Here is a 1,153,433-nt window from a genome sequence, read left to right as displayed (position 1 = left end):
TGCGCGAATCCTGCCCGCGTGTAAATCCACACGCGTACGTTGTCTTCACACGCGGCTGGCCAAGGCTGCGTGAATCCTGCCCGCGTGTAGAATCCACACGCGCTCTTCGTCTTCAAGTGCGGCTGGCCAAGGCTGCGCGAATCCTGCCCGCGTGTAGAATCCACACGCGCTCTTCGTCTTCAAGTGCGGCTGGCCAAGGCTGCGCGAATCCTGCCCACGTGTAAATCCATACGCGCACGTTGTCTTCACACGCGGCTGGCCCAGGCTGCGCGAATCCTGCCCGCGTGTAAATCCACACGCTCACGTTGTCTTCAAACGCTATTTTCTTCTAACTCCTGCATCTGTGGAATTAACAGAAGGATTGATCCCTAAAGTGGGGAGGAAGCCTTTCAAGGATCATTGGAAGTGACTTTGAACTGAACTTTGGACGCTATCCTGTGGTGAATTCAACCCGTATCTAGCGTGAGCCTCGTTCCGTTCGGGATAAGTCTCCCTTACTAATTTCCCTTCCCTGTCGTTTTGTTCTTCATTTCAAATCCATCAAGAGACTTCTGGATTGTTCTACCCAGAGATACAGGTCAGTGTGATTTTTCCTGTCATTATCTAATTCATCATACTCAGATTGGAGCAGTTATTCATGATACTTTAATTTGTCCTAGGCTGGATTACTATACCTTACCCACGCCCTTTCCAGTGATCCATCGCTCTGCCTGTTTTATCAGCCAGAGGGTTGTATCATTTGGAAGGTCTTTGTTGACTTCACGACTATCAAGTCGGGTGAACAGGGATCCGGAAGACCCTACCTCCTGTATCCTTTTGAGTATTGTATCCTTTTCAGTTGATACTTTGGTACATTTCTGACACAGAGCCAGACTAAGGGATACCCGCTGTTGGGGGGCGGTCCTGAGCCCCCCTGCTGCGTTCCGGTAAGCCCCAGCCCCGAAAGGAGACACTGACACAGCTTTTCAGTTCGGGCTTCCCGGTCGCTCTGCTCGCGGCCAGGAACGCCCCTTTATTTATACATTAGGCGGCGGCATGCTACGTCATGCCGCCGCGTAAGCCCGTCACTGCGGGCAACTCCACACTCCTCCTTTTTCGGGAGGAACCACAAAACAATCCTTTTAATGATCATTATGTTTCGACACACAACTATGCTATAAAACTCCACTGCACACCCAACGCCCCTTTATTGTCAACCACCCGGATCCCTGCTTCACAATTTACACGCTAAGTGTCCAAGAACATACTCGTTGAGGTAAGCAGGTTTCCCTCGCCCAGCCCTCTGGGGGTACCTCCTGCCTACCTCCGGGCCGAGGTGTCCCTCAGCTGCGGCTCCCCGGATTGCGGAGTCCGGGACCACGTCCCAGTAGTCTCCGACACCGGGGTCCTCTGGTGGGTCAGGTTCCGGCGGAGTGTCAGTCCGGGGATCACCCAGTTTCTTGAAAAAACTCACATTCCGGGTGACGGCAGACCGCCCATCCGAGGCCGTCACCATGGACCCCTTGACAGCCACCACATCCAAAGGCTCGGGTTCATAGGGGAGCGAGAGCTTCCCGTGGGGGTGTTGATTGCGGACCAGAACTTCGTCTCCCGGCTCCAGCCGTTGAGGCCGGAGACCCCGTCGTAGGTTTTCCTGGTCAATCCTCATTCTCCTCTCCGTCGCAATCCGCTGATCATCAATCACTCCCGGTTCCTTCTCCCCAACCTCAGGGAGCAGACCTCGGGGACATCTTTTGAACAGCGCTTCCGCGGGAGCCACTCCAGTTGACGCATGCGGGGTGGTTCGATACACCCGCAGGAATTGGTACAGGGCCCGTTGGAGGGGTTGACCCTGTCCCTGGGCGATCCGGAATGTCTTATTAAGAGTCCGCATGAGTCTCTCTGCGTCGCCATTGGCTAGGGCCACAGCGGGGACACCTTCCTGTGCTGCACCCCGCAGCTCTCCATTAGCTCGGAGAACCGCTCACTTTGAAAAGGAGCCCCATTGTCTGAGCACAGGGTGTGGGGAAACCCGTGGGCTGCAAAGATCTTCTTCACCGCCACCACCACATGCTCAAACGCCACAGATTCGACGAACTCCACCTCTGGATATCTAGAGTATTCGTCGACAATGGCCAGGAAGTGGGTGCCCACCGACGTCGATCCAAAATCCGCGTGGACGACCTCCCAGGGCCGGGTACCTCGAGGCATCACTTCTATTTCAGGCTCCCGTTGCAGAGGAGAGGCTGCCTGGCACCACACGCATGCCGCTACAAAGTCATCAACCTTCCTTTCTAGTTTGGGAAACCAGACCTTCAGCCGGAGTCGCGCCTTGGTCTTGGCCGCGCCTTGGTGTCCATGATGTGCCAGCGTGATTACCTCCCTCACTTTTGACAGGGGGACGACAATCCGGTCACCGCGGAGCAGAAGGCCCGACTCCGAAAACGACAACTCATCCTTGACCTTCCACAGCTGCTCAAGCGTTGTTTTGGCCTCATGTGTCCGCCCGGCCACTGCCTCAAGGACGGACTTCCAGGAGCCGTGTTGCATCGAGTGCCTTAATACTTGAAAGCACTCATCCTGGGCCGCCGCGGCCTCCATCTCCTCCAGCGGCATCGCGTTTGGTGTGGCCGCCTCCACCACCATCTGCACATGGCTATCAGCCTCCTCCTCACAGGCATCGTGCCCCTTTCCCCCGCGTACCCGCGGGTGGCGGGACAGGTAGTCTGCCGCATTATTGGCCCCAGGCCGGTACACCAGGGTGACAGAATATTCAAGGAGGGCAAGCATCCATCTCTCAATCCTTGCCGGCGGCTTTGACGAAGACCCCACCAGAATCGGGAGCAGCGGCTTGTGATCGGTTACCACCGTCACCGGACAACCCAGGACATAGAGTCGAAAATGTCTGCAGCCCCACAGCACTGCCAGGGCCTCCCGCTCGATCTGGGAGTACCTCTGCTCAGTCTCTGACAGTGCCTTTATAGCATATGCCACTGGTCGAACTCCCCCGTTGCTGTCCACCCGAGTCAGCACGGCCCCAGGCCAAAAGGACTGGCGTCAACAACGATCTCCGACTCCAGGGCTTGGTCGAAGAAAGCCATGGTGTCTTCCATTGTGAGGGCTGCTTTAATGTCCTCGAAAGCGGCCTGCTCAAGTGGGCCCCAGTGCCACGCTGACTCCTTCTTTGTCAGTGCCCGGAGTGGTTCCGACCTGGAGGCGAGGTTTTGGATGAAACGTCCACAGTAGGTCACCATCCCCAGAAAACTCCTCACATCTGACACTGACTCTGGGGTATGTGCCGACTTGATGTCCTGGACCTTTCTTGGATCAGGCGATACCCCTCCTTCCTTAAACACGAACCCAAAGAATTCGATGGAAGTACGCATGAACTCGCATTTTTCTTTATGCAGGGTAAGGCCCAGAGATTGGAGTCGTTCCAGTGTCTTACCCAGCCTCCTCATGTGAGCAACTTCCGTTTTAGCAAACACGAGGATGTCATCCCTGATGTTGAGGACGCCCTCGAGATCTGCCAGGGCTGCCCTGATGATATTCTGGAACACCTCCGCTGCAGATGGCACTCCAAAACTCAACCTTTTGTACCGGTACAACCCCCGGTGGGTGGTAAACGCCGTTATGTACCTGGACTCCGGGTGAAGAACGACCTGGTGGTAACCAGCTCGGAGGTCCAGTTTCGAGAAGAACCTCGCCCCCTGCACTTCCGCAATTATGTCGTCGATCGTGGGGGTGAGATGCCGCTCCCTCTTTATTGCCTTGTTGGGGAGCCTCATGTCGACACAGATGCGGACCGAATCAGGCTGCTTCGGCTTTCTGGCCACCACGATCGGAGACACCCAGGGGGTTGGGCCCTCCACCTTTTCGATAATGTCTAGGTTTATCAAACTGTCCAACTCCTTGTCCACTTGCTCTCTCAGATGAAACGGTACCCTGCGATGTTTCAGGGCGATCGGTTGGACCGACTCATCAATGTGAAGCCTAACCGGTTCGCCGGTCATCTTCCCGATCCCACTGAAGAGTGCTGCATACTTGTCCAGGAGATCATTGATGTCTTCCAAGTATACTGAATAGGTGAAGCTGACGATCCCCAAGGCCTCGGCGGCCGCACAGCTGAGCAGGGTGTTGTCACTCACCGGGGTAACATAGAAGCGAGCCTTAATCTGTGCGCCGTCATGCTCCACACGGGCTACAAAGGCACCATCCAGTGGTATCGGTTCCAGCCCTCCAAACGCAAAGATGCGAGCTTTCAGTGCGTCCAGACCCGGGAGGGGATCAAGCTTGTCATAATGTCCTCTGGCCATTACATTCACGGAGGCCCCCGTATCCACGAGCACCGGGACTGGGGAGTGGTTGACCTCCACCACACATCTGGGCTGTCTCCGGCTCTTCCTTTTCAGAACCTCCACACTAGAGATGAAGAAGATGTTCTCCTCATCCTCCTCCTCGGCACCCTCCACCTGGGGATCCACCTCTCCCTGGTCCACCTGGGCCACATTTGGCGGCGGGTTCTGGCGTGGAGTCCACGTCCTTGGCTGGCCTCTCGGCACCATCACGGGCAGGGCTGCACGGCATACCCTCGGAAAGTGGTCGGCCAATCCACATCTGCCACAGGTTTTTCCAACCGCCGGACACTCTGTCGGGTGAGGGAGGTCGTATCCACACTTCTGGCACAACTCCGCGGCTCTGCCTGCCCTGTCACGGGGTCCTTCGCCAGGACGTCTCATGCCTCTGCCGCCTCGCCACACAGCACACACCTCCTCCGACCGCACTGACTGGGACCCTGCCTCCATCTTGTTGGCCCGAGCCTCTGCCACCTCATGGCACCGGCCGAGCTCCAGTATGCGGGGCAGAGTGATGCCTGGCTCTCTGAGGACCTGCCTTCTGAGTTTGCCGGATGAGCATGCCTGGATAAGCATCGTGCGCATCATGTCTTCTGCGTCCGTCCATGCACATCCAAGGGAGAGGCGGCGCAAACGGCCATAAAAGGTGTCCAGTGTCTCATCGTCCTTCTGTTTGGCCGACAGCATGACAAATCTCTCATAGTCCACATTAGCAAGGGGGAGGAAATGTGCAAGGAGCGCCGCCTTAGCCGCATCATAGGAGGCATTAGCAGGTGTGAGGGATTCAAATATCTCCTGGACCACAGGTCCTGCGGAATACAGCATGGTGGCCACTCTGCTGTCATCATACGTCACCTGAGAGGCTCTGAAATACATGTCCAGGCGACTCACCCACCTTCTCCACCGGGGGCCCATGCTCGACGGTGGTCCTGATGCATCAAACTCGGGAATGGGCTGCAGAGCAGCGTGGGCCGTAGGAGCTCTCGCCTGAGCCATGATGGGGATTCCAGGTTGGGCCGCTGGCAGCACTGCGGGAGGTCCTGGCAGGGGCAACTGTGGAGCCGGTGGCAGCTGTTGCAATGTACTCACTGGAGGCTGCCCAAGCAGTTGAGGAGTTGGCGCAGCCCCTGCCCCGTCATCCAAGTCTCCAGAGTCACTCATAGGTCTGAGCGCACAGGCACCCCCACCAGTTACCCTGGCGGCTGCAACTCAGCCTCGCTTCACCACCCACAGTATGAATGCCTTCAACAGTATCATCCGATGTCAAGTACACACCTGGGACGGGCACCAGCTCCCAAGACCACTACCACAGCATACAGGTGTGAATGGCTCCCAATCCTAGCCTTCCCCGATGATGAAGAGGACGAAGAAGAAGCCACAGCGACTTGATGATGAAAGGGACGAAGAAGATTGCAGTCTCCATCCACTGGCATCCACCAATAACTTGGTAGTTCCAAAAATTAAGCCATAAGCATGGAGTAGGCTAAGCAGGTCCAGCGATATTAACCCTTCTCCTGGCTTTCACACGACGTAGTTACACCAAAACTACATAAAAATCCACAATCCAACCATGGGTGTGCAGATCAATCTGCCTGCAAGCAGAATTGCCAAAAATTAGGCCCGGATTCACTTCCCCTTTTCAACCGGAGCTCGGAGAACATCCGCGGCCTGTCACACAAAATGGCCGTCGGCCGCGTGTACGAGCCGCAGCCACAGCGTAACACGGAGCATCCAGGCGCTCCGTGTATGCAGAAAAAAAATTCGGAAGCCTGCACAGCCGGGCCCGGGCATCCGCACTAGCTCGTCGCCACTGTTGGGGGGCGGTCCTGAGCCCCCCGCTGCGTTCCCATAAGCCCCAGCCCCGAAAGGAGACACTGACACAGCCTTTCGGTTCGGGCTTCCCGGTCGCTCTGCTCGCGGCCAGGAACACCCCTTTATTTATACATTAGGCGGCGGCGTGCTACGTCACGCCGCCGCGTAAGCCCGTCACTGCGGGCAACGCCACACCCGACTAAGAACCAGTGAGACCCCCAGACAACTGTATTATCGAATACACGTTCTCTGTGACAAATGGTTAAAACCAGCCTCCGGATCAGTACAGGAAATAATGGAGAAAGTTAAACTCAAACAATTCATAGAGGCTTTACCCTGCGCGATGCAAAGATGGGTACGTCAACATCATAGGCCCACTCTAGCGGAGGCCATTGATATCGCAACAGCATTTCAGAAAGCAGGTACTACCCGAACACCGTCAGTAGACCCCATCAAATTGGTACCCAAAAGAACAGCCCTACCCGAGGTAAAGAGCAGTCAACCAGGCCAAGGAAATGGTTGGAACACGACGACCAGACAACCACAATGTTTTGACTGTGGTGAATGGGGCATATTGCCCGGTATTGCCCACGAAAACCAAAGCCAGAGCCAATGGAAATCGGATATGCCCAAAAACAAGAATACCGAAGAAGGAAGGATCCGTATCTGATGGAAGTACAACTAGATGGAAACCGAGACAAGCCCTGCTGGATTCAGGAAGTGAGCAGACCGCCATAATACCAGAAGTAAGTGGCTTGGCGGGGAAGGGTAGAGGAACTATTCCTATTACGTGTGTGCATGGGGACACCAAGGCATATCCCTCCCAGGAAGTAGATCTTGAGGTAAAGGGGGTTAGCACGAGGATGAAGATCGCCATAATGCCCCATTTACCGGCACAAGTGCTAGTAGGTAAAGACCTCCCTTTATTTGAGGAATGTCTACGTGATCAAGAGTGGCTACATACCGCGCCCTATGCTCAAATTGAAATCGAAGATGAGTCACAACCCAGACCTAAGAAGACAAAAATAGAAGTCAGAGAAAAACAAAAATTGTGGCATGAAAGTCGTAGATATGTACGAATAATAGATTGGCTACCAGAGTCAGGGACCATGTCCTTCCGGAGTCAACTGTTGTTAGACCCAACTTTAAAACATGCTCGAGATCAAGCAACATCAGATAACAAGGAAGGAATCTATCCGTGGTTCAAGTCAAAGAACGATCTGGTTTATCGAGTAACTTTGAATCAAAAGAAGGAAGAATTGGAACAGTTACTAGTACCGTTGGTATTTAGAGAGACAGTTCTACGAATAGCACTTGATGATGCTGTAGGAGGACACTTGGGGAAGGAGAAAACACAGGAGAAATTGCTAAAAAGGTTCTTTTGGCCCGGAATATACCGAGAAGTGGCCAAATATTGCGAAGAGTGTCCTATATGTCAAAAAACCAACCCACAAAAAACAAAAAAAGCTCCCTTACAACCCATGCCACTTATAAAGGAGCCTTTTTCTAGAATTGGGATAGATATGGTTGGACCATTAGAACCCGGTAGTCATGGATATTCCTACATCATGGTGATAGTAGACTACGCCACAAGATACCCGGAGGCATTTCCTATGAAGTGCATTAGCGCTACACAGGTATGCAACCAATTAGTTCCATTTGTTTCAAGAGTTGGCTTGCCCACAGAAATAGTAACGGACCAGGGATGCAACTTTATCTCAGGAGTGATGAAGAAGGTTTGCCAACAGCTAAATATCTGACAGATACGTACATCAATATACCACCCTCAAACCGATGGGTTGGTGGAGTGATATAATAAAACCCTCAAAATGATGCTCAGAGTCACGGCACCAACAGGAAAAAATTGGGACAGAGTCTTACCATGGGTATTAATGATACTGAGGGACACACCTCAATCGTCTACGGGATTTTCTCCCTTTGAGTTGTTATTTGGTCATAAACCCAAAACAGTCCTGGATATAGCCAAGAAAGAATGGGAAGAACAAGAGAAGGAAACTCACCTTACTGACAATGTTCTCGATATGAGAGAACATCTAAACAAACTAAGGGAGATGGCCAGAGAAAATCTGGGGAGAGCCCAAACATCCCAAGCACATTACTACAACAATAGTGCTAGAGCTAGGAAGTTCCAAGAGGGTGATATGGTGTTGGTTTTGTTGCCCACGTCATCCAATAAGATGTTGGCACAGTGGAGGGGACCTTACAAAATCATACGAGTTCTGGGTCCCATGAATTATTTGGTGGAGCAGCCAGACAGAAGAGAGAAACAGCAAAACTATCATGTAAACCTCTTGAAAGAATGGAAGGGGGCCGAGACCGCCAACATAAACATCCTAAAAATAACTAGAACAGACTCAGCCATGCAGGCAGTTTAATGGGGACCCCAAATAAGTCCAGACCAGAAGAAAGAACTAGAGGTCCAGCTACAACCATTAGAAAATGTTTTCTCGTTCTTTCCAGGAAAAACACATCTAGTAGAACATGTCATCAACATGGATCCCTCTCAAACTGTGAGAGTCAGACCTTATAGACTACCTGAAGCAAAGTTCAAAAGGAGGTAGAAGAGATGTTACAATTGGGAGTAATCGAACCCTCAGACAGTCACTGGTCATCACCCATCGTCTTGGTGCCTAAGCCGGATGGAAGTATCCGATTCTGCATGGATTATAGGAAATTGAATGCAATTTCAACCTATCAAGCTTATCCCATGCCCAGAATCGACAAACTAATAGACCGACTAAGCACAGCCCACTACATCAGTACCATTGACTTAACAAAAGGGTACTGGCAGATCCCACTACGAGAAGAGGACAAAATTAAAACCGCATTTTCTACACCTTCAGGACTGTACCAATTTACCGTATTACCTTTTGGGTTACACAGGGCCCCGGCTACCTTCCAAGCCTTGATGAACCAGGTCTTAGCTCCCCACAAAGAAATCAGTTCAGCATACCAGGATGATGTCATTGTATTTAGCAAAACATGGGAAGAACATCTTAGTCACCTAACAGCAGTGATCACCGCATTGGGAAAAGCAGGATTACATATCAATCCAAAGAAAACCATTTTGGCGGCCAAGGAAACTAAATACTTGGGGTACCTTGTTGGACAAGGGTTCATCAAACCACAAATCGAAAAAGTGAAGGCCATCATGAGACTACCCATGCCCTGTAACCGAAAGCAGATAAGGGCCTTCTTGGGTTTCGTGGGTTATTATCGAAGGTTTATCCCAGTGTTCTCCAGCATCTCCAGTCCTTTGACAGAGGCCCTGAAGTCTTCCTATAAAGAAGATGTATCACAGAATCCGTCCGCAAAAATGGCTTTCTGGAACTTAAAAAAACACATAGCCTCACTTCCGGTCTTGAGATGTCCTGATTTTGAAAGAGATTTTACATACAAACAGATGCATCAGGAACAGGTTTGGGGGCCGTTCTCTCACAAGGGACCGAAGATGATTTAATTCCGGTAGCATTTATTAATCGTAAACTGTTACCACACAAAATGGCCTATTCAACACTGGAAAAAGAATGTCTAGCTATAAAATGGGCAGTTGAAAGTTTACGCTATTATCCACTGGGAAGACACTTTACAGTGTTCACAGACCATGCCCCCTTGCAATGGCTAGCCGTACATAAGGACTCAAATCAAAGGGTTCTCTGATGGTTTCTGACACTCCAAGCTTACTGTATCAAAACGGTACACAAACCGGCTGCGTTCCAGGTTGTCCCTGATTATTTGTCACGGACTCTAGAGCAGCCCGATCGGCTTTATACCAGAGGGGGTGTATGTGACAACCTGACAGAAGCGCCAGACACTGAAAACCCAAAGGAGGGTTGGTGGGGACAAGAGACAGAAAATAAAACAGTGCTGGGTCATGAAAACGAAACACACACAGGCCCTGATATTCACGGCTGCGGCCGTACAAGTAGAGACTTCATAAAAGCACCGGCTCAGGCAGCCGCGGGAAAGGACATGACCCATGTTAATAGTTTACACATCAAAGGCAACACGTTCCCTCTGAAGTCAAAGCCGGCTCAGGCAGCCGAGGGAAAAACTTGTTTCCAGTTTAAGGTTGGCAAGTTCCTTTCAAAGTCAAACCGCAGTTATAATGACCGGAACAGAAAACCATACGAGCGTGTGGATAAACAAAAGAGCGCGCCACAGAAAACTGTAGAAAACAGCATTACTGTATCACAGAACTTACCGTGTACTTTTACAATGAAAACCAGCGTTCTTCACGAGGCACCAGTGCGGGCTCCATTATGGCGACCAGGATCCCCCAGGGAAGGGGGCGGGGCTTGGAGGGGCTTTTCAAACTTTCGGGCGGGGAAGCATCCTGATTGGGTGGAATAGTCCAAGCCCCTATATAAGGGAGGAGAAAAGGAAAAACTGAGGGATTTGTTTCCTTTCTGTTGCAGAGGCCAGCAGAGAGTGAGGAAGCCGAGAGGTTCCAGTGGGCATGCGAAGACTGAACTAAGGTTTTCCCCTTATGCTCTTACCAAGCCTGCTGATAACAAACTTTGGACTCTAAACAGGGGTTCTTAACCAACTTAATTTCTTTTGTTACGATTTTGAAGTCAATAAAGACAAATTTTAGTTAATTTAACTCCTGCTCATAGTGATTCATTACAGTGTGCAACACGAAAATAAAGAATGTACCTGCCAAAATTACAAGCCTATACTGCTGTACGTCAGTGGTGAAGCTGGGTCAGGAAAAACATTCTTAATCAAAATCATCAGCAAGTTCCTTCAACAATTGACAAATAACAAACTGTCAGATGTTGTAGCTGCCCCCACAGGTTTAGCTGCCTACAACATAGGCAGTGTCACTTTACACCGATTACTACTCCTTCCAGTAGAGCACCAAAACAAATTAGACTATTACAAACTTTCTGCAGAAGCTGCATTGGAACTACGCAGAGTATTAAAACAAATGAAAATGCTACTAATAGATGAAGTGAGCATGGTCTCCAGCCTAATGTTGGCCTTGATTCACCTCAGATTGCAAGCAGTACTTAAAACAAACTACGAAGAACTCTTTGCAGGAAAACACATCATCGTTTTTGGAGATCTTCTACAATTGACACCAGTGAAAGGTGAACCTATTTTTAAAACCTTAGGACACAAACTCTGCTGTAAAACTGTTGGCAGCATAGGAAATGTCAACCTTTGGCAACATTTCTAATACAGAGAATTAACAGAAAACATGCAGCAAACTGCAGATCTCACTTATGCCAACATCTTAAAAAGTATTAGAGTTGGTGTACTATCGCAAGAAGCACAGGCAATATTGAAAAACCGGCACAGTCATGCACTTTATGGCGACAATGCATGTGCTACTGATGTTATGAAACAATTAGCGCACACAAATGTCAATTGTATGGCCTTAATGCCAACTCTTGCAAGCTGTTTCAAATTCAACGAAACAATGTTAAATAAAGAAATGCAACCAATAATAGAAATTAGCGCCACAGACAAACTAGACGTACATGGTATGACACTACCTATGTGTGAGCAAGCCACAACAAGACTAAATAGCTTAGAAAATTCAATCTCCAACACATCTGGGTTGGAAAAAATAATAAAATTATCCTTAAATTGTACAGTAATGCTTACAATTAACCTTGACATGGAGCAAGGGCTAGTTAATGGGGCACTGGGTACAGTTGTTGGCTTTCAATCATACACACGTGACAACAACATTCAGTTTGTCAATATTCGCTTCGACAAACTTTCAGAAGTGAAAAGGATAGGGCGCTCAACTGCTCGATTCCTTCTCTTCAAAGACATGTATGTACGTAGAGAACAATTTTCTCTATCTCTTGCATATGCAGTCACCATTGATAAATCCCAAAGTGTTAGCCCACACAAAGCATTGATAGATATAGGAAACACAGTCTTTACAGAAGGCATGAGCTATGTAGCACTATCACGCTTACGTACACTTGACGGTCTATTTCTAATGAACTTTGATGCAAGTAAAGTGAATGCTGATATTCCTTGCATTTTAGAATACAATAGACTGCGTTCACTGTACACCCCACATCTGAAACAAAATCCTGTTCCAGAAAAAGTAAAACGTGGTAAAAGAAAACTAAATCAAACAGAAATGCAACAGAATCTGACAGCAAATCCTTCAAAGAAAACAAAAGAAGCTAAAGCTTCATCAATTACCACAAGCAAAGAAGAACCTATTAGGGAAAGTAAACAAGGTACTTCTTCAAAGAAGGAACAGAAAGGCCAAAAAATGCACTCAGATACAGATCTAGCTGGTCCATTCAAATTTTCAAATGAAACTGGTGTAAATTGCTATGCAAATATAGCAATGAATATTCTAGTTCAATTGCCATCAATTGTTAACAATATTTACTTACACAGTACAGACCAATTGTGTTTGCAAATGTTAGTCCTGCATAGAAATGCAACAAACAACCCTGACAACACGTACAGTGTTCACGAAATAAGACAAGAATTAGACTACTGTGCTGGAATGGTGAGATTCACTATAAACACACAAGAAGATCCACAAGAATTTCTAATGTACTTACTACAAGTACTGGAAAACGAAAGCATACCTATAAATGAAATCTTCTAGATTTCATACATGTGGAAACATACATGCACTCTCTCTAGCAATGTGATACAGGAACAAATCCCAATGAGTGATTTGTGTACGTATCCATACCCAATTGTGAATCCATTCCATTTCAGCAACTTGTACAGAATGCAAACCATGGCAGATTATGTACTATGTGCAATTCAGACAATCGCTCCACCTTACTGATACAAACACATAGTAACTACATAATACTTATGCTTCTACGTTATAATGCAGATGGTACCAAAAACAACTGCAAGCTGACTGGATTCACACACGGTAAGTGTCACTTGTAAAGAAAACCTTTACAACAATACGTATAATCTACCATGCAGGAGCTACAACCAATACAGTTCACTACAGTGCATACATTAAAAAGAAATGTGGATGGTTGGAATGTAATGATAGCACCATTACTCTAAAGCAGAGATTTCCAGCTAATCTTACAAATGTGTATTTAATCTTCTTAAAGCCAAAATGTAATAACTAATGTGTACTTCAAAATTACCAAAAAAATTAAGAGAAAGACTACAAACAGTTAGAATACGCCAACAGGTATCTAACTGCCCAAGAGTGTATAACAACGACACAGTTAAATGAATATCACAGATCTGTAACCACAAATGCACAGTTAGAATACGCCAACAGGTATCTAACTGTTGTTAAAAATCAGCAGCAAGGCAACAAACATAACATTAATCAGAAAGAAGAGGGAAACACTCAAAGAAAACAAAGAAATAGTGCGTAGCATAGCAAATAAAGTTTTTTTAATACCACAAGGATTTTTTCCCCCAGACCCAAGGATTTCAAAAACGAACACAGAAATTGAGCAAAATGCACAGTGCACTGGTTTGTAAACTAAATATGAGAGTAAAAAAAGCTAAACTGTCTATAATACAATGTAATAAGTCTTCATAAAATGCAAACACTAACATGCTTTTTTCTTTTATCACAGGAATTAAAAATGGATAGTTCCGCCAAGTACTAAAGTCATGTAAGACATATATGGATTCTGAACAAAGTAAACAGTAAGTATATTACAGTCATCTCATACATATGCAAATCTACATGTGTAATCTATGGCACTAATATGCTGCAGCGGCTGTAGCCTGGCCCTAGCATCTTCGTTTTATAACCTACCACCTACACCCTACGGCCAAGCAACCAAGACTATAGGTCCTACTCGCAACCATCGCTGCATATCAACACCATGGTGCTTGTAATTTGACTACTTATAAGTTTACTCTTGGGTGCATGGTCTGCAGCCATGCACGCAAGACGCTAGGACGTGCACACAACTACCGCACCACATCACACCCATGTTCACTTATAACCTCACTGCTTATAACTTCAGTCTTGGGCGCATGGACTTTGGCCATGCACCCAAGACTGTAAACACTCCCCACAAAGACCTAATCGATAATCAATACTACAGGTGTATCCATGGGTGTGACATGCTGCGGTGGTTGTGGCCATGGCCTAGCGTCTTGGAAGTATGGCTGTCGGCCTATGGCCATGCATCCAAGACACTAAGCCCTGGCCACAACCAGCCCAGCATATTACACCCATGGTCGCTTATACATCATTGACACACCCATACAATGAAACATTGTAACTGGACCATGTACTCAATTCGTACTCAGGACTCCAGCGCCTGGCCACACCTACCAGATACATAATCAAATTTATGGCTGTGATGTATGAATGTGATGTCCTGCAGTGCTTGTAGGCAGGGTCTAGACTCTTTGGTGTGTGGCCTACAGCCTTCAGACATGCACCCAAAAGGCTACGTCCTGCCCACAACTAATGTACTATGTAAAATCCATGTTAGCTTATGAATTTAGAGCTTATAAGTTAGTTCTTGGGTTCATGGCCTCCGGCCATGCACCGAAGACTGCAGGTCCTCCACACAACCACCTCAGTGATGAGCCATAGTACGGGTGTATCTTTAGGTGTGGTATGCTTCAGTGCTTCTGGTCAGAGGCTGGACTCCTAGCTGTATGTCCATAGATATTAGAAGTTATGGGTGTGCAGTCGCTTAGACCTCCAGTGCTTATAACTTTGTTCTTGGGTGCATGGCCCGCAGCCATGCACCCAAAACTGTACACACTCCCCACAAATAGCTAATTGATAATCAAAACTACAGGTGTATCCATGGGTGTGACATGCTGCGGTGGTTGTGGCTAGGGCCTACAGTCTTGGAAGTATGACGTCGGCCTATGGCCGACGGCCATGCATTCAAGACTCTAGGCCTTGGCCACAACCACTCCAGCATGTCGCACCCATGGCGGCGTAGGAATGAATGGCATACCCATAGGAAAAAGTAATGTAAATACGGCATGTACTCAATTTCAATGTTCGCTAACAGCATGCATGTCCTTAGAACAGTTTCAAGTTCCCTGTGCATAGCACGGACTGAAATAATACCCGTATTAGAAACCTCATTTTCTGTACGTATAAACATCACGAACAAGACGGCCATAGAAAATACATCATGAACACCTTCCGCCACAAAAAATGCAGTTTTTCATCCATGTCTTACTGTTTGAACCTCCCCAAGCACTTTGACACAGCAAACTAGTTTGTGAAATTGCTTGATGCCGCTGGTACCCACTCCGCTGTCGGTGGATCCAAGATGTCGGGCGCATCCAAACAATCTGACGCGGAACACGTCTCGCTGCAGTCAATCAACAGAGATGTTGCGTATCCGCGGTCGACTCTAGCCAATCGGTGTCTTGTCCGTGGAGCGAACAGGGAAGTGTGACCGCGGAGCGGACATAGATATCACTAATTTTTTTAGACCAACTTTTTGGTCATTTTAAAGAAAAGTACTACACGGAAGGTCACCAAATTTACAAAGCATGCTTTCGGGACCAAGCCACTGCCCCTACCCTGCCCCTACCTCAATTTCGTGAAAATCCGTACAGCGGTTTGGCCTCTAGCCGTGTGCAAACTTTTTCCCCCATTCAGTCTATGGGAAAAACAGAAGTTTTGGGGCCCCCTATAACTGTGTCATCCGACTCAGATGCTGAAGATTCTATATTTTCATCTTTCGCACTCTCATCTGTGGGTGTCGGGGTGTTTCTGGCAGAGGTTAGTCTTAATTGCTCAAATCTGCGAGCAAATGTATAAACACTCCCTCTCTCATAATCTTCCTTATCACGCAGGAATTTACGTTGTTTGCGTTGTTTTATTTCATGCTCATAACTCACAAGGTTTTTCTCCATATTGATTCTCAGTTTCTTCCCCTCCTCACTTTCAGGCATCTCCGTCAGCCTTTTCTCAACCTCTTCAATCCTCTCCAGAATTTTCTTTCTATCGGCTCCCGCATACTTTACTAAAAGCTGCAAAAACGTATTCGAAAATGTGTTTGTGGCTTCACACCATTCATTGAGCATTTCAGGGTCTTGTTCCTCGAAAGACGGGATACTTAATATTCTAAGACCTCGTGAATTCTTCCCACTTCTATGTAATTTCTTAGGGAGTGCTGCTCCCACCATTTGCTCACTTCTTTTTTGTGAAGTTTTTCAATTTCTTTTAGGAGCCCAATCTCACTGTTACTTTCTGCTGTTTTGCTGGTGCTTGGAGCCGTTTTATTCTGTTTGAGAGTTTCATTGAAAAGAGATGCAGCTGTGCCATTCTCGTTGCTTCTTTGTTGGCCCGGGAGCTCGCCATGGTTGTGCAATATTAAGGATTATTAGTTCCTGGTTTGCTCGCCCTGTGTTGGGGTGTTCACTCTCCAATAAAATTTAATTAGTGGTAAAATTTCAGTGAGCGGGGATGTTATAGCGCATTCAAAAATATGTTATGCACGTCGCGGGTGACAAAAGATTGCATGCTTCATTATTTCAGCAGTACTGCAAAAGCTGTGAAAGACGGAAAGCGGCCACGGCCGACACACTCACCCGGCTTCGGCTCCTCAGTTGTAATAAGGCACCTGTTTCCACTCCGCCGTGCCACGTGTCACCGCGGCTCTGCTTCCCGGCAGCTCCCCGGCAATTAGCAAAAAAGTACAAAGCAATCTGAGCCGCAGCGGAACTATTCGTTTCTCCAACATGGAATACTACGTGCTATGCTATCCCAGCTTCCACCGGTGCACTCTCTACGTTGTCATGCCACAACGTTCGAATATGTATGTTGAGACTGTTTTTCTTACAGTCTAGGTGAGAGGCACTCCCCCACTCTTTGAAGAATCACCAGGAAACCAGTATTCTGTGAAGAAATGGTCCCAAAACTTCTGAAAGTGAAAATGATGAGCCAACTGTACGCCTGAATTTTTTAGACGAGATGAGACTTTTGCGCCAACATGGCAAAAAACTAAAACAGCCAAGAGGAGGAAACAAAAGTCGGGGAAAGAGCAGAGGCGGCCGGGCAAAACGAGGAGGGGGCAGAGAGGCAACCAATGCCACGAACAATACCAAATACAGATTGCTGCACTCTGGAAAGTAGACGATACTATGAAAAATGGGGGCCAGAAAATTATCAATCGATCAGACCATACCCTAACCACCCATCAAGAAAGAGTTTTAAATCTTGGTTTGAATTTCTGCCCGGCTGCATCTTTCAATTACGTCCAAACCCGCATTGACCTCAATCACTTTGTGTGCAAACTGCATCTGAAGAAATTCTTTGCAATTAATCAATTTGCCACTAAAAAGACACATAAAGAAGGAGGCAAAACAGATCTAACCATCAATGACCTAGAAGCATTAACAGCTCTGGCAAACCTAGAAAAAGAGATTGAGCCCGACAACGAGTGTGAAGACAATATGATAGACCTTGAAGATCTTGATATAAGGACAGACTGGACCACCAAGAGTAAGCTCAAATTGAAATTGAAATGTAACCCTATAGCAAACCTAGGGAACAACATTGAAGCATTCCAAACTCTTGTGATTGAAGATCTGAAACAATATCGTAGGGTCAAGAAACTGGGATTTAAAGACAATTTGGCAATGAAAGAAAGGACGGCCTTGAAGGAACTACAAACCCTCACCAATTGTGTCATCAAGCCCTCGGATAAAGGATGTAATATTGTCCTAATGAACAAAGAGGACTATATCAAGGGGGCATATAAACAGCTCAATGACAAAAAATGTTATGAAAGAATTGGTAGTAATCCTACCAAAGAGCTGGAAGACAAGGTGAACGATTTTCTTATAGAGTGGGAAAGTAAAGGCATCCTTAGTGAAGACAATCGAAAGTTTCTGTCAACAACCACTCTGTCATATCCACAATTTACTTTCTCCCTAAAGTACATAAAGACACAAGGAAACCACCGGGGAGACCGATAGTTTAATCAATGGGTTAGTCTTGGAAAATATGGCCAAGTATATCGACGAGGTACTTTTTCCCTTTGTCTCTTCCCTTCCCTCGTATCTCAAAGACACCATCGATTTTTTTTAAACATATTGACAATGTGCCATTGGAACAAGACTATATCATGGCCACAATGGATGTGGTGTCATTGTACACCTCCATTGGGCATGAGTATGGCAAGCAAGCGTGTGAGAGGTTTTTAAAGACAAGATCACTCAACTTTTTAGAACATACACAAATGGTTTTAGAGATGATTGACTTGTGTTTAACAAATAATGTGTTTATTTTTAACAATTAATTTTTCAGACAAGTGCAAGGCACTGTGATGGGCACAATGTTTGCCCCATCGTACGCAAATCTTACAATGGGAGCATCGGAGGCTTCCGATGTCTGGTCTGACCAAAATCATATGCAAACCGAGAATGTTGTACTTTGGCTAAGATATATTGATGATCTTTTTATAATCTGGAAGGGATCCGATAAGGCATGGGTCAACTTTGTAAAGCTGCTTAATGACAATGAACACAATCTCAGATTCACAGAGACACATAGTTGTACTTTTGTGACTTTTTTAGATGTGAACGTTAGAATTGTTGATCATATGTTAACAACAGAATTGCACAGAAAACCAACTGGAACAAATACACCTCTGCATGCAACAAGTGGCCATTCAAAAACTCTGATTTGGAGCATACCTTATGGTGAATTCATAAGGATTAGACGTAACAGCTCAACTTTGAGGGCTTATGATCTAGAAAGTAAAATTGCAAGGGGTTTTCTGACCAATGTTACCCTAAAAAGGTAATTGAAAAAGCTTATATAAAAGCCAGAAAGCAGGAGAGATCGAACCTTCTCACAGGATCTAAAACAATAGCCAGGTCAGAGAAAAAGAAAGATACAACAAAACTGATTCTGACGTTTGATAATGAGACACCGGAAATCAAACGCATGCTTCAAAGACATTGGAAGATTCTTTTGGCAGACAAAAACCTTGCAAGAAATCTGAAACTGTACCCAGAAATAAGCCTCAGACGCAACTGCTCTCTGAAAGACACCTTGGTCCAAAGTTTTATGCAAAACGATGCAACTCCGACAAAGGGAATGTGGTTTACAACACAGAGATTGAGTTTTTATAAATGCACTAAATGCAATATTTTCAGATATGCTAAAAACTGTGCAACCTATGAACATCCAATTTTGGGTAATACAATCAAGATAATGGAAGCAATCACGTGTGAGACAGAGTATGCGGTGTACGCACTGGGATGCGCCTGCCAGAAATGGTATATAGGCAGCACCAAATGCAAGCTGAAGATACAGATTCAGGAACACGTAAGGGCTATCCGACATCAAGACCCAAACTACCCAATGGCCAAGCATTTCAAGGACCACAATGAAAATAATATGCAGAGTTTCTATTTCTTTGGCATTCATAAGATTGACAAAGAACCAAGAGGAGGTGACCGTGAAAAAAGACTCAGTCAGAAAGGGACATGTTGCATATTAGACTTTGAAATAAAACATCCAATTGGGCATAACATGGATGAGGAAATGTATACTTTTCTGGGACAGTGATGATCTTGTAACCAAGTCAATTTTTGAATATTTTCTTTTTGTTGATTATTATATTCTCCTGATCTTCCAAACTCTCATTTTACTTTTTGCTGCGAGGGAAATTGTTTCTGTCCAAATAATTGACACCATCTCTATTTTTCCTTTTCCTTTTCCTTTTCTCCCCTTGGATTATGGTTCAAGGGATGAGGTAGCTGCCTGATATCAGGGCCCATTGCGGCCTTTTTTCCTTCTCGGTTTTATGCACATAGGGTGATTCTTGTATTTTTTAATGGTGAGTCATGTGACAGGACTTTGGAAGATAAGGAAGGGTGATGCCAGCAATGCATTCTAGTTACAGGAGCTGGTACATTCTAACATTGGAAGTGGTATATAATTTCTTTATTCATAAATATATACCGCTTATGAGGCATTAACATTTTAAATTTCAGCACAAATTGATAATCTAAAATCAGTACGGATTTTTGGTATATTCTTAAAAATGAATTTTATTTGTATTGACAATAATTTAATCAAAGTTTATAATGCTGAATTTTAATTAAGTAGTGTTAACAACAGACACCATGTCTTTTCTACTCACAAAGAAGTGAGAATGATACCATATGATGCTCCTGCTATACTTGTTGGTAACTTTAAGAGATCTGAGTATGGCAAAATGTAGAGAGACTGGCATCGGCATAGACTGTGATATGGGGTCCTAAAACTGGCGATTTTATGTTATTGGTCACACTTAGATCTCTTATGATGGGGTTAAATTAGAAATATCTCCCGGAACCCACTATAATTATTCCAGAAATTGAATAACGTATAAAAAAAGCACTGATGCACTAGGCACTTTATGGAAACAACAGCACGATGCACTTTAAAAATATCATTTTGCACTTTACCATTGCAGGATTTGCACATGGAATGATCCCACTCTACCATATGTAGATGGGGGAACTCCAGAAGCACTAGGCACTTTCAATGAATTGCTTGCACGATGCACTTTATATTGTTTTTACGTTAATTAATTTTAAATGGCATAATTTATGCTTAGCAATCGAAGTGGGTTTTTAAATGTGTGACACACATAACCATTGAGTTATCTGTATATATATATATATATGGGTATAGAATCAGGATGTTCCACAATGCATTTTTTGCAAACTTGGACCCCATGAATAGAAGGGCTGAAAGTGAGAGAGTAGAATAAAACAGCTGACGGCGAAGGAAGATTCGAGAAGGCTTGTCTGGCCCAGTGTCAAGGGTTGAGGCAGCCAAAAAAATGGTTATCTATCATGGAAAGATACAATGATTGAGAAGCAAGATGGACTCCTGTTCAGGTGCAGTGGAAAAACAATAGAAGCACCAGGTTTATTCATTTAATGGTATTAAATACAACAAATGAGCTCAAAACGTGGTCTCCAGTCACATGGTCAGATGAAAATAGACTTTGGGCAAGTTACGCAGAGACCAGAAGATAACGCCATGCTCACACTCCTTTTTATTCTCAGGTATAGTGATCCATTGCAAGGCAGAGTTCAAAGGATTAATTGCTTGCCAGGCAGTAGGAGTGATGATGGATGCTGGGCTAATTGGGTGGAGAGGCATGACCAAGCCAACCCTCCAGCACCTGGGGTACCAGCTTGCGGGCTGCTAAGCGAGTGGAATATTCCAGTAGGGTACAAGCGTGCCAACCAATTGTAGAGGGCCACATATCAAAGAGCCCTATAGTTTCAGACCCAATGAAACGTCGTGTAATTTATGACACTGACAATGACTTGCACTAGGAGTGGGCAGAGTTGTGCACCTGACAGTAGAGACCCAATCACAATCCCATATCCCATAGAAAGTATACTGAGATGTTTCCTGTTGCCATATCACAACCCCAACTAGGTTTTCTTAGTTTGCCACGTAGCATGATGTCAGAGATGATGAGTTTTCACTATAAAATCCTGTTTTTTATGTAAATCATAGAGAGCGATACTGGTAGACATCCGTTGATATCCATTGTACTCCCTGTTTTAGATAATTGTTAATAAAACAGCAAAGTATTTGCCAACTTCCTGAGTCAGTTTTATTATTGATGTTTGAGTAACTTCTGCATCCCCATCCATCATATAGAGTGTTACCTCGCCTTAAAGAACCTCTGGGTTCACGTGGTAGCAGAGGATGGTTCAGGCCCATCGATAAGTAGGTCTTTGAGACTTTCTGAAAATCAGACAGCCTCTGCCATCCAGCCAGAGGAACGCAAAGTTTCATGTGGAGAGAGGGCAATATAGAACTCTTGCAAGAAAATCGAGACAGGTGGGACGGGTCCCTCTTTGACGAAATCCCTCCTGGTTTCCACAGGCGCTGAATGGACCAAAGGTGACAGTGGTTGATTGGAGGAGGAGGCGGCGATCCCAAGGGTCTGGAGATGAAAGCTGAATGGTGAGTAGATTGAGGGAACTGGCAAAATAAAGGATACAGGATTGTGGTAATAGAGAAAAAGTAATGTGGGTTTGTTTAATATATGACAAGGAGCATCAGAAATATATGACGAGGAGCATATACCCCCCTCTGATTGGTTCTCTCGCGGTCCCTCCGGGACTACGTGACAACCGCTCTCCACGCTCGCTTCTTTGCTGAGCTGAGCGGGATTGAGCGGTCGCCCGTAGCCCTGTATGGCCAGCAGCTGAGGCTGCCCTTTTCCAGGCCCTGTTGGGCTTCAGTGAGTGTGCATATTTTCATTTTGTAATTCAGGCACTGTTGTTTTTGTGCGCTCAGTGCGCCTTGTGCTGCCCCCTGACCCCTCCCTCCACCGCACTTCCTGGTCCTCCTGTCCCTGCTCCCTTCCCACCTCCCTGGATGATTGGTTCTCTCGCGGTCCCTCCGGGACTACGCGACGACCGCTCTCCACGCTCGCTTCTTTGTTGAGCTGAGCAGGATTGAGCGGTCGCCCGTAGCCCTGTGTGGCCAGCAGCTGAGGCTGCCCTTTTCCAGGCCCTGTTGGGCTTTAGTGAGTGTGCATATTTTCATTTTGTAATTCAGGCACTATTGTTTTTGTGCGCTCCATGTGCCTTGTGCTGCCCCCTGCCCCCTCCCTCCACCGCACTTCCTGGTCCTCCTCTCCCTGCTCCCTTCCTGCCTCCCTGCCTGCCCACACCCCCTTCCCTTCCTCTCCTCCTGCCTTAAATCTTCCCCCCTGGGCAGCCCCCCTGCCCGGCAGCCCCCTCGGCTAAGGGCCCCTTAGGCAAAGGGCGGCTCCTATGGTTGCGGCTCCCTGTGTGTCTGCAGGTGTCCGCAGGGGACGCCAGGCGCCAGTCCGCTGCTCCATCTTGTGAGCTTCACTTGCTCCCCCGGCCCACCCCACACTTACCTGTTCACTTCCTCGGAGGGTGTCTATACTTCATGTGCTCTGTAATTGTAGTAAACTAGGGCTTTTTTCTCCCCTCGCAGGATTTTAAAACTTAGGTGGCCTCTCCACTGTGTACCTTATAAGCATTGCTGTGTTCACTGTGCTCTTTAATTGTGGTAAACTAGGGTTTTTTTTCTCCCCTCGCAGGATTTTCAAACTTAGGTGACCTCTCCATTGTGTACCTTATACGCATTACTGTGTTCACTGTGCTCTGTAATTGTGGGAAACTAGGGCTTGCCGCTCTCTTCCTGTCCGCTGCGCTTGTCCTGTATCCCCCCCACTCCTTCCTATTCTATGGTGTTCTCTATATCACCTATCTTCTCCAACTGCTTCTCCATTGACTATCCTGCTCTCTTCACTAAATCTGGTAGAATAAAGTTTAAAAAGGACATCCTGGTCTCCAACCCAGGCCTCCCTATCGCTGACACCTACACTAGTGCCTCCTCCAAGGAAACTCTCACTGACATCCTCTTTTTCGTGCCTTCTCCTGACCTATGGACCCTTCATATGGTCTCTGTGCTCTCTCCTTTCTCCTCTTCTCCCATTAATGGTGGCACCCCTTGGGATGTCCTCTTGGCCTCCTTCCACTCCTCCAAGGCCATCATTAATGTCTACGTGAATGGGACCGTCTTGGTCCAAGGCCCTCAGGCCAACCTTCACCTCTTTGATAAACGCTTCCCGCGCCTCATCAACTTCCTTTCCTCTCCTGCTGTCCCCGCTCCTCTGTCCTCGACTACCTTGCCTCTTCCCTCCCTCCCTGCCCCCTCTCGTGCTCCTTCTTCACCTGCGCATGGCGTACCTCTGATCTGTACCCCTCCCCGGAAGTCCTTCAAAGATTGTAACTTTCTCCACATTGCCACTCTTAACTCTCCCTCTGCCGTCAAACATTCCTCTGCGATTTGCCGCCTTCTTGAGGAACTGAACCTTGACGTACCCGGTATCACTGAGACATGGTTCACGGCCAGCTCTGTCACCAGCTTTGACACACTCCTCCCTGATGGTTACAAGATCCTCTCCATGCCCAGGCCCAACCGTGCTGGGGGGGGTGGCCCTTATCTTCCCTGAGTGGATTCCTGCCACTGTCACTCCCACGCAGACCTACTCCTCTTTTGAATGTCTTGTCTGCCGACCCTCTCTCTCTCCTAGCCATTCCCTTACCGTGGCTACTATCTATCGGCCACCTGGTCAAACTTCTTACTTCCTCTCCGAGTGGGTAGACCTCTCCTCCTCACTCCTGTCCTCAACCATTCAACTCCTCTTTCTTGGAGAGTTCAGCATCCACCTGGATGCCTCCTGTCCCCCCTCTGGACTCTTTTGCGACCTCTGCGACTCTCTCACTCTCTATTCTCCCGTCTGGGCCGACTCATTCTGCAGGGCATACTCTTGATGCCCTGATCTCTTCTGACCTTCCCCTCTCTGTCCCTCTATCCACTCCCCTCTCCTGGAGTGATCACTTTCTCCTCTCCTCCCACCTCACCCTCCCTACCCCAGAGGCAAAGCCACCCTCATCAGTGCCACCTTCCTACTCGGTCATCCGACCCATGAAGCGCATGTCAGTCGAGGCTTTCGCTTCCACCTTCTCCCTCATCGGCTGACTCCCACCCTGACACAGCACTCTCCACTCTCCACTCTGCTATATCTGATACTCTTGATATCCTTGCCCCTGTCATGAGAATCCACCTGAAGCCCAAAGCCCAAAGCCAAATGTAACTCCTGGTATGACTCGGATCTCGTCACCCTTAAACGCAAGTGCGTGGTGGCAGAGAGGAAATGGCGTGCTTCATGTTCATCCTCTGACAAACTGGCCTGCCGCCTGCTCCAAAGGCAATACTGGCTTTCCGTTCTCACCAAGAAGAGAGCCCTTATCCAAGCCCGCATCTCTGCGGCATCTAACAACTCGGCCAAACTCTTTAAAATCTGCAAGGAGCTGGCCAACCCTTCTGTAGTCTCTACCTCTCCTATCCCCTCCCAGGCCCTCTGCACGGCACTTGCCTCTCACTTCATTTCAAAAACTCAGGACATCTTGTCCTCACTCTCCTCCTATCACCTCTCCCCCTCTTCTCCCTGCCCTTCCTCTGGCCCTTCTGCAGCCACCCCTCCTCTCTCCTTCTCTGCCTTTCCCCTTTTCTCTGCTGACGAGGTTTTGAGACTAATCCGATCTATGAAAGTCTCGTCAAAACAGGTCCACCCCTGTTCCTCCAAAACTATCAAGGACCACATCGACTCCTTGGCTCCTGCCCTTGCTGACTTCTGCAATCACTCCTTCACCTCTGGATTCTTCCCATCCCCTCTCAAGCACTCCGTTGTGCACCCCCTTCTTAAGAAACTCTCCTCTGACCCTTCTTGCCCAGCTAACTATCGCCCAATCTCTATCACTCCCTTCCTGGGCAAGCTCCTGGAGAAACTGGCCATCTCCCAGCTTAATCTCCATGCTGAATCTGTTGGTAGTCTTCATGACCATCAGTCTGGCTTCAGAGCTGCCAGAAGCACTGAAACTGCTCTCCTGAACATCCGTGAGGACCTGCTCTCAAACCTTGACTCTAACATTCCATGTATTCTCACTTTGCTTGATCTCTCTTCTGCCTTTGATACTGTCAACCATACCATCCTGCTCAACCGTCTCTGTGATAACCTGGGCATCACTGGTCAGGCTCTGGCGTGGTTGACCTCTTTCCTCTCCAATAGACCCTCCCAGGTCCAACTGGGGTATTTCCTCTCTGACATCTTCTTCCTGTGGTGTCCCCCAGGGATCTAACCTCTCTCCCTGGCTGTTCAACCAGTATCTGGCACTTCTCGCCCACCGCATCGCCGCTCTCTGCCCCAACTTTCAGTGCTATGCGGATGATACCCAGCTCATCCTCAGGCTTCCCTCGGCCTCCTCTTCTCCTTCCCTCATCTCTGACTGTCTTTCTGCTATCCAGGAATGGTGTGCCGCCAACGACCTCTGCATTAATGCCAGTAAGACTGAGATTCTACTCATCGGCACACCCACTCCCTCCTTCCCTGCAGCTCTCTGGCCGGTCTCTCTTGGCTCTCTTCCTGCTCCTACCTGCAAGGCAAAAAACCTTGGGGTCATCTTCGACTCCACACTCTCCTTCTCTCCTCACATCCTTCCTTTCCTCTCCATCCCCCAGAAGCTCACTGTCTCCAGAGCCCTGGTTCTCTCGAACTACTGTAACAGCCTCTATCTAAATCTGCCCGCCTCTACTCTCCGCCCTTTGCAACTCATCCAGAACAGGACTGCGAGACTTGTCCTTGGCCTCAAGCCCAGGGACCATATCTCTCCAGGACTGAAAACACTGCACTGGCTCCCAGTGACTGCGACAATCAAGTTCAAAACCCTCTGCATTGTCCACAAGGCCGTCTGGGGCCTTGGGCCAAAATACCTTCAACTCTCTCTTCCTAAATATCTTCCTTCTCGAGCTCTTCGCTCATCCGCCTCCATCTCCCTCTGGGTCAGCCGCTTCTCCAAACAACGAGTTGGGGGCAGATCTCTCTCCGCTGCAGGGGCGCAGGGGCCTCCCTCTGGAACAGCCTTCCTGCCTCCTTGAAACTTGAGGAGAACCATCTCTGGTTCCGGAAGCACCTCAAAACCTTCCTCTTTGCCTCCGCTTTCTCTCCCCCTCTCCCCTGCTAAAAAAAAAAAAAAAAAAAAGAATTACTGAATCTGCAACTGGGCCACTTACTGTTCTCCGCCCTTGTCCCAGCCACTCTCCCCTGCACTGCCTCCTGGGCAACCCCTGCACTGCGGGACTGTGTCTGTATCCCCACAGCCCCCTTCCCAGCACTTGTCTGCACTTACCTCGCACTTGCCACCAGCTGGCCCTTGTTGTTTATCCCCTATGCTAATAACCCTGTACTGCACTTTCCCCTCTCCCGCTTGCACTTTTCCCTTCCCCTCTACCATTGCACTTGCGCGATCTGAATGACACCTGGCCTAGTAGGATCATTGTCTGTCTCCCCTTGTTCCCCCCCGCCTCGTCACGCCTTGAAACACTTGTGTATAGGCGCGTTACAAATGCCATATCATATCATCATATCATAGCATCAGAGATATATGACGAGGAGTGTCACACAGCCCAGTTTCCTAACTCAAGGAGTTTTAGAAGGAGTCATTTCAAAACCCAAGTGGGTAAAATTAGGCTGCGCACAGACAGGTCTGTGAGAGGAAATGATTCAAACTCCAATCAGAGTATTTTTTTTTTTTTTACATATTTGTATTGAATTTTACATATTCAAACAACCAACACAACATAACCCAACCGTGTGTCCCCCCCTCCCCTTTGCCCCCGGAGGAAGAATTGGGGCCCATTCATAATTTTCTTGATGTCCTTCAAACCCCATATATGTCTGTTATTTTGATATTGTGTGGGCACCACTGCTCCATGTAGTCCATTCTGGTCTTGGAGGTGGTGGGTGATCTTCTCCATGGTCATTTGTGACCACACAATCTGCAGCCACGTGAAGATCATTGGAGGGTCTGTTTTTTTCCATTGCTGGGCAATCGTTGCCCAAGCTGGAATGACCAGACCGATGAAGCTCCTCCAATGTGCTTTATGGAGCCCCTCGGCCTGTTGGTCCTTCAGTCTGCATAACCAGACCCTTTCCGCCATTAGGTCCGCATCCGGAAACATCTTTTTCATTTTCGCTCGCACTTCGTTACAGAATCCCCAGACACCCTGACAGTCCCACCATATGTGCCTCCACCGTGCCTGTTTCCAGACACCCTCTCCAGCAGCGATCTGAGGCTTCTGGATACATTCTGTGAAGTTTCTCTGGTGCATAGTGCAATTGGGTAAGTATTTTGAGCCACATTTCTCTTGTTTGCACTGCCCGGGTAAGTTTTGAGATGCCCATCAACAGTTCTATCCAGTGCTGTTTTGGAATCTCCTCTTCCAACGTGCCTTCCCAACTCTTCATGTATGCCCATTTGATCTCTTCCTCTTGTGTGTTAATAAACCGGTAAAGTGTTGACACTAGTTTCTTATCACCCGGATCGTTTATTAGAAATTTTTCGAATGGCGTCAGGTTCCTCGTGGCACCCCGTGTGATGTCTGGAGTCGCCAGCCAGTGTCTCAATTGTTCGTATCTAAACCTGTCCGCCTCTGTTATGTTCCAAATCTTTTTACATTTGCTAAATGGTTTTATTTCCTTATCTTGGAACATTTCCCCAATCTTCCTATATCCTGCTGTTTCCCACTTTTCAAAGGCCCCAGGTTCCATTTCTGGTGGGAATTGAGGGTTCCTGCAAATAGGGGTGAATGGAGCCAGCGGAGTGGTCATGACCTCCCTCTTAGTTTGTTTATCCAATGCCTCTAGAGTGGTTCTCATGACCTCACTAATGCATAGGTTCGGATGTCTGTGTTGTTTGTACTTCCACAGTAAGTCTTCGAGGGGGGTTCTGGTGACCGCCCTGTCTTGGGCCACCCAAATCGTTCGCTGTTCGTCGCCCAGCCATTCCCTGAGAACCCACAATTGCGCCGCTTGGAAGTATCTCCTAAAATGGGGAAGTGACATGCCCCCCGACTCTACTGGTGCCGTAAGAACGGCTCTAGCGACCCTTGGTGACTTCCCATTCCACACATAGATTGAAATAGCCTTGGACAGTGCTTTAAAAAAGGAGTGTGGGACTGTCATTGGGAGGGCATGAAAGTAGTACAACACCCGGGGGAGTATGGTCATTTTTACCAACTGTATTCTTCCCCACCATGAGACCCTTAAGGGGCACCAACGTTCTAGGTCTTTCTTTATTCGCGTCAGAAGTCGTGGATAATTCCCACTGTATATCTGGCCCACCTTGCGTGTGAGAGTTACCCCAAGATATTTGATCCCATCCCCCGCCATTTCAAGCCTAACGAGGATGCCTCTCCTTCTATTGTTCCCTTATCCCCCGACAGAAGCTAAATCTCTGATTTGTTCCTATTTATTCTCAGGCCTGAGATCGCCCCAAAACCCTCCAGTTCATTTATGGTCTGTGACATGGAATTCACCGGGTCTTCCCGGGTCAGGAGCATATCATCTGCGTATGCAATGATCTTGTGTTGTCTGTCTGCCATTTCTATCCCCCTTATCCCTGCCGATTCCCTGATTTTGATTAGTAGCGGTTCAAGAAAGATAGCATAAAGGAGGGGGGAAAGAGGGCATCCCTGTTTAGTACCCCTTGAGATCTCCACCCTATCCATGACCTCCCTATTTATGGCTATTCGAATAGACGGGGAATTATAGTTAGTTTTGACCATGTTCATGAATTGGTCCCCAAATCCCATAGCCTTCAGTGTTTTAAATAGCATTGACCAATCTACCGGGTCAAAAGCTTTTTCTGCGTCCAGGGATAGGAGCAATCCTGGGGTGCGGGTAATACCTATTTTTTCTATCAAATTAATTATTCTTCTCAAGTTGTCGTGCGTTTGCCTGCCGGGAATGAACCCCAATCGATCCGTGCTTATTAGGGTAGGGAGAAGAGGTGACAATCTAGCTGCCAGAACCCTGGTGTAATTCTTTGCATCTATATTAATCAAGGCGATTCGGCGGTATGAGCCGGGGAGGGTGGGATCTTTACCTGATTTATGGAACACTAGGACCTTTGCTTCATTCATGGAAGGAGTTACGTTTCCACTGTCCATAAAGGAGTTTAATAGTCTGGTCAATATTGGAACTAATATGTCCGCATATTTCTTGTTGAAGGGGGCCACAAAGCCATCCGGACCCGGTGCTTTGGCGTTTGGGAGGCCTGCAATTGCTTTCTGCAACTCTTCCTCCGTGATCTGTGATTCCAGCGCCAGTCGGTCTTCCTCAGATATTGTTGGTATAGGGAGAGATTGGAAGAACCTGTCTTGGTTCTCCTCATCCGGAAGCTCTGTTGCGTACAGTTTTTTTGATATAAATCCTTAAAAACCTCTCCTTTGTCTTTGGTGCATGTTTGGGTCTCCCCTCGTACATTTCTGACATTCCTAATCGTCATTGATTTTTGTCGTTCTCGAAGTTGTCTTGCTAAATATCTGTCCGCCTTGTTAGCCTTGAGATAGTATTTCTGCTTAAGAAAGAGAAGGGATTTCTCTGCCTTTTTGTTGCGGAGCATATCGAGTTGTCCTTGCATATGTTTTAACGCCTTCTTTAGACTCTTGGAGTGGTGAGTTGCCAATTCCGCATGAATGTCTGGTATCTTCTTTTCCAATGCCCTCTCCCATTCGTACCTCTGCCTGACCCTTGTTACCTTTAGTGCCACCATATGTCCCCGAATCACTGCCTTGAAAGCGTCCCAAACTGTCCCCAGTGAGACTTCCCCAGTATCATTTTCACCAAAATATTCTCTAATTTTTTCCCTGATTTCCTCACCTATCACTTTCTCCGACAGTAGGTCTACAGGCATTCTCCACTTCCAGATGCCCCCCCTTTCCCGGGATCTGAATGTCCAGCCAGAGCGGTGCATGATCCGATAAGGCTTTAGGGCCTGTTTCTATGTCTTGGATTTTACCTAAAAGCTCCACTTAAAACCAGATATAATCTATCCTCGACAGCGTACTATGCACATGCGAGAAATACGTGAAGCCCCTAGCCTTGCCTTTTAATTCTCTCCACGCATCGCACAGCGCCATCTGCTCCATCAATTGTTTAAGACGTTTTGATGGGGACCCCTGACCTAGAGATCCTCTTGCACTCCTATCCAGCCCCGGTTGCCATGCCATATTCAAATCTCCTCCCATCACTATATCTCCCTTCGCAAACACCTCTAACTTCCCCACCGTGTCCAGGAGGAAGCCATCCTGGCCTGAATTCGGTGCGTATATTAGGGTAGGGAGAAGAGGTGACAATCTAGCTGCCAGAACCCTGGTGTAATTCTTTGCATCTATATTAATCAAGGCGATTCGGCGGTATGAGCCGGGGAGGGTGGGATCTTTACCTGATTTATGGAACACTAGGACCTTTGCTTCATTCATGGAAGGAGTTACGTTTCCACTGTCCTTAAAGGAGTTTAATAGTCTGGTCAATATTGGAACTAATATGTCCGCATATTTCTTGTAGAAGGGGGCCACGAAGCCATCCGGACCCAGTGCTTTGGCGTTTGGGAGGCCTGCAATTGCTTTCTGCAACTCTTCCTCCGTGATCTGTGATTCCAGCGCCAGTCGGTCTTCCTCAGATATTGTTGGTATTGGGAGAGATTGGAAGAACCTGTCTTGGTTCTCCTCATCCGGAAGCTCTGTTGCGTACAGTTTTTTTGATAGAAATCCTTAAAAACCTCCCCTTTGTCTTTGGTGCATGTTTGGGTCTCCCCTCGTACATTTCTGACATTCCTAATTGTCATTGATTTTTGTCGTTCTCGAAGTTGTCTTGCTAATTATCTGTCCGCCTTGTTAGCCTTGAGATAGTATTTCTGCTTAAGAAAGAGAAGGGATTTCTCTGCCTTTTTGTTGCGGAGCATATCGAGTTGTCCTTGCATATGTTTTAACGCCTTCTTTAGACTCTTGGAGTGGTGAGTTGCCAATTCCCCATGAATGTCTGGTATCTTCTTTTCCAATGCCCTCTCCCATTCGTACCTCTGCCTGATCCTTGTTACCTTTAGTGCCACCATATGTCCCCGAATCACTGCCTTGAAAGCGTCCCAAACTGTCCCCAGTGAGACTTCCCCAGTATCATTTTCACCAAAATATTCTCTAATTTTTTCCCTGATTTCCTCACCTATCACTTTCTCCGACAGTAGGTCTACAGGCATTCTCCACTTCCAGATGCCCCCCCTTTCCCGGGATCTGAATGTCCAGCCAGAGCGGTGCATGATCCGATAAGGCTTTAGGGCCTGTTTCTATGTCTTGGATTTTACCTAAAAGCTCCACTTAAAACCAGAAATAATCTATCCTCGACAGCGTACTGTGCACCTGCGAGAAATACGTGAAGCCCCTAGCCTTGCCTTTTAATTCTCTCCACGCATCGCACAGCGCCATCTGCTCCATCAATTGTTTAAGACGTTTTGATGGGGACCCCTGACCTAGAGATCCTCTTGCACTCCTATCCAGCCCCGGTTGCCATGCCATATTCAAATCTCCTCCCATCACTATATCTCCCTTCGCAAACACCTCTAACTTCCCCACTGTGTCCCGGAGGAAGCCATTCTGGCCTGAATTCGGTGCGTATATTAGGGTAGGGAGAAGAGGTGACAATCTAGCTGCCAGAACCCTGGTGTAATTCTTTGCATCTATATTAATCAAGGCGATTCGGCGGTATGAGCCGGGGAGGGTGGGATCTTTACCTGATTTATGGAACACTAGGACCTTTGCTTCATTCATGGAAGGAGTTACGTTTCCACTGTCCTTAAAGGAGTTTAATAGTCTGGTCAATATTGGAACTAATATGTCCGCATATTTCTTGTAGAAGGGGGCCACAAAGCCATCCGGACCCGGTGCTTTGGCGCTTGGGAGGCCTGCAATTGCTTTCTGCAACTCTTCCTCCGTGATCTGTGATTCCAGCGCCAGTCGGTCTTCCTCAGATATTGTTGGTATAGGGAGAGATTGGAAGAACCTGTCTTGGTTCTCCTCATCCGGAAGCTCTGTTGCGTACAGTTTTTTTGATAGAAATCCTTAAAAACCTCCCCTTTGTCTTTGGTGCATGTTTGGGTCTCCCCTCGTACATTTCTGACATTCCTAATTGTCATTGATTTTTGTCGTTCTCGAAGTTGTCTTGCTAAATATCTGTCCGCCTTGTTAGCCTTGAGATAGTATTTCTGCTTAAGAAAGAGAAGGGATTTCTCTGCCTTTTTGTTGCGGAGCATATCGAGTTGTCCTTGCACATGTTTTAACGCCTACTTTAGACTCTTGGAGTGGTGAGTTGCCAATACCCCATGAATGTCTGGTATCTTCTTTTCCAATGCCCTCTCCCATTCGTACCTCTGCCTGACCCTTGTTACCTTTAGTGCCACCATATGTCCCCGAATCACTGCCTTGAAAGCGTCCCAAACTGTCCCCAGTGAGACTTCCCCAGTATCATTTTCACCAAAATATTCTCTAATTTTTTCCCTGATTTCCTCACCTATCACTTTATCCGACAGTAGGTCTACAGGCATTCTCCACTTCCAGATGCCCCCCCTTTCCCGGGATCTGAATGTCCAGCCATAGCGGTGCATGATCCGATAAGGCTTTTGGGGCCTGTTTCTATGTCTTGGATTTTACCTAAAAGCTCCACTTAAACCCAGAAATAATCTATCCTCGACAGCGTACTGTGCACATGCGAGAAATACGTGAAGCGCCTAGCCTTGCCTTTTAATTCTCTCCACGCATCGCACAGCGCCATCTGCTCCATCAATTGTTTAAGACGTTTTGATGGGGACCCCTGACCTAGAGATCCTCTTGCACTCCTATCCAGCATCGGTTGCCATGCCATATTCAAATCTCCTCCCATCACTATATCTCCCTTCGCAAACACCTCTAACTTCCCCACCGTGTCCCGGAGGAAGCCATCCTGGCCTGAATTCGGTGCGTATATTGCTGCTAAGGTGAGCCGGAGGCCCCCTATTATGATGTTCGCAAATGCATACCTCCCATCCCTATCCACTTGCATCTCTATAAGGGTAGTCTCCAGCCCTCTCTTTACCGCTAACATCACCCCCGCACTCTTTTCCCCAGCATTCGCCTGCGCCCATACTGTATACCCTCTTAGGCCTACCTTACGCTTATCCTGGACTTTTATATGGGTTTCTTGGAGCAACAAAATGTCTGCCCCTCCCTCCCAAGAAGTGCCTCCACTTCCTTCCTCTTCACTGGAGAGTTGAGACCCCTCACCTTGCAGGAAATGATTCTAATCTTACCCATCACGTCTTGTCTAGGGTAACCATCAGTAATTCTGGGTGATGTGGTCCCCTCCTTCCTCCAGCGTTCCCCAACTCCCCCCAACCATTATCATTAACTCAACTCTTGTCCCGAGGAGGGCTCAGGTACCTAGGGTAGCTAGAGCGTTGCGCCTATTGCTCCATTCCCTCAACTGCCTCGGGAAGAACTCTGCAGGGGGTCCTAAACCCTGCATCCTCCTCAACGAACTGGGTCCCGGTTTCCAGCCGGGCCGCTAGAAATCAAATTCTCCGAGCATCTACTGTGATATCCGTTCAGCCATCTGGGCTCTGCGACTGAGCCTTTGGCTATATCTGACATCCTCCCCACTTCACTGAGGGTGCCCCATGTTTCCTTTTCCATGTTTCTTCTTCTGCCGCAGCACTTCCCAGCCTCTCTGTCTCTTGTGGAAGTCCCCTCTGTTTCCGGTGCTCCTCGTGGGTGCCTCTTCTGGCTGCAGATCCATTATCTGTAGGCCTTCCTCACAGATGGTTACTCTCATTTGTTTGCCTTCCTACTCAAATATTAACCCAAATGGGAACGTCCATTTGTATTTTATCTCTTTCGCTACCAACTCCCTTACCAGTGGGGCCATCTCTCTCCTCTATAGTAAGGTTATCGAAGCCAGGTCCTGGAATAACTGGATCTCTACTCCGTTCATCCTTATATGGTCCAGTTGCCTTGCTCTCCTCAATATTTGTTCCTTCTGTGGGTAGGATGAGAGGGCCACTAAGACATCCCTTGGTCTCTCCCCTGGAGCTCCTGATCTTTTTGGGCCTACCCTATGTACTCGATCTATCCCAATAGCATCTGTTTCTTGTTCTTCATTGATGTCTCTAAATACTTCTTGAACCGCGGACTTGAGATCCTTGTCCAGTACAGTTTCAGGAATATTTTTGATGCAGATGTTTGACCTGCGAGAGCGGTTTTCCAAATCCTCGCACTGAATTTCTAGATTATGTGTAAGGCGCACCAAGTGTTCTTGCGTTTCTGCGCTTTGAGTAATCTCCTCTTCTATGTTTTGGATGATCTTCTCTAAGGTATCCGGCCTTTCTTCCAGTTTGGCCACGTCGATTTTCAATTCCTGGACTACTTGTTTCAGTTAATTTCTCATTGAGGCGAATTGATCCTAAACTGTGGCCATGAACTTATCCTGCAATTCCCCAAACCATGTTTGCAAGTCATCCTTTGTGAGTGGTCTGTTGCCCTGAATGGATGGAGCGTTGTCCACTGAAGATTCCTCCTCTGGTCTGTCCCTAGGGTTTGCTGTGGCATCTGCAGACCACATATGTAGCAGATTGGAGTCCTGCCTGGCTGACTGTGAAACAGACTGGCCTGCGGCCCCCTTTCCCCTTAGCCCTTCACATTGTCCCCAGTTTATGTCGGGCTGTAAGGGGCTTCGAGTTTGTCGTTGTGGGGGGAATAAGAGGATGGTTTGGTCTCCCCTGCAACGGCGGTCCTCCTCCCTCCAAATGCTCCTGATTGGGCTCTGGGATAAGTTTTTCTTTCTTTATGGGATACGCATTCTGTTAACGTGGCTACTCAGTTTAGTGGTAAGTAAAGACTATGAGAATAACTAATGAGTTTTTGTTCAGGCCACCGATACCTATGGACAAAGAGGGGGGAAAGACTATTCCCTTAGGGTTAGTTGCAGCTAAAGTACGAGGGGAATTAGCCATGCTTGAAGGAAACGATGACGAGGGCAGGCCATGGAGAACAGTGATTGCCCTTAGGGAAGGGTATAGATTGACTGATGTCACAGATGAGGATGATCCAGCAGATGATGAAGTAGTATTTGAGATGAACATTACATATTGGATCAAAATAGAGAAAACAGAGGTCCCACAGTGAATGATGATAGTGCGGCAGCGTCTAGCACATTTTGACGAGGACTTGGAAAAAGTGCCAACCTCTTTATGGACTATGGGCCCCTATGACATAGGCCTATTTGAAGGGGGTATGGGAGGTTAAGATTAAACTGAAGCCAGGAGCAATTTTGCCTTGAGCGAGACAGTACCCATGTCTCGAGCGGAAGAGGGCATTTTTAAGACTATTTCAGCATTAATGGAACAGGGTATCCTAGTGAAGTCACCATGCAATACCGCTGGGTACCCTGTGAAAAAATTGAAAGGGTGGTGATGGAGATTAATTTGGGACATGAGACCAATTAACCAGATGGTAGAGGCTGAGTTTCGTTTAGTTCCGAATCCTGCAACAATACTATGTAGTATCCCTGTAGAGGCACGATATTTCACAGTGATTGGACCTCATTACAACCCAGGCGTTAAGGGGTTAACGGCGCTGTAAAAGGTGTCGGCGCCGTTAAACCCTTAACGCCTGATTACGAGGTCCCCTTGCGGGTTGCACTTTAACGCCTGCTTTTAGCAGGCATTAAAAAACCAACCCGCAAAGGGACCTAGGAGCTAATTACGGCACCGTAAATTACGGTGCCGTAATTAGCGCCTTCCCCATTCCCATTGAGCCCTATGGGGGCAAAAATGGGAGTGGGGAAGGGCCAATGGTGAATGGGGAATTACCGCCCCGCCAACCTTGGAATGGGGGGGTAATTCCGCCATTCACCATGGCGGAGTTGGTAATTTACCGGCGTCAACCATGGCGCTAATAGCGCCATGGTTAATGCCAGGGTCGTAATGAGGCCCATTGACTTGAAAAATGTGTTTTTCTCAATCCCGTTGCATAAGGACTCCCAAGACTTGATGTCCTTTACGTTTCGTCAAACGAAGCCGAAGAGTTCTCGTTTGCCCCAAGGGTATTGTGAATCTCCGTCGATCATAAATAGGGTCCTGAAGATGGACCTTGGTAATATTAATTTGAAAAGTGTTGTACTGCAATACGTAGATGATACTTTGGTTTGTAGAACAACAGTCGATGAGTGCAGACAAGACTTGATTCAGTTAATGATTATCCTAGCAGACAAGGGATATAAAGTGGGCAAGGAGAAGTTACAATATTGTCAAGAAGAAGTGTTGTACATAGGCCAGTTGATCTCACATGAGGGAAAATAGAATGGACTGGGGAAATGGAGGGAGGATTTGAAGAATTAAAGAAAACAATTTGTACAGCTCCAGTTTTAGGAATTCCCAACTATTATTTTTGTTTTCGCACACAAATGGGAAAGTTATGACAGCAGTGCTTACACAGAGGACTACACTTGGGTACAAAACTCTGGCATATTACAGTGGGATTTTAGATCCAATTATGAGAGGACACTTTTCTTGTGATCAATCTCTAGCAGCAACCACAACCGCCATTGAGAAGTCTACCATCAATGTGATGGGGTGTTCTATGACGTTGTTTGTTGAGCATGCTTTATTTGCTATTTTGGAAAAACCTAAGGGTGCATTGACATCTCAGAGAGCATCTGCATATGAAGTAGTTATATTGAATCCTGCGATTAAGATGCAGAATAGTCAATCCTGCCACATTTGTAGCTGACCCTGTGGCAGAGGGTTAGCATGTGCATGACTGCTCTAGTTATGAGGAGTCTTATGATGACTTACCGCGTGTGAAGGAAAACCCGTTGTCAGGAGGGGAGATTCTCTTTATTGATGGGTCGTCAAAAATCGATCAAAATAATGGGGAAAGGCGGACTGGTACAGCTGTAGTGAGACAAAGGAAAAATTGGGAATTTGAAATTGTGGCAAGCATAAGGCTGCTATCTCATTTTTCGGCACAAGCAGCAGAATTGGTGGTGCTTATTATCACGCTTGAGAAATACGAAGGGGAAGAAGTGACGGTGTACAGTGACTCCACCTATGTGATGTCAACTGTGCACGCAGGGCTCGCACATTGGAAAAGGAGGGGCTACCTCTGAGCGGACGGCTCACCAGTGCAGCACGGAGCATTATTGGACAGGCTTATTAAGGCACTACAGCTCCCAGCAGCCATTGCAATAGTTAAATGCGCAGCACATACTGTCAGGAACCGTCCCTGAAAAGTTTGGCATTACTGGAAGGTAACTTCACATAGAACCTCTAGGTAGCAGGCTAGCCCTCACCCAACATGGTCGCCACCTTTACTTAAGCTAGCCCCGCCCACTTCCCAGCACGTTGTATCTGTGTATTTTTCTTCGATACTTGCGCTGCGGCTGAACCTCCGTTTAGCTACTCCTTCGCCTTCTACAGTTCCTCCTTGGCTTTCCAACTCCTGTTAGTCACCCCTCATTGCCTGTTCCTCTCTCACTTCCATTTCTCTCAGCACTCGACCGCCTCTGTTTCTTTACCTTTTTCTTCTGTTCTCAGCGCTTTGCCGCCCCGACTTGCGGTTCCTTATCCGCTTCACTGGCGACTCTCCGTGCTCATCCCTAGACGGTTCGTGGATCTTCCTTTTTCTGGTAAGTCGGGTCTGCGTCTTTCACCTCTCCTTATCTTCATTTCCTCTCTTCTGTGTTCCCACCGTCTGCTGTATGGATCCAATCTGTATTCCAGCTGTACAGCCCACCTCAGATTGGGGGTTTCCGGTCCTCGGCTGTATCAGCTCCTCGCCTCTGCCTACGACGACAACCAAACTTACCTGGATTGTTTTCTTACTTGAAACTTCACTCCAATCCTGATTCACCTGCCTATTCCGGACATTCAAGGAACTTTATTTCACAACTCACGTCCTGGACTATTCTGCAGGGCTTTTTGCTGTCATCAGCTTTTTCCCTGTCGACCGGGGCTTGGCTTCTCGGGGCTCCCCAAGACAGGTTCCACTTCCTGTCGAGGTGGCCTCTGAGGGAGCCAGACCTTATTTGTATGACAGGAGGTCCAGAGATAAACACACCAAGGATCTTCACAAGACTCCACGGAAGCAGTCTTCGCTTACTCAGAAGAGACAAGAGGAAGCCTCAGGTGAGGAGGAGCAGGGGGCGGGAAGCAATCAGCCTGACAGAATACAACGCCTGAACAGACTAATGGCTTCCTTAGAACAATACCAGGAGCTCGTAGCCACTTTACAGGGTTTAACCTTAGAGGTACAGTCTCTCAAGACAGAAAATGCAGCATTGCGCCAACAAGTAGTCCTACACAGAGACGACCAAGGGGATTTGCCACCTATGCCCTTATCCTTTGGAAAATATGATGGCTACCCTGGGGGTCTAAAGGAATTCCTGGATGCCTGTCAAGTATACTTCGCCTTTCGACCGCATGCCTTTGATACAGCCCGAGCCAAGGTAGGATTCCTTATCGCCAATCTAACCGGGAACACCTTGGCGTGGGCCACCCCTTTGGTGACAAGAAATGATCCAATGTTGACGGATTATGACCAGTTTGTGGCTCTTTTCAAGGGAAGGTTTGATCATCCAGAAGTTTTCTACACTTCATTGCAAGTGATACTTGATGTAAAACAAGGAAATACAGACATGCATACCTATATATCCTGCTTCCTAAGATTAGCTGGGAAAACAGAATGGCCGGATTCTGCGAAACAAACTATTTTCCGGAGAGACTTCATGACCAATTGAAGGATGAGTTGGCCCGAGTAGCTCGGCCCCCATCTTTCCAAGATCTCATGACACTCACTCTACAGATAGAATATCAACTAACTGAACTCCGCCAGGAAAGAAGAAGACCTTGCCTTACTCTTCCAGCCCCTAGCCCTACTCCTCACCCTACAAGAGAAGCGTCACTCTCGGAGGAACCTATTCAGATAGGAGCAGCCCGAGGTCCGCTAACGCCAGCAGAACGTAAAAGGCGGAGGGATTCTTGCCTCTGTATGTATTGCGGCTCCTCAAAGCATCTACTCAGGGATTGTCCCGAAGTGCCTCCACATAGGAAGGAAAACTGTCACCCCCGGTCCTTTGCAAGGGAGGTCTCAGGGGAAACAGACACAGTCCTTGCTATCTTACCAGACCATCAGAATTAAGGGATGACAACAGTCTGATGATATTTTGCGTTCGACTATGGACGACAGGTTCCACTCACATCGAAGTATATGCCATGCTGGACTGCGGAGCAGCAGGAAACTTTATGGATGCTGAGTGGGCAAAGGAACAACAAATTCCTACAAGACAGAAGGAAAGACCCATCGCAGTGGAAGGGGTGAACGGTAAACCCTTGTCCTCAGGTCCCATCCAATCTGAGACAATACCCTTACACTTGGCCTTGGGAGAACACCATGAACTAATGATATTCGATCTCATTGAGCAGCTCATTTTCCCTTGGTGATAGGAATACCATGGCTAAGAAGACACAACCCCCAGATCAACTGGACTTCTAATTGTGTCAAGTTCGACTCTACCTACTGTAAAAGAAATTGTATGTCGACTCCTCAGAGCCAGGAAGAGACTACGGAGAACGGACCACCCGACCTCAAAGTGGTTTCGTCTATACCTCGACAGTACCAGGATTATGCTGAAGTGTTTGAAGACACTATACCCTAACTCCTACCTCCTCATCGGCCAGAAGACTGTGCCATAGAGCTCCATCCCAAGTTTGTCGTTCCATTTGGCAGTATGTATCCCCTGTCTCTCTCCAAAAAACAGGCTCTACGAAGTTACCTGGACGGCAATCTTCAAAATGGACTAATTCAGGAATCTAGGTCGTCAGGGGGGCTTTGTTATTTTTCATACCCAAGAAAGATACCACCGAACTACGGCCCTGTATTGACTACAGAGGGTTGAATCGGATCACCATTCGAGATCGCTATCCCATGGCACTGATCAGAGACATCCTAGAAGCGGTCAGAGGGGCTTCATATTTCACCAAGCTGGACCTCAGAGGAGCGTACCATCTTCTCAGAGTGAAGAGGGGTGACGAATGGAAAACCCCGTTTCGAACCCCAATCGGTTTATACGAATATAGGTTGATGCCTTTTGGCCTAGTGAATGCTCCCGCAGTATTTCAAAGGTTCATAGACAAGATCTTTTCGGACATGTTTTTTGTGTCTGTTGTTATTTACCTGGATGACATTCTTATATGCACTTGAGAGCTTCAAGAACATCGTGAACAGGTCAGGAAGGTATTACACAGACTCCGAGCAAACCACCTCCTAGTAAATCCAGAGAAGTGTCAGTTCGAAGTGACTCCGGTCTCGTATCTGGGTTATCTCCTCTCGAAGGAAGGGATCAAGATGGAACCGGGCAAGATAAAGGCCATAATCGAATGGAAGGAACTGAGAAGTGTCAAGGAGATTCAGACATTCTTGGGTCTAGCAAATATTTATCGTCAATTGATCCCGAACTTTTCCAATCTGATGTTACGCATTACCGGCCTACTCAAAAAAGGAGTTAACTTCCTATTTGGTCCAGAGCAAAAGGAAGCTTTCTTACGTCTTAAGGAATTGTTCACCTCGGCTCCCATACTGGTACAACCAAATCAAGCAAGGCCCTTCATTGTGGAGGCGGACGCCTCAGGAGGTGCTGTGGGAGCGGTTCTCCTGCCAGAGGCGGAGGACGGTCTAACCCATCCAGTAGCGTATTACTCAAGGACGTTGACTAAGAGTGAACGCAATTACTCGGTTCTAGAAAGAGAACTACTGGCGATTAAGTTGCCGTGTCAAGAATGGAGACACCTTCTTCAGGGAGCGGCTCACCCCTTTTTGGTTCGAACAGATCATCGCAACCTCCGATTGTTACAACAGATGGAGTGCTCCAATGCCCGACATGCCTGATGGGCTTATTTTTTTTCTCAGTTTGATTTCAACATCTCTTACATATCTGGGCCAGAAAATAGAATGGCAGATGCTCTCTCTAGATGTCAAGGAGAGGAAGCGAATCTCTATCAAGATCATGACCTCTTATTCCTTAACCTGAAGGTCATGGCAAGTGTCACGCCATTTCTTCAAGAACTTGTAACCCAATACTGTCAACTGCCTACCGTACCTACCTCAGTCACTCAGGCCAATGACGGTCTGTAGTACCACGGTACTGAATTGTTTTTACCTTCCAAGAAACTTCAAGAACAGATCCTCTCATGGTGCCATGATTACCCACTCGCTGGAAACCCTGGTATCAAGAAGACCCAGGATCTCATAGGCCGTAGATTCTGGTGGACAGAACTACACAAAGATGTAGTAAGATATGTATCTTCATGTCCAGTTTGCGCTACAAAAAAGTACCAAACGGGGAAAGCATGGGGTAAGTTACAACAACCTATCCTACCTACCTGACCTTGGGAAAACATATCCATGGATTTTATCATCGACCTGCCAGATTCGGAAGGAAAGACTGCAATCATGGTAACAGTAGACACTGGCAGTAAAATGGCCCATTTTTCTGCACTAGAAGGTCTCCCATCTGCACCAGAGACGGCCTCAGTCTTTCTCCGTGACGTGATACGTCTTCATGGACTACCCCGGACCATCATATCAGTCAGGGGTACGCAATTTACCTCCAAATTCTGGACATTGTTATGTCAACAATTAGGGATTCACCGAGCACTTTCATCCGGATTTCACCCACAAAGCAATGGTCAGACTGAGAGACTCAATGCTGGATTGGAACAATACCTGAGATGTTTTTGTAGTAACAAACAAGAGAAGTGGTCATCTTTCCTCTCATAGGCAGATTTCGCCTATAATAACAACTATCACACATCCATCCGAATGAGTCCTTTCTATTGCACATACGGGTATCATCCACAACAGATACCATGGACAGGAATGCTGTCTACCAGATCTCCCGCTTTAGACAATAGATTGTCAGAACTAAAGGAGGTACATAAAATGGCTAAAGAGGCCCTGGAAAACAGCCAACAGACAAAGAAGATGTGGGCAGATAGAGGTTGACGCACCAATCCGGAATGGGAATCCGGACAAAGAGTGTGGTTATCCACAAAGTATCTACCCCGATGGATACATACCGGCAAGTTCGCTCCTCGATATCTAGGTCCTTATCCTATCATGAGACGGATCAATCCAGTAGCCTATGAACTACGGCTACCGAAGGCTCTTCAGAGAGTACACCCAGTTTTTCAAACTTCATTACTCAAGGAATATAAGGAAGATCCGTTTCAACGCAAGACTCAGAAGACCAAAACATCAACAGTCAAGGAACCTCAACAGTATGAGGTACAATACTTGGAGGATTCACGTTATTGCCGGGGAAGACTTCAATAACTAGTCCATTGGAAGGACTACTCTACAGAAGAAAGAACTTGGGAACCCAGGCACAATATTCATGCCCCTAAATTGTTGAGAAGGTTTCATCTGAGATACCCGGGGAAACCAGGGGGGTTCAGATGGGACAGAGGTTATACTGTCAGGAACCGTCCCTGGAAAGTTTGGCATTACTGGAAGGTAATGTCACATAGAACCTCTAGGTAGCAGGCTAGCCCTCACCCAACATGGCTGCCACCTTTACTTAAGCTAGCTCTGCCCACTTCCCAGCGCGTTGTATCTGTGTATTTTTCTTTGATACTGTCAGGAACCAGGATTGGAAACATTGGAATCGCTGGAAGTTCCGACTTCGGTGATCTGTCTAGTCCTCACTCAACATGGCGCCGGAGCCTTTATATTCTGGCTCCACCCACTTCTCGGCGCATTGTATCTGTTTCGTTTTGCTCAACGCTCTGACTCTTGTGTACTCGTCTCTCATTCCTGTGAATTTTGCTCCTTCTAATTTCCTCCAGAAGTATTCCTGTATTTCCAGTGTGTTCCCTTTCTTTTTGTCTCTCCCCTTTCATTACGGTATCTTTATTTCTGTCTTCCGTATTCAGTCTGCCTCATATCTACGTCTTTTCTGAGTTCGTCGCCGCCTGTGCTATCGGCGCCGTCTCCTCTTTCACACTTCCTTACGCACTCTTGACTTACCTTCCTGTCCCTTAGGCATCATACCTCCGCTGCCTGGTCTGCCTCCTTACTGACGGCCGTGGTGGCGCTTTTCAGCACTGCTTTCCACATACCTTTCAAGGAGCTTCCATACTCCTCACTTACCTTCTTGTCTGCTCGGCATCTTGCCTTCCCCGTTTGGTTTGCCCTCTTGCTAACGGCCGCGGTGGCGCTGCTCTACGCCGCTTCTGCGTGCCTTTCTCTGAGCTTACCTTGCTCAACCTCCTTCCTGCTCAGCTATTTACATCTTCTGTTATCTCGGTTTTCATAGTATCACGCTAGCCTTCGCTGAACTTTTGTGGTAGCACCTTTCTTGCTAGCTCCTCTCGGGAGTTGATTTAAGTAGACGTACCTCCTCTTTGGTATTTCTGCTCAATACTCACTGCTTCTTTTATTTATCATTATTCTTTTCCTTACTTTCCACGTCTTTCTTTTTTCAATCCTTCTTTCTCTCCTTTTGTGATTTTTCCAACCGCATCTTTTCCTTTTGACTTATTACTCCTTGAAATCCTCCACTCCAGTTTTGCTTCAGTGGGTTCTTCATGTTACCTGGTATCCTGGACACTGTAAACAAAGATCTGTGCCATCTCGTGGACCCTTCTTCTGAACCCATCTATGGACTAGGGTTTTTTCTGCCTTCGGGCGTTTTCCCTAGAGCAGATGCTGGCCGCCTGGGGTTCCCCTAGGACAGGTCCATTTCTCTGTCAAGGTGGCCTCCGGAGGGGCCAGGCCTTACCTACACGAAAAGAAGGTCAGAACACCTAAATGCAAAGGTTCAAGGAATAAGGAGAAGCCCCGCAAGACAGAGACTGACCTTCAAGGATTTTCCTCAGAGGAGTCAGGTGAGGAGAAAGGGGAGGTGGACTCGGACCTTGACAGCATACAACGCCCAAACCCTACCATGGCCTCCTTGGAACAATACCAAGAACTAGTGACAGCAATGCAGAACCTTACCATCGAAGTCCAGGCGCTGAGAACAGAGAATATAGCGCTCCGACAACAGGTAGTCTTACACAGAGATGACCGCGGCGATCTACCAGCTATGCCCCTTTCTTTCAGCAAATATGATGGTCATCCGGGAGGAATGAAGGAATTCCTTGACGCCTGCAGTGTTTATTTTGCCTTTCGTACCCATGCCTATGAGTCTGCGAAGTCTAGAGTTGGGTTCATCATTGCCAATCTCACAGGAAACGCTCTAGCCTGAGCCACTCCTTTGGTCACCAGAAACAACCCTTCCTTGAATGACTATGATCGTTTTGTAGAGGGCTTCAAGGAAAGATTTGACAGACCCGAGGTGTTCTACTCTTCTCTAGAAGCTATTCTGGATGTCAAACAAGGGAACACGGACGTCCAAACGTACATATCCCGCTTCCAGAGATTAGCGGCTAAGGCAGACTGGCCGGACTCTGCCCAACAAACAATATTCCGAAGAAGACTTCACGATGAAATTAAAGATGAGTTAGCTCGTGTAGCACGACCAGTATCCTGCCAAGAATTGATGACCTTGTCTCTACAGATAGAATTCCGTTTGACAGAACGGCGACAAGAAAGAAGGCGATTCAGAGTTACTCCTCAAGCTATCAGTCTACCTACCCCTTCTCCTGCAACCAGGACAAATATCACCCCTGAAGAACCCTTGCAAATCGGGGCTACCCGAGGGCCTCTTACTCCGGAGGAACGCAAACTAAGAAGAGAAGCCGGATTGTGTATGTATTGCGGTTCCTCTAAACATTTGTTGAGAAATTGTCCGGAAGTACCTCCCAGGAGGAAGGAAAACTTCAGCCCCCGATCTACAGCAAGGGAAGTTTCGGGGGAAGTGCCAAGTACCCTTGCAACCACTCAAGAACCATGAACAACCCTGAGGAAAACAGCCTGATGGTGTTCCAAGTCAGATTATGGCTATCTCCCTCAGGTCCCATCGAGGTAATTGCCATGCTAGACTGTGGAGCAGCTGGTAACTTTATGGATTCCGACTGGGCAAGGGAACATCAAGTATCTACTAAACCTAGGGCAACTCCTATTCCGGTGGAAGGTGTGGTTGGCAGACCTTTGTCATCCGGACCTATTACCAGAGAAACGATACCCTTAAAGATGGAGTTGAGTCATCACTCGGAATATTTGGTGTTCGATCAAATTAGAGCTGCGCACTTTCCTTTGGTCATAGGAATTCCTTGGTTAAGGAAACACAATCCTCACATCGACTGGAAGGCCAATAGAGTGAGTTTCAATTCGCTCTTCTGTAAGTCGACTTGTATGAACCAGTCTGTATCCGCCACACGTCAAGAAGAGAGATCGGTTCCTACTCTGGGTCCGGCGATCATCGCTTCGATTCCATCACAATATCTTGAGTTTTCAGAGGTGTTCGTAGACCTTCAACCACGTGAATTGCCTCCTCACAGGGCAGAAGACTGTGGCATAGACATAGTCCCTGATGCTGTGGTGTCATTCGGGCGGATGTACCCTTTATCTCTCCCTGAAAGGACGGTCTTGCGGAACTATCTGGACTCCAATCTACAAAATGGGCTCATCCAAGAGTCAAGACCCGCCTGAGGAGCCTCTCTATTCTTCATTCCGAAGAAAGATAGTGCGGAATTGCGCCCGTGCATCGACTATAGAGGGCTGAATAAAGTGACGATCAGAGACCGGTATCCCATGCCATTGATTCGAGACATCCTGGAGGCGGTACAGGGGGCCATATACTTCACCAAGCTGGACTTAAGGGGTGCGTACCATCTCTTGAGAATAAGACAAGGTGACGAGTGGAAGACCGCATTCCGCACCCCTTTTGGACTATTCGAATACAGGGTGTTGCCGTTTGGCCTTGTCAATGCCCCGGCCATCTTTCAGTGGTATATGGACAAGATGTTCACGGATATGTTGTTCGTATCAGTTGTGGTGTATCTGGATGATATCATGGTATTCTCCCAGACATTAACCGAGCATAGGTTACTGGTGAAGAGGGTACTACAGCGACTTCAGGAGCACAAACTATTGGTGAAACCCGAGAAATGCCAATTCGAAACCACTTTGGTATCTTACCTAGGATTCATTCTGTCCGGCAAGGGCAAAGAGATGGATCCCATAAAGGTTAAGGCCATCAGGGAATGGAAATAATCCAGCACTGTCAAGGAGCTACAAAGCTTCTTAGGATTAGCCAACTTTTATAGAAGGTTTATACCCAGCTTTTCCAACTTAGTGCTTCCTCTCACTTCCCTGTTAAAAAAGGGTGTCAAGTTCGCCTTCGGAGAGGAACAGCAGAGAGCTATTCAGACCCTTAAGGAGTGTTTCTCCTCTGCTCCCATTTTGGTACAGCCAGATCAGACCAAACCATACATCCTAGAGACGGATGCCTCGATCGGAGCAATAGGTGCCATCCTATCACAGAAGGCGGCTGATAACTACGAACATCCAGTGGCATATTTCTCTAAAACTCTTACCAGTAGTGAACGCAATTACTCAGTCCTGGAGAGAGAACTTTTGGCCATCAAATTAGCCTGCCAAGAATGGCGGCATCTCTTACAGGGCGCAATCCATCCCTTTGTGATCAGAACAGACCACCGTAACCTCCGAGTTCTACAACAAATGGAGTGTACCAATGCCTGTCATGCTCGGTGGGCATATTTCTTTCGGCAGTTCGATTTTGTAATAACCTACATTCCTGGTACAGAAAACAAGAAGGCGGATGCCTTGTCACAAAGCATTGGAGACAGCTCAGCGAACTACGAAGGACATGACCGCTTTTTCCCCAAACTCAAGGTTTTAGCATCCACTGTCTCATTCCTCCAAGATCTGATACCTCAATACCGAACCTGCACGGAACTCCCTTCTACGGTCAGCCAAGGCAGAGATGGACTGTATTACCATGGAAACGCCCTTTTCATCCCCACCAAGTGTCTCCAGAAACTCATTCTTTCCTGGTGTCATGATTCTCCCTTAACGGGACACCCGGGTATTAGAAAGACCTACAAACTACTGCAAAGAGTTTTCTGGTGGCCTAAATTGAGAACAGAAGTATACCAGTATGTTACCTCTTGCTCAATCTGCGCCTCTAACAAATACCGAACGGGTAAACCGCTCGGTCTCTTGCAGCAACATTCCTTACCATCACGACCATGGGAACATATATCTACAGACTTCATCGTCGACCTCCCTCCATCTGATGGCATGATGGTGGTCATGGTCACAATAGACTCTTTCAGTAAACTGGCCCACTCTTCATCCTTCAAACAAATACCTTCCGCGTCGGAGAACGCAGAAGCCTTTCTCCGAGACATAGTCCGTCTACATGGGTTGCCCCCGACCATTGTATCCGATCGGGGACCTCAGTTCACGTCTAAATTCTGGGCTTCACTTTGTCAGACTTTGGGTATTCACAGAGCCCTTTCCTCGGGTTACCACCCTCGAAGTAATGGACAGACGGAAAGGTTAAATGCCAGCCTAGAGCAGTACTTGAGGTGTTTCTGCAGTCCACAACAAGAGAGATGGTATCATTTCCTTTCACAAGCAGAGTTTGCGTACAATAATACTTTGCATACCACAACCCAAATGAGTCCTTTTTTGTGCACCTATGGGTTTCATCCCCAACATTTACCTGGGTTCAGCTCTCCAGCCACTATGATCCCTGCTTTGGATGGTGTTTTACAGGAAATACAGGAAGTACATGAACTCGCCAAGAAGGCTCATCAAGTCAGTCAACAAACTCAGAAGAGATGGGCAGATACGTGCAGGGGATCTTAACCTACCTGGGGATTAGGACAACTAGTTTGGTTATCGACCAGATTTCTTCTTAGATGGGTTCACGCTGGAAAGTTCTCCCCTCAGTTTCTTGGACCATTTCCCATTCTCCAACACATACACCCCGTTGCTTATAGACTCAAACTTCCTGACTACCTCAAGAGAGTTCACCCGGTTTTTCACATCTCCTTGCTTAAGGAATACAAGGAAGACCCGTTCCTTAGACCCATCCACAAGAGTCGAGCCCAGGTAAGGCCTGTTCCAGAAGAATATGAAGTAGCATACCTGGTGGATTCCAATTACCACAGGGGTCGACTCCACTACCTGGTTCACTGGAAAGGCTATCCAGTGGAAGAAAGGTCTTGGGAACCGGTAAGCCACATTCATGCCCCCAGACTTCTAAGGAGATTTCATCATCTTTACCCGGGCAAGCCGGGGGGTACCCCGAGAGGAAGGGGGTATACTGTCAGGAGCCAGGATTGGAAACATTGGAATCGCTGGAAGTTCCGACTTCGGTGATCTGTCTAGTCCTCACTCAACATGGCGCCGGAGCCTTTATATTCTGGCTACACCCACTTCTCGGCGCATTGTATTTGTTTCGTTTTGCTCAACGCTCCGACTCTTGTGTACTCGTCTCTCATTCCTGTGAATTTTGCTCCTTCTAATTTCCTCCAGAAGTATTCCTGTATTTCCAGTGTGTTCCCTTTCTTTTTGTCTCTCCCCTTTCGATACGGGATCTTTACTTCTGTCTGCCGTATTCAGTCTGCCTCATATCTACGTCTTTTCTAAGTTCGTCGCCGCCTGTGCTATCGGCATCATCTCCTCTTTCACAGTTCCTTCCGCACTCTTGACTTACCTTCCTGTCCCTTCGGCATCATACCTCCACTGCCTGGTCTACCTCCTTACTGACAGCCGCGGTGGCGCTTCTCAGCACTGCTTTCCACGTACCTTTCAAGGAGCGTCCATACTCCTCACTTACCTTCCTGTCTGCTCGGCATCTTGCCTTCCCCGTTTGGTTTGCCCTCTTGCTAACGGCCGCGGTGGCGCTGCTCTACGTCGCTTCTGCGTGCCTTTCTCTGAGCTTACCTTGCTCAACCTCCTTCCTGCTCAGCTATGTACATCTTCTGTTATCTTGGTTTTCATAGTATCACGGTAGCCTTCGCGGAACTTTTGTGGTAGCACCTTTCTTGCTAGCTCCTCTCTAGAGTTGATTTAAGTAGACGTACCTCCTCTTTGGTATTTCTGCTCACTGCTCACTGCTTCTTTTATTTATCATTATTCTTTTCCTTACTTTCCACGTCTTTCTTTGTTCAATCCTTCTTTCTCTCCTTTTGTGATTTTTCCAACCGCATCTTTTCCTTTTGACTTATTACTCCTTGAAATCCTCCACTCCAATTTTGCTTCAGTGGGTGCTTCATGTTACCTGGTATCCTGGACTCTGTAACCAAAGATCTGTGCCATCTTGTGGACCCTTCTTTTGAACCCATCTATGGACTAGGGTTTTTTCTGCCTTCGGGTTTTTTTCCTAGAGCAGAGGCTGGCCCCCTGGGGTTCCCCTAGGACAGGTCCATTTCTCTGTCAAGTTGGACTCCGGAGGGGCCAGGCCTTAGCTACACGAAAAGAAGGTCAGAACACCTAAATGCAAAGGTTCAAGGAATAAGGAGAAGCCCTGCAAGACCGAGACTGACCTGCAAGGATTTTCCTCAGAGGAGTCAGGTGAGGAGAAAGGGGAGGTGGACTCGGACCTTGACAGATACTTGCGTTCCGGCTGAACCTCCGTCTAGCTACTCCTTCGCCTTCTACAGTTCCTCCTTGGACTTCCAACTCCTGTTAGTCACCCCTCATTGCCTGTTCCTCTCTCACTTCCATTTCTCTCGGCACTCGACCGCCTCTGTTTCTTTACCTTTTTCTTCTGTTCTCAGCGCCTTGCCGCTCTGACTTCCGGTTCCTTATCCGCTTCACTGGCGACTCTCCGCGCTCATCCCTAGACGGTTTGTGGATCTTCCTTTTTCTGGTAAGTCGGGTCTGCATCTTTCGCCTCTCCTTATCTTCATTTCCTCTCTTCTGTGTTCCCACCGTACGCTGTACGGCTCCGATCTGTATTCCAGCCGTACAGCCCACCTCAGCTTGGGGGTTTCCGGTCCTCGGCTGTATCAGCTCCTCGTCTCTGCCTACGACGACGACCAAACTTACCTGGATTGTTTTCTTACTTGAAACTTCACTCCAATCCTGATTCACCTGCCTATTCCGGACATTCATGGAACTTTATTTCACAACTCACGTCCTGGACTATTCTGCAGGGTTTTTTGCTGTCATCAGCTTTTTCCCTGTCCACCGGGGCTTGGCTCCTCAGGGCCCCCCAAGACAGGTTCCACTTCCTGTCGAGGTGGCCTCCGAGGGAGCCAGACCTTCTTTGCATAACAGTAGGTCCAGAGATAAACACACCAAGGATCTTCACAAGACTCCACGGAAGCAGTCTTCGCTTACTCGGAAGAGATAAAAGGAAGCCTCAGGTGAGGAGGAGCAGGGGGCGGGAAGCAATCAGCCTGACACATACTAAGAGAACTGATTTTATTTCACGCAGAATCGAAGCCACGGATGTAGAGGCCAAAAGGGTTGCATTTTCTTCAGGTATCTCGAGTTTTGATACTCCCACTGTAAGAAAGGGGGTGACTATGGCTAGGCTAATGCAAGAAGGGTTTAATCATTTGCTGAAAACACAGTTGATGGAAAATCAAGGCAGTGCACCGCAGGAAGAGACAGAATTATATAAATGAAGGGGGTGCTCTTTATACCCCTCCAAAGCATTATGGCGGCAAGACAGCACTGGAAAGCCAGTGATGCCAGTAGCATTATTGAAGGTAGCGCTTGAATAGCTGCACTAGACGTTGCATATAACTAGAGAAAGCCTAGCAGCAACTATTGCGGAGAACTCGTGCGTACCAAACCGGTTAGAACACGTTGCATTTTATGTAGTAAATTGCATTGTATGTTAAGGTTTACTGCTAGGAAGACACCGCGAACAATCAGAGGAGTTATTCCTCGGCCGAATGGTCCTTTGCAGCATTTACATATTGACTGTGTTGATAAAAAGTATGCAGTGGATATAGGTATATGATAGTGTGGTGTGTCCCTTTTCAAGATGGATTGAAGCAGGTCCATGTACACACCCTTGCTCAGTGAAGTTTTTAGTACGAAAAGTCTTTCCAAGATGGGGAGTATGTGAGGTGCTGAGATCCAACAATGGCCCCATTTTGTTGATGAATTATTTGAGCAGATTAGTCTATTACTGAGCATAAAGCACAAATTTTCTTCTGCTTATCACCCACAGTGAACAGGGATTATGAGAGGCTCAACGGTCTTATCAAAGAGAGAATTGCTAAACTTAAATTGTCACTGAAGAAGGGATGGCTCTATTGCCTACCCTTAGCATTTTATGCATTATGGAATCAGCCTGGGTCGGACCACCACCTCAGACTCCATGAGTTAGTAACAGGGAGAACTCCTCTGACTCCTCCATCGAGGAATAGAAGTGATGCTCAGAAGATAGCAGAAATGTTTGGAAATGAGTTACTTGCGTATTTGACATGTATGACCGCTAGTACCTCTGTCATTTCAGATCAACTGAAGCGTAAGGGGTGTCGGTCTCAGGACACAGATGAAGACCATTCAGCAACCAGATGTGAAGAAACTAGTATCAGTACCTAAAATATTTGTTGCAGAGCCAGTCCTAGTGTGCATCGTCATAAGGAAGTGGCACGAGCCCTGTTTCAGTTGACCTTTCATTGTTGAGAATGTTACGCCCTCAGCAGTAAAAGTCCAAGAAAGACATGCCTAGATACATCTGGATGACGTGAAGCATTATACTTGTGAGACCGATGCGCCCCACTCGTTGATTCAGAAGCAAGACAAGAAGAAGCAGTTCAGCACGTGCAGACTCAATCGATGATGAGAAAGAAGAACGCAGAGACTGCTGATTGAATAAATGCAAGTGTGCATTTGGATTGTAGCTCACATTGGACTAGCTTTATAGATATTTTAGCAGGAGTGCAAAAGCAATGTTCTTGAGCTGCAGGAATCTTTGAATTGGACTTTAGAAAGTGTTGAAGTACTGCAAAATATCGCAAACTTGGACTTTCTGTTCAACTACTGGAAGAGGGAGCAGTTTCCTGATTCATTCCTCACTGAGCTTCTATTTGGTCACACCAATGGTCCTGTCTGATACAGATGCCCATAGACTCCATCTCATTGTTTTCATTTTTATTCTAAAAACTTATCCTGCTCTTGTTTGGCACAGTACTAATATTCCTGTGTTTCTGCAAAATCCTAAAAATCACCCTGTAATTAGACGGTTACTTATGGAGATAATTGAGCAGATCCGGCAGCAACCTGATCATCTAATGAATTTGCCTGATTAAAAAGGTTTTTTCCTTCCTCATAAGTAGTTCACCGGCACAATGTGAAATCCTGATAATGACACAGTGATGGGAAATATACGGGCTCAACGACGCATGGGGAATGGAAGGTGGTGGGGACTGATTTATTGGTGTATAATATATGCATGCACAGCATTAATCATTATTTTCCTGATTCTGTTCATTTTATTGGTCCAAGGGAGTCAGCAGTCCCCTTGATTCTCCCCACTCCAGTGATCCTTACAGAATTAACTGTTGCAAAGAGACCAAGACCATATGTGATTATCCCCACACCAATGACACATGTGAAGTCACCCACTTCTCTGACAAGTGTTCCTAAGGCTTCCCCTGTAGGAAGGGTGTTTATTGATGTATTTCTTGAGTATCTTGCAGGCACTCACTTCATGAAAGGGAGACACAAGAGAAGTGCAAGGGAAGATGATTATGAGTTAAATAATTATCTAGACAGTACAGCATATTTGGTGAATAACATGTGGTATCAGCACATGAAAGAACTGGGAAAAAGAACCCCTGAGGAGAGTTGCTATGTTTGTGCTCTTCTACCCTATGTATTGGGGAGTTCTATGATATTTACAGCTATATAAATAGAAGTCCAGACAGCTCCTTGCCTGACTTACCTTGCACTCTGCCATACAAGAGGTCAGCTGCAGGGTTAAACAGCATCCTTGGCATGGGTGACTGAACGGTCAGCTCCAGACGAAGGTGATTATGTTCAAGATTTAAAGTCCAAAGCAAGACCACACACCAGAGGTCATGTGATAAGATATGAAGAGCCTGGAATGAAGGGAGCAGGAATCAGATGGGAGATAAACAAAAAGCTCAATTGCCAAGGAAAGAATGATGAAGAAATAAGAAATGCAAGGAGAGAGATCAGATGCAAATCTGGGGAACAGTACTTTCCCCAGATGGATGGGAGGAAGGCATAGTTGTATGCAGAGCGGTGGCAGTTAAAACACATCACAAATCAGATATAGATTGTATGGAAAAGGGATGCAAACCTCTCTGTCCAAAGCTTGCAAAATTACTGACATGGGTTGAAGATAAAGGAGGCCCATTGCAGATAGTGCCTCTGGATAGTGTAGAGCAATGCTTCAGAAGCAATGGCACAAGAAAAGTTGGAGAGAATCAGCAGTGTGGTCGAATCTTCGATGTACCAGGAATAAAGGATGGGACAGTAGTGATAATGGACCACTACTGGGCGTGCAGATCCAGAGCTTATATGAAGCTGCCCAAGGCCTGTGATTGTTCATGTTCCAGCAATGTTGATTCCGGAGAGTGACCTAAACATTGGAGAGTTTCCAAAGGCAGATGACCACATGAGAAAAAGGAGATCAGTTGGTTTCCCCAATCTAACAAAGGGGGAGAACTGTTTTTCAGCTAAATCAATAGAAGCTTTCAATGACATTCCGTATGAATATAGGTTGTTCAGCCAGACTTCAGCGATATTCACGACAATCTTCATGCCAGAGATCCAGACAATGGCATATGCCAGAGGATTGCAGATGACCAGATGGGAGGTCCTGCAGACAAACAACACTACCATAAAGGGATTCAATGCATTCAAAGAAGAGATGAGAGCCATAACACTGATGCCTCTCCAGAATAGATGCGTCCTGGACAGGATTACAGCTATGGATGGAGGTGTTTGTGCCAAAATCGGAATATCATGTTGCACATTCATACCTTCTCACGATGAAGCAAATGGGACCTTGACAGAGGACATAACGATGTTGACGAACTTGCACGTCAAGATGAAAGATGAAGTAGAAGATATTGCAGATGACAGCTGGTTTGCATCCATCTTCTCATGGGTACCACAACGGATGGCGAATATCTTCAAGTTCCTTGGAGCATTATTGGTGATGATCATGTTTGGATTCTGTCTGATCAGGATAATAATCACACAGTGCAAGAAGACAGCAAAGAAAGCACTAGGAATGAAGATCATGATCGATGTTGAGTCTGAATTTGGACTCAAAGAGCTGAGTAATGAATAAATCAGAGACTGTATAAAAGCAAGTATTCATGCACCTGAGGGAAAGAACTTCCTGTATCCAAGAGACAGACCACAAGAAGTATGTGGGAAGATGGATCTACTGCAGCCCGAGTGGACAGTGCAGCCACATGACCTTGAGTGTTGATGATCATGTAAAATAAGCAGGATCTTTGAAAGGTGTGATGAAGATATGGACTCTGAAGAAGCACTTCTTCAAGAAAGGATGTCGAAATGTGAAGATTGATGAGGGAGTGGTTGATGAATCAACTAGAGGGGAGAGTGTAGAGGAGGAGCCAAAGGCCTCTACCGGAAGTCCCGCCCCTATCTTGCCTATATGTTGGCAACCGGTAATAGTGTCAAGCACGACACCTGCAATTATGCCCATAACATGAGCAGCCCTTGAAGCAAGGTATCCATTGAGAAAACCATTTTTTATGTACCCACAAAAAGCTGGTAGTCTCTTGGAAAACATCCCTAAAGAGCATGTGAAGACGGATGGAAGAGAAGACTGGTAACATCACATCAAGCAAGGTGACATGCCAAGAAGAGATGACAAAAGAGAAGGTGAATAGACCATACAGAATCTGATGGCGAAGTGAAGAATCGAGTGACCCTTTACGTGCGGAATGAAGATTGCATGTGTAAAAAGCACAGAAGAAAATGCAAAACCAATTTAAAATTGTACAGATGCAGTAACGCAAGTAGACTAAGAATTCATGAAGGCTGGCTATACGTATTGAATAGACTGTAGGCGGTGCCGACAATATGAAATGTTGTCTAATTTATGACACTGACAATGACTTGCACTCAGGGTGGGCTTAGTTGTCCACCTGACAGTAGAGACCCAATCACAATCCCATACCCCGTAGAAAGTATCCCTAGATATTTCCCGTTGCCCTATCACAACCCCACCCAGGTTTTCTTATTTTACCACGTAGCATGATGTCAGAGATGACGAGTTTTCACTATAAAATCTTGTTTTTTATGTAAATAATTGAGAGCGATACTGGTAGACATCCATTGATGTCCGTTGGACTTCCTGTTTTACATAATTGTTAATAAAACAGCTAAGTATTTGCCAACTTCCAGAGTCGGTTTTATTATTGATGTTTGAGTAACATCTGCATGCACATCCGTCCTATAGAGTGTTACCTCGTCTTAAAGGACCTCTGGGTTCATCCCTATTCCCAGTAATACCCCAACACACTCTCCCTCAGCCGTCATGGGGTATTTTCAATCTCACCCCTATATTCAACAAATACTGAGACAATGCATGGGCAACTAAAAGCAGTGAAGATTACCCATACAAACAACATGGGGAAAGTAAGGGAAACCTACCATAGAAAGAACTCAGGTTGTCCCACTAATAGAGTCAGGCAGGGTCAGGAATTTAATATTGAACATTCACACCTGCCTTTACTTGACTGTTTTTTCAACTTTAAAAAGTGTGCTTTTTCACAAGGAGTTGAGCGAGATGGGATTGCTGTCTCGACCGGACTGGAGAAGCCAAGGAGCAGAGAGCAGCAGGAAAGAGTGGAGCCTCGAGCATAACAGCATGCCGAGACGCTGGCCCAGTGTTTTTGAGGGGCTGCAGCGTGGCAAGGGAGCCGTGCCTTCAAGGAGCTGGATTTTGGCAGCCTGTATCCTGCTGGTGCTGTTTGGGGCAATGCTCATTCAATTGCAACGTGTACCGGTCCCATGAGTGTCTGAGCGGCAGGTGGTGAGACCCTGACCTCAATCCTGGGCATTCAGAGGGACAGCTTGTCAATGCGATCCTGCCCAGTGAGTTAGACAGTGAGAAACGTAGGAGTGTGCATTTGACTGAAGTGGAGTGGGAGAAAGACACAATTTAAAGCGGCACAGAGTGGAAAGAGGGATAAAGTAAGGACAGAAAGAGTCAGAAATTATGTAAGGAAGAGAAGTAAAGTGAAATAAAGGAAGGTGAAGTTGCACTAGCGGAATGGAAGAGAAGTAAAATGACAGAGACATTTACAGAATGCAAAGCGTGCACAGTGACAAGCACGAGAAAGAAACAAACAGGTGCAAGGGTGCACGTTAAGGGAAAGAAAGTATGCAAGGAAGTGTTATGCTAATTGGTCAGTCTCTGAGGATTCCATGGTGCCCAGGTGGAGTTTTGTGTAGAGGCTTCGCGTTCTGTTACGCTCACCTGGTTTCCACAGGGGCGCCGAACGAAGCTGGACTGCGGCGGTCTCCACCTGCGTGACTCGCAGCGAAGTGATGAGTGACTGCACCTCCCCCTTTAGTTTCGTCTGTCTGGCACGAAGGAAGATTTGCCTAAAATGGTGAAAGTGATAAATTAACTAGCAGTAAGGAGAAGGGCCAACTTCCACTTCTGTGCCCTCTCAATGTCCCTTCACTGTGTCTCACCTTAATGTTATGAAGGATGGGCTCTCCATCCTGCGACTGTATGCAGGGGTGCGTCGAGATTCAGGAATCCAGATAACTTCACTGATCCTGTAGCCTTATGGCAGATTTCCATACAACAATAACTCTGAGGTAAGTCTTTATGCCAATCCTAAATAGTGTGAAATGCTTTAGAGTTCTGGTTGTCTTAAAGTTCACTCCTGTACTTTTCTTTACAGATTCCCCTTTGAGGTACACCCGAAGAAAGGCAATTCCTTCCGGATAAAATGAGGTAATGCAAAGGTAAGTTTCAATACTTGCACGATTCAAAAATGTCTAACAAGTGATATTGTTCTTTCATACTATTAATTTGCTGTCCCCTTTTATTTCCGCAGGTGCGGCGCCGCCGGTGCGAAGGTCGTGTAATGGTGACTCACGGAATCACAAGGGAATACTGCTTCTGGTGAGTATTATACTGCGCGAGATTTGAATCTCCTTTAGCGAAGCGCAGCTCACCTGTTGTGATCTTTCCTTGTTCTGCAGATGCGGTTGCACTGGGATGGCGACCGTGCGAGAATGCCTCGTTGGATCGCATGGACATACAGCGCTTAGGTGAGTATCACGCTGCGCTATGCTAATTGTCTTTAAGCTGGTTCTTACGTAGTGCGGTTAACTGATGTTCCTTTTTCTGCAGATGCAGAGACTCCCTAGTGATGGCGATGGAGTATCAGGGTAAGCTCTTGTTCTAATCTGTGATCTCTCCTTCCTTTGCAGGGGTGGATCGCGATGACCAGGACGGGCGTGGCTGAAGACAGGACTGGAGCTGCAGGCACGGTGAGCGTTACGCTGCAGGAGTGCAGAATAACGCCAAGCGTGTTCTGTTCTTCGGTCGTGGTTTAAATAACTTCCCAGAAGTAGTCCCTGCACCACACCTTATCAAATAGTCCCCAGATAAAGTAGTCCCTTAAACCAACCTCAGACTGGGAAGTACATGGTTCTGTTACTTGATAACCTGTCTTGCCTGAAAAGACAGTACGAGCGCCAGGACTGAGTCCAGGAAGCCCTTAGGCAATCCTTTGGGGCCTTAAAGGTCCCCATGGGTGCCAGTACTCTGGGCCGACTGGTCTGCTCCTGATGTCAGGGGGCAGGCACCGTGACAGCACTCCCCCCCAAGGCCCATTCCAAGGTGGTTCGTCTTGCTGGTCCAGGCTTGGTTGGGTAGTTCTGATGGAACCGGTTTATCAGTCGTGGTGCATGAACATAGTCACTTGGCTCCCACGATCTTTCTTGTGTACCGTAGCCTTTCCAGTCAACAAGATAGAAAAGTCTTGATTTGACCAATTTTGAGTCATAAATGTCTTTTACCTCGAATTCTGGTTCACCATCTACTAGGATGGGTCTTGGTGGATTTGTTATCCTAGTTCCTGGTTGTACTGGTTTCAAAAGTGAAACATGAAAGATGGGGTGGATTTGCATGTTCGTAGGTAACTCCAATTTTACTGCCACTGGATTGATGATGGCCTTAAGAGTGTAAGGTCCCAAATATCTAGGATTACATGTGTGGGTTCCTTTTAGCGGTATGTGTCTTGAGGCTAGCCAAACCTTGTTTCTGATCTGGTACTTTGGGGCTTTACTCCTGTGTTGATCGGCGGTTTTCTTGTATCTTTCTTTTGCTTGTTTTAAATGTTCTGTCGCCTTTTTGAATGCCTGTGTTATGGTAGTGTGTAAATTGCTTACGGCAGGCATCTCCAAGTGTTGAGGTGGGTCAAGTTCAGAGGTCCGTGGATGCATTCCATATATTGTGTAGAATGGACTTTGTCCAGTACTGGAGTGCAAAGAGTTGTTGTAGGCATACTCGGTTATCCACAAAATATCTTTCCAGTTGCCTTCTGTTGGATGTAACATGCACCCTAGATATTGCTCTAACGTTTGTTTGGTTTTCTCGGTTTGACCATCGGTTTGAGGATGGTGGCTGGTCGAAAGTCTTACGTCAATTTGGGCCAACTGGCAACATTTTCTCCAAAACTGCGAGATAAACTGACTGCCCCGATCAGAAATCAAAACTAAAGGAAATCCATGTATTCAGACTTTTTGTTCTAGGAACTCTTTGGCCAGAATTGAAGCTGACGGTAAGTCTTTTAATGGAATGAAATGGGCTATTTTGGAAAATAAGTCCACCAAAATAGTATTGAATCCATTACAGGGGGGAAGATCTGTGATAAAATCAAGGGACAATGTATGCCAGGGTGTAGGTGGAATGTCCAGGGGTTATAGTAGACCTGCTGGTTTCTTCTTCTGGGCCTTGTTCTGTGCACAAATGCCACAAGATAGCACAAATTGCTTAATGTCCTTACACCATGTGGGCACCAAAAATGTCTCTTGATCTTAGCTTCGGTCTTTGCAATTCCAGGATGGCCTTCTACCAAGGATTCATCGTAATCGGACATAACCAATTTCTGTAACTCCTTACTAGGTAAATAAAGGCGTCCTTGGAAGTAAGGTAAATGATCAGTGACTGAATGATTTTTGCTTTTATACGACCAATCTTGTAAAGCTGTGGAGTCGAGAAGCTGCAGAATTTTGTCATGGATGTCATCCAGGTTTAGGGAGGTAGTTATTCCCAGGATTCTTCCTCCAGGGATTATGGGCACTGGTTCCGGATTTGAGTATGCTTCTTACATTCCTATGCGGGATAAAGCATCTGCCTTGCCGTTTCGACAACCGGGTCGGTAAGTAATTACGAAATCATATTCTGCAAAAAATAATGCCCATCTGAGTTGACAAGATGATTGGGCCTTGCCCGTCTTTAGGAATTGTAAGTTTGTATGATCCGTAATCACTGTGATGGTGTATCTGGCCACAAGGAGGTAGTGTCGCCAAGCCTTGAACGCTGACTTAATGGCTAGAAGCTCTTTGTCGGTGACGGCATAATTAAGTTCAGGTGCCGAAAACTTTAATGACCAAAAGGCCACTGGATGGAGTTGACCGGTCTCAGGGTCTTTTTGAGAAAGAACTGCCCCCATTGCCAAACTGGATGCATCAGTTTCTACCACGTATGGGAGATCTGGACGTGATGCCTTAAAACTGGGGCGGAGGTGAATTTTCGTTTTAGGTCTTGGAAGGCCTTTTCTGCTTCATCCGACAACTGAAAGCATTTGCTCTTCCGCAATAATGATGTGATAGGATGCACCACATGTGAAAAGTCTGGAATGAATCTGCGGTAGAAGGTTGCAAATCCAAGCATGCTCTCTACCCCTTTTGATTGAGGTTGGTAAGGGCCACTTGAGGATGGCATCTACTTTCCGCGAATCCATCCGAACACCATTTGGGGTCAGGACAAACCCAAGAAACTCGACCTCGATAGTGTGAAAGAAACATTTTTCCAATTTTGCATACAATTTATGTTGCCGCAGTTTTTCTAGTACAGCACAAACGTGCTCCACATGGTTTTGTTCAGAAGATGAGTACACCAAGATATCGTCGATGTACACGATGACACAGACATCAATTAGTTCACGAAGGACATCGTTCATAAAATATTGAAACGCTGCCGGGGCGTTATTAAGCCCAAAGGGCATCACCTGATATTCGAATAGCCCGTGCTTGGTACAGAAGGCGGTCTTCCATTCGTCTCCTTTTTTAACGCGTACAAGATGGTACGCTCCTGTGAGATCCAACTTAGTGTAAATACGAGCATCTTTTACTTGGTCCAGTAGTTCTGGGATTAGAGGCAAGGGGTACCGTTTTTTTTACAGTTACTTGGTTTAACGTACGTTAGTCGATACAAGTTCTTAGGTCTCCTTCCTTTTTAGGGACGAAGAACAAAAGCGAGGCCGCCGGGGACTTGGACGGGTGAATGAAGCCTTTAGCCAGGTACTGATCTAAGTATTGCTTTAAATGAAGATTCTTGGGTTCCGTAAGGGCGTAAATCCTACTGCAAGAAATTTGAGCGCCATGTCTGAGTTCGATCTAGCAATCATATGGTCTATGAGGTGGTAAAGTGTTGGCTTGATCTTTCTGAAAAACATCCTGAAAATCCTGGTAATCCTGAGGTAGCCGATTTGTTGGACTCATGACTGTTGCAATCTTTTTTATCAGGGATTCTTCTGGATAACAAGTATGAGCACATTCTGAGAAGGTCACTCTCTTTTCACGCCAGTCTATGCAAGGATTGTGCGTCTAACCACGGCATTCCCAGAATTATTTGGAATTGTGGCGCCTTGATTAAGTCAAATACAATATTTTCTCGATGCCCATCTTGGCCCAACAGTGTAATTTCCGTTGTTGAATGAGTTACTGGACCAGAAGCGATCTCTGTCCCATCGACGGTGGTGACTAAATCAGTTGTGGTCTTTTCGCAAAGAGAAAGATTCATCCTTGTGGCCAACTCTTGATCCATATAGTTACCTATGGCTCCGCTGCCGATGTAAGCTCTGACCGCATGCATACGAGACGATTGCTGGTGACTAATGAGGATCATTGGTATGGCTACATGCGAGGTCTAGGAAACCTTCTTCTCGCTCGACAAGCGGACCTCTACGCTTGTCGGGCAGGGTAGTTTTCTGGCTCTGGTTCAGCGCTGATCTTGTCGGTGACCCCTTCTGCCTTCTTAGGTGGTTTCACTGGACAGTCTCGTAAAAAATGTCCTGCTGTTCCGCAATATAAACACAATTGCTGCTGCCTCCTCTTGTCTCTTTCTGTTTTGGATAATGGCTCCCTAACTCCTCCAATTTGCATGGATTCGGATGTATCTGTACTTTTGGAGATGTTGTCTCTTGGTTTCACCAGAACCCGATTCTCAAATCTAGCTCGATCCGCCTTCCGGTTCTGGAGTCTGTGGTCCAGCTGAACTACCAGGTCTATGTACTCAGCACAGTCTTGAGGTGGGTTCACCACCTGCACCAAAACGTCTTTTAGTTCGCCTCTCAACCCACAATGGAATAACATATTTATTTTGTCTTGGGCCAGCTGGGTTCCACCACCAATCTATTTAAGGTTGAAATGTAAGTTAACAGATCCTGGTTCCCTTGACGTAGAGACAGAAGTTTGTTATCTAAGGCTTGGCCTTGAGAATGTCAGGCGAACAATTTCTCCATGTTTTGCTGAAATCCCTGGAAATATCAGAGAAGAGGATCATCTTGATTAACTAGTGGCATGGACCAATCAGCTGCACTGCCGCTGAGGTACGACAGTACAAAGGCCACTTTAGATTGATCATTCGAAAAGCTCCAGGTCTACATAAGAAGTGTAGGTGGCACTGATTCATAAAAACTGCGAACCTTTTAGGGTCTCCGGCAAAGCGTTCTGGTGGAGCTAAAGGTATAGCCCCCGGTAGTACGACTTGTACTGGGCTGCTTGGCTGAGTTGGGACTGAAGCTCCCCCCAATCCAGGTAACGGCGTGCGGCCAGCTTGAGATTGGAGTAGTTGTCTGGCGAGGTCGTCCATATGCTCTTTTGCCACAACCAGTTCTCTTCTTAGAGCATTAGTTTCTTGTCGAGCTGAATGCACCTCAGCTCTAAGGTCCCCCAGAAGCTGGGCTAATTGGTCAGTCTCTGAGGTTTCCATGGCGCCCGGGTGGAGTTTTGTGTAGAGGCTTCGTGTTCTGTTACGCTCACCTGGTTTCCACAGGGGCACCGAACAAAGCTGGACTGCAGCGGTCCCCACCAGCGTGACTCGTAGCGAACTGATGAGTGACTGTACCTCCCCTTTTAGTTTTGTCTGTCTGGCACGAAGGAAGAGCTGCCTAAAATGGTGAAAGTGATAAATTAACTAGCCGTAAGGAGAAGGGCCAACTTCCACTTCTGTGCCCACCTAATGTCCGTTCACTGTGTCTCACCTTAATGTTATGAAGGATGGGCTATCTATCCTGCGACTGTATGCAGGGGCGCATCGAGATTCAGGAATCCAGTTAACTTCACTGATCCTGTAGCCTTATGGCAGAGTTCCAGACAACTATAACTCTGAGGTAAGTCTTTATGCCAATCCTAAATAGTGTGAAATGCTTTAGAGTTCTGGTTGTCTTAAAGTTCACTCCTGTACCTTTCTTTGCAGATTCCCCTTTGAGGTACACCCGAAGGGAGGCGACTCCCTTCTGGATAAGATGAGGTAATGCCAAGTTAAGTTTCAATACTTGCACGATTCAAAAATGTCTAACAAGTGATATTGTTCTTTCGTTCTATTAATTTGCTGTCCCTTTTATTTCTGCAGGTGCAGCGCCGCTGGAGCAAAGGTCATGTAATGGTGACTCTCGGAATCGCAAGGGAATACTGCTTCTGTTGAGTATTATACTGCGTGAGATTGGAATGACCTTTAGCGAAGTACAGCTCACCTGTTGTGTTCTTTCCTTGTTCTGCAGATGCGGCTGCACCGGAACGACGACCGCGCGAGAATGCCTCATTGAATCGCATGGACATACAGCGCTTAGGTGAGTATCACGCTGCGCTATGCTGATTGTCTTTAAGATGGTTCTTACATAGCGCGGTTAACTGATGTTCCTTTTTCTGCAGATACAGAGACTCCCTATTGATGGCGATGGAGTATCAGGGTAAGCTCTTGTTCTAATCTGTGATCTCTCCTTCCTTTGCAGGCGCGGATCGCGAGGACCAGGACAGGCATGGCCGAAGACAGGACTGGAGCTGCAGGCACAGTGAGCGTTATGCTGCAGGTGTTCAGAATAACGAGAAGCATGTTCTGTTCTTTGGGCGTGGTTTAAATAGCTTCCCAGAAGTAGTTGCCAGGTAGAGTAGTCCCTGCACCACCCCTTATCAAATAGTCCCCAGATAAAGTAGTCCCTTCAACCAACCTCAGACTGGGCTGTATGTGGTTCTGTTACTTGATAACTTGTCTTGCCTGAAAAGGCAGTATGAGCCTGGTGCCAACGGCGCCAGGACTGAATCCAGGAAGCCCTTAGGCAATCCTTTGGGGCCTTAAAGGTCCCCATGGGTGCCAGTACTCTGGGCTGACTGGTCTGCTCCTGATGTCTGGGGGCAGGCACCGTGACAGGAATGTGCAAGAGAGCATGGTGAAAAAAAGTTACAGTTAAAGGAAGGTGCAAGTGTGCACAAGAAAGGACCAGCAAAATGAAGGTGCAGGTGTGCACAGGAAAGAAGCCAATGAGAACAGTAGGGGGGTACACGAAGCACCTGAAGGTGAAAGGTTTAAAAGAAAGAGCAAGGAATAAAGAGATCGGAGTGGTCACGTCTCGGAGGAGCAAAGAACCAGGTGGTTTCGAAAGTCTCTAATTGTACTCTACAAGTGAAGTGTGTGTGAAAGAACTGCAAATTAAAAAAGGAAAGGTACATCCTTATAAGCTGAACCTGTGTGTGAAACCAAGAGGGAACTAAGCTTATGGAAGGGAACCCTGAGAGGCCTAACAAAGTGAAATACCTGTTATGTTTTGTGACATTGAAAGAAAAGAAAAGCCCATCTTGACAGAAGTGAATTTGTGTTGGAAACTAAAAAGAGGCCTGAGTCTGGGGAAGAGATCCCTGAGAGGCCTAATCAAGTTCGAGACTTATTGTTTTACATTGATGAAGGGATTGCAGCTTGGGGAAGGGAATCCTGAGAAGCTTCAAGAGGAACTGTTATATTTATTTTGTGGTGTTTGGAATTTGAACAAGTTGATGCTTGGAGAAGAGAGCCCCAAGGAATCAAAGACACTGAAAGTATTTGAGAATATTGCAAGGGCTCTATGGACAGGCTTTTTTGATTGAACTCATTTTTGTGACATTGACCCAGCTACACCTGGTGAGAAGACCACCAGAAACCCAACTTGGCTTCCTATTTTAGTTGAACCACTTTTTTTGTAGAGAGTGATGGCAAGCATAGGTTTAGACACAGACAGACTATCAGCCATCAACGGCCTTTAGAAACATCAGTTAAGGGAACCGCTCCTTTAGAGCTAGGGCCAGTTAGGCCTTACAAAAACCAAGGGCTTAGTAAGTACAGGTTTTGAAATTAACTTCTTTGAGTCTGTGTTTCTCTTGTTACCATGCCTGTCTCACATATGGTGTGAGCTGTGGGATACAACTCAACTGAAACAAGTTGGGGTACCCTGAGACATGAGAAGTTAAGCGATAGAGCCTCCAACCCCACAGTGGTCACAAAAGGGTCTGTTCGGTCTGTGAGACAGGCATGGTTTCAGAATGTAGACACAGATACAAAGATACAAGCTTCAACACCGTTATTTAAGCTTTTGAATGGGGGTTGGAGACTTCCTAGCTGGCTCTAACTTTATTATGAGAGTAGTCTTGACCATCAAATTAATCTAAAGGATGTCAAAGTCCATCTGTCAATATAATAAAGGTGTCTGTGTCAAACCTAAACTTGCCCTCGCTTAGTTCCACAATTATAATGTGGGGGTTAGGTCAAACAAGAGAGTGTATTAAACGAAAGTCAGGATGCAATGGAGTTGGATAACACTCACTTCCCCAAGCTTCAATAATAACAGTTTGTTAGGAGCTTGGGTAGCTAGTTCACACAGTTCAATGAAGCACAGTTCATCCAGGTTTCCCTTGCCTGGCTCGGAATTCACACAGTTCAACAGCGTACAGTTCACTCAGGCTTCCCTTGCCTGGTTTTGTATCAATTTTTCAAAACACAGATTTCTCAGGCTTCCCTTGCCTGGTTCGGCATCAACTCACAAAGGTTTCCTAATGGGTGATCCCTTCCCCAACAGGTCAATACTTATTTCACACTGTGGTTCCCTTCACCAACAGTTCAACAATCCTTCAATGGTTTACGTGACAGAGACCTTTGCAAATGTACAGTATTCGCTAGCCCTGTGCAGGACCACTCTGTCAGTGAGGCTTTCACACAATCGTGCACCTGGCATTTCTTTATTTTATAGCACAGCAACAGAGACTTTCGTGAATGTACAGTATCTTGATTGGCCCTGTGCGGGACCCCTCTGTTACTAAGGCTGTCTACACAGTTTGTGCTTCTCGTATTATACTTCATTTGGCCATGCCCCCTGGCATTGTCTTTCACAATCTTCACTTGGTCGTGCCCCAGGCACCGTCTTCTTTCATAATTCTCACTTGTGGGTCCCAGACCCTCTTCTCAATTCTCACTACGGGTCCCAGACCCTCTTTGATGATTCCATAAACATAAGTTCTTATTTCACTTGCCTTTGTGCTTTGAGCCCTCTGTAACTCACAATCTCAAAAAGTCTCTCTTTGTCAGCGTAAACCTACACGCGGCCTCGCCATCACTTTGGCCCTCATTACGACCCTTGCGGAAATCAACTGACATGACCGCCATAGCGTAAATAGCGTTTCCGCCACTGCACGATGGAGGAAAGTGCGGCTAATTCTGACCCATCGGGCACGAGCATTACGCCATGGCGGAAGTGCAAAGTCCGCGATGGCGCAAATGACACCAAAACGCCCCTTACCGCCGTCGTACGTCGCCCTAGGTGCAATTCCGCCACCCATATTAGCGGTCACCGTAATGAGCGGTCAGCGCAAAATACGGTGACCGTAAATATACGGAAACGGAAGTAAAAACATGGGGCCGGAACGGGAAACAGCACGCCGTACACCTATAAAAGCAGAATCCCAACACAACCATTAAAAATCCGACCCTGAGACACATCCCAACCCGTTATCCACCCCAGTTAAAAAAATAAATATGGGAAAAGTTGCTAAAAAAGCGTGCGACCGCAAGCGGCAGGTCCACTTCTCCCACGAGGAACTCACCGTGCTCACAGAGAGCCTCCAGGAGAACGCTGCCGTCGTCTTCTCAACGCAAATGACCAGGACGGCACTTGCGAACAAGAAGGCCATATGGGCGCTGGTGGCACAGCGGGTAAGTGCGGTGGGGACCGCACCCCGCAACCCACAGCAATGCAGAAAGCGATGGGACGACCTACGGATACGCGTCCGGAGCATACTCTCTGCCAACCGGAACATTGCCACAGCTACCGGGGGAGGATCAGAATCACCCATCAAGTTGACCCCCTGGGAAGAAATCTGTGCCTCCACCATTGGAATGGAGAGCATAGAGGGAGTCGGAGGGATGGAGAAAGGAGTGCAGACATCAGAAGAATCAGGTAGGTGGCCCAAATGAAACTATGCCAAATCCACAATTACCAACCATGTGCAGTACCATGTGTCCCCATAGTGCACTAGAAACACATGTCCAGGAGAACGTCCACATACATTGCCATGACAGCGCCCCTTAAAAGTCAGATTAAATAAATAAATATTTACAAATCCAAAAAACACACTCTACATGTGCAGCATGCACACCCTAACTGCAGACTGCCAAATAACTGCATCCCCAATGCACAAAAAAATGAGACCACCTCCAAGGCCCTGACCCAATTCACCCCCAGGTACCACCCCAATGCATGTGATACAATTGCCATTACAATTACCACAGACCCATGAATAACGCTCGCCCTCCTTTACTCCACCACAGGGTCAGATTCCAACGACGAGCTTCAGGACACCCCTACCAGCACACCTGCAAAGAGGGCCAAGACCAACGGCCAAAGACCCTCCACCTCAGCTGCACGGATCAAGACACGTCAGCAGCACGAATCGAGTGGCAGCACACTGGAGGGGACATCAACAGGCACCCCAGCAGCCAGCATGTCCACAACAGCAGCACCACAGGTCCCCCCAATGGATGCCACAGAAGGCACTGCTTCTGGTGGCAGTAGCACCATAGGTGAAACTGCTTTCATGCCAGCATGCTCCGACACAGAAAACGGTGCTGTAGATGTAGGATCCATCCATGACCTGTCCCAATTCCCCTGTATGTTTCATCCCGTACACCATGAGGACACCACGCAGGGGCACCCACAAGACGACGACTGGCCAACCCCAACAAGGCCTGTTGCAAGGCAACATGAGGCGTCCAGCCCCTCTGTGACACCACCGCAAATGGGCATGGCCCAGCAGAGGCAACAGTCCCTCGAGCAGATGATAGTGCAACAGCAGCAAATGGCCACGCTCCTCAAGGAGCATGCTGATGAATGTGGGGGTTCTAAGGCAGCCATTGAAACATCTACGGAGACACTTAGGGCAGAAATGGAGCGTAGTACAGAGACACTAAGGGCACAAATGGAGAGAAGTACCGAGAGCCTGAGGGGACAAATGGAGAGAAGCACCGAGAGCCTGAGGGGGGAACTGCATGCGACGTCCAAAGACGTATGTGGTGAACTTGCCGCTGTGCGCCGTGTGCTCACTGAGCTCTCACAAACCCTTAGGGACATGCATGGACGTGAGCAGGCAGAGACATCATCCGTTGCAAGTTCCGTCCAGGGCAGCCCCCAACGCAGATCTGGGAGGAACCTGCGCTCCACAGGCAGGGGTGCCCCTGATACCCGGAGAGGGGGCTTGCAATAGCGTCTGACCAATGACAATGAGCATCACTGGACACTGGTGTTCGTGGGGGGGGTAGGAGGGTGGAGGGGGTGTGTTGTGCTACTTTGGGTGGTGGGTCGATTGGGTGTGTAATGTCATTTCACATCTGCAATACAATTCTTCATATTCATCCAATGAGATGTGTGGACATTGATCCCTGTGTACGAGGCCTATCCTGGTGTACAGGCCACATTGTGCATGTTCCCGACACACACAGTGCCACAAGTCCCGTGTCCATGTAACAGCCACCAGGCGTGAGTGCTAGAAGCATGCATCAATGAGATTCTGACGTAATTCACGGGCCTCCTGTGCCTCGCGGACCCCTTGAGGTGCTGCCACATCCCCACCCTCATCATGACCATCTTCAGGTGCTAGCAGTTCTGCGTCGGGGGGCATGGCCACATTCCTACGTACGCACATGTTGTGTAGCATGACACATGCCATGACCATCTTTGCCACCTTCTCATGGCGGTACAGGAGTGCCCCGCCAGACCTTCTGAGGCAGCGGAAACGAGCCTTCAGTAGGCCGAATGCCTGTTCTATGACCACACGGGTACGTGAGTGGGCATGGTTGTAGTCCTCCTCATGCTGGTCCTGTGGGTTCCGGATTGGTGTGAGGAGCCATCTCTTCAGTGGATACCCGCAATCACCTGTATGTGGACAAGAAAGGATGTTTGTGGAATGTCATTGCTACGTACGCACCCCCCCCTCTTCCTGCCAGGTCATTCACGCATCACCTACCCCACATACTCATGCATTAAATGAGACTCACCGAGTAGCCAGGATCGGCGCCCTGCGTGTCGCTCCATGTAGCGTGGTATTCTAGAGTTCCGCAAGACCATAGAATCATGTGTTGATCCTGGAAATCGAGCAGAACAATGTGTAAAGATCCTGTTGGAGTCACACACCATTTGTACATTGATAGAATGATATTGTTTCCGGTTGCGGTACTGGGCCTCCATGGCATGTGGGACAACCAATTCCACATGGGTGCAGTCGATGGCACCAATGCAACCCGGTATGCCGCCAAGTGCATGGAATCCCACTTTTGTGTTTGTAAGCTCCTGCTCTGAGCGTGGTAAAGAGATGTAGTCGTCTGAGTGCTTCAGGAGGGCATCAAGCACTTGGAATAGTGTCCGTGAGAATAGTGGCTGTGAAATGCCATGCAACTGTCCGACTGTGTGCTGGTAGGTGCCTGTGGCCAGGAAGTGGAGTACAGACACCACCTTCAGTAGGGGTGGGATGGCGGTTGGGCTATCTATCATGCTGACAAGGTCAGCGTGTGTCATGTCGACAATGGCGGTTATGGTGTCCCGGTCCAAACGGTAGAGGGTGTGAATCTGCTCAGCTGTGAGGTTGAACGGATTAGCTCGGAGGCGTGGGATTGCGGGCTGCCTGCGTGGTGGTAGTGGCTGTGCTGGTGGGGCTTGCTGGCCATGCCTTGCCCTCCTCCTCCTCCTGCGTCTCCACTGTGCGGCCGGTTGTTGCAGTCGTTGGCGTTCGTCTTCTTCTTGAAGTTGGAGTACTTGCAGTGCAATCAGGTCCCCCAGGCCCAACATCGCTAGTCCTGCCGGTAGCATTCTGGAGTGGGTGTGGTTGTGGGAGGGGTTTGGGTATGCAATTTATGTGTTTTCAGGCTGTATAGCCTTCACCTGTGGTGATTCATTCCACCTGTGTCAGCTGCAATGCCTTTCGTGCGAGCACGTTCCGCACACGACGCTGCAATTCGACGCATGGCATCTTGCATTTGCATTCATGTTCTTAATCCCGTAGGCTGTGGAATATTGGTTTATATGTTAATTCTGCTATGGTCCCATTGTTGCACATACGATATTTGCATTCGTGAGCAGACTTGTGAAGGGTCAGTGGAATGTAGTGCTCGATCAACGGTGGACCCTCATGCAGCACTGTACCGAGGTTCACCGACGGCGGGGAGTCCCATCAGTGATTGAGGGCAGTTACCATTTTCACACACAGCCGCACTGCATAGATGTATTTGTGAATACAAGCGTTCACAGATGCCTTTTCAACGTGATGTTGCAAATTAGGAATTCGAAGGACAGCGCTTTCGGTTTTCGACTAGCGGCGTGGGGACGCCCACAGGTCTGACTGGAAATGTAACGTTCTATTGTTGAATGTCCTTGGGACAGGGCCCATGACGGGAATGCAATGATTGATATGATTTGAATGGGATGCGCTATAGCGTAGTGGACGATAAGGCAGGACGTTCCCAAATACATGTGACTTCACTACACAAGGAATCCGGGCAGGAGCACAGTGGATTTTGAAGGCTGCATTACGCACAGACTCAATGGACATTTCGAATGTCATGTGAGTGAATATTCAGGCGTTTTCATAACGGGATGAGGGAATGATGAATGGATGCATGGGAAGATGATTTAATTGGGAGTCGGCCATGTACATGGCTATTTGGAATGTATCCCATTCCCCTGCGCTATGTGATGCAAGGCTGCCATAGTGGGACCATCGTCTGTCTGCCCTTGTTGAACCCTCCCTGTCTCGACGCGCCTTCAATCACTTGTGTCTATGCACGTTGATGATCCCATCTGATGGATCCTGTTCTGACAGGCGCATGCACACAGACACTCGTTTGAAATAGTGTATTCACCTCGATTTGTGTCGTAATGATTCGCAAGTGATTTTTGGGTGCAATTGATCCTTATGAGTGGGCTAGCATGCATATGGTTGTAGGTTTGGTGTATTGAATGTAGTGAGTAATACATATGAAGTTCGGATGCCCATACTATATTTTTTTTCATTTGGGTGACAGGTATCTCCTCCCTTTCTGCCGCTGCCATCTGTACGCCACTCCTGCAGATGGCTTCTACAGTCGACACCTGCAGCTTCGAGTTAATCAGTGGAGCACCATTACGATCTTATGGGACGATCGCCAATGGCCCACATGCCCTTACGCAGTACTAGTGGCTAGGTGCAGCATACCTAGCTTCCAGCTGGACTAGTGCCTACTTCATGGGACGGGCCTGCGGTCCTAGGCGCTTCCATGTTGCCTTTTTGGACGTGGATGTAGCCCCTGTGTGCCATGGAGGTACAGGGCGTCACACATGGGGTAGCTGGTCATTTATTGCGGATGCAGCCCACAGTAATGCTGATCATTTGTGAGTTTATGCTCAAATGGCTGTATGGGCTTGGTGATTTTGATGTGCATTAAATTTATATTCAGATATTAACCGTGTAGCGTTATTCTTTGCTAGTAATGTGGCATATTCCGATTTGTGGCGCCATGTATTGTGAGGTGTTCTGCATTGGGTTCCGGCTTCTGGGTACAGTTGTGTGGTACGTGCTTATGCTGATGGTTGGTTTGACTACTGCCATGTGTACAGGGCTGGTGCAGTCTCCCTCAGGTTACTGCTTTGACTGTTGGTTTACACTGGTGGCAAGCGATGGGGGACTGTTGTTGTTTTGTGTCATGGAATTTTCAGTTCATTTTGATGTACTTGCACCTTCAGATGCCTGTGCTGCATCAGTACGGCAATGGTGTGTTGCCAATTGGGGATGGCCACTCACAGGGCACTTGGGGCCCCTGCATGCATTTGTTCGTTGGCATGCATGGGTGACTTGTACATTTCACTGGTTGCATGGTGTGACTGCATTGCGCCTACGAGAAGTTGTGCAATGTGGCCAGGGAGTGGAGTACAGGCACTCAGTAGGGCCATTACGGTTGGTTCGCGATGCCGTAGTTCTCGCCATGGCGGAATGGTACTTTCCGCCATGCTTGATGGCGTTAGGTGAATGTCCGCTGGGGTCAGCATTCGCGTACCGTTGCGCCATGGCGGATCTTGCGGTTTTGCACGGCGCGCGTGCGCGTACTTGGTGCAGTTAGCGTTGGCGTTCATTACGGTGTCGCTAATCGCATCGTACTTTATGGTGACGGGTCATAATCGCAACGGGCGGTATTCGATGGCGGTATTACATTTCCGCCATCGTTTTTCGTATTCCGCCAGGGTCGTAATGAGGGCCTTTGTTTCTTATCACACTCTTTCAATAATGGAGTGTGTCCTCATTTTGCAACATTGTATTTCACATTGTATTTCACTCGCGCCTCAGACCTTTCACAAAACAGACTCCATGCTGCTGTTACGCAGCTGTTGGTCGTGCAGAGTATGGGCTATCCCTCTGTTCCCAAGTATCAGACTGACAATCACGGTAATACCGCCAGAGTGATGCTTAGGGCCAAAGAAGGTAGTCCGTAGAGCCAGGACTCGGGAACAACCGGAAGAACCCCTGGAGCGCTGCAAAGGAAGGTATAAGGTTATGTAACTGTACAGAATGTAGTAATCTTAGTGAAAACATCCAGGGCACTAAATACCTGTGAGTACTGGAGCGTTGTCTCAGAGAATCGAAAGTAGGCGTTAGCCAGTTGTTCAGAAAGGGGCAGCGGGTCTGGGCAGACGTGGCAGCAGAGACGGGCAGGTAACCACCTAAGACAGGACCGGAGTCCTGTTGTAACACATGAAACGTAGAGAGTACCAGAGCAGTCCGAGGGGCTAAACACAAGGCAGTCCGTAGGGCAGAGCGTAGGTCGGCATCAGTGGATCCAAATTCCAAGGTAGTAAAGGGGCAAGACACAAGCAATCCGTTGGGCAAAATAGTTCATCAACAAATAGTCCAAAGTTCCAAAGCAGACAAGAGTTAGGCACTGAGCAGTCCGTAGAACAAAGCCGAGGTCAGATGAAGTAAGGAGTCTTGAAACGAAGCGTAAGCAACACGTGATCCAGAGAGAACAGCTGTGAAGCAACGCTTTCCGTAACCGGACTCCTTTTATCCATGGAAAAGAAACACGTGACCACTATCACGTGACACGTGTACCCAAGTGTTGAGAATTGCTAGGCAACGAGTCACGTGCTCCGAGCCGCGCTGGGTCGCGCAGTCCTCCGTGCGTTTCTGTGATGAAGCCTCCAGTTCGCTTGCCACAAACATGAAGGGCGATAAACTCCAGCCCTGCCGAGCATGCCACGCCGTGCCCCATAGCGTGACACCTGATAAGGTAATAAGGTACCCCTGTCGGGACGTGTGTTTTTGGGTGCTGGTTGAGAAGAGGCTGTGGACGTGGAGGGGCGTGTCTTTGTAGGAAGAGTCGTAGCTTGTGCGGGGAGCGGTGTGACAGAATCCCCCCGCAATGGCCCACGACCCCGTGGGCTAGCCGGGTTATCCCTATGGAACTATGACACCAGAAGAGGGGCCTGGACGTCATGGGAGGGAACCCAGGATCGGTCCTCGGGACCATAACCCAGCCAGTCCACTAGGTACTGTAGGCGGCCCCTATGGAAGCGGGACCTGAGGATGGCACTGACCTCAAAAACGTCCTGGGAAGACACAGAGACTGGGGCGGGAGGAACAAGGATGCGAGTGGAAGCAAGGAATGGCTTAAGGAGGGAGACATGGAAAACCGGGTGGATCCGCCAAGCACGCGGAACAGACAGACGCAGGGCCACGGGATTTAGTATTCTGACGATCCGATATGGGCCCACAAAGCGGGGCAACAGCTTGCGACAACCAGGGATTCGCAAGTGTCTGGTCGACAACCACACTCGATCGCCCACATGATACACCGGCGCCTCGGCCCACTTACGGTCTGCTTTGACCTTCATCACCGACTGAGCCTCGCGGAGGTGGACCAGAGTTTGTGCATGGACACCTGCTAGATCACGCACGCAGGCGTTAGCAGCAGGAGTGACAGAGGAGAAATCAGGGAGCGGTAGGGCGCGAGGATGTTGTCCATACAGAGAATAGAAAGGGGAGAACCCAGTGGCCGAATGACGAGAATTATTGTATGCGAACTCAGCCAGATAGAGCAGCTTGAACCAGGAGTCCTGGTACTGAAGGGACAGACAGCGCAGGTACTGTTCTAGGGCTTGGTTAACCCTCTCCGTCTGCCCATCGCTTTCACGGTGGTACGCCGAAGAGAAGCGAGCATCGATCCCCAGGAGTACGGTAAGAGCACGCCAGAAGCAGGACGTGAACTGGGATCCCCGGTCCGATATAATGACATGTGGTAAACCGAAAAGACAGAAAACCGTCTTGAAGAACAGGCGAGCCAGTGTTGGGGCCGATGGTATGCCTGTGCAGGGAATAAAACGGGCCATTTTGGTATATGAGTCGACGATAACCCATATGGTATCGTAACCCTGTCTGCGAGGTAGATCAGTGATGAGGTCCATAGAGATGGTGTGCCACGGCCTGGGAGGTATGGGTAATGGCAGGAGTAACCCCAATGGCCGTCCTCTACATGTTTTACATTGTGCGCATATAGAACATGTGTTTACATAGTTTTCTATGTCCTTTCTCATGGATGGCCACCAGCACCAGCGTTGTAACAATTCAAGGGTGCGTTGTTGCCCGGGATGGCCATTTATGGCCGCATCATGTGACCATGCCAGCGCCTGGTTGCGTGCATCGCATGTAGGAAGGAATAGTTTGCCCTGAATGAAAGGTAGCCCGTCCTGGAGAGTAATGTCCCATTCCGTGAGTGTATGAGGATGTTGAGAAACCCATTCTCTAATGGCAGTGAGCATGGGTGGCGAGGGCGTACACAAGCAAACAACATGGCTTTTCCCTAATAATGTGTCTGAAAATGAAACCAAGGATTCACCACCGGGAGATCGGGACAAAGCGTCAGCCTTGCCATTGATGAGGCCTGGTCTGTGTTTTACAACAAAATCGAAGGCAGCAAAAAACAAGTGCCAGCGTACCTACCGGCTGTTTACGCACTTCAGGGAGGCCAGGTCTTGCAGGTTTTTGTGGTCTGTATAAACCACCGTTTGGTGCTTTGCCCCCATGAGATGATGTCGCCATGTCTGGAGGGTGTCCTTGATGGCCAGCAGCTCTTTCTCGGTTACAGTGTAGTGAGTTTCGGCTGTTGAGAACTTCTGAGAATGATAGGCCACCGGATGTAACCGACCCGTGGCTGGACATGGCTGGGACAACACCGCACCTAGTGCAAACGAAGAGGCGTCTGCTTCCAGGACGTAGGGGAGGTCGGGATCGGGGTGTTGTAGGACCGGGGCAGAAGTAAACCTGGACTTGAGTGCCTCGAATTCCCTTTGCTGCGTAGGGGTCCAAGAGTACGGGACAAGAGGACTGGTCAAAGCGGTCAGGGGAGAAACGATGGAAGAGAAGCCGGCGATGAACCGTCGGTAGAAATTAGCGAAACCAAGAAAGGACTGAAGTTGTTTAATGTTAGTCGGAGTCGGCCATTCCATGACAGCACGAACCTTGGACTGGTTCATGGACAGGCCTCCGGGGGAGATGTGGAAACCTAGGAACTCCACTTCCTTTGAATGGAAAGTGCATTTCTCCGGCTTGGCGAACAGGGCGTTCGCCTTAAGGCGAGAGAGGACCTCTCTGACATGACCAATGTGTTCCTCCAATGAGGGTGAAAAAACCAATATATCGTCCAGGTATACCACCACGTACGTATCCAAGATGTCAGAGAATACGTCATTGATAAACCGCTGGAAAGTTGCGGGAGCGTTACAAAGCCCAAAGGGCATTACGGTGTACTCAAATAACCCCTGCCAAGAACAGAAGGCCGTCTTCCACTCATCCCCAAGTCGCATACGGATCAGGTTGTATGCCCCTCTTAGGTCCAACTTGGTGAAAACAGTAGCCCTTGTTAATCTGTCCAGCAGTGTGGAGATGAGGGGGAGAGGGTACCTGTTTTTTATGGTAACGGCATTCAACTTCCTGTAGTCCACACATGGACGCAAATCGCCTTCCTTTTTTGGCACGAAAAATATCGGGCTGGCAGCAGGGGAACACGATGGACGGATGTGACCCAATTGCAACGCCTGATGGATGTATTCATTGAGGGCCTGCTCCTCTGATTGGGACAATGAGTAGATCCTCCCCCTGGGTATAGGTGCATCCGGAACCAAATCAATCGGGCAGTCGTATGGTCTATGTGGGGGTAGACCCTCCGCCGTGGCTTTATCAAATACCATGTGGAATTCATGATATTCGATGGGGATATTAGCCAGGATGGCCCCCACAGTATGTGAAGGCCCAGACTCTGAGGTTACGTCAGCAATGCGAGTAGAGGCCATGGCGCCCAGGATAGTGGCAGGAGAGGAGAGCGTATCGCCAGCCACAAGACAAAACTGCTGACACACCTCTGACTCGAACGTGACCTGTCCTGTCCCCCAGTTAATCAACGGGTTGTGTTGCCGTAACCAGGGTATTCCCAAAATGACACCGAATTGTGGTGTAGTGATAAGGTCAAATGACATGATTTCCCTGTGGGTGCTCTGAATCAATACTTCCAAGGGCGCGGTCTGAAACTGAATGGGGCCGGACGACAAGGACTTGCCGTCAACAGCATGTACGGGTTCCGGGTGTTCTTTTCTGACCAGGGGTAGGTTGAGACGATGGGCCAAGGCTATATCGATAAAACAACCTGTGGCCCCAGAGTCAATTACAATTTGGACCACATGTGCGACCTCCCTAGTGGGTTTCATAAGGGCCTGGACTATCACTGGTCTGACAGGGCCGAAGGCGGGTTCAGAGGTGTTTGAAGACAGGCTCGCCGGTGCCCCCTGTATCATGGGCGAGCCCTCTGAAAACCCGGGGTTTTGTTCTTAGGGCGTCGGGGGCATTCCCTTACATAGTGCCCGTTTAACCCGCAATAAAAGCAGGCGTTATCCGCCCTCCGGCGTTCATGCTCGGACGGTGTTATCGGGCTTCGGATACCACCTATTTGCATGGGTTCGGAAGGGGTGGTAGAAGAGGCCTGACCGGACTGGCTAGTGAACATTGTTTCTGTCCTTCTCTCGGATCTCCTTGCATCTATCTGTAAAGCGAGATCCACCAGATCCGAAAACACTGAGGGAAGGGCAGGAACTACTGAAAGCACATCCTTCATGGTGTTACATAAACCACGGTAGAACACAATCGCCTTTTTCTCCTCCGGCCAGGAAGTCTCGGCGGCGAGCTGGTTATACCGAGCAATGTATTCTATCAACGATAGTTTACCCTGTGTTAGGTCCAGGAGTTCCAGATCCCTCGATTGAGCTTTATGGTGTGTATTAAAGACCTTGGCCATTTCCGTTGTGAGAAGGTCAAAATCATACAGAGCGGGATGATCGTTTTCCAACATTGGATTTGCCCAGGTGGCCGCCACCCCAGATAAATGTGACAGAAGAAATGCGGCCTTTGTGACTGAATCGGGGAAAGCCAAGGGCCTGCACAAGAAGTGGAGTTTACATTGATTAATGAAGGTACGGTATGTCCGAGGGTCCCCCTGGTAGCGTTCTGGGGCAGCAAGAGGAACGGGTGTCGGAAGCAACATAGGAGTGGGTGCAGAGGCCGGGATAGGTGCTGGCTGATCCGAGGGGCCGGAGTCCCCGAATTCGGTGTCTGGGGGTAATGGGTAACGTGTGCTCTGTAAGGCGTCAAGACGGTCATGTATGGCTGTTGTGGCGGTGGCCATGTCGGTCCTGAGGGCCGCTACTGCTTGCATCAAAGCGGTCACTGGGTCCCCGGTGGCGGGATTCATACTCTGGATGACCAAAAAGGCTTCACAGTCTGTTACGCAGCTGTTGGTCGTGCAGAGTATGGGCTATCCCTCTGTTCCCAAGTATCAGACTGACAATCACGGTAATACCGCCAGAGTGATGCTTAGGGCCAAAGAAGGTAGTCCGTAGAGCCAGGACTCGGGAACAACCGGAAGAACCCATGGAGCGCTGCAAAGGAAGGTATAAGGTTATGTAACAGTACAGAATGTAGTAATCTTAGTGAAAACATCCAGGGCACTAAATACCTGTGAGTACTGGAGCGTTGTCTCAGAGAATCGAAAGTAGGCGTTAGCCAGTTGTTCAGAAAGGGGCAGCGGGTCCGGGCAGACATGGCAGCAGAGACGGGCAGGTAACCACCTAAGACAGGACCGGAGTCCTGTTGTAACACATGAAACGTAGAGAGTACCAGAGCAGTCCGAGGGGCTAAACACAAGGCAGTCCGTAGGGCAGAGCGTAGGTCGGCATCAGTGGATCCAAATTCCAAGGTAGTAAAGGGGCAAGACACAAGCAATCCGTTGGGCAAAATAGTTCGTCAACAAATAGTCCAAAGTTCCAAAGCAGACCAGAGTTAGGCACTGAGCGGTCCGTAGAACAAAGCCGAGGTCAGATGAAGTAAGGAGTCTTAAAACGAAGCGTAAGCAACACGTGATCCAGAGAGAACAGCTGTGAAGCAACGCTTTCCGTAACCGGACTCCTTTTATCCATGGAAAAGAAACACGTGACCACTATCACGTGACACGTGTACCCAAGTGTTGAGAATTGCTAGGCAACGAGTCACGTGCTCCGAGCCGCGCTGGGTCGTGCAGTCCTCCGTGCGTTTCTGTGATGAAGCCTCCAGTTCGCTTGCCACAAACATGAAGGGCGATAAACTCCAGCCCTGCCGAGCATGCCACGCCGTGCCCCATAGCGTGACACCTGATAAGGTAATAAGGTACCCCTGTCGGGACGTGTGTTTTTGGGTGCTGGTTGAGAAGAGGCTGTGGACGTGGAGGGGCGTGTCTTTGTAGGAAGAGTCGTAGCTTGTGCGGGGAGCGGTGTGACAGCTGCTTTGAACTAAGCAGCTATGTTTCTCTTTATTGCTTGCCGCTTGTCAAGGTCAGGGTCTCCTCCACTGCCCCTCCGACACACCCAGGCGAACAAGCCTCTATGCCAAGATCTATCTTTGGAATTTGTTTCTTCAAGCAACCCCCTTCGGACTCCTTGGACACGGCTCCCTCGCCATGCTTTCTGTAGCCTTTCCACCTCTCAGGCCCTCATCCTCTCAGTGCTTCGTTCTCCGCTGACAGTTTTTGGGATACCTTGGCCACCCAGTTTGCCTGCCTGGTTTACCTCCAACTCATGTTCCTTCTCGGACTCCAGCTCGCTCACTGTATGATTTTACTGTGAGAAACCAGAAGGTATCTCACAGACTAGTCCCCGGGGATCTGTCATCCAGGACATGGCCATCGATTTTGGATACAGTTCCTGGTGGTGGACCAATGCGGCAGGATCACCTGGTGAGAGGTCTTTGGGGTATGGGAGTGGGACACCGGATGGTGAGACGCAGTATCCCCTTCCCTGTAACACCTTTACCCCATCCTACCAGGTAGGATATGTAGGGACTCTACCCCCGGCCCCTTTTCCTACACAAACACTTTCACACAGACAGCCCGTACTAGGAGAAAACAAACTAACACCCGAGCAGTATACCTGATGCATCCCAATACAATGGTCAGGCGAGGTCAGGCAATTACTGACCATCATACACACCTGACTTCCATTAAACTTCCCCACCCGGATAAAAGGCGGGGCACAAAAGCACACTCTGAGTGAGGCAAAACACACAAGAAAGTAGCACCTTCAAGACGGCAGCTGAATGAGGGACAAAAGACAGTGAGGTATGAGGCGTTTGCAAGGAGGGAAATTCCCTTGACCTTTCCGGCAAGAAACCGTTACTTTCATAAGACCTGGAGATTGGACAGCTTGAGGCCACAAAACCAGTCTGAAGATTCCTGCATTGTGTATCGGATTTACCCGTGCTCCTCCTACATGACTAATCGAGTCGGGGAGAAGCAGCAGCCGCCGTAGTACCGTCCTTGGCTCCAAGAACAAAGTACTGACAAAGAAATCAACACAGCCGATGAGTTGGAGAGACCGATACCAGACCGGTCTGTGTTGAAGTGAAAGTTGCAAGCAGCAACATTGTTTAACGTGCGCTGGACTGAACATTGTCAAAACACATGTGTTGAAAAACACAAGTAAAGTTCAACTGCTGATGAATGCTTGAACTTTGAAATGAAAGATACAATACCATTGAAAGAGTGGTCCAGCCTCGAATGCGTGCTCATTCGAAGGTCTCTGTAAGGTATCCAGATGAAAAGTGGCAAAACTGAAAGTTAAAGAGTTGTAAGGAGAAAGAGTTTGTTAATCGAAGTGGTTCTGCGATGGGTCAAGCAAAACCATCGAAAGTCCCATGCCTCCCTTATATGTGGTTTCAGGAGTGGGATGCAACTCCATTAAGACAAATTGGGGAACACTAAAATTCCAGAAACTTGGTCATAGAGCCTCCGATCCCTCTATCACCATGAAGTAACCCGTAGGCTTTGATATCTTTAGCAGTAGATAAGCTATTATCCCTCCAGGGAAAAGAGGATGTCCCACAGACTTAGTCCTAATACTCCCTGCAGAGTGTTATATAAGATCCTCTCCAAAATCTGGCCTGGCCTGGAAGTTCGGTCTGGATGCCCCAGCTGGCGTCATTGATCCCAACTTCAGAGCCGACATAACGGTTCTCTTACAGAACCATGGCAAAACTCCATTTGAAGTATATTGTGGGAATATAATTGCACAGGTAATTCTTGAAAAGGTGCTATTTCCCTGCCTTACAGAAAGTGAACCAGAAGAAACAGAGAGGTAACTTAGGATTTGGAGAAGCCGATGAACCATCCACCACTGAGGCAAAGAGGGAAGAAGAACCTACCATCTTTCCCGATCTAGCCTTCGGCCAGTGAAATTATCCAGCACTCACTGAGGCTTTTTTACAGGAGACTCCTGAAGGGGAAGTATTAGAAAAGGGAAGCTCTTTTTTCTTCATAAAGCAAGGGTTACTGTATAGAAAGGAAACCTCCAGAGAAGGCGTAAGTAAAACTCAGCTAGTAATCCCCAAAACCCATCAGGCTCGAGATTACACATTCTCATTTTACAGGGGGACATTTAGGACATTCTAAGACCCAAACCCACATCAGTGGGAAGTTTACTGGCCAGGTACATGCTGACATAAAGAACTTCATTCAGACATGTGAAATATGCCAGAATACGAGTGTCCATATTCCCTTACCTGCTGCTCTAAACCCCTTACCAATAATAGAAGTCCCTTTCCACCGAATTGTGATGGATATCATAGGACCATTGGAAACCTCTAGTCTGGGTCATAAATATGTCCTCGTAATCATTGATTATGCTACCCAATACCTAGAGGCGTTCCCCATGTGAAACAACACAACCAAATGCATTTATTTTATTTTTATAATTTGTTTTTATTGGCATTTTTCAATTTTAATACAGCAACATTAACAGTCCCCTCCCTCATTAAACTCCCCTTCCCCATTCTTGCACCCTCCCATCCCCCCGGATCGCTGAGCTGCATGTCTTCTGAGGCAAACTGTCTGGGTATGTAAAGTCATTGTTCAAAGTATATCCAATATTCTTAGTCCCTGGGGGCACCATTGTTCATGGTATTCCTTCTGCAGGAACGTCAGGACCAAGTGTCACTCGTTCTTGAATTTAGCATAATCTCCCTGGATGGTGTATGTTACCCATTCTGTCATGAACCATGGACATAGCCCCTTCTGGTCTTCCTGGTCCTGGTCCAGACGGAGAGTGTGCTCCTTGATACTTCCAACATGGCCGTGCCCAGTGCCGTGCTCCGTACTAGCCTGTACGTCGGACACGGCACGTTCTATAAATGGGCCACGCCCCCGCGCCTCCGCGCGTCTCAACGCTATCTCTAGGTAGTGTCTCGACTTGTGTGTGCTGCTCGGCGTTACCCTTCCAGGTTCCTGGCCGACTCCCTTATTATTTCTTCCCTTTCCCCCTGTTTCCAGTATCTCTTACCTTTCTTCGATCCTCTTCCTGGACGTCTTGGAACACGCGACTTCCTGGAACCTTGAACGCTCGCGCTGGAGTCAGACTCGACTCGCGCGCACTTATACAAGTCCCGTTCCGGCCGGGAGAAGGAGTCCTCTGCGGAACGCCACAAGAAAAGAACTCAGGTGAGCCAGGGGGAAACCTTTGACGGATTGAGACGCCAAACGATCAACACTGATACCGCTATGGAGAAAGCGGTCCAGGACCTCATGCGCGGCATGCAGGAGCTAACAACCGAGGTACAGAACTTAAAGGCAGAGAACGCAGCCTTGAAACAATTAGTGCTGTCACGTGACTCTGCCAATAAGGAAAGCGTGATACTGGGTGGAGTGGTAGACAAATACGATGGCTCGCCAAAATCCTTACGTGGATTTCTGGATTCCTACTTGGTGCATTTTACATTCAAGCCCTATTATTTTTCAACTTCCAGGGCCAAGGTGGGCTTCATAATCTCCCATCTTACAGGGAATGCGTTATCTTGGGCCACTCCCCTAGTGAACTCTGGAGACGTCCTCCTGGACGATTATGATGCATTTATCCAGGCGCTCATGTCTATGTTTGACCGCCCCGAACAAGTGTTCAGCGCCCAGGAATGCCTACTTGATTTTCGGCAAGGATCCCAGGATATGCTAACGTTCGTTACCAGATTCAAACAGCTGGTAAAGGAGGCTGATTGGGGCCCTGAAGCGAGTTTCACCTTATTTCGCAGGGGTCTAAATGACGATATCAAGGATGAATTAGCCATAGTGGCTCGCCCCAGTTCGTTTCAGGCTTTGGTAGATCTAGCCTTACAAATAGACTTTCGTATCCAGGAAAGAAGGGCTGAAAGGAAAAAGGCTAAGACTGCCTTTCAACGAACCCCTCGGAGTCGACTGTGAAATCCGATCCTGTCTCAACCCCTGATAACTACTCCGAACCAATGCAAATAGGTGCCTTTCCTGGGCCAATTACTCCACAAGAAAGGATGAGAAGAATTCACACCGGCCTGTGTATGTATTGTGCCTCAGACAAGCATCTCGTTAGAGAATGTCCTTTAGCCCCTCCACAGCGTACGGGAAACGCCAGCTCCCGGCTCTAGATGGAGCGAGGTTTCGGGAGAAAGATATCTGCTCCACATCAATCACATCCTTGAACTCTCCTGGACAGAATAACCTGGTGGTGCTACAGGCTTTTCTATCGCCCTCCAAGCACAAGAACTATCCCATACTGGCCCTGGTGGACTGTGGAGCTATGGGAATTTTCATTGATCAAGAGTGGGTTATCAGACATAAAATACCATATGAGTCACGGAACATTAAACAGCCGGTAGAAGCAATTGATGGGAGACCGCTCTCTTCAGGACCCATAACCCTACAGACAAAAGAGGTCCGTCTCTCCATAAACCACCACCAAGAGCAGATTACATTCGACATCATCAAATCAGCCCATTACCCAATGGTTCTGGGTATGCCATGGCTTCAAAGACATAATCCATACATTAATTGGACAGCAGGGTCATTGTTTCTGGGCTCTGAGTTTTGTATGTCCCACTGTTTATCCCTGGATCTCTCCTTAACACCAGCTATTGAACATTCAGGAGAGCAAAAAACCTCACTCATGGTTTCCAACATTGTACAAGTCCCAGAGGTCTACCAAGGATATACTGATGTCTTTTCGACTGCCCTAGTCCAGGCTTTACCCCCTCACAGACCCGAAGATTGTGCCATTGAGACAGATCCCTCGGCAGTAATTCCCTTTGGCAGAATGTTTATCCTTTCAGAACCTGAGAAAAAGGCCCTCCGAGAATACCTGGACATCAATTTGGAAAATGGCACCATAAAACCCTCAAAATCTCCAGTGGGTGCCTCATTGTTCTTCGTTCCTAGGAAGGATTCCAAGGAACTCAGACCCTGCCTCGACTACCGTGGTCTAAATCAATGCACCCTCAAAGATCGGTACCCTCTGCCTCTGATTTCAGATATCCTGGAAGCTGTCAGAGGCGCCGTAATATTCACGAAGTTGGACCTCCGGGGTGCCTATCATTTAATCCGTATCCGGGAAGGGGACGAATGGAAGACCGCCTTTAGAACGCCCTTTGGTCACTTTGAATATCTAGTCATGCCCTTTGGATTAGCTAATGCCCCTGCAATTTTTCAACGTTTCATGTATAGGGTGTTTTCTGACATGCTTTTTCTCTTTGTCATTGTCTATCTAGACGACATTTTGATTTATTCCAAGGATCCCTTGAAACATGAAGAACATGTCATGGCGGTACTACAACGGCTCCTCTTGGTGAAACCTGAGAAATGTCTTTTTCATGTGACTTCAGTTCATTACCTTGGATTCATCCTCAGCCCAGAAGGAGTTGGAATGGACCCTTCAAAGGTAAAGGCCATACTGGCCTAGCCTGCTCCTACATCGGTGAAACAGGTTCAGTCTTTCTTGGGACTTGCTAACTTTTATCGAAAGTTCATTCCTACCTTTTCTGAGCTCGTCCAACCGATCGTTGCTCTGCTGAAGAAGAATGTTCCCTTCATCTGGTCTTCCTCGCAAGAGAAGGCTTTTCAACGCTTGAAGACAAGATTCACGCAAGCCCCCGTCCTGGCTCAGCCTGACTTAGATCGCCCTTTCATAGTGGAAACGGATGCCTCCAACCATGCCATAGGAGCAGTCTTGAAACAGGTGCTTGAGGACAAGATGGACCACCCAGTGGCTTACCTCTCTAGAACCCTAACAACCAGTGAAACCCATTACTCCGTCCTGGAAAAGGAGCTGTTGGCAATCCGCCAAGCCTTCACAGAATGGCGACATTTACTCCTGGGTGCTAGATATCCAGTCCAGGTCCGTACGGACCATCGAAATCTACAAATTCTCCAATCTATGGAGTGCAGGAACAGTCGTCAGGCGCGTTGGGCCTACTTCTTCGCCCAGTACCAATTCCAAATCACCCATGTTCCTGGATCACAAAACGTGATTGCGGACGCCTTGTCCTGACATCCTGACTATTTAACCACTGAAGATAGGACCTATCCTACAATGTTTCCCAACACAATCTTTATAGCTCAAGCGATCAACCTCTTGGAAGAGATTCGAGCCAAAACCCAGTCCTCCGACCTCTGGAAGGACGTCTCTAGGAAGAATCCCTGGAACTTAAGAATCAAGGAAGGATACTTATTCAAGGACAATGCCTTGGTCATTCCCACACCGAAACTTCAACATAAAATAATAACTCTCTGCCATGATACTTTTCATTCTGGACATCGTGGTGTAACCAACACGCTCCGTCTTATACAAAGACAGTTTTGGTGGCCGGAAATGAAATGCAAGGTACAAGAGTACATCAAGACCTGTACTGTCTGCAGTCAGAATAAGCACGACAATAAGAGACCGGCGGGCCTTCTATTGCAACCTACACTGCCAACAAGACCATGGGAATGTATAGCTACAGACTTCATCGTGGAATTACCACCTTCCCGGGGTTACACGACCATCATGGTAACCATAGACTTGTTTACTCATATGGCACATTTCACGCCTCTCTATAAACTTCCTTCCTCTTCAGAGCTCGCAGGAATTTTCCTAGAACACATTTTCCGTCTTCATGGACTCCCTTCCAAGATCATATCGGACGAGGACCGCAATATATTTCACAATTCTGGAAACATCTCTGTCGTGTTCTAGGGATTCAACGCGCTCTTTCATCTGGATATCACCCACAGACCAACGGGGCCACAGAATGTGTTAATCAAACCCTGGAGCAATATCTTTGTTGTTTCGCAACCAAGGTACAGGATGATTGGTCCCTCCTTATACCCTTGGCCGAATTTGCCTATAACAATTCAGATCACTCAGCGATCAACGTTAGCCCCTTCTATTGCAGTCAACGTTTTCATCCCTCCGTGTTACCTTGAGTTCTACCACATCCAACTCCAGTACCTTCACTTGATTCCTGGATTGAAACTCTCCTCAACATCCACAAGGGAGCCAAGGAACAAATGGGAAAGGCCCAGATTCGCACTAAGCGATATGCTGATTCCAAAAGAAGACCAGCACCCTCCTATTCTATTGGTGACCAGGTCTGGTTGTCCTCGAAACTATTACCACAACATCTACGCCCTAACAAGTTAGCCCCCCAATATTATGGTCCATTTTCCGTAAAAGAAATCATCAATCCTGTTTCTTATCGGCTCAAGCTACCAGACTCCTGGAAGAGAATACATCCAGTTTTTCACACTTCTCTACTCAAACCCTACATCCACTCCACCCGGAAAACCGGCAGACCCAGTCCTGTGATTGTGGACAATCAGCTGGAATATGAAGTATCCAGAATATGTGACTCCAGACAAACGGGGTCGGCTTCAATACCTGGTCGAGTGGAAAGGCTATCCTCCTAGCGAGAGAACATGGGAACCACTATCCAACCTAAACACCCCTCGATTGCTGAGAAGATTCTATCTCATACACCCTGGCAAGCCTGGTGGGACGGGGTTTCGGAGGAGGCATGCTGTCATGAACCATGGACATAGCCCCTTCTGGTCTTCCTGGTCCTGGTCCAGACGGAGAGTGTGCTCCTTGATACTTCCAACATGGCCGTGCCCAGTGCCGTGTTCCATACTAGCCTGTACTTCGGACACGGCACGTTCTATAAATGGGCCACGCCCCCGCGCCTCCGCGCTTCTCAACGCTATCTCTAGGTAGTGTCTCGACGTGTGTGTGCTGCTCGGCGTTTCCCTTCCAAGTTCCTGGCCAACACCCTTATTCTATCTTCCCTTTTCCCCTGTTTCCAGTATCTCTTACCTTTCTTCAATCCTCTTCCTGGATGTCCTGGAACACGCGACTTCCTGGAACTTTGAACGCTCGCGCTGGAGTCAGACTCGACTCGTGCGCACTTATACAAGTCCCAGTCCGGCCGGGAGAAGGAGTCCTCCGCGGAACGCCACAAGAAGAGAACTCAGGTGAGCCGGGGGGAAACCTTTGACACATTCAAGTGAGTTGTAGTGCCATATTTTTGCAATCCATTCCTGTTCGCTGGGTATTGTGGTCTGATTCCCGCAGATTTAATCATAATACCCCCTGCAGAGTGTTATATAAGATCGTCTCCAAAATCTGGCCTGGCCTGGAAGTTGGGTCTGGATGCCCTAGGTGGCGTCATAGATCCCAACTTCAGAGGCGACATAACAGTTCTCTTACGGAACCATGGCGAAACTCCATTTGAAGTACATCATGGGGACAAAGTTGCACAGGGAATTCTTGGAAGGGCTCTATTTCCCTGCTTTACAGAAAGTGAACCAGAAGAAACTGAGAGAGGTAACTTAGGCTTTGGAGAAGCCGATGAACCATCCACCACTGAGGCAAAGAGGGAAGAAGAACCTACCATCCTTCCCGATCTAGCCTTCTGCCAGCGAAATTATCCAGCACTCACTGAGGCTTTCTTACAGGTGACTACTGATGGGGAAGGCTAGAGAAGCGAATCCCTTTTTTCTCCATAAAGCAATGGTTAGTGTATAGAAAGGAAACCTGCAGAGAAGGCCTAAGTAAAACTCAGTTAGTAATCCCCAAAACCCATCGGAAGATCGTGCTAGAGATTACACATTCTCATTTGACAGGGAGACATTTAGGACAATCTAAGTCCCAAGCTCACATCAGTGGGACGTTTTACTGGTCAGGTATCCATGCTGACATAAAGAACTTCATTCAGACATGTGAAATATGCCAGAATATCAGTGCACATATTCCCTTACCTGCTCCTCAAAACCCCTTACCAATTATAGAAGTCCCTTTCCACCGAATTGTGATGGATATAAGTGGACCATTGGAAACCTCTAGACTGGGTAATAAATATTTCCTCGTAATCATTGATTACGCTACCTGATACCTAGAGGCATTCCACATGTGGAGCAACACAACCCAATACATTTATTTTATTTTTATAATTTGTTTTTATTGGCATTTTTCAATTTTAATACAGCAACATTAACAGACCCCTCCCTCATTAAACTCCCCATCCTTGCCCCCCGTCCCCTGGATCGCTGAGCTGCATGTCCTCTGAGGCAAACGGTCTGGGTATGTAAAGTCATTGTTCAAAGTATATCCAATATTCTTAGTCTCTGGGGGCAGCATTGTTCACGGTATTCCTAGTGCAGAAACATCAGGACCAAGTGCCACTCGTTCTTGAATTTGGCATAATCTCCCTGGATAGTGTACGTAACCCATTCAAGTGAGTTGTAGTGCCACATTTCTATTTGCTGGGTATTGTGGTCTGCTTCCACTTTTGTGTGATTAGAGAGAGGGCTGGCACACTGAGAATCATGTTTGCCTTCCTCTGTGGTTTGGTCGGAAGCACTTACAGCACGTCACCAAGGCCCAGCATGTTAATCTGTATTCTCTTCGTATTTTGGGGCCAAAAATGACTTTAATTTCTCTGTTTACCGCTTCCTTGAATGGTTTTAGTATAGGGCAGGACCACTAGATGTGAAGCCATGTTCCCACCTCCTGACAACCCTGCCCGCACATCCGAGAGGTTGTGGGGTATATTTTGTGAAGCTTTTCCGGTCCACATTTCCCTTATTTGTATCCCTCTCATTAGTTTGGGGATTTGCTGCCACACTTCCCACCACTGTCCTTTAGAGATCGGGAGGGGCATTATATCCACCCACTGATTCATATAGGGTCACTGGACCTGAATCTCTGGGGCGGTGAAGAGTTTGAACAACTTGCTGAACATTTTTCTGCCTCCAGAGTTAGATAACAAGTATTTTTCTCTCCATTTTCTGGTGGTGGACTTTTTCATGTCTTGTGAGGAGAGCCAGTGCCGAAGTTGGGCATATCGAAACCGACCATTGTTTGTTTACAGGTCTTTAATGTTTTAACCTCCTGCCACTCCATCATGTCTCTTGCGCGGTTACAGCCTGCCTCTTCCCACCTAGCACATGCTCCTTTTTTCTGCCCCAGGGTAAATGAGGGTTCCGGAATAGGGGAGTGAACAGTGAAGGATAGGACGTGACCTTCGCTTTGTTGACCATGGCATCCCAGGTGTCCCCCACCAGGGCTGTGATTTGGCTTCTCTACATGTTACGGTGCCTGTCAGCTCTGGGGCACCACAAGACCTCGTCTAGGGGTCTGCCCACCACTGCCCTATCCATCCTTCGCCATATGCTATCCGGGTTCCCATTAAACCAATCACGTATTACCCTCAGTTGGGCTGCCCAATAGTACATCTGGAAGTTCAGGACTCCCAAGCCTCCCGCGGGGGTAATCATGACCTTCCAAGCCACCCTTTGGTCTTTTCCCCTACCAGACGTGGTCCCGCACCTTTTTGTTCAAAGTTTTAAAGAATTTTTGAGGGATCGCTGCAGGAAGAGTCTGGAAGTAATACAGCGCTCTGGGGAGGATTACCATTTTAATTACATTGATGCGACCCAACCATGAGATCTCGAGAAGCCTCCTCTCTCCCAACCATGTCTTGATTGTTTTCAACAGATGTGGATAATTTACTTGATACATATCTTCCAGGTTATTGGTCATAGTCACCACCAGGTACCGTACGGATCCCTCTGCTCTCGCAACTGCCCCATGTCCGGGGTTTCAGTGGGCGCGCTTCCTTGAACTATCATTAGTTCAGACTTTTGGCTGTTGATCTTAAGGCCTGCCACTCTGCCGAATTCCTCTAGGAGTACCGTTAATTTAGGGAGGGAAGAGCGCAAATCTGTCAGCGCTACCAGGAGGTTGTCAGCAAATGCCATTACCTTATGTTCTTCCCCTCCAAACGTAATCCCTTTTATCCCATCCTCCTGTCTAATTCTGGCTAGGAAGGGTTCACGAAAGATCGTGTACAGGACTGGAAACATGGGACATCCCTGCTTAGTGCCCATAGTTACCATTATTGCCTGGGAGAGATGCCCGTTAATAGCCAACCTAATAAGCGGTGTTCTGTAATTGGCTTTGACCAGGCAGAGAAAGATCGGGCCGAACCCAATAGCTTCCATGATGGAAAACAATACTGACCTTTCGACCCGGTTGAATGCCTTCTCGGTGTCTAAAGCTAGCACCACCGCCCCAATGCCCGTCCGATTTGATTTCTCTATTAGGTGGGAAATTCGCCTTACGTTGTCAAAGGTTTGCCTCCCCATGACAAAGCCTGCATGATCCGGATGGACCTGGTCTGAACTCACCTTGTCCATTCTAGAAGTTAGGATTTTTATGAAAATGTTGGCGTCAAGGTTAATTAGGGTGATGGGGCAGTATGAGCTACACAGGGTTTCGTTCTTATTTGGTTTGGGGAAGAGGACCACCTTGGTCTCTTCCATGGAGTGGGATATACGGCCCGTGGGTGAGAAGGAGTTGAACAGGGATGTCTTTATCGGGACTAATGAGGTCTGGAATGCCTTCTAAAACATGGCGGGGTAGCCATCTGGACCTGGGGCTTTATTTGGTGGCAGCGATCGGATCGCAGCCCGGACTTCGTCTTCTGTGATCGGGACTTCCATGGCATCTCGCTGGGGATGATCTAGTCTTTTAAGCAGGCATGATCCTAAGTAGACCTTTTGGAGGTCACCGTCTGGCATCTCTGTGGAGTATAGAGTCTTATAAAACTCAGTGAATGCCTGTAGAATCTGCTTTGTTAGTGTTGTTTCCTGCCCCCCGCCCCACCTTCTGAATATGGCTTATCATGCCAGCCTCTTCCTTTCTCTTAACCTGCCTGGACAAAAGCGACAAGTTTTGTTTACCTGGAGGTAGTACTTCTGCCTCAAGAATAAGAGGGATTTTTCTGCCCTCTTAGTTAGAAGGATGTTGATTTGCCCTTTGAGATACTCCCTCCCTATCTTTGTCCCCCTGTCGGTTTCCATTCTCTGCATTATCTCCATTAAGCGCCACTCTAGATCTACCTGGAGAGCTCTCTCCTGTTTAACTCGCATTGCTTGCTTAGTAATGAGCACCCCGCAACATAGTCGCCTTAAAGGTGTCCCACACCACTTGCTCCTTGTCACGCACACATCTCCCAGCAGCCATAGTATTCCCCGAGCCCGTCCTTGTCCCTTGATTCCACCCCGTCTCCCTGCCCGGTTCCGGGACTCACGTGTGCACCCCTCGAATTCCTGTGTGCCAGCACGAGTGTCTCATCATGCCACACACTCGCGATTATGCCCCTTCCTCTGGCATATTCCTTGGCGCCTGAGGGACCGGCGCTGCGCTTCGCTTCCGCGTCACGTGACTATCGCTTCCCGCTCACGTGACTCTGTAGGCCGTTCACGTGATGCGGTTGCGCATCACGTGACAAGGAAATAGTCTCGTACCACCAGTATTTAAGCAGATTCATCCGAACACTCGATGCTTCACAGCTGTTTATTTCAACACTGTTCGGCGTCTCGGATACTATTGCTTTTGGTTCTTCCTGGATTTAACCTCGGCTTGGAATAAGGACTGCCCTTGGATTTCCCTTTTGCTACTGACTTCTTGATTGAACTCTTATTGCTGATCACAGACTGTTTCTTGGACTACTATTGGATTTTCCCTTGGCACTTCGTTTTTGGTCTCCTTGTCAACAATTTCCTGTTTACCCGCATCTGGATCCTTGGATCAGGTGGGCTCGGCTACCACACCACTAACTGGCCTCTTGGGGTCGTTACTTCGTATTGGGGAGCATTGCCCCAGTGAGCCCTGGAACCCCATTCCTAAAGGGTCAGCAACGTCACCTCTGCCCTTTCCTGGTAAGCCCATTCCACGTATACTTATACTGTTTGGCTTATGTGACTGCTGTTTTGGCTTGATACTTAACCGGTGCTTTCTTTGCAGTGGCTTGGGGTCTCCAGAGGTCCGTGGTTCTGGAAGCTCATCTCCCACCTGTGGCCTCAAGGGTTGCACAGGGAGTGATTTGGCTCTCTCTGTGCGGCACTTGTGGACAGAGGATTCTTCTGCCTACACGACAGTCAAGTCACAACAGACTGTGAAGCCATCCTGTCATGTAGTCAATGGAGGGAGCCGCGGACGTCCCCATGGCTGCTATGGTTCGGCCATAACCGTGTTACGTGCTGACATGGCTGCAGCTAACACTGCCATTCACCAACGTCTAGATAACATCCAAAGCACTAGACACCCCTTGCCACCTGATGCTGAATTCGGGGATGCACCACCAGTCCTACAGCCTACTCCACCTCCTGTTCCACCTCCCCGAAGTCCCGTACCCGTGGTGCTCCCCTCCCCTTTCCCTTTAGCAGCCCCTGAAAGGTATCATGGGGATCCCCTTAAATTCAGGACCTTTCTCAATCAATGCAAATTGCACTTCTTGTGCAGACCCCAGGCCTTCCCTGATTCAACCACTAAGGCTGCGTTTACACTCTCACATCTAGCCGGTACGGCCGCCGCCTGGGCTAACCCTCTCTTGGAGAACGATAACCCAGCTCTCTATGATTTCGATCTACTCCTCACTGAAATGTCTCGGGTGTTCGACACCCGACGCAAGCTTCAGTCCTGAGACTTAGAACTCCTCGACTTGGGTCAGGGTAGAGGGTCCCTTATCGAGTACATAGCACGGTTCAACCAACTCGCAGCAGAGACGTCCTGGCCCGAAAGCAAGAAGGCAGTGTTGTTCTATAGAGGCCTGATGAACTCCATGAAGGATGCCCTTGCCGTCATTCCCTCATTACCAATACCTTTTCGGGACCTGGTCGATTTAGCCCTACAAGTGGACGACCGCCGCTCTGAACGCAGAGCCGAGGTCCGTTTCACTCACCCTACAGCCCAGCCATCCACTTCTGCTTCCTCTGACAGCTGTCACGAACCCATGCAAATTGGGGGTATAAGAAGCCCGATCCCACCCACTGAGAGAGAGCGCAGGAGGGTAGACAATGCATGCTTTTATTGCGGCCTGACCGGCCACTTCATTAAGGAATGTCCTCGTCGCCCAAAACCCAAAACATCGGGTTTTTGGACTGCTCGACCCTAGAATCGGCGGTTGGATCGAGCTCCTCATGTTACACCCCAAATCCAATCCCTGCGTTTGCCCGTATCCAGCCCATCCATGTGCAGGCCATTCTCCAACCCACACCCGGTATCACACATCCAGTCACGATCATCATCGATTCTGGGGCCACAGGCAACTATATCGATATCGCTCTAGCTCATGCCCTGAACTTGCTCCTTCTGACCAAAACCAGACCAGAACCAGTGCAGGCAGTTGTTGGTACATCCTTGATTTCCGGCCCCATTAAACAGCAGACGGCCCCACTGCTTTTGACAATCCAATCGGTTCACAAAGAAACTCTAAACTTTGATGTTATTTCTATGCCACAGTTTGGCTTAATATTGGGGATACCTTGGCTCCAAGAAGATAACCCACTAATCGATTGGAAAGCAGGATCAGTACATTTCGAGTTAGATGTCTGCCAAAACCTTTGCCTTCCCGCAATCACAGGAGACCACACGCCCGCCCAGGCCTTGGGAGCTATTGCTCACTTAACTATAGCCGATACCACGGAGCCACCAACAGGACATCACATGGTAGGACTGGTCTCCAAGACTGTTCCTGTCATAGGTTTCCCCCCTTCTCACCTGTCTATGTTGCCTGATGTCCTCCTTTGGTGGGGTCTTCTTTCGTATGGTTCGGGACTTAAAAAAGCCCGCTCGGCCATCCTCTGCTTCCAGATTACGTTCAGCTTCGATGTCCAGGATCACGAGAAACTCCAGGAGTATTCAAGAAGGTGTTGGGGCGTGCAGAAGCGGCACAGAGATTCCGGGAAGTAGAAAAGAGGGAAGAAGTCGAAAGAAGGGAATCCAGGGGCCAGGGGATAGCAAGTAGCACTAGAGAAGGTTCGGAACACACGTCCGATCACAGCTAGTAGCAGCGTTGAGACGCGCGGCGCTGCAGGGTTGTGGCTTCTTTATAGAGGACGCTGCGTAGAACGTGAAGACTGGCGAGCAGGGTGCTGAGTTTGCCGCCATGTTGGTAGTATTATGGAGTGTAAGGCCCGACGTGACAGGGACCAGGGAGCCCAGAAGGGGCGAGTTCGATGGTTCGTGACAGTATGCCTCCTCCGGAAACTCGTTCCACCGGGTTTGCCCGGGTGTATGAGATGGAACCTTCTGAGTAGCCTGGGGTTATTTAGATTTGAGATAGGTTCCCAAGTGCGTTATCTAGGGGGATATCCTTTCCACTCCACTAGGTACTGGAGTTTGCCACGTCTACATCTAGAATCGCAAATCCTGGAGACCTCATACTCCAGTTGTTCATTGATGTTTACTGGTTTGGGCCGAAGGTTAGTTCGAGTGGTCTGAACATATGGCTTAATTAAGGACGTGTGAAAGACTGGGTGGATTTTCTTCTAGGAGTCTGGAAGCTTGAGTCGGTAGGCCACTGGGTTGATGATTTCCTTTATAAGGAATGGCCCATAATATAGAGGAGACAATTTATTTGGTTGCAAATGCCGTGGTAGTAGTTTCGAGGACAGCCAAACCTTATCCCCTATTGTGTAGGAGGGGCTTGGTCTTCGTTTGGAATCCGCATACAGTTTGGTCTGGGTCCTGGCCTTTTCTAATTGTTCTTTGGCTTCTCTTTGAACATTAATGAGCATTTCAATCCAGGAATCGACTGTTGGAACTGGTGTAGGATGAGGAAGGATGGAGGGTAGAACCGAAGGGTGGAATCCTTGGCTACAGAAAAAAGGACTGGTCTTAATAGCAGAGTGGTCCGAATTATTATAGGCGAATTCTGCCACTGGTATTAAGAGGGACCAATCATCCTGCACCTTGGTAGCGAAGCAACAGAGGTATTGTTCCAAGGTTTGGTTTACGCGCTCTGTGGCTCCGTTGGTTTGGGGATGATATCCTGAGGAAAGAGCACGTTGGATTCCTAGTATTTGGCAAAGATGTTTCCAGAACTGAGAAATGTATTGGGGCCCTCTGTCTGATATGATCTTGGAAGGGAGTCCATGCAGTCGGAATACGTGTTCCAGGAAAATTTCAGCAAGTTCTGACGAAGATGGTAGTTTAAACAGAGGTGTAAAATGGGCCACACGGGTGAACAAATCAATGGTGACCATGATGGTTGTGTATCCCCTGGAAGGTGGTAATTCCACAATGAAGTCCGTTGCTATGAATTCCCAAGGCCTTGTTGGAAGTGGAGGTTGCTGCAATAAACCCGCTGGTCTCTTGTTGTCATGTTTGTTTTGATTACAGACAGAGCATGCCTGGATATACCTTTGTACATCAGTTTTCACTCCAGGCCACCAAAATTGCCTTTGTATTAATCGGAGGGTATTGGTAATACCACAGTGCCCGGAGAAAAGAGTATTGTGACAGAGATTTATTATCCTTTGCTGTAGTTTTTGTGTTGGGATGACCAAGGTATTGTCTTTGAACAAGTATCCATCTTTGGTCTTCAGTTTCCACTGGTTCCTGTCCGAGATACCTTTCCAGAGTTCCGAGGATTGAGTCTGACTGCGGACTTCATCTAGGAGGCTGGTCGCCTGGGCTACAATTATTGTGTGGGGAAACATCTAGGGAAATGCTCGGTCATCAGGAGGTTCATAGTCAGGGCGCTGAGACAAGGCGTCAGCAATTACGTTTTGTGTTCCCGGAACATGGTGAATTTGGAACTGATATTGAGCAAAGAAGAACGCCCAACGGGCCTGATGGCTGTTCCTGCATTCCATGGCCTGTAACACTTGGGGATTTTGATGCTCCGTCCGAACCTGGACAGGATGTTTAGCTTCTAGAAGTAAATGACCCCACTCGGTGAAGGCTTGGCGGATGGCTAGATGTTCCTTTTCTAAGACTGAGTAATGAGTTTCACTGGAGGTCAATGTCCGTGAAAGATAGACAATAGGATGTTCCAACCCGTCATCTAGTTCCTGTTTCAGAACCGCTCCGATGGCATAGTTGGAGGCATCTGTTTCCACTAAGAATGGTCGATTTATATCAGGTTGAACCAGGATGGGGGCTTGTGTAAATTCTGTTTTTAGGCGTTGGAAAGCCTTCTCCTGGGCTGGGGTCCATCGATAGGGAGCATCTTTTTTCAACAAGGAGCTGATCGGTTGACCAATCTTGGAGAAGGATGGTATAAACTTCCGATAGAAATTGGCCAAGCCCAGGAAAGAATGGATCTGTTTTACGGAGGTCGAAGTTGGCCAGGATAGTATGGCTTTAACCTTGGATTGACCCATGCCTATGCCATCTGGGCTAAGGACAAATCCTAGATAGTGAACAGTGGAAACATGAAAAAGGCATTTCTCGGGTTTTGCTAGAAGCTTGTGTTCGCGTAGCCGTTGTAACACTGATTTAACATGTTCTTCATGCTTGAGAGGATCCTTAGAGAATATCAAAATATCGTCCAAGCAGACGATGACGAAAAGAAATAGCATATCCGAAAACACCCGGTCCATGAAGCGCTGGAAGATTGCCGGAGCATTAGAGAGTCCAAATGGCATGACCAAGTATTTGTAATGACCGAAGGGTGTTCTGAAGGCTGTCTTCCATTCGTCACCTTCTCTAATACGAATCAAGTGATAAGCACCCCTAAAATCCAATTTGGTGAATATTACGGCTCCTCTTACGGCTTCCAGGATATCCGAGATCAAGGGTAATGGATAACGATCCTTAAGGGTGCACTGATTAAGACCTCGATAATCAAGACAAGGTCTGAGTTCCTTGGTGTCTTTTTTAGGAACAAAGAATAATGAAGCTCCAGCCGGAGACTTGGATGGGCGTATGGTGCCATTTTTTAGGTTAGTATCTAGGTATTCACGAAGGGCCTTTTTCTCTGATTCAGACAGGATGAACATACTTCCAAAGGGAATCACGGCTGAAGGTTCAGTCTCAATAGCACAGTCCTCAGGCCTATGGGGTGGCAGAGCTTGGACAATTGTTTGTTTGTTTGTTTATTTTATTTCTATAGCGCTCCGGACCCAGGAGTATAGGGGCGCTTGCAGAAGAGAACACATTGGCGTATTCCTGGTAGGTTTTCGGAACCTGGATGATGTTGGAGACCATAAGAGGATCTTGCTGAGTTGTTGAATGTTCTTCTGATGTTGTCGGTGAAGGATCCTGGAGCAGACAATGGGACATACAAAATTCAGAACCTAAGAACAGGGAACCAGCTGTCCAATTGATGTATGGGTTGTGTTTTTGTAGCCAGGGCATTCCCAAAACCATTGGGTAATAGGCAGATTTTATGATGTCAAACCTTATCCTTTCTCTGTGATGTTTTATAGCAAGCTCAATTTCCTTAGTCTGAAGAGTTATGTGTCCAGAAGAAAGAGGACTTCCATCAATTGCTTCTACAGGTTGCTGGATGTTCCGGGATTCGTAAGGAATATGGTGTTTAAGGACCCATTCCTGATCTATGAATATTCCCATGGCCCCACAGTCCACTAGTGCCAGAATGGGGTAGGATTCCTTCTCAGATGACGATAGAAAAGCCTGTAAGAGTACCAGGGAGTTTTGTCCAGGAGAGTTAAAGGATGGTATAGATGTGGAGCCTGAATCTCTCTCCTGAAACTGAGCTCCATCTAGGATCGGGAGCTGGCGTTTCCCGAACGCCATGGAGGGGCTAACGGACATTCTCTGACTAAATGCTTGTCCGAGGCACAGTACATGCATAAGCCAGTATGGATCCTTCTCAGCCTTTCTTGGGTGGATATGGGTCCACGGAAGGCCACTAGCTGCATGGGTTCGGGTTCATTTGTAGGAGCAAGAGAATCTTCGGATTTTGAAGGGCTTGCAAGAGGATTTTTTTGGCTGTTTGACTTGGTCTTCCTTTTCTCTGCCTTTCTTTCCTGGATTCGTAAATCAATTTGTAGAGCAAGATCCATAAGTGCCTGGTAAGAACTAGGACGTGCTACCCTGGCTAATTCATCCTTAACATCTTCATTTAGCCCTCTTCGAAAGAGGGTGAAGCAAGCTTCAGAAGGCCAACCCGCTTCTTTAGCCAATTGCTTGAATTGAGTTACATAGGTGAGCATGTCCTGAGAGCCTTGCTGGAAATCGAGTAAACGTTCTTGAGCACTAAAGACCTGTTCTGGACGGTCAAACATAGTTTTTAGTGCTTGAATGAATCCATCATAATCATCCAAAAGAGAATCTCCGGTGTTAACTAATGGTGTGGCCCAGGCTAAGGCATTCCCAGAGAGGTGAGAAATAATAAAGCCCACTTTAGCCCTCGGGGTGGAAAAATAATAAGGTTTAAAGGTAAAGTGGACCAAACAAGAATCCAGGAATCCTCGGAGGGTTTTTGCACAGCCGTCATATTTGTCAACAATGCCGCCCAATAGCACGCTGTCCTTTGAGGCAGAGTCGCGTGAGAGTACCAATAGTTTCAGCGCGGCGTTCTCCGCTTTCAAGTTCTGTACTTCGGTCGATAGTTCTTGCATGCCACGCATAATATCCTAGATGGCTGCCTCCATGTCTGTATCGACTTCGGTCAGGTGGCATCTCAATCTGTCACAGGTTTCCCCCTTCTCACCTGTCTATGTTGCCTGATGTCCTCCTTTGGTGGAGTCTTCTTTTGTATGGTTTGGGACTTAATTAACCCCGCTCGGCCGTCCTTGGCTTCCAGATTACGTTCAGCTTCGATGTCCAGGATCACGGGAAGCTCCAGGAGTATTCAAGAAGGTGTTGGGGCGCGCGGAAGCGGCACAGAGATTCCAGGAAGTAGAAAAGAGGGAAGAAGTCGAAGGAAGGGAATCCAGGGGCCAGGGGATAGCAAGTAGCACTAGAGAAGGTTCGGAACACACGTCCGATCACAGCTAGTAGCAGCATTGAGACGCGCGGGGCCGCAGGGGTGTGGCTTCTTTATAGAGGACGCTGCGTAGAACGTGAAGTCTGGCGAGCAGCGTGCTGAGCTTGCCGCCATGTTGGTAGTATTATGGAGTATAAGGCCCGACGTGACAGGGACCAGGAAGCCCAGAAGGGGTGAGTTCGATGGTTCATGACAGTTCCCACACAATACCATGAATTTGCAGGGGTGTTCGACCGTGGGTCTGCTGAAGCCCTCAAAAAAGAGGGCGATTTACGTCCATGTGTGGGCTATCGCCGGCTTAACGCAGTCACAAAGAAAAAACGTTATCCCATTCCCCTCATTACACGTTTGCTCGATCGCCTGGCACATGCGTCTGTTTTCACTAAGTTTGACCTACGTGGTGCCTACAATCTGGTCCGTGTCCGCACCAGAGATGAATGGAAGACCACCTTTTGTACACGCTATGGGCTATATGAATACGCGGTCATGCCGTTTGGCCTGTGCAATGCTCCAGCCACATTCCAGAGATTTATGAATGCCATCTTCTCTGATATCCTGGACGTGTTTGTAGTGGTCTATCTGGATGACATCCTGATCTTCTCCCGGAATCTGGATGAAAATGTACAGCATGTACGGGAAGTACTCTCTCGCCTGCAGAAACACTCCCTGTTCGCCAAGCCGGAGAAATGCCAGTTCCATGCAGACAGTGTGGAGTTCCTGGGCTTTCACATCACGCCTGGGGGTCTGGCCATGAACTCTTCCAAAGTGCGGGCTGTGTTGGACTGGCCAGTCCCTACTACCCTAAAGGCGCTTCAATCCTTCCTTGGTTTCGCCAATTTTTCCAGGTGCTTTATCTCCGGATTCTCCTCTGTAGTGGCTCCCCTCACTTCCTTGACCAGTCCTCGCATACCCTTTAAGTGGACTGAAATCCACCAGCAGGCCTGCAAGGCATTAAAAACAGCCTCTACCACTGCCCGTTCTCCAACACCCAGACCTGGAACTCCCATTCATTGTTGAAGCAGATGCCTCCTCCTTTGCCTTAGGTGCAGCATTTTCACAAATCTGCCCCTCCACTGGTCAGCTTCATCCAGTGGCCTTCCATTCCCGCAAATTCACTGCTACCGAAGCACACTACACAGTTACCGAAAAGGAACTGCTGGCAGTCATGGATGCATTCCGTGTTTGGCGTCATCACCTCTTGGGTGCTAAGCACTGGGTCACGGTTTACTCGGATCACCAGAACCTACAGGATTTAGCTTCCCTAAAATGTGTCAATAGTAGGCAAGTAATATGGCACCTGTTTTTTGCGGCTTTCGACTTCCACATCAAGCACCGGTCGGGCTCTGCCCACGGGAAGGCCGATGCCTTGTCACGTTCCCCTGGGGATGTTGCCTTACCGATATATCCCGACACTCTCTTGGACTGCGGTAAAGTGGTGTTTTATGCACTCCGTCCTTGCCCCTGTTGGAGGCTGTTCGGAGCTGGGTGTCCCTTCATCCCTATCAAGTGTCCGAGTGGGACCCTGTCTTCCATGACGGATTGCCCTTTGTCTTAGATCGTCTGTTCCTGGCCACCACAGATACCCACAATAAGGCCTTAGAATGGTCCCAGGATGTCCCTGTCCACGGACACCCCGGATAGCGTCGCACTTTGGCACTGCTGAAACATTGGTGCTGGTGGCCGTCCATGAAGAAGGACATGTAGTGCTATGTTAACACCTGTGCGGTCTGTGCACAAAGCAAACACCGGAGGGGTCGTCCTGTGGGTCTCCTACTTCCTTTGCCCGTTCCTCCCAGATCCTGGCACACGTTAACCATGGATTTCATCACAGACCTACCCCGGGTCCAGGGATTCGATACCTTATGGGTGGTCATAGATTCCTTTTCCAAAAAGGCCCACATCATTTCCTGAAAGGGTATCCCCTCTGCTCCTGCACTGGCCAAACTGTTTTTTGAGGGCATATTTTGTCTGTTCGGATTGCCTTCTGTTCTCATCTCAGACAGGGGGTCTCAGTTTACTTCCCGCTTCTGGCGGGCGCTGACCAAGTTGCTTGGTATCGACGTCCGGTTCTCCTCAGCCTATCACCCGGAGACGGATGGTCAGACCGAGAGGCTCAATCAGACCATGGAGCAGTATCTACGTTGCCTGACCCTGCAGCAACAGTCATCATGGTTACGGGTAGTGCACCTCGCGGAGTTCACCTATAACAACGCCGTGCACTCCTCTACTGGTTTCTCCCCTTTCTACGTCTTGTATGGCCAGCACCCCCATGTCCTGCCCATCCCGACCTACCGTCCTTGGTCAATCCAGCCGCTACTGCTTGTGTTAGGGACCTGACCTCCATCCACGCTCAGACCTCAGCCCATCTTCTTGAGGCCCAAGCGTCCATGAAGGCACAGACGGATAGGAAACGGGTGATGACCCCTGTGTATTATGTGGGATCTTGTGTCTGGCTATCCACTCATAATCTGTGGTTGGTGGATTGTCGCAAGCTCTTGCCCCGCTTTGTGGGGCCTTATGTGGTTGCCCAGGTGATCAACCCGGTGGACTATCGCTTTGTGCTCCCGGGGTCTTGGCGGGTTCACCCTGTTTTTCATGTCTCTTTACTCAAGCCTTGCCCTGGTCCCACCCGTCTCCGTGCCCCTGTTGCCCCAGTGTCCCTGTCTTCTCCGGATGTGTTTGAGGTCTCTGGTATCTTGGGTTCCTGTGTGTGTAGGGGGCGTCTGCAGTATCTTGTTGACTGGTCTGGGTACGGGTCGGAGGAGAGGTCCTGGGTCCCTGCTGTCGATGGCCAGGCTCCCCGCCTGGTGGCCTGCTTTCATCGGGACAATCCTTTGTGCCCAGGGGGTCATGGGCCTTTGGGGGGGAGGCTCTGTCACGCACACACCTCCTAGCAGCCCTAGTATGCCCCGAGCCCGTCCTTGTCCCTCGATTCCACCCCTCCCCCCTGCCCGGTTCCGGGACTCACGTGTGCACCCCTCGAATTCCCATGTGCCAGCACGAGTGTCCCATCATGCCACACACTCGTGATTACGCCCCTCCCTCTCGCGTATTCCTTGGCGCCTGAGAGACTGGTGCTGCGCTTCGCTTCCGCGTCACGTGACTAGCGCTTCCCGCTCACGTGACTCTGCAGGCCGTTCACGGGATCCGGTTGCGCGTCACGTGACAAGGAAATAGTCGTAGCACCAGTATTTAAGCAGCTCCATCCGAACACTCGATGCTTCACAGCTGTTTATTTCAACACGGTTCGGCGTCTCGGATACCGTTGCTTTTGGTTCTTCCTGGATTTGACCTCGGCTTGGAATAAGGACTGCCCTTGGATTTCCCTTTTGCTACTGGCTTCTTGATTGAACTCTTATTGCTGATCACGGACTGTTTCTTGGACTACAATTGGATTTTCCCTTGGCACTTCGTTTTGGTCTCCCTGTCAACAATTTCCTGTTTACCCGCATCTGGATCCTTGGATCAGGTGGGCTCGGCTACCACACCACTAACTGGCCTCTTGGGCTTGTTACATCATATTGGGGAGCGTCGCCCCAATGAGTCCCGGAACCCCATTCCTAAAGGGTCAGCAACGCCATCTCTGCCCTTTCCTGGTAAGCCCGTTCCACGTATACTTACACTGTTTGGCTTATGTGACTGCTGTTTTGGGTTGATACTTAACCGGTGCTTTCCTTGCAGTGGCTTGGGGTCTCCAGAGGTCCGTGGTTCTGGAAGTTCATCTCCCACCTGTGGCCTCAAGGGTTGCATAGGGAGTGATTTGGCTCCCTCTGAGCGGCACTTGTGGACAGAGGATTCTTCTGCCTACACGACAGTCAAGTCACAATACTCCTGTACCTCCCGGGTCTTATTATTCCCGATGAAGTCTCGGATGGACTTGCGTAACTCGTCGCATTACTATATCTCTGAGCAGGTGATGTGGGAATTGTCACCTCCACAGCCCTGACCCCCCTCTTTTCCCACTGTATGTCTGTCTGCAAAGGGGCGTGGTCGGACTGAGCTATGAGCCCCGTTTCGACGTTCCGCACCTGGCCCAGCAATGTCACAGAGATCCATATGTAATCAATTCTTGAGAAAGAACAGTGGATGAGGGAATAGTTTGTATACCCTTTGGAGTCTCCTTTTAACTCACGCCATGTGTCTGTTAGGACCAATCTGTCAATGCTAGCCTGCAAGTTTCTGGATGGGCCTCTAGAGGCGGGTGATCTGACCGCACTTCTGTCTATGACTGGGTGCCACGCCAGGTTAAAATCCTATGGGCCTCATTACGACCCTGGCGTTAAGGGTTTAACGGCGCCGTAAAAGGGGTCGGCGCCGTGAAACCCTTAACGCCTGATTACGAGGTCCCTTTGCGGGACCCGACCTTAACGGCTGGTTTTTCCAGACGTTAAAGTAGGGACCCGCAAAGGCACTTTGGTGCTAATAACGGTACTGCATATTTGCGGTACCGTTATTAGCGCCTTCCCCATTCCCATTGAGCCCTATGGGGCAAAAATGGTTATGGGGAAGGGCCATGGCAGCATGGGGAATTACCGCCCCACAAACCTCGGAATGGGATGGTAATTCCCCATTCCGCCATGGCGGACACCGAAAGGACCATGGTGGCAATAGCACCATGGTCCTCCGCCTGGATTGTAATGAGGCCCTATGTCAGTATAATCTTACAAGTTGCGACCTGCTCCAACTTCTCCAAGACTCCCCACACATACCCGTCCTGTCCTGCGTTGGTGGCGTATACAGTAGCTATAGTGAGAGACTTTCCTCCCCATTGAAGCTGGGTGAACAGGAACCTACTCTCCTTATCGGTCTTTGTGTCTGTTACTTGGACTTCGGGCAAGTGTCTGAAAGCTATGAAGACTCCTCTAACTTTATTCTCGTCTGTGGCCTCCAGGATATGGGTCTCCTGGAGTGTCACAATTTCTAGCCTAGCGTCCCTGAGGAGGTTCTCTAATTTCTGCCTCTTTGCCTGTGTATTTAGCCCACTAACATTGGGTGTCAGAATTTGGATCCCTTTTTTACTCCCTATACCCCGTTTCTCCCCGGTTATTGCTTGCGTTTGTCTTGCCTGTGGATATGGGTCTCCTGGAGTGTCACAATTTCGGGTCTAACGTCCCTGAGGAGGTTCTCTAATTTCTGCCTCTTTGTCGGTGTATTTAGCCTTCTAAAATTGAGTGTCAGAATTTGGATCCCTTTTTTACTTCCTATACCCCGTTTCTCCCCGGTTATTGCTTTGTTGCAGCAATCCCCCTCCCAACCTGTCCCTCCTCCCACCCCCGCCCTTGCCCCTCTCCCTCTCCAGCTCGACTCAGCTCAACTTCCCCAGGGTGCAACATCGTCCTGGGTTGCCGGTTCTTGTTCCAATCCCAGAGATAATCTGTGTGGGGAGTTCTGTCCTCCAGCCTCCCCCATTTCCAAGGTCCGTCTCCATCCTCCCGGCCTCCCCAGTTAGACCCTCAAGTTGGATTTCTCCCAAGACCCCATTGAACATTGACCTCTTGTCAGGTATGCCCTGCATTGGCTGTTCTTAGGACTGATTTGTTGAGCCTGGGTACTTAGGTCTCTGCCCCCTAGGGCCCCGCAGGTCTCTGTGTCTGGCCTTTGTCTCTTTCACTCTCGTCCACTCCAATGGCCTCTCTGGGTGAGCCTCATGGTCCGGCCTCCTACTATGCCCATCTCTCGCATCCCCCTCTTCTTCGATATTCAAAATCTTGAGCCCCTCCTCCAGCGTGGAGGTGCAGTGTTGGTGCCCTTCCCATTTAAAGACCAGTCCACCTGTATGTTGTCTGGGCTTAGCTAAGTGCTTTGGTCACCTGACCCATTTGTCTCCTCTTAGCTAATGTAGACTTGATCAGGTCCTGGAGGAGCTCTATGATTGTGCCGTTCACCTTTATCGGGGATGCGGTTCTCGCCGCTTGGAGTATCAACTCTTTTGATCATATTGCTGTAGGGCCATTACTACTTTTCTTAGCCTGGCCCCGGGCTCTTCTCGCAACAGACCCACTTGGTGTATTCTATCTATGTGAATCTCTGTGCCCGTCTCGATGTCCAATATGTCTTTAAACATGTGCTGCATTATTACCCTGAGGCGGGCGTCCACCACGTTTTCGGGCAGTCCCTTCACCCGAATGTTCAACCTCCTTGAGCGATTCTCCAAATCCAATGCTTGGAGTTCCAGATTGTGTGACGCTGCCGCCAACTGCTCAGCCAATGTATCGATTTTACGGGTGTCTTCTGTGAGCTCCTGGATGGCATTTACATTTGTGTCGACTCTGTCGCCCAGATCCACAATGTCACCTTTGATTTCCTGCAGGGATTGAGCGAGCAAGTTCTGTGTGTGTAAGGCTTAGTTGTGTCTCCAGGGTGGTCATCATCTGTTTGCTAAATGCCTTAAAGCATTGCTGGAGCACTTCAATTGAAACATCTTGACCCTGCGGCAGTGTTGAGGGTTCTCTGCCGCCTGTCTCTATGTCTCAATTGGGTCCTGTTCCTCTTGGGTTTCCCCCTGTCTTCACCATAGTTTTTGTAGGGGCCCATCCTGTTTTTGGAGGGCTTGGCCCCCTAGGGGCCCTCTTTGGGTTTGTTCCGTGACATTGCTGGGTGTCAACGCGGGCCTGCCGAGGCCTAGACAAAGGTGGTGGTCTTCCTGGAACCCGGGCCGGCACTGGTTGTGGCGTGAGGAAGGAGGGTTCTTCTCACCCTCCTATATTCTGAAGAGGGTTGGGTCCTCTGCTGGGCTCGGGTTGACTGCCCTCAGTTGGCCGAAGATGCCAGATGCTACTTAGGTTTTATCCCCGGATTGCTCCTTGCGCCCCTGCTTCTCTTAAGCCGCTGATATGGCCCCTGCCCCCCCCCTCATGGTGTTTCTCCTTCGCTTGCCTGCATGGTCAGTTAAACTCTTTCTGGCGTGGGCCGGGGTAGCTCCCTGCTGCAGTGTCCAATGTGGGGTCTGTAGTGAAGATGACGCTGGGTGAGTGCCGGTGCGGTTAAGAGGCCATGGCTGATGATTGCCTCAAAGGTCGTAGTGGGCCGAGGGTTTCTTTTGTTGTATGGCCCCTTCTGTGTGCTGGCAGTGGTGTCCCTTGGCTGTGCTTCTAAGGCTTTTGCGCTCACTATATATGTTGTCTGAGCTTTGCTTGGCTAGCTTATACGACCCTGGTGCGGCGCTCTGGCTCTTGCAATGCAGCCACCCCCCGACCTCGAGGGTGCTCGGAGAACCAGAGGGGCGGGAGGCGGCGCTGCTTGATCTGGGACTGTGCTGCTTGTGGGGGGCACTGATGGCTTAAGGTGGCTTGCCCTCTACCCCTCCTTGCTTGGTTGACTGACACCCTGCTGGTCTGGCTCCGCTGTGACACTTGTACCTGCAGGTGCCGGGAGGCCCTCTGGTGCGGGTGCTATGTCTACCTTGGGTCGAGTCATGGGGAGGCCGTCTGCTCACTTTTTCCAAAATCGCACCAGTGATTCCACTGCTGGATGGCCTCCCTCTATGTTTCCTAGGGCGCTTACATGGGATCCTCTTGCCCACCTCTCCGACCGCCTCCGGCTGTTTGTCGGGCAGGGTTCTACTCGCCAGCTCATTTAATGGCAGTCACTAGTACGCTCCTCTCTCTCCACTTTCTGATGTTTTCACGCTCCGATTTCACCTTTCATGCCTCTTGCCCCACTCTCTGGCTGTTCCCATCCCATTTACTGCTATTACACACCGCTGTATAGAGCGGTCTCCTGTTAGCAGGTTTGTCAAGAATTCCATACGTCGGTATTCGTTTCCCATCCAGCGCTTGGCCTCGCCCCTCTGGCAGCATTGGCGCTTACCATGGCAACTTTCCTCAACGATCCGTCTTGTGGCGCAGAGAGTTATCATGTTACTCATCAGCTGATCGCCCCTGTGATGTTTCGTGAGCGCCCAGCTGCTCGCGTGCTGTTCCTGCCTCCGGCAGTGCGCGGGGGCGGGCCTGTGCTAGGCCGGCGCGGCTGACACTCGCAGCGCAATAAAACTCCGACTCACTGCTCGAGTGCATAAACCCGGACTGACGTGTCTCCGTCAGTTCCGGTGATTCCTTTATTCATTCCGTGTCACGTGCCTGCGTGCGCAGGGTCACGTGACACGACATTCCTCCCCAACTTGGAGATATTTATGCATTGTATTTAGCAACATGACAATTAACACAGGACCTTATAAGTTGTCTCTACTTCCGAAGTGACGCACAACGTAGTACCTCCTTATATTAGTGTCCTTCTTGGTGTTTATCTTTGCGTGGGCTGTCGCCTGTAAATTCCGTTTACTACGTACCCCTGGAGACGGCATGATGGCTTGGGTTTTTCTCTCAGACGGTAGTGGGTGTTTCTTTCCCTGGGCATGTCTTTTTTCGTGATCTCTGCCTCGGTTCTCTCATTGGGCGAATGCGCCCTGTCTCTTTCTCCTGGTGTGTCTTGAATGTCGGTCAGTGTCGATCTTCGAGGAGTCTGCGGTGTCTCTCCTTCGTCTTCTCTTAGGGGTGTCGATGGTTCTTCCCACATCTCCGGAGGCACCTTCCTGAAGTGTGACACATTGCGGGTTACGGTTTCTCCTCCTCGGGTGGCGGTGATCATGCTGTGGTTGGTCGCGCTGACTGTCCATGGTCGTACTTCGAAGTTTAAGGACATTTTCTTGGGCGGTGCACGGTTCTTGACAATGACCGTGTCTCCTGGGGTCAGTTCTCGGTGGCATGCTCGCCTGGCGGTACTCTCTTGTTCGTTCCTCCTTAGTCGTCTGGCGTCTATCGCTGGGATGTCCGGCTCTGGGGCTGTCCAGTGGGGGTGTACGGGGAGTTCCGCCTGTATGGGTACCCCGAACATGAGGGCGGCAGGGCTGATCCCGGTGGCGGAGTGTGGGGTCTGTCTGTGTGTCCTCAGAAACCGGTAGACGGCCTTCAGCCATGGATGCCTTTGTTCTTTGGCGATTCTGATGATTTTGTTAAGAGACCCCATGAACCTCTCCGCGTCTCCGTTTGCTTGAGGCCATCTCGGAGTGATCCGCTGGTGCTTGACGTTCACTTCGTTGAAATAGTCGCGTAGTTCTTGACTGGTAAAGGAGGGCCCGTTGTCGCTTTTTACTTTCCTCGGGATTCCGTGGGTGGCGAACATCTTCTCCAGCGCGAGGATGGTGGTTTCAGCGTTGGTTGAGGTTACATGTTCGACTTCCGGGTATCTGCTAAACTCGTCGATCACCACGAACAGGTATCCTTCTCCCGCAATGGTGCAGAGGTCCATGCTGACTGCGTCCCATCGTGTGCAGCTCCTTGGGACGCTGCTGATTGGTTCAGGGTGTTCGGGCCTCCTGGACGCTTGGCAGGCGGCGCAGGATTCGACTAACTCCACAACTCTTTGCTGCATGTTTGGCATCCACATCCTGGACTTGAGGTAGGCTGTTGACTTTATGATTCCTTGGTGTCCGCTGTGGGCTAACCTGAGGGCTCTCTCCTCCAGGGACTCTGGCAATATGATGCGGTGTCCTTTCAGCAGTACTCCTTCTGGGGCTATCGAGAGTTCGTGTCTGATCCCGAACAGCGCTCTGAGTTTGGTCTGCGCCGGTGTCGTGCGTTGGGCAATTGACGTGAGATAGTTTTTCCAATTGCCGGACTGGATGGCAGCTGCTGTGTGTTGTAGGATGGTATCTTCTCTTGTTTCACCCACGACTTCCTGCAGAGTTAGGGCTCTCGGTCTTGCGCAGGCGACTACTTGACAGACGTGTTCATCGGTCTCTTTCGAGTGGTGTTGTTCACTGTCGTTAGCCGGTCTTGGGTGGCGGGACAGGTAGTCCGCTGGGTTATCTGAACCTGGGCGGTACTCCACCTCAATGTTGTACTGTTGTAGCTGCAGCATCCATTTTTCTATGCGTGCAGGTGGGTGGAGGGCAGAGCCTCGGAAGATCGGGATCAATGGTTTGTGATCTGTGAATACCTTCGCTTGCTTGCCCAGCAGGTACACTTTGAAGTGCCGGCATCCCCACAGGATGGCTAGAGCTTCCTTTTCTATGTGTGCATAGTTTTGTTCGGGCTTTGTGAGGGCTCGGCTGGCAAATGCAACTGGAAACACTTTGCCTTCACTGCCTGTTTGGGTCAAGACTGCCCCTAGGCCACAAGGGCTGGCATCCACGAGAAGTTCGGTCTGTTTTCCTATGTCGAAGAATGCCATGGTGGTGGATGTAGATAAAGTGTCTTTGATTTGTTGAAATGCCTGTTGGTGAGCTGCGGTCCACTCCCACTTCTGGTCTTTTTTTGTTAGCTCTCTAAGCGGACTTGCGACGCTTGCAAGGTCGGGGATGAAACGTGCGCAGTAGGTGGCCATCCCCATAAAGCTCCTCACTTCGGAGGCTGATTGTGGTGCTTTGGAGTCTTTAATGTCTCGCACTTTTGACGGGTCGGGGGACACTCCTTCCGCGCTGAATATGTAGCCAAAAAAACACAGTTTACTCTTGTTGAATTCGCACTTCTCTGCGTTGAGTGTGAGGCCTGCATCTTCTAGCCTCTTCAGGACCGCTGCCAGGCGTCGGTGGTGCTCCTCCTTATTTGGAGCGTATACGAGGACATCGTCGCTGATGTTGGTGGTCCCTTCCAAACCTGTGATGACTTTGCGAATTTCATGTTGGAATACCTCTGCAGCAGAAGATATTCCAAAATTGAGCCGTTTGTATCTCATCAGGCCGAGGTGAGATGAGAACGTGGTGATGTACCTCGATTCTTTGGATAGGCGTAGCTGGTGATAGCCTGATCTGAGGTCAAGTTTACTGAAGACGGTTGCTCCGGTGAGGTCCACAATGAGTTCGTCGATCGTGGGGGTTACATGGCGTTCTCTTCCGATCGCGATGTTGGGGAGCCTCATATCTATGCATATTCTTACTGCGTTCGGCTGTTTGGGTTTTTGTGCTACGACCATGGGTGAGACCCAAGGGGTCGGTCCTGACGTTTTTTCAATGATCCCTTCTTCTTCCAGCTTGGCTAGTTCTTTTTCTACTGCGTCTCTAAGGTGGAATGGGATCCGTCTGTGTCGAACTGCTTTCGGTTCAATGGTGGGGTCTATGTGGAGTTTGATGGTTCTCCCCTTGAGGCACCCAATGCCCTGGAATAGTTTCTTGTGTTGTTTCAGTAAGCTGTTGAGTTCGTCTTGTTGGAGGCTGAACGCGAAGTGTATTAGCTTCAGCTTCTCAGCTGTCCTGCAGCTCAGTAGCGTCTCGCAGCCGGCGTCTACTACATATATGCGCGCACGGCAGTTGGTGTCTTCGTGGGCAAAATTTGATTTGAACGACCCTCGTACGGGGAGGGGTTTCTTGCACCCGTAGGCGTATAGCCTGACCTTTTTTTGTTGGAGGTCGGGCTTCGGGTGAAGTCTGTTGAATGCTGCCACTGGCATGACGTTCACTGTTGCGCCAGTGTCGATGATCACCTTCAGTGGTTCCCCATCGGAGAGGACAGTGCACGACGGTCTTTTCCTCCGCCGTGACTGATGTGGTTCAACCGCGGATATGAGATGTACGCGGTGTATCCGTCTGCTTCCCTTTTTCCGTCTGTTTTTACTATCCCTTTCGGGGGACGTGCTGCTGTCACTGTCCTCGCTGTCGCTCGAGTCTGGGGACCTTTGGAATTCGTCGACGGCACTGGCTTTGCCTCTGCGGGCTTGATGGTGTGATGATTCTCTGGGCGCAAACTTTTTCCGGCGTTCTTGTGTCTGCCGTGGGGCAGGATCTTTGTTTGGCGGGTTCAAGCAGACTGCAGCAAAGTGGTTGAGGCGATTGCATTTTCTGCACGTGGACCCCCATGCGGGGCAGGAGTCGCCTTTGTGCCACGGGCCTCCGCACCATTTGCAGCTTTTGTCCCGCCCTTGTGGTAGGTGAGGCTTCCAGTCTTGCTTCGTGCGAGTGTTCTGGCGTGTGGAGATGGCTTCTACGTCCTCCGTAGGTCCAGGGCTGTCTAGCGGTAATTTCTGGATCGCAGCTTCCATGACTGCTACTTGGTCTTCCGTTTGCTCTCGGAGGCGCGCCATTTCAAGGATGCGTGAGAGGCGTATGTTACGTTCCGATAGTATAGCCCTTCTCAGCTTTTCGGAGGATATTCCGTTGATGATTTGGAGATGGATGGCGAATTCTTCGTCTGGGAATTCACAGCCTACCGCCATTTCGCGGAGGCGAGCGTGAAATTTGTCAACCGTCTCCCTCTCCCGCTGCCTCGCCATGCAAAAGTGGAAGCGTTCGTAGTCTGGGTTGAGGTCAGGCTTGAACATGTTTGTAAGTGCAGATCTCGCTGCGACATAATTGTCTGCGTTGCCGCAGTTGGGTGTTGCGTTGAAAAGGCGTAGGGCTGCTGCTCCAATGTTGAGCAGAAGAAAAGTGCGCATCTCGAATTGTTGGAGCCAGATTTCCCACCTGATGGCGGCGCCCGTGGTGAAGGGGTCGAACGGCGGCATGAATGACGTCTGTGTTGGGTCGGGGTGTTCACTGGAGAGACTCCTTCTGGGTGATTGATTTATGCTGGCCCTCCCGGGGCTGGAGCCTGGGCTCGACATGCTAGTGTTTTGCGCGCGTTCGCTCTAGCGTTGGAGCGTGGGCCTATGGTAGCGGTGTGGAGTATGGCCTCCAGACGTGATGCGGGTTGTCACGGTCAGCCTGAGTGCTGCTCTATGGTATGTTTGAAGTCGCTGGATGTTGCCAGGAACGTCGTTGCTGCTGAGTGGGAGCCCCTGATTTGATCAAGAGGGTGGGGCTTCAACCACTTTGTGAGCAGCGTTGAGTCCAGCTGCTGGATGTTCGTAGTTGGAGTGGGCGCTGGTGCGTGGCTCCGTGAGAAGGCCCGTATGATGAGGAGGTGCGGGTCCGCGTCGGGTCCGTGGACGCCTTCGTCGCCAGTGTGATGTTTCGTGAGCGCCCAGCTGCTCGCGTGCTGTTCCTGACTCCGGCAGTGCGCGGGGGCGGGCCTGTGCTAGGCCGGCGCGGCTGACACTCGCAGCGCAATAAAACTCCGACTCACTGCTCGAGTGCATAAACCCGGACTGTCGTGTCTGCGTCAGTTCCGGTGATTCCTTTATTCATTCCGTGTCACGTGCCTGCGTGCGCAGGGTCACGTGACACCACAGCCCCGTTTGAGAGTTGGCCTCCTTTTCTGGCTTTATAGTTGACGATCTCAGGAAGGACGCTGCTTCTGTTTAAGCGTTGCTCACTTTATCTACTTTTGTGTACCGTTTCTGATATTTTGGCCTGTTTCACGGACTCCGACTGTCTTTTGTACTTACTCTTATGTAACTTGGTATCCGACCCGGATCGTTATTTGGAATGCACATTCTACGTCCTTGAAACTGCTGTCCTCACATTGTCGGACTCGGCTTGTCCACGGACTCCCGTGCTGTATTCCTTAAGCCGTCTTCTCTCTCCTTTGCGCGGAACCGCTCATTGGGCTGATTATTACTTCCCTTCTGGTAATGCTTCTTCTTTCCACGGTTCCACTGTACATTCAGACTCTGTATTTGCTGGTAAGCATTTCTTTTGTTCATCTTATTCCATCCATATTGGGAATACAGTCAAAGATCCTCGAGCTGCAAGTTGACTACAATTAATACGATTCGTACCTGCCATACTTCAGTTAAATCACCAATTGCTACTGCATACTCCAGCTGCAAGTTGACTACAATTAATACGATTCGTACCTGCCATACTTGACTTAAATCACCAATTGCTACTACATACTCCGGCCTCCAACTACTCATTGGGAATTGACTTTTGGTACCTGTATTAAGTGCACCCTGGGACGCTCTGCAGTCTGTACACCACCCTGGAACGAGCGCGACCTTCATGCCGCTCAGGAGTACTTACCGATACTAACTACCGTTTTTTTATTTTATCCTGTTATTGTTCTTTCTATTTTGCCATTTACTTGGGACTACAACTCCTGTTGGGGTAAGACTCTGCATACTATATTCTTTGTAATGAGCCATTAATCCATGTAGCATCACTTAAGTTTATCCAAATTTCTTTCTGTCCATTGATTGTAGGGCCATCCATCTGACTCGTAGCATCTGTTCTTCAGGTATCTCTAACTAGAATTTGAGTCTAAACATCATCTTGTCCTTTAAACACTAACCAGTTGTATTTTCTCTCGCAGCTTGGTGGTTTGGCAGCGCGCATGTTTCCCTGCTCTTTAGTTTGACCAGTTCCTCTGACTGTTCATACCCAGTAGAGGGACATGTCATGATAATGAGTTCCCTCTAGTTGAGGAGGCAAGGTTGAGGACGGAACTAATCTTTAGGAGAGACGGAAGGACGTTTACTACTCTGTTCACTCCGGGCTCTGCATTCAACGCCCCGGCCTGTGTGGTGAGTAACAGAAACAGAAGTCTACAACAAACCCGATGGAGTCTGAGGACAAAGTGGCGACTAGCATTCAGATGGTTTCTGACCTACGTGCCGATTTCATCTCTTTGCACCATCGTCTTGATTTCCTCCAGGGTATGATGTCTCCACCCCTTTCTCAAGGGGCTGGGGCTTCAGGGGGTTCCCATTCAGGTTCAGGGTTTCCCCCCAACCAAGCTCCTACCCCTATGCTAATGACCAACCAGTTTCCATTGGCACCGCCAGAACGGTTCTTGGTGATCCTAAGACATACAGGACTTTCATGAATCAGTGCAGATTGCACTTCCTATGCCGCCCTGCCTCTTTCCCCACGTCAACCACCAAAGCAGCATTTAGCTTGTCATACTTAGTGGGCAAAGCTGCTGCTTGGGTAAAAACTTTGTTAGAATCTAACAGCCATGTGCTGTATGATTGTGACGGTAATGACTTCAATCCAGCACTCCAACTAAATCAATGCTTAGTATGGGATGCCCAATGGAAGCCCTTATTTATATATTTTAATGTCAAAGTTCTTTAAATCTGGATGATGAACCCTTATATAACTCCCCTCTCTTGAATCTCCCCGACCTCACTGAGCCAAGAAGTAGGTTTGTTTTGTAAATGTAAAGGTTTATTTGTAGAATTGAACAATATATATTACACTTTTATGAATAAAATAATAACCGAATAGCACACTTATGAATATGTACAGTGAGCAGCAATGGGTAATATTACCAGATCAACAATCTCTTTAATCAGTTAGGAGTAGGAATAGGAAGGATAAGGTAGCAGAGAATACTTTATATGATTCAAGGAAATGCAAGATGAGAAAGAATGCAACACAGAAATAAACTTGATATGATTTCAATCAAAAGATAATATGATCACTTTTTCCTCTGTGACTACTCATTACCCCCCCTCTATGCAATCTGAAGAGATAGAAATGAGGGCACACAGGTTTCAAGAATACAATCAATAATGCAATTCAATCCCAGTTCCCCCAGCAAGTTTAGAGAGAACAGGTCTGATTTTAAAACAGGCAAAAAAATAATTTTGAATGTGATTGCAATGAAGGTGAAAATAGGCTAAAATGATTTTAATTCACTAAAGGAGATTCAGGATAAGTAAGAATCACTTTGGATTTGTTCAGGTCAACACTAGTAATGATTCATGAATGAGTATCAGATTGAAAACGAAATTCAGCAGTTGCAAACAAGAAACAGTTATTTTGGCATGTGTTGAAATGTTGAAATGGAGCTAAATGGCAATTTGCAGCACTTTTTCCGCATGCGTGAAATGCAATTACGGAAAAACGACAATGGAATGTTTTAGGTTTGTTGGAAAGCTTACGATCTTAGCTTCAAAATGACAGTTACATTTTGGTTCTAGAACATGCGGTTCCAAAGTTACAGATGTTTTTGTGAAGGTAGATTTTTCAGAAATAAAGTCAAGAGTTCAAATTGAAAGATCGCGCTTTAAAGAGTAGGAATCAATATGGACTTATGCACTAAGGAGCTATGAAGAAGCAAGACACTCAACGGGCAGCCACCAGAACCGCGGCACCACCACTCTGATCTCTGTCCGTCAAAACACTTGTCCCTCTTCAGAAAATATCAGCGCAAAGATGATTATTGCTACAATTATCAAGAATTATGTGGAGGAGAGAAGAATTTAGGATAGACAAAAGAGGTTTTATAATGCAGTTCTGGACAGGCTGAGATGGTTGGAATAAGATTACTTTAAACTAAGAGATGACTATGGACAGTTCTAGACTAAATACTCACTCCTAGGCTTTGGACTGGAATGGGCCTCGTCAAAGATCTGGTCAAGGGTTTGGCTGGAATTCTCTCGCCACTGGACAGGTCTCAGGCACTCTGGGTTCTGCTCTCAGCACTGCATGGTGGTCTGGGTGGCCTCTTGGACTGGATCTGATGGGTTCTGGATAAAGCTCTGCTTTCTGGGTCTGGACCTTGTTTCTAGCACAGGGTTCTTAGATAGAAGCAAACAGCACAGCCCGGCTGTTAAAGGTGAGAGCCCCTGGGGAGTTTAGGGGTTAGAATAAAGTTTCTAGATTCTGCAGGCCTGCTGAGAAGGGTTCAGCTCGTGAATTAGGCCTCTCTGCTTCAAAGTTCTAGAGTTTGGTTCTAGAGTCTTGTCTCTGGATCTATCTGGAGTCTTCCGGCAGGGTGCTTCCCCAAGAATAGTTGAGTAGTGGAAAAGAGTGTGTGGTCTATCTTTCCTAAACAGTCTCTATTTATGTATTTTCAAAGTGGGTGGGGAGGCTGATTCTACATGCCCAACCCTCTAAGGATTTGATAGGTTAGAGGATTCCCTGTCCCCTTATTGAAGAAAGGATCAGCGTGTCATCCTGTGTCATCTTTATGGCTTAGGGAAAAAACCTCCCCTTTGTGTGTGTACAGGATATCCTATTTTCCATAAAACACATACTTACAATATATACCACGTGTTAATATTACATAAATTACTTGCCAGATTAATTAAGATCCATTTCTGTTTAACTCTCCTCTTCCTCAGAGCTTGGGTTCAGAAATGACCACTTTATACGCTTTTGGTGGGTTTCCCAATATTCTTTCTGCACCAAATTTTAGACATGCCTGCACACCGAACCTGGGCACATTTCTGTAATTTCTTATGTTCATAGCAACAACAAAGCAGCTATAATATGAATACATTCTGGGGTTTGGTCTCAGAACATCACACAGCGTCCAGCTTAGTCTTAAATCGTGAGGGAATTTTTCATTTTAAGAACCTCAAAGGTTCCCATTTTTGTCAGCTTGGTACAATTTGTTATAAGCATTTTTATAAAACATACATTTGCTTTCAATTCAATTCACATCTCAGTCTGGTCCGCCTCCTAGAGCTGGGCTGACTCAGAGGGTCACATGTCTTGTTTCCTGCCAACACTTTGTGGCCAGTTACACCCAAATTAGCATTCCCATTCAGTCCAAGGCCCCCATTGTTTCCTTCTCCAGGCTGCAGAGAAAATCACCTCCCTTTTTGATTACCATGCCAATGCGACATCCTCTTTCTGGTGGGAATGACAAGGTGTGAAGGGTTCTCAGGGGAAGCAAGCTTTTTGGAGTTTTAACTGCATCAGGTTACTTTCTGATCAATTGTAACATAGTTCCTTGTGAAAAAAAGAACATTTATAAACTTAAAATAAGCAACATATCTTTAACTCACGACTTTTTCAACATGAAATCACTGTGTGGCACCCTATATGGCATTTTGATGGAATTCTCTTCTTTGGCATATTTAACTTCTGAAACCCCAGTTCTCCTGTTAGAATTATAAATCGCCAGCACCTGACAGAGGCGAGTAACAGTACTACACCTATTTTTGACAGCTGTCTTTCCATCAAGTATCTTTAAAATAGGATTTCTTTCTGAGAACATATGATTCTTGCTGACATTGTATTGATGTGGATTCTTGCAATAGAATATTGAGGAACACCCAACAAAGAGGTTGGATCTTTTAGGTGATTTGTGAGCCATGATTTTAGCAATTTTTGACAATCAAGAAAACGGATTTTCAAACAACTCTGTGTTTCTTTTTCAATCAGCATTGCCATTTCCAAGTGGTTGCAGGCTACTTTGTGGGTAGCCCAATGGTGGTTTTTGGCAGTGATCTCCTGTGCTCACTAAGATAGGCAGAAGTGGATGGTGGCCTATTTTTCAGGTTTTCACTGCGCAATTTCTGGTGATTTCTAGCAAGCAGCATGCTTTCCAGTGGCCATTATGATGTTTCTGCTGCCAGCAATGCACAGTGATGTTGCAGGGCTTGGATGAGTGGGTCGATACATCCCACAAGACCCCCTCTTGCGATAGCCATTGATCTTCCATCAATGGAACTTCGCAAGACTGGGATGTAAGCCTCATCTCTCCGGATTCCACAAATGGCAAAGTTCATCGTCTTTTCTTCCATCAGGGGTGGATCCATCGGTTCTCCTCGCCAGTCCTGATGGGAGTATTGAGCGATACCCTGGGCCCCTCGGATCTTTGCTCCTGGTCCCCGAGTCATCCTCCTTGGTCAGTCTCTATGGTTTATCTCTTTCTCTTTCTCCTAGGATGACAAAGCAAAAACATATTTGTAGACATTTCCTCACCACTATTAATGTAGTGGGGCGGACATATACATTTTATAAATCAGGAGACAATTTTATTATTGTATTTTCTAAACTATATGTGGAATATTTTAGAGATGGACTTTTATGGATCTGGAGTGGCCCCCTCTGGGTTTCAAGAAGACTCCTCCAGTTGCTGCAGAGTGTGCCTAGGATGGCAACACTTCAGCTGATTAATATGGACCCACTTATCTTCCCCTTCTGCCAAACTGCCTTTGGTGATGCAGATCTTGTAGGCGACTGGTGAGATCTTGTCTACAATTTCAAAAGGTCCCTTCCAGGTAGGCAGAAATTTTCGCTGTTTGGCCTGGTTCCTTTGGAAATTGTGTAGATAAAACCGGTCTCCTACATTGTATTCTTTTCTAGTAGTCTTCAAGTCATAGTGGGTCTTCATGCTGTCGGCTGATCGTTATACATTTCGCTGAGCATAGGCAAAAGCATGTTGAAGGTGTTTTCTTAAATTTTCAACATACTCATGTGTTGTGTCTTGGGTCCTGTAGAGCAAATGCTGGGGAAGCACCATCCTGCGTCCAGTCATCAGCTCAAACAGTGACATTTTAATTGCAAATGAAGGGGTAGATCTGATGGCCATTAGGACAAGAGGTAATCGGATAGCCCAACTTGGCCCAGAATCTGCCACAAACTTTTTTAATATGCTCACAATGGTTTTGTTGTAACGTTCTACTGCACCACTAGAGGCTTGCGGTAATCAATGTGTAGCTTCCTTTTAACCCCAAGTATCTCCCACATCTTTGTCATTACTTCGCTGGTGAAATGGCTACCTCTGTCTGACTCAATCCTTTGGGGTAGTCCAAAACGCGAAAAGATGTGGTTGATCATCAGGGCAGCTGCTGATTCTGCCTTGTAGTTTGGGGCCGGGAGACATTCCACCCATTTAGTAAACAAGCATGTCACAATCAACACTCTGAGGTCCTCTTTCCCTATGTAATCGGTATCCGTCAGGGGAAAGTTCTCAGGGTCCTCAATGTGTTGATAAAACTTACCAATTATTGGATCCCATTTTTGAGCCGTAATCAAATCAGCATCTGGGGTCTCCTTACTCCATTGTGCAGTTGAGAGATCATTGTGAGCATTTGTCTGGGACCTAGTGATAGCAGTGACCTGGATTTCCCCCAACAGTGACTCGATATCTATTAGATCCCCTTGGATGACCCCGGTTTTGGCCAACTGGTTAGCTAAGTCATTTCCAGTTTTGTCTGGTCCCTCTACTTTGGAATGACCCTTGATCTTTTTCCAGTAGATGGTCATCCCATTCGAGGTGACCAGATCATCAATATTTTGGATTAACTGCCCATATTTCAAGGGTTTGTTATTAGCACATAGCATCCCTCTGGTTTTCCAGTTAACCAGGTGCTCCACGAACCCGTTCCGTACATAATCTGAATCTGTGATTACGACCAGTTCGTGGAGTTGATGTTGGACAGCATTGAGGATGGCTTGATGCAGAGCCATCAACTCTGCCACTTGACTACTTCGGGGACCAATCTTGTACCCAGAGGAGGGTTCTGGGATCTCATTCACCCATGCATTCCCTACGCCGGCCACAAGTTCTTTTTCCCCGTTGTTGTCAACATGGTAAGAGCATCCATCCACATAGACAGTGGGTATTCCCTCACACTTGTCTTCTTCAAAGACTTTGTGTGGGGAATTGAGGTATGCCTCCATGTTGTCCTTGATTTTTAGACTTTCGTCCTCGAGACAGTTTTCTCTGGCACAATCATGCAAGTCAGCCAGACCTTGCGCGAGGGGACTCTTCTTGTTTTGGCCATATCTGACCTCCACAGGAAAGCCTTGCATTGACAGAATCCAGGAAGTATTTCGGGAATTACTCACATTTCCGGCCCGGATTCTGTCACTTTGGAGATATTGCAAAGGCTGGTGTGGAGTCTCCACTATGATGTGTTCCCCCTGGATAAACGGGTGGTAATTCTTCAATGCCCGCACCATTGCCAGGAGTGCCTTCTCACAGTCGTTGAATTTTTCCTCCACAGAGGATAAAGTTTTACTCTCATAGGAGATTACTTTATTGACCTTGTCATGCTTTTGGTATAATACTGCAGTCAAGCATGTATTAGAGAACCCTGTCTCCAAGAAGAACTCCTTGTTTCTGACAGGGTAAGATAGGCAAGGCGCTTGTGAGAGGCTTCTTTTGAGTTGTCTTACTGCCTCGGATTGTTCTGGACCCAATTTCCACTTGACCCTCCCCCCCTTCAACAGATGAATCAGGGGTCTGGTGATCTCTGCTTAGCCCTCAATGAAGTCCAAGGAGGCTCCTTAGTTCCCGCAGAGTTGTGGGGTCTTTCCGTTTCTGGAGTGCTTCCACTTTCTTTTCCTGGGGACAGAGACCCTGAGGAGTAATCGCATGCCCCAAGAAATTAACACGGGTTCTACACCACTGTACTTTCTGAAAGGAAAGTTTTGCTCCGGCTGCCCTCAACTGTGTCAGAACATAACGGATCTCCGCTATGTGTTCCTCCACAGTTGAGCTTTTGATGAGGATATCATCTACATAAGCGAGGTTACTCCTTTCAACCAGGTCGGGCATGGCCTTATGCAGAAAAATGTTGAACTCATTGCCGGAGTTGAGGTATCCGAAAGGGAGTCCGGGTCCATGTGTACTGCTGGCCCCCAAAGGTAAAAGCCAGCCTGTATTGGTCCTCCCTATTGACAGGTACTGTTAGGCTCACCTGGCTCCCACAGAGGCGTTGATCGGAACTGGACAGCTGCGGTCTCCACCAATGTGACGCGTAGGGCCGAGATGACGGACTGGACTGGCCCACCTAGCTTCGTTTGCTTGGCCCGTAGGAATATTCTTCTGCAAATGGAGAAAGGGAATTAACCACCCGTGGAGTTGAGCGTAAATCCCCCTCCACCCCCTCTGTTCTCCCCACAGATCACCTTTGATGTCCCCTCTTATAGTCTCACCTGATGGTTTGAAAAGATGAGCTCTCCATCCTGCATTGAGCGCAGGGGCGAGTTGATAACCAGTTGCTTCACTGGCTCGAAGGAATTATGGAGTTCCAGAACAATATTGACTCAGAGATTCCCGGCAAGACGCCTTAAGTATAAAGTTCGTAAGAGTTCAAATGCCTGACTTTCACTCTTGTCCGATTCCTTGCAGGTTGCAGCTTGACCCTAATGAAGAGTTCCTCGTGGCAACCGGTAGTATTCTAGTAAGGATTTGTATTTTCCAACACAGTTCGATAAAATAATGTCAATATGTAAACTGCTGCTTTCTCCCTTATTCAGGCGCTGAGAGAAAGTATGAAGTCTCTGGGAATAATACCTCCGGCAGTAAAATCAGGTAAGTCTATTGTGGTGAGGAGGGTTCCCCTTGTTAGTCCCTTTGTTTCACTTTGCTGTCCTTCTGTTTCCCCTTAGGGGCCGGGGTTCGGCGAAGATGCAGTGGAAGCTGCGCCGACCCGTGAAGAGGAATAGTACCCCCGGTGGTAAAATCAGGTAAGCCTATGGGGGGTGACTAATAGTCCTCTGTGTATTCCCTTGGCACACCTTGCTGTTCTTGTCTTTTCCTTAGGTGCCGGAGTGCGGCGGGAACATGCAGGAGGATGTGGTGGAATGTGAAGATGCTGCGAAGGCCGGTGAGTTCAGCGCGGCGCTGCAGCAGGTGAGGCGACGCGCATAAAATAACTTCTTTCTTCCAGCTCGAATGCGCGATGGATCGGGAATTCAGTTAAGGATCAAAGGTATTGCTCTTGTTCTAACCTTTTCTCCTTTTTTCTCCCTTTTTCTAGGAGCTCCAAACTCGAGGCGGGCATGGCAGAAGGCTGGATGCAGACTTGCAGGCACGGTGAGCATTACGCTGCTGGATGCAGAATAACACGAAGTGTGTGCTGCTCTTCGGGCGTGGTTTAAATAGCCTCCAAAGTAATCCCAAGTAAGTATTCCTCCCCAGCCCCGCCCGAGTAAAAAAAATAGTCCCTAAGTAAAGAAGTCCCTTCCAAGCCTCTTTTGGCTTGGAGCTCTTGCAGCATGGTCTGCATCAGGTAAGTTTGCAGCATGGCTGCATCAGGTAAGTTTTAATCTATGAGCCTGGTGCCTATGGCGCCAGGACTGACTCTCCATATAAGCCTGGCGCCATAGGCGCCAGGACTGGACCCAAATAGCCCCTAGCAGGGGTTGTTGGGCTTGCTTAGGATAACTTGATGCCTGCTTCCGGGGTTGCTGGACTTGGTCTGGGTCCCGAGGGGGTAGGCATCATGACAGGCATAGTCCAGTATATATTGGTCAGGTCTATTGCTGTGAATACCTGTGACCCCTGGATCTGGGCCAGCCCTTCACAATGTAGGGAAGGAGCCATCGAGAAGTATGGACCCGTTTGTTGAGCTCCCTAAAGGTCGGCGTAGAGTCTCCACTGGCCGTTTGGCTTCAATATCCCCAGCACCAGATTATTGAAGGTGCTGTGGACTGGACGGATTATCCCACGGGACTCCAGGTTCTTAATGATTTCAGTCAGGGACTCCATTGATGCGATCGGCAAGCGATATTGCTTCACAAACACTGGAGTCATGCCAGGGTCCGTGGGAATTGTTGTTGTGTGGATTTCGGTGCGACCACAGTCATATGAGTCCACCGCAAAGAGAACTTGAAAATCCTAGAAAATTTGTTTCAACTTTTGCTTCTGCTCCAGAGTCACACAGGCATCAGCTAGGTTGACTCTCTCTTCAACCATCTGCCTGAAGCCTGGAAAGACTTCTGGTTTCGCTATCTCAGCGGCCTCCTCCAGCTGGGTGGAGAAGTCCCTGGTCAGAGTGCTGATTTGGACTGGTGGCTTCAGGTGGGAAAGGCAGTCCTCATGGACCTGGAAAATCACCTCATCCCTCCTGAAGTCACAAGTCACATCTTCCTTACCATAAGGGCAGGAAGTGTACACCAGGAAGTTCCCCCCATGCCGGGTAAAGATCCTGTCTGGTGTTGTGTTGTCATCACTGTCACTGTCAAAACAGTCCTTGGGGATTGGTCCTAACAGTTACTTTCCTAAATCAATGGAAAAATGTCGGTCATCAACCGCCATTCCAATAATAGTGCCTGCGGCTAGAGTGATACTCTTTAAGTCGCTGTTATCTACCACTATTGGAATGGTGTCATGTTCTATATTGACTAATGGTGTTGGGTTTACCCCCAACCCTTGCTGTTGGAGAAAAGCATTTAGATGAATATAGGCATCAGGAGTTTCCAATTTCTGTCCTCTTTTAACTTTCACTTCCAGGGAGAATTGTCGGGTCCTTTCTGGGATGATGACTTCCTCTCCAATCTGAATTTCTACTGCATAAGGTAGCAATTGAGCTGACCTAAATTCTTTCTCTGGATCATCAAAGCCCATGGGATTATCCGCTAATCAGGACCAAGCTTTGAAGTTTATAAGGTCCAAACTAATGGCAAAGCGATTGAGAATGTCACTTGCCTAAGTAAAAGGCGGCACAGACGTCTCGCACAAAACCAACAATTATGGACTATGCCCTTGTTGCCTATGGAGATTCTGAGCATACTCCTGCTTGGCAGGAGATGTTTGGAATTGGGTGCTTCCAGATCCATTTCCCATTTGTCTATGAGTCTGAATGTGGGAATAACTGGATCTTTTGGGAGTTGGCGGAACATGGCTTCACTGATGAAGCACTTACCGTTGTTCACACACACTCGGGCGAGAACAGAGTCCTTCCCATCATTTAACTGAACAGGGATGAACAATCGCTCTCCAATTTGCTGAATATCAGACAGGCTCTGTGCTGATTTCACATCTTTCTGGACAATTGGAGTGGGAATGTCTGATTGTGGATTGGTAAAGAATTTCAGAGTGTTTCCTTCCAGCGTGCAATACCACCTTAAACCGGAAGGAAGGTTGATTTTCAGAAATAGAGAGGACTCCCCAACACCAGTCCGTTATCCTGCTGCCATTACTGTCACGTCTGGAATTTGGTTGTTCTGGAAGTGAAATTCTACTTGGTCAGATTTTTGTTCAACCATGTGGCATGTGCCGTTTAAACTAACAAGGTTGACACTCTGTTTCAATTTTATGGGTCGGCTAGTCTGGGTCCAGAGGACCTTGTTTACACAGTACATTAGGGGTGACAACCTTCTCAGGAGGTCATTCCCTAGTAAACAAGGGGTGTCCTCTGGAGTCACTACTATGACCGGGTGTTTCACCTTGTGTCGCCCAATTTTAATGTCCAAATCCGTAGTCCCCTCGACGGGAATTTCCTTCCCGTCAAAGTTCTGAAGTTGTCCAGGAAGAGAGGTGAGAGGAATTTGGTATTTCTCCCCCCTTCCTGAATTTAGTTCATCAAAGGCCCTTTTAGACAGAAGGGTAGCTTGGGATCCAGTGTCCACCAGTGCCAACATTGTACCTTGCCCCTGTACCTGAACCGGGGCATAGTATCTTCCCTCCTTCTGCGCAACGGGGCACAGATAATGCATATTTTTGGACAACTGGTGGGCTAGTTTTTTAGTTTTGGACATGGAGAAAGAAGAGATTTGGGCAGAATTCTGTGGAGAGTCTTGGGAATCTGCAAGAAAAAGTTGGCAACTGGAGATAGGAGAAGTTTTGAGTTCCCCTGGTTCCGGCTCTGGGCGCCCCTCCCCCCCTTTTTGGAGGCAGTCCCAGAATGGGTTTGAACCAGGGGATTTTGATATTGTTGGTTCTGGGATGGGATGACGGGCGGCGCTAGCTCAGTCCCCACATCTACCGAGTCTGGATGTGAATCCCTTGGGACCCATTTTTCTTTTGGAGGAGTTCCCCCATCTCTCAAGTAGAAGATCCTTTTCCCAGGATCCTCTGAGAATCCATCTCCTTCAAATTGGAAGATCTGTAACTCCTCCACAAAATGGGTCTGTTTGGATCCTTTGTTTCTCCTACCCCCCCTCTGCTCCTTGGGTGGCAGACTTTCAGGGATAGGGGATTTTGTTTCCGGTTCCTGGGTTTCCAGGGGCTGTTTACAAGTGGGGAAAGAAGCTTCCTCCAAGGCTTTACACCCCTCTTCCCCTTGTGCCTCCTCCCTGGGAACCGGTGGGTTATTGGGGTGCTGACCCTGTCATTGTTCTGGAGCACCAGGTCCAGAGTTTGGGGTATTCTGTGCCGGCATGCTCATCTGAGGGTTCTGCTGAACCCTCAGCATGCAACCCAGATCGTGTGCCATATTTTGGACCTGGCGCTCAAGCTGTGAAACCCGCTCAGGCTGATATGGGGTTCTGTTTTCTCCCCTGGGCTGATCCCGGGAAGGGTAGCTATCCCTTCTCTGGTAGTACCCTGGGTTGGGAAGATTTGGGTACCCCTCCACACTTGGCCTCCCCTCTCCCGGATTAGGTTGTCTGGGATCAGGGAAGTGGGGAAAGAAGGATGGATGATTTTTGGGTTGGAAATGTTGTGGATACTTGGGGAAAAAGTTCTGCCCAGGATTTGGTGAATTTCTGTCCTCCTGGGGGGAGTTAGGGGGAGGTCCCCTGGGTTAGGTGCTTGGTTGGATCCCCCCCCTTGGGCAGGAGGAGTCCACACATAGCCCAGGATGGGTCGGTTTCCCTTGTAGCAGGGACTTACATAGTCAGGGGAGTGAGGGATCCCATTTGTGGGACTACCTCTTTGACTGCCTGTCTATGACTGGCCCGAGGGCCTTCTGGGCTTGCAATTATTCTGTGCAGGCAGGTTTTTAGGCCCCCCCATCTCCAAATCTAAAATGGGGGCAACCTTTACCTCAGCCACCTTAGCAGCGGCAGGGGTGCTGGTCGGTTTGGGGCTTTTCTGAGCATCATTTTTATTTTCTATGGGCTTCTGCACCTCATAGATTCGGGTGGCCTGTTCAATGACCCAGTCTAGTGACCTTTTCTCATGAAAATCTCTCACTAGCTGGGTCATGATGTATTTTGGCAGCGCATGGAAAAATGTATTAACAAATTCTTTACTGTCTGTGCGCACCCTTTTGGTAGTCTGCGCAAAGGCATGCTTCAACTCCTGCACAAATTCTTGTGGAGCCTGATCCTCCCCACATTGTAAATTGTAGGCTGCCTTGCGAGCCTCTTGGGGATTTCTATGAACAGAAAAGTGCTTTAAGATGGCCGCCCTGTATGTGGACCATCTTGAATGATTTTGGTCCTCCAGCCCTGCAAAGAAACTGGAGTATTCTGGGGAGAATGTCCATTTACGTACTGAATGGTGCAGCTACTGCTGTCTTTCAAATGGAAAGTCTCCATCATTTGCTCAAAAGAGCTCTAAGTGTTCCCACACAGAATACTTGGCATTCTTGTGATAAGGCGTGATGACACTCCTTATTGCCTTAATCTGTTTTAAAGGGTCCTTAAGCAAGGCCCTTTTTAACTTATTGGCCTTCTTTGTTCGGGTAACCCTGGTCCATTCATCCTCTGACTCAGAGGCACGGCTCCCGTCTGATCTTCCAGGTTTTCCCAGATTCTGCAAGCCTGGGAATGGCTGCCAGAATGTGGGGACCTAGTCCCCTGTGTCCTGGGACGCTCAGAGGAGTCTTCTGATTCCTCCTTGCTCCCAGGATTTTATGGGTACCCTCCCCCACTGACCTAACTGGGCAGAGGTTTTCAGGATTCCCTTAGTCGGCCTACTCTCCTGGGGTTCCCCACTACATCGAACTGTACTTGGGTGCCCATACTCGGATGCCCGCCCATCCATTCATGGGAGGTACTGGCCTATGAGCCCCATACCTCTGACTGGATAGTAATCTGCCATCCCCGTGGCCCTGGGCTCATGTGCGCCAGGGGACATTGGGGTGGCAGAGTCCAGGGACTGGGAGAGATGGAGGCCTCCGGTACTAGGGCTTCTGAGGTTATGCTCAGGTGTTTCCCTTTCCCAGTGAACCTCATCTCTATCAGCCCCTGCTCCCTGTTGCCATGCAAGAGCCTGAGCTTTCAGTTCCTCAATCAAGGCCTTACTAGACTCTATCAGTCTCTCTTGCGGCTACCTGTCGCTGGAGCCTATCATTGTGCTGACAGAGAGCCTCATTTTCCCTCTGTGCTTCCTGGTTGGTCCTGGAGTACTGGGCCAGTCTTTGCTGCAGGAGGGTTACCTCCTGAGTCCCGTCCCTACTGGCCTACTCCTTTCTTGCCAGAGCATCTTCCACCCTCCTGGTGTGCTCTAACAAGTTCTGATGTCTTTTTGGAGGTCACCCAGTCCCTGGAGGGCCAGGTGATTTTCTTCCAGCTTCCCTTTTAAGTTACAGACTTCCTGGCCTAAGGTATCCCTTTCCTGAGCAAGAGCCTGCCTCTGTGCCGCCAGGTCGTCCCTCTGCCTTTGAAGGGCACCAGCTTTCTGGCGCTCTTCCTCAAATTCTGCCTCGGTGTCCAGGTCTTTCCGAAATAATTTCTTGCACTCTGCCTTCTCTCTATCCAGGTGGCTTTGCAGGGTGACTACCTGCTCTGTGCATATCCTATTGAAATCCAGTTGTTGCTCCAGCTTTTTCTGGCTCTGCAGTAGGGAGGCCAAACCTTCTTGGTACTCCTTCTGCAAGGCCAGAATTCTGGTATCCTGGTCTGCCCTTTCCTATTGCAGGATACTCATGTCCTCTTTTATTTTAATTAGATACTGTCTACTTTCGTTTTCTGAATCCTGGCTCCTCTGCAGCCTGTGCTCAGAAGAGTCCAGATCAGATTGGGCCAGATCTTGGCCTTCAGCACATTTGTCCTGTATGGCTCCCATAGATAAATATAAATATGCCGCTACCCTGGCAATCTTGCTGTGCTCATCCTTGGCCTTAGGGGCCATATATAGTTCACTTAGGGCCACATGTAAGGGTCCATGATCTCTCCAGATATCTAACCCAGTTGCAGTGACCTGTTGTGTGATCGCCTGCAACCACGCATTCCGGTCCTGCTCAGTCCATTCACCTCTCACAAATAGCTTATGTAAAAGTTGCTCTCTAGCTATCTTGATGTCTACCAATGTCGCCATTCTGGAAATTGAATTCCTTCCTGACTTACAGAAGTTTTTTATTTTATTTTGCAGAACAGACCGTTTCCTTAGAGCGTTCCTTTTTGAGGGGTGCTTTTACAGTGTAACACAGCACGGTAGCCCAACAGGATTTATGTATCCTATTAGTTAGCACACTGTATTAAGCTGCATAAGTGGTAGTTCTAATCCAGAAGTCCCGCAACAAGCCCCCAATCTGTAAGTGACTTCAATCCAGCACTCCAACTAAATCAATGCTTAGTATGGGATGCCCAATGCAATCCCTTATTTATATATTTTTATGTCAAAGTTCTTTAAATCTGGATGATGAACCCTTATATAACGCCCCTCTCTTGAATCTCCCGACCTCACTGAGCCAAGAAGTAGGTTTGTTTTGCAAATTAAAAGGTTTATTTGAAGAATTGAACAATATATATCACACTTTTATGAATAAAATAATATCCGAATAGCACACTTATGAATATGTACAGTGAGCAGCAATGGGTAATATTACCAGATCAACAATCTCTTTAATCAGTTAGGAGTAGGAATAGGAAGGATAAGGTAGCAGAGAATACTTTATATGATTCAAGGAAATGCAAGATGGGAAAGAATGCAACACAGAAATAAACTTGATATGATTTCAATCAAAAGATAATATGATCACTTTTTCCCCTGTGACTACTCACTCCCCCCCCCATTCATGCAATCTGAAGAGATAGAAATGAGGGCACACAGGTTTCAAGAATACAATCAATAATGCAATTCAATCCCAGTCCCCCCAGCAAGCTTATAGAGAACAAATTGAAAGATCGCGCTTTAAAGTGTAGGAATCAATATGGACTTATACTAAGGAGCTATGAAGAAGCAAGACACTCAATCGGCAGCGACCAGAACCGCGGCGCCACCGCTCTGATTTCTGTCCATCAAAACACTTGTCCCTGTTCAGAAAATATCAGCGCAAAGATGATTATTGCTACAATTATCAAGAATTATCTTTAGGAGAGAAGAATTTAGGGTAGACAAAAGAGGTTTTATAATGCAGTTCTGGACAGGCTGAGATGGATGGAATAAGATTACTTTAAATTAAGAGATGACTATGGACAGTTCTAGACTAAATACTCACTCCTAGGCTTTGGACTGGAATGGGCCTCCTCGAAGATCTGGTCAAGGGTTTGGCTGGAATTCTCTCGCCACCGGACAGGTCTCAGGCACTCTGGGTTCAGCTGTCAGCACTGCACGGCGGTCTTGATGGCCTCTTGGACTGGATCTGATGGGTTCTGGATACAGCTCTGCTTTCTGGGTCTGGACTATGGTTCTAGCACAGGGTTCTTAGCTAGAAGCAAACAGCACAGCCCGGCTATTGAAGGTGAGAGCCCCTGGGGAGTTTAGGGGTTAGAATCAAGTTGCTAGATTCTGCAGGCCTGCTGAAAAGGGTTCAGCTTGTGAATTAGGCCTCTCTGCTTCAAAGTTATAGAGTTTGGTTCTAGAGTCTGGTCTCTGGATCTATCTGGAGTCTAGAGTCTTCTGGCACGGTGCTTCGCTAAGAATAGTTGAGTAGTGGAAAAGAGTGTGTGTGCTATCTGTCCTAAGCAGTCTCTATTTATGCATTTTCAAAGTGGGTGGGGAGCCTGATTCTACATGCCCAACCCTCTAAGGATTTGATAGGTTAGAGGATTTCCTGTCCCCTTATTGGAGAAAGGATCAGCGTGTCTGTGTCATCTTTATGGCTTATGGAAAAAACCTCCCCTTTGTGTCTGTACAGGATATCCTATTTTCCATAAAACACATATTTACAATATATACCACTTGTTGATATTACATAAATTACATGCCAGATTAATTAAGATCCATTTCTGTTTAAGTCTCCTCTTCCTCAGAGCTTGGGTTCAGAAATTACCACTTTGTGCGCTTTTGGTGGGTTTCCCAGTATTCTTTCTGCACCAAATTTTAGATATGCCTGCACACCCCACCTGGACACATTTCTGTAATTTCTTATGTTCATAGCAACAACACAGCAGCTATAATATGAATACATTCTGGGGTTTGGTCTCAGATTATCACACCACGTCCAGCTTAGTCTTAAATCGTGAGGGAATTTTTCATTTTAAGAACCTCAAAGTTTCCCATTTTTGTCAGCTTGGTACAATTTGTTATAAGCATTTTTATAAAACATACATTTGCTTTCAATTCACATCTCAGTCTGGTCCGCCTCCTAGAGCTGGGCTGACTCAGAGGGTCACATGTCTTGTTTCCTGCCAAAACTTTGTGGCCAGTTACAACCAAATTAGCATTCCCATTCAGTCCAAAGCCCCCATTGTTTCTTTCTCCGGGCTGCAGAGAAAATCTCCTCCCTTTTTGATTAGCATGCCAATGCGACATCCTCCTTCTGGTGGGAATGACAAGGTGTAAGGGTTCTCAGGGGAAGCAAACCTTTTGGAGTTTTAATGGCATCAGGTTACTTTCTGATCAATTGTAACACAGTTCCTTGTGAAAAAAAGAACATTTATAAACTTAAAATAAGCAACATTTCTTTAACTCAAGTCTTTTTCAACATCACTGTGTGGCACCCTATATGGCATTTTGATGGAATTCTCTTCTTTGGCATATTTAACTTCTGAAACACCAGTTCTCCTGTTAGAATTATAAATCGCCAGCACCTGATAGAGGCGAGTAACGGTACGACACCCATTTTTGACAGCTGTCTTTCCATCAAGTATCTTTCAAATAGGATTTTGTTCTGAGAATATATGATTCTTGCTGACATTGTATTGATGTGGATTCTTGCAGTAGAATAATGAGGAACACCCAAGAAAGAGGCTGGATCTTTTAAGTGATGTGTGAGCCATGATGTTAGCAATTATTGTCAATCAAGAAAACAGATTTTCAAACAGCTCTGTGTTTCTTTTTCAATCAGCATTGCTATTTCCAAGTGGTTTCCGGCTACTTTGTGGGTAGCCCAATGGTGGTTTTTGGCAGTGATCTCCTGTACTCACTAAGATAGGCAAAAGTGGATGGTGGCCTATTTTTCAGGTTTTCACTGTGCAATTTCTGGTGATTTCTAGCAAGCAGCATGCTTTCCAGTGGCCATTATGATGTTTCTGCTGCCAGCAATGCACAGTGATGTTGCAGGGCTTGGATGAGTGGGTGGGTCGATACATCCCACATGACGCCCTCATACATACCATGAACCGGGTCTTTGATATATCACCCAAACAACAGACAAAAAATTCTTAAAGCTAAGACAGGGTAATTCAACCCTCCTGGCTTATCTAGCAACATTTAATCAGGTGGCTGCAGAGACCGACTGGCCTGAAGAAAAGAAGTCAGTTGTGTTTTACCAAGGGTTGTCGGTGGAGCTTAAAGACACACTGGGCCTCATTACGAGTCACCCGGTATGGAAATAACGGTGGCGGTAAACCCGCTGCCACTGTTGTTTCCTTACCGGGTAATCTCGAGTCCTGCGGCAGAGTTCTCATTCCTGCCAGGTCTGACCTGGTGGGTTTAACACCACCCGCCTGCAGGCGGACGTGGAAACACCGGCACCATCACAAGATGGTGCCGGTGTTTCCACTTCCCCATTCCCATTGAGTCCTATTGGACTCAATGGGAATGGGGATTTACCGAATTACGGCTCTGGAATTCATGGGTCACTGGGGTCGTAATGCCCCGGTAATTCTGGGAATCACGGAGGCGGAATGGTAATATGAGTCCGGAAGAATTCGGTAAATCCCCATTCCCATTGAGTCCATAGGCCTCAATGGGAATGGGGAAGTGGAAACATTGGCACCATTTCAGCATAGTGCCAGTGTTTCCACATCCGCCTGCAGGTGGGTGGTGTTAAACCCGCAGGTCAGACCTGGCGGGAATGACACCTCCACCTGCAGGACTCGAGATCACCCGGTATGGAAACAACGGTGGCAGCTGGTTTACCGCCACTGTTTTTTCCATACCGGGTGACTCGTAATGAGGCCCACTATCTACTGTCCCTGTGGTACCCAAGGAGTACTCAGAGCTTCTTGATTTGGTGTTGCAGATTGACGCACGTGGAGCAGAGAGGAAGGGGGAATAGAGGACTGTCCCGTCCCTGTACCTGGTGAATCTACGGTAATGCCACTTCTTGCTCCAGAATCCATGCAGCTGCGGGCCATACGAGGCCCCCTTAACTTTGGCACAAAGGGAATACCGCCGGTCCCACAACCTCTGTATGTATTGTGGTTCAGCGGAGCATCTCCTACAAGAGTGTCCTAAGAAACCTAATAAAAAGGCAGAAAATGCCAGATCCTGACAGTAGCCAGAGTCCCTACTTCGGGAGAGTCATGTTTGGACTGACACACAGCGGGGAAAACGGTCTTGTTTCATCTACCTGTCACTTTTGCTATTGCTGCAGGAGAACCCTTTTCTGCCTCAGCAATAATTGATTCCTGGGCTACGGGCAATTATATGGATCAACAAAATGCTCAATCAGCTGGTATTCTGAGGGTATCCAAGGATTTTCCTGAGGCTGTCAATGCCGTAGACAGATCCGCCCTTTTATCAGGCCCTGTTACTCAAAGAACACTCTCTCTGTCTATGAGTACCCAGGATGGTCATACCGAGAGGATAACATTTGACACCATTAGGGCTCCGCAATATAAAGTAATCCTAGGCCTTCCATGGCTTCATGTTCTGACTTGAGTGTTGTGTAGACCGTTGAAACCTCCATCCTCAAGTGACGCACAGGGGAACTAAAAGAAACCCGCTGTGCGACCTTTGGGGCCACAGGTGGGAGATGTTACTTCCTGGATCCACGGAACCTCTGGAACACCAATGCTGCTGTCAAAAAGAACGAGGTTAAGTACCAGGCAATTACAGTAAATAATCACAATAACCAAAGAATCTGAATAGCCTTACCTATCAGGTGTTTGGAAGACTCAGGAAACCTAGGAGGGAGGTTTGAGACTCAGATGAGACGTTCCCTAGAACATGAGGACCGCAGACACGTGTGGATGCAGGATAAACCACCTGTAGGACTGAAGGCGTGACTTGAATCCCAAAAAGGGAAATGGCGTAGAAGTTCAACAAGGTACCAAGGGATGATCCGAAGGCAAGTCAGGTTCGTGTCTGAAATTCAGCAACAGGTAAACAGTTCCAAGCAAAGGTACAAAGGGGTAATCCGAAGGAGTCCAAGAGAAAGTTCCACGATCAAGGTAAACCAGGAAAGCAAACCAAAACGTAACGCCAAACAGGGTCTGAAGACAGCTGAGAAGCAATGAGTGTTCTGAGTCTCAAGCCTTATATACTGTGCGTTTCGGGGTCATGTGACGTCCACCAAGGTCACGTGAGGAACGCCACTCTGGGTCACGTGATCGGCGTGGAGATGTAACGCCGCCCCTTCTGCTGTATGTTCTCCATGGCAACTGCCAGTGCAGGAAGGGTTGCAGTCGAGCCCGTAAACCATACCTGGTACGGAGCTTTCGGTCCTTTGGGTAAACCGAATCACATGAGCCTCGAACCCTAGAGGGAGGTGTTGGGGAAATGTGAGCAGTATTCTGGTGTGCAGTGGTTCGATGTGCAGAGGATCGCCTAACATAGCCCCCCCCAAGGGCCCACGACCCCATGGGCAGGACGGGTGATCCCTATGGAAGCGAGCCACCAACCGAGGAGCGTCAAGATCCAAAGCGGAAACCCAAGAACGCTCCTCCGGTCCATAACCCTTCCAATCCACCAAATACTGGAGCCTACCCTTAAACCAGCGGGAACCCAAAATGGCTGAGACTTCAAAAACATCAGGAGAGGCCAGGGAAACCGGAGCTACAGGAGCCCGGAGGCGGGAAGAATCAGGACAAGGCTTGAGGAGAGAGACATGAAAAACAGGATGGATACGCCAAGAACTCTTTAGAACCAGACGAAAAGCCACTGGATTCACAACCTGAGAGATCACATACGGGCCAACGAAACGAGGCAGAAGTTTCCGGCAACCCACCAGGCGAAGGTGACGTGAAGACAACCATACTCTAGAACCCACCACCAGGGGAGGAGCAGCCAGACGCTTGCCGTCAACACGAGCCTTCAAAGAAGCCTTTGCTTCAGTAAGATGGACCACAGTACTAGCATGAACAACAGACAGATCCCTAAGACAAGCTGTGGCTGCAGGATTCAAAGAGACAGAAGCATCTGGGACAGGCAAGACCTTGGGGTGTTGGCCATAGAGGGCGTAGAAAGGAGAAAAACCTGTGGCAGAATGAGCCGCATTATTATAAGTGAACTCAGCAAGCCGTAAAGCGCTCAACCAGGAGGCCTGTTGCTGCAATATAAGACACCGAAGATACTGCTCCATATATTGATTTGTTCCTTCGGTCTGCCCATCAGTCTCAGGATGATAAGCTGAAGAATACCTGGTATCGATGCCAAGTAATTTAGTCAATGATCTCCAAAAACGAGAGGTGAACTGAGACCCTCGATCGGATACAATGACCGAAGGGAATCCAAATAACACGAACACATGTTCAAAAAACAGGTCTGCCAAGACTGGGGCCGAAGGAATACCCTTACAAGGAACAAAACGAGCCATTTTAGTGAACGTATCCACCACCACCCAGATGGTGTCAAAACCTCGTATATTGGGGAGAACGGTCACAAAATCCATTGTCAGTGTATGCCAAGGTCTTGGAGGTACCGGAAGTGGAAGCAGCCCAACTGGTCGTCCTCTTCGATGTTTAGCCTGAGCACAAACAGCGCATGAATTGACATAGCATTCCACATCGCGCTTCATAGAAGGCCACCAGCACCATCGCTTTAGGAGATCCAAAGTGCGCTCTTGACCGGGATGGGCATTAAAGGGAGCATCATGAGACCACTCAAGGGCCAAGTTACGAGTGTCAGGCGTGGGAGGAAACAGACGTTCATGCACGAAAGGCAACCCATTAAAATAAATGGTGTCCCAATCCCGCAGTTGGTCGGAATGATTGCTCGTCCAAGCTCGTACAGAATCTAACAATGACAAAGAGGGAGTGCAGAGACAAATCACATGACCCTTTCCAAGAACAGTGTCAGGGAAGGTTGACAATTCAACCCCACCCGGAGAACGTGACAAGGCGTCCGCTTTTCCATGTGAGTTTCCAGGACGATGCATAATGTGGAAATCAAAAGCGGAAAAGAAAAGATGCCACCGGTCCTGTCTACTATTGATGCACTTTAAGGAGGCCAGATCCTGTAGATTTCGATGATCTGAGTATACAGTGATTGGATGCTTAACCCCTAGAAGATGATGGCGCCAGACACGAAAGGCGTCCATGACAGCCAGGAGTTCCTTCTCCGTTACAGTATAATGGATCTCAGTATTGGAAAACTTACGGGAGTGGTATGCCACCGGGTGCAACTTGCCTGTTGTGGGACATGTCTGAGACAATACCGCACCAAGAGCAAAAGAAGAGGCATCCGCCTCAACTATGAACGGAAGATCGGGATTGGGGTTTTGGAGCACCGGTGCGGTAGTGAAAGCGGTTTTCAAAGCCTCAAAAGATTCTTGATGTTCCTTCTGCCATTGATAGGGTACCTGAGGGCTGGTCAGGGCCGTGAGTGGGGCTACAATTGTGGAAAAGGAGGAAATAAAGCATCTATAAAAGTTGGCGAAGCCCAAAAAGGCCTGTAAGGACTTGAGTGTTTGAGGAACTGGCCAATCTAGGACTGCTTTAACCTTGGATTCGTTCATGGATAATGCCCCAGGGGTAATGTGGAAGCCCAGAAACTCAACAGACGTTTTATGAAACTGACATTTCTCGGGTTTGGCAAATAGGGAATGTTCCCTCAGACGGGATAATACCTCCCGGACATGCTTTACATGGTCATCAAGATTCTGTGAAAAGATCAAGATGTCGTCCTAATAAACAACCATGTAAACATCCAGAATGTCCCTGAATATGTCATTCATGAAACGCTGGAATGTTGCCGGGGCGTTGCATAGACCGAAGGGCATGACTAGATATTCATATAAACCGTAACGGGTGCAAAAGGCAGTTTTCCACTCATCGCCTTCGCGATCGCGCACTAGGTTGTATGCGCTGCGAAGATCCAGCTTGGTGGAAACAGAAGCATGGGATAAGTGGTCCAGAAGAGGTGTGATTAACGGAATTGGATACCTATCCTTTTTCGTGATAGCATTAAGACGCCGATAATCCACACAAGGACGGAAATCCCCCTCTTTCTTAGGTACAAAAAATATGGGACTTGCAGCTGGTGAAGTAGAGGGGCGGATAAGTCCTAGTCGTAAGGCGTTCTGTACATACTGTTTCAATGCTTGTTCTTCCGAGGGAGACAAAGAATAAATCCTGCCCGAAGGAATGGTGGAATTAGGGATTAATTCAATTGGGCAGTCATATGGTCTGTGTGGAGGAAGTACCTCGGAAGAACCGCGATCGAAAACTGATTCGAATGCTTTATACTCAGATGGAATCCCTGACACCACTCCCCCAACGGTATGGGTATTCACAACTTCTGATCCATCATCATTCAGCGTGAGTTGAGCTAGAGCTCCCAAGGCCCGAGAAGGAGTATCGGTTGCTTGATGGGTTGGGAGACAATAGTTCTGACAAATCTCAGACTCGAAGAGCACCGTGCCTGATTGCCAATTAATCAGAGGATTGTGTTCAGGTAACCATGGTATTCCTAATATGATACCGAACTGAGGTGTGGTGATCAAGTCAAAAGTTAACGTCTCTGTGTGAATGTCTTGTATGGTCAACAATAGAGGTGCAGTTTGGTGTCTAACAGGACCAGAAACTAGTGCCGTGCCATCTACGGCCTGAACAGGTTCAGGTCGGGTTTTTACCACTAAAGGTAGATTGAGGGAATGGGCTAACGCAATGTCTATGTAGTTCCCAGTGGTACCTGAGTCAATGATGATCGCGACTGCATGAGAAATACCTGTAGATGGACAAAGAGTGGCCTGTACAAAGATGGGCTGGACACGAGCAAAGGCAATAGGGGTACCCGGAGATGAAGACTGAACACTCGACCTGGTCTCCGGATCTAAGGTCGAGCTGTCCGAAAAACCTGACTCTTCTTGGGACGCCGAGGACATTCCTTCACATAATGTCCCGTGGTGCCACAATAAAAACATGCATTATCCACCCTTCTACGTTCTCTCTCAGATGTTGTGATAGAGCTACGTAAACCTCCTACTTGCATGGGTTCTTCAGTACTGGAAGCAGGGGTACTGCCAACTGTAGGGTGGGAAGAAACCTCCAACTCAGCTCTGCGCTCTGATCGTCGTGCATCCACCTGCAGGGCAAGATCCACTAGTTCCTGAAACTGAGTGGGCATGGAAGGAATCACTGCTAAAGCATCTTTCATTGCGTTACTCAACCCCCTATAAAATATAAATGCCCGCTTGCTTTCTGGCCATGATGTTTCAGCAACCAATTGATTGAACCAGGTGATGTAATCTATCAAAGTCCCTCTGCCCTGGGTTAGTTCTAACAACTCCAAATCCCTAGACTGTGCCTTGTGTCTGGTATCAAAGACTCGAGACATCTCTTGAACTAACAAATCAAAATCATAGAGAACTGGGCTATTGTTCTCCAACAAAGGGTTAGCCCAAGCGGCAGCTGTCCCGGCCAGATGAGAAAGGGCAAAAGCGGCTTTGGCGGTGGTATTAGGGAATGCCAGAGGTCTGCACAAGAAATGTAACTTCCACTGATTGATGAAAGTCCTGAACTTCTTGGGATCACCTTGATAACGTTCAGGAGCAGCCAAAGGGGAAGGGGTTGGGAGGACCACCGGAGCTGGAGTTGGGGTACTTGCCAACAGAGGCGGTGTGGTTGAAGTGCTAGCATCTCCGAATTCAGGGTCTGCAGGGAGAGAATGCTGAACACTTTGTATGGAATCTAACCTCTGGTGAATCACTGTATTAGCGGCGGCCATATCTGCCCTTAATACTGTAATCGCCTTAACTAAAGCAGCAATGGGTACTTCCGTGGATCCCTGCATTGCCTAACACGACTATATGGCTTCTCAGTCTGTTCTGACTTGAGTGTCGTGTAGACCGTTGAAACCTCCGTCCTCAAGTGACGCACAGGGGAACTAAAAGAAACCCGCTGTGCGACCTTTGGGGCCACAGGTGGGAGATGTTACTTCCCGGATCCACGGAACCTCTGGAACACCAATGCTGCTGTCAAAAAGAACGAGGTTAAGTACCAGGCAATTACAGTAAATAATCACAATAACCAAAGAATCTGAATAGCCTTACCTATCAGGTGTTTGGAAGACTCAGGAAACCTAGGAGGGAGGTTCGAGACTCAGATGAGACGTTCCCTAGAACATGAGGACCGCAGACACGTGTGGATGCAGGATAAACCACCTGTAGGACTGAAGGCGTGACTTGAATCCCAAAAAGGGAAATGGCGTAGAAGTTTAACAAGGTACCAAGGGATGATCCGAAGGCAAGTCAGGTTTGTGTCCGAAATTCAGCAACAGGTAAACAGTTCCAAGCAAAGGTACAAAGGGGTAATCCGAAGGAGTCCAAGAGAAAGTTCCAAGATCAAGGTAAACCAGGAAAGCAAACCAAAACGTAACGCCAAACAGGGTCTGAAGACAGCTGAGAAGCAATGAGTGTTCCGAATCTCAAGCCTTATATACTGTGCGTTTCGGGGTCATGTGACATCCACCAAGGTCACGTGAGGAACGCCACTCTGGGTCACGTGATCGGCGTGGAGATGTAACGCCGCCCCTTCTGCTGTATGTTCTCCATGGCAACTGCCAGTGCAGGAAGGGTTGCAGTCGAGCCCGTAAACCATACCTGGTACGGAGCTTTCGGTCCTTTGGGTAAACCGAATCACATGAGCCTCGAACCCTAGAGGGAGGTGTTGGGGAAATGTGAGCAGTATTCTGGTGTGCAGTGGTTCGGTGTGCAGAGGATCGCCTAACACTTCAGTACCACAATCCATTTATAGACTGGGCTTCGCGTATGGTCCAGTTCCCTTCCATCACCTGTAACAGCCAGTGTATGCTGGTGAACGGAATCACTGCAGGCACTCCCTGCCAAGCTCTGTTGGCCAACACTGCTTTGATTGGGTCTGTTTCTCCTGCAACTGCCACCTACATACCTCATAAGTATGCCAATTTCCGTGACATTTTTGATAAGGGCATGGCAGAACCGCTACCGCCTCATTGGTATATGATTGCCCACTCGGCCTCACACCTGGGGAAACATTCCATCTCGAAGGGTGTATTCCTTAACGCTGAAAGAGGACCAAGTCCTCAAAGAATAGATCGACAAAGCACTGACGATGGGATTCATTCGACCCCCAAAGTCACCTGCTGCCTCTCCCCTCTTTTTCGTTCCCAAAAAAGGAAGGGGATTTGAGGCCCTGTATCGACTAAAGGGCATTGAATGTGGTAACTGTAAAAAATCAATATCCGCTTCCTCTCATATCTGTCCTTCTTGAGAGGTTGGGTTCCTCACAGATATTTACCAAACTGGACTCAGAGGAGCGTACAATACGGTCCGCATCAGGAAAAACGATGAGTGGAAAACAGCTTTTAAAACCAGGTTTAGTTTGTATGAATACCTGGTTATGCCCTTCGGACTCTGTAATGCACCTGCCACATTCCAGGCGTTCATGAATGATGTGTTTCATTGACAGCATGGATCAATACTTAGTGGTGTACTTAGATGATATTCTCATCTATTGACCTTCCTCTTTGGAACACGTACAACATGTATGCACCGTTTTACAATGACTCTGTGAAAACCATCTGTTTGTTAAGGCAGAGAAATGTTTGATTCATGCTTCTGAAGTGGAGTTCCTGGGATATAACTTAACCAACTTCGGTATCCGGATGAGTAAGTCTAGAGTAAAAGCAGTCCTGGAATGGCCTGGACCAAAATACGTGAAATCGTTGCAGTCATTCCTGGCTTTCGTGAACTTGTATCACCGATTCATACACTCCTTCTCATCCATCGCAGCTCCTCTCACGGCTCTCACTAGTGCCAAAGTCCCTACTTCCTGGTCTCCGTAAGCCCAGGTCGCTTTCGTTGCATTGGAAGCCGCCTTCTCCTCCGCTCCTGTACTTCAACACCCTAATCCTGAATTGACTTTCCTCGTTGAAGCGGATGCTTCAGGGTGTGCGGTCTGAGCTATCCTTCCACAGGCTTGTCCGGAACCTGGGGAAGTTCATCCAGTAGCCTGCTATTGGAGGAAGCTGTCAGTCTACGAAAAAATCTACAACATCATGGAACGTGAAATCTTAGACATCAGAGACGTGTTTTCCGAATGGAGACACCATCTTTTGGGTGCTAAACATTCTGTTACTGTATACTTCGATCATTGGAGCTTTCTGGCCTTCCAGTCAATGACATGTCTTGCGGCCAGACAAGCACGTTGGCACCTTTTTTTCTCTCAGTTCCAATTCACAATCACTTACCATCCTGCTAACTGCTAAACAGCAGGCTACGGCAGATGCACTCTCCTGCCTGCATTCGACGGTTCCTCCCTTGCACACTGAGCCACCCTTACGGATGCTAAACCGAGTCATATGCGGATGTACGGTGGTACCTTCCCTGCGGTCCTTAATCACTGACTGGGTTGTCTCTCATCCTACTGAGGTTGGAGAACTCAACTTGGATGTCTTACAGGGCTTGCCTTACATTCAAGGTCGCATCTTCATACCTTCCTGACACAGGAAGGTATGAAGATGCACATACTCATGCTCTGAAATGGGCCCATACTCATGCTCTGAAATGGGCCCATGATTCCATTCTTGCAGCTCATCCTGGTCAACTTAAGACCTTGGAGTCCCTGCGGAGATGGGCCTGGTGGCCGAATATATTCAGGGATGCTAGCGACTATTTGGCAGATTGTGCTGTCTGCGCTCAATGCAAATCCACTATATTAAAACCCATGGGTCTCTTACAACCCCTACCTGTGTCATACAAACCATGGCAGATGTTATCAATGGACTTTGTGGTCGAACTACCAGAGATCAATGGTTATAACGCCATTTGGGCGGTGGCAGACTACTTTTCTAAAATGGCTGTTTTTGTCCCATGCAGAAGACTACCCACTGCCCCTGTTCTGGCCAAGCTTTTTCTTGAAAATGTGTTTCGTCATTATGGTCTGCCATTCACGATGGTTACGGACAGGGGATCCCAGTTTACATCTCGGTTTTGGAGGGCTCTCACTGCATCTCTAAAGATTGATAACAGGTATTCATTCTCTTTTCATACCCAAACAGACGGGTAGATGAGAGAACCAATTGCACTATGGAACAGTACATCTGGTGCTAATAACTCTTTACATTCGGCTACTGGTTCTTCTCCATTTTTTACACTTCATGGCCTGCATTCATGGTCCATGCCCCTGGACCCATCGTTGCCTGTTGATAACCCTGCTGCTCTCTCCTGTGTCAGGGATATGGACCAGGTCCATAGGGACGTGCAGTCTCATTTCCTGCAGACTCAGATATGTGTAAAGAAGAATGCAGACATGCACTGTATTCCTGCTCCAGACTATCAAGCGGGAATGACGGTATGGTTGTCTACCCGTCACTTGCATATACCAGGGAATAAGTCATTGCTTCCACGCTTCGTGGGACCCTATAAAATCGTGTCTGTCATTAATCCAGTAGCAGTCAAGCTCTCCCTACCAGTTTCTTGGCGCATACATCCAGTCTTCCATATTTCCCCCATTAAGCCTTGCCCTTTTACCACCCATTTGCCTGTGCATCCAGACCCTGTTTTGGTGAAGGGCGAGGAAGAGTATGAGGTGGCCTGTGTCTTGGATTTTAAATTATGGAGGGGCCGGCCTTTTTACCTTGTGGATTGGAAGGGCTTTCGTCCACAGGACAGGTCATGGGAGCTGTTAGTCCACATCCATGCCCCGGATTTGTTACGGGCCTTCCATGCCTCCAGGGTGTTGCCTCCGTCTTTGAGGGTGGATGCTATGACACGCCACCGCATACAGCGGTCTCTTGTTAGCAGGTTTGTCTGGAATACTATATGTTGGTATTCGTTTCCCATCCGGCGCTTCGTCTTGGCCCTCTGGCAGCATTGGAGCTTACCATGGCAACGTTCCTCAACGATCCGTCACCTGGCACGGAGAGTATCACGTGAGTCATCAGCTGATTGACCCGTGTGAGAGTCCACCTCCTTTTCTGGCTTTCTAGTTGGCGATCTCACAAAGGCTGCTGCTTCTGTTTAAGCGTTGCTCACTTTACCTACTTCTGTGTACCGTTCCTGAGATTTTGATCTTGGCCTGTTTCACGTACTCTGACAGTCTTTCATACTTACTGTTCTATAACTTAGTATCCGACCCAGACCTTTATTTAGAATGCACACTCTACGTCCTTGCAACTGCTGCTGTCCGCACATAGCCGAACTCTGCTTGTCCACAGACTCCCGCCCTGTACTCCTTAAGGCATCTTCTCTCTCCTGTGCACAGAACCGCTCATTGGGCTGATTGCTAATTCCCGTCTGGCAACACTTCCTCTTTCCACGGTTCCACTGCACATCCAGACTCTGTATTTGCTGGTAAGCATTTCTTTTGTTCCTCTTATTCCATCCATATTGGGAATACAGTCACAGATCCTCCAGTTGCAAGTTGACTACAATTCACAGAGCCCACTCATACCAAAGATAGAACCCTGGACTGGCTAGCTGTGCACAATTGCCCAGTCTTGATCTCTTCTATACTCCCACAGCCCTGGACAGACCACTACTTGATCTTGTTCACCCTAGAGGCGACACCAGCGCAAATTGACAGCATAGCTCCAGCTGTTCAGACTAGAAATAAAAAGAACATCACCACTGAAAATTTGATCCCATTAATCGCACCGACCTTGAATGCCATTCCGGACCTTACAGATCCCTCAATGATGGTAGACATATATAATAGAGTCATGCTCTCTTCTCTAGATGCCATAGCCCCATTGAAGTTAAAAAAAAGCAAACCCAGAAAACACATCAACGCCTGGTTTTCGCCTCTCAATACAAAAAAGAAATCATCCTGGCCAAACAAACGTCCTACAGTACTCGAATCTCACAAGCCAAATCCAACACTAGAGAGCTCTTTACAATACTAAAAGAGGTTGAATCTCCCATCCAAGCTCCTGACTTGTGCCTCAAGGACAAAAATTGGTGCACGGGTATACAAAATGCCTTAGCTAACAAAATCTCCTCTCTCAAGACTAAGATAAACATTAAAAAAGACTCCCTTCTCTCTTCTACCAAACCCAGCATCCCCACCCCTAAAAAGAGACAACCTACTCAGACACACCCCCCTGTTCACATTCCCCACTTTAACTTCCACAGAGTATCTACTAAAGAGGTAGAAAAGGTCATCCTCACCCTCAAACCTTTGAATTGCCATGGGGACCTATGCCCCGCACAATTGATAAAGGATGCGGCTCGTGATCTCGCACCATTTATTACCAAACTAATAAATGCGTCATTCACATCAGGCAGCGTACCTAACAATCTCAAACAATCATGGGTCCTCCCCCTGCTTAAAAAAACGAATCTAGATCCCTCTACTCCCACTAATTACCGTCCCATCACTACAGTACCATTCCTTCTTAAAATCCTCGACAAAATAGCATACCAACAAATCCAACATTACCTTCCATCTCTTAGGAGTCAGACAATCGGGCTTCAGGCCTCAACACAGCACCAAAACCGCACTCATAGATCTCAAGGCACAGATAGATGAGCTGAGAGATCAGGTTAAAGTGGCAATACTGCTTCTTCTTGATCTCTCGGCTGCATTCGACCTGGTCGACCATGAGATCCTATGCGACCACCTTTAAAAAGCCGCCCACTTTTCTCAAGAGGCAACTGACTGGATCCAATCCTTTCTAAATAACCGCACGATGAGAGTCTTTTCCCCACTAGCAGCAGCCGACCCAACACCCATCACCTGTGGCGTACCCCAGGGATCTTGCGTCTCCCCGACCCTGTACAACATCTTCACAAAGCCCCCTTTTCGATGATCTAGATGGTCTGGGTATCACCTACACTAATTATGCCGATGATACACAGATCCTCATCCTGTTGATGGGGGATTATGACAAGGATTTGGCCTTCGTCAACAAAGTGTACCTCATCATCCAGGCTTGGATGGCCTCACACGGTCTATGCCTGAATGATGACAAAACAGAACTCCTCATTCTAGGGTCCTCACATAACCTGAACAAACTAGACCAAAACTACTCCTCCTTTGTAATTGACAACAATAAGATCACGGTAGCCAAGGAGGTCAAAACCATTGGCGTCTACCTAGACTCCACTCTCACCTTTAAAAAACAAGTTAATGCTATGGCATCCGCCACATCTTTCACATGCAAACTCATCAGAGCAGCCAAACCTTTTCTCTCCCCTTCTAACTGTCTCACCCTAGCCAGGGCTCTGATCTTGTCCAAGCTGGACTATTGCAACGCACTTTATGTAGGATGCAACAAATATATCACAAACAACATTCAGATCCTTCAAAATAATGCCCTAAGAGCGGCCCTCAGTATCCCAAAGAAATCCCACATCTCTGATACTAGAAGGTCTGTCAACTGGCTTTCTACCAAAGACAAAATATTCCTCAAATCGGTTTCCCTGACCCACAAATGCCTCCACCAAGCAGCCCCTCAATACCTTATCTCTACATTCACCAGACCCACCTCCGCTCGCCCCTCTAGAATGACCAATTCCAATCTCCTCCTGGTGCCCAGGTTTAAGCGTTCTATGTCGGGTGGGAACAGCTTTCCGGTTAAAGCAGCACAATATTGGAACTCCCTTCCACCTCCTTGCAGGGAGGACCTCCCCTACCACCTATTCAGAACTAAGACCATCCACTGGCTCAAGATTCATGACACTTAACAACCTCATGCTCTCTCGCTGCCCTGACACTCCACCACTATGATTGTAAATATGTATATTTAGGTTGCCAACTGATCAGTGCAGTTACCTTGTCACTAGACAACCGATGTATTGTATATAGTATCGCCTATGTTGTATATTTCTGTAACCCATGCCTCTTCAGCGCGCGTTGTTTCTTTTTGGCGTGTCCAGCATTGTAACCACGGCTGGACTTCATTACCCTGTATGTATCCAAGCTCTGCAATCCTCTTGTTGCCTCTGCGCCTTGCTACCCCTTTGGGGTTAGGTGCGCAATATAAATAAATAAATACAAATACAATTAATACGATCCGTACCTGCCATACTTGACTTAAATCACCAATTGCTACTGCATACTCCGGCCTCCAACTACTCATTGTGAATTGACTTTTGGTACCCGTATTAAGTGCACCCTGGGAAGCTCTGCAGTCTGTGCACCACCCTGGAACTAGCGCGACCCTCGTGCCGCCTGGGAGTACTTACCTGTACTACCTTTTTTTTATTTTATCCTGTCGTTGTTCTTCTTTTTCTGTCATTTACTTGGGGCTACAACTCCTGTTAGACTCTGCATATTCTCTTCTTTTGTACTAAGCCATTAATCCCTGTAGCATCACTTAAGTTGATCCAAATTTTTTTCTGTCAATTGATTGTAGGGCCATCCATCTGACTCGTAGCATCTGTTCTTCAGGTATCTCTAACTAGAATTTGAGTCTAAACATCATCTTGTTGTCCTTTAAATACTAACCAGTTGTATTTTCTCACAGCTTGGTGGTTTGGCGGTGCCCGTGTTTCCCTGCTCTTTAGTTTGACCGGTTCCTCTGACACTTCATACCCAGCAGAGGGACATGTCATGATAAAGAGTTCCCTGTAGTTGATGAGGCTGAGGTTCAGGACGGAGCTAAGGTTTACGAGTGACTGAAGGACTTCTACTACTCCGTTCACTACGGGTTCTGCATTCAGCTCCCCGGCATGTGTGGTGAGTAACAACTGCCTTGGGATCTTGGAGAAACACTGCTTTTAGCACCTTCTTGGTGTCTCCAGGGAGGAGCTCGTCCCTCACAGTGGAGTGAAATCGGCGGCCATCTTGGAATCCAACCCAATACATTTTAAAACACCTAATACCATTCTTTTCTAGGGTTGGTTTCCCCAAGGAAATTCCAATGGATTAGGGATCCAATTTTATGAGCAAACTCATAGGTGAAGTCAAAGAATTGCTCTGTATTTCCACCTTAAAAACCTCCGTTTACCACCCACAAACAGACGGATTTGTAGAGTGATTTAGCTAAACTCATAAAATGATCTTGAGATAGTTGGTAGACAAGGATGGGAAAGACAGGAATCGCATAGTTCCCTAGGCACTATTTGCATTAAGAAAGACCCATCAGGCGTCTACCGGATTCTCTCCTTTTGAACTTCTTTATGGTAGAGAACCAAGAGATGTCCGAGACATGTACCGGGAGACCTGGGAAGAGAGAGAAAAGGCACATATTCCCCTCTCACAGACAGCTACCCCATTGCAAGAGTATATGAAACTGTAAGGAAGAGAGGTCTGTATTTGCGGGCTAAGACGGCCTGAGGACTACATTACCTATGAACATGGGGTTTCGTGTGCCAGCGCATGCGCATGTTCGCACACGCTATTTAAGCCCCTCCTCAGCCCGGTGAGCTCCCCCCAGGCCTCAGTTAAGTGAAGGCTGGGTGTGTGAAAGTGCTTTGGTGGGGGGAGGTCATTGACTAGTGAGGCAAGCATAGTGTGTTTGTCTCCCATATGCGCTACTTACCAGCACGCAGCAGAGATCTAAGGCACCACGTGGTGAAATGCCTTCACATGTGTTTGCTGCAGCATATATCAGGAACTCAAGTAGGGCAAGCCACGGAAAGCGGAATCTTGGTTTTGACTATTGAACGTTCCCTTAATATGCTAGCATAAGAGCAAGGGACCCTATATGTTGTTCGTGGCTGCTTGCTGTTGTTAAAGCCTAAGGAAAAGGAATGTGTTTTCTGCATGTTGCTAGCTCTCATGGCATCCCATGAAGTAACCTCCACCAAGGGGTACAGCAGGAGGTTTTGAAGACCTAGTGGGGAACCATTGCCATTTGCAAGACGTAGGAAGGAGTTGTGTGATACTCCAGGGGTTTGACAGAAATTTGTTTGAAATCTAGTCCATATTCACATGGAATAAGCCCAAGCCCAACAAAGTCCACCTACGACAAGAAGGTAAACTTAAAATCCTTTTCAGTAGGACAAAGGGTATTAGTCTTCTTAACTACCTCTGAAAATAAATGTGTCTCAAAGTGGCACTGGCTATATAAGGTACTAGAGCAAACAGGAACCTGTACTTATAAAATAGCTCAACCTGATAGTAAGCACAAGGCCCAGCTTTATCACGTAAATCTCTTAAAGGAGTGGAAAGAAAATCCTTCCGCAGCCACTGCCTCAATACTGTCTTGTTTGGTACCAGAGGAAATAAATCATTTTGAGTTGATTCCCAAAGAACTATTTATTTTCAATATTTTTATTGATTTTAATAACAAAAACAACCAAAATAAACCAAACAACAAACAAGTCATTGGTATAACAATAGCATGACATGTTCACTGTTTCCCGCTACCCCTCCTCCCTCCGAGCTTAATCCACTTCATCATTTTCTATCGTATCCTCTATGGGTGTAATCCCTTCTGCACCCGTCGAGGAGTCATCTCCACCAGAGCCGGTCTACACTGACTCAAATAGTGCAGCCACTAAATGCCTGCAGGCCAACAATGTCTCACCTAGGTCCTCCCCTTCTCAGTTAAATGCTTCGCCCCACACCGCTGTTTCAGAATCCACCCATTTATGAAGATCGCCCCACCACACTTCCACCCTCGGTCTATTGTTAGCTTTCTAGCCCATGGCAATTCTGCGCTAGTACGTAGGCCAAGTCCTTTAGTTTACTTACATGTTTCATCTTGCGTGGCCTGGGAAACCCTCCTACCATGCATGCTCACAAAGATTCCACTTCCAGTTTGATCCCTTTCTCATTCAGGCGGTGGGCCACCTCCCTCCAGAATCTCAGTATTTTCAGGGCATGCCCAGAACATGTGTATCATTCCCTCATTCACCTCTCGACATTTAGGGCATTTTTGTATCCCTGCATTCTTGAATCTCGCAATCCTGAGGGGTCATGTACGCCCTATGAGTAATATACAACTGAATTTTTTGCAGTCTTGCATTTCTAGACACCTTTTTGTGATGCATTTTGGGCTCTCACCCATAACCCGTCACCCATTGGTTCCCAGGCTTCCTCTTCCCAGTCCCGTCTTAACTGGAGTATTTCTTTACCCACCCTGGACTTGAGTAGTTCATAAATCCGGGAGACCTTGTGGCCTCCGTCTTACACGTCATAGATTGTTTTTATGGCCATGTCGGGCTGACCCTTCAGCACTATATCTGCCCATGTTTCTTTCACCATCCCCACCAATCTTGTGTAAGTGATGTCCCCGGTATAGACCAGTGTTTTCTACTAGTGTGTCAAATTCCACGCCATCCTATCCTGCCATATATCCCCTAATGCTGCAATGCCTTTTGGTTCCCAATGTTTCCGGATTATCTTCCTCAGTTGCTCATCCACCCCAGACACTGCCACTAACGGCATTAGTGGCAAACACGGGTCAGGGTTCTCCATAGCCTGGCAAGCTCTCTGCCAAACCCTCCCGCCCAATTCAAGCATTCACGTGCACCCCCTTTGTTGTGACTTTGGCAACCAAATCCATTCTTTCAGAAAGAACGGGGTACAGTCCGCCTTCAGTAATATAGACTCAGGTGTTGAGTCGTCCGATAATCACCTGGCCACATACTGTAATTGATTGGCTAGGAAATAATCTCAAAGTTTGGCAACTTAATGCCCCCGCATCATATGTGTTTTGCAATTTCCGCAGTGCTATCCTATTTCTAGTATTGTGCCATATAAATACCCTGCCCAGGCTTTGGAGCTTGACAAAGAATCGCTTGGGTATCATGTACGGTATGTTCCTGAAGAAGTGCAACCACCTTCTGTCTGTCCATAATTCCTTACTTTAATGTGCAATAGGAGACAGAGACAAATTTACACACAAAGAATGTGAACTTTATTCACTCTGATTTAACAGAAAACATTACTTAACGACGGACGATCGCGGACATTACTTTTGAGAACAGGCACGTATGCCATATTAAAGAAACACCAATATAGGTAAGATAACATTTAAAATAATAAGTGACATCTTGAAATACTCACTTTAGACATGCATTTATTTTTCAACTCCTGGCAGATATGACTATCGAGAATCTTCATATAATTGAACGCATATGTATCCAAGGCCTATAACCTCTACAAGATTAATCCTTTAGCCTTGAGAACGACGAATAGTCGAACACGTGTCGGCTGATTTGTTGTGGACCATATTTCATAAATAAAATTTCTGATGTTTCAGTTATGAAGAATAACTACTACCTTATATGATCATAATTTTGGGAAGAGCGCACAACTTGTGTGTCATAACCTACATAATATTCAACTTTGCAGGCATAGAGTGGGGACCTGGCTTTGACATACACAACACAGCTCAACTTTACCAAATAATTACCAAATAACTAGAGTGTGCATAGCGCAGTCACAAGCCATTACCCACCAATTATCAATAGTATATCACCTAGGTAACACCACCATTTTTAATAATGCCACTCTCCCCATCATGGTCAAGGGGAGCTTGTCCCAGAACTTCATACTGCGTTCAATATTTGTCACCGACTTCTCTGTGTTATGCTTATATTCAACCTTGGTCGCATGGTATACATCAATCCCCAGGTATCTAAATGTCACAGTCTTCCAATGTATTTGGAGTACCGGCAGCTCCTCACGCGGTATCCCTTTATACCTACCCAGGGGAAATATACATGACTTCTTAGGGTTCACTGTTATTCCAGAAAATGCAGCTTATCTATCCATCACTTCTAATATGTATTGTAGATTCTCCTCAGAGTATCTCAGATACAACAGCATATCATCAGCATACATTTATATGAGATGTAGCCCTCCCTTAGTACAAATTCCCATTTCTCCAAAATGTTGTCTCAAGTATATTGCCTGGGGCTCTTGAGCCAGAATAAATAACATCATGGACCACGGGCATCCTTGCCTGGTCCCCTACACAGTTGCCACCGGTCAGAAATGTTCGCCCCCGTCTTAACTCGAGCCAGCGGCGCGCTGTATAGCAAATGTACCCACCTCAAATATACCAGCCCCATCCCATATCCTTTTAAGGCTGCCATCAACCAAAGCCACTTGACAGAGTCGAAGGCCTTCACCGCATCTAATGGAATTATTGCAACCTCTTGTGAGTCCTGTTCCGATTGTTCAATTATGTGGTGGAGCCTCCTGATGTTATCAGATATGTTTCTGTGTGGGACATACCCCGTCTGATCAGGATGTATGAGTCTATTAATTACCGGTCTCAACCTGTTCGCCAACACTGCAGTGAGTATCTTGCTGTCTTGATTAAGCATGGATAGCGGTCCGTACAACCCGCAATCCATGCTTGGCTTATCAGGCTTAAGGAGCGGGATAATAATCGCCTCCCTCAGGGATTCCAGCAATACCCCTTTTTCCAACGCTTCATTTAGCATCGCCAGCATCGGGGGAGCAGTTCCGCCGTGTATGTTTATTAAAACTCGCTAGGGAGTCCGTCTGCCCCCAGGGCCTTACTGGTAGGTAAAAGCTTGATCACCGCTTCCAGTTCCTCCCAGCTAATTAAGACCTCTAGGTTCTCCCTTTTCCACTGACTCCAATTTGGGAAGGCCAATGTCTTCCAATGTGTCCATTATATCCATCTCTGTCTCCCCACCAGTATCTGCATACAGTTGCTAATAAAACACCTCCCATTGAGTATCAACTGTCTGCCCATTTTTGTCCCCTATGGCTCTAATCATTTGTCTGGGTGTTTCACATTTGTATAACGAGGCCAGCAGCCAGCCCGGCTTATCCCCTCCTGCATGTTGTATTTCTACATATTTTTTGTAGTTCAAGTTACACAATCTCCCCCAGTATTCCTCGCAATCTTGTTGCAACCGTCTAATAGTCCCAACCTCTTCCGGGGAGTGCCCTTCCTTGTGCATAATTTCCTCTAATTTCTTCTCTGCTCCTTGTAATTCTCTGGTGATCTCGCCCTGTAGCACTTTAGATTTAGATATTGCTGCTCCCCTCACTACTACCTTAAATGCCTCCCATAGTGTGCCAGCTGACTCCACACTCCTGGTATTGTGTTCAAAGTATTCAACTATCTCTTCCTTCAGGCCCTCTCTAAATATTGCGTCTTTCAAGGCCTCTGCTCTACGTCTCCATGTCGGGATCCGTGCTCGGGGTGGAGAATACTGCCACTCCACAATCAATGGAGAGTAGTACGATAGGACTCTTGCCTTAAATTCCGAGCACCCTAGTTCTCCCGTCAGCTCCAATGTGGCAAACATGTAGTCCAGCCATGTATACAGGTCCTGTGGTGCTGCATAGTGGGAATATTGCCTGTCCTGTGGGTGGTGCATCCTCCATATGTCTACTAGATGAAAATATCCTAGTAGGGTTCGCAGGGCCTTGGCTGCTGGGGTGGGCTTCGTTACATTTTATCTGATATATCCACCTTGGGATCCAACGTGCAATTGAAGTCTCCCCCCATATGACTGCTCTTCCCATATACGGGCTGATCTGGCTATATAAGGTCTTGATATAGCCTACTGTGTCCTTGGTCGGGGCATACATGTTGATGATACTCAGCTCTCTATCTTCCACCAGACCCCTTATCAGTACCATCCTCCCATCCGGCTCTATGGTGGACTGTAACAGCTTGAAGGGGACATGCGTTGCTATTCATGTGATAACTCCCCTGGCGTACACTGAGTATGTCGCTCTTATAGTGGTGCCTCTCCATATCCTCCCCACTGTTTCCTGTTTCTCCTTCGTTAGGGGAGTTTCCTGTAACAGGGCGATGTCAATCTTCTGTCGTTTCAAAAACACCATTACCTTATTTCTCTTCAAATAACTATTGATCCCCCTGACATTCCAGGTAGCTATCTTCAGGTCTCCCATCTTATCCATAACCCGCCTATCCTTTTCCTCCCTTGTCATCCATCCCATGCGCAATAGTATGTGGGTGGAAGCTCGTTCCCTGACTGTTGTTAACTTCCCAAGCACCCAACTCCCTTCCCGCCCCGCCCAACCCAGCCCAAACTTCCCAACTCTCGCTCCTCCCTCCACCCTCCCCGACCCCAACTGATGCCCAGCTCCATCCTCAGGTTGTGATTGCCGACTCTTCCTATCACTCCCATATAACTCCCACTCCCGACCCCCAACTAAAACTAACCCAACTCCCCTCCCCCCAACCAACCCCAACTGGCGGCCAGCTCCATCCCTGGATCTCAGGCTATCCCGCATCTGGCCCTGTCCTGGTAACACCACTCAAGAGCCCAACAGGGGATACCGCACTAGCAGTATCCGATCTAACCTCACTATGGGGGGGTAATAGTATGTCTCCTTATGCTGCTAACCTGATATGGCACTCAGTGTGTCTCATTTACCTTTTCTTCACATGTAACCATCATATCTCGTCTGTTCTCTCCAGCACTGCTATTTGCCGTACTATATTCAAGTCCCAAGGCCAAATGTCTTTATAGCAACCTATTCCGGAATCTGCTGGGTCACTCGTCTGCCTTGCTCTCTGCCTGATCATTTGCAGTTGCTGGGCAGTTCTGGGCGTCCAACCACTCCATCGCACCCTCCAGAGTTTTGAATAATAGGGCCTTGTATTTATGGTATACCTTCAGCTTCGCGGGGTACATCAACATGTATCTTTATCCCGCGTAGCCTTCTTTTAATTGCTCTGTAGTGCAGATGTCTCCTTTGTACCATAAAAGTGTAGTCAGGGTATGCTGTGACGGCTGCCGACACTCTTCGTATCGTTCCACCTTTCTGGAAATGTTCCAAGATCTTTTCTCTGCCTCTATATTTTAAGAGCTTTGCAATAATCGGTCTCGGAGGAGCTCCTGATGGCAGTCTGCGAACTTGTGCTCTGTGTGCCCTCTCGACTGCGAACCCTGGGTGAGCACCCCACTTGTAATCTCCTGCAGCAACATGGTTTCAATATAGTTGGTCGGGTCCTCGCCCTCCTCGGCCTCAGGCAGTCCAATAATCCGCACATTGTTTCTGCGCGCCCGCCCTTCTGCTTCTTCAGCTCTGTCTTCTAAGTTCCACACCTGTTGTTTCAGTTTTCGAACCTCTGTGGCGTTCGTCGTGCAGGTGCCCATATTTGCTTTCACCTCCGTCTCTAGCACAGTCGTGCGCTCAGCCAAGGCCCTTACATCTTGACGCAATAAATTGACATCTATCTGAACCACGTCCATCTTAGATTCTAGCGTAGCCTTGAGCTCTGCCACTGCCGCATCAAGCTTATTCTCTCCCAGCGCTTTCAGATCAGCGATGGCGTCCAGGATTTGTTGCTCCATGTGCAGCGGTGTACCTTTGTGTTTATCCTCTTCCGCCACCTGAGGAGATTTAGCGTATTCGTCCATCATTTGCTGCTTCCCTTTGCTTTTCAGCATTTTGTTGGCCATTTTCCAAGGTGTAGGTTCCTTTCTTCCCGTGCTGGGGTGGTGCAGTTGCCGCAGCTGCTGTATGTTGATGTCTCTTCGAGTGGGATGGGTTATATTTCCTTCCGCTCTTGTTCAGCTCTCCCGTGCCAGTATGCTATTTAGGCCCACAACTGGAGCCCCTCAAGTTCGCCAAGGCAGGCCCCGGGGCACTCAATAATTCCTTTCAGTATCCCAGGTCACTTTTTAGGGGGGCCCTTTACATTCACCGGTCGAGTTCTAGGTCTGTGTGCTGTGTGCCAGGTGGCCACTACAGCCTTCCAGTTCAACACCTCCGTTATCTCTATGTGGCCTGTACCGGCTGTCCAACCAGAACCTCTACAAGGTTTGCATACCTGGGCGCTGTCATGATTCCTGCCCCTCATGTCCCCAGCCCTCCAAGATGTCAGGCTGGAGCCAGGCCACGATCACCTACATGGCCCTCAAGGGCCTCTCCATCCCTCCAAAGACCCACTTGGAGTCAGACTTGGCGCTTGTGGCACCAGACTCACTCACTCCCATAGGATAACATTGGGGATTGGACTTGTAGTGCATTGATGGGGACAAGATGGATGCCCCCACATATTTCGGTTCCCAGAACTGCATGTGCAGTCTAGTCTTTTGGGTGTGGTTCAGCCCAGAGACACCTGGGATACCCAGAGACTATTTAAGCCACGCCCAGGCTGAGAAACATGCTTTGTGTTTTCTGCACCTGAAGCGTGACACTCACCGTGTTCGGATCGGTCTCCAGTAGGCTTGCATCTTTCTTCTGCGCTCAGCTCCTGCAAGAACAAGAACACGTTAGGAACAGCCTTACCTTGCGGCGCTTCTGCCCATCATTCATCGCTACTTCTGTTCTGCGGGCATCTTCGGCGGTGTCATTCCCATCCCGGCACGCCGCTTCCTAAGGAAAAGGGAAACAAACAGAAAAAAGGCATTAGTAAGCATTCAGCAAATCTTCGCTTATTTTTAAAGACTTTACGAGCTTCAAACGCTTACCTGAATCCCAGCTGCTCTGGGGGAACTCTGTCTCCGGAACTTCTCATCCATCTGCAAGAGGGAAAAGACACTTCAGGTTAGCGGGGAAACACCTAGAGGCGCCGCATACTGCACTTACTCACCGCATTTCCTCTTCATAACCGACATCCACGCTGAAAACGTCGCGGCACCTGAAAGACACAGAAAAAGAACTCAGTACAATACAAATACGAAAGGGTCGCATCACGTATCGTGCTCTCACTCACCTTCAGCGCTACTCATCTCAGCAGCACGTCGCCATCCACGGACGCCGGCCATCATCTAAGGAAGGAAAGGAACGAAGTTAGAGAACTGTTCAAAAGACTCATTATACTTACCTGTCGGACTCTTGCCAGTGAAGTACCTAGGCAGCAACAAGCCCGCATCAATCAACGCGCCCCTGCGCTGAAAGCAGGACAGAGAGCACACTTTCCAAGAAAACAAGGTGAGCTGTGGATCAAAGGGAAGGGTTGGACCCCAGGGGATGAAGGGGTTCAAGCACACAGAGACAATAGGGAGTTAAACTCTACCAATCCTGTGTTTCAGGCCCAGTCTCCAGTTGAGTAGATTCCAGGGAAGGGCTCGAGGTCGTACGAGGTCAGAACAGGCTGAGTGACGTCCCCGTAGATAACAGGTGAGCGTTACAGGCGCTGACCATACAGTCCGTGGGGTCCATTCGTATGTGGCGCGGTGGAGAAAGCCATCTTTATGTCGCTCAGTCCTCGACTTTAAGGGGTAAATCCACGATCCCCGTCTCCACCTCTGTTCACATTGAGTATTCTGTGTGTGTCCCAGTATCCCAGCTCACAGGGCTCATCCCATCTTCAAGTGCCTGGGGGCCTCAAAATGCTCTAGTTATGGCCCCCTCTTGCAGGGTCATGGTGTCTGGCTAGTTCCTTTTACACCTGTAGTAACCCGTATATTATTATTGCGTAGAGTTAGTGTGTGCAGTCCTACAGGCACATCTGCTGATTGGCGTTGTGCCTCATGGGTGCATTATTTGTCTCAGTGAAGCGTGTCTACTGTACTCCTCTGCTCATACACCCTGGATCATTGCTTCCACTGTGGGGTACTCTTGGGCCAGTGCACTGGACGGCCGTTTCATTCACCAGCGGTCAGGTTCCATAAGCCAGGAGCGTCTTTGTCTAGTGAATATAGCAGTGGGGTACTTCATTGGCTTAGTAGTCCCTCGACTGTAACTTCATTTAAATGCGTGCTGGGCTTGTAAACTGCATAGGCTTGTGTATATTGCCAGTTCTCCCCAGCTAGCGTAGGCCTGCAGTCTCCCTACACACTTTGTTCGGTAGCAGGGCCTCCTTCAGCGCCCGGCTACACTCTTGCAGTGTGTACTGTTCAAAGAGAGCGCCCGCGGCTCTCCGTCTACCCAGGCCACAAGATCTGTGTGTCCTGTGCGCCCCTTCAGGAGCGTCTATAGTTGTCTGCGCCAGCTGGTGTGGACAGATCCCCACCTAACGAACTCCCTGTGCGGGCGCTTGCATTTCCTTTGTGGCTGCCGTCTCACGTAGCCGGCTGTCATCCTCTTCCTTGCCCCTCTAGATTTGCAAGGCAAGCGCTCACAGGCTGCTTCGTCTTCGGTGCCCAGGCGCCCGCCTTCAACACCCCGTTCACCGCCGATCAGCTGTTCTCCGTTCCAGAGCGTGTCAACCGTCGCAGCAGCCTTTGTTCGCTGCGCCGGCCATTTTGTATCTCGTAACGTATAACAGATACAAACTTGCAAACGCCGGTGCAGCCTGTAAACGCCCTGTAGTCTTCCGTACCTCGTCACAGCAGGCACCAGGGTTTCTTGTTCATGACGGTGTTTTACAAGCTGTAAACACCCACTGCAGGCATATTGAATTTACAGGATCATTCAGGATCGATCGGAGCAGCTCCGGAGCACACGTCCTATTACATGGCCCTTAAGCCACGCCCCATCGATTCTCGTCGAACTATCTAGACAAAAGCAAGAAGACTTAAACAATCTGGTCACTCACAGCATTCCCCGATGTACTCTGGGAGAAGCCAGAGAGAGTTCAGAGCACCTATCATTATATCAGAACTCCAAAGGGAAAAATAGTCCATGTGAAACCATATAGATTCCCGGAAGCCTGAAGACAGATATTGGCTGAGGAAGTGAAAAAATTGCTGAGGGCAAATATTATCGAACCCTCTTGAAACCCATGGTCCTCCCCTAGTGTGCTGGTCACAAAACCTGATAATTCCTGGATATTTTGCATAGATTTCCAGCAGGTCAATGCCATCTCTGACTTCGATGCCTATCCTATGCTGCACTGCATCGATGAGTTGATTGATAAACTCGAAAATGCCACCTTCCTATCAACCCTAGACTTAAACAAGGGGTATTGGCAGATCCCAGTACATGGGCCTGACAAGGAAAAGACAGCTTTCTCGATGTCCCTTGGACCAGTCTAGTCCAGAATCCTCCCTTTTGGCCTGCCTGGGGCCCCGCCACTTTCCAATGGCTTATGGACAGGATATTACAGCGCGACTCCGATTTCTGTGGGGCTTATAGTGATGACATAGTAATTTATAGTAAGACTTGGGAAGACCATCTTTTCCATTTCTTTACTATTATGAGACCTCTCAGAGAAGCCAGCTTAACTGCCAATCCATCCAAATGTAAGCTGGCTCAATCAGATGTGAAATACCTCAGCTCTTCTTTGTAGGGAATGGCACTGACCAGCCTCAATGAGAAAAGTGAAAGCTGTCCTAGATACCCCCATGCCTAAGACCAAGAGAGACCTTAGAGCGTTTCTAGGACTAATTGGTTACTACTGTAGGTGTATCCCAAATTTCTCAGACAGAACAGCTAACTTGACAGACAAATTAAGGAACGCTGCACCCCAGAAAATTCATTGGACTGACGAGGACGATGTATGTTACAACAACTTAAAACAAACCTTGTGCCAGAACACGATCCTAAAGGTATTAGACTTTTCGAAAGAGTTTTTTTTACAAACTGATGCCTCTCTCATAGGGTTAGGAGCAGATTTGTCACTAATTTGTGATGGATTAGAACACCCTATCCTATTCACTAGTGGAAAACTCTTCCCACGTGAAAAAAATACTCTGTGTTGGAATTAGAGCCCCTTGCCATCAAAAGGGCATCACCAATCTAAGATACTATCTCCTAGGAAGGAAGTTCCTACTTGTCACAGATCGTTCTGTGATCATTCATACGAGCCTATGAGGGTGTCGATGGGTTGGCTAGCAACCCATCAACGCCCTCAAAGGCTCATAAGGCCGCCGGAAGATGGATGCCGGCCCCCATGCCTAAGGCCCCCAGCACAAGGCCACCCTTGTCTGTACCTGTCCGCGCCGCTGGAATCGAGGTGTCGGTCACACTGCCTCTGCCTACTTTGCCCTACCCAGAGCCACTGCTAACGTTACCTTCGGTAAGCCTTTGTCAGCCTAATTTCAGTGACGCTTCTTATGTATTGTCATATACAACTCTGCCTACACTCCTATCCACTGAACTGAATTGGACTAATTGAATCTTAAAACCCACTACGCATGTCATATCTACGCCCAACTTATTCACTGAATACACTGAACATAGGCCCACCTCCTACTATCACATCCTATGACCTGCTATGATCGGTAGACTCAATATCCGATCTGTGTTTATTATCTACGTTACATGCTGCCTACTCTGAATGGTGAATCGCTCATCTGGCATCTCGATCAGCCATACAGAGAAACCTCACAGCTACTATCACTACTCTTCCCTACCCATACTGGGCCTTGGTTATCTGCTTGCCTTGTGTTCATGCTCCTCCACTAGCCACTGTCTATATGCTACCTACCTGATCGATGTATACTAATCACTTTAACTACAATTTAACTGATCTCCAAGGCCTTCCGTAACTCCCACGTCATAATTTTTCTACCTTGGTTGCAACCTTGGTCAAGGATTAAGATCATGCTACAATGTTTTACATTACCTGCAACACTGCATCTTGCATAACGGACTAGGTACCACTTCCTCCTAGACTCCAACATCTTAGTAATACTTCTATGCCATCGGCAGCATATTAGCTGTTGTCCTTTACCTGATTGTTGTATTGCAAACAAATAACTATGCTTTGTTACACATTTGTCAATGTTCCTTATGACTGTATGAAGTATATTAGCTATTGCCCTCACCTGATTGCTGTATTGTAGACTGCTAACCTTGTTTTGAAACATGCTAGACAATACTCCTTGTTAGTTGACCGTACAACTACCTATTTGAAACTTATGTTTATGCAGCTACCCTCACTATTTGCCTACCAAATATTGGTCTAGTGTATAACATGCTAGGTATCACTCACTCCTAGACTGCCTCATCACAACTATACATCTGTGCTTGTTATAGCTCATCTATTACTGCCCCCTACCTGCTTGTTGAATTCTAGACTTAGAACTATGCCTTCTGTAACATGCTTGTCAATGCTCCTCGATAGTACTGCCTTATCACTACCATATGACTGCCTTATTTTTTGACACACACTTATGCAACCACCTCTGTATCAGCCTACTAATATTTGTCTAGCACCCAAATCTAAACTAGATCACAACTTGCTAATCATATCTATGCAACATTCAAAGCCTACGTTTAACTGGCTGGCTTGAACAACTACCATTTCGGCCACATAGACCATAATGCACCTGCTCGCCACAGCCACCACTGATAGTAATGTGAATCTTGCAAACTTGAAATCTCCCTACAATCATGCCACAATACCTAGTAAGAGTAGTGCCTCCATCTCGATGTCTACTTCTCTACCCCACTGAAACTCCATAGCACCCACCAATTTCTTGCCTTCCTGGCCATCACAGCCTCCTAAATGCTACACCACCACCACAACATCAGTAAACACCACCAACTCTCTCACACCAATACAATGGATCCAACACTATGCCTCCCAACTAGTTCCTACCCAACCATGTGTCACAATAATTCAGAACTATAGACTAGGTTCAAGACTTAAACAGACCGACCTACCAGCGTCCATCCGTAAAACCTCAAACAACACCAAGACCATGACCATTAGGAAGAAGACCTTGATGTCTTACAGTAACATTGACAAATATGATACTTTCCACTCAACCAACAGCCCAATGCCTCCTAGAAAATCTAGCAACAATAGCCTGCCCATCAAAGGAGCATATATCAATGCTAGATCATTGATAGCACATGCCCTAGACGTTGCTGACCTTATTACCTCCAACCAGCTACACTTCCCAGACATAACAGAGACCTGGCTACATACTGCAGCAGGCCCAACACTATCTCTAGCCATTCCAGATAATTACACTATCACAAGACTTGATAGAGAATCCTCTAAAGGTGGACGAGTAGAAGTCATTTCCAAGGCCCACCTTGTGTAGTACAGACCACCGGGACCAATTTCATCCTTACAGGATGATATTCAACAACTCCTCTCTACCAATACTAAATCGGGCTCACAAATTCTGCTACTCTTTGTTTTTAACCTAGGCACCCTTGGCCTTAACAATGACTCAGCTACCACTACATCCAACTCAATTACAGAATTGGGATTTGCCCATTGTATCAGTAACACACACGCATAGTAAAGGAGGAATCCTCAACTGGATTGCTGACCTTAATTGCGAAATAAACATTCTCTCTAACGTACCTTGCGCATGGACAGACCACCACTTTGTCTCAGTCTCCTTACAGTCTAGTACTCAATCAAACCCTCAATGTGCCCTAGCACCTCTAGCTTTAACTAGAAATAACAAGAACATTACAACTGAAAACCTATTGCCTCTCCTACAACCAATACTTTAATACCCTTCTACTAATAATGACCCTTCTACATTTGTAGATTTCTACAACCTAACCCTCCGCCAAGCTATTAACACAATAGGTACCTTGAAACTGCGTAAAGCTAAACCTCAAGCTCACCTCAACTCGTGGTGCACCCCTAGCCTCAAGACTTTACGTAACAACAAAAGAAGTGGCAAAACTGCTTGGAAAAACCACCCGTCAGCCTCCAACAAAGACATACGGCCTCATTACGACCCCGGCGCTAAACCATGGTGCTATTAGCACCATAGTCCATGCCGGGGTCCGCCATGGTGAATGTCGGAATTACCACCCCATTCCAAGGTTGGCGGGGCGGTAATTCCCCATTCACCTTGGGCCCTTCCCCATTCCCATTTTTACCCCATAGGGCTGAATGGGAATGGGGAAGGCGCTAAGTATGGTGCTGCAAATTGCGGCACCGTACTTAGCACCAAGGTCCCTTTGCGGCACCTTAATTTAATGGCTGGTAAAACCAGCCGTTAAGGTCGGGTCACGCAAAGGGACCTCGTAGTCAGGCGTTAAGGGTTTAACGGCGCCGACACCTTTTACGGCGCCGTTAAACCCTTAACGCCAGGGTCGTAATGAGGCCAATATTCTTAAAATATGCCAGCTGCTGTAAATCCGCCATCCTCTAAACAAAAAGTGAAACGTACAATAACAGAATCACTAATGCTAGATCTGGCTCCAGAGAGCTATTCATTATCCTTAGAGAGCTTGTATTGTGTCACCCCCGCCTGAAACTTGCTCCAAATACAAGACCTGGTGTACTACGATACAAGCAGCTCTAATAGATAAAATATCGATGTTCCAAACTAAAATTGAAAAGAAAAAACTCAGCATTGCCCCCAAACCAGTCTTACATAGGTCCTAGTCTCCTATTGTGAAACCATGTAGCCCATTCAATTCAATCCTCTTTCCATCATTGAAGTTGAAAACATAATATCCAGCCTCAAACCATCCAGATGTCATGGTGACATATGCCCCGCTAACATCATCAAAGAGGCAGCAAGAGAATTTTCACCATCTATCACCACATTCATAAATACTTCATTTGAAACTCGCTCGGTCCCAACTAATCTGAAGAAGGCCTCGGTCCTTCCTCTGTTAAAAAACCCAAACCTCGACCTAGACATTCCCACGAAATACAGACCCATCACCACAGTGCCATTTTAGCTGAAAATTCTTGACAGGGCTGCCTATCCTCAAATACAGGCACACCTAGAAACTAACAATCTTCTGGGCCTCTGACAATCCAGGTTCAAACCTGGACGCAACACTGAAACTGCCTTAATAGACTTGAAAACTCAAATAGATGACCAAAAAGACAAAGGCAACATAACCCTCCTGCTGCTGCTAGATTTATCAGTAGCCTTCGACCTTGTCAATCATGAAGTCTTGTGTAATCACATCACTTCATCAGCTCATCTTTCTGATGAAGCGACGGCATGCATACAATCCTTCCTCGACAATAGAACAAAGAGAATCTTCAAACCCACCGCGTCGGCTGACCCAGCACTGGTGACGTGTGGAATACCATAAGGGTCCAGTGTCTAACTGAGGCTGTACAATATTTTTGCCAAGCCTCTATTTGATGATCTTGACCTCCTGGGTGTCACCTAGACAAACTATGCAGATGATACCCAGGTCCTCTTTCCCATTTCTGGTAACTAAGACCTTGATACAATACTATTGAACTAAATGTACCTCATCATTTAGGCATGGATGGCCAGACACAGCCTCTGCCTCAATGATAAGAAGACTGAATTACTTCTCACTGGCTCCAAACCAAATTTAACAAACTTGACACTAGATATGTCTTTTAACATAGACAGCATCAACATCCTGCTATCCAAGGTAGTTAAGGCACTGGGATTCTAGCTCGACTCATCCTTAACCCTGACCAAACAAGTGAATGCCACAGCTTATACTTGCAAGCTAATAAACGCCTGCAGACCTTTCCTTTTAACAGCAAGTTGCTCCACGTTAGCTAGGGCACTCATTTTATATAAACTGGATTATTGCAACGCGCTCTACTTAGGTACCAGCAAGAGAAACCTAAACAAACTTCAACTTCTGCAAAATAATGCACTTAGATCTGCCCTCCACATACCAAGATCCCACCACATATCTGAAACTAGACGTAATCTCTGCTGGCTTTCAGTAAAGAATAGAATTGCGTTCAAAATTCTGGCTCTCACTCACAAGTGCCTGTCCAATTCAACACCTAAATACCTAACATGTAAATTCTCCACAAATCAATCAGACTGACCTACCAGATCCACACAACTACACTGTTTCAGCGTCCCTAGATTTAATCTACAGAAATCAGGAGGCAATAGCTTCCCTGTCCTAGCTTCAAAACTGTGGAACTCCCTACCGTTAGCTCCAAGAGCGGAACTGTAATTTTCCTGATTCAGGCTAAATGCAAAAAATTGTCTGGCCACGCAGGTGACTCGATAATTGCCTGCTACCTAATTTTTTTCTTACCTGTTAATCTCTTACTTATTTGACTGTACCTACAATATATATATGTATTTACTCCAACTATCTGCATGCCTGTATATAACCCTATACTCTCTTACCTATTTGAATGACCCTAAAATGTACACATGTACTTACTCCAACAATCCCCATGCCTTTATATAACCCCACATTACCATCTCAGTATAATTGCTACTGTAACCTTGTACTAATGTAAGCTAAGCAATGCACCCAGATACCTGAGGGTTAGACGCGCTAAATAAGTAACCAATTCAATTCAAGTCTCCATTAGTATGGATAAGCCAACGAAAGGACTCAAACCCTCGAGTCATGTGATGGTTCTTAGAACTCCAACCCTACTGCTTCACTGTGGACTCTGGAGCACCGAAAAGGCAAAGACCAGGGGAACCTTGATTTCCTTTCTCGGTTTCCCCGTGAAACAGATGCGGCTAAATCGCATAGGGTAAGGGTATGTGAGAATCCAGAAGGTGTCTCACCCATTAGTCCCTGGGGACCTATCATCCAGTTGGCCAGGACACGGCCATTGCTTTTGGATCCAGTTGCTGCGGGTGGACCAGTGTGGGAGGAACACGTGGGTGGTCTTCCAGGACTGGGAGTTGGACACTGGATGGTGAGACGCAGTACCCCCTTCCCTGTAACACCTTTACCCAATCCTAGCAGGTAGGATTCGTAGGGACTCTTCCCTCCTCACCCCACTTTTCCTACACAAACACTTTCACACGGACAGCCCACTCTGGGAGAAAACAAACTAACACCCGAGCAATATACCTGACTTGTCCCAATACAACAGTCAGGCGAGGTCAGGCAATTGTGACCATCATATGCACCTGACTTCCATTAAGCTTCCCGCAAGGATAAAAGGTGGGGCACAAAAGCACACTGTGAGCGAGGCAAAACACGAGGAAATAGCAGCTTCTAGACTGCAGCTGAACAAGGGATGAAAAACAGTGAATTAAGAGGGGTTTGCAAGGAGGGAAATCCCCTTGACCTTTCCAGCAAGAAATCGTTACTTTCATGAGACCTCAAAATTGGACAACTTAAGGCCATGAAATCAGTCCGAAGAATCCTGCATTGTGTGTTGGGGATACCCGCGCTTCTCCTACATGACTAATCGAGTTTGGGAGAAGCAGCAGCTGCCGTGGTAAAGTCATTGGCTCCAAGAACAAAGTAGCGAGAAAGAAATCAACACAGCCGGTGGGTTGCAGAGACTGATACCAGACCGGTCTGTGTTGAAGCCAAGGTTGCAAGCAGAGTCCGCAAATTCACGGAGGCAGTGTCTGCACTTGCAGAACAGCAACACGAGGCCAATAACCTCATGCGCCAGCACATGATGGGCAGCGCTTCCATACCCTCAACTTCCACCACACCCACAGAGGGTTCACTAGACCCATCTCCAAGGCGCCGGTTCCTGCGCCACCTGAGGGCACGCACACCAGAGGGTTCTGGGAGAGGGAAGCGCCCGCGCCCATCCTAGTGGTGCATGGCATCATTGTTGTTGGGCTGATGAGGCAACTTTACAGTTTGGGGTTGTACACTGGGGGGAGGGGGGATTGTTGGGTGTTCACTGGGGGGAGGAGGGATTGTTGGGTGTTCACTTGGGGGAGGGAGGATTGTTGGGTGTTCACTGGGGGGAGGGGGGATTGTTGGACGGAAAATAAATCACGTTAAAAAAAATCACAATGCATGGACAGTAGTGATTGTTACAAATGCAATTTAATGTTGAAGTGACATATGTACAATTTACCTATTACCCATTTGTAAAAGAATCCATCAATCAATCCCTGTCTGGCCAACCTCCCTTCCCTCAGCCCAACCCTTTGTGCATGTGCAACACCTTCTGGCACTTCATCGCTCTCACCACCATCCTCAGGTGGCTGCACATGAGCATCTGGGGGCAGTGGCACATTCTGCGACAACAGATGTTGTGCAGCATGACACATGTCAGTACAATTTTTCCAACTTTTTCCGGTGCATACATCATTGCACCACCCGTGCGGTCGAGGCAACGGAAGCGTGCCTTCAGCAGGCCAAATGCCCTCTAGACGCAGATCCGTGTACGGGCATGGGCAAGGTTGTATGCCCGCTCCGCCGCCGTGTGTGGGTGACGCACAGGGGTCATGAGCCATGTGTACTGGGGATATCCCGAATCACCTGCAGGGGAGAGAAATCCGGTATGGGGACAAGGTAAGTCGAGTGGGTGTACAGAGCCCTGTCATCAGTGTGATTTTGCCATATTTGTCATTTGGCCTATAACATTGTGGAGTGTGCTGTCCTACGGGCACGATTGAATCAATGGGTACTCTCCACTTGGTACACCTATGTTTCTGTATGTAACAGTACTCATTCACTTGTCGCAGGAAGAGGGGGCCCTTCCATCTACTTCTGCTTGACAGAAGTGGCTGCCTCATGTGTCATTGCAAATCCATTTGGCTACAGTTGCATTTGCTGCTCTTCAATATTCTGTACTGTTATCCATGCATTTGCATGGCCATTTTGGGGACAGTGTTTGTGGGATGTGCATTGTCATTACTCAGCCTACTTATGTGTGGAGCATTCGTGGATGTGCCAGCTCATGGATTGGATTTTCATTACTGTCGGATGGCCAGGGTGGGATATCTGTACTGTGTCAGTGTTGGGAGCCATGGTGCTACTCACACAGGAGGCCTTGTTGTGGTGGGACTTCCATATGTCACTGTGCCGCCACATGTCTGACATCCTGCATGGGTGTGTTCTGCTGTGTTGGATATGTCCAAGGTTCATCGTGCAAGGTGCTTGAATGTGTATGCTGCTGTGATGCTGCTGACTATTGGGAATGATGGATTCTGTGACAGGCTCCACCAGTTGTGGATTGACATGCTTTGTGGTATACATTTGTACTCACCCAGTAGCCATGTGTTTTGGCCTCGGTGCCTTTCCATGTACGTTGGCAGGGTACTGTTGCGCAGGACCATGGAGTCGTGGGTGGATCCTGTGTAGCGGCCACAGCAGTGGCTGAAGGTGAGGTCAGGGCCACATGTCATCTGCACGTTGAGGGAATGGTACTGTTTACGGTTCCTGTAGGCAGCCTCATGTGCCTGGAGTGGTACAAGTGCAACATGTGTGCAGTCCAGGGCTGCTATTACATTCGGGACTTGGGCAATGGCATAGAATTGACCCTTAAGATGGTGCACCTGTGCCTGTGTGGCTGGCAATGCAATGTGTTCGTTCACATGATTCAACAGTGCATCAAGCACCTGTCCCAGAATGGCACTGAATGTGGACTGGGCCATTCCATGCATCATGGCAACGGTATGTTGATAGCTGCCAGTCCCAAGAAATTGAAGCACAGACACGAGCTTCACTAGCGGAGGTACTGCCGTGCTGGTGGCTATGCGGCTGCATATGTCACCCTGGATTGTGTCCAGCAACTGGGTGATGGTTGCCCTGTCCAGCTGATATTCTGCCACCAACTGACCATCAGTTAGGGCCCAGGGTGTTGGCCTGACCCTGGGGATGGCTGGCCGCCTTGCTGGTGCTGCTCTCCTCCTCCTTCTCCTCATCCCCACTGCCCCCTGCACTCCCAGGGCCCTGGCCTGGTTGACTGGACTCTGTAGCTCCAGGCGCAGCAAGTAGAAGTCGACATCAAGGCTCCCGGCTCCAAATGGCAGCATGGTGTTGGGGAGGGTGTGTTGTGCATGGGTGGGTCCTTTGTAGGCCTCTGATTTGCATTGCCTCCACCTGGGCCCTCATTGCTGTCTCCTCCCTGCTCCTGCTGGTGTAATGGGGTTTGGGAGGGTGTGTTGTGCATGGGTGGGTCCTTTATAGGCCTCTGATTTGCATTGCCTCCACCTGGGCCCTCACTGCTGTCTCCTCCCTGCTCCTGCTGGTGTAATGGGGTTGGGGAGGGTGTGTTGTGCATGGGTGGGTCCTTTGTAGGCCTCTGATTTGCATTGCCTCCACCTGGGCCCTCATTGCTGTCTCCTCCCTGCTCCTGCTGGTGCAATGGGGTTGGGGAGGGTGTGTTGTGCATGGGTGGGTCCTTTGTAGGCCTCTGATTTGCATTGCCTCCAACTGGGCCCTCATTGCTGTCTCCTCCCTGCTCCTGCTGATGTAATGGGGTTGGGGAGGGTGTGTTGTGCATGGGTGGGTCCTTTGTAGGCCTGTGATTTGCATTGATTCCACCTGGGCCCTTATTGCTGTGGCCTGTGTTCTGTTACCTCCAGCTTTTTGCTGGAGGTATTTTCGGCAGATTATCCGCTGCTTTTCTGGCGCTAATAGCGCTTACGCCGGACTCGTGATTGATGATGTTTTAGCGCTAAGGGTTCATGGCGCTATTATGGCTGGCGCTTGTACAGCCGGCTGGCCTTGCGCCGGCTGTTATTGCGCCGGCGGTGTTTGGAGTCGTGATCCGACAGACCTTTTAAATCGGCGCTAAAAGCGTTACCGCCGATTTTAAGGGTTACCGGGTGATGAGGCCCTATGAATGGCAAAGGGTGATGAGGCCCTATGAATGGCAAAGAGACTTTGGCACAGAAGGTCCTGATACTGTGATTTTGAACTGCACCTTCGTACTAGAGAAGCCAGAGTGTGTGCTAAGCTCGAGTGTGCTGCCTTGTCCTATGCTGAAAACGTGGGGAAGGAAGCCAACGGCTCAACTATCCTGACATATAATTTCTTGAACACTTTTCTTTTGCATAACTTCGTTTACCACACCATTTGTATTTAGAAGTAAGGATTGGCAATAGGTTTATTAATATTGGCCTTTTATTTTGGCAAGACTCTACTAGGACTGCGTTATTATTATTTGATGGTCGAAGCTTGCTCCCATCTTTATTTAGGATTAGACAGATGTTTTTCCAAGCCATTTTGAAAGTTCAATAAACACCCTTGAACTGGGATCACTTGTGTCTGTCTGCACTGTTTGATACCATGCCTTCCTTAAACTACGCTCCACCTCTTATTCTCTGGGTAGCCATCAATGTATTTTAGGCGTGTCTGGTTATGACCCTGCCAGACCTCATTACCGGGACAGGACCATTGCATATCACTAGTTATAATCATCCTTATCTCAGTCTGCGTCTTCTTCGTCTCAGTAGTTTGCCTGACACAGAAATGAGGGGAATTGTGGGAGTTGTAGTATCCCATAAAGGTAGAGGGAATATGGGGCAAACAGTTGTCGGAAAATGGGGGATATCAATTCCTGCCTTTTGGTATTTCTTCCACACTCTCCAAAGACCCCCTACCCAGGTGATCAATCCTCACTCGTCCACCCCAGGATCCGGATCCAATAGCGATGGCCCTTCCCTGGCCACCTGAATAAGGGATCCACAGGAATTGAGTAGTGAAACACCTTCAGGTTTTTCACAGGTTTCATCTTTGTAGTAGCCAGTCAGAAGTCACCCCGACAAAGGAAAGACGTCTCATCCCTACTGATCTTGTTCTTATTGCACCTCCCGGAACATACAAAGGGCTGGCACCCAAGTCAGTACCGGTGTGGAAGTTTGGCATCAATGTCCTGACCGGGGTGATTGTCCCTGATTTTAGAGGGGATGTGAAGGTACTACTCCATAAGCATGGGGAAGAGGACTTTCAGATCCAGGCAGGGGATCGAATAGCCCAGAGGATACTTGAAAGAGTGCTGTTGCCTATCCTTAAAGAAGATGCTGGAAAAGATGTCACTGAAAGAGGTGCTTTAGGCTTTGGGGAAGCTGACGCTTAACCGAGTTCTATCCAAACCCCAACCATCCATGACGAAAGTCCTGAAATATTTCTTGACTTGGCCTTTGCTCAGCGGAACAATCCCTTACTCGCTGAAGCCTTCCTAGAGGCTACACCTGAGTCTGAGGGTTGGAATGGAGAAGGGCCCTTTTTCTTTTCAAATACATGACTGCTGTATAGATGGGATGTTACTTCAGAAGGGATATCAAGAATACAGCTAGTAGTTCCCTGGAGTCACAGGCAGGTAGTGCTCAGGATTGCACACTCACATTTTACAGGAGGACATTTAGGTCAAGCCAAAAGTCAGGCTCACCTGGCCAACAAGTTCTTCTGGCCAGGAATACATATCGATATGAAAAATGTCATTCAGACCTGTGATATTTGTAAGTCTACAAGTACTTACCACCACCAGCCCCCTTAAATCAATTACCCATCATCGAAGTACCATTTTTGAGGATTGGGATGGAGATCATTGGGTCCCTCGAAAAAACTAAGTTAGGGAACAAATACATGCTAGTGATACTTGACTATGCCACTCGATACTCAGAGGAATTTCCCCTGTGCAATAATACCACCCAGCAGATACTCAAGCATTTACTTCCCTTCTTCTCTCGAGTGGGTTTCCCTAAGGACATTTTTACAGACCAGGGTTCCACTTTTTTGAGTAAGTTCATGGGGGGGTAAAAGAGCTACTTCATACTTCCATCTTGAGGACGTCCGTCTGCCAGCCCCAAACGGACAGATTAGTTGAACGTTTTAACAAGACCCTTAGACCATTCTTGAGAAGCAAGTTGACAAGGACGGATCCAACTGGGATCAGATGGTCCTGTGGCTTTGTTTGCCATAAGAAAAACACCTCAAGCTTCCACTGATTATTGTATGGGCGAGAAGCCAGAGATGTTTTCTGAGAAACATGGGAGGAAAGGGAAGAAGCTCCAATACCCCTGTCCCAGACAGCCTCTTGATTGAAAGAATATATGATAGCTGTTTGATCCCTGATACAAGCTCACCTTGGCCCAAAGACAACAGAAAGCATATTTTGCTAAGAAGGTATTGCAAAGCTCCTTTTCCATTGGGCAAAAAGTCCTTGTACTTCTCCCTACCTCTGATAACAAGCTTATTTCCAAATGTCATGGGCCATATGAGGTATTGGACAAGGCAGGACCGTGTAATTATAAGATCGCCCAACCAGACCGGGCCAGAAGACGCAAATCTATCATATAAACTTATTATTAAAAAAGTGCAACAAGCAGACTTCTGAATCAAATACCATGGTGTTGTCTTGGATGATTCTGAAAGAGGTGAATAACAAAACTCTAATTCCTGCTGATATCACTGACACCCAACAACAAGATCTCCTTGAATTGCTAGAACAGTTCCCCAATGTGTTCTGTGAAGAGCCTGGCAGGGTGAAAGAAACATACCATCACATCTGCACCCCAGTAGGAAAGGTAATACATCTTAAACCATATCAACTACCTGAGGCCCGTAAAAATATTGCCCGTAAAAATATTATCATCAAAGAAATAGAGCAAATGCTTGAGGCTAACATAATAGAACCATCTACCAGTCTCTGGTCCTCTCCTATTGTGCTAGGGGAAAAGCTAGACAAAGGTTGGAGGTTCTTTGTAGACTTCCGAAAGGTGAATAACATCTCAGCCTTCAACGCCTACCCAATGCCTCGTATTGACGATCTTATTGACAAATTGGGTAGTGCCATCTATCTGTCCACCCTTGACTTGACCAAAGGGTATTGGCAAGTCCCACTACATGGACCAGATAAAGAGAAAACCGCCATTGCCACCTGATAGGTCTAGTCCAGTTTAAAGTCTTACCCTTCGGGTTACATAGTGCCCCAGAATCTTTCCAAAGGATGATGTATAAGATTCTGGATCAGATTCTCCAACCTTATTCTGAATTTTGCGGGGCATACATCAACGACATTGTAACCCACAGTCCAACCTGGATAGACCATTTGTACTATCTATACACTGTAATAAGAGCATTACAAAAAGCAGGGTTAACAGCCAACACCAGAAAGTGCAAGTCATCCTGGCATGTCGGAAATTGTAGTGTTCGTACTCAAGAGGAACAATTTAGAGCTGTCTTTGAATCACCTATGCCAAAAAAAGGATTTAAGATCTTTCCTAGGATTAATTGGGTACTATCAGAGATTCATACCTAATTTATCCAATAAAACAGCCAGACTGACTGACATACTACAAAAGGCAGAACCCCAGAACCTCAAAATGTATAAAAAAAATATATATATGCTATTGGGCCCTTAAACAAACATTATGTCAAAGCTCTATTCTTTAAGGTAGCAGACTTTTCTAAAGGACTTCATATTACAAACTGAGGCTTCTTTGACTGGTTTGACTGGACTCCATGACGGGCTAGAACATCCCATTCTATATACCAGTTGAAAACTGTTTCCTAGGGAAAATAACTATTCAGTCATCCAACTAGAAGCCTTAGCAATCAAGTGGGCCATCATACATCTCAAGTATTACTTGTTGATCTGAACATTGAGATTGATCACCGAACACCCCCCTCGCCACTCCTAATATGGATCAGTCAAAGGAAAGGGTCAAACTCAAGGGTTATGCAGTGGTTCTTGGACTTACAACCATATTGCTTCTCAGTGGAACATTGAAAGGGCAAAGACCAAGTAAATGTAGATTTCTTTTTGAGGTTCCGCAGTGAAGCAATTCAGTCCAAACTGCATAGGAGAAGGGTTTGTGAGAAACCTGACAGTATTCTCCCACCTACTCCCTCAGGATCTTATATTCAGGTGGCCAGGGAAGAGCCATCGCTTTTGGATTCCGATCCAGGGGGTGGAAAAGCTAGGGAAGATCACCTGAGTGGAGGGTCACAAGGGATTGGGAGGAGTATATCTAAGGGCCAGACATGGTGTTCCCTATTCCCAATAATATCCCAACCCTCTCTCCCTCAGTCATCGTGGGGTATTGTCAATATAGAAAGAACTCAAGTTGTCCCACTAATAGAGTCAGGCAGGGTCAGGCATTTAATAATGACCAGTGTGAGGAACTCATGGTGACAAGTAAGAGAGACACAAGTGATCATAGTTTAAGGGTGTTTATTGAACAATGAAATGCTGTATGCAGGTTGGAAAAATGCCTAATCTAAACCTAAATCTAAGATGGGAGCAAGCGTCAACCATCAAATGAAAAACAAGGCAGTCCTAGTGGTGTCTTGTCAAATCAAAAGGGCATATACTAAGAAAACTATTGCCAACCCTCACAACTAATACAGAAAAAGGGTTGGATAGTTCTCAAGAAAAGAAAGACGTGTTCTCAAATAATATGTCAGGATGCTATAGCTTGGGTCTCCCTTCCTCACGTTTTGTGCATGGAGTCAGGTTGGAGGTTGGAGCACAGCAAGCCTCTGGCTTCACCAGCATGAGACAGCAGTTCTAATGGCAGCTCTCAGCACCAGCGATGGCAATGTCTTTTGCTTAAATGGGGAATGACCAGAGTCTCTTGAATTTGCACCTGCGTGGTGCCGGTTTTCCCTCTGCAGCTGGTCTCCCCTTAACACGTTTTATTGTTCTTTACACAGTTAATCAAACTTGGTTCAAAATTGCCACTTAGAGCTTCTCAATAAACACAGCCTGGTTCTTATCGATTCTCCCCCAACTCACCGGCTTTGATGAACCGCTTGGCACTTGACCAACCTGGAGTCAAGGCCGCTACCATGTGTGCGGGAGCTTCTCTCGCTCCTGCTTATCGGCATAGGCTTGCCCCGTGCACCGTTGACATCTACTGCAAGACACTTGTGCTATTTTTCACGGTCTTAGGCTCTCTTCCACAAAGGTTCTGGAAGCCTGGGATGAAAAAGGCAAGGTTGCTTCACTCCTCGCCACTCTTTCGATTCTTGCTGCCTTTCTCCTTCTCTTGAACTGCTGCGTGGTAGACGTCTCGTTGTGCTGTCTGCCGTGCTCGCCTTGCTTTTACTGTGCTCTCTGGATCCACCTTTTATCCCTGTGGGGAAGGGAAAGGGCTGTCAGGTGCGTGTGATTGTGATCAATTTCCTGACTTTGCCTGCCCCTTGTATTGGGACATGTCAGGTCAACGGCTCTAGTGTTAGTCCGTTGTCCTTTGTGTTGTGCAAAAGTGTTTGTGTTGGAAAAGGGGGGGGGGCAGTGGTCTGGAATGTCCTATGTGAGAAGATGAGCAAAACGTGTTAAAGGAAGGGGATACCTCGTATCACCTGTCGGTGCCCCACTCCCCCCCCCAGTACCCCTTGCCCAGGTGATCCTCCCTCACTGGTCAACCTCCAGGAACTGGATCTAATAGCGATCGCCGTGTCCTGGCCACCTGGATGGCCGATCCCGAGGGACTAGATAGGGAGACACTTTCAGGTTTCTCACATACCCTTCCTCCATGCGATATATATAGTCTCATTTGTGTCACAGGGGAACCAGGAAAGAAAATCCACATTTCCCTGGTCTTTTCCTTTCCGGTGCTCCACTGTGAAACAATAGGGTTATAGGTCTAGAAACCAGCGCATGACCCGAGAGTTGGACTCTTTGCGTTGGCTAATTCCGACTAAAGGTGAGTGGTTGGTAATCAAAGTAAACTTTCTTCCTAATAGGTAGTACCTGAGATGGATAATGGCCCACTTGATGGCTAGGACCTCTAATTCCACCACAGAGTGATTTTTCTCACGTGGGAATAACTTGCGACTGGTATATAGTATGGGGTATTCTAGACCTATGCAAATTTGGACAGAACGGCTCCTAATCCTGTAATGGAGGTGTTCGTCTGTAAAACAAACTCCTTTGAGAAGTCGACAACCTTTAGGATTGTGTTTTGGCATAGTGTTTGCTTTAAGATGTTATAGCATACCTCGTCGGCCTTGCTCCACTGAAGTTTCTGGGGTTCAGCATTTTTAAGCTTATCTGTCAACCGTGCCGTTTTATCTGAATAGTTGGGGATAAACCTACAGTAATATTCTAAAGCTCTCAGGTCTCTTTTGATCTTGGGAGTTGGAGTATCCAAGTCGGCTTTCACTTTTTCATTTTGGGGCTGTACTGTTCAGTTCCCTACGAAGAAGCCAAGATAGTTCACGGCGGATTGGGTTAATCTGCATTTAGCTGGATTTGCAGTTAGAACAGCATTCCTAAGGACATTCATGATGGCATAAAGATGGAAAAGATGGTCCTCCCTGGTCTTACTATAAATTACAATATCGTCAATGTAAGCCCCACAAAGGTCTGAGGAAATCGATGCGTGGCATGGGATAGGCATCAAAGTCCGATATGGCCTTGACTTGACAGAAGTCAATACAGAATCTCCAGGACCGGTCGGGTTTAGTGACTAACACGATAGGAGAGGACCATGGACTTGAGGAAGGTTCGATGATATTAGCCTTCAACATTTTGTTGACTTTCTCAATCCCTAACTGTTTACGCGCCTCTGATAGACGATAAGGTTTAAGGATAACTACTTTGCCTTTAGGTGTTGAAATATAATATGTACCTTTTACTCTTCCCGTTTTTTCTGAGAATCCATCAGGGAATTAAACTATTACGTCTTTTAGATCTTCTCGTTGTTGGTTAGATAACTCGGATGGAATTAAGTCAAAGGTATCTATGTCATTGGGAACAAGCAGACTAGGGGCCTCATCACGACCTCGGCGGTAACCCTTAAATCCGGCGGTAGTGCTATTACCGCCGGATTTAAGAGTCCGCCGGATCAGGGCTTCGGCGGATTTCAAACCAGCTCTGAGCTGGTGTGAAATCTGCCGAGAATTCGCGCTAATACCGCCGGCGGGAAATCCGCCGGCGGTATGAGCACGAAATTTCCCCATTGAGCCCAATGGGGAATGGGGCATTCCCGAATGGGCTCAATGGGGAATGGGGACTTTCAAGTCCGCCCAACTCCTGATCCCGCGCTATTAGCGCCGGGGGCTATGGCGGTCGTGCTAATAGCCCCCGCGCTAATAGCGCTACCGCTACCGCCGAGGTCGTGATGAGGCCCTAGAACTTTAGCATTGATGGCTGACTGGTTTTCTTTCTACTCCTTTAGAAGGTTAATGTGATATAAGTGAACTTTCTGTTTTCGGTCTGGCTGAGCTATCTTATACGTGCACGTTCGGTTCTTTCTATTATCTCATAAGGTCTGTACCACTTGGAGACAAGTTTGTTTTCTGAGGTGGGTAAGAGGACTAGTACTTTCTATCCAATAGAAATATGTTAAATGTACCTTTTGTCGTAACTGGCCTTTTGCTGGCTTTGGGCCTTTCCCATGTGAGTACAAACTAAGTCCCAGACTAATTTCATGTGTTCTCGCATTCTAGTGGAGGTTTGGGATATTGGAATGGGGGCCTACTCGCGTTCTTCCCAGGTTTACTGGAGCATTTCTAGGATGTCTCTCGGTTGTCTTACTCAAAGGGAGAGAAACCTGTGGAAGCTTGGCGGGGGTTTCTCGCTGCAAATAGTGCCCATGGGATCATTCGGTCCCAGTCCTTCCCGTCCTTGTCTACCAATTTTTGTAGAATTTGTTTCAAGGTTTTATTGAATCTTTCTACTAGTCCATCAGTTTGGGGATGGTTCACAGAAGTTCGCAGGGTGGTAATATGGAGTAGCTCTTTCACTTCAGCCATAAGCTTACTTATAAAATTTGAACCATGACCCGTTAGTATTTCTTTGCGAAAGCCAAGCCTAGAGAAATATGGTAGAAGATGTTTCAGGATTTGCTGAGTGGTATTATTTCGCATTGGGAATGCCTCGGGGTATCGGATCGCATAATCTATGATCACCAGGAAATACTTGTTACCTAATTTAGATGTTTCCAGAGGTCCTATTATGTCCATTCCAATTCGTGAGAAGGGGACTTCTATAATTGGCAACAGGTTCAGAGGGGCAGGTAATGGGATGTGTGGGTTGGTCTTTTGACATATCTCGCATGTTTGTATGAAAGTTTTGATGTCAGCCTGGATACCCGGCCAGTAAAACATTCCACTCATATGCTCCTGGGTTTTAGCTTGGCCCAAATGTCCACCCGTGAGATGGGAATGTGCGATCTCTAGCTCGACCTTTCGGTGACTTTTAGGTATTACTAGTTCAGTTTTTATTAACCCTTCAGGGGAGCTTTCTTTTCTGTACGGTAACACTAGTTTTAAGAAGAAGAAGGTACTACCCTTCTCTAGGCTTTCTTATTCAAGAATTGCTTGTAAAAAAGCTTCAGCGAGGGCTGGATCATTTTGCTGTGTAAAGTCTAGATCAGGATAGATAGGGGGTTCCTTTACTTCCTTTCTTCAATGGTAGGGGTTTTTCAGCTTTTCCAAAGCCTAGGTAGCCTCTGTCGGTTTCATCTGGTTCACTTTCTTGGAATTGAGGGAATAGAGCGCTCTCCAAAATTCCCTGTGCAATTTGGTCTCCCTGACATACCTCAAAAGGGACTTCACCATGATTCTGTAAGAGAACCTTCACATCTCCTCAAAAGTCTGGGGCAATAATCCGCTAAAACGTCTATCTGGAACCTCCATGCTAAGCTAGATTTTGGGGCTAATCGTATGTAACACCCGGAGGTGGAATCAAAACTAAATCCGTAGGCATCACTCTTCTTTTCCCGGGGGAAATAATAGCTTTCCTACTGCTACAGCTATAAAACCTTATTGATTCCTTGGTGGCAATTGAAGGGTTGAAAGCTCCCTGACTAAGCATTTGAAATTGTAGGGTTCCCCAATTTGGTTCAATTGAGCCACATCCCACCTCCGACACCATATATGAGGAACACATGTTGACAACAAGTAAGTTAGACACACATGACCACAGTTCAAGGATGTTTATTGAACAATGAAATGCTGAATGCAGATTGGAAAAACACCTAAATCTAGGATGGAGCAAGCTCCAACCATCAAATGAAAAACAAGGCAGTCCTAGTGGTGTCGTGTAAAATCAAAAGGTCCTATACTAAGAAACCTTTTGCCAAACCTCACAACTAATACAAAAAAGGGATGTGGAGTAGTTCTCAAGAAAAGAAAGAAGTGTTCTCAAATGATATGTCTGGATGCTATAGCTTGGATCTCCCTTCCCCACATTTTGAGCACAGGGTAAGGTTGTAGCTTGGAGCACAGCAAGCCTCTGGCTTCACCAGCATGAGATTACAGTTTTCATGGCAGCTCTCAGGACCATCAATGGCCAAGTCTTGTTTCCTTTGAAAGTCTCTTGCTATCGAGGGCCTGACGTGTTCATTTACCAAAACGAAAGTTCTGTTAACAAATAAGAAGTTTGTTTCCAATGTTCGCTGGGTGATGGGTTCAGCCCTGGGTTCCACCCTTCTCAATTGTTTATCGCAGTTTCAAACAAACTGTTTATTGGGATTTTAGGATTTGCCCCTCTTGGGATTGGTTTCCCTTGTTTCTACTCACTAATGGATTCACTTCTCTTTCTTTACTTTAACAGAGTGTTGATCAAAGTCTTTCGATTGTAGAGGGGTTTGCTCGACCTCACGTATGACCACTTTGACCTCCTACGGCCTTCTGGTACCCATAGTTTTGCTCAGATGGGGATTGACCAGAGTCACTTGAATTAGTGGTGCCGGTTGTGTTACTGTTGACTGTTGTAGAGATTGTCACTAACCTGATCGAGCCTTGACGTGACGGAAACAGCAGCTGCAGAAAGGAAAGATCACCCTGAAGTCCCTGCTCGCCCCTCTCACTGGGAAATATGGACCATTGAAGGGGAGCACGAACCCCAGGGAAACCCTCTGGGGTAAAAAACCCTGTATGCCGGGGAACGGTCTTCTTGGATGGGTGACGCGGGAGACCCTGGACGATCCCTCTTGGAAGATGGATTCTTCTCAAGCCGAAGCGGGAGGAAGGAATTCTGCAGGGCGAGAGAGTAAGAGGTAAGTGGGAAAGGATAAGAGGTTTGAAAGTAAAGCTTGAAGGGAAAGAGAATGCTCACTAGTAACAGCGGTTCTGAGAATGGTACCCTTCGCCTTGAACCATCCAGGTGGCTGTGAGCGTTGGACTCCCCAGGAGGACGAATGCACTTAACAAGGAAAGAAGGGTGAGTAATTGCACAAGAAAGAATGAACGGGAATTGAATTAAAGCCTTGGAACTCATTTCCGCACAGCGGACTCTGGTCTTGAATCGGGTCGGGTGTGTGGAACAACTTCCGACCCGTAGTAAAGGGAGAATCAATGGGAGAACCTGAGGGTACCAAGGCGGGAAACAAAGGACGGGGTTCGGTACTACGAGGGAAGAAAATAGGTTTAGACAAAAGAGTGAACAAGCATATCAAAGAAGTAGAATGTCCTAAATAAACCCTTCCGTACTTACGGAGCATCACATAGAACAGAAGCGACGCCTCGACGCGGTGTTCTGCTTCCCTTAAGAGATGTCATGTGGTCAATCACGTGTTTCTGCCGGCAACGTGAAACCACTAGACCGTTGCAATGGTTACCTACAACCCTATTTGGAGGACCCAGGAGCAGACTTCCACACAGTGACCAATGATGTCGGACTTGCCAATGCTGAAAAGGTGTAACAGTATGCCCCCTCCTGATAGGTGGCGAACCCGGTTTACCCGGGTGCAGGCGGAAAAATCGTCGAACCAACCGGGGGGCAGGAACCCCCGAAGCCGGTTCCCAAGTTCGATCAGCAGGTGAGTAACATTTCCAATCAACGAGGAACTGGAGACGTCCTCGATGATATCTTGAATCACATATACCCGCAACCTCGGATTCGGCTCCTGAAGTAGTCATAACTGGAGGTGGCCGTGGCCTGACTGATCGAGGGAATCGAACTTGAACCATAGGTCTAATTTGGGACACATGGAACACTGGATGGATACGAGACCAGGAAGGAGGTAATGATAAACGGACTGCTGCTGATCCTACTCGTTCTAAAACAGTAAAAGGACCAAAATATCTTGGAGAGAGTTTTGAGGGAACCAGGTGCTTAGGAAGGAAACGAGAGGCCAGCCAAACTTTGTCTCCTTGGTTGAGGTCCGGGGTATCTTGGCGATGTTTATCAGCATTCCTTTTGGCCCTATCTTGGGCTGATTGTAGTGCAAGACGTGCAGTTCTGTGACCCTCTAGAACGTTTGCAAGTAGACAGTCCACTCCGGGTATCTTGGAAGAAGTAGAAAGACCATTTGGTACAAAAGAAGGATGATAACCATACGAGCAGAAGAAGGGGCTTGTCTTCAGTGCAGAGTGTTTGGCATTGTTATACGCAAATTCTGGAAAAGGCAAGAGATCCGTCCAGTTGTCTTGGGCGGCTGAAACAAAGCATCTCAGGTAGCTTTCTAAGGTCTGGTTGAGACGTTCCGTGTGCCCGTTGGTCTCGGGATGATACCCTGAGCTTAGGGCTCTTTTGATGCCTAATACTTGGCACACTCCCTTCCAGAACTTAGAGGTATATTGTGCACCTCTGTCGGATATTATCTTGTCTGGTAGACCATGCCTCGCAAAAATCTCGGTAAGGAATATCGTTGACATCTGAGCAGTTCCCGGAATCTTGGGTAATGGAGTGAAGTGGGCCAGTTTGGTGAAGTAATCAATGGTTACCATGATAGTGGTGTTATTTGAAGAAAGAGGGAGTTCCACAATAAAATCGGTAGATATGATTTGCCAAGGGCGTTCAGGTATGGGCATTCGGGTTAGTAATCCAAAGGGAAGAAAACGTGGTGTCTTTGATTGAATGCAGATACTGCATGCTTTTACATAATCAGAAACGTCTGATTGAAGAGTGGGCCACCAGAAATGACGTCTGATCAAATCTAGAGTTGTTTGAACGCCCCGATGTCCGGCTGCTCGGGAATCATGGCACATCTGAAGGACCTCAATTTGCAAAGGTTGAGATGGTACAAGTACTTTATCTTCATAATAATATAACCCTTGATCTCTTGTAAGGTGATAAGATGCCGCTAGTTCTTCGCACCATTGTTGTTGCTTTGAAGTCTCCGATTTTAAGACTTGAAGAAAATCGGAGATGACTGAAACAAAACGTGCTTGAGAGAACATTTTTTCTGGACAAAAACGGGTGGATTGAGGGTCCTTGCGAGATAGCGCATCTGCGCGTAGGTTTTGTTTCCCCGGTAGGAAGGTGAATTCTATTCGATATGGAAGAAAAAAGTGTGCCCATCGTGCCTGTCGGCTATTGGTGGTTTGTGCTTCTTGGAGAACCTTCAGGTTTTGGTGGTCTGTTCGCACTTTGATCGGGTAGCGGGAGCCCAGTAAGAGATGTCTCCATTCTTCAAAGGCTTTCTTTATTGCTAGCAGTTCCTTTTCAAGCACTGAATAGTGTTTTTTGGAAGGAGAGAAGGTTTTAGAGAGATAAGCTACCGGTCTTTCATCCACTAGTCTAGACTGTTGAAGTAGAACTGCTCCTAAAGCATGGTGGGAAGCGTCAGTCTCTACAATGAAAGGACGGTTTTGATCCGGAGTGACAAGAATGGATGCCGAAGTAAACAGATTCTTCAAAGTGTCGAAGGTGTGTTGGGCATTGTCGTTCCATGTGAAATGGACTCCTTTCTTCAGTAGAGAAGTGATAGGTAGGATAATTTCAGAATAACAGGGGATGAACTTCCGATAGAAGTTCGCAAATCCCAAAAACCGTTGAATCTCCTTCACTGACGTGGGGGATGGCCAATCAAGAATGGCAGATACTTTTCTCCGGTCCATGGATATGCCCTGTGCTGATAAAACAAACCCCAGGTAAGTGATTTGTGTTTGTTGGAACTCACACTTTTCTACTTTGCAGTACAATTGATTCTTCTAGAGACGTTCCAGTACGATATTTACATGGCGGATATGGTCATTTTGATTTGCCGAGTATACCAGAATATCATCTAGGTATATAATAACAAAATGAAGGAGGATGTCTGCAAACAGATGGTCCATGAACCTTTGAAACACCGCTGGTGCATTCACCAGTCCGAATGGCATCACCTGGTACTGGAAGTGGCCGAAAGGGGTACGGAAGGCTGTCTTCCACTCATCACCGGGGGCGATTCGGACCAGATGGTACGCCCCTCGAAGGTCCAGTTTAGTGTAAATAGCTGCTCCTTGAACCGCTTCCAGGATATCCTTAATCAGGGGCATCGAGTACATGTCTGGGACCGTAATCTTATTGAGTCCCCGATAAACAATAGAAGGACGCAATTCCTCTGTGTCTTTTTTGGGAATAAAAAAGGGAGACGCTCCGGCAGGGGATATAGATTCGGTTATCAAGCTGTTCTGCAGGTTGCAATGAAGATACTCCTTGAGAGCCTCTTTTTCCTTGATCGATAGCACACACATGTGTCCAAATGGAATGGGTTGGTCGGGAAGCAATGTGAGGTGACAATCATCTCGACGATGTGGTGCTAAGGTGGGAAAAAGAGGTTTAGAGAACACCTTATAGTACTGCTGGTGACAGAAGGGCACAGTTTTTAACTGACTGATAGATGACGACCCAGGAAGGTTAACTTCTCCAGACAGAATCTGAATCCCGACTGCTTCTTGTGCTACACAATGGGTCAAACAGTACTCTGAACCCAAAAAGAGAGTCCCTGCTGTCCAGTTTATGAATGGGTTGTGAGTGCGAAGCCAAGGGAGACCTAATATCACAGGAAAGTGAGCAGCCCTTATCAGGTCGAACACTAGGCTCTCCTTATGTGAAGCGAGCAGGCAGGTGATCGGTTTAGTTTGCTCTCGAATCGGCCCGGAGGATAACGGACTGCCATCTACTCCTTGAATGGGTGTGGAGCAGGATTTAGGAATTCTTGCAATCCCGTGGGCGGCAGCCCACAGATCGTCTAGGAAATTCCCTGCTGCCCCGCAATCGAGTAAAGCAGGAATGCCTTGGAGAATTCTATCTGGTAGGCAAAAGGACAGCGAAAGTACTACCATAGATGAATTAAGAATGTGTTGGTCAAGAGATAATCCTAAATTAGGTGGGGAACCTAGTTTCGCTTTCCCTACCGTGGTTCCCTCTATGGTAGGGACTTGGCGTTTCCTGGCATCGGAGCTTGTGTTCTGCGCGGGGGTACTACTGGACAGTCCCGTAGTATGTGAGAGGAGGATCCGCAATACATGCATAGACCCAAGGTTTTTCTCCTTTCTCTTTCGGCGGACGTTAAGGGACCCTTAACTGATCCTATTTGCATAGGTTCCTCAACAATAGAAGACTTAGGCACATGTTGGGGAGGATCAAAATGACAGCGGTTCCCCTTCGGTCTCCTTTTCTCATGGGCCCTTTCCTGAAACCGGTAGTCGATTTGCATTGTAAGAGTTATCAATTCCGCCAGGTTGGCCGGTCGAGGGACCTTGGAGAGCTCATCCTTCAGGTCCTCTGAAAGTCCTCGACGGAACAAGGTCAATAGACCGTCATTTGGCCACCCTATGTCTGCAGACAATTGTTTGAATTGGGTAATGTAAGATAAGAGATCCTTACTCCCCTGGCGTAAGTCCAATTGCTTCTCTTGGGTAGAGACAGTAATTTCTTGTTGACTAAACATAGACCTTAAACTATTGACAAACGCTGGGTATGAGTCTAAAACTACATTTCCTGAGGTAATTAAAGGGGTAGCCCAGGCTAATGCAGGGCCTGCCAAGTGTGATATTAAGAATCCCACCTTATCCTTATCTGTTGGGAAAAAACGGGACTTAAACGTGAACTGCACAGTGCAACTGTCCAAAAACTCCTTGAGCTTGTGTGGATCCCCATCAAATCTGCCTGTGCTTAGAGTAATGGGAGGAGTCTCAGAGAATACTCTGGTAACTTGTTGCTTTAATTGAGCGTTGTCCTGTTTGATTGCCTGCATCTCTAGGGACATAGCCTGCATAGCAGCCATCAGCTGCTGCATTTGCTGTTCCATCCTGCCACAGCTCGATCCTGTCAGTCTTTTAGTGACGTCGCTTACTGTTACTGTTGACAGTTGTAGAGATTGTCACTAACCTGATCGAGCCTTGACGTGACGGAAACAGCAGCTGCAGAAAGGAAAGATCACCTTGAAGTCCCTGCTCGCCCCTCTCACCGGGAAATATGGACCAGTGAAGGGGAGCACGAACCCCAGGGAAACCCTCTGGGGTAAAAAACCCTGTATGCCGGGGAACGGTCTTCTTGGATGGGTGACGCGGGAGACCCTGGACGATCCCTCTTGGAAGATGGATTCTTCTCAAGCCGAAGCGGGAGGAAGGAATTCTGCAGGGTGAGAGAGTAAGAGGTAAGTGGGAAAGGATAAGAGGTTTGAAAGTAAAGCTTGAAGGGAAAGAGAATGCTCACTAGTAACAGCGGTTCTGAGAATGGTACCCTTCGCCTTGAACCATCCGGGTGGCTGTGAGCGTTGGACTCCCCAGGAGGACGAATGCACTTAACAAGGAAAGAAGGGTGAGTAATTGCACAAGAAAGAATGAAAGGGAATTGAATTAAAGGCTTGGAACTCACTTCCGCACAGCGGACTCTGGTCTTGAATCGGGTCGGGTGTGTGGAACAACTTCCGACCCGTAGTAACGGGAGAATCAATGGGAGAACCTGAGGGCACCAAGGCGGGAAACAAAGGACGGGGTTCGGTACTACGAGGGAAGAAAAGAGGTTTAGACAAAAGAGTGAACAAGCATATCAAAGAAGTAGAATGTCCTAAATAAACCCTTCCGAACTTACGGAGGATCACATAGAACAGAAGCGACGCCTCGACGCGGTGTTCTGCTTCCCTTAAGAGATGTCATGTGGTCAATCACGTGTTTCTGCCGGCAACGTGAAACCACTAGACGGTTGCAATGGTTACCTACAACCCTTTTGGGAGGACCCAGGAGCAGACTTCCACACAGTGACCAACAATGTCGGACTTGCCAATGCCGAAAAGGTGTAACAGGTTGTCTCTCTGCAGCTGGCTTCAACTTAACACTTTTTACAGTTCTTTACACAGTACATCAAAATTGGCTCAAACTTTCCACTTAGCGCGTCTCAATCAACACAGCCCGGTTCTAATCGATTCTCCCCTCGACTCACCGGTAGTAACAAACCACTTTGCTCTTGGCCTTCCTGGAGTCAAGGCCGGTACCACAGGTGCAGGAGCTTCCCTCGCTCCTGCTTATCGGCATAGGCGTGCCCCGTGTACCGTTGCCATTTGCTGCAAGATACTTATGCTATTGTTCGCAGTCTTAAACTCTCTAATGAAGGTTCTGCTTACCTGGGATGAAAAGGGCATGGTTGCTTCTCTGCTCGCCACCTCTCGATTCCTGCCGCCTTTCTCCTTCTCTTGAACTGCTGCGTGGTAGCCCTCTTGCCGTGCTGTCTGCTGTGCCCGCCTTGCTCGTACGGTGCTCTCTGGCTCCACCTTTTATCCCTGTGGGGAAGGGAAAGAGATGTCAGGTGTGTGTGATTCTGATCAATTGCCTGACTTTGCCTGACCCTTGTATTGGGACATGTCAGGTAAACCGCTCTTGTGTTAGTCCGTTGTCCTTTGTCTTTGTGTTGGTCAAAGGTGTTCGTGTTGGAAAAGGGGGGGCAGTGGTTTGGAATGTCCTACGTAAGAGGATGAGGGAAACGTGCTAAAGGAAGGGGGATGCCGTTTCTCACCCGTCGGTGTCCCACTCCCTGAGGATCCCCCCACCCAGGTAATCCTCCCTCACTGGTTCACCCCCATGAACTGGTTCCAACAGCGATGGCTGTGACCTGGTCCCCGGGGACTAGCTAGGGAGACACCTTCAGTTTTCTCACACCATTCACACCTGACTGCACTTGACTATTTATTCAAATATAAAAGGCATGGTTTTTCACACAGAGTAGAGTTAGCTGGGAATGCTGTCTGGACCAGAGAAGCCAAGGATCAGAGAGCAGCAGGAAGGAGTGAAGCCTGGAGGAGAACAGCATGCAGAGACACTGGCCCTGTGTTTGTGAGGGGTTGTAGCATGGTGAGGGAGCCGTAACCCCCAAGGAGCCGGAGTTTGCCAGCCTGTATCTTGCTGGTGGCATTCGGGACAATGCTCATTTCCCTTGGGACATGTGCCAGTCCCAGGGTTGTCTGAGGGGCAGGTGGTGAGACCCTGACCTCAATCCAGAAGGACCGTTTGTCAACACGACGCTGCCCGGTGAGTTAGAGAGAGAGAGAAACTCGGGAGCATGCGTTTGACTGAAGCAGAGTGGAGAAAGACATACTTTAAAGCGGCACGGAGTGGAAAGTGGGAAAAAGTGTATGAAAGACAGAAAGAGTTAGAAATTATGTAAGCAAGAGAAGTAAAGTGAAAGAAAGGCATGTGACGTTGCGGTAGCAGCGTGGAAAAGAAGAAATATGACACAGAGACATTTGCAGAGTACCACGCCTGCACAGTGACAAGTGTGCAGGAAGCACGAGCAAGAAACAGACAGGTGCAACGGTGCACATTTAGGAAAAGAAAGTATGCAAGGAAGGTACAAGAGCGCACAGTGAAAAAAAGGAACAGTAAAAGGAAGGTGCAAGTGTGCACAAGAAAGCACCAGCAAAAGGAAGGTGCAGGTGTTTACAGGAAAAAGCAAATGAGAACAAGAGGTGGTTTAGGAAGCACCTAAAGGTGAAAGGTTTAAAAGGAAGAGCAAGGAATAAAGAGAATGGGTTACAGATCGGAGTGGTCATGCCTACGAGGAGCAAAGAACCAGGCGGTTTTGAAAGTCTCGGATTGCACCTGTGAGAAACCAGAAGGTGTCTCAACCGCTAGTCCCCGGGGGTCTCTCAGGTGGTCAGGGCACGACCATCACCTTTGGATCCAGACCCTGAAGGTGGACCAGTGGGGAGTGGGACACCTGATGGCGGGACACAGTGCCTCATTACGAGTTGGGCGGAAAGGGATTACCGGCACCGGTAAGGACACCGGTGCCGGTAATCCCTTTGCGCCCTATTCTGCGTTCCCTTAGCGGGTTCCTTCCTTAACACTTGGTCTGACCAGTTGTTAAGGATGGGAACCGTTAAGGGACTTTAGAGCTGACCGTTATTAGCTACTTCCCCATTCCCATTGAGCCCTATGGGGGCTGAAATGGGAATGGAGAATGTTTTTTTCAATGGGGACTTACCGGTCCCTCCAAGGTCAGAATGGACCGGTAAGTCCCCATTGAACAAGGTCGGACTCGGTACCGGTATGGGAGGTAGTCATGGCGCAAATAGCGCCATGACTACCTCCACACTCGGAATGAGGCCCATAGTATCTCTCTCCCTGCAACAGCTTTACTCCATCCTTATTGGTAGGATATATGTGAACTCTTCCCCCTCTCCCCCTTTCCCTACATTAACACTTTCACATGGACAGCCCGCTCTGGGAGAAAACAAACTCACACCCGAGTAGTGTACCCGACAAGTCCCACTACTATAGTCAGGCAAGGTCAGGCAATTAATGGTCACCACTCCCACTTGACTTCCATTAAGCTTCCCCACACGGATAAAAGGCAGAGCACGAGAGCACACTCTGAGCAAGGCAAAACACACAAAGGAACAGCAGTTTTGAGACAGCAGCTGAATGAGGGAAGACAGGCGGCAAACCAAGAAGGGTTCGCAATAAGGGAGATACCCTTGACCTTTTCGGCGGAAAGCCTTTACTTTCTAGAAACCTTCAGATTAAAAAGCGTGAGGTTAGTAAATCAGTCTGAAGAATCCTGCATTGTGTGTCAGAGATAGACAGTGCCTTCCTGCACAGCTGAACGAGTCTGGGAGAAGCAGCAGCCGCTGTGGTACCGTCCTTGGCTCCAAGATCAAAGAAAGAACAACAAAGTGGGTGAGTTGGAGAGACCGATTCAAAACTGGTCTGTGTTGTAGTCAAGGTTGCAAGCGGCAACATTGTATAAAGACCGAAAAGATAGAGATTGGTAAAGAGTGTGATGAAAGACGCGAGGAAAGCCTAATGGCTTTTGGATGTTTGAACTGTCGCAAAGAAGATAAAATAATTTGTAACAGAGTGCTCCGGCACTGCAAGTGTGCTCAATCGAAGGTCTCTGTAAGGTATTCAACCAAGAAGTGGCAGAAGTGAAAGTAAAACACAAAGAATCAGAAATGGAATGAAGTAAAGTGGTCCTGCAATGGTATAAGCAAAACCCATTGCATTGAAGCCTTCTGTTTTTGCTCCAAAGGGGTCTGAGCCCGAACAAGGGAGATCTGTGGTCCGAGCCCGAATGAGGGAGACCAATTGTGAACATTGTGCTAAAAGGGGTCTGAGCCTGAATGAGGAAATCTGTGGTCCGAGCCCAAACAAGGGAGACCAATTGGGAAAATTGTGCTAAAAGGGGTCTGAGCCCGAACAAGGGAGATCGGTGGTCCGAGTCCGAACGAAGGAAACCAATTGTGAACCTGTGAATGTGAGAATCCTGAAAAGAAAGGAACTTTGGCATTTGTTACGTCAGGCCCTCTACAATAAGAGACTGTCATTGGGAGAGAGACTTTGGCAGAAGGCGCAGATACTTGTGCTTTGAACTGTTTCCTCATGGCCAAGAAGCAAGAGTGTGTGTGAAGCTCAAACATGCCGCCTTTCCCATGCCGAAATTGTGGGGAAGGGAAGCCAACTGCTCAACTATCCTAACATATTATTTCTTGAACACTTTCCCTTTGCCTACATTGTGCCTAAGTGCCCTTAAGCCTTCACGCTCACTAAATGGCAAGCCAATCCTCAAAATGCCACATTAGAGGCATACAAAACACTAGCCTCCCAATATAAAAAGGCCATCATGCTAGCTAAATCCACAGCATTTAACGTTAGAATCTCAAATGCTAAATCAGAATCTAAAGAATTGTTTGCTGTATTCAAAGAACTCGCCACCCCAGCTACTAGCATGCAAGAACTTGTGAAAGGTGAAACTTGGTGCTTGAGCATACAAACTGCCATGCTAAATAAAAATAGAGCTCCTGCAGGGAAAAATTAGCTCCAACTATAAGGCCCTGCCTTAGTCCTCTTTGCCCACCTCACCTTTAATACATCTGGACCCCAATGTTAAAACGTGCTTCTCCTTCAGAGATATAACTGAGACTGAAGTACTAGCCCTCATGAAACATATTAAAACTTCTAACTGCAAAGGTGATGTCTGCCCTACCAATCTTGTCAAAGATTGCACAGGCACACTAGTTCAGTTTCTGATAGCCTTCATTAACGCCTCTTTCACTTCCGGAATGGTCCCCTCTTTTCTAAAAGAAGCATGGGTGTGTCCACTGCTAAAAAAAAAATCCCTGGACCCAGAATTACCAAATAACTACAGACCCATCACCACTGTTCCTTTCTTGTTAAAAATCCTGGATAAAGCTGACTATATACAAGTACAAAATGTCCTTGAAGTAAACAACATCCTAGGTAAAAGACAATCAGGTTTTCGCCCCGGTCACGGAACCGAATCTGCACTACTGGATCTGAAGAACCAATAAAGGAAATATTAGATGAAGGCAAGGCTGTGCTTCTCTTGCTCCTGGACTTGTCAGCAGCATTTGATCTCGTCGATCACAAGACTCTCTGCAAACAACTTAGGAAGGCTGCCCAATTCGCCCACGAAGCGACATCCTGGATCACTTCCTTCCTGCAAGGTAGAGTCATGAAAGTGTTCTCAGATCAGAATAGTGCTGCCCCTGTCACCATCCACTGTGGAGTCCCACAGGGCTCTTGCACCTCGCCCACATTGTACAATATATTCACACTTCCATTCTTCAATGACTTGGACGACAGCGGCATAGCATACACAAACTATACCGATGATACACAAGTCCTCCTCCCTCTCACTGGATACTATGAAAAAGACTCTGAGACACTGCCCAAAACATACGCCACCATCCAAGCTTGGATGGCAGTTAATGGACTTTGCCTCAATGGAGACAAAAACAGAAATTCTCCTGATAGGCCCCAAAGAAACCCTAAACAGGTTAGACCTGCAATACATGTCCTTCATCATTGAGAACATCCACATCACAGTCTCACCAGCAGTCAAAACCCTGGGGGTTGACATTGACTCTACCCTCTCCATGACACGCCAAGTCAGCGCCATCGCTTCCTCTGCGGCCCTCACCACCAAAATCGTCAATGCAGTCAACCCCTACCTAACTGCAAAAAACTGCCTATCAATAGCCAGAGCTACCATTGGGGCTAGACTGGACTATTGCAATGTCCTGTTCTTGGGCACGTAAGCCAAAAACCTCAAGAGGCTTCTAATAATTCTGAATAATGCCCTTAGAGCGGCACTAAGCATTCCTAAAAGGGAACACATCTCCCACGCAAGAAAGGATGCCCACTGGCTCCAAGTTAGAGAGGGCATACTCTTTAAGACCCTAGCCATCACCCACAAGTGCCTCTCATGCACAGCTCCTCCATACCTTTCTGAAAAAATAGTTCCAGCCACCTCTGCCAGGCCGAAGAGATCCCACTACTCTAACCAGCTCATCATCCCCTCCTTCAAAAGAGCTAAAGCTGGAGCTTCCTATTTTTAGCGCCAAAAAACTGGAATGCCCAACCCACTACATTAAGGAATGAAACCTCTCACACAGCCTTCCGCAAATCACTTAAAACAAAGCTCTTCAACTAAGAACACACCCACTCCAGCTCACCGGCCACTGCAGCGCAGGATAACTCTCGATTCAACTGGCTCCCCTGTAACCTCAGAACCAGTATAATCACTCTCAATGTAATGCTGACTATAACCCTGTCATTTTCAAAGTAACCTTGTACCTTTTGTCTTGTTTTTACTGGTCGAAATTTCACCATCAACTTGTCCTCTTTGTATATGTTGTAACTAAAGAAGCCAAAAGAAACAGCGCCACGATACGCCACGATACTCCACGGCTTCATGTGTGCTTTATAAATACAAAAAAGTTAAAAATAAAAGCAATTTTTGGCCCACATCATTTGTATTTAGAAGTAAGGATTGGCAATAGGTTTATTAGTATAGGCCCTTTTATTTTGACATTGACTCCACTAGGACTGCGTATTGTTATTTGATGGTCGTAGCTTACTCCCATCTTTAAATTTAGTATTAGATAGGCGTTTAACCAACCGATTTGAAGTTCAATAAAAACCCATGAACTGTGATCACTTATGTTTGTCTTCACAGTTTGATACCATGCCTTCCTTACATTTGGTTTCAGGTGTGGGATGCGACTCAATTGAGACAAATTGGGGGACCCTAAAATTCCAGAAACGTAGTCACAGATCCTCAAATCCCTCTATCACCACAAAAGAATCCATATGCTTTGATATTTGTAGCAGCAGGGAAGCTACTATCCCTCCAGGAAAAAGAGCGAGGATTCCCACGGACTTGGTATTAATATCCCTGGAGAGTTGTTTTATAAGATTGGCCCCAAAATCTGGCCTTGCCTGGAAGTTTGGTCTGGATGTCCTAGCAGGTGTCATAGATCCCGACATCCGGAGAGACGTAAAGGTTCTCCTACAGAACCATGGCGAAACTCCATTTGAAATACATTGTGGGGAAAAAATTGCATACAGAATTCCTGAGAGGGCTCTATTCCCCAGTTTTAAGGAAGAAACTGAATCTGAAGAAACTGAGAGAGGTAGCTTAGGCTTTGGAGATGCTGATGAACCACCCATTACTGAGGCAAAGAGGGAAGAAGAACCTACCATCCTTCCCGATCTAGCCTTCGCCCAACAAAATGATCCAGCACTTGCAGAGGCTTTCTTGCAAGTGATTCCTGAGGGAGATGGACTAGAAAAGGGGAGCCCCTTTTTCTTCCTGAAACAAGCATTGCTATATAGAAAGGAAACCACCAGAGAAAGCCTATGTAAAACTCAATTACTAATCCCCAAACTCTGTTGTAAGATTGTGCTAGAGATTACACATTCTCATTTGACAGTGGGTCATTTAGGACAGTCTAAAACCTAAGATCACATCAGTGGAAAATTCTACTGGCCAGGTATCCATGCTGACATAAAGAACTTCATCCAGACATGTGAAGTATGCCAGAAAACCAGTTCACATATTCCCTTACCTTCCCCTCTTTAATCTCCTTACCAATCATAGAAATCCCTTTCTCCCAAATAGAAATGTATATCATTGGACCGTTGGAAACCTCTAGACTGGGTAATAAATATATCCTTGTAATCATTGATTACACTACCCGATTGTCATGAACTACAGAACACACCCCTTTTGGACTTCCTGGTCCTTGTCTCAACGGGGCTTACACTTCCTTGTACTCCCAACATGGCCGTCCACTGTGAAACACCTTCCTCGCTCTACACCTTGGACGTAGGGTGTTCTATTAATAGACCACGCCTCCCGCGGCTCTGCGCGTCTCAATGCTATTGCGAAGTAGCGACCAGACGTGTGCTCCGTAGCACGCAGTATTGTTTTCCTTGCTTCTTTCCAGCCAACCCCATTCCTAGTCCCTTTCCTTCCTTTCTTGATTCCTGGACTCGTGTGCTAGTAGCGCACTCTGTAAATTTCCCGGATTCCTGGATCTTTGCATCCCGGAACCTGAACGCACGCTGGAGTCGGAAGAGACTCTTGCAGCCTTATTCAAGACTCGATCCGTCTGCAAGAAGGCATTGATCAAGAAATCCAGCAAAGATCGAACTCAGGTGAGAAGGGGGAAACTCCTTGACAGTTTGAGATGCCACCCAACCGAACTCGATATGGACATGGAGCGGCCGTCCAGGACCTGATGCGTGGCATGCAAGAGCTATCAACCGAGGTGCAGAATCTAAAGGCGGAAAACACCACTCTCAAACAATTAGTTCTATCCCGTGATTCTGCCACAAAAGAAAGTGTGTTGCTGGGCGGCATAGTGGACAAATATGATGGGTCGGCAAAAACCCTTTGTGGATTACTGGTTGACTTTACTTTTAAGCCCTACTACTTTTCAACTCCCAGGGCTAAAGTGGGGTTCATAATTTCCCACCTTTCAGGAAACGCCTTAACCTGGGCTAAGCCCCTTGTTAATTCCAGCAATGCTCTCCTAGATGACTATGATGGCTTCATACAAGCCCTTAAGACCATGTTTGACCGTCCAGAGCAGGTCTATAGTACCCAGGAATGCCTGTTAGACTTTCAGCAAGGATCCCATGATATGCTCACCTTTGTTACCCGACTCAAGCAATTAGTCAAGGAAGCTGATTGGTCCCTTGAGGCGAGTTTTACCCTTTTCAGGAGAGGACTGAATGAGGAGATTAAGGATGAGTCGCCAGAGTGGCTCGCCCAAACTCATTCCAGGCACTAATGGACCTTGCCATGCAAATAGATTTCCCTATCCAGGAAAGGAAGGCAGAGAAGAAGAAATCCAGAGGTAATCCTCCGAAGCTGTCCTTTGAGAGTACCACCAAGAGGGACACAAACCCAGGCTCAGTCTCTGAACCAGAACCCATGCAGATGGGTGGTCTTGCGTGGACCTATATCCCCGCAATAAAGGATGAGAAGGATTCATACGGGTTGTGCATGTATTGTGCCTCAGACAAACACTTTGTTAGGGAGTGTCCTCTAGCCCCTCCTCGGCGTTCGGGAAACGCCAACTCCCGATCCTAGATGGAGCAGAGCTTCGTGAGAGAGATGTTTGCTCCACATCAATTCCATCCTTGACTTCTCCTGGACAAAACAATTTGGTGATACTACAGGCCTTCCTGTCGCCCTTCAAGAATAAGACCTATCCCATTCTGGCCTTGGTAGACTGCGGAGCTATGGGAATTTTCATTGATCAAGACTGGGTTGTTAGTCATCATATTCTGTATGTGACATGAAGCACCATGCAGCCGGTGGAAGCAATCGACCGAAGACCCCTCACTTCAGGACCCATAAGCCTGCAGAAAAAAAAGAGATCCAGCTTTCCATAAACCATCACCAAGAGCGGATTACTTTCGACATCATTAAGTCAGCTCATTACCCCGTGCTATTGGGTATGCCCTGGTTACCGAAGCACAATCCGTATATCAATTGGACAGCAGGATCCCTATTTCTAGGCTCAGAGTTTTGTATGTCCCACTGTCTATTCCTGGATCCTCCTCGACACCCCCTAAAGAACCACTAAGAGACCAGCAAACATCACTCATGGTTTCCAATATCATACAAGTCCCAGAGGCCTATCAGGGATATGCTGATGTATTTTCAACTGCCATAGTCCAGGCAGAATTTTCATCCTTTCCGAACCAGAGAAAAAGGCACTCCGATAATACCTGGATACCAACCTTGAAAACGGCACCATAAGACCCTCAAAATCTCCAGTGGGTTCTTCGTTGTTCTTTGTTCCCAAGAAGGACACCAAGGAACTCAGACCTTGCCTCGACTATCGTGGCTTAAATCAATGCATCCTCAAAGATCGGAACCCACTACCCCTGATCTCCGATATCCTGGAAGCTGTGAGAGGCGCCATAATATTCATGAAATTGGATCTCCGGGGTGCCTATCATTTGATCCGTGTCCGGGAAGGAGACAAATGGAAAACAGCCTTTAGAACACCCTTTCGTCACTATGAATATCTAGTCATGCCCTTTGGACTAGCTAATGCCCCCACAGTTTTTCAACGTTTTATGGATAGGGTGTTTTCTGACATGTTAGTCCTCTTTGTCATTGTCTATCTGGATGACATATTGATCTTTTCCAAGGATCCTCTAAAGCTTGAAGAACATGTAAAGGCAGTATTACAACGACTTTGTGAACACAAACTTTTAGGCAAACCTGAAAAATGCTTGTTTCACGTTACTTCTGTTCACTACCTAGGATTCATCCTTAGCCCAGAAGGAATTGGTATGGACCCTTCAAAGGTAAAGGCCATACTGGCATGGCCCGCTCCCTCATCCGTGAAACAAGTTCAATCCTTCCTGGGGCTTGCCAACTTCTATCAGAAGTTCATTTCTACCTTTTCTGCGATCGTTCAGCCGATCGTTGCCCTCTTGAAGAAAGACACCCTGTTTATCTGGTCTACACCGCAAGATAAGGCATTTCAACATTTAAAGACAGAGTTCACGCAAGCCCCCATCTTGGCCCAACCTGACATAAATCGGTCATTCCTAGTGGAAACGGATGCCTCTAACTATGCCATAGGAGCGGTCTTGAAGCAGGAACTTGAGGATAAACTGGAACACCCCATTGCTTACCTCTCACAAACCCTGACTCCCAGTGAGACACATTACTCCGTCCTGGAAAAGGAACTGTTAGCCATCCGCCATGCCTTCACTGAATGGCGACATCTACTTCTGGGTGCTAGATATCCAGTTCAGGTCCGGACGGACCATTGGAATCTTCAAATTCTACAGTCGTTGGAGTGCAGGAACAGTCGTCGGGCGCATTGGGCTTACTTTGTTGCCCAGTACCAAATTCCAAATCACTCATGTTCCCGGATCACAAAACCTGATTGCTGACGCCTTATTTTGGCGTCCTGACTATGTAACTATTGAAGACAGGGCCTATCCTAAGATGTTTCCCCACATGATCTTTGTAGCTCAAGCAGTCAACCTCCTGGAAGAAATTTGAGTGCAAACCCAATCCTCTGACCTCTGGAAGGATATTTCAAGGAAGAATCCATGGAACCTAAGAGTTAAGGAAGGATATTTATTCAAGGACAATGCACTGGTCATTCCTACACAGAAATTACAACAAAGAATAATAACCCTCTGTCATGATACCCTTCACTCCGGACATCGTGGCATAACCAACACCCTCCGTCTCATACAAAGACAGTTTTGGTGGCCTGGAATGAAGACCAACATGCAGCAGTACACCAAAGCTTGTACTATCTGCAGTCAAAATAAACATGATAACAAGAGACCGGCGGGTCTTCTACTGCAACCTACACTGCCAACAAGGCCATGGGAATTCATTGCTACAGACTTCATTGTGGAATTACCACCTTCGTGAGGATACATGACCATCATGGTTACCATAGACTTGTTCACTCATATGGCTCATTTTACACCCCTGTGTAAGCTACCATCCTCGTCCGAGCTTGTTGGAATCTTCCTGGAACACATATTCCGTTTACATGGACTTCTTTCCAAGATCATATCTGATCGAGGACCTCAATACTTCTCTCAATTCTGGAAACATCTCTGTCGCATTTTGGGAATCCAACGCGCCCTCTCATCTGGTCATCATCCCCAAACCAATGGGGCCACAGAACGTGCTAATCAGACCCTGGAGCAGTATCTTCAATGTTTTGCCACCAAGTTTCAGGATGACTGGTCGCTCGTGATACCCAGGTCTGAATTCGCCTACAACAATTCCGATCATTCAGCACTTAAGACCAGTCCCTTTTATTGTAGCCAAGGTTTCAATCCATCGGTTCTACCCTCTGTTCTCCCTCATCCTACACCAGTACCTACTGTCGACTCCTGGATAGAAACCCTCATCAACGTACACCAGGAGGCCAAAGAAAACTTAGAGAGGGCCAGAACACAGACTAAGAGGTATGCGGATTCCAAAAGAAGACCAGGTCCTTCTTATGCAATTGGTGATCAAGTCTGGTTGTCCTCGAAATTACTACCTGACATCTACGGCCAAACAAGTTGGCCCCTCAGTACTATGGTCCATTTCTCATCAAGGAAATGATCAATCCAATTTCATACCGGATGAGACTACCAGACTCCTGGAAGAAAATTCACCCAGTATTTCACACATCCTTATTAAAACGCTACACCTAATCCTCCTGGAAATCCTGCCGACCTTCTCCTCTGCTGGTCGACAACCAATTGGAATATGAAGTATCCCTAATATGTGACTCCAGGTATAAAAGGGGTTAGCTTCGATACCTGGTTGAATGGAAAGGATATCCTCCTAGTGAAAGAACTTGGGTACCACTTTCTAATCTCAAGGCCCCTCGACTGCTCAGAAGATTTCACCTTATACACCCGGGCAAACCCGGAGGAACGGGTCTTCGGAGAAGGCATGCTGTCATGAACTACAGAACACGCCCCTTTTGGACTTCCTGGTCCTTGTCTCAACAGGGCTTACACTCCCTTGTACTCCCAACATGGCCATCCACTGTGAAACACCTTCCTCGCTCTACACCTTGGATGCAGCGTGTTCTATTAATAGACCACACCTCCTGCGGCTCCATGCGTCTCAATGCTATTGTAAAGTAGCGACCAGATGTGTGCTCTGTAGCTCGCGGTATTGTTTTCCTTGCTTCTTTCCAGCCAACCCCATTCCTAGTCCCTTTCCTTCCTTTCTTGATTCCTAGACTCGTGTGCTAGTAGCACACTCTGTAAATTTCCCGGATTCCTGGATCTTTGCATCCCGGAACTTGAACGCACGCTGGAGTCGGAAGAGACTCGTGCAGCCTTATTCAAGACTCAATCTGTCCGCAAGAAGGCATCGATCAAGAAATCCAGCAAAGTTCGAACTCAGGTGAGAAGGGGGGGAACTCCTTGACATCGATACCCGGAGGCATTCCCCATCTGGAACAATACAACCCAGAAAACCTTAAAACACTTACCACCATTCTATTCTCGGGTTGGTTTACCCAAGGAAATTCAAACAGATTAAGAATTCAATTTTATGAGCAAACTCATAGTTGAAGTCAACCTTATCGCTCTTGTAACTGTATCATCATGTATGTAACATCTTCTTGAAACTGTGCACCCGAATGCCCCAGGGCAAGGTGCACAATACAAATAAACAAACAAAACAAACAAACAAAGGATTTACTACATATTTCCGCCTTAAGAACCTCCGTTTAGCACCCCCAAACGGACGGATTGGTAAAGAGATTTAGCAAAACCCTTAAGATGATTTTACGAAAACTGGTGGCTGGGGATGGAAAGGATTGGGATAGCATCATCCTCTGGGCCCTATTTGCAGTGAGACAGACCCTTGAGGTATACACTTGTGTCTCTCCTTTTGAGCTACTTTACAGAAGAGATCCAAGAGATGTCTTAAACATGCCCGGGAAGACTTGGGAAGAGGCACCTATTCCCCTCTCAAAAACAGCTACCCAACTGCGAGATCATATGAAACTCGTTTGGAATGTAGTCTACACTCACATGGAAAAGTCTCAAGCCCAACTGAAGTCCACCTATGACAAAAAGGTAAATTTAAGATATTCTTCTGTAGGACAAAAGGTACTAGCCCTCTTACCTACCTCTGAAAATAAACTTGTCTCAAAGTGGCATGGGCCATATGCGGTACTAGAGCGAACAGGGACCTGTACCTATAAAATAGCTGAACCTGACAGGAAGCAAAATACCCACCTTTACCACATACATTTCTTAAAATGAGTGGATAGAAAATCCTTCTGCTGCCTCTGCCTCAATATCGTCTTGTTTGGTACTGGAGGAGATAGAACATCCTGAGCTTATTCCCCAAGAACTATCTAGACAGAAGCAAGAAGATTTAAACAACCTGGTTATGGCATTCCCCAATGTATACTGCCAGAAATCAGGGAGAGTACATGGTACTTATCATTATATCAGAACTCCAAAGGGAAAAGTGGTCCATTTAAACCCTTATAGACTCCCACAAGCCTGAAAACAAAGTGGATGAGGAAGTCAAATAAACTGCTGAAGGCAAACATTATCGAGCCCTCTTCAGGCCCATGGCCCTCCCCTATTGTGTTGGTAACAGAAGCTGATCATTCTCGGTGGTTTTGCATTAACTTCAGACAGGTCAACGCTATCTCCGCCTTCTATGCCTACCTATGCCATGCATCGGTGGGTTGATTTGTTTTTTTAAACCTTTTTATTGCATTTCCTCAACATAAAGAACAACGGAAAATCACTACAAAAAACACAATGAAACAGACAGGTGTGTGCCACGATAGCTGAGGTAGAGAAAGCAAATGATCACATCTTATACGCTGTGTATTCTTAAGGCTCTAACATTTTCATATTACTATCTGTGTCTCACCCATTGTGTATCTATGAGTCTCTAGTCCGTGCATTTAGCATTCTCTTAGCAGTCTGCTCATGCTTGTTCCCTGGAACTCAGCTCAACCAGGCTCGATAGCCCAACTTATGAACAAAAGTAACAAAGATAAGCATGCTATACCCATCCCGCTCTCCCGCCTCCCCCCTCAGCCTGTTATCCCCTCCATACTACTGCAGCTCAGCTGCCTCCCTGCTCTATGCCCACTGCCCTCCCAACACAGGCTTCACGGTAGTTTATTGTCAGAGGGTGCAAACATCGCTTGAACCAGTGCATTCCACGCGGTGACATTATCACTAACTTCCCTTTGTCCCCTGTACATCGCCCTGTGCCACACCACTGTTTCTGCCTCCACCCATCTCTGGAGGTCTCAAGACCATGCTTCTATGTGGGGGCCACCTATACACTTCCAAGCCATTGCTATCCTGAGATTAGCCAAAAGGCAGATAAGATCTTTCATCTTCATAATATAGGGTTCCTACACCATCTCGGGAACAACCCCAGCAGACATGCCTCTGGCGTCCACCCATGTATATCTATCCCACCCTTCAAGGCTCTATTTGCAATTCCCTGCCAAAATTCCCAGATTACTGGGAATGACCAAAACATTTGCAGCATATCTGCTGACTCATTTGAACACCTTGGGCAGCCTTGTTCTCCCATTCCCGGGAACTGTGAAATGGCATGCAAGGTCATGTAGGCTCTATGTGTGTTTAACAGCTGTAGCTGTTTGAGTCTGGCGTTCCTAGAGACCTTACGTGCATTCACCATCACCCTGGTCCACTCTCCCTCTTCAAAGACCCAGCCTACTTCCTTCTCCCACTTGGTCCGCACTTTGTTCTGGTTTGCCCAGCGGATCCAGGATCAGATCATAGAGCCTCGACACCACATGGCCCCCCTCTGCTACGTCATAGAGGATGTCCAACGTGGCGTTCCCTGCAAATCTCTCCTTTATTTCTGGCCATCTATTTGTGACAATTCTGATCACCCTATGGTATGTAAGGAACTGTCCACCTGATATATTGTGGTACTCCATCAGTTCAGGGAAGCTCAACCGCGTCCCCTCCTGGTATCGGCCCCCCCAGAGTGATGACCACTTCTGGTTCCCAGTGGAGTCTAATGCAACACGCCACCTCCCGGCTCCCCCCACAGATTTCCAACAGTGATATACTGGTAGAGTATGGGTCTTCTTTGCCCAACATCCTCCAGTCTATTCCACAGTCTTTGTCCCAAGTCCACCAGGACAGACGTCCCAGGTAGGTCAGTTCCCTCCACCCAGAGCACTTCCTTCAAGTAGAATGGGGTGACTTCGTCCCACACCAATTCTATATCTAGGGAGACTTCGTCAGCCAACCAGCCCACAGGAAATTGCAATTGGCCAGCAATGTAGTATGCCTCAAAATGCAGCAGCCTAATTCCTCTGTCCCTGTAGTCTCTTCGCAGTGTGTCCAGCGAGATTCAACAACTCCCCCTCCAGATGAATCCCCTCACCACTGAGTTAAGTTTATGAAAAAAGGTTCATAGGGTATATTCACAAAGTGGTACAACAGGTGCAGCAGCAACAACATTTTAAGTAGTGCAGTGGGGCCCATCATAGATATCGGGAGCCTCTGTCAGAATTCCATTGATCCCTCTACTCCCCAGACCGCCCACAGTGTGTTTGCCTCATGCTCCGTCCTAGGCTTGTGGTAAATGTCCACCCCCAAATACCAGAAGGTAGCCACCTTCCACTGTATGCCCAGATTTGGTAGGCACTGCTGCCCCAATGCCTGCTTATGGTTAAGCCAGACAGCTTTGCAAAGCCGTCCATTCCTTCTAGCATGTATGGTAGTTTGATTCCGGGTTCCGCATGTAGAGCAGCATGTCGTCTGCATACAATAAGACCACATGCCTGTTCACCCCAATTGTTAAACTGGCTTCCTTGAAGTCAGCTCTAAAGAAAGCCGCCAGCGGCTCTAGTGCCATGATAAACAACATAGGGGAAAGTGGACACCATTGCCTAGTTCCCTTACCCAGTTCCCAATCCTCTGAAATATGTCTCTCGGTTTTGACCTGAGCCTTCGGTTTCTGATACAATAAATGTATCCATCTCGCAAAATGCGGCCCCACTCCAAAACGTTGCAAAAAGCATGCAGCCAGTCCCACCTCACAGAGTCAAAGGTCGTTATTGCATCAAGTGAGGCCACTGCATATTCTGCCTCTTTCCCTTTTGTTTTGTCTATTAAGTGGTGTAACCTGCGCAGGTTCTGGATGTATTTCTACCTTGGATGTAGCCCATTTGATCAGACTGTATCAAGGTTCCAATAAAACACTTCCGTCTGTTCGCCAGCATTGCTGCGAGGATTTAGCAATCTTGATTTATCATTGAGAGCGGTCTGTATGATCGCCCCTCAAGTGATGGCTTGCCCGGTTTTAGTATCAGCACTATGATAGATTCTCAAAGGCTTGCTGGGAGTAGGCCCACCTCGTACCGCTCTTCCAGCATCTGCAGAAGGGGCGGCGCAAGTTCGCTCGCATACACTCTGTAGAATTCCGCCGGGAACCCGTCCATACCCGGTGTCTTGCCCTAGGACAGCGTGTGCATGCAACCCCTCCACCGTAAATGGGGCATTGAGCATCTCCAGCCTGCTCCTGCTCTAGGCGGGAAAGGTCGATCTCTATCCAGATGTCCTCCAGATCTCTGGCGTTACCTTCCTCCCCTGTATCATATAAGTGCCGATAGAACCGACTAAAGACTGCATTGGTCTCGCTCTAGGCCCTGCATTCCTCCCCATATTAGTCCCTGATAGCATTTATCATGCGTCTTCTCTCCACGTGGCACAGCCATGCAGGCAATCTCCCGGGCTTATCACCTGTTTCATGGAGTCTCTCAGTGTATTTACTGTAATCATACCTAGCCAGGTTCTCCCAGGCTATGATGCAGGCCTGCTTGAGCTCCACCAACCACTTCTCACTCCCCACGGTGTGGTTCTGTTCCCCTGTCAGTGCTTTCATTTGTGCTTCTATGCTAGAGATGCCCTGTAGCAAGTCCTTCCGTATGCCTCCCCACATCAAGCAATGCCTCAGCTCGTAGCTTTAATGTTGGTATTAGGGTGTATCCGCCAGCTTCTGACATGTCACCACCAGAGGCGCGTGGTGTGAAAGTACTGTCGCTTTGTAGTCGGCTGCGATCAATTCACCCAGGGGATCGGTGCCCGTGAACATGTAATCTATATGTGTGTGCACCGCGTGCGGGCTTGAGTAATATGAGTAGTGACTCCTGTCCCCGTATAGCTGCCTCCAGATGCCGACCATTCCCAACTCCTGCAGTAAAGTCCCCAGCACTTTTGCTGGTGGTGCCCGCTTCCACCATTTGTCGATGACCATTCTAGCGCTGGGTCTAGAGTTCAATTGAAATCCCCTCCCCGGAGCCCATCTGTAGGGTGCCGAGGGACTAGAGATTTGAAAAAAGAAGTGGCATCATGATTAGGAGCATACTTGTTGATTATGGAAATATCCCTCTGCTCCAGAAACCCATATACAATAGTCAGCCTGCCCTCATTGTCACATTTACATTCCAACAGCTTGAACGGCACAGAGGGAGTTATCCACACCAATGTGCCCAGGGCGCACGCGGAGTACGTGATCCCTGCAACAGCCCTCCTCACTTTTTCCCAATAGTGCCTTACTTGGCCGCCAGAAGGTGCGTCTCCTGCAGTAAGGCCAAGTGTACCCCTTAGCTGATCAAGTAAGTGTGCACCATGTTGCGTTTGATGTAGCTATTAAGCCCACACACCTTCTAAGAGATGATCCTAATGCTACTCATTCCACCCATTCAAACCCCTTCCTCTCTCCAGGCGTCCCACTCGCCTTGTACCGATCAGTTCCCTCCGCCACCACCTCCATACCTCCCCCTCAGTATCCACCCTGTCCCTCAGGGGCGCACCCAGCACCCATACCGGTAGGCAGGTCGCAAGACTGGTTAGCATGCAATTGAGTTAAACATATAACATTTTTAAACCCCAACTTTACCCAACAAGTGCCCAACAGCTCCCAGCAGTACAGGCTCAGCTGCTTCTCACACTGGGCGGTAGACTTCCCTCTTCGCCTGGGACGTCTCTGCCCATGCAGTTGCATGTTGCCTCCTCAACGGGCACCTCTGGCACTTCCTCCCGTTGGGGACCCTAATAGCACTTACACCACCCCACCACACTATTTTTTTCTTTCTTTTCTTTTTACTGTACTTGCACGCTCTGAATGACACAAGGCCTAGTAGGACCACTTTTTGCTTCTATTTATTGTCACTTTATTATTTTCTTTGTTCCCTTCCCCAGGACCTTGTGGCACTTCCAAACCTCATTCCGAGTTTGGAGGTAGCCATGGCGCTATTTGCGCCATGACTGCCTCCAAACCCGGGTCCGTGTCCGGTCTGGGTGAATGGGGACTTACTGGGACATTCCGACCTGTGCTGACCCGGTAAGTCCCCATTCAACCAACCATTCCCCATTCCCATTTGAGTCCCCATAGGGCTCAATGGGAATGAGGACAGTGCTAATAACGGGCCCGCTAATAGTGGGTATTAGCTCCCTGGTCCCATAGCGGCTCCCGCTCAGGGACCTCTTAATGCGGCAGTAAGGGCTTAACGGCAACGGCACCCTTACAGTTGCCGTTAACCCCTTACCGCCGACCTCGTAATGAGGCCCATGGACTTTAACTCCCATAACGACTCAGGTACTGAGATGAGGAAGAGGACAAGGGAGTTTGGACAGAGTCACAGGAGCTCCAAGTGTAACATGCAGACTAGTTGTTTTTCTAATCCTGTAATGAACGGGACATTTAAAAATGGCAACAGCGCTATGGAGAGTGTTGTGGCAGAGGTAGGTGCGAACTGTGCAGGAGACGTTGCCATTCAAGCCAGGGCTCCTGAACGTGAAACACACAGAGGGAACCAGCAAAGCAGAGAAGGCCGCTGAGGAAGGAAGAGGTGTGCTGCGTCTGAGCAAGAAGGACCGTGGAGACACCCGCAGCCGTGCATAAGTTCTTGTGAGGGTCGGTTGCTCACGGAGGCAGCAAACTTCACCCTGGGCTGAGGAGAGCTGGCTTGTGATCAAAGAGCCGCGCCAGGTGCTGTGAAGGCGTCTGCGCACTCCAACCTGGAAGGCAGAGGAAGAAGCCATAAAGGACATGCGCGAGGAACGTCAGGAACGCCGGAGAACACCGGTGAGTCTGCCTAGAGCAGCTGCGGACCCCAGGGCATTCCGACAACCACACAAAGCAGTGATTGATTGGTACAAAGTTGCTAATGCAGGAAATATACAAAGGCAAGGTTTATTTGAATGCAGTCAAGGCAAAGTACAGATTCAACACTCACTAAGAAGAATGTTTGATGCAGGAAATATAAAAAGGCAACATTTGTTTGACTGTGGTCAAGACAAAGGGCCTCATTCCGAGATTGGAGGTAGTCATGGCGCTATTTGCGCCATGACTGCCTCCAATAACAGTACCGGCACCGGTCTTGTTCAATGGGGACTTACCGGTGTAGTCCGACCTTTGCGGGACCGGTAAGTCCCCATTGAAAAAACCATTCCCCATTCCCACTTGAGCCCCAATAGGGCTCAATGGGAATGGGGAAGTAGCTAATAACGTTACTGCAATTTGCAGTACCGTTATTGGCTCTGATTTCCCTTAACGGGTCCCGTCCATAACGCCTGGTCAGACCAGGCGTTAAAGGAGGGACCCGCTAAGGGAACTCATAGTAGGGCGGTAAGGGATTACCGGCACCGGTCTCCTTACCGATGCCCGGTATCACTTAACGCCCTACTCGTAATGAGGCACAAAGGCAAAGTTTGTTTGAGTGCAGCCAAGCCAAAGTGCAAAGAAAGGCGCAGTAGTGTCTGAATGCCGCTAAGGAAAAAGTGTAAAGGTGAACTTCAATGAGAAGAATATTTGAATGCAGACAAGACAACGTTTAAAGACAAACACAAATGAAATTTAGAAGCATGAGATGCCAAAATGGGGGAGAAGTTTGAACAAGTACATTTGAACAAAATATTACCACAACCAGATATACCAAGCATCACATGGTATATGCTACTGTGGTATATCAAAGAACTATTAAGTGCATAAAAACCCTTGCACGTGAATACCCCAGATAGCTGAAGTTGAAGCTAAGGATTGTGAAACACATAGCAAGTCCTGGCATGCGAGTATATCAGGCAGTTGAGATTGTACAAAGATTCCTGGTAGGAGAGTACACCGGTTGATCTGAGAATCCTAAAGAGAAGTCCTGGCCGGAGAGTGCACCAGCAGTTCAAAAATGTGTGAAGATTCCTAGCAGGGGATTATACCAGGTAATAAACAAAGATACTTGAACTCTTATAGAAACATTGATACAGAACCTTTTGATTGAACAGAACTTAGTGTTTGGACAAGAACTCTGTGAGTCAATTGGAGGCACCAACGAACTGTTAACTTAATAAACATTTTGCCATCCTGTTTAAGAATCCAGGGGAAGGAGATCTTCCTCTGGATCCAAGGGTCTTTACCTTTCGGTACCTTTTTGTTGGGTCATTCTTGCACTTTTTGGTTTTGAACACTTTTTATAACATCAAGTCAAAGACATTTCCTTGCACCTTTTGTTGTGGTTTATAAGTATGAGGGTCAGGATAGGTTGTTTTGGACATAAGGGCGATTTTTCAGTTACTGACATCCTCACACATTCAAATCCTTACTTTAAGTTTCTAGGCAGGGAGGTTCCTCTTTAGAATAGGGCTAGAGAGGACGACTTTCCAACCCATTTTTATTTAATTAAAATATCTTTGTGTAAAAATACAACTACCTTGTGTCCATCTCTCATTTCTGACCCCTCACAGTACCCAGTGCTTCGGTCAGGACACAAGAGCCTCTATGCTTTCGACACAGGACACCTTGAAACAGAACTACATGCGGAGCTCAACCAATCTTGCCTTTCCCTCTCTCTGCTAACCTAAGTACATAATGTTTCTTCATCTCTGCCAGAGTGCCTGGAGACCATGCAAATGGCAGAGGTGCACAGTATAAATCCAAATAACATAACATGACATATTACCATTCTGATTCCTTCTGGAAAACCTCAACTAGGCCCTTTTGCAACTCTGCTTGTAAGCAACTGTACAAAGTCCTCACCAGACAAACCTACAAGCAGAGATACAGATCTCTTGGCACAGCCTCACCAAGATCACGTCTTTACAGCGCTATAGAGACAGCCCTATGCACAACCACCACCCAGACCCCAAACTTCAGAATTCCAGTCCACATGCCAATATGCCTGCCTATCCAATTGGAATCTTGATGTGGGTTCTCACAGCAGTCCATACGTCGGTGCTTTCAGACTTAAAGGAGAGAGTTAACTGCTTGTAACATTGGAGCTGCACTAGAATAGTCTCATTAGAATGCATAAAGAAGTTAGATGCCCCACACAAATATGTTTGCTGCCTCTCCCCCACCGCCCAGGAAGTTAGCACCTCTCCCAACATTTGAAGGGCTAGCACCCCACCCCCGAAATGTAGGTTTCATTGCGCCCCGGAACAGACGCACACATACCATTCACCATACAGACATGCACACCCAGCCCCCCATACATTTAAGTGTGTACCGTTTCACCATGCAGCAACACTGAGGCAGCCACCCATTATTTTAAGTGTACACCCTTTCACCATAAAGGCACACACTCCCAGGCAGCCACCCATACATTTAAGTGTGCAGCCTTTCACCATACACTCACGCAGGCAGCCACCTATACATTATCTGTCCACCCTTTGACCATACACTCACACAGGCAGCTGCCTATGCATTTAAGTGTGCACCCTTTCATCATTCAGGCACACCCATGTACCCACCCATACATTTAAGTGTGCACCCTTTCACCATACACTCGGCACGCACAGCCAGCCACCCATTGTGCACCGTTTCACCATACGCTCACACAAGCAGCCAACTATACGTTTAGTGTGCACCCTTTCACCATACACTCACACAGCCACCTATACATTTAGGTGGGCACCCTTTCACCATACACTCACACAGGCAGCTGCCTATGCATTTAAGTGTGTGCCCTTTCACCATACAGGCACACCCAGGCAGCCATCCACACATCTAAATGTGCACCCTTTGCCCATACACTCACACAGGAAGCCACCTACACATTTAAGTGTACTCCCTTTCACCATACACTCACACACAAACCTGCGTCATGGGGTTGAGGGGAGCCCTATTACTTCAAAAAGAAATGGTTTCTCTTTGAAGTCCCTCCGACTTTATACATTATTTCCGTTAAGGACGAACCATAATGGAACTAATGTCTTTATGAAGGCAGAGTTACTTAAAAAAATAAACTATTTATTTTTGAAGTCATTGAGCTCCCTACCCCATGACATGGAGGCCTCCAGCCAAGAGGCTTCCATGGCATGGGGTGGGTGGACCCCTCAGACTTCAAAAAGAAATAGTTTCTTTTTGTAGTCACTCTGCCTTCATAAAGAAATAATTTAACAGAAATAATTTCGTTATCAAGGCAGAGGGCCTCATTACAACTCTGGCAATAGCCATGCTGTTAAAAACCGCACGGCTGCCGCCGGAGTTGCATTTTTTCTGGCACCCGCAAATGGGCATGAACCGGGTCATGCTGAGCTCGGCGGACCCTGTAATTGCCCATTTGCGGGTGCCGGTAACATGGGACTCCCCATCCCCATTCGGCCCCATAGGGCTGAATGGGCATGGGGACGTCGGATGCACCGGCACATGCAGAGTTGTGCCGGTGCATCTGATGTGCTGTGCTCGCGGGTGCCGGTCAGCCCGCCAGGAAAAACTTGGCGGGCTGTCAGGCACCCGCGAGCACAGCCCGTAGTATGGCAGTCTGGGAACTACGGTACCGGCATGCTTACCAGTACCGTAGTTCCCGGACCGCCATGCTCGTAATGAGGCCCACAGTGACTTAAAAAAATGTTTTCGGATTTTCTTTTTTAGTCCAAGGGGGCCCCCCTCAGAGGACATGTGGTGCCAGGGCCCCCCACCGCAGAGGGTGTAGCTGTCATGAATCGCAGGGTGCGCCCCTTTTGGGCCTCATGGTCCCTGTCACAACGGGCTTATACACATTAATACTTCCAATATGGTCGTCCAATGCACTCCCTTCTCACTCCATGCGTTGGACGTAACCTTTCTCTATTGCTAGACCACGCCTTCCGCGGCTCCGCACATCTAAATGCTATTGCGAAGTAGCGACCAGACGTGTGCTCCGTAGCTCACGGTTCTTCTCCTTTCCACTCCGCTTTCCCTTCCTTGAACCCCCCCCCCTTCTTCTTACCTCCTGGATTCGAGTTCTAGCGAACTTACTTTGCCTCCTGGATTCCTGGATTCGGCCTCCTGGAAAACTGAACGCATTCTGGATTCGGAAGAGACACGGGCCGCATTCTTCAAAACCCGTTCCATCTGAAAGAAGGCAGCATCCAAGGACGCCGGTAAAGAATGGATTCAGGTGAGAAGGAGGGAACTCCTTGACAGTTTGAGACGCCACCCAATCGGAAGCGATATCAGGAACTATCAACCGAGGTACAGAATCTCAAAGCGGAGAACGGCGCTCTCAAACAATTGGTTCTATCGCGGGATTCTGCTACCAAAGAGAGTGTTATACTAGGCAGAGTCGTGGATAAATACGACGGCTCAGCAAAGACCCTTTGTGCATTCCTGGATTTGTGCCTGGTTCACTTTACCTTCAAGCCTTACTATTTTGCGAACCCCAGGGCCAAGGTGGGTTTTATAATCTCTCACCTTTCCGGGAATGCCTTGACTTGGGCCACTCCCCTCGTTAACTCTAGTGATGCCCTCTTGGACGATTATGATGGGTTTATACAGGCCCTAAAAGACATGTTTGACCGCCCTGAGCAGGTCTACAGCACACAAGAATGCTTGTTAGACTTTCAGCAAGGTGCCCAGGATATGCTCACGTATGTGACCCGATTTAAACAACTGGCTGACTGGTCCACTGAGGCAAGTTTTACCCTGTTCAGGAGAGGATTGAACGAAGAAATAAAGGATGAGCTGGCCAGAGTGGCACGACCAAGCTCATTCCAGGCATTAATGGATCTTGCCATGCAGATTGACTTCCGAATCCAGAAAAGGAAGTCAGAAAAGAAAAAATCCAAGGGAACTCCTTCCAAGGTATCATTTGAGGGTACCCCCAGACCAGAAATCAACCCAAGCCCAGTCTCTGAATCCGAGCCCGTGCAGATTGGGGTCTTTCGTGGACCCATATCCCCACAAGAGAGAATGAGGAGAATTCATACAGGCCTGTGCATGTACTGCGCCTCAGATAAGCATTTGGTTAGGGAATGTCCTTTAGCACCCCCTCAGCATTTGGGAAACGCCAGCTCACGATCCTAGATGGAGCAGAGCTTCGGCAGAGAGATGGTTGCTCCACATCCATTCCATCCTTGAACACTCCTGGACAAAACAATTTGGTGGTGTTACAGGCCTTTTTATCACCATCCAAGAATACAAACTATTCCATTTTGGCCCTGGTAGACCGCGGAGCTATGGGAATATTCATCGATCATGAGTGGGTTGCTAAACATCAGATTCCCTACGAAACACGAAGCACCATGCAACCTGTGGAGGCTATCGACGGAAAAGCCCTCACATCAAGACCCATAAGCCTTCAAACCAAGGAGATCCAGCTTTCAATAAATCACCATCAAGAGCTGATCAGGTTTGACATTATTACATTATTAAGTCAGCTCATTATCCCTTGGTATTGGCCTGCCCTGGCTACAGAAACACAACCCATATATCAACTTGTCTGCAGGTTCTCTATTCCTAGGCTCTGAGTTTTGCATGTCTCATTGTCTATCCCTAGAACCTCCATTACACACCCAAAGGAACCCAATAAGGAACAACAGACACCACTAATGGTATCCAATGTCATGCAAGTTCCTGAAGCCTACCAAGCTTATGCCGATGTGTTGTCGACTGCCATTGTCCAGGCCTTACCCCACACAGACCTGAAGACTGCGCAATAGATACGGAACCCTCTGCAGTGATTCCCTTCGGCAGGATGTTCATTCTTTCCGAACCCGAGAAGAAGGCCCTAAGAGAATACCTGGATACCAACCTTGAAAATGGCACCATAAAACCTTTGAAATCTCCTGCTGGTGCTTCTCTATTCTTTGTTCCCAAGAAGGATACCAAGGAACTCAGACCCTGCCTTGATTATTGCGGGCTAAATCAATGCCCCCTCAAGGATCGGTACCCGTTACCCCTGATTTCGGATATCCTGGAAGCCGTGAGAGGCGCAGTGATTTTCACCAAGTTGGATCTCAGGGGCGCCTATCATTTGATCCGTGTCAGGGAAGGGGACGAATGGAAAACCGCCTTCAGAACACCCTTTGGCCATTTTGAGTATCTAGTCATGCCCTTCGGATTGGCCAACGCCCTGGCAATTTTCCAACGCTTTATGGATAGGGTGTTTTCTGACATGCTGTTTCTCTTTGTTATTGTATATCTGGATGACATACTGATCTTCTCCAAGGATCCTATGCAACATGAAGAGCACGTGAAGGCAGTTTTGCAGAGACTCCGAGATCATAAACTCCTGGCCAAACCTGAAAAATGCTTGTTTCATGTGACCTCCGTTCATTACCTGGGGTTTATTCTTACCCCAGAAGGAATTTGTATGGACCCTTCCAAGGTAAAAGCAATATTGACCTGGCCTGCTCCTACTTCCGTGAAACAAATTCAATCTTTCCTGGGACTTGCCAATTTCTACCGGAAATTCATATCTCATTTCTCCGAGATAGTACAACCGATTGTTGCTCTCCTGAAGAAAGACACTCCTTTCCTCTGGTCAACACCACAAGATATGGCGTTCCAGTGTTTAAAGGCAGAGTTTATGCAAGCTCCTATCTTGGCTCAACCCGATACTAGCCGTCCTTTCCTGGTAGAAACGGACGCTTCAAATTATGCCTTTGGCGCAGTCCTGAAACAAGAATTAGGAGATAAACTGGAACACCCAATTGCTTACCTCTAACAAACTCTGACTCCTAGTGAAACACATTATTCAGTCCTGGAAAAAGAATTGTTAGCCATTCGCCAAGCCTTCACTGAATGGTGACATCTACTTCTGGGAGCTAAACATCCAGTTGAGGCCCGTCTGGACCACCGGAACCTCCAGATTCTACAGTCTTTGGAGTGTAGGAACAGTCATCAGGCGCGTTGGGCATATTTCTTCGCCCAGTACCAGTTCCATATCACTCATGTAACTGGATCACAAAACCTGATTGTCGACGCATTATCTCGACGACCTGACTACGAGCCCACTGAAGACAAGGCATATCTTCAGATGTTTTCCCCCACGATCTTTGTGGCCCAGGCAATCAACCTCCTCGAAGAAATCCAAGCCCAAACCCAATCCTCTGATCTGTGGAAGGACAAATCCAAAAGAAATCATTGGAATGTAAAGGTCCGGGAAGGTTATTTGTTCAAAGACAATGTGTTGGTCATCCCTACAAAAAGACTACAACAGAGAATAATGAATCTCTGTCACGATACCCTACACTCCGGACATCATGGTGTCACCAATACCCTCCGTCTGATACAAAGGCAATTCTGGTGGCCTAGGATGAGAACCAACGTACGGCAGTACATTCAATCCTGTGTTGTCTGCAGCCAAAATAAACACAATAACAAGAAGCCAGCGGGCCTTCTACTACAACCTACATTGCCAACTAGGCCTTGGGAGATTATCGCTACGGACTTCATTGTGGAACTGCCACCTTCCCGTGGGTATACCACCATCATGGTTACCATAGACTTGTTCACTCATATGGCTCATTTTACGCCCTGGCGTAAATTACCATCTTCTTCTGAACTAGGAGGAATCTTCCTGGAGCACATATTCCGTTTGCATGGACTCCTTTCCAAGATCATTTCGGACCGCGGACCTCAATACATCTCACAATTCTGGAAACATCTCTGTCAATGTTTAGGTATCCAACGTGCCCTTTCGTCAGGTTACCACCCTCAAACCAACATAATCACAGAACGTGTCAATCAAACCCTGGAACAGTATCTTCAATGCTTCGCCACCAAGGTCCAGGATGACTGGTCACTCCTGATACCCGTGGCTGAATTCGCTTACAATAATTCTGACCATTCGGCACTTATGATCAGCCCCTTTTATTGCAGTCAAGGATTTAATCCGTCGGTCCTGCCTTCTGTTCTTCCTCAACCTACACCAGTACCTACAGTTGACTCCTGGATCGAAACCCTTGCCAACATACATAAAGAAGCCAAGGAATTTTTGCAGAAGGCCAGGAAACAGGCCAAGAAATATGCAGATTCCAGAAGAAGACCTGGCCCTTCTTATGCAGTCAGTGATCAGATCTGGTTGTCCTCAAAATTACTAACCCAACATCTACGGCCTAGTAAACTGGCCCCTCGGTACTATGGTCCATTTTCCATTAAATAAATTATAAATCCTGTTTCTTATCGGATCAAATTGCCTGAATCCTGGAAGAAGATACACCCAGTCTTTCACACATCTCTACTGAAACCCTACTATCCATCCTCCCAAAAACCCTACAGACCTCCTCCTATACTGGTTGATGACTAATTGGAATATGAGGTATCTCGGATTTGTGATTCCAGGTTTAGGAGGGGCCAGCTTCAAAACCTGGTTGAATGGAAAGGATATCCTCCTAGAGAAAGAACCTGGGAACCTCTCTTAAACATCAAGGCCCCACGGCTGCTCAGAAGGTTCCACCTCATCCACCCGGGCAAACCAGGAGGGAAGGGTCTTCGGAGGGGGCATGATGTCATGAATCGCAGGGTGCGCCCGTTTTGGGCCTCATGGTCCCTGTCACAACGGGCTTATACACATTAACACTTCCAATATGGCCGTCCAACGCATTCCCTTCTCGCTCCATGTGTTGGATGTAACCTTTCTCTATCTCTAGACCACGCCTTCCGCGGCTCCGCGCGTTTCAATGCTATTGCCAAGTAGTGACCAGACGTGTGCTCCATAGCTCACGGTTCTTCTCCTTTCCACTCTGCTTTCCCTTCCCTTCTTCTTACCTCCTGGATTCAAGTTCTAGCGAACTTACTTTGCCTCCTGGATTCCTGGATTCGGCCTCCTGGAAAACTGAACGCATTCTGGATTCGCCAGAGACACGGGCAGCCTTCTTCAAAACCTGTTCCATCCGAAAGAAGGCAGCATCCTAGGACGCCGGTAAAGAACGGATTCAGGTGAGAAGGAGGGAAGTCCTTGATGACAATAGGGGGCACCGTTACGCCAGTGGGACAAATCGCTCTTCTACATAAGTCCACTAGCTGACATGCCTACATATTGCAGCACCTGGGAGGGCGTTTCTGCTACAGAAAGATTGCATTGGGAGCAAATTATTTTGGGTGGGAGAAAGTAAAAAACAGTAACATTTTTTATTAAAAAATCAGAAATGTGCGACCTAAATCAGGAGGGTTGGCATATCTGCACTAGACTAGTATTCCATCCTCCACAAGCCCTAAAATCTACACTGAGAACGTCTGCATGGCTGTCTTGATTCGCCCTAGTGTCCAATCTCAGGAATGCCTGTGTTCTGAACTTCTCAGCCACGATAATAACAATAATAATAATTTGCATTTATATAGCGCTACGAATGTGTGGTGCTCATTTATCAACCTCGGAAGGATGAAAGGCTGAGTTTGGCCCTGCCCGGATTCGAACCTGCATCGGCAGGCTCTGAAGAGATGTCAAGATGCTCTACTCGCTGTGGTATCTGACTGGCTATCTGACGATGCTCGCTCTCCAGACTTCCCGCTCGAGCAAAATTGCGCAGGTGCAGAATTAGAAGGCTTGGGCCCCGCGGATGAGCATAGACTACAGACGTAATTGGTCTGAACTTAACGTGCGCATCACGTGATGATGAGGAGGCGAGACATGGCATGGACTGGGTCCGTTCCTCAGATAGGAATTTCACACTACTTTTCAGTACAGGCAGAGTCGTAAATTCGTATGAAAAGCTTACTGATAAATTTCTTTATAAAAAGCATAGGGATCTGTTACTTAAATTGCTTCAGCTTAAGTGATCCACAAGTACAAGTCCCACAATGCATTATTCAGTAAGATCAGTGCTGAATATGTTTGGGCAAAGTGACATGGGTTCCTTTGCAACTTACATCAAGCCGGAAGATTATTCAGCAATGCCGTTGTCCTTGCAGAATCGTGCATAGATGTGATACGCCATCAGTTGTATTAACCTTGTTTTAACTTCAAGTTGCTTTGGAATTTTATATATTCAATACTCAAACCATTTATCAGCACCAATGAATTTTGAATACAAATGTAAGTTTGATCTATGTTGGGGTGTACAAAGATTCGATGTGTAACCATTATATATGCACAACCACCACAACAGTTAGGAATGTTTACCATACTTAATGTTATGTTCCTGGAAAAAGAGATGTATGACCCTACTGTAATTGCACATGTCAAGTCGGTATATGCCTAAGTTCAGTTATCCTATGAAGTCGTCTTGTTGCATTTGTGTCACAATGGTCTGTTATATCCTCTTCTTCAAAAGAAGATTCTGTCTCTCCTCCCTCCCCTTCCTCCTCACCTTTACTTCTCCACATGGTTTCTGGCTTCTTCTTCCCTTTATGTCCAGGCTTCTCCTTTTTTTAATGTCGATAAGGGCGCCCACGGAAGGATGCCACAGTGTCACCGTATAGGTGAGCTGTGGGCAATCCTCCATGGTGGCCAAAAGGGGAAAAAGCCTGAGGCACAAAAAAACCCAAAGAAGATCACACGAATGGGAGAAAGTAAGTCCTTGATTCACGAGCAAGTACCGAAGCACACTACCAGTGAGGATCCTGAAGACTGAAGGCAGGTAAGGGTTAGTACGCAGGTAGGCTGAGAAGGACCGGAAGGTATGAAGAAGCAATCCGAGGGCAGGCGAAGGTTTCCGGTACACAGGTAAGCAGAACAATGTTAGTGGGCGAAGCAGAAAAAATCCAAAGGCAGGCGAAGGTTTCCGGTACACAGGTAAGCAGAACAATGTTAAAGGGTGAAGCAGAAGCAATCCGAAGGCAGGCCAGGAATCCGGTACACAGGTAAGCAAACAGGGATGAAAAGACAGAAAGGGCAGCAAGAACGAGAATGGAGAAGGTAAGAGAAGAATGAGTAGGAAAAGAGGAGCGGGAGGAAAGTCGAGCGGGAGGGAAAAGAATATCAAGCAGCGGAAGGCAAGACAGGAGGGAGACGACAAGGCAGAGGGACAAAAGGCAGGTGGGTGAGACCGCAAGGCGAACACGGGAGCGCAGGCAACAACAGGAGGAAAAACCTAGGTACGTTGCAACGCATCCGAAAACCGCAAGTGCCTGTATTTACAACCGCCGCCGGACGCGAAGCAAAAAAGAACTAGACCTACCCACGACGTTGCGGAGAACGCGATGGAACAATCAATGGCGGACCTCTCTTCCAGCGGTTCCATACACGGCATCTCCCCCAGGTCGTGACAATTTGTAAATCGAAACCTGCATGATGCTAAGTTTAAACCGCATTCATCTTCCTCTCTGTGAGCAGGTGAGTTATTGTATATAGTTGTTTTGGTGGGTGAAAACGTACATGTCCCATACCAGTCTGGAGATGCCATCCATTCTTGGTTTTAACTTTGCATTCTGGGGCAGGAAGGGACAGTGGGGGGAAAATGGTTGGGTTGGGGAAGCAGCCGTCAGGTTGCTTGGAATGCATGCTTGGATCATGGGATTCATCCCGCAATCCTAGCAACCTGATTAGTTGCTTCCCACGCCCGGGGTTCTAATGCAGATTTCAAACCAGGCCGGGACTAGAAACACCTGAATGGAATACGGCATGTTGCCATGTATGCTAATATGGTTTTAAAGGCCTGTAGCATACATTAGGACACCCAAGTCAAAAAGGAAGATTTTCCAGGAATCATTCTGGGGTCATCCGGTGACTCCATCCTAGAGTCATCCATGGCTAGTTCAGGGAGATCACCTGAAACCATCTTGAAGTATGTGTATAGGCCGAAATAATTAAATCAGATGACTTTAGAGTTATCACAGAAACTACTCCAGGATGACCCCATGACACCTTCAGGATGGGTGGGGGATTATTCCAGGATGACCCCGCAACAACTTTCGGATGGAGTTATTTCATGTTGCTTCCAAACGATTTAGGAAAAGGGTTTTGTTTCCTTGTCTGTAAGATGGGTGGTATTACTATAGGGTGAGTCTAGTTAGATTTATGGATAGTGTACTGGAAAACCTCAAGGGAATTTGCAGCCGCCACTTTCCATCTTTGCTTTCTTTGCTAGAGCACTTAAATGTCATTAACTAAGTTTGCAGATTTAGTATACAAAACTATAAATCCACCCCCACAATGTCACGAACCAACCTGTAAACATCCTCATTTCAGTTCTCACCTCTATTTAACATGGCAGCACAGCCAATAAACTCCCACAAGTACAAATCACTGCACTAAAATACACACTATCAGTGACCTAAACAGAATCCGTTAAAGGTCTACCTGCATGACTGCCGATCACTTCACCCAATATCACTATGAGCAGCTAGCAATTAGTTCGACCATTCACCACACCCAAGAAAACACTAGCTGACCCCCCCACAGAAATAAATAGCACAAAAAAATGTACCATTTACAAGTTGGCAACAACCTACAAATTCACCAGATCAACTATAAAGTTCTACACACAAGAGCAATTGCATCTTCAGTTTCACAAAGCAGCGTGTGACCTACAATTACTTTGTCGATTAGTAGCAGGGGCTCACATAGCAACCAAACTCGGTTGTGGGGATGTTCCAATTACATTGTTTTTAAAGACCATAATCAGGCATGACAGTCATACTGTAACAAGGACACACTGTCGAGAAGACATGGTAATAAGAGTTGATCTTGTCAAATTAGATCTGTCTGACCAAACATTTGTACCAGACAATTGACTGTTACTTTGTAGTCCCATATTTTGTAGTTGTTGCGCAGCTGCATCTTTGGGGGCTGCAACATTACACAGAGACATCTGCCCATTTACTGCTTTGTCTTTCAATTGTCCAGGTGAAGTAACAGAGGCGGGTTCTGAGGAAGGAATGAAGGAGAAATTAAGAACACTAGCCCACCCTGCCAAAAGACGTATGTTTTCCAGCTTCTGTGAACAGCCATTAATAAGTTTGGGAATAGTCAGTTTCCATCCATCAGCTCTTACAATATAATTCTCTTGATTTTTTCACTGCATCTTCTTCTTGTAGTTCGCAGAACACTCTTACATTTTCCAGCGCTTCCCAGATTCCACCAGTAGCTGCTTTTTCTATTTAAGACCTCAATTAGTCCCTCTGCATCACAGTAGGTTTTCATTATTTTGTCAAATGTTTTCTGTTTCTTAATACACTGTTTCTTGGCTGTGGGTATGAAAAAGGCAAGTTGAAACTTCATAATGTGACTATCAGTAAAACGAACATTTTGCTTGAGCTGTACACTGGGGTAATTGACTCCCTTTTAAGGGCGATCCTATCCGTCCCTGTGGACTTTTGATTATACTTGCGCTCCTCTGCGCTTTCCTTCCTCTCCATGCAGCTCCACACAACTCAATTTAGCTGCACACATACTCTGTACTTGACTACGGTCCCAAGAGCATTCAACCCATAGCGCTTTGCCAATAACATGAGAGAAATCATGTAGACCATCTAAAATAAGAGAGTTTCTGTGTGAAAAAAGGGAATGCCTCCGCGATCGACATCAGATGTACCCTGTTCCCCAAACATCAAACAGATGAACACAAAAAATACATTGCTTACCTGCTGACTAGAAAAGCACTGCTGCCTTGAAATCCTTTTCTTCACGTATTTCTCTTCTACTTTCATCAAGACCCTCTAGCAGCCATTTGCAGTTAACTTCACCAGGAATTGCCAAAGACTCCAATTCGCAGGCAAAGAAAAGCACATTAAACAGTGCCATGAGTTGAGAATAAAAAAAGTCAATTTGGTATGCTCCATGTATTTGTGAACCGTGTCTGTACCCAAAACCATTAATTTATAGTGGGCTTGCTATGGATGTTCCTGCCTGATGTGTCCCGATTTGTGAGTGAAGCACCTCTTGGTGCTTGGAAAAATTCCTCTAAGAATTTCACCCATTGTGGCTTATGTTAGTTGCATCGGCTTGCTAATAAAATTAGAGGTGGGTGTTCTGGAGAGGCAATACGTTATTAACTGCAGAGCTCTTGTACCTAAAATGCTGCAGAATCATTTTGTGTGTGTCCTTTAAAAGACAAGCACCTATTTCATTTTCTTAAATGTAAATATCAACCACAGAGAGTCCCAGCTTGCAGACAGCAACATGTACAGGAAATGATAGGGATCGGAAATATGATGGTATGCAGGGACAGAACCCATGACTAAAGTGATCTTTACTGGGCGGGGGGGGAGGGTGGGAGAGTAAATATTACACCTAACAGGCATGCCTTTGCTAATATGATCATAATTTGAGGTCAGCCTGTGTTTTACAAATCTCGATTTATGTGACTTATAGATGACATTCATAGCGCTGTTATTAAGGGATACATATCAGAAAATAAGATAGGTCTTGTTTAGCAGTCCCGTTTTTTTTTGCTATTCTTTTCGACCAATTATTACATTGTAGAATGAAAGCATAAAGTAATTCACTAAACCCACTTTTGTTTCAATTTATGTTTCATTGCTATGTATTTTATTATGAAGTATGTTTTGTTTTTATGTACAAGTGAAAACACAAAATATATTTATAGTGTAAAACAAGATTTTTGTTCTGTGGAAAATATATTAACCGTTATTGATTAAAGGTTAATTCAAGTGTCACCTATCTAAAATATCTGGTCAAAGAGACGGGTAATCAACTTTTCTTATATTCTTTCGAATTTGAAACTCTTCCCATTTGAAAGCCAATCCCTGTAACTAAAAAAGTAGGGAAGTACCCAATTTGAGAGGATCTTTGCTAATATGAGCCAGGAACTATACTCCAGAAAGGACAGACGTCCCCCACCCCACCCCATATGCATTGCTACTGTGCCATAAATTATGCACTACAGCTGAACTAGTGCATCGCTCATGAGCAGTGGAAAAATCATGCAAAAAGTAAAAGACATGGGTACATTTTGTAGAGGCATGGTTCACACACATGCACCATGGCCTTGTAAGTGTAGATAGCTCATTACTTAGAGGGTTAGGTGCACCTATCTGAGGAAGGCACGGACCTATTCATGTGGACCATTGTGGGGGCATTGGAGCAGCAACAGCATTAAAGCCAGAGGGGCAGCCAGTAGGAGCATTTATTCCCTACTTGGAGGCAGTTTGAAAGCGATCAGACATATCAGTAGAACAGTCATTCTTTTTTTTTGGATTCACAAAGTTTACAGATATTCACATTAACATACTTTACAATGGATATTGTGACAATGAGACTGTCAGGCGGTTGTAAATTGAAATAAAAATCTGGTCTTTATTCAGACTTAATAAGGTTGATAGGATTGTAAACAACACAGTCTTTTCTTCAAGAAGTCTTCCCTTTCTTCCTTCTTGTGGAGTAATGTTTTCTTCTGCTTCCTTGTAGGGCACGATATATGGACCTCTGGCAAGTATTTTCCTCCTAGTCTTCATACACCCAGGTGCTCCCTGTAGCTCCTGTCTCCTCGTCTGGTCTGTTCTGCAATGAGAGCAAGAGTGAACACACCTTCTCAACCCTACTGGTTGTTTATATAGGCAGCTTTCAACTGGCCAATCAGCTTTTACTTCCTTCCCCAGTCTATAAGAACCCTCCCAGGCCCCGCCCCCTTTCTCTGAAAACATGGCGTCAGGTGTTCTTCCAACGGTCCTCCTGCCTCTGTTCCCCTGGATTCATCCCAAATGCCCAGGTAAGCGTAGTGTGGTAAGAGGGGTGGGTTAGGTCTCTGTGGTTCGTGTGGGAAATTGTGCAGGTTATGATATCGTTGCTTGTTACAGTTTGTTGACACGTGAGCCGTGTCTCCGCGTAGCGGTTCACTTTCCGCCTTCCCGCGGCCGAGTTGTAAACACCCGTAGTACGGCCGCGGAATCGTGGCTTCGTAGCAGCACAGAGGTTCATCCCTCCTTCTTCCCTCTTGTTGTTCTGGGTCTGCCCTGTGGGCCCCTGTTGGCCGCATGCTGCCCACCGCTATGTCATTAGGGCCGGGGTCTGCGTATCCGCATGTTGGACCGAACAGCCACGGAACTGCTATCTGATAGCGAGGCGGCTCTTCGGGTTCAGTATAGTTGTCCTGTGGCTCTTCCGCTTCACTGAGTGCAGAGGTAACCAGCTTCTCCACAGGCTGTACCCACCACTCTCTCATTAAGGGGTCGGGTGGCTCTTTTTCTCTGGGTACAGGGGGAACTGGGTTCTTGTCGGGCTGGCCCCACCATTCTCCCTTTGTGGGCGCTTTGGTTAGTTCCCCTCCCCTGTTTTCCGCTGGCACTGGGGTCTCCTTTTCCCATTCCCTGGATCTTTGTTGATCGTGTACACTCTCCGAGCTGTCACAGATATACATTCCAGTCTGCTTCAGAGTCACCCTACTCCTCCCATTTAACAACCTATGCCACCTATATTCTTTCCAGTACCATTCTCTGAGCATACCGTACATAATATACATATTTATCTTTTCACGTCTATCGGAGTCAACCGGGTTTCTGCTTTCACCTGGGTTGAGGTATATACCGAGGCGTGCAGATCTTGTAGTAATAGCCTCCAAGAGTCTAAGGGCCTCATTATAAGTCAGGCGGTAAGGGGTTAACGGCGCCGGTAAAGGTCCCGGCGCCCTCAATCCCGTACCGCCTGATTACGAGGTCCCCTCGCGGGACCCGCTCTGCACGTCTGGTTTTACCAGACGTGCAGAGCGGGTCCCGCGAGTGGAAGAGGGAGCAAACAACGGGCCCTATGGAGGCTGAAATGAGAATGGGGGAAGATCCGGACTCGGGTTCCTGAAGGGAGGAATTACCGGGCCCTCCGAACTCAGAATGGCCCGGTAATTCCCCATTCTGGGAACCCGGACCCGATTTTGGCGGCAGCCATGCCGCCAATAGCGGAATGGCTACCGCCAAAGTCGTAATGACGGCCTAAATCTGCGTTTTGCTCTCCTTGGACCCATCTGGCTGCTTCTTGCCAAGCTGCAGTCTCAGCGAATGACCATTTCAGGAGGTCTTTCCACCACAACCCTGCGTCCGGATCTTTGTGTGCTTTCCACCACATTGCTATCCTGCATTTTGCCAGGATATATGGTATGGGCCTCCTTATGAGTTTGGAGGTAGCCATGCCCTTAATTAGGGCATGGCTACCTCCAAACTCGGGTCCGGGTTCCCTGAATGGGGAAAATACCGGGCCATTCCGACCTTGGAGGGCCCAGTATTTCCCCATTCAGGGAACCCAGACCCGGTCCATCCCATTCCCATTTGAGATCCCATAGGGCTCAATGGGAATGGGAAGCATGCTAACAAAGGGCCTATTAATGACGGGCCCGTTGTTAGTATGCTGGACCGGTCGCAGGACCCGCTAAGGACGTCTGGTAAAACCAGGCGTCCTGAGCGGGTCCCGCGAGAGGACCTCGTAATAGGGCGGTAAGGGATTAAGGGCTGCAGCACCTTTACCGGCACGTTAACCCCTTACAGCCCTCCTCATAATGAAGCCCTATGTCTTTTAGTTTGTTAACATGTATAATTTTTTTTGAACGCACAAAAGTTCCTAACAGACAGACCGCGGGGGACCGCGTGTCTAATACTATTCCTGCTTTTGCTAACTTGTGCGCTGCCTCTCCCCAGTACTGTTGTATCTTACAGCAGGTCCAGAACATATGCACTGTGTCCGCATTGCTCCGTTTGTATTTCGGGCAAATTTGCTCTATGGCGATGCTGAAGTTCGCCATTCTCCTGGGTGTCAGGTACGCTCTGTGGGTTACGTATAGTTGTTTAAGCTGTAATTTTGCGTTTTGGACAATTGCTTCTGATATGTTATTGCTCTTTCCGATTGCTTATCTGTTAATGGTTCCTAGAGATCCTCTTCACAGCTGCGGCGGGTCTGCGCTAGCCCATCTCCACCCTGAGACATCATCAGTTCATATATATATTTGATACCTCGTGTCCTCCTGTTGAAATGTCGTACAATGTTTCTATCGCTGCCGCTTGTTTAAATTTGTTTGCTGCTGTAGGCCATAACTGCTTTAGCTTTGCAAAGAAAGAGGCATGTAGTATGTGTGTTGTCCTTTGTGCAATCCTGTTTCTGTTGCGAGTGTGCTAAAGTTTATTGGTTTCCCTTCCTGTAGTAGGTCGCCTATCGTCACCACTCCCAAGGGCTCCCAGTATTTCCTCACACCTAATCTGGCTTGCGAGTCTTCCACCTTAAGTGCTACCAGTGGGATTTGAGGAGAGTAGGGCATCCTACCTCCTATTAGCCGACAAGCCCTGTGTCATATCGCCTTGACTAGCGACTGTAAGAGCAGGTGTAATAGGGTTTTTTTTTGCGTCTGTTCATCTGCCAGCCACTTTGTGACAAACTGTAATTGGCTTGCTAAGAAATACGCCTCAAAGTTGGGCACCTTTATGCCACCTTGGTCATATGGTTTCTGTAGCTTGGTGAGCGCCAGCCTGCATCTAGTGTTGCGCCATAGGAACCTCTGGCATAAAGTGACTAATTTCTTTAAGAAGCTTCTAGGAATATTGTACGCGCTGTTATTGAAGTAATGAAGGAGTCTCGAGAGCACCACCATCTTAAGTAATGCCGCTCTACCCATCGATGATAGGGGTAGTTTAGCCCAGAATCCATTGATTTTGCCACCTTATCTATTGCTTCCTGCGTGTTTTGTGCGTGTTCTATCTTTGGATCATGGTAAATGCCTACTCCTAGGTATTTGATCGTTTCTAATTCCCACCTCACCGGCAGCGTGTTCAGTGGCTTCCCTGAATAGCCCGCCAATGGAAACAGGCACAATTTCTTCCTGCTGACATTTCAAAAAAGGTAGCAGGTGCTCCTCTCCAGAAAGAACATGGCATGATAACCTGTTCTTTGATGAGAGTTCGCAGCACACGCTTTTTGCTTACTGTACCTTTCACAGATGGGAAATAACCATTTGCATATCAATCTTTGTCCCGCCCACATGGGCAGTCCAGCACCGAAATGCTATGGCAATTCCTCTCTGAACAAGAGTACCAACAGAAACCCCATACACGTGTTTCAGCCTTGTTGGGCCTCATCAATGAGGTGAAGCTGTGCCTCTCTGAGCACAGTCAGCAGAGAGTCCACGTCTGGTTGCCTCCAGGTAACTTAGAGTGACCAACCCCATCCTTGAAAATATTTCAAAAAAGGTAGCAGGCTCTCCTGCTGACAGCGATGCCTGAAAGGTCTGCGTAGATCTCCAGCACATCTAATATATACTGTAAGTTGGTCTCTGGGTGTTGTAAGTAAATGAGCATGTCATCGACATACAAGGAAATCAAATTCCCGCTGCCATGTGAGCCTATGCGCGCCATTTGGTATTCCTTCCGGAGATATACCGCTAGGGGTTCTAGGGCTAGTATAAACAGCATGGGTGACCACAGGCATTCCTGCCTCGTTCCTTTTTCCAAACACTCATTGTTCCGAAATCTGATTGCCCGTCTTGACTCTCACGACCGGCCTGCTATATAAGAAATCAGCCCATTTTATGTATGTAGAGAAGGAGCCAAGTATCCCCACCTCAAGCATCTCGCCCATATTGCCTATATGTTAGGAGCCAGAGTGTGAGACACGTGCATTACCAGTGAAAATACTGATACCAAGGAGAATCTTGGAGGCAAGGTTCTCATTGAGAAAGCCATACCTGCATACGAGACAGTATGATGGCCATTTGAATGAAATCCCAGAAGAAGCAGGACCAATGAATGAAAAAGCAGATTGGTGACATCACACGAAGCCAGACTGATGTACATGGAAGAGATGAAGAGACAAGAGAAGTGAATATAGTCTATAAGGCATCAATACAGTATCAAGATAAGTGACATCTCGGGCTCGAGATTTGGTAACGTATGCTACAGAAACAATGAAGATATCAAGTCATGTTACATGTGTACAGATGCAAAGAAACGCAAGCAGACTAACTATTTGTGAGGATAACTATTTAGTGAATAGATTACGGCATGCGTCAACGTATACATATGTAGGAATGAACTAAAGAATGGATGTTTCCACGACGTGTTATAGCAGAGCTGAACTAAAGAAGGAAGGCCTTTTTTCCAGTGTGTCGCAGTTGAAAAACAACAAAATTTCAGACGTGAATCTCAGAAAGGCAAGGCTGGATGAGCCCCAAGAAGCCAAGGTCTGATGAGACATTAGTTACAATCGTGTGAAAGAATGAAACTTCTGTTCAGAAGGCATGGACGAAAACAAGTTAGACATCAGAGATCTATTCAAAAAATAGTAATTTAAATGCACTAGAGCTCAAATTTGTGGTCCTCAGTCACGTGAATGGATGGAACTGGACAAACATGACGAACCACAGCTACGCAGAGAGGCAGAGCGTGCCTCTACTCCCCTGTATTCTCCAGGGCAAGGAACATTTCCAAGGCCGGGTGCAAAGCCTTAATTGGTGTGCAGACCACTGAGGTGATGATAGATGATATGCTAATTGGTGGGAAGCTATGGTTATGACCAGCGCACCAGCAACTGGAAGTCCAGTCTGCGTGCTGCTAACATGGGTGTAAAAGTACTGACGGATGTAAGAGTGCCAACCAATTGTAGGGGGCTGCATGATTAAGAGCCCTATAGTTTGTGTAACCAATAGGACGTCATGTATTTAGTGACGTTCATAATGACCTATTTGAGGGGAGGGCTTAGTTGCCCCACCTGATTTTAAGGAGCCTATCACTTTCTTAGACTAGTATGGAACATATACTTAGATGTTCCCTCTAAGCCTATCACATTAGCCACTAGGTTTTTGTAGTTTGCCACGGTGGATGACGTTAGTAAGTGCATAGGTTAACGTCATCAATAACGAGTTTTTACTATAAGTATGACGTTTTTTCTGGAGCAAATTGAGAAACCATGCTATGAGACGTCTGTTGTACTCAGTTTTAGATCATTGATATTAAAACACTTAACTTTTGCCAACTTTCTGGGTCGTTTTGATTATTGATGTTTGAATAATTCCTACACCCCCATTCATCTCAAAGTATTGCTACCTCAACTTAAAGGGCTGGGTTGGCTATCCTGGTTCATGTGGAAGCAGAGAGGATGGTTCAAGAGCCATCGACCTAAGTAAGCTTTGAGTTCCCGGCAATATCGCATGTCCTTTGCTATTCGGCTGAAAGGACAAGAAGCTCCCTATAGATAGCGGAAATAGTTTTAAAATTAAGCCCTGCAAGCGTAGGTGAGACAGGTCCCTCGGTTTGTACGAAATCCCCTCCCGACTTCTACATGAAGCTGAACGGACGGAAGGTTGAAGCGGCTGATAAGGAGGAGTCGATCCCGAAAGTCAGAAGTCTAAAAAGCGAATATTGAGTAAAACTGAGAGAGGTGGCACAATTGTGAATGGGCAGTGAGTGGAGAAAGTAATAAGGGAAACAAGTAACAGGGGGAGGTTGGGGTAAAGACAACTCGAGACGATGAGTATCGAGTTATTAAGTAATTGACTTGAGAAGAGGAGCCAAGCAATTAAGAAACTGTGAGACGAGGATCGTCACAGTAGAGTAAGCCCAGTGTCCTGCGTGATAGCACGTAACAGAAGAAGTCATATCTAGAGTACCATTAGCGGATGACGTAGACTATGGAATTGTTTAAAGACAATCTCACATCCCAATCGGGGTATTTGTTAGGGGCAAGGTTGTCTTGAGGATCGCAGACTGAGATATATTTGGCCGGTCGAGTATGCCAGTTTGTTTGTTTTATGTGTCGTATAGATATATATGTGATGAAGAAGTATTAGACGAATTAAGAGATGTAAAAAGGAAAACAAAAGATTTAAGGGTTAATTATTTATTTGTTGAAATTAACTTGATGGTGTTTAGTAAATAAGCAGATTGGAGTAAAACGTGATATAAAGGGTTTGGAGCTGTGACGATTGGTGCATGCTCAAATTGTATTCTTTTTCTGCAAAATGTATTTTTGAAAACGTGCAAAGTGTAAAGGTGAGTATTGACAGTCAAGTGTTGTCATGCATGCTGGACAGGACATATTACCTCTGGACCCGGAAAACCACCTTCACGCAGAACAGGTTATGCTCATAGAACTGCTAGACTGTGCTTTTCTAAATGGAGGTTGTTTGATGTACTGCCGGGAAAACGACGTTTGCATTATTCACGTCATTGAATTCATGTGATTCAGGGTAGTCTCGTGTGTTACTGCAGTACGTTCATAAGCCGCGTGGAGACGTTGCTCACTGCTTCTGATTGAACCAACATGGCGATTTGTAGCTTAACCCTTGATCTGCGTCCTCGCATCTCGTCAGTTACTTCCTTGGCTTTCATCTGCGTGTTTCTTCCGCACGCAAACTCCTGAAGCTGCTTTCTAGAAGTTACAACAGTTTTGATTCACGGGAAATTTCTACATGCTATCTTCGGCAGTCGTCCATTAGAAGACCATCAGAAGGCTTTCCTTCACACGCGAGTTGTGGCAGCACTGTCTGCGTGCACTTCAGTCGCGTGTATCCTCACACGCAGGTTCCTGATATCTTCGCATGGTGCTTTCCTGACTGCGTGTAAGTTTGTTGCGTGTAATTTCCCACGCGGACGCTGGAACTCTCCAAGCGCGGCTGTCCTGGCTGCGTGTACTTTGTTCGCGGGTAAAACCCAACGCGGACGCTGGATCTCTCCAAGCACGGCTGTCCTGGCTGCATGTACTTTGTTCGCTGGTAAAACCCGACGCGGACGCTGGAACTCACTAAGCGCGGCTGTCAGGGCTGCGTGTACTTTGTTCGCAGGTAAAACCCCACGCGGACTCTGGAACTCTTCAGGTACGGCTGTCTGGCTGCGTGCACTTCTGTTTGCGTGTAAAATGACACGCGGTCCACTCTACTGTTTACACGCTGCGGTCCTGGTTGCGTGCACTTTTTTTGCGTGTAAATTAGCATGCTTTCTACTGTATTTGCAAGCGCGGCTGTTCAGGCTGCGTGAACTTTTGTCGCGTGTAAATCTGCACGCGGTTTTTTGAACTCTTTGAAAACGTGTAACTCCACACGCATCCCTGGCTCCTGTGATGAGATAACAGGTGGACTCATTTAATTTCTGTTCTACGTGGTAAAGGAAGCATTATCAACAAACTGTTTATTTGAAGGTGATTGTGCACAGTACTTTGGACGCTATGCTGTGGTGCACCAACCCGGTATCTAGCGTGAGCCTCGTGCCGTTCGGGATAAGTCTCCCTTACTAACCTCCCCTCCTTTGTCGTTGTTTCAATTCCTGGATTTCTTCTGAGACTTGTTGGTGGAGATTCCAGTTCTAGCCTACAGGTTAGTGGTGTAATTAGTGCTATTGATGAGCTATCAGTGAGAGTTTAGTTGGGACAACTTCTCATGATGCTTTATTTATCCTAGGCTGACTTCCTATAATGCTCCCACGCCCTTTCCAGTGATGCCTGTCTCTGCCTGTTTTACTAGTCAGAGAGTTGTATCATTTGGAAGGTCTAATTTGACTTCATTACTATCAAGCCGTGTGAATTCAAGGATCCGGAAGAGCCCTACCAATTGTATCCATTTTGGTTACCGTATCCTTTTCATAAGATACCTTGGTGATTTATGACACGTGTGATGAGTCAAAATGGAGGATATTACTCCACTTATACATATATGCAAGTAGCTGCCAAAACAAGCAACTAAGCTTAAACAGCACAGTGCAGAATGGGTTAGAGGCACGGCAGACAAGATATTCATGCCATGGCCACAAGGGGGATCACTTTCAAAGGCAGCTTTGCAACACACGCCGACATATTTGCATGCAGCATACACGGGAAAAAGTTAGATAAAAGGCTAGCGAGCATAGAGCTCTGGAACATGTACCAAGAGGAAAGAGAAGAGCCGCCTCCTGAAGACTGGATACTTAACATATGCAAAGAGGGGAGTGAGGAGCCTACTGCTAAAGATGATGGAGTCTACCCATTAAGGGATCTTAAGGCAGCGGCAGGGTACAGCAATCCTGCATGAGTCGCCCGTGCATAGCAGCAACGAGCGTACCGAGAAGATTCCTGAGAGGTGATTTCTAAAGTCTCAAGGGACAAAGAGAGAAAGGACAAGGAGAGACGTGACCGACAAAGTACATCTTTAGATATAGGAAGAGAAATAAAGAGATGGAAGGGAGAAAAGGATAAGGCTGATGAGGTAGCACTCATACAGAACAAATGGATGGGTGGTCAGATTTTGCTCAAACTTGATGGTAAGAGCATTGAGGAAGTAAGGCAAAGAGAAGATCGAGTTGAGCAAGAAAGAAAAGATAGGGAGAGAGAGGAACGAATGAAAGAAGATGGGGCAAAAATGAAGGATAGACAAAGACAAGAACAGTTGTATGAGGATGAACAACTAAAAAAAGCAAGAAAGGGCTGAAGAACAGAGGAAGTATGACAACAGACAGAGGGCAATCGAAGAACGGGAAAGGATAGAAAGAGAGGAACAGGAAGAACAAAAATGAAGGGGTAAAAGGTTACAAAGATGTAGAGATGAAAAAATATGAAGGGAAAATGAGAGAAGAGATATGAAAAGAAAGGAGGAAGAAAGTGAGAGAAGAAGCAAGAAAGCAAAGCGAGCTTGATGATGAAATAGAACGAAAGAGAAGGCAGAGAGCATGCGATATTGAGCATGCAGAAAAATAATTAATGGATCCTAATCCAGTAGTAGCATGGGAGGACATAGAAGAATTCTTCCCAGCACATGAGCCCATGCCGGGTCCAACTAGAGCAAATCTAGAAGATGGGTTTGACTCAAGAAGCATCGGGAACGCAATCGATAAAGTCTATCATGACTAAGAAGGAACTGAACGAAAAGGGTAAAAACGATTGAGTCGAAAGTACGCAGTTGCACAACAGGGAGGCTCATGTAGTTTTGAGCCTAAAGTCTTCAGACAGACTAACTCTGAATAGAGACGACGAGGAGGGAATCCATACAAGTTTGGGACAGGATATGTCAGACGAAGACAGAGAAACCTTCCTTGGGGAACAGGGAGGTAATGCATGTGGTCCCGAGGGATGTTCTCCGATGGCCAAGGAAGTCAGATGGTCAGATCTAGATCTACCCAAATCGAGGGCGTCAGAATCTCTGGCGCGACTAGATCAACCTAGAGGGAGATCCCAAAGTGAGAGGGGGGACTGCCACCTTACGTGAGCAGGTTAAGATCGCTGCCAGGAAGGAAGCGGTGTGGAACCATTGTCCCTGCTATGGACAGACAGACGATGGGGGATGAGTGTGAATTTGGGATATCGCAGTTTCCTTTGTTAGAGAAAGGCGGAGCCAGACCACAATATAAACCATGGCCACAGATGGATAAGGACAATTTAACCCTTTAACTGCCATGGGTATTTCTCCTCAGTGCCAGGGCCTTTTTTGGTGATTTCGGTATGTGGCCATTCAATGGCTTGTAACTTTTATCTTACATGAGATATCTCAACCAAATTTGGCTCCTTTTTTCCTCACATGTAGGCGGTCGTAACGCCACCCAGGAATCCTAGGTTGCTGTACGGGGGTGAGAGAAAATAATCAAAAAGGGGAACATTTTGGGTTTTTTCAAAAAATGCCAATAAACTGATGTACAAAGTAGCCTGTGGTTTTTTCCTTGTAAGAGCTAGGAACGAATAGCTTGCTGTGCTGAATTCCCCAATTTCCTGACTTTCAAGAACAGGTTGAGTGGAAACAAATAAAAATATTTTGATGTGGTTATCAACCGTTTTGTGAGAGGTAGGCGATTTTGGCCATTTTTGCCAATTGAACATGCATGGACGGAATGGAAGAAAAGGGTAGGAAAGCCGATTTGGAGGACGAAAAGGCATATATATCTGAAAAGTAGACAAAATTCCAAGTTTAGCAAGGGATGATTTGCGTAGGTCAGGCAACAACTAGGTAGGGGAAAGCGCCATAGATTGCGGGAAAAGCGGGAAAATAATCGAAAAAAAAGGTATGTGTTGGACATGGTTGGCTTGGTACGGCAATGGCTTCTATGAATTTTGAGAAAAGCAATGCTCCGCTACATTCCCCTGACTCTTGCAGTTAGGAGAGCACACATTTTTTGTAGTGTTTTACAAAACAAGCAATACCACAAGCCAAACACTGAGCCATGGTACACAGGAGTTTTACGCCCACGGCCTGAACAGACGCACTTAGCATGTGTAAATCGGGAAAACCAATGTGGTGAGGAACTGCAAACATACATTTTTTGAAAGAGCACAGACAGACCTTTTCAAAGGTAGGTGACTTGCAGGTTACAAAAGAGTATGGTGCCTAAAGCAGCGACTAAATGTAGGTCACATTTGGGAAATGAAAGGGTTGTGTGACAAAGGGCACCAGCAAATGGGTCAAAACGTTATGAAAACCAAACAAACACAACACATGGCCTACCGTCCTGAGTTCCCACAGGTCTCCCGATGTAAACGGTACCTCACATGTGTGGGTGCACCTACCTGGCCGCCAAGGGGAAAGCCTAAAACACAAGTAACCCCAAGTCTGTTTTCAGACCGGAATTTCAGACGCTCTGCCGACCAGCACAACATACAGATATGGACCTCGGGTGTCCAAGCCACCAAGGAAAACAGGGAACCCCATGCATTTCCGAAAAGAGGACACCCGTGGGAATACGCAGAGGTATGATTTGGGCAAATCGCCCCAGAATTTATTACCCAGACACCCCCGCAAAGTCCGAAATGTGGGAAAAAAACGCATTTTCCGCACATTTCGCTCGGCTCACCCATCGAAAAACACGCCCCCAACAACACATGGCCTACCGTCCCGCGTTCCCACAGGTGTCCCGATGAAAATGATACCTCACATGTGTGGGTTCACCTACCTGGCCGCCAGGGGGAAAGCCTAAAACACAAGTAACCCCAAGTCTGTTTTCAGACGGGAATTTCAGACGCTCTGCCGACCGACACAACATACAGATATGGGCCTCGGGTGTCCAAGCCACCAAGGAAAACAGGGAACCCCATGCATTTCCGAAAAGAGGACACCCGTGGGAATCGGCAGAGGTATTATTTGCGCACATCGCCCCAGAATTTATTACCCAGACACCCCCACAAAGTCCGAAATGTGGGGAAACAAACGCATTTTCCGCATATTTCGCTCGGCTCACCCATCGAAACACGCCTCCAACAACACTTTAAAGTTTTTATTATTTTAGAAACAAATAAACAATACAATCCAAACTACCAGCATTATTTGCGACAGACACATGAACATCAATTAATGAGCACTACTGCTCCCCAATCCCTCCCCCCTCAAGAGCTTGTTTGCGTTTCTCATTCTGTATCTGCTGCATGCGGCCGGGTATCACTTTCTCCCGAAGCTGCGGAATCCATTACTGTGCCAAACAGTCCTGTTACTAACACTCTCCATGCCATCAGGTTACCCACTTCTTCCTCCCCGCTCTTGCTACATGCCTCCTGCCATACTACCGTTTCAGCCTCCGCCCATTTTTGCAAATCCCGCCACCATACCTCAACCCGTGGCTTGTGGCACTGCTTCCAGCCCATGGCAATCCTTTTTGCAAGCACATATGCCAGGTCCCTCAGTTTCCCAACATGTTTAGTATTCCGTGGTCTGGGAAACCCTCCCAACAGGAAGGCCCAGGCCGTATCTATGTTGAGTGTGACCCCTTTATCCGCTAGTTGTTGTGCCACTTCCCCCCAAAAACCTTCAATCACTGGGCAGGACCAGAACATGTGTCATATCAGCGTCTTCTTTATCGCATTTTGGGCATGCTTGTCTTCCTGCATTTACAAACTTGGATATTCTCTTCGGGGTCATATAGGCTCTATGCGTTATGTATAACTGTATTTGTTGCAATCTGGCGTTTCTGGACACTTTCTTGTGGTATCCCATAGCACGCTCCCACATCCCATCGGTCATCTGTGCCCCCACCTCCGCTTCCCAGTCCAGCCTCAAATGCGTCAAATCCTTCCCCTCCCGGGTCATCACCATCTCATATAATCTAGAGATCTCGTGACCTCCTTCTGATGTGTCATATATTGTCCCCATAATGGCGTCTGGCTCCTCCGCCAGTACAGTCTCTGGCCAGGTTTTACGAATAATCTGGACTAGCCTAAGATACGTGACATATTGGCCTCTGTGCAGGCCTGCCTCTTCCCCCAGTTCTTCGAAATCCTTAATGGTCCCCTCTTGCCATACATCTCCCAATGTGACCAGCCCGACCGATTCCCAATAGGTCCTGATAATCATTCTTAGTTGGTTGTCTTCCCCTGCTAAGGCCACTAGCGGCACTTGTGGGGAACACGGGTACGGGTTCTCCATCAGTCGGCATACTCTATGCCACATCTTCCACCAAAGCAACATCATACCCGGGCGTTCTTTCATTTCAGGTCTAGGCAACCAAATAATCTCCTTCAGGTAAAACGGAGTGCAGTCCTGTCCAAACAGCCTAAGTTCAGGAGTTACCTCATCAGAAAGCCATTTGGTTACATATTGCAACTGACTAGCCACATAATAGGCCTCAAAGTTTGGCAGCTTAATGCCCCCTCTATCATAGAAGTTCTGCAGCTTCCATAGCGCCACTCTATTTCGAGTGCCATGCCATAGGAAGTCTCTGCACATGCTATTCAGTTTGACAAAAAACTTTTTGGGTATCAAGTACAGTATATTACTGAAGAAATGTAACAGCCTGGGCAGGACCACAATTTTGAGAATCGCCCCCGTCCCATCATCGCCAGCGGCAACTTCTCCCAAAACTTCATACTTGTTTGGACTTTTCCCACAGCCACCTCGGTATTATGCAAGTGTTCCTTCTCTATCGTGTGATACACCTCTATTCCGAGGTAGCGGAAGGAATCAACCGCCCATGGTACAGACAACATTGGCAACCGCTCCAGAGGGGTTCCTCTGTAGCTCCCCAATGGGAACATGCTCGATTTTTGGGGGTTCACCACTATGCCGGACAGTTCTGCATACCTTTCCATAACCTCTAGAATATATTGAAAATTTTCTTCCGGATATTTCAGATATAGTAGCAAATCATCAGCATACAAGGATATTAGATGTTTCTCTCCCCCTACCTCAATACCTATCATGTCATATTGTTGTCTGAGGTACACTGCCAGGGGCTCCAGGGCTAGAATGTATAACATCGCGGACCAGGGGCAACCTTGTCTGGTGCCCCTGCTAAGTTGCCATCTCTCAGATATCACCGATCCTGTGCGCACCCTGGCCAGTGGTTCACTATATAGCAATTTTGCCCACCTAACATAGCCCGGCCCCATCCCGTATTCCCTCAGGGCCTCCAACAACCATGGCCACCTCACTGAGTCAAAAGCTTTGACTGCGTCTAGGGACACAACAACCATTTCCCCCTCGCTCTTGTTCCCCTCTTCAATCACCCGGTGGAGTCGCCTATGGTTGTGGGCTGGGGACATAACCTGTCTGGTCCGGGTGTATCAGTTTGCTAATAACTCTACGCAGTCTATTGGCCAGGACCGCCGTCAATATCTTGCTATCCTGGTTCAACATTGACGAAGGCCTATAGGAGCCGCAGCTATGCCCTGGCTTGTTGGGCTTAGGAAGCGGCACAATTAACGCTTCTCTAAGCGATTCCGGCAGCCGGCCCATCTCAAAAGACTCATTGAGCATCTTTAGCATAGGGGGGAGTACTTCCTCTCTATATGTTTTATAAAACTTGCTAGGGAATCCGTCCGCGCCCGGGGTCTTACAGGTGGGCAGCTGCTTCACCACCTCATCCAATTCCTCTAAGGTAATTGGTGCGTCCATCTCCTCCCTTTCTTCAGCACTAATCTTAGGTAATTCCATGTCTTTTAGAGTTTCTCTTATCTCCTCTCGGTTTTCCTCTTTTCTGTCCTCATATAATGTCCTATAATAATCTAAGAATGCCTCGTTGACTCCTTCTTGGGTGTCAACTACCTCCCCGTCTTCTCTAGTTATCGTCCTAATCGGGGGCCTCAGGGTTTCGCTCTTATATAACCACGCCAGCAAGCGGCCAGTTTTATCCCCACCTGCATGTTGCCTCTCAACATACTTCTTATAATTAAGGTTGCAGAGCCTTTCCCAAAGCTCTGCACACCGCTGCTGTAGTTCGAGTACAAGTTCCGCATCCCCTCCTGCCCTGTTGCTTTCCTGTTCCAATTTCACTTCCGCTTTCTCCAATTCCGTTAGGACCCCACCCTGTAGGCCTTTTGATTTAGCAATAGCAGCACCCCGCAACACCACCTTAAAGGCTTCCCAGAGCGTGCACGCTGAGTCCTCACTACCTGTGTTTTCCTCAAAGTACTGTATGATCGCATCCCTGATATCTTCCCTGAAGACCGGGTCCCGGAGCGCCTCTGCCCGGTGGTGCCACGTCGGTATCCGCACCCTTGGGCGGCAGTGCTGCCATCTCAGAACCAGAGGCGAGTGGTCCGACAGGACCCTCGCTCTGTAGTCTATTTGGGTGGTCTCTATCACCACATCCGGCGTGGCAAAAAAATAATCAAGTCTCGTATGCAGTTGTTGCGGGGCTGAGTAATGCGAGTACTGTGTTTCATTAGGGTGTTTCAGCCTCCAAACATCTGCCAGCCCGAAGTCGTCAAGTAATGTCTGCAATACCCTGGCTGCTGGGGTGGGCCTATGAATCTTATCATCGGATCTATCTGCCTTGGGGTTGAGCACACAGTTGAAATCCCCTCCCCAAATATCCGCTCCTCCCATACACGCGCCCAGATGAGTACACAGGGTTCTAAAATATGCCGCAGTATTTTGGTTGGGGGCATACGTATTTACAATGCACACCTCTCTATTCTCCACCAAAGCCTTTAACATGACCAACCTCCCCTCTGTGTCCACCACCTCTTGTGTAAGTTGGAGCGGAATGTGCGGTGCTACCCAGACCAGCACTCCCCTAGCGTAGGCAGAATACGGAGAGCCTACTAAAGTACCTCTCCACTTCTTCCCCACCAGTTCCAGTTTTTGCCGGGTCAGATGTGTTTCCTGCAACAACGCAATATCAATCTTCTGTCTTTTCAAGTACATCATGACTTTGTTTCTCTTTAAGTAACTGTTGAGTCCCCTGACATTCCATGTTACGATCTTAAGGTCCCCCATAGCTCATGAGTGTCCTCTTCCCTTCCGTGTAGCGAATCCCCTTCGCCCACGTGATACAGATACAGCTCTCCACCTTTACTTGTAGCCTCTTGTACAAGCTCAAACTACCCTTAACTATGTACACAACAAATTCCCAACTTTCCTCCCATCCCTCCCCGCCTCCCTTCCCCCACTCCACACACCCCAACTGTTGCCCAGCTCCGTTCGCGGAACTCAGGCACCCCCACATCTAGTCCTGAAAGCACCAAACAATGCCCAGAGCCCAGTAGGGTGAAGTCGCCCTAATGGCCACTTAACTAAGAATCCTGTGGGGTAGAGAGATCCGCTCTGCAAGGCTCCCATTAATTCAATAATAATTATAGTGCTTATAGCATTTAGTGTAACAGTCTGACCTCCTCTGCTGAAGGTTGCAGAAATGACTATATTCAAGTCCCATGGGTCCATGCCGCGCCATCTTGTGGCATCCTCCTCGTGCATTACTTATCTCTTTCATGCTCTTTCTCCGTCCGAACTCCAGACTCCTGGGGACATCCCTGCGCATCGAGCCATCCCATGGCATCCTCCGGGGTCTCAAAAAACAAAGTTTTGTGTTTATGTATAACTTTCAATTTTGCCGGATACAGCAACATGTATATGTGGCCCGCCTCTCTCAGTCTCCACTTTACCGTCCCAAAGTTCATGCGGCTACGCTGCACCGACAGGGTATAGTCGGGGTAAGCCGTGATGTTTGCCGCTCCTCGTATAATCGTTCCTCCCTTGCAGAAGTGTTCCAATATCCTCTCACGGTCCCGGTAATTAAGAATTTTGGCTATTACCGGCCTATGCGGTTTCCTGGCGGCGGCCTCCTTGTTAGAGCCCTATGTGCCCGCTCTACCGCAAATCCTTGAGATAGGGCACCTCCGGATATCTCTTGCAGTAGCATGGACTCAATGAACTCTGTGGGATCGTGGCCCTCCAATCCCTCCGGCAGGCCCACGATGCGGCTGTTGTTTCGTCGGGCGCGTCCTTCCGCCTCCTCCGCTCTGCTCTCCAAGTTGCCCACTCTCTGTATCAGGGCATGCAATTCGGCCTTATGAGAGGCACAATCCACGGTATTAGGGCTCACTTCCTTCTCAAGGGTCTCCGTACGCTCCGCCAAGGCCCTGACGTCCTGCCGGAGTAGATTAACTTCCTCCTGCACCTCTCCGACCTTAAGGTCCAGTGCCGTTTTCAGATCAGTGACGGCTAGTTCGAGTTTGGCTTCCCAGGCCGCCTTTAAGTCTGCAATCGCAGCTAGGACTTCTTGGTTGGTGCCCGTTGCAGTCATGCTGCCTGCAGGCGACTTATCCTTACTCTTGGTATTTTCTTGACCAAGGGACGAGTTAGCAAAGTCGTCCAGGGTGGGCTGCTTCGCCTTCGGCCTCACCGTTCTATTATACATGACCCAGAGGACCTGTATTCTGCACAAGTGACAAATGCGCACCCAGTATGCCTCTTTCATTATATCACCCTGCGGCCTGCTCCTTCCTTTGTTCCGGACATTGGTCGGCCATTTTGTGTCGTCTTTTGTCTCCGCTGCTCCTGGTCTTTTCCGCACAGAACTCTGCCGCCGTTCCTCCTACACCTTCCAAAAGTTCACGAAGCATGGTCCACTCATTCACACACCGACATGTATATTTTCAGTAGTCATCGGCCCATCGTTGCGCACTTTTACGCCCAGATCAATTCAGGATCTCGGGAGCTCCTCCAGCAAGTCCTCCTACATGGCCCTCGTAGCCACGCCCCCCTCCTCCAACAACACATGGCCTACCGTCCCGTGTTCCCACAGGTGTCCCGATGAAAACGGTACCTCACATGTGTGGGTGCACCAACCTGGCCGCCAAGGGGAAAGCCTAAAACACAAGTAACCCCAAGACTGATTTCAGGCCGGAATTTCAGAGTCTCTGCCGACCAGCACAACATACAGATATGGGCCTCGGGTGTCCAAGCCACCAAGGAAAACAGGGAACCCCATGCATTTCCGAAAAGAGGACACCCGTGGGAATCCGCAGAGGTATGATTTGCGCAAATCGCCCCAGAATTTATTACCCAGACACCCCCGCAAAGTCCAAAATGTGGGGGAAATAAACGCATTTTCCGCACATTTCGCTCGGCTCACCCATCGAAACACGCCCGCAACAACAAATGGCCTACCGTCCCACGTTCCCACAGGTGTCCCGATGAAAATGGTACCTCACATGTGTGGGTGCACCTACCGTGGGCGCAAAATGAAAAGGGTAACCCACTGGTAACCCCAAGCCTTTCGCCACTGCCCATTTTGTTCATGTGGGCAACCTACAGATTTGGGCCTAGGGTGTCGAAGCCAGCAAGGGAAACAGGGAACCCCACGCATTTTCCAAAAGAGGACACCAGTGGGAACCCACACATGGCCAAATTGGAGGGGCGGCCCATCTCATGTAGCCCTCTCCAGGGGCAGATAATGGGTGGGGACTGTCCTGTACTCCTCCCTGGGCTGAGGCGTCTGTTCCTAGGAGCCACAACCACCCCCTAAAAAGCGTTCCACCATTTTCCATTTTTTTCTTTGTTTACGAAACTTGCCTTGGTGCATAGGGGCACATTGGTGTGCCAATCTGGCCCCGGGTGCCCAAACCTTACTGCCCCGCCCACTGGGGGGCCTGTCCCACCATTTTTGGGGGCCCTCTCCCACTCACCCCAAACGGGTGGCAGGGGCAACTCATGCAGGCCTCCCTGGGCCTCCTACAAACGGCTGCGTAAGGTACACCCCCCTCCATTTGGGGTGGGGGGGGGAGGGCCCCCAAGAATGGTGGGACAGGCCCCCCAATGCATGAGGCAGTAGGGTTTGGGCACCCTGGGGGCAGATTAGTGTGCCAATGTGCCCATCTGCCCCAAGCGAAGTTGGGTAAACAAAGAAAATAATACAAAATCGTAGCCTGCTTTTTAGGGGGGCTGAGGGCCACCCTAAATTGGCAGCGAATGTTATACTGCAACGGGGGGTGGCACTCACCCCCCCACCCAAAATGGAGGACCCCACATCATGCAACCCTCCCTGGCATCAGATAGGAGAGGCCCCACCTCATGCATCCCTCCCAGGGGTCAGATGCCCCTGATGCCCCTTCCTAGGAGCAGATATCTGCCCCCAGGGAGGGTTTCATGAGGTGGGGCCCTCCATTTGGGATGGGGGGGTGAGGGCCACCCTCCGTTGCAGTACATCAGTCGCTGCCAATTTAGGGTGCCCCTCGGCCCCCCTAAAATGCAGCCTACGATTGTGTATTATTTTTTTTTGTTTACCCAAGTTCGCTTGGCGCAGATGGCCACATTAGTGTGCCAATCTGCCCCCAGGGTGCCCAAACCCTACTGCCCCATCTATTGGGGGGCCTGTCCCACCATTTGTGGTGGCCCTCTCCTCACTCACACCTAACGGAGGGGGGGGCACATCATGCAGCCCTTCCTAGGAGGCTCAGGGAGGGCTGCATGAGGTGTCCCCCCTCTGTTCGGTGTGGGTGTGGCCCCCCAATAGATGAGGCAGTAGGGTTTGGGCACCCTGGAGACAGATTGGCACACTAATGTGGCTATCAGCGCCAAGCGAAGTTGGGTAAACAAAAATAAAATACAAAATCGTAGGCTGCTTTTTAGGGGGGGCTGAGGGGCACCCTACATTGCCAGCAAATTGTCTACTGGAACGGGGGGTGGCCCTCCCCCCCACTCCAAATGGAGGGCCCCACCTCATGCATCCCTCCCTGGCGTCAGAAAGGGGGGGCCCCACCTCATGCATCTCTCCCTGGGCTCAGATGCCCCTTCCTAGGAGCAGATATCTGCCCCCAGGGAGGGTTACAAGGGGTGCCCCCCTTTCTACTTCGGTTGGGGGGGTTGGGCCACCCCCCTTTCATTCAGTAAAAAATCCATGGTGGCTAGTGGCCCACCACCCCCACCCCTACCCCACCCCCTTTTCCCATCATTTCTTTTTTTCTTTTACATTCCCTGGGGGCACATGGTCAGCCATCTGTCCTAGGGTTCACATCACATGCATGTGCCCCCATGCTTTGGGGGCCGGGAGGGGGAGAGGGCTGCTTACTTGAAGCAGCCCCCCCCCAACTTACAAACGGATCCATGGTGGTCCAAGTGGTTTGCTGGTCACGGATCAGTGCTCTGCACTGATCCGTGACCAGCAATGCCTCATTTAGATGGTGTCCTTGGAAAGGGGAGAACCTCCCCTTTCCATGGACACCACTTTTTTGCCATATCCCTGGTGGTCTAGAGGGCCCCAAATCCCCTCCCACCTCGACCCTTCCCTCGAAGTTTTCATTTTTTTTAAAATAATTCCATGGGGGCAGATGGTCAGCCATCTGCCCTAGGGTTCACATGCATGTGCCCCCATGCTTTGGGGGCCGGGGGGGAGAGGGCTGCTTACTTGAAGCAGCTCCCCTCCCCCAACTCACAAACAGATCCATGGTGGTCCAAGTGGGTTGCTGGTCACGGATCAGCGCTCTGCGCTGATCCGTGACCAGCAATGCCTCATGTAGATGGTGTCCTTGGAAAGGGGAGAACCTCCCCTTTCCAGGGACACCACTTTTTGCCTTATACCTGGTGGTCTAGTGGGCCCCAGGGCCCCAAACCCCCGCCCACCTCCTCCCTTCCCTCGAATTTGTTTTTTCTTTTCACCCCTGGGGGCAGTGATCATCTGCCCCCAAGTGTCTCTGGTGCTGTGGCCCCATTCTTTGGGGCCACGGGGGAAGGGGGCCACTTACCTGTATTGATCCGTTAGCATTGCGGCCCCTGCGCCCTGCGCCCGATCCGTGGACAGCAATGCCACACAATGGGTATCGTTGTAAAGGGGAGAATCTCCCCTTTCCAACGATACCCGCCTCGATCTCCAGCTTGAAATACAGCCGGAGATCGAGGTGAGCAAGAAGGTCTCTTACCTTCTCTCTTCACCGCATGAAGCTGAACTGAAGGTAATCCAGCCCCCTGGCAGTGACTTTCCACTGACGAGCTGCTCGTCGGTGGCGCTTAAAGGGTTAAGGTGTAAACTCCTGAGTTTAACTTCTGGCGCTGGGAAATGGATACATTAATTAGAAAAAATGACAGGAGGAAATACGTTAGCTATAGGAGACATTAAAGGTCTTCTAGCCGCTATTCTTGGGGAGAGAGCAGAGGATGTTTGGTCAAGAGCAGGATACTCGAGTGTCACTATGCAGAACATGGCTCACGATGGAGCACCATTTAATAACTGTAGATCAGCAGTCTAGAAAGCGCTCAGAGTGCTGTGTCCGGACACGTGAGATATGGGAGCTATAATGAGGAAAAAGATGCAGGAAGGGGATGGCCCTCTTGTTTACATTTAAAATTTCCAAGAACAATGGTCTTTGGAGACTTGCGAGCTTTGGGGAAAATCTATACCTGTATTTTAACATATACTATGCCAAGGGCTGCCAAAGCCATTACAAAAGTAGCTCAAGAAGTTAGTGGGCATGGAAGTGAAGCCATGGTCAGAAATTCAGCTGACCATTGTGCATTACTGCAGACTGTTGCAGGAGAAGAATTGAAAGAAAGATGACGCTAGGAAAGGCAAAGAAGCTAAATTAGTGCAGAAAAAATTGTCAAAATACGCCATAGAAGGGGCGATGTTGACTAGCGGAGAAGGGTCGAGTTCACAGCAAACAGCAGGTATGCCACAGGTGAATAACCAAAGGCAGTACGATCAAAGTAATAATGGATTTGTACCACAAGGTAGGGGAGGCTTCCAAGGCAGAGGCTTCCAGAATAATCAAGGAGGCTTTCAGAATAATCAGGGACATTTCCAGAATAACCAGGGTGGGTTGCAAAACATGCAGAATGATAGTCAAGGCATGCAGGAAGGACAAATTAGGAGACCTCCTATATGTTGGACACGTGGTATGTCAGGAAACCTTTCACACATGTGTAGAAGTGAAGGGTTCGTTCAAAACGGACAATTCTCAAGAGGGGGGACCACATACCCACTTGCATATATACTCAACAGAATGGAGAGGGGTTTGCCCAAAATCAGACAGTACAGCAAACACAAGCGCCGAGAATGCAAAAAGGTTTGCAAACACAGCAGACAATAATGAATCCGCCGCAAGGGCAGTCACAGCATTCACCCATGCAGATACAACAGGGCACAAATACAGGACAGTTATTGACTCGTAGGATAAGGGGTGTCTCTGTCAAAGGAGGAAATCCTTTCACAGGTACAGGAATAAGCATATACCCACGATAGGACAGCTCAATGGGAGACTTGATGTGTTCAATACTATCAGTGATGCCCAATCCTCAAGAGGAACAGAGGGTTGACGTCAATATAGGAGGCAAATATTTATCTTTTTTAGTAGATACACGCTCATGTATACGAGAGGGGAAATTTACATTATCTGGCAATGCCATGAATGCTTAAAGTTTCACAGGAGCTACAAGTAGAGTTCCTTTTACTGAAATATTGCCAGTCTCTATTGGGGAATGTGACATGTCTGTACCATTATTATATTCGAAACAGACGCCTGTTAATATATTAGGTCGAGATCTAATGACAAAATTGAACGTGATGATTTCATTTACTGATGAAGGCATAGTATGTTCAACACCAGGAATGCATTATTTAAACGTGAGTGAATTTATTATTATTATTTTTTTTTTAATTGTGTTTGGTTAAAAAAAATATATATTATTATGGCATTCACGGGACAAATGGCCACACGAGGAGCACCATTAGAGCCAGAGGTTTTTCATTATGGGGTATGCAATTTGTTAACATGGTTACCAGGTTTAGTGGGTAAAACTGTGAGAATACCTGTTGAGTTTTTATTCAGGCCAAGGATACCTATGGCTGAAGAGGGAGGACAAGTCTTTCCCTTAGAATTACAAGCAGCCATAGTGCAGGGAGAAATGGCTTTGCTTGATGGAACTGATTACGAAGGAAGACAATGGTGCACAGTAATTGCCATTGGGGACGGTTGTAGATTGACTGACGTCACTGACGAGGATATGTTTAGAGACCATCTATCAGATGACGAAGTAGTACTTGAAATGAGTATTACTTATTGGGTGAGAGCAATCAAATGTGAGGTTCCTTAGAAAATTATGTTAGCATTAAAATGTCCTGAGTTCTTCGATGAAGATATGGCAAAGGTGCTAGCTTGATTGTGGACAACAGGCCCCTATGACATAGACCTACTGAAGGGGGCTGGAGAATTTAAGATTAAATTGAAACCAGGAGCAATTTTACCTCGAGCACAACAGTATCCTATGTCTCGAGAGGCAGACAAAGGTATTTTCAATATCTGCCATGATGCCATGATGGAACAAGGTATTTTAGTGACTTCAGAGTTACTATGTAATACAAAAGTGTATCCTATGAAAAAAAAAGTAAAGGGCGGGTTGTGGCGTCTAGTGCAAGACCTTCGCCCGATTAACCAGATTGTAGAGGCAGAGTTTCCTCTAGTTCCTAATCCTGTGACAATCTTATGCAGTATCCCTGCCGAGGCACGATATTTCACGGTAGTTGACTTGAAAAATGCATTTTTCTCAATCCTATTACATAAGGATTCTCAAGATCTGACGTCATTTACGTTTCGTCATACTAAGATAAAAAGCACTAGATTGCCTCAGGGGTATTGTGAATCTCCATCGATTTTCAATATAGTCCTGCAGATGGACTTAAGCAATATTGCTTTGCAAAGTGTTCTGTTGCAATATGCAGATGACATATTGGTCTGTAGCATCTCAGAGGAAGAGTTCAGACGTGATTCAGTTCAGCCGATGATTATTCTTGCAGAGCAAGGATATAAAGTGGATAAGGAGAAATTGCAGTATTGCCAAGAGGAAGTGCTATACATAGGTCAGTTAATTTTGCATGAAGGAAAGAAAGTGACTCCTGAGAGAGCTGAGGCTATTTTGAAAACAGCAAAGCCAGGCACGATTAAGCAGATGCAAAGAGTTTAGGGACTATGCAATTATGTGCCTGGGTCTTTGATTACAGTTCATATATAAGCCCTTGTTGCAGGTTCTGAAAAAAGCACAGGCAACCCAGGAATACATTGTCTGGACTGAGGAAATGGAGGAAGGGTTTGATGAGGTGGAAAAGGCAATTTGCACAGCTCCAGTTTTAGGGATTCTCAATTATGCTGAGGAATTATTTTTATTTTCGCATACGAATGGCACAGTTATGACAGCAGTACTCACACAGAGAACCACGTTGGGGTATAAGCCTCTAGAATATTATAGTGGAATTCTGGACCCAGTAATGAGGAGTCACTTTCCCGTTGAACAATCTTTGGCAGCCGCTGCGTTCGCCATTGAGAAGTATTGCTAGTATAGTAATGGGATGTTCCATGACGTTATTTGTTGAACATGCTTTGTTTGCCTTTTTGGCAAAACCGAATGGGACGTTGACTTCTCAAAGGGCTTCTGCCTACGAGGTAGCCATATCGAATCCAGCGATTAAAATAGTCAGATATAGAATAGTGAACACTGCCATGTTTATAGCAGAACCATTGGCAGAAGACGAGCATGCCCATGAATGTTTAAACTATGAGGAATTTTATGATGAGATCCTGAGGGTAAAGGAGAAGGCTTTGGGAGCTAGAGAGATTCTCTTTATTGACGGTTCTTCTCAAATCGATCAAGATATTGGACAGAGATATAAAGGTGCCGCTGTGGTAAAGCACAAGGCAAATGGGGAGTTTGAAGTACTGATAAGTGAACGACTACGTCTCACTTTTCGGCACAGGCTGCAGAATTATTGGAGCTGATTGTCGTTCTCGAGAACCATACAGACCAGGAAGTAACCGTGTACAGTGACTTCGCCTATGTTACTTCCACGGTACACGCAGGGTTAGCACGTTTGAAAAGGAGGGGCTACCTCCGAGCGGACGGCACTCCAGTGCAGCATGCTGCTTTATTGGACAGACTCATTAAAGCACTACAACTCCCAGTAGCCATTTCAGTTGTTAAATTTGCAGCTCACACTACAGACTTTAACTCATGTGGAAATCAAGCTGCAGACGAGGAAGCAAAGCATATTGCATGTTCAGACAGCATCATGAAGTTTGATACACCTGATGTGAATGAAAGTATGGTGGTGATGATGAGTGTGCCTGATTGTTATAACACCTTGGGCCTCATTATGACCCAGGCGCTAAGTGTTTAACGGCGCCGTAAAAGGCTGCGGCACCGCTAAACACCTAGCGCCTAATTACGAGGTCCCTTTGCGGGACCCTACCTTAACGGCTGGAATACCATTACCGCCGAACTCGTGATCCGGCGCTATTAGCGCCAGGGCGTTCGGCGGTAGGGCAGATAGCGCCGCCGCTAATAGCGCCGGCGTTACCGCCCAAGTCATGATGAGGCCCAGTTGATGGAAATTCAAGGGGAAGCGCCACAGGATGAGAAAGACCTGTGGACGCGGAGGGGTTGTTCTTTCACTCCTTCCGAATCATTGTGGCGACAGGAGAGCACTGGTAAACTGGTATGGGTGACGGAACAGCTACACTACCCTGCACATGTCACTAGAGAGAGCCTCGCTGCAACAACTGCAGAGGAATGGTTTGTTCAGAGTTAATTAGAACACGTTGCATTTTATGTAGTGAACTGCATTTAATGTCAAAAGTTTACTGCTGGGCACACACTGCGTACAGTTAGAGGAGTTATCCCGAAACCTAATGTTCCCTTTCAGCATTTACATATTGACTATTTCGACATGTTGCAAGTCTGTAATGGATACAGATATGTGACTGTAGTAGTATGTCCCTTTTCAAGGTGGATTGAAGCTGGTCCATGTACACATCCAGATTCCACCTGCGCTGCAAACATTTTTGTACGAGAAGTTTTTCCTAGATGGGGAATATGTGAAGTATTAAGATCAGATAATGGCCCTCCTTTTGTCAATGAAGTCTTTGAACAGATAAGCTTGTTGCTCAGTATAAAGCACAGGCTTTCATTGGCTTATCACCCGCAAGCGAACAGGGTCTGTGATGGACTCAACAGCTTGCTTAAAGAAAGAATAGCCCAATTGAAGCTAACCTTGAAGAAAGGATGGTTGCATTGCCAACCGTAGGCATTCTATGCTTTGGGAAATCAACCAGGTTCTGACTACCATTTTACGTCCCATGAAATAGTGACAGGGAGGCGGATGAGGACACCCCTCACACCTCTGTCTAGAACTAGAAGTGATGCCCAGACGACAGCAGAATTGTTAGGAAAGGAGTTACGTGATTACTTAATATGTATGTCTACAAGAATCTCTGTCCTTTGAGATCAGCTCAAACAGAAGGGGTGTGGGGCTCAGAACACAGATTGAGACAATCCAACAACCAGATGTGAAGAACTACGTCTTCCCAAACTTTTCCCCGGTGATCAGGTCTTGATCCAAACTTTACTCGTCAGTGGCACGAGCCACACTTTAAGGCCCCATTCATTGTAGAAGACGTAACGCCGTCAGCAGTAAAAGTGCAAGGCAGACGTGCGTGGAAATTTCTTGGAGACGTAAACATCTACGCTGGAGAACCTCCTTCACTCCCACCCATATCAGAAGCAAACATCGGGGAAGAACCTCAGCACATGCAGACAAGAGCCATTACAAGGAAGAAGGATGCAGAAACTGTCAATTAAACATATTCAGAATACTTTGGACTGTGGCTTGTTTCTGGACACTCTTTTAGGCTGCTAAAAAGGAGTTGAAGAAGGCTAATTGTTCATGAGCCACATGAGCTTGCTAAACATTAGACTCAGACATGCTTAAGTCTTGATCTGGAAGGAAAGAATGCCAGATTTGGATTTCCTTTTTGACGACTGGCAGAGGGAACAGTTCCCTGATTCCTCTCTCACTGAGTTTCTCTTTGGAGGCGCCCATGGTGGTGCCCAATGACAACATTCATTGGGTCATCCTTGCTATTTTTCGCTACATTCTTTGTTCTTGCCCTGCGTTGGTGGGGAGAACTTTTGACGTTCGTAATTTCCTGCAAGATCCTAAGAATGGCCCAATCGTGAGGAGATTGCTCACAGCCATAATAGAGCAAGTTCTCCAGCTTCCTGAGTACAGTGGAGAAAACACCAATGTCCCTATCTGATGAAAATGCTCATTGACTAGTAGGGTTGATTTTTCAATATCTAACTGAAGAATGCCTGCATCTTGTTGGAAGACAAACTGACGTTCGCACTTTCTTGAGAGAACACGAGGAATACAGTGGCACTTAATGAATTATTACCAGATATTATTGAACAGATTAACCTATATTCTGAGCGAACATTAAGAACAATTTTGAGAGAAGAGATAAAAGGTCTACTGTCTGAAGTCTTTTGCTCGAGGAGCATCCACGTTTCGTGTGGCGAAAGGACGATTCCTTTATTTCCATTGGGAACTTTGTTAGATGTCCTGCAATCAGTCATCTGATCTAGGAACTTGTGGAGCAGATTCACCATCCTCCAAAATATTGCATGATGTTGCCTGAATAAAAGTTGATTTTTCCTTACTTAAAAAAGATCAAGAATGGGCAGCATCAATAGTAATAATGTTATGGCCAACAACAAGATACCTCCACGATGTGCAAGAAGCTACTTCTGCATGAAGTGGGCCTACCTATATGTCATTTATACATGCAGTTTGTTGATAGTAATCCTTATCTCGCTTACAGTAGCATTTATATAGCGCTATGAACCCTCAGGCATCTGAGCGCTGCTTATTATTACCCAAGGTGTGTGGTGCTCATTTATCGACCTCGGAAGGATGAAAGGCTGAGTTTGGCCCTGCCGGGATTTGCACCTGTGTCATCAGGCTCTGCACAGATTTCATAGCGAGCGCTCTACTCGCTGTGCTATCGGACCGGGGATAAATCTAGGCTTCCTTTTGGGGGAAGGTCACGTATGGAGATTATACAAGACACCTTTTTCCTCCATATATGTTAATAGGATGAGGCTTCTGGAACTTTCTCCTACACAAGTAGTACATGAAAAAACACCAAGTCCACTGACAAAAGTTTCTGTAATTGGTGCAGTAAGAATGGATTATGCTGACATACTTTATGAGATGATTATAGAAACTCATAAGAAAAGAATGAGACCTAGGAGAAGTGCTAGGGAGGAGGATCATGAGTTAAATTATTCCCTGGATAGTACAGCACACCTGGGGAATAACATATGCAATCAGCATATGAAAGAAGTGGGAAAGAGGACCTCGAAGGAGGAATGCTTTGTATGTGCACTCCTACCTCATAGCATGGAGTAAGATATTCATAGCTATTGAAATAGATGTCCAGACAGCACATTGTCTATCACTCATAGCACTCTGCCGTACAAGGGGTCAGTTCATGGGCCGAAAGAAATCGATCTTAAATGGGCAACTGAATGGACAGATACAGAAGATGATTATGTCCAAGATACAAAGACAAGGTTAAGAGCTCACACCAGGAATCACGTGATCAGATATAAAAAGCCTGGAGTAAAAGGAGCTGTTATCAGATGGGAAGGAAACAGAAGACTGGAGAGTCCAGGAAAATCTGCAGAAGAAACTCATAGATTGAAGAACAAAGGACAGATGCAGATATAGGGATCAGTGCTTTCACCAGATGGTTGGGAAAAAGGAGTGGTCATCTGCAGAGCCTGGGTGGTCATTGGTTTCTATCAGCCAACCATTGACATAGTGCAGAATGGATGTAAACCTCTATGGCTGAGACTTGCCAAATTGCTGACATGGGTTGAAGATAAAGGAGGGCCTTTGGAAAGTGCAAAACTGTGCTTCCGAAATGGCACACGAAAAGTCAGAGAGAATCAGAATTGTGGTTGAATCTTTGATGTACCAAGAATGAGCATTGGAACAGCAGTGATAATGGATCACCACTGGGCGTGTGTATCCAGAGATTATATGAAGCTGCCCAAGGACTGGGGAGAACGATGTTCCATAGTAAATCATGTTCCAGCGTTCGTGATTCCTAAAAGTGACCTGATCATTGATAACTTTCCAAAAGCAGATGCTCACCTGAGGAAAAAAAGATCTGTGGAGCTGATAAGTAGAATGAAGAGAGAGATCCATTTCTCAGCCAAGTCAATAGAAGCCTTTGATACCATTCCATATGAACACAGACTGTTCAGCCAGACTTCAGTGATATTCACGTTGATCTTTATACTGAGCATCCAGGTTGGAGCAAATACTAAATGGTTGCAAATTACCAGATGGGAACTGTTGCAGAGAATCAACACTACCATAAAGGGATTAAATGCTATGAGGGAAGAGCTGAGAGCCATATGACTGATGACTCTTGATAATAGATACGTCTTGGATATGATCACCGCTATGCATGAGGTGTTTCTGCCAAAATCGGAGAGTCATGTCGCACATTTATACCTTCTCATGATGACGAGAATGCCACCCTGACAGAGGCCATAGAGATGCTGACGAAGCTGCATGTCCAAATGGTGGACAAAGTGGAAGATATTGCTGATGATAGCTGGTTTGGAGCACTCTTTTCTTGGGTTCCACGATGGTTGGCAGATATTTTCAAGTTTCTTAGAGCCCTGATAGTAATGGTATTGATTGGATTCTGTGTTGATTAGGATAGTAATCTCACAATGCAAGAAGACAGAAAAGGAAGCCATAGGGATGAAGATCATGATTGATGTTGGATCAGGATGGATGACCAAAGAGTTATCAGATGAAGAAATCAGAGATTTCGTGAAGGCCAGTATCCATGCACCTGAGGGAATGAAATTCCTGTATCCAAAGAATCATAAGAAGTATGTGGGAAGATGGATCTATTGCAGTCCAAGTGGCCAGTGAATGCTCATGACCTGGAACAAGGATGAGCATGTGAAATCATCAGGATGCCTGAAAGGAGTAATCAAGATATGGGTCACAAAGAAGCATTTCTTCAGACGAGGATGTCTAGATGTGAAGAATGATGGGAGAACGGTTGATGAATCGCCCAGAAGGGGGAGTGTAGAGAAGGAACAAGTACCCCCACCTCAAGCATCCCGCCCATATTGCCTATATGTTGGGAGTCAGAGTGTGAGACATGTGGAGTACCAGTGAAAATACTGATACCAAGGAGAATCCTGGAGGCAAGGTTCCCATTGAGAAAGCCATACCTGCATACGAGTCGGTATGATGGCCATTTGAATGAAATCCCAGAAGAAGCACGACCAATGAAAGAGCAGATTGGTGTCATCACATGAAGCCAGACTGATGTACATGGAAGAGATGCAGAGACAAGAGCAGTGATTTTAGTCTATAAGGCATCAAGACAGTATCAAGATAACTGACATCTCGGGCTCGAGATGAGGAAACGTATACTGCAGAAACAATGAAGATATCAAGTCATTTTACACATGTACAGATGCAAAGAAACGCAAGCAGACAAAGTATTCGTGAGGTTAGCTACGTAGCTAATAGATTGCAGCATGCGCCAACGTATACATATGTAGGAATGAAGTAAAGAATGGAAGAAACTCTGCAAAAATCGGCCAGAAAAACACCATATTGATACAAGTCTCAGAAGACTCCCTGTTCAGATTGTGAAGTTCTAGCTCAAATTTCTTTTTGAAGTGTGGTCCTGGACTCGGCCACAGATTGGCAGCAAAACCACACCTGAGTGCACATTGCACAGGGCCGATATAAAACTTCAGCACTTCTACTCAAACAATGGTACATAGGCAAAATAAATACTTAGCTGCCTGTGTGACTGGGTGAAGTGCTTCCCTGGATTTTTCTTGCTGGGACACAGGGGGTTAGGTTGACACACAGACGCTTGAAGCAATGCTGCTGCAATGAAAACAGTTAGTCAAGGATACATGGGTCTACCTGAGACTTCAAAATTAAGATTAGATGAGCAGGGGTTAAAACCAACTCTTGGGTGCTAGGCTTCAGCTAGTTAGCAGGGCCTAATCCTGGGAAACGAGGATAGAGTACACAGTGCACTGTAAATGCAACTCCCACATGAGATGTGAACTTGAGATGAGACGTGAACGTTCAGTACCGTCCCAAACTGGACATGAGAAAGGAACTGCCTGAAAAATAGGTTTGAAATCCCTGATAATCACTCCAAATTATACCTTTAAAATGGCCCCACCATTACCCTGTGGGGTGCATTTAAAGGTCCCAAAGAGAAGTCCCTGTCACATGAATAGCAGCTATTTAAATACTGCAACAAAAACAGCCTGGATTTTTCTTTTGTTGTTCATGTCAAATTAAAGGCCCATGGGGAAAGGGGCCTACCTAGCATTATCAATGGACAGCAGCAGTTTAAATCACAAAAGAAGGAGGAATCAAATAATCCTGTTGCATGGACAACAGGATTTTTAAACACTGGAAGCAAAAAAGGCCTGCATATGTGTTTGCAAATAAAAAACGGTTTTAAAAAGCCACAATGGAAAAAGATATCAATGCTCACAGGAAAATATCAGGAAAGCAGAACAGGATGTGAGGGCTGACCAAAGCAATGTCTATTATGGTTCCCCCACAGAACTCCAGTGACAGTTGGAGAGACACATCAGGAAAAACCTGTTCTGGCTGGGTGCAGAAACGTCACAATGAAAAGCCCCACTCCAGCTGGATGTCACACCTCCCATCTAATAACCCTGCTATAAAATGTGATGCTGCGGAAGGCGTCAAAATTCCCTATTCTGCAGACTGGCTGGCAGGAAAGTAGGAATCTCAAAATAAGGCAATCATTGGATGAAAGCATGACTTAAATGTTTGAATCCTTGTTGCACTAACTTCAAAGACACTCCTAAAAATCTCTGGTCACAAGCTGACCGAGGGGAACAGATGGCTGTGGGGGATGAAGCAGCCATCCCATTTTGCTGACAGAAACACTATTTCCTTTTTAGGTATTTTGCACAGAAATCAAACTGAGGATTAATTTTGTTTTTATGCAATTTTTCATGTAATTTCCAGGCGGTTTTAGGGGTATAAAAGGCATTTACCTGTGACTCTGGGAACTTTAAAGGCCAGTTAGACTAGGTTTTTGGCTAATCTGAACATGTGACAAATCTGAGAGTTGAACAAAAGGTAGAAAATGAAATGAGGAATATGCTTGATAACTTACATATTCATAACTGTTGTACATTTTATGAAAAATTACAAAAATGTGACACATGGCCATGCTACACTGCACAGATTCGGCGGTTGGCTTATCTAATTCCCCACAATCAGCCTAAACAGAATATATGTTTCATATGACAGTTGCTAGTACAATTATGAAGTTATGATACATAACTAGTTTTTGCCAAAAAGGTGAAAGGAGAACAAATGATGGTGATAAATGGGAAAAGACAGATGTTGCTCCAAAACCTCTAAACCAATCCTGACTAGGTGGGCGAGAGCTAGAGAGAGAGAGAGAGAGAGAGAGGGGGGGGAGAGAGAGAGAGAGGAAGAGAGAGAGAGAGAGAGAGAGAGAGAGAGAGAGAGAGAGAGAGAGTGAAGGAGAGGGAGAGGGAGAGTGTAACTGTCCAATCCTAGCAGCAGGGATTATGGCAGGGTGCTTCCCCTAGATTGTAAAATTAGTGATGTCATTTCTGCTATATAAGGTGGACTGTACTAAGACAGAGACACAACAACCGGGGAAGACAGAAAAAGGAGAACGGAAAGAAGGCTGCTGATGGTAAGCATCTCTGAGAATGGAGTGACCAGACCCCTTGCCCTTTCTTTCCAGAGTGTCCTGAGATGCAGCTGGCTTTCCTGAAACTTAAACAAAGGCTTGCTATTTAAGTAGCAATAACCACAGCCCTAAATTGAATAAGCCCTTCATTTTGGTAGCAGTGCATCCAATATTTCCCCATTGAAACCCTAATTGCCAGTGTAGTTCAGTCATCTCCCTATAAAAGAATCTCTTGTTTGCATGTGTTTGTTAGCATATCCCCATTGAGAACCCGCTCATTTGTCTGTGTAAATCCTTAGTGTAAGTAAATCAATTAATTCCCCCATTGAATTTCACAGGATCAGGATTGTGGGTGTTCAAAACCAACAATCTTTTCCCCAGTGTTTTTGTTAATTGTTGTAGTCATTAAAGTTGCCCAAAAGAAAGAATCCCCCTGTGAGCTGAATTTGTCCCTGTGATTAAATGATACCCTGGTAAACAAATGTATTTGTCAGTGTCATTCCTCTTTGCGTCTGTCAGCCTGAACCAAAACCGATTTTATTTTTGTGAGCCAAAGCCTTTCGCCAGAGCCTTCCTGTTATTATAAGCCTCAGTGTAAAGAATTTCCATTTGCCACTGTATGATCCCTTTGCATTTGCGTTCTCCCAAAAACGATTTTCCTACTTTATTTCTATTTTTCTTGATGTGCTGATTAGTATTCTCTAAAACTTCGCCTGTCTCCTACGTGTAAGCAGTACAATCTTCTTCTATTCTGTCACCTAGCAATTGTGAGAAATAATAAAATCCCCATTATTCCCTTTTGCTCCAAAAAACAGATTTTTCCTTTCTTTGCTGGCTTCCCATATAGTGGTGGTGGGCTTCACCCCAAAACCGATTTCCTCCCTATATTCCTACACCTTGCCACTCCTTGCCACTGACTTCCATTCAAAGTGGTAGTGCTTAACCCACCGAGCTAAATTTCAGAAACATTGAGCAATAGCCATTTAGCTTTTACTGCAGTTCGGTGACAGCGCTGAAGTAGCAGCAGACTCTGCCGCAGCTGCCGTGCCAGACACGAGGGCCCCTGGCTCCTCTGCAACATATGGTGCCCCATGCAGGCGAAGGCCTGGCACCCACAGCAGGAAGATATACATGAATTCCACTTTTAATCACTTCTTTGGCAGTGGTGCACACAAAGTATTGTTGGTAATGCAGTGATTTTAGTAAAATACGGGATGCATAGGCTTGCTCTATAGTAGATGGCTACCAAGATAGCTCAGCAAGTTGACAGACCATTGCTGAGACGTTATATATGCAAAATATAATTATGTGTATTCATATATTGTTGTTTCTTTTAATGTGTTTAAGGTTGAAGTCAACCAAAACAATAAAAACAAAAACGATATGCAAAACGTGTACATGAAATGACTTTTTGCAATTACATATAGAAAAGGAAGTGCTATAAAATGTGGCCAAGGGATGGGTTGGGCTGGGAAATGGGTTGGGGTATTTCTGCCTCTGTAGTGAAAACCAAAATTTGGCACACATGAACCCAGTTTAATTTCCTAACAACTGCTGTCAGCACAATGGAAGCAGTTATTTGTGATTAACTAGTTTGATAAACATAACATCTTTATAAATATAACCTGTGATAAAACACAAAGCAAGGGGCACACAAATTACGGAGTATTGGTGTGGTGCTCTGACAAAAAAAATAAAAAATCTAAAAGAAAACTAACAAACACAAGTTTCAGCAGCGCTTTTGAGTTTGGAAATGACTTTTTTCCTATGAACGTGTAAAATGAACAACAATAATGTGTCCAGCATGTAGAATGCCTGCTTTCCAACAGGGACCCTTCCCCCACTCCCCGCCACAGTGATGTTCATGGCCCATTGATTCCCGTGGTGTCCCTTCCAGGCCAGAAGAAAAGAAACGGGATGAGCAAATAGAGCCAGGAAATGCGCGAGTGATGGCTGGGGTAAGGAGCACTGTAAAGATTAGGTCACCGAACCCCCAGCTTCCCCCAGCGAAGCTGGAGACTTGGTAAGCCTGGTCATGGTTGAGGCAGGCCGGGTCCCGAGATCCGGCAAGACATCTGATGCTGGATCTCAGACCCGGCCAGAGCCGTCTCACGGACCAGAGGGATGACAAGGCACAAGGGCAGCCAAAGCAGGGGGGCCGGTGTTGTATGATATCCGGCTCCTCCACGACAGATTGTCTGCTGCGGGTGAGCCGGATATCATACAACACTGGCAATGTGTGCTTCTGTCCTTGCTCGCCTCCTCTCCCCCGTGGTCCTCAAGGTGGGGGCACAGAGAGAGAGGGGTGCAGGGGAAACAGAATTGCATTGATCCAGCCCCCCTGCTCGCATCCTCTTACCATGCGTTTGTCTTCATGGGTGAACCGGGGGAGAGGGAAGCAGAGGGACTGTGAAAGGCCTGAAACGCTTGCTTCCCGGCACCCCCCCAACTGTCCTGTGGGGGGCTGAGCCAAGAAGCAACATCCCCTTACCAGGCAAATAGACAGTAGCAGCACCAGCAGGAAGCAAGGCAGCCTGGACGCGCGATCCAAATGCACGAAAGCTCACGTCCAGGCTGCGTTTATTTCCTGTTTCGTGGCCACGCCCCATAATGTCGCACTGACTGAGTATGTGGTGTGGGGGGTTGGACTGAATATCGAAAAAGACATCTTGTGGTACAAACAGACTCTGGCTGGTACAGCTCAATGCACTGCCCGGCAGCACATCTCCCTGAAATGCGCAAATCAGAACCCCTCACCTCGTACAGGCATTTAAGTTACAGAAATCATGCCAAAGGAACTTCATGCTGTAGTAGCAGTGCAGAAAAACAAGCATGCATAGCTCTCAACTCACCCGCTTTTGGCGGGTGTCACCCGCCTTGCAAAGGGCTGACTCACCCGCCAAGCCTCCTGCACGCTCATTCATTCCAATGGGCGTCTCACCCACCAAAAACAAAATCGGGTGATTTCACCCGCCTTTGCGAGACAAATAGTTGAGAGCTATGAGCATGGGCTGTGGTTACAAATGGGGTCCACATGGGGCTTAATTTCCATCTTGGTGAGCTCATTGCTGTGACGTGCGAGTCACGTTGCGCGCATGCGCGAGCCTCGTTCGGGCTACGCGCATGCGCAGTTAAATAAAGTGCGCCCGTGCCGGCAGTTACGGCCGGGACGCGAAACGGCCAACACCGTGTCCTGTGTGTTCCTGCATGAATGGGCCCAGGAGTGCATGCAGGCAGGCCCGAGGCACGGGCGGCCACACAACGTCGTGGCGACGAGGCGGGACACCAGCGGGGCGTAGAGTGAATGCTTTCATTTTCACAACGCCGCACCGCGGTATGTTACGAACCCGGCGCGAACACAACGGAGGTGTTTTCACGCTTCGTAGACAGCAGTAGCGGCCTGAAAAGGTGCTTGTGCGCTGCTTTTTACCTGAAAAGCCTCTCATAACCTAATTTTTGGAAACTCTGCAATCTTCACCAAACAGGAGGACTACACCTCAACTAGCCGCCACCACCCAAGGGGCAGCTGGTGCAACATTCAGGCAACTTGAAGGTTCAAGGACCGCGCAGTGTACCAAGATACGTCCACTAGTCATCCAAGGCAGGTTTGCGGCCTCGAACCCACCACGAGGTGCCTGTGCGACCTGTGAACATGGCAGAGAGCGACGGCGAACAAGAGGCAGCGAGAGTGGTGGTAAGGAGGCAACAAGGGGCGTTACTACCCATGCAAGAATTCGACATGACGGGCCCCCCTTCCAAACTAGGCCCGAGGTGGCTGCTGTGGATCAAGAAATTAGACATGTACTTTACTGCGACAGGGGAAACCGATGACGACGCAAAGAGAGCCACCCTGTTGTACTCGGCGGGCATGGACGTATTACGCATCTATGAGTCCCTGAATCTACAGGTAACAACCTATGACGCCGTCAAAGCTGCTCTTGAGAACTACTTTATCCCGTTGTACGATGTGGACTACGAGAGATTCCTGTTCTGCGGCAAAAAAGCAGCGGGAAGAGGAGTCGCTCGACCAGTTTTGCGCTCGCCTGCGTCAAATGGCTACAACTTGTCGGTGGGACAATGAGGAATCCATGGTTCGAAATCAGGTCCTCCAAGGCTGTGGCTCAGGCAAGTTACGCAGGCAAGTTTTGAGGGAGCCGGGTTGGACTCTACAACAAATTTTGGACAGCGGCAGGACTTATGAGCTGGCGGAGTCAAGGGCTGCCAAAATGGATGCCGCAGTGCGCCCGGGAAAAGTGGAGGAGGCTTTTGCCATTGGCAAACAGGGGGCGTCGAAAGCTAAGTGGGTCCAAAGGCGCCAGGACACGGGGTCGGTGCAAGGGGCGTCATCTGTGTGCCAATACTGTGGATATGACCTTCCACACTCTGAAGAGTGTCCGGCCAAGTCGAGAACATGCGGCAGATGCAACAGTCCTGGTCATTATGCACGGATGTGTCGTGCTCCTGCCCCGGTGAACGTACAGAGGGGCCCCGCCAGGGCGTTTGGTGGAAGTTCGAGGAGGCAGAGGAGCGTTGCCGTACGAGAGCAGGAGATGCAGAGGCTCAACTTGGCAGAGGAAGAGGAAGATGAGGAGGAGGAGGTGTTCTTCATTTCAAGTTTGGCCACGGGGGCGAGGAAGAAGAGGCAACCAAAGTGTGTTGTGGACATTCAAGGGGTGCCGACACAAGTACTGGTAGACACGGGAGCCTCGGTGTGTGTACTGGCATCCGACCACTACCAGTCCATACCGGGCCCACCGGCGCTGGACGTTTCAACAGCAAAAATATTCACGTTCGGAGGAGATACACCGCTCCCCATCAAGGGCGTTTTCGTGGCACCGGTGTCCAGAGGAGGCAAGACTATCAAAGCTCGTTTCTTTGTCACAGATGTGAGCCCTCACTCTCTACTCAGTTGTGCAGCTTCTGAGGCCCTCGACCTGTGCATTTCGCATGGGAAGTTTACCAAGTCGACATCGAGCAGTTACTGGGCAAGTTCCCAGGCATTTTCGAAGGCGTGGGGAAATTGAAGGCTCCTCCGGTACGTCTGCACATAGATGACACCGTCAGGCCTACGGCGCTCAAGCATTGTAGAATCCCGTTCCACCTCAGGGAAAAGGTTGAAGAGGAGCTTCGTTCGCTGGTGCAGATGGACATCATCGAGAGGGTGGAAGGCCCTACGCCCTGGGTCTCGCCCATTGTGGTAGCCCCCAAGCCGAAGCAGCCTGGAGCGGTGCGCATATGCGTAGATATGCGTCTCCCCAATGCCGCTATCAAGAGGGAGAGACACATCACACCCACTCTGGATGACATTATAGGCAAACTGCAAGGCGCAAGAGTGTTCTCAAAGTTATATTTGCGAGCAGGCTACCATCAGCTTGAACTCCACCCAGACTCCAGATTTATTACGACGTTCACGACGCATGAAGGCCTGTACCAGTTTAAGCGCCTGAGCTTCGGCATTTCATCAGCTGCCGAAGTCTTCCAGAACACCATCAGGGGGGCGCTGGCGGGCCTAAAAGGTGTTTTGAACATGAGTGATGACATTCTAGTATTCGCAGAATCTGAGTCTGAGCACATGAAGAGGCTGGAGTGCACACTAAAGAGGTTGGATGATTTGGAACTCACCTTACATCGCGAAAAGTGGAATTTTTCAAGGACAGATCGGGTTCTTCGGATTCATCTTCCATGCCAGCGGTGTGTCTCTGGATCCGGCGAAGATTAAAGACATTCGTGAGGCCGACGCGCCCCAAACCCCTACCGAGGTGAGGAGTTTCTTGGGGATGGTCAATTACTGCAGGCGCTTTATCAGAGGGTTGGCCTCCCTGTCGGAACCCCTGAGGGCGTTGACCAGGAACGATGCCGTGTGGACATGGGAGAGGGAGGAGCAAGAGGCCTTTCAGCGCCTCAAGAATGCCCTGTCGGATGATGACACCATGGCGTATTTCAACCCATCAGTTGAATCAGAAATTGTTGTAGATGCGAGTCCCGTGGGTGTTGGTGCAGTGCTACTACAGCCAGACAAAAGAGGGGAAATGAGACCCATCGCTTATGCGAGCAAGGCACTCTCTGACACTGAAAGGCGCTACTCGCAAATTGAAAGAGAGGCTCTAGCTATCCTGTGGGGCTGTCGCCACTTTCGGCTATACATTCTGGGCAAGCCTGTGGTGGTCGTGACTGACCATAAGCCGTTACTGCCCATCCTGGTGGGAGTGTCGTCCAAGCCGCCTCCCAGAATCGAGCGGTGGATGCTGGCCCTGATGGAGTATGGGGTGAGGCTCATGTACAGGCCAGGCACCAACAACCCGGCGGACTATCTGTCGCGCCACCCCAACAAGGGGAGTGGAGACCTGAACGAGGAAGTGTCGGAATGCCAAGGACTGCTCTGCCACGTCGTGGAAGGAGCATTGCCAGTGGCGCTATCCAGACTCACCATCGCAACGGAGTCATCCAAGGATGAGGTGTTCCACATCATCAAGGCGGCGGTGAGGAGTGGTGACTGGAAAGCTGTGCTAAAGGACAACTCCAGGCGGCAGCTAGAAGCCCAAAAGGACCTTGAGGCGCTCTGGAAGGTGAGGGATGAGTTGTCCATTTCGGATGATGGGCTGCTACTGAGAGGGAGACAAATTGTGATTCCGCAAGCCTTGAGGAATCACGTCCTGGAGTTAGCACACATCGGGCACCAAGGGGTCGTCAAGACCAAGGCGAGGCTCCGTCCGAAGGTGTGGTTCCCCGACCTTGAGGGGATGGTAGAGTGCTTTGTGGGCAGGTGTCTGCCGTGTCAAGCAGCGGCTCCCGGGGACAAGGCCCCACCGATTAGGTCCATGAAACGGAGCGAGAAGCCCTGGGGAACTGTCCACATGGATTTTGGATCGACTGGTCGGGGCATGTACTTTTTAGTGGCCGTGGACCAATGGTCGCGATACCCGGAGGTGGAGGTGTTGGAACACACTGCGACTGAATACACCACTAGGGTCCTGGACAAAATGTTCGCGACACATGGGTTCCTGGAAATGGCCCCCCGTTCACAGGCATTATTTTCGCCCAGTACCTCAAAGACAGAGGCATCCACCACCGGAGAGTATCCCCTCTGTGGCCTCACGCCAATGGGGAGGCCGAAAGGTTAATGCGCACTTTGAACAAAGTGCTAAGAATTTCCGCTCACGGAGAGGAGGACCTTCCCAAGAAGCTAGTGGAATTCTTAAGAGAGTACAGAACCACCACACACCAGTCCACAGGGGTAGCCCCCGCTGAAGCACTGTTCGGACGCTGCCCCAGAGGCATGATACCGGAGATGGAGGGCCGCGGGCCAGGCGTCATTGACAACGAGAAGGTCAGAGAGGATTGCATGGCACGAAACCAGCGAGAAAGTGAAAGGAGGGGTCTACAAGACAAAGAAGTACGTGTGGGGGACGCGGTGCTAGTCCGTAACCGCCACCCCGAGGGCAAGTTGTCATTGCCCTACGAACCCCACCCATGGAGAGTCACACATGTAAAAGGGACCATGGTGACGGCAGCCTGTGCCCGCGGCACAGTCACTCGCAACAGGTCCTTCTTTATGAGAGTCGATACTTCAGCAGATACGAGTGAGCCGAGCGAGAGCAGGGCTTCCGAGGGAACCCCGGAGGGTCGAATGGAGGACATCCAGAGGGATCCTGGCTGAACTGAGGATGGCCTCCGTGGAGCTGCGCCAGAGATGTCCAGGTACCCGATGAGGAGGGGTCGCCGACTGCCCTCATACCTCAAGGACTACGTCCTGGACTCGGGAGACTGAGCAAGGGTGTGTGAAGTCGTTTCTCTGGGAGTAAGAAAATGTTGGGGGGGTGTTCCAAGTTTGAACTGTTATTTCCACATATGTTGGGTGTGTGTTTTCGTTAAAGAAAAAAAGGGATGTGACGTGCGAGTCACGTTGCGCGCATGCGCGATCCTCGTTCGGGCTACGCGCATGCGCAGTTAAATAAAGTGCGCCTGTGCCGGCAGTTACGGCCGGGACGCGAAACGGCCAACACCGTGTGTTCCTGCATGAATGGGCCCAGGAGTGCACGCAGGCAGGCCCGAGGCACGGGCGGCCACACAACAATTGCTGTTATAACAGTGAAAGCCTTATTGCTCAGATAAGGGTGAAGAAATATGTTGTATAATTCCACTTTCTGCTGGCATCCGAATATGCCCTGAAATTTTCTGGTATGCACGGCACGGCCATAAAACACTTCTGTTTGGGGGGTCGTGGCGGGAGGGATAATACCAGCCAAGAAGACACACAAACATCTGCTGTTGCTGCAACCAAAATCAAAATAGGAAAAACAAACTCACGGCACCTAGCTTCGAAAAACGGATGTATTAGCCCATATAAATACACAATAAAAATAAATACCAGCCCTACACGGCATAGAATGCTCCTCCCCCCATGATGCTCTTCCTATGCACGTGGACGTCCTACGTGTAAACGTCAGGACGACTTAACAGAAATACGTGAACTGTGTCATGACGCACTAAAGGCATTTCAGAAAGTGTCGGCAAACTTATAAACATACACACAATGCTATCGGGTCTCATAGAGACTTTACATGTGTGATTGATAATGAAAGCAAAATAAAGCCCGGGTTTCCGAAATGTTCACCTCTTGATTCCAGGCAGCATTAGGTGAGTGCCTGCGATGCAGCTCTACTGGTGCATGTTATATGCATTTCTTTTAGCATCCGTTAACTTAGACATTCTCACCCCCTTGTTGTTACATTGGTAAGAGGAGCCATTTTTCAGCCTCTGGAAATGCAAGTTGAAGCTTTCATTGGGTGTATTATACTTATCACATGTTGAAATTAAACTTTGGAAGTAGGTCATTTTCTAAACATCCGGTTTTGAAATTACACAGGGCAGCCTGCATGTTGTCGTTAGCATAGACGCAGTAGCTGCTCCTAAGCTAATGCTCGCAGACGTAGTAACTGCTGTGGAGCCACTACACAGACCCTGTTCTGGTGTAAGGGACTACACATATAATAATACCTGCGAAGGCTAATGCTCGCAGACACGGTAACTGCTGTGCAGACAGATACTACACAGACCCTGCTCTGGTGTAAGGGACTGTGCAGCTGCTACACAGACCCTGCTCTGGTGTAAGGACTACATATATATTAATACTTGCACAGGCTAATGCTGGCAGACTTAGTAACTGCTGTGCAGATAGATACTACACAGACCCTGCTCTGGTGTAAGGGACTGCATATATAATAATACCTGTGCAGGCTTATGCTCGCAGACGCAGTAACTGCTGTGCAGCTGCTACACCCTGCTCTGGTGTAAGGGACTGCATATATAATAATACCTGCGCAGGCTAATGCTCACAGACGCAGTAACTGCTGTGCAGATAGATACTACACAGACCCTGCTCTGGTGTAAGGGACTGCATATATAATACCTGCACAGGCTAATGCTGGCAGACGTGGTAACTGCTGTGCAGATAGATACTACACAGACCCTGCTCTGGTGTAAGGGACTGCATATATAATAATACCTGGGCAGGCTAATGCTAGCAGACGCAGCAACTGCTGTGCAGCTGCTACACAGACCCTGCTCTGGTGTAAGAGACTGCATATATAATACCTGCGCAGGCTAATGCTCACAGACGCAGTAACTGCTGTGCAGATAGATACTACACAGACCCTGCTCTGGTGTAAGGGACTGCATATATAATACCTGCGCAGGCTAATGCTCGCAGGCGCAGTAACTGCTGTGCAGATAGCTACTACACTGACCCTGCTCTGGTGTAAGGGACTGCATATATAATAATACCTGCGCAGGCTAATGCTCGCAGACACGGGAACTGCTGTTCAGCTGCTACACAGACCCTGCTCTGGTGTAAGGTACTACATATATAATAATACCAGCGCAGGGTAATGCTCGCAGACGTATTAACTGCTGTGGAGCCACTACACAGACCCTGTTCTGGTGTAAGGGACTACACATATAATACCTGTGCAGGCTAATGCTCGCAGACACGGTAACTGCTGTGCAGCTGCTACACAGACCCTGCTCTGGTGTAAGGGATTTCATATATAATAATACCTGCGCAGGCTAATGCTCGCAGACACGGGAACTGCTGTTCAGCTGCTACACAGACCCTGCTCTGGTGTAAGGGACTTCATATATAATAATACCAGCGCAGGGTAATGCTCGCAGACGTATTAACTGCTTTGGAGCCACTACACAGACCCTGTTCTGGTGTAAGGGACTACACATATAATACCTGTGCAGGCTAATGCTCGCAGACACGGTAACTGCTGTGCAGCTGCTACACAGACCCTGCTCTGGTGTAAGGGATTTCATATATAATAATACCTGTGCAGGCTAATGCTCACAGACGCAGTAACTGCTGTGCAGATAGATACTACACAGACGCTGCTCTGGTGTAAGGGACTGTGCAGCTGCTACACAGACCCTGCTCTGGTGTAAGGGACTACATATATATATTAATAACTGCACAGGCTAATGCTGGCAGACATAGTAACTGCTGTGCAGATAGATACTACACAGACCCTGCTCTGGTGTAACGGACTGCATATACAATGATGCCTGCGCAGGCTATTGCTCGCAGATGTAGTAACTGCTATGGAGCCACTACACAGACCCTGTTTTGGTGTAAGGGACTACATATATAATACCACCTGCGCAGGCTAATGATGGCAGATGTGTACTGTTTCCAGTTCCAGTGACTAATCTGAAAGTGATGATTCCCCAGGGCTAATGGCTGCAGATCCGGTACTTTCCCTTGGTCTAATGACTCTTATGAGGATAATGACTGCAGGCATAGTGTCTGTTCTAGGTGTAATAGCTTCACACCTAGAAACAACACCCCAATGAATATCGGCAAGACACTACCTTCTTTAGCGCTAATGCTAAAGGCCCATCACATCATCTGGCTGGAGTGAATGAGTGCACACACAAATCCTGATCTGGAGCTAATGACTTCCAATACAGTACGTCGTACCTGCTCATCAGCTACATCAATACCTGCCCTGGGGCAAATAATTAGACACAGTACCAGATCTGGTATACCGATGCCATACACAGTACTTGCCCTTGGCCTTATAACTACAGACACAATACCTGCTCTGAACAGTACGTACTCTGGGGCTAAGGATTCCAGTCACAGTATCTACTCAGGAGCTCATGGTATTTAACATAAGATCCGCTCATGAGCAAATCTACGGTTAATGACTGCAGAAACAGTAAAAACTCCATGGATCCTTTCCTTCTCGTGTGTCCGTTACCATTCCTAATTTACCTCTGACACCTCTAACCACACTCTCTGAAAAGAAACGTACAGTATAAAGAAGTGATCAGTAGGGATAAACTATCGTGTCACAATTTTCACAACTTGTTTGGTGCAACTGATGGGATGCACATTCACTTCACTTGTGCCAAAAAGGACATTTAAATGTGTGCATCATAATTGTGTACATTGAGGTGCTCTTTTTCCCAACAAATGCACAACTGCGCAAGCAAGAGGGTGCAAAGGGGTTTTCAAAAGAGGTGCACTTTTCAAAGCACGTGGGGGAACATTTCCCTGTGCCTATTTGGAACAGGTGCCAGGGGATATAAAATGTATGGGTAGGTCACTTATGATCCTCTCATACAATGAGTGAGTGAATGCTGTGTGTGAATAAGCAAGTGAATGTTGAGTCAAATAATGTGGGTCTGTTTGTGCTGGGCCAGGCAGCTGATTTTGGCTGGTGAGGGCAGCACAGTAACAAAGCACTTTTTGAAAAGAAAATATATTTTATTGGTATTTTCAACAGTAAGAACACATGTAACCCCCCTCCCCATCGCTTCTCACCCCCCCTGATCCCAACACATGTAACCAACAATGCACCTAGTCCTGTCCACACCCCACAGTCCATAAACTATGTAGCTTGCTCCCGGTCCCAAGTTTCTGTGAGTGGCCAGCTCTATCGCCAGCCGTTGTATGGGCCCTTGCATCTTTTGAGAACCCCCCTCTCCCATAGTTCTCCCTCCCCATGAAACTTCAGTCATATCTTCTCCGAGCTTCCTGTGAAAGTGCCCTCCCCAGCAATCTCATTTTCCTCGGGCACCATGCTGCCCGCGAGTCCTGCTGCAGGTGATGCAGGACAATGTCCCAGTCTCAGAGAAACATTTGGTGATCCCCTTGATTCGAATAGATCACCCACTCCATTGCCACAAATTTCCAGATTTTACTAACCCGTTTGTGTTCTGTGGGGGAAGCTTTTTATTTTCTTCCAATTGTGTTCCACCACAAGCGTTGCCGCCACTACTGTCTTTCTTTGAGCTTTCGAGAGTAGATTTTCTAGAACCCCTCCCATTCCCAGAATGGCCATCCCTATGTTGTCTGGCATCTGACTTCCAAAAATACTTTTCATTGCTGCACAGGTCATGTCCCAATAAGGCTGTATGACAGGGCATTCCCACCAGATATGCTTCCACAATTACAGATCCCCACATCCCCTCCAGCAGAGCACTGATGCAGTTGGTTATAACATATGTAGTTTTTTCTGGGGTGAGATGCCATTGGACCATTATCTTAACCCACATCTCCTGAATCTGGATGACCTGCGTGAGCTTGGGGATAACTGTCCATAACTGAGCCCAAAGTTCCCCTTCAGCGGCTGCCCCATTGCAGTTTCCCACTGCTCCATATAGTGCCATGCCTGGCTCCTTGCCCCTTCTGCTATATTGCCATATAACGCTCCTACCAAATGCCTGTCCCTGTGTCTGTCGTTACAAACCATTCAAAGGGCGTGAGATCCCTGGTGGCCGCTGACCTGACCATTGGGTTCGTAAGCCAGGGCCTCAGTTGAGAGTTTTGATACCGCTCCCCCTCATCTAGCCCAAAGTCCTGCTTGCACTGTGCAAGGATTTAATGTCCTGACCCGAGAACATGCCATGTAGTTTGCAGCACCCTGCTGCCGCCACCTATGGAAGCACCCCTTTCCATACCTGGTGTGAATCGGGATTCCTAAACATTGACGTCTACGGGTAGGGGAAGGTGGTCAAGTTCACCCTCTGCACCATCTCATACCATGAGTCCCCCACTAGGGCCCTGATACTGCTATGGTACATGTTTGCATGTCTATCCCCCATGGGTCGTCACAACACGTCGACCAGCGGCGAGCCCACCACTGCTTTGCCCATTCGACAACAGACCGTCAGCAGTCGCCCCTGAGCCAATCCTGGCTCACTTTGATTTGGGCGCGTAAGGAAATGGAGGCGGAAGTTTAGCGCTCACAGCCCTCCGTTGCCTCTGGAAGCATGAGCATCTGCATAGCTGCCCTCGTTCTTGCGGTTCCAAATAAATGACCCCACATGTTTTTGAATGGTCCTGAAAAAACCTTGGGATCCCTCACTGGCAGGGCCGTGAAATAGTACAGACATTTTGGTAAAATCACCATTTTAAGGGCATTTATCCTCCCCATCCAGGACATTGACAAGGGCATCCATTCTGCTAGCAGCTGGTGCAGCTTTTACGCTAAAGTGGGTAGTTGGCACGGTAAGAGCACCCGGTGAACCAGTAATCTGGACCCCCAAATATCATCAGTGTGCACATGTAGATGTTGAAAAGTAGAGGGGAGAGGTTGGTACCCTGTGGAACGCTGCAGGATACATTTTTGGTGTTTGAGGTGAACGGTGGTAGGTAGGTTCTTTTGGTTCGGTTTGTTTGGAATAAGGTAAGCCACTTTAGGGTGGATTCCTGCCACATTCCATCAATCTTTTTATTTGTGTTGCGTGTCTGATTGTGTCAAAAGCCGCTGAAATGTCCAATAGAAGGAGGGCCAATTGGGTGTTGTATGTGTTTTTCAGGTTGTCCTTTCTGATTATGTTCCTCTTATCAGTCTGAAGCCAACTTGTGATTGGTTGAGTGTTCCATTTCTTTCGACTTGTTTGGATTTTGAAGACCTGGTTCTCCTGGATCTTCGCTGGGTGTAGGGCAGGTTGGATATTGGTCTGTAGTTGCTTGGGTCTTCTGCGCTTTCGGACCTTTTCTTATTCGTGGTTTGATGTATGCTGATTTTGAAGGAGGATGGTACTATTCCTCTTTTGAGTGATAGATTTGTTAGGTTCCGGAAGCATGTCACTGGGGTTCTTTGATTGAGGATTCATTTGAAGACTTCCGGCGGGCATGGGTCCCTTGGAGATCTTGGTCTAAAAGCCTGTAACTCCTAACATTTCAGGACCGAGAGTGTGCACCTTTTATCCTTTTCTGTTCCCTTGCGGATCCTGCAAAGTTGGTGTCCTTGATCAGTGTGGTGAAGGTTTCCTCTGTGATTGGTTCTAGGCAGATGAGTTTTGCTCTAGTTCCTTCTGGTGTCTGTAGTCCAGTGGTTGTATTTACCCTGGCTAGGTTGATGGTCTCCTGTGTTGTCTATTTTTGCTCTCAGGTGGTTGGTGATTTTGCCATAGTGTTTGTGTAGGGGTGATGGAATTTTTGCAGGAAGAGTTGTTTTTAATTTTTTATCTCTGAGTCTGATGAGTTCTTTCGGTGGTTTATTTGCCGATTCTATTCTGGTGGCGTAGTCATTTTTTGCTTTTTGCTATGGGGACTGTTGCTTTGTACAGTTTGTGTTGTCTTTGGTATTTTATTTTGTCTTGTGCATACTCCTATTTTGTTTCAATTTTGCAAGTTGTGTTTTTTCAGTTCCTTTGAGAACCATTTTGCTGCCAGTTTTTTTTGGTGTTGCTTTGAATGTTTTAGCTGGTGCTAATTGGCTAAGGGCCTTGGAGATCCAATTCTTGAGTGTGTCTTCTATTGTTCCACAATTGGATCTGTTTGTATCTGTGAGATCTCCTTTGATTGGGACTGTTGCGTCTAGGTTTGTTAGGTCCCCTAAGTCCAAGTTCCTACCGTTACTTTTCTTGCTGGTGTGGAGTATTTCCTTCCCGGCCAGTAGGTGTTTTTGGGGTGTGATGTAGAATGGTTTCCAGTTATGGTCACTCCACACGATTGGTGTAGGTGGCACCGATGCGCTTAGTTCTTCCCTGCACAGAATTGCAGCCAGGTTGTGTTCTGACGTGGTGGGTGGATCCATTTACTATTTGCCTGAACTAAAGCTTTCCAGGTGCGTGAAGAGTGAGTTTTCTGTGTACACATTTTCCTTTTTCGACCATATGTTGAAATTTCCCAGTATGACTAGGTTGTCGTGGTGGGTTGATAGCATGGGGCCTTACCTGCTAGTTTTGTGGCTAAGGTGGTCTGTAGATCAGGAGGAATATTATGTTGGTTTGATTGTTGAGTTCTATCTTGATTAGGAGGGATTCATAGCCTTCTGCGTTAAATGTGATGATTCGAGATGCTGAGGCTTGTTTTTTTTGTATAATTGTGATTTCGCCTCTTCCATTTTCTCTGTTGGCTTGTCTTAATTCATAATTGTTGGGTATTGCTTTGTTCGCATTGGCTTTATAGTTGTTTGATAGCCAGGTTTCTGTAAGGAAGAGCACGTCTGTGCCTCCTTCGCTTAGGTCATTGATTTCTGTTGAGTGTTTTCCAATGGATCTAACGCTGAGGAGGCTGCAGTGTAGTTTGCTTGATTTCCCTTTCGTGTTGTTGTTAGTATTGTTTGTTCTGACCGGTGTGTTGGTTTGGTTTCTGTTCCAGGTGGGTTTATCCCAGTTGAGTCTTTTGGGGGGTGGTGTTCTTTGTTGGTCCCTTTGTCGAGTAGACAGATAAGGTTTTTGGCGGGGTTCGGTTCATTCCAGGTGGTAAATAGGGTAGCTATGCCTGTGTTGTTCATTCCTTGGTGATATAGGGGGTGTAGAGTGTGATGGATTCCAATTTGTCCCTTGCTCTGGTTGGGATGGTTTATTAGTTGTCATGTTACATTTGGTGTCCTGGTTGGGTCTGTATTTGTGACGCTGGTTGGCTGTCGGTTAGTTGTTGCTGTGCCATTTTTGTTTACCAAGTTGTCTTATGTGGACGGGTAGCGAGCAATGTAGTCTGCCTTTGCTCTGTTATTTGTATGTCTCCTTGTGCCATCTCAGATGTTTGTCGAGTTTTTTGGGGTTGTGGGATCCAGCTGGTCGGTGCCTTCCAGAGTGGTTTGAGTTTTCTTACTATTTCTGTTGTCTGTTTTGGCTTCTTTGTCTCTCTTGTGGCAAGGCATGATGTGTGGGTTGTGTTCCTTTTGCTTTGGTGTCCTCTTTCGATTGGTGTTTTTTTCCTGGTCTTTTGAGTTAAGTCTTTGCTGTTTGTGGTTTGTTACTTGTATTTGGTATGTTGTGGGTAGTTGAGACCTCGCTTGATGGGACTTTGTGGTTCCGTTGTTTATTGCTTCTTTGTTTTTTGGATCCCAAGTGCTTTTCCTTATTTTTTATTTTTTTATTTTTATCCTGGAGGTCCTTTTGGTTATGGTTGTTGATTATTGGGTTATGCGTAAATCAAACATGAATACTGTGTGAAGGAGTACATGTGAATACTGGCATATATTGGTGTAGTCTGCATGGAAATGTATTGCTTGTCCGGGTGCTGGGTTCCTGCTTTTGACTGGGATTGCAAAGGATTCTCTACCAGGGAGTGCATGCTGTGTTTAGGCCTATGGATTCAACTTTGGCCCAAAATAGTCCCAAGCTTTACCCGTGCTACAGTGTGTGGGGGTGGGGGGGTGGTCATTCAGCATACGTGCAACTAAGCAAAAGCGGAGTGACAAACTGTATTGATCCGCATATCATCCTACAAGCTCTGTTCTGAAGTAATCAGTAAGTCATCCCCCAAATCATCAAGAACAAACCTGTTTCATGACAATGCTCTTGAAGTAATCAGCAGGTCATCCCCAAATCATTAGGGACAAATGTGCAATCTCTTGAAGTGAATAACAAGTCATTCTAAAAGCATCAGGAACTAAGTTTTCTAAAATGGGGATGGTGTTAGCATATTCATTAAGTAATCCTAAGCTCATCCCCAAATCATCACCCACCATTCTGAGACATTTGCTGATTACTTTAACAGCTTGATGACGTCTGATGTGGGAATGTCGTCTAGTGTAGTTTGATGATCATCAGATGACCCCAGGATGGTCTCTATAGTCATCCTTTAGACCAGAGCATACATAGCCTGATGGGACTGAGTCCAATGGTCGCTTGTCAGAATTTCCATAGCTGGTGTTAAAAGAAAGATGAAAAGACCTGCTGGCCTGCAGGACATTTATATGCTGGATATCTATGCCTTCTCGTATAGGCTTCCAAGTGGTGAGTTTCTCCTCAAAGATTTGGCTTTAGTCTTCCATAGCTCAGGTTGTGCTGGATGTACTTCGCGGACCCATGAAATTCTACATGGTGATTTTTCAAAAATCATATTCTGCAGGAATAGATACTGTGAGTTGTCCAGGGCTTAAAGATTTGATGAGCAGGAGCTAATACCATCTCCATGTGTGAGACATCTCCTAGTAGGTAGAAGCTACTTCTAGGTAACCAGTAGCAAGTATACAGTGCTCAATGAATCAAACTTTTATGTGAGGTGCACACTAACTCTTTTTGCCTATTATGTCTGATCCATCATATTTAAATGTGTACCAGATATGCCCTAATTCTTCTTTATGTATATTCTCAAATGCTCAGTTAATCTGTTTGTATGTATGTATGTATTTTATTTTTGTATAGCGCCGGTAGCCCGAGGGCATCAGGGCGCTTAAACTTACAACACAGCAGCTGCAAGACAGACAATCTAACATTGGTAAGGCACCAGTTGGCATGTGGAGCCAAATGTAGCTGCTGATGTTAATTTATTTTTTCTAAAGCGCATACTCGCCGACTCATCTTGGCGCTAGCAAGAACCGGAGGGAAAAAAGAGATCAGCAGAAAGAAAGGATAGATTTAGAATAGATAGGTTTTTTTTAACAGTCAGCGGAACGCCAGACGATAATCGGTGGATCTTAATGGAGCGGACCAAGAGTTTCACAACTTAGGAGCGGCCCCCGCTTAAACTGATGGCGAGGAACAATGAGGAGACGGGAACCCCTTGGACCGTAGTTTGCGAGAGGGCACATAAGGACAGAATATTTCCTGCAGATACTCCGCACCTGACCCATAAAAGGCAGATGTACTATCACCAGAGATTTAAATGGCACACGCTGAAGAACTGGCAGCCAGTGCAATGATCTAAGGACGGGGGAGATGTGAGCCCCGTAGGGAGTGCCCGTACAGATAAGTGCCACATAGTTTTGAGGAAGTTGTCGCCGGTGCAGCAGGTACAAAGGTTGTGATAAATGTTGGTTTTAAGCTAACTAGGCCCCTGTAGGGTAGAAGCAGCAGATAAGTAGCTCTCAGCAATTGTGAATCCTGTATTAACGTGGCAACCTATATGATATCTAGCACTGATTATTTTTTTCACTGGAAGGTGAGATTTAGGCTTTGGGAAATCAAACTGTGTGAATGAACCTATCTTGCCCTTAAACTTGCAGGCTATATATTTCTTTTTTCAATAAATAACTTTATTTAAGGTCAACAGTGAACTTACAGGGCCATACAGTAGCACATACATGTGAAATTGGGTATAAACATGTTATAGTTGTTGAGGCAAGTAGAATCATCCTATAGGAGTTCAGCTAAGTGGATTCATTAACTTTGACCAAATAACCATGACTAAACAAGAGGGGATGGGGGGCCGACCACGTACGAGTAAGCAAGGGGGGGCGGGCCATGATAACTAATCAAGGTCCATTCCATCTTATCTCTAGTCATCTGCAGATGTTAGGATGGCATGCCAGGGGGCCCAGATGTCTTTGGGTCTACATCTCGACAGGACTGAAGCTATGTGCAATTCCTCCCTCTCAGATGTATATTCAAGGTCACGCAACCTCTCTGCATGTGTTGGGCTGCGCTTCGATTTCCAATACCTCAGTACACCTTTTGTGACAACAACACATGCTACATTAAACAGTTGCCTTACTCCAACCGTTACCTTACCTATATCCCAGAGATATACTTGCCCAGAATCTTGTGTAATGTATTAGAAATCTTTCCCCAGTAATCATGCACAACAGGGCACCCCCAGAACATGTGCACTGTGTCCGCCGTGGTACGATTAAATTTCATGCATGTATGCATGCTATATATTTCTACTGGATCCATTTATTTCCTATGTTTTTGTTCCCAAGTTTTCTTTACATTTTTGGGGAATGTTGGGTCACACGGATGTCTTTTTATATATTAGTAATGCACAGAAGTCATAAGTTTGAGGGTGATTGTTTAGGATTGTGACTTTATCTGCAGTCTAACTTAGTGTTTAAGCTTAGTATAAGGGCTGTAATCCTGATGTGAGTATCTTTCTTTTTGTGGCCATTACCTCATTTGGATAATCGGCAAATGTGAACATGTCTATATAGTATTGACGTGTCTTTAACGTACGGTTATTATGGTGATTACACATTATTCCAGCTCCAGGTTGCAACTCTATTTTAGAGATGCGTTTTTAAGGCAAAGGTATTTGGTGTGGAATAACCAAAAGTGAGTATAGCCAATAGCAACCTGTAATTTATTCATCTTACAAAGAGATGGGCACTTGAATCTGAGCCTATTCCTTGGGTGCTTGGCAGTGCTTCAGATAGGATTTTGGAATTAGTATTTTACTACCAACTTTTAGAATTGGAGAGTAAATTTGATTTAAAGAGTAAAAATGAGTTTCCTTGACTATCCAATTTCTGTGCATACAATTAAAACCTTGTTTCAAAAACATTAGTGACAAAAAGCTGTATTTCAAAGTGGCTTTAAATAATTTATAGCACCTGTGAACCATTTTCCACACACAAACCTTGTAGATGCATACTACCCAGCCTCATCTTCATGAAACTTTGGCACAAACTATGTTACTAGCTACTACAGAGGCCAGCTAGTTATATTGGGTGATTCATAAATCAAGCCCCTCACTCTACCAGCATCACTCTGTTTTGCCTCTCAGGTCTACTGTTGCTGCCTGGCACTCCCTGCTTGACATGAAGAAAAGAGTTGTCTGGTGAATCACCAGACCTAGTGCGCCCAAGGTGGTAGAATATACTACAATCTGGAGTTCTCAAAATTGATATACATTTTGACTGCGAAACAATGAATTTCCAGAAAGCAAATGATTAAGATAAAAATCTTCTTTTTGCTCTGAGTACAGAGGCCAACGTCGCCGATGCATTTCGGACCACTGTCCATCATCAGGGTGATTTCTACAAAATAAATCTACATCTGTTTTACCACATCTACATTTGTAATGTTTTAATGCTAACATATAGTACTATTCCTGACAAAAAATAAACAACAAAGCTGTATTGGTACCTGTTGGCTGATGGAAGATTCAGAGAGAGAGAGAGAGAGAGAGAGACAGACAGACAGACAGACAGACAGACAGACGATTTAAAGCGAGAGGTATGATGAGAAATCTTACCACGAAGTCACAATGGTGGGAAGGCTCAAGCTGAGTGTTCGACTGCTTAATCAAAATATCACATCTGATATTGCTCACCAGCTCTGCAAAATATGTAGGTGTAAATCAGTAAAGGGATCGCTGTTTTGTTAAGACACATGAATAATTGTTTGTGTCATAGGAAAAGAAATGAAGCTCTGTGAAATGGGCAAGAGACTCGTACCTGTCGGGTGAAAAACGAGGCTCATAACGTTGCTGTGCCAGTAATTGCTGTTAAAACCCAGTGGGCGAGCCCACTCAGGAGAGATAAGATGATGATTAACAGATCAAAGGTTTGGGTCTGCTATGTGCAGAGTGTAATCTCTAAGGCGAAAAGCCTGGAAATTGAGCCGGCAGCACTGCATGCTGGTCAATTAACCTGAAGTTGTTCAGTGTTGCCATGGACACCGCTCCCGTCGTGAGAGGGTGTGTTTCTCTACGACACTCGTTAATGCCTTGCTGATGTGCTCCGTTTCTGTTACAACTCTTGATGGTATGTCTGTTATAGTAACAGTGAAACGGCGAGCACCACAACGTGTATTGTGGCGTGTGTCTGAATACTGTGAATTGCAAGGTTCGTAAACCTAAGTGGACGATGTGAAATTGAAATTAAGTGGCAAGCATGCATGTAGTAACTAATCTAATTTCAAAAACTGGGTTCTAAAGAAAGGTACCTAGTTTAGCAGTTGCAGGTGAAGGTAAGTGGTTCATGTTCATATAATGAGAGCATAGTGGCAAAATGGTTAGAACACTTGATTCTGAACATAAGTAACACGCTGTAAATAAAGCGTTACAACATTGCATTGGCATAAAGCTATTAATCTTGATTGCGTCGGACAAGGTTATGAACACAATTAAGGTTGTGATGAATCAAAACATTAGGTTTCAGTGAATAACAGAATGCTATACAGTGATCAGTGGAATAAGTAACATTACATGTTCAGCATGTGTGGTGGGCCTGTTAGGAATACTGCATCTCGGTAACGTCTGACAAGATTATACACACAATTGTGGTGGTGAAGAATCAAACATAAGATTTCAGAGATAAAAACCAATGTTGTAAAAGAGATCTGTTAAATAGACAATGTTGCAAGTTCTGAATGTGCTTAGCGCCTTATTAGAAATGCTGTAACAACAATGCGCACTGTATAATGCAAATCGTCTCTCAGGGATTTACATACGTTTAATGTACAATAAAAATATCCACTTTGTTTTTAAGGGTACATTCTTGAATCATTGTCATACAAAGTTAATCCATAAGATACATTTAGATACCTTACTGATTAGTTACAGTGCTGCTCTATCATGAGGAAACACCAGACCTCAACAGACTTAGAAGCAAGTGAACAAATCTTGTCTGACTATATCATAGACATATCTTTATTTGGTTAATTTAAGGAAATGGTGGAGGGTCAACTCCTATTACATAAACCTCTGTTTATGTGGTTGATTACAGAAAAAAATGGAGGTCCAACTCATTCAGACCACCTGGGGAAACCGCGTCGAGTTTATCAATCCAGAATGCTTCTCTTTGGTGTAATTTCTTGGTAACATAAATGTTAGTCTTTCATGTTGACAGCTTCCAAAATTTGAAATTTAATTTGGGATTACTGGTGTCGTTCTTGTTGAACGGGCCATCGGGGTTACTTGATTATTGGTCCTAATGTTTGATTTGTGCTCATTCCTCCCTATACACACCTTTTTTGCTGGTTTGGCCTATATATAGCAGACCACAAGGAAATGTAATTGTGTAAATGACACATTCAGTGTTGCATAATCGTGTAGCTTAATTTTGGCCCCTGTTCTTGGGTGCGTGGTAGAGTCTTCTTTGATTGTTGCAGTTGCTGCAGGTAATACATGGGAATGTGCCTTTTTTAACTTGTGAGTTGGATTTTTCTGTTCTTGGGGCAAGTTTTTACTAACGGATCCCTGATATGATTGCTTCTCTGGAAGGCAAAAATGGGCTTTACTTTAAATAGGTCATGCAGCTCATCATCACTTTTGTAATATACTCCAATGTTAAGAATGGGATTTTTTTGATTCTTGGGGTCTGTGTACTGTATTTAGTCACAAAAACCGTCTGTTTGTCATCTGCATTAGGTTTAATTTTGGGAGTAAGTAGCGAGCTGTGTTTCTTGGTGGCCGCTTTGTTAGATGTCATTAGGAGTTCCTCTTCGGTGTATCCTCTTTCCTTAAATTTCTTTAGCATCCCTTCTTGTTCGCGTTGCTGATCTGTCTCTAAACTGACTATGCATTTGATGCGTAGTAGTTGGCTTTATGGGAGGCTCTTGATTGTAGATGAAGGATGAAAGCTTAGGCTGTGAAGGAGGTTCTTGCGGTCAGGTTTGTGATACAGTGTAGTGTCAAATCCCAGAATCTTCGTTGTAATTTGAACATCCAAAAAGTGGATGCCTGAATTGTGTTCTTGGGTGTATGAGATTGATGCATCGCAAAAAAAGCTTCCAATGTTCCTAAGGAGTCATTCCAAACCAAGAAATGTCTATGTAGCGACCCCAGTGGGTGATGTATATTTGCCATACAGGATGCTTGATATGCTCATCCTCAAATTTAAGCATAAATGCATTTGCATAAGCTGGGCCGTCGTGGCCCCCATAGCTGTACCCCTAGTTTGTATGTCATAGGTGCCATTGTATTTGAAATATGCATTCTGAGAGATAGTCTAGCATGATCATTATCCATTCTTTAGAAGCCCCAACATCTTCATGTAGAAGCAGCCTTTCGGCAGCTTGTTGCCCAAAGCCATGCAGATTTGATGGTGACTAGAATGCTTGTTTCTTGGATGACCATGTTCTTGAGTCTATTAAGAAAATCGGTTGTGTCCTTAATATGTTGGATATTTCTGTATTTTTTGGCTGTGTAATGGTATCTATGCAGATACCTAGAGGTTGCATTTTACTGTTGGTTACAGCCACAAGGGGCGACCTGGTGGTTTTGTCAATGACTTGTGCATCTTTGGGAGTAAATAGAAATGTGGAGTATTTGGACATTCTTGTAGGAGAAATCTTTGTTTTTTTCCGTTGATCCAGGTATTCAAAGCCATGCTCAGAATATTATTTAAATGATCAGTTATCTCTCGTGTGGGGTTAATGGGTAGGCATTGATATATGCTAGCATCTCCTAGTTTTACACATTGTTCCTCATCATAATCTTCCACGTTCAGAATGATGAGAGCACCACCCGTGTCCGCTTGATGGATAACTGTCATCTTCATAAAGATTTCTGATGATACCTACTTGCCTTGTACTTAGATTCTCATATTTCAGAGGTTTGTACGGTATTTTCTTGAGAAGTGCGGCTGTGTAATACATCAGTGGTCCCATGCAGTATCGGAGAAAGGAACTTACTTTTTGGCTTGAGTTCAAGATATTCTGTTAGAGATGCATATGCAGCCAAGGTATTTTGTGAGAAAAAGGCTTATAGTTAAATTTTGCGGATAAGCTTAAATACTTCAATCTTGGTGTTAAAGAAGCTAGTGTTGTAAGTAGGCCGAAAGCTGAGACCTTTCTGTAAGATCTCGGTTTCGGATGCTTTGAGGATGCGTTTAGATGGATTAAATACAAAGTTCTCTTGCTTTGGTATCTTCCTTCTGGTTTCTGTGTTCCTCCTTTTCCTGTTGCCCCTCCTGGTTCTTTTCTTCTCCCGTCGATTCCTGAAAAAGTTTGTCGTGGAGGTGTTGCTAAGCGTCCTCTGACAAAATCAGTGTTGCTGGTTTGCAGTTGTTCTTCTCCTGTGTTGGTGATTGGTGCCCAGATGTAGTAGGTTTAGTTTCGGCATCAATCTGAGATAGACTGATCACTGGAGTTCCTGCATTGGAATTGGATCCCTTGGTTTCTATTCCTGTCCATCCATGTATAGACTTAGTCGTTGAGATAGTCGCATGTATCTCGTTAACATTTTTGTATTTCTTTTGTTTGTTTTCCAACTCCGAATTTTATATGACTCTAATTTAGCATTGATATCTTCTAACGTCTTGGTTATTTCTTCTTCACTCAGAGAAGTTAGTAGTCCCGTTGTAATCCACTCTTCTACCTCCTTATCAGTCAAGGTAAGTTTGTTAGATAATTCTCGGATAGTGAGAAGGACAAGGTCCAAAGAACACTTATTTAGGATATTTTCCCATTTCTTGACAAATTCTTTATTTTCCTTGCATAAGTTGGGACATAGTGGCATACAGAGTCCACGTGGAATTCTCTGAGCTGTGTAGTATTTGGTTAGTGTTGTTGCATGCAATTTGCAGTTTGTCTTTTCTAATCAGTTGTTTAATCTTCTTGACGATCTGTGGTGCTGCTACCTGAACCTGTGTCTTTTATTTAGTTGAGAATGGCCTCTGCCTCATTGGGACAAAACTAGAGTGTGTGTGCATGTTGTGATATTTATTATTTCTTCAAAAGCCATTGCTGAAAGTGTGTCTACGCCCTAGGAGTAGAAGAGATCGGGTGGAAGGCAAAATGTCGGGTGTGCACCACGTAAAATTTGATGGTTATAAGTTTGCTATATATTTTGATTCGTCAAAATCTTTAAGATGTCTAACAGTTTCTCTATGTACACATCATCTATACAAAAATACCAGAAGAAAAGAGTTGTCTAAAACAATCACCAGACCTGGTGATGCCAAAGGGGGTAGAATATACTACGATCTGGAGTTTATATTATCTCACAATTGATATACATTTTGAATGAAACAATGAATTTCCAGAAAACAAATGTTTAAGATAAAAAATCTTCCTTTAATCTTCTTTTGCTCTAATAAAAGTACAGAAGCCAATGTCGCTGATGCATTTCGGATCACTGTCCATCATCAAGGCGATTGCTACCAAATAAATATAATGCATCTGTTTAACCACATATACATTTGTAATGTTCTAATTCTAACATATAGTACTATTCCTGACAAGAAATAAACAATGCTGTATTGGTACCTGTTGGCTGATGGAAGATTCTAAGAAGACCTATGATCCTAAGCTGCAATATCTATGAAGAACGTGGTGTGCAACCTGCAAGGGAGACGTGCGTGTGCTGCATGCTCTGCCTCTCAATCTTAAGCGTTGCGATGCCTCGTTTCGCGGTCTGTTTCTCTGTCTCTCTGCCTTTCCCATCTCTGTATTCTGTTGTTGCTGTTTCCCTCCTATATCTCGCTGTATCGGTTGATATAACTCCTCTTCCTCTCTCATGTCATTACTCTGGCTATATCTATTTTTTCATGTTCTTGTTGTGGTTGCTACTTCTTTTTGATTATCTTTCTTTCACTGTCTCTTATGTTATTGCCCCGCCCTTCTCTGGAACCGCTTTTCTATTTCCATCTCTCCCCACCTGCTGTTGATCTGTTATATTTTACTACCTCTAAATGTCTCTTTTGCTTTGCTTCTATCCCTCACTCCTATTGTGTGTTTGTCCTGTTAACTCTGTTTCCCTTCTCACTTTTTGTTACCCCTGTCATGTAGCTCATTGCTCTCTTCCTGTTGCTCAAATTCCTGTTTTGGACTGTATACTATGTTCATTATTCCTTCGCCCCTCCCCTGCCACAACTTTGTTCTCTTGTATTGCTTAGGCTCAGAGTTGCTATTCCTCTCCCGTTTTCTGTTTGTCTTTTAACACAGCACAATAAATATCCAAAAAACTGAACATGCCTTTTCTATTTAACATTCTAGTGCAGCTTTACCATTAGGTGCAAACCTTCTTTTGGCCATTAGGCTGGGAATTATAGAGTTGGAGGTTTTTCTGACTAGATGCAGCACTTCTTTGAATGCAGATGACCAACACTGCCATTACAAGTATAAGACCCATATGAGCTGTGTTCTGAGCCATTACAATTATAGCAGCCAAAATGAGATAAGACTGTTCTGGGCCATTGCCAGTAAAGTCATCCTCATGGGATATGTGTGTTCTACTTCTGAGTCATTCTAGGTATAGCGGCCCTGATGTGTGTATTCTGAGCCATTACAAGTATAGCAGCCCTGAAGAGTTGTGTGTTCTGATCAATCACAGGTATGTCAGCCCTGATGGGGCGTGTGTACTGAGCCATTACAAGTAGTGGTCCTCATGGGATGTGTGTGTTATACTTCTGAGCCATCACAGGTATAGCGGCCCTGAGGAGATGTGTTCTGAGCCGTTACAAGCATAGCGGCCCTGAAGAGTTGTGTTCTGAGCAATCGCAGTATAGCAGCCCTGATAATTTGTGTGTTCTGAGCATTACAAGTATAGCAGCCCTGAAGAGCTGTGCGTTCTGAGCCATCACATGTATAGCAGCCCTGATGGGGTGTCTGTTCTGAGCCATTACAAGTATAGCATCTTCATGGGATGTGCTTCTTCTGAGCCATTAACAGCATAGCAGCCCTGAAGCTGTGTGTTCCGAGCCATCGCAGGCATAGCAGCCCTGATGAGGTGTGTGTTCTGAGCCATTACAAGTAGAGCATCTGGATGAAATGTGTGTTCTGAATCAAGGAACATTTAGTAGTCCTTTTGATAAGTTGAAAGTCCTCTCTGTTGCAATTGAATGTTACCTACATCTTAAATGCAAACCGCTGATGCAGACTCAACTCACCGATCAACCGGATTTGAACTAGCAGGTTACACAATAATCTCTGCAGCAGGGTTATTGACCCACTGAGCTGTTTCCCAACAGACTGACACTGAAAGGCACATAGAGTTGATGCACTGGCAGTTTCATGTGAGGCTTGCCTGACATAAATGGCTTGTCAAAATCTCTTAGCCCGTTTGGACTATCCTACATTAGTCAGGAGATTCATAATAAGGCTTTGAAATGCCCTAGATTTTTGGCAGTGGGACTCGGTAAAAAGTGAAAGTCCAAGTAGAAGTGATTGAAGTATATGACAGCAATGCCATCTTTTCACGCTGTCAGAGGTTTGTGGGAAGAGCTCAGACACTTCTTGCTCGGTACTTTGGCTTGTTGCAGAAAATGCTAACACGTGTTTGTGCTTTCTTAACAGCAGCTCTGATAAGAAATGTAGGTACTGTCCCAAAACATAGCAGTCCTGCTAAGAAATGTGGTTATAATGCAATCACCCCTGCTGTGAATATTTGGCATTGTGCCGTGACATGCGCATAGCAGCTCTGTTGATAAATTGGGCTACTTTGCCTGAATATATAGCAGTCCTGTTGATTGGTACCGGTACAATCGGTGCCACTGAAAATATATACACCACTGCTTTAACCTGTACCCATTAGACCTGCTTGTGGTGGGTGGTCAGAAAGGGAGTTAAAGTTCAGACCAGATGCCCAGCTATTTGTTGCTCTCTAAGAAAACAAACTATGTATAGTGCCCTTTCATGCACGCAAAGACATGCAATCTTAAGACAAAAAAAAGCATCTTCATATAGAACACCAAAAAAGCTTTTCCTTCTCACAAAAGCCAAACTGCATGCTGGGAGGCACTCCTTAAAAAAATCAAGAGCTCAGGAACCCCAAGCCATTGAATGCAATTGATGTGCTTCTGTGATGAAAAGAAAACTATGAAATGCCCATGCTGCTGTAACTGTGCTGCCTCTATTAAAGCAGATTAAGACCCAGGAAAATGAAGCAGAAATGCAGCCCTTGTTTAAGACCGTTTTCATTTTACACAATACTACCTGTGTCCTAATATTAAGTGAAACACATGATTCAAGATGCTTTAATAAAACGGTAACCTACAAAATGCAAGCAGTTGAACAAAGTGAACAAAACACAAATTCCCTCTGCATTACTCAAAGTATTATCTTGATAGAATCATTAACATAGGAGAGGGTTAAAAAATTAAATGGACCAGGACTCCTCCCAGTTGCTTCTTTCAAAGAACTGTGTGGATTGCTAATGTAAAGAGTGGATTTGCAACCTGCTGCTGGAGAGGCTGTCACCAGTGGGCTTCATGATTTATGGGGTTGCCGCCATAAATAGCCTGTGTAAGTGGTACGCAAGGAAGAAATGAAAAGGCCGTATTGACAAGATTTCTGTGCATAAATAGGCCTGATAACGCACATTATCTGGAGGGCTCGTGCTTCGCATTTATTTTGTTGTTGGCTATGGTACTTGAGCAGATGTGACTTCTTAGATGTGAGTACAAGTGATTTGCACACCCCTGGAGCAGGCTGTCTGTTTTGGCGCAAAGCCTGTGCTGTCGTACTTCTATGGTTCCTCGTGTAGCAGACACGCGGTATGTGATGTCAATCTTTTTCCCAAGATTGGCAGATATGGGCATTTGAGAGGTGGCTGTCCCTCGGATTGACCAACCTAGATGCATTGAGGATGACTGTTCCCACCTGGATGGTGCAGGTGCAGCACTGTTTAAGGAGTTTTCTGTCGGTTGGTGCCTGGCTTGAGGTTGTCGGCCATCATCAAAGAATAGGTGTTTGGTTTCAGGGCACCCTTTTTTAAATGTGTGTCAACTTCTTGATTCACCATGAGAACATTTGGCTCGGTCGCATGATGAGAACGAGTGGCTTCAAGAATCCTTTGGTTTTTCTGATTTATTGTCTGGAATGCACTATTCATGTGGGTCTCTGTCTTTGAATGTTGTGCGTCACATGAATGGGGCCTGACCCTGCATTGTCCTAGGCATAGAGCCAACATCTTCCCCCGCCTGTTTGTTGTCCTGTGAGTGTGATATCATGTTTTCCCAAATGTGTGTGTGTGGTGTTTGGTATTTTGAGTTTTGTGTGAGTGAGGAAGTGTTGTGCCTGTTTGATTGCCCTGCCGTCAATGTGTGGTGAATTCATAGAATTGGTGCGTCACACCACTACTGAATCCAGTGCATGTTTGATTGTATTGTTTATATAGCGCCTGTACACAGGCAAGTGTTTCAAAGCGCTCAAGGAGGGTGGGAACACAAGGGGAAAAACAGTCACTCTGAGCCCTTGAAGCTCTGAGACCATAATAGTCTGCACAGGCAGAGTATGTGCATGAAATACATTTAAGTGTGGGATATAGCAAATGGGCCTGACGGCGATTCTGCAATTTTTAACAGTTCAATTTGGGTGAAGACTGGGGAGAAACAGGACGATCTATAGGCGTGGTGTGTAAGGATCGATAAGTACAGAGGGTCACAGGGGGAGGGTCAAGTGCATCTAGTTGGTTGAGATTGTGGTAAGTGCAGAGGGAGCCACTCTCTTGGGTACATTTCTCAGTGCTTTTTGAGCGAGTGTGGGCTGTAGGGCCCTGAGGCAAGTGCGAGAGGACTGGCGGGGGTGCCGGGGATCAGTGAGACTCTGAGGTGCACCAGGCGGCCAGTCAGCGTGCTGTAAGGAATAGGAGTGAGAGAGGGAAAGGAGAGTGAGCTAGGGTAGAGGGGGAGGGAAGGAAGACAAGAGGAAGGTCTTGAGGAGTTTCTGGAATTTCAGGAGATCCGGCTCAAGACGTAGGGCGGCAGGGAAGTTATTCCAGAGGGAGGCACCCGCTTAGGATAAGGATCTCCCACCAAATCTCTGCTTGGACAACCCGCTCACTCGCAGAAGGTTGGAGGTAGATGAGCAGAGGGCTTGTGAGGGACAGTATTTGGGTAGGAAGCGTTGCAGGTCCCAGGCCCCAGAAAGCCTTGTGGCCAATGCAAAGGGACTTGAATTTTATCCTTGCAGCCATGAGGAGCCTGTGGAGGGATTTCAGCGCTGAAGAGATGCGTTTCCTGGGATTGATGCCAAGAATAAGTCTTGCGATTCTGTTCTGGATGAGTTGCAGAAGGGAGGTTGAGGAACAGGCTATTGAAAAACTACAGCATGGAGAGAACCAGGGCTCTGGAGACGGTGAGCCTCTGGGGAATGTGAGAAAGGGTAGAATGCCTCTGGGGAGGTGTAGTTGGTTGATTGTTTAAAAAAAAAAAAATGTTTAATAGAGATGTCCAAAATGTGAGAAGAGAAGGAGAGAGTGGAATCGAAGATGACCCTGAGGTTTCTTGCTTCGCAGGTGGGTGCAAGGCCAAGGGAGGCCGGCCAGAATGAAGTGGGAAAGCAGGAGCAGGGGTCTCAGTGCGCACAATCTGTCTTAATGGCGTTGCGGCAGAGATCGTTTGCAGCACACGTTGAAGAACCGGGGATAGGTTGGATCCCTGGGGAATGCCACAGGTTCAGAGTGATAGTCAAGTGAAAGGCTCAGAGTTCCACCTGGGATGGGCGGTTGGCGAGGAAGGAGGTTAACCACGCCAGAGGCTGACCTGTGATTTCCAGGGTATCACAGAGACGTTAATGTTACGAATTATTAACTTTGCTGAACAGGCGAGAAACGGAGGCCTGTGAAGGACTACATAGTCTGAAATCCATCGTCCATAACTCACATCTGCAATTAAATTCAGATCTATAAAATAAAATACAAAATTTCAATATATTGAGCGAAGAATCATTTATTTTCGAAGGACAACAAGAGATTGTATCACCTCAATATTCATAAGAAGTAAACCCAGAGTGGAGGTGTGCGGCCCACACCGAAGGCTAACTAGCCTAGGTCTCCTTTCCTTTCAGACTTCATTGTGCCGGACATGGTGACACTCGCTAGTGGGCAGCACCCACACAATGCAACATTTTAAATGATGTTCTAAGTGAACATACTATAGTGGAGAAATAAGAGCGGTGCCACTCACCAATCTATCGACTAATTCACAGAACTCCCCATTCTTACATATTGTGATAGCAGGAGGATAGTGATGGAGGTTTGACCAGCTGCTATCTGATGATCCTTTCTGAAAGTGGCCAAGGTGGGTTCATACATGCCCATTATTTCCAACAAGATGCAGTATGTTCTCAGCACACCATGGGGACCTAAGCTGCCATGGGCACAATGTAAGTTCCTGGATGCCTCAGGGGACCTCTCGTGGAATCCATAGACACCAAGCTGAGTCTGACTTGGCTACAAGACCCCCGCAGTGAGGTGTACATGGTTACTAGCAGAACTGCAAACTAGTGTTTCCGAACTTGCAGCAAGGTATATGTGTGAAGAAGGATCAAATCGGAAAATCACGGCACCCGCAGAAAACTCACTATAGGTAGCAAGGAACTAGCAAGCTGGGAACCTGAGCAGGGACGAGTGCGACTGGAACACCTCCAAGGACCCCCAGCTTTGATGAGAAGGGTAGTTGGGTGATGGAACTGAAATGTGCAGGCTCACCAGAGTTTCATTGCGTCAACATTTTTCCCGGCACTTCACTGCGGTCTAATGGAAATGAGTTGAAGCCAACAAATGGTAGGCATTTGCCAAATTAATCCCATGAACAGGCAAAGATGGGGAGTAACTTGGGAACGAGGAAGCCCTGGATACAAATTTGGATGAGAAATAACTTCTGGCAAAGCAAGGGCGAGGTACGTAAGCCCTCGGGAGAGCCATAAAAGGATTGCCCTCTCCAGGAATGTGATGCGTCCCCTCAAGCAGCCTTGAGTGGGGGAGGTGAAGCAAGCCAGCTGAAGGGAGCCTGTGAAGCCTTGGCAGCTGCTAGAGAAGGCTTTGTTCTTTCAATCTATGCCTCTTTCTGAAGGGCCTCTGTGCTCCCTGACAGTTCCAAGATTGAAGGCCTAGCAACCTCACTTTCTGGGAACTGTAGGGAAACAGCCCATACCCTTCACCAGCGACCTCAAGTTGGAGGAGGAGAAACCAGACTGTGGCAGGAGGCCACACGAGAAATAGCATTGCCTGCTTAGCAAGAACTCAGAGAAGAGGGGGATTAATACCCATCTAAACCTGCTGGTGGTAGACTAGGTACCAGCTGGTCAGGGAACCTACCCACCAATTAGGAAATACCTTGATTTTATCTGTGCACCTAGGGATTCTATGTCTATTCTTCCTCCTCTCCCTATAGTATGGTCTGACCATTCACTTGTCTCTTTTTGTATCCATCAGGCCATGTACATCACACCTTCCTCCAAACCTGCCATCCCAGATGCAGCTAGAAGGTTACAAACCACCAATTAGTGACTTCATTGATATCATACTGAGTCGGACTCTCCCTGTTCTCTCACTTTGATGGAAGCATCATTTGCCACTGCTGCTGACCTGCTTGCTCCTCTTAAAATTGTAAAACAGAAGAACCATCCCTCCGAACCTTGGTTCTCGGAAGCGCTGAAGGCAGGATAATTAAGATGCAGACAAGCGGAGAGGAAATGGCGCATTGACTACTCCCCTGAAGCTAAGCTTGCATTTTGCCATTTTTTATCAGCTTATCACAAAGCAGTTATTGAAGCCAAAAAGGTTTTTCTTCCTCAAGGTGGAATTGGTGTTGAATTGGTATTGAATCAGTCCAAGGTCCTGTTCGAGTTGGTGCAGTCCCTTTCTGCTCCTACTAAAACGGGCCCTCGGGCGCCACCTTCACAGGATTTGTGCTGTTCGCTCTTCTCTTTTTTTCACACAAAGTTCAAGGCCATTCGGAAGAACATTGAGGAGGGGGCCAGCCTGCCAGCTGCAGTCCCCACATCTATGGATCCCTCTCCCCCAAGTGGTATTTGGTCAGACTTTCCTGTGTTCTAGGAGCACGATGTGCTAGCAGCAATTGGCCGCCTTAAATCGACCTCTCCGCTGATGCCACCCCCTGACCCTTCTTAAGGAAATCTCTACTGATTTGATCTCCCTACTTACCACTGATGTGAATACCTCCTTTTTGTGAAGGTTTTATTCCCACGATCCCTCTTTTGAAAAAACCCTCTCTTGATCCCTCTATACTTGCTAATTTCCGGCCTATCTCACTCATCCCGTTCCTCATGAAGCTGCTGGAGGCTCTGGTATCACAGTTGCTCTCTACTTTTTTCGAGACTTCTGGGTTCTTTGATTTTTTCCAGTGTGGTTATGGTCCGGTTAGGGAGACAGAATAAGTCCTAAACTCAGTTATGGATGACTGGGCCCTTCTGGTGGATCAAGGGGGAGTTGGAGCAGTGTTGCTGTTAGATCTGTCTGCCGCATTTGACACAGTTGACTACCCCACCCTGATCTCTCGCCTATCCTCTGCCGGCTTGTCCTGTCAGGTTCTCAAATGGTTCACTGCATTTCTTACTAATCGATCTCAATCTGTCTCTCCGCCCCCTTTTTGTTTCAAAAACCTAGCTGTTTGGATGTGGTGTCCCTCAGGGGTCCGCTCTTTCCCGATACTGTTCAACATCTTTATTTGGCCTCTTCTCCTTATCCACTCTCACTGTTGCGCCTTGATCTTACCTGCCCTGATACTGCCGCCCGGCTTAGTAGCAGTCTGGAAGACCTAGACGCCTGGATGAAAGCTAACTGGCTAAAGCTTAATGGAAATAAAACCGAGGTCCTGGCTGTACAAGTACTCCATTATTATTTTGGACAAGTTATGTTTGTCCGACGTCCCTGGGCCCTTTCCCGCTGCCGTCCCACTCAGTTCAAAATCTGGGGTACAAATTACCTTATCCCTCTCGATGCATGAACTGGTGGCGGCTGTGTGAAAAGCTGTTGATTACTCCAACTCATTGTATCTGGCTCAGCCATGCTTTCTTATAAAGTGCCTCCAACTTTTGCAAAATGCTCCAGCCAGGGCCATTCTTCGTCCCCACCCTATGGGGTGCATATGTCCCCTTTTCTCATAGTGCTTCACTGGCTTCCGGTCGAAAAGCAGATTCTTTTCAAGTCCCTATGTATCGTTCACTGTGCGTTTTTTGGCCTGGGGGCGGAATATCTTCAACTAAAATTCTTACGGTACGCGCCATCCAGCTGTCTTCATTCAGCCAGCCTCTGTAGTGGCAGTTCCTCCTGTTAGACTCTCCCGCATTGGCGGCCGGGCCTTTTCGGTGGTTGCTGCCAAGGCCTGGAATGTTCTTCTTTCTGCCCTGCAGACTACTGTGGACCATATTGTTTTTCACCGCCTGCTGAAGACACATCTGTTCTAACCCTCATGACATGCTTTTGCTGCCAGCGCCATGATGCCTTCTGGTGCACGTGCGCTTAATAAAGACAGATAAAATAACAAACGTAACATAACACAGGACCTGCCAAATTTGTAGGAGAAGATTCCAAGTAGAAAACCCAGAAACAATAAGGTCTGTGAAGATTACCTGTATGGGGGGGGTGGGAGGGAGGGTCTGATACAAGACCGGGTGACGACCATAATCCTCAGGTCTCATTCTAGTACCCAAAAGAAGCCGAGACAAGAATCCTGTAAGTTGAGAAGTCCAGGTTCAAGGGAGAACTTAAAGTTAAAACCGATCACTCGAGAGAAAGGAGTGTCAACATTTGGTGCAGGCTTCAATCTTTCGTAATACCGGATAAGTCAGGAATAAGCTAAGACCTGGAAGTGGGCTAGCCTGTGATGAAGAGCCTTTCACAAGTTTTTTACTGACTAGAAGGACTAATTAAGAGGAGATACAACTGACAGTGCTCTTATAGGCGTAGCTCTTTGACTCTGACATTTAATTTAATTATAATTTACCATAACATTTTTACTCCCCCCCCCCCCCCCCTTGAGTTCGTAATTTGAAGAAATTGTGTGGCCTCACTTACCTGTTTGAATACTAAAACAGCAATTTTGTATTGGAGTATGCCTCAGAGCAATTGAGCAAATGAGTACCTTCAATTCTAGAGTAACAAGGTCAAACATATTTGCTTGTGCGATTGGCATGGGCGTTTCACTCCCTACCAGGCCTCTAGTGTCACTATGTTGTTGTCAATCTTTTTAGCATTCAACCTTTTTTTCTGAGGTGATGGCATGTGAGTGATGTCTGCACTGGTCTATGGCAGATTAAGATAGTGCAAGTCCACAGTGTGATGCTATTCTATTTTAATTCAAAGTTATAACAAAGGGTGTTATTGATCGGAGAGTCCCTGGGTGGCAGTGCATTCTTGGATGTATGCCCCACGTTATCACTGCCTTCTCTGCTGCACGCGGTTAGAGGGTCCATTGCTGACCTATTTAGCTACACAGTTCTTTCAGTCTTGTATCGTTGTCGATAAGTGATGTGCAGTCTTTTGAAGCAGGTAAAAAGCCATAAAAAATGTATATGTTGAGTCTGTATCTTGACGGCTTGATGGTGCATTGACAGTCTGTGTAACCTTTCAAGCACCTAATTGAACTGGCTTCTTTTTGCCAGTCGGGTGGTTTCAACCAACAATGTTTTGCATTCTGCATTTTCTGGCTTAGCTTTTCTCACCCGAAGAAGAAAAGTATGAGCAAAGCTCCACATCAAAAGTAGTGGTGGCTCCATGCTAGGACTATCTGAAGATGTTGTGTATGACCTGGATCACATATAGGCAATAAATGCTTCAAGAGCTGGCTAAGCTCACAGAGGGTACTTAAATAAATCCTCATGCTCAATTGGCTAGAACAAGCTCACCTTCAACAATGGTTTTGTTTATTTTTCTATATTTGAATTGCAAGAAGTCTACAGAAAGGAACTAACAATTGCTTTGACCTAATGTTGCTAGATCTTTGTGTGTTGGGGGCGGGGTATAGGTTGCTTGTTCTTGAGTTGACCGTGAAGTTCATATGTTTCCATTGCAGAATCATGCAGAGGACCTCCAGGATGAAGAGGGAACTGATGCTGCTTACCACAGAACCACCACCAGGCATCACATGCTGGCAGAACGGCGGTCAGCTGGATGATCTGCGCGCACGTACGTACAATTCTGCAGTTAGGGATTTGGCTGGAATTATTGAAAAGCAGGACTTCAGTTGTTAACGGCAGCATGACTATGTTTGGAGTAAACACTACATGTATAGAGAACACGTATAGCAAATCATCAACAAACTTATTTCAGAAGGTGAAGGGCTCTGGAACCTGCATAACAGTTCTAGCCAGTCATTCAGAAACATGACGGCTGTAAATGTGTTATATTTTTCCGTCATTTACACATGCAAGGAAAAAAAAAGCAGCATAGTTCCTGCTTAAAGGTTATGCTACTGAGATTTGAACCACACACTGTTGCCATTTTATTGGTCTCCTTGCCGTGTTCTGTTTCTGAAAGAGATGGGGGAGGGCAGTTTTTCTAAAGTCCACCTAAGTAAGACTTTATAGGGCTATCCCTTGGATAATACAGAAATCCAAATCTTTGTACAGGCCTGTACGACTGAAGTAGTCGTAGCTATGGCAGTGCAGTTAGGCTTACCTCCGGAGGGATAGAGGGCTGTAGCAAGGTACACAACTTGTAGCATACATATGGTCTAAAGAAACACTTCTACATGGATAAATGTAAAAATAATGGTTTAAAATAAACCATTATTTTTTTTATCTACACGAGCAAAGAGAATTCTTTAGAAAGGTAAGTACTATCATAAGTAATAAACACAGTATACAAAACAACACATTACTCCTGGTAAGTAAACCACAGTATAAAAGACTTTTAGAATAGCAGTATGCAATTCAAGGAAAGTAAATCCGTTTTTGTTGTAAACTATGTCACTTATTCTATTTCAGGAATAGAACAGTCCTACTACCAACATTGCAAGTAAGTACCTTAACATAATATGTAACTTATTCTGTTTCAGGAATAATACAGTTACAATCCCAACAATAGCAAGTAATTAATAAGATTTACACCCTAGCCCCACAGGAGCAACATGACTACTTTAGGTACGTTTTTTTTTTCTTGCAGTACCCCAGCAATGAAGATGATGTAGGCAGATACCCTCTTGATGCATCAGCTGCAGGACCTGATCACTAGATTCTTGGTCTTGAGATACAAGAAAGGACACTAGTTGGGATTTCTCTGCAGCATTCAAGTGGGAAGGCTCCCAGCAAAGGATTCTTCTTAGCTTCTCGTGGGTCTGTGGTCAAGACACCAGATGATGAAAAATAGTGCTCTGAGCAATTTGACTCGCTATCTCGGTCCAGCACTCTGTTGCACAGACTTCAAGGAGTAGAATCTTGTCTCTGGAGGTCAGGAAGGAGTTCGCCAAAGTTTCAAATTTGTTCTACAGAAGACTATGCACAACACTTGGTCTTGAGGTCCCTGGGTATTGGCGGTTTGCAGCCAAGGAAGGAAGGTAGGAGCTCGTCATGGGATGGCTCAAAATGCAGATCTTCTTAAGACTGATTGGTCCCGCCAATCCAAGGGAAGCACTCAGCGTCTTCGGGTCTCCTCTGTCGCATGGAAGAAAGGGTCAGCACAAGCAGCGGTTACTCGGCAGGCATCTCCAGTTGATGGAAGTAGCTACATGCATCTTCTCTTCTTCCTCATCGGATTCAGCTGCAGTGGCTAACTTGTCTTCAGCCTCAGAATCCAAGACATTTATCCAGGAACCCAGCCAATCAGTACTCATGCTACATTTACAGTTTGGGGGGTGGCTGTAATTCTAGGTCAGCCAGCCTCCCATTTGAAACTGTGTCCAGGCAGGCATGCCTGAAGACAAAGTACTGAAGTTCCTGACTTCTCTCGTTTCCTGTCTTCAGATACTCTGGAGCCTCAGCAGACTTCACCAAGGATTCCTGCCAAAGACTAAAGTCCAACCAGGACCTTCCCCACCAAGCACGGCAGAGGAAGCACCACAAACACAAGAAATGGGGTAAAAGGAAAACGGCCACCATTTTGGGTCCATGATGACCCTTCTGTGTATTACAGCGGATGTGAACACAGCCTGCAAGTACAAATAACACAAGGTCAGTAAAAGGCACCCACTTCTACCAGCCATTCAGGTGTGCTTGTCACTGTAACAAAAATGTTACAGTAGCAGTGAGAAATGGGATACAGTGTAACCCCTCAGTACTGCGCAAGGTGGGGGTGTGCTGATCTCACAATATGAAATGTAGAGCGGATACAATCATCCCTCTACCCTTGAGATTGTGTGTTCTGACAAGGTATGTATAGGACTGTAACATAAATGTTACAGGAGCAGTGAGAAATGGGATGCATTGTAACCCCTCAGCACTCCACATAAGGTGTGCTGGTCTTCCAATGGGAATTGTAGAAAGGATAAAAAGTATCCCTCTACCCTTGGAAACATTAATTCGCACAAAGAAAATAAGATCAAATAAAAGGGAAGCCAAGGGGGCTCCTCCGCAACACTGCACCAAAAGAGCGGTGTGCTGCAACAGTAAAATGTAGATGCCAAAAGAGCTAAAGGAAAGTATGACTTTAAAATAAAGTATGGAGGGACACAAAAATGACTCCCATGAATGGCATAAAAGAAAGGGTGACGGGGGGGGGGGGGGGGAGGAAGGTTCCCACTCACTCAGGTACATAACAAAAGAATCCACAAGTCAGCAAAAAGTGCTGGTGAGTCTCAGAGGTAAAGTTGATTGGACATAAATATGAAAATCTAACCTAAAACAGGGGTTGGTAAGGGAGAACGCAAGATTGTTTTACATGCTGATGCGTCTAGTAACGAAGTACCTGGGTACTATGTGCAGGGTGTTTTCTACATGGTCTCGGCCAGAATCCTAGTGGCCATTGTGTCCAGAAGGGAGCCTCTTATGCCTATCGTGGTAGAATGTATTGGCTGGGGTAGAGATAATGAAGTTGTTCTAGAGGTGTAGCATTTTGTTAGAAATGTTTATCTGGCATAGTTGGTGTGAAAGGTTGAAGACAGCAATGATTATGATGTTAATGAGCGTAGGTTGGATGTGATTAGCATTGTCCCTCTGTTCAGTCCGGGGGTATAACCTCTGTGTACATATTTCTTTCAAAGAATGAGTAAAAAGATACCAGGGTTCAGTAAGTCAGAGGCAGATGACGAGGAACTAGCAATTGCGCTGTAAAGACATGTTTCTCCCCTTCTATAAGATTTCCTAATCTTACCACATCCCTTTCGTTCCAATCTAGAAACTAAAAGATACCTAAAGGTCGCCAAAAGAAATACCAAAACGAAAGCCTTTAACCTTCTGCTAACCCAAATGTTCCAAGGAGTGTCCTAAATAATAGTTCAAGCCTACTCTTACAGAATCTGCCCCTGGACTATTGTAATGAATAGATATTCTGGAAAGTCTCCCTTGGCTGGTACTCATTCTGGTATTCTTTCCAGTCTTCTTTGCCTTTTCCCAGGACAGGGATCTTTGTGGACCGTGTGGCAATTCTGTCATTCTCAGCTGTTCGCGCAGCAAAATACCAAAATTAAATCTCGGTGTGACTTTACACCTGCACTCCTCTGGTCGTTTGGATACCCCATGTGACAAAGGCACAGTGCCTAGATCACATTCAGCCCACTGCCTGGTAGTAGGAATGACAGGACAAGCCCTGAACTATTCCCAACTCCTCTTAGAGAGCAAATAGTTGGGAACTACCAGTGTTGTATACATACGTCATGTTCTTTTATGTATTGGGATGGGCCAGCAACCATAGGTGGGAGTGGGCAAGTACATAGTTATGTGGATAGTTCAGCTATGATGTTGTATTGTTGACCATGTTAGGAATGGCGATGCATCAGCTTTCCGGGATGGAGGGAGAACCACGCTGGGTCACACTGTTACTGGAGAGAATTTTACGTTTCAAATAAGAACTGTGCCCCAATGCATAGGTTGGAGCTGCTGTAACAATGTTAATTATACGAGCAGAGACAGAACTAGCTGATGCGTGATCTGTGAAACTTAATAACCAGCCCCCAAAAAACAGGGTGTTTAGGACTGCATCTCCCAAGATGCATCAGGTTTGCAAATCCAAAACGGAGGATTCTGAAACTTCTTCATTAAGCAAACAATATGCTATAGGGGAAACCCGAATACATCCAGTGGGACCCCCATAGAACCCTCAAAGAAATCCTAATTTAACCCCTACCCCCGCAGCAGCACTTGTGAACGAAAACTAATTTTGCCCTCCCCTGCAGCTGCAGCATTTAAGGAGACCAATGATTCCGACCAGAACTTACTAGAGGTTTTTCTGTTCCCTTGGGATGCCCTTTCAACACCAGAAACCCACAAAAATAACTTGTGCACAGACAACAGGCTAGGCAGGAGCAGAGCAGCAGGCAGTCATTAACTACTGCACGAGAAAAAAAAGTAATCCGTAATGGCTAGAAACCTTGTAAAGACTTCCGCCCCCTGGCTTTAAATAAGAAGCCAATTAACCATTTGATTCACCCCCGCCAATGGGAGTATGATGAGGGCTTTAACACTAAGGCTAAGATCCATAGACAGTGTCTGTAGGCTGGAAGCTGTGGAGAGAAGTTTGTTGAGAAATATGGAGAGCATCCTTGAGCCCAGAAGAGGGGTGTTCTCTAGTGGGGGGGGAGAAGAGGCCATTGAGCCCCAATAGAGGGGTATTCTTCTGTGAGGGGCAGGGGGATAACCCCAGAAAAGGGATGCACTTCTGTGAGGTGGAGGAGAGCACCCGGATTTCAGAAGCTATGATGGGGCGGGAGGGTGCTCTAGAGAGGGGGGAGGAGAGACCCTTGAGACCAGAAATATACACCGAACACAAGAGAATGGTGGGGCGAAAATTATCAAGATGAGTGACTTTGATTTGATGTGTAACTGAAGAAGAGAGGCCCTTAAACTGTCGAGGAGGAGTTCTTCACTGAGTGCTGTGAGCCCAGAAGAGGGGTATGCGACAGTGAGGAGACTAAGATGTGTAGCTGGCGGGCAAGGGGTGCTTCTTGGCCTGGAGGAGGAGAGGAGGAGAGTAGGAGAGTACGTAACAGACTCTTGTGACATTTTGCATAGGGAGGAATCCCTAAAATCCTGAGGCGGAGAGGCCTTGTGGTCCCCAGAAGAAAAGATTAGAACTGAGCTCTAGAAATCACTGAGACCATCCTGTCTGGTGGACGCCTTTTCATTTGCCGTCGTTTGTATATAATCCTGCTTTGAAGGTTGACGTTTCCCAAGATCCTTTGTTACAGCAATCCTGACCCAATTTCCATGCAATAAATAGTTTTATGTTTTACTTTTGCTTACTCAAACGCAGTGACCCTTTTTTCTTTGTTCCAGTAATTCCCTTGGACTCAGAAAAGATGTATCTTAATCACATTTCTAAATGCGCTTTGCAATTTGAGTCGCCCTATGCACTTAACGGGCATAATCTTGAGCAGATACCATTTAGTTTTTACTTTACAAAATAAAGAGTTTTTTAGGTCTGTGCAATAGGTGGCATTTTTACTGTTATACATAGCTAATAAAGAAAGACTTACTGTGAACCAGTACTCTACCGACCTTTGCTATGTAGAGATTTATCTTCCATGCTGCATAACTAGCAACCAGTTTCTATTCCACCAGATGAGTTAAACGAGAATAAACCCAGTTATGTTGAGAACAGCAGACATCTAAAACCCCCTGTGACCCAAACGTGAGCCCATCACTCTGGGCAGTGTTACTGCTGCTACTTGTGTGTGTAGTGCCCTGAGTTGAATTGGTTTTAGGGTGGCGGGGTGGGGGGGGGGGCTTCACACATGAGAATTTTAACCTATTGTCTTAGATACATGACCTGCTGGTAAGAAGGGACCCTGCTTCTGGTCTACCATGTAGAGTGGTTGGTGCTGTAGGGCATATGGTTTTACAGGTGGAAAGATCTTGAAAATGCACTCAACAGACATTCAGATGCTTCTAAAAAAGAAGAAAAAACTCACTCGACCCAGATAACCTAGCAAACTAACCACCCCAAAAACCCATCTTGGATTTTTGGTGTGTTCCCATGAGTGAGTGGGAACCTTTATCCACACTCACTCATTCTTTTACCCTATCTTTGGGCTCATTTTTGTATTCCTTTTTTATACCTTTTTTTTTTTTTTTTTTTTGGAGTCCTGCTTTCCTCCGTGTTTTGTGGCATCTGTTTTTGACTTGTGCAGCACACCGCACTCTCTGCAGTATTCCTTTTTAATTTTTTTCTTATTTTCCCTATGGGAACGCATGTTCCCAAGCAAGGGCAGGGGGATATTTAGTGTTTGTTTGTTTATTCATTTATATGGCGCACCGGACCAAAAGGTATGAGGGCGCAGGCGTTACAAGGATATTCTCTGCTTAGTTACAGTGCTGTACATTAGTTTACAGTGTGTACATGGGTTAATACAGTTGCGAAGGAAGGAAGCAGTGAAGTACAATTACAATTTATACATATTTACAACAGAGATATCAGTTATTGGTCTTTGTTCTTTAACCACTGGATGTAATTACGTCTAAAGTGGTGGTACGTTTGCGGTGCTCTTACGGAAGGTGGTAAGGAATTCCAATGTTGGGCTGCTTTCACCTGGAAGTTGTTGCCACCCTTTTTCGTTCATTTGAATCTAGGAACGGAGAGCAGGTTTGCATTGCTATTTCTAGTGTGTCTATTGGCCGTGTATCTAGTTATTCTGTCGGCTAGGTAACGGGGGGGCTGCATTGTTGAGGCATTTGTGAGTAAGGGAGGCTACCTTGAGCAGCATTTTGTCAGTGGTAGTGAGTCAATTGTGTGTTCTCCTAATATTAGAGATGTGTTCTCTCTTAGGGAAGCTGAGCGCTGTTCTGAGAGCATTATTTTGTAGGATCTGGATTTTATTGATAACCTGTTTATTAGCACCTACATAGAGGGAGTTGCAATAATCTAGTTTAGATAGTACAAGAGCTCTGGCTAGAGTAATGCAGCTCTGGTTGGATAGGAAGGGTTTGGCTGATCTTATAAGCTTGCATGTATAAGCTGTGGTGGAGGCCATAGAGCTGACCTGTTTATGGAAGGAGAGGGTAGAGTCGAGGTAAATACCAAGGGTTTTCACTTCCTTGGCTACCTTGATAGAGTTGCCATCTATGGTGAAACTGGTGTAGTTATGGTCCAATTTATTTAGGTTCGTGGTGGATCCCAGGATGATGAGTTCAGTCTTGTCATCATTCAGGCATAGACTATGGGAAGCCATCCATGCCTGGATGATGAGGTACACCTCGTTCACCAAGGCCAAATCCGTGTTGTAATCTCCCGTCAGCGGGATGAGGATCTGGGTATCATCGGCATAGTTAGTGTAGGTGATACCCAGACCGTCGATCGTCAAACAGGGGCTTAGTGAACACGTTGTACAGTGTGGGGGAGACGCATGACCCTTGAGGGACCCCACATGTGATGGGGATGGGATCAGAAGAAGCTGAAGTGGAAAAGACATGCATGGATCTGTTACTCAGGGATGACTTAATCCAGCCAATGGCTTCTTGGGAGAAGTGGGCAGCCGAATCTAACTGGTTGCATAGGATTTTGTGATCAACAAGATCGAATGCTGCCGAAAGGTCTATAAAAAGCAGTAAGGCAGTTTTCCCATTATCTCTGAGTGCCAATTTGGGCCTTGAGATCAATGAGAGCAGTTTCTGTCCCGTGTTGGGGTCTAAAGCCTTATTACCGGATACCTAGGAGATGATTTTGTTCGAGGTATTTTTGTATTTTTTTTTTTTTAAATATATTTTTATTTTTAGTAAACCAAACAACAATACAACAGAACATAAATAAATCACACCAAACAACAACAAAAATGCAATCCCCAACCCTCCCCCCTATGAGCCTGTGTGGTGTCCGCCATCGGTGTCCGCTCCGTGCGGTGGGGCCTCATCGCCCTCAGATCCAGCCGAGGCCGACCCTGTCCCAAACAGCTCGGCTATCAATGACTTCCATGCCGTGAGGGAGCCCGTTTCTTCCTCCTCCCCTGCCATACTGGCATCCCGCCACGCCGCTGTCTCAGCATCTGCCCATTTTTGGAGATCTCGCCACCAGACTTCAACTAGTGGCTTATGACATTCCTTCCACCCCATGGCAATCCTACGTTTGGCAAGCACATAAACCAGATCTTTAAGTTTCTCAACGTGTCGGAGCTTACACGCTCTGGGATACCCCCCCAGCAGACAGGCCCAGGCTGAATCCACTTCGAGTGTAATACCCCTTCCCGCCAGCCTCTGCGCCACTTCACCCCAATAACTTGCGATCCCTGGGCACGCCCAGAACATGTGTATCATGTCCGCATTCTCTTCGTTACACTTGGGGCACGCCTGGCGCCCAGCATCCCGAAATCTGGATATTCTCAGGGGGGTCATATATGCCCTGTGCGTAATATAGAGCTGTATCTGCTTAAACCTGGCGTTCCTCGATACCATTTTGTGTTCCCAGGCCTATCTGACTTTTGCTGCTCCCACCAAAAGGGATATGACACTTCCCTGATTGAATTACCTGGGCTCTGCAGGAAATTGAACAAAGCCCTGTCCTGACTCAGGCAAATGTTTTATTATGGGGGCCGTAAAAAGTGGCTTCCTCCTGGAAGTAAAGGGGAGGAGCACTGCCTGTGAGAGCAAGCTGGCTTGGCAGAAGTGGAAAAACCAGAAATTCAACCTTGTGCTGGGGGGAAACCACACCCCTGTAGCCAGAATATGGTTTTAGAAAAAGATGAATAACTCATAGAGCGGACTTGTGAAAATTATTTAAATGATACCATAATTCTTGTGATTTTTCTGCCCACATTTTAAGAGGTTTTTAGAACCGGTGGCATGATCTGGGGGCAAACTAGCAGTTAAGAGGGTATTACTTAAAATGTATGCATGTTAAAAATCTGACACTTCATCAAGTAATGTCCATACTCCTTGCGCACATGTGTATAAATTTGGGGTAATGTCTGATATTGGTAACCTGATTAAAAAGTGAAATATGTTGCCATTTCTGAATGCAAGCTCCCAGGAAGAGCAGATTTGGACAGGGTATACCTCCTGTGATATGTGATGGGTGCATGTAATTTTAAACAAATGTGTACCTGTGCAAATATGTCTTTTGGATCAAATATAGATTGTGTGTAAAGTTGACAGGGGTGGGTTCTCTGTACCATAAACGGACCTCATCATGATGACACTTCATTTCATTCCCCCAATCAAGGGGAAGAGGAGGAAGTGGCCAATGACAAGTGGAGAGGGGTAGAGCCTAGTGATGCTGCACACACACCCATTTTCAAAACACATAAAAGCAGACGGACAGGACAGATAGGACTTTAAAATCCATTTGCTGCGGGACGCTCTGCCGGGAAGATCCATACTTTACCACCATCAATCTCTAGAGAAAGCTGTGCAGAAAGATCCAGACTTCAAATCCATCAATCTCCAGAATCCAGAGAGAGAGAGAGCTGACCTAGATCACTGTGAAGTGCAGAGACCAGACCAGAGTCCAGTCTAAAACCTGACCAGATCCGTGGTGAGGCCCATTCTAATTCAAGAATATAGTGTGAGTACCTAGCAAGACTGTGCAGAACCAATCTCTTAGTTAAAATAATATAATTCAATCTATTTTAATCTAAGTAGAACTGCCTCCTAACTGTCACCTGTCATTTGCAAAACTGTCACCTGTCATTTTCTAGTTGCTAGCTGTCACTTGTCTTTTTGAACTTTAAAATTTCAAATCTGAAAAACGACCTTTACCATATCGCTCATATCTCCGTGACCGTTTGTCCTAGAGACTTGCAGTAACTTTCATCGGGAAGCTGAGATCCTAGGCTGTCCTAGGACCCCAAAACGATAGTGCTATTCCTTGTAGTTCCTCTGTAATCGCGGAAAACGCACTCGCGAATTTTACCGCGATTTGAAAATTCCTCCACGTGTGAAAACAGCAGCTTCTTGCTAGAACTGTTAGAAGGTTGTTTGCAACCTGCCAATCATTCCTAGATCCTTGCTAAAGTGAGCCTGAACCCATCCCAAGTATATTCCAATCACCCTGAACCTCTAGAGGGAATTAAAAGCATTGTAGCATATTTTTCACTTCATTGCCAGCACATGTAAAAGCATTTTGGGCCTGTGTTCCAACTTCTGTGGTCTAAGCTTGCTGGGGTGAACTGAATTACATTTGATTGCATTTCTGAGAACTGTGTGCTTTTCTTCCATTTCCTTGCATTGCATAAAAGGGGGCAGGGGATTGCCAGAGAAAAGTGATTACATTGTTTTGTTGAAATCATATTGAGTATTTTCTGTATTGCATTTTTCATTCAACATTACATCCATCTGAATTTATATAAAGTATTCTCTACCACCTTATTCTTCTGTTCCTATTCCTAAGTGTGCCAGTGCCAGACTATCCATTATTGATTACTGCTCAGATTGAGTGTGATATTCAATTATTAATTTATTATAAAGCGTGATATATATATATATTGTTTAAATTATCAAATAAACCTTTAAACGTGCAAAACAGAACTACTTCTTGGCTCAGTGGGGTCAGGAGGATTCCAAGAGAGGGGTGTTATATAGGGGTAGTCATCCAGAACGCATGAACTGGACATAAAGATATATTAATAAGGGTTTCCATTCAGTATCCCAGACTAGGCATTGACTTAGCTGTAGTGTTGAATTGAATCCCCTTACAAATTGGGGGCTCGTCCGGGACGTTTTGGGTTAGATCTACCATTTGTGCAGATTAATACAGCGTGCTAGCTGACCAGATACACACATCCGGTCAGATCACCACGCTGTGTTAAGCTGTAAAGCACTCCTCAAAGGAACGCTCTAAGGAAAAGGTCTGTGTTGCAAAAATAAAATACAAACTTCTGTAAGTCAGGAAGGAACTCAAATTCCAGAATGACGACCTTAGTAGACATGAAAATAGCCAGAGAGCACTTCTTACGTAAGTTATTTGTGAGAGGTGAGTGGACTCATCAGGACCAGACGGTCTGGTTGCAGGCCATCACGCAACAGGTCACAGAAACAGGGTCAGATATATGGAGAGATCAGGGTCCCTTACATGTGGCCCTGAGTGAACTATACATGGCTCCTAAAGCTAAGGATGAACAAGACAAGATGGTTAGGATAGCGGCATACCTGTACCTATATATGGGAGACATGCAGGATAAATGTACTGAAAGCCAAGATCTGGCGAATAAGCGACAGATGGCGTTAGAGAAGGTCCAATCTGACCTGGTCTCTTCTGAGCAGAGGCTGCAGTGGAGCCAGGAGTCAGAAAATGAGAGTAGACAGCACACCATTAAAATAAAGAGGGATATGGACATCCTGCAACAGGAAAAGGCTGACCACGATACCAGATTTCTGGCCTTGCAGAAGGAGTACCAAGAAGGTTTGGACTCCCTACTGCAGAGCCAGAAAAAGCTGGAGCAACAGTTAGACTTCAATAGGGCATGTGCTGAGCAGGTAGTCACCCTGCAAAGCCACCTAGATAGGGAGAAGGCAGAGAGCAATAAACTGATTTTGAAAGATCTGGATACCCAGGCAGAATTTGACCAGGAGCGCCAGAAAGCTGGTGCCTTCCGAAGGCAAAGGGACGACCTGGCGGCACAGATGCAGGCTCTTAGTCAGGAAAGGGATACCTTAGGCCAGGAAGTCTGCCACTTAAAAAGGAAAATGGAAGAAAATCACCTGGCCCTCCAGGGACTGGGTGACCTCCAAAAAGAACACCATAACTTGTTAGAGCACACCAGGAAGGTGGAGGATGCTCTGGCAAGAAAGGAGCAGGCCAATAGGGACACAGCTCAGGAGGTAACCCTCCTGCAGCAAAGACTGGCCCAGTGCTCCAGGACCAATCAGGAAACGCAGAGAGAGAATGAGGCTCTCTGCCAGCACAATGATAGGCTCCAACAACAGGTAGCGATGCAGGAGAGACTGAGAGTCTAGTAAGGCCTTAACTGAGGAACTGAAGGCGCAGGCTCTTGCATTGCAACAGGGAGCAGGGGCGGATAGAGATGAGGTTCGCTGGGAAAGAGAAACTCCTGAGCATAACCCCAGGAGCCCTAGTACCAGAGGCCTTTATTTCTCTCAGTCCCTGGACTCTGCCACCCCCATGTCCCCTGGCGCACATGAGCACAGGGCCTTAGGGATGGCAGATTACTATCCAGCCAGAAGCATGGGGCTCATAGGCCAGTACCACCCAGGAATGGAGGGGCGGGCATCCGGGTATGGGCACCCAAGCACAGTGCAATTTAGTGGGGAACCCCAGGAGAGTAGGCCCATTAAGGGCATCCTGAAAACCTCTGCCCAGTTAGGTCAGTGGGGGGGGTACCCATCAAATCCTGGCAGCAAAGAGGAATCTGAAGACTCCTCTGAACGGTACAGGACACAGGAGACCAGGTCCCCACATTCTGCCAGCCACTCCCAGGCTCGCAGAATCCGGGAAAACCTGGAAGAGCAGACAGGAACCTCTAGGAGCAGTGCCTCTGAGTCAGAGGATGAATGGACCAGGGTTACCCGAACCAAAAAGGCCAATAAGGCAAAAAGGGCCTTGATTAAGGACCCATTGAAACAGATTAAGGCAATCGGGAGTGTCATCACGCCTTATCATAAGAACGCCAAGTACTCTGTTTGGGAACACTTGGAGCTCTATGAGCAAATGATGGAGACTTTTCATTTGAAGGACAGACAAAGCTGTATCCAATATGTAAAGTGGACATTCTCCCCAGAGTACTCCAGTTTCTTTGCAGGGCTGGAGGACCAAAATCATTCCAGGTGGTCCACCTATAGGGCGGCCATATTAAAACATTTTTCTGTTCACAGAAATCCCCAAGAGGCTCGCAAGGCAGCCTACAATTTGCAGTGTGGGGAGGATCAGGCCCCACAAGAGTTTGTGCAAGAACTGAAACGTGCTTTTGCACAGACCACAAGAAGGGTGCGCACGGATAGCAGAGAATTTATTAATACGTTTTTCCATGCCTTGCCCAAATATATAATGACCCAGCTCGTGAGAGATTTTCATGAGAAAAGATCTTTAGACTGGGTCATTGAACAGGCTACCCGGATCTATGAGGTGCAGAAGCCCATAGAAAATAAAAGCAATACCCAGAAAAATCCCAAAACCAACAGCACCCCTGCTGCTGCCAAGGTGGCAGAGGTAAAGGTCACCCCCATTTTGGATTTGGAGATGGGGGGGCCTAAAAACCTACCTGCACCTAATAATGCTAGGCCCAGAAGATCCTCGGGCCAGTCACAGACAGGGAGCCAAGGAGGCAGCCCCACAAATGGGGTCCCTCGCTCTTCTGATTATGTAAGTCCCCGTTACAAGGGAAACAGACCCATCCTGGGTTATGTGTGGACTCCCCCAGCCCAAGGGGGGGGATCCAGCCAAGCACCTAACCCAGAGAACTTCCCTCCCAACTTCTCACAGGCGGGCAGAAACTCACCAAACCCTGGGCAGAACTTCTTCCCCAGGTATCCACCCAACTTCCAACCCCAAAATCATCCATCCTTCTTTCCCCAATTCCCTGAGCCCAGACAACCTAATCCGGGAGAGGGGAGGCCAAGGGTGGAGGGGTATCCAAATCTTCCCAACCAGGGGTACTACCAAAGAAGGGATAGCTACCCTTCCCGGGATCAGCCCAGGGGAGAAAACAGGGCCCCGTATCAGCCTGAGCGGGTTTCCCAGTTAGAGCGCCAGGTTCAAAACATGGCGCTGGATCTGGGTCACATACTGAGGGCTCAGCAGAACCCTCAGATCGGCATGCCGGCGCAGAACGCACCCAACTCTGGACCTGGTGCTCCAGAACAATGACGGGGGCAGCACCCTGATAGCTCACCGGTTCCCAGGGAGGAGGCACAAAGGGAAGGGGGGTGTAAAGCCTTGGAGGAAGCTTCCTTCCTCACTTGTAAACCGCCCCTGGAAACCCAGGAACCGGAAACAAAATCTCTTGCCCCTGAAAGTCTGCCTCCTAAGGAGCAGAGGGGGGGTAGGAGAAACAAAAGACCCAAACAGACTCAGTTTGAGGAGGAGGTACAGATCTTCCAATTTGAGGGAGAGGGATCCTCGGAGGATCCTGGGAAAAGGATCTTCTCCTTCAGAGAGGGGGGAACTCCTCCCAAAGAAAAATGGGTCCCTAGGGATGCAAATCCAGACTGGGGAGATGTGGAGACTGAGCTACCGCCGCCCACCATCTCATCCCAGAACCAACCGCAAGAAAATCCCCTGGTTCAAACCCATCCTGATGACTGCCTCCAAAAAGAGTGGGGCGGCCCAGAACCGGAGCCAGGGGAACCCACAATGGCTCTGATCTCCAGTTGCCAACTTTTTCTTTCAGATTCCCAAGGCTCTCCACAGAATTCTGCCCAAATCTCTTCGCGAGCGATGTCCAAAACCAGAAAGTTAGCCCACCAGTTGTCCAAAAATGTGCATTATCTGTGCCCCCTTGAGGAGAAGGAGGGAAGATATTATGCCCCGGTACAAGTACAAGGGCAGGGTACAATTTTAGCGCTGGTGGACATGGGATCTCAAGCTACCCTTCTGTCCAGAAGGGCCTTTGATGAACTGAATGCAGGAAGGGGAGGGAATTACCAAATTCCTCTCACCTCACTTCCTGGACAACTGCAGAACTTTGACGGGAAGGAAATTCCCGTTGAGGGGACGGCAGACTTGGACATTAAAATTGGGCAACACAAGTTGAAACACCCAGTCATAGTTGTGACTCCAGAGGGCACCCCTTGTTTACTAGGGAATGACCTCCTGAGAAGGTTGTCACCCCTAATAGATTGCGTAAACAAGGTCCTCTGGACCCAGACTAGCCGACCAATAAAATTAAAACAGAGTGTCAACCATGTTAGTTTAAACGGCACCTGCCACATGGTTGAACAAAAATCTGACCAAGTAGAATTTCACTTCCAGAATAGCCAAATTCCAGACGTGACAGTAATAGCAGTAGGACAACAGACTGGTGATGGAGGGTCCTCTCTATTTCTGAAAATCAACCTTCCTTCCAGTCTAAAGTGGTACTCCACGCTGGAAGGAAACACTCTGAGATTCTATACTAATCCACAATCAGAAACTCCCACTCCTATAGTCCAGAAAGATGTGAAATCAGCTCAGAGCCTGGCTGATAATCAGCAAATTGGAGAGCAGTTGTTCATCCCTATCCAATTAAATGATGGGAAGGACTCTGTTCTCGATCGAGTGTGTGTGAACAACGGTAAGAGCTTCATCAGCGAAGCCATGTTCCGCCAACTCCCAAAAGATCCAGCCATTCCCACATTGAAACTGATAGACAAATGGGGAATGGACCTGGAAGCACCCAATTCCAAACATCTCCTGCCAAGCAGGTGTATGCTCAAAATCTCTATTGGCAACAAGAGCATAGTCCATAATTGTTGGGTCGTGCGAGACGCCCCTGCCGCCTTTTACTTAGGCATTGACATTCTCAATCGCTTTGCCATTAGTTTGGACCTAATAAACTTCAAAGCTTGGTCCCGATTAGCGGATAATCCCATGGGCTTTGATGATCCAGAAAAAGCACTTAGGTCAGCTCAATTGCTACCTTATGCAGTTGAAATTCAGATCAAAGAGGAAGTCACCATCCCAGAAAGGACCCGACAATTCTCCCTGGAAGTGAAAGTTAAAAGAGGACAATATTTGCAAAACCCTGATGCTTACATACATCTAAACGCTTCTCTCCAACAGCAAGGGTTGGGGGTAAACCCAACACCATTAGTCAACATAGAACATGACACCATTCTAATAGAGGTGGATAACAGCGACTTAAAGTGTATTACTCTAGCCGCAGGCACCATTATTGGAATGGCGGTTGATGACCAACATTTTTCCATAGATTTAGGTAATGAACTGTTAGGGCCAATCCCCAAGGACTGCTTTGACAGTGACAGTGATGACAATACAACACCAGACAGGATTTTTACCCGGCATGGGGGGGAACTTCCTGGTGTACACTTCTTGCCCTTATGGTAAGGAAGATGTGACTTGTGACTTCAGGAGGGATGAGGTGATTTTCCAGGTCCATGAGGGCTGCCTTTCCCACCTGAAGCCTCCAGTCCAAATCAGCACTCTGACTAGGGACTTCTCCACCCAGCTGGAGGAGGCCGCAGGGATAGCCAAACCAGAAGTCTTTCCAGGCTTCAGGCAGATGGTGGAAGAGAGAGTCAACCTAGCTGATGCCTGTGTGACTCTGGAACAAAAGCAAAAGTTGAAACAAGTTTTCTTGGATTTCCAAGATCTCTTTGCGGTAGACTCATATGACTGTGGTCGCACTGACATCCACACAACAACAATCCCCACGGACCCTGGCATGACTCCTGTGTTTGTGAAGCAATATCGTTTGCCTCTCGCATCCATGGAGTCCCTTACTGAAATAATTAAGAACCTTGAGTCCCGGGGAATAATCCGTCCAGTTCACAGCACCTTCAATAATCCGGTGCTGGGAATATTGAAGCCAAACGGCCAGTGGAGACTCTGCGCCGACCTCAGGGAGCTCAACAAACGGATCCATACTTCCCGATGGCCTCTGCCCTACATTGACCAAGGGCTGGCCCAGATCCAGGGGTCACAGGTATTCACTGCAATAGACCTGACCAATGGATACTGGACCGTGCCTGTCAGCAGGGAGGACCAATACAAACTGGCTTTTACCTTTGGGGGCTAGCAGTACACATGGACCCGGACTCCCTTCGGATACCTTAACTCTGGTAATGAGTTCAACATTTTCCTACATAAGGCCATGCCCGACCTGGGTGCGAGGGGTAACCTGGCTTATGTAGATGATGTCCTCATCAAAAGTTCAACTGTTGAGGAACACATAGCGGAGATCCGTTATGTTCTGACCCAGTTGAGGGCCGCCGGAGCAAAACTTTCCTTTCAGAAAGCACAGTGGTGTAGAACCCGTGTTAATTTCTTGGGGCATGAGATTACTCCTCAGGGTCTCTGTCCCCAGGAAAAGAAAGTGGAAGCACTTCAGAAACTGAAAGACCCCACAACTCTGCGGGAACTAAGGAGCCTCCTTGGACTGACTAATTACAGCAGAAAGTTCATTGAGGGCTACGCAGAGATCACCAGACCCCTGATTCATCTCCTGAAGGGGGGGGTCAAGTGGGAATGGGGTCCAGAACAAGCCGAGGCAGTAAAACAACTCAAAAGAAGCCTCTCACAAGCGCCTTGCCTAGCTTACCCTGTCAGAAACAAGGAGTTCTTCCTGGAGACGGGGTTCTCTAATACGTGCTTGACGGCAGTATTATACCAAAAGCATGACAAGGTCAATAAAGTAATCTCCTATGCGAGCAAAACTTTATCCTCTGTGGAGGAAAAATTCAACGATTGTGAGAAGGCACTCCTGGCAACGGTGTGGGCATTGAAGAATTACCGCCTGTTTATCCAGGGGGAACACATCATAGTGGAGACTCCACACCAGCCTCTGCAATATCTCCAAAGTGACAGAATCCGGGCCGGAAATGTGAGTAATTCCCGAATTACTTCCTGGATTCTGTCAATGCAAGGCTTTCCTGTGGAGGTCAGATATGGCCAACACAAGAAGAGTCCCCTCGCGCAAGGTCTGGCTGACTTGCATGATTGTGCCAGAGAAAACTGTCTCGAGGACGAAAGTCTAAAAATCAAGGACAACATGGAGGCATACCTTAATTCCCCCCACAAAGTCTTTGAAGAAGACAAGTGTGAGGGAATGCCCACTGTCTATGTGGATGGATGCTCTTACCATGTTGACAACAATGGGGAGAAAGAACTGGTGGCTGGCGTAGGGAATGCATGGGTGAATGAGTCCCCAGAACCCTCCGCTGGATACAAAATTGGTCCCCGAAGTAGTCAGGTGGCAGAATTGATGGCTGTGCATCAGGCCATCCTCACTGCTGTCCAGCATCAACTCCACGAACTGGTCATAATCACAGATTCGGATTATGTACGGAACGGGTTCGTGGAGCACCTGGTTAATTGGAAAACCAGAGGCATGTTATGTGCTAACAACAAACCCTTGAAACATGGGAAGTTGATCCAAAACATTGATGATCTGGTCACCTCGAAAGGAATGACCATCTATTGGAAGAAGATCAAGGGTCATTCCAAAGTAGAGGGACCAGACAAAACTGGAAATTACTTAGCTGATCAGCTGGCCAAAACCGGGGCCATCCAAGGGGATCTAATTGAGATTGAGTCCCTGTTGGGGGAAATCCAGGTCACTGCTATCACTAAGTCCCAGACAAATGCTCACAACGACCTTTCAATTGCACAATGGAGTAAGGAGACCCCTGATGCTGATTTGATCACCGCTCAGAAGGGGGATCCAATAATTGGTAAATTTTACCAGCACCTTGAGGACCCTGTGAACTTTCCCCTGACGGATACCGATTACACTGGGAAAGAGGACCTAAGAGTGTTGATGAAATGTCCAAAAATGTTCCGGATCCAAGACGGTTTGCTGGTAAGGAAATCCAAAGCTGGCCACGATCAGTGGGTGGTTCCTACCTCATTCCGAAGCCTGATGTTAAGTCACGCCCATGATGCGGCCACCGCCGGTCATAGGGGGTTTCACACAACATTGGAAATCTTAAGAGAGGTTGCATACTGGCCACACATGGGGCAGGACCTTGACCAATACTTGAAGGGGTGTCTTGTGTGTGCACAATTTCAACCATCATCCCTCACGCACCGTGCGCCTCTCCAAAAGAGGGGGATGACACTGCCATGGTCAGATTTACAAATCGACTTCGTAGGCCCCGTGATTCGCTCTGCTAGAGGGAATAAGTACATGTTGACTGTGACATGCTTGTTTACCAAGTGGGTGGAATGTCTCCCAGCCCCAAATTGCAAGGCAGAAACAGCAGCTGCCCTGATGATTAACCACATCTTTTCCCGTTTTGGTCTACCTCAAAGGATTGAGTCAGACAGAGGTAGCCACTTCACCAGTGAAGTAATGACAAAGATGTGGGAAATACTGGGGTTCAAGCGAAAGCTACACATTGCTTACAGGCCAGCTTCGTCTGGGGCAGTAGAGAGATATAACCGAACCATTGTGAGCATATTAAAGAAGTTTGTGGCAGATTCTGGGCCAAGTTGGGATATCCGATTACCTCTGGTCCTAATGGCCATCAGATCTACCCCTTCATCTGCAACCAAAATGTCACCATTTGAGTTGATGACTGGGCGCAAGATGGTGCTTCCTCAGCATTTGCTCTACAGGACCCAAGAGCAGATCCTAATAAATGCCTCCACAACTCATGAGTATGTGGAGAATTTAAGGAAACACCTTCAACATGCTTTTGCTTATGCTCAGCGGAATCTAGAAAGATCAGCTGATAGCATGAAGACCCACTATGACCTGAAGACTTCCATGAAGGAATATCAGGTGGGGGACCGGGTCTAGCTATACAATTTCCAAAGGAACCAGGCCAAACAGCGAAAATTTTTGCCTACATGGAAGGGACCCTTTGAGATTATAGACAAAATCTCCCCTGTGGCCTACAAGATCCGCATCCCCAAAGGCGGTTTGGCAGAGGGGGAAGACAAGTGGGTCCACATTAACCAGTTGAAGTGTTGCCATCCCAGGCACACTCTGCAACAACTGGAGGAATCCTCTGGAATCCTAGAGGGTACTGTCTCAGATTAATTCAGTTCTAACTTAAAATATCCTACATATCGCCTATCAAATTTTGTGTTTCTCAAGTTTATGTGTTCCTGTCTCTTAATTTAAAAAAATGTGCATGTTCATATCTGTTGAGTTCTAAAATATATATGCCACCCCACTATATCAGTGGTGGGGAGAAATGTCCATGAATAGGTATTGCCGCTCTTCCTTTGTCGTCCTAGGAGAAAGAAAACCTGGAGACGGGCCAAGGAGGACGATCCGGAGACCGGGAGCAGAGACGCGAGGGGCCCGGGGTACCGCCCAATATTCCCATCAGGACCGGCGAGGAGAACCGATCGATCAGTACCGGATGGAGGAAAAGATGCTGAACTGTGCCATCTATTGGAAGAAGATGAGGAAACATCCCAGGTCTTGCGAGTCCCATCAGTGAAACAGAATGGCCATCGCAAGAGGGGGGCTTGTGGGATGTTTTTATCCACGCATCCAAGCCCTACCTCAAAACTGTGCAGTACTGACATGGAAAACATCATGATGGCCAGAGCTTCCCAGAAAATGCCCAGGGAAGTGCATGAAGAATAGGCTGCCACCCATTTTGCCGATGTTATGGGCACAGAAGGGCACTGCCTAAAACCACCATTGGACTACCCACACAGTAGCCTGAAACCATTGGGAATGGCAATGCTGATTGCCAAAAGCAACCTAGAATTGTGGGGAACTCATTTTCTTAAATCCCAAAAATGGGTGCCATACCAGTACTCGCCACTATCAGAAAGCCGGCGTTTTAAAACCACCAGATTTTTTTTTTATATGTGTAAAACTGAATAGATGAACCCAAAGCATGCCAAAGAAAGACTTACTGAGAGGTGGATCCAGTGTAAAGTTATATTCTGAAGTGACTTGAAGGTTTATAACAAGACTGGCTGAGCTGTGGATTTCAGCAGTTTAAGTAAATTTGGACTGAAAGACACTAAAAACCTAAATGTTTAAAAGAAATGAGTGACCTACTTTTGAGTGTCACATAGGTTGCAATTGTTTAAATGTCATAGTTTTAAACTTAGAATCAGCATCCTAGCTGCATATGTAAAAAATTGTCTTGACTTAAACTGGGGAACAAAAGTGACATTAGCTGGGGCCTGGGTTAAGGAACTGAATTCTGCCCACCAGCTACCCCCGACAGGAGTTGAGACTTGCACAACAGCTGTGTTCCCAGGCCTATCTGCCTTTTGCTGCTCCCACCAAAAGGGATATGACACTTCCCTGATTAAATTACCTGGGCTCTGCAGGAAATTGAACAAAGCCCTGTCCTGACTCAGGCAAATGTTTTATTATGGGGGCCATAAAAAGTGGCTTCCTCCTGGAAGTAAAGGGAAGGAGCACTGCCTGTGAGAGCAAGCTGGCTTGGCAGAAGTGGAAAAATCAGAAATTCAACCTTGTGCTGGGGGGAAACCACACCCCTGTAGCCAGAATATGGATTTAGAAAAAGATGCATAACTCATAGAGCGGACTTGTGAAAATTATTTAAATACCATAATTCTTGTGATTTTTCTGCCCACATTTTAAGAGGTTTTTAGAACTGGTGGCATGATCTGGGGGCAAACTAGCAGTTAAGAGGGTATTACTTAAAATGTATGCATGTTAAAAATCTGACACTTCATCAAGTAATGTCCATACTCCTTGCGCACATGTGTATAAATTTGGGGTAATGTCTGATATTGGTAACCTGATTAAAAAGTGAAATATGTTGCCATTTCTGAATGCAAGCTCCCAGGAAGAGCAGATTTGGACAGGGTATACCTCCTGTGATATGTGATGGGTGCATGTAATTTTAAACAAATGTGTACCTGTGCAAATATGTCTTTTGGATCAAATATAGATTGTGTGTAAAGTTGACAGGGGTGGGTTCTCTGTACCATAAACAGACCTCATCATGATGACACTTCATTTCATTCCCCCAATCAAGGGGAAGAGGAGGAAGTGGCCAATGACAAGTGGAGAGGGGTAGAGCCTAGTGATGCTGCACACACACCCATTTTCAAAACACATAAAAGCAGACAGACAGGACAGATAGGACTTTAAAATCCATTTGCTGCGGGACGCTCTGCCGGGAAAATCCAAACTTTACCTCCATCAATCTCTAGAGAAAGCTGTGCAGAAAGATCCAGACTTCAAATCCATCAATCTCCAGAATCCAGAGAGAGAGAGAGAGCTGACCCAGATCACTGTGAAGTGCAGAGACCAGACCAGAGTCCAGTCTAAAACCTGACCAGATCCGTGGCGAGGCCCATTCTAATTCAAGAATATAGTGTGAGTACCTAGCAAGACTGTGCAGAACCAATCTTAGTTAAAATAATATAATTCAATCTATTTTAATCTAAGTAGAACTGCCTCCTAACTGTCACCTGTCATTTGCAAAACTGTCACCTGTCATTTTCTAGTTGCTAGCTGTCACTTGTCTTTTTGAACTTTAAAATTTCAAATCTGAAAAACGACCTTTACCATATCGCTCATATTTCCGTGACCGTTTGTCCTAGAGACTTGCAGTAACTTTCATCGGGAAGCTGAGATCCTAGGCTGTCCTAGGACCCCAAAACGATAGTGCTATTCCTTGTAGTTCCTCTGTAATCGCGAGAAACGCACTCGCGAATTTTACCGCGATTTGAAAATTCCTCCACGTGTGAAAACAGCAGCTTCTTGCTAGAACTGTTAGAAAGTCGTTTGCAACCTGCCAATCATTCCTAGATCCTTGCTAAAGTGAGCCTGAACCCATCCCAAGTATATTCCACTCACCCTGAAACTCTAGAGGGAATTAAAAGCATTGTAGCATATTTTTCACTTCATTGCCAGCACATGTAAAAGCATTTTGGGCCTGTGTTCCAACTTCTGTGGTCTAAGCTTGCTAGGGTGAACTGAATTACATTTGATTGCATTTCTGAGAACTGTGTGCTTTTCTTCCATTTCCTTGCATTGCATAAAAGGGGGGAGGGGATTGCCAGAGAAAAGTGATTACATTGTTTTGTTGAAATCATATTGAGTATTTTCTGTATTGCATTTTTCATTCAACATTACATCCATCTGAATTTATATAAAGTATTCTCTACCACCTTATTCTTCTGTTCCTATTCACAAGTGTGCCAGTGCCAGACTATCCATTATTGATTACTGCTCAGATTGAGTGTGATATTCAATTATTAATTTATTATAAAGCGTGATATATATATATATTGTTTAAATTATCAAATAAACCTTTAAACGTGCAAAACAGAACTACTTCTTGGCTCAGTGGGGTCAGGAGGATTCCAAGAGAGGGGTGTTATATAGGGGTAGTCATCCAGAACGCATGAACTGGACATAAAGATATATTGATAAGGGTTTCCATTCAGTATCCCAGACTAGGCATTGACTTAGCTGTAGTGTTGAATTGAATCCCCTTACAACCCAGATCACCTCCCGCAAATAAAAGGGGCAACAGTCCCTCCCCAGCAGCCTGTGTTCAGGGGTCTCGTCATCCGAGAGCCACCTGGCCACATATTGCAATTGCGCAGCCACATAATAGGCCTCGAAGTTCGGCAGTTTCACGGCACCCTTCTCGTAAAAGTTCTGCAGTTTCCACAATGCAACTCTATTGCGTGTTCCGTGCCATAGGAAATCCCTACATACACTATGTAACCTCACAAAAAACTTCTTAGGTATCATATAAGGGATGTTATTAAAGTAGTGCAAAAGCCTGTGCAGCACCACCATCTTGAGCATAGCTCCCCGGCCCATCATCGCTAAAGGCAATCTTTCCCAGAACCTCATGCACCTCTCAATCTTCCCCACAGCTAATTCGGTATTATGCTTATGTTCCTCCTCGGTCGTGTGATACACGTCAATACCCAGGTACCGGAAGGAGGGCGTTGCCCACGGGATCTGCAGCACCGGCAACCTCTCCACGGGTGTCCCCACATAACTGCCCAGCGGAAATAGTATGGATTTCTGGGGGTTTACTGCTATGCCAGACAGCCAGGCGTACCTCTCCATTACCTCCAAGACATACTGCAAATTCTCTTCCGGGTATTTCAGGTATAGCAGCATATCGTCTGCATACAGGGATATAAGGTGACACTCCCCTCCCACCTCAATACCCACCGGGTCATACTGCTGCCGAAGGTAAATTGCTAAGGGTTCGAGGGCCAATATATACAACATTGGGGACCTAGGACACCCCTGCCTAGTGCCTCTGCCCAACTGCCATCTGTCTGACACCACTGCGCCCGTGCGGACCCTGGCCAGAGGTGCACTATATAACATCTCGGCCCACCTAATGTAGCCTGGTCCCAGTTCAAACCGTCCCAAAGCCGCCAGCAACCACGGCCATCGAACAGAGTCGAACGCTTTAACCGCGTCCAACGCCACTATCGCCATTTCGCTCTCGTCACTACATCCCCCCTCAACCACCCTGTGAAGGCGTCTATGATTGTGAGTGATATTCCTGTTCGGGACATAGCCCGTTTGGTCAGGGTGGATCAACTTGCCGATCACCCTCCGCATTCTGGCCGCCAGGACAGCTGTTAGGATCTTGCTGTCTTGGTTCAGCATCGACAAGGGCCGATAGGAGCCGCAACCGTGTCCCGGCTTATTGGGTTTGGGGAGCGGTATTATAATCGCCTCCCTGAGCGATTCAGGCAGCCGCCCCACCTCGAACGCTTCATTAAGCATCTCCAGCATGGGCGGGAGCACCTCCTCTCCATACGCTTTATAAAATTCACTGGGGAACCCATCCGCCCCTGGGGCCTTGCAAGTGGGTAACTGCCTCACAATCTCTTTCAACTCTTCCAGAGTGATCGGAGCATCCAACTCCTCTCGCTCTTCATCACTTATCCTGGGCAGACCTATGTCTTCGAGTACTTCATCTATCTCCTCCCGGCTCCCCCCCTCACGATCCTCGTATAATGCCTGATAATATTCCGCGAATGCCCCATTTACACCTTCTTGGGTATCCACCTCTTCACCCTTTTCAGTGATCACCGATCGGATCGGGGACCTCGGGGTCTCGCTCTTATAAAGCCAAGCTAGAAGCCTGCCCGTTTTGTCCCCCCCCCGCATGTAGTCTCTCAATATACTTTCTGTAGTTTAGATTACAGAGCCTGTCCCAATGTTCCGCACACCTCTGCTGCAGGGTAGAGACCGCCTCCGTATCGATTCCACCCTCCTCCAACTCTCTTTCCAACTCAATCTCGGCCATATGCAGATCGGCCAGGACTCCCCCATCAACCCCTTGGACTTCGCAATGGCGACCCCCCGCATTACAACCTTAAAGGCCTCCCATAAAGTACCAGCCGACTTAACACTCCCTGTATTCACCTCAAAGTAAGCAGTTATCTCCTCCCTCATATCCTCTCGGAAGACTGGATCTTTGAGCACTTCCGCCCTAAGGCGCCATGTTGGAATGCGTGCTCGTGGGGGGTAAAGCTGCCATCGCAAGACCAGGGGCGAGTGGTCCGAGAGGACTCTCGCCCTGTAGTCTATCTGGTCGCACTCCGCGACAACGTCCAGAGTGACGAAGAAGTAATCCAGCCTCGTGTGCAGTTGATGCGGGGCCGAATAATGCGAGTATTGCCTCACGCCAGGGTGACTCGCTCTCCAAACATCTACCAGGCCAAAGTCTGCCAGCAACGTCTGCAATACTCTAGCCGCCGGGGTGGGCTTGGCTATCTTGTCGTCCGACCTATCCTCCCTGGGGTTCAGAACACAATTGAAGTCCCCGCCCCAAATCACCGTACCCCCAATCCCATCGCTAAGTCTCGTGCACAGCGTCCTAAAGTATGTCGCCGTGTCCTGGTTGGGAGCATAAGTGTTTATAATACACACTACTTTGTTCTCCACAAGCCCCCTTACCATGACCAGCCTCCCATCAGACTCCACAACCTCCCCAAGCAGCTTAAAGGGGACATGTGGTGCCACCCAAACCAGCACACCTCTAGCATAGGCAGAATATGTAGATCCCACTACTGTCCCCTTCCACTTCCTTCCCACTAGTTCCAATTTTTCCCGTGTCAGATGCGTCTCCTGTAACAAGGCCACATCTATCTTTTGCCTCTTCAGGTACAACATGACCTTGTTTCGCTTTAGATAGCTGTTAAAACCCTCTAACGTTCCACGTTAGCATCCTAAGGTCCCCCATGGTCTATCAGTAGCTCCCACCTCCCTTCCAGGGATTCCCGCCTCCCCCCCCACCTCGCAGACACCCATTCCCAGTTCCACCCCCAGGCTCATATAAAAATTAACACACCCCACACCCCTAACCCAACCAACTGCCCAGCTCCATCCCTGGATCTCAGGCATCCCCGTGTTCGGTTCTCTCTGGGAACCCAAGAAGAGAACCCGACGGGGTGTCACCCCACTAGCAGTGACTAACCTAAACTCAAACTGGGGTACAAAGAACGGCCCCTGGAGGCTCCTCTCCCTCGCATTCGTATCCGTGCACGCGGACCATGTTTCCAACACCTAACGCGTACACGTTCTCACACAAAGTCACAGACTATATTCCAGTCCCAATGTTCATAGCCCAACCGGGCCCGCAGCGTCACTTATCTCGTCCCGTTCCAACAGCCGTCCGAACATCTGGCTCCTGAGGGCAGTTTTGCGCGTCCAGCCACTCCATGGCATCCTCCGGAGTGACAAAAAACAGCATCTTGCCCTTAAAGAGAACCTTCAGTTTGGCCGGGTAGAGTAACATGTATTTATACCCAGCCTCCCGCAATCGCCTCTTAACCGCTCCAAAGTTCATGCGACTGCGCTGTACCTGCAGGGTATAATCGGGGTAAGCAGTTATGGTCGCCTCTCCTCGTCGTATAGTGCCCCCCTTGCGAAAGTATTCAAGGATCCTTTCCCGGTCCCGGTAATTGAGGATCTTGGCGATCACAGGCCTGGGCGGATTTCCCGGCGGTGGCCTCCTAGTCAAGGCCCTGTGCGCTCTCTCCACCGCAAACCCCTGCGACAGGGCGCCCCCCCGTGATCTCCTGCAGCAACAAGTTTTCAATAAACTCCGTGGGACTTTGGCCCTCAGCCCCCTCCGGCAGGCCCACAATGCGGACGTTGTTTCTCCGGGCGCGTCCTTCCGCCTCCTCAGCCCTACTCTCCAAGTTACCCACACGTTGCACCAAGGCATGGAGATCACGCTTGTGCGCGGCGCAGTCCGCCGCGGTAGGGCCCATCTCCTTCTCCAAGGTCTCCGTGCGCTCTGCCAGGGCTCGCACGTCGTGCCTTAGGAGGTTCACGTCCTCTTGCACCGCCCCAACCTGTAGTTCCATCGCGGTTTTCAGTTCGGCCACTGCGAGCTGGAGCTTGGTCTCCCACGTCGCTTTCAGGTTCGCGATCGCAGCAAGGACCTCTTGGTTCGCACCCCCGACGGCCATCTCCTTGGCCTGAGCCTTCTCCTTGCTCCTTGCTCCTGGCTCCGTCTGGGCCGGGCGGCGTCTTGGCGTATTCGTCGAGCGTGGGCTGTTTGTTCTTTGCTCTCAGGAGCTTGTTCGACATGTCTCCCGTCAGAAGGGCCACGCTCAGGTCCAAGGCAGGGAGGCACTGTGCCCACTCAACCCCAATTCCATCTTGGGGATCCTTTGTTCTCTGGCTCACCCGACCATCTTCGCGACTGTTGTGGTCCACCGCTGTCCCAAGGTGGGCCGGGTTGCGCTGCACCCTTCGTAACGCCCCAAGGGCGCACGTGCGTTGTGGAAACCGCCACTGGGGTCCCGATCCCCCACTCCTTTGTCCCCTCATCAAGCGGCGGCGGCCATTTTCTCATCCGTCGAGGTCTCGCCTCCAATTCTTCACCCGGCCTCTAATCACACTTCCGCAGTGCGGACCCGGATAAAAATGTATCCACACGTGCAGCCGAACTTCATGTACGCAGTCAGCACCTTCTCAACCGAATCGCATCGGTCCTTGCACGGTTTTCAGTCGGATAATGTACGGATCTGCGGGAGCCCCCGTACAGACGCCTCTTTTCACATGGCTTCCAAGCCACGCCCCCCAGGTATTTTTGTATTTGTTGATAGGCTGTCTTGTCTAGGATTTTAAGCAGGAAGGGGACGGTGGTGATGGGTCTGTAGTTCGTGGGTATGGATGGGTCTAGGGAAGGTTTTTTTTTTAGTAAGGAGAGGACCCAAGATTCTTTGAGGTTGTTGGGGATAGTACCTGATGAAAAAGAGGCGTTGATGAGTTTGGTAATGAATGGTGAGAGGTCTTTTGCTGCATCTTTGATTTGTGATGGGCAGAGGTCCCCTTGGCAATTTGATGGTTTAAGGCGAAGTATGATTTTTTCCACTTCTAGCGTGGAGACTTTGGAAAACTGAAGTGGGGGAGTGGGTTGGGGGTAGGGTGCTGAAGAGAGGGGCGCAGGGGGGGTGTTAGAGTTAGAAGAGTTGGTTAATGCCTCCTTTCTTGTTGTTAATTTTGATTTGAAGGCCTGCAACTTTATTGGAGAGGGCATTTTGGACACTGGTGCACCATTGTTTATCTTTCATGCAGGTGTCTGCAGCTTGGATAGGTGATTCTGGCTCTTTTAAGATGGTAAACAGTTCTTTAATACTGGATTTGGCTTGTAGTATTCTCTGATTGTCCGATTCTTGTTTGGCAAGGATAGTTTCTTTTTTATAAGTGGAAACTATTCTGTTAAGGATCATCTTGTTGAGGTCTGTGGGGGATTGTCTCCAGTTTCCGTCCTATCTTTAATATTGTGAGATCAGCCCACCCCATCTTATGTGGAGTGCTGAGCTGAGTTACACTGTACTAGCTTCCTCACTGCTCCTGTAACGTTTTGGTTACTATGACAAGCTAATTTGAATGGCTGGTTGCAGTAGTGCACAGAAGGGTCACCATTGACCCAAAATGGTGACTGTTCTTTTTTTGGCAATTCAAGATCACTTATCATATTTTGGTCCTTCCTCTGCCGTGCAGGGTGGAGAGGTCCTGGTTTGATTCTTCTTTGGCGGCATCCCTTTGGAAAGCGCGCCAATGGCGCCAGTGTATCTGTGGTCAGGAAACTGGGGAGGAGTGCAAAACTCTGCTGTTCTTGGTCTTCTGCTGTGCCTGCCTGCAACCAGTTCCAACTGGGAAGCTGGCTGTCCGAAAAGGTCTGCCACCACCCACAGTTTGAGTGGTGCATGGGTGCTGATGGGCTCGGTTCCTACATTAAAGGCATGGATCCTGAGGCTGAAGACAAGCTAACTACGGGAAATTGGAATCATCGAGGGGGAAGAGGAGAGACACCCGAATGCCACTTCCAGATGACTGAAGATGCCTTCTGAATAATCACTGCTGTCCATCCCCCTCCCCATTCTCTCTTCTTTTCCAAGTGTCGGGATGCCATGAAAAGGATCACTCTCTCCCTTAGACTGGTGGTTCTAATCAGTCAAAAGACGACCTGCATTTCAAGGCATCCCACGACGAGCTGTGACCTTCACTGACTGCAAATACCCTGGAACCTGTAGCCATTTTGCAATGCATCGCTTTCCGAAGATCAAATTCTCCCAAAACTTTGGACTCCTTCCAGACCTCCAGGGCTGAGAAAGCAAGATGAATCAACCAGGCAGTAATCACTCTTCACTGGTGCTTTGAAAAGGGTGCTAAAAATCACAGAACCATGAAGAATCCTATGCTTGGAGCCTCTTCACACGACTGTTAGGCAGATGTATCATGTTTATGCTTCATCTCTTCTCCTAGTGAGACCCCCAACACTTTTTGCTGTATTTTTCAACCTTTTTCTTTATATCCTGAATGAGTGGATCCTTTTTCCATTCATTCATTCTTATGGGCTCTGTCTTTTGGAACTCTTCTTTCCTCCATATCTCTATTAAAACATCTATGTTTTACTTTTGCAGCAGATGGGTCCTTATGGGCAGTGTTGCTGGGAACCCTTTGGGTTCTCCTTTGAGATTCTTTATTTATCCTTCCTTTCTACTGTTCTTAAGGATAAAGGTATTCTTGGTATCCCTCCTAAAACTTTATATAATGAGATTGGCACACACCACCTTATGTGGAGTGCCAGGGGGATACTTGGTATCCCCCTTTTCTCTGCTCCTGTGACTTTTTAGTCACATTGACAACCCTCTCGTTATGGCTGCTGGCAGTGGATGTGTTCTACAAACTATTTTGCTATTTTTTAACCGCAGACTGTATTCACATTGCCGGCTGTGCACTATAGGGTCACCCAAGTACTAACTTGGTGCTCCTTTCTTTTTTTGCCATTTCTACTGTGGTTGTTCGTTGTTAGCCCTTCTACCATTCTGGGGTGGGGCAGGGGGGTTCTGTATGTGTGTGTTTTGCCTTTGGCAGGAACCCTTGGGTGTCCCACCTAGGCTCCAGTGTGTCTTGGCAGGCAGGAAGTGGGGGGAGAAGTTTTTATCTCCCCTAAACTTTCTGCCTGAATGGAGCCGGCTCCCACTGGGGGTCTGGCTGTCTGATTGGAGAGCCACCGTCCCCTTTCTGTAAACTGCTGCGAGATTGCAGAGGAGTGTGTGCTGAAACTGAATAAAAGGTGATGATTCTGAGGTGTAAGGCAAGTCAACCACTGGAACTTGAAGCAACCGAAGATGACCAGAGACGCTGGCAGACCCTTGGAAGTGACCACTGGTGTCCTCACCCCGTTTTCTGTGCAAAAGGAACTCCGAAGAAGACTTCGAGGGGATTGGGTCCTCCGACGTATTCCATATCTATGACAGTAATCACCACAGCTGTGCTGCTTCGGAAAATCTTCGGCGTCTGCGTCCGGCTTCGATGTCGATACGCCGCCCTCGAGGACCTCCTCTGACGGCCGACGTCGCCGGATGTTATAAGTAGGACGCACGACACCCGTAGCCTCAGTTCCGTTTTTTCCGCGAACGTGTTCGCTTCGTGAATCTCGGTACGCCTCGACTCTTTGTAGTTTCTGTTGTTCATCTCGGTTCTTCGAACCTGTTCGTTTTGTGAAGTTATTCTTCATGACGATGTCTATACCTCGTCTTCAACCCTGCGTCCTGGCTTTAAGAAATGCGCGTACTGTGGGTCCAAGATGTCGGTGACGGACTTGCACGACGCCTGCCTCTGGTGCCTCGGGGAGGCCCATGATACGGATGACTGTGTCGACTGTCAGTCGCTCATGTCCAAAGCCTTGCGGGAGCGCAAGAAGTTGTCGGTAGGTAAGGTGTCCAAGCCCCGGAAGTCGAGGTTTGCGGGGCTTTCGACAGATGATTTGAGTGGCGACTCTCCGCGTCATCGTCGGAAGTCCAGTGGGTCTCGTTTCAGGAGTCGGTCTCGCCACTCCTCTGCCTCTTCGAGGCATTCCCGGAAGCGCCGGCATCGGTCGCCTTCCCCGTCCTCTTCTGAGGACTCCGCCCGTCGGTGGGTCGCTTATCCCACCAAGCATGCGACACCGGAGGAATGGGCTTCCTTCGGGAAGAAAATGTTAGCGATTCTCGAATCGCAGGGCACCGGTACGTCCGCGCCTCCGATTGGGGTCGGTCGTGATCGGTCGAGAGACACCGCCCGCACGCCTTCGGGCTCGGGTGGTTAGCACGATTCATGGGAGAGGTCCCGCTCGGAAAAGGGGAATCGTTTTCGTCATGCCCGTTCCAGGTCCCGGTCCTCGACGCGCTCGAGACCGCGTGATCCTGTGAAGTCTTCGAGGAAGACATTGACGCCTGTGGCACCGAGGTCGTCGATGGACTCTCTCGCGGCTCCGCCTCCGAGGAAGTCGTCGACGCTGTCTGCGCCCAGGTTGTTGAAGGACGCGCTCGGGGCTCCGGCTTCGAGGCCTGTGTCGATGCTGGCGGCGCTGCGTCTGACGTCGACGCCGATTCCCTCGGCGCCTTTCGAGGTTGTGGTGTCGGAGGTACCCCGTGGCACCGGGGAACTCCCTAGAAAGGCTCTGGCTAAGGTCAAGCATGGCTTGGTTTCACCAAGTGCCTTCTTATCGCCATCTGGAGTACATTTCAGAGGTGGATGAGGGCTCTGATGATGGCATGGTTCCTAATACGGTGCCAGATGAGATTCTCTTGGGCCATAGCCAATTTGAGGACCCAAGGCATGCCAGTGGACTGGACACCTCTCCGGAGGTGGAGTTTTGTAGGCCTGAGCCTGTCACTCATGCCGATTCTTCGTACCGGCGCCTTATGTCTAGGGTCACCGAGTACTTGGGATGGTCTGCACCCCCAGGGGAGTTTGTTCAGGATGATCTTACGGACATCCTCGATCTTGGTCCCCCAACTGACCCGGTACTGCAGTTTCATATGGCTCTACAGAGAAGGGTGGCGGCGGCTTGGACTGCTCTGGAGAGTCTCCCGGCAGTGGGCAAGTCTTTGCCGCAAAAATACCGTCCAGCCAGTAGCGACCCCTGCTACTTGACCAGGCACCCCACTCCGGAGAGTTTGGTGGTGCAGGGGTCTACGGCCCCGGCAAAGCAGGCGTCGTATCCTACCATCCCTCCTGAGGGGACGACAAATGTTTTGATGGCTGGGCGAAGAGTGTTTTCTTCAGGGGGTATGGCGCTTCAGGCGACCAACTCAATTTGTTCCTTGTCTCGTTTCACGCACACTCTGTGGAACTGTTTCCTTGGCGGCTGATCATCTTCTTGAAGGGGATGAACGGGATGGTTTCCTTGCCTTGGTTCAGGATGGCAAGGATGCCATATGTGAGGCCTTTCTGTCAGGGTTGGACATGGCAGACTGTGTCAGCGGCTCCATGGCGGCGAGCCCCGTAATACGCAGGTTTGCGTGGTTGAGGAAGTCCGGGTTTGCTCCTGATGTGCAAGCCAGGCTCCTCAACATGCCCTTTGATGGTGAACATCTTTTTGGCAGCAAGGCTGACGAGAGCCTTGAGAGGTTGCAGACCTCCAAAGCTGCAGCGAAGTCGTTGGGCGCTGCAGTCTGCCAACCTCCGCCTTTTCGTCCTAGGGGACCGCAATAGAGGGGAGGTTCCTTTCGTTATTACTCATCCTTTAGTAAAGCGAGAGGAGCTGCTAGTCAAAGGGGAAACCGTAAGAGTGCCAGAGGTGGAAAACAAGGTACTCGAGGTGCCAAGGCCGCTCGGGCAGTTGCCTCTTTGCCCTCAGGCAACGCCGCAGCCGCTACCACTCAGTCATGAGGCCATGTCCCATGGTTCGCCGGTTGGGGGAAGGCTGGCGCAGCATCTTGTAGAGTGGCGTGCCATTACTTCAGATGTGTGGGTTCTGGAGATCATAACCCACGGCTACTGTCTTCCTTTTCGGCAGAGGCCTTGCGATCCACCAGGGAACCTCTCTTTGAAGAGTCCGGATCCGCTCCTTGCGCAGGAAATTCAAGCCCTGCTGGAGAAAGGCGCCATAGAACTGGTGCCTGTAGCGGAGAGGAACAAGGGATGGTATTCCCCTTATTTTTTGATTTTGAAGAAAGACGGGGGATTGAGACACATCATGGACTTATGCGGTTTGAACAAACTCGTCAGGAAGGGCAAGTTCAAGAGGGTTACTCTCTCAGGTCCTCTTGGCTCTCCAGGCCCTTCAACTTCAGGACTGGTTGGTGTCTCTCGACCTCAAGGACGCTTACTTCCATGTGCCGATCCATCCCAAGCACAAGAAGTACCTGAGGTTCGCGGTTGACGACTCGCACTTTCAGTTTCGGGTCCTGCTGATCGGATTGACCTCTGCCCGAGAGTTTTCACGAAGCTCATGGTGGTGGTGGCAGCGCATCTCAGGAAAGGGGGGATTCACGTCTACCCCTACCTGGACGATTGGTTGATCAGGGCGGGCTCTCCTGAGCAAGTCCTGGATCATCTGTCGGTCACCTGCCGCTCCCTCCACAAGCTGGGCTTCTCCCTCAACTTAAAGAAGTCCCATTTGACACCAACTCGGAGGCTCCAGTACATCGGAGCAGTGCTTGACACGTCCCTGGGGCAGTGTTTTCTTCCCCAGGTGAGGGCTCTTAACATTCAGCAGATGGTGCACAAGTTTCAACATGCCCAGACGCCCCCAGCGTTAGAGTTCTTTAGACTGCTCGGCCTCATGGCATCCTGCATTCTTCTGGTGCCAGTGGCCAGGTTGCAGATGAGATCTTTGCAATGGGCACTCAAGCTCCAGTGGTCTCAGTCCTCCGGCAGGATGTCGGACCCTGTTCAGGTGCTGTCTTCGGTCGCCCAGGACCTTCTGTGGTGGGCCGACGAAGGCAATCTGATGAGGGGGCTCCATTTTGGCTGCCCTGGCCGGAGGTGACAATCGTGACGGACGCATCCCTCACGGGATGGGGAGCTCATGCCAACGAGTTGACAGAGTCCAGACTTCGTATCAATCTGTTGGAGCTGAGGGCTGTCAGGCTAGCCCTGAAGGCTTTTCTGCCGACTGTGCGAGGAAAGAATGTCCTGATCCTGACAGACAACACGGTGGCCACGCACTACCTCAACAAAAAAAGGGGGGGGCAGGGTCACTTCCTCTGTGCACGGAGGCGATGCAGCTCTGGTTGTGGGCAATCCAGCAGGAAGTTTCGATCTCGGCAGTTCATCTGGCAGGAGACGAAAACGAGACGGCGGACGCTCTGAGCAGGCAGAGCGCGATCTCTCACGAGTGGAAGTTGGCTCCGGAGATTCTCCTGGAGATCTTCGCCCTTTGGGGGACCCCTCAAGTGGATCCCTTCGCCTCCAGTGTCAACCGGAAGTGCAAGAGGTTCTGCTTGCGGGAATTTCCTCCAAACGGAGCCTTAGGAGACGCGTTCGTGGTGGAGTGGTCATTCCCACTACTGTACGCGTTTCCTCTAGTCCCCGTCATCCCACTAGTACTGCGGAGGTTACGGAGGTTCGGTTCCCAGGTGATCCTCATTGCTCCGCGCGTGGGCCCTTAGGACGTGGTACCCGTACCTTCTCGACTTGTCCATCTGCCCTTCACGTCTCCCTACTGAGACGATCTGCTCTCACGGGAGGGGTGTCAGGTTCTTCATCCAGAGGTCAGATCCCTCAACCTTCACTCTTGGTTTCTGAAAGGTTGAGGTATAAGGATTGGGACCTCCCTGAAGACGTGATGGAGGTGTTGCTCTCGGCCAGACGGCCCGCAACTAAGTCCCTGTACCGTTGCCGTTGGCGTAAGTTCTGTGACTGGTGCAGGGTTCAGAATGTGGATCCTTTGGCATGTGACATTCCCATGGTTCTGTCTTTTTTGCTTTCTTTGGCCCACAGAGGCCTTCAAGTGGGTACCATTAAAGGTTACCTGGCGGCGCTGTCCATATTTAAGCGCTCGTCTGAAGAGTGTTCCTATTTTAAAATTCCTTTTAATTTCTCAGTTTCTGAAAGGGCTCACTAATGTGTTCCCTCCGTCACCTTTCCAGGTGCCCGGTTGGGATTTGAACCTTGTTCTCAAGTTTCTGATGGGTGCTCCGTTTGAGCCTTTGCATTCATGCCCTTTGAGACTGTTAACTCTTAAAACTGTGTTTTTAGTTGCGGTCACTTCCGCTCGCAGAGTGAGTGAGTTACAGGCACTTTCAGTTAAACCACCCTTCACTGTGTTTTATAACGACAGGGTTGTCCTTAGAGTTCGTCCGTCCTTTCTTCCGAAGGTGGTGTCGGAATTTCATTTAAGCCAGAAGGTTGTTCTTCCGGCATTTTATCCTCCTTCACATCCTGGTAAGGAAGAGGAGAGGCTCCATAGGCTTGATCCTAGGAGAGCGTTAAGCTTTTATATTTCACGCATGTCCCGGGTCAGAGTGGACAATCAACTCTCCATTGGTTATGCTGGAAAGCGTTTGGGACAAGCTGTGATGAAACACTTTGTCTCACTGGATTATTTTGGCTATCTTTGAGTGTTACCGCTTGGCAGGTAAGGACCCACCGGTCGGCTTGCGGGCCCATTCTACCATGGGTATGGCTGCCTCTACTGCCCTTCAGAGAGGGGGGGGGGTTCCTATTCGTAACATCTGTGATGCAGCCACCTGGGCTTCGGTACATACTTTTGTACGTCACTACTCCCTCGATTCCATCCGTGGGCAGGATCTGGCCTTTGGCAAGGCGGTCCTTTACTCCGCAATTTGATTGGCCATTCAAAATTTCTGTTTTCTAAATTCTTTTCCCACCTCCTGGCATTGGTACTGCTTTGGGAGTCTGTCATAGATATGGAATATGTCGGAGGACCCAATCCCCTCGAAGAACAAGTTACTCTCTTACCTGGTAACGTTCTTTCGATGGGATGGTCCGACAACGTATTCCATATCGCTCCCTCCCAACCTTCCCCGCTACAGAATTTCTTATGCGATTGCTGCTTACGTTTCCGCAAGGCTTTGTGTGTCAGACTGGCACAAGACTGGAGGCACACGTTCTGGGGAAAAAACTACAACTGAGGCTACGGGTGTCGTGCGTCCTACTTATAACATCCGGTGACGTCGGCTGTCGGAGGAGGTCCTCGAGGACGGCTCATCGACGCAGGACGCAGCCGCCGAAGATTTTCCGAAGCAGCACAGCTGTGGTGATTACTGTCATAGATATGGAATACGTCGTCCCACCATCCCATCGAAAGAACGTTACCAGGTAAGAGAGTAACTTGTTTGTCTCCTTCACTTTGGCTTGGGGGACCAGCTTGCCCTGAGACCAACTACAATCTGAGCATCTCCCGAGGTCCTGTGACTTTCCAGAGCTGCAGACCGCTAATACCAGAAGACCTTAGACCTAATTGTAGTGCATCGTCTTGCCAAGGCCGAATCAGTCCCAAGTCTTTGCAGATTAACCTCCAGAGACGCAATACAACTAATCCAAGTCCCCTCACCAGAGTGAAAGACTCCAGGAATCGAACAAGAAATTTCTTCTAACCTAAGGTAATGTGGAGGAAAAAAGGTATTGCTTACATTGATCCAAGGAAAGAAGCCACTCCACAGTGTTGGAGTGCACGTAGATGTGTCCACTGCCCCCACTCTTACCTCTGACCTAAGCTGTCTGCTTGAGTCCCTTTTGCGAGTCCTTTAACAGGGTCTCTAACGTTTTGTCAATTATTCTAGTATCTTGAATTAGTGACTGAAATTAACCACCTGAACATTTGCTGTTCTGCTGCTTCATGAGACTTTGAGCCCTCGCCAAACAAATGTTCCCACATAGTTCGGGATCAGAGTTTAAAAATGTTAACTTGTGCTAAAACTGCCTCTAGAAACTTAAGCTCTGCTACTGTTTGACTAACCAACTGTGTCCTTTCAAACATACTCTACCTTTATCTGGTTTTGCTAACTAAATACAATTACTGTATATCTTTTTCTGTGCACGGTAATACTGATTATACGGTACAACTGTCATTAGTGTCAAACTCTGTAACAATTGTAAAACTAAGCAGTGGCCTTTGAAAAGTATCTAAAAGTATTCCTATGTATATTGGTTTAATGAATGAAGTATTTGAAGTATTTTAAGAGATTCTTTGTGTAATTTATAATCTGTATTATAATATACATTTATTAGTGTAAGTGTTTCTTTGATCTGCTTTACTAACTGGGCTCAGTGTACTTACCTAAAGCTCACATCTTGCTGTTATGATGAGCCTGACTGCTCTGCCACTCTACAGGGTCCATGAGTAGTACAGACTGAATACTGGGACCTGTATACCATTGGGATAGGGTTTAAGAAGTCTTACCTCAAGTGGACTTTAGGAAAGCCCCCCTAACATTGGTGTTACAGCTCGTGGGATTTGTGTTGCTTGGATTACATTGACTCCTGTTGTATTGTATTAAAAGAATCCATCCTCAAGGCTAGTTAATATACTGTCAAGTATAACTGGGGGCGGGGGAATGTCCACTGTGGAAAACTATAAGGCAGAAGCTCTTATTAATCGTTCTGTTGACATGCATAAAGAAAAATGCCATGGTAATAAAGGAAAGATAGCAGAGTTAATGTAAAATTTGTTGGATTACCAAATTGTGAGTAGGCCTGTAACACCTACTCCCAGAACTGATCTGGAAAATGGTGGTCAAAGTTTAACTCTTAGTCCTCATCTTCTGGAAAGTGTGGTGGATGAAAATGTTATTGTTAATATACCTCCCACTCTTCTGACCTCACCCCTACCTATGTCTAACATGCCAGGCAAGATTGGATGCAGTTACCCTGTGGGAGATCACACGAGCCTTGTCTTCTTAGTAATAGGTAACCCACCTATTGGTATAGGTCTGTACTACACATGTTGGTATAGTGACTGAGCAGCCAGACTTCTCAAGGGGGGGTACATGTGTGCTGTAGAGGGTTAACACCAGGATTCACAATTGCAAGTATACAAATAACATTTACACTCAAGGTTTTCTAGTAAAATAACTATTTATTTAAATGTAAGTTTTAAGTAAACCTTCTTTACAAAGGGCAATATGCACTATTAAAAATACACCATACAACACTTCCTCAGATTTGATTTAAGATAAGCAAGTAGATACCATTTTGGGATGCCTCACACACACACTTCCTACACCCTGAGGTGACTTCAATTGCTAGGACAATGCTTGACATTAATATATCACTTTTTACACTTAATGCAATTCTGAGATTGTGGAAAAGTTTGGGGAATGAAAAGGTGAACAGATTCTCTAACATGTGAATACTTTTCAATCTCCCAATGAAGTCTAGATTAGATCTTTCCCAGCAATACAAGTTAAACTTATGTACCACCTACGAGGGACAGTTGGATCCAAAGTCAATGGTCAGAAGAGTCTGCAGGAATCCAGGACAGCCAAAGTCAATTTGAACAATGTCTATGGAGCTGAGGCACTTAGTTTTGCACACAATCTTTACAGAGTTTGCAGTAAAAGAATCACTGTTGGGCCACAAGCTGTAAGGCTTGTGAAGGGCAGAGCTGGAATCGACTCTCCAAATGCAGCTACTGCCAATCTCCAGTGAAAACAAGCAAGCTACAGACACAAGAGGTAAGTACCCCTTTTGTCATGACAATACCTTAGGTTGGAAGAAGAGGATCCAGCTTGCTTCTGTTCCTGTTGCAGTCCTGCAGATCCTGGGTTCTTGGGCCTCAGTCGTGGGGACAAGAGGGAGGACCTCGGGAGGGACTCCTGCACTGTGATTTGAAGGTCGGCGGCAGCTACGGGCTCTTTCCAATTCAGCGACATTTTGCGGTTAAAGCTACCGGTCAGTGGCACCACCGCAGTTCTTGGACACTTGATGGGCTTCCCACGCTTGGAGTCCAGCATTCTGGTGAGGTGAATCTGACTTGAGTAGTCCTGCTTCTGGAGGGTCCTCTGGACCTTCCAGGAGCTCTGGTCCCGCTTACAGACAATGCACTCGATTCTGGTTTTTCTGATACCTGGCACTCGGTTGCTGCTGCAGCAGCAGCAGCAGCACAGCCAGCAGGGAGAGGTTTTCCAGCAAACTTCGTCTTGTGGTTAGTTGGTACCACCAACCCAAGGGAAGAAGTTGTCTGTTCTGGGCTTCTATAGTCTATACGAAATTGGAGCTGCAGCAGGGCTTTACCGGGCAGTTCAATGGTCCAGGAGGTTACAGCAAACTTCTCTTCCAGTTTCTTTCGTCGTATGTTTCTTCCAGTGGTCGATCCTGCCCTCTGTTCAAGAGACCTCCCCATTTATGCAAGTTTCTTCCATTAATACACAGCCTAGCTGTTACTAACACAGCAGGTGGCTGTCCTGCAAGGACAGCCAGCCAGCCCATCAGCATTGGGTGCATTCAGGGGTTTATAGTCATAATGTCGAAAAAAAAATGTCGATTTTTTTTTTTCGAAAACAATAATGTCGACATCCTATACTTATAATGTAAAAAGTCATTTTTTCGAAAAAAAAATGTCGAAAAAAAAATGTCACTTAAAACTATCAACACCTCACCCAACACCCCCCTGCCACCCCCCCCACCACCACCCTCCCACCCCTCATACTCAACACATTCTAATTATATATTTATTTATTTATTTTTTCAATAAATAAATAACCAAAAAGAGTATCATTTACTATTGGGGGGGGGTCCCCCCCAACCCCCCCTCACCCAAAACCCCCCTGCCACCCCCCCACACCCCCCAACCACCCTCCCACCCCTCATACTCAACACATTCTAATTATATATTTATTTATTTATTTTTTCAATAAATAACCAAAAAGAGTATCATTTACTATTGGGGGGGGGTCCCCCTCCAACCCCCCCTCACCCAACACCCCCTGCCACCCCCCACACCCCCCACCCCTCATACTCAACACATCTTAGTTATATATATATTTATTTATTTATTCTTACAATAAATACAAAATTTCGAAAAAATGTCGACATTATTGTTTGTCGACATTTATTTTTCGAAATTTTGACAGTCGACATTTTGACTGTCGACATTAGGACTGCCCACCGCATTCAGGTAACCAAGGAGACGAAGGACAGGGAGTTTAGGGCACCTCCCTCACTTCCTGCCTGCCAGACACACTGGAGCCAGAGGCGGGTTTCAGCACTGAAGCCAGCCAAAGGCAAAACGAACAAAAGGGTTAAATCCAGTTTGGTGCGCAGAGTAAAACCCAAGAAAGACCTTGCAAGCAAGAAATGGCGAAAAAAGAAGACCACATGGGTGCAACATTGCAGCTGAGGATTCAGCCTGCGGTAAAAACACATAATGGTAGGAAAATGTCAACCATTACCACCAGCCATTAAAGGTCATGAGGGTAACATCAAAATTGTTACATGAGTAAGTAGACAAAGGGACAACTAAGTAACCCCCCAGCACTCCACATAGGTTGGTGTGTGCTGGGTCTACAGAGAAAATATTCAATTTCACTTACTACTCTTGGAAACGGTAGTTTATCCAAGAAAACGTATTTAAACCTTAGGAGAAATCGAAGGGACTTTACTGTGGCACTGCAGGTGCTGTGTCGCAAAACTAAAGCAGATGCCTATTGAGTTCATCGGACTCCAAAAAGAAAGAAAAAGGTCTCATTCACTCACTCCAGGATAACAATTAAAAGTCCAGCAAAAGAGCTGGGGTCTCTACTGTTGAAGGGAATTAGCACAGACATTAGAATTCTCCCTAACAGCCAGCAGAGATGGTTCTAGAAATGGAGAACATTTAAAATACAGCTTGAATTTAGAAAACTGGAGATTGTCTGAAATGATGAAGGAACTGCAGCTCAGCGAAAAAGAGATGCAGCATGAGCTTGACATGAAGAAGGTTGCCCCTTGATTTCACTTCAGTTTGAGTCCTCTCTGCCCGACACCTCCAGGTTCAGGAAGTCCAGTCTCCCCAACGATTTTGTGAGTCTATGATGCTAAAACATATTCTGGATTGGGTGGGTACATTGGAGTTTATATATATAAAGCACAAGGTATGTGTGAAAGTGATTGTTTCATGGGTAATATCTAGGCTCCCCAGAATGGTTGTGTGCTGTGATGGAGTTGAATGATGCTGATAGACAAGCTTACAAGATGGTAAAACTGCTCGCATAGCCAGTTTACCTAAAATGGTTTAGGGACGCACAAGAAGAGAGATGGTAACTTGTGGGCCACTTGGGTGTGTGACAGCTTGAAAAACTTAGATGGGTGGATTAAAGGCTACAAGGTGAACATCTATCATGGTTTGAGATGCCTCTTCATGCTAGTTTAGGAAGGGCTTATGTACATGAGCCTTTTTACACCTCATTTTGAGGTCTTTGTTTCCATCTGCACTTGTATACAGTTAATTCTGTCTGGAGCGCGGTATAAATGTTCAAATCAAATCAGAAAGTATTTTTGATGCCTTTTCCCAGAGCTTAGACATCACCTTGCTGAGTCGCAGGAACTGGACCCCAAGAGGATAGCAATAGATGCTGACTTGTGGTTGGCCAACTGTCATGATCAAGGGAAGGGACCAGGTGTGCAGGCTAGCAAGGGTTCCTTGTGCAGATATGCGGGCACCAGATGGTTACTAGCATGGCGTGCCAGTTATTCTTCACGCTCCTCAGCATCTGATGCATAGTGGGCCCCATAGAGATCTAATGGTTAAATAGTTCCATTAAGATGGCCGCCTTGCGGGTCACAGACTGAATAGCACTAGGGAACTAGTAGTTGAGCGTGGAGGACTATATAAGCCTGCCTGCGCTGTAGCACATGCTTCACGTTAGTTCCGCTGACAGCGGTGCAATGATTACCGGCACTCTGCTCACAGACCTGAAAAAGCAAGAGAAAAGTCACATTATGAACTTATCGAGATACCAGTAAATCCACAGACCACAGATTCGACGTACCTGACAAGAAACCTTCCTCCGAGTTCCGCGTGACAATCCGCAGCTGTCTTCAGCCACTGCTTCACCGCGTGTGCTCCGACCTCTGCTTAACCTACAAGACAAGGCATAGTTAAAGAAAGACATTTAACATTAGTTTGCTTGTGAAAGTAAAACTATGCTCTTACTTACTGCAAACTCCTATGAACCTTTCCGAGCATTCCAATCGCTCAGCCACGCTGCAAGAATCTGCAGCTTGGTCACGAAGCCACGTATCACAGCGCAGCTTCCATTTTACGCGTGCAGTATTACCTCAGTAGCAAGACTTTGTGGGGTTCTTCGACGCCCGTACTTCCTCACGTGTGATTCTTTCCTCGTCTAACCTGCAAGAGAAAGAGATTTAGACTTTCACAAAGAGAAGCAACTCTCCAGTTAATATTTTCCTTTGAGGCTCCAACATAGAACAGACTACAGCAAAAGTTCTGAACATCGAGACACACTTACCACAGCGAGGCTCTTCTAGACTCTCCAGTCTGGAGTATTCTTGTGCCTCATTACCAGTGCCCCCCTGCAGGACAGCAGGACTGGGAGCTCCATAACAATAACATCACAAGGGGAACTCCTTTCCATCCAGCATTTGCAGCCCACTGGGTATTCGGGCAGCTTGCGCTTCTGTGGAGATAAGCTAAGCATTACACTAACAGGGCCATTCACAAGGACTCTGGGGCTCCTCACAAGAAAGAAGATGGGAAGAAGCATAAGCAGGGTGAGAAGGATCATTCCAAAAATCCCCAACCAAAAGAGGGCCACAAACATAACAAGGGTAAAAATCCCTCTAAACAACCTTATACGACTAGTGAAACTTCTGGGCCCAAACCAGAGGGAGGTTACCAGAAACCCCCATTCCATCAGACATTTGGGAAATGTGTGGTTAGTGGGTCTGGTAACCATGTGAAAGGAGATCCCAGATGTAAGGGTAAACGTTCAGGGATCTCATCTGTCAGCTTAGCATTCACACATGATGTAGATATGCCAACAACAGAGGCTAGCTTTCACACTCCAGCTGAAGTACCCATTGGTGTTCAAGCTAGAGTTTCTTTAGTATCTTTGGGACTGTGGGAACAATAGAACATTGAAGTCCAGATTTCCATTCCTGATAATACTAAAGAGCATGATAAAGACAGTGTACTTGTAAATGGTCAGGACACCTCTGCCATTCGAGAAACGTGGGCCAGTATAACTGTGGCAGATTGTTTCTTTCTACCTGAGGAAGTTTCTAAGCATCCCAAAAGGCTTACCAAGTTAGCAGGAGGTTCAGTCCAAATGTTTACCGTTCTGCCAGTTATTAAATGTAATGGCATGACTATTAAAATCATTTTGTCCCATCTGAAGTGCCAGGTAAGGTAAGGGCAATGACTTGAAGGCCCTGGGTGCAGTTTCTAGCACCACAAAGCCTCCTTTAAAGAAGAGAAGGGAGCTGACAGGAAAGCAAGGGAGGCAACCTTGAGTCTTTCCAACTGCGGCCAAGGGGAAACCCAGAGTCTCCAAAGGAAAGAAGGGTCACAAGCCCACAACTTCCTCAAGGAAAAAAGTTCCCATAGAAGTGAAACTAGAGGTCACACCTGTGACCCCACCACCAGCTGAGGCTGAATTGGTACAAGAAGAATCCCCAGAAGAACCATCTTCTGATGACTTGGAGGTGGAGGAGATTCAACCCTGTCTGGAGGATTTGGATCCTAGAGACCATCCTGAGGTCCATACTTTGCAGAAGGTGGACCCTCGAGGACAGACCTCAGTAGGGCACAGCGAGGAGATCCCTCTCTAGAAGGTCTGTGTCAGAAGGTAGCTTTCCAGAGTCGATGGCAAGTCCCTATGAAACATAGGCTGTAGTGAGTGGATGGACTTGTCTACAGTGAGCCTATGGAATCCATTTCAGGGGACCTCAGGAGACTGGTGGTACCCCACCCCAAGAATTGAGATGCAAATTCCTACAATTGGAACATGAAGTCCCCCCTGGCTGGTCATTTGAGTTCAAAAAGGACCAAGGGGTGGATATTGTTGTACTTCTACTGGCCCAAGATGGTAGCAGAGGTTGAGAAACATTGTAGGAGTTGCCACACTTGCCAGTTGTCTTTTAAAAGTGGACCCAATAATGTGGCACCTTTTTTTATTGCCTCTCCCAGTGTGGGGGTTCCTTTTGAGAGGGAGGGATTGACCTGTTGTTCCCCTAGACCCACCAACCTCTTCTGGCAACCGATTTATATTGGTTGTAGTGGACCATACCACTAGATACCATGAAGCTATTCCATTGAGGACTGTTACTGCTTAGGCAACGGCTATGGCTCTACTTGATATTTATACCAGAGGTTGTATTTGACAGGAGGCCACATTGAAATTTCCATTACATGCAGGCCATGTAGAAAACCTGTGGGGTCACCTACAAGTTCTCAGCGTCCTATAACCCTCAGACAAATGGGTTGGTAGAGCGGTTTAACAGGACAATGAAGAGCTTAGAAGAAAGTGGGACCTTCGTCTGCCCTGTATTTCTTTGCCTGTAGAGAAGTACCTCAATCTGGAGTGGGCTTTAGCCCCTTTGAGCTACTTCATGGTCATGCTGTCTGAGGCCCTTTGGCCCCCGATTAAGGAGGGTCTGAAGAGTGTTTCCTCCCTCAAGCCAGTAAGGATTACTGACTATGTCCCAGGCCTTGGGCAGAGGATGGCACAGATGACGACTGAGGCTTCTGAGAACTTGAAAGCTGGTGAAGCTCTGGTCAAGCAATGGCATGACCAGACGGCTTACATGGTGGAGTTTACTCCAGACCAACAAGTTCTTATAATGGTTCCAGTAGGACAGAGGACTCTGTCCTACTGGAACCATTATAAGACAGACAAATTAAAGGACATATGGACAGGACCCTTCAGGGTTGTAGGCAAACTTGAGAGGTGAATTATTTGGTAGACTTGGACAACCCTAAGGAGGCCTCTAAGGGTCTTCCATACCAACTTCCTGAAGGTTTATGTTTCTACAACCAAAAAAGTGATGGGTGGATGGTTTTGAATAAATCTGAACCACTGGCAATGCTCTGGGCAATCTTGCACACCACTGTCTTTTAGCCTGTTTGCGCCATTGCAAAACGTGTACAGTCCTATATCAATCTAGTGCTGCCACCAATGATGGCAGTCCGCCCCAAACTGGTAGGCCAGGTCCCCTCTGCACAGAAATGCAAGCAACCCCAGACATGTTTCAGCCTTGTTGGGCCTCCTCAGTGAGGTGCAGCTTGGTTCCCTATGGTGCAACGAGCAAGGGACCCCCATCTGGGCATACCCTCTCTAAGCCTTCCAAACACCTTGTTTTTCCTTTCTCACCCTGAGTGGGACACGTATGCTCAAATGTGGGTTCCTGTGCCTGCTGGGCCTAGAGATCCAAACTACTTCTCACTGACTAGGCCCAACAAGGCTGAAACATGTCAGGGATGCGTGTGGTCTCGTGCAGAAGGGATTCAATCCAGCAGTTTGGGATGGACTGACTATTTTGGGGTGGGACCAAGCCTGATTTGCATATGGTATTTCCCCTTCTGTAATGCCATGCCATGACAGGTGAAGAACGATGGTCTGAGGTTTGCCCAGAGCAATGCCGGAGGTTAAGATTTATTCTAAAGCTTTCGAGCCATCGCTCCTATGTTGCCAGACCAGACATAGGAGCTTTGCTCTTAGCTTCTGATCAAGAAGAGGAGAGAGTGCCTTTCTCAGATCCTCTCAGGGGACACCCTTCAGATGGGTCTATAGAAGGAGTTGAGCTCTCTTCTAATTGGATGCTGCAGCAACAAGATGAGTGCAAAGCTCTGTTAAATCAGTTTGCCCCTCTGTTCTCACTTACCCCAGGCTTCACCCCTTGGGGCCAACATGACGTTGGCACTGGTGATGGTGTACTACCTGTTAAAAGTAGGGGCTACATGATGTCAGATAATGTAAGAAACCACATGAACGAGGAGGTCAACAAGAAGCATGACCTTGGAGTGATTGAACATTCTAAAGTTCTGTGGGCTAGCCCAGTAATGTTAGTGCCAAAGGGAGGAACTTGGATTATGTGGGTTGTATAGGGCCTTGAATTCAGTGACAAACTTATGCACATCCCTTGCCAAGGACTGATGAACTGGTGGATAAACTGGGCTCAGCAAAACCTCTCAGTACTTTTGATCTGACAAGTGGTTATTGGCAGATTGCCATGACTGACCATGGCAAGGAGGAAACCGCATTCTCAACGCCAGAAGGCTTGTGCCAGTTTAAGGCCATGACCTTTGGCTTAAAGAATGCACCTGCCACTTTTCAGAGAAAGTTTAAGCATGTTCTGAATGGGTTAGAGAACCTCTGCATGGCATACTTGGCTGACCTTGCAGTGTTCAGACCTACCTTGGAAGATCACATCCACCTGGAACAATCTGACCATCAAAGCAAGCAAGTCAGGTGGTCTACCTTGATCATGAGGTAGGATGAGGGAAATTAGGCCCTTTCAGCAAAGTACAGACTGCACAAGACTGGGCCACTACAACTACTCAAATGAGAGCTTTCTTAGGACTTACTGGTTACCGCAGGATCTTCATTGAGAACTATGGGACCATAGCTTCTCCTCTAAATACTTTACCCTCTCCCAAGTACCCTAAAAAGGTCAAGTGGAATGAGGACTGTGGAAAAGCTTTCCAGGGGCTGAAAGATACCATCTGTAAAGCTCCTTGTGCTGACAGCTCCAGATTATACTCTGGCCTTCTTAGTCCAGACAGATGCTTCCAACACAGGGATAGTAGCAGTCTTGAGTCAATTTGTTAGCAAAGGCAGGGAGAACCCATCTGCTTTATTAGTCTAAAACTAAAAAACAGGGTAACCAGGTGGGTCCACAATTGAACGTGGAGGTTTTTCTATTGTATGGGCATTGACGTTCAGGCAATACCTCTATGCAACTACTTTCGAGATTCAAACTGACCACCAACGCTTAAGGTGCTTTATGCAGATGAAATGAGAAGAACACAAAATTGCTCAGTTGGTCCATAAGCCTACAAAGCTTTACTTGACCTTTGAGCACAGGTCATATACCCAAGATAAGAATGCTGATGTTCTCTCCAGAAAGTATGACAGACTGGATCAAGAGATTCATCCAGGAGTGGATTATATACTTCTGTCCCTTAGTCTGGGGGTGTAGTGGAGGCATGGTATCAGATGTGTAACACTGACACACAAGATATATTTTGTAGAACCTTTATTTGCTTTCTGGGGTTTGGAAAACTCCTACTTGCCCTATTACTAGGATGGGTTTCGTTTCGACCTTCAAATAAAGAAAATAGTCTTGATCGGGTCTGTCAAATCAAAAATGCCCTATGCTAATAAAACCTAATGCCTTCCCTATCATTTGTACAAAAAAGTGTGTAAAGGAGGTATGTATATAAAAGGAAAATAGGTGTTCGACAAAGAAAACAATGTGGCTGAATCGGCTCTCCCCACGTTTAGACAGCATGGAATAAGGTATGCTCTATAGGCAGGATGACACACTCTGGCTTGGGCTTTAACACTGAAACGGTTCGGAACGTGGATCGAGTCCCGCCTGGCCTTCCACTTTAAAGGCTCTTGTTCTAGTCTTCCCCAAATAACGAAACAAAACCGGTCCCCCTCTGTCGGGCTCAGATCTTGCACAGTTCAATGTTGGCCCTCTTCCCTCAGTCGGGCTCAGACTGCTTTTCGGCTATCGAAGCCTTTCGAATGTGCGCGCTTCCTTTACAGACCACCGCAGGACCATTTCCACTCTGAATGCAATGGGTCAGCTTTCAGAATTCAATGTTCAGCTTTTCCTCTCCCTTTCTTTCGGGTTAACCTTGTTCACTTTCGCTTTTACAATTCATTTTTATAACCTCAAACAATGCACCTTTCACAGACTTTCAAATTGGGATTCTCTGTTTTCGCCAGACCAGTCCATTACTCAGTATCGCTGATTCCACAGCTTTCCTTCTAGTTCACTCGCAGGTCTGCCTTTCCTCGCATCTCATTCACCCGTGTGCAGCCTTCACTTGCGATATATTGTTGCAAACCTCAATGTTTCTAAGCACACACCAGTCTCTCGGGTTGCTTGCCAACTCACCTGCGGTGTGTGGTGTTTTCTTGCTTTTTCGATTTCCATTTCACAGGTCCAGGTTAGTACCACTGGTTTGGCCTCGCCTCCCCAACTCTACCATTTAACATGATCACCAATAAGGTGTTCACACAGTAAGTCTTACAACATCCTTTTATTTCAGATACAACTTTACCAGCCCCAAACCCTTGTCCATCCCCACATGTCCCCTTTTGAAAAACAGACCTTGTTCCCCAGAACCCTCTGTAGTCGCCAGCCCATGGTCTAGATTTTCCAGACAATGCTTACAGCAACAGGCTGTGTCATCATGGGGCATTGTGGTTGTGATTGACATACTTGATAAACCCAACTACTATGATGCACCTGTAACTATATACAACTATAACACACCTCCTCTCTATTTGCATTGACATAAATGCTTTGTTTGTTATCATCCTCTACCTTTCATTACTCAATAAAATCATGTTGCCCAAATCTCTGAACCCTTATAATCTGGCAACGAAAATGGCCCTTTTCCTTTACCTACTCATCTTCCTTTTCTAATCTTGACCAACGTCCCCTCTTCCCACCAGTTCTTTTACACAATTCTCTTTGTCATCTCACCTTGGATCATCTTTGGGCATCCATCATCCTCTCCTGTAACATTTCTGTCTTCACCTCATCCCGCACACCAACAAATTTCTTCAGCCATCCAGGATGCAATCTAGAGATCGGCACCCTTTTCCACAGCGCTCCAAACTGCGACACACATGTTACTTTGTGGTGTGCGACTCTATATTGAACTACCCTCACAATAACTGTATGCTCCCAAGTCACCACCAGATGCAATGGCAATTCTAATTAGCTCCATCAATGTTCTATTAAATCTTTCAACAGTGGTATTACCCTTAGAGTTATAGAGGCCCGTGATGGAATGTTCAATGCCATGTCATCCGAAAATTCTTATCTCGCTACCCACAAACCAATTCTTCTGGGGACTCCTTCCCTCCAGAAAACCAATCTAAGAATTGTATTATTCTGCGCGAGCTAATGTCCCTCACAATGCACAACTCAGGCCATTCTGATAACCAATCCATCATGACAATCAAATACGCACCTCGAGCACCCCTCACTGACACAGGACCCAAAATATCCACTGCTACAACATCCCAAACCAAACTTGGCGGTTACACAATCCTCACGCTGAAGCACAGAGCTTTATCCCTATCCACACACGCCTCACAGCTCTTCAAAAACAATCCAATATCGTTGTCCATCCTCGGCCACCAAAAATACTGTTGTATCAGCCCTTTTGTCCGACTGACCCCAAAATGTCCCTCATGAGCAATCTCCAACACCACTCTCCTCATGCCCTCCGGTGCCACTAATCGCTCTTCTCTTGCTACCACTCCCTTCTCCACTCTTCCTTCACTCTCCTGTAACCCCTGAATTGTTCATCCACCTCTCCAATGGACCAACCTTCTTGGACATATTTCATAGCCATTTTGTACATTGCATCCTTATCTCCCTCTTCTGTTTTCCTTGGCACTTGGCAACCTTACAGTTCACAAAAACCTCTCCCTCTCCTTCCACCACCATATCCTCCTTCTCTCCTATGGGATTGTGTGACCACGCATCAGCAATAACATGCAACTCTCCCTTCACATGCCTTCCCTCCTTGTCCAATCCCTGGAGAGAAGAAATACACCTAACCGTTCTTCTTGAAATTCCATCCAACCCTTTTCTTTCAAAAATGCCCACCAGCGGCTTGTGATCCGTTACCACCGCAAATCTTCTCCCCCTCACGAACTGCCGTAATCTTTCAATTCCCCACACAGGCCAACACTTCCTTCTCTACAACCGAATATCTCCTCTCTGCATCTTTAAGTACACGTGTGATGCAAAAGCAATTGTGTATAGCTCCTCCCCTTTTCTTTGCATCAGGACACATCCAAGACCACTCACTTGCATCAGTATACAACTTCACCTCCCAATCATCCTTAAATCCTTTTAATATGAGCGCACTCACTTTTGTTCCTTATGTCTTCATATTCATCATTGCATAGTTCACACCAAATGAATCTCACACCTTTCTTCACCAAAGTTTGCATGTTTTTCGTCCTCTCAGCCAAAACTTTCACACATTTTTCCATAGAATTCAACCAACCCCAGGTATGAAGACAACTCATTTTTATCTCTTGGAGCCTTCCTCTCCCTTATTGCCTCAGGTTGCATGTTTTGGTTTCACCTACTCCGCAGATAATTCATGACCCAAGTATTGAACCTTCACCACTTGAATACACGTTTCTTTGGGAGGTGGTTAAACCTGCATCTGCTATTCCCGTCAACACCTCCTTTAAATGCACGTCATGCTTCTCCTTGTTAAGGAGAATCCTCAGAAATGTGCTAATTCTTCCACCTTGGAGACCCTCAGCAACTTTTCTGGATTTTGCGGACTTGATTTATTTTTTAACCTGGAGCGAGTGAGACCCTTTTTCCCCACTCCCTCGTGTATTTTTATTTTATCTTTTATTTATTTATTTCTTTTTAAATTTTATTTTTTTAACTCTGGGTTTGTTTTGGTTATGGAGCCTGACAAACTCCAAAGGCATAATCTTTTACTTTGTGTCACACAGCACCTTCAGTGCAGTGGCACAAGGAAGTCTGCCAGATTTCACAAAGGTTTAAATGCCTTCTCTGGGATAAACTACTGTTTCCCAGAGCAGTAAAGTGAAATTGATTTTACTTACATTTGTAGCTTTCTAGACCCAGCACACACTATCCTAAAAGTATCCTCTTCGTCTAGCTTCTCATGTAACATTTTTATGTTATCCTTTCCTCGATGAATCGCTGGTGGCAGTGGTTTACTTTTAACTACTGTGGTGTGCATTTACCTCGGGCTGCGTTCGCAGCTGCAGTAAAGCACCCAAGGGTTCCTTTTTTGTCAAAATGGCCCGTCTTCTTTTTTTCTCCATTTCATTGTGGAAAGGTCCTTCTTGAGATGTATACTCTGCGCGCCAAACCAGGTTTCGTCCCTTTGTTCGCTTTGCCTTTGGCAGGATTCACAAGTGAAGCCCGCCTCTGGCTCCAGAGTGTCTGGGGTGGGTAGGAAGTGAGGGACGTGCCTGAAATTCCCTGTGCTTAGCCTCCCAGGAGACCCAAATGCACTCTGTAGTGATTGGCCGGCTGACTGTCCGGCAAGGATAGCCACCCTGCAGGGTGACTGACAGCTAGGCTGGAAGGAATGGGAGAGAACTGAATAAAAGGTGAGGCTTTTGGCTTGGAAAGCAGAGTCGACCACTGAACGAAGGAACCGAAGAAGAACTTGAAGAGGACGCCTGCTGCAACTCCTGGACCGTTGGTTTGCCTAGTGAAACCCTGCTGCTGTGCTGAAACACCAAAATCGTATCGACAGAGAAGCCCGTGCAAGGATGACTTCTCCCCTTGAGTTGGTGGGACCAATCGGCTCCAAAGTAAGCCACCTGGACACTCTCTCAGAGCTGGTTGACTTTCTACAGAGTTGCCCTTCTGGAAACCAAAACGCCAGGGAGAGGAACACTAGATTGTGTGTGTTGCTTTTAAGCTGGGCAAGAGCTCCAGAAAGATCCTCCGGACTCCAAGGAAGCAGGACTGACCGAGCCTGAGCCCCCTCAACAGAGTGCAGGACCCCAGAAGCAAGGAAAGCCCATCTCGACAGCCAGGAACCGCAGTGTTGCTATTCGCAGTAGATGCAAGGAGCTGAAACATTGAACAGCCACTTGTTTGAAGATTGGCGGTTGCGAGCGGTGACAATCCTATTGCAGTGCAGCAGTCCCCAGAAGTCCTTCCTCTTGTCCCCACGACTGAGGCCCAGGAACAGTGAGATCTGCAGAGCTGCTCAGGAACAGAAGTCATCTGCTTCATTTTTTCTTCAATACAAAGGTACTGTAAAAGTCTGATAGAACTTATCTCTTGCTGTAGAGTTGCTTGCATCTTCTTCTACTCACAAGTCTAAACCGCTTGTGACCCTACATTGATTCTTCTTTTTCTTCAAAGACTTCTGAAACATTGTGCAAAGACTTTTCTTATTTACCTGCAAAGAAGTGCTTCAGCTCATATAGGCTTTTGCCCATTGACTTTTGCTTAGCCTGTTCCACTGAATGTCTCTTATTGGGGATCTGAAATCTTTGCCTGCTTAAGAATATTTGTGGTTTCTTGTATGTTCCAATAACCTTTTCCTTTGACATCCCTGGAATATTCTAAATGCAACAGTGATGTATTAATGTCCCCAACACCCTAGCTATTGAAGTCACCTGAGGGTAGAGGTTGTGTCTGTGGGCCATCCCAAAAGGGTATTCACGGATTTAGAGATATTAAGAGTGTGTAGTTTGTGAAGTGTATTTGAGTGTTATTGCTCTCTTCTGAAGAAGGCTTACTCTAACTGACTGATAAATAATTGTTTATTCAAGAAACCTTGTGTGTAAGAGTTTATTTGAATATTTGTCACTGTGAATCTCTGTGCAACTGCCCTACAGCTCACATTGACCCTTCTTGAAATGAGCCTGGCTGCTCAACACGCTACCAACCTGTGTAGTACAGACTTATACCAAAGGTTGGGTTCCTATTGCCAGGATGTTAGGGTTGTTGTAGTGCACCCAAAGGGTACTGCATACAATCTTGCCTAACACTCCTCTTTCTTTCCCCATACCAATAGATCATCCTGGTAGCAGCGCGTTCCTGTCAATATCTTTAACAACTGGCTCTTGACTCTCTGAAATACAATAGACTCATTACGTTACAGGTCATTTTACTCACAAAGGAGACACAGGTAGGCCACAGGTATTCTTCAAGTTACTTTAATCCGGTAACCTACATCAAGTCAAGTCATGTCACATCAGGTACATTAAGAAGATAAGGAAGTACATTTAGGGAGGCCACTGGCTCCCACCACCAAGGCTACATCTTACAACAGCCCTTGGATTCACATCCACACTCCACATTCCAATCATACTCCTAGCATTCCATTCATGACATCATAACTTGCATTCAGGGAGAAGGGACCAGGCAGGAAAGTCAATCCTAACACACCTTCTTCCGTTATACCACAGACAAGCACACTACGCAATCAGACAGCAGTGCACACAAGGTCATAACTGACACCTTCCACCAGTGGCAGGTCACCAGCCTGCCACACTGGAGCAATGCCTGCCTCTCATCGGGCCAACAAACGTACAATCCAAACCACCAGGAGGAAACGCTGACGCCTCGGGTCTGACACTGGCGAATCTTAGGGCTGCCACCCCCAAGTACAAACTGCCCCTATATGGGCTGGCACGTATTCCGTTACACCACTACAAGAAAACAGGACTAACCATCATCCTAACGGGCCATTCCAACCAGATGTCTCAAGGGTCGTATGCATACTTTGCCACAACACCCATGACAACATATTTTCTCTCTTTCACTCTCACTCTCACTCTTTCTCTCTCACTCTAACACACTCTCTCTCTCACACACTCTCTCTCACACACTCTCACTCTCTCTCTCACTCTCTCTCACACACACACCCCCTACCTGACCTGCACGGCGAAGGTCCGCTCGTTCAACAAAGTCCCAAATGAACCACGCCCCAGAGTGTTGGCCAGACACCCTGAGCCTTCAACGCCAAACTCCAACCGAGAAGGCTTCACACAACTGGACCAGCTGAACATCGGCACAAAAGATGTTGGAAGTTGCTCAGCCCTCCAGAATCATCTGAAAGTGATTCCAGAATGATTTCCGGTAGACCAAAACGTAAATAGAATAATACAATACAACTCCTAGGTGGGGCACTGGAACACAACCATGAATGCCTAACATCACATCCGCACAAACCCCACCTAAGGAAGCTCAACTACTGTGAAGGCTTCCATCCAATGAACTCCACCACTGGATGCCGGCACAGCAACCCGAGCCATTCTCGACCAGCCCGGCACTGGTCCCTTAACCATTCATCAAACATCCGTAGCTGCATGCATCACCACAAACTCTGCACCACAAAATCACACTATTCAAGCAAGCACTGCAGTCTCTAATTACACTGAATACTTAAACAACTCAACTCGGTGTGATACCATAACCCATTGTCATCCAGAAACTACAGGGTGTGGGCAGGGCCCTGGATGGCAATGGATGGATGGCGTTCAGTTATAGCACATGTTTAGACAGGGTGTGGGCAGGGCACAACACAGTACTTGAAAAGTGCTCCAGTTTCGACAAAGTTATCAAGCAAATAGTCACCAATCGGAACGCAGCCTCGCCAGCAATTGCCATCCATGTTGACGGTGGGCAGTAAGATGGAGTACCCCTGAACAGTGCTCATGGACTGCCTCCGTGCCTTCAAACTGCCTGAGTTGGAAGACTGCATACTCAGTCCCCCTATAGCCTCTGCGATTTCTGCAAACAATCCAGAATGGAGACCGGCTTCCTAGTCACGCCGGGACACATTACTGGGTGCTTTTCTCTAAAGTTCATAGTTGTTCGCTGCATTGCAATGGTCATCTCGGGCATCACTGGCAGCAGAGCACGAACGGCGCCGGCATTCTAAACGATCTAGCTCCCCCAGCGGTCCTGCTGATGTCACCACTCCCACAGAGGATGCAGAGCTAACTAGAGCTCTGCAATACCAACTGTCACTGAAGCTTGTTAGGCAATATTTGGAGTAGTAACCCTGTGGGAGACTATACCACCCTTGTCCTCTTGGTATTCACAAACCCACCTATTGGTATAGGTCTGTACTACACAAGTTGGTAGTGTGACTGAGCAACCAGACTTGTCTCAAGAGGGGTAAATGCGAGCTATAGCATCGAAATCCACAAATACAAGTATCCAAATAACACTTAGACTCAAGGTTTTCTAGTAAAATAAATATTCATTGAATGGTCAGTTTTTAATAAGCATTCTTTAAAAAGGGCAATGTGCAACAATAAAGATATACCTCAAAATACTTTCTCACAATCGAGGCAAAGCAAGTAGATGTTCTTTAGAGATGCTTCATACACACTTCCTACACCCTGATGTGACTTCACTAACTAGGACAGTAATGGCATGTATATATCTTGTAAAATTCTGAGGTTGGTCAAAAGTAAAGGTTAGGAAAGGAAAAAGGTTAACAGGTTCTTAGAGCACGTGAGCACTTTTAAATCTCCCAATGAAGTCTACATAAAAACCTTTCCCAGCAATACTAGTTAAAAACCAATGTATCACCTATGAGGGACAGTTGGAATCGAGGTCAATGGACTAGAAGAGTCTGCATGGAGCCAGGACAGCCAAAGTCAATTGGAGTGAAGTCTATGGAGCTGAGACACTTCTTAGATAGCCAAAAAGTCTTGCACAAAGTTAGTTTGTTGTAGAAAATCACTGTTTGGTCACAAGCTGTTACACTCATGAAAGTTAGAGCTGAGATGAACTCTAGAAAAACAGCTACTGCTAATCTAGACTACAGACAGAGGTAAGTACCCCTTAGACAGCACAGTACCTTAGTTTAGAAGAGGATCCAGCTGGCTACTGTCTTGGTTGCAGTTTTGCAGACCTGGGTTCTTGGGCCTCAGTCGTGGGGACAAGGAGGACGTCTGGAGGACTCCAGCACAGCAGTTCAGAGGTCGGCGGCAGCTAATGGCTCTTTTCAATTCAGCAACATTTCACGGTTTCAACACGTGGTAAACAGCAGCACTGCGTATCTTGGACACCAGTTGGGCTTTCTCCACTCCTTGAGTCCAGCACTCTGGTGAGGTGGCTCGAGCTTGGGTTGTCCTCCTTCGGAAGGGTCCTCAGAAGACTTCTAGAGCTTTAGCCAGCTTACAGACGTTTCACTTGACTACGAATTTCTCGACCCCTGGCACTCAGCTCCAGCAGCAGCAAAGAATTACAACCAGTTGGGGAAGGTCTTCCAGCAGTGTTCGTCTCGAGGTTAGTTGGTCCCAAAAACCCAAGGGAAGAAGTCCTTTCCGGTGCTTGTCTTGACAATTAGGAAAAGTTTCAATAGAGCAGCAAGGCTTCACCGGGCAGTCCAATGGTCCAGGAGGATGCAGCAAGCTTCTCTACACTATTCCATCAGATGTTTCGTCCAGTGGTCGACTCTGCCTTCAGTCCAAGAAGCCTCACCTTGTTTGCAGGTTTCTCCCTTCATGCACAGCCTAGCCGTCGCTCGCACAGCAGGGTGGCTGTCCTGCAAGGACAGGGCTGGGTGCATTCATGGCCCTGATCATGGTTTGCCATTTCTTGTTTGTGAGGTCTTTCTTGAGTTTTACTCTCTGCGCAAAGCAAGGTTTGAGTCCTTCGTTTGTTTTGCCTTTGGCGGGCTTCAGTACTGAAACCGGCATCTGGCTCCAGTGTCTGGAAGGGCAGCAAGTGAGGGAGGTTCCCAAACTCCCCTGTCCTTTGTCTTTAGGAATGCCACAATGCATGCTGGCTGGCTGGCTGGCCTTTCATTGCCTTGTGGAAGCAACAATCTCCTTTAGTGCACTCTTGGGGTTTTCAATACGCTGCTCACGTCCCTTGGTCCGTTGCTTTGCTCCAGTAGGTTCGCCTTCGTCCTGGACGTTCTGCTCTTACTCGTTTTCCACCTTGCTCAGAGTATGTCTCTAGGTTCCGCCTTTTATCTGTGTGAGGAGAGCTAATCGGGTGTATGCACTTGAAGTCAAGTGCCTGACCCGATATGCGGAAAATGTCCAGTACGGTGTATAAGAGTTAGTCTCTCAGTCGCCCTCTTATTCGGCCTGGTGTTTTGCTGAAAATGGGGTGTGGGGTTGGGAAGTCGGGGGAGTTGGGTCGTCAGATCCTAAAAAATAGGAAGGGTTGGATGTACAAAAAGGGGGGGGAATACAGTATCTCACCATCGGCTGCCTCACCCCCACTCCCTGAAGATCCCTCACCCTGGTGATCCTCATGCACTGGTCCACCCACAGGCACTGGATCCAAAAGCAATGGTGTGTTCTGGCCACCTGTATGACAAGTCCCCGAGGATAAGCGGGCGAGACACCTTTTGGTTTCTCACAAGGGGGGGACAAGTGTTCGGGAGATTTATGTTTTTGCTTCATCTCCTCTCCTAGTCAGACCCACAGCACATTTTGCTGGACTTTTTTTTTCTTTATATCCTGAATGAGTAAGCCTTTTTCCAGTCATTCATTCTTATGGGCTCTGTCTTTTGGAACTCTGTTCTGTGTTTTACCTTTTACTATGGAGTCTACTTTTCTCCATATCTTTTTTGTAATCTGTGTTTTACTTTTGCAGCACACATCTCCTTATGGGCAGTGTTGCTGGGAATCTTTTGGGTTCCCCTTTCAGATACGTTCTTTATCCTTACTTTCTACTGTACTTAAGGATAGAGGGATACTTACTATCCCTACTAAAACTTTATATTATGAGAGATAGACACACACCACCTTGTGGAGTGCCATGGGGATACTTAGTATTACCATTCTCTCTGCTCCTATGATTTTTCTGTCACAATGACAACACTAAAGTTATGGCTTGTAGCGGTGGACGTGTTCTATCAACTATTGTGCTATTTTCTACCGCAGACTGTATTTGCAGTCCCAGTTGTGCACAATAGTCACTTGTTGGCTCCTTTCTTTTTTTGTCATTTGTAGCGTGGCTGTTTTGTGTGTGTGTGTCGTGTCTTTCGTGTCTTCGGTGGGGAACCCTTTGGTGTCCCTGCCTAGGCCGCAGTTTGTTTGGGTAGGCAGAAAGTGGGAGAGGAGTTTTTCACTCCCCTGCCCTTTGTCTGCCAGAGTGTCTGAATGAAACCAGCTCCCACTGGGGACCTGGCTGTCCTGATTGCACAGCCACCCGCCCCTTTCTGTAAACTGCTGAGGGAGATTGCAGAGGAGCATGTGCTGAAACTGAATAAAAGGTGAGGTTCCTGAGGTGTAAGGCAAGTCCACCACTGGAACTTCAAGTTACCGAAGAAGACGACGACCAGAGACGCCAGCTGTCAGCAGCCCGGAGCACACATGCACATACAAACATGGATCAACGACCCCCATACTGTAGTTGGATCATTGCATAAGAAGCATACTCGTGGTGCCACCCCAACCAACACTTGTGAAATGCAGGGAAAGGCCACTTGGACCCTGTCCTGGTGCCTTTGGCACCAGGCTCTTAGTGTGAGTGAAGAATATTGAAGGAACTAGTGACATCCTGTTCCTCCAACATGGCGGGGTATTGAGCCAGAGTCCCTGTCTACACGTGGCCCAATGTATGGGTGTGGCCTGCTTATTTGGTTGTGGCTTCCTATATAATCCACACTCCTGCCTTGCACCGTGCTTCGCGTTATTCTCCCGATAGCAGCATAACGCTCATCGTGACCGGTGACCTGCAAAAGAAGAAGCATTAGAATCCTTGATCGGCTCCAGCAGCTCAAACACAGCAGAACTACACTCACCTGGATATTCTGACCATCCTGGCCCGCAGCAAAAGCTCTTTTGAGGCATCCAGAGCTCCTGGCTCGTTCAAGGCACCGTGGCAGTCTCATCCTACGGAGCGGATTGCTGCATCTGAATCAACCGGCAACTGCAAGAGAAAAGAAACGAAAAGTAAGCATATGAAAGCAGAGTTGGGAAACGCAGCGCATCCGCGAATACAACATAATTACAATCTTAGTGTACGCATACCACATCAGTACAGGTGTGAAGGACCTGCACAGGACTCTTCCCTCCATCTGTTAACCACGCCGAAAAAATACTAACAATGCAAACTGGCTGAAATCAAGCCACACATTAACAAGGAAAGAACTGTTGATCAAAAAAACAAGGAATAGTCAAGGACAAACCAGCAAGTATAGAGTCCCTACCAAGTCATTGCCGCAGCTGGACTGGGCTTAGACTTAACAGACTTGCTAACCAGTGAAGCAACTTGGTTGCACTTAAACGCAGAAATACAGACTTGCGCCCCTGCTGAGAGCAAGCAGGACTGAGAACTTGCCTACAATATTCACAAGGTGAGGAGAATTCCGGGGTGGGAAACCAAGGGACCAGAGACACAGGAATAGTGGGAACTAAAAGAACACTGGCAGATTTCATTGATCGTTATTTCCTCGTTGTAGGAGGTGATGCCAGAGTAAACCAGGCAGTCATCACACGTTCAGCAACACCGAGCCCCCCCCGCAGAGACAAGGTGAGCGTAACACCGGCAGACCCTTTGTAATACCGTAAAGCGACCACTGCTGTCCTGACCCCGTTTTCTATGCGAGAGAGGAACTCCGAAGAGGAGGGCTCCTTCCCTTTTGGCTGGTGTGACCAACCAGCCCTGAGACGAACTACAATTGATCCATCTCCCGAGGTGCTGTGAATTTGCAGAGCTGCAGACCGTGAATACCAGGAGACTTCTGACCCAATCGTAGTGCATCGTCTTGCTAAGGCTGGATCCGTACAAGTCTCTGCTGAGCTCCAGGTGAACCGCTAGAGATACAATACGACTCGTCCAAGTCCCCTCACCAGCGTGCAGGAATGGAAGTGTATTGGCCGGGCGAATAATGTCCTTTGTTGGTGCTGCAGAAAAGGTGCCAAAACCACAAACTGATCAGATCAGCTGAAGAAATCGGTGCCAGAAGTCCTTCCTCGAGACTTCTGCTGAGAGATCCCCGTTCATTGTCCTGCCTTTTTGTCATCCGGCAAGGAATCTTGAGACTGGTTCCAGCAATGCCACATCGAGTAGAATCCAGCCATGAACATTTCTTATAATCGAGAAAAGGTATTGCTTTACTTGATGCAATAATTCAAATAAGAGTGTTGGAGTGCGTGTAGAGGTGTCCAGGGTGCCCACTCTTAGCCAAACTATTGGCTTGTGCCCCTTTTGTGAGTCCTTTAACATGGTCACAACGTTTTGTCAATTCTTCTAGCATCTTGAATTCGAGACTGAAAGTATCCACAGGAACCTTTGCTGTGCTGCTGCTTCATGAGACTTTAAGCCCTCTACAAACTGATTTTTGCACATAGTTGGGGATCAAACTTTAAAAGTGTCAACTTGTGCTAAAACTGCCTCCTAGAAATTTAAGCTCTGCTACTGTTTGACTAACCCACTGTTTTCCTTCCAAAAAGACTCTATCTTATGTGGTTTTGCTAGCTAAATACAATTACTGTATATCTTTGTCGGTGCTCAAGTGCACGGTAATAATGATAATACAGTAGAACTGTTATTAGTGTCAACCTCTGGAACAATTGTAACCGTGAGCAACTACAAACTAACTGTCCTTTGAAAAGTATCTAAACGTATTCCTATGTATATTGGTTTAATGAATTAAGTATTTTAAGACATTCTTTGTGTAATTTAATCTGTATTTTAATATACATGTGGAAGTGTTTCTTTGATCTGCTTTACTATCTGGTTTCAATGTAATTACCTACAGCTCACATCTTCCTCTTATGATGAGCCTGACTGCTCTGCCACTCTACCAAGTTTCCATGAGTAGCAGAGACTGATACTAAGAGTTGGGAACCTGTATACCATTGGGATAGTTTTAGGATGTGTTTCCTCAATTAGAGTTTGGGAAAACTTAAATTAACAGACGGCTGCTGCGAGATCTCTTGCAGTGTCCTTTCTTTAGTCTGCCTGACCAAAGATCCTGTGACCTGGGTCTGCTGCTGCTGCATCATGGGGGCATCATGCTGCATCCTGTTCACATTCGAGGTTATGTTATCGAAGCTCTGCATACTGCGGCTATTACCCAAAGGAGTCTTGGGAATGTTACTGAACCCCACATGGGTAATCGTAGAGAGTAGCGGAGAATGAGAAAAGGAACCATACTGATCAGTGGGGGGATATAGAAAGGCTTTTAGAGCATTGCGTACATTTTAAATAATAGTCAGTGAGCGGTAGAGCCAGGGTTAGGGTGTTCCAGAGTTGAGGCCCCGCCACAGAGAATGCCTGACTCCCAACAGGGCTTTTAATTTATTTATTTTAAACCGGGTACGCAAACGTTGGTAACCAGCGGAGAGTATGCCCTACAGGGGCATAAAGAATGTTATTTTTTTCTCACAAATACAAGGCCCCCTAGTCGTGCAATGCGCAATGAATAAGGCACAAGGCCTTAAACTTCACTCAGCCTTCCACAAGGAGCCAGAAGAATTTATTCGGAATAGGGGAGGTATGGGAACATTTTGGAAGGCCCGCCACCATCGGGGCTGCTGTGTTTTGACGACCTGAAGCCTCTGGAGTATTTGGGCTGGTCCAGCAGTGTGGCGTTTTAACCATACCTGCGCAGACAACTACTGGGCCCTTCATGTTAGCAGGGATTATTGGCACCAGTCTTTTTTTTAAAGTTCTCAATTTAAACAAAACAGAGCTACTTCTGCCACTAATCTGTAATTCAGGGGAGAGGGACGTAGAGATCTTCACACCAAGATTTTTACTAATTCTACAGGGGAAGGAGGTTTCCCTAAGAAGGGGGTCAAAATGTGTCAGTTAAAGATGGGGGACCACCCACCAATACCTTGGTTTTATTCCCATTCAAGCTTAAGCCAGTTTTGGCTCATCCAGGCACCAATGTCCGCCGAACATACTTGCAGGCAGGTTGCTGCTTCCTTGGAGTTAGGATCAACTTGAAGAATGAGTTTGGTGTCATTGGCATATGGTTAAAATTGGCAACCATGATTGTGTATCAGATTAGCCAGAGGACGAACATAAAGATTGTACAGCAAGGCGAAATTGCCAATCCTTGCGGGATCCCGCATGACGGAGCCACAGGTGTTGACCTAAATGGGGGGCAGGGAACAATGTTTGGGAGTGGTCCGATAAAAGATTTTAACCACTCCAAGGCTGCACCGGTAATTCCCACCTCCACGAAGAACTGACACAAGATGGTATGATCAAAAGTGTCAAACGTGATGGAGAGGTCCACAATGATAAGGAAGCCCACCCTGCCCTGATCTGATTCTAGCCTAATCATCCGTTACCGAAGCCAACACAGCCTCCGTCCCCCGAAGGGGCAGAATCCTGATTAATGGGGATATAGAATTGCAGCTTCCTCAAAAAGTATGACGCTGAAATTAACTGGAAGCGAAGAATCAAGAGTTGATTTCTTTAGCAGTGGTGTTATTAGGGCATGTTTCAAAATTGAGGTCATTTTCCCAAACCCAAAAAAAACTGACTGCTAGCGTTATCAAGGGTGAAATCTCACCAATAATGTTCTTAAGCACTTTCAGAGGAATAGGGTCTAAAGGTGAACAGGATTTCAATGGAAGGATGGTTTTGTGAACTTATTATTAGTGACGTAGGCGAATGTCGAGAGTTGTCTGGTTGGCCAGAAGACGAACAGATGGAGATGGACGGTGCAGGTGTCGCCACTGTCTGCCTCAAAATGTCTCTCCTAATATTCATAAGAAGTGTGAAAGAATATTGCATAGAGATTGAGAGGGAAGCACTTTAGAGTAGATCATACTGGGGGAGAAAAGCTTGCTCGCTACTGAAAACAGCCATTTAGTCTTTTTCAGAGCTTTTAAAATCATAGTACAAAAATATGCAGTTTTTGCTGCTTTAATATCTGTGTGGTATCTTGGGCGGCACTCTATCATCGTAGTTCTTTCTTTCTGCACGGTATTTGGAGCGACAGACTCTCTCAGCTCGCCGGTATAAAAGTCTGGAAGAGTGTAAGGAATCCGTGAACTAAGGAAGGTTTCTTTTTTCTTTTTTTTTTCTCTTCTAGAATTACTTATTTTGAAGGGGGCCAAATCGACTGCAGCAACAAAAGCTGCTTTTAATATAGTTAATCAGTCTGAGCTGCACAGCCCCACCAAAATGGGACTGAATTAGTGAGGGAAGAACAGTAGGATCCACTTTCCGCCAGGAGCGTCTCAGGCGTTTGGCAAACTATCCAATGGAAGAGATGAGGATAAAAGCATTGTGAAAGGCACTAAAAAGTGGTCGGACCACACCACAGGAAGGCAGGTGTGCACAGTAACTGCATTCTCTGTGGCAAAGATGAGATCAAGTGAGTGGCCCTTTTAGAGAGTTGCGCGGTAACAAATAGAAGCAGCTGTAGGTCTGCCAACAACTATGGCCATAACGATCAGAAGGATCGTTGGGCCAATGTTCAAACCCCCCAAACAAAGAAGAAAGGGTATTTCGGCTGTAGATCCACAATCCAGTCAGCGAAGGTCTCTACAAACTGGGGATCAGACCGTGGTGCATGATATATGGTTAAAACATATAGGGCCTCATTATGAGAATCCCGCTAAAAACGGGGTCATTACCGGCATGGAGGAAGTTGCGGGTCCGTGCTCCTTTGACGCCGCTAATAGCGTCTGATTTCGAGTGCGCGAGCACGTGTGAACCCCCATGCCGGTAATGGCCATACTGCCATGCCGCTAAAGGGCCTCCAACCCCCCGATAGCACCATCACGGGACCCGCCAATACTGCCTCCGCCAAGGAGCAACCCCTTAACAAGGACCCGGTAATAACATGCTAATACCGCGCTCGTAATACCGGACCCGGAAGTAACGTCATTGCGTCGGAACTGGAAATGCACCGGCGGCTATCTTCAAAAACACAATCAATTGCAATCCTCCCAAACCACCACTGCTACAGAGGAGAGATGAGGGCCATTTTGTAAATCATGTCCAAGGCAACCCCTAAAACCACCAGCCGCCTGCGCAAGAAGCACTTCTCAGATGAGGAATTAAATATGTTGGCAGATACCCTTGCTGCCCATGCCGATGAGGTATCCATGAATAACCTCAAAAGGGAGGTGCAGCTGAGGAAGAAGGAAATTTGGGAGAGGTAGCATGCAAGGTGTCTGTGGTAGGCACTCCTCCCCGGACAGTCAAAGACTAGAAAAAAAGATGGGACGACCTCCGTCTCAGGGTCCGGAACATCCTGGCCAGCAATCGGAGGGAGGCCATGCACACTCACTGGTGAAACTCATGCGCTGGGAGGAAACCTGCAGCACAACCATCCAGATGGAGTCGATGGAGGGCTTCGGGGAAATGGAAACGGGTGCTGCGACATCTGGAGAAGGAGGTACGTGACCCTGCAAACACCAGTAGGCCAAACCATGACGTAGCGCAACTGATGTGAAAGTGAGCCGAGCCAAGGCAATGCATGGCCCATCGTACACACATTTACAGATCCATGACCAGATGGAGGCCCAAACCCTGCCACACTGAATGCATGCTGTGTGCCAATCCCATAACCAACAGACAACCACCCCACAGGGACCATTTGCATGTAACACATCACACAAAGCCCAATACAATGGCATACCACCTGGTACGCATCAGTGCCGAATGGAGATGCCACGGCTAATGCCAATATGCCCCCCCTTGAAACTACCCTGTGTGATACACCTGTAAGATTGCAATGCATGAGAAATGAAATACTGGACAGCACCATCTCATGCTTCTTGCATGTAACCCCATCACTGATGCCCTGCATCTCTTCCTCCCCCACAGGCACTGACGGAGAAGGTGGGAGTCAGGACCCTGCCACAGGCCATCTACGTCCAGGGCCAGACTGCCTGGCGCTGGCAATCCACCTCTGGGGCAGCACCGGAGCCCACAGTCCAATCCGGGCAAGTGCACAGGCCATGCAGGCACACGAGGACACCACAGCAGCGGACGTGACTGCTACCACAGAGCTGCCAAAGGGGAGGCTGATGGCATCCAATCCGCTGCCACAAGCTCCGTGAGTGCGGCAGCAGCCACAGCCCCACTCAGTGACATTGATGTAGGAGCGGAGGAGTATGTGGACCTAGATGGGACAATCCATGTGGAATGTCCACACACCCCAAGCCCCCTGTCCACCCCCCAACACGCCACTCGGGGCACACTCTCCAGCCCCATGCTGGATTCTGCAGTTCTACTGCACTGTTCCGAACTCGGTACCACCCCAGAGGCCAGCTCTGCAATGGCACTCCCTGCCGCAGCACCCTCAACCTCTGCTGCTCCCAATGACTTGGAGGCACGGCTGTCAAGGGTGGAGGCAAGGCAGGACTCCATGATTGACCTTGTGCGCCAATATGTGGCTGACGGCGAGGAGACACAGCGAGAGATCCGTCAGGCCATTGCTGGGAACACTGCTGCCATCAATGCCTGTGCAGTCATGATCCGTGATGGTTTGGGGGCCGTCCCGCAGGTCCTGACCAGCATACTACAACACATGCAGCACCAACAACCTGCGCCGGCCGTGCCAATCCCAACTGCATCCACCCCTTCCTCCACACCTGCATCCTCCGCACCCTCCAGCCCTGTGCGGATGACAAGGCCGAGTGCAAGGCAGACCGAAATGCTGCCCCCGGACACAAAAAAGCCTGCAAATAGTGTGGGGTGACAATGGGTGAGGGGGGAGGTGGTGTTGGCGGTGTATAGGGGATTAAGGGGGGGTTCATTGGGGGGTATTGGATGTTCATTGGCCAGTATGGGGTGGTCATTGGAGGGTATGGGGTGCTTGGGTGTTTTGGGGATAGAGGGGAGGGCGTGTGAATCGTGGGGTGAGGAAGCACTTTTCTGTAATTTTTATTAATACACCCATTGTGTGCAAAATCATTTAATCCCTGGACATTGTTCATTTTGTGTGTCCATTCAATTCAGGACAGCGCACAGTGCCCAACTCCCCACACACCCTGTGTTCATGTCGACACGGTCCCAGTGCTCAGTGTAGCACTGACACATAACCATCAACGTCCCTGTGGTTCAGAAGTAATCGTCAATCAGTGATTGGCGTACAACACGGCCATCTTGTGCATCACGTACTGGCAGGGGTGCTGCTTCTCCGCCATCATCATCCTCATCATCCTTACCCGATGCATGCATGTCAACGTCAGGTGCCAGTGGTACATTTCTCTGAATGGACATGTTGTGCAGCATGACACAGACTATGGTGATATTTGCCACCTTCTCAGAGCCATAAAGGAGTGCTCCACCAGACCTGCTTAGGCAGCGGAACCGTGCCTTCAACAGGCCAAAGGTCTGCTCAATCACGACACTGGTACGGGTATGAACCTCATTGTACTGCTCTTCGTGCCTGTTACGCGGGTTCCGCACAGGGGTAAGTAGCCACAGCTTCATGGGATATCCTCCATCACCTGCATGGGGGCACAAGGAGGTTTCTGTGAGTCAATCTGAGCTGACACCCTTAGGAATCACGGCTATGGCCGCAGCTATGTGGTGTTGACATGCACATGTCCCTGTATGTATGCACACAGATTGGTTTGATACATTGTATAATGCAATATGGCCTGCTTGTGCGTCTTTCATGTTTTCAGTGATGTACGGCATTGCTCTTTTGTATGGCATTGATGTGTCATGTTTGGGTTGGGATGTTCAGGTCAACAGTGTTTAGTTCTGAGTGCATGGTCCACTCACCCCCCTATCCCATCCAGGTGGAGTATGCATCCCCTCCGAATCCCACCCAGGTGGAGTATGCATCCCCTCCCCCAATCCCACCCAGGTGGAGTATGCATCCCCCCACCTCACCACCCCGATGCACTGCCATGGCCCAGGCAGGAAACTTACCGAGCAACCAGGCACGTCGTCCAGCATGTTGCTCCATGTGACGGGGTAGCGTGGAGTTACGCAGCACCATGGCATCATGTGTAGATCCGGGATATTGGGCGCAACAATGTGTGATGATCTTGCTGGAGTCGCATACCATCTGCACATTGATGGAGTGGTATTGCTTGCGATTGCGGTACACCGCCTCTATTGCATGAGGGACAATCAATTCGATATGGGTGCAGTCGAGGGCACCGATGCAATTGGGCATGCCTGCCAGTGCATGGAAGCCTACTTTAGTGTCGGCAAGCTCCTGGGCAGTCTGTGGTCGCGATATGTGGGTGCTAGCATGCTTCAGGAGGGAATCCAGCACTTGGGTCAGCATGCATGAAAAGAGTGGTTGTGATATACCATGCAGCTAGCCCACTGTGTGCTGGTAGGTGCCTGTGGCAGTAAGTGGAGCACAGACACCACCTTTAGTAGTGGGGGGGTGGCATTGCGTATTTCTATGAGGCTGACGATGTCGTGTATCATGTCCACTATGGTGGTGATGGTGTCCCGGTCCAACCAGTACAGGGTGTGGATCTGCTCAGGGGTTAGATTGAATGGACTGGGTCTGATGCAAGGGATTGGTGGCTGCCTACTTGGTACCACTGGCTGCACTGGTGGAAATTGCTGGGCCTTTCTCACCCTCCTTCTCCTCTTGCGTCTCCTCTGTGCTGCCTGTTGTTGTAGCTGTAGCTGTTTTGTTGTTGCTGTAGTTGTAGCAGTACAGGCATGTCCTCCAGCCCCATGATTGCAACAGCTGGTGGTATCATTTTGGTGTGGAAAGGGGTGTGGTGTGTGGGTGTACTCCTTTCGTACTGGGAAAGGCTCCATTGACTGCACCTGTGGTGATTGTGTGCACCTGTGGCAGTTGCCTACACTGCAGGTTGCTATTTACGGGTAGTACGCGATGCCTGAATTGCCGCCGTCGTGCAGGCCCTAATTACCGCCATCGGGATGCCGGTAAGTGCATGCCTGTGTAACTTGTTATGTCCTCCTATTACTGGCATCCCGGAATTTGCTTCGCGAAGGGGCACGTGAATGTGCACATACCGGTATGAAGGGACACGGTACAGGCGGTGGCAGTATTGGTGGGTTGTCGGGTCATAATGGCCCGGAGCTGTTAACGGTAATACCATTCCGCCTTCCTATTTTCATTACCTCCATGCTCGTAATGAGGCCCATAGTGTCTGGGTGGGAGAAGGAAACTCTAGGGAACAAACCTTCTATCCCCTTCAAGGAGGGATGTTTATACAGGTACATGGTAGGTATCGTTGGTGTAAAAAAAACAAAAAAACACCACCAGGGTGGGTTGCCTTTGTGTCAACATGGATAAATGCGTAGCCTGGAGGCAAAGCTTTAAAAAGGTCGGGAGCAGAGCTATCAGAAATCCATGTTTCTGTAATGCAAACTATATCGGGGTCATGTGTAAGTAGCAAATCACATTTCCAGTCGATGACTGATTAAAGATCCAGTAATTAAAAACCCATATACCACAGGTGAGGGTCGGTTTAGAATGAAAAATCATCAGTCCAATGTCTGGGCCACACAGTGTTTGGGGGAGCCAGGGTCCAGAGCATAGTATGTGAGTAGTGATAAGGATCCAGCTTACATACAAGCTTCAAGTCCTAAACGAGTTGAGAATCAAGGTTTTGTGCCCAGGGCCTAGACGGGCACAGACTGGCTTGCCTTTTGCATGCCAACAGCACGCATTAGGCAAGTCCGCTGTACCTCCAAGTCTGCCTGGATCTATAAGTCAGAGCAGGAGAGTCATCTGACACACAACATGTAGGCAGCAATCAAAAGTGAAGCTACACTGCAAAGTCGGCAAATATTAAGTTAAGTAAAAGAAAGCAGTACAAAATCTGGGAATAGATGCACAAATGTTAAAAGCACACAATAAGAGGGGATATTTATGGGAAGGGAGCACACCCTAAATACTGACTAATATTTAAAACCACACGGAACAAACTCAAAGCCCTTTACTATCATTACAAGCTACAGTGAGACTCCTGGTAGAACTTACCTAGAGTTGCTTTACTGCTCCTGTGTTGCCGGAGTGCTTATTCATGCTTTCGCAATCCAGATACGCCCAGGCCTAATGCTTGGTTGCCTTCAGGGAGCCTTCCCTGATATCCCTGAACCCTTTCTCCAACAAAAAGTGTTACTTACTTGCTACCTAAGACTTCTTGTGGAACTTTTGAACTTTCTACAGTTTGTGCCTTGCTTGTTTGACCCTCCAATCTGACCCTGAGACACTCATAAGTAGATGGGGATGGACTCCTAAAGCCCAAGGCTCCAGTGAAATTATTGGAACATATTCACCTGCCTTATGTTGGTGGTTGATGTTGCTGTTGGTACTCTTGTTCAGAAGGGAATTGCCATAGCATTTTGGTGCTAGACTGCCCATGTGGGCGGGACAAAAACTGATATGCAAATGGATATTTCCCATCTGTGAAAGGCAAAATAAGAGGTGATGGCTGGAAGGTTTAGAATACATCTTAACCTCTGGCATTGCTCTGGGCAATCCTCCACACCATTGTTCTTTGCCTGCCAAGCTTTTCAAAAGGGGAAAGACCATATTCAATATAATATCCGGCTTGGTCCCACCCCCAAAGGGGGAGCCCAGACATGGGTCCTGTGCCTGCTGTGCCTAGAGACCCAAGCTACTCCTCATTGAGGCGCTACAAGGCCGAAACATGTTTGGGGATCCTTGTGGTCTCTTGCAGAAGCGATGTGACCTAACAGTTCGGGCTGGACTGCCCCTTTTGTGGTGGGGCCAAGCCTGATTTGCATATGGTCTTTCCCCTTCTGTAATGACTGTAATCACCAACTCTCACGAAATTACACTAGCTACCCCTCCAACTCTTAGTCCCCTTTAGACAGCCTGCCTACAAATTAGGGTCCAAGATGTCATCCTACCTAGCTGACAAAATCACCATCTCAAGAGGAAACTGCAACACCATTTACCAAGGTATCGCTACACTGGAATCCAAGACATGTAGAAAGAACAGAAAACAATCATTCTTCTGCTGTGCTCCTACAGTGTGGAGCTCCCTCCCTCTTTCAATTCAGTAAAGAACTGAAAACTCTGCTCTTCAAAGAACACTTCACTCACAAAGGAGGACCATAGACTGACGACACATTCCTCCCACCACTTTGTACCTCTCCTTCTTTTGTACAGTGCTGTGCTACTTTCTATCTACACAAAAAACAAATGAAGACCTACAAATGTGAAAAGATACATATTTTTGGATACCTCAAAAAGCTGACCTTTTGTATTTTTGGAAACCATAACATTTCCCAGGTAACGGTATGTTAACCTAAGCAGACATTTCCAAACTATAAGCAGGTGAGAAAAAGCTCCCAGGTATTTCGATTTCTTCAACAAGGTGGACATAGGCTTTTTACAATCTATGTCCTAAAATAACTTCATGTGAGTGAAGGACATGCCAATGCTACATCCCAGTGGAATGTGGGGTCTTACCGAGATTGACCCTCCCCAGCAGTTGCTTGGATAAAAGGCTTCCAAGACCCTGCTAGCTTAAGCTCTAGAATGGCTGCAAGAGCCACTTGCTGCAAGCTGGAGCTACCTCTGGAGAATAAGGCGCTCGAACATAAGATGCAGCAAACCTAATGTCCACATGAGATGCAAATTAAATTCGTCAATTTTTTTATATTCATCCTGATATGCTTAAAATGTATTTCAGATGTGTCCTAAAACTGCTTTGTACACCTTCCTCCCCCAAACAATGTGCTAATGCCACATAATCTGTTTGTATACAAGTTGCCTGGGATGACTAAAGGCTTCATGCAGAAGTTAAATGGCTCCCAGCATTTTCCATCCATGTGGTATCCACAGTGCAATTCACACCTCCAAAGTAAAGTATCTTGTTTGAAGACTGACTAAGAAAAATGTTCATGAGCTGTACTTTGTGTTTATCATTCCGCTAATCCTCCCTATATGCTGTATCTGAAACCTTTTTGTGGATGGAAAATAGAATTTGATTCATTAGAGAGACCATGGGCACTAAATAGTGGTCAATATCCAATAGTTTCACTTTCCATAGAATGAAAATTTGTCATCTTTTTCTCGGTTTGGACAGTTGCAATCATTGCAGACTAAGACATGCTCTTAATGCGAAGATGTTTGGCTAGCAGATAGCAAGTATCCAAATTAAAGTGTCATTCTTGTAATTTGAGAGAAGGATTCTTACTTAAGCGAGTTTAACTAAAAAGACAATCGCCAGCCTAATCTTTTCTTTTTTTTTTGAGCTTGCAGAAAGCAGATGTTTCCAAGAAATTATTTTCCCAACAAAAGCAGGACTATGTGCTGATGCTATTTTTCACCATTAAAGTAATGATATCAATACCTCTCAGCTCATGAATTTGTTTATCGTCCATATTTTGTAATTCTATGCAACAGACGTCTTAATAAACAAATTGTAACCAAGAGCAATACAGTGCACATTTATCTGCTTTTATTATGTTTTGCAGAAATAGTAGGTGGTGCAGATACCCCATATGAAAAAGGAATTTTCAACCTGGAATTGATCATTCCTGAAAGGTAGGTTTAAACTATAAGTGTGTTTGTTAGTTCCAAACCTCCATGTCAGGACTCTTGTTTTAAATGTATTAAGCTCCACCCCTTCCCTCTGGAGTCTGTTTTCCCACTATCATCTGGTGTATTTTTAAGATCGCATCATAAGTGTGTGTGTGTGTGTGTGTGTGTGTGTGTAAACCTGTGCTGCATAAGCTATGCTGATCACCCCTCATCTGCCTACTAAGGAATACCACTGAAGCTGCTTCCGTCTCTTGTCCCCCCCCACAGCCCCATGTTCCAAGTAACTGCCAGATTTTTTTTGACACATTGTTTCTCTCTCTATATGCCATTAGTTTTCCCCATCCAGCTTGTGCATTTACCGAGTAAATGTATTCTGGAACACCTCTGGGAGGACCCCACATTGAGCCAGTGCAATTTCAAAATTATTTTAGGTAACGATGGATAACATTGAATAATCTACCTTGAGATGTGTTCTTAGAAGGCTCCAACGTCTCCCAGTGTACGTGCTGATGTGATGTCCGCTAGGAAAATGGTTTTCAGTGCAAGATTCTTCAGTGGTTTGAATGAAGGATATTGTAGAGACTTTATCACTAAAGAAAGATCCCATGGCAGAGTGTTCGAATAATCCCCAGGTCTTGTCGTTGGAAAGCTTCTAGATGGGCGACGCACCAGAGCTTTGCTGTTCCAATTGCCCCTCTGTGCTTCCTGGAATTCTTTCTCGGCTGAGCTGGGCCCTGAGATTAGAAATGGTAGTGCATTGGTTGAACCCATTGCAAAAACAAAGTCATATTTCACAAATAACTGCTTGCGTATTTCACACAGCAAGCTATGATGTTATTCCAGTTTGTATACTATTTCTGAAGAGTCGCCAGTCTTTTAGACTGCTGGATTGTAGTCAATCCCTCGTTCTGCAATCCCCTCTCCTTTCAGTCTCCTAACAACATCATATGAGGCTGATACCTTGACCCTAATCATCCTGCCTGAGTGGAGATGAACATTTTGGCCTGATCCATACTGGGGAATGTTGGGGAGATGTATTATGTTTATGCTTCATCCCCTCTCCCAGTCAGACCCCCAGCACTTTTTGCTGGACTTGTGGACCTTTTTCCTTAATCCTGAATGAGTGGAGCCTTTTACCACTCATTCATTTTTACGGCTGTCTTTTGAAAGTCTGTTCTTTGTGTTTTACTGTCCTATGGAGTCTACTTTCTTCCATATATCTTTTTAGGCATCTGTATTTTACTTTTTCAACACACAGCTCCTTATGGGCAGTATTGCTGGGAACTCTTTAGGGGGCACCTTTATTCTTTTCTATATCCTAGAGTAACTACAGTTTTCTACCACAGCCTATGTCCATAGACGCAGTAGTGCACAATAGGGTCACCCAAGTACTAACTTGGTGGCGCCTTTTTTCGCCATTGCTAGTGTGGTTTTACTTTGCCAACCCTTCTACTGTCCTGGGAGGGGGAGCCCTGTGTGGGTGTTTTTGCCTTTGGCAGAAACCCTTGGGTGTCCCTGTGTCATGATTCCTGGCCCTCATGTCACCAGCCCTCCAAGATGTCAGGCTGGAGCCATGCCACGATCACTACATGGCCCTCAAGGGCCTCTCCATCCCTCCAAAGACCCACTTGGAGTCAGAATTGGCACTTGTGATACCAGACTCACTCACTCCCGTACGATAACATTGGGGAATGGACTTGTAGTGCATTGATGGGGACAAGATGGATGCCCCCACATATTTCAGTTCCCAGAACTGCATGTGCAGTCTAGTCTTTTGGGTGTGGATCCGCCCAGAGACACCTGGGATACCCAGAGACTATTTAAGCCACGCCCATGCTGAGAAACATGCTTTGTGTTTTCTGCACCTGCAGCATGACACAACGTGTTCGGATCGGTCTCCAGTAGGCCTGCATCTTTCTTCTGCGCTCAGCTCCTGCAAGAACACCGTTAGGAACAGCCTTACCTTGCAGCGCTTTCATTCATCGCTCCTTCTGTTCTGCGGGCATCTTCGGCGGTGTCATTCCCATCCCGGCACGCCGCTTCCTAAGGAAAAGGGAAAAGAGCAGAAAAAAAAGGCATTAGTAAGCATTCAGCAAATCTTCGCTTATTTTTAAAGACTGTACGAGCTTCAAACGCTTACCTGAATCCCAGCCGCTCTGGGGGAACTCTGTCCCTGGAACTTCTCATCCATCTGCAAGAGGGAAAAGACCCTCCAGGTTAGCGTAGAAACATCTAGAGGCGCCGCATACCGCGCTTACTCACTGCATTTCTTCTTCATAACCGGCATCCACACTGAAAACGTCACGGCACATAAAAGGCACAGAAAAATACAAATACGAAAGGGTCGCATCGCGCTCCCACTCGCCTTCAGCGCTACGCATCTCTGCAGCACGTCGCCATCCCCGGACGCCGGCCATCATCTAAGGAAGGAAAGGAACGGAGTTAAAGAACTGTTCAAAAGACTCATTATACTTACCTGTCGGACTCTTGCAAGTGAAGTAAGTAGGCAGCAACGAGCCTGCATCAATCAACGCGCCCCTGCTCTGAAAGCAGGGTGGAGAGCACACTTTCAAAGAAAAAAAAGTGAGCTGTGGATCAAAGGGAAGGTGTTGGACCCCGGGGAAGAAGGGGTTCAAGCACACAGAGACAATAGGGAGTTAAACTCTACCAATCCTGTGTTTCAGGCCCAGCCTCCAGTCGAGTAGACTCTAGGGAAGGGTTCGAGGTCGTGAGAGGTCAGAACAGGCTGAGTGACGTCCCCGTGGATACCACGTGAGCGTTACACCCTGCCTAGGCTCCAGTGTGTCTGGGCAGGCAGGAAGTGGGGGAGGAGTGTTTCACTCCTATGCCCTTCTACCTGAGTGCCTGAATGGAACCAGCTCCCTCTGGGGGTCGGGCTGTCCTGATTGGACAGCCAACCACCACTTTCTGTAAATTGCTGAGAGAGAGATTGAAGAGTTTGTGTGTTGAAACTGTATAAAAGGAGAGGTTCCTGAGGTGAAAGTTAAATGTACCACTGGAAACTGAAGTAACCAAAAAAGAGGAAGACTACTTCCCTTTGACTGGTCAGAACAACCAGTCTCAAGACTATCTATATTCCGAACCATCTCCAGAGCTGCAGCTCTGACTCAATTGAAGTGCATCATCTTGGAAAGGCCGAATCCGTCCAAGTCTTTGAGCTCCAGGTGAACTTCCAGAGACACAATCTGACCCGTCAAGTCCCCCTCAACAGAGTGCAGGACTTCAGGAACCGAATAAGATTGAATGGGCGAATCGCATCATTTGTTGGTGCTGCAAAAAAGGCGCCAAAAACGCAGAGTGACAAGAGAAGTTGGTGAAAACTGTGTCAGAGGTCCTCCCTCAAGACTACTGCTGAGTTCCCATCCATTGTGCTGCCTTTCGTCATCCGACCAAGGAATCCGGAGGTCGGGTCCAGCGCTGCCACATTGAGGAGAATCCAGCCACAATCTTTTCTTCAAACCTAAGGTACTGTGGGTAAGGTATTGCTTACCTTGATCCAAAAATTCGCTCCAGAGCGTTGGGGTGCACGTAGAGGTGTCCCTTCAGCGAGTCCTTTAACAGAGTCTCTAACATTGGTTGTATCTTCATGCATCTTAGAAAAGGTATCCACAGGAATTTTTCGTATTCTGCTGTTTGTCAAGACTTTGAGCCCTTTCCAAACTGCCTTTAGCTAGGGTTGCGTTTTGGACTTAAAGACTTGCTGTGTGAAGAAACTGCCTCTAGAACCTCAAGCGCTGCTGGTATAACACTAACTAACTATTTCCCTTCCCAAAAGTCAATATCTTATGTGTTTGCAGAGTAAATGTCTTTACTGTATTTCTTCGAAGATTCACGAGTGCGGTTATTACTGATAGAACTGTCATTACTGCCAAAAACTGCAATAAATGTAACCACAATCAACTAAGCAGTGGCCATTGAAACATATCCTAAAGTAATCCTATGTGTTTTGGTTCAATGGGCTAAATATTTAAGTGATACTTGTGTAAATATATATTTTAATATACATTTATCGACAAAACATTTTTTTGATGTACATTATTAACTAGGTTCAGTGTACTTACCTACAGCTCACATCTTCCTCTTATGATACGCCTGACTGCTCTGCCACTCTACCAAAGATTCCATGAGTAGTACAGAATGATGCTAAGAGTTGGGGGATCTACAAACCATTGGGATAGTTTTGTGAAGACCTGCCTTCCATAGGACTTTGGAAAAACTCCCCTATCGGGGGCAATAACTAGTTCCAATATCAGAAGGAACCATTGTTAGAGATTTTCTTAAGTCCACCAAGGGGCTTTATAAAACTAATATACCCTTCGGCAATACAGTAATCTCCAATTCTTAGTATAGACCTGTATTACATAATTTGGTAGCATGGACAGAGCAGTTAGGCTTGTAGGCGAAGAGAGGACTGTTGGAAGGTGCAAATAACTGTAGCATATATATGGCAGCCAGCCCGCCCATCATGACTGGGTGCATTCAGGTTACCAATGAGACAAAGGACAGGGAGTGTCGGGCACCTCCCTTGCTTCCTGCCCTGCCAGACAGTGGAGCCAGAGGCGGGTTTCAGTACTGTATCCCGCCAAAGTCAAAGCAAACAAATTGTTTAAAAACTTGTTTTGCGCGCAGAGTAAAACCCAAGAAAGATCTCACAAACAAGAAATGGCAAAAAAAGAAGACTGGTGACAGCAAGAGAGACGATTCTAGGTTGAATAGGACACAAGCGACAGCCATGAGGGCAGAAATCAGCATCCCTAGCCAACTCCAGCCAACAACCTCACCCACTCCATAATTGCTACCAGGTATCATATTTGTGTAGAGTTATGTGAATGTTAGCACTTGCCACACTTGAACTAAGTTCTAGACATTGGCATGGGCATTGACCGGATGGAGTTGTGAATGAAGGCAGGTGCCTCTCCTGGACGTAATTGCAAGTGTTGGCATGTGCCACGTTTCAAAGAGACTGGGAGCGGTAGCCTGCATGGGCAACTGAATGATATGGACGGAGTAGTCTTGGCTGACCGATGCCGCACACCGACTGGATTGGAAATGCTCTCTGGGCCAGATTTGAAGGGACGCACAAACGCCTGCCTGCCCCGCATACAGACGGGTATCACGTAGGTGGCCGGGGCCTAACTTGGGCAAGATTAAGAATGTGAGTAGATGCCATGTGTGAGAAGGACTGCGAGTGTCGGACGTTCCCAGATCTGGACGGAGACGCAGAGATGCTCGCATACCCCACCTGGAGAGAATACAGAGGTTTAGCGCCTGTTACACTTCGGTAGGGAAAGGCTTCCCTGCGGAGTATGTCTCATTCACAAGCTCCTTTGTGGAGCAGATACAGGTTTCCATGGCGCCTGTACAAGCTATGGCGGAACCCGTATCAGCTGACAAATCTCGTACGTGGAGGACGTACAGCAAGACACGCCCCCATACGTGTTTAAACTGCCGTCTTCCAGAGGGCTTGTTGCTGCTAATTAGTGTTTCTTACTATTTGCGGTTACGTCCGTTTTCCTTCGTGAAACCCTTGTCACGATATCCTGACTTCATCTCCCGACCCAAGCCTGACCTTTGGATTGTTACGCCGTCTACCTACTGGCACTTCTTACAGACCGCTACGGTATCGACCAGGACTGCACCTGGACTGCCTTCTCTCCTTCCTTATCATTGTCGTGTTCTCCTGGTATTCGACGCGGAACGTTATTTGGATTGTTCTCCTCTGCTCCTGCTGCCCTTGCAGCTCATATGCCAGCGGCTACTCGGAACACCTCAGTTGCTCCAATCCTCGTCTAGAAAGTGTGTGTTTCAGGTAACCTGCTGTGTTTGTTTATTGGTAATTCTACCAGCGCTATCTTTGACTATTGTACCTCAATTACCTACTGCTCTGTTGGTATTTCTCTCTACTGGATTTTGGGACATTTATTGGATTACAATACTCATTGAACTTATTTTCAAAGTGCATATTGACGCTTTCGTGATCTTGCACCAACCCGGCTGTAGCCCGACCCTCGTGCCGCCCGGGTTTACTTCCCTGACTAACTTATCTGTTTATTATTTTATCCTGTCGTTTTCTCCAATCCTGGACATCGTTAATCCTTGAGAGTCCCACAATTGAGGTTTGTTGTTTTTTGGCTAAAAACTCTATAGGAAGAGTCCATTAGAATATTTCCACTCATTGGGTTTAATTCTTTACTTGTAGGTCCATCCCGGGGTAGCTCAACTCCACTCCTTGCCTAGGTATTTTCTGTCCACTATTGTTGCTTGATTGCTTATTGTTCCTCTCACCACTGTTTAATATCTTTGTATTCCTTTGCAGCACTGGTATTGGCAGTGCGTGTTCTCCCCGCTCTTTTATTCAACTGACACCACTGCCTGTTCCAATCGAAACAGCAGCGAGGTACGTTGTAAAGAAGAGCCCCTCTTTGAGGAAGCCTGAGTCTTGTACTCAGTGGAGCTGGAATTGGAGGCTGAATATCGATTCCTGTACACATATCGTCTCCAAGGTCATCTATCCATCTTCCTGACCTGCTTACGGAGCGGTGAGTAACAGAATTAGCAGCCTTAACAATGTCCACGGAGGCCAGTGATGCTTTGAATGGTCACGGATCTGCGAACCGACTTGACCAATGCACAAGAGGCATTGCGTCAATGTATGGATGCCATCCAGGCCTTGGTAACTACCCCAGCCTCACAGGCATCAGGCACTGGTGCTACAGCTTCGGGGTCAGGGTTTCCAGCTCCCATGCAGGAATCAAACCCTATCATGCTTACCACCCAGTTTCCTCTGGCTCCTCCTGAACGCTTCCTGGGTGATCCTAAACAATACAGGACCTTCATTAATCAATGCAAGCTGCACTTCTTGTGCCGTCCTGCTTCTTTCCCTACTTCCACGACTAAGGCGGCTTTTGTTTTCACATTTGGGTGGCACCGCTGCCGCCTGGGCAAATCCATTGTTAGAATCAAACAGTCATGTTCTCTACAATTGTGATGCCCTTTTAGCTATGATGAGTAAAGTATTTGATACATGTTATACTACTCAAGCTACTGACTTGGAACTGTTGAAGCATCGACAAGGGAACAATTCTCTATTGGTTTATTTGGCTCGCTTTAATCAGCTGGCAGCGGAAACAGATTGGCCCGAAGAAAAGAAGACTGCGGTCTTCTACCAAGGTCTCTCGGATGAACTAAAGGACATTCTCTCCACTGTGCCTGTGGTTCCCACAGCAATTGGGGAACTGCTTGATTTAGTCCTTCAGATTGATGCCCGAAAAGCTGAAGGGCGCAGAGAGAAGAAACCTGCCCTATTCGCCTCAGCCCCTGCGGATGCATCGTCCTTGACACTTCCTGTGCCAGAACCTATGCAGATCGGTGTGGTTAGGGGTCCACTCAGGCCTGCCCAATGAAAAGACTGCAGATCGCACAATCTTTGCATGTATTGTGGGGACTCTGACCATTTGCTGCCCGAATGTCCCAAAAAACCTAAAAGAAAGGCGGGAAACGCCAAATCCCGACAGTAGATGGAGTCCCTACGTCAGGAGGACCACCTTTGGGCTCTCCAATACAGAATCCGGTTCAGCTGGTCCGCCTTCCTGTTACATTTTCTTTGAACCATGGTGGTTCGTTTCAGGCAATGGCAGTGATAGATTCGGGAGCAACAGGTAACTATGTTGACCAATGCTTTGCCTCTATGTCAGGGATACCGCTAATTCGCAAAACCGTACCTGAAACTGATAATGTGGTGGACGGTTCGATTCTTGTGTCCGGAATGGTAACCCATCAGACAGTTCCATTGCATATGAGCACTGATGAAGGCCATACAGAAGTGATATCATTCGTTATTATCAAAGCTCCGGCCTACAAAGTCATCCTGGGTATCCCATGGCTGCAGTTCCACTACCCTGTCATAGATTGGTCGACATATCAGATCCAGTTCCCTTCCAACGTTTGCAATACCCAATGCACTTCTTTGCTTGGAATCAGCCAGGGTAGCCCTGCCAGGGAACTGGTATCCTCTACCAGGCATATTGGAGCCATATCAAACAACACTGCGTCCACGGTTCCTTCTCAATATGCAGAATATTTGGACGTATTCGACAAAGAGATGGCAGAAACCCTACCTCCACATCGGGCCTATGATTGTCCAATAGACCTGATACCAGGGATAAAGATACCTGCTGGAAGGGTGTATTGACTCCCTCTCAAGGAAGATGCAGTACTCAAAGAGTACATAGATAAGGCTCTTGCCATGGGATTTATTCGTCCTTCAAAATCTCCAGTTGCGTCCCCGCTCTTTTTTTGTTCCAAAGAAAGAAGGGGATTTGCATCCCTGTATTGACTATCACGCCTTGAATGCAGCTACCATAAAAAAACAGTAACTCCTTCCCCTGATCTCTGTTCTCCTTGATCAGTTGGGATCCTCAAAAATATTTACTAAACTCAATCTCAGAGGGGCCTACAATTTTAATCCGTATGAGAAGAGGGGACAAGTGGAAAACTGCGTTTAAGACACGTTACGGCCTACGAGTACTTGGTGATGCCCTTTGGGCTCTGTAACGCCCCAGCCACCTTCCAGGCACTTATGAACGACATATTCCATGACATCCTTGATCAGTACGTGGTAATCTACCTGGATGATATTCTGATCTATTCGCAAAATCAGACGGACCATTTACTACATGTCAAAACGGTGCTCCAACGTCTGAGGGATCACAATTTGTTCGTAAAAGCCGAAAAATGCATTTTTCACGCCTCGGAGGTGGAATTCTTAGGTTACGATCTCGCTAGCAACGGGGTTCGTATGAGCCAATCCAAAATTAGTGCAATTTTGGAATGGCCAGTGCCCAAAATTGTCAAATCTCTACAATCATTTCTGGGTTTTGCACATTTTTATAGGCGTTTTATCAACAGCTTTTCGGAGATCTCTGCGCCTCTTACCTCCCTGACCAGTGCCAAGGTGCCATATGTATGGTCGTCTGAAACCCAAAAGGCTTTTGACCAGCTAAAAGCCACCTTCACTTCCGCCCCTGTCCTCAAACATCCCGATCCTGATCTCCCGTTCTTTGTGGAGGCCGATGCCTTGGGTTATGCAGTTGGTGCTGTGTTGTCTCAACATTGTCCTCATTCAGGCGACATACATCCCCTTGCCTACTTCTCTCGCAAATTGACACCTTACAAGAAGCATTATCCCATTACGGAACGTGAACTCCTAGCCATCAGAGATGCTTTTCTGGAATGGAGACATTACCTCCTGGGGGCAAAACATCCTGTAACAGTATACTCGGATCACAGAAGCCTGTTAGCCTTCAAATCAATGAAATGCCTTACTGCCAGGCAGGCGCGGTGGCACCTATTTTTTTCGCAGTATCAGTTTATCACCTACCGTCCTGCTAAGGCCCAAGTGTCAGCCGACACTCTCTCCCGCCTCCATGCGGGGAACCATTTCCAGCGCCTACCTCTCCTACCGAACAAAGTAGTTTGTGGATGTTCTGTTCAACCGTCTTTACGTCAATCATCATTGATTGGGTCTCAACCCATCCAATGGAAATTGCTGAGTTCAACCTGGAACTAGTTCAAGGTTTGCCATTCATCCAAGGGCGCGTCTTTGTTCCACCGGGCCGGATCCCGGACCTTGGCTCTCCAGTGGTCCCATGAGTCTCTGGTTGCAGCACATCCAGGAAGTCAGAAAACCCTTGAGGCATTGCGGCTTTGGGCTTGGGGACCTTCCATGGCACGCGACGTAAAGGATTACATCATAACCTGTGCCATTTCCACCCAATGTGAGACCTCCAGAGCCAAACCTGTGGGTTTGTTACAGCCTTTGCCAATCCCATACAAACTTGGCAGATGGTGTCGATGGATTTCATTGTTGACTTACCAGACATTCAGGGACACGACACCATTTGGGTGATTATGGACTATTTCACAAAATATGCTTTGTTCATTCCTTATTCCGGTTTGCCGTCAGCTCCTGGACTGGCTAGACTGTTCATGACAAACGTGTTTTGTTTCTTTGGGTTGCCATCTGTCATCGTTTCCGATCCTGGGTCGCAATTTACCTCACAGTTTTGGATGGCTCTTACGGCTTCCTCAGGCATTGAGGATAGATGTTCCTCGGCATACCATTCTCAGACGGATGGGCAGACTGAAACAACCAATGCTACTATCAAACAGTTCCTACGTTGCTTATGTCTTCAGTTTCAACAGTCCTGGTTTACTTCTTTGCCTTACGCCGAGTTTGCATACAATAACTCTATGCATACGTCCACAGGGGTTTCTTCCCTTCTTTGCCCTATATGGTTGCCACCCTAGGGCACTCCCACTTGATCCGACCTTGCCGGATTCCAACCCGGTTGCAAGAGATTGCGTAAGAGACCTGGACCAGATTCATCGGGATGTACGCTGTCATTTGCTTCGGGCTCAAAACCGTGCAAAGAAATACGCGGATGTGCATCGTTCGCCTGCACCGGTCTATCGGATTGGCATGAAGGTGTGGTTGTCGTCCCGTAACTTACGGATTGCTGGTAAACACTCTCTTCTGCCTAAATTCATGGGGTCTATAACATTTCTGATGTTATTAACTCTGCGGCGGTCAAGTTGACACTGCCACGTTCGTGGCGCATTCACCCGGTCTTTCATGTCTCCCTAATCAAACCTTTTGTCCGGCGAACTCGTCTACCAACACGTTCTTCACCGATTTTGGTGGACGGCAAAGAGGAGTACGAGGTTTCACGCATTCTGGACTGCAAAGTCTCTAGGGGTACGGTGTTCTATCTGGTGGATTGGAAGGGTTTTGGGCCTGAGGATCGCACCTGGGAGCCTTTGTCCAACTTGCATTGCCTTGATCTTTTGAGAGGTTTTCATTCCGCCAGGGGGTAGCCAGTGTCTTTGGGGGAGGATGCTGTTACACTTCGGCAGAGAAAGGCTTCCCTGCGGAGTAGGTCTCATTCACAAGCTCCTTTGTGGAGCAGATACAGGTTGCCATGGCGCCTGTACAAGCTACGCCGGAACCCGTATCAGCTAACGAATCTCGTACGTGGAGGACATACAGCAAGCCACGCCCCCATACGGGTTTAAACTGCCATCTTCCAGAGGGCTTGTTGCTGCTAATTGGTGTTTCTTACTATTTGCGGTTACGTCCGTTTTCCTTCGTGAAACCCTTGTGACAATATCCTGACTTGATCTCCCGACCCACACCTGTCCTTTGGATTGTTACGCGTCTACCTATTGGCACTTCTTACAGACCGCTACGGTATCGACCCGGACTGCACCTGGACTGCCTTCTCTCCTTCTTTATGATTGTCGTGATCTCCTGTTATTCGACGCGGAACGTTATTTGGATTGTTCTTCTCCGCTCCTGCTGCCCTTGCAGCTCATCTGCCAGTGGCTACTCGGAACACCTCAGTTGCTCCAATCCTCATCTGGAAAGTGTGTGTTTCAAGTAACTTGCTGTGTTTGTTTATTGGTAATTCTGCCAGCGCCATCTTTGACTATTGTACCTCAATTACCTAGTGCTCTGTTGGTATTTCTCTCTACTGGATTTTGGGACATTTATTGGATTACAATACTTGGTGAACTTATTTTCAAAGTGCATATTGACGCTTTCCTGATCTTGCATCATCCCGGCTCTAGCGCGACGCTCCTGCCGCCCGGGTTTACTTCCCTGTACTAACTTACCTGTTTATTATTTTATCCTGTCGTTTTCTCCAATCCTGGACATTGTTAATCCTTGAGAGTCCCACAATTTAGGTCTGTTGTTTTTTGGCTAAAAACTCTATAGGAAGAGTCCATTAGACTATTTTCACTCATTGGGTTTAATTCTTAACTTGTAGGTCCATCCCGAGGATAGCTCCACTCCACTCCCTGCCTAGGGATTTTCTGTCCACTACTGTTGCTTGATTGCTTATTGTTCCACTCAGCACTGTTTAATATCTTTGTGTTCCTTTGCAGCATTGGAGGTGCGTGTTCTCCCCTGCTCTTTTATTCAACTGACACCTCTGCCTGTTCCAATCGAAACAGCAGAGAGGTACGTTGTAAAGAAGAGCCCCTCTTTGAGGAAGCCTGAGTCTTGTACTCAGGGGAGCTGGAATTGGAGGCTGAATATCGATTCCTGTACACATTTCGTCTCCAAGGTCATCTATCCATCTTCCTGACCTGCTTACGGAGCGGTGAGTAACAGCACCTCGCTTCCAGACAGCAATGCCAATTAACCAATCCACTAACAATTTCACCCCTCTGCATAGACCTCTCAAACTCTAACCAAACACATCCACAAGCCTAGATCACAACAATCCGCACAAACTTCACTAAACTGCAACAACAAAACAAACCACACATATACTCGCACAACAGCACAGAACTACTACCGACCGTAAAACACCCCAAGCCCAGCCAAGTGAGTTACCGGGCTGAGGCCGCCAACAGCACATCTCTGCTCTCTTGCGCTTTTCCAGCTTATTCCCACTAACTCTCCCCCTCCGCCCCTTTCTCTTTTTCAGAGCCGCCAGGGGACCACTCCGGTGGTGATGGTGCGCGGTACAAATATCCTTACATCCGGAGCAGAAGGTGAGAGAAGACGCCAGCAGGACCTCCTGGACCGCGAAGTGCCCAGTGAAGCCCTGCAACTGTGCTGAGCCCGTTTTCAAATAGACAGGGAAGACCCATAATGGACGACTTCCTCCCTTAGGCTGGTGGGATGACATAGCCGCAAGACAAACTTTATTTTGGCGCTACCCCCTGACATGCTGCAACTTTTCAAGGCTGCAGAAGCCCATTACCTGGGGTAGCGCGACCACCTGTGAGTGCATTGTCTTCCCAGGCCAGATCTTCGTGGGCATCCAGAGGACCCTGCAGAAGCAAGAAATCGATGTCCAGTGTCCCCTCACCGAGTCCAGGAACAAGGGATCAAGGAAATCCTAACCAAGGATTTCCTGCTTGGTTGGCTCTGAGAAGAAGGTGCCAAAACCACAAAGAGCTCCTGAATCGATGGAAATGCATTGCTCCATAGTTTCTCCTTTCTTTCTTTCTTTCTTTCTTTCTTTCTTTCTTTCTTTCTTTCTTTCTTTCTTTCTTTCTTTCTTTCTTTCTTTCTTTCTTTCTTTCTTTCTTTCTTTCTCTCTTTCTTTCTCTCTTCTTCTCTCTTTCTCTCTTTCTCTCTTTCTCTCTTTCTCTCTTTCTCTCTTTCTCTCTTTCTCTCTTTCTCTCTTTCTCTCTTTCTTTCTCTCTCTTTCTCTCTCTCTCTCTCTCTCTCTCTCTCTCTTCTTTCTCTCTTTCTCTCTTTCTCTCTCTCTCTCTTTCTCTCTCTCTCTCTCTTTCTCTCTCTTCTCTCTTTCTCTCTTTCTCTCTTTCTCTCTTTCTCTCTTTCTCTCTTTCTCTCTTTCTCTCTTTCTCTCTTTCTCTCTCTTTCTCTCTCTTTCTTTCTCTTTCTCTCTCTTTCTCTCTCTTTTTCTTGAATAGGACCAAGGGTCGACTGCATTGCATCGTGAAGTCAACCAGCTAGAACACTTTCTTATTTCAAAGATACTGTGGGGCTTGGGGTATTTTATCCTTTTGCCATTTAGGGGTGCTTCCTATCTTTGGGAGTGCGATTTAACCCTACACTACGTTGACCTCAATTTACCTGCATTGGCCTTACAGCTTGTAAAGGTTAATCCTCTTGAGTTGCTGTGACTTCTCTTTTGAACACTGTTTGTATTTATTTTGTTTATATAGCACTTTACTCCAAAACGCTGAATGAGAACATTCTTCTAAGAAGAGCATCAGCACTTTGCCTTTGTCCATTGAGTTTGGCTATCCTGGCTCTTAAAGGCCTCCTTCTGAACCTATTGGCTTTGGCAGTTCTTGTTCCATTACATGTTGTAAATGTTGAACACTTTAATGCTGGGATAATAGACTGCCTGCATCCCTCTGGTAGAATCTAACTGTTCTAATAACCTACTAAAATAGATTCTGCTTGTGCTGTGTTACAAAATACTGGGGAGGAGACAGAATCCAGTTTCCCATATAACTCCATTTGTATTGACTAATAACCTATCAGTCTGTTCTGTCCTAACCCTAACCTGTCCTTCCTTAAGCACAATATTGCAAAGGTGATGCTATATAAATGTTATACCGACCTCAAATTACGTCACATCCGGCTGCTGCAATGTTTAACACATGAATTAACCACCTGCTTTAATGTTCACTTTTTGAATTAAATGCTACCTTGGGATTCATGTTACAGCTAATTAATGCTTTTTAAAGAATGCTTTAAATATCTTTTTGTATAAATACATAATTTATGATATCACTTTTATTTGTGTAATTGGATACTTGTATTTACTGGTTTCATTGCACAGCTCTACAGCTCACAGCTCTTAGAAAAGACTGACTGCTCAGTCACACGACCACTTGTGTAGTACAGGCCTATATTAAAAGGTGGCTTACCTAATACCAAGAGATGTCTTTTGTAGTCCCACACCAGTTGGACTGCACTAATTTTTACCGAACGGTGATCTCGGAGGCAGAAGGGGGACAGTAGTGGTCCAATTACCAACAGTAGGCAGGTCCGGATAAGGCTCAGATGCACGAAAGTCAGAATTCCAGAGGATTTCTCCTCCAACAAGTAAGTACAGACTTTAGAGTTGGTAGAAATTATGGAGGGACCTAGTTGAAGGCTTCCTAGATGTGTTCCAGCATTGGGCCTGGGTGAACGGTATGGGCGAACTCCCAAACACACGGATCACCCACTCAGCCACACAGTAGCGACACAACACTTTAGGTAAGTATTTCCCTCAGTTGCACAGTACCTCAGCAGTGAAGAGCTTTCCCGACGGATGACTTCACGATCCAGCAACACAGGACCCGGTCTCTGGATTCTTGGTCGTGGTGACAAAAGAAAGGACACTGGATCGGAAATTTGCAGCCAACAACATAATGGGCTCTCAACAAAAGATTCTTCGGTGCTTCTCGTGGCTCTGTGGATTTGGTTCCCTTTTCAAGGTACCAAATGAAGGACGCAGCTGATCAGATTTGCCTTGCTATCTCGGTCCAGCACTCTGAGGGGACCACAATGAGTGTAATCTTGCTTCTAGGGGTCCAGCAGGAGTTCACCAAATTTTCAGCGGGATTCATACTTTGAAAGACATTGTACAGCACTCTGGGTCGAGGTCCCAGCGCATTGACAGTTTGCTGCCCAGGAACAACGCTTTGTGGGGTGGTCCGAAATGCAGGTCTTCTTGAGACTTGTCGGTCTCATCAGTTTAGGGGTTGGAGTCTTCTTCAGGACTATGTCGCACGAAAGAAGGGGTCAGCACAGGCAGCGGTTGCATAGCAGGCATCTCTGGTAGCTCGAAGTAGCTAGAGCAGTGTTCTGTTAATTCTTCGGAAAAAAAATAACAATTATAATTAATTATAATTCACCTCCAGTGGTCGACTTGTCTTCAGCTTCCAGATTCAGGCCAGATATACATGAACCCACACACAACTTCTGCAAACTATCCCTGCAGTTTCCCGAAAGGGGCGGGTGGCTGCCCAATCAGTACACCCAGCCCCCCCAACCCCTCAGTGGGAACTGGTTTCTCAAAGGCACACCAGAGGACAGGTGAGTGGAGTTATGGACTTCTCCCTTCCTTGCTTCAGACACTCTAGAGCCTTGGTGGGCTACAAAAAAGGTTCCTGCCGAAGACACAACTTCAACCAGGATCTCCCCCACCCAGGACAAGCACACTAAAAATGGCGCATAAAGAAAAGACCCCATTCTTGCAGAATGGTGACCCTTCTGTGAATTATTGCACCTGGTTTGACAGCCTGCGAGTAATAATTACACAAAAGCCAGTAAAGGATGTCCACTGCCACAATAATCCTGTCACTGTAACAGAAATGTGACAGGAGCACTGAGAAAAGGGATACCATGCATTTTTCCAGCTCTCCACATAAGGTGGGGTGTACTGGTCTCACAATATAAAATGTAGAGGGGATGAAAATCCCCCTCTAACCATGAGAACATGTGTTCCGCAAGGTAAGTCAATAGAAAATACATAAGGAAGCACAAGGGGGCAACCCAGTAACACTGCACTGAGTGCTTTGTACTGAAATAATAAAACATAGATGCCCAAAAAGCTAAAGGAAAGTATAGATTAAAAAGTTAATTATGAGTCAGAAAAATGACACCCATAAAAAGAGTAAAAGAAAGGGTGAGTGGGGGGAAAATGGTCCCCACTCACTTAGGAATATTGACAAATCAACAAATCCAGTAAAAAGTGCTGTGTCTCACAGTGGAGGGAGATTCAGCATATAATTGGACAGCTAACTGAACAACCAGCCAGAAGGGCATCATCGTTAACTTGTGTGAACTGGTTTTGTATTTGTTCCTGGAAGAACCGGATTAGTGGCGAAGGCCATTGGCTTGTATCACAGTGTTTCGTTCGTTTGTTTATTCACTTATTACGCGCTCCAGATCCGGAGGTAATAGGGCGCAACAATATGAAGATGCAAGGCTTACATAGTTATACAGTATACAGAGATATACAAATATAATGGGAATTACAGTAGATGCAGAGCACAGTTCAAATTGCAAATATGGAAGCTATATAGTTACAAAAATATATATTATATACAAATATACAAATTACGGATAATTCACTCTGTGGAGCCCTCAGACTCACAGGTAGAATAGAAACATATACATTTCAGTAGTAAGCAATGTTCAAATATACAAATTACAGTATGTTACACTATCATGTAGCAGTTAGACTCACAGGTGGAGCAAGTTCCACATGTTATTCAATGGTAACATGCCGTGACATAGGGATAGTGAGTGAAAGGCCTGAAGGGGTAGGAGACTAAGGGTCGGCCGAGACATTTTTCCTAAAGGATGGGAAAGTTTGGTCCCTATGCAGGTCTTGAGGAATTGTGTTCCATAGTTTCGCTGCTTTTACCGGGAAGCTATTGCCACCGATAGTGGTGAGCCTGTATCTAGGTATAGTAAGACAGTTGGTATTACTAGCTCTAGTTGGTCTAGGAGAAATTCATCTTTGGAATTTATCTGAAAGGTAACTAGGAGCAGCATTGTTAAGGGCTTTGTGAGTCAGAGACAGCGTCTTAAGCTGGATTTTGTTACCTGTAGATAGCCATTTATGTTGACGTCTGAGGGATGAAATATGAGTTTTTATCAGTACCTAGGGCTGCTCTTAAGGCATTATTTTGTAATATCTGGAGCTTCGGGATGGCAGTTTTATTGGCCCCACTGTATTACAATAGTCAATTCTGGAGAGTATTAAGGCTCTGGCCAGAATCGAACAACTCTCATCCGAGAGGGAAGGTTTGCCTACTCTTAGCAACTTACAGGTGTAAGCCGTGGATGAGTTTAGGGTTTTTATCTGTTTGTCAAAAGACAGTGTAGAGTCCAAATAGAAACCAAGGGTTTTTATCTCCTTGGAGACTTTGATAGTATTCCCGTCGATATTAAATGAGGCAAACTCCTGTCCTAGTTTTTTTATGTTGGCCAATCACTGAGAGCACTACAATGAACGTCTCCCACCAGTTGACCTGGATGGAGTGTGTGTGCCCAGGAGATCATCCCATACTGCTCCTCGCCCATTATCTACTTTGTCGGGAAGCACCTGGCCCAGGGCCACGCTCCTAAGCATCCGCAGAGCGAGGCTGGGGAATTGGTCACAATCTGTAGCTAATCCTCTTTAAAGTCCAATGTTACTTCAGGTTTAGTCTCAGACTTACAGATGTGCCGAGCCTTCAACATGTAAACCACATTTTGTGTGCAACCATGTTATATCTGTTCGGGATAGTTGAGTTGGGTTGAAGTTAAATGCAATATATATCGTTTTTTTTTTGTTAAACTATGGAATAACTCTTGTCAGAAAACTAATTGACAAACGTTGCAACAAAAAAGACATAGCAGAAATTACGTTATTGACGTACAGTGCTTGTTTTTGGGTTGATATCGGACACTCTCAGCTGCCGTATTCAGATTAGCCACAAGATTGCAGCAGTACTTCAGTTTGCTGTCAGAGTTCATCATTTTCTTTGCTTGATTTGCTTTCAGATATCCTTTTGAACCCCCAAAGATTCGATTTCTGACCCCCATCTACCATCCAAATATTGACACTGCTGGGAGGATTTGCCTGGACATTCTCAAACTGCCACCAAAGGTAGGATTGATGAACAATGGACAAACTGTCTTGCAAGATTGAGGCACTTTCCGAGAAAGAGCTCTGCAAGTTGTACGAATGTAGTTCTGGATTCGTGTTGGATACTATGCACCTCCTTTTAGAATTGACTTGATGTGGTTGTGAGCAGGCCAGATCGGTGGCAAATCCCGTGCCCAAAAACAGAAGAGTCAATGTAAATGACAAAGGCCTTTTTAGCAACAATCTATAAAACGGGGACAGCGATGAACATAAGAAAAATTCCGCATTCTCATCAGTCTTGAGCTTGACAACGGGTTATAAATATAAAACATGTCACAACTGATGTCACATTTACACTTTGGTTTACAAAAACCTATGGTAGGGTGGGATTGGTTAGGGGAATCTGCTGTGTATGCAATGTGTAAGGGTTGGTCGTCTCATTGGTCATGTTATCTGATGTCTCCACCTGAGACCATTGAGACAGGTATGGTATCAAGAGAGACGACAGAAATCGGAATTCAAGTTTCAAAGAACTCTATTAAAATGTCAGAATGGTGTAAGGCCTAACTTGCCCTTATAACTAAGGTAGGGATTTTGCCTGCCTAAAGAAATCTGATGGAAGTCTGTATCTAAGTCCAAATCAAAAAGTCTCTGGGCCTCATTACGACTTCGGCGGTAGCCATGCCGTTATTGGCGGCAAGGCTGCCACTGAAATCGGGTCTGGGTCCAGGTTCCCAGAATGGGGAATTACCGGGCCATTCTGAGTTTGGAGAGCCCGGCAATTCCTCCCTCCAGGAACCCGGGCCCGGACCTTCCCCATTCCCATCTGAGTCCCCATAGGGCTCAATGGGAATGGGAGAGGGAGCAAACAACGGGCCGATATCGAGCGGCCAGTTGTTTGCTCCCTCTTCCCCTCGCTGGACCCGGTAAGGACGCCTGTTTTGACCAGGTGTTGCTTACCGAGTCCCGCGAGGGGAGCTTGTAATGAGGCGGAACGGGTTTAACGGGTCCGCCTCCTTTAGCGGAGCCCGTTAACACGTTCCGCTTCACTCGTAATGAGGCTCTCTGTGTCAAAACCTATGCTTGCCCTCACATCTAGAAAAAAAACGTGTGGGGTTTCTTCTCAACAAAACAGGGTTCAAAAGTAAAGTCTAATCTGCTCACAGCTTAAGTTCTTCTTGGGCTTCCTCTCAGGCTCTACAGTTCCAATGGATGTTTAGGTCATCCATCTTCAAACCAGGTTTTGAGGTTCCCTTCCCCATGTTCAATAATGCACAGTTCACACAAAAAAAGGACCTTGTGGTTCCCTTCCTCAAGACGACATGTATTGGATCCTTTGATTCCCAGGGTCCCCCCCCCCCCCAAGATTTCAATATTGTTTCAGTGGTTTACTCAGTGTCCTTTGCTGATCATCATTTAGGGATCCCCAGTCTTGGCGCAGTTATCAGACCAAATGGTCCTCCCATCACAGGCCATGCAACCAGAAACCCCATTCATCTGCTTTAGAATGTCTTTGATCTTCATAGCAGAGAGCTCTTTGGTCTAGGTGCAGTTGTCAGACCAAACGTTCCACCCATTACAAGTTCCACCACCATAAGTCTCCCCCTCCGATTTGGTTAGCCCTTCACAGGCCCTTTCGCTGTGGGCTTTGGCTTTTCCACACTTGGCTTTCCTTTTTGGCTAGTGCAACCCTTTTCTGCATCAGTCTTTTGCTTTGCGACACGCTCATCAATCTTCCTCAGTGTTTGGCAAGATTGTATGCAGTACCCTGTGGGAGACTGCACCAGCCTTGTCCTCTTGGCAATAGTTAACCCAGCCTTTGGTATAAGCATGTACTCCGCAAGTTGGTAGAGTGACTGAGCAACCAGGCTTATCTCAAGAGGGGTCAATGTGCGCTGTAAGGTTGTGATAGAGTTTCACAATGACAACACTTAAACTCTAGGTTTCTTGATTGAACAATTATGTATTAGTTTCACAGTCAGTTGAATAAGCATTCTTTAGAAGGGAGCAATCGTATAACACAAAATATACTTCAATAAATAAACACTGTTTCACAAAATCAGTTGATACCCATCGGGGATGGCACACATACACTTCCTACTCCCTCATGTGACTTAAATAACTAGGACACTGTGGAGATTGATTTATCACTGGCACATTTAGAGCAATACTGAGTGGGAGATCAAAGGAAAAGTTTTAGAGGGAGAAAACAATAGTTAACAAATATTAAGCAGCTAATTACTTTTTGAACCCTCCAATGCAAAGTAATGTAACCCTTTCCTGGGGGAAAGGCAAAGCACAAAGTCAGAGGTAAGAAGAGTGTTTCAGGGAGCCCGGACAGCCAATGTTAGTTTAGCAAAAGTCTAGGTGAGCTGAAGCACTTCTTGCAGATAGGTAAAAAGTATTGCACAATTTCTTTAGAAATGTTTGTAGAAAATGAAATCACTGTAGGGCCACAAGCTGGGAGGCTTGTGAGGGACGGAGCTGCAAGCAACTCTGCAAGGGAAACCCAGGCAAGTCTCAACGGAGAGCTAGCATGGCTACACAACAAGAGACAAGTCCCCTTAGTTTTACAATACCTTTGGTTTGAAGAAAACTGGATACCGCTGATTTCTTCCTGCGTAGGTCTGCAGGTCCTGTGTTCCTGGGCCTCAGTTGTGGGGACAAGAGGGAGGAAGTCTGGGGACTCCTACACTACGAATGGAAGGTTGGCAGCAGCAATGGGCAAACCTCAGCTCAGCGGCACTTTGCGTTTTCAGCTCCTTGTGGCTCTCGCAAACAGCACCACTGTGGTTCTCCGATTCCTTAATGGACTTTCCTCGCATCTGGGGTCCAGCACTCTGTTGAGGTGGCTCAGGCTTGGTCACTACTGCTTCAAGGGCGTCCGGAGGATCTTCCTGGAGCTCGGGTTCGACTTAAAAGCGATGCACTCGATCTAGTGTTCCTCTCCCCGGCAAAGCAATGGAAGTACAGTCAGCTCCGAGAGGATGTCCGGACAAGTTCACTTTGGGGTTGATTGGTCCCACCAACCAAGGGGAGAAGTCTGAGCTTCAGCAATGCAGCAGAGCTTCACCGGGCAAACTAACAGTCCAGGAGTTGCAAAAAAGCATCTCTTCCAAGCTCTTCAGATTCCTTCGTCCAGTGGTTGACTCTGCCTTCCAAGCAAAAAGCCTCGCCTTTTATGCAGGTTTCTTCCATTCATTCGCAGCCTAGCTGTCACTCACACAGCAGAGTGGCTGTCCTTCAAGGACAGCCAGCCGGCTGGCTTATCACCTTAGGGTGCGTTCCTGTAACCAAGGGGATTAAGCAGAGGGAGTTTCGGGCACCTCCCTCGCTTCCTGCCCTGCCAGACATGCTGGAGAAAGAAGCAGCCTTTTTACCAGTGAATCCCGCCAAAAACAAAACAAAGGGACCAAACCTGGTTTGCCACGCAGAGTCAATCTCAAGGGTGTCGGGTAATAATGTCCCCGTGAAAAAAGTCATCAGGCAGGCGACTTTGAAAAGAAAAAAAAAGCTTTAATGATGCACCCTACAGGCTATCAAACACTTGCCCCAAATATTCTAGGACTGGAGGTAATAATACATAATTATACTGCTCTTAGAGTATTTGGGGAAAGAATTTTGATAGCCAGGAAAATGTCGCCAGAACCCGACAACTTTTTCACAGGGACATTATTATATGGAACCATCTCAAGGATCATTCCAACACGAAATGGCAAAAAAAGACCGGGGCCGTTTTAACAAAAAGGGCCCCCATGGGTCTTAGTGCACCTGCAATTGCAGCCCGCGGTAAAAACACACAATGATAGGTAAAAGTAAACCACTGCCAGCAGCCATTAATTGTAGAAAGGGTAACATAAAAATGTTACATAAGAAACTAGGCCATGGGGATACTAATGTTCGCATGAAAAAGGTTTGAACTACCAAAAGTTTTCACCTTTCTCATGCGAACACACTTACATATTACGGGGGCTGCAGGGGTGTCCCCCGCAACCCACGCTCACTATGCCACACAGTATAGTGACCGGGGTGTTGCGGGGACACCCCAGCAGCCCCCGCAGTCCTTGTGTTTTGCTTTTTTTTTTTTTACCTGCAATGCTGCCACCAAACGTTCGAACTTTTGGTGTTCGAACCTTTGGTGGTAGCACCTATCAGTCATTTTATACAGTCAGACCTTTTTTTTTTTTTTTGGTCCGATCGTACAAAACCTACTAAGTAACCCCTCCAGCACCCTATGGTAAGATAGTGTGTGCTGGGTCTAGAAAGTTACAAAATGATAGTAAAGTCAATTTCACTTCACTGTTCTTGGAAACAGTAGTTTCACCAAGAGAAGGTATTTATAAGAGGTTTCCCTGTGTCACTGCACTGAAGGTGCTGTGTGTCACAATGTAAAGATGATGCCTATGGAGTTTGTCAGACTCCAAAGTCAAAAGAAACTAATACCAAATCACAGAAAAATACATGAGTGGTAAAAGGGTCTCTCTCTCTCCAGGTTAGAAATTAAGTCCTAAAGTCCAGCAAAAAGAGCTGGGGGTCACTACGGCAGAAGGGAATTAGCACATTTCTGGGAATTCTCCTTAACACTCACATTTGTGGTTCAAATACTGAAGTGTTTCTTCTTGCCCTATGCTTTCGTTCTGTTCACAAAGTTGCTGGCACGCAGTGTGACATTCACTATGTCAGTTTAACTTTCAAATGTTCATTTGGTATTCAATATTTCTTGTTGGTATCAAAATAGCAGTTTCCAGCAGTTTTCGCGCCTTGAAACACTGGTGTATAGGCGCGTTACAAATGCCATATCATATCATTCCATTCAGTTCAGTATTCAATAGGATGTGCTTTCATTCATATAGCACTTTTCATCCAAATCGGTAATCAATATGATGTAGCATTTACTTATGCTCACGTACCATTACTTATTTGTGGTCCCTTTTGGAACGCTCCGGTCTCTCCAGTGTCCTGACACTTACCGGTGCATCGCAGCTCCTCCCAGCGGCTTCCACTGTTCCCCTTGTCCTCTCCCCAAATGGGAAACAGTCTGCCAGTTCGGCGGGCAGGTCTCTGCACACATACTGGCTTCTCTGCTTCACACACGGCCCGCATCCTCTCTGGTCCCGGTGGCTTCCGCTGCTCCAGCAGCACCCGGGCTTGGAAACCTACAGCTTTTCTTGTTCCTCTCCTGTTGGCAGCACATGCTGTCCGCCTTTCAGTAGGAAGGCTTTCCGTCCTGCAAAGTCCCCCTTGCAGTTCTCCCGGGATTGTTGCTGGCGTCTCGACTTCCTGGTCGTGTCCCAACACGGCGGATTCTCTCCATATTTGCACGTGGTTGCTTCTTTTATAAACCAGAGCCCTATTAAGGGGTTTGAAGTGTGCGCTGTTGACTTTATTTGCCTGGCTATAATGAGCCCGATTAGTGGGACATGCCAGTACTGCATGATCTTGCACCTCTCTTCTTTGTCGCAGTACTAGAGTGGTGTTTGTGATGGGAAGTGTGCATGGCTTCTAGTTGCCTCTTGCTCTTCTCAGTACTTGGTTGGCCTTTACGGCTTTGAAAGATGGGGCATGAGTGGACATAGCTGATAAAGGCAGAGGGAAGGAGGGCTGTGTCTATATCTGGAAAGAGGGGATTCCATATCTCGTCATTGTTTTTGTTAGGGAGAATTCTCTGAAAAAGCTAATTTCCCAAACCTAGTGAGTCCCCCAGCAGCTTTGCTGGATTTTTGGGGTTTATTTTTTTTCTCCTGCTAAGAGTGAGACTCTTTTTCTCCCACTCTTAGACATGATTTGAGGTGTTCCTTTGTCTTTCCATGTGTTTTATGGGCTATGGGGTCTTTTACTCCATAGGGTCTCATGTTTTTTTGATGTGGGTTACACAGCACCCTCCGTGCCGTAACCCAGTGGTGTTGTTGCGACCCCCAAACATAGACTCCATACCCTGGGACTGACTACTGTCTCGCAGGGCATGTAAAGTCACCATTGGCTTTACTAGTCCCAAATTATGAACAGAAACCAGTACAAACCATCATATTGTGGACGTACTGGTCGGGGCAATTCGATTGCCTCGGGGTCTGTTGTTCGAGGGGGCACGTCTCTGTCCCCTCTGATCGAGTTTTGGCTGGTGGCAGTGGATACTACTTTTTATATTCGACCGCAAATATATCTCTATGGGATTTTCCCATTGTTCGAGGCAACCAACTTTAATTATTTAATTCCTATAGCCTCGAACATACCGCCGGTTTATTTATTTAATTTTAATTCACCGGTTGGTATTTTTTTGCCAGAACTCGATTCTAAAATGGCGTTTGTGTTCTCTTCTGTGACTCCAACCCAAGTCGAGCCCTTTGTTCCACTTTTTGGCTGGCTTCTCCACAGAAACCTCCAAAAGTGGTGCCACTCTGTCTGGGTACCACAGGGGGTGTGGGAGGGGGTTTAGGCACCCTGGACTGAGTCGCCTTGGCAACTCAAGTCGCACTCTTGTGTGATTGGCCCAAGTGGTGAGCCGGCCGGCTTACCACTTAGCATGTTTGATTGACAGCTAGGCTGAATGAATGGGGGTTTGCTGCATAAAAGCAAGGCTTTGGGGACTGGAACCTCAGAAGTCGCCACAGGACCTAAGAATCCGAGGATGGAGAAGCTGAGCCGACCTGCAACGACGACACCACCGGTGGAGCCCTGCTGAACCATCTCACCACTTTTCCCGACGACAGAGGAGATCTCCAGTCCGGAGAGTCTTCTTCCTTTGACTGGTGGGGATAACCAGTTGTGCCTTGTTTTCACCTTCCTGGAGCATCTCGTGGCCGCCTTGCCCGTGCCAAGCACCCCGGCAACCGGAATACCACGGCTTACCACTACCGCGAAGAGAAGGGTAGTACCTTTTAAACGAAGAACTCCGCGGCTGGTTTCTTCCCTGGCAGTGCAACGACCTTCATCTTTCCTCCACGGCGAGACCTCCTCTTCCTCTGGACGGAACACCGACTTTCACCCGCTGCCAGGAACAACTGCCCCCGCTGGAGCTTCCTTCACACTTAAGGTACTGCGTCCCGCCTGGCTTCCCTTGCGACAGATCGTTCGGGGTGACAGTAAAGCCTCGACTTTCTAACCTCGGCTGGCCTGGGACAACCTAGCTAACTGTTGGTGGGGTCCTCCATTTGGGGTGGGGGGTGAGGGCCACCCCCCGTTGCAGTACATCATTCGCTGCCAATTTAGGGTGCCCCTCAGCCCCCCCTAAAATGCAGCCTACGCGTTTGTATTTGTTTTGGTTACCCAAGTTCACTTGGCGCAGATGGCCACATTCGTGTGGCAATCTGCCCCCAGGGTGCCCAAACCCTACTGCCCCATCTATTGGGGGGCCTGTCCCACCATTTGTGGTGGCCCTCTACTCACCCACACCGAACGGAGGGGGGAGGGGGCACATCATGCAGCCCTTCCTAGGAGGCTCAGGGAGGGCTGCATGAGGTGTCCCCCCGCCCCCAGCCATTTGAGGTGGGGGGGAGAGGGCCACCACAAAAGGTGGGGCAGGACCCCCAATAGATGGGGCAGTAGGGTTTGGACACCCTGGGGGCAGATTGGCACACTAATGTGGCCATCTGCACCAAGCGAAGTTGGGTAAACAAACAAAATCGTAGGCTGCTTTTTAGGGGGGGGGCTGAGGGGAAGCCTACATTGCCGGCAAATGTTCTACTGGAACGGGGGTGGCCCTCTCCCCCCCCACCCCAAATAGAGGGCCTCACCTCATGCATCCCTCCCTGGCGTCAGAGGGTGGGCACCCCATGCATCCCTCCCTGGGGTCAGATGCTCCCCTTTTTACTCCGCCCCCCCCCCCTTTCATTCAGTAAAAAATCCATGGTGGCTAGTGGCCTTCCAACCCCCACCCCCTTTTCCCATCATTTCTTTTTTCTTTTACATTCCCTGGGGGCAGATGGTCAACCATCTGCCCCAGGGTTCACATGCATGTGCCCCCATGCTTTGGGGGCCGGGAGGGGGGAAAGGGCTGCTTACTTGAAGCAGCCCCCCTCTCCCCCAACCCACAAACGGATCCATTGTGGTCCAAGTGGGTTGCTGGTCACGGATCAGCCCTCTGCGCTGATCCGTGACCAGCAATGCCTCATGTAGATGGTGTCCTTGGAAAGGAGAGAACCTCCCCTTTCCAAGGACACCACTTTTTGCCATATACCTGGTGGTCTAGTGGGCCCCAGGGCCCCAAACCCCCACCCACCTCCCCCCTTCCCTCGAATTTTTTTTTCTTTTTCTTTTCACCCCTGGGGGCAGTGATCATCTGCCCCCAGGGGTCTCTGGCGCTGTGGCCCATGCTTTGGGGCCATGGGGGAGAAGGAGCTTACATAGTAAGCACCCTCCCTCCCCCCGCGTCACAAACTGATCTGTATTGATCCGGTGGCATTGCTGCCTGCGGATTGCGCCCTGCGCCCGATCCGCGGGCAGCAATGCCACACAATGGGTATCGTTGTAAAGGGGCAAATCTCCCCTTTCCAACGATACCCGCCTCGATCTCCTGCTTGAAATACAGCCGGAGATCGAGGCGGAGCAAGAAGGTCTCTTATCTTCTCTCTTCACCGCAGCAGCCGAAAATGGCTGCTGTAGTGATTTTACATTCAGTTTCACGCCGACGTGAAACTGAAGGTAATCCAGCCCCTTGACAGTGAGGGGGGACCTCCCTTTCACATAGCCCAGGGGTTGGATTACAGCTTTGCTCGATCCCTGCGTTGCAGGGATCGAGCAAAGCAGAGTGCCAAAACCGACGAGCCGGCTCGTCGGTGGCAACCTGGAGCGCTTTTCACTGACGAGCCGGCTCGTCGGTGGCAACCTGGAGCGCTTTCCACTGACGAGCCGGCTCGTCGGTGGCACTTAAAGGGTTAAGGCATCTGTATTTTACTTTAGCGGCACACTGCTCCTTATGAGCAGTGTTGCTGGGAACCCTTTGGGTTCTCCTTTGAGATTCTTTCTTTATCCTTACTACTGTTCTTAAGGATAGATGGTTTTTTTGTATCCCTCCTAAAACGTTGTACTATGAGAGATTAGCACACACCATGTGGTGTGCTCAGGGGTTCCACAGTATCACCTTTCTCTCTTCTGATGAGACTTTCCAGTCCCATAGACAACCCTCTGGTTATGGCTGGTGGTGGTGGAAGTGTTCTACCAACTAATGTGCTATTTTCTTTTACCGCAGGCTGTGGTCAGACTCGGTTGTGCACAATATGGTCACCTAGTGTGGTTGTCCTTTGTTAGCCCTTCTACCGTTCTAGGAGGGAGAGGGCTGTGTGTGTTTTGCCTTTCACAGGAGCACTTGGGTGTCCCTGCCTAGGCTCCAATGTGTCTGGGGGAGGAGTCTGTCTGAGTGGAACTAGTGCCTACTGGGGGGCTGGCTGTCCTGATTGTACATCCACCTGCCCCTATCTGTAATCTGCTGAGAGAGATAAATTGCAGAGGAGTGTGTGCTGAAACTGAAAAAAGGTGAGGTGCCTGAAGTGAAAGGCAAATCGACAACTGGAACTTGAAGTAACTGAAAAAGAAGACGAGCAGAGACGCCTGCAGACCCTTTGAACATCGTGAAGTGACCACTGCTGACTCCTGACCCCATTATCTATGCGACAGAGGAGCTCCGAAGAGGACAACTCATTCCCTTTGGCTGGTTGAAACAACCAACCCTGAGACAAACTACCATCTGAGCCCTCTCCCGAGGTGCTGTGGCTTTCCAGAGCTGCAGACTGTCCATAACAGGAGTCCTCCGACCCATTTGTAGTGCAACCTCTTGCTGCGGCCGAATAGTCCATCCTTGAGCTCCAGGTGAGCCTCCCGAGACCCGATCAGACTCATTCAAGTCCCCTCACCAGAGTGCAGGACTCCAGGAATCAAAAAAGATTGACCAGGGCGAATCGCATCCTTTGTTGGTGCTGAGAAAAAGGCACCAAAACCACAGACTGACCATAGAAGACTAAGAAATCAATGGCAGAGGTCCCATCCCGCGACTGCTGCTGAGACATCCCATTCAGAGTCCTTCCTCTCGCCACCAGACCGGGGAATCAGGAGACTGGGTCCGTTGCTGCTGCACAGAGGAGAATCCAGCCATGAACATATTTTCGAGCCTACTGTGGGGTGAAAAGGTATTGCTTACTTTTTTAACCAAGAAGTCACTCGAGTGGGTGCGTGAAGAGGTGTCCAGGGTGTCCACTCATACTTCAGACCCAAGCTGTCGGACTGTCACTTTAGTGAGTCCACTAACAGTGTTGGGGAGAATTCTCAAAAATGTGCTAATTCCCTTCACCTTACAGACCCCCAGCAACTTTGCTGGATTTTGTGGACTTGATATTTTTAACTGGAGAGAGTGAGACCCTTTTTCTTCTCTCATGTGTTTTGAAATGTGTTTTACTCTTGTGTTCTATGATTATGGGGTTTTAGACAACTCCATAGGCATCATCATTTCATATGCGTCATACAGCACCCTCCGTGCAGTGGCACAGGGAAACCTTTTAAGGCTTTCCCAAGGTTTAAATGCCTTCTCTGGGATAACCTACTGTTTCCCAGATTGAGTAAAGAGAAATTGACTTTACTAGTCTATTTTAAATTCCTAGACCCAGCACACCCTATCTTACAATAGAGTCCTGGAGGGGTTACCTAGTATCCCCTGTGTCTAGATACTCATGTAGCAGTCGAATGCTACCCTTCCCTCTCGAAATGGCTGGTGGCAGTGGTTTTACAACGAACTATCATGATTTTTCCCGTCCGCTAACATCAGTAGCGTTAAATTGCGGGAGCCATGTGTTTCAAGATGGTGTCTGAGCCCCCTTTGTTTAAACAGGTCCCGGTCTTCTTTTTTTGACATTTCTTTATGGAAAGGTCCTTCTAGAGTTTGCTCTGCGCATCAAACCAGGTTTGGTCCCTTTGTTTCATCACCTTTGGCAGGCTTCAGGACTGAAGACCACCTCTGGCGTCCGAGTGTCTGTGATGGGCAGGAAGTGAGAGAGGTGCCCGAAACTGTGCTTAGTCTCCTAGGAGAGCCAAATGCACTGTGGCGTGATTGGCTGGCTGGCTGACTGTCCGGCAAGGACAGCCACCCTGCTGGGTGAGTTGGAGGAATGGGAGGAAACTGGATAAAAGGTGAGTCTATTGGGTTGGAAGGCAGAGTCGACCAGTGGAACGAAAGAACCGAACACGAGCTTGAAGAGGATGACTGCTGCAACTCCTGGACCGTTGGTTTGCCTGGTGAAGCCCTGCTGCAGGTCTGAATCGCTAAGTTCATCTCGACAGCGAAGCCCTGCATGGACGACTTCTCCCTTTAGTTGGTGGGACCAATCAACTCGACCCATAAGCCACCTGGATACCATTCTCGGAGCTGGTTGTATTTTCGTTAGTGTGCTGCAGGAAATCGAATAACCAGGGAGAGGGGCACAAGTTTGTGTGCTTTACTTTAGCTACCGGAATTGAAGATTTGCAAAGTATCCGCTTTTTCGACCAGTCCCCGTGCAGTGCAGGAGTCCCCCAACGTCCTCCCTCTTGTCTCCACGACAGAAGCTCAGGAACAGCGAGATCTGCAGGAACTGCCAGGAACAGAAGTCTTCAGCTGCATCTTTTTCTTCATTTGAAAGGTACTGTGAATCGAGACTGAGAGTACTTGCCTCTCGCGGTGAAAGTGCTTGAAACTTTCGCAACTAGAAGGCCTAATCAGATTGTGACCCAACGTATAATTCTTCTGCTTACAAACTACTTCTGAGAACTTCTACAGAGACTTTACCGTTTACTTGCCAGAACGGTTTTTACCTTTCCAAGACTTTAGCCCTTTGACTTTGACCTAGCCTATTGAATTGAATTGATTCTTCTGGTGAACTCAAAGTATCTGCACTGTCTAGGAAATTGTAATTCTTTTATGTTCTGAACCTATTCCTTCTTGCTCCTCCTTCAAAGTAGTTTGAATGCCTCAGAAACTTAACGAGTATAGTATTGAAGTGTATTGATGTATATTTAACTGCCTCCTTCTAGTGAATGTTTTTATAACTGACTGTTGAATAAATTAATAAGTGCTTAACTAAAAAACCTTGTGTGAGTTTATTTGAATACCTGTGATTGTAGACCTCTGTGTAACATCCTTACAGCTCACATTCCCTCTTGAGATAAGCCTGGCTTCTCAGCTCTGCTACCAAAAACTGTGTAGTACAGATTTATACCAAAGGTTGGTTTTGCTTACACCTGTATTCCTAGTTGTGTGTAGTGGTGCCAAAGGGTACTGCATACAAACTCTTGCCTAACAAACAGGTTCTCCATCGTTGTGTTAACTCTTCTAGCATCCTTATGTAGAGACTGAAAGTATCCACAGGAACCTTTGCTGTTCTACTGCTTCGTAAGACTTTGCGTCTCTCAGAACATTCTTTTACATAGTTGGGAACAGAATTTTAAATCTTTAGTTTGTTCAGAAACTGCCTCTAGAGCCTTAAGCTCTTCTACTGTATGGTTACCAACCTTTTTCCTTCCTAAAATAATATTGGTTCTGTCGTGACCTTAAAGAAGAAAACTGGGTGGAAACCACACAGTTAACCAGGCGCTCGCATACGGGAATCCTGTTGGGATAATGCCAATGCGAATTGCATTACTGCAACTCGGTCCGGAGCTATTTGCGCCGGATCGCGAGTTGCTGAGGGGGGGCTGGGAGTCGGTAAGGCCCCATTCCCATTGTGGTCCTTTGGACCCAATGGGATATTCTGGATGGTATTACTGTGACGCTCTTGGCGCTGCGGTAATAGCACTGCAAATGGGCGGGAAGTGCCAAGATCTCCCTCCAGCAAAAGCCACAGGTTAATCTCCCACTTTCCGCCAAAACTTGTTTTTCGGCAGAGCGGTAATGCATCAGTAATAGCGTTACTGGGGTGCATTTTCTGCCGCTCCACCCAACCCATGATGTCTCCCTTATCTTATGTGGTTTTGCTAATGAAATAAATTACTGTATATCTTTGTCTTAACGCGAGTGTGAGGTCATACCGATACTGTCATTGGTGTCAAACTCTGTAACAATTGTACCACAAGCAACTACCAACTAAGCAGTGCCCTTTGAAAAGAATCTGTGTGCTGGTTAAGTGATCTAAGTATTTTAAGACATTCCTTGTGTAAACATAGTTTCTCCAGCATTAGGTCTGGCATGGATTCACATGCTCATGAATATTCCTAATCGTCAGGCTGGGAATCCTCGGTAAAAAAAAAATCAGTTTCTTTTCCATTTCTGGACTGTCTTTCTCCTAACAACCAATCACTGAGCTCTGGGTCATACTGCCCCAAACCAATGACTGCCCTCTACCTCAGCCCCTCCTGTGGCAGCCATCTTCAGATGTTTACCACACGTTCTAGTGTTTGGGTCCTCGTGCTTTGCTCTTTGAGCTTTTGCTGCATTTTTCGCTTTTTGAGAGTTAAACTCAATTTTTCGGTAAATTGAGCCTGTGTGCTCCATCAATCATCCTTCTGCTTAACGGGGACCAATTTTTCTGATTTTTCAATGCCCCTCAAGGGCTGTTTTTGTCGAGTGTTCTTTTTGGAGGCTTCCAGAAGACTCTTTAGGCCTGCACCGCGTGGATCATGTCGGACGAAAAGGACAACCCTTCCCTCTTCAAGCTGTGCTCTGACTGCGGTTAGCGGAATGTATGCATGGACAAAAAGCATTCCCAGTGTCTGTATTGCCTGCACCTGACGCATAAGGAGGAAGATTGTGCATTTTGCCGTGGCTTCTCGCAGCGCGTGTTGAGGGACCGACATCACCAGTTGGAAGCGTGGCTGCAGGCCAAGGCCTGTGGTACCCAGGGGCATGCCAGATACGGGAAAGCTGAGCGGGCTTCTAAGTCCTTTGAGGGCGCCCCACCCATGGGTGCATAACACAAGCCCAAGCGCCATGAGTCCGCTTCCGTCGGGGTTGCTGCTGCTGCGGGTCCTGCAACGGTCGGGGCTCGGCCATCATCTCCATCTACGTCAATCTCCAGTCAACGCTTTTTTTCCTCATCCAAGAGAAAGTCGGATAACCCGGGTAAGCTACGGTAGAATCCAGAGAAGGCCAGACCGGAGAAGGCCAAAGAGAGTACGGTGTCCAGCCTACCCGTGGCAGAGACGGCCAAAAAAAACAAAGGGTGCGATCCGGCCATTAAGGAATAGACGAAACTGGATAAGACCTCCGATTCGGCTGTGAAGGGCAAGCCAGACAAGCGGTCCGGCCTCACTGTGAAGGTCCATGTGCACCAGGCGAAATCCTCACCCTCCCTTGAGGTGGTGGTGGTGTCGCTTTCAAAGGCCATAAGGGCAGACCGTAGGGGCAGACCCTTCCTCCCATGAGTGAGGCTTCAAATGTGCCCGCTGATAGGATGCCGGACCTCAGCCTGAGATAGACCCCCCCGGACCTGGAGAGAAGGGGGCGAGGGACGTTGAAGGCCTTCACCAAACATAGGTTTCTTTGGGTGAAGAGGACAAGGTTGTTTCTGTCCAAGAGGGCGATGACAACGGAGGGCCCAGGGACTCGCCCCACGACGAGGGCGACGACGGGGAATAGTTGATGGAGGCGATGATGGACCCCAGGACTACGGGGGCCCAGGCCCTTTTCCTGCTCCCCAGAGTCCTCCTAGAGACTTTGCTCTGGATATGATCTCGGCCCTCAACTCGCTGGTGTCCGAGTTACAGAGGATGATACCGGCGATCCCGCACCTCCCACGGCGCCAGTGCCAGACCGCCCCATTGACATCGGGGGAACCACCGACCAAGAAGAGGAGACACCTGATGCCTCCATGTCACCCTTCTCCACTGCCCCTCCCTCTCCAAGGGAGATGGAATCTGACACGGCGACGACAGCCACAGATGATGATGATGACGACGGAGGGATGGGAGACCTCCTGTCGCCTCTGCCCAGAGCCTCTCTTCCAGACGAGATAGGATTGTTCCACACAATGATCTCCGAGCTGCAGAGCTTTTCCAGCTAACGCTGGAGGAAAAGAAGGAAGGCTTCTTGTATCAGCGCCGAGAGGCGAAGAGGAAGACCATCCACTTGGTCCCTTTACTGGACAATGTTTGAGAAGAAGGGCTGGCTCTGATGAATCCTTCTACAGCCCCAGCAAAGAGACCGGCTGGACAAGAAGTACAGGGTGCCGGACTCTGCACCCAAGTGCCTACGGTCTCAACCATTGCCAGACTGTCTCAGCGTCCACCAGGAAGAAATCGATGGGCTCGAATTCTTCTGCTTCATCCACCTCTACGGACAGCAAGGGGAGAAGAAATTGGACTTGATGGGTAGGAAGGTTATCTACTCTGCGGCGACCACGATCAAGGCTGCCAACGCCCCCTCGCCATCGTAGCCAGATACGACCGTGAGCTGTGGTTTAAGCTAGCTCCTACGCTTCCTCCCTGACGACAAGCGGGTTGAGGCCTTGTGTCAGGTTTCTTGGTCTTGCGTGGAGGTAGCACGTACATCTGCCTCTCCGTTAGGTTTTGGTGCCCGGAGTGTACACAATCACAGGCCTCTGCAACCCGCCGGGGAAAGAGGGTTAGGATCCGCTGGATTGGATAGGTAAGGGGTGATGAGGAAACCGGATTGAGGGTCAGGGAGAGGTAAGGAGTTTATAGGGAAAGGATTGCCTTGTTGCCCCTCCTGGGGGTTCCTGAGGTTGCTGATGCACCACCCACACTCCTGCGCACTTACACATGCACACTATGCCTCCAAAGCCTTGTTTTGCCTGGCCATTTTAGCCCTTATAGTTCTGCTTTGACACCTGGCACGATGTGCATTAAGATTTTCTAATGCGTTCCCTTAAACGCTCTTACCTAGCGTGTAGGTGCTTGAACCCACAACCAGTTTACCCACTGGTTCTGTCCTTCGAGTATTACAAACACATACCCTTCAGTTTACATATCTAGCATATATCCTTCTGCTTCTGTTCACATACTATGCAGTGGCTGTTGAACTGCATAACCACACACTAGCTTTAAGAAACAAGAATATGAGCTAACGTTGTGAAAACGCTTAACCGTACTTTTACAGATCAGCAAACCTCACCACAGGCGGCCTACAGCATGCGAATGTAGCCAATTAATGGTGCCAGTGCCCTGACTCTAATTCTGCTGGTGCATCGGAAATAGCTCTCGTCTATGAGCACCACTGTGCTCCAGTCCCAGTTTCTTGGCCTGAACGCGGCTTGCGTTTGTTTAGTTTCCAGCCTGCACGTAATGCTCCCTCCCCAGAGAACCCTAACGCTGCTGGCGTTCCTCCGTTATAGTTAAAATTGCTAGCAAGTGCACTTATCTGTTATCACAGGTGGGGCCTGCAGTATTCACAGACTGGGTACGGCCCCGCAGTTGGAAGCTTGCAGGAGCCATCGGACACACGTCTTCTCTCTCTGGCAGTCAGTAGCACAAGCAAGGATCTTCGTGCGCATGCGCGTTTGGCTGGGCTTTGTCCTGGAAGGTCCGGGAGGCTCGTGGGTGCGTGAGCCTTCTGGGTAATTTAGTTCTTTGTCCCTTTTCTCGTTGCAGAGCGTCTTGAGTCCCTGTAGACCACTCCAAGCCATCTGCCTGCACATAATACAAAGTAATGTCCTGAAATAAAGGTGCCTTGGCCCTGCATTATGTCCAAACTGTTGTGACTTCCTCCCATCCACCTGCAATGTTACCCTACCGCCAGTGAGCCCCTGAAACCTTGGAACTCCTTCAAGAAGACCAGGTGGCATCGGATCATGCCATCACGGTGGTCATGGACATTGTGGACGTGGGGTTGCGCCAGATGGGAAACGGCATCTGAGTTCGAAGTCGTGGCTGGCTCAGGTCCACCAACTTTAGGCAGGCGGTCCAGGCAAAGGTTTTGGACATGCCCTTTGATGGGCACAACCTGTTTGGAAAAGCTGTGGATGAATCCCTCCAGGTCATCAAGGCGGACACAGACGGCACGCACCTCCAAACCGGATTGAACCGGCCTGGACATCGGACCCCGACCTGTGCACCCTGGTAGGTGGCCGGCTGTCAAACTTCATCAGTGTGCGGAAGACCATCTACACCTACCGTTGGGTGCTGGATGCTCTCGCCCACGGACACGCACTATAGTTCCAACGGAAATGTCCCTGAATACCCCCGGTGGCCCGGCAGGAAAACTACGTCCCTCAGCTGCTGCTGGAGGGAAAGGGGCGATAGAGCTTGTTTCAAGGTACTTTTCGTACGAAAGAAGTATGGGGGCTGGAGTCCCACCCTCAACCTACGACGACTGAACAAATACATAAAGTTCCAAAAGTTCAGAATGGTCACTCTTCAACACATGCTCTGACAACTAGAAGAGGGAAACTTTCTGTCGTCGTTGGACCTGGAGAATGCGTACTTCCACATGTCCATCCACAAAGGTCACCGAAAGTTTCTACGCTTCGTCATTCAAGGGAAGCATTACCAATTCAAGGCCCTTCCCTTCGGACTGAAGTCGACACCCAGAGTTTTCACCAAGTGCCTGGCTCTGGTGGCGGCCCATCTACCACTGCAAGGGATCCACGTCTACCCTTACTTGAACGACTGGCTCATCCGGGCCAGATCAAGAGACATCGCCATCAACCACACGTGAAGGAATGTCGGAGGAATTGTGTTCTGCCCCCTAATCTGATTAAACAACTTGACCATTGGATTCACCAGGACTGTCTGAAACTGCTTAAATAAGTCGGCCGTGAAGCCGCCCCATTCCCCGGACACTTCCCTGTCTTCAGCCTTTTAATAGCGTCCCTTACCTCTTCCTCTGATATTTCCTCCTCCAGGGCCTCCCTTTCTGTGACTGTAAGCTTGGGGAGGGTTTGCCCAGCCAGATAGTTCCGGATGTCTTCTACCGACTCCCACTCCTGCTTAGCGTAGAGCTCTTTATAAAAATCTTCAAAAGATTCTGCCACCTCCCCCACAACCCCTCTACACACCTTCCCACCCCCGTCTTGGATACCTCCGACTCTCCTTTTCATCCTACAGCCCCTCGTCCTATGTGCCAATAGGGTACCCACTCTGTCTCCTTGTTTGTAGTACCTATGCTGCGTATACCTCATTTTCTTGACCACTTCCCCAATTAGAACTGCATGCAGTACTTGTCTTTTGTCCCTGATTTCCACCAGGAGAGCCGCTCTATCCATGTCCTTTCGGGTGAGTTGTGCCCGCATAATTCTCAATTCCTCACGAAGCCTGCCCTCGACCAATGCCCTTTTGTGCTTCCTACGGGATCCTTCCGAAATAAGGAGGCCCCGGAAGGTGGCCTTCGCCGCTTCCCACACCGTCATACCAATCTCCCCATCATCATTGATCTCAAAGTAGGCTTCTATTTCCTTGCTGAGGAATTCCCTGAATACCTGGTCTCTCAATAGGGTATAATTGCATCGCCACCGATAGTGACTTATGGCCTGCGGCAGTCATTCTACCACTAGCAACTTGTGGTCCGACCACATGACAGCTTCCACGCTCGGCACTCTGACCTCACCCCCACCATCCTCCGAAACCAATAGAAGGTCGATTCTCGTGTATGATTGATGCGGCGGGGGGAGGAAAGAAAGTGTATCCTCCCGGGCCCAGCCACGATTTACAACACACGTCTACCCAGTAATATTCTTGCAATAGTTCCCTCATGGCTAGGTTGTCCTTTGTAACCCCCTCCGTCTCTGCCCCCTTTGCCGACGACCAGTCTAGCTGAGGGTCGGCTATCAGATTGAAGTCCTCGCCCAGGATCATGGCTTCCTCCACCGAGTCATCCATTACCTTGAACGCTGGGCATAGAAACTTAATCTGTCCTACATTGGGTGTGCAAAGGGTGGCCAACGTGATCTGCATACCCTCACATGTGCTCTTGATTCCCAGGAAAACACCTCTTGGTCTCTATATCTATAAGGTGGAATAACTTGCCCAATAGAATGCCCACCCCTTCCTTTTTGGAAGATTTATGGGAAGCCCAAAAGTTTCTGCCAATTTCCTTCCCCTTTATCACTGATTCTGCCCCCTGCCGGTAGTGTTTCTTGTAAGACCAGGACCACTCATTTCTGTTTGTGGCACATGTTGCTAGTGAGAGACAGTTTGTTCTGTGAATTCAAACACTTGACGTTCAGCGTATCTACCCGTCCCTCAACCATCACCTTTCCTTGCCCTGTCTTCTAAGTGTTCCATGCTTCTTGTTTGGCTCGAGGCCTTCCATAAACTGCAGATCCATGGCTTTGCCTGCTTAACTTCCCCTGTTCCTTCTTCCCTCCCACCCCCCCAACCCCTCCCTCCGAACTGAGGCATCCGTCTTTACCTCCCAGTCGAACTGCGCCTGGTCGACGAACCATCAGGGACTCCACCCTCCCTCCCCCCGGCCCCAGGATATATTATTAAAGGGATTATCACTCGCACGCAGGTCGGTCCGGGCTTTTCAATGCATTCCCCATAGCCTCGGAATGCATCCCCAACCCCCCCCCCCACACCCACCACAGAGCCCCCATGTCCCCCTTGTCCATTTAACTCGAACCATCTTCAGGACATCGCATAAACTGACACTAGCATAACCCTGCGGACTCAACAAGGGGAGTGTTGATATGCAACTCAGTCGTACACTAATGGCAACACATTTCAAGTGTCTCCAAAGGCACCAGAGGGGCATTTAACTTTCTTGGATTTCCGGACCCCTCTCGCTATAAGTTTCCCTCTGGCCGAGTCTGGGCCCCTGGGATCAAGGGTGGGATCCTGCTCTCCATCGCACTGTTCCTTGTAAGGGTCCCCATGTCCACCCAGCAAGTCGTCCGTGACTCTCTGGATGTCTTCCTCAGTCACCAAATGGTGCCTCTCCCCCTCCCATTCAAAAGCTAAGTAGAAGGGATGACCCCAGCAGTACCTGACCCACTTTCCTTGTAATCATTTGGTGAGGGTCCCGCATTTTTTCCTCATTAGCAACGTAAGGGCTGAAAGATCCTGGAAAAGGGCCATTTTGGACTCTCCGTATTGTATCTCTTGGCGACCCTTCTCTTTCGCCATGATTCTGGCTTTATCTCTATAGTAATGCAGACGTGCCAAAACCGAACGGAGGACTCTCATTCCTATCCCCGCCCCTCCACCCCTGCTCGGTGGTCTCTGTCTATCACAACCTCATCGCCAGCGTCGGCTCCAAGGGATGTCTTTATTATGTCCTGTATCTTGCCCTCAAGACTAAACAGGGTCTCCCCTTCGGCTTCAACCAGACCGAAACAGCGTAGATTATTTCTTCTCTCCCGATCCTCCAAGTTGTCCACTGTGAAGCAGAGCACCTCCTCCCTGCGTGGCATTTCCGTGAATCTCACCTCCATCTGTGTCTCCAGGAGCTCTCTAGATGTCTGGTTGTCCTCAACCCCATCCATTCTGTCCTCCAGCGTAGTCACTTTGGCCGTGAGATCAGCCAGTTTGGCCCCAATGTCCATCCTCACCCCTCTTATCTCCCCTATTTTTATAGTGCCCAATTCCGTCGAGTATGAAGGAGCGCCTCGGGATTCCATCCTTGCGTCCCCCAGCCTAGAATGGAAACTTAGCCAGGGCCCCCTTCCAAATCATGAACTGTCCACCTCCCACAGGGCTCACGTCCTCTGGATAACTGTGGTGTAGTTTAAATAGATTCAGGGCCCCTAGGCCGGGGGGGGGGAGGAGTGTCCTCCTGCTGGCTGTCCAGCTGGTCCTGGGTCAAAGTATGTATCTCGTCACCCCAGGCGGTGACCCTCCCCTTATACGTAGCTCTGGCTCTCCTCAGTCCTCAGATTTGGTCTTCTACAAATTGAAACTGGTGGCGCTAGGAGGCCAGGTCTGTTGCTCAGAGGGGCAAGGGGGGGGGGACCCGCTGTGGGCAAACAAGTTTCTCTATGCAGGCGGGCTGTTGCCTGCAGTACTTCTTCTGCCAGGGTGTACCTCCACTGATTGCACACCTGCAGGTGGGGTGCACACTCCGGTCCTGGCGGCCAGCGGTAGAGTATGTCAGTCACTGCACCAGATGTGTCTCTGGGAGTATTGTCTTTGGTAGCTCCCCCACAACCCTTGGATGAGTTTGTTTAGGTGGTACCCCTCCCCACTACTGGAGGGTGCAGCCCTATGAGAATAGCCTCCTGACGCGGGAAAGTGCAGAATTGCCCCAAGCCTTATCACCAGACAACCTGGACTGCGCAGCCAAGGCCCACGCTGCTCCTAAAGCGCCCCCCCCCTGAGGATCTCAGGTCAGCCGTTCCTTCCACACCTCTGTTAAACACCTCAAGCTTCCATTCAGTGATCAGTGACACCCCTCTCAGGGGGCTCTATCACTACCTCCACGTGTCACTGGACACTGCCAGGCTCCGCAGGTTGCTCAATAAATCCCAGGCTGCCAAGTCTGCTACCCTCCCTCCCCTCTGCTTGATGCTTCCCACTAGAGTCCAATTGGGAGCCCCAGGGCCAGGCAATTCCTCAATGACCCACTCCAGCTCAGTCGTTTATGGCTGGGCTTCCCACTGAGTTTTCCGGGGTGTGCACTACTTCCCCAGATCTCGGCAACAATTCGACCCCCAAGGGTGTTATGGGGGCGACTGGTCTCCAAACTAGCCCCGTGGGGGGAGGAGGGTGGCTCCTCACCTTAAGGTCTCACCAGATTCCACTTGTTCTGCCTGTGAGTGCTAGCAGGGGCACGCTCCCGTGTTGTCCCACTTCCGGAGGGGGCAGAGTGACCGCTCTAGGGGGCCTTCGGCCTCCTGGGGCTCCCCCGACCTCACGAAGCCCAGGCGTCTCGCCTTCACAGCGCCTTCACAGCTACGGTTGAGCCCCTCGCCATTGCTTCCCTTCGCGATAGAGGCCCGCAACCTCTTCTATGTCTCCCGACCACATAACATGCTGTCCGGGGGGGGGGGAATGAGTGCCCACGGAGTGCAGGCAACCCCGCCAGGCCCAAAGTGCCTCCTCAGCTCGCTGCGCCATGTCTGCTCGGGGGCATTGGCTTTCAACACCACGTTTATGCTGGTGGCTCGGCTCCTCCTCAGTCCTTCCCCTCTGCGCCAGGCACTGGGCACTTTCACTTTCCTACTCCGCCGCCGGCCACAGGGGCAGGGGTGCCCTCAAAGTTCCAACGGCAGTCCCAAGGACAGGGGGCACCTCTGGGTTTCACCGATGGCAGAATATCGACTTCTGGAGCGTGATAGATCCCTCACTCCGCTATAATTCTGCTGGTTTCCCGGGGCTGGGAGTAGAGCTTAGGACTCAGGCAGTCATCTTGCCTGCACCCCCCCTGGTGGCCTCCACTTGGACTTCTCTTAATGTATAACTACATTTTCTTGGGTGAACTACTGTTGCCAAGAATAGTAAGATGAACCCTGTCTTACTTACCTTTTACAGGTCCAGTACACACCACCCTATGTGAAGTGCTGGGGGTTGGGTGGAGGGGTTACATGGTAATTCCTTTAACCCCCATTCCTCATGTAACATTTTGTTACACTAGCTCACTTGAATGGCTGGTGGCAGTGGCTTCTTTTTTACTACCTGATGACATGTATCTGCAGGCTGATACCGCAGCTGCTGTGCTGCACCCAAGGGTGACCGCTTCCTCAAAATGGCCCCTGTCTTCTTTTTTCACCCTTGCTTGTTAGTTTCTTCTAGGCTTTTACTCCGTTGTTTGCATCAGGTTTGAGTCCTTTGTGTAGTTTGCTTTTGGTGGTCTTCAGCCCTGAAGCCCGCCCGGGCTCCAGTGTGTGGAAAGGCAGGAAGTGAGGGAGAGTCCATAAACTTCCCTGTTCTTTGTTTCTATGTGTGCCGGAGTGAAACCAGTTCCTATTGGCCGGCTCGAGGGCAGCCACTCTGCTGCGTGAATGGGAACTTGCATAAAAAGTGATGTTTTTGGAACTAGAAGCAGTCGACTACTGGAGGACAACATCCAAAGCAGAAGACTAGAGAAGACGCCCGCATCACCCTCATTGACCGCAAAGTGCCGGTGAAGCCCTGCAGCTATGCTGATCCAGTTTTCGAATAAGACCGGGAAGACCCGTAGAGGACAACTTCCTCCCTTAGGCTGGTGAGACCAACTAGCCTCGAGACAAACTCTCTATTTTGGCGCAACCCCTGAATTTCTGCGACTTTCCAAGGCTGCAGAAGCCTAATACCCGGGGTACCTCGGTACCTCAACAACCTGGGAGTGCATTGTCTTCTGAAGTCTGAATCTGGCCAGATCTTTGTGGGCATCTAGAGGACCCCACAGAAGCAGGAAATCCACATCCAGAGTCCCCTCACCAGAGTCAAGGACCTAGGGATCAAAGAAATCCTAACCAGAGCTTTTGGTTCTTCGTTGGCGCTGAGAAAAAAGCACCAAAACCACAAAAAGCCACTGAATCGATAGAAATCCATTGCTGCAGAGTCCCTCACTTTCGAGTGCTGCCGCTGGAGCCTGCCAGACGTCCTACCTTTGGTCACCACGGCCAAGGACCAGGAACAAAGGTCTGCTGCACTGCATTTCATCGTGAAGGCAACCAGCTGGAACACTTTCTTCATTTTCAAGGTACGGTGGTGCTTTGGGTATTTTATCCTTGTGCCATTTTGGGTTACTTCCTATCTTACGAGAGTGTGCTTTAACCCTACAGTAAGTTGAGCTCAACTTACCTGCATTGGCTTTACAGCTTGTGCTTTCTAAAGGTGACTCCTCTTGAGTTGCTGTGATTTTCTCTTTTGAACACAGTCTATTTGAGAACATTTTTCTATGACGAGCATCAGAACTTTGACTTTGTCCATTGACTTTGGCAGTAATGGCTCCCTAAAGGCCTCCTTCTGAACATATTGCCAGTGGCAGTGCTTGTTCCCTTATAGGTTGTAAATGTTGAACACTTAAAATAGACTGCCTGCATCCCTCTGGGAGAATCTAACTGTTCTCATCTCTTATATCTAACCATACCCTTACCTTCCTTGACAAACTCAATATTGCAAAGGTGATGCTATATAAAGGCTCTACTGATCTCAAATGACATTGCCTCTGGGTGCTGGAACATGTGTAACATGAATGAATTACTCAGCTGCTTTTTTTTTTGTTCACTTTTTTAATTGAATACTAACTGAATTAATGTTACAGATAATTACTGCTTTTTAAATGTTTTATCTTTGTGTATAAATATATATTTATTACATAACTTTAAGTATTGTATTTGATATTTGTAATTACTGCTTTCATTGCACAGCTCTACAGCTCACAATACCACTCATAAGATGAGCCTGGCTGCTCAGTCACACTACCAACTTGTGTAGTTCAGACCTATGTTAAAAGGTGGATTACCTAATACCAAGAGATGTTTTGCGTACCCACCAGTCGGACTGCACCAATTCTTACCTAGCAAGTCATATTTGCATTTAATGCGTACTATGCATCATGGCTTTCCATTGAGCTGTTGGATGGTCTGCTGAACATCAAATGTATCATTTTTTGAATGTTGCTGTGATTCTGTTTTCTCGATTGCAAAGGGAGCCTGGAGACCTTCATTGAACATTTCCACCGTCCTTACTTCCATACAGCTGCTGATGTCTGAGCCCAACCCAGATGACCCTCTCATGGCCGATATTGTAAGTGTTCTGTTTAAAATGTTCTGTTCTTTTTTTTTTTTTTGTCTGTGTTTTTGTTTGTGAAATGCATTTTATACTGAATTGTAGAGAGATTGTGTCATTGCCTGAATAAAGACTTGGTCAATATAAATTGGCTTGGAGCCAAGGAGAGCTGCATCCTGTCCATGAATCCTCATCGAACGTCACCCACCCACTATAGGTCTACTGTCTAATTTACAATATTTTCTCATCTCCCATATACATACCTCAATAAAACTACACTTCTTTATTTGTGACTATTAGTGCACTTAGATCCTCCCTTTAAAAAACTGTGCAAGTGGTTTGAATTGCTCCCATGTGAGATAACTCTGTGCCTTTGTGTCTTGAATGTTGAGGATGATTCATGTTTGAACTAATATAGTAGCTTTAAGCAGTGTCTACTCTTGTTGGCTTTTTAGCATATAAATAAGCACGATTGGCCAATGCTGTGGCCAAACATCTTGTGTTAATCGACATACCTGAATTGTGAGCCCGGGACACAGGTATAGAAGTAAGACACTTTTAATGATGTTAAAAAACACATCAGAAGGAGCATGGCACAGAATCTCTCGTATCTACATTGGAATTTGAGGCGGTCTCACCCATAACTAGTTTCTCATAGCCATTGTCCATCTATGTGTTTTTTTCTTCATCCAAATTGCGCTGTCGGTCTACTCCTTGCCGTGCACTGCTCTCTCCTTGTACTAAGCTCCGTCAATTCCAGGTTCCTTTGAGTCCTTTTCATGGGGCCATTTATGACAGTTCTTTTTGCACACTTTATAGACCTTTTGCAGATCTCATGCGAGTACTTGGGCCTATTTGGCATTTCTGTCTTAGTGTTAGTCCTTAGTACCTGGGTGAGTACCAGGTCTACAGAAAAGAAGCGTGCTATTTGCTCGATTCCACAAACACGGGCCGATCAGGCCCAAAAAGGGGAAGCAAAAATACCTGCAACAAATAATAGTAAACTGACCTTTCTGCATACTGGATCTACTTAGTCTGCCAACACAGCTCCTCTGCTATGTTTGGTTCAATGGTAATAGCAGATTAGTGCCCCGGAAACTGTACTATTACAGCCTGATCTCAAGAGTAACTTTAAGGTAAAAAACAAATCCTGTAATTTACATGAATCACTAGTTGAAAAGAAAGGATTATAAACACTTTGTGACTACAAATGTATTTTTAGTCACAAATAAATACCTACAGCCTTAAAGACATTTTTCTCCCAAGTTCAAAAAAGGAGAGAGTAAAATGCTTCCAAGTCATCTCAATTTGATCCCGCTTGGAAAGTCAATTATTAGTAACTCTGACGCCTTCACCTGAGGTCCATTGATATTCTCTGCTTCTTGGAGTTCCATTTGCTAGATGTCTCATTTTGAAAGTATTCTGGTGTAAAAAGCAGGAGATTTGTGAGACTGAAAGAGAGTAGTGCTCAACAGAAGGAAGCAGGTGAGATTTTTAAATTCCTTTCTCAAAATGTTCTTATTGTAATCTGGACTCCTTGGGTGAGAACTTAAATGCATGGTTTGGTGGTAGTGAGTTAAATGTAATATTCTTAGCATTCTTGAACTTTATGAATATGATCATTTAAGAACAGATGCATTTGTGATTATTCCTAGTTGCATACATGTTGGCAGGGGGGCACACTGCTGATGGCAAGTTGTATCCAAGGGAGACGTTGAGTTATTGGGATATGGTAGTCCTTTCTATTAAAAGCCAACAGGATTGCCTATTTGCGTGCACCTACACAAATCTTTTTTTTAAAAAAAATGTTTGTGTTGGCTTCAAAAGAAGCTTTTTACCAATTGCAGTTCAAATTCAGCGTGAAAGAAAAAGAAACAAAATAAGTAAAAGAAAATTCCATAACACTAAAAAACATATGATACAATAATTTCAATCAATAGCTATAAAAAGGTAAAAATAGAAAAAGAAAAAGAGGAGAGAAGTAAAGAGGAAGGAGAAGATGCAAGTAAAAAAGAGGAGGGAATGACCATATTCAACCAGAATTAGCAGCTCTTTCAGTCTTATTATGGAGAAATAAACTTTCTTTCTCACTTCTCTCAATCGAGTTTTTTAAAGATGATTGATACCATCTCTAACAGGGCAAAAGTTAGATAGCCTTGAGTCCTGTAGCAATTGTAACAAAACATCTTTCTTTGTTGAAGTTCGATTATTTACAAAAAATCTCCCCAGTAGATTACGTCGAATGTCCTTGATGCCCTGGCAACTCATACTGAGATGGCGAAGTGTTTCCATTGGATGACCACAGAGCCGACATTTATAGACTCTCGTGCTTTTCTGTTTTCTCGCTTCAAGAATTTCTTTGGCCGGAAAAATATTGAAGCAAAGTTTTAGAAATTGCTGTTGCAACATCCGCCGAGGGACACTTACTCAAATACAGCGCAGTTAAGCCACGCTTCTTCAGAGCAACGCAGTATTTGCCATAAAGTTTGGATGACTGCGCCAGCTCTGAGGACTCAATCCAATCATACTCATACAGCCGTTTCTTCACAAGATCTGGAATTTCAATTAGTAGTTAGCAGTAGAGTATATTGAGTCCAACAAACCCAAGCATTTGGTACTCCATTCAAGAGTAAAGGCTCTTCTTCTGATTTCAGTGCTTGACCGAAAAACCCAAAACCGCTATCTGGTGGAGGCAGTAAGCATTTACGATAGAAAGATAGTTTTCCAGCTGACATAAGTAATGAGAGAAATCAGTCGAAACTCTTTTCTTATCACAGCCACAGGTATACAGTTAGGGAGGTCAAGTACAGCTCTCCAAAATAGGCCTTCTAGGATTTGCCATACCTTCCAGATCAACTGAAGAGAGCACTCAGCCCCATAGGTCACAATAGGGACTACCTTCATGGTGTAGAAACAGAGCAAGGGTGTTGGTGTGAATTTGCAATATCTGCATTTAATCAGTCCAGCCTGGGCTGTCCGCATTTTCAATCTGCGCCTCAGTGCTATTTCTCTTGGGGCTTCACTGTACATTACGTTGATCGGAATACCCAAATAGAGCAGTTCTGATGTCTCTCGGATCTGGTCACCATTTATATGCCAACCATTGAACTTCATGGAGTTGCGTCTTGTCTTCCCCAAAATAAACACCATTGATTTGTTGGCATTTACTCTTAAGTCATTAAAGTGCTAGAGCATTCAATTGGCGCTGGAGCCCGGTTGGGGTTTCATCCAGGAGAATGACATCATCTGCATACAACAGTCTATTCATTGGGGAGCCCGCAATACATGAGGGCGGGGGGGAAAGCATCTGATGTCCGTAAAGACGTCACCCAAGTTGGAGATGTATAATTTGAAGATAACTGGGGCTAGTCGACACCCTTGCTTGAGGCCCACTCCTGTTTTGATGGGGTTTGACAAGTCAACCTTTTGGTGCAGCTTGATTTGAATACTTGTATTGTTATGAAGGGCCTCCATGGCCTTGCGTGGGTCAGTAGGGCACCCCCAGTCCTTTAGCTTCTGCCAAAGTTTCAAACCCTGCTTGCCAGCCATCACAATGTTTGGAATCCCAGCTCCAGGCCGTAAGGTGATTCAGTATCAAGGCCGCAAAAAGTTTACCAATAACATCCAAGAGGGCGATAGGTCTATAATTTGCGGCCACAGACCTGTCACCCTTCTTGAAGATCGGTACAATAATAGATTTAGTCCAGGTTGCCGGAATGCTACGTTTTGTTTTCACCAGTAAAAATAGTTGGTGTAAAAAAGTTGCCCATTCCTCCGGATATTGTTTTAATGTCAAATTTGTGAGGCAATCAGGACCTGCAGCTCTGGAATTGCTTGACTAATTGATTAGGGCGAGGATATCTTCCCTTTCAGTTTCAAACTCCCGATTTGAGCATGAGTTTTCTACAGCCTTCGTGGCTTGCAAAGTGGGCTTTGAGAAGAGTTTGGAGAAGTGGTCCATCCAGTCCTTCGCCGGAATAGTTCACAAAAGGTAGCAGGCGCTCCTCTCCAGAGAGAACATGGCATGATAACCTGTTCTGAGGTGAGAGTTTGCAGCACACGCTTTTTGCTCACTGTACCTTTCACAGATGGGAAATATTCATTTGCATATCAGTCTTTGTCCCGCCCACATGGGCAGTCCAGCACCGAAATGCTATGGCAATTCCTCTCTGAACAAGAGTACCGACAGCAACCCCATACACGTGTTTCAGCCTTGTTGGGCCTCATCAGTGAGGTGAAGCTGTGCCTCTGTGAGCACAGTGAGCAGGGAGACCACGTCTAGTTGCCCCCACGTATCTTAGGGTGACCAACCCCAAGTTCCTTACACATATTTCACAAAAGGTAGCAGAGGAATTGCCATAGCATTTCGGTGCTGGCCTGCCCATGTGGGCGGGACAGAGACTGATATGCAAATAGATATTTCCCATCTGTGAAAGGTACAGTGAGCAAAAAGCGTGTGCTGCACACTCTCATCTCAGAACAGGTTATCATGCCATGTTCTTTCTGGAGAGCAGCGCCTGCTACCTTTTTTTTAAATCTTCGCCGGAATAGGGTTGGAGATGAGACTCTGTTGAGGTCCGTCTAGCATGTTAAAGATTTGCCACATTTCAGTCGAATTTTTAGATGCAACCAATTCCAGCATATGTTCAGCATTCAATTGCAATAGAGATTGCCTATGCTGTTTTAACCAGTTGTTGTATGTGGTCCTCGTTTTCTTAATGGCCACTAGCAATGCCGGATAAGGAATTTTCTTCAGCGCTCTTTGCATCTTTTTTAGATTCCTTTTTCTTGTAGCAATCTTATGGTCGAAAGTATATTTATGGTGGAAGCCCTTAGATCTTCCTGGGCCAGATTGTTCGCTAAAGATGGCCAAGGACCGCATATAATCTATGTCTTCCGGCCTACCATTATCTCTTAGGTTTTTGGATAATGTTGATACATTTTTCCTCAATAATCTTACTCTGTTCCTTCCAGGCTGTACTTCCCGGGCATCCCCATCTGACGAAGACTTTGTGGTCCTGCCCAATTCAAGTGTTAGTTTCTACATATTGTGGTCACTCTGTGTTCCATGATCGTCAAGGCCACTACTCTACAGTGAAAGCTGTTGGAAGCAAGGAAATAGTCTAGAATTTGAGAATCAGGCCCTCTCTTCCAGGTTGGATTTGGTGGAATGTCCCCCGGTGTAATGCAATTTAGTAATGAGATATTTCTCAGAAGGAACTCCTTCCTAAACAACAGGCCTCGCTTTTCAACTTGTAAGTTACTCAGATAGTGATTTATGAGAGCGCCACAATTATTGAAACAGTGAATATTTAATGCCCACATAAAATCACATTCAGATTGGAGTAGTCGATCATAGCAGCATCGACCTCCTCCAGTAACTGGTCCATGAAGTTCTTGGCTGCAGGGTTGTTGCAGTTCCAGTACAGGTTACACAGAAGGATCCGCCTCATAGCGTCCTCTTCACCGATTTGATATGCCAGTAGGTTGATCTAAATAAATGGTGAAATGTTTTTTGACCAGACTACTCGCAGGCTTTCGTTAATGGCGGTCAATAGGCCTGCCATTGGTCTGCCCTTCGGGCCTTTTATTGCTTGGTTGATGAGGAAGCGAAATCTTTGATAGCTTGAACACACAGCCACGTCTCCTGACGACAAATGAGCTCAAGGTCTCCCAATCGAATACTACCTTCTCCCAGTAGATGTTTACAGCCACGCGTGTTCCAGCAGCCCAAGTGGATGAAGGGAGGGGGGGGGGTTATTACCTGGGCTCTGGCGTTATGATCTTCTAGCCAGTGAGCTGGCCAGCCAGTCCCAGTTGTCCCCAGCCCTATCACCCAAGGTCCCTCGTGGCACACCAGAAGTGTTCTTTGACGCAATATTGTTGTTGATCGTGATTCTGAATTTGCCCTTATTTTTATTACTCGGTCCTTCATCACATCTAATTTGGTTTGTGTTCAAGGAACGGGCGCTGTCCATATTGCCTGTCTTCCAGCTCCCCGAATCAGAATTGTAGCTGTTAGGATGATGAGATTTACATAAATGAGAAACCGCATATGAAACAACATAGTGAAACATAGCAAATTTCACAAAGCCGGGGGGGAGGGTAGATGACTATAAAAACACATCTCGGACCTACACCGCAGCGGGAAAAAATCAACACATTTTCACAATGATTAATAGTAAGTGAATAGCCCTTTACTTCCTTGTGATCTAAAACAAGAGGGATAGTTTAGACCCTGCAGGAGAGCTTGTGATGATCCTTCTCTATTTCTGTCCTTGCTCGCAGCCCCCAGGGCCTTTTCCTGTCCCAACAGTTTCCAACCTACTTAGTTTTCTGACGCAAAGCTCCCAAAAAAATCTGCAATTACTTGGGTCCTATTACTATCCTGGTCCCACAGAAGAAAAAAAAATCATAGCATCACCTGGATTTCCCTGGAGGCCTTTACTTCTTGAGAGGCAAAATACTTTGGGCCCTGAGAATCGTAAGCCGGGCATACCATAAGAAAATGGAACAAGTCCTCTCTTTCCACTGCACGCATTGGACATCTTGGATGTGATTCTTCCTTCCATTTGTTAGTGACAACTGAAAGGGGTTTAAATGTTCGCTCGTGCAAGAAAGCGGTGTCTCATCTGCAGGTTAGTGAGTGTCGATCGATATGTTTGATGGCCTTCCCCACTTACAAATATGTCACTCCAGGAGCTGGTTATCTCCTCCTCACCCAGCCTTTTTACTATGCTTTTGGGCTTCTTTTAAATTAAGCTGTAGAAATCTGTTACCTATTGAATGAAATTCCTGATTGAGAATGTGGCCAAGACCCATTTCAGTAAAGTCCTTCGACAGATTCTTCCAATATGGGGAACCAAACATTTACGAAAAGTGTTTGTGCCATGCCAGATCCACCAGTTCTTTAAACTCTGAGGTTATTCTCTTGATCGCATATCTGTCCGGACAGTCCAAAACTCTCAGTTTTGTTTCTGGAAGTTAACATCTGCATGAAGAACAGCTGATGGGGAAACATCTGTGTAGGTACAGCAGGTTCTTTCAGAAGAGCCGCTCAAGAATGCCTATTTTCGCAAATTGGATTGTCGAACCCACATAGCTCTGTGCCACCCAGCTTGGCGCAGAAGACTTTTACAATTACTGCTGCATAGTTGTCCCTGTGTTTAAAGGTCACTTGATGATCTCTCCACCAGGCTTTTCTACAAGCAAGCGCAATGTGCGCCATACAACAGAAGTTGGATGTGAATGTCACTCATAAATGGGCAAAACTATCCACTACTTCACCTTTGACCGAAACCTGTTTGCGTTGCTTAAGGTCATCACTTTTGACTTGCTTTTATTCAAGATTAAGTGATTGCAAGTACTATAGGAAGAAACTGGCTGTAGCTGGGCGTTGAGGGCATTAGGAGTCCTCACAAGGAGGGCAGATTCGTCAGCATGAATAAGCATATGCACTGGCCTTTGATTTTATATTTGGGACATCCATTGCAGCTTCCTTGTTAGGTGAGTTTACCCAAAGTCCCACTTGGAGGTAAGACTTTAGTAAGCTATCCCGGTGGTTAGTAGTTATCTAGCATGTGGTTTTGCATGGATTCACATGCTCATGATATTCCCCGTCAGGCTGGGAATCCGTGGTAAAGGAAAAAACAGTTTCACTTTAGTTTATAAACTGTCTTTATCCTTGTTAGGAAACGTTTTAATGCTGTACCCTCTGAGTACACTACAAACAACTATTACTACAAGTATAGGTAACCCAACCTTTGGTATAAGCTTGTACTATAAAGTATTGGTTCCGTGTTGAGCAGCCAGGCTTATTTCAAGAGGGGAAATGTGAGCTGTATTGGAGTTGAACAAAGATTCACAGTTACATGTATTCAAATAAACACTTAAACTCAAGGTTTCTTGCATAAACAATGTATCAGTCAGTTATAAAGCCTTCTTCAGAAGGTAGCAATAGAATAGTAACACACAAATATACTTCAATACTGTACACTCAGTTTCTGGATCAGACAAGGCCCCTTTGGGATGGCCCGCAGACACAACCTACACCCACAGGTGACTTCAGTAACAAGGGTGCTGGGGACATTAATACCTTACTGTTGGCAAACAAAATACTCTTTAAAAAGTAAGTAAAAGGCAAAAGTTATTCGAACACCAGAAATACAAAGGGTCATATGCAGGGAAAATACTTTCAGATAGCAAGAGAAGAGTCATTCAATTCAATAGGCTAAGCCAAAGTCAATAGGCCAAAGTCTTTGATTGGGATGCAGCACTTAAGGTAAGTAAATGGAAAAGTCTTTGCACAAGTTCTTAGGAGTCTTTGGTAAAAAGAAGAATCAAATGTAGGGCCACAAGCTGATTAGACTTGTGAGTTGCAGACGTTACAAGCACTAGGTCAGTTCTCTTAGGCTAGTTTTACAGTACCTTAGTAAAGAAGAAAAAGATGCAGCTGAAGACTTCTGTTTCTGTACAGCTCTGCAGATCTCACTGTTTCTGGGCCTCAATCGTGGAGACAAGTGGGAGGACATCGGGGGACTCCTGCACTGTACTGGCACCGTCCAAGCTGGCAACCAGCAAACTTTACTTTCAGTGGCTGTTTCGCGTTTTAGCTCCCTGCGGTTCAGAAAATACCAATAAGCGCGGTTCCTGGCTGTCAAGGTGGACTTTCCTCACGTCTGGGGTCCCGCACTCTGCTGAGGGGGCTCAAGCTCGGTCAGTCCTGCTTCGTGGGAGTCTGGAGGATCTTCCAAAAGCTTTAGGCCAGCTTACAAGCAACACACACAATCTGGTGTCCTTCTCCCTGGCTCTACGGTTTTTTGCAGCACTCTGAGGAATGCAACCAGCTCCAAGATGGGTGTCCAGGTGGCTTACTTGGGAGTTGATTGGTCCTACCAACTCAAAGGGAGAAGTCGTCCTTTGCAGGGCTTCTCTGTTGATGCGAACTTGGCGATTCGGACCTGCAGCAGGTTTTCAACGGGCAAACCAACGGTCCAGGAGTTGCAGCAGCCGTCCTCTTCAAGCTCTTCTTCGGTTCCTTCGCCCAGTGGTCGACTCTGCCTTCCAAGCCAAGAGACTGGCCTTTTAGTCAGTTCTCTCCATTCATTCCAGCCTGGCTGCCACTCACCCAGCAGGGTGCCTGTCCTTGCTGGACAGTCAGCCAGCCAGTCGTCAGTGCATTTGGGTCTCCTAGCGTTTCGGGCACCTCATTCTCTTCCTGCCTACCCCAGACACTCTAGAGCCAAAAGCGGTTTTTACTCCTGAAGCCTGCCAAAGGCGAATGAACAAAGAGACAAAAACTGGTTTGGCACACAAGAAAAACTTGAAGGACCTTTCCACAAAGAAATGGCAAAAAAAGATGACCAGGATCTGTTTTAACAAAGGAGGATCAGACGCCATCTTGAAAAACATGGCTCCCGCGATTTAACGTTACCGGAGCTGCGAACAGTTTGCGGTCGGGGTAAATCATGGTAGTACATTGCAAAACCATGCCACCTGCCATTCGGAGAGGAAAGGGTAATATTTGACTGTTACATGAGTAACTAGACATATGGGATACTAAGTAACCCCTCCAGCACTCTATTGTAAGATAGGGTGTGCTGGGTCTAGAAATTTACAGGGCTAAGTGAACTCAATTTCATTCCGCTGTTCTGGGAAATAGTAGTTAATCCCAGAGAAGGTATTTAAACCTTGGGAAATCGAAAGACTTCCCTGTCTCACTGCACTGAAGATGCTTTGTGACACAATTGTAAAAGATGATGACTATGGAGTTGGTTAGACTCCATAACCAAAAAGAAATTCAGTGTATAACATCACATTAAATACATGAGAAAGTGGGGAAAAAGGGTCGCACTCTCTCCAGGTTAAAAAAAATCAAGTCCTCAAAATCCAGCAAAGTTGCTGGGGGTCTGTAAGGTAGAGGGAATTAGCACATTTCTCCCTAACAATCCTCTAAACCAATAACTGAACTCTGGGTCATACTGCCCCCAGCCAATGACTGCCCTCTCCCTAAGCCCCTGCTCGGGCAGCCATCTTCAAATCTTTACTGCACGTTCAAGAGTTGGCAGTCCTTGTGTCTCACTCTTTGAGCTTTCTGCATTTTTCACACTTTTTTTGTATGAAAACTGTTTTCAGTTCAATCAAGCCTGTGTGCTCAATCGTTTATCCATCCGATTAACGGCAACCCTTTTTTCGGCATCTTTCATCGCCCCTCCTGGGCAGAAATAGTAGAGTGTTTCTTCTTGGAAGTTTCCAGAACTCCATCAGGCCTACTCGGCACCGGATAATGCTGCAGGACTTCAAGCTGTGCACCTTTTGTGGTTTGCAGAATGTCTTCATGGACAAGCATTCCCAGTGCCTGTATTGTCTACACCCGATGCACAAGGAAGAGGATTGTGAGATCTGCGGTGGCTTCTCCAAGCGCACAATGAAGGATTGACGGGTCCAGTGGTGACGTGGGTCAAGGCCAGGGCTTGTGCCCAGGCTGGTTCACAGGGGCATGCCTCATCGGGATCCAGCAAGCCATTGTAGGCTTCAAAGTCCTTTTGAGGGTGCTCCATTCGTGGGGGCCCAAGACAAGGCCAAGCACCGTAAGTCCGCTTCTGTTGGGGTTTCCGCGCAAGCGGGTCCCATGACGGTCAGGGCGCGTTCCTAGTCTCCGTCTGCCTCAATCTCCAGCCACCGCTCCAGCTCTTTGCCCAAGAGAAAGTCGGCTACCCCAGGGAAGCTGTGGGAGAAACAGGAGAAGGCAAAGTAGGATAAGGTGTCCGACCTGCCCACGAAGGCTCAGGTGATCCAGGCCAAATCGTTCTCCTCGATCGAGTTGGTGGTGGCCTCCCTTTCAAAGGCAAAAGGGACTGACCCAGTCCAGGGTGCCCCGGTGGTGGCCAGAGTGGGTCTTCCTCCCAGGTGGCGGCTTTGTCCAAGCCAGTAGTGAAGACTCCGGAGAAGAGGATACCGGACCTTAGCCCGAGACCGACCCTTCAGGGCAGGATGAGGGGGAGGGGCTCAGAGAAGAACTCCAAGGCACAGACATTCCTTCGGCCGACGAGGAGTCGATGGTTTCTGTCAACACCATCCCGGAGGAGGGTGGTGACGACGAGAACGTCGGAGATGCGTGCCGGAAGCGGCGGCAATGACCATGTCGATGGGGATGATGAAGTGGGCGCTGGGGCCAGGGACCTGGTTCCCCAGCTACCTCCTAGAGACCTGTATATTCTCTCGACCCTGCACACGGTGGTGTCGGAGATTAAGAGGATGCCAGCGGCACCACCGGCGGTGACCCCGTTAACACCAGGACAGCCGGAAGAGACACCCTATGCATCCATTCCAACCTTCACTGCCCCCCTAGCTCCCTGGGGGGGACTGACACGGACACTGCATCGACCGGGGCATGACCCCGCCACCAATGACTTCTCCGCCGGACGAAGTGGGATATTTCAACTCCTTGATTGCCCATGCGTCGGAACTCTTCCAGCTCACTCCGGAAGAGGAGGGCTTCCTGTAACAGCGCCGAGAGAAGAAAAGGAAGACCATTCTGTCTGTACCGCTCCTAGACAACGTCTAGCATAAGGAGCTGGCTCTGCTGAGGAAACGCGCCTCAGCCCCTGTGAAGAGACGCTGACTTGAAAAGAAATACCGGGTGCCGGAGTCTGCGCCCAAGTGTCTGCGGTCTCAACCATCGCCAGACTTGGCGGCCGCCAGGAAGAAGTCTAACTCCTCGTCTTCTCCATCTGCACCCCTGGACAACGAGGTGAAGAAATTGGATTCCATAGGTAGAAAGGTCATCTACTCTGCGGCGCCGACGGTCAAGGCTGCCAACGCCTTAACGATCGTGGACAGATATGACCGGGAATCCAATAGAGATCGCTCCAAGCCTTTGGAGGTGGCCACTGTTGTCATCATGGCTCCCAGGGCGGCACGCTGCCCTCCAAGCAGAACTCAACTGGCCGAGATGTTGGGCCTGCACCCTAGTGGGAGGCCCGCTGGCAAACTTCGTCAGCGTGTGGGAGACCATCTCCACCGTTCGATGGGTGCTGGATGCTCTCGCCCACGGACACACTTTGGAACACACTTTGGAACAGGAACAACACATCCCTCAGCTGCTGCTGGAAGTTTGCCCATGTTTAAAAACATGTTTTTAAAAGAGGGCGATAGAGCTGGTTCCATAGTGACTCCAGAGTTTACACAAGATATTTTCTCGTAACAAAAAAGAGCGGGGGCTGGAGGCACATTCTTGATCTGGGATGACTTAACAAGTACCAACAGGTCCAGAAGTTCAGGATGGTCACGTTGCAGCACGTGCCCGACCAGCTGGAGGAGGGAGACTTTGTCGTCTTTGGATCTTGAGAACATGTACTTCCACGTCCCCATACTTGAAATGCATCGTAAGTTCCTGTGCTTCGTCGTACAAGGGAAGCATTACTAGTTCAAGGAGGTTCCCTTCGGACTGAAGTCAGCGCCCAGTGTCTTCAAGTGCCTGGCTCCGGTGGTGAGCCATCTACGGCTAGATGGGATTCATGTGTATCCTTAGCTCGACCATTGGCTCATCCGGGCCAAATTGAGAGACCTCACCGTCAAGCACACAGCGAGGGCCGTCGGGCTGCTGACGGACCTGAGTTCTGTGTGAATTATGCCAAGTCCTGCTTGACTCCATTGCAGGACGTGCTGTTTCTGGGATTCAGGCCCAACAGTGTCCTGCCTGGCGGCACCATCGGAGGAGAGGATAGCGGCCATCTTGGGCAAGGTGTTAGAACCGAGGGTTGCCACGGTGAGGACCATCAAGTCGCTGCTCGGCATGATGTCGTCATTTGTATATACCTGAGCATCCCCTGCAGATTGAGGATGTGCCCGCTACAGGAATTCCTGGACGCCCATTGGACCTAGGTGTCTGGAGGCTTCAGGACAAAATCGCACTTTGAGGAGTTTCGTCAGGCAATAAGGTGGTGGGCCGTGCGCTCCAAAATCGCCGGAGGCGCGGACTTCCAGAGTCTCCCGTACCAGGAGACTGTCACGACTGACGCTTCTCTGGAAGGATGGGGAGCCCACACCGGACGTCTTCATGCCAGAGTCCTGTGGCTGTCGGTGGAGAAGACGCTACACATCAACATACTGGAACTACGGGCAGTGTTTTGGGCTCTCAAGTCGTTTCTGCCATCCCTCAAGGGCAAAGTGGTGAGGGTCTTCACAGACAATACCACCACAATGTTTTACATCTGGAAATGCGGGGGCACCAGATCCCCAGCGCTCTCCAAAGAAGTGCAGGTCTTGTGGCACTGGGCCGTCGCCCAGAGGAGGTTCCTCATTCCGTTTCACCTGACAGGAGTAAAGAATACTGTTGCTGACTCTCTCTGCAGGGAGCTGCGCTCTTGCCACGAGTGAGAGCTTTGGCAGGATCAAGCAGACAAATGTTTCCACCAGTGGGGCAGTGCTCAGATATATCCGTTTGTGACGGCGACGAACACCAAGTGCCGGAGGTTCACCAGCAGGTTCCCCAGGGGGGGGGGGGGGGGCATGGGAGATGTATTCTCCATCCCTTGGGAAGGGCTGTTTCTATACGTGTTCCCTCCATTGCCAACACTGCTACAAGTCCTCAGTCAACTCAGACGGTACCAGTGCAGGATGATCCTCGTCGCAAGGCAGATCTGGTACCCGGACCTTCTCAGCATGTCGGCGTCCGTTCCAATCAAGCTGCCAGTGGTCTCAGATCTTCTCACCAGGGAGGGAAGCGCATTCTGCCCCACGATCCAGGGTCACTGAACCTGAAGGCCTGGCTCTTGCAGTGCTAGAGTTTGATGGTTGAGCTGCCGGAGTATTGCGGGTAGGTCCTCGCAAGGGCCAGAGCGTTGTCGACTTTGAAGTGCTACGAACACAAATGGAAGTGCTTTGCGACTTGGTGACGGTCGCAGAAGATTAATCCTCTGAGCGTCACGGTCCCCCAAGTTCTTCTGCAATTGTTGTCATTGGCTAAATCGGGGCAGGCGCATGCCTCCATTAAAGGTGCATCTGGCGGCTACCTCCCGCTACTCCCGATCTCTAGGATGGTCTTCCCCTTTAGTCGCACCGTGTAGTCGAAGAGTTCATCAAGCAACTGTTCCGTTAGTTCCCGCTGTGAAGACTCTGGCCCCGGCGGAACTCAATGTGGTATTGACTAGGCTCATGGGGCCTCAATTCGAGTCTATGCATCAAACATGGCTTAAGTTGCTGTCTTGGAAGACAGCTTTCCTCGTGGCCGTTACCTCCGCCAGAAGAGTAGGTGAGATCCAGGCCCTGTTTTGCAAGCTGCCTTATTTGACTTTCCACGAAATTAGGGTGGTGACGCACCCTCCTTCATGCCCAAGGTTCCGTCGGAATTTCATCTCAACAAACGCTTGGTGTTGCCTGTGTTTTTTCTGACGCCTTTGCCAGCTGAAAGGAGTTTGCACTCACTAGATGTGGCTCGAGCGCTGAAGTTTTATGTGGCCCACATGAAGAGTTTCCGGAAGACTTCTCAGCTTTTTGTGAACTTTGGCCCTGTGAACCATGGGAAGGCTTTGTGCAAGGCTTCAATTTCCAGGTGGCTCTCCAGCTGCATCACTCATTGCACTAGTTGGCAAACTGACTGCTGCTTAGCCGTCCGAGAGCCCATTCTACCAGAGCGATCGCTGCAACAATGGTGTTCCTGTCTGGTGTGCTCCTGCTGGACGTTTGCAGGGATGCTACGTGGAGGTCGACGCACACCTTCCCGAAATTCTACTGCGTTGCCAGGGATTTGCGGGAGGAGTCTAGTGTCAGCCAAATAGTGCTGCGCAACCTGTTCGCTTAAAGGTGAGCCTGGTGAGGAAGTAAGAGTAATTGCTTCTGTTGAGCCTTGCCACCTCCCGTGGATGTGTATGTATGTACTGCTATGTAGTCTTTATTCATGAGCATGTGAATCCATACCAGACCCCATGCTGGAGAAGGAACAAGTTACTTAACTGTAACTGTTGTTCTCCAGCATGGGTCTCGCATGGATTCACATGCGAACCCTCCCGCCTGCCCCTCTGCGGCTATTCTTTTGGTCCTACTGCCACTTTACGTTCTACCAAATCTGAAGATGGCTGCCTGAAGAATAGGGGCTCAGGGAGAGGGCAGTCATTGGATGGGGGTAGTATTACCCAGAGCTTAGTGATTGGTTTAGAGGAGAAAGACAGTTTATAAACTAAAGTGAAACTGGTTTTTCTTTTACCGAGGATTCCCAGCCTGACAGGGGAACATTCATGAGCATGTGAATCCATGCCAGACCCCTGCTGGAGAACAACAGTTACAGGTAAGTAACTTGTCCAATCCCCAACTCTTAGTATCAGTCTGTACTACTCAGAGACCTTGGTAGAGCAGTCTGGCTTATTTTAAGATGTGAGCTGTACTAGCCAGTAATGCACATCCAAGAAACACTTATTCATGCATTTATATTAAAATATATATTTACTATATTTACACGAGTCACTGTTAAATAGCACAATATACCAACACACATAGGTAGACTTTATATTACTTTCAAAAGGCTACTTCTTAGTTGGTAGTTGCTGAACGCGTACAATTGTTGCAGGAGTTTGACAGGTCTGCGGTACTATCAGTACTAACGCGCACCCACAAAGTAAGAAAGTAATTGCATTGAATCAGAATACACATATAAGATGGTGATTTTTGGGAAGGGAAAGCACGTTATCCTAATAGAGCTTCAGGTTCTAGAGGCAATTTCCCTGCAGCAAGTCTTTTAAAGTCCAAAACGCCACTGTATTTAAAAGGCAGTTCGGAGTAGCTTAAAGTCTTGAAAAGCGGCAAAAGTCAAAAGTTCCTGTGGATACTTTCTAGTCTCTAGGAAGGAAGATTAAAAAAAGGTTTAAAGGCGAAGTCCAATCAAAAATGTTGTAGTACCCAAAGATGGGCCATAATCAAATATACATAAAACCTATTTTTAAACAAAGTTTCTATGTAAAATTTTTAGCAAATGAGGCTCAAAGTTTTGACATGGGGCATCCATTTTGTGATATGACGCAGCCTCCTCTGTTCATGTTAAAGGATAGTTCCGGGACTTTTTTTTTATTGTCCCTACGGGTCGGCCATGTGTTTGTAAGCATAAATCGGTAGATCGTAGGAAACTTTCCTATGGACCTTACCCGACTTTTCGCCCATTATCGCACTCGAAATCAGCCTCCATTTTGTGATAATCCTATCATTTCGGCCCATCGACCTGGCTCACCTGCCTTTGCGGCACTAAATCAAATCCCCCGCCCCTGAAACAGACTTCATCAAAACATTCATATTCCCCGCCTCTATCCGTGACGTGACTGTGCTGCGTAGGCAAACGCGCCCAGGCGTCTTCTACGCGACTCCACACAGACCCCGGAAATCAACACAGATCAGCTCACAATACAGCGCACCACAATTCGGAATATGAAACTGTACTTTGAAATCAAACCGCAAGATTGTAAATGTGGTAAAGTACATTTATTTGACATCAAATGTTTAGAGAATATTCAGCGATTTGCATTTTTATTTGCTCATGTTCCAAAAAGTTCGTATTGAGGAACGCGATGGTCCTTTGCTGTACACAGGGTCTTAGAGCATCTCACAATACAGCGCCACAATTCGGAATGTGAAACCGTGGTTTAAAAGCAAACGGCAAGATTGTACATTTGGCAAAGTACATTTATTGGACATCAAATGTTTAGAGAATATTCAGCGATTTGCATTTTTCTTTGCTCTCGATCCAAATTAGTTCGTCTTGAGGGAAGCGATGTTCGTGTGCAGTACACAGGGTGTTGGTTTACGATAAAAATAAGCTCTTCGGTCGCACTGATAATCGCATGGCTGTTCCAACAACGAGGCACTAGGCCACCACAACGGTAGGTATGTTGCATCTAACCGTTAGTACCGCGTAAGGGCATACTTGTACTTGGCGATCGTCCCATAAAATGGTCAGGGTGGTAACGTTGTTCACGCGGAGAAGCAACTGGCGGCTGTAGAAGCCGTCCGCCGGTGTCTGGTACTCGTGACACAGACAGTAGTGAATGATGTACCTAAAAACATAAAAAATGAAATTAGTCTCACCATCAGATCCTTATTAAAATTATTCATTTCATAGCGAGGACAGCGCTACTGGGTGTACACAAGTGTTTAAAGGCGTGGCGTGGCGAGGCAGGGAGGGGGGGGAGTGGAGTACAAGGTAAGTAGCATAAAATAATAAATAAATAGGGCCAGCTGGTGGCAAGTGCAAGGTAAGTGCAGAACAAGTGCTGGGAAGGGGGGGCTGTAGGATACTGAGACAGTCCCCCAGTGCAGGGGTTGACAGGGAGGCAGTGCAGGTGGAGAGTGGAAGGGCCCAGGACCGAGGTCGCAGACAGAGGACCAGTTGTAGCAGGGGAGAGGGAGAGAGAAAGCAGAAGCAAAGAGGAAGGTTTTGAGGTGCTTCAGTAAAAGCAGATGTTTCTCCTCAAGATAGTGCGCGGTAGAAAACAATATGCCACATAGAACGAACAAGTACAACTGAACCCGTCTTTAAAGCCACTGTATAGTAATGAAATTGCGGTATAAACTCATCAAAAGTTACTTACATTATATTTGCATTTTCCATTGTGTCTCTGTGTAGGGCAGACCCGAAACACCACTCCTTCTTTGCCGACGTTACTTCTTCTAATGAACGTGGGTCATCGTTTCGTTTCTGAAATTTTATTCATTATCTTTTCTTAGTCTTTCGGGATGGTCCCGGCCTGTCAAGGTCAAATCACAATAGAACCTTATACTGGGTCGTGGGCCGTTCCGCCACCCGAGCAAAACATCAAAGCAGCTGACCTTCACTTTGAGCGAGCACACATTTCTAGTTTGGGCCTGCAACATGAGGAGACTCGAGAGAACAGACAATCGAATTACAATCATTTAAACCGTGATGTGTATTTCTCAATGAGCTCTGCTTTAGGTGGACATGGAACAGAGGCAATGTTGGGTGGCAATGCAGTTGTCCCCTGCATAGGTTCGTTCACCACTCCATGTATGTGCCTATCGAGGACATCTACGATAAGTCTCTCAATAAACTCATATTGCATATCCTCAAACACTGGTTTGATCACCCATTGTTTACTTCTTTTAGTGAAGGCCTTATTGTAGCGAAGCGTCCCTAAAGTTCCGGTCGTCCTACTTTGTTGACGGCCAACATTATGGTTATGTGCCAAGACCGCTAGAAGAGTCCGATTTATCATGCCTTCCATGCCAAAATGCAATCTTTTGGGCCTGTACTTTAGGCACATATTGTGGAACACCTCCAAATCTCCTGTGTGGCAGAATTCCGTGAGTCCCCTCAAATCTCTTGTTATAGTTTTATCAAATACAATCTTTTCAATGGCCTTGTGAGTGGGTGATGAAGGAATCAACCACTTCTTCTTCCGTGCCTCCTCTGTGGACAAATGGCCATGTTCACATTTGTGGAAATGTTCATTTGTCGACCATTGATGTACGTTGCTACAGTGCAACATTACTGACCGCCATTTTTCCAACGACCCTTCACATGTTTTTGAGCTCCACCAAAGATGGTTGCTGATTGACTTGGACCACTGTGAAATACCTTGCATATCTTTTTTTTTTCCTGCAGCCGACAATTTTTTATTGATTGTTTTTGCAAGATGCCATACGTCAAATTGGTGATTTATATTTTTGTACTCTTCTCTCATTGTCTTGGCAATTGAAACGTGTCTGTCCGTGGCTATCAGGTCGATCACCATTCCCCGCGATTGTAGTTCTTGCAATGATGCTACAAAGCCAACTTTCTCCATGGCCACTGAGGATGTACTTTGTGACACCTGCACGACCACCGAACTCACAATTTTCTTACTTTCCATGTCCTGAAAGTGGTAGGTGCAGTACTTGGCTGAAAATCCTGGGCTGTCGCACTGTCCATCACCGGCTAGCCTGAAGCGTTTGCCCGCGAATGTACTTTCCATTGACATTTTTTCCATTCTCCAAGCTTCGCTGATGGCTGGAAATAGATAATCGGTTTGGTATTTGTAGAACTGAGTTTTCGCAATGAAATGGATTCCCACAAACTGAAAGAAATACTGTAACTTTTTAAAACTTGAACCACTAAAAAGTGCGGCCGCTGCACAAAGTAGATTGCCTGCTGGCAGTTGCCCCAGCATGGGTTGTGCAGACCATGCGAACGGATGATATTGTGTACAGGTGGCATGTATTTTAAGGTTAGTGCCTCGAATTGCACGAGTCACATTAATCAATGGCTCCCCACATACTTCCCCACCAACCCAATGCCCACATTTCATCATCATAATAATATCCATCAAACAGCTATCGAATACAATGAATTTGGCCTCTTTCCTTATACTGTCACTCTGCATCCCAGCTGGTTCGGCCTGTAACGTTGAGGACATGTCACTCGCATGAAAGATACAATCTCTGATATCGTCTTCCGCTATGCTGAGTGATATTGATGGTGTTTCATTGTCGTCCATGTCATTCTCTTCCACTGCAACAACTGTTCCTTGTCCGGAGATGGGAGAAAAAAACAATGTCTTCAACTTTCGCGCGCTCTTATTTTTTGCGGGTGTGGATTCTGTGAATTGATCTCCGACTGCATCCAAACTACCAGGAGGACATTCACTATCAATGGCTGGTGGTGGTATAGCTCCGTTGTCAATCACTTCATATTCTTCCCATTGGCACGATGCATCTCCAGTCTCAAGTCCCTGCCAAAAGGTTTGACAAGCAACATCTCTCGTTCGCTTCACTGTCTGTGTAGATCTAGTTCTTACACCCACTCGCAACTAGAGGACAGATTAGAAAAGGGATGTTCAGTTTAAACACAACTTACAGTATTGAACTATTGACAGTGAAAGACAACATAATATAGTGAACAGGACACTAACCTTCTTTTGCTTTCTTTTCTTTGAAACTTTCTTGCCTCGAACTTCAACATCTGGACGCTGTTGCTCCGACTCGTGTGTGCATGTCTCCACTTCCTCTCGCGCTGCAACGACTATATTTTCATGATAAGCACATCCATCACTCACTGAGGCTCCATCGACTCCCTGAAACATAGAACTTTCATTAGTATGTATAATAATATTGAAAACACAAAATGTACTTGGGGACCAATACCCATACGTACATCTCAATAGCAAAACACGAATGAACGCCTTGTGTAGAACATTCAAACGACAATAGTTCACGCATTGTTGATCTAGTTAGATTGAACTGTCAAGATCCATACCTCGGGCTCCGCATAGACTTCCATTGATGATATTATTGAAGATGACGCTTCAGCAACTCCCTGAAACACAGTAATTGCATTAGTATGGTTTTCTATTTTGTTTAAAAGAACATAAACTTTCTGCAGGCGTCAACGGCTCATCTAAATAGACCTGCACAAATGATCAGTTGTCTAAAATAAATAATGGATATCTAAATATGATTCGATTTGCTCCATCGTTGGAAGTGTCACCACCCAGAGATCTGCATCAACTACTAGGGGTGATGTTCTTGTTGAAGAAGCTCCGTCAGCTCCCTGAAACATAGTACTTGCGTTAATAAAGAAGGAAGTATAGCGGATGTAATCACGTCATTTGATCTCGCATGATTGATCTGTCAGTATCCATACCTCGAAATGCATAAGAACATCAAGGGACGCTGTAACTGCGGTGCACACTTCTGCAAGCTGTTGCGCCGACCCGTAACTGCATGCTCCCCCTTCTTCTTGGACTAATGCTCCATCGACTCCCTGAAACATAGGACTTTCATTAGTAATGAACACAATATTGAAAAAAGAAGACACATAGGAGGGCGACGACAGAAGGACATACCAATGGCTAAAAACGAAAGAAACATTGTGTGTAACAATCACGCTACAAGAATGCAAGATCTGATGATCTCCATCGATGGAACTGTCCGGAAACGTACCTCGAGCATCTGAGTGACATCTACGGTTGTCGTCAATGCGTTGGACTCCTCAGCATCTCCCTGAAAGACAGTACTTGCATTATTTTGGATAACAATAATTATAACTGAAAACAAAGACTAGAGGACGAGTACTGTGGTGTACCATTAGGTAAAATAATTACACGATCAATTAAAACTATTGATTTACATGCCTAAAACAAGTCAGTGTCAGAATAGCTAAGTAAGATTACCCGATAGGCGCTTGAAGTGGCTGATGACTGCAATAACGACACGGATGGAGAATCTTCCGCCTTCATATTGAGTGGATACATAAATGGGGAAATTATTGTTAGCTAATGCTACACACTACCGCAAGGCCGAGAGCTAAATCCGTAAACTTGACTCACCAGTGGAGGGATGTGGACGAATAGAGTGGGAATAGCGTTTGAGAGCAATTTTCGCCTCGCTCGCGGTGTTTTCTTCTTTATTAGCAATGATGTGGAGTACATGTCTGGGCTAAAGTGCCTGCTGCAGATGCGGTATCGATCACCCCTCTTGTCCGCAAAGACTTCTAGGACTCTACTTTCTAGCTCAGAGGCTGGATATCCGCAATATCGGACCCATTCTCTTATCTGATCTATTGTCTTAGGGAAAACATGCATTATAGTACCTTCAGATTTGTTATGGGTCTTCGAAGGGCAACCGCCAATGGAACAGGCAGGCATTATGGAAAGTTCTGAAAAGTAAAGATCAACAATTCTCTATGAATACCAATGTGTTAAAACATTAAATGACACATAAAAGGTTCAATGCAAGGTCCGTTTTGGTTCTTGGAACTATACACGTTATTCACATGCGGATAAGTATTTCAATAACTTTCAAAAAATAGAAAAAGTAATTTGACTAAACTCAGAATATGTGACTAGTTCCTTGCATGTACTGTCGTGAACGAAAAGAAAACATGGATGCAATTTGATGACTACTAGCAAATAGATATAAATTAAAAAATTGGACGCAAAATGATTATGGTACATGGACTTACCTTGACGAACAAACAGTTAGATGCAGGGATCAGAGTAGTTTCTTGTCGTAGAACAGGGAGCAGTTCACAGGTTGCAAACTGACGAGTTTGCTCAAAGTGGTCACGGAAGTTCACAGAGACGAAGAGCAGATAACCAGCACGTTCACGGGTTGACTAGCAAAGCGCAAAGAAGTTCTCATTAGAAATATGAAGTGGGTTATAAAGAATTCGAAACAGGGGTGTGTTTGTGAATGAATGACGTGTATATGTCGTGGCATTATGCGGATTGCAGGAGGGCGTCCAGCGTGAGGGGGGATGCTTGGCAGGAGACACGGGGTCTGGAGGTAGACATGGGAACAACAACCCATGCTCTATAGACCACTTTGAAGTGTACATGGTCTTTGGCACCTCTTGGCCTTTATCGCTCCCTGACAGCTCCACTTGCCAGCAGCGCAAGTACCCTGGTGCGAACTGCCTTTGATAGGGCGGGGGGTGGATCGGGGCGGTGGTCGTGCAGACAAGACACAGGAAGACTCGTGAATGGAGACACACTTATGTGGATTGCAGGGGGGCGTCAAGCGTGAGGGGGGATGCTTGGCAGGAGACACAGGGTCTGGAGGTAGACATGGGAACAACAACCCATGCTCTATAGACCACTTTGAAGTGTACATGGTCTTTGGCACCTCTTGGCCTTTATCGCTCCCTGACAGCTCCACTTGCCAGCACAAGTACCCTGGTGCGAACTGCCTTTGATAGGGCGGGGGGGTGGATTGGGGCGGTGGTCGTGCAGACAAGACCCGTTTGCCGCAGGGCCTCACCAAGGAGAGACCATCTAACTGAATGTAAGAGGATGGCTGCAGGATCTACTACATGGAAGGCAGGGGGGTGAGTTTATAAATACCTCACCCTCCCAGGAGAATATATGGGGGTCATCTCTGTACCCGGTGCCCAAAAAGAGGATTTATTATGATCAACCATATTTATTATTTACCTATAACCATGTTTTGTATCAATAAAATCCAACGGCTTTTTATTGCCAACGCTTGATGCCAACCCACAAAATAATATATGTATGACTGCTGCATATATGGGTTCAACGGTTATGTGGATTGAAGGTGTGCGGCCAGCGTGAGGGAGGATGCTGGCCGGAGACATGTGGTGTGACAAGACAAGGCACTGGAAGGCTATTCAACGGAGACACACTAGATTCATTTAAAAAATCAAAACAACCATTGTTAAAATATATGTTGGGCTTTATTTTAGATTTTAATTAAACATAAATAATAAACATTACACATTGTAAAGTTGAGGTTGCAGCACATCGAGGGAAAATCTGCGGTATTGTCCACTGTCACAGGGGAAATGTTGTCTAATGGCAAGTACCGCACAGGCAGGTATTACTCTCCGAACGCGGTGTCCGAGCCTCCCGTGAAGCCACCAAGTGAAGCAACGATAGGCCACCAGCCTGTACCACCTGTGAAAAAAAAAGATGCAAACTGTATTAAACTGACAAAACTTTCTTATGAATGTCGATTCAGGTAACACATGTCATTTTTCTTAGAAAAAAATTATATCTAGAAAATGCACTATATGGAACCAATTTACATGCGTTCGAATGATATGTAAATGTAATTTTATATGTGGGAGACGACCATGAAATAGTAGTGGCATCACTGACATCACAAACAGAGTATACTTACTCGTTACTCGGATTACGCGGACGAACAGTGCCACGAAGTTCGTGCATAAGCACCATCATCATCCTCAACACGGTCCGTGAGAGGCAGGCTTCCCTGAACTCTGGCAGCTCGGTGATGCATTGCGGACTTTGCTCGCCTTCCTGCAGACTTTGCTCGCTTTCCGAAATGTAGGCCAAGCACCCGGAATTTTCACGGCAGCAGCAGTTCTCCTCCTCAGTTGGCATTAGCTCGCACCGATTGCACGTGCACCAGGTGGAGACGCCGTCCATGCGACATGGTCCAGGCTCTTCATCCGTTGACTGGTCCTCCCAACTGCCGTCCGAATCCCCATCGTTTTCGCGTGCTTGCCTTTCCAGTAGTTCCTCCTCGGTGTACTCTGGCTCGTACATATACGGCATTATTGTGGCCATTGTGCGGTAAAGATAGTAAAATAATTTACAGAGATGGTACAGGTGTTCACACGGGCTACAAGCGGCGAAGGTAGCTGACCAGAGCACTGAAACGAGTCACAGAATACTCAAAGTAACAAAGAGAGAGGAATGGAATCGAAAATCTGCTGCTGTGTGTTGTGAAACGGTCTGTTTATACTTATTGGGGAAAGAGGCGTCCTGCCATTTCCATGGCAACACGTCAATAGCTGAGGCGCAGCGATTGTTGACACGAGACGTGCTTGAAATGGGCAGTACGCGTCTGCTGATGTCAGGCTCAGGGGCGGGGGATTTGATTTAGTGCCGCAAAGGCAGGTGAGCCAGGTCGATGGGGCGAAATGATAGGATTATCACAAAATGGAGGCTGATTTCGAGTGCGATAATGGGCGAAAAGTCGGGTTAGGTCCATAGGAAAGTTTCCTACGATCTACCGATTTATGCTTACAAACACATGGCCGACCCGCAGGGACAATAAAAAAAAAGTCCCGGAACTATCCTTTAAGCTCTGCTCTGGCGGCAATAATCGAGCAAAAGCCCCCTACTGGGAGCTTTTGCTTACTGCTGCCAGAGAGCAGGGCTTAACACAAAGAGATGAGGCTGCCTCAGTAATTGCCTTCACTTTCATTGTGCATGTTCTGTGCTCCCAAAGCCCAGGGAAGTACAGAAAATGTAAAATGAAAGGCAGAGCAATAAATACTTTGCTAGCTGCCGACTGAGTTTTCATAATTGCTGCAACTTTCTTTTCTAGTTTCCTGAGCAGGGGAAACTGAAAACTAAAGTCGCAGCAATTCTGAATACTCTGCCGGATGCCGGCGAAGTATTCATAATTGCCTGAACTTTGTTAAAACAAAAGGCACAGCAAATGTAAATTGCTGTGGTTTTCTTTTTAAGTCTCCCGGGCTGCCTAGACTTTCACTTTGTTTCCCGGCCTCCCCCTGCTCAGGGGAGCCCGGGAAAGCATTAAAAAAGCACTTGACAGCAGCACAGAGCAGGAAGCATCCTGACTGCAGTCTCTGCTCTCCTGCTGTAATAAGCAAAAGCTCCCAGTAGGGGGCTTTTGCTTCATTGCCGCAAGAGCAGAGCTAAACACAAGCACAGGAGGCTCCTTCATTTCACAAAATGGATGCCTCCTAGTGCTTGACATTTTTGACTTTGAGCCTCATATGCTCAACATAGGATATTTCTTTAAATATTTTTGATAAATATTTTTGATATGGCCCTTCTTTTGACAAAATAACATTTTTGAGTGAACTTCCCCTTTAACTTTGGGGACTGTTTTGAAGGACACTCTAAAGGGACACAAGCAGCGGCTTGAGTCGAGTTGAGAGAGGGCTCCCTTGGACACCTCCGTGTACTCACAAGCTCTCGAGCGACTTTGTGGAATAAGGTAAGCAATACTTTTTTGCCACAGTACCTTAGGTTTGAAGAAAACCTTTGTGCTGGAAGCTCTGTGATGTTGCAGCTCTGGACCTGACCTCGGGATTCCTTGGTCTGATGATCACCCAGCAGTAGTCTAGAGAGGACCTCTGGAAAGGCTTCCATCAACTTCTCTGGTCACTCTGCGGTTTTAGCGCCTTTTCTGCAGCACCAACAAAGGACATGATTCGCCTTGTCAATTTTCTTCGTTCCTGCAGTCCCACACTCTGCTAAGGGGGGGATCTGGATGAGTTTGATTGTGTCTCCGGATTGTCTTTGTGGGCGCATCAAAGACTTGGACGAATTCAGCCTTTCCATGACGATTCACTCAATGGGCAGCAGGTGTCCTAGTATTGGTGTTCCGCTACTCTGGAAACTCACCGGACCTATGGAGATGGCTCAAATCAGTACGTCTTTGGACAGGTTGTACCCACCAGTCAAAATGAAGGAGTCATCCTCTTAGGAGTTCCTGTTACGGCCAGGACAGCGGTGTTCACTAGTGTTGCAAAGGGTCTGCAGGCGTCTCTGGTAGTCTTCATCGTTTACGTTAGCTTCCAGTGGTCGACTTGCTTTTCACTGCAGGAACCTCACCTTTTATCCAGCTTCAGCACCCACTCCTCTGCATTCTTCCTCAGCAGTTTACAGAAAGAAGTCTGGCAGTTACAGAAAGGAGTGTCTGGCTGTCTAATTGGGACAGCCAGACTCCCAGTGTGAGCTGGTCCCATTGGACAGGGGGGGTGGAAAACCTTTCCCACACTTTCTGCCAATACATTCTGGAGCATAGGTGGGGACACCCAAGGGTTCCCGCCAAAGGCAAAAATAACACACTCACACTCACACCCTCTCACCCTCTCACCCTCCCAGAATGGTAGAAGAAGGGCTCACAAAGGACAACCACGCTAGTAATGGCGAAAAAAAAAGGCTATGGACCTAGCCTGCGGTAGAAAAATCGCACAATAGTAGGTAGGACACACCATTGCCACCAGCTATAACTCAGTTTGTCTATGTGACCAAAAAGTCACAGGAGCAGATGGAAGGGGCATACTAGGTTTCCATCTGGCACTCCACATAAGGTGGTGTGTGCCAATCCCTCAGGCTAGTTTTATGAGAGATGCCAAGTATCTCCCTAGCCTTGGTAACTGTAATTACTCCGGGATAAAGGAAATGATCTCAAAGGAGGACCCTAATAGTCCCTAGCAACACTGCCCATTAGGAGCTGTGTGGTACAATAGTAAAATCCAGATGCCTTTTTAAAAAAAAAAGCCTGCTCCCTTCAGACTCTTCTAGTCCATTTGACTTCGATACTTACTGTCCCTCATAGTTGATGACTTGGTATCTGATGCTTGTTAATCTGCTTGGAATCACATTCTGTTCGTATAGTCCGACATCTAGTGGTAGTCGCAGAGTATTGCATCTTTCTTTCGAGGATCGAAAGGGAACGTCGACATGGGCGTGCCTGTAACACTATCCCTAACGTGACGTGTAGTGTACCCAAAATCCCTCTCGTATCGAGGTCCATCAGATTTTTTTTCCGCCCAACTAGTTGGTTGCCTTATGCGGAGCTCGAAAGAGAGAGATTGCAAATTAATAAGTTCTTTGTCACATGACCGATGGTTGTCTAATCTTCGAATTTCATCTTCCACGGCTACTTCGTGGACCCCTATGCAGAGGCGACTGGTGCATTGGTCAACACTGGCGACCGTGTAGCCTCGGCCTTCCAGCCAGGCCTAAACGGTAGGAAGAGTTGGGCCCTGGGGCTTGATTCTCTGAGAATGCATTTCCTTTTCCCCTTTCCCTTTCGGGTCTGGCTGCCGCCCTTTACCTCTGCTATGGAGAGAACTCCTTTTTAATTTTTGTCCGTCTTGTAACTGAAAATACCCTTGGTAGGATACCCATCGCAAGTGCAATTGGTGCATATCTCGCGATCACGATGAGAGATCCTGCAAGTCTTGCAAACTTTTTCGTCCAAAGACACTAAATGATATAGACGAAACAGTGGGCGGCGTATGTGATGCAGGTCAAGAGTGGTTCGCCTGTAGGCGCCCTTGCTGACATCAACGAAGACTCTAGTGGCAGCTGTTAGGAAGAATTCTCATTAATGTGCTAATTCTTCCCACCTTGGAGCCCTCCAGCCCTTTTTCTAAACTTTGGGACTTTTAAGTTTTTATTTCTATTTGTTTTCTGTGTTTGTTTCTTTGATTATGGAGTTTTGGACAGCTCCATAGGCATCATCTTTTCATGCGTGTCACACAGCACCCTCTTTGCAGTGACACAGGGGAGCCTTTCAGGCTGTCCCAAGGTTTAAATACCTTCTCTGGGATAAACTACTGTTTCCCAGAGAAAGTAAAGTGAAATTGACTTTAATAGTCTTTTCAAATTCCTGGACCCAGCACACCCTAGCTTACAATAGAGTGCTGGAGGGGTTACTTAGTATCCCCTATGTCTAGAAACCCATGTAGCAGTCAAATGCTACCCTTTCCTCTCAAAAAGGCTGGTGCCAGTGGTTTTACAATGAACTACCATGATTTTTCCCAACCGCGAACACCGGTAGCATTAAATCGCAGGAGCAATGTTTTTCAAGATGGTGTCTGAGCCCCCTTTGTTTCAACAGGTCCCGGTCATCTTTTTTTCACCATTTCTTCTTGGAATGGTCCTTCTAGAGTTTGTCTCTGCGTGCCAAACCAGGTTTGGTCCCTTTGTTCCTACGCCTTTGGCGGGCTTCAGGAATGAAGACCGTCTCTGGCACCTGAGTGTCTGGGGTGGGCAGGAAGTGAGGGAGGTGCCCGAAACTCCCTGTGCTTAGTCTCCTAGGACACCCAAATGCACTCTGGCTGTCTGACTCTGGCAAGGACAGCCACCCTGCTGGGTGAGTGGCAGCTAGGCTGGAATGAATGGGAGAGAACTGAATAAAAGGCGAGACTTTTGGCTTGGAAGGCAGAGTCGACCACTGGAATGAAAGAACCGAAGACGTCCTGGAAGAGGACGGCTGCTGCAACTCCTGGACCGTTGGTTCTCCTGGTGAAGCCCTGCTGCAGGTCGGATTCGCCAAGTTCATCTCGACAGAGAAGCCCTGCAAGGACGACTTCTCCCTTTGAGTTGGTAGGAACAATCAACTTGTAAGCCACCTGCATACCATTCTCAGAGCTGGTTGTATTTTCCTTAGCATGCTGCAGGAAACCGAATAGCCAGGGAGAAGGACACCAGTTTGTGTGCTTGAATACAGCTACCGGAATTGAAGATTTGCCTTTGCCAGCTTTTTGACCAGTCCCCGTGCAGTGCAGGAGTCCCCCGACGTCCTCCCTCTTGTCCCCATGACTGAGGCTCAGGAACAGTGAGATCTGCAGGAACTGCCAGGAACAGACGTCTTCAGCTGCATCTTTTTCTTTATTGTAAGGTACTGTGAAAACCAGACTGAGAGAACGTGCCCCTCACTGCGAAAGTGCTTGAAACTTTGGCAACTTGCAGGCCTAGTCAGCTTGTGACCCAACATATGAATCTTTCTTTTACAAACTACTTCTGAGATCTTTGGCAAATACTTTTCCGTTTACTTCCAGAATTGCTTTATCCTATACAAGACTTTAGTCCATTGCCTAACCTATTGCATTGAATCATCTCCTGTGTGGAACTCAAACTATTTGGCGTGTTTTAGAGTAACTGTAATATTTGTTTTATCAACTTATGCCTTTTTGCTCCTACTTCAAATACTCTGAATGCCATTTTGCTCCTCCTTTAAAGTGGTTTAAATGCAGCATAACCTGATACTCTGAAGTACTGAAGTATATTTTTGTGTGATATAGATTGCCTTCTTCTAGTGAACATTTTCTAACTGACTGTGAAATAAATTAAGTGTTTTACCAAGAAACCATGATTATAAGAGTCTATTTGAATACTTGTAATTATAGACCTCTGTGTAACACCCTTACAGCTCACATTGCCTCTTGGGATAAGACTAGCTACTCAGCAACGCTACCACAAAACTGTGTAGTACAGACTTATACCAAAGGTTGGTTTTGCTTAAACCTGTAGTCCTAGTTGTATGTAGTGGTCCCAAAGGGTACTGCATACACACTTTGCCTAACAGCAACCATGGCTCCGATGTGGAGACCGTAGTCCTTTATGCGGAATCGTCTGCTTCCCAGTTGCCCCGACAGGCAGGCCACTGCTATGGGGAGATACCACCCCGGCGACAGGGGCACATCCGCACCATCGAAGGCTAAACATACAACCCCATGAGCTCCCTTGATGGATACGTCGAAGAATCGGATGCCAACAGGCCTGCTAAAGTTTCGACTGCACCTTCCGATCCTCACAATCGGCTGCCCTCACTGCATCTTTCGTCTTGGCATGCTTCCGGGCACTCCTCCCATAAGGGTGTCTCTTCTTAAAAACATACGAGCGCTGATGCGCCGTCTAAAAGCGCATCGGGTCCAAACGTTTTCATGGAGCCGAAAACCAAGACGCCTGCAGGCGCGTCAATCTCTCCCTCATCCACCGGAGCTACGCTAGAGTCTTGTTTTGGCAGCAAATGGACCAAGAAGTACATCCTCTTGTCGAGAGGAGTATTCTGAAGGGTTCCAGCCCCTTTCAAAGGCTTTGTCTAAGAATTCCCCTCCTCCTAAAGATCATTCTTCTCCTGGAGGGCCTACCCCAACCCCCCACCACACCTCCAGACTCCTCCCGGTTCATCCCTGTGTACCAGAGAGGCTTGAGAACTACATGAACAAAATGTCAGTTTGTAGACTTTTCAGAAAAGTGTATAGTCTCTAAGAGACCTAGGGAGGAAGATTCCTGCCCTAGTTTACCAAAGATGCAGAAGCTTTCAAGCCAAACTCATCAAGAAGTGTTTGAGTTCTCTGAACCAGAAGAAGTCTACGAGGATCCCTATGGTCATGAAGACAATCCTTTTGTGCAGGACATTCCTGACCGGTGCCCGGATTGGGGTTAAGATCAGCATATAGAGGAAGCATCACTCCAACTCCTGACCCAGACGCCATTTGTCTGGGTCCTCCCTACTCACCTCCACAGAGGCAGGCATCGCCTATTGATCAGATGGCTTTTAACGCAATCCTGAAAATTACCATTTACAAATTGCCACGCAGGAAGCTGTACAAGACACTGACTTTGAGGACATTCTGAAGGAAAACCCCCTCACAAGTCACAGTCCCCCCTGCTAAATTCTATCAATCGCCTGGCACCTTCTTTGCTGTCACCTTCACTCGGGTTGAGAAACTGTTTTTCCCCTCTGCTTCTGACCTGTTCATCCGAGGAAATGCAACTCCAGACTCCCTGGTTGTCACTACCACCAGGAAGAGGGCAGGGGTGCCACTGTCTACTGCAGAAGCAACTCCTGATAAAGACTGCAAAAAATGGTACGCCCTTGACAAACCAATCACCACCTGTAACGCTCACCTGGTTCCCACGGGGGCGCTGGTCTAGTCTGGATTGCTGTGGCCCCTCTAGCGTGATTCGCAGGACCCGGAACACCGATTGGACAGGACCTCCAAATCGTGCTTGTCTGGCCTGTAGGAATATCCTTCTGCAGATGAGAAAGGGGATTAACAGTCTGCAGAATAGTGTGCTAGCTCCCCCCTTTCCCCCTTCGTTCCTCTCTAACTTCCTCCAAACCCCGGTTTAAGCTCACCTTATGGTTTGGAAGGATGAACTCTCCATCCTGCTTCTGGTGCAGGGGCGCGCGTTCGTCCAGTTACTTCACTGGTTTCCAGAATGGCGCTGGCAAAATCCACTTGACTTTCCTGAGCGATGCGCCGTAAGTATGAAAGTTCAAAGTTCAAGTGAGGCCCCCTTTATGTTGTCTTTCTAACCTGTGATCTGTCCTTTATTTCAGGTGCAGAATGAAGGCGATGCGTCGAGGGGTTAAACTGCCGAGGTGAGTAGTGATGAGGGCGATCCCTCTAATTGTCCATCATTCCCCAGAAATGTCTCTTGTCCTTTCCCCATAGGGGCCGGGGTACGGTACCTGCCAACGGGGCGGCGCCGACCCGAAATGTGGAAGAAAAGCTGGTAAGTATTATGGCTGTTAATCAGGCTTTCCTTCTGTGTTCCCTCTGCTCACCTTTTGTTTCTTCCTCTCTCCCCTAGGTGCAGAGATGTGGCGTCCGATGCTGACAGCCGCAATGGAGCCGGGAGATGTCTCGAGGACAGGTGAGTGAAGCGTGGCGCTGCAGCGAGCAACGCAATGCTTTTAAATGGAAGTCTTTCTTCAGGGATGCTGGCGAGAAGATTCCGGATGCAGGTAAGAAGTTTGAAATAGTCCTTGGTTTTCACCTTTCTCTTCTCTTCCTTCCTTGCAGGTCTTCCAGGTTCGAGGCGGGCGTGGCTGGAGTCCAGGAGCAGGAGCAGACACGGTGAGCGTTAAGCTGCAGGAAGCAGAACAACGCGAAGCATGAGCTGCTGTCTGGGCGTGGCTTAAATCGCCTCCAAAGAAGTCCCAGGTATGTATCCTTCCCCAACTAGGTATGTATCCTTCCCTGGCCACGCCCGAGTGAAAAAATAGTCCCTATGAAAAAATAGTCCCTTTCAGGTCTTAGGGAGGCCTGAAGCGTGCAGCATGGTCTGCATCAGGTAAGTGCACAAAACACCTCCCTTTATGAGCCTGGCGCCTATGGCGCCAGGACTGATGTCCAACATGAGCCTGGCGCCAAAGGCGCCAGGACTGAGTCCAAAGAGCCCCTATAAGGGGCCGCTGGGCTTTTACCCGAGGGCATGATGCCTGCTTCCGGGGGTGCTGGGCCTGGCCTGGTGCTCCGGGGGTAGGCATCATGACACCACCTCAGCTGCATATTCGACAAGAATTGCTAATAATACTACCCTTCTTGCGAGTTATAGTGATGTGCAGTGTAACCTGCTTCAGGAAGTCCTCCAAGAAGTCCCTGAACCAGTGCGATCATGCCTACGGACGATGTGTCTCGGAAGGGTAAAAGGCTACCCACAACACCCTAAAGAATACGTTGGATGCAGCAGAGACGGCGGCACACACTCTGGCCAATAGGACTCTTCTCAAAAGGCACGCTTTGTCACAGGTTTCCTTTTTTCTCACCTGTTTTTGCTGCCTTGCGGGATCCTTTGCCGGGGTTTTCTTCCGTGCTGTTCGGGTCTTGTATAAGCCCGCTCGGCCGTCGTCCGATTCCAGGATTCGTTCAGCTTCTTCGTCCGGGACCACGGAACTCCAGGAAGACCAGGAAGGAAGGCCGCACACGAGAGCGGTCTGCGCGGAACGCGGATGGAATACAGGTACAAGGGGGAGGAAGGAGAAGGAGAAGGAATGGGTCCGGGAATTCGAGTAGCCACTCAGTTCCAGGAGCACGAACTGCGACGCACGTCTAGCCTCAGCTAATGATAGCGTTGAGATGCGCGGAGCCGCAGGGGCGTGGTTCCTTTATGGAACGTGCTGCATGGACGTAAAAGTCGATAGACCGCGTTCTGTGAATTCTGCCATGTTGGGTGTACTACAGCGAGTAACCCCCGACGTGCCAGGGACCAGGAGGACCAAAAGGGGCGTGATCGATGGATCATGACAGCATGCCCCCTCCTAAAACTCGTTCCACCGGGTTTGCCTGGATGTATTAGATGGAACCATCTGAGTAATCTGGGGGAGTTCACGTTTGAGATGGGTTCCCAGGTACGTTCACTGGGTGGATAGCCCTTCCATTCCACCAGGTATTGAAGTTGTCCTTGCCTATATCTGGAGTCACATATTTGAGAAACTTCATATTCTAACTGGTCATTGACAATCACAGGACTGGGTTTAAGGTTAGTCCGGGTGGTTTGGATGTAAGGCTTCAATAGAGATTTGTGAAAAACTGGATGGATTTTCCTCCAGGAGTCTGGTAGTTTAAGTCGAAAGGCCACAGTGTTAATGACTTCTTTTATAGGAAAAGGTCCATAATATCGAGGAGCCAACTTATTCGGTCTGAGATGTCGGGGCAGTAGCTTCTAGGATAACCATACTTTATCCCCAATGGTGTAAGAAGGCCCTGGTCTTCTCCTCGAATCTGCATAGTGCTTAGTTTGGATCTGTGCCCTTTCTAGATGCTCCTTGGCTTCTCTCTGTATATTGATGAGTGTTTCAATCCAGGAGTCGACTGTTGGAACTGGAGTAGGATGCGGAAGGACTGAAGGTAAAACCGCAGTGTGGAATCCATGGCTGCAAAAAAAAGAGCTGGTTTTAACAGCTGAATGGTCTGAATTGTTGTAGGCAAATTCTGCCACTGGTATTAGAAGCGACCAATCCTCCTGGACCTTAGTGGAGAAACAACGAAGTTATTGTTCAAGGGTTTGATTTACTCGTTCTGTGACTCCATTGGTTTGGGGATGATATCCTGAGGAGAGGGCTTGTTGTGTGGAAACAGAAAAATTGATATGAGGCCGGGAAGCCCAAAAGGAAACACACCAACACAGGTTACAAAGGACATACAAAGCGCTTTATTCAAAGATACAACAATTACCAAAAGTCAATTGACATACGGATAGCTATTCGGCCCTCAGAGTAACAGAACAAACCATCAACGGTAGTTCGCCGTGTTAGTGTGAGAGACCGAACATTGGGATACTCGGGTTTTTATACTTTTTATCCAGCTCTGGCCAACCCCCTCGCAAGTTAACAATTCTCAGAACAAGACCTAGGGTTCGTTGCCAGGTCAATCCCATAATGTATGCATTTTTGATCAGTACCGCTGATATAGTTGTTCATTTACACATAGGTCAGGGATAGGACAAGGTCTCAGTTCGCGACCCTAACAAGTGGCCTGCGGGCATATTACTTATTCATGTGTGCGGAGGTCACAACGGCCAGAATCCCACTTGAAATGTCATACGGCCTCCATTTTGTTGTTCAGGGTGACTTCCATACTACAAGAGAACCTAAAATGGCGGCTAAATCCAAGATAGCGATTTACACAATACATTAAGGTCAAGACCTTGCCGCGGAATCTATGTACACAATGTTTTTTAGACAACTTGGCGTAGGCCAACATACATTCAAACAATGCGATAGGAGGTACAATATTATTTCGATTTCCACAGTTGGATTCCTAGTATACTCTAGAGGTGCTTCCAAAATTGAGAGATATACTGTGGTCCTCTATCCGATATGAACTTGGAAGGAAGTCCATGCAGTCGGAAGATGTGTTCCATGAAGATTCCAGCACGTTCTGACGAGGATGGTAACTTATAAAGAGGTGTAAAATGAGCCATATGAGTGAACAAGTCAATAGTGACCATGATGGTGGTGTACCCTCTAGATGGCGGTAATTGTACAATAAAGTCTGTAGCGATGACTTCCCAAGGTCTTGTTGGTGGAGTAGGCTGTAATAAGAGTCCTGCTGGTTTCTGGTTGTCAAGTTTGTTTTGATTACAGACGGAACAAGATTGAACGTACAGTTGAACGTCAGCCTTCATTCTGGGCCACCAGAATTGTCTTTGTATTAGACGGAGGGTGTTGGAAATGCCACGATGACCGGAGTGAAGGGTATCATGGCAGAGGTTTATAATCTTTTGTTGTAGTTTCTGTGTGGGAATGACCAGGTTGTTATTCTTAAACAAGTATCTGTCTTTGGTTCTCAGATCCCATTGATTCCTTTTTGAAAGACCCTTCCAGAGTTCTGAAGTCTTGAGTTTGTATGCGAATGTCTTCCAGGAGATTGTTTGCTTAAGCTATAAATATTGTGTGAGGAAACATCTTGGGATATGCCCGCTCTCCCGGAGGTTCGTAGTCTGGACATCGAGAGAGGGCGTCAGCTATTAGATTTTGTGTTCCGGGAACGTGGTGAATCTGGAACTGATATTGGGCAAAGAAGAAGGCCCACCGAGCTTGACGGCTATTCCTACATTTCCAAGGCCTGCAGTACTTGTAGGTTTCGATGGTCCGTGCGGACCTGGACAGGATGTTTTGCTCCGAGGGATAGATGACGCCACTCGGTGAAGGCTTGACGGATGGCTAGCAGTTCCTTTTCCAAGACTGAGTAATGGGTTTCACTGGGAGTTAATGTTCGTGAAAGGTAAGCGATGGGTTCTCCATCCTGTCCCCGAAAAGCTGTTTGAGAACGGCTCCAATAGTGTAGCTGGAGGCATCCGTCTCCACTATGAATGGTTGGTTGACATCAGGTTGAGCCAGGATGGGGGCTTGTGTAAACTCAGTCTTCAACCGTTGGAAGGCTTCCTCTTGAGCTGTGGTCCAAAGGAAGTGAATGTCTTTCTTTAACAGGGCAATGATTGGTTGGACTATCTCGGAAAAGAAAGGTATGAATTTCCTGTAGAAATTAGCCAAGCCCAGGAAAGACTGGATTTGTTTCACAGAGGTGGGACTTGGCCAGGATAATATAGCCTTAACCTTGGATTGATCCATTCCGATGCCTTCTGGATTAAGGACAAATCCTAGGTAGTGTATAGTAGAAGCATGGAAGATGCATTTCTCGGGCTTTGGCAGGGATTTGTTTTCGCGTAGTCGTCGTAACACTGCCTTTACATGTTCTTCGTGCTTGGAAATGTCCTTCGAAAATATTAGGATGTCGTCCAAATAGACAATCACAAAAAGAAACCGCATGTCTGAGAACACCCTATCCATGAAGCATTGGAATACCGCCGGGGCACTAGCAAGTCCAAAGGGCATGACCAAGTATTCATAATGACCGAAGGGTGTTCTAAAGGTTGTTTTCCACTCGTCTCCTGCCCTAATACGAATCAGATGGTAGGCACCCCTGAGATCCAACTTGGTGAAAACAACTGCGCCCCTTACTGCCTCCAGAATGTCCGAGAACAAGGATAGCGATCCTTAAGGGTGCATTGATTTATACCTCGATAATCCAGACACGGTCTGAGTTCCTTGGTATCTTTCTTGGGAACAAATAACAGTGAGGCCCCTGCTGGGGATTTAGAGGGTCGTATGGTGCCATTTGCAAGATTAGTATCCAGGTATTCTCGAAGGGCTTTCTTTTCAGGTTCGGACAAGATGAACATCCTTCCAAAGGGAATCGCAGCAAAAGGGTCCGTTTCTATAGCACAGTCTTCTGGTCTGTGGGGAGGTAACGCCTGGACAATGGCAGAAGAGAAAACATCAGAATATTCCTGGTATATCTCCGGGACCCGGATAATGTTTGAGACTGAGATTGTACCTTGGTGATTCGTAGGAGGTCCTTCTGATGGTGTCGGAGCGAGGTCTGACATTATGCAGTGGGACATACAAAATTCTGAGCCCAGGAACAAGGAACCTGCTGTCCAATTGATGTACGGATTGTGTTTTTGAAGCCAGGGCATTCCCAATACCATTGGGTGATGGGCCGACTTGATGATGTCAAATTGTATCCTTTCTCGATGGTGGTTTATGGCAAGTTTGACGTCCTTGGTCGGAAGGGTTATGGGTCCTGAAGAAAGGGGCCTTCCATCAATTGCTTCTACAGGTTGCATATAATAGTCTGGGATTCGTAAGGAATATGGTGTTTAAGAACCCATTCTTGGTCTATGAAAATCCCCATAGCTCCACAGTCCACCAGTGCCAGGATGGGATACGTTTCCTTCTTGGATGGCGATAAAAAGGCCTGTAAGATCACCAAAGAATTTAGTCCAGGTGAGTTAAAGGATGGAATTGATGTGGAGCAGGCATCTCTCTCCCGAACCTGTGCTCCATCTAGGATCGGGAGCTGGCGTTTCCCAAGCGCCGTGGGGGGGGCTATTGGGCACTCTCTTACTAAATGTTTGATGCACAATACATACACAACCCGGTATGGATCCTACGCATTCTTTCTTGGGAGGATATGGGTCCACGGAATGCCCCTAGCTGCATAGGTTCAGGCTCGTTACTCGAAGTGTAAATACCTTCAGGGCTCGAGGTTATTCCAATGGGGTTCTTCTGGAGTGGTAGCTTGCTTTTCTTTTTCTCTGCCTTTCTCTCCTGAATGTGAAAGTCAATCTGCAGAGCAAGATCCATCAGGGCCTGATAAGAACTTGGGCGCGCCACTCTGGCTAGTTCATCCTTGATGTATTTGTTTAGCCCCCTTCGAAATAGGATAAAACAAGCTCCAGAGGACCAATCCGCTTCTCTAGCCAACTGTTTGAAGCGTGTGACATACATGAGCATATCCTGGGAACCTTGTTGAAAGTCGAGTAGACGTTCCTGGGCACTGTAGACCTGCTCTGGGCGGTCAAACATGGTCTTAAGGGCCTGTATGAAGCCATCGTAATCATCCAGGAGAGAATCCCCAGAGTTAACCAGTGGGGTGGCCCAGGTCAAGGCATTGCCGGAAAGATGCAAAATAATAAAGCCCACCTTAGCCCTGGGCGTAGAAAAATAATGAGGCTTGAAAGTAAAGTGGACCAAACATGAGTCAAGGAATGCACAAAGGCTCTTGCGGAACCATCATATTTATCAACAACGCCGCCCAGGATTACACTCTCTTTCGGAGCAGATTCACAGGACAATACCAATTGCTTTAAGGCGGCGTTCTCTGCCTTTAAATTTTGCACTTCGGCCATCCGCTCTTGCATGCCATGCATAAGGTCCTGTATTGCCGCTTCCATGTCTGTGTCGAATTCAATCGGGTGACGTCTCAATCTGTCACAGGTTTCCTTTTTTCTCTCCTGTTTTTGCTGCCTTGCGGGATCCTTCGCCAGGGTTTTCTTCCATGCTGTTCGGGTCTTGTATAAACCCGCTCGGCCGTCGTCGGATTCCAGGATTCGTTCAGCTTCTTCGTCCGGGACCACGGAACTCCAGGAAGGAAGGTCGCACACGAGAGCGGTCTGCGTGGAACGTGGATAGAATACAGGTACAAGGGGGAGGAAGGAGAAGGAGCAGGAGAAGGAATGGGTCCGGGAATTCGAGTAGCAACTCAGTTCCCAGAGCACAAACTGCGACGCACGTCTAGCCTCCGCTAATGATAGCGTTGAGACGCGTGGAGCCGCAGGGGCGTGGTTCCTTTATGGAACGTGCTGCATGGACGTAAAGGTCGATATACCACGTTCTGTGAATTCGGCCATGTTGGATGTACTACAGCGAGTAACCCCTGACGTGCCAAGGACCAGGAGGACCAAAAGGGGCATGATCGATGGATAATGATACGCCTGGCTAAAGAACTTTGGCGTTTAAACCAGAGATTCGGGGCTCCTTAATAATTTCTTTGGCAAGGCTGTGGATGATGCCTTGGAGACGGCGAAAAAAGAGCACGAGACTCACTGCTAGACCTTAACGGGGACGGGCTAACTCTTGCCTTTCCTTTCGCGGCCAGTCTTTTTCCCAAACTCCCCACAACCAGTATGGCACAGAAGGTACCCCATGGTCCTCCGGACACGGTGCAGCTGGCAACAACCAATACCAGCTGAGGGGACAACGAAGAGGCAAGGGTAGGGGCAGAAACTCTATCCCAAGAGGCTCCCTGTCCTCCGCTTTGAAATGTCTCAACAGTCTGGGTCCCCTCCCATGCCTACCCGGTCAGGGGATGTTAAACATCTTTCCTTTACTCACGGGAGGGGATCAATTCAGACCAGATGGTGCTCAAATCCGCCACACACACGGGTATTGTATAGAGTTCCTCCAGCCACCTCGATACCGTACACCAAGAAGTAGACGCCTTTCACCAGCACACTTGCAGATTCTGCTGGAAGAGGTGCAGATCCTTCAGGAAAAGGGCGCCATGGAAATCGTCCCCATGCATTATGTAAACAAGGGTATTTATTCAGTGTACTTCTGTGTAGCCAAAAAGGATTTCACCATGCGCTCGGTGTTAGACTTGCGTCCAGTGAACATATTTGTCAAACCACAAAAATTCAGAATGACAACATTGCAGAAAGTAATCACACTGTTGACGCAGGGGGGATTACATGGCAACACTGGATATGAAAGATGCATACTTTATATTTAAATGTTGCCTGCGCACAAAAAGTACCTAAGGTTCTCCCCCTTTGGCATTGCCTCAGCCCCAAGGGTGTTTACAAAGGTATTGGCGGTAGTAGCAGCTCACCTGCGCAGGCAGTCCATTCCAATCTATCCATACCTTGACGACTGGCTAAATTGGGGGATTTATATGGAACATGCCTATCAAATATCCAGAAGACAGTAGATCTCCTCTTCAGTCTGGGATTCTCGATCAACAAGAAAAAGTCCACTTTAGACCCCAGCCAAGTCTAGCAATTTCTGGGGGCTCTAATTCGGACCAAAGACGGGCTTGTCTTCCCCTCCGAGAGGGTTCAAAACATGCTCACAATGTAGCCAATTGCCAGGTGACTGTACGCAAAGCCATGCAACTGTTAGGGATGATGGCCTCCTGCATTAATCGAGTCCCACATGCACGTTTGCTCATGCGCCTATGCAAGAGTGTCTCTTGAGCCAGTGGTGTCAGACCAGCGGACAAAGGGACAATCTAGTGGTTGTCTCTGCAGCCTTCATTCTCCCTCTGCAATGGTGGTCAAGGGAAAACCTCTTGCAGGGGACGACCTTCACTACCTCCGCAGTAGAAGCTACTCTCGCCACGGACGCATCCGACTGGGTGGGGGGGTCTCAACTCCTGATCAGACTGCGCACAGCGTTTGGTCCCCAGCAGTGGCATCCAACCACATAAACCTGTTGGAACTGCTAGCAGTGTTCAAGGCCCTGAAGACCTTTCAAACACACCTACAGGGAAAGACAGTCATAGTCCTCACTGACAGTACCACGGCCATGTATTAACTGAACAAGCAAGGGGGCACTCACTTTCCAGCCAGGGGTATCCAAACTGTCACAGAACATATGCAGGGGTCAAGTCCTAAAAATTAAAGTGGCAGGATTCATCAACAAATACAATGGGATGTGACGTCGCCAGAAATTAGTATATCAAGCTGATATACACACATTTCATTTCATTGGCTTTGCATAACCTCCCAAATTCCACATGATGAATGGCATTTGCCTTTCATAAAATCAAAAGACACACAAAACCAAGAGGATATTTTCTTATAATAGTGTTTTTGAAAATGTTAAAAGATGTGCATGTTTTAAACACCAAGAACCAATACAAATGTTTTCTGTGGAACTTGTAGTACCAAAATGGGACATTTCACCTTTAGTTGTAATTTTTCATCAGGTTTTATAGTGCAGTGGTGAAGTGTCTGGCCTGCAAACCTGACTGTGGTTCGATGCCTGGGGTTGGATTTAATTCAAAGAGGCATTCAATGTTTCTCATTTTAGCTGGGGGGACTGAGTCCACCCTCTGATAAGTGGGTGGACTCCATACACCTCCATGTACCCTCGACTTGAGCCCTGAACATATGGCAATGGGCTCTCAAACACGAGGAGTTCCTCCTGTCACAACACGTTCCAGGGCAACTCGATCTTCTGGTGTATGTGCGCAGCAGAGACTTTCCACTACCCGCAGTGTATGAATGGCGATTACACGAAGACCTTGTTCTCAACGTCGTCGTTCGCAGACTGGGTCTTCCCAGAGATTGACTTGTTCGCAACTCTGGAGAACGCACAATGCCCAGATTACGCCTCCAGGTACCCGAAGAACCGCTCCAAGGGGAACGTGCTCTGGATAACCTGGTCAGGGAAATTTGTCTACGCCTCCTCCTCCCCCCCCCGACTCCCCTACTAAACAAGATAGTGCACAAGATGTACCAGGAACCAGTCACAATGATTCTGGTGGCCCTGATGTGCGCCCGCCAACCCTGGTTCACTCATCTGATTGCAACGACAGTCTCCCCTGCGTGTAAGCTACCATGCCCCTACAACATGCTGTCACAAGAAGCGGGGTAGGGGGAACACTTCATTTCCGCCTGCAACCTCTCCATGCACCTCCAACTCGCTCAAAGATGCATGGACATAATTAAAGAAGCAGGAAAACCTAACATTTGCTACTCCAGCAAATGGAAATACTTTGTCATCTAGTGCAATGCAAGAGCATCAATCCTATTGAATGCTCACCAACACATATTGCCCTGTACCTAATTCACCTACTAATTCAGGCCTTGTTTTCAATTCCTTAAAAGCCCACTTAGCTGCACTTTAGCTTACACCACGTCCCAAAATAAGGTTTTGTGGTGGAACATTCCAGTAATCAAGACTTTTATGGAGGGAGTTAAAATTCTTTATCCCCCTATCTCCAACCCAGCTCCCGGATTGGACCTGAACGTTGTACACACTAGACTAATGGAAACTCCATTTGAACCTATGCATAATGCTAGCCTTAAAGCACTCAATTTACAAGAACACCTTCCTGGTGGCAGTCGCATCAATAAGGAGAGTTGGTGAACTGCAGGCCCTTTCAGTTCAAGACCCATTTGTCACGATTCACAAAGATAAGGTGGTCCTGCGCACTCAAGTTCCATGTGAACCAATCAATGGAACTACCCAACTTTTTCCAGCACCCCACTAACATGGCAGAAAGAAGCCTGCACACTCTTGATGTGAGGAGAGTGCTGATGTATTATCTGGAAAAGACAAGAACACTAAAAAAATAAACCAATTTTTCATTTCAGTGACAGCTGGTAGAGAAGAGGACCTTGTCTCTAAATCAGCTATTTCAAAGTGGATTGTAAACTGCATCACAATCTGTTACACTCTTGCCAAGAGAGATCTGCCCTTCAAGCCTAGAGCACACTCTACTCTGGGTACGGGGGCTTCCATAGCATTCATTGCAAATGTTCCCCTTGAGTCCATTTGTAAAGCAGCAACCTGGAGTTCTGTACACACCTTTACAAGACACTACTACCTGGATACACACTCTAGGTCTGATTCTCAGGCGGACAAGCGGTGCTAAAACATCTCTTTGCTACTGTTCCTTCATACATCCCACCACCATCTCTGGGTACTGCTCGCGAGTCTATGCACATCATGTGATTCTAAGCAGATTAACAAGCATCAAAAGACTGGCATTACTTACCATAATAGCATTTCTTATGATTGTATCTGCTTAGATTCACATGCGTCCACCCTTCCTCCCCTCTTGGAGTAGAAGGAACATAGGCATCTTGCACCTTTCTCTACGTAATCACTCAGAATGGTCATAAGGCTCCCTCGCGGCAGAAAAACACAATCTGGGGGACCTCGACGCGTGAGGGATTTTGGGTACACTAGATGTCACGTTGGGGATAGTGTTAAAGGCACGCCCATGTCGATGTGCCTTTCGATCCTTGAAGGAAAGATGCAGTACTCTGCGATTACCAGTAGATGTCGGACTATATGCACAAAAAGGTACACTGCCACCAGCGTGTCAGTTGAACTTGTAACAGTAACTAAAAGTTAATGGAACAGTGAGAAAAGGGAGACAATGTTTCCCCTCAGCACTCCACTTAAGGTGGGCTGTTCTGATCTCACAAAATAAAGCACAGGCAAGACAAAGGGATGTCCCCCATGCCCTGGTAACATTAGTTTACCCATGTAAAAGAAAAAAGAAAGCTCAAGTAGCTTCCAGCAACAATGCGCAGAAAGTACTGTGTGCTGCATTATCAAAATGAAGATGGCAGAAATGATGGAGGAAAGCATAACTCCATTTAAGAGTACCAAAAACAGAGAAAAAGGATTCCCAAGTACAGAGTAAAATAATGTTTGTGTGTGGAAAAAGAGTCCCACTCACTCAAATTGGATATTAAAATAAAAACCAAGAGTCTAGCATAACGTGCTTTGGGACTCATGGTTGGAGTGAATTTCACTCAAAAGGATATCTAATTTAGTCATTTTATATTGACAAATATATTTTTTTTTTTACGCCTTTCATGGTATGAACGTTTTGCGTCAGTTGCACCTCCACTCCGAACCTTATTTGGATGGTAGCCTTAGTATAAAGGGCCCTGATGATGGTCAAGCAAGCTTTTTTTTCCTATCCCCATGGTACAGGTTTCACCCACAGCCTCTCTCAAACCACTAGATCGAAGGCAGAGGAGAAATCTAAAAAGCAACGTAAAGGGATGTTTTCTTAACCAAGGCATACTTATGAGAAAGATGCCAAAGAACAAGGGTCTGATTTATGGTGGAAAGCCCTGAGCTAAAGCCACCCTGAGACTTTGTTTTCGTTAATTCAGCTGTTTCATTCCTTAAGCATTATGTGAAAGAACGTTTTACAGTCCATCAATCAGCCCAATGGGCTGATTGACTTCATCTTATTAGTGGCTGCTTTTTTGTACAGAGGAACTGAATTCTGCCACGATGAAGGGTATACCCTACTACTGACAAAGTAGGGAAAAACAATACTAAAGAATTTAGTCCACCAATTCCATAGGGCTTTAAAAATCTCAGCAGGAATCATGTTGGGGCCTGGTGCTTTGCCAGACTTTAATATGGTTGATTTTCAAATCACTACTACAGTAAAAAGTGATAGTTCCGGTAGACCAATTTGATCAATTGCAGGCTGTCCTGCCTTGATTCCTGGAACTCTCCTTAGAACCTCTGTTTGCTCTGAGGAAGCTTGGCCAATTCATTTGAGTGGGGGCATGATGTCCTTGCTTCCAATCCCCAAAGATTTGTGAAAGATGTTCGACCCAGTCTGACTCTGGCAGCTCTGAAAAAGGGAAGGGGGGGGGGGAGTGAGTTAGTGGGAATAAGCTGGAAAAGTGCAAGAGAGCAGTGATGTGCTGTTGGCAGCCTCAGCCCGGTGTGTCAGTTGACTGGGCTTTGAGTGTTTTACGGTCGGTAGTCATCATGTACTGTTGTGAGTCTGTGTGGTTTGTTTTGTTGTTGCAGTGTAGTGAACTTTGTGCGGATTGCTGTGTTGTAGGCTTGTGGTTGTGTTTTGGTTAGAGTTTGAGAGGTGTATGCAGAGGGGTCAAATTGTTAGTGGATCGGTTAATTAGCATTGCTGTCCTTGCAGTTATGTCTAGGTGTGATGCTTGCTATCATTCACTATTCCATCTGAGTGTGGCACTTGCTAATCTTCAATATCCTATCTAGATGTGAGGCAGGCTAGTGATCACGATTCCCTCTAAGTGTGGCACTTGGTAACATTCACAATCCTATTTAGATGTGACGCAGGCTAAAGATAAGCATTCCATATAAGTGTGGCACATGCGAACATTCACAATCCTATCTAAATGTGATGCAGGCTAAAGATAAGCATTCCATATAAGTGTGGCTCATACTAACATTCATAATCCTATCTAGATGCGATGCAGGGCAATCTTCACAGTTCTCACTTGGTTGGCACTAGTTAACGTTGGCAAGCAAGTTAGTGTGTAATGCAATGCAATGCAACATTTGAAGTCCAGCCATTAATAGATTTATGCTGGTGGTCACAAATCTCTCTAAGTATGCATGGTGTAAATCTGTCAGTCTACATTATGGAACGGTAAGGTAGAGTGGCAGGGGCTTTCTGGAGTAGAGTAATTGCTCTACACCCCACACATGCCACACTCAGTTTTTGTTGGTGTCTGTTGACTGATGGCCACACTGGCTTCCCCTTACAGATACGTCTTAGAGCTGCCAATGTAGGAGCCGCCCTTTGCCTTGGGTCCTTAGCCGCGGGGGCTGCCGGGCAGAGGGCTGCCGGGCAGAGGGCTGCCGGGCAGAGGGCTGCCGGGCAGAGGGCTGCCCTGGTAAGGTCAGTTATGACCAGGTGGACATACCAATCAGGGGAGGCAGGCGGGTTGGAGGGAGAGGGTGGGACTGGGAATAGGCCAGACACAAACAAAGACTACACCCCACAGACTGCACCCTTTGGATGCAGCCCAGCACAGAAAACAGGCTCAGAAGCCAAAGGAAACACTAGACAGACACCAGATTAGCACACAGTGCTCACCAACTCACCAAAAAATATAAATACATAAATTATTAAATAAATAATAATAAAAAAAATAGACAATGTATGTTTACTGAGACCCTGTGCCACCTCCCTCCAAATCAATTTTGTGCCTTTCTCGTTAGCTGCATTTAGCAATTTCTGCTAACCACTGTCCTGACAGTCTTTCTTTTTGCTTGCAATCAGTGTTTTGTATGGTTTCCGTGGGCCCTCTACCCGCACCTTCCTGTGAGGCGAAGAACCTCTGGGTGATCATCGACTTCACCCTCTCATTCTCTCCTCACATCTCTCACTTCTCTAAGAAGTCTCACTAACAGCTACACCTCCTCAGAGGTATTCTTCCCTTTCAAATGGTTGGGTCCTCCCACGTATTCCTCATCTTAGATATATTCGGCAGCTTGCTGCTTCTTTCGGAAAAAAAATTGTCAGAGGGAACTGTGCTCGAGGCCACGTAGCTTGGTCCCTCGAAGGTCGCCGTCGAGCATCAACATCATCTGTCGTATAAAGGGCTTGAGCTGCACCCGTTGGTACAGTTCCATTTTTCCGAGCTTCTGCTTCGTGTATCGAAACGGTGCGTCTGTTTTCTCTTTGAGAAATGTCTTCTTCCTCAACCCCGACAACACCCAAGACGGGTTTTAAAGTGTCTCAAATGCGGAAGAAAGATGTCCATTACGGATCCTCACCGCAACTGTCTTTCGTGCCTTTGTCCTGATGATCGAGTCGACGAGTGCGGGTCGTGTCAGGCGATGTCAAACAAGGCTGTTAAGGAATGCCAAGGTAAGCTAGCGGTGGGGGAGCGGGGGGGGGGGAGTCTTTCAAGTCTGCAAAAAGACTAAAAGACTCAAGAGAATCGAGAAAAAATCTTGTCATGAGTCGAGGCGATCGTTGTCGAAAAGACGCTCGAGGAAGTCCTCTTCATCGAAAAAATCAAAAAAGCAACGTCATAGATCTTCGTCCTCTTCTTCTTCCTCACCCGACAGAAGGTAGTTTCTTGTCCTTCTAAACATGATTCCCCCAAAAAATGGAAGGCCTTTAGGGCTTCAATGCTAAAAATGTTTGAGAAGGCAGCCCTGACCCCCTCTAAGAAGTTGTGTGAAGATCATGCTCCTTTCCACTCTAAAAGTGACAGAGGGAAATCTAAAACGTCTCACGCGAAAGTCCGACATAAAGTCGAGGGCGTCCTCGGACGATGATTCTCCAGCGCCTCATGAGACTATACAGAAACCTTTGGTGCATAAATCGAGGTTGCCTGAGGACAAAATGGCGTCCTCGGCTATCGACTTGACGCGTCCTTCGACGACGTTGTCGAAGCCAAAAATGGCGTTGATACCTTCGGCCTTGACATCAAAGCCCTCCTTGATGACCTCGGGGATTCCTTCAAACATAGCGAAGCCATTTGTTGATCCCTTTGACGCCTTTGTCGGGGAAATCTTTTATACCGTTTCCCATAACAACAACTATGGCTAAAGCTAGGTCTATTCCACCTTTACCAGAAGAAATGTTCAACCCTCAGCCCAGGCAGGAATTTTTAAAATCTATGTCTGCTATTTTTGAGGAACAAACCTCTGATGAGGAAATTACATCAGCTGGTGTTCGATTTGGGACAAGAGAAGTCCCTCAGGAACTAGTAGATCCTAATTCAAAAATGACAGACCTTTATGACTGTCTACAATCGGCCAGTGGCCTAAATACCTCACCTGAGGTAGAATTTGAAAGACCTGACCCCACTGACCATGCTGAACCGGGGTATAGGAACCTCATGGGAAGAGTGATACATTTTATGGGTGGAAGTCAATGTCTCCAAGATATGACCGGGACGACTTAACTGATATTATTGATGAAGGACCTCAGAAAGACCCAGTCCTTCCTTTCCTCAAAGCTCTAAAAAAGAGTTATGACAAATTGGGAGACCCCTGAGTCTTTACCAGCTGTAAACAAGAAATGTGTAGGAAAGTATAGACCTGCTCCCTCTGATCCAGAGTATTTGTCAAAGCACCTTCACCTGAAAGCTTAGTGATTCAGGCTGTGACTGCAAATAGACAATCGGCTTATCCCTCAATGCCCCCTGACAGGGACGACAAAAAGATTGACGCCTGGACGAGGAAAGCTTTTACTTCCGGTAGTATGGCCCTTAAATCTACTAATGTGACTTGTACATTAGCTAGGTTTACTTACACCCTGTGGAGCTGTTTAGATGCAGCGGCTGATCACATCCCAGAGGGTGAGGAGCGGGATGGTTTCCTGGTGATAGTAAAGGATGGGAAGGAGGCTATGGAGGAGTGCCTCAAGTCAGGACTGTATACTGCAGAGAGTATAAGCAGATCCATGGCATCTAGCACAGTCTTGCGTAGATTCGTATGGCTAAGGAAATCTGGCTTTGCATCTGATGTACAGTCCAGATTACTTAATGTGCCCTTTAACGGCTTGAGGTTGTTTGGCAGCCAGGCAGACGAGAGCTTGGAGAAGCTGCAGACCTTGAAAGCGGCAGCAAAATCACTCGGCGCCGCTATAAGGCAACCTCAGAAACACTCTTACGCAGGCTCATCTTCCTGGAATAGTCGCCCTTTTCGCTTCTATTCCTCTTTTGGAAAAGGGAGAGAGCAGGCCAGTCAGAGAGGACAACAAAGAAAACCCTTTCGTAGTGGAAAAGTGAGAGGCGCTAGATCAGCCACAGCAGTGGCTACTACCTTCTCAGCCACTGCTGCAGCCGCTGCAAAGCCACTTTGAAACCTTAACCCACAAGACCACGGTGGGAGGCAGAATCACTCAGTATCTGCACGAATGGCAGGGCATTACGTCAGATGCCTGGGCACTAGAGATGGTGACCTATGGTTACTGTCTTCCTTTTCATCAAAGGCTTCGGGATCATCCACCGGGAGCCAACTCTGTCAAAATTCCAGACCCGCTCCTTGTGCAGGAGATTTTAACCCTGCTAGAAAAAGGTGCAATAGAACATGTACCTGTAGCGCAGAGGAACAAGGGTTGGTACTCCCCTTATTTTCTCATTCCCAAAAAGGACAGAGGATTGAGACCCATCTTGGACTTGAGAAATTTGAACAGATTCCTCAGGAAGGACAAGTTCAAGATGGTGACCCTTTCTCGGATCCTTCAGACTGTTCAGCTTCAGGACTGGCTGGTTTCATTGGACCTTCAGGATGCTTACTTTCTTGTGCCAATCAATCTCAAACACAGAAAGTACCTGAGGTTTGCAATTGGCGGATCTCACTATCAGTTTCAGGTTCTGCCATTTGGGCTGAGCTCCACCCTGAGGTTCTTCACCAAACTAATGGCGGTGGTGGCAGCGACTCTCAGGAGGGAGGGGATTCACATCCACCCTTATCTGGACGATTGGCTAATCAGGGCAAGTTCACCCGAACGGGCTCAGAAACATCTAGCCATGACCTGTCACTTCCTACACAAACTGTGCTTCTCCCTCAATTACAAGAAGTCACAAACGATTCAGATCCAAAGATTCCAATTCATCGGAGTGGTCCTGGACACCACCTCAGGGAAAGCCTTGCCTCCCGAGGAAAGAGCTTGCCACATTCTGTAGATGGTAACAAAATTTCAGAATGCCCAGCGTCTACCTGCGTTCGACTTCCTAAGGTTGCTAGGCCTCCTGGCATCCTGCATTTTTCTGGTGCCAGAGGCTCGACTGAGGATGAGAACCCTGCAATGGGTCCCTCAGGATTCAATGGTCCCAGTTTTCAGGGGAGATGTCAGATCTTCTGCAAGTCCCGTCCAAGGTGGCTCAAGATCTCCTACGGTGGGCTCACAAAGAAAATATCCTCTGAGGGGAACCTTTTTGGCAACCATGGCCGGAGAGAACTGTTGTGACGGACGCTTCACTCACAGGGTGGGGAGCCCTGACCAACGATCTGACAATCAGCAGTTTTTGGTCTCCATCGGAGTTCAAACTACACATCACCCTTTTGGAGCTGAGGGCAATCGGACTAGCGCTGAAGGCCTTTCTGCCCTCTGTACAGGGAAAGAATGTCCTGCTAATGATGGACAACACAGTGGCCATGTACTACCTAAACAAAAGAGGAGGCGTAGGATCACTCCCACTGTGCATAGAGGCAATGCAGCTATGTTTCTGGGCAATGCAAGAAGGAATCTCTCTATCGGCAGTTCACCTAGCTGGAGAGCTGAACGCAGCGGCGGATGCTCTGAGCAGGCAGAGCACAGTCTCCCACGAGTGGGAGCTAGCTCAGGAAGTCCTTCAAGAGATCTTCACCCTTTGGGGAACCCCTCAAGTGGATCTGTTCGCGACCGGTGCCAACCGGAAGTGCGAACTGTATTGCTCAAGGGAATTTCCCCCGAGAGGCGCTCTAGGGGACACGTTCGTAGTGGACTGGGTGTTTCCACTCCTTTACGCGTTTCTTCCAGTCCCGTGATTCCTCAAGTAATCAGGAGGTTGAGAAAGTTCAGGAGAACCATGAGCCTAATTGCCCAAGATTGGGCCAGGAGGACGTGGTACCCGGACCTTCTGGACATGTCCATCTTCCCTCAAATACGTCTTCCACAAACCGTGGATCTTCTCTCACAAGAGGAAGGTCGGGATCTCATCCAGAGGTCAAGAGAGGTTGAGATATAAGGATTGGGACCTCCCGGCTGACGTTCTGGAGATTTTGCTTTCTGCCAGAAGACCAGCAACAAAATCCTTATACCGGTGTTGATGGAAGAAATTCAGTAACTGATGCAGGGTAACTGATGCAGGGTAACTGATGCAGGGTAACTGATGCAGGGATAAGAATGTAGATCCTTTTCAATGTACCACTCCCATGGTGCTTTCCTTTCTATTCTATTTAGCCAACGGGGCTCCAAGTTGGAACTATTAAAGGATATTTGGCAGCGCTATCTATCTTCAAGCGCTCCTTAGAAGAATTTTCTTTTTTCAAAATGCCTTTAGTTATCCAATTTCTTAAAGGATTAACAAATGTGTTCCCTCCTACACCCTTCCAAGTTCCCATTTCGGATTTAAATTTAGTTTTAAAGATTCCTATGTGTGCCCCTTTTGAGCCTTTACATTCTTGTCCTTTAAGGCTCCTAACTTTAAAAACTGTTTAACTAGTGGCTCTAACTTCAGCCCGCAGGGTCAGTGAGTTGCAGGTGCTCTCTTGTAAGCTTCCTCATACGATTTGCCATAAGTATAAAGTTGTTTTAAAGGTCAAGCCTTTTTTCCTAACTAAAATAGTTTCAGATTTCCATCTGTCACAGAAGATCACTTTACCATCCTTTTATCCTCCTCCGCACGCTAGTAAAGAGGAGGAAAGATTCCACAGACTAGACCCAAAAAGGGCTCTCAGTTTCTACATATCTAGACTGGAAAGATTTAGACAAACAGATCAGTTGTTTGCCGGTTACACTGGACACAAATTGGGCCTTGGTGTGTCCATACCAACATTGTCCAGATGGATTATCCTAGCAATATCTGAATGTTACAAATTGGCTGGGAAGGAGCCTGCAGATGTTTTAAGGGCTCATTCAACCAGGGGCATAGCAACTTGCACGGCTCTTCAGAGGGGTGTCCCAGTGCAGGACATTTGTGCTCCGGCCACTTGGTCATCAATGCACACTTTTGCAAAACCTTATTGTTTAGACACAACTTCTTACCAAGGAGGCCATTTTGCAAAAGTTCTCCTTCATTCAGTGCATATTTAAAAAACTATGGTACTCCCTCCTCCAAATTACAACTGCTGTGGGAGTCTATCTAAGATGAGGAATACGTGGGAAGACACAATCCATTCGAAGAACAAGTTACTTACCACCCGTAACGTTCTTTCGACTGGATGTTCCTCCCACATATTTCTCATCGACCCTCCCAACCTACCCCTCCGTACAGTTCTTACGCTTTTTGCACTTGTACTTCCTTAAGAGCCTGACATCTGCCGGCACAAAATACAACTGATGTGACCATTAACATCGAAAAAACAGAACTGAACCAACTGGCTCGGTTCAAGCCCTTTATACGATGGAAGACGTTGACGCTCGACGGCGACCTTTGAGGGTCCAAGCTACGGGGCATCGAGCACAGCGCCCTCTGGCAAATTTTTTTTTGAAAGAAGCAGCAAGCTGCCGAATATATCTAAGATGAGGCATACGTGGGAGGAACATCCAGTCGAAAGAATGTTACAGTTGGTATGTAACTTGTTCTTCTCACTTTCCACCAGAAGCTGAGGGTGCAGGTTCTTTAGGCTGGAGTACTGCAACAGCCTCTTTCTAAATCTGCTTGCCTCTACTCTTCGCCCTTTGCAACTAATCCAGAACAGGACTGCCAGACTTGTCATTGGTCTCAAGCCTGGCTCCCAGTGGCTGCAAGGATCAAGTTCAAGACCCTCTGCATCATCCACAAGGCTTTGGGGGCCAGGGACCACACCACATCAACTCTCTCTCTTCCTAAGCATCTTGCTTCTTGTAACCTCTGCTCATCCACCTCGAACTCTGAGGGGCAGACGTTTCTCCAGGCAGAGAGTGGCAGATAGATCTCTTTCCTCGGCTGGGGCCTCACTCTGGGACAGCCTACCTGCTTCTCTCCTACTTGAGCAGAACCACCTAAGATTTCAGAAGCAACTCAATACCTTCCCCTTCGCTTCCGCTTTCTCTCTCCATGCTGATGCTCCTGTCTTTTTCGCTAACGGGTTACCTGGCCACCCACTGAACCTCATGGGGCACCAAACTCCTGCATGACCAGTAGCCCTGTGCACTCTCTCCGGGGCCTCCCACCCACTTATGGACTGTAGCTGCAACCCTACAGTCTCCCTTCACTTACTTGAGCCATTCCCTGGAAGCACTTACTGCGTTTTCCACCACTGCACTCTTCCCCACTACCCACAGCCCTCCCACCCCCCACACCCAGGCCTGGTAAGATCGTTTGTTTTGTCCTCCCTATGTCTACCCTTACTTGTCTTGTTACGCCTAGAAAAACTTGTGTATAGGCGCCTCATAAATGACTTACCATATCATTTCCTCACCTGGCAAACCTCTTCTCTATCCCCATTTTGTGTGACTGTGGATGGTAGTAGACTCTTCATTTCTGTACATTCTTTGTCAAACCAGCCCCAGTGTTCTGTACCACGGGGAGCCTTGTTATTTTTCCTAATTCTTTGGTGACTTAAGGGAGCAGGTAGCTTGTTAGTTAATTGGGATGTACGTTAAAAGAACGTAGACGAAAAGCTTGAATTGCAAAATACCAAGGCCCACTCTGCCTCATTTTGCAATACAAGCAGTGTTTCTTTTATTTTGTCCCCTGCATGGTTTCTTGCCCCTGAATCCGACGGTACTGAAGTAGGAGTGAAGGGGAGACACCACCGCTCACCTACTTCAGTATTTTATACCTATGCTGAATGCGGCAAAAACGTGTCTACGACCCTCTAGATGCAATCTTTTGGGTTGATGCCAGTTGATTGCATAGTTTAGAAATATTTGTCTCTAATGGTCCAGATTTGTGCCCTACCTCAATGGGAAGTAGCAGTTCAAACTGGCCCCCAATTTCTGATGTGTCCTCTAGCTATTCTGGGAGGGTTTCTTCTAATCTAGGGCCTCACTTGACTCTAACCTTATTTATCACATCCAAGTCTGTCGCTACCTCCATGTAATCTTCTGTAACACCATATGCCATGAGATATCTGGACAGGTAGAGGGCGTTGTGGTCACTTCCAATTCTTGGCCAGATTTCAAAATTGCATTAAGAAGTCGACGAGTTGGACTGTAGGAGTTTGTAATCGATTACTGGGCTTGATCCTCTTGCTTTGTTAGTAGGCTTTAAGGTGGAAGCTGAGCCCATCGAGTTTTGTGCTGAAACTAAGTCCAGATCCATGCAGAAACTTCCCAACAATATTCCCATGTCAGTTTTGGGGTGACGGTTGCTCAAAATAGGGATTCCTTGAGCTGCCAATTTTTCATGTCCCCAGGGACCCATTTTTGGTTTCATGTCCCCACAGATGATAGCCTCATGTTGGGTGCTGCAGGGATGGTGGCTTCCGCCTTCATTGTAGATGGAAACAATATAAATTCTGCAGTGTTCATGCAGCTGGCATAAACTGATCCAAGAGGGTCATGTTGCCAATTTGCGTTCCAGGACCTGGCTGCATATTCCAATCCTGCAGGGTATCTGTAGGGCTCCCATGTGCATTGATGCCTTTCCTCTTTTTGCACTTTTGAAAAATGTGAGTTACCGTTCAATGGCCATGCTTCAAAGGACCAGGTTTCCTAGATAATATCAAAACTGATGTAGGCTTTAAAGTCTGGATCCCTCAATTGCTGTGGTAGGCCTACTACGTTCCAACTTACTAGGTTAATAGTAAGTCTTAAGGCAAAATCATGTTTGTTTGCAAAATCATTAGGTGTAGAATAAAGGTGCAAAATCATTAGGTGTAGAATAAATTCTCTGCGTCACTTTGAGGCTGATTTTACAGCAGGACGTTCCATAGATACGCCATGCCTGTTGCTGTTTTTTGAAGGGCTTCCTAGGCCCGATTTCAGCCTTGCCATGGTGCTGTTTTGTACTGGGCCTTTAAGCAGAATTTGTGTCTTGACATGATGTTTTGTAATTTCAGTGATTATGCCTCCTTCCTTAGAAGCAGCTTCTTGTGTAGATCCTCCATAGGAGTCGCTATGATTCCTAGTGTGCCCACAAGGAAATCCAATTTGGCTTACTCTTAGCACGTTTGTTTTCCCTTACATCAAAGCATGTGGTAAAACACTCTTCTGTATACTCTGAGCGGTCTTAGTGGTCGTGGTGTCGTTTTAGGCAAAATCAGCCAGGATTTGGAGAAGGGATTTACCAGAGGGTCCTTTTCTTTTAAAGGCAATTTGATTGTAGTTACCACAACCAAGATTGCATTTGATACTGGCTCATTTGAGAGGGCATTTATTCAAAGCCTCACAAGGATTTTCAAATCGGATCTCATGATGGTGCCCTCTCTGAGTCAGTCACTCAGCCAGCTATAAACTTTATTTTGTAGGCCAGACCAACTTTCTAGTTCGGTAGAAGGTGAGACATCAGTTATTATCCTGTTTATTTTGTCAGCTCTAAACTTGTACAAAGTGTGGTCATTATGCAAATGGATCAGGTCTTCCAAGTGTTAGTATAATTATGATTCCTTGAATGTTTTCAAGACCGATGCAGGTTGCCATTCCGGGGAGCCATCCAAGTCCATAAGAGGTATACATTTTACTATTTAATTTGTGTCCCTGGAGGTAATTTATATTTTTATGCATGCCTGTGTTACTCCTTACAAACTGGGATGCATGGAGAGGGGTCTGGGTTCCAAGAGAGCGGCCTCAAAGAACCGCTTTCTCCTGACTGTTAGGCTGTGGGGCTGTTAAAGCGATTTCAGCAGCCTGGCCCATCCTCATAACACTTGCAGTGTCCCTCAAGGCTGTGGGGCTGTTAAAGCGATTTCAGCAGCCTGGCCCATCCTCATAACACTTGCAGTGTCCCTCAAAACACTGCAGAGTTCACTTGCCAATTTCAGTTCAATATCTATATTCTTTGTTTGCTGGATCTCAAGATGTAATTTAATCAACAAATCAATAGACGTGTATAGCGCTAGTGTAGATTTGTTTAGGATGTCAGTTTGAGTCTAACATGATTGCGCCTCATTAACTGTGAGCACGTTCTGAGATGACCATGAATTTACAGAGTAGTCTAGTTTCCTTGCTTTTTTGTTGTTGGAGTGAGGCAATCATTAGATGTGTTGCACAGAAATCCCTGCTGGGCTTTATTTCAAATGAGGAATCCGACTCATCAGCACATTCTTTCATGAATACTGTTGCAAAATTTCTCTTATTTATTAAATAGACCGGAGTGTTTATCCGATTAGATGGTACTGGCTCTTTGGGACCTTTAATCTCTAATGCCTCTACTTCATGTACAGTAGTCTTTTTTCCATTGACGGTTACAACACCTACCGGGTTAGCCAAGTTAACTTCCTTTGTCGCAAGGTTTCTAGAGGGCTACATGTGACTGCCAAATCAACTGCCATATCGGCTGCCAAATTATGCGGTGCGGGTATGTGCAAGGGTCCCCAATTTTCACTTTATAATTGTGTGAAGGTTGCTCAGCCAGACATCGCTTTTGGCTATTGCTTCATCAAACTGGTCAATGTGTAGCAGAGTTGCCACAGGGGTCCTGAGATCTTGATTCCGAACAGACTCTAGTTCTTGTTCCACACAAACTACAACATCTATGCTTTTTGGGGAATATGGTGCTGGACATGAGGGAAAAATGACTAAAATCTAGTCTTCTTACTGGACTAAGAATATGGATCAAATTAAGAGGATACAGCAGCTCATGTTATGTTATGTTACTTTGCATTTACGTAGCACCTTATGTACCATTGGTATGGTCTCAAGGCGCTTCTAGGTTGAACGCCCTCGGGACCCGAAGTTCAAGTCAGTAGAGAGAATAGCGAGAGTCATAAGGTGCGTGTGAGCACCGGATATGTGTGGCATTCGTGTGATAGCTGCTTCTTAACGGTAGGTGTAGTGGTTGAGAGATCATGAGTATGTGTTCGTTCTGGCAGGTTGTTATCCAGACCGATTCTGGCTGCATTAGGCCTAAGGAGAACACCTAGGCTGGAGGGTGTGTACCAGCAGTGTTTAGTTAGGGTGATGGGGAGTATGAGGCAAATGATGGTATGAGAACAGCTATACCGAATAGTGTCATAGTATCGCTGTGTTCTAGTTGAGTGGTGGTGTAAGAAGAGAGTAAGCGTGGAGATGTGATATGGTGGTTTACCTTAGTTGCTTGAGATCGACCCCACTACAATGGTTCCATGTACTCCATCCTTTCCATGTACTCCGAATAGTTTCATGTACTACGGCCGTTTCAAGAACTCGGAGCCGTTCCTTTCAATGCTCTTTCAAACCTTCCATCCACTCCATTCTGTTCCATGCACTCCAATCCGTTCTATGCACTCCAGACCATCTTATGCACTGCTCATTTCAAAATGGCCATTCGTTCTACCCACGTTACCTTTTTCCGTGTATCATCCTTCCACATACGTCATCTTCACACGTTCCATCCACTTCTTTGGTTCCAGCCATTTTAACACGTTCCATCCACTTCGCCCGTTCCACCACATCACCGGTTCCACCCATTTCACTGGTTCAAGACACATCACCCGTTCATCCACCTACTTCATCCATCGTACCATTTCACCCGTTCCACCCACTTCATCCATTCTGCACCACTTCATTCGTTCCATCCACATACTTCACCCTTTCCATCTACATACTTCACTCGTTCCAACCCCATACTTCTTCTGTTCCAACTCCATTTTTCACTTGATCCATCCGCTTCACCCGTTCCGTCGACATACTTCACCCGTTCTATTTAATATATTTGACCCATTTTGTCCACATACTTCACCCGTTCCTTCCTTTTACTTTACCCGACTCATCCTTAAACGGCACCCTTTTTTCTAGATCCATTCTCCTTTCCTGCTACCCACTTCATCCGTTTCTTCCTCCTACTTACTACACCTGTTCATTCCAACCAGTTCACCCGTTCCTTCCAATCACTTCACCCGTCCCGTCCATATAGATCATCATTTTACTCTACACTCTACACCTGCTCCACACTCTACAGCCGGCTCTCATTCTACACCTGCTCCGCACCCTACACCTGCTCCTCGGTCCGCGTTCTACACCCGCTTCACACTCTACCCCCGCTTCGCACTCCATTCTCCCTCTGCACTCTTCACCCGCTCCGCACCATACCCTACATCCGCTCAACACCCTACATCAGCTCAACACTCACCGCACCCTACCTCTGCTCAACACCCTAAATCTGCTCAACACCTTAAATCCGTTCAACTCTATTTACTGACACTCTACAACCACTCCACAACCTGCATCTGCACCCCGCTCCTCTATGCTCCACGCTCTCATCCGCTTCTCTTCTCATCCGCTCTCATCAGCTCCTCTACTCGCACCCTACATCCGCACCATAGCCTACATCCGCACCACGCTCTTATCTGCTCCACGCTCTCATCGGCTCCATGCCCTCATTCCTTCTGCGCACTCATCTGCTCTGCGCGCTTCATCCACTCATTTCGTTTGTTCCTCCTGCATTATCGGTTCTGCCCATGTCACTTGTCGCCTGCACTCATCTGTCTCCTGTATTCATCTTTCTATCCTATTCACTTTATTCCTTTTGTCCATTGTGTTCCTTTCGTCCTTTTCAATCATTTCATTAATTTCGACCGCTTTACTGCTTTCGTAAAATGTATTCTTTTATCCATTTCAATGCTTTGGTCTACTTTACTCATTCTATTCAGTTTGTCCTTTTTAGTTTGCATTGGAGGTTATTGGTTTTCGATTTCTCGCATTGAACTTGTGGTTGTATCGTTATTTGTTTTATTGTAATTTATTATCTAGTAGTTTGGGTTAGTTGAATTGTTGTTGTCCACTTCAATCCTTACGTCCACATATGGTTCCTATTGTCGATTGCATTTATTTCGTCCATTTCATTCATTTCGGCTACTTCACTGCTCTCGTACAGCTTATTATTTTTATCTACTTCACAGGTTTGATCCTTTTTATTCATTCTATTTTGTTTGTTCTTTTTAGCTACAAAATAGAGGTTATTAGTTTTCGATTTCTCGCTCGGATCGTGATGCAGCATTGCTATTTATGATCTAGTATTTGGGCAAAAGACATTGAGGTGCTGTTATCCAGTGTGAGTTAGTTTGAGTTCGGGGTCTGTTTTACGAGAGGATACAAGTTTTCAGTAATTTGCGGAAAGACATGAGGTCTTCAGTGAGTCGGATGTGGGGTGGGAGTGCGTTCCACAGCGTGGGGGCCAAGCCTGAGAAAGATGATCCGCCTAATCTGACTGAGTTTGTTTTTGGTATGACTAGGAGGCCGGCTGAGCTTGATCTTAGAGTACGTGAAGGGTGATGGGTTTTAGTTTGTCGTGAAGATATTGAGGTCTGGTTTTATGCAGTGCTCGGTGAGAAATGCATAGTGTTTTGAAGGTCACCCTTTGGGCAATCGGAAGCCAGTGCAGAGTCTTAAGGGCTGGGGAGATGTGGTCTCTAGGGCCAAGTGCTAGTAGCAGTTTGGCTGCAGCGTTTTGTGCTTTTTGTAGTTTAGTCATTTGGTAAGCGTGGACTCCGAGGTAGAGGGGGGTTAGCATAGTCCAGTCTTGATATTACAATTGATTGGATCGCAGAGAGTCTGTTGGGAAAGGAGAGGTATGGAAAAATGCGCCTAAGAGTTTTAAGGTGGTAGTGGCAGGACTTTGAGACGTTGTTGACTTGGCGCGAGAGTGTTAGGTCCGAGTCTAGGGTGCATCCAAGGTTTTTTACTGAGTTAGAGGGAGTCGTTGGGTTGCCCATGGCAGATGGCCAGGGTAGTGGGTGTGGGAGAAGTTTGGCGTTGCCACATACCATGATTTCGGTTTTGGAAGGGTTTAGCAAGAGGTGGTTTGTGGTCATCCAGAGCTCTATGTCGAGGAGGCAGGCAGGGAGGTCGGGTCCGCAGTTGGATTTTGAGTTCAGGAGTTTTAGAATGAGTGGAGTCTCATCAGCGTAGTTGTAGCACAGGATGTTATGTGAACACATTATTCGTGGGAGGGTGGCCATGTATAGATGGAACAGGAGGGCTGATAGGCATGCTCCTTGTGGAACTCCCGTGTCGACTGGTCGGGCTTGGGAGGAATAGGTAGAGAGTAGGGTTATTTGGTTCCTATTTTTGAGGAAGTCATGAGGATGTCGGAGGCGAGGAGGTCAAAGATGCTGTCTGTTATTTGCTACGGATTGGGCATTAAATAGGATGCAGTTCACTCCGGGAGATGAGGTTGATGTCGGAGCTGCAGAGATGTGGGGTCGGAGGGGAGAGGGTTGAAACTGGGGAGCGAGAGGGGTGGGGTGGTCAATGGGCGATGGGAAGAATGGGCGAGCCGGAAAGTTGGTGGGTTTCGGGTGGGAGTGGATGGATGCGTGTGTTGGGATGGTTGGGTTTGCACGGGGGATTTGAAGGTGGGGTGTGTGGGAATAGGCGTTTCGGATGTGGTCGGTGAGAAATCGAAGGAGAGGGGTTTCAGGCAGGGTGAGGCGTGGGGGGAGGGTGGTGATTGGGGGGATGAGGTGGTGGGTCGAGAGAGGGGTGGCGATGAGTGCTGAGTGATTGAGGGGGAACAGGTACGTTGCCTCTTTAGTGTCTTTGTTGCGATTGGTGTGTGCGAGAGGGTAGGGGGGGTCAGAGGGCGAGAGGGATGAGGCTTCTGTTCTTGCTAGAGCTAGGCGTGCAGTTTTTAGGGAGGGGAAAGTGTGGTCGAGGGTGTATGATGGTGGTGGTTGATGGGGGGGAGGACTGGGGTTGCATGATTGCTGGGTAGGGCATGCCTGGGAGGCTAGTGAGGGGACCGGGTATGATCATAGTAGGCAGATCGGTGGAGGGGTTCGGAGGAGCAGTGGTTTTAGGATGGTTTGCTCACCATCGTGCCCCTCTGGCTTGGTGTTTGGAAAGCGGATAGGTAGGCGATGTGGTGGAGGATGGGCTGAAATGGGGAGGGGGAGATGGGAGGTAGGGCTGGCAGGTGGGGGGGCGGTGCAGGGGGGTCGTTTCCGGCAGTCCTTGGTGAGTTGGGCGCACTCATGGTTAGTAACTGTGATATAGATGGGTTGGAAGATTTCGTTCACACCATCCCACTTTAGTTATAACACCGGATGTTAAATGTTCACTCTTTCTATGATTAACAGTACCACGGCAGTACCTGCTGTTAAGTACAGTTTAAGATGTAAATTACACTTTATATTTGGGCTTTGAAAGTTCGGCTATACCACTAGGTGAGATTATTCACGGTTTCTAGGTTCAACTAAACTGGGTGATATTATTCACGTATTCGAAGTTGTAATGTTCAAATTGCAAACAAGGCAGCCGATAAACATGGTGATATTAAACACGTACTCCACGTCTTAATGTTCAAATTGCAAAATAGGCTGCAGATATGCCTTTAGGCACGCTAGTCTAAATTCAACCAAGGCACGCTATTAGGCACGCTTCTAAATTGAACTATGCTACAGGCAGCATTTTCTAAAAGTACTTTCTCTTTGCAATTATTGCCACAGATATGCTATAGGTCAGACTTTCTAAATGCATTTTTGACACAGATAAGCTATAGGGTAGATTAGAACACAGGATATTAGGGACACTTCTAAATTCAACTTTGGCACTTCTAAATTCAACCAAGGCACACTATTAGGCACACTTTGAAATTCAACCAAGGCACGCTATTAGGCACATTTCTAAATTCAACCAGGCATGCTATTGGGCACACTTCTAAATTCAACTATGTTACAGGGAACATTTCGAATCCACTTTCTAAATGCAATTATGACAAAGATAAGCTATAGGGTAGGCTTTCTGGACTTTGGCAAGGTGACTTTATTAGAGGCACTGTCTAAATTCCGTTATGCCAAAGTGATCTTGTTATATGCACTTCTAAATTTGGCTTTGCACCGAGAGGATATTAGGCACACTTCTAAATTCAACTTTGCACATAGAGGATATTAGGCACACTTCCAAATTCAACTTTGCACAGAGCGGATTTTAGGCACACTTCTAAATTCAACCAAGGCAGGCTATTAGGCTTTAAAAACACTATCTAGATACAATTATATCACAGATATGCTATTAGGTGGACTTTCTAGATGCAGATATACCACAGATACGCTATTGGGAGGACTTTCCGATGCAGTTATACCACAGATATGCTATTAGGTGGACTTTTTAGATACAATTATACCACAGATATGCTATTGGGAGGACTTTCTAGATGCAATTATATCACAGATATGTTAATAGGAGGACTTTCTAGATGCAATTATACCACAGATATGCTATTGGGAGGACTTTATAGATGCATGTATACCACAGATATGCTATTGGGAGGACTTTCTAGATGCAATTATACCACATAAATGCTATTGGGAGGACTTTCTAGATGCAATTTTACCACAGATATGCTAATAGGAGGACTTTCCAGATGCAATTACACCACAGATATGCTATTGGGCGGACTTTCTTGATGCAATTATACCACAGATATGCTATTGGGAGGACTTTCTAATGCATGTATACCACAGATCTGCTAATAGGAGGACTTTCTAGATGCAATTACACCACAGATATGCTATTGGGAGGATCTTCTAGATGCAATTATACCACAGATACGCTATTGGGAGGACTTTCTAGATGCAGTTATACCACAGATATGCTATTGGGAGGACTTTCTAATGCATGTATACCCCAGATATGCTATTGGGAGGACTTCCTAGATGCAATTATACCACATAAATGCTATTGGGAGGACTTTCTAGATGCAATTTTACCATAGATATGCTATTGGGAGGACTTTCTAATGCATGTATACCACAGATATGCTATTGGAAGGACTTTCTAGATGCATTTATACCACAGATACGCTATTGGGAGGACTTTCTAGATGCAGTTATACCACAGATATGCTATTGGGAGGACTTTCTAATGCATGTATACCCCAGATATGCTATTGGGAGGACTTCCTAGATGCAATTATACCACATAAATGCTATTGGGAGGACTTTCTAGATGCAATTTTACCATAGATATGCTATTGGGAGGACTTTCTAATGCATGTATACCACAGATATGCTATTGGGAGGACTTTCTAGATGCAATTATACCACAGATATGCAAACAGGAGGACTTTCTAGACGCAATTACACCACGGATATGCTATTGGGAGGACTTTCTAGATGCAATTATACCACAGATATACGCAGACTTTAGACGGAACTAGACCATAGATATTCTATTAGGAGGATCTTCTAGATGCAATTATACCACAGATATGCTATTGGGAGGACTTTCTATATGCAATTATACCACAGATATTCTAATAGGCAGACTTTCTAGATGCGACTATCCCACAGATGGAAAAGTTTTACAACATTTTCGCCTATAGGGTGGAGTGGTAGGGTAGTATGGCTTGAGGTAATTGCTTCAGTCTCCGCCCTTGCCACACTTACTTATTGTTGTCTTCTTGCTTCTCCTGGGGATACCTGCAGATACGATCAGGAGTCGTCCTTTGCCTCGGGGTCCTTAGCCAAACGGGGCTGCATGGGCAGGGGCTGCCCTGGGAAGGTCCGTAATGGCCAGTGTAATCTGGCCAAAGAGCCAATCAGGGGGCCGTGGGCGGGCTGGGAGGCGGCATGATGGAAACCAGGAAGCGGGTGGGGAGAGGGGCTCAAAGGGCACGAACGGGGTGGAAGGGGTGCAGAGGGACCGCAGTTAGGGCTAGTAGCAGGCAAGGAATTAGGCAGCAGATGGAGGCACAATCACCGCAGCACAGTGATCATTTGTGTGGGCAATTGGGACCTCAAAGCTGAAGCAAAACCTGGGGAGTGGTTCGGGGAGTTCTGAAGGTCTAGACCCAATTCATTCTTGATCCTTAGGCTATTGGCATTAGCTCCTTTTGCCATACTTTCTCCATCATGAACTACGGCTGATACTACAGCTATCTTTGCTGCAGGGATGTTACTAAATCACAGGATTGTTGTTGTTTGCATAGATTAATCTTTCTTGGACACTTCCGCTCCGTTCCCACTAAATAAGGGAGGCACTAGTGATGCTTGGACAGAGTGTCTATCCAACAGAATCACAAGAGGCAGACTATCATATTTCTATTTCAGATGGGTATTCACCATTGTTTCTAGTTTCACATAGGAGACAGAAATAGAACTAAGAGCAGGAGTAGGAGTGTGTGACATAGCCTCTGGGGCATCTTCAAACTTCTGATCTAACCTTTGATCAGGTGTATTGTGTGCCTGATTGGGTTTGTGGATGAAGCTCATAATGGAAGTTTGTTTCATTATTGTATTGCCGTGCAGTGCTTGGTCTCAGTATAGAAAGCATGTGGCAGCAGTTATCAGAGTGCACTTTATCAGATATGCATGGCAAAATGAGCATTGGGCAAAAACAAAAACTAATAGTGTGTAATGAAGAATGGGGTTTCTTTAAAACACCCTCTTAGCACTTTAACACATTCTAGAGCACTTTAGCACATTTAGCTGCCTCGCCATGACTGTCTTCCTTTCGTGGCTCAAGGCACAGCACCTGATAACTTAATGACTGCGTGTCATCTCAGAGGCTGCCTTGACTGCTGTGACAGGACAATGGCGTGTGCAGCGACAGAGGCGTGAGTGGTGGACGCACTAGCACATCACAGAAAAAAGGATTACCGTTGTTAGGGAGAATTCACATTTCTGTGCTAATTTCCTTCAACCTTAGAGACCCCCAGCTCTTTTGCTGGACTTTAGGACTTTTAATTTTAACTCTGGAGAGAGTGAGCCCTTTTTCTCACCCTCTCGTGTATTTTGATCTGATTTGGATTATGTGTTTCCTTTGTTTTTGTAGTCCGACAACTCTATAGACATCTACTTTTTGTATGGTGACGCACAGCACCGTCCGTGCAGTGTCAGAGAAATCCTTCAGGTTTCACTGAAGGTTTAAATACCTTTTCATGGGTGAAGTACTGTTCCCAAGAATAGCAAAGTCAATTTTGACTTTACTTGCCTTTCCTCTTTGTAGGTACAGCACAGGGGGGAGGGTTTACTTGGTAGGCCCTTTTCTTACTTACTCATGTAAAAACATTTTATGTTATTCTCACAACTTTAAATGGCTGGTGGCAGTAGTTTAATTTCCCTAGCATTGTGTTTTTCTACCGTAGGCTGAATCCTCAGCTGCGGTACAGCACTCATGGGTGACCATTGTGTCAAAATGGCCCTGGTCGTCTTTTTTTCGCCATTTCTTGTTTGTGAGGTCTTTCTTGGGTTTTACTCTGCGTGCCAAACCAGGTTTGAGCCCTTTGTTCGGTTTGCCTTTGGCAGGCTTCAGTATGGACATCCGCCTGTGATTCCAGTGTGTCGGGAAGTGAGTGAGGTGCCCGAAACTCCCCTGTCCTTTTGTCTCCTTGGTTACCTGAATGCACCCAGTCCTGATTGGCTGGCTGTTCTTGTAGAACAGCCACCATGCTGTGTGAGTGACAGCTAGCCTGTGCATGAATGGGAGAAACCTAATTAAAAGGCGAGGCTTCGAGGGGATTGGGTCCTCCGACGTATTCCATATCTATTACAGGTAATGTCCACAGCTGTGCTGCTTTGGAAAATTTTCGGCGTCTGCGTCCTGCTCGATGACGTCGATGCGCCGTCCCCTAGGACCTCCTCCGACGGCCGACGTCACCCGATGTGATAAGTCGGACACACGACGCCCGTAGCCTCAGTTCCGTTTTTTCTGTGAACGTGTTCGCTTCGTGAATCTCGGTACACCTCGACTCTTTGGAGTTTGTTGTATTCTTCTCGTTTCTTTGAACCTGTTTGGTTTTTGTGAAAACCTGTTCGTGACGATGTCTACATAGTCTTCAACCACGCGTCCGGGCTTCAAGAAATGCGGGGACTGTGGGTCCAAGATGTTGGTCACAGACTCGCACGACGCCTGCCTCTGGTGCCTCGGGGAGGCCCACGATACGGATGACTGTGTCGACTGCCAGTCGCTCACGGCCAAGGCCTTGCGGGAGCGCAAGAAGAAGTTGTTGGTAGGTCGGGTGTCTTTTTTATTTTTTTATTTATATAGTTGGAATACAACTTTTCAATATTTCTAATTTATAAAATACAAAAAATTATCAAAATTTCATACAATAACATTAAAATAGAACAATTCATATATCACACATAGGCATGATATATACAAATAAAAATACACATCACATAAGATTTAGTAGAACATCACCATCATCACTATTTGAATAGTTAAAGAAAAAATAAAAATAAATACAACAAAGGAAAAACAAGAACATTTGAAATGCTGAACCATACTCAATTTTCACAAGGCCAGTAGAATGACCACGTGGCCAACATGTTTTTACCAAACGATTTGTCGATTTTGTTGACATTGTTTCACACATTCTTTAAATCTTCTGTACCATATATCTCTAAATCAAGTGCTATTAAGTAATTTACAATCGCAATTCTATTTTTGTTAAGAGACGTGTTATACAAGATACGCCATAATTGTTCAGCAGTTGTAATAAACAAACCCTCAAGGTGATGTTTAAAGTGTTTTATGCGATGATTTAACAGCATAGGACAACTCGTTACTAAATGAGGTAATGTCTCTGATTCACTTGGATTTTTACAGAAGCGACAGATGTTTTGCAATGGTGAAATTAATTTCCATTTTGCCAGAGTTGCCCTTGTATGCCAAACATCCAATCTAAATCTGATGAAAAGATCTCGAAATCTCGCATTTGGAAATTGCAACAAGTACGATTCTGGTGTTCTAACTTTTTTAATTAAGGTGCAAAAACCTTTTGAGTGCTTAGTTGCAAGACATTGAGCTCTTGTTTGAATCCAATCTGAAAGCATTATTTTTTCCTTAGCTTTTTCAGGATTATTAATCAGCAACTGCTCAGCGACATTTGATTCAAGTAGATACTTTTTAGTTTCTAATTGCCATTCTTTCATGTTTTTATGAGTGGTTTCTTCCTTGTACTTAGACAAAATGCTGAGTAATGTGCCTTCTTTTGAGCCTATAATGCATTTCCGATAGAGACTGCAGATCTTCCACATATACATAGCATACAGGGACGTTAGTCCTAATTCATATCGTATCAAACACATTGGTACAGATTTGGGTAAACTCAGTAGCTTTTTCCAGAATGAGCCTTCTATGATTGTCCAAAATGAAGAATTACGCCATGCTCTCGTGTCAGAGCCATATAGCACCGTCGGTATGGTTTTCTGGCAATAAAAGATCAAAGCTGGCTTCATGGAAAATTTGCCATATTTGTGATTTAGTATTCTTGCCTGTGATGTGGCTGTGTTCATTCTGGTCCTAATTTCATTGTAGTACGGTGCATCAGAAATAACGTTGTTTACATTTAGACCCAAATACTTATACTCCAATACAATCTCCAAAGGTTTCTTCCGCATGTACCACAATTGCCGAATTCTTTGCTTTGCGTTGTTAGTAGCCACGATCATAATTTTAAATTTCTCCAAATTTATAGTCAGCTTATTGTTGGTAACATAGTCGTGTAATTGATCCAATAACATTTGAAGTCCTCTTGCTGTCTTTGCTAAAAGTACGAGGTCATCAGCATAGAATAGATAAGGAATCGTATAATTTAACAATCGAGGGGAATCAAATGTTATGTTCGTGAAATTATTTATTATGTCAGATATGTAAAAATTAAACAGAGAGGAAGCCAACAGACAGCCTTGCTTCAATCCTCTATATGTGTATATGCACTTGGAGAGTTTTCCATCCATAGAGAGTCTTATCTGGATTGAGGTGGTAGTGTGAAATTCTCATATCCAATGCTGAAGATGAACAGGGCAATATCTTTTCTGCAGTTTGTCAAAGAGAAGGTTTCTGGAAATTGTGTCAAATGCCGTTTCTAAGTCAATAAAGGCCATGAATATTGGTTGTTTTAATTGCCACTCTGTGTTTGATGGCATGCAGAATATGTACATTAACAGATGTTCCTAGGCAAGCAATAAATCCTGTTTGGTATGGATCGTTGATGTTGGTTTTATTTGACCACTCAACAAATTCGGCCAGGATTAAACGGGCAAAAAGTTTTCCAGGCACATCAAGTAGCGCTATCGGCCTATAGCTTCTGGGATCTTGTCTATTATGTTTTTTATAAATAGGGAGAATAATGGATTTACGCCACGACTGAGGTATTCGTTGAGATATAATTATTTGATTGAAAATGACTCCTAATATGTTAGTCCAGGCTTCTGGCTGGGACTTTAGCATGACATTAGATAGACCGTCCGGCCTTGGAGCTTTGGACGTACTGAGTTTTTTTATATTCCTTAATATATCGCTAGGATCTATTTTCAACTGAGTCAAGTTGTGTGGAGGCATATATGTGGGTTGGTTGGTCCATGGAAAGTCTGCATAAAACGAACTATAGTATGCGACCCACACTTCCTCAGATACTGCATTAAGTTGTACAATGGATTGTTGAGGGTTATAGATGGTCTTGATTAAGCCCCAAATCATGGCTGAGCTTTTTGAAGCTATAGTTCGCAGCATTAACTGTGCATCTTTTAATTGCATGCTAGCTTTATGTCGTTTCAGCCAGTTGGCATATCTGTTTTTGATTTTTCTTTTTTGCAAAATTCTTTGGTCCAATGATCGATATTTTAAGTCTCGAATTTGCTTTCTCATTATGGCTTTCTCTTGTCTGACTAGATCATCCCAAGTATGCTTAGGATTTTTCTTTGTATTAGCAGAATTCATAATTGTGCTTGTTCTTTGCTCGAAAGTCCGTAGGGCTGCAACATAAGTTCCATCTCTGATGATGATGTCGGGACGTAGAATGTCTGGAGGAAAGGAGATGATTTGGAGTAATTCATTCAGATTTGTGGAGGTCCATTTATATTTAAAACCTGCTGTTACAACTGCAATCTGGGTGTTATACTTTTCAGGTAGGATTACTAAAGGAGATATTGACCAATTCCAGGTCATTTCCAAGATGTCATGATCACTAATGTGTTGTTCAATCACATTAAAGGATGTTAGGGAGGAATGAAGACTGGCATCAACAAAGATGTAATCTATCAAGGATGCTTGCTTGCCTCTCTTCCAAGTGTTCTTCGGAGGAGCATCATGGTCTATAGAATCATTTACCATGTAAAGGCCTCTCTCCTCCATAAGGTGACTCCATCTTTTTATTGAGTTTTGATACTTGTTGCCTGATTTCTTTATGCAGTTCATATTAAGATCTCCTGCTAAGATGATGTGATCTATATCGGGGTCTGCGGCAATGATGTCCAAGCATTTTTCTACATACTCAAAAAATTGTTTATCTCGAACGGCTACATGATTCCAGTAAAGGTTCAGGCAGGCTATCTGTCTCTTATGAATGGTGAGTCGAGTTAACTGTATGTGATTGTTTGGGGCTGCCCAGAATGTAACAGTGTGATCTTTATTACTTTTTACAGCTGTTATAAGTCCTGCCATGGGTCTTCCTCTGAGCACATTTGATCATAATCCTGGGTCTCATTTATCCGTTTAGGTGAGGTTAGTGGTGATTGACGAGCCTGATCTTTTGTTGATGTTACAATGGGTGTTTCTGTTGAGTCCTTTAAAACAGAATTTATGACTTGTTCATCTGGGGTTATCAGGACTGAATGACCATCAAATTTTTTCGGCATGAAACTGGACTAGCGTTGTGGCTTTGTTTGTAGAAGGCAAAGCAAAATCTCCCAGTAGATTGGTTTCTGAGAACGCAGCCAGTAGCGAGTCTGAGGGTGTACATAAATCAATTTGCGGAATAGAAAGCGTTTCCGTGAATGGAATGATAGAACTTGCTTGAGGTAAAGGAGTGTTGTTTATGATCTCAGACATGACTTTCTCTTTTATAGTTATTTTGTCAGGGTAGAATTTACGTATGTCTGCCAGACAGGACGTTGATTTTGGACGCCCTGCTAATTTATTTGTCTTCGTTCGAGTTGGCCGTTTAGGTGTTTCATTATTTGAAAAAAGTGCAATTGCCACCTGGTCAGGCGGTGGCATATCAGACATAAGGGTGTATAGTTTTACCATATGGTTGACCAGATGTAAATGGTTGGCAAACAGCAAGCACAAGAAAGAAATACCAACAATACAATCCTAAATAGCACAGAATAAGTAAAATAAAAATTAAAAGGTTCAATAAATATTTCCAATTATTTCAGTGCTTAAATTGTGCTAATGAGTGGAATAAAAGTGCAATAACCAAATTCACTCAAAAACAAGTGGAAAGTACAAACAGACCTCCGCCTCCACGCCCTCCAGCCACAACAGCAATAACAGCCCTTAGTGAAGCCCTTGCTTGAATGCGCGCGCTAGATGATATAGGGCTTCTGGGAGGGGGAGGTGGAGACTTCGTGTATCACGTGTTTTCAGTTCCAATTTGGACAAAACGATGTGAACAGCAGCCAGAAGGAGCAGGAAAAAAGCACGTCCAGCAACTGCAATAAAAGCCCTTAGTGGAGCCCTTGCTTGAATGCTTGCGCGCGAATGCGCGTGCGCTCAGATGATATAGGGCTTCTGGGAGGGGGAGGTGGAGACTTCGTGTATCACGTGTTTTCAGTTCCAATTTGGACAAAACGATGTGAACAGCAGCCAGAAGGAGCAGGAAAAAAGCACGTCCAGCAACAGCAATAACAGCCCTTAATGAAGCCCTTGCTTGAAGGTCGGGTGTCTAAGCCCCGGAAGTCGAGGTCTACGGGGCTTTCGACGGATGACTCGAGAGGCGACTCTCCGCGTCAACGTCGGAAGTCCAGTTGGTCTCGCCACTCCTCTGCCGCTTCGAGGCATTCCCGGAAGCGCCGGCATCAGTCGCCTTCCCCGTCCTCTTCTGAGGACTCTGTCCGTTGGCGGGTCGCTTATCCCACCATGCAAGCGACACCGGAGGAATGGGCTTCCTTCGGGAAGCAGATGTTAGCGATTCTTGAATGGCAGGGCACCGGTCCGTCCGCGCCTCCGAGTGGGGTTGGTCGGCATCGGTCGAGAGACACCGCTCATACGCCTTCGGGCTCGGGTGGTCGGCACGGCTCGCGGAAAGGTCCCGCTCGGACAAGTGTAGCCGTTCTCGCCATGCCCGTTCCAGGTCCCGGTCCTCGACGCGCTCGAGACTGCGTGATCCTGTGCCGTCTTCAAGGAAGACTTCGACTCCTGTGGCGCCGAGGTCGTCGACGATCTCTCTCGAGGCTCTGCCTCCGAGAGGGTCGTTGACGCTGTCGGCGCCTAGGTCGTCGAGAGACACGCTCGGAGCTCTGGCTTCGAGGCCTGTGTCGACGCCGTCGATGCTGGCGGCACTGCAGCTGACGTCGACGCCAATTCGCTCGACGTCGATTCTCTCGACGCCGACTCGTTCGGCGCCCTCGACACCTTTCGAGGCGGTGGTGTCGGAGGGGCCCCGTGGCACGGGGTGAGCCCCTAGAAAGGCTCTGGCTAAGGTCAGGCATAGTTTGGTCCCCAGGTGTCTTCCTCTCACCGCCTGGAGTACGTTTCAGAGGGTGATGAAGGCTCTGATGAAGGCTTGGTTCCGGTTACGGTGCCAGATGAGCTTCTCTCGGGCCATAGCCAATTTGATGACCTGAGGCAGTCACTGCATGATGCCATTGGACTGGACACTTCTCCGGAGGTGGAGTTTTGTAGGCCGGAGCCTGGCAGTCATGCTGATTCTTCGTACCGGCGCCTTATGTCTCGGGTCACCGAGTACTTGGGATGGTCGGCTCCCCCAGGGGAGTTCGTTCAGGATGATCTCACGGACATCCTTGATCTTGGTCCCCCCACTGACCTGGTACTGCTGTTCCATATGGCTCTGCAAAGAAGGGTGGCGGCGGCTTGGACTGCTCCAGAGAGTCTCCCGGCAGTGGGCAAGTCTTTGTCGTGAAAATACCGTCCAGCCAGTAGCGACCCCTGCTACTTGTCCAGGCACCCCACTCCGGAGAGTTTGGTGGTGCAGGCCCGGCAAAGCAGGCGTCGTATCCTACCATCCCTCCGGATAGGGACGACAAACGTTTTGACGGCTGGGCGAAGAAAGTGTTTTCTTCAGGGGGTATGGCGCTTCAGGCAGCCAACTCCGTATGTGCCTTGTCTCGTTTCACACACTCTATGGAACTGTGTTGCATTAGTGGCTGAACATATTCCCGAAGGGGACGGACGGGATGGTTTCCTTGCTATGGTTCAGGATGGCAAGGATGCCATGTGTGAGGCCGTTCAGTCGGGTTTGGACATGGCAGATTGTGTCAGCCGGTCCATGGCGGCGAGCACCGTAATACGCAGGTTTGCGTGGTTGCGGAAGTCTGGGTTCGCTCCTGATGTGCAGTCCCAGCTCCTCAACATGCCCTTTGACGGTGAACATCTTTTTGGCAGCAAGGCTGACGAGAGCCTTGAGAGGTTGCAGACCTCCGAAGCTGCAGCGAAGTCATTGGGCGCTGCAGTTCGATAACCTCCGCTTTTTCGTCCTAGGAAACAACAATGGAGGGGAGGTTCCTTTCGCTATTACTCGTCCTTCAGTAAAGCAAGAGGAGCTGTCAGTCAAAGAGGCCACCGTAAGAGTGCCAGAGGTGGAAAACAGGGTACTCGAGGTGTCAAGGCCGCTCGGGCAGTTGCCTCTTTGCCCTCGGGCAACGCCGCAGCCGCTACCACTCAGTCATGAGGCCAGGTCCCATGGTTCGCCGGTTGGGGGAAGGCTGGCGCAGCATCTTGTAGAGTGGCGTGCCATTACTTCAGATGTGTGGGTTCTGGAGATCATAACCCATGGCTACTGTCTTCCTTTTCGGGAGAGGCCTTACGACAATCCACCTGGGAATCTCTCTTTGAAGAGTCCGGATCCGCTCCTTGCGCAGGAAATTCAAGCCCTGCTGGAGAAAGGCACCATAGAACTGGTGCCTGTAGCGGAGAGGAACAAGGGATGGTATTCCCCTTATTTTTTGATTTCGATGAGACGGGGGGATTGAGACCCATCATGGACTTGCGCGGTTTGAACAAACTCCTCAGGAAGGACAAGTTCAAGATGGTTACTCTCTCTCAAGTCCTCCAGGCCCTTCAACTTCAGGACTGGGTTGGTGTCTCTCAACCTCAAGGACACTTACTTCCATGTGCCGATGCATCCCAAGCACAAGAAGTACCTGAGGTTCGCGGTTGGCGACTCGCACTTTCAGTATCGGGTCCTGCCTTTCGGATTGACCTCCGCCCGAGGGTTTTCACCAAGCTCATGGTGGTGGTGGCAGTGCATCTCAGGAAAGGGAGATTCACGTCTACCCCTACCTGGACGATTGGTTGATCAGGGGGAGCTCTCCTGAGCAAGTCCTGGATCATCTGTCCGTCACCTGCCACTCCCTTCACAAGCTGGGCTTCTCCCACAATTTAAAGAAGTCCCATTTGACACCAACACAGCGGCTCCAGTACATCGGAGCAGTGCTCGACACATCCCCGGGGCTGTGTTTTCCTCCCCAGGTGAGGGCTCTTCACATTCAGCAGATGGTGCACAAGTTTCAACTTGCCCAGACTCTCCCAGCGTCCGAGTTCTTGAGACTGCTCGGCCTCATGGCATCCTGCATTCTTCTGGTGCCAGAGGCCAGGTTGCGGATGAGATCTTTGCAATGGGCACTCAAGCTCCAGTGGTCTCAGTCCTCCGGCAGGATGTCGGACCCTGTTCAGGTGCCGCCCTCTGTCGCCCAGGACCTTTTGTGGTGGGCCGTCGAAGGCAATCTGATGAAGGGGGCCCCATTTTGGCTGCCCTGGCCGGAGGTGACGATCGTATCCCTCACGGGATGGGGAGCGCATGCCAACAAGTTGACAGTCGGCGGTCGTTGGTCTCCGTCGGAGTCCAGACTCCATATCAATCTGTTGCAGCTGAAGGCCGTCAGGCTAGCCCTGAAGGCTTTTCTGCCGACTGTGTGAGGAAAGATTGTCCTGATTCTAACAGACAACACGGTGGCCATGCACTACCTAAACAAAAAGTGGGGGGGCAGGGTCACTTCCTCTGTGCAGGGAGGCGGTGCAGCTCGAGTTCTGGGCCATCCAGCAGGAAGTTTCGATCTCGGCTGTTCATCTGGCCGGAGACGATAAAGAGACGGCGGACGCTCTGAGTAGGCAGATCACGATCTCTGAAGAATGGGAGCTGGCTCAGGAGATTCTCCTGGAGATCTTCGCCCTTTGGGGGACCCCTCAAGTGGATCTCTTCGCCTCCAGTGTCAACCGGAAGTGCGAAAGGTTCTGCTCACAGGAATTTCCTCCAAAAGGAGCCTTAAGAGAGGCGTTCATGGTGGAGTGGTCATTCCCACTGCTGTACGCGTTTCCTCCAGTCCCCGTCATCCCGCAAGTACTGCAGAGGTTACGAAGGTTCGGTTCCCGGATGATCCTCATTGCTCCGGCGTGGGCCCAGAGGACGTGGTACCCGGACCTTCTCGACTTGTCCATCTGCCCTCACGTCGTCTTCCCTACCGAGATGATCGGCTCTCACGGGAGGGGGGGGTCAGGTTCTCCATCCAGAGGTCAGATCCCTCAACCTTCACGCTTGGCTTCTGAAAGGTTGAGGTATAAGGATTGGGACCTCCCGGGAAAGACGTGATGGAGGTGTTGCTCTCGGCCAAGCGGCCGGCAACAAAGTCTCTGTACCATTGCCGTTGGCGGAAGTTCTGCGACTGGTGCAGAGTTAAGAATGTGGATCCTTTTGAGTGTGACATTCCCATGGTTCTGTCTTTTTTGCTTTCCTTGGCCCACAGGGGCTTGCAAGTGGGGACCATTGAAGGTTACCTGGTGGCGCTGTCCATATTTAAGCGCTCGTCTGAAGAATGTTCCTATTTTAAGATTCCTTTAATTTCTCAGTTTTTGAAAGGGCTCACTAATGTGTTCCCTAATGTGTTCCCTCTGTCACCTTTTCTGGTGCCCGGTTGGGATTTGAGCCTTGTTCTTAAATTTCTTATGGGTGCTCCGTTTGAGCCTTTGCATTCTTGCCCTTTGAGACTGTTAACTCTGAAAACTGTGTTTTTGGTTGCGGTTACTTCCGCTCGCAGAGTGAGTGAGTTACAGGCACTTTCAGTTAAGCCACCCTTCCCTGTGTTTCATAAGGACAGGGTTGTCCTTAGAGTTCGTTCGTCCTTTCTTTCGAAGGTGGTTTTCGGAATTTCATTTGAGCCAGAAGGTTGTTCTTCCGGCGTTCTATCCTCCTCCACATCCTGGTAAGGAAGAGGAGAGGCTCCATAGGCTTGATCCTAGGAGAGCGTTGAGCTTTTATATTTCAACTCATGTCCCGGGTCAGAGTGGACGATCAACTTTTCATTGGTTACGCTGGAAAGCGTTTGGGACAAGCTGTGATGAAACTGACTTTGTCTCGTTGGATTATTTTAGCTATCTCCGAGTGTTACCGCTTGGCGGGTAAGGACCCTCTGGCTGGCTTGCGGGCCCATTCTACCAGGGGAGTGGCTGCGTCTACTGCCCTGCTGAGGGGTGTTCCTATTCGTCACATCTGTGAGGCAGCCACCTGGGCTTCGGTACATATTTTTGTACGTCACTACTCCCTCGATTCCATCCGAGGGCAGGATCTGGCCTTTGGCAAGGCAGTCCTTTATTCCGCAATTTGATTGGGCATGCTAATTTTGTGTTCTAAATTCTTTTCCTACCTCCTTGCTTGGTACTGCTTTGGGAGTCTGTCATAGATCTGGAATACGTCGGAGGACCCAATCCCCTCGAAGAACAAGTTAATCTCTTACCTGGTAACGTTCTTTCGATGGGATGGTCCGACGACGTATTCCATATCGCTCCCTCACTACCTTCCCCGCTGCAGAATTTCTTATGCGATTGCAGCTTGCGTTCTGCAAGGCCTGGTGTGTCTGACTGGCAGAAAACTGGTGTCACACGTTCTGGGGGAAAAAAAACTACAACTGAGGCTACGGGCGTTGTGCGTCCTCTTTATCACATCGGGTGACGTCGCCCGTCAGAGGAGGTCCTCGGGGACGGCGCATCAACGTCATCGACGCATGACGCAGACGCCGAAAATTTGCCGAAGCAGCAGCTGTGGACATTACCTGTCATAGATATGGAAAACGTCGTCGGACCATCCCATCGAAAGAACGTTACCAGGTTAGAGAGTAACTTGTTCTTCTTGGACTGAAGACCGAGTCGACCACTGTGAAGAACAACCCAACGAAGAAACCGTGAAAGAAGCTGGCTGCATCCTCCAGGACCGTTTAACTGCCCAGTGAAGCCCTTCTGCTGTGCTGAAACTCCTTTTTCTGATCGACAAGAGAAGCTCCGGAAAGGATGTCTCTTTCCCTTGGGTTAGTGGGGCTAACTAACCTCGAGATGAACTTCACTGGAAGACCTTCCCCAACTGGCTGTACTTTGCTGTTGCTGGAACTGAGTGCCCGGGGTCGAGAAATCCGTAGTCGAGTGGAATGTCTGTAAGCCAGGCAAAAGCTCCAGAGGTCTCTTGCGGACCCTCCCGAAGCAGGACGACCCAAGCTCGAGTCACCGCACCAGAGTGCTGGACTCAAAGAGTGAAGGAAGCCCGGCCAGTGTCCAAGATCCGCAGTGGTGCTATTTACCGAGCGCTGAAACAGCAAAGTGCTGCTGATCCGAAGAATGCCCGTAGCTGCCGCTGACCTTGGAATTGCTGTGCAGGAGTCCTCCAGACGTCCTCCCTCTTCCCCCCCGATTGAGGCCCAGGAACCCAGGATCTGCATCACTGCTACCAGAGAGAATCCAGCTGGATCCTCTTCTACTAACCAAAGGTACTGTTCCAACTTTAAGGTACTTAACTAATCGTCTGTAGCTTGTTTTTCTCAGTTGAGACTTGCAGTAGCTTTATTCTGGAGTTGATTGTAGATCTAACTTTCACCAGTTTAACAGCTTGTGACCTTACAGTGATTGTTCTTCAAACTCTAACTTTGTGCAAGACTTTTCCTATCTAAGAAGTGTCTCAGCTCCATAGACTTTGCTGCAGTTGACTTTGGCTGTCCTGGGTCCCTGCAGACTCTTCTATTGCATTGACTTTGATTCTTACATTGTTTTTTTTAACTAATATTGTAGGGAAAGGTTTTCAGCTAGACTTCATTGGAGGATTTAAAGTGCTTGCATGCTTTGAGAACCAGTTTAACAATGTTTTTCCTTCCTTTAACCTTTCCTTTCTGCCAACCTCAGAATTTATAAAGTGCAAAAGTGAAATATAAATGCCATTAGTGTCCTAGTTACTGAAGTCACCTCAGGGTATATGAAGTGTGTATGAAGCATCTGTAAAGAGTATCTACTTGCTTTGCCTTGATTCTGAGAGTATTTTGAAGTGTATTTTTATTGTTGCACATTGCCCTTTTTAAAGAATGCTTATTTAAAAAGGACGGCTAAATAACTATTTTACTAGAAAACCTTGAGTGTAAGTGTTATTTGGATACTTTACTTGTATTGGTGAATTTCGATGCTACAGCTCACATTTACCAGTCGTCAGAGAAGTCTGGCTGCTCAGTCACTGTACCAACGTGTGTAGTACAGACCTATACCAATAAGTGGTTTACCTAATAACAAGAGGACAGTTGTTGTGTATTCTACCACAGGGTAACTACATCAATTCTTGCCTAACAACCGCTGTCGCCATCCTTGCATTATCGTCTCCCCTTCGGAGTTGGATTCCACCCAGTGTCAACTATAGGAAGGGATCTTCCACATCCTCTGCTCCATGAGTGTCTTCTCTGCCAGCCTTCAATTATGAAAAAACAGTCCGTTTTGACCACGGGGATTCCAAGAGTGTGATGCAGTAGAATTGGTTCAGGATCAACTATAGCGCCCAAAGTGCAGATAACAGTTTGTGCTCTGGGTTCTAAATTAAGATGATATTTTCTTTACCAGGAGCTAAAACAAGCCTTCGTATCACCCTGTTGGCAGGAGCTACCTCTGGGGAGTGTGGCGGGTCAGAACAAGGACAGACTTGTGTCTTCTATTTTAAACTGTACTTCTCAAATGAAAAGGTGCAAACTCCTACATTTACCTAACCTATGGGTTTTCCCAACCTAACACAAACTAACTAGGGTGCTCATCAGTGAGTCCAAAAGGAAAACCTGTCCTCTGTCAAAAGCTAGCCTATTCTGTCCCTACCAATATCAAAACTAAGGCACCAGAGAATGACTCCCTTCTCCTGTGGTCTGCTTTTCAGCAGTCACTTCAGTAACTTATTTGTAGGTAGTTTTTGGCAACTACTTTAATTAGTTCATACCATCCGGATTGGGCTTTTCAATTACTCTATCGTGTCCTTGACACCTTGGCTCCCCTTTCAAGGTTATTCTTCTCGCTCTCCTTGTTTATCGCACCTGTCCCTTTTTTCCTCTATACCATGTCCGGTCTTTTCCCTGACTGGGCCAGATTGAAATATTCCCAAAATGATTTTCACTTTCCTCTAACACTTGATAGTTACTGGCACGAGTATGAGGGATTCAATAACATTTCTCACTTGGATCCACCTCTTTAGGCTTACTGGGACAAACCAGTATGAATGTTTCATTAATAATGTTCAATTCTCTTCATCTTTTTGTTCTCACTGGTGCGAGTATGTCTGTACCAGTAATGATTCACTTGCTCCTAGTTTCTCATGTAAAAATTGTTTGTGTTATTCTTTCTACAATTAATGGCCGGTGGCAGTGGTTTACTTTTTCCTACCATTGGGTGTTTTTACCACGGGCTGCAATTGCAGCTGCACTAAGACACCCATGGGTGCTCATTTCGTCAAAATGGCCCCGGCCTTCTTTTTTTGCAATTTCTTGTTGGAAAGGTGCTTCTTAAGATTTACTCTGGGCGCCAAACCAGGTTTGGTCCCTTTGTTCATTTTGCCTTTGGCGGGATTCACTGGTGAAGCCCGCCTCTGGCTCCAGTGTATCTGGCAGGGGCAGAAAGTGAGGGAGGTGCCGACACTCCCTGTGGTTAATCCTCATGGTTCCAGAAATGCACTAAAAGGTGGTGTGTGCGCCAATCTCTCAGACTAAAGAGTTTTGAGAGAGATACTAAGAGTCTTAAAGTAGGACACTAAGGGTTTCCAGCAACCCTGCCCATAAGGAGCTGTGTGCTGTAGTAGTAAAAACGCAGATGCCGCAAAGAGCTATGGAGCTTCTTGAAATTTACTCTGCGTGCCAAACCAGGTTTGGTCCCTTTGTTCATTTTATCTTTGGTGGGATTCCCCCGTGAAGCCCGCCACTGGCTCCAGCATATCCGTCAGGGGTAGGAAGTGCAGGAGGTGCCCGACTCCCTGTGCTTAATCCCCTTGGTTACATAAATGCACTCAAAGGTGATTGGCCAACTGGCTGTCCATGGACGATAGCCACCTTGCTGTGTGAGTGACAGCTAGGCTGCGAATGAATGGGAGAAACCTGCATAAAAGGCGAGGCTTTTTGCTTGGAAGGCAGTCGACCACTGAGTGAAGGAATCTGAAGAAGAACTTGGAAGAGAAACTTGCTGCAACTCCTCGACCGTTGTTTTGCCCATTGAAGCTCTGCTGAATTGCTGAAGCTCCGAATTTGCCTCGCCTAGAGAAGCACTGCAATTGACTACTTTTTCTTCCCTTGGGTTGGTGGGACCAATCCACCCCAAAGTGAACTTGTCTGGACATCCTCTCGGAGCTGGCTGTACTTCCATTGCTGCTGTAGAAACCGAAGTGCCAGGGAGAGGAACACCAGACTGAGTGCCTAGCTTTTAAGTCGGACCTGAGCTCCAGGAAGATCCTTGGGACTCCCTTGAAGCAGGACTGACCAAGCCTGTGCCACCTCAACAGAGTGCTGGACCCCAGATGCGAGGAAACTCCATAGTAGTATCCAAGAACCGCTGTGGTGCTGTTTGCGAGAGACGTGAGAAGCTGAAACCGCGAAGTGCTGCTGATCGGAAGTTTACCCATTGCTGCCACCGACCTTCCATTCGTAGTGCAGGAGTCCCCAGGCCTCCTCCCTCTTGTCCCCACGACTGAGGCCCAGGAACACAGGAGCTACAGACCTACACAGGAACAGAAGCCAACTGGAAGCAGTTTTTCTTCTAACCAAAGGTACTGTAATACTAAGAGGACTTACCTCTTGTTATGTAGCCTTGCCAGCTTTCAGTTGAGACATGTTTTAGTTGCCCTTGCAAAGTTGCTTGCAGCTTTGCCCCTCAAAAGCCTCCCAGCTTGTGGCCCTTCAGTGATTTCATTTCTACAAATTTTTCTAAAAACATTGTACACAAATTTTACTTGCCTGCAAGAAGATCTCCAGCTCCCCTAGACGTTGCTCAACTAATATTGGCTGTCCTGGCTCCCTGAGACTCTTCTTACCTCTGACTTTGTGTTTGTGCCTTTTTCCCCAGGAAAGGGTTAACATACTTTGCATTGGAGGCTTCAAAGAGTACTTACCAGTTAATTAATTATTTGTTAACCTTTGTCTTATTCCCCAATCTAGTCTTTACACCAAACTCAGTATTGCTCTAAATGTACCAGTGATAAATCAATGCCCAGTGCCCTAACTAATTAAGGCACCTCGGGGTGTAGGAAGTGTCTGTGTGCCATCCACAATGGGTATCATCTGATTAGAGAAACTAAGAGTGTGTTTCGAAGTATATTTTAAGTGTTACATGTTTTGCTCCCTTCTAAAGAAGGATTATTCAACCGACTGTTAGATAAATTTATATTTTTTTATCAAGAAACCTTGTGTATGAGTTTGTATTTTAATAAATGTCATTGTGAAACTCTGTTACAACCTTACAGCTGACGTTGACCCCTCTTGAGATAAGCCCGGCTGCTCAGCCACACTACCAACCAGTCTACTACAGACTAATGCCAAAGGTTGGGTTACATATTGCCAGGAGTACAAGGTTGGGTTAGTCTCCAAAGGGTACTGGATACAATCTTGCCTAATAATAATTATTTAACAGTCGGCTTTAAGCGTTCTTTAAAAAGGGCAATGTGCAACAATAAAAATACACTTCATAACACGTTCTCAGAATTAATATAGGCAAGTAGATACTCGCTGGAAATGCTTCATACATACTTCCTACACTGTGGGGTGAATTCAATTGCTAGGACGGTAATGGCATTTATATATCACTTTTGCACTTCGTAAAATTCTGAGGTTGTGGAAAGGTAATGTTAAAGGAAGGAAAAAAGGTTAACAGGTTCTCGGAGCATGTGAGCACATTTAAATCTCCCAATTAAGTCTAGATAAAAAAACATTTCCCAGCAATATTAGTTAAAAACCAATTCATCACCTATGCGGGACAGTTAGAATCAAAGTCAATGGGTTAGCAGAGTCTGCAGGGAAGCCAGGACAGCCAAAGTCAATTTGGAACAAAGTGTATGGAGCTGAGGCACTTCTTAGAAGGCAAAAAGTCTTGCACAAACTCAAAGGGTTTGTTGTAGCAAATCACTGTTGGGCCACAAGCTGTTTCACTTGTGAAAAGTTAGAACTGGATTCAACTCTAGCAGAGCAGCTACTGAGAGACTCCACTGAAAAAAGCAAGCTACAAACAAATAGGTAAGTACCCCTTAGTCAAAACAGTACCTTAGGTTAAAAGAAGAGGATCCAACTGGCTTCTGTACTGGTTGCAGAGTTGCAGATCTTCGGTTCCTGGGCCTCAGTTTTCGTGACAAGAGGGAGGACGCCTGGAAGACTCCTGCACTGCAGTTCAAAGGTCGGCGGCAGCTATGGGCTCTTTTCAGTTCAGCGACACTTCACGGTTTCACCTACCGGCAAATAGCACCACTGTGGATCTTGGACACTGGATGGGCTTCCTTCACTCCTTGAGTCCAGCACTCTGGTGAAGTGACTCGAGCTTGGGTCGTCCCGCTTCAGGGGGGGTCCTCAGGATCTTCCTGGAGCTTTGGTACGTCTTAAAGACGTTGAACTAGACTATGGATTTCTCGACCCCTGGCAATCAGTTCCAGCAGCAGCAAAGAAGTACAACCAGTTGGGGGAAGGTCTTCCAGCAAAGTTTGTCTTGGCTAGTTGGTCCCACTAACCCAAGGGAAGAAGTTGTCCTCTGGAGCTTCTCTAGTCGATTCGGAGGAGTTTCAGCACAGCAGGGCTTCACCGGGCAGTGCAATGGTCCAGGAGAATGCAGCAATCTTCTCTTCACGATTTCTTTGATGATTCTTCCAGTGGTCGAATCTGTCGCCTGTTCAAGAAGCCGCTCCTTTTATGCAGGTTTCTCCCATTCATTCACAGCCTAGCTGTCACTCACACAGCAGGGTGGCTGTCCTGCAAGGACAGCCAGCAAGCCAATCATGACTGGGTGCATCAGGTTACCAAGGAGACTAAGGACCGGGAGTTTCGTGCACCTCCCTCACTTCCTGCCCTGCCAGAACACAGGAGCCAGAGGTGGGTTTCAGTCCTGACGCCCGGCTAAGCAAACAAAAGGGTTAAACCTGGTTTGGCGCGCAGAGTAAAACCCAAGAAAGGCATCACAAACAAGAAATGGTGAATAAAAAAGACAGGGCCTTTTTGACACAATGGTCACCCATGGGTGCTACACTGCAGCTGAGGAATCAGCCTACAGTAGAAATACACAATGGTAGCAAATTAAACCAATGCCACCAGCCATTTAAAGTAGTGAGGGTAACCTAAAAATGTTTACATGGGTAAGTAGTAAAGGGGCTACTAAGTAACCCCCCGCACCTCCCAGCACTACACATAAAATGAGTTGTGCAGGACCTACATAGGAAAAAGGTAAGTAAAGTCTTTTATTGATATAACTGAATTGAATCAGTTTTGCAATATTTTTTCATACGATGTAATACATCGAACAAAAACATCGAACAAAGAAAAACAAAACAAAAGGTTTTTTCTGCCCATCAGTTAAACTCCTATACAATAAAAAGTAAACAGTGCAAATTCATACGAATTCATTACAATTCCTAGGTGAATCCATAAGACATTATGTTTCAACTATACATTTATATATCAAAATATATCGCCCTCGTTTAGTCCACTTCAATTAAGAAAATAAATGCATAAATCATATTAAAAGAAGAAAATGAACTAAAGAGAACATTTTTCTTTAAAATAACACCATAGTATTCACCATATGAACTGTTTTAACAATTCACCAAAAGTAGCAATTTTCAACACTTTGTATCATCTAATTCATATTTCTGCCGCTGTTTGGTCATTTTGTAAGTTCAGATCGTTTAAAAAGGCAATTGTCGCAATTCTTAAGGAAGTAGTTAGACCATAATATATCATCCACCACATAGTATCTGATGTGAGTAATCTATACTCGTGTCTGTCTAAGAAATAAACATTCAGTGAGTAGATGCCGTGTGGTACCTGGTTGGTCCAAAATCTCACAAAATCGACATATATTGCCTTTCACTGGTATCAGTTTACGTTTCGCTTTCAGATCCCTCGTCTCCCATAGATTGGATCGCATTCGCAAAAATTGTACTCTGTGTTCATATGATGGAGACTTAAACAAGTATGGTTCCACAGCGCTACATTTTATGTGTAAGAACAGGTTTTTAGGAAAGTCGCAATACAGCAAGCATTTCTCCCTTGTGCAGGACCAATCATGCTGGAATATCTTAATTTTGGCTTTGTTCGGATTTGTGAGTAAATCATCCAAAGAAACATCTGCATCAGCTAGTGTTTCAATGACAACACAACGCCAATCAACCATGAAGTTATCATTAGTTGAGAAAACATACTCCGCTAATGGATTCATTTGTTTGTTCCTGAGGTCAAAATACATTTCCTAAATAAGGTTGTCACCTGCCATATATAGCGTGCGTGTTGTGATGTTAGGCCTACTTCAGTTCTAATCCAAGCTATTGGTAATGATTTAGGCAGTCCTAAGATACTTTTCCAGTATCTGCTTTCAAAGCGCAACCATATATTTTCAGGTATGTAAGGTTTAGTTTCGGATCCATAGAGTAATCCAGGGATCACTTTCTGCTTAAAATAGGATAAAGCAGGAGTAATGGAGAATTTGCCATATTTGGCCTGAATGATAGACGCCTGAGAAATCATCATGTCTAATTTGTTATTAAGACTTTGTAAATGTGTTATTATTTGGCTCAGCTATAGCAACTCCTAGGGATGTATACTGAGATGCAACTTTGTCCTTGTATGTGCCATTTTGGCATTTGCTTATTTCTTTTAAGGGTGCCTCTTCCATTCGTATAGCATACCATTACCTTCGTTTTGCTAAGATTGACTGTTAGCATGTTCTCAGTTACATAATCTGCAAGCGCACAAAGCAGGTTTTGGAGACCACGGGGAGTCTTTGAAATCAGTGCAAGGTGATCTGCGTATAGTAGCGCCGCAAGTGCCTTGCCTGCTAGTTTGGGTGCATCTGCTACAACATCTTTAAAGGCTCTACAAATATCCGAGATGAAAAAGTTAAACAAGCTAGACGCAAGTGTGCACGCTTGTCTTAATCCTCTAAAGGTCATGATGTTAGCAGTTAAAAGACCTTGTAGATTTAGTATAACTCTCAGGCTGGTATCAGAGTGCAGCATCTCTATCAAATTGATTAGCTATGTAGGGCATTTCTCACGAGCAAGTTTGAACTAGTGAATTAAACGCAGCTCTAAAGTAAACTAAAACAAAATAGAACGTTGCTTTAGATAGACGTGATGTTGGATTACTGCTGTTAGTGTTAACAGATTTATCGACATACCCATGCCCGGTATAAACCCTGTTTGATGCGGGTCTTGCTTGTTATGCGTTGTAAACCAGTTATTAAAGTCCCTTAGGATAAACCTGCAAAAGATTTTCCCAGGGATATCAAAGAGAGCGATCTGTCTGTAATTAGTGGGACAAGACCGATCGCCTCTTTTAAAAATTGGGACAACATATGATTTCCACGATAATGGAATAAGTTTCATTTCTATCTGATGTTAGAAGATGTTATATAGGATCAGGGCCCACTGTTCCGGGTGTTGCTTCATCATAAAATTAGTGAGCCCATCTGGATCTGGAGCTCTTGAATTTGAGGATTTGCAAATATACTCGAATATTTTGTCTTCAGATATTTGCAGATCACCAATATTCACATTTATTAATTTGGGTTTGCTCTGGTGTGTATTAGGGTTAGCACACAATTTTGTGTGGTAGCATACCCACGTTGCTTCAATTACACCATTTATTTGTATTGTGGCTTGTTTTAGGTGATTAGCAGTATTAAGAAGACCGCAGATGCGGGCTGTGTTTTTCGACACTATCGCTTTAAGCATCATTTCTCCATCTGCTTGATAGAGGATACATCTATGAGTTTGCACCCAGGCTGTATAGCCACGCTGCAGAGCACACACTGTCATTCCTAATATCAGCGGGTAACAGTTGTGCTATTCTTTTTTTTTCACCTCAGCATCGTTTTTCACTTGTGTACTTGATCATTAAAGCTGTGTCTGGGTGCGAAGTATGTATGGGTTCTTGTGGAAGCGTCTAGCCTAAACATTTGGAGGGTAGCATTATAAGGTTCTTCAACCCATTGCATTTTTGCCTGCTTCCCCAACAGCTCTATATTTAAATCACTGACTCTTGTCTCAGTCCACCTAAATCGAGTTCTTGAATTGTTGATCGTAAGGTGAGCATCATATCTATGCTGTTCACCCTTTTTGCTGCTGTTACTAAAGTTCCAGTGCATAGTCAACATTTGATGGTCACTGGCGTTCTGGGGTATGAGCTTAAACGAAGAGACATTTTGGAACGTAGTTCTATCAGTATATATGTAGTCGATGGTTGAACTACTATTCCCTCTACGCCAAGTTTCATTCGGTGGAATGTCAACCAGAATTGCACCATTGAGCATCATCATGTTGCGGTTGGACATGACACTAATCCATCGCTCATAGATTGGGTTCTTTTTCACTTTGGGACACTTCAAACATTGCAAGTATAACATTAGTTATCTCATGGGTAATCAAGATCATATTAAAGAAACTCTCTAGTTCCCGAAGAAATACCTTGTCTGATATTGCAAGTGGATTGCAGTATATATTAATTATTGCCAAACCACCACCAGAAAATGAGACTTTGACAAGTTGCATGAATATGTTCGGAGCAGCCCATGAACAGATTGTAAGACTTTTGACTGCTTTTATGGCAATCATTAGACCAGAGGATGGGCGGCCTTTAGGATTCGCTTTAGCTGCTTGAAAGATAATTTTGTGGCCGTTCCACACATGACATTCAACTAACCATGTTTCCTGTAATGCAACTATGTCAAAGGCATCCAGGTTGTTTTCGCCCCCAGCAGAGAGATGTGCGTGTCCACAAGTGTTCCAACTCGCTAAGCTCAGGGTGCCATACTGCAAGTTCGATTCTTATGATGTTATGCCAAGTCTTCTATGATCTTCAGTAATTGGATCCCTCCTCATCTTATGTTCTGCTTTTGGTATGTTCTCATAGATCTTAGTACAGGGCCATAATTTGTATTCGGCACCTGCTCAGTGTTCATAGTTATGGGCACGACCGTGGGATCAATGGCCAGCAGAAAGCCAATGGAAAATAATTCCACCCTAGCTTGCCATATGGTATTCCTGACAAGGTTGGAAGAGATCCATAAACTGACAATATCCAGATTTTCGTCATTAAGAAATTCGACCTGCTGAAAGTCTATTGAGGTATCCCTCAGTTCCACAATATTTCAAAAATCCCCATCTCGCTTGTCCTGTTTAGGTCATAGGCTGTGTAGGGCGAACGTCTACATTTAAGGATAAATCTATGATAACAGTTTGGATCTAATGAATGTCTTAATTTCTTCAATGAACCAAAGTGTGGTCGTTCTTCTCCCAACCGTTGAGTCTGCTCAGATTTCGACTCGTACTTTGGTAAATGCCTATCCTGGTTTAACACAGTGTTGCAATTAAATGTCACCACTTTCTTCTCTGCAGATGTTTTTGTCAAGGAATCATGTCCCGGTTTCCATTTCATAAATTAATCTACTCGTCTTTGTATTGTCGCCCTTATATCTTTCATGATGTCTACAGGAGCATCATTGGGTACAACACTGCTTAGTTTGACAGCAGCTGGCACCATATTGTTCGCTTTAAGGATAGGAAAAGTTATACTTGGTACTGGGTTAGACCGCATCTCTGAGGTAGGGGTATTGGTTATTACATTTTGTGATTGTTCACCTACCACTGTTTTATGAAGCAGGGAAATCAGATCATTTAACGGGGAGTGGTCCACAGGCTGGACAACATTCACTGTTTCACTTGTCACCGGCTGTCTGTCGCCTCAGATTGTTATATTTGGCACGTAGACCGCCACCAAGTGTTGGTCCAGTTTTCAAGGTAGTTTGCATCCGCTTTACAAATTGTTTAACAAGTGATTGTGTTACGCAAGGGGCCCGTTTTTTGGTTCTTCGTTTTTTTTCTGAGTGGTTATCTGTACAGAGTTCTCTTTTGTGTGAGTACATATATCAAACATATTATATTCCATGGTCCCAGTATTCTGCTTGTTAGAGGCTGATATATTAACTTTGTTCTTAATGTGCGGTTCTATGTTTGAAGAGACAGTCTCTGTATTACTAGCTTTAGTAAGAGCAGGTTCGACTGTTGGTGGAAATGTAGCTGAGCATATAATAGCAGCAAAGGCCGGCAATACCGTTATCATATCTTTAACCTCAGCTTTCCCTTCTAAGTCTGCTTCGGGCTGATGTAGATCTCTACATTTATCAATCGGCATAGATTCAGTTCCTGCATTACCACCCATCGTCTGATTGCTTATACATCTAGTAATTTCCCCCAACTTTTGTGTAATTATCTTTAGCTGCATAGCTTGAGCCGTAATTTTGGCATCCAATGACTCGAACAGTTTAAAGAGAGACATAATCGATGTATTTATAGCATTGAGTGTTATTCCTACTAATGGTGTGTGCATGTTATGACCGTTATCATTATCAGCAAGATTTTTCATATTCACAGATACTTTTTTATGCCCCACATATATATCGACCAGGGTTCTAAAATAGATCCAGTGGCTGCCACAATAGGTCGGCCCGGTGGATTATTCGGATCTTTGTGTATCTTAGGTAGACAATAAAAAGCTGGTGTCACCGGATGTTGTTGTGTGAGAAACGCTTTTTCATCAGTATCTATCCACCCCTCACTTTCCGCATGGGTCATGAGACTCATCTCCTCTATTCTGGCTGTGGGATTGCAAGGTGTAAGGGCTTGTAAAGAGTAACTCTCTCAAGTTGTTTTTTGATCTCAGCATGATATTGGTCGGTGCCCCACAATACCACCACTCATCCTTATCTGCTGGTTTGATAACAAAAGTTGTATTGTCTGCCAACTCTTTTATGGCTTTTCTTTCTTCTCCAGACAGATTATCTCTGTGTGTTTTTAGTCTTAACCAAAATCTTAATTTCCCTTATGATCTTATTTTCAGGCTAATGATCTCAGATGAGACCATGGACGATAAGGGAGTAAAGGTGGAAGGCGGTTCAAGGCCTGACACACTCTTGTCCCGTGGCTGTTGGTCATCATAGTGATTAAAAAAAATACTTCAACGGGATAGTGCAAAAGAAGTTCTGCATTTCCAATTCTGTCGTGAAAAGGTCTGCTTTATTGACAGGCACAAAAGTAAGGCCCCTACTTAGGACCTGAATTTCTGAGGCTGTAAGAGTATGAGTGCTCAAATTAAAGATGGGCATCACCATGTTTGTGGCGATGGTTGCCACTGGCGTGTCCGCATGCCATGGTTGCCCGGTTGGCTCATGGACAGGCATAGTTTCTCTCACTTCTCTGCAAAGGTCCTCATTGCAAGCTTAATGCCCATAGGACTAGTTACAAGCAGCACAGCATCATCCGTGAAAAATACAAGCAACAACTCCGATGCAAAGTATTCCTTTCGAAAAAAAGTTCAGACGCTTGCACACCAGGTTTTTTGCTCATTCGAAACTCACTGGTCGCGTTTGCAGCTCTCCCAGCAGCACGGAAAAACACAGCCTTCTGCCTTTCAAGTCAAGGGTCCAACTCCTGCCCCTCAGACACTCCTGTGTTGACCTCGGGACACAGGAGGAAGAAGGATCTTGAACACAAGGGAAAGGGACAGCCTCTCCACACGGCTCTCTTCGCACCTTTCAGTCTGCTCCACGGAGCCTCTGCTCCTATGATTCCCTGCTGAATTTCCTGCTGATTTCGTCCAATTTGGTCTCCCAGTCGCTCTCGTGGCTCACCCATTGGTTCTCTTTGACGCTGGGCTCATTTCCTTTTATAAACCTGCAGCCCCTTGACAGGCTGCAGGTGTGGAAGTCCAATTAGCCCTGCCTGACAAAAATCAACGGGACATGCCTGACCCTCGCAGCTCTTAGCAGGCATCTTTCTCGTCCCAGTACCAGAGTGGTAAGAGTGTAGTCTTCATTGCTCTTTTTTGCCTCTTCTTCATCCCAGTATTGTCAAATGTCATATGTGGAGAAATGAGGGGAACTGGCTTATAACAGACCATGAATGTTGGGAAAGGGTTGGTTGTCAATAGGGAAAGGGGGAATATCATGCCTCGCCCAAGGGTATTCCACTCCCATTTCCCAGGGCCCCTCCACCCACGTGATGCTCCCTCGCTTCTCTGCCCCCAGGGCAGGATCCAATAGCGATAGCCTTTCCCTGGCCATCTCTGCAGAGGATCTAAGGGGTTTTCTCTCAGTATGTAATAAAGTGACTCACGATGAAGACCTTTCATTAAAGGCGCATTATTAACAGCTATCTTGGATCTGTTCCGATCTGTGTTTGGTCATTTTGAAAAAGGAAGCTTTTTACATCGCTTCTTGAAATGTCACCCTAAAATGGGTCCCAAGGTATTTTTACAAAAATTCTAGTTTGTTTTGCTCCTAATAAATCTGTGACATAAAAAGAACACAGCAAGGGACCAGTGAGCTAAATACTTGGGAATACTTTGGGTCGATATAAGGAAGGCTGTATGATGTGCAGGATTTGATTTACATACATTATTTTCATTGGGGATGTCTTTATTTCACATTTCAAACAACTCAAGGATTTTCAGGCTTTTGGAAGCACTGTGGCAGAACATTTTTTTCATTTTCAGACACTTTGGAAGATACAACAGCAGCTTCAATTTTATTCCGAACATTGTGCCCACCGCACCGAAACCTGCTAAACACTTTTAATACCACTATTGGGCATGCTATGACCCACCAGCCCACACTGGACAAATCTGAACATATGCATTCTGTTGTAGGCGCACCAATGAAAATGTCAGAGCTCACCTATTATGAAATTGTCAGTGGGCGAACCAATGCATAGATTGTTCAGCTTGTTGTACAACTTACCCTGCTGTGTAGACTTGCTGCATGTGTAACTATGGTAAACGCCTCAAGCGAGCGTATGCGTGAAAACCGATGAGTCCAACTTCTGGCATCAAGCTTGGAAAGTGCTGCCTGTAGAAGTGCCTGCCGTCTCTGTATTCTGACGATACCTTTCATGTTGGGTTACTGTGATGGATTGTGATATTGTATAGACCCATTGTAAACCTGTCACCTGTTGTCTGCATTATTACTGCCCAGTCGTTCACCCACTGCATCTGGTACCTAGCAATGGGTGTGTTCTGAGCTGTATGAAATCCTGTGCGAAATCAGTGGAGTTCTAGTAGTGCAAAGAACATTTCTGTATGCATGAACTGGACCCAGATAACATGAGAAGATGACTCTGTACAAATCACTGAGAAACTAGCCTAGTAAACTTTATTTCTTTATTGAATTCTAGTCATCAGAATATAAATACAACAAGCAGATGTTTCTAAAAAATGCTGCCCTCTGGACCGAGAAGCACGCTCTCCAGAGCAAGGAGGTAAGAAGGCGATTTGCTTGGGCGCTAACTTGATGTATGAAAAAATGTTGTTTGTGCGATCCAACGATTGTTTCACCTGGGGATTGCTGTTCTATCCCTAAATGTCCTTATCTCGATTGTATGAAGAACTAGCAGGAGTACCCATTCTCCGACAGACATAACCTGCATCTATTGTTGAGAAATGAATGATCCTGTTGGTCACTATTCCACCTCACCCTGGCAGTGCAATATATCGGAAACTGTGCATTCTAAGCCCTTGAAACTTGGTTTTGAGACAGTGTTTGCAAAATTCTGGAATGCTACCTGCCTTCACCCTGGCCTCTCGGGTCAATTCGCCTGCCATATATTTTTTGATTCCTTTCCAGGTGAATCTGGTTTACGACTTCGTCGGCCGACCACAAACACACAAACAAATTTTAACTTTTGCCGAAATCCAGGGATCGGGGTCGGGGTGTCCAAATACATGTAGCCAGTATTGTCCGCAGGGTCCTAAGAGGTAACTATGCAAAATGTGGTGCAGATAAGTGAAATGGTGTGGAATTGTATAAGGAACACCTCACAAAGTTACAAACCCAGACAGACACATTTTGACATTTAATATATTGATAGATGCCCATTGGATGGAGGTTTGAAGTCCAGAGCTTGCAAGCTCGTCTTTTGGCACTGGCCATGCATGAATTAATGATTTGAAGACGTCTGTTGCGTCTTAAGCTCAAGCGAATTTGTATAGTGATGTCTGCGTACTAGACCACTACTGTGTAAAAGCAGTGTTCTTGGATTGCCTTCAGGATTTTGCTTTGTTGGGCAATTTCCTTTACGCACATTTTGGGAAAGTGGTATCAAAGGTCTGCCCACTTCACAACATTGAAACATTTACAGAAATGCAAAAAAACATTTTGTAAATTAGAGTTGTGTAGTGGAGGGGAAATGCAAATGGGTTTAGTAATTTTAAAAAATAAAAATTAACATACTTGCTAAAGATCTACTAACCAAACCAAGTGAAATCTCTCCATGTGTGCTCATCCTACTTTGTGAGAAATATCGACAAATTATATTTTTGCTTGATTATCATGAATTGAGAAATATGTTGGGTATTAAAAGTGTGTATTTTGCCCAACCATATCTGCACAGGACTTTTTCCACTTTTGGAGCATCAAGTTCATACTGTTGGAAGCTTGGAGGTACTTGTGAAGGGTAAATATACTACAACAGCGCTTGTGCATTCGACGCTATAAAAATTCAAATAAAATACAAAATGCAGGGCTTGCCGTAGAAGGGCAGGATCCTCTGCCCTTCTTAGAACTTCTAAGTAGGGGACTCGATACATTTTACCATAATATGCAGCTTGTGCTCTTGGTGAGCAATCTGACCTGTATGTCATTGTTTTATAGCAGTTGCATAATTTTGTAAAATGTATTTATATTGTTTAAAGCACAGACCTAGCTCTAGAATAGCGGAGCTCTGAACAGAGTGTGTCTAGCCAGCATTAGTACTGGGCTGCCATCTTTTAACAGTAGCACAGTACTTTGAGGTCTGTGCCCCGGTTTGTGTGTCCATTGGAATTGTCCATGGTCAGGTGTTGAAAGAGCCATGTTTTGAGAGATTTGCAAAATTGGAGAATTGTGGTGGCATGTCGAACCGACACCGGGATTGAGTTGCAGAGGATGGGTGCATAGTAAGAGAAGGATTGTTGGTGGGTCCTCTCTTTGCGGACAAATTGTGATTCAAGCCGGTTGGTCGATTTGCTGCGTGTGCCAGCACACATATGAAAGTTAGATGCATTTGTATGTATAACTTGGAAAAAGTTTCCTCTTTATTATTTTATTTTTATTTATTTGCATTTTTAGAGCGCACAGCTGCCCTCTGGCATCGTGGCGCTGTTACAAGAAAGTTTACTTGGCATGAATGAACAAGATGCAGAACAATGGGAACATTGTTGTTACAGACATATCTACAGTTCCGAGGTTACATGGGAACAGTGAAGCATAGGTACAGTTGCATAGCCATTATTCACGTTGCCGAGGTGTTTTAAGTAGGATTCACTTGAATAAGGTGGTTTTCAGTGCCTTTCAGATAACCAAGAAGAGTTTGGAGCTTGTTAGAGACAGCATGGTAGACCTCTGGCCGAAAAGAGCAGGGATTTTGTTGCCTGCCACGGCCAATGTCTGAAATGCCTTGCCCTGCCTTCAATGCCAAATGTCCCAGCAGGCTATTGACATAGCACAAGCGCATGTCCGAGTGCGGTTTTGAGGCATCCCTCAGACTGCTAACCAACTTTCTTAGGAAGGAGGAACTGGTGAGTGCGGTCCTCAAATTTCAAGATGCCCTTCCACTGAACCTTACTTCTTGCCTCCCATACGGCTTGGCAGGTTATAGTAAAAGCTTTCGGTTAGGGAAAATTCTTAGAAATGTCCAAATTCCTCTCTACCCTAGAGACCCCCAGCACTTTTGCTGGACTCTAGGACTTTTTAATTTTCAACCTGGAGAAAGTGGGACCTTTTTCCCACTCTGTTGTGTATTTTACTGTGATTTAAACACCGTTTCTTTTGGTTATGGAGTCTGACAAACTCCATAGGCATCATCTTTTTACATTGTGACACACAGCACCTTCAGTGCAGTGGCACAGGGAAGTCTTACAGATTTCCCCAAGGTTTAAATACCCTCTCTTGGATAAACTACTGTTTCCAAGAGCAGTAAAGTGAAATTGACTACTTAAGTTTGTAACTTTCTAGACTGCGCACACACTATCTTACAATAGGGTGCTGGAGTGGTTACTTAGTATTCCCTTTGTCTAGTTTCTCATGTAACATTTTTGTTACCCTTTCTACAATTAATGGCTGGTGGTATTGGTTTATTTTTAACTACCATTGGGAGCTTTTACTGCAGGCTACATTCGCAGCGGCAGTAAAGCACTGTTACGCTCACCTGGCTCCCACAGAGGCGTCGATCTGAACTGGACAGCTGCGGTCTCCACCAATGTGACGCGTAGGGCCGAGATGACGGACTGGATGTCCCACCTAGCTTCGTTTGCTTGGCCCGTAGGAATATTCTTCTGCAAATGGAGAAAGGGGATTAACCACCCCTGGAGTTGAGCGTAAATCCCCCCCACCCCCTCTGTTCTCCCCACAGATCACCTTTGATGTCACCTCTTATAGTCTCACCTGACGGTTTGAAAAGAGGAGCTCTCCATCCTGCATTGAGCGCAGGGGCGCGTTGATAACCAGTTGCTTCACTGGCTCGAAGGAATTGGTGAGTTCCAGAATAATATTGACTCCGAAAAGTATGTAGTTCGTAAGAGTTCACAAGTCTGACTTTCACTCTTGTCCGATTCCTTGCAGTTTGCAGCTTGACCCCAGCGAAGAGGTCCTCGTGGTAGCTGACGAAGTTCAGATAAGGATTTGGCTTATCCTACACAGTTCAATAAAATAAGGCCAGAATGTAACCTGTTGCTTGCTCCTTTATTCAGATGTGGAGAGAAAATATGAAGTTCGGGGAATAATGCCTCCGGCGGTAAAATTAGGTAAGTCTATTGTGGTGAGAGAGTTCCCCTTGTTTGTCCCTTTGTCTCACCTTGTTGCCCTTTTGTTCCCCTAGGGGGGCCGGGGTACGGCATGGATGCAATGGAGACTGCGCTGACCCGTGAAGAGGAATAGTACCCCCGGCAGTAATCGGGTAAGTCTATGGGGATAGTCACTATTGCCTCTGTTTATTCCCTTGGCTCACCTTTGCTGTTCTTGTGTTCCCCTTAGGTGCCAGAGCGCGGCGGGAACGTGCAGAAGGATGCAGTGGATCGTGAGGATGCTGCGAAGGCCGGTGAGTTCAGCGCGGCGCTGCAGCAGGCGAGGCGGCGTGTGTAAAATGCTTCTTTCTTCCAGCTCGAAGGCACGGTGGATCCGGAATTCAGGTAAGGATCGAAGGTTTTGCTCTTATTCTAATCTCTTCACCTTCTGTTCCTCTCTTTTTCTAGGAGCTACAGACTCGAGGCGGGCGTGGCAGAAGACTGGATGCAGGCTTTCAGACACGGTGAGCGTTACGCTGCTGGATGCAGCATAACGCGAAGCATGTGCTGCTCTTCGGGCGTGGTTTAAATAGCCTCCAAAGTAGTCCCAGGTAAGTATTCCTCCCCAGCCGAGTAAAAAATAGTCCCTAGGTAAAATAGTCCCTTCCAAGCCTCATTTGGCTTGGAGCTCTGCAGCATGGTCTGCATCAGGTAAGCTTGCAGCATGGTCTGCATCAGGTAAGTTCTACTCTATGAGCCTGGCGCCTATGGCGCCAGGACTGACTCTCCATATGAGCCTGGCGCCATAGGCGCCAGGACCGCACCCAAACAGCTCCTAGCAGGGGTTTTTGGGCTTGCTGAAAATAACTTGATGCCTGCTTCCGGGGTTGCTGGACCTGGTCTGGTTCCCCGGGGGTAGGCATCATGACAAGCACCCTTGGGTGCTCATTTTGACAAAATGGCCCCGGTCTTCTTTTTTCGCCATTTCTTGTTGGAAAGATCCTTCTTGAGATTTACTATGCTCGCCAAACCAGGTTTGGTCCCTTTGTTCGTTTTGTCTTTGGTGGGATTCACAAGTGAAGCCCGCCTCTGGCTCTAGTATATCTGGCAGGGGCAGGAATTGTGGGAGGTGCCTGAAACTCCCTGTACTTAATCCCCTTGGTTACAGGAATGCACCCAAAGGTGATTGGCCGGATGGCTGTCCGGCAAGGACAGCCTCCCAGCTGCATGATTGACAGCTAGGCTGGAATGAATGAGAGAAACCTGCATAAAAGGCAAGGCTTTTTGGCTTGGAAGGCAGAAACGACCACTGGACGAAGGAATCCGAACTTGGAAGAGACACCTGCTGCAACTCCTGGACCGTTGGTTTGCCCGGTGAAGTCCTGCTGCTGTGCTGAAGCTCTGAATTAGCCTCGACTAGAGGAACCCTGCATGGGTGACCTCTCCCCTTGAGTTGGTGGGACCAATCCACTCCAAAGTGAACTCGTTTGGACATCCTCTCGAACTCGAAGCTGGCTGTATTTCTGCTGCTGCTGGAACCGAAGTGCCAGGGAGAGGAACACCAGATCGAGTTGATCGCTTTTAAGTCAGACCCCAGTGCCAGGAAGATCCTCTGGACTTCCCTGAAGCAGTACTAATCAAGCCTGTGCCACCTCAACAGAGTGCTGGACCCCAGAGGCAGGGAAAGTCTGAAGTGGCATCAGCGAACCACAGTGTTGCTATTTGCTGTCAGACGCGAGGAGCTGAGACGCCGAAGTGCCAGTGAATTGAAGTTTGCCCTTTGCTGTTGCCGATCGTCCCGTTGTGTTGAAGAAGTACCCCCTCTTGTCCCCACGACTGAGGCACAGGAACAAAAGGATCTCCAGAGCCACACAGGAATAGAAGCCAGCTGGAACCATTTCTTATAACCAAAGGTACTGTACAGTCTAAGATAACTTGCCTCTTGTCTTGTAGCCTTAGATCAGTTTTGAGACTTGTCTTGGTTGCTCCTTTAGAGTTGCTTGCATCTTCTACCCCTCCCAAGCCTCACAGCTTGTGGCCCTACAGTGATTCTACTTTTTCTACAAAGGCTTCTAAAACATTGTGCAAGACTTTTACTTACCTGCAAGAAGTGCTTCATCTCAGCTATACTTTTGCCCTATTGACATTGGCTGGCCTGTCTCCCTGAATTACTCTTCTCTCCTCGGATTATGTGTTGGTACCTTCCTTCCAGGAAAGTGTTAACTAACTTTTCATTGGGGAGTTTAAAAGTACTTACCTGCTTAAGAATATTTGTGTATGTATTTATTTATTTATTTATTTATTGTGCAATAGCCAAAATTTGACTTTTAACACATTTCAATAAATAACTCAAGATAAAAAAACACTATAAAACGATATAAAATCCAGCACAAATTCTACATAGTCTGAATAAAAAAACAGCAAACATCATAAGAAAAAAAACAGAAATTCAAATCACTGATAACGATTCAATCTATTACTAGCTTCAGTTCCCTTAAACATCTTCCCACCTCGATTGATAAAGCCATCTCATTACCAGAAGATAATCTTGCCCAAAAATCCTCGGTATTGAGATAGGACTCGTCATAAGCAAATCTACTAAAATATCTGGCCCTAGTACTCCAGGTCCCAGAACAACTAGATAATAAATGCTTAATGGTCTGGACTTCATTACTAGGGCACCTATCACAAATAGAATATTTGTGTGGTCTCTTGACTTATTCTAAAACCGCTTTACTTTGACACACATCTCCGTATTTATCTAAATGCACCAGTGATATAGTAATGTCCACAGTGTCCTAGTTATTTAAGTCACCTGAGGGTGTAGGAAGTGTCTGTGTGCCATCCCAAATGGGCATTTGCTGATTTAGAGAAACTAAAAGTGTGTATTTTGGAGTGTATTTGTGTTCCTACTACATTGCCCCTTCTGAAGAAGGCTTATTCAAACTGACTGACAAATTAATTGTTTAATCAAGAAACCTTGTGTGTTATAGTTTATTTGGATACTTGTCACTGTGAATCTGTGTAACCACCCTACTGCTCACATTGACCCCCTCTTCAGAGAAGCCTGGCTGCTCAGCCGCACTACCAACCTGTGTAGTACAGACTTATACCAAAGGTTGCGTTCCTATTGCCAGGAGGTAAACTGTTGTTGTAGTGCACCCAAAGGGTACTGCACTAAATCTTGCCTAACACTTTCCCTCAACTGCCAGATGTGTGTGTTGTTCCTCTAAGGTACAAAGATAGAGGTGGCATTGGAGTTTGAGAAATGTGACATGTCTGCAAATGGCATGGGGTAGGAGTGCAGGGTTGCAGGTTGTTTTACTTTGTAAGGCTTACTCCTGCCTTCCCCCGACTGACTCCTATTGTCCCACTTTTTTTCCACCCCTTTTTTTTCTTCTTAGAGCTAAGCGCAGTGAGGACATCAATCGTGACTGGTGCTATACAAGACCACTTAAATTGTATTTATTATTAAAAAGTGTAATGCCGCCTTGTTCTAATGCGACAGACTGTGTTTCTCCCTAGTATCCACAGCACTGCGGAAATGTGGATGGTGTAGGGAAGGCATGGTGTCACAAGTATGACACTGACAAAACAGATACAATTTGTGACAACTTTATTGAAAATGTTGGGGTTGGAGAAATTCCCATTCTCCAGCATGGGGTCTGGCATGGATATTCCGCATCGTCAGGCAGGGAATCCTCAGTAAAAGAAAAACATTTTTTTTTGTTTAGTTTCTGAAAGATCTTTCTTCTTATAACCAATGACTGGTCTCTGGGTCATACTGCCCCCAGCCAATGACTACCCTCTACATAAGCCCCTCCTCTGGTAGCCATCTTCAGATTCTTACCGCACGTTCAAGTGTTGGGAGTCCTCGTGCTTAGCTCTCGAGCTTTTACTGCGTATTGCATTTTTTCAAAGAGATTACTCTTATTTTTTCGATCAAATCGAGCCTTAAGCTCCGTTGATTCATCTTACGATTAACGGGGACCTGTTTTGGAAATCTATACGCCCCTCAAGGGCGAATTTACGTCGAATTTCACTTCTTGGAGGATTCTGGAAGATCTTTGAGGTCTACCCTGCGTGGACATGGCCGAACACAAAGGAGACTCGATGCCCGTTGGATCCAAGCTGTTTAGGATATGCCCAGGAAGTGGACTACAGAACGTCTTCAAGGAGGATGAGCACTCCCGGTGCCTCTACTGCCTGCACTCCAACAAGTCGCATGTAAAGGACTGTGTGTTCTGCAAGGACATGTCCATCCGTACCATGAAGGACCGTCGCAAACGGCTCGCTGACTGGCTGGAGGCGAAGAGCCTGGCGGCAGGTGAGCCCAAGAAGTCTGAGCGGTCTTCTAAGACCTTTGAGGGTGCTCTGGCGTCGAGGCCCAACATAAGGCAAAGCATTGTGAGTCCGCGGGCACCGGGAGCACCATTGGTACGGGCTCCGCGGCTACCATGCAGGGCAGGGCGCAGCATCGCAGACGCCGTCAACCACGAGCCAACGCTCCAGCTCGACGAAGAGGAAGTCGGAAAACCCGGGTAAGCTTCGGGAGAAGCCCCGGTCGACCCTGACGGAGAAAACCAAGGGGGAGTGAGGCGGTGACCCTCCCCGCCACGCTGAAGGCCTCGGATGCGCCAAAGGACGTGAAGGCCCAGATTCACCTGGCTAAGGCTTCGATTGAGGAAGTGGCAGCGTCCCTGGCGAAACCAGATGCAGCCCCAGCGGAGACAACCTCAAAGCCAAGAGTTTCCCTGCCTTCCCAGAGGAAATCGTCTTTCCTGCCCATTGAAAAGACCCCGTGAAACCCTTGGCCGAGAAGGAGGGGGTGCAATAGTCCTACCGGACTTGGATATCTCCTCCGAGGATGAGCTGTCGGGCTTCATGTCAGTCTTGGACAAGAGATTCGTCGAGGTCAGGTCCTACGGGAAGGACACCGACGAGGCGGACGTGGAGAGCGACAGGGGAGCCGATGAGGAACGGCAGAACGACAAGGAACCGGAGGACACCACGCCACTCCCGAAGCTCCTGCCACAACCGCAACCACCGACGGACAGGTCCGAGGACATCTTGCTAGCCCTGCACACCCTGTGTTCAGAAATGGGAACAAGGATGCCTTTGCCTCCCGTGGACGATCTAGCGGCACCTGGACTGTTGTGAAGCCCTTCACCCAAGCAGAGGCGAGTCCATCCGCCCCCACCATTCCATCCTTCACGTCCATCCCCTCCTCCGAGGGACAAGACGGAGATGGCGACGGACGACGGTGGCACAGATCTCCCGTCGCCCCAACCCAGGCGTCTCCTCCAGACGAAATTGGCTAGTTTCATGCCATGACCTCTAGGGCCTCAGAGCTTTTTCAACTATGTCCCGAGGAACGGAAGGAGGGATTCCTTTATCAGCGACGAGAGGCCAAGAGGAAGACCGTGCTCTTGGTCCCCCTGTTGGACATCTGGGACGAGGGGCTGGCCCTCCTTAAGAAACCGTCCTCGGCGAAGAGAGACCGGTACGATAAGAAGTACCGGATCCCAGACTTTGCACCAATGTGCCTCAGAGCGCAGCAGTCTCCGTGACTGTGTCTACTTCCACTTCCCCGCCAGACGGTGAGAAGAAGATGCAGGATACCATGGGACGTCAAGTCATTTCGTCAGCTGTGATGACAATTAAGGCGGCCAACACACTCGCTGTCGTGGCCTGCTATGATAGGGAGCTTTGGTTTAAAATCGCCCCCCTCCTGGACTTCCTCCCAGATGACAAGAGGGCAGAGGCCCTTGAAATCTTACAAGAAGGCGAGGTGGCCACAGACATCGCCGACACAGGCTTCCGCCAGATGGGCAACAGCGTTTGCTTTCGCCGGCGTGGCTGGCTCAATGCCACCGACTTCCGTCGGGAAGTTCAGACGAGGGTACTGGACATGCCCTTCGACAGGAACAACTTGTTCGGCAAGGCAGTAGACGAGTCACTGCAGGCCATCAAAGAAGACACTGAGACGGCCCATGCTTTGGGCACGCTCCATCAACAACGGCGTCCTTTGGCCCTTCGCAGGCAAGTCACAAGGTGCCTACAAAGGATTCAGCGGCAGCTCTTCCTCTGTTACGCTCACCTGATATCCCCGGGGGCGTCTGGAAGGCTCTGAGATCTGGAACCCTGGATGCCCAATTGCCCAGTGCTGAATAATTAATCTTGGGGTGAGCTATCTGTCCTGCGTTTCTTGTGCAGGGGCGCTGGACGAGCTGCCAGAGTTGCTTCACTGGTGCAGTACGCCTTCCTTGGGTCCAGGCCTGCTGTGACCCCGAATCTGCTGGTAGGCAGGTAGATTTGTTAATTGTGAGTCTTTGTTCTGTTTATGGTGGGAATTTGTTAATGTTTTTATCTCCTTTTCGGGTGCGAAGGTCTTGGAGAGGCACGTTTGTAGGTAAGAGAAAGCGCGAAGCGCAGCGCCTTTGTCTTTTGAAGCCAACCTGTGCTTTCTTGTTCTCATCACAGGCCGCTGTGGTGCTGCGAGCGGATGAGAACGTGATGAAAAACAGGCCCACGGAATCCGTTAAGGTAGTACATCGCTGTGCGGTTGTTTAATATTGAAAACGAACCTGAATGTCTTTTTTTCCTTTGCAGATGTTGCTGTGGTGCTCCGGTTGGAAGCGTGGCGTAGCACGATGGAATTCAGGTAAGACTGATGGAATTCAATGTTTTGGAAGCGCGCGTTCTAATATTGTTTTTCCCTTTCTCGTTATTGCAGGTCGCAATGTTCGAACAGCAGCTGTGATAGCGGTTCGCTGGAGGCCTTAAGCTAGTACTCACATGTGAGTGATGTTTCTTCTTCTCTCGGTTTCCACAGATTGCAGGCCAATTGAGATGCTGAGTGCTGGATGGTGTTTTCTCAGGTAAGACAGAATAATCTTGTTCTTGCAGGATTACAGGAAGATGCTGAAGACCAATAGCTGGACACGGTGAGCGTCACGCTGCTGGTTGCAGAATAACACAAAGCATGTTCTGTAGGCAGGGTGCGGTTTATATAGCCCGGGTAAAGTAGTACCAGGGAAAGTAGTTCCAGGCCTGCCACACCCAAAACACTAGAACGCATGGCTTGGTTCTTAGAACTAGACTGTGTGGGTGCTTCCATGTTGGATTTAGAGGCCCATGTACATAAATGGGACCTAGTTTGAACAGCCCTTCCTTCCTACATCTGAGCCTGGTGCCAAAGGTGCCAGGACTGCCTCCAGGAGCCCTTTTGCAGTGGTTTGAAGGCCCTCAGGGTTCTGGTGGGAGCCTGCTTGTGGCACAACTTGTGCCCCCTCACAGTGGTCATGACATCCTCATACTGTCTGGCGGCCCATTCCTCGTCGCTGGAAGCCTACAGAGACTGCAACAAGGCCGGCGGACATCGTCGTTGCCAAGGGGCCCAAGGCGGTAAGGCCTTGGCGAAGCAGGACTGAACCGGCCGTGATGTCGGGGCCCCACCCGAGCACCCTGGTGGGAGGCCGGCTGGCAAACTTCGGCGCATGGAAATAATCTTCACTGACCGTTGGGTGCTGGGTGCCCGGCCCACAGGCACACACTGGAGTTCCAAAGGAAGGTGTCCCTCAACTACTTCTGGAGGTACGAGCAATGCTAAAAAAAGGGCACAATGGAACTCGTCCCGAAGAGGCTCCGGGGCTCCAGAGTATACTCTCGGTACTTCCTCGTTTGCAGGAAGACCGGCGGCTGGCAGCCCATCCTAGATCTCCACAGCCTCAACAAATTCATAAAATTCCAGAAATTCTGGATGGTCACCCTTCAGCATGTGCTGGGACAGCTGGAAGAAGGGGACTTCCTGTCGTTGCTGGACCTGGAGGATGCCTACTTCCACATCCCCATTCACAAAAGGCACCAGAAGTTTCTGCGCTAACGTGGTCCAAGGACGGCACTACCAGTTCAAAGCCCTCCCCTTTGGTCTGAAGTCGGCTCCAAGGGTCTTCACCAAGTGCCTGGCACCGGTGGTGGCGAGGCTGCGCCTGCAGGGGATCCACGTCTACCTCTCTCTGGACGATTGGCTCATCCGAGTGAAGTCAAAGGAACTCGCTGTCGAACACACAGTGAGGACCGTCTGCCTGCTCGCGGAACTGGGGTTCTCGATAAACTATGCAAAGTCCTGCTTGGAGCCATCTCGGGACGCCCAGTTCCTGGGAGCCAGACTCAACACATTGGCGTGCCTAGCCGTACCGTCGGAGGACAGGATATAGGCCAGCCTGGGCAAGGTACAACGGCTGTTGTCCATGAAGGTTGCCAGGGTGAGGTCCATCAAGTCCCTGCTCGGCATGATGTCATGCATCTACCTTGTTCGGCTGTGCAGACTGGATGCGGCCGCTGCAGGAGTTACTCGATGCCTGTTGGATGCAGGCGAGGGGAAGCTTTGAGGACCGGATCGCCCTCAACGAGACATTGCGTCGGGCGATTCTATGGTCGGGGGTCCGCGTGCATCTAGCGGCAGGCACAAACTTCTAGACCCCGGCACATCAGGAGATGATGACAACGAACGCCTCCCTGGAGGGATGGGGCGCACACACCGGAAATCTCCACGCAAGAGGCCTTTGGCTCCCGGAGGAGAAGTCGTTGCACATCATCCTGGAGCTCCGGGCTGTGTTTTGGGCCCTCAAGTCATTCCTTCCGTCCCTCAAGGGCAAGGTGCTGCGGGTCTTCACTGACAACACCACGACGATGTTCTACTTTTGGAAGTAGGAGGGCACCAGATCCCAAGCTCTCTCCAAGGAAGCGCAGGACCTATGGCACTGGGATGTTCCTGGTACCCTTTCATCTGGCAGGAGTGAAGAACACCGGCGCCGACTCACTCAGCAGGGAGTTGCGCTCCTGCCAGGAGTGGGAACTTCGGCAGGATCGATCTGTTTGCGACGGCGACGAACACCAAGTGCCAGAGGTTCGCCAGCAGGTTTCCCAAGCCGGGGAGCATGGGGGCAACGTTCTCGTTCCCCTGGGACAGCATGTTTCTCTATGCGTTCCCAACCTTGCCGTTGCTCTTAGGACTCATCAGTCAACTCAGATGGTCCCAGTGCAGGATGATCCTCATCGCACCGGCCTGGCCGAGGCAGATATGGTACCCAGACCTTCTGGACTTGTCAGCGTCCCGCCCAGTCAAGCTTCCGGCAGATGCAGATCTTCTCGCCAAGGAAGGAGACGCGATCCTGTACCACGACCTGTCGTTGCTGAACTTGCAGGCCTGGCTCTTAGCGCTAGAGTTTGAAGGATACGAGATCCCGGTGGACTGCAAATAGGTGGTTGCCAAAGCCAGGGCTTCTTCGACTCTTAAGTGCTACGGACATAAATGGAAGAGATTCTTCGTCTGGGGCTGTGCACAGAAGATAAACCCTCTACGGATTACGGCCCCTCAAGTGCTGCCGTACTTTCTGTCACTGGCCAAGGTGGGGCTGGCGCAGGCCTCTATCAAGATCCATCTGGCGGCTATCTCCCGCTACACCAGAACCCCGGGGCGATCTTCGCTGTGGTCGCATCGCCTGGTTAAGGAGTTCATGAAGGGACTTTTCAGCTTGTTCCCGCCGGTGACGGCTCCGGCCCCGGCGTGGGAGCTCAATATGGTGCTGACTAGGCTCATGGGTCCCTCGTTCGAGCCTCTGCATTCGGCACCTCTGAAATTCTTGTCGTGGAAGACTGTGTTCCTGGTGGCCATCCCCTCCGCACGACGAGTGGGAGAGATTCAGGCCCTCTCCTGTAAGCCTCCGTATTTGACTTTCCATGCAACGAGGGTCGTGCTGAGGAGGCAACCCTCCTTCATGCCCATGGTGCTGCCGGACTTCCATCTTAACGAGCCCTTGGTGTTACCCGTTTTCTTCCCGTCGCCTTCGTCCCCGGCTGAGAGAACTTTGCACTCGCTGGATGTGGCTAGAACGCTGAAGTTCTCCGTGGACCGCACAGAGAGTTTTCGGAAGACGTCACAGCTGTTTGTGAACTTTGGCCCTGTGAACCAGGGCAAGGGCCTCTCCAAGGCCTCCATTTCCAGGTGGCTTTCTGGCTGCATCACACACCATCACCGGTTGGCAAACCGATCGTTGGTTGACCGTTCAAGAGCCCATTCGACCAGAGAGATCGCTGCAACTACGGTGTTCCTGTCTGGTGTGCCCCTGCTGGACATCTGCAGGGCTGCTACGTGGAGGTCGACACACACCTTCACGAGATTCTACTGCGTTGACTGGGATTCCAGGGAGGAGTCCAGAGTCAGCCAAGCAGTGCTGCGCAACCTGTTTGCTTGAAGGTGAGCCTGGTGAGGAGGTAAGAGATGCTTAATGTTGAGTTGTTGTAATGCTTAATGTTGAGCCTTGCCACCTCCCGTGGTGTGTGTACTGGTGTTTTCTTTTATTCATGAGCATGTGAATCCAAGCCAGACCCCATGCTGGAGAAGGAATAAGTTACTTACCTGTCACTGTTTTTCTCCAGCATGGGTCTGGCATGGATTCACATGCAAACCCTCCCGCCTACCCCTCTGCGGCTCTTCTCTTGGTCCTACTGCCACTTTACGTTCTACCAAATCTGAAGATGGCTGTCGGAGGAGGGGCTTAGGTAGAGGGCAGTCATAGGCTGGGGGCAGTATGACCCAGAGACCAGTAATTGGTTATTAGGAGAAAGACAGTCAAGAAACGAAACTGAAACTGATTTTTTTCTTTTACTGAGGATTCCCAGCGTGACAGGGAATATTTATGAGCATGTGAATCCATGCCAGACCCATGCTGGAGAACAACCGTTACAGGTAAGTAACGTGTTCCTTTTGCCCTAAAACTAAGATGAGAGTAGTCTCGACCATCAAATGATAAACAAAACTGTACTAGTGGAGTCTGTCAAATCAAAATGGCCTATGCTAACAAAAACCTAATGTCTGCGCTATGTCTCGTACAAAAAAGTGTAAAAAGGCGAAATGTATGCAGAGGAAATATCAGTGTTCAAAAGAATAAAGGAAGTTGAACCAGCTCTCCTCCTCACGTTAAACCTTGTGGAGGAAGGCTGTCCTTGTAGGCAGGATTTTTCACTCTAAGTAGTTCCAAACAATGGATTGAGGCCCGTCTGGGATTGAGGCCCGTCTGGCCTTCCACGTTAGTCTCTTGGCGTTCAAAATGGTATTCCATCGTAAAGTTCTCAAAGGCCCCCCTCTGTTGGGCTCAGACCGTTCAACCACACAGTTCACAAAGGTCCCCCTCTGCCAAGCTCAGACCTCTTGCATCTCAGTTCAACACAAGCTTGTAAGGGAACTCCCTTCACAAAGCTTATTATTATTCGGGTCTCCCTCCCCTGTTGGATGTCAGACTTTCGAATGTGCGTGGCTCTCTTTACAGACCACTGCAGGACCACTTTGAGTCAAAGTTCATGTTTACTCTAGCTTAATTCACTTATGCTGTTTGTTCACTTTTTAGCTTCAATGTACCTTTTTGTGGAGACTTTCGAATGGGCTACTTCCTTCCACCGGACCACTACGTTACTTGGTATTGCTAATCTCACAGCTACCTTTAACTTCAAAGTTCATTCACATATCTGCCTTTCTTCGCGTCTCATCCACACACGTGCAGCCTTCACTTGTGATATAATGTTGCTACTTCAATTGCTTTAACACACGCCGTTCTCTCAGGTCGCTGGCCAACTCCCCGGTTATGTGCGCTTCTTTCTTGTTTTGCTATTTCCAATTCACAAGTCAAGGTTAGTACCACATGCTTGGTCTCGCCTCCCCAACTCTGCCGTTTACCCAGGAGGGTCGCTGCCTTCCTTTAAACACAGTGCATGCTTCACTTGTGGGATCTGGCCTTCTCCACGTGTCTTTCGTGGTCTGTCGGAGGCAACAACCTCAGGTAGGGTACCCTGGGGGTTTTTGGCCCACTGCTCTCATCCATTGGTCTGTTGCTCTGCTCCAGTAGGTGTGCCTTTGTCCCGGAAGTTCTGCTTGTACTCTTGTTCCCCCTTGCTCAGTGTCTCATTGGCTGTTGCCTTTTATTCGGGTGAGGAGAGCTAACGGGTATCGGGTGTATGCACTTAATGTAAAGTGCCTGACTACCTGACCCAATTAACGAGACCTGCCCAGTACGATGTGAGAGAGTTAGTCTGGTTACTCCGTCACCCTCTTCCTCTGCCCAATGTTTGTGTAAAAAGGGGGGAAAGTTGGGACTTTGGAAAATCCTACAAAAAAGGATGGGGGTAGATGAACAGGAAAGGGGGGAACCGCGTCTCACCCCCACTCCCTGAAGACCCCTCACCCAGGTGATCCTCCCGCACTAGTCCACCCCCAGAGTCTGGATCCAAAAGTGATGGTCGTGCCCTGGTCAACTGAGAGAAAGATCCCTGGGGACTAGCGAGTGAGACACCCTTTGATTCCTCACAATCGGAAGCACCTTTCAAAAAATCATCTGCAATGTGATCTACCCCTTGTTTTACATGTTTATTAACTTTCCTGCTGATTTTTTTTCAGAGAATTTATTACAGAACAGGACTTTGTTTTCTTCAAAAATGTGCTTGTAGCGTAGACCGAGAAGTCCTGCCTGCTTGGTCTTTCCTTCCTCCACTGTGGTAATTCAAGTCTGCACATTTCCTTTCTTCTGGTGGTTTGCAGGCCTCCGGAGATGCTGAGTATCTCTGTGAGGTAGCTTGGTGACTTCAGGATGACTGCTTTTGAAGATGATGCAACAGGATTTGAAGATGATATACCCTTGCAGTGGGAGCCAGTGTAGTTCGATGAGGGTTGGGATAATGTCGTCTAATTTGCGCAGTCCTTTAATGTGTCTTGCTGCAACATTCAGGACACATTTCAGGGGTGCTAAGGTAGTTGACGGAAGGCCTTCCAAAAGGGCCTTTGTCACCATCCAGATTGGGGAGGACCAAGGTTTGGACAGCAGATCTGAAGTTGTTTTCTGGGAATAAGGGCTCGATTTTCAGCAGAAGAGAAATGTGATCAGTGTGAGGCAGGCTTTGAGCCTGTGGATGTTTTTAATAGAGGATATCTTGAGGTAGATCCGCGCATCATCTGCATATTGATGATGCAGTATTGGGTTGTGAACTTAAAAAGAGTAGGTAGCATAGAATATGTTCACCATGGAATGCACATAGTGTAAGTGAAGTGAAGTGAAGTGGATAAGGAAGGCATCCCCAAGGTATGCATTTTTCTACCATTTAAATAAACTAGGATATGAGCACTAGAGGGCGCACAAAGCCCTTATGTAAATACTTCACTGCTGGTAGCTAGATATTGCATGAATACTAATCTTCAGTGTTTCTAGTGAAATGTTATTGGGTCTTCCTACAGTGAAGGGTTTGCTGTCAGCATGTTCCCTTGGCGGTTCCTGGGCCCACAACCTAAAGTCTTTCCACTTCTGATCAAGAAAATTACTATTTCGGTATTCTTTGCCAAGCACACTTGCTCACACAGTCATGACCACCATTCCGCCTTCTATATCTCCTAGATTCCTTATTGTGTTATCCCTGAACCTCCAAGATATTCGGCAGGGTAACCGGGTTGAGCATGCTTGCTTCTGGAAGTCCCTCTCAAATCACATCTTCTGGAAAGGAAAATTGCCAAGATTCTGCAAAGGTCTAAAGCCGGGGATCTGCAACTGCGGCTCTTAGATGTGTTGGACTAGGACTCCCATTATCTCTCATTGTTGACTGTTCAGGCTACGGGTGGTGCAGTCCATGCAATCTTGCAAGCTAATTTTTGCAGACCACTGGCCTAGAGACTAATTTACTTTGAACCTTGGCACTGTAAAGCTCTTAAGCACTTCATTTTCCTGACTATTTGGAACCCAGCGCTGCATGCCTCTAATCCGATTGCTCAGTAAACTTTGCCCAAAGAGTCTACTTGTGAAAAACAGTATTTTTAGAGGCTTGTCCAGTGCTCTACAACCTACAGCATTGCATTCTTCCACCTTGGTCAAATTTGTTGGTATATTGTAGGGTTTTATATAGCTCTCTAATCGCCTAAAAGGCATTATTACACTACTAAATATGAAATGACAGTGAGGTCACAGAACCTACAGACACCGCCCCAACAAGCCACGATTTAAGCAACCGGTTATTTTTAAATGTGTTCCTGAAACATGGTAAATTCGTTTCCTGCTTCAAAATGAAAGGATAAGGCATTCCTGTTCTTTTCAGCTACAAACAAGAATAATGTTCCACATGTTCTGGCTTTATAGATTGTTGGCATCCCTATCCCAATACAGGATCTAGAGCTTATTTGCTGATTCAGTTGATATTGCAGGCAGAGATGTAAGGTGATGTTTGGGGTGCTCCATAAATTGCCTTCTACACCATACACATGCATTGAAGACTACTCTTTTCCTAACTGGCAACCAGTGCAAGGATATGGGGCCGTGGGAAATGTTTGCATTTTCCAAGTCTAAGCAATAACCGGACACCCGCATTTTGAACCAGTTTCATTCTTTAGAGGGGGGGGTCTGTTACCCAAGATTAACGCTATTACTGGAATCCAAATGTAAAACAATGGTATATAAAATGAGCTAAATATTGAGTGAAGGAGAGTAAAGGATGCACATATTCAAATTTTCTTATTTGGAAAAACAGATTTGACCAGCTGAGCTATTTGTAGATCCATAGAGAAATGCTTATCCATTGGAATACTTATATTGTACACTACTGGCGAGGAAGGCCATGGATGCATAGAAGCATTAACTACCAACACCAGTTTATTTTTATCTGGGTTTATTTGCAGGAAATTGGTATCCATCCAGGTCCCACTGAAAGGCATTTCTTACATTTCATTGAGTCTGTTTCCTTAGAGGGCAACCATGATTTCATGTAATCGGCACAAGTCTCATATGGGAAAGTCTTGTCAAGTTTAAGTGGGCTAAACTTGGTATGTAAATATTAAATAGCTGATGGGCTAACGGTGACCCTTCTAAGTACTCCACATTTTAGTAACATATGTTTTGACAATATCTGATGGTAACAAACTGTAATCTCCAGTCTTTTCAGCCAAATAAAGAATAATTCTTTCAAACGAATGTGTCATTTGTTTGCTATGAAGTGCCACAGACTGATCCAGCTGGATGGCGTCAACACCATAATCCACTTCCTCTCTGTGCTGCTCAAGTTTAGATGTAGTAACCAATCCTGTACTACCTCCTGGTCTAATGCCAAGTCAAGCCATATCTAGGCGGTCATTCTCCTCAATACAGGTTGTTGGGGGAATTTCTAGGAAGGCAAGGTCGTGCTAAGGGTCGGCGTGCTCCCAGCTCACTGAAGGCCCTAACTCCTTCCCTTGTCCTAAAGAAGTTGAGGTCCACGCAAGAAGTGAAGAGTTTATTGTGGTTTTATTGTACAAAACACACATGGTTCATATGCACGGAGGGAAGTCCAGGCACATCTCCGCATTCTGGCTCGCAGGCCAGTTTTATAGACCTGTGACGCCATAGCCTTCGTTACTCAGCAGGCTCCCTCCCCCAACCTAACAGTACTCGGTAATGGTCACTGAGTGGTAGTTCAGTATAGGAACCTATAGAGAAACAATATTGGTGGATGCTGCTGTGTCAAGTGGTGTACTTGGATCATCCCCGAAAACTGCTACTCCAATTACATTAGGTAAGCCCTGTGATTGGTCGATGGCCCCCGCTATCCGCCCTCACACCCCACTGTCCTGATTGCTCAGGATGTGGGCCCCCAAGCCTGGGACAAACTCTGCTCCCAGCCTGCGAGACACCTGTTTTTGTTACATGTATATTATGTGTCAGCGTGGTGCAACTATTTGTCTGCGTTATACAATAGTGTGTAGAAGACTAATGCCATGAGGGTGTTCCATTCCCATCGTGCAAGGTAACTGGAGAGTAGCAAGTATGTTGGGAACCGACGTCTAGTCGTGGGACGGCTGTTCTTTCCCAGCCTCCGAGTCTTGGCCCAATATCAGCTTTGCCAAGTCGCGTGGTTGGAGACCACTCATGCAGGCTCAGTGGTTTCGAATTAGCTTGTATTTTGCAGGGAATATTCTTTACTGCAGCCGGTGTCACCGTGGCTCTGTGTGGGGAATGCTGTTTGCAATCATCGTGGGCTTGGCTGCCTTAGCCCTAGCTATAGCTGTTCTGCTTGCACTGCATCTTGTGGCTATTTCTACGAGACAATCATGGCCTATTGTACTTTTCCTAAGGCCTGATCAGGCTTCTATTACATGTTCTCCAGAGTGTCCATAGAGAAGTGAGTATCCTGGTTGATCAGGTCCCTCCAGTGCTCCTGTTCTTCAATAGGGTTAGTTGCATGTAAGCATTTGCAAGCATGTACACTAGCTCTTCTGGCTTCTTGCGTTTCTGCGTTTCTGTAGCAAACCTAATGGCAAAATAAAAACGTGCCGACAGAATGTATATGTCACTCTCCTCTAACTCATAGGGCTGTGAGCGTGTGTTTTTCGTGTAGATTGTGTGTGTGAGTGTCCCGAATGTGCGGGCTGCACATGTACTTCCTGTCTAACGTGGCTATGTCATTTTGATGTCTCCAACAAGTTGAGGCATGGCTTGTTGGTGTTTTTTGTCTATTCTGTCCATGTAGCTGTTTCCAGGTCTGTCTTGTTTCTTCGTCCACTCTAGGCAGAGTTCGTATAACTGCTGGAGTGTATGGTCGGCTGGTTGGGTAACTTTTGTGACAGCTGTCCAAGGTGAGCGCAGTGGGGATGGGTAGGAGTGCATAGGATCGGTGGCCATATTCTCGCTGGTGCTTCTTCCGGTTAGGGGGTTTTCTGGGACTGAAGGCATATTCCGATTTTCGCTCTTCAGTCCCTCCTCTGGTAGACTTGTCGACCACACCAACATTATGATTTCTTCTGTTGTCCACCAAGCGCCATACCTTGGTAATTCCTGCCAAGTGTCCGAAGAAGTTGACATGGTCTCAAGTGACCAGTACACGTAGACTCAACACCCTCCGGGCTTGCAGTAGACCCACTTCCCTACGTATTTATTCAGATTGCGTGGGTTCTCTAGTTATCGTAGGTGGATACATATCTGATGCCGTTATCTGCTGTCGTAGTCTTGCTGTTTCTTTTATTATGTTGTCCATGGGCCCATCGCTGTCCGTGTCCATGAAAAGCTTCATCTCCACCACCTCTTCTGCTGTCGTCTTGCATTTCGCCATGCATACCTTTATTCCACACAGCATACCTTTATTCCACACAGCAATGCTGTCACCAGGGGCAGTCCTCCTGCTAATGCCGAATGAATGTGCTGCAGGAAGTTCCTATTTTGGCGCAAACACCTCCTTCTGTAGTCGTGAGGAGATCTAACACATCTGTTCTGTAGTGCCACCAGTCGTATTCCTCTAAGCTCTTCTTTAATTGTGTTGAACCCATTTACTGTTGAGTTTATAGTCATCATCAGTTCCCAGCGCGTTATCTGAAGCCACTTGGGGTTGGCATAAGTTTGAAATCCGGGATGTATCAGTGTTGAGAAAAACATATCTGTCCTGCTGAATAGCCTGTGATATGGTGGCACCTCATCGAGTGCCGTCTCCGACCGTCCCCAAACGTAATTTCCTTCTCTTTTTACTCTTCTCATTGTCTCCTTCTGGGTTTTGGCATTACTCTGAGGACGCTATGTTGATAGGAGTGATCTCTTCTTCCTACTCTTGCCTTCATCTATTTTGGGAAAGACGTCTATTTTGACATGTTTCTTAGGGACTACCAACAAGTGTATGTTGACATGTGCCAGGGAGCATATTGCTCCCCACTATGGTGGGAGTTTGTTATATGCTTTCGACCCACAGGCCCAGTATCACAGGGCATTTACCCTTTGGAATCTTCCTTGTGTTTGGAACATTACAAAGTAGAAGAGGCGTTGTGCTGTTGCTACTTACTTTCGTCGCTATGAATGTCTCTGAGGCGCTCATGGCATATGGGACCAGTGAGCAGACGTAACGGCTCTCCTGAGTTGTATCTTTGCCAATTTTTGACATGTGCTTATACCACATGTTTGTTGTGTGCAGTGCCAGGAATGTGTCAATTCTGTTATTGTCTGTACCAACACTATGCTTAGCTCTCCTTACCCTATCAGCAATGTCTTCTGTGCTACCTGACACAGTAGTCCTTGCAGCTTGGGTTGGGAGAATGTTAGTATTGGATTCCGCAGAGCCATGCAAAGCAAGATACAATTGCCAGAGAGAAATTGCTTCAAGGCCAGTTGACAATAGTAACCACACAGCTGTCATAATAACTTTTATTAACAGAACCATTGTTTCCCCTTACTTACACCGCTGTTGCGGTCGATGAGTTGATAAAGTTGCCCGCCTGAAAGTCGAGATAAAAGGCATTATTGTTTTAGTATTTGTGAATACTTTCAAGATCCGTTTACTAGATATCATTCACTGCCCATGCAAACCATTCTTCCCATATTTTCCGTATGGATCTATGTCTAAGTGTAGGCAGGACAGGGTACACACTCTGCTCAAGTTGTGGGTGTGTTTGTGCTAGATACTGAAGGAATGTGCAGTAGTAAATTCATGGTGGCCGTGGTCTGAAATGTGCAGGCCTTCTTATAGCGTGGATTAATTGATGAGACAGTGCTTCAGGGTGGTCAATAGGACATCTAAATTAGATCTGAATACCTATGCCTATCAACATTAATACATGTACAGTCAACAGTCGCAGAACCCTGCATGTGCGAATAAGAAGAATATTAAGACGGTGTTAACACAGTGTAGTGACCCGTGATATTGTCTGTGCGGAATGATCAGATTCACTTTAGAGTACAGCAATTTGTTACAATATTTCATTCGAGGCAATAACAGAGATATTGTACAAGACATATAATTATATTGCTTTCGGATGCCGTTTGTTCCAGGTATGAGGACAACGTTCTTTTTATTGGTCGATTTGTACTAAGGTTGCAGTTGGGATATCATGGACTTGGGAGCGTTTGACCATTGGATGGTCAATGCACTCTTTTTCACTTACAGTTCGGGAATCCTCAAGTTCTGGAGTGTTTGAGATTGGGGCACTTATACTGTCTGAAACGTTGCTTGTTGCTGTAGCGTTGGCTCTGTGAATTTCCGTCGAGGCACGGTGGGGCGAGGCCAATGCTTTGAATGGCTTGATGTCTTGGTCTTGTGTGTGATGCCAGACGGACCGTCCTTCAAGTTTAACGGCCCTTTGTGTCACTGCCTCGAGAGTGTGTGGGCCTGTGAACCGAGGCTCATTCCAAAGCCTTGTAAGATTGTTTAGGAGAACTTTGTCTCCTAGTTTAATGGGCAGTTCCTTTTGTTCTTCTGAGATGTTGTTGGCTTATTGCTTGTTGTCCTCCATCCTCCCCTTTACCTGTTGTATCTGACAAGAAATAAGAGGCACTAGAAAAAAGTGAATTCACATATTAAAACATTTAGTTATTGAAAATCTGAGGCCCCCTCACAATCCCTTAGAGCCCTTGTGTGTGGAGCTAGTGGGAGGTTCATACGGCGTCCTGTCACCACTTCGTGAGGTGTCAAGTGGTGGTCGGATCTGAGTTTGTTTTGTAATTTGAACAGGGCCAAGGGCAAACAGTGTAACAAATTTCTTTGGTGCTTTGCTGGGTCTTAGCTATGCTTTCTTTCAATACTCCATTGAGACTTTAACATATGCCATTAGCTTGAAGGTGATATGCACATGCAAACTGATGTTTTATCCCTAATAGGGCAGTTATGTGCTGGAATATTTCTTTGGTGAAGTGAGGGCTGCTGTCAGACCGCAAGACCTCACAGACGCCCCATTTTGGGAATATTTCTCAGACAAGGAATTTTGCTGCTCTATGGGCGTCGGCATGGGAGCATGGCCCAGCCTCTAACCACCTTGAAAAGGGGCAGACCACCACGATCATGTATCGGTTGCCTTGACATACGTTGATCATGTCCATGCAGTCAATATGGAGATGTAGAAATGGGCCTTCAGGACGAAGAATTGCTCCTCTTATCACGCTTAGTGTGTGTCCAGCAGTGAATTGTTGACACATATGGAAATTGCTGATGAAGTTAGCAACATGGGCATTTAAATCGGGACAACCATGATTCTCCAATGCATGCTGCAATTACTTCTTTCCTTGTATGTGTGGGATGATGTAGTTGTGTTAGTACTGTTTTCAGTATAGCCACGGGCATCACTACCTTACCTGTATTATTTTGGCACCACAAGGCGTCAGTATGAGACATTGAACACCCTCTTTTTACCCAGAGTTCCTTTTCATTCATGGGTGCGGCTGTCTTTGGTTCCGTGATTTGAGTTTCTGGTAAGTGGTTGTACCCCTCTTTCATTAGCATTTGTCTCACCCCTCTCCTCTCTTTTTGTTTTTCTTTCAAATCCTACATTTCTCCAAATTATGATGCACCCTTTGCTTGGTAGTCTGTTGCTTCGTTCCCCTATGAGATTGGGTCTTCTCCATTAGTATGAGCTTGCCATTTTACTAATGCTAGTTCCACTGGATGTGTAACAACCTCTATTAATTCTCCCAATAGTAATGCGTGTTGCACAGGTGTCCCATCTGCTCTCCTGAACCCTCTTATCAGCCATCGTGCTAACCCAGAGGGTACTGTTAATGTTGACATAGGCACTGTCGGAGTAAATGGTAACCCTCTTCCCTTCACATTCCCTGATGGCTAGTATCAGTGCCACTGATAGTACTGCTTGTGCTGAATACTGTGGAGGTAATCGAACACTCTTCACGACTTCGCCTGTCCAGTCCATCTGACCACCGCTACCCCTGTCTCCAAGATGCCATCACTTTGATCAATTGTGGAAGACCCATCAATGTACATCGTCTCCCCCAAAGCCCCCCCCTGAAGCGCGTCTTCCTCTTCTTTCTGTGTTTCTGTGTAAAACTCAATAATTTTATGTGCAATCATGAGTGTATTCTTCTGTCAGTAATTGTGCTAAGTTTACATTTTTGCACCTTACTATCTTTAATTCAGGCTGGGATAATGGCTTGTACCCTGTTGCTAGTTGTGTTCTCAGTGTGCTTGCTGGTTTATGCAGAATCACAAGAGGGCATGCTCCACATATAGTGTGGTGTAGCATTCCATAGTTATTGATGATTCTTTTTCTACTGTGAAAGCTGCAGCAGCCAAGTGTTGTTTGCAAGGGAAGTGTCCTTTCATCACCAGATCTAATTGCCTGCTTGTCTTCTGCGTCAGTACTGCTTTCATAACTAAACCATCGGAATGTGAGAACAGGAAGAATTCTTTTTTGTAGTCTGAGGACCCTAGTACTGGAGCCATAGATATTGCTTCTTTTAGTTCGTTAAATGCCTCAGTCATCTCCCTAGTCCAACCCAGCTGCTTCCTTTACCTCTGGACTTGAGTGCTTTGAGAAGAGGACCTGTGTAGGTGCTGTGATCAAAGACCCATGCGCTGCAATAATTACATAACCCGAGGAATTGTTGCAACTCCTGTATCATTTTTGGTTGGGGTGTGTAAAGTATTGCTTGGGCTCTTTTTGGTACTATGTTCCTGCCATTTTGAGAAATTAGTTGGCCAATATACAGTACCTCCTTTTGACAGAACTGGAGTTTTGTCTTATCTCCCTTGTATCCCTTTTCTGCCAGTATAGTAATCATGTGTACCGAGTCCTTCCTGCATTCTTTTTCAGTGGTGCTGCAGATGTGTTTGTCATTTATGTATTGCAAAACTGTGCTTTCTGTTTGGACGTTTGCCAAATCCATCTGTATGGATGAAGATTCGCAGTACCCTTGTGGTAATCTAGTGTACTTCCATTTCTTGTTGCGGTACATGAACCTTGTCAAATCTTGTGAATCTGGGTGCAATGGGATTGAGGAAAATGCATTTTTGAGATCAATAATGGTGAAACATGTTGCTTTGGCTGGAATGCCACATAGGGTTGTGGCAGGGTTAGCTTGCACTGGGTTCTCTGCTTTTACAATGTGGTTTAAGGGGGCATGAATCCTGGATAAAAACCATAACCCCCACCTCGCCTTGCGAACGGGGTACACTGCAGTGTTGCATGGAGATTCTGATGGTACAAGGATGCCTCTATCGGTGAGGGCACTGATTGTCTCATAAATGCCCTCATCTGCTTCCTTTGTCAGGGTATTTCCTAACCCTTGGCAGGATAGCTTCTTGTTTCAACTTCATGTGTACTCCCCCTATGCTTTTTCTGCACAAGTCTGCATCATACGGACTTGTTGTCCATAGTGTGCCGGGTACCTTTGCTAGATCCTCTTCATAGAAGGGAGGTGGTGGCTCTAATGCCATTGCCATTTTCTGTGCCATTTCTCTGTGTTATGCGCAACCAGAAGTACACGCTCATTCCCAAGATCTCCCTTTCCCCTTTCTTTTGTGAGAAGAGTTCCTCATCAGACACTTGTGTTAACACACTCCATGCCTTTCCCTTGTCATCTAGGGCTTGTACAGCAACCCAATCCTCTCTTGCCACAATCCCCTCAATGTTCATTGATACAAATTCTCCCTCTTTCTCATCTGCTGGTGTCTCTGGCCTAAAGAGGTACTCCACTGGTCTTCTCCAAACCTTTCCAGCGATTCCAGGCAGCCATGTGAGTGCCATGTCTTTCCCGTATTGGAACATTTCTGGGTCAACTGGCTTCCCCCTCTGCACACTCTTCCCACAAAATGCTTGTAGAATTTGCCTGCAATGAGCATTTGAATTCCTGGTGTGGAGCATACTATCCTTCACCGTTTACAACACAATGGCCTATGGGTAACATCAGCAAGCTGAAGTTCTCATGAAAGAAAAACTTTGTGCGTGCACAGAACAACAACGCGTTATGTCAACCCCACACCGAAAACCCCCAATTCCCACAGCTGTCTTCCCACCTCCCAGGAGTGGCGTTTGCTCATCAACTCTGGGATTAACCTGGTCCCATCGCGTCGCATGACGTGTGATATGCCTCTCACCGGGGAGACTTAACCAGTTAATTCACCTTCTGCAATCTAAGATGGCTCGAGCAGATTCATACGGAAATACGTCATCTATTCACCGAACTAAAATGTCCGACGTATAGGAATCAAACGCATCAACACATACATTCACGATCCAAGGCTATTGAGCGACCGATCCTACTTAACACGGGAACCTGTGGCCTTGCAACTTGAATCCTCACTAGACATGGAAAAGGGACGTCTACTTCTGCTCCGGTTCCCTACCACCATGCACGTGTTACCCCACACTTCAATGCCAAATATTATCACAATTGCATTCCCCTTGCTCTATTTACTCATCCCCCACCCACCCAAGATTGTGTTACTAATTGTGTGGACCACACTTACTTTTGTTCCATGTCTGCCGGCGCCGCTTGGCTGCTGACTCTCCACTCTGCTTGTCTCGTCCCCTCTGGACTGCGTTTACATCTCGCCGACCGTGGGCGGGATAATTTTGAAGTCGGCTGCTGACGTCCAATCTCCGGTTGCGTTGTCCGGTTGTCTCTCAATTCCTGCGAGGGTCCCGCAGTCCTCGCAGCACCTGGCCGGGCTTATGTCACAAACTATCTTGCTGGGGCCTCCAACTTGTTAGGGGAATTTCTACACAGGCAAGGCCGTGCTAAGGGTCAGCGGGCTCCCAGCTCACGGAAGGCCCTAACTCCTGCCCTTGTCCCAAAGAAATCGAGGTCCACGCAAGAAGCAAAGAGTTTACTGTGGTTTAATTGTACAAAACACACAGGGGGTCATATGCATGGAGGGAAGGCCAGGCACATCTTGCTGTGTTCTGGATCACAGGCCAGTTTTGTAGACCTGTGTCGTCATAGTCTTCGTCACTCAGCAGTACTCTGGATTGGTCACTGAGTGGTAGTTCCAGTATAGGAACCTATAGAGAATCAATATAAGTGGATGCTGCTGTGTTAGGTGGTGTACTTGGATCATCCCCAAAAATTGCTACTCCAAAAGTGTTACATTAGGTAAGCCCTGTGATTGGTCGCTAGCCTCTGCCATTCGCCCCCAGACCTCAGTGTCCTGATTAGTAACATTCCGATCGTGCAAGGTATCTGGAGAGTAGCAAGTAGGTTGCGAACCAATGTCTAGTCGTGGAACAGCTGTTCTTTCCCAGCCTCCGAGTCTTGGCCCAATATCAGTTTGGCCGAGTCACATGGTTGGAGACCACTCTTGCAGGCTCAGTGGTTTCGAATTAGCTTGTATTTTGCAGGGAATATTCTATATATATATATATATTCTATGTTCTATTATATTGCTGGAGCCGGTGTCACTTTTGCGCTGTGTGGGGAATGCTGTTTCCAATCATCGTGGCCTTGGCTGCCTTAGCCCTGGTCATAGCTGTTCTGCTTGCACAGCATCTTGTGACTTGCAATTTCTTCAAGACAATCATGGCCTATTGTACTTTTAAGGCCTGCTCGGGCTTCTATTATATGTTCTCCAGAGTGTTCATAGGTTAGCATGTTTCATGGTTGATCAGGTCCCTCGAGTGATGCTGTTCTTCTATAGGGTTAGTTGCTTGTAAGCATTTGCAAGCACGTACACTAGCTCTTCTGGGGTCTTATGTTTCTGCGTTGCTCTAGTGAACCTAGTGGCAAAATAATAAACGTGCCCACAGTATGTATATGTCACTGTCTTCTAATTCATAGGGCTGTACGCGTGTGTACTTCGTGTAGATTGGCTGCCTGTGTGAGTGTCCCGAATGTGTGGACTGTATGTGTACTTCCTGTCTAACATAGCTATGTCGTTGTGATGTCTCTAACGAATTGAGGCATGGCTTGTTGGTGTTTAGTCTATTCTGTCCATGTGGTTGTTTCCAGCTCTGTCTTGTCTCTTCTTCCACTCTAGGCAGAGTTCGTATTACTACTGCATTGTATTGTTGGCGGGTAGGGTACCTTTCATGATAATTGTCCAAGGTGTGCGCAGTGGGGATGGGGATGCATTCATAGGATCAGCTGCCATATTGTCGCTGGCGCGTTTTCCGGGACTGAAGGCATATTCAGATTTTCCCTCTTCAAAGTGCTTAGCTATTTTGTGACTATTGGTTCAAGTTGCTTTGCCATAAACGTAACTTGCAAAACTGGCTTAAATTACTCGGCTCGTTAAGATCCAACACAGCATCTGTGTTTTCTAACGGCTAGACACATTATCATCAATTAGAAATGATGTCAATTTTTGGAGTTAAAATTGTAAACGTTGTTTTGGCTATGTGCAGTGGGAGATCATCTGATCGATCGCTGGAACATATTGGTTTATTGAAGGATCTACTCCATCATATAATTCTCGAACAAGATGGAAAGTGAATCAATGCAGGGATTAACAGCCAGGTGCAGATGGACGAAATTTACTCGAGTTGTATGTGCACAAATGTTCTCAATTTGTTGCACAAAGAATCCTGCTCAAACTATCCCCAAATAACGGAGGAGCTATTATTGGAGGCAAGAGCAGTGACATTGCTCATTTTATTGATGCACGAGAACAATTCTTTTGTTGGAATTGTTAAGAGCGCCAGGGGACCACTACGGTGGAGATAGTGCGTGGTATACATTTCCTTTGAAGTGTGCCGTATAAATATCCTTTAACAGCTTTGTGAATAGACTTTTTATGAAACTTAATTGTATCTGAAATTGAATTTCTCAACATAGGTCATATGTCTTGTGCCAGTGTCTCTCCAAATTCAGACCTTTCGCTGAATCTTATGGATCTTCTGCAAAAACTAACCTTCCTTTTCAGAACCCGTACTTTCGAGAGGGAGAGGGGTGGGGGCAGATTGTTTAAGATATTCAATGATTCTGGAAGATAAATTAACCTATTCTCAATGGAATTAGAATAACAAAAATGCACCTGAACTCTCGTACCGAGCGTACAAGGGCCATTTCTTTTTAGATTAAAGAGTCAGTAGTTGTCTCTTGGTAGGTGGGAGCATACACAATATCAAACCTGATCAGCACATGATATCACCATGTTATTGGCAAAGGTTCTGTCTCACCTTCACAGATTCAGTAAAAATCTACTCCAGGTGTGTCCAGTCTTACGAGTAAAGCGGTTTATGAAGCCAGATCGTACAATGCACTCATCAGAGTGGCAATGTTGGGGAGAAGTTTCATTTCTGTGCCACTTTTTAGTTTTAACGCCTGAGTGAGTGGGACTTTTTTTCTCAATATCATGTGTTTTTTGTCTGACTAGGACTTTTGTGTTTCTCACTGTTTTATGGAGTCTGGTAAACTCCTTAGGCATCTGCTTTTTAAATTGTGTTTAACTACATTTTCTTGGCTGAAGTACTGTTCCCAAGAATAGTAGGATGAGCCCTATCTTACCTACCTTTTCTTTTGTGGGGCCAGCTTCCTATGTGGAGTGCTGGGGGGATTACATAGTAACTCCTTTAACCGGTTCATCATGTAACATTCTGTTACACTAACTCACTTGAATGGCTGGTGGCAGTGGTTTCTTTTTTGCTATCTTGTGCCATGTATCTGCAAGCTGATGCCTCCGCTGCAGTACAGCCCCAAAGGTGACAATTCTCTCAATATGGCCATTGTCTTCTTTCTCTATTTCTTGTTAGTTTCTTCTGGGCTTTTACTCTGGTGTTTGAGTCCTTTGTGTGTTTTGCCTTTGGCGGGCTTCAGCCCTCAGGCCCGCCAAGGCTCCCGTGTGTCTGGAAAGGCAGGAAGTGAGGGAGGGTCCCGAAAATGCCCCCGTTTTCTGTCTCTAGGTATGCCTGAGTGAAACCAGTTCGGATTGCCCGTCTGGCTGTCCTGCAGGACAGCCACCCTGCTGGGTGATTGACAGCCTAGGGCTGTGAATGAATGGGGACTTACTTAAAAGGCAAGGTTTTATGGGACTAGAGCCAGAGTCAACCACTGGAGTACAGCAGTTGATGACGACGTGAAGAGATTCCAGCACCACCAACCTGAAGAGCGAAGTGCCTGGCGGAGCCCTGCATCATGTTCTGATCGACTGGGAAGACCCGTATAGGATGACTTTCTCCCTTAGGCTGGTGGGACCAACTATCCTCAAGACAAACTATATTTTGGCACAACCCCCAACTTGCTGTGACTTTACAAGGCTGCAGAATCTCAATTCCCAGGGTCCATTGACCATCTGCGAGTGCATTGTCTTCCGAGGTAGGAATCTGGCCAGAACTTTGTGAGCATCCAGAGGACCCTAGAGAAGCAGGAAATCTGCGTCCAGGGTCCAGGACTGAGGGATCACAGAACTTCTAACCAGACCTGCATGTTCTTCTTTGATGCTGCGCAAAAGGCACCAAAACCACAAAGAGCTGCTGACTCGAGGACAATCTATTGCTGCCGAGTCACTCTGTCGAGTGCTGCTGCAGGAGTTCACCAGATGTCCTCCCTTTCGTCAGCACGACCGAAGACCAGGAACAAGGGTCTTCTGCACTGCAACCAGAAGGCATCCATGTGGAACACATTCTTCAGTTCACAGGTACTTTGGGGCTAGGGGTACATCATCCTTTTGCCATTTGGGGTGTTTCCTATCTAGGGGAGTGCCATTTTACCCTACTCTGAGTTGACCTCAACTCACTTGCACTGGCCTTTTAGCTTGTGCTTCTTCAAAGGGACTCTTGAGTTTCTGTAATTTTCTATTTGTACTACTGACTATTTAAAGACCTTTTCTAAGGAGAGAGCATCAGAACTTTGATCTAACCCATTGCCTTTGTCTGTCCTGGCTCCCTAAAGTCCCTTTCTGAACCTATTTGCTTTGGCAATGCTTGTTCCATTACAGGTTTTAATTGTTGAACACTAGTATTGCTAGGATAAAAGACTGCCTGCATCCCATTGGGAGAATCTGTTTTTATAGAATACCAGTATGTTCTAATCTCAACCTAACCTTTCCCTCCTTTTTATAACTCAATACAGGTAATGTAATGTTAAAGTATATTTATACCGTGAACTAGCACCACCGTAGTGGTCCCATGGCGCTCATGCAGATCTGAAATGGAAAGAGGGTGGGATGGGTTAGTAAGGTTGAGTGGGAAAAAGAGCAAGAGAGCTGTGATTTCCTTTTGGCTGCCTCAGTTCGGGTTAACACTGTTAGCTGAGCTTAGATGTGCTTTTCGGTTGGTAGCCATCATGGGTTGTTGTGCAAGGCTATGTGTTATGTTTTGTTGTTGCGATGTAGTGAATTGCATGCGGTTTGTAGTACTTTGGAGGTGTAGTTGTGTTTGTGTAGAGTGTGAGAGGTGTATGCAGAAAGGTGAGATTGTTTAGTGGGGTTGGTTAGTGGCATTGCTATCTAGAAGCAACGTATGCTAACCTTCACAATCCTGTCTAGATGTGGCGCAGTGCTAATCCTCACAATTCTATCCAGATGTGATGCAAGCTGACATTCACAATTCTGTCTAGGTGTAACGTGAGCTAATCTTTAGAACTGTATCTGGATGGGACGCAAGCTAGTATTAAAATTCTGTCTAGATGTGACACAATGTTAGTCTTCACAATTCTGTTTTAGATGTGATGCAAGCTATTATTACTATTTTGATATGATGGGTAATTTATAACTTACTTAGTACCCAGAGGTTTCTAAGCGCAGATCCGGGGAGCGAACCTGTGTTGCTCCGCGTTGCCTTGCTTCCCAGGCTAGCATGTTGCCCCTGAGCTATCCTCCCTAGACAATTCTCTCTAGATGTGACTGAGGATAATCTTCACAATTCTGTCTGGATATGATGCAGGCTAGTATTACTGTTCTGTCTAGATATGACACAATGCTAATCTTCACAATTCTGTCTGGGTGTGGTGCAAGCTGACATTCACAGTTTTGTCTAGATGTGACGCCAGCTGACATTCACAATTCTGTCTAGGTATGACGTAATGCTAATCTCGAATTATGACACTGGCTCATACGTGCAATTTTATTTGGACTAGCTAGCACAGGGTATAGTCTACCTAGTTGTGAGATATTGCTCACTAATAGTTCTCTTTATGTGAGAGATCTGGCACAATCAGGCTAAATGCGAAATGCTGCTATCTTGCACAATCAGGCTGTCTGGCACAATCAGGCGAAATGCTGCTTTCTGGCATAGTCAGAATATCTGCCACAATCGCGTTGTCTGGCATAATCAGGCTAAATGTCATATTAATAACCTGCATGATCACCGCCAGAGAGGTCCCCTGGTGCTCTTGTGGATCTGACGTTAAGGGGGTAGGATCGGTTAGTAGGGTGTAGCGGAATTAAGGTAGAGCAAGATTTGACGTGTTCTGTTGGCAGCTTCAGTTCGGTTATCGCCATTAGCCGAGCATGGGTGCAGTTTCCGGATCTGTGGGCTCCCATGTGGTGGTGTGAAATACTCTGTGGTTTGTTTTGTTGTTGCAGTGAACTGTTTGCGGTGCAGGAGAGTTTGTGTTTAGCGCTTGAGAGGCGTGTGCCAAGAGTTGAGGTTTTAGTGGTTGGGTTAGTGGGGTTGTCTCGTTCTTTCGGGCATCTGTCTTTGTTTCTTTGTATGGCCATGCTGTCTGTTAAGAGCATTCCCCTGCAGTTCATTTGCTCGGTTCTGCACGAGGCGGCGGCCTATATCGGAGGTTGTCTAGTGCTCCATGGGATGTACAGGAGGTTAGGGCCTCCCCATTCAGGATCGAGATTGCTAAGGTTATCATTTGTTGTTTGGTCGTAGAGTGCTTTGTCTAGCATAGTCTCCCTTAGTTCCTAAGGGGTGATCTCCTCCCTTTGGGGTCTAATGGTCCCTCTCCTGTTTGGTGTTACTTAATGTTTAATGCTCCTACGTCTCTAGCAACGGTCCCTGTCCCTTGGGTTTTGTGTAGTGAGCGTGTTCGACTTCGCAGGTACTGTATTCATTTTGAGTAGTTTCCTGAATTAGACGTGGTCCTTTGTATTTCAGATGTCTTTCGGGAGAGTGTTCCAAGTTTTTGCTGCCAGGTGAGGCCTTAGCTTTTTCCTTGTGTAAGGTTTTGGTTCAAGGCGGATGTCGTTTCATGGTGTAAGTGTTCTGGTCGGTTGGTAAATCGAAATCATTATTTTCTATTGTAGGAATTCTGATCCTTGGCTGTGGATAGCTCAGCAGCAATGTGCTCGCCCTGGAAACAATCCAACACAAAGCAACGCTGGTTCGATCCCCAGGTCCGTGCTTAGAAACCTCTGGGTATTAAGCGTTTTATAAATATGCAACCAAGACATATTCCGGTAACAGCGCCTCAATGCCCCTGGGCTGTGTGAGTGCTTTAAAAAATGCAAATTAAAAAAAACAAAAATGCATATTGTTGTGAACGTGATTCATTGTTTGACTGAAAGCTAGTGTAATGTTTTTAGTCCTGGGGTGATGTGGTCTCTTCGTGATAGTTTGAGGAGGCTGGCCGCTGAGTTTTGGATTTGTCGCAGTTTCTTCAATAGGTGTTCTGGTATTCTAGGGTAGAGGCTGTTGGGGTACTCCATTCTTGACATGAGGGCGAAGATTGTCAGTGTCTTATGGGTGAAGGACAGGAATGGTAGGATTCTTTTTACTGAGTGTAGGAGGAAAAAACATTTCTTGATTATTGCATTTACGTGTGGTTCTAATGTTAGTCTGTTGTCCATTAGGATTCCTAGGATTTTGTTATTTTCTGGGTTTTTGGATATACTCATGATTTCTGTCTTGCTCGAGTTGTTTTAGGCTGTTTGTGTTCATCCAGTCATAGTTCTTTGAGACATTCTCCCAGCGTTGTGTTCTCTTCTTGTGTATCTTTGATGTTATAGATGATTTGTGTGTCGTCTGTGGAGTTGTAGCACGTGAGGTTGTGTTTTTTGATGATCTTGATTAGTGGAGCCAGGTAGATGTTGCAGAACAGTGGGTATAGGGATGATCCTTGTGGGACTCCAGTCGGTGTCCCGTGGAGCGGATTTGGAGGGTTTTACCCAGACAGTTTTCATTCTATTTGCTAGGAATTTTTATCCAGAGTAGGGCTGAGTCTGTTCCTTTTTCTTCTATTCTCTTGATGAGGATGTCATTGTTGACTTTGTCGTAAGCTGTAGAGAGGTCGAGTAGAATTAGGGCAGAGTTTGTGCCGGAGTCTGCGTTTGTCTTTAGGTCATCCCAGATAGATAGGAGTGCCGTTTCTGTTCCCCTTGTGGGTCTAAAGCCAACTTGCACCTGGTCCAGCAGCTGGTGTTTTTCTATGTGTTCTTGTTGGTTTGCAGAGTTAGGTTTCTGGTAGTTTTGCTGGGTAGATAATGTTTGGAATTGGTCTGTAGTTTGAGAGGTCTTCCACGTCTCCTCCTGCAGTGTTCGTTTGATGAGTGCCGATTTGAATGATTGCGGCACTTTTCCTGTTGCGATTGATACGTGAAAAAGATTTCTGTAGTGTTCCAGTGGTGCGCCCTGTGTGTGGATGGATTTGTAAATGTCTGGGGGGGGCAGGGGTCCATGGGGATCCTGCTTTATTGCTATGCCTTACCAGCTTGACAAATGTCTCTACAGGTATTTGTGGGAAGCTTTGGAGTTCATACTGTGGTTCCGTGTTTGGCGGGATTGGTTGTGTTTGGGTTTACCAATCTGCTTTGTATAATTTGATGGATGTCCCTGATTTATTTATTTAGTCGTTTGCTAGGTCGTTGCATAGTTTCTGGGAAGGTACCAGGGGGTTGGTGCATCCCGGTGGGTTCCTCATTTCATTTATGATGTTGAACAGTTTTTTTTGGGTGTTGGCGGTGAGTCTGCTGTCAGTGTTTTATTTCTGGCTTTTTGAATTTCTTTTCTGTAAGATTGGATCTGTCTTTGGAATTGTGCTCGCTTTGTCTGATCGTTTTCTCTCCTCCATTGCAATTTGAGTTTCTTGTTCTTTTACAAGATGGTGAGCATGGAGTAAACCATTTTGCCATTGCTCTATTTCATGACTGGGTGAAAAGGTTTTTCAGGGGAGATGCCGTAGATTGTTTCAGCGATGAATTTGTTAAGTAGCTCTGTTTTTCCGTCCGTCAGCATCATCCAGGTTAGTGGTAGTTGGTTTTGTGAGTTCAAGTTCTATTAAGTTGGTCGCTTTGTCGGCTTTCCAGTTTCTGTTTGTGATAGTTGGGAGTTTATTGGGCTGCTTGGCTGCTTTAGTTGGTAGCATGATCGCAAACTGGATGATGAGGTGGTCTCTCTCCAGAGTATCTCTATTGGCGGCGCAATGGTGATAAGATTTTTGTTTGGCGAAGATTACGTTGTGTGTCCTGCTGAGTGTTGCTCCTTCGAACAACTAAAAGCCATGAAACTACGACAATTGTTCAATTAGCGATTTTTGTGAGTTAGCGTTTTCTTCTTCAACCAGATGTTGAAGTCTCCAAGGATTATCAGATGTTAATGTTGGATGGTTATGTTGGTAATGGCTTCTATGAAGTTGTAGACGAAAGTTGTCGTAACTCGGGTCTGTAAATCAGTATGTTTGTTTTGGGATTAACTTCCAAGTATAGGACCATGGATTCAGTTTTTGATTTTTATTGGTTCGTCTTTTTTTTTTTTCTTTATTTTCAGGTGTTCCTTGAAAGCTATTGCAAGACAGCCTTTTTTTTCCTTTTCTGTTTAACTGTGTGCACTTGATGTTGTCGGGTAGGCAGCTGTGGAGTGAGATTTTGTAGTTATCCAACCATGTTTCTGTGATGAATAGGAGGTCAAGGCCATCGTCGCAGAGCAGGTTGTCTCTGCGGTGTGTTTTGACATTGCCCTGGTGTTGATTAGGGTGCAGTAGATTTTATTGGCTTAGTTTTGTTTGATATAAAATAAGTGCTATTACTGACCTAAAATGACGTCACCCTTGTGGCTGGAAAATGTATAACCTGTGAAAGAATTACTCACCTGCTTTATTGTTCACTTTTTTTAATTGAATCCTAGGTTGTATACGAATTGTTTGAGTCACAATTGCTCGAATGACAATTGACCTTATCACAATTAACGGAATTGTGAACGTCCATTGTTACGTATGTGCAATTCCCTACCCAACGCAAAACCCCCCACCAAAACCCCTTTTATATATTTATTCAGTCAATTGTTAAAAGGTCAATTCGGACCCTTGAAATTAGGTCAATTGTTCATTCAAACAATTGTGTTCGAACAATTTGGGTAATACCGAATCCTAACTTGGGATTAATGTTACTACTAGTTACTGCTTTTTAAAGAATGCTTTAAATATGTTTGTGTATAAATAAATATTATATAACGAAGTGTGTAAGTATTGACTTGGATACCTTTATTAACTGATTTCATTGTACAGCGCACATTACCCCTCTTAAAATGAGCCTGGTTGCTCAGTCACACTACCAACTTGTGTAGTTCAGACCTATATCAAAAGGTAGGTTACCTAATACTAAAAGATAAGTCTTGTGTAGTCCCACATCAGTTGGATTACACCAATTCTTACCTAACTGGCAGCTGCTGCATTTGTTACAACACAAAAACAAAAGGTTTAGATCTTTCAACAACGGGTCATTTTGAGTTACATTTATAGAGGTCAGTATTATTTTGTTGTAATGACAATCTGAGTTTCTCCGTCCCTATAAGTAATGGCACTATCCTCTTTGGAGCTAAAAGGAATTGTTTATAAATGCTTCCCTCACCACCACCACTGCACCTGGGTAGGAGCGGGGTTGGGAGGGGTTGGAGGACAGTGTGTGAGCGTGTGCCAGTGCCATGTTTCATATGAGTTTGATCTGAAAACCTTGTCCCGGAATTTCATTCTCTTCCCTAACCTCCCTTCAGCAGTCTGAAACTACTAAAAGGGTAATTCATGGGAATTCGCACAAGTGTCGCACGCGGTTGGCGCACAGCGTGCCCGTGCGAATGTCTGCGCCAGCCGCGTGCGATAAAATCAATTTCCGCGCACAGCATATTCATGGATTCTCGCCTCCAAAAGCAGACGTGGCGCAGAGTGGCGCAGCGACCCTGCAGCAGCGCCAGTTACGCCCCCAAGAACGCCCTTGCGCAAAGCCATCAAGATCGCAAAACCATCGCAAAGGGCTGCGCCAACCCTGTACCAGTTTACCGGACTGGCAAACAGCAAACGCAAAGCGGGGAACGTGTATTACGGGTTTCGGGAACACGCGTGCGCGAGAAGTTTCACACGCGATCTGGCCTGGAGGAGCGTGTGCGTGTATTTCAGGGGTGCGCGAGAAGTCTCGCACGCGATCGGGCCTGGGGGAGCGTGTGCGTGTATTTCAGGGGTGCACGAGAAGTTGTACACGCGAATGGCCTGGGTGCGTGTATTTCGGGGGTGCGCGTGAAGTTCCACACGCGATCGTGCAGGGCGCGTGTATTTCGGGGTGCGCGTGAAGTTCCACACGCGATCTGGCCTGGGGGAGCGTGTGCGTGTATTTCAGGGGTGCGCGAGAAGTCTCGCACGCGATCGGGCCTGGGGGAGCGTGTGCGTGTATTTCAGGGGTGCACGAGAAGTTCTACACGCGATTGTGCTGGGCGCGTGTATTTCGGGGGTGCGCGTGAAGTTCCACACGCGATCGTGCAGGGCGCGTGTATTTCGGGGTGCGCGTGAAGTTCCACACGCGATCTGGCCTGGGGGAGCGTGTGCGTGTATTTCAGGGGTGCGCGAGAAGTCTCACACGCGATCGTGCCTGGGTGAGCGTGTGCGTGTATTTCAGGGGTGCGCGAGAAGTTCCACACGCGATTGGCCTGGGCGCGTGTATTTCGGGGGTGCGCATGAAGGTCCACACGCGATCTGGCCTGGGGGAGCGTGTGTGTATTTCAGAGGTGCGCGAGAAGTTTCACATGCGAACTGGCTGGGTGCGTGTATTTCAGGGGTGTGCGAGAAGTTCCACACGCGATTGGGCTTGGTACGTGCATATTAGGGGTGCGCGGGAAGTTTTACACACGAATAGCCTGGGTGCGTGTATTTCAGGGGTGCGCGAGAAGTTCCACAAACGATTGGCCTGGTCGCGTGTATTTCGGGGGTGCGCGTGAAGTTCCACACGCGATTGGGCTGGGTGCGGGTATTTCAGTGTTGCGCGGGAAGTTTCATACGTGAATGGGCTGCGTGCGGGTATTTCAGGGGTGCGCGAGAAGTTTCTCTCGCGATTGGGCTGGGTACGTGTATTTCGGGTGCGTGGGAAGTTTCACACGCGCTATCAGCAGGGTACGTGTATTCCGGGGGTGCGCTGGAATTTCCACACGCGAATGTCCTGGCTACATGTATCTTGGGGTGCGCGGGAAGTTTCACACGCGACATCAGCAGGGTACGTGTATTTCAGGGGTTCTGTGGAGTACTACACGTGAATTGGCGGTGTGGGTCCTCCCAGGTGTTCGCTCCACAACCTCCACGGCCCCTGCAGGCAGCCCACACCACGGGGGACTAGCCTGCACCCCCACTCGTCCCCCTGCACCCCCACCCCCCAGCACTGTGGGGCACCCTTCACCAGGCCCCAACTCATGTTCCCCTGCACCCCCACCCCCCAGCACTGTGGTGCACCCTCCACCAGGCCCAAACTCATGTTCCCCTGCACCCCCACCCCCCAGCACTGTGGGGCACCTGCCAGCAGGACCCAACTCATGTTCCCCAGCCAACATGTCATCACAATCTAGATCCCTGGTCCCTATGGTCAGCCTCCAAATGCAGAACACCCACCTCAGTATTGCATCCACCCACTTAGAAATGGCAATAACATGATAGAACACCAGTTGCAAGTTTGGAAACGAACACATGTCCCTCACATACACCCAATGGGTGTCAGTGAATCTCAAAACCCATATCATGATATGCATGAAACCAATGAGATGATACTACACATTGAAGTTTGATCAAGAAATATGTATTAAAGGAAACATAAATTGAATCAAAAATAAACAAACAGAAATGGGAATGTAAAAAAATAAAAAGAAGCATCTCCGTGAAAAAATGCAAAACCAAAAATCATAATCCAAAGGAATGGTGTCCAAAGTCACAGTCCACAAAAGAAAATCCTATGGAAAATAATAATCGAAAGCCATTGCTCCATAGGTAAATTGTAAAATAAAAAGAAAATCCAACAGTGAACTATATACAGATGAACAAGCCAGGGTCCATGATCCCAACAAAAGAAATGAAACCTATCTAACAACACTACCTAATAAAAAAAAAAACTATATACAAAAATGTGGCCCATTGTCTAAAAGGTCCAAAATAAATAAAAAAGCAAAGGAAACCTAACACTAACTACATAACTATTTACAAGGGCAGCGGGCTAGTCCGACGGCTCACTGGTTGTTGTCATGGGCCAGGGCATCATCGAACTCCTGTTCAATGGCTTGGAGGCGGGCATGTTCCCTGGCCCCGAGGTCCCACAGGGATAATGCAGTGTCCAGCTCCAACTCCCTGCGAAGACCCTCGAGGCACTCAGCCCGCCTCAGCGCCCTCCGCATGGAGTTCTCCGCCCTGACCATTGTGAGCCGTTCCTCCTCTGCCCGCTGCCGCTCCGCACCTATCTGCTGGCCCAACCGCTCCCACACGGAAGCCACTCCCATTCCAGGGTTCTCCTGCCCTCCGGCCGATGCCTGCACCCCTGATGTTGATGGCCCCGAGCCATGATGCCTCCCACGTCGAGCCTGCCGCTGCCTCCGACGCAACTGCCTGTGCCAGCACGACGGCATCCAGGCTGATGGAATCTACTGACGCCGTCGTGCCCGTTCCCTGCCCGATGATGCCGTCACATCCTCCATCTGCTGGGGTCCAGTTGCTGGTGGGTCCACCCCTGCTGGACCTCCGACTCCCGACTGTGGCAGGGATGGGATCCCCACCGAGGTGGCTGCATTGGTCTGGGCAGGTCCACAGGGGGCCCTGGTGGCATCTGGGCCGGAAGACGGCATGGAGTACGACTGGTACATAGCCTCCACAGAGGAGGAGAGGGTCGCCAGAGTGCCCGACACATGTACAAGACCCCCGACCATGACCGCGCCCAACTGGGCCACGTTGCCATGGTGTTCTTCGTGATGACATGCGTGCTCCCTCTGGGAAGCACGCACCTCATCACGAATGACAGCCGTGCGCAACGCGACACCAATCAGGACCTTCTCCATATGGCCAGTGGTCCCCTCGTCCGCAGGTGGAGGGGAGTCAGATGACATGGACATCCCCCCTACCTGGGGACGGGCCTGGGATGGGGCATCCCTGCTGGTGCATGGTGGTGCATTCACAGTGTCAGGGACAGTGCCATGCACAGACACCTCCACGGCGACCTGTGCTGCCTCCTGACCCTGGACTGCACCACTTGCACCAGCAGGGATGCCCCCACCAGGCCCCATGTGCGGCTCAGTAGCGGCCTCCTCCGCCTCTGTGGAAACCACCAACCTGGATGGCTCCAAACCGTCTTCCGCCGTTGCAAGCCCCTGTGGGGGCTCACCCACCCCTTCCGCTGCAGCCGTGGGGGCATAGCTTAGCTCCACAGCGCCGTCTCCGCCCTCTTCTTCACTTTGCGATGTGTAGAGGGAGACATAGAACACAAGCATCAGGGTACTGTACAATGGTCCCCCTAGACAGGAAGCAACAGCAGATGAGTGGCACTGTCAAAGATCACTTCCATCATGTCCCTCCACAACACATGGGTCAGTGCAGGCAAAACACATGCAGTAACAGGCATGGCGCATGCTATGGACATAAGCAAACATGTCCAAGGGACTCTTGAAGCATACAATGTTGTTTTTGGACTCGCATGCATCATGGGTCATGCCTATCACATGCACACACTTCAACGTACTTTCATCCATCTGGACTCGTACACCCCAGACACAGTGGATGCAAGGATAACTAGGCTGGATCAGTGATTCTGAACATTGTCACAGACATGTGTCATGCATCCATGGCATTCACAAGTCACAGACGCGCAGGTCAGAAACACAGACATGGACACATACATGTACATGGCATCAGCACCCATCCCTCACCCCCACCCATGTCCAGGAACAGAGACTGGCATGCTCTCATGTGTCCATTCCGCATAGGGCTCCCCATGTTGCATTTAAACACATACACCAACCGTGTGCTTCACACATTACTGGTCTCACATGCATGACCATGATGTCCCTGCACAAACACACGTGTGCATGGCCTATGTCACACATACAGGCAAGTATCAGACAACCAGCACACTGCAACATGCCCTGTCTCACACAGCAATGCTTGGCCACTTACCGCTCGACTCCATACGGGTCTGCCTCTCAAGGATCTGGGCATGGAGCGCTGGGCGTACGTGTTCCAGGACCCTCAGCTGGATGGTACTCATGCTGCCCCGGCCCCCCTCCACGAGGCGCCGGGCCTTTATGAGGGTCTTGGACCTGAAGTCCTCCCAGCGCTTCTTGACTTGCTTGATGTTGCGGGTTGCCACCCCCTCCACGTTGATGGCAACCACAAAGTCGTCCCAGATCCTGTCCCATCCTTCCTTGTCGGCGCGTGGTGATCCGAAGAGGGCATCATAAGCTCCACCAGGACACCAACTTCCTTCTGACTGAAGCTGGTGGCCCTCTGCCCCTCTGGCTGGGGGTCGCCAGTGGTCTCGGATGGTGTTTGCCCCGACATGGCGACCCCAGAGGCAGGCGTGGGTGGGCAACTGGGTCCTGGGGCTGGGCTGTGGAGCGATGGTATCCCAGTCGGGAGTGTTCTGTTCCAGCAGGGGTGGACACAGCAACTGGACCCCTGCAGATGGCTGATGTGCAGGCACCAAATGGCAGGGCACGGTGGCAGCAGGCAGGCAGGCAGCAGCAGATGGCTCGTGGGAGGCTGCTCGGGGCTCTGGGGGGCAGTAATTCGGCCTTTTGGGCAGGAGCGTGGTCTTCCGTGTGCTTACTCGTGGCCAGCTTGATAGGGAGTGATTTGGCACGTGAAAATTCTGCACGTCGGCATGTAAATCGAGGAAAGGCCCTTAGCGCGTAAGCGCATCAGCACGCATATGCGATTCCATTGGACCAAAGGCCCTTAGCACGTATGCGCGTCTGTGACGTATCGTGCACGGCGTTGCTTTTCGTGGGATGCGGTGCGTGTGTTTTGCAGGCGTTGGGCTTCACACGCTATTACTTCACAGCGGGAGGGTGTTGGCTATGCGTACTTCTACACGCAAGGCAGACGGTGAGTGGTACCCTGCTCCCCCACGCCCGATCGCGTGTAAAACCACCCGCAAGCCCCTGAAATACACATACCCCGCTCCCCCAGGCCCGATCGCGTGTAAAAACACCCACGAGCCCCTGAAATACACGCGCCCAGGCCAATCGCGTGTGAACTTCTCGCGCACCTCTGAAATACACGCGTCCAGGCCAATCGCGTGTGGAACTTCTCGCGCACCCCTGAAATACACGTGCCCAGGGCAATCGTGTGTGGAACTTCTCGCGCACCTCTGAAATACACGCGCCCAGGCCAATCGCGTGTGGATCTTCTCGCGCACCCCTGAAATACACGCGCCCAGGCCAATCGCGTGTGGAACTTCTCGCGCACCTCTGAAATACACGCGCCCAGGCCAATTGCATGTGGAACTTGTCGCGCACCTCTGAAATACACACGCACAAGCCAATCGCGTGTGAAACTTCTCATGCACCTCTGAAATACACTCGCCCAGGCCAATCGCGTGTGGAACTTCTCGCACACCTCTGGAATACATGCACACGCTCCCCCAGGCCCGATCGCGTGGGGAACTTCTTGCGCACCCCTGAAATACACGCGCCCAGGCCAATCGCATGTGGAACTTCTCGCGCACCCCTGAAATACACGCGCACAGGCCAATCGCGTGTCGAACTTCTCGCGCACCTCTGAAATACACGCACACGCTCCCCCAGGCCCGATAGCGTGTGGAACTTCTCGCGCGTGTAGAAATTTGGCGCACATTTTTTGCCTGCGCAGGGACGCTACCGCCTGCTTTCGTGTTGCGGACATGTATGTGCCTGTGCGCGTCTTTGGCCGTGCGCTGTTTTTCCCTATTCCATTCCATGAATACGTGTTGTAGGCGAGCGTGTGGGCGTTCCGCGCACTTGCCTCCTGTACTTCCCCCGTGACGCCCACATTTTCACGAGTTGTTCCCCATTCTGCGTGTAACGCCCCGTGTTACGCCTACTTTTGTTATGTGCGCCGCGCTATGTGCGAATTCGCTGTGGCCTTATCGCACAGCGTTCGATGACCTGTGTGCCAGAGTGCGCCAGCGTGTGCCGCTCACTTTTTCAGCGCACATCCCACATTTTGCGCGTGCACGGACTTCCATGAATAGATGTGCGCTGTTTTCTGTGCGATAATCGCACTTGCACTGCGATTTTCGCTCTTTCACTGCGAATCTCACGTTTTCGCACGCTGGCGCCGAAATTTCCGCGCACATTAATTCCATGAATCGGCCTGTTGGTCTGTAAAATAAATATTACCAAAAATAAAAAAATGATCCCTTACGTGGCAACCTTTTTTCCCCATTTGTGTGCAAACAATCGTGTAGACTGGAACAGAGAAGCTTGGCCATTACCCCAGCTAGATGTTTTGTGCCAGTGGGTGAGGGGTTTAGTGGGATGGCAGGGTAGGTTCATTGCTTTATAGATCAAGACTACTGTCTGTACCGGGAGTCAAGTACTGGTCTTGGACATGGGGTCCAGCTTGCAGTTATCCAAGCTGAAACCCTCAGGCCCACCTCAGCCTTTTTTCAATCAGTTTGATGATAGTATACCATTAAACTGTGTTTTGCAGTGCTTGGAGGGGGAATGAATCTGACCTGAATTGCCACATCAAGACATGATATATAATATCCTTATTATTTATTGCCATTATTGCACGCTATTTAAATCCAGTCCTATACACTTAAAACAATTAAGGGACGGCAGCAAGTGTGGATCAGTCAGTCTCTCTCACACCCACACTAATATATATCACTCTAATACAATGTTTGTCTTAAAATGCTCTCAACATTATTAAATGAGGAGTAATGCAAGGTGCCAGTGGAGCCACCTGCAGAGGTAGAGCAAGGGGGCCGCATTTTCCAGGAGTATTGATAATTTCACACCTAGAAACACTTGTGTACAGAGGCGTTCTAAATCCCATATCATTTACTGCTCATTTCTTTAAATCGAATGAAATAATATTTTCTGCTGTCTTCCCCTTCCATCATCAATGAGCACCTGCCTGTGTATGATCCGGTGAGGATGTGGGTTCTTTATGACAATGCTGCTCTCTATGGGTCCTAGAATTGATGGGGTATACTTCCAGTGAATACTACTAGAATGCCAACAAAATTAGACCGGTTTCAAGTGGCGAATGATGGCCTCTATTTTGGTTATTGCGTGTTTAACCCGAAATGGTCTGCTTATGTTCAGGTCGTTGATAACCTGTATTATGAAGGCATGCTGTTTTTTTTTTTATTTTTTTATTTTTTTTTAAGAACATCCAGTGCTTCCTAATGTCTGATTTATGTTTTTGTTCATTAGAATTTGGCAGCGCCTACCCAAGGAGCGAGTCCCCCTAGTGTGTGCACGTCGGTGAGCTCTCAGAAGCGACAAGGAGCCTCTGTGCCGGGAGCATCAAAAAAAGCCTGCCTGGGGCCATGAAGATGAGCAAAGCAGCTATTGGGTAGTGCGAATGCCCGTGTTTTTGGGACCCTCTGTGGGCAGCCATTCTGCCTCAAAATGTCAATAGGCTTTGACGATTTCATTCCGGTCTTGCACAAACTTGGGCACAGACAAGAACAACAAAATAATGTAGTATTCCTTTTGGATTATATTTCTCCAGGACTGTCCCTGCCACTTTTTTTCTCGTTTTTTATTTTTAGAAGCTGTCAGTTTGGCAAGCTTTTCTCTTATAAAAATGACTGTTTGGTGACCAGGCACTGGTTGCCCCATGTGTTGCCTTCCCACTACAGTGCCTTGATCCTTTCCTTGCTCTCGGCATGCCAGAACATGCACAGAAAAGCCAGATGAATGTTGCCTTGCTGTGTTACCATACTAACATGTGTGGGAGGCCTGCAATACGTGTAGTCACTACATTGGCGAGGAGGCGAGAATGTTCCATGTTTGTCTTTATATATGTTAAGCTTGGACATTAAAGTATTTTCAAAGCACAATCATGCAATCTATGTGGAAGCGTTTTTTCTTTTTGTGTCCTAACCTGAGCACAGACTCTATTGCTTTGTGGAATTCCTTTAGTAGGAGCACTGTCCTTCTATATCACACATTCATTACTAGGGACTGTACAGCAGAATAGACCCAGTAGCAGTCAACCATTGTCCTCCAGTACGTATATCTTTTTGCAGGGCAAATTGATGTAATAACCATTGGCAGGGGGAACATGGTTTAGCACTCTTAGCAAAGTGACTTATTATTTATTTTAAATAAACTTGGTTTAATACAGGCACCAATTTCATTTGAGCTTTCGCATAGAGATGTCTATAAATGTGCTCACTGGGCACCACTTAAGTGTGAAGCAAAACGGAATACCGCGGGTCTTCCTTTCAAAGAAAAGGAGAGCTGGCTATATGCATAACTGTGAACCTTGTCTTTGATCACGGCAAGTAGAATGGTATTCAGCATTTTATCTTCTGCAGGCCCGCATGCATTGCATAACTGTAGGTTGGGGGTCTGCAACCTGTGGCTCTATAGATATTTTAGACTGAAACACCTGTGATCCTTTGCTGTTGACTATGCTGGCTTGGGTTGAAGAGTTGTGGTCCAAAACAACTAGCGAGCAACAGGTTGCTGATCCCCCTCGTAGGTTAAAGAGCACAGGGGCTCGCTCACGCTTTCAGTTGAACTGATGGACCGCCTTGAATGCTTGGCATGGAATCTAAATGGAATTCTTTGCTTTGGGTAGAAACAGTAGCCTTTGCAAAAATAACATTATTGCAATGAGTTATTACAGAACATCCTGATACCCACCATCTTCTGGGCTCTTAACAAGTTGGCCTCTGGCCATTACAAACATATTCTTATGTCTGTTTTATTATGTCTCGGAGTGAGACAGTGGCATTCTCTGTGCTGCTCTTAGTCTGTAAACTGCATTTTAAGCAAGACGCCATGGCGGATTACTTAAAATGATCTGTCACCTTCATGAGATCGGCTTAATCAGATCTGGCCCTATGCTGAATTGCATCTCATCTGATCGTTCTCCAACTGTACTGCACCAGTATTTTCTCTGTTTACTTTTACTCTTTATGTGATGGTTCTCTTTGTTCTTCTTTCCCCAATTTTATTTTCAAAAATGTTCCATCTTTCATTTGCTGCTCCGATTCAGTGTATTGCGGTCCACATTTCTAATTATGCTGATGGGCCCTCATTCTTCTTCTTCTATTGGCCCTGCCTAGTTTGTGTAATATGTCATACTTTGCCTTTAAGAAATGCATGTCTAAAAGATAAGTACGTACAAAAATGAAGGCTGAAATGTACAATGGTGTAAACAAATATAGTATGTATATACAATGGAAACTGTATCAAAATAGCCTTAATAGTTTGAAATATTTTATGGGGTTATCGCCAATGACCACAATACAACCCAACCCATACCACGTCCGAAAGATGCACCATGAAATAAAAACCTTGTGTCCGGTCTTTTCAGGAATTGCCTAACCTTTCAACCACCCACCTCCTTTACCCTGGCATTTGATAGCTACTAGGGAACCCCTCCCCGCTCCCTTTAGTCTGAAGCACCTGGCCCGTCTTAATTTCCTCTCATCCACCCCGCACATCCAAATTGCACTACTCCCCATCTGATTCTAAATCTATGCTGCTGAAAGCACATGGTGTTGAATTGAGTTCTTTAAAGTTAAAAGAAGTGTCTTTTTTAAAACTATTTTAAATCCTGCATGATCCATGCTAGACATTCTAATTCCCTTTTAAACGCAAAGACAACATTCTCTATAATGTGATCTTCTTTATTATAAACACTGAGTAACTCAGCCACAAAACACCTTTTCATAAAAATGCCTTTTTAATTTACAAAACCAGTCAAATAAAATGCCAAGCATGGCCTGCTTTTCGTTGTTTAAAATCATTCCTCCATATGTGCACTGCTTCTATACTGAAACTATGACCCTCAGCCAAAAGAACTGAACAATGAAACTGCCAACTAGACCTGGAGAGAAAAGTCAGTACGTAAGCACCATGTTGTAAAGTTACACACCAAGACTTTTATAAGTGTATAACTAAGTTTATTCGTCAAGCCCCCGGAGAGCTGCCTCCAAGGTGAAACCAGCAAACACAATGGTTCTGGAATGGCTACATTCCAGAACCATTACAGCTTGGATTCCACACGCTACGCAGTAGCACCGCATAACGTGTGGAACCCATACATAACATCGCCCTTCCTTATATTAATGTTTAATTAATAATGAGATGCGTTGCACATAACCATACAATGACCAAAAATTCAGTAACTATAATAAAGGATATGCAAATTCAGGAACGTAGTAGAACACTAGTAATATATGTAGTCACCTTTAAAATTTTGAATAATTCTGCGATTTCTTTTAGATAAAAAAACTGCAGGTGGGTACACTGCTACATCCAGTCTCTTCGACGTGCCTCCCTTGATTTATGTCCTGCACTCCATCGTCCATGGCATCCCTTACCACATATTTAGTAGAGTTACTGGTGCTGGGACATTCAGCATCATTCTGTACCCAAACAATGTCATCAATAGACCACCTCTTGCCATCCTCCAACACAACTGATTTTCCTGAACAGCTCTGCACCCGCTGTGGTGATCTGAATCTGGATTCACCCTTCATTGTTTTTTTAGGTTCCTTGACACAGACAAAATCACCTTTCTTGAATGTTTTCACAATAACAACTTTCTTGCGATCATAGTATTCTTTGTACTTTTCTTGTTTCTCACCCACTCTCTTTATGATTTGTTCTATATACAAATGTACATCTCCAGCTTTAGAAAACATCCAAGCAGGTCTCAAACGATTGAACGCTTGCCTACCCCTCATAATAGTAAAGGGTTCAATTTCCGTAGCTGTATGTGGCGTGGTCCTACACGTGCAAAGGGCTTCCTTGAGGGCTTCCTTCGAGGGAAGCGAGTTTGAAACAGCTAATTGGATCACTCCTTTCACAAACTTGTTCATCCTCTCGACAAGTCCGTTCGCAATAGGATGGTACAATGCTGTTTTTATGTGGTTGCTTGCTCTTTCCTTGAGAAATTGTTGGAATTCCTAAGAAGTGAACTGGGGCCCATTATCTGACACTATTTCCTTTGGGTCCCCTTCTCTGTTAAAAATGTCACTTAGAAAATTCAGGATTTTTCCGGTAGAGACATTCTCGTCAACAATTCCCCACTCCACCCACTTAGAAGTGTAATCCACTGAAACCACAATGTAGATTTTGACCACCTCCAAATTTTCATATGGTCCCATGATATCTATAGCTAATTTGGACCAGACTTTGTCAGGAATTTCCACAGGCTGTAGCGGTGTCTTTCTCACCATCTTAATTTTGTCACTCGTGGCCCATGCAGCATAATTCCTTACATTTTCTTCCACTTGTCTCCACAGACCCGGCCACCAGTATGAACTTCTTACCCTTCTCTTAGTCAAATTTCTGCCCAAATGTCCTTCATGGGCTAAGGCAATTATCTTACTTATCAGTCCCACTGGAGGAATTACTCGGTCTCCTCTATATATGTATTCTGGGTCTATCCAAATCTCATCTTTGATTTGGGCATAATCTCCAATACTTTGGTCATATTCTTGCCAGTCATTCTTGATTGCCTCTCTGATGTACTCCTGTTCCTGATCAACATCAGCTATGTTTCTCCAATCCTCTTTGGTCACACCCGGATTTATGGTGGCAATGATGTCCTCGTCTCCTAACTGTAAGTCTATCTCAGCATTCTCCATTTCCTCACCGGTCTTGATACATTTCTCAGGTAATCTGGATAGACAATCAGTCACAGAATTCAATTTACCCGGTGTGTAGCAAATGCAGATGTTGTAGTGCATTATGTCTAGAATCCACCGTCTGATTCTAGGGGAGATTAAATGTGGCGTTTGGATTGCAACACATGTACAAGAGGCTTGTGGTCAGTCTTGAGAATGATAGGTAGTCCATACTAGGTTTCTAAAATGTTCCAATATCCATTTCACTCCTAGAGCTTCTCTCTCAATCGGTGAATAGTTCAATTCAGCATCTCTTAAAACTCTTGATGCAAATGCTATTGTCACCAATCTCTTGTCTTGTAATTGTTCTAATACACCTCCCAAACCGATTTTGCTGGCATCAACTGAAATAATGGTTTTGGCTTTACAATCAAACATGCCTAGTAATGGGGCTTTCATCAGATTTGCATTCCTCTGACCATATGTATTTTGCAGATTTCTTTAAAAGAACACACCAGTGTCTGAAAATTCATTGTAGTGGCAGTTGAGCCACTCTTTGTTTTTATGCTCAATGGAGCAAGGATGTTCTGAAACTTCATGTTTTTGAGAGAAGGAACAACTCAGAATCTTTACTCTGTCTTTTTTCCTAAGAATAGAGTATTTTCCTATAGTGCAGTCTGGTGTACCTGAGCCTTTTCTGAGCACATACTTGCTAACTGTGCTAAAATCCATCAACGATAATCCTGTTTTCTATGTTTGCCGAGGCATGAATATGGGGAAGGATACAGCAGACAGGTGAGTTTCTTCTTCTTTATTTAAGAGCCTATCTACGCCCCAATGGCTTCCTTTAAGCCAGCTCTCTTTCTGTCACTCTGTGCTTCTAAAGATGCACATTCTAATTGAAGATGCATCTTCTTACCATTCCACATGAAGTGCTCTACATTCTAATGTTCCAGTCACAGATGTCACATAGTGCGGAATGTTACACATCTCCCTTCTTTACAGATTATTCTGACAACAGAATACTCTTCTTTCACATGACATGGAAATAGACAGTTAACTATATACTGACACATCCTATTTGCAAATCGAGTTGTTTACAATTGGAATGAAGTTTAAAGCGAACAGGGGGAATGTAACCATAGAGTACAAGTGGTAATCATCAAACCTTGTTGTCTGCAAATCCCCTCAGTCCCTTCAGTGGTGGTGGTGACAGAAATCAATCAATACATTCCCTCAAGTAAGATGGCTTGCGACATTCTCTTCTTGGACGACCTATATCTTTACTAATAGATGTAGTGTTAAACACCATTTCATTATTCCTTTTCCGATGGCCGACCCTACTGTAACACCCTATTTTTGTTCTAAACTTTACCATCAGAAGTTCTGACAGAACCATGCAGCACCTTTATCAATTTGATCGGTTCTGACCAACTCGCCACACGTTCTTTCCTCCCTTGAGGCAGTTTAACACGCACTTCATCACCCACTACTAACTTCTTCTCTTTCACAGCTTTCCGGACATCAAAGCAATTCTTATTCTGCAGTTGTTTCTTACTAATTTTATTTCTAATGTGCTGTACAGCCACGCTTCTCACCCTTGTTCTGCTAAACCACGCAAGACAAAATCTTGTATTGGGCTTCCTACCCCAGAGCATCTCAAAGGGTGAAATGCCCGTACTGGAATGAGGAGTCAACCTATACACTACCACCACTTCATCTGCAGCTTTCCTCCAATCGCTCCCATCAGCAAAGGCCCCTCTAATGTTATCCTTGAGGACACGATTAAACCTTTCTACTATCCCATTGTTTTCGGGATGATAGATAGAACTTGTCTCATGCTGAATTCCACTGCTTTGAAAAAATGTTTCCATCTCCTCTGAAACCAATTGCCATTATCTGACACCATTATCTGTAATGATACTTGACGGATATCCTTCCCTCTAGAATACCTGATCTAGGAATTTAACAATGTCTCTTGTACACAGTTTGTTCCCATGATGTCTCCACCCAATGAGAAAAGATGTCAATTAATACTATACAGTACTTTAAACCTGTTGCACCGGTCCCACAATGTCCAGACCCGCTCCCACAGAATTTCAGGAAAGGTCATTAAGGTAAATGGCTCCACCCTTGTGACCGAAGATTTGCCAGATTCTTCATAGATGACATTCTCTCACCAACCCCTTTCCTTGTACATCCATGCCTGGCCACCTATGCGCCTTGATGCCTGCGGGCTATGGTGCGGTACAAATAAATAATCTTGTCTTAACAGCTGCTTAGTCTTTGTCATACCATGATGGCCATCATGTGCTCTAGCCAGTATTTTGTTTCTCATACCTTGAGGCACTAGCTTGCCTCCCCTCATCAACATATCTTCCTTCCAGCTCATCAAATACTAGTCTCATGGCATCAGGTATAGAACGACTTCTCCTTATTTCATTGCTTTTCATTCCACATTCAATACGTTCTATGGCGTTCCTCAATATCTCGTCTTTTGGCATAGCTTCTTCCTCCGATACCACATCCTGATACATTTCAATTACCAACATGTGATCATCTATGTCTTCATCATTTGCACCTTGTTCCTCACCCACATTGGTCAATTGACGCAAACCATCTGCAGCTTTGTTTTTTACTCCTGGTACATACTCCAACTCCCATACATAATCCTGCAGGCTGGCCATCCGCTTCCTAATCCTGGAGGATACCTTGTCTAGACCCTTTGTGGTGAACATTTTTTTTTTAAAGGCTTATGGTCTGAGCATATTGTAAATTTAATGTTCGACAAAAATGTCCGAAACGTATCTATGGCCCATTTGACTGCCAACAACTCTTTCTCAATTGAGTAATTTTTCTTATTTAGCACTCACAAAGCAAAAGACACAGTAGATTCCTTACACACTTGTATTAGCACAGCTCCTAAACCTTGATTAAAGGCATCTGTCATTACTATAGTTCTCCAGCATTGGATCTTTCATGGATTCACATGCTGTGAATATTTCCCATGCTGTGAATATTTCCCCGTCATCTGGCTGGGAAACCTTGGGAGCTTTAACTTAGCGTTTTCCTATGGAAAACATTGACACTTTAGTGTCCTATCGATGTAATTTCTGGGTGCTTTAGGCCCCACCAATAGGACGGCTGGTATAAATAGCCCCACCCCGTGGCTTCCCTTCAGATTTCAACCGTCTCCAAACAGTTGGGATCATCTCGTGTTTCTTCATGTTTTTTCACGTGCGTTTGGTTCGTGGGCTAGGATGTCATCGGTAGCCCAGAAGTCTTTTTAGGCCTTGTGCTACCTGCGGCATGAAGGTGTACGAAGGGGATGGTCATATGGACTGTCTTTACTGTCTCTACCCCCATCACTTGGCAGATGCCTGCGAGATATGTCAGGGATTTTCGCAGAAGACCTTGAAAGACTGAAATCGACGGCTCATATGTTGGCTTAATGAGGGCACGACCCTGCTTCTGAGATGGGTTTGGCCCAGGGCAGCCAGTCTTCAGGAAGAGCGGAGAAGTCCGCGGAGCATTGCCGAGCAGCATCGGTGGAATCCCCAGCTAAGAAGCAACGGGCAGCGTTGCCTGCGTCGGAGGTTGGGAAAGGCAGCAAGTCAGTGTCTAGGCCGCATTATCCGAAGAGGGCGAGTAGCTCTTCGTTGTCCAATCATGGTTGGCCGGACAAGTCCAAGGGGTCTGGTGATAAGCCTGAGAAGTCTATGGTGTCGGAGAAAGACCTGGCAAAGCCAAAGGAGTCTTTGTCGAAGCAGTAGTCATCCAGGGACCATCACAAGTCTTCGTCCAGCTATGAGTCTTCGAATCACTGTTCTGGTTCTTCCAAAAAATCTGTGTCTCTGGTGAAATCGAAGCCAGGGGACGTGGTTCCGACGATGAGCTTGTCGACGGTTGTTCCGTCGTCGACTGTAGTGCTGCAATCTACGGTCCCATCGTCAACGGTGGCGTTGTCGGTGCCGTCCATGACTCTGATGTTGGTCCGCTGCTGTTGTCGTCACAGATAGAATCGGAAGGGTTGTTGACGACGGGTGGGGTGTGGCAGTCAGCCGCCTTTGAGTCCATCCTTCCTGAGAACATTTTGCAGCAGGAACCAGCTACGTTTTCTGTTTCTTCGGGAATGGAGGAGAAACAGGAGCTGGTGTTTGACCCGTCGGATCTGGGTCTGCAGAGTGTGAGGCCTTCGACATAGAGTAGGGTGGGGACTGGGCCGCCCCTTTCTCTAATGTCGTTGCAAGCGCTGTCTACGCTTCAGTCTTTGTTGGGGCAACTGGATGCGAAGTTGCTGCCTCTTCCCAAGTCCGGCGGGCCGTTGGTTGAAGAGTTGCCTGGTGAGGCACCTAGGAAGTCTCCTTCGGCACGGTTGCCATTGCTGTTTCCGGTGGGGTTGGGCCGTCCATGGTCTCGTCCTGAAGAAGGCAAGCTACCTGAATCGGATCCTGAGAGTGTTGTCGCCGACGAGGGATGACAAGTGGGACACGGACCCAGAGGTGAAGCAGCCCTGTTGTCCGGCACAACCATCGTCTCCGGATGATATTGGGGTGTTCCACGCCATGATGTTGAAAGCGTGTCTGGAGTTTGGGCTGGTGCCTGAAGAGGAACGTAAGGACTGCTTCCTCTTCGACCATATGGGCAAGCGGAGGAAGGCGGTCTTCTCAGTGCCAATTCTTGACCATGTGTGGCAGGAGGGCCTGCGCACGATGCGCCACCAGTTTTCAGAGCGTGCAGTGAAAGGTCTCCTTGAAAAGAAATACGAGGCTCCTGAGTCTAACCTTAGGTGTCTGGTGTCGCAGCCCACACCTGAGTCCGTGGTGTTGGCAGGTGCCATTCGTAAAGCCAGGAGCCAACATAAATGCGTTACACCTTCGGACAGTGAGGCCAGAACTCCTTTGGAAAAAAGGTCTTGACGGTAGGGGCTACGACTGTGAAGGCTGTGAATTCCTTGGCGATTATGGCCAGATATGATTGTGAAATGTGGCATTGGCTGGCCCCGATTCTTGAACATCTGCCGGAGCAACACCGAAAGGAAGGTCAAACTTCCTATTGCACCTCCTCAGAGGTACTCTTCCTTTCCTCTCCTTCCCCCAGAAGCTCATGGTCTCCCAAGATGTGGTTCTCTCTCTAGGTTGGACTACTGTACAGCCTCTTGCTAAATCTACCTGCCTCTACTCTCCGCCCTCTCCAACTAATCCAGAAAAGGACTTGGAGACTTGTCCTTGGCCTCAAGCCCTGGGATCGTATGTCTCCAGCTCTGAAATCTCTCCATTGACTCCCAGTGGATGCAAGGATGAGGAGAACCATCTCTGGTTCCCGAAGCACCTCAAGACCTTCCTCTTTGCTGCTCCCTTCGCTCCCTTGCTTCCCTGCTGGTCTGTTCTTTTTTGTTCTTGGCACGGTGCACCTGGCCACCCTCTGTCCTTTGGGCCCAGGTACCTGCTCACCCTGCCACACTCCTGCACTGCCTCCAGGCCGCCCCTTGCACTGGGGTCTGTATCTGTACCCATACAGCCTTCCCTCCTTTTTCTTCCTGCACTTATCAGACCTACCCTGTCTGCTGCTTCAAACCCAGCACTAGCCAATTGCTGGCTGCACTACCACTGTTTGTTGCCTTATTTATTTATTATTCATATATTTCTCCTTTGCTCCGCACTTTCCACTTCTCCTCCCTTCCATGCACTGTTCCCCTCCCTCCTCCCCCTCCCCCATACACTTGCGTGTTCTCAATGTCACTGGGCCTAGTAAGATTGTTGTTTTTGTTCTACCCTGTTCCCCTCCCTTGCCTTGTCGCGCTCTGAAACACTTGTGTACGAGCGCAATAGAAATAAAATATCAATATCAAGCAATGCTGTTGGTTCGAGAGGGAGAGGGGGTCTCCAACCACAGCATCAATATTGCTGTGGACCTGGTGGAGTCAGGTTTTAAACAAATTAATAATGGGGTGGTGCTCCGATGGCAGGCCTGGTTGAAGTGCACAGACTTTCGCCCGGAGGTCCAATATAAGGTCATCGACATGCCCTGTTAGGCCAAACACTTGTTAGGCGCGAAAATTGATGAGATCCTGAAAGGGATGAAAGAGGATACAGAAATCGCTAAATCCTTGGGTTCCTTGCAAAGTGGTCGCTAGTTTTGCTCCTTTCAAGCTTTTCGTGGAGCAGCTTGGAATTCTTAAGCTTTTCTTCCGCCAGAGATCGAGGATACGGGTGCTCCAGCTACTCGTCTGAAGTTTATCAGTAATCAGTCCAGTCGGCTCAGAAGGGCCGGGACATCCAAGCTCAGCGAAAGAAAGGTTTGCAGTCCTCTGCGGCTAAGGGACGGCAAACAAAAGCTCATAATGATTGCCATATTGACAATCTGCTGGGGGGCAGGGTCGCCATCCATGTCGACGAGTGGTAACATCGGATCGCTGGGTGCTCGACACGGTGCGTCTTGGCCACTCGTTGGAGTTTCAGCGTCCTCCGGTCTGTATTCTGCCCGTGCATGTTCTGCAGCCGCATCTTCCAATCCTGCAGCAGGAGGTGGTTCTCATGCTAGAAAAAAGGGGCGGTAGGACCAGTTCCGGTTGCGGAACGGGGCCAAGTGGTTTACCCCGGTAATTCAGCGTGAAAAAGCCCAACGGCAAGTGGAGGCCTATTCTAGACCTTCGGGTGTTGAACAGCAGTCTGCAACGCCTGAGGTTCAAGATGCTCTCCCTTCAAGATGTCATCTGTTCGGTGCAGCCGGGCGAGTTCCTGGCATTGTTGGATCTGCATGATGCCTATTTTCACATCCCTATGAGGCGGAAGCACCAAGTTCCTGCATTTTGTAGTCAGAGAGGAACACTATCAGTTTCGGGTCCTCCGGTTTGCCCTGAAGTCGTCTCCCAGGACGTTCACAAAGTGTCTGGCCCGTTGGCGGCCTTCCTCCGGAGGAAGGGTCATCATGTGTACCCTTACCTCGACGATTGGTTGGTGAGGGGTTTGTCGCAGGAAAGGGCACGAGAGTCTCTCATGGCGACCATGCGGCTTTTGCAATGGCTGGGATTGGCCATCAACTTTGACAAATCATATTTAACGCCATCCAGAGAGTTGGTGTTTCTCGGGGTGCAGTTTCTTATCTGGAAAAATCTGATAAAGCCTTCCAGCAAGTGTGTGTAAAAGTTGCGGGCCAAGACAAGTGAGTGGAAAGGGGGCTCTGTGGTCTCGGTCCGAGGTTACATGTTGCTATTGGGGGCCATGGCATCGTGTATCCCTCTTCTTCCCAATTACCGCCTGTTCAAGAGGTCGGGGCAGGAGTTCCTCGCAGACCGATGGTCGCAAAGTCGAGGTTTGTGGTCGGACAAGTTCGTGGTCGATGAAGGCTTGGTGAACACCCTTCGCTGGTGGACATGCACGACCAATCTTGTAAGGGGCATGCCCTTGCTGGAGCCGGAGTTCCAGTTTACGATCGTAGCAGACGCTTCCCAGGTAGGGTGGGGGGCACACCTTGACAAGTCACAAGTGCAGGGCCTGTGGTCTTGGGTGGAGATTATGTTACATATCAATGTGTTCTAGTTGAGGGCGGTGCACTGGGCCCTGAGGTCGTTTTTTCCGCGGATCAGTGGTGAGGGTGTTAACGGACAATACCACCGCAATGTTCTATTTAAGGAAACAGGGGCACACATTCCAGAGTCCTGTCGAAGGAGGCGCAGGATGTTTGCCATATGTCTCTAGCTCAAGGGATCAGCATTGTCGCTTTCCATCTGCCCGGAGTTCTGAATGTTCAAGCGGATGTGCTCAGCAGGGATGCCAGACAGCTGCATGAGTGGAGGCTGAAGGAGCAGCAGGTGACATGAATCTTCCGGCAATGGGGGCATCCTCTGTTGGATCTGTTTGCTATGAGGGAAAACAAGCAGTGTCTGGAGTTTGCCAGCAGAGTGGCTCATCCCGAGTCATTGGGGGATGCGTTTTCGTTCCCGTGGACGGGCCTCTTCGTGTATGCGTTTCCCCCTTCCCATTCATTCGGAGGACCATCCAGTGGATTCGGAACTACCGGTGATGGGTGATTCTGGTGGCCTAGTTCTGGCCCAGGCAGACATGATTTTTTGATCACCTGCATCTGGTGGTGGAAGAGCTGATTCGGTTGGGAGCGGATCTGGATCTCTTGTCTCAGGACGGCAGAGTGTGGCATCACGATCCGGCATCTCTCAGCCTAGCGGCGTGGCTCCTGACCACTCAGAGTTCGGTCATCTAGGAATATCCAGAGTGTCGACGGGTCTTGGAGGCAGTGAGGGCGCCTTCCACGAATGTCTCGTATGGTCATAAATGGACGAGATTCTGTGAATGGTGTAAGGGTCATCCTGAGGTTGAGCCTTTGGACGTTTCCCCGGCTCAGGTTCTCCCATACTTGTTACACCTGGCGGAAGGAGGCCTGGCGTTGTCATCCATTAAGGTGCATTTGGTGACGATTTCTAGGTTCACGAGTAAGCGCCATGCTGCTCCTCTGTTTATTGATCGCTTGGTGAAACATTTTCTGAAGGGGTTGTTTTGGACATTTGCACCGGTGTGGAGCCTTAATGTGGTCCTTTCGGCTTTGATGAAACCTCCTTTTGAACCCATGTCGACGGCTCCCTTGACGTTCCTCTCATAGAAGGTGGCTTTTCTAGTGTCGATTACCTCGGCCAGGCGGGTGTCAGAATTGCATGCAATGGTCATTGACCCGCCTTACCTAAGGTTTATGAAGGACAAGGTTCTCCTGGGCACTAACCCGCACTTTATCCCGAAAGTGCCGTCGGCATTTCACAAACTTGCCTCTATTGCTTTACCCTTGTTCTTTGCTAATTCATCCACGCCAGCTGAAAGGGCTTTGCATTCTCTGATGTTAAGAGGGCCCTAAAGTTTCATCTGAATCGCACACAGGACTTCAGGAAGTCATGGTAGCTGTTTGTGGCGTATGGGCCTTCCAACAAGGGGCAGGCCATCTCCAAGCAAGGACTTTCCCTCTGGGTTTCCACTACATTTACATTTTGTCACACAAAAGCTGGCAAACCTTTGAGGGGTGCTCCGAAGGCTCATTCTATGCAGTCCATGGCGGCGTCAGCGGCGTTGTGGTCTGGGATACAGCTAGTGGACATTTGCCAGGCAGCCTCCTGGGTGGTGCTGCATACTTTCACCAGGCATTACTGTCTGGGGAATCAACATGTGGAAGATGTGCATGTTGGGTGTGCGGTCATCGAACGACGGTTTCAATAAGGTAGGCCCTGCAGCTTGGTGTTTTTTTCTATGTGCTATGACACTTGCTGGGTTTGTTGTCTCATGTATGTGTTAAGTACTGTTCGTTGGTTTGCCTGTGAAACACTGCCACATATTGATTGTACTGCCATGTAATCTATTCACAGCATGTGCATCTATGAAAGATCCAATACTGGAGAAGGGAGTTGTTTCTTACCTGTAACTCCATGTCTCCAGCGTTGGTATCTTTCATGGATTCACATGCGCCCGTCGGCCGCCACTGCAGGCAAACCTGGATTTGGGTTCCCTCTACTTTGGAGGTTAAAATCTGAAGGGAAGCCGGAGGGCTATTTATACCAGACGTCCTATTGGTGCGGCCTAAAGCACACAAAAAGGACGTTGATATGACACTAAAGTGTTGAAGTTTTCCATAGGAAAACGCTAAGTTAAAGTTACCGAGGTTTCCTAGCCTGACGATGGGGAAATATTCACAGCATGTGAATCCATGAAAGATACCAACGCTGGAGAACTGGAGTTACAGGGAAGAAACTACTCCCATCTCTTACTAGAATCATGGCTTTATTCAAAGCACCCTTGATCGCCTTAAATTCAGTTTCACAAGTATGATCCCATTGGAATTGTGCACCTTTCTTCACTAATTTCCTCATATTCACAGATTTTGTGGCTAACCCAGGGATACATTTTGAGTAATACTCTGCCATTCCCAAAAAGGAAATTACTTGAGCCGTATCCGTGGGACTGGGAAAACCCAAAATATTATTCACAAGTTCCAATTTGGGACTTATACCATTTTTAGAAATGGCATGTCCTAAATACTGAATTGTGGTTTTATGATACTTGCACTTCTTTGCTAAGGGTTAAACCATGTAACGGGAAAATATCAAGAACTTTCTCTAGTCTCTTATGCTCTTCCCTGGATTGGGCATAATTTAACACATCACCTTTAAAACATAGAATTTTACCCCTCCACCCCCCTCTGGATATCACTGAAGCTTTGATACATCACACTCTGCAAGACCGCAGCAGCATACACTAAGCCAAAGGGCATGTGTTTACATTGGATTAGACCCTGGGGTGTAGTGAATGCTTTCACATTCCTAGAATCCGGATGAAGAACTATTTGATGGTAGCAGATCTCAAATCTAGAGAGCTCATGATTTTGGCGCCTTTTATTGTGCTAACATTTCCGTAATGTATGCCTATCGGGTACAACTGAGCGATTCACTGAACTCAAATCGATACAAAGTCTTACTTTTCCATTGGGTTTGTGTACAACCACCATGGGCGAAAACCATTCAGAGGTTTCGGCCCTCTCAATGACAACATTCTTCTCCGTTTCTTCAAGTTCATCTTTGACTTTCTGTTTAAGACTTATGGGAATAGGTCTAGCCTTTTGTATTAATGGAAGAGAGTCCAGTTTCATGCTAATTTTGTCCATGTAATTTTTGATCCATCTCTAAAAACCTCATGAAATTCAACGTTCCTCAAATCGCCAACTGAGGATAACACCCCCAGGCATTCCATCAACTGCATACACCATCTCTTCAGCCTTAGGGTCTAACTTTATTCTTAGTCTCTTTTGAAGAGACCAACTCAACAATGGAAGTGTACCTTTATCCGATACGTATACCTTTTTCTTTGCCTCCATGAGAAACCAGGACAGGCTCGCTTCAAGGAAAGGGTTTTTTCCTGCACAATGTGACCAATGGCTTGCAAAACAATAAGGAACTAAAGAGCGCGTAAGCCCTCAAGTGAGGCATTGTTCCGCCCTGGTCCGGTCCCATAAAGCAAGGTGTGAGGGCTAACCTCTCAGCATGTGCAGCCAGAAGCAGTGGGGCCATGGTGGCTCCAAAAGGGTTAGAGCAGGAACCTAAAGGAACAGAAGAACACTAAGAGGGGTGTCGCAGTGCCTTCCTGAAATCTAGGCCCTGGTTATCGGAGAATGTGTGGGGTTGGACGAAGGTCAAGTGTAAAGTCTTTCTCAATTCAAGTGTACAGCACATGCTGCGAGTGGCTGCAGGGTTTTGGCAATGAACCTTTCTACCCGGTCATTGGACACTAAATCCCCAGCATTCTTAAGGCGGGCAACTCGTGCAGAAGTGCCCAAACCTAGCTTAACCATACAAAAGTAAAAGAAAAATCAAGATGTGAATCCTTAAAAAAAAACAAATAATAATAAAAAAAAACACTCCTTGACTGCAATTCTAGCAATAGAGGCGACCACCAATAGAAGAGAACGCTGAAGAAGCCAGGTGCTATTTAAGGTTCAGCAAGGCAGCTTGTGCCGCTTAGATTGGCACTTATGAGCAGAATGTTCTAAACTGCCTGTCTTTTAGTTTTCCAACCAGCCCCAGTTCTCGGCCTTTGTGCTGTTGTATAGAAGTTCAAATCTCAACAATCTTTGCTGGCCCCAACGTATTCTGAAGACCGTCATGGTTGGACTTGATCCGGAGAAAGTATTGGTGGGAAGCTTCACTAATAAGCACAGGTCTCTGATACATTTAATGCAGCAATGCACAATGCTAGATGTAAAAGCTTGGATTACAAGGATGTACAACCAATTAACTGCCACCTGGAGAGACGGGAACGCATCCATGTGTGTTAGTGGATTTCCTTAAACCGATTCTAATCCCTTTAATCGAAAATAAAAAAGGTGGTCAGTAGATGGATGGAAGGAGAAAATCGGGAAGAAGAAAAAACGACCTCACCCAAATAAAAGCAGCATCTTAACTTTGCTTGAACCCAGGCATGCCATTTTTCTGAATATTGGATGGAATTGTGCATTGTATACTACCGCAGGCTTTACCAAATTTAGTGGATTCTTATTTTTTTGGCCTTGATTGATTTTCTTAGCTTGTAGGAAGGACAATGCAGTGATGCTTTATGTCTTAAATGGTTTAATTTTCCATAAAATTGAAAAAATGTGATTGTTTGTATTGGTTTTTATCATGTATGTATCTGGGTGTATTCTGGTTGGACTTTTTTTTTCAAATTTGTCACTGATCTATTTTTTGCTTGTTCTGCGTATCACCATTGTGTCTCTGTGGATAGAAAATAATGGATTAATAATCACTGGAACAAATTAATTTAGTGGATTCATTTTTGTTATACTAATATTTTCCATTTATGGTTTCATCATGGATTTTATTTTCCACAAGATACCTCAACAACCTACACAGCAGTATAAAATAATGTAATTGACACCACTGTTCTTTGCACAATATCGGGTAATGCAGAAATGCAGAACAAGCGATGGGTATATGCTGCGGTCCCTTCATTCGTCCTCTCCATACATTAGGCCAGGTCTGTCGATCACAGCACAGAATGTGTTTTAGGACCTGCCATGAACCCCTCCACCCCCAGATAAATACACAGTATGAGCGTGAGAATACATTTTTTCTTAATTTTTAATGCACCTGATTGTTGTGTACTATACTGGAATTCGTGCGCATGGTCTGACGTAACAAAACTGCTGCAGTTGAAGCTGCTTGGAGGCATTGTTCTGAATTTTTGACCCACCAGAAAAATATAGCACGCTGGTCCCAGTGAAGCTTAAGTAAAATGCCATCAACATCCTCTAGGTTGGAGTTTGAGGTACACTATGCCTTTATAGTTCGTATTCTGTAAAATGTTGGTGACTGAGTGTGAGTTATGTAAACCTTCCTTTCATCGCCGAATAGAAGTAGATCATTGGATCCTGCAGGCTCATGTGGTATTTGAAAGAACATATTGTCCTCCTTTGTACAGTAACAAGAGAATCCAGGCATAGTCTTTAGCTTTAAATTCCACATAGAGGTTAGATGTTAACAAATTATTAAGACAACTCTTTAGATTAATAGTGTGGCAATGGTCATCTAATGAGAGAATAATTATATGAATACATGTCATATTACATAATATATTAAAAAGGCAAAGGAATTGATTTAGGTGCTTCATCTGAAAAGGGAGTTTTAAAAGGTGTATAATCCTGTACCCCCAACCACCGTAAGGTTGCAGACCAACATGCTCTGAACATAGACCTTGATCCTCATGATGCTTTAGTTCTTAAAATTCAATTCATTAAATTCTCAAATGTATTTAATGATTACCAGTGTTTGAACTACACCGAATCTTAAATGCAAGGAACATGGCCTGGCAAAAGGATCACATCTATACTGGCTTCAGAAAGCCCAAAAGGTACATGTTTGGCAATAAACATGACAAAGTCTGTTTTATTCAAGGGAGCAATTGAGCTGGGGAAGATTTCAGGTTGCAATTGATACACCATACATAGTCACTTATTCCTTGCATGAAGGCTTAGTCACTACATACGGTGATGAATCTGGCAATGTCGTCACTGTTACCATGGGGGAACATTCCTTAATGTGGCCAGGGTGAGGCAGACGCTCTCTGATCTGAACCCTGTGGCAGCTATATGAAGGAGGATCACATGGGGGAGGCGATCCTTAGGGGGGATAACATGGCATCATCAGATGAAAACACATATCCCCCTTTCCCTTATGTGGATATCCCCTCCATGTCTCATGCCTTTATGGCTTACTGTGATAATTCCCATTAACCCTCCACCAAACTTACTGAGAACATCTTTGTGTGAGATGTGAAGAACTGCCTATCGTTCCCACGTATATGCGAATACTGGGACAAGGAAGATGACTGGAGCGATACAGATCACTGATGCAGAGAATCTGGAGACACACTTGGGTGGTTGTAGGTGTCTAACAAGCTCCGGGACATGTCAATGGACTGCACTTGGAAAATGGACAGAGAGAGTGACCACTCCTGACTCGGGTCGCGGTGCCTGGAGGAAGCAGACGGTCATGTAGAAGGAAGCGGCTCAATGAGATGGAACTTGTGGAAACCCTGCTGGGAGAGATCCCCAAGTAAGCAAGGGAAGAGAAGCCCCTCCGATGCCACGGGAACAGGAGAAACGCCAGCTTCCTACCACGACCCGAAAGAGGAAGCATCAAAGACTGCGAGCAGCTCAGGAGCAGCCAAACCTAGCCGGTGAGCCCTGTGAGAAAGCAAAGGGTGTCTTGCCTGCTAGTCCTCGGGGACTTGTCATCCAGGTGGCCAGGACACAGCCATTGTGTCCTGGCCTCGGGGACTTGTCTGATCCAGGATCCAGTTCCTGCTGATGGACCAGTGCCGGAGGATTACCTGGGGGAGGTGTTTTTAAGAAATGGGGGTGAGGCCGCCGATGGTGAGACGCGGTATTCCCCCCTATTTTGTTCATCTAATCCATCTTATTTTTTAGGATACTCTGAGGTCCCAACTCCCACACCCCCCCTTTCTTACACAAACATTGGTCCGAGGAAGATGGACAACTGCCACAAAAGATACTCTCTCTTTAGGCCCTACAGCCCTGCAGCAGTACGAATTCTACCCAGAGTAAACGAAGATACAAAAAAAGGAGTTGGAAACAGCTACATGGACAGAATCTACTAAAGCACCGAGAAGCCATGCCTCAGGTCGTTGGAGACATCACAATGACATAGCTACGTCAGACATGAAGCACACGTGCCATCTGCACATTCTGGACACTCACACACCCAACTATACGAAGAACACGTGTTAAAGCTCTGTGAGTTAGAGGACAGTGACATATACACACTGTCTGCACGTTTATTATTTTGCCATTAGGCTTGCTGCATGAACGCAAGAAGCAAGAAGGGCTTGTGTAAATGCTTGCAGATGCTTGCATGCAAATAACCCCATGATATGGCAGGTACACTCGAGGAACCTAACGGCCATGACGCACTAACCTATGGCCACTATGGAAGATGCATATAGTAGAAGCCAGACGATGGCGTAGGAAAATCTAGTAGGCCACGATTGTCTTAGAAGAAAACTTAAGCCTCACAGAATGATGTGCAAGTAGAACCACTGTGGCGGGAACAAAGCCACTACTAAGTTCGCAATGTTGCAAAGGACATTACTCACCCTGAACCAAAGTAACGCCGGCTGCAGGAGAGGTGTGTTCTCTGACAAATACAGAATAATTTTGAGCACCTGGGCTCACAAACCTGGTCTCCAAGCACGTGATTCGGCCAAGCTGATGAGGAGCCAATAAGTGGTGGCTGGGAAGAGCAAGAATCTCAAGCATCAGACAATGATCGCAACAAAGTTGTTACGCTACAGTTCTGCATTGCGAAACGGAGCGCTCTCATGGCAGTTAGGTTTACACACAATTATGCCGCAGACACATTGTTGTACATCAGCAACATATAGTTGCACATGCACCATGAACAGGTGTCTAGCGGGCTGGGAACTAAGGTTGTCCCAGGCTTGGGGGCCTGCAGCTTGACCAATCAGAAATCATGGCCCATGGGGTGGGTATCTGGGGTCACTGACCAATCACAAGGTCTGCACACTGTAACAAATAGTATCAGTTCTCTGGGATGGTCCAAGCCTAACACCGGACGCAACCTTGTCCAATAATAAAATGGCAACCTATCTGGAGTGGAGTTAGGTTTTGGAGAAAGGCCTAGAGTGTGGTGGCAATTATGACATCACACGTCATAAAAACTGGCCTGCGAGCCTCATTGCGGCGAGATGTGCCTGTACATCCCTCTGTGCATGTAATCCCTGTGGTTTGTTGGCTGTAATAAACCTCAGTTGCACCTTGCTACTTGTGTGGACCTTGCGTTCTTTTGGGCAGAGGAAGGAGTTAGGCCTTCCGCGAGTTCGGCATCTGTGGACCCCTAGCATGGCTCGGCCTGCCTGGGAGTCTACCCTAACGGAAGCGAAAAAGCAAATGAACAGTAAAAGTGAAGCAAGCAAGATTACCTCATAGAGAAGGAGCGAGTGAAAGTTAAGCCATGAACTTTAAGAAAAAGTGGTCTGTAAAGAAAGCCAGGCACATTCGAAAATCTTAGACATCTGAAAGTGGTCCAAGCCCAACAGAGGAAGACACAAAGTATAATAAACTTGGGGAAGGGAGCCCCCTTGCAAATTTGTGTTGAACTTAGTCATGAGAGGTCTGAGCCCGACACAGGGTGACCTACATGAATTGTGTGGTGAAAGGTCTGAGCCGAGAGAAGGGGCACCTTTGTGAACTTGGTGTTGAAACATTACTTTGGAAGTCAGGATAAGAGACTTTAATGTAGAAGGCCAAACGGGCCTCGATCCACGTTTTGGAACTGTTTATTGTGTTGGAAACTAAGCCAGAGTGTGCTATCCTACCTACATGGACAGCCTTGCTCCTTGCAGTCTAAAGCATTTATTCTTTTGAACACTATTTTTCCTCTGCATACATTTCCCCTTTTTTACACTTTTTGTACAAGAGATAGGGCAGGCATTAGGTTTTGTTAGCATAGGCCATTTTTGATTTGACTGACTCCACTAGGACCGTTTTGTTTATTGTTTGATGGTCGAGACTACTCTCGTTTTAGTTATAGGGACCCAACAACTTCAATAAAGGTTTTACAAATTGTGTCCATTGTGTCAATGGCATACTTATCCATGCCTCCCCTACAGCCCGGAGTAGGAGCTGGGACACTGGAGGTGCTTTGCTCAGAGAATCGCGTAGGAAAGCAAATCCCTAAGCAAGTGGAAGCTAACCCACATCAGGGATTTGAGATGCTTTGGCAAAGGTGTTGTAGAACTGATGATTGTGAGAACGGGTCAGTGACCCAGTATCTGGGGAAAGGAGAAACCAATTAGAAGAGTGAAGTAATGAGAAAACGGTTACAAACCTGAAATCCACAACCAATTGGGAGAGCTGTATTACATGAGAAAGCCCTGGCAAGTGAGTATACCAGGAAAAGTCATGTCTGAAAGTGTGTGAAGTGAAAGGCCTGGCAGGAGAGTATACCAGGCAATGCCAAGTATAGAAAGAGAATCCTAAGGAAGACCTATGCCCTTAGAACTTTGAAGTATATTGAAGGCAAAAGAACCCTAGCAAGAGAGTATATAGGTGTTCTGCAAGTCTAGGACCTGCACCCAAGTTGTAACACTATGAAAAGAGAATTACGAGGAAGACACAAGCCCTTGAGATTCTGACTTATTTTGAACATTTTCTGTTTGGAAAGAAACCTGGGGAAGGAAGTCATCCCCTGGAGCTGTGAACATTATCCATTTGGAACCTTTTTGTTGGAGTTAACCTTTTTGTTTGAACTTGAACATGTGTGTACTTTCAAGGCCAGAGACAACACCCTTAGCACCTTAGTTTTAGAGTGTGAGGGCTGCGATAGGATTTCAGACCAACACATTTTGCTTTGGACATCTTGAAGCACAACAGACCCTTAGTTATATTCATTTTTTCAAGAATATAGCGCACTAAATCCAAGAGCATCAAGGTGCTCTTAGAAAACCAGTTACACATAAGTAATGTTAAATTAGAAGAAAAGTGTTTGAGTATTCAAATGCATAGATTAGGTGAACAGCCAAGTTTTCAGGGCCGTTCTGAACACCCAGTAAGGTTGTTCGGCTCTTAATGAGTTCGGGAGTGAGTTCCACTGATTTGCTGCAAAGGTGGGTAAGCTTCCTCCTCCTGCTTTGGAGCGTTTGAATTTCAACAAAATGAGTCTATGTGAGTAGGTCGATCTCAGGGGCCTGGTCGAATGGGCTCTGGTGATGTTTTGTGACAAGTACTGTTGGGCAGTGTTAGAAAGACATCTATGCACTGGCATTCTCGGTGAACACTGCAATGGTTCTACCTTCCACAAAGGAGGCAACCCAATTGGTGGCTTCTGTCTACAAGTTGGCAGCAGTGGTCAGATGATGGCATAGGATTTGGTGGTCAAGCAGGTCAAACTAAGCTGAGAGATCGAGGAGGAGGAGAAGTGCAGGTTTATCTGAATCTCTGATCTCATCAAGCTGGTTCTTCAGGTCGAGCAAGGCGGATTCTGTTCTGTGACCTGGCCGGAAGCCAGATTGGGGAGTACCCAAGATATTGTTGGTCTTCAGAAAGGACTGAATTTGGATGTATGCTGCTCTATCCAATATTTTCAAGAGAAAAGGGACAGTAGTGATTGGTCGGTAATTGTTAGAGGCAGCAGGATCAAGTGAGGTTTTTTTCCCCAGGAGTGGGAGTACCCAGGCTTGAGGTAGGGAAATACCTCTTAGGGTAGGGATAGTGAGGCATTTTCCAATCCTTTTATTATTTCAATAAAAGGTTGTAGCAATCACTATGAGTCCTCTGTGTCTGCGTCTCATTTCTGGTCCCTCACAATAACCACAACAAAAAGAAACATTTAAATTCACCAAGAAAAAAGGACACTGCAGGTTTTCAAAGCTTGATTTGGAAATACCAGGTGTTAGGAAAGATTTCATATTTGAATGTAATTTTCCTTCTATGTGGCAACCCCCAAACTTTTTGCTGCTGTTTTACATCCTGATCTAACCTTTGCCAGAGAAGCGCAGCCCTCTGCCACGCTCCTCTGGGCTTTTGCTCAATTCTTATGGGGAAACTGACATGCCCTTAAGACAGTCAGTACTGGGAGACTTTGTTTCCCTTAGTCCTTTCCTCATGTTGCAGCTTTTGTGCAACATGTAACAAGAGTGCAATGTAACTTACTTTACCGCACTCTTGGGTCGCTAGTCATTCCAAAGGCCCTAGAAACTCTCGCTGGACTTATTATGAACTGTGCAGGTGTGTCACGGACAGGACTGGTGCCAGCTATCATTTATCTTCTGTTTTGAACCCTTGCCATGTTATCCGCGCTTACCGCGTTTGGCACGAATAGTTGGCCTGGCTCCCGAATGGCCATGCCACGAGGTTCTGTGTCCTGTCCTTTGGCCATCTTGCCCCTTCACCTTCCCCAGGTCGAGTCGACCCGGGTCAGTCCTTATTTGGTCATGCACTTTCCCGCGAAACCCAAAGCTTTTGCGGGCTTCTGCATGCCTTGTGTGTGTGCCTCCAGGATGTGGGCTGGGATGTCTGCTTCCAATACACATCCTGGGTGCCAGAGAGTCTGGAGTGTCCTGAATGCCTGGGACCACCGTGGTCCGTGATTGGTCCACGTATGGAGTGAGTGTTTGTGAGCAGATCTCCCATTGGGTCCTCTCCGTTTTGGCGCAAAGGGAACTTTGGATAAGAGGAGGCTGAAAACACCACTACCAGGTCGATCTCCTGAGTTCACACCGCACAAGGGATAAGGAGCCAAGTATCCTGCAACAAGAAGCCGAGTCGAGGAACCGCTGGTGACCCGCTGGAAGGTTTGGCACCCTGAGCCCGCTGTCGTCCTGCGAGACCCCTCTGCATCTGATCGTCCTAGAAGGTCTGTGAAGGCGCTTCGACCCATTGGAATAGTGGGACCAACTATTCTCGGCACCTTCATCAAACCCTGCAAGTAAGCCTCTTCGGAAGTGTCCCTGGGCCAACCATGGGCTGACCAGCTTACACGGGACGTTTGCTGTCACCGCCGCCGTTTCGGGGAAGCCCTCAAAACTTGGCCTACCGCTAGCTCTGTGTCCACGGCACCCTCACACCCAATTTCGTACACTTGGCATTCCCAGGTCTGAAGTGAGACGAGTGCGCCCCGACCAGAGTTAACGCGGTTGCCGTGTTGCCCTGCTGGGGTAACGACATGTGCACGTTTGCTGCATTTGGGAACCCCTCGATCCTGAATCCTGCTGCTGCAGAATCTACATGGTGTCGAGATGTTCTGATTGTCGCATCCGAACCTGCTAGCAACGTGAACTGAACTGGCGAAGTCTGGGTCTGCCTGCGTCGCGGACCAGTGAGTAGTCCATACCCCAACCGGTGGCCCCTAGCGCAGGAACCCATTTCTTTTCTACCGCTGTTGCGAAATAGCAGATCCATCCCACACTCTCACCCTGCCTCTGCCCGCAAGTGGAGGTCTTGCTTGAGTAGTGGGGACTTGTTCTTCATTGCTTCATCCACCTTCCTGAACTGTCAGAGACCCTTGAAGAGACCCGATTTTGTCCATTGGCACAAGCGTGTGCATGTACTATTGAGAACAAGGCTCCTCTCTTTGTAGGGCTTGGACTGCCTCCTAGTTAGATGTATTTCTGATGTCGAACTGGGTCTAATGATTACTTGCACTGCCTGTTTTCCTCCCCATCTAGGTGGTCTACATATGTCGTGCTCCTAACTCCTGTGAGGATGTGAGGGTGGATGGTGGGGGAAAGCGGGACGCATGGCCAAAAGAGGCCGCTGTGCCGCGGGCGTGTGCGGCTCCGAACGCGGGCGCCGGGAAGGCGTCCCTGTTAAAGGGAGAGCCTTGTCGGCGTCCCGCGACGGTGCCGGCGTTGCGGCCGCGGCGCCGCGGGTGCTCACAGCCGCAGCGCTGCGTGTGCCCACGAGGACCGGGTTCACTGGCGCTGCGGCTGGGAGACCCGCGAGCGCAGCATACCTCGGCGACCTCCGGCGGCGAGGCTCGGGAACTGGAGAGCCCGACTCGTGCCGACCGCTCGGCGTCGGAGGTGCGCCAGACAGCTGGGCAAGGACCCATCAGGGGCAACCCACCAGAACCCCCTCCTTACCTCATGTGGGGCAGACCCAGAACGGTGGCTTGGGGCCTCAAGCAGGACGGGCCTCCGGGAGACATGTCTCGAGGGAGACACATTGTTGGGGGGGCGGGGCCAATGGAGGGGGTGTGGCTGACAGCAGGGAGGGGAAGCTAGAACCAGGCAGCCAGTATAAAGGAGGAGGTGGGGAGGAGGCAGCACTATTCATAGAGGGTGGGTGCCTAGGGTCCCCACCAATCAGACAGGGGGGAGGGAAGTTGTCCCCGATTGGCCCTTTTTCCCTCCAAACCCCAGGTATAAAAGGGACTGGCCTAATGGCGTTTTTGTTGCTTTTTGCAGGGAGAAGGAGAGGAGAGTGAGAGCAACTGGTGGGCCTATCCGGGTCCGTGAGAGTAGGAGACACTCAAAGAGAAGAGGAACTCCTGGTGCCTTTTACTCACAGTGAAGTAACTGTGGGGTCAAACCTGGAGTTCAACTACCTTGGTTAAGACACTGTGTAATAAAGGTCTACAAAACTCCACTTCGCCTACTGTCCTGATTTCTACACTCCTTAAACCCCTCGGTCTTGTATATATATTGTATTGTTTGTGATGTGTTGGTTTACTTTAGTATTATTGTGATTCTTTGCTATTGTCGATGTTACAAAGGCCTTGTAATAAATGTGTCTATCTTTAATATAACACCTGCCTGGAGTAATTTGTAAGTGTCCTTACTTTGTGTGCTCAGGTTTTTCAGTCACCCTCACCCCTCTTGAGACTTGGTCTTGACCGCCGCCATCGCTACCCTGATTGGTCTGGCTTGTCCAGAAGTTACCCTGTTCCAAGAAAGTAGGCAGGCCTTCTGAACCTCTGCCCCTCCAGGTCAGAGTTCAGAAATCCATTTTAACACCAGGTTAATTAATATTATATATTATATAAAATAAAACCTTCTAATGGCTCTCACCAAGATTGTATCCAGGATGCATTCTGATTGACCTTCATGAAGATTCGGTTGTTGCAATTGAAGGGTCAAATCTGAGTTTAGGCGTAGAGCCATGATTAAAAAGAAAGTCATCTACGACAGTTAAACAAATCAGGTGGGTTCACATACATTTTCCCAGCTATGGATCTGGTGCAGGCACATCACAGTTTACCATGCAAAACATGCGCTATTGCAATGAATGCAAATAATGCTGTTTAAGGATTTGCCACATAAACTGTCAATTCAGTTTGTGAGGTCACCAAGAATGGGCATGTATGCTGCTGTTTGGACTGAGCCAAGATGGTCTTCAGTTATCTGTGATATCCTTAATCGAGTAACTGGGGTTGTTCATAATGGTATTGAGAGACACTGAAAGCACAAGGCCAGAGATTGTGCATGAGCAGTGAGTGCACAAAAATAATCGTCTCATTTGTTAAATTGTGCATATTGATTGAAGGCATTTCCATATAAGAGGAATGTTTGAGTTTGCAAATCTAGGGTCAATTTATCAAAACTTTGCTCTTGTGTAGAATAAGTGGAGAAAATGTATTTTGCACCAATTTTGCTGTTAGATAATACAGAATGTAGTAAACACGTTTAGCTCCAATCGGTAATCTCAAAAAGAAAATGTTACCAGGGCAAAATTGGAGCAGAGTGTTTTATTAATTACGTTTGCTGCATACCACAAAGAGAAATGTAGCGAACACTGTTTTTTTGTGTTATGCAACACACCTTGTACAAAAAACAGTCTGATTTATTTTTGGCATCATGAAAATGTTTGTTAGATAATATGGATTGTGACAAAACAGGTTTGCTCCGTTTTGTATTATCAAAGCATTTTCTCACAATTTTTTCACTGATCCAAATGTTAAATAATCTGGCCCCTGGTTTCTACCATTATCGGCAGTCCCAAGAGTGAAAATGACAGCTTTGTTTGGGAATGACTCACAACGTTGAGTTGTTCTGGATCCTGACCTCTGATAGTTGATATGTGAGCAGCTGTGATATTATCTTATGTATATTTATAGAGCGCTAATGCCCTTGGGCATCGGGGTACTTACACAAACTCAAGACAACACCACAGCAGCAAGACGCCAAAACACTAGATGACTACACTACTCGAACAGAAAGGTTTCACATGTTTCCTGAAAGGACGATGGCATTTATCCCCTCATAGTTCAATTGGTATTTCATTCCATGCCTGTGCAGCCAGTACTGGGAATGATCTACCATTCCCTCTCGCACATTTAAAACACGGGATGATGGGCTGCACTGTGTCACAAGACCGCAAAGGGTTGGCAGGGCTTGTAAATAGCCAGTTTTTCTTTTAAATGGGTAGTGGAGTCACCAAATAGACAGTCATGCCCCACCATAATTATTTTGAATCAGACTTTTGCCGCCACACGGAGCCAGTGGAGCTTTTTTTACAGGCTTCGATACTGGTTCCCTCATGGAGATGCGGTCTACAATGTTTACATAGTCATTGTGGATTCTCTGTAATCCCCCCAACATTCTTTGCTTGCTCCCCTAATAGGGAATAACAATAATCCAGTCTGGGTAATAGATGGCTCGAACTAGCGTTTCAGTTTTTTTGAGAAACGAATGGTCTGATCTGCCGCAAGACTTTCAGGTAATAATAAGAATTTTTTTACCACGTGGTTCATGTGCGCATCCACATTCAGGGAAGCTTCCATGTAGACACCCAACGTTTTTACCTTGTCAACTACTGAGATTTGACCACCTTCGATTTCAAAACCATAGTAGGCCTGGCTCAAATTTGACCTAGCTTGTTTAGACCTGTACACCATCAGCTTAGTTTTAGCTGTCAAGCAGAGCGAGTTTGTTGGCATCCAATCTTTGATAGCCTTGTATGCTTGATTCATTTTTTTCCTGATTTAAATCATGATCACCACTAAGTTCTATAAACTTATGTCGTCAGCATAATTGGTGAACTTTAACCCAAGTTCTTCTATTCTGACACACAGTGGTTTAATGTAAAGATTAAACAGAGACAGGCAGGCACTCTGTGCTACCCGATGGAGGATTGCAGATGAGTCTGATGAAGCATCGCCCGAACAGACCCTAGATTCGCTATCCCTGAGGAATGAGTCCATCCACTTGATCACCTTCTGTGAACAATTGCCAGTATCTGCCAGTGTATCAAGCAGCCTCTTGCGATCAGGCAGGTTAAAGGCTGTTGATAGATCGAGGGGTATCAGCAGCCCCATACTACTCCTTTCGAGGGCGGTCAGTATTTGTGTACGAAGGGAAGCAGAGCACTCTACATTCCATGGTTCTGTTGGAACCCCCATTTCTTCATATGTAGAAGATCATACTGAGGACTTAAAGAGAATTTCTATGGAAGGTGTGTAAGTGATTTCAATCCAGCACTCCAACTAAGTCAACTCCTAGTATGGGATGCCCAATGGAAATCCTTATTTATATATTTTTATGTCAAAAGTTTATTTAATTCTGGATGATGTACCATTATATAACGCCCCTCTCTTTTAATTCCCCCGGTCTCACTGAACCAAGAAATAGGTTTGTTTTGCAAATTAACAGATTTATTTGAAGAAGTGAACAATATATATGTTACACTTGAATATGAATAATATCTGAATATCACACTTATGAATATGAACAATGATTAGCAATGGGTAATATTACAATAGCAACAATCTCTTTAATCAATTAGGAGTAGGAATAGGAGGATTAATGTAGCAGAGAATACTTTGTATGGTTCAAGAAAATGCAGTGATATGAAAGAATCCAACACAGAAATAAACTTTATGAATTCAGTCAAAGACAAGGTGATCCCTCTTTCCCCCTGTTATTACTCACTCCCCCCCAATACTCAATATGAAGAGATTGAATGAGGGCCCACAGGTATCAAGAATAACAATCACAATGCAGTTCAATCCCAATTCCCCCCAGCAAGTTTAGAGAGAACAGGAATGCTTTTAAAAACAGGTCAAAATGCTTTTGAATGTGATTTGCAATGAATGGGAAAATGCTAAAATTGATTTTAATTTGCTAAATGGGATTCAGAACTAGTGAGAGTGGCTTTGGATTGGTTCAGGTCAACACCAGCAGTGATTATAGAATGATTAGCAGATTGAAAACGAAATTCAGAAGTTGAAGCAAGAAATAGCAGTTTTTTACATGGGGTGAAATGAAACCAAATGAGAAATCGCTGCAACTCTTGAGTTTGTTTGAAAGCTGAGGATGTTAGCTTCAAAATGACACTTAAATTACGTTTCTAGGACGTACGGTTCAAAAGTTAGAGGTTTTAATAAAGGTTGATTTTTCTCAAAAAGTCAAGATTTCAAAATGAAGGATGCGCTGTTCAAGATTTGGAACAAAGATTTCTTAACACTAAAGAGTCTATGGAGCCGCAAACTACACGACAGCCCAGCCACCTATCCAGAGGTGCTTCTGGATGGTTTCTGTCTGCACGAGACGATTGCCTGTAACGCTCACCTGGTATCCACAGGGATGCCACCTGATCTGGTTGGACTGCCTTTGACCCAGATCCTTCTTCCCTGGGTTCCCACTCTGCCAAGGATCTGATCTGGAATACAGGAGTTTGGATTAGCCCAAAGCCTCCTCCTCACTGGGCCCACCTCCCTCGTGAACCCTCAGACTCCCAGTAGAGCCTTCCTCACCTTGGATTCGGATATGGTGCGCTCTCCGTCCTGCAATTCTGTGCAGGGGTGCGTTGTGGTTGGGGCGTTTTGCCGCCGAGTTGCTTCACTGGCGCAGGCCCACGAGTCTAGTCCTGCTGCGACTCAGTTCTTCAGGTAAGTCTTTGGCTTTGTATATTTGTCCTTAATTGTTACTGCCCCTGTTAATGTCTTTTATCTCCCTAGATGCGGGAGGAATGGCGGAGGCGCCGAGCAGGCTGGAGCTGTGCCTGAGATGGTAGGTGACTGCGCAGAGCGCGGCGCTATGTGCGCTTTTATGATGTGCTTTTATGATGTGCTAACCTGTTCTTCTTCTTCACAGGTCGCAGTGATGTTCTGGATGAAGGCTGGCGAAAGGATGCGGAGCGGTGGGAGGAAGATGTCAGGATTCCGTCGAGCAAGTCTGCAGCAGATTGATGGAAGGCCACGATGAGAATAAGCCAACCGCGACTTCCACTCAGGTAAGCGTTTTTGTGAATGATGGTTTAGATGCAGATGCGAACGCTTACTAATGTCGTCTTTCGTTTCCTTTCCTTCCTTCAGGTTGATTCCAGAGGGAGTGTCTGCTGTGATGCCAGAGGTGCAGGACACTGGAGTGAACAACAGACGCGGGATTCTCACAGGTAAGGATGAATAATGCTGTTCTGCTTATTCTTTCCACAGATGCAGGGCCGGAAATGCAGAGATCAGAACTCAGTGAACGTCACGCTGCGAGTGCAGATCAACGCAAAGCGTGCGTGTTCTGCAGCTCAGGGGTGTATTTTATAGTCTGTAAGTATCCCAGGTGTCTTCAGGCCTGACCACACCTAAAGAGCTAGATTGCATGGTTCAGTTCTAGAACTGAACCATGTGGAGGCATCCATGTTGTGCTATTGCCATTGGAGATTATGATCTCTCATTCAATAACATGAGCCTGGCACCAAAGGCGCCAGGCCTGACTCCAAGAGAGTCTTTGGGAGCATGATTGGGCCCTTGAGGCCCCGCAGGAATACTGCAATGTGGTCCTGAGGGCCCGAATGCCAGGGGCTGTGGTTGTGAAAGCACTACCCCCCCAAACACCCCCCCCCCCCCAAGGCCCCTCTCGGGGTGGTCCTTCTGTCTGGTCCTGGCTTGGTGGGATAAGCATGATGAAAATGCCGTATTAAACGTGGTGCATGGATGTGCTCGCTAGGTTCCCATGTTCTGTCCTGCGGGCCATATCCTTTCCAGTCGACTAGATAATATAATGTTGCTCTGACGTATTTTGAGTCCAGAATGTCCTTGACTTCAAATTCCTGTTCTGCATTGACCATTACAGGTTCTGGTGGTGAGGTCACCCGTGTCCCAGGCTGAACTGGTTTTAAGAGGGATACATGGAACACAGGATGAATATGCATGTTGGGTGGCAGGGCCAGTTTAACTGCAGCTGGATTTATGATGGATTAAATGGTGAAGGGTCTGAGATATCGTGGTCGGAATGTTCGGGTCCCTTTTAGAGGTACCGGCTTTGATGCTAGCCACACTCTGTCTCCTATTTGGTAGTTGGGGGGCCTTTTCACGACGTAGGTCTGGGTATGTCTTCTGGTGAACCTTGGCTTGACGTTACTGCTCTAGGGCACTTGTGAAGGCTTGAGAGATTATGTAGTGTAAGGTTTTGACGGCCGGCATTCCCAGAGTCGTAGGGGCATCCAGTTCGGATGTGCGTGGATGTCTGCTGTACATAGTGTAAAATGGAGTCTGTCTGGTACTGCTGTGTTGGGAATTGTTATAGGCATATTCAGCAACCCACAATAAGTCTTTCCAATTCCCTTCCACTTGGTGGAGCATACAGCGAAGGTACTGCTCGAGCGTTTGGTTTGTTCTTTCTGTTTGGCCATCCGTTTGGGGATGGTGGCTAGTGGAGAGCCTAATGTCGATTTGGGCCATTGAACAATATTTTCTCCAAAAGTTGGATACAAATTGGATACCTCGATCTGAAATCAGCACTGATGGGAACCCATGGAGTCGCACAATGTGCTTCAGGAATGTTTTTGCAAGGCTGGATGCATTTGAAAGGCCTTTAAATGGCAAGAAGTGGGCCATTTTAGAGAACAAGTCTACGACCACTAGGCTGGTATTGTATCCTCGACTAGAAGGTAGCTCGCTAATAAAGTCCAGAGATAGGGTATGCCATGTAGCCGGCGGAATGTCCAATGGTCTAAGGTGCCCAGCTGGTTTATTTTTTGATGACTTATTCTGTGCATAGATACCGCAAGAGAGGATGAACTGAATGATGTCCTTGCGCCACTTTGGCCACCAGTAGCTCCGTTTTACCTTGGCCAGGGTTTTGGTGATTCCAGGGTGGCCTTCCATGAGGGAATCATCATATGCCAAGATGAGTTGTTCCTGAAGCTCTTTCTTGGGCAGAAATAGACGGTTCCTGAAGTATGGTAATTGGTCTTTGACACTGTGGTGTGCCCCCTGTGACTCCCACTCCCGCAGTGATTCGGGAGTCATTGCACGTCGAACTTCTAGTAACAATTCGTCTTGAGTCATGGCGGTTGTAATGCCTAAGAGTTTGTTGCCAGGGATGATGGCCACAGGTTCAGGGGTTGTATACTTGATCACCTATACCCATGCTGAAAGGGCATCGGCTTTGCCATTCTTGACCCCAGGTCGAAACGTGATTACATAGTCATACTCCGCAAAGAAGAGGGCCCACCGTAGTTGTCGTGAGGATTGGGCTTTTGCACTCTTCAGGTATTGTAGATTTCGATGGTCTGTTATCACGGTGATTGTGTGCCTAGTCCTTAGTAGATGATGTTGCCAGGCTATGAAGGCTGATTTAATGGCCAGAAGCTCTTTGTGTGTGATGGCATAATTGAGCTCAGGTGGTGAAAACTTGCGCGACCAGAAGGCTACCGCGTGTAACTGGCCGGTGTGTGGGTCCCTTTGCGACAGAACTGCCCATAGCCATACTAGACGCATCCGTCTCTACCACATACGGAAGATCGGGACGGGGGTGTCGCAGAATTGGAGCAGAAGTGAATCTTGCCTTGAGTTCCTGAAAAGCCTTTTCAGCTTCTTCTGTCCACTGGAATTTCTTGTTGCACTTTCTCAATAACTATGTGACTGGGTGTACTATTTGGGAGATCCGGGGATAAATCGGCGGTAAAGGTTTGCAAAGCCCAACATGCTCTGGATTCCTTTAAATGAATTTGGAGCTGGCGAATTTAGAATAGCGTCTACCTTGTGCACGTCCTTTCGAATTCCCTTTGGAGTGAGGATAAACACAAGGAACACTACCTCTGTAACGTGGAATGAAAATTTTTCGAGTTTGGCATAAAGGTGATGTTGGTGAAGCTTGGTAAGAACGGAACGCACGTTTGACATGGTCCTGTTCGGAGGCCGAATATACTAGGATACCGTCTATATAGACGAGGGCACAGACCACAATCGGTTATCTTAAGACATCGTTCATGAAATACTGAAATGCGGCAGGGGCATTGCAAAGGCCAAAGGGCATCACTTGGTATTCATATAAACCGTATTTGGTACGAAACGTGGTCTTCCACTCGTCCCCCTTTTTAATTCGGACAAGATGGTATGCTCCTCTAAGGTCCAGTTTCGTGTAGATTTGGGCTTCTTTGACTTGGTCTAACAATTTCGGGATAAGGGGTTAGGGGTAGCGGTTTTTAACAGTGACTTGATTCAGTGCATTATTAGTCAATACAGGTCCTCAAATCACCTTCCTTCTTGGGTATGAAGAACAGGGGAGACGCTGCAGGTGACTTCGAGGGGCGGATGAAACCATTGGCCAGATATTGTTCGAGGTAGGACTTCAGATGTTGATTCTCCGGTTCTGTAAGCGCATAGATTCGACCACAAGGGATTTGTGCACAGGGTATCAGGTCGATCTGGCAATTGTAGGGTCTGTGGGGAGGCAAGGTATTAGCCTGTTCCTTTTGAATAACGTCTTGAAAGTCCTGATATTGGCTTGGTAGGGTACCAACCACACCTAAGGTACTTGCTGGCCATTCCTGGACAGCCATGCCCGTGTTCGTTGTTTTCCTTCCGTTGTAATAGAGGGTGCGTGTACAATCTTCGGGAAAGGTCAATCCCCTGCTGCACCAGTTGATTTGTGGATTGTGTGCGACCAGCCATGGTATTCCTAAGATCAACCGGAACTGGGGTGCTTTGATGAGATCAAAAGCGATTGATTCCCAGTGACCGTCGTGACACAAGAGGATTAAATCAGTGGTACATTCAGCTACTGGGCCTCGAGGCAATTTTGGTACCGTCTACGGTGGTTAGTGTCTCTGTGTTTGACTTCGGGCAGAGTGGAAGCCCCATCTTTGCTGCAAGATCCTGGTCCATGTAATTTCCCACGGCTCTGCTGTCAATGTATGCCTCAACTGAATGCATTCTTGACGGCTGTTGGTGGTCGATCAGGATCACCGGCAATGCAAAATGGGAGGTCTGGAGTTGAGTTTATTTGCTCGACAAATGGACCCCTACATTTGCCAGGCCTGGTAGTTTTCCGACTCCACACTTATTTTCTCCTTATCTATGGCTCCTACAGACCTTCTTGGTGGTTTTACTGGACATTCTTTGAGAAAATGACCTGCTTTTCCGCAGTATAAGCATAACTGCTGTTCTCTCGGGGGTCGGGCCCCCCTAGTTGCATCAGTTCCGTGGAGCTATACGTTCCTCGCTGAACATGGTCCTTGGAGCACATGAACATGGGACGCACATCTGGTCTGCTTCAATCTACTCTTTGATCTTGTAACCTATGATCAAGTTGCACTGCCAGGTTGATAAACTCAGCACCGTCTTTGGGTGGATCCACTACCTGGGCAAGAACGTCTTTTAGTTCTCCCCTTAAGCCTCGATGGAATAACGTGGTCCTTTTGTCCTCTGACCACTCTGCTTCGACCACTAACCTATTGAAGGTTATAAGTCAATAGGTCTTGGTTTCCCTGACGGAGGGACAAGAGTTCATTGTCTAAAGCTTGCCCATGCGAACGGCGGGCAAAGAGTTTTTCCATCTCCTGCTGGAAACCCCCAAAATCGCGTAGCAGGGGGTCATCCCGACTAACCAAAGGCACAGACCAATCTGCAGCACTACCAGTCAGATAAGACCGTACAAAGGCCACTCGTGACTGGTCATTAGGAAATGCGCCAGGTTTGCAAAGGAAATGTAGGCGACACTGATTCATAAAAGTTGCGTACTTCCTAGGGTCCCCTGAGAAACGCTCCGAAGGGGCTAAAGGAACTGCTCCAGGAAGGGTGATCTGTACCTGATTAACTGGTGGTGTTGGTATAGATGGAATGGCCCCAGGCAATGGAGCTTGTCCGGCCTGCGACTGAAGGAATTTTCTACTTAGATCATCCGTGCGTTCCTGGCCATTATTAGTTCTCTCTGCAAGATCATCCGTGCGTTCCTGGCCATTATTAGTTCTCTGCAATGCATTGGTGTCTTGTCTGGCTGAATGCACTTCGGCACGTAACTGTCCCAACAACTGGGCTAACTGGTCAGTGTCCAAGGTTTCCATACTGGACGTCCGGGTGGATTATGATTAGAAGGCTTTGTGTTCTGTAACGCTCACCTGGTATCCACAGGGACGCCACCCGATCTGGTTGGACTGCCTTTGACCCGGATCCTTCTTCCCTGGGTTCCCACTCTGCCATGGATCTGATCTGGAATACAGGAGTTTGGATTAGGCCACAGACTCCTCCTCACTGGGCCCACCTCCCTCGTGAACCCTCAGACTCCCCGTAGAGCCTTCCTCACCTTGGATTCGGATATGGTGCGCTCTCCGTCCTGCAATTCTGTGCAGGGGTGCATTGTGGTTGGGGCGCTTCGCCGCCGAGTTGTTTCACTGGCACGGGCCCGCATGTCCAGTCCTGCTGCGACTCAGTTCTTCAGGTAAGTCTTTGGCTTTGTTTATTTGTCCTTAATTGTTACTGCCCCTGTTAATGTCTTTTATCGCCCTAGATGCGGGAGGAATGGCGGAGGCGCCAAGCAGGCTGAAGCTGTGCCAGAGATGGTAGGTGACTGTGCAGAGCGCGGCGCTATGTGCGCTTTTATGATGTGCTAACCTGTTCTTCTTCTTCACAGGTCTCAGTGATGTTCCGGATGAAGGCTGGCGAAAGGATGCGGAGCGGTGAGAGGAAGAAGGTGCCAGGCCTGACTCCAAGAGAGTCTTTGGGAGCATGATTGGGCCCTTGGGGCTGTGGTAGTGACAGCGCCTTTCTCCAGAAAATATTTATATTAGCGCCAAGATGATTATCGCTACAATTATCAAGGATTATGTGGAGGAGAAGAATTTAGGATGGGCACAAGATTCTAAAATGCAGTTCTGGATCGGTTAAAATGGATTGTATAGGATTACTTTAAACTAAGAGATGACTATGGACAGTTCTATACTAAGTACTCCTATGGCTTTGGAATGGAATGGACCCGTCAAAGATCTGGTCAAGGGTTTGGCTGGGATTCTCTCACCACCGGACAGGTCTCAGGCACTGGGTTCTGCTCTCAGCAAGGCACTCTGGTCTGCGCAGCCTCTTGGACTGGGTCTGATGGTTTCTGGGTTACAGCTCTGCTCTATGGGTCTGTATCTTAGTTCTAGCACGGGGTTCTTAGCTAGAACAGCAAAACAGCTCAGCCAGGCTGTTGGATTTTGTGGTGCCCTTTGGAAGTTTAGGGGTTAAAATCGGGTTGCTTAAAATTCTGAAGGCCAGCTGTGAAGAGTTCAGCTTTTGGGTTGGGCCTTTCTGCTTCAAAGTTCTAGAGTGTGGTTTCTGGATCTATGTCTGGAGCCTGGATCTTCCTGCAGGGTGCTCCGCCAAGAAATCAGTTGATGTGTGGAAAGTGTGTCTGTCTGTGGGTCCTCAACAGTCCCTATTTATCCATTTCCAAAGTGGGTGGGGAGGCTAATTATCTATGCCCAACCCTCTAAGGATCTGATAGGTCAGGGAATTCCCTGTTTCCTGATTTGAGAAAGGAACAGTGTGTATCATGTGTCAGAGTGATGCCATTCACAACCTAGGGAAGAACCTTCCCTTTGCTTTTACTTAGGAAATCTATTTTCCCAAAAAAAAAATATTTCCAAGATGCACAACTTGTTAATAATACATACTTGCATGACAGATTGCTTAAGGTACATTGCTGTCCAACTCTTATCTTTCTGCAAGCTTTAGTTCATAAATGGAAACTTTTCACACTTGTGGTGGGTTTCTCAATGTATGTTCTGCACCAATTTTTATACATGCGTACATATCCCATCTGGGCATAGTCCTGTAATTTTTCATGCACCTAACATAAACACAATGGCTGGAATATGAATAATTTCCGGGGTTCAGTCTCAGAACATCGCACAGATTCCAGATTAGTCTTAAACTGTGAGCGAATTTTTCATTTTAACAATCTCTAAGTTTCATATTTTTGTCAGTTCAGTACAATTTGCTCTAAGCATTTTTCTAAAACATACATTTACTTCACTTCAATCCACATTTCCAGTCTGACCCGCCTCCAAAGCTGGGCTGAGTCAGAGGGTCACATGGCTTGCCTTCCTGCCAGAGCTGCTGTCGTCAGTCACACCCGAATTAGCATTTTCTATTCAGTTCAAGGAGCGCATTGTTTCTTGCTCAGGGCAGCAGATGAAATCTCCTCCCCTTCTGATTAACATGCCAATGCGAAATCCCCTCCTTTTGGTGGGAATGAACAAGGTGGGAGATTCTCAGGGAAAGAAAGCCTCTTGGGAGTTTTAGCTAAATCAGGAACCTTATGGTCAATTGTGACACAGTTCCTTGTGTAACATTACATTTATAAATTTAAAATAATCAAACATATCTTTTAATTCCAGTCTTTTTCAACATGAAAATCAAATGTGGGGCACTCTGTATGGCATTTGATAAAATCCCTCCTTTGACACATTTAACTTTGAAAACACAAGTTTCTCCTGTCAGATTTAGAGATCGTCAGTGCCTGTCAGAGGCGAGTAACGGTACTGCACCCATTTTGACAGATTTCGTCCCATCAAGTATCTTTAAAAGCAGATTTTGATCTGATAACATATGATTCTTGCTGACATTGTAATTGTGTGGATTCTTGCAGTGGAATACTGTGGAACACCCAACAAGGAGGTTGGATATTTTGGGTGGTTTGTGAGCCAAGATCTTTGCAAATTTTACAATCAAGAAAACGGATTTCCAAACAGCTCTGTTTCTTTTGGCAATCAGCATTGCTTTTTCAAGTAGTTTCAGGCTACTTTGTGGATAGCCCAATAGTGGGTTTTGGCAGTGGTCTCCTGTGTTCACTAAGATAGGCAAAAGTGGATGGCGGCCTATTTTTCAGATTTTTACTGCGCAACTTTGATTTTAGCGAGCAGCATTCTTTCCAGTGCCATTTCTGAGGTTTCTGCTGTCGGCAATGCACAGTAATGTTGCAGGGCCTGGACCAGTGGGTTGAAACATCCCACAGGTGGGCCACAAACCCTGACGTACTTGGTTCAAGTCTCTAGTGATCTACTAAATAAATGTGGCTCTGATCTCTTAGAATTGTACAATAACCTATGAAAGGTGAAGTAAAGTCTGCAATACACGGATTGGATAGAGCCATTGGAGGCACTTCATAACTACACAGCATTCTCACACACAGGAGGGGAACAAAAGAGAAGAGGTGTAGTGGCCCCTTTCCTAATGATCTATCCTCATAAAGAGGTGTGCAACTCCTTTTTGAGGTTCAGGTGGAGTCATATCCACACACACAGAAATTGTCAAAAGGTATGGTTTGGCAGCGAACCTTGAATGTATATTCTGTCATAGTCACAAATCAGAGGAAACATTGAAACATCTCTTAATGTATTGTCCCAATTTACAGGGCTTGTGACTTGACATATTTGGGAAAAGTTGGTTTGATCCAGGTGGTTATATCTTAGACACTATATGCCATAGATGCACATCAGGATCTGTGACGTTTGTGGTCTGTAAAGTTGTAATGTTCATTAAGGCTTTCAAAATTGAAACTGAAAATTGAAAGATTCACAGTCAACGTTGTTTTACATGTCAATGATGAATGCAATTTTATATGAAGCTTGGATGAAATGTAAATATGTTGTATGAAATGTAAAAGGCTAATTTTATAACCAATAAACATTAAAAAAAAGGTGGTCATAGGCTTCCACATGATGTTGTAATTGTGCTGTGGCTACTTTGTCCATTATCGTAAGCAGAAAGGGGGTATTTGTGATTGGCCTAAGATTGACAGTCTCTCTGGGATCTAATCCTGTTTTTTTTTTTACTTGCGTGGGCGGGGTTATCGCAACTTCCTTAATCATGGGTGGAATTGATTAGTGCAAAAATGAAACTATCACAAATCTCCTCAAATAGACCAAACATTTTCCCATTTTCCAGTATAATTTTGGAGGGTAAAATCTCTCCAGTGGTAGGATGCAAGTCTTTCAGAAACGTTTCCATTTTCATAACCGAGATAGGGCAGACCTCAAACACCACACAATGGGCTGTAGGGTCCCCCGTCTTCCCTACATCCATCTGTGCTAAATCATTCTTTTTGTTTAAGTCTTGACTGATTTTATTACACGCTGTTGCAATTTTATCTGCAAAGGCCTTCTGAATTCTAGCACAATCTGCCTTATCTGGCACAAAGGGTCTTTCCAAAGTGCTGGCCTTTTTCCCATTGCTTATAAAATTCAAAGAGTTTCCTTCTTTTATTGTCTGCCTTATTTATTTGACCATTATGATCATTTTTCTTTGTCTCTGATTGCCTTTCAATATTCTCTCGCAATCAATTTCCAAGCCTCTGTGTTTTGCTGCGTTTTTTCCTTTATCCATCTACGCTCTGCCTGCTTTTTTGCTTGCCTGAGCGACATATAGAGTGAAGTAAACCACTTCTGATGATTCTGGTGGTCCTTTTATGTTTTTAACTTTTAAAGGCACAGTTCTATCGAAGAAGGCTAGCACATGGGCTTTACTTTTTTCTACTAGAAAATCCAGAGAGTCCTGATCGGTAGTCAGATTCACAAGTTCCTGCTACCGACTTGTTTAGGAGTTGTATGATTTTGCTGCTAGGTTGCAGGTGGTTACATCTCGCATATAATAAAAGAATGAACTGACCAGATACATGAGACATGGTTCAGGGCTAGCTCTATCACTAGCTTTGACACGCTCCTACCTGATGGCTACAAGATCCTCTCCGCACCCAGGTCCAACCGCTCTGGTCGGGGAGTAGCCCTGATCTTCCCCGAGTGGATTCCTGCCTCTGTCATTCCTACGCAGGACTACTCTTTTGAATGCCTCATCTGCAGGCTCTCTCTCTCTCTCCCCTAACCATTCCCTTACTGGGGCTACTATCTATCAGCCACCTGGTCAGATCTCCTCCTTCCTCTCTGAGTGGGCAGACCTCTGCTACTCACTCCTGGCCTCAACCACTCAACTCCTCCTTTTTGGGGACTTCAACATCCACCTGGATGCCTCCTGTTCTACCTCTGTACTCTTTCACGACCTCTGCGACTCTCTCACTCACTATTCTCCCCTCTGGTCCGACTCACTCTGCAGGGCACACTCTGGATGCTCTGATCTCCTCAGACCTTCCCCTCTCCGTTCCCCTCTCGACTCCTCTCTCCTGGAGTGATCACTGTCTCCTCTCCTCCCACCTCTCCCTCCCTACGCCTCACCTCAGGCCAAGCCACTTCATCAATGCCACCCACCTTCTTCGTCATCCGACCCATGAAGCGTGTGTCAGCTGAGGCTTTCACCGCCACCTTCTCACCACCTCCTCCCCTTTTGGCTGACTCCCACCCTGACACAGCCCTCTCCATGCTCCACTCTGCTATAAATGATACTCTTGATATTCTTCGCCCCTGTCATGAGAATCTACCTGAAGCCCAAAGCCAAGTGCAACTCCTGGTACGACTCAGACCTTGTCACCCTTAAAAGCAAGTGCAGGGTGGCTGAGAGGAAATGGCGTGCTTCATGTACATCCTCTGACAAACTGGCCTGCCCCCTGCTCCAGAGGCAATACCGGCTCTCTGCCTAACCAAGAAGAGAGCTCGTATCCAAGTCCACGTCTCTGCGGCATCTAATAACTCAGCTGAACTCTTTAAAATCTGCAAGGAACTGGCCAATCCCGCCGCAGTCTCTACCTCTCCTGTCCCTTCCCAGGCCCTCTGCAAGGCGCTGGCCTCCCACTTCATCTCTAAAACTCAGGACATCTTGTCCTCACTCTCCTCCTATCCCCTTCGTCCCCCTACTCGCTGCTCTTCCTCTGGCCTTTCTGCAGTCTCCTCTCCTCCCTCCTTCTCTGCCTTTCCCCTGTTCTCCACTGACAAGGTTTCTAGACCAGTCCGAACTATGAAAGTCTCATCAAAACAGGTTCACCCCTGTTCCTCCAAAACCATACAGGACCACATTGACTCCCTGGCTGATTTCTGCAATCACTCCTTTGCCACTAGAGTCTTCCCATCTGCCCTGAAGCACTCCCTTGTGCACCCCCCTTCTTAAGAAACCCTCTGCCGACCCTTCCTGCCGGGCAAACTATCGCCCCATCTCCATCACTCCCTGGGCAAGCTCCTAGAGAAACCGGCCATCTCCCAGCTTAATCTCCACACTGAATCTGTTGGCTGTCTTCGTGACAATCCGTCTGGCTTCAGAGCTGCCAGAAGCACGGAAACTGCTCTCCTAAACATCCGTGAAGACCTGCTCTCCAACCTTGACTCTAACACCCCTTATGTCCTAATCCTGCTTGATCTCTCCTCTACCTTTGATATTGTCAACCATGCCATCCTGCTAAACTGTCTCTGTGATAACCTAGGTATCACTGGTCTGGCTCTGGTGTGGCTGACTTCTTTCCTCTTCAACCGACCCTCCCAGGTTCAGCTTGGGTCCTTCCTTTCTGCTATCGTTTTCTCTACATGTGGTGTCCCCCAGGGGGCTAACCTCTCTCCCTGGCTGTTCAACCAATACCTGGTCCACCGCATAGCTGCTCTCTGCCCCAACTTTCAGTGCTATGCGGATGACACTCAGCTCATCTTCAGGCTACCCTCGGCCTCCTCCTCCTCTACTTCCCTCATCTCTGACTGTCTGCTATCCAGGAGTGGTGTGCCGCCAATGACCTCTGCCTTACTGCCAGTAAGACTGAGATTCTCCTCATCGGCACACCAGCTCCCTCCTTTGCTGTATCTCTCTGGCCGGCCTCTCTTGGCCCCCTTCCTGCGCCAACCTACAAGGCTAAAAATCTAGGGGTCATCTTTGACTCTACACTCTCCTTCTCTCCTCACATCTCTGACATCTCTAAGAAGTCACACTCCCAGCTGCACCTCCTCAGAGGTATTCTTCCTTTCCGCTCCTTCCCCAGAAGATCACCGTCTCCAGAGCATTGGTTCTCTCCATGCTGGACTATTGCAACTGCCTCTTTCTAAATCTGCCTGCTTGTACTCTCCGCCCTCTGCAATTTATCCAGAACAGAACTGGAAGACTTGTCCTTGGCCTCAAGCCCAGGGATCGTATCTTTCCAGGACTGAAATCTCTGCACTGGCTCCCAGTGGCTTTGAGGATTTAGTTACAAACTCTCTGCATCGTCCACAAGGCCTTCTGGTGACTAGGGCCTCAATACCTTCAACTCTCTCTTCCTAAATACCTTCCTTCTCGAGCTCTTTGCTCATCTGCCTCCAATTCCCTCAGTCAGTCGCTTCTCCAAGCAACGAGTTGGTGGTAGATCTCTCTCTTCGGCTGGGGCCTCCCTCTGGAACAGCCTCCCTGCCTCCCTGAAACTTGAGGAGAACCATAGTCGGTTCCGCAAGCACCTCAAAACCGTTCTCGTCTCGTCCGCTTTTTCTCCTCCTCTCCCTTGCTGATTTCTTGGTGACACGGAAACTGTACTGGCTACCGGGCCACCCTCTGATCTCGGGCCCAGGTCCTGTTCTCCCACCAGTCGCAGTCCTGCACTGCCTTCCTGGCAACCCCCGCACTTGGTGACATGTTTTTTGTATCCCTTACAGTCCCACTTCCTGCACTTACCACCGGACGTCTGCACTTACCCTTTCACTTGCCACCTGCTGCCCATACTTCTATTAATTGTTTATTTATTGTGCTTATCCCATGTACTGCACTGTCCTCATCCCCCTCCCCTCTGCACTTCTCCCCTTCCCCATGCACTTGTGCGATCTGAATTACACTGGGCCTAGTAGGATCGTTGTCCGTCTTCCCCTTGTTCCCCCTCCCTTGCCTCGTTGCGCCTTGAAACACTTGTTTATAGGCGCGTTATAAATGCAATATCATATCCTATCATGTTACTGTTTCAACAGTTACCATGTTCATGTTCCTAACAGCGCCCAATCAAGAGCTCCAATGGCAATACCGGCTCTCTGACCACACCAAGAAGAGAGCCCTCATCCAAGCACGTGTCTTTGTGGCATCCAACAACTTGACCAAACTCTTTAAAATCTGCAAGGAGCTGGCCAATCCTGCTGCAGTCTCTACCTCTCCTGTCCCCTCCCATGCCCTCTGCACGGCCCTGGCTTCTCATTTCATCTCTAAAGCTCAAGACATCCTGTCCTCTCTTGCTTCCTCTCCCTCCCCTGCTCTTCCTCCGGTCCTTCTTCTGCCACCTCTCCTGCCTCCTTCTCTGCCTTTCCCCTGTTCTCCCCAGGCGGGGTTTCTAGACAAGTCCGATGCAGGAAAGTCTCGTCAAAACAGGTTCACCCCTGTTCCTCCAAAACCATCAAGGACCCCATTGACACCCTGGCTCCTTCTCTGGCTAACTTCTGGAACCACTCCTTCGCCACTGGCGTCTAACCCCCCCCCCCCCGCCCCCCCCCCCCCCGGAAGCACTCCTTGTGCAGCCTCTTCTTAAACCCTTGGCCAACCTTTCCTGCCCGGCTAACTACTGCCCAATCTCCATCACTCCTTTCCTGGGCAAACTCCTAGAAAAGCTAGGCATCTCCCAGCTTAATCTTCACACTGAATCTGTTGGTTGTCTCCATGAACATTAGTCTGGCTTCAGAGCTGCAAGAAGCACGGAAAGTGCTCTCCTGAACATCCATGAAGACTTGCTCTCCAACCTTGATTCCAACAGCCTGTGTCCTCATCTTGCTAGATCTCTCCTCTGCCTTTGACACAGTCAACCATGCCATCCTGCTCAACCGTCTCCGTGATAACCTTGTTATCACCGATCAGGCCCTGGCTTTCCTGACTTCTTTCCTCTCCGATTGACCCTCGCAGGTCCAACTTGGGTCCTTCCTCTTCTCTATCTCTACCTGTGGTGTTCCCTAGTGGTCTAACCTCTCTCCCTGGCTGTTCAACCAATACCTGGCACTTCCTGCCCATCGCATTGACGATCTCTGCCCCAACTTTCAGTGTTATGCGGATGATACTCAAACTCATTTTCAGGCTCCCTCCGCCACCTTCTCCTGCTCACATCTCTGACTTAAAGTCTGCTATCCAGGAGTGGTGTGCCGCCAATGATCTCTGCATTAACTCCAGTAAGGACCAAGGTTCTCCTCATCCGTACACCTGCTCCCTCCTTTCCTGTCACTCTCTGGCCGGCCTCCCCTGGCCCTCTTCTTGCTCCTACCTGTGAGGCTAAAAACCTCAGGGTCCTCTTCAACTCCACACTCTCCTTCTCTCGTCACATCTCTGAAGCCTCTAAGAATTTACACTATCAGCTGCACCTCTTCAGAGTTATTCTTCCTTTCCTCTCCTTCCCACAGAAGCTCACTGTCTCCAGAGCTCTGGGTCTCTCTCTAGGCTTGACTACTGCAAAATCCTCTTTCTAAATCTGCCTGCTTCTACTCGCCTCCCTCTGCAACTCATCCAGAACAGTACTGCGAGTCTTGTCCTTGGCCTTAAGCCCAGGGATCATCTCTCTCCAGGACTGAAATCTCTGCACGGGCTCCCAGTTGCGGCGGGGATTAAGTTCAAAACCCTCTACATTGTCCACAAGGCCGTCTGAGGCCTGGGGCCTCAATACCTTCACATTCCTCTTCCTAAATATCTTCCTGCTCAAGCTATTCGCTTATCCGCCTCCAACTACCTCAGGGTCAGTCGCTTCTCCAAGCAACAAGTTGGTGGTAGATCTCTTTCTTCTGCTGGGGCCTCCTTCTGGAACAGTCTCCCTGAAACGTGAGGAGAACCATCTCCGGTTCTGCAAGCACCTTAAGACTTGCCTCTTTGCTTCTTCTTTCTCTCCTCCTTTCTCCTGCTGATCTCCTGTTTGAAACTGTAACTGCACTGGTCACCTGGCTACCATCTGATCTCGGGTTCAGGTCCCCTCCCCACCAGTTGCACACCTGCACTGCCCCCCCCCCCCGGCAACCCTTGCACTTGGGGTCTGTTGCTGCATCCCTACAGCCCCCTACCAGCACTTGAAACCTGATGTCTTCCCTTACCCTGCCCTTGCCACCAGCTGGCTGCACTTTTATTCATTGTTTCTATTTATCTTTATTTTATTTTACTGTTATCCTATGCACTGCACTGCCCCCTCCCCCTTTCCCTTCACACGTTTCCCCTTCAACCCCCCCTGCACTTGCGCGATCTCAATGGTCACCTGGCCTAGTAAGATCGCTGTCTCTGTCTCCCCTCGTCGCACCTTGAAACACTTGTGTATAGGCACGTTATAAATATAATATCATATGTCCCTTAATATACGAAGGATCTGAATTAAGGACATGTATGTCCATATTTCTTAACATATGTTCTAGGTCTTTAGCTTATTTGTCCTTTGGATCGCCTTTCCATTTATTAAAATCTCCAATGAGAATGGTATCACTGTTAGGCTTATTGAAAGGTAGGAGTAGTTGACTTAGTTTGTCATTAAAAGTAAGCAATTCTATCGGAGGTCTGTAAATGACCACACATTTCACACTGTGGTTATGGTCTGGTGTGATTTTTGGTGCAGATAATTTCACAACCTTCACATTAAATCTTTGATTCATACGTTCCTAGTTCCTTCTGACAAATTATGGCCACTCGACCTCCTTTGCCCAAACATTCCTAGCCAGGGGGGCTAGCTTATTCAATTTTTGGCCCACTGAATGTCGCAGCCTTGGTTCAGTAAGACACATAACATCTATCTTGTTTTCTTTGATATAATAATGAATATCGAGAGAATGTTTTGGCAGCGACCTAGTGTTAAGTAATTATGTTTTTACTATCCCAGTTTCAATGGTTTTGCTAATGATCAGTACATTTGCAGACTCATTCATAATATGCAAATTACCTGGGGTATCTAATACCCTATACTGCAAGTCACAATTTTTCTGATTGGAAAGCGTACCATTTTCCTTTTCACTCCCTGGCAGCAATTGCCCTTGCACATGGTCCTTAAGTACAAGTTGTGGACAGCAATTATCTTCTCCTGCAGTGTTGGGTATACTATGTGAAGGTATCTCAGCACATCCAGACTCCCCCACAACTGAATTTCGAGCAGAATTCAGTACCTTTGCCGTGTCCATGCATGTGAAACGCTCATCCATATAGCGCTGCAGTACTGCTTCCCGGTGCAAGCGTTACGCGGTTAGCATATCAGCTAAAGTCTGATGTAGCCCCATTCCAAAATCTGGCAATCCCCACCCTGAACACGACAAAACATCCCTGCCACTGAGAATATTCAGACAGGATACCTGATCTTTCCAGCCCCTCTGGGAGTAGCTAATTCAAGCCCTATATAAAGGGCAGTGAATGAAGGTTTTGGAGTGTGGAATTGATGACTTGTAAGGTCAAACACCTACAACTGTGTAGAGGAGGAGCCAAGTACCCTCAACTGTCCCGCGCATATTACCTATAGATTGGACGCCAGAGTATGTGATGTACATGGAGCAGTTGAAACGACAAAGGGCAGAGTATGAAAACCTTGCAATACCTTTGAGCATACCAATACATAAGAGAATCCTAGAGGCAAGATTGCCATTAAGGAAACCATACCTGCACACGAGGAAATTTGATGGTCGTGTAAATGAGATTCCTGAAGAAGCAGAGCAAATGAACGGTACAGGAGAATGGTGACGTCATGCAGAGCTGAATTGATGTACATAGAAGATGCGGAGCCCAGAGAATGCAGATATTCTATAAGGCATCAAGAAATTATCAAGGATAATTGACATCTTGGGATCAAGGTGAAGAAGCTTATGCCACAGAATTGATGAAGACATCAAGTTAGTTTACACCTGTACAGATGCAAAATAAACACAAGCAAGCGAAGTAATCAAGAAGCTAGCCTCAAGCTTTATAGTGAATAGATTGCGGCAAGCGTGTGTATATATATATATCTATCTATATATATATCTATATATATAATTATGGATAAGTGAAGGATGGAAGTTTCTACTACGCATTATTGCAGTGCTGGACTTTAACAAAAAGGCAGAAAGAAAGGCTCATTTTCAGTGTGTCGCAGTTGAAAAAGCAAATTGAATTACAAACTGAATCTCAGGCAACAAGGCTGCACAAGCCAAAAAGCCAAGGTCTTCTAAAGTTATCAAAATGGAATAGGCTGGTATTGGATACAAAACGTGTGGAAGAACAAAACTCCTGTTCAGAAGGCATGACGTCAGAGGTCTAGTAAAAAATAGTACTTTAATATACTAGAAGCTCAATTCCAGGGTCTCCATGGTCTCCAGTCACATGGAAGGATGAAGTTGGACGAACGAGATGATCACACCTGCGCATGAAGGCAGAGTATGCCTTCACTCCCTGAATTTCCCAGAGTTAAGAACACTCTCAAGGACGAGCTTTAAAGCCTAATTGCCAATAGACCACTGAGGTGATGATGGATTGATATGCTAGGTAGGTGGAAAAGTATTGACAGAGGTTAGAGTGTCAACCAATTGTAGATGACCACGTAATTAGGGGTCCTATAGTTGGGTAACCAATGGCAGATTGTGTATTTAGTGACGTTCGTAGTGGTCTTAGTTGCCGCACCTGATAAGTAACCATTCACATTTCTTTAGACTAGTATGGATCGTGGACTTAGATGTTCACTCTGGAGCCAATCATCCACTCGCAAAGGTTTTTGTAGGATGACTTTGGTAATATGTAGGTTAAACGTCGGTGATGATGAATTTTATGCACAAAGTCTTCGTTTTTACTAAAATTAATTGAGCAAGAGGATTGAGTATGTTCGTTGATGTTAGTTATGCTCCCTGTTTTAGATAATTGATATTAAAACAGTCTTCCTTTTGCTAACTACCCGAGTTGTTTTGATTATTGATGTATGAATAAAATCTGCATCCCCGTCCATCTCCAGGGTACTTGCAATGCATTTTAAAGTGTTGGACCGTCCAGTACACTTGAATAAGGAGAAGGCAAAGCAGAGTGGAGTAAGTGATCACGAGGAGAGAGACGTGAAGACATCAGACTATATAGTCTAAATTGCTGGAGAAGGTGGGCCGAAAGAGCAAACCCACAGAGTTGAGAGAAAGGTGGAATGCAGAGAGGGGCGGCGGGTAGACAGGATACAACCAAGACCGTGGAAAGCCACTACTGCATAAAGCTTCAATGTTCAAGGATTACTAGACAATAATTCCCTTCCTCATTCTGCCAGCAGGTTCGCACAAATTGTCTCTAACATGCATGAAACAAACTGGAATGTCAAGAAACAGAATGGTTAATGTGCATATAACATGTCAGGACAAGTGAAATAAACCAGACTAGTTTATGAAACTAATATGTTTTACTTTATTGATACTTTAGTTACACTTTTACAATCATAAAAATATGTACATCCAAAAATATTTTCTATAGCTAAAACATCTCTTACTCTTAAAATAGTATTGGCGTTAGGGGATAGGTGTAGGGTGTAGTATTGGTTACTTTCTCTATATGGAAGCTGCAATACCTGCAATATATAGACCAGCCTACAAATGCAAAGGTGTTCCTCCTCTCTTGCATGTCCCCATCCAAGATACACCCTTTCTCCTTTCTATAACTATGGTATAGTATTATATTTCTGTATCAGTTTCTTGTAATGTTCCATTTATTGCATCATTTCACACATTTTAGGGGTCTGTGACTTTTGGCTCTCCAGATGTTTCAGACTACAATTCCCATGATATCTTGCTATTGAATATATTGCTTAGGGATAATAGGATTTTTAGATTAAAACATCTGGAGGGCCAAAGGTTGCAGGCCCCTGACATATCTCATAGCTCGCTCCTTTCACCAAGGATGTATTGTGTTGAAAAAATGTATCTCCGTTCCCGATAGTGTTAGTCTTAAATTGTGGCCACGGTTAGAAAGAAGTAGGGCACAAAGATGTATTAACGGGCGGTCTGAGCTTCTCAATGATTTCAGGCTAGTTCACCCTTGCATTAATTCAACAGAACACAGATGGTGTTGGAGATGGTGTGTGGATTTTTGAAGGGGTTGAGATTGAGTGTGAGGTAGGGTCAGGTTCCACCGCTGCATTGGCAATAGAAAATATAACCTACGGAATTGATCACAGCAGAGTTTGAAAAATACAGGGGGTAGCTCGCACTCTATTAAATACAAAATGTCCCCATTAAAAAAAATATCACTTTCCTGTGGTATGTAAAATTCCTTGTAGAGCAAGGCTGGAAAGCCTTTGCAGTGGAATGCTAGGAGATGGTAGCCGGTCCTGTCTGAGTCCCAGCATCTAACCCCTAACGTCGCTTTCTGGCAAAAGAACCTGTTGGTTATTGATCTGTGGCTCCAGATATTGTGATATGATATTCCAAAGTTGAGGAATTTGTTTTTATTTTTTATTATGCTTTGGTACTTTGGCATCAAGCATGCATTCAGAGGCAACTGGAGAAAGTCACTCAGCTGTCCCTTGTAGGGAGAGTATGGTACTGCGTTGAGACTGTTAACTTGTGAGTCTTTCTGAGTGTGGAGGCCTGGCTGTTGTGGTGGTACAGTCTTCAAATCCCCTCTCCTTCATTGGTCATAATCTATTATACATGTTTGACTTGGACATAGTCCCACAAAAGAGCAAATTGGTATGAAACCGAACCTCAGTTTCCTCCTAAGAATAGTCTGTATTTGACATCATCCAGGAAATACTTTTCCTACGAGGACCTTATTGCAGTATTAATGAGTGCATTGACTTAGTTCAATGATCCAGCTAAGCAATGGAGGCTCACTTTCAGTACTCCTATTGTCTATTTCGGGCTGTTCAGAGATTAGCTCGTCTTGGAAACACAGGTTTGATGCACAGTCCTGCGCTTTGAGACCGAGTCCGGCATGAAGCACGATATATGTTTTACATTTTCTTTTTTTTTTTTATAGGGGTCCTGCTCTAATCAAGCCTGCCATTTAGGCTGCTTGCACCTGTGGACCGGATGATGTCCATGGTTCTGTTTTATTCATACTAACCCTCTCCTAAACTTGACATGTCGAATGGTGCATCTCTACCAGACAGAAAGTACTGATACCCCATCACAAACCTGACCCGTGTAATGGAGTTACAGAATCAGAGCCAAGAAAATCCAATCCAAAGAATGAATAATTATTTTCAAGGGAGGTTCATAACCTGCTACGAAAAAAACCACCACTAAGGGAAAACAGGCAGGTGTGCAGGACAAGTCCAAACGATTTTTCCAATCTGTGACAAGGGCCAAATGGATTTTAGGGCCACCAGACTAATTTATGAGGTCTAATTTGCCAACTGAGGTAAAGGGGTTTCTTTGGATAGCAAACTTTTCAAACACTCAGTTCTTGGCCCGTTGTGCAAGTAGAAATACATGTTCCAATACGGTGCATGTGGTTGACCTCATTTCCAGCTTAGATAAAATGAGGTCAACCACATGCACCGTATTGGAACATGCATTTCTACTTGCGCAACGGGCCAAGAACTGTGTGTCTCAGAAATGAAACTTTAACTTACTCCGGTCAACAGTGGGATACGTTTCTACCAGTGCATCCCCTACAGCTCACCTCTGAACAGGAAATATGGGAACTCTTTAGGTTTTATATACGCTTTTGAATGGAGCATTTTTGGACCGTGGCAGCAGCGTGTTGGCTGAACTAGCACAGAAGCGTGGTGCAATGAGCGGTGAAAGAAAGGCTGGGGGAGTGAAAGGTGGTGACGAAAAGGAGACCGTTTACACAGACAAGGCACTTTAAATTTGAACACGGAGGTAGTTTAAAGATCATACTTGTATAAAGACAAAATAATTAAACAAATCTGTAATTGTATGATTCATAAGGAAATGCTGAAGTGTAGGCAAATGTAAGAGTCTTTTTTCGTACATCAGTTGATATTTTCGTACATTGGTTGTCTTTTTTTCGTACATTAGTTTATAGTCTTTTTTCGTACATTAGTTGATAGCTTGAGGCGAGGCAATGCAGAACGTCGTGAGCAGCCTGGGGTGCCACCCTGGTGTGGGGTTCCTCAAAATACTGGTCCTGCTGCTCACAAGTGACTTCAAATGCACATCAATGGCGACACAAAAGCTCCTAAACCATTGCTGAAGCACTCGATGAACAGGGACCAAAAGTGGAAAGCAAATTAATTTAACTGGCTGGTCTTTATTTTGAAATAAGATAACTGTTGTTGACATTAATATAATGAATTTGACAATTGGCCATATATCCTCTAGCAATTTGCACAAGCGAGAGAAGCAGGAACCAACAAGTCTAGTTCTACTTGCCATCCTCTGTGAAAGAGGATGCCATGAAAAGATGGTAGGGCAGCCATCCAGTTGGGTGCAAATAGTTCTGGCCATCAACAAAATGGCATTTTCTATAGTTCACCAGAATGTCATACCTGCTTGGACACTGTATGTTTAACTGAATAAATCAGTCAGAAGAGCAGATCATTTGAAATTAATTCTCTTGGAGAAAAAAAAGTCTTGTTAAGGGTTCTATTCAAAGATGGCTTCCAAGGGACATTGTGGGTTCAAAATATTTGTTGTATGCAACATTCAAGTGATTGGTACTTGATCTGTGCACTGTGGCCCTCCAAACCGTAGTCTAGAATCTGCAAGTAAAAGTATAAGGACCAAAATGGGACTTCCTGCTGACGGTTGAACCGAACCAACTTGTGTTTTTAGTGTAACCATAGGCCATTCTCACCAAATCAACCAGTAAGATAGTCTGCTCTGCGTCACTATTGCAGGGTGCATAAGCCGCACTTGGACTTGTCAATTATGAAGACTCGGAGGCAAAGTTAAATGCTTCCCTTGCCTTTCGTATTGTGGTTGCTTTTTAGCTTGATGTGCAGGCTACATAGTTTTCTGGCATGCGCTTGAATCTTACACTTAAGTCGTTGAGCGGATCACCTATGCAACTTAATGTTTAATGGTACCTCCTTGCATGTGAAATCCATACGGCAACAACGTTCTGGATGCAGCAACCCTTTCTTACTATCCAATTCTCCTCCAATGAGCCTTTTCCCTAATTTAGATGCAGAATATCTTAAGATCCCTCTGTTGATCGTGTTGCCTCTTGTGGTTTGACGTTGCTAGTCCCGTTTTTAACTGTGCTGTCAGAGGCTTTCAGAAACACTTGCCCCATCGAGACTTATCGCGTGTCTGAGAATTGAGTGTCCTTTTTCCATAGAAAATATGGCATATAGAGAACGCTGTCCTGATTTGGTTTCAATGCAGAGTGGCAAACATACTTTAGGAGGACAGTGTCTCTTTTGTTAGGCAGATGTAATTGATTTTCATACTGAACCCCCTCATGCCAGTTTTGAAGTCTGACGCTTCGCTCTGTTCGTACTGTGCCTACCTCTCTGTGAAGTTGGCTGGTTTGAATCGGAGATAGTCTTGGCAGTGTTGGAATGTATTCAGGCGCATCCATGGACCAGTCTGTATAGCACATGGCATTCCGAGTATTGGCTAGCCCCGCCTGCGCTTGCATTACTGTTTGTATATGTTCAGTCGAGAAATCAAGCACAACAGTGCTCTTGCCCAAACAGTCTTTCAAAAGTGAGACGTGAATGAATGTAGCGCTGGTGTCTGGAAGTAGCTGATACGGAAGTCTGTTCCTGGTGTCTCCAGGCTTTCTGATGCAATGAAGAATTCATCGTCTGCGAGGCAGGAGTGGTGAGTTGCACACTCAGTCTCCTGCCCATCAGTTCGTGATCTTTTCTGGCATGGAACAAGGGTGATTGGAGGGTAACCGCAGGTGGGGATAATAGGCGGATGCCTACTGTGGACACCAAGAGTGTTAGGGGCTTCAAAGGCCAGGTCAACATCTGAGAAGGCCACCAGTGCCTGAGTAGAGTCGTAGGAAGTTTTCTCTACATCTTCCGATACGTATGATGGTGGGCTCGAGATCATGGTGCCTTTCCTCTGTCTCAAGAGGCGAAAGTCATCCTTGAAGTGGGGATTGAAGAGGAGATAAAGCAAAGGGTTCAGGCAGGCCGGTAAGGGGAGAACCACTAATAACACCGACTTTATAACTTCTGGGGTGATGAGAAAGAGGTTGAGCATGGAGGAGAAGGTAAGGAAGGCCACTGGACAGTAGAGTATGCAGTTCGTGAAGATGAGCCAAGCTACATGTTTGATCATTGCGCAATCCCAGATGGTGTCAAACTCTCCCTTAAGGAGGTTGCAGTAGAGCCGGATGTATGTGCTGGTGATGGTCAGGAAGCATAGAGTGTTCATCAGGACCAAGGCCACCATGAAACCAAGGGTGGAGGACTTGCCATCAGGCAACGGGTATGGGAGGCAGAGTGGAGAAGCCCCATACTCGCCAATCGAGAAGAGCGGCAAGGTGGCAGCTGCAGATGAGAGAACGACGGAGCAAAGAGCTGCTATTTTCACACTGCTAAATGAAGGTGACTTCCCATATATCCTCACGCAGGATACGGAGACGCTGCACTGGACCGCAGCAAGGGTCAACAGCAATATAGAGGCTTCAGAGGCAAAGACTGACACAAATCCAGTGATCCTGCAGCCCATTCCGGTCTCCCATTTTGCCCCAAACTTGGCGAACTGGCCGAAGGTGAGTGCATCTACAAATGCTAGGATTCCACAGTAGATGCCAGTCAGGAAATTGGACCCTGCGATGGAACCGATGACAAACTTGACTGGGGATAGGTAGCCAGGAGAGGCAAAAATGGAAACGATGACAAGCCCGTTGCATCCAATGGAGACCAACACAATTGCCCAAACTCCCAAGCGAATGATCCAGCTCTCAAATAGATATTCACATGGTTTGAATGGTCCTGGGGAAAAAAAAGAAAGATTGTTTTTAGAAGAATTTCAGAAGTAGGAGCTGAACTCTTGATAAGCAGAAACATCATGTGCAAGTAATATAGACTGCAAATGGTATCAAGGGAGAATGGAATGACAGAAGCTCGTGACCATGAACCTGTGAGAAGTGGCTAGTGCGGACGAGGAGTGTCTGATGGGATGCGAGTTGAATATGGCCCACATCTGATAGGTGAGCCTATATTTAAAAGTTGCTATAAGGGACGTTGCTCGTGGTTATTTCATGGTCTACTGTATCACTTCCAAATTTCGACTAGGGGAACCTATTTAGAACGTTATTCCTCTCCATTGTACAACTCTTCCAGGGGTGGATGTGAGTGCAAGGTGACCATAATAACCCTTCACCTTTACGCAATGATGTGTAAATTAAGTTACACCAATTACATATTATGGGGCGGGGGTTGTCATGAATGGTTCCATGTCATTTCATCGCAGGATGTTTTTTCATGGTTTTTTTAACCGCGATTTTGTTTTACAAAAAAAACCCCATTGAAATGTTTGTATTCTTTTTGGGAGGGTTCTCCCTCCAACCCCCCCATTTCCTTTCATTTGTATTTATTCCCAAACACCCACACCCCATATATATAATTTACTAACCCAACCTAAAAAAATGTGATGGGTTGTTTCGAAATAAAATTAGCAGTAAAATAAACGGTGAAACAACATCCTGCGACGAAAGGACGTCGTACCGTCATGAATAAAGTGGTCTACAAAAAAAGTGAATGAGTCGAGTGATGTGGCCATGAGTGAGACTCCATTGAATTGTGCAAGAACAGCAGTTTGAGAAATAACCCACAGATGGTGTTCACAGACATCAATGAGAGAATTGAGGAAGACACCAAGGAAGGAGGATTCAATCCAGTGATGCGAGGAGTGAGTGAGAGAACACATAAGTGGTTCATTGTATGAGGTCATGACCAGTTGGATCTGCACTACAGATGTGTGAAGAGCCCCCATCCACTTGCCTGGACTTGGGGCACACTGGATGCTGGAATGTGATTTGGAGTCGTCCATCTCCAGCTGGAACTCCTCCAGGTCAAGTTCATCTACGGAGGAAAGGAAAGAGGACTTAAGACACCTTCCATGTGAAGAGCGCATGCGATCAGGGTTGCTTAAATATAATGCATTCCAGTCATTAGTTATTTGTAGCTACTTGTATTAAGAAATGTAACTCATCTATAACAAAACTCCTACAGCGTTGGCATCAATTCAGATTGACAAGCTTTGACGTTTCTCCACTGTCTTTATCCAGATATAATCAACATTTTCTTTTTTATTCTGAAATTGTACTCCCGAATCTGGAAGGATAACTAATCTGTAAACCTAGTTCTATCGGGACTGACGATAGTTAGTGATTCACATGCTATGCGTTTTTCTATGATTGTTTTGGCAATGACCAATAGACCCCCTAAATCTCAAACGTGCTTGATGACACAACACCTTACATTTCCATCTTAAAACTGGAGAACCCTGGAGATAGTGGCGGCTACTGACTTTTTTAGTTTAAGGGGTGGATATACTACCCATGAATGCGTGTGAGAGACCGAACATTGTGAGGAAGTGCAAACCCGGCAAGAGGTGTTCAGGGAGTATCCCCCTGATACCTTTTTTTAAAAAATGTGTTAAAATGATACATTTTACAGCACACTTTCAGTGAGCAACTGTGTAAAAAGTCACAGAGTTCACAAAAATCCATGAGATGCCAGATCACCAATGGTGCACATGAGCATTTTCCAACACATTTTCATGATGCCTTTGCCCACTATATGCGACTAAATACATGGTCATGCTGACTGCACCATTATATATATAAGTATTGCCACATAAGAACATATACTTTTTTTACTTTGCTTATAATGCCATGTCCGCACTGGCTCTGCCAATATATGCCATAAGTGGTAGGGATAGAATAGGAGTTTGGACTAGGACTGTGAACTTTTGATTTGGACTGCAAAGACTTCTTGACTGCCAACAATTTAGTTTGTTTGAAGTAGGGGAAACCACCTCTAGTTAGGGATAGATAGGTTTGTTTATTCTATAAATAAGTCTATAGGCACCACTATGCCAACGTTTGGTCAGACTCCTCTTTTCATGCAACCACACCTTGTGCTGCTTGGTTTCTATCACAAGTAATCAGATTATCACCTTTCTCCACTTGAACAAGCTATGCTTATATCTACCACCATTTGGTCAGACTCCTCTTTTCATGCAACCACACCTTGTGCTGCTTGGTTTCTATCAGAAGGAATCAGATTATCACCTTTCTCCACTTGAACGAGCTATGCTTATATCTACCACCATTTGGTCAGACTCCTCATTCCATGCAACCACAGCTTGTGCTGCTTGGTTTCTATCAGAAGGAATCAGATTATCACCTTTCTCCGCATGAACGAGGTCAGACTCCTCATTCCATGCAACCACAGCTTGTGCTGCTTGGTTTCTATCAGAAGGAATCAGATTATCACCTTTATCCACTTGAACGAGCTATGCTTATATCTACCACCATTTGGTCAGACTCCTCATTCCATGCAACCACAGCTTGTGCTGCTTGGTTTCTATCAGAAGGAATCAGATTATCACCTTTATCCACTTGAACAAGCTATGCTTATATCTACCACCATTTGGTCAGACTCCTCTTTTCATGCAACCACACCTTGTGCTGCTTGGTTTCTATCAGAAGGAATCAGATTATCACCTTTCTCCACTTGAACGAGCTATGCTTATATCTACCACCATTTGGTCAGACTCCTCATTCCATGCAACCACAGCTTGTGCTGCTTGGTTTCTATCAGAAGGAATCAGATTATCACCTTTATCCACTTGAACGAGCTATGCTTATATCTACCACCATTTGGTCAGACTCCTCATTCCATGCAACCACAGCTTGTGCTGCTTGGTTTCTATCAGAAGGAATCAGATTATCACCTTTCTCCACTTGAACGAGCTATGCTTATATCTACCACCATTTGGTCAGACTCCTCATTCCATGCAACCACAGCTTGTGCTGCTTGGTTTCTATCAGAAGGAATCAGATTATCACCTTTCTCCACTTGAACGAGCTATGCTTATATCTACCACCATTTGGTCAGACTCCTCTTTTCATGCAACCACAGCTTGTGCTGCTTGGTTTCTATCAGAAGGAATCAGATTATCACCTTTCTCCACATGAACGAGGTTTGCTTATATCTGCCACCATTTGGTCAGACTCCTCATTCCATGCCGCCACTTTTCTCATTATTGACCTCATTTATTATTGGACTTTTCTCTTTGTTCATGCAAGATAGATCGAGAAATATCATATCTATGATAAATGTAAAGCACAAAAGTAGCTGGGAAGCAATGCAGCGCTGCACATAGAAGATGCACCGGGAGGTTACAAGTAGGGAGTAGGGGCAGTAAGGGAGCTTTGTGGGGTTTGGGAGAGTGGATTTTGAGACTAGGAAGGGGAGAAGTAGCGATGAGTTTGAGTGGTCATCGTTTGGTAAGATGTTCTTTGAAGAGTAGGCTCTTCAGGTGATGTGGACCATGGAGGCGTGGGGGGGAAGACTTACCTGCACTGGTAACTTGTTACAGAGAAATGTTGTGTAGCACCAAAAGGCCTGTTTCCTGGTTTTCGGTCTTGCAGCTCTGTTGTTTCCAGTCTGACAATACTGTGGTCTCTGCTGGTCTATTGCCTCCAGGGATGGTGAGTTTCTGGGTCTGGTAGAATGTTGTTTCAGTTGTGACTGCATTGTAGTTCAGCATGATGCCTGCCTGACGCGATCACCAGTGCAGCTCTTTGAGGATGGGTGGTGAAGTCCATCCTCTAGTGTGCTGGATGGATTTCAAAATGGCCAGGTGGCATCTGCGACTCCGGCAAATAAGGTGCTCCCAGGTGGGAGATGACCAGAGCTTGGCAATTGTTTTGAAACTTGGGGTAGGTTGAAACGCTTAACTTTGCAGAGGAGGGAAAGCTGGTACTATGCTATTTGGATCTTCCTAAAACGAAGAGACACTAAATACAGTCATGCATTCGCTTTATTGCTGAAAAGGGAATTATTACTCTTGCATAAAAAGTCCAAGAAAAGCCTATAAAGTTGTATAGGCTTCTATACCGTCCACATGAATCAAAAGGTACTGTTCACAAAAGAATACTGTCACAAGCTCAACCTCCTGCTAATGGATCCTTTTTAAATTAATCCCTGTGTAATTCCCTACGGGTTTAAAGGCAGAGAAAAGAAAAAACTCCCTGGTGTGAGAAACCTCACAAGGATCCTTTTATTAAAAAGGAATACAATTCGAGTAAAGAACTCCCACCAGTGGCCTCTCAGGGAATCCTTTACTCTATTAATTTTTTTTTTTAAAGTTCATTGATCACAGCGCGAACTGAGCGCTGTTAACGGTTTATCTCGACACTCACTAGAGGGGGTGAGTCTGACACACAGCTCCACACTGTCACCTCCGCGGGCTTGGGCATAAACTGTGGCCCTCACTTGACTAATCACTGGTGCTTCGTGTCACCGCAAGGTACCTGGGCTGCATATTTATAGGTGGTCCCCCACACCTCCCTTGGGGAGCGTCCAACATCACTGCTGTCTCCCGTGCCCCATTAAGTAAAGAAGGGCACTCACATTGCCAGGCCTACATGCACTCCTCTACCCTCTACTGGCAAACATAACTCTGGTTGAGTGAGAATCTTTGGGCCCCCCCCATGCTACAATCAATGCCGGCCTGCACCTAGCATACGCAGCCCGACTAAAATAATTAAAGGGACTCCCCCCACGCTGCAGGTCATTGTTTTGCTGCTCCTGACAAGCCCAGCCAGATGTCTGCCAAGCACCAACTTGAAGAAAGAACATAAAGCGCTGCAGTAGCACAGGAACCTGAGACAGCCCTGGCCAGGCTGTCTCCCAAGTAATGCATTTAGAAGGTTTTACAGTACACAGCACAGGGACGTGTAGCGGAGCAGATCACGTCATCGCTAGTGCCCGCCTCCTCACCTCATTCATACTGGAAGGAAAGCAGGAAGACTGTGCACAGCACCAGGCATCGTCCTTACACCACACTAAAGATATGAGATACGTTATGCACTCTGGCAACCGTATTGAATGTACCCTCGCACTGATGTGGTGGAAGGATGTCAGCATACACCATTGGACATAGAAGAGCTGTAAATGAAGTCAGACCAGAGTAAATTGACATCATGAAGAGAAGAAACTAAGACGTACTGAAACGAAAAGCTGATGATTAAAGAATGACAATGTAACGCAGATCCAGAACCGAAGGCAGGTTAGGCCTGCCGGACTACGAGAAACAATTTGTAGCAGGACAGCTGGAGTGGGGACAGCCAGGGGGTGCGGGGGAAACCTTTAGGGATTGGTAGGGATCCTGCCACCATATCGAAAGGGGGTTGAGTTTCTGTGGCCAGTGGAGAATAAGGTGTCTTCAGTTGTGTTTGAGGCTGTTAGGGCTACATGGAAGAAGTATGTCCGAAAGAAAGGACTGGGAGGGCTCTATGGTGGGTATTTACCAATGGGGGGGGGGTGGTCGACCAATAATTAGAGAGAGCAGGGGGCACAGAGGCTTCAAGAAAATGGGTGTGAGAAGGTGGGAGACGTGTATGAAGGGGAAAACTACTGACTTTTGCAGAATGGTCCACGAAGTTTGATCTCCCGAAGGAATTGTTCTTGGCGTATGGTGCAATAGTCTGTAGATTAGCAGAATTATGGGACGGGATCCTGTAGGAACCGGAAACGAGTCCGGTGTTGCGGGTACTGTTGGAACAGCGAGGATCTCACAAATTTATAAAGCCCTACGAGAGTGGGAACCTAAGACAGTATTGAAGGTGAAAGAGAATTGGGAGGTGAACATGGAGGGTCAAAGAATTGGAAGCAATATGGGAATTAGTCCAGAAGGTATCGTGGAATGCTCGATTTCAGTTTATCCAGTTTAATATTCTGCACAGGGCATATGTGACCCCGACCAGACTGAGGGCGATGAATAATGGGCTACCGGATGAATGCCCCAGATGTGGAAGGGGCCCAGCAGGTTTCTGGCACATGATATGGGGCTGTGGGCTGATCACAGTTTATTGGAACAAGATAATTGAGGGGGTTAATAGGGACAAAGCTGGAGTGCAACCTGAAAATATGCATTTGGGTGTCCCTCCCTGGGGGGAAAAAGCACAAACCACGAAACAAGATGATACAGTTTCTACTGTTGCTGGCAAAAACGACCAGTGGCTATTGCGTGGAAACACCCACAGGGTCCGGCAATATCCATGTGGCTAACGGACGCTCGCAGATGGGGGATTGCCGTACTGGCAATACTGCAGGGGATGTGGCCAGATACAGAGGGGTCAGATGTAACGGTACATTGGGGCCAACTACTGAATGACCTGTCAAAATCCAACGATCTGAAACCACCATGAAACACTTGCTGCAGGCAGCGTGGAGACTGGCGGTTAGGGCGAGCGAAAGTGGGAACGTCACATCATTGGCGAACCTCTCTGAGGAGATGGGAGGCCAGGAAGTGCCGGTCATTGTGTAATGTCGATGGAATGGGAAGAGGCCAGACTGGACTATGCTAACAATATGAACAGGGGTGGAGGTGGGAAAAGTTGAGTTCGTTATGTGATATTTGTTACTATGAAAATGCAAATAAAGTGTTTTAAAAAGGTCTATTCATTAGGTCTCAGACGAAGATAGTGGTGTAACCTGAATCCCTTAAAAATCCCAGAGAAGAAAACAGCCAGCAAGGCCAACTACAAAGAAGAAGCCTTGACTCATGGTCTAGCTGACGAGAGATGGCAGGCTAATTGACCAAAGTGGCAGTGGTCTGATGTTGTTCTCGGCACCTGGGTTTCATTCTGTTCACGTGCTGCTGGCGAGCCGACTGTCCAAGGTTGGGAGAGTATGCCAACTTATCATGACTGGCTATGCAGCGACATGCTATACAATGTTGCAGGAGACAATCTGCTATTATTTTTATTATCAGTATTGTACGTATTTCAAGGCGTGCCTACTAGATAACAGGCAGCCAATGATGTTATTAACACGTATACACACTATAGGTATATATGTTCCCCTAACCAATCTCTCCCCCTCAATAGGTTTTACTTTTTGCCACGTAGGATGAGGTCATTGCTGATGTGCATCGAAGTATAAAGTCTTTGTGTAAGAGAAAAGTAACCAAGAGTGAGCTTCATTTTGTATGGTCGCCACATTTTCCTACTTTATTTGAGCTGACAATAAAGTAGTACTTTGCCATATTCTTTGAGTCTGTCCGGTTATTTGGGTCTGAGGTCATTTAATATGGTAATTTCATCCTGCACATAAGATACGCTCCAAGGTGCTGCTGTACAGACTTTCTGTGTATAGTTTCAAGGGATTTGGTTTATTCTTAAAGAATTTGGAATATATTTTTTAAATAACTCTTTAAATTTATGGAATTTTGTTTTAGGACTGCAGCTACTTAGGAAGGGTAAGATTGTAGATTTCCCCCTTTCAATATAAAAGTGTTGGGCATGGAGATAAGTAATCAAAAGATGAACTAAAGAGATGCTACTCTTGTATTTTGTTTCCCGCCTTTCCATTTGTGTCTGCTAATTGTTATTATTATCCAGAGTTTTCTTCCTTAGGGGTGTTGGGGAATTCCGTCTTAACCATTGCTCTTCATTCCAAATCCACCCCTCAGAGAAGCACCAAGGTGATCTTGAGCTCAGGTAAGTGGGTGTTGGAGACAGGTAAGTGGCAGGTCAAGTGTTAAAGTAAGTGAAATAAAAATATATTGAGCCTGCATACACCTGTCCCCCAATAAGTGCATAGCAACCATCCCTCTCGCTACACCTGTCAAGCGGAGAGAGTAGGACAATGAACACATTTTACTGCTGGAAAATGCAGTCCATAATGTGATTATCACATCACGGTTTCTCTGCCTTTGAAAATACTGCTAATGATAAACCACAGAAAAATTAGCGGTGTGCCAAGTGTGTGAGGCGTTCACTGAAACTATGAATAGGTCACTGTCAATGTGAGTGGCTGCTCGCTTTAGGGTCTCTTTAGTGTCAGTGTCGTGTTTGTGCACAAGAGGCGTGAGGCGCCGGAGTCGGAGAGGCTGCTGATGAAGGTGGGCCAACGGATCCATTCGGCAGCTTCGAGGAGCCTGGCGTTTTCCTGGAGGACATCTTGGGCTCTGTGCTTATGCCTTTTGGTGACTTGTGCATTTGAGAGGAGATGGATCACCCCATTGTCTTCTTTGCATGCACGTCATTGGAATGGTTGCCAGTTACCATGTAGTAGCTGATTGGCAACTACATTCTATCATGTGCTAATTGCAATCAAAAAATTAACACAGATGGCAAAATGATCATTCTAATCCTGCTGGTCTATTTCTCTGTGTAGATTTAACAAGGGGGGTCCTGGGAGTCCCTCTGCCAGACATTAGTCCTGGTTACGAGAGACTTACCCAGAGTCTTTAGCTCACTATCTTTCACAGAGAAGAAATATCCCAAACATATCAGTCTTTGTCCTGCCCTGGGGCAGTCCAGCACCGAAATGCAAGGCAATTCTCCTCTGAACAAGAGTACCAACAGAAACCCCAGACACGTGTTTCGGTCTGGTTGGACCTCATCAGTAGGGTGGATCTGTGCCTCTCTAAGAATAGTGAGCAAGGGGTCCACGTCTGGATTCCCCTAGTAACTTAGGGTGAGACCCAAAGTTACTTAAATATGCAGATTTAACAAGGGGGCCTAGAGACCCAAGCTACTCCTCACTGAGGAGCCCCAACAAGGGCGAAACATGTTTGGGGATGCTTGTGGTCTCGTGCCGGAGGGATGTGGCCTAGCAGTTTGGGCTGGACTGCCCCTTTTGGGGTGGGCCAAGCCTGATTTGCATATGGTCTTTCCCCTTCTGTAATGGCTTGGCAGGCGAAGAACGGTGGTCTGGAGGGTTGCCCAGAGCAATGCCAGTGGTTAAGATTCATTCTAAACCTTCCAGCCATCATCTCCTTGTTTTGGCTTTGTCACCCCGAGTGGGACGGGTATGCCCAGACGTGGGTCCCGTGCCTGCTAGGCCTAGAGACCCAAGCTACTCCTCACTGAGGAGCCCCAACAAGGGCGAAACATGTTTGGGGATGCTTGTGGTCTCGTGCCGAAGGGATGTGGCCTAGCAGTTTGGGCTGGACTGCCCCTTTTGGGGTGGGCCAAGCCTGATTTGCATATGGTCTTTCCCCTTCTGTAATGGCTTGGCAGGCGAAGAACGGTGGTCTGGAGGGTTGCCCAGAGCAATGCCAGTGGTTAAGATTCATTCTAAAACTTCCAGCCATCATCTCCTTGTTTTGGCTATTTCTCTGTGTGCCATGAATTCCAGGCACCGGGCATGCTTGGTTATGCCATTGATTTTGCTGGGCTCACTAATGGCTTATGTCGATGTGTTTTAGCTGTATCATGTATGTCCTTGGGTGTCCATGAGGAAGTTACTCCTGTACCAGATGCCTTTAGCAAGAATCTGTCTACAGACAGTGACTAAATGGCATGGCGCCGATGAGCAACTCGCTCAAGGTGCCTTGGCCGCCTGCAACTTAGTCATGCACATGGCACCCATTAGAGACTTGATAGCTGGCATGGTGCCCATAACTGTTTTGCACATTAGCATGGTAGTAACGGCTTGATACCCAAGAGCAACGTGCATATTGACATGGTACCAAATGCGCAATTACATGTTGGCATGGGACCAATTAGCATACTGGCACAGTGCCACGTGCAAAACTTGCATGTTGGCAATGTACCATTTGGCATGGTACCAATGGGCAACTAGCATAAAAGTCTGGTACCCAAGAGCAACTTGCATATTGCCCTCCTCTGCCGCCAACCCTCCCCCGCCCCCACACACACACTTGCCTGGTTGGGCCTGTACCCTTGTAGCCCTTCCAGCCCCTTACCTCGCACTTAGCTCGTGGACCTTCCTTCCCCTGCACTCTGTGCTTTCCCCCGGCTCTGTTCACCTGGCCTCCCCTGGCGCTCATTTCCCTCACAGGCCTTTCTACCCTGGCCACCACCCTCCACCCCCACACTTCTCCTACAGTACTTCCACATTCCGAATGTCACAGGGCGTAGTAGGATCATTTTTTGTTTAGTCCTCCCTGTCCCCTCTTGCCTTGTTGCGCCTCGAAACACATTGTGTATAGGCGCATTATAAGTACCCAATAAAAAATAAAAAAACAATAACAATGGTACCAATCAGAAACATGCACATTTCTGATGCACATTACATACTGGCATGGTACCAACCATCAACTTGATCCATGCATACCTCTCAACTCGCGCCATGAAGTCTATAGACCCACCCGCCAAGCCACCTATTCCATCCATAGACTTGAACGGGCTCTCACACTCTTAAAACAAAATCATCTCTTTCAACCTGCCCTGCAATTCACAAAGGTCGGCCTGTCAATGGACAGACACCTATTGGCAACTTGCTCAATGGTCCACCACCAACTAGCACCAAACATATTCTTACCGGCGTGTCTGCAATAACTGCCTGGAACAAATCTACGCCTGCGACATTTTGCTAATTCCCATTTTCTGTGAGAATCTGGCATTTTGCCAGGGTATGACTGGGGCCCAAAATCAGTTCAGGGACCAATGGAAAAGTGGCCCATAGTCACGCATTTCAACTCATTACTGTCTACTATCTTTGGTAAAATATGATGCAAAAAATACTTTGAAAACACATTAACTCAGTAACATTGGTTAGAACTCTTGTAGTAAATTAAGAAACGGGACTACTCTAGCCAAATAAGAGGACCTTTCTAGCCAAAAAACCTCGGGCACACTAAATTCGCAGGCTGGCAGTTTGAGCGCCTTCATACTCGATGCATACTTGTTATATGTAGTTTGAACCCACCACTGAGCTCCTCGTGTCAATATTCAAATATATGCTGTCCTGGCTGTGCACGCTCACATTAGTTTTTCCCTCAGGCGCGGACAAGCACATCACATCACCGCCAATCGACTCCCTCTCTTTCTCCGGCAGGTCGGTACCACGTCCGCTAGCACGGCCCAGAAAGAGGTAGAAACGCCGCAGGAGAGAGATAGCGATGCCTGGGGGAAGTGTTAAAATGGAGTTCAAAGAGGAGATTGGGCCCGAGACTGGGGTCGTAAGTTTCATTCGAAGCATTTTTTTATCTGTTCCCAAATATAACCACTAGATGGCAAGCGCGTTCAAACAATCTGTATCTAGTAATCAATACAGACTGCAAAATGTATCACCGTTCTGCTGGCGTGCCCAGGATGTAACTTCCAAGAGAGCACTTTTTGCAAACATTTTAGGCCCTGGTTATGTCATTTTAAGGGTCTCCCAGCATGTTGGCCAAACATCTGAAATGATTAGGAATGTATAAGGCATTCCTCTGGGACAATGATCAACTTCCGGCTCCTCCTTCACCCTCCGATAATTAATGATAAGTGCAGACATTTTAATAAAAGTAATTGCTGCAGTATTTCATTTTGTTTATTTGCCAGATGACAGGAACACAAATGACCGAGTGAGCACCGTATGCGAATCAGAACATTCCAAGAGCCCTATTCCAGTCCCATTGTTCACTTCCAAGAGGCCAATCCCATGCGACCGCTTGCCTACCTAGGTCATCTGTCACACTCTCTCACAATGCCATGCTACTGATGTGTTGTTTGTATAGCACTTACGCCTAAGCGCTGTACATAAAATATATTTACATACATTAACCAACCGACCCGAAGTTGGTACTCATTTATCAACCTCGGAAGGATGGAAGGCTGCGTTGGCCTTGCTGTGATTTGAACATGCGACCTGCAGATTACACATAGATGGCAGCAGCGAGACCTCAACCCGCTGAGCTATTTTACCAGCTAGGTGATATCCTTTTCAGGGAAATTCTTCAAAAAACATACTGTCTAATAACTGAGGAAAAATCACTTACTGAAAGCAGAAGCAGCATATGTTATTTATAAGGCACCTGTACACAAGTAGCGCCACAAGACAAGGGAGGGGAGACGGAGGGCAGATAAGACATACAATGCCACTAGGCCTTGTGACATTGGGATCGGGCAAGTGCAACAACGCGAAGTGCAGGGGAAGGTAGGGGGAAGTGCGATCAGGGCATCATGGCTCTGAGCAAGTGCAGCGGGGCTCAGGGTAAGTGCAAGGAGGCAGGGGGGCTGTAGGGGTTACAGTTACAGCACGTAGGTGTGTAGTAGGCCAGGAGGCAGTGCAAGGAAGGCTGGTCATGGAGGAGCCTGTACCCAGTGAAACCCTGCGGGTACCAAACAACCAGTCGGCGCCGCAGACAGATAAGCTAGCAAGGAAACGAAAGAGATGGCAGAGGAGAAAAGGAAGGTGTAGAGACGCTTCTGGAATTTCAGGTGGTCCGGCTCAAGTTGGAGGGTGGCAGGGAAGCCGTTCCAGATACAGGCACTGCAGAGGAGAGAGATCTACCCCCGCCCCCTCCCCCCCCCCCCCCGCTCTCTGCTTGGAGAAACGTCTGACCCGTAGAGAGTTCGAGGTAGCCGAGCGAAGGGCTCTAGAAGGAAGGTATTTTGGCAAAGAGAGTTGGATATAGTGAGGTCCCCAGCCCCAGAAGACCTTGTGGACGATGCAGAGGGTCTTTAACTTGACCCTTGCTGCCAATGGGAGTCAGTGGAGAAATTTCAGGGCAGGAGAGATGCAGTCCCTGGGCTTGAGGCCAAGGATACGTCTCACAGTCCTGTTCTGGATTAGTTGCAGGGGGCGAAGAGTAGAGTTAGGAAGATTGAGAAAGAGGCTGTTGCAGTAGTCCAGCCTGGAGAGAACCAGGGCTCTGGAGACAGTAAGTTCTGGGGGAAGGTGAGAAAAGGTAGAATACCTCTGAGGAGGTGCAGCTCGAAGTGGGCTCAAGGAGGGCAGCCAGATTGAGAGAGGGAAAGCAGGAGCAGGGGTCCCAATGAAAAGGATCTCAGTCTTTCTGGCATTAAGGCAGAGATCGTTGGAGGCCCACCAATCCTGAATCACAGATAGACAATCAGGAATGAGCGGGGACGGAGAGGAGGCTGAAGAAAGCTTGAAAGAGAGCTGAATGTAATCCGCATAACACTGAAAGTTAGAAGAGAAGGTGGTGATCGGGAGGGGCCAGATAGACACTGAAGAGCCAGGGTGAGACGATAGATCCCTGGGGAACACCACTTGTGGAGAGAGAGGTGGTGGAGAGAAAGGACCCAAGTTGGACCTGGGAGGGTCGGCCCAGGAGAAAGGAGGTCAGCCATTCCAGGGCCTGATCCGTGATGCCCAGGTTCTCATGGAGCCGATTGATCAGGATGGCGTGACTGACCATATCAAAAGCAGAGGAAAGGTCAAGGAGGATGAGTACATAGGGAGAGCTGGATTAGAGAGCAGATCTTCATGGGTGTTCAGAAAACAGTTTCCGTGCCTCTCTCTGCTCTGAAGTCAGACTGATGGTCATGAAGACTACCAACAGATTCAGTGTGTAGAATAAACTGGGAGATGGTAAGCTTTTCCAGGAAAAATCGAATTTGGGCGATAGTTTGCTGGACAGGTAGGATCAGCAGAAGGCTTCTTTAGGAGGGGAACCCAAGCGAGTGCTTGATCAGGGAGGGGAAAGATCCAGTGGCGAAGAAAATGATCAAGGCTGGTGCGAGGGTGAAGACGTGGTCCTTAATAGTTCTGGAGGAGTAGAGGAGCACCTATTTGGACGACACTTTCATTGATCGGACTAGTCTGGAAACATTGTCAGGTATTGTCAGAGAGAAGGAGGAGAAAGGAAGAGGAGAGGGAGACATAGCCAAATGGGGCCTGGGAGAGGTAGAGGGCGAGAGCGAGGAGGAAAGCGAGGACAGGATGTCACTGATTTTTAGTGGTGAAATAAGATGCCAAGGCATGCAGAGGGCTTGGGAGGGAACAGGAAAGGTGGCGACTGCAGTAGGATTGGCCAGCTCCTTCCAGATTTTAAAGTTTTCAGCCATGTTGTTAGAGGCTGCAGAGATGCAGGCTTGAATATGGACCATCTTCTTGGAGACAACAAAGAGTCTGTATTGCCTTTGGAGCAGGCGGCAGGACAGTTTATCCGAGGATGCGCCAGAAGCCCTCCACTTCCTCAAAGCCACCCTGCACTTACGTTTCAGGGCGGCGAGATCTGTATATTCGTGTGGAGGGTTATCGGCCAGGATGCTCCTCTTCTCACGCCCCCGCAAACTCTTTATTTAGCTCGCTCATTGACCCCAAGACTGAATGTGTTGCAGATTCAACCAATGACATATGAGGCCTTTCCCATTTAACCAGAAATTCACAACCCCAGAGCATTCCCTCCCCTTATGTTTACTTTTCATGACACCCATTTCAATCTATTGCTTACTCCCAAGGGTGCCTATTTCATTTCGCTGCTGGCCCTTCTGAAGTCCATAACACATCGCTCTTCAAAGAGACCCATTCCATCCCTTTACTTACTTCCCTAGAGGACCCTCACATCCCATAACTTTCCCTAAGATACCCATTCCTCTGCATCATGCATGGCTACTCCAACTTGCATGTACCGCTTCGCCCTACCCACTATGCACGTGTAGGGGAAGAAGCGATGTACATGATGCAAAGATTCAGGGTTGGAATCTAGGCGGTAGAACTCTAGGGACTCTCTGATTCGAGTGGTGCAGATTAGGGTTGGAGGTCACCCTCGTACTGGAGTGATGCAGGTCCGAGTTAGAGCAGATGGTTGGACCTATGGGAGCCCTGGCAATGGAGTTCTGCAGATCAGGGTTGGCGGATAGCGTAACAACTGTGGGTGCCCTGGAAATGGGATGCAGGGTTAGAGCAAATTAGCACACAGAGATCATTATTGACCTCCTCTCAGCCAATCAGAATGTTCACAGTGCAGTCAAATAACTACTGCTATTGAGTGCATTCTGAACATTCCAAATTCAAAGGCAGACAGGGAAACAATAATGCAATTTCCAGGAAAGACGTCTTTTAACAAGACACTTCCTCTCTAGGGGGACCTGTTTCTTCACTGCACAATGCTATTTAAAATACCAAAGAGAAAGCTAACACATGGGAAACTGTTTTCACTTTTTGATAGAGAAAGTGTATTTTTATATGACTCCTAATGCATGCTCATGTTAAACTCTTAACATATGATCACCTCGTTTTTTAAACACTACAAAATAAAACCATATTTAGTTTACTGAGTTTTTCCATTTACTTTCTCATGATTAAACTAACGTCTTTCACTTCATTACAAAAACATGATTTGCTAGTACCACTATGTGCTAATATTTTTATATACCTCGGGGGCTCATAATCGCATGGGCTAAACCCCTGGTACTGGGGTGCTGCAGATCAGGGTTACAGCAGATTGCGAGGACTGGAGAGAACCCTGGCACCAGAGTCATGCACATGGGGGTTAGAGTGGATTCGTAGACCTGTGGAGAGCGGGCACTGATGTGATGTGGAGAGCGGGCACTGATGTGATGTGGAGAGCGGGCACTGATGCGATGCAGGATAGGGTTAGACCTGTGGAGAGCGGGCACTGATGTGATGTGGAGAGCGGGCACTGATGTGATGTGGAGAGCGGGCACTGATGCGATGCAGGATAGGGTTAGACCTGTGGAGAGCGGGCACTGATGTGATGTGGAGAGCGGGCACTGATGCGATGCAGGATAGGGTTAGACCTGTGGAGAGCGGGCACTGATGTGATGTGGAGAGCGGGCACTGATGTGATGTGGAGAGCGGGCACTGATGCGATGCAGGATAGGGTTAGACCTGTGGAGAGCGGGCACTGCAGTGATGCAGGATAGAGTTAGACCACACTGTTAAAACTATGGGGCCCTTGCACTGGAATGCTGAAAACCTGGATTATAGTACAGTACATTGTGGGAACTATGGGTGCCCTTGCCCTGGAATGCTGCACACCTGGATTATAGTACAGTACATTGTGGGAACTATAGGTGCCCTTGCACTGGAATTCTACACACCTGTATTATGGTACAGTACATTATGGGAACCATGGGTGCCCTTGCACTGCAATGCTGCACATCTGGATTATAGTACAGTACCTTGTGGGAACTATGGGTGCCCTTGCACTGCAATGCTGCACACCTGGAGTATGGTACAGTACATTGTGGGAACTATGGGTGGCCTGGCACTGGGTGCTCTCTGGGCATCTCACTCGCTTACCTGCATTACCCGGATACAAGCCGACTGCTCTCTTGTAGGCGTCTTCACCCTCCGTACCAAAGTCTTCCGCTTCCCACTGCCCCAGTGGCTTGGAGAAGCCGCTGCAAGCGCCATACGCGCAGCATTGGTAGGCATAGGGAACCTCAAGAATTCTGGGAAAAGAAAAAAGCCAGAAACAATTGAACTCGGAAGGAATTTAAACACAAATCTTACAATCCGAGCAAAAGTGTATGGGGAGAGGACTGTATTGGTAGAGCTTTGGAGATCCTTGCACTCAAGTGCAGCAGCGCTTCACATCAAGGTTGGGTGACTTAGTAGAATTGTGGGGGCTTCTGACGATGACCTAGGGGAACTGCCGGGAGGATAGCTCAGGGGCAACGGGCTCCTCTTGGAAACAAGACTGCACTGAGAAGCAGGGGATTTGATACCCAGCCCCGGTCCCGCGCTTAGAGGATGGATTCCGGCCTGAAGTGCAATAAAAGAACCCAATTCATTTTTCAAAATTATATGTTCTCCGCCATCCAAATATGACATCATTTGCAGCAGCATGAATTTTCATGCCGGTGCAAATGCTGTGGATTTCTATGGAGTCTGCGGCTTTGTATACCAGCAAAAAGCATGCAGACTCCATCAGAATCCAGGGTATGCTGGGTGTGCAAAACGGGCGGGGGTATAAGCGTGGAGGCCACCTTTTCCACTCCTCTTTTGCACTCTGCCATGCAAATGACGAAAATTCAGCAGCAGGGACGTGTCACTGCTAAATTGCAAACATAACCGGTCACCTCCACCGAATTATGGGGAGCTCGAGTATGAGCCATCCCCGTTTTGTGCGCGTGCGCTCTTTCAAAACGTTTTCAGAATGGGCCTCAACTCACCTAACCATGGGTGGGGTTTTTTCCAAGGAGAAGGTTCTGATAGTGCCCCAGTTAATATCATCTTGGATTGTCTTCTTTGGGAAGGGTCAGAGAGAACCCCCCCCCACTCAATTGAAATTGGATGAACCCTCTTCGGAGAAGGTTCAGAAAGTGACCCAACTCACCTCATCTTGGGAAAGCTCTCCTTGGAGAATGTTTCGGACAGCGCCATGTTCCCCTTCAGCTTGAGGTGCAGCAGTCCACCGAGGCCGGCAACCGGGAGGACACTGAGCTGGTTTTCCGTGAGGTCTCTGCTGGGACAAAGACAGTCTGCTTAAGAAAGGGGGTCTCTGCCGCGTGGAGACGAGAAGAGATGTCAGCATTGCACAGAACACTTGCCAGGATGGAGACTCATTAAGTAACTTGTGGAGTGAAATTGAAGGAATACTAGTACATTGAAATATATGAAGCCAGTTATGGACGCTGGAATACTGCTTTGATGTGTGCTAATCCATTGATATGTCATTTAGAACGCGCCTGTACACACGTGTTTCTAAGCACGACCATTGATAGAAGTAGTGTATGATGGCATTGAAAGGAGTGGAATGATTGTCCTTTGAGATCAATAAAGGACTACTATCAATCCACAGAATTTTGGAGACCAGTTATTAAGGCGTCCCTAGTTCTTCCATGCGCACGAGGCCCTTGATGGAAGGACCATGAGTCCAGTGAAGCACATGAGTCCATTGATGTACTAGTGTGTGTCTAATGTAGTGCATGAGATCCGTGATGGATGAAGTGCAACACCCTTGAAGCGTTTAAGGCTGTGATGGATGAAGTGCCAGACACTGGTAATGTGAGGCACCAGACTCAATTGAAGTGTTTGATGAGTATGGTAGATTAAATGAAGGTTCCATGTGTTAATATCCCGCACAAATATCGCCATATTTTTGCAGCAATATTAAGGCAATGAACCTGCAGGGGACACCCCCGCAACCCTTGCATTATTTTTAAAGTAGCGGGGGACACCCTTGATCCCCAAAACCACAAAAATGACCCCCACCCTAAAATATTGCCTATGGCCGTTCCAGACGACCATATATACAGCGATATTTTTGGTGGGGATAATATGCAGTGATACCAAAATTAAACGCCATTTAATTGTAGGAGGGTAGTGATGGGAGGTTTGTATCATGACATTAATTGATGGACTGAGGATACCTTCCATTAAAGGGGTTGTCCGGGTCTATCCCTGGCTGATTGTTGCTTGCAAGGTGATTAAGGGGAGATGTTTGACGGCATATTGTACCCTGGACACACTTACAGTTTAATGAGGGAACGCAGAGTTGCAAATGCCTCGGGGTGAACGGTCCTGATGGAGTTGCTGCTCAGGTCTCTGGAAAGAAACATGAAACGTGCATGTCATTCACAGAACACTAGATCAGACTGAATTCAGTCACTGACGTAAGCATGCACAATCAGTGCGATGGAAGACATAAGCTTTACTGCCTTTAGTTGGGAGCAGCCCTTGCCAGCCAGGACACCTGGAGCACATGACACACATTCCACAATGACCAAATCAAACACACCACTCTTTGAACTTCGAAAGCCTGCACCATGTCCTAAAGCCATGGGGTGATCCGGCCCATTTCTTACCCCTTCCTATGCTTTCTGAAAATAATGAGCGCAGAATCAGGTACCCGGTCCTACTACATGGCACCATTCGCCCTGGCGTGTGGTCATTGACTAACCACAGTTATCCGTGGTTTCTCCGGAGTCGGCCCCGCTGGATCATGGTTTGCCAGTGAGGCTGGCCATGGTTTTCCTCTGGCAGGTGCCAATGCTGCTGGCAAGCTGCACCATGGCATATTCATCACTCTCGCGGAAGTGGCTGCGGTACATTTACTAACCTTGCAAGTTACATCACTGTCACAAAACTGGGCCCCAATCTAATAATGTCAAGTCAGGGCTGCAAGGGCAGAATGCCAAAAGAAAATATTGACTAGTTTTGTCTATGGACGGTTTGTTCTCTCTCGCTCCCTCTCTCTCTCTTCCCCCTTTCCCTCTCTCTTTTACTCACTCCATATCTCTCTTTCTCGCCCCATTTCTCTCTCTTTCCCTAACCCTATCGCTCTCTCTCCCATCTGTCCGTCTCCATCTCTCTCTCTCCACCTCCCTCTCTTCTCTTTCTCTGTCCTTTTTCTCTCTCTCCATCCCCATCTCTCTCTCGTTCTTTCTTTCCCCTTTCACTCTTTTAGTGCCTCAATATCTCTCTCCCCATTTCTCTTTCCCTCACCCCATCTCTCTCTCTCCCATCTGTCTCTCTCTCCATCTCTCTTCTCTTTCTCTCTGTCCCCTTTCTCTCTTTCTCCCTCCACCACATCACTCTCTCTCCCATCTGTCTCCCTCCATCTCTCTCCCTCTCTTCCCTTTCCCTGTGTCCTCTTTCCCCCTCCATATCTCTTTCTCCCTCCCCACATTTTATTATCTCCCCTATCTGTCTCTCTCCGCCTACCTCTGTCCCCTTTCCCTCTCTCTTCCATTCCCATCTCTCTCCCTCTCACTTTCTTCCCCTTCCCCTCTCTTTTACTCATTCCATATCTTTCTTTCTCTCCCCCATCGCTCTCTCTCTCTCCCATCTCTCTCCATGTCTCTCTCTCTCCCCATCTCTTCCCTGTCCCTCTGTCCCCTTTCCCTCTCTCTCCCTCCATTCCCATCTCTCTCCCTCTCTCTTCCCCTTCCCCTCTATTTTACTCCATCCATATCTCTTTCTCTCTCCCCCCATTTCTCCCTCTCTCCCTCAGCCCATCGCTCTCTCTCATCTGTCTCCCTCCATCACCCTCTCTTCCCTTTCCCTCTTTCTCTCTTTCTTCCTCCATATCTTTCTCTCTCCCCACATGTTTCTCCCCCCCCCCCTTCCTGGCTCCCTCCATCTACCTCAGTCCCCTTTCCCTCTCTCTCTCTTTCTCTCCCTCCACCCCATCTCTCTCTCTCTCTCTCTCTCTCTACCTCCCCCACCATTCCCATTTCTCCACATCTATCTCGCTCTTTCACTGTTCTACTTGTGTCTTCTCTGATGACACTTGCTCTATTCCCTAACTTAGAGCATTGGAATATCAGGGAACCGGCTGGGTGGAAAGGGGAAGGTTGGGTCTGCGACCCGCCTCTTTTGAGTTGTTTTTGACTACAGCTCCAATCATTGACTCTACTGGCTAGGGCTGATGGGAGCTGCAGTCCGTACAATCTGGTGAGCCAATGATTGCAGACCCCTGATGAAGCTGAACATGAAATAATGAAGAGTTGAAATAAAATGGGTCAACATTTGGAGTGACGCGATAGGAACAACTCGGAGCATTGCACTCAATGGCTTTAGAAGGATAGTAGAGACCTTTGAGGAAGAGAAGCCATCTCAAGGCAGGAGGAATCGTGGCACAGGACTAAGGCGGGTAACAGGATGGGAGCGAGTCGCCAGTATGAGCAATAGCGAGGAACTATGGCTGCTATATTGCTAAGGTCATGAGGGTTATCTTTATCCATCCCAGGCTGCATACCCACCCACCATACTTGTCTGCTAGTGCTAGGACATATTTGCATATAGATATCATTGGTGGGGGGGGAGAGTTACAAGTACCACCACCCATTGGAAGAACTGGAAGAAAGCAGGCCCACCCATGACAGGGGCAAGAAGTCAGCTATGAGCACGAGCTTTGCAAGGAATATCGCAGGACTGCAGGGCAGCCTCCACCTCCCTTGCAGCACCCCCAGCCCTGCAATGTAGAGCGGCGCAAGAGTTACTTACATGGACCTCAAGGCCCCCAGATGCAGGAATGTGTCCGCCCCCACGGCCTTGATCCTGTTGTGCTGGAGACCTCTGGAGAGACAAAGCGAGAGCAATGTGAGAGCGTCTCGAGGTAGCAGGTTTCACATGCAGCGCGTGCTGTCCCTCCGTGTGGCAGCAGGAGACAGCACGCCATGCCCCGGAGACACAGTGGGTGGAATATCAGAAAAGCCTGATGCAGCCAGGGGGACGGTGGGTGATTCTTCTGACAGGCTGGTGCCTCTGCAGGCTAATCCAGCTGCTACAACGGCACTTGCGTGGGCCTCATTGCCAGTGTGCTGGTGCAGTAAAAAGAACATGTGGATTGTATTGCAGCATTTTTACTGCACCCCCAAATAACTGTCAAATGCATGCACTCAGAGTGGAGGATGTACCTTTTGCAACGTCCTGCAGGTAAGTCCTCCACTTCAACAGCAAAGACTGCAAGAATGAATGTAGGAAGAATGGATGCCCGCCACAGTCATTCCTCCAAAGTCCCCATGGAGTAGATGTGCAATCTAGCAGTAAATCGCACAGGTTGCGCGGCGTAGCGGTAACCCGAGGCGTTGCTGGGAGGGGCGGGTGGGGGATCTGAGGATGTTATAGCACCAGGTTTTTTGGTTGTAGTCCCGGATAGAAGCTGAGGGGTTACAACCAAAAAAGCTGGCTAGCCCCCAGTCCTGACAGTCCAAAAATTAGCGTAGCCCCGGATGGCGGTAACCGCGAAGAACATATACAAATGCCACCATGAAATGCTGGGAAATCTTTGGGCTGCTGGCCGCGCAAGATTACGACATATAAATACAATTGGTGTCTAACTGGGAAAAAAACATTAATAGAGTGACCATCTTCGAAATACAAATATTGAAATGATCCCTTTCAATTTCCTATAGAGGATCCATTTTAGTTCATTGTGACATATCCTTTGTGGATCGGCTTTGCAACACACAGCCAGCCCCTACCATGAATTGGACAGAATTCTGTTTCTTCTGATGTGACATGCTCCATCGACCATGATGTATGGCCTCGGTTTCCTTTTGGGACTTGTAAGAGCGTGCCCCCGATTACCCTGCATCCCGCTCTTCACCCAGGCTGCCTTATAAGCCTGGGGCTTCCCTTCACCGTTCCCACCTGGAGGGTAAAGTGGACTTCTGCCTCTTCGTCGGCCGGGCTTCGGAGTACAGGTATCCCGGGAGGTGAAGAGGAAGAAGTTCACTTTTGGTGGGTCGGCACAGCGATACGGCTGGGTTGCCCAGTTTGGCCTACCCTGTACACGCAGCCCATACTGGGCAGCTCTTTATCTTAGGCCCAGGCATCCCCAAGCACGCTGCCCGGGCCATTTGATATTACGGAGCCCATCTGGTATGACCATGGCGGCTCGACACCTCAACTACCCCATGTGTGGGTAGGCTGCTCCTGGCATGCAGCATAGCTCTGAGGGTCTCTTGCGGGCCACTCCTCATACACGTCCCTCCGCCACAATGTCTGTGGGCCCTGAGTGCCGCTCGAGGCAGCAATCCATTCCTCCACCCTCCCCCTCGCAGGGAGTTATTTTGTTTATTCTTCTCGCCGTTCTGTTTTATTCTTTCCTACCCATACCCAGAGGTTTCTAAGCGTGGACCCGGGGATCGAACCTGCGTTGCTCCATGTTGTCTTGTTTCCAAGGTGAGCACGTTGCCTCTGAGCTATCCCCCCGAGACTATCTGTCCTTTCTGTTCAAATCTTCTTTAGATTCTTACCTCCCTGCCCAACCCATTCTTGAGCATAGGAGTTCGGTCCCTTTGTTTTCTTATCAAAATTCCATTAATCCCAACGGTAGGCTGGATGGATTAGTCCACTGCAAAACACACACACATAAAGAAAACACACACTACTTTAAATAAAGTATTATATTAAACCTGGTGTCTGTGTCTTTCTTTCAAGGTTTCTCCCTTAGTGGCAAGCATGCAGCCCTTTCTGGCTGGGCCTTCTGGGCCACGGGCTACAAGTATTCTTAAGGTTTTTCCACTTAATGGGGAAACAATATTAAGGGTCCAAACTATTTCTTATTGTGGAATTTGTTTTTATGAAAATGGAAGAGGGGTAAGCGCATTAATAAGCAGATGTTACCATTTAGGTAAAAATCCAATGGGGCAATTTTTCGGGTATTAAAGGGCTACATTGCAGGGATTTGGGACTTTTGGAATGCCGCTGCTTTGCCGCAATCTGAAGATGTGTTCCCTAAAGAGATGCGGCATGTTCTCAAGTCTGCCTCCCATGTTGTGCTTTGCACAATGAGTTGCACTAACCTCACAGAGGATGATATTAGATTAAAACCTATCTTGATCTGTAGGCAAAAAGCTGTGGGGAACCTTTTCAATGGACACTCTTAACAGAGGACCTCAGCGCCCTTGGTATAGATGGTGATTGTCGCATGGATTGTGCAACAACGGAGAAAAATGTGGTTCCTTTACTCAAAAATGAAGAAGGTAGTTGCACTTATTCCTTCATGCACCAGTTTTAGTTAAATGAAAAAAAGAAGAAACTCCACTCAATTGGAATGTAGTAATTGTGAATTTGTATTATTTAGAACGAGTGCCCTTTGTGATAACACGTGTTTCAACGGTCTGCGCCGTCTTTCTCAAATCAGGTTTCTTCTTTTTTTCATTTAACTAAAACTGGCGCATGAAGGAATAAGTGCAACTACCTTCTTCATTACTATCTTGATCTGGTTCGCACTTTGGTCTACCCTGAGTGCAGCCCTTGCAAGGAGAATACTATTGGACATCAATGGTAGGTCTTTCTCCTGTAAAGTCCCATGGCTGTGTTTAACGAAACAAACCTTTGCACAAATGAATTGGCCACCGTGGTTTTCTGATCCTTGATCAATTACCAAAGCCTATACACACATCGTTACGGAGTAAGATCTAGGGAGACAGAGACATCAGAGAAGCTTTTCAATTATCTAAAGAGTTCAATAGTGTCTATTCAATTTAAAAAACATGGGTGTAATTGAAAAGTATCCAATTTCAATACCAGATGTCAGTGCTACAAATTTCTGACAATCATTTGCCAATTGGTCGCGATTTAGCTCATTGGAAAAGGTACCTGGAAGAGCCAACATTATAGGGCTCATTTCGAGTATGGCGATGCAGGAAAAAAGTGGCAGTAATGAAATTACCACCACTTTTCCGGCTGCACCACACTGAGTTTGGCCCTGGAGTAGGGGATGTACATCCAGCATCATGCTGGGCATCAATCCTCCCACTTTCTGCTGTAAAACTGGCATAATCGGCAGAATTACTGTGGCGGTAATTCCACTGGCAGTAATTATTTTCCAAAATACCCCATTCAGTCTTATGGACTCCAAATTAATGGGGACTAACAGCGCCACCACCACTTGAATATGGCAGTAAATCTGCCAGACCAAGTGGCAGTAATGTTAATTCCTTTGGATGGTATTCTGGTGGATTCACCACCAGAATACCACCAAACTCGCATGTCTTTTTTCGTTTCACCTCAGAGGATCAGAGGGATCCACTCAGTGCAGGCCAGCTGTGGTGCATCTGCAAAGAATCCCAGGTTACGTCTGGTTGGTAGCCCAGTGTCTGGGTGGTGGGAATGCATCTGACGTTATGTTGTACTAGCAGAAGTACATCTTCTCCGAAACGGGTTCTGTAGACAGACATGAAAACACTGATCCTGTAGGTCACTGTTCTGATTCGCTTATCGTTTGATGTGCTTTGCACCGTGAAGTGAGCTGCACTGAGAGTTGGCGCGTGTGGCTAGCTGACATACCCCGGAGCAGACGTTGGGGGGGCAGGAGTTGGTGTGCTGCTGCATACTGGGATCTTCTGTGCTCTCTCCCCATCTGTTGCCTCACCCTTGGCGTGGAGTAGTTCATTTGGTGCATTGTGGTGCAAATGTCTTGGAAACCATGCATCCTAATGCCTGGACCTCGAGTTTGTTCCTCGTGTCAGGATCGGTCCTTCTACAACCACATTGATGTTTTGCCGATTTCAGGCAACCATCTCATGTGTGAAGGTGCTGAAATCGGGGGATAGAGGTGGGCTGTGCAAATGTCATGCAGTTAGTAATGTCCGGAGGGTCCTAACAGGTAACTATGCAAAATTTGAAGCAGGTTGGTGAAACGGTGTGGAATTGTATAAGGAACAAGGCTTTGCCACAAACCCGCACATTTTTACTTTTTCTGAAATCTGGGAAAGGGGGTGGGGCCTCCAAATGCCATGTAGCCAGTAATGTGCAGAGGGTCCTAACAGGCAACTATGCAAAATGTGGTGCAGATTGGTGAAATGGGGTGGAGTTGTATAAGGAACCGCACATTGCCACAAATCCCTCCTTTATATGTATAGATAGATGGCATGGGTCATTTAACTATAGGTGTAGCAGGCAAACCTGGGTGTGGTGATGTGTCCGTCCATACGTTGTCTGACTTGGGTCCGTCAAACAATAAGTACAGAAGGAGATTTGGAGCCTTTCTAAGGCTGCGTGTTGGCAATGTGCTTGTGTTTATTTATTTATTGTGCATTTGGTAAGCACTTATACAACAAGTAAATTGTGTTTCAGAGCTCCCTGTGTTACAATAGATCAAGGGTGGAGAATAGCGAGGGAAGGAGGGGTGTATGTCACCCTACCTGAGTAATGGCATATAGAATGGGTGTGCAATTGTTGCGTAAAATGTTACTAAATCTATGCATGGAAGATAATGGGAAATAAAAAGGAAAGGAGTACAATGAAAGACAGGACAACACAGAGGAGGAAGGAAAAAGTAAAGTGAGTAGAGGGTCAAAAAAACGAAAGAAAGAATGAAAAATGTGCATAAAAGAAATAAATTGATTAATAAAAGGAGAAGGATGTAGATGATAATAACAGAACACAAAGGAGGAGACAAGGTGAAAAAAAGGGAGGGGTCAGAAATGGAGAGGAAGAGGGAATAATGAAGAAGTGTTTAAGAAGAAAAACATAGGTATAATGATAGGGGTTCCGAAAGAAAGAAGGAGGATAGAAATAAGGAGAGTAGTATGGAACGGTGAAGAAGGAAGAGGGGCAGTAGTGGAACCAAATGTTGTGCGAGAACATCCACCGCGCATACAAGTATGAAATACAGATGCAACCTTTTAAGGTGATCTTTACTGACACATGAAACACACAAGCATACAATGCTTGATCAAGGACACATCAAGGTCGGACTTCGCCAGCGGGGTCAGTCTCCACAAACCTTTTTCTTCCAACAACATAATTGACATCCTACAATCATCACATACCAGCACCCAAAAACAGAGAGAAAGCCTAATTCCATCAGATGGTACAACACTAAGCGACCTCTAATGTCACCCCAAGAGCAGAATAAGAATCCTACTCGGTCGAGGGAGCCTTACCTTCTCAACCCCTTTGCCTCACCCAATGAATCATTTCACCCTTCAAACCTACCAGCACCAAAGACAGACACACAGACACAGACACACACCCGCCCCCCCAGCTTTACATCTGATATCACCACAACACCAAATCCCTCCTAGAACCCAATATCTATTCTGCATCTTTACACAAACCACCAAGCACACATCATCAGTCTAGAGACCCTCCCAGTGTTTTCAGTCCTGCCGTCTAATAGATCTGGGGTCTTTTTCCCTCCAGATACAGTATAACACCCAATGCCACTGCCACAAACCTCGTGGAACCTTTTCAGGACTCAGATTGGTGGGTACTTCTATTCTGCTCTCAGGAACACCACAGGACTAGCACCTCTCTAGCCCTATATCCAGGTAGCTACCTCTTCACCACCACGTGTGAGGAACTAGCATCCACCAGGCGCGCTATGCTGGCCACTTTACATCAACACTGCATTACATATCATCCACACATTTTAGAGCTGAGGTTTTCTTGTGCCCCCCAGCCAAGCAATGGCCCCAAGACCCACTCCTACATGGCTACAAGTTCAATGACCCTCGGGCCTTGACCTGTTACCATTGTAGAGAGCCACAAGGGCCATCATGCATTTACATATGCCTATAATAAACACTTGACCATTATGAAAAATACATACAAATATAACATAATAGAGTGATAAAGGGTCTTGTTTTGTCAAATCTCTGAAATTGCCTCAGTTTTGGAGTCTTGCGCACATGGTGGTGCTTGAGTGTCAAGGCACTGCCAGAGAGAAGAGGACGAGGAAGACAATGGGTGTTGAGAAGCAGCTTGTAATGTTGTTATCATGCATTAACTCGATCATTATTTTTGTTGTCTCTTTTCGCTCGTCATTCATCCCAATTCTTCGTCCCCGTCCTATATGTCACTCCTGCCCCACTGACAGTCTTTTTCCTTAGTCACAGTCCTTTGTCACAGTTATCCTCCTTCGTCCCAGTGTTGTCAGTCTTTCTCTTCCATGCCTGCCTTTCATCATAGTCATTCTCCTTTATCATGTTCTATCATCACTGTGCTTGTTTATCAGTACTTCTCATTGATCCTCCTTGATCCTAGCACTTCGCCATTGGCCTACCCAATCTCATTCTTCCTAGTTGTCCACCTTCATTATACTCCTGCACCTTTCTCATTGGCTCTCTCTTCCTTTGTCATAGTCCTTTGTGACAGTTCTTGTTGTTCATCGGTCATTCATCATAGTCCTTCTCATTTGTCACAGTCCTCCTTTGCCACTATCCTTCTTCATCCTAGTCCATCTCCTTTGTCCTAGTGCTTACCTTTTTCCTAGTCCCTCACCTTCATCATAGTCCTTCTTTTGTTAGCCGCTCTCCTTCATGACAGTCCTACACCACCACCCTCCTACATTGTTACAGTGCTTAGAGAGAGTTTATCCTCCACAGTTCTTCATCACTATCCTTCTTTGTAGCATTCCTCTCCCTTCATCACACTCCTCCATCATGGCTGCTCTCTCATCATTCTATCTCTTTCTCCTTCGTCCAAGGCCTCCTGTTTCATAACAGTTTTTACACTGTGTTGTAGTCCTTCTCATTTGCCATAGTCCTATTATTTATATCACAGTCTACTGTCACTTTCCTTGCCTTTCCTAACAGTTGTCTTCCTTCATCGCTGTCTTCAACCACAGTCCTGCTCCGTCTTCACAGTCCTTCCCCTTCAACACAGTCATTATGCCTGGTCATTCCATCCTCACGGTACTTCTCCTTAACCACAGTCCTTCTGCCTAGTCATTCCATCATCATAGTCCTACTCCTTAGTCACAGTCCTTCCACTTCATTACAGTTCTCCATATTCATCACAGTCGTGTGACACAGTTCTCCTCCTTCATCAACTTCCTTATCGCCTGTGATAGTCATTCATTCTAATAACACTGTTTCAGGCTCTGTGCTCAGCGTCAATCTCCCTCTCCATGGCCACTTCTGAATCACTACCTCTATCTTTCCTACTTTTGACCTGAGTATGATCCGTGTTATCACGCGGTCTCTTGCTTGCTATCTTTTTCTATCGCTTTCCCCTTCTCTCACAGGGTAGAGTGGTGCCGATCAAGGATGGAAATGGTACAGAAAGAAGGATAAGCAAGGACTAAAGCCTGCATGGAGATTCCCAGTGGTAGAGGAAAAGAAATACATGCTGCTAGAAATGTTGAAAAGACAGGAATAGGCATACAGCGTTGAGGCTGTCAGATAAGTCAGGTATAACGAGCATGAATATTGATGGCCTCTTTGTATGGGCATGGCTGGTAAACTCGGGCTGGGTCTTGGTACAGCGCAATATTCTCATCTTGTTCCAAATGATAGTTATTACGCAGTCCTTGCCTTCAATGGCATTGTCTCACGTATTATAGATGGGCTCTATGTGATTTCGTCCGAAAGATGTTATCAAATTCACTTTCGTCAAATTTCTTTTTTTTTTTTTGGTAGATTTTGCAGCAAATAAATGCGGTGGGGCGACTCCCCGCAGCCTACCCATAAGCCCACTACATTATTTATTCACCTGAACCCACCCCCACACATATTTGTTGCAAAATTCATTAAAATAAATTCTAATTCGACGAAATCTGCAGCAGCAAAACCTCCCTATGCCTCTTGCCTGCATTCTATTTCACAGTGGTACCCTCCTACTTTGTGGCCCTGTTGTAAATTGATTGTTAGAGGTTGCACTAGTCTGTTAGACACTGAACAGCCCTGGGTTATTGGGAGTTGAAGGCGTGTTTTAACTTTATTGATGACGCCGGAAGGTAGAAAGAACAAAAGGATTCCATGGGGTCTTGTAGAAGGCCCTGTAAGCTGCAGGCCTCAGCTGATAAGTTAATATGTTAGAACTACTTAATCAGCCAACTTAGAATAACAGCTCCCCTGCTAATAGTCACGCGACGAATGGCTATACAGCTTGCATGTTAATGAGATGTGCATGTTCTTTATGGGGCCATCAAAAATGTATACTTGCAACGCATATTGTGGGTGCGCGTGCGCGTGTGTGCGCGTGCATAATAAGAAACTCACATTTCCTCCAGCTTTTGACACGGGTGCAGACTAGGCAGTTCCTCAATCTGATTGCGCGAGAGATCCCTATGGAGAGAGAAAATAGAGGCAAAACGTGTAAACAAACTTGAAATGAAAGTGGTACTGAACTTAACCAGGAAATTCGACAGTTGCCAATCTATGAGGAAGAAACAAGCACTTATTGTAGAGGCCGAGGTGACCGCTGGACTGTGCATGCTTAAAGAAGTGGGCCAAGAGCGTAGGAGAGGTGAGCCCAGGCACTGGCCACATGCAGGTGCTACACTCTTAGGACGATTTGAAGGCCTGTGCCAACGTGAGACAGCGGAAATGTGTGGGTGGGGGAGGGGAGAAATGCTGTCAATCTCTACACAGTTGGGTGGTAGGAAAATATAGCAAAGAAAGCAGACCTGTATTGGCTGCACCCATTAGGAGACAGAAAAATCATGTTGAAGAAGGTCGCCTCGAAGGTCTGAATTGAAAGGGTAGACGGCAGGGGACAGCCCCTTCCCTTATTTGACAAGGTCTACACTAATGGTTTAGAAATGAGAGGGAAAAGAGTAGAGTAGCTTAGCAGGGCGGCCTCCAAATACTGAATTTGTTATTAAAACATCTGCTCGTTAAAAATGTGCTTGTTGTGACACAATTTATATGGAATTTACTGACAACAGGAATCACAGATCATCTGGGAGGACGCGATAAGGAAAGGGATCTTCTGAAATGGAATCTAAATTCGAAATGAGTCTACTGAAGTGTGATGAAGGCACAGTCATGACTTAATGTCACAGAACAAAATTTCATGACCTGGAAGAGGAAGGAATAGAATTCTATGGGCGAATTGGCGGGAATGAAAAAGGGTAGAATAGCATGACATGACGTGACATTTATCAAGGGTGGTGCTGCATGGAATGCTATGATACAGAACTGCAAAAAACTGACAATGACAGAATGCCATTAAATACAATGAACTGCCATCCAAAGAAATGCATCATTGATGAATGGAAAAGGGCTGCCCCCTCTGTATCTTTCTAAGTGTACCCAACTGAGAATATTCCATCCCGGGGCAGGCAAGACACTGCTGCACTGAGTGGCAGCTTGCTTTGCTCCTCGTCAAACCCCAGCACAACACCTACATGTTGTCAGGACTAGGTGTGAACAGGGGAAGGGACTGTATTACAACATTGGCAGAACCACATCTTGAAAGAACTTGGAAAGCAAAGAAAGAGTCAACTGTGGGGGTGAGGCCGACAGGATTTACTCACAGGACACGCAGGTTGGGCAGCTCCTGGCACATCTCCATTGGCAGAAAACAGATGCCAGTCTGTGTCAGGGTCCTGCGGTGGAAGAACATGACAAGAAAACAAGAGAGATTTAGTAGGATTAAAGCATAGAGAGATTACTGGCGGAGCAGTACTGTTCATTCATGACACCAAGGTGACAGTTGCTGAGTTTGAAAGGAGTAATTACTATGAAACCCAGAGTAAATGTGGGGTCTTATTCCATGAACCCATAAATAATATGTGCTCCTATTTCCAGTTCATGGATGGCAGAGGTTAAAGGGACTGTAATTAATCCATTCCATTTGCAGATCCTAAACTCATAGGGCAGCGGGTCTATAACCTGCCACAGATGTTTTGGACTACAACTACCATTATTTCTCACCATTGTCCATGCAGGGTAGGGTTGATAGGATTTGTAGACCCAAACATCTGGATAGCCAAAGGTTGTCTCACGGCAGGAGTCTGCAACCATGTTTTGCAGTACAACTCCCATTAGCCCTAGCCAGCACAGTCAATTGTGAGGGATCATGGGAGTTGCAGTCCAAAACATCTGGAGAGCCAAAGGTTGCAGAGACCTCTCTTAGGGTGACACCCTGGACATGTGATGGATCAGGATGTGTCGTGCACAAGCATCATCGTGGTTATAACATTGATTCACACACATAATAGTAACTAAGAACAAGAGACGAGTGTAATAATGGGATAAGTAGAGCGTGCATTGCAGAAACAAATAGAGACTGAGATTTAGGGAAATAGGATGGCATTAGAATGGAGGGCCAGGCAGAGACAAGAGAATAAGAACCGGAAACGAGAGCGAAAAGAGACAGCCCGCAGAGAAGAGGAATCTGATACGTACAATATTTCGAGGCTCGTTGTGCCTTTGAGGTCTGGGAACTCCTTGATGTCTGTAGCTCCATTAAGGGACCTGTAATCGGGGCATTAACAAGGAATTCAAAGTGAAAATTGTATTCTGAAAAGAATTTTAAAAAAATGACATTCCAAATACAAAGACACGTACCTTCATGCTTATGATACTAACAGTGTGCTTCCAAGCACTATAATAACTTCCACGACCTTGCCTACTGGAAAGTATTCAACGTCCGATTGTATAACCAGGTCAATGTTTCCGTTCAGCGAGTTCTCATGTAGCCCCCCCCCCCCCCCCCTAGCTTTAGACATCCGGGCAATCCACACTACTCTAAACATGTACCAACAAACAAGCAAACGGGACTTACAGAGTATGAAGTTTTGGTAAGTACTGGAAAGCAGACTGCCCAACAAACTGGATGGGATTGTCGTAGAAATGGCTGCAGAAAAGAGGACAACAAAAAAAAGGACATGTCATTTCGTTGATATGATATGACAGGACGATACTAAAGTAGGGGACATAACTTGCCTTATACAAGGGCCATGCAATGGTAGGCCAAAGCATGGCCATGTCAAGGTATACAAAGGGATGAGGCATCAGCAAAGGCACAATAGAAAGGGGATTGTCTTAGTTACCATATACACAGGGCAGGGTGAACCCAGGCAATCAGTGGAAGTGCAGTAGAGTTACCATATACACAGGGCAGGGTGAACCCAGGCAATCAGTGGAAGTGCAGTAGAGTTACCATATACACAGGGCAGGGTGAACCCAGGCAATCAGTGGAAGTGCATTAGAGTTACCATATACACAGGGCAGGGTGAACCCAGGCAATCAGTGGAAGTGCAGTAGAGTTACCATATACACAGGGCAGGGTGAACCCAGGCAATCAGTGGAAGTGCAGTAGAGTTACCATATACACAGGGCAGGGTGAACCCAGGCAATCAGTGGAAGTGCAGTAGAGTTACCATATACACAGGGCAGGGTGAACCCAGGCAATCGGTGGAAGTGCAGTAGAGTTACCATATACACAGGGCAGGGTGAACCCAGGCAATCGGTGGAAGTGCAGTAGAGTTACCATATACACAGGGCAGAGTGAACCCAGGCAATCGGTGGAAGTGCATTAGAGTTACCATATACACAGGGCAGGGTGAACCCAGGCAATCGGTGGAAGTGCAGTAGAGTTACCATATACACAGGGCAGGGTGAACCCAGGCAATCGGTGGAAGTGCAGTAGAGTTACCATATACACAGGGCAGGGTGAACCCAGGCAATCGGTGGAAGTGCAGTAGAGTTACCATATACACAGGGCAGGGTGAACCCAGGCAATCGGTGGAAGTGCATTAGAGTTACCATATACACTTGGCAGGGTGAACCCAGGCAATCGGTGGAAGTGCAGTAGAGTTACCATATACACAGGGCAGGGTGAACCCAGGCAATCGGTGGAAGTGCAGTAGAGTTACCATATACACAGGGCAGGGTGAACCCAGGCAATCAGTGGAAGTGCAGTAGAGTTACCATATACACAGGGCAGGGTGAACCCAGGCAATCAGTGGAAGTGCAGTAGAGTTACCATATACACAGGGCAGGGTGAACCCAGGCAATCAGTGGAAGTGCAGTAGAGTTACCATATACACAGGGCAGGGTGAACCCAGGCAATCAGTGGAAGTGCAGTAGAGTTACCATATACACAGGGCAGGGTGAACCCAGACAATCAGTGGAAGTGCAGTGGAGTTACCATATACACAGGGCAGGGTGAACCCAGGCAATCCGTGGAAGTGCAGTAGAGTTACCATATACACAGGGCAGGGTGAACCCAGGCAATCAGTGGAAGTGCATTAGAGTTACCATATACACAGGGCAGGGTGAACCCAGGCAATCAGTGGAAGTGCAGTAGAGTTACCATATACACAGGGCAGGGTGAACCCAGGCAATCAGTGGAAGTGCAGTAGAGTTACCATATACACAGGGCAGGGTGAACCCAGGCAATCAGTGGAAGTGCAGTAGAGTTACCATATACACAGGGCAGGGTGAACCCAGGCAATCAGTGGAAGTGCAGTAGATGGTGGAGTCTCAGGTAAGCTGGCTATATGGCCAGCGTGCCCAGAATTTCATACATTCCTACATCTGAGCCTCACCATGTACACCCGCCTAAGAGCATGCCTCCCTTGGACCATGATGGCTCTTGTAGAATTGTAATGTTTGTTCTATGTGTAACCTACACACGAAATGTAACAGCTTCATGTGATATAAATGCGTACCTTTCTTTCTTTTTGTCCCAGAAGCTTATCAACCAACTCTCCCGTTTTTGGGGGATGCACCGGATTTGTTATCACCCAAATGGGTGATATTTTAATATCTGTTAACACTTGCTTCCTATTATTTACTTTTTTCCAGTGCACATCAGTGGTGGGCAGGGGGAGGGAGAAAGCTGGCCCATCCTGGTGCAAAATCCCCCTCCAAGTGTTCTCAAATGTTGGACTCTATGCCCAAAAGCCCTTTGTGCATTGGGGCATTCATGGGTGGCAGGGGCAGTGCCTCTGGCTCTCCCACAATCCAAATAATATTGTTGTGCATCAGATGACAAATGTATGTATTCCAGGGAGAGCCAGGGAACATGGTGGGGCATTCTTCCCACACAGTGGGGAAAAAGGAAGGGAACTGTTTGACTGGGACCTCTGCAGTAGCCCGCCTCAATGTGTTCCTTCTAACTCGGGGTTGGCCTTCTCCAGGCCTAGAGGGCTGGGAGCCTGGTGGGTTTTCAGGATATCCCTTATTAATATTCATGATGAAAAATGTGCATACACTTAGAATTGCTGCATGCAGATTTATCTCATCAATATTAGTGAGGGGTATCCTGAAAACCCGACATGGATCTGGCCCTCGAGGAACACACTGTTAGACTAGATTCTTTTCACTGTCACCGCACCTGTAACACGTCTTCAAGCTGGATTCCCCCACCCATCCCCCCCCCCAAGCTAATCCACCGGCTGCTCCCTTTCTCCTCTTCTAAATGGCACTCATACAGTCTGGAGGCAATATCGTGCATCAGGTGCTTTACAAGACCCCCCATGTGCCCACATAAGTCATTTTGAGCTACAGATGCATACTATCCTGATCAGCCTATTGTATTACACTAAGTCCTACTGTGCCTTGTCACTCTCCTTGCCATATGAAGTGGGGATGTAGTAGAAATGCCCTGATTACTTACTGGGAACCTTAATTGCACTGAGTCCTACTTTTCCACAACACTACTTATCATATGCAGTGGGGTAGTGAGGGGGGGGTGACTTGGAAATGCCCCAATGAGTTATTGGCACCCTTCATTACCCTAGTGACTAAGCCCATCTTTTCTTATCACACTCCTTATCATATGAAGCTGGGCAGCGACAAGGAAGGAGACGACAATGGTCATACTCCAATTGCTGATTAGTGACCCGCATTACTCAGCGTCCTACTTTTCCTCGTCACACGCCTTATCCTAGGAGGTGGGGAAGTGACGATAACCAACTGGCGCCCTACGTTGCATAAGGGCCTACTTTTCCCAAGTCACACTCCTTGTCATCTGAAGAGCCATCATGGCCTATGCGCCTACTGGAAAACGTCATTACACTGGGTCCTATGTTCTTTGTCAGAGTCACAATTCATATGACAAGGAGTGGGACAGGCAAGAGGGATGGTAAACACGTCTCAGTACTAATATGAGCACTTTCAAAGCGTGTCCCCTTAATTCTTACTTTTTATGTGTACCGTTGGAATCGAAAAACTGCATACGTGGCAGGGGTGGACTGACCTATAGGGAACTCTGGAGATTTCCCGGTAGGCCTCTGCACCCTGAGCCTCTTTTCTGTGGTGACTTAATTCATTTCCAAATGTTCTCAAGGAAAGGGCTGGGCTTGCTGAAAATGTGTAATATGGGGCCACTTTGAGCATTATTTCCAGGGCCACTTTTGGTTCCCAGTCCAGCCCTGATAAGTGGACCTTGTAACTGGGCACTTCAGCACGAATTGCAATATTCCCCTGTTCCGTTTAGCGCCACCAGAGCAGAATACCACAGATATGCAATGTGTCACAGCAGTCTTCATTTGCATTAACCAGCACCACCTATCTAGCCAAACAGCTCCAGAGACAACGCTGCGCAGCGGTGACCCCAAAGCCACGAACACAAATTCCCTCCAAGGTTACATCTCCTCAGGATTTGCCGAACGGCAAAGCACCGCTGAAACAGATAGTGCTGGGGGCAGAGCTAATAGTTGACTTGAAATGAGGAAACAGATATAAAGAAACTGACGAGCACCGGAAGCTGGCAGAAATCCCATAGCAGCCTCTAAAGTGTCCCCCCCGCCCCCCGAACCTGGATGTGTCTCCAGCCTAGCCTCTTACATGGTCTGCAGCAAAGGACTTCCCAGAAACGCCTTCTCCGGGATAGCTTTGATGTTGTTGTTGTGAAACCCTCTGAAAGAAAGACAGACAGTTCTAGGTTTAGCGATGAACATTCTTCACTGTTAAATACCACTCAGATTTGATTTGGTGTAAGTGTTCTTGATGTGCTTCTAGATCACCTTTACAGAGATTTTCGGAAGGTCTGGGCAGCCATTTAAAAAACCTGTCCATTCCGAGAGCTTGTAGACTTGACCAAAATTTACCTAAGCGCCGGGTTCCAATGAAATGTGAAAGAAAGCTCCTATGATAGACACACGCTCCCCCTGCTTCCGAGGCCTCGTTCTCAGGTCTCTATAATCCCTGCAGGTCATGTTCTCATGCCCTTCTGCTTTCCCAGAGCTCGAGATCCATGATGCTCTACTTTCCTTTGGCCATTGTATTCTATCATATCATCTGCTTCAGTTTAGCGCAGAGGTCCCTCTACTTTCCCCCCAGGGCGCATTTTGTCATACCTCTTCTTTCACATATGCCTCAGGTTCTCACGTATTTCTACTCCCCCCCCCCTCCAAGGTCTCCTGGTTTCAGATAGCTCTGCTTTCCCATATGTGTCATTTTCTCAGGTCTCTCTGTGCTCCTCCAGAGCTCATGTTCTCAGATCGTTCTTTACATTCGCCAGTGTTCAGGCCCTGTTTGCTTTTTCCAAGGAAATATGTTGATTAATCTATGTATATCCCCTCCCCCCACTGCACTTTCCCCTTCCGCTTTCCCTTTCACTTGCGCGATCTGAATGACACCTGGCCTAGTAGGATCATTGTCCGTCTTCCCTCTGTTCCCCCTCCCGTGCCTGGGCAATTTGCATACCAACAATGCCTTGCTCTTGTGGCTCAGAACTGGAGGAGAAATTCCAGCAATGGCAACTAGGGGTGTTGTGGAATGTATGACTTTGCTTGAATGTACTATCCTACTTTCACATTTCTGATTAAAGTTTTTCTAAAACCCTTTTAAACCCACAAAAATGTTTTTGGTGTTTTGAAAACAGGGCCCAATGCTGCAACCACAAGGCTGTCAGGACTATACTGCACTGATGATCCCTGATAAGTATGAAACTAGGTATGTAGTTGTCCTGACAGCCTTGCAAAATGTCTGTCTTGGGTTGATTAAGCTATATAAAGTAGCACTGCCCTTTAAGACAAAGACAACTTCCCGGAAAAAGGTTTGCATTTGGGCTAATTTGCATACCCATAATGCCCCAACTCTTGTTGCTCAGAAATGGAGGTGAACTTCCAGCAATGGTGTTGTGGAATGTGTGACTTGGCTCAAATGGACTTTCCTACTTTCATGTTTCAGTTGAAAGGTTGTTTTTCAAACCTTTTGAAACCCATCGTAATTTTCTTGTGTTTTCAATATATACATATATTATATATATGTTTTACACTTTTTTATTGTTTACTTAAAACTTTAACACAATACATAAATAAATAAATTCACAAGTACAATCAATTCTTAACTTTGAATATAAAATATTGACTCCACTAAAATGATTTATCATATTCTTAAAGAAAATATATCACCTTCTAACAATGCAATCTGGATATTAAATAATTATCTTTAAGATAATATAATTTCCATTTTGGATATATTCTTAGATCTCATTTTCCCAGGGCTCATTTTCATGAATGTTGCTCTACTTTCCTCAGGACCCATATTCACTAATCTCTGCTATTTTCCTTAGGCCTACACTCAGTGATCTTTCTACTTTCCTCCAAGGCGTGGTCCTCAGACCTCACTGGTTTCAATATTTGCCTAATGATCATGTCTCTCTCTCCCCTCCTTAAGGGCTCATGACCTTTAATCTCTGCTTTCCATTATGCCTGTGCTCAGCGGTCACTTTACTTACCCCAGGGCATATGTTCTTGGACATCTCTGCTTTCTCCATGCACGTTATGTTCTCGGGTCTCTGTCTGCTTCTCGGGAACTCATTCTCAGATCTGTTTCTACTATTGCCAGGGATCATGTTCCCTAATTGCTGCTTTCCCCAAGACCTTCGTTCAGAGGTCTCTTTACTTCCATGCTCATATTCTCAGATATCTCTGTTTTCCCCATATGTTTCATATCCTCAGGTCTCACTGTTCTCCCATGCCTCACCATCCAGCACCCTAAGGCTCCATTGTTGCCGAGGCCTTTGATTTCTCTGGCCATCCCAGGCCCTTCCCTTTCCTCCCCCTGACCACTTCCCATCCATCGGATTGCCCGTGATTGGGTCACATGGCAGGAAGATGTTTCCTTCAGAAGAGGCCTTCCGAGGGCAGCCAGATAAGGGCCAGAGACAAAGGGCAGCTCCCCAGGGCAGCTCCCATTCTCTGTTCACCCAGGGCCAGCAGACTCTTTTACCTACGTATTGGCATTCTTAGTTCTTTTCATCAGCTACGTCCTCACTGATACCTCCCGAATTGCTTCTTGTTCAAAGGCCAACGTCTTGTAGATCATTTTCTCTTACCCTTAATAGGTCACATTGCCAGTCTTTTCCATTCTTTAACTCTAGCTGTCGTTTCCTTCCGTATGGCTCCTGTGCAATGTCCTCTTTCCCCTCTGCTTATCGTCTGTTCTCAGATGCATTCATTAACACTACCACTCTATGGGCTCTACAGCCCCTCCTCTGTCCCCCCTTCTAAAGGATTCTTTAATCTAGCTGATTTCCCCTGATGGTTCTTGTTTCCATGCCTCTTTCCCCATATCCATGGTTGCACTGAGTTTACTACCACCCGCTGTCCTCTCCCCGATCCTACTGAATTGCACCCGTTGCTTGATAGGACCTTCTTACTCCCTTCCCATGGTTATGATTTCTTTATAGCTGCCTAGCCCCCCCTCCCCCAAAAATGATGTCTTCTCAGAGGTGGTCCATAGTGGTAATGAATGTAATACTCAATACTAAATGAAGACTAAAACACTAGAAACTATATTTGTTTAGTATGCCGTTAGTAATTGACTAGTATTCAATATTATGGAATACTAAAAAAGACTAGCTATAGTCTTTGAATGCTATACAAAGACAAGGTAAATACTTAATGTAGTATACGACTTTGGTAAGGGTATGCTTCAAGATACCGGATTATTAGGTCCCTCCCACCCCTCTGCCATTAAGTGGCACTTGTTCTGAGTTGTCTCTTGGTATTTCTATCACATGTTTATTTCTGCTCCTGTACATCCTTTATGCTTGTCCCATGGCACCACATCCATTGCTCCGAAGGGGTGGGTGGTTGGGGCAGTGCAGTTGGAGCGGGGTATGGGCTGAGCATTACAAGAAAAACGACAAACTATCAAAATTAGGTTGACCAAAATTACCACTCAAAAACTTGAACCAACCACAACCACAAAGGAACCTCTATTAGATGTTGATTTGCTTGTTTCTCTCAGAGGCGCCACCAAGGGGTGGCCAAGAAAGGCCACAGCCACCCTTATAAAACGCTGCCCCCCCCTTCCCCCCACATCCTCGCCAACTGCCTGACGGCCTCTTAGAGTCAAATTGGTGTGCCACCCCAGTGACCTCATCAGGCCACCCCTATGAAACATTTCGCCACTGGCGTCTCTTCCCATTCTGCCGTTTCTCCCCACCAATCAAGTTGTTTGCTTTATTTCCTGCTCCGCGCATGTGTCGCATGCTCTAAAGTGGCACTCCCCGGCCCCAATTTCAAGACCGGAGATGCCTCTGACCCCCCTGAATGCAATTAAAGGCCCCGCTCGTGCCATTAGGGGACTGTTCCTGCTTTATATAAAAACTGAAAGGTGTCGGCCTACGTTTGCTGGAGCAAGATGAAAACCAAGCGGGAGCCTCTGATCATTCCCCGACAATGGCATCACAAACATGGAAGCGGTGCTCTTCCGCTAATGATGTCTGTGAGCATTCCTGCGCTTCCGCTGGGGAATACAGACCGCTTTTACGGGGGCGCAGGGAACTATAAAACCCCAGTTGTGAGAATGCAGATCACACAGTGGGAAGGTGTTTTTGGGCCCCCACCCTTCCCAACGATCAAACTGGGCACATTTTATGGAAGGCGCCCTTGAATGATTTCGAAATCCATAAAAATAATCATAAAATGCTTACAGCTCTTGGAGACGCGCAAGCCTCCTAATGGCCACTGGAAATTCCATCAGCTGGTTGTAGTTCAGATCCCTGCGGAGGAAAAGAAAATGGAGAGATCGTTAAAATACTTGGCCGACAGTGTCTTCAAGGAATTGGGAACTCTTTGAGACAGCAGAAGCGATGCCAGACCATTTTAAGATGGCTGCCGGATAAACAGTGCAGAAGACCACATGTCATCATCAGTCTTTCATTTCTAATGAACGATTGCCACTATGGTGCTTGGAAAATGTGTCTACCTGGACATTATATTGATGGATAGCTCATTCTCATGGGTCTAACTATTAACGAAGGAGACTTTGGCACGTCAAGGTCCTTACAATCTCACCAAACACAATTCTTACGCTGACAAACGTTTAGATGGTATGGCAATGCTTATTTGTAAATCGCCTATACACAAGGCAAGTGTTTCAAAGCAGTCAAGGAGGGAGGGAACAAACAAACAACAGTCATTCAGAGCCCTTGAATTTCGGAACGATGAAAGTCTGCACAGGCAGAGTAAGTGCATATTATTCAATTAACTGCTAGGTCTGAGGACGATTCTGCAGTTTTTCCAAGTGCATTGAGGCAACACCATACAAGGAGGAGAGACAGGGGAGATGGATAGACGAGCTTCAAGGCATGGTACGTTCAGATCGTGCAAGTGCACAGTTGTTTGATGAAGTGTTAGATGCTTCATTGTCGTCACTTCAGCATGCTGTAGACCTGTTAATGATGACCAGCCGGCAGTGCCACGCAGCCCATTAGTATCCGTAGCATTGGGGGGAATCCAAGCAATTCTTTAGAATTTAGTCTGTCTTTAAGTTCACTAGCCCCTGAAGGCCACGCAGCGTTTGGCGAGTTATGCCCATACGGTCAGCAATAGGGCCCCCTCCTTTCGTAGAATGCCGGGATGCCCTTTATATTATTTATTTATATGCAGGAGGGTACAATGCTCATTTGATCACAAAAGCATGCACAATAGATAAGAAATCAGATTCGATGGGAAGCAGTGAGCTTCTGACAATGGGGTACGTTTGAGTGACATTCTGAGCAGGTTGTGGAGGGGAGTAAGTGGAACAGTGACCGGGGACAATACATGGGTTGGCTTACATAGATTATGGACAATCAACATTAGACATTTTTAAGTGCAGTTAGGAGGTACGGCTGTGTGTGTTAGGGATGCGACAGTGATGGCTAAAGAGCTAGAGTGGAGACAGAGTAGGCTGAGGTACAGAACATTTTAGAGGCAAGGGAAAACGTTAGTTTAAAGTTGAGATGTAGGTGAAGAGAGTAACTTCCGTGCGAGGAGGAAGGCTTTTAGTTTTAGTTAGTCCTGTTACAGTATTTACTTTGTACAAGACAGCGATTACGTTTTTCTGACCCACTCTGTTCACTTTGTGGGGCCTGAGCTTTCTCTGCTTAGGCACCCAACTACACCTCATTGATGATCGCCAATGAGGCTGATCATGTCTGGGTTTGTTTGTGATCTCATTCAGAAGGAATGTGAATTAGCAGCTCAGGCTTGATACGATTGATACGGTAGGATTGGTACAAGCTTGTTTTGAAAATTGTATTTGTCCCTTCTGGATTAACTTGGCTGGCTGACAAACAATGGCCTGGAAGGTTGCCCAGAGCCACTGCCAGTGGTTAAGATTCACTCATAACCTTCCAGCCATGGGAATGTTGCTGCAACGACTGATTTACCCACAGGGGGTAATTACGAATTGGGTGGTATTCCGGTGGTAAATATGATGGCATACCACCAAATGGAATTACTGTTGCTGCCACTTGGTCTGGCTGTATTACTGCCGGATTACAAATGGCTGTGGCAGTGTAAGTTCTGGATTTTTTTTTAGTGCCAGCGTTTTCTGTGGAATACCTGCAGCGGTAATTCCACCATGGTAATTCCACCAAAAATGGGCAGAAAATTGGCAGATTTCTCTCCGGCTCATAGTTGGAGGTGAATCCACCAACTTTCCACCAGACTCATACTTGGGCAGTGTGGTAATGCAGCAGTAAAAGTATTACTGCAGAAATTGTGATGTAGGTGATTTATTTGAATATATTTCTCCTACTGGAGATTTCACTGAATCCATTTCACCAAAAAAACAGATTGTTTATTTATTTTGTTTTTTTAATGCGGGGGGAGAGCCCCCACATCCCCCTTCCCCTCCCTACCCTAACTTATACCCTTAACCCACACCCACCTATTATGCATTACACATATACCATTTCCCCCACCTTTTTCGGTGACATATATTAAGTGAAATCACATTAGGGCATACAGTATTTTTGAAATTGCAATAAGGTAAGCATCCTTTAGTCTTAGGCTGTGGGGTGCAGATATGTTTTGAGGGACGTGTAGTTCTTGGACCTCCTGTCCATAACTCCCCAAACAAAGGGACCACCTTGGTACAGCCCAGCAGACATATGTGCTAATTTATTATTTTATATTTAGATAGGGCACAAGCAGCTGAAGGGCATTGTGGAGCTGTTACAAGAAGGCTTACTTGATTGCAAGAGAAAACAACAATGGGGAGGCAAGACACTGGAGACAAAGAAAAACAGCCTGTTTGTGCTTACAGTGAACCTGCTAGCAGTGAGATATCTTAAAGTAAGAGACAAGGATATGAGAGGAAGAGTGGGTGAAACTGTTGCAAAGGACTGGATGGAGAGGGTCAGTGAAAGAAGAGATAAGGCCGCTGATTGATGTTGAATGGAATGGATTAGTTAAAGAGAATAGCTTTCAGTGTTTTCCAAAAGGACCGGTGTCTGCAAGAAAGCAGTGGTGCCAATTGGCTTAGTAGGTTTAAGCACTAACTATCCTCTTACAACCTCTAACGTGCCACAAAAAAATAATTGCAGCACTTTGTGTGTGGTTGTATTTTCAGCACTCGGCACACAGAATATTTTGGACAGTTTTAGAGCCCCAAGTAATGCTTACATTATTCAATCACAAGTGTAAACTCATTATAAATGCTTTTAACTATGAGCGATTGGAGAGCAGCTGTAATGAGAAACTCTACACGAGCACAAATGACTCGTTGGGTGATCTCCTAGATGGATGCCTTACATTGGCGTATGACATGCAATTATAGATACAATAACTAGGTTAGCATTAAGACAATAAAAAAGAAGAACCTCTGCAAGAATCAACAGAGGAAGCCACTACCTGATTGGGCGTTGCATACAATAAATCACCACCGAATCTGGAGGTACAAATAATGCCCTACTTCAGTGGACACTGGCCGCAGGCATGGCTGCCCACACACATCAGAATACAGCAAGGACTATGACAAATTATGTCGTGCTGGTCACATAATTCTCTGCCTACTTACAACAGACTACGTATGAACACCTCTGACGTCAGTATGCAGCGTAGACCTATGACAAATTCAGGCACGCTGGACACATAGCGAGTCTCTAGCACTCATGCCATCTCCTGACTCCTCTCAGCACCCATCCACACACCTGATCGCATGGGTTGCTCTTTATTGGGGCCTGGACAGCCCTGCTAAGCCTTATTTGGCCAAACGCACACACGCATTCTAATTTTACTACGTGACCTACAAATCTCTGAACTTCGGTCCCCGAGGGCGTTCCCACCACCAGCGCATTGAGACTGTAACAATGGTAAAGGGCACTATATAAATGACAAGTACAATACAATAAAATAAGAGCGATGGAATTGACAAATGTTTATAAAAGAGACATTGTCCATGTTTAACAATGTATACATGTCACAAGATTATCATCTGTAGTATATTCAGTGAGGTGTAGGCGACCTAAAAATCTCCCAAGCACCTCATTAACTGCGAGCAATGACCAACAATCAGATAGGTTCCATGAAGTCTGTATCCAATGAAAATATATGACACTTATGACAGTGGTCATGTGTGTTAGGTAAAGGAACAGTGCATGGCACCACTGAAGAATGCTGGCACCCATAGTGCACTGCATTTTCTTACCGAGATGACCCCACTTCATCTGGATCCAATGTTCCAGGTTCTGGATTCCGATTTAGCAAACACAACTTATTGGACATGCTAGTACACCTGGTTACATTGAGGAAAGCATAGAAATCACCAACAATGTTACCCGATTTTGAAAAATGAAACAGAGTTGAAAAATGCTGCATGGGAGTTATCTGGTCAATATACCTGCAAGGGAGAGTCCTTGGCCTGATATTGAATATCTCTCCCGCCCCTTGTGGGACTCCATCCATGGGAATGGGAAATAACCATTCTGCCACCGCCTATGGTATCCAGGTAGCACAGGGTTGGCGGCAACCCACCTGCTACCGACGGGTTGTACCACCAACCTCGTAATGAGGCCCATTGTGTTCCCATGTCCATCTGACAGACTGATGGTATCTATGACCATATGTACGCTATCCAGCTCTGGTCCTTTCCTGTCCCATTTGCATCTTCTTCCATTTTGGCATGCATATGGTATAGCTGAAATATCGCTTTGGACAGGGTACTGTTGTCTTTGCCATTGGCAGGTATGAACGTGCAACAGAAACTTCCAATTTTTGTGCAAACTCCCCCTTCCATTGCTGTGAGCAGATCCAGGACATATCTATTCTGGAGCGCCATCAACCTCACTGTTCTGAGATCTTCTTTTATTGCATTGAACCCATTCACTGTGGAGTTGATTGTCACCATCAGCTCCCAATGGGTAGCTGGTAAGTAAACAGAGACAGAGTCAGTCAGGTACTTAAGAGCAATGCTGTGGATAGCTTTGTACACCAGGAAAAGGAACTTGAAAAGGTGGAGGTTGTGTATCAAGAGGCATCCAGCATGATGACGGTAGACAAAAGTGTGTGTGGGGGCAGTAAGGAGTGTACTGTAGAGTGTGTGAGTAGCAAAGGTGAGGACATTTTAAGAGGAAGGAAAGAGTACAGAGGAAGACCAAGGAACAGGTTCTTGAATTTTAGCTACACTAATCTTCACAAATTAGAAAAGAAAACAAGAATAAACATCCAAAAATCATCAGAAGAGGATAAGGCTCCAAGAAGTCCAGTATCATATTCAAAAGAAGACATGTGATGCTGCTATGGGAGCTTCTGTTCAAGCGGCACCTTAACTATGTGTTAAGACAGATGCAAACAATGCAGGGATGGTGACATAAAGAGTACTAAACCCAAATCCTACGCGGAGAGATACAAGAATGTACAGTTTTCTATTATTTTTTTACAAATTATCCTTGATGAAAAAATGAACTGATGCTACGCGGGTATTCATATTCATTTAGTGATTCAATATTATCAAAAGGGTCCTAAATGCTTAAGTGAAAACTGCTCCAAGAATTATAGAGTTTGGTATGACACACTGGAGGGAAGTGGTTTATCAGACGCATTGAAAATAGTTTCACAGTGAAGAAGAATTTACTGCTTGCAACAACCTCCAAGCAGATGAGCTTAGTCCAAAAACCCCAATAGTCTTTTAAAATATGGGGCAGACAAGGGTTGGAGCAGAGAAAGCAAAACAATGGCAATGCCCTTACTTTCTCATACACAGTTGAATTAATCTGCCTGCTTAGCATACTACCAAGCGCCATCTATTTACCACCCCCTCACCAAAGCTATCCTTCACTCGGCTCTGCCTGTTTGATCACAAATCATCGTAGGACCACACCTATTCTACTCGCCATTGACTCCCACCACCAGCCAGCATCCAATTTGCTGTACTACGAAACAGAGGCATTGCTGAAGGGGTCTGAGGAGGGGGCTATGGTCCCGGGTATTTTGGTTGTACCCCCAGATATAAGCTCAGGGGCGACAACCAAAAGGCTAGCTAACCCCGAGTCCCGACAGTCCCAACATTAGCATAGCCCCAGATCTTTTATATACAAAGTCATCAATGATAAAAACAAATTTGTGATCCCTGCAGCGTTCCACCTTTGGGATAGTAGCGAGATCAAAGAAGCAGTCACTCCCCTTATGTGCTCCAAAATTATGGAACATCTCAGAGACTCTTCCCTCCATTCAAATCTTCATGGTGGAGAACAAAACCCACCTCTTCCCTCCACATCTGCAATCTGCATGCTTGCATTACTCATGACGGCATGAAACATCCTGCATACTATCAGTACCACTTGTGGACAAGCTACCTCCTGCACACCAACAATACCGTTAACATTCTGCCTACAGACATTTCCATGAACACACATGCAAAATCCTGTACAAATCAATGTAATTAACCCTGAGAAACCTACTCCTCCCGCTTACTCACGCTCCATATCTCTCTGCCCCACTATCTCTTACCTCCACTATCCCTCTACCACCATCTCTCTTTGTCTAGCTTGTTTCCTCTACACCCCACGATGCAAGGCGATTCACAACAGGCCAAAGTGTGCAGCCCTGGGCCGGAGCACAGGCCTGAGTGAGGATGAGCCTTGAGAGTGGAGAGACCTCTATCACAAGATCATTTGTACTTGTTCTATTAACCCCTTAAGTGCCAAGGACGAGTATGCTCGTCCTTTTTGCGTAGACTTGCATAATAGCCCGGCAGTGATTGAGGCACCTTATTAGGGCTTCTTTATGAACACTCATTGCATTAAACATGGGTGAATTGGGACATTATAGAGTATCGGCCTTCCAAGAAGAGGGGTCAGGTAAAAAAGAAATTGTGCTCTGTAAATAAGGAATTTGAAAGAATTTCATTTGTGGAGGATTATGGTAGTATTGTTACTTAAATAGGAGATCGGAAACACAGTACACAGCTACTATGGACTTTTATAGACCAATTCACCCTTTCAAAAGCACCTCATCTACTACTTTTGACGTGCATGTTTTTGATTATATTTAAGGCTTCCAGTTTTCAGCTTTTACTGATTTTAACACATAAATATAGACGGAAATCTGCTTTCTGTCTGTATTTATAAAACATGGGAAAAAACTGAAAAACAGTCTTTCTATCTGGTTCTCTGTGATGTCACTCATACATCGCAAGCCAATCGCATTGCAGATTGCAAGCACAGAGAGTGTAAAAGTTGTATAAAAATAGCATTAAAGTTCTTCAAATTGCTTACAACATATATCTTAAGGCACTGTTTGATGTTATGGAAAAAATGGTGCAAACATTTCTCTCCTATATGGCTGCATGTGTGCTTTAATAAATGCATTTTTATATTAGAATAAATGCAGAAAAATACTGGTTGTGAATTATCTTTTGATATGACAAAAAATAAATGCAGATAAGTGCAGAAAAAAGGCCCAAAAATAAATATGGATAAATACAGAGAAAAATGACAAAAAAATAAATACCATAAAACTGGAAGCCTTAATCATAACACAAATAATGATTTACAAGTGTTTTAGGTGTATCATCTGTTATGGCCAGTGCCAGAGCCAGTGTAATGATTTTTGGTACCATAGGCACAGTGGTATGTAGGCAGCCTTTGCTTGCATTGTTGGGGCCAGATTTTCTGCTTATGGGCACATCCTGGTACCCTCTACAGCTCGTAGCGCCTTAGACGGCTGCCTAAAACTGCCTTGCCATAGACCCTGCCCAGCCGGTACAGCGGCAAACTGCCCCACTCCCTCTTTGTTGATCTGTACGGGCAATCATGCCCGGCTGCTTACCTCCTCTACAGAGTCAAACACACTCAGACAGGAAGGGAAATACAACGGAAGCCAAGAGGATGATCCGTTGAGTACATGCGGAGTAAGTGCGTCAGCAGCGGTGCATGATGGGGTGTGAGCCCATCTATAAACACACCAGTCTGTGGAAACATCCAGAAGGTGCCAGCTGTCAGCCTTCGCACCGCTCCTGCCAAAAGCTCTGTTGCTGGAATTTATGTGGTAAGCATCGTCGTTTCCAAGACACAGCCAATATTTTTACTTCGTATTGGCCCGCTCATGCTCCAAAAAGCACACACATTTTCCCAACAAATATCTTTGGATTTTGTCTACGTATTTTCATGGACTTGTACACGTTTCTGTTTTGAGAGTGAATAGAGTCTTCATTATTTGATCTTCCCTCTACGAGGTGATGGAGCATAAAGCGATAAGCTGACAATGATCAAATAAGCTTCTGCAGTCAAAGCTAGACTAGCAATGAGCTGCTTGTGCGCCTCTTGACTCTATGCAACGTTGCAAGGTGGTACCTTCCAGTTGGTTGTGTCAAGAAATATATTAAAACCTGGCTTTTTAACAAAGACTAATTCTGCAACTTGGTCCCTATGTTTTTCAGTTCGGATCATCTGGTAACTCTTTCATGATCCCGGCATTGTACCATTCCATTTGTTCGTAACCCATTGTATCTAGATCAGTACTCTAATGCTTCCACTGTCTGCACCGTGTACTAACCGTAATTGCTCACTATTGTGATTTGTAACCAGATAGGTTAAACACTGCTGTAACCTACGCCGTGATACCTCCGGGTTTGGGCGTATAACAAATGTTATAAATAAATAAAGGCTCTCTCCTTTGAAATGCCTTGGGGGATACACCATAATGCTGGCTGCGGTCATGCAAAGGGAGCTGCTCGGTTAGGAGAACCGGTTGAAGAAAACAGAACCATCCATTTGGAAAGATTAAAATGTATTAAAAATGCAAAAATTAAAAATTATAATGCCAAATAGTGGCTCCGGCCCCCAACTAAATCCTGAAAACGGCATAAAAACAAGTGAGAAATGAAACTCTAAAAAAAAAAATATATAAAGTACTTTAAAGTGGTGGTTAATTGTCATTTATTAAAATTTAAAGGAGCCAAATTGAACTTTTACCAAAAGCACTCTTAAAGAATGTTCACAACTTCTATTGGTGAGCAAGTTCTCTTCCAAGCAAGCACTGGCTGCTTGTAGCGCTGCAGTGGAGCTGGCGGGCTGCCAAGCCAAACGCTGGAAACCCTGGACTTCGATGAGAGACGCAACACTAGAGGATGCGGAGGAGAAACCTTGGGTGATGAGGAAGGGGTAGGATGTGCAGTAGACAAGTGGACGAGGAAGGAAGGTGGTGGCGTGGTGTGCGGGGAGGTTATTGAGGTAGGACAAGAGATAAACATTAAAACCTGGGTTTCGTCCAATTAAAGAAAGAAATATCACCAGGAGGACTGAAGACAACTGTTCCTCCAAATCCTGCTTGGAGGGTCCAGGTAGAGATATGCATTTAAATTCCGAATTCGCAACTCAGGCTGGTGTCCTTTTTTGAGCAATATTGTTGTCAATTACGTCCATATGGGCACCACATGTTAGAATCACAATTTAGAGTCTTCGGAATTTTCATGCAGACTCCCCGTGTTCGACTTTTCTGCCCTTTAACCCCCATCTGTTAGATGGAGAGCGTAGAGATCTGAAAGTCTTCACAGATTTACTCGGAACCTGATATAAAATTGACCACTATTTAATTGGAGTAAAATGAAGACAATATCGAGCTTTCTGCATGATTTCCTAAAAGCCATTGGTACATTTTGGACCACTTGAAAGATTGCTAGAGGCTTTTGGTATTGTGATATATCATGCGAGGGGGAGAGAGAGCCACAGCTCCAAACAGAGATATTTGTTCCTCCAAAGAGGGAGATCACAGGAGAATGGTTTTTAACAAGCGGTGTGGTCTTCGATACCCGAGGGGCCTCGAATGGCTTTTGTATTTTATAGGTTTAGGTTTCGATTTCCAGTGGCTGGATACAGGATGAGGTTGCAGTCTACATAGACTGTCACACCTGCTGAAGCACACTATATCAGCGCATATGCACAAAGATTGGTCTGAGAGTTACATCTAATGGTTGGGGTAGTGGTCAGGGTACAACGTCCTTCATCGTGGGATGTTTTTCTGCAGGATTTTTTTCACCGGATCTTTTAATGAAAAAAAATTTTGGGGTTAGAAAAATATATATTTGGGGTGTGGGTGTTCGGGAACATATAAAAAAAATAAAAAGGGATGGGGGTTTGGGAGGGGACCCCCCAAAAATAAGCAATGCAAATTTGATGAGGTTTTTCATTGACAAATCTATGGTAAAAAACCCAGCGAAAAAACATCCCGCGATGAAATGACATAGAGCCAGTGGTCAGTGCATGTCAGAATAAGTGAGATTTGTGGAAGTCGGAGAAGGGCACAAGACCTTTCAAAACTCTTAATGATGGCGGAAATGGCAACCTTCCATGTTTACTGTTACAAGGTGTAGCGATAAATTTACTGCAGAGAAGCTGACGTTTATGGAGCGCTGTCAATAATCAGACAAAATATGAACCAATTGTTTTTTAAGGGATTTTGCAACAAAGATCTGGGAGCCACATTACCGAGAACGAACAAGGCAAAATAATTTGTTTTTTGGGTAGGTTCTTACTCGGGAGGGTCTACAACCACGTTTTTGTCACTTTACCTTTCACAGAGGAGAACTAGCATCTACATATCAGTCTGGTCCCACCCACCTGGGCAGTCCAGCACCGAAATGCTAGGCGATTCTCCTCCGAACAAGAGTGCATTCAGCAACCCCAGACACGTGTCTGAAAGCAGCAGAGTGCTTTAAAACAAGAGGCAAGTATTGGCCTATGCACTTTATACAGCAGTGCAGTTCTGTTAGTGGAATGAAGGCGAGAGGGAATGATTTGTATTCATCCAACAGGCGACAAGCACCTCACTCAGCTCAGGACTTGAACATATTTTGTCTTCCCCTAGTCAAAAACCCTTTAGGCCTGTGGCTTCCATTCATATAAAATATTGGTCCATGAAAGGGGTATTTCTCATCGCCAAAACATTGGCTTGAAAGATCCCCGCGCTTCAAGCCCACTGCTGTGTAGCTCCATAAAGACAGGGCTGACCTTGGATCCCGCACTGATTTTTTACCAAAAGTAGTTACTGAATTACACTTTAATCAAGAAATTAACCTACCTGTTTTTCCCCAACCCTGACATAGAGGCCAAAAGGACATCAGAGTTTCAATAAAATGGAAAGGCCATAATATGAGGGAGGTCATCTTACTGCTTATTTATGACCTATAGAGGAACTTACCTTGTGAATGAGGCAGCTAAAGTGGCCAACTAGGTAAAAGCAGCATCCTTGAATGCCAACCACTTAGAACCGTTACTCCTCCCCCATGTGCACCTAGCTAGGGCCAGAGCCGCTTTGGTGGCTTTTCATTGGCATGGTCGCTTTGAAGATGTTTTCAACGCAGCTTCTTGGACTGCCCTGCATTTGTTTTGCAAACAGTATTCGCTAGATCAGGAGTCTGCAACCTGTGGCTCGGCAGGTGTTTTGGACTACAACCCCCATGATCCCTTGCTATTTACTATGCTGTATAGGCCTGATGGGAGTTGCAGTCCAAAACAGGGTAGCATACCCTTGCACTAGATGTAATTCAGTCCATCCTCCTAGATTATGAGGGCAATGGACTAGGAGCACAGAAGTCACTATGGTGAGTAACTTGCTTTTTTTGTGCCATTGCATTGAGCCCCTCGATTTTTAACCCCACTGAAAGCACCGGGCACATAACACTGCCATCTTTTCACAACAGCTCATCTCCAACAGGGGCAGTCAAAAGGAACACACAACCCGCGCAGTTCCACTCCTTACTGTAAAGTGAATGGGGGATCCGAGATTTCCAAACGAATTGCCGTAACCTTCATGTTACTTGTTAAAATAAATGTTTGTTTCTGGAGAGGAAAGTCAGCAAGGCTGATTTAAAGCAATGACTTTTTGCTGGGCAGCGCTTCATTGCAGCCAAGGTAAGCACCTAATCCCATTAAATGAGCGACCGCACAGGAGGGACTGGAGCCTACCACATGGGAGCACTGGACACTGCTAATATTGCATGGGGTATTGATGGAGCAGGCATTGCTAAAGTAAACCCTTCACTGTCTGGAGTTGCAGGAAAACTAATATTTAAGCAACAGTAAGTGTATTCACCATTAGTACACATGTTGCGAGCCGTGCAGATAACTATGAACCTGAACAACACTTTCCCAGCCTCACAATGGTGGCGGCATGCCAAGCATAGAAGGTTTACCAAGCCCTGGCAAAGCCAATACTTATGGCTTTTGCATTGGTGGCAGCACCTGACTGATTTGCATATGGCTGGACCCCGTTTGCAATGGCGCAGATGGGATAAAAAAAACGGTGATGTGGAAGGATGCCCAGAGCAATGCCAGTGGGGCAGATTCATTCAAAATCTTCCACCCATCACTTTTTTGGTTTCAGTTTGTCTTCTTATGTGAGAGAGGGTATGCCCAGACGTGGGTCCCTTGCTCGCTGCTCCATAGGAAAGCGAGCTGCACCTCACTGAGGAGGCCCAACTAGTCCGAAACATGTCTGCTGTTGCTTGTGTTTCCGTGCAGAGGGGACCTGGGCTAGCAGTTCTGGCAGGGCTGCTCCCATTGGTGGCAATCCCGGCGTGATTTTGCATATTGCTCGACCCGTTTGCATTGGCGCAGATGAGCTAAAAAAACAGTGGTGTGGCAGGTTGCCCAGAGCAATGCCAGTGGTTCAGATTAATTCCAAAACTTCCACGCATCATTTTTTTGGTTTCAGTTTGTCTCCCTGTGTGAAGAAAGGTTTGCCCAGACGTGGGTCCCTTGCTCGCTGCACCATTGGGAATCCAGCTGCATCTCCATGGGAAGGCCTAGCAAGGCTGAAACATGTCTGGGGTTGCTTGTGTTTCCGTGCAGATGAGACCTGGCCTAGCAGTTCGGGCTGGGCTGCTCCCATTGGTGGCAGTACCTGACTGATTTGCATATGGCTGGACTCCTTTTGCAATGGTGCAGATGGGCTAAAAAAAACATTGGTATGGAAGTTTGCCCAGAGCAATGCCAGTGGTTCAGATTAATTCAAAATCTTCCACCCATAGCTTTTTTGTTTTCAGTTTGCCTCCCTTGAGGAACACCACCAGGAAGGGATGTAGGGCAAGTGGAGTCTCATGAGAATATAGAAAGAAGAATAGTGAGCGGAAAGACAACAAATATAAGGCACCACCACATGTGCCAAAAACAGCAAGATAGGATGCACACAGCAAGCTTTGGGGCATCCTCAACAGGATGCAAAAGAGAGCCAAACTATTAATGTATCTTTACACCAATATAAGCAAGAAACTATGGCACAATTGACTTTGCAACGTTCGGCCAAAACAAAAATAATTGGTTGTGTGTAAATATTCTTGACCTTAAAAAGGCAGTGTTTATGGATCTTAACCCTAAATCCCACTGCAACTACCTCAAAGTCTTAGAGGGGTTCCTCTTCCCGCTCCCTTTAACGACCCTCCCACTGTGCCCAATTTCTCCTAATGCCCCCCTGACCGTTACTGCTTTTTTAGTTCAGCCCCTTCACTCGCTGGTTTATTTGCAACCATAACATTCAGAGCACAAAGCCATGGAAAAACATAAAGCCTCCATTTTAACAATTATATACATAGGAAATAGATTTGACTTTTGTATAGGCATGCTAGCATTCTAGCTATGGTTATGTGGAGCCCCATATGGAGTCATGCATCTGTGAATACAATCTTTGACTTTTTAAAACAATGTTTTCACAGTCAATCGGATTCCACCGCACTGTCTGTGTCTCTCCTGCTTTCAGCAGGTGATGTCCATGGCCACCATGCTCTTCACTCTACCACAGGTAGGGGGTAGTTCTAAATGGAAAACACACTCACAGCATTACCTACTGTGTTCATGCTTTCCCCCTGCACTACTGTGAGGAATTCGACCATCCACAGGGTTGGTGTGTGCTCGCCTGAGCTTTTTTGAAATTTTAAATGAAAACAAATGATGATAGGTCAACCTCCAGAAAATGTGTGGGGCTAATCCACACACATTTTCCTATGCTCACTGCATCTCATACACATAGATCTGTGTACCCTGGGTGGACACAGCCTACAGGCACAGTCCCCCTGTCATATTTAGTTGGGATATGATAGGAGCAGCACATGATTCATCTCTACAAGGGGGGTGACGGCCAGCCTGATTAAACAACAAAGGCTCCATGGATCCACCCTGTCCTTGTGTTGGGCCATGCAGCTGGTGACAGCAATTCACATACCATTCATAGGGTAATTGAAACAGGCCCACGTGGGGCATAGATGCAGAGGCTAACAAAGGAGCCCAGAAACCCCAACAACCTTTCATATGCAACTGTGTCAACTTGAAGGCAGCTCCCACTCTCACTATCGATTGACAGTGAACCTGTCATGTCTGGGACTTCGTGTTTACAATAGTCCTTCCTGCAAGGGGGACCCCATTCATAAGGCACACAAATGTGGGTTGCAGGAGCCAAAGAGTCTGTTCTCGCCTCAGCTTCAAGAGAGACTGCTGCTTTAATAAGGAACCACAGAGAGCTTAATTAACCAGAGAGACCATTTGATCCACAACAGACTAGAAGATGGGTGGGACTTCGTATTACATGTTTCATCCCTTTACCTTTTCTGTTGCAAAGCACTCTGGTTATGACCTCACACCTACAGGAGATTGTTGGTGGGGATCCAGAATTGGTTAATTAAGGTAGGCATAGCCTACACCAATCCCTGTGGTCCATTTGGCTTTAAAAGAGGACTGAGACCCTTTTTTGGCAGATCATCTGAAGGCTTCACCTGAAGCCGAAGGAAGAACTCATCAGCGGACCCTGGCTGAAGGAACAGTGTGCCTTACATCTTCTGCCAGTGAAGGAAGGCCAGGACCTCCAAGAGGGAAGCATGATCCCTCCCCTAAACATCTCCCAGGGAACAGAGGGAGATCCAGAACTCAGAGGACCTTCCAGCAGCTCCAGAAGCAGTACCCAGCCAGCATACCGTGTGCCCTGCTAGGCTCTGCATTTTAAGACCCATTGCTCCCCTTGTGCTGAAGCCAATTATCCTTACACTTTTTCAGTTATTTTCTATACCGACCACCCTCCTGTCAGTATCCAGAGTGCATCCCTTTCCTTCTTTGAAATTGTCTGTCCTCTGCATTCCTTTACAGGGTGGGTTGTGTTTCGTAGTGTGCTAGGACTGCCTGTTATGATAATAATAAAGTATATATTTGTATACAACCTTGACTGGACAGTCCCTTTTATCAATGGATAATAATTGTGTTTTCACTGTGTTGCAACTAACCAATGATCCATGACCTTTCGGAGATAAGCCTGCCGTTCCGTCTACTTTACCAAAATTTTACAAGGAGGTTTATAATTTGCTTCTGTTTCCAATCTTTTCAGATACCTTCTTCTGTATTAGAGTTGTGGGGCTGTTTGATGGTTTATAAACTGATATTCATCCCTTGACCACTGGTGCCCTGACGCTGATTCGTCACAACTGCTTTTCTTGAAGGATACACAGCATAGGAACTTAGGAAATGCCATATTGTACTTTTGCAAGTTGGCCTCCTCAGCTCTCCGACAGGTGCATGATGGCAAGAGGTGGCTCAACCAAATCTAAAGGGTGCAATAAACGTCTACTGGTAGAGCTATAGCACCAAATTATATATATTATGGGAATTAACTTGGAACAAAAATGGCCCATTGACATCGTTTCCTCTCTGATTATATAGGTACAGTGTTCAATGCTTCAGAGAGTTTCCATGTGTAGGAACTGCAAAAATTGGGCCTCATTTCAAGTTTGGCGTGGAATTGCCACAAAACTAGATTCCCTTTGCCACCGCTCAGTCTGGTGGTAGATCGACTAAATTTACGAGTGGTGGCAAGGGAGTGTTCGTCCCCATTCAGGCAGTCCCATAGACACCATTGGGGACTTGTCAGAATTACCCCAGGATGGTAATTCCGACTGTGGCAATTCCTCCAGTTTTTATCTCGGAACTCATAGTATGGCGGTTTGGTAAAAATTGTGTTAACTCTGTTACGCCATCACCGTAAACAACCCCATTGAAAGCATCGTGCCATCTAGGTCAATTTTACTCCAAAAAATGGAGCAAGGAGGCTTGGGCAGTCTAAATGGCATGGACATGCGCAGAGGAAATGGAGCGATGCCCTGGAAGCCCAGAATCGTACAAGAGCCAGCAGGGGTCTGGCAGAGCCAATCACATACAGGCGGAGCTAAAATGTCACTGGCTGTCGTCACTGACTTAACGGGCGCGCTGCCTAGTGACCTAATAATTCGGCCTTCTGTTCCCTAGCAACGCATCCCAAGTAGCTTTGCCAATATCAACCGATCTTCATTCTGAGCTTCCCGTGGCATGGTTCTCACCGCTGACCTGAAAGTAATGGAACGGGCACGCCTCAATGGATATCTCTTGTACTCGGGAGCAAACTGGTTCCCCTGACAACAGGTGAAAATGTCACACATTGTCTGGCGGCAAAGCTCAGCGGAAGGCCTGGGTATGTTGGTTATCCCCACCCTGGCGCCATCTTGGATCCTAAAGCCCACCCTGCCACCCGCAAAGTAGTGAATTGCTATTGATTGGTGCCCCAGTCTCTGCCGCCTCTGCCAGCAAAACCTGGCCCTTCCATTGATGTTGTGATCCAGGGAGGGGCTTGTGGCAAAAGTGTCCAAAAACGTTCACTTCGCTCCACTTGAGAGCATCCTTACAAAAATGCGCCCTTTCAGCAGCCCGCGAAATTCTCACCCACATAATTGCAAAATGCACAAAGCTCACTTTGTGCCCTGGGAGCCTGGAGGAATTGGGCTTCTTGGGAGAGACAGGGAGAGGCAGATAACCCTGTGGCAGGCGGTGTAGATGTCGAACAGGCTGGAGAAGTGGCAAATGTATTCCCCAATTCTGGAAAGAAGCCGAAACAGAGAACATTTGTTCGCTGTAAAAGACTTATCTCTTGGGTACACTCTGATTCTCCGGGGAGGACAATGAGTGACAATGAGGACTCTGGGTTATTGGCAGCACCCAAAGCCATTGAAGAAAGTTCACAGTCATGAGGTCATCACCGAAGGGCAGATGAATCACCTTCAATGGTGGCTCCCTACAAGGCTCCTTTGTTCAATGGCGACCCAGGGCTGGATCAAGGTCAACGCAGGCCCAGGGCCAGGTGTAAGCTTGTGCCCCTCCATCGCAACAGTGCGGTAATGTCGGTCTTCCATTCACAGGGATGCTGGCACGAAGAAATGGTGCACACACTCAACAAAAGCAACAATGCGCCCAGTGTGACAAAGTGCAGCTCCCGCTCTAGGGGCTAGGCGCTAGGCGCTAGCTCAAAGGAGCTAAGGCAAAGCAGGAGGGTGAAGGCACTACACGTCAATTGCCTGGTTTCCTCTTAAAATGTCTGCAGCCTGGCAGAGTGCTCATCTACCGCATTATGGCAGGGAAAACACCAGCACCATGCTTCTTTCCCCGTGGTCCGCTGTGGCAAGGACGGCATTGCCATTTTTAGTAATTTTCTTATTTGTATTAATTGTTGAAATTAAAAAATAATTTCCTAAAATGCACTGTACAAGGCTGCAGCAGTACCATCTCTGGGTGCTTTTTTTTTTTAACAAACCTTTATAAAGTAATGATAAACTAATTAGTACCCGGTGAGGGACAATGAGATTGTAACAGGCAACCTCATTGGCTCTTGATGGGTCGTTACCAGCTCGACAAAGCCTTACCTGTGTCCTTTGATGTTCTTTCCTTTTCCACGTCTCACCGCCAGTGAAATAGAGAAGGGGCTACATGTAGTCCCTTCTCCCCGTTCCATGGCGGTCATTTTCTGTGTTTACTTTTTTAAATCACTTTTTAATGTCTGCCATGGAAAAGGAGAAGGGACCATCTGTAGTCCCTTCTCCCCGTTCCACGGCAGACATCTTTTTTCTTCAGTTGCGAAACGTCAAAGGCGTCCCGAAAGTTAAAAAAGACTAATAGTACCCCGGTTTTATGGGCTGGAGTACTAATATCAATGGCATTACCGCTTCAGGTAGTGCCGCGGGGTCAGGGCCGGTCTTTGCGTAAGGCGGCCCAGGCAGCTGCCTGACGTCAGTCAGGCTCTAGGGGGCGCTGCACCAGCAGTCCACAGTGCCAGTGCTAGAATACATGTGTAACACGTTCGTTTCCTAACATTATAAAAATGAATGTGCCTGTTCATTTTTATAATGTTAGGAAACAAACGTGTTACACGTTAATTCTTCCACTGCACTGCTGAAGGCTGTGGCCTCGGCCAGGGCAGTTTCTAGTCAATTTGGTGCCCAGGATGAAACATTAGGAATGCGGCCCCCCCGCACCCCATCCCATGCGCCACTTCCACCACACCCCGCGCTCCACTCCCGCCGCACCCCACGCACCACTGCCACTGCACCCTGCGTGCCATTCCCAAACTACACCGTAAAGGAACTCCTACCCAAAGTCAAACAGTCCGTCACACACGGAATGAATTGGTATTTACAATGGTGGCCCACTTTTTCACTGGTGCCGAAGACAATTTTATGCCCCAGTACCACATAGGCTGCAGATAATGAGGACTGGGCACACCAAGAGACCATGAATATGGCATAGGATGCAGAATATACAACCAACAAAGAACACAAGATGCTGAAGGGGGTTTGGAGGCAACCTAAGCCAAAAGGGCAATGACAAGGAGACACCTGCACCCAATAAACAATCACTTTAAGATTCTTTGAATGGGAATCAAATGTATGCTTTTATACAGTAAAGTCTTGACTCTTGTAAGGATACATGGACCAGGATTATTTATTTATTCATACAATGTTTGTCAGGTACCTGCATATTTATTTATTTATGCAATGTGTGTCGGATACAGGTATCCGACAAACATTGCATACATAAATAAATTATCCGTCTCCATGTACCAGACAAACATTGCATAAATAAATAAATAAATAAACCAGTTCGTGGCTTAAAGAATATTTACTGAGCAACACTGGTCAAAAGTATTATCCGCATAGTGAAGTAACTCATCACCATTGCCATGGAAGTGGTTTAAAGTGTAATTGATATATAGTTTGGAAAAGAAGCGGCATGAAAGAAATAGCGCTGAATTAAACTATTATTTCGGCCATTTTCTGGGCTTGCAGGGACGCACCATGGGCCCAAACGGGTCTCCGTTTGTACCGTGTCGGGGCCTACGGTGCATCCCTGCAAGGCACGCCCACTCCCCACAGCCCACTGCACCTCCCCTCCCATCTCAATGCCAGCACAAAACCATTTAGTGACTAATGGGCCACCATTAGCAGTTCCCTGCCGGCATTGTGAAGAAAGGGGCTGGTCTTAACTGCAGGGGGACCTAAAGTGTTTTTATTGGTGTGCTTATTCCCGCCACCCTAAGTGGCGCGAAAGTGGTCAGAGGGAGCCTCTGACTTCTGTAATGTCACGTAGTACCTTTGTACTACGTGACATTACAGTCGGACGGAGCAGCGCCAGCAACTGACCTGCAGAACTTTCCCCACATCAATGCGCTGCCCCACAAACTGGGGAATTCCATCCCCTCCAGAGGCTCCAGTTGCCCGCCTCGCTGGGGCCAAGAAACAGGCCTGGCCTCGGCCCTCAGGCAGGGCAGGGCAATTGGCAAATAAATTAGCAACATTTGTTGCTTTATTACCTTCCCCAGGCCCCGGGTGGCGCTGCCGCCAGCCAGGCCCATGGGCGCACGTGCGGTGTGCCCTCCTCCAGGCTATGGGCGCACACTGACACTGAAGTGTGGATCGATTGGTGCTGGCTGGTGTTGTCGGCCCCGGCCATTACAGAAAAGAGGAGCGATTGGGTCACTAAATCCTGAAGTTGTTCACATCACAAGCACACACTGCCAAGCAGCAGCAGAATCAGCAAACACAAACAGTTGCTGCATCCTGCCCTCGCTGATTGGCGTTGTTTCAGGACACCCGGCAGTAACTACAGCCTGCAGAGGCAAGCACACTTCTTTCCTCCTGCTCCCGTCCTCACAGGTGAGGCCTATTGCTGCATAGGTGTTTTATTTATTTTAAAATGGTATTGCGGAGATGACTGGGCCATCCAAGAACAGCCTCTGGAGGCCACAAAGCAAGACACTTTTTTCAAGGCTCAAGTAGTCATTAAAAAGGAAGCGAGCACTGGTGGTGGACTCTCCTCAGGAGATCAAAAGGCCGGTTCTCGGAAGACCTGGGCAGAGTGTCACCGTCAGCAGATCTTAGACAGTTGCAAGTTCCAGCGGGGTTGGATTGGTCCGTCCGTCGGCCATTCGGCCCGTGGCCGGGCCAAAATCACTTTCAGGGCGAGGCCCTGGGAGCCAGTACCACGCGTGAGCCGGTTTGGAGGTTACTACGCCCCCATAGGTTCCGCTCCCGAGCATATTGTTCGTCGTTTCCTCTTTCCTGGGCATGCACTGCTGACTTTATTTTAGTGCAAGAGTTTCATACATTTCACTGTTCGCTCAGACTTGCCTTATACTCTTTTTTGTCGCTGTGCTTCTTTTGTTTGGAATAGCAATCACGCTCGTCTAACGAGATAACCAAACACCTACACAAACGCGCCTTGTGAATGATGGTGTGAAGGATGGATGCAGGCGCTGGACCAAAAGCTGAGCGAAGTCTGCACAGCAGCTGGCTTGGGAAAGGGACTCAGCAACTACAGTAGAAACCGTCTCCGTGGACGGTTGGCCAGTCTTCCGTATAATGCAAATACCCAGACTTGCAGGATGCATGCTTCACTTTCTTTGTTCCATTTGGGGTGACATGCTGTAGCATCAATTCATGGCCTTTAAAATACCCCGCACGGTGCAGCTTCCTATCTCCTTTAACACAAACGCTGGGAAATGGCCATGACTAGCTAACGCCACATTAATCAAAGCCAGGTCTCTAAAAAATGGTTCAAGTGTTGGGGAATCACCTGCTCACACTTTCTGTCGTGTGACCAACCAGTGCGCAAAAGGTGTTTCAGAGCATGGGGCTCTTGATGTCACCCATTTCTGCATTTGATACACCAGCAGCTAAACACACCCTGGGGAGGCCACTCCTTCTGCATAGTCCATTTCTCTCCCAAGCTCGGGACAATGTTCTTTACCATAATGGAGAATGGTAAAAACCGCAGGGCTGCAAGGCTGGGGGGTGAGGGTGGAGTGCAAAGCGCACTATGCTTGGGGTACACTAGAGATGCTTCCCCTGACACCCGCAGTACTCCAAGTCCCTTAAAATGAAATTTGTCTATACACTGCACAATGTGCAAGGGCCGCTGTTATTCAAGCAGCACGCGACTAGTAATTTGCAAAAAGTAAACTTAACGAGTCCCAAGAAAAGGTTGCCTTCCACCCTTTTAAAATTTGATTGTTTTTGTTTTTGTGTTGGGATGGTAGATATTGTTTTTCTTTGCGATCTTACAGTTTCATGTCATTTACAGTTTCATGGTGCTGTCGGGAGCTAAAATGAGTGATCACAAAGGAAATATTTAAGAATTTTGAGAGTTCAAAAGCATGAGCGAAACAAACCCCAATACTCAAACTGCCATTTCTCTGCAGCGGTAATGCACTGCAGTGTGTTTCAATGTAAAGTCCATATTGTAATGTCATAATTTTAGAACGCCACCTCTCTAATATTAACATTGGGAGCTATGTTGAATTGTACATGCATGTCAACTCTCTGCATATGTTTAAAGTAGACTTTACCGCTCACATGGAGTAGTGATATTGTTTACGTGTGTCCCTCCTAAATATATTTAACTTCCCATGAAATATTTGATGCAATACATATTGCATAAATGCATGTATTTTAATGCTGAGATAGACGGGCTTGTATAGCTATTGGTGGGTATGTAGCTGGTTCTTGTTCTTGGAGGTTCGAGTAACACTGTTCAAGACCAGTTCATCACCTTTTAAGAGTGGCTAAATGTTTGAGTGTAGATCTGAAATTGTCGATTCTCTGACCTGAGTCACAGCAGCAAACTGGTCATTGTTACTAAAAATGAAGATCAAAAGCAGACTAACATAACCAGCCCATGACACATGCATGAGATCACAGGTCGGGGGAGGGGGGCGCCAATGATGCTTCCCGCCTGGGGTACAATCTGTTGTAAGACCGGCCCTGCCCGGGGTCCGCATTAAGGCCCTTGCTTTGCTTGGCCTGTATCTATGGGCCCCAGGGTATTACCTGAAGCAGTAATGCCCCTCCAGATTGGGGCTTATTACTTAATTAATACATCATGGAAATGGAAAGGAGGACCCCAGGTGGACCCCCTCTTCCATTTAACAAAGATGTCATTGCGGACCACTCTTTAGTGAAACTGCGAGGGGGCACTGAGGAGGTAATCAGGAGCCCGGGGTTGGCGGAATAGATGGGTGAGTGCGAAGAGAACCAGGGCTGCTAGATTTGACTTGGGTTTTGAGCAACCTGATGGCAGTCGCACCCATCCAAGGTGGTAACACAAGAAGCACCAGAGACTTTACTGTGTCAGCAAGTTGCAACACTAGTGAACAGACCAAGGGTGCAGAAAAAAAGTAGGCGATGGTGGGTAAAGGGGTCAAGAAGAAGAAGAGACCGAAACGGCCCTACTGCCAGTTGGCCGAGACTTGAAATGGAACCAGGGCAAGGCAATAAAATGGGAGAGACTGTCACACTGACCCGCTACTGTGAAGTTATGTAAAGAGTCATTTGCATTTTTTAGGTGCGTCATCTCGGCCTTTGAAACCCATGAGTTGGGCAGACGCACAGACACACGCGCGATCTCTTTTTCTCTTTCTCTCTTTCTATATTTTCCCTGCTGCACACAACAGAAGCTGTGCCACCTGCTGCTCTGCATCCCCTGTACTAAAGCGGGTGCCGTGTGGCGGCAAGACCTTGGCATGGCCCTTTCCCGTCTGTTGACTTTCCATAGGATAACCCAAATTGCATTTCTCATCCCGGTTCTGGACGGTACTAATTTGCCACTGCTTTTTGGAAATTCAGTTCATTTAGGAGGAATAGCACTCATGCTGTGATTTAGTGAATGTTTGTTTTTTGTTTGGATTTTGTAACTTCTGTCCACACTCCAGTGGGAGAAAATTAGCAATAAGAATTACGCAAAGTGATGTTGACTATGGTGGTGATGATTATGATAGTGATGATGATGGTGGTGTTGATGATTATGATAGGAATGGTGATGGAGATGAAGGTGGTGATGATGATTATGATGAGAATGGTGGTGATGGTGATAGTGATGATGATGGTGGTGGTGATGATGATTATGATGGGAATGGTGGTGATGGTGATAGTGATGATGATGGTGGTGATGATGATTATGATGGTGATGGTGATAGTGATGATGATGGTGGTGATGATGATTATGATGGGAATGGTGGTGATGGGGATAGTGATGATGATGATGGTGGTGATGATGATTATGATGGGGATGCTGACGAGTGATGAAGGTGATGGTGGTGGTGATGATGATGAGTAGACATGTTGATAGTCGTTGTTAGGGACAAGTGGGGAGGATATTTATTGGACTGCTTACCTTTACTTAAAAGTTACTGAAATGCACAACACCTCTGAGCACCTCGAAAGACGGTTGTGCTCAACCAGCACACAAAAGGTAAACATCTGGCATGCAGCGTAAAAAGAAAAGGACCTAGCAACTTAAATGGAAGAAACAACCTACAGGAATGATACAGCCTCTGGTCTGGAGAGAGGACACTGCCTTGAAAGATGACCTTGTAATGGTGAGAGCCCTCGGATGCGGCTGCCTTCCATGGCGAGTATGATGGTGAGGTTAGTGTTATCTTATGCTAGGTTACTGGGATCAACACCATGCCCCACTGCCTTTCTCAAGATCTCCAGGTGTCCTGGCGGATCTGCAAGAGAGTGCGGTTGGGTTAGGTTAGTGGCGAGAGAGGGAAAAGGCGAGATAGTTTTGATGTTGTTTTGGTGCGTGCAGTACGGAAATACTCTGAGCTCTGCATGCGGGTCTCTTTCTAAGTGGTCTTTGTCAAAGGTCTAGAGAATTGTGCCCAGATGGGAACCTCGTGTGCCGAGTCCCTAGGATGTATTGGTATACAAGTTGTCGTAGGGATGTAGAGTTCTGTTGTTTGATGTCTGTAGAGAGAGTTTTTAAAATGGTTTTGTGTGAGTGGCATACGTTGGTCTTCATATTGAGTGTTTGAGCATGGAAGATGAGTGGGTTAGTGCTGGGGGTTAGGGGGCAATTCAGAACATCCTCCCAAAGTGTCAGGAGCAAGATCACAGTAAGACACACATTATAAGAGGACAATAAAATCAATTCATAAAATGTATTTGCAAACATTCTATACATTGTCTTTTTCCATGTCCTATGTTGATTCATTTGCTTGGCCGAAAGAGGCACGGATTGTAAGATTCTGCCTCACCCTTCCTCTACGCCACGCAAAAACTCCAGCATTTGCCCCTGTATGTATCTTTATGATATCGCAAATACTCTAGATTCATATGGAGTCCGCCTGCATTTTACACCAGAAAAAAACAGACGTACTCCATAGGAATGGATTGCAAACGCTGCCTGCCACAGTAACATAGCAGAGAGTGTTTATTCATTTTGCATGGCACAGTACAAAAGGGTGGCATACAAGCATGTAGGGCACATTTTTATACTCCACTTTTGTACTCTGCCGTGAAAAAGTGAAAAATTGCAGAGAGGGGAGGACCTGCCTGCGGCAAAGTATAAACGTAGCGTGTCGCCTCCGCGTGATTTATACAGAACTAAAAATGAGCTCGACAGGATCAACATCAACATAGGCAACAAGTGACTGTTTTGGCAACAAGGACAAAGTAAAGCTTGCAACAATGAATCACGTTGGTGACAATTAATCTACCGGCAGATACAATAGGGTGACCGTGAATGTGGTTGCAACAATGAATCGAGGGTGGAAAATACATACACTGGGAAACCACGAAGATAAGATGCTAGTCAGCAAAACAAGTTGGGCATCTGTTTACCTACAGCATACAATTAATCTACAATGCCTGGGGGCAAAATACAGTCGGGCAACAACTCTTCTTGGTCTAACAATTAATCAAGTATGCCAATTAGCCAAATGCAGTTGGCCAACAATTAAAATAGGGCAAACACATCATATAGTGTGCTGCAATTAGTCTACGGCAAACATGACTCAAACCGATTCTTAAGTGTGCAATGTGTCATAATGGGCAGAAATACACATACACACTCATGGAAGCGGCTTGGGGGTTACTGGAAATAAATGCCACAACTAGAGTAAAACAACTGCATGGTCAATTACGTGGATCTGTGTGGCTTCCTCGCTTTCTCCTCACGGAATGCAACATTGGCACATTTTCTGACCAGATTTTTCCACTTTTTTCATCTACAAAAAAGCATGGCAGACCCTGTGCACTCCTTTATCTCCACCTACCTTCTATATACGAAACCCAAACTTACCATCTGTAAATAAAAGTGGTAAAAAAGAAAAGCAGCCAAAACAAATTTGACAAAGTTGCACTTTGGAAAAGTGAGGAATATCAATTACGTGTCTATTAATAGCATAATAACATTCTGAATTAATAACGTTGAAGAGTTGAGGGCTTCAGCCGCTTGATTGAGAGATATACAAGGAATAGACTGTACGCTGTGCAAAAGAGAAATGCCTTCCCGAATAAATCCTACCAAGCTGGGAGGGGATCAGTACATGTTTCAGGCGACCAAGCACGAAAAGAGTGTATAGGGCGGGAGAGGAGCCAGTCTTGTGTCTGCTCTGCAAGTGGCTGTGCTCCTCACCTTTGAGCTTTACAAATACACTGTCCAATTCCGGGGAGCTCCAAATTTCCCTGTAGACAACTCCACCCCAGGAAGAGGGAGGTAAGAGCTCTTTCATAGGAATATTATTTAGTTACGTGAGGTGTGAATGCCTGGAGGATCTACTCGTTTTCCGAATTCAGAATTGCTCGGATTAGTTTCATTGACGATGTGGAGAATGTGGTTTGTGAGTGAACTGGACAGAGTTTACGTGTGCAGAGCTTGTATAGGCTTCTTCGGACAATCACCTCATGGTCTGAAACCAATGGCATGGCTTAAAGGGCTAAGAAAAAGGAATGGACCTAAATAGCACACCCTATTATTCGGGATTAGGGAGATCTTGCTAGTTTGAAAAAGAAGTCAGTAAAAGGGTTGCTAAAATTTGAGGTGCAGAGGAGAAGGAGACAGCCTTGACACCTAGGCTGTAGTGATAAACAAATGAAACAACTAAGTTCCCTATTAGGGAACTCACGTCCCCTGCACACTTTCTAATATCTGGATAAACCAGATCAGTAATTCAGTAAATAATATAAACAATATGTCTTGTATTTTTAGAAAACCTCCAAAGTTTTAAGGTTAACTGAATTTAGGACTCAACATTATTTAAACAAATAAACTTTCAATCAGATGCAGTTGCAAGAACCAATCTTCAATTTATTCATCGTTTAGAAGTTGTGGAAGGCCCTTAAACCTTTGGAGGTTTTGTAAAAATACAAGACATATTGTTTATAGTATTTACTGAATTACTGATCTGGTTTATCCAGATATTAGAAAGTGTGCAGGGGACGCGAGTTCCCTAATAGGGATCTTAGTTGTTTCAATGGCTTAAAGGGCTCCCAGTTTCACCCATTTGATCATTAGTTACCAAACTTCTCGTAGTCCAAAATACATGCGGCTCCGCTCTGCATCTTAGGGGCGATCCATCTTTTGATAAAGAGATTTTTTTTTAGTGTTGAGCATTCAATTTTGGCTCCTCAACTTGACACACTGTGTGCTCTTTGCCTGTCCCCTGGGTGGCATTAGGCGCTGCGTGATTGCATTCATTCAGTTCTCAGTGCCACCCATCTAACCCCGGCGGTGTAGGGTTTCCAACGTGTGACCAATCCTTTCTCTTTCATGTTTACTGCCTTCTCCTGCTGTTCCTTGGGTTCTGTGTTTTCGCGCCCTCGGGGCGGATTGGCAGGGAGCCCTCTTCATCTGCAGAGGTTTTTAGAGAAGACTTTGCAACATCTGCCAAACCACATCAGGGTCTCCCCCCCACCCCCCCTTTTTCCCTTCACAACGTCGACTTTCCTCTATTGTGCTTCCAAAGAGGAGAGCGCAACCGTGGTGGTGGCAGAGCCAGGAACTGCCAGAGGTGAGGCCTGCCCTGTGATTACAAGCGCCCATGAAAGGGCTCGGGCGCGCAGGGCGCCTCCAAGAGCCGGCATGCCCTTTGAGTCAACTGTTACATTTGAATAATATATGCTAGGATGCACAGTCTGCCACAAAAAACAGAACACATCACTTAAAGAGCCAAGACTCTTCTGCTTATAATGCCTTTTCCCTCCAGTTCAAAACAAAAACTATTTAACTTCTTTTGCAATGGTGTTTTGACTCTATATTTTCTCTTTAATGGTTCAAATAGCAAGAATTTGCTTGTAAATCTTTAATGTTAAACAATGCAGTCTTATCCTGTCCATTTACAAGGTCTCTGTTTTCTACCCTCCTCCAATCCTTATCCACAGGTGCTCTTTTAAGACCCCTTTTCCACCGCCATGTTGAACATGAAACATACCGCTTCCCAGTTCGGCGGACAGCTATACAAGCGCTAATCTGTGACCGGGAAGGTAGCTCAGGGTCAATGTGCATGGAAGCAAGACAACGCTGAGCAGCACAGGTTCGAAACCCGATCGCGCGCTTAGAGCCTGGACTCTGGAATGATATATATTAAGAACCCAATTTAATTTAACCTGTGGAACCCGAGGTATTTGAAAATATGCCAGACGCAGAAAACAGGTTACAGGTTACAGTCAGAATGCAAAATATACATTGTAATGCCTCTACAGTACAGTCACTATTACATCTGATGATTACCGCATGCGGTAATGCTTTGGAGTGACAGCAATTACCTCCACATTAAAGCATGCGTAATTTATGTGTTACCGATTTGAAGCTGGGAAGTTGGCAGAGCTGAATACTGCATGTTCACCACTCTTGCCAAACTTTGGATGCGCCTTGTAATGTTTTGGTATCGCAATAGGTTTACATGGCTCCAAACCAGCACAGCTACTATGCTGCTTAGTTTAATCTTGCCGGGGAGCCAGGACGCTTTAGGTTTAAGGGCTAGACAAGCATCAGGAAACCTCTGAGATATAGAGCTCCACCCAGCACTCAGGGGCGTCATTTCACCAAAATGCTAGGGGTAGCAGAAGTAATATGACATGGCCCTTGACCTCTGATGACATCACAGGAAGTTATGTCATTTTACCCCACCCTGAAGCGCCATCACGGGAAGTGATGAAACTCGACCTTTCACCCCTTTACAAAAGAGGAAGTGGCATCACATAGCAAACTACACAACATATGGTTACGGTATTCCTAATGTGTTATGTATTTCATACAAGATTGGACTATCATATGTATCATTAATATCCGTGTGTATAGACCTATATTACCAAATTACTGTGTATGCAGACATCCAAGGTCAAACGATATTGATGTGTTATCATATAGCACTTACACGCTTTATATAGAACAAATATACATACAATATCACCCAATCTGTGTTGGTACTCATTTATCGAGCTCAGAAGGATGAAAGGCTGAGTTGGCTTTGCCGGGATTCGGACCTGCAGAGAGATAGACAGACAGACAGACAGACAGACAGACAGACAGACAGACAGACAGACAGACAGACACACACACACACACACACACACACACACACACACACACACACCCCCTCCCCCCCCCCCCGCCCGCATGTCAAGCCTGCGTGGATCTACATTTCAGGGTTCAGAGGTTGGCCAACTAGGGAAAGCAGCACACTCACACCACATCCCATTCTGTGGCCAACTAGGGAAAGCAGCACACTCACACGACATCCCATACTCTGGGCACGCGTTACTTCATACATGCAAACAAACATCCTGAACAGCATGCCAGGGAGATGGGAAAGATAGACACATTACAGCAAAGGCAGAATTGTGGCACAATGAAACCAATGGCCACTTGATGTACTATGGTCAAATATTTCTACACTGTACACAAGCTTTTAGGCACAAGGAGTTTGTCAAGTGACCAAGGACAACGAGGTGTAATGTCTTGTGATGATCGTAACAGAGGCAATGGCAGAAAAAACCTGCTATAACTGCAACTTGTGAAAAACAAAATACATTAGTCCGAAATGGATGCTTATTGTACTATAAATGCTTTTTTGGAAGTTTTTGTCTGCATTGTGAATTTGAGGTGTTTAAGAACAGACTAAATCAGTGACTCACCACTCTGAAGTGTGCTTGAAATAAACCTTCAATGAGTCTAGCAATTATTTTATAGCATTCCAGAAAGACACATTGGGCCTAATTATGACCTTTGCGCTCCCGGAATGAAGGGGGCCGGTACAGGACTGGCCCCCTTCATTCCGGGAGCGCGTATTACGAGGTTCCCTTTGCGGGACCCGGATAAGATGTCTGGTAAAACCAGACGTCTTTTCCGGGTCCCGCGAGGGGAGGAGAGAGGTAACAACGGGACACTTATAATGTGCCCGTTGTTACCTCCATCCCCATTCCCATTGAGCCATATGGGGGCTCAAATGGGAATGGGGAATGGTTCTTGCAAGGAGGCATTACCGGGTCCTCCTATGTCGGAATGACCCGGTAAGTCCCCATTGCAGGAACCCAGTAAAGGAGCCCGGTTTGGAGGCAGCCATGGAGCTAATAGCTCCATGGCTGCCTCCAAACTCGTAATGGGGCCCATTATTTGTTATTCCTATTCTTTCTTATTTTGGGTCACTGCTCAAAGTGTTACACTTGTGTTTCTTTTTAAGAGGCCAGAACAAGAAAGCCAACCATTCCAGAAACAAAGAGTCAATTGGCACTGGCCAAAGCCTAGGAACTTCCATTACAAAGAATATATATATTTTATTTTTTAGGGGTAGCAAGAGAGACCACATGGGTAGCAAGGGAGACCTCAGGGGTCGCAGTTGCGACCCCTGGTGACGCCCAAATTATGTCCCTGCCAGCACTGCTGTAAACGCAATACAAATGCTGAACACATGGAGTGCGGCAGGGCCGCCCTTGCACTGGCAAACTCGATACCAGGCGTTCCACAGCAAGACGCCGGCAGGATCTGGGAAAATACTCTGCCTGGTTCTACAGGAATAGCGCCTTGACGCCCTTAACGTCACCCTCTCCCAAAAATTACATTCTCGTCCAACAACGGGACCCTCTTCAGGTCACTCCCGGGAATTCACTCTAACTCATTCCCCATTAGTCACATTACATGTAGCACACCTGTGAGGCACGCACCTATGACGAAATGGCTATGATAATCATTCTGAAACCATCCTCCCATGGGTCTCACAGGGATAAGCCCTCAAACCTGATCCAACATCTGAATGCCTGAGTGGCACACCCGAGGGGCAGATTTCAATACCTCAGGGTCCTGATCCCCAGGACTTCAATAACAAGCTCCAGACTAGCGCTTGACATCATTAAACCTTAAGATAGACTATACCTGCAAGACCCAGCATCAGCATAGAAATGGAGACACTTTATTTTAAGAGAGGATTCACTGGAAAAGAGGTCTGCAACCAGTGGCTCTGCAGATGTTTTGGACTACAACTCCCATCATCCCTAAAGGAGCTGAAGCTCCTAGAATAAAGAAGAAAGGAAAAGTTCATGTCATGATGTAGTCCCTAGTATAGAGGTCTGCAACCTGTGGCTCTCCATATGTTCTGGATTACAATTCCCATGATCCCTCATCACTGACAGTGCTGGCTATGGCTGGTGGGAGTTGTAGTCCAAAACACCTGGAAAGCCACTGGTTGCAGAACCCTGCCTAGTAAAAAGACACACTATACATACAACCACTGATGATGTTTTTTGTTTAAATGTCATGCTAGATGTGTTTTACAGTTTCATTTATTCAGTTTCAACAGACAGCATATGGTAATGTTCGACAATTGTCTTGCCAACATTCAGTAGTACACCATCGTAATGCCAAATATCTTTATGGTCAGACTGTCCTCAACAAACATTGATGTTTTAAAGGGGGTTTCACTCCCTTTCTTTTTATTTGTTTATTTTTAAAAGGCCCCCCAATTAGAGATATTGAGGACCTGGCATTGGTGATGTTCTTGACTTCAGTGTTGGTGTTGTGTTTGTGGAACTCGGGTCTCGGGATAAAGTACTCACTGCTGTATGTTAAAAGGGCGTCGCTGATCACTGAGGAGTTTTGTGACCAAATAGAGGAATGAAATTGGGTATAGAAATAGAGGGGCGTAGGCTGAATTCCTTTATTACGTCAGGGAACGGTAAGGGGACTTTCGAGCTCCACTTTATGTGTGGCCGTGGGTATTTTATTCCTTGTAGTAAATGGACGCACCGCCATCCCCTCGAATAACAGGTGCCCTGCTCAATGCAAGAGTGGTTGACTAAAATAATCAAAAACACAGTAATACGCAGACTCTACATTGTGCCAAGACATACTGCAGTAGTTCTAACAAATGTTGTAGTTTAAAATAAGTAAAGACATGCAGCGAGATTCTTGATCTCGTGTTAAATGTCAGCAATGCACAGAACAAAATACTACCACATAGAGTTCATTATTAATAGCTATAAAGCAACGTCCGGCTCTCCAGATGTTTTGGACTATGATTCACAAGATCCCTCAGCATTGACGATGCTTGCAAGGGTTGATAGGGAGATGTAGTCCAAAACATCTAGAGAGCCAAGGTTGCAAACCCCTGCTATGAGGCATCACAAAAGGTATTTTAGAAGAAAGGAAATTAAGCTCTACAGGAGCAGCAGGAATGTGTCTGTGCGCTAGCTCAAGCAGCAGGCATTGTGATGTCATAACTAAATGACATCCCAGCTATAACCTCAGATCACTTATTACCATTCATTAGCTCCCTCAGCAGAGGAGCCAGCCAATCAGGAGGCATGGAATGCGTGCGGGCACTGCTAGTGGTAGCCAGTGTTCCAAGCCGCCTGTTGGGTGGTTCCCCCTCCCGCCATCTTCCCCCACTGACCCTGCTTTTTTTCATCCTCCCCCAATCCCACTTAACTGATTGCTGCGGCGGCGCTGCAGTTCCTGCAGCTCCTGTCCCCTCTCTGTTTTCTCCACACAGAGCCCCGCTTTCCAATTCCATGGCGGCCATGTTGGCATAGTATTTTCTCTCTGTGACTGGGACGCCACGAGGCATCCAATTCACGGACGGACAACACTTTCCATTTAAACAAAAAAACATTAGCACCCATGTAGCGAACTACACAGTTGCTAATGGCGATATGCCGTTAAAGGGCTGTGCTCGGGCCCTTGCCTTGGGCAGCGGGACGTTACCTACAAGATTGTCTCACCACCTCTGGGCATATTGACTCAGAATACCTGCTGTTTGAATCAGCAGAATTGCAAGTGTCACTGTAGCACTTAATTGTATCTGTGACAAACTTGGCAAATTCTTTTCCTCTAAAATATCTTTCTGTGTCACTTTACTTTACAGGCATTAGTTGATAAGGAACCGTTTATGACAGCTGTTCATTTTGTGCACATCTTGAATTTAACACCAAAGAGCAGGAAACTGCTTGTTAAAATGTATTTTAAAATCATAAAACGATGTTTATGTGCAGTTTATCAAATTACATTCTTTTTCTACATATTATATTAGAAGCTTCACATTAGTATGTGTTTTAATCCAACCCAGATTTACTTTGATTATGTGCATCAACAAATGGAAAATCTGTTATGTTGAGAAATGTGTATGGCGCTGAAACCTCTCTGGTGTGACTAGGGGCCCTCATCAGGGGTTGGGCGGGGCAGCAAAAATGCGGTGGGAACGTTATTACTGCTGCATTACTGCTCCGCCCAATCCCGAGTTTGGGCAGAAAACTGGAGATTTACCTCCAGCTCGCAGCTGGAGGTAAATCTTCAGCTCTCCATCTGCTTTTGGGGCTATTACCGCTGTTGATTTTACCGACGGTAATGCTGCAAAAATCCCCATCGAGTCCTTTGGACTCTCAAAGAAATGGGGAATTACTGCCTTACCACTACTCGGGATCCGGCGCTAATAGAGCCGTACTGAATAGCGTTAACGTTAATAGCGTTGGCAGTATCCTGGCACAATGACCGCCGGGATACCTCCATGGCTATGATGTGGTCCCAAGTGCTTGGTTTGAGGGAGCTCCTGGTGGTCCATGGCTAGTTATTGGGGCCTTGTCTAAATGGCGGACCTTTGAGATGTTATCTGTAGACTAGTATGGAGGTTTTTTTCTGTACTTCATCTGGGACATTTTCCAGGCGGCAGACGCTGGGTGCCATTAAGAGGCACCACATGTATTTGATTTGAAGAAACTAGGGATTTGCGTGAAGTTTTAGGAGCTGGACGCATTGGTCAATTTTGTAACTGGGGTGGTTCCATTTCATTTCATCGCAGAATGTTTTTTCGCAGGTTTTTTTACCGCGATTTTATTTTGGGAAAAAAAACATCTAATTTTTTTTGGGGGTGTTCTCCCCCAACCCCCCCATTTTCTAAAAAATGTGATGGTTTTTTAAAACCTGTGAAAAAAACATCCCGTGACGAAAGGACGTCGTACCTCTGGGGTTTGTCGCAAACTGACCGGGCTCGGGCGCATCTGGGCTAGTGATGAAGAAGTCACCATGGGTTTCAAAGTTGGCCTGTGAGACTGAGGACTCTAAAGGGCTTCAAGGTTGGCCTGTGAGGCCGAGGACTCAAAAAGAGATCGTAAAGGAATACCATGCATGGTTTGGACATTTAGCTGCTGTAACACCTGAAAAAGGACTGTTAATTGAAAGACATAATGAATTTCCAGTATCTTCCCGATGTCTCGGGAGGATAGCTCAGCAGCAACACAGGTTCGATCCCTGCGCTTAGAAACCTACGAGTATTAAGCGCGTTATAAATAACCTATCATATCATAGCATCACTGAATTGGTAAAAGAGGGAAATATTATTCTGAGAGTGAAGCCTTGATTTCCATGGGACTTTTTTGGGTTCTATGTTCATTCATCGCCAGTATTTTTTCACAGCTTTTTTGCCGAAAACATTTCGCTGAAAGAAAATCACCACATTTTCCATTTTCCATTTTATTTGGGGGGTCCCCCATCCCTCCCTCCCCTATTATTTAATCCTTACACACCACATCACCCTACCCCTTATATGCCGCCCGCCCCCCCAAATTTTTCAAAGTTTTTTTTCAGCAAAACATTTTTGCCAAAAATTGATGTGGAAAAAAACAGGCGATGAGTGGACGTCGTACCCTTTTTTTGCTGGGTGTGCCAAAGTTTTGCGCAGAAGGGTGTGCGTGACTTCGGCAGAAGCTGAGGTATGCCGCAGGCAGTCGCAGTAAGATCGCCATCTGCTGGCAGAGGTGCATGACCACTTCCCCTACTACCCCGCCTAAAAAACTCACTTAAATATTAAGACAACATTGCAGGACCATTTCTCACAATTGGCAAATGATGCACTTTGGAACAAAAATATCTGAAGACACTTGTGAGAACGATCCATGGGGGAACCCACATTCCGATGACCGCAACTCGTATTCACCTCTTTCCTTGCCACTCCCCCACGACAACCCCGCAACCTACATTTTCCACTGGTACGATCCATCCAGAACAGCACGAGCTTTATTGAGCAACAGCAAAAATCACAAACAGGATGTCGGAAAAGGTCAGGCACATTTTGGCGGAAGCTGACCCATGCCAAGGAGAACCCGACACTACGCATCTCTAACTGCTACCATGCGTTTGATCTCCTCTCACCTGCGACTTTGAATCTGACAGGATGACACACTGTGGCTGTTCACAGCCACACAGGCAACGTAATTGTGAAGGGGGAGGGACTGGCGTCATCCCAACGTAATCCACCCACCCTCTGTCCCCTTCTCGTCAACACTCATTTTTTTTTTTGCCTTTGAAGTACAAGTCATTTAAAAAGATTATGTAATGTAACACACCAGTCCGGAACATGTTTTTTCCTCCCAATCGAGTTCTAATTACGTACTCCACGTTGGAGGCTCAAGTGATTGGCGATATGTTGTTTTCTTTACCTTATTAATTTCTCCTTCACATTATTAATCCTTCGTCATCTTCTCCTGCCTCCCACTTCAAAGTTGCCCGTCCTGCTGACACCAGGTTTATTCTCAAAGCAGAGGCGATGACCTCATCTGTCAGGGCGCAGGATCACCAACCAATCACTGGAGACTCCACAATGGAACGTTCATTAGGGATGTGGGAGAGGACCCAACGCACACACGTACACAAACGCGCCCACACGCAGTTGGTTGTTTCATGGACGTGTTCCTTTCTGCATTGTTCCCGCTATTTCTTAGTGCCATCAATGCCCTTCTTCTTGGTGCCCAGTCAGGTTTTTAGCTAGGATGAGGCTGAGCGCAGTGTTGCCGACTCCTCAGTAAGGAATGTAGCTATTGGCTGTCCTTAAAGTCACCACATCACGTCATCGCCTACTTTGCATAATTGGCCATGTGCATGTTGTGTGACGGATGCTGTAGGAGTCCTGCTGTGCACCCCGGTCGCCCTCCCTTAGAAACGGCCCTGGGCAGCACTACACGTACCAACATGCAGTGGGAAAAGCTAGGACCGGGTGGATTCTCACTCTTTTACATGAGATATTTTGAGAGCTTTTATTTCACTGGGTCCCGGCAGGACCACCCATTGTAACTCGAAGCCGCGCTCTTCCTTTTATCTCAGCTGCTCGTCGGCATCCCTCAGGACTCAGGAAGGAGTCTAAGCTAGAAGGCATGAGGACTCAGCGCAACGAGGCACTGGTTATAGAGGGCCCCCACTCCAGGGCCAGTACCTGAGCTAGAAAACCTGACTTACCAAGGAGCTGCAAACTAGTAACCAAAGTCACAGAAGGGCCCACAGCTAAGGGGCAGGAGTCACAGGGTGGCTAGGCATGTCACTGCACACACAGGGCTGCAAATATACGTAAGTCCCCCAGCCCCATTCTCACATCACGGCACACACGCATACAGACCCCCCCGCAGAATGTACTTACCAGAGCGGACAGCAGATGAGCTGCAAGGTAGGCAGGCTAGCTGGAGTCCTGGTGGCTAGGTGGCTGGAAAGCTTGCATGCTGTCGAGGTGGTGAGCAGAACTCTTCTACTGATGCTGGCGTGGCAAGGCTGAAATGTCTTCCGGCATCAAGCTTTATTGGCCACGCCAGCCGCAGTGCTGGCCCTCCACTGGTGCAGCACATGCACACTACGTGACTCGTAAAATCTATGTAGTGCGTGTGCACTGGGACAAGGAGGGTCAGTGTTTTCCCCGGGTAGGAATGCAAACAAAGAGCACCCGCTGCTAAATGAGAGTTTCACGTCAGAGTCTCCAAAGGTCTCATATAACCCCAGAAAAAGTCCCTTGATTTGTCGCTAGTTGTTTTTTGGAAAAAGTTGCTAGAGGGGTCTGAATACTCACGAAATATAAGTTGCTAAATTGGCTTCGATGGTTGAGCGTGTTTCAAATGTAAACCCCACCATCTGCCATCTTGGGAATCTTATGACTTCCACTTGTATCAAGGGTGCAATGATTTGGAGCGACATCATTATTCGGACTGGCTTTTGCTCACTGCCTGTGGAAACCGTCTGCAAAACGGGGAAGCATTATACCGGGAGTTACAAGAGATCAGATCAACAGCTATTTTGTTACAAAAACCTCAATGTCGCTGTGATTAACAAACCTATGTCATTAATATCTTTTAGGTTCTATGTGCAAACTCTTGCAGCAGAGTCTTCAACATGGAAAACAGACTTCTACTTTACAGCGCTATGTTTCTTCCTTTTTTTGATTCAAGGTGCTAAAGGGGATATAGCCCCCGGCGGTGATCTGGCCATGCTGGAAGCAGTACGGCCTCCCTCTTTAAGGAGTCCTAGCTTTACTTTTACCTTTCACTTGGATGGCAAGTCCTTACCGGCAATATCATAATAAAATATAGAAATGTTCTTGAGTCCCAGAATAATTCAAAGTCCTTTAATTTTGTTACAATCATAAAATCTTTGATTTAGCCTGACAAAACATATTATTTCTTTCCTCAGGCTCCTTGTATTTTTATTTTTAGTGGCTATTTATACAGTGCCGACATGCACAGTTTCTCACTTCGAGATCTCAAGGATGGGTAAGGCGAATGTCCGAGATTTCACTGAACCCACTTCACCTAAAGGAGAAATCTTCGAATTTTATTTTTTCAAATTCTTTTTTATTATGCGGGGGGGAGACCGCCTGTCCCACCCTCACATCCCCCTGCCTTATTCTATTCCCTTACCTCACCCCCCGCTATGTTTTAAAATGTTCCTACTTACCTAACCAATTCGAAGACAAAAGAATGTGAAGATTTCTGAGTAGGTGAAATTGGATTCAGTGAAATCATTGGCACCCGGGTAAGGTGGGGCTGAGGAGGTGGAAAGGGAGAGTTTATGTGGAAGGTAAGTGGAGAAGGAAGGGGATTAAGGAGTATAGGGGTCTCACTTATGCGTGAATGTGATTTGACATTCCTAAACAATCCAAGTGTGAGGTGTAAATGCATAAAGTCATATGAACTGCATGTTAGGCACCCCAAACTTTGGCTAAGATTTGAATGCGCTATTTTCTTTTATTATGAAAAGATATTCCCCTTCTTGTAGGTGGGTAGCAAACCTTTCATCTTATAATGTAAGTGACTGCCTGGCGGTGGCAGTTTTACTTTTATTTGTTGTTTGGGATGCAGTGATTGGCCAGCCTCCACAAAAATGGGATATCATTAGTATTAGACTTGTGGCCTTTTTGTCAGAGCAGCATAGTGTGTGCAGAATAAAGTCAATTTTCCACTGCCGCATTATGGAAAAAGTTGAATAAACTGTTCCAGAAGAGTTTGGGGAGAAGGGTAGTTTTATAATTTTTATCCGACTGCCGCCCTCTTGTATGTAAAATAGGTCCCCTTTGGCTCAAAATGGAAATTGTTTATTTTATCTGATTTGATTTTAATGTCTTTTAGTTCTCAAAAACTTTTCAGATCTTTTAATACCTGAGAATGTCCGGTCACGTAGAACCAGGTAGTCAGCATATGAAATGCAAAGTTCCCTTTCACTAAGATCTTAGGAGGGCAGTTAAGCACTTTCCCCGGTACAGTCAGGAGACCGGCAATGTACATGTTGACCAGCAGGGGCGCCAGAACGCAGCCCTGCTACACACAGCTAGAGGTGTTAATGGGCTGTGTGATGGTACACCTGCTGTCCAACGTAACCTGTACAGTAGTTTTCTCATAAAGACCATGAACAGCTCTTATTATAACGTCCCGACAGCCATAGCTTTCCATTTTTGCCCATAATCAATCTCTTTCGACTGTATTGAATGCTGCTCGGAAGTCGATCATGGCAACATTCCCCTTTAACTTTTGTTTGAGTTGTTAATTTATCCATAATACTAAAATAATGGGTTGTACTAGACCATGATCTAAATCCCAATTGTATATATCCAGCGGGTTTATTGAGGTAGCCCATTTAGTTAGTTTGTCCGTGATTAAAATGCAAAACTTTTACATTGTAATATCTGATATCGCAAATAGCCTAAAGTTTGCCAGCTCAGTGCGTTTCCCCTTTTTATAGATTGGCACTAACAGAGACTTCTTCCACGTATTCGGTATATAACCTTTGGTGCACACTTTTGAATAAAATACTAGTAGCAGCTTTGGCCAATATTCCGGGGGCCTACTTTAATAGAACATCTGAGAGTCCATTTGGACCGGGAGCTCGTGAATCTTTTAACTTATTTAGGTTTCAGTGGATTGCCTCTACATCTAGCTGTATCTCAAAACTGCTACTGATGTTGTCTTGCTCTTTTTGTACTTTGGCCATACAATAAAATGGAATACTAATATAGACGCCCACCCGTGTGCACCAATGGTAGTAGTAACTTGTTTTGCCTCATTTGTTTTATCCCTCCTAGGAGTTGCCACATCTTTTCTGTATCTTTAGTTTGAGCAATTGCTACCAGGATCTGGCATTGAGCCTTTTTACCCGAGAAACTCCAGCCTTTCACCCATCTCTTATGGTTATTCTTCATTACTCATGGGGCTCATAGTTATTTTGGTTAGTGGACGAGTCATTTTTAATGTTTTCGTATTTCATTTCTAATCTCTTTTTTTGCATTTATAATCTTTACATTTTAGAGGTATTTATTATTTTTCCTGGTAGCATATATATATTTTTCATTTTGGATGCAGAACCCGACATTGTGTTGTTTATCAATGCTTCGATCTCCACTGTCAAACCCCATTAAGAAGCTTGGCTTAGTTTCGGTGTTTGTAGCTATATAACTGCTGGCCATTTCTGTACTCTTTAGTGTCCAGGTTACCCTATTACCACCAGAGTTCACATTCAGATCTCCGATTCCTGCGAGTTCAATGCTCATTTCCCAATCCTGTAAGGAAAGGGCTAGAACCACATGATCACTAACATCATTTTCTGTCACGGTTAATTTGCCATTTGTAAATAGGCAGTCTTGTGTTGCGTTTTTGGCACTACTCCTCCAAGATTTTTGCCCCGGGTAGATCACCAGTTAATCTACCATTCAACAGATCGCTACCCCATACGGCAGGAAAATCACACCATAATGTGCCCTTCTGGTTTTCTGACGTTTGCTCCATTTTACACAAACTGAACACGTTTGCAGTTTCCGTTATTTCACTTTGAAATTTACAATGTACATTCAAATCACCACCTATAATCACTGCTTCTCTTTCCTCCGTTACATTAAAATGGCCAATTATCTCTGTTACGGTTTTCATAATTCTCTCTGTCTGTGAAATCCCCCGGGGGAGGGGGGGGGGGAGTCATAGACATTAATTATCATAACACTTGTTTCAGTATTAGGGAAACTGACTTCTACCGCTGGGACAAATGGATCATCACTGTTAATATGTATTTTTCAGCTTTTATGTTGCTTCTTACCAATTACCAATCCCCCAAATGGACGTTCCCTCTTCCCCTGTTGGGCCAGCATTTGGTATATTTGATATCCGCCCAGATGTACTTCCAGGTGCACATGGCCCAGGTTCAGTTTTGTATTACTCCCTCTTCGGTGGCAGATTCAATAAACCACGTAAGTGCGCACAGAAGGTTCTCCTGTAATGAATCTATGTGATCACTGCGCTGCCCGTAACTGCACCGACAAAAATGTCGATGCCAATTACGGCAGGGCGCATTGATCAAATAGATCACTTCATATGCGTCGCCCAGGTCGGCATTCCCTTATCCGACCCCCCACCCCCTTATGTTTCGGAGCATACTTCTGTGTGCGCCGCCGACTCCCCGCTATCCCTGTGGCGTCGGTTCCTCCCACTAACGTGGGTCAGAGCTGACACCGCAGGGTTCTTTTTTAAATTATATTTTTATTTTTTTTACTATCTTGTCCCTTGCTTACCATAATGGTAAGCGGGGGACACCCCCGCATCCCCCGACTCACGTTACTGCGCCCAAGGAAAGCGGGGGACACCCCTGCAACCCCACGTTCTGCTTGGGTGCAGTAATGGGAGTCAGTATTTTGTGCGCCCCCAAAGTCGCAGTGACTGTGTGGGCGTACAAATGGGGGCGACATTTTAGTACAGTTCGCCTGTAATGCTGGGATCTCCATTATTTCCTGTCTTGCCTCCAAGCTGCTTTAAACAACCCAGGAGACTTCCCTCTTCATTTACATTAGTATTTACGGGTCCAAAGAGTTCTATAGTGTCCGGCTCATATGCCAGCTCCATGAATCTGTTGCTACATGCTCGAACCATGTCTGCTTCCAGTTTCCATTGTGTTACAATGCACGCATCTAAACTGATGATTTACGTATTTCAGTGGTTCAATAAATCCGAAATCCTTAGTGTCCAGTATACGTCATGTCAAAATCAATCTCAAGATCCCAAAAAGATCTGCTCTATTTATGTGTGTATTTCCTTTAGGTAATTCTTGCGAGTTCTCCACTATTATTCACTGTAGATTTATCTGACTTTTTTACTTTTAGAGTTATTATCCATTTCCTCTCTTTCTCTTGCAACTACAGCTCACGTATTTTGTCTGTTGCTCCCATTTTGGTCCAATTCAGATTGTTCCAACGTGTTTGTTAACGATTTGTCTGGTGCTTCTTCTAATACTTCTTCTGCTTGTTTCCCATTGATTAACCAGCTTGCTTAGGTTCCCTTTGATCTAACACCCCTCTTCTTTTTCCTATTGGCCTTTTCTTTCCCCATTGTAGGCATTATAAGCACCTCAGATGTATGTTGTGTCATTCTCAGTTTCACTCATGTAATCTCTGGTTTCATTCACCAAGTGGTCATTCTTCCGTCGCCTCTGTTGACTTCTCGGTCTTCTAGAGAGGATCAGTGTGGAGGCGTCTTTAGACACCCATACTGGGTCATCCATTTCGGGTTCCACCTCAAGAGCAAACATTTTGGTGGTTGTGTTAGGGATTATCACAGGCACAACCCGAGCGGCCTGCAATTCAGTTTCAGTCATTCATTCATCCAGTTCCTTATCTTCGTTGTGTGCTATAACTTTATAAGCGGCTGTACCGGGTGACTTCCTCCAGGACTTTCCCGCACAACCGAAGCAGTGCATGCACTTCATGTCGAACTTAATTTATTTCTGTGGTGTCTCTCTTGAACCTCTGTTATCAACACACAAGTTTGGTGACGCAGAGAGTCGCAGGGTGTTAACAATATTCGCACCGGGGCTTATCATTTGGCCTGTTTTACCAGCATTCACATTAGCATCCAGAATAATTGTTTCTATAACAGCAGAACTTCCTGTTTGCCTTTCATCTCCAATTCTTTTTTTCCAGTGTATAACATAACTCTAAAAGTGAGTTATTGTTGTCAAGAGCGACCAGCGATGGATCCAGATTAACTTCTGAAATGTTACTCCCTAAACATGTCTTTGGCTGTTCATTGTGAACATCAACTCTTGTAGTTTCTTTTACCAGAGTTGCAGGCTCGACAGGAGAGAAAGCAGGAATTCTCCCGGTGCCATTTCTATTAGAGTTTTTACTGCATGGGGAACTTGTCATGGGTTGTTTTAATCTCTGTCCTGTAGCTGCACTCACTGTTTTGCTTTTCTTATATGGGGCCATGGACGTAATTTTAGAAGGGGGCAGGGGTGTTTGTTCCGCCCAACTTTCATGGTACACCATTTTGTCCCCATTCATTTGACTGGGGCACCTTTTCTTCAGATGTCATGTCCCCCCAACATTTTTAGCAAAGTTACTCCACTGTATGGGGCCCTGTGCCGCAGGTTACAATTATTCTGCCTGGTTCTTAGTTTACATGGCATGATTATCCTTCTCTTTTGGAAAACGCGCCCTTTTTTTTGTTAATGTTGGTGTGAGCTCAACACGAGCTACCAAAAACGCAAATTTAACAGATCTGTTATGCGTCTTGTCAGTCCATACGGCAAGTCAGGAGTATTTTACTCAATGTTAGCAGTGTTTTTATGTACTCCTAATACTGCGCAGTGCTCGGCAGTTTGGTCGAGGACAATGTTTTATTATGAACGCTAATCCAATACAGTTTATGCAGATGTTATATAAAGTTACAATCTGTGCAGTTTACCGTGACGTGCAGGCAGTGTATCCTGTTGACACCAAGTTGGAATGACTCCTGTAGCAGACCGCTGGTGTTAAAGAAACCATGCGGCATTAGTGCGTCCCGGTATCAGGCTCCACAGGCACGGGCTGCGTGGGTCTTACGACAGCTTGCAGGTCCTCAACAGCACTCTCTCCAGGTTAGCTGAAACACCCTCACCCTGCCCACCACCCAGCACCGATAAACACTTTGCCAGCACTCCGCAAATAAAAACTGGAGAGGAGAAGGAAGTACATGCCAACACCGCTACTCACACTGGCACATGCAATGTCCACGCCTCCTCACTGACAGTCTGGGAAACCGCCGCTCCTCACCCCAAAGCACCAGACACAAAACACACTGCAGAACACTGCTGCGCTCCGTGAATTTCAGGGCTTTGATGTGAAAAACACCTCCTTCAGGAAAATAGAAACTGGAAACAGACTCAATGCTGTCAGTGGTCAGACAAAGCACACGGCAGCGCACCGCTGCGCTCCATGAATTTTGGGGCTTTTATGTGAATAACACCTTCTTCAGGAAAATAGAAACTGGAGACAGACTCAATGCTCTCAGTTGTCCCACAAAATACAATGCAGCACAGAAAGTATTATAGCTCAGCCCTATTTGGCATCACATGACCAGCTGAGTACAACGAGCAGCGATTAAAAAAACAATCACCAGCAGAGTACATGGAGCAGTAAAGATAACATGACAAAATAAGTGCAGTGCAGTGCATAGCATTGAAGATTATTACATGAGCAGTGCAGTGAGGAGTGAGGATGAATATGGCATGACCAGTGCAGTGGTTAGCATTCAAGTAGTGCACTAAATGACACGTGCATTGAGCAGCAAAGATGAACATTAAAAGAAACAGTGCAGTGTACTGCACTCAAGAAGAATATTACTGGACCAGTGTGTGCAGTGAGCAGTCAAGACAGGGCAGCACATCATCTGTGCAGTACGGTGAGCTGTAAAGCGTCATATGACCAGCAGAGGGACCAGTAGGCAATAAAGAAGATGACAAGACCAGTGCAGTGCAGTTAACTGGAAAGAGGAGCATCGCATTGAATCAAGGAATGAAGAAGGGCATCACATGACCTACCCTGTGCGGTGCACTATGAACAGGAAGAGATAGTGGGCAACAAAAACCACAGAGAGTCCCAGCGCTTGCACGCATAAGTAAGTTATGAGTACACGGCAGCAGGTAATTGTTAAAGTGTGGGTGCCTTGCCCTGCGACCCACAGTTACGGAATTACTGAGAAAGTTATGAACAATTACACTGCGCCAGACCATATAGTCCAAAGTGTACGGCAATTCTGAAATGTGTAATTGCGATTTAAAATATTAAGTCAATCCATAGGCTTCTTGAGGGTAATGTACGATTTGGTTCTGGATGCTGCATCTGTAGGTGGATGCTTAACAGACATCCTCACCTAAGATGGCGGTACAAGAATCACAAAGTCATACCTTGCGGCCAACGCGGCAGCAATACCATGTAACGAGATTAGACGCCCAAGCGCGCCCTCCCGATGACAAAGCCAGATGCCGAAAGGCAGGTAAAGAAGACGCTAGTGCATTTATTCATGGTCCCTTAGCGCTACTAATTGTTCTTATTGGCAGTAATTGGGACCCTAATACTAATTTGTGGCCATTATTTCTTTCTTTTTCATATAATTACGCGTGGATGCGAATTTATAATCTGCAATCAATCACGTAATTCCGTAACATAACGGCAGCTTTCTGGACATGCTGCAGTTCATTAAATCAATGTGAAATTACTAATTCAGCACCTAAGGTACATTTTTTAATCCTTAGTGCATTGTTTAACAATTCTTCTTCTTTTTGCCAAATAATTAGTTACACTTGCAGCAATTTCTGCAACCTTTCGCTTTCTCTCTCCTTGCATTATAGAATTAAGTTTTCAAGTTTATAATATTGATCAAGAAATCAAACTGGTAAGTGAATACCTAATTAGTTATATAGTTACTCTTGCCATGCAGCAATTATTTAATTATTTGAAAAGGTGCAATAACAAATTTCAATGATTTACTCTTTAGTGTCTTTAACAGAACGGACATGAATATTTGGTAAATATACGATATACTTTCCTTAAATCAAAGTGCTAATGTGGTCGCGCCATACATTATGACCGTGGTTACTTGTGTGCCTCCAATCGCTAACAGACGGCTATTTTTACTTTTGATTTTTCGGTTCTGGACTTGCTTCATGCCGCTACTTCAATGGGTAACATGCATGATTCATTTCCTTTATTTTCAAACAATATACTGACCTAATGCATGACTTGTCCTGGACTTTTTATAATGGTTTATTTATTATCAATAAAACACGATTGTACGGAATTGGAACATGTTTTGCAACCCCTAATGCTACCATGGTTTGGTCTATCCTAAATTGTATTGGGAATGTATATAACTGCCTATATCTACTTTGATCAACTGTATAACTAAAATGCTTTACATGTATCAGCCTCAGAGGAAGAGCCAAGCTCGAAACACGTGTCAGGCTGAATTGAAGAATAATTAAATATTGTACAACCGTACACTTTGAACTATATGGTGTGGCGCAGTGTAATTGTTCATAACTTTCTCACTATGAACAGGAGCAGTGCAGGACCAGCACAGGGAAGTGAGTAGTCATGTGAGCTGCACAGTCCAGTGTGAAGTGGAGTCCAGCCTGTCATGTTGGCATATCCACAATTCAGTTCTGTCCACATCGTTATGTGGAAGATAGCGCAAGGGTGGGGGCGGGACCCAGGGGACGGATGTGACATGGTATGGGAGAGGATAAGGGGAAGTTATTCCGTTCATTAAAGATCGGTGTTGAGACTGGTGGAGATCGTGTGGGCCTTCTTATTAGTAATGAATGTATGCGGTCACGGCACACCCGCCGCATGAAAGTGAGAACGCTGCTCCCACTTAACGCAGCCGAGCAGCGACAGGGGGCATCAGCAGCTGCCTGTGCAATGTGCAGTAAAGACATACATCAGAGGAGCAGCACAGTGTTGTAAAGAGTAGAGGGTAGTTCAGCACAGTGCAGGGAGCTATAAAATAAAACAAGGCCACCACGTGACCATAATGGTGGGAACTTAAAAGAATGATCACATGGCCATCACAGTTCAGTATAGGCCCGGCGAGCGAGCGGTTCTACCTAAAGATCAGGCATGCTGCTGATATAGCCAGAACAGAGCAATGCCTCAAGTTGCAAGTGGCAGGGGATGGTCTACAGGGATTGTAAAATAAGCAAACTATGGGGGAGCTGAGCAACAAGGCAGAAGATCTCTTGGGTTCACCACATATCTGCTGCGGGAATGTAGTGCAGACCCGCGATTACACCCAGCAACACTAGACTGTGGACCTATACATCCACTGGAACTCAGCGATCTTGAGTAATCCGTATAAAATCATCTCTGCCAACAATTTACTAATGTGGAATTATCCAGAATCCACAGGCATTAATTTAGGCATAGAGCTGGGCGAGCCTGGTGAGGCTCGAGAGGCCGGGTCAAAACAGGGGTAAATGCCCCTGCCCAAAGTAGGGGTGAACCCTAAACTCCTCTTGCTGCCTGCATCATGCATGCATAGTCTTGCTTTCCAAGCCAAAGTTAGCATCAGCTTGGCTCAGATGATAAGAAGGCAGTGCCGTCAGTCCGCATATTTCTCCAAATGTGCGCTTATCGTTGGGCCTTTTCACTTTCAAGTAACGCGCATTAGCCGCGCAAAGCCACACTCGCATGCAAGCAGCGTCCGGGGCTGCGCGCCCAGCACCTTAAAGACTTTGCATTTACCTTTCAGACCCTTATCAGCAGCACCTTTCCTATGCATGGGTGTGTATGCCATTGGCACCGTGATGGGACACTGCCAACTGAAAGACTCCACATAGCTCCGGTTACCTAGCATATCTTTGCCCGCTTCCAAGACAGTGAAAATGAAGAACCCAATAAAGCCTGCTTCTAAAGATTAGTTTATATCTGTGATAACAACAAGCTTGACTTGGGGGGGGGGGAAAGGTTTGCACGTATGTCGATAATCACATGTTCTTACCATCACGGATTTCACAACAAGCATTAATGCAAACATTATCCTTTCCTTTCGGGAGAAGCTAGTCCAGTCCTGGTTTTACATTTCCAGACTCGGGCTCCAGACTACAACGCCCAGAATACAAAGTTAAAAGGAGGACTGGACTACATGCGGCGAATTTAATGACCATGTTGGCATGTATGAAAGAGCTGGAAGATTTTAGACAAAGAATCGCTATACCCAAATGACCTTAATACATAACTTCATTTAGTACGAGTCTTTTCAATGTGATAACAACTCGAGCCACTTCTAAGGACTCCCACGTTTGATGTGATTAAAAGATCTTCCCAGGATCACATTTTGGCTAGGTGGGGTACCCAGGAATTGTGCCAGGCCTGAACTTTTTTTTTTCACACACCTTCCCAGAACCAGCTACCGTTTGGACAAATATGTGTGAGATATGCTAAATATTCCATCCCATGTCTCACACTGCCACTCTCATGGCTATCCCCTGGCAGCCTGGTAGACCCCGTGGTTCGGCCCTACCCTTGAACCCACTAGTTCCTCAAACTCTATTTAGGCGTTTGGTCCAGCATTCAGCGAAAACTGCGCCATACCGCAGAAACATTAACTGGACAGCCTCCCATAATGCCACTGCAGGCCTCTGCAGTCAGCCCCGCCCCTCGCTTTGATATCCCGCCCGAATAGGAAAACATCTGCTGTGCTCACTTCCGCTCTCCCAGGCTTCCCAGGGGTATAGATGTCCTGGGCCCAGACATGTGTATTTCAATGCGCCGTATCCTCCTCAGGGAGAGACACACAAACCCAAGAAAAGCAGCTGGCGGCTGCCCGCAACTTACAGAGTTTCCAAGCTGTGCAGGCCGTCGAAGCAGCGCGTCCCCAGGCTCCGGATCTTGTTGTTGTGGAGGTGCCTGCGGAGACAGGAAATGCCGATGAGCGCGACACAACTCAGAGCAGGAATTAGTGTAACTGATCTTGATGCCCCCCCCAGTATATTGCTCCAGTGCTTGTTACGCGGGAGCACCCTCAGGTGTTCTAGCTGCTGCAGGTGCGATACGCTCGATCATATATCACTGTTAAATCAGTTGGAGAATGAAAGGGGGTGGGGGGAGGGGTGTAAATCAAACTGTTTTGAACAATCTATAAGCCAGTGGTATTCAAACGTTTTTATACCGAGTCCCGCTTTAAGTAAAACATATTGTTTCCACCCCACCCTTCAAGCTTTAATTGCTATTAAAAAACAGTCACCACAATCTCTTTTTAAAGAGCCGCCCCCCTACACTGCCCCTCCTTCAATCTTCGGGTCCCCCTCGGGGAGCAAGCCCTACAGTTTGAACCCAGCTGCTCTGAGGGTTATGAGAAATCCCCCCTCTTAATGCCATAACAATGTCATAACGGATTTGGAAACTCTGGGCCTGAAAGAAAAATACCAATCGAACATGGGGAGTGTGCCCTCTGTCAGCCGCCACCCATGTGCACTTCTGTGGACCTGGGTGGGAGGGGGTAGAGAGGGAGCGGCAAGGGGATATGGGGGGGGCAAAAAGATTATGCCGTTCACGCAGTTTCTTTACCAGGACAATCTTTGTCTGGGATAGGGACGTTTTGCCCGGGAAAGGGTGATGTTTTCTGCAACTTATGTTCTAGTGCCATTTGCATAAGCATTGATGAAAAGTATCTGTAATTCCCTGGGATTTAAAGATGCGAGTACAGCGTCATCGCGAATTTCCAGACTCTATCCATGAGTCCCTTGGGAAAGCACGCTCCCGAGCCCCACGCGCGGAGCAGCAGGGTGACCCCTTTATTTCCCATGTATTGCCCTTTAGCTGCACTGTTTTCTTTCTTTCTGTACACTGTTCCTCAATGTTACACTAAGCCGTACATCTCATTATTTTTGGGGTCCACTTTTAGCCCTTAATCAGTGTTTGCCATGTGGACCGTAGGGTTGGTTGGCCGGCCATTAGCCGTCTTACTCAGACTCATAAATGAATGTTACCAAGTGAACCTGTTCCTGTTCATGAGCCAAGGCACCTGACTCTGCCCTTGCAACGCGCATCTGATTTTGGCTATACGTTTGGGATCTGCGTGATTACTGAGTCGAAAAGTCCGACCACCAAAAGCCTGCCCCCCAATTTTTTGCATATATATATATATGTGGGGGGAGACCACCCAAAGCCCCCACCTTACACCTATACATTTTTATTAACTTTACCCCCCACCTCACATATAGATATGCGAATAAACGGGGGTCAGACTTTTCCACCTCAGTAATTTCGTGGGGGTGTCTCATGCTCATGCATTTTAGCCGAGTGCCACTGTTGCCCCCAGTGTAAGAGTATGTACTTTTTAGAGCGAAATTCGGAGGCCTACATGGCTTCTCATTCGGACACTGTAGTGCCTTCAATGCAGATTGTTTACTGACTGGGTGCTCTAGATATGCAAACCCAAGATATCCAACAGCTGTCCATGTGGCCGTTCAGCTCTGTCGGGGGGAGCTACACAAGTGTTTTGGATTTTTGACCTATTGGCAGGGATGCAAAAATGTTACCGGTAATTGTAATAGGTTATTTATAACGCGCTTAATACCCAGAGGTTTCTAAGCACAGACCCGGGGATCGAACCTATTTTGTTCTGCGTCGTCTTGTTTCCTAGGCGAGCGCATTGCCCCTGAGCAATCCTCCCGGCCCCAGTGCTCAAAGAAACCAGCCATTATTTCCAAGCATCAAATGATGTCAATGTATCACATGTTCCCTAAGGCTGAGGGCTAGGCGTTGATGTTGAGGGCATGGATGCCCATACATTGACACTGGAGTCTTGCGAGGGGCCTTCCGAGGGGCTTTGAGTGGGTGCATAGATAAATTGACTGTCCATTGATCAATTGGCCTGTATTGAACGAGGGCCAGGGCCAGGGAGCTGTAGGCACTCACGCAGAATTTGTCTTACAAATATATTTTGGCACGGGATCGTGTCCCAGTACAGATCATTTTATGGCCATGAGCACAAAAACCCAAAATGATGTCATAAAAGTTTCATGTTGCGCTGAGTGGAAAAAAAACATATCGCATTTTTCTATAAATGACAAGACTATTGTTTATTTGTATTGCACGATGCTCCTAATGAGCCATTGTGTTTCTGTGCATAAGTACTTTATAGGATGATGCACACAGAGGAGTCACGTGTCTAATAAAGCCCCAGGCAACAAGAAAGCACTTCCTGGCCAACAGATCTGGACCATTCGCTGCGGCTGATGTGCATCATGAGTGTCCCTGATGTAAGCAACAAGAAAGCACTTCCTGGCCAACAGATCTGGACCATTCACTGGGGCTGATGCCCATCATGAGTGTCGCTGATGTAAGTAACAAGAAAGCACTTACTGGCCAACAGATCTGGACCATTCACTGGGGCTGATGCCCATCATGAGTGTCCATGATGTAAGCAACAAGAAAGCACTTCCTGGCCAACAGATCTTGACCATTCGCTGCGGCTGATGTGCATCATGAGTGTCCCTGATGTAAGTAACAAGAAAGCACTTACTGGCCAACAGATCTGGACCATTCACTGGGGCTGATGCCCATCATGAGTGTCCCTGATGTAAGCAACAAGAAAGCACTTCCTGGCCAACAGATCTTGACCATTCGCTGCGGCTGATGTGCATCATGAGTGTCGCTGATGTAAGTAACAAGAAAGCACTTACTGGCCAACAGATCTGGACCATTCACTGGGGCTGATGCCCATCATGAGTGTCCCTGATGTAAGCAACAAGAAAGCACTTACTCTGCCAACAGATCTTGACCATTCGCTGCGGCTGATGTGCATCATGAGTGTCCCTGATGTAAGTAACAAGAAAGCACTTACTGGCCAACAGATCTGGACCATTCACTGGGGCTGATGCCCATCATGAGTGTCCCTGATGTAAGCAACAAGAAAGCACTTACTCTGCCAACAGATCTTGACCATTCGCTGCGGCTGATGCGCATCATGAGTGTCCCTCATGTAAGCAACAAGAAAGCACTTACTCTGCCAACAAATCTTGACCATTCGCTGCGGCTGATGCGCATCATGAGTGTCCCTGATGTAAGCAACAAGAAAGCACTTCCTGGCCAACAGATCTTGACCATTTGCTGCGGCTGATGCGCATCATGAGTGTCCGTGATGTAAGCAACAAGAAAGCACTTCCTGGCCAACAGATCTTGACCATTTGCTGCGGCTGATGCGCATCATGAGTGTCCCTCATGTAAGCAACAAGAAAGCCCTTCCTGGCCAACAGATCTTGACCATTTGCTGCGGCTGATGTGCATCATGAGTGTCCCTGATGTAAGTAACAAGAAAGCACTTACTGGCCAACAGATCTGGACCATTCACTGGGGCTGATGCCCATCATGAGTGTCCCTGATGTAAGCAACAAGAAAGCACTTCCTGGCCAACAGATCTTGACCATTCGCTGCGGCTGATGTGCATCATGAGTGTCCCTGATGTAAGCAACAAGAAAGCACTTACTCTGCCAACAGATCTTGACCATTCGCTGCGGCTGATGCGCATCATGAGTGTCCCTCATGTAAGCAACAAGAAAGCACTTACTCTGCCAACAAATCTTGACCATTCGCTGCGGCTGATGCGCATCATGAGTGTCCCTGATGTAAGCAACAAGAAAGCACTTCCTGGCCAACAGATCTTGACCATTTGCTGCGGCTGATGTGCATCATGAGTGTCCCTGATGTAAGTAACAAGAAAGCACTTACTGGCCAACAGATCTGGACCATTCACTGGGGCTGATGCCCATCATGAGTGTCCCTGATGTAAGCAACAAGAAAGCACTTCCTGGCCAACAGATCTTGACCATTCGCTGCGGCTGATGCGCATCATGAGTGTCCCTCATGTAAGCAACAAGAAAGCACTTACTCTGCCAACAAATCTTGACCATTCGCTGCGGCTGATGTGCATCATGAGTGTCCCTGATGTAAGCAACAAGAAAGCACTTCCTGGCCAACAGATCTTGACCATTCACTTCGGCTGATGCGCATCATGAGTGTCCCTGATGTAAGCAACAAGAAAGCACTTCCTGGCCAACAGATCTGGACCATTCACTGGGGCTGATGCCCATCATGAGTGTCCCTGATGTAAGCAACAAGAAAGCACTTCCTGGCCAACAGATCTTGACCATTCGCTGCGGCTGATGCGCATCATGAGTGTCCCTCATGTAAGCAACAAGAAAGCACTTACTCTGCCAACAAATCTTGACCATTCGCTGCAGCTGATGTGCATCATGAGTGTCCCTGATGTAAGCAACAAGAAAGCACTTCCTGGCCAACAGATCTTGACCATTCGCTGCGGCTGATGCGCATCATGAGTGTCCCTGATGTAAGCAACAAGAAAGCACTTCCTGGCCAACAGATCTTGACCATTCACTTCGGCTGATGCGCATCATGAGTATCCCTGATGTAAGCAACAAGAAAGCACTTACTGCCCAACAGATCTGGACCATTCACTGGGGCTGATGCCCATCATGAGTGTCCCTGATGTAAGCAACAAGAAAGCACTTCCTGGCCAACAGATCTTGACCATTCGCTGCGGCTGATGCGCATCATGAGTGTCCCTCATGTAAGCAACAAGAAAGCACTTACTCTGCCAACAAATCTTGACCATTCGCTGCAGCTGATGTGCATCATGAGTGTCCCGATGTAAGCAACAAGAAAGCACTTCCTGGCCAACAGATCTTGACCATTCACTGGGGCTGATGCCCATCATGAGTGTCCCTGATGTAAGCAACAAGAAAGCACTTCCTGGCCAACAGATCTTGACCATTCACTTCGGCTGATGCGCATCATGAGTATCCCTGATGTAAGCAACAAGAAAGCACTTACTGGCCAACAGATCTGGACCATTCGCTGGGGCTGATGCCCATCATGAGTGTCCCTGATGTAAGTCAGTTCAGTCTTATCGTTGTCCGATAATGTAGGAAGCTACAGAATACCAGCCCTCTTTGGTCACCCATGGTCATTCATTGAATATTACCTATTACCCTGTTGTTTACTGTTCTGTGAGTGTGATTTTCTGCTCTTTAGAAGGTTGATACTTCACACTGCTTGCCACAGAACGTATTTTGTGGGAAGCACCAAAAGTGTTAGCATTGCTGCTTTTATCCAGAAGCATCAAATGTAGTTACTTTCATAAATGCTACATTGCCTACTTTGTTTGGGGGTTGCATATTAGTACGCACTGCAGGGTTTAGAAGCATTTCAGCTCCTGTGTGTGTGCTCATTTAGTATAAATAATCACGCTTCGATCCAGTGATTACCGATCCACTTATAAAAAAGAACTAAGCTATGTTTGTTCAGGATCCATTGATGATAATAGTGCGTTGTTCCAATCGTGAGATGTGTTCAATTACATCTGAAATCAACATTACTATTCGTTTTTACAGCTGTCACCTCTTAAAAGTATGTGAAAGAAAATAATTTACATTTTGGTAAGTGTGCTATCCGAATGTTGATTGGGTAACATCAAACATTAATCAGTATTGCAAAGTTATTTATCATGCACAGACTAAGATCAATCTTTCACAGATTTTTCTCGGTGTGTTTTTTTTCCCTTGTCTTAGAATTAAAAGGCAGCAAATGAAACCCAGAAGATTCCATGGGGGTCAGCTGGTGTATGGAGTGCAGGAGTTAACATATACTAATCTCACCATTAATCAGCACTCACACATTTAGCGCATTGATAAGAGCCACCAGACATAAAATGGGTACTGCGCGAATAGGAAGGGAATGCCCTTGTTTGGGCTGTTCTGGCCCTGAAGAAGGCGGTGCAATCGTATGTACCGCTGAAACCGGTTGACCTTGTTGGTAAATCTCGAAGCAAAGGGAGATACTGATACATTGTTTTAGGATTGTACACCAAATAGGATACCTATTGGTTCTGTTTCTACGTATGTGTTTTGACTTAACATTCCCTTCGGAGTCGTCGCGTAAGGAGGAATAAAATAGTTGCCTTACCGCACCTGTATAGGATATTTTTTAAATTGTTATCTTTGAAGTTGCAGAGAGGGTGAGTATCTCTTCTGTCCTGTCCCCCCCTTTTAGACAGGCAGCGTGTCAGCAAGACCTAAGGATAGACACCTACATTCAGGTACAGTTGAGTTCTTCGGAGAGGGATGTGTAGTCAGGGAGACAAATATTTTTCGAGTGATAACCTCAATCTTGTGTTGTGGTTAATTTCATGGGAACATAAGAATGACCACAGATTTTTATATTTGACAAATAGGTCTGTGATAGTGATTCAGGCGTGCAAACAGTGAGCTTGGTGCTCATTTCATTGGTCACAACACTCACACTAGGAGTAACATTTCTGCAGACCAAGTTATCTATACTCAGTTGGCCGCTGCAGTTCTCAGTTGTGAGGCTTGAGCTGTCTTGCTTGAGCAGATCACGACGTCTTGTTTTCTTAAATGCATTCACCTCACACCTGCCTTCTCAACATGCTTTCTGACTTTTGATGCCCGCATACAAGAAATTGGTCTGGTGCAAATTAGTGGGGAATTGGAGCGCCCTGGCTTGGGAGCAGATTTTGGAAAATGAGAGTTCCACCCCAATTATCCCTGGCATATTAAAGCCATAGCTTTAGGGGCAAGTACTAATTTCACAAGGTCGACAAGGTGCATTTTTTTCTTTTAATTCTTAACAAAAGTCATGATCATCAACCAAGTTCACTTTAAATAATAATGACTTTGTTGATGCACGTTCTGCTCCTGTCTGGTGACAGCGTTCCATACAGCGCTGCGATCATTGTTTTCAACAAGATGTGTCTGAGATCTGTAAGGATAATTATAGAGAAATAACAGCCTGACTGAAGAAAGGGCCGTTACGGAGAGGGTGCCTACCGGTATAGGAGCTGATTATTGTCATTAGCAAACTGGCAAAACTAAAGAGGTTTGCTCAAGGAACGCAAAAGTGCTTCCCAACCAAAAGAACTACAAAAAAGATGGACACCATGAAAAGAGCAAAGAACACGCTACAGAGAACACCTTTTCTCTTTCTATTGTGGACATCGTTCCACGTAGGAGGCCGTGGATGGGAGGGATGGGAGAAATAGTGGACTTTATTGATAATACCCTGTGTGCAAATTAAGCACGGTGTAGCAAAGGAATTCTCTTTTTCAGGTCCTGTCCACTTTAAACATCGTTTTATGCTCTCTAAGACACAGACACGACTACAACTCTGAGGTTCAGCTGGAAGCTTCAAAACAGGTTGTTTCCAGAATAATTTTCTCTGCTCAGCGGCCCTGCGGTGACGTATCACACGAATAATATGCACTTTATAAATTGGTTTAATATTTTCAAATCTGCACGTTATTTCTATAATCTGGGGAGATTGCTCATTAGAAGTCTGCATTTTCTGCAGGAAAAATCTGCCCTGCATATATGGACCGTCTCTACTGATTAGTAAAATTGTGTCGGCCTCCAGTTTGTGCACAATGAATATACATGAAAAAGTTACTGTACACACATATCAGGAGAGAGACTGTTTTCTTTTTATAATTCAGGTTTTGTATGGGCAGAACAAATATATTTTGTTTCATTTCAAGTGTGGGTCGGTTTACCATGCCACATTATAGTTTGGTAAGTTTTTGTGCTTCAAAACCTCCGCTGTGGCAGGGAATTGCCTTGATGCCACTTAGGGTGCCATGATGTGTATGAATAATGTAAGGTGGGCATCTTCTTTTTTACTCCAGTTGTTTCCTGGGTGACATTCTGAAATGGCATTAGACACTCCCCTCTGTTTTAGTTAAAGCACGTGGAATTCACAGAACGGCATTCCCAATAACATTTTTAGCTAAATGAGACAACTATGGCATTTAAACTATGACTGTGAGACCAAAATAAGGGAATAATTGAGACCCAAATGAGAAATGGGGATGGAGTCTTAATGAATTATGTTTTTTACACTCAAATGATGTGTGTTATAGGTCCCATGGTTGGCAATTTCCAGTTTACTTGATGGGTAGTTAGGGTGTAAGAGGGCTACAACTTTAGTCTTGATCAATTATCACGTTTTTAAATCAAACTGGTGTGACTTTTGAGGTTTAATGATGCAACATGTTGGGGCAGAAATGCAGATGACCGAGTTTCATCGTAAAATATTCTAAATAAAGCCAGCAAAGAGGAACATTTATTAGGTAGCTTTTGCACAGTTCTAAATCTCTGTATGGGGCTGTACAAAGTCCTTCTTTGCCCAATCCTTAGATGATGCCACTTGAGCTCATACATTCCATAAAAAGCAGAAATGTTGTAATTTTTCAATTTCCCTGATGCCAAAATGCATACCAGTTCATAATATCATTCACAAGATCTTCTACATGGTTCTTTTGGGATTGCTATAATCATTTAAAATTTGAGTTCTGATAGTTGATGATGTGCTTGCAAGAAATGTCCGACTGCAGGCGATTTTCTGTTTGTATTGTAAACGTCTTGCTTATATTCTCCAAATAACCCCTTTATAGGTTATATCAGTTTTCCAAAAAAATCTTTCCCACAGGGACATTTAATGATGTAAACTGTGTAGTTTGTGACATACACTTGTGGGAGATCGAGAAAAGAGTATATGATGCAGTAAAGCATTTTGGATTTGCAGTCCACAAAGTGTGTACCCCAGTGGCATAAATGAGGATTGGAATTTGTGCTCATCTGTCATGAATTTAGATGATAAATCATGGTTATTTTGAAAGAATCAAATAAATGTTTGTAACAATGTTTATGTAGATAACCAATTAATATGATTGGATAAATATCATAAATGGTCATACCGTGAATCAGGAGGCATAATCATGCAAATGTAATGTTAATAATCATGTTATTTCAGATTTGCAAAATGTAAATAGTAGAAAGAGTATCATGAACTTGGAAATTATGTTGTAGTGGAATTCTGGGGGAGTCTATGTTTCTTAAGATTTGTTTCAAATTCAAGGTAATCAGACCTCCAATGAAACATTTCATTGATAATCAAGGATAGATTTTTAGTATTTTCTTTAATGTCGGTAAAATAATATTATTTCATTTAAAATCCTGTTTTTTTAATAATAGCCACAGTCGATGATAACTAAAAGGATTTGCTTTCTTGTGTTCAATGATGGACAACTGGATTAGCCACCAAATAGATTATAAACACACAGACTTGCAAGTCTGTTTTTAGCATTTACTGAATGCAGAACATATAATAAAAACGAATGTCAACCACTGTATGGGCAACATATCAATGCCAGATTGCCATACCCAGAACAAGAAGCACAACCACATAGAATGCTTTGAATTTTTCTTAATAGGCATGGTATGTTATGAGCTGCTTTTTTTGTTTGGTTTGTACACAAATGCAGTGAGGAGTCCCAGATGTCTGGTATAATTGGTACGAAACAGTGTTTTTCAGTTCACAAAAATGTCCTTTTAAACGGTACACAATGGTTAACAATCTGATCTTAACTCCTAACTTTTAGCCTCAACAGTTCAGGAGTGTATCTGTTTGTCTGTCCCTCACTTGTGCATGTTTGTCAGAGACAGCCTTTTGCAGACAGGCTCAATGTCGGTTGATCATCGTCAAGAATTTGCACTGACAACTTGACGGGGTTGGCTCATGCCGAGTTATTTCTTCTTTATTGCTAACATGTGCAGCAACAACGTTTTGAAAACGTTTTGTGGTTAGTTGACAAGTATTTTTTTTATAAAACAAGCCAAAGCTCCTTCACTGGTTGCCAACACCTCATAGCTCTGTTGACCTCAACATAGCCCTTGATACCGTCATCTCAGCGCCACCGGCGTTGCTTGGCTAATATAATGTACTGCTCACCACCACTCTTGGGGAGGATTAGGTCACATGTAATAAGAAGCAAATGTCTTTTTGTCCACTTACAGAGGTGATTAGTCCAGTTTGGGTGTTTTGTTTCACAGATGTAGTGAAATTTCTGGTGGATGTGACCGTGATGCTCTGAGAAGAACTGCACTGTGCCAAGTTGAGCGTGAAAACCCATTGTACACTGGGCAGGGCATCATTAGTATCATTTATCTCCAAATGGGATGGGGGTCTCTGATCCGGTACCTGCTAAAAGCCCAAGAAGACGGCAAACGAGATTAAATTGATACCCTCCTTCTCCCAACACATGTTGCACAGCACTGCGCAGGACTGCCATTGTAACACTGTTCTTTGGATAGGCCCGTATGATGCCATGCATTGCACCAACCTGACTATGTTATTACACTAGGGCAAGAGTTTGCTATCTGCGACTATCCAGATGTTTTGGACTGCGACTCCCATGATCCCTCACCATTGACAAAGCTGGATAGAGCAGATAGCAGTTGTAGTCCAAAAACATCTGGAAAGCCAAAGGTTACCCTTGCACTAAGGCAATAAGGTCAGATATTCAGACGTGTGGTGGAGTATTCTCCAATTCTGAAGGAAGAGTGGCCAGCTTCAGGCTCTTGGGTGGATATCAGCATTTTGGGCCGAAAAGGATGAGCCTCCTCTAAATATTGGGAGAGTTGGTCAGTATGGCACTGATAGCAGTACTGGCACCTTGCTGGGAAGATGAGGATGGGCTTAGGGTTTTTTTAGGCAGTGAATTCTGAAAATGTGGATTTGTTAATCCTCTTGATTTTTGTATCAAAATACAGTTCGTGGTTGTAAACGAAGCACTTTTGCCATCTCTTGAAGGCTACTTAATGCTTCTAATGCCGATAAAAGGCTTTTTTTTCGTTAAGCCCTCAGTGACATGCTTTTCGACCTTTGAGGTGTCCAAGAAGGATCCTGAACCGCTCACTCTCAGACGAGAGTGGCCTGAGCAGGGAACTGCAGCTTTTTTCCTTATTGCCAGATTGCTGCAGGAACTTGTAGTCACTTCTTTTTTTTGTTTTTGTTTTTTTTTTACCTTTTATTTTAACTTGCACAAACATAACCTCACGACATACATAACAGTATTATCTTCACCGTTACTCCGGATCATGTATATTGGGTACACTTTACCTACATTGTTGCAGTGCATCTAAGCTTTCTTTTGCTATACATTTATCGGACAGATATTGCTTGTATCTGCTCCATATGTCTCTGGGGCGATTGTGTATGGGTTCCTCACAGTCATTCGCCCAAGTCATATCCTTTTCCCAGTCGTCTTTCGTTGGTGGTACTGTACATTTCCATTGCATCAATATTGTCTGCTTCGCTAGTCACGTCTTCTTAGTAGATGGTACATTAAGAAACAACAGACTCATTATTGGTCAATTTGAGCATTCCGGCAGGGAATTGTCCTCATCATTGGTGAATTTGTATTTTTGTCTTTTTGTGCGCTGTGTACATGCTTGTCACCTTTATTTCCACTTTAGCTTTCTGAATACTGATTCGGTAGTGATCAAGACATTCTGTTGTGGCAAGAGCTGCTTGAGGAAGAACGAAGATGGAAAGACATTCATATCAACCTATATTTCCAGTTAATGGATCATTGATAATAAGTGATTTGAGAGAGTCACTTTCCAATCTCTTTATGATGCACAGGGATTTATTTTGTTGCCATCTTATTTATAGACAATGGGTCTCATTAGAAGTATGGCGGAAACCAATTGTGGTAAAGAATGAGTCACTCCATTTCATTTTGAGGTTGGAGGCAAGTTTGAAGACATTTCTCAGTAGATGGTTTGGGGTATTTTGTCTGTGGCAGAATTAACACTGATGGGAATTCTCCCGATTCCCATAGGCGTCCTGTAGACTCTATAATCGGGGTGCAGCAAATATATGCAATTTCGGGGATTTACTTCCAGCTACACTGGCAGAACAGCAATCAAGTATGATAGCATGAACACAAGTACATTTGCCAAAATCGTAATGAGACCCAATTTGTAAAGTCCATGATAGAAAAATAAAGTGCATTTTTGTATTTTTGTTTTGTGTGTGCCGTACAAAAAAACATGCGGAAATGTGTTGAGGTGCCGTCACCAAATTCTTTTGTGAATACTACCATGTGTTACGTTGTCAGCAGCTTGCATGCAAATACTCCCGCAATATACGGAAATTAACCTTCTTCTGATGTCCAAACGAATGAGTATGCGGGAGTCGCAACCTCCAATCTACTGTTAGCAGAGAAGTGTGTATATTTCATAGAATGCCCCTGGGTGCCACGCTGGACGTTTCAATCGCAGGTCAATGTTGATAAAATGAATGCAATGTTAATGACAGAGCCCTCGTGGGTCACAATCTACTGAGTAGTCGTTGTCAGGCTACATTTTGGGCATGTGTTATGTTCTCATAGAGTAAAGCGAAACGTTAATACAAATAGTCTTTGGATTATTCCATTATGCATTTTTTTTAAAAAAAAATTGAGAAATCAACATCAACCCGAGGAGTTGCTAAAATGCCAGGGACTGCTTGGATGTTTTCTAGAGTCTCATAGAGCAACATACTGTGTTAATGTAAAAGTTCTGGACGAGCAAAATTGCATGAGAAGTCGCTGTTAAGTTACTGCTTCGACAGTTGTTACATGTACATGGTCTCGGAAGGATAGCTCAGGGGCAACGTGCTCGCCTTGGAAGCAAGACGACGTGACAATTACATAATCAAAGAGTAATATGCAATGTTCATGAAAATGTCTTGTTATCAAAATCAAATTCTGTAGTCTACGCAAACAATTGCTATATGCTCATAGAGCAGTGGTCTTCAAACCTTTTTGGCCGGGCCCCCCTGAGCAAAATTTGGGCAGATCGGGATCTCCCAGAAAGGCCAAATGGACAGTATGTATTGCGCGCCGTCACCTGCTCCCATCACAGTCACTGGGCTCCCTCATCCCACTCCTACCCGGTCTCTCCCCACCCCATACCACAATCACATGCTTAGGGCTCTCCCCACTCTGCTCCCACCACTATCCCATGGTTCCCGCCCATTGTGCTCCCACCATAGTCCCTGCGTTTCCTCCATCCCATTCCCAACACAGTCTGAGGGCCAGTGGCGGCTGGTGATTTTTTTTAAGTCGAGGGGCATAACTATTTCCCCCAAAAATGCCATAGCGACTGCGCACAGTGAGGGAGCCCGAACCAATAAAGTGGGTTCGGGGAGGTTTCCCCCTGTGAATTTTTTTAAAATAATGGGTAAAAATGTTGCATTGTAGAACATACTTTTAACAAAAAAAAAAGGGTAAATAGCCAAACAGTTTGCATTTGGTGCTGGGGGGCCCAGGGGGCAGGCATGCCATTTATTACTGGGCATCTATGATAGATGTCCAGTAAAAGGATACCATCCCTTTCCCCTGGGCCCCACTGGACCTAACACAATCAACATGATTATGTGTGTATGCAAGGCGCTGCACATTCATACAGCAATCACTCTATCATTCACACGAGCATCCATCACCATACACCCACTCATAACATAAGCATACACGCATCCATACACATGTTTAAATAAAAACAATGAGCATAAACGTACCTTCTGCATTGGCCTGCGTGTGGGTGCTGGAACGCCCTGCTCCAGGCTGCTCTGTCCATATGTGCGAGGAGGCGCAGGAGCTCCCCCTCGGACATACAGACATGCAGTGCCCCAGCCAGCATTTCCAATGAGCTATGCAATGCTGGCGAAGCAAAATGCCCCAGCACTTGCATGGCTCAGTGAGCATGTGCGGCTGGGGAACAACACTGAATTGTCAAAGGGAAACACTGTTTCCCTTTGACAGTTCAGCCAGCCCAGGAGCACTCCATCAGCTGGAAAAAGCAGCTGAGGGAGTGCTCACTGTTTCACTGGGCTGGCTCCTTAGCTCCTCCATAATGGGGGAGGGTCCACTGGGTGGGCGCACCCTCGCCATTATGGATGAGCCGCCAGGCTCGGGCTGGCCTATAGGGCAATGCCTGTACCAAAAATGTAAAATGCTAGTGTGGGCCAGTCAAAATGGGTCACCATTTTGGCCAATGTGGACCAGTTTGAAGAGTTACTTAACTATGCAGTTAGTAATTTTGACCATTGTTGCTGAATATATAACATTTTACTTACATTTTAACCCAAAGCACCCCCTTGGGTACTATTGAAACAGTAGGCCTCATTACAACCGTGGCGGTAGCTGGGCTGGTAAAACCAGCACGGCTGCTGCCGGAGTTGCATCCGGGTCCGGCACCCGCGAATGGGCAATTACCGGGTCATGCCGAGTTAGGCAGACCTGATAATTGCCCTTTTGCGGGTGCCGGTACCGGTAGATACCCATTCCCGTTGAGCCCCACAGGGCTCAACGGGAATGGGGAGCCCGGATGCACCGGCACTGTGAATAACGGTGCCGGTGCATCTGACGTGCTGTGCTTGCGGGTGCTGCTCGGCCTGCCAGGTCAGACCTGGCGGGCTGTCATGCACCCGCAAGCACAACTGTGGCGGTACGGCAGCAACGGTGCCGGTAGCTTACCGGCACCGTTGTTAACGTACCGCCATAGTTGTAATGAGGCCCAGTCTGTGTCTAAAGGAATGAATATCCATTTACAACTGTGGGCCACTTTTTCATTGTTGCCTGAGACAGTTTCATGCTACAGCCCAACCATCAGAGCCACCCCTGCCCATTTCTTCCAATCTAAAAAAAATAAAAAAATATATATTTTTTCATATTTCATGCTGAGCTCTCAGGGCCCCCCAGGGATGCACCTGCGGACCCCTGGGGGGGTCGCGCCCCACAGTTTGAATACCGCTGCCATAGAGTAACGTGCAGTGAAAATTTACAGGGGATACAAATTGACCTAAGTAGCCATCTTTAGCGTACCGCTGGACGTTGTTACGTTTCCCTTGAGTATTATGTGATGTTAACAGAATTGCTATGGGAATCAAAAACCTCCTGAGTAGTCGGTGTTAGGGTTTACATTTGCACTGAGTGATATGCAATGATAAGGAATATGCTCTGCCTAGCAATATAAACCCGAACTGGAGTAACAGGAAATATTAATGAAATTGTTCTGGTGATCAAAATCAATATGAAGTCATCCCTGTTATGTCACTGCCTGGGCAGTTGTTATGTTTTCATAGAGTAACATGCTCCGTTAATTAAATTTCTCAGGGGATTAAAGTCAATAAAGATGTGTGCTACGAGGTTGACAAGAGAAAGTGTGAGGGAAGTCAATTCATTATGTGTCCAGCTAGGCCACATTTTTCTCATGGGGGATAGCTGCATTCTAATGGAAGAGATGCTGTGCAATATGTTGTTGTGAATGCAGTATGGTTGCAGATGTGTGTGGGTGAGTGGCCTTGCCTTCCACTTTCTTCCATGAGTATGGAGTGTGATACTTACTGGTCTGCTTTTGCTGACTTCCTAGTTTCGTAATTGCAGCACAGACTTTAAAACTTAATAAGCAGTGGCTAACTTGAAAGTCTCGCTAACTTTTTTTCTGTAGTGACTAATTCAGATATCCTTCTAGATATTAACAAGCAGTGGCTAACTTGAAAGTCAAGCTCACTTAGGGCATAGTGGCTAATTCAGACATCCAGCTAGAAATTAACAAGCAGTGGCTTACTTGAAAGTCAAGCTCACTTAGGGCATAGTGGCTAATTCAGACATCCAGCTAGAAATTAACAAGCAGTGGCTAACTTGAAAGTCTCGCTATCTTTGGGTGCAGTGGCTAATTCAATATCCATCTGAAAGTTAGCAGGTAGTGGCTAACTTAAAGGTCTTGCTAACTTTAGGCAATGTGGCTAACTCAGATGTGCAGCTAAAACTTCACAAGCAGTGGCTAGTTTGAATGTCTCGCTAACTTTCCGATATCCAGTTAAAATTCACAGGCAGTGGCTAACTTGAAAGTCTTGCTAAGTTTGGTTGCAGTGGCTAACTCGGGTATCCAGCTAAAAATGAACAAGCAGTGGCTAATTTGAACGTCTTGCTAGAACTTAAGAACAGTGACTAGCTCAGATATCAAGTCAAAGTTGTGACAGTGGATACCTCATCTATATAGCTGAATTAAAACATTGGCAGTAATTAGATGGAGGGGATGAACCAAGAAACAGTACTTTAAATGTCACACATGTAATGAATTTGTATCACCACAAATGTCAGTGGAGTCAGGATTATAGCAGCCCCGGGAAAGCATTACAGCGGAATACTAAGGTGCGACTCAGATCAACACTGGTATCATGGCGACCAGGAATAAAGAGTTGGACGCTCATGTTAGTGCTTGAATCCCACCCATCTTTTCCCATGTCCTACACTCGATCCATTCTTGGTTTACTATGTATAAGAGAAACCTTAAAAGTCAAAAAAGGTGACAAGGGAAGCCATCTTACAGAACCACGAGGCTTGTGAGGTTTTGGAAGGCGTAGTCCGTTATGTGCTCAATCTGGTTGAGAGCCAGAGTCATGGCTTGCAGGGCGGGAAGGTTGTTCAGAGCCCGGACAGGAATCGCGTCCAGCCCATTATCGTCCAGCCAGAGGTGGCGTAGGGAGCGCAGCCCTTCGAAGCTCCTCTCCGGCACCACAGAGATCAGGTTGGCATCTAGGCGTCTGGAAAGAGAAGAGAGTGGGAGAGAACATTAGGCAGATTAGGGCAACATTGGTGGTACACAGCTTCCATGCTGGAATTAATACTAGGATAAATCTGACTCGAATGGTCACCTTGACAAGGGTATGAGTTACAGTGGGCAATGACTTATATTGGATTGAGATTACCAAATGCAAACACTGCCATGCTCTCTTAGTAATTTCTACAATGAGTGCAATACTCACTAATAACAGACAGTCTATAAAACATACACTTTGCCAGTGCTGCCATCAGTAAAGGATGTACCCACCTTTAACAGAGATAGAAATAATCAGACTGAGTGCTCATGGTGACAGCACTGAAGAGAGCACTCACTGATTCCACCTACAATCAAGATTTCATAACCACTAATAACAGTCTCAGCCATTATCAGTATAGTCAGACTTGCACTCCTATTCTCAGGTAGTATGCAAAATCGCATACTACCATCTCGAACAGCATACGTCACTGATGTGTCACCAGTGCTCAGCAGTATGATCTGTACGGTTGCATGATGTATGGTCCGAGGGCGGGTTTGCAGAATCTGGCTTTCCGGGTCCATCTTTTAATGATGTGTCCATGAATCATGATGCCTCCTGGCAGGACAGTCAGTGCTGGGGATTTCTCCCTGACCCCCATGGAGACCCCCCCTGTAAGTGCTGGGGACCTCCACACCCTACTATAGAGGCCTCCTATATGTGTAGGAGACACCATGAAAACTCTGGTTTTCTGTGCCCCAGCCCATCCCTTGAGAACCATGTCTTCCCTCGAGTGTGGTTAACGCCCACTCCACTGTGCCCTGCTCCCATCAACTCACACCTACCTACACCTTACCTGCACTATCTCACTACAATAACCTCCTCCAAAGGCCGACATGCATGCATGATCCGCCCACCACATTGCCTTATCTTCCCACAGTGCTTCCCAACCGTATTTTGCTACTGTTATCCACTGCCATGCCGTATTTTGCTATGTTCTCCACTGCCATACTTACTTGCTTGTCTTCCCTTAGGGTCCAGGGTGTGGGATTCCCAACTGTATTTTGCTACTATTCTCCACTGCCATTCTTGCTTTTCTTCCCTTAGTGTCTGGGGTGTGGGTTTCCCAACTGTATTTTAGTACTGTTTTCCACTGCCATTTTTGCTTTTCTTCCCTAAGTGTCAGGGGCGTAGGTTTCCCAACTGTATTTTGCTACTGTTTTCCACTGCCATACTTGCTTTTCTTCCCTTAGGGTCGAGGGCGTGGTTTTCCCAACTGTATTTTGGTAATGTTTTCCACTGCCATACTTGCTTTTCTTCCCTTAGGATCCAGGGCATGTGTTTCCCAACTGTATGTTGCCACTGTTCTCCACTGCCCTACTTGAATACTAGGAAAAATAACCGTATCCCGCACCGGCGCGCCCCACTCACCTGCATAGCTCTCAATAAACACTTCTCGTTCACATAATCTGGACCATCCCACTATCCCACTATCCTACTCCCCTGACGATTTGTCAGGGCACCAATTCTCTCCCCTGATAACTACAGGCTGTGGCTAGGGTCCTAGCCAGTACCTACCCATCTTTGTGCTGGCTAAAAATGCACACACGCATTTCAGAAATCCTTCTTCACCTCTTACATCTCTGAATACGGTTTTCCAAATGGCGCTCTACCCCACAGCGCTTTGAGGCCATACCGATGGTGGTAGGAGCTATACCAGTGACATCTCCCATAACATGAGCTAAAAGAGACTGTGCGCCATTCTAAAGGCGGCTGTCTGGCAATGGGCTTCAGTAAAGAGAGGCTAAACCACCATGGTTGCTATTTTATACATAGGCAAACACTGCTATGCCAGGAAAGTTTACTTAGAAAACACAGCGACCTGCTCCATCTCTGGAGTGTGTTAGGGAGGTACACGCCACTTATGTGTATGATTTTACCCATAAAACACTGCTGAAATGGGCGAATTGAGCTATACGTCACTTCCGCCCTCACTCTTGTGATCTGTATGTGATCTGCAGGTCTAAAGGCCCGATCTCAAAGGGCCGACTCAGCCTTTCCCCTCACATCAGAGGAGTAGCCAGTATTGTCTAACCAGTGGGACCTCACGGTAATGTAGCTGGGTCCACATCTGTGACATTTTACCACCTGTAAATGCCCACACAGCGCTGCAGAGCGGGCATGTACAGATTCAGGGTGGGCCTTGCCCGTGCAGGCCCTACCCTGTCTACGCCTCTGCCCCACATTGATGAAATGAGTGCCCATTTAGGCTGGGTAGTAATGAAGATACATTTCAATGTTCTTTGTAAAGTTGCTTAGATCAGAGTGAAGCACTACGTGACGAACGCGAGTCCTAAGGTGCTAGGAGTCTTAAATGGTCCAAACATGTAAAAAATACACCAACAATGGTGATTATTAACCCCCTTAAGGGATTAGCCATGTACATATGGCAAACGGTTGCAGTGATTGCGACCGGTGCATGTAAGGAATAGATCCTATAGGGCCAATCAGAATCATCTGTGAATATAATGTACCCCATAGAGATCTTTCTTTTAAGATGAGGTTAGGGCCCGAGACACATTTCGACCTTCCACCAAAATCTCATACACCTTGAAGTCCCCCGTGAGCTGTATTCACTGGCCCCCGCACGAGGGCATGTCACGTAGATGCCAACATTAAATCTGTTTCTTACACACCATTTACTGCGCCATAGGAAATTTGGTGACAAAAGAGACGTTTAGGTTCTATGAATTTGAAGACACACATCTGTTGGAGTGATTCAGCATACATTTAATAGTGACCCTTTCTGATTACTCTGTCTTTTTCAAATCAGGGCATATCGTTGTTTATTCCCAAACTATAGCAACCGACGTGAGACGCGCACAAACACAACATTTTCAGCCACTACGCAATGCGAATCAGTTTAGGAATAAACAACGATATGCCCTGATTTGAAAAAGACACAGAGTTGTGTCGAAACACGTGTAATCAGAAAGTGCCACTATTAAACTTATGCTGAATCACTCCCAAAGATGTGTGTCTTCAAATTCCTAGAACCTAAACGTCTCTTTTGTCACCAAATTTCCTATGGCGCAGTAAATGGCGTGTAAGAAACACTTTTAAACTTGGTTCATTCAACGAAGTGGAGGAAATCTATGTTTTCGTTGGTTCCCACAACAATGCGACATTTTCTTTCTAAACTCATCAAAAGTCTGGTCAGGGTAGTCCTTCAGCTGATATCCTCAAAAAAGTTCCTCATAAAAAGACTTAAATGCCAACATTGCCACCCATGGAATGAGGGTTGTTCGTTCCTATTCACAGGCTCCCCCTGCCGAAGACCAAGGAAGCAATAGTGTAAACCGAGAAGGGCTGCCTCTGGAATGAGATGCACAAGGGCTGCCTCTGGAATGAGATGCACAAGGGATGACTCTGGAATAAGATGCACAAGAGCTGCCTCTGGAATGAGATGCACAAGGGCTGCCTCTGGAATGAGATGCACAAGGGCTGCCTCTGGAATGAGATGCACAAGAGCTGCCTCTGGAATGAGATGCACAAGGGCTGCCTCTGGAATGAGATGCACAAGGGCTGCCTCTGGAATGAGATGCACAAGGGCTGCCTCTGGAATGAGATGCACAAGGGCTGCCTCTGGAATGAGATGCACAAGAGCTGCCTCTGGAATGAGATGCACAAGGGCTGCCTCTGGAATGAGATGCACAAGGGCTGCCTCTGGAATGAGATGCACAAGGGCTGCCTCTGGAATGAGATGCACAAGGGATGACTCTGGAATAAGATGCACAAGAGCTGCCTCTGGAATGAGATGCACAAGGGCTGCCTCTGGAATGAGATGCACAAGGGCTGCCTCTGGAATGAGATGCACAAGAGCTGCCTCTGGAATGAGATGCACAAGGGCTGCCTCTGGAATGAGATGCACAAGGGATGACTCTGGAATAAGATGCACAAGGGCTGCCTCTGGAATGAGATGCACAAGGGATGCCTCAGGAATGAGATGCACAAGAGCTGCCTCTGGAATGAGATGCACAAGGGCTGCCTCTGGAATGAGATGCACAAGGGCTGCCTCTGGAATGAGATGCACAAGGGATGACTCTGGAATGAGATGCACAAGGAATGCCTATGGAATGAGATGCACAAGGGCTGGCTCTGGAATGAGATGCACAAGGGCTGCCTCTGGAATAAGATGCACAAGGGCTACCCCTGGAATAAGATGCACAAAGGATGCCTCTGGAATGAGATGCACAAGGGCTGCCTCTGGAATGAGATGCACAAGGGCTGCCTCTGGAATGAGATGCACAAGGGCTGCCTCTGGAATGAGATGCACAAGGGCTGCCTCTGGAATGAGATGCACAAGGGCTGCCTCTGGAATAAGATGCCCAAGGGCTGCCTCTGGAATAAGATGCACAATGGCTGCCTCTGGAATAGGATGCACAAGGGCTAACCCTGGAATGAGATGCACAAAGGCTGCCTCTGGAATGAGATGCACAAGGGCTGCCTCTGGAATATGATGCACAAGGGCTGCCTCTGGAATATGATGCACAAGGGCTGCCTCTGGAATATGATGCAAAAGGGCTGCCTCTGGAATAAGGTGCACAAGGGCTGCCTCTGGAATAAGGTGCACAAGGGCTGCCCCTGGAATAGCGTGCACAAGGGCTGCCCCTGGAATGAGATGCACAACGGCTGCCTCTGGAATGAGATGCACAAGGGCTGCCTCTGGAATGAGATGCACAAGGGCTGCCTCTGGAATGAGATGCACAAGGGCTGCTTCTGAAATACGATGCACAAGGGCTGCCTCTGGAATGAGATGCACAACGGCTGGCTCTGGAATGAGATGCACAACGGCTGGCTCTGGAATGAGATGCACAACGGCTGCCTCTGGAATGAGATGCACAAGGGCTGCCTCTGGAATGAGATGCACAAGGGCTGCCTCTGGAATAAGATGCACAAGGGATGCCTCTGGAATAAGATGCACAAGGGATGCCTCTGGAATAAGATGCACAAGGGATGCCTCTGGAATAAGATGCACAAGGGATGCCTCTGGAATAAGATGCACAAGGGCTGCCTCTGGAATAAGATGCACAAGGCATGCCTCTGGAATAAGATGCACAAGGGCTGCCTCTGGAATAAGATGCACAAGGGCTGCCTCTGGAATAAGATGCACAAGGGATGCGTCTGGAACGAGATGCACAAGGGATGCCTCTGGAACGAGATGCACAAGGGTTGCCTCTGGAACGAGATGCACAAGGGTTGCCTCTGGAACGAGATGCACAAGGGCTGCCTCTGGAACGAGATGCACAACGGCTGCCTCTGGAACGAGATGCACAACGTCTGCCTCTGGAACGAGATGCACAACGTCTGCCTCTGGAACTAGATGCACAACGGCTGGCTCTGGAACGAGATGCACAAGGGCTGCCTCTGGAACGAGATGCACAAGGGCTGCCTCTGGAATGAGATGCACAAGGGCTGCCTCTGGAATGAGATGCACAAGGGCTGCCTCTGGAATGAGATGCACAAGGGCTGCCTCTGGAATGAGATGCACAAGAGCTGCCTCTGGAATGAGATGCACAACGGCTGCCTCTGGAACGAGATGCACAACGTCTGCCTCTGGAACGAGATGCACAACGTCTGCCTCTGGAACGAGATGCACAAGGGCTGCTTCTGGAATAAGATGCACAAGGGATGACTCTGGAATAAGATGCACAAGGGATGACTCTGGAATAAGATGCACAAGGGATGCCTCTGGAATAAGATGCACAAGGGATGCCTCTGGAATAAGATGCACAAGGGATGCCTCTGGAATAAGATGCGCAAGAGCTGCCTCTGGAAAAAGATGCGCAATCACTGCCTCTGGAATATGATGCGCATGGGATGACTTTGGAATAAAATGCGCAAGGGCTGCCTCTGGAATAAGATGCGCAAGGGATGCGTCTGGAACAAGATGCGCAACGGTTGCCTCTGGAACGAGATGCGCAAGGGCTGCCTCTGGAACGAGATGCGCAAGGGCTGCCTCTGGAACGAGATGCGCAAGGGCTGCCTCTGGAACGAGATGCGCAAGGGCTGCCTCTTGAAACGAGATGCACAAGGGCTGCCTCTGGAACGAGATGCACAAGGGCTGCCTCTGGAACGAGATGCACAAGGGCTGCCTCTGGAACGAGATGCACAAGGGCTGACTCTGGAACGAGATGCACAAGGGCTGACTCTGGAATATGATGCACAAGTGCTGCCTCTGGAATGAGATGCACAAGGGCTGCCTCTGGAATAAGATGCACAAGGGCTGCCTCTGGAATGAGATGCACAAGGGCTGCCTCTGGAATAAGATGCACAAGTGCTGACTCTGGAATAAGATGCACAAGGGCTGCCTCTGGAATGAGATGCACAAGGGCTGCCTCTGGAATGAGATGCACAAGGGCTGCCTCTGGAATGAGATGCACAAGGGCTGCCTCTGGAATATGATGCACAAGGGCTGACTCTGGAATATGATGCACAAGGGATGACTCTGGAATAAGATGCACAAGGGATGACTCTGGAATAAGATGCACAAGGGATGACTCTGGAATAAGATGCACAAGGGATGACTCTGGAATACGATGCACAAGGGATGACTCTGGAATAAGATGCACAAGGGATGACTCTGGAATAAGATGCACAAGGGCTGCCTCTGGAATAGGATGCACAAGGGATGCCTCTGGAATAAGATGCACAAGGGCTGCCTCTGGAATAGGATGCACAAGGGATGACTCTGGTGGAATAAGGTGCACAAGGGCTGCCTGTGGAATAAGATCCACAAGAGATGCCCCTGGAATTAGATGGCCAATGGTTGCATCTGGAATTAGATGCGCAAGGGTTGCATCTGGAATAAGATGCGCAAGTATTGCATCTGGAATAAGATGCGCAAGGTCTGCCTCTGGAATAAGATGCAAAAGGGCTGCCTCTGGAATAAGATGTACAAGGGCTGCCTCTGGAATAAGATGCACGAGTGCTGCCTCTGGAATAAGATGCACGAGGGCTGCCTCTGGAATAAGATGCACAAGGGCTGCCTCTGGAATAAGATGCACGAGGGCTGCCTCTGGAATAAGATGCACAAGGGCTGCCTCTGGAATAAGATGCACCAGGGCTGTCTTTGGAATAAGGTGCACAAGGGCTGCCTCTAGAATCGGATGCATAGGGCTGCCTCTGGAATAAGATGTACAAGCGCTGCCTCTGGAATTAGATGCACAAGAGCTGCCTCTGGAATGAGATGCACAAGGGGTGCCTCTGGAATGAGATGCACAAGGGGTGCCTCTGGAATGAGATGCACAAGGGGTGCCTCTGGAATGAGATGCATAAGGGGTGCCTCTGGAATAAGATGCACAAGGGATGCCTCTGGAATGAGATGCACAAGGCCTGCCTCTGGAATGAGATGCACTGAAACACTTGTGTATAGGCACGTTATAAATGCCATATCATATCATAAGGGCTGCCTCTGGAATGCGATACACAAAGGCTGCCTCTGGAATAAGATGCACAAGGGCTGCCTCTGGAATGAGATGCACAAGGGCTGCCTCTAGAATAAGATGCACAAGAGCTGCCTCTAGAATAAGATGCACAGGGGCTGCCTCTAGAATAAGATGCACAGGGGGCTACCTCTGGAATGAGATGCACAAGGGCTGCCTCTGGAATGAGATGCACAAGGAGTGTCTCTGGAATAAGATGCACAAGGGATGCCTCTTGATAAAATGCACAAGCGATGCCCCTGGAATAAAATGCACAAGGGATGCCCCAGGAATGAGATGCACAAGGGCTGCCTCTGTAATGAGATGCACAAGGGCTGCCTCTGGAATGAGATGCACAAGGGCTGCCTCTGGAGTGAGATGCACAAAGGCTGCCTCTGGAATGAGATGCACAAAGGCTGCCTCTGGAACGAGATGCACAACGTCTTCCTCTGGAACGAGATGCACAACGTCTGCCTCTGGAACTAGATGCACAACGGCTGGCTCTGGAATGAGATGCACAAGGGCTGCTTCTGGAATAAGATGCACAAGGGATGACTCTGGAATAAGATGCACAAGGGATGCCTCTGGAATAAGATGCACAAGGGATGCCTCTGGAATAAGATGCACAAGGGATGCCTCTGGAATAAGATGCGCAAGAGCTGCCTCTGGAAAAAGATGCGCAAGAGCTGCCTCTGGAATAGGATGCGCAAGGGATGACTCTGGAATAAAATGCGCAAGGGCTGCCTCTGGAATAAGATGCGCAAGGGATGCGTCTGGAACAAGATGCGCAATGGTTGCCTCTGGAACGAGATGCGCAAGGGCTGCCTCTGGAACGAGATGCGCAAGGGCTGCCTCTGGAACGAGATGCGCAAGGGCTGCCTCTGGAACGAGATGCGCAAGGGCTGCCTCTTGAAACGAGATGCACAAGGGCTGCCTCTGGAACGAGATGCACAAGGGCTGCCTCTGGAACGAGATGCACAAGGGCTGCCTCTGGAACGAGATGCACAAGGGCTGACTCTGGAACGAGATGCACAAGGGCTGACTCTGGAATATGATGCACAAGGGCTGACTCTGGAATATGATGCACAAGGGATGACTCTGGAATAAGATGCACAAGGGATGACTCTGGAATAAGATGCACAAGGGATGACTCTGGAATAAGATGCACAAGGGATGACTCTGGAATACGATGCACAAGGGATGACTCTGGAATAAGATGCACAAGGGATGACTCTGGAATAAGATGCACAAGGGCTGCCTCTGGAATAGGATGCACAAGGGATGCCTCTGGAATAAGATGCACAAGGGCTGCCTCTGGAATAGGATGCACAAGGGATGACTCTGGTGGAATAAGGTGCACAAGGGCTGCCTGTGGAATAAGATCCACAAGAGATGCCCCTGGAATTAGATGGCCAATGGTTGCATCTGGAATTAGATGCGCAAGGGTTGCATCTGGAATAAGATGCGCAAGTATTGCATCTGGAATAAGATGCGCAAGGTCTGCCTCTGGAATAAGATGCAAAAGGGCTGCCTCTGGAATAAGATGCACAAGGGCTGCCTCTGGAATAAGATGCACGAGTGCTGCCTCTGGAATAAGATGCACGAGGGCTGCCTCTGGAATAAGATGCACAAGGGCTGCCTCTGGAATAAGATGCACAAGGGCTGCCTCTGGAATAAGATGCACAAGGGCTGCCTCTGGAATAAGATGCACCAGGGCTGTCTTTGGAATAAGGTGCACAAGGGCTGCCTCTAGAATCGGATGCATAGGGCTGCCTCTGGAATAAGATGTACAAGCGCTGCCTCTGGAATTAGATGCACAAGAGCTGCCTCTGGAACGAGATGCACAAGGGGTGCCTCTGGAATGAGATGCACAAGGGGTGTCTCTGGAATGAGATGCACAAGGGGTGCCTCTGGAATGAGATGCATAAGGGGTGCCTCTGGAATAAGATGCACAAGGGATGCCTCTGGAATGAGATGCACAAGGCCTGCCTCTGGAATGAGATGCACTGAAACACTTGTGTATAGGCACGTTATAAATGCCATATCATATCATAAGGGCTGCCTCTGGAATGCGATACACAAAGGCTGCCTCTGGAATAAGATGCACAAGGGCTGCCTCTGGAATGAGATGCACAAGGGCTGCCTCTAGAATAAGATGCACAAGAGCTGCCTCTAGAATAAGATGCACAGGGGCTGCCTCTAGAATAAGATGCACAGGGGGCTACCTCTGGAATGAGATGCACAAGGGCTGCCTCTGGAATGAGATGCACAAGGAGTGTCTCTGGAATAAGATGCACAAGGGATGCCTCTTGATAAAATGCACAAGCGATGCCCCTGGAATAAAATGCACAAGGGATGCCCCAGGAATGAGATGCACAAGGGCTGCCTCTGTAATGAGATGCACAAGGGCTGCCTCTGGAATGAGATGCACAAGGGCTGCCTCTGGAGTGAGATGCACAAAGGCTGCCTCTGGAATGAGATGCACAAAGGCTGCCTCTGGAATGAGATGCACAAAGGCTGCCTCTGGAATGTGATGCACAAAGGCTGCCTCTGGAATGTGATGCACAAAGGCTGCCTCTGGAATGAGATGCACAAGGGATGCCTCTGGAATGAGATGCACAAGGGATGCCTCTGGAATGAGATGCACAAAGGCTGCCTCTGGAATGAGATGCACAAAGGCTGCCTCTGGAATGAGATGCACAAGGGATGCCTCTGGAATGAGATGCACAAGGGCTGCTTCTAGAATATGATGCACAAGGGCTGCTTCTGGAATGAGATGCGCAAAGGATACCTCTGGAATGAGATGCACAAGGGCTGCTTCTAGAATATGATGCACAAGGGATACCTCTGGAATGAGATGCGCAAAGGATACCTCTGGAATGAGATGCACAAGGATACCTCTGGAATGAGATGCACAAGGGCTGCTTCTAGAATATGATGCACAAGGGATACCTCTGGAATGAGATGCGCAAAGGATACCTCTGGAATGAGATGCACAAGGACTGCTTCTGGAATGAGATGCACAAGGGCTGCTTCTGGAATGAGATGCACAAGGGCTGCCCTGTGCTTGTTTTGAACTAATTAAGCACACCATATACTATCTGACTTCTAGTGAATAAGCAGCCGCATTCTTTTGCCATTTCCTACGCATACATTCTTCTTATACTTTACCACGGAATTGGCCTTCATTTTCAGTTATTTAACGTTATTGTGTGTAACTTTTGCTTTCTTTTTCTATCATTATGTATTTTTGTCATCAACGCAGATTATACAACTTTATTAATTAATTTCATCGGAAATAAAGTTACGTTTACGTACAATCAGTATTATCATTTTTAAAATGATTTTATTATTTAAAGCGCAGACCTAGCTCGAGGGCAGTGGAGCGCTGAACGCCGTGAATAGAAGTAATTATTCTTTACACTTCACACTCATCTGAGTGTGAGTGGCCCGATCCCTACTAGGCCTAAAGTGACTTTGCACTGCGAACAAACACCCTGATTCACCCTGAAATGTATTTTTGAAGTGCAAAGTGTCTTTGCAACAGTGCAAAATCAATGCAAAGTCACTTTGCACTGCAAAAATATACTTTGCACCGCTTTGTGAATCAGGGTGTCTGTTCGCAGTGCAAAGTCCCTTTGCACCGTGCTAAATAATTCCATGCATCAGGGCCAAAGGCACAAACACTTCCTGAGCAATTACACTGGGGATATTAACAATGATAAACCCCCCAATGTCTCAAGCAGGTGACCAATAAGATCCATAGCTCTATAAGGTCGCATTGAGCAATTACGATGTAATTGGAAAGCTGGTGACTCTGCACGCTGTCAAAAGCTGCGTTTTCAATGTCTTACTTTTTCTATTTGCACACGAGGCAGAGGACATAGCTCAGCGAGTTAAGCACTGGCATCAGGAATCAGCGAGCAAGCGGTAGCCACAGGCTAGCATCAGCCTTTTATCCCTCTGAAATTGGTAAATTGATTGCCATTGTATTAGGTGAAATCACATCTCTGTGGAGTCCAGAAAAAAAGCACTCAACAAAAACCTGATATTTTTAGGAAAACAAATCCAGCTCTTCCAGGACAGCAGGTTAGTGGGTTTGCGCTCCTCATCCAGATATCTGCACTTTTGCCCACCCCCACCCCCCAGTGATTTGGCGCTTAGTGCTTTTCAATCTGAAAAGGGAGCCGCTGGGAGATTTAGGGGCGGAGTCATGGATTTTTTTGCTCGGTTCAAAGTGACTTTGCACTGCTGGAAAGTGACTTTGGTCTATAGATACGAACCCTGAATCATGGAACTGTGCAAAGTGTATTTCTGCAGTGCAAAGTCTGTTCAAAGTCATATTGTACTGGTATACAGTTCAGCGGAAGCATCACTTTCCATAAGTGGCTCGTCGTTAGTATACGACAGGGCACGGATTGCCACCCATTGTGGATGAGCAAAAGCTTGCCTGAGCAGGCATCTGAGAGAGTGCTCCTGGGTTAGCTGTGTTCTGGAGAATAAAAGGGGTTCCCCTGTGATGGAATACTCTAGTTGCACATGCCCAATGAGCAATGCAATGCCTGTTGCATATTGCTTCCCAGCATTGATTGGCTGGGGCGCGCGAGGCCGACATATGCACTGGTAGCGCATCATCTTGTTATGGTGGATTAGGAAGCCCTGGGATGGTGAGCCGCCCGCGCTTTATTGTGTACACTAGGAACAAGGCTCAGGGAGAGGGGTTTGACTGGCACAACCCCTTACTTCTTGGTTCATGCCAGAAGGGTGCACTGTGTGTGCCTTCGCGAGCAGCATCACATGTGCAGGCAGAAGTCCAGAGCGGAAGAAGCTGTATACCTCTGTAAAGCTCTCCGTTGCTTCTCGGAGCTAGGTCCGCGCTCAATAAATACCCTAATAATAGCAGATGAGGTTATCCTACAAAACTAACTGCAAATGTATAGATACATCCGGGTTTGGTGTGCTATAGAAATAAACAAATAAATAAATAAATAGCTTTGTACCCACATTTCACAAAATATTTTAACCTAACATTTTCACGAAAGGAGAGCGCTCCCACCACCGATCTCCCATTGGTTGGTACAAGCTCCTGACTCTACGCTTGGCCTCTCCAGCACATTTGTGGGAAACAGTTAAGGCCCCCCACAATTCCCCCCCAACAACAAACGATCATCAGTCATCACTGCTTCAAAGGAATGTTACTGCCTTGAGTTTATTTTTCTTGTCCTGAAAGGTCACACACAATGGATGTGCAGAAGCGCATCATAAAGTTCTTAGAATGAGTTTGATTGTTCTAGCTGTGTCCTCTGTTTGTTTGTTTGTTTGTTTTATTCATTTATAATGCGCACCAGACCCTAAGGTAGCCGGGCGCAGCAGTACAGAAAATGCGAAGCTTAGGTTACAGGGTACACAGTAAAAAATACAGATACAAAATACAATAATTCAGCTGTATCACTGCCTCGAATCTACCAGCGTTCTGGAACCTCTGCTCTGGAATCTTTCTCTTTGGCGAGGCCGTTGGCATAGTAACATTACTTTGATCTGCTAGCCTGATGTCAATTACCAATCCAGGTTCCTGACGTTTCATCCACTCTTATCTCCGCTATACAGTATTGCTATAAACGAATCTATGGTCTTTGCATCAAGTTGAACCATAAAATAGTAAAATGTGCCTTTAAAAACGGCCATCAAGAAGATACAGAAAAAATAACAGTATATTGTAAACAGATTATTTGTCCACTTCAAATCTATAAATCATCACATGCTTTTGCTTCCATATTTTTGGGGGATTTCATAATATCTTCACAAAGTTCAGAGATTTCTTTCAAGCAACAGTTTAATTCAATACTGCTCACCAACACCACATGTTAGGAACCAAAGATTTCAAGTTTAGTGGTAACACTTTTTTCGGTGTTATAGAATTTAATGGAATTGTAAAAACGTGTTGCAATTTGTCACGCAGAAAATGTAACATGCTTCAGGTTGAAGGTAAAGTAGAATGCATTTTTTCAGTAGACACTGAGTTACGGATGAGATTCCAGTGAAAAATAATGGCATTTTGTTTGGATTTTAGCACAGAATTCAAAATCATATTGGAAGTTCTTGCAGGAAAACGAAAAAAAAATGGCACGGGCGGATAGCTCAGGTGCAACGTGCTCGTCTTGGAAGCAAGAGGACAAGTAGTAACAGAGGTTATATCCCCAGACATATGTGCATTTTTTTTTATCCAGTGTTGCAACACTGAATTCGCTCATACACTTCTAGCGCGTGCCGCCAGCATAAACCATGTTCAAAGCCATATCCTGGAATTCTTGGGACAGCTCAGAGCCGAGGATGAAGTCTGTCAATAGGATTACGTTTCTACAGCTAAATAGTAGGCCGATATGGGTTTCGCACCATTGGGGCAGATTGTACTGAAAGTATGTGCTTCTTCAGGGCCTAATTAAAAAGAAAAAAAAAGATGAAAAGCAAAAAAAAAAGTTTTTATAAAGATGGGAATAGGACCTAGAAGTATATTTCTGATAAAATATTACAACAAGAAAGCAGAATGATGTGCCCGTGTTTCTTTCGTTTTTCCTCTAATAGGTCACCAATCTATAGGGGTGATTTGTCTGGCAGTAAACTCTGTATGCAGCTGAAATCAAATCACAATACGACCCCATTAAAAAAAACTGTATGAAAGATGGATTCATAACACTTCGATTCCAACCACTACCAGCAACAATGGGGGCAATCCCCTAGTATGTCAATTTCAGCCTGCTCTTGCAGAAGATCACGTGATTTTGCCACAGCACATTTCCAATCTATAAAGTGTGTTCTTCTAGATTTGGAAAGCACCCCACACTGCCCCAGTACCCAATCGATCCTTTGGAATAAAATGGCGGTGCTCTATGCAATAGAAAACAAGGCTTCCAGTCTATGGCGTACAGGTGCGCAGGCGCGCAGACGTTCATACCTCGACCATGTCGTTAATCCATTAGCTGCACTGGTTTAGGTGTGGTCTTTCATCCCTGGCAGTGACAGGAGGAGGCGTCAGACAAGGGTAATTAAAAATAAGTGGCATGGGGCGAGTCAGGGGCTCTCACGACTTGATCCCAAATTACACAGCTCACAAAATAGCTCGAACACTTTGAAGTGTTATTGGAAATCCAAATGTTGCTGCAACAAAAAAAATCCCTTCTCTCTGGACAGAAACTGTCTGCAATCGATGGGAACTGGGAGAATTCTTACAGCTTATAGCTGGACTCCATGGCAGTAGTGTTGGCGTAAAGATTGCACTTAGGTGCCACCTATTAACCAAACATAAAATGCTCAGGGTCCTTTTTGAGTCCACTAACCTGAGAAGAATTCTCCCGCTTTCCATCGATTCCAGACTATTTCTGTCCTCAGAGAAGGTGACATGTGAGGAGATAGACACACATCGTGTGGGGCTGTTTGGTTATTTACAACATCACCTCCCCACCCCCATTGACCAATGGTGGCCATGCTAATCCCTATGGCCATTCTCACCCACAATCTGCTCCTCCCCACCCATCCCATCCTACTGGGATCTCTTTGAGCTAGCCCTATGAAGCAGTAACAACAAACTTTGGCCTTCAGTGTTATTTCTTAGCAGTCTTCATAGAGGTAATGGCGTATTTGAAGTTTTAAATGTACTACTGGTATTATGCAAATGCTTTACCCAAATGTGTCTTCAGCATCCTGATTTATACATGTTCAATGCACTGAAAACATGTTAAATAGAAGCATTGATTTATGCATTGTGGCTGTTGGATTTTCTTTAGGCACTGCTACCATATGTCCAGGTAATCACACCGTTTCCCAGCTGTGGCCCACTAGTACCATTATGGCAGGGCCTGACAAATGCTTATCCCATCCCTACAAAAAGCCAACACTGTTTGCTTTTCCGATGCTTGTTCACAAAGTGGCCACTGATTGCACTGATTCAGAGGATGCAGCTGACGAGCCCAACCCCTCAGTGAGGGTTTTGGGGAACATTTTGAATAAATGGGTCCAAAGGGTGAATTTCTGAAGTACTATTTAAATAAATAAATATATATATATATATATATATATATATATATATATATATATATATATATATATATTTATTTGTTTATACCGCACAGCTCTCCAGTGATAGGAGCAAGAAGAGCAGTGGCAGTCCAGATAACAGGAAGGCATTTGTCAAGTAAGAAAGCATGAATTGGACCCTAAGGATATGTTTAATATTAATGGAAATCTGTGGAAACTATGTATATGTATAAAGTGGATGCACTGATGTTAAATACTTCACCAGCCCTCAGGCTGTGTTTGGAGGACCACCGATAATTGATGGCATCCTTGCTTGGTGCAGGCCTGCAAGCATTGACTCAACAGATGTTTTGGACTAAAGCTGTCATCAGAGCGCAACAGCATAATCAATGAGGAGGGCCATGGGGAGTTGTAGCCTAAAACATCTGGAATGCCACAGGTTGCAGAGTGCTGGCAAAGTCAATAACTAAGTGAATCAAAGCAAGAGCAGGCCATTTAAAGGCCCTCCCGCTCAGCTGTGGTCCTTGAATCAGAGCTCATTAGGGGCCTACTGACACTGCTGATCCCAATTCCTATTCACACAATATGAACGTGCCTGTAGGAATGTCATTTGGGGGTCATCAGGGTTTTTTTTAATTGAAGCTCCTGGTCTGTGGCCAGTGCCATGTGGCTCTTTGTTTCTGTAGTGGTTGGCTTTCTTGGTCAGGCCTCCTAAAGAAAACAGGGGTTTCCACAAGTGTAACACTTTGAGCAGAGAACCTAAATAAGAAATAATCGGAATAACACATAATTCGTCTTTCTGGAATTCTGTACAATAATTGCTAACCTGATCAAAAGTTTATTTCAAGCACACTTCAGAGGGCGAGTCACTGATTTAGCCTGTTCTTAAACACCTCAAATTCAAAATGCAGACAGCAACTTCCAAAAAGCATTTAGAGTACAGTAAGCATCCATTTTGGACAGGTATGTTGCTTTTGGCAAGTTGCAGTTATAGCATTTTTTTTCTGACGTTGTCTCTGTTATGATCATCACAAGACATTCCATCTCGGTGTCCGTGGTCACTTGACAAAATCCTTGTGCCTGAAAGCTTGTGTACAGTGTGCAAATGTTTGACCACAGCACATAAAGAAGCCCTTGATTTCATTGTGCCACAATTAATGCTTTTTTTGTAATGTCTTTCCTATCTCCCTGGCATGCTGTTCAGGATGTTTGTTTGCATGTATGAGTTAACGAGTGCCCAGAGTATGGGATGCCGCGTGAGTTCGCTGCTTTCCCCGCGCTACTCTAAATTCTTAAATACACAGTTATGAACCCTCCCAATGGTATGTATTTTGCCATCCTCTGAAGCCTGAAAAGTAGATCCATGCAGACTTGACATGTGGCCAACTTTGCACCAGACCTGCAGATGAACTGGCCTGCTGTTAAATCTCAGTTACCAGTTTGATGGTATCCACTACAGAGTGTAATTTGCTTTCTGATTTTGAGAACATTCCGACATGTAACTGCTCATTTTACTTTAGCAGGTAAGATAGATATAGCCGATAAGATAGTTCAGTGAGTTGAGCGCTCGCTGCTGTGTGTGTGTGTGACCTCCAGGTTGCAGGTTCGAATCCTGGCAAGGGCAACTCAGCCTGTCATCCTTCTGAGGTTGGTAAATGAGTGCCAATACAGGCTGGGTGATATTGTATGTATACTTGCTTAGGCGTAAGTGCTATATAATAACACATCATTATCATTTGCCTTGGACATCTGCTTGCATTCACAGTAATTTGGTAATATGTGCCTATGCACACACTATTATTAACAGTACATATGGTGATCCATTCTTGTATGCAATGTATATCACTTTACAGTGATATCGTAACCCTATTTTCATAGTGTACTTAGGAACAGTTGCTATGTGATGCCACTTCCTGTTTTGTCAAGAGGTGAAAGGACGTGTTCCATTGCTTCCCATGATGTCAGTTTGGGGCAGGGTCAAATCATATTACTTCCTGTGATGTCATCAGAGGTCAAGGGTCATGTGATGTCACTTCTGCTATCCCTGGCTTTTTGGTGAAATGACGTCCCTGCGTATTGGGCATTCACAATATTGGCGATGGAAATTTGTAGCAAAACATATGAAAACAGAATTAATCATCAAGTAGGAAATAGGGACGGGACTCTTTCATCAATGATAGAGTAGAGCTGGCAAGATAGCTGAGCGACTTAAGTGCTCGCCAAAAACATCTGTGATCAGCCAGCAGGCCATGGGTTCAAATCCTGGCATAGCCGACTCAGCTTTTTGTCCTTCAAAAGTTGATAAAATGTGAACCCTTAAATTAGGTAATAATCTCTATTATAGCGGAGAGAATCAGGAAGAATCTGGCATGAAGGACTATAAAAACATGAAATTAAAATATCTTAAGCACTGTGCAGCAAATTGCATGCAGGGCCCATAATTTGCAAATGCATTGATATGATAAGAAGTGTCATTGAAGTGAACTGTATAAGAAGCTGCCAAGAGACCAATAATTCTGTGGTGTGCTATACTTGAACAGTCACTTTATGATTATATATGGAGCACTAAAAGAAGGCATGATTATGGCTTTTATCAGTAGTGCAGCCTGCAAACTGAATCACTTCTATTGACTCCCAATTTCGGCAAATAACATGCAGTGAAAATGATTATGTGCCTAGGATCACAGACTTTGGTTCAGTAGTGCTACTTGCATATGCCATTTCTGTTAAGAATTGTGCTTCAAGCCTTAAATGATTAATCTGTTTTAGAGCGATGCATTGAACAAATCACAAAATAAATAAACCTGACAGAATAAAATTGCCATAGAAATATGCTAGGCAAAAAAAGTATAATTATAGCTTTAAATCTCCCCATCCTAACTGGAAGTCTACAAACAGCAGAAATAAAAACAAACATATACTCTTGTGTTTACAACTGCACTTTTAAAGATAAATAGCGGTGATAAATAGCATGATTATACTACCTGATTATGGCCAGTATTTCATGTTGCATGCAAGGCAAAGGAAGACAATATATTCCCATTGAATCAAAAGGGAGAAGTTGAAAAGAGTTCCACATGCAAATAAAAAACACTCCCTAGTCAACAAAATATCGAAGGGAAGAAGTCAAAAAAGTACTTTCAAATATTTATTACGAAGCGTGAAATGACCAATTACATCATATTAAATCAATAACACCCACATATTGACAATTAGAGCGCTTAATTGCATGAATCCAATAAATCACTACTCTTCATTGGTCATCACCAATTGGTCATCACCTTATTGAATGAGGTCATCCCGAGCTTAAAATATGTGTTTGCCCTGAAGCGGCCGGTTCGACTACACCTCCGGATGTCAGACTGCGTTTGCGCCGAAACTCCAGAGCCTTGAGTCGACATTCACCCACAGCCTGTACATTGCATTGAAACTCTTTTGAGCATGATTTCGCTTTCACCCTGGGCTACGTTGGCATTCCATAGTTTAGGATGTCGGTATATACATTCTAACCTACACGCCTACTTTGTTCATATATCGTTTTTTCGCAACATTTGAACTGTGAAGATCTATTAGAAACATATTTGTAATTTTTGTAAAAACATTTTTTTCTTTAGATTGTCTGTCTTGTTAGGGTGAGTAGGTGACACTTCACTTCTTGTTCATGTGTCTAGGTTTTAAGTATTCATGCACTCATTTTCAAAATGTGGGTGTTATTGATTTAATCTGATGTCATTTCTTTGGTCTTTCCCTGCTCTGGTGTGATTTGTTGAGACTAATCTACCAGACCATGTTTTAGCGTCATTTCACGCTTTGTAATAAATATTTAGTAGTACTTTTTTTTATTCTACCCTTCGACATTTTGTTGCATAGGGAGTGTTTTTCATGTTTCATGCACCTTGTCATTTAATCGCCCAAAATGCCAACGTCTTACAGGACATGCGACTGGCAATGGTCCCTCCCAAGGGCCCCTTCCATCTTTCCACACTTACTGCTGCCTGCAGCTAGTTACCACTAATAGATTCCGGTTTAAATGCTCTGCTGATAGCAAGGAGAGCGAGACCTGTTGTCCGGGTCGCTGACGGAGCCCAGTGAGAGCCTTCTGCCGCCATGTTTCCCTCTATGTGCTTCACATGCAAAATGCAAAAATTTCAAACAGGAGGAGCAGAGCTCTTCTAGCCTGAACTCAGAATGTATTTCCCTGAGGAATGATGGGCAGCCTGGCAATTGGTGATCCTTTGCCCGCTTCGTCCATGCCCAGAAACCGACCTTGGACGAGCGGAGTGAACATGTTAACGGTGACACCGGCGGCACATTAACATGCCACTGCCAGTGAAAAGACATGGGAGCTCATTTTGCGCCAAATCATAATTTGGCGTCGGGGAGCCGTTACGTGTCGCCATATGCGTAGGCGGCTCACTGTCAGCAAACTTTGATCATTTGCACGGCGTAGTGCAAATTTGCAGGGCAAACGCCGGAGTACATGCGTGACATCCGTTGCGCCGCCAGAGACAAAGTGACATGTAATTTTTGCTGGAGTGCTATATTTTGCACCCCACCTATTGGCATCCTGGCAGGTGGCACTTTTGGGGCACCCCGCCGAGTATGGCCATTGCTGCATTGCGCTATAATCCTTCTGACTTTAGATCTTCCCAAAGTTAGCCACCCTTCAGCTTATGCTGGCTTTACCAGCCAGTGCCTGGGTTAACATTCTGCAGTCTGACATTCCCAACAAAGAGTGTTTACCAAAAATGTACACCCTCCCACTATTAGAGTCACTTCCTGCAGGTCAAAGGACGTGTGATGTCACTTCCAACAGCACAATGAGCTCGATGAAATGACACCGCTCTTCCAGGAGACCTATTGTTCCGTGGCGTTCTGCTGGATAACCCATACAGCAACGCGTCTCCCTGGAAAGCCGCTAATTATGTCAAGCATAAGTACAGTAAGTCCAGAAAAGAGACAGCCCCCTCCTCCCCTCCCCAATTCTTCAAGGTGCGACTTATCTTAAGTGTTTCCTATTATCCCCGAAACGCCTAGTAATTAAGTGGCTTAGCTGGGGAGATAAGTGGTTTGCGATTTCAAGCTAGTGCCAGCAGGCATAGGGTGGTGGGAGTCTTAGCTCACTCTGTAGCTTGTCTCATGGTTCAAGGGATGAGGTCAGAGAGGGTCCCTGATTTGTCGCCATTTGTAAAGAGGTTGGGTGTGGAGTGTTCTTAAAGATGTTTCTAAACTAATTCAAATACATGTGTGCATATAATGTCATTGATCAGGCTCCAACAGCACAACCAGGCAATACTCGAAGGGCTCTTCCAACTGGATAGTGTGGGTAGGGGGTGTGGGCCAGTGAGCTGACTTGGTGCACTGGGCAGCTAGTAGGTTTCATCGATGATAGTGGACCAATATGTTTTTTTAAATGCACAAATTTGACACATACTGTGACAGAAATTAATCCCTACATTAATACTACACAGAACATAGACATTGTTTTACTTTAAAAAACTACAAACATCAGTATGCCACATGCATTGAAATAAACTGGCCATTTTGTGCTGTGGCTTGTCATTTCTCCTAGGGAGTGAGGGAGGTAAACAGCTTGCAATGGTCGGCCTGGTCATTCATTTTGAGTTTTTGACTCTAAATTGGCACTTTGGCGCCACCTATGAGCTGAAACTCTTGCATTGGAATACAGATAGGAGTGAGAAGAGATATGAGGAGGGACTTGCGCAAGTGTACGTCCCAGGCATGGAGTCCCAGTTATTTGCTCTTGATAATTTGTATTGGTTTCCGATAGAGGGGAAAAAAAAGAAGTTAATTCAATTAAAAAGGCACATATAGTTGTAGAAATGTTTAATTAACTTGACTAAGGTAGATCAGATCTCAGTCTGCAACCAAAAGCACGACCCTGGATGAGTCTACGTGCATACCCTCTGTGTTATGAGTGAGTTTCGGCTGTCCGTTTGACTGGCTCCTTATCTTGTTTTAAAAGTAGGGTTGCTTGATTTAATTCAACTTATTGGTCATCATGTCTACTTAGTTATTCCTTGAAGTGTCCCCACAAAGTGTTCCCATACCATTGCACATTTTCCGTCTCTCTTAGTCATATGGGCGGAGGTTGCCAATCCAGACAGGATTTCAGGATATCCTTCCTTAATATTCATTAGAACACATTTGCATATATTTAGAATCATTGTATGCAAATCTATGCCATGAATATTAATGAGGGGTGTCCCGAAAATCATAAACGTTTCCGGCCCTCGAGTCCTGGAGCTGAACAACCCTAACTATCCCATCTTAATTGGTTTTTCTCAACAGTAGCTGTAATTTGGCGCTGGCCCAGAATCAATACCTGCTAAGCATTAATCGATACACTCTGGTTATACTTGGTCATCCAAGGGGAGATATTAGGAAGTGGACACCCACACTGTTTACATCATGAACAAATGGGCGCCTATTTCAAACAACACAGCAACCCAAGGGAAAATTATTATTACATATTTACTCCAACTCTCGTTACTAATTCAGCAAAATTGCTAAGTATTAATAGCCCTGTGTACTGGGACCAGGATCTGTGCATCACAGAAAATACATTACCATACATTATCATAACATTTCAAAAATTCTCTCCACATTCGCGTTTCCTGCAGTGTGTGGCCTTGCAAGCATGCTCTCTGCCGCTCTGACGGACAGCCCCCACACCCGCCTGATTTCTCTTCCGCTGGGCCAACCTCATGCGCCTTCACACGGTCCACTCACTTTTGACAGCTGGACAATCGTAAATATATCTCTAGGGTCTGTAAAGTTATGGTAACATCTATCGGAACAAGAAGTCTCCACTTGAAGTGTACGCTTCAGCACACCTCATTTCAAGCCCTTCAGACAACCACACACTGACTCATTTCAGCACTTCCTGGTAAGTAACAGAAAGTGCCCACCCACAGGAACATTACGCATTTGCCCTTTTCTGATCAGAGTTAGGCTGTGATGGCTCTACACAGGCTCTGTGGGCAGGCACACTATCACAAACGGGATCCCTAGTACTTCCATCTTAACTGTACACATCATTCATAAGCATTCACCCCATTCTCACTTCCTCTGCTCACTTTCCTCTTCTCTATGGTGGACTAATGTCTTGATAACCTGGCAGGAGGGCAATATAAAACTCTTCAGAAAAGCTAAAACCCTTTTAGGCCACTAGACTGGTGACTAGCGCAGTATAAAAAACTCGTAACATACCATAGCCCTTGCACACTGGGGATAGCTCATGAGTTAAGTGCTTACCTCTCAGATGGGGCCTGCCTGCACCACACATGTTTGAACCCCATGACACGGCCAACCCATTCTTTCTGCCTTCCAAAGTTGACAAATTGTGTGCCAGTTCATTGGTAATAATAAAATCCAGAAATTGCAGTGCTTAGAAGTGAGAGGAATCCAGCATGATGCACTATTAAAGAATGCAAAATATTACACCCTTGTAGACTGGGGCCTCTAATAAATACATCCCTTTTATCATCATCCATCTGTAAAATATTGAAAGGGAATACATAGAGCATAGAGCGTAACCGGCAGAACCCTCTCCCCCCACCCCCCAAAAGAAAATGGAAGAAAATCACCACCAAAGAATGAACAATGTGAGCTATAGACGTAGTTGCATTACCTGCACCTATGGCCCACCCCTCACAACCTCAAACACATTTTGATGTATTATTCTCTACCCACTTTCGGAGATTGGAGCTGGCAGTGGCCTTCATCCCACACCACCCAGACTCAGACAAATTCAGCCAACATTGCCATGTTGGGGGAAGGGGACTTTGACCTTGACCTTGGCTCCCGACAGAAAGGATTACGTTAGGAGGACTGTTGTACGAGGTAATATGGACATGCTATGGGAGGAGGTTCTAGTGGAAGGAATCAGAAATTAAAATGAACTCCTGGCTTGCTCATCCTTTTGACCATGTGTGTTCTATTTCACCAAGTCCCTTGGAGTCGGTGCTTCTTGCCGAGATTGTGTTTCATGGCTCCCTATTGTGATTTGAAGTGGCATGCATCCTGCTGCTAAAGCCAATAGCCTGGGTATTTTACTCAGCCGTTTAATTTGAAGCTTTCAATACATGTTTGAGGGTGTACATTTATACGGAGATACTGCAGACATCACACACATCCACCCCTGCAATTGATGCAATGATCTTGATACGTAGAAGACACTTTGGTGGTGTTCAGAAGTTTAATCGTCAAAATCCCTGGATCTTAAACCTAATCTTTCACTTCCCCATAATTTGCTGATTACTTATTTTTTGCATCCCTTATTTGATGATGTTGTAATTACGCAGAGGCAGCCATATAGTTGTATAAAATAGGGGAAAACAGACTATAGGATGTATATTTTCACAATGTATTGCACATGAATTCAGTATATATAGTGCATGTTTAGCCAATATCAAAAACATGTTTATCTTCTATTGGATGGCATTCGTGGGATTAGCAAAGAAAGCCGGGGCCTGCAACCTACCACAGTCCAGAGCCTTTGGACTATGATTCCCAGGATAGCTCAACATGTATGAATCAGAGATGTCACTGCATGATGGATTACCGGTCATACTTTATTGGTATCACTCTTATGCCCCACAGCTTACAGCTTGCCTTTTCCTGCATTCTACATGACACTATGACATGTCATACTGGAATGCTATACACCCCCTTTCCTCATAATGAAATATACTGCACTTACAGTGACCCTTAAGATTCACTTATCAAAGAAAATGAATAAAACTGACAAGAATTAAAACTGACAACAAGAAGTATGCATAACTGCATGTACCATTGATAACTACATACAACAATAAACACCAGCAGAGTGCCATACCATGGACGTACATCAATCAGCACACCCACCCTTCATTTTACCACTCAATTGGCATGCTCATTTAAATACTTCGATTTGTAGCATTGTCAATTGGGTCTGTCCTTTTATTTCTCACCGACTTTACATTGCTTTTGCCGCCCTCTCTCATGCTTTGTGCAATCTCTTTCCATACCAGAATTTTTTCTCACTTTATTCAAGTCCTGTCAGACTTCTTGACTGCACCATGCAAACACGTTGTTACTGTAACCAGTCTACACCACTATCATGCCTCCTTTTCTTGCAAAGGAAGCTTAACACGCACCCACTCACCCTCTTCAATTCTGCTCTCCTCAGTTGCCTTGCGCAAATCAAATCGTAGTTTGTTTCCTACTTGCTTCTCTCCGATTCTCCCTTGCACCACATTCATATATACCTTGCTTCACCAAGCACTGCCTACCTACGAAGGACATACCCTAGTATTAGGTTTCCTCCCTATGCACATTTCGAAAGGTGACACAACAGTGCTGGTGTGGGGAGTGAACCTGTGCACTACCACATTCTCATCAACAGCTCTCTTCCAATCCCTGCCTTCTGATATTGATACACGGATACTGTTATTGATCACATGATTGACCTTTCCACTATACCATTTGCTTCTGGATGATATATGGAACTAGTGCAGTGCTCGATACCATTCCTTTTAACCAATTGCTCAATTTTTTCAGACACTAATTGTACTCCATTGCCTATTATCCTTCTCTCTGAAAAAATAGTCTCTAAGGGCCTCATTACACGGATGGCGGTAATGGTTAACGGTCACCGTTAATGGTAACGGTGACCGTTAACCATTACCGCCTTACTACGAGCTCCCTTAGCGGGTTGGTGCTTTAACGCCTGCTTTTTGCAGGCGTTAAAAACCAACCCTCTAAGGGACCTTGGTGCTAATTACGGCACCGCAAAATTGCGGTGCCGTAATTAGCACCTTCCCCATTCCCATTATGCCCTATGGGGCAAAAATGGGAATGGGGAAGGGCAGTGGTGGAAGGGGAATTACCACCCCGCCAACCTTGGAATGGGGCGGTAATTCCCCTTTCCACCAAGGCGGTGCCGGTATTTTACTGGCATGGACCAAGGTGCTAATAGCACCTTGGTCCACGTGCTAATACCGCCATCCGTGTAATGAGGCCCTAAGAATTTAACAATGTCCCTAACACATATTTTTAACCCATTCTATCTCTACCCACTGGAAAAGCATATCTACCAACACAATACAAAATTTCGACACCCCTTGACATCTCACAGCACTTACTATATCTAACCTTACCCATTGCCAGGGTATCGTGTCATTGGCTAGTTCTAATGACACATGCCTTTCCTGAGTCCTAACAAACATTGCACTCTCTAATCATCCTCTGCATATGTACATCCATGCCGGGCCACCAATAATCTTGTCTCAGTATCTGCTTTGTCTTTGACATTCCTTGAAGTTCTTCATGTGCTACTTCCAGAAATGTACTCCTCACTCCTTCTGGAGGAATAATCTTGTCTGCTCAACACCAGTCCATTATCTACATACAGCTCTGCACAAACCATCCTAAATACTTCACATATTTTCTCTCTCCCAAGTACCTCACTACTCAGTACGCTTTTCAATCTTTCCCCCATGCCCATCAAGGTGACATTAGACTTCATTGCAACATCCCTTTCCTCCTTGGACACTATTCCTTGACTGACACTAAATACTTGTTCATCAGTCTCACCCTCCTCCTCTACCAAATTCCTCATACGAGAGAGGCAGTCTGCTGCTTTGTTCCCGACTCCAGGCCCATACTCTAGCTCATTTGTGTACTCTTGAAAACCTGTGAGCCCCTTTCCGTATTCTGAAGGATACCTTATCTAATTCTTTAGTTGTAAGTATCTCTTTCAGTAGCTTATGATTTGAGCAGAGTATGAAGTGTGCCCCCACACAAATTGTCTAAAATTCTCAATGCCCATCTCACTGCCAGTAATTCTCTCTATGGCAGAAATAATTAACCCCTGCCACCCTAAGCACCATAGAAGCAAATGCTGTGGTGCATTCCTTCCCATTGCTGTTGTGACCATCACATGAGTATACTGCTTTGTCAGCATTGGGATCCAGTTTTATGTTTTCGTCTCTTTTTGAGGGACCAACTAAGAAGTGGATAAGTTCCTTTTGTTGAAACGTACACCATCTTTTTGCGCTACAGTCTTTGAACTGCATCCTATCAGTTCTATCAAAATGACTGCACGAATCAACACACTATGGATTCTTTTTTCTAACTTCTTTGCTGTTGTCCTATTCTTCCTTGTTCACGCACGAGCACGTTTAGAGGTTCATTCCTCTAATCCCATGCCTCCATCTTCAACGGCAAGGTGCACGCCTGTGTTCTCCAGGACTCAACTGTTGTACTAGCTTAGAGTGCAGCTCGAGCCTCCCAAATCCTTCGGCCTTCCTTCCTTTTGTCTCATTTTGAGCTGGTTGACACAGATAGCCATTGCCAACTCTGGAGACACAATGGACGCCAGAGGTCCTCATTTCAGGTCCTGCACATGGTCCGGGCGACAGCTCAGCTGCAGCAAAATCAACACACGTGGATAGCCACAGCCAGCTACTCGGTGGGGTCGCTGGCCGTGCAGCTTGTCGCCAGTGAAGGGACGTCACTCCATGATGGATTACAGGTAAAACTTTATTGGTATCGCTCTTATGCCTCACAGCTTGCGCATTCCGTTACCTGCCCTTCACATTTCACATATGATCCTACAATTTACTATGCGTGCAAGGGCTCATGGGAGTTGTAGTACAAAACATCTGGAGAGCCAAAGATGCTTACCCCTGAAGTAGAAAAACGTTTAACAGTAGTGATGCTGTCCCTCCTGTAGACAAAGTCCACATTGGCCTGATCATTTTGAACACGCTGCACGAATATTTTTCTAAAGTTCCCAGCCTCTTCCAGTATTTGGTGAAGTATCCCTACCGATTCCATCATATTTAAATGCCAAATGAACTATGATAAAAGCCATGCATGCCACATACATAAGATGTGACAAAGATTTGCAAGCCATGGGGTCAGCATCTATCATATCATAGCTAGAATAGGAGACACAGCCTAAAATTAAATTTACAACCAAGGCAGGTCGGTCTCTGGCATATCCTGGCGTGCACAACTAGAACTAATTTCCCCCAGATATCAGGCCGACCTCCTCAAACATTGGTTTCAGGAAAAAAAAAGTTAACCTTTTCTCTTTCTAAAGATCAGGAGTCTGCAACTTTTGGGTCTCAAGATGTTTTGGACCACAACTCTTCTCAGCCCTAGCCAGCATGGTTAATGGCTGTGGCTCATGGGATTTGTAGTCACAAACCTGTACAGAACTACAGGTTGCAGACCTATGCCAGTCCCGTTTCTAGCACAAGCATACCCGATGTAAAACCCAAATAACAAGAACAACGTCCCTGCCTAGTCCCCATCTTTAAACGTTTAATCAATATCCCCCGTTTCTGCAGAACCTTCAAGGAAACTGCGTAGAGGCAATGTGTCCATTTTATTATGTCTGGTCGAAATATTCCTCCTCTATAGGAACGCCGGGATCATAAAGAAATTCTTTTTTTCATAGAATAAAACAGTTCTCTGGCCTCTTTCCCCCAGGTTGGGTTACTGCTTCACTGTTCTCTTTGATAATTTGAAACAGCCTTCCCAAGTTTACTACCTCTTTCCGGACAGGTACGAAGCCAGACCAGCATCGTGGGTCAATTAATTGAACGTCTCAAGCTGTGCAGTTCTTGCAGCGTGCAAAATGTTGTCCTACCCTGTATGGACAAAGTTTACTTCCCTTTGCATATCTCTCAGTGATTAGATATATCAAAAATCCCGCGGCTCAAGCAGGTGTGATGAAACGGAAGCCCCGTTGCAATTTCCGCTCTCCCCTCCCCAGCCCCTTTGAATAAACCATAAGAACTTTAGCAAAATACTTCATCTGCCTCTACCTCGGTTTTCCCAAATATTTTGTTACATGACTTGTTCTTCCAATGCCTCGTTCCTCCAAAACCACACATAAACAGACTCCTTCTCTACGCCAGACCTGACCCGGAAGTTAAAATGTTGTTCTGCTGGATATCGTACACTTGTGGGTGTGTCGCGAGCAGTATGATAAAGGGATGCATTTCTACATAGAATTCCAGCACTCCCTCGACTTCCCGGGCCAGACAAACAATCCCCCCTCCTGTAAAAAGGATATTTCAAGGTCCCAATCAGACGTCGGATCACAGTCTACCCATCTTCAAAGGCAATGCTGGGCTCTGACAGGCTTTTAACAAGGAGCGCTTCCGCTCAGAGGGGCCGGTCGCAATAGGCTGCACGGGCAGGGCCCATCCATCACGCAGGCCGCAGTAGGCCCCGGTGCCTCCATCCCTCTGACAGACAGACCGACCGACGCCTCCCTGGCACCGACCCTGAGATGGGAAGATGAACAGAGCAGCGCCGGCTCCTGTCAGCGGGCTTTGATCTGAGGGCAGGCTCCTACAGACTGAGGGGAAAGCCCCACCCCATAAACTGTCCCTGTAATGAGTACCAGGTGCTGACAGGTGAGACGACGGACTAGGCCACATCCGAAGGGGGCGCAGGGCATTATATTTGTACACTTCACAGAATCAGTTCAGGTTTAATGTCATTATTTACTTGAGCTGCGCTCAGGGTTTGACCAGATCAGTAACAACACCAGGACCCAGTGTTACAGCCCTCGCTTTGCTTGGGCCCTGGGCCATTACCGGCTGGTGTAGCCCACCGAATGCGTGATTAATGCTTAATTACAAGGGAATTCCAGGTTTTCTGGCCGAAACCTCGACAACTCTGTAATCGTAGTAATGAAAATGGGCCTCATTACAAGTGTGCTGGTCCGGAAACAAGGGTGCTGTTAAGCTCACCGGCACCCCTGTTTCCTGACCAGCAAACTAGAAGTCTGCCTGCCTAACAGGTCTGACCCTGCTGGGTACAGCGGCCCCTCTAGGCAGACTGGTCACTGAAGCGCCAGCACCGTTAAGAACGGGGCCGGCGCTTCCGAGTCCAACACTCCCATAGAGTCCTAGGGGACTCTATGGGAATGGGGAATTACATTTTGCCGGCGCCTGACTTCCCGGGCCGCCGGACTTGTAATCTCCCGGTGGCAACAGAAAGTTAGGTGCTGGTAAACTTTTACGAGTCCGGCGGTAACCCGCCGGTAGTACCGGCAGTGTTATCGCCGGACTCGTAATGAGGCCCAATCTATTTATTCTCTGGTAAGTTGAGGAAATGTTGAGAGCTAAATATGTGTCATGTGCACCTTTTTATTTTAGCGCAGACATATTCTGAGGTGTGGCTAAAACTAGATAGATTTGTTAGGCACGTTTGTTTAACCCTTTGAGTGCAAGTGCATACAACTGAAAAAGTGGTATTGTTTTCCATCAAGGTGTTTATAATTTTCCAAAGTCAGGACTGGAGTGGGATGTGCAGTAAGCCATATGTCTACAGAAAGTCGAGGGGCAAACATGGGTATTACGCACTATTGCCGAGTTACACTTTTGCTGAACGATTTTTGCCGCATTATTTACCAATTTATTTTTTACTGCAAAAAGCAGATGGTAAATTGGGGTAAGGAAACTAGAGGGGGGGAGTAAGTGGGTGGTGCTAGGGTCTCCCCTGCATTTTGCAGTAAACAAAAGTGGTCAAGTCTGTAAATAAAATAGGCAAAAGTGTTATTTGGCGGGGGAAGAAAAAAAATCGGGAAACTATTTTAGATAAAAACTTTGCTTTTTTTCCTAGAACTCTGATCCCCTGCCATGAAAGGATAAGTGACTCTGACCTCAACAGGCAGTTAATGAAGTACCTTGTTCTAATAGAGAGCTGGGCACATTTTCTGAGACTCATAGGACGTCCAACTCCCATGAGTGCAGCTTTCCGTAGCCTAATGAAAGAAGTTTAGACTAGCACCTACATATAATCCAGGAGTCGCAACCTTTGGACTACAGATCCCATCAGCCACAGCCAGCATAATCTATATTAGGTGCCATGGGAGCTGTGGCCAAAACATCTGGGGTGCCACAGGTTGCAGAACCCTGATATGAACTGTTATCGCAGTAAAATCTAGAATGAACAGCTTCTCCAAAATAAGAGTGCACTGTTCTTTAGTGTGAGTCTGGCTGAGTGCGTTTCAATAGTCAGAGTGATTTATTTATCATAATTTGAGAAATTGTAGAGGTCAATGTTCAATATTCTAAGTGGTCTGGAGAGATGATCCAGATGGGCAGAGTACATTTAGCTGGAAGAGCCATGTGTTTAGGGTTTAACTGAAGGACAGGTGATCAGTAATGTTCTTGATCTGTAGTAGAAGGTGGTTCCAGATTTTTTAGGCGAGCCCAAAGAATGTGCGACCACCTGCACAGGGTTTGTTGAAAGCGAGGTGTTGAGTACGGTTCTGGATGAGGATCAAAGGTTTGTGGCAGGGGTGTAGGGATTGCTTTTCGTACTATGCTGATGGGATGGGATGAGAACAGGCATCCAGTGAGGGGAGGTGTGGTGGGTCAGAAGGACACAGACACTCAGGGGACATTTTGACTGTATGCTTATTAGCGACAAAAGAAGACCCCATCTTTCCCTATCACTGTGGTGTTCCCTGGGGGTGTCCCCTACCTAGATTACTAACTACGGTGCTTGTCAGTTGTGAATCAATGTCAAAAGAATCAGTTCACTGTCCAAAACTAACCTTACAGACCCTACCTCTATTATAATCGACTAAGGTCAGGAGAATTACTCTCTTCTCCTGGTGGCTTTGCGTTTGCAAAGTGGTTCTTTTATGTTAACGTTCTGGTCAATACACAATCTGTAAATAGTTTCTTGTTATCCTCTAATTAACTTGCATAACTCCCTAACAGAATCAGAAATCTTGTTCTCCTCTTGTATAGGACTTTTCTTGCTCTTGTAGGTGTCCTTGCTTTCTTAGAAGGCTATAAATGTTCTTGCAAATGATTTATCCTAGACACCCCTCAGGGTTTTACTACAGAAGTGTCTCCCTCTGTCATGTTTCACTCTTTGTTTCTTGGCTGTTGAGTGATTCTCCCTATATCCCATTCTACGAGTCTTTCTCTGATTTCTGTGCTTCTTTTTATCACATTAACACAGTTTGAAGCTATTAGCTTGCTTGCCCCTCTTTTGTTATAGATACTGCAATGAGATTCTCTGAGGCTGTAACAATTCCCTTTTGGCTTCCCAGTATTCCCAGTATTCCCATTCTCCCTATTACTTTCTGTGTTGTAGGGGAACACCCCCAGTGCCTGCAGGTGCTGGGAATCTGCTTCTTCCTTCCCTTTGCTTCTCGGTTCGCTTTCCGCAATGTCTGCTTCATACACGTTCCCAGCTCCTTCTCAGCTTTTCAATATTGCTGCGGGTAATCGATCCAGGAGTTGCTTCCACCCTCTGGTGTTGTCGGCATCGCTAAGAGGGCAGCCTGCCCACCATGATTCCTCTGTGGTCATGCCACCACTGAGCTCTCCACTCCCGCCTTCCTGTGACTCGTACCCGCTGGGCTTCCAGCATTTTCTGCCTGGAGCCAATCCTGAGCTTCGCGTGCTGCGTGATCTACGTTGGATCAGCCTCCTTCAGGTATTCTACATACAGGGGGCTTCCTGTGTCTGTCTCTGCCTTCTGCTCTCTCTCTCCTGTCTGGCATGTCATCCCTTTCCAAAAACTCAGCAAAGTCCATTGGAGACCCTGATTTAAAGGGGCAGTCTCATCTTCTTGTTGCCAATGGTATACGTTCACTTTTTCTTCATTCCAGTCATGGAACGTTTACAGATTTGGTGTATTACATATTTCCATGTCGGCCATCACACGGAGGGCATCATGGAGTTCCTCATGGGAACCAGAGTCCTTGTCCCCAAGGGGGGAGTCTCTGGGGAGAAGGGACACGTTCCCTTGATTCGCCACAGTGGATAAAGCTATAGTGATGCGTTATGACTCTAGAGGTGAAAATGTTGAGCACTGGCATTCAAGAGTCTTTGAACTTTGCAGATTGGTCAAGAGGGAAGGCCAAGGTATGCACATTTTGTAACAAATTGACTTCTGCCCTCCAGGAGGTCAAGGATGAGTAGAGGCTGTAATGTCCACTCAGCCCTCACACTTCTACAAACCAAGAGCCAACACAATCATAAAGTAAAACAGGCACAGTCAAAAGACATACCTCCTTCGCCTTTTGTGGTAACGTGGGCCGAGGGAAGGCTATACTCTTAGAGGGGTGTTAATGTGGTTCAGTAGCAATTCAAACACTGAAGTATTATCACCCAAAATAAAGGAATGTCCAATCAAGGTTCTATACAACTATATACACTTGAATTAAACACACTATGTACAATATTAACTAACTAGAAAAACACGACACAAACTCACCCCTGAGGAAAGCACACAGAATAAGCAAAGATAGTAGATCTAGCACTCTGGGTAATGATTCAGGGGTGAAAGGCAAGCAAAAGCAACAATGTACTTGATAAAGGATATGCACTTGTGAGCAAAAATGATTTACAGTTACCAAACCAGTCTCCAGAGCCCAAAAATGGACCAGGTTTGGTGTTTCGCAGGGCCGAATCAGACTTTTTGGCACTGTGCGAAGTCTGGTAGAGAGTAAAAGAATCAACAGAGGGACCTGCTGGTATCAATGTGTTGAACAGTTCTTGAAACTTGCTCCAAGTAGTTCAATGGTGAGAAACACTAGGCTCCCGGTTGTCTGGCTCTCAGGGTGCTGTGAGTCCTAATCGAGGGGCTCCGGGACAGTACGAGTCATTGTCCCATGTTCCCAAACATGGGGGAGGCTGGAACACAACTGCAGGGGTCCTTAAACATGATGAGTTCCTGGGTACCGCTGTAGCTGGCAGAGAGGCAGGTCCTGTTCCAGGAGCAGATCCCCCCAATGGTCCCTGGGGATGGTTAGGTGACAGAGCGGGCCTCTGCCTTGGAACACCTGCCTCCACATCAGAACTGGAGCACTTTGGAGAGGACTGCTCTTCCAGCAGGGTCAAACAAAATCCCCTCAAGTGATGATCCAAAGATGCTTCAAGAGGATTCTGAGAAGTGGTGTCAGGCCCCCTCTTTTAAAGGCGAAAGCCCACCAGCGATTTGGCTAAACTATCCTGCTTTAGGAGTGCAATCCTGGCTCGTGAAATAAGTGGACTTTGCCCTTCTGACATCACACCCAAAGTGCTTTGTGCTACAGGGAGTGGAAGGGACAGGAAAGAGAAAGAGACATTGAGAAACAATATGGCAGGCTTCACCCCAAACTGCACAGATCTCTCCCTGGCTACACTAACCCTACCCCTTTCCTTCTCAATAGAAACAAAGGCCTTTAGAAATGTAGACCCCTTGTGTGAGGTCTACCTATTTGTGAATGCATGTGCCCTTTGATTCCTGTTCCCAGGCCACCATCCTGTGGAGTGGCTATCCCTTGGAGAAGGGTGTTTTCTGCCCTTAATGGAGGCAATCCCACCAAGCTACATTCCTGGCGGTAAGGCAGGGTCAAGCCTGTCTTATGAATACACATAACCCTTCTACAGCTGAACTGGGCCCACAGGGCTGGTACATGTGCAATATCAATGTAATATGACTGGGATAACTATACGAGATGCTGCCACATACCATAACTCATGTATGCCTTATTATTACAGTTTAACATGCCACCAGGACATTATCTTCAGAGTTATACAGTTTTTGTACCAGGGGCGCATATTTTAAATGCAGCCCCGGAGCTGCAGAAGCTTGGATGTCAAAGCAGCTGTCAAGAGGGCACCGTGGCCTCTGAACCTGCTTTGTGCCACTGGTAGAGCAGGTGCTGCCAATCAGGATACTGATGTAGCAAGCGCAAGTACACACTTTTGGCAATGAGCTTATTAAAGGGGAAGCTGATTTCCCTTTCGGAGATGGAATTACCAGTCTTGTTGTATTATTTAACAAAAACAAATCATAAAAAACAGGGATTTTACACCCTTGCCAGATGGCAAATCATCACATGCCCCCAGCAAAAAAGTTTGAGGTCCACCCTCCTAAGGGTCAGGCTCATCCTCAAGGTGCGAAAATAACTGAATGCCATCTGCACTAGCCTGTTGAGGTCTGACTATCATATTCTAGCCTATATACCTACTCCAAATGAGTCAACTACCTCATAAACATACAGAAAAAGGTCAGTGCGCCCCTCTGCAAGAAAGAACATGGCATGATAACCTGTTCTGTACCCACTCAGAGTCTGCGGCCACATTTTTCAGCTTACTGTGCCTTTCAAAAAGGAGGAATATCCATTTGCATATCAGTCTTTGTCCTGCCCACTTGAGCAGTCCAGCACCGAAAAAGCTATGGTAATCCTCCTTTGAACAAGAGTACCAAGAGCAACCCCAGACACGTGTTTTGGCTAAGTCGAGCTTCATCTGTGAGGTGGAGCTTTGCCTCTCTGAGCACAGTGAGCAAGGGGTCCACATCTGGATAACCCTAGGTAACCTCGGGTGACCAATCTCAAAGACATCCCAGCTCCTTAAAAGCAATTGCATGCTCGTCAATTATCACTGAGCAGCCTTATGAAATGAACTGCCTTCTCCATGTCTCCTTTCTTTCCCAATGCAATATGAACAATTGGTTCAATTGACTCTCATACTTGCTACAGTCCTCTCTGATAGTAGGGAGCTGAGAGTGGAAAGCTGAATGCCTGCAGTGGCTTCCTAAATTCCACAATCCAGAAAAGTCCCAAACCATCTATCAAAAATGGTCATGGTGTCTTCATGGAATTAACAATGATGCAAGCATAAGACAAATCTGAATGAAAATAGTTCCATGGGTTTTGAGCTGATTGCAATTGGTAGGAGTGCTTCCCTATACAACTCAATCGAAAGGAGTAGTTCTCTCAGAAGGCAAAATGAAAAGGCTTTCTGAGCCTCTGGAGCCCAAAAATGCAATTTCAATGCTTCAGAGTCAAGCAGAGAAAAGGAGCATAATCAGCCCTTCCTTTCCCATAGGCCATAATCGGGAGAGTATTTCCAGCCGGCTTCAGGTCCTCCACACCTGCCTCCAGCCTGACAGCGTTTCTCCAAGATTTTGGAACAGCTCTGAGATGCTGCTCCCAGAAACGGGCTTTTTGTATTTTCTAGCTCATTTGTTTACAGAATCTCTGGGAATATGTTACACAAAGGTTTTTTCTACATGCACCAAGGGTATATGACCTGGCATGCAGTGAGGGATTCTGTCCCCAGATGTGTTGTGGGCACATTAATGTCAAGGCTCATCAGTCAGCAATATTTCTTGCCTCCGGCCCCAATCTTCCCTGGTAGTCCATTGTAGTCTTTTGGGGACTTAGTTATTGTTTGCTATATTATAGGGTCGTATTTACATAAACAAAACAGACATTGGAATGCAGCCCAGACCGTTAGATTATAGCCCAGAAGCTATACTACCTACAATGTCCCACTGTGTTCCGAAACAATTGATTATCTTGGCTCGAAGCCCAGACTTGAACAGTAGATGGTAAAAACTATTCATAATTGTTGATATGTGCTCAATGCATGAGTATTGCATTGAGCATTATTTCAAATGCCATTTAACACTGACATACTGCCATGCAAAAGGACTACACGGCTTGAGCTAATGTTCAATCCCCCAGACTTATTACTCCCTGTTTGACTACAATACACAACATATGAGATCGTAGTGCAGGCCGTTGTGGTCTCGCACATCAATGCAGGAATTGCCATCCTGACGGGGCTCCCAGGTGCTCACCTGTCCCCTCTAAAAGCAGCCCACCCCGCTGCAGCACATCTTAATACATGTGCACAGAAATGTGACCGACTTACAAACTACATTGGCTTCCTCTCCAGGTCAGGATACGGTTCAAGACTGCATGTATCATCTATAATGCAGTCACAAGTTACACACCAGCGTACCCAGTGGCCAAGCTCCCCATATCTGGTGTGCACCCTCCTCGTAAGGCAAACCGATCACCTGGCTCGAATCACAACTTGTCTTTAAAGGGATCTGTAAATAATCATTCTCTTGTCATGCACCCACCCACTGGAATTTGTTCCGGTATCGCTTCCGAATGCCCACCCATAATTCTGCAATTTTGAAAATCTATCAAAACGTTTCTTTTTCAATAACACCTGACCAGGGACTTATCACAGTAGATGCACATACTGACACAAAGACAGTACTGCGCTATGGCTAAACAATGTCAGCCCATATGCCGACTACCAACTCCCTGCACAGCGCTATGCTGTTCTCGAGCTAGGTCCACACTTTAAAGAATAACATAAAATAGATTGAAGTTGTAGTTCAAAACATCTGGAGAGACAAAGGTTGCACACTCCTGTACTATGGCATGGATGGAGACTCCCACCCATCTTGATAAGGAGCAGTCTACTGTTGTCATATTAATGGAAAGGAAGCTCTAGGAATGCATAATGATATCACGTAGATATTAAAATGTTGGCGCCTAAAGTGGAACCAAGTACTGCCATGCAATCCATTATTGACCCAGAACTCATGTTAGGATTTAATGGTGCTTACTATAATCGTACCCTCAAAAAGGTAAGGAGTAGCTTTCAAGCCTTGGAAGACGTCCCTACTTAAATGGATAGGCAAAGTGGCAATGTAAGGTGGCCAATAGTGTCACATTCACACTCGGATCCAGGAGTGTAATAACATACGTCTCTATCTTACATATCATATCCGGTTACATGTCTCCATAACTACACATTTTATGTAGAATGCACATATACCGAAAATGTTACAACGAAAAAACATTATTTTTTGGGGGTTTTTTTTGGGAGGGGGTCCCTCCAGACCCCTGTTTCCCACCCCTAAAAACCCACCCCAAATGTTTTGCACCCAAGATTTAACCCTTTACCCCACCCCACATACATTTTCGTCATATTTATCGGTATAAAAGTTTAGTTAAATGTGCATGTCTTCATAAATGTTTCATTATAAAGACTGTATACCATCAAATCCGTGTTCGAAAATAAAGCAATCTATGGCTGACGGTCAGTTGCTAAGGAAAAAACGGCTGAAATTGACTTAAAGTTTTACTTGGATTTGGTCAGTTGACTAATTTTTCTTTCCCTGCGGCCGACTAGCTATTGGAATATAGTCGGATGGTTGACTCAGTTCAGGAGTTGACTGCACAGTATTGTTGGTATGTCAGCAGTTTCTAGTAATCTAACTAGGTTTCCATCCCCATTCTGCCTAGTGATTGTCTAGAATTACTTTTGAGGCATGCTTGGGGATGTGTTGTAGGTTGAAAGTATCTTTTGCATTTTATGATCGCGGTTGTGAGCTAATTGGTGAAAAGAAATACAGTGTGGTTTGATTGGAATGTGGGTAAGAGGGACACATCTGACTCATGGTAAGTGTTTAGAAGTCAGGGATAAGTGTAGTATATGTTTGAAATCTCCCATAATGTAGTCAGATATTCACAGGCAAAGGTGCAGGTAGTTAATTTAATTTATTTAATGTAATAAAGTTTTAATTTAAAACTTTTCACGTGTAAAATAAATAATACACAGTACTAAAAACCAGAATTGTACATACGCTCATTGACTTTAGACATTAAGATCACTATATCAGACAATCAGCAATTAATCAGGGTCAATATCAGTTTCAAAGTCGCTACAATACAAGGTACTGACATGTAGGAATGACCATCTAAGTGATGTGAGTGTGAACTACGGGCTACTGTGTACAAAAGCTCCTGGGGTTTACCACCACAAATATCTCTAACTTTCCCAGTTCACCATGAAATAACCTTCAATGGAATGCTGAGTAGAAGGCTTCGTGAATGGTTTAATCCCCAGGTTTCGACTTTTTCTCTATTGTGTCACAGGTTTGCAGTCTTTGATTTTAGAAGTACAAGGTCCGTAGCGAACCAAAGGGCAACATATGTTATGTTATGTTAACGGTACTTATATAGTGCACCGTCACCAATGGAATTGGTCCCCAGGCGCTCTGGAGGATCTGTAAATGAGAAGGTGGGATGGGTTAGTAAGGTGGAGAGGGAGTAGGATAGTGAGAGGAGTGGTGTACTGTTGGCAGCTTCAACTCGGTAGACACCGGATGCTGAGCTTTGGTGCGAATATTGGATCAGTGTCAGTCCGCGTGTGCTGTTGGTGCATATGTTTGGATCTTAGGTTTTACAACAGATACAAATGACATCATGGAAGAGTGACAGATCTGACTCATTTCATTACATCAGACGTATAATTACTGTATCTTGACAGGGCCCTTATCTTTACCCTTGCTCCAGCAAAGTGTAGCAAGGTTCTTCTTTTTTTCAGCAGTGACAAGTATTTTTCTTTTAATATTTTAAAAGGAATTCTCGTCAATGATGTGGTAATATAGTTCAAATCCCCAGAGGACATCATTAAACACAGGATCATACTGGTTTATACATCTGGGCTGATTAATGATGATGCAGGTTTGAGAAAAGAACGCTGGGCAATATTGTTGCTAGGGGTTAGAATGCTATTCAAGCAATAGGGGAGATAGGGTTGGGGAGAGGGGAGAAGGAGTTGGAGCCCAGTCAAATAAGAGGATGGGTGTTAATAGGGTAGGTTAAAAGCCACGTTTTCAAGAGATTACTCAATCTCAAAAATCCATCTTCTTCATGACGTGAATGTGAATTCTGTTCCAGAGAACCAGGGCTGCAAATGAAAATCTCCCACGCCTTCATCGGAAAACCTGGAATTAAAGACTCTTGGGAATAGTTGATTTGCAGACCATTTTATTTGGTAGGTTGGTATAGTTGGGTCCTGTCCACGAGTTAGTGTCGAGCAATACTGTGAAGTGTACACCACACACAGCAGTAAACATTACATTCATTTATTCTCAGAGTGTCAAAGAAGATGTTTGATGAAGTTGGAGATGAAGACCCTTTTCCGGATGCCGATAATGAGCCACCAAGAAGCATTTTGGTCAGCATGGAGTCAATTTGTTTGATACACCCAGATGTTGGCCTACACGACATTGGCTTAGTCGAGTCTTGATAACTGTGGCATGGTTTATCCAAGGGATGGATGGGAGAATATTCGTAGGAGCAGAAGGATGGTTTGACTGCCGCTCCGATTTGAGTTTTAATACTTAAAGTGCAATCCAGTACATCACCATGCATTTTTGCTTTGGTAGATATGGTGATAGGGGAAAGCCAAAGCATGTAGGGGGAGGGAGTAGGCCAACATGTTTATTGAGTAGGTCTTTGAGGCCAAGAAGACGTATCTCTGTTTCGGTCACCATTAGGCTTCCTGCTGTTTGTATGCACCAGTCTCTGATCGAGCGAGGCCACTTTGAAAGTCATTACGGATGTTAGTAACACTGCCTCTTTGTATCTAGGTTTGTGTATCATCTGCCTAGGAGTTCAATTTGAAGGTTAGATTGTGGACTAAGACCATTAGTGGATTCATGTAGATATTGAACAGTGGTGATATAAGTGATCCTGGGGAACCCCAAGCAGATGCTTCGGAGGTTGGAGATAGGCAATTCTCAAGTCTGTGTAAATGTACAGCTACTTGATCTAGTCTTTCAAGGAGGAGTGAGTGAGCGATGGTGTCTAAAGCAGCCAACAGGTGAAGCAGGATAAGCATAGTGGGATCGTCGCTGTCAGCTGAAGAGAGGATGTCATATCAGACGTAGACCAATGCAGGCCCCAATGATAAGCAGTGCCCCAGCCACCTTTACTACATAACAACAAGCAAATATGGCAAACATAAAAGAATAGGGGGCACAAATCTTCCCAACAAACAAAATGAGATCAATGCAGAGGGTGCTGCCTCCTTCTGCCACCCGTGCTGGCCCACCGATATATTCAGAACAGCGCTACCAGCAGAGCAGTCACACTGGGAGAGCACATGATATGACTTCCTGGTCTGAAGAGAAACTTCAAAGTAAAAATGCCTCGTTAAAGCTGCATGAATTACTAGTTAAAATAATTGTTTACCAAAAAAAAAAAACTACTTAGAGTTAATCGCAAGAAAGGTACCTCAATTTTGACTGGGAATTTAACTTGCTGGTCTTGAGAAGAATACTATACAACAAAGGTGTGATCCCTGGTGTGGTGCCAAGAAGCCGGAGGAGTCAGACATGGAGTGCTTTGTAAGTGACTTATAATAATGATAATGTTTTACTCACACAGGTATGATTTTACACTTGACTTTAAAGATAACATGGAGTAAAAGACTGCCACTTTAAAACTCTACCTGAGCCCTGCTCTTCCTTAGGGCGTTAGACAGATTGGGCCATGCTGTAGTGAAAACTTGTTTGAATGTTTTGCCAATCCCTGGAAGGTCTGCTATGGACAAGGGGGAGGGGATACATGTTGAAAGCTGATAGCCAGCCTTTACAAGTCACTTGCCATCTCAATTCTATGCATACACACAACACACCATGTCTGACTGGCCAAGAGTCAAATAACACAAGCCAATGGCTAGTGGCATGTATACATGTTGCTCCCTGGCTGTGCAGGATTCGTTTGCTAGGATTTGTGGGTGTTGGTTTGCGTTTTTCAATTAAAGAAAGGACTTCTTCATGTGGCCTGATGTTGAAAGAGAAGGTACTGCCGCATACAGGATTTTGAAGATGGAATTATTTACCACATATTTTTTTAAGTTGGTAGTAAAATGATTTGTTAGGGTGCAGAAAAAATAAGTCCTTTTCTTAATGAGACTATTTCATAAGTAAGTGCAAATGTTTCACATGCAAAACTAAAATGGTTTTGTAATAAATATTTCTTTGCACCAAGCTATTCATTAACATAAAATGTACATTTAACCTCTTCAGATCAGGCAGTAACAATAGTAGAGTGTATTCCTGTGGCCGTAGGTGCAGTAGTGGTCCAACCATATCCACGGTGCTGTGTGCAGGAAATGTGGGACAGACTCCTCCTATGTGCCTATTTCTTTTTTATGTTTTTTTGTTGGAAGCATTTTTACTCCCCATTTTTCTTTTTTGGGAGTATTTGCCTAATTTCTGGAGGTGAAGGTCCCTGATAAACCCTTTATCCGTAGGTTCTGGAAAAGGAGAAGGGAGGCCTTGGAGTATGTGGTAAAATGGTGTTAGGAAAAGGGTGTTGCTATCAAAGCTTAAGACATCATTGAGAACGTTTGCCACTTTTTATCAGAAAAAAAGATGTTCTAGTTGTTGCCTGCTTTCTGATAGAACCCATAGATTGGCAGCAGTCTGGAGATGTGAGGTTACTAAGAATATGAAAGGGATAATGACGTACCCAAAGATTTTGCTTCAATGTCCCTGGACACGGATGTCCATAGGCACGGACACAGATGCCCCCGCATCCGGTGATCGGGTGTCGCTGGATTCCTCTGGATGTCCATTTTAACAATGTCAAGAAAAGCGCCTAGATGCCTCCGGGTTAGGTGCGCTATACAAATTTCAAAATAAATAAATAAATATACGTGATGAACAATATGCATGTAGTGAAATGGAAACTGTGCGCTGGCGGAAGAAATGGCGCGGTGGTCTGATCAGGCTTCGGTGAAGATGGAAAAGAACAAGTTCTCAATATGTCTCACTGCGGCGAAGTCTATAACATGATCCAGTGAGCGTGCTTGAAACCAACCCTCCCGCTACCCATTAATGCTGCATTGTTCGTTGCAACCACCAATGTGGTGGGCCCACGCTAATTCCAGGTTGTGTTGCCAGGAATACCAGTGAAAAGCTGCTCTTGCGATTACTATGGCACACCTTTCTATATCATATCTTACCTTTATCAGGCCCAGAAGTGCCTGCAGGAAAATGTTTGAAGTAGCTGATTGCTGGGGAAATGGGTAAATTACAGGAAAGGCGGATCTGCCCTCTGGCTCCTTGGTGGAGACCGAGTAGCCTTCCCTGATAATAATGCAAACATATCTGTTCATTTCCTCCAGCCAATCCTGCTGCAGGAATGCATGGTTGCTCTATGGATGTCTGACTATTTCCTGGCAGGCTTTAGGAAGGCATTCAGCCCACCAATTGGAGTCACCATACAGGTAGATGGATGACTCTACATGTACACCCATACGCTGTACAAGAGCCCTCCAGTTTGACATTATCTCCATCCCCCACCCTCCACTCTGTAAAGTCCTGCATACTACCTCGCCCAGCATGGTCAACCCGGAAGCATAACTAGAGTGGCTAAATGCACAGACATATGTCGGGCAGCTGTCTACTTATAAAGATTAAAAAGTTACTTTCACAAGGGGATCTACTTTAGTTGATGTAGTAGAAGCAACTTTAGAGTGGCTTTTCGGCAGCCTCGCTTTCAAACAGACAGACTTGCATGACATGCTGCTGACAGTGGTTTCGGACACATGGACCAGGCCTGACCATTCCGGTTCACATGTTCTTTCAGGATTTGTGCTGGAAATTGGATGCTATGACCAAGCGCCTTGGGAGGCTGGTTGAACAGGGCACAGGTTCAGAATCCTGTTTGGAATGTGGAAAGATGCCACATGCTTTTAATCACTAAGCTGGGGGTACACGTGATGGAAACCTTAACATTGCCCATGCACAAAGGGTCAGTCTCAGGTATGACATGTGCACAAAGGCACCAAAGATGTCCAAGAAATGGGTGGCTGGTCCTTACATAAAAGCGGCGATAGCACAGCAGCAAGGGCTGGTCTTGGAAGCAAGAACATGCAGAGCAACAGAGGTTCGAATCCTGGCTCAGAAACCGATCTCATTATATTATATATTTTTAAAAAAATTAAAAAAAGAAATTATATACACAAAATAAAGTACAGTGAATGACCAACTTGCTTCACCATTTTAAGTAACTACTAACCAGGGGAAAGGCAATGATAACGAGGTGTTATTTAAAGCGCTTTACAGAGAACATATTTACATTCCATCTCCCCCATCTGAAGTGGGTTCTCATTGATTGACCCCGGAAGGGTGAAAGGGGGAGTTAGCCTTGCTGAATTTGAAGCTGCGTCTGGCAAAAATAAATTGCAGCAGCGAGCCCTCAACCCGCTGAGCTATCTTACCGGCAGTGTAGGATCTGTGAATTAGGGGAATAGTGCTGTAGATTTTGGTCAGTACACCAAGCAACAGAATGTGAAAACGTACCAGACGATTGTAATACTCTTTGAGAGTATTCAGGACAGTATTTACCACTAACTTGATGAGACTATAGCAGAGGTCTGCATCCTGTGACTCTCAGGATGTTTTGGACTAAAACTCACATGACGTCTCACCTTTGCGCCCAGAGAATAGCTCCGGCGAAACGCTTTTGTCTTGGAAGCAGGACAGCACAAAGCAACACAGGTTCAAATCCTGCTCCTGTGCTTAGAGACCTGGTCTCGGTAATACAAGATTCATTCATTCATTCATTGACTGTGCTGGGTAGGGCTGATGGGAATTGTAGTGCAAAACATCTGGTGAGTCAAAGGTTGCAGACCCCTGAACTGCGTACCAATTCAACCAAGTGCAACAAGACGAGTCACCCTATTTTGATAAGTTGACAATAACCAAAGTATGTATGAATGAAGACTAAAGACATATAAGGGAAAACCATTACAGACCATTACAGCCCTTAATGCCAAGAAGGCGGCTATACGTTTTCGAACATCCTCGGTCATTGGAGCACAACTTGCACCAATAGAGATGGGATGCAAATGTGTGTTTAAATAGCAAACGGACTCCCCAGCAAGGGCAGCTTGGTGTCACATTTCAAGGTGTTTGATGAGGAAAGTGAAACGACTGGATGATTTTCAGACCAGAAAACCTGTAGCACATATTCATGGAAAGGGATTTGTTACTATTTTTTGATTTAGGAAAAGATGAACATTGCAGACCAGATGTAGGTATAAGGGAAGGCTGCTCCATAATTGTGTACCCTGTACGACAATGCAAAGCATACAATCTAAATAATGGTTAGGGGGCTTGATTAAATTGGGGCCAGCAGAGCGTAAAGATCAATTTGGCCTGTAAGGTATCCAACAGTGTATGAAACTTTCAGGAGCATTATAGGTGCCTGAGTTTTGAAGCCTTTGGAGTTTTTTCTTTGGTAGGTCCAGGTATACCGAATTATAGTAATGAACACGGGCGGTGCTAGCATATTTATCAAAGTGACTTCATAGGGAAAAGAAAAATATACATTGACTTTCTTTAAAGACCACATTAAGCTGAAACAGCATTGAGGGACTTTGCTGTTTCAGGAATTATTGGAAAGCTGTTGGTACAGAAAATGCTAATAGAAGAAACTTAGGGGGCCGGAGCGGGACACGGCGCTAATATCGATGATCAGAACGATAAAGAGCAAACGGTGGATGGTTGCCTGGCACAGAGGCTTTCAGTTTTGCTTATAATAATCTTGAGGCAATATTTTGATGCCACCTGCCATTTACAGCCAACTAGACTGATGCAAAAAAAAATGCTGATGGTTATATTTAATTTAGAATGTTAGTATCTTCGGCATAGGTGTAAAAGTCTGTACGCAATGAGTGCAACAAGGCAGCCAGCGGCTGGACATACAGATTAAAGGAGCAAGGGAAAGAGTTTAGATTTGACAGAATCAACAGTATCCTCAGGTCTTTTCTTTCCCACATCAAGTCAGTTTCACTAAATGCTTTATCAGCTTCCGCCTCCATAACTGTAAACCAATATACCCGGGCCTACCAAATATACTTAATAATAAACTCTCAAGACTTCAGAACTCAGATCTCCACCTACCAGTTATTTAATAATAATAATAATAATTTAGCATTTATATAGCGCTACGAACCCTCAGGTATCTGAGCGCTGCTTATTATTACCCACGATTGGAACCTGTGTCAGCAGGCTCTGCACGAATGTCAGTGCTCTACTCACTGTGCCACTTGACTGGCTAAATCCATTTAGATGGAAGGTTGTGCCTTTTGGTACAGACCTCACAAATATGGAACAGTCCTTGACTGACGCAAGTTGCTGTCCAATCACGGATGATCATGCCCCAAAATGTGCCTCTACCTTCTTGGTTTTGATGTCTGTAACAGCGTTCCCTTCGGCAAGACAACATTTCTTAATTCTCCGCACATACAAACTGTGGTTATTGTCACCCTACCGAAATACAGTGACAAGTATTGTTGCATTTGCATAGGCAATACAACTTCAGCCTGATTCTATTGGGACCCAGGGGCATACTGTGGGAAAGGAGGCCAGTCATTTAATGCTAGGATCTATAATTGCCAGTGACTTATGGTGATCTAGGAGGATGGCCGAAGAGAGATCCAATAGAATAATGTTCCCCACACGGCAGCCATACACCATCATCCTGACGTCATCCATCATGGCTATTATAGCGATTTCAATTCCTATCCCGGTCCTGAAGCCTGTCTGGTTGTCTCCTCTACAAAGGATGGGGGGTGAGAATTAGCACCCAGAGCGGGTGTGGCAGCCAATCAGTTTTCTCAGATTGTGGGCTGAACTTCAAGATCAAAGTATGGGTTTTGAGCAAGCTCACTGCTGCTCGCCTGCGATCACATCTTCCCACTCTCCCCACACCGCTATTTCTGTCTCCTCCCTGCTCACCACCATTCCCAGCCACTTACTGTGGTTTTAGGCACCTCTATGCTGCCCCTCACAAGACCATAGGACGCCATGGAAATGGAAGAGGGGATCTGCACAGGGTCATGCCTTCCATTTCCATGGTGGCCTTATTGGTTGAGTATTTGTTTGAAACAATGGGCTGCGTGCTCACAGCAACCCATTTTTTCAAACAAATACATTGCTGTCAACCACCAAGGATGTAAATCCGGGTTCCATTATGTGATGAATTCTTCAGAGTCATCATGAAATCCTAGCCTAACGTCTCCTCTCCGGTGGCCAGGGAAAGGCAGCCGTTACATGATGCTAACCCAGGGTGTGGCATTAGGAGGGCAGATCACATGGGAGAAGGAGGCTGTCAAGGGAAATTGGTGGCTCCGTCAGGAGAGATGCGGTATTCCTCCTCTTCTTAGGATGAGGTTTCCCTAGTGATGGAATATTTAATGGAATGTTGCAACCGTAGGGCTCCCCTCAAACTTACCCAAGGTGCCAAGTATGTGGGCCCTTTTCATGAACATGAAAATGATATACATAAGGGTCAGGAAGTTAATATTACTACCTCTAATAGTTATGAATCTACATTATGCTTATATCGTAGATCCAAGAGAAAATCATCATTTCCTTTAAAATCCTGCCTTAAATGTGAACCCTATAAATAACCCAAACAGACTTTATTAAATAATTAGAAAACAAACAAGAACATTATGGACTTCAAGTCCCATAATGCTCTTAGTACTGAGACAAGGAAGAGGGGTTCAGAGTTAGTAAACTGTGCTGAGTGGTCTAGTATCTAAAAGATCCACACCTTAGCTGGACCTTTAAACATTTAAAGGCCTTTCAGGTGCGGGCACAAAGAGAACTAGCAGTGAGAAGTAGAAGCTGGAGTTGCTGCTGTGCTGACAGCGGGATACTGTGCAGAAAACGTGGCAGAGTTCGGGACTCCTGACTTATGCAGAGGATGCGCAGTGGGAAGCGGTATTGAGGCCAGCTACCCCGAGGGAAAGAGAAGCTCTCTGTGTCCTGTGAACTGCTCCAGTATTGGGTTTTCACCAGAGAGTGCACAGAGCTGTGAAAGCTCCATTGACGGTCAGCACGAGTGGCAGCAGACTGACAGGATCTATCAAACACTGAGGAGGTCCTGATAAACAAAAAAGCATTACCAGTGAGTCAGAAGGCGACGCCAGGGCATACCAGCCAGTTGGCCTGAGGCAGGTGACCCCGGGGCACTCCGAAGGAGACTGCTTAGTAATAGAAACATTGTGAATACCAAACATTTGACTCTCCTATTAGGAGATTTCAAATAGGGGAATATTGTAACCTGCATTGCCAAAGCCAAAGAGAGGCAATAGTAAAGCAAAGAGAACACAACTTTCCTAAGAGGGATATCCAATAAGGGGACATTGTAACCTGCATTGCCAAAGCCAAAGAAGGCTGACACCAGTTATTTTTATCTGTATATCCTGGGGGTCCCCCCTTGTTTTGAGAGACAAGCAGGTTCACGCCATGCTGTGGTAGACTGGACACTCATTTACTGGGAAGCAAGGATATACCAGAGCACCGTGAAGGCATGCTGCTGCCAGCGGGTCAACCCGGATAGACCAACCATCAAGCGGGACGGGCGTGGGAGACAGAGAAGACGCCACCAGAGGCACTGGAGCCAAAGAGGACACCACCAGCAGAATGGACGGCAGCACCAGAGAGGACATCACCTGCAGGAAGGCTGCCAATGCCTTGGAGGACACTGCCAAAAACAAGGGACGAACTGAGCCGGTGGGTGCAGGGGGAGAAGGGCATGACCAACAGGGACAACCAGCCTATGCAGGCTTCCTTGTTCGGTGGAGAGGCAGTGTGTAGGAGGCGAGCTAACTCACCTCTATGGATCCGACGGAGGACAGCGGATAGAGGGAAAGACACCACGTGGTCCAGTGGTGGGAGGCCCGACCATCCCAATCATGGAGGCATGAAAGGGGGCATGCCTTCTTTCTGATGTCCTGATGGGAGGCAGGGCCAGGACAGAACATTGGTCCAAGAGCAGGGAATCAAGGAGGAGTAGGGAAGGCCCTATGAGAAGAAGGGGTGCAGTATAAGAGGTGGTGAAAGTTCTGATGGGGTGTTACTTTTCTTCTGTGCACAGGAAACAGAGGACGGAGGAGGAACCAGAGTGTTATACCTGGGCTTACCGAAAAGGGAGCTAAAAGAGCCTAAGAGGGACCAGAAGGGAAAACCTCTTACCGACCAGAACCTGCCGTGAGAAGGGGGACAAGGCTCCTTACCCTACCCCAGGGGGATTAAAAGAACCCTGGGGTCAAACCTGGCAAACAAGAGAAAGACACGGAACAGATCAGAAAGCGACAAGAATAAAAGAAGGGAACACAACATATTGGCTGCTGTCCTCCTTTCCGCTTGTTCTCACATGCATTCTAATAGTTTTTCATTATCTGTAGTGCTTGTATCACTTCTGAAAGTGAATTGTGAACTAATGAGCCAGGGAACCGGTACTAAAATCCAGCTTCTCCCTGTGACAAAATGGTGTGATCCTTGGCAGGTCGCTTTATCTCTCTGTGCCTTTTTTTTTAACCTTGCCTGGCAAAATGTGGGCCAACTTGCACTGACCCGGCCAAGCCCGATGGGGGCTGAATCACCCGGGTACCGTTTAATAAATTACAATGTTAGCCAATATTTGGGCAAATGTTTTTACCACAAGTTTTCTTATTTTCCTTTTTAACTGAGCAGCATTCCACTGGAACCGTTTCGTAGTATTACGCAAGCACCCCTACCTATTCAATCATAAGCCCTCTACCCTGGGTCACACTGGGCCATACAATTGTCTTGGGCACCAATGAAAAAGTGGCCCACAGTTGCAAATGACTATTCATTCCTTTCTTTTGTAACACTGTTTGAATAGTGCCCAAGTGGGATTTTTTTTTAAATAAAATGTGATACAAATTGTGTATTTTAAAGAATATTTATTCAGCAGCACTGGTCAAAACTACTAGCCGCATAGTGAAGTAACTCAACAATCTGGCCCACATTGGCCAAAAAAGTGGGCCACTTTGACCCAAAAAACAGGGCCAAACCATCATTTTGTGTTTTTGGTTCGGCCATGGGTCTATTGAGCTATAGGCCAGTCCAAGCCTGCCTCTACCGCAATACCATCGTCTCTTACCAATTTCTTAGCTCTGCGCAGCCCACTTCTAGCCCCTATTCTCTGTGCCCCACGTTCTGCACAGTTTACCTTTCTTCTTCCTCCACATCCTACTGGTGGGTAACCGCAGGGGGTGGCGCAAATCACTTTTTTTTCGCGCTGGGTACAGCACTTTGGGTCCACTAGGGTGGCGGGGGATTGGGTCAGTATAAAAGCTGAACAACAGGCTGCGTGGCATGCGTCGTCGTACAAAATACGTTCTATATGAACGATAATAATAATGTAGCATTTATATAGCGCTACGAACCCTCGGGTATCCGAGCGCTGCTTATTTATTTACCCACGGTGTGTGGCGCTCATATTATGTTACAACTCTTGCAAGGCGCATATCTTAAAACCTGATGGTGGCCTGTTGGCACAGAAGAGCAAAACAGAGCAGACAGGCAGTCAGTTAGGAATGCTATAGATGGGGGTAAGGAGGCCGTTTTCAAGCCTACGTTTCTATGTGGGTCTATATATTGGCAGAGATTAGCTACCACAAAGTTCACAGATAGATTGTAGAGGACCCCATGGGCTATTTACATGGCCTTAAAGTGCAGCCAATATTTTACTGGCTACCAAAAGGTCAAATGTGCCGCTGTAATATTATGTATAAATTATACAGTGCACACTGCACGTTGAATTGTAAACCCCATCAGGGGATAGCTTAGAGAAACTTTGCACCGGTGCTAGTGCAGAGTTGCACAGTGTTAGCACTAGGGCAAAGTTTGCCTTATCTTTAAAACCACTGGGACATTTTAGAAAACTACTGCACCACAACAAGTGCAGTTTGGCATGGTATCAGAACCAGGGCAAAAAATGGCCTCGGGCATAAAAGATACATTTTCACTGCATTGTTGCAACAGGGCAAAGTTTGCCCTAGTGCTAATACGAAATGGCATTAGCGCTAGGGCAAGCTTTGCCCCGGAGGAAAAACGCATTGAAAATGTATCTTTTTTGCAATATAGCAATTTTCGCCCTGGTGTTTATGCCAGGCCCAACTGCACTTGTTGTGGTGCAATAGTTTTCTAATATGTCCCAGTGGTTTTAAAAACAGGGCAAACTTTCCCCTAGTGCGAATAGCGTGCAACTTTGCACTGGTGCAAAGTTTCAGTAATCTGGCTGCTGGATTGTTTTTGCCTTCCCTTCTTTTGGCAGCAGCTTCACTGACAGCCCTTCTTACAGTCTGCATTTGTGTTTCTTCTTTAGCCTGTGAAATCCCATCTCCCTATGTACAATGAACGCCCCCATTACAGCATACATATATATATTATGTGACCGGTAAAGCTCTTCGAGGGTATAACCTTTGACAGGAGGCACTATACAAATTCATGATGACATATCATATTTTGCTATGATACTGTGCTTTTGTAATGGGCCGAGTCAGCAGCATAGACGTTTCAAAGCGATATTCCATGTCTGTGCCATATTCAGGGACGTCATTTAGGGGTCGCCAGAGGTCGCAACTGCGACCTCTGAGGTCTCCCTTGCGACCTCTGTGGTCTCCCTTGCGACCTCTACAAAAACAACCAGCACCATGTGGCTCTTTACTTCTGGAGTGGCTAGCTTTCTTGTTTAGGCCCCTTAAAAAAATAAGAAAAATAAGAACAGGAGTGCCACAAGTCCAACACTTTCAACACTTACCCTAAATAAGAAAGAATAGAAATACCAAATAATGTGTCTTTCTGGAATTCTATACAATAATTGCTAGACTCATTAAAGGTTTATTTTGGGCACACTTCAGAGTGTGAGTCACTGATTTAGTCTGTTCTTAAATGCCTCAACTCAGCCTTTCATCCTTCTGAGGTCGATAAATGAGTACCAACACAGGTTGGGTGATATTGGGTGTATATTTTTTCTCTATAAAGCGCTTAAGCGTAAGTGCTATATAATAACACATCATTATCATTTGATCATGGACGTCTGCTAGCATTTACAGTAATTTGATAACATGGGCCTATACACACTGATCTATGATACATATGGCGATCCATTCTTGTATGAAACGTACAAAACATTATAGTGATATCGTAACCATATTTTTTGTAGCGTACAATGCTATGTGATGCCACTTCCTGTTTTGTCAACTGGTGAAAGGTCGTGTTCCATCGCTCCCCATTATATCACTTCGGGGAGGGGTCAAATGACATCACTTCCTGTGATGTCATCAGGGGGTCAAGGGTCATGTGATGTCACTTCTGCTACCCCTGGCATTTTGGTGAAATGACGTTGCTGGCCATATTATCAAAAAGGTATTCGTTTTGAGAATAATAAAATAAAAAAATAGCAGGCTCGTTCCTTTAACTACTGGTCAGAAAAAGTGCCAGTGGTATTTCGGGGCTAAGCAGTAAAGGCTGGTTGTTTTTCAACTACCAGGTGAAATGTGATTATATAAAGGAGACAAAGAAAAGAGAAACATACTTGTTTCCACCCTCCAGCCCAGTCCGACTCATTTGCAATCGCCATGCTGGCCCATACACAGTTAATTATGTGCAGGTTTTAGATTAGCCCCGGACTAGTTTACCAGTATTTTTCTGCACATAAATTAACCTTGAAAACTCTATTTCCATCATTACTTGCAAGCGAGATGTGCTGATTGTACCAGCTGTGCTTCGTTTCAGTTTCAGGAAGAGTCGGCGGTCAGACAAAGGGACTCATTCTAAATTCAAAGATGCAGTAATAAAAGTGGCGTTGATTCCGTTACATCACTGTTTTCGTGATAACAGAATTACTGCCATTTTTTCCGGCATCCCTGAACTACAGGTTTGCCCTTAGATTGGAGAATTTACCTCCAGCATAAGTCTAGAGGCTAATCCGCCACTTTCAAGTGATGCCTGCGGGTGATGGTATGTTATAAACAAACAAACAAACAAATAAATAAATAAATAAATAAACAAAGTGAAGCGGAAAAATCAGAGTATCTACCTCTCTTTTGGTAAACCCACAGAACCAAGTGGCGCTACCAGTTGGCAGTAGATTAGTAGATTTACCACCAAATTACCATCAAACCTAGTAATGAGGCCCAAAGCAATGTATAGTCTAATGCCTAGGCTAAGAGAAACGATACATTCTAATAGTAACTAAAAAAAGAGAAATTTTCAAAAAACAGATTAAAACATTTACCCCTAAGATGCAATGCCATTGCACCATGTTCCATCTAATTGGCATCAAACCGAAAGCTCTACCACAACACCTGCCCCACTTCCATAATCATCCAGCACTGGGCCATTTTTGCCGTAAACCTGCCAGCGGCAACCGCTGTTACCCCTAACTTAACCCGCGCCCAGAAGTACGGTTCCTGGGTACTTTAGCATTCCCCTCCTCCATGCAGGGTTTCGCTGTTTATTTTTGATTTCGCGACTAGGACGTCAATCTTTTCAGATGATAGGTTTTCCTTTTTTTTTTAACATTCTACATTTTTCATTATATATATTGAGTAGCTACCACCAAGAAGAATTGTAAAAGTAAATGCATACAATAGCCAGCTTAGATAATGATGAGCGATCATGGAAGCCGTAGTCCACCATAAACCCGGGTATACGGTATGCTTTGCGACCAGCTCTTTGCTAAGCATTGCTCAAGATGCAGAGGCAGATTTAACAGTTGCCAGGCAGACAAATGGCGAGCGGGCCCCGGTGCCTTGCTCCGCCCTTTTCCTTCCCACACTCATAACATTGTACTTTTATCCAGATATGAAACTGGGTCGGCTTTGGTGTGCAACATGCGCGGCTGCATTTGGGCCCGGCGGCGACGCTCATCGGGCTCTGTGCAGAGGGTGGCATTGACTTGACTCAGTCCCTCCCTTTTTAGCAGGTTGAGTGTGGGCCGTGTGTTCTTCCTCTGTGGTAGTGATATGTGCTCTCACTGGTCAGGCACAGTCACAGGTGGCCCATGCCTGCAGGCTGCATCAGAGAGAAGGTTACAAAAAAGTTATGTTAAACAAAGCATGAGGGTAGAGCAGGTACTGGGCAGCTGGTGCTGCTAGACTGTAACAATGTAACAGTTTGCCGGCACCACCATGATTTCACGTGATGTCAGGTCCGGAGCCATGGGCTTTGCCTCGACTGTAGCCAGCCGCAGCAGAGGGACTTGGGCTTTCCCCTGCGAGGGGACGTGGCGGCTGCTGGTTCCAGTCCATATCCCTTTTAACCGCAACGTTTTGGACGCCTCACCAGAAACCCAGCAGATGGCATGCCATTTACTTGGATTCATTGACAACATTGAACTAGACAGCCATGAATTTCAGCACCTCGTCGATGTTTGACCAGCACAAAGGTATGTGTTTTTGCTCATCTCAATCTGAATTCACTGTCTCATGCTCACAATACACAGGGATTTGAAAGAAAGAATGCCACGATTTCAGAGTGCACACTTGACAAGACTTTTCTCAGTAAAATCGGTCCCTGTGGGCTATGGAAGGCGTCAATGTGTCCTAATTTGTATTTCTTTATTTCGCCTTCATTTTGTGAAAAGTTTCTAGGCCTGCATAAAAGCCGTTTTCCTGATAATGATACATTGTCCTGGGAGGATAGCTGAGGGGCAACGTGCTCGCCTTGGATGCAAGAAGACACGAGGAAACACAGGTTCGATCCCCTGGTCTGCACTTAGAAACCTCTGGGTATTTAAGCGTGTTATGTAACTAAGACAAAACAACTACACAACTTTAAAAAAAAATCCTGTAACAGCGCCTCAATGCCTGCGGGCTGTGTGAACGCTTTAAAAATGCTAAATAAAATAAATCCATATTTTTGAAGCAGACGCACAATCAGATCTGCATTACCGGCCACTGCTGCTAGGGGCGGTGCATTGACTGGGGATTCGGGGGAGGGGTGCTCACGGGACATGGTTTCTCTCGCGGTGTTTGCACGAACTTGCGGTACAAATCCGTGTAACCCCTCAGAAATAACAAAGATCTGTGTGAAATGCTCCGGCGCCGGCTCACCAGTCACCACCGGTGACAGCAAAAGCTGGCGAGGAGGCCCAGCTGTGTCTAGCTCCAGTCACACCCCCAAACACAGAACACTTTTTTTTTTTAAACAACTTTAAAAAATGAATCATTTATCCCTAAAGTTCATCATTGTGCAACCCCTCCCACTCTAGGCTCCGCCTCCAAGCCCGCCCACTTGGGGCCCTCTGTAATTTTTGCCCACCGGCCCCTTTGCCTTAAATCTGCCACTGTCAAGAGGGTCAAAGTGGAAGCCCCCGAAACCTCCCACCAAACTGTTCCAGCCACTCCGTAAACTAACCTAAGTCTTCAATGCTTTTTTCATTCCTCGGGCTGGTCAAAATCCATGCCCCGATGCCAGAGTCAACAGATTCTAATTTTACCCGAAAGAAAATACTATGAAACATAGTTGGCCCTGTGATTTAGGAGCTGGTGTGGTCTATGTGTGAGGGGTCTGTAGTAAAGTTCATTAGCTGGTGTAAATCAGGCCAGAAATAAGGTCTTGTCTGGAAAAGCTGGCCCGTGTTTCATAAAGTGCCTCTGAGAGACAACAAAAAAAAGCACACATTCTACAGAACGCTCCAGCACTCAGCTCGTGTGAGGGAGAACTGCAGCCCGCTTCTGGTCACCTTCGCTGGCTGCAGTTATCATTTAATCACACCTGATTTCCAGAAGAGAAAAAAAAAGCAGCCGGAGCCTTGCCAAGTCTAAAAAGCTCTCCGCGGAGATCAAAGGCGGAGCGCTAAAGCCTTGGGTATTCCCTGCGTCGGGCAATGCACCTGTCATGGCGGCTAATAGGCTTTTAGGAAGCTTGCGGGGGGGGGAGCGGGGAGAGAAGGGAACGTGAGCGGGGAAGAGACGAAGTTAGATGGCGGGAGAGCGAATAGGAAGGGCAGAGAGGCATCCAGGGTGGAAGAGGGGTAACACGGCACGAGAGACCAGAAGAGGTTAAGGGAGTGGGAGGGAGTGTGCATGCGAGATGCAGCGCGTGCGGGAGAGCGCGGGAGCGCGTGCGAGATCGGCGAGGAGAGAGAGAGTTAAGTAAGGAAAGTGAGCGCCTTTACATCAAAGCCATCTGGCGGCACATGAACGTTCTTTGAAGTTTCCGTCAGATTGTGATCTGTAGTAACACAGGGAATAAAGGTGCTCCCGCCCTCCCACGCCCCTCCCCTCGGCACTGCACAGGCGCCATTTATTTCAGTTTTCCATTCCAAGAGGTTTCGCTTGCCTTGGAAGCAGTAGGGACAGGGAGGGATTATATTTCAGCGCTTTCTGGGTAGCGATTGGTTATTTTTTCCATTTCAATTTCAGTCTCGTGGCTCTGGACATGCTAGGCAAAGGAATTACATGAGTTAAAGAAAGAAGGGAGACGATTATTAATAAAATCAACCGGAAACGCTTTCTCCCGAAACGAAGGGACTTATTCTAACTGAGGCAGACACGCTAGAGACTTGTGGAAAGCAGAGTCCCTGTAGCTTTAAGTGGGCCAGGGCTAGCTGGGGAAGAGACCTGGCAGTCTTCGAAAAGTGCTCCCTGGCCAGGGATCTGCCTGGCCTCTACCCCCAACCCCCAGACTAGGCCCAGTGGTGCCAAACACCTCAGGCAGCCCTCAGGTGAGCACCAGCTTCTGATTAGAAAATCGGAGAGGCCCTGATCTTACAGGCAGACGTTTAACACAAAGCTGTGTTGAGTTAAAGGGCCACCTGAGGGGTTTGGTAACCTTAGCATAAAAAAAAGGAGGCAAGGCGCACTGCTACCATATTGGTGCGCCGTCTTCCTTTGTTTCTTAATCACTAGCCAGTCGCTGCAGGTACTTGGAGCTGGTGATTAGGAAATAAAAGGAGAGGGTGCACCAAAACGCCCCACCCTCTTCCGTGGCTTCCACTATCCCCCCTATTTTATTCCACCCACACCCCCTGCATTCAGCCACATGCCCCTTGTTAGAAATCACCACACTTAAAGCAGTGCTAGTCTTTGTACGCTTCTCTGCACCCTCCCCATTCTCTTAACACTTAAGGGGTTAATGAAGGAGAAAATGTTAGAAGGCTTTGCATGGTGAGATACTGAAATCACCAAAAAAGACCTTGGCACTGGGGGGAAACCCATGGCAGTTAAGATCCCACATAGAACTGGAACCCAGTGATAAAACTCTGACCCAGAATATCGGGGAGGGGCTTCATGTGCTGTGATGGCAATCCAGAGCCGGTTGGAAGGGATGAGTAAGTAGCCCATTTATCATCTTCAAAGAGGCACACGGCCCTGATCAATCGTTATGTTGATTTATACTGCGCACCGCTGCCACCCACTGACAGTCTCCAGGCACTCGCCTGTCTCTGCAAGAGGGGGTATGGGTAGGTTAATGGGGATAGGGGGAGAGGATACGTTAAGGACAGGAAGAACTGGCATATGTGGGTGCTGTTTTGCATGTAGTAATTTGTGCGTGAGGCCTCGTGCTTTGTAACTGTATGGGTGAAATTCAGTGCCTCGTGGTGTGTGGTGGTGTTTTGTGCTGGTGTTTGTGCTGCTGCTTAGGTTGTGCGCACTGATTAGGTAGTGTCCATAGGGGATCCAGAGTCACGGGTGTCAGTACCTGTAAGCTAATCCGTTATCTTGGTGTGTAGTTTCGTGTTGGCGGTTTTAGGGACTATGTGGCTGGTTCACTCTAGGTGTGCTACAGCATCTAGTGATGCTGGGTGTGAACATGGTACTGATTCTCTGTTTATGCGTAGTGTGGCTAGTCTGAGGTCTAGTGTAGTGGCGTCAGTTATGTTGGAGGAGCAGAAGGGAAAACAGGGGTTAGTAAGTTGGTCAGTTTGGTGGAGCATCTGGCGCGGCTCTTTGGTTGCTGATTGACGGTATCTAGCCATGTTCTCGTTTATGGTTCTTTGGCCCATCTTGTCTCCTCTTTAGTTGTTTGACTGTGGTGGTGTTGTTGCTGGTGTCCCTTTGAGGTTGTAGTGTTTGGTGAATAGCCACGTTTTGAGCGGTTTCCTGAAGGTGATGTGGTCTTCTGTGGTTCTAATCGCTTTGGGCATGTTCCAGATGGATGTGTACTAATTGACCTTTTCACAATTGACCTCAGGAGAATTGACCTTGGGAGAATTGAACTAATTTAAAAGGTCAATTAGGACATATATGCGGGGGGAAACCCCCTGCAACTTCCCAACCAATCCAAAAACCTCTGCAATCCCACACCCAATCCCCTTATATTATTTATAATCCAAAACCAACCCAACACATATATAAAATAACGAAAATAATATAAAGGTCAATTGTGCAGGAGGTCAATTAGGACCACTATAATTAGGTAAATTAGGACAAAAGGTCAATTGTAAAAGGTCAATTTGGGTAATACCATTCCAGATGTTAGCAATTAGACGAGAGAATGCTATTCTGCCGAATGTAATCTTTTCATAGTGTTTTGCCTAAATTTGTAGGTCGCTGCTGGATCTCAGTTCCCAATTGTAATGGCAGTGACCATGTTTTTTTCATAGTGATCGCGATACCTGGCCTCTTACGATTGCAAAAACATGCACGTGAAAGAGCAAATAAAATTCACTACCTGATCTTCTGTCATGATATGATATGATAAGTTATTTATAACCTGCCTGTACACAAGTGTTTCTAGGCGTGACAAGACAAGGTAGGGGGACATAGGGGACGAAACACCAATCTTATTAGGCCTTGTGTAATTCAGATCGTGCAAGTGCAGGGGGGAGAGGGAGAGGAGAAGTGCCAGAGGGAGGGAAGGGGGAGTGCGGTCAGGTTAAAGATTGCTCTGAGTAAGTGCAGCCGGGAGAGCCACCCCTGGGTAGTGCAAGGGGGAGCATAAAAAGGAACCCGGGCTACACTCGGATACCCATGCCTGACACTGCTTCATGCAGTGAATCATGAGAACACGGTGGGCACAGGACAGATCATGGAGAAGTTGCTGCCATGCTGATCCCTGCGTATTTTGTGCACAGAACAGGAAAAAGCCCACAAGAGTCCACATGCGAAATGTTAACCAATTGGGCCTGTTGTGATCCAGGGTCAAATTGTCTTTGGTGTACAGATGTAGTCCAACTTGTGATGGATTTTATATAGTTCACATCTAGCTGAGAATCAAAAAAAGTAGTAAAAAAAAAAAAAGAGCATTCAGCATTGGGGACTGCTTAGTAGGTGTTTATGGAAGACCAGGTGACCACACATTGCCTCTAATCTACAGAAAAGGAAGAGTTGCAAGCAGGAAAAAAGCCGCAGGGAGGTTTTATTGCAGTAGTAACAAGGCCCATTGATAGAACGCAATGGCGCTCAACGTTTCCTGTTCGGTTGAGAATGGACAAATGTGGTGTGAGTGGGTCACGGCTTAGCAAACATTCTGTGATCAACATACTGCAATAACTGAAAGTCCAGTGACCAGGCGAGTACAGTACATGGTAGTAATATTTGTACCTGGCTCTTTTTTTTTTTTATTGGGTCACATTTATCAACGATCTCGAAGCTGGTTGGACAGCCACATATCGTCGATACTGGCCATACACAGCCTTTTGATGTGCTGTTTATTATTTCGCCACTAGGGGCTCCTTCCCATTCTGAGGAGGTTACAGTCTGCAAGGTGCACCCCTGATCGATTTGGGTACCAGGATCTGATCCACTCCACTGATCTTATGTAAATTGTTAATGTTACTCCTGTGATATTTATTATTTGCTATTGCTGTGTCTTTATGTACTCCGATTTTGGGGTGCGAGAAATAAGCACTGACAAATGTGAGAAGTATTTATTGTGAAGGGCTTACAGTTTAATTTTTTACAGTCTTTTTCTCCTCTTGCTTTCTAGGACATGTTGAATGCATCAGAGGCATATATGCATGTAATACTTTAAAACAAAATGTATTTCTTTACATTTTATATACACAATACAAACACAGGAAACATCAGAAACATATAACACATGGTAGAATCGGAGAATCAGTTAAAACAGTCAAGTAGAAAAAAGAAAAAAAAAGAAAAACCTATTATAAGAAATCATTACATTTTCCCCAGATTTTGTCAAACAGGGTCAGTTTGTTTTTCAATTTGTAAATCAATTTTTCGATCCTTGAAAGCATGTGTATGTAATACATGGTTACATGGTGTAAATCAAACAACTCACACATGAACAATCTACACATTTCATGACAGAAGTCCTATTCCTCCTTGCTTCTAATGACAAACCAATTCTTCCTTCTGCCATCTCCCTCTATCCTTTCCCTCTCATTCCAGCACGCAAGGCTCGGAACATCGGGGTACTTTTGGACAGAAACCTCAGACTTCAACAATATATTAACATCACATCCACTGTAGCCAGGAACAACACCCTCAACATATTCACCTTCATCTCACCCATCACTCTGCTAAAACCCTGATCTTTGCACCTGTTCTCAGCCAAATGGATGAATGTTCAAGTCTGCCCCCTTTGCCTTCCTCTCTACTCATTCTACCCTATCAATACAATCCTCAGCTTTGCTCACACCTCCATTTATTGACAGCATGCTGCAGGCTTTTCAAGCCAAATCGTTGTCTCTCAAAAGTCATCCCCTCCAAATTACAAACCCATTGCTGGTCTCACCCCTGATGTCTCACCTAATGAATCTCTCTTGACCCCTTCTCGATATCTATATTTAACCTTTCCACTCCCCATTCCCCTGGGCCTCCTGCCGCTCCCAATCTTCTGCCTTCCTGCCCTCTCCACCGGAACACTCTATCACCAACCACCAAAGCCAGCCCATCAGTGAAGTGCTCACAATCTGACTTAAACTCTACTTGGTGGTCTTTGAAGGAGTGCCTCTGACACCTCTGTACCACCTCTCCTGATACTTTCATTCATAGGTGTAAATATACTAATAGATATAATGCCCCTGCATGTTGTCTTTCATAATTAGTTACATGTAAACGTTTTTACACTCCCTATACAATGTACATAAGGCTTTCAAACCTCATTGTATATTTTGTCTTTTCCCCTTTTGCTGTCCCTGGTTTATGACCAGCTTTATTCCTGAATTCATGACATTGGGACTCATTACAAGTCCGGCGGTAACCTTGCCGGTAAAACTGGTAGGTTGCCTCCGGACTTGCAATATTTACCGGCGCCTGACTTCCCAGTAACACCGGGTTATTACGACCCCGGTGTTCTGAGAAGTCAGGTGCTGGTAAATTTAAATCCCCAGTCTAATAGGACTCAATTGGAAGGGGGGGCACCGAAGTGCAGGCACTGTCACTGACGTGCTGGTGCTTCTGTGAAACTCTACGGGCGAGGGCCGTTCCGCCCGCCAAGTCAGACTCTGAAGCATTCTGCGGCCAGACGGCACCCCGTCGTAGAGTCGTAGTGTGCCGGTCTGGTAACAACGCTGCCGGCCGGCTTACCGGCACTGTTGTTACCGGACAGGCACACTCAGAATAAGGCCTATTGTGAATATTGTAAAGTCACGCAACCCAGGTGTTCTCTTCATTAACTGTAATCATAACCTACGTAAAGCCATTCGGTTCCTAAGGATATCCTCACTGCTCGATAAATAAAATACTGTATAGTACCCTTCCTGATGAACCTTCAATCCAGCATGTGGTTGAAGTTTAGGGTCATGCACAAGGTGCACTCACCTTGAAAAACTTCCCTCCCCCAGCCATTCACACCAGAACATGTGAAAATGTTCACTGCCTCCGACTTCTATCACAGCAGTGCAACATATTCACACTTGACTTTAAACCACTCCTTTGGTATTAACGTTTGTAAAAAGACCCTAGTTAGTGGTTAATTGTGGGCCAAGCACCAGCACCCTTTGCCCCGGGCACCATCAGACCAGCACCTTCATTGTGGTGCCTCGTTAAGTCCCATGCAAGGAGTTGTACTGTGCCCCCAAGACCTTGAAGTTGCTGCAATTTACAAATAACAGTGGCTGCTCCCAGACAGAATCTACAGTGATGGATTGAGTTGGGGGTGGGCAGCGGCCATGACATTTGTATATAGTACAGTACTACATTAAAAATCAATTATTATAGCCTGCAAACTTTTCGGAATGGTATTTCTTTCCATGTATAATATGTACAATCCAACATTAAAAGTTGAAAACCACTGAATATGATTATAACATGGCGTGCTCTCTGGCACGTGCAAGGGGCATTCAATTTGGAAATATTGAGTGTAGATCTGCAACATACAAACTTATGTACAGAGTGTTTCGCCACTGCAGTGTTGTGGTGTGCAGCCAGCTGCATGCCTTTGTCAGAAATGCTGTATATTAGGCATATCAGAGGTGCAGGAGTGTCAGTGCAATGAAATGAAATGCTTCACCCCTACTATCAGAGAAGAACAGATCAGACAAGAACATACCCCTGGCTGAGGGTGCCTGGGCTCAAGGCATCACGAGGCTCGGCTCAGTGGATTGCTATAATTTTCTTTTCTTACCCCATTCACAGAGGCAAGGGCAAGACTATCCTCGCTGCCTATTCTCACTGCCAGCTGATTGGCGATAGAAGAGCTCAGTCTCCTCACTGCTGGCTCTTCGCTGGATTTGAATGGTACAGTCTTGCGCCTATGCTAGTTTTTATTTGCTCATATTATTATTTAACTGTGTTTATAGTGCACTTCACCTTTTCTTTTCCTTTCAGGCTCTGGGATTTCTACCCATGGCACGGGTACCTGGACACCTCTTACTTCCATGCATCGCAAGGCACAGCTTGGTGGATTGCTGTAATTTTCTTTTCTTATCTCATTCACAGAGGCAAGGGTGAGTCTGTCCTCGCTACCTATTCTCACTGCCAGCTGATTGGCTGATGTAATACCATGTGTATTTATCACAGCCAGTGCCAATGACAGCGCAGTGATCAGGGGCAGTTGAAGTGCGCCTCCCATGCCAAAGTCTCGCCAAAGTAAGGCCCGTCCGTGCCCGTCTGGGTTTAGGACGGGCAGGGCGGGCTTACCAGGAAGGTGATTTTACAACTCGCGCTTTCTGAAACCAAAGTCTCTAATAACTTCACTATAGCTGATTCTGAGGCTCATACTGGGAGCAAGCTGGACAGCGTGACACTGAATCGTTTATTGCTGAACACACATTCTCTTACAGCACACTAGGCAGCCATGTTGGGGGACAGCTGACCTGATTTGCTCTGTCTTACAGAGACTTGACTATTAATGGCCTTGGCTCTGACATTTATTGCCGCTCTCCCCATGGACTACAATGTCATTCATTTAGTCAGGGAAGCTCTTCACCCCGGGGAAGGGGTCACAATTATTATACTCATTAAAATTAGTACATACTCCACTTTCTCACAACTTAAAAATTGTAGATCTCTTAGTGCGCGTTCAACTTTTGCTCTCTTACACCTTGTACTACCTTATTGTTTACCGCCCTGCTGGCCCATGTCATTGTTTCATGGATCATTTTGTTGACCTCATTGCAGGCCTTTAATCCAAGTTCTCAAATGTATCAGTGGTAGGTGACTTTACTATTAGATTTGATCCTCCACTGGCCCCTGATCATGCTCAGTGTTTCTTGTCCTTGCCTGTCTTAGTGCTGATACAGCTAGTAACTGAATCTACTCTTATATTTTCCACCGATTCTAATGTTCGCATTCACTGTATCAGCCCAGTAATTCGGTCTGATCACCATCTTATTTCCTTTTTGATGGCGGCTAGCAAATCTCCTGCCAAGCTCTGTCCAGCCGCCCCTCAGGTCAGAATGTGATGATTTCTCTCATCACTGATAGCTGCAGGCCAGCTTCCAATCTAGATCTCTACTCACTAGTTCAGTTTTTACAGCAGGCCGCAGATTCAGTCACTCCTCTTAAACTACTTTGTTCCCATAGCCACCCACCTGCGGAATGGTTCTCTATGGGGTATCATACAAAAATGCCACCCTCATTTGTGCGCCCACGCAGTCACTGTGACTTTGGAGGCGCACAAAATGAGGGTGACATTTACTGCGCCCAAGCAGAGCGGGGGTTGCAGGGGTGTCACCCGCTTTTCCTGGGCGCAGTAATGGGGGTCAGGGGTTGCCAGGGAGTCCCCCGCTTACCATTCCGGAAAGCAGGGGATACGTAAAAAAAAAGCACGCTGTAGCGTCAGCTCCAACCCACGTTAGTGGGAAGAGCTAAAACCTAAGGGATCGCAGAGTGCGGGCAGCACACAAAGAAGTGTGCCGCCCTAAAGGTAAGTGGGGTGGGAGGTTGGGAGGGGTAATGCGGGACAGGGGAAGTGGGCACAGTGATCATATGACCACTGCGCCACGCCGTAACTGCCGTCAGCATTTTCGGCGTCGCAGTTGCGGGCAGCGCAGTGATCACTGAAAGCTGCTCGCCTGGACGTTAGGCAAGCAGAGCGTTGGTGGTGCCATTCATATGGCCTGCCTGAAAAGATAATTTTTCGGAAGTTCACTAATACCCATCGTACAGATATTTAGTTGGCTAAGCAGACATTTTTCACAGGTAGGGAACTGTCGGCTATAAATCAGTCTAAGGATCAGTTTGCCGTGGTTAAATCTTTCTCATCTACAGCTCAAATAGTGCCCAAGGTGGCACCCTCTCAAGTCTTCTGTGACTCACTGGCTAATTTTCTCATTACCAAAGTCACAGGTATTCAGGATTACATACAATTAAACACCTTGACTGGCAGCACTACTTGCTTAGAGGATGCTAGCTCAGCATTCCTGGTTTTGTTTCCCCGAAGTCTCAACTGAAGAGGAGGCTGGGGCGATTGGCCGCCCCTTCAGATCCTGTTCCAGTAGTCCTGCTTCAGCACATCCTTCCTGCAGTGATTCCCTGGGTTACAACTTCAGTAAATAGCTCTTGTAAACAAGACAGCATCCCTATAGAGCTTAAGTAGGCCACTGTTCTTCATCTTTTAAAAAAAGTCTTCATTGTATCCCTTGTTTTCGGCAACTATAGGCCCATTTCCCTGCTACTCGTGAAATTACTGGAATCTTGGTGGCACCTCTTGTCTCATCTTTTCTGGAACAGTCGTCAGACCTCAGTCCTTTTCAATGCACAGAAAAACCTGCTGTGTTAAACAGGTAACCAACTTGCACGCTAAACGGACAGACTTTATAATTCCTGGTAATTCAAGAGCAATTAAAAATTTCACAAAAAATAAATCTTCATAACATGTTCAGTGAACTCATATTCAGCAAACTCTTGTTAAAAAAAAGTATATTATATTTCTCGAAACCCAACATGCCTTCTACCTGGGCACTAGACAATTTGCAAATATTAAACTTAATGAATGTTTTAAATAAATCCAGAAGTGAGTATCGGGTCACATTTTCCTTAATAAAAGTACAAATTCATTCTTTTTATGTACAGTCAACTCAAACACAGTATTTTTCCAATTAACCAACACGTTTCGGATACCTAATATCCATCTTCAGGGCTATGAGCAGTCTTTAGTGATAAAACTATTCCCACTACTGTTCATCTGTTCAGCTCAAATGGTTCTTAATCGGCTCATACAAAAATCTCACCCGGCTTCGTTCGATATGGGCTTGTCGGGCAGTAACGTTCGCAGTTCTTTCTTAACTGAAGGCTCTCTACAGAGTTACCGCTGTATTGACACACAGATCGTGAGGCTTTTTAGTCAGGTTTCCACTTGGGGTGACGTACCGAGAATGTCCTGGTGTTGGTACTTGGTGACCGTACCATGCTGGTCGACCAAGGTGGTGTAGGAGCCCTGATATTGGCGGCGGCTTTTGACACAGTCAACTATGCCAATCTTCTTGCTCGGCTAGAAGCGGCAGGCCTTTTGGGAACCATACTGGACTGGTTTTCTCTTTTCTATCTGATCCGGGCCAGATTCTTCCTCTTCCACCTTTTCTCTATAATTTCACTCACTCTCTTGTGGTGTCCCTCAGTGCTGTGCTTTGTCCCCAATGCTTTTCATCATCTATGTTCAGCCACTGGTTGCTCTCGTCTGCTCTCAGCGGCTACAGATGCTATGCCTCTGTCGACGACACCCAGATTCTGGTCATGCTAGATCAGGACCAGACACAGGTGTCTGCATGACTTTGTGAGTGTCTGGTGTCTGTGAAGAGTTGGATGGATAGCAACTGGCTAACACCTAATGGTGACAAGATGAGGTACCGGTGATGGATTCCTCTCCTAAGACTACTTTTTGGGCTCCTTCCTTATGGTCATCTGTTCTATGAGATTTGTCTACCCCTGTGTTTACGGTGAAGAACCTGGGTCTCTATCCTTCCTCTTCTCTGTCTATTGCAGCTCAGGTGAGCGTGGTCTGTAAGATGGGCTTCTAGTCCCTGAGGGTGCTCCAGAAGAGATTACCTTTTGTTCCTGCTGCTCTCTTCCCTCAGGTAGTGGCATCCGCGAAAACTAGCTGCATTGACTACTGCAACGCTCTTTATCTGGACCAGCTGAAAAGCCTGGTCCAGAGGCTGCAGTGCCTGAAAAATATGGCAGCAAGGGTTGCAACAGGATCTCCTTATGGAGCACGTATCAGCTCTGTTCTACGTCCTCTTCATTGGCTGCCAATGGCTAAAAGGATTACATTTAAAGCTCTTTGCCTATTACACCGGGCCTTCTATAACCAAGGGGCAGAGTACTTGCAGGACAAATGTCTGCCTTACATTCCAGGCTGGTTGCTGCAAACTAGGACGGCCAATCTTATGGTCATCCCCAAATTCTGGTGGACGCGGGTTGGGTGTCGGGCTTTCTCCGTGGTGGCAGGAACTCTTTGGAATGAACTACCAGTAACTCTGCAAAGCATAGAGAACCACCTTCAATTTTGCCATCTCTAAAAACGTTTACCTTTAAGCCAGTTCGGTGGTAATGCCTTAGTAAACTAGCGCCAAGATACCTTCGGATGAACGTGCGCTCTATAAGAATTGCTAACATAACGTAACAACATATCATAAAACCACCATCTGCACTTGCATCAGCACAGACAAATGTACCCCTTGTGAGACAGGCATGGTATCAAGAGATGACACAGACAACAAAATGTAAATTCAATAATAGAATCTTTATTAAGTTTCAGGATGGGTGTCCTATAACTGTGTTGGGAATTGCTCTACCTAAAGAAACTAAGGAAAGTCTGTGTCTATAAGTCCATGTCTGTGTTAAAACCTATGCTTGCCCTCACATATAATCCAGAGATATAGTGTAGGTTTATTCTAACTTAAATAGTTTTCAAAAGAAAGTCTGGGCCAGCCTCTAGCTCCCATCATAAGTTCAAGATACAGTTCCAGCAATGTCAGGTTTCAAATGTTCCTTCAAGATGTAGGGTTCCTTTACCAAGCTTAAAGTACTGATTCACAATATCGATGCTCCAGATAAAGCTCAGTGGCCCTTCCCATAGCTTCAAGCACCACTTCATGAAATCAATGTTACAAAATAAACTGTGGGGCCCTTCAAGCACGGTTCCCAATATCAATGTTCTATACTCGTCAGCTTTATCTTTTTTCAGTATGGCTTTCACACTACTTTTATCTTTGTTGACGTTCAGGTACAATGTTCACTTTTATTCCACTAGCTTTTGCCCGTTCGGCATTTTGCTCACACTTCACTGACTCCCCTCGGCTGTACATTACTTTGCCAATGTTCTTTCTACTTGCTTTTGCCCATTCAGCATTTAGCTCACACTTCACTGGCTCCCCCTTGCCTGCGCGTTACTTTCCCAATGTTCTTAATTAATCAGAGATTTTTGAACACATACCTCTCCAACGTGAGCACTCTGATATTATGATTCTACAAAGAGCTCTTTAAATACACAAATTCCTTTCTGTTCATTCCCAGAGGCTTTCAAGAAAGTGCGGGTTGCATGTGACCACTCCGATACAATGTAACTCAGTCTTTCTCAAACACGCAATGGCGTTTCTCGCACTCCTTTGAAACTCACCAGTCGCAGCGCCCTTCTCCTGTGTTTCTTAGCTGGGATGAGATCGGGTACTTGATGTTAAGGTTTCACCACCTGCCCTTGGGACATCCCTGAATTGATACTTCCATTCTGGGAAACGAGCATTCCTTGGCCATAGTGAAGGGACTAGCACTTTCCACGACTGCCTTCGCCTGCTTTCTTCAGGTCCTTGGAGACACTGCTCCCTCGCTATATACTGACACTCTGTTGGGTTCTGCAGTCCTTCAGCGTCTCATTCTCCTCTGGTGTCTCGCGGGCTGGGCTGGCCTTCCTGCTGCTCTCTCTCTGATGCTTTCCCCTCCTTTTTTATATACCTGTAACGTATCAAGGGTATTCAGTTGTGCTTCTCTTGGTGGTTTTGATTAACTCCAACTAAGCCAATTACTGGGACACGCCTGACCTTAAGTTCTGTAGTGTTCAAGCTCCCTCTTCTTCATCCCAGTACTATAGTGCGGTTCCCAATAGGAAGTGTGTATTACTCTTAGTTGTCTCTTCATCGTCTCAGTACTTGAATTAAGATTACAGGGAAAAGCAGGAAATGACTGACAATATCCCATAAAGAATGAGCGAGGGTCTGATAAATCAGTGCTAGTGTAGGGGGATACTTTGTCTCGCCTTCACGTACCCTCTACCTAATTCCCAAGGACCCTCCACCCAGGTGATCCTTCTGCGCTAGTCCACTCTCAGGGTTGGAATCCAAAAGCGAAGGCCCTTCGCAGGCCACCTCAACAGAAGATCCCTGGGGAGTAGATGTGAGAGTACCTTCAGGTTTCTCACACTCTCCACCACACAAAAGATTAAGAATGGATCAGAAATCTCTGACTATGAGGAGAGCACTATACATGCCCAACTACCATATCATACAGTTCATCAGAATACGATAGTTTAGGACAAAATCAACTACCCCTCGCATTAAATACAAACCAAACAGACACCTGCACTCTCAACACCTTGGACAAATCTGCCTCCCGAATCCAAAGAAAAAGATTGGTATAAAATCTCTGGGTCAGAGGAAACTCCTGTAAATATAGATTCACTGCATCAAACAGGTCATCTGATTCACAACCCAGTTTAAAAGAAAACATTACTGCATAGGTTTTGGCCAAACCGTCCCACCCTATCAGTTTGCACAACACTTTCAGCTTTGCCAACCTGTGCCGACAAACTAGTTAGCATACAATATCTCTGTGCATGCTTAAAGGCCCTGGAAATATTCAGATTTAGCAGAGCTGCTCTCTTTATCAGGCTATACACCAACCATTTATTTATTTAGTTGCATTTTTTAGTTGTGTAATTGTTTTTGTTGTTGTTGTCTTAGTTGCGTATTTATAACGTGCTTAAATACCCAGAGGTTTCTAAGCACGGACCCAGGGATCCAACCTGTGTTGCCTCGTGTCGTCTTGCTTCCAAGGCGAACACGTTGCTGCTGAGCTATCCTCCTGGGCACATGAAGCACATGACTTCTACAAGACCACACCCTACCATGGAAACTCCCCTTTTAACCCCTAGAGATTGAAAAGCCTCTTCTCTCCCCAAAGCACAAATGGGTCTTGATGCAAAAGCACCCTGAAAAGCCACCTGACAAACCTGCAAAGTAGGCATGCAAGACCAAGATGCTCAGGGTTAAACTGAGTAAGAAATGTACTCTCTTTCCAGTAAACTCTCACTCTTCCTTCTTTAGCTTACTCTGTTCTTCCTGAATTCTGTGTCCATTGTATTTATTATATCACAAGGATTTATACTGTGCACTGGTGCAAATGTCGGTGATCTATTTATAGGTCTCTCTCTCTTTAATGTGTTCTGCTATGGGGCTATGTGATTAAATATTTTATGGATTATTATAGTGCATTTTCTTTACAGAAGCCCTGTACGAAATACCATAGATCAAGAAAAAGAAGCTGAACTGTGCCAGAGAGTTGGTTAGCCCCCCCTGCCCCCCCCGAATGATGTGCCCAGCTGCCCCCAGGGCACAGAACTGATGAAGTACCAACCTATTTGTCTCCTCGTCTCCCACATACTGCAACCAGTATGTGACAAATGTTGTTCAACATGCCAGTTCAGAGAAGGATTTTATACCATCTTATCTGTTGACACTTTGGACAAGCTGGTGGGGAGTAAGGGTGTGCCTATTCCAAACTTTGTACTTAAATTGGTTCAAGAATATTATCTGGTAAATGTTGGAGTGGGGACCCTCATCCTTCTACTCCAACCTCTCCTATGCTACGCACACCCTTATACACTCCCACATAGAGGTGAGCAAAATGTTCAGCCGTGAACCGAATAGTGTGGAGTCCGCCCTGGATTCTTCTTCTGGAAGGATCCGTGCAATCAGAATTACTTTTTTCTCTGCCTCTGAAATTGCAGCCGGTTTTGTGCAGAGCATGGTGTTTCGTTAGTTTCATGTAGTACAAAGAGAAACTTTGCACAGGTCATTTCTTTTGTATCCATGCTAGTTTTGTGCAGCGATTTGACGTCTTACAGTTTGTCGATTCGTGAACGGTTTGCGCAGAGACACGAGAAACGTAATGCAGGTCTTTTTTTGATCTGTACTAGTTGATCTGTACTAGTTTCGTGCAGGGGAACATGAAACTTCGAGTGGGTCTTCTGAGAAACCTGAAGGTGTCTCACCCGCTGGTCCCCGGAGATCTGTCATCCAGGTGGCCAGGACACAGCCATCACTATCGGATCCATTTCGTGGGGGTGGACCAGTGGTGGAGGATCACCTGGATGGGGGTCTTCGGGGAGTGGAAGTGGGACACCGACAGGCAAGATGCGGTATTCCCTTCCTTATAGCACCTTTTACCCATCCTACCCCGTAAGATATTTTGAAGCTGTACCCCCCTTTTCCAACATGAAAACTTTTGCACACCCTGAAAGAGGACAGACTAACATCAGAGCCATTTACCTGACATGTCCCAACACAAGGGTCAGGCACAGGCAGGCAATAGACAATAACCACACACACCTGAGGGCCCTTTCCCTTCCCTACAGGGATAAAAGGTGGAGAACGAGAACACACTTTGAGCAAGGCCAACGGCACGAGGAAGCAGTTATTCCAGGACGGCAGTTCAAACAGAGGAGAAAGGGGTGAGACCTGAGTGGACAACAAGGAGGGAAGTGCCCTTGCCCTTTTCAAACGAGAGAGATCTGTGAGGCCTCTGTTAGAGGAATCATAAGACCAGGAACTACAGCTGGTGTGTGGTGTAACAGATACCAATGGTGCACAGAACCCTCCCGCACTGATAACCAAGGCACTTGCTACCGTGGCACCGTCCTTGATGCCAGAGACAAGAAACACCAAAGAGTTCAGCACGGCCAGTGAGTCAGAGAGAGAACGATAGTAAACCGAACTGTGTTGATTGAAGGTTGCAAACAGCAGCGTGATATGAACTGAAAGAACTTATAAACAAAGAATGTATAAATGCTTGCGAAAGCCCAGGGAAAGACCAGCTGCAGTGTGGTCCGGTACCACGTGGCCGCTAATTCGAAAGACTCTGGCTCGTCCCCTTTTGAAGAAGCTACAAAAACCAGGAGGCCCTAGGAGAGCCCGACAAACGGTGTCAAAGTTGTCATACAATCGAAAGTCTTGAACGCATTGTAAAGAAGGATCGGAGCCCGGTTGAGGGGGATCCAGGGGTAAAGAAACCCTGTGAACATTTTACTGACAATAGTGAACCCGACTGAGGGATGTCCACAGTGAATGATTGTTTAAAAAGACATTGAGACTCTTGAATACTACAGGTGATAATATTGGGAGTGGAAAGCCATAGTGAACCCGACGGAGGGAGGCTAACATTGAAGAAAAATCGGAGCCCGGTTTAGGGGGATCCAGGGGTGAAGATTCATGACCCAACGTAAAAGGTTAAGGAAAGGAGCTTTTGCTTTGTTGTTTATAGCAGACCAGGTATTCTGAGCCAAGAGACTTTGTGTAAAAGAGACTTGGTCACAGAAAGCCCTGGTATTTTGGAAACGAACTGTAAGCGTGCTGGTGAAACCCCGGAGTGTGCTGTGCTTGAGCGTCATGCCTTGTCCCGTGATCAAAATGTGGGGAAGGGAAACCCCAATTATACCATCCTGGCTTAATATTTTCTGAACACTTCTTTCTTTTCTGGTGAACCTTATCCCACACTATTTTGTAAATTAGCAGTAAGGATTGGCAATAGTTTTTTTTAAGTATAGGACCTTTTATTTGACAAGATACCACTAGGACTGCCTTATTATTTGATGGATATAGGTTGCTCCCATCTTAGAGTTAGGTTTAAATTAGGTCTTTTTCTCAACCATTTATACAGTTTAATAAACACCCTTGAACTGTGAGCCCTTGTGTCTGTCTTTACTGTTGTCACCTTGAGTTCCTTACAGTATTTTTTGATCCGGGGTAGTTTTGTGCAGCGGAACGAGAAACTTTGCGTGATTTTCCACGGCTCTTGCTAGTTTTGCACACCAACACTAGACACGTTGTGCAGGCTTAGTTTAAATCCATACTAGTTTCGTGTTATGGCACGAGAAACTTTGTGCTGCTCTTTTAAATTCACGCCGGTTTGTGCAGTGGCAAGAGAAACTTCTCACGTTTTTTTTCACGTTTTTTTTTAACTATACCAGGTATGCACAGCGGCACGAGAAACTTTGCGGAGCTTTCTTGTTTGATTCGTGGTAGGTTCACACACTGGGTAGAGAAACTTTGTGCCGCTCTTTTCGAATTGCGATAGGTTGTGCAGCAGCAACGCGATCTTTGCACAGCTTTTGTTCAATATGCACTAGGTTTGCACAGCGGCATGAGCAACGTCTTGCTGCTCTTTTCGATTCGTTCTAGGTTCGTGCTGCAGCACGAGAAACTTTGTGCGTCTTGTTTCAGGGCATGTTTTGGGTCGCGAGATGGCACGAGAAACTTTGAGCCTTGCATTTTGATAGACAGGGGTGCCGCAGTGGCAGATTTTAGCAAAACACATCGAAATATTTCAGATTTTGCTTACGCTGCAGGTGGAACGGAATTTTACAATTTCACTCAGCCCTACTCCCATGTTCTCCTCACCTATCCCCATCCTTGTTCCTCCACCTTCCTCTCACCCACCCCCTCCCAATACTTCCTATCTTTCCCTAACCCACGCCTCCACAGATCCCACCAGCTCCTTTTGCACCGCTGACTTCTACACCATTTCTCATGGTGACCATTTTCCAGTGATGCCCAATGTATGTTGCACGCCCCTGACCCTTCCCAGAGGTTTGAGGGAATAAAAGTCTTGGCACCTTGTTGCTTGACTACTTAATGCAAATCATTTCAGCAGCTATCTGAAAAGCACTGCCTGGATATATGATTTGTACACTGTGTAAACATTTGGTCACATTTGAGCAGTTTGAGCAGTGGTGAAAGCGAGTGAATTATGATTTATCGGAAAACACAGCAGGTCATTCTGAAGACCCCCATTCTTGCCTCTGTGCATGCAAGTTTCAAGAGTTACCACATCCAGCTTTGCAAAACAACACATTATTGAGGATGCATGACAGAATCCGTGCCTGGCCTATGCCGCTTTAATCTGCTCCTCTCCTTATCCTTCCAGAGACCATCAACTTTCCCCCTTTATTCAACAACCCTCGCCTGCCCTTTTTTCCTGACAGCAGCAATAACCATAAACGCAGAACATTCTCCTGCTCTTGGCCCCCAAAACCAGGGCTGTGTACTCAGAGCCATCAAGGCCATCCCTTGATCCTTTGCATGCTACTTCCCCTTCTATGGGTACACTGTAGAGTAGGGAACTCGTTTGTTCTACACTTCACCATACTTTACCATACTGTGCTGCATTTATGTTCTTGCTGCCCACAGTACATGTTTGAGAACAGGTCTAGTATGTACTTCTTGACTGTACTCTATTTATTGGGTAACTGGAGCAGTATAACAGCTGAGTTATGACATTCAGTTATGACATTCAGTAGGTGGGTTTGTAGGGGGCTTTATAGGGGGGTTTGACAAATCAACTTTCGGGGGGGGGGGGGGGCAGTGGTCCAGGGATGAATATCGGTTTCTAAACCATCAGTCAGCCCCACACTTCTAGTACACCAGAAGGGACTGAACAGATTGCAAACACAAGCAAAATTATAAACCTCCTAGTCCAATTTTGGTAATGTGGATGGAACGGCAGGCTTATCTCCGCAAGGTCGTGGATCGTTGGTTAGTTGCAGCATAGCAAAAATACAATTATTACCCAATGATAAAAAGGACTGTCCAGTCAGGTTTGTATACAAATATCTACTTTATTATTATTATCACAACAGACAGGTGTAGCACACTACAAAATACAACCAACTATGTAAAGGAATGCAGAGGACAGATAGTTTCAAGAAGGAAAGAGGATGCACTCTGGATACTGACAGGAGGGCAGTTGGTAAAGTAATTCATTGCAATAGTTCAAGGATACTTGGGTTCAATACATAGAGAGAAATGGTTGGGAAAGTTCACTAGGGGCCTTCGAAGAAGGACCAGGGGGACAAAACCACAATGTATCTTGTGTTTGTAGAAGTTCTTGGTGCTGAACGGTGTAGAAGAGTCAGTTTCAGGGCGCTTTGCAGCTTTTGCGACAGAGTTCAAAGCGGAAGATGGCTGTGGGAATCAAGCGGCAGGCATTTCGGGGAGCGAGGATGGATGGATGGCTGCAGGCTGGCCTACACTACGGCTTGGGGACAGGAATAGTTGTCTCAGTGCTGATTGGCGGGTCTGATGCACTGGTCGAGGTATCTCCAGCCAGCGATGCAGTCGGTTGCAGCTCGAGGGGTTCGAGTGGCTCATAAAATGTCCTTTATGGTGGTCGCTGGTTGATGCTCGTCGATGCACACATCCTACCTTCTTCACTGGGCTCGTGTCGTCCTTTAAGGCAGAAGGTCAAAAGTTGAGGGGAGTGTAGCAGGCAACGGCCTTGTCTTTGGTTTGGTTCAGAGACTCTTTGGTACTTCCAACCTAGGAATCTTGCTTGTAGAGCCTAGCAGGGCATGATGTGTGCTGCCTGGGTACCGTTTCTGGAGCTGCTGGAGGGTCCTTTGGATTCAGTATCTCCCTCTGTTCCCTGGGACATGTTAAGGGGAGGGATCTTGCTTCCCTCTTTGGAAATCCTGGCCTTCTTTCACTGGTAGAAGCTTTAAGGCAGACTTTACCTTCGGCCAGTGTCAAAAGGAGTTGTTCTTGTTACTCCTTGTGAAGTCTTTAGATGATCTGCCCAAACGAGGGGCACAGCCCTCTTTTAAAGCCAAATGGGCCATAGTGATTTGTGTAGACTAAGCCTACCTTATTGAACCAATCCTGGGTCCCCACCAACAATCTCCTGTATGCATGAGATCATAACTAGAGTGCTTTGCAACAGAAAAGTTAAGGGGTGAAAACATGTAATATTAAGTACCACATATCTTCCTGTTTGTTGTGGATCAAAGGGTCTCACTAGTTAATGGCGATCTCTGTGGTTCCTGATTAAATTAAAGCGTCAGGTCTCCCTTGAAGTTGCGGCGAGAAAAGACTTTCTGTCTACATCAAATCACATACTCTTCAGAATGGGGTCTCCCTGCGGGGATGACTACTGTTGTCCACGCATTCACAAACATGACATTTCACTGTCCATTGATCATAAGGGCGGGAGCTGGCTTCAGGTTTACACAGTGCACATCAAAGGTTGTTGGGTGTTTCCTGTCTCCTTTGTTCACCTCTGCAGCTAGGCCCCATGTGGTCCTGTTCAATGTATACTCTATTAGTATGCTAATTATGTTAATTTCTGCCACCATTCTGCAGTGCTTACACAAAAGGACAAGACAGATCCATGGAGCCTTTGATAGTTAATTAGGCTGGCCATTGCAGGAGGAAGGTTTTGCCCTTCCCCTTCTGAGATGACGTAGTGTACTCTTGGATGTCATATATCAACTAAATAGGACAGGGAGGATGGTGCCTGTAGGCTGCGTCCACCCAGAGTACACAGGTCTATGTGTATGTTGTGCAGTGAGCATAGGGAAAATGTGTGCAGATTAGCTCCACACATTTTCCAGAGGCTGATCTACCATCATTCAATTTCATTTAAAAAAAAAATGTAAACGTCCCGGCGACAACACATCCACCGTGCGGATGGTCGAATTCCTCACAGAGGGAGATATTGTCCATTCACATAACGGGTGTGGCTCCCTTTGGTTCCTTGACTACGGGCACCTTATTAATGTTGTTGGTTATCCTCGTACAGGTATCTGTGGTCAGGGCCTGCAACTAAACTTTAAGATCCATCCAAGAGTTCTGCCAGCTTGGCTGGCTTTTGCACAGGCTTGACATACCTCCTTGGTTTTCATCCACACTAACTATGTGGAACTTATGTCAGGAGATTTCAGGAGTGTTAAACCCAAATGGGCCCTGTTCCCCAATAAAGATCACTGTAGAGGAGTGCTTGAAGTTATTGTCTTGTACAATGCATAATTTATGGTTATCCTCTGGATAATTCTGATGCGCATAGGGAAATTACCCTTCATATTCTTGTTCTTTTTGAGATAAATTGGGTATTTTGGGCCCTGCTTTAAGTTGCCGCCACAGACATTTACTTTGATCAGATGCATCCAGGTGGTCTTGCTTGAAGTGTCCTTTCCTTGTGAATGTCATGCTGCAGAACCTTTAGAGTGTGATGTTAGTCTTGTCTATGAACAGAGTGTCCTTAATGTCTTTCATTGTCTCCATCCAGATGTTCATGTGGGCCACCCACTTTCCCTTATTAAGGCTGTGGATCCTAGGGCAACACGGGTAGAGCAAGGGTAATAAAATTAATGGAGACTGTCTTGCGCAGATCTGTAAAGCGATGGTGGAAAAGTGAGTGTTAGGGTTTCAGATCAAAACACATACAAAAGTGGCTGGATATATCTTCACCCTCACCCTCAAAGACAGATCTACAGACTTGGTGTTGCCAATTTCTATTTTATAGATGTATCACCTCTGGTATGCCCAGGGCCTTTGGTTGAAGCGGCATGTGATGCTATAGGAGGGAATTCTAGAGATCTTTCATTATGGATCTCCGTGATTTTACCAAACCGAAAAGTTAGACTCCCAAAAGTCTGTTTTTTCCTTTTTTTTCTTTCAATTTTCTGCAAATATATATGTGTGGGGAGACCCCCCACAACCCCCCTACCTTACCCATATACATTTTTGTTCACTTTACCCTACCATATATTTATATGCGGAAAATTGGGGATTGAACTTTTGGGAGTCAAACTTTTGGGAATAGGTAATTTTGTACAATACCATCATGATTATGCTGTAATACAAGCATGGCTGCATTTCATTTGAAAAACATGTTTCTGAATTAGGCCTAGTTATAGTACAATAAATCAGCACTGTTTGCATAGACGTCTAAAGTGAAGGACATAACTGTGAGTGTTAATGCTTCCAGAATAAGACACCACCTACCCTCCATATTAACTAGGACAGACCTGGATTTTACAATACATGTTTTATACAGCGCTGATGAAAGAAACAGCATTCGCCATGGTAGTGGGAGTTTGACAGCTCTAACATTAATACACGGTATTGCTATGGTGGGTAGAGGACTCATTTTCATCTGGATAACATATTTATCAATAATGGTTATAATAAAATAAATTCATATTCTGCCCGACATCCAAATACACTGTGCAGTACCTCAACATGCAGTCCTCCGCTTATAGTCAAGAGCCCGGCGAGCATACTAATCACATATATGCAGACTTTGATCCTGTGATCTCATAATAGGATTACCACTACTAGTAGCCAAACTGTCCGCTCACCATAGTGTTTCAGCAGCTTGGCTATTATCTTGAAAAGGTTATCTTTGAAGTTGGTGAATAATATTGGTCTGTGCGCGCTAACCCCTTTGCCTTGTTTTAAGTTTCTGATGGGTTACTAATCATTCCATACTATATGGTGGTCTGTGGCTGCGTGGCTACATTAAGGCCGGATTTCACCAACCGGTCTGTAATTATAAGCTAGTGGGTTTCAGTTTCTTCTATGTTTGCCCATGCGCTTCGGAAATAGGCAATTCTGTTACAAATACTTTTCCATCAAGAATTGCTTTGGTGCACTAATTGATGATAAAAGTCAGTTATTTTTCATTCAAATTAAATCAGTGTGTTAACATACGTATATTATACTGGTTGCATTTCAATTCATAAGATTGTGTGTTGTGTCATATTGTGACATTTTCTACTAGTTTGTACCGTGTCAAACTATAACAGTTTGTGCCCCGTTTGTGCAGTCTCAAATCATAACAGTTTGTGACAACATATCTCCGCTAGGAGGCACGTGCTTTTGTTTCGCCCTTGCATGGGCGTTTTCAAGGCACTAGTACATTGGTTCAAAACATGTGTATCTGTCATATACACAGTCCATCAATATTCATATATATTGGTTTTACAATATTGTGTTCTCGAATTGTTTCCTCGCCTTATCGTATTTCTGTGGTTCTTAACACTTATGTAAGTGGTTCATGATAGTGTTATCTTGCTGGAAGTAGGTATCCTGCTAAGTCTTGCAGTCTGACTTCGGTAAGAGCCTCATTTCCGGTTGCATTCAGCGTTTATATCGTTCCCTGTTGGGAAGAATTGTGTTCCTCCCCGGTCCATCCATCTTGCCCGAATGACGTTGCAGGATACCTCTCATCTCAATCGGGGAAACAATTTGAGAACACAATATTGTAAAATCAATATATATGAACATTGATGCACTAGGCATGTGACAAATACACAATGTTTTGAACAAATACACTAGTGCCTTGAAAACGCCCAAGCAAGGGCGAAACAAAAGCACGTGCCTCCTAGCGGAGATTTGTTGGCACAAACTGTTATAATTTGACACAAAATATTAGTAGTATTTGCTAAACAAATAAAAGTTTAATTGCACATCTACTAAGTGGCATTCAAATTACAATATACGACTGTTCGCAATGTTGAACCTGCTCTGAGCATTTAAATTTCAGTTTATACTGTTTGTGGTTATGCTTTGACCCCATATTGCCTTTTGTTATCAAATCAACAAAATAAAGGCATAAAATAAAACAAAAAAACATTGGAGATAAATGTACTATTATGAATTTTGGTCATAATAATCACTTTCGGATGGCAAAGAATTTTGAACTACGGCGAATAATGTGTAGCAGGAACTGTTTGCCATGCTTGACTTTTCCTCTCACCCTTTAAAGCTATGACACTTAGCGCGGCTGAATGATGTAATTCTGCAAGTGTTAAGGATACATATGCTTAGTCCTCATAGTGCACAATTTTAATGTGAAAAAGTACAGCCTGCATTTTAATAAGTCAGCTAATCTCGGTAGGATAGCTCAAGGGCAACGCGCTCGCCCAGGAAGCAATATGATGAGGAACAACACAGGTTCGATCCCCAGGTCCGTGCTTTGAAACCCAAGGGTAGTAAATGTGTTATAAATAACCAATTAAAATTACATTTAAATGAAAATGAATTTACATTCTTCAGTTCTGCAATAAACAAAGTGCAAATATGCAAGGAACATGTTTTTTAAAAAGATGTTGGCGGAGGTTTTATTAGAACCCACCGCTAATGACTGATTCTCATCCGGAACAGAGGCGTAGCGAGGATTGTCTAACAAGTGGGGCCTGAAGCGAATGTATTTGAGACCACTGCAGTGACGTTAACAGATTGTGGGTGGGCCTTGCCTGCTCGGGCCCTATCCCGTCTATGCCTCTGAATTCTGGAAGTCCTTGCGCACCCGCTTGTTAATCCAACGCTGTTTGAGTGAAGTCCGCAGAAGCACAGGTGAGCTTTAACACATTCTTCTATACCATGAACTCTGCTCAGCTAAACTCTTGCGCATGGGCAGCGCGGTTTCTGTCTGGCGCCAGAGTGGAAAGATGCAGTTAGTTGCTCTTTAGGTGACAGGAGAAATGGAATCAATCAAGTGGAGGTCATTAGAGGAGACACTGGGTCTTGTATCGGGGCAAAGGTTGTGATTCGTGTTGGCTGATATTGCAAATGTTGATGACACATTATAAAGTGGCTTGCGCAGCATTCTACAGCTAGACAGAGAAGTAAACTTTACCAGGAAAACAAAAGAGGAGGCCTCCTGTCCACGAGGCTCAGGTAAATCCCGGGGGAGGATAGCTCAGTTGCAATGTGCTCACCTTGGAAGCAAGACAACACGAAACAACACAGGTTCGATCCCCAGGTCTGCGCTTAGAAACCACTGGGTAGTTAAGCACGTTATAAATATGCAACTAAGACAACAACAAAAACTAATTCTGTAACAGCGCCTCGATGCCCCCGGGCTGAGTGAGCGCTTTAAAAATGCGAATAAATAAATAAATGTTGGTATGCACGCGTGCAAGCAGGGGTCACATGAGAGCAATCAAGGCTGTTTCAAGATGCACAAAAAGGGGGGGTGGGATGAACTTTAAACATACAATTCATTAATCGCATCCCAAATATTAGAATGTTTACCTAACTTTGTCTTAACCCGAAAAGACAATTTCTCCCTGCTGGAGAGAACTGACAAAGCATGTAAACAGTCATCAACAGTAGGCTTGCGATCACTTCCCCAAAATGTCCCAAATTTTTTTTGGATCAATAAGAGGGCTCTGTAAGCCCAATAGAGTAAGCCAACGGGCAGCTTAATGCCAGCCGGGATCAGGCCCAGCACGCATATCATAGGAGTATGAAGGAGAGACAGGCCCAACACACGATCAATACGCTGAAGGACTTCACTCCCCAAAAAACTGACTTTCTGGCAGATTTTCAATAGCACCAGATTCCGCCAGATGGGAATGAGCACTTCTGCCAAAGCTCTGCGCGTGAGCGCCCCTGGGAAGCTCAATTACTGTGCACAGATATGCGCAGGAGACCGGAAATGGAAGATCCACTGTCAGTATTCTCTCTGGTATATTCAAACAAAAAAATCAGGGTGGGAGACCCACACTTTTGAGATTCAGGATAATTTAATTTAATCTCTGAATTTTGGTGATGATACATATAATATATCAATTGTTAGCATAATAACAGACAGACGGACAGTTGTACATTTGATATGTAGGTGTACCACTAGGTACCACCCTCAAGAGTGTGGAGGGTGCAAGCCTTCTGATGGTGCAAGATCTCTTGGATATACAGTTAACAAGGGTTTACAACACAAGAGTGAATGCAGCCCAGGACCTCAGTTGGTCCATGGGTATTGTCATAGGGAAAAAAAAACACAACAACAGGTGTGTACAAGTATGCAAGGGGTGGAGTTGTGTCATAGATCGACACTGTAGTGTTTCGGCCACAGGGTTCGAAGACTGTACATAGGTGACTGAGATGGCCTTCTTCAGAATGGAGGTGAAGGGATGAAACACTGTCTGTGGGGTATCGTGAACCGACAAGCGGTGCAGCAGTAAGGGCTTCTGAAGGTCTTCAACCATGCGGGAAGTCGGGAGAAGACGGTGGCCCAGTGGCCACTGTTGCTGATGGAATTAGTCAGCTAGACACTTTTGCTCCGATAACCAATTGCTGGTGCCATTCATTGACGCTACCGCCATCTGTAGACCCCGGTTCCAGATACGGTTATTTGGACTAATTCCATCAGCAACAGTGGCCACTGGGCCACCGTCTTCTCCTGACTTCCCGCATGGGTGAAGACCCTCAGAAGCCCTTACCACCGCACCGCCTGTCGGTTCACAATACCCCACGGACAGTGTTTCATCCCTTCACCTCCATCCTGAAGAAAGCCATCTCAGTCACCTATGTCCAGTCTTCGTACCCTGTGGCCGAAACACTACAGTGTCGATCTATGACACAACTCACCCCTTGCATACTTGTACACACCTGTTGTTGTGTTTTTTTTTCCCTATGACAATACCCATGGACCAACTGAGGTCCTGGGCTGCATTCACTCTTGTGTTGTAAACCCTTGTTAACTGTGTATCCAAGAGATCTTGCACCATCAGAAGGCTTGCACCCTCCACACTCTTGAGGGTGGTACCTAGTGGTACACCTACATATCAAATGTACAACTGTCCGTCTGTCTGTTATTATGCTCACAATTGATATATTATATGTATCATCACCAAAATTCAGAGATTCAATTAAATTATCATGAATCTCAAAGTGTGGGTCTTCCATCCTGATTATTTTGTTTGAATATACGTTCACCCTCCTGGGCATATCAGGACCTAGCCAGGCGCCCTGTATTATTACCAGTATTCTCTCTGGGAAATACTATGGCAGATCCTAAGGGTCATAAGTCATGGCCACGGCGTTAGCTGGGGGTGGTGTCACACTACCAGAATAGCAGAGGGTCTTGATGGTCAGGATCCAGGCCACTGCCACCACAATTAAGGGCGTCTGGTACTGGAACGGCACAAAGTACTGTGGGTTGTGATTGAAGTTCGCTGCCAGAGCTGTGGGTTGACCCTACTACTAGAATAGCAGAGGGAATTTCCGGTCATTATTGGGGGCCACTGCCAGTGCATTGGGTGACGTCACACTGCTAGAATAGCAGAGGGAATTTCCGGTCATTATTGAGGGCCACTGCCAGCGCAGTTTGTGGCGTCACACTGCTAGAATAGCAGAGGGAATTGCCGTTCATTATTGACGGCCACTGCCAGTGCAGTGGAGGGTGTCAAACTGCTAAAATATAAGAGGGAATTGCCGGTTTTCATTGAGGGCCAATGCCAGCGCAGTGGGCGGCGTCACACTGCTACAATAGCAGATGGAATATCCGGTAATTGAGGGCCAATGCCAGCGCGTCACACTGCTACAATAGCAGATGGAATATCCGGTCATCATTGCGGGCCAATGCCAGTGCAGTGGGCGGCGTCACACTGCTACAATAGCAGATTGAATATCCGGTCATCATAGAGGGCCAATGCCAGCGCAGTGGGCGGCGTCACACTGCTAGAATAGCAGAGGGAATTTCCAGTCATTATTCAGGGCCACTGCCAGCGCAGTGGGTGGCGTCACACTGCTAGAAGAGCAGAGGGAATTGCTGGTCATTATTGAGGACCACTGCTAGCGCAGTGGGTGGCGTCACACTGCTAGAATAGCAGACGGAATTGCCGTTCATTATTGAGGGCCACTGCCAGCGCAGTGGGCGGCGTCACACTGCTAGAATAGCAGAGGGAATTTCCGGTCATTATTGAGGGCCACTGCCAGCGCAGTGGGTGGCGTCACACTGCTAGAAGAGCAGAGGGAATTGCTGGTCATTATTGAGGACCACTGCCAGCGCAGTGGGTGGCGTCACACTGCTAGAATAGCAGACGGAATTGCCGTTCATTATTGAGGGCCACTGCCAGCGCAGTGGGCGGCGTCACACTGCTAGAACAGCATCATTAATTGACAGTTATTATTGAGGGCCACTGTCAATGCACAGGGTGGTGTCACACTATTGCAGTGGGTGGGTTCACACTACTGCACTGGGTGGTGTCACACTACTGGGGCAGTGCAGGGTACTGCAGGTCCAGTTCGAGGTTCGTTGAAAGAGCTGTGCGTTGGCCACACTACTAGAATAGCACCGGGCCTTTCTGGTCAGGATTTTGGTGGCCACTGCTTGGGGGCCAGACCTGTGGGTGGGGTCAACTACTGGAACTTCAGGGTGGCTGCAGGTAAGAATTGATGTCCTTTGCCAGAGCAGTGTGTAGTGTCACAGTAGCAGAATAGAAGGTTGTCCTGCAGGTCAGGATTGTGGGCCGCTGACTGTGCTGTTTGTGGTGTCACTCTCCAACTTTGCAGGGGTCTAGCAGGATCGGTTCGATGGGCAATGGCAGAAGGGCTGGGGGTAGGAGTAGGATGCCCCCCCTTCCTCCAACAGAACATGCCCCCTCCGCCCAACAGTTTTGTATAGGGTGAGGCATGCACTTGTGGAATAGATAGTATTTGCCTTCCTAATACAAACCTTGATTAGAACAGAGCATTTTTGAAGCACACCTGGCTGAAGAGGTCCTTACAGAGCACATTTTAAAGAAATGACTGCAAACGGGAATCGGGTGGGCTCTGTCCCAAACAATGTTTATTTATTTATTTATTTATTTATTGTATTTATTGTATTTGTTGGTTACGCCCAGACCCGGAGGTATCACAAAAGAGACAGGTCGGTTCTTATTGCCCACATCCCTTTCAAATTAGAGCCCTTAAGGCAGAGGACTCTCAGGGTTCGAAACTGCGGGGCACTATTTAGCTCCTGCTTCTAGCTGAAACAGCTGCCAGGAGCTACTTTTAGCTCCCCAGGCAAACTGGTTTCATGCAAACGTAGCAATGTGACATTCCCTTTCTGTGTTTGGAAATGTTTATAAAGAAGCATTGGGGCACATGTGGAGAACCATTAAAGCACAATAAAGTCCATAGAGGACAACAGTTTTACATTTGCTGCACATGGGAGACGTAGGTTTGCAATGTGCTATGCACTAGCCCCTGGTACCCTTTTCCTACCAGAGAATTCCCGATACCCTGGAGCAGGTCTTAGTGCCTGCTTATCAAATCTCCATTTTGAACCCTTCCCCCTCATTAAAATTGTTTTTTAAAAAAACATCCTCCTTGATGCGATGCAGCCGTTTTCTGGATGCTGGCTGTCAGAGAGTCATGTGCAGTGATATTACCATTGTGAAAGCAGGGGTTCTCTAAAGTCAGGCCAGAGGTGGTCACACATTTCTTGGATGCAAAGGGACTTGAGCTATTCTGGGACATCAGGTCAAACAAAACCATTGCTCACTAAATGAAAATTGTGCCTATGGAAATCATTATAACCAATCAGAATGTTTGGAATGCATTCAATAATTACTGTTAGCACCCTGCTGGGGAAACCAGCCAAACAGGAGGCTCAGAATGTGGGCTGAATCTACCGATCCGAGCCCACGTTCCAAACTGCCCGATAGCTGCTTCCCCCGCCCGCCATCCTCCCCTGCCCTCTCCTCCCTTATTTTCTAATTCCCCCATCCCTGCTTACCTGATGGCGACGGCGACGGCAGGTGCCGCCACCACGACAAATGTTGCTGCTTCCGCTCTGTTGTGGCCGCCATAGAAAGGGAAGAGGTGCGCAGTATGGAGCCCTGCCCTCCTGCTCCATTGTGGCCATGTTGGGAAAGTATTTTCAGTCAATGAATGGGATGCCGAGGGCTGCCGTTCACTGGATTGAAATACTTTCCACTTAGCCCCTCCACAGCCAGTGGAATGGGTGCTAATAGCACCAAGTCCCCGCCCGACAGGCTGTACTGGGTGGTAGCGTCCCGGGGCCCTCGTTAAACGGCCTTGCTACATTCGGGACTTTAACTTCCCCTGAGCCATTACCACACGGGATAGCCCCTGGATTGGTGCTTAATGATTAATTAATTACTACATTCTAGATTTATTGGGCCAGAATCTCAAAAAGTAGTGCAGAGAGTGTGCTAGTTTCACTTGCGCTACTTACAGAAATGCTCAGGCTGCCTTATTCTCAAAGGTGAGCTGCGCATTTCAGGAGGGGCTGAACAGCGGTGCAGAGATGAGTTGTCCAGCCCCCTTACTCCCGACACTAATGTATGACAGGTTCCAAGCAACTACGTGGTGGCTGGGAGCAAATTTCACAAAAACGGGCACTTAAAGGTCCTATCTTGGCGAAACACTTGGACAAAAAAATGTATTTCTATCCCTGCTTGGGGGATAGAAATGCAAGTGTAACAGCCTCGGTTTAAACTGTAGCGGTCCCACTTACAAAACATCATGACAGGATCAGAAATGACGTCATGATTTTGGCCTCTCCCTGCGCCTGACATTCATCTCTGACATTTAATAGCGCATCATGTTTGTGAATTCGGGACGCACTCTAAATACCCAGAAACATCCCTTATTTGCACAAAGGGGGGAAAAAGGGCATCGGAATGAATGCTTCCAAGATGCGCTCCTTCGGGTGCCCTTCATGAATTGGCCAGGTTCTTCTTTTGGTGCAAGTGATGAGATGCGTGGGTACAGCTCATCACTTGTGCAACACCAACAAAAACGATTTGAGAATCTGGCCCTCTGACTCCAGAAGCAGCCGGGGAAAGAACAGACCGCTTTTCCATGCATTCAAGAGACAGGAACACGGTTTACCTGCAAGATTTCTTTCTAAAAAAGAATACATCCTAATTCAACACAACAAAATGAAACCTGAAATAATTGCAACAATGCTTTCACTTTAGTAAAGAAAATACTGCACCTAAAACAAATCCTCAGTAAAACCAAGTTTCAAAATGCTTGCTTTAAAAAGACAGCCTAGTTATTAAAATATTTCAAAATAAAAAAGCTATTAATTTACTAACACGTGTTGTGTACTTTACTTATTAGTATACTAACATGTTTGACTGAACAAACACAACTCGAAACCATCTATTGCTGCTAGCACTATGTACTAAGAGTCTTATAGCGCTTGGGAGGGGTTATTATCTCTTGTATGCCCCATTCCCGATTTACGGCCCTCTACTTACGCCTGGGCCATAACTGGAAAGTGGGTCATTAACCCTTGACAATGAGCCGTCCTGAGGTTTATGAGGTTACAGAAGACGAGGGAAGGGTCGGAGGGCGCATGAAAGAATTCCCTTTGAGAATCCTGGCAGCAGCCACTACACAAGGATGAGCAGGTATGAAACACATCACAAAAATACACAAATACGGTTAGCAGCCACGAGGCATTAAAAAAAGCAGAGAAAAAGCCCAAACACGCACGTCTTAATAATATTATTATGAAAGAGGGAAGGAAAAAAACATGTTTTCCCCTTGATCTTTTAAGACATCGGATAGAATTTTTTTTCTGCCTTTCTTTATACCCTAAAAACATGGTAATTATCACTTGAAACACCTGCCTTAAAATTCTTGGGAATTTTTTCTTTTTCACCTGGCGGGAGATCAGACAAACTGTTCTCCCTGCCCCCAGGTGAGAGCTGTAACCGCAGAAGCAGTAATTATCTTGCCACACGACTCCGGCAACGGTGAGCGCAGCCCCGGCCGCACCGCCCTGCAATCGGAGCCTGCGCATGGGATTATCACACAGGCCGCGGTGCAGCACTGCGGCTGCTGACAATGGGTACATGTGGTGTGGTGACGCTTGGCATGCGGGCCCTGACGCGCCAACAGGCACATCCTGACACTTGCTGTGATCCCAGCCGAGTTCCATGTGCCTCGGCCTAAGAAGAGCATTACACATTGCTAGCAATCACCTTGCAGGTGTCCAAAGTAGGGGAGATGGGCATGTTGTAGTCACTGGTGGGCTGGCCTACAGGGGACGCTATAGATTTCCTGCTAGGCCGCTGCGACATGGTATGATGTGACATTTATAACGTGCCTGTACACAAGTGTTTCTTGTTGCGACAAGACAAGGAGGGGAAAACAAGGGAGGACAAAATAACCATCTTACTAGGCCTTGTGTCATTCAGATTGCGCAAGTACAGGGAAGAGAGAAGTGCCAGGTGGGAACGGAAGGGGGAAGTGCAGTTAACCTACAAGTGCAGCCAGCGGGTAGCTCATAAGTGCAGCGGGAAGGGGCAGTAGGGTTGCAGATACAGACCCTGAAGGGCTGGGAAGCCCGGAGTCAGGGGAAGGGCAACTGGACATGCAGTAGCCTGAGCCTGAGTTCAGAGGGTGACCAGGTGACCAGTGCGCGGAGCAGTCAAGTGCACCAGCAGGGGAGAGGACAAGAGAAAGCGGAAGCGAAAAGGAAGGTCTTGAGTTGCTTCCGGACCCGGAGCTGGTTCTGCTCAAGTTTGAGAGAGGCAGGGAAGCTGTTCCAGAGGGAGGCCCCAGCCGAGGAGATAGATGTGCCCCCAACTCTCTGCTTGGAGAAGCGTCTGACCCTCAGAGAGTTGGAGGTGGATGAGCCTACTTTTGTCTGGTACTCCTTCTCCCATGCACACTGCTCTCTTAGTTCCTTCGCTCTTCCACAAACCCTAGTCCAAGGGCTTTAGCTTGCTCGCAAGGTATACTTGAGGTAACTTCGTAAATCATGTCCAGGGCCACTTTTGGTTCCCAGTTCACCCCTGGTTGTTCGTTGCTGACAGCATTAAAACCACAGCTGCAAGAAGCCCTCTCTCCCGGCATTCTGTACTTCTGTTATTCAAGTAAGGGTCAAGACCCTCACAAAGTTCTGACTATGCACTGCATAAAAACTACCATTAAGCATTCCTTGAGGCATCATTCAAAGATGGAATTATTTCAAGCCACCCAAGGGTGGCCTTGGTTAATACAAGTGTTTTGATGCCTTGGATGAATCAGTTCTCTAAACTCACTCTGCCCCTCGACGAAGCCCTTCGCTGCCCCTTGGTGAAATCTGCCCTTAGCGAGAGGTGTGGCGCCGCCTATCTGATATCAACCAAGGTCAGCCTTGTGTGGTATAGTGCGTTCCCCTGGTGACAGGGTTATAGTATCCTAGTTACAATAGGCTCCCTGTATCTGATTCTATAAAGAGTGTCTCTCTCTCTCTTCTCTCTCTCTCTCTCTCTCTCTCTCTCTCTCTCTCTCTCTCTCTCTCTCTCTCTCTCTCTCTCTCTCTCTCTCTCTCTCTCTCTCTCTCTCTCTCTCTCTCTCTCTCTCTCTCTCTCTCTCTCTCTCTCTCTCTCTCTCTCTCTCTCTCTCTCTCTCTCTCTCTCTCTCTCTCTCTCTCTCTCTCTCTCTCTCTCTCTCTCTCTCTCTCTCTCTCTCTCTCTCTCTCTCTCTCTCTCTCTCTCTCTCTCTCTCTCTCTCTCTCTCTCTCTCTCTCCCCCCCCCCCCCCCTCCGCCTCGCATACTGCAACTCTGATTCTAGGATCCGACATGCAGGTGTTCCAAAACACGCAATCCTTCCATGCAAAACTGTCTGCTATCTGTATCAAAGCTCTTTAAATGAACCTCAACCTCGATCTACTCCCCATTATGTCAGTACTGGAAGCCCACATGCAAGTTTGTCAAGGAACATCATGTTAACACCCAAACAGTAAGACACTGGTAGATCCCAACAAAAACTCCCCTCCTTCGCAGGTGCATTCTTTTTGGCTTTCTGCCAAACCCATTGTGACTGGAGCTTGGTAAGTGCGACCCTGTAAAAGGTAACACGATGATGTGCAGACTGAGCTAAAATAGGATTGGGAGGGCCTGAACGTCTTCGTTTTTCCTGCACCACCAAATTAGAGGTTTGGGCAAATTTACCGCTGGTGGAACTACGGCACAGTAAATCTGCCGATTTCTGGAGGAAAAGTGACAAATTCACCTCCTGCTTGTTGCTGGAGGTACGCCCTCCACCTTTACATCCAAAAGGTAGCAGATATGCAGCACAGAACTTCCACCGGCGGTAAATCCCCCAAAAATCCAGTCCCATAGACACGAAAAATGGGGAATTGCACCATCGTCCTACCACTTGTAATCCCATAGTAACTGCATGGGATCAACTGGCGGTAACGGCAATAGAGTTTGGCGGTAATATGGCTAAGTTACCATATAATTTCCACCAAACTCGAAATGAGGCCCATTTTCTTTTTACCAGGTACATTGGCGTAACTTGGAATTTAAAATAATAATTGTTACATCTCCTGGTTTCTCTTGCTGGTGGCAATTAAGACTCTCACCTAGAATTGCATTGAGTAGTCCCGACCATGCATCTTGCACTTTGACGTTCTGTGATGACGTGCACATCCTTGTAGCACACGAATTCCTGCCTCCCTGGCTTGGTATTGCTACGACCTCAATTCCAATACCCTTTGTCTGAATATTACAAAGTGACTCATAAAATGGCAGCACGAGAGTGGCCTCACCCTCTGGAACCAAATTCCATTGTTCCCGTTACTCAACATTAAAGTCACCATATGTTTTTTAAAGCAAGAGCATCCCGGCGCTGGAAAAGTATTTGGACCGTGGCATTTTTTGCATGGCATTGTCAGAGCTAAAGGCTAGCACGAGGTGGACCTCTAAGCCAAACTGTGCTGCATTTGTAGATACTAGTCATTGCAATGCTTTGGTGGTGCTGGTCATTCAGAAGTTGCCATTCTTTCATGTCTCCAGTGGAAGTCGATCTTCATCAGTTTCCTACTATCGGTGCACCCCAAGTTGACCCTGGACATGGGTTAGCCATTGTATTCTCTTATATGCTGGTGATGTATTCAATGTAGGCGGCTTGTCACAAATACATAATGCTGGGGTGCAGCGGTGGTGAATGGGTCAGAGATCCGGCATCAGATGTCTCCCCCGATCTCGGACCCGGCATGCTTCAGCCCTGACAAGGCTTTACCGAGCCCCCAGCTTGGCCAAAAAAAGCTGGGGGCTTGGTGAACTAATCTGCTCCTTTCACCAGCCATCATTAGCGCGTTTGCAGGTTTTATTTGCCCAACCTGTTTTTTTTCTTCTAGCCTGAAAGGGACCCAATGGGCTATTTTCCCAGCCTGTTTCTTTCTTCTGGCCTGAAAGGGACACCATGGGAGTCAATGGGCCATGCCTATAATTGGTGTGGGGGCCTTCAATGTTTAAATCAGGCTCTTCACACGCTGGGCACACTATTGTTTTCCAAATGGGCATCTGACACTTTAATAGAAAAAAAGAAAGTCATTCCCAAACTCACAAATGATGCTTAAATTTGCATGGATTAGTTTTCTTTGAAATGCGTTTCTTTTTTTGTCAGACTACCACACACATACCAAATTGTGTTCCCCTTGCTTTGTGTTTTATCACAGGATATAGATAAAAAGATGTGAAAATGGATCTGTGAGGGTCGGCGAGCCAAAGCTAGGCATGCAGAATAGGAACGCTGTAAGTGACAACACATTCATGTTCCTGTGTCACTCGAGGCCTAATCCTAATCCTTTGGAATCTTCAATGTTTTGCACCAATTGCTCTGATCTGCAGGTGACAGGTATCTCTACTCTCATGCATTGGGTTTAGCCGTCTTGCCCAGTGCACAGAGAGGCTTGTGCAGAATCTGCAGGCAGGCTAGCGCTCGCTACACAGAGGAATATTCGTGGGTGGGCTCAAAGGAGTTAAATCTATACATTCAAATGATCGAAATTTGAGGCGTGTCCTGAGCCTCTCTGCTCACTCCCCAGAAAAGGTGTGTCAGCTTATGCGAAAGGCTCAATCAAAGGAATATTGCGGGTTGAAGACCCCAAAATACTCTGGTCAACCCTGGAAATCCATCGCAAGATCTCATGAAAATGTGCCCCCGTAGAAAGTATGGAAACAACAGCATCCTTGTAATGTATACTTTTATTAGGGTTTAAATCAGGATTGTCCAACTTCAGGCCTCAAAAGCCAGAATCCTGACAGATTTTTAGTTTCCCCTCATTAATATTCACAAGAATAAATGTGCATACATTCACAATCATTATATGCAAATTTATCTCATGAATATTAATGAGGGGTGTCCTGAAAATCTGACATGTTTCCAGCCCTCGAGGCAAGGAGTTGGACAAACCTGGTTTAAATGATGCCCTGTTGTTTGAAGGCCACACCCTCCATGTCCTATAAGACCATCCTAGCCAATAAGCATCATACTTGTCAATATTGCCCATTCCAATCTGTAGGGTCTTATCCAGTCCTGCTTTTTTCTTTGCATTCTGTGACTTGTAGTCCGAGATTTATTATGGGAAAAGTGAAACTACAAATCCCAGACTGCAAATTAAAAACCAGGACTGGATAAGCACCTACAGATTGGAATGGGTCATGTTGGCAAATATGAAGCATCACCAGAAAAAAGATCCCGTTAGATGTTCTCCAACATGTTTCATTGGACATGCATGACAGTGGCCTTGCAATCCATTTAGGCTGCTCTCCAAGTGCCCACTTACTTTTCTGGAATAGAACGTATGTAAATTCCACACAAAAGTATTTGGTAGCCACCCTAATAATATTTGGAGGCTTAAAGCGCTAATTAAGTTAATGACAGAAACAAAGGAAATGATGTAATTAGTGAGGTCCTCTTTCCTTTTGCTTAACTAGGCAGGGGACCAAAATAGAAGACGAATATGTTATGATATGAGATGATATTTTATTTGTTTCGTGCTCATAAACACGTGTTTCACCTTTGCCCGGTTCCTCAATCTGGTTAAAAGGAGCGGGCAGAGGGAGTCCGAAAATCAATTAGAACATTCTTGAGTTGGTCAGTTTAAGAATACTTATGAGGCTTGACTGCTGGAAGGGATATTTTGAAGAAACTATAATGTGTGCATGCCTTCGGCCAAGCTTCAGGACATTTTGTAGAACTCATATTTCTAGTGATGATTGATGGGTTGCCTTTCCTTTAGCACCTATTAGGCAAGAGGTGTTGCCTTTACTTATGGTGAGCTCACCGCAGCAGCCAATGGTTGTTTTGGGATATAATGTATACCTCTTACGTCAGTCGTATTGTGGGATCTCCTTGGTTGCACAAGAAACCCTTCCATTAAGCTGGATCTTTCTGGTCTAACTTTGTCATCTCTAGTTAGAAGGCAACATTGTGGGATTTGAAGCTACCACTCCTTTTTGTCAATTGTGATCTGCCAAGGTTCAAGTACATCTATTTGCATTGCTGCATATAAAAACACTCCACTCCAGACAAACAATCACCCGCACAACGAATCAAAGTAGATTCCTGGTGTCGAAGCTTGAAGAACGTATAGAAATAAGGGGCGCGCCAGTCATTTCTGATGCTGCACGCCTCGTTCCTAACAGTTTCTCAGGGACCTTTTTGTAAACCACAGAGGGGACATGCAGACTATTGAAGAAGCCACGGAAGCCTCTCACAACGATGTGTATCTGGCACTCCAAGGACTGAGGTCAGGCTTTTGTTGATGTCGGGAGAGTGCAGGTCTTCTCAAGACTGACGTAACTATCCATCCCCTTGGATCCAATTGGAAATATTGGGTGCAAAGTTGGACTGGTATCGGGGTTGTCATGTCACCAAAATTCCTGGGGTAGTTGAATTGACATCACACGATCCATGACCCCTGATGACATCAAAGGAAGTGATGTAATATGACCCCACCCCAATGTTACATCACAGGAAGTGATGGTACACAACCTTTCACCCCTTGACAAAACAGGACGTGGCATCACATAGCAATGTTCCTAAGTACATTACGAAAAATATGGTTACGATACAACTGTAATCTTATATACGTTTCATACAAGTATCGATCACCAGATGCCTCGTTAATATCAGTGTTTATAGTCCCATATTACCAAATGACTATGAATGCAAGCAGATGTCCAAGGCCAAATGATAATGATGTGTTATTATATAGCACTTACGCTTTACCGCTTCATATAGAACAAATATACATACAACTATACACACAATATCACCCAACCTGTGTTGGGACTCATTTATCAACTTCAGAAGGATGAAAGGCTGAGTTGGCCTTGCCGGAATTCGAACCTGCAACTTGCAGATCACACACACACATCGCTGCAGCGAGCGCTAAACCCACTGAGCTGCGTTTCCAGCTATAGTGATCTTACAGGCCATAGTAAAATGAGAAATTACATGTATGAAAATTCTCAACGTTAGAGAGCAAATCTACACTATCCAGTGGATACCATTAAACTGGCAACATAGATTTAACAGCAGGCCAGTTCATCTGCAGGTCTGGTGCAAAGTTGGCCACATATCAAGGCTGCATGGATGTACTTTTCAGGCTTCAGAGGATGACAACATACATACCATTGGGAGGGTTCATAACACTGTATTAAATAATTTAGAGTTGTGTAGGGAAAGCAGTGCACTCACACGGCATCCCGTACTCGCACTCGTTATCTCATAAATGCAATCAAACATCCTGAATAGCACACCAGGGAGATAGGAAAGATAGACACATTACAGCAAAGCATTAATTGTGGCGCAATGAAATCAAGGACCACTTTATGTGCTATGGTCGAACATTGCTACACTGTACACAAGCTTTTAGGCACAAGGATTTTGTAAAGTGACCGAGGACACCAATATGGAATTTCTTTTGATGATGGTAACAGCAACTTGCGAAAAGCAAAATATGTAGTCCAAAATGGATGCTTATTCTACTCTGAATGCTTTTTGGAACCTTTCGTCTGCATTGTAAATTTGAGGTGTTTAAGAACAGACTAAATCAATGACTCACCCATTGAAGTGTGCCTGAAACAAACTTTTAATGAGTCTAGCAATTATTGTATAGAATTCCAGAAATACAAAGGATGTGTAGTTATTCCTATTCTTTCTTTAGGGTCACTGCTCAAAGTGTTACACGTGTGGATCCCACAGTTTTCTTTAAAGAGGCCTGAATAAGAAAGGCAGCCACTCCAAAAACAAAGAGCCACATGGCACTGGCCACATCCCAGGAGCTTCAATAAAAAAAATAAAAATAAAAAAAGGGGTAGGGGTAGCAAGGGAGACTTACTGGTACACAGCTGTAGATGTTTCTTCTCACTGACTGCAAGATTTAAACATAAATATATCTCTTAGCATGCAAATAAAAGTACCATTAAGCATTCCAGAAGAGGTAAGTATGAGAGATGGCCCCTCGATATAAAATGGTTTGCGTTCCTGGGCAGAACTTTGAGCAGAAATAAAGTATGGCAGGTTCTCGAACTGATAAAAAGCCAAGCCCTTCAAGACATACATAGATTACAGAGAATCGATGATTTGGTCTCCAAAGAGAAAACCAGGAAACTGGCCTTCTCTTGCTACAGCCCAGCCTACCAGAACATCCTCCAACACTCTTGCAATTCAGGAAGGAACTCAGGACATTTAGGGAATACCTCGGGGCTTCCTTTGACCGGCTATTGCTAGGTATATTTCATGCATGTAGTAATGGATATCGCAGCTATTATAACCCGTGACCTCCCCTTCCTGACCTCTGTTAACCCCATATTAACTGTACACCGCCTCATTGCTTTCTATCTAGATTTGTGCTACATAATCCCTAAATACAACTACAAGTACCGTGTTGTCCTATACCAATGCGACCTCTGTTCTTCAGTTTCAAGAAGCACTCTGTGCAAGTTTGCAATGACATAGTGAGTGTGAGGGATATCACTGGGAGAGATGTCTGTCACAGCTGAAATCATGTTTCCTAGCTTCTTACAGAGGGCCACTATTTACACTGAAATTCATTCATGCTGTGCCTGCTTTCATTCATGCATATGCCTTGAAGATTAATGAATAAATAAAAGAAGTACTGAAGAGAGAGAGAGAGAGAGAGAGAGAGAGAGAGAGAGAGAGATGGACTGGGTGTTTTGAATTAAGCAATGAACGCAGAGCAGGGGGTGCATTACCGGTCTAGTAACAGCCCTGGGCGTCAGGTACAGGCCTGAGTGAAGCGAGGGCCTTAACGATAGTTGTGATTCAGCCAGGGAGATCATTCCAGGAAGGCACTCCAGGCACTGGCTTCCCAACCTTAGTCCGTTGCACTGATGGCAATGAGGAACCTGGACCACACAGGTTGCAGCGTTATGGTCAGTGTGGGGTGGCGTGGCATGACGGGCTTTTAGGTACGTGAAGCACCGGGGTTCTCCAGTAAGCCTTTTGGATGCCGTAAATTGTTTTGGATTGTATTCAGGAGGCACGAGAGGAATGCAGGCAATGCTGGTACCCACCGCAAAGGGGTGCCCGGATGCACTTCACAGATGTTTTTCTGAAATGCCAGTGTGTAGCGATTAATAGTGGAGTCAAGAACAAACTACACAAAGAATGACACATTTAAGTGGATATGATTTTAATAATCCTAGCGTTTTTTGTATTTTATTTTTTAGAAGAGTGACATTATACTGCAAGCATTTGGATATGTTGCTGATTCAGGTCACTAATATTAATAATGATGATGAATGGCTGCATGTGAGGTCGATATATTGAATACCATTAATCACTGTGATGGGATTGCCAGTTTACTGCACACCCGTTTGGTCGCAGGAGACTTTTTCGCCAATCTCTTGACAAATGTTGCCACACATATATAAGGGGGTGGCTTTTGGGCAAACATTATTGTAGGGGGCTTAAGGGGGGGCTATGGGGGTGTCCCTCCACACATATATGTGTGGAAGAATCAACCTGTCCAAAATAATTCGACCAATTATCCTGCAACCAAATAGATCCGATGTAATCAACCCAAACCCAGTGTAATAATAGCGAGGGTAGAAGTCTCGCATGAGGCGCTACATAAAGAACACTAGTAATCATTTCCTTGTTAGAAAAATGTAAAGTATTATTATTCATCCAAATAGTTTTCATATATATAGTGCCTTGTGCTAGATGTCTGCTAACTTTATGCATTGTGGTAGCTGTACCATTATTACCGAATTTAATGGTAGACTATATATCGACCTTGGTGTCAGGGAGCGCCGAGTCTGTCTGTCCTACCACAAGATCCCGGCTTGGGAAGTGCAGTCTTGCCCCATTCAGATTTGAAAGCCATTTAAGTAAGTTGTTAACATTTTGTCAAAGTGCTGTGAGAAAGTATAGGCTGGGGATGTCAGGGATTCGTGTACTTTGTAAGTACAAGCATTCATTATAATAGTTTCCTCATGAAAGTGCTTCACTTCACTCTCATTATTATTATTGTCTATGTGGTTCACGAAGGTTTGCAAACGTTGCAATCCTTTACTTTACTTGTTGATTTACTAAACTTGCAATGAAGCCCAGAGAGTAGTGTGCAACCTTCTGAGACCCTTAGAGCCTTCATTGAGTATTTCCCTGATCTCTGAGCAGACCGCACTCTGTTCCACCTTCTTCTAAAGACTACAGTGATCTGGGGTTACATTGTGTTTCTGGGTACCATTGCGCACTCTGGTGTACATGATATCATGCAAGATGCATTGTAAGGTTAAAAGTAAGTGGCTTTAACGTGGGATCATGTTCTTCCCCTAGGTCTTGAGAATGTATAGATCCCACCTTTCTGGAGATCTGTCCAACAAAATGGAATCCTTTTGCCTCTCGTAGCACAGGGGCAACGTGCTGGTCTTGGAAGCAAGACCACGCAGAGCAACAGAGGTTTGAATCCCGTATCCGTGCTTAGAAACCGAACGCAGGTGCGGTATGAATCCCGGATCCGTGCTGAGAAACCGAACTCAGGTGCGGTATTAGGAGCGTTATAAAAAACCAGTATGATAAATAAATAAATAAATAAATAAATTGCCACTCATGCAGAGCTAGTTCAATCGCACTGCTCTACTGTAGGGCGCGCCCAGCAGGCTTTGGGCTTCCAGATGTTTTGGACTACAACTACCATCAGCTCACGTCAGTTTAGTAATGATGAGGCATCATTGGAGTCGGAGTCCAAAACATCTGGACGACCAGAGGTTGTAGATCCCTGCCATAGTGGAATCATGTCTACAATGCCTTCCATTAAATAAGTCTGTCCCACTTCTACTGCAACCATACTCTTCTTCTTTCCTCGGTCCTCTGCGATGGCGCTGCTGGAGGTTGCCATGGCACCTCAAGGATGCAGGGCAACGTGCGCAACGACAACACAAAAGGAAGCAGTCCCGTGGCAACGCCATGTCACGTGATGTGTCTAGTGATTTAACAGCAGCTATTCCTGCTCTACCTAAACGCTGCGCATCAGGACTGCCTTGCTTCTCAGCTGTGTTGCAGGCGGCCCCTTGTCTTTTCGCATTTTTTATGAACCTCTGGATTTTTGTACTTTTGGCTTTGGCGTTTCCTGGATTGCTGATGTTCTTTCCCCTGCTGGATTTGGTGAACTGGTTATTTACTGGCTTTGAAGAACTTGGATTGTGAACCTGGACTTTTGGCTTTGGAACTCTTGCGGATTTTCCCTGGATTTGGAACTTTGGGTGATTAGACCTTGTGGAACCTCTTTTCCTGGAACTTTGGTAGACTTCTAGATAGTTACCTTCTTAGCTTGCGCCCTCGTGCTGTTCAGGGTTAGGACTGTCTCATCTGGATTTTTGATGACATCTAGCAGGATCGTTTCATCAAGGTCTGCTTATTCCCAGACCAGGTATGTTATGTATAGTGGAGGGTTTACATGAGTCAATAGTTAGCTCTCTGAATAACGAACCTCCTGTTTTCTCCTAGCTGCCTGGCTGTGCTGTATCCTGTCTCACCTTCTGTCCAGGGATCTTCTTTGTTATGTTATGTTATGTTAAAAGCATTTATGTAAGTGCACGTACACCCAAAGGCATCTTGGCGCTGAGGAAAAAGGTGAAGCAAGGATCTTGTAGGGCCCCTAAAAAAGCTGAGTTTTCAATCTACGCCGAAAGGCCAGATCATCAGAGATATCTCGCAAGGAGATAGGAAGGCGATTCCATGCTTCAGCAGCGGCAACAGAGAAGGCAAGGCCACCCCTACGGGCTAACCTGAACCGAGGAACAGTCAGCCGACGGGCAGTGAGAGAACGGAGGGTGCAAGTGGGTTGATAGGGGATGAATTTGCTTTGCAAATATTCTGCCCCCTTTCCATAAAAGACTCGGTGGACCATGCACATAGACTTGAACAGGATCTATTGGGCAACAGGAAGCCATTGTAGTTGTCTCAATATAGGTGTCATATGAGCTCCAAAAGGAGGACGGATAATGGAGCGAGCAACAGCATTCTGGAGTAGCTGCAAGCGTCCGACGAGATAACTTATAATGAGATAACTTATAATGGGTCAGATATAATGGGTTTCAGTAGTCCAGAATGCTAAGGACCAAAGCTCCAACTACAGGTGTCTGACTGGCCGTAGGAATGAAGGGGAGGACTTTCCGAAGGACTCTTAGTTTAAAGTGGCCCGATTTACAAACTGCTCCCAACTGTTCATCCATAGTAAGGGTAGCTGAGAAATGTACTCCCAGATTCCTGACGGATAGAACCGGTATCGGGAGGGAACCTAATGAGGAAGACCAAAAGTCGGCCATCCAAAACAATTGAGGGGTAGCTGTACCAACAACCAGAACTTCGGTTTTGGAACCATTTAATTTAAGCCAGTTCGTCGTCATCCAGATACCCAGCTCTTCCAGGCACACTTTTAGCCTCTTTGCTGTTTCGGTTTAGTAAGGTCCAAACGGACCAATATCTGGGTGTCATCCGCGTAACAGTAAAAGCGAAACCCATGAGATTCAATCAGAAACAGTAAGTATCTTATGTAGATATTGAACAAGATGGGGGAAAGTGCCGATCCCTGTGGTACACCACAGGATAGAGAGACCTGGGCAAAGCGCAACGGAGGACGCAACACTGATTGAGAGCGACCGGTCAGGAAAGTTGTGAACCATTCCAAAACCTGGCCAGAGATACTGGCTTCAAAGAGGCGGGAGATCAAAAATGCGTGATCGACGGTGTCGAAAGCAGCTGACAGATCTAAACGCAGGACTGCTCCGACACCGCCCTGGTCAACAAGACACATAAGGTCATCCATCACCGAGTTAAGAACAGATTCAGTACCTCTGCCCGGCCGAAAGCCTGATTGGAATACATCCAGGAACTGAGTGGATTCCAAGGAAGTAGAAAGCAGAGGGGATACCAATGCCTCCAAAACCTTCATCAGAAAAGGCAGGAGGGAAATTGGGCGATAGTTAGCCAGCACTTCAGGATCCAAAGAAGGTTTCTTGAGAAAGGGAATTACCAATGCATGTTTAAGGGAATCTGGAATGGCTCCTGTAGTAAATTAATCATGGACAGCTAACGTAATATGATCAATCAGGTCAGTGGATGTTTCTTGTAAGAGAACCAGTGGTATAGCATCTGTAGGAGATGCATATTTAAGTTTATGGATCGCAGAAACAACTTCAGTATTGGAAAAAAGGGGGAAGGACGACCAACGGATTTTAGTAGGAGGAGGCTTCACCAAAGCTGGTGCAGCCATAATGACTGCAGCCTCAGTCTTAATATTGTCTTGGATAGTAGTTATTTTGGAGAGAAAGAAGGTGTAGATGGAATCGCAAAGCTCTTGGGAGGGTGAAACTATGTCTTGAGGTACTTTATGTGTAGAGAGGGACTGTACCAAGTTAAATAACGCCTTAGGTTTGTTAATGGCCTCTTTCACCGTGTGGGCGAAATATGCTTTTTTAGCATTGATCACTTCTTTGTGATAAGCAGCAAGTGTGTTACGATAACACATTTTGGAGTGTGTTTCTTTGTTATTCTCTGGCTGGTACTTGGGGAAGAAGGTATACATTCATCTGGGACCTCAGTTCATGACACAAATACAAACCTCTTCCTCTCTCCTCCAATGCTACTATGCTAATGTATAAAATGCCAAGCCAGTTTTGATACTCTCTCGCTGCATAGTGATCTGCTGCTTTCAAGCTCGGTTCACGTTTAAAGCAAGGAACAAAATAAAATAAGTGGGCAATCAGGGAGGGTTGAAACTTTTCAAAGCATTTTGGAATCACGGTTTGTTTCTTAAGGTCCCTTCAAATCAACGTCATTGATTGGCATTCTCAAGAAGTTAACATTTTAGTCTGCAGTTTATCGATGCCACCTGATAGGCTTCAGTCGAAGATGTGTAATATGCTTTCTAGACCCACGAAATTCCATATTTTTATATGAGATATGATTCTGTCTCTATACCTCTTGCACGTGGTCAGAAAGGAAGGTTTGATCATGTATTTCTATACAACAGCGTTACCAAAATCTTTAGGATATTAAAAACTGTTTTCAGGACCTTACATATTGTTTGGTTAAAGAGAGGAGAGAATAGGTTTAGAAAGGTCAACATATACTCCATAACCTGCTTATTTATTCATTTAATAGTTTTTTCATAACGTGCCTAATTCCATACCTGAGTTCGGTTTCTAAGTGCGGCGGATCCGGGATTCGAACCTCTGTTGCGCTGAGGGTTCCTGTTTCCAAGACCAGCGCGTTGCTCCAGTGCTATGCTCTGTTCACTTAGATACTAGGTCCATCTGATCACGCCTTATAACGTGACGAGAACAGAGATTGCAGTCTAGCAAGGCCATAGAGTCATGAGTGGCCTGCTCGATTCAGCCGATTCGGGTGAAATACTGATTTCAGAAGTCATTGAGCATGGTGCATGAGAAGGAGATGCTCCGCAAAAGTGTATGACTATTTTTAGAGGGACTCTTATCTTCTTAAGTTACGCCTTTGCACGGCTTAACCCATTTGCAGATAGTCTCAGAGCAATTTGGGGCACGTAGAGGGAGAAACATTGATCACCTCTTTTAAGGACTCTGGAACAAACATCCAACATCATTTCAAGTCAGACTTGCCAAGGAGGAACCCACACTCTCTCCACTGTTCATTTCATCTAATTTCGTCATTTGTATAGCACCTTTCACCATGGGTATGGTCCCAAAACCCTGTAAGTGGAACGCCCTAAGTGGGACCCAAGTATGGGAAAGTTAGGAGGTGCTAGTATGCATGTGTGCATCATGGCCTTTAAAGGTTATGAGGGCTTTGGAGGGTCGCTGCAGACACCCATGTCTAAATTGCATGTGTATGGTTGGAGAGAGGTACACTAGGGGCATAAGCTGGAGGGGGATGTATGAGAGAAAAGTCAATTATGTGTGTAGCTACAGGTCAAATTATTTGTTGGGAAAGGTAACTACATTCTTATGGTAGAAGTATAGTGCAAAGTGTCATTTGAGTTGTATGTGAAAGCAGATGCGTGCGGGAGGGTGGCTGCACCTTTGGCTAATTCCAAAGCACGGAGTGCGAGGGGAGAAAATGCATTGGTCATAATCAAGTGAAAGCCTAGAAATGGAGCAACATCAGCTTCTAAAACTTAGTAATGACCTTGGGGCAGTAAGTACCCTCCTGTGTCCGTGGAAAAACAAATATTCCCTAAAACACTGAACACTGTGGTGGTTAAAGCAGATGTAGTGCAAAAACCTGTTAATTCATTATATAACTAGACAATACACATAATATTTCAACAACAATGAATGTCAAGCAACATAAAAAAGGAACCACAAACAATGACAACCAAGTGCTTCACAATAAAGTGCTTAACATGTGTTGCTGTCATCAATAAAGCAACACCTCTAGGAATTGCTAACTAGAAGCAACACCAGAACATTAAATACCCAAGGAGCAGTCAAACATCCAAAGACAGTAGAAATATTTTCAGCAGTGTCAACACACCATTCTACCATTGTATAAATCTCTTCAACATCACATTTTATTCAGATTTCTCCATTAATCTAGCAAATACATTAAATAACAACACATTACATAGTAAAACACACCCAGAATAAATATCAAGAAAATATAACTTGGTCCTACTAAAAGCACATTCTTTGTTATTTTTGATGTCACAATCAGACCTTTCGTTATAGACAAGCATTAACATTTATTTTGCAACAATCTCTTCTTTAAAGACTGAAATAGGTAATTAATCAGGTAATAGAGACATTGTGAATGTGTTACAGCTGAAAATTAAAAACATCGCCTCCTTATAAGATCTTAGGTTTAGTGCTAGAAAATAAGGTGTCAGCCATCTTATCCTCTCCCTTTTATAAAATGGGCAAACGCTCTTGGATACATTTTTCACCCTCATTTCCCTGAGCGATTTTTCACGAAGAGTTTGAGATTGTTATGTTTATGGAACAGCTAAGGAAAAAACAACGGTGGAAGAAAACCATTTGATGTCTTTTCCCTACTGGCTAGAAACCACAGGAATCACTGCTAGAGCCCAGGGAAGAATACATTCCCTCTGCTTTTTATGTTGGTAGGATAAAGGGGTCTCCTCCAGAGGTTTTCCAGAAAGACCGGTAGCGCTGCTGAGTTGCAGAACAGCCAGGCAACGTCAATAAGCAAAGTGCACACGCGCCTTCTAAAGAAGACACATATACTGCTTTACAAGAGCCCTGGTGATAGATAGTAAGGGGCGAGAGCTTTGCCCAGGAAGATTGGTGTTTGGGTAGCATCCATTTCTCTCTCACTATGCCTGGGTGACTGTAAAGTGTGGGTCTGGAGCTAGGGGAAGATGCAGGATGGAGATAATGCTGCATTTTGATATGATATGATAGGTTATTTATAATGCGCTTAATATCCAGAGGTTTCCAAGCGTGGACCCAGGGATCGAACCTGTGTTGCTCCACGTCGTCTTGCTTCCAAGGCGAGCACGTTGACCCTGAGCTATCCCCCCGAGATTCATGATCCAACTTCATCTTTATTTTTAATGTTAACTTTTCTGTTTCAATTCCCTTTTTTTCTGATAGTATTTAACCTTTTGTGGAATGTGTATGCTTTTTATGCTGTTCTCATATGCCAACCCGTCCATTTTCTTGTTTTACATCCAGGTCACATTACCCGCCACCATGCTATTTCGTCCTATAGCTACTTTCAATGTAAGTCTTCAAAGAACCTGCTTCACTGCCACATATCCCTGACTCGTGTCCTTCTATTTCATGGCCTTGTCTCTTCCCCTTGTCTTTGTCCTGTATCTTCACAACCCCTCGTTTTGGAATCCTGGACTCTCCTTGCCCTATATTATCCCTGCCCCAAACATTTGACAGATTGTTTGTGTAGCCTGCCCTTCATGCACAACTGAAACACTTGTGTATAGGCGCGTTATAAATGCCATATCATATCATATCACACAGTCTTATTACTCCATCTACTCCGATACTCCCTTGCTGATGTCCCTGTCCTCCGCCTCGTAACCATTTCTCTTGTCTCAGAGCTATAATGCTCCCTGACATTAGCACCACAATGTTTTTTAAATGGTATTACCCAAATTGACCTTTTACAATTGACCTTTTGTCCTAATTGACCTAACATATATATTTACTTTATTGTGATACAATGCTAAATTACGATTTTACACAAATACCAACATCATAACATAAAACACACATAAGAAAACACATAAAGTAACACAATAAGAGCACAATAAAGCACAATGAAAGCAATGCAATAAGATGCAATACAGCAGTAAAACAACATAAACCATAATTGACCTAATTATAGTGGTCCTAATTGACCTTCTGCACAATTAACCTTTATATTATTTTAGTTATTTTATATATGTATTGTGTTGGTTTTGGATTATAAATGATATAAGGGCATTGGGTAGGGGGTTGCAGTTTTTTTTATAGGGTGGGGGTTGCAGGGGGTTTTCCCCGCATATTTGTCCTAATTGACCTTTTAAATTAGGTCATTCTCCTGAGATCAATTCTCCCGAGGTCAATTGTAAAAAGGTCAATTAGTATACATCCTTTTAAATCAATGTACTTTAGCAAAGATAAATGACAGATTATGGGTCATAAATTTATAGAGCAAATTAGCACCCTGGTGCAGTGGAGCAAGCCAATCATGGTGCTTGGATCGTGGGCCCAATCCACTGTTAGATGCTTAGGTTCCTGAGGAAGCTATTGCCTGCTTTGGCGCGACCCGTGCTCCCACTTCACTTTACTGATGCTCTGTATTATAAAGCGGGTGTCTCCAGTAAAAGGACATCAGGACAGGTGACCGCAGAACGACGCATAGCTTTATTTGTATAGTTACACGGTTCCAGTTACTCTCAATAAGATGGTAGCCGGGGCACACCTACCGGCCATCCGCGGGTGTCTCAGCTCTGGTCTCAACTGACACTTTTCAGAGCACTATCATGTTATGATTCGTCTAAAATTCCTTGAGCTGTCAATCACCTACACCCGGGGCATTTCACCAACAATAGGAATGGTCATCAGGAGCTCTGCAAAGGGATACATATATGATGCATCGCCACAAAGACAGAACACAACACTCTGCTAGCACACACACCACTCTGCTAGCGCACACAACACTCAGCTAGCGCAACGAGGAGATGAGCCCCCTGTTTTCTGTATCTCCGCTGCTATTGTCTTAGTTTGGAGGTCATTGATGGGGACAATGGGCCTCATTACATGGATGGCAGAGAACCATGGCGCTATTAGCGCCATGGTTCATGCCGGTAAAATACCGGCACCGCCTTGGCGGAAATGGGAATTACCGTCCCATTCCAAGGTTGGCGGGGCGGTAATTCCCCCTTCCACCATTGCCTTTCCCCATTCCCATTTTTGCCCCATAGGGCATAATGGGAATGGGGAAGGCGCTAATTACGGTACCGCAAATTGCGGTACCGTAATTATCTCCCTGGGTCCCTTTGCGGGTTGGTTTTTAACGCCTGCAAAAAGCAGGCATTAAATTCTCCAACCCGCAAAGGGACCTCGTAGTAAGGCGGTAAGGATTTACCGGTACCGGTAAAATACCGGTACCGGTAAATCCTTACCGCCATCCGTTTAATGAGGCCCAATGATTTCTTGGTGGCAGTTAGTGACATGATGACATGATTTGAGGGGGAGGGCACTAATTCTGCATGCCATGCTCCCTGATCCTACCGGGAGCACTCTCCTAATGAACCTGGCTTTTTCCAATTGCCATGATGTTAATGGTGGGTGCCGTGGCTCGTACCAGTTGCTATCACCCCGCCAGTCCAAGTGCAAACGTCTGAATGGAGCTAGCGGGCAATTACAGGCCGGCAGGGCCCTCCATCACCTAATGAATGTATACTTGCTGTCAAAATACCAGGAAATATCCGGGTTTTCCATCAGTGTACAGGTCTCACATATCTAGAACAAGTCTGAGTGGGCAGGAATAGCTTTTCTGTAGTGTGACAGTTTTGTGCTGCCAGAGAACTTACCACAAATGGCCAACAATAGACAAACAGCACAAAAGGAAGACCAGGGAAGGCACTGGGGATGTGAGAGTTAATACGGAACTGACTGACTGCATTATGAAGGGCCCCCAATGGGGAGATCTGTGTGTGGCTGGTCTCCGGTTTGAATCCTGGGCAGGTCGACAGGACCTTTTACACCTCCAAGGTCGAAAGGTCGAATTAACTGAATATATAAAGGGTCTATATAAAGTGCTTTGGCAAAAATGTTATAATGAATAACAGATTACTATAATGTTCATTATTAGTATGTTTATTATGAAGATGATTGTTGTCAGCAGTAGTTTCTGGAGGATAGCTCAGGGGCAACGCACTCACCTTAGAAGAAAGACGACACGGAGCACCACAGGTTCGATCCCTGGGTCTGCGCGTTATAAATAACCCATCATTTCATATCATGGTCCTGTGTACTGGAAACATCAATAGTGGGGCCAGTCTCACTGGGGCTGCTGGTATGGTAGGCTTTGGGCTATCCCTCCTGGCCGGTGAAGGTCAGAGTCGTGAATATTGTGAACTGCTCAGAGTCCATCACATCATCCAGCGGCCTGGACTATGCCAGCTTAAAGCACCAAGACGACTATCCGGGAGGATGGCTCAGGGGCAACGCGTTTGCCTTGGAAGCAAGACAATACATAGCAACACGGGTTTGAATACGGGACTCACGCTCAGAAACTGGTCTCTGGTATTAAGCGTTATAAAAGAATAATTCTAACTAGTCAGATGATTGGAATAAACCCCAAAAATATGTAAATATCTCAAAATCCGCACTAACCATTCATTACCGAAGATTGGCGCATTAGCACGTCTCCATCGGCAAGGTAGAGATTTGTTTTAATTGCCTAGATTAAAAAGAGCCCATTTATAAAAGCCAAGGCATGTAGTGAGAGTGGTCTGGGGGTGGTAAAGAGGTGAGTTTTTCCAATGTAAACAAAGAGTAAAAGTGGAAAAAAGAAAAACCGAAAAAAAAAAGAACGGAAACATTAAAACATTTTTTAAAAAAAATAAACGTATGCACCCTTCACGCGTGCAAACTTCTACCCAGCTCACGAACTTTGGAGAAGCCAATTAAAAGGCAAATGTACATGTGTTTTTTTTATGGGATGTAACGACTCAGCGCACGCACCAAACGACTGCCAGGACATTTCACAGCCATTGTAAAAAGTTCTTCAGAAACGACTGGTCTTTCATGAACATTTCCTGAATGGTTTTTTATGGGGTGGGCCTAAAATGTGACATTACAAGAGGCAGCATATACCAGTTGTTTAGTGGAAGGAGGCTTCTCTCCCACCAGGTGGACAGGCCATATCATTAATCATTTAAATGATCAGGCCTGGAATCCCAATAGTGGGAAAGTAAGATATGGCATAGCTGAGCTCATTATCCACAGTGCCCACCCCAGGCCAGAAATGACCCTCTCATGCATTGCAAATCCCCCTGCGCCTGTTCCAAGTAGGTGTAGCGGGATAGGTTTAATTTCTGTGCATTCTAAAGCATATCCTGATCTGAATTTCTGGAATACATAGGACCCCCCCTGCCCCTCCCTATTAATGCACAAAGCGCCTGGTAAAGGGCATCTGAATTAGAGCTTCTTTGATACATTATTTTGCGGAGTTAGAGAGTTGTGCCAGCACATCCCATCACTGCCACATTTATTTTTGTTAAAAATAAAAAACATACATGTTTGAGATTTTATCCTATTTTTATACTGAAAAAGCAGGGCATCCCAACTCTCTGGAGTGAAGAGCCAACAATTGAAACATTTCTGAAAGGAGGCACCAGAGGACACAATTGTTACAAAAGTATCAGAAATATTTATTTAGATTGATACAAATGTATTAGATGAACAGATAATCATCAGTTAATCTAGAAAAACATTGCACCTCAGTGCACGTTCTATGTTCTGTCCTAGCTCCTTCCTTGCCCCTGTGTGACGCCTCACACTCAGAACCTGCTTTAGCCCCTGTTCATCGAATCGTTACCTCTGCACCTCTCATACTCAAAACACTTCTCGAAGCCCATGCCCACAGTAACATGCGACTCACAAAGGGCACTAACTTGAACAATGCACAACTAAGACTGTTACAGCCTAGTGCCGCTCATCCCAGCGCCTGGGCCAATCAGATGCATGCTGAGGTTGGCATCCACTACATGTCAACAGAACAGACAAAAGCTGCACAGTACTTGACCACTACAAAATATTGCACTAGTTATAAATGCTGATTGCACATTCCAGAGTGTGGGGAAATCTTTAGTTTATTTATTTATTTATTAGAATTCTTATATATCGCGCCACATGCCCGCAGGCCTCAGGGCGCATGTAGAACAATACAATACAAACAGGTGGAAAACACCTGAGTAGAAAACACATTCAGAGAACTACGTGGAAATACTCTATATTCATTCCCAATCCACCACACTAAGCATCTAGCCATTCACAGCATGCAGGCAAAGATCCAAATCGACCCAGCCAACATAGGCTCTTCCGGTGGATCCCAAGCCCACCCAGGGGCGAACAGATCTCCATCGCAGAAATATCCCGCACTAAAGAGTCCGTAACGCCCCATGGGCCACGTAGACCAACTCAACGACTGTTAAAAACTATGCACTATGCTCAAGGCATACCAAATCTCTGCACTCCAGGAGCCGCTCGACAGAAAACACAAAGCCCCATGGGTACACTTATTCTAACCAGACCACAACTTTTTACAACGCCAAAAGGCTTTGGTAGTTTATTGGCCAATACTCTTCAAAAGTGGACTGTGTATTAAAAATCCCAGAAATTAGTTGAGGATCTGGAAGGCAGCACAGAAGGCCAACAGAGCGTAATCAGCCTCAAAATTGATGAGTGGTAGATTAAATTAAAGCCGCTATTGGCAAAGGAGGCTCCGTATCACATAGAGGGGAGGTTTTGCCCCTTGTTATGGTCGATTCAAATGCCATTCCTCCTGGCAATGGGGCCTAATGGACAGATACGACCCAACCGCACTAAGAGGCTCCAATTTTGGAAAACCGTTAAGCAAAGATCTTTCCCTGGTAATCTTGGGTCTTAACATTTTGTATGTGCTCCCGGCTTTGTAAATGGGGTCATTGCTTAGTTTCCCATCAGATTCCTCTTTCAATACAAGCCTATACATTTATTATAGAGCCAGTGGTAGCAGTCTGTAGGGGAGTATTGGGTATGCACTTTGGGGGCAGAATAATAGAGAGAAGAAGCAGTTTCTGTCCATTTTAATCAAGGTTGTGGGATTTATGTACTTTCAATGTTCAATTCTATGACATGCTCCCTTGCCGATTGCACTTTGATGCACACTTTATGGTAGACACCTTTCTAGGACAAACATGTAATTACTCGGAGTGGTTGACGTGGTTGAGGCTGGATTAAACTAGTGTAATTCAAACCTCTGTCTCAACTGACTGATATTGTATGCTTTTGTGTACATAATTGTAACACAAGTTAGAGTATTTGTTCTTCTGAAGTAAGACTAAAGATGTAGGTCTTTCAGCAGCCACTCTGTCTTCGACTAATAGCTTCACTCCATTTTGTTTTGCCCTAAGGATGAGCTGACGGCATAAGATGTTGGGGCATGGTATTCCCACTCCCATGGCTTTTCTGAAATAGGCTATATTTTACCTTTGAAAGTTCTTGAATGGAACTGATTACCAGTTGGTTTGAGCAGATACCTCACTTTTTATAGAGAAGCGATTGGGTCGATTCCAGGTACTTCTTCAAGATGTTAACCCATGTGAATAGGCTGCAGAAGGCGTGAGTTTAGGAGGAGACTGCCAGCTTTCTCTGCCAAGTGAGCGAAGCAGCCAGTAGGCTAGGAGGTCTCTTGCGCTCTAGTGTTGAACATTCACCCACTACCATTCACGCTTCCCTTTTGTCGTAAATGACGCTGCTCGGGATTCTCTATTCTTCTGAATTTCACTGCATCACCATAGATGTATCCGCACTCGACATCCGTTTTGTGCCATCGAGCACTTTCTTAGAGTGAGAGTTTTGTGTTTTGATGTACATGATAATGGAGTGCTTTAAAGAGCAACCACATGATATTGGGTTGCACATAACCTCCATTGTTGCGCCCCGGATGTCAATTGCCAATACCAACATCCTTTCATCTAACCAACTTTTTTGTTGGCACTCTAAATATTTAGGTAAGTGATATTACCACAGAATATGCGCAGTCTGCGTGGCCTACGTTTTGTGGACACACCACACTACGCCTTCATCTTGCAACTGAGGACTGCGTCAATGGGATTCAGTCTACCGCACCAGGCTGTCTGAAAAGCTTTACTCTCTGAGGAAACCAAATCTTGCAAATGCCGTCCCTGTGGCATTGTCGAATTATGGATTTCTTCTTGGGCGCGGCAGGTATTTCTGTGGATACCACCGAGGCTACCCAGCTCAATGTGCTTTTTTATTTATCATAAAAAGCTATGATATACTATGGCAAGAGGCACTATAGAAATGCAAGATAACATAACATGTATTACCCTCCCTTACCGCAGGAGACTTCAGGACCAGGTTGGACCACTGGGATACCAGAATGGAGATTAAACCTGATGAAAGCAGCGTCAAGGTTCATCCTGCACCGACCCAAACACTCACACATCACCCCAGATCTCCCCCTACTCCACTGGTTCCCTTCCCCTAGCCCAGTGAGTTGTCATCATATACAAAGCCTTCCACCTTAGAGCCCCATCCTATCATCACAACAACCGGAAACACACCCCTCTCAGAAACACCTGGGAAGCTGATCAGTATCTTCTATGCACTGCACTCTGCAAACTAACCTGCACACAAAACAGGCGTTCACTCGCTGGGCACACACAGAGCCTCCTGCACCCGACCACTCCACATCTGCACCACACCCTCCCTCTCCACTTGCCAAAAAAGCTTTCCAACATGCCTCTTTCCCCACCTACTCTGTCATTCCCGGTCTATCCTTAACTCCCTATCCTGGCCTGAAGTTCAAATTTTAATAAAATAGAAATGACACACCCACTGAGTGAGCAAACCTATATACCTGGCCTGTTGCATTGTTCTTCTTTGGTCCAGTGCAGGTAAGTGGACCACCTCCACTTTCATCAGCCAGCACAGGTGCGCGCACGCATGTGCACACATGCATACATACATACACACACACACACACACACACACACACATCTGAAGACCCTATCAAATAGTAAGCAATTAACCACCTTTCCTAACCCAGATGATGTGCTTCCTGGTGCTATGCACCTGGCAGAAATGTAATACATCTTTGCATGTTTACCAAGTCGATATGCCCAAACCACTAAGCATGCCAACTGAGCTGCATCTGTCAGAGTTGACATGCATTCTTCTGCCCATATGTACCTAACTCTATGGCGGAAGGATCACCAGCGCCCCTCATGTCGGGAAAATGTCTCTTCTGCGTCAATGCCACCATCAATGAATCGGGTGGCGGATGCTTCTGGGAACCAGCCACATATCAGAAGAGAGGTAGGGTTGGGGAACAAGCCGACGTCTGTCATGTGTGTGGAAGGGCTATAAAAGCTACAAGGAATTGTCATTTGACACATGTTGAGTGAGTGAGAGGGTTGGGTGGAGTAGAGCTAGTCAGCGGTGGACTGGTCTACAGGGAATTCTGACATTTCCCAGTGGGCCTCTGCACCATGCCCCGGGGTTGGACTGGCCTACAGGGAACTCTGGACATTTTCCAGTGGGCCTCTGCATGCGCGGCCTCTTTTGTATGGTCACCGTCGTTTACTGCTCCTCTTCATCTCTCTCCTATGCATCTCCCACACTCCTTCCTTCCAACTCTCTCCTCATCCCCCACATCTCTTTAAGTAAAGCAATAGTTATAAAGCAGTATCTGAACAAATGTATGTGTTCGTTTTTGTTATGTTTAGCTACTTTTTAATTCCTTTATAGGGACAACTGTACTTCAAAATGCACTATTTTCTGGTCTTGTACAGTGTAATATGGGCTCACTTTGAAAAACATTCCACGGGCCACTCTACCCCACTCGAGCTAGCTACACGCAAAGCGTAGCCGACACGCGAAGCGTAGCTGACACGCGAAGCGTGACTGACACGTGGAGCGTGACTGACACGTACACACAGTTACACCAGTCTTCCAGAGGAACTCAGCGTTTGGGAACATCACTCCTTTTCCCTGTAAGAGCGCTTCGTTTTCAAGGTTCTATGAACGTTTGCTGATTTTTTTTTTTTTTGCCGAATGGCAAGTACGCTGATTTTTATTTGGTTGAATTAGCCCGTTTTTTTTTTAACCACAAAGGGCGGTGGGAGACCCCCCCTCTTCCACCCCTCATCCCCCTACTATATTCTTCACCCTAACTTACCATCTACATGAATTTGGTGAAGTTGGCATTCGGCAAAAGTATTGTACACCATTTTCAATTAGTTATGGCCCTCCGAAAGGACCGTAATTCCCGCCGTTGCTATCGGTGGGCTTCAAGCGACCTCTCCAGAAGTGGGTGTCGCCCAGCAAAGCACCCACCCGCCCATGTCCCGACGGGGGCCAGTGTTACCAGGGCCGGGCGGGTGTCCCACCCAGGGAAGCGAGAAGCCACCCACCCCCCACCCCACCCGCCTCCCTTCTCCGTATCTTTCTCTCCCTCTGGGCGGTTTTGTCGTGGTGCTCTGCCAAAGCCTTACCTCACCTCTGGATTAAGTAAACAGGAACCCGATCTTACCTTTTCAACACCGCGCAAGCCTCTCATTTTGGCAGCTTCCACCTGCTCCAAACGCCCGTGCCCGGGCGCTCATTCCTGCACGTTGGCTCTCGATCGAGGGACCAAGGTGGGGGTGAAGGCAGATGGGGGCGGGATGGGGGTGGGGTGGGGGGAATCAGGGTGCAAGGTGGTGAGGGAGAATGACCCATAAAGGGTACTTTGAAGGCAGGGTTGGGGTGACCCGGGGTCAGAAGGGAGAGGCTTGTTCTTGGAACCCAATCACCCGCGCCGCTTCGCACAGATAGGTTGTAATGTGCATTTCACACAGAAAGACAGTAGGCCTCAAACTTGGGAACTGGGCCAAGGCAGCGAACATATATCAACAGCATCTCCGTGAATCATTCACCAGCCTCCTTCAGACAGAGAACCCACTTGTTCTTCAGTAAATAGACTCATTCATTTCCCAAAGCGATACAAGGGCAGGTAGGTGCAATTGTCTTATCGCAAGTCGGCTGCTGTAATCTCCCGTTGACAAGGCAGGCCGCGGCGGCCCTACTACTGCCGTCGCTGGACTTTGGACTCCCCAATGCACGGGGATGCCCTGAGAGCTTCGGCTTTGAAGTGTCTTCTAGAGAAATGGAAATGCCATCCTCCATGGTGCCATGCCTGGAAGACACTATTTAAGGACGTCTCAGATTTGTTTTAAATAATGGATATTGACGACGACCAGTCAATCGGCAAGAAGGCCCGATAAGAGTTAAGTAGTGCGTACACCTTCTACTCGTCCCCACTCTACTAGTCTCGGCAGTGATCCAAGTGAGCGGAACGGTGTTCCACTACTTTTTTCGGTAGACTTCTACCACTGAGCCTCGGGAGGATAGCTCAGGGGCAATGCACTCACCTTGGAAGCAAGACGACACTGAGCGCCACAGGGTTGATCCACGGGTCCATGCTTAGAAACCTCTGGGTATTAAGGGCGTTATAAATAACCAATTACAATTATTACTAACCCAGCTACGATGGCAACTATAAAGAATAAACAGGCAGAGCCCGACAGGTAAACCCTCCCGTGTCTCCTTAAGGTAGCATGGCCAGAGGGCCGGCTGTACGCCAGAGGATGTGAGCTAGCAAAGAAGCGGTCCAACCAGCAATAGTACAGTAGCCTCGATACAAAAGAATGTCCAAACAAGGTTCTATAAAAATGGGATACTATCATTAAATTACATTTTTAAAATATATGTATTTAATGTGTTATAGTTTACAAGTAAAATTTCACATTTAATAAGTACAAACAAACATTTCAACTGAATCATTTCGGCAAATTCGATATCATTACAGTGCAAAACATCTATAATACATATTCAATCTGGCTACAGCTATAAACATAATTGCAGAGATGCTATATAAAATAAAATATAATTTCTGACAAAATTAAAATACATAAGTCCACAATGATTTCCAATTGACCAAATTGAAATATGTGAATTCAAAAAATAGTGTCTAGTGCCAATCTAGCTTAAACTTTCTACAGTCTGCACATATGAGATTAAAGAATGTATCAGATCACTATTATGTGGTTGTTTCCAGGAGTATTTCCACCTTTTGCCAAACATTATACATCGAGATATACACCTTCATGTTCCTTGTATTGACACACTGTGCCCAGAAAGGCATATCCTTTATGGTATAAAGATTGTATACATATCTCCCATAAAGTCTGGTATATGTCTCGGTGGGACTAGAGCATTCAGACATTTAAACTAAAAATACTACCACAGTAATCAAAAGTACAATAACCCGCCTTTGGAGGAGAACACACAGAATATGCAGACCTTGTAATGGAAGGAGCACCCTGTGTCTGAAGACGGGGTGCACAGCTAATCATTTGTAGCAATGTCAAGATGTCTTTAAAAAAGCCAGCGAATGAGGCCTTACTAGTCACGAGTGCCCCTTCAGGCAAGCCAGGGGGGCAGAAGTGCTTCAAATAACTTTAGTGCTTGTTTTTGGAACTCAACAACATTGAGTCGTGCTTCTTGGCACCTTAAATCGGATGAGCCGGGGTCAAGACACTTTGAGTCAGTGCTTACCAATGATCGTGGGTGTCGGGACACTGGCGTCTGCTCAAGGCTGTCCAATGATGCAGCGTGGGCCTGTAGAGGTGATCGGCTTGAATAGGCTGAAGAGCAGGCAGGTGATGCGTCGAGGTGATGCGTCGTGTGCAGAGGTGCAGGAAGTTTAGGAGCCCCGGGAGAATCCAAGATTGTGACATCCTTCTGTCGAATTGGTCAAGTCAGCTCCAAGAGGACCAACAATGCAATAATGCAGCTCTTCAGTGGCGAGGAGCCGTAGATGAGCTGTAGACCAGGCAGTGATAGGCCGGATCATAAGCTCGACAGAGCATTGAAAGGTAGTGAGTGTCAAAGGCAGCTTTGGTGCTTGCACCAGCTCTAAAAAAAGCCCCTGGAAGTGGTAGAATGAGCCAGATAAAAGCTGGAAAACAGGATACAGATTTGTTTCTTGGCTTCTGGGTGCTTGGGACCCCACTACGGGTCTCTGGGGCAAAGTGAGTGCTTTGCACTGCACTTCCCAGTCACAAAGGTTTTCAGAGGACACTTGGAGCTGTCACCTTCATCACTGAGAAGGTGCCTGGTTCTAGTTATCTCAGCTTGCAGTAGCTTTGTCTGGACAGCATATCACCCCAATTACTTCTCTGGGATGGTTGAGGGAAAAGGCTGCCTTGACCTCTATGAAAGAGGACTTTGGAGCCGATTGTACTTCCAACAGTGATTCATGTGTAATCTTTCTTCTCCCGTAGCCCACAGTGGATTTAACAGGGGGTGTCTTATCCCCTTAAATAGGAACTCTTCTGCAGTGGATTGGTTCCATTCTAGCCTTCGGAAAGAGGTCTCAGGCTGGCTGCGGTTTCAGAATCCTCTGCCTGGTGATGTCATACCTAAAGTGCTTTGTCTTCAGGAAGTGTGCAGAGGTGCAGGAAGTTTAGGAGCCCCGGGAGAATCCAAGATTGTGACATCCTTCTGTTGACTATTGCTTTTCTCCTCGCTTCACTAACTCTGCCCCTTTTCCCACCTACCTTCACCAAAGAGTCTCTGTTATTTACCACACTTGTGTGATTTCCTTTGGCCTGTCAGAGCCTGTCCTTTGAAGCACTGGACCTCTCCTTACCTCACAGGGATGCTCAGCTCTTCAAGAAAGGGCTTTTGCCCGCACAGAACTCAAATGTTCTACTTTTGGTGAAATGCAGTCCCAGAAAGTAATAAACAGGAGGTCTTTAAAAGAAGGTAGCTAGAAACCTAGCTGATGATACAATGACATAAAAAGGTTTTTGTCAGTATAATAGTGGATTCGCTGATACAAGCATGCTATTTTGAATCAGCATTGCCCATGGTTAAAGGCTGATCCTGGATGCTGGCGCTTTGGGCTACATCAGTCTGTTTGTGGGACTGCACATGTCTGTTTCTACTGCAATGTTTTCAAACTATTAGGTAGCTGCTGAGAGATGTCAGTAGAAAGGCTCCGAATAGTTACATGCTTGTACTTTGCTTTTCAGTATAAATCATTAAGAAAGAGGGGTCTGAGTAGCAGACCTCACAATCGGAGACAAATCTACCAATACCATTATATTACTAAAAAACTCAATAGATCAGGCTGTTACACCCTCATAGATGGTGTTCTTTCACAATATGCTTCCAATCCTGGATGTTATCCAGCTGCCTCCGCCAGCACAGTCAATGGTGAGGCATCATGGGAATCACACCCTAAAACATATGGAGAGCCAATTGTTGCAGACCCCAATGAAATGAGTTAAAGAGAAATTGTTGATTGGGAAAAGAGGTGGCCGCCTCAATTGCACAAACAGGGATGAAACCTCTATGGCACAAAAAGTCCAGCATCTCGCAGTATTGAAGTTTATCATAATTTTCTTCATAAATAAAGAAGGGAGTCCAACACACATGCTAACATCTAAAATTCAGAAGGTAAAGCTGTAGTTTCTGCTTCATTAATCATAAAAATACAGTGATTTGATGTCAAACATTGATATTCTGATTTTGAATGGTCTATTTTTTCTCCCACTCTCCAGCAGCAAGCAAAAAGCAAACAAAATGGCAACCAGCGATGACTAGTGCAGATTTTGGTTGTGGGTCAAAACATTTGGAGAGTCACACTTGTCTCTGCCTGCGAGAAATTAACAGTGTAACATTCCAATCAATAAAACCTACGTGCTGTATAATCTTCTAGACCCTGAACTTCTATAGCTATCAACCACACATTCTGGGGCAGACAACGCCAGTAACTGCCCACAGTCCCGCCCTAGTCGGCCCCTTCTACCCCCGAACAAGGGGGTGATAGTATTAGCTGCACAGGGCTCCGTCCAAGACGCTAATATTTGTTTTACCCTTTTTCCTTTTTTTTTAAATGTTAAACAGGTTACGTGCTTTGGGGGATGTCCAGCCCCCAGAGGGGGCGCTAGAGGGACAGCCTGCATAGTGGGCTGCCCCTCTGGCCACCCCCTTACCCCCACAGGGAACTCCCACCTCGCCTCCTCAGGGAGGAAGGGGCGTCCCCAGGGCCAGGCACATCTGGTGTGCGCTGCGGGACGGAATGTAAGTCGGGGGGACTGGTAGCTCAGTCTCTTTCCAGTGCCCCACGCCTGAAGTCCTACCCACCCTTGCGTTTCTGGTTTAGGTAAGAGTAAGTAGGGATTGCACACGGTATGAGGAATTGGTGTAGGTTTCTTTTGACCATAATGGCATCCGTTTTTCTCATTATGTCCAGCTACGTAACTTTTCTTCAGCGGGTTTCAAGGCTGTAAGTAACTAGCTGCTGGTTCTGTTGGTTTTACTGTTTCTACCAACTATTCAATTTTCATGGGGGTATGAAATTGGTGTAGGTTTCTATGGACCATTAGAGGATTTCGTTGATCATGAGTGGATTTCGAGGTGTAAGTATCTAGGCCTTGTTTGCTTGTTTTACTGTTTGTGCCAGCTATTAATTTTTCCATTTCTGTCAGAGGTGGAGTTCAGGGCAGTCCTAGACGGGGAGGAGTTTGACACTGCGGTTTCCCAATGGCCGCCTCGAGCCAAATTCGGATGTTGGGCACGGAGTCCCTTAGGGACAGTTGAGACTCCTTGTCAACAAGATTCAGTGGTCCCGAGGAAGAAGTACTGCTTGCAGTTACATTCAGAAGCGTATTTCCGCTACCTTGCTAAATCGGATGCGACAAGTGTCCACTGGAACATTGAGAACTTCTACATTGCCCTGCTTATGGACCACCTTAGAAGTCTAAGGTCTTGAAGTATGAAGTTACTTAGGGTTGGGACTGCCCCCGTATTGTTGTTATGCTCCAATAAATGTGACCTTTTGTTTCCAAAATGTAAACAGTTGTCTGTGTTTATTAGTAGGGTAGTGATGGTTATTGTCTGCTGTCTTGCTCCCCACCCCCCGGGAACGGGGAGGGGGGCTGAAGTGGGAAAATGGAAAAACAGACTCCCCTCTTTCCCCTCTCGCGCCTGGCCTAAAGGTTCACGGCCCAAGCACCCGCCACGAGAAGAGTTTGCCCATCTACCAGACGACCAGATACCCTGGTACAGGAACATACGGATGTGTCCATCTGCCTGCCCAGCAGCCCACCCTGCCCATGCCGATGCCTGCGGCATGGATCAACTGGACTAAAACTATACGTCGTTAGAGATGCCATGACGACCTAGCCAACGGATAGCACACCTGTGCCAACATACACACTGGACACTCCCGCACCAATGTACATGAAGAATATACTCAGTGCTATGACGTAGGCGACAGACATACTCACGGACGTGCATCTTTATTATTTTCCATATAGGCTTTCAGAAATGCAGAAACGCAAGACGCATCATGAACTCATCTAAAGAGCTTGCTTACGCTTCTCCTACACTTAGGTGCCGTAATGAGAATTATAACAAAGACACGATACTGGTCATAAGACAATATGAGACTATAACCTAAAGCGCCTGTGCACCAGACGGTTCCACCTATATACTAGGCCTGAGCAGGCCGCAAGCAAGAGCTCTCGTGGACGATTAACAGAACAAGAATCAGGTTGCTGATCCTGCAGAATGAGCCTGGGGAAAGCAGACAGCCAAGGTCGTAATGTTGCAAACCCACAATCCAAAAGCAGACCATCAAGGGCACGATGTTGCAACCTCGCACGCCGCGCACCAACATCAAAGTCGCACCTGCAATCAAACCAGACACACAGTGGAAAAACAATATTAATTGTGCAGAATTCTGCCTCAGACACTGTCCCATCCCACGTGACCAAGCCGAACCTGACGAGATGCCAAACCCAGGAGGAAGGAGGCGTCTGGATCCCTCGTTACAAGACACAGGCAGATACACTTGAAAGGATCAATGGACATCTGCAACGGTGGGAGTAGTCGGCCGTCCAGCTCATGAATAAGTCTTCACATTGTCTGCATGTACCAATAGTGAAACATTGTTGCAAATTGCAGGTACACCGAGAGCTGGGAACAGCGATGGTCCCAGGCTGGGAAGCTCACGGGCGCACCAATCAGAACATGGGGCTCTTATCACTGACGCCATTAACATCAACCAACCATTAGGAGTCTTCATGTAACAATTCTCATGTATCTAATTGTAGGGACAACCCAGATATATCACCTGACTAACCCTCGGCCACTCATATTATTCTCTATACGTATGCTATACTAACCCTACCACTCGAGCAACCAATTAAGAGTGGCGATAGGTTTTTTGTTAATTTTCTAAAGTGACGCAGGTAGCGCATCATACTACAGTAAAAAGGGCCTGCGAGCCCCACGATTGTGTGTGTGTCAGGTCAGACGCGTATGATCCTTGACCCATCCCTGCCGTTTGTGTTTAATAAACAGCAGAGTCACATTGCTTCTTGTGTGTGTCTCATACTCTATCTCCTTTGGGATATACGGGAGGAGTTGGGGCCACCCTGCCCGGAGGTCTGCGGACGGCCCGGCCGACCCCGGCAGAATTTCCCCCCGACAAGTTGGAGGCACTGCTGAGATCTGTTTAAGATCGGCATTTTTACTTTTACTTTTTCCAGGCACTCCAGTTGCGAGAAGGCCCGGCGGCGCGGCCCCCTCTGCCGTCGCCCCCTTCTGAGGACTACAGGACCGTCGCGGAACTGCGAGAAGACCGGACAGCGCAATCCGGATATTGGCCCTCGGGAGCCGGTTGAGAAGTATCCGGCCCGCGGTTGGCGAGTGTCCAGACGTGGTCCAGACGAGGGGAGGTGGCGAGCCGCTTGGAGGGGTGCACGCAGTCGAGCGGCCCCGCATCAGGAGAACTTGGTGAGCATGCCACGCACAACAAACAATGTGAAATTGTGAGGGAGGGGGGAAGAATTAAATACGGGAGGCGGGAGGTGTTGCACAGGTGAACGGCGAAGGTTTGATAGTTTAGTGTTAGAAATAGAATGGATGATAGTTGAACAAGCGCGAGAGCAGTTGGCAACGTAACGCGAGAGAAGGGGGCGGAGCACGAAAACATCACGTGCGGCCGCTCGTAGAAACTGATTGGCCTAGGTCGCGACTACGTGTAAGGGTGTGTGTGTGTGTGTGTGTGTGTGTGTGGTTTCCTACGATTTGGCATTTATTGATCAATGAGTAGATGAGGATTCCTATTGTTCGAGCAAGACACTCGATAGGTAGATGACGTTTCCCTGTAGGCGGTAGCTAGTTAAGTTGCCTAAATACGGAAGATAATTGGCTGGTTAAGCCCTCCTGTCGAGGGGCGTATCACACGCGAGGCGACGCAGCGTGCGCAGTCCGATTATAGTGTTGATTTGATTACCTTGTTCCAGGAGTGACAGGAAGACAGCTGTGGGGTTAACGGGGGTAGATTGCAGGTGTATTCTGGATTTAAAGAGCATATGAAGAACTTACTAGTAGCTCTACGTGATCGGTGACGTCACCAATAGGGTTTTCATAGGATATCGCAAACACGAGGCATCCTCGTTGTGAGAGTGTTGAGGAAGAGAACGGTGGTAAGGGAGTAGAAACGGAGATAAACGGTAAAACGAGTTGATCGAGAAAAGGCGAAGCGGGGAACGTGGCTGCGCACGGAGAACGCCGGCCACGGCAAGTGTAGAAGGGGGAGGAGCACGTGAAAACAGGACGACTGTATAAGCACGTAATAAGGGGTACGCAGCCGCAGGGGGCTACGTGCGCCTCGGCCGCAGGGGGCCGTAAGGGTGTTGTATAAAGGAAGAAGGGCAGAGGAAAATGTACAAATGTAACATACTATATTTTTATAATTTCCCTTAAGCAGACTATCGTAAGTCCCCAAACTTACGGGGCCAGGTAACGATATAAGGCTGTATATTGTAAACTACTAAGTGAGATAAACTGACACCAGATTAAGGGAGGGTAGCGAGTGGAGCGCTACTATGTCATACGGAACAGGATCGGGAGGGTGGGGGAACACCCTCACCACGCCACTACAATACATATGCACAACACTGCCACCCCATAGGGAGAAACTGATTAAGTATAGCATAGAATGGACCCAGGGGACGGATAACAAAATGCTAACACCGTGGCCGCCTAACGGTAGCTTCGATCCATATGCCCAACATTCACTATTAAATCATCTGCACAATACATATAAAGGGAAGAAGTTGGCAAACCACATGGAGGTGTTTAACTTATGGAGGATGTTCCAGGGGTCCTGACCAGGACCAAATGGAATATTCACTATGGGGGAAATACCAGAAGAAACAGAGATTAAGGAGGAAGAAGAGAATGGGAAACAGGGGTATGAGGACCCAAAGAACACGGGGAACAGAGGTGAGGGAGGAGAAAAGAATAATAAAGCAGATGAAATAAAAAAGGAACCGAGCAATGATATACCCATAGTAGCGGGAGTAAAAACAGAGGGAGGGGGTTGTACCCTTTAAGAGAATTGGGAGAAATAGAAAGAGGACAGTTAAGGGCGGCTGAGGGATACTCGAACCCGGCATACAGCCCTCCACCATATGTAGCTCATAGGAAAATGCCAGCAGGGGAAGGGAGGACTGGAGAAGACCAGACTGTGGAGATAGGAAATGATGAATGGGTAGCTGCACAGATATTATTAAAATTACGAGGTTCATTAACGGGAGAAGAGAGGGAGGTAGTGAAGAAAACAGATGAGGATAATACCAGGGAGAGTGAATTGAGGGGGAAAGAGCTGTTAAGACAAAAGGAAGAGATTTTGGAGGAACGATTAGCAAAACTAAGGGATGAACAGAATGAATTGACTAAGCAGCTTGAGAGGGAAGAGAGAGCGAGAGCGAGGAAAAGGAAAGAAGGTAAGAACGAATTGGAAAAAATAAGGGAACGAACTGAGGAGCAAAGGAGAGAAGCTGACAGGGTAAAAGCAGCAGCAGAAAGGGTATCAAGAGTAGTACTGCGGGAAAAGAAAAGGGAAGAAGAAGAAAAAGAAAAAGAAATGGCAATATGGAGGAGGAGGTTACTATCAGAATCAACTAAGAAATACGAAGAAGAGAGGGTGATGGAGAGTATAGTAGAAAAAGAAAGGGCGAAATGGGAGAGGGAGAAAGAGGATGAGAGAATATTAGAACAGATGAGAAGTGACGTGATGGAGGAGTTGAAAAGGAAGAGGGAGGAAAATAACAAGGAGATGGAGGAAAGGTATGAAGGAGAAAGAGGAGATAGGGGAAGTGAGAGTGGAAGATGGGGGAATATATATTATGACTCAGAAGTAGCAACAACATCAGCACAAGGGGGAGCGGTTGACAAAAGAGAAAGAGGAGAACTGGACCTAATAGATTTACAAACAGTAACAATCAGGGGGAAAAAGACCGAGTGGGGGGTGCCGTTTATAAATAGCTTTTGTAGTGAGGAAGAGAGAGTGGAAAGTGAAGGGAGGAAGAGTGAAAGGGAAAGCTTAGATAAACGATACATCACCCGGACCAATATGGACTCACCATGGATCAGTAGGAGAAAGGATGAGATGGAGAGAAGTGAGGGGGGAAAGACAGGAGTAGAGGAAAGACGGGCAAATGAGGACGCAACATCCCCATCCCCATCACGCCCTCCCCTATCGCACCCTACAGGCTCAACCACCTCACGTTTGTCACGCAAAATAAAACTAGCTCCCTTCACAGACGAACTGACACCCTATACATGGCGGCTTAGAGACCTCCCTAGTCGCAGGCAGGAAAGAGGTGTACACAAGCCTACATTAAATACAGAGGAAGATGGAAGAAGGAGAAAAGATGGAGAAGAAAGCGGTATGAGCAGGGGAAATACAAACGAAAGTGTAAATGCGGAAGAAAGAGAAGAGGAGGAAGGGTGTGAGGACTCGATATTAAGGAACACAAAGGGTGAAACGGAACATAATTTAATGCCACTGTTGGAGAGAGGTGGGGTTAGACCACAGTATGTTCCTTGGAAGCATACCGATAAAGAAAATATCAAATGTAGGCTCCCATCATTAAGTGGAGGTGCGGGTAAATGGATATATGAAATGGAAAAACACACCGCAGGACAGAAGCTAGCAGTAGGAGATGTAAAGGGCCTTTTAATATCAATATTAGGGGATAGAGCGGATGACATATGGAAAAGAGCGGGATTTCATGGGGTAACAATAACAAATACATCGCACGATGGGGCACCGTTCGCAAACTGCAGACATGCACTATGGCAGGCATTGAGGGTACAGTACCCAGACACCTCAGATATAGGAGCAATTACATCTCGCAAAATGCATGAGAACGAAGATCCTGTTGATTATATTCAGGAAATCCAAGAGAAGTGGCGCATGGAAACTAGAGAACAATGGGATAAAACACCAGCAATATTTTACCATATAATGGTACAAGGGCTCCCGGAAGGAGTTCAGAAACAACTAAAGAAAGTAGTGGGAATGGAAGCAAAACCATGGCCCGAAATACAACTGACTATAGTGCATCATTGTAGGACATGGCAAGGAAAAATGAAACAAAAGGAATAGGACAGGAAAACGGAAGAGGCTAAACTAGTACAGAAAAAGCTTACTAAGTACACAATGAAAGGGGCACTAATAACTACACCTCCAACAATGACCCAAAGCCCCACACAAGTAGTGGCTGCACAAGATTCCTCACAAATACCACCTTCACAGATTACAACACAACAGGTGCCGCCACTCCAACCATACACGCCCAACATGGGAGGAGGATACCCAATGCAAGAAGCTGGATATTACAATTATAACAGGGGGAGAGGAGGACTTATGAGGGGGAGAGGGTACGGGTATGGTACCCAACCGCAGGTGGGAGGATTTAGAAATTCCTATCCCACAGGGCAACCAGTATACCAGGACAACACAGGGAGCTTTCCATGGCAGAATAGGGAACCACCGGTGTGTTGGAGCTGTGGACTATTGGGGTACATGTCACGCACGTGTAGAGTTAGACCAGGAACACCATTATGGAGTAATAAGGGACAACCACGGCCCGCACAAGTACAGCAAGGCATACCACAACAGCAAATGTTGCCACAAGGAAATGAACAACAACAACAATTAACACAACAACAGCCCCAAACATTGCCACAACAACAGGTAGCGATCACACAACAACCACAAATACCACAAACGCAATTGGGTAGGGTGACGGTTTTGGGACACAACCCTTATACCGGGAATGGCCAGTCGTTGTACCCCCAATAGGACAGCCCACAGACGGCCTTGGTGTGTCCCATCCTGTCAGTAACACCTAATAGTGCGGAGGAACCACGCATAGAGGTAATGATAGGTGACAACAAATTATTATTCCTTGTTGACACCGGGGCGACCCGGTCTTGCATAAGGGAAGGTAAATTTAAGATGTCAGGTGAGACCATGAACACCCAAGGATTCTCTGGGGCTAGAGGGTTGGTTCCCTTTACTGATAACATTCCCTTATCTATTGGAGATTACAATCTGTCAGTTCCACTTTTATATTATAGTGCTTCACCAGTAAATATACTGGGGAGAGATATAATGAACAGGTTGAATATGACGATCTCCTTTACTGAGGACGGCATAATTTGCTCTACTCCAGGGATTAACATGCTCACAGCACGGCAAATTATGCAGGCATACTGTGGACAGACAGCGATTAGGGCGGAGCCAGTAGATGGTGAACTGTTCCAGTATGGAACCGACATGGCAATTGCATGGATGCCAGGGATAGAAGGGAAAATATGGAGAAGGCCAGCAGCCTATCTGTTCAGACCAGAAACACCTGTTAATGAACCAGAAGGGAAGGTGGTTTCAATGGATATTGAGAGCATTATTGCAACAGCTGATTATATTGCTGTACATGCCCAAGACAAAGAAGGAAGAGCATGGAGGGCAGTGATAGCATTAGCAGAAGGATGTAGGCTCACCCAGGTGTCAGATGAAGAGCTGTTTTCAGATGAAAAGGAGGAAGGTGAAATGGTGTTTATGATGAGTGTAGAAATATGGCTAAGAGTGGCCTACAAACAAGTAGCACAGAAAATTGCAATGGCACTTGAGGCACCCACATGCACCCCGGTCCCTTTCTTTAAGGACGATATGTCAAAGGTACCCAAATCATTGTGGACTACTGGCCCCTATGACGTGGGCTGCATAAAAAGTATAGGGGGAGTAAAAATAAAATTGAAAAAAGGTGCAATACTCCCCAGAGTAAAACAGTACCCACTATCAAAAGAGGCAGATGAGGGCATATATGAAACCATAACGGCCCTTATAAATAATGGTATATTGGTCCCCTCAGAATCACCATGTAATACGGTTGTGTACCCAGTGCGCAAGGCTAAAGGAGGGTCTTGGCGCTTTATACAGGACCTCAGGCCCTTGAACAACATAGTAGAAGCGGAATATCCCGTAGCTGCAAACCCGGCCACAATATTGTGTGGCATTCCAGCAGAAGCATCACGGTTTACAGTGATCGATCTTAAAAATGCTTTTTTCTCAATACCATTACACCCAGACTCACAAGATCTGACGAGCTTCACTTACAGAAACGCTAAGTGGAAGCACACCAGATTACCACAAGGGTATTGTGAATCACCTTCAATTTTCAACAGAGTGATACAGATGGATTTGGGTAACATTGAAGTAGAAAGCACGGTGTTGCAGTACGTGGATGACATAATAATTTGCAGTAAAAACGAAAAAACATGCAGAGAGGACTCATTAAAGATGTTGACAATATTGGCTGACAAAGGTTACAAGGTAGACATGGAAAAGATACAGTACTGTCAGGAACAGGTACTTTACATTGGTCAGTTTATATCCCAACATGGAAGAAAGATCGCACCACAAAGAGCACAAGCTATTTCGGCCACTCCAATGCCACAAACTGTAAGGGAACTGCAGCAGTTCCTGGGGCTCTGCAACTACTGTAGAGCTTGGGTATTTGATTACAGTTCATATATAGGGCCCCTGCTTGAGGCGTTACGGGAAGCTAATAAAGGGGAGAACAAATTGGGGTGGACGAGGGAAATGAAAGAAGCTTTTGATGAATTAAAAGATGCGATATCAACTGCTCCGGTGCTGGCATCCCCAGACTATGAGCAGCGATTTTTTATATTTTCACATTGCGACTCAGCAGTAATGAAAGCCGTGTTGGCTCAAAAAACAAGCCTGGGCTACAAACCAGTAGCATTTTACAGTGGCCACTTAGATCCTGTAATGTTAGGCCACTTCCGCTGCGAACAAGGTCTCGCCGCAGCCGCTTTTGCGGTGGAGAAAGCATCAACAATAACCATGGGGTGCCCGACTACACTATTTGTGGAACATGCACTTTTTGCAATATTGAATAAACCTAAATCCACCCTAACCACGCAAAGGGCATCAGGTTATGAGATCATTCTATCCAGAGCTGAACTATCAATTGTTAGATGTAGCACGGTCAACCCTGCAAGGTTCCTAGCAGAAGTAATTGAGGAGGGAGACTATGCCCATGACTGTACTGAAACAACTGAAATGTACTCATGTACTAGAAAAGTTGAGGAAAACGCACTAGAGGGGGGTGAGCTGTTATTTATTGATGGGTCATCAACCATCGATCAGGGGGATGGTGTGAGGAGGACTGGGGCAGCAGTGGTGAAAATGATGGAGGTACCGGTGTGTGTGGCATTGAAATGTGTACAATTACCACAGCATTACTCCGCTCAAGCAGCTGAACTGTTCGCACTGATCTTGGCGTTGAAGGAAAGCTTTGACAAACGAGTGACTATATATTCCGACAGCGCATATGTTACATCAACTGTCCACTCAGGGTTGTCGAAATGGAGAAGAAGAGGGTTTAGGAGAGCTGATGGCACCCCAGTGCAACATGCTCTTTTATTGGCTGAACTGATTGAATAAATAAATGACCCCCAGGAACTAGCTTTAGTAAAATGCACCGCACACACCAATGGTGAAGATCCGTCTCAAAAGGGAATGCAGCAGCAGACGCACATGCGAAGTATGCTGCATACTTTGGTGAGATATGGAACCCCCCAGAGTCACAGAGAGGGAGAGGGAGGGGAATAGCAAAAGAGATGTTGTTAAGAGAAGGGTAAACCCATCTCCCAGCCACACAGATTATGGAGCTACAAGCGGCTGCACCAATGGCCGAAAAGGAAATATGGGTAAAAAGAGGATGTACAATGTCCCCAACTGACGCACTATGGCGCCAGGGTGGCACTGGAAAGGTTGTAATACCATTGGCACTTTTGAACACTGCCCTGAGCCAACTACACCATCCAGCCCACACAGGAAAGGAAGTAATTGCAGCACGAATTAGGGAAGACTGGTTCTGCCCCGAGTTAAATTCGCATGTGTCGAATTTTATCAGTAACTGTATCACATGCCAACAGTTTATGGCCGGCCACACTCTAAAGGTGATAAGAGGTCCTATACCCCGGCCAGAGGGACCTTTCGGGCATCTCCACATTGACTATGTTGATATGATCAATATATGTCAAGGAAATAGGTATATGATTGTAGTAGTATGCCCATTCTCTAGGTGGATTGAGGCAGGGCCCTGTTCACACCCAGATGCATTTAGAGCAGCCAAGTTCTTAGTGAGGGAGGTCTTCCCCAGGTGGGGAGTGTGCGAGGTGTTAAGGTCAGACAACGGCCCACGTTTTGCAAACGAGATGTTTCAGCACATCACATCGCTGCTGAACATTAAACATAAATTTGCATGTGCATACCACCAACGGTGTATGTGAACGCCTGAATGGCCTATTAAAGGAGGCCATTGCAAAGATACAGCAAACAACAAAGAAGAGTTGGTTATATTGTCTTCCATTAGCATTATTTGAGCTGAGGAATAGGCCAGGGTCCGACAGCCACCTCACTCCCCATGAGGTGGTTACCGGACGTCAAATGCGCCTTCCCCTAACGCCAACGTCAAGAGCATTTACCGACCATGAAAGCACTGCAAGTGTTCTGGGTGATGAAATGTACCAATATGTGTCTTCTTTGATTACTAGTGTAGTGTTTGTGTCTCAACAGCTCGAGCGCACACGGGGCGGGTCTAATAGAAGCCAACAAGAAGACGCGGATAAAGAACTGGAAAAGGAAGGACTTTGTAAGGTTGCTAAAGGTGACCACGTACTACTTCGCAACTTCAATAGGAGATGGAATGACCCACGCTTTACGGGTCCCCATCTGGTAGAGGAGGTATCAACAAGAGCAGTAAAGTTAAAGGACAAGCGTGCCTGGAACCACCTACACGACGTAAAGATCTACGGACAACAGACCCGCCCCAGCGCCACCGACAGGTCCATTGAGAGAACAGCAACAACATCGACAACAGAAGAAGGAAGTTCTACCACAGCCAGCGGCCCAAGTATAACCATACCCTGTCACTCCCCAGACTCCCCAGAGACAATAACTGAAGAAGAAAGGGGTGATCCCCATCCAGCCCACCCCATGATCACACGCTCAAAGAGTAAAACAACGCCCACCGGTTGAACCCAAACACCCCCTGCCCACCATCCACTGACCCCTGTACCCATTACAGTAGTAACTGTACTAAAGGACATTGCCTCGCACAAATACACATGTAAACACGTGAATGCTCTCTTTTCTTTTCTCTCGCACATGCAGGAACCGCGTATTATTGTATTGCTAAGAAGTAGATAACTAACAAATTCACTGCCTTGGAGTAGATGGTACCCTCAGACGATAACTACCCAGAAGAATTGTCACACCAATTTGTATATGAAATAAAAAGGACAACGTACCTGAAAAGGAAAAGGGTACGAGTTTACTACACAGCGTTCCTTTTGGCCATAGAATATTCGATGCCCCACCTCCACCCATACTTACCTGCCCTAAGAGATAGATCGCTCAGAATAGCGTGGGAACAGCTCTTCGCCTGGGCACTGAATGACTATTTGATAGGGAGAGCTTAACAACTAACATTAACCAGCATATTAAGAGTTTTCAGGCGGGCAACTCTAACATCGCAAGAATTCGCTGCCGGACTGCAGCAAGGTAAGAGCAAAATGCCGGTGAAATTAGCATATGTAATAAAAGTAATAGGGATTTTGATAATCACCGGGTTCGTAGCTGCCTCTGTCTGGCAGTACAGCTATGCTACCAATATTATTGCTGTACCCAAACCTAACACACCCCCATCCCCAGCTGCAACAGGTGTTACGTCAGGTGATATTAGCAAAATTGCGTACAAGCAGAATAGAGTACAACGCAGCACATACTCAGATAATAAAGGTATTGACAATTATATACAAGATTCAGCACACGTCTCAAACAACATATGGTATCAACACATGACCCGCATTGGTAAGCAGACAACAGAAGACAGTTGCTACGTTTGCTCATTAATACCATACGCCATGAGCGCTTCTCGAACATTTGTTGCCACAGAAATAGACTAAAAAATGCACGGTGCATAATATACTTGGCACTGTTCCAAACGAAAGGAAGATTTCAAGGAACAGTGGTGCATATGACGTGGAAAACACGAGATTCATACCCATACGAAAACAACTTCCTCAAGAATTATTTGAGTTACCACAAGAGCAGTTTACATGCTGAAGCATTTAGATACATAACAAGTGGTCCTGCAAAAGGAGAAACAAAGAAAGTAACACTGCAGTACTTATCATGTGATTGGTACGCCACTGAAGTCCCTGGTAAATTAGGATGCTGGGAGAGGCCACTGGTGACGATAACGGGGAAAGTATACTTGGACAACAAATGGGAGATAGGAGTGGTTGGCAGCAACATGGTAACAAAAGAAACTATATCAACTATCGATGCGCACAATCACAGATGTTGGACAACTTGGATCAAATACGTGCCCATGCTCACATGGATAGAAACGGATGAAGAGCCGATAACAATACTGCCGTTGACTGCGCCTAAAGTATGCTACCAACATAAAGGAGAGGTGGACATAGGATATAACACCAATTGTGGAAGCGTGATGGAGTTACCTGAGGGGGGAGCAGGAACAGCAGTGATAATGGACCATTACTGGGCCTGTGGAGAAAAGGCATATCACACGCTGCCCCCTCTGTGGAATGGTGTATGCACGATGGTGCACGTCAATGTACCATCGCTAGTGGTACCCCAGAAGCATGTGAATGTGGCAAACTTTCCCAAAATGGATGAAGGGGACAAGAGAAATAAGAGATCTGCACCGCCTCAGGGGGAGCCAGGGAACAGGACCAATGGCAATGAAACTGTCCTAAACAGACGGAAAAGACAAGGGGAACCTCTGACAGGAAATTACCTATGGGGAAGGTCGGAAACAGCACTCACTTCGATTCCGCCAGAACACAGACTATTCAGCAGAGCAGCAATGTTCTTCTCCTCAATAATACATCCAGGATTGCAGGCTTACGCGAACGCAAAATGGCTCCAGATAACTAGATGGGAACTTATGATGACCATCAATTCTACAGTAAACGGATTCAACGCAATAAAAGAAGAGCTGCGAGCAATAAGGATGGTAGCACTGCAGAACAGATATGTATTGAACCTCCTCACTGCCATGGAAGGAGGAGTTTGCGCAAAGATAGGACAATCCTGCTGCACATTCATTCCTGCCAATGATGCTGACAATGGTACATTGACAGAAGCAGTTTCACAACTGGCCCAGTTACACTCCAAAATGGTGGATGAAAGTAATGGTGTGAAAAAGGATGAGAGCTGGTTTTCGCTATTATGGTCATGGATGCCATCTTGGCTGTCAGATGGACTGAAAATTATAGTTGGCTGTATTATTTTGGCTGGAGCTACCCTGATCATACTAAGATTTTGGAAAGCCCGGAAGGCACGCACCACTGATGAGTTGCTTGAAATGGTCGGTATGCACCCACTGATGCCAGCAGATGACGGCCAACACACAGGCATAATAATACAAGAGAGAGAGAAATTGCGCAACCAGATCATCACCAACCATCTGGACCCACCATCGGTGAAGGTCGAGAACCCAAGAAACCCCAGGAGTTACATAGGGAAATGGGTATACTGTACTCCTGGAGGAGCCTGTGAGTATATGTATTGGTCATTTGAAGATCATGTTAACCATTATGGACATTTAGGAGGAATACCTAAAGTGTGGAGAGTAAGAGGAGATAACGAAAAGGATATGTTTGTGGTCGACAAGTCGACCAGAGGGGGGACTGAAGTGGGAAAATGGAAAAACAGACTCCCCTCTTTCCCCTCTCGCGCCTGGCCTAAAGGTTCACGGCCCAAGCACCCGCCACGAGAAGAGTTTGCCCATCTACCAGACGACCATATACCCTGGTACAGGAACATACGGATGTGTCCATCTGCCTGCCCAGCAGCCCGCCCTGCCAATGCCGATGCCTGCGGCATGGATCAACTGGACTAAAACTATACGTCGTTAGAGATGCCATGACGATCTAGCCAACGGATAGCACACCTGTGCCAACATACACACTGGACACTCCCGCACCAATGTACATGAAGAATATACTCAGTGCTATGACGTAGGCGACAGACATACTCACGGACGTGCATCTTTATTATTTTCCATATAGGCTTTCAGAAATGCAGAAACGCAAGACGCATCATGAACTCATCTAAAGAGCTTGCTTACGCTTCTCCTACACTTAGGTGCTGTAATGAGAATTATAACAAAGACACGATACTGGTCATAAGACAATATGAGACTATAACCTAAAGCGCCTGTGCACCAGACGGTTCCACCTATATACTAGGCCTGAGCAGGCCGCAAGCAAGAGCTCTCGTGGACGATTAACAGAACAAGAATCAGGTTGCTGATCCTGCAGAATGAGCCTGGGGAAAGCAGACAGCCAAGGTCGTAATGTTGCAAACCCACAATCCAAAAGCAGACCATCAAGGGCACGATGTTGCAACCTCGCACGCCGCGCACCAACATCAAAGTCGCACCTGCAATCAAACCAGACACACAGTGGAAAAACAATATTAATTGTGCAGAATTCTGCCTCAAACACGGTCCCATCCCACGTGACCAAGCCGAACCTGACGAGATGCCAAACCCAGGAGTAAGGAGGCGTCTGGATCCCTCGTTACAAGACACAGGCAGATACACTTGAAAGGATCAATGGACATCTGCAACGGTGGGAGTAGTCGGCCGTCCAGCTCATGAATAAGTCTTCACATTGTCTGCATGTACCAATAGTGAAACATTGTTGCAAATTGCAGGTACACCGAGAGCTGGGAACAGCGATGGTCCCAGGCTGGGAAGCTCACGGGCGCACCAATCAGAACATGGGGCTCTTATCACTGACGCCATTAACATCAACCAACCATTAGGAGTCTTCATGTAACAATTCTCATGTATCTAATTGTAGGGACAACCCAGATATATCACCTGACTAACCCTCGGCCACTCATATTATTCTCTATACGTATGCTATACTAACCCTACCACTCGAGCAACCAATTAAGAGTGGCGATAGGTTTTTTGTTAATTTTCTAAAGTGACGCAGGTAGCGCGTCATACTACAGTAAAAAGGGCCTGCGAGCCCCACGATTGTGTGTGTGTCAGGTCAGACGCGTATGATCCTTGACCCATCCCTGCCGTTTGTGTTTAATAAACAGCAGAGTCACATTGCTTCTTGTGTGTGTCTCATACTCTATCTCCTTTGGGATATACGGGAGGAGTTGGGGCCTCCCTGCCCGGAGGTCTGCGGACGGCCCGGCCGACCCCGGCAGAATTTCCCCCCGACAGGGCAGTGGGGGATGGCACCGCTATGCACTTGTGGCAATTTCACATATAAATTCTGCATACACAAAATGGCCACCGGGAAAATAAAATGGAATATTTTCCATTTTCTCTTTCCACGTTGTGTGGACGGAAGGTGGGGACAGAGGTGTTCTCAGCCAGCTACGTGGTGGATCTCTCTCTGTGTGAGGTGCATGTGGGGACTTGGTGTATTGTGGTGGCCCCATGGGCAGAGGGTGAAACGGGAGGCCTGTGGCCAATGGCAAAAAGCAGAGGGCGGAATGGTGCTGGCTGGTCTCTCAGTAATATAGGCAGACACTGTGGATTCACACTGTTTTCCTGGCAATCTGCTTAACCATTCGCCTCTCTCCTTGGTGCTACATTGAAATAAAGCTTGAATTAACCCAAAAGAGTTGTGAATCATGCAGAGAGGTCGCAGAGAGCAGATCACACCTAAAATATAAGAGTCTCCAATGGCCCTCACTACATAATCAAATGCAGTGCAACATCCTATCGAAACATTACTGTGAGTAACTCATCCAAAAACCTGTAACATGTGCTTCCACATTACCAATTTAACAGCACCCTTTGCTCCTCTCAATCCGATTTGGTAAAAGCAATTATGAGCAAACAACTAAATATGCATGAATGATCTATGTGATCACTGCGCGTCCCGTACTTTCGCATACGAAAATGTGGAATCCCAAAATGGAGGTGCACAGTGACCCTGTGATAACCATTTCCTGCATCGCCCTTAGCCGCTACGCCTTTGTACTTGCGCCGGCAGACTTACTTTCTTTACTTTCCCCCGTCTCAGCCCTCTCCCTGCTATGTCACTTCCCTAACCCAAAAGTGGGTTGAAACTTCCGTCGCAGAGTCCTTTTCTTTTTCCGTTTTATCTCTGTTGTCCCCGACTTCCATGTAATGGAAGCATTGGACAACCCCCGAAACCAGTATACCATTCAAGGGCACCGGGGGACACCCCTGCGATCCCCACTCCATGTGTTCGGTATAATGGTTTTTTGGCATTTTCGGCACTGGAGAATGAGCAGTAAACGTGAATTTGCTTTTTTCCCCTGATATTTTCAAGCAATACCTGTATGAAAGGCATTTTATTTTAATTGAAGCATTATTTGTCATGGTGCGTCAAGAACACCAATTGTTGGCTCTGACCCAAAAACATGGGCTTACTCTAAGTGTCTCATATATTTGCTCAGACACACATGAGAACTGTTGCCTCGTCCCTCCCGCCCCCACACCGGCAAGTATTGGAATTGTGCTAGATCTTCCTAGATTCGAAAACTGGCAAACATTGACGCACCAGATTCTAAATTGGGGTTCAAGAAAAGCTTGGCCCCTGGGACCACACATTGCTCTCCCAGTGATCAGCTGTTCCCGGTGTTCGGTGTCATAGCTACAGACATAGCAGAGAGTGGATGAGCCACGGTAGATGATTAGGCATGGGAGCGATGCATAAAGCTGCACGATTTCCTAATAAATGACTACACTCAAGTGATCGCAATTCATTTTCTTTCACTGTGTTTCTTTCAGTCTTTAAGTATATTTAAACCCAGATTCGAGTTTTAGGGAAAAAACTGTGCATGCTGGTAATTGTAGGCTTCCATTCAGGATATGGAAAAGATACTAACAGACTCTTTTTACTCATCACGTTCTATATATTGTCAGATTGGTTTGTCATGGGACCTGTGCATGCTTCACGTCATCACGGTAAGCAGGCGTTGGTATTTTATTTTATCTGTGTTTTATACAATTGACAGGAGTGACTCCCTCCACCCACTAGCTGCCCCGCCCCCTCTCCCCCAGTGGAATCCTAGAGTCCTATAATATGTTTCCCCCTTTCCATCACTGTGCCATGCATATGTAGAGCAGAATCCTGATTCTGTTAACACGTTCCAAATATGAGTGGGCACCTAGTAGTACTAATCGTTTATATAGTGCCTTTTCCCATTCATATGGGCTCAAGACCCTTGTGGTGGGAACACCCTCAGGGACCGAAGTCCAGGTATGGAACATTCTCAGAAAAGGCTTAGAGTGTGGGTGGCTAGGCTTCAGTAAGCAACCCAAGAGGTATGGCATGTGGATGGGTGCCGAGGGAGGTCACCACAGTGTTTTAGTGCAAGAGACCCGTTATGTAACCACGTACACCAAATATTATCATAGTTTGTCACTGTATTCTAATGGCAGAGGTGTTCAGGCAAGTCTTGTGTAAGGAGGCAAAACTGTTACATGTATGCTAGACCAGATTTGTTGTAGGCGTAGCTGCATTCTAAAGTGGGTGGATGGATAGCCGTTCCTGCGGCAGATGTCCACCAAAGTGATGCGTTTATACGTACCTTAAGCTCAGATGGAGGTTATCTTGATCTCGCTGTGTGATCTGATTGCATGAAAAGACAAGCTACCCTCATGGGCTCTTCTAGGCACTATAGACAGGCTAACCTCAAAGTCTTCTAAGGGCAAATAGACCGTCTTTCTTTGACGTCTTCCAGGCTTGACAGCCAAGCTACCTTAAGATCTGGGGTCATAGGATTTCCTAATGCAATAGACCGGCTACACTTATAGTCTTACTCTATATCTTATAAGTTGCATAATAGGCTACCATTAGGCATCTTCTAAGTGCAATAGCAAGGGTGCCTGCATATATCTTTATGCGCTGCAATGGCTGCTTGTAGGTCTTCTAATAGCAATGGATAGGTTACCATCATATCTCTTCAGGCGCAATGGACAGGTCAGCATTATAAGGTGCAGCCTAAAGTGTCCCCTCCCAGATCATCTAGGTGCAGCACACTGCCCACCACCAAACCCAACCAACCTTCACAGATCTTCCAGGTGAAATACCTGGGCTAACCGTCACAATTTCTTCTGGAGCCGTACATGTGCCAGCCTGAACAGTTCCTAATGTGCAATGGACTTTGAAGCAGTTGGTGCTCAGGTCATCTGTAAAGCCTGCGTTATCTCTACATTGGAACGAGACATGCTGGCCTAATACATCTCCTAATCAGAACAGACAGTCGAAACCAGAGAGCAGGTTATTTGGCTCTGTGTGTTCTCAGTTGAGGGGCTCCCACACCTCTTCTAAGGTTCCGAATGTACCTTGAAGCCAAGCAACTGCCGGGGGCCAACTTGTTTCAACGCTGATTGGATCCCCATAACAGGTGCAGTAACAGTTCTTCTTTTGACTTCTTAGACATCACTAGTTTTTATTTTTTTTTATATTTTGTAAAATAAAAGTAAAACTTAACTTCTCTCGACGCCCATCTCCGCACACTGCCATCAGCCAGGCAGTCCCCTTTTCAGTGGTGATGACGTCAGTCATCAACATTGAAAACAGACTTCCCGGTTGAAGGCACTGTGCAGCATCGCCGGCGAGATAAAGGTATGTTTTTCTTTCTTTTTAAAAAAAAAACCCCAGTAGCACCCGTGTAGAAATCTACACGGGTGCTAATGGCGATATGCCCCTCAGTGGTTGGGCCCACCCTGTAGGTAACGGCCCGCCGCACAAGTTAAGGGCCCGAGCGCAAGGACCGCCACCTCGGGCCATATCGCCTCAGTAGGATTCCTTGCGACCGCATACATCCATCTTAGTAGCAAACCTTTAGAGAGTAATCAGCAAAGGGAGGGCTCTTTTTTTTTCTTTCCAGCAGTCCCTATTACTACAGCTGTTCGCGATTTCACAGCCCAAATATGAACACGAGTTAAGCGTCTCAGTAAATGCTTTTTCAGTTGCTGGGGTCCTCCATTGCAAATGCATGCCCCATGCCCACACAAAAGCCCAAAGTGCTGGCATTGCCAGCGCTTCGATGCTTTTGGCTGCGCACAGAAGGTAAATAATGTGTGCAGATGCGGCCGCCGAGCCCACAACATCTGCAACTGTTCCAAGGAGAAGGGCCTCAGCCCCCCGCCCCCCGCACCACTCCCAGCCCATGAGGTTAATCGTCTGTTATCCGCACGAACATGAAGATAATCCTTCCTTATTACACAGCAAGCATCCGAGAGATTATTATCCAGTTGCCATGTCAAAACAACTCCCAAAGACCCGATATCGCCCCGCTGGCCTCTAATCTAACAAGATCACTCACTGCACCTGGCGTTTTACAACACACCGGTCGCACAAGTTACAGAGTTCTGCACATGTTTAGTTTTCAGGTGTCCCTCTTTAGAACTGGCGCTAGCACACCTAATCCTGGCAGGCCACTGAGAAACAGGACGATACATTGATGTGCACAGGATCACACAACTGGGGGCGCCGGGACTAGAATCTTGTCCCCCCCATAAAGACCAACAAGCAGGATGACAAATATTCTGTTCTCATATAGTGCTTCATATCGGATTCCTCTCGCTTCTAAGCGCTGCAATATCAGGTCTTAATGTCCATCTAATGCATGTTTTTGGGGGTAAAGGGTTAATTTTTGTTCAGGTTCATTTTAAAGGATAAAAAAAGGGGAGTTTGGGGGTCGGACCCCCCCCCCCCAAAAACGAGAAGACATTTAAAAAAAAAAAATGCATTAGATGGAACATTTTTAGATGGAGACATTTTCGATGGAATGGCATTAGATGCAATGGTTTTAGATGAAATGACTATAAACCATTTAAACACACCTTCATGTGAGAGGAGTGTGGCTGCCTCATAGTTCTAGTGAATACAAAGGTGCCACCTTGCCACGGGCCACGGGGGGCGGTTGGCTCGTGGAGGCCAGTTTCTTTCTGTTGCATCCTGGGACCTGTAGACACGGATTTGTAATGGAGGGAAAAACTAGAAGTTCCAGGATGCAAAGAGAGAATAGTGCTCTGGATGCTCTTCCACCTCGTGGCATTGGGCATGCTTGCATCTGTGTGAAATTTCCCCCCCGAAACGGGAAGCACTGGAGTTTTGCGAATGTTGCAAATGCTGAGATTTGTGGACTGTCAAGTAGGATGGAGCAAGATGACATACGTAGGATACCCGACATCAAATACAACATTCATTAGCATCCTGGGAGGGGGCGCTGGCCAATGAGGATTCTCGGATCGCGAGCGGTATAATATGGTACAAACCGGTATTCCGAGCAGTCTGCGTAGCCAGCGCTGCCTTACCATTCTCCACCTACCCCCTCACCTCTTAGCACCCGCCTACTTTTAAAAAAACAGAAAAAAAATCAACTTACCTTTGCTGCGCGACCCGGCGCCGGGCAGTGCTGTCGGTCACGAAGTCCGTTTGCAATGTTGCAGCCGACGTCATCAACATTGAAAATGGACTTTGTGAACAGCAGCCCTGCGTGACAGAAAATATGTGAATTTCTTTTAAAAAATACCATTAGTACGTGTGTAGTTAACTACACGGGTGCTAACAGCAATATGATCATTGTCGGCGGGCCCACACTGCTGGTAACAGCACCACCGATCTCGTTAAGGGACCCTCGCTTCACTCGGCCCCTTAACTTGGGCGGCAGGCCGTTAACGACAGGGTCGGCCCACTGCCTCAAGGCATATCGCCTCATTCTCTGCAATCAAAGATATATGCTTCCCTCTGCAAATGGAATATGCATGTACATGATGAAATCATCTTGAGTCAGCCCGGTCGTGACAGAGGACCTCAGTAGCTTGAACAAAAATATCAGGTACAGATTGTCACACCCTGGGCGGGTCTCTTGAATGAATAAATAAATATCTAAATACATGAAATGATTCATTAATTGGTTTGATTGATTGTTTTGAGGATAAGTGCTTCACCCATCAGATACAGCATATTTAATTTGCAAACAGCCATTTCCACATCCATTTTTAGTACATTTTGTTAGCATACAAAATACGTGTTCCACTATAGAACATAGACCATATTTTACATTTAGAACCTAACGCAGCAAGTAACTTTGGCCTTTGCCTACAGTGAGCAACGTGGAGACCTGTTCCACGCATTAGGGTTCAGTAAGTGGGAAAGAAACATGATTTAAATCAAACACATTACAATAATTAAAAGTCTCTATCATAGAGGGTGCTCTGGTGGAAGTGCGATATTTGTGAGAATATGTAGATACAGTCCACTGACAAGTTTGCATTATCGTAAAAAAGAAGAGGTCCCTTTTAAAACTGGTAGGAAACCCGTTACTGAAACTTTGTTCTGAAAAGTACCAGCTAAGATCTGAAAGAATTAATTAAATTATTGTACATCAGTGTGAAATGATGCCGGATCATGTTATCATTGCATTACTTGCCTGGTGAGTTGAGAGCTGGCGAGACATCAGCAGAGAGTAAAAGATATACAATGCAGCTTTTTAAAAAAAATCAAAATTGAACATACAACAACATGATTGAAGTTGTCAGTTGTCAGTCCACCAAGTCAAGATTGGTCCTCCCGGGTTCTGGCCAGTGTCTACTGCTCTGCTTGTGTGAAAGTGAAAGTGAGAGCAAAATCGTACTATGATTCACCCGACATGATTATCTATGTTCTAGGAGCACAGCTATGGTGCCACTCATTAGCAGACTCTCGAATAATAACAAATGAAGCAACAATAATAAGGTTACAATGTTAGAAGCAAAAGGCGGGGGGGGGGGGATCTCCTTTGCTTTAAGCTGAATGTGACGCAGCAAGCAAAGTATGGATGCTTGTGATCTTGTGCATAAGGGGCGTGACCAAGCAGTACGGGCTGGACTGCCCCTTTTGGGGTGGCACCAAGCCTGATTTGCATATACTCTTTCCTCTTTTGTAATGTTTTGGCAGGTGAAGAACGATAATCTGGAGGGGTGTCCAGAGCAATAATATTTATTCTAAACCTTCCAGCCATCACCCCTTTTGTTTTGCTATATGACAGAGAAATATTGAGCCATAACTCTGCAAGGCCATGAGCATTTTCCTGGGTGGGCAGTGCCTTGATTAATTGCTGATTTGCTGGGACGGGGCCACCCCACCCCAGGACCCTATTGCAGGTCTCTTTGCAGCTGTATTCATTGCACATATTTTAGTTATACTCCTCTTAGTTTTGTTACAAAAGTCCTAAATAATGTATTGATTAATGTGCATTTGGTCTGTGATAGCTAATCAAAATTCCTCATAATTTAAAATCGTGATATACTACAAATACAGACTGTAGGATCACATTTTCTATGCAGACATTCTCTGATCCTCACAGAGACAGAGCACGTGCGGTGGAAGTGGACAGCCCGACCACTGCAACTCTTTGACTTACAGAGACTGAAGATTCGGAAGGTCCCACAGCGCTTCAGCGGGGATTCTCCAAAGCTGGTTGTTTTGCAGCATCCTAGAAACAAAAAAAGAGAGGTTATTTAGACAAAAGAGTAATGAAAAGCAAGAAAGCAGGAATAACAACAACACATTACAAAGAAAAGAAGTTTACACCTGAAAAGAAATTGATCAAAAGGGGAAGAGAACAGTGGAAACAGATTTGACACATGAAACAATTTTAACTCTCAAAATGGCTCTGCCCATTTCCCATTGATCTTTTAATCCAATTCATTGATATGCTGAAAAAAGTTTTAAAAAGGTACATGAGCGAAAATAATGCAAATATATAGATATATTCAACGAAAAAACTTTGGTTGCAGGGACTTTAAGGTGAGAACTGAATGCAACAAAGCCCCTGAAATTCAGCTAGAGCCACCTTAACTTTGCGCCCCCTATTGCACAGCCTATGAACACAATGATGACATCACAGATGGTATCACTGATGATATCATTGATGACATCACTGGCAACATCATCTATGAAATACACATCAATGTATTTAACATGGGATATATTTACAGATTACTTTTACTTTGTACAGTATGTGTTTGATTTCAATTTTAACATGTTAATCACTTACAAAAGACACAGAGCAAGAAATATACATCTATGTGCATGTTTTCAAGCACTTAGTGAATTTATTTTAAAATGAATTTATTTTCTATACATGAATACATTTAGAGTAATAATCCCTTTTTTTCAATACCAATGAATGAAAATTCTTTAAATATATCCTAATACTTAGTTGTTCCCCATTATAAAGCACTTCTCATGCCATTTAGAAAATGATACGTGTGCACATTTTCCTCACCAAGTGCCCCCTCATCTGTGCCAGCTCCCCCAATCTCCATATGGCCTCCTCACCTTCCCTGCCCTCTCCTTTCCCCCCCATACCACCTGCTATTTCTGTGACACAGTTTGCTTTGAGATGTTGGCTATTTGAGGTTATAGCTGAGGTTACAGAAAAGCTTTGTGTTGCAAACTCAGTCCCTAGATACCCTTCAACTCCCATATTTCACTTGGTAAACTCTACCCACCCCCCTACCTCTAGACCAGTGGTCTTCATACTTTTTTGGCCGGGGTCCCCCTGAGCAAAATTTGGGCAGGTCGGGACCCCCCAGAAATGCCAAATGGACAGTATATATTGTGCGCCGTCACCTGCTCCCATCACAGTCGCTGGGCTCCCTCATCCCACTCCTACCCAGTCCCTGGTCTCTCCCCACTCCATCACACAACCTGGGCTGTCCCCATTCTGCTCCCACCACTATCCCATGGTTCCCGCCCATTGTGCTTCCACCATAGTCCCTGGGTTCCCCCCAACCCGTTCCCAACACAGTCTGAGGGCCAGTGGCGGCTGGTGATTTTTTAAAGTGGAGGGGCATAACTATTTCCCCACAAAATGCCATAGCGACCGAGCATAGTGAGGGAGCCCGAATCAATAAAGAGGGGTTCGGGGGGGGTTTCCCCCCTGTGATTTTTTTTTAAATAATGGGTTAAAATGTTGGATTGTAGAGCATACTTTTAACAAAGAAATGGGTAAATAGCCAAACAGTTTGCAATTGGTGCTGGGGGGACCACGGGGCAGGCATGACATTTTTTACTGGACATCTATGATAGATGTCCAGTAAAAAGATACCATCCCTGTCCCCTGGGCCCCACTGGGCCTAACACAATCAACATGATTATGTGTGTATGCAAGGCGCTACACATTCATACAGCAATCACTCTATCATTCACACAAGCATCCATCACCAGACACCCACTCATAACATAAGCATACACGCATCCATACGCATGTTTAAATAAAAACAATGAACATAAACATACCTTCTGCATTGGCCTGCGTGTGGGTGCTGGAACGCCCTGCTCCAGGCTGCTCTGTCCATATGTGCGAGGAGGCGCAGGAGCTCCCCCTCGGACATACAGACATGCAGTGCCCCAGCCAGCATTTCCAATGAGCTATGCAAGGCTGGCGAAGCAAAATGCACCAGCACTTGCATGGCTCAGTGAGCATGTGCGGCTGGGGAACTAAACTGAACTGTCAAAGGGAAACACTGTTTCCCTTTGACAGTTCAGCCAGCCCAGGAGCACCCCATCAGCTGGAAAAAGCAGCTGAGGGAGTGCTCACTGTTTCACTGGGCTGGCTCCTTAGCTCCTTCATAGTGGGTAAAGGGCCACTGGGTGGGCGCACACTCGCCATTATGGATGAGCCGCCAGGCTCGGACTGGCCTATAGGGCAATGCCTGTACCAAAAATGTAAAATCTAGTGTGGGCCAGTCAAAATGGGCCACCATTTTGGCCAATGTGGACCACTTTGAGGAGTTACTTAACTATGCAGTTAGTAATTTTGACCATTGTTGCTGAATATATCACAATTTACTGACATTTTAACACAAAGCACCCCCTTGGGTATTATTGAAACAGTGGGCCTCATTACAACCCTGGTGGTAGCTGTGCAGGTAAAACCGGCACGGCTGCCGCCAGAGTTGCATCCGGGTCCAGCACCCGCGAATGGGCAATTACCGGGTCATGCCGAGTTAGGTGGACCCGATAATTGCCCTTTCGCGGATGCCGGTACCGGTAGATCCCCATTCCCATTTGAGTCCCATAGAGCTCAATGGGAATGGGGAGCTCGGCTGCACCGGCACCGTTAATAACGGTGCCGGTGCATCCGACGAGCTCTGCTTGCGGGTGTCGCACGGCCTGCCAGGTCAGACCTGGCGGGCTGTCAGGCACCCGCAAGCACAACTCTTACTATGGCGGTACGGTAGCAACGGTGCCGGTAGCTTACACGCACCGTTGTTACTGTACCGCCATAGTTGTAATGAGGCCCAGTCTGTGACTAAAGGAATGAAGATCCATTTACAACTGCGGGCCACTTTTTCATTGTTGCCTGAGACAGTTTCATGCTTCAGCCCGACCCGGTGAGCCCATTTCTTCCAATCTAAAAAAAAAAAAAAATGTTTTATATTTCTTGCTGAGCTCTCAGTGCCCCCAGTGATACACCCACGGACCCCTGGGGGTTGCATCCCACAGTTTGAATACCGCTTCTCTAGACCAATGACATTTGCATTTATTTTGACCTGCAAATGGCTTTTCATTGCTTTTAATTTTTGTATATCCTCGGCTATAGCTGCGGCTATCTCTCGCATTGAGAAAAAAAAGAGATGGTGGCCATTTCATTTCTAAAAACCCCTGATTTTGGCAATTTACTAGAGATATAGCTATCTATTTTTGAGCCAGGGCACCCCCTTCTCCGTCTAATATTTAAAAAACTGCTGCACTGAAAACTCCCAAAACAGTCTCCTTTAAACGCTTTGTGCCCAAGTTTTTTCGGACCCGGTCCAAATCCTTTCAGCGGTTTGGGCTGTCTGGTTTGGCTAAAATGTACCTCGTTTGTCTATGGGAAAATGAATGGGAAGCTGGCCGCCACTTTGGAGAAAAAAAAATGTTGTCTTCTTAATAACTTTTTTATTTTGTAACAAATCTTTACCAAACTTTACCATTGGAGGTGGGGGCGCCAGTCCCTAATTACTTTCAAAATGTTGGCTAAATTTGTTACTCGAATCAAATGTTGTCAACAATAGCGGCCCTGTAGTTATGGTCAAGTTGCTCAATCCATAGGAAGAGTCCATATGTCTGGGGCAGTTCTGTGATGTTTGCGAACATCTGAGATCTTCAGGGAAATCTATGCCTATTCTGCATTAAAGGGTTGGTGAAAAGCAGTTTGTGGGTGGCTTATAACTTTGGCGCCACTCATTGAAACTGCATGAAGTTTTAGAATTTCATTCTAGACCTGACTGTGAATGGTTCTGCAAAGCATGGTGCTGTTTTGCCAAGAGGGAACAAAATTAGAGTGGGGGTCCTAAAAATTTTAAATTCTTATAAATGTGGTGCTATTTGACAAATCTGCATAAAAGTTTGCAAAACGATATCAGACCTAGATGCAAATGTATTTGCAAGGTTTGGTGCGGTTTTGTCAAGAGGGGCAAAATTAGAGGGGGGTTCTCAACATTTTTAGATGGCTTATAACTTTGTTGCCGTTTGACGAATGTGGATACATATTTTCAGAAATATTATAGACCCAACCTTCAATGTTTGTGCGAAGTGTGAATGGATTTTGTCAAGTGGGGGCTAAGTTATATGACTATTTTATGTACGTTCATTTGGACAATTTTCATAAAATAAAACATGGGCGGATTTGCAGCAAACTCGAGCCATGAATGTGTCCATGTTTTATTTTTTTCTGAAAAGTGTCATCAGTTTGGTACGAAAAATAGTGATTTTACCCTTGGTGAGTGAGGTTTAGCCTGTGGCCATGGGCAGTGACCAGAGTGTCTGGGTCATCAGGGACCAGCTATGTGATAAAGTTTTTTGAAATTGGTATAGGTTTGAATGGGAAAAATAAATCTGCTCGTGGGTACATACAGGTTGACGTGCTGGATGTGATTGCAGCAAATATGCTTGAGGAGGGTCGGCAAGAAATGGAAAGTATGGTTTTGCAAATATGTCCTGTGTTTTATTTTTTTAAAGTGTGAAAATGTAAGTACACAACACAGTGATATGACCTTGGTGTCTGGGCAATGGGCCTGGTCCTCAGCAAGGAGAAATGTGCCCTGTAATTTGCTTATTGGGGCATGCAGCTTGGCTGAAGTGGTAGGTTTGAATGGGAAAAATATTCTACTTATGGTTACAGCCTGAAGCGGTGGACTAGATTACAACAAACCTGCGTGACGAGCATTAGCAAGGACCTGAAAGCATGTTTTTGGAAATATGTCTTGTGTTTTATTTTTCCAAAGTGTAAAAATGTAAGTAGAAAAACTAGTGATATACATTTGGTGTCTGGTGGGGCTGACCCTCGGAAAATGCAAATGTGTACTCTGATTTGCTTATTGGGGAATGCGGCATGGCCAAAGCCCAAGCCCCGTGGATTTTGAGACTGCCCATTGGTTACATGATATCATCAACGACGGCATTTCTGATGTCATCTATGATGTCCAGGGTGTTAGCGTTAGCAGTGTATGGTGGTGGCAAGAGTTATGGCTGCTTAGCTTACTATAACTGGCAAATGTCTTGGTTTTTTTTCGGTATTACTTGTAACCAGAATGTCCCTTTAACAATTTCTTTCTCCTGAATTTGATAGGTTTTGATTAGTGCATCTTAACCATAACGCCCCTTTAACCAATTTTGTTTAGTGAATTTAATAGGTTTTTAGGAGTGAAAATGTTTCATGATGTTACATCACTGTATCTAAGGTATTAAAAAAGCCTCTTTGAACATTTATGAAAGAACTATAAACCTCCTTTAACAAACATATTTTTTGTAATATACACTGACGTGTGTCATTATCAACAGCGCATGCTGGGGATGCAAGACATGGTTGAATTGCCTAGGCCATGAGGCTCGACCATGACCCCCGCTCCAGCAAACCACCCCTGCTATCCACTGCACCTGCCCTGCATCCTAGTTTAGTGTCCACTAAACCCTCATAATGTGACCAATGGCCAGTGCTCATGGCTTGCAGCCATGGCCAGTCTCCACAATTCATGGGGCATGGGCTTCAGCCATGCTGCATTCCACAATAAGCAAATCAGAGTCCACATTAGCCCTTGCCGACGGCCTGACTCACTGCCCAGGGAGCAAAGTTATTTCACTATTTTTTGTACTTACATTTTGACACTTTCAAAAAAGTAAAACAGAGGACAGATTTGCAAAAGCATGCTTTGAGGTCCTTGCTGATGCTCCTCGCACAGGTTTGCTGCAATGCCGTCCAGCACTTTGGGCTGCAGCCGCAAGCAGAATGTTTGTTCTCATTTAAACCTAGGGCTTCGGACATGACTTGCATTGAAAAAGTTTTGATGCACCTCACGTTTTTGATTCACCAATCAGCGTGCATGTACGATGTCCACAAATAGCACACGGCTCTCCGATTGGTCCAGAGATGTCCGCGGACACTGAATCAGGAAGTGAGTCCACTGACCGGACACAGATATCACACATTTTTTTCCAACTAGTTTTTGCCAATTTAAAAAAAATAAAAAAACTACTAAACGGATTTACACCAATTTAGCAAAAGCACGTTTTAGGGACCAAGCTGCCTATCCTTGCGTAAATTTTGTGCAAATCCGTCCAGCGGTTTGGGCTGCAGGCACAAGCAAATTATTTTTTCCATTATGTCTATGGGGATTTAAAAGGATTTGGGATCCCCACTATAACTTTCCCCTCCTTGACAAAGACACACCAAACTTTGCATAATCATTCGGAGATGGCCATATACTTTTTAGCAAAATTTGGTGATGAGTCGTCGAACGGTGCCAAAGTTATAAGGCGCCCAAAAAGTGCTCTCCGTATGAGTTCAGCATCTTAACCATAATTACACGGCCGCTACCACAGGCCGTGTAATTAATATATATATATAAAAACAAAAATGATACAAAAGTGTCTCGGTCGCAAGAATAGGCAGCAAAAAGAGAGAGAAAGGTGGAGTGATCAGTTAAAGAAGCATTTTTAATAGCAAACAATGTTTGTGCAAGAATGCATATTTACATTCAGTGAAAAACCCTTAGTTAAAGAGTGGGTACGTTAAAAAGTGAATGCACAAAACCCTTGAAATTCGGCAGACAATTCAGGCAAAGTCAACTTAACTACTGAGCCCCTGTTGCTCAGCTTATGACCACAATGATGACATCAGAGACTACATCAATGGTGACATCACTAATTTCATCATATATGACATCACTGATGTTATTTCCTTGACTGGTTTGTGGTAAATCATTAACTAGCTTTAAAATATTCAACAGAGAAGGGGGTGCCCCCTGCTCCTTTAAACCTTTATATCGGCCTTGGTGCTTTGCAGCAGTGAAACAGAGAGGCTAACAACTTTTGGCTTGCTGGATGCATTTCAATGAAATTCTCAAAGTAAAAAGTTTGTCAAGGGCCCGCCAAACTGGACATTTTGCAAACAATTTGTTAAAAAAATGGAAATGTTATTAAGAAAACATAAAAACACAGTTTTCAGCCTACTCCCATTCATTTTCCCATGGAGGAAAAAGTGCAGTTTTTGAACAGCTGTAGCGTGAAAATCGCTGGACATATTTGGACCAAATATAAACTATTTTGGCACAAAGCATAGACCTAATTTCCTTCACTGGTTTTGGGTAAATCCATCCAGTCGTTTTTACAATATTTGACAAAGAACGGGGTCTGCCTACTCCTTCAAACCTTTCTATCAGCCTTGGTGCTTTGCAGTAGAGAGGCTTAGTGAGGCTAGCTAGAGAGACTTGCTGAATGTATGACATTTTCTAAGCAAAATGTTTGTCAAGGGTGCCATGAAACCGGAAATGTTGGGAACATTTCATTAAAAAATGAAAATGTTATTAAGAAAACATAAAAATCCCATTAATTTTCCATAGAGGAAAAAGTGCTGTTTTTGAACAGCTGTAGCACAAAAACCACTGGCCAGATTTGAACCAAATATACACAGTTTGGGCACAAAGCATGGACTTAATTTCCTTGACTTGTTTGGGGAAACTCTACCCAGTCGTATTTTAAAAATTCAACTGAGACATGGGGTGCCCCCTGTTCCTTAAATCCTACATGTATATATCGTCTTTGGTGCTTTCAGCAGAGAGGCTAAGACATTTTTCAGAAATGAAAATCCACCATTTTTTATTTTCTCATTGCAATTGATTCCCTCGATATTACTGTGAAATGCCGCCAATGAAAGATCTCAGAACACTATTTGAAGGAGGAAAAAGGATACCAGCAAACTTTGGAATTAACTCCCCCATGACCTTACACAGTCTAATAACGTTCTCGACATCAGAAAGAGACTCAAGGCTCTTCTGTTTATGTAGTCACTCTTAGGGGAAGACTGATTTTTTTGAATGACAGCGCTTAGATGGCCTGGCAATAGGCGCTATATAAATAACAATGCCAATAGCAAAAGCAATCATATCAGGCTAGAGGTCGGAGTGAGAAAGAAGACACCATGTGAAGTTGTGGATTTAGAAGTGGGTCTGGGAGGCAGTTATGGGTAGAACCTTTTCGTGCTATAAGGAGAAGACTGAGCGAATCTCAGGAGATTACAGCAGCAACGCGTTAAGACACACTAAAAAATATGTGCATCACACAAAGCGATGTGTGATAGGGTTAATGGGAGAGGGTTAGGTAGTGAAAAAGCAACTGAGTGGCTTAAGGGAACCTGGAAAAAAGAAGTGGGACACATGTTCAGTGCCCATAAGGATGTGGATGACTTTTTATTTCTGAGCAGTATTTCCTTTATCGTGGGAATCGGCGACCAGCCACTCTACCGCAGGCATTTCTGCTATTGGAAATGATTACTGTGAAATTATCGCAGGAATTAGGAGTTTGGAAAAAAAAGGTTTAACATCAAAGTGCCTAAATCTACTGGGCAGGGGGCAATGGGTGTTTGGTAACTAATTAATGGCTGTGGTCACTATACATGTGTACCCGTGTGAGGAATTCGGCCATCCACATGGTGGCTGTGCGCACGCCTGGGCTTTTTAACATTTTTAAATTAAATTGAATGATGGTAGATCAATCTCTGGAAAATGTGTCGGGCTAATCTGCACACATTTTCTGATGCTCACTGCACGGAATACGCATAGACCTGTGTACTTTGTGTGGCCACAGTCTACAGGCACAGTCCTCCTGTCATGTTTAGTTGGGATCTGATAGGTGGAGTAGACGAGGCATCTCCAGAAAGATTATGGCCAAACCTTCTCCCTGCCATAGCCAGATTGATTTACTGACAAAGACCCCATGCATCCATCCTGTCCTTTTGTTGAGCCATGCAGCTGCTGGCAGAAATTAACATAATTATCATACAAATATAATGTACTTCAAACAGGCCCACATGGGGCCTGGCTGCATAGGCTACAAAGGAGACAGTAAAGCCCCAACACCCTTTCATATGCCCTGTGCAAACCTGATGCCAGCTGCCGGCCTTCAGGGAAATGTCATGTCTGGCACTGCGTGGTTACAGTAGTCATTCCCGCAGGGAGACCCCCATTCAGAAGGTACGAGTATGTGGATTGACGGAGACAGAAAGTCTGGTCTCGCTGCAGCTTTAAGGGAGACCTGTCACTTTAATCGGGAACCACAGAGAGAACCATTATTCAGAGAGACTCTTTAATTCACAACAGACAAGAAGATGGGTCGGACTTAGAATTACATGTTTTCACCCTTTTCTGTTGCTAAGAACTCTTGTTATGACCTTATGCACTCAGGAGATTGTTGGTGGGGACCCAGGATTGGTTCAATAAGGTAGGCTGAGCCTACACCAATCAATGTGAACCATTTGGCTTTAAATGATGGCTGAGTCCCTCTTTTGGCAGACCATCAGAAGACTTTGCAAGGGGTAGCAAGAGGAACTCAACATTGGACCCTTGCTGAAGGTACAGTATGCCTTACATATTCCACCAGTGAAGGAAGACCAGAAGCTCCAAAAAGTGAAGCAAGATCCCTCCCCTAAACATCTCCTAGGGAACAAAAAGTGAAGCAAGATCCCTCCCCTAAACATCTCCTAGGGAACAGAAGGAGATACTGATTCCAGAGGACCCTCCGCAGCTCCAGAACTGGTACACAGCCAACTCAGAGTGTGCCCTGCTACTCTCTGCAGCAAGCTTCCTATGTGGGGAGTCCCAGTGAGTCTCTGAACCAAACCAAGGTCAAGGCAGCTGCCTGCAACACTCAATGCTCTCCTCAGCTTTGAGCTGTCTGCCTTAAAGGATGCCACAAGCACAGTGAAGAAGCTAAGAGAAGTGCATCGACAAGCATCTACCAACATCTGCCTTAATGACCATTTTTGAGTTAATCGACCCCCTCGAGCTGCAATGGACTGCACCGCTGAATGTTGTTACAGCACAGTCGGTAACACTGTCTAAGACACCTCAGCCAGTGCTTCAGAACCGTCAACCAACACTGAGACAACGATTCCTGACCCCAGGCTGTCATGTAGGTCAGCCTGCAGCCGTCCGTCCAGCTTCGCACGTCGAACTGCCTGCCGACTGATAACCGCAGCTGTCTCCTGTCTTGAAACCAGTTGCAGAAGCTGCAAAGCGCCATGAAACCGACACGACCCTGTCGAGCACCAAGAACATCTACAACACAAGGTACATTGTGTTTCTTTCCCCTTGTTCCTTCTCTGAAGGCCCCTAGTGACATTTTATGACCCATTTCTCCCTGTGTGTTGAAACCAAGTAGCCTTGAACTATTGCGATTAATTACTTTACCGACAACCCTCCTGCAGTGTCCAGAGTGCATCCCCTTCCTTCTTTGAAACTGTCCGTCCTCTGCATTTATTTACAGGGTGGGTTGTATTTTGTAGTGTGCTAGAACTGCCTGTTGTGATGATAATAAAGTAGATAATTGTATCCAAGCTTTTAACGGACAGTACCTTTTACAATTGGGTAATAATTGTATTTTTGTTGCGTTTCACCTAAACAACGATCCATGACCTTCCGGAGATAAGCCAGCCACTCCATCCACGTTACCAAAATTGGACAAGGAGCTTTATAATTTGCTTGTGTTTCCAATCTGTTTGGATTCCTTCTGGTGTACTATAAGTGTGAGGCTGATTGATGGTTTAGTAACCGATAATCATCACCACTGGACCAACGGTACCCCAGAAGTTGATTTGTTTTAACCGGGCCCACAATGCAGTCATTTGGCACTGGCTAGTGAGCACGGCTTTCAGCCGTGCCCACTGTATATTTGACAACACTACCAAGCCACTAGCCATGGCCTTAGGCCGTGTCCAGTGTATCTTTTACAACATTACCAAGCCACTACCAGTGGCCTTCGGCCATGCTCACTGTATATTTTACAACACTACTAGGCCACTATACATGTGTACAGGGCTCACTAGGCAGGGCACTGGCTAGTGAGCACTGCCTTTTGCCAGGATGACTGTATATTTTACAACACTACCAGGCCATTATCCATGGCCTTTGGCAGTGTGCACTGTATACTTTACAACATTACAAGGCCTCTAGCCATGGCCTTCGTCCATGTTCAGTGGCACTGGACTTCAGTCGTGTTCACTGTATATTTGAAAACATTGCCAAGCCACTAGTCATGTCCTTCGGCCATGCCCACTGTATATTTTACAATACTATGAGGCCACTGGCCATGGCCATGCCCACTCTATATTTTACAACACTACCAAGCATCTATTTGTATTTTATTAATTCTTATAAAACGCTTTTATACAAAGCGCTGTACAGAGCATACAAACAACGGTACAAAATCAGTGAAATAGGATAATTTAAATGTCAAGTCAGAAAACAAACAATCATGGGCAGTGAAGTAGGTGGTTTTTCAATGAAGCACGTAAAGAAGAATAAACTGTGATAGATCGAAGAGATAGCGGAAGAAGATTCCAACGAAGGGGAGCACGAAGTACAAAAGAGCGAAAAGGAGATTGGGCATGGAGTGGGTGAGGATCAGTCAATTTAAAAAGACAAGAAGAACAGAGAGAGCGAGAAGGAATATAAAAACAAAGCAGAACAGCAAGATAGTCTGGAGCAAGCCCTTAGAGAGATTTAAAAACCAAACAGAGAAAATGAAATTTAAGTTGGGACTGAAAAGGCAGCCATCCAAGGGATACATGTGAGGCTGAAATAGAATCACAATAAGAGAGAAGGCAAAGTACGCGAATAGAAGAATGATAAATAGATTTCAAAGGAGCAAGACAAGAGGAACGAAGACCAAAGAGGGTAACAGAACAGTAGAAAAGTCGAGAAAAAATAAGGGAGGGGATAAGCAATTTGGTTGCATGAAAAGTGAGAGAAGAACAAACTTTGCGAATGTTGTGCAAGTGAAAACGACAGGAACAGGAAGTTAAGGAAATGTGATGGGTGAAGGAAAGATTTATAGTCGAGTTCAAGACCAAGGTTACGAGCAGTGGGGAAATAGAAAGAGTTGATATTGGAAAAGAAATAGAAGGTGGTAGAGAAAATGTATTGGCAGGGAAATATAAGACCTCAGTTTTCCAAAGCCTTAAGAATAAGAAAGTACAAAGCTATCCGAGATGTAATGGCTGACAGACAGGAAGTAAGAGTTGAGTGGATTTCAGGTGTGAAAGAAGAGAAGGATAGAAAACGTTGTGTATCGTCAGCATAAAAGTGATGAGAGATTCCAAAGGAGGAAATCACAGGAGCCAGAAGAGAAGTGTAGAGTGAGAAAAGAAATGGACTTTAACCTTGGGGGACGCTGTGCTCAAGAGGAAATGGTGAGGAGATCTTTCCGCCCCATGAGACTGAAAAGGTTCTATTTGATCGATAAGATGTTAACCATGAAAGAACAGAACCTCTAAAACCAAAAGTGGAAAGAGAGTCCAAGAGCAAAGCGTGATCAACAGTGTCAAAAGTGGCAGATAAATCAAGAAGAATAAGAAAGGAAGAGTGTTTAGAGTGACGAGCTGTCAGAAGATAATTGTGTACACACATTAAAGCGGTCTCAGTAGAGTGGCGAGGGCGAAACCCAGATTGGAAGCGTGGAAGGAGAGAAAGATCATTAACAAAAGAAGAAATCTGAGAATAGATGAGACGCTTCAGAAGCTTAGATAAGTAGGGTAGAATAGAAATAGGGTGGAAATTAGAAACAAAAAGAGGATTAGCTGAAGGTTTTTTTGAAATAGGAATAATAATAGCATGTTTGAAAGCTGTGGGAAAAGTAGATGTAGAGCGGCAAATATTAAAAAAGGAGACAAGAAATGGCACAAAAAGAAGCATAGATTATAGGAATGACAGTAGAAGGAACAGGATCCATAGGAGCTGCTATAGGATGGACTTTGGCCAACAGTAATGTTACATCTGATTTAGAAACAGGCACAAAGTGAGACGAGAAAGTTAAAGGCTTAGGAGGAGGAGAAAATAGAATCTTAGAATCAGAAGAATTAGCAATATCTTGACGTAGAGAATAGAACTTAGAAGAAAAGAAAGAAGCGGAATCAAGAGCAGAAATAGTAGAATTAATGGAAGGATCAGGAAGAGGAGAAGAAAGAAGATGAGTTAAAGTTTGAAATAAACATCTCTGATGAGCAGATTCCTTATGAAGAGATCAGAAAAGTAAGTACGTTTAGCAGAGTTCAAACAAGAGTCATAAAGAGCATGAGAAGAAAAATAGGCAGCGTGATTAGATAAAGAACGAGATTTCACCCAGCGTTGTTCCAAGCGACGTAGAAAAGGTTGCATGGAGCAAAGATGGGATGAAAGCCAAGGCTGGGCAGGTTTACGGGGGGGGCTGAAAAGCAGAAAGAGGATATAGTTGATTGAGACCTGACAAAAGAGCTGAAGAAAAAGTAGAAGAAGCCTCATCAGCGAAAAGAGAGCTAAAGTGCATGAGAGAGGGGAGAATATTAGTACAGGTGTCGTGATGGAGTGAAGAATTAAAGTTGCATAAGTCGCATCGAAAGAATGTTTTAGGGAGAAGAGGAACAGATGAAAAAGAAGAAATCGGGGAAGAAGTGATGCAGAAAGGAGTGAGAGATTAGATAAATAAACAGGTAAATCAGTTACAGAAGAAGCAGTGAAAGAAGAAAGAAAATTAAATCAAGTGAAGAACAAGAATTGTGAGCAGTAGGAGTAAAGAGTGGGAATAGAAAATGAGAGTCAAGAATAGAAAGAAAGGGAGAAGTAGCATGAGTCGAAGAAAGATGAAGATTAAAATCAACTAATAAAACCAATCGAGTAGGACTAGGAAGAATAAGGGAGAGAAGGTGGTCAATGTCATCACAAAATGATCGAAGATGGCCAGGCAAGTGATAGCCGAGAAATAAGAAACAGCATGAGGAATAGTAAAAATCATATAAATAAATTCTAAACAAGACTATAAAGGTGTGTCAGCAGGTGACAAAATAGAAGAATAAGAGGAGCGATAGGGAATACCAACGCTGCCTCTGCGGCCACTGGTATGAGGAATGTGCGAAAAGGAAGATAAAGAAGTAGTGAGAGAGGATGTAACAGTAGAGTTATGAGGTGAAGTCCATGTTTCAGTGATACAAAGGAAATTAAAGCGAAACCGTACGAAAATGTCCAAAACTGCAGATGACTTGTTACATAAGGACCTAGCATTCCACAGGCCCAAATCGATGGCAGAAGAAGTGTCAGTAATTGGTGGATAAATAAGGTTAGGATTCACACATGTGTTAGTGAATTGGTTATCCGATTGTAAGCTATCAGAGGATAAATGTACCTTGATGTTAAACCTGGAACTGGGCAATGGTTTGTCCGGCAATATTGGTGAGGGCAGGAAGCAGGTAAACCGCATGGCTACAGGGCCATGGGCCGCGGACACGCCACGGACAGCTGCCGCCAGCTTCCTTCAATTGGCCCCCCATATCGCCTGCTGCTTTGCCCGAGGCGGATCTAAGAAGCTGCAGCGAGCGGGATGGAAGCGAGGAAGGTGGGCGAGGCCTCATTCATGTAGCTAGTTACCTGGCAACAGCAACGCCGGACAACTGTATATTTTACAACATTGCCAGGCCAATAGACATGGCCTTCGGATGTGCTCACTGTATATTTTACAACATTGCCGGCCTTCGCCTGTGTCCACGCTTTTGTTTAAAACACTACCAGGCCACTAGTGATTTGTCACCCCATACCTCAGTGTAGTTGTAAACATAATATATATATATTTAACTTTTTCACCATAACTGCGGTTATAATAACGATATACTACCCAGAAACTACAGATAGCCGTGGTTATCTGTAGTTAGATACCTTTGATTATTGGGAAAAATGACAAAGAAAATGCTTCTCTACCCTTACAGGCACTCGCCAAGTGCCCCCCCGACCTGTGACTGTGCTCCCCACTCCCTTCAAGGCCTCCTCGCCTCAACAGCCCACTCCCATTTCCCTCAATACTTGTTTCTGTGTGGGGCTCTTTCATTCCGTAGCCCTGGTTATCGTGCTGCGTAACCGCAGTGACGGGAAATCATGTGTGCTCTTAACTTGTCCCTGGCTCCTTCCAACTCTCAAATTTCACATGGGGTCCCCCACAACCCCCACCTCTATCCTAATGCTATTTAGTTGTGTTTCCCGCTCCAAATGGTCTTTTTCTGCTTTTTGTTTTTGGGTAGCCGCGCGTATAACTGCCATTATCTCTCGCATCGGAAAAAACAAAAGATGCCGGCTTTCTGAAAAGCACCATGGGAGATATCTCTATTTTTTGGGAGAAGGAGGCACATCTTTCATCATCAAATATTTTAAAAATACTGGACGCAATAACCCCAGACCCACAAAAGATCACAAGTCAATGCTTCGTGCCTAGATTGTTTCAGACCTGGTCCAATTCAGACCAGCGGCTTTCGCTGTATGGTCCGGCAAAAATGTTTTCCACAGGAGGATGAATGGGGACTAGCCCAAAACTGCTTTTTTTTGTTTCCTTAATAACTTTTTTATTTTTTAAGGAGCTTTCCCAAACGTTCCAGTCTAGGGGGGTGCAGGCGTATGAAATTGTCTGCACATTTTCAGCCAAATTCGTCATACCAGTCAAAAGTGATTAGCAATTCTTCTTTTGGTTTCCTAAGTATGATAATACTCAACTATAGTGTGGCAACTGCTGCACTATTATATATATATATACGTATATAGCTCCCTTTGTACATATCCCACCAAATGAGCCGCTACAAAACGGCATACTAGCCCACCACTAGTTATATGTATGCCTAGTTTTTGCTTCTGTGTTTTAAGTTCTGAATTTGCAACTGGAGCTTTGATGAGTCAGTACCCCATAACAGTAAACAGTAAAGCAGCCAATGTGTGACAGCGCACATCCCTGTTGAGTGAATTTCAGTTGTTCCCAAACAGAAGAATATGTGTTTCTAGTCTGCCAAATACATTTTCAAACGTTCTCAGGACATAAACACATATTGCTATTTCATGTGCTTAGATGCTTCTGCTGCATATTTATAATTACTACCAATATCTCAAACCTACTGCTTACTGTGGTTATAATTTGATTGTATAAAGTTGTGCAAAATCCTTCCTGGCTTGTACAGGATAATGCGACTGCTGGAATTAACCTTATCCTTCTGCATTATGCCGTATCATTGAGGTTTGCAAATAAACTACAAAGAAGTATCTTTGCTGGCTTGTAAACCAACATTGATCCCCAGTGCTGTGGCCTCCTTACTACTCTCCTTGATCTCCTTAATTGACTCAACGTCCAAGGTCCCCTCTTGGGAGACCTGGGAGATAGTCCCCATCTCCATACGTCTCCTGTTCGGGGCGTTCTCTGTCTAAAACCACCTCTGGTCTGTATTCTCCCAAGCTTGCTTTGCTTCCCACCTTCTTCAATACTGTCACTGTCCTGACCTTCAGATTCTGAGAACATCCACTGCCATGCTCAAGATCTTCACCTCTGTCGGCACCCTCTGCACTCCTGGAACCATCACCCTCCTCTCTGCTTCTCTCTGCTTTCACTCCCAGGATCTTCACCCCATGGGTACCTTCTCTTCTCCTCTGAACACCATCCTTCTCTGCACTTATATCACTGTCTAAATCCTCACCTCTTTTGGTACCTTTTTTTCTCCACTGAGTAGCTCTCTCCATCCGTTCTACTCACCCTCAAGATATTCACCCCTCGGAGCACCTTCTCCACTCCTCTGAGCATCACCCTCCTCTGAACGCTGTCACATTCCACAGGTTGTTATGCCTTGGCGTACATTCATTGCTGCTCTGCGAAGCACAACCCTCCAAACTGCTCTCACCTTCAAGATCTTCAGTCCTCTGGATACCGTCTTGTTTCCGCTGAGCTAGTACTTCCCTTGTGTTTAGCCAACATCCTCCTTACCAATGTCACCGTCTTTGGCGTCCACTATCCTTCTCCTTGCCTCTTGATCCAGCCCTTCTCTTGGGCTAATCTTCCTGCCACCCTCGTGAAGATGTGGACTCCAGTGTGGTCCAGCCTCCCGAGTCTCTCCTAGTCCTCTGGGCCTTGGGCAATCGCCTTCTCTCTCCTCCAAGCAGCTTCAAATAAACCCAGTTTGCCTCTCTGAACTCCAGCTTCTGCTCCAAACACTGACTGACTGGAGTCTCTGGGGTTTACAGGGTTTTGTTACCTCCCCCTGGCCTGGGCTTTTTGTTAAGGTCTTCATCTGTGTCCTGAAATCAGTGAGTGGCTGGCATTGGCTGTCTCTCCTAGGTTCACCTGAACTTACATTGGGCCTTTTCAGGCCTAGTCGCCATTTTCGATAGCAGACCCCCACCTCCCCTCCCTCTCTGTTAGTGCATAGCACTGCCTGGGAAGGACACAGACATCCAGCTTGCTCAGTGTGATCATGCTCCTGGCAAATTCCTTGACCATCTCCCTAACCCTTAAGAATGTGAAAAGAAGGCAGGTTCTCTGTAAGGTTTACATTCTATCATATGTGAGGGGCTACTCTGCCAGTAGACAATAACTTGTACCTTTGTATCCTTCGTATGTACAAATATCGCCAGAAACCTGCAAACTGTCATCATTTCATCATGCACAACTCTGGGAGAATCTTCCCGGGCCTTTGATATTGCTTTATTCAACCATTCAATGATTTTTACAACAGTAACAGTTTTAAAAATATCTTGTGTGTACAGCAGACTACATGTTTAACAATGTGCTTGCTTTTTATTCTCTGGCACTTTGGGTCTGTCTATTCAGAGCTTCAGGTTTTCTAAGGAGGGAAGGGAGGACAATATGGATTCCTGCTGAAACTGAACCTTGCCTTAAGAAACAGGCCCAGTGAGGGTGACAAAGAGATGGCAGGAAATCAAAAACCACGCACAGACTCTGCAGGTGATAATAGGTGTTCGCTACCTGTAGTGTCTGTGTATCTAAGCACGCTGAACGAGATGGAAGAGTGAGCGTAGAGGAACTGGTTCGAGCGTGGAATGCAGGGGGACGGCGACGGTTGAAGAGAAGAGAGAGAGTGAAGACGCACGACGTTCATGTCCCCTTATATTAATCATTTAACTTATGTTATGATATAAAGTGTTAATTCTATAAAGCCATTAATAAATTACTTTAACTCATCTTGCCAATGCCCATTACTTCAATGGCGACGAGGAGCTTCGAATCCATGCGGCGGTTGAGAAGGATCTCCGGCCGGTGTAGAGGTAGGAGCGGTGTCACTACCCCTACGCCCCTGCCTCTGTTCCTCTGCGCATCGTTACCCTGTCTCTCTGCACCTCCAGGATAAACATATTCATCCCTGCCCTCCGCCATAGGTGTGCCAGCAGCTGCGTTGCACACGCTTTCGGCACAACAAGCCACTTGCGCTATCGGAGGGCATTTCTTCCATTGGCCAGGAAGTGTATTGGTCGACCGCAGGAAAGGAGGCTAGACCTAGTGTGTCTGGGCGGAGCCTCCCTTCCTCTTTGTTGATACTGTACCTAAGAGATTGCTCCGATTGGTCAACCGTACGCCCAGTGACTGGTCCGAGGAACAAGGAAGTAATTTTTACCTTATAAAGGATCGCCATAGTGAATCACCTGCGTTTGCTTTAAAAAAAAGGAAAATAGACGCCGGGTGTTTATAGACGCATGTCCGTAACATGCACTATCACAAGTGAATGAACGCACAGAATCACTCCCGTATCATCGAGACAAGCGTCAATTTGTTTACATTACACTGCCGTGGCAATCCTCACTACTCTCAACGTTCATACTCCTCACAGTACAGTCATATTAAGCTGCTGATGAATATACAAAAAAAAAGAGAATTGTACCCTCTTGTAACTTAGTGTACAAAGATACAGCAGAAGGACTTTGCAGCAATGTGTAGACTTTCTTTGCCCATCAATCCACTTTGATAAGTAACCAATCAGTCGGTGGCATGGCAATGCAGGGAGTTCAGCCTCCCCAAATGTTTCTACCAGAGGTAGGGGAACCAACACTGCCCTGGAAGCGTTGGCTCAAGTCCTTTGAGCACTATGCACATGTGGTCTGTGGGACAACCTACAGCATTGAAAGGAAGACATCTTTGCTCTTACACTGTTTGGGACCTGCAGGGCAAGAAAAGTATGAAGACCTGCCAGACCTTCAAGATGAGGAACCTGGGGACATGAATGAATATGAGATTGCCATCTCAAAACTTAATAAACACTATGAGAAGAAAGTTAATACCATACTGGAGAGGTATAGGTTTGGGAAAGGAATCCAGGAACAAGATGAAACAGTGGAACAATATGTCACTGCTCTGAGAAAGCTGGCGCGTAATTGTAAATTTAATCAGCAGCTGGAAGAGAGGATCAGGGACCAATTTATGCTGAATGCAGAAGTAGCAAAGTCAGAGAGAGACTCTGGTCCGAGGATGATCGCTTGCTGGATGTTGTTTTGAGATTGGCCAAAGAGGTTGAACACACGGAGACCTGTGCACTAACATTAGAGAATAGAGTGAAAGAGGTGTCAATCAAACCATCAGTCAGCTCTATACACTCTGATCAAGACGAAGTGATAGGAGCAATAAGAGGTCTAAACAAGAGAATGACATCCAGATTGAATACTGTTCATCAGAGAGATGCGAAAACAAGAATTGATGAGAATTATGAAAAACGTAAACCTGGAAAGAGGAGTGGTCGATTTGAATGTAACAGAACGTCTGTACCAGGTGGGGAACATCAATACAAAGGACAACATTTTCAGTGAGGAAGTTACAGGTGTGGAAGTCCATCGCACTGGGCGAATAGTAACACGTGTCCTGCATTGAAGATAATCTGCAGGAGGTGCAGCGGAAAGGACATTTAGCCAAGTGCTGTAGGAGCAATCAACATGATGATTCAAATCTCAATTGGATAGGTGATAGTGATGAAGGAGAAGAATGCGTATTCATGGTTTCCGATGAAGGTGCACAAATTGACAGCCCTAGGACAAAGATAACAGAGAATGGGTGCCCCATTGTCATGATGGTGGATTCAAGTGCCAAGTCTACTCTTATTCCAGAAGATGTATGGAGAACATGTGGACCAGAATATCTATGTGAAGTAGTCGTGAGACCCAAGGCGTATAGTGGAGCTAAGATTGACCTTATTGGGTGGTTCATGGCCACCATCAAGTTCAAAGACAGAGAAGCAGTACGTCGCATCTACATCTCAAAGAATGGGGAGACTTTGTTACTGAGTTGGACTGATCAGAAACTGTTGAAAGTGCGTCCAGACCCCAATGCCAACGACACTGTATATCAAGTGGATGGAACAGGAGGTGACAATATTCAGAAAATTAAGGACGAAATATTCAAAGAAAATGTAATAGGTCGCTTAAAGGGCTTCTCGCATCGTATTCTACTCAAATCAGGCTCTAGGCCTGTCACTCAAAAGCTGCGCAATGTACCGTTAGCCCTCAGAGATGAAGTCAAGAAAGAATTACAAAAGTTGGAAGATCAAGGCATAATTGAAAGGATAAATGCGGTTGAATGGGTCTCACCAATGGTAGTAGTGAGGAAAAGCTCAGGGAAGGTGAGACTTTGCATTGACATGAGGGAACTGAATAAGTGCATAATCCCGGATAGGCATCCTTTACCAAACATTCAAGAACTTATTTCAACACTGGGGCTTGCAAAAATATTTTCCACTTCGGACCTCACAGCTGCCTACCACCAGGTGAAATTACATGATGAATCCAAACACTTAACAGCATTCATAACGCCAGAGGGCCTTTATCGGTATCGAAGAATGCCCTTTGGTCCGATTTCCGCAGCTTCAGCCTTTCAGAAAGTTATGTATAGAATCCTGGGAGGAGAAGAAGGGGTCGTATTTTTTCAGGACGATGTGCTGATACGTGCCAAAGATCAAGAAGAACATAACATAAGACTAAGTAAAGTACTTAGAAAACTGCATCAAGCTGGAATGGTACTCAGTAAAGACAAGTCTAAAATAGATAGAAGGGAAATTGAGTACCTAGGACATGTACTTTCAGGAGAAGGAATCACACCGAAGAAAGATCTGGCTGACTCCATTAAACTTATGGTCACTCCAGGAAACAAGGAGCAGCTCAGAATTTTTTTAGGCATGGCAGAATACTATGCAAAGTTCATTGACAATTACTCTTATCACACTGTGGAGTTCAGAAGTTTGTTGAAAACTAACAGGAAATTTATATGGAATGAGGGATGCGAAGAGGAATTTATTTTCACCAAAGAAGCTCTTGCTAAGGCCCCAGCCCTTCAAAGTTATGTGAGAGGAAGAAAGACCAGAATCACAACAGATGCGAGTGATGTACGGCTTGGAGCGTCTCTGTCACAATATCATGATGGAGAGAATTAGTGATAGCTTTCGCTTCCAGACTACTCAAAGGAGCGGAGAAGAATTATGCAACTATAGAGAAGAAGGCACTGTCAATAAAGTGGGCCACAGAGAATTTTAGAAGTTTTGTATGGGGAGTCAAGTTTGACATTCACATAGATCACAAACCATTGGTGGAAGTGTTGAACACGAAGGGTCTTGACAAGATCTCCAGCAGGATTAGAAGATGGGTATCTAGGCTTCAAGAATTCAACTTCAATGTGGTGTATATCCCTGGGTCAAAGAATCATACGGTGGACTGTCTATCACGTCTAACTGATCTCAACGATTTTGATGGTTCGGAAGAACAAGAACTAGTCTGTGAAGTATCAGAGCAGTCCATATCTAGACAAGAATGGGATGAGGAACTGAGTAAAGATACAGCACTTAAGGAAGTTATGAAGAATGTAGAAGAAGGGAAGTGGAGCAGAAGTAAGATGACCCATACTGGAGTTAGCGCATTCTGGAATATCAGAGATGAACTTTACATGCAGAGTGGATATCTGATGAGAGGCGACAAGATTGTACCTCCAGATGGACTCAGAGGAAACATAATGCAACTAGACCACAAAGGCCACAATGCATCGTAAAAATGAAGAGAAGAATTAGAAACACATATTGGTGGCCCGGGTGTGACCGTCAAGTGGAGGAACAGATCAGAAGTTGTATCACTGTTCAAGCAGTAATAAAGTGTGCATGGGTGCAAGTTATCCAATGGTGTTAAGAGACATACCAGAAGCTCCATGGAGTAAGATTGCAATGAATGTGGTGGGCCCGATATGGAGTGGTGGATGTTCCACGTTTTGTTTAGTAGTCATCGATATGCTGACTAGATGGGTGGAAGTTGCTTACTTGCCACAAGTTACTACCCAGAACATAATTGAGTTCTTGGAGGAGTTGTGTGAACGAGAAGGTTACCCAGAAGAGGTACTGACGGCCAATGGTTTGCAGTTCAAGTCTAAAGTGATGGAGAAGTACTTGAGTGAGAGATCCATAGCACACAAATGTTGTGCGATTTATCACCCACAATCCAATGGCATTGTGGAGCAATACAAAGGGGTTATCAAGGATGCCATTAAGTGGGGCTGGGCAAATGGCAAAGATTGGAAGACTGTTGTAAGAGAAACATTGTTAGCCCACAGATTCACACCTCACACCACCACAGGGGTTTCCCCTTTTGAATTAAGCAGGGGGAGGAAGGCCAATACCAAATTATTCCCTGGGTGGATGAATGCGGTGGCTGGGAAGGTTGTGAATTTAGAAGGAGTAAAGAAGAGCATTGAACAAAAGCAAATGTCTAACAAGAGTATACATGACAATAGATGTTTTAGAAAAGAGAGAGTACCACAAGTAGGGTGCTTGGTGAGAATTAAAGTTCCGGTACCTTTAAGAGAGGATGGTTGTCACTGGTCCAAACCTGTCAGAGTAGTGGAAGTGTACTCGCATGCTGTGAAAACCAATGATGGCAGGGTATGGAACAACGAGAGAGTGATGGTGCTGGGAGACAAGTGTGTGGAGAGTGGTGCTGGTGAAATGACAAGAAATGAGATGAAGAGGAGTGATGAATATATGAAAAGAAGCAAGGACAGTGATGTTGGATGGAGAGATTTTGGGAAAGAAGCTGGTATGGTTAGGAGTTGTCTAAGTCACAATGCGTGAGCTCTTTGTCCTTGGCAAACAATCCAGATGGGCGTTTGGAAACATCCAGGAGGAAATCTAGAGCTGGAAGAAACTACAGACCACCAAGGCATCTATCGGATTATGTGAATTCATAATATTCACTTAAGGTGCCATAAGGAAGGGGGATGTGTAGTGTCTGTGTATCTAAGGACGCTGCACGAGATGGAAGAGCGAGCGTAGAGGAACTGGTTCGAGCGTGGAATGCAGTGGGACGGTGACGGTTGAAGAGAAGAGAGAGAGTGAAGACACACGACGTTCATGTCCCCTTATATTAACCATTTAACTTGTGCAATAATATAAAGTGTTAATTCTATAAGGCCAATAATAAATTACTTTAACTCATCTTGCCAATGCCCATTACTTCAATTCCTTACTAATCTGTGAAATCACAAAATGATATGATTGGTAATTTATGTCGTCTTGCTTCTAAGGCAAGCACGTTGTCCCTGAGCTATCCTCCAGAGACAATCAATCCTGAACCCCAAATTCTTCAATGCAGAGATTTTGGGAGAGGTACATACCCATCTCAGAAGGCCAGCAAGAAGGGTCCCGGCAATCAGTGCTTTTGCCTGCAATCAGCATCTCTGTTTTAACAGTAAGCGGTCTTTCAAGAAATCATTGCCGATAAAAAGCTAAAATGAGTGCACTATTGCAAAAGAACAGATCAGTGCATTATTCCGTGACAACTTTGTTATAAAGAACAGTGCGTTTTTTTGATGTGCATGCACATATAATGGGGGAATTAAAAGCGTATGATTTTGGAATGGCGGACGAGGGCGGGTTGATCGTGTGTTGGGCCAGAGAATTGTGGGACATAGAGGAGTCAGTACTTGGAGTTAAGGTTGAGGAGCAGACATTGCGCCCTGGGTTAGAGTGTGGGATTTTTAGGATGCCGGCTTATCTGCCAGTTACCGGAAAGGTCGGTATTGAAATGACCAATGACGATTAAGACAAGTCAAGAATTTAATGGACACGCCGAGGAAGGAGTTTGGGTTGTCAATTGGTGCTGTGTGTGCGCATGTTGGTGGTGTTGGGGTCCTGGGTTAACTGCATGTCAGGGGCAGGGATTTGGCACTCCCCTGTGCGGGGGATTTGTAAGTGTGGCATTGGGTGCAGAAGGGCTCTGGCCAGTGGTAGAAGTGTACCGGAAAAAGTAGTGAAACTGGTCTCAGCAGGGGAGAGGGTAGGCGGAAGCATAGTGCAACATGTTACAAGGTGTTCTAGCAGGGGCATTCCAATAGTGTAAGTGACTAGTAACTAAGGCTCCTACTACAACTTTACACTTGCACAGGTACAAGAATGAACAAATCCTCTATATAGAATGGGGAATATGGTCGTAAAGAGTAGAGGTAGGGTAAACAGAAAAAAACGAAAGTTGTGCAACACCGCTCCCGACCGTTCCCGCTCACTTTGATCACTGGCTCTGGGTGGCCCCTCTTGGATTGAGCACAATAAGAATGTTCATTATTGTGCAATGTGCGTCCTCGAGCTAAATGATTAGGGATATTGCAGATGAATGGCTTTCCAACAGAAGCCTCCGAAAATGTATCCGGTGTGGTTGAGTGGAGTGAATTTATTATGTTTATATTGCACAATGGCTGTTATCTGTCAGTTGCACAACAAAGACAGATTTCCAATGTTAGCATTTTGAAACTGCTTCAAAGGGACCCTGCCGAAACCTAATTGCCATTCAAACACTAAGAGTCATCAGTATTGCAACAAAACTTGAGGGGCAATGTTATGGAAAATCACACATTTTTCATCATCAATCGTTGTTACCCTTGCAGTCTCATTGGAATCATCACTCAATTTTTTGCTTCAATTACGCCTCTATAATTGGTTGACAAAAAGACCTCCTCGTCCTCGCAATTCCACAAACCCAAACTAGCGTTAAGTGTAAGGGGCCAATTAATGGAATTTATTGCGCAGAAAATAGGCTACTTGCGCCCGATCTGCATGCGCAACTTATTCCCACGGTGAGCACCACACACCGTGGGAAATAAGCAGCGCTCACATACCTGAGGGTACGTAGTGCTATATAAATGCACAAACAAACAAAGCAACTTATAGAATCGAATGCGCTGCACTTTTCCTGGACTTGCGTGGATCTCGTGCTGGCCTGGCATGCCAGTGCGAGCCAAGGGCCTTGTGCAAGACTCCAAAAAGAGGGTAGGTGTGGCCTGCGCAGCCGGATGGGAAGAGGGCTGGACACCTGAAATGGGTAAGAACTTGGCAAGAAGTGGGCATTCTGAGGGAAAGCCTGCAGGCAGTCCCTCGCACAGCCACTATTGCGCGGCAAGATATGTATTCATGGAATCGATCGCACAATGTCTCGGCTGGGAAATACCCGTGCAAGTCCTTCTTACGATACGCCGCCCGAAGGCTGGTTTAAGTGCATTTGCAGGTAGGCTTTCCAGCACACAAGTGGGATCGCATCTCTAATTTCGGGATGCGTGTACTCAATCTGGGTTTCGATTTAATGTAGGGTTGTGTATAAGCTGTGAAGCCGGGAGCAGGAACGTTTTATGTGGGTCTGCACACACATTTCCTGAGTTATTGCTGAGTAATGATTTTTCAAATGCATGTTGTTGGTGTGCTGGATACAGTTACGGGGGACCCGCGTAAGCTCCCCAAGTCGCAGGCCTGCTTACAGGGGACCCCACGCACTGTTTTAAGGGTGCGTGTATCTGGCCCAGGGGAGCGTGCAAAGGTAGCTAATCTGGAAGTTTCTTGCTTTGCGTGTGGGTGTGTCGGGGGCGTTCCAGCTAAGACTTCCAAATATGGTTACTTTGTGTGAACAATTCCATGAATACGTGTTACACTCAGATTTCCTTAATCGCGCAGTGTGCTTTTAGGCGCGCAGCTCTTGCGCGATTTCTGCGCGTAATTCCATGAATCGGCCGCTAAATGTTGACCAGAATACAATCCACTGTGAGGCCGACAAGAATTACTACAAATACATTCACCAACATTACGAGTTTGGAGATGTGGAGGAAAAAAATGTAGGTCAAATGGTGGTAACAGAATTAAAGTCATTTTCCCAATGTCGAATTCCGCGATGATAGCTGGAGGCCAATCCTTTACTTTAGCTCCAAAAATGGTCGGATGTACCATGTTGCAATTAAGCCTCACGGTAAATCCGACAAATTCCCATAGACTTCAAAAATGGGCACTGACACTGCCATTTCCACCCACATCAGCCCTCAGTAAATTTGCGGGACCGAGTGGTTGAAGAGTAAACGAGTTTGGCGGTAATTCTGATAGAATTACCGCCAAACTCATGAGGAGGCCTATTGCCTTTTTAGAAATCAGATGTTGTTCTTGGAAGCAGACCCCATTGCAACATTCTTAAGACATGCGGTAATAGCACTTCAAGGGCCCGATTCATGGAACTTTTAGCTCAGTACAGAGCTGCACTACCAACAAACACCCTGATTCACAGAGCGGTGCAAAGTATATTTTTGCAGTGCAAAGTGACTTTGCACCACTTTTGAACCAGTGCAAAGTCACTTTACACTGCACAAATGCACTTTGCACCGCTCTGTGAATCAGGGGGTTGTTGACAGTGCAAAGCCCCTTTGCACCAGTGTAAAGTCACGTTGCACCACGCTAAAGGTTCCATGAATCTGGCCTCGTGACTAACTGAGGGACGAATTGTTTGCTTCCTTTTTCAAATATCAGAACAATGATTCGTTACAAGTTGCACAACTTTTGGTGTGTGCCATGTATTGCGCATAGAACGTTGAACCAGTTATGATACGACGCATGCTCTGCGCAATGCATGATTCGTGAAAGGAGACAGAATGGGCAGAGCAGCGGGGTAGGAGGTCCGTTCAGTGGGGAGTGGGAAGGATGCGAGCGGACAAGGGATTGGCGGGGTGTGGTCGGCGTGAAGAGAGAAAGGTGGAGGGAAGATTGGTGGGTTTTCCAGGGGGTAGAGGGGGTGTCCTCTGGGATACCGGTGTGTCCCACAGAAAGGTAGTGCAGGGGGGGTAGGTACATTCTATTTACAACTCCCTTTGCGTAAGAGTTTCGGTGCAACGGGAGTTGCGAAAAGGATGCCTTTCAAAATGGTAATGTTAAAGGTATTTGTACAGTGCACCGTCACCACCAAAGTGGTCCCCAGGCGCTCTGGCGGATCTGAAAAAGGAGATTTTGAAAAATCCACCCTTTATTTCATGCATTGGGCATTTGTAAGGCGCTTATGCATCACGAAAATTGAGAAGTGAAAAGAGTACCTGCTTTACTTTCACTTTGCTTCACTTCTTATACAGGGGTGCAAGCCCAGAGGCCTCAGAGAGCACACCAACCTTCATACCAACCTCTGCCAGTAGCACTGCCTCACTTCTTATACAGCGGTGCAAGCCCAGAGGCCTCAGAGAGCACACCAACCTTCATACCAACCTCTGCCAGTAGCACTGCTTCACTTCTTATACAGCGGTGCAAGCCCAGAGGCCTCAGAGAGCACACCAACCTTCATACCAACCTCTGCCACTAGCACTGCCTCACTTCTTATACAGCGGTGCAAGCCCAGAGGCCTCAGAGAGCACACCAACCTTCATACCAACCTCTGCCAGTAGCACTGCTTCACTTCTTATATAGTGCTGCGCCCAGAGGCCTCAGAGCACACCAAGCTTCATACCAACCTCTGCCAGTAGCACTGCTTCACTTCTTATATAGCGCTGCGCCCAGAGGACTCCGAGCACACCAACCTTCATAACAACCTCTGCAGGTAGCACTGCTTCACTTCTTATACAGCGGTACATACCCAGAGAGCACACCAACCTTCATACCAACCTCTGCAGGTAGCACTGCTTCACTGCTTATACAGCGGTACAAGCCCAGAGGCCTCAGAGAGCACACCAACCTTCATACCAACCTCTGCAGGTAGCACTGCTTCACTTCTTATATACTGCTGCACGCCCAGAGGCCTCAGAGAGCACACCAACATTCATGCCAACCTCTGAAGGTAGCACTGCTTCACTTCTTATACAGCCGTGCAAGCCCAGAGGTCTCAGAGAGAACACAAACCTTCATACCAACCTCTGCCAGTAGCACTGCTTCACTTCTTATACAGCGGTGCAAGCCCAGAGGCCTCAGAGAGCACACCAACCTTCATACCAACCTCTGCCAGTAGCACTGCTTCACTTCTTATATAGTGCTGCGCCCAGAGGCCTCCGAGCACACCAACCTTCATAACAACCTCTGCAGGTAGCACTGCTTCACTTCTTATACAGCGGTACAAGCCCAGAGGCCTCAGAGAGCACACCAACATTCATACCAACCTCTGCAGGTTGCACTGCTTCACTTCTTATACAGCGGTGCAAGCCCAGAGGCCTCAGAGAGCACACCAATCTTCATACCAACCTCTGCCAGTAGCACTGCTTCACTTCTTATATAGTGCTGCACACCCAGAGGACTCAGAGAGACTCAGAGAGCACAAAAACCTTCACGCCAACCTCTGCAGGTAGCTCTGCTTCACTTCTTATACAGCGGTGCAAGCCCAGAGGCCTCAGAGAGCACACCAACCTTCATACCAACCTCTGCCAGTAGCACTACTTCACTTCTTATATAGTGCTGCACGCCAAGAGGCCTCAGAGAGACTCAGAGAGCACACCAACCTTCATACCAACCTCTGCAGGTAGCACTGCTTCCCTTCTTATATAGCGCTGTATGCCCTTTGGCCTCAGAGAAGCCACCAACCTCTGCAGGTAGCACTGCTTCACTTCTTATATAGTGCTGCGCCCAGAGGCCTCCGAGCACACCAACCTTCATAACAACCTCTGCAGGTAGCACTGCTTCACTTCTTATTATTTATTATTATACAGCGGTACATACCCAGAGGCCTTAGAGAGCACACCAACCTTCATACCATCCTCTGCCAGTAGCACTGCTTCACTTCTTATATAGTGCTGCACGCCCAGAGGCCTCAGAGAGCACACCAACATTCATGCCAACCTCTGCAGGTAGCACTGCTTCACTTCTTATACAGCCGTGCAAGCCCAGAGGTCTCAGAGAGAACACGAACCTTCATACCAACCTCTGCCAGTAGCACTGCTTCACTTCTTATATAGTGCTGCAACCCCAGAGGACTCAGACCTTCATACCAACCTCTGCAGGTAGCACTGCTTCACTTCTTATACAGCGGTGCAAGCCCAGAGGCCTCAGAGAGCACACCAACCTTCATACCAACCTCTGCAGGTTGCACTGCTTCACTTCTTATATAGTGCTGCATGCCCAGAGGCCTCAGAGAGCACACCAACCTTCATACCAACCTCTGCAGGTAGCACTGCTTCCCTTCTTATATAGCGCTGTATGCCCTTTGGCCTCAGAGAACCCACCAACCTTCATACCAACCTCTGCAGGTAGCACTGCTTCACTTCTTATATAGAGCTGCGCCCAGAGGCCTCAGAGCACACCAAGCTTCATACCAACCTCTGCCAGTAGCACTGCTTCACTTCTTATATAGTGCTGCGCCCAGAGGCCTCCGAGCACACCAACCTTCATAACAACCTCTGCAGGTAGCACTGCTTCACTTCTTATACAGCGGTACAAGCCCAGAGGCCTCAGAGAGCACACCAACCTTCATACCATCCTCTGCAGGTAGCACTGCTTCACTTCTTATACCACGGTGCAAGCCCAGAGGCCTCAGAGAGCACACCAACCTTCATACCAACCTCCACAGGTAGCACTGCTTCACTTCTTATACAGCGGTGCAAGCCCAGAGGCCTCAGAGAGCACACCAACCTTCATACCAACCTCTGCCAGTAGCACTACTTCTCTTCTTATACAGTGGTGCAAGCCCAGAGGCCTCGGAGAGCACACCAATCTTCATACCAACCTCTGCCAGTAGCATTGCTTCACTTCTTATATAGTGCTGCACGCCCAGAGGCCTCAGAGAGACTCAGAGAGCACACCAACCTTCATACCAACCTCTGCAGGTAGCACTGCTTCACTTCTTATACAGCGGTGCAAGCCCAGAGGTCTCAGAGAGAACACCAACCTTCATACCAACCTCTGCCAGTAGCACTGCTTCACTTCTTATATAGTGCTGCGCTCAGAGGCCTCAGAGCACACCAAGCTTCATACCAACCTCTGCCAGTAGCACTGCTTCACTTCTTATATAGTGCTGCGCCCAGAGGCCTCAGAGCACACCAACCTTCATACCAACCTCTGCCAGTAGCACTGCCTCACTACTTATACAGCGGGGCAAGCCCAGAGGCCTCAGAGAGCACACCAACCTTCATACCAACCTCTGCAGGTTGCACTGCTTCACTTCTTATATAGCGGTGCAAGCCCAGAGGCCTCAGAGAACCCACCAACCTTCATATAAACCTCTGCAGGTAGCACTGCTTCATTTCTTATATAGCGCTGCAATCCCAGAGGCCTTAGAGAGCACACCAACCTTCATACCAACCTCTGCAGGTAGCACTGCTTCACTTCTTATAAAGCGCTGCACGACCAGAGGCCTCAGAGAGCACAACAACCTTCATGCCAACCTCTGCAGGTAGCACTGCTTCACTTCTTATATAGCGCTGCAAGCCCAGAGGCCTCAGAGGGCACACCAACCTTCATACCAACCTCTGCAGGTAGCACTGCTTCACTTCTTATATAGTGCTGCACGCCCAGATGCCTCAGAGAGACTCAGAGAGCACACCAACCATCATAACAACCTCTGCAGCAGGTAGCACTACCTCACTTCTTATATAGCGCTGCATGCCCAGAGGCCTCAGATAGCACACCAACCTTCATACAAAGCTCAGCAGGTAGCACTGCTTCACTTCTTATATAGCGCTGCATGCCCAGAGAGCCCACCAACCTTCGTACCAACCTCTGCAGGTAGCACTGCTTCACTTCTTATATAGCACTGTACGCCCAGAGGCCTCAGAGAGCACACCAACATTCATGCCAACCTCTGCAGGTAGCACTGCTTCACTTCTTATACAACGCTGCAAGCCCAGAGTCCTTAGAGGTCACACCAACGTTGATACCAACCTCTGCAGGTAGCACTGCTTCACTTCTTATATAGCGATGTACACCCAGAGGCCTCAGAGAACCCACCAACCTTCATATCAACCTCTGCAGGTAGCACTGCTTCATTTCTTATATAGCGCTGCATGCCCAGAGAGCACACCAACCTTCATACCAACCTCTGCAGGTAGCACTGTTTCACTTCTTATATAGCGCTGCACGCCCAGAGGCTTCCGAGAGCACACCAACCTTCATAACAACCTCTGCAGGTAGCACTGCTTCACTTCTTATACAGCGGTACAAGCCCAGAGGCCTCAGAGAGCACACCAACATTCATACCAACCTCTGCAGGTTGCACTGCTTCACTTCTTATACAGGGGTGCAAGCCCAGAGGCCTCAGAGAGCACACCAACCTTCATACCAACCTCTGCCAGTAGCACTGCTTCACTTCTTATACAGCGGTGCAAGCCCAGAGGCCTCAGAGAGCACACCAACCTTCATACCAACCTCTGCCAGTAGCACTGCTTCACTTCTTATATAGTGCTGCGCCCAGAGGCCTCAGAGCACACCAAGCTTCATACCAACCTCTGCCAGTAGCACTGCTTCACTTCTTATATAGTGCTGTGCCCAGAGGCCTCCGAGCACACCAACCTTCATAACAACCTCTGCAGGTAGCACTGCTTCACTTCTTATACAGCGGTACAAGCCCAGAGGCCTCAGAGAGCACACCAACATTCATACCAACCTCTGCCAGTAGCACTGCTTCACTTCTTATATAGTGCTGCACACCCAGAGGACTCAGAGAGACTCAGAGAGCACAAAAACCTTCACGCCAACCTCTGCAGGTAGCTCTGCTTCACTTCTTATACAGCGGTGCAAGCCCAGAAGCCTCAGAGAGCACACCAACCTTCATACCAACCTCTGCCAGTAGCACTACTTCACTTCTTATACAGCGGTGCAAGCCCAGAGGCCTCAAAGAGCACACCAACCTTCATACTAACCTCTGCCAGTAGCACTGCTTCACTTCTTATATAGTGCTGCACGCCAAGAGGCCTCAGAGAGACTCAGAGAGCACACCAACCTTCATACCAACCTCTGCAGGTAGCACTGCTTCCCTTCTTATATAGCGCTGTATGCCCTTTGGCCTCAGAGAACCCACCAACCTTCATACCAACCTCTGCAGGTAGCACTGCTTCACTTCTTATATAGTGCTGCGCCCAGAGGCCTCCGAGCACACCAACCTTCATAACAACCTCTGCAGGTAGCACTGCTTCACTTCTTATACAGCGGTACATACCCAGAGGCCTCAGAGAGCACACCAACCTTCATACCATCCTCTGCCAGTAGCACTGCTTCACTTCTTATATAGTGCTGCACGCCCAGAGGCCTCAGAGAGCACACCAACATTCATACCAACCTCTGCAGGTAGCACTGCTTCACTTCTTATACAGCTGTGCAAGCCCAGAGGTCTCAGAGAGAACACGAACCTTCATACCAACCTCTGCCAGTAGCACTGCTTCACTTCTTATATAGTGCTGCAACCCCAGAGGACTCAGACCTTCATACCAACCTCTGCAGGTAGCACTGCTTCACTTCTTATACAGCGGTGCAAGCCCAGAGGCCTCAGAGCACACCAACCTTCATACCAACCTCTGCAGGTTGCACTGCTTCACTTCTTATATAGTGCTGCACGCCCAGAGGCCTCAGAGAGACTCAGAGAGCACACCAACCTTCATACCAACCTCTGCAGGTAGCACTGCTTCCCTTCTTATATAGCGCTGTATGCCCTTTGGCCTCAGAGAACCCACCAACCTTCATACCAACCTCTGCAGGTAGCACTGCTTCACTTCTTATATAGAGCTGCGCCCAGAGGCCACAGAGCACACCAAGCTTCATACCAACCTCTGCCAGTAGCACTGCTTCACTTCTTATATAGTGCTGCGCCCAGAGGCCTCCGAGCACACCAACCTTCATAACAACCTCTGCAGGTAGCACTGCTTCACTTCTTATACAGCGGTACAAGCCCAGAGGCCTCAGAGAGCACACCAACCTTCATACCATCCTCTGCAGGTAGCACTGCTTCACTTCTTATACCACGGTGCAAGCCCAGAGGCCTCAGAGAGCACACCAACCTTCATACCAACCTCCACAGGTAGCACTGCTTCACTTCTTATACAGCGGTGCAAGCCCAGAGGCCTCAGAGAGCACACCAACCTTCATACCAACCTCTGCCAGTAGCACTACTTCTCTTCTTATACAGTGGTGCAGCCCAGAGGCCTCAGAGAGCACACCAATCTTCATACCAACCTCTGCCAGTAGCATTGCTTCACTTCTTATATAGTGCTGCATGCCCAGAGGCCTCAGAGAGACTCAGAGAGCACACCAACCTTCATACCAACCTCTGCAGGTAGCACTGCTTCACTTCTTATACAGCGGTGCAAGCCCAGAGGTCTCAGAGAGAACACCAACCTTCATACCAGCCTCTGCCAGTAGCACTGCTTCACATCTTATATAGTGCTGCGCCCAGAGGCCTCAGAGCACACCAAGCTTCATACCAACCTCTGCCAGTAGCACTGCTTCACTTCTTATATAGTGCTGCGCCCAGAGGCCTCAGAGCACACCAACCTTCATACCAACCTCTGCCAGTAGCACTGCCTCACTTCTTATACAGCGGGGCAAGCCCAGAGGCCTCAGAGAGCACACCAACCTTCATACCAACCTCTGCAGGTTGCACTGCTTCACTTCTTATATAGCGGTGCAAGCCCAGAGGCCTCAGAGAACCCACCAACCTTCATATAAACCTCTGCAGGTAGCACTGCTTCATTTCTTATATAGCGCTGCAATCCCAGAGGCCTCAGAGAGCACACCAACCTTCATACCAACCTCTGCAGGTAGCACTGCTTCACTTCTTATAAAGCGCTGCACGACCAGAGGCCTCAGAGAGCACAACAACCTTCATGCCAACCTCTGTAGGTAGCACTGCTTCACTTCTTATATAGCGCTGCAAGCCCAGAGGCCTCAGAGGGCACACCAACCTTCATACCAACCTCTGCAGGTAGCACTGCTTAACTTCTTTTATAGTGCTGCGCTCCCAGAGGCCTCCGAGAGCACACCAACCTTCATACCAACGTCTGCCCGTAGCACTGCTTAACTTCTTATACAGCGGTGCAAGCCCAGAGGCCTCAGAGAACCCACCAACCTTCATATAAACCTCTGCAGGTAGCACTGCTTCACTTCTTATATAGCGATGTACACCCAGAGGCCTCAGAGAACCCACCAACCTTCATATAAACCTCTGCAGATAGCACTGCTTCATTTCTTATATAGCGCTGCAATCCCAGAGGCCTCAGAGAGCACACCAACCTTCATACCAACCTCTGCAGGTAGCACTGCTTCACTTCTTATAAAGCGCTGCAGGACCAGAGGCCTCAGAGAGCACAACAACCTTCATGCCAACCTCTGCAGGTAGCACTGCTTCACTTCTTATAAAGCGCTGCACGACCAGAGGGCTCAGAGGGCACACCAACCTTCATACCAACCCCTGCAGGTAGCACTGCTTAACTTATTTTATAGTGCTGCGCTCCCAGAGGCCTCCGAGAGCACACCAACCTTCATACCAACATCTGCCCGTAGCACTGCTTCACTTCTTATATAGTGCTGCACGCCCAGATGCCTCAGAGAGACTCAGAGAGCACACCAACCATCATAACAACCTCTGCAGCAGGTAGCACTGCTTCACTTCCTATATAGCGCTGCATGCCCAGAGAGCCCACCAACCTTCGTACCAACCTCTGCAGGTAGCACTGCTTCAATTCTTATATAGCACTGTAAGCTCAGAGGCCTCAGAGAACCCACCAACCTTCATACCAACCTCTGCAGGTAGCACTGCTTCACTTCTTATATAGCGCTGCATGCCCAGAGAGCCCACCAACCTTCGTACCAACCTCTGCAGGTAGCACTTCTTCACTTCTTATATAGCACTGTACGCCCAGAGGCCTCAGAGAGCACACCAACATTCATGCCAACCTCTGCAGGTAGCACTGCTTCACTTCTTATACAACGCTGCAAGCCCAGAGTCCTTAGAGGTCACACCAACGTTGATACCAACCTCTGCAGGTAGCACTGCTTCACTTCTTATATAGCGATGTACACCCAGAGGCCTCAGAGAACCCACCAACCTTCATATCAACCTCTGCAGGTAGCACTGCTTCATTTCTTATATAGCGCTGCATGCCCAGAGAGCACACCAACCTTCATACCAACCTCTGCAGGTAGCACTGTTTCACTTCTTATATAGCGCTGCACGCCCAGAGGCTTCCGAGAGCACACCAACCTTCATACCAACCTCTGCAGGTAGCACTGCTTCACTTCTTATACAACGCTGCAAGCCCAGAGGCCTCAGAGGGCACACCAACCTTCATACCAAGCTCTGCAGGTAGCACTGCTTCACTTCTTATATAGCGCTGAATGCCAGAGGCCTCAGAAAGCACACCAACCTTCATACCAACCTCTGCAGGTAGCACTGCTTCACTTCTTATATAGCGCTGCATACCCAGAGAGCACACCAACCTTCATACCAACCTCTGCAGGTAGCACTGTTTCACTTCTTATATAGCGCTGCACGCCCAGATACCTCAGAGAGTACACCAACCTTCATACCAACCTCTGCCAGTAGCACTGCTTCACTTCTTATATAGTGCTGCTCCCCAGAGGATTCAGGGAGTCTCAGAGAGCACAACAACCTTCATACCAACCTCTGCAGGTAGCACTGCTTCACTTCTTATATAGCGCTGCATACCCAGAGAGCACACCAACCTTCATACCAACCTCTGCAGGTAGCACTGTTTCACTTCTTATATAGCGCTGCACGCCCAGATACCTCAGAGAGTACACCAACCTTCATGCCAACCTCTGCAAGTAGCACTACTTCACTTCTTATTTAGCGATGTATGTCCAGAGGCCTCAGAGAGACTCAGAGGACACACCAACCTTCATACCAACCTCTACAGCAGGTAGCACTGCCTCACTTCTTATATAGCGCTGCATACCCAGAGGACTCTGAGAGCCCACCAACCTTCATACCAACCTCTGCAGGTAGCACTGCTTCACTTCTTTTATAGCCCTGCAAGCCCAGAGGCCTCAGAGAGCCCACCAACCTTCATACCAACCTCTGCAGGGAGCACTACTTCACTTCTTATATAGTGCTGCACGCCCAGAGGCCTCAGAGAGCACACCAACCTTCATACCAACCTCTGCAGGTAGCACTGCTTCACTTCTTATCTAGCGCTACACGCCCAGAGGCCTCAGAGAGCACACAAACCTTCACATCAACCTCTGCAGGTAGCACTGCTTCACTTCTTATACAACGCTGCAAGCCCAGAGGCCTCAGAGGGCACACCAACCTTCATACCAAGCTCTGCAGGTAGCACTGCTTCACTTCTTATATAGCGCTGAATGCCAGAGGCCTCAGAAAGCACACCAACCTTCATACCAACCTCTGCAGGTAGCACTGCTTCACTTCTTATATAGCGCTGCATACCCAGAGAGCACACCAACCTTCATACCAACCTCTGCAGGTAGCACTGTTTCACTTCTTATATAGCGCTGCACGCCCAGATACCTCAGAGAGTACACCAACCTTCATGCCAACCTCTGCAAGTAGCACTACTTCACTTCTTATTTAGCGATGTATGTCCAGAGGCCTCAGAGAGACTCAGAGGACACACCAACCTTCATACCAACCTCTACAGCAGGTAGCACTGCCTCACTTCTTATATAGCGCTGCATACCCAGAGGACTCTGAGAGCCCACCAACCTTCATACCAACCTCTGCAGGTAGCACTGCTTCACTTCTTTTATAGCCCTGCAAGCCCAGAGGCCTCAGAGGGCACACCAACCTTCATACCAACCTCTGCAGGGAGCACTACTTTACTTCTTATATAGCGCTGCACGCCCAGAGGCCTCAGAGAGCCCACCAACCTTCATACCAACCTCTGCAGGGAGCACTACTTCACTTCTTATATAGTGCTGCACGCCCAGAGGCCTCAGAGAGCACATCAACCTTCACACCAACCTCTGCAGGTAGCACTGCTTCACTTCTTATCTAGCGCTACACGCCCAGAGGCCTCAGAGAGCACACCAACCTTCACATCAACCTCTGCAGGTAGCACTGCTTCACTTCTTATACAACGCTGCAAGCCCAGAGGCCTCAGAGGGCACACCAACCTTCATACCAAGCTCTGCAGGTAGCACTGTTTCACTTCTTATATAGCGCTGAATGCCAGAGGCCTCAGAAAGCACACCAACCTTCATACCAACCTCTGCAGGTAGCACTGCTTCACTTCTTATATAGCGCTGCATACCCAGAGAGCACACCAACCTTCATACCAACCTCAGCAGGTAGCACTGTTTCACTTCTTATATAGCGCTGCACGCCCAGATACCTCAGAGAGTACACCAACCTTCATACCAACCTCTGCCAGTAGCACTGCTTCACTTCCTATATAGTGCTGCTCCCCCAGAGGATTCAGGGAGTCTCAGAGAGCCCACCAACCTTCATACCAACCTCTGCAGGGAGCACTACTTTACTTCTTATATAGCGCTGCACGCCCAGAGGCCTCAGAGAGCCCACCAACCTTCATACCAACCTCTGCAGGGAGCACTACTTCACTTCTTATATAGTGCTGCACGCCCAGAGGCCTCAGAGAGCACACCAACCTTCATACCAACCTCTGCAGGTAGCACTGCTTCACTTCTTATCTAGCGCTACACGCCCAGAGGCCTCAGAGAGCACACCAACCTTCACATCAACCTCTGCAGGTAGCACTGTTTCACTTCTTATGTAGCGCTGTATGCCCAGAGGCCCTAGAGAGCACACCAACCTTCATATCAACCTCTGCCAGTAGCACTGCTTCACTTCTTATATATCGCTGCATACCCAGAGAGCACACCAACCTTCATACCAACCTCTGCAGATAGCACTACTTCACTTCTTATATAGCGCTGCACGCCCAGAGGCCTCAGAGGGCACACCAACCTTCATACCAACCTCTACAGGTAGCACTGCTTCCCTTCTTATATAGCGCTGTACGCCCTTTGGCCTCAGAGAACCCACCAACCTTCATACCAACCTCTGCAGGTAGCATTGCTTCACTTCTTATATAGCGCTGCATGCCCAGAGAGCACACCAACCTTCATACCAACCTCTGCAGGTAGCACTACTTCACTTCTTATATAGCGCTGCACGCCCAGAGGCCTCAGGGAGCACACCAACCTTCATACCAACCTCTGCAGGTAACACTGCTTCACTTCTTATATAGCGATGCACGCCCAGATGCCTCAGAGAGCACACCAACATTCATGCCAACCTCTGCAGGTAGCGCTGCTTCACTTCTTATACAACGCTGCAAGCCCAGAGTACTTAGAGGGCACACCAACGTTGACACCAACCTCTGCAGGAAGCACTGCTTCACTTCTTATATAGCCCTGTACGTCAAGAGGCCTCAGAGAGACTAAGAGAGCACACCAACCTTCATACCAACCTCTGCAGCAGGTAGCACTGCCTCACTTCTTATATAACGCTGCAAGCCCAGAGGCCTCAGAGAGCCCACCAACCTTCATACCAAGCTCTGCAGCAGGTAGCACTGCTTCACTTCTTATATGGCGCTGTAGGCCCAGAAGCCTTTGAGAGCCCACCAACCTTCATACCAACCTCTGCAGGTAGCACTGCTTCACTTCTTATATAGCGCTGTACGCCCAGCGGCCTCATAGAACCCACCAACCTTCATACCAACCTCTGCAGGTAGCACTACTTGACTTATTATATAGTGCTGCACGCCCAGAGGCCTCAGAGAGCCCACCAACCTTCATACCAACCTCTGCAGGTAGCATTGCTTCACTTCTTATACAACGCTGCAAGCCCAGAGGCCTCAGAGAGCCCACCAACCTTCATACCAACCTCTGCAGGTAGCACTGCTTCACTTCTTATACAACGCTGCAAGCCCAGAGTCCTCAGAGAGCACACCAACCTTCATCCCAACCTCTGCAGGTAGCACTGCTTCACTTCTTATATATCGCTGCATACCCAGAGAGCACACCAACCTTCATCCCAACCTCTGCAGGTAGCACTGCTTCACCAACTAATACATGTGGGTTTCTCAACCAATGACATAAATCAGGGGGCTAACGCTATAGCTGTTTGTGTGACGCTCCAGCCACCCCTGAGGGGTAGGGAAACATCTCCAAGTGGTGAGAGGCTGAGAGTGCGTCGTGTAGGCCTCTCCGTGGGGGAAAGGAGAACTGGTGGAAGGTTGGAGGCACAGATTTATCAGCAGGTAGCTAGGCTCCGAATCTGGAACCATCTTTGTGTCATCTCGTGAGATATTAAAGCCTGTTCTGTGATGGGATGCAAGGAGTGGTTCAGCCAGACCCTATTGCAGGTGCCTGTGTCCTGTTCATCAATCGGCAGTTGCTAAATTTGGGCGCGACTGAGCAGATTTCTAGACCAACACTGACAGAAAATCATCAGTAGTCTGGGCTTATGTGTGGGCGAGTTATATCTCAGATGGTTCCTAGTCACTTGTTCGACAGTCATAGTGTCGAAACACAAAAGTTTCCACACAAAAGGATCGGGAAAAAAATTAGAATGTTTTTTTTTTTGGGGGGGTCTGAAGTGGGAGAATGGAACAAAAGACTCCCACCAATCCCCTCACACCACTGGCCCAGAGGATCACGGCCTAGGCACCCACCACGAGAGGAGTTTGCCTATCTACCAGATGACCAAATACCCTGGTACAAGAACATACGGATGTGCCCTCCCGCGTGCCCGCCAGCCTGCCATACCCTTGCCGACGCCTGCGGCATGGAGGGACTCGACTGAATCATCCAGCGCTAACTCAACACATCATTAGAGATGCCATGACGACCCAGCCAACGGCCAGAATACCCATGCAACATACACACTGGACACTCCCACACCAATCCACACGAAGAACATACTCAGTGCTATGACGTAGGTGACGGACACACCCACAGACGCGCATCTTTATTATTTTTCACATAGGCCTCTCAAAATGCAGAAACGCAAGACGCACAATGAACTCATCTAGAAGCTTGCTCACGCTTCTCCTAAACCCACGCATTGCAATAAGAAATATAACGAAGACACGATACTGGGGATAAAGCAATATGATACCATAACCTAACGCGCTGTGTATCAAACGTTTCCGCCTATGCACCAGGCCAAGTAGGCCACAAGCAAGAGCTTCCATGAACATTGAATGAGCAAGAGTACAATTGCTGACCCTGCAGAATGAGCCCGGCGATGACTGACAGTCAAGGGCACAATGTTGCAATCTTGTATGCCGCGAGCCGACGCCGAGGTCACACCTGCAATTAAAACCAGGCACACAGTACAAAATACAATATTAATTGTGCAGAATCCTGCCTCGACCACGGTCCCACCTCACGTGACCAAGCCAAACCTGACAGGGTGCCAGGCCCAGGAGGAGGGAGGCACCGAAGCCCCCCGTTTCAAGACATAGGCAGATACAATTAAGTGATTCAATGGACATCTGCGGCGGTGGGAGTAGTCGGCCTTCAGGCATACCAATAAATCTTCACGTTGTCTGCACATAACCATAGTGAAACATTGTTGCAAATGACAGGTGCACCGCGAGCTGGGAACAACGATGGTCCCAGACTGGGGGGCTCGTGCGTGGACCAATCAGAACATGGGGCTCTTATCACTGACGCCATTAACATTGACCAATCCCCAGGGATCTTCATGTAACAATTTTCATGTATCAATTTAAAGGGACAACCCAATTATACCACCTGACTAACCCTCAACCACTAACAATGCTCTCTATACGTATGCTATACTAACCCTACCACTCGAGGAACCAATCCAGAGTGGTGATAGGTTTTTTGCTAACTTTCCAAGGTGACGCAAGTAGCGCGTCATACTAAGGTAAAAAGGGCCTGCGATCCCATGATGAGGGAGAGAGTCAGGACGGACGCGTACGTTCCTTGACCCATCCCTGCCGTTTGTTCAATAAACAGCAGAACCACCTTGCTTCTTGCGTGTGTCTCATACTCATTTTTTGGGATACACGGGAGGTGTTGGGGCCTCCCTGCCCGGAGGTCCGCGGACGGCTCAGCCGACCCCGGCAGAATTTCCCCCCGACAAGTTGGAGGCACTGCTGAGATCTGTTTGAGGTCTGCTTTTATTTTTATTTTTCCGAGTGCTCCCGTTGTGAGGAGGCCCAGCGGCGCGGCCCCCTCTGCCGCTGCCCCCTTTTGAGGACTACAGGACCATCGCGGAACTGCGAGAAGACCGGACAGCGCAATCCAGATATTGGCCTTCGGGAGCCGGTTGAGAAGTATCCCGCCCGCGGTTGGCGAGTGTCCAGACGTGGTCCAGACGAGGGGAGGTGGCGAGCCGCTTGGAGAGGTGCACGCAGTCGAGCGGCCCCGCATCAAGAGCACTTGGTGAGTATGCCATGCACAACAAGCAATGTGAAATTGTGAGGGAGGGGGGAGGAATTGAATGAGGAAGGCGGGAGGCGTTGCACAGGTGCGCGGCGAAGGTTTGACAAATTAGTGTTGGCAATGAATGAATGGTAGCCGGACAAGTGCGAGAGCAGTCCGCTACGCTACGGGAGAGAAGGGAGCGGAGCACGAAAACATCACGTGCGGCCGCTCGGAGACACTGATTGGCCTAGGTCGCGACCACGTGTAAGGGTGTGTGTGCGTGTGCGGTTTCCTACGATTTGGTGATTATTGATCAATGAGTAGATGAGGATCCCTATTGATCGAGCAGGAAACTCGATAGATAGATGACGTTTCCCTGTAGGCGGTAGCTAGCTGGTTGCCCAATACGGAAGATAATTGGCTGGTTAAGCCCTCCTGTCGAGGGGCGTATCACACGCGAGGCGACGCAGCGTGCACAGTCAGATTATATTGTTGATTACCTTGTTCCAGGCGTGACAGGAAGACAGCTGTGGGGTTAACGGGGGTGGATTGCAAATATAGTTTGAACTTTTGAAGAACTTACCAGTAGTTTGAAGAAATCGCTGACGTCACCAGTAGGTTTTTCATAGGATATCTCGAGCACAAGGCATCTTTATTTTTGAAAGTGGAGGGGAAGAGAGTTGTGGTAGGGGAGTGGAAACGAAGGCAAACGGTAATGAATTGATCGGGGGGAAGGCGGAAACGGGGACGTGGCTGCGCACGAAGAACGCCGGCCACGGCAAGTGTAAAGGAGGGAGGAGGAGCAAGTGGAAGTGGGGCGGCTGTATAAGAACGCAATAAGGGGCACGCAGCCGCAGGGGGCTACGTGCGCCTCGGCCGCAGGGGGCCGTAAAGGTGAAAAAAAAAAAAAAAAGAGAGAAAAGAAAAGAATATACAAACGTGAATGCTATATTTTACGTTATTGGATTATCACAAGTCCCCAAAATTTACGGGGCCAGGTAAGAGGCTGTACATTATAAACTGTCAGTAAGATAACGGCTACCAAAAAGGGGAAGGACAACAAGTAAAAAGCTATCATGTCATACGGGGCAGGATCGGGAGGGTGGGGGAACACCCTCACTACCCCGTTACAACACATATGTAAAACATTATCGCCCCATAGGGAGAAACTGATCAAGTATAGCATTGAATGGACACAGGGGACGGACAACAAAATGACGACACCATGGCCACCTAATGGTAGTTTCGATCCATATACCCAACATTCGCTACTGACCTATCTGCATAACACATACAAGGGGAAGAAGTTGACACACCACGTGGAGGTGTTTAACTTATGGAGAATGTTCCAAGGGTCCCGACCAGGACCAAACGGAATGTTTATTATGGGTGGAACAACGGAGGAAGAGAAGATTAAAGATGGAGGAGAGAATGGGGAAAAGGAGAGTGAAAGCCCACAGAACACGGGGAATGGAGAAGAGGGAGAGAAGAGTAACAACATAAAAGAAAAGGAAATAAAAAAGGAACAGAGCGACGATATACCCCTAGCAAAGGTAGTGAAAAAGGAGGAAGGGGGGTTATATCCTTTAACAGAACTACGAGACATGGTTCAATTAAGGGCAGCTGAGGGGTACTCGAACCCGGCATACAGCCCGCCACCATATACAGCCACAGGTAGCCACACAGAAAGGGAGCAGAGTAACACGACGGGATCAACTCGCGCAAAAATACCCGCAGGGGCAGGGGGGAATGACAAAGAGCAAATAGCAGGAATAGGACAGGATGACTGGGTAGCTGCGCAGGTATTATTAAAATTACGAGGTTCATTAACAGAAGAAGAGGAAGAGGTGGTGAGGAAAATGGACGAGGAAAACATTAGAAAGAGCGAAAAGAAAAGAGAAGAGGGGAAAGGAAAGGGGGAGGAGCTGTTACGACAAAAGGAAGAGATTTTGGAAGGACGATTATCAGAATTAAGGGATGAGCAGAATACACTGATCAAGCAGCTCGAGAGAGAGGAAAGAGAGAGAGCACGGGAAAGGAAAGAAAGCAAGGATGAGTTGGACAGAATGAGGGAACGAACTGAGGAGAAAAAGAGAGAAGCAGAAAGGGCAAAGGCAATAGCAGAAAGGGTATCGAGAGCAGCACTGCGTGAAAAGAAAAGGAAAGAAGAAGAGAAAGAAAAGGAAGTGGAAATATGGAGAAGGGGATTACTATCAGAAACGACAAGGAAATATGAAGAAAGAAGGATGATAGAAGGTATATTACAGCAGGAAAGAGCGAAATGGGAAAAGAAGAAAGAAGAAGAAAGGATAATGGAAAAGATGAGTATTGAAGTAATGGAAGAATTGAAAAGGAAAAGAGAGGAAAATGATAGAGAAATAGCGGAGAAAAATGGAGGGGAAAGAAAAGAACGGGGAGGGGGGAGGGAAGTAAAGAGGTATGTGTACGGAGACGCAGAAGTAGCAACAACCTCAGCACAAAGGGGAGCAATTGGCAATGAAGACAAGGGAGGAACGGATCTAATAGACTTAAGAACAGTAACGATTAAGGGGAAAAAGATAGACTTGGGGTTGCCATTAATGGAGGACTTTTGCAGTGAGGAAGGAGAAGGGATAGAGAAGGAAGGGAGAGAGTGAGAGGGAAAGATTAGATAAATTATACATCACCCGGACAAACGGTGAATCACCATGGATATGCAGGAGAAAGTAAGAACTGGAGGGAAGTGAGGAGGAAGAGCAAGGAATAACAGAAAGGCAGGCACGCACAACTACACCGTCACCATCCCGTCCCACATGCTCCACTACCTCACGTTCATTACGTGCAACATGCCCATCTAAGCTCGCGCCCTTCCCACACAAACTAACACCCTATGCAGGCAGGCTTAGAGACCTCCCTGGACGCAGGCAGGAAGTACGAATACACACGCCCACATTAAATAAAGGAAATGACAAAAGAAAGGGAAGAGATGGAGGAGAAACAGTTACCAGCAGGGGAAGTATGGACTCCATTGACGATGTAGAAGACAGGGAAGAAGAGGAGGGGTGTACGGATTCGATTGTGTGGGACCCAAAGGGCCAACAAGGACACAACCTAATGCCACTTCTGGAAAAGGGAGGGGTTAGACCACAATACGTCCCCTGGAAGCATGCAGACAAGGAAAATATAAAGTGCAGGCTCCCGTCATTAAGTGGAGGTGCGGGAAAATGGATATATGAAATGGAAAAACACACTGCAGGACAGAAATTGGCAGTGGGGGATGTAAAGGGCCTTCTAATATCAATATTAGGGGATGCAGCAGATGACATCTGGAAGAGAGCATGCTTCCCCGGGGTCACAATAACAAACACATCACACGATGGGGCACCGTTCGCAAACTGCAGACATGCTTTATGGCAGGCACTGAGGGTACAGTACCCAGACACATCAGACATAGGAGCTATTACCTCACGCAAGATGCATGAGAACGAAGATCCTGTTGATTATATCCAGGAAATTCAGGAGAAGTGGCGTATGGAAACTAGAGAACAATGGGACAAGACACCAGCAATATTCTATCATATACTAGTACAAGGACTCCCAGAAGCAGTCCAGAAACAACTGAAGAAAGTAGTGGGGATGGAAGCAAAAGCATGGCCAGAAATACAACTGACAATAGTGCATCATTGTAGGACATGGCAAGAAAAAATGAAGCAAAAGGAAGAGGATAGGAAAACGGAAGAGGCTAAATTAGTACAGAAAAAACTCACTAAATATACAATGGAAGGCGCACTAATAACTACACCTGCAACAATGACTCAAAACACTGCACAAGTAGTAGCTGCACAAGATCCCTCCCAAATACAATCATCACAGACGGTAACACAACAGCTGCCACCACTCCAACCATACACGACTAACATGGGAGGAGGATACTCACCGCCAGGAGCTGGGTATTATAATTACAACAGGGGAAGGGGAGGAATAATGAGGGGGAGAGGCTACGGATATAGCACACAACAGCAGGGGGGAGGATTTCGAAATTCCTACCCCACCGTGCAACCAGTATACCATGGCAGAACAGGGAACCACCGGTGTGTTGGATTTGTGGATTGGTAGGGCACATGTCACGCACGTGTAGAGTGAGACCAGGCACACCATCATGGAGTGAACAGGGACAACAAGGGCCCACACAGGAACAGCAGGGCATCAAGCAACAGCAGATATTGCAACGGGGAAATGGGCAGCAACAACCAGTAACACAACAACAGCAACAGACATATTCGCTGCCACAACAACAGGTAACAATGACACAACAACCCCAAGTACAGCAAGCACAGCAACCTGCCCAAATCCAAGACCATAACATAACCTCTACCAATACACAACTACAGCAAACGCAACTGGGAAGGGTGACGGTCCTGGGACACAACCCTTACACAGGAAGTGGTCAATCATTATACCCTCAATAGGACAGCCCACAGACGGCCTTGGTGTGTCCCATCCTGTCGGTAACACCTAATAGTGCGGAGGAACCACGCATAGAGGTAACGATAGGTGACAAAAGATTATCATTCCTTGTCGACACCGGAGCGACCCGGTCTTGCATAAGGGAAGGTAAATTTAAGATGTCAGGTGAAGCCATGAACATCCAAGGATTTTCTGGGGCTAGGGGATTGGTTCCCTTTACTGATAACATTCCCTTATCGATTGGGGATTATGACATGTCAGTCCCGCTTTTATATTCTAGGGCCTCACCAGTAAACATACTGGGGAGAGACATAATGAGCAGGTTGAATATGACGATCTCCTTTACGGAAGACGGCATAGTTTGCTCCACTCCAGGAATTAACATGCTCACTGCACGACAAATTATGCAAGCATACTGTGGACAGACAGTGATTAGGGCTGAGCCAGTAGATGGTGAACTGTTCCAGTACGGGACAGACATGGCATTTGCATGGATGCCAGGAATTGAAGGAAAGATCTGGAGGAGGCCAGCAGCCTACTTGTTTAGACCAGAAACACCAGCCAGTGAACCAGAAGGAAAGGTGATTGCAGTGAACCTGGAGAGCATTATAGCAACTGCTGATTACATTGCAGTACACGCCCATGACGGAGAAGGGAGAGCATGGAGGGCAGTGATAGCACTAGCAGAGGGATGTAGACTCACCCAGGTGTCAGACGAGGAGCTCTTCTCAGAAGAAAAGGAAGAAGGTGAAATGGTGTTTATGATGAGTGTAGAAATATGGCTTAGAGTGACGTACAAACAAGTGGCACAGAAAATTGCAATGGCACTTGAAGCACCCGCATCCACCCCAGCTCCCTTCTTTGAGGAGGATATGGCAAAGGTACCGACATCATTATGGACTACTAGTCCCTATGACGTGGGGTGTATAAAAAGTATAGGGGGAGTAAGAATAAAATTGAAAAAAGGTGCCATACTCCCCAGAGTGAAACAGTACCCACTATCAAAAGAGGCAGATGAGGGCATATATGAAACAATAACGGCCCTTATAAACAGTGGCATATTGGTACCATCAGAATCACCATGTAACACAGCTGTATACCCAGTGCGCAAAGCCAAAGGGGGGTCTTGGCGCTTCATACAGGACCTCAGGCCCTTGAACAACATAGTGGAAGCAGAATACCCTATAGCAGCTAACCCGGCCACCATATTGTGCGGCATTCCAGCAGAGGCATCACGATTTACAGTGATAGACCTAAAAAATGCCTTTTTCTCAATACCCCTGCACCCAGACTCACAAGATCTGACAAGCTTCACGTACAGGAACACAAAGTGGAAACACACCAGATTGCCACAAGGCTACTGCGAGTCACCCTCAATCTTCAACAGGGTAATACAGATGGATTTGGGTAACATTGAAGTGGAAAGCACAGTGCTGCAGTACTTTGATGACATAATAATTTGCAGCACAAGCGAAAAAAGATGTAGAGAGGACTCATTGAAGATGCTGACGGTATTGGCTGAAAAGGGTTACAAGGTAGACAAGGAGAAGTTACAGTACTGTCAGGAACAGGTACTTTACATTGGTCAGCTCATATCTCAATACGGGAGAAAGATTGCACCACAAAGAGCACAGGCTATTTCAAAAACGCCGCCGCCCCACACAGTGAGGGAACTGCAGCAGTTCCTGGGATTGTGCAACTACTGTAGAGCTTGGGTATTTGATTACAGCTCATACTTAAGACCCCTACTTGAGGCATTAAAAGAAGCTAACAAAGGGGAGAGAAAGTTGGGGTGGACAATGGAAATGAAAGAGGCTTTTGATGAACTGAAAGATGCAATATCAACTGCTCCGGTGCTGGCCACCCCAGATTATGAACGACAATTTTTTATATTTTCACATTGCGACTCAGCAGTAATGAAAGCAGTGTTGGCTCAAAAAACAAGCATGGGCTACAAACCAGTAGCGTTTTACAGTGGTCACTTGGATCCTGTGATGTTAGGACATTTCCCTTGCGAACAAGGTCTCGCCGCAGCTGCCTTTGCGGTAGAGAAAGCATCAGCAATCACAATGGGGTGCTCAACCACACTATTTGTGGAACATGCACTATTTGCAATATTGAACAAGCCTAAGTCCACACTCACCACGCAGAGGGCGTCAGGTAATGAGATCATCCTATCTAGACCAGAACTATCAATTGTTAGATGCAGCACGGTTAACCCTGCAAGGTTTATAGCAGAAGTAATTGAGGAAGGAGATTATGCACACGATTGTACGCAGACTACCGAAATGTACTCGTGTACTAGAAAGGTTGAAGAGAACGCACTAGATGGAGGTGAGCTCTTGTTCATTGATGGGTCCTCAACGATAGACCAAAGTGATGGGATAAGGAGAACTGGGGCAGCAGTGGTAAAAATGACAGAGGAACCGGTGTGTGTGGCGATGAAATGTGTACAATTACCACAGCATTACTCTGCTCAAGCAGCCGAATTGGTTGCACTGATCTTGGCGTTGAAGGAAAGTTTCGACAAACGATTGACTATATATTGTGACAGCGCATATGTCACGTCTACTGTCCACTCCGGATTGTCCAAATGGAGGAGAAGAGGGTTTAGGAGAGCTGACGGCACCCCAGTGCAACATGTTCTCTTGTTGGCTGAACTAATTGAAGTAATAAATGACCCCCAAGAATTAGCTTTAGTCAAATGTACCGCACACACCAATGGAGAAGATCTTATCTCAAAAGGGAATGCAGCAGCTGACGCACATGCGAAGTATGCTGCATATTTTGGTGAGATATGGAACCCCCCAGAGTCAGAGAGAGGGAGAGGGAGGGGAATAGCTAAGGAGATGTTGATAAGAGAAGGATACACCCATCTCCCAGCCACACAGATAATGGAGCTACAAGCGGCTGCACCAATGGCAGAAAAAGAAATATGGGTAAGAAGAGGATGTACAATGTCACCAACGGACGCACTATGGCACCAGGGTAACACTGGTAAGATGGTAATGCCATTGGCACTATTGAACACCGCCCTGAGCCAACTCCACCACCCAGCCCACACAGGCAAGGAAGTTATCGCAGCACGAATTAGGGAAGATTGGTTCTGTCCCGAGTTAAATTCCCATGTGACGAATTTTATCAGCAATTGTCTCACATGTCAACAGTTCACGGCTGGTCACACGCTGAAGGTGATAAAAGGTACTATAACCCGGCCTGAGGGACCCTTCCTGCACGTCCATATTGACTATGTTGATATGATCAACGTATGTCAAGGAAATAGGTATATGATTGTAGTAGTATGCCCATTCTCCAGGTGGATTGAGGCAGGACCCTGCTGACACCCAGATGCATTCAGAGCAGCTAAATTTCTAGTGAGGGAGGTTTTCCCCAGGTGGGGAGTGTGCGAGGTACTGCGGTCAGATAATGGCCCGCATTTCGCTAATGAAATGTTCCAGCACATCACATCCTTACTGAATATCAAGCACAAATTTGCCTGTGCATATCACCCGCAGGCCAACGGTATATGCGAATGCCTGAATGGCCTACTGAAGGAGGCAATTGCAAAGATACAGCAGACAACAAAGAAAATTTGGCTGTATTGCCTTCCGCTAGCCCTATATGAGCTAAGAAATAGACCAGGCTCCGATCACCACCTCACACCTCACGAGGTGGTGACCGGACGACAAATGCGCCTTCCTCTAACGCCTACATCAAGAGCATTCACAGACCATGAAAATACAGCAATTGTTCTTGGTGATGAAATGTACCAATATGTGTCTTCCTTGATTACTAGTGTGGTGTTTGTGTCTCAACAGCTCGAGCGCATGCGGGGCGGGTCTAAGAGTGATCAACAAGAAGACGCGGATAAAGAATTGGAAAAGGGAAAACTGTGCAAAATTGCTTAAGGTGACCACGTACTACTCCGCAATTTCAACAGAAAGTGGAACAGCCCACGCTTCACTGGCCCCCACCTGGTAGAGGAAGTATCAACGAGAGCAGTAAAGCTACAGGACAAACGTGCCTGGAATCATCTACATGACGTAAAGATCTGCAAACTCCAAACCCGCTCTGCCGTCACCGACAGGGCCATTGGAAGAACAGCAACAGCGTCTCCCACGGAGGAAGAGACTTTTACCACAGCTAACGACCTAAGTGTCCCCCTACCCTACCACCCCCCTGATTCCCCAGAGACAAATACTGGCATACAGAAGGGTAATTCCCACACCGCCCACCCCATGGTCACACGATCAAAGAGTAAAGTGACTTCCGCCAGTTGAGCCCTAAGCCCCCTGCCTGAATAACCCAACTGAAGGACATTTGAAGGACATTGTTTTGCACATATACACATGTAAACACTTGAATGTTCTCTCTTCTTTTTTCTCTCGCACATGCAGGTACCGTGTATTATTGTACTGCCAAGAATATAAATAACTAACAAGATTCACTGCCCAGGAGTAGATGCTACCCTCAGACGATAACTACCCTGAAGAATTATCACACCAATTTGTCCATCACATAAAAAGGCCAAAGTACCTAAAAAGAAGGAGGGTACGTGTCTACTACACGGCATTTCTCTTGGCCATAGAACAATCAATGCCCCATCTCCACCCTTACTTGCCTGTCCTAAGAGATAGATCACTTAGATTGGCGTGGGAACAGCTCTTCGCCTGGGCACTGAACGACTACCTGATAGGGAGAGCTTGAAAACAACAACTAACACTAATAACGAGCATATTGAGAATTTTCAGGCGGGCAACTTTAACGTCGCAAGAATTAGCTGCCGGACTGCAGCAAGGTAAGAGCAAAATGCCGGTGAGATTAGCATCTGTAATAAAAATGATGGGGATCTTGATGATCACCGGGTTCTTGGCTGCCTCTGTATGGCAGAACAGTTGTGCTATCAATATTTTGGCTGTTCCCAAATCTAATATACCCCCACCCCCGGCTGCAACAGGTGTTACATCAGGTGGTACTAGTAAAATCCCACACAAGGTAAATAGAGTTAAACGCAGCACATACTTAGACCGTAAAGGTATTGACAACTACATACAAGATTCAGCACACGTCTCGAATAACATGTGGTACCAACACATGACCCAAATAGGTAAGCAGACAACGGAAGACAGCTGCTATGTCTGCTCATTGATCCCATACGCCATGAGCGCTTCCAGACCTTTCGTTGCCACGGAAATTGATGAAAAAACAGCACGATGTATAATATACTTGATACTGTTCCAAACGAAAGGGAGATTCCAAGGGAACACGGTGCACCTGGTATGGAAAACACGAGACACATACCCGTACGAAAACAATTTCCTCAAGGTTTACTTGAGTTACAACAAGGCCAGTCTACACGCTGAGGCATTCAAATACATAACAAGCGGCCCTGAAAAGGGAGAAACAAAGAAAGTAACACTACAGTACCTGCCATGTGATTGGTACGCCACTGAAGTCCCTGGTAAACAAGGATGTTGGGAAAGACCACTGATAATAATAACAGGGAAGGTGTACCTGAGTGACAAATGGGACATAGGAGTGGCTGGCAGCAACATGGTAACGAGAGAGGATACTAAGAGTATTGTTGAACACAACGACAGATGTTGGATGACTTGGGTAAAATACGTACCAATGCTAACATGGTTAGAGAAGGATGAAGACCCAATAACAATACTGCTGCTGACTGCGCCTAAGGTATGCTACCAACATAAAGGAGAAGTGGACGTGGGATACAACACCAACTGTGCAAGTGTGACGGAGTTACCTGAGGGGGGAGCAGGAACAGCAGTGATAATAGACCATTACTGGGCCTGCGGAAACAAGGCATACCACACACTGCCCCCTCTGTGGAATGGCATATGCACAATGGTACACGTCAATGTACCATCACTAGTGGTGCCCCAGAAACATGTGAATGTGGCAAGCTTTCTCAAAATGGATGAAGGAAACAAGAGGAAGAAGAGATCTGTACACACTCAAAAGGAGCCAGAGAACCAACACAGCGGCAACAATTCTGTCCTGAATAGGAAGAAGAGACAAGGAGAACCCCTGACAGGAAATTACCTATGGGGACGGTCGGAAACAGCACTCTCTTCAATCCCACCAGAACACAGACTATTCAGCAGAGCAGCAATGTTCTTCTCCTCAATAATACATCCGGGACTACAGGCTTACGCAAACGCAAAATGGCTCCAGATAACTAGGTGGGAACTAATGATGACAATTAATTCTACAGTAAATGGATTCAACGCAATAAAAGAAGAACTGCGAGCAGTGAGGCTGGTAGCACTACAGAACAGATATGTACTGGACCTCCTCACAGCAATGGAAGGAGGAGTTTGCGCAAAGATAGGACAATCATGCTGCACATTCATTCCTGCTAACGATGCTGACAATGGTACACTGACAGAAGCAGTATCACAACTGGCCCAGATGCACTCCAAGATGATGGATGAAAGTAAAGGTGTGAAAAAGGATGAGAGCTGGTTTTCAATATTATGGTCATGGATGCCATCTTGGTTGTCAGACGGACTGAAGATTATAGTTGGGTGCATTATTTTGGCTGGAGCTGCACTGATCTTGATAAGATTTTGGAAGGCCCGGAAGACACGCACCACTGACGAAATGATCGAAATGGTTGGTATGCACCCCTTGATGCCAGCAGATGACGGCCAACACACTGGAATAATAATAAAAGAGAGAGAAAAGTTGCGCAACCAGATCATCACCAACCATCTGGACCCACCATCTGTGAAGCTCGAAAACCCAAGAAACCCAAGGAGCTACCTAGGGAAGTGGGTATACTGCACACCTGGAGGAACATGTGTATCTATGTATTGGTCATTTGAAGACCATGTCAACCACTATGGACATTTGGGAGGAGGAACTAAAATATGGAGGGTGAGAGGAGATAAGGAAAAGGATATGTTTGTGGTCGACAAGTCGACCAGAGGGGGGACTGAAGTGGGAGAATGGAACAAAAGACTCCCACCAATCCCCTCAAACCACTGGCCCAGAGGATCACGGCCTAGGCACCCACCACGAGAGGAGTTTGCCTATCTACCAGACGACCAAATACCCTGGTACAAGAACATACGGATGTGCCCTCCCGCGTGCCCGCCAGCCTGCCATACCCTTGCCGACGCCTGCGGCATGGAGGGACTCGACTGAATCATCCAGCGCTAACTCAACACATCGTTAGAGATGCCATGACGACCCAGCCAACGGCCAGAATACCCGTGCAACATACACACTGGACACTCCCACACCAATCCACACGAAGAACATACTCAGTGCTATGACGTAGGTGACGGACACACCCACAGACGCGCATCTTTATTATTTTTCACATAGGCCTCTCAAAATGCAGAAACGCAAGACGCACAATGAACTCATCTAAAAGCTTGCTCACGCTTCTCCTAAACCCACGCATTGCAATAAGAAATATAACGAAGACACGATACTGGGGATAAAGCAATATGATACCATAACCTAACACGCTGTGTATCAAACGTTTCCGCCTATGCACCAGGCCAAGTAGGCCACAAGCAAGAGCTTCCATGAACATTGAATGAGCAAGAGTACAATTGCTGACCCTGCAGAATGAGCCCGGCGATGACTGACAGTCAAGGGCACAATGTTGCAATCTTGTATGCCGCGAGCCGACGCCGAGGTCACACCTGCAATTAAAACCAGGCACACAGTACAAAATACAATATTAATTGTGCAGAATTCTGCCTCGACCACGGTCCCACCTCACGTGACCAAGCCAAACCTGATAGGGTGCCAGGCCCAGGAGGAGGGAGGCACCGAAGCCCCCCGTTTCAAGACATAGGCAGATACAATTAAGTGATTCAATGGACATCTGCGGCGGTGGGAGTAGTCGGCCTTCAGGCATACCAATAAATCTTCACGTTGTCTGCACATAACCATAGTGAAACATTGTTGCAAATGACAGGTGCACTGCGAGCTGGGAACAACGATGGTCCCACTGGGGGGCTCGTGCCTGGACCAATCAGAACATGGGGCTCTTATCACTGACGCCATTAACATTGACCAATCCCCAGGGATCTTCATGTAACAATTTTCATGTATCAATTTGAAGGGACAACCCAATTATACCACCTGACTAACCCTCAACCACTAACAATGCTCTCTATACGTATGCTATACTAACCCTACCACTCGAGGAACCAATCCAGAGTGGCGATAGGTTTTTTGCTAACTTTCCAAGGTGACGCAAGTAGCGCGTCATACTAAGGTAAAAAGGGCCTGCGAGCCCATGATGAGGGAGAGAGTCAGGACGGACGCGTACGTTCCTTGACCCATCCCTGCCGTTTGTTCAATAAACAGCAGAACCACCTTGCTTCTTGCGTGTGTCTCATACTCATTTTTTGGGATACACGGGAGGAGTTGGGGCCTCCCTGCCCGGAAGTCCGCGGACGGCTCAGCCGACCCCGGCAGAATTTCCCCCCGACAGGTCTCTCCAAACCGCTGTTTTTCAGAAAAAAACACTAATTTTACTATACCATCCGAAAAAAAAAAACATTTACATTAAAAAAATGCATTAGAATAATTATTTTTCAATCCTTTTGTTTCGAAAGTATTGTATTTCTAAACTATGTGTTCGAAACTTTGATTGGATTCCGTCTCAGATGGGTCCCCTCGAACCGTCAGCAAAGGGCAGGCTGCCAATATTCATCGTGGCCAACTGGTAACCTGGTGCAGGCCCACAGGGTACAGGATCATACTTGCATGACAACCCGGCCTAGCACGGAAAGGGGCATGGGTAGAAAAGGGCACACCGCATGTTCACAGAGAGGCATGTGCATGCGAGCAAGTGTTCAAGGTGCCCCGGAAGTCAGGCCAGAGGGGGAAGTCAAGAGCACATGGACGGGCGGTGTGTATGAACACTCGCAAGGCTACAGCAAAAAATGTCAAGTTGCCAAAAGGGATGGGCAACAGAGGTTGAGGATTGCCAAGGCGGCCTGATAGGTGGAGCTCCTAATTGGTGGCCTCCAAAATGAGACAAGGAACAGAAAATGGGGCAACAAGTTCAAAGGACAAAAACCAACAAATACAACCAAGAATTGATCACAGCGGTAGCCCGGAGAGATCCCCTCGAGCATGGAAGCCACTCCCACACTTATTTAGGTTACAAAAAGAAACTCGTCTTTATTTATTCAATCCGTTAGTGAAAAAATATATATATGTGTTCAACCTAACATAGTACACATCATCTCTTCTTTAGAGATCAACATACCACATACATAGGTCAACCACACACACAATGTGATTGCCCTGATTAATTCATGATTATGGTGGTGTGACCACGTGGGAGATCTGGGAAGAAGTCAGCTACCCCTTAATATTAATTGTACAAAAACAAACAAAAACATTGTAACGAGAGTTAGAATTATATTAGAAAACACAGAGAGAATTCGGTAGCTAGTTCATTGAGGCACAATAGCGGGCCGGCTGCCACATGCCATGATCGTTTGGTTGGCCATGCCACCAGTATCATGCCAATGTGGACTAGTGATATGAAAGAGACATTTCCTATAATGCCCACATCATTCTCCTTAATGAAATCTGGCTTGAAACGGTCTTGAAATTGGGTTTCCGTTGACACGAGTTGGCTGCAGTCGCATGATGTGGCCTGGGTTTCAGAGAACCTATCAGAAACATCTGATCTGTTCACTTTAGTATTGCCACCACCATCCCATGGCGGATATTGAAGGTGCATGCACCTGTGAGCGCTTCCAAGTCCCCTTTTTTAACCTTTAAAACACGTTATAATGAAACTAAACTCTTTACCATTTAAAAAAATGCATTTGATGCATTTTTTTCGATGCTTTTTTTTTCAATGGTATGGCATTCGACGGTTTGGCAGTCGATGAAATGACCAGATACCCTCTGAGCTAGAGTATCACACGGGCACGTGTAGATCTCCACATCAAGCGGGCCCAAAAAGTGATATATGCATGCAAAGCTGTGGGATTCCATAAAAAATGCAGGAAAAGTGAAAGAAGACAAGCGGAAATAACTATTCAGGGATGAGTGTGTATTGCTTTTGCATTCAAGGGCATTTGTTGTGCTTTGTGAAGCTTGGCTGTACTTTGGTGTCTGAAGCTTTGTTGTTAACGGACTGCTTGAAAAAAACTGTTCAAAGGCTATGTCGCTTAAGACAGTGAACACAGAACATGCGTGGCACCTCCTTCAGCAACACATGCGTTAGGGCAAAGTCCGGCAACTTGGTGAAAGAGTGATTTTTACATTCCTCTTTTGCGAACAGAAATGCACTCTTTACTATGTCTTGCTGACATTGGGTTTTGGCTCATAGCTGTCGCTTAAGCGACACCTAGTGGCGCAAAAAATGTTGGTACAGAATTGCGATTATTCCCGCCTTTTGTATATGTCCGTCATTTTGAATTGCTGAATAGTGCACAGTCTGTGGGGTCATTACGAGTTGGGCGGTAAGGGTTAACGGTCACCGGTAAGGAGATTGGTGCCGGAAAACCCTTACCGCCCTATTCCGATGTCCCTTAGCGGGTCCCAGCAGGAACGGCTGGTCTGACCAGCCATTCTTTACGGGACCCGTTAAGGGACCTTGGAGCTAATAAGGGGCCCGCAATTTGCGGGCCCGTTATTAGTGCCTTCCCCATTCCCATTGAGCCCTATGGGGGCTCAAATGGGAATGGGGATGGTCAACTTAATGGGGACTTACTGGGTCCGCACAGATCGTAATATCCCAGTAAGTCCCCATTCTGCCAGGCCGGACCCGGGTTTGGAGGCAGCCATGGCGCTAATAGCACCATGGCATAGCTCTCAACCATTTGTGCTGCAAAGGCGGGTGAAATCACCCGATTTTGTTTTTGGCGGGTGAGACGCCCATTGGAATGAATGGGCGTGCAGGAGGCTTGGCGGGTGAGTCAGCCTTTTACAAGGCGGGTGACACCCGCCAAAAGCGTGTGAGTTGAGAGCTCTGCCATGGCTACCTCCTAACTCGTAATGACCCCCTGTGTGTGTCTTCGTTACGCGTGGCTCACTCTGCTGTGCATTTAATGACGAGTCCCAGATGTCCAGACTTGGAGGAAAAAAAAAGGTCTTTCTTTGCTGCTAACTTTTTATGTCTGTATTGTGTGCCTGCTTTGTGTTAAGCACCTTGCAATGGCACGTATTGTGTTGCGGTCCTTTTAGTCACTGCGTACATTTGATTGAGGCGTTTTCCTTGAGCAAGGACAGAAACATTCTATTGGTTTTGCCAATGCTTGTTTGTTCTTCCCGGTGCACAGTTCATTGAAGGCCTTCCTCCCGCGACCCCCAAGCGGCGCAGCGGACAGGTGCAGCAGAACGGCGACGCTATTCTTTAGAGCTTTTCCCCCCTTACGCCAAACCTTAGCGATTGACGCCAGGAACACAAGCCTCAGCCTCGGGGCTGCACACGCTCCTCCGCACAATGCCTCCCCCGGCTCGGCCTCCACCGGTGGAGGGAACCGGGGGCATTTTCTGGACAAAGGCGCGGAAGGAATGCACGCCGCCTAAAGACGCTCTCAGGGAACGCACAAAGAGTGCGTGTCAGCGCACCGGGGGCCTCTTGACGCCCGAACAAAAGCCCTTCCTGTTCCACTTCGCATCTGATCTCCGTTTGTTTGTCTTTTGCAGTTGGACGTGCACCTGGAGACGAGGGGAGGGGTGCGAGCTGTCGGTGGACCACCCTGCTCTGACCAAGACGGGTGGGTGCAGTTGTGTAGTGGAGCACGAGGCTCTGTGCAGTGTGACTCCACACTTCCATAAAAATCAATTGGTTACATGACTTCACCCACCTTTAACTGAACGGGTGGCTACTGGGATTTGGGGTCTGTGGACCTTATTCAACACTTACTCCGTTATAACAACTATTTGATTCACAAAGGGATTATGGGTAATCACTCTCAGTTCCCTTAGAGAAGAGACAACGTCTGGCATTATCACGGTAGCTTATTTGTCAATCAGTACCTTTGTTATTTGAAATTCGCGTCCTTTGGGAACTCTGTGTGTTGTGTGTGTCCACAGGAATTAACCCATTTGCCCATTTGGAACTTGACTTTTGGTCTTTGGGAAGTGGGCGCATGGACACTAGGATTTGGGCAACTGAGCATTGTTTGGTTGCCTAGTGCACCCATCTCCAAGGCAAGTATGAGCGGCTATCCACACGAAAACAATCATTTTACTCACTGTACTGAACAGGCTGTACAAATGCCACCTGCTTCAATGTCACCCATGGACGACAGCCTCTAGACTTGTGGGAGGGGTAAGGTGGCTCTCTGGCCGGGATATTGTCTCTCTGCCCATGCGCTATACTCGGCAGCGTTTCTGCCTTGGGTCCCTGTGACACATACCGGCCTAGTCTCTGGGTTTATCCCCGAGACTCTGGGATTTGATACTATTCTCACGGTCTCCGGGAAAAGAGCGTGGAGTCTCTGGGATTTCCAGCCTTTTCAGTAAATCTTCCCACACCTCAATGTGATTGGCTACAAACAGACTGATAGTAGCCAATCACATCGAGGTATGTGCAGAGGAGTGTAAATCACGCTCAGATTTGCGTTATTTACTATTGATTTTTTAAAAAAATGTGGGTGGTGCGTGTGGGCGGAGTCTCAGGGGAAAGGGGGTATTGCGTCTGATGATGTCACCCTCCTGCTTTTTCTTTAGCACATGTAGGCAGGTATGCTAAGATAGCCGTGTTGCAAGCAAAGAGAGACTACACATTAGCACTCGGGGGTGAAGCGCTGGGATCATGACCAGAGTCTGCCAGTAACCACTTGTGTTCCATCACAGCCACGCCCCGGGGTCTGCCATGTTTATTTCAGCCACCAGTGCCCCAGACGCACCACCTGCAACGCTGCCCCAATGTCCTGTGCCCTAGCCACTTAGCTTACTCACCTACATAGCCCAACATTCCCACATCCAAGTATTAGCAATCCAAGTAGTAAAGGAAGGAGTACCAGTTAAAATGTTGGTTGCCAGCCATCTTTGTTTATAGTTTTTCTAAAGAAATCATCACTTATGTTAATTGCAGCCTCGATTTTCCTAAACAAAACTGTTAGTACTTTGGATGAAAACCCTGGGGTTCTAATAACGATGACCTACTGTTCGTGGTTGAACAGATTCCACGTGAAGCCCTTGCTTCATCCTAGGCTAACATAGGCTCGGGCTGGTGGAACGTTACCACCCCTGCCCGACCCTGAACTTGGTGTGATCATCTTACTTGATCTCTCTTCTGCCTTTGACACGGTCAACCATGCCATCCTGCTCAACTGGCTCCGTGATAACCTGTGTATCACTGATCAGGCTATGGCCTGGCTGACTTCTTTCCTCTTGGACCGCCCCTCCCAGGTCCAACGTGGGTCCTTCCTCTCCTCTATCCCTCTCTACCTGTGGTGCTCCCCAGGGTCCTAACCTTTCTCCCTGGTTGTTCAACCAATATCTGGCACCTCTCGCCTAGCCCATTGCTGCTCTCTGCTCCAACTTTCAGTGCTATGCATACTACACTCAGCTCGCTTTCAGGCTCCCCTCTACCACTTCTTCTCTCATCCCGGATTATCTGTCTGTAATTTAGTAGTGGTGTGTCGCCAAAGATCTCTGCCTGAATGCCAGTAAGGCAGAGATCCTCCTCATCAACATACCTGCACCTTCTTTTCCTGCCACTCTCTGGCCGGCCTCCCTTGGCCCTCTTCCTGCTCCCACCTTTGAGGCTAAGAACCCCTGGGTCATCTTCTACTCCACACTCTCTTTCTCTCCTCTCATCTCTGACATCTCTAAGAAGTTAAACTACCACCTGCACCTCCTCAGAGGTATTCTTCCTTGCCCCTCCTTCCCCCAGAAGCTCTCTCTGTCTCTGTCAGCTCTGGTTCTCTCTAGGCTGGACTACTGCAACAGCCTCTTTTATAAATATGCCTGCCTCTACTCTCTGTCCTCTACAACTCATCCAGAACAGGACTGAGACTTGTCCTTGGCCTCAAGCCCAGGGATTGTATCTCTCTAGCCCTGAAATCTCTCCATTGGCTCCCAGTGGCTGCAAGGATCAAGTTCAAGACCAATTGCACTGTCCACAAGGTCTTCTGTGGGCTGAGACAGCAATACCTCCAACTCTGTCTTCTGAAATGTCTTCCTATTCAAGCTCTTTGCTCCTCCACCTTCAACTCCTTGAGGGTCAGGCGCTTCTACAAGCAACCAATTGGAGCAGATCTCTCCGCTGGCGCCTCCCTCTGGAACAGCCTCTGGAATTTGAGCAGAACCATCTCTGGCTCCAGAAGCATCTCAAGACTTTCCTCTTGGCTTCTGCCTTCTCTCTTCCTCTTCCCTGCTGATCTCCTCTCTGATACTGCACTGTTCACCTGGTTACCTTCTGAACTTCGGGTCCTGGTCCCTGCCCGCCCAGTTGCACACCTGAAATGCCTCTTGGCAACCCTTGCACTTGGGTCTGTATCTGCAACCCTACAGTCCCTGCACTTATCAGACACTTGTCTGTACGTAGCCCTTGCACTGCCATCTGCTGGCTCCACTACTTGTTTTTGATCTTTCCCTGACACTTTTCCCCTCTATTTCCCCTGCACTTGCGCAATCTCAATGTCACTATGCCTAGTAAGATTGCTCACTTGGTTCTCCCTTTGTTTCCCCTCGTCACACCTTGAAACGCTTGTGTATAGGAGTGTTATAAATGTCATATAATATCATAGGTCCTTTTTCTAAGACCCTTGCACTTGCCACCAGCTGGCCGCCCTTTTTACTTATTGCTTTTATTTATTCTATTTTCTTTTACTGTCAATCCCATTTACTGCAATCCCATTTACTGCACTGTCCTCTGTCCCTTCCCCCCCGCACTTTTCCCTTTCCCCCCTCCCCTGCACTTGCGCGATCTTAATGACACCTGGCCTAGTAAGATCGTTGTTTCCGTTTTCCCTCTGTTCCCCCTCCCTTGCCTCATCGCGCTCTGAAACACTTGTGTATAGACGCGTTATAAATGCCTTATCATATCATATTATAAATGCCAACTCCAATTGAAAACCTTTTTGTCTACGGTTGGAGCAGTTTTCTCCATTCCTTATAATTAGCCCTGGCTCAGCAATGCGTTAAAGAAGTAATACATTTGGGGATAGGAGGCACCAGTTTCAGGCCCCCAACTTCACCGGAGTCAGATAAGGTATGTTTTTTCCTACTACTATTGATTGGACACGTGCCATTGATGGTCTTAGAGGCTGCAGCATCTTGGCAGCTAAACACAAATTTGGCATCCCTCCCCCTGCTTGCCCCTTGTCATGCAATGTGGGCGTGGCGCGGGGTGGGGGACCACATTTTTCTTGGGAGCAGAACACGTTTCATTTTAATAGGCCACCTGCACGAGCCTTCTTCCAGCGCACAGGAAACCTGGAAAGACTCCCCCGAGCTGGCGTGGCGGGGGACTAATGTCGCCCCAGACGGTTGCCCTGGCAGCCCTCCCCAAGGCCGGCCCTGGATGGACAGGTTGCGTAGACCTAGGGTGACCATATTTTCAAGAAGGAAAAGCTGAGACAGCCAAGAACATAAATGAAGGACTAGCCCCTCACAATGCCCCCTGACCCCTGCATTTTAACCCTCTTCCCCAATCCCACCCCCCCCACCCCAAATAGTATTTCCGGCACTGATTCTGCTAATAAAATGTGGGTTTTGAATCAGGATATATGCATGTTAATACAAAGGAGCTAGATTGCTCTGGTTGATATGACAAACCTTTCTGTTTGTTTACTCCTCAGCATGTCCCGGTGGCACAACCAGTTGATGCATGTGGGTGGGATCTGAAAGGTTGGGGGTTCGAATCCAACCTGTCACCTGAAAATGTGAAGATAAATGCTTACTCTATGACTATCGCCCCTTTATCCAAAACCGTGACTGTCGCCCTTGCGTAATTAGCCTAAACAGGACAGGGTTTAAAGAAAAAAAAAAACTCTCGAGAAAGGGGACAGAGCGCCCAATCCCGGTGCAGTCGTAGCAAAACCAGGACGTCTGGTCACCCTAAAGTTTAGGGCGACCAGACGTCCTGGTTTTGCTTGCCTTGGTACCTCTATGGTCGGGTCTGTTTAGGGCCGAAACAGACCCGAAGATAGAGGTACCAAAGCAATTAATATAGGCAGGCCCGGGGGCGAGGGGTGATGGCGTGGGACTCTTTCCCGAACTGTGACGCAGCCTTTACATCCCAAACCAAATGACAGCATATTTATTGCAGACGTGTAGAAATATGTATCTACTAAAGTTACAGTGAGCACATATGGAATTGTCTGTGTTATATGCAAGGGGGCTGGGGGGCTACTCGACTCCATGCACATGTACCTGCCACGTTCAGTTGAGTGTCTCGAGACCCGACCTGGGGTGTTGTTGACCAAGTAAAGCCCGGGGCTGGGAGAGGCGCGCGCGCAGCTCTATGCAAACTTCCCTCAGAGCCCACTGTGCAGATGCGGCGAGGGCGCCCGCGGGCCTCCTGAGCAGAATGTTGCACTCTGCTAAGAATGGGCTGGGTTACCTGTGGTTTCCCTCAGACGCTTTGATGCGGCGCCTTCTATTCAGGCACCGAGTGCATAAAGCCGCGGTGCAGCTCCGAGATGACAGGAGCTTGCACCCCAGATGCAAACCTCACAGCTTAAGCCCCAACAAACACAATACTGCATTCTCTCCGGCCCTGGGGCAGGCCCCTGCCTGCCTGCATCCATACACAAACACACACACACCGCCTCTCTCGACTTCAATGTAGGTTGGAGCTCATAGTGTACCATTAGGCAGTCAGTGCACAGTGGCGTAGCCAAGCTCTTTTGACTCGGTGGCCCCGGTGGGGTTCTGACTTATGCAGCGGTGGCATGAAGTATGAGCGCGCACGCACACGCACACGCACACGCACACTCTCTCTCTCTCTCTCTCTCTCTCTCTCACTCTGATCATAGTTTAGGAAAGTGGGATGGCCAATCAGATTCCAGTGGCAGCACGTGCCACCCCAGGCCACTCCCTGGACACGCCACTGTCAGTGTACGCGGCGGGGCAGTGGAGAGGCGCGTGAGGTGGGACCAGGCGATGTAGGGACACAGGCTAGATTTGTGAGTCTCAGTGGTTTGTGATCAACTTGTACCAGCCATTGGTACTCACTTTGAGGTGCGGTTGGCCTTTGTGACTGCCCCCCCCCCATTTATGACTTTAGTTATAATGTGGCGTGCATGCCGGTGTACTAGTTGATAGGTTTTTCAGGGCAGCCCACGCACCTGCTGTGCTATGATTCTGCTCATGCAAAGGAGTACTCCCGAGAGAGGCGGTCCTGGAGAAATCTGAGCTTATGATGTGCAGTGAAAAGAGGTCACATCTTTTGCAAAAACCAGACCCCTAAAAATGCAAAGCAACTGACCGCATTGGTTCAGGAACAATCACGGACACCCATTAAATATTTGAAGCTCGAATGAACTGCATATTCCACTTTTCTGGATTATAATTTGAATGCTGGGGATGGTAAAGGACTTTCATTTGTATTCTCTCTTCACTTGGAAGAAACACGTGTACATGGCATTTCTTTAGGCTGAATTATAGAAGTATTTATGCATTCAAATGACTCATTCTGTGGTGTCAAAAAATAGTAGCATGTTTGGGGGGCTTGAAATTGTATGTTCTTATACATCCCAGTGAATGAGTTGTAATTTTTCGATTTGATATGTTATAAAGCATTATAACATATGAAGTTAATGTCTCACATTCTTTCATGGAGACTTGTATTGATCTAATTGCTTTAGTTTCAAAACGTGGAAAATCACAGCATTACAAAGTTGGACAATTGTTCAGTTATTTTTGCACACAAATATGCATACACAGCTACGAAATTGAGTTATTTGTGTGAATACAATAACATTTAATTTCATTGATATGAATTGCTATTCTCTGTGATGCATGCATACAAATGTAAACAGCAGAGTCCATGCAGGGCTAATTAAAGAAAATATTTGTGAACATAGAAGCAAGCCCAAGAGACTAGAACATGTCTTAAAGTCCCCTTTCCCTGCACAAGCAGCAAGGATTGGTTGACTTATTCCATTGAAAGAGAATGTTAATGGCGGTTAAACAGCTTGATCTAAATAGTAATTTGCAGAGTCACTAGTTATCCTGGAAAACATGACATGGTTGCAGGGGTCACCAGGACCGGACGATCTAACCTCCATCAAATTCAAGCGTCCCACTCCTTAGTTCTATGAGCCATTCTTTTAATATTTTTTGCCGCAATAATACTACTTCCTTATGTTTCATATTTTGTATAAATGTAATGCAGGGTTGCCAACATCTGCCGGCCTTGAGGAAGTGCACCAGAAGTATGAAACAGTCAATGTCACTTTTTGTTAGCCTGAGAATTTTTCCTTTTTTTGCCGTTGCTAGGGATATATCAGACCCTTCTTGATAATTTCCTTTGAATGGGGGTGCCTTTGTTGCTCTCCGGAGTCAGGAAATTCCTGGAAGTTGATCTTCCTTTGTGTCGATCCCCTAGTCTCAGACGATGGCAACACATTTTGAACCATCACTGGGTTTTGCCAGGTCACATGATACCCATAATTAATCATTCTGATGTATCAGCCCAAAATGGTGGCGATGGAATTGACTCCACTCACTCTCTTCGTTTTCGAAAGCCACGGAAAAGCCATCTATAATAAGTTGCTTATGCGCTGACCTTAACTTTTTTACTTGTGATCCCGCTCCATTGATATTATTGTCATAAAAAAAAGCCAAAATATCCACCAACCGACAGAGCAAGGGTCTGCGACATTTGATTCTCTAGATCTTCTGGACTACAATCCCAGAATTCCTAGCGTTCATAGTCAATGGTGAGGAACCAAGCGAGTTTAGTGCATCGCAGACTGGCAGGTTGCAGACCCCTGCTACAGACGGATAAGAACCTCATGTATTTGGTATACATGTGCTATCCAGGATCATAGTCTTCAAAGTGGGCAATCCTTCAGACATATATAGCATTCCACTACTTCCATATGAAATAAGACAATATATCCTAACATCATTAGTCATATAAATTGAGGATACAACCATGTGGCATTGCCACCGCATGCCAGTTTGGCCATGAAAGGAAGAAACTAGTCCAAGCGTTGCTCTTTTCTAATCCTTATGTGTGGTCATAGTATTTAGTATTTATAGATTGAATAACAGGCAAACATTAACAGGTAATAGTTTCATAGTAACTAGCAACGTTGCTATGTCACGCAGCATAATTAACAGTGCATCCGCTACCCCATCATGTATTCCTATGACCGGGTCTTCTTGGCGGAGTCGTGCAAGCCATTCAAACCTAGCTAGGAATTTCAACAGATTTATTTCAAACACCCACTTTCCTTTCTGCCTCATTATTCCTTTTTCAACACTGATGCTGAGAGAAGGATCTTCTCCGTTGCTCAATGCAGCCCGAGTATCCGTTTTTAGTTTTGGCTATTAAGTGGTACCTCAGCGTCACCTATATGGCAAAACTGATTAGTTGGAGTGCATGTAGGAGGGAGATGAGATGTGAAGCAGGGGAGCTATTGGGCCAGACAAGACGTAGCTGCGCTCTTGCAACATTTGTTTTCTGGGGTGCTGTTCTGGCCTGTAACCCAGGGGTTAAATCTCCAGAATATGTCATCCAGAAGCAGCATAAGCAATTTATTCTGTGGACATAGCCTGGAGGCTCGCATGAGATTGACTGATTATTTAAGAGCGCCGTGAGGCATTTAGGGAAATTAGTCATTCTCCTCTCAGCTGGAGCAGCCCAAACCTGATATCTATATACAGGTACTGAAAAATGAGTGTAAATGGTCAGATTATACTTCTGTTAGGGTGAGTGTTGTGACAAATGACATGATCAGATGGTCAAGAATACAGTTCATGTTCAAAAGAGTTTCAAGCTTCACTCACCACCACAAACATATTTCAAATATCCAAGTCTGTGCTCATGCTTATGTTCCCAAAATGCTCTTTGATTTTATGCAAACAACCAGGGCTCAGTCTGTCCTGCAGTTGCCCTACAGCTGCATTTGAGTCATTTCCTGGAGGAGGTCGGGTACTGCTCGACCTGCACTGTTGCTCCCCCCCTCAGCCTGTACACATCATTCTGACAATTCCCCCACTCACACAAAGGGAAGGGGTTCCCAGAGTAAATTTAGCCTAGACTATTCCCAGCACTAATGTAAACTTGGACACACTTTGTGGGTGTTGTTTGGCTTGTTTACCTACCCATTGACTGCCCATGGCCATTTTTACAAGCCCCCCTCCCTGCCAAAACACATCCTCCTGGGATACATTTGAGTTAGCTCTTTGAAGCAGTAATATCAAACTTTGTGTGTAGAGCCAGCACGTGTTATTTCTCAGCCGTCTTCTGAGAGTTAAAGGCTTAATTGCAGCTTTACAAGCACTACTGGTGTAATACAACTGTCTTAGCCAACTGGGCTTTTAGCGGCGCACATTATAAGCACTATGTGTATCCTCACATCTGTTTCTTTCACTGAAGTCAGTTTTGGCATGGGTATTGTTTTTATATAGGAACTACCACAATCTACTAAAACACACACACCAGTTTACAGCAACTTCCATCTTATAGCCATGTATGGTACCATAAAGGCAAGGCCTGCAAAATGCCTATCCTGTGCCTACACAAAACCTCTAACCCTTGCCTTTGCCAATGCTTTGGTAACTCTGCAGCTGCCTTGAAAAGCCAGCATCTCTGCAGAGGTTCCAGCTCACTCAGACACGTGCCATCTTTCTGTAGAAGAGTCCTGGAGTCGTAGTACAGTCCAAGCCACACAAGGCCTTATCCATTGTGCCCATCGCCTCTTTCCAGAAGATATTGAGCTATCCACATTGGAATAACACGTGTTCCAAGCATCCATGCATGTGGCGTCCATGCAGGTGGCTGCAGACTCAGAAGGCGTCAGAGTTGCAAAGGACTGTCTTTCTAATTCCAATACTCTCTGTTTAGCAGTTTTATTCGATACACTCTCACACGCTAATTCAAAGATGTCACTCTCATGTTATTGCTGTAGTTCGACCACGTGGATCGCAGTGCTTGTCACCGTTCTGCTAGGAGCCTTACATTCTTTGCAGATCAAACCTCTTACTGCACACAATTGTGTTTGGTTGCAGTTTTCAATGTAAATGCCCATAGCGCTTTTGATTGCTTTGGGAGTCTATTGCATGAGCCAGACCCTGGTCGCTCCTTTGGACCACGCGGGAAGGTCAAAAACGACTTCGGCTAAGTGAAGTTCGAAGTTGGAAACTCGACATTCTCGACCCGACACTAAGGTTTCGAAGGTTTCGACCCGGGAGTCGAGTCCGTCTCCGATACCGGCAAAGAAGCATAAGACATCAAAACATTCAACGATTTCATCGACGCCGATTGCTTCGACACAGACGTCAAAGGAGACATTTACTCCTTTATCGAAGACGACATCGACGATACCTTCAGTTCCCTCGAGGCTAATTCCAGTTCAGGAGAAAATGTACAGACCTGTACTGAAGACAGGCTTTGTAAGTCAATGTCCTCTATTTTTGGAGGAGAAAAGTGCCTAAGGGAAGGATATTTCTCCATTGGGAGTCAGATTTGGCACTAGAGAAGTGCCTGAAGAATTAATTGACCCTGAGTCAAGAATGAAAGATCTCTGCGACTCCCTACACTCTGCCAGTGGTCTTCATACATCACCAGAGTTGGAGTTCGCTAAACCTGACCATTCAGACCATGCAGTTTCAGGGTACAGGAATCTTATGAACAGGGTCACTGAATACATGGGTTAGAGTAGGGCCTCACCAACCTTCGAACAGGATGACATGACAGACATCCTGGACCAGAGTCCCCAAAAAGACCCTATTCTACCTTTTCATTCATAAGGCCCTTCAGAGGAAGGTGGTAGCTAACTGGGAAAATCTTGAACCTGGTTCAGTTATCAATAGGAGCTTTTCCAGGAAATATAGACCATCAAGCAGTGACCCTGATTATCTCAGCAAACACCGTACGCCTGAGAGTTTGGTGGTACAGGCTGCGACTTCCACCAGTCAGTCAGCCTATCCCTCTATTCCCCCGGATAGAGACGATAAAAAAATGGCTCGCAAGGTGTTTACCTCAGGGAGTATGGCCCTAAAGTCCACTAATGTCACCTGTACCCTAGCCATGTTTACCCATACCCCGTGGGACTGTGTGGCGGCATTACCTTTTCAAGAAGGCGAGGAAAGGGAAGGCTTTCTGGATATAGTTAAGGATGGTAAAGAGGCGTTAGAAAAGTGTCTCCAATCAGGATTGGATACTGCTGACAGCATTAGCAGATCCATGGCTGCAAGCACGGTACTGCGCAGATTTGCATGGTTGAGAAAGTCAGGGTTTTTACCGGATGTGCAGGCCAGGCTACTCAACATGCCTTTTGACGGCTCGAGGTTGTTCCGCAGCAAGGCGGATGAAACCCTGGAGAAGCTGAAGTCCTCGAAGGCGGCAGCTAAGTCCCTTAGCGCCTCCATTCAGCAACCTCAACAACCTTATTCGGGCTCATCTTCCTGGAGAGGTTGTTCTTTTTGTTACTATTCCTCAGCTGCTAGGAGAAGAGGACAGGGCGTACAGAAAGGACAAAGGAAATTCCCTCGTGGTGGACAAGGAAGGGTGCTCAATCAGCCACCGCAGCAGCATCTTTGCCCTCAGCCACTGCTGCAGCCGCCTCTAAGCTACTGTGAGGCCTTGACGCACAAGACCCTGGTGGGAGGCAGAATCTCTCAGCATCTGAACGAATGGCAGGGCATTACATCAGATGCTTGGGCACTGGAAACAGTAGCTCAAGGTTACTGCTTTCCTTCCCTAAAAAGGCCTCAGGATCATCCACTGGGAACCAACTCTGTTAAAATTCCAGATCTGCTCTGCTCCTTGTGCAGGAAATCCTAATCCTGCTAGAGAAAGGTGCAATAGAACAAGTACCTGTCGCGGAGAGGAACAAGATTCGGGATTCCCCCTGCTTTCTAATTCCCAAGAAGGACAGAGCAAGGAGACCCATCTTGGACTTAAGAAACTTGAACAAGTTCCTCAGGAAGGACAAGTTCAAGATGGTTACCCTTTTCTCAGATCCTTCAGACTCTCCAACTCCAAGACTGGTTGGGATCACTGGACCTTCAGGATGCTTACTTTCATGTGCCAAATCATCTCAAGTACAGAAAAAGTACCCGAGGTTTGCGGTTCTCATTATCAGTTTCAAGTTCTGCCATTCAGGCTGACCTCTGACCTCCACCTGAGGGTTTTCTCCAAACTGATGCCGGGTAGTGGCAGCAAGTCTCAGGAGAGGGGGGATTTACGTCTACCCTTAGCTAGATGATTGGCTGATCAGGGTTCATTCACCGGAGCAAGGTCAAGAACATCTCAACATAACCTGCCACTCCCTCCACAGACTGGGCTTCTCCCTCAATTACAAGAACTAATTAACCAATTTGAGAACCAGTGCAGGAAATGTGCCAGAACAAGATGGAGCATTCATACCAAGTCTTCTGAAAGCAGTTTGCTTGTTGTAGTGCAGGCTGCACCCATGCTTCCCAATCCATTCTTCAATGAGCATTCACAACACGCAGTGCTGGAGCCAGGATACAGAAACTGATGAAGCCTTAAATACAGTTTTGTAGCTGTTCAAACTGGTATATATGTCCTACATTTTACAGACATATATTTATTAGGGTGATTATTGTGACCAATAAAAACAGAAGAACCCATTATTTGCTTAAAAGGTTTACTTAATGAATTTCTATAAGACTGGTTTAACATTTAAAATTGTGGAGATTATGTTGTTCCCATAATGCTCCTTGCTTTTATGCAAATCACCAGGATTGAGTTCTAGATACGGTTGCACAACCTGAAGGGAGCCAAACCTATTGGCCCCACCTTCTACCCCTCAAAACCCGGCCCCTCCCAAGAAGTGACGTTCCCCCAATAAATGTTTTCCATTTCCAGCACTGGAAGTGGCCATGTCTTTAATCCTTTGAAAGATTCAAATGAAGGTCTAACAAGTTGAGATTTTTAGGGGGAAGGCTGCAGAGAATTGCTGCATGGCTTGAGAGAGCACGCCCTCCTTCCCAGGATTTGCGGAACATGCTGACCTCAAGAAGGTGGCCTGAGTACAAAGTGTTTCCATGTCTTTATTTCTGGGATCTGTTGATGATAAAATATGGGCCCCATGGCAGGGAAGGCCTTCTGTACTGTACATTGGGCTATACATGCGTCCAAGCATGTTCTACACCTATGAACATTTGTGAATGACCACCCGCAAAAACTCCAGCATGCTCTTCCGATGGTATGCCTTAGCATGAGTCTTTGGACTTCAACTCCCATCCGCCCTTGCATGGATATTCAACAGTGAGCAATCATGGGATTTGTAGTTTGAAGCATCTGGAGAGCCACTGGTTACAGGCCCCTGCCTTACTTTGAAAGGTTACCCAGCCCTTCCGTACCGTAGTAATGCAAACTAACTTGACACACACTGCCAGCCACACGCCCATTGATCAAGAGATCTTTAGTGGTGGCCCGGGTCCACCAAAACATTTTGGCTACCCTTCACACACTTTTACCTGACTCAGCGCTACCCTTGGATCGTGGGCATCATCATCTACTGGCAAGCGCCGCAGTTCTGTAGACCACCTGGGATGGCATGGATCTGTCGCAGCCTGGCACTAGGAGAGCTGCCCTATCCGCACGGGCCACCTTTCCTGGATCCTCTAGGCAGGCTCTTTGCTCACCATGACTTCAGCACTGGTCTCTTCCAGTTATTCTTCCATGTGTGAACACTGAACTGAAATACATACTTCAAACAATCCCTGCCTACTTGTTGAAAACATCAAACACACCTTCATCACAATCCCATAATAAGATATTACTAGTGATGTTGCCATATGCCAATTTTGTACTAGTGTTGTGAAACCTATAATCGTCCTAGGCTGCGAGCATAGCCCTCCTAGTATTATTTTTTATATGATTTTTAATCTGTGTTAATATTGCTTTTGGTGTATTCATGTGAGATATGGAAGGAGTCTCATTTTTTATGTTTTTGCGTTGGTTTAACTGATGTAATTTAATGTATTTTATGATGTTTTTGAACCTGATGACTTTTTGTCGGATAAAGGTTTTTCACGTTCATTACTTGTTAGCATGCTTATTAGGGTAGCAGAGGCCACATAATAATATGGTGGGTAGCAATCCAAGTATTGCAGCTGGCAGGATAGCTCAGCGAGATAAGTCCTTGCCGCATCCATTTGTGTGTAGCTGATAAGACACAGGTTAAACTGTCAGTAGGGATGACCATCCTTTCTCTTTCTGGGGTTTATAAATTGAGGACGATCACATTTGTTAATGAATATTTTATTGATATTAATTTGATATTCTTTAACTTTGTGTTCAGTCCTGTCCCTACCAACGCAGCCTGGGAGTGCCTCACAAGATTAAAAGATTCAACGGGTGAGAGGTGAAACAGAAGTTACTAAATGTTTTCAGGATAGGACAGGAAGATTAGGATAGAAAAGCGGTGGCAGGGGACGTGTGTCAGGAAACAGGTATGCTTTGAGGCTCTTTTGGAAAGTGGTGATGGAGGGCGCAGTGCAGGTGTGAAGTGGCCCTTAGATGCGGCATAGCTTGCTTTAGTAAACTGTGATAGAATATATCCAACAGGTTATACAGTTCATTCTCCTACCAATGACACCAATGTGGCATTATGGACCCGCTCCATGAGCAATAACGCGGGTAACGGGCCAAGGCCCCAGTTAATGGTGGAAGCAAGGGCAGTTAATGTGGGCCAAGGGCCGTTACCCCCCCAGTGTTGCCCGTGGAACGAGTACATAAGGCCATTAGCACCTGTTCCTGACACTGGACATTAGAAAAATAAATAAAAAAAAAAAAGTGCACTTTCAAACGGTGAACGGGCACATGAGCACCTTTAGCCATCATCAAGAGAAAGGAGGGCAGGGGTCATGTTGAAAGTAGCAATAGCCAATGCATTGGTTTGCATAGGATATTGCTACTTCCCAACATGGCCACTGCCCTCCCCGTCACCATGTTTACATGAGCATTCTAGTGCTCATTAATTCTCTGTGATGTCTTGCTCCTGATGACATCTGAAGGTGCTCGCGCGCCCCGTTCACTGCACCGTTTGTATGCAGATTTACTAACGAAAGTAAACTACGACACCAACGCAGTGATGGCGACGAGAACCAGCAGTTAGAATGCCAAGATAAGGTAGGAGGTCAGATGGAACGCGGGCCTAGATTGTCCGTTGCAGCCGCGGTTCCACTGACCTGATTGGCTGAGCGCCAGTTTCAGGGTGCTAACGACTAGTTCACACATGGCTCCCTTCCTTTTCACAGCACAGATGTTGCTGAGGTTGCAACAGATGCTATGGTGTTTTGCAGCTACGTCCTCTGAACACTGCTCCCGCTCGCATGTCCGGCCTTCCCATTATTCCCAACCATTTCACTACTGAAATTCACTATTCACATTCACTATTTGAATAGTGAACGTGAATTTCACTATTATCTTATGATGAGGAGATTTTCAGCCTGATTCATGGAATTATCTGCGTGAAAAATGCAGACTTGCGCGCCATTCTGCCCGAAAATTCCTGTTTGAGGTATGGGGATTTTCAGCAGAATGGCGCGCAAATCTGCGTTTTACGCACGAAAAATTCCATGAATCAGGGGCCTAATTTATTTGTCGCCCAATATTAAAAATATGAGGACCGTACAGGTCCGTATATAATAGTATGATATTTTCACAAAGTTATTGCTGCCCGGTTTCTCCGGCTGCTAAGTGTTATTATCATGCAAGTAATTGGAACTGTATTTACGGACATTGGGAAATAAAGGGTTTTGCGGTCCCTTGGCAGGTTTCGAACATACGACTCTAGGTAAGGCACAGCTTTGTCAGCAAGCTTGATGAAGACTTGTGTTCCATTAATGCACACAGAGTGCTCCCCCCTCCCTTTATAAACTCAAGACAGATAAACACGCATGCAATGTTGAGCTATTGAAATGTAGATGCAGTGCTTTAAGTGGGGTAAAAAATTGAGGGGGGGCCCTCGTTTGGGGGCGTGGCTTCCATTGCGGGCGTGGCCTAAAAGTGCACAAATCATAGTAAGGTGCGCAAACAAATATATAAATGTATTTGAGCATTTAAATATTTGTTTGCGTACTACTATGGTTTGTGATTTTTCAAGTCTTCTTTTATATACATAGCAATGTTACATATTTCGATGTTTATACAAGGTGGCTTGAAAGTGCACAAACCATAGTAAGTTACGCACACTTGTGTGCTTACCTTACTATGGTTTGTGTACTTTTCAAGCTGCCTTTTAAAAACATAGAGATTTGTAACATATGTCTATGTTTATAAAAGACGGCTTGAAACGTAGCCATCTTTTATAAAGCGTTGAGGACGGACAAAACCCAAGGTGGCTTTGTCCGTCGACAAAGCTATATAAAAGATGCCTTGAATTGTGTACGATTCAAGCCATCTGTTATAAACATAGAAATATGTCTACGTTTATAAAAGATGGCTTAAACGTACACAGTTGAAGGCATCTTTTATAAAGCCTTGCCAAAGCAGAAAGGCGCCTCGGGCTCAGTGATCTCTGCTTAGAGCAGAGATCACAGAGCCCGAGGTGTCTTTCACCCTCTGCGAACCCGCGGGCTCCGTGATCTAATCTGCAGATTAGATCACGTAGCCCGTGGGTTCGCTGAGGGTCAGTGACCTGGCGAGGGAAAACTAAGGGACTCTAGCTTCCTCTGATGGGCCCTCAGATGAGGGGTCATCAGAGAAAGTTACAGTGACTGACGGAAGTGCCAGCCAGTCACAGCAACGCTGTGCCTGGCAGGCACTTCTGTCAGCTTGCCTGACGTAAAAGTGGCGGGTGCATCTCCCGTCGCGGCTGCGGCCGCGGCGGGATAATGCGTCCTGCCATGGCGTGGTGAGGCCGGGGGGCCCCGGCAGGGCCCCGGCTCAGCCCCACTTTTTGGAGACTGCCGGGGCCCGGCCCCGGCAGGCCCCGGCCCACTTAAAACACTGTGTAGATGAGCTATCGACATACATGTAAAGATGCATGTACATGCATCGAAATACATGTAAAGATGTATCTATTGGCATGTTTGTAAGCATGAGCCATTGAAATGTTTGTATGATGAACCACTGGCTTTTATGCTAGGCTGTGCTATCGATATGTACTGATCGTTTGTCTTGTTCTCCCCTGTTTTCCGCTCCCTGCCCGGTTGCGCCTTGAAACTATTGTGTATAAGCGCATTATAAAGAACCTATCAATCAATCACTTAACCAATCATAGCGTTTTCTCATACATGCATTGAAAGCACCACAAGACACATTGGGAGTCTGGAGCTTAATCTCAGGAATTATTTTGGGGGGGTGGGAGGGGGATACATGTTAGGCCAAGCTATTGATAAGGAGATATCCCAGCATTGAGACCAAAATGTTAATAGACACCAACAGCTAGCAGGAGCTACTTTTAGCTCCCCGGCCAAACTGTGTCACACAAACATAGCTATGTGACATTGGCCTCATTCCGAGGCTGGCGCTATCCATGGAGTAAATAGCACCATGGTAAGCAACCATGGAGCTATTTACTCCATGGAAATCCGGCATGGTGAATGGAGTAATTACCGGTCCATTCCAAGGTTGAGGGACCGGTAATTCCCCATTCACCTTACTGGTTCCCCATCCCCATTCCTGCCCCCATAGGGCTCAATGGGAATGGGGAAGGAGTAAATTACGGCACCGTAAATTACGGTGCCGTAATTTACTCCAAGGTCCCTTTGCGGGTTGGATTTTTAACGCCTGCTAAAAGCAGGCGTTAAATGCCAACCCGCAAAAGGGAACTCGGAATATGGTGGTAAGTGTTAACGGTCATCGTTGCCATTAACGGTGACCGTTAACCCTTACCTCCAACCTCGGAATGAGGCCCATTAAAGAAGCATAAGGACATGTCTAGAGCACATTTAAAGCACAATGGATCATATATAAAGGACAACAAGTGTACATTTCCTTTTCCTGGGCATTAGCAGTGTGCTATGTACTAGTTCATGGTACCCCAGAGGTAGTTCCTTCATACCGGGTGATGCCCTATACCCAGGAGCTGGTTTTAGCTCCGGCTCATCAGATCTTATTTTCAGAGTCTGGATGATTTAACAAATTAACCCATTGCTTGGTGGTGACAATATAGTTACTATCCTCTATGCACACACAATCTTGGGGTATCACAAATGCGGCCACTCTCTGTGGATTCGACGCTCAACAAAGTGACTTTGGAATGCAAGTCATCTGTGACACTCTTTTCAACAAACCCCTCCAAATGTACGATTGTAATGTAAACAGTTTTCAAATGAGTAGCAGCTATGACATTTGATATTTAACCCTCGCACTTAGTGCCCCATATGTACATTTGCAGTAAACTGTTGTGATTATCCTAAGACAATGTACGGCTAAGGGAACTTTATTGTTTAACTTGTTACTGGGTTTTGAATGGTTGGTCTGCTTGAATAGCTTCATATTGAGTCTTTCTCTCATTTAAAAATGGTTCAGTTGCTTTGTTTGACAACTTTGATGTTAAGCAAATTAACTAATCTATCAATAATAAAATAAAAATTAGTACAGATAGGTTGAAGTGTGCATTGATCAGTAAAACAGTATTTGAGACTTATGTTCAACTTTGGCTCCAAATCCGGATGTCGTTTTGCTGCCGACATGCACGTTTGACTTGTATGAATATGAAAGAGAACAATACAAGTCTGTGAAAATTTGGATAACGTCAAACTCCTGACGAGGCAGTCAATTGAAGCAGCGAAACACATGTCGAGGAAATTGACAAGCGAAATTGACTACACTAATGATCAATAACTTATGCAAAAAAGCACAAGGAGTGATTTGTTTGCTCTGAAAAGAATATTTGTCTAAATATTGTATTGCTGATCCTGACACACTTCACAATATTTGTTTTGTTTTATATAGCCTAGCAGGCACCATGGTCTAATTGGTTGAATGCAGTTATCACATCACACATATACAACGAGCAACGGCTAAGCATATATAATGCCTTGGTTTGATGGAATATTTTTACTAACTTAAGAAAACAGTGTGGTATAATGGCACACTTTCATCAAAATGATGGGAATACTTGAGTGATCTCTTTATAAAATCACACTAAGTGATGGCAGCACCATAGGCTCTTTGGCCTTCATAATTCACCATTGAATGTTTTGAAAGAAAACCTACCTGAATACCCATAAATGCTCCATGTTAAAAAAAAAAGAAAACATTTGTTAAGAGGCAGAAATGGCCGACAACTTGATGTAGGAAATATTGAAAGAATATTTGCCTTTAAATCACAAGCATATACCCAAAAAGGTTAGGGGGAGTTGAAAAGAAAAACATCGGGGAGGTGCCCCGAGCTATGCCCCAAATACTGAACCTTTCCTTGATAAGGGAAAATAACCCAACGGCGGTAATCAGATATAGGAAAAGTATTTACGTTGTGACTCTGCACACCCCAAGGAATACTTACATGTTTTGCGCCTTTCACAGTTCCTAATTTGCCTGCCAGGAACCTTTGTTGTAAATAGGGCCTTTCTAAAAAGTATTTTTTAAATATGGATATCTCTTCTCCCTTTCTTCGACAGGAAATTAGCCGTACACTGATGCTGTGTGTGTGTGCGCGCGCTTCTGTGTTTTAGCGTAGGGATAAAAGTCAGGTGCATAATCTCTATAATGACACGAAGGGCATTCATGATCAGTTTAGCAAAACTCTGCACTTACAAAACTTTCAGACTGGAGAGACCGTTGAAGGCTTGCCGGGGAATCTTGGAGAGCTGGTTGCCGGAGAGACGCCTGCAAGAGAGAGACAACAGTTTTTATTCTTCTTCTTTCAATCCAGTGGGACAGCATTGGGGGCAGTCAGCTCAAATGTGACCTTCCAGACAAGACCAACATGATGTCAGTGATGTTGGGCATCAACATGCCAATCATTGATGAGTCATTGTGACAGACACAAGGATCTCCGACCAAATTGTTGCTAATCACATTACCACATTTTCGGGACCATGGCCGGGATGGCGAGAAAGCTTGCCAACTAAGACGAGGCTAGTATTATATTTCAAAGGATGGGAACCAATCATGTACACACCTTCCTTAAGGGACAAACTGATTGCGGATTGGGAGACTTAGGAGATTCTAAGCAGCCCAGACATGGTCTTTGTTAAGCTTCCCGGTATCGCAACATTTATTTATTTATTTATTTTATTTGTATAGCGTGCAACAGCCCGGAGGCATCGTGGCACATATGCAACCCTTCATTTAAAGCCTAACATGCCGCTTAGAATAACACAAGCTTCCGCTTTTGCTAGCTAGGTTGAACATTCAATGCCACAGAATAAATATGTTCTTAGCAGAGTTATTATAAACACTACGACTTTATTAACAATACAATATCACACACAAGTCAGCTAAATTATGGATAGTAAAGTTCACAAGAAACATTTGATTTGTTTTGTAAATAACGACGTACATAGGTGACATATCCCCCCTCTGTACTACGCCCAAGCAATTACATTTTGAGAATTCCTTTCACGGAACACTATAGGCAATGGTGTGTTTAAGAACAGTCTTTACATGTGATCGAATTTAGCACATCTGAAGAAGGCTCAGGGTGTTGCTGTACACCCTCAGCGAGCCGGGTGGCTATTGTATCAAGAATGGGCTATCTTACAGGCCAGTGTCGATTGGGTTTACACGGCCGGAAAATCCTTGGAAAAGTTGAGCATTCACTTTTTCAAGGCTTTTGATGGATATCACTGTCACTGTCAGCCCTTGGTCAATGGTCTTAAACTAGGGTTGTCGACGGCCAGAAACATGTAGGCTTTTCAGGATATCCCTCATTAATATTCATGAGATAAATTTGCATACCATGATTCTAAATATATGCAGATTTGTGCTCATGAATATTAATGAGAGATATCCTGAAAATCAATCAGGATTCCGGCCCTTGATACCTGGAGTTGGACAACCCTGTACCAAATGGCAGGGGCAGCATATGTGGTTTCCACAATGCTGTAGGTATGCCCCAGGACACAGTTCTCAAGGCTGTTGACCATCTCAAATCAAGTCACATGGGGTGTGTTCAGCAGCTTGGTTACTCCGCAGGCTGAGTTGAACATGATGGGCTGTTTAGTGCTTTGGGGTGGAATCTTCACCTGACCTGGCAATATAAAGGCAGCAGATATCTTCATTGCATTGGCACCACCCAGTGCTGGTGGGTCTCATATGAAACCACATGAGATGGCAAGCCAGGTGCTGCAAATACTCCTTGGGACCCAAAGAGCATATAAGGGGGATGTTCCATAGGGTAGACCCTTTTCCAAAGAGGAGGTTGAATGCATCACAATTATTGTGTAGGACCTCACAAGAGGTACTTCAAGGAGACGCCAGGATATCACACAGACATCTCAAGAGCAGAATTACCCCCTGCAGGCACAACATCATCTGTGTTCTGGAAGGACACACCTGGAGCCACCTCTGGGACAGGTGGACCTTAGCAGAGAAGTGGTTGTACTATCAATTTAGGGTGCTGGCAGGCCGGAATTGAAAAGTGATAGCCCCTACACACAGCGAAGCAGGTGGCTCAGCTCTGTGTTACCCTGGATCGACGTTGACAATTTACGTGCAAGGGGTACACTCTTTTACAGTGCGGCGGGGCTCAGCATAGCCAATGAGCTCACATATATCGCCAGACCACCAGCATCTCATTCATACAGGGAATTTCCCATGGCGGAAGCACCCACTGAAGCAAACGTTCCCCTGTCATTTGTTCTCCTAGGAGTTGTAGAATGTCAAGGCACAGGGCAAGGAGGGACATTCTTTTCTGCTGCAGTTGGTGTAATTGACATCAGAATATCTCACTGTGAGCTGCCATTTGGCCTTTGCATTCTCTTAGCAGCAAAAGCAAGGCATCTGTAAGAGGTGTTGAATTCCTTTGAGTTGCATCGGCTGGAATTGCCAGTTGCGTACATCCCACTACGGTGAGCTCTGCCACTTGCATCTTTGGTCTTTCCATTGGAATTCCACTATGCTTAATGCATTCAGTTTCACAAGCATCCTTCATTCGTATAAATGGAGCTTTCAGCCAAGCACCAAATTCAAGGGTATGGCTGTCCAGACTGGTCTGTCAACACTGATGGGGCCTTCAGTGTCTACTTCGAAATCCGACCCCAACTCCTCCTCCTCACCTAAAAGTTCGGGCTGATGTGATCTCGGTTTCCTTCCGTTGCGAACTGCAGATCCTTTTTTATGTAAATACGGCCGACCGCGGAACGACGCCACCTTGGTTTCCGAAAGTAGCCCCGGTTACCAGGGACGCCGGTCCGCAGCCGCCTAAGGGGAAAAAGCCACAGAGCCAAAAAAACCCTACTCGAGGAGAACAGAAAGGTACCCCTCTTTCCTCGAGTCTGGTGCACAGGAAGGCGAGGGATCCACTGGAAGGAAGCGGAGGACTTCTCAGGGGGAGCCGGATCAGGTGGGAGATCGGGAAGAGTACCGGTGGGAATCCAGAAGAGTTGGGGAAGGACCCAAGGAGCCTGCGAGAGGGAAGAAGAGACCAGCGAGAAACAGAAGAAGGAACCAGGGAAAGTGAATCAGAGAGGGGCAAAGGAAAGAGGGGCTCAGCAGAGCCAAGAGATATGACAAGGAGCGTCGGCAACAAAGCGGAGGTAAGCGCAGTTGCAACATGATCCCTGTCGGCTGCACAGAGCCGAAAAAGCCGGCGGCGGCCATCTTGGAATGAAAGACTAGACCGCAGAACAGGTTACGCTGAACGTGATGGAACTCTTCTATGGCGTCCCCTTCTCCACCGATCCCATAGGCGCACATAGAAGGGGCACATGACAGTATGCCCCCCTCCGGAGAAAGAAAACCCGGGTTTACCAGGGTGATTCCGGTATAACCTCCTTATCAATCGGGGAGCAAAAACATTAGAACTGGGTTCCCAGGAATCCTCTGAAGAAGGGTAACCTTTCCAGGACACTAAGAATTCCAATCTCCCTTTGCGATAGCGAGAATCCCTTATTGCTGCCACCTCACATTCTTCATCTTCTTCAGACGTCTTGGTCTTTAAAACTGGCCTGACTGGGCCGGAGGGTACCTTCTCCAAGGCTGGGTACAACAAAGAAGAGTGGAACACAGGATGAATCCTCTTCAAACTCTTGGGTAACTGGAGTCGAAAAGTCACTGGGTTGATCTGAGATAACACTGTGTACGGACCAATATATCGAGGAGACAATTTAGAAGGATGGATCCACCTCGGTAAGTACTTGGTAGACAACCAGACTCTTGAGCCTGGACCTATCTCCTTGATTTGGGAGCGCTTTCGATCGGCCCACTTCTTATAACCCGCTCGGGCCTCGTCTAGGGCTAATCTGGCCGTTCTTTGTGCTTGAAATATCTTCTGTAAATGATCCTCGATAGAAGGACAGACCAAGAGAGTAGAGGAGGTGGGGATGATATTTCTGGGATGTTGGCCAAAGGTACAATAAAAGGGACTAAGTCCGGGGGTAGAATGCCTAGAATTATTATAAGCAAACTCTACAGTAGGTAAGAGATCAAACCAATCATCTTGGAACTGATTTACATAGCACCGAAGTTATTGCTCCAATGTTCCATTTAGTCTCTCTGTTTGCCCGTTTGTCTGTGGGTGGAATCCAGAAGATAGTGCCCTTTCTATGCCCAATCGGAGACATAGAGCTTTCCAAAATTTGGACGTAAATTGACTCCCTCTGTCTGAAACAATCTTCGTGGGTAGACCATGGATGCGGAAGATGTCCCGGATGAAAGTCTCTGCCATTTCTGACGCTGAATGTAACCCTGGGAACGGGGAAAAATGAGCCAACTTAGTGAGAGAATCAATGTTTACCATGATGCAGGTATGGCCTCTCGAAGGTGGAAGATCGACAATAAAATCTGTAGATATCTGCTCCCATGGGACCTTTGGTAACGGATTCTGTTCCAGGAGTCCTAAAGGTCTTTGGTAATGATGTTTATTGCGGGAACATTGTACACACTCTTTAACATACTTCTTTACGTCCAATGATAACCCCGGCCAGTAAAAGGATCTCCTGATAAGGTCTTCAGTGTTCTTGGCACCTCGATGACCCGCTGTAATATGGCCATGATACCAAGATAGAACCTTATGACGTAGTTCTGTGGAAGGTATATACAGTTTCTTGTTAACAAAAGTGAGGCCCTCTTTAAAGGAAACTCGGTCCCCAGACCCGGTAGGTTCGGGGAGAGGTGAGAGGGAAGTGGCATCCTTGACATGGGAGAGGAAGGTCGCGGTAGTAGCGATAAATGCCTTCTCAGGAAAAATCCTTTCCTTGTAGAGGGGGTTAACATCCTCAACTGTATCTCGGCGGGAAAGAGCATCTGCCAGCACATTCTGGCTACCAGGAAGGTAGGTAATTTCAAAGTCGTGCTGGGAGAAGAAGTGGTCCCATCTGGCTTGTCGGGAATTAGTGCATTCCATCTTCCGTAGGGAACTGAGATTGCAGTGACCCGTACGGATGATAAAGGGGAAGGTTCCGCCCTGGAGAAGATGTCTCCATTCTTCACAAGATTCCTTTACAGCTAGGAGTTCCTTCTCGATTAGAGAATAATTCCTTTGACTGGGCGATAGGGTCTTAGAGAGATAAGCTACCGGGTATTCCAGGCACTTGTGTTCTTGAAGGAGGACTGCTCCAATGGCACTTGCAGAAGCATCGGCTTCCACAATTAATCTTTTAGATTGATCCAGTTGTTTTAAAATGGGTGCAGAGCTGAATCTTTCTTTGAGGAAACCAAAGGCTTGCTCTGCTTCGGTAGACCATTTGAACGGCAGATTTTCCTTCTTCAGAAGAGAAGTGATCGGAACCACAATGTCTGAGAAATTTCGGATAAACTTCCGGTAAAAGTTGGCGAATCCCAAAAATCTTTGAACCTCTTTGACCGAGGTAGGTGAATGCCAGTCTAAGATTGCAGAAACCTTTCTGGGATCCATCTTGATGCCCTTCTGAGAAAGGATAAATCCCAGGTAGGGTACTGAGGTAGTCTGGAACACGCATTTACTGGGGTTGACCAACAAATGATTGTCACGTAGACGGCTAAAGACCTCATGCAAATGAGTCGAGTGTTCCTGGAGGGTCTTTGAAAATACTAATATATCATCCAGATATACGATTACTGAGTGAAATAGCAGGTCAGAGAAAATCCGGTCCATAAATCTCTGAAAAACTGCAGGGGCATTTAACAATCCAAAGGGCATCACCCTGTATTCAAAGAGATTGTATGGTGTTCGAAACGCTGTCTTCCATTCATCCCCGGCGCGAATGCGCAATAGATGGTAAGCATTGCAGAGGTCAAGCTTGGTAAAGAGGACCGCCCCCTTAACAGCTTCGAGAATATCAGAAATGAGGGGCATGGGATATCTATCCCGGATGGTAACCTTGTTGAGCCCTCGATAGTCAATACAAGGTCTGAGTTCGGTAGAATCCTTCTTAGCAATAAAGAACAACGAAGCCCCTGCATTTGGAGGGTTGGATAAGACCATTCTTAAGATTAGCATCCAGGTATTGGCGTAGAACAGACCTCTCTTTAATGGACAAGGAGAACATTCTGCCAAAAGGTACCAGAGCATTTGGAACAAGGTCGATGGAACAATCTTCCGGGCGATGCGGGGGTAATTCATGTTCTTCTCTTTCCAAAAAGATTGAAGCGTAGTCTGTAAACTGAGAAGGGATGCAATGGATGGTCTTTGTAGGTGAATCAGGTGTCAGCAATGTAGCAGTCTGATACTTCCGGGATGATAGACAGTTCTGCGAGCAGAAAGGGGAACTGAAGGAAAGAGAGTTGGAAGACCAATCAATGGTAGGGTTATGACGACGCAGCCATGCAATACCCAAAATTATGGGAAAGTGGGCTGCCCTGATTATATCAAAAGACAAGTCTTCTCGATGATGAAGGATAGTGACCTGAAGGATCTCGGTGGAATGGGTAATGGGCCCTGAAGAAAGGGGGGTGCCATCCACACCTTCGACCTTAAGATCTTCCTTATTCTGAATCCTATGGATACCCATCTTGTGAGCCCATATGGTATCCATGAAGTTACCTGCCGCTCCGCAATCAATTAAGGCCAGAGTATCGATCTCCTTGTCTCTCCAGGAGAGGTGCAGATATATCACCATTAGATGAACATCATCTTCTTGGCGAGCAGGAGTAACGGAAAGAGTTACATAAGGACCTCTTGTAACCCCTCGAACCGTGGTCCTTCCTAGGTTCGAGGCCTGGCGTTTCCCGAATGCCTGGGTGGAACTTCGGGACAGTTGCGGAGTAGGTGGGCTGCAGAGCCACAATACATACACAAACCTGAGTCCCGGCGTCTCTTCCTTTCTTCCGGAGTTAACGGATTTCGCATGGTACCTATCTGCATGGGTTCCTCTTTGGAGTCTCCCGAAGGCAATACCAAGCTGGGAGTAGCATGAGAAGAAGATGGGTTCCCTTTTCCTCTTTTTCTCTCCATCTTGCGTTCATTAAGGCAATGCTCTATCTGTAGAGCAACAGACATCAATTCTGTGAAGGAGGCAGGCCTAGGAATGCGAGCAAGTTCGTCCTTGATTTCATCTTTCAATCCTCTGCGGAAGATTGTAAACTGGGCCGGTTCTTGCCAGTTAGCCTCTGCAGCTAATCGTTTGAATTTGGTGATATAGGAGTAAAGATCCATCTGCCCCTGATGAACTTCAAGAAGTTCTTCCCCGGCTAGATATCTAATCTCAGGTCTTTCAAAGGCTTGTTTAAATCTTTCTAGGAACATCTTCCAGTCCCGTAGAACAGGGTCATCTGAAGTAACGAAGGGATTTGCCCACGCCAGGGCATTCCCGGTTAAATTGGAAATAACCAACCCCACCTTACTTAGATCCGTAGAAAAGGTGGAAGGTCTAAAGGTAAATTGTACATTACAGGCCTCTAAGAACTCTTTCAGATGTGTAGCAGATCCATCCAACCTTCCGGAAGAAAGTGGCATGGGAGGGAGGTCAGTACTGCGAAGTTCCCGATCTGCCACAATCTGTCTGAGAACTGCGTTTTCTGCCTTGATCTGCTGCATCTCCTGATTCAAATTTCTTACTTCGAGGTTGAGTGACTGTACTGCTGCCACAAGTTCTTGAACTTGTTCTGCCGTAGCCATGGTAGGATTCGATTGGCGTTGCAATCTGTCAACACTGATGGGGCCTTCAGTGTCTACTTCGAAATCCGACCCCAACTCCACCTCCTCACCTGAAAGTTCGGGCTGATGTGATCTCGGTTTCCTTCCGTTGCGAACGGCAGATCCTTTTTTATGTAAATACGGCCGACCGCGGAACGACGCCACCTTGGTTTCCGAAAGTAGCCCCGGTTACCAGGGACGCCGGTTCGCAGCCGCCTAAGGGGAAAAAGCCACAGAGGCAAAAAAACCCTACTCGAGGAGACCAGAAAGGTACCCCTCTTTCCTCGAGTCTGGTGCACAGGAAGGCGAGGGATCCACTGGAAGGAAGCGGAGGACTTCTCAGGGGGAGCCGGATCAGGTGGGAGATCGGGAAGAGTACCGGTGGGAGTCCAGAAGAGTTGGGGAAGGACCCAAGGAGCCAGCGAGAGGGAATAAGAGACCAGCGAGAAACAGAAGAAGGAACCAGGGAAAACGAACCAGAGAGGGGCAAAGGAAAGAAGGGCTCGCTCAGCAGAGCCAAGAGAAATGACAAGGAGCGTCGGCAACAAAGCGGAGGTAAGCGCAGTTGCAACGCGATCCCTGTTGGCTGCACAGAGCTGAAAAAGCCAGCGGTGGCCATCTTGGAATGAAAGACTAGACCGCAGAACACGTTACGCCGAACGTGATGGAACTCTTCTATGGCGTCCCCTTCTCCACCGATCCCATTGGCTCACATAGAAGGGGCGCATGACATGGTCCTCCAGTGGGTTTGTTCTTTTAGCAAAATGCCACTGTAACAACATCATGTGATATTATAGTCTTATAGACTCAGGGAGGGTTATTATCGTGGGATAATGACTGCCAACAAGTTATGGCCCCGAACAGAATCTGAGGCCTATAAAATTGGGGAAGGGTCATTATCCGTTACTCTAATATGTATTAAAGTAAATATAGAAAATGAGTTAGTAAATTAAACGTGTTTTTATTTTGTAGTGTTTAAATAACAAGGTTGTCTTTGTAAGTTAAGTATTTTAATTGCAAACTTGGTTACACTGGAGTAGGTTTAACATGAGCATGCATTAGACGTAATGTACAAGAAAATGGTTTATGTATTAGAAAGTGGAAGAATAATCCTATTTTGTAGCTTTCTCCCTGGGTTTGTAAAATAGGATGTTGCAGCCAAATAAAAGGTCCTTCCAGAGAGGAAGTGTCTTGTTGAAAGCAAATTATCAGCGGTTCAGTGGATTCCAAACGCTGAAAAAAGTGGCACATTACCTTAATATTGTTACAGCAGCACGGGACAATGGCAATGATTACTGTACGTAATCTCAATATCTTGCAACTAACAACTTTAATCTTTTCGTTTTTACAAACCAACATGTCTTGTAATGGTATACTCTGTTTCAGCACACTGAGTGTGGTTTGTTTTTTCTGTAGGTTTGGTCCTTTTTCTGTTCAGCTGCTTGCGTGATTTCCTCGTGAGACATCCTGGCAACAGTAAGTATCTTGCAAGCAGCTTGCGTTGGACGCATATTATTATGATGCTGATGAACTATCGCTAACCCCTAAAAATGTTGACTTGTCTATATGTATGTTACAATTGCAGGACCAGTGGTGAGCTGCTCTGTGGACAAGAAGATTCTTTTTTGTCAAAATGATACTCCTTTCAGTCCTGAGGAAAACCTGACCCCACTATTTTGCTAAGGGTGTTTTTGGTTGAAACTAGCGCAGGGTCAATTTTGAAGGACCCTGCAAGAACTCGACTTTAGAAGACCAACAAAGATAGGTCTCTTCTAGTAGACTGTTTATTGGGATACCTTCCCCAAGAAAAATTAGGTAGGGCAATGGACATCCAAAGCTGGTCAAATTAAAATCAGGCTAGAGTTGGCAAATAGACTGTTTGAAAAAAATGGATTCATGTAGACTTTGCTTTTGTTTTTTCCATTTGTCGTTTCTCTGAGTGTGGTTGTTTGTTTTGTGCACTGAGTGGAGCTACCTTTTCCTACAGTGTACAAGGTGGATGCCATCCATTGTTTCGTTCAGTGTATGCATATGTGTGCCTATGTTTTAGTCTAATTTTTTTTAGGGAAGTGCCTAATGTTTAGGAAGAAGTTATAGTAAAGAAAATATTTGTCTATATATTTTTGTCGTGTATTTTTCACCCACCTTAGACACACTCTATATGGTACAAACACATTATGATCTGCACAAGTCTCCAACTCCCCTGTTGGGATCAACTAAAAAACCCCATCCTAAAACTAAATCAGATAACATTCAGAGCAGAAAAGAACGTGAGACTTGAAACGTTTAAAAAGACACTTTCTTTTAATGGTATGGTTTGGTATTGTTTGTTTGTAAAGCGTCTATACACAAAGCAAGTGTTTCAAAGCACTCAAGGAGGGAGGGAACAAGGGGAAAAACAACAGTCATTAAGAGCCCTTGAATTGCTGAATGATACAAGTCTGCACGGGCAGAGTGGGTTCATGGAACAAGTGCATATAATACAATTAACAGTGTAGATGACAGCAAAAAGGTCTGATGACGGTTCTGCAGTTTTTCCAAGTGCATTGAGGCGCCACCATGTAAGGAGGGGAGACAAGGGAGAAACAGACAGATGATCTTCAGGGCATGGTGCAATCAGATCGAGCAAGTATGCAGACAGGAGAAGTGGAGGGGTGGTGGGGACTAGGGCAGGGGGAACCTGGGGGGACCAAGTGCACCCAGTCAGTCAGAAGCAGGGGTAAGTGCTGAGGGATGCCACTCTCAACGGTCATTGACCAAGTGCAGTAACGATGAGGCAAGTGCAGGCCCAGAGGCAAGTACGAGAGGACTGACGAGGGTGCCAGGGACCTGTGAGACTCTGTGGTACCCCAGGCAGCCAGTCAGAAGGCTGTGCAGAAAAGGAAGGCAAGAGGGATGGAGCGGAGAGAAAGGTTACCAAGGAAGAGGGAGAGAGAAGCAAGAACCAACCTTTTGCAACAACTGAAGCCATTTACACATCAACCTTCACTCCACAGTTACACAAGCCCTAGATGCCTTAACTTCTCATGTTCCCAAAGAACCAAAACGGGGAGAACAAATCCGAAAACAAATGGCTTCATCAACAATTAATGCTCATGATAGGTGAAGGTCACAATCCTGAATGCATTTTGACACATCAAGGAACCAGACTGACAAACAAAATTGCCTACGACATGGAAGAAACTTCACCACTCAGGCATCAAACTCCTATCACTAGAAGATACATTGGAGATCACAAAGAAACTGAAAACATCCACAGCACAAACATCCCCCTTCTCTGGCCAACTCACGAACTTGCTGTTGGGCATGCTTGAACGGTTCTGTGTGATTACAGAGAATACTTAACAGAGAATGCTTTTTCAGCAAAAACAATAATAGTGAAAACATATCATTTATTTTCAGGGGGCGGGGTCCCCCCGAACCCCTTGTTTCCCTCTGTGCTTAAACCAATGCCACAGGACCCCTCCTCACTCAACTGAAGGAGGCAATTCATGTTAGCAAATTATATACCAATCTCAACCTTACCTTTTTTAAGCCAAACTCTTTGAAAGAGCAACCACCAAACAGCTTTAAGACCATAACGACGAACATACGGTCTTCCACGACAAACAATGGATTTTCAGAATGTATTAAAAAAAGCACATCATCAACTCTATTTGACACTAGAGAAGACATCCTTATGAGTCTTGACTCCAACCAATCCCCTGAATTAACATTTTAGACCTTGTGCCTTACCTATATCATGGTGGACCATGACATCCTCTAAACAGAGTTAAATCACAATAGGGTATCAATGGCACAGCACTAAAATGGCTGGAGACCGTCTACACAGCTGAATCGCCAGGGTAAGATGGAGGCACTACATTTCCAAACGTTGAGAAACCGGAATTGCCTTATGGGACCCACACCCTTGTTTTGATACAATTCTGACTCGTAAGGGGAGCCAATGAAGTTGCTTAAGGAAGTGGGTATTGTGGGCCAATCTTTGGGGCCGACAAAGAACCTCTCCCCAGCATGAATGACTGCCTTCAGTGGAGTACGGATGGATCTTGGAAGCCCAGACACTACCGAATTTCCTGTGTCAATACGGGGAAACAACAAATCCAGAACCAAAAGCTGAAAGTTGGAAGAAGAAAGAAAAGGTTGGATATATTTCAGTGAAAATAGGTGAGCGGATTTAGCCAATGGACTGACATCCAGAACGAAAAGGAAATGGATGAACCAAGAACAAAGCAAAGAGGTTTAGAGAAGAAAAGGTAGATGAGTCCTGGGGTATGCTTTCCGCTTCGGGTGCTTTCCTGAGGCGATTATTGCTGCCCTCTTTGGAAGGGGCCAGGTATTGCAAAATCAATTTTCTTGTCCTGCTGCAAGAGACCATTTAGATCAGAGCCACAACATAGTTTTCTCACTTTGGAAATTACACAAGGTTCTAAGAGTTCATTCACATGTTGACGACAACTAAAGGCCAGTGCGTGGGGCACTCAAGCAGTTACCCGATTGGAGCTCTTTCTACCAGGCTTCCACTCTTAGGCACAGGGTATGTTGCTTGCCTTGGCTGTAGTGATGGTGTTCATGTAGAGGGGAACCACTCTTCAGTGTTGGCTGTTGGCCTCCTACTCATCCGTGTGAGCGTGTGTGTGTGTGTATGAAAAGCATGCACTGCTGCTGCCTTTGTTATACATGTTGTGTATACGATGAAAGCTTGCACCCCATGCTGTACCGCTCTTCAGCAAGCTTGGAGCCAGCACTGATGTGTTCTGTCGTTTGGTATTGTGTGCATGAGGGAAGCTTGCACTGCCGCCGTTCGTGCGATGAAAGCTTGCACCCTTGAAGCTCGGGCTGTACCGGTCCTGCACATGCTTGGAGCCAGCACCGATGTACTCTGTGGTTTGGTGTTGTGTGCATGAGGGAAGCTTGCATTGCCACTGTTCGTGCAATGAAAGCTTGCACCCCTGAAACTCGTGCTGTACCGGTCCTGCACATGCTTGGAGCCAGCACTGATGTGTTCCTTCGTTTGGTATAGTGTGCAGGAGGGAAGCTTGCACTGCTGCTGTTCGTGCAATGAAAGTTTGCACCCCTGACGCTCGTGCTGTACCGGTACTGTGCATGCTGATGTGTTCTTTCGTTTGGTATAGTGTGCAGGAGGGAAGCTTGCACTGCTGCTGTTCGTGCAATGAAAGTTTGCACCCCTGACGCTCGTGCTGTACCGTTACTGTGCATGCTGATGTGTTCTTTCGTTTGGTATAGTGTGCTGGAGGGAAGCTTGCACTGCTGCTGTTCGTGCGATGAACGCTTGCACCCCGGACGCTCGTGTTGTACCGGTCCTGCACAAGCTTGGAGCAACCACGGATGTGTTTGTTGTTTGGTATTGTGTGCTTGAGGGAAGCTTGCACTTCTGTTTTTAGTGTGATGAAAGCTTGCACCCCTGACGCTCATGCTGTACCGGTCCTGTGCATGCATGGAGCCAGCACTGATCTGTTCCTTTGTTTGGTATTGTGTGCATGAGAGAAGCTTGCACTGCTGCTGTTTGTACGATGAAAGCTTGCACCCGCTAAGGCTTGTGCTGTGCCGGTCCTGTGCATGCCTGGAGCCAGCACGGATGTGTTCCTTTGTTTGGTATTGTGTGCATGAGGGAAGCTTGCACTGCCACTGTTAGTACGATGAAAGCTTGCACCACTGACGCTCGTGCTGTACCGGTCCTGTGCAAGCTTGGAGCCAGCACTGATGGGTTCCTTTGTTTGATATTGTGTGCATGAGGGAAGCTTGCACTGCTGCTGTTTGTACGATGAAAGCTGGCACCCGCTAAGGCTTGTGCTGTGCCGGTACTGTGCATGCCTGGAGCTAGCACGGATGTGTTCCTTTGTTTGGTATTGTGTGCATGAGGGAAGCTTGCACTGCCACTGTTAGTACGATGAAAGCTTGCACCACTGACGCTCGTGCTGTACCGGTCCTGTGCAAGCTTGGAGCCAGCACTGATGGGTTCCTTTGTTTGGTATTGTGTGCATGAGGGAAGCTTGCACTGTCACTGTTCGTACGATGAAAGCTTGCACCCCTGACGCTCGTGCTTTACCGGTCCTGTGCAAGCTTGGAGCCAGCACTGATGTGTTCTGTCGTTTGGTATAGTGTGCATGGGGGAAGCTTGCACTGCTGCTGTTCGTGCAATGAAAGTTTGCACCCCTGACGCTCGTGCTGTACCGGTACTGTGCATGCTGATGTGTTCTTTCGTTTGGCATAGTGTGCTGGAGGGAAGCTTTCACTGCTGCTGTTCGTGCGATGAACGCTTGCACCCCGGACGCTCGTGTTGTACCGGTCCTGCGCACGCTTGGAGCCACCACAGATGTGTTTTGTCGTTTGGTATTGTGTGCATGAGGGAAGCTTGCACTTCTGCTTTTAGTGTGTTGAAAGCTTGCACCCCTGACCCTCATGCTGTACCGGTCCTGTGCATGCATGGAACCAGCACTGATCTGTTCCTTTGTTTGGTATTGTGTGCAGGAGGGAAGCTTGCACTGCCACTGTTCGTACGATGAAAGCTTGCACCCCTGACGCTTGTGCTTTACCGGTCCTGTGCAAGCTTGGAGCCAGCACTGATGTGTTCTGTCGTTTGGTATAGTGTGCATGGGGGAAGCTTGCATTGCTGCTGTTCGTGCGATGAAAGCTTGCACCTCTGACGCTCATGCTGTACCGGTCCGGTGCATGCTTGGAGCCAGCACTGATCTGTTCCTTTGTTTGGTATTGTGTGCAGGAGGGAAGCTTGCACTGCTGTTGTTCATGCGATGAACGCTTGCACCCCTGAAGCTCGTGCTGGACCGGTCCTGCGCATGCTTGGAGCCAGCACAATGTGTTCTGTAATTTGGTATTGTGTGCATGAGGGAAGCTTGCACTGCCGCTGTTCGTGCGATGAAAGCTTGCACCCTTGAAGCTCGGGCTGTACCGGTCCTGCACATGCTTGGAGCCAGCACCGATGTACTCTGTGGTTTGGTGTTGTGTGCATGAGGGAAGCTTGCATTGCCACTGTTCGTGCAATGAAAGCTTGCACCCCTGAAACTCGTGCTGTACCGGTCCTGCACATGCTTGGAGCCAGCACTGATGTGTTCCTTCGTTTGGTATAGTGTGCAGGAGGGAAGCTTGCACTGCTGCTGTTCGTGCAATGAAAGTTTGCACCCCTGACGCTCGTGCTGTATTGGTACTGTGCATGCAGATGTGTTCTTTCGTTTGGTATAGTGTGCAGGAGGGAAGCTTGCACTGCTGCTGTTCGTGCAATGAAAGTTTGCACCCCTGACGCTCGTGCTGTACCGTTACTGTGCATGCTGATGTGTTCTTTCGTTTGGTATAGTGTGCTGGAGGGAAGCTTGCACTGCTGCTGTTCTTGCGATGAACGCTTGCACCCCGGACGCTCGTGTTGTACCGGTCCTGCACAAGCTTGGAGCCACCACGGATGTGTTTGTTGTTTGGTATTGTGTGCTTGAGGGAAGCTTGCACTTCTGTTTTTAGTGTGATGAAAGCTTGCACCCCTGACGCTCATGCTGTACCGGTCCTGTGCATGCATGGAGCCAGCACTGATCTGTTCCTTTGTTTGGTATTGTGTGCATGAGAGAAGCTTGCACTGCTGCTGTTTGTACGATGAAAGCTTGCACCCGCTAAGGCTTGTGCTGTGCCGGTCCTGTGCATGCCTGGAGCCAGCACGGATGTGTTCCTTTGTTTGGTATTGTGTGCATGAGGGAAGCTTGCACTGCCACTGTTAGTACGATGAAAGCTTGCACCACTGACGCTCGTGCTGTACCGGTCCTGTGCAAGCTTGGAGCCAGCACTGATGGGTTCCTTTGTTTGGTATTGTGTGCATGAGGGAAGCTTGCACTGGCACCCGCTAAGGCTTGTGCTGTGCCGGTACTGTGCATGCCTGGAGCTAGCACGGATGTGTTCCTTTGTTTGGTATTGTGTGCATGAGGGAAGCTTGCACTGCCACTGTTAGTACGATGAAAGCTTGCACCACTGACGCTCGTGCTGTACCGGTCCTGTGCAAGCTTGGAGCCAGCACTGATGGGTTCCTTTGTTTGGTATTGTGTGCATGAGGGAAGCTTGCACTGTCACTGTTCGTACGATGAAAGCTTGCACCCCTGACGCTCGTGCTTTACCGGTCCTGTGCAAGCTTGGAGCCAGCACTGATGTGTTCTGTCGTTTGGTATAATGTGCATGGGGGAAGCTTGCACTGCTGCTGTTCGTGCAATGAAAGTTTGCACCCCTGACGCTCGTGCTGTACCGGTACTGTGCATGCTGATGTGTTCTTTCGTTTGGCATAGTGTGCTGGAGGGAAGCTTTCACTGCTGCTGTTCGTGCGATGAACGCTTGCACCCCGGACGCTCGTGTTGTACCGGTCCTGCGCACGCTTGGAGCCACCACAGATGTGTTTTGTCGTTTGGTATTGTGTGCATGAGGGAAGCTTGCACTTCTGCTTTTAGTGTGTTGAAAGCTTGCACCCCTGACCCTCATGCTGTACCGGTCCTGTGCATGCATGGAACCAGCACTGATCTGTTCCTTTGTTTGGTATTGTGTGCAGGAGGGAAGCTTGCACTGCCACTGTTCGTACGATGAAAGCTTGCACCCCTGACGCTTGTGCTTTACCGGTCCTGTGCAAGCTTGGAGCCAGCACTGATGTGTTCTGTCGTTTGGTATAGTGTGCATGGGGGAAGCTTGCATTGCTGCTGTTCGTGCGATGAAAGCTTGCACCCCTGACGCTCATGCTGTACCGGTCCTGTGCATGCTTGGAGCCAGCACTGATCTGTTCCTTTGTTTGGTATTGTGTGCAGGAGGGAAGCTTGCACTGCTGTTGTTCATGCGATGAACGCTTGCACCCCTGAAGCTCGTGCTGGACCGGTCCTGCGCATGCTTGCAGCCAGCACAATGTGTTCTGTAATTTGGTATTGTGTGCATGAGGGAAGCTTGCACTGCTGCTGTTCGTGCGATGAAAGTTTGCACCCCTGACGCCCGTGCTGGACCGGTCCTGCGCATGCTTGGAGCCAGCACTGTTGTGTTCTGTCGTTTTATATTGTGTGCATGAGGGAAGCTCGCACTGCTGCTGTTCGTGCGATGAAAGTTTGCACCCCTGACGCCCGTGCTGGACCGGTCCTGCGCATGCTTGGAGCCAGCACTGTTGTGTTCTGTCGTTTTATATTGTGTGCATGAGGGAAGCTCGCACTGCTGCTGTTCGTGCGATGAACGCTTGCACCCCGGACACCTGTGCTGGACCGGTCCTCCGCATGCTTGGAGCCAGCACTGATGTGTTCCTTCGTTTGGTATAGTGTGCATGAGGGAAGCTCGCACTGCTGCTGTTCGTGCTGCGTCTGGGCTGGATATTCGAGGGAACGTTGTACCGATGTACGAAGGAAGGTGGAACTGGTGCTGTCTCTGTTCTGTGTATACATGCAGCTTGCAATGCTGCTGTCCATGCTGCAAGTGTCCTGTGCGCTTGAGGCATGTTTGTTATGATAGTGCTACAGATGTTATTGTATGTAAACGTTCTATGTCCAGCGCTTTGGTGAAAGCGCTCTATGAATGACAAACCATCCTCATTCTTCCTGGTCGCTGTGTGTGCGAGAGAAGCTTGCATTGCTGCAGTGCAGGCTGTACGTTTCCGGTGTATATGAGATGTTTGTATTGGCGTTGCTTGTGTTGTTCCTGTTTCCTATCTGTACAGAAGCTTCTGGCAATGCTGTCTGTGCTATAGCTCTTCTGTGTGTAATGGAAGCTTGCACTGCTGTTTTCAGGGATGGCCTTGGCAGCCCCAGTGCTCTAGCTGGTAAAACAAAAATGTGGTGCCTGCCCCTCAAGTGCACCTCAAGTCATGGGAGGGGGGATGGGGGGATGGGGGGGCACATTGTTCATTAGGTGCTGATCAGATCTCTATTGTTATTAAAAGCGCTTTGCTCCCAAGAGAGGAAATTTAATTTCAAAAGGGCGCCTGCCACGCCTTCCTCCACCAAGCCAGCTCGGGGGAGACCTTGAAAGACTCCCCGAGCTGGCATGGTGGGGGGCTAATGCCAGGGGGCAACACGCGGTCGCACGGACGGCCCACATGTAAGGCCCGGTCTAGCTGTTGTCCATGTGGCATGTGTTCTGTGTATGCGAGGTGAGTTGGTACTGGTAGTTTCGGATGCTATTCAAGGTGTAGACATATGTGCGTGTGTGTGTGGGTGTGCGCGCACACGTGCGCTGGTATGTGGGTTTGTATGTAAAACTTGAGCTGCTCTTTTTTCTGCTCTCTGTATCTGAGATAAGCTTGTACTGTCAGGCTTGTGTTGTGCTTGCTCCGTTTGCATGAAGGAAGGTTACATTTACCCTGTTTGTGCTATAACTATTCTGTGTGGAAGACAAGCTCGCACTGCTGCGGTGTGTTTTGTGTATTTGAGGTATATTTGTACTGATTTTGCTTGCACTATTTCTGATCTGTGTGTGTGGGTGTGTGGGGAGGTTAAACGGATGATGCCTGTGCTGTCCCAGTCCCCTCGGTTTAAAAATAGCTTTCTGGTGCGCAGAAAACATGTCGTACGGACTATCGTTCTAGCTCGAACAAAAGGCGTCGACCTTGCACGTCCCGAAAGGCAGGCGCGAGACAGGTGAGTGAGAGTTGAAAGCGCCGGCTTATCCGCGCAAATCTCCCCTTTCTTCTGTGAGTGGGGAGGCTGTGTGCTGGTTACGGATCCTGTGAGAGGCGCTGAGAGGACAGGCGGAGCACGGGGCGGCGCGTTTCATGTGACAGGAGCAGGCCGGGGCCTGCCCAGTTCACAATAGGCATCCCTCGCTGTGGTCGGTGGCATTCCTAGCTCCCACTCTGCAGGGCTGGCAGAGTGCACCTTTTATTGTACTGTACGGAAGAGTGAGAGAGAGAGAGTGAGAGAGTGAAAGAGTGAGAGAGTGTGTGTGAGAGAGTGTGAGAGTGTGAGAGAGAGAGAGCGAGTGAGAGTGAGAGAGTGTGAGAGAGAGAGTGAGAGCGTGTGAGAGTGAGAGTGAGAGAGTGAGAGAGAGCGTGAGAGTGAGAGAGTGAGAGAGTGAGAGAGAGTGAGAGAGAGAGTGAGAGAGTGAGAGAGTGAGAGAGTGAGAGAGTGAGTGAGAGAGTGAGAGTGAGCGAGTGAGAGTGAGAGAGTGTGAGAGAGTGAGAGAGAGAGAGAGAGTGAGAGAGTGAGAGAGTGAGAGAGTGAGAGTGAGAGAGTGAGAGAGTGAGAGAGTGAGTGAGAGAGTGAGAGTGCGAGAGTGTGAGAGAGTGAGAGAGAGAGAGAGAGAGAGAGAGTGCGAGAGAGAGCGAGAGAGAGAGAGAGAGGTGCTACTGGAAACAGGCCAAGCCTAGTTCTTCACCTTGTGCATTGCCTGAGTACCGACCTAGTCTCCCTGACGTTGCTGCTGACTCCAGACTATGAGGGGCAGAATTCATGCACCATGTGGAGTGCAAGGTGACTCAGATAAGGCTACATCAAAGAAACGTCCCTTTTTTAGTCACTTCTCCTTGACAAATCATTTCTATCAGGTGCTAAAGTCAAATTAGTTCCAATCAAAACTACAATCCCCAGAGGGTATGAGTTTATTACATGATAGTCCAGGACGGGACAATTGAGGGCCGATTAACATTGGCGCCAGTGGTACACATTGAGCACATTGATTCACGAGTTATGTTGCTTTGGTAATACGGTATGGAGCAAAGACGTTGTACGCCACCCAAATTATTTAAAAAAAGGATCCAGAGTTTTTGCCACAGTAGATTTCATCGAGGTAGAAATCATCACGTTTTTTACAACGGATTTTGCTACAAATATATGGCGCCGGTTTAGGTGAATAATTAATGTAGGAGGGTTAAGGGGGGATGCTGCGGGGGTCTCCCCGCATAGATTTGCAGCAAAAAAGTTCCAGTAAAAAATAAAATGTATAAAAAGAATTTGATAATTTTTACTTGAATATTTTTTCCACAAAGAACTCACATTGAACCTCTGAAAACGTTTGCACTAGGGGAATATGAAGCAGATTGATTTTGTGCACCATCTATGCTGCATAAAATAAAATAATGTTATTTCATTGAACATGAATACCGTTCTCCTGTTGGTCAATTTCTGGGCTATATGAGGTAGAGTATCTGGGAAATCTCGTACAGCCCTGAAGATTCCCACCCCGTTGCACTGATGCCAGCACGCCTCCCCTCCTTGCCCCGGCCCCTCCTGAATGACACGTTGCGGGCACTTCAAGATTCCCTAACCCACCCCTAGCATATGCTACCCATGGATCCATTCTGATTCTTTGTGGCGCTACACCGGATACACAATCCCAACATATGCAAAACAAAGGTGGCGGCTGCAAGGTTTAGAATTAATCATAACCTCTAGCATTGCTCTGGGCAACCCTCCAGACCATCGTTCTTCGCCTGCCAAGCCATTACAGAAGGGGAAAGACCATATGCAGATCAGGCTTGGCCCCCACCCCAAAAGAGGCATTCTAGCCCAAACTGCTAGGTCACATCCCTTTGCATGAGACCTGAAGCATCCCCAGACATGTTTCGGCCTCATTGGGCATCATCCCATGACCCTTTGCACGCAGCTACATTTTCCTGGGCCACCCATCCCGTTACAGGCAATATCCCCAGGCAGATTTTCCCGCCTTTTTTTAGTTTAAAATTCAAAACGTGGCACTTAATTGCTTTGTAGACCGGACCATTGGTCCGTATTGGGAGTTATAGGCCTGTAAACCTCATTTAAAGGCCTCACTGTGCTCGGGCCATTAACACATTCTTCAGGGCCCATAACACCCAGTACGGTTCTCGCGGTGTCTATAAAGCTTAAATGGGTTTACTACTCTGCGAACATATATAAAAAAAAAACAGTCTGCTTCATTGTAGCTCTAGTGCAACCGTTTGTATATAATACAGATCTGGGTCCAACCAGTTTTTTCAATGTTCTATTATACAAGGAGCACAATTGGTGCTAAACTAATTTGTACTATTTTTTTGGCAACGTTTAGATAATCCCACCCTTGTTGTCCAAGTGACATGGACGCATTGCATGATGCCATTGTTTTTAGTATGTGCACATGGCTGCAATTCCCGGTGGGAACAAGAGGAAATTTGTTGTAAATTCGTGAGCATGGGTGTCATTTTAGGGGGGACAAGAGTGCTTGAACCTCTGTGGCACACTATTTTGTCCCACTCATTTGGCAGGGGCCCCTTTCATTTAGATGTCATGCCCCCCAAAAAATGTCAGCAACGTTTCTTCACTGTATGGGTGGTTCTGCAAATTAGCTCCAATGAGCAGTGATGCTAAAAAAATCCCAACACTCGGGGAGAGGATCAGTGGATAACTGTCCTCCCAAGGGCTCGTTATCTGAAATGCTTGAGGTGAGGGAGGGGGGTGAGCTAGACCCCATTGATGTTCATGCGGGTAGTGATTTGGGAATGAGGGAGCCCTCACTGACTCTATGAGGTGAGTGATAAGGGGAAGGGCTTGTTGAAAAGTAGGTGGGCAGTGCTGTGCAGAAACAATAGGCAACAGGCAAGTGCGGGGCAAGTGTATGCGTGGAGAGGCAATTAGGCGAATGAAGGGCATCTTCTCCTGCAGATATTCCATCTCACATAATCATTACAAAATAATTTACCAACACTCTACATTTATGAAAAAAGTACAGAGAGTGGCTTCCGTACAAGTCGGGCGGTATTCCGGTGATAATTCCACCAGAATACCACCCAATGGAATCCCCGTTGCCACCACTTGGTCTGGCAGACTTACCTCCAGAGAACAAGTGGGGGTGGCGGTGTTAGTCCCCTTTAATTTGGAGCATCATAGGACTCCATGGGGGGATTTCGGCAGAATTACCGTGGTTGTAATTCCACTGGCAGCAATCCCACAGAATTTGCCAATATCTCTGCGGAAGGCGGGAGGATTTACCTCCAGCATGATGCTGTAGGTAAACCCCCTACTCCAGGGCCAAACTCGTAGTATGGCATAGCAGGAAAAGTGGCAGTAATTCCGTTACCGCCACTTTTTTCGAACACTTTAAAAAAAACAGTTAAACTATATAAATGAAGAAACTATGTACTGAAAAAAATTGTGATAAAACTCGTGCTACCAAATAAACTCCCTTTGTCAAAGAAGAGTGAAGAAAGTCAGTGGAACACACCCAAGACCATGGTGTGCCATTAGATCCGTTCCATGAAGGTCACTGGAAGAATAAGGATTGTTTAAGTGAAGTAACTTGGTGCAGGAAGATAAGTGGGTGAAACTGATGTGGGTGAAGTGGGATGCAGGAAGGTAAGTTGGGTGAAGTATGATCAGCTAGCTCCTATACAGGGGGTGGACTGGGAACCAAATTATTTTCAAAGTGGCCCCATATAACACATTTCCCCCAAGCCCAACCCTGTTTCTATAGGACAATTTGGAAATGCAACACAAAAGAGGCCCAGAGTGCCAAGGCCTACCGGGAAATCTCCAGAGTTCCCTATAGGCCAGTCCTGCCCTGCTCTTATAAAATAAGTTGAGTCAAGTAACATCAGTTTGATTAATTAAAGTCAGTTTGGTTAATTATGGTCCCTTGACTGAAGTAAGGTATGATGGCTGAAGTAAAAACGTAATATTTTTTCATATTGCACTTCATGGCAGCGTCCAGGCTCTAAGTGCATGGCCGGGTTTTGAACCTGTGCTGCTCTTTAGTGTCTTGCTTCCAAGACAAGTACGTTGCCACTGAGCTCTCTTCCCGGCCAGTTATGCAAAGTAATATCAGTAGGGTGAGGAAAGACGCAAGAAGATTAGTTTTGAATAGAGAAGACTGTGCGGAAGATTAAGACCAATAACATTTGAGTGTACTAAGATGGGTTGTGCAAAGTAAGCCCAACTGGGTATGTTTAGATGAGTTGGGTACATTGAGGCAAGTTGGGCTCAATAACTCTATGTGGATGAACTAGGGTCAGTAGTGTAACTTCACATTAGTTGGGTTAAGGAAGGAAAGATGAAAATAGAATTTTTATATGAAGGAAGATTCATAGTTTGAGTTAGGGTTGATTGGTTAAAGTAAGGTCATTTTGGTTTAGTAAGATCAGGTAGGTGATGATAGCTCGGTAGAATAAGGGAAAGTCAGTATTGTAAAATGAGGATTTGGGTGAAGTAAGATCAGAAGGGCAAATTAAGGTTGGGTGACTGAAGTGGGGGAAAGTCACGCTATCTGTCAACATGAATAAAGCTCTAGGGCGAGAGTACATTGATGAAAGAACATTGAAAGGACTAGGTACAGTTTTGGCAAACTCTTGCACTTCTCCAAGGAGATGGCCATTTGGATGAAGATGTGGTAGAAGGCTCCAGCAACATGGGCATGTGGATAAAGAGATGAGGAATGCCCCAAAAGTTTGGTCGTGCAGAGGTAGAAATGCAGATTGAGAAGTAGACGAATGAGTGACGGACATACGGCAGGGAATATGAGATATTGGTCTACAGAGGCAAACATGAGATTTGGGATGGGGAAGAATACTCTAGACAGGAAGAGCGATGAATGACGAGGTGGGGTGATTCCGCAGAGATATGGGCACGAGGATGGGGAGATTAAGTTCTCAAGAGGGGTGAACATATGGATAGAGAGGTGAAGACGCGTAGATGCTGCAGCGCGTTGGACCTGCAGATGGAGAGGTTGAGGGGTCCTGCAAAAGGGCGAGCATGTTGCCAAGAAATATACATGTGGATGGCCAGTGAGGGGAGTTCTTGGTCCAAAGGAACTAGCTTCTTACTTTTGGAATACAAATGAGTTAAATGAACAGGGTGTATATTTTTGGATTGTAACAAAACAATTGCTCAACTTGTTCTTTTAGTTTTTTTTGCTAATGTTGGACTTTCGATTGGACCGTGAAAGTACAAAAGGAGAGAGAAAGTTCTCGACTTCCATGAAAGCTTTGGAAATGTCCGCCCAACCTTTAAATGCCTCCTAAAGGGAAGTTTGGAATGTCAACATTTTGTCCAAACGCCATCAGAAGAGCATGGACATAGGGAAAGCAGGCAATACATATTAAATGGAGGGAATAGCACAGAAGTGGAGGTGGAGGCCCTCCTAACTCAAGAACTATAAATGTGTCACCAATTTGCTGGATAGAAGTGAGGCGTGCTGCATGTGCAATGAATGTAATAGTCATTCAAAACAAATGGAAATTTATGAAGGTTGAGGGAGAACTCCAGAGTCTACTTTATTTAAGTACTAGCAAAATGTACCCGTGCTCCGCATGGGTTCTGTAGACATGATAACACTCATCCATTGTTGAAAAGCAATGATCCTGTAGGTCACTGTACCGAGCAGACATGGAGGGGAGGTGAGAATTCGCGTGCTGTAGCTTACTGGGACCTTCTGCGCACTCTCCCTACCTGTCACCTCACCCTGGCACGACACAATGTGCTGCTGTGGAAATGGTATGTCCTTGGGTACAGGAACGTGGTTTTCAAGGTCCCTATCCGTGGAGATCAGTTCCTCGCATCCAGACGCTTAAAATTAGCTTTGTCGGGTCCTTCTACGACCACATTGATGTTTCGCCGATTTCAGGCAACTGTCTCATGTGTGAAGGTGCTGAACTCTGGGGAAAAGGGCTGGGGTGTCCAAATGTCATGTAGCCACTAATGTCTAGAAGGTCCTAACAGGTAACTATGCCAAATTTGGTGCAGATTGGTGGAACAGTGTGGAATTGTATAAGGAACAAACTAACAGATTTTCTGCTTTATATATAGAGAGATTAGTCTTCTTAATATGAGTAACTGACCCAACGGAAGGGGGTTTCACATATGACTTCACTGACTTGCTCTAAAGTCACACCTACTCAAGCAGCCACGCAGAGCCTGGGACTGCCACGCATCTTGATACCACAGAGGAATGTTTGTTTGTTTGTTTTTTTAATATAGCGCAAAACCAAACCCACAGGTAGCCGTGCGCAAACATTACAAGGATACTTGAGAACTTAGTCACAGTGACAAGCAAAATAGGCAGTAGGACAGTTCAGCAGCGTTACAGTCTGAATGTACTTATTTAGTTAATGCCAGGTGTCGGAAGCAAAAAGAGCTAAGCAACAATCAACCACAGTTTTGTAGTCCCGGTAGGATCCAGTGAAATTCCTAGATACTAGCAGTGGTAGTCGAAGGTCCCTAATGGGGGTCAAATTAACAAAGGGCATAATCGGGAGGTGTCACTCAGGACGAGTGGTTCTAGTAAAAGAGGGTGATCACATTAGATGTCATTAGATCGTATCCATGAAAGAACCTTGTGCCTCAAACTTAGGTAGGGTTGGTCCTTTCTAAGTTCGAAGGGGAGTTTGTTCCAGGTTTGGGCAACCATGACTGGAAAGCTAGCGCCGCTAGAATGCTGGTAGGGTGGGACAGCAGGGGAGATTGGAGAAGGGAGCAAGGTCGGCCATGGAGATCTGCAATCCCATGCAGCTAAACAAAGTAAGTTCTTGATGACCTCACCAGTGCAGACTTAATGCAGCTCATTTTATAGGGATACACTGATCCTTCGTTCTGATATTGAGTGCCGCAGGTATTACGGACAGTTTGGTCCAAGACTTTATTTACAAAGAATTAGCATCTTGCAGCACACACCATATGTCTATCCAATTCTATGTGTATTTTTTCAAATAGCTCCAAGCAGGATAGTTGAGGATGTTATGAAAATATTGAGCTGGAGGTGCGGGAAGAGTTAGAAGTTAAAGTGTTAAATATTCAAGTAACTCCAAAAGAAAATAGGTAAATCACAAGGATCCCACTGACTAATGATCTTGTTCTGTTTCCTCTGTTCTCTTGTGTCTGTGTCGTGCTCTGATGCCTGCGGCGTTCTGGTGCGTTAGAAATAAATGGAGTAAAATAAATAAATAAATATGTGATGTGTTCTTATATCAGTGTTTCGGCTACCTGGAACAGCCTTGCTCTGAAGGGTTTCTCTGGCTCTATAAATATTTAGGGTTGTTGAATTTCAATTGAAGTAGGTCAACCTGAGGCATGCATCAGGTTGTGGGGGCCACCATCTTGTGGAGAATCTAATGTGGTCAGGAAGCAAGGCTAGAAATACTGGTTAGCACCTTGAAATGGAGTGCAACCCCCTCGCCCGCATGCCATCAACCTACTTCTATCCTGCAAGGAATACACTCACTCTGTTCATGAAGATGACCAAACCGGGCTGGTTGAGACGACTCCATCGCTGCGGACCGCATCACTATGTAGGACATCTCCTGAGTGCAAACCAGACCGCCACCAGGTCGCTCGTGTTGCAGCTGGAAGCCATGATGATTACAATCCATTACACCAGAATGTTCATAGGATCCATGAAAGGGCGCCTCGTAATGTTTTTACACTAAGTGCAATTGACTACTAGGCTTCCACTCGCCAACAAATTAAGATCAATTAATATGGATAGTGCCGGGAGGATAGCTCAGAGGGCAACCCGTTTCTCTTGGAAGCAAGACAATCCCGAGCCAAATAGGTCAGAATCCTGGCCCTGTGCTTAGAGCATGGTCTCCGGTATTAAAGTACATTAGGAAAGATGAATTACCAGGTACAAAGATATTCTACCCAAAGTCTGTCACAAAGTCTATGACGGACTTTAAAAGGCGTTCCTTGATCTGCTCTTGGCCCTGAAGCAGATGGGAGACAGATATGGCCTGCTTTATCCTTGCATTAAAGTGAGGATTAAGGCTGCACATCTGGCGTTGATGACATGCACTGTCTGAAGGACTTCTTTCTTAATTCAAAGCAAGGGGAATTGGGTACTGCTATCCGAGGCCGAGAAACTGCAGAGAATTGAGTCGCCAGACTTAATTGTAGATGTTATTTTAGGCAATGTGTTGAATTGGTTTATTAATAAAATTGCATAACCGCCTTCCTACTTTTCAGATGTTCTTTCAAGGTTTACGTAATGACCCTTTGAACGTATAGGGTGGTATTACGAAAGCTTTTGCGGCTGGCGCCTCGCATAGAAAGGTTCTGCATTCCCGCAGCATCAGCCACAAAAAGCATCCTTGGTGCCCCATCATGCAAATGAATGTTTGCCCTCACTCATTATAATGCACTGCAAATGCATGCCTTTCTGGGCTGGGCACTTTCACGCAGAAGTCTTTGCAGTCAATAGTTGGCACAGCACACTTGCGCTTTGTGCTAGAACGGCCTGCTGGTAAAGATTTCTTTGCACTTCCGTTTGCTAACACGTGGCCTTGCATTTTGTCCGCATAATCGTTCTTAATACCTTGAAAAAGACCACCCTAGGTCGAAACACTTGTTGATTTCGTTAGGACACTGTATAGATTTATCCTTTGTTAGGACACTGTATGGATTTGGCCTTTGTTAGAACACTGTATGGATTTGGCATTTGTTAGGGAACAGTATTTGTTAGGACACGGTATGGATTTGGCTTCGTTAGGACATTGTATGTATTTGGCCTTTGTTAGGCCACTGTATGCGTTTGGCCTTTGCTAGGGCACTGTATGTGGTTTGCCTTTGTTAGGACACTGTATGGATTTGGCCTTTCTTAGGACATGGTATAGATTTGGCCTTTTTTAGGACACAGTATAGATTTGGCTTCGTTAGGCCACTGTATGTAGTTGGCCTTTGTTAGGACACTGTATGGATTTGGCCTTTGTTAGAACACTGTATGGATTTGGCCTTTGTTAGAATACAGTATAGATTTGGATTCGTTAGGAAACTGTATGGATTTGGCATTTGTTAGGACACAATAGCTTTGGCTTCATTAGGACACTGTATTGATTTGCCCTTTGTTAGGACACTGGATAGATTTGGCTTTGTTAGGACACAGTATGGTTTTGGCCTTTGTTAGGACACTGTATGCATTTGTTAGGTCACTGTATGCATTTGTTAGCACAGAACTATCACATAAATATTTGTTTCAATATTACATTCTAATAACCTTGGGCTGAGCGCAGTATGTTTGGTGTTCACACCACTTCTTTTACGTGTAAATCAAGAGCTTAGGGCATCGCAAGCCAGAAAGGCAGCACACTGGCTACCTGTCAAAGAGCATATTACCTTCAAAATACTTACCACCGCACACAAATGTATCAACCTGTCTGCCCCCTCATACTTGTCTGATACGCTAGCCAGATCTCACTCCACCAGACCCACTAGACAATGCCACACCAACCAACTAAGGGTCCCATGCATCAAACGAGCTAGAGCAGGTGGAATAAGTTTCCCCTACATTGCCCCTAAACTATGGAATGCACTACCCAGCATGCTCAGAGCAGAAACCTCTCTCTCTGCCTTCCGAAAAAAACTGAAAACCACTTTGTTTAACTAATTCCTCTTCCGTCGTGTCGTTTACTTTCTTCTCCTCCTCTCCTGTATCTACTACTCTTCTCTTGTAACTAAGTAATGACTTCACTGTATGTACAACAAGTCATTTTCAAATCTGTAACAAGCGCCATGATGCCCTCTGGGTTGCCTGTGTGCCAAACAAATGCGAATAAATAAATAATAAATAAATAAATCCCCTCTTGATCACCAAAATATGTGGCGGGCCTGCTTTATTACTTAATAAGATGGACTAAAACTGCAGCATTTAATGCAATGTCATCTTAGAGCGTGAGATTCCTGGTTTGCCCTAGAAATCTATTTATCACTTTCCTAATACCACCCCCATTGCTAATTGCGCTTTTTGATTTTTATGGCAATATCAGGTCCCGGGAGGATAGCTCAGCGGCAACGTGCTCGCCTCGGAAACAAGACAACACGAAGCAACACAGGTTCAATCCCCGGGTCCGCGCTTAGAAACCTCTGGGTATTAAGCACGTAAAGCAACTGAGACATTTTCCTGTAACAGTGCCTCAATGTCCCTTTAAAAATGCAAAATAAATAAATACATGTACCCTATGGAGGTGGATGTTTGGAGGTCACCCTGTTTCTCACCCTATCTTTACTGATGGCCCATGGTTGTTCCAGGCTTGGCTTGAGCGTCGCTCTAGCCCGCCTCCCATAGCACGGCTGGTATTGTGACTACCCTTGATGTCTTCTCCTTTCCTTGCTTAGTTTATGAAAAGTAGGGGTTGTGTTCACTTTACTTTCTGGGGTGGAGCCAGCCCCTGGATTTGGGGGGTGCTTATGCCCATCAAATTGAGGAGGTTTGCAGGAAGAAGATAAGACTATGCCATTACACTCAGCTCATGAGTGCTGAAGGTAAAGGTGTGCTCCAGCAAGAGCGTGTCAAATGTATCACGTGGGAGTGCAGAGTACCTATGCTTAAGCAATCATTAAAAGGCAGCAGCAGCCTGCCCCACCCACAGCAATACACCCCCAAGAGGAAGGCAAATGCTTCACTGCTCTGCCCAATGTCCAGATGGCTCACACCGCCCTATGATTAGCATCTCTGTGTGAAACTAAACATCCTCTGCATTGGTGTGAAATTGATCCAATGTGCCAAATGAAGGCATAATAGATATTCAGCCTCCTGGTCCAAGAGGAAGGGGGAGGCAACAGTTCAATGGGTCAATGCACCTACTGCAGCGCCCTATGTGTAACTTGAAAGCCACCCATCCAGTTGCGGGCGAGATACTGCTCCAGGTTTGCTAGCTGTGAGGTGTTCCACAGTCACCACACACCATCCACTTTTGATTCCCAACACAATTTGCTTATCTATACTGCCCTCCCTCCCCCATATGCTTCACTTCTTTTCCACAATTCGTACAGGACAGTTGGCAGCATAGAGACAGCTTAGGTCTGAAGATTACCAAGGCCAAAGTTCACAAAGCAAAGAGTGTCGAATGCGGGCTCTCCAAGTGGGATTGGGTGTTGGGTGATCCTTAATTGCCCACTCAAAACAAACTTTTAAAACTGTCCACCAGACCTCCCACTCCAAAAGAAAAGGAAGGCGTCTATGCTACTGCTTCTAGTGGAAAGAAGGGAGGGCTGTAATTTAGATTATCACCCTGGCGGTGGGAGCAAGCTAATTGGGTGGCTAGGAACGCAGGCTTGAATCGGCAGCTCCCCGCCGCATACTTTACCCTCACTCTCTGGCCCCTTAGTAGTAATATTTTTTTTATTCCCCCCACTTACTTTATTGCGGCTGCAGTGGCGCAACTTCCGCTCAGCTCCCTACAGCCATTATGGCAAGGGAAGAGTCCATGGTGGCCATTTTGGAACAGTCTTTTCGTTCTGTGAATGTGACGCTGTGAGGCACCCAGTTCTCGGAGCAAAAATACTGTAAATTAGTCCCGTCCCACCCCATGGGACGGGTGTCAATTACCTTATGTACCTGTTACATGGGCATCACCGGGGAGGTGGGGGGGGGTTAATGGCACGGGGACCACATTAACTGCACTCGCTATGCTCGAGCCCGGGGCCGTTAACCCGCTGTGATTCCGGTGGACCGGCTACGTAACATCACATTAGTAAGGGGCACGCTGCACAGACTGAAACCGAAATTACTGATGAAGATGGAAGTCGGGCGCCGTTAGAGGTGGCAATGAAAGGGGTTCAGGTGCTGCTGCACAATATCTATGGCGGAAAGTAGCCATATCCCTAATTCCCACACTTATTAAAAAGGGGTGACTATAATAAGGCCTTTCGTCCATACCAATGCACTCCAAGCATAATATATATTCTCTTTTCCCTCAAGGTTGAAATCGAATTCTGTGCAATGCGTCAATCGAGCAGAGAGGTTTTAAATTGTTATCCTACAAACAAACTACTATGAACTATATGGATATTTGCTCCAGTTTTCACAATGTTCGACCTGGTGGCAGCAGAGTTTCTATTGTGTCCTGATGAATGCACCAATGAATTCTTTCTGACCAATGGCAACAGGGTCACATCCCAGCTGCATGGTATAGAATGCCTTCATTTCTTCTCTGCACAAACAGGTTATGTAATAACTGCGAAGCCCAGTAAAAAGAAAGTAGTCTGTGCGGCTGCTGCTGACATGGCAAGAAGCCTCTAACTCAGAGTTGAAACAAATCCATTTTCAACAATCATGGCATGCAGAGAGCTCGTGGCACTCAGTTGGAGGTCCGGACTTTAATTCCCCAGGGGAGCTAATTAGATGTGCACATTTTTACCCACCCCACAGAAATAATTCACTAAGGATGTCTGTGCAGTGGGCACTGGGTGCACAGCCATCCTTACACCGAGGCCCCAAAACTACTATATATGGTGTAGCACAGATTGATCTAGCGCTTTCTCCCTCTCCCAACACTCGCCTTCTCTATCTCTCTCTCTGTATCACTCTGTCTATCCCTCGCTGGGCGATAGATGCATATTTGTGGGAGCTCCTTCATCTGTTGCTGACGGCAGCGTGCCCAGAGGAAAAACAGAGAAATCCTGAAGTGGTACTGTTTTTTTGCATGGTTAAGATTAGAATGAGAACAGGAGCAACAGAAGCAGCCCCAAGGTGGGCACCAGCCTGGTATTTGAACATATGCATTGCCATTGCATGTGTTCTCCAGGAAGAGTACCAGCAGTCTGAGGTTGCATTCTCCACACAAGCAAGGGGAGGGGGGCACAGAATGGCGCTGAAAGGGGGAGATCGGGGTCTGACAGACCTTGCAAGGGACCAGAGGTTCCTGCTTGTGTTGAATTGTTTGCGTTACAATAACAAATGTACATGTTCAGCAACACTACCAATTAATCAGTGGCCAGTGCGCAAACATGTGCATTGCCCTGGTACTCACAAAGGAAACAGATGCTTTCATCTGAGAGACTCCTTTTCCAAGAAGAATCAACAGTTTGGAGAACAACATGGTGTGCACTCATGACAAACCTGCTACCAAAAAGGTTACTTATTCAATAGCATTAACGTTATAAACTGGCACGTTCTAACCTTTACAATGCTGATTTCCAATGATGTCTTTCAGGATGTTTTGTAGTTATAATCTTGTCTTCCAGAACAAAGCACATTATAGAAACCTTGAATAAGCATATACATTATTTTTTGATAGATGGTTTTATCCAGGGGTGATACTGTCATCAGCGGAGGGAGTGGCTGGGCAAACACGTATAAGGCAACGGAAGGTGGAGGAGACGTCCATACGGAGCCAGAGAGACAGATAAAACAAAGGGAGTTAAGGAGAGTGAGTGAGAGTGCTAAATCAGTGTGCGATATGCCAGACAACGGTGTGGTGCCTTAAACAATTCAGGGAGAGTTCATGATGCTGTCATTAAAGGCATGGTCTAGTAAAATTTTTTATTGTCCCTACGGGTCGGCCATGTTTTTTTAAGCCTAAGTGGCTCGATTTTAGAAAACTTTCCTATGGACCTTACCCGAGTTTTCGTCCATTAAACGCACGCGAAAGCAAGCACCAGGGAGCCGCCATTTTCTGATAATCCTATCTTTTCCCCGATCGCCCTGGCTGACCTGCTTTTGCGGCACTAAATCAATTCCCCCGCCCCTGAGCCTGTCATCAGCAGACTCGTACCACCCATTTCCCAACGCCAAAGCACGTCTCGTGTCAACATTCGCTGCGCTTCAGCTAATGACGTGTCGCCATGGAAATGGCAGGACGCCTCTCTCCTCAATAAGTATAAACAGACCGTTTCACAACACACAGCAGCCGATTTTCGATTCCATTCCTCTCTCTGTGTTACTTTGAGTATTCTGTGACTCGTTTCAGTGCTCTGGTCAGCTACCTTCACCGCTTGTCGCCCATGTGAACAGATACCAGTACCACCGCTATAAATTATTTTAGTTTGTTTAACACACAATGGCTACAATAATGCCCTACATGTACGACCCCGAGTATACCGAGGAGGAACTACTGGAAAGGGAAGCACGCGAAAACGATGGGGATTCGGACGGCAGTTGGCAGGACAAATCAACAGATGAAGAGCCTGGGCCTAGTCGAATGGACGGCGTCTCCACCTGGTGCACATGCAATCGGTGCGAGCTAATGCCAACTGAGGACGAGAACTGCTGCTGCCGAGAAAACTCGGGATGCTTGGCCTACATTTCGGAAGGCGAGCTACGACCGCAATGCATCACCGAGCTGCCAGACTTCAGGGCAGCCTGCCTCACACGGGCCGCGTTGAGAATAATGATGGTGCTTATGCACGAACTTCGAGCAACTGTTCGTCCTCGTAATCCGAGTAACGAGTAAGTATACTCTGCTTGTCATGCCACTCCTATTTCATGGTCTTCTACTATATCCAAAATTACATCTACATATCATTGTAATGCATGTAAGTTGTTGAATAGTGTGCATTGTCTAGATAGCATTTGTCCGTGTAAAATGCCATTAGTTACAAGAATTGTCATTGACAACAAACGTTTATTAAACTTATCTTGGTAATTTAAAAACAGTTTGTTTCATTCCTTTTCACAGGTGGTACAGGCTGGTGGCCTATCGTTCCTTTACATGGTGGCTTCACGGGAGGCTTGGACACCGCGTTCGAAAAGTGATACCCGTCTGTGCCGTTTGTGCCATTAGAGAAACGTTCCCGAGTGACAGCGGTCAGTACAGGGGATTTTCTCTCGCTGTGCTGCAACCTTACCTGTATAATCTTTAAAGTCTTGTATTTTTGTGTCATGAAAATAAGATACAAAATAAAACACCACATACATTTTAACAACGGTTGTCTCGATTTTTTAAATGAATCAAGTGTGTCTCCATTCAAGGATGGATGTCAGACATCTGTGCTCCGAATGGTTGAAGGTCTGGTTGCTGTGAAGCAGGGTGGTCACTATCTATCTAAGCTAACATAACATATTCTCGATAATGCATGCACTAAAACACACTTGTTCAAAGTCTTTCAGTAGGTTATGTCTCTATAAAAGTCACACATATATCTATACTAACATTTACCATTGGATTATACAGTCTTGACCACTATAATGCACCGGTTGAAGTGTGGGTCTGTGCTCACAAGAATCTCCGGTATGTGGCATTTGTTATTGATAAGCAACGATATACTATCATTGATATAAAGGCGATATACTGTATATTGATATAAAGGCGGTTCGCGCCGGTGGATGCGCGCTGGGATGGGGGCTGTCAGGGGCGCGAAAGGCCAAGGTGCCAAACTACATGTACACTTCAAAAGGTGTCCCACGCCAAGGGGCCATTGTTCACATGGTCTCCTCAGACCCTGTGTCTCCAGGCAGGCCTCCCCTGAGGCAGGCCGCCCCCCTGTAAACCACATAAGTGTGTCTCCATTCAGCAGTCTTCCTGTGCCTTATCTGCACGCCCCAGGGCCATCCATCCCACCCCCCTGTATCAAAGGCGGTTCGTGCTGGTGGATGCGCGCTGGCATGGGGGGCTGTGGCGGGCGCAAACGGCCAAGGTGCCAAACTACATGTACACTTCAAAAGGTGTCCCACGCCAAGGGGCCATCGGTCACATGGCCTCCTCAGACCCCGTGTCTCCAGCCAGGCCTCCCCTTGAAGCAGGCCGTACCCCTGCTATCCACATAAGTGTGTCTCCATTCAGCAGTCTTCCTGTGCCTTATCTGCACGCCAAAGGGCCATCCATCCCACCCCCCTGTATCAAAGGCGGTTCGCGCCGGTGGATGCGCGCTGGCATGGGTGGCTGTGACGGGCGCAAACGGCCAAGGTGCCAAACTACATGTACACTTCAAAAGGTGTCCCACGCCAAGGGGCCATCGGTCACATGGCCTCCTCAGACCCCGTGTCTCCAGCCAGGCCTCCCCTTGAAGCAGGCTGCCCCCCTGCTATCCTCATAAGTGTGTCTCCATTCAGCAGTCTTCCTGTGCCTTATCTGCACGCCCCAGGGCCATCCATCCCACCCCCCTGTATCAAAGGCGGTTCGCGCCGGTGGATGCGCGATGCCATGAGGGCTGTGACGGGTGCAAACGGCCAAGGTGCCAAACTACATGTACACTTCAAAAGGTGTCCCACGCCAAGGGGCCATTGTTCACATGGTCTCCTCAGACCCCGTGTCTCCAGGCAGGCCTCCGCTGAGGCAGGCCGCCCCCGTGCAATACACATAAGTGTGTCTCCATTCAGCAGTCTTCCTGTGCCTTATCTGCACGCCCCAGGCCCATCCATCCCACCCCCTCTATCAAAGGCGGTTCACACCCGGGGATGAGCGCTGGCATGGGGGGCTGTCAGGGGCGCGAAAGGCCAAGGTCCCAACTGCATGTACACTTCAAAAGGTGTCCCACGCCAAGGGGCCATCGGTCACATGGCCTCCTCAGACCCCGTGTCTCCAGGCAGGCCTCCCCTTCAAGCAGGCCGCCCCCCTAATACCACGACATACATACGTCATTCATTCACAAACACACCCCAGTTTCTAATACTTTAAAAACCACTCGATATGTCTCATGAGAACATCTTTGCAAGTCAACTCCTGAACGTGCTACCTGGGAACCACTGAGATCTATGCTAATCTGCTCGTCGTCGTGCTATCCGTGAACTGCTGTGACCGCTTCGAGCATACCCATCAGTGCGCTACCTGTGGCCATCCACCTATTCTCCCGCAACATACTGCTCTGCTTGCTGAATCCAACTGTTTGTTGGTCAAGGTAAGGCCATGTATCCTGGTCATATTTCGCAGATTTTTAAATTTCTATCTATTTTCGAGTAGAGTACACAATAGTGCTATGTTCATTGGTCTCATTGGTATTGACTTGAGTTTCCATTGCTATGCTATCAATAGATCTATTTATTTTCATCTGTGTCTATTGTCATTGAATTGCATCCTTCGGGGGTCCAGTCTATAATGTAAGCATGTTTCCATCTCGTGCAAGACAGAACATCCAAGGGACGAGTCACATGTTCAGATTTCAGTCACATCAATTATACATTTCTGCAACTTATGCAAATACTAAGCAGCACATAATGAACTGGTATAGTTCCTGCGACCAAAACAAACCTTGCATTGATCATTGTATGATTCATTTACTTTTGTATCAAATCTTTACTCTTGAAGATTGTATAATAATGTCGATATTTACTTTTCAGATTTATCAACAATGCCTGCCTGTTCGATTAGCGGTTGCCCTTCGAAGACCCATGCGAAATCTGAAGGAACTACAATGCATGTATTCCCGAAAACTGTTGATTGAATAAGAGAATGGGTCAGACATTGAGGATATCCACTGGATGAGCTGGAAAGTAGAGTCCAACAAGTCTTAGAGGACAAGAGGGGTGATCGATACCGCATCTGCAGCCGGCACTTTTCCTTGGACATGCACACAACTTCTTGGGTAACAAAGAAGAATAAACGGCGAACGACACGGAAATTGCGCGAAAACGCTATTCCCACTCTATTCCTCCACATTCCGCCACCGGTGAGTCAAGTGTCCGGATTTAGCTTTCAGCCTTGTGGTAGTGTGTAGCCGAATGGATTAATTGATATTGTAGGTGTTCTATCCCTTGTAATAATTTCGATATTGATATGAGTGTATAGTTTTTTGAATAATGACATTTATCAATATATTCTTTTTCGATTTCATAACCCACAAACGCAATGTATATATATATATGGGGACAGGGAACTGTGCTGTATTGAGCATTTTTCAAGTATTCTGTCGGCTTACATGGCTATTTTTAATATTGGCATTTCAATATAAATCATTAATTGACCTTTACAACTTCTTGCCTATCCCTTGAATCTGAAGCAAGAACATTCTACATCCTTGATGTGGTCGCAGTTATCAACCACTTCTAGCGCGTATCAGGTAATCTTACTAGGCTAATCCGCTACATACTTGTTTTATGCATGTCAAGTAATAGTTTTATTCTATCGTGTAATTATTTTACTGAATGTTTGGTTACTGCTTTCCAATTGATATACACCTTAGTTATTGTCCACTGGTGTTTGTTTTCAGTTATAATTAGTGTTATCCATACTAATGCAAGTACTGTCTTTCAGGGAGATGCTGAAGCGTCGGCCACATCTACAACATTTCTAGATGTTTTTCAACATCAGGAGGTATGGATACTGACAGATCCATCGAGCATCATCATCAGAGCTGGAATTCTTGTTGTTTGATTGTTCTACACAATGTTTTATTCGTGGTTAGCTGTTGATATGTACCTGTGCTGTCGACCCCAGTGTGTGTTATGTTTTCACAATTGTAATCCTCACTAATGCAAGTACTATGTTTCAGGCAGTTGATGGAGCGTCAACCCCTGCACTTGATGCAGAGCCTGACATTCAAGTATACGAATCGGCGCAACAGCTTTCGGAAGTGCGCACTACATTTGCAACATTCATAGATATTCTTCAGCAGCACGAGGTATGGATAATGACAGCTCCATCATGCGTGATCATATAACGTGATTCCATTTGCTATACTTTCTTCCCTATTAACGCAAGTGCTGTGTTTCAGGGAGACGACAAAGCTTCCACCACAATCACAACATCTCATTTAGATGATGCAGATGTAAAGGAATCATTGAAAAAAGTCGATGAAATGTGATCATATTTGGATTTTCCTTGATCCTTTTGGACAATGCATCTTTCGCGGTTATCTCTTTATATGTACTTGTGTGTTCGACCCCAAGTGTGTGTTATGTTTCCAATATTGAAAACCATACTAATCCAAGTACTGTGTTTCAGGGAGACGACGGAGCTTCCACCACAATCACAACATCTCATTTAGATGATGCAGATGTAAAGGAATCGTTGAAATAAGTCGATGAAACGTGATCATATTTGGATTTTCCTTGATTCTTTTGGACAATGCATCATTTGCGGTTATCTCTTTATATGTACCTGTGCCGTCGACCCCAAGTGTGTGTTGTGTTTCCAATATTGAAAAGCATACTAATGCAAGTACTGCGTTTCAGGGAGATGCGGATGCCTCCTCTCCAATACAACCATTCATGGCAGTCCATGCAGAGCCAGAGGTATGGATACTGACAGTTCCATCGAAATAGATCATCACTGGTCGAGTACTTGTCGTTTGATTGTTGCACACAATGTTTAAATCGTATTTGGCTATTGAGATGTACCTGTGTGTTCGTCCTCACGTGTGTTTTATGCTAACAATATTTTGATACATAGTAATGAAAGTACTATGTTTCAGGGAGACGATGGAGCCTCATTCCGTGCTGTCTATGCGGATACAGAAAATATAGTCGTTGCAGCGCAAGAGGAAGGGAGGACATGCAGAAACGAATCGAGCTACAGCGTTCAGATGTTGAAGGTCGAGTCAAAAAAGTTGCAAAGAAAAAAAACCAAAAAAAGGTTAGTTACAAACAGTTCATAACTTTAAAAAAATGTTTGTGCTGGGGACTATTTTATGTTTTTTTCCAGTCAATTCTACTACACTCCATCTTGTGTTTAAACTGAACATCCCTTTTCCAATCTCTCCTCCAGTTACCCGTGGGTGTCAGAACTACACACACACAGACAGTGAAGCGAATGAGAGATGTGGCTTGCCAGACCGTGTACACTATGGAGGAACTATTAATTGAGGCGAGGCGTGTTCAGGCTCAAGATGCTCATGTCCAATGGCCAGAACATGAATTAATTATGTTTGGAGACTACAGCAAAGTTGCATTGGACCATAGCTACAGTGCGACCGCACCACCACAAGAAGATGTTATTGAATGTATTGAAGATAGCTCTGAAGTAGTTGCAGATCAATTTACACAATCTACACCCGCCAAAAATTTGCCACCAAAAAACCTGTCGACAGTGTTGTGTTCTCCCATCAATGTTGAAGTAATACATGTTGAAATGACAGAGAATTAACCAGCCGCAGCATCCATAGACACATCAGAACTTGATATCAGCGATATTACTTTCCAATGTGTTGAAATCTCCACAACGTCAAAGGCCGAAACAGCGTTGACGCAGGATGACAGTCTAATGAAAGAGAGCAAATACATTGTATTTGACAGTTGTTTGATGGAAATTATAAGTATGCTGAAATGTGTGCATTCCATTAGAGGGAAAGTATGTGGGAAGCCATTGATTAATGTGACTCGTCAAATAAAAGGCAGTAACGTCAAAATAAATGCCGCCTGTAGATTAAATCATAGGTTCTCATGGTCTGCACAACCAATGCTGGGGAAACTGGCAGCAGGCAATCTACTGTGTGCAGCTGCATCACTTTTTTAGTGGCTCCAGTTTTAGAAACTTAGAGGCTTTCTTTCAGTTTGTGGCACTCCATTTAATTTCTAAAGCGCTGTACTACACATACCAACGTGATTATCTGTTTCCGGCCATTAGTGATGCTTGGAAAATTGAACAATTGTCTCTAGCAAGTACATTCGAAGGCAAACGATTCAGGCTAGCCGGCGATGGACAGTGCGACAGCCCTGGATTTTCTGCCAAGTACTGCACCTACCACTTTCAGGACATGGATAGTAAGAAAATTGTGAGTTTGGTGGTCGTGCAACTTCAAGTTCTCACAGATGCCTATACTACGTGATGTTGCAAATAAAGAATGCGAAGGACAGCGCCCAGATGAGGCCCACAAGTCGCACTGGAAGTATAAGGGTCTATTGTTTTTTGACCTTGAGACACGGACCATGCCGAAAGAACTACATTTGAAGGGAGTGCGCAATAACGTAAGAGACGATAAGGCAGAAAATTCAGAAACTAGACCGAGTTTCATTTTAGGTCAGTATACGAAAAATCGTTGTCAAGAGCACGGTCCGTTTTACAGACTGCATTACGAAGAGACACAATGGAAATTTCAAATATAATGTAAGTAAATCTTTACACGCTTTTATACCGGAATGAAGATTTAATGAATGGATGCATGAATAAATGAATGAATGAAGAGCTAGGAAAAGCAAGTAAAACTGTTCGTAGTGGGCACATGGGCATGCAGGTCCACTGGTCTCACCGATCTCGGTCCTTGGCCCAGCCACTTTTCCCTGCACTGCCTACCTGCACTACGGGACTGTCTCTGTATCCTTCAGCCCCTTCTCCCGGCATTTACCTTGCACTTGCCACCAGCTGGCCCTATTATTTAATTTGTATTCAACTAACCATGTACAGCCCTTCCCCATGCGCGATCAGAAAGACACCTGGCCTAGTAGGATCGCTGTCTGTCTGCTCTTGTTCCCCACCTGCCTCGTCACGCCTAGAAACACTTGAGTATAGGCGCGTTACACATGCCATATCATATATCATATCATTCCTCACGCATGTAGACTGTCGTTTATCATTGTGTGTTGGCCTCGATTTCTCTCGTTACTTTTTGCATTGATTTTAGAGACGAACATACTCCATTGAACTATCCTTGCAGGCAAATAGTTTCTGATCGGCCGTAATAAATAAAATGAGTAATATTAATGAAGTTCGGCTAGCGAGACTAATTATCATTTTTTTGTTTTCATAACAGGTATTTGATCTCTTTCTGCCACTGCCATCTGTTTGAGACACCAGCGGATGGATTCTTCAGCAGACACCTGCAGCTTCGTGTCAACAACTGGAGCACGATCACCATATTATGGGACGATCGCCAAGGGCCCACATGCCCTTACGCTGTACTAGTGGCTAGAAGCAACATATCAACCTTTAGGCTGGACTAGTGCCTAGGTGATGGAACAGCCTTGCGGTTCACCGTGCTTCCAAAGTGATTCTTTTTACGAAAATGAACACCCTGTGTACCATAAAGGAACAGCACGTGACTCAAGATGAAACGGAACAGTTATTGCGGATACAGATAAAAGAAAATAAATGGCTTCCGGAGTTCATATGTCAATTGCTGAATATTCTCTAAATATTTAATGTCAAATAAATGTACTTTACCAAATGTACCGTGTTGCTGTTTCATTTTAAAGTACAGTTTCATATTCCGAATTGTGGCGCGCTGTGTTGTGAGTTGATCTGTGTTGGCTTCTGGGTTCTGTGTGGAGTCGCGTAGAAGACGACTGGGCGCGTTTGCCTACGCAGCACAGTAACGTCACGGGGAGAGGCGGGGAATATGAATGTTTTGATAATGTCAGGCTCAGGGGCGGGGGAATTGATTTAGTGCCGCAAAAGCAGGTCAGCCAGGGCGATCGGGGAAAAGATAGGATTATCAGAAAATGGTGGCTCCCTGGTGCTTGTTTTCGCGTGCGTTTAATGAACGAAAACTCGGGTATGGTCCATAGGAAAGTTTTCTAAAATCGAGCCACTTAGTTCTTTCATGAACTTCCGGCAACATCATGTTCTGCATTGCCAAAGGAAATATCTGACATTCATTATAGCCAGAGAGCCTATGGACGTTCACGATCCTACTCCTTCGACCGTGCTGCAAGAGACTAGCTGTAACGTAAAGTCAGGAAAGGCCCCTTTTGCTAAATGACCTGGTATTGACTTCTATGACCGCTTCAGTGACTGTCTGGCCACCAGGCTACTTGAAGTGCATGAGGGTTCTGCTGTTAAGGCGCACTCAACTGGTACCTTCCTAGTGTTGGTGCCCCCCATTTCCTCAAAGTCTGGCAGAGATAATCTGCTTCTCGCAAACAATGGAGTAACTTTGCTGAAAATTGTGTGTGTGGGGGCAGGGGGGATAACATCAAAATGAAAGAGGCCCCTGCCAAATGAATGGGACAAAATGGAGTGCCACAAAAGTTGAGGTGGGCAAACACCCTTGTCCCCTCCTAAAATTACACTCATGCTCATCGACTTACAACTAATTTCCCTGATTAATTATGGAAGTATATTCCAAGATTTGGCAACAGAGTTAGAGCACGCCCTATCCAGTTGGTGAAGAGCGATCAGGACACTCTCCTCATCAACACTAGAATTTTTGAAGATGTTCCTGCTCTGGCCAGAACTTCTGCTGGAGCTTTGGCGCTGATCATTCGGACGCAGAGAACATATTTTGCAGTTAGTTCTCATGGTTTTGGGACAGGTTTTGCAGGATTGATTATTATCTGAAGCTTGGAGGGTGTGGACTCATGAATCGGACCATCCCCTCTAATCGTCACCGAAACAGTGGTAGACACGCAAGGGATGCATCGCATCAAACTTTCCTTTTTAAAATTAAATTATAACTATTGTATATTAAACATAATTTCTCCTTCCGCGCATCAGCTCGAACCAAGAGATTTGTCGCCTGCATACTGTGGTGAGATTTTAGTTCACATACTCTCTGGGGCCAGTACTGGATGATATACACTCCTACTCAGTAGTTTATAGCTAGCAAGGAAATGTAGATGCTTGCAGGGTTTTTTCCGCAGATATTAGAACGTAGAAATCCAACGAATTTAGTTTATTTTTATTTTTGAGGGGGTTTCCCTGCCAAACTCCCATACCCTTAAATTTTTTTTATCAATTCCCGAACACCCACAAACCACATATATATTTTTCTAACCCCCTCCACTTAAAAATTCGATACGCTTTTTTCATTATAAAAATTGCGGCAAAAAACCCTGCGAAATTTCATCCCGCGATGAAAGGATGTCGTACCATGTAGATATAATGGAGGGATTACACAGCACCAAGTACTTTTAGTAATCACACTTTGCAGAATCTGGCTGGATACATTGAAATACCTTGGCATGTACTTCTTAAGTTGTATTTAAAAGACACTTACAATTAGAAGATTGGAATGTGGGCAGGTCCACTGCAGACAATGCACTGGCAGAAAGAAGGCAATAGAGGCGGGTATAAGTCATTTCTCCAACATTCCAAAGGTTCTCCTCTGTGTCTCATCCTTTGATCAGAACATTCTAACCTCATTGGGCGGGATGCTCACATAACAATAATGCCCTTGCTCGGGACCTTACCAGATGTAACGCCCCTTGGCACTTTTTAAATGTGCACTCTTCGCTCAAGCATTCGCCTTGGGCTGAGGGCAGAATGTTGCAATATTGCATAAGGAATGCTGATTATAGATTTCGAAAATCGAAGCAAGCTATGGAGGGCTGCCATCCCTTAATGCTTCATGATGGAAAGGCCTCTATTACCTGCAGATTTCAAGCCCTCTGCTATGTAATGTATGATATGTTATTTATAACATATCATACGACCCGGGTCGAACTTGTGTCGCTCTGTGTCGTTGTGCTTCCAAGGCGAACACGTTGCCCCTGAGCTATCCTCCTGAGACTGAAGGATCCTTTTTCCTTTTTCAAAACAATGGGCCAGTTGCTCTTTGCTCTCCCTGGGGCAGTGACAAAAGTAGGCTTGCTATGACAGGCTCAAGAAGTACAGGTTGGGGGCGGGTCATCACTTCGGGAGCTATCAACAGGCCTTTGTGATACTGCGGGAGTGCTCTGGTCTGGTGAGGGGGCTGGATCCTTTAGCTTGCTTTTGCACTTCCACCCAGTGCAGTGGTGAGAATGGGGGCTGGCTCCATGAGTAAACCAACAATCAAGCTCCCTCATTGTATAGGCAGACTGGTACAGCACTCTTGAGGGCAGTTAATGGAATAACCATCATTGTGTATGGAAGAGCGATGCAATCTAACGTAGCCCCTATCTTGAACTGATTGGCTACAGCGTGGTGTCATGAAAGTTAAGCATTTGTATCAAAATGGAGTGGCTATCCTTTTTCAGTGTTGCAAGAATACTTTAAACCTACCAAGGGCAAATTAATTCATGACGGCTGCTGCCGTGGGACTGTATTTGGCAAGGTTTGGCCTGGAAAGGACAAATACATTTTTTTGGCGAGAAAAGCAGTCACGGCTATATATAGTTTACAGTCAAAAGCAACTAAAGAGAAGATTGCAGCACTTCAATGTATATAAACAGATAGGATAAGACAGGGTCCCAGGAAAATAGTTCCTCCCCTTCCTGTAACATTATCCAATCAGTGTAGAGCTTTCACGATTGGACCCTCTTTGCTTATCGCCGGAACGATATTTGTCGATACCTATTGTTAGTGTATGTGCAGGATATCTAAAAGTTGTAATCTGGGAGATATCACCTATGGAACTCTATTCGTCTAAGCTAGGGTATTTCCACCTGTCAAATTTGGCTTCATTACTAAGGGGGCATTGGCCAAACACGGCTTTATTCAATCGATCTTCCGGGAGACTTACGAATCCACAGACACACGCAACACACATACTATCAACTTTAAGGCCCTGCATACCTGGCTCACCAAAAATAAAATGGATGAGAAGATTGACAATAACATTCTAGTAAACTTGGTACCCACGCAATTCTGACATTCTCTTCCAGCTCAAATGGATAGAGTCTTGAGGAAGAACACAATGGTCGAAACATGTTTCTAACACGTGCCGGCTCAAACTGAACATGATTGTTCAGAAGATACCAATTAAATATGATCAGCTACCTCCAGCAACAGTGTCAGTAACTTTGGTATAGTAAAGGGAATATGCGCAAGCCTGAAGCAACCATCTTGAGCCAAAATGAATACAGGTTTGGGTGACTTAGGGCATAGTCGCACCGTTTCCAATTCATGCGGCACTCCTTTCATAACAAACATTCCCTAAGGAAATACAATACTATAGGAAGAGCCAGTGCAGCATCCCTTATGCCTTTATGCCCCCAACTCTTTTGCATAACACCTGTCAAAGTGCTCCCCAGCTTTCGCCACCCTGATGTGTCGGGTGCAGGGCTGGAAGATGAAGTAGAGGGGATGCATACATTGGGGTGATGAACATTAGGGTTGCTGTCGATTTCAGGGCCATTAGCTCTCCTTGAAAAGAAGCTAGTAAATTGGGGAGATATGAATTGCCTACAGACCAAAACCTGCCAATAGGTTCCAGTCAAACAATTCGGTCTTTTCCCTTTGCCTTGGCCAGATGGAGGTAGGCCTTTCTTCTCAATGAAGCAAGATCGTAATGCCACCGACCTTATGCCAAGCCAAGGTGGGAAAACCTGCTCTCCTAGTGACAGTGAAATATTACATGGTTTTCAGTCTCTGAACTACTAACTTGACTAAATTAATGTCCCTGGTTCCTTCCTACTAATACCCTTATCAAGTGTATTATGGCTAACATTCTTGACGTGACCAAAGGATTTAATTGAAGCATACATAACATTGCAGTTGCAGCTTAATTTGATTATTAACAATGATTTACCATCAATTAGCCTGCTAACTTATTTTACACCATGAATTAACTGGATGTGTTTTTACTACTCATATACTCTAATCTAGTGCTCTCTCTCTCTCTCTCTCTCTCTGCACTCTCTTTCTGTGTATGGACACGGCCGCGCGCACTCTCCTCTCGATCCTTCGATCCCACTGTATGACGGAAGCCCTTGTATTGGGCCAGCGGACTAGTCTATATGGCCTGCAGCCACATTTATTTTATTTCCTATTTCTTGCTGTTTATCAGCGTTTGTGCGTCCTGGAACAAATACGCAGGACCAGCAGCACTCTCAGCCAGCACACACATTGCCCTGGTGCTCAAGCCCGGGAGGATATCGCAGCGGCAACATGATTGGCTTGGAAGCAAGACGACATGAAGCAACACAGGTTCGATCCCCGGATCCGGGCTTAGAAACCTCTGCGTACTAAAAGCGTTATAAATATCATATCATAAGAAACAGATTTTAGTGTTATTCGCAACTCAGCCATTTCCAAAGAGGAACGACATTCTGAGGGACCAAACGGTGGATTCTTGGCAATGCAAGCAATTATTGCAAATTAATTATGTATCTGCACTGGCATTAACAACTGGCATTTAAAAAAAAATATTAGAATGCTAATTTCTAATGCTCACTTCCAGTACAAAGTCATAACAAGATTAAACTTGTTTTACTGAGTGAGGCACATTATCAAAACCCAGAATATGAAGATAACTTTTATTATGGGTCATCATTCCCCAGATGGACAATCGGGTACACACCTACTGCTCTGTTTCAGAAATCCACTATGATAAAGTGGAAGGAACATAACACCAGTGAGGGACCAGCGCGCTTTGCATAAAATCAAAGAGCATTTTGGGAACATAGGTATGACCACAGATCTTACAAATGTTTTTCTGATGAAAGGGTTACATACTTCAATCTCGAGGTACATATGTACACTGGGGTTGGTGCTAAATGCATTTTTCCAAACACGCACCCTAACATTAAAGTATAGCCATGAGCCATATGTTCTCATTTAGACAGCCTGAGGTATTTGACGGGAAGATAAGATGGCCGCAAAATGGTCACTCAATTGGGGTGTTAGGTTTTTTTCTACAAAAAATCGGAAGGTTTTTGGGTTTGGAAGCCTTGCAGAATTTTCAAACCTGTGGGACTGAGAAGAAAATCCCAGGGTTGGAAATCTGTGCACAGTCCCCAGTGCACAGACATCTTTAGAAAATTCCATGTTTAGGATCGTGTGCTGTGCATGTGATGTCTGATCCACCCATTCCCTTTATTTCATGTCTCCTTCCATGCGCATGTATTGCTCTCCAGTTGTATCACTTTCCTTTCCTTTAATCCGCACTTTTCCTTTACACATTCCTTTGCTTTCCATGACATTACTGCCCCCTTTCCTTTCTTTTCTTCTCCCTGCCTTTGGATTTTCTCATTCATCTGCTTTCCCACTTCTTTGCCTATTCCTTTCCTTCCTATTTTCTTTCCCTCATTTACTTTTCTTTCTTTCTTTCTTTCCTTCTTTCTTTCTTTCTTTCTTTCTTTCTTTCTTTCTTTCTTTCTTTCTTTCTTTCTTTCTTTCTTTCTTTCTTTCTTTCTTTCTTTCTTTTCCATCAGCTTTCCATACTATGTGTCTTTCCATCCCTTTTGCCTTTCCTTTCCCTCATCTTCCCCTTTGCTTTCCTTTCCCTTTTGCCCAAGAACGTAGAACACGTATCTCGAAAACTGTGCTGGAGTAGTGCGCTCCCTTTCTGTACAATGCTGGACCTCGTATGTCAACATTTTATGATTGAGTCGTGGTTGATTTAATTTTATTGTTGAAGCTTCGCCAAAATAATAGGTTAGAACAATAAGAAATCCCACATAGGTGAACTTTGAACCCTGCCCCGCCCCTTTATCAAAACCAGATAATAGAAAGAGGCGCACTGTGGCCATGCGGGGCCTGCACGCCGCATCTGTCAGCAGTGAGGGCCTCAGCACTTGCCGGCCGTTCCGGCCCATTAGTCCCCAGGGCCCGCTCCCACCCCCACCCTCTCTGGCCCAGCACAATAGTAAGCCTGTGCACAGCGCAGCCCGGGCGTGCATTAGCAGTGTTCAGCGCCCGTGTGGAATACCGCCCAGCGCGCGGCCCCAGGCCGCCTCTCCCTCCTCTCCCCTCCCGCCACACTCCATTGCCAGCCGCTCACCCTCAGGTCCCTCCTATTAGACGCTTCGTTGGGAGCCAACCCTCCGTGAAGCTCAGCTATACCATTGCTTGTTATGGCATCACGGTGGAATCCCGCCTAATGGCCTTGGAAGTGATATCGTGTTTGTGGGATGGCAGAGCGGTCTAGTGATCAGAGGACGGGAGTACGGGGCACAGCCAGGGGTAAAGTCCTACAAAAAAAAAGTGGGGGACTCATTAACATACCAATTGAATGTGGTTTCACCAGTAGTTAACATATCATGTTCCCCTCTGAAAAAAGTGGGGGGACTTCTGAAAAATGTGGGGGCCGAGGGGGGTGCGTGTACCTCGACTTCAGCCCTGAGCCCAGCTTGCAAAGTGTTTGGCAAACCTTTTCACCTGTTGCGCCTCCAAAGATGGTGAAGTCAAATGTTTTGCTGGGTAAACGCGCGAGTCTAACATTTTTTGGAGCGGGTGAGGCATGGTATCAGGGCGATCACATTGACATCTATAGCTTGATTGGACTTGTTGGAAGAGTGAAAGCTGTCGAAGCTGGGTGGCAATTTCCTAATGAGGGAGAGTTGACAGAGAAGGTTCAAGCTCCAATGTTTTCACCGACTGTGTGATCTTGGACTGCTCGCGACACCCGTTTATTGTGCCAGAAGGTAGGTCCTGAAGCCATTCAGCAAGCAGGTTGCGGAGAGAAATTCCAATACATGGAAATTAGTCAATAGCCAGCCATCATGGGAAATGTAGTCCAAAATATCTGAGAGCCAAAGGTGGCAAGACCCCGGCTCTGCTGGAAATTTCTCACCAGAGATGCCAGAACGGGTACCAGGTGCCTTGGGTGTAGAGATGTTCTATCACAGCAATGGAAAGTAGACATGGCCAACAGGCTTGTGATATGACTCGCCATTTTTGCATGGCCGAACTTTCCACCTGCGTTCACCACCACTGATACGTGGGGTGGGAGCTACCTTACACTTCTGTAATTCTGACCGCCTGGTGTCCAGATAGCGAAGTGAGCCGCTGGCTGAAATCGTCTGACCCTGGTAACCCGCTGAAGCCTTTTTTCCTTGACCGTAGCCGCCCTCCGCTTTAACCTCACCCAAGTTTTTACCTGCAGCTGAAGGTAATAAGGAAATCCCCTGCAGTACCTGACCGTGCGTAGAGAACACAGAAAACGTGTACAAGAAACGTGCTTTCATTTTGCTGTGTAAGCTTATGCACTCTCAATCTACTATGGTAGTAATTTGCCGCAGTTCAAAAGCATATCCACATAACATGTCCGTGTGCAAGCTCCCCTTACAAATGACCAATCTAGGAAGCATGTAGGACTCTTAAGTTTCCCTTGGGCATGGTGAGAAGGCCAACCCGTCAGGTTTGCTCCATTTGGATTCTGGGGCTTGTAGTTTTCTCTTCCCCATTCAACATTTGGGAAAACTACAATTCCAAGCAAAAATAGATCTGGCCTCATCACACATGGGCACGGGAAACTTGAGAGCTCCGAGGCCTAGCATATTCGTTTTTAAAGTTCAGATTTGTTTAATTTATTTATTTATTTGCATTTATAAAGTGCACAAGCAGCCCGGAGGCATTGGATCTACGTGATTTTTCTGCGGGTAAATTACCCACGATGGAAATGTTCGCATGGGAAATGTACGCAATACAAAATGTTCGTACATTTCCCATGCTAACATTTTCATTACAAAACCATACAAACATACATCCTCACCCAAACCCACAACACACCCCCACCACCCTACTTACCTTTCCTTCGCACTGTGTCCCTGCGGTGCCGGTTCCCTTTCACTTCTGTGTTCAGGAACCGGCGCGGCAGGCCCTGTTATTTATTTATTTATTTTTTTCGGGCAGCTGCAGGGGTTTCCCCAGCATCCCTCGCCAGGGTCGGACTGGGACAAGAAATAGGCCCGGTCACCCAAACATTCACCTCTAAAAAGTAGCCCATCCCTTTCCTCATAACCCTTGATCTCTGATGAAATCATCGGAAGTGATGTAATTTGACCCCACCCCCAAAGTGACATCCCGGGAAGCGATGAAACACAACCTTTCACCACTTGACAAAATAGGAAGTGGCATCAAATAGCCTTGTTCCTAAGTACACTGTGAAAAATATGGTTATGATTTCGCTAATGTGATATATATTTCATACAAGAATGGATCACCATATGTATCATTAATCTCTGTGTGTATAGATTTATATTGTCAAATTACTGAGAATCCAAGCAGATGTCCAAGGCCAAATGATAATATGTTATTGTATAGCACTTACGTTTAAGCTCTTTTTTATAGAACAAATATGCATAAAATATCACCCAACCTGTGTTGGTACTCATTTATTGACCTAAGAAGGATGAAAGTCTTTTTAAAAAACAAATAATGAATTTGAAAAATATATCTTTTTTCTTCAAATTTTCTTTTTGCCAAAACGATCCAGGCGTGGCCAGAAACCGGCCCCCACTCCGCAGGGACGATTAAGGCCGAGGGGCCAACTCAACCCTGACCCCCGCTCACTATACTGTGTGGTGTAGTGAGCGGGGTTTTGTGGGGGACAACCCTGCAGCCCCTGTTTTATTTCTTCTGTCGGGTGTGCTGCAGGGGTGTCCCCCACAACACCCGCTCACTATACTGTACAGTGTAGCGAGCGGGGTTTTGCAGGGGACACCCCCGCAGCGCCCAACCTTTTTTTTTCTGTCGGCACTCTTACGTGCTTTCCTGTGCATCGACTTGCCTCTCTCTGCGACGTCAGTTCAGTTTCCCCAAAGCGGGTTGGAACTTTCATCGCTGATACCCCCGCCCCTTTTTCTTTTTAACTTAATTATCTGCCACAATCCATGTAATGGATTGCGGCGGAGACACCTGAAACCCCCAAACATATTATACCATTCAAAGTGAAGCGGGCGGCACCCCTCCCAACCCTGCTCCCCTTGTTCGGTATTGAGGGAATCAACATTTTTCGTAAATCCCGAATACGCAGTAAAAAGAACATCCAGCATTTTTTCCATGTAATTTTCCAGCGATACCCAATGGGCCACTGGCCATAGCTTGTCGTCAAGACTAAAGGCCGTACTGCCCTTGGGAGTAGCCTGCAGTCAGGCTCAGAGTCCACTTTACCCACATAACGGGTTCCTGGGTATATTACCCTTCTGTTACCATTCGCTACACATACATCTAAACAATATGTTTCCCATGATGTATGCTGTGATATCATCTGTGATGTCATCAGTGTGCTCCAGTTTCCAGTGATGTCATTGATGTTTATTAAGTGATGCCACTGGTGAGGTCACCTGTGATGTCAGCAGGGTGCTCTTAGGCTGTGCAACAGGGAGCTCAGAGTTAATGAGCAATAGCTTTTTAACACTTACCGAAATTCAAGGCTTTGGTTGAATTAAATCATCACCTTAACCTCACTTCAACTCAAGCACTTTCACAGACTTATTATGCTCTCACACACCTCTTGTATCAAAATGTTCACTTTTCCTACATCACTGATGTCATATTCAATATTGGCAGTATGTTTCTAAGCTATGCACCATGGGGTTTCCCACATTACGGGTCATTAGACCTAATGGAGTGTATTATACATAATGAAGAAGGCACAGGGCAAGATTAGGAAGACTTTGCACATTGGATGGCTTTTTCCAAGGTTGGAACCAGGTATTAATGCGTGTATGGCAAGGCCTGCCCATATACATGTTGAAGCTTTGTAATGTGATCAATCGCAAACAAGCTGCAACTAAATGCCAAGAGCAACAGGGCAGAGACAAGGACCTGTCCCAGACTCAGCTCTGAGAGTTACCGTTCAGTTCAGATTAGTGGCATTCAAACATCTTAATGCTGAGCCCCCCCCCCCTCCACCCAAAGGCTAAAATAGCGCTGGTGGGTCCCACCAGATGCTGTAATTATAATTGTTCTTTTATAACTTGCTTAATACCTGAGATCGGTTTATAAGCACGAGACCAGGGTTCGAAGCTGGTGTTGCTATGCGTTGTCTTGTTTCCAAGACACACGCGCTGCCCCTGAGCTGTCCTCCTGGACCTGCTCATATTTTTTTTATTGAAGGCAGTCACCATCCCCCCTTTTTGAAGAGCCTCTTGCCCCCCTGGCCATCCTTCGGACCCTCTTGAGGGGCCAGTCCCACAGTTTGAAGACCATTGGTTTACATCAAAAGTTATAAGTGGATTAATATTAGAGTGATTAGGGATAGACAGAAGGACCAGAGCTATCATCAATCACAGCTATACCAGCGCCACCTTCAAAGAAACCTATAAACTATTCGACTATATGCAGCAGATAAACGTATTGTCTCAGAGCTACCAGCAGTGGGCGATGACGTCCGTTACTTTCCAAGAAGCCAACCGCAACTGTCCATTTTGAGGAAAAGAGTGAAGGAGGGATCAGGGCATCATGTGGACACCACTGCTCCCAGCTGGGAGCTCCAGCTCATTTAGAAGCCAATGTGGATAAAGCAGGATGTGCGTGTCCCTGTGAGTCTCATGGCTATAGGGATGCGTGTGCAGGGAAGGAAGGTGCGTTCGGTGGCAGCGGAAGAGAAGGCTGAGGAGAGGTGGGAAACGCAGAGCCAGACCTGCTTAACCACTATGATTGGCTTGGAGGCTCCAGGATAAAACCTCCAGGATTTCGGAATCGGGAGGTTTGCGATGCCATCCCAGCAACTACGCCAATACCTCAATGTGATTGGCTACAAACAATTCTTTAGTAGCCAATCAACTCGAGGTGTGGGTGGGGCCATATGTAGATGATGTTCAAGCCCCTGGTATCAGGGGTTATATAAGGTGGAAACTTTTCTTTGGTGCGGCAGCAGCATTGCTTGGAATCCTGGATGGATCCTTCTGGAAAATTGAGTGAGAATGGTTGCTCTGCATATAAGACATCACAGAGAAAACAGTGTTTCTTCTCCATGCTCATTTTTAGATGCATACGAACTTGTATGAATACTTACAGCAGCAACATTTAAGAAGAAAGAGCAATCACTGTTTGTGCAGCGCAAAACTGTTTATTGAAATACATTCTCCAGAGTTTTTAGAACCAACTTTGTTAAACAGATCTCTTCAGCTTCTCCTTGACATTTGTCATAAGACTACCTAGTCCTCTTTTTAGTCTTGAAATTCTGGTTCTAGTAGTTTCCCTACATTGAAAATGGGAAACAAAAAACGACAAATCCTAGACTTCAAAGACACAACGGACTGGATGGCCTTCACATGCATACATCCTGAGATGACCATCAGGCCCCTCCTGTACACCGGTGGAGTGCAGGAGGAGGCAGATGCCTATCTTCTGTGTATTACCAATGGAGCCTCTTCCCTTTCCATGATGGCCGACCGGCGGACCCTTTGTTGCACCGAGTATGCTCCACTGCTCCCTGCGACTCTCCGAAGCCTCATGAATACCCTAGAGCTGCCCTGTTGTCTTTGGATTGGATGGAGGTTGTACAAAGGAACATGACACTGAGCCGGCAGGCTTTGCCGGCCCTCCAACTAATGCCCCTACTTATGGCCCTTGTCTGGCCTTGTCCGGCTGCGGACGATGCGCCGATGTCATAGTACTCCTTCCCTCCCCTCATCACTAAGGTAAGGCAGCTTACCCCTTCCTACATCCCGCACTGTTCTGTGTGCTGCCTCTCACCCACTCATGGCCGATCCCACGTCATGCACCTTCGCAAACTGCACTCACAAGGCATCAACTTCCAATTCTGCCTTTTTTTTGCTGATTAAAGACATTCTACCGCCCTTTTGACTTGTCTATGGACTCTAATTGTGACCCAAAAGAGTCGCCGCACTACAAGACGTGACTATACTGTGCTATGCACCCCCCTTGGTACATGCTCGAAATCAGTCTTCCGTACCATGAGGTGACGCTGTGCCAGTATGTAAATGCCTACTGATTCTGACTATGTGCCTATCTGCATGCTCAAAATCTGTCCCCCGTACCATGAGGTAAGGGTGTGCAATTATGTATATTTGTAGGCTGAAACCTATACGTGTCTTTCTTACACATTGTCAACTATACCATGAAATGCACACTTTCTGTAACTAGCGCCTAGATGCGCCAGGGTTTTGTGCGCTGAAATAAATGCAAAATAAATAAGTCACAAATAAATAAACATGTGTGCGAGGCCTGGTGGTAGAGTCTTGAGGGTCTATGGGCATGGCATTGCAGGACATAAAAACTCTGTGTTTTTGATATTCAAATCTAGCAGGCAAAACGGTGACCGGAAACTGATGATCAAGTCCGGGACCACATTGTGGATGGCCCACGCAAAGACAGGGTGAAATTCCAGGCATTACCAAAGATTAATGCCTCGAACTCTGTGGTGACGATTTGCTGTCCATCCAAAAAGGTTTTTACAAAGGGTGATAATCAGACCTGCCTCAGCCCTGGTTTTGTCCCGGAGCCGCTGGGTTTTCCTGATTTTCTTTGGGTCTCGAGAAAGAGCATGAAACCTCTGGGGAGATGTGTCACCTGGGGGGTGGGGGGCGCTGTAGCCCTGGGCATTTTGGATGGAGCACTGGATAGAAGCTCAGGGGCTACCACAAAAAGGCTAGCTATTGTAGCCCCGTATCTTTTACAAACCTAGCAACATCCCGGCCTTTGGCTTCTTTAGGATGTGAGGAAATGCGTTGGCTGCCTTCCTTTTCGCCTGATCATATCCCGGGTATCAGAGGTGGTCGGCAAGAGTACACAACGCGCTCATGCAGCAAAGGCCACAGTGCTCCCACGGGCACTATTGAACAATTAATACCTCTTTGCTACTGGTCAGTGATAAGAACCCAGGGGTACATGAGCTATCTGCCCCAGAAAGGCCAAAGAAGCTCCAGATAGATATCCAAGTCTGTGCCTTATTTCAGGACAAAAACATTTCAACTGTCTTTAATTTCGATTATGTGTTATCTTGACACGCACAAAGGAGGTTTAGCATGTATACAGAGTTTAACTTTTTCTTCTCACTGCGTTTAAATAATCAAGATGACCGGGTTAACAAGTAAGCAGGCACAGTATGCTTTGTTATGGTGGCAATAAGTGTTGAGAGCACATTTGAAAAACAGTTAAGGTCATTTTTTAAGATTGCATTTCTTTGCATTCAGAAATGTGTATTTATCCATTCAAGGGTGGGCGCAAGAGGGTGAAGGTGCTACAATTATACTGTTTTTGCTTGATATGTTTCTGAGGATGTATATATTTGTCGTCAAGCTGTTTTATTAGGATTTATGCACTGGTATAGTCATTTTTGGAATACAGATTATTCTTAAAAGCCAAACATTGACAAATTTGACTATCCAATACTGCTGAGAAAATATCCGATTGGTGCTTAAGTTGCAGACTGCTCTCAAATTCCAGCTAAAGTGTGTGATCCTGGGCAAATAACTTTATCTCACTGTGCCTTGTCAATAGATTTTTAAACAAAAATGTGTGAGCCCTGCTTTTACCCTGAATAGATGATGATCTGATAATTAAACAGAACACATACATGCAGTTATTTTTAATTATGAAAAAATCAAGAACGTTTAAATTAACTCGGATACAAATGTTGGTATTAAGTCGTAATGGCTGCATTTTGCGCATCTGTGTGTGTAAATGTGTTATGATCAAAAAAACCTGAAATGTCGGCTGCCCGCAGTGTGCGCGCCGTAATAAACATCTAGCCAGCTGCAGGTTGCTCTGCCCTACCCAAAAAAAACCTGGCTCCCCAATCTCTATATAACAGAGTAGGGGTCTGCAACTTGCAGCTGGCCAGATGTTTATTCCGACTCCCATGATCCCTCACCATTGCCATGCCATCCGGAGAGCCAATGGTTGCAACCCCCTAACCTAGGGTGTGGTGAGGGCACAGTTCATACTACTTATAAGTGCTGTGATCTGTGCGCACACTGCGGGCAGCAGAAATTTCAGGGTTTTTGATTTTCAAATGTATGATATGATATGATATTTATAACGCGCCTATACACAAGTGTTTCAAAGCACGACGAGGCAAAGGAGGGGGAACAAAGGGAGGACAGACAACGATCCGACTAGGCCAGGTGTCATTCAGATCGCGCAAGTGCGTGGGAGGGGAAAAGTGCAGTACAAGGTACTAGATAATAACAGTAGGCAGGTATGGTGGTAATATAACTTACATTTCGATTCCCAGTTGGGTTAGAAACAGTTGAGTGTGAGAAGTTAATTAAAACTACCTTTTGAACACAAGATCCAGAAATTAAGGTCTTTCCCAAAGTGCTCAGACTATCTTGTATATGCAAAACTAGAACTCTTGCACAGCACCGGCTTTTGGAATCGAAAAATAGTGGGTACATCTGGTCCAGAGCCGGCTCCCCATCACTCCTGCTCTGGAGTAGCAGCAGAGGGTGTGAGCTCATGATAGGGCGGCACACCCCTGCACTCTTCAAAGGGCGCAAAGGGCGTGGGGTGAGGCCTTGTCAGAAACGGGGCAAACAAAGCGTGGGTTTGACGCTTCGCAGGGCCCAGGACGCACACGGCACACTGCCCGGAAAGGTCGCAAGAGGAAAAAGCAAAAGCCTGGCTCTCGCTCCAGCACGACTCCTGCTCCCGTGTCTGGACAGCATCACCACCCTGGGGCGCTGCCATTCGGCGATTACTCGGGTCTGAAGGCTGGCAGCGCTCGAAAGCAACTCGGCCTTTTAGGAACGTGAAAGTAATGGCGTAATAAGTGGTGAGATTAGCGCGAGTCACTGACCTGTGAACTGTAACACTTCGGGGAGGCTCTCCACTGATTAAAGCTTTGAGGAAGAATTGTAGCTCCTAAATCACGGGCTTTTGCCAACACATCCCTCTCTGCCCAGCATGTGCACACTAATAAATACATTCTTACTCATGTATAACTGTTCCTTTAATCCACTGTAATCAGCACTGCTATCTGTAACACACTTACTGTAACAGCGCCACGAGGCCTAAGAGCTGATGCACGCTTTAAAAATCCAAATAAATAAATACATTCACAAAACTGCTCTCAAAACGTTCCATGTTAGGGGTTATATTCTCAGCTAGTGCTTTGCATTCCCAGGTTAAAGTCTTGCAACTACAATGGGGCAAGCAAAACGCCAAGTCTCTGAATTAAGGAAATGACACCAGGACGGGATAACCTGCTCGTACCTGACATGGGGCGACTTGAGATCTCTGAGTTCTGGCACAGGATGGACAGGTATCAGAGCAGCTCTGAAGCCAGGTGCTCCAGGGCCTACCGAAGCACTGATTTAGTAATTGGTGTGGTGGTCAACACACACACTCTGATCCTTTTTGGCTGCAGAGCACAGTTGTCAACATGACCCATTCCAATATGTAGGTGCTTATCTGGTCCTGTTTTTTTTTTTTCCATTTTGGGACTTGTAGTTATGATTTCCCATTATAAACTCCAAAGTCCTCCCAGATTGCAAGCGGTGCTTGCGCAGCGCAAGTAATTTGGGTCAGCCATTACCAAATTGATGCTTTGCTTCATGGAGCCAATCATGAATTGTGCCGCTTTTAATGATTCTTTGCACGGTGGCGCGTGAAGTCCTGGATTTCCTCCCATTTTAAATCCAAGATTAAAGGGCCAGGAATGGAAAGAAAAAAGTGGACAACATCTTCCGCATGAAATGGAGTCTGCTATCATGTATGGTGGATGAGTTTGGGCGTTCCCTACAGATCACTAGCGAGTATGTCTTCTATGTTTACTTCTGAGCTAAAACTTGAGTATCTTTGATTGGAGACTAAGCATGACTGTGGTGAAGTTCCTCTGTGAGGGAATAGAAGTGTCTGAGGGGAGCTTAATTGTTCTATGTGAGTGAAAAATAATGTCACCTCAATAAGGATATATAGGGTGAACGTCACAATACGTTAGCGATATGGCGTTCTTGCAGTTCAATGGAGAATGAATATATAGGAATTGGGCCAGAACAAGACAGAGCTGCGCTCTAGCAAAAATTGTCTTGGCGGAGGTCCGTTCCATGTAGACCCGAGGCCCAAACCCCCACCCACAAGTTGAGGAAGCTCTCTGCCCCGACTGCTGCAAGTCTGTGCGTTTGGCGTCTCAATGCAAGCGGAGATATACAACAACTTCAAAAAGTGCATCTGAAAGCAGTCCATTATTCACCAGTACAGCCCAAACTCAAACAATGAAACAATCCAAAGCTGCATATGTGTCCTGGTGACTATTCCGTACAGATAAAATGCGCATCGCGCCAAGTCTGCAGTGCATGCTCAGAAGGAATGCACATTTGCATTACTATCACAGACATGTTTGCTAAATTGGCGGTCATTGGTATGTTCCAAAAATACACTTTGGTTTTAGGCAAAGTAGCCAGCATCCCATAGTCAGGCCACCCACATTATTTGACACCGAGCTCCGCCCACCACGACCACTGACAGTCTGCCTTCCCCTACCTGATGCACCCCTCGTTCGTGCATGGGGAGGGCGGGTGGGGAGTTCCCCGAGTAAACGTTGTCCATTTCCAGCACTGTATATAAGGAGTGCTTTCATTCTAATGCATTTGACGTCTCATGGCAGCAAGGTATAACACATGGCAAGCTACAATGTCCATATAGAAATGTAAATAATGTCCTCAGTACTGTGTAGTGATGACAGCACTGCTCACTTGTAATAAGAAACTACATTACAGCGGCTGTAATGATGTATTACAGCTGTTTGTGGGATCACATGACCTGCTGCATCTGCCAGGGAAAAGCACAATTGCTGTAGCACTTCATTGCAACTGTGATTTGCTTTTCTGATTCCTTTCTTTTATAATACTTTTCTGTAAATCTTTGCAGCTGCTATTTGATTAGGGACTGTTTATGCTAATAGGTTTATTTAGTAGATTGGAGTTTAAAACAGGAGAGCAAGAATTAATGTCCATAACATACGTGTATGGGTCAGGAGGGGATAGCTCAGTGGGAACACATTTGTCTTGGAAGCAAGACAGCGCAGAGCAACACAGGTTTGAATCCCAGTCCTGCGCTTAGAGACTCATATCCGGTACTATGCTCGTTATGAAAGATTAATTTATTTGAGATCACAAAACGGCTTTTAAGTCCATCGCATGGAACTGCTGAAAATATTCTTTGCAACACATTACAAGCTGCATATTAGTGTCTTTTTTCAGTATACAGCGATGTTAACAAATTGACAATAACAAATTACTTTTATAACGAACCCTAAATAATGCTGATAGCCTTAATTAAGATGCTATTTGAAATCTTTGCAGCAATTGATAAAGTCAATGAGCAAAGTATTTGGATTTAGCAATTGTAACGTAATGGAGTTGCTCACTTAATAGACAGCAATGAATGTATATCAATTATTTTAGGTGAGTGCTTGAAATATGTAATTCTAATTTAGTCATTTTAGGCCACTAGAAGTTTGTTTCTTACTGTAGATTTATAACTGAGAATAATCAAATCTGAGTTTAAAAATGTTGATTTTGGTGTGTAAATGTAGAATTTGTATAAAAAACAATAAACAAATAACGAAAAACACTGAATGTCCTGTTAAATATATATGGGGTGAATATATATGGGGTGGGTTAAGGGATTAAAACAGATAGGAAGTGGTTTGAGGTGGGGAAATAAAGCAAGGGAAACAGGAGGCTGTGGGTCCCCCAAATGGAGGGGAAAAACATTTTTTTTTCATTAGTTATAATTCGTTAAAAATGTTTCCATTATTATTTGATTTTTTATCATCAAATGGAACCCTTTTTTAACCTGAGGATGGTCATGTATTATAATGACTAAAATACCTCTGACCCATACTTAAAATGAATATTGCAGGTCACTTTTGAGTTTAATGAATTTACAAAGGAACTCCTCAATTGCCTCGCTCCTCCTAACCGTTTCAGTTGCGCAACAACCATCGGTCAGATTAGGCTTTAGCCCCCTTCACCTTGAACATTGGGATTAAGTTGACTTTACCTGGCTGATTTACGGGGCCCGTGGTAAGACACAATGTATGTATGTATGTAATAAACTGTGCCAGCGGCTGCACGGTTAACAAAGGCCCCACAATTACTAACGTAAAGCATTTCATTGCTTGCAACTGTGTTTGTACGCATACCTTTTTAGGCAATTGAAATCATGATGGTGTGTTAGTTCTTGCATGTCAGGGGAGTGCTTGGACTGATAGGGTGGGCAGAGGACTGCTCATTGGCACAGCAGTTCTGAAGTGTGTGGTTTTCAAATTGCCCCCACACAAGTAAGTGTGCCTCTCCCCACAAGTTTCTGAAGTTAGCCCCTCTCCCAACATTTGGCGGGCTACCCCGCTGAAATGTTAGCCTATTTGCACCGCTGTCCTTATAAGATAAAGTACTGCATGTATTCAGTTGGACCTATGTATACAAATATGGTATCCGCAGAAAAATTTGAAAGAAAGAAAACGAGGCATAAAATGCAGAATTTTTTTATTCAAAAGTTTTGACTTTTTAGCAAATTAATAGATGGGGTGTGGGGTAAGAGGATGTATTAGAGTAGGGGCATGTTGGGAGCTGTGGGTGGGTGTCTGCACGCTTTTCAAGTCAAACATTCAAATAAAAAATAAAAAATACAAAAATCGACATTTTCTGCCTCTGTATTTTCTATTCGATCTTTTCATGGACAACCTACATCCTTATGCAGGAAGATGACATTGAGATGGATGTGGGAACCCGAGATGCATGTAAAAACGCAGCGGAGGGAGAACACGAAGGGAAGGAAAACACCTTTATTGGGGTGAAGGGAATAACCCAACTAAATGATAGCAGGTACTGTGGGTTATACTGGGGGATCTTTGAAGGTTACCTCTTCATGTCCACCTCTCAGGTTATAGCGCAGACCTGCTACTACTACCAGTTCGGCACGCGACGTAGTAACACACATTACTGATTTTCCCAATAATGCTATCCCCACAGACTCGTGCAATGGAGTGTGACATGCTAGATAGCTACGCTCTTTCTATTCAAACTTTGATGATCCGGCCAATGAGATAGAGGCTGCAATTAGTGGGGGTGCCATAAAACAGGGAAACTATAGGCCTTCCAAATGATGCCTACCGTGAAATGAAATATGTTTTTTGTGCAATAGGACACTACTGGCAGCTCTTGAGTTATCATGTCTGGTGTAGCCTCACCTTGTACCGGCATTGGGGCTGTGTTTCTCCCATTCAGTTTTACCCAGTGCTCCAGTCCTATCTCCTCCCCTCGACCGCTAGAGGTGACATTGCGACATCGGACCAAGAGCCACTGCCAGCAACCTTGGCATGGCATACTCATAATTGACATCATCCCGGTTCTAGGACCCATCCAGGCTACCCACAGTGAAGCGTGTTGCACGCTGTCCGCGTAGATGTGTCAAACTTACTTACACACACAAAGGGTTCCATGCTACATGCCACACAAGAGATGAAGACTTTCTCTGCCACTAGCAGCGGCCAGAAAATGGACTAGCCTCTATAGACCCACACTGTTTTTACTTGACTACTCAGACCGTTAAAGGTGAGAAGGCCACGTTTAATTCACTTTGGCTCAGGAAGAAGAGATTTTTCATCTCGAAACGCGTCAGCCACGTAGACTGAACTTAACCTTCTCTGTTATACTCTCCATTTGATTAAATTGAGAACTATTTGTATCATATATATGGGACTTTGTCTGCGTTTACTTGGCTACTAATACAAATATTGTGTTTAAAAACAAATTTGAATGAATATTTAACCGTCTAGTGACGGACCCTGAAGGTGTGCAGGGGACGGGAGGGTTCCGTTTTGGATCCTCTTTTTCTCTTGTGCTTATCACTGGGTAGATTGAACATTTTCCGTGGGTCTAGCCCTTGGTATGCCCATACTTCTGGACCCCAATTCCTCTTACTACAGCACACTTCCCCCCTGGAAGCAGTCTAAATATCTCATAGAAGACAGGCTCTGTATACTTTTTGTCTAGTCATTGAAGCCCTCCCTCCTTTAGCCCCACACTGATCCCAGCCACCTGAGCAGTTACTTGGCCACCGTTGGGATTCTCTTGCGTTGGTTCTTTGGCCTCCGGCCATTCCATCCTTCTTGCAAAGGTGTGATTTTCCATAAGGATAGCATCAAGAGCCTCTTTCAGCTAGTTGGAGCGTGGCTATGTTTCCACAGTTGGGGTAAAGGATCTCCTTTCCCCTTATTTTACTCCTACTGTCCCATTCCATTACTTAATATTACGGGAAAGAAGATAATTTGCTGTTTTACGCTTCCCTGGTCCTTCCGTAATCCGAGTAAGCCCCCGCAGAATGCTGCGGATGCAGTGTTGGCCGCATGGCCGTGTCCCGGGCAAGGGGCAGCTCCTGGATCTGGGCAGCAGGATGTCATCAAACGTCACCGCCCGGTGCTGAAAGTTGATTTGGTGCAGGGTCGTAAGGTTCAGACTACATTTGGGACCTAAAATCAGAGAGCAGTGAGTGCACCTGTGCCTCTCGACCCGCCGGAGCCTGATGTGTCTTCAGCCCATGAGACCTGGTTATCCCCCCACCCTAGGATTTAGAATTTAGGGTGGTCAGGTGGGGACACAGATACCATGACACGGGCCTGATTGAAAGTAACTTTAATGTAGACTTGACATCCATGTCTGTCCCTAGTGGTGGTCCCAAGGACTGGGGACATCCTCCGGTGAAGTTGCCAGTCAGAGTCCTGAATCGGAAAGGACTGCATAAGTGGTTTGGGTGGGTTTCAGAATTTCCTGGAATCACTCCAAGGGTGTAGTACGGTGCCTGGGAGCTGGGCACCGCCCCATGCCCAACTGATTGCACTTGATATGATATATGTAATATGTAACGCGCCTGTACACACGTGTTTCTCGGCGCGTGTACTTAGGGTTTGAATTGAATTGATTTGACTGGATTTTGAAATGTATTCTTTTTTTGTAGTACAGTGCCTTTAAGTTTGTTAGATCAGGATAACCAAATTGATGCATTTTGTAATAAATGCAGCCAAGTATTTACCAAATGGCAGTGTCCCTTTCTAGCGGACCCCGCCCCTTGCGTGCCCCATTGTAGCTCCTCTGCAGTGCTGTGCACAAATGGCAAGCACGCAAAAACTGCATAAAAACAGAGCTGCTCCCTCTCCCTGGTGGAATGATGAAGCAGCTAACCTTCTTACGGATCCTATCAATGAAGGTATTTCAGGTTGGAGCAATGCATCACACATTATTTACCGACCCAAAGTGTACATATTGAGGTGCTGAGTGGTCCTCGCACGCTCCGCCACATCATCCTGCTGCATTATGCGACCAATGGGACATTTTCCCCCGTCTAATCAAGGATCGGGGCATCAGTCCTTGAATATTGTGCCAAAAATAGGCCCATAAACCCATGACCGTGAGTGGGCAGGAGTCCTAAGGATGTCTGGAAAGCGACCCTAGCAGCACGGAGTGGTATAAAAATCCAGACTGCTACACACACTGGCATGGAGTGGCTCAGAGGAAATGGAAGCAACTTCCTTTTGTGGACCACCTACTGCACAGGGTTCCAAAGTCGCAGTTATAGTGCAGCGGTCACCACACCAAACTGTTGGTGCATTTCTGTTTTGCCACACCTTTTCCCTGCTTAAGCAGCCTTCCAGCCTCTTTTCCTTTGCAGTTGGTGAGCAGTGCAAGTGATTCTAGGTCATGTGGGCTAAGCACCGCCCACCGGTCAATCACTTTAAACTGTTGGTGGTTCCCATTTTGACACCCTTTTCCCCTACTTAAGCAGCCTTCCAGCCTCTTTTCCTTTGCAGTTGTTGAGCAGTGCAAGTGATTCTAGGTCATGTGGGCTAAGCACCGCCCACTGGTCAATCATTTTAATCTGTTGGTGGTTCCCATTTTGACACCCTTTCCCCCTACTTAAGAAGCCATCCAGGCTCTATTCCTTTGCAGTTGGTGAGCAGGTGCAAGTGGATCTAGATCACCTGGCCTAAACCTAACCCACCTTCTTAGCACTGCCGCTTTCTTTCTGCTCTTAACTCTTAGATCAAGGGTGTCTCTCACCTGGTCTTCCGCAGTGAAGGGCAGATGAAGAAAAGGGCAATTCCTGTTTGGACATGTTCTGACCATGAGGGCCCAGGACCCAAACCCCTGCTCAGACAACAGGTAAGCACGTGCTGACATGTGTTTTCTCCCTCCCCGCAGGCCTTCCCGACAATCATCAGTCAACGTCAATGACATTGCTCCTCCTCTAAGGCATGGACTCCGCAATGCATCAACCTCACCCACATTAGCCCCATGCCCATCAACATCCCCTCAGTGTCCACAACACAGAAGTTGACACTCGCCAATGTCTGCTCAGCTATCACCCATGCAGCAGACATTGCTGACCTCATCACTACACATGACATCATCTTCATCACCAAGACGTGGCTGTTGCCCACCTCCACCCACATCCCAGATGTCCTTGTCCCCGATGGCTACAGCATCCAACACAGAGACCGGCCTAACAAGACAGGCAGTTGCCTCGCAGTCATCCACAAGACCTTGTTGCCCTGCACCAGACTTGGCATTGACAACATTGGCTCCTTTGAAGTCTTCTCCTGCCATCATCTACTCTCCCCGACGGACACAGTCACCTTCCATCTCATCTATAGACCACCCAAATCCAACACCGCCTACATCAAAGACTTCACTGACCTGGTCACCACCATGTCCCTCTCGCAGACCAACATCATCTTCCTAGGAGACTTCAAACTTCCAGGTAACAAGGTCACCAAACCAATGAAGGAAGCACTCCTTGGCCTTCTCAACACCCTCAACCTCACACAGCAGACGAATGGCCCAACACACATGAGATATAACATCCTCGACCTAAACATCACCACACTGTTTTCCCTCCACTACAGCTCTGCTCTCCCGCTTGACTGGTCTGACCACCTAGCCGTGCCTTTCAACATCATGCACACCATCCTAGTCAAGCACTCCAGGCAGCAACCCATCAGATAACCCTTTAAGTCCTTCAAGAACTTCCCAGTGGAAGCCCTCATGGAAGACCTTGCCAACCTCCACCTTACATGGTCCAAGCACCCCCAACCGAACTGCAACTCTCTACTGGATGCACTCAATGCCACCCTCTCAGTCGCTATCAACCGACACGTCCCTCTGAAACAACGCATCTGCAAACCGAAACCGTCAGCACCCTGGTACAAGAACTAAACCTAAGCAAAAGAGTAATCAGGAAACAAGAGAAAACCTGGTGCAGCTTCAGGTCTGCATCCAACCTGGCACTCCTAGAGGAACTCTGAGCAACCCACCGACAACTCATCACAGCCAATGCTTCCAACTATAAGAACACCAGCTGACAACAAAAGCAGAGCCCCTGTCAACCCGCTAACTGCCCCTGCCATACCACACTCCACACCTTTTTCCTCAACAAAATCAGCAAGATTCGCCAGCACAGACACCAGCTCTGCATCCACAGACCCTCCTTGCAAAATATCCACACCCTGGAGAGTACTCAAGTCACTCTCAAAAGAGGACGTGGTAGAAACCCTGGCCACCCTGAATGCCACATTGTATACAGATAGGATCCTCCCAGCATCTATTCTCAAGACCCTCCCTGCAGAAGCTCTCCTTCCCTACATGGAGATCATCAACAACTGCCTAATTCAAGGCACTTTCCAATCGACCGTAAAAAGAGGAAAATTCTCCCTCTACTAAAGACACCCACTCTGGATCACAACAACCTAGGTAACTATCGCCCCATCATCCATCTCCCCTTCCTAGGTAAGATCATCAAAAAAGCCATAGCCGTACAACAACTCCAGCAACACGTTAACACCAACAATGTCCTCCAAACCTACCAATCCGGGTTCAGACCCAGATGTAGCACAGAGACAGCAACCGTATAGATGGTCGACGCCACCCTCAACATCCTTGATGAAGACCACCCCTGCATAGTGGTTCTACTCAACCTGTGGGCTGCTTTTGACACAGTAGAACACCAGGCGCTTACGGACATCCTACATTGGCGCATGGGAATCAGCAACCTTGTCCTATGCTGGTTAAGTCCTACCTCGTCAACTGCCTGCAGTTTGTTCGGATGGACTCCTCTAGATCGCCAATGCTACCCATCACCTGTGGAGTCCCTCAGGGTTCCATCCTCTCTCCACTGATCTTCAATCTATACATGGAGCCGATGGGAGCCTTCAGTGCACACACAAAACATCCACATCCACCAATATGCCAATGACACACAGCTATATCTCAAGATCGACTCCATCAAGGACATCCATAGGCTCAAAACCTGCCTCTCGCTGATCCAGTCTTGGATGTCTAGTGCATACTTGAAGCTCAAGCCCTCCAAACCCAAATTCCTTCTCCTCACCAACAACACCGAATACCCAGACATACAGTCCTGCTTATTAATCATAAACTCTGAGGGCTTCACACCCAAGCTCACCTCCTGCATCAAGTCCCACAGGTACCACATCGACAAACACCTCTCCTTCAAGACACACATAGCTAAGAAAACTCAGACAGCTTGGTATGAGCTCTGCCTCCTGCGGAAAGTCAAGCCTTTCCTCCCTCCGGTCAGCTTTAGATCCACTGTTCAAGTACTCGTCCTATCCCTCCCACCTGTATGGGGGGCAATGCACTCCTCAAAGGCCTCCAGTCGTCCTCCCTTGTGCCCCTGAGAAGTGTCCTACACATGGCTGCATGTCTCATGAAGGTCTTATCAGATACAACCACATCGCCCAGACCCTCAACGGCCCACACTGGCTCCCACTGCATGCACAAATCACCTGCAAGTCTTGGTGCATCTTCTATAAGGCAGTTGCCCTCAAGCCACCCAGCTACCTCCCAGAGAAACTCAGCATCTCTGGTGGACAGTGCATCACCAGAAGCTAGGATGTGTGCAAACTTCATATCCGCTGCTGCAAAAAGGAAAGGAACAGAAAACAAGCCTTCTCTGCTTACGCCCCAAGACTATGGACCCTTCTCCCTGTCACCATCAGACTCGCCCCACGATCCTACAATTCAGAAAAGAACTCAAGAACCCCCTCTTCAAGGAATCTTTCCTCCTCAATGCCTTGGCCATCATGTTGCCCCTCACACCATTTGACTCGCAAGACACCACCCGCCCCTCTCCTCCCTGCCACCCAGTACACCTGTACCCCTCCTCTGTGCTCCTCTGTATCCTACCCAAAGCTGTAGATATGTTCTGTTATTACCGCTGAAAGGTGAAAAGCGCTCCATAATGCATCTGTATTGTTGTATAACTCTGTAAAGAGCTCGTTCATTCTCGAAGTTCGGTCCGCGCTCAGTAAATACCATATTAAAAACAATAGTTGAATATCAAGTTCCATAGAAAAGCGGAAATAATTGTTGCTAATAACATTTGACTCATACGACAGATTTGGCTGAAAGGTTGCAAACAAAATTGTATCTATGCCAGCCCACCCCCATTACCCCTCATCCACGCCGACTGGAAACTTTGGGAAAGATCCCATGAAAAATAAAAAAGTTATTAGCGGAAAAGAAATGCAGTTTCGGCAAAGTCCCCATTAATTTTCCCATAGATGAAAGTCACATTTTTGCTCAAGTGCACAGCCCAAACCTCTGGATGAAATTGGACAAGGTACGAAAAAACTTGGGCACAAATCGTTGGCTCGATTTACGGTGGGGGGAGGGGGGATGTCTGGTGTTATATCATTCAGTCATTTTAAAAATATTTGACTGATTATAAGAATATTTCCCATGGTGCTTTGCAGAAGAGAGCCTTTTCAGAAATGAAATAGCCACCATTTTCTTTTCTTTGATGCAATAAATGTTCATGAATATTTAGGGAAAAATTCAGGGTTATCTGAAAAGGAAAAGATAAAAAAAATGCCCTTTGGAGTAGGGATAGGGATTACATGTTATCAGGCCAGAAGTGGGGAGGGGGAAAGTTATGCAGTGATTTAAACACATTCAAAATAACAAATACAATTTTAACAAAAACTAACAACAACAAACAAATATTGCACTTTTCAAAAATAAATATGTGTTAAGTGCTTAAAATGGGTGGGGTTTTAAACATAGGGAAATTGACGACTGGGGAAACCCGCTAAATAAAACATTTTTTTTTAAAAGAAAAACAAATAGATTTTTTTTGTTTATTTAGGTTCATTAGAAATGCATTTTTTATTTGTTAATTTGTTAAAATCACATGTACCTGGGGGAAAGAGGACACCGTGTAAAATTGGGGATTTGGGGGGTGGGTTGGGGACCAAGTTCAGAGCTCGAATGTTTTGGCACATTTGGGGTTATTTTTGCATGTTCAGGGTTATTTTTCATATTTGGGGTTATGTTATTTTTAGCATATTCGCGGTTGGGGCAGTAAACTGAATTGGGAATAAAATTGCGTCACACGTATAATAACTGCAAATATTCTGGGGTATTTGTAGTCCATTGCTAAAATAACAATGGTTACGTGAAAAAAGTTTTTCTGAAAAAAGAGTTAATAAAAGAGATAATACAAAAAAGTGGATTTTTACAACTACAGTGTGGTGTGGGGGTAACCTATTTGGGCAACTTGTCAATTTTTTTTCTCTCTCTAGAGGCTTGGTAGTGACGTAAAATATACAGTGGCATGGCCAAAGCCATCCATATTACAATAATAAGTTTAAAAAAAAGACAGTTGCCCTACAGGCATTGCTCACATTTTTGTGCCTAGTAACTAACTAACAGGCCATATTCTTCTGCCAATATCAGTGACACGTGTTGCACCAATTTGTAAACACGAACGTGATGCTTTTCTCCCTACCTGGCTGTGGCCACTGTCCACATTGCAGCAATTAGGCAAATAGACGGTGGCCCATAGGCTGGGGGCCTTTTGCCAGGAGCAGTGGGTCCGGCCTTCAGCTGTGGCACATATCCCCCTCACTAAAGGATACCCCTATCCCATCGGCCATTGCCTTCAACATTTTTCACCAATATAACTAATAGAATGGTCCACTAGCTATAGCCTAGTCTATCTCTTCCCTCCCTTTTATTTACGCTGTAGTTTCCCCTGAAAAATTCCTGCCTAAACATACCGCGGCCACCTTCACTTCGCCTACTGTTACTGCGGTAATCATTCCCTCAGTAATGGACGGTTTGCTGATTACCGCAGTAATGGGAAAATGCTCCAGAATGTAAAAGTATTCCCCATCCCTATTGACTCTCTCCATGTGCCCCTTCCTCTTGTCTTTACCCCCCCCTCATGTTCCCACCTTTGTGTAAATGCCACCAGTTCCTCTCCACGAGAATCCCGCGGGAATCGAAAATCATCTGCCTCTGAATGGGCTCCCCACCCCTCCCCAAAATCGTCAATTACCCAACCACCCCTCTTCCTCTTCCAAATATCACTCTGAGACCTTTTCTCTTTAAGCTCCCCGTGGGATGACCGTGGTAATCGTTCTTAATGAGCACAAAAAAACGCCTCACTGCTGCCCTGCACCACTCGGGATTTTAAAGGTTTTTGGGACCTGGTGGAACCCCTTTCTACATTGACATTTGGAAAACTACTGGACAAATTTACACCAGCCCCCCAAAAAAGTAATACCTGCTGTGCTTTGTGCCCAAGTTGTTTATTATTTGGTGCAAATCCGCCCAGTAGTTTTCACGCTACGGGTTTTCAGTGGAAGCATTCTCTGCTCTTTCTGGTAAGAGGAATGGGAATAGACAGAAACAGTTTTTTTCTTATTAACTTTTGAACTGTTTAATGAATTTGCTCCAAAATGTCCAGTTTGTGGGGTCCCGTTATTTTAGAAAATTTCAGCCCAATTGAATTCAAAGTTATTAGCAATAGAATTTTGGGAAAAGTCAAGGAAAATTGATGTTATCTTAACTTTAAGGTGGCAATTACTGTGTTTTTATTTATTATTATTCTCTCTCTCTCTCTCTCTCTCTCTCTCTCTCTCTCTCTCTCTCTCTCTCTCTCTCTCTCTCTCTCTCTCTCTCTCTCTCTCTCTCTCTCTCTCTCCCCCCCACACACACTCAGTTCAGCTCTCCCCCCCACACACACTCAGTTCAGCTGTCCTCAGTGGCCGCAGCTTGTGCGTTTGCCAGCTCCATACACATCTACTGTTTGAGGCCACTGCCTCCCTCCAAGTCACCTGATGAACTCTGACCCGGAATTATAGGGTGTTTAGGGACGCAGCATGCCTGTACGATGTTTCTGAAAAGATCATGATTACGCGGGCATCAAACAAATGAGCGTTATGGAGTCTTTATTTTTGATTTTGGAATAATGCAGCTATGGGGAAATAGAACTGAGCTACACTGAAGAGTCATAGCCACAGACATGCTCTGGGCAGCCTTCCAGGCGCTGTTTTTTTCCAGGGCTGGCGCATGGACTGGATCTGCCAGCAGGCCTTCATAGCATCTGTCCTTGGCCTCGTGAAGGCTAAACTCTCGCAGACTGTTATTAGAAGCATTATATTGTCATTGTGAAGGGCGGAGTGGAGGGAAGGCGGCGATGAGGACTTAGAATGGTATGGGCAGCCTCTTGTGCCCCCAAGGCCATAGGAAATTGGATGGCCCATAGATGAAAGTGGTCTCGCAAGGCCCCTGCTTTGTATTGTGTCAAGGGTGTGGACTCGTCCTGCAGCCAACTGACGACTCAGAGGAGCTAGAACCAGACCGGTGCCCCCTTCCTGTAACTAGCCGTATAGTCAAAGAAGAGCTGCATTTGGAATTAGGTGGGCACCAGGTTATAAATCACAATGGGTTAACTTAGTGGCAGGCCCGGCCTTAGGGGGGGCGAGCCGTGCGACCGCCCGGGGTGCCGCGTCCTCAGGTCGTCATTAGCTCCTGTTACGCCAGCTCGGCGGAGTCTTTCAAGTGCTCCTCCGAATTGGCATAGCGGGAGAAGGCGCAGCAGCCGGGTGCATTCAATGTCAATCGGGTGAGCACCCGATTGTCACCAAATGCGCCCCACCACCGTGGGCACCTTCACCAACAAAAGGCACCGTTAGCCCCCCACCACGCCAGCTCTGGGGAGTCTTTCAAGGGCTCCCCCAAGCTGGTGTAGTGGCGGCAGGCACTTCATTGTTAGGCAATGCTCCCACGGCAGCGGAGCGCATTTAGGAACAATAGGGTGCATAGAATTACCTCCTCGCAGGAGCAAGGAGGTTTAAAAAAAAAAACAAAAAAAACAAAGTGACATTCCATGGCCACGCCCCCTGTTGACCAGGGGCGCGCGGGGAAGAGGGGGTGCCAATCCGCCCAGGGCGCTGCTGCCCTAAGGCCGGCCCTGCTCATCGGCAATCCAAGTAGCCATGGATCAGCATCTCCCCGGCGATTCACCAATAACCAAGCATTACCTTCTCTGGACTGAGCATTACTTCAGGGCCAAATCCCTTCTTCTGGCTCGTTTCATGATGCACTCCATTAATTGCTCCCGAGCGCTGAGCAGCCCCTCCACAGTCCAAGATTTCAGAACTTCCCTTAGAGATTAGATGGCTGTTTTAGTTCCAGAGGACCAGTGGTTGTCCTTGCAGCCCCCCACGGACCCCACTCCCCGTCGTTTGTGTTTGCTGTGCCTGGCCTGCTGATTGACTCTGTCACTCCACTTACACCACATCAACAATGCGGGTTGAAAAAGCAAAGGAGGGCGATGGTAAAGGACAATTAAGTCGTGTCCTTTCTCCTTTCTGAGATGATGTAACGTGTCCATTACGGAAAGAATTAAGCAAAAGCTGGTTGCTAGTGAGCGATAAGTGGGGAGGGTACAACCTCTTTTCATCGCGGTATGTTTTTTCGCAGGGTTTTTTACAGCAAATTTTTTTTACGAAAAAAACCATCATATTTTTTAGGGGGGTTAGAACATTATATATATGTGGTGTGGGTGTTCGGGGATACTTAAAAAATTCAAAGGAATGGAGGTTGGGGGACACCCCCCAAAAATAATTGTAAAAGAATTCAATGTTTTTTTTCCTTAAAAACATTGCGGTAAAAATACCCTGCAAAAACATCCCGTGATGAAATGACACGTAACTGTGGGCAGAGAGTGGAGGCCTGTTCTGGAGGGGAGGGTCAAATAGAGTAGTGGGTGAGTGGAGGGAGTGCTGGGTGTGGAGTGTGTACTGAAGGGAGGTTGAATTGTTAGGGGTTCCGTGGTGACTTCTGGAAAATGGAAGAGGACGGCTCTAAGAGGGAGGGGGGTGGTGCGGAGTTGTTTGGTGATGGATGCAGGTTCTGGGGTATCCCCAGAGAGTGTGTGGTGGGAAAGAGGAGGTGGGAGGGGCTTCAAAGAGATATTCATTTTGGGACTCCAATTGTGGAAAGAATATGTGCAATGGGAGACCAGAAATGTTAATGTTAGTCTCATTAAGTACCATGGATACTCAAGCTGCGGTTGGTGGGTATCCACCTGGGCGAAGTCACCATTGTACATGGCCTGCAGAGGTACCAAAAAGGGAAAATGGGACTATTTTGCCTCTTTGTTTCCCCCAGTAGAGGGAGCTAGTTTGGGGGCAGATCCAATAAGGAGGTGGTGTCAGGAATAGGATGTGTTCCTGGTCCATATGGCAATGCTGGCGAGGTCGCTACGCAGCATGCCGCGTTTGCCACCTACAAGATAGAGCGGGACTGGATCATGGTGTCTAAAGAACATTTAGTTTGGAACTGCCCAGTGCTCCTCCCCGTTGGTCGGGAAACTTCACATCCCGATCTTGGAGGGGACAATGATGCGGGATTGTAAGCTGAGCCCCCCATGTCTCTTCATCTCAAAACAAAGATTTGCTAATGGTGGTTCTCATAGTTTCTGCGCGGTACTGAGAAGTTCTGATAAATGGCGTTCCTGCCCTGGTTGATTGTGTGGCAACCAGACATTTCCTTGATGACAACCAGCTAAAGGTTATGGGGTTGCTGTTCCTATGGAGGGAGTTCATGGTCAGACCCTATCATTGGGAACCATAAAAGAACACACCTTATAGCTAACCATTAGTATTTCTTCTCATACCGAAGCTCTGGTTTTCAATCTGATCAAGGCTGCACATTGTCCTGTCAGTCTGTGCCTGCCTTTGCTCCAAACACATAACCCTTTCATTAATTGGACTGCTGCGGCACAGTTCCCATGTTCGGAATCTTGCATTCAACATTGTCTTCATCAAGAAGCGGTTGGTAAACTGTCCCCTATCTGCGAGGAAGGAGAGGTTCCCACTTCTAGCAGAGTTGACACTGGTGTGGAATTTGAGGGTTCCCAGATCTACGATGCCCGCTAACACTGAGGTCGATCCCAATATCTAGTGGACTGGAAAGGATATGGGCCCGGTGATCGCTCCTGGGAACCTGCTTCTGCGGAGCATGCCCCTTCCTTGGTTTGTCAGTTCGTGTCTATCCTTGGAAGCCCGGGTCCTCGGCTTTGCAGGAGCAGGGGAATTGTATCAAGAAAAGGATGTGTTCCTAGTCCTTATGGTATGGCGATGCTAGAGAGGACGCTATGCTGCATGCCACGTTTGACACCTCCAAGATGGCACCGGAAAGGATCATGAAGTTTCACGTCACGGACGTTGCAGCCTCCACCAAGATAGCGGTGCTCCTGCCCATCGCGATTGGGGACAGAAGTCACATTGGGCACCATAGAGGATTTAAGCAGTGGACAAGGTAGGTCACTTGCGTCGATAAGCTCTGCAGAGTTCTGACGCTCCTTGTTGTTCTTTGTTCTTTTTACCATCGTTCCTATTTCTACCTCCTTGTCCTGCCACAGTCTTGTTGCCTCAATCTGTCCTTTCTCGTGCTATCCTCTTCCTCCTGGTCTCTGCGTTGTTTGTCTCTCCCTTGCCCTGCAATCCTGCTGTGTTGCTGTACCAGTAACCTCTTACATCTCCACTACTCTGAGATCCTGTCCTGTGGCAGTGTTAGAACAATCTCTACAAGGGTTTTATTCCCCACAAAGGTTTCCCTTGGGTGTTCCCTTTTGGGTGCACGACTTACCTGTTCATATCCAGGTAGTCGGGATGTCATTAGGTAGCATTACTTTTCTTACCTCCAGAATCCTACCGCCAAGATCAGGTTAGTGCTTGCCATAACAGCTGGACAGCTTTTAATCACATCTGGCTATTAACCACCACCCTCCGACTAGTTAGGCTTCAGAAGAGGACCGCATGCAGATTTATCTGAACTCGTAGGAGCCCATTTCAATGTGATGTTTGACGGCTCCCTGGCCTACAGTTCCAGTAAATAGGCTGAGGCATGATGGTAGCTTAAATAATAATGGAAGCAAAGGAACGCTGCAGATTATCATGGGGCAGGCAGCCAGCGGGGAGCTGAAACTCTGAATCTCCATTGAAAAGCTTGCTCTTTGCAACAAGGTGAGAAGAACGCTGGTGGTTGCCGGAGCCATCAAAGCACTGCCAAGCGCACACTTAAAGTCTTGAAGTAAGATGACAGCAGCCTGAAAAGGCAGCCGGGAATATGCACGTGCTAAATGCACATTTAATGTCATGAATTAAAGAACATGTTTGGTGTGTAGTAAGACTGTCAACATTGGGGAATTGCTTGGGGGCCCTGACGCTCAGGGCCCATTTCACCTGAAAAAAATGAAAGGTCCTGACGCCGACCGCTAGAGATATAAAATCCTTTACAGAAAGTGAAGACATCTCGACAGATTGGGCCTTGGCAAAGGTAGCTCAGCAATGAGGCCAACTGGTTGCACTGTGATGGAGTGAAGTTGTTTCCCTGTTGGCCAGGGGCAGTGCCCTGAAGCATGTGGTCATGATTACAGACCTGACCTTTGATTGGCTCTGCCCTAACCGCTGTTGAACATGACCTTGTCCCTTACAGGCTGTCGACCTCTTAACTGCACTTTCGAATAGCCCCTGTAATAGGCCCTTTAAGGGTGTAATTGGAATAACACTTACATTGACATGAAATTACCTCTCAACGTCCGGTTGGAGGTATTTTATGTGTTATAACACATTGGTGTCAGCACAGAAATCACTGCTGACATGTATTATTTAATCATCTGTGCTGCTTCCTTTACCATTTGTATTCTATTAGATATTGTCTTTTTTTCTAAATCTCTTTTATTGGACCTTTATTTACCGTGCAACAGCACGACGAGCGTCCTTATTTTACGCAAGTACCAGGCCACTAATGGTAAGCAGTTAAATAACTAGCACACACTACCAATGAGTGCAGAACATTACCACGTGATTAAGGTCAATCAATATGAAAATACATCTGCTATCTATGTAAAGCCTTGATTGGCTAAATGCGTTTGTACTAAATACATAAAATAACAAACAAACAAACAAATAAACAAATAAATCTGCTACTTAGATCAGATGACAGGACAAACGAAAGAGGACACGACAGGGAGGTAGAGAATGAAAAAGGGATGCGGGATGTGGGGGGAGAATGTGGCATTGAGGGTAGAGTTAATTTCTCCTTTTTTAACATCAAACACTTTTAGCTATTTTCCTAGGTTTGTCTATTCATTCTATGTTCTGCCTCAGTTTAATCTCTTTCCTCCATTTTCCCTTTTCTTAGCTCTCCTTTCCCCTATTTTCTATTTTTCTCTAGTGATTGTTTTCTGAGCGATTCCTCCTTCTGTCCTTCTTTCCTTGTTTTGTGCTCATCCCGGCCTTTCCCTTTAAAAAAAAAAGAAAAAATCCTTTTATTTCCTTTTCCCTGTGTATCTGCTCACTTTGGTAAAAACCTTCACCCTTGCCTGCCCCCAACTGCAGAGACTCCACCTAAAACAGTAAATGCAATAGGTTAATCGTCCCGCATCATCAACCAGTGAGAAATAAGTGTTGGGTCGTCAGGCAGATCATGAGCTTTTTTGACCCGAATACACTGCTGTGATAAGTTATTACAGTCTGCAGGTTATTCGATTTCTATGGCTCTCCAGTTGTTTCCAACTACAAATACCACCACCCCTAGCCAGCACGGTCAATGCTGAGGGATCATGGGAGTCATAGTCCAATGCTTCTGGAGAGCCACAGGTTGCAGGTTGGAAATCCCTACCATACTGATATCAGATACATTGTTCCCAAAGGTCTGCCAGAGCAAATTGATGATCAGCACTCATACCTGCATGCAGGAATAGTGTATTTAGACCGTAAATTGGCATCCCGCATATATTTGCTATAAATTGCCAAAGCAAGGTCAACATCCTTTGAACTAAGGAAAGCTACCTTCAAGGGGTCCATCAGGATATGATATGATGGGTTATTTATAATGCTCTTAACACCCAGAGGTTCCAAAGCGCGGACTTGGGGATCGAACCTGCGTTGCTCGGAGTCGACTTGCTTCCAAGGCGAGCACGTGGCCCCTGAGCTATCCTCCCGAGAGGATGTACTGCGGATTGCATGCAAGCCCACACAGAGAGATTGCCTTAACATTTTTCCATTAGCCATATTTGTATAGACGTGGGTCCCGACCCTAATGTACCTAGAGACCCAAGCTACACCTCACTGATGATTCCCAAAGAGGCCGAAACATGCCTGGGGTTGCTTGTAGTCTTGGGCAGAAGGAATGTGTCCTAGCAGTTCGAGTAGGACTGCCACTTTTGGGGTGGAATCAAGCCTGGTTTGCACTTGGTCTTTCCCCTTCAGCAATGTCCCAAGGGACTAAAAACAACTGTCTGGAGGGTTGCTCAGAGCAATTGTCAGTGGTCATCACCTTCCAGACATCAACCTTCAGTTTTGCACATTTCTCCAGTAAGTTGCAAAAAATGCAAATTGCATGCGATTCTCCAGAATCCCACCGAAAGGGCTCACACACACAGATGTTGCACTGTGGCCCATGCCCTGGAAGAACGCGTCTCAGGAAGACAAGCTAGAAGGAGCATCGCCTAGCTTAGATCGAAGTATGAAACAAGCGTGAGCAGGGGTGGACTGGGAACTAAAAGAGACACTGGAAATAATGTTCAAAGTGGCCTCATATTACACATTTCCAGCAAGCCCAACCCTTTGCCTATGGGAACATTTAGAAGTACCACCCAAAAGAGGCCCAGGGTGCAGAGGCCTTCCGGGAAATCTTCAGAGTTCCCTCTAGGCCAGTCCACCTCTGAGCTTGAGAGCAAAGCATAGGTGCTGTTAGTGTGCCACCCTGCATATGCAAACGATTTTCTTTTAGCAAAGAGAGCTAAAAGAGCAGAGGGCTAAGCTGGGGACTACCAAGCTTCAAGTATTACGAGATATGCGTTTGAAATGTATGAGTTTTGCCATCTTAGGTCAAACAATCCAATCTTCACATTCCTGTAACGTGGTTCCCTTAGGAATATATACAGCTGTGAAGCTTTGACAGGCGCCTGCTCCCACGCCTGTGCAATCCAGGCTTGGTTTAAAGCCCTCCACCCAGTCCTTCTTCTCAAAGTCCTCACTGTAGGATGTGAGATGCGTTCTTAAACACTGATTTGGGACCAGCTCCCATTTCTGCCTCTAATTAGGTGACGACAAAAGCTGTGAAACTGAAAAAAGGAGCCAGGGTCATTTGTCTGAGAGGAAGTTTGCCAGGATCCAGGCCTTTCAGTCCAGAAAGGAAAGTGAGTCTTGGAGAATCCTCCTTTTTTTAGGTGACTAGGCGAGATCATACGGGTGTAAACGATTGAAGAGTGTAGCCTTGACCAAGGATGGGAGTGCCCAGAACAAGACATTGGGCCTCATTACGAGTTTGCCGGTCCGGACAGGCAAACTCAGAGTTGTGCTATGGGGCTCAATGGGTATGGGGATCTACCGCTCCGGCACCCGCGTGAAATTGGCACGACCAGGCATTGTGGAAAGGTGTCCCAACGAACCCCCAACCCTGACATTCCAGGAAACACTTTGTGCACAAGAGCCGTTGGCCAAGGAGAGGCTCACCAACTGCATAGAGTCTATTGGTAACTCCACATCTCCCACTCTCAGCGGATTTAATGAGCATCCCAACTTGATCCAGGAAGTCAGCATCAAAGACCATGCTCTGACATTCAGGACCTTCACCCAGTCCTCAATGAGCAACCTGGACTCCAAGTAAAAGGCTAGAAATATGGACCAGGCTATACAACATCTTGTGCTCAAAATCAGTGGATGTTGAGGTGGGCGAACTCCGATACACCAGCAATGAAGGAGAGATTTGAGAGTCATGGAAACTGGAAAGGGGATAACTTTCAGAACAGTTTCGTCAACTTCACATCAACAACTTATCTGGGAGAAGCGGAGAGAATATTTCCAATTTCTTTTTGCTTTTGAATAGATTTTAGAGCACATTTAACTCATGAGATATGGATCGACGTTGGGTGTTGACATAATGTCATTGGCAGCCGTTTGGAGAGTATCTCCAGTCTGGGCCCTCCAGATGTTTTGGCTTAGAATTCCCAACAGCCGTAGCTACTATAGTCTGGGATCATGGCAGTTATAGGGCAGCGCATACGGAGGGACGCAGTTTGCGCAACATTGGTAAGCTAGAGGTGATGTCATAAATACTTTCAAGAGGGTGATAAGCCATCTCCTTGCGTCACGTCTGAAGTTATAAAAGGCACCCTCAATAGTCTAGAGGCCCATGGGGCCAAATGCTAAAGTCTCGGTCTCAAAAAGCTACTTCTCCAGTAAAGGAGGACATCATATCGCAAATCCACATGGGTGAACTTGTACGCCCCACCCGCATTGATGAAGAACTTGCCCGACAGCATTAAGCCAGAGAGAGGCACACACCTCCAAACCCAGGGGACTTCTAGGCTCTAATAATGCAGGCCCCTCAACCACAAGCCTCAGCTCTGCTTTCTCATGGCGGTGTGTGGAGCGCCTCGTGGCATCCCAGTTTTTCTCTCAGCCAATCCCAGAGAAGGGCTTCTTATTAAAAGTCCTTGGTGACTGCTGCATTTCCCAAATTGCTAGAACGTTATGACTCAAGAGACATTTACATTTGTGTGCCCCTGAGCGCTCGAGTTGCAAATACCACGTCCGCGATTTTTTGTAAACATCCAATCTCTGGTCCTAACGGAGTGCCTGCGAATGTGGTATGTTCTGAATTTGCACATCTGGGAAATTTAATATTGCTAAGCTGACTGGCTGCATCAATATTTATTTTACTCTCATATCAATCTGTCAGTCAAGGGATGGCAAAGCGTCATGGCATTTTAGCAACATAGCATCGAATTCTCAGAAGATTCCTTTCTCCCTTTTTAACACGAATAGAAAAGCGCTGAGTAACCGTGCGCAGACCGATGAACCACAATACAGCCCCCATTGGGGACAGGGTTGGTGGTTAGTGAATAACGCCAGCTGCGAGGCACTGCTCAACTTTCCACACCTTAGAGACCTCACTGGCAAGACAATGTGCATCTCTATGTCCATTACCTCTGCGAAGGTCCATGGCTTGTGGTCTATTCCATTGGTCTGCAACCTTTGCTTCCCTTGAGGTTATGCACTACAAATACCCTCAGCCACAGCTGGCATAGTCAAGGATGCAAGATCCTGGGAGACGTAGTCCAAAACGTCTGGAGAGCCGCAGGTGGCAGCCCCCTGCTCTATTCCAATTCCAGCTGGCTTCACCCTCATTCCAGACTTTGTTGGTGTTGTATCTGAGTGTGATGTTTTCATATTTCTTTTGGTACCAGGGGGAGGTGTGTTATACCTGTGGCCTTGCCCTGTATGCATGTCTGGTGAGTGGTGATGTCTGTGTGGAGTGTTAGCGTGGAACCCTGTGTGCCCGAGTAGAGCGTTGTGTGGTTGGGGTTGTAACCTAGGCAACTGAGGAAGATGTAGCCTGGGTGGTGGGAGCCAGTGGGCTCTCCACAAGATCTGTCTTGATGTCACCGGATTGTAACCGGATGCAACTTGAAGCAATAAACTGATGAACTATACCACTGAGCTTGGCCATTATGGTGGCTGCTAAACAACATTTGTAGCTACTGTTAATTGGTCCATTAGGACGTCCATTAGTGCATAAATGTGGAGGAGATTGTGCACCCTCACCGTATGTGTCCCCCCCACAGACATTCTGTAAATTGCATAATCATGACATTTTTTGCCAGCGTGCTCAATTCTATAGTCAATGCCCTCTGGCTGTAAGCCAAAGGGAGACTGGCTGGTTCAGTGGCCCCCATAACTTGAACACACCCCAAGGCCATCATGTATCCTTTGCATGATGTACAGTATTAACACCTTCCTGCTAACCTACATGTCTGCTGCGCTGGCTGGTTGCTTGGTTACCCTCATCGTCTCACTGGTTGCCAGGCTCCTCTTTTGACCAGTCTCCCCTGCACTGTCCCCAGCCTGTCACGCACTAGGGGCTGTAACTGTGACCTCTACAGTCCCTTGCCTCTATGCACTTACCCAGAACTGTGCTGCCCTGGCTGCACTTACTCAGAGCAATGCTGCCCTGGCACTTCCCCTCTCCCCCCTGCACTTTGCGTTATCGCACTTGCACGATCTGAATGACACAAGGCCTAGTAAGATCGTTTGTCTTGTCCTCTCTCCATACCCTCCCCTGTCTTGTCGCGCCTAGAAACAGACGTGTACAAGCGCCTTATAGATGACTTATATCATATCGCACTAGCAATCCGCCTCCTGCCATTTGAGCCTCCCTATTTGCTCATCTCTCTATCATTCTCTTGTGCACACCCGTTCACACCTCTTAGTTCACAAATGCAATTGATCGCTATCAGGAATTCTTACGCTATGTAGCCATTTTAAGAATTAAGAAGAATTTGAAAACCTATTTGTTTAGCTAGTGCTTCCCCTGGTTTGTTTCGGCAAGTGACTCTTTTTCAGGTTGCTTGTGTTTGTTTTGACTGTGTGATTCTTTGTTGTGTTTAACCGCATGCCTCTGGGCTTTTTGGTGCACGGTATGAATAATTTAACATAACATAAGTTCACGGGTTCAAGTTTGCCCTAGCCCTATTTTCTCTCCGTTTGTCTTCTGCCCAAACCCCTTCCTAATCCTTTTTCCCACAATCCACGGTCTGGTTTAAACTTGGGGTGGCGACACAATTCACCTCCTTACTGCCAAGGTTAAGGTGCTTTGAGACCACTATACTGGCGATTTACGTCACATTAAGCACCAACCTCATAGCAAGATAAGCGACTGGACAGCAAGAAAGCCCCCTGATTGGTCCGTCAATGGATTGGGCCACCCAACCAGCTTGTGTCATTCCATATTGCTCAATGCTTGTCCCTAGTCAATCTGTGCGCGCGAGACTACGGTGGGAGCATAATGTTGCAAAGACCACCCTGCTGCTGTGGCATGATTGGCCTGTAGGCAGTCAGTGCCCAGGAACACAATTTAAACTTTGCAAAACTCAGGACCATACAGGACCCTTTCCTAACCCGTTTCTGCTTCTCACGCGGGGGACGCTCAAAGTTCAGGTGAGAGGTTGGGTTTTATCCAAATTCCTGTTGAAAATCTCCAAATGTGCTGTGGTTCTCATCGACTCAATGCTCCGTCAAAGTCCCATTTCAATATGATGCTTAGGGACCACCCTGCCTACAGTTTGGAAAAACAGTATGAGGCACCCGTGGGGTGCTTAAATAATAACAGTTACAAAGAAATGCAGCAAGGATGTTAATCGATTATCAGCTGCTAGGGCCCATGAGGCTTGGGGCCCACTTCAACCAAAAATGTTGAAAGACCCTGGCGCCAACCACCCCTGGTAACTACACTTGCCCCTCCCCCCACATTCCAGCTTTCCTGCTACACAATCCATCTACCCTTCTGGCCCTGAACATCCATGCCAATGGGTTTGGCTCATTAGGTGGCTTGTGTGATTTAAAAAATCAATCAACAATTAATACAAACATCTGCTACTAATGTATATATTCTTTGTTTGTGTTCTTATTAGTTAATTACTGGGTCTGAATGAATAAATAAATAACACAGGGGCTTTCCGGTTGGGGGCGGGGCAGGGAATGCAAACTCTTAGCACTCAAAATGCAATTGCTTTAAAGCAAAGAAGAAGCACACAAAACATTATGAATAATCAATAACATGTTTAAAAATAGTTGTGGAATTGGTAATGATGTATTGATGATTATCCGTTGTTAACCCCTTAACTGCCAGGCTATTATGCAAGTCTATGCAAAAAGGACCAGCATACTCGCCCTTGGCACTAAGCCAACAGAAAGGACGAGCCATTCATAATGGCTTCTTCATAAATGGATTTCTTCTAAGGAACATGCACACATGCATAGATCTGCATTGCTTCACCAAGATGCGGGCCCAGAGAGCACGTCCTCCTGTTGTCCTTCCCATACCCCCTTGCATCTTTCAATATGGCGAATTCAGTTCCACCCCTGCTTTATGGTAGTTTGTGTTAGAAGTCGAGAAACTCTTCTGGTCTCAACTCTGGCTCTGAATGTCCACTATTCCATGTTCTCTGCCTGGTTGATAAATGCCTCTGTGGTCCTGCCCCTTCTCGTCTCGTTCCCTTTGCTCCAGCACCCCTATCTTCTGGCTGTCCATAAACCCCCTTCTGCATTGTCTCACTTTCAATCCTTTTCTTTACTTCTCCCAAAAGACTGGAACTCCTTTCCTCTTCCTATCCGTGCAGCCGCCTTCTTTCACTCGTTTCACACTGCCTTGCACCCCCATTTACTGACATTATCATCTTGCACTTAGTCCGTTCATTCTCAGTGCTTCTCATCTTCCTTAACGGATTGTACCGTTTCGTTTATCCAATGACCATGGCAGGGGAGAGCTCAGGGGCAATGCGCTCGCCTTGGAAGCAAGACAATGCAGAGCAGCACAGGTTCGATCCCCGGGTCCGCTCTTAGAAGGAAGCAAGACAAGGCAGAGCAACACAGGTTCGATCCCCTGGTCCGCTCTTAGAAGGAAGCAAGACAAGGCAGAGCAGCACAGGTTCGATCCCCGGGTCCGCTCTTAGAAGGAAGCAAGACAAGGCAGAGCAACACAGGCTCGATCCCCGGGTCCGTTCTTAGAAGGAAGCAAGACAAGGCAGAGCAACACAGGTTCGATCCCCGTGTCTGCGCTTAGAAACCTCTGGGTATATAAGCGCATTATAAATAACCAATTACAATGTTCGGTGCTTTGGCAAAAAAGCGCTATACATATTCAATGAACTACACATAGAAATAAAAGAACCTGTAGGATGTACAAGCTTGCCATAAGGGGCTTTCACATAGCAAACCCGGTGAAATCATGACACACTGCTGCTACACCCACGTAAATCCTAGGGACTTTTTTGTGTCCCTTTCTGGCTACCAAGGATGGTAGGTGGAGGGCAGTGAGGCAGCGGGCCCGTGCAACACTTCACAATTCTCGAAAATATGTTGATATTTCGGTGCAAATCAAAAGTTTTCACGTCTATAAAATGGAATATTTCAATGGCTAATGTAGTTGGGTCCACAACAGTGGTATTAACATCTGTAAATGCCCACACGTCACTGCTGAGAGGGCAGACCCTACCCTGTCTACGCCTCTGGTTCTCATCCTGATTGGCGACAGATACCAAAGCCTTTCTTTTTTTGACGCATCAATGTGGGGTCCTGGTACAGGCAGCAGCCACAGGGTTAACTTTAACAGTAGTCCCCTCCCCTCCGTGTAACTTCTCCAATCATTCATCAACCTTCCAATTGGAAACATCTGCAAAAAAGTAGGTGGCCATCAGACACTGATCTGGGCAGGCTCATCCCAATTAATGGGGTGATAGTGAAGTCTTTTTTCCAGGTAACACTTCCCATAAAGTGCACTGGAATTTGACACCATGTAGGAGGCCATCCTGACCATGCAATGCTCTGCCATGCACTGAAAGTCTCCTACCAAGGACACAGTGCAGCAGTTGAATTAGCTAGCAAATAAAATGCAGCTTAGCTTACCAGTAGACTAAAGAGAAGATCCAGTGATTCAGTGATGCCACCCCCCCACACCCACCCCCCCCCCCCCCCCCCGAGCTGCGACAACTACAGTTGTACCCCATGGAAGGTAGATTAAATGTAGGGATTCTATGAATGCCCTTCAGAGGACAGACTGGCATAACTCAATTATAATTGCTTAGAAAGTACCCTATACACTGCCGAGAGAACCCCCCAAACTCCCACTCATTCAAGGAAGCGCCTGAAAGTCGCTGAACCCACTTCTGAATTTGTGGCAAACTGGAAACCTCTGTTTCGCCAGAACGTGTTCATGGCCCCGTAAATTACTCCCAACTCTCACGTGCTCCAGGTGAGCCCGCACCATCTTCCTGTGCACAACCCCACTAGACAGTAACATCCAAGATGCAGACATGTGCATGAAAGACATGAGCGGTGGTCATCTACATGACAGGAGAGTGCTGTGTTTTGGGTGTGTGACTACATGACAGGAGAGTGCTGTGTTTTGGGTGTGTGATAGCAAGAGCAGAGAAAGGCATTCATAACATATAACAGATGAAGCCAGTGAGGCCAGGTGGTCAATCAATGCTACTCACAGTTCTTCCAGGAAGCGCAGGTGGTGGAACCCATTGGGCTGGAGGTCGCTGATATTATTCATGCTCAGATCCCTATGGGAAGAGGGGAGATACATAACTTAGAACATGACTCAGTGAACATCTCGAAAATGAATTCATAATTCAGGCTGCCCACTGCTCGCTCATCTCTCCATTAACCCCACACCTCCCAATAGTCATGGTTCCCGCCTTTCTTTGTGCCCATACCTCTAATCCCTGTATCTCCTTGCACTGTTGGTCCAGGTTAGTGGAATCTTGCTCCAATCCTGGGGCATTTTACATGAGGATAACTGGAATCTCAGCCCCTACTTCATTGGATGAATGTCCTCACTTGAGAGCAGTGTGGCCAATAGCCTCTGGGAATGTCGCAACATCAATACTAGTAGAAGGCTTGAATCTCCAGCAAAGCCAATGGAATCTCAGACCCTGCACGTTTGGAATCTCAGGCCTTACACTTTGGGAATCTCAGACCCTGCACTTTTGGAATCTCAGGCCTTACACTTTGGGAATCTCAGACCCTGCACTTTTGGAATCTCAGGCCCTGCACTTTTGGAATCTCAGGCCCTGCACTTTTGGAATCTCAGACCCTGCACTTTCGGAATCTCAGACCTTGCACTTTTGGAATCTCAGGCCCTGCACTTTTGGAATCTCAGACCATTCGCACTGAAAAACCAAGGGGTGTCCCCTCGTGTTTGTTGCCGGAGGCCTTGGGGAAATGTAAGTATTAAACTAAGAGTGAGTATACAGCCACCCCTCCCTTATGTGTCCAGACTTCGCATCATCTCTAAAGCCCTGTGCAGATGTGCAATAAATGTTGCACTTCGCCTCACTTGCCCTTGTGTCTTAAAAAAAGTGTTATTATTCAAAAACTACATAATACACAGCCAGCACAGTTCATAATGGCAGGAAAACCACATACATATAACCTTCAAATGTGCATATGACTACTCATTTTCACATGATACACAATTCCCAACTCATTGGAATACAATCGGTGCAGTGTGGGGCGTGCTATACATTTAACAATTGCACATGGTCTTTCTGTGTGGTTATGCAGGGCCAACCACTTTTTAAATACATCCAATAGGTATCGGTGTTGCAGCCGTGCAATATAAAATCAGGTGTTGGCCTGCATAGAAACTTCTGATCTTTGTTGTGTTGCCCACCTCGCCACCCCATAGGCTCAGCTATAATGAACTGTGTTTGGAATGGTATATAGTGCGAGGACATCAATTGGCTTTGCATAATTGGTCAACTGCAAGCCATATGCAGAATGGACTACTAACTCTAAAGAGTTCGCCAAATCGCAGTCTCTAAACATTCAAGGCAGTCCTTGGTGACTCAAAGAACCGCTGTTACATGGTTGCCAACGTGACCCATTCCATTCCAATCGGTAGGTGCTGACCCAATCCTGTTTTTTTTCTTTGCATTCTGGGACTTGTAGTTCAGCTTTTCCGTTTATAAAGCAGAGACTGCAAGTCACAGAATGCCAAGAAAAAACAGGACATGATGGGAATAGATCATGTTGTTATGTCCCCAGTTGGGGATACTTTATTCCTTATAATACCTGGCCTTCTGGGTACCCGATTGTGCATACTTGGGGCCCACCACACTTCCTAAACATACCTGATGTCTTGGACATTAATTATCCCATCCACTAGCAATGTTCTATGGGTGGTTAGAGGTGGGCAGTGTCCCCTTTGTATTTGGACACTTGATGGCCCAATTCTATAAAGCGTTTTTGCATGAATGACCTTTTGTCCAGTTTCTACAGCATCTTTTCGTTGCCAGCCTAGACGTATTTGGGATACACTGCACACAACTCTATGTTTTAAGGATAATGCAAGTTACCGAGGAGTTCAGTGACCATATACCAGTCACAAGCCGACTGCCTTTATACGTTGGGTTACTGTGACAAATCAACTTCCCGGGGCCAGTGGTCCAGGGATGAATATCGGTCTATAAACATCAATCAGCCCCACACTGCTAGTACATCAGAAGGGATCTGAACAGATTGGAACACAAGTAAATTATCAACCTCCTTGTCCAATTTTTGGTAACCTGCATGGAACGGCAGACTTATCTCCACAAGCTCGTGGATCGTTGGTTAGTTGCAACACAGCGAATATACAATTATTACCCAATGATAAAAGGGACTGTCTGATCAAGGTGGTATAAAAATGTCTACTTTATTATTATTGGAACAGACAGTTCTAGCAACACTACAAAATACAACCCACCCTGTAAAGGAACACAGAGGACAGACAGTTTCACTAAAGAAAGAGAAGCACTCTGCATACTGACAGGAGGATAGTCGGTAAAGCAATCTGTCTTAACAGTTCAAGGATATTTGGTTTCAGCACCATGGGAGTAAGGGGCTGTAATTGTCACAAAGGGCTTTTTGGAGAAGGACTAGTGGGACAGAACCACAAAGTACCTGGTGCTTGAGATGATCTTGATGCTCAACAGCGTTGAGTCGGTTCCAGGATGCTTTGCAGCTCCTGCACCAGAGTTCAAGATGGGAGACAGCTGCGGGTATCAGGCAGGAGGCAGTTCGGCAAGCGAGGATGGATGGCTGCAGGCTGGCCAACATGGCAGCTTGGGGTCAAGAATTGCTGTCTCTGTGCTGCTTGGCGGATCTAGAACACTGGTCAATGAGTCTCGGATGGCTTTTAGTGTCTGCAGCGTGACAACAGTCAGTGCTGAATGTCCTTAAATGATGGACGCTGGTGTGGCACTCCTAGTTTCTTTGCAGGGCTTGTGGTGTCCTTTCAAGCCGGACAGCCCAAAGATGGGGAGAGTATTTGCAGGCAACTGCTTTGTCTTTTGTTCAGAGATTCTCTGGCACTTCCCACCTAGGAAGCTTGCAGGCAGAACCTAGCAGGGCACACTGTGTGCTGGCTGGGTACCAGTTCTGGAGATGCTCAACGGGTCCTCTGAGTCCGGTATCTCCCTCTGTTCCCTGGGTGATGTTTAGGGGGAGGGGTCTTGCTGCCGTCTTGAAAATCCTGGCCTTCCTTCACTGGTGGAGGATGCAAGGTAGACGATACCTTCAGCCAGGGTCCAAACAAGTCCTCCTTCTTACTCTTTTTGAAGTAGTCAGATGATCTGCTAAATGAGGGACTCAGCCCCCTTTTAAAGCCAAATGGGCCCTGTGATTGGTGCAGGCTAAGCCTACCTTAAGGAACCAATCCAGGGGCCCCACCAACAATCTTCTGTTAAGCGTGAGGTCAGGACCAGAGTGATTTGCAACAGGAAATGTAGGGGATGACAGCATGTGCTCCTACGTCCCACTCATCTTCCTGTCTGTTGTAGATCAAAGTGTCTCTCTGGTTAACTGAGCTAAAGTCTCCCTTGAAGTTTCTGATGAGAGCAGACTTCCCGTCTCTCTTAAATCACATACTTTTCCCTCTGAAAGGGGTCCGCTCTGCAGGGGTTGCCTACAGTACTAGTGGACCCAGATATGCCATTCACTGTCCTTCATACAGAGTGGTGGGAACTAGCTTCAAGTTGACACAATGCATATCAAGGAGATGTTAGCCCCGCCTTCCTGTTGTCTGTCCTGTGACCAAGCCCCTTTGCCAGGCTTGCCGCCTTGAACTCATCAGTGCACTGCCACCAGCAAAACTAGACAATAGGGAGCAGATCCATGTGGCATTTGATATTTTAATTAGGCTGCCCATGGCCGGCGGAAGGTGTGCCTTCCCCCTTCTTGAGATGGTTTAATGCATCCGCCGCTGTCACATTCCAGCTGAACATAACAAGGGGGGACGGTGCCTGTAGGCTGTGTCCTCCCGGAGAACACGTGACTATGCGTTTCATGCAGTGAGCAGGGAAAATGTGTGTGGAATAGCTGCACACATTTTCGGAGGTTGATCTCCCATCATTAACTTTTATTAACAAAAAAATGTAAAAAAGCCCAGGCGAGCGCACACTCCCAGTGCATATGACCAAATTCCTTACACGTACAATAGCCTTTTTATTTGCAGTTGGGTGTATTTTATCTCTTTGAAAAATTGTCTGACATCGCCACCACCCAAATCCTGATCTCGATCTGCTCTTTTGTCATGTTCTCCAGTTTTCACTTCTTGTCGGTGCACCTTTTTTCCCAGCAGTGGGCTCCATGTGTCAGGGTATCTTTCTTTGCAAAATGGAGCTTTTATTTACATGCTTTTCTCTCTAGCCATCTTTCTAACTGTATTCATGTCGCTGTTTGTTATACCAATTAAAAGCACAGACCTGGCATTTCAAGTTTGCATCACACACACACACAGGACAAGTACTGCACAGGCAGCAGTAGTGCCACTGCCCCTCTCTCTCACACACACACACACACTAGGGTGACCAGACGTCCCGGTTTTACCAGGACTGTCCCGGAATTGGGTGCTCTGTCCCCCTTTCTCAAGATTATGTTTCCATTGGAAACTGCAGTGGCCCTGGGTTTTTTTTTTTTTTTTTTTTTTTCTCTCTCTCTCTCTCTCTCTCTCTCTCTCTCTCTCTCTCTCTCTCTCTCTCTCTCTCTCTCTCTCTCTCTCTCGTGACAGCATGGCCAGCATGCAGGCATCACACGCATCCGGCTAAGGACCCTCCGAGAGAGCACTGCAGCCTCTTCCGCAGGCGGCAGCAGGCCTTAAAATCCATCGATATGACTCCCTATTGGGATCTTCTCCTCTGCACAAGCTTCAGTGAGGAGAACCCCCACCCCCAGGTGCAGAAGCCTGGGGATCTCAACAGATACTGCCTCAAGATCCAACAGAAAAGTTCTAAGCTCCTAGAAAGGTGCCAATAGGACACCTTGAGAGCACCTGGCCAGTGAGTCTAGCCCAGTGGTTTTCAAACTGTGTGGTTGCCCCCCCTGGTGGGGCCGAAGGGTGTCCAGGGTGGGCGCAAGGCTCTTCCAGCTGAGAGTAAGGTGACTACTTTTGATAGAAAATATGAGAAGATAAGGTATCTTGGGGGTGGAGGGGCAGGAACACTATTTTTCTCAAGGCGGTGCTTGGCAACAGCATTTTTACTCAAGGGGGGCTTTGGTATAAAACAGTTTGAAGGAAACTGGTCTAGGCAAATGTTTCCATACCTAAGCAGATATGTCTGTGTCAGCATTTCAGCACCCGGGATAGGGAGCGGTAGGTAGGTGGTTCCCCAGGACCGTAAATTGGTATTCTGGTAAATTGGTATATTGGCAGCCTTGGCTGAGCTCTCATGTGTGGATAAATCTTTATTCAAAGTAATACCTGCATACCCCTACTCTCGCCCACTTTACTCCCATCCCGCGCATCCCTGGTGTCCTACCCTTCGTGGTCTCTGCGTGCTACATTTATGTGGATGTAGACAGTGTTGCGTTTGGGTGTGGAAATGAAGAGCTGGGCGAGGGTGTATATTCATATAGCAATTTTGCCCAACACAGTTGCTTCTAATCACTATTTCTAAAAGCCCCCTTTTCCATGCACTGCTGTAACATTGTATCTCCACCGCAAGTTGTTGCAAGTTAACATGTTGCATGCGGGATAGGTACTCACCATAAATGACAAGGGTAGTGAAAGACAATGAGGTTTTTCGGGTATCATATGGCGATCGCAGGCCATGTGACTTTAAATGGTGACACGGAATACCTTTTTATTACATATAGCTGTGGGTATTTCATCCCTTATACGATATGTGTACCAACATGCCCCCAAAATTCTTAGTGCCACTCCAGTTTTTTTCCATTTCCCGGAGCTTTAACCCAACCTTTGTTTATTTGTATTTACCAGTCTACCACTCTTTTCCAGAGTTGCCATTTTATCGTGCTTCCTTTCCGCTATAGCTTCAATTCTGCATGTAATTGTCTTCATTGGTCTCATGCCTTCTTTTCCTCTCTGTGCCATTTCTGTTTTCTTCCTCGCTCTCCATTCATTCCTCTGCCTTCCGTTTACTTTTTGTACAGGTTTGATCTCTTAGAGAACGGAGTAAAATGGTTGAGAAACAGGGTACAGAGTTACCCCTTTGAATGAAGAAACGTCTCAGAAGAGGTAAACTAGCTGGTAATGGTCACCTGCAGGCACATTGCAGTCACTGTTTGCCAAGAGGTGCCCTTGGGAGACTTCTTTACCAATCCCTGCTTGACCATGGTTCACTGATTCCCATGAGGTGCCCTTGGGAGACTTCTTTACCAATCCTTGCTTGACCATAGTTCACCGATTCCCATGAGGTGCCCTTGGGAGACTTCTTTACCAATCCCTGCTTGACCATAGTTCACTGATTCCCATGAGGTGCCCTTGGGAGACTTCTTTACCAATCCCTGCTTGACCATAGTTCACGGATTCCCATGAGATGCCCTTGGGAGATTCCTTTACCAATCCCTGCTTGACCATAGTTCACTGATTCCCATGAGGTGCCCTTGGGAGACTTCTTTACCAATCCTGCTTGACCATGGTTCACTGATTCCCATGAGGTGCCCTTGGGAGACTTCTGATTCCCATGAGATGCCCTTGGGAGATTCCTCTACCAATCCCTGCTTGACCATAGTTCACTGATTCCCATGAGGTACCCTTGGGAGACTTCTTTACCAATCCCTGCTTGACCATGGTTCACTGATTCCCATGAGGTGCCCTTGGGAGATTGCTTTACCAATCAGTGCTTGACCGAGTTCGAAGCCTCTGAAAGACAAGATCTGATAGCTTAAGTTGTGTATATGTGTTTTTTCATGTGGGGGGGGGGAGAATACAAGCTCAGTGTTAGAACAGTTTGGTCCCTATGGAAAATACCCCAGAAATTGGCTTCCTGTAGCAGGACGAGTTTGTAGGTTGGTTTAGGGTTGTGTAACCTTTAGCTCACCAAACATGTTGCACTACAACTGCCAAACGCTCAGCCAGCATAGTCAATGGTGTGAGATGATGGTAGTTGTAGTCCAAAACATCTGGAGCACTGCAGATTGCAGACAGCAGACCCCTGGGAGGGAGTCGATTCATGGTGTGATCTAGGAATTTGCATAAGGGGAGGAGTTCAATGGTTTAGGGCGTGGACTGGAGGGGGGCTCCAAAGAGAGGTGCGGAAAGCAATTTGGAGGTGGGGCTGCAGTGCAATCTTGAGAGGCGCTATAGGCCACTGGACAGGCACGTGGGAGGGGCATAAGCTATCCCCTGTTTGAATTGGAGGGGCTGTGACAATTTCCACACCTAACGTCCTATTAATTTCAATTAGAGATGGTCCACCCGTGAGAAAACACAATTCTAACCAATCACAAGCAAGCCGCATGAAGATGCCAACGCATCAGGTGCTAAATGGGTTTTACTTTCTTGTGAAAGTATGAGCAAGTGTACACACTACATACATGTTCAGGTTTCAAAGTATATATGTATTCAGGACCGTCACTGTTTATTTATTTAATTGTTTTTTTTATATAACACACCTAAGACCATACCTGAGTTTGGTTTCTAAGCACAGATCCAGGACTCGAACATCGGTTGCTCTGTGTGGTCTTGCTTCCAAGACACACGTATTGCCCCTGTGCTACCCTGCGTTCACTTTTTCGTGAAGGTCTAAGAACATTTTGTTCCAGGGAATAGTTGTGAGTTTTGTTCAATCCTGTGTCCTGCACCCTAATGCCTCCGAGTTAAGTTTGCATAATATCAAACATTTAAATTGATATACATATGCCTCGCCCACATTGTGCTGCCTCCGTGTTATCCACTTAAGCCTAATAACACAGAGCAAAGCCAGACGATTCAGCCTAAGGAGTGTATTACACAAAATGCAAATCCTTTTTTTGGGAATAAGATAGGTCAGGAATGGATTGTATTGGAATGATGCAAGTCAATGAGGAATTCAGTAAACATAGAGGAGCAAGGCCAAAATCGGGGTTGCTGTGATAGGTGAGAAAACTCAAAAGTGACGTCTAATTTACTATTTGTGTATTTCACGTTTTTGTTGTGTTGCTTCCTAATGATCCAGGTCCTGGATGTGTGCAGCGAGATGGTAAAAGGTTTTGCTAGGATTCATGAAAAGTGAAATGTATGTGTATTCTGCAAGAATCTGGGAGCTATATGAATATAGAAACAGTAATGTTATGATTGCAACCTCGTCTGTCTCCTCCCCCCTCACTTTACTTGTCTCCCCCCATTACTATCTGAAATGTCGTCAGGCCTAGTATGATAGTCGCTTGTTTTGTTCCCCTCCTCCCTTTCAGCACCACTCTCCCACACCTTCCTTATCTGTGTCTTAGCTCTTGCACTATCTGAAATGTCTTCAGGCCGAGTACGATAGTTAATTTCACATCCTTACTGTTCATGGCCTCTAAGAATGTCATTGGGCCTCATTACGACCCTGGCGGTAGAGTGATAACGGCGCCGGTAGTGCTGCCGGAGCCGTTATCACTCCACCGCCACATTATGAGTTCTGCTCGTGGGGCCGCTCTGCACGTCTGGTGAGACCAGACGTGCAGAGCGGCACCCGCTAGCAGAACAGAATGGCAGCAACGGTCTCGTTATGAACGGGCCCGTTGTTAGCATCCTCCCCACTCCCATTGAGCCCCATGGGGGTTCAAATGGGAATGGGGACGTACCGGGTCCGGGTCCCGCAAATGGGAATTACCGTGCCTGCAAAGGTCGGAATGGCCCAGTTATTCCAATTTTGCGTGACCTGGACCCGAGTTTGGGGGTAGCCATGCCGGTAAAAATGGCATAGCTACCTCCAAACTCGTAATGAGGCCCTTTTTATTTTCCCTTGTTGCCTCCCTTGCTTTGAAGAGCTTTGAAACACATTGCGTATAGGCGCTATTCAAATAAACTATTATCATATCATAATGAGCGATATAGTGGTAGAGAGTTAAGGTAGCGAGTGATTTCATTGCAGAATAGTCACTACACACATTTTTCAGTGCAAAATATGAATCATCAAGAAATTCACCTACAATATATAACTAAAAAAGGGACAGATAGTAAGGGAAAGGAGCTAATTTTTTCCTATAAATAGGGGTGTGGAGTTGGGGGCTATAGGGAAGGGTGTGCAGTTGGGGGCAGAGGGGTGACTGCAGGGGGATTTCCCCCTGCATTTTATTGCTGTTCTGAAAAATGTACATATTAAAAAATGAAATATTTGGTGATGAAAAAATCATGGTAGAAACAAAAAGGAACAGATGGTAGGCCTCAAGAGATAGAGGAGAGGGGAATCGAGTGGCACAGGACTAGGGGTGGGCTCAGTGTTTTACATGAGAATTAATATGTTTAACAGGGGAGCACTGGTAGGATGTTTTTCAATATGCAGCGTTTGCAAAGCACCAATATAGGACTCTGATTCTTTAAGGACTCAAACAGCAAAGGAGACAAGCTCTGAATATGGACTGCAAGTGTCTGGCTAAGCAGGGCGTGGACATGCAAGTGTACACATTCTTTCAAAGTGCAGAGCTTCTAGACCTGCACTTGAGAAGATCTGTGCTTCAAATGAGTGATTGGTACATCCTTCAGAAATCTCATTTCCACTGGGCCGGAAGACACAAATCTGTTCTCTGCCCAGATAATCACAACCTCTTTGTTCTCGGCCTGCACGATGGTCAACCCACACAAAATCCAGATCTGCCCTGCCCAGCTGTCCCGCCCCGCTGCTTCCGCCCACCGCCCCGCACCAGATGTTTTGGGGGGTGTTACTCCGCGAGCCACAGCTGCAGGCGTAGTTTCCGCAGGATGTCGCAAGGCGGAGTGTCCTTGGCTTATTGGCGGGCTGTCTTTGCAGATAGCAATCTCGCTTAGCGATCCCCACTGCACGTCCACCTGATGGCTGCAGTGTTGCAGCTGCGACAAGTTGGGCACTTGCCGTATAGGCATCGGCAAGACCATGACTTTAATAAATGAACGCGGGATGTTGGTTGCAGATCAGACCGAGCCCAGCATGCCAATCGCCCCCTCTTTACTGACACTCTATTTCTATTTCTATTTTACTTATAAAGCACCAAAGCCCTCAGGCATCCAGGCGCTGAAGCAGAAAGAAAAAACAGATAGAAAGATTTCACAGATTCCCTCAAGCAAACAGCCTAGTCTTAAGCAGCATCCTGAAGATGGAGTGATTTTCTTCTTTCCGGAGTGATTCGGGAAGCTCGTTCCATGCCTGTGCCACCCAAACCGGGAAAGAACGAACATTACCCCAGGCTCTTCTAAATCGATTGACCTCCAGTCTTGTTGAGTGTATGTGTGCACGTGCTACATTTTGCAAATGCTGAGTTGCATGCATTAAGTGCACTTGTATTGGTTTGTGCTTATAATTTATTTTATTGTTGTATACGATTAACATTAACCTTTTACAACTATTTCATCATGTATCCAAATCTTTCATGATATCATACTAAAAAAAAACATTTAAAACAAAATGAAATATACATGAACTCCAGATTCAAAGTTAAAGAAAATACCCCCCCTCCCCCACAAACAGGAGAAGACAAGACCCTGATGACATATAATCTCCTTTTTTTATCAGTCAGGCAAACACTTGCAGTGATTTTGAGCGAAATTCTGAGTCATTTTCCTATGCAACTTCCGCTGTCCAGTATAATAATAGTTCATTTCAAACGTAATCCTGATTTTGCTTATAATTGCCAGAGTGATATATGTACCGTGGCACATTGCTGTTAACAAAGCACTTTTTTTCCACCTGTAACCAAGTTCCTGCTCCATCTCAGTTTCAATTGTTTATTCCCCGCACATCTCAGGTGCATCGGAATTCAGTGTCTCTCATGTCGTGATCGCTCCATTTCAAGTGACTTTCTTAACAACTCTCTGGTTACTAGGATTCTCAACAACTCTCAAGGCGTCACCTCTACGCCACCTTAGATTTGCTTTCGCTTCTGTCTCTCTCTAACTCTGGAGTCTGCAACCTTTGACTCCCCCAGACGTTTTGGACAACAACTGTAGCCAGAATTGGCAACAGTAATTGATCATGGAAATCGAAGTCCAAAACAACTTGAGAGCCACAGATTTCAGACATCGACTCTAATCAGATTTCTTCTTCTTCTTCTTCTTCCTCTTCTTCCTCTTCTTCCTCTTCTTCTTCTCACAATCTGCACATTCACTGCCACGGCCCAAGAAATCTTCCATTCTGCCGTCTGTTTCCTTGTTCTTTCTAATTCTCTTCTGCCTCCCAAGACCGCCCACCTGTCCACCACGGCCACTGTCCTCAACATTCTTTTTTTATTCGGTTTTGTTTTAAAAACAAACCTTTCACAAAATCACATACATTGATTAAAGATAATTGGAAAAAATCAAAACAAGAATAGAAAATACAAGATCAACAGAATGCTGAGGGACTGCTGCAACAACCGCCATTGGCCAAGCTAGACACCGCGCAGCGAGGCGCGTCCTTCTCATCAACAAGTGAGTCTTTAACCATGTACTTCCGTCCTTCAGATTGGTGGACACAATCCAGTCTTGGGTCCCGTTTTCTTGTCCTCGCTCCCTGGTCATGGAAGAGCCGCTGAGCCAGTGCCGAGCTTGCATTTACTGGAGAGAGAACTTCTCCTGTGCACAGTACTCGTCTGGCCTCTTGGCTGGAAACTCTGCAGACATCCATGCCTGTTCTCCCAGCATTGTACAGTGCTAGTCTGACCGATCATTGAGATTATTGAGAGGACTCTTTATTTTCATGCGTCGTGGTGATGTGGGCATCACCTCCACATGTAAGAATTATAATTGTAATTGGTCATTTATAACGCACTTAATACCCAGAGGTTTCTAAGCGCAGACCCAGGGATCGAAGCTGTGTTGCTCTTTATCGTCTTGCTTCCAAGGCGAGCGTGTTGCCCCTGAGCTATCATTGCGAGAAAATGTATGCGTGAGTACTGGAAACGCCTGGCCCGCCTCCAATGCGGATGACTTTGGCAGTAGGACACAACCGTCCCCAACCCCTGATCTGAAAACACAACCAGCATAGCTGCATCCATGACAACTCACAAGGTGCATCTCTTCCACATTGAAAAGGACCCCCACGCTGCCCCTCCACATCCCACCACAAGGCCCTTTCTTCCCCTTCCACCAATATAATTACACTGACATCACCTTTTTAAAATGTCCTTATTTTTTCAAGTCATGTGTATCTTGGTTTTCCAAACCAAAGAAAAATTGGAGTGGGCCAATGGGACACTGTCTGCACACACACGCGAATCAGACACATGTGTTTATCTACACATTCAGAAGGACGATAAGTTGGCATGAAAGTGTTTGCTCAGTCATTTGCCCTCTTCCCATTGGTTCATGGACAGGAAGTCAGCGGATAGAACGTGTATTTGTTATCAGCAGAAGAATGTTTCTCTTCTGTGAGGTCACAGCTTTCCACATTCCATTTTAAAGGGAACTGGTGGCTATGGCCTCACAACACAAAGTCCAATTGGTGGAGCAAGCACATAGCGGGACTGTGAATAGTTAAGCGGTATCTCATATCCTGCAAGCAGATTGCTACACAATTCTAAATTCAGACTTTCTGAAAGCAAGCATAGGGAGTGGAGAAAAGAATCTACACTTTCACGATATGCCCCCCCTTACTCCCCAGGAGTCTGCAAGCTAGCCTTTTCCGGGGCACAGTTTTCGCCCGGCCTCCCTTGTACCAAAAGATAATACCAACACCACGTGGTTAGCCATGCAATAATAAACAACCTCAGAAGAATGCCTGCAGGGCTGATTTGACCCTGAGTGCAGGGGTCTGCAATCTGTGACTATCCAGGTATTTCGGACTACAACTCCCATGATTCCTCCACATTGGTTATGCTGGCTGGGACTGAGGAAAGTTGCAGTCCAAAACATCTTGAGAGCCAAAGGTTGCAGACCTCATCTTAATCCACAAGCAGAGAAATGAGTCATTCATTGACCTATCATGACACCCGACAGTAATAACATGCATCAACAAGGTGGGGCACCAAACACATGTTTCTCTATTAATGACATAGAAGAGGGTTCGGGTAGTGGTCCTTCCTATAAAGCTTACCCTGTATTTGCTATTAAAATGAGAGTTTTCCATGAAATGACTTGCAGTCCTTACCCGCCAATGATGACAAGTGTGACTGAAACCCATGCATTGCCAATGTGCGGCCCTGAGCAGCCATTTTAGGTAGTAAACCACAAGCAAGGGCATTCATGTTTAATACAGGATTAATACTCCAGTATTGTTGGGTGCAGCCGCTCACTATTTTTTACAAGGTCACTTTTCTTTTCTTTTTTTCAGCGGGAACATTAGAACTTGCAGGTCATAAGTGCGCTATGATCGACTGTGGTGCTAATTGCAGGACAGCAGTAGCACGCCATTGGAAATGCAAGTCTGTACACAAAAGCCCAATGTCCAGTTCCTTCCCCCTGTCCCTGCTCTAAATGGCTGTTCTAAGCAGCCCTCAGAATTGGACACATCCCCACCTTTTATGACTTCCAATCTTACCATACGATCCTGTGACAAGCAGCGAAATAGAATCCATTCACACTGGGCCATGTCGACCCTGCCTTCCCTAATACACGGTTGTTATTGTTGGACTAGCACCACCGGAAAATGGCCTCAAAGCTTGCACAACGTGTGCTAGCTCATTCTTTAAAGGCCCCTTACTTTAAGAAGGTCACAGCAGAAAATCATACTTTAATAAGGTTACTTGTGAGCCAGCCCCCACCCGGCCCAGGATATTGCTAAAAGATTTTAGCCGAGGACATTTTATGGTCAGAAATGTTTAATGCTGAGTCAGTCTCTTTGAATATTGAGACAGTTAAGTATTTATTGGCCCTGAAAATCCATGAGCATGATGATCTGCATCTATTGAATTCCAATGCTTACTGAATTTTATATCATCTCAATTTGATTGAATTTACACTTTGAATACCCAATTTTATGTCATCTTGATTTTATTGTAAAGCTAGTGTTTAAGGTTTCATTCTGTTATGAATGTAATGGCAGCAGTATGTAATATGTGATATAATGTTTTAAGTTTCCCTGATGCAAAGAGACGTGGACATTTGAAAAGTTGTATTTAACCACTAAACCAAATAAATAAATAAATATCGCAGCAAGAAAAAGGGAATATTGCTGCTCAAATATGTATATGTGTGGCTCTTATGCTAAAGTAACATAGTTATAGGTTGCTACTAAACTTTCAGTATTCTACTTTCTTAATTATTTCATTGTACCTCCAGAATGAAAACAATGTCTGACAAACTGTTGCATATAAATGTTTGGAGCTTTGGTACACTGGGGCTGTTAGCATTGATTCGCCAATCACACTAATTATAATAAGAGGCACGTCTACAAAATACTATATTTTGCGCCTTTTTAGCAGCAATTCTAAAATGTTGCGAATCAAGCCTGCACTCTGAGCAACCTCACCGCTGCTCCCACCTGGATACCATCTTCCCATTTTACCCCTGGCATCTCTGCTGCTGCCTCCTTTCCCTGCCACCTCCCAATTACCTTAGTGTTGTGGCGTGTGGCTGCACACTCCTCTCATACCCGCTGGACCACTGTGGAAATGCAAGAGGGGTCCCACTCACCCACTCGGAGCCTCACCTCCATTTCCATGGCAGACATGTTGGGTGAGTATTTGTTTGAAACAACAGGCCGCTTGCTCACTGCAGCACGTTGTTTCAAACAAATCCGTTGCTTTTAGCACCCTAGCTAATAGCAATAATGATCAGCTTCACTGGACTGTACCTGTTATTTATATCCAGAGGACCCAGGTTAATGGCCCTCTTGTGGGAGCCTGTAATTGTTGCTTAATTAAAGCCTTTACAAGCTTTTCAAATTCCTTCCTTCGAAAATACCTTTCTATGACACTTTACAATCATTCATTGACAAGGAACTTGAAGTGAGGAGTTTCTAGGGAAGCACTCTGCATGTCTAGGGAAGTTAAATGCAATTCCTTTATTGAAATATAACAGTTAAACTAGTAGTCTCTATATAGCAGGACCCACCAGTGTCCACTACTTTGGTAACTATTCCAACCGTCCATGGTGGACGACACTCCTTGCATGACATCGCTGGCATGAGGACATCCCACCCACACAGGCACACAGGCACACATACACACAGACAAGGGCATGAACAGGTGCATTTATAGTGCACTCACACACCCCCAAAGGGGCATCTTGGCACGATTGACAGATAACAGATGTTTAATGTTACCAACTTAATGGTACTCATTTTATCGACGTCCAAAGAATAAAGGGCTGACTGGACCTCCCGGGATTCGAACCTATGACCATGAGGTCAAACACAGGCCTCTGTAGTGGATGCATTAGCTTGACCCACAGACCCAGATATGTCATACAGTGCAGACGTCTATGTGGTGTATATTTGGTTTATGATCTGTTGGTGTTTAACACAGGAAAGCAAAAACCTAGCTACCTTTTATCACTCATTTCAAATGCGTTTTATTACTACTCCTCAACATTCGTTTCTGCAACACACTACAAGCGGCATATAGGTTTTCTTTTTTCATCCACAGTTCTACATTGATTTTGTGTATGAACAACTGATAGGGGGCGCCCTTGAGTGGCCATGTATGGAACAAACTATCCTCTACAGCATGTAAAGAGGATATTGCAAGTCATGTCACAATTCCATAACCTTATAAAGAGACTTGACAATGGCCGTGCCTCGCGGTCTGGTCCCAGAACGTGCCTCGTGGTCTGGTCCCAGAACTCCTTGGTGACTTGCTATCACCTTATAAATTAAGGTAGGGATACAATTGCAACCCAGGTGTAATAAGAGCCTGGAATGCGGGCGCAAGCACGTACATTTACATGCCAAATAAACGGCAGCTTGCTGCAGGCCTCCAGTCGGTTACCTTGGGGATGGAGGTGGCAGTACTGTGGAACTCAAATGGTGAGCGCAGGATAGAGGGGCAACTCTCTGGTTTTGGAAGCAAGACCACGCTGAGCAACAGAGGATCGAATCCAGGATCCGCACTCAGGAACCGAACTCAGGTAAGGTATTCAGGGAGTTATAGAAAACCAACCAAATAAATAAATACACATAGGCCCTGGTGCGTGCCTGGTCTGCAGGTACTTCATCTCAAATATAAGTATTTCAGAGCTAGGTATACTGTACTCCGATTTATAATTTACATGTTACTCGCAACTCAATAAGCCAGCTAATACTATTGCTATTGAATAACTACAAAACGTTTTACAAATGTTGAACACCATACGGTATTTATCTCACATAAGTATAAAGTGCAGCACTTAGGCTGTACAATTCCCCCCTATAGTTTAATGCTGAGACCACACGTAAGAACACTGCGTTCTGTTTTGACCAGTACGATCTAAGAAAGACATTGACAAATTTGAGAGAATGGCCAACCAAAACAGGGGGGACTGGGAACAAAATGAGGCCCTTGAAATAATGTTCAAAGTGGCCCCATATTACCATATTATACATTTTCAGCAAGCCAACCCTTTTCCTATGGGAACGTTTGGAAATACCCCACAAAAGAGGGCCAGGCTGCAGAGGTCTACCGGGAAATCTCCAGAGTTCTGTATAGGTCAGTTCATCGCTGAACCAAAGCCATAAAATACCTGGTGGTATTGACGATTACCCTATGCTTTTGGTACAGTGCTGCTTTATAGCATAAGCTCCATATGAGACTTCATTTGCATACTATTGGAATATTATATTTGTGGATTCAATCCCTGCACTTATACATTGTCAACCTGCACGTACTCTGGGGTCATATAACTTTATTCAATGACTCTTACAATGTCTTTTATTTTTTTTCTGGATAATCCGATGTGCCCACAGAGGACTTAGTTAGACCCACCCTATGAAAAAGGTGGCAAATTAGGCTAAATAGTCCTCTAAATGTCTTTCAGATATTGCCTCAGAGTGCAGGCCTGCCAAGCTGGTAAGTTAGAAAGTAACGCAGATGTGTGACAACGCGCCTATATCGGACATCCATAAAAGGATTAAGTAGGCCGCAGCTCAGACATGCCCGTGTTCTATCCCCCCTGCCCCAGAACTTTGGTTCTTTAGAGCACCCAAGTGGCCCTATATTCAAGCGCAAACATTTCAAAGTGCACATGCTCATCTTCTAGTAGCAACTGTTTTCGTGCCAATGCTGGTGTGGGGTGCGGCTGTTTTTCCTCCGAAACCACAATTCGGGCGTCATTACATGTTTGGTGGTATCCCGCTGGTAAATGCGGCGGCATACCTCTAAACGGTATTAGCGTTACCGGCACTTGGTCTGGCAGAATTACTGCCCGATGATAAGTGATGGTAAGAGCAGGGAATCCCCAATCCATAGAGTCCAATAGGACTCCATGGGGGATTTGCTGGTATTACCGGCACTGGTAACACCGGTTGTTCTTGCCGATAAGGGTTCTGAGTTACCTCCAGTGCTTAGCCGGTACACGGTATTTCCGGCACAATAATAACATACCGGCAAAATTGTAATGTGGACCTTTGTCTCGATTGAGGAACCTTTAAGCCTTTACATGATACATTCTAGAAGGAACGAAACACATTGTTAACTAAATTCCTATGTGACAAGAAGAGAGTATGAGAAGGACTTTACCAAGCCTTTGAGTAATTAGAATAACCTTCCCAGTTAGCCTTTGGGCTCTGTGAGGAGGCTTTTATAACGCGCTTGATACCGAAGAGGTTTCTAAGCGCAGACCCGGGATTCGAACCGGTGTTGCTCAACTGAAGGCACGTTCCAGTAGCTACAAAAATGTAGGTGGTGGGAAATCAGTGTGCACTGCCTACAGATCAGTCACCTGAGAGACGTTGGTGCACTTCGTTATTTCCTGTCCTATTTACTCAGACATTAGGAAAAGCGTGGCTCCTCAGGATTTTAAGGGGATGTGGTTTCAGCCACTAGAAACCAGCTTTCACCTTGTTATGGACATGCTCGGAAATGAGGGCGGCTTTTGCTCTAGCCAGTTATATGAAAACAACATAGTCGCCGTTTTTGGATGTTAACTGTACTTTGGGTACTTTTGCTTTTTATTTCATGCTTTTTCACTTCAGTCTATTCTATAGAAATCAAGCGTCGCCTATAACAATGGGTTTACATTGTTGACTGATTTTCTTTTTAACTTAATTGCCTTTTTACCATTTGTGTCTCAGACAATTGTAATTCATTGTGTTTTTGATGTATGGTTTTATGGATCATGATCCGAAATAATCTTTTGAAACACAAACACTATTTTGCGTCAACTTCTACAGGGGCCTCGGTTCTTTAACTGCTGCTGGAATCCCCCTTTCCTTACACCCAGGCAGATCCTGGAGTACAGGAAAGACATCCAGTAGCAGGAGTCTGAATGGCGTACGACTAGGTTACATCTTTATATCGAACATTGTATAGCTAAACACACATATATCGAGTATTTTATAACGAAAACCTGTATACCGAATGCCGTTTAACACCCTTAAAAACCCACCACAACCATTTCCCCTCAAAAATTAACCCTTTACCCCACCCAAAAATACATTCGGTATACAGGTTTTTCCATTAAAAAATACTCAATGTATGTGTGTTTCTCTATATATACATTTTCGATATAAAGACTGGATACCGTACGACTAGTGGAGTAGGCAGATCGCAAAGTGTCTGCATGCCGTATGCAAGGTTGTATTCCGAGCTACCCACTCTTCTCAAGTTTGACTAAGTGACGACAGTTATTTAAAATAGCTGTGCAAGGCATTATGAATTTTGGCCGACATTCTAAATGCTGTTGTCTTCTATACAAAATAGACAACATGTGGAAAAAACACCTAGAAATGCGGTCCACAAACGCATGGACAAAGGTCTTTAAATGTGCATCCAAACGAACATCCAGAGCAATGCTGATAACAACAGATTTTCAATGTAGATTTACATATATAGTTTCATCAAGTCAGATTGTAGCAAAGGGGATGGCTGTACTCTTCAAGCACATGGCAACGTGTTTTGGTGAATTGCCAACATATGGGGTATATATTTTCTAAACAAAAACAGAATCAGAAAAGGGAAGCAGTACTAGCTGAAACACAATATACATATACTCACTCTGGTGGCAGCAAGAGAAAGAATTGTGTCAGTGCAGAATAGGGCTGTAATAGATGCTACTTGGGTCATGTGACAATAAACAATGAACGCCAACTCTGAAACTATGAAGATAGAAAACAGACTTTAAAGGAAACTGAGAAAAAAAGGAATAATCTCTATACATAAATAACTAAACAGACAAAAAACATAATAGATGATTCTTACATGATATAAGACAAGTTATAAAGCCAAAGATTTTGTAGAAAAAAGAAATAAAGCTGGATTATACAGAAAAGAAGTGTGCATAAAATAGACTAATAAAAGGAAATATAATATATAAACATGGAAAAGAGTGGAAGGGAAAATGGTTTAGGTGGGTTCTCCTGCAACCCATGGTGGGACAAAAGCACTCTATATTTCAGGTTTATGTGCATTGAATGTTCTCAGCTCAAACAGAGGTTGGTCCTTTGCCCTCAAACCTGCCATCCAAAATGCGTTGGACATTTTGTAGGCAAACATTCACTCCTCTTATACATTGCTCCTTTTCTGCTACAGACAAAATGGCAACTGTCAGACTAGTCTAGGCACTCTGAATCTACTACGGTGGAGAGCTGGCACATCATTAAAAAAAACGATTAGCATAACGCGTCCAGGGACGTCATGTCACCAAAATACCAGGGGTAGCGGAAGTGACATCACACAACCCTTGACCTCTGATGACATCACAAGAAGTAATGTCATTTGACCCCACCCTGAAGTGACATACCGGGAAGCGATGGCACATGCCCTTTCACCCCTTGACAAAACAGGAAGTGGCATCACGTAGCATTGTTCCTAAGTACACTGTGTAACAATGCTGTTTTTTTTTTTAAGAGGCCTAAACAAGAAAGCCAGCCTCTCCAGAAACAAAGGGCCACATGGCGCTGGCCACAGCCCAGGAGCTTCAATTAAAAAAAAAAAACCTTTTTTCCCCTTTATTTAGCGATAGCAAGGGAGACCTCAGGTGCGACCCTAGCGACCCCCAAATGACGTCTCTGAACACATCAAACCAACTTCCTTTGACCTATTTTCTTTCAATCTCGCGCTTTTCTGCCATTCAAAAGAGATCTGCTTGGAGTTTCCCAAGTTTGCCCGGTAAAGTGCATCTTTCCCCAAAGACTGCCCAGAAATAAGCCGGGGATGGCTACCAATAACCTATGTCATCCTGAAATGACAATGCATTGAGAAGGAGAAATGCATTCTGGGGTATGAGTTTCCCTTAATTGGGGCTGCCTCCTGCTGTCATGTTCTATTTGAAATCCCACAATATGGAGCACTCCATGCTCGAGATGCAGGCCAGGACGCAGATTCACCGCTCCAGTAATATTAATTCTAAACAGCTGTGGGCAGTGATTTCAAGCCAAAATTAAATGCATAAGTGCTGTCCTGCGGGGTGGCATAACTGTGGGAAGTAAATGTATTCGTATGGATGATGAGTGGTGTCCCGCAGGGTGGTATAGTTATGGCAGAGCGTGGGGAAGCCAAACATCAAACAACCTGGCAGGGTTCCGTGCCAGTGGGCATAGCCACCCAGAGGCCGGCAGAAGTTCCAAGGAAGTGGCTATGACTATGTGCCCTTCAGGGGACCAGCCCTGTGCAAGCAGTGAGCTGCCCGCCTTCCTTGCAAACTTGCAGCGAACGCACTCGCCTTTGATCGCACGCCAGCTCTCTTCCTAGGTGCTTTGGCAGTGGCATACAGATGTGGATGTTCCCCAAAACAAACTGAACCTCAGAAGATGTTAACGTTTTCCAGGCAAAGACATAACAGGTAGCTAACTCAAAATGGAGCTTGCCACGCAGTCTTGACTCACTCCTGTTCCTTCCGGGTGGAAGTGTACTGTACATCTCACATGACGACACTGATGACATTGCTTACTACGTGTAAAGTGCAGACTGCCAAAACGGCATTTTCTTTCAAAATGTTTTCATTTTCGCCTTTTTTCTGTCCAGCAGGTGACAGGTTAAACTATGGAGTGTAAAATAAAGTTGGCCCACATAAAGAGTGCAAAAATAAATTCTGTAACAAATAAAGTAGTGCCTTTAAGGGGGGCGTAGTAGTCGCAGTAGTAGGTTAAGTGGCAGCTGCAGGCAAAAAGGAGGTGAAGGGGTGCCCCACCCCATCAATGCTTCGACAAATGAGCAATTGCCCGAGCAAGCCATTGGGCAAAGTGGAAAAGTCGACATGGTATATAGAAACACAATTGAATGAATAGTGTGACGAATCCTTGTATGTTGTCACTTCTCCCTGAGGGCAGCCCCTTCCCATGAGGCCAGGGAGGCGAGGCTGTTATCCAGCAGCCTCGTGGGGGTGCTGCTCAGTGGAAGGATCTCATGGTAGGGACCCCCCTGTGGAACTAGGGATGACTATCCAGTGGGAATGCAGTACACTTCTCATCAATCCCCCTCACCCATCCCTCTTTTACCCTTGCCATTCTATGTACATGTGTCGTGTACATAGTAGTAGCAGTACTGAGACGAAGAAGAGTCAGTTCCATCTTAGAGAGAGCTCTCAGGAAGATACTTGGAGGAGGTGCAGAGGAATGAAGAACGATCCACCAAACACTATGGAGCAGTCTAGTGTTTCAAGAGTTCTGATTGGCCAATGCCAATACGACATAGAATAGGGAAAACCAGCAAAGATTCAGACCCTCCAAAGAGGATCGGCGAGCCTGGAGGACGTTGAACGTGAAGCATAGGGCAAGCTGCTGACTGGGACGTGAGAACAGGAGAAGAGGGGTCCCTACCCAGTCTGCAGTATCCTGGCTGACCAGAGAGCTGGAAGAGGAGGAGGGGGGGGGGGAAATCTGGCATAGGGCAGATGTCAGACGCTGAGGGGCACCAAGTCTGGGTCCACACAGCGACTGGAAAAATACCCAGTCACAGACGCATATACAAAGATCTTTCAAATTGGGGCCAGATTTTGTCCAAGTACTGCCTAAAGCCTACCTCACTTATGTTGGCAATATAGACACTATCGAGCTTGCACTTGGTGGCGTCCTCAAGAAGAAGCTCCACTTCCATCCGCTAGGCAGAGATCTTTGCTTCATTCAAGTTTGAGCTACAAATCCCCCTTGGATTATTCCAGAGTTTACAGACACCCGATCTATGCAGCATCTTCTGGATGTGAACAAACCATTGAGGCTTTTATCTCCGCTCAGCGACGTAACGTGAGACAACGCCTCCCTACACTTTTCCAGGCCTGCTTGAGACCAGACCTTTATGCAGAAGAAGGCAGGATTAAACATGGCCAGGGTGCCCATAGGAATTTCAAACACCAAGTGAGTCGGGGCAGAAGGAGCACTCCTGGGAAGAAGCAATTGTTTTAAAATGTAGTTTTCTTTTACATTCAGTTTCCCAACCTTAGCATGGCACCAGAGCACTGACCCATACAGCACCGCCGGCTGAACCTGCTTGCTATATAGATCCAGAGCCAAGGACACACCGCCACTTCCATGGCTCCAGGAATACGACCTAACAGTGCCACTTAATTTGTCCAGATTGATATCCGCTTTATCGACCTGAGCAACCCAATCTGGATGATCCTGGAACCTCGGCACAAGATCCACTTGTTAAATCAAACCACCTCCCACTTTCAAATTGACCACCCTATGTTTGGAGCTTTGGGAACTAAACACCATCGATTTTTATTTACCCACGCTCCTTTTCAGGTGAAGCTCAGAACACTTGGCCAGAAAAATAGATTGGGCTTTTTTCTAGGCCCTGTATAGTGGTTGAGATTAGGGCCGCTTCGTCCGCATAGAAAAGTGCCAGGTATTTGCATGAGGCTAATTTTGGGCAGTCCTTGCACCCAATCAATAGTGCATCGATCATTTCCTGTATATATTTGTTAAAAAGGAGCAGGGCCAGAACGCAGCCTGTTCCTACACCCATGGATACTTCAAACGTGTCTGTTGACTTCCCACTCCAGTCCATAGCGAACACACGTGTTCGTTTTTTAATACAATTGGATTAAAACATTAATCAAATTTGACAGAGCCGCCAAATTAATAGAATTTGCCACAGCATACCCCTGGAAACAGAATCAAAAGTGGTGCTTAAGTCAAGGAACACAACCTAAAGATTAATTCCCCAAAGGAATGTATACTTTTGGATCAACAGGGCTAGAAGCAAACGCTGGTCCATGGTGCCCCTGTTTCTCCTAAACCCTGCCTGCAAATCAGTTATTATCTTGTTGCAGTCTGCCCAGTTTGAAGGTGATTCAGAAGGATTTTACTAAATAACTTGCCCACACTATCGAGTAATGATATGATTGGTTATTTATAACGCGCTTAATACCCAGAGGTTTCTGCCTCTGAGCTAGAAATTGGATGATCGTTTTCAGGGTTCTCCCTATCTCATAGATCAGATCTATGCATGCTCTGTGCCAGGAATCTGGAAAAACTCTGTGGTTAAGATGGCATTAAAAACATTTCAGAGGATCGACGTCCAGATGTTAATTTCATTTTTATATAGATCTGAAGGAATTAAACCTGGATCTGGAGCCTTGCCCCATTTGGATGTGGCCAGAGCTACTTCAACCTCTTCCACAGTGATAGACAAAGGAACTGCTTCACAGAAATAGGGCACAGAGCCGTCCAAGTGCAGGAAAAGCGAAGGATTGCGATATAAGACTGAAAAGTGAGATACCCACAGCTCACCGCTGATACAACGTGACAGGGACTGATCAGATTTAGGGTCTCTACTAGAGGCCAACTTCCCAAATAGTGAAATCTCCCCTGCTTTGTGAGCATTATACAGTGCCCACCAACGCTCAGATGCAAATTCTGTCTTTTTTGACACTCGCAGGGATTTGTAAACATACCCTAACTCTATCCACCCATACTTAAAGGCCCACACATTGTGCGATCTCCCTCTTTGCTAAGTGGCAGGCATCTTCATACCAGCCCACCTTTCCCATCAGGCCCCTCCTTATCACTTTAATCGGAGCAGTTAGCAATGGGCAAATCTTAGCCATCATTACCTCAAAACCAGCCAGCACCACATTAATGTCAGTGTTGTTTCCATGATGGGGAGGCTTGCACCATAAATTATAGGTTTTACATCTTGGCTAATAAGCTTAACCCATTGCAAGAATTTTCGAGCATTACCTTTTGCCCTTGTCTGTGGCGAGCGGGAGGCCATCGCGGATCCGAAACGTGAAGCACCGGAATAGAAAGCAATAAAGGAGAGTGGTCACTTTCTGTTCTCTGGTCTGTCACAAAATGTTTAGCTCTTGCCCAGTCTCTGCTAAAATTAAAGTATAGTCGATGGTCGAACAGCCATTGTGACCGTTGAATGTGGGTGTGCAGGCTGGTCATTTGGAAACCGGCCATTACAGGCCCTCAGGTGTAGGTTAAACATCGTGCAAGAGGACTCGACGCCAAAGTGGTGTCTTCTAGTGGGGACATTGGCCTTCAGGGGAGGGATATCCCAGGCTAAATCCTGGTCATCCCAAAACCCTGCCAGCTATCTAACGTGTTCCATCTGGAGGTTAAAGTCCCCAGCCACGATGATACATTTTTCTTTGGCCACTATCAGTACGAACTTTGTGTTAATTAAATCCTGCAGACTTGCAAGGGTTGACATACCATGGGATAACCATGGGCTGTTATAGACGTTCATTAAACAGAGCAGTTCCTTATCACCAGCCCAAATGAGCAACATTTGGAGGTCTGTACAGTTTTTAGTCCTCGAACCTCCAATCCAGTGACACATCAATCCAGATCAAAAACACAGGGTGACCTTTTGATGTCCAACCCGTAACCCGGATGCACTTTTATGGGGATTGGTTCCTCCCTCAGCTCTATTAAGTATATATGTTCAGTTATTCTATTAAGTACCAACAGGTTCAATGTGATAGTTTCTTAATTTCATTTAACTGAAAGTGCCTGGGCAGGACACCCAAGCCAACTTCCTGCTTCATCAGGAAGTGGGCATTAACCCTACATGCTAAGCTTCTGGAATGGCCAGTTAGATGATGAAGGTGTGGCACGTGCAACAAGTGGTTTATTCATATAATTCATAATATTAATTAAAATATTCGCATTGCAGTCATTTTGAAGACTTTTCTCTAGGGGTTTTAAAGACTTAAACAGAATCCTAAGGGACCTTTTAATCATTAAGTGTTTTCCAGGCCATTGTTGAATTGACTTTAAGACACTTGGGTGTTGCTAAATTGCACAGCCAAATTTGTTTGCAAATTTTGCACTTTGATGATCAGTTTGTTAGCAGGTAGTCGTTGTGAATGTTTGCTCGGTCAGCTATCTGGAGCATATCTAAGCACTTCGCACTTTTTTTAAATTGAAAAAGTATTTGAAAAAATGAAAAGAGTGGTCTTCAAATAATAATACAAAAATTGTCAATTGCCATGGAGTACCTGTTTTACAGTTTGTCCCATATCACATGGAACTGGTGCTGTAAAGAAAAGAAAAACCTTCCTGTGAATGTGGCTAACAAAGAGAGAGAGCGAGAGAGCGAGAGGAGATAGAGAGAAGGAGGGGGATAGAGGAGAGAGGGGGAGAGAGGAGAGAGAGAGTAAAAAGAGGGGGAGATAGAGAGAGGGGACAGAGAGAGAGAGACAGAGAGAGACAGAGAGAGAGAGAGAGCGCGAGGAGAGAGAGGAGAGATAGAGAGAGATGGGGGAGAGAGGAGAGAGCGAGAGAGAAAAAGAGGGGGAGAGAGAGAGAGAGGGCGAGCAGAGAGAGCGAGAGTGAGAGAGAGACTATCAATTTAAGAATGGTATCAACTGTAGCATTTTATAAGCGATATATCTATGATTATAGGCATCAGTAATCGATATTGGAAGTACTTTGCAGCAATTCAAGATCTGTATAAAGTAAGACATAAGCTGACCAAGTCTATAAAGTAGTCGTCCATGGTTGATGATACTCAGGTTGCCAATGGCTGAACAAGAACAACCAAACGCGATTCTTTAGTTGGTGATGTAAATTCTGCTTCAAACCTATACTTTAACCACTACGAAGTAGACAACGTATGTATGCGGTCTCGTACAACTGAACCCAAAAAAAAAAAAAAAAAACACAGTCCACAATTGCATTAAGGGCATTGTATCACCATAAACACCTTTTTTTTAGAGGCATCAGATGAAGTTACCAGCAATCAGAAAATATTAGCACATACATGAAATTCACACACTTAGGATTTTTCTGAAATAAATTCCAATCCGTTGAACAATTTACAGAGCTACGGAATCTTTCAAAATCTTGGCTTGTAAGACGCGCACTACTTTCCAGTGCAGCCTGGAAGTATATGAATAATTGATAGAAAACAAGGAGGACACATATGACTCATTTTGGAAGGGCATGAAAGGGAAATCCTTTGGCAAAGAAGATGAAAGTGGATATGGGTGGTGTAATGCAATTAGCTCTCAAAATCGACTTCCTCAAAACACGTTGCACAAACGTTATCCTTATAGGGAATTTGACGCAGAGTCCGAAAACACAAACCACATCCACCTCACGTCTCAACGGCAGAGGTAAATTGTGCAAATCACAAAAATTGCATAGATTTACTTATCGCTTACCACGCCCATTTAGTCATTTTTACACTCTATTGCTTATTATTATAGGGGAGAAGCATTCACTTAATTGGTACAGACCAAGTTTATTGGGATCAATAAGTCTCACACCCATCTCTTATGTTTAGGTAATGCCAACACGGTATGTCCTTTATATTGCATATCCTCTTTCAGAATTTTCATGCGTTTCTTGGCTTACTTGTACTTTGGGCATCAGTGCACGTCATTGTCCTTGGATGTCTGTCAGTTTAGCATCTTTACCATGTGTCATGCACGCCTACCTCAGGCACTGGAGATGGGTTTGTATGTGGCTTTAATGATGTCAATTCATCAGTTCTGTTGAGAATTGGGACAGTGCCAATGTTACTCTGGAATTCCTCTGTCCGACCATATCTCCCCTCGCAACAAGGATCTCCCTTTGTTAGCCACCTAAATTCACATTTATAATTATAATAGTTCTTTTATAACATGCTTAATACTAGAGACCAGTTTCTAAGCATGGGACCAGGATTCAAACCTGTGTTGCTATGCTTTGTATTGCTTCCAAGACACACACGTTGCCCCTGAGCTATCCTCCTGGCCTTTCACACAGTCCAATCTTGGCTTGGTCACACGTGGCAGGTACGCTAGGTAGTACCAACATTATTGTTTGAGTTTGCTGAGTGGGAAAGCTTTAAAGTTAATCCTGGGCAAAAACTGCCCTCCAAATGTTTGGTTGAGCGCACCTCAAGCCTATCACACAGCCAAAAACGACGTGCTCTTAATTACCTATTGCTTTTGGAAGCTGCCTTTCTTGGACAGTCCAGTTGTTAGCAAATCTAAAAATAAATTCACCTTTTTTCTTCAGTCCCAAGCTATGGATTTCCATGTACCCAAACTGTGGCAGAAATTGACTTAATTGATTAATCTTTTATGATGCTCTTCAAACCAGAGACCAGTCTCTGAAAGCGGCACTGGGATTCTAACCTGTTTTGCTCAGCGTTGTCTTGCTTCCAAGACAAACACATTGCCCCTGAGCTATCCTCCCAACGTACCCGTCTGCATTCTCCCTTCCTCAGTTCTGTGGCAACTGCACTCTTTCCATTCCTCTCATCTCCTCGTGCTCCTTTGTCCTCTGCAGCATAAGGCCTGGTCCAGGTGGGTCTTGGCATAGTATGCTAACATCCAGACAAGCCTACACAGTCCAAGACCACTACAAGGGTGACTTGGTGCAGTATAAAAAATATCGAACAAAATAAAATGCTTTAATATAACATAGTTGTCAGTATGAGTCTGGAACAACAAAAATGGTTAGTACTGGAAGCTTAAGCTAAGAAAAGCACCAGGGATTGTTGATGTTCTGCACGACTTCCATCCCTTGTCCATGAAAGAGCATTTGGCTGAGACTAAAGGCACTTGCCTCTCCTCACAGCATGCAGAATCAGGCAAACCAAACACACACTCCGCGGGGTAGCATCTCATCAGGACCACCTGTGGCTCAAATCTGGCTTCAAATTGCTCTTGTGCCATTGGTCACTTTTTGGCTCACTCCAGCACAGGTTCTAATTTAGTGTCCACTGTGTAGTCAAAGGTAGACACACAGTTGAGAGACGTAAACACCTCTTTCATATTAGAGAGTAGAGAGACAGATGCCTCCCAATGGTAGATCTTTATACGTTGTTTTAGTGTTTATGCAGTGGATCCTATTAGGGAAGGCTCATGGGAAGACCCCTAAAGCCTCCATAGTATCCAGAAAGGCCCCCGCGACTCCACACTCCTCTCAGACCCGAGTTCACACTAAGGTTTCCTAGTCAATGTCAGCTTTCCTCTTAAGTTCCCGGTCTCACACACAATGGGCCTCATTACGAGGTCGGAGGTAAGGGGTTAACGGCAACGTTAAGGGTGCCGTTGCCATAACCCCTTACCGCCACATTACGAGGTCCCTTAGCGGGAGCCACTATGGGACCAGGAAGCTAATAAGGGGTCTGCTATTAGCTCCATCCCCATTCCCATTGAGCCCTATAGGGGCTCAATGGGAATGGGGAATGGTTCTCAGAATGGGGATTTACCGGGTCCTCCAAGGTTGGAATGACCTGGTAAGTCCCTATTCCGAGAACCCGGACCCGGAATGCAGCAAGGGGGTAGCCATGGTGCTAATGGTGCTAATAGCACCATGGCTACCTCCGACCTTGTAATGAGGCCCATACCCAGGCAACAAAACACCGTGTTACGACTCTTGATGCTCACTGCGTTCCTCCAACCAAAAACTACCTGTACATTCTCACAACATGCTCTAGCTTAAATTTAGGAAGAACTGCTGTGGTAAAAGTATCATTACGGGTTTGGCGGTAACCGTGCTGGTGCTACCGGTGGGTTGCAGCCGGACCTGTAAATATTTACCGGCACCTGACTTCCCGGTTCCACTGGGACATTACAATTCCGGCGGCCTGGAAAATCAGGTGCCGGTAAAATGTAAGTCCCCATTCCGATAGTGACCCCTAAGACTCTATGAGAGTGGGGACATGGAAGCACTGACACCGTTAGCAACGGTGCCGGCGCTTCCGTGATGGGTCTGCCTACTGTGGCCGCTGTGCCCGGCAGGGTCAGACCTGTCAGGTGCAGCGGCCTCTGTTTCCAGACCGCCACTATTGTATTGAGGCCCATTGTCTAAGGTTATCAGTCCCAATACTAAAAGCCTCAACTCCAGGTCCACAGTCCAACAGATAGGAAGTACCTTCGGGTGAATCTGACCACAGGACTACTTTATACATGTGCCATTTTTGTAGTGAAATACACACCTTTATTACAATTGCAGATTTTTGTGAAGATCTTCCCTTATTGCATATTTACAGCACCTTTAAAACAGCCCCCTCCTTCTGAAGGGTTGCTGTTAGGGGACTTAAAAAAACTGTACAACATTTACAGCAAGTGAAACACTTTTGGAATACTTTGAGAATGGCAGTGTGCAATTTAACAGGTAGGTAAAATAGTTGTGTAGTATTTGTTTCAGGTAATAAGTGATGAAACAAAACCAACATAAAGCAGGTAAATATTTGTAATTATTTCACAGAGGAGTTACACTTTAGAAGTCCATCCCTATCCAAGTATGAGAGTCTCAGAGTCAGATTGGAGGGGCAAATAAGCAAGGCACAAGTTGTAGAAAGTTAAAAAAGTTCCAGTGGAAGTCTACAGTAACAAGCCACTACACAGTCTTTGTAAAAGGCTCCCTGTAGGCACACACGTGTTTGGCCTGGTGAACATGTATGGGCAAACTCCCAAACACTTGAATCAGCACTCCAGGAGCAGCAAGGCCTACCTTAGAAGCGAAGAAGAGGATGAAGTATGATTCCGCTATGATGCAGCAGCAGCAGACCCACACACTGGATTCTTGGTCAGGCAGACGGAGGAAGGGACACTGTAATGGATCTCTCAGTAGTAGTCTAGTGAGGAGGATTCAGTCAAAGGATTCTTCAGGGTACTATGATGTTGGCACCCTTTTCAAAACACCAGAGAAGAACGATTACCTCCCTGTCGATTTGTCTCGCTTTCTTAGTTCAGCACCATGGTGAGGGGATTTCAAGGAGTGGCATCTAGCGGAAGGTGCAGAAGGAGTCTACCAAAGTTTCAGGAGGATTAAATAATTGGAAGGTGATGCACTGCACAGTAGCCGCAGGTCCCAGAGTATTGGTGGTTTGCAGTCCATGAAGGTCACAGCTCATCTAGGGATGGCTCAAAATGCAGGTCATCTTGAGATTGATTGGACCAACTAGTTTAAGGGAGAGAGTTGTCCTTTTCTTGCTTGATGCTTGAAAGAAGGGACCAGACAGCAGTGATTACTCAGAAGGCATCTCTGATCAACTGGAAGTGGCTGCGGACATCTCTCTTTTTCTTCCTGCGTCGATTCTTCTGTTTCAGGGGTCAGATTTTCTTCAGTCTCAGGATCCATGCCTCTTATGCATGACCCCAGCCAATCAGCACCCTTGCACCATTCAAACTCTGGTTGGTGGCTGCCCTTTCAGGACAGCTAGCCAGCCTCCCAGTTGGAACTGGTTTTAGGCAGGCACAGCAGAACCCAAAGAACAGCCACGTTTCAGATTCATCCCTCATTTCCTGTCCCCACAGCACACTGGAGCCTTTGGTGGCTTCACAAAGGGACCCAGTCGAAGACAAAAGCCAAACAAGGACCTCCTCCACCCTGCACAGCAGAGGAAGGATCAGGTAGTGACAGGCCATCTTGAATTGACAAAACAAGAACACAGTCACCATGTTGGATTAATGGTGACCCTTCTGTGCACTAATGCGGCTGTGAGTACAGCCTGGGAATAATAATTGCACAAAAGTAGATAGGATAAAACCACTGCCACCAGGCATTCAGGTAAACTTGTCACTATAACCAAAATCTTACAGGAGCAGTTAGAAAGGGGATACAATGTAACCCCTCAGCACTCCACATACAGTGGGTGTGCTGATCTCACAATATAACATTTGGAAAGATAAAAATATCCCCCTATAACAGAAAATAAAAAGTGAAGCCCAAAGGGCTCCCAGCAACACTGCACAGATAGTGCTGTCTTCTGCAGAAGTCAAAGACAGATACCATAAAGCCTGGTAGAAAACATAACTCAAAGGAAAAGGTATAACAAATAATACAAAAGTATTTCAAAGATAGGGTAAAAATTGAGTGAGTGTGGAAAAAGGCTCCAACTCACTCAGGGGAACAGACCAAAAATCCAATAGTGCAGCAAAAAGTCTTGGGGCACCCACATGTGGAGGTGATTGTGCATAACAAATGAAAATCTACCTGACAGTTGCCTTGACTGATCACACCTTTCTATCATTTGGAGAATCGAGAACTCAGTAAGTAAACACCCTGTAAGCCAAGTAGAGTGATATTTCTGGGCTCTAGAAATATAGCTTAAAATAAATCTCCATAACAAAGGAGCTTCAATATACATGGAATTTGGCAGCCAAACAAGCCCTAATCTGCAATGTGACCAGTGTGGACTGTGGAGTCGAGCATAAGTAATTGAGAAAGACGTTATGATGCAATTACTACTCCTCTGCACGAGTACAGCGATGAGTAGTGTCTTCAAAACTCCCCCACACTACTACTAAACAAGCTGCGATCTCAATCATAAAGGCGAAGGAATAGACAGATAATGTAGTAGTTTAGATGAAAGCGGACCTCTGGGTATGAAGAACTGGCATGCAGGAAAGTAGCCTTTGTTACAAATTGAAATGCAAGAATACATCTTTTAAGATATAGCACAGGCTCTTAAATGTGACTAGAGCCCATAGAACAAGGTCAGGAGGACAGAAGCACTGTTTTAATACGTTCATCTTCTTTCAGGGGCTCCACAGTGCCAAGCCATTCTATTAGGCATTTTCCGTTGAGTTGAGTCAGAGATGAGTAGGTCAAACTGGTTCGATGAGATGCAGAAACATGGGTAACTCAGTGTTAGGAAAGATTTAATGATTGTAATTTTCCATCCATGTGTCAACCCCCAAACTTTTTGCTGCTGTTTTACACCCTGATCTAGACTTTGCCAGAGAAGCGCAGCCTTCCGCCGCACTCCTCTGGGATTTCCATCAATTCATATGGGGAAACTGACATGCCCTTAGGACAGTCAGTACTGGGAGACTTCGTTTCCCTTAGTCCTTTCCTCATGTTGCAGCTTTTGTGCAACATGAAACAAGAGTGCACTGTAACTTACTTTCCCACGCTCTTGGGTCTCTAGTAATTCCAAAGGCCCTAGAAACTCTTGCTGGACTTATGAACTGTGCAAGTGTGTCACGGACAGGACTGGTGGCAGCTATCGTTTCTCTTGTGTTTTGAACCCTTTTTCACCATGTTATCCGGGCTTACCGCGTTTGGCACAAATAAGTGGCCTGGATCCAAAATGGCCATGCCACGAGGTTCTTTGTCCTGTCCTTTGGCCATCTTGCCCCTTCACCTTCCCCAGGTCGAGCCAACCCGGGTCAGTCCTTTGGTCATGCACTTTCCCACGAAACACAAAGCTTTTTTGGGCTTCTGCATGCCTTGTGTGTATGCCTCCAGGAAGTGGGCTGGGATGTCTGTTCCCAATACACATCCTGGGTGCCAGAGAGTCTGGAGTGTCCTGAATGCCTGGGACCACCATGGTCCGTGATAGGTCCACGTATGGTGTGAGTGTTTGTGAGCAGATCACCCATTGGGTCCTCTCCGTTTTGGTGGGAATTGAACTTGGGATAAGAGGAGGCTGAAAACACCACTACCATGTCAATCAAGAGTTCACACCGAACGAGGGATAAGGAGCCAAGTATCCTGCAACAAGAAGCTGAGTCAAGGAACCACTGGTGACCCACTGAAGGTTTGGCAACCTGAACCGCTGTCGTCCTGTGAGACCCCTCTGCATCTGATCGTCCTAGAAGGTCTGTGAAGGCGCTTCGACCCATTGGAATAGTGGGATCAACTATTCCCGGCACCTTCATCAAATCCTGCAAGTAAGCCTCTTCGGAAGTGTCCCTGGGCCAATGGGCTGACCAGCTTACACAGGACGTTTGCTCTGTCACCGCCGCCGTTTCGGAGAAGCCCTCGATACTTGGTCTACTGCTAGCTCTGTGTCCACGGCACCCTCACACCGAATATCGTACACTTGGAATTCCCAGGTCTGAAGTGAGACGAGTGCGCCCGGAACAGAGTAAACGCGGTTGCCGTGTTGCCCTGTTGGGTAACAACCTGTGCACGTTCACTGCATTTGGGACACCCTCGCCCCTGCATCCTGCTACCGCGGAATCTACACGGTGTTGAGACGTCCTCATCATTGCATCTGAACCTGCTAGCAACGTGAACTGAACTGGCGAAGTCTGGGTCTGCCTGCGTCGGGGACCGGTGAGTAGTCCATACCCCAACCGGGGGCCCCTAGAGCAGTAACCCACTTCTCTTCCACCGTTGTTGCGAAATAGCGGATCTGTCCCGCACTCTCACCCTTCCTCCGCCCGCAAGTGGAGGTCTTGCTCGAGTAGTAGGGGACCTAATCTTCATCGGTTCATCGACCTTCCTGAACAGTCAGAAACCCTTGAAGAGACCCTATTTTTGTCCATTGGCACAAGCGCGTGCATGTACTATTGAACATAAGGCTCCTCTCTTCGTAGGGCTTGGACTTGAAATTCTGATGTCAAACTGGGACTAATGATTATTTGCACTGCCTGTTTTCCTCCCTATCTAGGTGGTCTACATATTATGTGCTCATAACTCCTTAGGCCCTTCGGTCTTGTATATATTTTGTATTGATTGTGATGTGTTGGTTTACTTTAGTATTATTGTGATTATTTGCTATGTTCGATGTTACAAAGGCCTCGTAATAAATGTGTCTATATTTATAATATAACACATGTCTGGAGTAATTTGTAAGGTCCTTGCTTTGTGTGCTCATTGAGGTCTTTCAGTCACCCTCACCCCTCTTGAGACTTAGTCTTGACCGCCGCCATCGCTACCCTGATTGGTCTGGCTTGTCCAGAGGTTACCCTGTTCCAAGAAACTAGGCTGGCCTTGTGAACCTCTGCCCCTCCAGGTCCGAGTTCAGAAATCCATCTTAACACTCAGCAAGCAGCAACAACTCGAGGCTTGTGGAAGCTTAAGACAAGCAGCTGACATTGACTAGGAAACCATATGATATGATGTGATAGGTTATTTATAACGTGCTCAATACCCAGAGGTTTCTAAGCGTGCACCCTGGGATCGAACTTGTGTTGCTCCATGTCATCTTGCTGCCAAGGCAAGCACTTTACCCCTGAGCTATCCTCCCAAGACTATCCATGACATTCAAAGGCTCGACAGTGGCTCAACTGTGGACATGTGGCAATTCAAATTCAGTGGTGAGCCGGCTCGACTGAGAGCACTGATATGAAATGGTTTTGCATCATCTTGCAGTTGAAAGCTGGAAGAGGGTAAGGAAACAGGCAGGCATTGTCGAGTCGGTGGCTTGCTGATACTGAAAGCAGTTTGAAAATGTAGAATGTCAAAAGCAGTTATATGTGGTCCTTGCAGCAGCTCAAAAGGTCTTGATGGCATTCAAACTTGCTTGTAGCACTTTGACAATGCAGGGAGAGCCAGAGGCAGCTTACTTTGAACCTGGGGTGCTGTGAGAACCCATCTAGGTTCTCTGAGAAAAGGATAAGTCACTCTTCTGTCTTCCCCAAATAGGACGGTTGCCTGGAACACTTGGAAGTTTGCCACTGCAGCAGGTTGATTTTCCAGCACCAGGCAGTCTTTCCAAGCAGCATGTTGCTTCAAATGTTCCCCTGAAGCAGTTAGGGGGAAGGGCTGCACCCTACTTGGATATCTTTATCTTCTTACCAATGGCTGAGGACCTTGAGAAGACTTGACCCACCAAGGTTGCAGTGAAATCTTCTATAGAGGTTATTTTTCAGGATGTTTCTTCAAGATGAGCACGAAGATGATTCAATTATGGGAGGTGGCCTCACCCTCTTATGTATTTATTTTGCCATGGTGGACTGCCCATTGCAAGCTTTCTATAAGCAACCAATCCTTGTGCTATAACAAAGTTTTTGCCTTCTGATTAAAGTTCACAGAGTGCCTTGTCTGCAGGAAGTTAGGACGGGGCACCAAAGGTAAGTAGGGAGTCAGCATTTTCAAGACGGAAGTAGCTTTCTCCTAGACTCAGATCCTTTCTTTAGCTCCACTATCGTTGCTCGCACTCCTGTCTGCCCAAGACTGAAAAGATTCCAGTGAATATGCCTGTGCTTCTTCGCCATTGTGTTGGCAGAGCTTCTTTTGAAGCACTAGTTCCCATGGTGCCCTCTGGAGGCATCTCAACTTCCAGAAAACACCATTTGTTGTGGGGAAATTCTAAGTCCCAGCCGGCAATACACTAAAGATCTGGTAGTTGCAGGAGCCACAATAAACCAGTTGATAATAAAATTATATGAGAAAGGAATTAGCTTTTGTAATTGTACCTGCCATGAGGAACCTGAGGGTGTCCTCGCTTCTTTTACCCACGTATCTTCCACTCGGGTGGCCAGGGAAAGGCCATCACTCTTGGATCACAACTCTGGGGTTGGATATGTGAGGTAGGATTATCTAGGTTGAGGAGACTTGGGGAGTGGGAATGAGACACTCTTAGGTGAGACATGGTATCCCTCATTTCCCTTTCACAATGAGCCTTCTGTCCCTCAAGCCGTTATAGGCTATTGTCAATCCTTTTCCTATCATTCCCTGAAAATATGCCCAAGAAACACCAGTTTGGTACTGGAATGAGGAAGAAACCAACTAGAGAAACACATCCTCACTTTATAAACACACACACATACAGACATCAGTTGTGTACTGGGACGAGGAGGAGGCCAGCAGGAGTAATGCAGGAATCCCGTTTCAACAGTGAGCTGTCTAGTCCTTTTTGGACCATTCAACTTTGCGGGACCTTTAAAAGCAGGAAGTACTTTGAAAATGGAGTTATCTATGGAAGCAGGTCGACTGACTGCTTGGCAAAAGCAGACCTCTCCGGGAAGGCGGCATGGCAAGTAAAGCGCTTGAGAACCTTTGGAGGATGCAGAGTTTATGCAGCGGGAAGCAAAGCAGACGGACACTGAAGGCCGGTGACGGACCACAGAAAGGGGACTGGTGCGACCAGGTGAAGCAGTCGTATGAGATCCGAGCTGCAGGAGAAGCATCGCTGGGTGAGAGAAGCCATAGAGAGCCGCTAGGAGACTTGAGCGAGGCGCCACATGAGAAAGAGTGCTCATGGCGGCCAGTGAGTCAATCAAACAAGGGGGGCACTGGGTTTGTAGGCGAGCACGCAAAGCGAGTAATGCATACCGATTTGAATGAAAGCAAGTATTTTCTTGAATACCGATCAAAATTAAAATGAGAATAAAAACTTTTGAAATACCAATATGGGTGAAAGAAAGTCTGTGAAACTTCCTGATACAAGGAACTGGGTGATTTAGGAAATTAAGTATTGATGAGCATGCATTGGCAAGAGCCAAGAACATTTAAGGAATTTTATGATATGAGAAAACAAGTATTGGCAAGAGCCACGAGAAGCACTGGTGGACAAGTACTGGCAAGAGCCATGAAAATATAAGGAACTGTATGATATGAGGAAGCAAGCATTGGCAGGAGCCAGAAGAATATAAGAAAGTGCAACAAGTGCATGGTGGCAACCCAAGCCATGACACAATGTCAAGAAGATGTGGTATGGAAATAAATCAAGCAGCACGGTCTAGTTGAAGCAGTGGCAACATGTTGGTGGAATAGGAAGCAAGCAAGGTGCGTCAGTTGCGCGCCCTGTAATGGGTTGACCATGTGGTCCGACAACTGCGCCTAGACGGAGGGCACCCCACTATGAAAAAGCAACTCAAAGCACCCTCAAAGAAGCTTGTGTTTGAATAGTAAAGAGCTCTTGTGTGATTTGAAGTCTAGGAACTGAACTGTACAGATGAATTGGTGAATGATAACCAACTGAGAAGAGCTGGGAAGTGTCCCGAGGAATTGTGTTGTTTTTTTGGAAAGCTGTAGCACTTGAACTCTTGGAGAAGGGAACCACTGTGCATTGTGAACTATTGTGAACTTGGGGAAGGGAAACTTGTTTACAAGGCAAGAGCTAGAAGAAGCTCTGAACTTTCATTTGAACACTATTTGTTTTGATGCAGACATCCCTACAAATTGTACACATTTAGATGAGAGGGCAAGTATAGGTTTTGGACACAGACAGACATTTGCTTTGGACTTCGTGACACAGACTATCCTTAGTTTCCTTTAGGTAGTGAAATTCCACCTTAGCATAGGGCAAGTTAGGCATTTTTCCACATTGCCTTTTTAGTTAATAAAAGTTTATAGACCAAATGTGAATCTGTTGTCTGCGTCTCCTTTGTGATGCCTTCACACTGTGCATAGCCCACATTATCAAACTAGATATAGTGTTAGATTTATACTTCACCAAATGTTCACCACATGGCCTTGGGGGGTTATCATTCAAAACAGGGATGCCAAATGTTAGACATTCCACGGTGGTTGGAATTCATATAATTCCGGCTGGCTGTTTCAAGAATGGCCCTTTCACTCTGTAGCTGCCATGTTGTCAAATCACATTGCAGATGCTTTTGTGTCAGGCAGTACAAATGCAAGCATTCGTACTTTAACTAAGTGATCAATTTAGTTAAAACACATGCTTTTAGATGTCGCTGAGTCTTCCACAGAACTTATTGGGTTGATTGGTCTGATGAAGATGTATGTATAAAAATAAGACAGTTCTGCTGTGATATCCGTTCGGAGCCCTTATCGAAAGGCAGGAAACTCAGATCATGCAGGAAAATATTGCGTACTATAAACAAAATAGAGCCCGATGAAGTCTTGGAGATAAAATAATTATTGCCTTTAAGCAAAACTTGGGTACTTATGTTGATGAAAAAAAATGTCAGGCGATTAAAGACACTCAATAGTATTCCTGCTATTCTTCCCTCGTTTTGTAACAAATCTGATTGTTTATGAATAGGATGAAATCTCAACACTTGGAATTTGTAAACGACAGAAAATATTGCAGAAAATATTGTTTTTGTTTGCTAGATATGAATTTATTCTTTAGTATCAATAGATGTATCTCTTTGCTTTTTAACGGTATGTACTATTTTGGGCTTGCTTCCTGTGATTTCACGATTGTATAATGTGAGGAATTCTATGATCCCCCAGTAAATTCTCCTCCCAGGTGGCCAGGGAAAGGCAGAGGCTTCCAGATCCTGACCTTGGGAGTGGTGTACTGCGGGAGGTTCACTGGGAGTAGACAAGGCACAGGGTGATGAGGAGTCCCATGGGTTGAGACACAGTATTTGTCCTTTAAAAGGGAGAAGCTTTCAAAGTTGGCAAAACAGGTTATGGCCCATTGTCATTATGATGTATCTGAGCCACATATAAGATCTGTGGCTCTGGGCACAAATGCAATAACACCTGAACAAACCTTAACAACAGAAAGACCATTCAGGATAAAATTCCTCCTTACTCCCAAAAGTATAGCTGGTCCGATAGCACAGCGAGTAGAGCGTTCGCTTTGACATCTGTGCAGAACCTGCTGACGCAGGTTCGAATCCCGGCAGGGCCAAACTCAGCCAGCCTTTCATCCTTCTGAGGTCGATAAATGAGCACCACACACTGTGGGTAATAATAAGCAGTGCTCAGATACCTGGGGGTTTGTAGCGCTATATAAATGCTAAATTATTATTATTATATGGAAAGGAACTTAGAGATATTGGCCCTCATTACAACTCAGGCGTTAAGGGTTAACGCCACCGTTAACCCTTAACGCCTGATTCTGATTTTAACGCCTGCTTTTAGCAGGCGTTAAAATCCATGGCGCTAACCCGACCATGGTGCTAATTACGCCGCCGTAATTTACGGCGGCGTAATTAGCGCCTTCCCCACTCCCATTATGCCCTATGGGGCAAAAATGGGAATGGGGGAGGGAAAATGGGAAATGGGGATTTACCGCCCCACTCACCTTGGAATGGGGCGGTAAATCTGCCATCCACCATGGTGTAAACAGAGTTTACACCATGGTGGTAAAGTTGGTGCACTTAGCACCAAGGTTGTAATGACCTGATCTTCCTCTGTAACCACAAATTCTAATGGTTCATCCTTAAATAATAAAACTACCCTTAAAACAAAGAAGTTACTAAAAAGAATTGATTATATTGTTGATGACTAAAAGTCTCATAATACCATCACTACTGGGATGAGGAAGGGGGCTGAAGTGTGATACTGCAGTAGTACTGAGGCAACTAAGCCTGATCGCCCAGGCATGAGGGAAGCTGAGAGGCTTAAAAAGCACCCTCAGGCTCAGGCAAATAGAAGAAGCTGGAACTGTGGCTGGAGTGGATGCAGCAGTGGCAGGAATAAGGCACAGTGTTGACAATCCAGGCACAAGTGGGAAAAACAAAAGGACACTGGGACTCTGATCCAGCAGATTTCACCTGCTTGTCCTGTGAGGGTCCTTTCTACAAACTCTGATGTGCAGAGAGAAGGCATGCAGGAAGGCTGCCTTTGTCCATGTAAGCCGAATTGAAGATATTGCACAGCAGGAGGCATGTCAGAGATCGTGCGGAGAAGCTGCCATGAAGTTGTGGGTCTCAGGAGTGAGAGGGGCTCCTTAATTGAGTGGCCGGATTGGAGACGTCTTCAGCGAGGAAGGTTGTGGGTCCCAAGTGAAGCCAGAAGTTGTAAAGTTGTGCAGCATGCGGAGAAAGGAACACAGAAGCCAGTGAGTTAAATTAGGTATTCCGATTCCTTGCATGAGCAATGCCGGCAACAGTATCAAGCTAAATAGTCACTGACGTATGAATCTAAGTGATGCAAAGTTTATCGTTGAGGCTTTAACAAAGGAACACTTGAATTCTAGCACCAGTATTTGATTGGGTATTCTCTCTTTCACTCGTGTGAGAAGCAAATGCTATGAGAAGCAATTGTGAAATTTAAAACTTTGTAAAGCACATGAAGAAGTGGTCATGTGTACCTAATTACGATTCTAGGAATCTTTATTAATGCAGTCAAAAATTGATAACAAAGACAAGTCATGCGTTTAAACATTGTTATTTGGAGTTGGCGAGAGCAATCATTCCCCAAGCAAAGAGTGAACAAGGTATGTTCCCCATTGATACTGAAACCAGCTTTTCCCAAAGCCAAAGAACAGTCTAACCAGGACTGTGAGACAAATAGAACTTAAGCATTGCCTAAAATACACTCATTTACTATGAGCTGGCAGGCTCTGCCGGCCCAGTACAGAAGGTCCACATAAAAGGCCTGCTGCCTGTCTGCGCCTGTTCGGGGCTCGTCGGTGCCTCAATGCATTACTCTCTTCCCTACTTACTTTGTTATTTTTCCTGCAACCAGCTTCACCCTTTGCTTGCACTTGTTGCGTTGCTACGATGCCGAGTCACACTACTCACAAGGAAGGGAAGGTTGGTTCCCCTTCCCGCCAGTTCTATCCACATGGACTGTTACTGCTACCTCCTCGATACTAGCATTCTGCAGTGTTGGTTGCTCCTGATTGCACTATATCCTGATCGCAGAACCTTCTGCTGCATTTAAAACTAACTTTAACTTTGCCAATGTAGTGTGGCTCCTTCCAGCAGTGTTGCACGTGCATCCCTCAGCTGACGTGCTTAGGATTCCGGGAGCAGAGCAAGTGAAGCAAGCAGAGACGGTTGGGAGATGGCGGAGAGAAGGGAGTAGGCTGGTGGGGCTCCATACCCTATCCATTTAAATACATCCCTTACATATCCCCACCCTGAGTCTCTGTGCTCCTCAATCATTACAACCAACTTCCGATTGCCTCTGCACCTGACCCCATTCTGTTTTTCTTTTCTCTCTTCTGTGCCATTTACTGTATTATGCTCCTCAATGCTTGGATACTAGACTTTTCTGTTGTCCTGGTTATGTTTTCCATTTTGTTGTTGTTACCTCATAATCATGTGGTGCTGCCGCCATCCCACATTTGTACCCCCTATTATATTTCTGATATCTTGCCTTCTGTCAACTTGCATATTAATGTTCCCTGTTTATATGTTGAGGTCTGTCTTGTTTGCACGCTTCGTATTATGCCTGGCTCCTGCAGTCCCTCCTACCATAATCCCCTGACTCTTACTATTCCTTAGTTGTGGACTGCTTCTCTTCTCTTGTTCCATTGGCCTCTGTTCTTGATCCCTGCTTTATTCGCTCAGCTTCCTGCCTGTCCTGTCTCCCGCATGACTGATATAGCCCCTCATTCATGAGGCGTGGCTTTTCCAGTCTGCAGCCACTCATACCTGATGCTTGTCTTCATGAATGATGTAGCCCCTCATTCAAGATGCGTGGCTTTTCCAGTCTGCAGCTACTCATACCTGGTTTTTATAATGCTTGTCTAGTTTCCTAACATGCAGTTTACCTGCTTGTTCCTGCACATTTGTGTAACTTCTTATTGCACCTCCAACCTCTCCCCTCCTGCAATTCCCTCCCACTCCCCCTTTTGTATTGTCTCAGCACTTGCACATTCAAAATCGTCTCACGACCTAGTCAGAATGTTTTGTCTGTTCTTCTTCCCTCTGCCCCTTTGTTGCACTTCCCCTCCACCCCTTGCCCCCTTTACTCATGCCATGGCTCTTGCATGTTCCGAATGTTCCAAGACCTTTTAAGAAAGTTTTTGTTTTGTACCTTTTTTACTCATCCCTTGTCTTGATGCATGTCGAAATGCTATTGCTATATAGTGCCCATTAAAAATAACCAATAAATAAAAATAAAATATATCTGTGCAAGCATTGCCTGAAGCCAAGAAAGTGGCAACAAAGCTTCTGGGTAATTATTCTGGCTAAGAGTTGGCAGAGGGATAAAGGCATGGTTGGGGGATGGGAAACTTGCTATTTATAAACATTCTTTGAAGTTAATAGAACCTACATTGCCAACGATCATAGAACAAAGAAAGCACTGTGTCCCAAAGGCAATTCTAGTGTGTTGTGGGTTTTAGACAGACAAGAAAGGCAAAGAGGGTGCCCATCTGAAAAGGAAGGTTCAGAGGAAGAGTGCCTTGTCTACTTGAAGTACCGAAAGTGAATCTTGTTCTATCTGAAAACTGTTTCAAATTACGAACACTGGAGTTGTGGCGGTGCATTGTTGCAGGTGAACAAGAAAGGCAAAGAGGTTGCCCCTCTGTTCAGAGATAGAGTGCCTTGTCTACTTGAAGATGTGGAAGTACCAGAAGGTGAATCTTGTCATAACCAAAACCTGTTTAAAGTCACAAAGTACCGAAGCTTTGGTGGTGTCACAAAGTGCTGAATCTGTGATTGTGTATTTGGTTGTCAGTAGATTTGAGACTTCAGTAGCATACATTAACATGGGACACTATGAGGCAAAGGGAGGCCCTCATTGTAAACTCGTTTAGAAGTTGAAGTTGTTGAAGTGGAAGTAGAAATGCAGTGAAGTCATCCTGACAAAGATACCTACTGTGACTCCTAATTTTGTAAAGAGAGACATACTAAGTGTTAACCAAGAACTGTGGTTCATTAACATTTACAGAAGTTGTATTTCCCTTGAACTGTGATAATTCTTCTTGGGCAACTGGAAGTTGTGGCAAAGCTTTGAATGACATTGATGCTATTTGGTGAAGTGGAAAATCTTATCACCAAGAGGAGAAGCTTTTCTGTTATTGGAACTTTGGTTAACAAAACATTACTTTCACATTGGAGACATCAAGAACTGAAGTGAGATTAAATTATATACATGGATTTCCTTGTTGCTTTTTGTTGAACATTGAATTCTGGAGAAGGGGAGTTTACCCATTTTACTAGAAAGTTATCAATAGACTGTGAATATTATTGTTGATGTTATTTGAATTGACATATATTTTCTTTGTGTATTTGATGTTTAAGTGAGGGCCAGACATCCTGTGTTAGGGTGTTTTCCTTTTGATTTGATAGGCAGGGAAATCCTCGTCAGAGTAGGGATAGTGAGGAGTTTGATAACATTTATAATTTTATAAAATGCCATATTTTGAACAATCATCCAAAAGTTGTCAGCCACATATTGCTGACCCCTCCCAATAAGTATTATCAAATTAAATAGTTATTGTCTTTCTGTATGCAACTAGTTTTATGTAGTGTTTGTACAAAAGGGATTTTCCATGCCTTTGTTCTCTCAGTCCATTTTCTGGTTTAAAAACCGAAACCGAAAGCCTGCCTTTCATGGAAATTCGTCAGTAGACAGTGCGCTGCGAAAGCACATGTGTGCACTATGAAATGTTAGCACAGAGCATTGGAAAACGTGGCCTAGTTAGCAGAACTCCCTTTCTGGATCATAATTTCTCAAAACAACAAGAAAATCAAAAAGAGCTCAGGCTTGTACATCCTTCCAGCTGGGATTCAGACACAGTCATGGCTTAGAAATAACAAAACAATGTACATGCCAAGGTTGCCATTCATGCATTTGTGCATTTTGGGAATTTCCCAACATTTAATAAATTAGGTCAAAATTGTTCATCTTCAAAGACAATTTAATTATGATTCCTCCATTTCTGATAGATGAGACGTGTTTCATTCAATGAAATGCTGTATCTAAAAAAAATAGGAAGGGATTTTAGGTTCAGATTTAATCGTACATCATGTATTGCGGTCAGGAAAATATGTGAAAGCTTTAGCATCTCTTGGATTACCTGCAATTATATCTCATTTCAACTGATACATAAGGCAACATTTTCCACCTACGCGATCCTGTCCTTCATATAATCAACGTCCAGCCCTTGGCAAGGTCCCATCCCAGTTGTCTCCAATATGAACTTCCCTAAAACCATTACATCCGTTTTACCGACTCCTTGGGAAAAACATCTCATTCGCCATGGAAACAGGTTACACCCCTTGCTATGGCATTAGCTCGACAGTCACCTTAATCCCATCTTCCTTTGTTCTTCACCCAGATTAATCCAGTTTTCCTCTGTTCTTGAACCATATTGTATTCTCTTTAATATATAAAATTGACAAATACCATTGGCAAACTTGCCCTGGTAGAATGGGTTTCGTCCGTGTTTCAGAGCACAATTTGTGGTTTATCAAAGATCTTCAGATCCTATGGATCACTTTTGGCCAATTAAAATGAAAGTGGAGATTAGATTAAACTGGAGTTAAAAACTAAATAAACTTGGGATTCACAATGCCAAGAAACATTTTTTCTCAACAAGATGAGATCAGGAGACTAACTCTTCTAAAGATTTGTTTAAAAGAGTACAGGAACTTGCAAGGAATTCTCTTCACTACGACATCCGAGAAAAAGACCACACCGATTTGTTCAAAACTAAACTAAAAGCCTCCCTCCTTGCCTCTGAGTTAACCTCTTACCATACCTCTAATTTGCCTAGTAGCTAACAATTTTCTAATATTGATTGTCTTTAATCTATGTATGTCCACCCATATATTGTCTCCAGTGACTGATCATGTACTCACCTCCACATCCTGGTCAGAATGTCCCTCAAACTCACCCCATTGTAATAAGCTCACTGCTTCCCATCAAATCTGATTTCTTATCCATTGTATTCTCATTTTCGATCAAAAGATCATTGTTCCTACCTGTATAAAAATAAGTAAATACATAACCTTCCCTCGCCGGAGTATGAAGCTAAGTCAATTCCTCCTTTTTAGCTACTTTGTGATTCTCTTGCTTCTTTTTTGGAGGAAATACATATCTTATGCCAAGAAATATCTCCCTACCAATGTAATTTACCACCCAATACCTAGAAGTTAGAATTTTGAATTCCTTACTTGCTAGGTCAAGATTTAGAATCTTTTGCGCGTTTGACCATCACAGAAACACGATATAGGATGACTACCTGAACCAGGGATTTCACTTGATCCTTAGCAAAGAAAATTGGCACGTCTACTGATGGCATAGACGTGAAAATGTGCTATTTTTGCCACCTTATCAACTTGTTTGGCAAATGACAGCTGATCGTCAAAGATAGTACCCAGATTTCTAACTGACTCAACAGGTGCAGGAGGAACGCAAGCCCCATGGCCCAATTAAAAGGAAGAGGATAAGACTCTACCCGTTCTAGCAATAAAACTTCTGTTTGTTTCCGGTTAGGCAGAGAAAATGTTTCTGCATCCACCTTGTCACAGTGCCATGGCACTCTGCTACGGCTTGACTATCGTTCGCAATGCGATGCAGGTCGACCATAATGTGGGCGTCACCAGCGTGTAGCTTGTAAATCAGTTTTTTCTCCTCTATTAAACAAGCCATTGCTATGATCGCATTCCTATGGTTCTCTCATTTCAGCCAGATTAACAGTTAATAATTTTATTTTTTTATTTCAAGCCGCCTCGACTAATGTTGCTCTTTATTGTATGTATTCCTACATATGCTATTTGCTGTCTTGAACGTGTGCAATATACTGCAGCCATGACGTTAGTTGCTCTTTGGATCTCAGACCACATTTCTCTGACAATGGGATACCTGCATTGGCTCACGGAGAACGCATAACATTTAAGGCACTTATTATTAAGACTCTACAATAACTTCACCTTTCTATTCTAGCGATAGCATTTTCATGATACCAACCCGTGCATTGGCTTCATTGAACTTCATCACATCGTCTTCCTGTTCCCCACCCCGTCGCACGCACATGGGAGAATGGTCTTTCTTCTCTTCCATCTGTAGTACGTTCCTTTAATTTGTCAACTCAAATTCACTTATTCTGTTTATTTAATGTGAATTTACGTCCAGTTCTGCCGCTACCTATCTTGGAGTGCCTTACAAAGTTAAAAGGGAGTAAGGGACAAAGAAGTTACAACATTTTCAGGACTGCAATACATGGTTTCATAGACAGCCAAGGCGTTTTTTTGGTTTGGGTGTGTTCGACCTAATTTTTTTTGATCGTGCCAATTTAAATGCACATTCATTTATTTATTTTTTCCCCTCCTTCAATTTTAAAGGAAGTACGGGACACCCCTGCACTCCAAAAGTTGCAAATATCAAACATGGGGAACGAGGGACGCCCTCGCAACCCTTGCTCTTCAGGGTTGGTATTTTGCAATATATGCGACCAAATTGCCCCGAAGGCCAAATCACCCTTGCAAAATTCAATCAAATTGGGCATTAGGTCAATTGTTTTAGGTCAATAGGCTAATACTGTTTTTTTTCAGCACTTAGTCGAAATGGGCCAATTAAATTTAAAAATACATGTTATGACCCTCCCATAATTATTATTTTCTTTAAAGCAAAAAATGTGTTGAATTCATGACGACGAAAAGTACACAAAAAAATTGCAGACTTTTAAATAGCAGTCTATAAAAACAGGTACAACCTTTTTGGGCAGGATAAACAGAATAGGATTAGCAGAGGGTGGCAGGGAAAGATGGTTTGTCTGATTAGATGTGGGAAAGGGGTCTGTTGTGAGGCTTTTTTGGTAAGTGATTATGCAGGCTGCTGTGAGAATGTGAGGTGGTGGAGCGCTCCAGGCTTTGTGTGCCCAGTAGGTGGATGCTTATTTTTGTGTGCAGGTTAGTTTGCAGTGTGGAATGCATAGTAGCTTTTTTTTCTTTAGCTTGTCTGGTGTTTGTGCGGGTGATTGATTTCCGTTTTTTGTGGAGGAAGAATGCGGTTTTGAGGTGGGGACCTTAATGTGGGGGTCAGACAGTCCTTTGAAAGCAATCCTCTGTGGTGCGGGGAGCCAGTGAAGCTGTGAGAGAGCTGGGGTGATATGTGAGTGTTTAGGTAGGTGTGGGATGACTCTTGCCCCTGCATTCTGTATGTTTTGAGGTGGGGGCAAGGGTGCTTTTGGGGAGCCGGGTGAAGATAGGGTTCCCATTGTCCAGCTTGGCCAGAACTAGTGCGTTGTCAAGCCCTTAAACCTGTTTTTGACCATTGCTGACATACTGGCCCTCATTACGACCCTGGCGGATTTTTTCCGCCATCGGCGGACTTTTCCGCCATGGCGTAAAGTCCGTTTACGCCATGGCGGATGGCGGACTTACCGCCCCATTCCGAGGTTGGCGGGGCGGTAAGTCCCCATTGACCCATTTACCCTTCCCCATTCCCATTTCGGCCCCATAGGGCTCAATGGGAGTGGGGAAGGCGTTAATTACGCCACCGTACATTACGGTGGCGTAATTAACACCAAGGTCCCATAGCGCCATGGATTTTTACGCCCGCAAAAAGCGGGCGGAAAAGTGACCATGGCGCTTTGGGAACTTGTAGTTGGCGGTAAGGGGTCGGCGCAGCTAACGCTGGCGTAAACCCCTTACCGCCAGGGTCGTAATGAGGGCCACTGTATTTTACATGCCATTGACGCATTAACAATCATGAACAGGTTTCCGTTAAACATCACTATTAGCACTGTAATGGTACTGAAGGCCACTGTTGTGCTTTTCGAAGGTAATCAGTAGAAATAATGAGAAACCGGATATTAAATACCTGGCCTTCAAGTGATGGTATGTGTAAAAAAATAAATCCCACTTTTTTGTTCTAATGGAGAACGTCACAGTGCCTGCTGTGTACCAGCTTGCTTAGCCTTCTGCAACAGTGCTTTTCACTTGAACACACTGTTGGTTATTCAGGAATGCAGTTTACAGTTCAACTGGGAGAGAATTTGGAATGATTGCATGAGAGCTTAAGTCAGGAAAGGTTGGACCTGCACTGGTCTGTGGGTGATGCACTCGAGGTCTATGCGCGACAATACGGTGGAATCGGCCTAGTTTTTATAAAGTTTAGGAGTACAGGAGAATCTGGATTTGTGTAGACATCTGGATTGCCTTTAGACTATGAATCCAGGTGTACTTCATCAGAGCATCTCTCCCTCTCGGAGCCCAGGTGGGCTGAGGTTCGCCGTGTCTCCCGCTTCAGTGCTCAAAGAGACGAAGCGGAATGGCCTGGAGGAATTTATGAATGGAGGCATCCTTCCAATAGTCATTTATCTTGCAGGGGGTTCTGTTCAGGAGGAACAATGTTATCAGATGAGGTTTGCCCTGACCTCGAGAGAGGGCACCTTGAACTGGCTCCTCTCAAGAGGTGGTTCACCTGAGCCCATGGATTACAATATCCCTGGGCTGGCACCAAGGCTGGACCTAAAGCATGAAGAGAAGAGTTGGCACGGGTGCTCACCCGGTTGACCAGACTCACTACTGATAACCCGGAGAACACAATTGTTGACTTCAGTGGAGAGTAGGAGGATTAGGCTCTTCAAAGCAAGTCTTATAACCCTCTGGGAAGGAGCCGAAATGCTGTACTCCTGCGGTTAAAATGCATGGCTCCCTCATTCATGCAAGCCTTCTAAGAGTGGCAAGAGGCAGGCGGTGCATGGAGTAGCACAAGGGACAAGGAGCTGCATAGAGACACAAAGGACACTGAATGGAACCAGGCTCATATTACACAGCAGAGCTTGGAGTGCGGCGCAGAGAGAACAGACTCCACCAGGAAGCTGGGTGTAAGCTCATCCAGGTCACTGCACAGCGCTACGACACTAGTTAGACCAATCGTAGCTATACCTCTGCCTAGAAAAAGTTCTGGGTTTCTAGCAGCGTGGGTTGGAGTTGGTCTGCTCTTGAGGTCTCGTGGTAACCTTCCTACAGGTGAAGGTCTATGGCATTGTCTTGCTGAGCTGGTGAGATTCTTCAGGAGAAGGAAGGCTTCTGATGCCACCTCTTCTGATGTTACCCAAACTGCCGTCCGAGGTCAGGTTGGGCATTCCCACCAATAGGAAGAGCAGGGAGGGCGCGCAAGCCTGCAACAGCAGGCCCAGGCCAATTCAGCCCTCAATCCGGAGATCCGACACAAGCCTACAACACAATCTGCCCTGGTGTAGAAAGCCAATTAACAGTTCAAGAATCGGCATAAAAACTTCAGGAACGGGGCGAGGCCAGGTCTGCTGCTGGCCACCCCCATGGTTCATTGTGTGTAGATACCTACCTGTCTGTGGAAAAGATGGAGGGGCGGGGCGCTCTTGACAGGGCGAGGTCTAATTAAAGCCGGTAGGGCTGGGGCAGTTGATCATATGTGGTCCAGAAGCCTTTTTCCTCAATGTGCCTATCATAGAAGGCGCGCGCGTATGTCGGTCGCTCTTTGTGCTCCATCTCCCCCATTCAAAGGGAAATGAAAGAACACGGCCTGGGGCCTACATCAACACGGGAGTGTGAGAAACGGGACAAGGGGGCAGAGTGGGAAGAGCCGGCTAAACCGGGGCGTGTGTGAAATATTCTGGGTTTTTCACTCGACATCCGATGGCATTGAAGCCTCGTGTTTACTCAGCTCTGGCAGGGAGAGAGGCGCGCATCCCCTGTGACTGAAGGGCTCCCCACTCTTTGTGGCGGGAAGAATAGGGTGTTGTTTGCGCTTGATGGGAGATAAAGGAATGAATCAGACCCGGGTCCTGTCCAAGCCCTGCCTCGACTCGGCTCCGCTTACTCAGAAGAAAGGCGGCGAGGAGCTCGCCATTGTTCTGAGAGAAAGCCACAAAAGACATCCTGGGCTTTATGTCTTGGGCCTGGCCCAAAGCGCGGCGTTCATGGTTTCATCTGTGCAGAAAAGGCACACCAGGCCGCAGGCAACTCCAGGTGCTCTAGGCCGCAGGGCCGGCCCGTGACGGAGGCGCCCCTGCTGCTGTGTGCTGACTCCGTGTCTCCATAGCCCAGTGGACTCTGGTCATACCCGGTGTCCTCATCTGAAGCGTAGCCGTTAAAGATGGCGCCGAATATCTTCAAAGGCTATGCCGGACGTCCCTGTGCGTCTAGGGGTGTGATGTGGGCTGGGCTGAGTCTCTGTTTCTATGGGATACCTGCAGATAGTAACTGTGTTTCTGTGGGCGAACGCAATGCCCAACAGGTAGCCCCTTGACGGCCGCTGCTACGCCCACTTCGGCCAACGGCAGGAGATGGGAGTTCGATTAAGTTGGGGGGATGAGGGTAGAAGATTCTGGAAGTGGGTGAGAGATTGTGCTTTGCGCCGGTGCCCCTCAAGTAAGGGCAGTGTTTCTGGGGCCTACCTTAAAAAGCGGCACCCGGACACTGAACATTCTGGGCCTCATTACGACTCTGGCGCTCCCGTATTGAAGGGTGCCGGTACGGGACCGGCACCCTTCATTACGGGAGCGACTATTACGAGGTTCCCTTTGCGGGACTCGGAACAGCCGTCTGGTAAAACCAGACGTCCTTTCCGGGTCCCTCGAGGGGAAGAGGGAGCTAATAACAGGCCATTTGTAATGTGCCCGTTATTACCTCCCTCCCCATTCCCATTGAGCCCTTTGGAGGCTCAAATGGGAATGGGGATGGGTTCCTGCAAGGAGGACTTACCGGGTCCTCCAATGTTGGAATGACCCAGTAATTCCCCATTGAAGGAACCCGATACTGGAGCCCGGTATGGAGGCAGCCATGGTGCTAATAGCACCATGGCTGCCTCCATACTCATAATGAGGCCCTCTGTATTGGACTGTCACTGCTATGCAGTATTGGTGCAGGCTACCCTTGCAGCTCTGGGGGTTTCTCCATGATGGTGATGCGACATCATGCCAGCCTTTGGGGCCTTTTACAGTTTTTTTACAGTTTCCCAACACACCCGATCTAGGAGAAGACTCTGATTATTTCTTTCATTGTTCTGCTATGCAGAGGTAAAAAAACAATTCCCTTTCTAAGGAACATTTGGCTTGCAAGATGTTTTGAAATACAACTCCCATCATCCCTTGCCTGCATTGTCAATTATATACAATCTTGGAAGTTGTAGTCTAAGGCATTTGGAGAGATGTAGATTGCAGACCCTGAATAGATAATCAACAACCATTGACCCCTTCCCTCCATTGTTTTATCTAGGATTCCAGCATAGAATAAAGACATTGGGGGTCATTACGAGTTTGGAGGCAGCCATGGTGCTATTAGCACCATGGCTGCCTCCAAACTCGTGTCTGCGTCCGGGTTCCTTGAATGGGGATTTACCGGGTCATTCCAACCTTGGAGGACCCGGTAAGTCCCCATTCAAAATACCCATCCCCATTCCCATTCGAGCCCCCATAGGGCTCAATGGGAATGGGCAGGGAGCTAATAACGGGCCTGTTAATAACGGGCCCGTTATTAGCTCCCTGGTCCCTTAGCGACTCCCGCTAAGGACCGCTGGTAAAACTGTAATGCGGCGGTAAGAGGTTAACGGCACCAACATCCTTACCGGTTCCGTTATCCCCTTACCGCTGACTCGTAATGAGGCCCATTGTGTGTGGATCTCTTAAAGAAGCGTGACCCCTCACAAGCAAGGGGCGTTATCACTTTTAATGTGGATTTGCTGGCCAAAGACTGACCCCTCCAATAAGGTGCTCAGTTATTTCGGGCTCGTTTTACACTGTTTTCAGCTCTTTGGTTTGGGGAAGTGAATATACTTGGAGATTAATAAAGATTAATGAAGATCAAAGCTAGCATCAAATAATTCATCCTGAATGATTAAAGCAGAAATCATCTGCACACCGCAAAAAATAATAGGGGATGATGAGTTTTTTCGGTAAAAAATACTCTGAAAAAAACCCATCAAAATTTTCCATCGATGAAATGACATTGAACCACAAAAAATTGCACATTGCTATTAACAAAGAAACAAATTGGCTTAGAGCATGTTACTATGGTGAAATACAAATAATGTGGTTGGTTGTAATTTCTCTCTCTTAACAAGGGGTGGATTTAATTTAATAAATATTTTAATTAAGAAAAATACAATGTACGTTATCTTAAATATGTGGATACATCTTAAATGTTTCCTGAATGTACTGGCGAGATGCATTGCTCCGTACACTGCAGGTACGTGACTCATTCCTACAGTGTGTAAGAAGTGGCGGGTAAGTGTTGCGTCATTACTCAGGTATCAGAACCCGCTCGACACATTAGTCATTGCAACACTGAGCTCTTGTATTTCTATTTCTATTGTTTGCTCATTGGAGCTGGGGCCAAACCATATCAATGTCTTGTCAAACTAAAGGCTGTTGATTCAACGTAACAGGTAAGCATTCTTTTTTTTAATGTAACAGCAAATTAAACACTTAGCGATTCCCTGAACCTGACCTGAAGGAAAGTGCACCTACAGCACAGTATTTCACAGGACACAATCTATCCCTTTAAATGCGTGGACACTAGTACAATCAGGCGAGATTTTGACGTTGATACATACCCATATACAAGATTTTAGCTTTGACTCTCCTAACCTCTTTTTTATTGTTGCTAGTTCCTGGCCTGGGTCGAAACAACTACTGCTCAGCAAGAGCATGGTCATTTTTAATTGGTCATTTATAACACGCTTAATACCCAGAGGTTTCAAAGCGCGGACCCAGGGATTGAACCTGCTTTGCTTCACATCATCTTGCTTCCAAGGCAAGCACGTGGTCCATGAGCTTTCCTCCCGGCCCGGTATGAGTAGCGGCTCAAGCGCCTACTCAGCCCCCATGCTAATACTAAACCAGCAGCGACCCCAATCATGCCGGGGAAACCGGCACAGCCTAACAGGTATACCTCCTTCGCCTCTTTGGTTGGCTTGGGCAAGGGCGGGCTATTTTCCTCAGGTGGGGTATGTGTGCCGGTACAGCAGCAATGACAACAACAATTGTACAGTTGAACCGAAATAAAAGAATGTCCAACCAAGGTTCTGTACAAAACAGGATCTTTAATTAAACTGACAAAAAATATACACAAATATTAAACACACTACTGGCCCTCCCAAGTATGGGAAAACACAGAGATAGAAAACTTTAGACTAAGGGACCCTCTGGTTTGGTAGATGGGGTGCTCACACAAAGATTTTAGCAGCAGCATTTCAAAGTTTTGGAATATCTATTCGAAAAAGGTAGCAAAGGGGGCTTAAAAATCACCAGAGTTCTTTAATAAGAACTTGGGGGGGGGGGGGTGGGGTGCGGGCGAGGGGCAGGGCATCTTCAAATACATTTAGTTCTTGGTCTTTGGGGCTCAATATTGCGAAGTCAAGCTTTTGTCAAGCTGGGAGGCTGAGTGTCGTTGATACTGCACCAGAGTTGAGTCTGGTAACGACATTAACCGGATCTAATGCTGCATCGTAGTTCGGGCAGTGGTGACAGCTTGCATGCCGAAGACACTAATGTAATTTGTGGCCCCACGGGGGCCGGGTAGTAGGAGCTATGTGCTTTTCCCCTAAGGGAATGAGCTGGGCAGGGGAGAAAAGAATCCAGAGAAGACTGATAGTGAGAGTTAGAAAAGGACAGGAAGAAAGAGAGAAGAGAAAGATGGCAGAGAAGGAGATACGGACTTACTGGGGCCTCTGCTTCGAGCAGCCCCCCCCCCATGCATCGGCGCGCAGTCGTCATTTATGTATATCCTTGGAGAGTATGCCACGGGGCTGAACTGCTTATGCCAGAAGCAGTTCAGCTGCCCCGGGGCCCTGGCGGATGTTAGCCAACGGTGCCATCTCAGAAGATTTAAAAAAGGGCAGTGGGCGCAGTGGTGATCATTGTTGGCCAACGGGGCCAACTAGAAGAATGAAAGAGGCCATGGAGAGTGCCGGTGACGGCGTTCGGACATCCAAACGGCGAAGGGGCCGCTCAGATGACCAGCAGAGAGCGGGTGGCCCATGTGGTGGATAGGGCCACCCTGAAGAAAGAAGAGGGGCCAGGCCCCCATCTATCATCAGAGAATGGGCCCCCAGCCAGCCTTTCATCCAGCTTGGCTTCCCAGTTGTTAAGTAGGATGTTAAGTAGGGAAAAGCAAAATGTGGTTGTGTAGAAAGGGAATGTTATATTTATTTATATAGTGCATCTAACCTGCAGGTACCCAGGTATCTGGGCACTAGATATACACACACACACTGCCATTAAGAAGAAGTAGGTGGTAGAGTGGAGGTACTCTGGTGTGAGGTGGTGGGATGGGTGGTGGCCAAACCTTTAGCGTGGTCTGAGAGAAGGTTGGCTGTGCAACTGCTCAGTTCCCAATGCATTAGAGCATGCCGAAAGTGCAATGGCATATGCTGCACTTTATGCAAATTGGGACACATTAAATGCACCCCATTTTTAAAATATCACCTGATTGCACTTGCAGGGGTATTTTTGGCATTAGGTATGTAGAAAGAGATGCATGGGGTAAATCACCTGTATTTACCTAATGCAGTGTTTTCTATGTACCCACTGATGTAAATATCCCATGTTATGCCAACCTGTAATTAGTTGGCATTTTAAAAATAGAAGGCATTTAAAATACCACTTGGATTTACTGATACCAAGATACATGTAAGGAAGCCCGTATTTGTGATTTGCACAGTGTGACCCACCACCATTTAGCATCCTGAAAGTGCTAAAGGGGAAATGGGTGGACAGAAAAGTTGGGACCAATAAGATGGTTGTACTGGGCCTATTTGTTACAGGGGTAGAGTCTGGTATTTACTAGTATATGATGACCTCAAAATGTACCTCAAAAAGAAGATACAGCCTTTAGGGAGCAAATGGAAGAACAATAATCTACAGGTGTGGAATTAGAGCCTGGTTTAAGCATCTGACCAATTAGTTGTCCCACTTCAGTCCTGGGGGGTCGGATCCATGCTGAGTTTGCCAGATCCCCTGCATTACTATGGATGCAATAAATTTGCATTCAATGATTCTAAATGTATGCACATTTTTCCTCATGAATATTAATGAGGGATATCCTGTAAACCTGTTGGGATTCCGACCCTCGAGGCGTGGAGCTGGACAGCCCTGATTGTAAGCAGCCATGTTGGGTTGACAACTGATGCATGTCAAGGCTGCTGGATCTTAGAAGTAGGGAGAATTAAGTTGGGGAATTACGCACATGTATTTGTTTGACAGAGGAATGTCTTTACTCCAATCCGCACTGTGAGGAACAATGGTCTCAGTTTGCAGATGTCCTTGGGTAGGGAGTTCCGGAGGATGAATTCCTGAGCATGCAGGGTTCCACATCCACATTTCCTACTAGTCTAGCAATGTTCAATAAGATCAGGTTTTTGGATCCCAAGCTTCTTGAAGGATGACATGGATGGAAATCAATATTGCTCTTATTTCTCATAGTAATAAAGCACTCTGGGCCTCATTACATGTTGGCCAGTGTCCCCGCGGTAAATCTGCCTGAATAACACCCAAACAAGTTACCATTACCGCCAATTGGTCCAGCGTAATTTCTGCCGGTTTGCAAGATGTGGTGGCGGTGTAATTCCCTATGTATTTTGAGGCCATTGGACTCAATGGGGATTTTTTGACGGAATTAATGTGGCCCGAATTTCTGCTGTGGAAATTCAGCTGATACTGCCAATTTTTCGGCAGTGAGTTGGAGGATTTACCGCCAGGATTTTTCCTGGAGTCAAATCCTCCATTCGAGGCCGAACTCGTAATTTGGCGTAGTGATAAATTTGGCAGTAACGGAGTTACCACCAACTTTACCACTTACCGCCAAACTCCTAATGAGCCGTCTGTGTTTTATCGCATTTGAAAATAGATAAGGTTAGAAAAATAGTTATTTGGAGCAGTATAAAAGCACATTGACTTAACATAAAATTCTCAACATGTAAAATGTGTCAAAATAAAAAAATACAGATTTTAACAGACATAATAGAGAGCCTTTAGAGTTTTGCAAAAAATACCTTGTGAGCATTAGAAATGTGGAAAATTAAAAGAACGTTAGTGGAATGCATTAACCTAAGTTACAGTGATTATCTTAATTCACTTTTTAGCCACCTAATAACTTTGACCCACTAATCAAGATGTTATTTACTGCCAGAATAAATCAATGTGTTATCACTAAGATAAACCAGGCCCTGTAGACTATGAGTTGCAAATTAATATACCAGGCTGGAGCCAAGGTCAGGATTCCCTTTGCAAATTAAAACTCAAACATTTTCAAACAGATTCACTTATCAGTTTTTTAAAATCTGTTTTGAAACTGTTCAAGGAATCTCGGCCTTAGTCACTTTGTAGTTATCATTTTGTGAGTTGAAAAACAGGCTTAAGTGCAGTTTACAGTTTGTGCTTTTATTTATATTGCATGTGAGTAAGGTCAGTACAAGTGTTGGGGTGCATTTTTAAAATCAGATTTCATTTAAGTTTTTTTTAAACCCTCACATGTATGCTACCAAACCACATAACATCACAGAACTATAGTCAGAATTGCCTTATAATTGTAAACTGCAGATAAAGGAAGTTACACGATAGGCATTTTTGAGCTCCATTCACTAGATCCCAGAATGAGAAATGTTTGTGTGTATATTAAGGAAATACACTTAAAGAGATTCACTGCTTATAAATTAGGACCGAGTACATTTTAAAAAAAATGCTTCTAAGAAAATCCTGAGATTTGACAAGACTCCGACTAATGTACAGTCGTATGAAACATGCAATGTATACTCTAGAAAGCGACTCTTGTAACACACATACGATAATGGTGCGCCGCCTGCGGGTGTCATAGGCTCAGGGGTGCAATGGGGCTAGGATATCCGAGGGTAATATAACCCCCTCTTTTACTCCCTTTCCTGGCACTTTCATGATTCACTATTGACTTTCACAGCCCTGGGCAATGTCGGCTTGAAATGTTGCACGAACCATGTCGAGTTTGTGAACATTAAAGAAGTCGGATGAGCTACAGTTTTTGGTAGTGTTCTGTTCGTTTCACCTGTTCAGCCAGGCTTAATTGGGTGTTCTGATTTTCATTAGCCTTCTGGTAGCATGACCCAAAAGAAGATCCATTTTGCATATTTCCCATCTAACCCATTGTGTTCACCATACCAACCAAGTCTATTGAGTGAACAGCACTTTGCATGCTTTAACAACTAGTTCTGCGTCTTTGAAATCGAGTATTTGAGAATGTGAATGCAGAAGAAATAGGACCTATCTAGTACACGTTTAAACGTAAAGGATCAAACATAATGGGCAAAAAAATGGAACCGTGCATCTTATGGAAGTTAGATTTCTGGTGTGCTGTGTGCTGTGTACTTGCTCCAGGTTCCCCAGGGGTAGCTGCTGCCCACTGGCTGATGCCCGACACCCAGGAGCTGCTTTCAGCTCCTGCCCATTGAATCTGAATTGTGAACACTGCAGAGGCAGGGAGGAGCCAATCGCTCCAGAAACAGGAATGCGCCCCAATCCTGGGCAGTGCCAGCCTCATCCGTCACCTTAACCTCTTCTGACAGCGCTCCTGGTGGAGGTATGAAAGCCTCTCGTTAAACAGCCGCAGACATAGGGGCATGTGGCCAAGGCCGAGCGGCACCAGTGGCCACCACCGGCACGTTCTACGGGGCAGCGACATAATGTCCCTTTCTGCTGGCGGGAAATTAGTCGCGGTCCACCCAGTTCAGCACTGGGCAGGGCGCCCGCTGAGTTTGGGAACAGGGACATCTGCTCCAGAGGGAAGCTGCCTGGCAGCTCCGCGGACCGTCCCTAAGACAGAGGCTGGCCATCGAGGCCTTGCTAATGCTTTCTGGCAGGTCCAACGTGGCACCATTCCTCAGGACTGCGGAGAATGGACTGTTTTCATGCACAGCTTGAGTGGTGTCATGTGCCTGTGAAGAACAGGAGTTGCTGTTCCCTATCTCAATGGTGCTCAAAAGATAAACAAGAGATTAAGCATATGGGATACAAGGCAGAGTCAACCTGCAAAGACAAAAACCTATCACGTGGAGGTAACACACAGATGACTGAAGCAGGCAGGTTTACTCAGTGAGCTATCTTCCTCCAAAATGGCAGGAATTAAATAATGCCCACGTAAAACAGTCTGTGCAGATATTCCGGTAAAATTAGAGCAGGGGTCTGCAACCTTCGGGTCTCCTGACGTTTTTGACTACACCTCCCACGATCCCTCACCATTGACTATGCTGGCTAGTGCGGAACAAAGCTGTAGTCCAAGCCAAAGATTGCCGACCCCTGCATTACAAGATCAGAATATGTAAACATGTGAACGTTTCCTGCAAGGAGCCAATCCTTGAAAAGGTTGACCACCAGTTATAACTAAAATGCACAGGGCCTGATTCACTGAGCATTTTCCTATGGGATTGCACATTATAAAACACTTCTATGAATCAGGCCCTTAGTGTCTACTGGGATCGAATGTGCTTAGGACACACGGGACTCGGGCTTGGAGAAATGAATTGCACATAGGCACATCATGCATACATTGAAGAACACTTCCGACGCTTCTGGCTTATTTTCTGATATTTGAACATGCATGAAAAGAAGGACAGAGAACACAGACACAAAACTTCACCAAATTTTTGGGTACAATTTTGCTATCACTGATTGTTCGAGGGTTCGTGGGCCTTTATTGGACCGGCCGCTTGAGCCTACGGTAGACTATAGTGTAATGAAGGCCTTGATGAGAGCTCAGGGCTGTTACCAATCCTGTCTACTACTGAATAAGAGGGTATTGTAGCCATTACCCCCCCCCCCGACCCCTCGCCCAGCTCACTCTGTGATGCTGATAGTGTATTTCATGATGGGAACCTTAAAGACAAACTGCAAACCCAAAATGGCCGATGAGGAACTGGCAAAGGTGTAAATTGGGTGTTTCGGTGGGGATGGTGCCAGAAAACACGGCGGGAAGATGCAGGACTCGGGGTGCTTGGCAGGGGGTGTCAGGACCAGCTGAAGAACCGTTGATGTAGGTGTGGACACTTTTTAACATGTGTGGGGGCAGGGTCCGGCTGGGCCATAAAACTGTCTCGGGCACCAAAGAAAAAGTGTCTGACAGTTGCAAATGGCTGTTCTTTCTTTTGTGACAATGTTTCAATAGTACCCAAGGGGGAGTTTCTTGGTAAAATGTGATGCAAATTGTGCATTTTAAAGAATATTTATTCAGCAACAGTGGTCAAAACTACTAGCCGAATAGTGAAGTAAGTAATGAAACTGGCCAACATGGCCAAAAAAGTGCCCGAATTTGACCAAAAAAACTGCCCCACACCAGCATTTTGTGTTTTTGGTTTGGCCATGGGCCCATTGCCATATAGGCCAGTCCAAGCTTGTGTGTGGGTGGGGGAGACTCACCGTACAGCTGAAAAACACAATCAGTGGAGTGCTTAAACCAGTGGTCTTCAAACTTTTTTGGCCTAGTCCCCCCTGAGCAAAATGTGGGCAGGCCGGATGCCCCCAAAAGTGCCAGATGGACAGTATGCAGACATGGCTATGAATTTCTGTGCACCGTCACCTCGACCTCCTCCCAGTACAGACCCTGGGCTCTCACCACCCTGCTCCCACCACTATCCCAGTCCTCCCGCCCATCCTGCTCCCACCACAGTCCCATAACACAAACATACACGTATCCATACACATTTAAATAAAAAATATATCATCATAAAGGTACCTTCTGCAGGGGCTTGCACATGGTTGCTAAAATGCCCCGCTCCAGATTGCTCTACCCGTATGTGCGAGGAGGCGCAGGAGCACCCTCTCGCACATGCATGCCTGCAGTGCCACAGCCAGAATTTCCAATGAGCTATGCAAGGCTGGCGAAGCAAAACGCCCCCAGCGTTGCATGGCTCAGTGATCATGTGCGGCTGGGGAACTGAACTGTCAAAGGCAAACAGTGTTTCCCTTTGACAGTTAAGCCAGCCCAGGAGCACTCCCTCAGCTGGAAAAAGCAGCTGAGGGAGTGCTCAGTGTTTCATTGGACTGGCTCCTCACCTCCTCCATAATGGGTGAGGGGGCAATAGGGTGATGACCGTACCAAAAATGTGAAATGCTAGTGTAGGCCAGTCAAAATGGGCCACTTTTTTTGCCCAGTGTGGGCCAGTTTGAGGAGTTACTTCACAATGCAGCTAGTAGTTTTGACCATTGTTTCTGAATAAATATTCTTTAAATATCACAATTTGTTTACCCCCTTGCCTACTATTCAGTCTGTGACTATAGGACTGAATATCCATTTGCAACTGCTGGCCACTTTTACATTGGTGCCTACGGCTGTTTTATGGTCCAGTCTGACAATTTCTTTACATTTCATGCTGGGCTTTCGCGCCTCCCCCCCCCCCGGCTTAAACTATAATGAAGTCAAAAGAATGCAGCAAGGGGGTTATAACTGCATGTTATCATGAGGCAGGCAGCCAGCAAAGCTCTAAAACGAAATGCCAGTTGAAAAGCTATTATTTGCGCTTGAACAGTAGAGTGCTACTGCCAGGGAAGCTGGAGTAAAGGGGCAACAAGCTGGAGAGACTTTGCTGGGTACTGCTGGAGGGAGGAGATAGGCCGGAGGGTGCTAGCATAGGCAGCCTGCAACGTGCGGCCCAAATTTAAGGAATATTTGTATGTGTCATAAGGCTACCAACATGGGCAGCTGCTCAGGGACTATGAGAACAGAGTAAGTTCCCTATTAGGGAACTCCCGTCCCCTGCACACTATCTGGGGCTTATGGAGCCAAAGTATTCAAAGAGTATCTAATATAGGTATTTAGTATAGTTTCTGGTTAGACTTAAACCAAGCGTTAATTGAAGCAAGTGTTTTTTTTTCCTAACATAGTTAAAACATAGAGACAGTTATAGAATAGATATTCACTTAAGTACAAAAGACAACTTGTGACTTGATCTTTAGTTCAGGATTTATTGGTCCAAACAGGATTGCCCAACGCGTTTCGAGAGTTATTCTCTTCTTCAGGGGCTATATGCAATTCAAAAATTTAAATCTATTAAAAAAGTTAAACAATGTTCTAGATTAGTTGAATAATTGATAGTAATAATTTACATTCAATTGCAATATTCATTTTTACAAGAAGATATTCATTAGATAATAGAAAACCTTGTTATTTACAATTCCAGTATAAGCATTGATTATCGTGTAACAGTGATCCCACTGTCGCATATGTTCACAATTTTGGCAATTACACCATACAAAACCAAAAGAGGTATCCATAATTCTTGTGGAAAAAACTTAGTTCATTGAAACCAATTGGTTTTTTAGCTAATATTAAAGTAACAGCAAGAAAAAGCACTAGTTAATCGCCATTTTCAGAAAGAAGGACATAGAGTAATTCCTAATTACATATTTTATTATTTCAGCACGAGATCTCAAGGTGGTAAGGAATAGTGGTTGGCTTACCCTGTTTTTATGTTTTAAACATTAGAATAAGAAGGATGATCCATGATTATGGGTCTGTAAAATATTTCACATCGACAGTTTCAACAGGAGTCAATACGGTGTTTAAGCCTGTGTAAAATAAAGGAATGGACCAGTCTAAGTATATTGGTATATTGATATGATTAAAGACACGAACAATCTAAACTGAGATGTTCACTAATGGGGATACATAATAGACTTACTTAATGGAGTTCAATCTCAAGAGATGTGGGAAAGATGGTCGTGCTCGAGGTCTGTAGGCATACTGCTACGTTACCTTAGTATCCACGGATTCTCCATTAGGAGGAGAGAAATGCCGGTGTGGCTTTTTCTTTGATCTGGGGAGTCGAAGAAACCCAGTTTAGGATCTAAAAGATTCTCTTAAGGTAAAACAAGTTCTGGCTGAGGGCCGTTGTCAGCAAACTTACAGGTTTCTGACTGTATAATGTAACGCGTGATGGCGTCATGTTTACATTATCCACAAATATGGCCATCTTGTAACCTAGTCTCACACTCTGTATTTCCCAGCGTACGTAGCCGGACGGTACTTGTTTCCAGTCGAGTCATACAGTCGGAAACCTGTAAGTATGCAGACAACGGCCCTCAGCCAGAACTTTTTTACCTTAAGAGAATCTTTTAGATCCTAAACTGGGTTTCTTCGATTCCCCAGATTAAAGAAAAAGCCACACCGGCATTTCTCTCCTCCTAATGGAGAATCCGTGGATACTAAGGTAACGTAGCAGTATGCCTACAGACCTCGAGCACGACCATCTTTCCCACATCTCTTGAGATTGAACTCCATTAAGTAAGTCTATTATGTATCCCCATTAGTGAACATCTCAGTTTAGATTGTTCGTGTCTTTAATCATATCAATATACCAATATACTTAGACTGGTCCATTACTTTATTTTACACAGGCTTAAACACTGTATTTACTCCTGTCGAAACTGTTGATGTGAAATATTTTACAGACCCATAATCATGGATCATCCTTCTTATTCTAATGTTTAAAACATAAAAACAGGGTAAGCCAACCACTATTCCTTACCACCTTGAGATCTCGTGCTGAAATAATAAAATATGTAATTAGGAATTACTCTATGTCCTTCTTTCTGAAAATGGCGATTAACTAGTGCTTTTTCTTTCTGTTACTTTAATATTAGCTAAAACACCTATTGGTTTCAATGAACTAAGTTTTTTCCACAAGAATTATGGATACCTCTTTTGGTTTTGTATGGTGTAATTGCCAAAATTGTGAACATATGCGACAGTGGGATCACTGTTACACGATAATCAATGCTTATACTGGAAATGTAAATAACGAGGTTTTCTATTATCTAATGAATATCTTCTTGTAAAAATGAATATTGCAATTGAATGTAAATTATTACTATCAATTATTCAACTAATCTAGAACATTGTTTAACTTTTTTTAATAGATTTAAAGTTTTGAATTGCATATAGCCCCTGAAGAAGAGAATAACTCTCGAAACGCGTTGGGCAATTGTGTTTGGACCAATAAAACCTGAACTAAAGATCAAGTCACAAGTTGTCTTTTGTACTTAAGTGAATATCTATTCTATAACTGTCTCTATGTTTTAACTATGTTAGGCAAAAAAAACACTTGCTTCAATTAACGCTTGGTTTAAGTCTAACCAAAAACTATACCAAATACCTATATTAGATACTCTTTGAATACTTTGGCTCCATAAGCCCCAGATAGTGTGCAGGGGACGGGAGTTCCCTAATAGGGAACTTACTCTGTTCTCATATTTCCTTCAACCCATATGCCAGGGTTGCTATTTTTCTCCCCCGCACCTTGACTTTAGATAACGTTACAGAAACATAAAAAATAACTCACACAAAAGTCTAGATACATTTAGGTGTGCAAAGGTGTCCTTTTCTCCTTCAGCTGCTCAGGGACCCCAGAGTCCCGGGGCTCGGTGGCCCCAAGCAGCCAGCTGCTCCATGTTGGCAGCCTTATGGTGCATACAAATACTCCTTTAATTTGGACAGCATGCTACAAGCTGCCTTTGCAAAACCCAGACACTGGTCCTGTGGGAAATAGCAAGGGCACCCACAGAAAACTAAATATGGTGGAGGAAAGGGAAATGTGGCCGGTGGCCAGGAGAGCATGCTGGGTATATTACTCACACGCTGCACAGCTCCTGATTGGCCGGCCAATCTTCCCAGGGTGCTTATGTGTTTTCAATGATTTTGATTAACAGAATTTTGGGTAAAATACGTGATAATGAAAATAAATTAAGCTATCAATAACTAATCACTCAAACCCATCATACAGAGACACAGCTTCACCTCGCTGATGAGGCACACCAAACCTGAAACATGTTCCTGAGGTTGCTGATGACACTCTTGTGGCAGAGGAGAGTTGCATAGCATGTAGGTGCTGGACTGCCATTGTGGGTGGGACCAGACTGGTATCCAAAATAATATTTCTCCTCTGTGAAGGGTGAAGTGAGTTGGCACGTGATCATAGACCCTCCTGAATGGGATACATTCCATAGAACATGTCATTTGTACCATGGTCATTCCCGGGAAAGGGGCTCCCACACCTTTGTGCATTTTGTAAGCCTTGCATTGTTACCCAAAGTACTTAGGGTAATCCAGAAGGGGACCCCTCTCTCAATGCGCCTTAAAGAGGCACAGCTTGACCTCACTGAGGAGGCCCAACATGGCCGAAACCACATGTCTTAAGTTGCTAAAGGTACTCTTGTCCAGACGAGAGTTTCCAGTCAAAGGGTTGGACTGCCATTTTGGAATGGGACCTGTGAAATACACAGTGTGCTGAAACATGGTTGCAGACCCTCCTCGGTGGAATACAGTCTACAGAAGAGGTTATTTGATTCATGTTCGTTTCTAGTAGAGGGGCACCTAGACTTGTAAATTATATGAAATGTTAGGTTATTTATAACGTGCTTAATACCCAGAGGTTTACAAGCGCGGACCCAGGGATCGAACCTGTGTTGCTCTGTGTTGTCTTGCTTCCAAGGCGAGCACGTTGCCCCTGAGCTATCCTCCCGAGACAAACAGTTTAAAAACATAGAAACAGAATTCTACTCAGAGTAATTACAGGTGGTGCAAATGAGTTTCCACGCATCACTTTTGGCAACTGCTACCCATTATTATATTATATTATAATTGTTTTTTTATAACGCACTTAATAGAAGAGGTCATTAAGCGCAGACCCGGGTTTCGAACCTGTGTTGCTCTGCGTCATCTTGCATCCAAGAATGGGTCAAATTTGAACATGTAGCTCAGAGGAAGGGCTGTAACCTTATGCAGCACTTTGTTAATCTTTTTTTAATTTTTATTGTTGTTGGTGGTTAATAAATAACCTTTAACATTCACATTATAGAATAATCATCAAACTAAGGCATGATAAAACTAATTTCATAACACTTCCTATCAATATACTGTCTCTAAAAACAGTCAGACAAATGTGACGCCTTAATAAAACCAGTGACAGCAATTAATGTGTAGGTAGAGCAACCCGCAAGACAGACAGCCCATATTAAGTCAGCTTGCGTCATGGAGAGTAATTCACGAACCTTCCTAAAATGATTAAAACACATAGCCTGGGTAGCTGGACAACGTAGGAGTAAATGTTCAAGAGTTTCAAGAACACCATTCATCCAACAGAACCGACAAATCTTAGAAGCACAGAATGTGTGTTATTATCAGGGTACAATATAAGAAATGGGGCAAGTGTACTGAGTTTTTTATGTTTGCCCCAAAGATGCTGAAATGAGGGATAAGAGTGTACATTCTCCAAGGTGCAAGTCCAGTCAAAATTATAAAGGAGATGTTTAGTTGAGTCTGGGCGGTCGATCCGTTCTTCAGTTGAGCTCCCTATTTCCATCAGTAATTTTTTAGAGAACTTATACATTTCTTTTAACCACACAGTTTCCTTTTTTTTTTTTAGCAGCCCATGCAGATCAACATATAACGAGCCTACCACAGGACAGAGAATTTTTCGTAAAAAAGAGAACATTTTCCAAAAGGGTCTTGCCTTAAGAGAAACAATACCTAGATCATAGCGCATTACTTCAATAGGTATGGAATTTGGTAGTTTGAGTGTCCGTCTCCAAATTAGAGCTTTGAGAAGTGGAAGAGACTCAGTGTTCGCAAGGCAAAACCCTCTGCATTGTCCACAAGGCTTTCTGGGGCCTGGGTCCAAAATACCTTCAGCTATCCCTCTGCAAACACCTCCCCCCTCGAGCTCTTCGCTCCTCTACCTCCAACTCACTCAGGGTCAGTCGTTTTTCTAAGAAACAAGCTGGGGGTAGATCTCTGTCTTCGGCTGGGTCCTCCCTCTGGAACAGCCTCCCTGCCACTCTAAAACTTGAGGAGAACCATCTCCGGTTCCGGAAGCACCTCAAGACCTTCCTCTTTTCTTCCGCCTTCGCTCCCCCTCTTCCCTGCTGATCTGTTCTCTCTTGGCACCGTGCACCTGGCCACCCTCTGTCTTTTGGGCCCAGGTACCTGCTCATCCTGCCATCCTCCCGCTCTGCCTCCGGGCCACCCCTTGCACTGGGGTCTGTATCTGTACCCATACAACCCCCGCCCCCTTTTTCTTCTTGCACTTATCAGACCTACCCTGTCTGCTGCCTTAAACCTAGCACTTGCAAATTGCTGGCTGCATTACCACTGTTTGTTGCCTTTATTATTTATTTATTGTTATTTATCTGTATCTCCTCTGCTTTCTCACTTTCCACCTCTCCCCCCTTCCATGCACTTTCCCCTCCCCCCTCTCCCATGCACTTGCGCGTTCTCAATGTCACTGGGCCCAGTAAGATCGGGGTTTTGTTCTCCCTTGTTCCCCTCCCTTGCCTTGTCGCGCTCTGAAAAACTTGTGTACGAGCGCAATAGAAATAAAATATCAATCAATAAAAAAAAAAAAGGCATAATACTCCATTCCGTAAAGTAATTTGGGAACAATTCCCCCCCCCCCCCAGATAAAATCGAAGTGTAGAGGAGAGGTTTTGCTTAAACACTGTGTTCTTCGAAAGTAGAAATGACAGTGAAACTTGGCCGAAAGCTTAACATGTGCCTTGTTCTTTCACACTCCTTCAGGCCGAGGAGGAAGCAGGTTGACACATTCCCGGCTTCCAGAAAGAACGATATATGCTGTAGGCAGTGATCGCTTTTCTTGAACCAACAACAACATACAAAGATGACATTGTGTATAAGCTTTCGGGACCACACAGGTCCCTGGCAAACTATCCCTGGCCTAAAGGGCAAAAGAGATGCTTTATGGAATGTCTGGTACCTCTGAAAGGTCGGCAGGGCTCCGGAAGGTGCATTCGGACTTCTATGTAGCACACAATTCAGATTTTGATATTGTATACGTTTTTTCAAAGCTACAAAGCGATAGTTTCTCGAACAATTCATTTTATGTCCAATGATGACAGCATGGTTGTTTTAATTTCACATCAGCTTCCAAAAACGTTTTCATGTATTTTTTCTCCAAGAAATTAGCTGTGGTCTTTTAATTAACACACTTAAAATTCCTGGAGGAAGACTGAAATTGAGTACACATTAAATTAAAAAAAACACTGTTTTCATTATAAACATAATGAAGTTAAGAGTCCTCGGGCACAAGGAGTAAGAGCAGTGGCAAGAGCAAGAACCGAACCCTGCAACGGTCTGATCAGGAATCCGTGCACTCTGGCAATGATGCACCTCTATTCTGTGCATTCAGGCATCAATGCACTGCAATCCTTTTTTACACTTGTGCCAATGCACCTCTGCCCTGTCAATTGTGGCCTTGGTGCCCCTCTATCCAGCACATTGTGGTACGCATGCACAGTAATCCTGTACACTGTGATACCTGCACTCTTTGGTAAAATGCACCACAATCCTGCACAGTGCAGTAATAGTAATTGTAATTGGTTATTTACAACGCGCTTAATACCCAGAGGTTTCTAAGCGCGGGCCAGGGGATCGAACCCATCTTGCTCTGCGTTGTCTTGCTTCCAAGGCGAGCGCGTTGCCCCTGAGCTATCCTCCCAAGTCGCACTGGAATTTTCCTTACTGCTGTATGAACCACATTGTGGCATCCATGCATATGAATTCTGTACATTGTGGTATCAATATGATGCAATCCTGGACACTGTGGTGTGAAAAGAACTGTAATTATGTTCACTGCGGTATCAACTCACTTCACTCCACCGCATTGTGGCATTTATGTGATTTGCACACATGCCACATGCAACAGTTTGCATCCAAGGAGCAAGCGTGGGTGGAACAGAAAATAAGGCAAGGGGTGACGAGAAATAGGACATTCAGTAACGCGTTTCGCATTGATAGGACAACGCCTTCTTGGGAAATGGCCAACGGGGCCTGTGAAGGCCAGGAAAGCGTAATTATAGGTCAAGCCATTCTCAGGATCTGGTGCAGTTCTCCCCATGAGATAGGGAAGGACCACTTGAGAAGGAACCATTTAGAGTAAGGCACCTTGAACAGCCAGACGTCGCAAGTCCAAGGGTCATGCAGTCGATGAGCTGAGGATCCAGGTGGTTCCATGATGGACAACGTCTTTATTGAAAATTCTGTCTCCAGTTCCAAACAAGTTTGTGGGTCGGGCTCACAGTTTTTAGGGGGATTTTCTATTAAGCTGGCATTTTGGGAGACTGCGTGACTTGTTAGATATGTTTCCACTATGTATCGTTCTTTATTTTTAATGTACCTGCCTGAGGACGGTGTATGTAGGAAGGGGCATATAGTGTTGTAAAGCAGCCATGCAGGTTGACCTTGCACGCGCACCACGAGGAACCCTCTTCAGCAATTATCAGAAAATCCTCATCTCGTCCCACGAGAGAAGCCTAATCCTGTTGTATTACAGTTCCCAGATTTAACCTGAAAAGAGCAGGGGGGGGCAACAGCTTCCCGGTCCTAGCAGCCCAATACTGGAACGCGTTACCTCTGCACCTTCCTAAGTTTCAGGGAAAATACGAAAACCTGGCTGGTCTCAAATGATATCTGAATGTAACCTTGTCGCTTTGCAACTTCATTTTGTGCCATTTTTTATTGTACTTCTACCTGCAATCTTCTTGTACTGTAAATAATAATCTTATCTGCAATTACCTGTACATATAAAAGAAATGCATAATCTTGTTGCGCCCAGATTCCTTGGGGTGAGGAGCGCATTATAAATAAATAAACAAACAAACAAATGATTAGACGATTGCTGGCCTCCAATGTTGATCTGGGTGAGGCCTAGGTTTTAACTTGGAGAGTTCTGCATAAATAATGGTATTAGAGAAGAATCGCCAGCGTCCTCCTTCATGTCTAAGGATTGAACATCACAGAGACCCAGGTAGAGTCTGTGTCAGTGCTCCGAGTTGAGGACTTGCAGCAGTAACTCGGGTAAGTGATTCCTGCCCGCTGTGGTACCTGTACACGTCCCTGCTTCACACTGTGGTGTCGAGGCAGCTCCGTCCTACACACCGTGGTCCCAATGCACCTTAATTGAGCACACCGTGTAATCAGAGCAACACAAAACTGAAATGCTCGTACACTCAGCTGCCAATGCAGCTGCATCAAGTACGCGATGCTACCATTGCACCTGCACGCCGTGCTGTCAATTCCCTGCAATTGCTTTCAGAATATTCTCCTTCTCAATATTAATTCTCACATCACTACTTCCCCTCTATGCATTGCGTTGGCAATAGAGTTTCTTTTTAAAAATTACTCTTCAATGAAATTCAGTTTCGAGCTGTTTGGGATTTTTCGTCCTACTTTCGGTACTTTTTTTTTGTACAATTTGATATCGTTTCAATTTTTTTTTGTTATTTTGCCTTTTGAAGATGAACCCCTTCCGAATCCACCCACCATTCCTCAATATTTCAAAATTCACTGATAATTTAGTGAAGGGAATATTTTTGATTATTCAAATATATATTGTACGAAGCAACATTTTTCTTAAGTGTTATTATAAAAGGTCATTTAAAACGTTAGGTGAGAGACGCAGCTCGGACCATTTCTCCTCGTTGGGAATGGTACAGCCCAGGGAGGAGCGAGACCGAGTGCAGCCCCCCTTCTACGACCCCCCCGCCCCTCCCAGGACAGAATGGATATAGCACAGTGTCATCTTCTAAGTCCAACGAATTATTCACTATTTGGCTGACCTTCGCGCATTCCACCTACAAGTCTTCACAGAGGGGGGAGGGAACAAGTCTCTTAACACCTCTGTGAGAGGGGAACCAAACAAAAGTGATGATTTCTGAAGAACTATGGAACCCAGGGCGGCGTTAGGATGAAACAGCAGGCCGGTCCTCACCATGCTTGTTATCGCCCCTCACTTCCCTGACTCCCCCCGCCCTTACGCTCGGACACTTAACCCCGGGGTTGCAGGTGGGGGGGATCATGGTTTCAATGCTACTCTTCCATCTCGCTGCCATGGCTCAGTGCTGAGTGACTAACATTAACGCCTGTGGGTGGTCTCGCTCTCGAGTTTCACTGGGCATGTGTTAGGAGCAAAGATTCGCCCCCCCCTCCTCACACACAGCATCCTGCCCTTCACTGAGGCACCTCATTTGCCCATTGCTTTCATATCAACTGCCTCGCGCAAACAAGTAAACGCGCGATGGCCGACTACGTACAACTCAACCCAGACAAAAACGGAAATGATATTCTCACTTTACGCAGCACCTGAAACAACTCCACACCGCCCTAAACGAGCTAATGTGATCAAGATCATAAGCACATTAACGGACATCGCACGCACATTGGAACCCCAAGTCAACGCAATAGTCAAAAAATGCTTCTACCATCTCCGCTCGACCCGACGGTTTGTCCTACCTTTCCTTCGCACAGAGTGCTGGCCAGCACCACTCTGATTCTTTCAAGAATTGACTAAGCAAATAGCCTCTAACTTGGTATGCTGGACTAACTTACAAAAAAAGTCCCGCTCCAAAACACAGCAGCTAGACTACTACTCAGAGCCAAGAGGAGGGAACACATAACACCGTCTTTCAGAGCACCACGCTATCTACCAATCAAGAAGGTCCTTGGCATGATCCACAAAGCAGTTGAAGGCCAACCAACACCAATAATTTGAAAGTACTGTGGAAACCTCAAGAACACTCCTAAACTTTTGACCAAGCCTCAATCTCTCTGTGCCTTTCTCACCAAAGACAAATGCAAACTGCCCATTCGCACACAGCTTTTCAAATAGACCTTCTCCCCAGACTGCGAACATCACAAAACAAACCCCTAACTACAAACAACATAATCCGTCTCTGGTCAACACACTCCCACACTATAAGCAAGAGGCCACCCCTCTAGACACAAATCCCTCAATGCCTCCCACATTTCACACCAGTATAGCTTCCAAGCCCACCGTGGTCAGCGAACATGTGACCCCGAAAGCTCAAAACCCACAGCACTGCAATCTTGCCTTTGCCTCCCCTCCCAATGAACAAAACCTACCCACTCTCTTCCAGAGCCACCAGAGTACCTTGGGACCATGCACATTGCAACAGAGTATGATACAAATCCTAATAAGATTACATAACATAGCATATAGTACTCTATGGCCCACTCAGGGGAGTCCCCTTACTAACACGTCACAAGGCTCAACAGCAATAGGATGATGGTGAAACGTAATGATGTAGTTTGAAAGATGGGAAATAAACATTGGCGACCAATTACAATCAGCAAGGTGACCACACTACTCATTCCAAAATAGACACTTATTCAGTGTCCTAAGAATTCCACTTTTCACATTGTGAGTTCAAAGTAACTTGAAAGTAGCACTTTTGCCATAAGCACAGGTGAATAGCATTGTCACTGTAAAAGTATCAAACCTGCGAGAATAAAAAGCTATCTGATGACTCAAAATGGCACCCAAGAAACCTACTCCAATCCTTGGTTTTGCTATAACTTACTGAGTTAGGATGTCACCATGACATGTAGCCATCTGGTAATTATTGGTGGGATACCAAACTGTAGCACTGAACACAACACCAATGCTTTTAATCCAATGTTTCAAAACATACACTGACATGACCCTACAGTCATGGCATTTTCAAAAGCACTCATGTTGTCACCCGAAGATGATATGTCGCTGAAGAGAGGGTGGGACATAGAGGAATGAACCCATGAGCTATCTCTCGACATTAGAGCCGTATCCAGGATTGTCTAACAAGGGAGGCCTGAAGTCAATATAGTTGGGTCCACTGCAGTGACATTAACATCTGTAAATGCCCACACAGCGCTGCGGAGCGCGCATGTACAGATTTTGGGTGGGCCTTGCCCGCTCAGGCCCTACCCGGTCTACGCCGCAGCTAGATTCACAGCACATCCGAATGTTTCTAGCTAGAAATAGGGGCTTTAAAGTGAGTTTCCTGGGATCTAGATAAAGTGCACATCTCAGAAAGAAGGCAATCAAACATTCCCTCTGCGTCACACATATTGACACGTGGGTGGAGGGCCATTATTCGAAGCTTGATGTAAAGAGCTCTCATTTGCTTATTAGTAATACTGACCAAATAACTCTCCGAGCTGAAGTCTTGCTTTACTGCCCAGTACTTGCTGTGCCTAGTAGAATAATTGATAGACCTCAGCACTTCGGACTGGGTCCAATAGGCCTTTTTGACAAGCAGTTTAGTGTCTTGGTCCATTTGATCGGGGGTCTCCCAATATACAGTCTGCCTGATGCTTTGAAGCACTTTCTTGAGATGTAAAAAACACAGAAGAGAGCCCGCACAATCCTGTGCCATAACATCCTCAAGGTCTTCTCTAAATGTGTGTAGCTTTGTAAGAGTACATACCTGTCGCTGCAACTGCCCTGCTACCAACTACATAGCGGTTAGTGAGGAGTGGCAGCTGACATACCTTTATGCACCGTACTTTTTAGCATGGAACATTATGAGGTCTGATTAGAAGATCTCACTAACAGAGACAATAATTGTAGGCATCATTTCATATTATAAAAATCAAAAAACTGTAGGCTGGTTGTGCCCCCATAGATGGCATTCCATCACATAGCCCAAACCACTATTTTCTAAAGCAAGACTAATGCTGGTTTTCGATTGCTAGTGTCTTTACCCCTCCTTCAGTGGATTGGGATTCAGCAAAGCTACAGAAACTGTTGTCAACCATGAGGAGAGAACAGTTTCCACAAATTGCTGGTCTCAGAATGCTAAGTGTTCACCAGATAAATGGCGGCGTGAGATGCGGAGAGGGACCAAAAGAAGTAATGCTGTCATTTTAGAAAGGCACAGCACGGTTGAAGGAGTGGTGAGACATCAGCTCAGATCAGCACCTCATGGGATCCCAGGTGAGAGGCAGCTGCCCTGTCAGGAGATAATCAGACATCACGACAGGTGACTGCCCTTGAAAGGCTGGTAGTCCTGGAGCAGTGCAGTAACATGTCAGCACATTGATGCCGTGCCAATAAAGTTGTGCATTTTGAATGCCACATAAAATGACTGGCAGCATCTGACATATGAGCACCCCCCACCCCTTTTCAGAAAAAAATAATTTCCATAAATACCAGTCTGCTTATGTACTCTAATCCCGTACACTGTCCATGGTGTCCCAAACAGAGGTGTTTGATGAAATATCCACATATATGAGATGATGTATTTTATTTATAGCGCACCTATACACAAGTGTTTCAAGGTGCAACAAGGCAAGGGAGGGGTACAAGGGAGGACAAGACAACAATCTTACTGGGCCCAATGACATTCAGATTGCGCAAGTGCAGGGGAGAGACAAGGGGGGGTAGTACAAGGGGCAGGGGAAGAGTGGTAAGTGCTGAAAAGGGGTCAAAACAAAAACAAGTAGTGTGGCCAACAGGTGGCAAGTACAAGAGTTAAGCGCAGGCAACAGGTGTCTAATAAGTGCAGGTAAGGGGACTGTAGTGTTGCAGATACAGACCCAAGTGCAAGGGTTGCCAGAAGGCAGTGCGCGTAAGCATCTGGAAAGGCAGGGACCTGGGCCCGATTTCAAAGGGTAGCCAGGTGCTCAGTGCAGTAACAGAGATCAGCAGGTCCATACATAATTCATCTTGATAGCACGGCAGTGTTTTTTATATATTTGTGTGGGCCTAACATTTTTGTATTGAAGTTTCAAATAGTCTCCATGCATCATGACAACCAAATAAATCAAATAAATACATTCAGGAGTTGGAGAAATATGGTGTAATGAATGACGCCTCGCGAGCAATATATCGTGATACACATCTGGGTGATGGATAGGAGGGCAGGAAACAGAGATAAAGATGACAAGGAAGCAGCAAGAAAAAATACACACGCTACATTCCACACACCACCTGACATGATCGAGGATCAGTGAACATACCAGGCAGGCCATGTTCCAGTGCACACTTGTTTCTGGTGCCCGTGTAGCCCGAGCAGAGCACAAGGGGATCGAATCAAAGATGGCAGCTGGTAGAAATAGAAAGAGGCAGCACCACCAAATGCAGTACCCATACCACATCAGGTGCCTGGCGCAATCAGTTAACCTCTTTTGCACATCGTGGAGTCTCGCACAATCTGAACAATGACCAAGGACATTTCCCTCTGTACTGTACTGAGCAGTAGAACAACTTCAGCTGTTAGTAGACACCGATACGAGCAATTGTAAGCATTAAAGATGGCGCTCAGAAAGCAGACATCAACATCTGTATCACAACCGCGTCTTTGTATTGAGCATTATGAAGGCAGACTATATTGGTGTGCAAAATGACAACTGCTCTGCAGGATTACAGGGATAAGACTGTCTAAAAGGTTTACTCCACCCACAAACTTCTACCAAACCAGAAATGTTACCACTCAAAGGTAAACATGCACCGCTCCGCAGGTCTGCCTACTTTGCCTCTTTAGACGGCAGGTTATATCTTTAGGACGCGTGTAGGCTGTTAAAGTTGCAGCACAAACACTAGTGAGGGGGTCCCAAAATAAAAGAATACACAACCAAAGTTCTACATAAATATTAACTCTAGGGAAAAAAAGAACAATGTATGCAACTAATTCAAGACACTAAAACCAAAAGTGTATAAAGGAAACACAGAGAATACAGACTATCAGAATTAAAGGCACTTTGGGTAGATAGGCCGGGGTGCTTACACAAAAGATTTCAGTACAAATGTCAGTTGTTCAAGGATATGCCTTTAAAAGGCAAATTTAGTCTCTGGAGGATAGCTCAGCGGAAACGTGCTCGCCTTCGAATCAAAACGACACAGAGCAACACAGGTTCGATCCCCGGGTCCATGCTTAGAAACGTCTGGGTATTAAGTGCATTATAAATACCCTATCAAATCAGAACAAATTAGGCAAGCTTACAAGTCAGTATGGTCTTTTAAGGAGAGCATGGGTCAGGGCTTAAATCCTTTTCGGATCTGGTCTTTGGGACTGGGGCCTCATTGTTTCATCATTGAACTAGGAGCCTGGGCACTTTCGGTACAAGGCCAGTGTCGAATCAGGAGTGGCAGCAGTGCGTCCAGCAATTCAGTCCTGTTCGGCAGAAGCATTGGCCTGCGGTTCGAAGATGCTCGCGACAGCAGGCGTTCTTGGGTGTGGCAAGCGCAGACGCGCCTTTGGAAGCGAGCAAACTGAGCTGGTGCAATGCGGGATCTGTGTACTGCAGCAGATTGGCTTGAAGTTCGTAAAAGCTGATGACCAGACGCGATGTCTAGAAGACTCAGCAGGTCTCAGATGCGGAGATGGAAGAGCTTCAGCGTCTGGGTTGAGTGAAACGCATAGATGCAGAGGCAGTCGCGTGTTGAAGTTGCAGAGGATTCTGCTCATTCCCATGGAGCAGCTCTGATAAGCAGAGCTCCCTTTCAGAAATATAATTTTTTTTTTTAATCAAAGAGGCTAAGGCTTTTACACCCTCACAGATGGCTTTCCGTCACAACTGGACAGTGCATTTCGGACCGACTAGGCGCATCATCAGGGCGCTGTCTGTCTTCAGAGTGTGATGAGCCAGAACTATATTTCACCTTTGCAGGCTTCACAGCTCATTCAAACTGAGCAATGACACCATCCAAGAATGGCAGTCCAGTGAAGTTACCACTAGTGAGCAGGCATTAACTAGTATTGAATCATCCGTGTTGCCAGGTCTGGGAAAGATTTGGAGCTATTCTAAAGTCACAACTGTCTGGACTCACGGCTAGCTTTCCTTTTGGTTGTAGCCCAAGAGCTTATATCCAGGGAAAAACCAAAAGATTCAGGACTATAGCCCCCCCCAAGCGACGCGTCTGGTTTCAATCATGGTTCAAATCATGAAATAGATGGTTTGAACCAGTTTAAATGTGTTAATCGTCAGTGCACTTCATGTAGCCTTTACGTGTTCAGTATTTTGACTCCAAAGACACCTCACCGTTGACTATGCTGGCCGGGCTAATGGGAGTTGTAGTCCAAAAGCACATGCGATCCAAAGGTTTACAGTTTGAATCAGTCCAAACCAGTAGCTCGTCTTGGTTTGAATCAGGTTGAATCGGTCCACTATGCAAAAAAGACCTAATATCAGAAAATACACATGGAACATATCAGTATTGTGTGCCATTTAAACAATCATTCAAACTAAGCTAGGGAAAAACATATACTACCTGTGAAGGAGGAATTCTAAGACATTTTGTAATGTTTCATTAACCTTTACTCTATCTCGGCCTTATATCGGAATAAAAACAACACATTCAACCATGTTGGCATATGCACTCTGGTATTTGGACCAGAGTAACCATGCCAAAACAGTTAAATATTTTAAAAGAATACAAATATACTGTGAGCAATTAAAAATAATGCATTACATTGGCATTCTGTTTAAGCACGTCTACCTACTTACTTTTAAAGATAGTGTTTTGTGCACTTAATGTTGACACACCCCACACCAATGACATTCTACATTATTAGTATACATTTACAACACCCAGGAGGTATTCAGAATACTCTGGGAACTGGAAGTCCTGTCCTCACTGCCACCATCTATCACTAAAGGTGAGGCGTGGTGTAGTCGCATCCAGAATGCTATGCACGGCAAAATAAATACCCTACATATACCATTTCTCAGAAACAATCACTTATCAAAACCTCTGCTACCTCTGGCCCTCCACGTACAGCCACCGGCCAGAACAACCCAGTTTTCAACTTCAGGGAGGTCCCAGAATCAGACGATGCAAATATCTTCGAGGGCCTATAACACCTCTAGGTGCTAAGGTCGACATTTGCCCAGCCACCATCACAAAGGACTGTTCAGAGGCCCTAGTCCCATTCATCACCAGATTAAATAATGCCTCCTTCTCATCAAGCCTTATCCACTCCAACCTCAAAGAAGCCTGGGTACTCCTGTTAATAAAAAACCTGCACCGGACCCAGCAGGGCCTATCAACTTTCGTCCAATAACAACGGTCGCATACACAGGGCAGCATACCTCCAGATACAGTACTTCCCAAAAACCGACCACATCTTGGGAATGCGCCGATCCAGATTCCGGCAAGGCAACGGCACTGATACAACTCTGCTGGATCTGAAAAATCTGCTTCATAAATTCAAGGATAATGGGAAGCCAGCTCTTCTCCTTGGAGTCTCAGCTGCCTTCTATTTAGTCAAACACCAAATCTTATGTCCCCATCTTCAACTCAGCTGCTAATTTCTCCCCAGAAGCCACAACATGCGTCGCCTCATTCCTTGAGGGCAGATTCATGAGAGTATTCGCGGAGACAGTCAGTGCCCCCTACACCCATCTCCTGCAGTCTACCTCAAGGGTCCTGTGTGTCGCCTATCCTATATAAAATATTTACTGAAGCCCTATTCGAACTACTAGATTCCATCTGCACACCAATTAGGCTGATGACACCCAAATTCTCCTTTGATCTACCTGACTATTCAGGCTTAGATGGCCACACGCCATCTTTGCCTGAACGACGAAAAGACTGAGCTCCTGATGGTAGGCCCTCTGCAGTGCTAAAAAAACATAATGACCAATACACTTCCTTCACAATTGACGGTCTTCTGACCCCAGTATCCTCCTTAGTGAAAACCCTGGGTGTCCACCTGGATGCTACCCTCTCACTCACACTCCAAGAGAACTCTATTCCCCCCTCTGCTGCGTACACAACCACACTGCAAACGCTGCCAGACACTTCCTATCACCTAACAGTTGCCTTACCATCGCCTCAAGGCTCGACTATTGCGATGCCCTCTTTGCCAGCACCTCAGCACACAACAACGAAACATGCAGGTGATCCAGAACAATGCAATCCATTCGCCCCCTCAACATCCTGAAGCGAGACCACATCTCGGCAGCAGGAAGGGAGGCCCACTGGCTCCCTGAACGAGAAAGGATCATTTTCAAAACATTATCCATTAAACACAGATGTATTTCCAACTCAGCGGCTCCATACCTATCACAAATGATCTCGATAGGAAACCCTACCATACCACCCAGTTCAGTCTATGCACACCGACTGGTCCAGCCAAAATTCAAACGTGCCAGTGGATGAGGTGCTACCTTCCCGACGGTTGCCACCAACCAATGGAATTCTCTCCCATCTGCTCTGAGCACAAAGGAATCGTACTTGGCCTGCTGAAGAGTACTAAAAATGCGGCTGTTCACCAAACAATGTTATTTATTTATTTGCATTTTTTTTTAAAGCGCTCACCCAGCCCAGGGGCATCGAAGCACTGTTACAGGTATATGTCTTAGTTGCGTATTTATAAAGCGCTTAATACCCAGAGGTTTCTAAGCGCAGACCCAGGGATCGAACCTGTGTTGCTTCGTGTCTTGCTTCCAAGGCGTGTATGTTGCTCCTGAGCTATCCTCCCGAGACAATGATGTTTGAGGCCCTTTGAGACCCCTTAAGAGTATGAACATGTGCTCCCACTTGCGTGTAATTGCTTATATAACGGCCCCTTGATGCCCTTGGGTTTAGGCGCTTTATAAATGAATAAATGAATAGAGTGATGCCTTTTTGACTCGAGTTAATGCTACTCAGTTTCACTGTGGTTTGACAGGTAGAAGCAATAAAAAAGAAAACGACCTTTATGCAACTCTAATATTTACCTCAATGTGTGCTTACGGGCTACTTTCCCATGGACATAGCGACCGTTGTGCTGCCAACGTCAGGCGCTTGGAGCACACCCATTCCTGCTTTTATTCTTTGCATTACAATTATTTTTGTTTGTTTTCCTATTATAAATACAAGACTAGATGTCTGTCAAAGCTATAAAAAATAACCAAATAAACAGGACTGAATACGCTGTTCGTACCTTACAGGGACAAAATGAGATACACACTTGAGCGCTTGACCCTTAGTAGATCGTGAAGTTCTCAATACAGGCCTTTATCTAGTATTCATTAGTTGAGTTATGCTTTTGGGGTCTCTGGTTTATTGGTTTTAACTGAGGTAAACTCTGTAGTAGGGGATTTTTATTTATTTAATTGTTTTTTTTAATAACTTGCTTAATACCATACGTGAGTTCAGTTTCTAAGCGCGGATCCGGCATTTGAACCTCTGTTGCTCTGCATTGTCTAGCTTCCAAGGCCCTGTGCTACCTTCCGTTCACATTTGCGAAATGTTGTGAAAGGGATATTCCCTAAAAAACCCTTGAGGGACGGTGGAGACTCATGCAGCTGGCAAACAGTGCCAAGAAGGGGTTAAGTGTGAGTAAGGTTCACAATCGAAAGGCAAGCAGGGCTGGGATGGAACCTGCCACAGGTCAGTTTAGTGAGCAAACCTGACATGACAAAGGCTTCCAAATGAGGGTACCGTTCTTTCCAAGACCAGCATACCTCGCAAATCCTGCCTGCCTCACCCAACCCTCATAAGCACACAACACACAGTCATTGTCTCTGCCTCTCTCCTTCAGATCAACAGCAATTAAAGACCATTTCAAGCTCTTCTCTCACAGGTGAGCAGCAGGAAATTCCACCTTGCAACACGCATCAGTGCACAACTCCAGCCACAATGAATTAGGTGCTCAAGTCACTTAATAGCAATGCAAACACTCCGGATAAAGCATACGCATGCATGCATGCATGCATGCATGCATGTGCACGCACGCACGCACGCACACACACACACCCCCACCAACCTCCTTAAACATCCGCACGCATTTCCTAAACACACACACACCTGTAGATAGAGCACACGCCTTTACTAGATACACCCACTAAGGCAGTGTAGGACAATATCACAAGAACTGACCACACCACTTGGAGACTACCTTACAGTTATTCAAAAACATAAACAAATAACCAAACATACACACACCCACCCGTGCTGCTGGGGAAGATCACATGACCCACCGCCCTGTGTGGCTTTCTGCCCACAGCACTGGGCTAAAAAACAGTGCTGTGGAAGGCTGCCCAGAGCAGTGCCAGTGGTTCAGATTTAGTCAAAACCTTCCACTCATCACTTCTTTGCTTCTATGTCTGCATGCAGCACCATGCCGCTGTGTAAAAGGCAGAGGTGGTGATTTGCAAAGGCTGCACGACACTAATCCCAACATGACACATTAGATGACTCTGCCCCAGCCCCCACAGCAGCAGATTGCTGAGAAATCATCCCGGTTGGCAAGTAGGCCCATCTGCGTATGGTCATTGGCCACGTTGGGTGTGGTCTGTGTGCTGGGCACTGGCCAAAGCCAAGAACCCGTCCCTCCTACCCCTCCACCCACCAATCTCCAGGGCAGGTGAGGAGAGGAGGCGTGCGTGTGGCAGTGGCTGAGCCGTCAGCAGCTTCTGCAAGAATCAAAGGGATTCTTTCAAAGCACCCCCACGGCCCCCCATTTCTGGCAGGTTTGGGCTTTTCATCACGTGGAGATCAGAGGACAGGAGCTGAGCCGAGGAGTTCGCTGGGCCTCCCGGGGGCTGATTTATGAGGCTTTGCCGGAGCCAGCAAGAGAAAGAGGCGGCCCTGGGTTATTTACCTTGGGAGGAAGAGCGGCTGCAGGTGACAGGACTGGAAGAGGGAGTGCTTGTGATGTTCAAGATGGCGCCCGCATCAAAGGACGTCAGGCTGAAGCTGTCAGGAGCATGTCAAGAGGGTGGTGCGCCTGGGATCCAGAGGCCATGGGGGTCCGCCATCACCCACCAGGTGAAAAGAGGGGGGAGGGGTGGGCAATGGTGCGCCAAGGAAGGATATGCTATAGGGCTTCGCCAGCATCCAGCTGGTGAAAAATGGGTGGGCATTAAGCCGTCAATCAAGGAGCAGCTCATTCAGTCCTATTTCTATTTACATTCTGGTTCTTGCAGTGCTGCATGTATACTGGTAAAAAGCACTACCTGCAAATCCAAACATGCTCAAAATGGAACAGGCAGTGCTCTGGATAAGATTTTGAAACGAGAGTGATTTACACCCAACGGAGTGTAAACTGATTTTTGAGAAGTAAAAATGTAAGTCCATTTCCCAATGGGAGCATTTTTATAAGTGATTAAAAATGGGTTAACTGGAATGCTGGAAATGTTTTTGTAATAATTATTTCTTAAAATAAACGTTTACTTCTTCCAGGTCTGGCAGTAATAATAGTAGTTCCCTCCTCTGGTTTAACGTGCACTATTGGTACAAACACATCCTTCGAGCTGTCTGGGTGAAAGCAAGGGCATAAGGTCCTAAGCGTCTGTTTCCTATTTTTTGTTGGGTTTATTTGTACACCCTATTTTGATTTTTTGGGTGTATTTGCCTATTTTTAGTGAGTAAAAGTGGCCGATACACCCCTTATCTCTAGGTCTGGGAACAGGACTAAATAAACTACTCATACACAACACGGGAGATCTCTGCGTGACTTACTGAGCTGCACTGCAATCAATTCTGGGATAAGCAGTCAAGATGTGTGAGTGATAAATGAACTGTGTCAACCCTATGTAACGATCCGTTTTTCTGCAAATAACTAAAACATACATAGCAACACGCCCCATTCCATTTGGGAGATGCTAGTCCAGTCCAGTTTTTAATTTTGCATTCTGGGACTTGCAGTCCATTGTTTATAATGGGGCAATCTCAGGATTACAGGTCCCAGAATGCAAAGTTAATACCATGACTGAACTCGGGAGGATAGCTCAGGGGCAACGCGTGTGTCTTGGAAGCAAGACAATGCATCGCAACACAGGTTTGAATCCCGGGCTAGTGCTTAGAAACTTCTCCGGTATTAAGCGTGTTATTAAAGAACAATTATAACTCATCTCTTGTATGGAATGGGCAGGTTGGACTGCAAGCAAAACTGAATGGTTATATGTGATTTTACCCACCACAATTACAGAGTGGTAAATTTCATCACCGACAAAAGACCGAAAACCACTGAATTCTGTTTAAACAACATTATTTGGGGGGTCCCCCTTCTCATGCCACCATTTATTTACCCCTATAATGCCCCCCAACCCTATCCAACCCATTTTAACTCCTTTACCCCACTACCCTTTATTTATTTAATTAATACTTGCAGTGTTTTTCGGTATTATGGTCTACCACGAAATGTACCACTCTGTACCAACTGAATCAGTTCTTGCTTAGAGAGGCCTGCTTTTGAATAGATATTGATAATAAACTTCGCTTTACCATAGAGTCCCATGAAAATGTTTATCCGGCCAACCTTTGTCATGCTATTGGTGCCCGACTAGTGCACAGTGCCTTTGCTAGGGCCTCGTAGCGCTGTGAAGTGTTTGGAATGCCCATTTCTTCACGATAGGTGGCAGCGGCATGGGTGCCAGTGAGGTGAATGCGATGATGGTGGAAAGAGGGGCTCCGTAACTGTGTTACATGAACCAGTGTAACCGTCACCAGCTAGGCCTCTTCGTGTACAGCGACACACCACTCCTCCCACTAGTTATGTTATGTCGCTTGGCATTTGTAAAGTACTCCTCTACCATTGGTAGGGCTTGGTAACGCTTGGATTCACTCAGTATGCAGCACTGCAAGATTCTGGGCTTTGGAAAGAAGGTCGTCTGTTAAAAGCATAGCAAATAGCTGTGTATAGATACGTTTGAGATACAGAAACAGCATTTAATGTGGTACCGGCTTTAGAAAAATGCTGGAGTGGAGATTATAATGTGCCCGACACGAGAGGCTGGCCTTGGAAACTCGAAAGATCTCTCAAGTTCCCGAAAGTGCCAGGGGGTCCATCCAGTCCTGGTTTCTTCTTCTGCTTCTGACATATAGCCCTGAACTTTAAATAAGGGAGGCAGAATTACAAGCCTCCGAATAACAATAAAAAGAATAAAACCAGAGCTGGATGATAAACTCATGCATGACATGGAAAACATTTGACAGTTCGTTTAGGCTTCTAATGCCAGTTTCAGTGCGTGACAAGAAATATAATTCTGAGAAATTTGGTTTAACTCCATGTGTGTCCGATTTTAAATGTGTCTAAAACAATGTAGCGGAGTTCGGGCAGAGTTCCAGTCTGCTCCAGTGCTCTACGAGTGAGGACGTGTTTTCTACTGCTGACGCTGCTGTGCCTTTAAGGTTTTTTCCCAGCATCACCTTCAAAAACCTGCCCTGCGCGCGGAGCGCGCGCGGAGTTCGGGCAGAGTTCCAGTCTGCTCCAGTCCGCGCCAGGACAAGGGACAAGGCTCCAGACGGTCTAAGAGCCCCAAGGTAACTTTTACAACTAAACCTGTCCGCGAAATCCATCGAAACCCACCAACTACCAATTACCAACTTCCAACTATCCTCCTCTTTACATCTTTCCCTACCGGCTACCCACTCCTGTTCTCTCACCCTCTTTCTTCTTTCTCCTTTCCTACCCGCCAATCACTTCCTACTGTGCCCTCTCTTCCCTCCTTCTTTTCCCTCCTCCACCTACCTCACTGTCCCCCTTTTCCCTTCCCCCCCCACCACCCCCCCTCCCTAATTCCCCCTCCCATGGAGGAAGATTCAGATCAGCGCAGACTCAGAAGCAAAGTGCGTAAGAACCTACACGCACCATCGGCCGCCTCGGCCCCAACCTCTTTACATCTTCTGAGGCCTTTGACGGCGACCGCTACGCTGCCGTCGCCTGCCTCGACTCCTCGAGGATATCTTCTTTTTCCTATGGCGAGCCAAACTCATGGAACTACCATAACTTCTGGGACACAGTCATCGGCACCCATGGAGCCTGTGAAGCTGGGCGCCCCCCCTGGGCCTGAGTCCCGGATCGTCCATACGCACCTTACAACGCATAAAGGTGGACCAGCTAACGCCACAGCGCCGGCCAGCTGTCTGGTGCCAGCTCCTGACGCGACCTGCCCTCTCACCGCTTCGGCGAGTGACCCATTCTGTGCAGGGACCGGAGGGTCCCTGCCAGTGGGTCTGAGGGCGCCCGCATCAGTTGACTCACCCGGCACAGCCCGGCCAGATCCCGCTGTATCAGCCGACACGGCTGAGCTGAACAACATAGCGGCACCACCAAACACTTCTTTCAACTTGACTCCGGCCCACACGCCGTCATCGGTCTCTGAGCCTTGTTCTGAGTCCCAGCCATGCACGTCCAACATAACCATCGAGGCGATGATTCATATAACTACGGACGACCCCAGGACCTTATCGGATATGGCTAGACGTGAGACTCCAAAAAAACAATCAGCCTCCGCTCAGGCCCCAGTGGCGCTTTGCATGGCACCGGACCTGACCTCAGTCAATCTCACACAAACATCCGATATTGAGTTGAGCATTCTGCAAGACAATATATCTACAGCTGAGATTTCTCTTCTCAAACCTCCTTCAGATTCACAATCTCAATCTCAAAACAAACCCAAAGACACATCGATGAATTCCTTCTTGGAATCAATAACTGACACAGATTCAGATCAGATGAGGATCCCACCTCTCCGAACATTGCTTCGCACAAAAAACTGTGCGCCCAAACAAGACCACCGCACAAAAACCAAACTAATACAAGAACGAAACCTGTGCCAACGACACAAGCGCTCAACAAATTGACGGCACCAACAAAAAAAAAAAAACACCAAGTTCTGGCGTCTGCACCAGCAAAATCTTCCAAGCACCCACTAAGAGAGGCCCGACCCCAGTCTCGGAAAAAGAGAGGTGATTCTAAACTTTCTTTACCCACACCTCTCTTGTCATCCGCCTTGCTGAACTTCTTCAAGATCCAAGGGAAAAGAAAACTATCGACCGACTCTGAGCTGTCTGATGCGGAAATTCTAGAAGCGCTTGACGAAGCCGCGCCTGCCTTAAAAACCAGAAAAATTGTAGATATTGAAAGCCCCCACCCACCCATTTGTCCTACAGATCCCAAAGACAACCTACAAGACCTCCCGACACCAGTCACGTTGACCCCTGAGCGGATACTTTCTGCTCCACTCATCACTGCCCCAGACATCCAAGCTGAGAAACACCTTTCTAGAAACCCGGAACCCAGCTCATCCCCTCACTTAATACTCAAAGACTGCCCGGCTAACCAGGGCCTTCCGGGCATTCTAGACTTATTACAGCCCAAGCCCATCTCTTCATACAAAGTAAAGCCCACACACTCGTGGCCGAAAGCCCACCTACCCATCCTTCCCCCCCTGGCGTCGCCGGCAGATTCACCACCCAGCGTTATCATACAAGACGACAGCGACCAACACCAGAGCCCGGTCACAGAGAGACATTCAAACGACGCAGAATTCGAAAGAAGATCAGTAAGGCGCAGGCATTCCCTGGCGAACCCTGCATCTTTAGGACCCAGAGATTTCCCAAGAAACAACAGACCACTCTTGGATCCTGCCTCTACACCTCAAAAAGACACATCGGGCAACAGAAAAGATTTAACGACAATTATGTCGGCAATAACCATCGCAATGGCCCCTTTCTGCAAACTCTATGAATCATTAGGAGATGCATCAAGAGACAACACGGCCATCTTGGCCTCCATTCAGTCTAAACTCACCTTCCTCGAAGGCTACATCACTGCTATCGACTTGAAACACGACATATTTAACACCTCAAAAGACCCAACACTGTTGGCCCCACAGCAACCACACTCACATGCGTTAAGGACGACGATCCTTCCTCAAAAGTTCTGTGCTGACAGCTCTACACAGACGTCCAACACTACCTCCCTCATTGACCTTGCTCCAATATTTTCGAGCAAACCAAAGCCCACGTCAGTGGCTCTAACGCCCACTTCCAGTTTCCACCCGACTTCTGCTCAAAACCAGGACCGGACCCAACGGAGACTTCAAGGCAAAAAGACATTAAATCTAGCGCTAAGCGATCGTCAATCCTCCCCGCCGATCCATCCCCACAATCTTCTGTCAGAACGCGGCCTAACAAACTCCGGCCATTCTATCTCAACGGACACCTTGGATCTGCCCAGGCCACGGCCTCAAACCACAATAACCTTGGCCCAGTCTTCGAAAACCTCTGAAGAATCTCTCGTTTCAAGTCCTTTACCTCCATCTGCAGCCCAAGAAGTGGCCGACTTGCCTATGGCACCTTCATCTACTCAAGATGCTGGACAAACCCCTTGCCGGCTGCCCACTCTACAGGCGCTCCATGAGGCCCCATCCACCTCAACATGGGAGCCGGCTGGGAAGCATCTCGAGATTCACCCTCTGCCCACGCCTGCTCCAACCACGTCGACCAAACGAAACACTAACTACGTTCAAAATAGTGTGGTAGATAAAACAAGACCATCAAAGCCGCCCAAGACCCCCAAGCCAACGGAACTGAACCCGTCCAACGTTAAGCCAACTAGAACCATAACCCTGTTCAAAATCGAACAGATCTCAAGCAAAGATAAATACATAATCCTCAACAGAAGAACAGTGCTGAAAATATCATCGTCAATACCCGCCTTAAAACATCTGAAATCGGACCACTTTCAGCGGGTCGAACCTTACCACAGAGACAACAAGGCCAAGGCGCACCTTTACATCTACAGCTCGGCAATACAAGATATCTGTAAACAAGCAGGCGAAGACCTAAAGGCAATGGGGTTCCTTCTCTCAGAAATAAAAGCCTATGCCGACAGACCAACCCCTTCTGGGGTATACTCAAAGAAGGAAATTAACAACGACCAGAGCCCATCTAGACGCCTCCATGAGCGCAGAGACAAGTTAAGGTCCCACTTCAATGTCCCATCAAGAAAAAAGTCAACCTCTGATCAGACCCATGAACATCGGGCAGACCCTACCCGGGACCACTTCTCTCAATACAGAACCTCATCGAAAGCGGTCTGGGTAGACGCATCACCCCAAAGGCCCCTCTGCCACAGCGAACACAGGCAAGCCACACCTACCCGCGGCTTGTCTCAGTACCAGCAAGACAGGCAACGCACGGATAGACCAGCGCATGCCCGGAGACACTACTCACCTCAAAGTGATAGTCGTGCCTACAGGTCTCAACACCGACACTCAACTTCTGCCTCATCACCAGCGAAATCCACTACAAGGCCAACAGGACCATGGCACTGGATTAAAGAAGTTCTAGCTCCAAACAAGGCAAAATAGCAATCACTAGAGGAAGCCGACGTCCCCCTACATCTAAAACTTCTAACGCTGGCCTCCTGGAACACAAGGGGACATACTCACTTAACGACTCAAAACTGCATAAACTTACAACAGTTCGATATCCTCTGCCTCCAGGAAACATGGCTGCTAGACAAACCTGTGTTGGATGGATACGAAATTGTGACATCACCGGCGGTAAAGGGTCCTCTGGGTCGTCCCTCAGGGGGTCTCTTAATAGCGGTGAGATCGGACCAAAATTTAAAAATTCTCAAAACTACTGCTAACTCCTACGGGGTTCTGGCGGTCCTGTTGGCATGGAACAGCCCGTCGGACTCCCTCAAACCATCTTCTAAACCAAGCCTGTCGCCCCCCCTTGCGTTGATCACCACCTATTGGAACCCACAGAGAACTTCCACATCTCTTTTTTGCCAAACTATGGAGGAAACAATCGACGACATTTGTATAGAATGGGAGACGCCATGGATCATTATTTGTGGTGACCTCAACGCTAAGTGCGACCAGCCGAAAGAGATCTCTTCGAAGGACACGGAACCCACGCAAGCCGAACGAAGAGGCGAAGTATGGATGGCACTCATGTCCTCTAGGAACCTACATAACGCCGCCAAGATCAGAGAAGGCCAGCCTCTCCTACCAACATGGAAAAGAGGCCACTGGTCGGCCACTTTGGACTATATTTTTGCCTCTCCAGCCCTGTGTGCACAAGTCCAAGACTTCCAAGTGCTGGAAACCATGTCAAGCGACCATAACCTTTTGTCCCTCTCTTGGGCCTCAACAGCGCTCCCGAACGGCAGCTACCTCCCCGAGGTGGAGCTCGATCCACAACAAACGCGCTTGCGTCTGTCTGCCGCAAATATAAGGGCAATCACCTCTCAATACGTGACAAACCAAAACGCGGAGTCACCCCTGGAATCTCCTGGTAGACCAAACTACCTCCCACTCCTCCTATCCTACAAGTATTCTTCGACGTTGGGTCCAAAAGCCCAAAAGATCCACACTCATCACTTCGACAAACAAATAGCACTCAAAAAAACGGCATTGAGAAAGCTAAAAAGACAAGTCAAAGCTGTCAAAACCGTCGAAGCATGGAACAAGTGGGCCAACGAATTTCGAATGTATAAGGCATGGTTAAGAGCCAGACGGGCAGACATCTACCAGTGGGATGCTGAACTTATGCTCCGAGTCCTCACAACTAAAAAGACAGCAGACTTCTGGTCTCTAATAAACCGCACGCAAGCGACAACCTCCTCAAACATGAGTAACGCTGTCCCGGAGCAAGCCTGGGTTACTTTCTTTACCGACCTTTATGCGAGCCCATCGGCAGTAAAATCTCAGTGTATCACCATGCCAGACTCCCCATGGGTGGACCTTTTAGCCGTATCTGACATATCTCTCGCAATCAAAAGGCTTAAATCGTCCAGAGCGCCAGGTCCGGATGGGCTGTCTAACATAGACTTAAAAAAACATCACGACGAATGGTCCACCTTCATTTCTAATTTGTTCAGCCATTGCAGACAAACGAGAAAGATCCCACTCTCGTGGTGTACATCCGTCATTATTCCCATTTACAAACAGGGACCCAGAGACATCCCGGGCAACTATCGCCCGATAGCCTTGCTGGACATCATGGGCAAGATCTTTGCGTCTCTCCTCCTAGGCCACTTTCAACAATGGGTCAAAACAGCCCCCTGCAATGACCCTCTTCAAACAGGCTTTAAAAAGCAAGGGAGCACTACACTGAATATATTCATACTATCCCTGCTGAAAGCGAAAACGAAAGAAACTTCTCAGCCTGTCTATGCTGCCTTTATCGACCTTTCACAGGCTTTTGACAAAGTCGACAGAAGGAAATTATGGGGCAAGTTAAAAAACTGGAATTGCCCAGAATCGGTCCTAAATCCACTAATGGCCTTGCATACCAACACCACTCTCAAGGTCAGGCTGAACAGACAAGGCACTCTCTCTAGGGAAATTAGTGCAAACAGAGGGGTCAAGCAAGGCTGCCCACTGGCTCCAGCCCTTTTTGTCGCATTTCTTGGTGACTATAAAGACTCTGAGCGGCATGTCCGCTCCTTTCCGCCAAAGCTTGGAAACACGGTTCTGTCACGACTCCTCTACGCGGATGACATGATTTTGTTCGATCAGACGCCAATCGGCTTGCAACGGCAGCTCGACAACCTTGCAGCCTATATGTCAACCAACAATTTACTAATAAACCAGGCCAAAACCAAAATCATGATTTTTTCAAAAGACATTCGTCCTCATAAAAAACCTACATCGTGGACAGTAAACAACATCAGAATTGAGGTGGTTTCCCACTTCAAATACCTGGGAGTAGTAATCGATGGTTCAACCAAGGAACAGAAAATGCAAGCTCACCTCTGGACAAAAACAAAGCTTTTGACTTCTCAACTTAAAGCGATCGACAGGAAATTTGGCAAATACTCACTCTCCCCGGCCATTGCCTTCTACAAAGGGAAAATAGTGCCAGCGTTAACATACGGCATGGACGCAATGTTCACGATTCCACACCAACTATGGCGAAGGCTAGAGGGCCACATCTGGAAATCACTTTTGGGTTTACCAAATGCAATTCCCATCGAAGCAGTCAGAAGAGAACTGGGGCTGCTCTCGTTAGGCGCGACTGTCAGTGTGGCCTCGCTTGCCTTGTTTAGAAAGACCTTAATAAAAGATGGCCTTCAAATCTGCAACTTCATCAGCCAAGAGCTGTCATCCACGTCCTCCAAAGCCGTTCTGCTTTGGGTGCGTCGGCAAGAACACACACTGGAGGAAGTGTTATGTTCCAAACTTGACCTAATTTCGAACCCCCAAAGGGTAAGCGACAAATTAAAGACCCAAGACTGGATCTCCACCATAGAAAAAGCGGCAGCAGCGAAATGCTTAAGACATCTCCCGCCAACATTTAACAAGGTGAAGTCGCCCCTAAATTACTGTGTTAAATTCCCAGACAAAAAACTTAGAGGAATATTTTTGCGAGCACGTCTCAACCACACAAGAGAAATCCTGGGGATTAGATCTTTAACTGCCATAACTACCTGCAGGCTATGTAATGATCCTGACTCAACGGAGTCAATACGCCATCTCTTGTTGAACTGCCCCTCGCTGAACCGAGAACGCCTGGCCTATCTTCCTCCACTATGGCACGACTCAACCCTGATTGAAGAAAACACATGGTGGTGCCGTTTGATTTCTGGTGAAAAACCCCGCTGGGCAACGGCTACGGCAAAAATAATTCAGGAGGCTTTCCTCAAAATTGCGAACCAAAGCTCGAATTCCTTACCGGAGGTGCACGGTGGATACCAACATGACCACACAGATGCACGACATGAAGTCTCAACAGGCGAACCAGGCGTCGGCTGAATATCCCCCTTTATTCTGTAAAACTCCAACCTTGACCTGATCACAAATTCTCAACGCCTCGTCTGATCGCCGCCTTTTGCACCTGTGTGGGTCTTCGAATTTTATTGAAATTATGAACTGATACCCCTTGTAAAAATCATGCTTTTCTAGTTGATTATGTACAAGTAATAATTAAAAAAAAAAAAAAAAAAAACAATGTAGCTGCGTGAAAAACAATTGTACAGTAAACTGTCTATTGCTCGTTTATGCCACCTCTTTCTCATTGCATTCTAGTGTCTGTAATCTATTCTATAGACACGCACACATCTACACTTATTTATCTGTGCACATATGTCGGCATCACTCTACCTGTTAAAATCCCATACTAAAGCAAAAAGCCCCAAGCTGGGGCTGCACTATCACTCCAGCTAATGCCCCGGGGCACTGAGCCTGAGCAAAGTGAGATCTTCTCCCGTTCATGGCAGCCATTGAAAAATGAAAACAGAGTAAACAAAAAAGATGGCCGCCATGGACGGCATAATGGACTACACGCAATCCCTTGTCCTTTTCCATGGCGACCATTAAAAAGGGTAAACAAAAAAAAGTGAAGGAAGACAATGGCCACCAGGGAATGGGGAGAAGAGAGTACACAGAATCCCTTCTCCCTTTCCATGGCAACCAGTAGGAGAAAGGGAAGGAACGTCGAGGGACAAGGCAGCAGGTAAGGCACTGTCGGGCTGGTAAAGACCTGGCGGGGGCCAATCAGATCGATTGTTACAATCTGATTTTCCCTTGCCAGGTACCAATACAAAAAATACAATCCGCTGCTCAGGACTTTAGTACACCCTCCTCAACTAAACAAAATGCTGCTGGCCTGGGCTTTCAGTAAATGCCAGTGCATCCTGGGTGGCATAATACTCGGACACAGCAGCACATATGCCAACTTTAGAGAAGGGGCAGGTAGATCATCTGTGGGGTGAACTTGGGTGCCCACTAATATGCCCCTGGCCAGCATGCCTTGCCCCCTCCAAAACATTACATATAAAGATATTTTTTTTCATACATCATACTTCCTAAAGGAAGATGGCTGATGGCTTTCCCGCCTAATTATTATGAAATGGCAACCTATAAATATTATTATTATTTTTATTATTATTATTGCATAGGATATACCTTGTGGCCTCCAACCAGAGCTGGCAGTCTAGGATGCACCTATAAAGCGTTGCTATTTGACACCATTTGCAGAGCTAACAAAACACACACTGGCCCCCCTCCACACAAGCACACATAAACTCACATTCACAATAAAATGACATTTATTTTAGTTTTACTGACCAGACCTCCTATGTTCCCCCTAAAAATTAATTCAGTCAAGTGCTTTTTTTTAGTAAGATTCTCAAGGCCACAAACATCTCCACATTTGAGGACCCTCATTACAACTTGGATAGTTTGGGGAACAACGAGGCAGTGTTACACTCACACCATGAGCTACTTTTTTTTGTTTGTGTGCCTGCTACCAGCAAATGACGGGTCGCTTTTGCGTGAATGGGGGCCCATTGCCAATCAATTACAATTGACAGTCAACCTCTTCCATTGAGCCCAAAACGCGGCAGTTAGACTACTGTCAAGACGGAAAACATGGGAAAACATCACCTCGGCCCACCGCGTCCCCAACTGACTTTCCGTCAAACTTAGGATTCATTTGAAGTCACTTTTCCCACTCTCCGAGGACCAGAAGTAATCATGGAGAATTCTCCCCTTCTTTCCAAGCATAGACAGTACCAACAGGTTCGGATGATAGCTTTGCCTCCATTCGGAGCCACAATACCTGAAAGGACCTGTTGTCTACTTCCATTGTTAAGAAGGATTGCCTTAAGAAACGACAAGACAGCTTTTTGAGATGCCACTGGCACTCAATCAGTGTTCCTTTCTGCCTTGGGTGAGTTAAGATGTATACTGGAAAAAGGCAGTGTTGCAGTGCTGCTGCTAGTCCAGTCAGTAGGGTTTGACATCGATCACAGGTACTTAATCATCGGCTTATGCAGGCTAGGATTCAAGATACTGTGTTGCACTATCTTAATTCAATCTGATCCTATCGCCACACGCTATTGTTATCAGCCTACATCCTACCCCACTCGACGTGAAGTACCTCAGGGCTCAGCCCTATCACATCATTTACATAACAAGTATGTGCAGGCTTTAGGAAAAGTCTTAGGAAATGTGCCCAACCTCACACTCCTCCTTCATATCGTGAGGGATAGGTATGTATCGTCTAGTAGTCTTCGCCACTGTTGAGCAGCAATTGGAGTATTGATGAGTGAAAAGTACATGAAACTCCTCTCAGACAAAACGGAAGTTCTAATTGCGATTACATGAGGGTAATCGATAGAATAAATCCTTCTTGTCACCTGTGTGTGTGTGTGTGCAATGTGCAGAGTGTCCAACAATATAGCCGAGGAGTGCTCTACAAGACCACTCAAGCACTATTGTCCATCTTATCTTTAGCCTTCATGTCAGGTCTCCTCCTCAGTTCCTCTTGGTGGCATTGCCTTCCCTATAGAGCAGTGGTCTTCAACCTTTTTCTTTTATACAGAACACCCCCCCCCCCCTTACCCGAGGAGTACAAATATTGTTTCTGGGGCCCCCACAAGCTAAAACTGCTTATATTTTCTAAGAATGCTTAAGAACAGCCACATAATCCCCTTTTAAAGATCTTCTGTCCCCTTGATATCCTTTGGTTCCCCCTAGTCGGGGTGGGGGGGGGGGGGTGGTCGGCCCCACTATTGAAGACCACTGCTATAGAGGCTCCTCACTTTTGGAAGGTCCAACTGTGAAGTTTGAGGGCTGTGTCTAGCTGCCCCAGCATAGAAAGGTGTTAAAGACCTGACTTCTCCATAATGCCCAATTAACATTTCAGGAGAGCCTCTTGCACTCCTAGCTGCAAAAGACCCAAAGGTGCAAGTGTACTGTATAAAGCCATGGCAAAGAATAAAAGAAACCAAAGACTGCCTTAGTGAAGGTTTCCAAAAACAACAGAAAAAAAGGCAAGCATGGGTTCATCTTTCCTGTGATGGCCACCACCCTCTGGAACACCATGCCCAGACAGCTTTGCATATGGTAAGACCACGTAACTTTTCCGAAAGTAAGGAAACCCTGTCTCTTGTACACATCTTAATAAGAAATCCCTGGAAGGCCACCTCACGCAAAGCCAAAATTACGCCCATGGCCTTGAGGGCCAGAATCCTAACAGGTGTTTAGGATAATCCTCATGAGAAAAAATGTGCATACATTTAGAATCTATGTATTCAAATTTCTCTCATGAATATTAATGAGTATACTGAAAAGCCACATGTTTCCAGCCCTCGAGGCCTGGAGTTGGACAGCCCTGAAATAGATGGATGCATCCGCCCAGTGTTAATGCAGAGCGGGGCTTCTATCAACAGCACCGCCTTCACTGTATAAACACCCCTCCTACATTGCTTAAGCATGAATATTTCACGTGCCTGTAGGAGGGGAGAATGTCAGAGAGATTCAACAATTTCGCATATATGGCTTCTGGAACTGGTTACGCTATACCATCACCACACATGATGGCTAAAACAGATGGGAGGCCAGGCACCTATTTAAGTTAACTTCTAATATACCAATTGGCAGAAAGTGATAACTTTACATATCAATAATTAAGCGTGTACGTCATAGGTTACTGCTTGTTTAATTCTGTGGTCAATATACACAACCAGCCTGGGAGAAAATCCCTCAACATGGACAGGAAGCCACTGATCCCAACATAAAGCACATATCCCACCCATCTACCCAACATATGTTGAACCTCAGACAAGAAACAAGAGCAAATCACCATACAAGAACAGGGACTGCCTAACCAACAAGACAGGCAACAAGGCACACCACCCAGCATCCCTTCCAAAAGGTTGTCTGTCAATGACCAGATGCCCCAGGCACTTGCCTATTCCAGATCTCCAGATACTAACACTCACGAAAGGAAACAATCATGAGTAACTAATAATGACCATTCAAAAGGAACAGAAACACACTCCCCCGCACAGATTTAAACATTTTAAAAGTACAAACAGATCAAAAAAAATTACAGTAACCACAAGGACACCTTGTTGAACCCAGAATCCACATAACCCTACACGTTCCCTAGGAAATTACTAACCCAGACATTGACCTACAATATCCATGCTCCCTTTCTACTAACAAGCCCAGCCGCCATGCGCTCTCTTCCACCATAAAGCGCATTGAGGCCACACAAATGGGGAAAGAACGCTTTATAATGAATCAAATACAACACAATACACGCCATATATAATCCAATTTAGATACTCCAAGCAGCAGCTCGACCTTTCATATAGCATCCACCACAGATTAACCACTTTGATGCACTGTATCAACTCACCACGTTGCATTCCTTCAACTACCCAGGCGTGTAGGATGAATCCCATCAGTACATAAAGGAGCCGCACCCCTCAGGGTTATACCTCAACTAGAATCTCACATGACTTCACCACTCCCTCTGCTCCCACTAACCCACACCCATCCCATGAAGACTCCAGCCCAAAGAGGCATCATCAGAGTCAGAAGTGGTGCTGTACGAGACCTCATGACTAATAGGGCATCTCACTTTCACCGTCATGACCTCTCCTTCCCTCCTCTTTGCTTCTTTATGTGTGTTCGTTTGTCTTGGTTCCTTGTGCGCGCTGAGGCCTCTGGGTGTATGGCGCTTTATAAAAAATAAAGTAATGTAAATTAAATTACATCACCAAGGTGGCCCTTTCCTATGGTGAGATTAGGTCCATTCGCACAGGGAGGTGGGCGAGGGGAGGCACTCAGCCAATCAGGTAGCTGGAAAAGTGGGCAAGAACACATTGGGTACCATCCGTATTTTCCAATTTCCCAAGGTGGCACAATCTTGATTGTGGAGAGACAACAAGGAGCCACTGCCTGTTGCCTTCCCTTGTCCCCCCACTCCTAAAGACATTTTGCACCCTTTCCCCACCCCGTCCCTCCCTCCCCACACCGTCCTGCCCTCCCCACTTATTTGCTAGGCCAGATATTTGTGCTCCCGTCCCGACACTCCTGCTGCCTGTGGCCACCGTGGAAACAGAAGAGTGTCTAAGTCTCTTTTCCTATGGCAGCAACCACCTTGTTTTTTGTTGTTTTTTGCAAGATATTGGGCTCACGCAATATATGCAGAGACTATCCCCCCACACAAAAAAATAATAAACTTTTCACACCCCAGACGAACCCCGGGGTGCAAATAGCAATTACCCCGACTAAGGGCGGCCGTACAGGGCTGGTAAAAGCCATAGCCTTCGCCGAGGCTCTCGCTTCGCTCAGGCCTACCTAGGCTCGGGCTAGTGGGCCATAACCGGTCTGGTGCGCCCGCCTGGGCAGGGGTGATTGCTACATTTACATCTTTGCATTCTGAGATTTGTAGAGACAGAGACATCAGAGACAGAATTGCAAGTTCCAGAATGCTAAGATCAAACAGGAATAGACATTTATCTTGTGAATAGGATGGGCTGTTGGCGTCCATGCAAAATCCTGATACGAATTGGAGAGGAGAAAATTAACAATTTGAGTACCTCTATCAACATGGTTAAAAGCCTAGTCATTTTATTGTAGATCTAGTGTCAAATATATGAAATAGATGTGTATATATACAAATATTTCAGTGCGGCGGTCGCCGCACTGTAGTTAAGTTGAGTATCATGTACCATATCAAAGCCAAAAAATGAATTGCTAATAACTTTTGACTCGTACGATGGATTTGGCAGAAATTTTGCAAACAAAATTGTACTTATGCATTCCCCCTTCTTTTCTCCCCATAGACTGGAGATTTTGTGAAAGATTTGTGAAAGATCTGTTAAAAAGTTATTAAGAAAACAAAACACAGTTTCGGCCTAGTTCCCATTCATTTTGCCGTAGAGGTAAAAAATCAAATGTTTGCTCGAGCGCACAGCCAAAACCTGCTGGATGGAATTGGACCAGGTACGAAACAACATGGACACGATGCGCTGATAAGATTTTTGGGGGGTGTGGGTCGGGGGTCAGGTGTTATTGCTCCAGTAGTTTTTAAAATATTTGACGCAGAAGGTGGTGCCCCTCCCCACAGATTATAGTGATATCTATACAAGTACCGCGAACATAACATAACATAACATAACATAACATAACATAACATAACATATCTCCCATGGTGCTTTGCAGTATATGCTGACAGGATTGTTTAAAATGAAAAAGCAGCCATTTGTTTTCAATATTCTATTGCTAATAACTTTTGACTTGCTCAATGAAAAAGCAGCCATTTGTTTTCAATATTCTATTGCTAATAACTTTTGACTTGCTCAATGGATTTAGATGAAATTTTCAAAACGAAAAGTTTGCCAAGGGCATCCCTAACTGCACATTTTGAGAACAATATATATTTATAAAAGTGAACATTTGTGGGTTTGTGGCTGGGTCTGTGGCTTGGTGAAGCGTGTTCCTTAAGCAATTCCACACCATTTCACCAATCTGCACCTAGTTTTGCATAATTACTCATTACGACCATCCGGACAATACTGGCTACATAACATTTGGACACCCACCCCGTTCGCCAGATTTCAGCAAAAGTAAAAATGTTTTGTGGGTTTGTGGCTTGGCGAAGTGTTGTTGCTAATACGATTCCACACTGCTTCACCAATCTGCACCAAATTTTGCATAGTTACCTGTTAGGACGCTGCAGACATTACTGGCTGCATAACATTTGGACACCCCACCCCTTTCCCCAGATTCCAGCAAAACTCTAAATTTGTTTGTGGCTTTCAGGCTTGGAGAGGAGATGTTCCTTGTACAATTCCACACTGTTTCAACAATCTGCACCACATTTTGCATATTTACATGTTAGGATCCTCTGGACATTACTGGGAGACATGTGCCTCTCCCCTCCACTCATCCCGAGTGAAGACAGACAAGAACTGTGGACACCCGACCCCTTCCCCCAGATTTCAGCATCTTTACACATGGGACGGTTGCCTGAAATCGGCTATACATCAATGTGGTCGTAGAAGAACAAGTCCTCAACCCTAGAATGCACACTTTCTAGGACATTTGCACAACAATAACTGCACCACGCCAGGGCAAGGCAACAGGAGGGGGGAAGAGCATAGTAGGTCCCAGTATGCAGCAGCATACCAACTCTTGCCTTCCCCCAACGTCTGCTCCGGGGTATGTCAGCCAGCCACACACACTCATTCTCAGTGCAGTTTACTTCACCTGCTGCTCACAAGCTGTGCTAGTGTACGGTGACCAGACGTCTCGGTTTTCCCAGGACAGTCTGGGGAAATCACCTTCGGTCCCTGGAGTTCTTTCATTTTAGAAACCCTATCTGGGGTTTGCATTGTTTGGTGGCTACGGGCCCGGTTTTTGCTGGGACCCGATTTTGAAATCCCGAAATCGGGTCCTGCCGTGACTCTTCCTGTGTGAAATGCTTTTCACAACCCCATTTCCTCCCACTTCCCCTCCCCGTGGCTCTCCTCCAATGAGAGGAGTGTGCCTGTGAGCAAAACCCCCTCTCTGCCCCCCCGCAACAGGCCAGCAATATAGAAGTAGGACTACAGTTTTATTTGTATTTTCTTTAGTCCTGCTTCTATGTCTATGGCCTGTCTTTTTTAATCTGGTCACACTATGCTAGTGGGAGACATGTGCCTCTCCCCTCCACTCATTCCGAGTGAAGACAGACAAGAACTGTGGATGTAGGCTTAACAGCTCTTGCCTATTAGAGAGAGAGCGAGAGAGAGAGAGAGAGAGAGAGGGACCAATGAGAAATAGACAGCATGGAGCTCGCCTGACATGACACAGGCCCAGTCACTGGCGTAACAGGGTCACCCGCAGCCCCCGCGGTGCGGGGGGGAGGGGCCGCCAGCACATGTAGTGTGGGGGGCCCCCTGGATAAAAAAAAGACAAATATTTTTTTTCCAAAATGTTTTTTTTTTCTTTTTCAATTTACTCTGCATTAATAAAGAAATGATTTCTGTAATAGAAATCATTTCTTTATGAAGGCAGCGACTACAAAAATAAATGTTATTTTTGAAATCTGAGGGCTCGGCCCCCCATGGCATGGCTGACCGTAGGATGGAGGCCTCCATGTCATGGGGTGGGGGAGCCCTATGGCTTAAAAAAGAAATAGTCTATTTTTAAAGTCACTCTGCCTTCCCAAAGAAATTACTGCCGTTATGGTTCGGTCCTTAACGGAAATAATTTATTTATGAAGTCAGAGTGACTTCAAAAAGAAACAATGGGTCTCATTACGGGTTTGGCGGTAACTGTGCCGGTGCTACCGGCAGGTTGTCGCCGGACCCGTAATGATTTACCGGTGCCCGACTTCCCGAGAACACAGGGAGATTACAAGCCCGTCAGTCTGGGGAGTCAGGTGCCGGCAAATGATAAGTCCCCATTTCCATTGGACTCTATGGCAATGGGGTCCACGGAAGCATCAGCACCATTAATAATGGTGCTGGTGCTTCCATGAAAACTCTGCGGGTGGGTGTTGTTCCGCCTGGCAGGTCTGGTCTAACCTGCCGGGTGGAATAGCAACCGCCCGCAGAGCTGTAATATGCCGGACCGGAAACAACGGTGCCGGTAAGCTTACCGGCACCGTTGTTTCCGGACTGGCATAGTTGTAATGAGGCCCAATTTTTTGGGAAGTATTAGGGCTCCCCTCAACCCCATGACGTGTGTGTGTGTGTGTGAGTGTATGGTGAAAGGCTGCACAAATAAATGTATAGGTGGCTGCCTGTGTGAGTGTATGGTGAAAGGGTGCACACTTTAATGTACGGGTGGCTGCCTGGGTGTGCCTGTATGGTAAAAGGGTGCACACTTAAATGTATAGGTGGCTGCGTGTGAGCATATGGTGAAAGGGTGCACACTTAAATGTATGGGTGGGTGCCTGGTAGTGTGTACCTCTATGGTGAAAGGGTGCACACTTAAATGTAGGGGTGGCTGCATGGGTGTGCCTGAATGGGGAAAGGGTGCACATTTAAATGTACAGATAGCTGCTTGGGTGTCCCTGTATGGTGAAAGAATGCACACGTAAATATATGGATTGCTGGGTGTGCGTGTGTGTATATGGTGAATGGTGTGTGTGCTTGCGTTCAGTGGCTCAACAAATCTACATTTCGGGGGGGCTAATCCTTCAAATGTTGGGAGAGGCGCTAACTTCATGGGTGGTGAGGGAGGGGCAAACTTATTTGTTTGGAGCATATCATTTCTTTAAGCATTTTAATGAGACTATTCTAGTGCAGCTTCAATGTTACAAGCAGTTAACTCTCTCTCTCCTTTAAGTTTGAAAGCACCCACTTATGGACTGCTGTGAGAATGAGTGGTCTCCTGCTGCCTTCCTACCCTTCCAATCACTCCGCTGGCATGCAAGTATTAAACCTACATCACGATTTCAATTGCCTAAAAAATGTGGCATTTGAATGCAGGTGTTAACAGTGAAATGCTTTATGTTAGTAATTGCTGGGCTCTTGTTAACAGCAAAACCCAGGTGCCATTTAAGATCCGTGTACTGTTCTGTCTGGCAACTGCTGTGAAGGTCGACCAGGTTGAGTCTTCATAGCCCAAAATTTCAGGGGGGAAGGGGGAGGGAGTGCCGAATCCCAGTCAACTCAATGGTGTTGCACCAATACTTGCGTTTAATGCCTTGATTACTCATTACTCCTAGCCCTATTCTTCCTCGTCCCAGTGTGTATGAGACAGCACTTGTGTAAGAGGCAGAGTGCCTTATACACAAGTACTGGGATGAGGTAGAGGTACATGGAGGTAATGCCTGACTTAACTACCTGTAATCATCATTACTCCTAGTCCCACTTTTCCTCATCCCAGTACTTACCTATGAGGCAAAGAGCCTCAACCATAAGCTCTGGGACAAGGAAAAGGGACGTGGAGAAATTCTGGGCACAGAATCTGAGGTTGGAGGTTGGGGTAGGGTTGGGAGGGAGAAAGGCTGTGTGGGAGGTGCAGGCTTGTGCAACAAAACATAAAGGCTGTCCATGTCCAGGCTAATCAGGCATGATATGTGGTATTAGTGGCTAAAGAGGCATTTTGGTGTAGCCAGTCCAGTCATTCCTCAGTTTGGTATGACATTTTTTTAACTGGGCATTTCTAATAAAGCAGTTCTGCTAAGTGAATTACCTGGCTAGACTGCTATTTGGGTGCTGCCAGTCTAGCCGCTTCTTACTGCGGCTTTGTATATTTTTCTGGGCATCTGTGATCAAATGATATGATATAAGTCATTTATAATGCGCCTGTACACAAGTGTTTCTAGGCGCAACAAGAAAAGGGTGGGAAAATAGAGGGAGGACAAGACAAAAAATCTTACTAGGCCTTGTGTCATTCAGATCGTGCAAGTGCAAGAATGAGAAGTGCAAGGGGAAAGCGAGGGGGAAAGTGCAAGGGAGAGGAGAGAGAAAAACAGGGCAGCAGTGCTCTGAGTAAGTGCAGTGCGGCTCTGGGTAGTGCAAGGAGAACAAGGGACTGTAGGGTTACAGTTACAGTCCCTAAATTCGTGGTAGACCCAGAGGCAGTGCAGGGATGACTGTCAACAAAGAGTCTGGACTCAGTGAGACTCTGAGGGTAGCCAAGCAACCAGTCGGTACAGCAGACAGGTAGGTCAGGTAGGCCAGCAGGGGAGGGAGAGAGAGAAAGCAGAAGAGAAGAGGAAAGGTTTGAGCTGCTTCCGGAACTTCAGGTGGCCCGGTTCAAGTTTGAGAGGGGCAGGGAGGCTATTCCAGAGGGAGGTGCCTGCAGAGGAGAGAGATCTACCACCCACTCTCTGCCTGGAAAAGTGTTTAACCCTTAGGGAGTTGTAGGTAACAGAGGAAAGGGCTTAAGAAGGAAGATATTTTGGAAGAGAGCGTTGGATGTAGTGTGGGTCCCGGGCCCAGAAAACCTTGTGGACAATGCAAAGGGTCTTGAACTTGATCCTTGCAGCAACTGGGAGCCAGTGGAGAGATTTCAGGGCTGGAGAGATACGATTCTCTGGGCTTGAGTCCTGTTCAAGATTAGTTGCAGTGGGTGGAGAGTAGAGGAAGTCAGATTGAGAAAGAGACTGTTGCAGTAGTCCAGCCTAGAGCGAACCAAGGTTCTGGAGACAGTGAGCTTCTGGGGGAAAGTGAGAAAGGGAAGAGTACCTTTGAGGAGGAGCAGCTGGTAGTGGGACTTCCTGGCGACGTCCGAGATGTGAGGAGAGAATGAGAGAGTGGAGTCAAAGATGACACCAAGGTTGTTTGCCTCACAGAATGTCAAAGGAAGAGGGCCCAAGTCGGGGGGCCAGAGTGAGAGAGGGAAAGCAGGGGCAGGAGTCCAAATGAGAAAGATCTCCATCTTACTGACTTTAAGGCAGAGATCATTAGAGGCACACCAATCCTGAATCGCAGATAGACAGTCAGGAATGAGCGAGAGAGGAGAGGATTCTGAGGGGAGCCTGAAGGAAAGCGGAGTGTCATCTGCATAACACTGAAAGTTAGAGGCGAAGGTAGAGATCAGGTGGGCCAAAGGGGCCAAGTAGAGGTTGAAAAACCAGGGTGAGGGGATGGAGCAGAGAGAAAGGGACCAAGTTGGACCTGGGAGGGGCTGTCCAAGAGGAAGAAGGGCAGCCGCTCAAGGGCCTGATCCGTGATGCCCATGTTCTCATGGAGTCGATTGATCAAGATTGATCAGGGTGGCGTGGTTGACCGTGTCGAAAGCAGAGGAAAGATCAAGGAGGATGAGGTCAGAAGGAATGCTGGAATCAAGGTTAGAGAGCAGATCTTCACAGGTGCTCAGGAGAGCAGTTTCCGTGACTCTGCAGCTCTGAAGCCAGACTGAAGGTCATGCAGCACAACCAACAGATTCCGTGTGGAGAGTAAGCTGGGAGATATACAGCTTTTCCAACAGTTTGCCCGGGAAAGGGGTGATGGAGATTGGGCGATAGACTGCCAGGCAGGCAGGATCGGCAGACAGCTTCTTGAGGAGTGGATGCATAAGGGAGTGCTTAAGGGGAGAGGGGAACGTGCCAGTGGTGAAAGTGTGATTACAGAAATCGGCTAAGGCCGGAGCGAGGGTGTGTGCATTAAAACACATATTTATATCGTTCTTCTAGTGCAGTGTGCAGCATATACCTTCAGCAGCACATTTGTGGGTATTGCGCAAGCGTGATGATCTATGGCGGCCGAGAGTGTGGCGCGACCAGTGATTTGTTGCTGAGTTGGGGGGCCCCCTCAGCATGGCTCGCAGGGGGGGCCCCACATTTTGTGTTACGCCACTGGGCCCAGACCTACGAACTACTAAGAGGTTCTCTCTTCCCCCTCTCTGAAATCTCTCTTTCGCGCTCCTTCTCTCCCCGTCTCTTTCGCTCGCCCCTCCCCCTCTCCCCCACACACACACTCTCCTCACAGGACCCTGGAAGAGCAATTTCGGGATCACCTGCTGCTCGCAGGCTGTGCTAGTCACAGAAGGGCCCCCCCTCCTCCTCCCCTTCACTACTGGCCCATCACAGGTTTTTGTTGTTGTCGATGCTGTAGGTCCGGGCCTCCCTGTTTATTTTACCAATAAGCAACCCTGGAAATTCCACCCGCAGAGGCTGGAAACAATTCCTGAAAGTAAAGCAGCGTGTAATTATCGCCTAATTGCGCTGGAAAGGTTGTCACCTCCAGGTTAAGCGGCTGCCACCTTTTTTAACCCCCTCAAGCGCGAGCAGGCCCACCGAAGTTCAAAGTTCACCTTCTATGTGACTGAATCCTAGCACACACCAACCTTCAAGGCTCCTATGTTTGAGGCACGAGACACAACATGCATGCCCATATAATCCATTCGGAAGAGGCCGTTCCAGTCCAGGTTATAATTTTGCATTCTGTGCCTTGTAATCCAGTTGCAGAATGGGGAAATACAGGACTACAAGTCCCAGAATGCAAAGTTAAACCCCAGACTGGACTGTCGTCTCCAGAAGGGAATGGATAACGTTGGCATGCATGGAAACAGTCACGGGCATACCTCTGAAGTTATATTTCGGGAGCTGTCTGAGCATACATGCCTCATTCCATTTGGGTGAGGCTAGTCCAGTCCTGGTGTTAAATCACTGGCATAAATCGTTAGTCACAAGTCTTGTGTCGGGTGATACCAATGCAGTCCTGGTTTTAACTTTGCATTATGGGTCTTGTAGTCTCTTGCTTATAATAAGGAAACCCCAGAACTACACGTGCCAGAATGCAAGGTTAAAAAGCAGGAGCGTTTTAGCATCGCCCAACCGTCATGGAATAGGTTGCCAGGGATGGTTCCCTAATCGTCTACAGGGCTGGAGCAGAGTCACACACTGGTGCATGTGAAAGGCCAGTAGGGCTGGGGCCGAGACAGTGACATGCCAGGCTTCTTCCGCCATGTCGGAGTTGCTTCTCCAGCTCTAGTGGCGCTCTGAAGACACCACTCCTGCGTTCTCTCTGGACCAGTCCTCCCCCCATTTCTGACAGCAGTTGGCGTGGCTCGCGCGCTTACCTCGTGGCACGGGAGCAGCTCACGCTTTGCAGAGGCAAGTAACAGCGGGGGACTCAGCCCTCCACATTCTGAAGTTCATGAAATATCATTACATTGACGGGGGGCGGGGGGTGGGCTCTGTGAAGAATTACAGCGCTTAGGAGTGTGAGGAAGCACTATAAAAAATATCTCATGTCATTATTGTTAGCTAGATTTCGGACAGGGCTTTTGAGTTGTAGATGCACTGTATTGCACCGCACTAGTGCTGTATGTTATCAAAGATGATTTAAAAAAAAAAATAGCATATGCCTTCTATTTCCTCACCGGAATCCTCGCTGTGTGGTCTCCTTCTGTGAAACTCTCATTACAAGGCTCCCCCCCCCCCCCTTCATCCACTCCCTGGTCATAGTTCACACCTTTCAAACCCCAAAACGTTCCCTGCCATTAAACCTAATTTCCGTAATTATTTTAGTTACTGTAGCTTATACATCTGACATCGATATTGCAAATAAGCAATGGAAAAACATGCGCAATTTCCCAGCACTTATCCCCGAGGCTGTTATGCAAGTCTATGCAAAGAGGACGATAACACTCGGCCTTGGCACTTCAGGGGTTCAACCCGTGTCTAGAATGCCTCGGTTTTAGAGGTTAGTGCAGCGGGATGTCCACGAGTAAACACAGACCCTACCCTAGGAATGTGGACATGAAATCAAAAACAAAAAATGAGATATACGGACAAACTAAATCGTGCGACCAACTGTGAATGCAGTGTTGGCAAAGCCAGTAGGCATGTCTTTGACTGATAATAAATGCATCACAGCGCATTGAAGCCGCCATTAGTGGCAGAAGGGTGCTATACAAGATCACTTCCTTTACATATCATTACTTTTGTGTTTGGTTGGTGTATGATGCGTTTGTAGAAGGCAGTTCTTTGCGTTTTTTGGGTGTTGTTATGAGTGGAAAAAAATAATCTATGTGATCACTGCGCCACCCGTAACTGTGCCGATGAAAATGTCGACGCCAATTACAGTGTGGCGCAGTGATCAAATAGATAACTTCGCCCACGTCCCCCGACCCGCATTCCCCTACTCAACCCCCTACCTCACTTACCTTTACGGCGGCACAGAGATGTGTGTGCCGCTGACACCCCGCTATCCCTGCGGCGTCGGTTCCTCCCACTTACGTGGGTCAGAGCTGACTCCGCAGGGTGCCTTTTTTCTCTTTTTTTAATTCCTTGTCCCCCGCTTACCACAATGGTAAGTGGGGGACACCCCTGCAACCCCTGACACTGCGCCCAAGGAGAGCAGGGCGGGGGCGTAGGAGACACATACAATCTGGGGGGGACATGGGACATCTTGGAGACTTTGCTTTATTTATTTGTGTTTTAGTCAAAGAACTCGACTTTTCACAAAATTAGAAGAATTAAAATAGCAGTACGTATTAAATTACAAATATAACTGTATAAAACAAAAGACGAAAAGAAAACAGAAGAACATTAAAGGATGTAGCAGCAAAGAACATGTCTTTGTATGATGCATTTCTGGATTTATCATCTGACTATGAGCTCATGGTAAGCGAGAGGAAATAACAATTACTTCCAGTGGGCCACAGCTAGGACGCCAGCTCGTTAAGAGGCAGATCACCTGTAAGTGGACTCCTGCCAAATAAAGGAGTTGCAGCCTTTTCTACCAACTGCAAGTTGCTACTTTTTTGTGTGGGTCAAGGAAACGTGTGTGTCTCTTGGAATGGAAGGATGGGGGTTTCAAAGAAAGAGGAAATCTTGTTTGTACCTCTGAGTAAGCCCTGTTATGGGAGTAGAGGGACCAGGTGTGTGATGTTGCTGCTTTGAATGTCCTCCGGGGGGTGGGGGGGTACAGCAAACAAGGAGGATGAGGAATCGCAAACCAGCCCCCTTATAAGCACTCACGAAGTCCGCGGCCGGATGTGTCGGACCCGGGGGATGCCTAGTAGGTCGGGTGTATGTGGACCCGGGGGGGGTGGCCAGAGTGGCAGCCCGTTATGTGGACTGCCCCTCTAGCGCCCCTGCAAGGGCCGGGCCAGCCTCTCACGAGGAGTCTAGTCCCTCTTATTCCATCTCAACCTGGCTTCAGAGCCTAGCCTTTGCCTTTGTTATTCTGAATGGAGAGCTGGACTCTGTTCCTTTCTCTTTTAACATTTGCTGCAAGGCCCAATCTATTTGATTCTCTCATATGTTACTAGGACGGCAGAGCATGGGTCCTCTGCCCTGTTACACTATTCAAAGAGCCCCTCTGGCCTTTCTTTGCCTCTCCCTTGTCTCACTCCTTGCTTGCTTAATACATACCTCCTTGCTTGAACACTCAACATATTCTCCCTAACACAGCAATGGCAGCAGCAGTCTGTCTTAACTTCTGTTTGTTCCGTATCTTGAATTGGCCTCTTATTTCCGCTTTTCTATCTGCAGGGCAAAGGCATTTGCCAGTCACTGCCATGATGGTTCTACCTGGCCATAAGAGGGCAACAGCTAGCCAATATTGGAAGAACATGGGCATATTATGGCAGAGGATGGCAACTGCCTTCCTAGTGCCTACACAAGAGACCACTCTTGCCTTTGTTTCTAACAGTAATTCAGTGGATGAAGAAACGCGAGAACACACATTTCTTATAAATTAAGGGGATGATGTCACACTTGGAAGGCATTTTGATCACGCCAGGAGCTAATTTCCAGCTGCAATTAAGCGATTACCTTTTAGACTTCTGGCTTTAAATAACGTTAGTTTCACCTGAAAAGCACAGAGGTTGCTCAGAGTTCCGGGAGCACGAGGGGTACACTACTCGTGGGCATGGATGATTGGAGGGCATTCTTGCTCTGGTTTGGGGCCTGGCCCTTACAACCAAGATGGGGGGGTGGGGCCTATTACTTTTGGTTGTACGTACCCTTTGAGGTTGGGCAGACATTGCCTCCTGCTTTAGCTGACTAACAGCTCTGCTTTGCAACTTTATCACACATACCTTTCAGGTGGAATGTAACTCAATGCTACTAATGTTATAAGCCTCAGAAGTCTGGAATCCTTTGCCACATCAACTAGGGTACAGGCTTGCTACCTGAGATTTACCCATGTCTGAGTCGGCAGAAAGAGCAGGGCACAGTGCCCTTGTGGGCTTTTCACACTTCTTCCTCGGGGTGGGCACAATTCACTCCACAGAGAAAGTGGCACATGCTGGGCAACATTCTCCCACTTTGACGATTTCACCCAAAGAGCGAAATTGGCCATTTGAAATACCCCTGTCGACTTATTATTGCGCAATCGACACTAATGGGTTTAAGCACCTGCTTAACGCGAGATGGCAACTAAGGGCGTTTGCCAACGCACTCAAGAAGCACAGGACACCCTCTTCTTACCAGCGACATGCCATGCTCACTCATTCTGATCACGAATTGCCATTTATCTGGGGTCATGTTAAATGTATTTATTTATTACATGTGTAGCATCACGCAAAACCCCCAAGCATCAAGGCGCAAAGTAAACTGCATTGAGTGGACCACTTCCATTGGCGCATGTATTTACTTTTCTGCCACAAAATGGAAGATTTTAGCGTAAAAGACAGGTGAAATCACATTGTTTTTCCACTTTGGAATAGTGTACATACCTTGCGCAATTAGCGATTGCTGCCAGAACTGACAATGGCTTCCTCTGGACTCCGCCCGCTTTTACCAGGTTTAATTTCCAAGCAGATCCCAGAAGAATCCCTTTCCATATTTCCAGCATGAGAATCCATGCTAGCATTAAGGCTGCATTTGTCTGCTGGAGCGGGAAATACAGGGGGTCCTGGTATGTCCACTCGGCTCCCGAACTCCACCCAGAAAATGCACGAACATCTGGCTAATTACAAAAAGCGACAGTAATAGTGTTTTCCACCACTTTTTCTGAACCAATTGACCTGGAAAACGCTGTGTTGCATCGGAAGCTGAATGACTTCACTCTGCCTATTATCCCACCGGAAGATTAAGCCAGGAAGTGAACGCAGGTGTGACATATTCCTGTGCACAATCTGCATTTGGAGCATTAACTAACTGAGCTACCTTACAAATGATATCTCCTCTGGGGCTTTACCGTCTTAACCCCTTAACTGCCATCGGTATTTCCCTACAGTGCCAAGGCCTTTTTTGGAGATTTCGGTATGTCACCATTCAGTCCCTTGTAACTTTGTTACATGAGATATCTCGGCCAAAGTTGGCCCCTTTTTTCCCACATGTAGGCGGTCGTAACGCCACCCAGGAATCCTAGTTTGCTGTAGGGGGGGGGGTGAGAGAAAATAACCAAAAAGGAGAACATTTGTTTTTTTTTCAGAAAATGGCAATACAATGTTGTACAAAGAAGCCTATGGTGTTTTGCTTGTAAGAGCTAGGAACAAATGGTTTGCTGTGCTGGATTCACCGTTTTCCAGGCTTTCAAGAACAGATTTAGTGGAAACCAAACTAACATATTTTGATATTCTAATCAGCCGTTTTGTGAGAGGTAGGCGATTTTGGCGTTTTTTTGTTCAATAGGACATGTGTGGATGGAATGGAAGAAAAGGGTAGGAAAGCTGAATGGGAAGCCAGAAAGGCATATATTTCGGAAAAGTAGACAATATTCCAAGTTTAGGAAGGGGTGATTTACGCAGGCCAGGCAACAACTATGTAGGGAAAGATTCCATAGTTTGGGGGGAAATTGGGAAAGTAACAGAAAAAACCCCACAATTTCCGCACATTTCACTCTGGTCACCCACCGAAACACGCAGCCAACAACACATGGCCTACCTTCCCGCATTCCCACAGGTTTTCCGATGAAAACGGTACCTCACATGTGTGGGTGCAAAGGGAAAAGCCTAAAACACTGGTAACCTCAAGTCTTTTCGCACAGCAGATTTTCAGGAATTTTGCTCATGTGGGCAACCTACAGATTTGGGCCTAGGGTGTCGAAGCCACGAAGGAAAACGGGGAACCCCATGAATTTCCGAAAAGAAGACACCTGTGGGAATCCACGGAGGGCTGACTTGCGCGAATCGCCCGATAATTTATGACCGACAATCCCTGACAAAGTCTGAAATTTGGTGCAAAAAAACAAAAAACACAGGGAAAAGGCTAACCCACCGATAACTCCAAGCCTTTCGACATAGCAGATTTTGCTCATGTGAACAACCTACAGATTTGGGCCTAGGGTGTCGAAGCCACCAAGGAAAACAAAGAACCCCATGCATTTCCAAAAAGAAGACACTCTTGGGCACCCCCTTTCCACTAAAAACATCCATGGTGGTTTAGTGACCCCCACACCCACTCAGAACAAGTTATCATATTTTTTTTATTTTTTTGTTTTGCCCCTTTCCTAGGGTCAGTTTGTGCTAGCAATCTGCCTCGAGGGAGGGTTACATGAGATGCCCCCATCCATTTGGGAAGGGGGGAAGGGGCCACCCCCCGTCCACTAAAACATCTGTGGTGGTTCAGTGGCCCCCCACACCCACCCAAAACAAGTTATAATTTGTTTTATTTTTGTTTTGCCTCTTTCCTAGGGGCAGATGGGGACCATCTGCCCCCAGGGGGGTGGCAAAATGTACTGCCCCAGGCTTGGGAGGTGGGGTGGCTCTGCCAATATTTTCAGTGCCCTCACCCCAAATGGATGGGGCATCTCATTTACCCCTTTCTAGGGGCAGAAATCTGCCACCACGGAGGGCTACATAAGGTGCCCCTCATCCATTTAGGGTGGGGGGAGTGCCACCCCCCTTTCAAACACAAAATATCCTGGTGGTTTAGTGGCCCTCTCACCCCAAATGGATGGGGGCATCTCATATACCCCTTCCTATGGGCAGAAATATGCCCCAGGGAGGGCTACATAAGGTACACCCCACCTACTTAGGGTGGGTGGGGGAGGGCCACCCCATTGCAAAAATCCCTGGTGACTAGTGGTCCCACCCGCACCCACCCCCACCCAAAACTACGTTAAAAAAAAAAAGATCTGATGATGATCACCCATCTGCCCCCAGGGTATTGCCCCCATGCTTGGGGGACAGGGGGGGAGAGGGCAGCTTACATAGTAAGCAGCCCCTCCCCCCACTTCAATAACAGATCCCTGCACGACACACCAAACACATATTCTGAGGGGGGATAAATGCATTACACCCCCCCCACTTAAAAATTGTGGGGGGATTTGTTCCCCCTGCCCCCCCCCATGTCCTACGCCCATGGAACGGGGGACACCCCCGCAACTCCCACTCTGCTTGGGCACAGTAATGGGAGTCGGTAAAGGGAAGTGGACCAAAGTCGACATAACTGCTTAGTCGCAGTTACGAGGTCGACATTTTAGTGTATTTCTGAAAAAAACACTGTTGTGTAAGCAATATTTTTATTCACTCACTAAACACACTTCCCAACGTATCTGAGGACTGCTGGAATTATATTAACAATTTCCAGTCCTAGAATATGTGGGGAGAGTGCTGGATAGTAGGTAAAAAAAGTATTGTTTCCCTAACGTTTTTTTTTCTAATGATGCCTTGCTTTGCATGGTGCAGCGTCGCTAAAAAGGTTCATAACCCAGAAGGACTCGGGGCCTTCTTCTTGCCAAACACATGTTATAATCCTAGCAAAGAAACTACAGTCCCAAAATAAAGCATTCATGTTGTAAGAGTAAAGACAGAGCTAGGGACAAAGTATTGAATCTGCTGACTGCACAGTTTTTATTCTTTACTTTCCCTTTTAAAGGCTGCATGGTAAACGGTGCCCATTTTTCTAGCGAGGGCACAGTCCAAACGAAAAATCCAGTCTCAAGGTAGCTGGCAAAGTTAAAGTGCTGTTCTTATATATACAAAAATATCATATAAAATGTGTTAGTACATGGAGATCGTTATTAAACTATCATCCAATCAGGATGTTTAGAGTGAAGTCAATAACTGCATGTATGGACTGAATTCTGAACATTCTGTTTTCAAAAGCAGACAGGGGAAGAACAATGACATTTCTTACGAGGGTACACTTTCCCTCTGGGAGGACTTTTTTTGCTGCAACCACCTATTTTACACACAAACGAGAACCGTAAAACATGGGGCAATCCTTTCACTTTCTTATAGAGAAACTGGTTACTTTTATATGACCTGGGATGCATTCTCATCATAATTCACGGGCCGGGAGGATAGCTTAGCGGAAATGCACTCGCCTTGGAAGCAAGATGGCACGGAGCAACACAGCTTCGATCCCGAATCCACGCATTGAAACCTCTGGGCATTAAGCAGGTTATAAATAAACAATTACAATCCTATTTCAGTTCGACCAAATTTACAATTAAAATAGTTAACTTATTAATAAAATCATGCTTTTTACATATTACAAAATAAAACCACATTCAATTTACAAACTCAGTTTCTCTCTAGTCACTATTAAAGTAACCTTTTTACTTTACCTCCAAAACACATATTACTACAGCCACTATGTGCTAATAGCCATATAGACTTTGTGAGGGGTCATTATCACTTGGAATAATGACCCTTCCCTCACCTATAGCCCTCAGCTTCGCCTCATGTCATAACTCTGTGGGGAGCCATTATCCAGTGATAATGCCCCCTCCATCGGTCTATAAGGCTGTAATAGAACATATCCCCAACTAGGACGTGCACCCACCTGTGATTGCTACTATACACAGCCCGTACCAACACACAGGTGCACTGCAGGTTCACGAGGGCACACACACCACCCACACACATACTCCCACAGAGAACCCGGGATCTTCCGACCTGCAGGCACCACCAACACAGGAGTCAAGCTGCCCTGCATTTACTAATAATTGTTTCACTTACACATAGCTGGCTTTGGGTTCATTCTGTACAGAATGAGTGATTAACCAGTATGTCACGGGTGTGAAAGAGGGAATCCCGCATGCTTTGCATCGGGGCCAAACTGCGGGATCCCCATACGACCCCCTTTTAAAGTGCATCCTGCGTCCTTTCCGCTGGCACGTGTCACAGTTGGGGAACATAGAAGATTAACAGGCACTTTGAAAGGGGATGTTTTGGGGGGCGGGGGGGTGGGTCTGACCAGTTTGCTATCGACACAACTAAGCGGGACTCCCTCCTTAACACGGGGGCCATTGATTCTGGGCCTAGAGTCCTTTGGCTCTCCAGATCTTTTGGACTTCAACTCCCAGGATTCCCCACCGTTGACTATGCTTGTTAGGACTGATGGAAGTTGGGGTCCAACTGTCTGGAAAGCCAAAGGTGAAGACATCTGGATAGAATGACCCCAAATCCAGTTGTAATGTGACCGTTGCTAACGTGTTGCTACACCCATGTTTAGTTACCTACTATTAACGCGTTCTTCGTTGCGTACAATGAAAACATGCGCTTCTTCCTTATACCACCTTTTTGCTGGGTTGTCATTTCCCCCGTTTGATTGTGTCGCTTGGTTAATGTCAATCACATTTGATTCGGGCACTTAAGCTGTCAAGTGGCACCCATGTCAAGTGAAACTCGCAATAAGGCTTGACAATCCAGCCGAGAGCACTCATTCTTTCATTTCCAGCACCTCGATTTTTATTATTGGCCTTCAAGTCCCAGAATGCAAAACTCCAGTTGGCTGCAAACAACAGGCTGCCTCAAGATGTAAGACATAGTACAGAGCGAGGTATGATATCATAGTTTATTTGTACAGCGCCTATACCCAATGTGTTTGAAAGCGCTAACTGTAGTTGCAACGTACTGAAGCCTCACTTGCTCACCATTGCCCCAGCCACGTGATCGGCTGCACATGATAGGCTGGCACGCGGAGAACCATTTCTGTGCTACGCATGCATGGTTGGGCCTGAAATATTAGGACTTTGGTTCCAGTGGTCAAGACACTCCATGTTTCAACACTCATGATTATGACCTTCTCTGGGCAATGTACCTCTTAGCTCTGTAGTAAACCCACTGTGGCATGACAATTGTGGGAATTCAACATACGCAAAGTTGGGTGGTGTTTGGCAACCTTTCCAGTGAACTACCCGTCTCAAGCACCCCCCTCCTATCCCCCCACCTGTTTCTTGGACAGTCAGGTTCAATACCATTCATTTCTAAAGGATCCGAAGTTTAGAAAAAACTAAACTGCACGTTCCAGAATACAAAGCATATTTAGTTGTAGTGCTCGCCGTGCAAACTATATGGTTAGTGGGAGCGTCTCACTTAGTAAGCTTGCTCATTGATATTGATATTTTATTTCTATCGCACACGTACACAAGTGTTTCTGAGTGCGACAAGGAAAGGGAGGGGAACAGGGGAAAATAAAACACCGATCTTACTAGGCCCAGTGATATTGAGAACGCGCAAGTGCATGGGAGAGGGGGGGGTGCATTGAAGGGGGAGAAGTGGAGAGTGCGGAGCAAAGGAGAAACAGATTAATAATAATAATAAATAAATAAATAATAAAGGCAACAAGCAGTTTTAGTGCAGCCAGCAATTGGTAAGTGCTGGGTTTAAGGCAGCAGACAGGGTAGGTCTGATAAGTGCAGGAAGAAAAAGGGGGGACTGTATGGGTACAGATACAGACCCCAGTGCAAGGGGTGGCCCGGAGGGGTGCGGGAGGGTGGCAGGGTGAGCAGTACCTGGCTCCAAAGGACAGAGGGACTTTATTTATTTTTCATTGGACTTTACGCCCACCCAGAGATCATATGTTCACAGTATATGAGTGCACATAGCTCTCAACTAGGCCCATGTCGTCCAGGTGCCGCTGTCCAATCCTGTTTTTTTTTCCTAGGAATTCTGGGAACTGTAGTCTGGGATTTTCAATGACAGGAAAAGAAAACCTTCAAAACCAGAATGCAAAACAACAAATACAGACTTGGTGGGCTTCACCCACCTGACATGAGCCGTTGTGAGAGCTCTACATCTCAACAAGAATGACTCAGCCTTTCATCTTCCTGGGGTTGATAGAGCTAGCAGCACTGAGTGGTTAATGGTTACTTATGCAAGAAATTTTCCAATGGAAAGTGGTGGTGCAGCCTAGACTCATCAAGAATGAGGGTAAAAACCCTCAAAAGAAGGCTGGTGCATGTGATCACGCAGCCTCAGGCAAAATGCCACTTTGTGCCAACCCCACATCTTTTCATTAGTCATTTTTGGCACACCATAGCGCCTCCTGGCGTCTCCTGATGGTGGAACACCAGCAGGACGCCTATAATTGGGTGACTGCAGAATTCACCAAGCCCGACCCCCAAAATACCACACAATATAACGTTTATTACAATGAATATTGGATATTCACATACATGGGTACCATGAAACCCATTGGGAGGCCACTAGAGCCGCACAAATGATGCAGGGTTTCCAATTAGTGGGACTTTGTATATGTTTACGGACGTGCTGGGGTTTATATGGTGCAAGCCTAGCTGTGGAGTAACTAGGCGCTAGGCGCTATACAGCAATCAGCTAAGTAAAAAAAAAACGCCAGGGTACCCCAATCAGGCTTTGCGTCACAGTCATCATTCTCGCTGAAATGCAAATATTGATGGCGAGCAGTCCAAATGTCATGTGCTTAACAGTTCCTTCTAATTGTCTTGCTTATCCTTTTTGTGTATCCCTGTGCTGCACAGTGCTCTGGAACTGCACAGCTAGGTTGCGATATATGAAACCCAACGCCTGCATGCACATGTGCAAAGACCCACTGATGCAGTGTCAAGGTGCTTCTAACTCAAAGCTCCAAGCCCTGTCTTTTAATTAAGCTATAAGCCCCGGGCTGGGGGGGGGGTATTAACTCTTCAGGTAGTGCCCCAATATCCATATCTACAGGCCTGAGCGAAACCAGGGCCTTAACGCAGGCCACAGGGCATTACCTGAAGCCGTACTGCCCCCAAAGCAAGGGGTTTATTGCTATCAGTACTTTTACCCATAAAACCGGGGTACTAATAGATTATTTTTTTAAGCTGCAAGACACTGTCAGTATTCAGCAACTGGGGGAAACAAAAGATGGCCACCATGGAATGGGTAGAAAGGATTACACTTAGTTCTGTCTCCCTTTTTTCATGGTGCCCATTAAAAAGTGATTGAAAATAATGTAAACACCGAAAATGGCCTCCAGGGAATGGGGAGAAGGCACTACATGTTGTTTTGGCTTGCCCCAGTATTAAAAATGCCATCTAGTAGTTTGCCACATTTACATTCCCTCTTGCTGCTCAACAGAGCTTGCCCAGCGGGCAGTGTCTCTGAAATGCAGGGAGGGTTCGAATTGCACATCTAGACATGGTAACATTTCATGCGACTGACTCTGCCCCAGCCCTACCAGCTTTCAAGTGACGGCGGCCTATCAGGAAAGTATCCCAGTGGCCCCATAAACCACCCTCACGTATTCTTATCCCTTGGGAATCTCCCGCGTCCGTCCTCCTTGCCCGAGTCACGCCCAGCACTGGTTCCCCAGGGAACCCTAAATGCCAATCGCATGCCTCCATTCTCTGACGTGAACAGCAGAGAGTATTGTAAAGGATTTTCTGTCATTACACTAGACACAACCTCCAGCTGTGCAGTGCAGCTGCTCCACAAAACAGCAGTACCTTAGAAAGCACATTGCACTCGTGCCTTATAGACCAGTGAGAGTCTTTATGCACAGGAGCGTCTTCAAGACGCTATGTTGATTTATACCGCCCACTCATTTGCATGTTCCCCAGACGCTCCCCACCCAGCATCAGAGAAGAGGAACGTTGGGCTTCTAGGGAGGTTGCAGTAAATTTACTGCCAGTTTTCACAGGGACTCTGTGCTCGCGGTCTTGCCATTTCACGAACGGGTGCGGAATTCCAGAGCTGCACTCGGAATCTGCTACGGATGTGCAGAGAGGTGCAGCATTTCTCGCCCAGCACAGACCAGTGCTTACTGCCAGGGAAAACACAGAATGTTTGGGAACCAGGTGGGGCGTGGGATGGAACTGAAGGCATGGAGCCCACAGGGATGCTGACAACATTTTCACAGACGGGTGCATCTCTCCCTCTCTCACCCTCTGCCCTCACTCAGGATGATCTATCTGTGCAGTAGCAAAACAAGTGATATGGCTAAAACAGTCGTAATGAATATCTGGATCATGGTGGCTCTGTAGAGGGCCAGACAGAATCGTACAGCGTTGTTAGCGTTGCGTCTCTGGGGTTTGTTGGCCAGTCACACTGGGATAGGATGACCAGATATTTTTTATTAAAAAAAACCGGACAGGCCATGGACATAGAAGTAGGACTATGATACAACTGTAGTCCTACTTCTATGTCGCTGGCCTGTTGCAGAGGGCGGAGAGGGTGTGTGCTCACAGGCACACTTCTCTCATTGGAGGAGATCACCAGGGAGGGCAAGGAAGAGGAAATGGGGGTGTGAAAAGCATTCAAGCCCCCATTTCTGTGATGGAAGAGTCGTGCCAGGAACCGATTCCAGGATTTGGAAATCTGGTCCCGGCAAAAAAAGGGACCATAGCCAGACCGCCTTCCAATCCCCGGACCGGGTTTCGGAATTGAAAAAACTCCCGGGACCCTAGGACGGAGGGAGATTTCCCCAGACTGTCCCAGGAAAACCAGGACATCTGGTCACCCTACACTGGACCCTGGTGGATAAGTCTCAGAATCCGGCAGCCTTTTTGGGATCTTTGCTCACAAAAGTCAAGATTCAACAGCCATGTTATGATTTTAGCTGAAACGTGTTGGGAATGGGAGTAATGCTGATGCTAGTGACTCAGAAGGACAGCCACTTAAGGACGATAGCTCACATTGGTCAGAGTTTGGCTGACACGTAAGGAGGATAGCTCACATTGGTCAGCCACTTAAAGACGATAGCTCACATTGGTCAGAGTTTGGCTGACACGTAAGGAGGATAGCTCACATTGGTCAGCCACTTAAAGACGATAGCTCACATTGGTCAGAGTTTGGCTGACACGTAAGGAGGATAGCTCACATTGGTCAGCCACTTAAGAACGATAGCTCACATTGGTTAGAGTTTGGCTGACACGTAAGGAGGATAGCTCACATTGGTCAGCCACTTAAAGACGATAGCTCACATTGGTCAGAGTTTGGCTGACACGTAAGGAGGATAGCTCACATTGGTCAGCCACTTAAGAACGATAGCTCACATTGGTCAGAGTTTGGCTGACACGTAAGGAGGATAGCTCACATTGGTCAGCCACTTAAAGACGATAGCTCATATTGGTCAGAGTTTGGCTGATACGTAAGGAGGATAGCTCACATTGGTCAGCCACTTAAGAACGATAGCTCACATTGGTCAGAGTTTGGCTGACACGTAAGGAGGATAGCTCACATTGGTCAGCCACTTAAAGACGATAGCTCACATTGGTCAGAGTTTGGCTGACACGTAAGGAGGATAGCTCACATTGGTCGGGGTTGAGTTGGCATGTTGGGTCATTATTGAGCATCTATGTTAGTACATGGGCTACCATTCGCCATGTATGGGCAGCCACAATACGATGTTGTCAGGATTGGGGTGCGGGCCTGTTAGAACCTTGATTCCCCTGGGTTGTTATTCAACAGTGCATATTATGGTATGGGCACAGCTGGATCATGATTGGGTAGCCACATTAGTATCTTAGTTCAGGGCTCAGAAGTGTCACAATTGAAACAGAAATGTTAGAATATTGGCTCACATGGACCAGGGTCAGGCAGTCCTGTTAGGACCTCAGTTGCACAGGTGTGTCAGGACTGGGCAGTACTATTTAAGCAATAAGACCTGAGATGGTAATGGCCAGGGACCAAGTTACAGCTAACGATGGTCCCGGCTGCCATCATCACCCAGTTTGGCTATGCCGGCAAGGATCTTGTTGCTATAAGCATCCAGGTTTGCAATCCGGAAACCCAGGGTGCTAGCAGTAATGTATTTTGTTTGAATGAACAGGAGGCCTCAAACAAAATCCGTACTTAAGATTGCCGCCTTGGATAAGGAAAGGCAGAGCTCCATGCAGAGCCCCTCTTCCATTTCCGTGGTGGCTGACAGGGACAAAGAGCAGCAGCAGTGGCGACGTCCAGGGGTGTTGCTAGGTGTGAAAAAGATCCGGGGCCACACTAATGTCGGGATTGTTGGGACTGGGGGCTAAGCTAGACTTTTAGTTGTAGACCCTGAGATTCTATCCGGGGCTACAACCAAAAGACCCAGGGATATAGCCGCCTAAGCCCCGCCCCCTAGCAACGCCTCTGTCGATCAGTGGAGCCGCCTCCAAACCTTTCAGGTAAGTTAGGGTGGGTAGGAAGCGCAGAACCAAGGGGAAGGGAGGGAGGTTGAGGGGATAAGCCATCAGGCTGCTCAGAACGCAGGCTGAGATCATGGTATTCAGCCCGTGATCTGAGCAACCTTATTGGAGAGAAGCTGAGACAGCGAGAGAGAGAGAAAGAGAGAATGAGAGAAAGAGAGAGAGAGAAAAAGAGAAACAAAAAGAGAGAGAGAGGGGCACCTGGCAGAGCTCCTCTTCATAGTTCAGCAGCACAGATGGTCACCGAGCCCTACTGGATGTCTGCCTCCCCGACGCCCAACAGGAACCTGATCCCAAAAGGGGGAGCTGTTCCAGGCTGGGATGGTGGCCACAAAGAGGGGCAAGGCCACCCTGCAGCCCCAACACGCAACATGGATCCTCTGGCCACTCCGGCACTACAGAGATCTGCCGGTATCCCCGGCACGGCGCACATGAGGACCGGCGGCAACCCACTGCCAGGGGACAGCCCCTGCATCCAAGGCTACGCAAGTAAATTGACCACTGGGGAGGAACCCACATGGCGCAGCTCGGGCACACTGCTGGCAGGGTTCCCCAACTCTTGGTTGTCCAAAGGGATGCCACTTCAAGTAGTCTCCCATTGGGTGGGGCTGTGGAATGAGGTGCAGCTTTCGCCACCTCGGTTCGAATATGTCCAGCATGGGGGAGAGTGAAAGGAAGCAGCCGCCACGATAACCGACAAAGGAAGAGGCCGTCTGAGAGGACGGCCCGGGACACTACCTGCGGCATCGTTCTGGCCACAGCCCTCGTTTTGTAGGGTGCTCATGCGGCCAAGTAGAGTGGAGAACGCACTGCTGGAAGAACTCCTGCCCGGAGTGGAGTTGGATCAGTGCAGCAGCGCTGGTGAAGGCAACCAGGAGCCCTTGCCAGAGGGGTGAGTGGAAGCGTCCCACTGGTATCACCGCAGTGGTTCTGTGAAGTCTCCCGCCTTGAAGGAGCGAGGGCAGTTGAAGCCTCTGAACCACTGCTGGCGCGGCTCGCCAAACCACTGAGATTACCTCCAGCCTGGCGAGATGAGAAGTTATCCTACCCACCGCCATAGCAGCAAGGAAAGGCGGTCTCCAGCAAATGATAGTGACCTAATAAAGTTGGCCCAAATGGGCTTAAACCCAACTGTGTTTGACCAATGCTCCTGGGCACTGTGACGTGCATCTAAGACTGTGGCCCTGCCAAGGTGCCAGGCTAAAATTGGACTCAGCAAGGAAACGTTTTGAGCTGTGATCCGGCGAAGGTGCCAGGTTGAAAAATGGATCCAGTACAGGAGCATGTCATGCCTGCACCACTCCTCCTGGACCAATGAAGGGTGCCTGTATGTGCATCTGCCCCATTGCACCAAATGGACACGTCACGGCAGATTTGGCCCCCGGTGTACCGGGTGCGGCTTTTCCTGCCGTGACAACAAACTAACAAGAGCACCAGCCAAATGTAGAGTGTGCAAAGACCAACCAAAGTGACACCCCGTTACATGTGTAAAGCCCAGTGCCCCACCAGCTGGATTTGAAATGTATGCGAGTAGTGGCTGTCGCCAATTAACACCTGGCGAGGGACAATGAGCTTGAAAAAAGCAAGCTCATCGGCCCTTGCCCAGGCATTACCAGAACGACAAAGGCTCTGAATCACTGCCACAGCTCTGAGTTCCTGCACCACTGAGAGCCATGGAAAGGGAGAAGGGACTATGTGTAGTCCCTTCTCTCGATCCCCGGCAGCCTTTTGTTCCTTTTTTTTTTTTTTTTCTTCTCAAGACGAGAAACAGCCACCGTGCCGTTTCTCGACTCCAGAAAAAGTGCAATTAATACCCTGGTACAATGTGCTGGGGTACTAATGGAAATATGACCTTCGTAGGAGGGGGCATTACTGGTCAGGTAATGCCCCAGGGGCTCCCTTAAAGCCCTCACTTCGCTCGGGCTACTAATTATATTCCCACGGGTATTACCCGACCGGTAATGCCCCCCTCCTCGGGTCATATTGCCTAAATAATACACTGTTGGCCCTAGGGTGTGTACAATTGTAGGTGGTCGAAGGAGCAGTTTATAATTACGGTTTCCGTTTTATGGTATTTCTTTTTTTGCCATTTCTGTAAGTATTTATCCATATTAATTTTTTGGCCTTTTTTCTGTATTTATCCACATTTATTTTTTGTCATATAAACAGATAATTCACAACCAGTATTTTTCTGCCTTTATTCCAATAATAAACACATTTATTAACGCACACATGCAGCCGTATATGAAAGACATGTTGCTCAATAACAAAATGGTGCTCCTGTAACTGCTGCTGCCTTAAGATATATGCTGTCAGCAATCTGAAGAACTTTAATGCTATTTTTTATACAACTTTTACACTCGCCATGTTGCCAATCTGCAAATTGATTGGCCTGTGATGTAGGAGTGACATCACAGAGAACCAGACACAGAGACACGTGTTTCTGTTTTTTTTTCCAGATTGATTTCTGTCTGTATTCATGTGTAAAAATCAGTAAAAAGGGAAAACTCAAACCCTTATTTATAATGTGTTCATCTGGCGCAGTAGAAAGTGCTGCTTCATGTTATGTTGTCGTTATTTTACTTTTTATCCCTGGCATGGGATGGTGTGACCTAAGCCTCTCCTGGGCTAATGCACCTACACATGTCATATGTCATTTCAGCGCGGCGCCAGCGCTGCGCACGCAGGCAGAGGGCCTGCCTTGCAGATAGGGTGACCAGACGTCCCGGTTTTCCAAGGACAGTCCGGGGAAATCGCCCTCCGTCCCGGGTCCCTGGAGTTTTTAAAACATGTTTTTAAAACTCTTTTTAGTAACTTTTCAAACACAGAAAAAAAATCAATCGGCACCACGTGCCAACAAACAGACTTACCCTACCCCACCTCCCACCCCTCGATACATCCCCCTTTCAACATTGTTCAACGCCTGCGCACTGTGCATCGCATAAGCAGTAATGAATTAGTCCGCCAAACTCACATTCTTAAGCTACGAGCATTGTTCGTGTTGTTGTGGCAACATACATATATTACAGCTGTGTCTCGGATACTCTTATCAGTTCACGAGAATGGTTCTGATACTGTCGTGTATGCATTCCACATATTCTTGTCATTACACCAACCACAGGTTAGAGACCCCCACCCATTCTCCATATTGTTGCAGTACAGAATGTCAGCTCTCCGTTGAGAAATACTGGGGCTCCTCTCTCCCCCCCCATAGCATTGCAACTCGTCTCTTAGCCAATATGAGGAGCAGCCCCACAAGTTTTCCATTGTGCTTGGGCACCATCTTAGTATAACCCAGCAGACCCATTAGTGGATTCTGGTCAGTGATAGCACTAATTGTATTGAACACCTTTTCCCAGAAGTGTTGCACAGTCGAGCAATTCCAAGCTACATGAAGCAAGTCTGCTTGCTCCATGTTACATTTTGCACATTTCCCTGAAGTATCCGGGAAGTACTCCTTGAGTTTAGCTGGTGTGTGGTGAAACTGATGTAAGTATTTGAAGTGGATTAGTTTACACCTTGCGTTGATGGCACCCTTTCTAGTCCCTTCCAGCAGTATTTCCACATTTCTTCCGATATCTCCCTTTCTGGAGCTTTCTCCCATGACGGGGATCTGTCCCCTCCTCTTGATTTTATGCACATGGAGAATAGACTTGACACCACACTTGGGACATGGACTCCCTGAAGCAGTCTATGCAATATTTGGGATCCCAGAGGTTGTTCAGGGAAAGCGGGAAATACTTGGCCCATACCTACCCTCAGTCTGTAGTACAAAAATATATCTAAAGCTGACAGTACTCCACTCTCCCGCAGCCCTTCTAATGTTATAAATGTCCCCTCAGGAAAAAGGTCCCCAAAATGCGTTTGCCCCAGCCTCTTCATCAGGTTGACAAAACCCTTCTCACTTGTGAGTGGACTCTCTGGGATGTGTATCACGGGGAGTTTGGGGGAGTAGAGGGCCTCCTGCCACATCTTATGCTCTATGCGAGTCCAAGCCTTACATGTGACTTCCACCATGTTCCTTACACAGAGTGAGGACAACCGACCGCAGCAGGGCCGGTGCCGCTAGCACGCTCTCTATTTCCACTTGCCTTTTATCCCCTGGAGTTTTTTTAATTTTAAAAACCCTGTCCGGATTTGCAGGTGGAGTGGGGAGATTTCGGCTACGGTCATGTTTTTTGCCGGATCTAATTTCGAAATCGGGTCCCGACACAACTCTTCCTGCACGAATGGGGGAACGCCCCCATTTCCTCCCCCTGCCCCTCCCCAGCCCCTCTCCTCCAATGAGAGGAGTGTGCCTGTGAGCACAACCCCCCCCCCCGGAACAGGCCAGCGACATAGAAGTAGGACTGCAGTGTTATTCGTATTTACGCTCGTCCTACTTCTATGTGTATGGCCTGTCACGTTTTTCTTTTTTTAAATCTGGTCACCCTACCTGCAGAGCCCTTCATGACAGGGGCACAGCCCCGCAGACCACCCACCAATCAGTGCTGCCATACATTTAATGACACATACTGCAATTTGTATGCAGTGCTGCTGTACTTCTATAATAACAGTACAAGTGCTTCTAACCTGTGACAAGGAAATAAATGTAAATCACTTTTTGGGCCCGAAAAAAAAGTTCAGTGTATGGTTACTGCAAATCCTGAACGATGTTTCCTGTAAATTTGCAAATTACTTTTAATTTCACAAAGCTGTTTTTAAACGTATCACCCCCCTCCGAACTACCGCGTGTGTGCCATTTAGAGTTCGAGTTCATTTTTAGTTTCGGGCACTGAGAGGTTCTATAAGTGCCACTGATGAGCCAAAACGATTGCCATGGAGACAGGGGAGACATGGGATATGAGGCGGGTCACACAGCCTGTGTCTGTAGTTTTGTCGATAAACATATGAAGGAATTGTTGGACTTCAGTGTTGATTCAACAAAGGACAGAATCCGTAGATTAAAGAAAGATCTGGACTCCTTTGCCCACGAGAAGCTGTTTCCGTCTGAGAAGCAAGACTGTGCTTCTGAATCCAGCAATTATCCATCAGGTGACCCTGGAAGAAATCGTGAGTCACATTCAGAGGGACTTCTTATAGTTCCAGTGCTGATATCTCTTCGGACGATACTGCTCCGGGGACATCATACAATCAGAGTGGCAATAGTGGTTCAAACAATTCGAACTGTAAGTTTGCCCCTAACAGGGGTAGAAGAGGGAGAAATACATCTCGCTCCCGAGGACGGCCTCCTTTTTTTAGGTCGGGGCAATCGGGGACTGGGATGGCAACACAATCTGGTGCAGACACGGAGCCACTCTCAATGGTAGTCAATCTATCTTGAGTAGATCGTTTTCCTGAAGAAGCCAGGACTTTGCACAACGGATCAGGGTTTGTTATTACTAAACATCATGGCCCCTTCTTATTTAGGGTTGAGTGTCATCTATTCCTACGGAAGGTTCATTTACAGAAGTTTTTCAAAGAGCTTGTGTACCAAGAGTCACAGAATTCTTCAGGACTTAGAAATCCCTTGTCTTTCGGTCCTCCTTTGCATACTCGATCTCCAGAATTGATACTTTGAGAAAAAGGTACTTCCAGATTTGGCAAGATTGGACGCACAGGCGGTTCCTAAACATGGTCATTGGAGCAAATAGGATCTTGCCTTATTGAAAAAACATCACTTCCCCCTGCTAATAAAGTATTTCTAAAGATCAGAACAGGAATGTGCCAGACTGGAGGAATAACCTTTAACAGAATATAATTCCATCGTTATTCTAGGTCTTGATAATGTGCTTTGCCTACTTAGACAAGTGTGATGGTTGTATTATGACTAGTATATATGAATATATATATATATATATATATATATGAGAGATGTATTTATATATAGATACTGCAAGTTGTCACCACAAATAAACATTGTAAAATGTTGAAACGTGCCAGTTTGCAATGTTAGTATGATTAAATAGTTTGAATTTTGGTTTAGTTGTCTAGCTGCACTTGAAAAATAAACAAAGCCCCATTCTAGATGTCAGTTTATTTCCACTGGTCATGCAGCTGTCAGCAACGGCTGGGGTGGCTCTAGCAAATGTTCTTGCAACAACACAACTCCGAGAGCGAGAGAGAGAGACAGAGAGAGAGAGAGAGGGAGAGAGAGAGAGAGAGTTTAGCATGTAACACACAGGGTACAGCTTTTACATTTGGACTATGCATGCCATTTAGGCCGGGTTGTACATTTTGTCACTTGTGTGAGAGAGCCATAATGTTGCCATGAATGAGAAAATGGGTAATTCAGCTTACAGAGTACATTATATGAGTTGTTCATTTTATAATTAAAGGGATGGTCTAGTAAAAATGTTTATTTAAAAAATAGATAGGCCACATAAAAAAAAATATACTAGTATCCTCCATTTTAAAACTTCCTATGTAAAATTTTGAGCTATTCAAGCTCAAAATTCGAAAAAGCAAGCACAGGGGCGCAGCCATTTTGTGAAATAGAGGCCCTCCTGTGCTGGCTTTTGCTTTTTGCAGCACTAATGAAGGAAAAGCCAGCCAGCTGTAGTAAACAAAGTCTACCGCTGGGTGGCTTTCCCTTCATTAGTGCCGGGACTCGGAGGACGCGGACCGGAGACCAGAGCAGGAAAGCTGCAGCTGAATCTTGGTAAGTGCTATTTATTTTTTTACAAAAAATAAGCACTAGCTGCGTTTTTTTTTCTAAGTTTTCTGGGCTGGAGGAGCCCGGAAAACTTACAAATAAAACCGCAGCTTTAAAAACGTTGTACTTATGTTTGCGGTCGCTTTTGAAGCGACCGCAAACATAAATACAACGTTATTGTGTTGGAAAACGCTGCGGTTTTAAAACCGCAGCGTTTTCCAACACAACCGCGTTGTGTCTGCCTGAATCTGCTTTTCCATTTGGGGCTCTCGGGCTCCCGAGAGCCCCAAATGGAAAAGCAGACACAACGCAGCGTTGCGGAAAACAACCGCGTTGTGTCTGCCTGAATCTGCTTTACCATTTGGGGCTCTCGGGCTCCCTACGGGGAGCCCGAGAGCACCAAATGGGAAAGCAGATTTAGGCAGACACAACGCAGCGTTGCGGAAAACAACCGCGTTGTCTGCCTGAATCTGCTTTCCCATTTGGGGCTCTCGGGCTCCCTACGGGGAGCCCGAGAGCCCCAAATGGGAAAGCAGATTTAGGCAGACAACGCAGCATTTAGCATTTCCCATTTGGAGCTCTCGGGCTCCCCACGGGGAGCCCGAGAGCCCCAAATGGGAAGTCAGCTGCAGGTAGAAACACTACGTGGCATGTAAACATAACCACGTGTGTTTCTGCCTGCTGTGGCTATCACTTTGGGGCACCGGAGACCCAAAGTGATAGCCACAGCAGGCAGAAACACACGCGGTTGTGTTGGAAAACGCTGCGGTTTTAAAACCGCAGCGTTTTCCAACACAATAACGTTGTATTTATGTTTGCGGTCGCTTCAAAAGCGACCGCAAACATAAATACAACGTTTTTAAAGCTGCGGTTTTATTTCTAAGTTTTCCGGGCTCCACCAGCCCGGAAAACTTAGAAAAAAAAACACAGCTAGTGCTTATTTTTTGTAAAAAAAATAAATAGCACTTACCGAGATTCAGCTGCAGCTTTCCTGCTCTGGTCTCCGGTCCGCGTCCTCCGAGTCCCGGCACTAATGAAGGGAAAGCCACCCAGCGGTAGACTTTGTTTACTACAGCTGGCTGGCTTTTCCTTCATTAGTGCCGCAAAAGCAAAAGCCAGCACAGGAGGGCCTCCATTTCACAAAATGGCTGCGCCCCTGTGCTTGCTTTTTCGAATTTTGAGCATGAATAGCTCAAAATTTTACATAGGAAGTTTTAAAACGGAGGACGCTAGTATATATTTTTTTATGTGGCCTATCTATTTTTTAAATAAAAATTTTTACTAGACCATCCCTTTAAATATGGAACAATATAGACTATTGCACCATACAATGCACTGAATCAATGCTTGCGTTACCTAGTTTTGCAACTTACGGGAAAAAAGGCAACATAAGGGACCGTGGTTTGCTCAGGATCACATAATACAATAAGTGGGAAGCTTGGATATGAGCCCTCGTTTGGAAACTGGTTTTGCATAGTGGAAAAAAAATCCAGCACATTATGGACGGCGCAGTTCCTGTAAGTGACTTAAAAGTAAAATGGTGTCTCCTCTCCAGCAACACTGCGCACTGTCTCATTTAGGATGCACAGTTGGAAACAAAAAAAAAACAGAGCATCTCAACCATGAGAAAGTGAGGTGCCAACCCACCCCCCCAATTTGTATATTTATTTGCAGCACACATAACCTGTAGGTATATAGGCGCTAGTTTAATTAAATTGTGGAAGTGCAGGTCATTTATAAGCGTTTGTTTTTTTTTGAAGTGCGCATCCGGGATTCGAACTAGCGGGTGTGCAGCGTGGATCTTCCTTTCAAGGCGCGTGCATTGTCACAGAGCTATCCTCCCTTGGTAACAATCCATACCGCTCAATCAATTGTGATGGTAAAAGGAATCTCGCTGTTGACAATTTCAGTCCTGAGACAATTCCACAATGGACAGCGGTGGGTGCACCCCGGATGGGCCCTCCCCGGACCTTGAACGCACTGTCACTGGGGACTCTTGCGGGTACAGACAGTAGACAGACGGGCGGCACCAGACGGATTGGGAAGAGGAGACCCCTGCTTCCGGAAACCTGTACCCCAGGATGGGCCCTGAGGCAAATAACCTGACCCCCGAGTCTTTTCAAACCTGCCACAATGCACCTGTTCCCGCAGACACCACACCACGCCTTGTGGAGGGCTGGGAAGTAGGTAAAACCGACCACAAAGCTGTCCCCGGAGGGCTTCAAGCTTCCTGCGGACAATAGGAAGCCAGCCGCGACAAGCCATGCCGACATGTGAACCCAGGGTACGCGGCCAGACTGGGCGACACCCGGGGTTCTGTGCTCGTGGAGCAAGTCTCCATTCTGGGAGAGGGGAGAGCGACATTCCAGCGGGCGTCTCTCACGCCTTGTACGCTGCGTAAAAGTCATGCGTTTATGAACGAATGTCTAGGTTTTTCTAAACGCAGAAATAACAGGAGGAGCAACAGAGCGCCGGACAAGAGGTTGACTTGGCTCTTCGATCCACCAAATTGTAAAGCCCTGCCAGGTTTTAAGGTTATCCACAATGAATATGTATGAGGAGCACTGAAATATGATGAATTTAAATGGTGATCATTTGCATCTTAAAGTGGTCATTCTGAAAACACGGCTGGATCGTACTATTCCTCTGTTGATAAGTCTACCCCATTACCTCCTCAAGTTGACAACCACACCAACCATTGTTTGTCAAAAAGTTTCGGGAGGATAGCTCAGGGGCAACGTGCTCGCCTTGGAAGCAAGCCGACACGGTTCGATCCCTGGTCTGCGCTTAGAAACCTCTGCATATTAAGTGCGTTATAAATAACATATATCATATCAATAATTTCCGCTCACCCCGTTTGCCACAATGCCAAGCCAATGATATGATATGGCATTTATAGCGCGCCTATACACAAGTGTTTCAAGGCGCGACGGTGGCAAGGGAGGGGAAACAGAGGGAAGACAAACAACGATCCTACTAGGCCAGGTGTCATTCAATGAGGGTTCAATACACCTCTCGTACTTCTCCCATCCTGATTGGTTACCATAAGCCTAAATGTCACCAAGGAAACCATGTGTCAGTCTAGGCCTTTCTTCTTATAAACTATAATAATTGGATGTTTAGTCAAACTGGTGCAATACGCCTCCTACATCTCCCAGAATGCATTTTGTTCTTAAAGGAACAATCCTGCCTTGTGCTGCCTGCATGGAATGCTGGCTTCCCCCACCACCAGAACTCTGCCCTTGTGTCTAACACACCTTGGGGCACGTTTACCCACACTAAACCTGCAGAATGCATGCCGTGCAGTGCACTCACGAACACAAGTGTTTCCACTCCTCCCCTTTCCCCCTATTACCACTAACAAGAACCCTACAAAGCCGTGCACAGCGAGGCCAACATTATTGGAAGAAGGGCACAATGCAAGACCACCTGCCCTTGCCTTGCCTTTACTTTACTTGGGAGGCATGGAATACCCCCTTTGGTGTTGACTGTTGCAGTTGAAGAGAGAGCCGGGGAAGCTCAGGGTGGGTGTAGGTCTGTGCGGATAGACTCACACGTCAAACACCCGTCTCTTGTATGTGGCAGCGTGCTCTTCGCATGTTGGACTCCCTTGTCAGCACTGCCTCATCCATTCATCCTTCTGAGCTTGATACGTTGAGTACCAATGTCTGGGGGTAATTATAGCACCTGTGTTTGCAGCTCTTAGAAGCGGGAGGAAGGGGCGTGGGGGACTATATATGATCACACATTATTAATAGTATTTTGTAAATTCTTCCCATATCTACTTATGTAACCTGATAAAGAAACCTCGGGTTGTGCTCTGCAGTTCAGAGTGAGTGCAGTTCGATTGCTACTCACTCTCCATCCACTGCAGCAGACACACAGCCCTTGTTTGGTGTGTCGGTGAAGTGTCAACAGAAACATGACACCACATTGCACACGATTTAAAAATAGCCTGGTCATGTAGGTGTGAGCTCGCACTGGTCACTTTGCGTGTACCCGATGACATATGGACAGTAAGTGGGGACACAGCTGCAGGCACCTGGAGGGCTGCATAAGAGGGGCTGGGGGCGATCTGCACAGGGTTACAATCTGCCACCTCCAGGAATGCCTGATGAATTCAGCAAAAACCACAACCCATAGTCTGACAAACACTGCCATCAAATCACGAAAGTACAAGAGACCCAGAATGAGATATTACACTGCTGCTCACTGCACAAAACCCCAGCACTTTGCTGCTCCATAGGGTGACCGGACGTCTAGGATTTGCCTAGACCAGTGGTCTTCAAACCTTTTAGGCCTGCCCCCGAGCAAAATGTGGACAGCCCCCCCCCCAAAAAAAGCCAAATGGACAGTAAATTCAAATGGCTATGAAGTACCCTACTCCCAGCATCGTCCCTGGTCTCTACCACCTGCTCCCATCACACCATGGCTCCCGCCCATCCTGCTCCCAGCACAGTCCCTGGGCTTCTCCACCCTGCTCCCACCCCTATCCCTGGGCTTCCCCACCCTGCTCCCAGCACAGTCCCAGGGTCCGTGGCGGCTGGTGAATTTTTAAAGTGGAGGGACATAAACATTTCCCTCATATATGCCATAGCGATTGAGCCAATCAAGCGGGTTTGGGGGGGGTCCCCCCCCATGAATTTTTAAAAAATAGTTAAAATGTATTTTAGAGCCTACTTTAAAATAAATTGGGTAAAAAGACAAACAGTTTGCTATTGGCGCTGGGGGGCCCAAGGGGCAGGCATGACATTTTTTTTTTTACTGGACATCAATGATAGTACCTCAGTGCCTAACACAATCAGCAATGTTATGTCTGCATACAAGGTGCTGGGAGGCACAGGGGGGAAAGCATGGTATTTTTGACTGGACATCTATGATAGATGTCCAGTCAAAAAATACCATCCCTGTCCCCTGGGCTCCTCAGCGCCTCAGATGGAGAGCTGATTTTGGCAGGTGGGTAGGGGAATTGTTCAACAAAGGTATTTTCCCATAGAACCGGCATAGCAAATGGATATTCTACACAAAGGCCCCTAAAGGGCTCCCATCTATCTCTAAACGCGCGCATATGACACCAGTGCCCCAGAAGTTAATGCAAAGCACCCCAAGTTATCCAGAAACAAAATATCATGCCGAGTAGGTCGGCTGCACAATCCTTGGACACCACAATCCCCCAAAAGGAATTTTGACTAAATTTGGATTGTCTGATATAAGGGTGTTGCTTGGATATGCGAGTCTCGTGGTCGATGAGGAACACTTTTCTGGAAACAAGAAATCTTCGGCATACCTATACAGGAAAATTAGCAGGCAGTACAATTATGAAATTAAAATGGAGGTAAAGCGAGTAAGCAAAAATAAATGACGGGCATGTGTGCATGGTAACGGTTTGTGGGCACGGCCGGCTGACAATGTGTTGGGTCTGGTGGGGTCAGATTTCAAAATGATGTTTGGGGACCATCTTACCTATAGCTGGGAATTAATTCTGGTGCTCCTGTGTGGTACATAGATTACAGTGGAGAGATAAAGAAATGTAGTGAGGGGGTGACTTGCTGCAGATGATCAGGGCACATGTTTATTGGCCTCTGAAGAGAACAAAGAAAGGTAGCCAGTTGGGATGTAAAACACTGAGCACATACTGAAAACCTATGAAACTCGCCGTGTCAGCAAGGTGCAAATGCAATTGAAGCCAGAGTTAAAAGGCAATACGTTATAAGAATGCTGCTGGGTACTGCAAGGCCTGAGGTGATGTCCTGAAGGTGCTAGCAAAGACAGCCTGTAACTTGTGGGCTGCAAAGTGCACATTTCATTAACTGAATTAAGGAAGTGTTTTGCTTCATAATAAGATTTACAGCATGGGGTAGGAGTTTGCCCCTGCCTCTCCCTTTCAGGCTTCCAGCCGATTTCAATTGAAAAAGTTGAAAAGCCTCGGCACCCCCCATTTGTGCATTTTAAAATGTAACACAATTGATGATGGAGAGAGCCAGGTAATTTCTTATTATTTGTGGCAATATTTCAAGAGTCGTTTATGAAGCTAGAAGTTTAAGCAGTCCTGCAGTACCAATGGATGGTGCTCGAATAATAATGAGTGCCGTGGACTCAAGATTGCGGTAGTGATTGGTGTTTCTGTTTCTCAACACCATAATTATACAATCACTCAGGCTAGTATTGGACTGCGGCCTATGAAGGATAGACCGGCAGGTCCGGGGTTTAGTCAGTCATATGCTTCATTCCGAGTGATTGCAGGGTGAGGTACAGTAATGATTCCTTGCACACGATGGTGCGCTGGATTCATAACTTTCAGAAGAGAGATCCCTTGATAAGGCCATCATCACAGTGCAAACATCACTGCGCAGGTTAGGAGCATACATTGACTCCCAGCTTCTAATGACTTAACATGTCAATAAAATAGTTAATATGATTGCCACCTGATGATGCTCAAACAAATTAGGCCTCTCAGAACATCTTGCGGCTCCTATAGCTTGAGCAGTTATCAGCTCCAACTGTGTGAACGGAAATATATCAAAATGTCGCCTCCAGAATTCCAGCTGCTGAAAATTCACTTTTTTTTCAATCCCCCGCTTTACACCACACACATATATGTATGTGGTGGGGTATGGCATATAATGCAAGTATGGGGGGCTGCGGGGTATTTCCCTCCGCATATGAATGTGGTGTAAAGGGGGTTGGAAAAAAAGTCTGCATTTGCGGCTGTCGAACTTTTGGGGGTTGCAGTAACTACATATATCTGTGTGAACGCACTTTTGTTGGGAGCACCCCCACTTGTAGTAGATTGTGTACAAGTAATTCAAATATGGCAGCCAGAAGTGTAACTGGTACATCTGACAGAGCACACATTTCACCTGTTCTTAGAAAATTGCTTCCTGTTCGGAAAAGATTAAGCTTAAGGCACATATACTTGTATTTAAGGCCCTGCAGGGGATAGATCCTAAGTCAATTCAATATGGCTTTCCTTCCGCATTTAGCCCTCAAAGGATATGAATACATAGATACATACATAAATAGGTAAAAACACCAATCCACAAAAAAGCAGCAGCAACATTCTTAAAATCTGTGGCAGCATAACAATCACCACAAGATAAATACAAATCAGTGCCAAATAATGAATCCAAGAAGATATTCAAGCTGATCTCATGAAAATCACAGAGCTAAACATTTATTTTTTAAATTCTCATTTCAAAAGGGTCATAAAGCACAGACACATCTCCCAATTTCTTCTTGGCTTAAGGATTCAAGCCATAATGAATAAAGTGCTAGTGCTTGTAAAAGTGCAACTCGGTATAGCCTTATGCGGCATCATGATTATCAAGGATGGGTCCTAATTATTTCGAATGTAAATTCCAATTCAATTGCCCACCGCGTATCCTCAGACGCGCCCTCACTTTGTAACAAGTTAGCAAATATATCAAGAGCGATGGAATACTCCTTCTAAATTCGAGCCACCAAGCTTTGGCATTCTCTTCCGCAAGCTCTTCGCACTATCAAAGAGCTCCTCGGTTTCAGACGTAAACTTAAAACTTTACAAATAACAACAGATGGATAGATACTACAGATTCCCATACAACAGTGAGAAGATGCGTAGCACAATATAGTGCATCACAATTAAAAGCAGTGAGTGTCAGAACAGGAACACACAAGTGCATTGGAGACAAGTGTTCTTTTTAATTAGCACTTTATGAAAGTATACAGACAATCTAAACAATGAGGAACAGTGATAATTGAAATACAGAATGAACAATTAAAAACGATCAGAGAGATTGAGGGGGAAAAAATGAAGAACCCCCCCCCCCCCATCCACCCAACCCCATAATCTTCACACAAATCTGGCCCAAAAAAGCTGAGACACAGTACCCCCAAACAAACTCCCATAAAAGTTAATTCAGGACCAGGTCTAGAAATCTTCTGCATATATCCTCATAAACTTTGCATTTTTCCTTCTTTTTCAGTATAACCCTCTCAACGATTGATAAAGCATACATTTCTTGAAATCATTCCGATCTTTCTGGGTAGATGAGGGACTCGAGTTTCATTCCTGCAGAACAATCTTCTTTGTAACCAACGAGGTCCCGAAGAGCAAACCCCTCTGTGAAGAGGAGGTCCTCCACCAGGGTATTCATTCCCAAATTAGTCTTTCAAAATCATAATCCAAATCCACCCCTGGGACCTTGTTCACTGCGACGGCAAGGTCATGTCAAACATTCCGTACCTTATGACAATCCAGAGCATATGCTCAAATGTTCCAATTTTATGCTTGCAACCCCAAAACGCATTCTATTTGAGTCAAAGTGTATGAGAGATTAGATTAAGACATGTTAAAGCACATGATAATGGCTGTGATCTAAACAATATGAATGAGATGTGGGAGATGATGAATTCTTTTGAGTTTTGCATAGTAATTCTTAAGCAACTGTCTCTGGGAGTCTTTTACAAAATGTTACTGTCATTTCTATAGATTTTATTTAGTTTGCAATAAGAGTGGTGCAAGTTTTGTATTTTATATATAGTGTAGTTTATGGTTTATGACATGATGAAATGATGATTTTAGAATGTGATATGTAAAGCCTAATTTGGCTATATGCCTATCAATAAATAAATAAATAAATCTGACTCCACTGATTTGAAGGCAAGGTCCAGGGAGTGGGAACACAATGGACAAATCGTTTTGCCTTTATTTTTAGAAAGGCCATGTTTGAGAAAGAACCCCAATGGGAAATCATTTTGGCTTTATTTTTAGAAAGGCAATGTTTGAGAAAGAAACCCAAAGGGAAAATCGTTTTGGCTTTATTTTTAGAACAGCAATGTTTGGGAAAATCGTTTTGGGATTTTGTTTGAAAGGCAAGGTTGGGAAAAGGAACTCCATGGGGAAAATCATTTTTTTCCACACACATTCAAAGGACATGCAGTGCTTTGGGATTCTGGTTTGGGATACACGGGAATACATGGGAAATTTCAATTTTGCAACACACATACAAATGAGATGCAATGCTTGGTAAATCTGGTTAGGGGTGCAAGAGAATAAATGGGAAATTTGGTTTTGAAACACACATACTATTGAGATGTAATGCTTGGTAATTCTAGTTTATAATGCAAAGGAATAAATGGGAGATTTCATTTTAAACTCTCCCCATTTACTTCAAAGGTAGCATTTTAGGATTACTTATTTCGGGATTCAAGAACCCCCCCTTCTGGACAGAAGTCGGGGGTTTTAGAAGGACAGTCACCCACATCTTTATTGTCTATAACGGCTCTAACACAGTGGGCATGAACGTTGTTAGTTTTGAACTCTAACAACACTCATCCTGTGATTTTCTATATGGGAATTAATTGATTTGACATCAATGCAATGCACTAGGGATCTACACAGCTTTGCCCCTCCCACAATTTAATGGAAAGGATTAAGGCAGGCGGTTCCCAACACAATTCAATGTAAATGGATAGGGTGATTTTCTATAGTGGAATTAATTTGAATTAGATTTAATAAAATGTGCGATGGGCATACCCAGGTTCACCGCCCCACCCACTAATGGAAAGGGATAAAGGCAGGTAGCTCCCCACACACTTGATGGCTTTTAGATTAGTCTACTTAAATGGGAGGCCTTGGTGATGGGGCATCCAAGGAAAACCAGCAGGGCTCCTAAGAGGACAGCACAGATCTGGTCAAGAGCTTCCATCAAGGATTTTCTCCTGCACCCAGACTTCCTGATAGGGGTGTCAGCTAGCTTCTAGATTTCCTAGTCACTGGGGGTCATTACGACCCAGGCGGTAACCATGGCGCCAGCTGCGCCATGGTTGCCGCCGGTATTTTACCGATTCCGCCAATGGTAAATGGGGAATTACAGGCCCATTCCAAGGTTGGCGGGGTGGAAATTCCCCATTTACCATTGGCCCGCAAATTGAGGTACCGTAATTACCTTCAAGGTCCCTTTGCAGGTCCCTACCTTAACGGCTGGTACAGACCAGCTGTTAAGGTCGGGACCCGCAAAGGGACCTTGTATTAAGGGGTTAAAAGCGCTGCAACCTTTTACGGCGCCGTTAATCCCTTAACGCCTGGGTCATAATGAGGCCCACTGTCCCCAATGCAAGATTTAGGTATCTCTGCTAGTTGTTCTCAAGAGCAAGAGTCCAGCAGTAGACCACCTCCAGGAACAAATTGGAAAACACCCTGTTCTGATGTAAAATGGACCTCTTAAAGGTCTGATGACACTCCTACATCATCCCAATTCCCATGGTAAGGATTGGCTAGCACTCTCCCTTCACCTCCCACCAAGGCCCCCCTATTGCTGCTGATAGAACAAGAAGTTGAGAGCTATATGTTAAGGAAGCGGTGGAAAAATACATAATTTCAAAATGACAGGTGGGTTTTACCTTTTTGTGTTGAAAAATCTCAAAACGTAGTAGCTACCCTGATTTTTCAGATAACTGTATGAACCTATATATTTTTGGATTCCACATTTTGTGGCCAGTCGGACAATATTAAATTTTATGTCAGCACACACTTCCTGTGTGGAGCTAAAATTCTTTTGCAGTTTGCTCCTGAGCCGAAATAGTCAAAAATGGGAAACTTCCTAATTCAAACATTAATTTCACGATCTATTACTTCACCAATTTTCCAGTTCCTCAGACTTATGAAAATGCTAGAATCATGATTTTGATCATAACTTAAGTTATGTACATCACACACATTTCATTTTTACAGGGTTCCAAAGGGGTTTTATCCCCTTTATAAAGCCAGGATGAGCTTGGCAAGACACACAATGCACTTTTTAATTCAAGAAAATGTATTCAATGTTAATCAACGGCCCTGCACTAAATGGGACCTCCAGTTTCAAATTCAGATCACACCTGAGCATTTTAATTTTCTCCAAAACCACATGATTGGGGCATCTGGCTTTTCAGCCCATGTTATTCTGTCTTCCCCTCGTGAGCATCAAAGATCTTTGCTCAGAGCGAATACACAATTTATAGGGAGGTTTGACCTTAAGGGTCATTTTCTGTTGGTCATGTTATCTGTATCATAGCAGTTTAGATCTCCCTCTCATTATTCTTTCTATTTTTAACTGAACCAGGCCTGTTTTTCCTGGTGGGCCCAGCCCCAAAGGTTGGGATCACAGTTCCAGATACCAAGCAGTTCAATGAAGAAAAACAACAGCAGCAGTTGCACGCACAATTCTAAATGAATAACCTTTTACATTGGTACGACAGACCTCCAACTCTCTCTTCCTAAATATTATCCTTCTCGAGCTCTTCGCTCATCTGCCTCCAACTCCCTCGGGGCAGTCGCTTCTCCAAGCAACATGTTGGTGGTAGATCTCTTTTTTCGGGTGGGGCCTCCCTCTGCTACAGCCTCCCTGCCTCCCTGAGACTTCAGGAGAATAAGCTGCGGTTCCGGAAGCACCTCAAAACCTTTCTCTTTGTTTCTGCTTTTTCTCCTCCTCTCCCCTGCTGATTTCCTGGCTGAAACTTAAACTGCACTGGTTACCTGGCCACCCTCCGATCTCGGGCCCAGGTCCCCTCCCCCCACCAGTTGCACACCTGCACTGCCTTCCTGGCAACCCCCACACTTGGGGACTGCTTTCTGTATACCTACAGTCCCACTACCAGCACTTGCCACCTGCTGCACTTACCCTTGCACTTGTCACCAGCTGGCCATACTTTTACTTATTGTTATTTATTTTACTATCCCATGTACTTCACTGTCCCCTCTCACTTCCCCCCTGCCCTTTCCCCCTTCCCATGCACTTGCGCGGTCTGAATGACACCTGGCCTAGTATGATCGCTGTCTGTCTTCCCTCTGTTCCCCCCTCCATTGCCTCGTTGCACCTTGAAACACTTGTGTATAGGCGCGTTATAAATGCCATATCATATCATATCATATTAGATCATACGATAGGTTTACCATATTGCGTTTTGGATTACACTTAGGCCTGTTGCTCATAAAGACAATCTTTCTTTTCTACTATATTATAACAGAGGTAGATTTTTTTCTTCTTGGTCCCATGCACACAGATAGACCACAGTTAACATAGAGAACCAGTGATCATGTATGCAAAAATGAAATAGGCCTTTCTCTTTACATGCTGTCATTTTGTATGAGGAAAATAAGTCATCTATTATCGGTAGACACAATCTAGCACTTGACTTTATTACTGAAATGTAGGGCGTCATTCCTCCTTTCTGTCTTTCAAATGCACAGTATTTCAAAGGTATTTATTTCCTTCCATGTGCACTTCTACAGCCTTAAAACTGTTACGTCTTTTTCCTAGTTTACACAAAGTCAGCATCTACAGCACACGTGTCTTTTTGAAATCCATTGGACACAGTTATGTTATTTTGCACTTATATAGCGCCTTATATACCATTGGTATGGTCTGAAGGCGCTGGTAGGTCGAACGCCCTTGGGAACCGAAGTTCAGATCAGTAGAGAGAGTAGGGAGAGTCAAAAGGTGCGTGTGAGCACCAGATGTGTGCAGCTCGTGCGGTACTCGTGTAATAGCTGCTTCTTATCGGTAGGTGTGGTGGTTAAGAGATCAGGAGAATGTGTTCGTTCTGGCAGGATTTATCCAGAACGGATGTGGCTGCGTTAGGCCTGAGGAAAATGCCTGGCTGGGGGTGTGAGACCAGCAGTGTTTACATAGAATGATGTGGAGTAAGCGGCGGATGTTCGTATGAGAACAGTTATACCGAATGGTGTCATAGTATCTCTGTGTTCTAGTTGAGTGGTGATGTAAAGGAGAGAGTAAGCGTGGTGGTATGATATGATGGGTTATATGCTCTTTCAATGTGCAAACTTCTAAATGCAACTTTCCCAGAGAGGCTACTGGGCGAACTTCTAAGTACAATTTTCCACACAGAGGCTATTGGGTACACTTCTAAATTCAAGTTTCCAGAGAGGCTATTGGGCAAACTTCTAAATGCAATTTTCCAGAGTGTCTATTGGATACACTTCTATAATCAACTTTCACAGATGCTATTGGTAGCACTTTTAAATGCAACTTTCACAGCGTGGCTATTGGGCATACTTCTAAATGCAGCTTTCACAGAGGATATTGGGCCCATTTCTAAATTCAATTTACCAGAGGGGCTATTGGGCACACTTCTAAGTTTCACAGGGGGGGGTATTGGGTACACTTCTAAGTTTCACAGGGGGGTATTGGGCACCCTTCTAAGTGCAACTTTCACAGAGTAGTTATTGAGAACACTACTAAATTCACAGTGAGCTTATTGGGCACACTTCTAAGTGCAACTTTCCAGAGTGTCTATTTGGCACAATTCTAAATGCAACTTTCCAGAGTGTCTATTGGGCACACTTCTAAATGCAACTTTCCAGAGTGTCTATTGGGCACACTTCTAAATGCAACTTTCCAGAGTGTCTATTGGGCACACTTCTAAATGCAATTTTTACAGAGCGGCTATTGGGCACATTTCTAAATGCAACTTTCACAGAGGCTATTGGGCACATTTCTAAAATTCAAGGAGAGGCTATAGGACACACTTTCTAAATGCAACTTTCACATGCTAACCTTCACAATTCCATCTAGATGCGAAGCAGGCCAATATTCACAATTCCATCTGAGAGTGGACATGCTAACATTTCTCAATTCCATCTGAGAGTGGACATGCTAACATTTCTCAATTCCATCTAGGTGCGGACATGCTAACTTTCACAATTCCATCTAAGAGTGGACATGCTAACATTTCTCAATTCCATCTAGGTGCCGACATTCTAACATTCACAGTTCTATCTAAGAGTGGACATGCTAATATTTCACAATTCCTACTTTAAATTCAACTTTCTTAGAGAGGCTATTGGGCACAACTTCTAAATGCTATTGGGTACACTTCTAAATTCAACTTTCTCAGATAGGCTATTGGGCACACATTTAAATCTACTCATACGATTAACAATATTCCTGTTATAATGCACACTCTCCTTCAACTTGGTGTTTTTGTATTTTATGTCAAAAACAATGTTTTGTACTGTCTTTAATAATTCAATGGAACGCCACATCAGCCAGCTTCCTTCACAAAATACAGGCCTAGCATGGCCTCTTCATCTCTGTCACTGCAGGGCTTTCTTTTTACCCCACACACCTGTAATTCTGGAGGAATTACAGCCAACCTCATTTACCATTACACCACACGGTCTGGTGGAATTACCACCAGAGAATGAGGGCCTCATTACGACCCTAGCGATCCCGTAATGAAGGATGCCGGTACGGGACCGGCACCATTCATTACGGGATGCCCTATTATGAGGTTCCTTTTACGGAACACGCTCTGGACGTCTGGTCAGACCAGATGTCCTTAACCATTGGGGGCTCAAATGGTAATGGTAATGGTAATGGGGATGGGTTTTTTCAATGAGGAATTACCGGGACCTCCAATGTTGGAATGGCCCAGTAAATCCCCATTGAAGGAACCCGGAGCTGGAACCCGGTATGGAGGCATCCATGCCCTTATTAAGGGCATGGGTGCCTCCATACTCGTAATGAGGCCCTGAGTGTGGTAACAGCAGCATTGGTCCTCATTCATGGAGTCCATGATATTTGGAGCAATTACTATGGATAATCATTCTGATGGTGGTTATTCTTCACAGTTTCTGCTGCTAAAGTCAAGTATATACTAGAGTGCTTAGCAGGGAGTATCTCCTCCGCTTTATCACTAAAAAGGTTCAGTAAAAGAATGATTGCTAACTTTACTGCACCACCAAACTCGTAATGAGGCCCATTGACTTCAATTTAGTGATAGACAACAATGCATCTACTAATATCCCCCATATAAAAAAAGAAAGATGGCCAGTTGTCAAGAAGTTCTTAGTTCATCACCACATTAAATAATAAAATCTATGTACAAAAGTAGGATCCACACCTGTTTCGGTCTTGTCGTGTGATCAAGTGGCCTGCTTCAAGAAAGCTAATGAGGTAGAAAGTGTGTCATGCCTCGGTGCTGGGATTGCATTCTTGTTCCCAGTAATAGAAAACATACATATCAATATCTAGGTTTATGCCCAGCTCACTTTTAGCGCCGCTTTCCTTGCAATGGCATGTGCTGAGGATGAGTTTATCCTGCTGGTTAGATTGGTTTAAGCTGAAGGTTACAAACGCTACGTATGGTTTTATGGTATTGCGTCAAAAAAACGAAACCCAAAAAACGAGGCCGAAAAAACGTCGATTTCTTTTTTTTTGCTGGACTTGTGAGGGAGTTTCATACCTTTCAAAAATAGACAGTAGGTGGGGTAAAGGTATAAAAAGATTGGGGGGTGGTGCGAGGGGGGTGCCAGGGGTCTCCATCTGCATTAAGAAAAGAAGAAAAAAGGGAGAAAAGATTTGATTAAAACAAATTCGTTGTTTTCGGCCTGAGATATTTATTTTCTTTATATTTACGTAGATCAGACAATCAGAAACACTGCTTTATTGAGTTGCTGAATCATGAATTCCAACAGGTTTCAGTGCAGGTTGGATCTCGAAACCTGGGGAGGGCTGCACAGCGCCTTTCTCTTTCACCGGGAAGTTGTCCCTGTCGTCTGTCTTCACCAGACTGGCTGTGAAAACAATGCTCTTCACCTGAAACACGCCACTATCTATAGCCATAATCCACCTGCTCACCACATAAATGTGATCCCACATAGATGTTATTCACCTATGTTCATATGCATATTATATGTATCCTAATGTATACTTGCTCTTTTTGCTCAATGTACAACTGCTTCTCCCAATGTGCCCTCTCCCTGTAACTAAGCTCCCCTCAAGTAACAGTGCCTCAATGCCCAAGTGGCTGCTGTGCGCTGTACAAATGTAACAAATAAATAATAAATGTGTTAGTGTCTTTTCGATCTTGTGCCTACACTCAGCTTCTGGTCATGGTCTCTGTGGAGCATTCGCCATTAGAATGAGTAGCCCAGTACATCGATACCAGCCGAATATCTGTGGCTAAAAGCAGACTAGAAACGAATGAAGCACAACCAGAGGTCTTCATGTTTCACAAACTTGATATCATGCTATTTCTGTATTTATGCCGCCATGTTTTTATGCCATGTTAGGTACTGTCATGCTTTGCTGTTGCATTGGCTTCGACTTGCACTAATTCTACCTCTGACCTTTTCCTGACTTTTTGTTTTTGTACTGAGCGAAAAAAAAGCCACGTTTTCTGTGTCTAATTCTGGCCTATGTATACATGTAAGTCTGAAATTATGCCCTGACACAGCAGCCTGGCTCCAGCTCTTAAATTACCTGGCCCTCCTTTAAGATTAAGTAGAGAAGGAGGCATAAGGGCTCATTATCACTAGAGTGCGAGGCCCTTAACAATGGTTTATGTTGGTGTTAACACACAGCTGGGGGGAACAGGGAGGGGCAAGACTGCTTTCAAAGGCCTCTGAACTGTCTGCACAGCCTAAAAAAACTCCTCCACCCCACAGAGAAGAAGAGGTGCACTGGAATGAGTATCTTATGGAGAATGGTTTGTCTGTATGTACGTATGTATGCGTGCGTGTGCGCGCTCGCACGCGCGCCTTCGCGTACACACACTGTGCAAAGTCCACATGAAAAATCTACCTGAACTGCTAGTGGGTTGATTTTATATAGTGCTTATTACCATGCTTCACAGCAATAGTGTGTATACACAATATTGTCATACCCCAAAAGAACATTTTAAACGAAAAATTAAAGTTGACCTTGCTGGGCTCCAGGACGCTATCTACAGTGTGAACATAGACCTCGGCAACAAGCATCTCACACATTGAGCTAACTGTCCGCCTTGCAGATGAACGTTAGCTGTGCATATGTGGCTGACTAGTGACCAGTCCTATGCTGATGACTGCAGGAGAAAGGTGCTGCTGACAGTCTTATAGGCCCTGTAGATCTCCTAATTCGTGCATTGCATTGAGAGGAAAAGGGGAAGGGTGGGTTTGCATGAGGGGAGGCAGCGTTAAACCCCCACAGGATGAGATGAGCCCTGATATATTTATTGCTGCTGGCCCACCGGGCGAACGTCTGACCTACTTAATGGGCAGTCTGTCCTTGAAGAACCCCAACTAACGTAGCCAAAACCCTAGTGGTGACGAGTGATTGGTCTTTAGCACAGTTGATGTAACTAGGGCAGGTAACACCGACTCTAGGGCTTCAGAGGTCAAGTCCAAAACTATGTACTTCTGTAAGACTGTTTTACCAACACTACAAAGTCTTTTGGTTATGCCCACAATACAACCCGTATGCCTCCGGGCCCTTGGTGCTCGGTATAAATACATTAACAAAACTTTCTACCACTCTAGCACTAGACATGCATGTTCACAGCGGTCACAGCATGACATTTAAATTGGTCATGGCACCTTATTTTGATTGGTTATTGCACGTCTGGACGAATGGCTCCGGTTTCTGACCCATCGTCGAACAATGTCCATGTTAATCATCGCACATATTCCCTAACATTCAGACATTGGGTCTGTGCCTATCATAGCGCTGCAATAATGTTTGTAGCACAGCACGTCCTTAATATTGAGACTTGCTTGCTTTACTATCAATCATCACGCAATTATCAGTAATCGAAGGGCTCGCTTATCAATTCTACTATCTATCTGATTATACATCTCAGCATATCATCCCACAGGCTTCGTGCTGACTATAGCGTGGCCTTCACAGCCATCATAATATGCCTTGGAAATTGATTTTAGGATTGCCATTCATAGCAGCCGAGGCACAGCATGGTTATATACATCACAGCACAGTGTTCATATTGGACATAGCAGATTGCTGGCTCTTGCAGGACCTTCATAGCAATCGCTGTTCTATTAGTCATGGCACAGTGTGCATATTGTACATGGAACAACACTGATTATTACTGGGCACTGACAACAATCGCTGCAACCGTTCTGATGATGATAGCACAGTGTTCTGCTGAAGCAGAGCACTCTGTTCTAATCAGTCGTAGCACAGTGTTCATAATGGTCATAGGACAGTCCTGATTGGAGAACGGCAGTGAGGACAATAGCAGCCACATTTCTAACGATGATAGCACAATGTTGTCGTCAAGCGGACTACTGTGTTCCTATCAATATTGGCACAGTATTCTAATTGGTCAAGCACAACATGGAATATTTCAGAGCAACCACTACCAAATGTATATAAATGATATGTCCGTGTTGCCCTGAATCAGACCACTGCCCTCATACCGAACATAGCACGGTGTTCTTTTGGAGCAGAGTGTACTGTTTCTGTTGATCAGAGCACATTATTGTATATATGATATGGCATTTATAACGCGCCTATGCACAAGTGTTTGAAGGCGCAACAAGGCAAGGGGGGGGGGGTAACAGAGGGAAAACAGACAACGATACTACTAGGCCAGGTGCCATTCAGATCGCAAAAGTGCATGGGAAGGAGGAAGGGGGAAGTGCGGGGTGGAGGAGGGGACTGTGCAGTACATGGGATAATAGAATAAATAAGTAATAAGGCAATAAGTGAAAGTGCAGCCAGCAGGTGGCAGTGCAAGGATGCACAACATTGCTTATTGCAAGTCATTCATAGCAACCACAACAAAATATGCAATACTGACAGCATAGTGTTTCCTTGATTTTGTGCTCCAAATTCATAGTGACTATTCTACAGTGTTCAAATTGGGCACAGCACAGCACTGATTATTGTAGTGCACAGTGGTGATGGCAGAACACTGTGCTGTCTTCTATACGAGAGATTTTGTGCATATTTGGTATTCCCTACAATAATCAGTGCTGTGCTGTGCCCAATATGAACACTGTAGAATAGTCACTATGAAACTAAGGACATTATACCTCGCTGTGCCGCTTACAAATGAGATTAAACATGTTTGTAGAACACACCAGGTGTCCGGGATGGTTGTAAATGAGCAAAATGAGAGTGTGTTAAGGACAATATACCTGTCCGTATCGTCCGTAGAACAGGCGCGGTGGCCGGCAAGTTTGTAGTCAAACAAAATGGAGTTGTCCTTAGGACGCTGGACTTGTCCATACCGTGAGCATATCATGTATGCACATGCGCAGTACAACTGTAAGCATAGCGAATATCGCGCCTGTTTCTAACTGTCCGTCTCACTTGTGGCGCACTTTGAATTAGTTTGAGAACCCAAACCCTGTCTGTAGGACACTTGCGCGCATGCACAAGTTTGTCACTCTGCATTTGCTGTCCAGCGGACTCCCATTTCTGTCGTGGATGTGTTTAGGACGTCATCATGTGACCGCACCCACGCTGAGCGTGTGGACTAATATGCGCAGTTTGTGTGCTTCCGCAGCAGTACAAAAGAACTTGTAGACACAAGGCAAAATATTGTAGGGTGTTAAAAATATAATTTCACATATCCCAGAAAATAGCTTACCTGAGAACTTGTTGTGTAAAACTTTTGTACCGCTTTGCAGTGATGAAGACGGTCACGAGGCACACACCTCCACCCCTATAAATGACCACACCCCCGAGCGCATCTCCATTGTCCTTCTAGCTATAGCAGATTGAGGTGTACTGCCTTTACTGCTCTAGTGACCAAAAGGAAAGTAATCGGTATGGCTTCCATGGCTGCTGTTGGTTCATTAGCCTCTGCACCACCCCTAAACCCGCCACCACCACCACCTCCCCAAGGGCCTGCAGAGAGATATATAGGAGAAGGATGTAGAGAGCAAGGAAGAAGAGGAGGAAGAGAATGAGGTGGAGGAACTCCGCACTAGGAGCACTCGCCGGGAGTCGTGGGTGTGGCGGTTGATTTCCGTTTATGGGAACGTACCAAAAGCACATGCAAACCTGGTGAGTTGTAACCAGTGTGAGGTGGTGCTGAGTCATGGGAGATTTGGTGCGTACAGCTTTGGTACGACAACCATGAAGCGACACCTCACTTCGTTCAACACTGCGGACATTCGCAAGGTGGTGCCATGTGAAGAGCGTAGTCGATTGAGTTCCTCCACAGCATCCTCCAAGTCAGATACTCCCACCAAAAGAGACACTCCTGTGGGGGGAGCGCCTCCCTCCAGCTGCCTCACAAGCCATTCGCAATGCTGTTGACCCTTACCTTTCAACGGTGACAATATTGTGTATGTATTGTGACGTAGTACTCTGCAGGGGGGAGATTTTTCAAAGTGCTTTTGAGGCTACGGTCACGGAGACCCAGAAGATCTGCTCCTTACCAGTGAAGTTCACCCTATATCTTTCTCTGTCCACTTGCCCTTTCTTATCCCCGTGGCTGGTGTGCCTTCCTTACCCTCCTTTGTCCTCCTCTCCTAGTGTGTCATGTGGCCAAAAGCAGGAAAGTGGAAAACAACCAAAATTAAAAAAAATGGCTCTTGTCAGAGCTGCCTTTCTCAGTTTAACAATAGAACTATCAAGTAACTGATGCAGGCCTCCGCGCATTTGTGAAAAAGTTTGCGGACAGTCGTAGGACACACAAAAAAGGAGGGTGCAAGCGGAGCAAACCCAATGAAATGGACGCTGCGAGTAAGTGGGCGCTCTAAAAAGAGCCTTTCGGTGGTGTGTTGTGTGGGTCAACAACTATGGATTGGGGGAAATGGATTGTCACATAGGTTATTGTGAATCCAAAAGAGGTCGCAATGCATTTTGTACATTGCGAAGAAAAATCTGATTGCCAGCATATGTGAGATGGACTCCATCTCTGGGGAAAATGAAAGAGCTGCAAAACAAAATGTTTTCACTGTGGAATGAAGACATGCCAACATCTCTTTAAAAAGGCACAAACAGCCTTATTCACATTGCGTCTCGCTTTCTCCATTTGTGGACCAAAAGCAGAAGAACGTAGCCATATTTGTCTTTGTGCAATACGGGAAAAAAGTATTTGACAATTTGGAAACCTGTCCATGAGCTTCGCAAGTCCTTCCTTCATTGCAAATTGCAAAGAAATGCCAGAAACATGGCCTAAACTGTTTCCTCCGCAATGAATGATAAGTATATCTGGAGGACGCTCTGTCAGTAAAGTAACACAGGGAGGTACCAAGTCCAGCCACCTCGAGCCATGCATGCCATGCCAGTGCACTTCCAGATGAGGAAATCCGAGATCTGCAGATAAACTGCATCTTTCTGCATGGACCTTCAACCAATGTATCCATGAGTCTCCCAAAATCCAGATAATCTGTTTGCGAGCACGCAAAGCGATGGCTGTGTGGTCTCCTCTAAGGAAGAAGACGGTCTTACTAAATCTCGCCGTTCAGAACACACCCACTGAACTTTATTGACCAATCCCTAGCTCCGGTCATTTTCATTTGCATGCGTCTCCACCCCAGAATCGCCGTTGGTGATATGCGCTGGCTGCAAACTACCGCCATGTCCGGAGACATGTAGCGGATGTATAGGATCAGAGCGTGACGACGGTACATTAAAGTATTATTCCCTTTTTCCCCCTTTAAGGTGGGCTCTGAAAAGAGCCGTTTTTGTTTTGTTTTTGGGCAGATACCTTACAGACATCTGTTATTTTGTTTATTTTTTTGTATTTTTTGTCCTTACTTTACTCCTACAACCATTACAGAACATTCTCTAAAGCAAGCCTTACGTTCCTAAAGAACATTGCATTTCCCAAAGAAGATAGCGCAACACCATCTCCTACAAAATAATCTGCATTACTTGGAACAATGAACATGCCAGCGCGTAACATAAAAGCACGTATGCCGCGATTAATGATACACCTCCCAATACTTTGATCTGGACAGAAAAAATAATTGTTGTCCCATTTTACTCTAGGGAGTAAACCAGAAAAAATTACTTTCGCAGTTTGAAAGATGTTCATGAGTGCTTGAACCAACTGTCCCCAAATCTGCCAACAAAGTACGTGCAGTCACGTAGCCCAAATTGCAAGTACCGTATTGCAAAATTACCACATGAGGAGAGGTCATCGTACGTATGTCTCTGCAAACTTGCAGAATTGCCGCAACATTGGCATCAGTCTCAGCGTTCCACACCACCTCCACTCCTCTCACATCGAAATGGTGTGCCACATGCCTACTCTCTGCATAATGTTGTAAGCCATGGACAAAAAGGTCTCCAATCCCCGAAACCCTGACCCTCCCCACCTCTGCCATCTTCAGTGTATGCACCATCTTTCGGCACAGAAGAGTAATGTGAACATCTGATTGGCTGATGCCTACAGTCCCCTTTCCATGCAGGATTTGCTGTAGAAACCCCTATGTGACACGCTCTACCCGCGGACTAGCGTTGCCTATGTGCGGCATGTAACTCTTACCCGGTCCTTTCACCCTTTCCACAGTGGTAGCAAATCGAGTCCCTCATTGGACACAACTAAGCAATCACACAACCATCCACCAATCACATTAAAAATCGCTAAATCTAACCGTCATCAACATTGCGCACTTCAAAATGACTGTCGATAATTCTGAATGGAAGTCGCATATCATTGCAAAGCACCTACTTCAGAAGCTACTGTGCAAGTGTTGCAAATTTCTACGTACAGCTCAATGCATGCGCACATGCATGAGTATAGAGTACAGGTATGTACATTTCAATCAGAGAACATGTGCAACCTTTGATTTAATTTAAAACAAATGAATGCTGCTAAATGTGCATAGGCAATACATACCAATGCTCCCCCTTTTAAGTGCAAGATGTCCGATTTATCATTGACAAACCGCACAACTTCTTACTGTCTTCCGCATAACCTATACATGCGTTGCAAGCATGCCTATTTAGGGCGAAACTTGATTTTGTATTAGAAAATGTCAGAGTTTTGTACTGTGTACGGCCTACAGTAATGCTACTTGCAATGTAATCGTATGACAAAAGTAAGCGCTCCCGATTGCTGTGGTAACATCTCCCTCTGAGGTTCTCCCGATTTTTCGGCATTGTGCTTTTAAATTGCAAGTAGAAAATGTTTTCCCATCTACTACTGTGCCCTATCTCTTACAAACTTCTCTCCTATAGATATTACACCTTGTAAAAAACAAGGCATTTTCATAACCTTAAAAATGTTAGCTATTTTGAAGGACTTGCAAGTAACATATTGCAAATACCATGCAAAGCCTGCACAGAGAAGTGAAATGCGCACATGCACTGGGTTCAAATATGAAAGGAGAATGCTCTGACGAACGATGCACAATTAATGTGTGCAGTATCAGCACTGCTGTAAAAACACAAAGTAATTAATTTTTTTTTTTATTTATTGCAGTGAAGACTACTCACCTGAGAATCAACAGCATCTACACTGCAGACGACATATCTGAAGAAACCTGGTCATTTTGCAAAAAAAAAGTAAGTACTGTACTACCTTTATATTGTAACTACTCCTCAAAGAGGCTGCATGGGTTATTTGTTTAATTTGGGCACCAAAGCAAACATTGATTTCTGAACCATTCTACCTACAAATATCATTTATTGAACACAGAATAAGAGGCATAATGGCTCACAAATCCCTGTGTGTTTGGAACTCAAATAACATACGTAATCCTTACAAGGTTTGATTTAGAAAAGAAGTTGCTGTTGCAAGTTTATGGCATTTTGTTTATTAATAATGCTTCTCGTCACCACTTGCCCACTTTGTACTCTCATCTAAAACACATTGGGCCTCATTACGACCCAGGCGGTAAGTTACCGCCTGGGCCGTCACTTTACCACCATGGCGTAAACTACGTTTACGCCATGGTGGTTGGCGGACTTACCGCCCCATTCCGACCTTGGCGGGGCGGTAAGTCCCCAATCCCCATTTACCCTTCCCCATTCCCATTTTTGCCCCATAGGGCATAATGGGAGTGGGGAAGGCGTTAATTACGCCACCGTAAATTACGGTGGCGTAATTAACTCCATGGTCCCTTAGCGCCATGGATTTTAACACCCGCTAAAAGCGGGTGTTAAAAGCTCCATGGCGCTAAGGGACCTCGTAATTGGCGGTAAGGGGTCGGCGCAGCTAACGCTGGCGTAAACCCCTTACCGCCAGGGTCGTAATGAGGCCCATTGTAGTAGTATACAAACAGTAAAATAACCTTACCAATTCATTGCAAGAGTCCAATGCACATTCACACACCATGACAAAGAGCTTCCCCATCAGACTCATGCACGCATGCACAAAGCACACATACATTGCACAACAGACCAAAGTATGCCTTCTTTTTTTCAACTGACACCAAAGAATGCCTACCAAAAAACAACTCCGTAGAAAGGAACGCAGAAGTAGAGCAAATACAAATAAGTGCCCAATCTAAGCATCCATCTGTTGTAGAGTTTGTAGAGAATGTTGGAACAAACCAGCTAATGCAGTCGGTTAGCAAAACAAAAAAGGCTTCAGCTACCGAAACTTTACCTCCTCCATCAAAATGTGTCACAAAACACAAACATGTTGGCAAAAAAAATCGGCTACCAGTGCAGCTAACAATGCTCCTACTAATCCTGATAGTGTAACGAGAGCCCATAGTAAAAAAAGTATTTTATCAAAAATGTTTCGTCACAGAGTCCTTCAGAATCTACTAAGAAGAGGACCGAAATCATCCTCACCCCTTAAAACCTACCGTAGAAAGTTAATTCTACAAGCTCTCGTGGACAGTGCAATCCTTCTCAAAAGGAAGTTATTTATATTAGTGTTAAATAGGATGAAAGCACTAACAAAACTAAGTACTAAAATACAAAAGAAACTCAGCAATAAACAGAATGTGAACAAAAATAATTTCTTAAATGTTTGTGGTGGTGAATGGAGTCACACAACAACCACAGAACCATATTTTAATGAAGAAGCATACAAACAAAATCAAACAAACACAATTGCCATCCATAGCAGTGGACGAGGGTATGAGAAAATATCATGGAACAAGAAACGCTGCTTACAAAATTATCCTCTGAAAACTAAGAATTACCCCTCAATTCAGCAGAACTACACCGTCCAGTATACAAATGGCTGTGCACATTAATGTGTGCCATTCCAAACAAAGCTTTCAAATCTTTATGTGAGTTCCTCAATCAGTATGTAAAAGTTAAAGACAAAAGTAAAATGTAAGTGCTGCAAAATATGGATATTTGTCCAGTGCGCAAATGCACAGGACTACAAGGGCATTCATTAGTCTGCATTTCTGGGCCTATTTGCAAAAGCACCTTCCATGATATCAAAAGGATATCAATACATTATTCAAATGTAAGAAATCTAGTGTATAAAATATACTATGCAAAAAGTCCAGCTTCAGAATTAGGCAATTTAAATAACACTCTTCTGCATGGTACACCCAAATACTTACAAGAAGAAATTGACCGTATTCAGAGAAAGTACTTTGGAAGTGAAAGCCACTTACAAAATGCAATAGTTGTAGAACATAGCAGCAACAATTCTGCACATAGCAACCTTCTATTACACACATACAGAAAAGAAATAGTAACATTTAAAAGGTCATCGGCTGAAGTACCAAACCATGTGTGTGTGTTGCCACAGAACGTTTTACAAAAGGAACACAAAAAATGTAGAGATAGCATACAAAATAGAAGACAATGAAGATTCTAAATGGTTTGAATTAGCTCACTACCTTTTAGCAGAAAACAAATATGAACTAACTGAACGCCTAATAAGTTGCAGTTACTGTACTACAAAATTAGACAACAACCATACTCCTTCACGTGCTATTACAAATAATTTAGAATTGTTCCCACTACCAGAAATCCTGCAACAACTCAATTTGTATGAGAGCATCATAATTCAAACAGTTCACCCATTTCAAGCAATTATACGCCTTCATCCAAAAACAGCAAAATTACCTCCCTCTGAATACGTGAAAGGCATTTGTGGCAAAGTAGTTTATTTTCCATTAGATCTAATGGAACATGTACACACTCTAGGAGTACAACGTTCAATAGAGCATTCTTTAATAGTCTTGGTAAATGGTGTACCAACAAAGGACAAAAAAATTTGACAACACCTGGTGGACTTACATAAGGTTAGACAAGCATTGCAATATCTAAAAGACAATAGCGAGTACTACAAGGAAATAAATATTGATGAAAGCTTAAGGCAAACAACTGAAATAATTAGCCATCAGAAACTGGACAATTCGAACTTCTGGATCCTGCTACAGTATCCACTCTTTTGGACCATTACACAATTCATCCATTGCATTCCAATGAAAGCATAGATGATGCAATAGAAACTTATCAAATGCGACAAACCGAAGGGTCACCAATGAGTATATGGGGAAAAAAGTATAGAAGCACGTGCTTTTCCACTGCTATTTCCTACTGGCAAAGGTGGCACACTCAGATTGGGGCATCAGAATACCGCTCATTACGAATGTATTCGCAAGATCCTAGATTTAGACAAAATGTGGAATACATATTCCACTTACTCTATGAAAGTGAATTAGCAACACTACGTTACGGAGTTGCATACATTTTGAAATCTGGTACCCACTTTACAAAATTTGTCAGCTATGCAGTTAATACAAAAAGTACAGGAAAAAGATGAGGTTTTACAATCAAGTATAACAAATTTGTTTGCAAACATGCGTGGTACAAAGGAATACTGGTTCCGATGGCACAGAGACGTGCGTTGTATGATCAGAAACCTTGGACCACCGACTTGGTTTGTACGCTAAGTTGTGCAGAATATGCATGGGAAGATTTACATGAGTCCTACGCATAGCAAACAGCAACAAATACAACATAGATATATTAACACCTGGAGAACTTTGCTCTCTAGATCCAGTTAATGTGTCAAGATATTTCCATCATTGTTTCATTGCCATGCTACACTTTATTTTCAATAAAACTGTTCCTCCACTTGGAGAAAAGAATATCAAGTGAGAGGAGCACCACATATTCACATGCTGTTATGGATCAAAGGTGCACCGAAATTTGTTCACGACAGTGATGGCACTGTTTTGCAGTTTATCCAAAAATATGTCACTTGTGAAATCCCTTCACAACAGACACATAGTGAGCTGCATGGGCAGACTTTACAATTTCAAAGACACAAATGTGGCAAATCTTGTCGCTGCAAATACAAAAACAAAGGTAAATACTACACCAATTGCCACTTTGGTTTCCCTAGACCAGTTACAGAAACAGGTGAAGTAAACAACTTCATGTCTTCAGTTCGACATAGTGTTAAAGGTAAATCACTTAAGAAAACGTATTACATAAAAAAGAAGGGAAGAATCAAAATATATTAATGATTACAATGCAATCATTGCCCTCTTATGGAATGCAAACATAGATGTGCAGTACATTGCAGACAATTCAACTGCCGTTGCATGATATGTTACAGCCAATTTAACAAAAGCAGAAAAAACAGAGCTTCAAGACCTCTGGGATGACCTAACATCAGACAAAACATTATCACAGAAATTGTACAGCCTAGGCATAAAAATGCCCTCTCCTAGAGAATGTGGCGCCTATGAAGCAGCAGAACGTTTAACCGGTACTGCTTTGAATAGAAAATCAGACAACATAGTATGGCTAAATCTTGGTCCTGCAAAATCTAGAAAGAGTGCTGAAATCATATGAGGACATAGAAACAATTCCCAGAAATGATCCCAACAGCCAAGACATTCTAAAAAACAATTTACTGGACACATACTATCAGAACAGGAGTAGCACTTTGGAAAGCATGTGTCTATACCACATTGCTCAAAACTTTGAATACAAAAATAATGTAAAACCTGATGAAAGCAAACGTCGAGTGACCGATTGTGAAGGGAGCTTAGTGAAACTTACCAAACGAAGTTTAATTAATCAAGTAAAATTGGCATTAAAAAACTCCTCAACAGAAAGAACTATATTACATGTCTCTGTTACAACTTTTCAAACCATGGAGAAAAGAGGAAGACATAGTGGAAAACTATGACTGCTATGAAGATGCTTTCAAAGCAAATGAAAGCACTATCACCGATATGAACTTTACAAAGTACAAAACAATGTTACACAAAGAGCAGCAACATGAAGAAGAACTAGATAAGGACTCTTCCGACAGTAGTCAACCTTCTGTAACAGGAAGTCAAGAACCAGTAGGACAACCATTAATAGCAAATGAGGCTGAAGTAGCTATGGCAGAAGTAGAAAACACCATGTATCAATATCAAGACGATACACAAGACTTAAATGTACAACAAGCAAAACTTAAAGATCAGCGCACCATTTTTGAAGACATAACAAAACAAATTGTACATGGTGTACAACACTAAAGTAAAGAATGTACCTGCTTAAATTACAAACCTATACTGCTGTACGTGAGTGGTGAAGCTGGATCAGGGAAAACATTCTTAATCAAAATCATCAGCAAGTTCCTTCACAATTGACAAACAGCAAACTGTCAGCTGTTGCAACGGCCCCCACAGGTTTAGCTGCCTACAACATAGGCGGTGTCACTTTACACCAATCACTACTGCTTCCAGTAGAGCATCAAAATAAATTAGACTGTTTCAAACTTTCTGCAGAAGCTGCAATGGAATTACAGAATATTAAAACAAATGAAAATGCTACTAATAGATGAAGTGAGCATGGTCTCCAACCTAATGTTGGCTTTGATTCACCTCAGATTGCAAGAAGTACTTAAAAGTAACAACGAAGAACTCTTTGCAGGGAAACACATTATCGTTTTTGGAGATCTTCTACAATTGACACCAGTGAAAGGTGAACCTATTTTTAAAACTTTAGGCCACAAACGCTGCCGGAAAACTGTTGGTAGCTTTGGTAATGTCAACCTTTGGCAACATTTCCAATACAGAGAATTAACTGAGAACATGCGGCAATCTGCAGATCTCACTTATGCCAACATCTTAAAAAGTATTACAGTTGGTAAACTATAGGAAGAAGCACAAGTTGTATTGAAAAACCGGCACATTCATGTACTTTACGGCAATAATGCATGTGCAACTGATGTTATGGAACAAATAGCGCACAAAAATGTCAATTGTATGGCCTTAATGCCAACTCTTGCAAGCTGTTTCAAATTCAATGAAACAATGTTAAATAAAGAAATGCAACCACTAATGGAAATTAGCGCCACAGACAAACTAGACGTGCATGGTATGACAGTACCCATATGTGAGCAATCCACAACAAGACTAAATAGTTTAGAAAATTCAATCTCCAACCCAGCTGGGTTGGAAAAAATATTAAAATTATCCTTAAATTCTAGAGTAATGCTTAAACGTAACCTTGACGTCGAGCAAGAGCTAGTTAATGGAGTACTAGGTACAGTTGTTGGCTTTCAATCATACCCACGTGACAGCAACATTCAGTTTGTCAATATTCGCTTTGATAAAGTTTCAGACGTGAAAAGGATAGGGTGCTCAATTTCTTGATTCCTTCTCTTCAAAGACATGTATGTACGTAGAGAGCAATTTTCTTTAACTCTTGCATATGCAGTTACCATTCATAAATCCCAAGGTCTTACTCTAGACAAAGCATTGAGAGATATAGGAAACAGTCTTTAAGGAAGGCATGAGCTGCGTAGCATTATCACGCTTACGTACACTTGACGGTCTATTGCTAATGAACTTTGATGCAAGAAAAGTCAAAACTGATATTCCTTGCATTCCAGAATACAATAGACTGCGTTCACTGTACACCCCTCATCTGCAACAATATCCTGTTCCAGATAAAGTAAAACGTGGTAAAAGAAAACTAAATGAAAGGGAAATGCAACAGAATCCAACAGCAAATTCCTCAAAGAAAACAAAAGAAGCTAAAGTTTCAGCAATTACCAGAAACAAAGAAGAACCTATTAGCGAAAATAAACCAGGGACGTCGACAAAGAATGAACAGAAATTGCGAAAAATGCACTCAGATGCAGGACTAGCTGGTCCATTCAAATTTGCAAATGAAAGTGGGGTAAGTTGCTATGCAAATGTAGCAATGAATATTCTATTTCAATTGCCACCAATTGTTAACAATATTTACTTGCACAGTACAGACCAATTATGTTTGCAAATGTTAGTGCTTCATAGAAATGCAACAAGCAATCCTGACAACACATACAGTGTTCATGGAATACGGCAAGATTGGACGACTGTGCTGGAATGGTGAGATTCACTGTGAACTCACAAGAAGATCCACAAGAATGTCTAATGTACATACTATTAGTACTGGAAAACAAAAGCATACCTGTAAATGAAATCTTCCAGATTTCGTACATGTGGAAACATACATGCACTCTCTGTAGCAATGTGATACAGGAAGAAATCCCAAATGAGCGATTTCTGTATGTTTCCATACCAAATTGTGAAAGCATTCCATTTCAGCAACTTGTACAGAATGCAAACCATGGCAGATTATGTACTATTTGCAATTCAGACAATCGCTCCACCTTACTGATACAAACACATAGTGCCTACATAATACTTCTACGTTATAATGCAGATGGTACAAAAAACCACTGCAAACTGACTGGATTCACACATGGTCAAGTGTCACTTGGAAAGAAAACCTTTACAACAATAGGTATAATCTATCATGCAGGAGCTACAACCAATGCAGGTCACTACACTGCATACATTAAAAAGAAATGTGGATGGTTCGAATGTAATGATAGCACCATTACTCTAAAACAGAGGTTGCCAGCTGATCTTACAAATGCTCATTTAATCTTCTTAAAGCCAAAATTTAATAAATAATGTGTACTTCAAGATTGTCAAAAAATTATGTGAAAGACTACAAACAGTTAGAATACGCCAATAGGTATCTAACTGCCCAAGAGGATATAACAACGACACAAATAAATGAATATCACGGATTTGTAGGAACAAATGCACAGTTAGAATATGCCTACAGGTATCTAACTATTGTTAAAAATCGGCAGGAAGGCAACAAACATAACATTAATCAGAAAGATGAAGGAAACACTCAAAGGAAACAAGGAAGTAGTTAGTACCATAGCAAATGAAGTGTTTTTTTAACCCGACAAGGATTTTTTTTTCCCAGACCCAAGGATTAGAAAAGCAAACACAGAAACTGAGCACAATGCACAGTACACTGGTTTTTAAACTATATATGAGGGTAAAAAAAAGGGAAACTGTCTATTATGCAATGTAGTAAGTTTTCATAAAATGCAAAGACTAACATACCTTTTTCTTTTATCACAGAAATTAAAAAAGGGATACTTCCGCCAAGTACGAAAAGCATAAAAAAAATATATGTGGATTTTGAACAAAGTAAGGAGTAAGTATATTGGCAGTCATTTTCTACACATGCGAATCTACACGTCTAATCTATGGTAGTAATATGCTGCAGTGACTGTAGGCTGGCCCTTGCATTTTCGGTGTGTAACCTACGACCTACGCCTTACAACCAAAGTACAAAGAGTATAGTTCCTAGACACAACCATTGCTGCATATCAAAACCATGGTCCTTGTCAATTAGCTACTTATAAATTTACTGTTGGGCCATCGTCTGCAGCCATGCAGCCAAAACATTAGGGGGTGCACACAACTAGCGCATTACACCACACCCATTTTCACTTATAACTCCACTGCTTATGACTTCAGTCTTGGGTGCATGGCCTTTGGGGATGCAGTCAAGACTCTGGGTCCTGGCCAGAAACACCACAGCATATCGGAACCATTGTGCCTTGTCATTTCACTATGTACAAAGTTGGTTTTGGGAGCATGGCCTTTAGCCATGCTCCCAAAATGCTACGCCCTCCCCACAACCATCTTATTGATGTTGCATAGTACAAGTTTACCAATAGCTGTGATATGGTGCAGTAGTTTGTAGCCACAGGCTACAGACGTGAGTTTGAGGCCATATAATTATCAATGTATGGGTGTACAGTATATAAAATGCACAGTTGCTTACAACTGCAGTGCTTATTACTTTGTTCAAATACTCTGCATCCTGGCCACTACTACCACACCATATGACATCCATTGCGTCATATAAGTTCACTACATACAAATGTGCTTTTGGGGGAATGGCCTTCGGCCATGCACCCATGATTGCATCCCCTCCCCACAGCTGCCTGAGTGATGCACTTCCACACCATATCACACCCATTGTGCCCTGTAAGTACACTACAAACAACTGTTCTGTTTGGTGCATGGCCTGCGGCCATGCACTCATGACTGCAGAGCCTCCCCACAGCCACCTGTCTGATGGTGAATACTAGGGGTGTCTCTGTAGCTCTGAAATGCTGCACTATTTGTGGGCAGGGCCTAAAATCTTAGGTGTATGTCCATACATTTCAATATATGGTTGTCAAGTGGCTTATAACTCCAGTGCTTACAAGTTTCCTTTTAGGTGCATGCTTGGGTGTATGGCATACAGCCTGCAACCATGCACCCAAAAGTACACATCTTGGCCAAAACCACCGCACTAGATAAAACCCATGTGGGCTTGTAAGTGAAGAGGTTATAGCTTTGTTGTAGCAAGACTGCACACACTCGCCACAACCAGGCAATCAATACGCATTACTATGGGTGTATCCATGGGTATGACATGCTGCAGTGTTTGTGGCCAGGGCCTAGAGTTTTGGAAGTAAGGCCTTCGGCCGACCACCATGCATCCAAGACTCTAGGCCCTGGCCACAACCACCGTAGCATGTGACACCCATGGCGTCGTACTAATGAATACAATACTCATAGGAAAAATGTATGCAATTACGGCATGTTGGCAATTTCAATGTTCCCTAACACCACGCGTGTCCTTACAACAGTTACAAGTTCCCTGTTTACCGCACGGACTGAAATGCTACCGTTATTACACCCCTCATTTTCTGTGCGTACAAGGTGGCCATAGAAAATACATCATGAAGACCGACACCCAGAACAAATGCATTGATCACCCATGTCTTACTGTCTGAACCTGTCCCAACACTCTGTGACACAGCAAAAGAGTTTTATAAGTGTAGCATGTGTACGCTGGTTGTTGCTCCGCTATCGGCAGATCCAAGATGTTGGCGCAGCCAAACAATCTGATGCAGAACACGTCTCGCAGCAGCCAATCGGCAGAGACGTTGCGTGTCCGCGGTCATGACGTCAGCCCCTTAGCCAATCAGTATCTTGTCCGTAAACCGAACAGGGAAGTGTGACCGTGAAACGGACATAGATATCGCTAATTTTTTCAGACCTACTTTTTGGTCATTTTAATAAAAAGGGCTGCACGTAAGGTCACCACATTTACAAAAGCACGCTTTGTGGACCAAGCTCCTGTACCTGCCGCAAATTTCATGAAAATCTATCCAGCGGTTTGAACTGTAGTCGTAAGTTTTTCCCCCATTCAGTCTATGGGAAAAAAGGACGTTTTGGGACCCCCCCCCCCATAGCTTTTACCCCCCTGAACCAAACATCTCCAAACTTCAGAGTGGCCCATATAATTTTTTTGCAAAGTTTGGTGACGATTTGTCCCGGGGTAGCGGAGTTATAGGCCTCCCAAAAAAGTGGTCTTCCTATGGAAACAGCAACTTAACCATAACTACACAGCCACTAACGTGGCTGTGTTATATATTCACAGAAAAAAACATTGTTAAAGGGATGTTATGTTTAAGTAGCACTACTAACACATAGGGCCTCATCACGACCCAGGCGGTAAGTCACCGCCTGGGCCGTGACTTTACCACCATGGCGTAAACTACGTTTACGCCATGGTGGTTGGCGGACTTACCGCCCCATTCCGACCTTGGCGGGGCGGTAAGTCCCCAATCCCCATTTACCCTTCCCCATTCCCATTTTTGCCCCATAGGGCATAATGGGAGTGGGGAAGGCGTTAATTACGCCACCGTAAATTACGGTGGCGTAATTAACTCCATGGTTCCTTAGCGCCATGGATTTTAACACCTGCTAAAAGCAGGTGTTAAATTCGCCATGGTGCTAAGGGACCTCGTACTCAGGCGGTAAGGGTCGGCGCTGTTTACGGCGCCGTAAACCCCTTACCGCCTGGGTCGTAATGAGGCCCATAGAAGTCATTGAAAAAACTTTGTTAAAGGGATGTTATGGTTGCAAGGTAAAATAAAAAAAAATAAAGAAGTTCACCAGTCATAATAAGCTATGCAACCATAACTCGCACCACCACTATGCACTGCTAAGACTAACACCCAGGATATCAAAGATGACATCACAAATACTGAATACCCACGGCTACTGGAAAATGTTTGTGCTGCAAACTTGGTCCCTAGCACACCTCCAACACCCACATTTCACATGGGTGTTCACAACACCCAGCCCCCCACCTTTAGCCTGATGCCTTTTTGCAGTTTTTCTGCCTCTAAATGCCATTTTTGTGCTCTTCGTTTTTTGTGTACCCTCGGGTATAACCAAGGCTGTCTCTCGAATCGGAAAAAAAGATGGCGGTTTTTCCATTCCTGAAAAGCCTCATCCTGCAATGTACCATGGGAGATATAGCTATTTCATTTGGTGAAGGGGGCACCCCATTCTCTGTGAAATATTTTTTTTTAAAGTAATGGATGCAATTACCCTAAACCACAACAAATCACAAGGCACTGCTTTGTGCCCAGGTTGTTTCGGACCTGCTCCAAAGCCGTTCAGTGGCTTTTGCTGGGCAGTCCAGCATAAATTGACCTTTTCTGTCTATGGGAAAATGGACTAGGCTGAAAGTGTTTTTTTTTTGTTTTCTCAATAACTTTTTATTTTGTTTATTCATTTATTTAAAATGTAGGCAGCGCAAATAAGGCCCAGGGGCGGTTTATAAATCTTTCCCAAAATGTCTAGTTGGGTGTCGGGGTGGGGTACAATTTTGTCTGCAACATTTCAGCCAAGTTCGTCTGTTTCAAAAGTTATAGGCAATAACATTTTTTGATTTCCTATGGGACTCACTAATATATGAATGATTGCACAATACACTGGATCAGAGGCAAGCATTCATATTGATTTTGCAACAAGGTTCATATGCATTATAACACATAGTTGAATATTGCAAGACATTCTGATCAATGATGGCACACTATTATCTTAAATCAGATATTCTCACTCCTATTGGTCATTGCACATTGTTCAAATGCATCACAGCAGAGCACTGATTATTGCAGATTGCTCTCAGCAATCACGACAACTTGTCTATTAATAGAGCTGCAGTCACCTCAATCAGAGCAGATTTCAGTTTAGCATAGCATAGGGGTCTTATGCATCAAAGCACAGCGCTGATTTTTGCAGGACATTCATAGAAATGCTCTCCATATTTCTATTGATGATAGCACAGTATTATCCTGAAGCAAAGCACAGCATTCATATTGATCATAACACAGTGGCCCTTTATGGTATAGCACAGCACTGATTACTGCAGGGCACTCATTGCAATTGTTACATTTCTATTGCTGCTAGCAGAGTATTCTGTTGAATCTGAGAATAGCGCTCTTCTCCTTCATGATGGCACAGTGTCTTTTTTGGACATAGCAGAGCACTGATTTTTGCAAAGGATTTGTAGCAACCATTGCAATATTTTGATCATTAATAGCGCTGTGTTCTCCTGAATTGGAGGAACCGATCATGACACACTGTTCATATTGGACCAAGCACCACGCTGATTATTGCAGTGCATTAAAAGCAATCTACTGCAATATTTTTATTTATAATAGCAAAGTGTTCGCCTGACTCAGGGAACAGCTATTGTATCAATCATGGAACAGTATTTTTATTGAACATTAGCACAGTGCTGATTACTGATTATTGTACGGATCTCATACGGAACGCTGCAACATATCTTTCGATCATGACAGTGTTCTGAATTGGGGCAAAGCGCCACACAATTTATTGCAGGGCGTTAACAGCAATCAATGCAACATTGTTGCTGTTGATAACATAGCATTCTCCTAAATCAGACAATAGCGTTCTTATTGATCATGGCACATTTTTCATGTTAGGCATAGCATATCACTGATCACAGCAGGGTATTCCTAGCAATCAGTACAATATATTATCGAGCTCTCTATCATGCCGAAAGTGCAGTCAATTTGGGCATCAGCAGTCAGGAGTCTAGGTGAATGATTAATTGGATGCTGATTGAATGATGATTTTACCATGACCTTTTATTGATCGTGATATATATACCACAACACAATGCTTACAGCACAATTGTAATATCGATCATGAGCGCTATGCTATATCGATTCTATTACTATACCAACTTAGATCATAGCATTTATTTGATTTGGTTGTCCTATCACTTGGCAACACTATGCAGACATTGCAGCAGAAATCAGCGTATAACCATTAATGCAATTCTCCTTAGTGGAAAACCAGCTTAAGAGTGGAGGGTCGGCCACTGAATGGGATAAAACCCCACAACAGTCACAAAGGAATCCAGGAAACAGACTGTGTCTGGCCGAGTGGAAGTGGGGTAAAGGGGGTCTGAGGGTGGAGAAAGAGAGTTGGTAGAAAGGCGATTGGGGATATTTGAGTAGGAAGCGGGTTGTCCAAGTACCATTTTGAAGCTGCCATGGGACGAGCCTCCCGCCTGGTGAAGAGCGTTCCAGCAGTCAAGCTGCAAGAGAGAAAATTAGTCAATTTCAGTAAGTTCTGGTGAGGATGGTAGGTAGCATTAGGTTGGTGGTCAAGGATATCGCTTTCGAGGTTGTTCGCAAGATTGGGAGCGGGTAGGTGCGAGGTTGCTGAGGGAATTGCAACACCATGGTGAAGAACTTAGAGGGATGAGTTACATTGGCCAGCTAGTCTGCCTGAAGCCCAGGAGGGCGAGGTGGATATAGTATTATTGCATAAGGTGCCAATTGCGAATTAGTAGGCTTTAAGGGGTTAAAGTGGTAGTGTGTAGGCCTGCTTGCTAAAGTATCTGGCATTCAACAATATCTTCAATTTGTATTGACTATAGTACACTTTTCGTGTTGTTCTCTTTTCACGGGATCGTGTGAAACAACAGGGTTACCTCGATCACAGCATGGAATTCACATAGATCAAAGCACGGGGCTTAAATCGACCAGTACGTGGAATTCTAATTGATCATAGCATGGAACATTTTTTGTCACAGTATGTCCTTAATAGTAATTATAGCAGGAACTCTCATGAATACAACTTGGCATTCATGCTGATTGTGCCATTCAATTCTTATCAATGACATCCTGGAATTCGTAGCATCATGGCATAGAGTTTATATCTTACCATTCCAGGGATTTCATATCCGTCTTGGGGTGGCACTTCTATCGAAAACAGCTGGGAATTGTTTATAGGTACACTGTAGGTGGTGTGTGCGTTCCATGAAGCACCAATGTTATGTTATTGGGTTGTCTATTGTGCACCAGTACCATTGGTATGGTCTCCAGGTGCTCGGGAAGACCGGAAAGAGAGGGGGTGGTGGGTTAGGTTCGTGGGCAGAGGGAGATAGTACACAATAGCTTTGCTGCTGGGTTGATGCGGGCAGTTTATTAGTTCCCTGGTACGGGGCGAGTCTGTCATTAGGTGGTTTGCATGCAGATCGCGACCTGTGGTGCCTTGGCTGGGTAACTAATTTGGTTCTACAGGCGTGATCATATCAATGACAGCAGGGAAATGTTTTTGATCATATGGATCACTGCATTGAATTCTTATTGATTATATTAGAGGGACCTTCTCCAACTACAGCGCATAATTCCCATCGATCAGAGGATGACGATCATATCAATTGCAGCATTAGATTCTTATTGATTTCTTCAATGCTGATTCTATCAACCACTGAATGGAATTCTCATTGATCAGAGCATGATGGTCATATTAATTACAACATGGAAGCCTTATTTATGCCAGAGTGATTATTGTATCGGTAACATCATGGAACTCTTATTGATCATAGAATGGTGATCAGAACGATTACAGCATAGAATTCTTAGAGGTCATAGAATGATACTACTATTGATATCAGCCAGCCATTCTTATTGATCAAAGAATAGTGATCATGGTGATAAAACCCATAGAATTATTATTGATCATAGAATGATCATAGATTGTTGATCATATTGATTACATTATGGCATTCCTATTGATCACAGAATGGTGAGAATATTGATTGCCGAATGGGATTTTTAATGATCACAGAATGTTGATCATATTGATAGCGGCTTGTCATTCTTATTGATCAGAGAACAGTGATCATGATCCCAGTTTGGGATACTTATTGATCATAGAATGGTATCATATCGTCCCCAGCATGCATCTGTATCGATCATAGAATGGCAATCATATTGCAATTAATACTGACCACAGCATGGGACCCATGTAAATCGCAGCTCGCCATTGGTGCACCATAGCAAGAGACTGCTTTAACCAGGAATGACCGCTCAGGGGCAACACGTTTACCTTGAAAGGGCGAGGGGACGGACACAGGTTTGAATCGTGATCCCGCGCTTAGAAATGCGCGTTATAAATGCACACTTGAATAAATAAATGCAATCATGACAAGGGTGTTTGTTCCTCTGGCCATAGCACTGAGCTCTTATTTACCCGAACAAGCTTCGATAAAAGTGCAGGATTTGAAGTGGTCAGAGCAGGACATTCTTACTGGGCACAACATGAAACTGTGTATTGATAATACGATCGAGTTCTTAGTGATCATCGCGTGGGGTGACAGCGCGCGCCTCGCTGCATTCATGCCAAGCACAGCACACCGTTATTATTGATCACAGAGCTGGATTATAAGTGGTTAAAGCATGGATCTCTTATTGATGGGAGCATTTCAGTCATATATATTATATAATAGGAATACTTCCATATCGGTCGTACCACGCAATGTGTTTTCATCCAAATGAATATGTTCTGGATCACCGCGTGAGCGGCGTATTGATTGTACCATACGTATTGATTATATAATGTGACCTTATAGATTAAAGCACGTCTTTTCCATCGATCGCAGCATGGCAGCGTTATTGATCTGTGAAGGGTATTGCTACTTACAGGTACGCCGTGTAAGGACTCAGCCCGCCGGGCACCTCGGAGAAGCCCTGCTCGGAGCAGTCCGTCCACACCCGGAGTCCGTCCTCCTCGCAATGGCATCCCAGAGGGCAGACAGGGACAGGGACGGGGACCCCGGCCACCTCCTCCACAGAGGGGGCCCGGGAAGCGCCCCCCGCTGCAAGCAGAGCCCAGAGCAGGACGGCGGGGCCCATGATGAAAGCCGTGCACTGAGGTGCCTCGGCACCAGTGCTCCAGGGGAGCTGATCGGGCACCTAGGCGCTTGGATGGGCAGGGCACCGGCGCACGTGTCTACTGTGCCCCTTATCTGGTCTTCTGGCCGGGTTACAATTGCATCGGGTTTACCAGGACTGTATTCGCAAGTAGTCAAGGGGTTCGCGGACTTCCCGCGTTGGTTTTGTATAGCGGGATACACTCTGTTTAGCTGCAACGCAGTGATCTCAGGGGCGATGCGTGCGGGATAGGGAGCGCGTGTTATGCACCACACTGCCTACAGGTTCCCTGCTGTACCAGGGATGTTCCAAGGCGAGACGCCCCTGGCATGTGCACAGGTACCCGATCTCTCAAATGCCCTCGTGTTCTGTGTAGCGGACTTGCGCTTCCCCGTCTAGGTAACCAGGTACGTTGTCCCATGCGCTCTCTCAGGCGCTGAGTTCCGGGCCTCACGCAGGTGCGGTGTTGTGGTGCAGGGGGACTGCACCCACGTGCGTTACACCCTACTGCCCTCGGGCGTTATGTACCAGTGTGCGCTGCCACCGTGATGTGCACAGATTTACGCGGTCCGACCGATTCTCTCAGGTGTGTGTTCCGTGCTGCTGGGCGGTGCGGTGGTGGAGACCGGTACATCTCGGGTACAGCATGTTGCTTTGAGGTGATGAGGACCGGATTCAGGTGCTGTCCTCTAGGCTCCCCCCTTCCCAGGTGCTGTGCACCGTGCCCTTTTCAGGTGCAGTTCGTCGTGCTGTCTTCAGGAACAGCGTGGATGTTTGGCTCCTTTCAGGTGCGGTGCGTCCGCGCCCCCACCCCCTTCAGTTGCTATGCACCATGCTCCCTGCAGGTGCGGTGCACCGTGTTGCCTTCAGGTGCAGCGTGTCTGCTCGCCCTCACGCGCCGTGCAGCTGCTGTTTACGGGGTGCCGTCGGCCGCGTGCCCCGGGATGCTGCGCACAGGCGCGCGGTCCCACTGATGCTCGCAGGTGCTCTGTTCCCGGACAGTGGGGGTCCGCAGGTCCCTCGGCCCCTCTGTAGTGAAGCTGCAGCCCGCGCAATGAGCTGCTCTCCGAGGATCAGACTTCTTGGGTTTCACGGGCTGGGCTGGGCTGGGCTGAGCTGAGGCGGAGAACGCACCGGGGAGGAGTCGGAAACTTTTTTTTTTCTCTCCCTCTGACTTCTCTGAAGAGCTGGCAGGAATTCCATTCAGAGAAAGGAGCACAAACACCCAAGAGGGAGCACACATCCCTGAGTAGGAGGGCAGTCCCGCGGCGCAGGGCGAGAACGAGCGAGAGGATGAGGGAGAAGAACAGCCCTGGGTCGGCGGAGCATAGCCAGCGAGAGCGCACGTCCCTGGGCAGGGATAGAGGGGCAGGATCCATACCTGGATAACCCGTGAGAGACATGGGGGGGGGG

General features: G+C 46.4%; 2 protein-coding genes across 3 annotated transcripts; one reads left to right on the top strand and one right to left on the bottom strand.

Annotated features, from left to right (window-relative positions):
- Nucleotides 1-258,004: 258,004 nt before the first annotated feature.
- UBE2T (ubiquitin conjugating enzyme E2 T) lies at nt 258,005-533,756 on the top strand. Of its 2 annotated transcripts, none has more exons than XM_069633600.1 (7): nt 258,005-258,153; nt 285,348-285,460; nt 356,193-356,262; nt 374,318-374,423; nt 398,823-398,921; nt 488,303-488,386; nt 533,125-533,756. In XM_069633600.1, the coding sequence occupies exons 2-7, from the start codon at nt 285,352-285,354 to the stop codon at nt 533,242-533,244; spliced, it is 588 nt and encodes a 195-aa protein (XP_069489701.1). In that variant the 5' UTR covers nt 258,005-258,153; nt 285,348-285,351; the 3' UTR covers nt 533,245-533,756. The 2 variants fall into 2 exon arrangements, with proteins under 2 accessions (XP_069489701.1, XP_069489702.1); XM_069633601.1 differs by having other exon boundaries at nt 258,025-258,153; nt 398,874-398,921; nt 533,125-533,385.
- A 47,671-nt stretch (nt 533,757-581,427) lies between these two features.
- Nucleotides 581,428-1,153,093, bottom strand: LGR6 (leucine rich repeat containing G protein-coupled receptor 6). Its single transcript, XM_069633599.1, has 18 exons — nt 1,151,791-1,153,093; nt 988,837-988,908; nt 906,005-906,076; nt 829,264-829,335; nt 690,549-690,764; nt 674,130-674,201; nt 626,867-626,935; nt 622,765-622,836; nt 618,752-618,823; nt 618,373-618,441; nt 617,499-617,570; nt 616,240-616,305; nt 607,784-607,855; nt 605,309-605,380; nt 604,170-604,295; nt 603,131-603,282; nt 587,921-588,001; nt 581,428-586,909 (listed from the first exon to the last, which is right to left on the bottom strand). Exons 1-18 carry the CDS (start codon nt 1,152,000-1,152,002, stop codon nt 585,660-585,662), a joined length of 2,889 nt encoding a protein of 962 aa, XP_069489700.1. The 5' UTR covers nt 1,152,003-1,153,093; the 3' UTR covers nt 581,428-585,659.
- Nucleotides 1,153,094-1,153,433: the final 340 nt, after the last annotated feature.

Source organism: Ambystoma mexicanum, chromosome 13, assembly GCF_040938575.1.
Source record: "Ambystoma mexicanum isolate Mex_15411 chromosome 13, UKY_AmexF1_1, whole genome shotgun sequence".
Lineage (NCBI taxonomy): Eukaryota > Metazoa > Chordata > Amphibia > Caudata > Ambystomatidae > Ambystoma > Ambystoma mexicanum.
Note: the sequence above shows the minus strand (reverse complement) of the source record. Positions and strands in the feature narration are given on the sequence as shown.

Coding starts and splice junctions, on each gene's coding strand:
- UBE2T (XM_069633600.1), top strand. CDS start 285,352: ATGCAGAGGACCTCCAGGATGAAGAGGGAACTGATGCTGCTTACCACA. Junction 356,263..374,317: donor GAATTGATCATTCCTGAAAG/GTAGGTTTAAAC, acceptor ATTTGCTTTCAG/ATATCCTTTTGAACCCCCAA. Junction 488,387..533,124: donor ACGCTCTCCAGAGCAAGGAG/GTAAGAAGGCGA, acceptor TTTGTTCATTAG/AATTTGGCAGCGCCTACCCA.
- LGR6 (XM_069633599.1), bottom strand. CDS start 1,152,002: ATGGGCCCCGCCGTCCTGCTCTGGGCTCTGCTTGCAGCGGGGGGCGCT. Junction 690,765..829,263: donor CTTCCGAATCTTCAGTCTCT/GTAAGTCAAAGA, acceptor TTCTCTTTCCAG/ACGCCTAGATGCCAACCTGA. Junction 586,910..587,920: donor CCAGTGTGCCCCAAGTCCAG/GCAAGTGGATGG, acceptor TTTTTTCCCCAG/GACCATTCAAACCATGTGAA.